At 44.2% G+C, this 1,153,433-nt stretch overlaps 1 protein-coding gene across 5 annotated transcripts; it reads right to left on the bottom strand.

The window, feature by feature from the left end:
- Window positions 1–112,498: 112,498 nt before the first annotated feature.
- On the bottom strand, window positions 112,499–696,673 carry sema6bb (sema domain, transmembrane domain (TM), and cytoplasmic domain, (semaphorin) 6Bb). 5 transcript variants are annotated; one of them, XM_078555702.1, is made up of 20 exons: window positions 696,153–696,673; window positions 687,218–687,325; window positions 628,180–628,247; window positions 544,099–544,188; window positions 413,983–414,117; window positions 397,206–397,323; window positions 364,270–364,330; window positions 298,107–298,169; window positions 285,321–285,422; window positions 223,705–223,795; window positions 221,539–221,658; window positions 219,729–219,817; window positions 215,519–215,736; window positions 170,152–170,283; window positions 164,751–164,900; window positions 147,819–147,998; window positions 142,919–143,059; window positions 132,158–132,235; window positions 128,527–128,585; window positions 112,499–114,702 (listed from the first exon to the last, which is right to left on the bottom strand). In XM_078555702.1, the coding sequence occupies exons 5-20, from the start codon at window positions 414,080–414,082 to the stop codon at window positions 113,693–113,695; spliced, it is 2,712 nt and encodes a 903-aa protein (XP_078411828.1). In that variant the 5' UTR covers window positions 414,083–414,117; window positions 544,099–544,188; window positions 628,180–628,247; window positions 687,218–687,325; window positions 696,153–696,673; the 3' UTR covers window positions 112,499–113,692. The 5 variants fall into 5 exon arrangements, with proteins under 5 accessions (XP_078411828.1, XP_078411827.1, XP_078411825.1 ...); XM_078555701.1 differs by having other exon boundaries at window positions 628,167–628,247; XM_078555699.1 differs by lacking the exon at window positions 628,180–628,247.
- Window positions 696,674–1,153,433: the final 456,760 nt, after the last annotated feature.

Here is a 1,153,433-nt window from a genome sequence, read left to right on the forward strand (position 1 = left end):
GATGTGCAACCCAGAAAGAATTCATCATTAGCCATTTTTCCATGAGAGTCAAATTTTTCTGGATGTAAGTGGGATCCATGCACTGTCCGTGATTGGTCAGCTCACAGGAAGTGATTACACAGTAGGAATTGAGCATTTCATGACAGTCACAGGCAAGGTGAACTTGCTATGGCGAACCCCAAGCCTATGTTCAATGTAGGCCGAGGCTTGCCAATTCAGCAGCATCTCCTGGAAGCTGCTGTCATGGAGAGTACTCAGGATGGAGATGTGTCTTCTGGTGCCTTCAGCCTCCTCTCATGTTCATTTCATTGTGTCCTCTTGAGTATTCACTCCCGCAGCACTCTCAGTGTAGCCACAATGAAAGTTGTCGGCTGCCCTTTACACCACGTGCAATACTTCACCTTCTTGCTTCTTAGACTGCCCACAATCCCTGATTGAAGTTTGCGAATGACACAAAAATAGGTGGGAAGGCAAGTGGTGAGGATGACACAAAGTGTCTGCAGAGGGATACAGATAGGTTAAGTGAGTGGGCAAAAATTTGGCAGATGGAATATGAAATGGGAAAATGTGAGGTTATGCACTTTGGCAGGAAGAATAGAGGAGCTGAATATTATTTAAATGGAGAAAGACTGCAGAAAGATACAGCACAGAGAGATTTGGGGGTTCTCACGCATGAATCACAAAAAGCTAGCATACGAGTTCAGCAGGTAATAGCGAAGGCAAATGGAATGTTAGCCTTTGTTTCATAGGGATGGAGTATCAGAATAGGGAAGTCTTGCTAAAACTATACAAGGCACGTGTTAAACCAAACCTAGAATACTGTGAACAACTTTGGTCCCCTTATCTAAGGAAAGATATACTGGCATTGGAGGCAGCCCGGAGAAGGATACTGGGTATGGACAGATTTTTTTTTTAATGAGGAGAGGTTGAGTAAGTTGGGCCTGTACTCATTGGAGTTTAGAAGAATGAAACATAAAGTTCTTGGGGGGCTTGACAGGTGGATGCTGAGAGATTGTTTACCCTTGTGGGAGAGTCTAGGACCAGAGGGCATAATCTCAGAGTAAGGGCTCCCCCATTTAAGACAGAGATGAGGAGGAATTTCTGCTGTCAGAGGGTAGTGAATCTGTGGAATTCTTTACTGCAGAGGGCTGTAGAGGCTGTGTAGTTAAGTATATTCAAGGCTGAGATAGACAGAATTTTAACCAGTAAGGGAATCAAGGTTTATGAGGAAAAGGCAGGAAAGTGGAGTTGAGGATTATCAGATCAGCCATGATCTCATTGAGTGGTGGAGCAGACTCGATGGGCCGAGTGGCCTACTTCTGCTCCTACATCTGCTCCTACGTCTTATGGTCTTATGGATGACGATCCCAGAGGCAGGTTTGTAATTGGACACCATTCAGAAGATTGGACCGGAAGTCACACCAAACCCGCTTCCAGGTTTCAGACCTGGGAATGGTCCCAAAATTCAGCCTGTTGTGTACAAAAAGCACATCCACTGTGTATCATTTGTGTGCCTAAAATGCACCTTCCTTCCTCCTATTCTGGTGTTGCTGCTGGGTTCACCCTGATTTGTGGGAGCCTGTATTGTGGGAGCCTATGGGACTAAAGGCTCCTGAGACAGCAGTTGGCCTGATTCTCATGTCTGTTTGGTCTTTGTAGGTATCTGCTGCTGCCCTCTGCTGGGCAACCTGGTGTCACCTCCTTGGTGCTATCTTAGAGATTCTCTCAAGGATGGACCAGATTTGTGGCATGTGCTGCTGCCCTCAGAAATGGCAGCCAAGTTCCAGTAAACATCAGCTGGCAACATAACAGGGCCAAAACCTGTTAGCTCAATAATTGGCAGGATGCCTGGTCTCATGGCTGCTATCAGGACTTGAAAGACTTGAGAGCGAGTGACCTGTATCATAGCTCCCAAATGGCTACAAGTTGGAAAGCAGGATTCAGTCTATCCTGCTCCCTCCTGCCACCCTCTTATTTTAAGAGGGCATTGGATAGATGCTCGATGATGTGGAACTTGCAGATTTATGGATATAAGATGGGAATGTGGGATTAAGCATGAATGCTGTAAGGGCCAGCACGTGCATGAGGGCCAAATGACCTCCTTCCATGCTGTAAGTTTCTATGATTCTCTGATGTGTCAACTCATCTGAGGAGGCACCACTATTATAACGTTCCAAGCTTGAAGCCCAATCAAATGTAAAAAAAACTTAGAGTAAAACTAAATCATAATGATCGTTATCTCTATCAATTAAAAAGTCTATGTTCCATTGCACCCACTGGTTTCAGAAGACCTCAAGCTTATAGACAGGCATTGTGTACTCCTGGGGCACTTGTGAGGTGGGTGAATGATCATATTATGATGGGAGTGATGGATTTTTGCAAACAAAAGGTGTTAAGGGATATGGGGCTAAGGTGGGTTTATGGAGTTAGGTCACAGATCAGTGGTGTGGGGCAGTGCTGGGTGGGAGCATGGTGAGCCATTGTGTGCTCTAAACACTGGGCATCCATGTGGTGGACTGGCCTCTCTGGCATCTGTTAAGGGGCCTTGAGAGGCAGCCGCAGGCAATAACTTGACTATGAGTGGTCTTGAGGAGAAAACTGCTGACATTTGCGACTCTCTCTTTGATGCTGCAGTGAGGAGATCATCAGGAACATGGAGTCTGGTGGAACATGGTCGCTGCCTGCCTTATTGGCAGGAGAAGAAGGAGAAGGATGCGACGGAGGCAGCTGGCTCTACAAAGGGAGGAGCAGAACTCTGAGGACCAAGGCGCATCATATAGGCGCATCGCTAGACCCAAGCGCATGTACTACCTGCAGATGACCGAGAACCAGTGTTGCTGGCGCCTGTGCATGTCAAGGGAACTGGTCATGCACATATGGCGCCTTCTGCAGGATTTGGCACTACAGGGACTCGGAGGTCATCCACTGCCAACGGCAGTTAAAGTTACTGCTGCATTCAATTTTTCTGGCAGTGCCTCATTCCAGGGCTCCACTAGGGACTTTTGTGGATCTCGTAAGTCTTGACCCACAAATGTATCCAGGAGGTCACAGATGCCCCTTTTGCCAAGGCACACAATTTAGTCAACTTTGACAGAGATCAGGCAAGCTAAAAAGCAAAAGCACTGGGATTTGCTCAGATTTCCAGATTCCCACAGGTGCAGGGTGCCATCAACTGCCCTCACGTGGCTCTTAAATCTCCCTGGCAACAAGCAGTCCAATGTGTGAACAGCAAAGGCCCCCACCACCTCACTGTTCAGCTGGTCCGTGACCATAATAAAAGGATCATGCAGGTGTGTGCAAGATACCCTGGAAGCGTCCACGACTTGTAGATCCTCAGCAGGTCTCAGGTCCCTGACATCTTCCAGGCTCTACACAGGATGGAGGGTTGGCTCCTCGGGGACAAGGGCTACCCACAAAGGACATGGCTGATGCTGTCTGTGCGGTAGCCTCAGGCTCCTGGTGAGAAAAGGTACAACGAAGCTCATGCCGCACCCCGGAGTTTGGTTGAGCACACCATTGGCATCCTGAAAATGAGGTTCAGGTGCCTGGACAGATCTGGTGGAGCCCTGCAGTACCCTCCCCAGAGGGTATCACACATCAAAGTGGCTTGCTGCGCGCTACACAACCTGGCGATGTAATGGGGGAAGACCCTGGATGATGAGGAGATTTAAGAGCTGCATGAGTCCCCTGATGAGGAGGAAGTTGAAGGGGATGAGGGTGATGAGATCCTGGAAGGTGAGAGTGCAGACGATGAGGCCATTGCTCTGGCCAGACGAGGCAGACATAGTCGTGTGGGCCTCATTGCCACAAGATACCAGGAGGATGATGACAAGATGCAGTGAGGACCCTCCTGATATCTTCACATTGCATCTGGGAATGTCTGACGCTGGTCTCGCTGAGGGCAATGCACATACGCTCTGTGAAGAGGCTCATTTCATGGAGATGCTGCTGAGAAACAGCGGTCACTTGGTCTTTAAGACAACTTGATCCTTTGGCAGGCTTCACCACCTGTTCCCTTCAGCACCACATCTTCACCTGTCAGGAATGGTGTCGAGATGGAGAGGTGCAGCCCCACCTCAAAGGTGCAGATAGCACACAGAGAACATCAGGGAACCCAGTGACGCTTGGGTATGAGATTCTTGCAGCAAATACAAGCCACATGGAGGTGCACACATCACTCATCTGGACAGTGACTTTGAAGCCGGACAATCACTGTATTGAAATGTTTACACTCTACACAGGGGAGAGACCTTGGACTATGACACTAGCCTTCGTTTTGTGCAGGAAGCAAAGTTTCACACTGGATTGACATGAACACTGCTCAACGTAACAAAGAGCCATAGACAAGGAGACTTTCTTGGGAGTGTATTTACAATGGCCAACATTAAGTACAAGTGATTAACACTCGTGCCCACGTTATGCTACTACATCATTTTGACCTTTCTAACCCTGCTGCTACATCTTGGTGCTCCCCTGACATCCACAGCAGAGGTGGAGGTGGCCTAATGACTGCCATGCCCTGTTGTCTGTGATGACCTTGGCGGGCATCCTTTGGAGGGCTGAGACCTGGAGGGCCCTGGCCTGCTTTCGGGTTCCTGCTGTGTGGCAGTGCCACCCTCCTTGGCCTGTTGATTTGGAGCTACTGGGGTCACAGGAAGGGGATTCGGATGGGCTCCTGGAGTCCCCTGGGTGGGTGTCCCTGGGGTGTGTACCTGCTGATCCTCCTCCCTATGTGTGCCCAAGGGCCCCGGCTGACTCCTTGAGGCCAAAGGGAAGCTGGAGTGAGCTTGAGATGCCACGTCCCTCTCCCACATTGACATTGATGGATGCCAGCAAGTGCCTCAGTGATGGAGTGCAGCTCCTGCAGCAGTGCAGGGCTGAAATCCTGGACCAAGGTCATGGTGGCTGCCATCCTACCAGTACTGACCTTGGCGCATTGGTGTGCCGATGCTATCACCTCAGACTGAAGGCGGATGGACTACTCCATCATGTCATGCAACCTGAGGAATGCAGTAGACATCCCTTCCTGGTTTTCCTGAGCTTGCCTTTGCAGCTGCAGCAACTAAGGTATGACCGAGTCGAGAGGCTCCTCATGGGACTCGGACTCAGCAGATTTGTGGCCTGCAGCAGTCCTCCGAGTGCCGGAAACATGAGAAGTCCCTGCCTCTGCCTGCTGTGGATCAGGCTGTGCAATGCAGTCACCAGAATGCAACCCCGAGGCTACTCTGGAACTAGGTCCCACCAAGGTGTGTGTCTTTGTTGGTGGAGGATGTGGGTGAGCGCTGTGACGGGTGTTCAATTTTGATGTCTGCAGATTCCTCTTCCATGGTGTCCTCGGGGCTGGAGTTGAGGACATGGCTCGTGGACCCTTTTGATTGCTCCCTAGGTGTGCCTGCGAAAGCAAGGAGGGATAATTAGTGCATGGCAGGGGACTGCAGAACAGGGCAACTGACTCACAGCATAGTTGTCTGATGGATGTTGCACTGTTGGATCCTCACTTGGTTGAGCACCGCTGATCTCACCATCAGCACGTGAATGATTCTATTTTCAAAGTCTGTGAGGGCCTTGATGTCGGGCATTCCACCATCAGCCTGCGACCTCTCCCTTTAGTTGTGCGCCGGCTTGTCCCGCATGAATTAAAAAAAAATTCATCTACGTGATGTGGGCTTCGCTGGCTAGGCCAGCATTTATTGTTCATCTCTAATTGCCCTTGAGAAGGTGGTGGTGAGCTGCCTCCTTGCACCACTGCAGTCCGAGTGGTGTAGGTACACCCACAGTGCTGTTAGGGAGGGAGTTCCAGGATTTTGACCCAGCGACAGTGAAGGAATGGTGATATATTCCCAAGTCAGGATGGTGAGTGACCTCGGAGGGGACTTGCAGGTGGTAGTGTTCCCATCTATCTGCTGCCCTGGTCCTTCTAGATGGCAGTGGTCGGGGGTTTGGAAGGTGCTATCGAAGGAACCTTGGTGAATTCCTGCAGTGCATCTTGTAGACAGTACACACTGTTTCCATTGTTCGTTGGTGGTGGAGGAAGTGAGTGTTTGCGGATGGGGTGCCAATCAAGTGGGCTGCTTTGTCCTGGATGGTGTCAAGCTTCATGAATGTTGTTGCAGCTGCACTCATCCAGGCAAATGGAGAGTATTCCATCACATTCCTAACTTGTGCTTTGTAGATGGTGGACAGGCTTTAGGGAGTCAGGAGGGAGTTGTCCTGGGAGTCCTCAACATCGACTCCAGCCCCATGAAGTATCATGGTATCACCTCCATCACATCTGTCCCAATGATGCCACTTTCCAAAATGGTGCTTCTGACATGGCTTCCTTCTTCCTTAACCGATGTTTCCCATCCACTGTGGTTGACAGGGCCCTCAACCGTATCTGACCCATCTCCCGGGCCTCTGCCCTCACACCTTCCTCTCCCTCCCAGAATCATGATAGGGCCCCCCTTGTCCTCTCTTTTCACCCCACCAGCCTCCACATTCAAAGGACCATCCTTCGCCATTTCCGCCAACTCCAGCATGATGTCACCACCAAACACATCTTCCCTGCACGCCCCCCTGTCAGCATTCCGTAGGGACCATTCCCTCCGGGACACCCTGGTCCACTCCTCCATCACCCCCAACACCTCATTCCCTTCCGATGGCATCTTCACATGCAACAGCAGAAGGCGCAATACCTGTCCCTTTACCTCCTCCCTCCTCACCGTCCAAGGGCCCAAACACTCCTTTCAGGTGAAGCAGCACTTCACTTGCACCTCCTTCAATTTAGTCTACTGCATTCGCTGCTCCCAATGTGGCCTCCTCTACATTGGAGAGACCAAATGCAGACTGGGTGACTGCTTTGCGGAACACCTCTGGTCTGTCCGCAAGCATGACCCAGACCTTCCTGTTGCCTGCCATTTCAACACACCATCCTGCTCCCATGCACACATGTCCACCCTTGGCCTGCTGCAATGTTCCAGTGAAGCCCAACGCAAACTGGAGGAACTTCTGATTAGGCATTTTACAGCCTTCCGGACTTAACATTACGTTCAACAACTTCAGACCATGAACTCTCTCCTCCATCCTCACTCCCTTTTTATCCCCTCTTTTCAATATTCATTTTAATTTTTTATTTTTTATTTTTTCATTTTTAATTATTATTTTTATTTTTTATCCACTTATTTTTATTTTTATTTATTTTCATTGTTTTATCCCCACCTCTTGTCCTATTTTCAACCTTTTATCCCACCACCGTCCCCTCCCCACCCCCACCCCACAAGGGCCATCTGTTACTTGTTCATGTTGTTCTTTCCAGAGTGCTTACCCTTGTCCTGCTATTATCACATTCTGCATTCTGACCTTAATGCCACCATCAGCACCTCCTTTAGCCAGTACCACTATCATTAACACCCCTTTGCCCTTTTGTCCTTGACATCTCTGGCAACCTCTCCTTTGCCTCCATCTATCACTGGCCTTCTATCCAGCTTCACCTGCTCCACTCCCTTAAACTGTATAAATTTCATTACATTTTTACTTTACTTTAGCTCTGAAGAAAAATTACAAGGACTTGAAACGTTAACTCTGTCTTTCTCTCCACCGATGCTGTTAGACCCGCTGAGTTTTTCCAGCATTTTCTGTTTTTGTTTCAGATTTCCAGCATCCGCAGTATTTTGCTTTTATCCGAGGTTTGCTGTTGTTGTTTCTGGTGCCTAATTCAATGCCGGGTGCCAGTTTCCTTCCTTTTTATTGGCTTTTTAGCAGTTTGTTACAACAAAGTGGCTTGCTAGGCCTTTTCAGAGGTCATTTACGACCCTCATCGTTGATTCATTTAAGAATCAATGCCTTGTAGGCCAGACCAAGTAAGGGCAGCAGACTTCCTTCCCTAAAGGACATTAGTGAACCAGCTTTTATGACAGTCGACAATGGTTTCATGGTCAGCATTAGACTTTTATTTCCAGATCTTTATTGATTTCAAATTCCACCATCGAACCCGGGTCCCCAGTGTACATGGGTCTCTGGGTTATCAGTCCAGTGACAATACCACTACGCCACCACCTCCCCTGAATACAGATGGAGAATGTGTGATCAGGACACCTGCCAGGCAAGGTGAGAAGGATGCCTGGCTTGTGTGAGTGCTCAGTGGTGCCATGGAAAGGATGAGGACATGATCTGCAGGGCCGATGAAGGTGAGTGTGAGAGAGTGAATGGTCATGTCTTTTGAGCTGGCAGTGAGTGAGATCCTTGTGGACTTGTGATAGGTTTGTAAGTGTGCGAGTTGAGAAGAATGGTTTACCCTGGTGAAATGGAGGAGATCATTCATTCTTTTTCGGCACTGGGTGGCTGTCCTCTTTTGGAGGGCGTTGGCGCTGACCACCACTGCCACCGCCTTCCATGCTGGATTTGTCACCTTGGATGAGGTTCTTCGTCCGGAGCTGGAGTAGAGGACATCTCAGCGGGCCTCCAGTGGGTGCTCGAGGGAGGCGTTCCTAAATCTGGGGGCAGCACATCTCCTCCCTTTGGCAGCCATTAGTTCCCAGCAGCTTCCTATCCCTTGAACAGTGCTTGCTCTGTATAGGGTCGGCCTTTAAATATGGCGCCCATTTACTGAAGGTCTGAGGTGATGGTGGGGCAGGGGAATCAGAGGCCGCCCTGCCAGCAATCTTTTAAGCAAAGTGGCGCATAATACAGCGGAAAAAGCCACCACTGCCTTTGGTGGGTCACACGCTGATTTCCCTGCCCGGTATTGGTCTTTGTCTATTTCTGGGAAAATTCCACCTTGTGGGTAGAATTTTTTAGCTCGGCATGTGGGTGCACGCTCGCCCCGTGGGTGCACGCTCGCCCCGTGGGTGCACGCTCGCCCCGCGGGTGCACGCTCGCCCCGCGGGTGCACGCTCGCCCCGCTCAAATGTAAAGTAGTGCGTGATGACGTTGGGCGAGCTTCCCAACGTCATCCCGCGCTCATGTGATATTTCGCTCGGCGGGTGTGCGCAAAATTCGGAAGTGCGCCCACCTACAATTAAGAGGGCAATTAAACCCATTAAAGTTCCAATTGTGCCCGATTTCTCGTGTTCCGCCCAACCTTACAGTTGGCGGGCGGGCGAACCTGCCAAGTGGACTTTGCATTTTTAATGAAACCTCATCCAAGGGCGGGATGAGGCTTCCGTTATTAAATAAAAAAATTAAAAATGTATGGTCAGGGTTTTCATCATTCATATGTTCAGGTGACTGATTCTGATGTGTGGACATTTTTTTCCGGATTTTAAAATCTTTATTTGATGCTTTTAAATTCTTCAGCTCCCTGAGCAGCTCTCTGCCTTCAGGGAGCTTTCATTCTGTTCTTCCCCCGTGCCCGTGCTTACATCAGTGGCCGCCCTCCTCCCGCCCCCACCCCGGCAGCGCTGAGCATTTTAGCGTGCGTTTCACGCTGGCCGTTGATTGGCCAGCCGGTGTGAAATCGCGGCCGGGGGCCGATCACGGGTAGCGGTCTGTTCCCTGGCCATTCCCGGGCCCGCTGATCAGCCCCCCACCCACCCTGCACGCTGACCTAAACATCCTGCCCTATGTTTCTATATACATAAAGTAAAATGACTATTATATTTATAGAAATCTATACATATCAATATATATATGAACAACAGGACCTCCTTTGGGATAAACGTCTCTTCAATATGCTACACTAATGAAAGTTTAGCAGGAATCTCAAATCCTGTCAGAATCCGAGTGGATTTAATATAAAGGATATAGTACCCTCTGGTGGGCACTTGAATTATAGGCTCCTTGAAGCTCCTGGTTACTGTACTTTTTCTGTATTCTGAAAAAACACCTTCAGCTCCATTAATTAAACTGCACCAAGTTACTACTCTTAAATGTATCAAGGAATATATTTTAAGGTAAACATTTTTAAAAAGAATAATGTTCGGTGTGGACTCGATGGGCCGAAAGGCCTCTTCTGCACTGTGTGATTCTGTGATTCTGTAAAACGCTACTCAAAGGGTAGATTTTACATTTGACAATGAGTTTGAGTGGAAACATGAGCAGATAGGAGGACCATCTATTTCAGTGACATAGAACATACAGTTAACATATTTTCCTTTGTGTGTCTCTCTGATTTGGGTTGTTCCTAGCTGTTGAATCTCAATTCTCCCATTTGCTATTGCATGACATTGCTTGGTTTCAGAGAGCCTTTCCTTGGGGACCCATTTACTTTCAAACTTTCAGGAAAGATCTTCTGGCCTGGTCTGAGCAGGATGATGTTACTCTGTCTTTTGGTATCAAGCTTCATCTTCAGATTTATGGGTGTGAGCTTATATCTTACCCTCTTCCTGATCTGAATGGTTGCGTGAATTTATTCTCTCTGGGAACTATCACATCCAGCCATTGCATGCAGTTGTTCTTATGCCCATTGTCTTCTCAAACTCATTATCATCTTCCAGGGCATGGATGTTTTTGTTTCCTTTACTGCCCTGGTGTTATGTCTTTGATAACTCATTTACCATCTTTGTTCTGCACATCTGTTCCCAGTGATTTGGCTGGCATTTTGAGCCATATGCAGGGCATTTCCTTCTGTCTGTGAACTCAGCTCTTGCACATCTTTCTCTCTGTCTGGTGTGCATTCCTTTGTTGCTGTTTCATTGCATCAATCATGCTGCCTTTCTGTTGACTTAGCTGGAGACTAGACATTTGGATAGTCAGCATCTTCACCTGTCGACTTATGGCTTCATGTGCTCAGGCAGTGTTTACAACCTGCGATATTGTGAGCTGGCGCTTTCCAATTAAATCCTTTTATGCTTCTGGGCATACAGATCCCCAGATGACCTGATCTTGGGCCCTTCCTTCTTTGTCCTTGGACTTGCATTCTCTGGCTGCATTTTTCATCTTGTTATGAAATTATCGGCAGGCTCACCTGATTCCTGCCTCAGGTCTTAAAATTTATATTGGTAGATCCAATGATTTGACTTTGGCTGAAGATGTGCACTGAATTTTTTGAAAATTTTGCCTGAGTTTCTGCTGTTGTTTTCACTCAGCTCGCAGGTATTAAATAAGTTTAACCCTTTCTCCCCTGTGGATGCAGCTGACCTGTTCTTCTTCACCACTGTCTTTTAGAAAGCTGCTGAATGCCAGTCTGCACTTTTGTTTAAACTTCTCAAATGCCTGTACAACATCATCAGCTTCCAATTCATCATGGTCTGCAGCCTTGAGTTCATTGCTGTGACAGTGTCCATTTCAGTTTCATCCAAATCACTCAGTTTTTCTCTCTCTCTGGCACTAATTCGGTTGATTTTTCAATTTAATTCAGCATTCAGTTTATTGAAACTGTTTGGGTTTTTTTCTCACAGAGCCCCACTGCCACCATGTTATGTCTCTTGGTTCCCATAAGTTACAAAAAAATCATACTTTAGACTCAAAATGCTGGAGCTTCATTGAGTGTATTTCTTGCTGCTCTCCATGTGGCTGGGAGACTGATACATTGTTAATTGGCACATTACTGCAGTGAGACGGTGACTGTGGCACCCCAGATGTACATTCTCATAACAATTAGTTTCTATTTAATTATGAATAATATAACAATATAACTGTGTCCCTGCTGTGTTGCCACCCTTCCGCAGTGGAAGAGCAGACCTTGGCAATCTGCAGGGTAGCAGAGTGTGACGGGGGTCTCCAAGTACCTGATGGGAGAATTAGATATCACCATGTCACATGTCACATGATAATCACTAATGTGAATTTGCTGTCACCACTAACTAAAACATGAACATTGCACAATGATGACTTTGAGCTCTTTCCCCATGTCAGTTCTAATTCAAGTTTTTCATCTCCTATATATGCATGACATAGGAGCTGAATTGTGTGCTTTGGGGAAGCAGCATCACAAGTACCTACACCACATAGACTGCAGTTGTTCAAGAAGGCAGCTCACCACCATCTTCTCAAAGGCAAATAGAGATGGACAATGAATGCTGGCCTGGCCGGCGACGCCCACATCCCGTGAGAGGGTAAAAAAATAACATATCTCATGCTCACCCTCCACCAGCACAGATGCACACATCTCACTGAGGCCCCCCAGAGGCAGTCAGCTACATTATTACATTGTGAAGCACACATCAGAAAGGAATAGGAGCAGGTTGGAGACATGGACAGCAGTGGACAGTCCCCCATCAGAGGGTGCAAGGACCAAGTTCTGCTCAGCTGACCCATAGATGCTGAGCTTCAGAGGTCATGAGGTCATCCAGGAAGAAGACAGTTATTGAGCACCAACAGAAAATGTGAGACAAAAACAGAAAATGGTGGAAATGCTCAGCAAGTCTGGTAGCATTAGGACTATTCTGATGAAAGGTCATCGACCTAAAACGTTAACTCTGCTTCTTTCTCCACAGATCCTGCCAGACCTGCTGAGTATTTCCAGCATTTTCTGTTTTTATTCCAGGTTTTCAGCATCTGCAGCATTTGGCATTTGTAGAAGATATGTGAGGTGCTGTCACCATTTCCAGAGGAAAAGCACATGCTGGCCCTCACCAATGACTTCGCACTTAATCTGCCACTTTAAACAGCACAGAGGAAAGTCTTGAATTGGCTGTTCAGTGTCTTGCTGAAGTGCAGCAACGTGCTCTCCAGCTTTTGGCTAGCTATGTGGGTAAGCCATGAGAGGGAAGATGGAAGAAAGGCAGAAGGAATTGGGGACTTTGCTCAAAGCACTCCCAATTTTCATCCCTTGACCCCTGCCCCTGGTTAAAGCCCCATTGCCTCCTGCCATGATCACTGAGCCTCCCCCTGCAAGTGCAGGTGGGGCAGTCTTTCACTGGGGCCTCACAGCTCCAAAACCCAGAGTGACATCTGCCACGGACATCTCAGCTATCAGAGCAGGGGAACAAAGTGGCCTGTCTCTAGATTTGTGGAAACTGCAGGGGTAGTGTAATGAACTTGATGTACCGGACAGGTTTCTTGCTTGAAACAGATAACTTTATTACAGAGCTCTTTTAGAAGCTACATGCTTGAACCAGGTTCATAACCAGAAAACTCCACCCCTAAGATTACCCGCACTTGGGGCTCATTCGTCAGTACAATCATGTGATCCCTAAAGGCTGTAGGAAATGTTACACCTACAATCACTACATTTCCTCCCCCTTTAGTTCCTCTTACTTACAAAGAACATTTTAATCCACGACATACACATACGTACACAGTTCATGCGATTATAGATTAAGTCTCTGAGATGGTTTTCTAATTTGGTTAGAGCGGCATAGCTCTACCACTTGAGATTCTCCCACTGGATCGACATGGTCAGGAACTGCAGCATCAGGGACATCCTTAGACAATGGTGGTTCAGGATTAGGTAATTCAACAGAGACACCAGGTATATCTTTTCTAGGTCAATCTGTCATCTCGGATTAAAGGTTCGAAATCAACAAGTGGAATAGCTGGTTGTTGGAATGTTTGTCTACTATTTAGATGATCCACATGTTTTTGAACTTCTACTTTTGGTCTTCCACTTCCACTTGGAATGACAAGGGCCCAGTTTCAGAGACAATTATACCAGGAACCCAAATAGGTCCATTTCCAAAATTCCGCACGAAAACTGTATCTCCTACAACAAACCGTCAAGCTTTGCCATAAATATCGTGGTTCAATTTCTGATTACGCTGATTTCTCTTTACCTTCCCCTCTAAGTTTGGAAACACCAGACTTAACCTTCTACAAAGGCATCGTTTCATCAATAATTCAGATGGTGTTGAACCTGTAGTTGCATGAGGCGTCGTACGATAATTGAGAAGAAAACGTGAGTGGAGTTTCTGGAGTACCTTCGGATAACTTCTACACTCCTGATTTGAAAGTTTGCACTGCTCTTTCAGCTAACCCATTTGATGAGGGATGATATGGTGCTGTCTTAATATGTTTAATTCCTTTTAAACTCATGAATCTCTGAAATTCTGTACTAGTGAAGACAGTACCATTATCCGAAACAATGACTTCTGGTAGGCCATATAAACTAAAACATTGGCACAGCTTTTCAATAGTTGCACTCAATGTCAGTGATCTAACTTCATACCCATCCATCTACTTAGAATGCGCATCGATGATCAATAAAAACATGGTACCTAAAAATAGACCTACATAGCCTACATGTTGTCTAACCCAGGGTGGACCAGGTCACTCCCATGGATGCGGTGGAGCTGAAACGGGCAATTTCTGTTGTTGCTGACAGTGGAGGCAGTGCTTGACCAAGCTTTCAATGTCACTGTCTAATCCTGGCCACCAGACATAGCTTTGCACAAGCATCTTCATCTTCAATATGTCTGGATACGCACGGTGAAGTTTTGTCAAGAGTGGTTCTCTTCCTTGCGAAGGGATGACAACTCTTGATCCCCACAACAAGATTCCATCTTGACAATTTAATTGTGTTTTACAGGCATAGAATGGTCTTATTTCTTCTGGCACTGGTGAATTTGACCACCCTTGCAATACCTTGTCTCGGACTTTTGACAAAATTGGATCTCTGTTCATCCACATCCTTATTTGCTTCACACAGACTAGCGAAGAGTCCAAGAAATTCAGCACAAGTACAACTTCTTGTGGCACTGGAGCATGTACAATGCTATCTGGTAACGGAAGATGACTGAGTGCATCTACGTTTGCAATATGTACACCAGGACGGTGCATAAAGGAATATTCATACACTGATTAAAATCAAGGCCCAATGTTGAATTCAGCTGAGGCTATCAGCAGAATGGCTTTTTCTTCACTAAAATAAACCCATTAGTGGCTTATGATCCAACACTATAGTGAAATGTTCATGCAGATACTGATGGAATTTCTTCACTCCAAATATTACTGATAAACCTCCCTTTTCAAGTTGTGAATAACCTTTCTCAGCTGCAAAGAGGGTTCTGGAGACATAGCCGATTGGTCTTTTGGATTCAATTTCTGTATTTTCTTTTTCTGCTTGTCACAGGATTTTGACTCATTCTTCATTTTGATTTCACAGTCGGCCAAATTTCTCTCTGGTGAAATCTTAACTCTGTTTAGTTCAGTGGTTGAGCTACCCATAGCTTCGCTAGTCACTCGCATCTTGGAAAGTTCCATGACTTTTCCTTCTAAAGCCTCTTTTGTCTCAGTCAGCTGATTCTGCAACTCTTCTGTCTCCTTCTTGTATCTGTTGGCTTCCTCCTGGAACATTGAACGTTGTTGAGTCTTCTCTGCCAACTGTTTCTTCAGTTTGTTCCAGGGTGACACTATATTTGTTTAGTTTCTTTTCGTGATTTTCCTGTGGAACCAACTCGGACTTGAGGGATCCTTGCTTCCTGTGAAGGTCCTTCGACTCTCCTAACTCAAACTGAAACACACTGTTATATTCCCTTATCAGCTCAGGAGCTCTTCCTGTTCTCACTTGAAATACTTCAGACCAGTTGAGCTTAATTTTTTGTAACCAGTCTCAGCCCAGAAGACTAGGTCCTTCACCTGTCACTATGATCACTGGAAGCTGGGCTGTCTGTTGCCTATGGGACACAGGTACTGTGGCGATGCCCTTTACCTGTATTGACTCTCCAGTGTAGGTCTTCAGCTGAGCCGTGGTTTGTTCCAGATTCAGTGGCTGGGTGCCTTCATTTAGGTATTTAAATGTGTGTTCTCCCACTTCTGTGGTCGATGCTCCTGTGTCAACTTCTATGACTAGAAGCTTCCCATTCAGTTTTTAAAAATTCATTCACAGGATGTGGGCTTAGCTGGCTGGGCCAGCATTTATTGCCCATTCCTAGTTGTCCTTGAGAAGGTGGTGGTGGGCTGCTTTCTTGAACTGCTGCAGTCCATATTGTGTAGGTACACCCAGAGTGCTATTAGGAAAGGAGTTCCAGGATTTTGACCCAGCGACAATGAAGAAACGGCGATATGTTTCCAAGTCAGGATGGTGATTGACTTGGAGGGGAACTTGCAGGTCGTGGCGTTCCCATCTATCTGCTGCCTTTGTCCTTCTAGATGGTAGTAATCGTGGGTTTGGAAGGTGCTGTCTAAGGGGCCTTCGTGAATTCCTGCAGTGCTTCTTGTAGATGGTACACACTGCTGCAACTGTGTGTCAGTGGTGTAGTGAGTGGATGTTTGTGGATGTGGTGCCAGTCAAGTGGGCTGCTTTGTCCTGGACGGTGTCAAGCTTCTTGAGTGTTGTGGGAGCTGCTCTCATCCAGGCAAGTGGGGAGCATTCCATCACACTCCTGACTTGAGCCATGTAGATGGTGGACAGGCTTTGGGGAGTCATGAGTTGAGTTACTCGCCGCAGGATTCCTTGCCTTCGACCTGCTCTTGTAGCCACAGTATTTATATGGCTAGTCCAGTTCAGTTTCTGGTCAATGGTAAACCCCAGGATGTTGAAAGTGGGGATTCAGTGATGGTAATGTCATTGAATATCAAGGGGCGATGGTTAAATTCTCTCTTGTTGGAGATGGTTATTGTCTGGCACTTGTGTGGCGCGAATGTTACTTGCTACTTGTCAGCCCAAGCCTGGATATTGTCCAGATCTTACTGCAGTTGGACATGGACTGCTTCAGTATCTGAGGAGTCGTGAATGGTGCTGAACATTGTGCAATCAGCAGTGAACATCTCCACTTCTAACCTTATGTTGGAAGGAAGGTCATTGATGAAGCAGCTGAAGATGGTTGGGCCGAGGACACTACCCTGGGGAACTCCTGCAGTGATGTCCTGGAGCTGAGATGACTGACCTTCAACATCCACAACAATCCTCCTTGTGCTAGGTATGACTCCAACCAATGGAGAGTTTTCCCCCTGATTCCCATTGACTCTAGTTTTGCTAGGGCTCCTTGATGCCACACTCGGTCAAATGTGGCCTTGATGTCAAGGGTAGTCACTCTCACCTCACCTCAGGAGTTCAGCTTTTTTGTCCATATTTGAATCAAGGCTGTAATGAGGTCATGAGCTGAGTGGCCCTGGCAGAACCTAAACTGGGTGTCAATGAGCAGGTTATTGCTAAGCAAGTGCTGCTTGATAGCACTGTTGATGACCTCTTACATCACGTAGTAATGTGATGGGGTGGTAGTTGGCTGTGTTGGATTTGTCCTGCTTTTTGTGGACCTGAGCAATTTTCCACATAGCCGGGTAGATGTCAGTGTTGTAGCTATACTGGAATAGCTTGACTAGGGGCACGGCAAGTTCTGGAACACAAGTCTTTAGTACTATTGCCGGAATGTTGTCAGTGCCCGTAGCCTTTGCAGTATCCAGTGCCTTCAGCCGTTTCTTGATATCATGTGAAATGAATTGAATTGGCTGGAGACTGGCATCTGTGATGGTGGGGACCTCCGGAGGAGACAGAGATGGATCATCCACTCGGTATTTCTGGCTGAAGATTGTTGCAAATGCTTCAGCCTTATTTTTTGCACTGATGTGCTGGGCTCCCCCATCATTCATGATGGGATATTTATGGAGCCTCCTCCTCCAGTGAGTTGTTCAGTTGTCTACCACCATTCTACCATGGCTGGATGTGGCAGGGCTGCAGAGCTGCCACTTGAAGGGTGATGGTGATTGGTTCAGTTGTCACTGCTTTGACATTGTAAAGGGAATAGATATCAGTATCAGCAGCACCAGGTTCTGTTGTTTTGTGCACTTCAATCTTGGTCTGCTGTCTGATTGGTTGTCTCGATTTCACCCTGCATTGCTTTATTACATGTCCTTTTTTGTGGCAGTAGTGGCATTCTGCCTCCTTGAATCTGCAGGTTTCCGGTACATGGTTACCCTCATATTGGTAACAGATTAATTTCTGAATCGTTGGTGAGGTGCTTCCACTAGGCCTTTGCATTTTCGAGCAGCAGAGACTGTCCCCCGCTTCGCCGCTGTCTCTCTGGTTTTTGTGCCAGGCCCGGTGGTAGTTTCTTGCCCGAACTGAATAACGGCTCCATGTGGCACACTCTGCAAAGCCTGCGAGTCCCTCTCAGCCCTCTCCATTGTGAGCGCTATTTCCATGGTGTGCTTCAAATCAATGTTAACTTCTGCAAGTAAACAGTGCTGAATGGTGTCATCGTGAACGCCACAAACCAACCGGTCTTGCAACATTTGATTGAGTGTGTCTCCAAAGTCGCAGTGCTCATTAAATTGCTTCAACTTCGCTATATAGGTTGCGAATGACTCTCCCAGGGCCCTTACTCTGGAGTTCAACTTAAACCACTGCATAATTACCGATGGCTTCGGCTGAAAATATGTCTTCACGAGGTCTACTAGCTTATTAAAAGTTTTAGAATTGGGCGCATTCTGGGCCGTCAGACTACAGTTGAGGTTATATGTCTTGCTACCACAGATGCTTAAAATAATTCCTTTCTGCTTCTCCTCCACTGTTATTTCATTTGCCATGAAATAAAAACCCAGGCACTCTCTGTTCTGGCTCCAGTCTTCCATGGACAAGTCATAAGGGTCGATTCTGCCGAAGAGTGGCATGACTGGTGAGTATACTTTTCTTTCTTACCTTAAGAATTAGTGTACTCACTTTCGCAAGGTGAGGTGCAGCGTAGGAGATATTTATCCTTGTCGCCAATTGTAATAAACTTAATGTACCGGACCAGATAACTTTACTACAGAGCTCGTTTAGAAGCTACATGCTTGAACCAGGTCCAGGACTAGAAAACTCCGCCCCTAAGATTACCCACGCTTAGGGCTCATTCGTCAGAACAATCACGTGACCCCTAAAGACAGTAGGAAAGGTTATACCTACAATCACTACAGGTAGCATCATGTGGAATAGTGAAAGGAAGGGGAAGCCTTTTTCATTCCACAAGGGGAATCACTTGAGTGCTCATAACAATGTCCATTTGTTAATGTTTTTGTAAATGTTAATGAAACAGAAGCTCTATATCAAGTCTCCACTATCCAGTTATCTCTCTTGCTGCCCCTCAGTTGCCAAACTGTCATCAGCCTTGAGGAGGATAGTATGACTAGAGTGTGCAAAAGGCTATCAATGAAATGAAAGGATTATTGATTGTGATGATGACTTATGTTGTGGGGATTGGGCAGTGGGTTCAGAACTGTGCCATAAGGTATCACATACTCAGGTTATCTAAATTGTGTCTGGATGAGTATTTCCACAATTTTCTGATGATTGGTTGATTTTGCTATTGTTGATTCATTGTTGAGCAGGGACTGGGAATTCTGTGGAGAGTAACTCACCTCCTGACTCCCCAAAGCCTGTCCACCATCCACAAGGTGCTAGTCAGGAGTGTGATGGAATACTCCCCACTTGCCTGGATAAGTGCAGCTTGACATCATGAAGCTCCAACAACATTTCCATGCATCTGCCGTCCTTGTCCTTCTAGGTAGTAGAGGTTGCAGGTTTGGAAGGTGCTGTCAGAGAAGCCTTGGTGAATTGCTGCAGTGCATCTTGTATATAGTACACACACTGCTACCACTGTGCATCAGTGGCAGAGGGTGAATGTTGAAAGTGGTGAGGCGGAAGTCTCAAAGCAGGGTGGAGTAAAATGGCTGTGGGAAAAGGCTGAGGTGACTGGTAGCCATCTCTGTATCCCAAACACTGTCTGTGAGAGCAGTCTCCAGGGGCTGCTCTTGCAATGGGGTGTCTCTGCCTGCAGATGCCCTCAAGCTTGTCGTTTGCGCCATTAATTGGTCAGGTTGCCTCTTATTTTCCTGAAGGTAAAATCTGTTTAAAATTGTCAAATCCCTGGAAAAATTAGTAAGACCGGCACCAGTAATACTGGAGTTCCATTTTAAGGTATACAAGATCAGTTCGGACAAGTTTTACTGGTACCCTTCATTTCCAAGTTTTACTGCTTTTTCCTTCTTTCCTTTGATCTCTAGCTGTGCACCAGCCCCCTCTGAGTAGCTGAAGTTCTGACAAAGCGTGGAGCTTGTGTGATGCTATCAAATTGTATTGCATTTTGAAGTTTTCTGCTAATTGCTGGGCGGGTTGCCATCAATGCACGGAAGCTGCTTCTGGGAAAAATGGGAGGAGGTGGGAACACATTGGGAAATTATTTTTTCACTATTTTCCTGACTCCCCCACCCCTCCAATCCAAACTTGCCTCTGAATACCTGGTAAAACTCCCCCAAGTAAAACAGCTATTTGATTGGTAACAACAGCTACTTGAGGTTTCTTTTGTGTCTTATGTACTTCTGATGGATTTTGGAGGGGTCATGACTTTGAGGCCATACCTTTGAAAAGTGCGATGCTTTTCATAGCCATTGGAGACAAATCATGTAATTACATTGGCCATACACCACCTTCAGACTCCCACTATGATCTGAGCACCTCTCACACTCAGAAACATTCAGATTGAATAGAACTGAATCTAAGGCCAGCTCCAAGAGATGTCCCCCCCTCTCCCCCAGCCAAATCCACTTATCTGATTGCCACAAAAATAGTTTTGACATTTAGCCTACACTGCCCAACAACCAAAAGCATTGCCTGCTTAATTCTGAACTGACATTTGCCCTGCTGACAACTGTAATTTTCTTAATAGCAGTAATATAGCGCACAAGAGATTGAATAAATCGGTTGGGTTGTCAAGCTCTCAAAGGATCTGCTATACCTCCTCCTCTCTTAAAGTGGCATTGTCCTTTTTATTGGAAATGTCTTTGAAAGCCAGGCTTGTTCCACTTTCCAAGCACTGGGACATGGTGCACTGTCACATTGCTTCCTTTGTTTATGATGGGCTGAATGGTTTTTCTCCCTCACAGTTACCTTGTCATCATGCACACCATTGCATTCTGATTGTTGAGCTTTGCTGATAGTTTGGCTTGGAAAAATAAAACTGAATATAAAGCTAGTCTCAGTACTGTTGATCATGAAACTATCATCAATTGTTGTAAAAGCCAATGTGGTTCACTAATGTTCTTTAGGGAAGGAAATCTGTCATCCTTACTTGGTCTGGCCTTCATGTGACTCCAGACTCACAGCAATATGGTTGACTAGCTCTTAACTGCCCTCTCAAATTGCCTAGCAAACCACTCAGTTCAAGGGCAATTAGGTATGGGCAACAAATGCTGGCCTTGCCAGCGACGCCCACATCCCATAAAGAATTAAAAAAAGATGGTGGCAACCTTATAAAGCAGGATGGTCCCACACTGGATCCTTCACGTTATTTGGAATACTCCAGTTGTACCTAGATTAGGAAGGGGAACATGTGAGTCAGGTTTCCTGCAGCTGCTCTTGTGCTTCCTGAAGAAGAGCAGGGAATCCTTCTGATGTCTGGGCCAACATTCCTCCCTCAACCAACACTACGCAAATCTCCACCCCTCCTCCCTGGACTATTGCATCAGTCAATTTATCTTTGAGGGAACTTGCTGTGCACAAATTGCTTGCTACTTCAAAAATAATGAGTTGATTATAACACACTTCAGGAGACTGAGGATTTGATAACCTGCTATATCTATTCTTTCTATCTTCCCCCTCACTCAGTGTGCTCTGCATCATGGAGTTTAACCCCTTCACTTAGAGTCTTCAAATAATACAAGGCTGCAAACTGCCTTCATTTAGACGATTTCCAAACCTGTACACTGTACTGCTGACAGAGGATAAACTCCCTGTAATGAGAGTACGATGGAGAGAGGCTAATTTGAAACACATATTTGCATATTTTAATTTACCCGGCTTCACGGTGCACTTCGCATTCCAATTCGTAATTGTTACTGTTGCGTTGAACAGAATTTTATGACCATAAAATAAGCAATTTGCGAGAAATTCACGTAAACGTTTGGTGACAATTTTCAGCTCAAATAACCCTCTGTTATCTCACTTTAAAGCCTAATTGTAGCCTCCACAGCTTGAGTTGCTAGGATGTCAGGCCATTTGATGTTGTTTTTTGAAAGCTGGTCTTGCACTATCAGACTGTTTCTCCTCACACATCCGGACCATAATTTCAAAAGAGAATGCGTGGGCTGTTGACAAATTAAGACTGCCTCTTTTTTCTCATTTGCAATGTTTTAATATTCTGTATCTGTTACAAATGGTGTGTTTATATATGTTATATATAAAAAACATGAACACACTCGAAATGAAATCTCCCATTTGCACTGAAATAACCAAAACAGAGATTTTCTAAAGAAAAGCATTTGTTTTTTAAATCTATTTTCTAATTGTACGCCGGTATTTTTGGCTTTAATAAGTCTTGATGATATAGTAATTATGTGTCTTACGAACATATGAAATAGGAGCAGAAGTAGGCCATTCGGCCCCTTGAGCCTGCTCCACCATTCAATAAGATCATGGCTGATCTGTTTGTGTTTCAAGTTCCACATTCCTATCTGTCCCCAATAACCTTTGATTCCCTTGCCTAACAAGAGTTTATCTGAGGTAAAAGCAAAATACTGCAGGTGCTGGAAATTGGGGAAAAAAAAATTCCTGGAATAACTCAGCTGGTCTGACAGCATCTGTGGAAAGGAAGACAGAGTTAATGTTTTGAGTCCGTATGACTCTAGCCATTTGGACTTGAAACATTAACTCTGTCTTCCTTTCCACAGATGCTTTCAGACCTGCTGAGTTTTTCCAGCAATTTTTGTTTTAGTTTAAGAGTTTATCTACCTCTGCCTTAAAAATATTCAGTGACCCCCCTTCCACTGCCTTCTGAGGCAGAGAGTTCCAAAGTTGCACAACCCTCTGAGAGAAAAAAGTTCTCCTTATCTCTGTCCTATAAGGGTGACCCCTAAGTTTAAAACAGTGCCCCCAGTTCTGGACTCAAGAGGAAACATCCTTTCCACGTCCACCTTGTCAAGACCATTGAGGATCTTATATACTTCAATCAAGTCACCCGTCAATCTTCTAAACTCCAGTGGAAACAAGCCCAGCCTGTCCAACCTATCCTCATAAGACAACCCACTCATTCCAGGTATCGATCTAGTAAACCTCCTTTGAACCGCCTCCAATGCATTTACATCCTTCCTTAAATAAGGAGACCAAAACTGCACACAGTATTTGAGATACGGCCTCACCAATTCCCTGTATAACTGGAGCATAACATCTTTACTTTTATGTTCAATTCTTCTTATAATAAAGGATAGCATTCCTTTATCAGCCTTCTTGATTACATGCTGTACCTGCAGATTAACATTTTGTGACTCATGCATGAGAACAACTAGATCCCTCTGCACCTCAGGATTCTGCAGTCCTTCCCCATTAAGGTAATACTCTCGTTTTGTATTCTTCCTGCCAAAGTGGCTTCACATTTCCCCACATTATACTCCATCTGCCAGATTTTTGCCCACTCATTCAACTTATCTATATCTGTCCGCAAATTCCTCATGTCCTCTTCACAACATACTTTCCTACCTATCTTTGTGTCTGTCTGCATCATCATCTCCCATCATCTAAGTCATCGATGTAAATTGTAAAAAGTTAAGGCTCCAGCACAGGCCCCTGCGGGACTCCACAGGTCACATCCTGCCAATCGGCCAAAGACCCATTTATGCATGCTCTCTGTTTTCTGCCAGCCAGCCAATCTTCTATCCATGATAATATACTACTGCCTACACCATGAGCTTCTATTTTTCGTAATAACATTTGATGCAGCCCCTTATCAAATGCCTTCTGGAAATCCAAGTACAGGACAGTCTATAGGCTCTCCTTTATCCACAGCACATGTTACTCCTTCAAAGAACTCTAATAAATTGGTTAAACATGATTTCCCTTTCACAAAACCATGCTGACTCTCCCCGATTACCTTGGGCAGAATTTTTCCCTTGTTGGGCGGGCGCGTGCCCGACCCGAACGAGAGTAAAATAGTGCGTGATGGCGTCGGGTGAGTGTCCCGACGTCATCGCGCACTCGAGCGATATTTTGGTTGGCGGGCACTTGTGGGAGTTGGCAGTGCGCCCGCTGACAATTAAGAGGGCTGTTTAGCCCACTAACGAATTAATTTATTTGAATTTTACACTGCCCTAATGGCTGGCGGGTGGGTGAATAGGCCAAGTGGCTTTTGTATTTTTTGTGAAACCTCATCCACTGGCGGGATGAGGTTTTGATCAGTGATTCCAAAAAAAATATTAAAACTGATTTTTAACATGTCCCTGCTGACAGAGTCACATGAAAGGACATGTTTTCCTTATTTTACGATAGTTTCTTTTTAAAGTTAAAAATCTTCGTGGGGCTTTCACTGAGTACACCCACGCGCATGCGCTGACTTCTGTGCTCACCCTCCTCCCCCCAACACAGGCAGCGCTGAGTGTTTCAGTGCGTGATTCATTGGCCAGCAAGCGTGAAATCGCGGTTAGGACCCATTCGCAGCCACTCCTGGGCCCGCCCGCCATGCCTGCCCGACATGGTAAAAATCCTGCCCCTTGTGTTTTTCTAAGTGCCTAGCTTTAATGATTGATCCTAGCACCTTTCCCATGACAGATGTCAAGCCAACTGGCCTTTGGTTTCCTGTTTTCTGCCTCCCCCCTTCTTGAATAGAGGGGTTACATTTGATACTTTCCAATCTGATGGAACCTTTCCAGAATCTAGGGAATTTTGGAAAATTAACACCAATGCATCTACGACCTCATTAGCCACATTTCTTAAAACCCTATGATGAATTCCATCAGGACCCGGAGACTTGTCAGTCTGCAACTCCATGGGCAGAACTTTCTGCCCCCCAGGCGGGCGGGCCCGACCCAATCTCCGGTGGGCGGGGAGACGATCCCCGCCAGAGAAGTGGGCCCTGCCGCCATTTTAAGTGGGCGCGCCAATTAAGGCCCACCCAGCATGACGTCCGACGGGAAGTGCTCTGCGCTTCCTGTGCGGGCGGCGGGGGTCGGGGGGTGATTCCCCAAATGCGAGAGTGCGCTCTTTCGTGCATGCGCACGAAATAGTGCACATCTCCCTGAGGCTAAGTGCTGCCTCAGGGAGATCGCTTACACTTGTACAAACATTAAAAATAGAAAAATAAAAAAATCCTTAACATATCCCCCTCATGTGACAATGTCAGATGAGATGGGACATGTTAACAAATTTCACTCAAACTTTATTAAAGTTTTTTAAACCCTACATGAAACCTCATCCCGCCAGTGGATGAGGTTTCATGTTTTTTCTATTGCCCGCCGGAGCTCTTGGCCTGCCTGCCAACCTTAAGGTTGGATGGGCAGGTCCTTTAATTGTTTTAATTATCCTGTCAATGGCCTCAATTGGCCATTGACAGGTCGGCGGGCACAGAGCTGATTTGGCTGTGCCCCTGCCTTCCTGAAAATTTAAATCGGGTGGGATGACATCAGGGGTTTCCCCGACGTCATCCCGCATCATTTTGCGCGTTGGCGAGTGGGCCCTGCTCCCTGCTCGCCAACGGCAAAATTCAGCCCCATCAGTTTGCTCAGTGCCACTTCCCTAGCGATTGTAATTTCACCAAGTTCATCTCTTACCTCCACCTCCTGATTTACACCTATTACTGGAATGTTTTTTATATCCTCTATAGTGAAGACAGAAGCAAAATATCTGTTCATTTCATCCGCCATTTCCTTATTGTCTACTATTAGTCCCCCATTCTCTCTAGAGGACTAACACTCATTTAACTCACTCTTTTGCTGTTTAAATATCTGTAGAAACTCTTGCTATCCATTTTTACATTCCAAGCTAGCTTCCTCTCATACTCTAATTTCTTTCTCCTGATTAAACTTTTAGTCATTCTCTGCTCTTCTTTATAATCTGACAAATCATCTGACTTGCCACTCATCTTTGTGCAGTTACAAACTTTTTCCTTAGGTTTGATGCTTTCTTTGACTTCTTTAGTTAACCATGGATGGTGGGTCCTCCCTTTAGAATTTTCCTTTATAATAGGAATACACTTATTCTGAAATATCCCCTTAAATGTCTGTTACTACTTCTCTATTGATCTATCCCCTAGCCTAGTATCCCAATTTATTTCAGCTAGTTCTGCTTTCATGCCCACACAGTTACCCTTATTTAAGTTTAAAATACTAGTCTTAGATCCACTCTTCTCCCTTTCAAGCTGGATGTAAAATTCAATTACTGGTCATTACTATCTAGGGGTGCCTTTACCCTGAGGTCATTATTTAATCCTGTCACATTATACATAACCAAATCTAATATAACCTGCTGTCTGGTTGGTTCCAGAATGTGCTGCTCTAAGAAACTATCTCAAATGAATTCTAAGAACTCCTCATCCAGGTTATTACTGCCAGTTTATATGTAGATTAAAGTAACCCATGGTTATTGCCTTCCCTTTATCACAAGCACTTATTTCTTCTTGTATACTTAGTCCTACATTGTTTAAAAAATGACAGACACAATAATGACTGGAATAACTTCACCCTTATAGGTCCTGACATTCTTTAAACAGATGTAATATTGTAACAACAGCCTCAAGATTCATATAAACTCCTCCTCTCTCCCCCTCTCGAACCACCTACCAGTTACACAGCTGTATCGCAGTGACCCTAACCCCTTACGAATTACCAAGCAATCTCACAGTGACCCTAACCCCCTACCAGTTACCCAGTAATCTCACAGTGACGCACCTGAACCCCCTACCAGTTACCCAGGACTCTCACAGTGACTCTAACCCCCTAGCAGTTACCCAGGACTCTCATTGACTCAAACCTCCCTACCAGTTACCCAGCACTCTCACAGTGACCCTAATCCCCACCAGTGGCTTTAACTCTCTACTAGTGACCCTAAATTTCTACCACTGTCTTTAATTCCCTCACATGATCCTAACCCCTACTTGTGATCCGCTTCTTCACAGGGACCCTAATTCCCTACCAATGATCCTAACCCCCTACCCATGACCCCTGCTTTCTATTGGTGACAGTAATTCTTCACCGATGAGTGCAGCCTGGTTTCCCACCAGTTCATTCTATAGTTTGGTCAAAATTGTTTTTTGATCTTTGCTCCTATTTCTTGTTTCTCCTTCCCCCTCCATTTTTCTCTGCTTCTGAAATTGCTGACTTATGCCGGGGAGCAACTCCACAGACACTGTCCTCAGCTCACCCCACCTCCCACCTTCCCACCCTCCCTAAACCACTTTGCCCAAGTGGCCATTCTTCATGTGTAACTTGAGGCAGGCTATCCAACAAAGAGAGGCATCACTGCTCATCCTGATTTTGTTCTTGCTCAATAGCTAAGCATACACATTGGGCAAGGTCTTAAGTCACTTAAAACCCATTCACTTATAGAGAGTTAAAATCAGACCTTCCTACTGTCTAGCATGGGTCAACGGATAGTGACCAGGAGTAAGAAGTAAGTTAATAAGCCCAGCAAAGTGCAATGTGCATTTGTGGCACTGTGTGTGTTCAACCAATCTGAGATGTGGCAACATGAACACGAACATGAACACAAACAGTGAGACAAAGGGCGGAATCGTCCCAGATTTACACTATGTGCGGTAGCAGGCAGGAAAAATGTTTAATCCGCAGCGGCAATCACACTGTATCGTCCCAATCCTGCCTCAACAATCATGCATTCCCAGGAAACATGTCATGGCAGCAGGGTTGGGGGGGTCAATATGGCGAGAAGGCCAAAAATCAGTTTCACGCCATCGTGAAACCAGTTTGCAATCATCCGCTCAGCCTGTCAATGGCTGGCTGCTTTTCCCACTGCTGTACATTGGGAACTTCATTGTAATACACCTGCATATTGTTATAAGCCCAGCTCATTGGAATCATCCCCCAACGCTAGATCATCCAGCCACGTCGCTGTGATTGCACGCCGATGTGTTTCACAACTGTACATAAGCAATGTGCACCTGGCGAGCTGCACGACGCTGGGGACTTCGAGGTTTGTTTGCCTAGTTTGCTTTGGGCAACACTCATGGTCATCAGCATCAGGCTTTGCAGACAGCACCACGTAACCTTTAGGGGGCTCATGCGCACATTTCTAATTACCAGACCAGCCGTAAGGCGGGGGTGGCTTTTCAATGGCTGTAGGGCTAGGGCTTGCTTGGGGAAGGGGAAGAAGTGGCCTCAGGCAAGAGAAGAGGCTGCAAGACGAGGGCTGTACTGGGGAAGGGGGGTATCCCAAAGTGTGTGTGGGGGCACATGTTGATCTGTGCAAATGGCCTCAGGGTGGTGAGGGCTGAGGAGGCAGTCTCCAGAGGAGATGAGGCCAAATGGAGATGTGAGGTTGTATGTGAGAGAGTGAGTGGTGATGTCTCTTGAGCTGGCAGTGAGTGAGATGCCAGTGAATGTATGATGGCCTTGTGAGTGTGTGAGTTTAGAGTGATGAGGTGGTTGCCTTACCCTGGTGGCACAGATGAGATCATCCGTTTTCTGCACTATTTGGATGACCTCCTGTGAGAAGCATTGGTACTGACAGCCACTGCCACCCCCTCCCAAGCCGGAATGGTGAGACTGATGGGGCTTCTGCGGCCAGAGCAGAGTAGATGACATCCCAGCGGGCTTCCACGGCATCCAGAGCGTGTCCCTGGGATGTGTCAGTGAATTATGGGGCTGCACTCTCCTTGGCTTTTGGGGCCAGGTCTTCACTGGAGCATTCCTGGGCTGCAAGCATTGAGAAGTCTGTGCGTGGCTGCAGTTTACATATGACGCCCTGTGTGAGGGAGCGGCGAGGTAATGGCGTGGCGGGCAAATGGGAAGCTGCCCGCCAGCGAGACAGCATGTTTCCCGTGGCTGCATTATTAATGAGTCAGGAATGGACGATACGGCATGAAAACCTGCTTTTGTGGCCAGCGGCTAAAACAACTTTTTTTTCCTGCCCACTACCGCACTTTGTGCAAATCTGTGACGATTCCACCCTGAGCCTTTGCCTGTCGACCCTGTCTCATGCACAGTGCCTCTCACAAACTGTGCCCCTGCTGATCCCCTCTCTGCTGGTCTCTTCTCTGCTGGTCTCTTCTCTGCTGGTCTCTTCTCTGCTGGTCTCTTCGCTGCTGGCCCCTTCGCTGCTGGCCCCTTCGCTGCTGGCCCCTTCTCTGCTGGTTGCCTCTCTGCTGGACCCCTCTCTGCTGGTTCCCTCTGTCGATTCCCTCTTTGTTGGTTGCCTCTCTGTTGGTGCCCTCTTTGTTGATTCTCTCTTTCTGGTCCCCTCTTTGCTGGTCACTTCTTCCCTGTGCAGCTATGGGTCTGTGACCAGAAGGTGCTGTTGCTGATCAACTTGGTCCTCCTATGCCTTCCAATCTAAGGCAGCATAACCAACAACCATCCCGATGTGATAGTGTAAACCGCCAAATCATAATCTAGTAGCTTCTCAACAAAAGCACTGTGAACAAACGCTCTTCCACTGGCAGCTAAGAAAGTAGTTGTTAGTACTCAGTACTTTTGGCATATTTCCCTGCGATTGATTCAGCCCCTTCAATTGCTGCTGTGTATTCACCTTGCTTTCACAGGTGAGTTTCAGGGAACTTGGGAAAGCCATGGAACCAACATTAAACTCAAAAGTCTAAATAAACATTGCTTGAATTGAGTGATTAACAAACGTTAATTGGTAACCCATGTTTCTTGTGGGAATTGCGGCCATGCATTTAACGCACTTCAGTAACATGCAGTAGCTGCTGGGTTGGAGCTGGCTTTTAATGTGCTGTCAATGTGACCCAAACCTACACGATCTAGCAAATTAAAATTCAGCCCATTATGTTCCCGTTATATCTCTACCTCACTCTGACAAGATTCATTCCCATTGTGATTCATCAATGATTAGATGCTCTTTAATTTTTCATAAAAGACCATCATCAACTATTCCCTTAGATACAATTCAAGCGATGATGATAAAGCATCTTATGAGATGAAAATCTCTAACATTATTGATGTAATGGTGCATGAAGTTAAAACAGGTTTACGTCTACTATTCTGGACAACTCCATGCAAGTGGGTCGCTGACGCAAGTACAGCATTCCAGGAATATCAAATTGTTTTCCATTCGCACTCAGCCCAGGTGTCCCGGAGCCAAGACCTCACTCTATATGTTCATAAAATATATTTATACCATCCTAGCTAATTTATAAAATTTAAAAAAAAATATGAACAAAGGCTTTAAAATGACTGAAGCCATAACTGGCTATGACTCAAACAAGAGGAGCTTCCTGGCATTCAGAAGGGCTGTCACCTCATTATCTCTAAAGAAGCACTAATGCCTCCTGTGATTGCTGAGATCAAATCCCAAGGAATTATACAAAGGCCATTTACATTTCTAAGGCCCTGGCCAATGGAGACAATCAGTCTGCGAGGACCTCCTGAAACCTCTTATTAAAACTATTGATGGTTGAATCATTAACTATCTCAAGAATCCAGGCAAAGGAGCATACGTCCCCTGCCCAAACTAAAGTGGAGAAGTGAAAGTCATATTGCATGACCTCCTCGAGCTGGGAGAAACAATTACTTTGCCTTGTGGAGCTGCGAAGCTCAGACTGCCATTTTCCATCAACCAGGCAGCAGCTCAGAATTCAAGGCTCAATCCAGGTGAACGCTTGGCCCCCATCTACAGTGTTTCTACTAGCACCTCTGAACTTCTGTACCAGCGCCTAGAAGACTAATATATCTCTGATGCCTAACCCTTCATGGAATTGACCTCTGCTGGAAAATTGAATTATCCTGCATCAGTCTTCAACCTGCTGACTCTGTGAAGAAATGAACCATTGGACTTTTGATTCTGGACTCACATGAAATAATAATTGTTACCTTCTCTGTCGTCTTTGCCCTGTACCTGTTTCTTTTCCTTACCAGGGGCTACATAGTGACATCCACCCCCTCCCGCCTTTGGAGTGTGTATAAAATAAACTAACCCTCTGATTTTACCTATCTCAGGTTTGCTGTGGAGTTGTTAATAGAAATTGGATCACACCAAAACTGTATAGGCTATTCCCCTTCCCTGGATCAGTTACTTAACCCTTATGGTTCTAAGGTCTACTCTGGACATCAATGACTCAATGTACACTTTGCTTGTGTTACAAGCAACACTTTTATTCACCTAAATCCCTTAGCATATAAATCAATATCAACGTAAAAATACATCTGGTTGCTTGGTTTCTTGAGAGTCAGACAAGATCAGGTGGTCGAACCATACTGTTCTCTAACTCATGTTGATAACTGACCAGGCTATCCTCGCTTCCGACTGCAGCCACGAGTCTCCGGCACATCAGGTGCTTATACCCTTCTGTTGGACCTGCATACTACATTTGCAGGGATGTCGCTTTCTCATTGGCATAGTGCCTTCAGCATCAAGTTAGCGCCCCCCCCCCCCCAATGAGATGATGGGTCCCTGGGGTCATCATAACTGCTCACATCCTGATTTCACCGGAATTTAACTTCTTTAGTCTGGTCCTTTGTTCCAGGGTTCTGTGTGTGTAGATATAGACTTGTTTCTGCCTCCATGTCTGGGCACATTCTCTCTCTTCTGGTTGTTGTCCACAGCCTAACCCTCTTCCTGCCAGCTGTCGGTCCACCAAGCGACCATTTTGTGTTATACTAAAATACATTGTTATATTTGGCATGACTTCTACAAAGAAAACCAATACATAAATCATTTCAAAAACATGGATCAAAGAAACAAACTACAAAAATATCAATATCTCTAATATCAATATCTCTAAAATATCAATATCAAATTATCAGCATCTGTAATAGCAAATGATGGGCAAGTTCCATTCTGACAATTTCATCGCAATCTTGTTCTATGGTCAGGATTTGGCATTCCCTGGGCGGTCTGGGCGGGAGCGGGCAGGGGTGGTCGGAAACCTGGCCGCCAGCTGTGATCGGCTGTGCTTCACCATTCGCGACTGCGGCATCAGCGAGAAGGGGTGGGTGGGGGCGGGAGCTCAATGTCCACTGGGTTCAATGGCCGACCCAGTGACCGATTCAAAAATGGCTGCGGCAGCCATGCAAAGACTGCCATTGACTCAGAGGACCCTCGGTATGGATTGGGCAGTGCTGAACACAACAGGCAGGAGGGCAGGTCGGCGGGACAGTTGGCCCCGCGTTTTTCTGACGAGCGTCTCGCTGCCCTCCTGGAGGAGGTGGCAGCACGCTGAAATATACTTGTCCCCAAAGGCAGGAGGAGGAAGATGCCCCACACCTCACCAAAAATGCCTGAGAGGAGGTGGCATCCAGTGTGAGCCCCCATGATGTGGTGAGGTGCACATGGGTGCAGTGCCGTATGTGGTTCAATGATCTCCTGCGATTGGGAAGGGTGAGTACCGTGTTGGATTACTTAGCACAGCAATTAGGAGCCCCCCCCCCACCACCTCCCTGAACCTCAGAGGTCTTACAGTGTGAGTGGCAAATGTCAATGAGGCAGCATCTGGACAAGGGGGCGAGCGCTGGCTGCTTGGAATGAGTATCTTGCGGCTCCAGAGTCACGAATCGGCTGAGCCCTGCGAGGTGTTCCTCAGGTGGGGGTGGCCAGGCTGCAATGGCAATGCAGGTACAGGGTGGACTAATCAATCCTCCTCCTCTCTCCTTTCAGGAGAAGACACCCCACACCAATGCTGAAAGGTTGCGGACTGGTGGCAGACAACCCCACCTTCTAATCTTGAGTAGATATGAGCAGGAGGCCCTGGAGTTGGAGGGTTGCCATGCGCCTAGGTCAACCAGCCGCGGTGAGGTTGGGGTGCCACAGGGAGGTAAGAATGCAGTGCACTGAGGTCAGAATGTCTGTAATTGCAACCATTCCACTGTTGTTTTTATATTGATATGAGCCTCGAAAATGGAACCCCCATTGATAACGGAAAGACGAGGGCACTCTGATCCGGGGGCCAGGCATGCACAATGCAATGACCCTCATGGCCGAGCGCAACGCCTCCTCCATGGAAGAGTGGCGACTCTCATGGTGAGGGTTCTCCAGGGACTCAATCAGGGGTTCCTGGGGATGTGCTTGGACCTGCAAGCCCTCACACCGGCAATGACTTCAGATGGTTACTGGTCAGTGTGGGAGATGGATTGGGCACCCAGTATCCCAGCTTGGTACCCGTCCATCAATGGTGAACAGGGAGGTCTGAAGCAACCTCACGTTGGCGCACGAGCTGCTTGTTGTCTTTGCGGGCTCCTCTCATGGCGCTCTGGATGACGGCAGCAGCTCCTCTGCCCCTCTGCCAGTGATAGTGGCACCTGTTGAGGCTGCGGTGACTGGGGACTGGCCGCTCCCTCCCCGGCGGGGCCATCATAGGCTCCACGGGCCAGAGGTAGCCCGCCAAGGTCTGCTGTCATGTGACAGAAGAGTGAGCAGACTGTCTCCAATGCCGGTGCCAGCGAGGGGGGAGTACCTAGATGTAGCACCGGCAAGTGAAAACTTAAAGCGCCTTAAGCACAACACAGACTTATCACTGGTGATATTTTTATCCCCTACTTTTACGTTAATTATTAATAGGTGTGATGGAGAACACCTTTCCATTTATTTTGTTTTATGTATGCCAGGCAAACCACACCATTAAATGTGTTTGTGTTCAACAAGCCTCTGGGTGCTTCATTAGTTCTGCATGTGCAGGGTAACCCATGATGTTATGAGTGATTTGTTTGTCATTGAGCTTTATTGAAATGGCACATAGTGCATGTTGTTCACCAAGCAAATGTTCCTGTCAGGTATCGAGTATGGACCCTGCAGCCCTGGCATGTGGTGGTGGTTCATAATTGGTAGGCTAGCTGAAGGAGCGTAGGGTCAAAGCGTCCCAGGTGTCTCTGCCTCCCTGGAGGTTGCCCGGGTCAGCGTCTACCCCTCAGCGTTCTCCTGACCGCGCTCATCCTCGGACTCACTACTGGACTCACCGTCTGTTGCCTGTGCAGCTGTGTCAACATCTTCTTCCCCCACTGCGTCCCCCCTTTCCAGCGCCAGATTGTGGAGAGCGCAGCATGCAACCACTATCAGTGACACACGATCTGGGCGTATTGCAGTGCACCCCTTGAACAGTCCATGCATCAGAAGCACATCTTGAGAGGACCGGTGGTTCTCTCTACCACCGCCCTTGTGGAGGCGTGGCTCCTATTGTAGCGCTGCTCTGCCTCTGTTCTCAGATGGCGGAGAGTCGTCATGAGCCACCTTTTGAGGGGATGGCCCTTGTTGCCCAGCAGCCATCCATCCAGTCGGGCTGGAGCACTGAAGAGCCTCAGCACCTGTATATTTCTCAGGATGTAAGTGTCATGGGAGCTGCCTGGGTACCTTGCACAGACTTGCAGAATCAGCATCCTGTGATCACACACTATCTGCACGTTCATGGAGTGGAATCCCTTCCTGTTGACGAAGGCACTGGGCTCACCCGCTGGCACCTTGATGGCCACATGTGTGCAATCTATAGCACCATGGATGTGGGGGAAGACAGCAATCGCTGCAAAGCCTCTGGCTCGCTCAGCCTGGCTGGCCTCATCCATGCGGTAATGAATGAAAGTCAATGCACGCCTGAACAGAGTATCTGTCACCAGCTGGACGCAGGCGTGGACAGCTGATTGGGAGACTCCACAAAGATCACCCACTGACCCCTGGAAAGAGCCGGAGGCATAGAAGTTGAGGGCCGCTGTGAGCTTCAGCACCACTGGCATGGGGTGTCCACCCACACAGTCGGAGCTGATCTCAGGGCCGATCACCTGACAGGTGGAGGTCACGCTCTCCCTTGAAAGGCAGAGCCTCCTTCGGCACTGCAACTCAGACATATTGAGGTAGCTGCATCGCCACCTGTAAATCCTGGCAGCAGGATAGTGGCGTCTTCTGCGGCCTCTTCCACCTTGGACTTCTTGTTGGCCCTTGTGCCTGCATCTCTCCTCCCACAGGTCACTCCCCTGGAAGCTGAATAGGGACACTTGGTCTCCTCCCCTTTCTGGCCCTCTCTTCCTCCCCAGAGGAGGTGCCTCCAGCAGAGACCACAATCCCCATTCCCAGGGTAGGGGAAGACTGTCTGATACCTGGAAGGCCCCAAGTGTTATGACTCCTCTGGAGTCCTGAACTGAAGCCTCTTATTTCTGTCAAAGCAACTCTGAAGCGAAATGAAGTTGTCCTGTTCACACAAGCAAGCAGCAGCAATGCATAAGCTAAAGTACTAACCACTCGCATTAGTGAGCCCCCTCACCCCCCTTATCTTGCCCGTGGATGAGGTTTTGGAAAATGTGGCCTGCCCGTTGCACCCGTGCGACGCCCTGAAAATCGCACAAGCTGCGTAAAATCACAGACAATTGGTACCTCAAGGGCCTTAACTGGCCTGTTAATTAATGGCGGGTGCACCTCCATCCTCATAGCACCCATCCAGCGAAATATCGCGACGGTGTGTGGTGACGTCATTGCGCGTCATTTTACATTCCGCTGTGTTGGGCGTATGCCTGCACACCGAATGTAAAATTCTGGCCTATATTGTAAAAGTCTGTGGTTAAGTTACAGATATTATTCTCTTCATTTACTGACAACTAAACCACACTATCTATTGTTTAACAACAACGTATAGGTTGCTGTTGCCAGACTTATTAACACTTTCGCGCCCACAACTGGTGGGTTGGGAAAATATGCCACCACTTATAAAGGGGGAAATCAAAATCAAAAGACCTTTCTATTTACGGGTGAGTAGAGAGAGGAGAAATCAGGGCTGTTTAAATTAACCCCCCCCTCCTCTCCATAACACATGGAATGCTCAAGCAATAAGTTTTTCCTTTTTCAAATATAAAAAATGTTCCCAATTTTATCAGTCTCTTTAGTGGCCCAATACACCTTATTGGGATAAAAGTCCCTTTTTTATGTGGATCTCCTGTGGTGTTGCTTGTTGGTAGTCTAACATCTGGAACACATGCATAACATTTAGCTGCTGACTAATCTGTGCCTAAGCCATGCTCAGCCTGGCTTGTTTCCGAAGGCGAGTGTTGATGTATTGCCCTTGGGGATGTAGGCAAATCCTATAAATAGTTGCTACTTGTAAATCCTTGTAGATCCAGGTGAGAAACACTCAGCAAGAGTGGGCTGACTTCTTTCGCGTTCTTTGAAGGTCATTTGCACCTGTATCAACGCATGACCTCTGGAGTCTGACAAATGTGACATAAGGGGGGAAGTTTTAACCTAGCTCAACATCTGGGGGAACCCACAGGATTGGGTGGAACACCAGTTTCACATCCCATCTAATGGGTGGAATTTAATGCCCTTCCCCATGGTGAGTTTGCTGGCGGGGAGGATATTTAATCAAATGGGAGGGCGGTGGGTATGGACCTGCCACCTTCCTGCCTCCACCCTGATTAAGTCCATGGTAGGAAGGCCCATGGACAACATCCCCCCCGCCACCGCCACCCCCTCCCCCGCGCCACCAATTGAGGCCCTTAAGTGGGAAATTAATGCCTGCTAAAGGGCCTCATCCCTCCGTCACTGACATTAGCCCAATGGCAGGCTGGGGTCTTGCCATGCAGGGAGCACAGCAAGCAAACCCCTGTGTGGGGTTGGGTGGGGATTCCCTCATTGAAGGGCACTCAGCACCTGATCGAAGGACCCAGCGTCAAGAAGAGGGGACCTGCCCTTGCTGCCGACCCTCCTCCTATTCCCTCACCCGTGACCCCAACCCCTTAACCCCCTCCCACCATCAATCACCAGTCCCTGGGTCCATCCAGGATCCTTGGTCTCGGGTGGGAGTTGTACTGGCAGCAGCCCCTGCCTTCCTTGTAGCTCTGCCTTTCAATAGAGCTGTTGGCCTTTGATGGGCCAGCAGCTCTTGGTGGGTGGGTCTTCTACCCTGGGCCCTAGACCCCGGGAAAGGCCTGCCACTGGCCTGTAAGTGCCTGAGTAGCAATTAATTCGGCGGGCCATCCTCAACAGAGATGACGCAGTGCTTTCACCGGCTCTCCAGCCGACGGGAGAGACTCACATTGCCTCCATTAAATACTACCAATATCACTCTCTACTGACTTCTAACTCTATAGAATTAACTTGGGTGGGGCATGAAGGCAGTGTCGGATCTCACATCAGGTACCTGACAGCTGAGTTAAGTTAAAATATCCCCCTTTCTACAGGGACTCATGGATCATCTAGCAATCTTCTGGCAATTTTGCATCATTTTCTGCTCCTGTAGATGACATTTACATTCCAGATGAACATGTTTAGTATTGAATAGCATTATTCGTATTAAATTAGATTGTAATGTCATCCTGAATAGATTAGAAAAACAACAACAACTTATACTTATATAGCACCTTCAATATAATGAAATGTCCCAACGTGCTTCACAGGAGCATTATAAAACAAAGAATGACACTGGGATAAGGAGATATTAGGTCAGGTGACCAAAGCTTGTCAAAGAGGTATGTTTTAAGAAGTGCCTTAAATGAGGAAATGAGGTAGAGAGTGTAGGGAGGGAATTCCAGAGCCTTTGCCTAGGCCAAGGCATGGCCACCAATGATAGAGCAATTATAATTTAATGCATAAGAGGCCAGACTCAGAAGAGTGCAGATATCTCGGAGGGTTGTGGGTTTGAAGGAGATGACAGAGATAGGGAGGGGCAAAGCCTTGGAGGGATTTGAAAACAAATTTAAAATTTTCAGCAACATTCATGACTCCCCAGGTAGTGAAGCAGCCCAGCAAGATTCAGGCTTGGGCTCATGAGTGACAAGTAAAATCCACACCGTACAAGTGCTAGGCAATGACCATCCCCAGAAGAGAGAATCTAACTATTTCCCTTGATGTTCAATGGCATTACTATCGCTGAATCCCCCACTATCAACATCCTGGGGGTTACCATTGACCAGAAATGGAACTGGACCTGCCATATAAATACTGTGACTACAAGAGCAGGTCAGATGCTAGGAATCCTGTGACGATTAACCTACCTCCTGACTCCCCAAGGCCTGCTGATCATCTACAAGGCACAAGTCAGGAGTGTGATGGAATACTCTCCACTTGCTTGGATGAGTGCAGCTTCAACAACACTAAAGAAACTCGACACCATTCAGGACAAAGCAGCCCGCTTGTTTGGCACTCCATTCACAAACATTCATTCCCTCCACCACTGGTGCACAGTGGCAGCAGTGTGTACCATCTACAAGATGCTCTGCAGCAACTCACCAAGACTCGGTTGACAGCACCTTCCAAATCCGTGACCTCTACCACCGAGAAGGACAAAGGCAACAGATGCATGGGAGCACCACCACCAACAAGATCCCATCCAAGCCATACACCGTTCTGACTTGGAACTACATCACCGTCTTGCTGGGTCAAAATCCTGGAACCCCCTTCCTACACCACATGGACTGCAGCAGTTCAAGAAGGTGGCTCACCTTCTCAAGGGCAATTAGGGATAGGCAACAAAGGCTGGCCCAGCCAGCAATGTCCACATCCCATGAACGAATAAATAAAAAATATCAAAAATTGCTTGTCCAATGTAGGTCCACGAGCACAGGGGTGATGGAGAATGGAACCTGCTGCAAGTTAAGTCACAGGATGAAGAGTTTTGGATGACCTCAAAATGTTTAGAGCTTCAGGTGTGGATGATGTTCATCCAAGGACGATTAAATAGATGGGACATGTGCTCTGTGAGCCCCTTGCTTCTTCAACATTTCAATGGAGTTAGGGATAGTTCCCTTAGCCCGAAAACTAGTTCATGTTGTTCTTACTTTCAAAGAAGGACACAAAACAAAGCCAGTGGACTGCAGGTTTATTAGATGGATATCCATTTTGGGAAGATGCTAGAAGGGATTGCAGGAGATATCTTTTATGATACTGGGAAGGGGGGAAATCATTAAAAATTCACAACATGGCCTCTGAATAAATAGGTTGTGGCTAACAAATCTGAGGGAGACTTTTTTTTCAGAAAGTCATATAGGGGATGAGGGAAATTTGGTGAACCAGAAGGCCTTTGATAAGGAAACTCGCACATGGGTAGTGATGTAGTAATTATGGTTTTATTTAGTGTGCAAATACCTTTAAGAACAATACTTGTTAGACAAGATCACATGATCTGTAGTAGCCAATAGGAGAGTAGCATGGGCTACCTCAGCAGTTCATGTCGAGTTAGAGTTGGAGTTGAAAGCACACGTGTAGTTGCTGCTGAGTATATTGTAAATAAACTTAATGTTTCCACCCAAGATGTGTCTGCAGATCAACTTTATCATTAATAGTACAACTTGGCCACCCTACAACAAGTAAGAATTCGGAACATTGGAATAGAAATTGGTCCTAATCTCGTAGTTAACAGATTTTGGTTCAGCTTGGAGGCATGATACTAGTGTCATCCCTCAGAGATTATTCCTGGGCCCGCTACTCTTCACTGCCTTTATTAATTACTTGGGCTGTAGTGTTGGCAGTATGTTTAGTAAGTTTGCAGGTACCAACCAAAGGGTTAAGACAGGATTTGGACATGCTTGGGAAGTCAGCAACACAATACAAATGGCGTTTAATTTAGATGACTGTAATGCCATGCATGTTGGTAAATTTAGCATGGAATATAGTTGTCATTTGAGGGAACTATACTGAAAGAGGTTGAGCGAGAAATAGATCTTGGTGTTATTTTGCAAAGATTGCTAAAGTTTTATAACCAATGTAGAGAAATTGTAACTAAAGCTAACTGGATATTGGGTTGTATAAATTGGGCCATTCAGCAAACTTAGATTTTGACACCATTCCACTTGCTGGTTAGACTGCAGCTTGTGTACTGTGATCAGTGTTGGTCCCCTCCATGTACCTTTAATGCCCATAGAAAAGGTCCAGAGGATAGCTACAAGAGTGATTCCTAACTTCAGGAAACTCAGCTACTCAGGTGGGCTCAGGGACCTTGGCTTAAGAAGTGTTCAGTTGTGATTTACCAGACATCGTGGTATGGGGCAGGCTTAATGGGCCAACTGGTCTTTCCCTTCTCACCATCGTTGTAAGCTCTTATGACCACAGAAAGCTATGACAATATGAATTTCCTCCAGAGCGCAGAGGTTTGGAACTATAGTAAAGCACAGCAGTACCTTCTTTTGAGGTGGTCAGTGTCTGAACAGGACCTGGAGGGGCTTTGAGAAAAAACTGAAAAGAACAGACCTACCTGATGGGAATAACCTAGTAAAGTTTTAGGAAGCATAATAATTAATACCAAAATAAATAATCTAACCATTAAATGAAATAATAGACAAAAAACTTAATTGAAGTGAAAGAAGTAGTTAATGATGAGTTGTTGTTTCAAACTTACTGTTTTCCAAGAAGAAATGATGATGATAGATTCCCTGTCATTTCGACACTGCCTAGGTTGGTGTCATCTCATATTTGATGTTAAACTAAATCTGATTTGCAGATCCGATTGCAAATATTCCTTATGAAGTCACTGTTGGAGAGGTGGTGAAAACACTTGGTTTGCAGCATGTTTACTTGTCCTGTGGAGACCTGACTCTGTTCTCCTCAAATGTTGAGGTTGCTTGATGACAGAGTCTCCTCCATTTGGATTACTCCAGGATCGTTTTCCCTAACATACAGGCCCTGAGATTGGCTTTAAGAAAGCCTTTGTATCTAAGTTTGGGGTGTCCTGTGGTGCGGGTTCCCATGTTCAGCTGTCTGTAAAATGCCACTTTTGGCATGACGGGGAATCCTGCATGTGAACCACATGGCAACCCAGCGAAACTGAACTCTGTTGAACATGTACTTGATACCAGATATGTGGCACCTTGCAAGAAATTTGGTGTCAGGGACTTTGTCCTGCCACTTGATGTTGCAGGTAGATCTTAAGCAGCCAAGGTGGGATGCATCTAGTTGTCTTATGTGATGCCAGCAAGTTGCCCTCACAGCCATGGAGAAGTGATGTGAGAATCATTGCCTTATAGACTTTGAGCTTTGTTTTGAGACAAATTCCATGCTCTCTCCATAGCCTGTGGACGAGCCTGCCCAAGAAATGGGACATTGAATATCAGCAATGTCTTGGAGTGGCAAAGGCTCTGAAGCAGTCTGAGTAATAATGCTTTGGTTATGGGCACTTGAAGCTTTTGAAGCTCCATCTAGTATTACTATGAGAGTGATGTGACAGCTAAGAGCTCACTCAAAGAGAGATCTCATTGTGGTGCCACCCAGAGGTGTGATAGAAAAGGTGACAGCCAGATAAGGAATGCATAACTTATGTAGTAAATTTAATATATTATACATACTAGTGAATCTTCCATGGCATTTCTCATGGGAGCACAGGGGTATACTGAAACTTTTCTCTTCATTTGCCATATCGCGACTCCATTATTATTGTATCATGCAGCTGTCAGGCTGGTAAGAGGTGGATGGACTTGAATTTTTTTTCTTGTCCAGGAATATTCCCATGGAGAATGGGGAGACATATATGTAGCCTTATGGTTGCAAGTTGGATGAGAGTCTAAAGCATTGTGGTGTAATCATACTTTCATCCTGCTTGTAGTTACCACCAGTTTCTGGATCGTATGAGACAATTTCCATGTAAAGGAATAGCTGTGAAACGACTGGGAGAGGAACAGTTGCTGTAATTGTAGCACCCATTTATGCATTCTGTGCCATCCGCTCAATCCCACGATGGAAGATTCTGCACAAATACCTTCATAAATATAGTCACAGTCAACAGTCAGTCAGGACATTCCAGAAGGAAACTTTACAGATCTCAATAGACTTATATGGTACCCAGATATAACTTATCCTCACATGTTGAAATACATGAGATTTGAATTTTCTTTTACAGATTTAAGATTTATTGGATAATTACTCTCTTTAAGCCTTCACTTAAACACTAATGCTATTGGGGGTGTCTGGTGTAGTCCTTAATTTGTGGCTGTCACCAAACATCCTGTTCCATGATCCTTTCTATCTCCATTCTTAGGTTGTAGGATGCTGTTAGAGCTGGGACCGAGTACTGTTCACTCTCCTTTTCTTGTTCTTCAAGAAAGCAAAGCCAGTGTGAGTATTAGGAGGAAGCATGATCCCAACTTCGGTTCCATGAGTGAAGGTGCTCCGTTAAAATACAAGCATCATTTTCCTGTCTGTGTGAGGAAATGCCTCGACCCTCGCCTTTTTGCAACAGTCTGCGGGTGGTGCAATGATAGAAATCAGGGGCTTACTGTGTGTGTCATCGCAGGTTAAAATCCATGGGTCATCCACTCCATGGTGCAGCATGCTCCAGCACTCCTGAGAGAAGCCCAGACATTAGATTGCAGCTCTTGACAAGAAGTTAAAGACTGTTATGAAAGGTGCATCTGCTGAAATGGGACAAAACTTTCTGAAGTCAGCAAAAACATTTCATAATTAGCGAGCTGTGAACCTTTAACCTAGTCTGTCAGCCTCTTTGTTGTTGCTAGCAGCTCCACAATTCATTGAGAATGGAGAATCGATACTATATTAACTAGCACTGGGTAATTGATGATTCTGCCAATAGTGGATACGAAATGCTAATAAGATTTATTTATGCTAATAAAGCACCTCAACAAATAGATATTTGAAAACAGTTTTTAGAATGCGTCAGACCTGCTAATGAGTTTACTCTTAGCGAGTCCCAGAACACAGATGGCTACGTGAGACCCATGCTACCAGAAACCAGCAACACAAGTCCAGTTAGCCCTCAATATAAAAGTAACTTTAATCCATGTGTAACCCCTTTACTTTCCTTGATAAGACTTTGCTACCCAACCAGACTGAAGGATATAAAAATTGCTATCACTGATCATGGAATGCTGAGCCACATTTTCCTCTGTGTGTTATTATCGATAAAACCATAGACATAAAAGTGACAATTTGTCCATTCGCGCTGATACATTCCCACCTTAAAGTGAATCCTTTCTTAAGGCTTTGCTAGGCAAAATGATTGCAACTCATCAATAGAATTTATAGGGAGAGGGAGGATGTAATTATAAACTGAGCCTTCAACTTCAACCCAGGACTGCTGTTAGTCAGCTGAAAGACTTGTAAGTAATGGTGCAGCACAGCACATGGGGACATTTTCAGCCCTACTGGATGGGGACAATGGCCATTGCGATGGAAGGTGTAATCAACAGTGTTATCAAGTGGCACTTACTCACCAAAAACCTGCTAACCAATGCCCAGTTTGGGTTCTGCCAGGGTTGCTTGGCTCCAGATCTCATTATGGCTTTGATCCAAACAAAGAGTTGAATTCCACAGAGTATGATTGCGCTTGATATCGATGCAGCATTTGACTAAAAATGCAGCATCTAGGAGCCCTAGTAAAATTGAAGTCGATGAGGACTGGGGGAAAACTCTCCACTGGCCCAGCACAAAGGAAGATAGTTGTGGCAGTTTGAGACTGATCATCTCAGCCCAGGACATCACTGCAAAAGTTCCTCAGGGCAGTGTCCTAGGCCCAATCATCTCAATTGCTTCATCAATAACCTTCCCTCTATCATAAGGTCAGAAGTGGGATGTTCACTGATGATTGCACAATGTTTTTTCCATTCCCAGTTCCTCATATAATGAGGCAGTCTGTGCCCGCAAGCAGCAACATCCTGGTGCGGGATGATAAGCATATAACACTCGTGCCACACAAGTGCCAGGCCATGACCATCTCCAACAAAGGGAATCTAATCAGCTCTTTTTGATATTTACTGGCATTAATATTGTTGAACCCCCAAACATCAACTTCCTGGGGTTTCACTACTGACCTGAAGCTTAACTGGATCAGCCGCATAAATTTGGTCACAAGAGCAGGTCAGAGGTTGGGTATTTTGTTGCGAGTGACTCACTCCTGACTTCCCAAAGCCTTTCTACCATCTGTAAGGTACAAATCAGGAGTGAGATGAAATACTCTCCACGTGCCTGGATGGATTGCAGCTCCATCAACATTCAACAAAACAGTCAGCTTGATCTGCACCGCATCCACCACCTTAAACCTTTACTCCCCCCACCACCCCTGCAATGTGGCTACAATGTGTACCACCTTTGACAGCTCCTCCCAAACATATGGTGTCTACCACCTAGAACAGGGGTTGGTAACCTGTGGCTCGCTGGTGTGCGGCTCTTGAGCAGCCCTCGAAAGACCGTACCTTTCAAACATTGACAGAACGAGTTCTCAAAGAATTGTTTCTCCAATGTGCTCCGAATGCAGAAGCATATTAAAAAAAAGGCATCAACTATCTGAAAATTATTTTCTGTTGAATGCTTCACCGGGAAAAATGGTGTCCTCCACTATTGTCCTCCATTGAAACACTTGGGTCACATGCAAGCAGGGACATTAATCAATAAAAGAGCGCACTCACTCTGGCCCTGGTGAGCATGTGGCTCGTGTGCAAGGGGGCAGATAAAACACTGAAGGGACAAATGTACTCAGGTCCTGGTTTTGAGGCAGGTTTAGAAATGCTGCAAAGAAGAGGAGAATTGAAGAGGGAAGTTGAGAATTTCAGGATGAATGGGCTGATTCATTTGCATTCATCCCAAATTTGGCTGGCCTCACTGTGAGACTCATTTGCAATGAGAAATTTCATCAACAACAAGAAATCAGATCTTGAGAGGTATTTCACTAAAAAGCTCAGGGCCTGCGCTGCAAGTTATCCAGATGGAGAAGCCCAAAAAAAAATGCAATGCAGGACCCAATGAACAAGGCAGAGAAATCTAGGAACACATTCGTTAAGTGGGTGAAATCATCAGGTAGCTCAACTGCTGCTAGTTCTGTGGCAGATAAAGAGATTGTGAGACAAGGAAAACTGTTCACAGATGGTCAATATGTAAAAGAATGCTTTATAAAGTCTCAGAGCCATTGTACGGTGATGCTAGAAACAAAACTAAAAATATTTCAAAAGTTAAAGACTGTGAGGGACAGAATACTGAAAATGGCCATAGATATCAGCCGGCAGATCGAGGATATAAATTCAGCTCAAATGTCAGCAAATGTTTTCTAGCATGAATTTCATAAAAAGCAAGTTGAGAAGCCATTTGAATGATGAAAGTTTGTAGTCCCGCTTGAAAATGAAAACTACGGCAGATTGTCCAGGTATCAAATGATTCTCCAAAGATATCCAACAGTAGAAATCACATGAAAATAAGAGGTTTTTTTTTCATTTAAGGAAGGCAGAGCAATGTGCTCCAGATATTGAAGTTTTGTTGTGTGCCCATACAAGGGCTGTTTTGGCTTCATTTGCCAGGGGGTGCCTTCCTTTCTGAAAGTGAGACCCTCCCAAAGCCACCTCCCCGCGAATTATCTGAGTGTCAGTAACTGTTCCTTCAGTCCCAAGACAGTGGTCTCCTGCCACTCAACATTCCTGATGAGCTCCTTTCACTCCCTACCTGTATTGGGTAGGCAACTGGCTAGGGCCATGCCGGTGCGACCAGTGAGCTAGACTTGCAGGCTTTACTCTGTGAAGATTAGGTCCCTCCTAATGTGTTGAGAAGGTCACTCTACTGTCCCTCTCCCTCCTGTTATGTAACCATTTCCCCAGTGATAAAAATACATTTTGTGTAAATCGATTTTATTTTGGTTATTTTGATGCTTACTTTGCCCCATTCCCACTCTGGATTAAAATTGGGTTTAATATCTTCTATAGAGGAGAGAAAAAATAAGGAATAGTAGAATTTGTCTTTCCTTTTGTACTTATTCAACCAGCAATAGAGGGGGGCTCACAGGCAGGTCTCTACTTACCAGACCGACGTCTGCAGGGCTAGGGCTTGCTTGGGGAAGGGGGAGAAGTGGCCTCAGGTAAGGGAAGAGGTTGCAGAGTGAGGGCTGTACTGGGGGAAGGAGGGCATCCCAAGGTGTGTGTGGGGCACATGTTGATCTGTGCAAGTGGCCTCAAGATGGTGAGGGCTGAGGAGGCAGTCTCCAGAGGAGATGAGGCCAGATGGTGATGTGAGAGTGTGTGTGAGAGAGTGAGTGGTGATGTCCCTTGATCTGGCAGTAAGCGAGATGCCAGTGAATGTGCGATGGCCTTGTGAGTGTGTGAGTTTAGAGTGATAAGATGGTTGCTTTACCCTGGTGGCACAGATGAGATCATTCATCCCCTCTCTGCATTGGATGGCTGGCCTCTTGTGTGCAGCATTGGCACTGACCATCTCTGTCACCACCTCCCAAGCCAGAGTGGTGAGACTGATGGGCCTCCTGCAGCCAGGGTGGGGGTAGAGAACATCGCGGTGGGCCTCCACGGTGTCCAGAAGGCGTCCCAGGGATGCATCACTGAATTGTGGGGGGGGCTGCATTCTTCTTGGCTTTTGGGGCCATGTCTTCACCGGAGCAGACTTGAGCTGCAAACATTGTGAAGTGTGTGCACAGCTGCAGTTTAAATATGGTACCCTGCATGTGGAAGCGGAGAGGTAACAGCGTGGTGGGCAAATTGGAGGCCACCCGCCAGCGGGACAGCATGTTTCCTGTGTCTTAAGACAAGGGAATGGGGTGATACAGGGCGAAAACCCGCCATTGACTTTTTTCCTGCCTGCTACCACACTTTGTACAAATCTGGGATGATTCCGCCCAAGGTTTCCATTAAGAACAGCTGTATTTGGGATCTTGCACATTGCATTCATTCATTTTACACTCAAGTAGAAGTTAATAATCTCATCATAAACTGAAGTATGCTTTAAAGAGATGCAGTACTGTGTTAAGTCTATAAATGTCCATCAATCCAAACTCTTCAGATTGACTTGGGAATTTAAATCTATGAAAGAAATCTACCTATGTCAAAACACGTCTATGTTGTGGGGCCAGGAGGTGTTTCTGCTTACCAAGATGAGAAATGTTAGTTCCAGGAATGAAAGTCTTTCTATTTTTTGTGGCCTGTATTAGTGTGACTCATGATAATATTTCTGCCTGGTTTTGAACTGAGGAATTTTCACGTATGAGGCAAACATGATCACCACTACGCTACAGAAACATGGGGCTATAAGCAATGCACTTTAAACGCTTGGGGCAGAATTTTTCGCACAGTGCGCAGGCACGTGCCTGACACGCTCAGCGTGAAATAGTGCGCGATGACATCGGGCGTGCATTCTGAAGTCATCGCGTACTCGCGCGATATTTCAGTTGGCGGGCACACGTGAGAGTTAAGGCCATTAACCTATTGATCAACCGTGATTTTTCGCTGCCCGTCTAACGTTACGGTTGGCGGGTGGGCGAATTGGCCAGGTGGCCTTCACCTTTTTGAGGAAACCACACCCAAGGGTGGGATGAGGTTTCTGATATTAATTAAAAAAAATAAAAATGTTTGCACAGAATTTTCTTCTTGTATATGGTGACTGTTTCTGATGCGTGGGCAAATTTTTACTGGATTTTAAAATCTATTATTATTGGATTTGAATTCTTCAGCTCCCTGAGGCAGCTCTCCGCCTTCAGAGAGCTATCTGTGAGCACTGCCCCATTCCTGCACTGACTTCAGCTCTTGACCTGCTCCCGCCCCCATCCCGGCAGTGCTGAGCCTTTCACGCCGTTAATTGGCCAGCCAGCGTGAAATCGTAGTCGGAGGCCGATCGTGGGTGGCGGCCCGTTTCCTGGCCACTCCCAGGCCTGCTGACCGCGCCCGCACGCCAAACTCAAAATCCTGCCCTTGGTCTCTTTTCCTCGCCAACTATCAGTGGTCGCTTAGCCTGGACTTGAATGTGAACTAATTTGAACCTGTCTTAGTGCCGAGTGACTCTAAGCTTTGGTGAAAGCAGAATCAAAGAAAGTTGCCCGGAGGACGGGTCTGTGCAGGAAAACATGGCTTGATTGAAACATATAAGATCCTGAGGGGTCTTGACAGGGTGGACGTGGAGAGATTGTTTCCTTTTGTGGAAAAATCTAGAACTAGGGGTCACTGTTTAAAAATAAGGGGTCGCCCATTTAAAACAGAGACGAGGTGAAATTTTTTCACTCAGAGTCTTTGGACTGCATCTTCCAGTTGGCGAGCAGTCTTAAGATGTGAAATCTTGCCGTGTCATCCTTTAAGTTATTAACTGCAAGTTCCAATTACTTTTCAATGTCATCGATCTCTATGGAGATTGTAACAACATTAACACCAGCACTAATATCAGTCAGACAACCTAGGCCTTTACCCCCTGCTGCTATTGCCAGCACTGGATGGTTTGTAATTGTAACTGCCATCTCTCTATGAGGAATGATGATATATAAATGGGGAAGAACCTTCAATTCTACTGATACGCATTGGAAGATCACAGACCAGACACAACTGAAGTCTGAAAACTAGAAGGCAAGATCTGCCTCCACCATGTGCCCCATCCCCCTCATTGTTCAGTTATGAATAGGCTCAATGTTATTTTGACAGCCTAAAGTAAGTTTAAGTTTACATAACAGATGCCACAGTGGTGCTAGTCTCTTAGCAATTAGTCTGTTGTCTAATTTCCATGGAACAGAGCCAAAATAACACAACATGAGAAAAGGCCACTGAACTAATCAAAGCTTTTCTGTATTGTGAATGCTCCCAATGCCTTCATCTCTGCTATGCAGTCTCGTAAATCACTCTGAAGAAAATTACCTCCTTGAGTAAAGAAGTTCTTCCTAATTTTTGTTTATTTACTTTGAACTAATTTAGTGTTAGATTTTCCAGCTTAAATAAATATTTTGAGTTTGCCTAATATATGCTATTTGATAAAGGGTAAATTTACCACTTCTGTTCTCACTGGGCACAGCCTTGTTTGAAGGGATGCAGATGGGAGACAGGGCTACAGCATTGCCACTCTCTCATTGAGCAAAGCTTCCCACTCGGAGTGCAGGATTACTGAATTTACCTTGATCTTCCCGGATGAGGTCTCTATAGCTTTATCTGTGTAAACTGTAGAGCTTAATGTACTCTACTTTCACCTCACCATTTGTCCCCTTTACAGCAAGAAACAGCCTCACTGCCCTTTTCTACACCCACTCCAGCACATGCAGGAAAATCAAATGTTTTTTTGCATTCACGGGATGTGAGCATCTCTGGCAACGCCAGCATTTAGTGACCATCCCTGAATTGCCCTTGAGAAGGTAATGGTGAGCCTTCTTCTTGGACCACTGCTGTTCACGTTGTAAAGGTACTCTCAAAGTGCTATTGGGGAGGGAGTTTCAGGATTTTGACACAGCGACAGTGAAGGAGCAGTGATATATTTCCAAGTCAGGATGGTTTGCACCTTGGAGGAGAACTTGCTTAAGATCTTAAGAGCCATAACGCTGTTACTCAAGCACCAAGAATAACAAAAAGCAAGATGGCCACATTTATGTATTTCCATGCAACCCCATTTTATTGATACTTATAAATGTACATGTGTTAATATCAATGAAAGAAGACATTTGATTATCAATAACATTTTAAAGATTTTTAACCAGAAGTTGCTAATTGACTGATGCTCTCTCACAAGTACAATGTCAATAGAAGTTTAAAGCCATGAAACAAATTCCTTTGCCTTCATCCAATGGGACAGCCATGAGAGCTTACCTGCTTAGGCTATGGTTCAAATTGCAGTCAAGGTCTGATCAGGCCATCTGCCCCTGATCTTCATATTCAAAGAAGATTTGAGGTGGGCATCCTTACCTTTTGCTCAGGAGAACAGGTTAAAATAGAAGATAGAGGGAGTGGTAAATTGTTGAATAAATCTCCTGGATGATTTTACCTACCAACGGTTTCCACTGGGCGGGCAGGGCTACAATCCCTCCTATTGACCTTTTCTGGGTCCCATAGACCTTAGCAAGTAGATGTTATTCATGTACCAGCCTAAAGAGTATCAGCTTGCCTTAGCTCATTTGAATTAGAATGCCATAGGGACACAGCCCACTCTAGGCCATGAGTATGAAGTCAAGGTTGTTGGTTCACATAGTGCTGAAAAAGTGCTACATTGTCAGAAGTGCTGTCTTTTGAAACAAAACTTTAAACCAAAGCCATACCTGCCTGTGAGAGATTTCGTAGCATTAAGAGTGAAGAATCCTCTCACTGTCATGATCAACATTCCTCCCTTAACCATTCACTTCACAATGTTCAACACTATTTACAATTCCTCAGATGCTAAAGCAGTCCGTGTCCATATGCTACAAGACTTGGACAACATTCAGGCTTGGGCTGATAAGTGGCAAGAGATTTTCAAGCCACACAAGTGCCAGATAATGACCATCTCCAACATCAGAGAATCTTGACTATCTCCGCTATACATTCAATGGCATTAGCGTCGCTGAATCCCCCAATATCAATGTCCTGGGAATTACCATTGACCAGATACTGAATTGGACCAGCCATATAAGTACTGTGGCTACAAGAGCAGGTCAGAGATTACAAATCCTGAAGTTAGTAACTCACTTTATAAAATTCATTTACAGGATGTGGGCTTCGCTGGCTAGGTCATCATTTATTGCCCATCCCTAATTGCCCTTGAGAAGGTGGTGGTGAGCTGCCTTCTTGAACCGCTGCAGCCAATGTGGTGTAGGTACACCCACAGTGCTGTTAGGGAGGGGGTTCCAGGATTTTGACACAATGATATTGAAGGAACGGCGATATATTTCCAAGTCAAGATGGTGAGTGGCTTGCAAGGCAGCATCCAGGTGGTGGTGTTCCCATCTATCTGCTGCCCTTGTCCTTCTAGATGGTAGTGGTTGTGGGTTTGGAAGGTGCTATCTAAGGATCCTTGGGGAATTCCTGCAGTGCATCTTGTAGATAGTACACACTGCTGCTACGGTGCGTCGGTGGTGGAGGGAGTGAATGTTTGTCGATGGGATGCCAATCAAGTGGGCTGCTTTGTCCTGGATGGTGTCGAGCTTCATGAGCGTTGTTGGAGCTGCACTCATCCGGGCAAGTGGAGAGCATTCCATCACACTCTATTTGTATCTTATAGATGGTGGACAGGCTTTGGGGAGTCAGGAAGTGAGTTACTTGCCACAGGATCCCTAGCCTGTGACCTGTTCTTGTAGCCACAGTATTTATATGGCTAGTCCAGCTTCTGGTCAATATTAACCTCCAGGATGTTGATAGTGGGGGATCCAGTGATGGTAATGCCATTGAATGTCATGGGCAATGGTTAGAATCTCTCATGCTGGAGATGCTCATTGCCTGACACTTGTGTGGCACGAATGTTACTAGCCACTTATCAGCCCAAGCCTTGATATTGTCCAAGTCTTGCTGATTTGGACATGGACTGCTTCAGTATCTGAGGTGTTGCAAATGGTGCTGAACATTGTGCAATCATCAGCGAACATCCCCACTTCTGACCTTAGATTGGAAAGGTCATTGATGAAGGGGCTGAAGATGGTTGGGCCTAGGACACTACCCTGAGGAACCCCTGCAGTGATGTCCTGGAATGAGATGATTAACCTCCAACAACCACAACCATCTTCCTTTGTGCTAGATATGACTCCAACCAATGGAGAGTTTTCCACCTGATTCCCATTGACTCCAGTTTTGCTAGGTCTCCTTGAATCAAATTTATTCATTTATAGGATGTGGGCTTTCACTTGGTCAAATGTTGCCTTGATGGCAAGGGCAGTCATTCTCACCTCACCTCTGGAATTCAGCTCTTTTGTCTATGTTTGAACCAAGTCTGTAATGAGATCAGGAGTGGGGTGCTCCTGGTGGAACCCAAACAGTGAACAGGTTACTGCTAAGCAAGTGTTGCTTGTTATGACATAGCAGTTGGTAAAGGCTGAGTTGTTTAAATCCCAGAAGGAAACTGAACAACTGTCATAACCTATATTTTCGATTGGTATGTTTGAGATTCAGCTCTGAATTCAGGAATAAAACCACTGAGCCTCAAGAGGTTTCTTATATAAAACTAAATTAAACATTTATTAATTTAACAACAAATTTAATTACATACACACATCTACAAATTACTACCATAATAACTTTTAAACAAATCCCCAAATTAAACACCCCCAGTTAAATCTTCACCAAGGTAACACTAACCCATAGGCCAGAATCTTTGGGTCGGTGTGTGGAGCCAGGCCCCACTCGCCTGACATTCAGATCTTCGCTTTGGTGGGCATGTATTGGAGTCGGCTGCGCACCCGCCGAACTGTCAAAGGCCTATTAAGGCCATTTAAAAAGGAATTTAAATAATTAACATAGCTGCCCGTCTGACCTTAAGGTTGGCGGGCAGGCGAAGAGCTCAGACGGTCTTCGCATTTATCATGAAACCTCATCCACGGGCGCGATGAGGTTTCATGAAGGGCTTATAAATCAAATACATTTTTTTATTAACATTCGTTGACATGTCCCAGCTCATGTGACACTGTCACATGAGTGGATACGTCTGAATTAATTTTCCTTTTATTTATTTAACTCTTTCATCATGAAACTAATCTCCCTGAGACAACTCTGTGCCTCAGGGAGATTTCTGTGCTCTTTTGTGCGCATGTGAGAAACAGCGCAGGCCCCAACTCATCCATCTCCGCCCACCCGCATAGGGAGTGCTCAGCGCTTCTGGTTGCGCATCACTCTGGGTGGGCCTTAATTGGCCCGCTCACCTAAAATGACAGTGTGCAGCCAATCACGGGTGGTGACTGACTGCGTGCCCGCCTGCACCCACTCCCGTTCAGCCCCCCTGACGGGGAGAAAACTCTCCCCATAGACTTTAAACAGACACCAGGCAAAGCACTTTTGACCTTACAAATTCAAAATGAGGTTCCTTTCAATTTACAGACACAGTTGTTGGCTTATAGGATGGTTAGATCTTACACGCCTCTGCCTGCATGCACAAACTCCTTTCTGTTTACACCTAGCTTTCCCTTTGAATGTAAATTTTCCATTGTATTATTAGGGTTTTAAAATTTTACCTCTCCTAACAATAATCCTTTCATTCCACCAATTTTATTAGTAATATAAACACATTGCTTGGTGTCTCCCAGCTAGGTGCAAGATTTTACCCATCCTTTTGAATGGTTTATTTAACAAATGCAAATTTCACTTTCCCTTTTACTCCTTACGTTTATCTAATTAACTACTATACATCAAAGCACCCAGACTAGCTGGCTTTAATCCAATTAAGTCACACACAGACACACACATAGACACAAACTACAATTCCAATTTAAAAATCATTTCCAATAACATTATGCACATTAATATCTCTTCATGACATGCTTGATAGCACTTTGATGACCCTTTCCTTTACCTTACTGATGATGGAGGGTAGACTAATGGGGCGGTAATTGGCCGGGTTGGATTTCTTCTGCTTTTTGTATACAGGACATACCTGGGCAATTTTCTACATTGCTGGGTAGGTGCCAGTGTTGTGTCTATACTTGAATAGCTTGGATAGGGGTGCTGCAAGTTCTGGAGCACAAGTCTTCAGTTCTATTGCTGGAACATTGTCAGGACCTTTGCAGTATCCAGTGTCTTCAGCCATTTCTTGATATCACATGGAGTGAATCGAATTGGCCGAAGACTGGCATCTGTGATGCTGGGGACCTCTGGAGGAGATCGAGATGGATCATCCACCCGGCACTTCTGACTGAAGTTTATTGCGAATGCTTCAGCTTTATCCTTTGCACTGATGTGCTGGCCCCCTCCTCCATCATTGAGGATGGGATATTTGTGGAGCCTCCTCCTCCTCCAGTACCATCTACAAGGCACACGTCAGGAGTCTGATAGAATACTCTCCACTTTCCTGGCTGATTGAGGCTCTAACAGCACTCAAGAAGCTCAACACCATCCAGGACAAATCACCCCATCCACCAACTTAAACATTCACTCCTTCCATCGCTGATGCACGTGGCTGTGGTGTGTACCATATACAATGCATTGCAGCACTTCGCCAAAGCTCGTACAATAACACCTTCCAAACCCGTGACCTCTACCACTTAGCAGGGCCCAGGAGAGGGTGGTGCAAATGGTGCTGCTCACTGGGGCCCATGCTGTACGGGGGCCCGGGCTCATTGGACGAGGTGCCTGTCATTCTGGATGGTCAGTGTCCAAAGCAGCCAATCAGGCATGTAAAGCATGCTACTAGAGCACGTAGAGCAGACTACTTGGCCAATAGGGCCTGCCAGATTCCCCAGTCCTTTCTTTTCTTGCCTATCTCCTTGTGGACTTCTGTTTGGGTCTTGTTGGACTTGTGTGCTGCTTTCTTCCCTGGCTGAAGCCTGGAGGCTGTTAGAGCGCAAGGTAAGTGCCTCTATGTTTACTTTAGCTCCCACTTGAAGGCCCTTCCCTCCTGACATCTTCTTTGAGTCCTGAGGTCGTCTCCGAGTTCAGTCCCTTGATGTCTTCAACAACGGTGCCTGTGGTCCAGGGCCCTCCCCTCCTGACCTCTTTGAGGTTAATGAATCATCAGAGTTTGATGGCATTCTTGTGGAAATGTGGAAAATAACTTCCACAGTAGAGGAATCACAGTAAAGTGCAGTTTTCCCTGCGCCCCCATTACGCTGCAGGCCACCCATAAAACCACAATGTGTTGATGGGTCAATCTCTCAGTTGAGTCCAGGTAAAACGTCTTCATATGCTTGGATTCCTCCAGTGTTTGAGAGAATTGAATACTTGTCTTGCTGTCCTTCCTTAATGTAAAACATTGTAATCTTATGAGTCTTTCAACACTGAATCCAAATTTTTTTAGCTCCCTTAACAGCTTTGAGTTTTTCTTCAGAAGATGGAAACTATTCCTCTGCTCCCAAGAATTCATTCCCAAGCCATTAAGAAATGGTCTGCAGTTGTAAAATTGTTCCTGAGGTTCATGATGAATAGATTCTTTTTGACTTGGCCACACTCATACAATGATTTCTGCTTCACCTATGAATGTATTCCTCCTCCTGATTGTTCTGTCTGATTATAGATCCTCTTCTCGAGGTCGGGAGGGGCAGGGCCTAGGCCACATACACCATTGTCGAGGGATTAGACTGGAGGAGGACTTCAGGATTTAGAGAAGAGATCGGGAGGTGAAGGGCCCTCAGCCAACCAAGGCCCTTCCCTTTCCCTCTCAAGTTGGCCACCATCTCCACAGGGCCAAATTCCAGCTGAAAGGTTGGGCTCACCACAAAGTCACAGGAGGGAAATCATAGTTGCTATTGAGTGAGTGCATATGAGAGCAAGTGAGTATGTGCGAGAGTGAGTGAGTGTGTGTGTGTGTGAGAGTGAGCATGTGTGAGAGCGAGTAAGTATGTGTGAGAGTGAGCATGTGTGAGAGCGAGTGAGTATGTGTGTGAGTGTGAGAGCGAGTGAGTGTGTGTGAGCGTGACAGCAAGTCACTTTATGAGAGTGAGTGAATGTGTGAGTGTGGGAGCAAGTGAATGTGTGAGTGAGTGAGAGCGAGTGAGTGTGTGAGAATGAGTGAGTGTGTGAGAGCCAGTGGGTGTGTGTGAGAGTGAATGGGTGTGAGAGCAAGCGAGTGTGTGAGAGTGAGTGAGTGTGTGTGTGAGAGAGTGAGTGGGTCCATGTGAGAGCGAGTGAGTGTGTGTGAGACAGTGAATGAGTGTGTGTGTGTGTGTGTGTGTGTGAGAGAGTGGGTGCGTGTGAGAGTGAGTGTGTGAGAGTGAGTGTGTGAGAGAATGAATGAGCGAGTGAGTGTGAGAGAAGGTGAGTATGTGAGAGAGCAAGTGAATGTGTTGTGAGTGTGAGAATGAGTGTGTGTGTGAGAGTGAATGTGCCTGAGAGTGTCAGATTGAGTGAGTGTGTGAATGAGTGAGTGTGTGTGAGAGTGTGAGAGCGAGTGAGTGTGTGAGTGTGTGTGAACCCTGATCCTGGGAGTGAGCTGGACACGCACACACACAGACACAGACACACACAGACACACACACACACCCTCCCCCTCCTCCTCTTCCCTCCCTAAAAACCTATCTACACGCTGGGCCGAGAGGAGGAAAGCCTAAGTTGAAAGGCAACTCATTTCCAACCCCTACCTTCATACGAACTCCGCTGAGGCCGGCTCATAGTCTGCTCCAGTAGAGGCGAACGCTCAGTGATATTTAAACCCAACTCCTTAGCTTGGTCTTGGTCTCCTCCTCCCATGGTGACTACTACTTGGTGACTAGCCTGTCCCTAGCTCTGCTTCTTAAGCGAAAAAGGCAAAGAAAGTTTTATTAATTAGCTCAGGTGCTTGGAACATTTTAATGGTAATTTTAATTAATTATCCTTTTCTAAATTATCAATTTATCGTTTTGACATTCTTCTTTGCTCAACAAGTTTTTTTTATGTTTTCTTCATACCTCACTTTTTTTGAAATTCGTGTTTAATGTTGTGCCAAACAAGATCTCCGGCAGCTGCTGCTGGGTTTCTTGCTGAAGGGGAATGAGAGGCTCACAAGAGTCTGATTGATTTTTGAATGGATGAAAAATGGGGTTATTTTTGCTCCTGTAGAAACAGGAAGTGTTGGAAATGCTCAGCACATCTGGTGGCATCCGTGCTGAGAGAAACAGAGATCAGTGACCCCTTGTCAGGACTAGTGCAGATATTGGACCTGAAACATTGACTCTTTTCTCTCTCTCACAGAGGCTGCCTGGCCTACTGAGTATTTCCAGCATCTTCTATTTATATTTCAGATTTCCAGCTTCTTCAGTACTTTGCTCTTCTATTATTTGCCCCATGCTGGGCATTTGAAAGCGTGGTTAGTTTCAATTTAAAATGAGAAAATATTTATCACTCAATGCAAAGTGTAATTTTCCTGTTAACAAAGCCCACTCATGTGGATAGAAATAGCACATGATTGCAGGTCAATTAGTTGGTGGTAATTTACTGGAAAGTTTTGCCATTTTTAAACTTGGAAGTGAGACCAGGAGTCATGCACTAATAGAATATATATGAGACTGTTGTTTGAGGTGCTTGTGAAGTTCAAGTTTTTTGGATGTTGCTTTCCGGATATTGCATAGGGCCAAGTTCAAAGAGGTGGGGCTGGTTGCACAAAATGAATGATCAAGTTGTGTGCAATTGTCTGACAAAGCCATGGATGTAAAGTGTAACATACTGAAACCTAATCTTTCAATGGGCTTTATAAATAGATGCATGGAGCACAAAAGTCAGTAAGTTTATCTAATGCGATGTGAAACAGTTCGACTCTACTGTGACTATGGTTCCCATTTGTGGGTGCCTGAAGAAAGTGGTGGGGACGGTTAAAGGAAATGAGAGCCCAGAAACAGGAGAAGCACCGGGGCCCATGATTTCTCTCTTTGGCTCTTCCACCTAAAAGGACAAGGGCAGCAAACATGGGGACACCACCACCTCCAGTTCCCCTCCAAGCCACTCACCATCCTGACTTGGAAATGTATCATCATTCTTCACTGTCGTTGGATCAAAATCCTGGAACTCCCTCCCTAACAGCACTGTGGGTGTACCTACATCAGATGAACTGCAGTAGTTCAAGTAAGCAGCTCAACATCAGTTTCTCAAGGGCAATTAGGGATGGGCAATAAATGTTGGTCTTTCCAGTGACTCCCACATCCTATGAAATAATAAAAAAAATGACCAGAGCGGAGTAACTGGTCATTCATTAATTTGCTCTTTGTAGGAATTTATTGTATCCAACTATATCTATGCTTTCATATGTCTACATAACAACAGTGTCATGATAACCATGTTATACCTGATCTGCAAATGCTCCAGCCTAACAGTGTTCCATTCTTTGTTGAACATTATGGACAACTAAATCTTATAAAGTAATTCTGCTGTTGAATTAATGGGGGTAATTTTGACTTTGGGTGATAGTGTAAAATGGATGATATGGGACCAGCTGCCTGTTATGCATCTCTCCTGATTTTTATTATGGAATTAGAAAGTGGGAAAGATGTACAATGGGGGGCTGATCTGAAATGTTCCATTTTACATTGTCACCCAAAATCAAAAAGACCCCTACTCTCCCTAATTCCAATAAGATTCTCTTTGTACTCAATGTCCTTCACTCACATATTTAGCAGTAGGGGTTTCTGGATAGGGGTCGTAGGGTGAGAATTTTTGATTGATCTTCCTTTCCTCAGCCCAGGATTGTTAAAAGCCATTGTGTTGTCCAACTGTTAAGAATGGCTGAGGTAACTTGATACAAACCAAACCATGACCAACAGCTACCATTAGTTAAGGGGTAGAGAAAGGACCATCATCAGTTTGAAGTACTCTTGGGGCAGGCATGGCTTGGTTAGCTGCAGAGTCAAGATCATTCTACTTTGCCCCAGGATTATCTTCTCTACCCAGAGAATGGTTAGAATGTGGAACTTTATACCACATGATGTACTTGAGACGAATAAGATAGATGCAGTAGAACGGCTATAGCACAGAAGAAGGCCATTCGGCCTGTCACGATAGTGCTGGCCCACTGCAAGAGCAATTCATCTAGTGCCCCCTGCCTTTCCCCTGTGACCCTGCAAATTCTTCCTTTTCAGGTAATGATCTAATTCCCTTTTAAAAGCTATTATTGAATCTGGCTCCCACACTCCCAGGCTGTGCATTCCAGATCCTAACCACTTGCTGCATTAAAAATCTCTCCCTCATTTTGCCATTTCTTATTTTGCCAAATAACTTAAATCTATACCCTCTGGTTCTTGATCCTTCCACCAATCTAGGGGACGTGGTGGCTCAGTGGCATTGTCACTGGACTGGTAATCCAGAGACCCAGGGTAAAACTTTGGGGACCACGGCAGATGGTAGAAATAAAAATCTGGAATGGAAAGTCTAATGATGACCATGAAACCATTGTCGATTGTCGTAAAAACCCATCTGGTTCACTAATGTTCTTTAAAGAAGGAAATCTGCCGTCCTTACCTAGCCTGGCCTACATGTGACACAGCAATGTGGTTGACTCTTAAATGCCCGCTGAACAAGGGCAATTAGGAATGGGCAATAAATTCTGCCTAGCCAGCGATGCCCACATCCCATGAACGATAGGAAAACTCTGTCCACCCCTTTCATGATTTTGAATATATGGAGCATAAACACCAGCACAGGCCAGTTGGGCCAAATGGCCTGTGTCTGTGCTGTAAAATTTCATGTAATAAATTTGTTTTAGGCAGAACCTCAGGACAGTGCCATTGACTGCAATGGCATGCAGTTCCCAAACCAGCTCTCAATTATAAGCCCACTGACTTTCACAGATACCTTGACTACATTTCCTCACACCACCTTCCAGTGAGGACTCTATTCCATTCTCTCAGTTTCTCTGTCTCTGTTCTGATGGTGCACCCTTCCATACCAGTGCTCCTGATATGGCTTCCTTTCCCCCAACTGTTGTTGACAAGGTCATTAACCAAAACAAAAACAGAATTACCTGGAAAAACTCAGCAGGTCTGGCAGCATCGGCGGAGAAGAAAAGAGTTGACGTTTCGAGTCCTCAGGTAATTCTGTTTTTGTTTTGGATTTCCAGCATCCGCAGTAGTTTTTTGTTTTTATCTTGGTCATTAACCATGTCTATTCCATTTCCCACACTTATGCTCTTCACCCTTCCCCCTCCCCTGTTACAATCATGATAGAGTTCCCCTTGTCCTTACCTTCTACTCCACCAACCTCCACATTAAATGAATCATCCTCCACCATTTCCTCACCTCCAGTGTGATGCCACTACAAACATATCTTCTTCTCCCTTTCACCATTCTGAAGGGACCATTCCCTCCACGACACCCTGGTCCACTCCTCAATCACCCCCAACACCCCCTCCCCTTCGCATAGCACCTTTCCATGCAAGTGCAGGAGATGCAACAACTTCCCTTTTACCTCCTCTCTTCTCACCGTCCAAGGCCTCAAGCACTCCTTTCAGGTTAAACAGCAATGGACTTGTACCTCTTTCCATTCACTATGTTGAATTCCCTGCTCATGATGTGGTCTCCTTGGCACTGGGGAAATCCAAAGCAGATTGTGTAACCATTTTCTGGAACACCTCCTCTCAGTCCGCAAGCACGACCCTGAGCTTCTGATCGCCTGTCATTTTAATTCTCAGCTACACTTCCATTCTGATCTCTCTGCCCTTGGGCCCCTGCACTGTTTCAGTCAAGTTCAAATGCTTAAGTATACAATGTATATCAAGCATTTGGATGTGGGGACCAAATGTAATATTTCCAAGTTCGTGGATGACACAAAGCTAGTTGGAAATGTGTGTTGTGAGGAAGAAGCAAAGTGGCTTCAAGAAAATTTGGACAGACTCAGTGAGTGGGCAAGAATATGGCAGATGCAATATAATGTGGAAAAATATGAGACTATCCACTTTGGTGGGAGGAACAGATAAGCAGAGTATTTCTTAAATGGTAAGAGATTAGAAAGTGTAGATGTACAAAAAGACTGGGTGTCCTCATCAATAAGTCACTGAAGGCTAACATGCAGGTGGAGCAGGCAATTAAGAGGGCTAATGGTATGTTGGCCTTTATCGCAAGAGGGCTTGAGTACAGGGGTAGCCAAGTCTTGCTTCAATTGTATAGAACCTTGGTTAGACTGCACCTGGAGTAGTGCGTGCAATTATGGTTGGAAGGATATTATTGCCATAGAGAGAGTGCAATGAAGGTTCACCAGACTTGTTCCCGGGTTGGCAGGACTATCCTATGAAGAGAGATTGGGGAAACTGGGCTTGTATTCTCTAGAGTTTCAAAGAATGAGAGGTGATTTCATTGAAACCTACAAAATACTTAAAGGGATGGACAGGGTAGATACAGGTAAGATGTGTCCCCTGGTTGGGGAGCCTAGAACCAGGGGACACAATTTCAAAATAAGGCGAAGTCACTTAGGACCAAGATGAGGAGAAATTTCTTTACTCAGAGGGTTGTGAATCTTTGGAATTCTCTGCCCCAGAGGGCTGTGGAAGCTCAGTCATTGAGTATGTTTAAAGTAGAGATTGACAGATTTCTAAATACCAGTGACATAAAGTGATATGGGGATAGTGTGGGAAAAAGGTATTGAAGTGGATGATCAGCCATGATCATATTGAATGGCAGAGCAGGCTGAATGGCCTACTCCTGCTCCTGCTCCAACGTTCCTATGTTCCAAACAGCACTTCATCTTTTGATTGCATTTGGATACTTTACAGCTTCCAAACTCAAAGTTGAATTCGACAATTTCAGATTTTAACCTGTTTTACTTTTTGTCATTTTTTGCAACTGAATATTTTCAATGATTTACATCTATTCTAGATCTACCATTTGTTCCTTCGCATTTCCTATTACCATCATCCTTTTTGTCACTTTGGTCTGAATTTTACATTTGGCAGGTGCGCCCGATTGGCGGGCCCAGGAATGGTCGGGAAATGGGGCCCAGGAATGGTCGGGAAATGGGGCCCCCGACCGCGATTGGCCCCCGACCGCGATCGGCCCCCCGACCGCGATCAGCTCCTGACCGCGATCGCTGGCCAATTAACGGTGAGCAAAATATCATGCGAGTGAGCGATGATGTCGGGATGTTCGCCTGACATCTTCTTGTGTGATTTTACGCCCGATCGGGTTGGGCGCGTGCCTGCCTGCAGGACATAAAATTCTGCCCTTAATCTCTCCTACCCTTTGCTCTATCACAGACTTTGCCCTTTGTTCTTTCCTCCCTTCCCCTCCTGCCCCCCCACCACCCCCCCACAACCCCACTACCTGCCTATGTTCTTGCTTAATCCTTGTTACACCTCTAACTTTTTCAGTTCTGATGGGAAGTCATCACCCTGAAATATTACTCCTTTTCTCTCTCCACAGATGCCGCCAGACCTGTTGAGCAAATCCGGCATTTTCTATTTTAATATCAGGCATCCACAGTATTTGCTTTTGCATCCCAAGGCTTTTCTGAGCAAGCTTGACAATTGCTGCCAAATTAGGGTAGTTTCAGCTGCTATGGGTCCACGTCAGATAGGAACTGGTTAGAAGTTGCCCAGACCCATTTCATAAATGCTTCCTAGGACTCAAATAAATCCAAACCCAAGCCAGGGGTGAATTACCCTAACACATCCGACACACTGCAACACAGCTTCCTGTTCATAAGTTCATTGTAAAACACCACACGCACAGGCTGCCTTGTAAATTTTTAATGAGTTTTGTTTATTGAGAGATTTCATTTTGAATCTGGCATAATTTCCTTGTGTTTATTTTATGGTAACAAGGAAGCAGCTTCACATTTTATTTCATCATTGTTCATACATGAGAGCTTCCAGAATGATAAAAACATTTTCCTCGTCATAAATTTCAATATACAGCTTCCATCTGACTGACTGCTTTATGAGTATTTTTTATATTAAGCTGCATTCTTTGAGTCTTGCAGAATTTAATATTCAAAAGACCAAACTTTAAGCCCAAATGTAATCACTATAGCACATTTTCTGACTCCAGATGCCGTTAAACTATAAAGGAGAACCGACAGTAAAAGATTGCCAACTCTAGCTCTTAGATTGGTAACAAAGGGAGATAGACTCAGGATGGTCACTGGAAGAAGGTGGGAAGTTGGAAGAAATGTTTTTACACAAAGTTATTAGAATATGGGATGCTTTATCACATGTAACAAGGCGGAGACTGCATGTTATGTCTTCTGGTTCAAGTTACAAATAATCGCACTTTAGCCTCAAAAGGCTAGAGCTTCATCGAGTGTCTATCTTACTGCTGTCCATGTGGCTGGTAGACTGATACATTGTTACCTGGTACATGCAGTGTGACAGTGATTGTAGCACACTGGGATATATATCTTCACATAACAGTTAGTTTCAAGCTCTTCAATCCTGGCGTTGTAGGAGTTGTGCTTGATGTTGCTAATGTGTCACTTGCTGCTGATGATGTTGATGTTACATTACTTGTTGGTGATGCTGTTGATGATCTGTCGCTGGAGTTGCTGATGTTGTTGATGGTCTTTTCTGCTTTCCAGTTCCGGTGCAGGTATAATATAGATTCTGTTCCTTCTCGTTTGCTTGCTGCTTTTGGTCTCAATGATCTATATGACCTTGGAGTCTCAGCTTCACCATCGACTTTTGCTGGCTTCCAGGTTTTCATGATTGGATCCTGTACATGTACAGTTTGTATTTTCAACAGCTCTGGCAGGGATTTAGCTTGCTTGTTGAAGTGCTGACCTCCTTCTCCCTGTGCATCCGTGAGTTGTTGTCTTACTTCCTCCTGGTCATTTGGAGGGAGTATCTTGCTTGGCAGTGTTGTTTAATACTTTCTTCCATTCAACAGCTCTGCAGGCGATTTCATGTCAGTCTCGAGAGGCATAGATTGGACTGAAAATAAGGCAAGTTTTGGGTCTTCCTTTGCCTCTCGGCATTTCATGAGTGTTCTCTTGACCGTCTGGATGTGTCTTTCTATAAACCCGTGTCCCATGGGTAATGATGAGGTGGTGATGCTGAACCCATACCGTTTAGCAAATTTCTTAAACTCTCCAGAGGTGAATTGGGTGCCATTGTCACATATTACTCTTTCAGGAATCCCTTGCTCAGCGAACAGAACTCATACTGCTGAGATGATTGTTGTAGCTCTCAATCTTTCACCTTTAGACTAAAGGAAGCTTTGAGTAGTAGTCTGCAACTATGAGATACCATTTTTGATTGTGCATGAATAAATCAGTTCCCACAATATGCATAGCCTGGATGGTAATTCAGTAGCTATCATTTCGTCTTTCTGCTGTCTATATCTGTACTTCTGGCATACATTATATTGTATGGCATACATTATATCTTTTGAATGGTGATAGGAAGCAAGAGATCTATGGTCACACCATCAGCAGCTTGTTCATCATGCCAAAGAGCAGGATAAGGACGTGCAGGGATTTGAAAAGGGGCATAAGGCAGGAACACGAAGTAAGAGTGACTGCCCTTGAAAGCAACAGCATTTGCCCAAGTGTGGCATCAAAATTTTAAAATATTAAAATTGAAATCAATGGGAATTTGGGGGAAAAATATCTCCACTGTTGAAATCACATCTAGCATAAACAAAGGTAGTTGTGGTTGCTAGAGACCAATCATTGAAGCCCCAGGATATCATTGAAGGTGTTCCTCAGTACTGTTTCCTAGGCCCAATCATCTTCGCCAATGACCTCCTGACCATCATGAGGTCAGAATGGGGATGTTCACTGAAGATTGTATAGGGGTCAGCACCATTCACGACTCCTCAGATACTGAAGCAGTCTATTTCTGCATGGAGCAAGACCTGGTCAACATTCAGGCTTGGATTGATAAGTGGTAAGTAACATTTGTGTCAAACAGGTGCCAGGCAATGACCATCTCCAACAAGAGAGAATACAACCTTTTCCCCTTGCCAGTGAAACTCGAGTTGATTGTGCACTGTTGTCGGCTGGGGATCAGACTAGCTCCTACAAGGAGAGGTGTAGAAATTCCTCATGAGCAAGACAGAGTTTGAAGGACTTTGTGACTCACTGTGATCACTAAAACTTGAGTAGACTGCCGAGCCAATTTGTATGAACTATTTTAGTTGTATCTGCCATTTAATGTGCAATTTAAAATTTATGTTCGAGCACAATTTGCCTGTTAATTCATGTTGAACTCAAGTTAATTCTGCATTTTAGAATATAGGATAGATGGTAGTTAGTATTTGCTTTGCTGACTCCTGTATCATAAAAATTCTTCTGTTTTAAACTGTGGAAAATTGTGGTTTATTCTTTTAGAAAATAACTGGGATTTAGAGGTTCATCTACTTTAAAAAAAGACTTATTAGTCTCTACTAAGATTGAAAGGATCGAAAGAAGGGATGGAGGGATATAGTGAGTAGGTGATAGCAACTGAAAAAAACATAGGCTTGTTGGGAGAATGGTCTTTTTCCATTCTCTAACATACCTTGAGTAATTGGCCAGTGATGTTACTATTGAGCAGAAAAGTTAAGATGTAAAAAAGGCACTTAAAAAGCTATGAACTGTAAGTACTGAAATGACCCTGTGGCTATGTATTTGATATTGCTGGTTAAAACCTACAAGTTGGGCACAAAGTGCAGTCCTTAAAGTTATTTATTGCAGTTCTCAAATGGTGTATTTAAGGGGAAGCTAGGTAAGCTCTTTAAGGGACAAAGGAATAGACTTAAAGGAGGCTGATGTGGAGCATAGACCAGAAGGACTGAACTATGCTGTAACCTCCATGTAATAAATGACAGGCTGAAAGAGGTTGATCATCCTCAAGCTGTGAGATACATAATTTAAATGTATTGTGTTATTAATTTTCCTCGGAATAACTAAAGCGCAACTAACAAAATTTGGAACATTCTGAAAGTGTCATTAGATGTTCCATGGAGTGTGGTATGACAGACGGTCAGACATAGACTAACCCCTGCAGTATTAGATTTTCCTGGCACTGTTGGGGCTGAATAAACAGATGGTGGCGCATAATGTAAAATTTCACAGGCGCAGTGTCAGCGAGCACATTTTTTGCAGATGTTACTGTTTAATATTTGTTGACACATTCCCGCTTAATGGATTCCTCATGTTGCTATTGGTTTTTCTAACTTGCCAGGACTCATTAAAGCAATGACTATAATCAAATTTTAGTCAATTAAACATGAGATATTCTTCGGGTGCCAGTGGAGGGCTTTTGGCAGTCATTCAAATGGGAACTTGGAAAACCCGGACTTGAAGGAACAAGATCTACAAACCCCCACTTTAAATTGAATATCTTAAAGCACAACAAGATAAGCTCAACAACAACAGTATGCATTTATATAGCACCTGTAACTTAATAAAGTGTCACAAAGTGCTGCGCAGGAGCATTACCAGCCAAAATTTGCCCAATCTTGTGCACCTAGTGGGGAGCTGCAGTTGATGGGAGTGCAGATGGAGAGTCAGGATTATGGTTTTTTTAGCCCTATCTCAGCTTCATGCTCTCTCAGAATGTGACTCCTTATTGGGAGCATAAACTTGTAGAAGTCATCATGCCCTCCCAACATCAAACGTTCTTACAAATCTGTTTTTTTTTTAACCACTCTTACAATGTTTCACTTTGAAGCAATTCATTGTAAGAGGTCTTGGAAAAATGTGATGTGTTGCTATATAAATATATGTCTTTTCTTCTTCGTCCCTGCATTGCAGCCCATCCACCTTTTTCTTCCTTATCTGCTGTCCTCTGACTGGGCTCCAGCCCTATGGTTGCTGACAGCCCTTCAAGAAACTGCCCTTTTACATGATTTAGCCTAGATAGTGAGTGTCAGCAGGCTATTCAACTGTTTGGGCATCACAGACAAGCCCAATGTTCTTCTCACTTGAAACTCCCAGGCAGTTCATGGGCAATGCCTTCTTCACACAAAGGGCAGCGGAAATCTGGACCTCTCTCCCCAAAAAGCCATTGGGTCAATTAAAAGTTTCAAAACTGAGGTTGATTGGTTGTTGTTAGGCAAGGTTATTAAGGGTCACAGAACTAAGGCAGGTAGATGGATTTAAGATACAGACCAGCCATGATCAAACTGAATAGGGAATAGACTTGATGGGTTGAATGGCTTAAATACACTTTCAACTGGATAATGTTAAGGAAGGGGAACCCTCACTTATTTTGTTCCCATTTATACCACATGTCCAGTGGTAGGATCTCAATTGGAAATCTAGCTGAGTTGAGTAAAGCACAGACCAGAGACCAAACTTGAACTAACCTGCATTGGTATGACTCAGTATTATACCAGGTGGTACACTTACTGTGCTTCACATTTAGGTGATCTTATTAAAACATATAAGATCCTGAGGAGACTTGATAGGGTGGGATGCTGAGAAGATGTTTCCCCTTGTGAGGAAGTCTAGAATTCGGGGACACAGTTGAAAATTAGGGGTCTCCCATTTAAGACTGAGATGAGGAGAAATCTGTTCTCTCAGAGGGCCGTTTGTATGTGGAATTCTCTTCCCTGGAAAACAGTGGATGCTGGGCCATTGAATTTATTCAAGGCTGAATTAGATGGGATCATAGGGGAATCAAGGATTATGGAAAGTGGAGTTGAGGCCACAATCAGATCAGCCATGATCTGATCGGATGGTAGAGCAATCTCGAGGGGCCGAATAGCTTACATCTGCTCCTAATTGTTGTATTCTTGTGTATAGATGGAGGCATGTGAGGTATTCAGTGCTTTCATGCTCTGTGTAAGGCTGAGTGCTGATTATTTTCCATGTATTCCATGCCAGGGCGGCACATGGGAGAAGTATTTTGAAAGTAATTTCCTCAGCTGCTTTTGAGCTTGGGAGACAAACATGATTGATCCCTCCAACAATGATAATCACTTGGGAATGATGCATGACAGCTGCCAGAGCAAGGACGATGTGCTGATGTGTTCTATGCTCCCAATGCACCAACTTATACACATTCTTTGTACTCCATGCATTCTCATGGTATTGAAATCAAGACTCATTGGGCAGGATTTTCCTGTGGGCTATGGGATCTCATCATAGGGATCAAATGGGAGTTCTCAGACCACACTTGCCGGAAGCCAGATGGGGGGAAATATTTTTCAGGAGGGTGCCTAGTAATTGGCTGCATCCGTCTTTGCTGCCCTATTAAAAACAGCAGGTGTGCTCCCGATGGGCTGGCAACACTCGCGCCTCAGCAGTCCCACTGCAAGAGGTAGGCAGCAGGAGAAAGTGAGGGTGCTTCAAAATGGAGGCTTCCTCAGAGGCACAAATTTGAAGTGAAAATTCGGAGGTGGCACCCTTAAGTGATGGGGAACTCCTCTGGTGGCTACAGTTGGGCTGTGAGTGCGGCCTTTGCTAGCGGTGACCCCACTTTGGGAGATGGAGCCTTTGTCTCCCATGGCCTTCAACCTGCCGCAGGGAGGCCACCTCCATGAAGCTGGCGGCCTCCGCACGCTGTGGCAAAATGCCAATGGACCCTCAAAATCACCTCTATTGGACCCTCAAGTAGACAAGTTGGCTGCCTGCATCCGGTGTGCAATGGGAAATCTCCCCTGTAATTGGAATGCAAAGGGCACCCATCCCCATGTGGTTCCCTCCTATTTTCCCAACTCCCCCACCCCTCTCCACCAAGCCCCCCAGCCCAGGGTCAGGGAAATTCTTCCAATTGTGTCATTTCCTACTCTAACTCTCCCTCAAAACTGTGGCGCTCCTCTGCTGTCTCAGTCTTCCCTTCCTTCAACAATCTGCTGGCAAGAGGCTTAAAGTGACTAAACCAACATTTGCTCATTTACTTGATCTCCATCATCAAACTTGCTGGTGTTTTGCACTGTGGGCCTTGGCCCTTTACCAAGGTTTCTCAATAAGTAAAGGCCTGAGAACATAATCCTGACTTGGTGCCATGGTGTAAAACGTGTGTTAAAGAATCGGTCACCCACATTACAACTCTTCCAATTTGTGTTTCCATTGATTTCAGTTGTGTAAAGTCAAGATTACCCCTGCTCCTTGAAGTGATGATTTTATTAGTCGTAGCAAACATAGCGAACAAAGGAATTTTGCAAAGAACATGAACAGTGTGCTACCAGGGGAAATTAAAACCCCATGAAGGGACATCTACCCAAACATGGGACTGGTATTTTGTTTTGGAAGCTGTTCACCCTGTTATTGTCTTTAAGATGAGTAGAAACAAAAATACTAAAATGCAAAAAATGCATTTGGAAAGCACAGCTTTCTTCTGTTTATAATCATAAGACAGTTTAAAAGTAGCTTTGAGTGTGACATTTACACTGGTACGATTTGGATATATACAGGAGGTGAGCAATTAGCAGATTAACATTTACAGTAATGAGAACTGGGACCACAGATGCAGCAGAGAACACATGAAAAACAGACCAGATCTCTATGTAAATCTATAGAAGAAATCTGATCTTTCAAATAAACCAAATTATTATGCTTGAGTCAGACATAGAGTAAAATACATACACTGTGTTCAAAACAAGACTGCTAATTTTGTTTCAATAATGGAACCTTCACAAAAATATTAGTCTTCCTGTTGTTCACTGGCTAGCTGTCATGTCTATTGGGTGAACGATGGAATCAGAATAAGCAAAGGCACATTTTCAAGTGCCACATGTTAAGAATTTATTCTGCTGAAGTGAAGTTTCCCAGGCATTGGCTACGCAACAGTACCACACCCAGGTACCCACCTTCATGAATGAGTTAAGATAGTGAGGCCTCTGCTGATTATTTGACTTGGAGCAGTTGTGACTCTATGTTACAATAGCACTTCATTGCTTGTAAACGACTTTGGGATGTCTTGAAGTTGCGAAAGGTGCTATATAAATGTAAGTTTTCCTTGTTTCTCAATCTTCCTGTTGCCCAATATGCAAATGCAACCATGTTCCAGTAGGGGAAACTGGATAGTGATCAGGAATAGGATCTCTGGTTGAATTCCCAGGACACCAAGACTAATTGTATTATCCCAGTTGTTACCTGGTTGAAATGAACTAACTCAGCATAGGGTGAAGATTGATATTGGTACCTTGTGGTCTATAAGCTTTAGTACAAGACTACACAGTGCATCAACCCATTGAGTTACCAAGGGAACCATGGCCTGAGTCAGCTTAGTTAGTTGGTAAAATTTTGCCTTGGAGTGAGAAAGTGGACAGTACTCCAGACCTGAAGAAATGCTGGTGAAACATTGGAATGAGGCTTTATCTGTCTGTTCCAGTAGGTTAAATGCATAGGGACATAGGAATAGAAGTCAGCCACTGAGCCCACAAGCCTGTTCCACTAGTCAGTGGGATCATGGCTGATCTGTGACCCAACAGCATGCTCCTGTCTTTTCCCTATATCCCTTAATAAAGATCTATCAATTTCAGATTTAAAATTAACAATTGATCTAGCATTAATTACCATTTGCAGAAGAGAATTCCAAACTGCTACCACACTTTATGTGTAGAAGTGTTTTCTAACTCCACTCCTGAAAGGACTGGCTCTAATTTTTAGACTCTGCCCCATAGTTTTACAATCCCCAACCGTGGAAACTGTTTCTCTTTATCTATTCTGGCCCCTTAATAGCTTGAAAACTGTGATCAAATCTTCCCTTAATTTTCTAAATAAAATCCTATATGGTGCAATCTCTCCTTGTGATTTAATCCTTGGAGATCAGGTTAAAGATCCATTTGAAACTCTTTCGAGTTATCAACAGTCACAGATTGGAACTCGTTCGAGTACAATCACAGTTCTTGGTTTCCGGGAGTGGGACATGAACCCACAACCCTCTGATTCAAAGGCGAGGGTGCTATGAACTGAGCCACAGCTGACACCTCCAAGATCCATTTGAAGGAGAGCAGAACATGTGTCTTAGCCAAATACAGTTTAACTGGTTATTTATCCAACTGTTCTTTGCAAGACTGTCCTGCATATAAGTTGCTAAGATTGCCCACATAACAACACACTTCATGTTAAATTAATTGTATTTGATGTGCTTTGGAATGCTTTTCAGAAACAATTGGTAAGGTTTTCCTTTCTTCTTTCTTTCTTGTAGTGGGGTACCAAAAATCCACACTACTCGAACTGTGATAAAGCTAGTGTTTTGCACAAAATTACAATTATTTTATTCTTGTACTCTATACGCTTCATTTTATACAATCCAAAATGCCATTGGCCTCTAATTATCTAGACTTATACTCAAAACACATAACTGAATCCCAAGGTCCTTTTTCAGAGCTCCGAAGAAGGGTCATACAGACTCAAAATGTTAACTCTGTTTCTCTCTCCACAGACACTGCTAGACCTGCTGAGCTTTTCCAGCATTTTCTGTTTTTGTTTCAGATTTCCAGCATCTGCAGTATTTTGCTTTTACCCAAGGTCCTTTTATTCCTCCAAACCCTTCAGCATCTTCCCATTAAATGGGAACTCCTGTTCCTTCTTTTTGCTTCAAATTGTTTTTACTCACGCTTACCTACATTAAATTGCATCTACGTTCTTTTGACTCAGTCACTAACCTGTTTATGTATTCCTGAAGACCTTTATAACTCTCTTCACTGTTTGCAAAGCACCCTACTTCTGGTGCCTGGGGTAGAAATGAGTCCAAGTCCACCTTCAGACTCAGACTCAATGCTGTGGAGGCAATGTAGTCAAAATGTGAGGCCAGAAAATGGATAGGAGTTGGTCCTGGGGCCCAATCTGAACAATTGGGGTCAGCTGCTGGCTTGGTCACAGAGAGCACACCTGACTGAAAAGAACTATTTTGTGGGTTCTGCCTCACAGTCAGCAGCTCTTTGGTAGGATTAAGCCTGGAGATGAAGGGGAAGGAGGTGGTTGTAAAGCCTATGGAGTTGGAGGTGCATCCTTGCTCCTTTTGGCTCCACAAGAAAGCTTTTAGGAAGGAATTCTTCTGTTGGTGATTGAGGGGCTGGTGAAGAATCCTGATGACAGGCCCAATTGTCAGAAACTAATTTTGAAGGGGTGTCCTTCAATAGGCCAGAACTTTAGATTTAAATCCCACTCCAGGGACTTGTCAGCCATGAAAAGATTGGTCATGATACGGCTCAACATGTTGATAATCAGTCTGCTAATCTATCCAACTCTTCCCCAGAGGGGGAAAAAAAGTGTGTATGAAGATATGAAACAAATAAACTGGCCCTTTGTTAACATGTTCAAGGGGCCCAATGTTTGTTTTTGCATCCATCTGGGTTCATCAGCAAATTCACATTTTGACTGATTAGTCAGAAAGATAATTTTTTTGCTTCCTTGAGTGATGCTTTCAAGAAAGTGGTGCCATCTCTTAGAAGTTGGACTAAACAGAATAAAAGTTTTATCTTTCCATTTTTACAAACTTTAAAAGTGAACTTTATCTCCCTGAGGTAGCTCAGTGCCTCAGGGAGATTTCTGCGCTCTTTCGCACGCATGCCCCGACTTAGCCTACTCCCCCCGCCCGCACAACACTACCATGCGCATGTCACACTGGGCGGGCCTTAATTAGCCCGCCCACATAAAATGGCGGTGCGCAGCTGATCGCGGGTGGCAATCGGCTCCGCCCCCGTTCCCGACCTGCCCACCTGACGGGGAGAAAACTCTCCCCATGGGATTGCTAGTTCTGGAGTGGCAGTGGAACCCAAAGTTCCGCACTCAGAGGCAAGGGCACAGCTTAATGAGCCGCAAGACCTCCTAACACCAATTGAAGGACTCCTTTTTGAAATGAGCATCTGAAGATCAATAATGCAAGGAGTTGCTGGTATAGCTTGGGTCTGCTGAACCCTTATTGCTGTGAGCAGTTATTGATTTCAAACATTACCTGTTGTGTACATGTACTCTTCAAAACCTTTAATTTCCATGAAAACCCTGGCCATACAGATGTTTGTACTGCCTAATGTAAGCTGTGCTTAGTCTATTCCAACAGATGCAATTATGAATTAGAAAAGAAAGTCAGTTTAGTGACATTGTCTTCTTGCTGGAACTGATCTGTTTGAGCAGCTGTATCAGAAATTAAGTTACTGAAATGTGACATTTAGAAATCAAATAAGCTAGGAAAATTAATGACCTTACTTTGGTAAAGGAACAAATGTACCATCCTTCTAAACTCTTCCTGCTGCACATTCTACGATTAATGATCCAAAGGCAATGAATCTCACATGGATGGGCTGTGTTCACGATGCCTGCGCATTACCCCTTGATAAAACAGTGCTTCACATTAACTTATTGAGAGCTGTAAAAATATTATAATCTAGTGAGAATGTTTCCATTTATGTAGAGCCTTTGATATCCAGATATGTCAAAATATTTGCGAATTCTGTTCGACTCTGAGTTGAGGTCTTGGCCCCATATCCCCTTTATCATCAATAGTGCCTACTTCCACCTCTGTAAAATTTCCTAACTCCACCCTGCTTCAGCTTATCTGCTCCTGAAACCCTCATTCATGACTATCTTCTTCTTTAATCAGCTATTCTAAAGCTCTCCTGGCCGACTTTCCAAGTGCCAACCTCTGTAAACTTGAGGTGATCCAAAACTCTGCTGTAAATTTCTGTGGTAATCTGATGTGTAATATACCTTTAAGAAGAACGTTATAATGCAAGGTCACATGATCTTAGTATCAAATAGCAGAGTAGCCCGGGCTACCTCAGTAGTTAGTAGTCTGTAGTAGTAGTAGTTAGTGGCAGCAGCATAATATAGAGATAGAGTCTGAAGTGTTAGCACATGTTCAGTTGCTGCTGAGTACTTTGTAAATAAACACGGGAGAATTTTCTCCCCGAAGGTCGGGAGTGGGCGCGGAGCCAATCGCTACACGCGATTGGCTGCGTGCTGCCATTTTACGTGGGCGGGCCAATTAAGGCCCACACAGTGTGACGTGTGCCTGGTTCAGCGCTACCTGTGTGGGCGGGGGGAGGAGGGAGAGTTGGGGCCTGCGCTCTTTCATACATAGAACTATAGAACCATAGAAAAGTTACAGCACAGAAGGAGGCCATTCAGCCCATCTTGTCCATGCCAGCCCAAGGCACCCAGGTGCCCTTTCAAATCCCATTTTCCTGCACCCGGCCCATAGCCCTGCAGCTTACAGCACTTAAGGTGCAGATCCAGGTACTTTTTGAAAGAGTTTAGAGTTTCTGCCTCTACCACCAACTTGGGCAGCGAGTTCCAGACACCCACTACCCTCTGCATAAAAAAGTTCTTCCTCATGACCCCCCTACACCTTCTGCCACTTACCTTGAATCTATGTCCCCTGGTTCTAGAATTCTCCATCAAGGGAAACAATTTTATCCTGTCCACTCTATCTATTCCCTTCATAATTTTGTACACCTCAATCAAGTCACCTCTCAGCCTTCTTTGTTCTAAGGAAAATAACCCCAACCTATCCAATCTCTCCTCATAGCTACACTTTTCTAACCCTGGCAACATTCTTGTAAATCTCCTCTGCAGTCATTCCAGAGCTATTACGTCCTTCCTGTAATGTGGTGACCATGTGCCTGAAAGAGGGCAGAAATATCCTTGAGGCACGGAGCTGCCTCAGGGAGATTATATTCAAGTGGAAACATCAAAATAAAAAAGGTTAAAAATCATTCACACATGTCCCCTCATGTGACAGCGTCAAACGAGTTGGGACATGTTTATCAAATGTTTAAAAAGTATTTAATAGTTCAATACACCCTTCATGAAATCTCATCCCATCCGTGAATGAATGAGGTTTCATGAAAAATGTGAAGGCCGCCTGGGCCTTCGCCTGCCCGCCAACCTTAAGGTTGGATGGGTAGCTCTGGCAATGAGATTAATTATTGTATTAATGGCCTTAACAGGATTTTAACAGTTCGGCGTGTGCACAGCCAACTCCAGTGCGCGCCTGCCGAGCGAAAAATCAGAATGGTGTGCGGTGATGTTGGGTCGCACGCCTGACGTCACCGTGCGTCATTTTACATGTCGGAGTGTGGGGCCTGCCCCCGCATGCCGGACAGAGGATTCTGCCTATGAAGTGTCTGCTACTCAACTCTATCATTAGTACCAACTCGGCCACCACTTACAATAAGTGTGCGAACAGGATCCAACAAACTGGTGACTAGAATCCAACAAACTGGCAACGAGGATTAAACAAGTTAAATAGAAGTAAGCAAGAGAAACAAAATCAGTGCTATACCTCGCACAGCAGTTGTAAGTAGAAGCTCCGTTCAATTCGTCGCGGGAACTCCCATCAGATGAATTGATCCTTTCAATCCAGCAATGGATGATTGGTCCCAATATATTGAGCGTCTCTCATTTTTTTTCCAAGCAAATGAGATTACAGGGGAAGAGAAGTGGCGGACGATCCTCTTAAGTACATGTGGGAATAAGACTTATGGCTTTATTCGAAGTTTGACAGCACCTAGTGCCCCAGACTCGAGAAATTTTGAAGAATTACTGGACCTGGTGAAGGGCCATTACCAACCAAAGCCCTCAGTAATGATGCAAAGGTTCAAGCTTTATTCAAGAATTAGAGCCCCTGGGGAGACAGTGCAAGCTATGTGGCAAACTTGAAGCTATTAACGGAGCCTTGTGAGTTTGGTACATCCTTAAACGATATGCTTAGAGATCATTTAGTGTGTGGTGCGAATGAAGACATGATTCAGAAATGATTGTTGTCTGAAATAAATTTGGATTTTAAGAAGGCGCTAGAGATTGCATTGGCAATAGAAAGTGAAGTTAGAGATTCAAAAGCCATACAGGGCGCGCAAAATGGTGCAATCCTCCACATCGGGCAGGGAGCCCCAGCCAAAAAGGACACAAAAATGCAATATGCTACTGAGAGGCGGGAAACAGCCCTCGCTGGCAGGAAAATGAGAAAAAAAATGACTCAGCAGCGAAAACAAGGAGTGATATCAATGGAAGTGGAAAAACCAATCTTTTAACAATTGGCACTTTAAAAAAATAGAATGTTTTTATTGTCATAAAAATGGTCACATAATGAGACAGCGTAAGGAAAGAGACAAGCAGACTTTTAAACAAAATAACAAAAACTGTGAGATCTACAATGTAGGAGAGCCTGAAGCAACAGGTTCAGGTATTTATTCATTGTATAATTGAAGGTTGGGATAACAGAACCAATCTATGTAACAGTGAAAGTGAATAGTAGACCTGTTTGAATGGAAATGGACACAGGAGCTTCCACCACAGTAATTGGGGAACATACCTTCAGGTATCTGAACATCAAGTAAATTTGGAAGAAACAACTCCTAATTAAAAACATACATGGGTGAAGACATCCAAGTCAAAGGAATAAGTAAAGTAACTGTTAATTATGGGAGCCAATTGGTAAAGCTATCCTTAGTGGTAGTAGCAGGTGAGGGGCCAAGCCTCCTGGGGCGAAACTGGCTAAAAGAGATCAAGTTGAAATGGGCTGAAATTTTCCAATTGAGAGCAGGTGAGTTACCAGAGCTACTACAAAAGTACGCCACAGTCTTCAGGGACAAACTTGGAAAGATCCAAGGGCTGCAGCCAAAATTTCATGTTGATCCAGAGGCCACCCCCCGATTCATGAAAGACAATCTAGTACCTTATGCATTGAGGGATAAGGTCAACACTAAATTGGACAGACTCAAAAAAATGGGCGTTATACAACCTGTGCAGTTCTCAGAATGGGCAGCGCCCATTGTCCCATCCTTAAACCCAACCAAAGCATCCGTATTTGTGGAGACTACAAATTAACAGTTAATAAAGTAGCTAAGTTAGACAGACAGCCCATACCAAAAATTGAAGACCTGTATGCCAAGCTGGCAGGTGGAACCATCAATACAAAGCTCGATATGAGTCATGCTCATCAACAATTAGAGTTAGATAATGCCTCCTGGGAATTTGTCACAATTAATACTCACAAAGGGTTGTACCAATACACTCGATTGCCTTTTGGCATATCCTCAGCTTGCGCCATCTTCCAGGGAACAATGGAAAGTTTATTGCAGGACCTTCCCCAAGTTGTAGTCTATTTAGATGATGTTTGGGTGACAGGGTTCACTGAAAAAGAGCACATGGCAAACTTAGAAGAAGTCTTAAAAAGTTTCTTGCAGGCTGGAGTGCATTTGAAAAAAGAAAAGTGCACATTCCAAGCAAGGGATGTAATCTATTTGGGTCACCGGGTAGATTCACAGGGCCTCCACCCAGTTGAGGAGAAAATGAGAGCCATAAGAGAGGCACCTGTACCAAAGAACATCTTAGGGCTCAAATCATTCCTAGGAATGATCAATTATTATGGACAGTTCTTACCAAATTTGTCTACATAACTAGCACCCCTGCATTATCTACTCAAAAAGAATCAACGTTGATCTTGGGAGGCACCCCAGAAAGAAGCTTTCAAGAAGGCCAAACAACTGTTGCACTCATCGAACCTGTTGGTACATTATGACCAGAGGAAAGAATTAACTACTTTGGTCCTTCCTCTATTTCACTATCCATCCCAGGCCACCATAGGCGTGCTATGGTCATCATTCGGGATATTCCTGGATGTGAGCTGTGTAGTTCAATTAGCAATGGCTCTCTACCCTTTGGAGGTACTATCACCCGTGCTCCCGACAATAAGCTACCATCCTGGCTGGTTATTTCATGCCTTCTGTTGAAGTATGGTTACATTTCATCAGATACAGGCTCTTGTGACCAACCTTGAAGTATTTTTTCTCGTACTTGTGACTTGTTGACTTGTGATAGATCCCCATACAGAGTGGGAGCAGGGCTCTCCCATCGGGTGGACGATGGCACGGAATGGCCTATTGGTTACATACCAAGAACGCTCACCAAAGCAGAAAAGGGTTACTCACAGATAGAAAAAAAAGGCCTGTCCATCATCTTTGGTGTTAAGAAATTTCACCAGTACGTACACGGCCGCCATTTTACTATCGTTTCAGACCACAAGCCATTGCTAAGATTGTTCAGTGAAGGCAGGGCTTTACCACCCATAGCCTCGGCAAGAATACAACAATGGGCTTTAATCCTGGCAGTATATGAGCATAATTCATAGGCCTGGTAGTCAAATTGAAAATGCCAATGCACTTAGTCATTTGCCTTTACAAGAAAAGGATGTGGAAGTCCCAGTTCCGCAAGAACTTATTTTGTTGTTACGTTTCTTAGATTCATTACCGGTATGTGCTCAACAGATCAGAGACTAGACAAGTTGGGAACCAATCCTATCGCATGTGCGAGAACAAGTACTCCATGGTTGGTCACAAGAGCCTGTATTTGATGAAATGTAACTGTACTTCAACAGAAGGCATGAAATAACCAGCCAGGACGGCATCTTATTGTGGGGAGCAGGAGTGATAATACCTCCAAAGGGTAGAGAGCTATTGCTAATTGAACTATACAGCGCACATCCAGGAATATCCTGAATGAGGACCATAGCACCTATGGTAGCCTAGGATGGATGGTGAATTAGAGAGTTTAGTGAAGAATTGTGTGCAATGTCAGCAACTGCAAAAGTTACCTTCAACAGTCTCATTACAACTTGGGAGTGCTTAGGAAGATCATGGGTGCGTTTACACATTGATTATGTGGGACTTTTCATGGGAACAATGTTTCTGCTCATTGTTGATGCCCACTCAAAATGGATGGACATATATGAGGTGAAGTCACCAACGCCTTCTGCTACAATTGAGAAGTTACATCAAAGTTTTGCCATTAATGGACTACCGGAAATAGTTGTTTCTGATAACGGCACAGCATTTACGAGTGCTGAGTTTCAACAGTTAATCAGCCTCAACAATATCACTCATGTGAAAATGTCACAGTTCCACCCTTCTTCAAATGGACTGGCCAAAAGGGAGGTTCAAACATTCAAGGCTGGCATGAAGAAATTAACTGGAGATCCCTTAACAACCAAGCTAACACGCTTTCTTTTCCATTACAGGACCACCCCTCGCGCAACAACAGATGTCACACCAGCAGAATTATTGATGAAACACAATCTCAGGACAGGATTGAGCTTAATAATGCCAAATTTAGGGGGGGAAGGTGGAAAGGAGTCAGGGAAGTCAGAAAACTAGACACAACTGGCATAGTCGCGAGAGGAAATTTACCATGGGAGAAATGGTACACGTGAAGAACATTGGAGAAGGGCCAAAGTGGTTACTGGGTGAAATAAATGCAGTGACTGGACCTCTATCTTACCATGTGGAGGTGGAAGGCCGAGTCATACGGAAACATGTGGATCATCTAAGGAAGAGAGAAACAAATCACCAGGAAAAGATTCCACCAGCGTTCGCGATCGAGGCAGCTGTGTAAATTCCAGCCTAAAGCTTTACATCTTTCTCTCCTCCTTTAAGTTGCTCCTTTAAACTTTACTCTTAAATAATGTTTTTGATCACCAGTACTAATATCTCCTTATGAGGCTTGGGGCAGAATCTTGCCCTCGGATGGCGAGCGGGTCCCATCGGCTCGGTGGCGGGCGGGCAGCCGACCCCCGCCACTGAAACGGGGCCCGCTGCCATTTTAAGTGAATGGGCCAATTAAGGCCCACCCAGCGGCATCCCCGACGGGAAGCGCTATGCGCTTCCTGTGCGGGGGGGAGGGAGTGAAAGAGCGCACTTCTCCCTGAGGCAAAGTCCTGTCTCAGGGAGAATACTGATAGTGTCAAAAACATTAAAAATAGAAACATTAAAAAATTGTTAACATGTCCCCCTCATGTGACAAGGTCACACGAGATGGGACATATTAATAAAGAACACATAAACTTTATTAATTTTTTACAATACAGACATGAAACTTCATCCCGCCAGTGGATGAAGTTTCATCAATAATCTGGAGCCCGCTGGGGCACCTGGCCTGCCCACCAGCCTTAAGGTTGGCCGGGTAGGTCTTTAATTACTTTAAATAGCCTGTCAATGGCCTCAATTGGCCATTGACAGGTCGGCGGGTGGACAGCTGATTTTGCTGTCCACCTGCCTTCCTAAAAATTTAAATGGACCGGGATGATGTTGGGTATTCCTCCTGACGTCATCCCGCATCATTTTCCCCTCGGCGATTTGGGGGTGGGGCCCAGTCGCCGAGGGGAAAATCCTGGCCTTGGTATCTGATTGTGTGATAATGAGGAGGTGGCAACAGATGAACTGCTCTTGCAGACAACCAGCACAGACATGATGGACCAAATGGCCTCTCTCTCTGCTGTTACCATTCAGTGATTCTATGTTCCTTGGGACATTTTGCTATGTTGAAGGTGCTATATAAATGCAAGTTGTTGTTGATGCTTTTGCACAATGGAATAGACGATGATGTTCCACAACTGCTGTTATGCAGACCCATGTGATACCATTCTGGGACCCCAACATCCTATAAAGTTATGAGTTGCATCTTAAGTCAGTATCACTCTGGAATGCTCATGAATGAGCATGGGGAAAAGTGTCTCCTCGGAAAGGGCATGGAATTCTTCTGGATTGCCATGGAGAAATATTGGGGAATGGAGGCAGGAACCTTTCACACTAGTTTGGGAAGCCTCTTGATTTCCCGTGTAGCCAATCTACTCCTGTTTGGGCCTACACCTGTAATTGCTGTAACGTTGAGCTCAAGGTTGCAGTTTGTTACAAAAATGAGGTTTATGAGATTGTTATGTTTTGGGACTGTGTCCTTAATTTGGGGTAAAATGAAGGGGCTCATGTGACCGGTTCTAAAGTCTGGGTGACATGCCTGTTAAAGCTTAAAGGGAGGCCCGGCTTGTTTCGCTAGAAAGAAGGTTTAAAATGTTCACACTTGGAGACAATTGCAGCAGTATCTGTGTTTAAGGTGGCTAGACTTCCAGTAAGCCCCAGGAAGGTGTTGAGAATGTAAGGTTGTAAACAGCTGTGCTTTAAACTGTTCATTTACTTCCAAGATAAAAGAGGGTTTTGGTCTCAAAGATAGCTAATCAGCATTTCTCCATGGATACAGGGCCCATGTGAGTCACGTCATCATGGAGATGGCTGTGAGAGGGGAAAGGGTTTCTAAGATCTCCTTGAAACTCACAGACACAGGCAGTCTGCCAGGGTCTGGGAAAGAGAAAGCAGCTACAGGCCAAAAGTCTCACCATGCAGGAATGCGGGTGGGAGTTTGCGTGATTGGAAAGACAAAATTTGTGGGAATTTGAAATGAAGCTGGAAGATTGGCCTAGCTTGCATTAGAGGGCGAATCACCAGGGAAAAACCTCACCGTGAAAGACAGTTCTGGGGCTAAAAGTAACCAGGCTGGGAAAGGAAAGGAATGGAAGTAAACACTTTGGAGCTAAGAATCACTTTGGACTGAGTCCAGGAAAATGGAATGACTACTTAAGGGACAGTGTAAAGTACACCTGCAAAGTGGGTTTTCCTGTTGTGTTAAAAGTAGAAGGGGAAAGTTCTGTTCTGCAATTTGAAGTATAAATTGCTTACAAAATTAGTGTTTAGCCATAATTGTTTTCAATCTGTTTGTTACAGTAAAAATTTTCAGCTATCAATTGGAAATTCGAATTTCATTTCTTAAAGTTATTGGCCTCTATGGGGATCATAACAAGATGATCAGTAGAGCAAGGCAGGCCTTGAAAGAATGAAATGAATTAACATTTTTATAGTGCCTTTCTCTTCCTCAGGATATCCCAAAGTGCTTCGTAACCAATTATTTTTGCAATGCAACAAGCAAGCTCCTTATTCCATCAGAAGTTGTATGTGTATGTCCAGGGTTCAAACTTGAGGGAAGAAAAGAGAAGTTGGGTTACAGTACTATATATGTAATGTAAAACATAGTCCTAAGACTGAGGATTACCTTTGTTAAACAATCTAGCTTTAAGTTTTCTTTTTGCCCTACATTACATCTGTGAATGCAGCTATAATTGTTGAGGTGAACAAATGTTGCACCTACTGTGCAATGACATTAAGCAGGACCATCTGTTTAGTGAGTCCTGAAGGAGGTAGCTATTAAATTTGCTTTATTCATCTGTTTTGGTTGGGAAGATTAGGCGATCTAAGTAGTCAATGTGTCCTCATTCAGCACTAATGTAATTCTATGATCTGATAGCAGCAGACGTGTGCATAGTTGTTTGAGATGAGATGTATGAATGGAACACTTTGGACATAACACCTCTGTCAAGAACTGATAAAACTTAATTTTCTCTCCATCTCCTTGCTTCTCCTCTTTCAAGATGCTTGTTAAATCTTCCACCTTTGGTCAGCCATCCTATTATCTACTTACGTGGCTTGGTTCAAATTTTGTTTGACAATGGTCCTGTAAAGTGTTTTGTTATGTGGTAGGGGTTTAGATGGGGTTTGGGGGATTGTCTAGCCTCCCAAAAGTATGCTGCTTGAGACCATAGTCTCTTTAGCCATAATTGTTTATATACAGAAAGAATTTCCATATTTGGACCTCCACATGAGGTTAGAGCTTCTCTCTCTTCCAGGTCTCTCTTACCTCTCAGTCATGTGATCTGACCTCATTATTACATCAGCATCATGTATGATTGTGATGTTAACCCTTTACTCTACATCTTCCCCCAAGTCTTTATCCTTATCTTATTTACATCTAAACCTTCCCCAAAATCTCAGACTACACAGGGTTAGCTTCTGATGTGCCTTGACCAATATCCCTGATCTTGTTCTGATCTCCTTAAGAGGTCGAGGATATTCAGTACTCTTCCCTCTGTTGGTCTGAGTGACCTTCTCCTGGGTGGCTGTAGATCATGTCGTAGGTCTTTCCTTTTCTTTAGGATCTGCTCAGTAAGCCCAAGATTCTATTGGCTTTCTTTCCAAGGCACTGCGGTTTCTCCTCATGATACCCTAGCCTGTCTTAACCCTGTATGATTTTGTTTGTGTAGTTTTTTTCCAATTATTGTACCTTCCCACTCTGGGCCTCAGACCCTACTCTCTCCCCAGGCTTCACCACTGCTAACTCTATGCCTGCGATTAAAGTTCCAAGTCTTGTTGTTTCTCTGGTCTTCCTCCCACTGTTTTATCCTCCTGTGGTCAATTGTGGTGATATTGGGTTTGGGTTTTTGTGTCAGAAATAGAAGCAGTGTTCTCAATCTCCTACCAATTAGTGACCCTGATGGTGAGAAGCCATTCTGTAGTGGTGAGAATTGATGATTCAGAAGAGCTAGATTAAGATCTTTGTTTTTATTTAATACATTATTTGTACCTCTCCCTCAGCTTCTCCATTTGCCTGAGAGTAGCGAGGTGAATTGGTTACATGATCGAAGCCATATTTGTGTACAAAATTTTGGAAAAGCTCATTTGCAAATTCCAGCCCATTGACAGACAGTATAATGTTCGGAATGCCATGTGTTGAATAAATTCTTTTGAGAGGTTGGATGACTGCCTCTGCTGTGATACTATGCAAATGGTTTACCTCAATCAGCTGAGAGCAGAAATCAATGACAATAAGTAAGGTTTTCCCCATAATTTCAAATAAGTCCATTTCCGGGCGCCTCCACAGCCTGTTTGGAAAGGTAATTTTCCGAGCCCTATAAACAATCTTGGGAATTCATTTTGGAATATAGTGATGTGATTCTCATCAGCAACTTCATCCACCTTACAGATTAATTTCAGTTTTAGGCATGCCTCTCTGCTTAGTATAGAGAATTCTTGCTTTTGTTACTGTGTTTACAGCACAAGTAAGACAGTTAAAAGTCATTTCTTCTATTGAGTGAGTAATGCCTGACCACCAGACTGATTGTTGCGCCCTCTCATGGCAATTTGTAATTCCTAAAGGTCCTTAGTGAAGTTTTTGAAGAGTTTCAAGTTGAAGTGCTCTCGGTATGACTATTCTCTCATTGAAGACCAGTAAGTTGTCAATAACGGTGAGGCGCTTGCGCTGTTCAAATTATTGGCATTGTATTGGATTACTGGGCATATAATCTGGCCATCCTTCCAGACAATATTCTCAGATTTGAAGGCATTTTTCATCTCAATGCTGGGCTTGTTTTATTTCTTGCAATTTTCGTGCAGTAGCTGTTAAGTGCTGAGTGACTAAGAGTGTATATGCTTTAACATCCATGATGAAGTATAAATTCTCTTGTACAGTTCCTTCTGATGGCATTGGTGATAGTGTGTCCACTGTTTGACATTTTTCTTGCACATATGCTGTGATCGAGTCATATCTCACCATTCTTAATCTGAACCGCTGGATTCTGGGTGACAACTTTGCAATTTCGTTCATGTTCAGAAGGGCAGCTAGTGGCTTATGGTCAGTTTCAATTTTGAAATGCGATCGCATAAAATAGTCTGCAAATTTTGTGCATGCCCACAATCCTGCCAACGGTTCTTTTTCTATCGTGGCTTATCATTGTTCTGTTTCTTTTAATGACTTGGAGGCATAGTAGACTGGTCTATGCTTGCTGTTTCTCTACACTTGAAAGAAAACTGGCCCCGAGACCTGTAGATAATGCATCTCCTGCTACTATAATCGGTAATTTTGGGTCATAATGTGTCAAGATTTCAGAAGAGATTAAAAGTTGTTTAATCCTTTCAAAAGCATTTTTCTGGTCTACTTTCCAGCACCACTGTTGGTCCTGTTTCAAAAGTTGTCTCAAGGGCTCATTGATCTCTGCTGAATTCAGTAGGAGCTTGCTACTTGGTTCACAATCCCAAGGAATCTTTGAATCTCAGTTGTGCCCCTGGGTTGTGGAAATTCTCTTATAACTTTTTTTTTTGTGAATCAACTGTGATTTCAGTGACTTGTACAATGTGACCTAAAAACTTGAGCATGGGTTTGACAAACTCACATTTTTCATTCAGTGTTAGGCCTGTATTCTGTAAGGTTCTCAGGACTGCTCTGCGATCTCTTGTGGATCCATGTGTAAGTATGTCGTCCATATGACATATTACTCCTTCCATGCCTTCTAAAGTGCTGGACATTGTTTGCTGGAAAATTTCTGGAGCGGACGTGATTCCAAAGGGAAATCTATTGACACAATAACGACTGAAGGGCATTATAAAGTGGTCAGCAATCTGGATTCTTTGTCCAGAGGCAACTGTTAAAATCCACTGTTGGCATCCAGTGTGGTACATAAGGTGCTTTTGGCTAGTTTGGCGAGGCTCTGATCCACTGAGGCCATCGGGTGGATCTCATGTTCTACTCATTTGTTTAGTTGAGTCAAATCCATGCAGATTCTTATTGAGCCATTTGGTTTTGGGACTGTAAACATGCTGAACACCATTTTGTTAGCATAGTGACTGGTGAGATAACCCTGTGATTCTGCATCTTTTCTATTTCGACCTTGACTTTGTCCAAGAGTGGGTGAGGGACTTGCCTCGGCGTAAAGTGGCAAACTAGTTTAGCATCGGTGCATAGCGTGATGTGGTACTCGATCTTTAATTTTCCGAGCCCTATAAACAATTTTGGGAATTCATTTTGGAATATAGTGATGTGATTCTCATCGGCAACTTCATCCACCTTACAGATTAATTTCAGTTTTAGGCATGCCTTTCTGCTTAGTATAGAGCATTCTTGCTTTTAATTGACAAAGAGATTTGAGGATTTCTCGATCTTTACATTTCAGCTTTGCCATGAGTTGGCCTTTCACTTTTAATGTAGTCCCCCCAGGACCTTCTAATTTAATAGATGAGGTTTGCAATGGAATCTGTTTGAACCATTTTACTTCATCTTACGAAATAGAAACCCTTGCTCCTAAGTCGGATTTTAAACTCTAAGGACCATGTACGTCAGATGTTTACATCTGAAAACCAGCTATATGTCTCTCAATGGCTGCCTCTCAAGGCTTCCAAGGACTTCACTTCTGAATTCCTGCATTTTCTATGGTAACTGGCCTTGGCAATAGTTCAAATGCTGCAGCAGTTTTTAATCCAATTTAAACAATTGGATAAACACCTTAAATTTTACATTAATTGTGTTATATCTTTACACCCTCTCAACCTCCCCTACTACAGGGAGAACCAGTTGACTCTCTAAGCCCCTGGTTTTTGAAAGCATTGGACTTGAGGCAGCTGGCAAAGTCTCACTATTTATTTTTATGGAGAGTTCTCGTAATGGGCTTTCTATCAGCATGATTGAAAGTAGCAGAGAAAACAAGGATGCCTTTTTAAAAATCATTTCTGGATCGGGTGTGTCTCTGGCAAGGCCAGCATTTATTGCCCATCTCTGATTGGCCTTTAGAAGGTGGTGGTGATTTACATTCTTAAACCACGGGAGTCCATATGATGTGGCTACTCCTATACTGTTGTTAGGTAGGCAGTTCCAGGATTTTGCTCTAGTGATGATGAAGGAATGGTGATATATTTCCAAATTAGGATGATATGTGACTTGGAGGGGAACTTTGAGGAGCTGGCGTTCCCATGTGCCTGCTGACCTTATCCTTCTAGGTGGTAGGAGTTGTGGGTTTGGGAGGTGCTATCGAAGAAGCCTTGGTGAGTTGCAACAGTGCACTTTGTAGACAGTGCACACTGCAGCCATGATGTGCCAGTGGTGGAAGGAGTGATATCTTTAAGATGGTGGAAGGGGTGTCAATCAAGTGGGCTGATTTAATCTGGATTGGGTTGAGCATCTTGATTGTTGTCCCCTACCAGACAAATGGACAGTATTCCTTCACACTTCTGACTTTTGCCTTGTAGATAGGTAGGCAATTAAAGTTGGGACAATTACACAGGAGGGATTACTCTTGAAGCGCAGTTGCTGTTGTTTTGCAGGCAGCCAATGTATGCACAAAAAGTGACAAAAGTAGCAAAATGAATTACCAGTTAATCTTTTCTTGGTGCTGTTATTTGAGAGCTATTCACTGGAACACCAGGAGAACTCCCAGGGCATCGTCAGATCTGTTAAACTTTTAAGCAGGCAGATGGCCTTGTTTTAACACCTCATCCAAAAGATGGTACCTCTGACAATGCAGGACTCCCTTGATACTGTGTTAAAATGTCAGCCTAGATTGAGGTCTTTCAGCTTCTGACAAACTCATAAAATGGTACAGTCTCTTCAAAGCACACAAACCACCTGTTTATGGAATTCAATGCACCTTACCATGTGTCAGTACCTGTTAGAGAACTGCTGAACACTATATGTCTCTTGTGTTTTAACATTTAACCACTTTGCTGTAAAAGCAATTTCATTGAACACTGCCCCAGAGGCCAATTTTAATGAAGCTACAGAATTTACACAATTGACATCTTAATCTGCCCTAACTTGTCTCTCCCAGATATTCTTAACAACACAACTTTGGGAATATTGGGCGGAATCATCCGGTCCCACCAGTAAGGAAGTTTGAGGCCATAAATCAGTTTCCCGACGGCAGGAGGAACTTTAGCAATTCTGTTCTCGGGACTTTGAAGGTGGATTAAAGATGGGTCAAGCTTCCCAACGACCAATGTCAGGAAGCCCTTTCGCATGTATTAGCATGTTATCCATGCTCATCAAAAGGCCAGCTCGCCACAATTAAGTTCCCCCTCCAAATTAAGTTCTCCGCCAGGGAAAAATTAGAACATTCACTTTTACAAATGCCCATAAATGATGTGCACCTGGTGGGGTAGACTTCTTCCTTGATTAACAGTGAGTTGTCCTCTTTGGGGAACATCTGTAAATGCCAGCCTATGTTTGAGACTGGGTGGTGGCAGTGCAGGTTGAGTGGAGATTGACCAAGGGAGGGGGGAAAGGTTAGTGGGGGAGGGTGGAGCAGTGGCTGGGCAAAAGTGGAAGGGATAGTGCGGGCTGTCCAGGTGCCCTTTAAATATGGCACCGGGACCTTCGACCCTATTAGGTAATGGCGGGGACTTCCTGCCTGCTCCCATCATGAGAATTGGCAAGCTGCTTGTAGATGCATATTTAATGAGATGAACAGTGCAAGGTTGTACATGGTCAGCTGTCCCACTTGTCAGTGGAAATCACTCTCACTTCCTCTCCCACCGCTGAACTTAGACTCCAGAATGGAAGATTCCTGTCATTGAGTGGGGGAAAAAGCAAGTCATGGAAAATAAAAAATAAAATTTTTTAAAAATGACTTCACTCAACAAAATCAAAGTAAGCACAGAACAAATATACCGAGTAAATGAAAGCATAAGCTGCAAAAATGGAAATGTTACTTTGGAAGACAATGGAAATGCCAAATGTAAGGTACACCAATGCTGTTTTAGATAGATAAAAGCAACATACTGCGGATGCTGGAAATCTGAAATAGAAACAGAAAATGCTGGAAAGCCTCAGCAGGTCTGGCAACGTCTATGGAGAGAGAATCAGAGTTAACGTTTCGAGTCCATATGTCTCTTCTTCAGAGCTCTGAATAAGAGTCATATAGACTCAAAACATTAATGCTGTTGGGCCTGTCATTTCTTGGGTGGTTTGGATGCTTTAAAGTTGAAGGGAGGGTCATGCAAATCAAAAGGTTCACAGCAGGTTGTGGGGTTTCTTGTAGTCAACTTTCTAGGAGGTTGGTTCTCAGGTGAACTTTGACCTGGGACAGGTGATGTAAGCTGGCTCCCTGATGTCTAGCAACTTGTTTCACTACTGGCTGGACTGATGGTTTGATGGCTTTGGTGGAACTAACTGCAAACAGTTCTTAGCTGATTTTTAAAGGCAGACAAAAACATGACTTTCCACAAGTTTAGGTCCTTTTCTAAATAAAGGATGGTGTTTATGTTGACTCCATATCCAGTGTTGTGAGTTAACACCTCTGAGGGTTTGAGACAGTCATCATGTGACAATAGGATGTTGATAGGGGTCATTTGCTCCCATCTGCAACCAACTGAGTTCCGATCTTCCTTTTTGTTCAGGAAATTCCAGAGTCTTTTTGTGTTGGTCCATCCTTAAACAAAGAGATGTGTGTATTCCCTGGATGGCTGTAAATGTCCATATTTAATTAAGTATTCACCCAAGACTTGATAATGACTGTAGCTCAAATGCCAAATGTCACACCAATTTCCAGCAGCCATTTTAATAGCTTTTTGGTGTCCAGTTTTTAAAAGTATTGACTGAAGCTTCATAACTCATAAAATGCTACATTCTATCCACTTTCCTGTATGCCTCAGATAGCTGGACAATAAATAAAGGCCTGTGGAAGAAAATAGAGGCCTTTGAAATGTGAATGCTAAGACGTATGCTAAAAATTCCATATACGATGGAGGGTATCCTCAACATGAAGACGAGATTTCGGACTGTGCAGTGGTCACTCCTACCGATTCTGTCATGGACAGATGCATCTGCGGCACTGATGAGGATGAGGCTAAGTATGTTTTTCTCTCTGTTGGTTCCCTCACCACCTGCTGCAGACCCAGTCTAGGAGCTATGTCCTTTAGGACTCAGCCAGTCCAGTCAGTAGTGGTGCTACTGAGCTACTCTTGGTGATGGACATTGAAGTTCCTCCTTCCAGAGTACATTCTGTACCCTTGCCACCCTCAGTGTTTCCTCCAAATGGTGTTTAACATGGAGAAATACTGATTCATCAGCTGAGGCGGTACGGTGGTAATCAGCAAGAGGCTTTCTTGCCCATGTTTGCATATTTGACTTGATACCATGAAAATTCATGGTGTCCCAAATCGACGTTGAGGACTCCCAGGGGAATCCCTTCCAACTGTGCCATGACCTCTGTTGTGTCTGTCCTGTCAGTGGACAGGACATACCCAGGGATGGTGATGGTGGTGTATGGGACATTACCTGTAAGGTATGATTCAGTGGGCAGCATTGTCCCAGATTTGCACTAAGTATGGTAGCGGGTGGGGAAAAAGAATGTTTTTCTCGCTGGCCGCAATGGTGGCTTTTCACGCTGTATCATCCCAATCCCGCTTCATTAATCATCCATTCCCGGGAAACATGCCTTTTCGATGGTGGGCAGGCTCTCATTCATTGGTCATGCCATCACCTTGCCGCTTCCTCACGTCGGGCACCATATTTAAAGTGCAGCCACTGTACACCTCTTGGTGGATCCCAGGACTTCTGCACTGAAGACACGGCCCTGATAGACAAGAAGACTGCAGCCCCCCGAATCAGTGACGCATCCCTGGGACACCTTCTGGACACTGTTGGAGTCCACCGCGATCTCCTCTACCCCCACTCTGGCTGCAGGAGGCCCATCAGTGTCACCACTCCGGCTTAGGAGGTGGTGGCAGAGGTGGTCAACGCCAACGCTGCGCGGGAGGTTGGCCATCCAGTGCAGGAAGAGGATGAATGATCTCATCCATGCCACCAGGAAAGGCAACCAGCTCATCACTCTAAACTCATACTCTCACAAGCCCAGCACACATCCACTGACATCTCACTCACTGTCAGCTTAAGGGACATCACCACCCATTAACTCTTACATACCCTCACAACTCCATCGGGCCTCATTTTCTCTGGAGACTAGCTCCTCAGCCCTCACCCTCTTGAGGCCTCAGATCAACATGCGTCCCCACACACACCCTGGGATACCCCCTTTCCCAGTACAGCCCTCACCCTGCAGCCTCTTGCCCTGCCTGAGATCACTTCTCCCCTTTCCCCAAGCAAGCCCTAGCCCTGCTGCCATTGAAAAGCTACCCCCGCCTTATGGCTGATCTTGTAAGTAGAGACCTGCCTGTCAGCCCCCCTAAAACTGATATGGTGCTGATGGCTGAGAGTGCTGCCCGAAGCAAGATAGGCAAACAAGTCTCAAAGTCCCATGAGAAATGCAACTCGCCAAGAGAACGTCTTTGGGGGTGGGGGAGTTGCTTCCAGGTGAGCTTATAATGATATGCAGATATATTACAATGAGGTTCCTGATGGTGGGAACCGCAGCCCACCATTTACGAGCAGAGCAGATGATGATTGCAAACTGGCTTTATAATGTCGTGAAACCAATTTTTGGTCCTCTTGGTGTATTATCTGCTCACACTGCCAAACATGCCTGATGCCAACAGGCATGGAAAATTCCACCCAGTGTCTATCACTATGTCAGGCTGTAGCGTGACTAGTTGACAGGGCTGAGTTTGCCTTTGTTGATTCCAGTGCCTAGATTGATGCTGGGTGATCTGGCCAGTTCATTCCTTGTCTTTCTAAGAATTTGATACAACTGAATGACTTGCTAGGCCATTTCAGAGTCAAACACATGGATCTGGATTCACATGTAGGTCAGCAGATTTACTTCTTGAAGGGGCATTAGTGAACCAAATGGGTTTGTATGACATTTTTAAAAAAAATTCCAGACTTTTATTTAATTCAAATACTACTGTCTGCTGTGGTGAGATTTGAACCTGGGTCCCCAGAGTGCTACCTTGGGTTCCTAGATTACTAGTCCAGTGACAACACCACTACACCACCACCTCCCCACAGATAATAGTAACATAGATAATTAGTATTCCTAGTAGGTATGTTACACCATTGGATAAGCAGACAACTTTCTCCCTTCCTCTGATTACATTGACTTGGTGGTGGAGGGCAGTTCATTACGCAATAATTGCCCTCTAGTCCCTTACTCAATAGCCAGTATTCCTTTTTGAGCCTTAATACTGAATATTGGTAGGGGGGTAGTTAAGCCCAGTAGATATCACATCAAGCTCAAACTTGTTCTCATTCAATGCTTGTATATAATGGTCAATTGAGAGAAATCGTGAGCAGCATGAACTGTTAGTTGTATAATTTAAGGTTAAGTGTCTACAGGTGGGGGCACTCACTGTGTAATTACTTGTGCACATATAAAGAGACAGTGCTCAAAACAATATAAAGAGAAACCATCAGCGTCATGATGTTCTAATTTGATAAGTTCCCATTGAATTTTTTTGTTTTACTTACAGTATCCCTTTAAGACTTTGTTCATTGGTTAATTTGCTTATTTGATTTGTCATGCTCACATAGTTATGCCTGCGAAGTTAAAAGAAAGCTGGACACTTTACGTTTAAAAAGTGGAATGTAAAAGGGCAATTTTACCTTGACACAAGGTGGAGTTGAGGGGGTCAGGTGACCTTCCCCCTTTGCCTGCAAAACATGAAACTGCCTGAGTCTGGAAGTAAATCATTTGTATGGACAGGTGATTAAAATGCATAAATGGGGACAAGTCCATTGAAAAGACATTGGAATGCAACAGATCTCTTGTGGAGCTAACAGTTACTATTGTCTAAATGTTTACAGAAACTGAGATACAATAGTCACCGAGGCTTAATGTCGGCAAATCAAACTTCCACCAACATGTACGTGAAGAAAGCTAATTTTGATCACAATGAGATGCTAAAGCCAAGATTTGAACACCATTGTGCATCCATGCTAACATTGTTAGGAACCATTGGCGTTGGCAATGGAAACACCAATTCTGTCATATGACAGAAACTAGCTTATGGTAAGAAACACCTTATTAATTCAAAAGGACAGCCCAGTTCAGTCAGTCTGGGATACAAAGACCAAAGAGGGAAGAACTCTTGCCCAGAAAAGGAAGAACCCTGCCTAGAAATTCACTAAAGGCAGAGAAGTGGGGCTTTTGTTTTACCTTTTTCTTATTCATTAATGGGATGTGGACATCACTGCCTCGGCTAGGATTTATTGTCAATCCCTAATTGCCCTTGAGAAAGATAAATACCTGCCTTCTTGAACTGCTGCAGTGCATGTGTTGTAGGACCCACTGTGCTATTGGAAAGGGAGTTCAGACCTGCAGATTATATTTTCACTCCAGAGCCTTGAATATATTTTTGACTGGTGCAAGGACGCTTTCATAAATATAAATGCATGCTATATCTTTTTGTAATCATCTTTTCTTGTGTGTGTGGATCTTGTGTGAATGAGTGAGTGTACATTTCAGGTATTGAAAAATTAAACATTTATTCTTCCTTTTAATTTAAATCAATGAGTAAGCTTGCCTTGTGTCTGCTCTTAAAAGTCACAGCACTCAAGGAGTTAAGACACTTCTTCTCAAAAATATATTTTGTTGCAGTCATTCAAGAGGTGGGAAAAGGGGAAAATTATCCCACATCACTCCCCTGTCCATAACAGGTTATTGTACTTCAAAAGAGTAGAAAGGGACACTTGTTGACACTGGTGGTGGGTTGTTGCAGAGTTATGAGCTATACATTTGTAATGTCTCACTTTGTGAATTAATCTAAAACTGAGTAAAGATTGACTTCCTTTCTCCTCTTTCACCAACTGGTTGTAAGAAGTCTAACATGAAACCTATCTGGGGTTAAAGGGTTAGGGAACACTGGGATGGTGAAAAGAGTTGAGATGTTCTTCATCCACAAAAAGCCCTAGATGGTCAGCATCTCAAATAGCCTCTTCTAACCAAACTTCTACTGACCGGCTTCATGTGCTGATCCTGTTTAGAAACGTGGGCAGAGGTGTGAAGGTGAGCGTTTGGCACCTCTAAACCAGGCAGCTTCAGATTGGTTGGATTCATCAGCCTTAATTGGCCATCTCCCTAGGTGAAGGGAACTCTGACTTCAGAAACCCCAGGCATGGGCTAAATGGCAAGGTATACATCAGCTGATAGTGCTGAAGATCACAAATGGTGCCAACAGACTGGACGACAACATCAAAGGTAGTTGAGGCTCTTCAGCCTGCTCAGCAGCTCATGTAGGAGAAGGACAACTTCAAAATCAAACCTGCATCCTTTCAGCTGCTAAGCCTGTGGCATGCATTGTACCAGTGGGAGAGGCTCTGCACAAACCCCAGCTCATGCTGGTTACTCAGCAAGTTGTCGTTAACCAAAACACCTGATATGCCCCAGACATACGCCAGACATACCCCAAACATTTCAAGTCCTGTGGTGTTGGGGGAGTGACAACAGGAACAGGAAGAGGATGCTACTGGCAGTCTTCAGTCTTAACCCTGCATACAGGAGGCCTCAGGGTGATGGTGACTCTCCACAGGTCGGGGCAGATGTGGAGTTCATATGAGGTGACGGGGCAGACCTTTTCAGGTACAGCACTGCTCTCCTCAATCCAGGGAAGCGGAAGAAAATGAATCCTAAACACAGCCTTCCTTCCCTGTGCCTGCCAGGTTTCTTCTCCTGGCTGGTCATCCATTCACCATGGTGGAAATGTAGAAAACAGACTACTAGTCATCGTAGCTCAGTTCATGAAATGTCAGAACATGTCTAGACAATAATATGAGACCAGGGCACAGAACAGCCCTCATATCAGAACGCTGGGCAGCTACAAACAATATCAACATAGGCTGCTCTAAGTGAGGAGTCTCAGCTTGAGGAGGTTGGTGCAGGATAGACATTCCTACTGGATTGGCAAATTCAAGGACCAGTCTTGACAGTCAGGCGTGGGCTTTGCCATTCAATCTGAAGTGGCATACAAGCTTGACTTACTTTTTATGGGGATCAGTGATTGACTCATGGTTCTTCGCTTAAGTCTTGCCAGCATGCAACACTCATTAGCACATATGCTCCAACAATGACACTTATAGATGAGGTTAAAGAAGCAGTGTATGATGAACTCAGCAAGATAATTAGAGGAGTACTCCAGCAGAACAAATTATTCTTGGTGATTTTAATGCCTGAGTGGGCACAGACTATAATACGTGGAGATGAGTGCTAGGGCACCATGTTAGTGGCCGAGCAAATTCCAGTGGCAAGCTCCTTCTCTCTAAGTGCAGAGAGTTTGACTTAACTATCACAAACACAGTCTTCTAGCAAGTAGGCAAACTGAAAACAACATGGATGCACCCAGATCCAAACACTGGCAGATGTTGAACTACATTATTGTGCGACAGAGAGTTATCCAGGACATGTGCTCTACCTGCAACCTAGAGGTGTAGAATGTTGGTCTGACCATCAGCTTGTCAAGAGTATTGTGCCTTTGAAAATAAAATCTAAGGCACTTAGGCACAGAGTCAAGCCACAAAGCAAGGTTGGTGTAACCGTTCTTAAAGACATGGCCAAGAGACAAGAATTAGAACAGAAACTAACCATCGGAATGGCTGATATCCTGGAGGCAAACATTGCCCTTGAAGGTTCCTGGAAAAAGTTAACAGGAGTTACTTATATCATGGCATCTGAGGAGCTAGGATTCGTTAAACGCAGGCACCAAGACTGGTTTGACAACAATGATCAAGACATATGCAAGATTCTTGTCAAAGTGCACAATGCTCATAGATCTTAAAATCTAACAAGAAATCACCAGCAAGGAACGCCAGACACCATCACAGAATACATGATGCGGGCCAAACCAAGAGAGATGATAAACCAATGGTGGAAAAAAAAAGGCTGATGAGCTTCAAGTAGCTGCTGATAAAAATGACCTGATGGCTCCACATGAAGGTCTTTTATCAATCTATGGCCCCAAAACCAATGCTGTGACACCCATCCACTCAGCAGATGGCAATCAGCCCCTAACAAATAGGCATGAAATTCTCTCTCATTGGGCAGAAGCACTTCAGTAATCTCCTAAACAAACAATACATGCTGTGCAATGATACCATTGAGTCACTTCCACAGCACCACACTCTGAAAGAGCTTGCTCTTGATCCTTCTCAAGCAGAAGTCATGAAGGTCATAAAGCAGGTTTCTGTGGGTAAGTTGCCGGGAGCTGATGGCATCCCACTTGAAGTATTCGAGTACGGAGGGACTCACATAGTTAGGAAACTCACTAGTCTTTTCTGCCTAATATGGAACCAGGTCACCGTGCTTCATGGATACCTCAAGAATACCATGGATGCCTCCGACATTCGGCCCCGTGAATTCTTTTAGTTTTTTTTATTTACTTACTTGACCCGGCTGCATGGAAGCTCAGTAAGAATTGGTTAGATGCTCTCTTGTTGGAGGTGGTCATTGCCTGGTACTTCTGAGGCACAAATGTTACTTGCCATTTAACAGTCCAAGCCTGAACGTTGTCTTGCTGCATATGGTCTCAGACTGCTTCATTATCTGAGGAGTTGCGAAGTGAACTGAACACAATGCATATCATCAGCAAACATTTCCACTTCTGACCTTATGGTGGAGGAGAGCTCATTGATGAAGCAGCTGAAGATGGTTGGGCCTAAGACAGTGTCCTGAGGAACTCCAAGATGATTGACCTCCAACAAACTCAACCATCTTCCTCTGTGCTAGGTATGACACCAGTCAGTAGAAAGTTTTCTCCCTGATCACAATTGACTTCAATTTTTCTTGGTCTCCTTGTGCCACACGAAGCCAAGTGCTGCCTTCATGGCAAGGGCAGTCACTTCCACGTCACCTCTAGAATTAATTTGTTCATGTTCAGATCAAGGCTGTAAAGAGGTCTAGAGTCAAATGATTTTGGCAGAACCTAAACTGAGTACTTGCGAACAGGTTATATTTGAGTAAATGCCTCTTCATAGCATTGTGGACAACATCTTCCATCACTTTATAAATCAGTTAAATGGTTGGCTTAATTGGATTTGCCCTGCTTTTTGAGGGCCAGGGAAACCCTTGGAAATTTCCCATGTTGCCGGATAGATGCCAGCATTATGGCTGCACTGGAACTGCAGCTCGTTCTGGAGCACAGGTTTTCAGCATTACAGCTGGCATGTTGGGGCTCATAGCCTTTGCTGTATCCAATGTGCTCAGCCATTATTTTATATCACATGGAATGAATAGAATTGGCTGAATACTGGCATCTGTAATGGTGGGGACTTCGGCTGGGGGCAGGAGGTCAAGATGCACCATCCACTCGGCACTTCTTCCTGAAGATTATTGCAAACATTTTGGTTTCAGTCTTGCCTTTGCACTCATTTGTTGGATTTTGCTATTATTGAGGATGGGGATGCTCCTATTAGTTGGTTAAATGTCCACGACCATTCATGACTGCACATGGCAGGACTGCAGAGCTTTCATGTGATCTATTGGTTGTGGGATCGTTTGGCTTTGTCTATAGCATGTTGTTTCACGTGCATGTAGTCCTGTGTGATAGTTTCATCACATTGCTGCTTCTGTCATGCCCTTTCTACTGCTCATTGAACCAGCATCGATCCCCTGGCTAAATGGTAATGATAGAGCGAGGGATATGATGGACCATGAGATTACAGGTAGTGGTGGAATACAATTCTGCTGCAGCTGATGATGGCCCATAGTGCTTCATGGAAGCCTAGTTTTAAGCTGTTAGGTCTGCTCTGAATTTGTCCCATTTAGCATGCAAGTAATGGCACACAACATGATGGGGGATGTCCTCAGACATGGGACTTTGTCTCCACAAGATTACTGCACTGGTTACTTCTACCATTTTGTCATGGGCTGATGCATTTGCAACAGGTACAGTAAGTTGGTGAGGACGAGGTCAAATAGGTTTTGCCCTCACATTGGTTCTCTCACCACCTGTCATAATGCATACATGTCCACTGGTGCACATTTGGGAGGTAATGGCCCAGGGAGTCCTCAACAAGACCAGCCTAGCAGATATGTTGTTTACAACTTGGTCAGCTTTGTCAGTAGTGGTGCTACTGAGCCACTCTTGGTAAAAGATGTTGAAATTGCCCACCCAGAGTACATTCTGTGCCCTGCCACCCTCAGTGCTTCTTCCAAGTGATGTTCAACATAGAGAAGTACTGATTTATCAACTGAGGGAGTGTAGGAAATCACCTATTAATAATTTTATAAAACCCTAAGAAATTTATTGAGTTTTATATGAATAGATCTCTTTCTCTTATTAGGAAAGCTCCCATTTCAGCCTTCCAAACACAATACAGTAAAGCCCGTTATATCTCTGCCAAGGACATGTCGCCAGCACAAGCATTGAAACGAGACATTGCTAATCCTGATAGGGAGCTGGGAGGTGACTTCATGACCAATATGTGAACCAACTGCCTGAAGGTTAAACAGGATGTTCCAGGAAGCGATGAGCCACAAGACGGGCTTCCGATGGAAATAGGAGGAGGGATTACCTTGAATATCTGCCCTTTGCCAATGGACAATCTGTTATGGACAGGGGAGCGAGACAAACCTGGACTCCTTTATTTTCTTGCCGTCTATCTGTAAGCAGAGGTGTTTTAATTTTTGATTGTCACTTCCAGCCATGGAAATCAGCTTCATCTGTCCATTTATCTGATTTGGGACCATTAAACTTGTTCTGAGGAGACTGCCATCATCAGCCATGCATCCCACTGCTTCCCCCATCTGTTTGTCTGAGCTGGAAACAGTAAACTGTTCTCACCTGTTACAGGTCATATATCTTTTTTGCCTATTTGGCTTGTGTATCATATCTAAACTGTTGATTCTTAATAAACTTAATAAACCACCTTAAAATCAGCTATGAATTCTTGGCTACATATTTTGGGTAATCTGTGACTCCCGAACGGCAAATCTTACAGGAGGGTGGTAGGTGGTAATCAGCAGGAAGTTTCCCTGTTTATGTTTGACCTGATGCCATGAAACTTTGTGGGGTTCGGAGTCATTGTTGTGGACTCCCAGGACTACTTCCTCCCAAATGTACACAGTGGGTATGTTTGCATAATAATTAGATTGTATGGGATGGTGATGGTGTGATGGTGTGATGGTATTGTTGCTGGACTAGTAATCCAGAGAACAAGGGTAATGCTCTGGGGACCTGGGTTTGAATCCCACCATGGAATTAAAAGTCTAATGACGGCCATGAAACCATCGTTGATTGTCATAAAAAAAACCCATTTGGTTCACTAATGCCCTTTGGGGGAGGAAATCTGCCGTCCTTACCTGGTCTGGCCTACATGTGACTCCAGACCCATAGCAATGTGGCTGACTCTTAACTGCCCTCGAAAATGGCCTAGCAATCCACTCAGTTGTATCAAACTGCTACAAAGTCACAAAAAAGGACTGAAGCCAGACGGACCACACGGCATCAACCTAGGCACTGGAAACGACAACTGCAAACTCAGCCCTGTCGACCCTGCAAAGTCCTCCTTTCTGACAGCTGGGGGCTAGTGCCAAAAATGGGAGAACTGTCTCACGGGCTAGTCAAGCAACAGCCTGACATAGTCATACTCGCGGAATTATATCTTACAGATAGTGTCCCAGACACCACCATCACCATCCCTGGGTGTGTCCTGTCCCACCAGCAGGGCAGACCCAGCAGAGATGGCGGCACAGTGGTATACAGTCAGGAGGGAGTTATCCTGGGAGTCCTCAACATTGACTCCAGATGCCATGAAGTCTCATGGCATCAGGTCAAACATGGGCAAGGAAACCTCTTGCTCATTACAACCTACTGCCCTCCCTCAAATGATGAATCAGACCCCTCCATTTTAAACACTACTGAGGGTATCAAGAGTGCAGGATGAACTCTGGGTGGGGGACTTCAATGTCCATCACCAAGAGTGGCTCAATAGCACCACTACTGACCAAGCTGGCTGAGTCCTAAAGGACATAGCTGCTAGGCTGGGTCTGTGGCAGGTGGTGAGGAAACCAACAAGAGGGAAAAACATACTTGACCTCATCCTCACCAACTTACCTGCCGCAGATGCATCTGCCCATGACAGTATCAGTAGGAGTGACCACTGCACAATCCTTGTGGAGATGAAGTCCTGCTTCACATTGAGGATACCCTCCATTGTGTTGTGTGGCAATACCACCATGCTAAATGGGATAGATTTTGAACAAATCTAGCAACTCAAGATTAGGCATCCATGAGGTGCGGTGGGCCATCAGCAACAGCAGAATTGTACTCGAGCACAATCTGTAACCTCATGGCCCAGCATATTCCCCACTCTACCATTACCATAAAGCCAGGGGATCAACCCTGGTTCAATGAAAGGTGCAGGACGGCATGCCAGGAGCAGCACCAGGCATACTTAAAAATGAGGTGTCAACCTGGTGAAGCTACAACAAAGGACTACTTGCATGCCAAACAGCATAAGCAGCAAGTGATAGACAGAGCTAAGCAATCCCACAACCAATGGATCAGATCTAAGCTCTGCAGTCCTGCCACACTCAGTCGTGAATGGTGGTGGACAATTAAGTCCAATGGTGGAGGAGGAGGCTCCACAAATATCCCCATCCTCAATGATGGAGGAGCCCAGCACATCAGTGCAAAAGATAAGGCTGAATCATTTGTAACAATCTTCAGCCAGAAGTGCCAAGTGGATGATGCACCTCGGCCTTCTCCAGAGATCCCTAGCATTGCAGATGCCAGTCTTCAGCCAATTCGATTCACTCCATGTGATATCAAGAAATGGCTGAAGGCACTGGACAGTGCAAAGGCTATCGGGTCTGACAATATTCCAGCAATAGTACTAAAGACTTGTGCTCTAGAACTTGCTGCGCTCCTAGCCAAGCTGTTCCAATACAGCTACAACACTGGCATCTACCCGGCTATGTGGAAAATTGCCCAGGTGTCTCCTGTACACAAAAAGCAGGACAAATCCAACCCAGCCAATTACCACCCCATCAGTCTACTCTTGATCATCAGCAAAGTAATGGAAGGGGTCCGCACCAGTTCTATCAAGTGGCACCTGCTTAGCAATCAGCTGCTCACTGAAGCCCAGTTTGGGTTCCACTCAGCTCCTGACCTCATTACAGCCTTGGTTCAAACATGGACAAAAGAGCTGAACCCCCGAGGTGAAGTGAGAGTGACTGCCCTTAACATCAAAGCTGCATTTGACCGAGTGTGGCATCAAGGAGCCCTAGCAAAACTGGACTCAATGGGAATCAGGGGAAAAACTTTCCACTGGCTGGAGTCATACCTAGCACAAAGGAAGATGGTTGTGGTTGTTGGAAGTCAATCATCTCAGCTTCAAGACATCACTGCAGGAGTTCCTCAGGGTACTGTCCTCACCCAACCATCTTCAGTTGCTTCATTAATGGCCTTCCTTTCATCATAAGGTCAGAAGGGTGGATGTTCGCTGATTATTGCACAATGTTCAACACCATTCGCGGCTCCTCAGATACTGAAACAGTCCGTGTCCAAATGCAGAAAGACCTGGACAATATCCAGGCTTGGGCTGACAAGCGGCAAGTAACATTCATCAGACAATGACCATCTCCAACAAGAGAGAATCTAACGATTGCCCCTTGACATTCAATGGCATCACCATCACTGAATCCCCCATTATCAACATCCTGAGGTTTTCATTGACCGGAAACTGAACTGGACTAGCCATATAAATGCTGTGGCTACAAGAGCAGGTCAGAGGCTAGGAATCGTGCAACAAGTAATTCACCTCCTGACTCCCCAAAGGCACAAGGCAAGAATGTGATGGAATACTGCCCACTTCCTGGATGAGTGCACCTTGCACAACACTCAAGAAGCTTGACACAGTCCAGGATAAAGCAGCCCACTTGATTGGCACGCCATCCACAAACACTTACTCCTTCCACCACCGATGCACAGTAGCAACAGTGTGTACCATTTACAAGATGCCCTGCGGGAATTCACTAAGGCTCCTTCCAAACCCACGACCACTACCATCTAGAAGGATAAGGACAGCAGATAGATGGGAACACCAATACCTGGAAGTACCCCTCCAAATCACTCACCATCCTGACTTGGAAATATATCACCGTTCTTTCACTGTCGCTGGGTCAAAAACCTGGAACTCCCTTCCTAACTGCACTGTGGGTGTACCTACACCACATGGACTGCAGCGGTTCAAGAAGGCAGCTCACCATTACCTTCTCATGGGCAACTAGGCATGTGCAATAAAAGCTGGCCTAGCCAGTGAAGCCCACAATGAATGAATAAAAAAAAGTTCAGAGGCTTTGACTAATATTTTGGAGTTCAAAACTGACCAGTTTGTAGAAATTGAATTCAGTTAATTAAATAATTCTGGAATAAAAAGCTAGTGTCATTAATGGTGACCACGAAGCTATGAGATTGTTGCAAAAACCAAATTAGTGCTCTCATGTTATTTAGGGAATGAAACATGCTGTCTGTACCTCGGCTGGCTGATATGTGACTCCGGACACAGAGCAGTGTGGTTGACTCTTAACTGCCCTTTGAAATTGCCAGCAAAGTGCTACAAAAAAAATTACAACACGATATTGGATTTGGCATTAGATTTGAGCATGGCAAAGTCATACACAGCCCAGTCCCTCTCACTAACATCTGAGGACTTGTGCCAAAATTGAAACTGTTGTACAATCAATGGGATCACAGGGATAATGTTTTCTGCAATCAATGGGATTACAGAGATAAAGTGCTGGACAATGTGGGATTACATTGAGCAGGAGGCTATGCCAGAATGCTACATTTGAAAGGCAATGAATTAAAATGTAACATTTTACACTTTGTAGGGTCACCTAAGCTGGATATGCCTTTGTTGTGTCCAAATCCTATGTCAAGATCGACGCTTAGTGATCCATCCAGCTTTATTCTTATTTTTATTGATTCCAGGATCAATTATTCCCAAAATGTTTCACACTGATCCAGTTGTGTTTCAAATATTGAAGCTCATTGACCTCAATACTGGTCATTTATTCTTAGTGTAATTTAGTGCAAAGACCGCTTGGGGTCCATATTCATTATATTACAAGCATTATTCTTCTTCAAAAAATTCATTAAGGTTGGTCAAGCATGATCTCCCCAATAAAGTTGGGACTGAGGGTGGGATGGGTTGGGGATGCGATCAATTGGATAAGAGCACTCAGATGTAATTCAGTACCCATTTTAAAGTCACGTATCTGTCACTATTCTAATTCAAACTTTGAGTTTATATTGGCCTGGATCTTCTGAGAACCAGCAATGATGATCGAATTTGCATTGATGGTCATAAATTCCCCAGCTCAATGCTGCTGCACATTTCTTCCAGGCCTTCTGATTCTGGGTTTCAGAGAAATGCGCAGCATCACCCAGGGAACTCCATTAGGGTCGACTAGAATCGGGGGAAGACAGGACATGCCCCATTGTTACGGGATGAGCTGCCACTGGGTAAGTTTAAAGGTCCAGTCTTTGATATTGAATGGGTGAGAGGATCAATGGGTGAGTGGGTGCAGTGGCAGGATGGGTGAGGTGGATAAGGTGAGTAGGTGGGTAGGGTGATGAGAGGTTAGATGGGTGAGTGGGTAGTCGGGTAAGGAGGGCAGTCAGAAGCCTCCCTGGGGAGCAGTGGAATTGCCCATTGGAAGCTTAAATGTCCAGGCAATTCCCACGTAGGTCCATGTGTCAGGACTTCCACAGGGTGTCGTGTGCACCTTCAGTTGTATGTCCGGTCTCTGATGATCCAGAAACTGGAAGATTTGGTCCATTGTCCATAATCAATTAATAAAATTTTTGAGAACTGGGAAGCAGAGAGGTAGAATTAGTTGAAGAATAGGGGTATCTGTTCAATGTGGTTGAAGAACTGGTACAGGCAAAACTGAAGTTCAGCGTGGTGGGAATTGTGTAAACTGCAGGGTTTTTTGAAAAAAAAACACCTACCTTTACACAGGCTTTTTTTGCAGCAACAATCAGGCCTCAAAGATTGGTCCATTAGGCCGCACCCACCAATAGAGAAAAAAGCAAGGACTTAAAGGGGCCTTGCAGCTGTTAGCATTCAGCCCAAGCTCCACAGCAGCCATTGCTGCCTCAGAGCTCGCCACCCAAAATCTCTTCTGCACTGTTTGGGCATTGCCGCTGGTGGGAGTATGTAATCACAGAGTGGCAAGTTTATATAGGAGGTTGACACAGGAATTTCTAATTAAAAGGTGAAGCAGAAGTTTGGGGTTCACATAAATATTCAAATATATGTTGAATATATTAATTAATATATATTGTATATAAATATATCAAAAATGGTTGTGGGAGTATAATCTGGGGGTTTGGATAACAGTAAAATATATTAATTAGCCAGTTATTCCCATTTTAATCTCAATGAATTGAAAAAAAATAATGGCCTCACTGTCCATAGAGCACAGAGGTTCTAGATTTCAGCATCACGGTAGATATAAAGCAGCTTAATTCCCATCCTCCCCATAAAAGTCAATGGCTTATGAATTGCATATGTATCTGACAGAAAGTGCACTTTAACTTTATGTTCTGCTCTTTTGTGCCTGACTGCAAGGAAGTAATCCAGTTGGATGAAAATGATGTATAAAACACAGTGAAAACCTATAGAAGCAAAGCTAAAGCAAGAATATACATATAATATATTATATATAAACAGCTATCATGTCATTGTTTACAAAAATGTAAAGGTTGAGTTAAAAAGTGACATCAAAACGTAATGACTAATGCCAAACAGGAAGTCAGTGTGACACAGAAAGTATGCACTATATGCTGACTTTTATAGATTTATATTATTAATTGATCTCCCATGTGTTGTACATTCAATGTTCAAGAATACAGACATTTAAAATGCTTCAGATGCTTTGGTGTTGCTATGTCTCTAAAGTCTCTTCTCTTCCGCTTTTGTGTCTTTCTTTTCTTTTCTCAACCTCTTCTTAATTAACTCTTCTCTTTGCTTTTCTCTCTATCCACTTTTGTCTCTCGGGCTCCTTCTCCCAGTGCTTAGCTTTGGGCTGCTGTTGGTGAGGCAAGTAGCCAGATTATCAGGCTGTGTAAATCAATGAGCGACTTGTGGACGCACTTCCAGCTTGCACTTAAAATGGTAATGAGACCTACAGCCCAGTTTTGGGCCAAGGCTCACAGTTGGGGCACGGGCTGCACAATGCAGCACAAAACCTAAGTCAAGAACAGGCTCCCAGACTCACAACTCTGGGCAACAATATTCATCCAAGTCAAGGCTCCTAGGAGAAGCTGTAAAAACCTTAATGAATATGTTAAATAACACAAAAGGTAATTTAATAGAAAAAAATCTGATAACACTCTTGTGAAATAAGTATTTTTTAAATTATTAATTTTGTTTAAACCTTTATTTTGAATATTTGAAACTTTAGTTACTGAGGGAAAAAAATTACAGTAGAATATTCTTTTCCAACAAGCATTTGATGTGTCAGAGCCCAGAGATCACATTTTGGAACCTTGGGGTGTTATAAAATTAGGGTTGCCAACTGTGCTTAAATGTATTCCTGGAGGCTTCGTCACATGATTTGCCCTATGCTCCAGTCATTGGTCAGCCAACACATGCATCCTTGTGATGTACTGCCTTCCTACGCCAATTGGAAAGCAAAAAGACTCATTACCCAATCGGATGATGCTTGACTGTCAATCAAACAGCCCTTTTTTAAATCCCCATTTTCAATATTTCTACATTTGGTAAAGAGAAATGTTAAAAAAACTCTTTTTTAATGTTCCAATGATTTCTCTCCAGGGTTTCACCTAGCTGTGTCCTGGAGATTGATCTTCAATTCCTGGAGATTCCAGGCCAATCCTGGAGGGTTGGCAACCCTATATAAGATAATAACTTTTATATGTCACATAGTGTGAAACTTCTAATGTTGAAAAATCATCTCATGGTGCCACTTACAGGAGCAACAGGCACTGCAGTTATTTATGACGAATTTGCAACTGAAATTTGAGCAAGCAAACCAAAATGTAAAATGTATGTTTTTTTTAATGTATAAAAAGGGGGAGTTTTAAAAAACATTTTTTAAATCATTGAGCTACGGAGTAAGTTATCCACATCAAGCTTTTGCGGGTCTGACATGGCACAGTTATGACTCAGCATCAAATATTGAGAAAAAGAACAACTGTTGTACCAGTGTGACATTTTTCAACTTAATTCCCACAACACCCATCTGAGATTATCAATTTAGTGCCAGTTTTATGCTCCAAAACTAAAACAAACTGGATTGCGATTAGCCAATTGCATTTCATAGAGTAGCATAGCAACCAGCAGACAGAGGCAACTTCCATTACAGGACATCAGGCTATGAAGAAGAGTCACATGGACTCGAAACAGTCTTTCTCTCTCCACAGATGCTGCCAGGTCTGCTGAGTTTTTCCATCATTTTCTGTTTTTATTTCAGATTTCCAGCATCTGCAGTATTTTGCTTTCATTTCATCACATGGGACTTGGAAGGGTTTGAATTCGTATCATCGAGCTGAACCCACTGGGCCATTCAGTCTGCCTTTGCTGTGCTTTTGCACATAACATCAATCTGGAAAATACCACGCTGCACCCAAGATATCACACTTTTCCTTTGCTGCTCATTAATAGAGCTCTGAATCTGTAGCCCAACAGGCCAGTAATATTTCTGTAGGATGGTTAAAGGGACAAACACCCTATATATATCCTATACATCCTATATGTATTTATCGAAATAACAGGTTTTTATTGGGTCAAAGCCTGAAGCAAACAAGAGAATTACATAACACCCTAGAGTTATAACACCCTAGAGTTCCATTCCCGTCAGTACTAGTGTTCTAACACTACTGTGTTACCCCATATGCTTTTACTATCATGTAACATCAGAGTGCTGCACAAAATAAATGAAAGCTACAACATCGGATTTTTTTTATTATTATGTAGGACCTTTATAAGCATTTTAAATTCACATTTCAGAAAGAGAACACAATATTTAGAAAAAGCCAGTGCATATCTGTTTCCAGACTTCAAAAGAGACTGGGACAGCTTTTTTTCAAATAAATGGGAAGTAACACATTGGTGGGCACATTACATTAATTTGCAGATGAGTCACAGCCTAGTACCTATAATCCTAAACCATTGAGGTGGGTAGACAAATTTCCATGCATGCAAGATCTATGTGCAGAGTATATAAAAGGACAATTGGACACTTCTAGCTTATGCCCCATTTGTTTAATACATTTGTGCTGCCATTTCCCCCAATATTCTAACTACGTGCCTTTTCTAAATTAATTAAACTCAAATAAAACACATAAAAAGAACACCATTAACCCTAGTCGTAACAGAGAGCTGTGCATTCCATTCTCGAAAGTATGTTTAAGAAATGCCTAGCAGCTGAGGATGTCAGTTACTGTGAGTGTTAGCTACCAACTCAATGACTTCAATTATAGGGATTTACCTGATATAATGGCTCATGGCAGTGAGAATTCCTGCTCATGACTTTGATCAATCCAGTAAGGTTGATTGTCCATAGATTATTCTGTCAGTGTGCGGTGATGATAATTGCGCCGTACTTAACTGACTCAAACAATTAGCTACTTTTCCTTTAATGGCCTGCAATGTCCAATTCAGTTTTAAACACATCAACTCTTTCAGCATTGAAGTGGGTTATGAATTGTTGCAGTTTCCATCAAATACACTCATCAAAAATTGCAACTTAGAATCAGGAAGAAATTCAACTCAAGGCTGTCCATTTTGCACCTGAATAAAAGGCAGCCTGGAGTTGAAAGGCAGAAGAGTTCTTATTCGCTGCATAATACCTGAGACCTGATGCTATGTTCAGATGGGCCTGTATATCAACCTCCCTGCCTGAAAGAGGTGTAAGGGATGCTTTACTTTGGACATTAGGTCCATTTTGAGTGCAAGTTGAATTTTTCTCTCATTTTTGTTCACGGATCTTTTCCTCGCCTTAAGACACTGAGTCATGCTGAAGTTTGGCTCCACAGGCACAGATATCACTTGAAATCTCACCCAAGTAGATGTGTAAGCACATACACAATGTGTTGTTGTCAGGCTGTTCCACCATGTAGGACATTGGAGCTGAACTTAATTCCACTCTCTACACATGCAGGTTCACTGCTTGAGCAGTGATCAAAGAACAGGAACACGGGATGATTTTTTTTCATTTCCTTAACAAGTGTTTGAAGGCCAACTACAGCCTCCCAACTACTGCCCTGGTCAAGATCAGTGAACTTGGCATAGGTTAGGGGTCATACTTTGGGACATGGGTCAGTGTGACTCAGTCCCACATCAAATTGTGCGGTTACCCACTAAAGAGGGGAATATTTCTTAATTGACACTCCTCTCTGATTTTTTTCAGATGGTAGTTTTTTTATCTTTGCATCTTTTTAATGCAGGGCCATTACCATTGTTTTCAAAGGGCTAAAATCCAGGCAAGCAAAGTCTTTCTTACCTGGAAATTGATCAGATTATTTTTCATTCCTAAGATCAAGTGAAATCTTCAATAGTCAATGCACTATTGTTTTCAGAATCTGAGCAATTTGTAAGAAATTACATTTTTAAGATTTGATGAATTTTGATCTCCTAAGGTGAGGGATGATTAGAGTTGGGGTATTGTACACTTTCCTATTCTCAGGCTATTCTTAAGCTACTTGTTGGTCAGATACTGCGCGGCCAGACGCAGAGGCAGCTCTCTTGAACATCCCAACAATGCGCTTTAGTTTCAACCTCGGAAGCTGCACCCACTACTGCAACCATGTGTGACATTTTCTGTTCCTTGCACTTGCCATCTCTGAGTGAGAAACTATCATAGAGATGGCAGCACAGGAAGAGGTCATCCTGTTCTGTGTGTCATCATTCCAATCCTATTTCCCTCCTCTTTTGCTGCACTCTTTTATAAGATTTTTTCTGCAATTGCTTATCTAATTCCCTCTTAAATGTTGTGATTGATTTGGCTTCAGTAACCACTTGTAATGTGCTCCCTACTATTGGATTGCCAATTTAGTGTCAATTAGTTCCCAATTAGGAGGTAGTTTTGTGCTGTGGGTATGTGTCAACTAGAAACTAGATTGACACTGTGGAGTCCTGGCAGTTAACAAAGAAGACATTTTTATTAGGCTGATCTTCCTGTTGTCTGCCTTGTGGTTCAGTTTGCCCACATGCATTGTGATCTGTGTTTTCCAAATTGGTACAAATTTGATCAACGACAGAAAATAAGAACATCAAATATCCAAATAATGTGTGTTAATGATACTATCAGTGACTCAGATGCAAGGGCTCAAATTCCTTAACTAAACATATCAGCATTTTTATATATATTGTTCAGATTTTGTTTCTCAGTTTGCATATTGCACGCAATGCAACCTTTTTATAGTTACTTCTTGTATACAGTATATTGAGAAGATGTGAACATACCAGGAGTAGACTCAGACTACAAAGGAACTACAGAGGCTTTTCATCATTAAGGAGTTTCATTACAATAGGGTTTTACTACAAGAGCCAAAAGTGAATTATATTTTGTTGTTCCAGTCCCTTTATAAAAAGAGGAAACACACTGACACACAAACGTACTCACACAAACGCGCACACACAGAGCTTCCCATTAGAACTGGGAGTTTTTTTTCCTTCAAAGATCTCAACACCATCCATCTTCCTCCAGTTGGAATATTCTGAGCTGAGGGCTTTTCTAAAACCACCATGATTACCACTTCATGATCAGAAGCAGGGAAGGACATTTCAAAGGAAATAGGTATTAAGGGCCTTTCCATTCTTCTTCCCCAAATTGCAACGCCTTGCTTCTGAGTGGCACTCCATCTAGTGGCTATAGTAAGACACTCCCTCAACAAGAAACAAGTACTGTATCAGGTTGCCCTGGGACTCACCTGTGTCCTATGGCTAGAAATCAAGTGATAAACTGGTAAAGTTCCCCTAAAGCCCCAGTATTTTTTGCGGGGGAGGTGTGTTTATTGTTTGTCTTGTTAGCCCACAAAATGTTCTAAATATGGGCTTTCCTTTCAAGCTAGCAGCATTTCCCATCTTTTGAAAACCAAACTAGTTACCAATATTGGTGCCTTTCAGATTTGCTGGTAAGGTTCATCGCTTATTCCAATGCATTGGGGTATTGAACATCAGACTGGGTTCTCCCTCAACAGATCTGATGTACAGTATGTGCAGACCGACCACTGAGAAAAGTGTACACTAGGTCTAGTACAGTCTGTAACAGTTGCAATGTGCATCCAATTGGTGCCCAGGAAAACGGATTTGGCAGCCTTAAGGCAAATAGTATTTATTCCCCTTTGTACATCATGCACTAACAATTGTAATTAAGCAAATGGGTTGAAGTAAGCTATGGTTAATGACAGAACTGAGCTCTCAGTTGCTTAATTAGGACCATAATGAATCTGTCATAGAATGTTAATCTTTGTCAAGTGCGAGGAAAATGATGCACTATGTACAAGAGAAAGGCCGGCTCCTAAAGTCTTGCATCTAGACTTACAGTCTAAGACTGGCTCAGAAGCAGCATCCACAATGTCCTGCTTGGCAGGTTTGGGCAGATTGTTCAGTTTGGCTTGGGTATGTCTACATTCCATTTCTATAGCCCAAAGCTAAGCCCATGTCAAAAGATTTTTGCACAGGCTCACACAATGTGCAGCATCATGCAATGCAAGGAATGAGTAAGCTGGCTAGGAAGCAACACAAGCTTTTGTACGATTGTTAATAATCAGCTGCATATGGGACCAGGCCTTGCTATAGTTTAAGCATCTTTCTGTAGGCCCATCAAGGTTCAAAATTAACTTCTTTTTAGGAACTCAGCAGCAAATTAAATTTTGACCTAAAAATAGTTAGGTATAGAACTATTACTTATTTGAGTTACAGTAAGATGGAGAATTTATTTATGTTGCTGTAAAGTAAGTTCAAATAATTCTTTTAAAAAAGTCAATATGGTTGCAGCTAGCTTTAATTCCCAAGCTCCTCTATTGTTAGGTTGATCCAATATTAGGCTTCAGGACAAGTTTTTAGACCAAGTATAAGGCAGAAACACTGAGTCTGATGCAGACTTTTGCCACCAATGCAGGAAACTATATGTTGACTGTGAAATGGATAGGAAATAGATAAGCATCGATCAGGAAGAATGACATATCCTTCATTGAAAAGCCTGCTGGCAATATATATATATATATATAATATATATCATATATATATATATATATATACATATACACACATATAGTGAAGATTTTACCCATGCACTAACTCAGCACCACTAATGTAATGTCCTCTTTGTTCTAAGGCCATTGGGTTGAAACACATTATAAACTGGACACCTATTCATCAGCCATTTTGTGGGTATAATTGTTCTAGTTTCCCATTAGAAAATTACTGCATTGCAAGTTGCAGAAGTAACATTGGCCTTAAAATAAATAGCCTGAAAGCCCTAGAGGCAGCAAGGCAGTGTTGTCAATGGAGGGACTGTTATCAATGTGCTAGAGGCAAAATTGCACTTTAGCGAATATTTTTTAGTATTGTGCCAATACACTTCTTGTGTGATTCTGAATTGCTTCTGTCACTGCATCTGCCAGTGACTGACCTGTAACCACCAGTGCTTCACTTCAGTGTTGTACAGCTCAAAATGTTCCCTCCAGACACAACCCAAGTGAAAAAGGACAAAATCTTAATCATATGGCTGGGTTTTTCACAGTTCAAGTGGGCGTAATATGAGCATTTCATGTGCCCATTATTATGCTTTGCTGAATTTCAAGTGGCAACACTATGAAATTTATAGTAACTGTCCCTCTGTTGCCTTAGTGCTCTAAAATTCCTAGATGCCCGACCTAACACAATGGTTTATGTTCAGTCCATAAATACATGAATACTGAGAAACTCTTTCACAGTCATTGCAAAATTCAACCGTCACACCATCATCAAAATTATCAGTGCTTCTAAAATTGTACTTTTTATCTAAAATTTTATAAAATGATATTCTTTTTCCATGAAAATTTGTGCTTGCAATCTTCTACAGTAATTATAATAGGACTCTTACTGCTGCTTTCCAGGAGCCATGGGTAATTAGGTTTGCATGGATATTGGAAGCAATTGCAATGTAAAGATTGCAAAAGTTTCTATTCCCACATTGATCATTGAGTAGTTAACATCTCCTTTGAATTTTTTTTAAACATAATTTTTGGGCAAATTGGAACCAATTAATCTTGGCAAGCAAAGCTACCAGTTTCTGCACTTTGATTTTAAGGGGCTGCAGTCACCCAGCTCATTAATCTTCACAAGTTGAGCAAAGTGGCCTCCCATCAAATTTAGTTCGTTAGACTCTTCTCTTGTTTGATGGCATTAAGTAAAACCCAAATAAATACCAAATAAATATACAGTATTAAAAGGGATTTTGTTTGACTCCTGAAGTTGGAAATCTCCATTTGAGGAGAGGAGTAGGGACTGGCAAAGTTGAGACACACTTATAGGGAAAGGAATGATTGTCCAAAATACTTCCCTGTTTATACAAAAAAATATATAAAATATAAATATAGGGACTGATGCTTTTTTAAATGTTGGTTTTCTGTCTGAAAGTCATTCTATGATGCACAGGGCACCTCCAAGTCAACAACATCAGCAGAGCAGCTATGAGTCAAGGATCCTGGGCCTGTATCTGTGCTGTAAATTCTCTGTAATGTAAAATCAATAAGACATAACTGTGCTGAGATAAAAAAAATCAAAGTCAGCTTTATAATTTTGTAATTTTTGATTAGGTGGAGAATAAAAATAAATTTGCCTACAGTTCATTTCTGCATTGAAAGATAGATGGGATTTGTGCTTTTTCCCTTTGTTAATGAAATTTCGACTGACTCATGAAATAAGGAGCACAGTTGACATCTGATAATGGAATTATCATCAAAATTGCGGAATAATAAATGGCTCTTCGGCACTTTTTTCACAATCTGCTTATGTTATTGTTTAAAATGTGTGTTTGGTAACCCCTCAGCTCAACACCTTTCACACTTTTGTGGATGCGTGTTATTCTCATTAGGTACAGTGAAAATGTAATTTAGATTTGTGTGTTATGTAAGGTGGTATTATCCAAGTTAAATTAGATATTGTGGGTATAGTGTAGTAGCATTTAATCAGTCATGTGATAGGGGCATGAACAAGCCTAATACTCATTCTGATGACTTTTCTTGTAAAGAACTATGGTAGTCTGTTGTGCAGTCACTGCCTCAACTGAGGGGCTAGTAGCGTGCACTATAACTAGCTTCAGCACTTCAGGTGGAGGCAGGAGAACTATCAGCAATGGCTCCTGGTTTTTGTTCACCATTCAGTGACTGCTGCCAACTGTTATCTGTTTCTGGATTTCTGGTTCAGAAGAAAACTGGACTCTTATGTGATGTCTCTATTCCCTTTAATGGTCAAACTGCCTGTATTCAATTGCCAATACAAGAGGACTACTGGCATCTATGACACTAAACAGTATCACTGCCCTCAGCAGATGAGGAATTATGGAGGAAATGTCTCTGATTAATATTTGGAGGAAAATCTCAGGGTGGTGGTAACCTGCCCAAGTCTACCCTCTAGGCAATTGAAATGTGTTCTATCGCAAATCAGAGACATTTGTTGGGTTGTTCATCTATTATTTCTGTTCATTGGTGGCAAGGAGCTATTACGATAGAAGGGGCAAATTAAGAGACAATGTGAAACTGCACTCCAGTGGTACAATTTTAAAGGGGGTGCAGGAATAGACAGATTGGGGATGGGGGCGTATATGCGCACAAATCCTTAAATGTGGCAAGACAAGTTGAGAAGGCTGTTAAAAAGGCATTCAGGATCCTTGGCTTTAGAAATAGAGACATAGGCCTGGATTTTTTCATACCTGACCTGCTGGGAGGAGATCGGGCAGAAAGGCGATGGGAACCTAGAAGGGGGATTACCCCAACACTGAGGTGTTAAACTCCAAAGTGTGTGTGTGAGACGGCACCAATCGGTTCCCCTCAAGGAACCCAGCCAGATTGATAGGCTTGGCTTCTGGTCAGGCGGGGGGCCATTTGGTGAAGACTAAAGGGTCAATTGGGCCAATAAAGGAGTGGGGGTTGGGGCCCATTTTTGGGTAGTGTGGGAAGATCTTGAGGGGGTCATCTTTGGTGTTGGATAGAGAATTCAGGGAGTGTGGGGAGGGAGGTCATTGACGTGATGTGGGTGCATGATCTGAGGCCTAGGGAGGGGAGGGGTAAATTCAAGATGGAGGGGCCTTAAGGCAATCAGAGGCCTTGGAGAGTTGACAGTAGAGGGAAATTGGAGGCCCCCATGAGGTGGGCGTTAAAGACCGTGTGGGATGTATCAGAGTCCCAGATTAATTCCTGCCCACCTTCCCACCAGAAGTGGCCAGGTGGGCCAGAAATCTGATTTTTTAACGTCTTTACCATGCTGTCACCCCCCACCTCCCCCCAGCTCTCCCCACCCGCCCATTCCCCCCCACCCCAACCTCCACCTGACCCAAACTCATCTTTTCTTTTGGGTTAAAATTCCTCCCACAGAGTACAAAAGCAAGGACGTTCGGCTAAACTTTAATAAAACACTGGCTAAGTCCCAACTGGGGTATTGTGGCCAATTCCGAGCACCACACTATAGTAAGACTGTGAAGGCCTTGGAGAGGGTGAAGAAGAGATTTACTGGAATGGTATTGGGGAGGCAGGGCTTCAATTATATGGAAAGTCTTGAGAAACTGGAATTGTTCTGAGAGTTGAGAGATTTAAGGGGAGATATGGTCAAGGTGCTCAAAATCATGACGAGTTGACAGCGTAAATAAGCAGAAACTATTTCCAGTGGATTGGTAACCAGAAGACACAAATTTAAAGTAATTGGTAAAAGTTTGTTTCTATGCAGTGAGTTATGATGAACTGGAATGCATTCCCTCAAAGGATGGTGGGTAGCAGATTCCACAGTAACTTCCAAAAGGGAATTGGATATATACTTGAAGGGCAAAAATTCAGAGGACCATGGGGAAAGAGCAGGGAAGTGGAACTAACTGTAAAGCTCTTTTGAAGAGCCTGTACAGACATGATGGTCCTAACTGTCTCCTATGTCTTATCATTCTATGTTGTTGAACCCCTTGGGAAGCATATATGCTTGAAAGAATATGCTGCCATAAATCTAATCTGCATAAATCTGAAATTAAGTCCAATGTAGCTTGTCCAAACAATAGATCATGCTGAATTCATTTCAGCAGTGGTAAACGATAACAGTAAATTAACTTTATAAACTCCTATTACAGATCTAATGATTTTCTGAAGTGCACAGTCAGTATCTTGTGCTGTTGGGTTTTGTTTTATTAGATCACCAGTAATAAAAAATCTTACTGTGAAAAATTGCACAAAAAATTGCTAATTAAACTTCCTGGATAATTTTTCCCTTCGTTATCATGGCTCCTGAAGAGTTAGCAGTAGAGAGAAGTCCAGTAAGATTCCTCAGTAATTTTTCTCCCCTAAACTACTCCGTCCTTCTGAAGCTCATGTATCTTTTTTTTTTGCAAAGGAAATGTATCCTTAATTTTGAGGACAGGCCTTTGTTATCTAAGGAGTGCTGTTGTCTCCACGCTCAGTGTCCTCCGGTATTTAACTTTTGTTTTTAAATATTTGTCCCACATTTTCACAAAGATTAATGAAGAGATAGGAAAGCACAAGATGTCTCATTTTGCTAAAGGTGTCCTTTCAACACCTGACTTTTTTGGTGGTTTAAAGCCTGCGAGGTCAGGTTGCCCGGTGACAGATTGGACTGGTTGATGGAGATGTACATGGTGTACAGGCACTGGGTCCTTTCTCTGCAGAGCTGCCGAACTTTCCCCTCTATTAAAAGTCTGATTCCTCACATGTTGTGAGGGTATGGGTGCATTCGCCTTCTCGTAATTCCACTGTGTGGAACATGTTGGGTCATCCCCAATGTAGTCCTGTGGCATTATGGGCGTTGATGCACCCCTTCTTCTTTTGGGGCTGCTGTGAGGAGATACTGAATATTCCACAAATGCATGGCTACCTCCATTGCCACCCAAGGATGACCTATAGTGAGAACCTGGGTTCTCAAGTTGTTCTCTCATACTATGTGAAAGATAGTTGTCCATGACGTCTTTACTATCACTCGTCAGCTCCTGATCCCGCTGAAAGGAATGGCGGGAAGTTGGAATGACCCGCACGTTGCCAAGGTGATGGGACATTGCTTGATGTGAGGAGTCAACGAGGATCATCGGTGATCCTGCGCATGGTTGATCTCTTAGACTTGCATTTATCAGGTTCTGCTCCCACTCAGAGCTTCTGATGCCCGTACTGCGTTTCTGCTGCAATGGGGTCTGTTCCGGTGTTGGTAAAACTGTCGAGTCAAGGTGATGCTGGCTGGTTTTGATCAAGTTCTTCGACCAACCGTTCTGCATCAGAGGAGCAAGTAGGGTTTCTGGCTGCCCTCTCGACCGGCGCTCTACCATGCCGCCCAGTTTGGTTACACTGACCACAGACTCGCTGTGAGAAAGGATGGTTTCCTTGTCTTTTCTTCGTGCTGTATCCTTTTTGTCCCGATGGCCAATGAACCAGCAGACACTGAATCCGGAGATAACTGCTCCTATCACAAAGGCAGCGATGGCTGATATCACAAGGAGGTTGACAGAAACCAGACCATTGGGCTCTTCAACAAAACTTTCATGTATCAGGCCTATAATGGGAACAAGGTTATACAAATTGAGAAGCAGTAAACATTACATTTAATGACCCACAAAGAAGTTGAGCTGCAGTAATCACAATGCATTTTTGTCCTTCATTTATATTCCACTCTACAGTTCTCTGTTTCGTCTCATAGTGACAGGGCTAAATGCATCACAGATGTAACTAGCTCATTTTTCTTTAGCTGTATCATGCATACAATCCCACTGTCACAAATACACCTTGTTCTGTATTACTGTGATTTGTTCATTTCAATTACAATACACCCCTGTAAGTATTTGCCCTCTGCATCATTCTCTTGAAATCATCACTCACCTTTTACCCCAACTCACCCTTTCCTGGGATCTCAAAACTGTGGAACTTTGCACCTTCCCCAGTCTTCCCCCCACTGTAGGGTTTTTGAAATTCAATATTGGTGACTTTAAACTCATTTACAGGCACACTATAGAAATCTGCTTTTCCAAAAACACCCTTTTAAACTGAAACTTTGCCAGGTTCTTGTGGGACTGGAATTTAGCTCTGGGTCTTTACCAGCCTGTCTTGTTCAGTGCACTTCACACTGCCTAAACACAGAGACAACTTTGTCTGTTTTTCTGCTTGTTTAAACAAAGCTGGTGTGCCCCCGATGTGATTTGGGAGTGCAGAGTTTGGGGTAACCAGAGCAGGAGCTGAAATGAACTGCTAAAGTTTCTTGAAGTGTCACTTTGCTTGTTGGTAGTAAGGTTTGAAATGAAGCATCTGATGTTGAGCTTTGTGCTGACTCCATTTGAATTAAAAATAAAATTGGAAGGGGTGTAACACAGGCTGTGGATTTACTGTCAGCTGCTTTACCATGTCAGGCCAAGTCAAGATCTACCTGGGTGGCTTTAATCCTGAGTTTCTGTTCCCACTCCACCCAGGGTGAACCATGGAAGCAGAGTCTCAGGCCTGATGATTCTATGTCCTGAACTCCATAGTTTGTTTGCACTGTAATGTGGACCTGGCAGTGATTCTATTATGGGGGAAGACGGTGGTGTAGTGGTAATGTTACTGGATCAGTAATTCAGAGGCCCAGGCTAATATTCTGGGGGCAGGGCTCCATGGCAGTTGGTGGAATTTAAATCTGGAATATAAATCTATTCTCAGTAATGGTGACCATGGGGCAGAATTTTCCTCCCATGGGCGGGGGGGGGGGAGTTCAGGAGCGGGTGTGTGCGGGCGCGCCTCTGATCGGCACCCCCCCTTTATGTGGGCAGGCCAATTAAGGCCCACCCAGCGTGACGTCCACCAGGAAGCGCTATGCACTCCCTGTGCGGGCAGGGAGGATTCCCTCAGCTGAGAATGCGCTCTTTCGTGCATGCGCGCAAAAGAGTGCACTCATCTCCCTGAGGCTAAGTGCTGTCTCAGGGAGATCAGCACCAAATTTAAAAATGGTAAATGTAGAGAGATAAAATTTCCCTGACATGTCCCCTCATGTAACACTGTCGCATGAGTTGGGACATGTCCATCACTTTTAAGCAAACTTTTATTAACTTTTTAAAAACCTACATGAAACCTCATCCTGCCCGTGGATGAGGTTTCACGTTTTTTCTGAAGCCCGCCAGGGCTCCCGGCCTGCCCGCCAACCTTAAGGTTGGAAGGGCAGGTCCATTAACTAGTTGATTTAGTTTTTAAATGGCCTCAGTTGGCCGTTGACAGGTCGGCAGGCGCACAGCTGACTCAGCTGCGCCCCCGCCAACCTGAAAATTGAAATGGCGCTGGGTGATGTCGGGAATTCCGCCTGACATCATCCCGTGTCGGTGAGCGGGCCCCGACCGCCACTCGCTAACCTCAATATCCTGGCCTGTGAAACTATCATCAATTGCTGTAAAAACCCATTTTGTTCACTAATGTCCTCACACATGACCTACATGTGACTCCAGGTCGACAGGAATATGGTTGACTCTTAACTGCCCTCTGAAATGGCATACTACTCAATGCAAGGGCAATTAGGGGTGGGCAACAAATGCTGGCCTTGCCAGTGAAGCCCACTTCCCAGGAGAGAATAAATACATTTTAAAAAACTGCAGTCACTGCAAAGAAACATTCCCAAAGCTCTCAAGTAGGCCGCTGGACAACTGTAGTCTCCTGACAAGAATTGGAAGGACTTTTTTTTTTGCCAGTTTTTGCCTTCCTGGAGGAGTGGAGACATCTGCAGTCCTCTAATGCTTTGATATGATCCATTCCTGACAGATGCGTCTGGAGAATCAGTATAGGCAGGTTCTCTTGCTATAAAAGGATGTCACAGATGAGCACAATCCTGTGCCAGTGCCCAGGTCCATGCACTTTCCAACAGGAGTAAGAACCCTGATTGATGGTTCACCTCCCTCCCTGTAATAGGAACTGAAAAGCCTGAAATGACGATGTAACTGATCACTTTGCAGCTACATATTATGACTATAATTATGCCCTTTATGCTCTGAGAATCATATATTAAGTCACATTTCTACTCTGAAGAAGAGCCGTACAGACTCGAAACGTTGACTCTGTTTCTCTCCCCAAAGATGCTGCCAGACCTGCTGGCCAGGATTTTACGGCCCTATTGTGGCATGTCTCCCCCCGGCGGATGTGGCGAGCCATTTAAATCTCCATTCAGTTCGGCAGGGCCGTAATATCCCACCAGGCGCGAGGGCCCATAAAATCCTGGCCACTGAGTTCTTCCAGCATTTTCTGTTTTATCAAATATTATGTATATTATATATTAAGTCAAACTGGCCACTGATGAGTTTGCTAGCTTGATCTTTGTGGAAACACAAGGGTTAAGGGAGTGAAAAATAGTGAAAACAAGCACTTAAACAGAAATCAGTATGAAATGTCTTGTGCCCTGTAAGCGCTGCATTCTTAAGGCAGGATATAGGCAATAAAATAACCAAAGGCCTGTAATTATAAGAAGTCAGGTACGGGTTAGCTTTATTTGCAAACATTCCAATGGTACCAATCCTATGATTATCAAAACAGTGACAGGAAGAATCTCATTAAGGGAACCTTGAAACTTCTTCTGATTTCACGAGGTTACCATTGTGGTCAAGAGAGCGAGAACCCTTGAAACAGTGTGAAGATACACCTGGGTGATGCTTATCAATCATGTGGAATGTTGAGCCTCTTTGGAGGTCTTGCACAGCCAAAAAGGGTATTTTGAAACAATTCATAGGGACTCTGTCCATGAGGGGTGATATCACCCTTTGATCACACACAGAGCTGACTATGCAGGGAGCAACCAATCCCTAATAACACAGGTATTGAACATGTATACAGAGGGGTATAAGAAAGGTGTACCTTCCTTTGTTCCTTGCTGTACAGCTAGATGTTGGCTAACAAATCAGAAGGCATACCTTTTCTCCTGGATGTTTGATCAGCACTCCAGGTATGAACAGGGACTAGAAGGGACCAGCTGGGCTGGGTAAGAGGAACACAAACAAAAATACCTGGAAAAACTCAGCAAGTCTGGCAGCATCTGCGGAGAGGAGCACAGTTAATGTTTCGAGTCCAAATGACCCTTCAACAGAACTAAGTAAAAATAGAAGAGAGGTGAAATATAAGCTGGTTTAAGAGGGGGTGGGACAAGTAGAGCTGGATAGAGGGCCAGTGATAGGTGGAGATAACCAAAAGATGTCACAGACAAAAGGACAAAGAGGTGTTGAAGGTGGTGATATTAGCTGAGGAATGTGCTAATTAAGGGTAGAAAGCAGGACAAGCAAGGTACAGATAGCCCTAGTGGGGGTGGGTGGGGTGAAGGAATCAAAAAAGGCTAAAAGGTAGAGATAAAACAATGGATGGAAATACATTTAAAAATAATGGAAAAGGTGGGAAAAGAAAAATCTATATAAATTATTGGAAAAAAAAGGGGGGGGGGGGGAAATCGGAAAGTGGGTGGGGATGGAGGAGAGAGTTCATGATCTAAAATTGTTGAACTCAATATTCAGTCCGGAAGGCTGTAAAGTGCCTAGTCGGAAGATGAAGTGCTGTTCCTCCAGTTTGCGTTGAGCTTCACTGGAACAATGCAGCAGGCCAAGGATGGACATGTGGGCATGAGAGCAGGGTGGAGTGTTGAAATGGCAAGCGACAGGGAGGTCTGGGTAATGCTTGCGGACATTTGGTTTCGTTTGGTCTCTCCAATGTAGAGGAAACTGCATTGGGAGCAACGAATGCAGTAGACTAAATTGAGGGAAGTGCAAGTGAAATGGTGCTTCACTTGAAAGGAGTGTTTGAGTCCTTGGACGGTGAGGAGAGGGGAAGTAAAGGGGCAGGTGTTGCACCTTCTGCGGTTGCATGGGAAGGTGCTGTGGGAGGGGGTTGAGGTGTAGGGGGTGATGGAGAAGTGGACCAGGGTGTCCCGGAGGGAACAATCCCTGCGGAATGCCGCCGGGGGGGTGAAGGAAAGATGTGTTTGGTGGTAGCATCATGCTGGAGTTGGCGGAAATGGCGGAGGATGATCCTTTGAATACGGAGGCTGGTGCAGTGATACATGAGGACAAGGGGGACCCTATCATGTTTCTGGGAGGGAGAGAATGTGTGAGGGTGGACGCGCGGGAGATTGGCCGGACACGGTTGAGGGCCCTGTCAACGACCGTGGGTGGAAAACCTCGGTTAAGGAAGAAGGAGGACATGTCAGAGGAACTGTTTTTGAAAGTAGCATCATCAGAACAGATGCGATGGAGGCGAAGGAACTGAGAGAATGGGATGGAGTTCTTACAGGAAGCGGGGTGTGAGGAGCTGTAGTTGAGGTAGCTGTGGGAGTCGGTAGGCTTGTAATGGATATTGGTGGACAGTCTATCACCAGAAATTGAGACAGAGAGGTCAAGGAAGGGAAGGGAAGTGTCAGAGATGGACCATGTGAAAATGATGGAGGGGTGGAAATTGGAAGCAAAATTAATAAATTTTTCCAGGTCCAGATGAGAGCATGAATTAGTTGCTCCCAATGCGGTTTCCTCTACATTGGAGAGACCAAACGCAGACTGGGTGACCGCTTTGCAGAACACCTTCGGTCTGTCCGCAAGCATTACCCAGACCTTCCTGTTGCTTGCCATTTCAACACTCCACCCGGCTCTCATGCCCACATGTCCGTCCTTGGCATGCTGCATTGTTCCAGTGAAGCTCAACGCAAACTGGAGGAACAGCACCTCATCTGCCGACTAGGCACTTTACAGCCTTCCGGACTGAATATTGAGTTCAACAATTTTAGATCATGAACTCTCTCCTCCATCCCCACCCGCTTTCCGTTTCCCCCCCCTTTTTTCCCCAAAAATTTATATAGATTTTTCTTTTCCCACCTACTTCCATTATTTTTAAATGTATTTCCATCCATTAGTTATCTCTACCTTTTAGCCTTTTTTGATTCCTTCACTCCACCCCACCCCCACTAGGGCTATCTGTACCTTGCTTGTCCTGCTTTCTACCCTTAATTAGCACATTCCTCAGATAATATCACCACCTTCAACACCTCTTTGTCCTTTTGGTTATCTCCACCTATCACTGGCCCTCTATCCAGCTCTACTTGTCCCACCCACCCCTTAAACCAGCTTACATTTCACCTCTCTTCTATTTTTACTTAGTTCTGTTGAGGGGTCATTTGGACTCGAAACATTAACTGTGCTCCTCTCTGCAGATGCTGCCAGACCTGCTGAGTTTTTCCAGGTATTTTTGTTTTTGTTTTGGATTTCCAGCATCCGCAGCTTTTTGCTTTTATCCGGGCAAGAGGAAAGCTGCTGAGTATCATTCATGGGATATGCAATCTTTTAGTCTCCTGGTTGAGTTAAAACAGAGAGCTTGAGGGGGAAGTGCCAGTTTTTATTGTGGTTACGTTAAAGACAGAATTCCTGGGTGACAGAGGCCAGTTTTTCTGTGGGTTAAGATAAAGAGATTAAAGGGAAAGGCTGGGGACTGTGTGGAAGACTCAACTTTGTGGATATCATCCAGATAACTGGATGTGTAAAACTTGGGTCACATAGTTTAGAGTAAGACAGGGAGCTGGATCCAAGAGGCTAGTTGTCCTTAGTTTAAAAGGTAAAACACGAACTGGATTGGGAGGATTCAGCTTCTGTGGGGTATTTATAAAATAATGATGCAACTGAATTGAAAGAAATAAGTTTGTAAATTTTATTTTTTCATTGATAGAACCTGCATGATGTTATTCAGAGCTCATCAGCTATCAGTATGCTATCCATATCCTTGTGATTTTGAAACATGGTTCAATAAAGTTATTTCAACAATTTTATAATCTTGTACCTTTGCCAGCACCATTATTTATTCTATTCAAGTCTGAATCCTTGTAACGGTTCAATTTTTACAGCCCAAAGGCACTGAGGTCAATTGTAGTAGGTCAGTTGATGCCTGGCTGATATAAGTTGATTTAAGACAGACTGGGACCATTTAAGATTTACTGATTTGTACTAGTGAGGCCTTCACCCCACTGGACCGCAGTCCAGCAGGGAATTTGTGAATTTTACTTGAAATTTCTTTTTAATCTTAGTAGGGCGGGGGTGACGGGTGATTGGGGTGAAACGTAGGACACTGGCAACAGAGTTTTTGACCTCCTCAAGTTTACAGAAGATAGAATGTGGGACGCCGGCCAGGAGTCTATTGGAACAGGCAGGTCTAGAGCTAACAAAAGCACGGACGAGGGTTTCATGGGCCAGATTTCAGTTTGTTGTCTTCCTTTTCAAGGGGTTGTGATTGTTCAAGTTCTGCAGGGTTCTCCCTTGAATCAGTTTTTCCTTGATTGGTCTTCACTGCCTTTACATTCAGGTCATCGTAAGTGTCACAGCCAAGGAGTCGTGAGAAGCTGCTAACCCACTCCACCAATGTGGACGATAAGGGAACACATATGTCCTCCACATCCTCCAAGAGAGCTGACAACACCGCTGGGGACTGACACCTTTGGCGAAAGTGACTTGGGGCTGGGGGTGGGGGTGGTGGGGAAGTAGGAGTTGGATGGAAACTGTAAATAGTAAATGAGGTTAACAGTTTGTGGGAAGAGTGAACTTGGGGGGAGATGTAGAATAAAGGGTTAACTCTAATGATAGCTACTGGACATGTGTGTAAGGAGCTGTGTCACAGTGATGTCACTCACTGAGAGAAGAGTAGCTTCAGTTATGTCTTAGTCTTGTTTAACCTGTGTAAATAGTTGGTATGTAAAAAAAATGTGTTTTCAATAAAAGACCGTTGCCTCCAGCAAGTCTCTTGTAGAGTAAGAAGCTAATGAATCCCAAGATAAAACCATGATAACAGAAGAGCTGCCGGTCATTCAGAGGCTGGCAGCTCTCCGGTGTTGGCAGCACCACCGGCAGTGGTTGCCAGTGCCTGTTCTAAAACGAGGTCTGCAGGATGGTGCGCTGCACTGGAGCCAGGGCTGGAGGTAAGTCTGGGGGTCTCGCCATGGCCAGGCTGGCAGGCACCTGGCGTGGGAAGACAAGGGGGTGATGGGGGGAGTCAGAGTAGAAAGGTGAGGGAGAAGGGGTCAGGGGGAGGTTATTCCTTTGGGGGGCTCTCCGGTGGGCTCAGGGGCCTGTTAAGAAGGCCACCCCAACCACCAGCCCTTGCAGGGAAAGCTGCTGGGCTGGATGCTTGGTGTGGGCCTCTCCCAACGCTGGTTGAATCCTAGTAGTGGGATGAAGCCCTTAAGTGAGTGTTGATTGGATACTTAAGGGCCTCAATGAGCCCCAGGGCAGTGGACTGCCCAATGACCCCCTCCCCCACCCTCTCCCCACCCCCAGCGGTGGTAAAATTGCAGCTGGGCAGGCACAGGAGTAGGCAGCGGGTTTGGCATGCACTGGATTTTATGTGCACCCTGGCCTTAAATCCGCCAGTGGGGGAGCGTTAAATCCAAACCTTTGTATCAACTGGAATCTGCATGGATTCAATCAGATACATTCCTTTCAAGACTCCTCGGGAAGAATGTTCGGGTCAGCGAGCGGGGGCGGGGCCTGTTCGCTGACACGTAAAGTGATGCGCGGTGACGTCGGACGGACGTCCTGATGTCACCGCGCGTCATTTAGATTTTCAGTTCAGCGGGTGCGCACCGGAGTTGGCTGTGTGCCCACCGAACTGTCAAAGGCCTATTAAGGCCATTTAAATAGTCATTAAAACAATTAACAGGGCTGCCCATCCAACATTAAAGTTGGCAGCAGGCGCAGAGCCCAGGCGGCCTTCGCATTTTTCATGGAACCTCATCCACGGGCGAGATGAGGTTTCATGAAGGTTTCATTAATTAAATAAAAATTTTAAATCAAAATTCATGAATGTGTCCCAGCTCCTGTGACACTGTCACATGATGTGACATATCTTAAAATATTTTGTTTTCTTTATTTAAATTTTTAAACCTTAGGGTGCCTCAGGGAGATTTCTGCGCTCTTCATGTGCGAAACAGCGCAGGCCCCAACTCAGGGAATTCCCCCCACTGCCTGCACAGTGCTTCCAGGCCTCGGTCGGGAGCGCCGATTGGGTTCGCGTCCGCCTCTGCCCGCCCCTGCACAATCCCCCCCACCCCCCCGGCAAGGGGAAATTTCTGCCCCTAATCTTCCATTGCAATTAACCATGAAAAGCATGCAAACCTGACAGCGCACACTGTGATGGCTACTGAAGACTCGTCCCTGTATTAAAAAAACAACTTGCATTTACCTAGCGCCTTTAACATAATAAAATGCCCCAAGGTGCTTAACAAGATCAAAATTTGGCACCGAACCATATAAGATGTTAGGGCAGATGACAAAAAGCTTGGTAAAAAGGGCAGGTTTTAGGTAGGGTCTTAAAGGGGGAAAATGAGAAGAGAGGCAGAGAGGTTAAGGATGGGAATTCCAGAACTAAGGACCTTGGCAACTGAAGGCACTAATAGTGGTGCAACTAAAATTGGCTGGAATTTGAGGAGTGTGGAAATCTCGGAGGGTTGTGGCGCTGAAGGAGGTTACAGAGATATGGAGGATTTGTAGCCATAAAGGGATTTGAAAAAAAGGATGAAAACTTTAAAACTGAGGCGTTGTTTAACTGGAAGCCAATGTAGGCCAGAGAGCACAGGAGTGATGGATGAACGGGAACTTGGTGCATATTAGGACACAGGCGACAGAGATTTTGATCTCCTCAGGTTTACAGAAGGTAGAACATGGTAGTTCGACCAGGGATCTATTGGAATAGACAAGGCTAGAAGTAACAATGGCATGGATGATGATTTCAGGAGCAGACGAGGTGAAGCGAGGATGGGGTCAGTAGATGTTGTAGAGTTGAAAATAGGTGTTCTTCGTGATGGTTTGGACATACGCCTGAAAGCTCATCTCAGAATCAAATAAAGCACCTAGGTTGCTAAAAGCTTGGTTCAGCCTCAGTTTCCACGAAGAGGGAAGAAGCTGTTGGCTATGAAATGGAATCTGTGGCAATGACAATAGCTTCAGTCTTCCCAATATTTTGTTGGAGGAAATTTCTATCATCCAGGATTGGATGTCGGCTAAGCAGTCTGACAATTTAGAAAAAGTGGAGGAGTCAAGGGAGATGGTGGTGAGGTAGAACTGGGTGTTGTCAGTGGGCATGTCAAAACTGACACTGTCCTTTCAGATGAGGTCATGAGAGGCAGGTTGTACGTGAGAAATAGGAGGGGGTCAAGGATAGATCCATCGGGAATACTAGAGGTAATGATGTGGAAGGACGAAGAAACCGTTGCAGTTGATTCACTTGCTACAATTAGATAGATAAGAATGGAACTAGCTGATGGCAGTCCTACACAGCTAGATGTTGGGTGAAGTGGCATCAGAGGAGGATGGTGTGGTCACCATGTCAAAGGCTGCAGACAGGTTGGGAAGGACAAGGAGCAATTGTTTTACATGTTACATTTGCCTCCTTAGACAGCACCTTCCAAACCCACGGCCACTACCATCTAGAAGGATAAGGGCAGCAGTCAGATGGGTACATCACTACCTTTGAAGTTCACCTCCAATCCATTCACCTTCAAATGATATCATCGTTCCTTCACTGTTACTGGGTCAAATTCCTGGAACTCCCTCCCCAACAGCACTCTGGGTGTACCTACACCACATAGACTGTAGCGGTTCAAGAAGGCGGCTCACCGCCACCTTCTCAAGGGAAATTAGGGATGGGCAATAAGTTCTGGCCTAGCCAGTGATGCCACATCCCATGAACGAATAAAAAAAAGGCCATTGCTTCTGCTTCTAATCTTATAAGTCTATCTGTAACCTGTATTATGTAAAATTAATTAATGGTTTATTGCATTGTCCTGTGAGGTGAATATTATTTAACAAGTTGCTTACATTGAAGTTCTTCAGTCCTTCCGTTAAACAGGCAAGAATATAGATCCTTTTTTGTCATTGAAATTTCTAGAGCTATATTGATTTCATTTTTTAAGCTAGCAACTGTTTAAGCCTAACTTTCATTAACAGAAGTTTAATTAGCTCTTTCCCCCAGGTATAGTTCATTTCTTTTAATTACTCTACATTAAGTAAAGTAGCAGGTGCATGGATTATTGAGCAATGGAACAAGTTTATTTCCCTTTCAATTTTTTTGCCTTCTGAATGCATTGAATCATATTGTAGTGGGATAACTGGAACTGCATTAGGCCGTTCAGCCCCTTGAATCTTTTCCACCATTCAATTAGATCACCTTAATGCCACCATCCCAGTTGTTTTAGAAGTTGTTAGGTCCTCTAGCCCTCACTCTTCACACCCCCTCATGTCCCACCCACCACCACCCCCCTCAGCCCCTCATACCCCCATGCCAACTCAATGCCAACTGTGAGAAATGGAGGTTATTCTTTTAATATTTTTGGGGAATATTGTGTTGTACTGTAAAGAAATCTATGTGCCTGTGTGTATGTGTGTAAATGATTTAATATATCTGGGCAGAGGTTACTAGGAGACAGGTTGTCTTGGTTGGGGTGGGGGGGGGGGTGGTGGTTAAAACATGAAAGAATAGAGACGATAGGTTTGAGGTACAAGTGAATAAGTTGGAGCTAACATTTGCATTTTTAGATAAGTTTAGAGTTTGTTTGAATATCAAAGGGAAGTCAGAGGTAGCAAGAAATATGTATGCATTTTGCAGGAGTTCCATAGGTAAATAGGAGGGGGCATATTACATTTTATTGACCCATAAGCAAAGACATGATAGAAACAAGAAAGATTTCATATTTGGAAGGATTTAAGTTTCAAAGAGGGGTGAGAATAATGGAACCTGAGATGAAAGGGACAAAAAAGGCATTTTAGAGTTACTGTGGAGAGCTTTGTGGTTGGCTGTTGGAAGCTGTGAGATGGAACTGGAGCTGGGAGCTGAGCTAGGAGTTGTTCGCTATGGCTCTAGGCTGGGAGAAGAGGCAGTTTGAATCAGCCATCCAGTCAAGCCAGAGAAGTCTTGGGCTGCAACAAGCAGTCTTGTTCTGAAGTCTTGGATCTCCACAGCAGAGTGGAAGAGAGTTAGAGGTCATGTGGCATGCCTTTATTAAAGCTACAGCAGTTTGCCTTGGGTAATATTATTGGATTTTTATAGTTAAACATCTATAAGGGAGTGTTGCCTGGAAGGTGTTTACTTGTGGGTCTGGCTAAGTAGGGAATGTTTTTGGGAATGTTTTGTAAGAGTAACTTTTAACTGTGCAGTTGTAATCCTGTGCGCTTAAGTTTTCTTTTATTCTTGTTAATGAAACTTTTACTTTTAATTTTTAAATCCCAAAAGTGTTACTGGACTTCTTCCTGCTGAGATCAGTACATTTTTCTCGTTTTCAGAATACAAAAAAGGGTATAGCCCATAGGCCACGTTTCCCTGGGATTTGGTTTGTGCAGAAATTAACCACGGCTATGCTCACAACATAATTCATGGCCCCACCCAATACCACCCCCCCCCACCCCCACCACCATGGCCCATCATTCACCTCCATAGCCATTCACCCAGCATTCACCATAGGTAGACATCAGGAGCCATGTAAAGATGAAAAAATGAACTTCTAATAATCCAGCATAGCTCCTACACATTTGATAGTGAAAAATAACTCTCATTCATAAAATCCATTCAAACCTTTTAAATCTTCTCACTAATCTCTTATAAAAACATACAAACTTCTATTCAGACCCCACATCAAAGACAGTTATTTCTTTAATAGCTCTTTAAGCTGTTGGTCAAACTGTGAACTCAGAAGCCCCCGCTGAGATAATTGTAGCTTTTGAAACTCATACAAGCATTCATAATAAAATAATAAAGGCCCTCGGGGAAATGTCAACAGAGTGCTCCGTTGAAACTACACGACCGGATGCTACTTTTATTTCTAACCTACAGCTGTCAATGAAAGCAGTTCAGCAGAGGATTTAAAAAAAAACTCCTACTGACAGCTGTAGCCTGCTTCTTTAGAGCGTGGCATTTGAAAAAAACTTCAGGTCGTGACTGTTATACGGACCTTATCCGCCCTTCAAGAGCATTAACATGTACTCCATTAATTCTTGATTCCCACACTGCAGGATAAGGCCATTGCAACAGCCAAAATAGGGTCTGTTTAAACTCAGCACTAAGTTCATATAGCCCTGCTGAGTTTGGGTTTCCCTCTGTGTGCTTCATGCCCCGCCCCCTTTCTCCTGCTGACAAAAATTGGATCCATCAGAAATGTGAGCATCCAGGGGTCCACCATTTTTAAAGGCCTGTGGAGCCAGGAAGACTCCACGAAAATTTGGCCCTAGGTCCTAGTGAAATGTTATTGACCTGAAGCGCCATTTCTGTTTCTCTCTGCACAGCTACTGCCTGACGTGTTGAAGGTTTCCAGAATTTCCTGTTTTGTATATAGTAGTTGGACATACCTGCCTTGAAATGAGGGATGAAAATTGGAAATGGTATTTTTAAAGAAAAACTATTTAAATAAATTGAAAGCAAGGATCAAAATCAAGTCCCAATATTTATTACCAGTGAAAGAATAGGATGACAGACACTGAACAAAAAAAAATCCAATAATTTTTATTTACTATTTAAAATATTATTTTCTATATATAAGAAACTTCTAAATTAATTGCTTTTTGAATTGTACTTTGCAGAAATCCATAAAAGTACATAAATATTCATTAAATTTCTCCTTAGATTTAGTCCCCTGGGTTGATATAAGTTAGTATTACATACATCTGTCATGTCTCACTTACATTGCATAAAGTTTATAAAAAATTTAGTCTGCTTCCACGGGAACATTCAATTCCAATGATCAAAAAGGTTGTTTTATTAACATTGGATTCATTTATCTGAAATTCATGAAAAAAATAAGTTTCCTATGTATTTTTTCGTGTAATAAAAGCTTATCTAAAGCATCAGATGTTTTTTTTATTTGGGTGAAATTTGTATTTGTCAAAATGAAGAATGGCTTAATTGGTGAATGGAACACTTCCCCATGTCAGACACCCAGGTGTTGAACTCCAAAGATCTATCCTGCCAATACAAGGGCAACAAAGCCCCCCCAGCTAACCAAGCCCCAGGCAAGAGAACTCAAAAAGCCTTTGAGATGGGGTATTGTAGCTGTGGCAAGTGTTTCCACTTTTATGGATGCATCAGCAGTCCTCACCTTGGACATCCAGTGAAATGGCTGGGTGGTATTTTCTAGTGGTTGAGGTGAGGGAACCCTTGCTGACAATTGGGTTTTCTACCATAAGACACTTGGGCCATTTTTAGCAGTGCTTATAGTTTCCCAACTTATTAGCTAATGCACCTCAGGCTCGAGAGACTGCATCTAGATGTTCATGATCTATATGGCTCAATAATACATTGGGTACTCTGTTGTCCCACGGTGACAGCAGGGGTAATGCGATTCATTTTAAAGGTGCGCCAATGTGCAGCACAAACTCACCTTCACAGTCACCCAGGTGTGTTGTATTTCCATGTTCGACATCTTGTTCAAATGGAATACTGCAGGGACAACCAAGAAGAACATTTAACAGTTTATACACAATTTGTGTAACAGTAAACCAATGACTTCTCTATTGGCATTTTTAAAATTGAAAACATGAAAGGAAACAATATGAAAGATTGCAATAATCCAAATGATGGTAAGTTTTAAAAAGGTGCATCATGTGCTGCTTCCTCCTGAACTTGACTCAGCTCCCTGAACATCTTATGGTACCTCAACATTTTTCCAGTATGAGCCTGAGAGTGAATGGTTGGCAGCTTTGTCAGTGGTGGAAGAGGCATCACAGGCAGCCTGATCCTGTCCTGATTAAATGTCATTATCACTGTTAAGGCTCACTCAGGCAGAGTGTCCATTTGACTTAGGTATCTGGAGGATAGGAGGAGGAAAGGGAAGAAAGTGGAGGGGGGAATCCTCTTTCCAAATAAAGGCATGGGGCCAGACTTTCCCTGCTGAGTTGGGTAGCGATAGTTGGGAAACTACCTGGCTTGCCATGTCATGCCAACCTCAGGCAAAGTGCCATGAATGGCAGGATTTTCTTTTGGGGGGTTTGGGTGCGGGATGAAGTTGGGCCCACTGCCCCTGGACACAGATCAAAGGTGGCTCCGAGGCCTGCTGAGTGCCAAGGTGGGCTGTTTCAAAGGTCTGCCTCAGTTCTCTGGGATTTTGTTCTACTTGTTTTATAAAATATTAGGACCTCTAGCCCTCAGCCCTCACACACCCTCATACTCTCCATGCCCACTCATGCCCCGCACCCACCCACATGAAAATTCCATGTTCATTCACCCAGCATATACTCTGAATAGGTCCAATGAACCCTCTAGTAACAAAAAAAGCTACTGTCACTACAACCCTATGAAAGAGTCAATCAATTTGCCCTTTAAAGTATCAATAACAGAAACTTGGCAGAGAGCCCAGTGTTTCACAAAAACTTTCACCTTGTTGACACAGGTGCAAAGAAGGGAAAACATTGCTTGATTTACAGCTTTACAAGCTTTTTTCCTTAGATCTATTTTGCCAATGGCTCAATGTTTATTTACACAAGACAAAGAAGTGTCAAGTGCTTCTAGTTTCTGTTACTGATATTTTAAAGGTCTGGTTGATTGACACTTTTATATGGTTGCACTAACAGCGGGTCTTTTAAAGAAAATTGTGAAGGAGTATTTGTTTTTAAGTAGTTCCACATACGCCATTGGATTTGTACAGACATGTGCACTGGATGAAAGATCACAGACGTGCCATGAGTTGGCAAAGGGGACATTGGGGTGGTTGGGGGTGGCATGAGTGGGCATTAAGTTGACAAGGGGGCTGTAAGGGGCCATTGGGGTGGATAGGGTGTATGAGTGGACATTAAGTTGGCAAGAGTCTCTAAGAAGCCATGGGGTGGGCGGGGGGCATGAATGGGCATGCGGGGTGGGGGGGGGGGGTGGGGGGGCATGGGTAAGACCACTTGAAATTATCTTTCAAAATGTTCCCAAATTCAGACTATGGTTCATGACTCCTCTGAGGGGCCATGAGCCACAAGTCCTTGAGAAGCTTCCCTGACTCCATGAAAATTGCAGGGGGTTAGGAGATGCCTGCCCTGCATTGGAGTCAGCCAAACCGGGATTGTAGGGTGCGGGCTTGCTGCCAGCACCTTTCTCCCACACCAGTGAAAATTGGGGGTGCTGGGAACAAGGCTGGGAATCCCCAAGGACTGACTGAAGAACTGAATGGACGTGTATCGCAAAGTGGTCACCTAAACTTTGTTTGGTTTCCCCAATGTAGACTGCATCATGAGCAACGCTCCCTTTAATTATTTTTTGGAGCACACGGGTGATTTGTTTCAGTGCCTGGGCCCTTTAAATGTTTTGCCTGGCCAGGCATGCATAGTAACTTAAAGGAGAAGACTGGTTCACAGCCTGTGTGTGGCTGTGCGGCTTACAGGGAATATTGATTGTGAGCAGCGAGTAAAGTATGTTAAATTGAAATTTCTGTTTTCTTTGCTGGTTTTGGTTTTTCTCTTTTTATTTGCTTTTGGACTGCAGCTATTTCATGATCCTGCCATTCACACCTCTTCCAGACACACCTTTTGTTTCTTTACTTATCTCATTACCACTGCCTTTAGCCTTTCACCATGAACCCCTTTGTCATTTAATCTCTCCTGCCTTTCACCCTGCTTTAAAACCTATTACATCTCTAATTTTTCCCAGTTCTGATGAAAGGCCATTCATCTGAAACACTGGCATATTTCTCTCTCCACCTATTTTAAACAGTTTTTGCTATAATAGCGGAGAAATGATTTTCACATGGACCTGTTAAGCATTTGCACAACAGTATCCCACTGCTGTATGAATTATGCTCTGTGTCCGTGAGTGAAGTTATCCCACTCATGGAGTAACATTGACATTTTTGTATAACTTCCGGCAGAAAGAAAGTAACTCATGATATCAGTGAGAGTAAGATACCCAATGAGTAGTTTATATGTGGTTCAGCCCTTTATAATGTCAGGCTATAATTGATTACCAGCTACCAGCTAAGTATGCACCCTGTACCCGCAGGTTCTCAAGACTCCCAGATAACAATTAAGTATTTATTTTATGCAATTTGGGAGTGAGTTGGCAGTAAATTTGTTCCTTTTTTGAGAAATGTTAAGCTTAAACAGAACCATCCTGACTCTAGCATTTAAACCTTTCTTTTGAGATTTGGAGGAACTCTTGTTTGCAGAGCTGTTATATGAACATACGAATTAGGAGCAGGAGTGGCCATTTGGCTCCTTGAGACTTGAATAAGATCATGGCTGATCTGATTGTGGCCTAAATGCCAATTTCCAACCTGCCCCCGGTATACCCGCTACTCCCTTGTTAGTGAAGAGGCTATCTACCTCTGCGTTAAAATTATTCAATGAGACTGCCTGTACAGTTCTCTGGGGAAGGGAGTGCCACAAGCTCACGACCTTCGGAGAGAAAAAAAAATCTCCTCATTTCAGCTCCATCTGTGTGCTTTCGTCACAGTCAGATAGAATTTATAAGCACTGCGCTCCTGGGAGGTAATACCACTGCTAAGAAACAGATTTTCAGGTGCTAAGCAGCAGTTATAGTCAGGAGCAAGTATAAATATTTAAATAATTACAATTTAAATGGAACTGGGGATGTGGTGGGTGAGGTGAAATTGTGGCTTAAAATTTAGTGAGCGCCTGCTGATTAAAAATTAATTGTAAACATTTATAACTTGAATACGTAATCATAACATAAAGCAAATGGAAAAATAACTGACTTCCAGTTTGAAAGTCAGACTTCTGATACCCAGTTTTTATTTTAGAAGTTTCCAAATAAGCCACTCAAAAGCTTGATTTTCTGAGCCAAGATTGGAAGGGTGGAAACCCTACTTAAGATAAAGACAGGTTGTGCATTCTGGGCAGATTTGTAAGTCTTCTGTCTCCAGCAACATCTTAACGTACAATACATTGTGGGGCAAAGTGATCAAGAAATATTATAACAGGCCTGATTGAATAATTCGGGACATGTAGCTTCCAACAGTGATACCCTCCCATTTTGAAATAGAGCTTAGGCCATAGCAATTAACTTAATTCTACCTGGTTCCCGGTTCCAAATATGCACACGCTCCATCTCCAACCCAGCCACAATACGGGTCACGAGTGCCAATGCAGTTCCTTTAGAAACAACATTTGAAAAATGCATTAATTGTATAGTCAGAAAAAAACTTGCATTTATATAGCACCCTGCACAATCTTCAGACACCCCAAAGTGCTTTGCAGCTAATGAAGTGCATTTTGAGGGTTGGTCACTGTGGTAATCTTTCTGTCTTCTCTGTTAGACAAAGTCTGTTTTCTCAGGTTTTTTTCTCCTCTCCTGAAGATGTCGACTTTTGCTGGAGCATGCTTCACTCAAGTACCGTTCTTTATGTGGAAGTGTTGGTACTTGATTGTAGGAAGCTTTGCAGCCAAAGTTAAACCTGACCTCACCCTGCATCCAAACATGAATTTCCACCATGAGGTCCTGGGGCAATGGAAAGATCTGCTGATTTTTACTCTCTAGCCCAAGAGATGCTGAGAACAATTGTAAATGTGGAAGTTGAGATGAGTTAATTCAGCACAGATCCTAGGACTTCATGGCTTGTATGATTCATTTGTCAGGAACGTGTAATTATGATGTTACAGATTATAAGGACAACTATTTTAAAGGTACATTTCTGTTTTCAAAGAGTCTAAAAGCCTTTTTCAAAATGGAAGTATGGATAGACAACCTTGCACTTTTCTGTGTTTGTTCAAACCTTGTCAGATTCTTATCTCTAGAGCTGACTATGAAGAGTCAATAAAATGCAAAGACTCGTACAAGGGATGTCCATCGAATCTTCTAAAAAGTGTGAAAACCCTTTAGCTTCTAAGGTAACAGGAGACAGGAAAGAACTTCAAAAGACCTCAACATAATTAACTCCCTTGCTAGTTTGAAACAATAATTTATTGACAATTAACATAGCAGCCATTTTTGTGTATTGAACTGTGTCAAGGGGGCTGTAAGAAGCCATTTTGGGTGGCAGTGTGCATTAACCCAGAAGACCTCAGGAAGTCAGTTCTAGCCCAGAGCTCTCAGCTGAATTAACTGTGAAGAGCATGTGACAGCTGTGTTTTCTCTCTGCCACTGGGAGTTACAGGTTAAGGCACCCAGAAAGTTATCCCTGGTCAGCTGAGAAGAAAAAAAGCAATCTTCAAGTCGGTACCTGCAGTTTCCAGTAAGGGAAGGAGCCTATACTCTCGCCAGCATCTGCTCTACCTGTCGAGTCCACCTAGAAAGGAAACCTCCGACTCTGCAACTTGACAAGCCATCACAGTTACTAAACCAAACCTCAAGTTTCAACCCCTTCACTCAGAAAGAAGAATTTCAGGCAACAGACCAGCAACGAGATCTCACAGAGATTGGTTTGAAATCACATCTTCTGTATCTTTTTTCCTTTATCTGCATTTAAGTGAATAACTTTATTGCTTTTACTTAAGTAACTTTCAGCAGTAGTTTTGTAATAAATTAACCTTTTACTTGTTTAAGAATAAAGCTCGACTGCTGGGTTATTTTTTAACTGAATCACTCAGAAATTAAAAGGGGGTTGCAAAACACACACGCACAAACACACACACAAACACACCGCCACCCCCCAGAGGAAATGCCTTTTACATGGTCATGACAAGCTCCATACTGAACAGTATACAGTCAAAGGGGAGCTAAGACAGACTTCCAGGAAAAGCACCTGAGAGAATTAAATTCTCTGTAAACTGTTAAATGTCAGGTTAGGGTAGGACTGATGGTTTTTTACAGTCATAGACCATGATGATCAAATAATACTGGGGTGTAATGCTTCTGCTACTTTTGAGGTTTGTGTGTGTGATGTATGAAGCCTATCAGGCTTAGATTGAGTACTGGAGCTGTGAGGATAGTGGAGTATTACAGAATGTTGCTTTAAGGATCAGGGAGCATTTATGCAGAATTATATCACAGGAGGTTAAATGGGAATGGGTGGAGTTGGCTTGTAGATCAACTGTGGGAGAAAATGAAATGGGTGGCATAGAGTCATGGGTAGATTGCATGGAATCTGAGGAAGGAGATTAAATGGATGGGGTGGAGTCCATAATAGGGTAGATGTACAAGCTGTGGAAACAGCGAGTTCGCTGGACCATGTAATTGTTTCTTGTTCTGTGTGTTTCTGTGATCTTTCATGCCAATGATTACACATCAATGATTACACGCCAATGATTATATATTCTTTCCAGGTTCCTAGACACTTATATGATATTGATTTATTCACGCCTTTGAATTAATCTTTACTTTCGGTTCTGAAAACGATAGTTCCACTCCTGTCTCCATGCTGTGCTGCTCTGGCTGAGACAATGGGAACAGGCATATTTTACCTCTGGTTCGTTAGGTGATTGAGAAGTCTTAGGCTTTAAGAAATTCCTGACTAATTCACTTACTGCTTTCCCAGCTTGACACATTGGCTGATGCTGGAAAATTATTTGTGGCTAATTGCTCAGCCAGTACTCAAGCAGGCTGTGTATGCTGAGCCGATATAGAAGCTGACAGCTCTAGTCCAGCAATTCAAGGCTCAAGATGCAGCAATGTTTCCTGATGCTATTACTGTTTTATGCTTCAGTTGATAGCACACATACCATCTTGTGCCAATATAAAACAGTTCCCTGGCAACCAATTTAGTAACGTGTCCCACAGGGCTCATTCTTAATTATGGATTCTATTATCAGGATTCCATTCGGGTACTGATACTGAAGAGGAGATTAGGAAAGGAAAGAAAAAAACTTGCATTTTTATAACACCTTTCCCAACCTCAGGATGTCCCAAAGCTTAAGTACCTTTGAAGTGTAGTCACCATTGTAATGTAGGAATTGCAGCAACCAACGGGAATGCATGGGCAAGGTCCCACAAACTGCACAACCAGATCATCAGCCTTAGCGATGTTGGTTGATGGATAAATATTGCCGAGGACACCAAGGAGAGTTTCCCTGTCCTTCTTCAAAACAAAGCCAAGAGATCTTTTCCGTCCACCTGAGAGGGCATTCAGGGTCTCGGCTTAACAACTTATCTGGAGATGACACCTCTGATAGTGTAGCACTCTCATGGGGTGAGACTTGAATCCACAACCTTCTGACTCAAGAGGTAAGAATGCTACCAACTGAGCAACAGCTGCCAGCAAGCAGTTGATACATAGTTAACTTTCTGTAGTCCTTCTCCCTTCAACCTGCCACAATTTTCTCTTGAGGGCATCCGGTCTTTATGAACTATGGCACCGCAAGCACTTGCAGTCCTCTTGGCAACTCATTCAAAGGGCCACTTTGCATGTTGGAGCTTAGCCATTGGACGCTGGCAGTCTCTCTAACTGTGGAGGTATGACAGCCAAGCTCAGTCCTTAGCCAGCACGAACATTTTCAGCAGGAGGCATTGGATTGTGACCAGTAGTAAATTTTTCTCTCCATTAATAAATGCCAACTGTATTGGGCAGGCCTATAGGCCTACTATATCTGGCTTACTGAAAGTTATCCTAAGACTGTTAGGATTTACTTTATTAATGACCTTTAACCTTAGTGCTGTCAGAATATGACTCAGACTCTGATCTTGGAGGTGAAAAGACAACCCTAATAAATTGTTCTTATACATAGAAGCTCCAACTCTTTCAAAATTTTGATATGTTATGGGCTGGATAAAGCACACCATTTCACAGTGGATCAAATTTAAATGTTAAACTTTTAATTTCCTTAGAACTAAAGCATTTTTTCAGCAGTCTGGCAGGGAACTAACTTTGTTAAAGCTTTTACTTTTCACATTTTAATTAAATGCTTATCAGATCTCATGTAACCCGTTCTCAAAGCTAAAATTTCCTTTCACTTGGAAGCAGTGCAAACTCATTTCGCTTTCCAAGTGCCCTCCAAAACCTCCTCGAGGCAGATTCAGCTTCAAGCCAATTTCGATTTGAGCCAATTTTGCCTTCCCATTTCTTCCCTTCCAGCCTAAGTTTCACAGTGAAAAAAAGGCATGAAAAAGAATGTCAAGCTTCAATCAGCAGAGAAACAAAGCAGTGAATTCTAATATGGACCTGCTGTTCAGTATAGGGCCTTTCTCTGTGGTTTGAACAGTGTGCTTGCTACTATTGACATACAGTCTGGATTCGTGTTAGACCGCACTGCGAAAGTTGGCAGGGGAATGTTTTTCAATGGCCTTGCAAATAATGACAGTTCATTCAAAAAGCCAAATTTCGAAGAGGGGACTTCCCATTCCAGTCTCATACATATGAATGAGAATTACCTTTGCAACTGCAGAATTCAACATGCAATGCATAGACTTAGTTGGCCTTGCTGGTCAATTTAGTTCAAGTTCCCATTGTTTTGGTGATTCCTACTAAAAATAAGGCCAATTTTAAAGGATTGAACTCAAGTTCCTCTAAATACTGAGTTATAAGGGGCTGAATGTTGGGGAGGTGACAGGGGTCTCAGCCACCGGCAAGACCCAGCAATGCCTCTTTTCAGGAAGGCCAATGGCATCTTGTGCCAGCCAAGCACTTGACAGGCTAGCGGCGGGTCTTCCCCGGGATCAAGGACCCCAGGTGCGAAAGTCTCACCTGCCAAGAGCTGCCAGCTAATCAGAGGGTGGCAGCTCTTCAGTACTCAGTAACGCCACCAGGTAGGCGGTAGCTGCTGCTGGTGCTACATCCATCCGGGTCCTTGGATCGAGGAGGGACCCAGGCATAGGTGAGTGATGGTGGGAAGGGGGTGGTCATAGGGAGGGGGAATAGGTGGATTGGTAGTAAGGGCAGGGGGATGGCTCTCAGCTCTCGGTAGGGACCCTCCTCTTCCCAATGCTGGGTCCCTTGATCAGGCACTGAGTGCCTTTGAATGAGGGGCCCAACCTCCCTGGGAGCCCGCAAGAAAACACACCAGGGTTTGCTTGTCAACCGTAAGAACATAGGGATTAGGAGGAGTAGGCCATTTGGCCCCTCGAGCCTGCTCTGCCATTCAATAAGATCATTGCTGAACTGATTGTAGCCTAAACTCCATATTCCACCTACCCCCAATAACTCTGACTCCCTTGTTAGTCAAGAATCTATCTACCTCTGCCTTAAAAATATTAATTGACCCTGCCTCCACTGTTCCCTGGGGAAGAGAGTTCCAAAGATTCACCTCCCTCTGAGAGAAAAAATTTCTTCCCATCTCCATCTTAAATTGGAGACCCCTTATTTTTAAACCGTGTCCATTAGCTCTAGTCTCTCCCACAAGGGAAACATTCTTTTGGCATCCACCCTGTCAAGTTCCCGCAGGATCTAATATGTTTCAACAAGATCACCTCTCAATCTTCTAAACTCCAATGGGTACAGGCCCAGCTTGTCTAACCTTTCTTCATAAGATAACGCCCCCCCATCAACTCTGATAACTCACCTCCCCACATGATGACCTTGCTGCTCACCGTTGGCATTAATTGCCCACTTAAGGGCCTCAATAGACATCATCCATATCCTTCCCACCACGTATTTAACCAGGGTGGAGGCAGGAAGGAGGCAGGGTCCCCCACCATGAAACTCGCCATAGGGAGGGCACAATATCCCACTGAAAATGTCCATCTTTCTTTTCTGTTCCTCATTTCTCTCTGCTGTTTGGAAAGCACTGATATATTGCAGAATATGGCTTCAATGCTACTAAGCTCCTTCCAGTCCATTATACACTTGCCCATTTTTTTTACTGGTGAACTTAAGTTCATGAATGTTAACAGGCTATCTGACTGAGGGGCAAATCACAGTTGAGTCTGATCCTGTCTTCACCCAGGATCCACAGGTGTGAGTTTTCCAACAAAGCATCAACTTGGATCAGCATATCTGTAATGGTCCATCACTAACGAATAGGGAGTAAGGTGCTGTTCTCTGTGCCAGTTCACAACATCACTGAGCTAAGGGTAAATGCAAGAGGAAGTGCTCAAAATGACTGCACAATCCTATACCCCTCTTCTCATTAAAGTCTGAAATCCATTAAAAAAAAATTCTTTCGAGTTATCAACAGTCACAGATTGCAACTCTTTTGAGTACAATCACAGTTCTTGGTTTCTGGGAGTGGGACGTGAACCCACAACCTTCTGATTCAAAGGCGAGGGTGCTATGGACTGAGCCACAGCTGACACCTCTAATATTATTGCAACTCTTTCGAGTACAATCACAGTTCTTGGTTTTCCGGGAGTGGGACATGAACCCACAACCCTCTGATTCAAAGGCAAGGGTGCTGTGAACTGAGCCACAGCTGACACCTCCTGAAATCCATTAAACTCTTTCGAGTTATCAACAGTCACAGATTGCAACTCTTTCAAGTACAATCACAGTTCTTGTTTTCCAGGAGTGGGACATGAACCCACAACCCTCTGATTCAAAGGCGAGGGTGCTATGAACTGAGCCACAGCTGACACCTCCTGAAATCCATTAAAGGATGGCAACCTCCCAGCAGCATCTAATTAAAATGAAACTGGAGAACAAAGAGGGAATAAGATAAGGGAATTAGGGGAATGATCGTGGTGGGAAACTGTCTATGATGTCAGGCAGCACCCATGGCTCAGGATATTGCCAATGTTGATAATCTTGATCCATGCTTTGGTGTTAAGTGGCAGCACCATTATGCTCTGTCACCTGAGATCATTGGTCAGCAAATTAAATAAACAAGCCAATAGCTTAATTAATCAGTAGGGAGTAGTAATTAGTGAAGATCACCTCAAGGTGGGGAGTCCTGTGAGAAAAGCATACCTTAGAAATACACTTTGTAAAAGAATTAAACTATGTATTGAAATTCTATAGCTTTAATGCATTTCTGTATAAGTTCAAACACTATAAAGTAGATGCTAAGTGAACCTTTGTAACCTTGGCTTGCATACTTGCTTGTAACTGCATGGAACTTATTAGACAAGGCCCTAAAAATTGATAAAGGTGTTTGGGTGAATGAGATCTTTCTTCTTTAGGAATAGAAGCTAACACCAGATACCAAAGACCAATTGAAAATCAATTATGTGTCCTGGTAACTGGTCAATTGGCTCAAATGGTTTGTAAAGGAGTGGACTAATTAATTATTTAGGGTATAAGAAAGGAGGTCAAAACCAAGTTTGAGAAGCCTGAATGATACAGAAGTCTCAAGAGACTACAAGAGTTTAAGAAATCAAAGTTTTAGAAGCCTACGTGACCAATCCAGTCTGGGTTCTTGCATGCTTTGATAAAAGCAAAAATCTGCGGATGCTGGAAATCCAAAACAAAAACAAAAATACCTGGAAAAACTCAGCAGGTCTGACAGCATCTGCGGAGAGGAACACAGTTAACATTTCGAGTCCGTATGACTCTTCAACAGAACTAAGGAAAAATAGACAAATAGAAAAATGGTCTATTTTTCCTTAGTTCTGTTGAAGAGTCATACGGACTCGAAATGTTAACTGTGTTCCTCTCCGCAGATGCTGTCAGACCTGCTAAGTTTTTCCAAGTATTTTTGTTTTTGTTTTCTTGCATACTTTGTTGTCCATAGCTGAAACAGGGAAGTATAGCCTGTTAAGCTGTGCTAATTACTGCCTAGTTTACTAAGTCATATTTTATGCTGAATAAATCTTTCCACTTTGCTACAATTTCATTGTCTTGCTGTCAGATATTTATCATGCACTAAATTCCTTATACAGGGTTGTGGGAATAATCTCCTGGGATTTAGCTTGTGACCACTATCCAGTGACTGTTGTTGGGAAAGTGTCGATGCTTGACAAGGATAGGGTCAGGCTTGTAGTAAAGCTTATCACTGTAAATAGCTTATTCAATACAATACCAACACTCATGAAGAGTAGCTGCTTGAGACAGGTTATCTAGATCTCAAACAAAAACAGAATTACCTGGAAAAACTCAGCAGGTCTGGCAGCATCGGCGGAGAAGAAAAGAGTTGACGTTTCAAGTCCTCATGACCCTTCAACAGAACTGAGTAATATTAGGAGAGGGGTGAAATATAAGCTGGTTTAAGGTGGGGGGGGGGGGGGGGGGGGGGGGGGGGGGGGGGTGCTTGGGGGGAGAGAAGTGGGGGGCGGGGGGGAGGTGGTTGTAGGGACAAGCAAGCAGTGATAGGAGCAGATAATCAAAAGATGTCACAGACAAAAGAACAAAGAAGTGTTGAAGGTGGTGATATTATCTAAATGAATGTGCTAATTAAGAATGGATGGCAGGACACTCAAGGTATAGCTCTAGTGGGGGTGGGGTGGAAAGACTGACAGGGCATAAAAGGTATAGATTTAAAAATAATGGAAATAGGTGGGAAAAGAAAAATCTATATGAATTATTGGAAAAAACAAAAGGAAGGGGGAAGAAACTGAAAGGGGGTGGGGATGGAGGAGGGAGTTCAAGATCTAAAGTTATTGAATTCAATATTCAGTCCAGAAGGCTGTAAAGTGCCTAGTCGGAAGATGAGGTGCTGTTCCTCCAGTTTGCGTTGGGCTTCACTGGAACAATGCAGCAAGCCAAGGACAGACATGTGGGCAAGAGAGCAGGGTGGAGTGTTAAAATGGCAAGCGACAGGGAGGTTTGGGTCTTTCTTGCGGACAGACTGCAGGTGTTCTGCAAAGCGGTCGCCCAGTTTACGTTTGGTCTCTCCAATGTAGAGGAGACCGCATTGGGAGCAACGAATGCAGTAGACTAAGTTAGGGGAAATGCAGGTGAAATGCTGCTTCACTTGAAAGGAGTGTTTGGGCCCTTGGATGGTGAGGAGAGAGGAAGTGAAGGGGCAGGTGTTGCATCTTTTGTGTGGGCATGGGGAGGTGCCATAGGTGGGGGTTGAGGAGTAGGGGGTGATGGATGAGTGGACCAGGGTGTCCTGGAGGGAACGATCCCTACGGAATGCCGCCGGGGGGGTGAAGGGAAGATGTGTTTGGTAGTGGCATCATGCTGGAGTTGGCGGAAATGGCGGAGGATGATCCTTTGAATGCGGAGGCTGGTGGGATGATAAGTGAGGACAAGGGGAGGGAGCAGAAGGCGTGAGGGCGGATGCGCGGGAGATGGGCCAGACACGGTTGAGGGCCCTGTCAACGACCGTGGGTGGAAAACCTCGGTTAAGGAAGAAGGAGGACATGTCAGAGGAACTGTTTTTGAAGGTAGCATCATCAGAACAGATGTGATGGAGGCAAAGGAACTGAGAGAATGGGATGGAGTCCTTACAGGAAGCGGGGTGTGAGGAGCTGTAGTCGAGGTAGCTGTGGGAGTCGGTAGGCTTGTAATGGATATTGGTGGACAGTCTATCACCAGAAATTGAAACAGAGAGGTCAAGGAAGGGAAGGGAAGTGTCAGAGATGGCCCACGCAAAAGATGCAACACCTGCCCCTTCACTTCCTCTCTCCTCACCGTCCAAGGGCCCAAACACTCCTTTCAAGTGAAGCAGCATTTCACCTGCATTTCCCCTAACTTAGTCTACTGCATTTGTTGCTCCCAATGCGGTCTCCTCTACATTGGAGAGACCAAACGTAAACTGGGCGACCGCTTTGCAGAACACCTGCAGTCTGTCCGCAAGAAAGACCCAAATCTCCCTGTCGCTTGCCATTTTAACACTCCACCCTGCTCTCTTGCCCACATGTCTGTCCTTGGCTTGCTGCATTGTTCCAGTGGAGCCCAACGCAAACTGGAGGAACAGCACCTCATCTTCCGACTAGGCACTTTACAGCCTTCTGGACTGAATATTGAATTCAATAACTTTAGATCTTGAACTCCCTCCTCCATCCCCACCCCTTTCTGTTTCTTCCCCCTTCCTTTTGTTTTTTCCAATAATTTATATAGATTTTTCTTTTCCTACCTATTTCCATTATTTTTAAATCTATACCTTTTATGCCCTGTCAGTCTTTCCACCCCACCCCCACTAGAGCTGTACCTTGAGTGTCCTGCCATCCATTCTTAATTAGCACATTCATTTAGATAATATCACCACCTTCAACACTTCTTTGTTCTTTTGTCTGTGACATCTTTTGATTATCTGCTCCTATCACTGCTTGCTTGTCCCTACAACCACCTCCCCCCTGCCCCCCACTTCTCTCCCCCCAACCCCCCCTCCACCTTAAACCAGCTTATATTTCACCCCTCTCCTAATATTACTCAGTTCTGTTGAAGGGTCATGAGGACTCGAAACGTCAACTCTTTTCTTCTCCGCTGATGCTGCCAGACCTGCTGAGTTTTTCCAGGTAATTCTGTTTTTGTTTTGGATTTCCAGCATCCGCAGTTTTTTTGTTTTTATCTAGATCTCAGCTGTGCTTTCTGAAGCAGACAGAAAGATCATGCACTGATATCGAGCCTTTTTACACTTTGGACATCCCAAAGTGCTTCATGGTTAATTAATTTGTTTTTTGGAAGTGTAGTCACTATTGTTACATAAGCAAACACAGCAGCTAAATTCTCCCAGCAGTGTTCCAAAAACAGCAAAGAAGATGAATAAACAAATCTTTGATTTTTTTGCAATGTTGGTTGAGAGAGAGGAGTGTTGACTAGGACAATTGAAGAGAACTCTCTGTTTCCCTTTAAATAACAATGTGAGATCATTTATAATTACCCGAACAGATAGCTGGGCCCACGGTTTAACAGCTCATCTGAAAGATGACAGCACTAACAGTGCAGCACTTTCTTAGCACTGCAAGGTAGTGTCAGCCTAGAATGCATGCTCAAGTCTCAAATGGGATTTGAAACCAATTCTGGTTCAGCTGTAAGATTGTCAGAGCAAGATGGGAAAGGAGAAAATGGAAACGGAACTGAGGAAATATATTTCAAATATCATCTGAAATTATTATTCCAGCATATTTTGATGGGTCATACTCACTTCATGCAGACAGCATGCTGCTGACAGTGGGCAAATGCCACGCGTACAACACAAGAGGAAAACGCGACCAATAGTGTTCCACTGATCTTATCGAGCTCCATTCCCACAATCCTTCGGTTTTCCTGTCCCTCACTGTCACACCTGGAATGAAGAGTAGGCTATCTGTCACCTTAAATGATTCTGAAACAGCATCTTGTGACAGCATAATTAAAAAAAGAATTTGCAATTAAATAATGCTGCATCATTTTTGTCAGGGCAGCTCATTGTGGATCACACACAATAAATTACTTCAAAATACAGACAGGGTAGCTACACAGAAAGAGGCACCAGTTGTCCTGCACACAGCAAGGTTCCAAAAAAGCAATTGGATGAACGAGCAATTAATATATTTTCAGTCAATAATTATGGTAAATAGTCACAATAGTTATTAATATGACATAATCAGTTAACACTTTTTTTTGTCCTTCCCTCCCTCAGTTTGGTTTCCTCCTGAAGATGCTGATTCTTGTGGGATACCGCCTTAAATGTGAGCCCAACACTACTAACGATATGAGACTGCAGTTTAATCTGCATATTGACTAACTCCTGAAATACATTGCCCTTAATTTCCTTGTTTAGGCCTTTATTTCAAAGCTTGCTGCACATCCAGTCTGAAGAAGAGTAATTTGTGTTCCATCAATTCCACTCAACATCAATTTTAAATACTTGTATCAATGGTCCTTTCTAATCTGCTGTGCTCTAAGCAGAAAGACCTAAAATCTTTCCACCTTTCTCCACAGTTCTTGGAAGAGAGCCCAGAACTTTTAGTTGCTCTTTTTGCACTTTTTATAGGTCATCGATATTCTTAAGTACAGAGACCAAAACTAGACACAATATCTACTGTATAGTTTAAGTGCATTAGAAAGGCTAATATTGTGGTTGATTTCTTGAATTATCTAACTATAATTTCAAAAATGTTATTCACCTCTTTAAACTGCTCTTACTGATGCTAAAGTTTATTTTTTCTTTGCATTTTGTCTTCGCTTCTGAAGGTGCTGGGGGTGAATTTGGATTGGGGTGGAGATGGAAAACAGGTAGTATTGCATCAGTCGCCTGTTATATGTTCTGCCTGATAGAGAGGGGTGTTGAATAACAGTCGGCAAATGCGATTCCACTTGATTTGTGTCTCCTTCCCTGTCTAATTTCAGCCCTGCTGACTCTTGCTGAGGTAGAGTTCTACAGTGTTGGAAGTCATTTTGAACTTCGCTGAAGTGAAAATGTTATTTGTGTGAGCCTGGGTAATTGAGTGCTGGGAGCATATCTGACTGCGGAAAGATCACTGTCGAACCTAAACTTACTCTCACTCAAAACTTGCCTATAGGGTCAAGGGAAACCATCAGAAGCAGAACCCTTTTCCTGTCCCTAGCCCAGGCATACGCAGGTTAAATTGTTGCAGTCTTCACTTGCCTGAGATCAACAAACAGCATAGAGCAGGGGTCGGAATTGGTATCTCCCTGATTTTGTTATCACACTGACACCTATAATACTCGTTCAACCATTGAGAGCTGAGTCTAAAATAATTTCCCATGTGCTTGCAAAGCCTCATCATTTGCAAACTCATGCGGTACATTTTTAACATTAAAATGTGCAAGTTCGTAATCATCCCAGATTTTTCTGCTTGCTAATTGCTGATCTTTAGTCTTCCCATATGATTTCATATCATCTGCAAATTTAGCTGTCCTATTAATAAATACCTTTCAACCAGATCATTCATGCAGATTAGCTAGGATTTAGGCTTGCTCCCAGAGGCATTCTGCCACTTAGCTCTTTCCAACCAGAAAATGGCAAGTCCAATTTTTGTCTGTTCCACCTTCTAACCACTTTTCTATTTAATTTCCTATTTCACCTTTAGTTCCATGCACCGTAGCTTCTAGGCAGCACTGCTGCTGGTAGCTCTAATATTTTTGAGGAGTCCAAATAAACAAGGTCTTGACTTCACTTCTTGACTGGGCTGCTTCAATACATTTTTTGAAAAATGACAACTTATATTTATATGGTGCCTTTAACATAATGAAACATCCCAAGGCACTTTGCAGGAGAATTATAATGCTAAGTATGATATTGAGTTACATAAGGAGATATTAGGTCAGATTATCAAAAGCTGGGTTATAGAGGCAGGGTTTAAGGAGAGTCTTAAAGGAGGCAAGTGAGGTGGAGTGGCGGCGAGGTATAGGGAGGGAATTCCAGAGCATGGGTGTGGGCAGCTGAAGGCACAGCCACCAATGGTGGGACAATTATAACTGGGAATGCACAAGAATCCAGAATTAGATGAGCGCTGACATCTCGGGGGGTTGTAGGGCTGGAGGAGTTTACAGAGAAAGGGAGGGGCAAGGCCATGGAGGATTTTGAAAACACGGATGAGAATTTTAAAATCAAGGCGTTCCTGGACTGGGAGCCAATGCAGGCCAGGCCAGGCCAGTGAGCACAGGGGTGATAGGGGAATGGGATTTGCTGCGAGTTAAGACACGGGCCTGAGTGTTGGACAACTTCAAGTTTACAGAAGGTAGAATGTGGAAGACCAGCCAGGAGTGAAGAAGTGAAAAAAAGATTTGCAGTGACGGCGTCTGAGAAACCTAGAAGGTGGGCCCAGGAACATAGGGGTATCTTAGAAAACCTGTAACCCAACCCTACTATGGCTTGCTATGGATTCTTCCTGTTCCAAAGCCCACCTTCATTGCAATGTGAATCAAATGCATCTCATATCCAGGTAGAAATGCGAATTAGCTATCCTCTAGACCCCTAACTTCATTCTACCTTGAAATTACACAGACAGCTCAAAATATAACTGCTTATAAAACCTGACATTCCCAATACCTCCCTGTGAGACTTGGAGACTAAGGCCTTGATTTTCACTCCCAAGGCAGGTGTACAGTGAAATTTCCCAGCTTGCCATACCTGCCTCAGGAAAAACTATCCCAAACAGTTCTATTTCAGCCCCCCAGTGGGATGGAGTCAGCTTCACTGACCCAGGAAGCAGTGGCGATGTGGAGGCAGGCCTGCAGGGGGAACACGTCTTGGGCGTAGAATAAAAGAGGAACCTGTGGTCCAGGAAGTAAATGATAGAGCTACTGCTGGTCTAGGGAGGAGACGTCAATCAGAGGAGTCAGGTAAGCATTAACTAATTGTTGTCCAACAGGTGCGGACACAAGAAGAGATGGCCCATCATAGGCTTTCCATAGGAAAATGTAGAGATTACTACAGCCTATTCACATTGTAATGAAAGATCACACTCAACAACATTAAGGCTGAAAAAGCTTCACAAGACATGGAGATGGCAGCATTTGGGCACCTCACTGCATCAGATCAGGTTAGCCTAATGCGTCAGGGAATGACTGATAGAAAGCACATGCAGAACCTTTGCCCTTCCACCTACCCTCTTTCCACCATGTCTCAGGGTGCTGCCATGCAATGGAGCCTTTCCCATGACCCTCATAACCGCACACTGTCATGGCAGACCAGTGTGACTAAGGCAGCAGGGTAGCTTGTGCCTGGGAGCACACCATGCCATCTGTGTGTGACAGGACAGATGCCAGGCCACCCTGCATTCATGCAGCATCTTTCCCTCTCCCCACACCCCAAGCAACAGGCATTTCTGGGCTAGAGAACATGGTTCATGTATGTAAACACATTTATTATGTGTGAGACCAATCGAAGCTGGAAGCCTTACATGTTCATGTTTTATTTAACCAGAATGTCACAGAGGAGTCTAAGTGGAGAAATAGTGGGAGGGGCAGCACCTGCTTCAGTGACCAGGACCTCCAGATTCCAGTTGAGGAGGTCCAGAGATGCTGGTAAACACTATATCCAAATGGCTGGCGGAACCTGCCCACGTGACCAAGTGGGCATGGCAGGGGATAGCCTCCCGCACAGCAGGGGACCATGCCAGATCTTGGATACAATGTAGGAAGAAGTTCCACAACCTGCTGCACTCCGGCAGGGTGAGTTGACTGGCAGAAGCACGCAGAGGTCCCTGTGATGGTTCACATCTGAATATGGCGAGAGACCTGGCATATACCTCTCTTATAGCATGGAGGCTTGTATGGCACTCCTGTAGGTTCACAAGGTACAAATGTGAATGTAAACTGTGATACACTGACACATTCAAGAGCTTTGTCCCTAGTGGTATTATATAATAGGCTAACATTACTCTGTATGTTATATTCACAGGACAAGAAGGCTCATAACACCAGAGAAATGGCCTGGACTGGGGGTGGTTCCAAGAGACTATGGGCAATTCAAAACATGGCTGGAGGCAGCCATGGAGATAGTGAGGATGCCCTCCCAGCTCATTGTCGAGGATGGAGAATCACCTGTAGCAGGTGCTGAAGGTGGCAGAGGCACTTTGGAACATGGTGGCAATGGTGGAGGTGAACCTGTTAGTTCACTGAGCAGAAGGGGACAGATCAAGAGAAAAGAGAAGGTAATTCTATCAGCTGAGGCTAGATGATGCCCCGTAAATTGTAAGAAGAACAGAAGGTAAGAAGTGACATAACTTGGAGGTCTTGGAAAAGAGTGAGTTGGAGTAGGAGAATGTGAAATTAATTTGATATCAATGCAGTAAAGATGGAGGGAGGAGGGTGAAAGATTGTAAGATGGTGTGTTTTGTGTAGTGTTGAGCGGAATAAGAGAGGAAGTTTCATTAGAGTAATGACTATAATAGTTATTGATATATTACATATATACAAGAGAGGGAGAAAGAAAAAAGAGGCTGCGATGAAGAGATAGAGAATAGAAGCTAAAATGCTCTCTGAACCTTCTGAACCGGGTTACAGCTCTCTTCTCCCCTGTGATATTTACTTATCTCTTTGTGATTAATGACTGACGTCTTCTGAGTATGGGAATCGAATAAAGTAATACTTACTTCTCTGGGCTGTAGGCATCAAAATGTTCCAGAAATAGGCTCCGATTGACAAAGTTTGTACTTGCAGTTGGTCTAATGAGGAATTTGAGAATAATTCCATTTTCAGAGCCGAGGAATACCACCGTGTAATTCTTGAAGGGACCAGCCTCTGTATCCACCACAATCTTGTTCAGTCGATCCCTAGATAATAAAGAAAGACATTAGTTACATTACAGTAGAGATAAAAACTAAAAGGTTTCTGGGAATGCCTAATAAAACAGAAACTCTGCTTGTGGGTTAATTCTGCCTGTAAAACCCACAGGTATTGCTTATTAAGTTACAGCATCAAATGTTGGCCATTGTCAGATTATGCAACATACTCCTCAACACTGCGTTGAATTTGGCAGCATTTATCATCCAAATCTATTTTCTGTGAAAAAAATCTTTCATTTTATTTCGCAAGCTTTTTATTTTTCAAACTTGATGGAGTCTGTGTGTGTATGTGTGTGTGTGTGATTTCAACAGATTTAGAAATTATTCAGTAGATTTAACACAGTGTCTTTCTTTTGAATCCAATGTTGCTTAACAACTTACACCAATTCTCTAGGAACATTTAATCCTTATTTACGATGAGGAACATTTTTTGGAAGTTTCTTGGATGCTGGGCTAATTGCTGTCACAACATGATAATGATATAATCACCAATCGCTCATAAGGGATTGGGTAAACACGTTGTGGGTTCTTTCACTAATACTAGGCATATGAGAACAGTTATATATAGGTCTAAAGCTTGAAGATATCAGAGCTGTGTGTGTGTGTGTGTGTTCTGCTCAAAGCAAAAGTGAAACTAAGATTGGACCACGTGACACATTTTCCTTCTAGAGATGCCATGCTGTTATCCCTTAAAGGCATATTACAACAATTGCTTCTGCTCCCAACAAAGAAAAGTGCTGCTGGATCTGAGTGTTGAGTACTCCAACAGCAACCTGAACATTTATGCAAGGATCCACAGAACAATCCAGGAGCGTGTGGAGTTTTGAGGCCTTTCACGTTTTTACAAAATAGTCCAATCTGAGAAGATGAGAGGATAATTTCTGGCAGAATAATTTCAGATTGCTGCTAAAACTTCAGGTCAGTGTGACATTCCAGACACTGTACCTTGCAGTGCCTCTTGCTACAGTGTGTGTTGCACAGTTTGGATGGTGGATGCTCCATTCAATTTTATTATTGAGGAATAATGATGACGGGCCAAGGCCCATAGTGCAGGACACTATCAGTGTCAGAAAATGCGGCAGAAAAGTTGAGATAAGAGAAGAGGCAATGCCAAACTTAGATATTTTAAAGCCTGCAGGTTGTGCGAAAATGAGTTAGATTAAGAGACGTTGGAATGAATCTTTATTGTGTATCAGAGAACAAGAGAAATTTGAAGAAAAGTTTCTTTGCTTCTTAATTTGGTGGAGCATTTACGTGATTGAAACTCCCAGCTGAAAATAGGCTAAGGGGTAACAAATCTGAAGTTGAGATATCATGGCAAAAGAGTTTACTCTCATAATTATTCATTGAAGCTTAAGCACGGATTTCTTTTAAATAGGATGTTAGGAAATAAAAGTTTATTACTTTTCAGGAACTGTAATCCATAGGAAAGCTAAGTGTTAGGTATTTAATCTAAGCTCTAGCATTTGTGCTTGAAGGTGCTGTTACTTATAAGGACACTAGAGGCCAGTATTACAATCTTATGATGGCTTCCACGAGTATGAATCAACCCAAAATGCAAATGAACTGTGAAACTTTCCTCTGACTTCCTGAATATTGCACCTCTCAAAAACAGACAATGCTTTGCTTACCTGCCAGGGCCTCTTATGGGCCTGTTTACAGCAGACAATTCACAGATAATGCTGTGGAATGATGTCCTGTTTAGATTATTGCATGAGGGTTCCCTCAATGACACACAGTAATAAAGAATTACTTCACAACTTTTACTCTTTGTGGGGTGTCCCCTTGTTCTTTACTGGCGCCCATGCCTTGCAAACCCAGAACATGGTGCAAAACAATACCAACTTCTACTTTATGTGGTGCCTTGAACCTGAAACACAATCCCAATGTGCTTCAGAAACAGGTAGGAGATGGGAGGGGAGAAGTTAGAAGGTGTGACCTCAAGTCCTGTCAAGAGATGGCTTGTGAGGAGATAAATATAAGCCTTTAGTAGGATACGGAAATGGGATTGTGTGAAACTACGGAAGGAGTTAAAGATAAGGATGAGGTTTTGAAACAAAAACAGGGGATCTGAGGAGCTACTGTAGGTCAGCCACGGATTGAGTTGGTGGATGAACAGGACATGGTGTGAGACAGGATATGGCCAATCAACGGTGGGTAAATTGGATTTGGAGGATGAAGGATGGGAAACCAGTAAGGGGAGCAACAGAGCAGCCATGCTCAGCAATTTTGAAGGCCTGTATGAACGTTTCCACAGTGGAGCGGCAGAATGAATGTGGAGCTGAAAATACGTGGTCTTCCTGGTGGAGGGATATGGGGTCTGCAGCTCAGTCCAGGGTTGGACAGGGTGCTGAGGTGAAAAACAATGTGGTTCCACCAAAGAGAGTGCCTAGGGATAGGGATGGAATCAGTGGTGGCTTTAGTATTGCAAAAAGCTGACTCTGGACGCCAGTTAAGCAGAATGATAGTATAGAGGGGACAAGTGATGTGGTCAAGATGTCATTGATATTTATGTGGAGATTGGTTCAATGTCTGCAGATTGACATGTTGCCATAACACTATGAGGAAAAGAAGGAGGTTAAGGGTGGATTCCATTTCAGTAACAGGAGGAGGAGTGATCACAGGGAATGTTCTGACTATATTTGGATAAATAGGAGAAGAACCGGGCAAAAGGCAGTCTCTGGTAGGACTGGACAATTTGAAAGGTTGACCCTGCTGCAGGGTTGTTGAGGAGAATGCGGAAGGGTAAAACACATTAGTCAGGATCACTGATGGGTGCTGTTCATGACTCTACTTAAGGCAATTTTGGTATGAAAGAAGGATAGAGGCTAGACTGGATGAATTCAAGCAGGGAGTCAAGGAAGAGGTGAGAGTTGGAGAATTTTCATCCTCGAGGTAGGTAGCGGGAGCCCAGGAAATTCCTGGCTCCGCCTGCCCACTTTGGGTGAAAGTGTCCACAAGGACAGGGTCTTCAGTGCTGGGGGGCAGGTATGGGGTGCAGTTGGGTCAGTGAACTGGAAGCAAGTTCAGGGGCAGGGCAGCCATAGGGGTTGCTGGATGCGAAAGTGGGCTATTTAAAAGGTCCACCTCAGTGTTGTGGGACTTTGTCCCAGTTAAAATAAAACAGGTCCTCCAGCCCTCACTCCTCACACCCCGTCCAACCTAATACACTACCCATGCTTCATCCATGCCACCTCATGCCCCACCCAGTCCCTATGGCCCCCTCATACCCTCAATGCCAAGCTCTGCCCTTCCACCAACCCCCCCCATGGCCCACTATGCCAAGCTGTGGCACCTCTATGCCATTGACCCACAATACACAGTATAAAACCAATGGATCTTGTAGTGACAATAGGATGTGTAAAAAAAAAATTTTTTTAAATCACTGATTCATAACATTCCACTATGTTAAAAAAGTTATTTCACTACAGTGCAACAGATGTGTCAATCATCCAGACTTTTTAAAAGTTTCAATAGCTGAAACTGCAAGCATTTGAAATCTATTTGCCTTGTGTAAATAAGCATTGTGCTATTGACAGCAGAGGTCAGAGAGGCATAGCTGTGAATCAAGCAATGTTTTCTCTGGAACTCAGGTGTTTTAGTACTCTAATGGATGTCTGGGCTCTCAGCTAAGAATACATAATGAGCTTGGGCGAAAGCCCAGAAATCCATTGCTCTGATCTCTGCTGGGGGCAAGATCCCATTTATTTTTAAAGGGACAGGAGCACTGACAGCAACTAATTAGTTGCTGGGTGGGTGTAAAACAGTACTGAGATGAGGAGCAATTACTTCACTCAAAGGGTTGTGAATTTTTGGAATTCTCCACCCCAGAGGATTGTGGATGCTCCATCATTCAATATATTTAAGGCTGGGCTAAACAGACTTTTGGTGTCTTAGGGAATTAAGGTTTAAGGGGAGGAGGTAGGAAAATAGAGTTGAAGCCCAAGATCAGTCATGATTGTACTGAATGGTGGAGCAGGCTCGATGGGCCATATAGTCTATTCCTGCTCCTATTTCTTATGTTCTTGTGAGTGGAAGTTCTGAAGAATATTAGTCCCTGGTCAGCACGATCTGCGACAGCTGTGTTGGACAATTCCTGCATCAGTTTAATTTTTGTTCATTCTCAATATATATAGGCATCGCTGGCATCTGTTACCCTGTACAGTTCAGTAGCTTGCTTAGCCACTTCAGAGGGCACATTAATGTGATTACATAAGCAGATTTCTTTCGCTAAAGGACATTAGTGAGCCAGTTTTGCCAGTACTTTATTTCTATATTTAAACTGAATTTAAACTGCCATTGTAGGCTTTGAACTTCCGTTCCAGGATTATTAGTTCAGGCCTCTGGATCACAAGTTCAGTAACATAATCCCTACACTGCTGTACTTGTGTATGTTCAACTCATTCATAGAATATGTAGGCCAATTAGGCAGATTACAGAAAGAAATGTGTATGCCTCTTCTCCCTACATTCAGTATATTTAAGGACACTAATGCTGCAGTGACTGGAAGTTGCCGTACTCCGGTGGCAGCGCTGTAACACAAGGTTAACGCCAGTGAGATAGTGCCAAAACCTCTTTTGGGCTAGAGGGACACCTTTGCAGGTCTGTTCACTGTCCTGTTGTGGGAAAATATAAACCAGCTGCTATTTTTCGGGCTGCAGTCAGATGGTCCTCCGTTCACCCATGACAGCTAATGCTTTTACATTGATAGCCTGCCCAGTAACTTGGAGTCGTGAGTGCAGCTTAGAAATAACTGTGCACACATCCTGTTGTTTCCCTGCTTCACTGTTTATAGGACAGATCATGGAGCACCAGCAGCTCAGTACATTAAGGGACTCCTTCAATAGAGAGGTTTCTGCAGTATAAACGTGACATAAAACAAACAAGCCGGATGAGGAAGCTTACCAGGCCACATTCCTTACATTATTATAGAGATTTGGCGTTGTGATCAATTCTCTATAGTTCAATAAAAGTTACTAGTACTTGAGCTACATTTTTGTATTTCTACTAGGAGCAGCAAAGCAGCATTTCAATGCTCCCCATCAATTCACAACATCCATATAAACTACAAGCAGTGAAGCTTCATGCATCTCTTGTTGAACTATCTCCAGACAGGGCTGTTGCCTCAAATTCAAATGTGTAAGTGTAAGCACGGAGAATGACTTGATGAACCAAGGCTGCTGAAGCATACACTCTATGTAGGAACACTTCTTCCTTTTGGGATGAAGACAACTCCAGCTGGGGTTTCCATGGTTTCAGAAATCACTGGGGTCAATCTGGGGCGATGTCTGGCTTTGCTGAAGTTGCCTCTCACCGCTCCCTCTTGCCATGTTAGCTAATGTACTGAAATGAATGGGGATACATCCTCCATCACGGTAAAAGTAAGTATGGGGGCAAAATTCAACTGCAGTTTAACTTATATTGAAATCAAAGGAAAGAAGAATCATGCAGCATGTGTAATGGGTGGCTGATATAATACAACAACAGCTTGAATTTATATAGCACCTTTAACATTATAAAATGCTCCAGGTGCTATATAAAGCAAAATTTGACATCGAGCCACACAAGGGGATCTTAGGGTCACTGACCAAAAGCTTGTTTAAGGAGGTACTTTTTAAGGAGAGAAAGAAGTTAAGAGGTGGAGAGGTTTAGGAAGGGATTTCCAGAGCTTTGGGCCTAGGCATCTGAAGACTGCACCAGTGATACAGTGATTAAAATCTCCCCAATTAACATCCTCGGAATGGGAACATTGGGTCCCATTGCAAAAGAAAGGATAGATTCTGACCACACGGTTTTACATTTAAACAAAATCCAATGCCAACAGACAAGACCCATTAAAATAAAAATACTGCCGATGCTGGAAATCTGAAACAAAAACAAAAATTGTTGGAAAAACTCAGCAGTTCTGACAGCATCTGTGGAGAGAAGGACAAAGTTAACATTTCAAGTCCAGATGATTCTTCTTCAGAATTAAAGAGAAGTAGAAATGTGGTGAAACATACACTGTTTAAGGGAGGTGGGACAGATGAAGCTGGATAGAAGGCCAATGATAGGTGGAGGCAAAGGAGAGATTGCACTCATTAAAACGTGGGTCTCTGTCACTTTCAGATGCCCAAAGATTCCAACTCTACATTATGCAGTGCTGTGAAGCTTGGAAATGCAGTGAATCTGCAGCCAACAAGACTCAAAGGTAAATGCTGTGTGTCTTAAAACCCAGGTGTGTAAATACTGCAGCTAATGCTTACAATTTTTTTTTTACATATGCTGCTTTCTTGGGGAAAGAGTCTACTGGAGTTACCACTGTGACACTCATCACTGATGGCTAAGGTGTACTCTTGACAGATTACTTTTTATATTAGGAGGGAAAAGGCAAGAGCAGATATGGGGAGTGATGGTGCAAAAGGTGGTCAATATAGGGTCTTAAGCTGAAATGCCGATTAGGTCCGCAGTCAATGCAAGGTGCCATGTTGGTAAAGGAGTTGAAGCTTGCTGCTTGGAGAGGTGCCTTTGTGCAGTGTGGCTTGCCATAATCATATGACCTCTGATGTTATCCTTTGTGTACAAAGGCTTGAGAGCAGAAGCCATTTTATCCATCACTTGGAACATGGTGCCAGGAATGTTTAGCTAAAATTGAGTGGATTTTAATAGCTAGAAGAGAGCCAACTGCTGTAGGAAACAGCAGTGAATAATTGAAAGTTCAGTCTGCAGCTTTGTACAGGACATTGACTGCTGGGCGAGTCAGTATGGCTTTGAATATTCCAATATGGAATATATCTATGGAGATGAAGGCAGATTTGAAAATAAATTGGAAATTCTTCCAGTCACAATGGCAGAACTATGAAATTTCCACCGAGTTAAACAAGAAACCTGCACAAATAAGAGTAGCAATTCTGTTATCAGTGCTGGGGAATGAGTGCTACAAGCTGTATGGCACCCTAGACCTCACCAAGGAGCAGAAAAGCCAGTCTTGTGAAATTTTGGAGGCCTTGAAGACCACTTTGAACCCTCTACTTATGTTATTCATGAAGGCTACATGTTCAACACTAAGGGCTCAGGAAGACGGGGAGAATATTGATCAGTACGTGACTCCATTGAGAGGTCTAGTTGAATCTTGTTATTTTGAACAATTGAAGGATGATCTGTTTAGAGATAGGATTGTCTTAGAAACATTGTCTTAGGGGGAGATGGTGGCATAGTGGCAATGTCACTGGACTAGTAATCCAGTAATCCAGAGGCCCAGGCTAATATCTGGGGTCATAGGTTCAAATCCCACCATGGCAGCTGGTGGAATTTTAATTTAATTTTAAAAAAATTCAGAAAGCTAGTCTCAGTAATGGTGACCATGAAACTATCATTGATTGTCATAAAGACCCATCTGGTTCACTAATGTCTTTTAGGAAAGGAAATCTGCCAGCCTTACCTGATCTGGCCTATATGTGACTCCAGACCCGCAGCAGTGTGGTTGACTCTTAACTGTTCTCTGAAATGTTCAGTTCAAGGGCAATTGTAATGAGGTAGGATTAATAAGGGATCTTGTAGTTAAGGATCCTCTAGGGGGTAGCGATCACTACATGGTAGAATTTAAAATTCAGTTTGAGGGCGAGCAACTCAGATCTCAAACCAGTGTCCTCAACTTGAATGAGGGCAATTACAGAGGCATGAAGAAAGAGTTGTCTAAAGCAGGCTGGGAAAATAGACTAAGGGGAAGGTCAGTGGATGAGCAGTGGCAGACATTTAAGCAGATATTTCATAACACTCAGCAAAAATTTATCCCAGTCAAAAAGAAAGACTCGATGAGAAGGGTGAACCACCCGTAGTTAACAATGGTGGTCAAGGAGAGTATCCAATCAAAAACTAAGGCATACAAAGTGGCAAAAACTGGTGGCAGGCCAGAGGATTGGGATTTTTTTTTAGCAACCAGCAGCGGATGACTAAAAAGCTAATAAAGAGGGGGAATATTGATTCATTATGAAAGTAAATTGTCAAGAGATATAAAAACAAACAGCAAGAGTTTCTACGGGTATGTAAAAAGAAAGAGAGTAGCTAAAGTAAGCGTGGGACCTTTCGAGGATGTGACTGGAGAATTGATAATGGGGAACAGGGAAATGGCAGATAATTTAAACCAATTTGTTGTATCGGTCTTCCTGGTGGAGGACACTATAAACATTCCAAAGACATCAGATAAGCAAGGAGCTAATGGGAGGAAAGATCTTGTAACAGTCTCTATCATGAGGGACAATGTATTTAAGAAACTAATGAGACTAAAGGCAGACAAGTCGCCAGGACCTGATGGCCTGCATTCAGGGGTTTTAAAGGAAGTGGCTGCAGAGATAGTGGATGCATTGGTCAAAATATTCCAGAGCTGTCTGGATTCCGGGAGGGTCCCAGCGGATTGGAAAACTCTTAATGTGATGCCCCTGTTCAAGAAGGGAGGGAGACAAAAAAGCAGGAAACTATAGGCCAGTCAGCCTAACATCTGTCATTGGGAAAATGCTGGAGTTTATTATTAAGGAAGAAATAACAGGACATTTAGAAAAGAGTAACGCAATCAAACAGAGTCAACATGGTTTTGTGAAAGGGGGAAATAATGTTTGACAAATTTTCTAGAGTTCTTTGAGGATATAACAAACAGAGTTGATAAAGGCAATCCGGTAGATGTAGTGTATTTGGATTTCCAGAAGGCATTCGAAAAGGTGCCACATAAAAAGTTATTGCACAAGATAAGAGCTCATGGTGTTGGGGGTAATTTATTAGCATGGACTGATGATTGGTTAACACACAGAAGACAGAGAATCGGGTTGGAAAGAGCGGTGGAGTGCCACAAGGACCAGTCCTAGGGCCTCAATTATTTACTGTCTACATTAATGACTCAGAGGAGGGGGCAGAGTGTAATGTATCCAAACTTGCTGACAGAACAAAGATAGGCGGGAGGGCATGTTGTGATGAGGACATAAGAATCTGCAAGGTGACATAGACAGGTTGAGTGAGTGGGCAAAAACTTGGCAGATGGAGTTTAATGTAGGAAAGCGTGAGATCATGCAAATTGGTCAGAAAAATCAAAAGGCAGACTATTATTTAAATGGAGAGAGACTCCAAAAAAAGTGCAGCACAGAGGGATCTGGGTGTTCTTGTGCATGAAACACAGAAAGTTAGCATGCAGGTGCAGCAAGTAATTAAGAAGGCAAATGGAATTTTGGCCTGTATTGCTAGGGGTTTGGAGTTTAAAAATAGGGAAGTCTTATTAAAACAGTACAGGGTGGTGGTGAGGCCGCACCTAGAGTACTGTGTACAGTTTTGGTCCCCGTATTTAAGAAAGGATATACTGGCATTGGAGGCAGTTCGAAAGAGATTCACTAAGCTGATTCCTGGGATAAAGGGGTTGACTTATCAAGAACGGCTAAACAGGTTAGGCCTTTATTCATTAGAGTTTAGAAGAATGAGGGGTGATCTTTGTGAAATGTATAAGATTCTGAGGGGGCTTGACATGGTAGATGTTGAGAAGATGTTTCCCTTAGTGGGGGAATCTTGAACTAGGGGACATAGTTACAGAATATGGGGACACTTATTTAAAACTGATATACAAAGGAATTTCTTCTCTCAGAGGGTAGTGAATGTCTGGAATTCTCTACCCCAGAGAGTTGTGGGGGTTAGATCACAAAGTATTTAAAGAGGAGGTAGATAGATTTTTGAAATATAAGGGGGTTGAGGGCTATGAGGAGCTGACACGAACGAGGAGTTGAGGCCTGGGGCAGATCAGCCATGACCTTATTGACTGGTGGGGCAGGCTTGAGGGGCCGAATGGCCTACTCCTGCTCCTATATCTTATGTTCTAATTAGAAATGGGCAACAAATGCTGGCTTTGCCAGCGACATCTATTCCATAAAAGAATAAAGAAAAAAAAAAATCCTGCCATGGGAGCATGAATGTTGAGAGAAGAGAAACTTATTCTCAGGAAAGATTTTGACATGTGCAGAAGCTGAAGAGTATTGATGGGAGAACTGATGAGGCTTTGCACTGCATTGAGAGGCAGCCCAGGCCTTCCAAGCACAAGACAATGGAGAAAAGAAAAACTATTTACAGAAGGGCCAGCAGAAAGATCAAGGCCAGAGTACTGGATATAAATATATTGGAAGAAAAGGAAGCATGTACAGCATGGGGAAAGCAGCGCTCTAACAACAAGAAGCTGAATCACTTTGCATGTAAGCGTGTTTCTGGAAAGAAGAAAAGCAAGCCTATAAAGACGGCTGCTGGAGAGATGTCGGACGATGATTCTGACGAGTCACTCTACACTGTCAAGTCTCAAGGTAAAAAATGATTTGTGACTATTTGAATGATGAGTACAAAAGGAGAGCATCAAGTTAATATGAAGTGTCAGGTAGACACCAGTGCTACGTGCAACATCATGAACTTCGCAGACTGTTCTTGTTGTTCAGTTATGTAAAGCTGCACAAGGTGGTGACTTGAAAATGAAGCCGTTGAAGGTAAAGTTGAGGCTAAATGATGGAACGATGCTCACCCCAAGAGGACAAAACTGAGCTGAGAACCCAATGCAATGGGAAGAAAGAATATCTGCAGTTTCAAATAGTAGACACTAAGCAAAATCCTCTTGTTTCAGCAGAAACAAGTCAAAGGTTTGGACTGGTAACCCTCCATGTACCAGTAGGGGTTTGCAGTGTTTTGCATGGCACACAGCCACTGACTGCTGAACAAATCCTAAAAAATTACAAAAATGCTTTCACAGGTTTTGGGTGTCTCACTGGTGAATATCATCTTGAAGTAAATGAGAGTGTGAGACCAACTCAGCATCTTCAAAGGAGAATTCCAGCTGCCCTCAAGTCCAGCTGAAAGACAAGATAGAGTAACTGGGAGTAACCAAGAAAGTGACAACTCCTACAAACTGGATTAGCAGTGAAAAAAACCAGGAAAACTGTGCATAGATCCAAAGGACCTCAGTAAAGCTTTGAAGAGATCTCACTACCTCAATCCAACCATTGAAGAAATGTTGTTGCAACTTGCCAAGGCAAAGGTCTTTACCACCCTAGATGTGAAGGATGGCTACTGGCTTGTGAAGTTGGATTAAGGCAGAAGTTTTCTGACTATGTTCTGACGCCATTTGGGAGGTACGGATGGTTGCGCATGCTGTTTGGCATTTTGACTGCCCCAGAAGAGCATCAACACAGACAGCATGAGATAGTCAATGATCTTCCAGGTGTGGATACGATCGGAGGTGATCTGCTAGTCCATGGATGTGGAGACATAATGGAAGAAACCATCGCAGACCATGATCAGGATCTAGTGATACTGCAATACAGTGCTCAGCAGGTGAACCTGAAGCTTATTAAGAATAAACCGCAGCTGAAGATGACTGAAGTCAAGTACATAGGTCCTGTACTGATGGCTAAGAACTTCACCCTGATCCTGATAACGTGCGAGCTGTAGCAGAGATGCAGCAACCAACAGATGTGAAGATGGTGCAACAATTTGTTGGATTTGTGAACTACCAACAAAGTTCTTGCCCAATTTGTCATCAGTGTGTGAACCTCGACGCATGCTGACTGCAAAGGTTGTTCAATGGTATTGGACACAGGACAAGAAGCAGCTTTCACTCGCATCAAACAACTAGTGATGACAATGCCAGTGCTGAGGTACTATGATGTTAATGATAAGGTCACCTTGCAGTCTGATGCCAGTGAAACAGGACTTGCAGCAACTGTCATGCAGCACGGATAACCATCTGCATTTGCATCCAGAGCATTAACAAAAAGTAAACGACTATGCGTAGATTGAGAAAGAGTGTCTGACTATTGTCTTTGCTTGTGAGCATTTTAATCAGCACCTGTTTGGGAGAGACAAAATGACGACAAAGTCTGACCACAAGCCACTTCAAAGCATCTTTCTAAAACCACTTCTATCTGCTCCAAAGTGTCTGCAAAGAATGTTACTTTGTTTGGAGAGACATTGGGAAGTGAAGTACAAGCAAGGGAGGTAGATGTAAATCACTGACATGCTGTTGAGAGCCACTTTCCCTTTGAAGGAAGTCGATGATGCTGGTACAGAGTGTGAAATCTTCCAGATTCAACAAGAAGCAACAGCATGACATGCTCTGAAAGTCATCGACCCAGCAGAGAGATTGAATCTGACAGAAAGCATCTTGCTCAGCTCAAGCAAACAACATGAGATGCAGCTTTCCAAGTGTTGCAGGAAGTAGTGATGAAAGGGCATCAATGACAACCTGTTGCTGAAAGAGAGTATTGGGCATACAGAGATAAAGTGATTGCTCATAATGGCATCTTCTACTAAGGAACTAGAGTCATCATCCCCAGGGCGATGAGGAAAGAGATGCTGAAGGGCACTCATGCAAGCCATCAAGGAATTGAATCTAGTCTGAGGAAGGCAAGAGAAGTGCTCTACTGGCCAAACATGAGCAATGAGATTAAGGACCACATCAGCCAGTGCAGTGATTGCAATAAACATCAAGCTAAGCAAACTAAAGAGCCACTCATGAATCTTGACATCCCAGAAAGACCATGGATGAAGCTTGGAGTTGACCTCTTCACTGGCTTTGGAACTGACTATCTCATCACCATCGACTAGTGGGAGTTAGACAAGTTGAAGTAAATGCTTGAAAGCTCACTTCAATCATTATGGCATTCCTGACATTGTGGTGAGCAATAAAGGCTCTCAGCTCATGAGTGAAGAATTCAGGCGCTTCATAAATGACTGGGAAATTCAACACTACACATCATCTCCACCCTATCTCCAGTCAAATGGAAAGGCTGAGGCAGCAGTGAGTATTGCCAAAGGGATCATCAAAAACTCAAGTAGACAAGCACAGATGTGTACAAGGCAATCCTAGAGTGGAGAAACACACCTACTGAAGACATGGAATGTGGTCGAGTGCGGTGACTAATGTCACACTGCAACCAAACTACTTTTCCGATAGCTTTAAAAAAAACTACAGAAGTTAGGAGTGGTAACATGAGTGAGTGAAACAACAGAGAATCAAATTTCAATTTGATAAAGCTGCCAATCATTGCCAGAGCTGAGAATTGCAGAGCCGATCAGTGCACAAACATTCAATGCTCTCAACAAAAGGCAGCCCACTTGGCAACTTGGGACCTGGGGAGAGAAGTTGTCATCTTGATTGTAAATGGTAAAAGCGAACGACCAGATATATTGTCATAACCGCAGACATACGCGTACACCATAACTGGTGAAGCTGCTTCTTCATAGGAGACAGCTGATGAGGAAGATGCCATTTCACCAACTGCACAGGGAACAAAATGACCATCAGTCCCAGAGGGCCAACCATTTCCCAACAAAGGCAATGGATCAGCAGCAACAATTACCACAGCAGCAACACTCACCATGGCAGTGACATTCCCTGGAAAGCCAACATCACCCCAGGACGAGTGGACACTAGACAAACATCCAATAACAACCTGCATGTGTATTATTAGAAGACCTGAACGCTTTAAAAACTGTGTGTGCAATATGTGTGTAGGGACAGACGAAAGTGGTACAGACTAGAATGAACAAAACGTTTTCTGCACATGCATGATGATTTTCATTGTAGACCATGTACGTGCCTGACTTGCAATTGTAAATGATAGTGTATGCAGATTGTTTGTTTTTTTTCTTTTTATGTAAAGGGGGATATTTGGAAAAGTGCCTTTTGTGCCCTTTGGCTTGTCATAGGCTTGCCATGGCCATGAGACCTCTGATGTCACCCTTTATGTATAAAGGCTTGAGAGCAGAAGCCATTTCATCCACCACTAGAAACGGCTTCTCGGAGGATTGTTAAGCAGCTGGATGCCACTTATATTGTCTGCTAGCGCTCATAAAACAGACTGCACGGCACTTTGATGCCTAGCACTTGACCAAACACCCTCTCCTAACAGCAAACAGCTGATTGGCAGCAAATTATACTTAGTAGAGGATGTTGAATGTTACTTAAGGGCATATCAGCTTTAAATGTTGACTTGCTTCTGGAGGTTTGAAAACTATCTTTGAAACATATTAGGTGACTCTCTGGAACACTTTAAGATATTCCCAACACTCTATCAACGTACACTCTGGAATTTCTCTGTGGATTTTGCCTAAAATGAGTGAGCACTGTGCTGCTCCTTATTGACACTTTACAGGAGTCACCAGGACAAAGGGAGTAATCAGTCATTGGCATCTTGCAGAAGGAATGGCAGGAGGGAGTGAGGCCAAGCAGAGCAGCACCTGCTGCTGGATGAGAGTGTGCCAGGAGCATGAAATGGACTCCTTCCTCTCTGCAGTGGTAGGACATCCCTCCTCTGCCAGGACCTCCTGTGCCCTATCTGAGAACCTGCGCTCCCTCTCACTTGGTCCTTGAGCCACCCTGAAACATGCCTGTATGTGGCAGTAAGCCCTCTCCGGGGCTGAATTTTCCCACCTTAGTTTTTTTTTAATCCAGTCATTAGGATCATTTTTGGGTCACAAGCCCGATGGCTGGAATACTGGCCCTCCCCGGAGCAAAGCACGAAGAGCCCGTCTCCAGGCTCATCAATCAGTTAGGGAGAGTGGCTGGGATGACGAGGCCATTTGTCAGAGAAAAGGTTTCTAATTAAAGGGAACACGATGTGCTTCAGAGAAACTCATCAGGACTTGGGTTTTTCAGGCTGCGACAACAACAGGAATGTTGGGAAGACCTGCTCCCTGGATTTCCCACTTTTACCAAGGGAACCACCTGAGGAAGCTGAGGAGCTGCAGTGAGGTGAGCTCTCATAAGGGCAGGAGGCAGATGGCATTTTCTTCAACCAAGCAGGCATGGTTGGAAGTGGCAGGGAAAGTGAGCAGTAGCAGTGTGGCCCCTCTAACCTGGAGACAGTGGACCATGAGGATCCAGGACTTTAGGAGGGCATAAGATGTGGGTGGAGAAAAACTATCACATTCTAACATGCCCAACATTCTCCTACACAGCATGCTGCAGGTCAACACACCTTGCAGCTTCACTTTTTCCTCTCTCTGCAGGTACTTCGCCTCCGACCTGAGCAGCCAACACTCATGCTCACCCAATAGCCCTCTCACAGTCATGCTTCACAGACACCATACACAATGTTGTCCTTCATTACTCTGCACACAAGCCATTTGTAACACTCCCATCTCCATGCTTTCTTTCCTTGCAGGAGAAGAGGCCACACAAGTTGCCAAGAGTCAGGGGCACTGGGTTGTGGGATGCAGAGGGGGAGGTGGTGGGCCTCCAGTGACATGCAACTTGTCAGCCACTGGCAATGTGTGCCGCCTGCTCCAGTGTGAAGGCAGATTGGCACCATGAAGATGACAATGTCAGCAGTGACATGACATAACAGGTTGAGTCTCCTGAGGCTCAGGTGCTTGCACATGTCGGGATAGCTGGTACACCCTCTGTTGGGAGTGTCGCCTCATTCCACCTGCATCTTGGTGCCCAGTCCCTCTTCCCTGTGGAGAGGCATCTGGCTACGGAGAAGGCAGCTGGTGCTACTGCTGGAGCATGTTGCAGTGGAAAGCCCCCTGCTCTCGACCCTCAGCAGAGGGGGGTGGTGGAGCTGCATAAGTTGCTCCTTTGCTGGTCTGAAGGATGGCAGGAGGGAAGAGTGCAGCTGAAGGTGGGTGAAGTGTCTCCCAGGCAAGCAATGATAACACTCTCTGGCAGAATCTGTGCTTTGCAGGACAGCCTCACCCTGTCCATTTCTGTAGCTGTTCAATGCAACTGATCAAAGACTTCACAGCTTGCTAGTTTCACTGAATCAGTCCCTCCTGCTGTGCTCTCACCTTCCCCTTACTGCAAGGTTGAGTACACCAAGTGAAACTGCTCCGATGTTGGGCAAGAGCGATTCCACTGGTCATCCCAATCAATTGGCTCCTTAACAGGTTCAATTGGCTTCCCACTGCTGCTGGGCACACTCAACCTAGCCCTGGGAAAAGTGGGAGGAGGCAGAATCATGTCAGGATACCTGTCCTGTGGTATTTTTTCTAATTTTCCCGCCTTTCCCCCCACCTCCAAACTCACCTCCATGAACCTGGGAAAATCCTCCCTCCCTCCCAAATCTTCACATACTGCTCTGTAAAAATTGTGTCTAGTCAGCACTTCAATGTTAAACCTGCAGGGATTTGTATCTTAGCACCTCCAGACAAGTTCTAAATTATGGTAATCAATATTTAGGATTAAAGTTACATGCTAAAACAAGACTTTCAAACCTTTTGTTAGCATAGCACCTATTTCGTATCTGTTTTCAGCCTTTCACCGAAATAACTCTTGCTGCGTATTAACGTTAAAAAGGCTCAATATGAAGTTCTAAAACTTATTAGGATTACCTAGGCATGCTTCAGATGCGGTTTCATATCTGCAGCTGACAGAGACATGAAGCACTGTGAGCTGGCCTCTTGGGCAGACTCTCATGTTGCTAAGAATTCAAGAGTTCGATTGGGACCTGATAATGGGGTCATGTGGCCATTTTGCACACCCGATACCACTACACACTGATGTAAAATTGCAGTATTCCTGCTCCTTTACATTCATACATTTTTATTACTGCAGAACAAGTCAAATATTGCAATGGACAGAAGAGGGATGGGGCAGGGAGCAGGATCATGGCCTGAATTCCAATATTTTCCTTGCTGGTGATTGAAATAGATTGAAAATCTTTGATTACTAATGGCTCCACATCAGAAAGCAGAGGAATAGGGTTTCTTTTATAAAATAATTCTAGTGCCTGTGTCTTTAAGTTTCACCTGATGGTTGTCTTTATAATCCATGGTCCATGGTTCAGCGAGGGAACTGTATCATCCATTAGTGGGTGAGTCTTTACAAAGTTCAGCATCTCATCTGGAAACCCATTGGACGAATTGTATTTTGTTCCGGGTCCCGCACAGCAGCCAGGTCTGTAGTGTGGGAAACAAGAATTTAGAGAAAAAGGGACACTCAATGCACTTTTTCTCATGGCGTTGTAGGTAAATTCAGTCCATTGGGCAAAGTAAGATGTGTTGTTGGTCCACTTACACTGTTGCCCATCTGTCAGAAAAATAACATTTAACTATCTTGTGCCACAATTAAATTTTATGCATCCAGACAATCTCATTCTAGGGGAACTGATGAATTTGATGACAAAAAAATGCATCACGCCCACAGACATCTGACAATGATTACACCGTCCTAACCACTGAGAAAATACATTCACATCCATCACTGTTGTCTGCATTGGAACACGGGACATCTGGAATAAACAGTGCTCTGAACATACGAATCACGGGAAGTACATTGGAGAAAATATTTCTCTGATCTGCATTTCACTTGCTTTCTTCTGTTGGCTTTGTGCATGGATGGAGGTCAGGGATTGGAGGGCACGAGTGGGGGGAGGGGGGAGTTTAAGCATGAAGGCAGGGACAACTCCAAGCAATTCCTAGTTCTCGCCCGCCCAACATCCATCTGTGAACGGCAGGAGGTGAGTGGGAAATCCCGACCTGGGTGTCTAAAGTGCCAAACTGTTCCACTAAAAAAACCATATTATGTCATGCCCTCACTGCCAAATTTCCTTTATTTTAATTGGCAGAACTAATTTCCTCCCATTTATTTCACCTTGTTGTCGTGCCAACTTTGCTTTTGCCATCTGCCAGTGAAATCTACACATGAAAAGACATTTTATTACAATTGCACTATGGTATTTTTACTCATAATGTTATTAACTCATGGAGTACATATTACCTTTGGTGTACAAGTATCGTCAATTTTCACCTCTATTAAGGGAAATGCAGCGTTACTTCCTTCTTTTATCTCTTCTTCCAGGTACCATGTTCTCTGCCTTCTGGAGCTCTCTCCCCAACATCACCTTACCTCACCAGCAACATTTTTTCTTCAAAAGCCTGACACAAAATCTTGGACTACGCTTCTTGTCTTCCTGGCCTCAGGTGGGAATCGGGAGACAGGTCATTTCCTGAAGTCAGGATCCCGCCTCCTGCCTGACAGTGCCCACCTGCACTATTTTCATGGTGGTTTGCCAGGGATGGGCTAGATTTAGGGCCATGGGCCCTGGAAACAGCCGAGGCAGGAATGGAGGTGGTTGGATGCCGAGGCCAGCACGGTTAGAAGGCCACCACTATTCACTGGAGCATCAGCCCAGTTCTGTAAATGAATGTTAGTCGGCCTAGTTCTTATCCCTCACTTCCCCTCCACACCCTTTATGCCTTCTCCATACCCTCCATGCCTCATCCATACTCCCATTCCCACTCACCCAGTATCAGCTATGGACAGAATTCATGAGTTCTATCATAACAATGGGAAGTCTATGAGATGCTCATAAAACTGTCAAAATAAACAAACAGTCATTTCAAAAACCTCTTTTAAAAACTCTAATCCTCTTAGGAGCTCATAAAACTGATAATAAAACACATAACCACAATACTTGAAAAAGGTTATTCCTCTTAAGTGTTAATAAAGCTATCAAAATAAATAAACAGGCATTCAAAGACGTATGTATGAACATATGAATTAGGAGCAGGATTTGGCCACTCAGTCCTTCAAACCTGCTTCGCCATTCAATAAGATCATGGCTGGTCTGACTGCAACCTAAACTCTACATTCCTGCCTACCCCCGATAACCTTTCACCTCCTTGTTTATCAAGAATCCATCTACATCTGCCTTGAAAACATTCAAAGACTCTGCTTCCACTGCCTTTTGAGGAAGTGAGTTCACTACCTCTTGAGAGAAAGAAATTCTTCTTATTTCTGTCTCAAATGTGTGACTCCTTACTTTTAAACACTGACCCCTATTTCTAGATTCTCCCACAGGGGAAACACCATCTCCACATCCACCCTTCAAGACCCCTCAGGATCTTATATGTCTCAATCAAATCGTTCGTACTCTTCTAAACTCCAGCAGATACATGCCAACCTTTCCTCGTAAGATAACCCACCTATTCCTGGTATTAGTTTAGTATATCTTCTTTGAACTGCTTCTGATGCATTTACATCCTTCCTTAAATAAGGACACCAATATTGTACACAGTACTCCAGATGTGGTGTCACCAGTGTCCTGTACAACTGAAGTTTAACCTCCCTACTTTCATATTTAAATCCCCTCAAAATAAACGATAACATTCTATTAGCTTTCCTAATTACTTGCTTCACTTACGTACTAGCCGTTTGTGATTCATGCACAAGGACCCCCAGATCCCTCTGCATCTCAGAGCTCTACAATTTCTCATCAATATGCTTTTTTAAATTCTTCCTGCCGAAATGGAGAATTTCACATTTTCCCACATTATACTCCATTTGACAGAACTTTGCTCACTGACTTATCCTATCTATCTCCCCTTATAGCCTCCTTATGTCCTCTTGACAACTTACATTCCCACCTACCTTTGTTTCATCAGCAAATTAAGAAACCATACCTTCGGTCCCTTCATCCAAGTCATTTATATAAATCATAGAAAGCTGAGGCCCCAGAATTGATCCCTGTGGCACACCACTCGTTACATCCCGCTAATCAGAAAAAGACCCATTTATGGCTACCCTCTGTTTCCTGTTAGCTATCCAATGTTCTATCCATGCCAATATTTACCCTCTATGCCATGAACCTTTATTTTATGCAATAACCTTTGATGTGGCACCTTATCAAATGCCTTCTGGAAATCTATGTACAGTACATTCACTGGGTCCCCTTTATCCACAGCGCATGTGACTCCTTCAAAGAACTCCAATAAGTTGATTAAACATGACTGCCTTTTTACAAAACCATGTTGGTTCCGCCTGATTGCCTTGAATTTTTCTAAGTGCCCTGCCATAACATCTTTAATAATAGCTTCCAAAATTTTTTCCTATGACAGCACTTAAGCTAACTGGCCTGTAGTTTCCTCCTTTCTGCCTCCCTCCCTCTTTGAGTAAAGGAGTTACATTTGCTATTTTCCAATCTAATAACATCTTCCCTGAATCCAGGGAATTTTGGAAAATTAAAACCAATGCATCAACCATCTCCCTAGTCATTTCTTTTAAGACCCCAGGATGAAGTCCATCAGGACCCAAGGATTTGTCAGCTTGCAGCTTCAGCAATTTGCTAGGTACTGCTTCCATGGCGATTGCAATTTTCCTGAGTTCCTCCCTCCCTTCCAATTCCTGATTTACAGCTATTTCTGGGATGTTACTTGCATCCTCTATAACTTTAATCCTATTAACTGCTCACAAAATTGTTAATCAAAACAAAACTCTCAGCCCCTTTGACAGCTGTATCAACAACCTCTGCTGAGCTAAACCATTAGTGGTGCTTGGGGCTCAGCCTAGCATTCATAATGGGATTCTAAAACAGTGTCAGCAAAGCCTCTAGAACTGAATACATTAAAGCCTTTAAAAGTTGTGGAACAGGTAGCTATTTGTTCCAGTGCTTCAAAAGACTGAACAGATGACAGGACTGTCAATCAAAGAAAAGGTTAAATCACGGGGAAAAATTGGTACCATAAGATCTTAATCTCAAAACAGCTGAATGCAGAAGAGCACTTTATGCACTAGATAAAGCATTCTAATGCATCTGAACATTTTCACAATGTTAGTCAACTTAATAGTCACTTATTTTTAAAGAATAAAGCCATTTTATTAATCACTGTATTACAAACATACTTAACTTATAATGCACTATTACATCATGACATGTGAAGTCAACACCTTGACAATTACTTGTCAATAGGTTCCCAACTCCAGACTAGGCATCCCCCCCATGGTTCACAATTCCTGTGAAGTACCATGAGCCTTGTCTCTTAACAGGTCCGACTTCATGGAGTGCAGGGGGTCTAAAATGCCCACGCTGCAATGAAGTAGACAAGGATGGGATTATTCCATGCAGGCTGGTTACTTGCACCATTATCCCAGGGCACCTAAGTCAGGTTTAAGTTGCCAATTTCACTACAGTAAAGTATAAAAATGCTACATTAGAGCAGTGGCCCGTGCTCTTTGAGGTTCCTGCAGAGTTGCATTACTGGGGTGGAATAGGGGAAGCTAAAGTCCTTTTTTTATTCACCCATGGGATGAGGGTGTCACTGGCAAGGCCAACATATATTGCCCAATCCTAACTGCCCTTGAGAAGGTGATGGTGAGCTGCCTTCTTGACCTGCTGGGTCCATGTGGGCTAGGTACAATCATTGTGCTGTTAGGAAGGGAGTTCCAGGATTTTGACCCAGTGACAAGTGACAGAACAGTGATATAGTTCCAAGTCAGGATGGAATGTGGCTTTGAGGGGCACTTGTAGGTGGTGGCTTTCCCATGCATCTGCTGCCCTGCCCTTCTAGGTGGTAGATGTTGTGGGTTTGGAAGGTGCTGTTGAAGGAGTCTTGGTGAGTTGCTGCAGTCCATCTTGTAGATGGTACACACTGTGCCATCGGTGGTGGAGATTTAAGGTGCAGGATGGGCCAATCAAGTGGACTGCTTTGTCCTGGAAGGTGTCAAGCTTCTTGAGTGTTGTTGGAGCTGCATTCATCCAGGCAAGTGGAAAGTACTCCATCGCACTCCTGACTTGTGCCTTGTAGATGGTGGGCAGACTTTGGGGAGACAGGAGGTGAGTTATTCACCTCAGAGTTCCCAGTCTCTGACCTGCTGTTGTAGCCACAGTATTTATATGGCTGGTCTAGTTCAGTTTCTGGTCAATGGTAACCCCCAGGGTTTTGGGGGAGATGATGGCATACTGGTAATATCACTGGACGAGTAATCGAGAGACGCAGGCTAATGCCCTGGGGACATAGGTTCAACCCCCCCCACCACAGCAGCTGGTGGAATTTAAATTCAATTAATAAATCTGGAATTAAAAGATAATCTCAGTAATGGTAACCATGAAACCATTGTCAATTGTTATAAAATCCATCTGGTTTACTAATGTCCTTTAGAAAATGAAATCTGCTGTCCTTCCCAGTTTGGTCTACCTGTGACTCCAGACCCACAGCAACGTGGCTGAGTCTTCAATGGCCACTGAAAATGCTGAGCAAAGCTGCTCAGTCGTATCAATCTAATTGTGCTGAATTTTACTTTTGAGAGCTCAATGCTGACGATATTGAAAATAGAAAGTGTTTTATTCACAGCACTTCCATTTCACCTTCAGACAGACTCATTTCATTTTGTAGTGTGTTGTGTGTTCTTGGCCTTGAAGGATTCTCTTACCTTGGCTTTGGAACCAATTCCTCAGGAACTGGCGTCCATATAGACTCTGGGGATTTCTGCTCCTTGAAACGCCCGTCAAAAATGCTGGAAATCTGCTCCATGTCGAAGGCGCAGATGGCAGATCCAGGAATGCTTCAGTAAACAGAAAAATAAAAATGTGGAGTCAGTAGTCCTGCTTAAAACCTCCTTCAATTGTGTACTCAGAGGCTAAATTAAGAGAATTTGTCCAAAAAAAACTGGCCCTTTTCTTGGCCCTATGAAAACTGACGTTGGTTGACTAAAAATTATGAAGTGTTCTCCTTATCCCTAACCCCCTTAATTCCTGATACAAAGTTGGAGAAACTGGATAAACACATGAGGGAGACAAGGATAGAACATTATGCTGATAGAGTTAAATGAAGATAGGTGGGAGGAGGCTCATGGAGAATAAACACCAACATGGACCAATTGGGCCAAGTGACCTGATATTGTGCTTTAGAACATAAGAAATTGGAGCAGGAGGAGACCATACTGCCCCTTGAACCTGTTACTCAATATGATTGTGCCTCACCTTCTACTTCAACTCCACTCTCTCGCCTGCTCGCCATATCCCTATATTCTCTGAGAGGTGAAAAATCTATCCATCTCAACTTTGAATATACTCAATGATGGAGCATGCACAAGCTTCTTGTGGAGAAATTGCAAAGGTTCATAACACTCTAAGTGAAATTTCTCATCATCACATTCCTATATGATTGGGCTCCTTATCCCGAGACTCTGGCCCCGTGTTTTAGATTCCCATCTCAGTATCTATCTTGTCAAATCCCTTCAGAGTCTTGTATGCTTCAATGAGATTGCCTCCCAATCTTCTCTAACTCCAGAGTGAATATCGGCTCAATTTATTCAGTCTGGCACGAAAAGTCAACCCTCTTCGCCCAGGTGAACCTTCACTGTACAGCCTCGAATGCAAGTATAGCTTTCCTTAGATATGGAGACTAAAATTGCGCACAGTCCAGGGACTGTTTTACCAAAGCCCTGTACAATTGTAGCAAGGCTTCCTTATTCTTGTAATTCCCTTGCAATAAAGGTCAACACTTCATTTAGCTTCTAATTGCTTGCTATATCTGACTGCTAACTTTCCGTGTTCTTCTTACGAGTACGCATCAACATTTAAAAGTTCCATGCCTTTTAAAAAATATTCCCCTTTTCCATTCTTACTACCCAGATGATTATACCCACACACCCCCACATTATACTACATCTGCCATCTTGTTGTCCACTCACTTAACCTGTCTTTATTCCTCTACAGCCTCTTTGTGTCCTCCTCACAGCTTACATGAAATTGCATAGATTGTACAGGTGGGAATGTAAGTTAGACCCTGTTTAAAAGCCTGAAAGAAACCTATTTGCTTTGCTCTATTTATATATTTATTTCCCCTACATTCAAATGAGCTGCTCCCTGATGTCAAAAGTTGACAGTGCGGTCACCATCTGAGTAAATTTAATTCATTTTCTAACAAAACAATTCATTTGACAATCTGGAAAGTGGTGCAATTTGAAGTTTATAATGAAGAATTCAAAATTCTATGAGGGTGCATCAAGGGACCAATGAGGGGGGAAAACATTCAAAAGCATTTATTTAGCTTGGATATTAAATATTTAGTTCTGATCAAATCCAAATTAAGCCTCATTATGTAAACAGTGCTGTTGGGAGCAGGCCACATATTGTGTTATATTGAGAGAAGCCCAATTTATGAAGATGGGAAACCCTTGGCACATCAGCAAAGCAACCTGAATCTCCCTAGAGCAGTTATAACGAAATCACAGCCTGTGCTGTGGACTCAAGCCAACAGCAAACTAGTGTACCTCTGCCAGAATTGCATTCATTTGGGGTTCTCAACAGCCAACCAGAGAGGAATTTTTATCTCATTCCCGTGGGCTGCTTCTAAAAAATTAAAGAGGTAAGATACTTTTATTTGGCTTTGTCCATAGACATCTAAATGTTGTGATTGTACCAGTTTTCCTATTAAATGGAAAACCAAGTAACTTTTCTGCTAACCTGTTGGGGTTCATCATATAACCAGGCTGTGTTTGGTGGGGGAACAGATGCACTGGGTTCTTTATCATGTTGTATTTGTCCTCTCTCTCTTTGCCACACGTTCACCATCATGGATTAAGCTACCCTCTATACTTAAACCAATGTGAGGTGCACGGAGTGCATTGTTGCAGAGTGGAATCACGGCGAGTTTGGTGAGTAGGGAGTGAAAGTTTAAATTTTAAGGGTTGATCTTTTATAAAAATCTAGTACTGCTTGCTTGCAATTTAGCATTTTACTTAAATTTACAGTTTTAAGTCTCTTAGAGGCTTGGGGGCAGGGTTAATAAAGCAAACCAAACCCTCTGCTGGAGAGCAGGTGAGATCAGCAAATATAGTAACTGGCCTAACCTGGCTCTCGAGCTGCCAGATAGGAGAGTCATCTGAATTTCAGTAGTATAAGTAAGAGAAGGTAAGTGCCCTGTCACAGAGTGCATTATTGCAGAGTGGAGTCACTGTGAGGCTTTTCTACTTTATTCAGCATCCAGGGTTTGAAAAGCTGCATGAGAGGGATGATTTTTGAAAACATTGAAGAGTGACATCACAGGGGAAACATAAGTTCATTGAGTGACCAGTAGCCAACATGAAAGGAGCGGTGGCCTTGGTAAGTAGGGCATGGTGAGTATTTCCATTGTCCAGTCTTTAAAGTAAAATTTGGTCTTATGCTTTAAACACTACTTAACCTAAAGTAAAGTAAGGTCCCTAGAATATATTCTTCTTTAAACTAGAAGTAAAAGTAAAGGGAGGTTTTTTTTATTTACTTATGGGACGTGGGAGTTGCTGGCTAGGCCAGCATTTATTGCCCATCCCTAATTGCCCTTGAGAAGGTGGAGGTAAGTTGCCTTCTTGAATCGCTGCAGACCCTGTGGTGTAGATACACCCGCAGTGCTGTTAGGGAGGGAGTTCTAGGATTTTGACCCAGTGACAGTGAAGGAATGGTGATATAGTTCCAAGTCAGGATGGTGAGTGACTTGGAGGAGAACTTAGGTGGTGGTATTCCCATGTATCTGCAGCCCTCGTCCTTCTCAGAGTCACAGAGTCTTAATGGCAAAGAAGGAGGCCATTCGGCCCATCATGTCTGCACTAGCTCGCCAATGAGCATTATGACCTAGTGCCATTGCCCTGCCTTTTCCCCATGCCCCTGTAGCTTGTTTCTATTCAAATAATCATCTAATACCCTCTTGAATGCCTCAATTGAACCTGCCTCCACCACACTTCCACGCAATGCATTCCAGACCTGAAGCGTTCGCAGTGTGAAAAAGTTTTTTCTCACATCACATTTGCTTCTTTTGCAAATCATTTTAAATCTGTACTTTCTCATTCTTGACCCTTTTACGAGTGGGAACAGCTTCTCCCCATCTATTCTGTCCAGCCTCCTCGTGATTTTGAAAACTTCTATCAAGTCTCCGCTCCGCCTTCTCCTCTCCAAGGAAAACAATCCCAACTTCTCCAATCTATCCTTATAGCTGAAGTTTCTCACCCCTGGGACCATTTTTGTAAACCTCTTCTGCACTCTCTCCAATGTGTTCACATCTTTCCTATAATATGGTGCCCAGAACTGTACACAATTGACACTAGATGGTAACAGTCGTGGGTTTGGAAGGTGCTGTGTAAGGAGTCTTGGTGAGTTTCTGCAGTGCATCTTGTAGATGGTACACACCGCTGCAACTGTGTCGGTGTCAGAGGAAGTGGATATTTGTGGATGTGGTGCCAATCAAGTGGGCTGCTTTGCCCTGGATGGTGTCAAGCTTCTTGAATGTTGTAGGAGTTACACTCATCCAGACAAGTGGGGAGTATTCCATCACATTCCTGATTTGTGCCTTGTAGATGGTGGACAGGCTTTGGGGAGTCAGGAAGTGAGTTATTCACTGCAGGATTCCTAGCCTCTGACCTGCTTTTGTAGCCACAATATTTATATAGCTTGTCCAGCTCAGTTCCTGATCAATGGTAATCCCTAGGATATTAAAAGTGGGGGATTCAGTGATGATAATGTCATTGAACGTCAAGGGGTGATGTTTAGATATATTCTTGTTGGAGATGGTCCTTGCCTGGCACTTGTGTGGCACAAATATTACTTTCAACTTGTCAGCCCAAGCCTGGATGTTGTCCAGGTGTTGCTGCATTTGTGCATGGACTGCTTCAATATCTGAGTTGTGAATGGTGTTGAACATTGTGCAATCATCAGTGAACATCCCCACTTCTGACCTTTATGATGGAAGGAAGGTCATTGATGAAGCAGCTGAAGATGGTTGGGCCTAGGACACTACCCTGAGGAACTCCTGCAGTGATGTCCTGGAAATTAGATGATTGACCTTCAACAACCACAACCATCTCCCATTGTGCTAGGTATGACTCCCACCAGTGGAGAGTTTCCCCCCTGATTCCCATTGACTCCAGTTTTGCTAGGGCTCCTCGATACCAAACTCGATCAAACGCTGCCTTGACGTTAAGGGCAGTGACTCTCGCTTCGCCTCTAGAGTTCAGCTATTTGTCCATGTTTGAACTGAAGATGTAATGAGGTCATGAGCCCTGGCAGAACCCAAACTGAGCATCAGCGAGCAGGTTATTGCTAAGCAAGTGCCACTTGATAGCAATGTTGATGACCCCTTCCATTACTTTACTGATGATCGTGAGTAGACTGATGGGGCAGTAATTGTATTGGTTATATTTGTCCTACATTTTGTGTACAGAACATACCTGGGCAATTTGCGACATAGATGCCAGTGTTGTAGCTGTACTGGAATAGCTTGGCTAGGGGCGTGGCAAGTTCTGGAGCACAATTCTTCAGCACTATTGCTGGAATACTGTCAGGGCCCACAGTTTTGCAGTATTCAGTGTCTTCAGCCATCTCTTGATATCACATGGAGTGAATCGAATTGGCAGAAGATTGGTACCGGTGATGTTGAGGACCTCTGGAGGAGACAGAGATGGATCATCTACTCCGCACTTCTGACTGAAGATTGTTGTGAATGCTTCAGCCTTACCTTTAGCACTGATGTGCCTGGCTCCTCCATCATTGAGGATGGGGATATTTGTGGAGCCTCCTCCTCCAGTGAATTGTTTAATTGTCCACCACCATTCATGACTGAATGTGGCAGGGCTGCAGAGCTTAGATATGATCTGTTGGTTGTGGAATCCCTTAGCTCTGTCTATCACCTGCTGCTTATGCTGTTGACACACAGGTATTCATGTGTTGTAGCTTCACCAGGTTGGCATCTCATTTTTAGGTACGCCTGATGCTGCTCCTGGCATGCCCTCCTACATTCTTCGTTGATCCCCTGGCTTGGTGGTAATGGTAGAGTGGGGGATATGCTGGGCCATGAGGTTGCAGATTATGTCCTAGTACCATTCTGCTGCTGTTGATGGTCCACAGCGCCTCATGGATGCCCAGTCTTGAGCTACTAGACCTGTTCAAAATCTATCCCATTTAGCACGGTCGTAGTGCCACACAACACAATAGCAGGTATCTTCAATGTGAAGACAGGACTTTGTCTCTACCAGGACTGTGCAGTGGTCACTCCTACTGATAATGTCATGGACAGATGCATCTGCAGTAGGCAGATTGAAGATGAGATCAAGGATGTTTTCCCCCCTTGTTAGTTTCCTCACCACCTGCCACAGACCCAGTGTAGCAGCTATGTCTTTTAGGACTCGGTCTGTGGTGGTGCTACCGAGCCACTCTTGGTGATGGACATTGAAGTCCCCCACCCGAGTACAATCTGTGCCCTTGCCACTCTCAGCGATTCTTCCAAGTGGTTTTTAACATGGAGTTCTGATTCATCAGCTGAATGGGGTGGGGTTGGGTGGTGGTACTTGGTATTCAGCAGGAGGTTTCCTTGCCCATGTTTGACCTGATGCCATGAGATGTCATGGGGTCTGCAGCCAATATTGAGGACTCCCTGAGTAACTCCCTCCTGACTGTGTACCACTGTGCCACCACCTCTGCTGGGTCTGTCCTGCTGGTAGGACAGGACGGGGATGGTGATGGTAGTGTCTGGGACATGATTTGTCAGGTATGTTTCCATGAGTATGACTATGTCAGGCTGTTGACTAGTCTGTGAGGCAGCTCTCCCAATTTTGGCACAAGCCCCCAGTTGTTTGTAAGGAAAGCTTTTCGGGGTTGACAGGGCTGGATTTGCTGTTGTCGTTTCTGGTGCCTAGGTTGATGCCGGGTGGTCTTCCCAGTTTCATTCTTTTTTATTGACTTTTTAGTGGTTAGATACAATTGAATGAAAAGGCCTAGCAAGCCAGAAGGCAGTTAAGAGTCAATCACAATACGGCAGATCTGGAGTCACATGTAGGCCAGACCAGGTGAGGACAGCGGATGTTCTTCCTTAAAGGACATTAGTGAACCACGTGGCTTTTTACAACAATTGACAATGGTTTCATGGTCATCCTTAGACTTTTAATTCCAGATGTTTATTGAATTCAAATTTCACAATCTGCCATAATTAAGGGTAAGTCATGGCAGGGCAGCTCGGCCATATGGAGTGCTCCTCCTGTGTGATGTGGGAAGTCAGGGACACTTCCAGTGTCCAGGGTGACCACATATTCAGGAGGTGTCTCCAGCTGCAGTTATTCGGAATCCATGTTTGAGCTGAAGCTGCGGATAGCACATATAGTGAGAGTGCACAGGCAGACAGGGAATGGGTGACTGCTGGACAGAGTAAAAGCACTAGGCAGGTAGTGCAGGAGTCCCCTGGGTCCATCTCCGGCCCCAGAGGTGACACCAGGATGGTATGTTGCCTCCGTGGTGCCAGGGTCAAGGATATTGCTGGATGGCTGCAAGACATTCTGAAGGGGGAAGGTGAAAGGCCAGAGGTTGTGGTCCATATCAGTACCAACGACCTAGGTAAAGAGGGGGATGAGGTCCGGCAAGGAGAATACAGGGAGTTAGGAAATAAATTAAAAAGCAGAACCTCAAAGATAGCAATCTCAGGATTACTCCCAGTGCCACATGCTAGCAAGATTAGGAATAGGAGAATAGACCAGATGAATGCGTGGCTGGAGAGATGGTGTAGGAGGAGAGGGATTTAGATGCCTGAGGCATTGGGACCAATTCTCGGGAAGATGGGACCCCAGCGGGACCGGGACCAATATCCTCACAGGTGTATTCGCTAGTACTGTAGGGGAGGGTTTAAACTAGAATGCCAAGGGAACCTCAGTGGTGAGACACAAGAGGGGGAAACAATGATAGAAATGAAAGATAGAAAAGCAAAAAGCAGAAGTGGAAGGCAGGAAAAACAAGGACTAGCAGAAAATAGGGCCATAGCACAAAAATAAATGTGTAAAAATTGTTAAAAAGGCAAGTCTAAAAGCGCTGTATCTGAATGCATGGAGCATTCACAATAAGGTAGACAAATTCATAGCGCAATTGGATGTAAACGGGTACGATATGATTGCGATTATGGAGAGATGGCTACAGGGTAATCAAGGCTGGGAACTGAATATGCAAGGGTATTCAATATTCAGGAAGGACAGGCAAAAAGGAAAGGGAGGTGGGGTTCTGTTGGTAAAGGATGACATCAGTGCAATAGTGAAAAAAGGATAGAGGATCGTAAAATCAAGGTATGGAATCAGTCCGGGTGGAGCTGAGAAGCAACAAGGGGCAGAAAAAATTGGTGGAAGTTGTCTTTAGGCCTCCGAGCAGTAGCGGTAAGGTGGGGGACAGCATTAAACAGGAAATTAGCGATGCACATAACAAGGATGCTACAGTAATCATGAGTGACTAATCTACACACAGACTGGGCAAACCAATTTAGCAATAATAGTGTGGTGATGAATTCCTGGAATGTGTATGAGATGGTTTTTTTTAGGCCAGTATGTCGAGGAACTGACTAGGGAACAGGCTATTCTGGATTTGGTATTCTGCAATGAGAAGGGGTTAATTAATAATCTTATTGTGTGGGGTCCTTTAGGGAAGAGCGACCATAACATGATAGAATTGTTCATTAGGATGGAAAGTGAAGTAGTCCAATCCGAAACTAGGGTCCTAAATTTAAACAAAATAAACTATGAAGGTATGAGGGATGAGTTGGCTATGATAGATTGGGGAACTTCATTAATAGGCATGACAGTGGAAAGGCAATGGCTAATATTTAAGGAGCGAATGTATGCTTTGCAACAGTTGTACATTCCTTTCTGGCACAAAAACACAACAGGAAAAGCTGGTCCAACCATGGCTAACAAAAGAAATTATTAGATCCAAGTGCAGTCCTATAAAGTTGCCAGAAAAAGCAGCAAGCCTGAGGATTAGGAGCAGTTTAGAATTCAGCAAAGGAGAAACAAGAGATTGATCAAGAAGGGGAAAATAAAGTTTGAGAGTAAACTTGCAAGGAACACAGAAGCTTTTACAGTCTGCTTTTATAATGGAGAATTTATAATGGAGAACAAGGAATTGGCAGAGCAATTAAACAACTACTTTAGTTCTGTCTTCATGGAAGAAGACACAAATAACAACTTCCCAGAAAGAGTAGAGAACCAAGGGTCTACTGAGAAGGAGGAATTGACGAAAATTAGTATTACTAAAAAAATAGTTCTGGAGAAATAAATGGGACTGAAAGCTGATAAATCCCCAGGGCCTGATAATCTACATCCCAGGGTAGTAAAGGAGGTGGCCATGGAAATAGTTGGTTGTAATCTTCCCAGATTCTGGAACAATCCCGGCAGATTGGAGAGTGGCAAATGTAACCCCACTATTTAAGAAAGGAGGGAGATAACAGGGGCCTACAGACTGGTTAGCTTAATATCTGTAGTAGGGAAAATGCTAGAATCTATTATAAAGGATGTGACAACAGGACACTTAGTAAATATCAATGGGGTTAGACAAAGTCAACATGGATTTATAAGAAGGAAATCATGTTTAACAAACCCACTGGAGTTTTGAGGATGTAACCAGCAGAATGGATGAGGGAGAACCAGTGGATGTGGTGTATTTGGATTTTCAGAAAGCTTTTGATAAAGTCCCACGTAAGGGGTTAGTATGCAAAATTAAAGCACATGGGATTGGGGGTACTATACTGGCATGGATTGAAAATTGGTCCACCAACAGGAATCAGTAGGAATAAATGGGTCTGTAGGAGTGGCAGGTGGTGACTAGTGGGGTACCGCAGGGATCAGTGCTTGGGGCCCAGCTATTCACAATATATATCAATGATTTGGTTGAGGGAACCAAACGTAATATTTCCAAGTTTGCTGACGACCCAACTAGGTGGGAATGTGAGTGGTGAGGAGGATGTCAAGAGGCTTCAAGACGACTTGGATAAGTTGAGTGAGTGGGCAAATACATGGGAGATACAGAGTAGTCCAGTAGGACTGAGATGAGGGTGGTGAACCTGTGAAATTCTCTACCACAGAAAAAGTGGAGGTCAAGTCACTAAAGGCGTCAAGGGGCATGGTGAGGGAGTGGGAATATGGCTTTGAGGTAGAGGATCAGCCACAATCCTACTGAATAGCAGAGCAGGCTTGAGGGGCTGAATGACCTACTTTTGCTCCTATTTTCTATGTTTCTATGATGACAAGTCACTGAGGCCAGTTCTAGAAATTCATTCTAAAGTCGTACATTTCTTTAATCTGCCACATCACAAATATTGAAATTGAGTAGCATCTACTCGCAGATAACCTGCTCACAGATGTTCATTTCTAATTCTACCAGAATCACTTAGCCCTTAACTTCATTTCAGCCATGACCCAGACATGGATGCAAAACCTGAATGCCAGAGGAAAGGTGTGGGTAATTGTTCTTCATAGCAAGGCAGCATTTAACTGACTACAGCACCAAGGATTCGTAAGGTAACTGAAGTTAATGAAAGTCAACATAGAAACCCTCCAAAGGCAACAACCATACCTGGTTCAGGAGTATGGTTGGAGTCATATCTAGTGCAAAGGAAAATGGTTGTGGTTGTTGGAGGTCAATTATTTCAGTTACAGGGCATCACTACAGGAGTTCCTTAGGGTAGTGTCCTAGACCCAACCGTTTTCAGCTACTTCATCAATGACCATCATAAGGTCAGACGTGGGATGTTCGCTGATTGTGCAATGCTCAGCACCATTTGCAACTCCTCAGATACTGAAGCAGTCCATGTTGTCATGAAGAGATATTATTGTATATAATGTTACTGGAAATTATTTTAAATTGGACTTGTAGTAGGGTCTGTGTCTGTGGGTGTGTCTGTGTGTCTTAATTGGATTAAAGCCAGCTAGCCTGGTGTATATTGGCTTTGAGATGTTAAACAGTAAGGTAAAGGGGACACTTGCATTTTGTTGAATAAACCATTCAAAGACTGGGGGTAAAATCTTGCACCTAGCTAGGAGACACCAAGCATTATGTTTAAATTACAAATAAAATTGGTACTATGAAAGGGGTTTTATTGTTAGAAGAGGTGGAGTTCAAAGGGCCTGGTGATACAATGAGAATTTACATTCAAAGGGAAGGCTAGGTATAAACAGAAGAGCTTTGTGCGAATGAGTCAGAGGCGTGTAAGATCTAAGCCTACCACTGTCTACAAAGGAAACAAATTGAAAGGAACCTCATTTTGAATTCTTAAGGTAAAATGTGCTTTGCCTGGTGTCTGTTTAAAGTCTGTGGGTTGCTTTTGCCTTGGTGAAGATATTTACCTGGGAGTAATTAATTTGGGGATTTGTTTAAAAGTTATTATGGTAGTAATTTGTAGACATGCTTTTGTGTTTAAATTTATTGTTTAATTAATAAATGTTTTTAAAAAACCTCTCGAAGCATGTTAGTTTTATTCCTGAATGTCCAAATGTAGCAAGACCTGGACAATATCCGGCTTGGGGTGACAAGTAACATTCGCACCACACAAGTGCAAGGCAAAGACCATCTCCAACATGAGAATCTAACCATCACCCCTTCATATTCAATGGCATTACCATCGTTGAATCCCCCACCATAAATATCCTGGGGTTCCCATTGATCAGAAACTGATCTGGACTAGCCATATAAATACTGTGGCTACAAGAGCAGGTCAGAGGCTAGGAATGCTGTGGCGAGTTACTCGCCTCCTGACTCCCCAAAATCTGCCCACCATCTACAAGACACAAGACAGGAGTGTGATGGAATTGTCTCCACTTGCCTGGATGAGTGCAGCTCCTACAACACTGAAGAAGCTTGACACCATCCAGAACAAAGCAGCCCAACTGATTGGCACCCCTTCCACAACCATTCTTTCCCTCCACCACTGACGCAGTGGCAGCAGTGTGCAGCAAGTTGCACTGCAGGAACCCAACAAGGTTCCTTAGACAGCACCTTCCAAACCCATGACCACTACCATCTAGAAGCACAAGGGCAGGCAGACACATGGGAACACCACCACCTCGAAGTGCCACTCTCCATCCTGACTTGGAAACCTATCGCCGTTCCTTCACTGTCGCTGGGTCAAAATCCTGGAACTCCCTCCCTAACAGCACTGGGTGTACCTCCATCACATGGACTGCAGCGGTTCAAGAAGGCAGCTCACCACCACCTTCTCAAGGGAACTAGGAGATGGGCAATAAATGCTGGTCTAGCCAGTGATGCCCACATCCCATAACAAAAAAGGAAGGCAATCATTGTAGTAGGAGACCAATCAGTGCAGGATGTTGATTTTTTTTTTCACAAAGGCAATACATTTCATCTAGCCAGAATTGCCTATCTTAACCTGCATTGAGGTTGCTGCTTTAAACAAAATGATTCTTGGGTCAGTTCAGGAGGCATTAAGAATCAATTACTTGAATATTGCTGAAAAGAGAGACATGTTGCCAAAGCTCTTCCTCTTGCACTCATCAGGACAAAATACAAGAATGCCAAATTTCAAGTTGCAACAATTTATACTAGAGGAGAAAAGGGTGCTGATTGGGTGAATAGTCAACTCTGGCTGAGGTTTGCCATGGAGAAATCAACGGCGCACTATAGGCTCCCCAAGCTCCTTGAGAAAAGGTGCAAGACTTGAACATGTTCCCTTTTTGTTTTCAGAGAATGGGTCCCTGCATATGAATGCATGTTGCTTCAAGCGTGCAGAAATGAGCTTGACTAATAATCTTAAATTGGCTGTTAGTGTAGATATTAGCGTACTCTGGATATTGAGCAAGAATTGTAGGTTTGCACCTCAAGCTAGATGTTTTGTTTTGAGTTTTGCAAGTGCAGGCTGGTCGAGTACAGTCTGTACTCTGCCTATTACAAATAACCAAAGGAACATCCTGTTTGATTCGATTAGCCAATCAGTGGGACATGTGGCCTACATACCCGACATTGCACTGGCACTGAAATTCATATATGACATCATTCAATTGTGTGGTACGCAGAACGCCTTTTTGCAATGATGACAGCATGCTGTTAGTGGAAAATACCATTCATATAGCCACTGCATAGTAACAGTGTGAAATAGCTTGCTTAACCTGTTCAAATTTTTGAGATACTTTGCCTTTCCAGGGTAATTTGAGGCAGACTGGGTGCTTTTCAGGTCTGAAAGTGACACTCTTTGGCCCATTTGTGACTTGCGTGATGCACAGCAAACAATGATCTGATCAGGACAGGCATTGTCCTGCAGGATCGCTTTGATGCGCTCTGTCTATCAAGCTTGCAAGGCATGATTCTGTTCTCTGCGAACAAAAGGAATATGTTCTAGACTTGCGCCTTTTTTTTGAATTACCCAGGAGCTTGGGGAGTCTGTAGTTCCCATTGGCTGAGACCTTGCCATGGAGAAAGCAATCAGCCAAGTTGCCAACCAGCCCTTTCCTCCTGTAGTATAAATTATTGTGATCATTTGAAATTTGGCATTCTTGCATTTGTCCTGATGAGTGCAAGATGAAAAGCTTCAGCAACATGTCTCTCTTTTCAGCAATCTTCAAGTTCTATACTACCAAATGACAATCAATGACTTTGTGTAGGACAAAGGTCACTTGTGGGGTTGCTGATTCTCTGTCCTGAAGGGCATTGGTAAAACCCAACTAGTGCACTAATAATTCAGTTCTTTCTGGAGCCACAAGAAAATAAATTGCTTTATTGAAATCAACTTCAGAACGTGCCATATGGGATTTGAACTCTTTACCTCTGGGGTGCTCAATATAGGCACAGGAAAGGCTATTCAGACATTTCAGTTAAGTAATTTATTTAGATCTTGGCTGAGCTGTACCTTAAGGTCTTTGATTCACATCCCTGTTACCTCTACCTAATAATTGGCAGATTTTAAGTTTTGAAAATTTCTATTGACCCAGCATCCACAGCCACTGCAAAACCATAGCCATCACACTGCCAATTCTTTGGGCAGTGTCCCAGGCTGAACCATCTTCAACTGATTTGTGCATGAACCACCCTCTATCAAGAGATACTTTCTGATATGTACTTTTTCAAGATGGAAGCACTACAGCTTATCCAGTCTTTCCTCATAATTCATCCATTGAGCGCTAGAAGATCCACCGCCACCTTTTCAGTTCAACTAGGGTTGAGCAATGAATGTGGCCTTGTCAGCATCATGTACAAGGTCATCAGAACAAAAACAGAGCCTGGCAACTGCAATATAAAGGACCCTTGAAGTCATGCAGAGGAAAACCCTGAGATAAATTGCTAGTGTTCAAGGGATGAGAAATTATGAAAGACTTGATAAACTTTAGTTCTTTAGTCTTGGAAAACATTATCAGAAAGGACTTCTTGAAGTATGGAAAGAAGATCAAACCTAATAGGATAAAGAAATAAATGCAGATCAATATGCTCAAATGCGCCAGGGTGACAGGACAAAGAGGAGTGTGAAGGGCAGACTTTATTAGGACATATGATGGGAAGCATTTATTTACATAGCAAAAAAGTTGAAGCCAGTACATTGGATTCATTTAAGAAACAGCTAGATTCTATAATGGAAAAGCAGTAGAATTGGTGTCCTGGAAGGATATGATCAAATGGGTTTCTTCATAGGAGCCATTCTTGTGAATATTTTGTGTGACAACAGCAAAGGGCAGTTTTAATACTAAAGACAATGGCTGGAATTTTCTGACCCCATTGGCAGTGGGCATCATGGCAGGGGACAATATGGCGAGAAGGCCAAAAATTGGTTTTGCACCGTTATGAAATCGATTTGCAATCATCCGCTCCATCCGTCAATGGCAGGCCATATTTCCTGCTGCCGCATGTCGGGAACCTAATTTCAATATTTTAACATCTCATTATAAGCCCTGCTCACCGGAATCACCCCCCTGCCCACCCCCATCCCTGCCCCCCATCACTGGATCATCCAGGCACATTGGCGTGATTGCACGCCATGTTTCACAACTATACATAAGTGATGTGCACTTGGTGAGCTGCCCTTTGCTCAGGACTTCGAGGTTTGTTTGCCTACCTCGCTTCAGGCAGCACTCACGGTCATCAGTGCCAGGCTTCACAGGCAGCACCACATCGCTTTTAGAGGGGCTCACCAGCAGCTCTCTGCCTATCAGACCAGCCGTAAAACCAACCCCGCCTTTCAATGGCTGCAGGGCTAGAGCTTGCTTGGGGAAGGGGAGAACTGGCCTCGGGCAAGGGAAGAGGCTGCAGGGCAAGGGCTGTACTGGGGAAGGTGGGTATCCCAACGTGTGTGTGGGGACACATGTTGATCTGTGCAAGTGGCCTCAAGATGGTGAGGGCTGAGAAGTCAGTCTCCAGAGGAGATGAGGCCAGATGGAGATGAGGATGCGTGTGTGAGAGAGTGAGTGGTGATGTCCTTTGAGCTGGCAGTGAGTGAGATGCCAGTGAATGTGTGATGGCCTTGTGAGTGTGTGAGTTTAGAGTGATGAGATGGCCCCTTACCCTGGAGGCACAGATGTGATTATTCGTATGTTTTCTGCACTGGATGGCCGACCTCTTGTGTGCAGCATTGGCACTGACTGCCTCCCAAGCTGGAGTGGTGAGGCAGATGTGCCTCCTGCAGCAAGAGTGGGGGTAGAGAACATCTTGGAGGGCTCAACGGCATCCCGAAGATATGTCACTGAATTGGGGGGGCTGCACTCTTGTTGGCTTTTGGGGCCATGTCTTCACCGGAGCAGTCCTGGACTACACTTTAAATATGGCGCCCTGTATAAGGAAGCATTGTGTAACGGTGTGGCGGGCAAATCGGAGGCCGCTTGCCAGCGAGATGGTGTGCTTCCTGAGGCTGCATAATTAATGAGGCGGGAATGGGACGATGTGGCGTGAAAACCCGCCATTGCAGCCGACGGGTAAAACTACTTTTTCCTGCCCGCTACCACACTTTGTGTAAGCCTGGGACACTTCTGCCCAATATTTTTAAATTGATTCCCATGAAAATATATCTGATTTAAAAACTATGCAAATTGAAGTATATGATAATGTATGTGTGTATGCACACATGTGCGCGCGCACACACACATCTTGTGTGTGTATATATATTCCTGCTAATTTAAAATCATGCTTTGCTTGAAAAAATAATGAATTAGTGAGCAGTGCAATTTAAGGAATTTTAAAATTAAGGGGAAGATTTCTGCAAGACTTCAATTTAAATTCACAGATAATTAAATTAACCAACTTTGAATAAAGATGAGTACACAGTGCATACTCAACTAGCTTTGAGATGCGCCTGTCACAATTTGGATGTCTTATTTTGTCAGATATGTAAATTCCTGTGTCACACTTAAAAATAAACGAAGGGAAGGAAGCCAGTTTCCTCAGCAAGAGAAAATATCCTTTAATTGACCTCAAGATCTATCTACTACCAGTAATAAGACCTTGCAGACTCAAAATGGATGGGTCAGGTTACACACTGATTCTCTTTAGCAACAGAATGATGTGTGGTGTGTTAAATGGTATAATGCTCCTGTTCTTATGAAATAGCTTATCATCTGACCTACCATGAGCAATACCATGGATGATTTGCTAGTATAATGTGACATTTTTATAATGCACTTACATGAGTCACAGTGATGCCAGTCTGGCCACAGGACGCTGCAGAAAACCAAAGAAAGAAAGAATGCGCCTTCATGGTAAAAATGTTGACCTGCTCTACAGAACAACAATGATTGGATTTGTTTAACTTAGTGGTGTAGAATTAATTATGATCATGAGCTCTTTGGGCAACTACATTGCATAGTGTGTTACTGAGCAAAAATAAGCTGGAAGTTCACAGATCCAGCTCTTGGTGATGGGAAACATTAGCACATTTCCTACTCTAAATGCTATCCATTGAACCCTGTTTGAAGTGGGGTTTCAAATCCTTCAGGGTTTTTCTGGAGCCTCCAGGAATTAAAGATCCTGGACACTGATATCAGCAACCAGGGAGAATAATAGGAGCATAAAAAGAGGTGTGTTTTTTGAATGGGAAGAAGTGTCCATTTGGCTGGCTGGAGGTGTGAGTTCATGTGATGAAACCTCAAGGAAAATGTCCATCCAGAGTAGGAAGGTGCGAGTAAGAAGACCCTCAGCTGTGATATCTTGCAGGGACTCAATGTCTTGGTTCACAAGTGAATAATAGCTTCTTGGGCATGGTACTGGAGGCTGGTCAGCCCATATGGAACTGAATCCCAACAGGAACTGGCACATACAGGGCAGATAATTGGGGATGGTACAATTACAAAGTAAGTGCTAAGCTGTCAGCCAGTGGGTAACACTCTTGCTTCTGAGTCACATGGTTTTGGGTTCAAGTCTCACTCTAGGGCTTGAGCACAAAAATCAAGGCTGACCCTCTAGTGCAATGCTGAGGGAGTACTGCATTGTTGGAGGTGCCATCTTTTGGCTGAAATGTTAAACGGAGGGCCCCATCAGGTAAAAGATGTAAAAGATCCTATGGCACTATTTCAAAGAAGAGCAGCAATGTTATTTCTATAGCCCTGGCTAATATTTATCCCTCGATCCAAAATCACAAAAATAAACAGATTATCTGGTCATTATCACACTGCTGTTTGTGGGAGCTTGCTATGTGCAAATTGGTTGCCATGTTTCCTACAATACAACAGTAAGTACACTTCAAAAATAAATCATTGGCTGTAAAGTGCTTTGAAACATCTGGTGGTCATGAGAAGCATTATATAAATAAAGTTTTATTTTCTTTGTGCAAATTGTAAATTCACCTCTCTTTCCTTGCTTTGTGACAGATGTTATTGCTTTAATGAGACTAAGTTCCCTGCTCTCCTGAAGTTAAAAAAAGGAAGTTTGGTTATGAGACTTTGTATTTTCTTTTTAAATAATTTTAATGACTTTGACTCTGCCCTAATCATAATTTAGTCTAGCAGAAAATAGTTGTTACAGTCGAATGCTCATTACTTCTGGATGATTCTGTATGGCCGGGTTGAAAGAAGTAGCAGACGCGGTATGAAAAGAATTGCCTTGACAGTTAAGGGCATGCAGAGACTTAAATGAAACTCAGTGTCAAGGCTGATTAATTTCCCCGTTCGTACACATCTTTCCTGTATCAAAATCTGTTTCCCACTGTCGCACTAATTGAAATCCGTTAATTTTAATGACTTTGTCTCTCTCCACACCTTGCTGCCCATAAAACAAGTTTGACAGGTATATGTACTTGAACATATTACTATTGTAATACAGAAAGATCAATTGAAACTTCCATTACCGTGTGCAATAACTAATAAGGTAGGAATGCTAGAAGCTGCAGCGATTTTTGAAATGCTGTCATTGTGTTGATTGTAAGGTGGGGGTTTAGGATGTAAAAACACTTAATTAATGCTCACGTGAATGCACTGTTACTACAAGATGAAACTCATCACTGCAAAATGTTTTGACCTGTTTGCCTTGCTTTATATGTTGGATAAAAAAAATGCACCTAATTAGCATTTTATAATTTATTTTCTACCATTCTAATTTTCATCTCTCCTTCCTGTAAGGCCCATTCTTGGTTACAGGTCCATGGACATCACTTGCCCTCCATTCTTCATGCAGGAAGCTCCCAGCTTGTTCACCAGTCTGTGCTCAATTAGTGTAGCAGTAGTAGAGCTGCTAAAATTGGCCACATGTTGTGAGTAACCTGCTGATAGTGTACATCAGAAGAAGGAAAGTAAGAAAGGAAAAAAAAATTGCAGGAGGCCCCAGAACATCACACATCCAATCATTCACCGCAGTATGGCAACTGCCTGGAGGTAACCTTCAGCCAGCAAACTAGGGGTGTGGAGAGGGAGCAAGGAAGTCTGTGAGGCCTTCCCTGCCTAACTGTCCTGTGGGGAGCCTCCATTTCCACAATAGTGGCCTGGCAGCTGTTGCCAATTTTTTTTTTACTGCTAAAGTTTTGAAAGGGCTGAGATGGTGCTTCAGGATAGAGATGCTCTCCCTTCTTCCCTCTTACTTGAACTGCAGGCTGGAGCTCCTGTGCTCTTGTTGTTCTTAATTGGATGATGATCGCACCCAACAATTGACCAATCCAGGCAAAATCCATGCCAGGTTGCTTCTCCTGGCAGTGGCGGTGGAGGGGGGATGGTGGGGGTCAAAACCCACATCTGACCCCAGTGACAAGATCCCAACCCAAAACACAACATTCTGTCCCAGGTATCTCAGCCTATACCAGGGATCTAACTTGGGGATTTTTCTGGTCAGCGTGCCTCAGCTACTCACTGAATAACTTTGTCAAACCTTTTGAAGGACTTTCAACATATCAATACATTAGCACCATGTTACAAAACAGAATCATTGCACGGACATTGAGGGAAAGTGGTCACCTATGGACAATTCCATGGATAGGCAGGCTGAAACAATAAAATACTCCATGGACCACGATGAGGGGATTTGGAGTAAGAGGTAATCCAGGTGCTCCACTCTCAGCTCTCTCTCTCCTACTGATGGATGGTTACATATTAATTCTGCTACTGGATTATTGTTCAGGAATTGCAGGTCTTGTAGAAAGGAGAGCAGGAAACAATTTGCATTTGTATAGCAGCTTTCAGTATCTGAAGGCGATTAAAAGTGCTTCACAGCCAATTAAGTACTTTTGAAATGTAGTCACTATTGCAATCTAGTGGAACATGGCAGCCAATTTGCACACTTCAAGGTCCTGTCAACCAACAATGAGAAAATGATTACATAGGGCAGGATTTTACGAGTCGGCGAGCGGGGGTGGGGCCCGCTTATCGAGGCGTAAAATGACACGCGGTGACGTTGAGGGGAATGCCTGATGTCACCACTCCCGATTTAAATTTTCAGGAAGGCAGGAGTGCAGCAAAATCAGCTACGTGCCTGCCAATGGCCAATTGAGGATATTGACAGGGTCAATTAAATAATTAATGGATCTGCCCATCCAACCTTAAGGTTGGCGGGCAGGCCAGGAGCCCCGGGGGGAACTAGAAAAACATGAAACCTCATCCACGGGCGGGATGAGGTTTCATGTAGGCTTTAGAAAATTTTAATAAAGATTTTGTAAAAATTATGGACATGTCCCAACTCATGTGATGGATACATTGTCACATAAGGGGACATGTAAGGGAAATTTTATTTTTCTATTTTTAGGTTTTTTACATGTAGAACCAATCTCCCTGAGGCTGCACTTAGCCTCAGGGAGATGAGTGCACTCTTTCGTGCGCATGTGTGAAAGAGCGGACTCTCGATTTTGGGAATCCCCCCCCCACCCGCACAAGGGGCACATAGCGCTTCAATGTGGACGTCACACTGGGCGGGCTTTAATTGGCCCGCCCACGTAAAATGGCGCCGCGCCGATCGGAAGCAGGCCTGTACGCGCCCGCCCATCAACTTCCCCCCCCAACCGACGGGGGGAAAATTCAGCCCATAGTCTGTTCTTGTTGGTGTTGGTTGAGGGTTAAATTTAGGTGAGGTGAATTCTCCTGCTTACTTTGAATGAGATACTTTACATCCCCCGGATAGGGAAGACAGGATCTCTGTTTAATGTTTCACTGAATGACAACACCTCTGACAATTTAAGGAAGCCCTCCTTCAGTACTGCCATATCCATCTCGATCAAATGCTCCTGTCTCTGGAATGGGGCTTGGGAGCAATTAGTTCAGATGCAGCACCAAGAAAGAACCAAAGGTGAAACAGATGAACCATGGCGTAAAAATAAATGTTTATAAAGAAGCTGGATAAATATCCAGTCAAAAATTGAACTGGGGGTTTTGGAGATAGAGCTAGATCTAGGAGTATCCGAGCATTTTGTCTTCACAGGCCATTCAGCTGTATTCCATGGAGACCCAGGATTCACAAATAACACTTAAATCCATATTCATATTGATTTGCACATATTGAAAGATGATAATATGAACATATCTAGGTATTCCGATTTTGAGATTCATCCACCAATGAGCAACAGTACTAAGATTAGCCCTATCCAAACCTCCAGCTCTATGAAATTCAAACCGATGGGAGTCAGAAATATAAGCACAAACAGAATTAAGTTGCTGTTCTTTTGTGGACTGAAATGCCAGTGCTCACAAAGCCCACTTGATATATGGACTGAGATTGTCAAGTCCTGTTTGGGACTCAATGTGTGGCTGTGGTTGGGGTGCAAAGGGCCCAGGTGGAGGGAGGACAACAGATGGTGGGACTGATAATGGAGATGTTAGGATGGATAAGTGTTCTGAAGTGTAGTTTGATTAGCATCGGAGTTTAAGAAATAGGAATCCAGAACTCTTGTAAGATGAAAGATTGATGGCCACAGTGCTGGATGCCACCCAGCTTAAAAAGAGGGAGAATGAGATTCATCAGGAAATAATTGCTTGGTGATTCCCAACTTGGTTTTAAACATTTAAGTTCTAGAGAGAAGTGAAGAAATAAAAGCAATCCTTCAAGAAGCAAGAGTTTTAAATGATTCGTATAAATTTAGTTTCAACATAGATTCACGTGAGAAAGAAAGTAATAGATGAGTATGCTGATGGGATTAGATGAAGAGGGGGTTAGAGGGGGCTGTTGTTGGGCATAAATAGACCAGTTGAGCCAAATTCCTGTGCTGCATGTAGACTCAATGTAACAAAAAGCCTTGATGTAGGAATGCAAACGCCAAAAGCCATTATTCTCACAGCTCCTCATGACCTTCTCCCTAACCTCAGTTGCTGTGCATAACTTGGGAGGTCAGCATATAATTGACAGAGAATAGACTTTAAAGCCCTATTTCCAGCAAGAAGTGCTGTGTCTGCAGATTAATGTCTTCAGAGTCAGGCTACCATTATTTATCCAGCACAGGAATTGCTTATGGAGAGGAAATACAATTCAAATGACCTGCCAACACATTGGCCCTGTTAGCTCAAATGCCTCATCAATATGCGTGCTACGCCTAAAGTCCATTTTATATTAAATGGAAGCATCTTGAAAGCACCTGGAGTAAAAATTCTAGGGTTGCTTCCCCCCACCCCCACCCCCACAAACAGCTTTAGATTTTAGAATACAGGTTTTCTGAACTTGTAAGGAATTGTTTGTGGGATGGGTAAGAAATTAGAGTTGAGGTCACAATCGGATCAGTCTTGACCTTACTGGAAGGCGGAGCAGGCTCGAGGGACCAAATGGTCTACTCCTGCTCCTATTACTTATATTTCTTTGTTACGTTTAACCTTACTTCAACTTTAAAGCTGTTTGTTTCCCTAAAATTAACAAAGGTTATGCTTTAGAAATCAAATTTGAAGAACAATTGCACCATGAAAACAACCGTTATATAGGCCAGTGCATTGAGTTGCTGGATGCCTTACAACAAGGTGCGGCAATGATAGCTGTGGGATTCTGGACTGCTGATGACCTTGCAGCCCTGCCATGGCAACTATGTATGTGTGATGTATATGCTGCTTACAGCCCAACAACCTGCCATCATGATGTAGATGTGTGACTGCAATTATCTGATTCTTAGCAACATTATTGCAACATTAGAAGTCATGGAATAGGAAAGGCCAGGTCAAACAATCTCTTTGCCAGATGTGATAAGTGAAATAGCAAAGGAGCTGAGTTTGAGTGGTGTCAGCCTCTATCTCGTAGTAGACCTGACTTTATGGCATGCTCCACTCATCATATATTGAGGATGAATTGCATAAGCACATATCTTCTGGTTTTAAACAATTCTATTAACCTGTACACACACAGCTATTTTAGTTCCTATTTTGTGAACAAACAGTGCTAGCCATTCATTACGCGTACACTCGTCCACAGGCTTTTGCACTGGAAGTTGTGACTATTAGAAATCCAAAAGAGCTTGATGCCCACTGCAGGTGATGTGAGACCTGTGTGCCCCCTTTAAGAATCAGATTGAAGAATCCTTATTGAGGGGGAGAAATATGGGGTTAAGGGTGGTGATCAAAGAGACAAAGAGAAAGTTTAAAAAAAAACAATTTTCTTTTAAAATCTCCAACAATAATTAAAATCTGAAGGATTGAGAGTCCACATGTGTAAAAGTTAGTATTTGGTACCAGAGAAGCCGTTTTGCAGTAATTGAGATTTATCATACAGCTAAAAATGCACTGATACTCAAATGGACAGGTCGAACCTTTTTTGATGTTTTTAGTGGGCAAATACCTCAACCTCATTCCCTTCACTTTAAGTAATATGCTGCGTCTCTTGGCAAACTACCAGTACAGTATAGTGCAAGTTTTGAAGGAGAAAGGCAACTCGGACAGCGGTTTTGATCTGTGTTTAACTGTGCATTGCGCTTGCAGGACATTGTTGTCTGGTTTACTCTTTGGTAAGCGTAAATGCTAATCGCCTCACTGTTATTTTCTACCACAAAACCTGGGCCACTATATAAGGTAAGAGATGGAAATAAGATCAGCCATATTTCATTTTTAAAAATTTGGTTTGACTCTGACAGACCAAAGGAAGGTCCCAGGTACCTATTCTTGACGGCTATGCTGCAACTCTTGCTGGGCTATCTTGAATTGAATTCTCTCTGGCTCCCAATAAATTTTCTTCCCTTCTTGCCTGAAGATATGAACTATCACCACCTGGTTATTTCACCTGACTGCCTGTTCTTCATACATGAGCACCGATGTCCTTGTGGAATGTATTGAACTTGTGTTATCACTCAACAACTACTGAATCACACTCTTCAGCAGGAATCAATGGACAGCGATTAAATACAGGACCCTGCACTGATTTTTCTTTCTCTAACCCAGTGACATTGAGGCTATTTATCATATCATTCCCAAGTAATGTCTTTGAGGTTGACAAATTCAACAACAGCTTGCATTTATATAGAATCTATAACGTAGAAGCCATCCCAAGGTGCATTATAATTGCATAGAAATTGACATCAAGCCAAAGGAGGAGATATTTGGAGGAGTAAATAAAGATTCAGTCAATGATACTGGTATTAAGGAGGGTCTTGATGAGAGGGTTGAGCACAGATTTGGGATCAAATCCAAGAATCTCCTCCATCTTTCTGGCTCAAGAGGCAGGTCATTTAAACTCTGTTCCAAACAAGAGTTTTAATGGTAAGGCCATGAGTTTTCACTTGACACCATTATACTTTGCATAATAACAACCCTCACTGCCATTTACAGGGCCAGCTGGCATTTAACTGATGGGGGAGGGGTCAGAATGAAACCGTTGTTTCAGGATTAAAATTGACCTGCAATGTTAACTCTGTTTCTCTCTCCACAGATGCTGCCAGACCTGCTGAGTAGTTCCAGCATTTTCTGTTTTTAGTTTTGTCACTCAATTACTTTTCTCATGACCCTTGGGCCAAAAAGGGATTTTGCAGAAGTTGAATTTTTGGAACTAATATTCTTGTAATATTGAATAAACATGTGAGGGGTTAACTTTCACGATTATATCCAGTATTGATTTGAACAGAAAGCTTGAATTAGTCTGTCAGTCAGATATTTCACAAGATGCAGTTTCTTTCTGGACTAAACAATAGTGGTTTGAAGTGTTCATTAATAATCTGGGGACATTGTTTACAGTACAAATAACATTATCATGGTAGTATCAGAAATGACCCTGATGTCCCACAGAATTTCAATTATGGCAGCAAACTGTTTAAGTTCATAAGAAATAGAAAGCAGGGGAGGCCATTCAGCCTCTCAAGCCTGCTCTTCTAACCACACCTCCACTCTCCCCATGTCACTTGATTCCCTTAGTGTCCAAAAATCGATCTATTTCCATCTTGAATGTACCCAACAACTGACCATCTACAGTCCTCTGAGGTAGAGAGTTCCCAAGATTCACAACCATATGAGTGAAGAAATATCTCCTCATCCCATTCCGAAATCATTGACCCCTTATCCTGAGACTTTGACACCTAATTCTAGTCTTTCCAGACAGGGGAAATCGCCTCTTAGCATCTACCCTGTCAAGCCCTCCAAGAATTTTATACATTGAGGATGTTATTTTATTGAAGCAGCCTTCTGGAGGCCCCTTGGTTAAACATGCTGAGGGATAGACTATCAAGCTGGAAGAGACTTTCTTTAACAGCTGTTGCTGAGACCAATAGCAAAAGGAGCAGGCTCGCAATTGGCTGGAGCCTTTTGTAAATTGACAGTCTGACACACTGAGACTTCATCTTACAAATCTATACAGTTCACAGTGGTGAGAATGGAAACAGGCAGTCCATAATGAGGGCAGATCAAACTCAGCAGTGGGCAAGGCTTTCTGGTTTTGAAGTTCTGTGGCAGCTTGATGAGCAAAGCTAGGCTAGCTTGAGGTTACAGGAAATAAATACAAGGTTAGAGGCCACGGAGATGATTTTGGTATCCTGTGCCGGTCGGCTGGGTAGTGGGTGGTCCTCCTGGTTCACCCAGCCAATAGCATCAGCATGAGGCCAGATCCATTTCCGTGTGCATACTGATGGCTAAATTGGGTGGCTTCCCCATGTAATTGAAGCATAAATTTCTCACTGAAGGTTGGTGGAGATGGTGAAGGCAATCTTGCAGTGGTGTGGCACACACAGGATCAGGCCATCGATGAGAGATTTTTATAGCACCAGGAAGGTTATAGATGCTCATCCTAGCTCAACAAAACTCTTGTAAAAAGCTTCTTGTAATTTTTTCTTTCTGCCATTCTGCATTCCTTTAAGGAGCACTGGTTTTACTGCTTTGTGCGCAGTGGTACGGCAGGTACACTTGGATTAAGGTCCTAATCGCATCATGCGACCCTGGTTTCAATATGTTAATGAGGTCCCCCCCACCCGCCGCATCCCGCTCACCTCAATCGAGGCCCAAAATTGCATTGGGTGAACCTCAGGTGACAAGTGGGTAGTACTTTTATTTTTACATTTCCTCCATTTGTGCTGGGAAATGGATACAGTCGTGAGATGAAAATTGCCCCTTGCATTCAGAAAGTTAGTGAGTGTAGAAGGGAAAATATATATCATTATGTGAAACTGTGAGCTTTTTGTTCATCTAACTCCTATGCATAGAACCATTTGTTGGTTCAAAGGCTGCATTTAGGGTCATGCAGTCTGTTGTCTGTAAAGGGTAGAATTCATACAGTGGCGCACGAGACATTACAGCAGCTGATGTACAGAGTAAGGACTCTCAGTTGAGATTTCAGGGCTTTGCGATTGTTCTAGATGGTGGGAAGAACTCCATCTTGGAGAACATGACGTCCACTTATAGAAGGGACTTGTGTTGGTGAATCTGAAAAGCAGCTAGCATTATAAAACAATAAACTGTAGCAGCTCTTTTATATTAAAGAGTTGCCCTTCAATTACACCACTATAAAGTAATTAAGAACCATCTTAAAGGAGGCTGCCTGCACTTTCAGAAGTACAAGCAATAAAAACAGCAGGCATAAATAATTGTTGCGAGCCCACTTTTAGTTCTGGGTGCAGTCAGGAAGGGTAAGGACCCAGTTCTCCTCCAGTCAACATGGAAAGTCCATGGTCTGACTGAGAAATGCAATGGGTAATTGGAGAGCGGTTTGGTCAATCCATGTTGACAGGACTGTTATAATGCTGAATAACGGCTGCATACTTTGGAAAGGAATAGTTGCGAGTTAAACTCAGAACTGCAAGTTGCAATATAGGGCATTAAAATAACATGGATCAGTGGCAGATTTAGATATCAAGGTCTGTGTTGACATGCATATCGTTTTCTAGAATTGCTGTACAAACTGCGTAACTGAGATCTTCTTTCTTCCAGCCAGTGTCTTATAAATAATTTGCATGCTCAGTGATCTGCACACTGGGATCATTACCACAGCTGGGAGAATTAGAACATATGTTGGCACTTCACAGTTTCAGGGTTAAGGAGCTCAGGGTAAGTTCTATTGCACAGTCTGCATCTAACAATGGTACATGGAAGGAAGACTCACATTCACATTTTAACATTCACATCTAGCATAAAGCTCCGCGGTGCTTTGCATGAATTGCTTTCTTGTTTTTATTATTGCCAAACATGGCAGCCACTTAAAACAAGGACCTACAAAATGTAAATTGGATGGATTACTGCATGGTGATATTAGTCAAGGGAGGAATAAAAAGAAAATAAAAGAACTGCATTTATATAGCACCACCGGCCTCTCAAAGCAAGCTCCCACGAACAGCAATGTGAGAATGTCCAGATAATCAGACTTTTTTTCTGTGATGTTGACTGAGGGATAAATATTGGCCAGGACACCAGGGATAACTCCTCTGCTCTTCAAAAGAGTGCTAAGGAATCCTTTACAACCATCTGACGGAGCTCTGAAGAAGTCATATGGACTCGAAACATTAACTCAGTTTCTCTCTCCACAAATGCTGCCAGACCTGCTGAGTTTTTCCAGCATTTTCTGTTTTTATACCAAAAGAAACAATAGCTTCCTTTCCCAGCTCCAACAGCAGCCTGTTTATGGACAGGGGTAAAACCAAAATCTTATGTGCCCATTTTGCTAAAGATAGCAGACAAAGGTGTATATATCCACCTCTGCACATTTCAGCATGGAAGCTACTGCAGCTGATGCCCCTTGCCCCTCCCCCTCCCGGGGGCAATTAAGTGGTGTTTAGAACCAGAAGTCAGTCAGTTTTCCAACTCCTCAGCTAATCATTTAGAAAATAAAATGCAATTATTAATTAAAACAAATTAGATGATTGGGCAGGAAAAATATCTATGTCTGCAAAAATATGAGAACATAGGACATTTATTCACAGGTTTAAAGACTGTTAAATCTACAGGTTTAAAGCTACCATTTCTGGCTGTAGAGTTTATATAAATTGAAATGGAATATCTTTGGATAGTTAGTTTGTACCAATGACCAACCATTACCTTGTTCCCACACTGGGTGTTGCTACGGTTAGGGTTGTGAAAATTTTATTTAAAGGTATAATAAATTTAAGTAATAAAAACAGAAAATGTTGGGAAAAAAGTCAGCAGCTTAGGCAGCATCTGTGAAGAGAGCCCAATCTGCTGGGCACTTCTTCCAGCATTTTCTGTTTTGTTTTCAGGTTTCCAGCATCTGCAGTATTCTGTTTTATGATTACTAAATTTAGGTGTTAGATTTGATTCACAATCCAACCTGATTTGGTTGATCTCAGGGTTAGGTGAAAGACAGCTGGGATTCATGCTCCTTATCACTGTCCAGTGATTTAATCTTTCTGGAAAGTAAAGTGCATGTAACTCTCAGTTGATCAGGTGAGGCTGTGTTGGACTTCATGGTTAAATAATCTATTAACACTCACTGTCCAGGTAACACATGAAGCTATCACAGGCAGGCTATCTCCTACAGAGCTGCACCCAACATGAGTCAGTACCTACGCTAAAGGAGGAGAAAATTAATGAAAATTTAACAGAGGCCTTTCATTTTCTTCATGGATGCCACGTTAACTGTACCTTTATAAAGCATTTCTTTACTTCCTCTCAGTGGATAGTAAAGGAATTCGGGAAACTGTGCTGGTTCACAGACCTGGCCCTAACCAACAGTTAGATGGGCTGTGAAGAGAGGTCCGAAGACATGGGCAAGATTTTACGGAGGTGGGCAGCCCAGTGTTGTCAGTTTTCCAGCACCATCCTACCCCCTGAGGCCATTTCCCCAGGGGAGGAATCAGAATTGGGTGGGCTACCTACCCAAAAGTGGCAGATAACTTCCTGTAATTGGTTAATTGCCTATTAAGACCTATTGTATGAGGGCAACTGGAATTTTCCAGTCAGCCTGCAGGCCCCCTCCTCCCCCGCCCCCCACTGAACCATCCAGGCTAACAACTAGGTGGTAGCCTCCCCACTCACCTGGCTCCCCATTTGCACTGGCGGCCTGGCTGTTTTTCAGTGTTAAACTTCCAAAAATTGCAGAGCGAGCACCACAAGGTAGATGCACCCTCTCTCCCCCTCTCTTAGCTTAACTGCAGGTTGCTGCTCCTTCTGAGCAGCAGGATCTCCCATTGACCCTCCAGCTTCAAGAGCTTACCTGGCATCCTTAACTGGATGGCAAGCCTGCCCCTTTGGTCACTAATTGGCTAATTCAGAGAAAATCACTGCCGGTAACAGGTTCCCACACAGTATGGGATCGTGACCTCCATCTGAGCCTCACTTCAGGTCCCGACCCAAATTCCTGCTCCATGGAGTAACAATTCTCCAGGGTCAAAGATGAAGGGAAGGTAAATTTCAAGTGGATAATGAGCCATAAGCTGAGTACAGATACCTTATGGAGGGAGACCACATAGTAACTTTAAAAAAAAATCAATACTCGACATAATGAAGTAAAAGGGTACAAGGTATTTGTGAAATCTTTTAACAATATATTTTTCTTGCCTTCTGCATATATATAAAATAAAATACATTTGAAAGAGGATCGTAGATAGTTGTAAAAGTTCGATAATGCCAAGAATTTTCAGCACATACAGGGAAATGGGGTCAGGCACATTGTTTACGGGATATCAAGACTGGCATGTGATTTGATGTGGCACAGAGGGGCAGGAAAAAGTCACAATGTCCAACAGCATATTCTTTATTTCATTGATTTCAATCCCACCAATCTGCCTTCTTACCAAATCCTTCAAAGCCCTGTAAAATTACTCACACGCATCTCAAAAATTTTATGTTTCAAAGCCATGTGTTCCCATGATGTATTCTGGGGAAATGGGCATTCTTCCCTGTTTTTGGTTAACAGGGGAATTCCCTGAGTTGCTTTCTATATGTTTTTATACTGTTGCTTTATTAACAATTCCTGGTATTGTATCCCAAATCTCTTTCACTCCTTGGGTGTAAATAGTCCACATTATTTCCTTTATTACTCCCAACTTCTAATATTTAAGTTGTAGTGTTGGAATTTTGAACAATTTACTGGATTAACTTTGCCAAACATGAAGAGTTCATGGGGAAGGGAGAACTTATTCCCCAGCATCTAGACCAAATGCCCTCTTGAGATTATAATGATCTGCTCCATATAACAAGCTGGAAATCAATACTGTTCTGTATTACTGAAATGCTACCTTCTTCTGAATTAAGACATTTTATTGTAAACCAAATTAACTTTATACTTCCAAGTGGTCAAATTCTCTGAAGGTCAGTGTTCATCAAGCATGCATTGGTGTAGAATTGCCACAGCTATTCAAGAAACATTATCAGAAACCAGGACTGTGTTTGTCTTCTATCACCTGTGTCTTGAGAAGGCACTGTCTCTTGCTGTGGCTTTGTTTCCTTGTACCCTCCATATCTTGCCCCAATGGCCATTCTTCATAAAACAGCCTATAAATTAGCAGTGTAAGCGCAGCTGTTCTCACCCGTTGTTCACTTGCATACTTTCCACATGGATTGCTGAGAGTAGAAACTCTGGTCAGTTTTTCTCTTCTAACCCCAGGATCGGTGAAGCCACTGGCCTAAATCACATGCTGCCTGAGGTCAGGTTTACTGATAGCAACAAACAAGTATTGAACCTTCAACATTTTGGCCACTATGGTATATTGCTACACTGATTAGTACCTTTACACGTTAAGCCATTGAAGAAGCTAGACCCAAAACACCATTTATTAAGCAATTTGCAGTTTAAGGCAAGGACTTTGAACAAGATCAACCAAATACCTACACCAACTGACACAAAATGCAACCTTGGAGGATTGCCCAGGAAACTAGCAGATTCAATGTCTGACCATATCTGGAGTTAGGGGAAAAAATGGAGTGGGAGAGAGGAAAGGGTGAGAAACCTGTAATTTCTTTTTCTCTGCAGAGTCTTTTATGCTGGTATGCTTTTCTAGGATTTGTCAGTTCCATTGGGACATAGGCAGCTTATTCCAGTCAGTGAGGTCACCAGAATGGTTTGGGAACGAAGTGGACCCAAAAGGCCTGCTCAAAGGAATTTGTCCCCTTGGAAAATGCCAAGCAATATTTAAACAAATAATTTTAGATAGAGACTGGAGGACCACTTTCAACAAAATGTATTCCCCTTAGACGCCCCTATCACTTGAAGATGTATAGTCAGATCATGTTAATTGAAACTGAATACGATTGTAAGTGGAGCTTGTTGAGCCTTATTAAAACAGTGTTAATTGCTTTCAATAAATGCAAGATCATGGACAATTTTCATCAAGGATTTAATTTTCCCTTTGGACTATTTTTCTATAAGCACCAAATTAAATCTTTGCTGGACAATTGGCAAGCGTGAACTTTTAAAATAACACAATTTTCCACTCAGAATTGTAAAAATGCTAATAGTTCCCAGGTTATGGAAACTTAGCAGTTGAGTCCCAATGGAATACATAATATGAGATCACTACATAGCGAAGTGTCTGATTTGAACAAGTGTAGTTGTGCAGCATAGTCAAAGGATTTTAAATTTTGATGCAGGGACGGCATATTTTAACTCAAGAAACTTCAATGAGGATTGAGGTCCATTGATAGGACACTGCCAGGGTTAAACTCTGGGAGACACAGCGATGTAGTGATAATGTTGTTGACTAGTAATCAGAGGCCCAGGCTAATGCACTGGGGACACAGGTTCAAATCCCACTGTGGCAGCTGGTGGAATTTAAGTTCAGTTAATAAATCTGGAATTAATGGTGATCTTGGATCTATCAATTGTGGTTAAAAAAAAACCACCATCTGGTTCACTAACGTGCTTTAGGGAAGAAAATCCACCATCCTTACCTGGTCTGGCCTACATGTGACTTCAGCCAAATGGCCTAGCAAGCCACTCAGTTCAAGGGCAATTAGGGATGGGCAACAAATGCTGGCCTTGCCAATGATGCCCACATCCCATAAAGGAATAAGAAAAGTAAATGGGTACTTATGCTTGTGATGGCCAGCCTTAACTTTGTGCCACTTTTTAAAAGAAAAACCTAGTCTCAGGAATGGTGACCATAAAACCATTGTCAGATGATGTAAAAACCCATCTGGTCCACTAAAGGAAAGGAAATCTGCTGTCCTTACCTGATCTGGCCTACATGTGACTCCAGATCCACAGCAATGTGGTTGACTCTTAACTGTCCTCTGAAATGGCCCTGGAAGCCACTCAGTTGAAAAGCATTTAGGGATGGGCAACAAATGCTGGCCTTGCTAGTGACGCCCATGTCCCATGAAAGAATAAAGAAAAAAAAGTGAGGAGGCAGACAAAAGAAACCAGGAAGGTTCTTCTAAAAATAGTGCCATAGGACCTTTAGTCTTCACCCAACATTCAAATGGAATGTCAGTTTAGCAATTCATCCATAGGACGGTATTTCCAAAAATGCAACACAATGCTAAAGTACTGCATCAACATTTCAGAGATGTTTTGAACTGCGGCTCTAATCTTCTAGCTCAGAGGTGACGGAGCTACCAACTAAGTGAACATGACACATGGCTAATTTTGGTGCTAGCTCTTGCAGGTTGCAGTTTGCCAATCAAAATGGCAGCCAAATACACTTTTATCAATGCACCTACGTAAATGGGGAGGTTCCGAGAAGCTTTCACTATGCAAAATGGTATGATTATACAGATTATACTATATGTGGCTATTGAAGTCAATTGAATCATAATATCTGAGAGGGGGTTAGATTAATAGTTGAAGGAAACCCATGACGACTACCATCTAGAAGGACAAGCAGACCGGGGAGCTTCCAGGTGGTAGTGTTCCCATCTCAAAGTCACTCACCATCCTGACTTGGAAATATATCGCCATTCCTTCACTGTTGATGGGCCAAAATCCTGGAACTCCCTAACTAACAGCACTGTGGGTGTACCTACTCCACATGGACTGCAGCGGTTCAAGAAGGCAGTTCATCACCACCTTCTCAAGGGCAACTAGGGTTGGGCAATAAAGCTGGCCCAGCCAGTGAAGCCCACATCCCATGATTGAATAAAAATTATGTATATGTTTAAAATATGGGGAAGTAGCAGATAAATGGACCTAGAGTAGAAAATTCTGAAGTGGCATTAGCAGTGAGACAAGGACAGTGTACTGAGAGGACCTCTTTCTATGCTTCTACAAATGTTTTGTTCACACACCTCAGTGCCTAACAAGTTATTTTTTGGTAGCTTTTAACCACCTCATAAGTTTATGTTTTGCTGACTTCTGTTGACACATTTCAGATTAGAAGCATGTCTGTGTGGAGAGGACAAACAGGACAAAACCATCATTGCTGTCTACCAGTCTTGCATCCATATTTACTTTGCAACTCAGAAGGGAAAATATAACCAAAAGCAGTTGTGGAAGAGAAAGAGGCTGGAGGATCCCAACCCAACAGTTTTCTTACACCTTGTCTCACTATTAATTACACAGAAGTATCGAATGTACACCACAGAAACTGGCCATTTGGCCCATCTAGTCTGTGCTGGTGTTTATGCTTCACATGGTCCCATTCCATTTACCTCATATCAGCCAATCTGTATATCTTTGTCTTTTTCCCGCATGTAGTTGCCTATTTCTTTCTGAAAGCATCCAAGCTATCTGTGTCAGCAACTTCTTGTGGCAGTGAGTTCCACATTCTAACCACTCTCTGAGCAAAGACATCTCTCTTTATTTTTCTATTGGCCTTATTAGGAACTGTCTTATATTTATGACCCTTGGTTTTCAATTCCCCCACAAGTGGAATTTTAAAAACTTAGTCCCTGCTGAAATGGCAGAGACTGTAGTGGGTCAGGAATCTGTTGAGTTCTTCAGGGGACTTTGCTGTGCCCCTTTAACAGAGCCATGACATTGGCATTCTGTTTCCGAGTTACCCGACCAATCAAGGAGGGTGGGTAGTGTTAATGGTACGTTAATGATATTGTTAAGATACACAGGTGAAGGGCATTGTTTAATTAAGTGCTGAGGGCACTTATAAAGTGAGACTCGGGTGCCGGTGCCCCGCAATAATATGAGCCGCCTCGGGGACATGCCCTCCGTGTCATTTGGCACGGCGTGGAGGGGTTTTCTGTACGGACTGCTGCTGCACACCTTCCATTTTCTCGCCCTCGTCCGCCGCCCGGACACGTCCGGCAGCAGAGGCCCCCGATGGGAGGCACTCTACGGAGGTGTCCTCCCTCTTTCTATCGGGGACCTGGGTTGGAGGGTGTTGCACGCAGCAGTCCCCTACAATAGAAGGATGTTTAGGTTCACGGACTCCCAGGACACTTGCCCTTTTTGTGGTCTTGTGGAGTCCGTGGACCATGCAAATATAGGGTGTCTTAGGCTACACTCCCTTTTTAGTTATTTAAAAAACCTTTTGTTATTGTTTTGTTTGCACTTCAGTCCCACACTCCTGATCTACGGACACCCGGTGCGGACGGGGGTCGGGAAGGAGGAGGACCTCCTTGTGAACCTGCTCCTGGGCCTGGCCAAGTTGGCCATTAACAGGTCCAGGCAGCGGGCGATCGAGGGGGGAGTCCCGCCCGATTGTTTGTCCCTCTTTCGCGGCTACGTTCGCGGCTGGGTGTCCCTGGAGAGGGAGCACGCGGTGTCTGCTGGCACCATCAAGGCCTTCCGTGCCCGGTGGGCACCGCGGGGACTGGGGTGTTTTGTTGACCCCTTTAATCACATTTTGGTTTAATGTTTGTAAGGTTGCTTTAAACTTTGTCCTTGGTTTTACAGCTGACCTGACTTAGGGGCTGTGCCTGATTTATCCCTTATTGTGTTAATTTAGTTTATTGTTTTAACTCTGAAAGAGATATAAAGTGAGACTCCCCTTTAGGGACTATCAATTGGTTCAAATGGCTTTTTAAAAAATTGGTCATTTGGTTAATTTGTTAAATTTGTTTAACTGGTACTCAAAAGAGTGTAAAGAGCTTCCGTGACTGGTGGGCACTGCAGGGGCTGGAGTGCTTCCTCAGCTCCCAAAACCACATTTTGATTTGATTCAATAAGTTTCCTTTAAGATTTTCATCTTTTGTTACAATGCCCCTTTAAAGAGCTATCATTTTAATTTAATTTGTTAATTTTCCCATTTATTAATTTGATTTTTCTCAAAAGAGTATAAAGCTTGACTCTCACTTTGAGGCTATCAATTGGCTTTTTAAAAATTGGTTAATTTGTCAAACTTGTTTAACTGGTACCCAAAAGAGTAGAAAGAGAGACTCTTCTGTGACCAGTGAGTACCGCAGGTGCTGGAGCACTTCATCAGTCCCCACAATGTCATTTTGAGTTAGTTTGATAAGCTTTCTGTTAAGTTTTTGTCTTTCATTACAGTGCCCCTTTAAGGGGCTGTCAATTTGTTCAATTACTTAATTTATTAATTATTTTATTGGTATACTCAAAAGAGTATAAAGAGAGACTGTGCCCCTTTAAAGGGCTATCACTTTAATTTAATCTGTTAAATTAACCAGAGGAACATCTAATTACTTCAAATAAGAGTATAAAGTGAGACTCTCTGCTCCATGCTTACAGAGTCCTGAGGTTGCAGCCCTTTTTTTAGTTTTGGAATGAACTGCTCCTCAATTTGTCGTTACAGTTCACCCTCACGCTCCTGATCTTCGGCTGCCTGATGTGCAGGGGTTGGGCAGGGAGGCCTGCTTCTGGGCTTGGCCAAGTTGGCCACAAATAGGCCCAGGCAGTGGGTGGTCGAGGAGGTTGCCTAGCCTGGCTGTCTGTCCCTCTTCCATGGTTACATTCCCGGCCAGGTGTCCCTGCAGAGGGAGTACACGGTCTCCACTGGTATGCTTGAGGCCTTCCGTGACCAGTGGGCAACGTAGGGGCTGGAGTGCATCATTAGCCCCCAAATTACATTTGAGTTTGATTCGGTAAGGTTCCTTTGAAATTCAGTTTTTTGTTGCAATTGTCCCTTTAAGGGGCAATCACTTTAATTTAACTTGTTAATTCAATCTATTGTTCATTTTTTGTAACTGATACTTAAAAGTGTATAAAGTGAGGCTGCTTCTGTCGCCTGTGGGCACCACGGGGACTGGAGTGCTTCCTCAGCCCCCAAAATGACACTTTAATTTAATTTGAAAAGTTTCCTTTTAAAATTGTGTTTTTGTTACAGTACCCTTTTAAGAACTTATCAATCTGTTTAATTGCTTAATTTGTTAATTGATTTATTTTTATTGGTATATGCAGAAGAGTATAAAGAGAAACTGTTCCCCTTTAAGGGACCATCAATTTGCTTAATTGGTTTATTTATTAATTAGTCTATTTTGTTTCATGAATATACTCAAAAAGAGTAGAAAGTGTAACTGCTGGGACACTGGATTAGTTGTTAGGAAGCAGACATACATAATGCTGCATTCTGTGATTAAACCTATTATCAACAAAAGTATTAGTGGTCCAGTTTCATACTTCATGAGGTGTCAGCTGTGGCTCAGTCCATAGCACCCTCGCCTTTGAATCAGAGGGTTGTGGGTTCATGTCCCACTCCTGGAAACCAAGAACTGTGATTGTACTCGAAAGAGTTGCAATCTGTGACTGTTGATAACTCGAAAGAGTTTCATACTTCATCAACTGGCTTGTGATTGGTATACAGTGATTGGCAATGTGTGCCTGCCTGGCCCACTGGGAAGGAGATCTTAATCCAGGAGGCTGCAGGCCTTTTGTGGTCCTGGTGCTCAAATATGTTGAGAGAGCTGATCCTCAATCTGTAGATCCTGTGTGGAGAGTCTCAGCACCTTGGGGCTGGACCTCTGTGTCCATCCCCTCTGCCCAGTGGAGCAGCATGTGGCTGAGGACAAGGCAGCTGGTGCTGCTCCTGATGCTGCTGGTAGTGTTGGTTTTGTCAGGGGTGCAAGATGGAGCTGTTCCCATGCTGTGGTGAAGGCTTGCAGCTGAAGGTGAGTGAAATGCAAGATCGGTGGAGTGACTTCCAAGAAGGTGGTCACAATCATCTGTCAAGCGGCGAAAGCACTCTCTGAGCAGTAGTCTCTTGCCTGGCCATAGATGGAGCTCTTCATTTTCACTGGGCAAAAGCTTCCCAGCCTGGCAATTTCACTAAAGTAGCACTCCCCGATGTGAACTCCCCTTGGTGACCCTGGCAAATTCCACACATCTTGGGAAATAGCTGGGCTGTCTGTTAAACCCAGAATCTTCACTTAAAACAGAACTTGATTGCCTATCTGAATGCTTAAAAGCCATAACCGACAACTGTATGGGAGCTTCCCACTTGCCTTCAACATGCCCAGGTGAAACCTGGAAGCAGGCAGGTTGTTTTCAAGATCCTGACTGGGTGTCAATTTTAGGGGATTTAACTCCCCACATGCACCCAAAACCTGCCTCCCCTTGCCTGTAATAAAGGCACCCCCCACCCCCCACCAACTTCACCCACATTCTTTTTTTTATTATTTACCCAATCCATTCATAATTTTAGAGACCTCCTATCAGGTCACCTCTAAATCTGAAAAAGAGTCATCTGCACTCGAAACGGTAACTCTTTCTCTCCGCAGATGCTGTCAGACCTGCTGAGTGTTTCCAGCATTTTTTTGTTTTTGTTTCAGATTTCCAGCATCCGCAGTATCTTGCTTTCACCTCTAAATCTCCCTATTTCTAAAGAAGAAACTCCAACCTGTTCAATCTTTCCTGACAGCTGCAACCTCTCAGATCTAGTATCATGCTTGTAAATAACACTTACAACTGTAAATGCTTTCTCCAGTGCCCCTATATCCTTTTATATGGATTGGAGACCAGAACTGTGTCGTTCTCAAACTGGCCTAACAAGGGTCCCACACAAGTTTAACATAACTTCATTACTTCTGAATTCTACACTCCTAGAAACAAATTACAGTGCTTTATTAGCACCTTAATTGCGATGCTGCTTTTAATGATTTGTTCACCACATATCTCTGGATCCCCTCGCTCTTCTATCCCATTCATTTCTTATCTTCTAAGGTGTAGGTGATGTTTCTATTTTCCCAGCCAAAATGCATTACCTCGCATTTATTTTCTAGTGAAAAAATATATTTTCTGGTTTTTGTCATTTAACAACCCAGTTTTCAAAGTTTCTAATGCCTTTATGTTGCATTCTGCAGTCTAACGTCTTATTCTACGTCTCCAACTGCACCCCACTGTTTGGTATCATCTGCAAATTTTGATACCAAGTTACTTGCTCCTAAGTCCAAATCATTAATATAAATTATGAAGAATACAGAATTATGAATAATACTGCTCCCAGAGATGATCCTTGCAGAATACTGCTTTCTATGTTACAAATCTCCATGTTTCCGTATTATGCACTTTGAGGAAAGGCTGGATCACATAAAGCTGTCTGCAAAATCAAAGATACTGACCCTGCATTCACTATGGATTTAAACATGCTATTTATTTCCATTTTCAAAATGGACTGCTACAGAAATAAAGACTTGTTTGGACATATGAATGACTGTGGAACAATGTGCAGACCACGGTAGTCATTTTACAGTCATTATTTCTCTGATTCAGTTCATTTACTTCTGACTCTGGAGCTTATTCATTGTTGTCAGTCATTGATTTGACCCAGAGATGTCATATTTTTTGCACAAACCCATTTAGAAAATTGCTTTATTTACAGGAATGTACATCAGATTTTAAACAGGTAGCTTAATCTGGTTCACTTGATGTTGACCAACTCAGTAGCCAATACAACAAAGAATCAAAGCAAAACACTGCCCAAAATAACACCCCAACTACCTTAGTGAGTTGAACCGTGTTCTACAAGGTACCGTTCACCGGCTATACCCAATTTAAGATGTTGTGCCTTGCTGTGTTGTCATGATTCCTTTTTGTTAAAAGCACTAGTATGGAAGAACTGAGTTGCATAGTGAGTTGAACATAAGCCTTTCAGCTCCAGTGTCTAGGTTTAAATCCAGGCCACACTTTTTGTTATCCATTCGTGGGATGTGGGCATTGTTGGGAAGGCCAGCATTCATTGCCCATCCCTAATTGCCCTCAAGAAGGTGTGCTAAACCACTTTCTTGAACAGCTGCAACAGCTGTTGTTAGTGTGGGAGTTCCAGGATTTTGACCCAGTGATGATGAAGGAATGGCATTATATCTCCAAGTCAGGATGATGTCCCTTGGAAGGGAATGTGCAGGTGGCGGTGTTCCTATGCATCTGCTGCCCTTGTCCTTCTAGGTGATAGAGGTCACGGGATTGGAAGGTATTGTTGCAGAAAGCTTGATAAATTCCTGCAGTGCATCTTGTAGAAGGTACACATTGCTGCCATTGTGCACCAGTGGTGGAGGGAGTGAATGTAAAATGTGGTGGGTGGGGTGCCAGTCTAGTGGGCTGCTTTGTCCTGGATAGTGTTGAGCTTCTTGCGTGTTGTTGGAATTGCACTCATCCAGGCAAATTGAGAGTATTCCATCACACTCCTGACTCGTGCCTTGTAGATCGTGGACAGGCTTTGGGAGTTAGGAGGTGAGTTACTTGCTGCAGAATACCCAGCCTTTAATCTTATCTTTAAGCTCAAGTATTTATGTTGCTCATCCAGTTAAATATTTGGTCAAGGGTGCCCCCCCCCCCCCCACCCCCCCCCCCCCCCCCCCCCCCACCCCGGCCCGTCCCCCAGGATGTTGCTGGTAGGAAAGTCAATGATGGTAAGCCTTTGAATGGTATGGGGAGGTCATTACTCACCCTTTTGTTGGAGGTGGTCATTGCCTGGCATTTGTGTCAAATATAAATGTTGCTTGCCACTGATTAACCAAGCCTGGATGTTGTCCAGGTCTGTTTAAACATAGCGCATAGAAAATAAGAGCAGGAGTAGGTCATTCGGCCCTTCGAGCCTGCTCCGCTGTTCAATATGATCATGGCTGATCCTTTATCTCAACACCATACTCTTGTGCTCTCCCCATACCCCCTGACACCTTTAGAGTCCAGAAATCTATCTATTTCCTTCTTAAATATATTCAGTGACTTGGCCTCCACAGCCTTCTGTGATGACAATTCCACAGGTTCACCATCCTCATTTCAGTCCTAAATGGCCTACCCCATATCCTGAGACTGTGACCCCTTGTTCTAGACACCCCAGCCAGGGGAAACATCATCACTGCATCCAGTCTGTCCATCCCTGTCAGAATTTTATACGTTTCAATGAGATCCCCTCTCAGTCTTCTAAACTCCAGTGAATACAGGCTTAGTCGACTCAATCTCTCCTCTTACAACATTCCTGCCATCCCAGGAATCAATTTTGTGAACCTTCATTGCTCTCCCTCCATGTAAGTATATCCTTTCTTTGGTAAGGAGACCAAAGCTGCACACAATACTCCAGGTATGGTCTCACCAAGGCCTTGTACAGCTGCAGTAAAACATCCTTGCTCCTGTACTCAAATCCTCTTGCAATGAAGGCCAACATACCATTTGCCTTCCTAACTGCTTGCTTCACCTGTATGCTTGCTTTCAGTGACACGTTTACAAGGACACCCAGGTCCCTTTGTACATCAAGATTTCCTAATCAATCACCATTTAAATAATACTCTGCCATTCCATGTTTCCATCCAGAAATGGATAGCCTCACACTTTTCCACGTATCTCCCATGTATTTGCCCACTCACCCTACTTGTCTAAATCACTTTGCAGCCTCTTAACATCCTCCTCACCGCTCACATTCTCACCTAGTTTTGTGTTGCCAGCAAACTTGGAAATATTGGGCAGGATTTTCCATTGGTCAGGCTGTAGCGGCGAGCAGGCCTGGGAGTGGCCGGGAAATGGTCCGCTGCCTGCGATCAGTCCCCGACCATGATTTCACGCTGGCTGGCCAATTAACGGCCAGCTAGCGTGAAAGGCACACTGAGGAGCTCAGCACTGCTGGGGTGGGGGCAGGAGAAGTGCCAGTGCAAAAGTATGCACGGGGGCGCGCGCACTGAAAGCTCCCTGAGGGCACAGAGCTACGTCAGGGAGCTGAAGAATTCTGGAAACCAAAATAAAGATTTTAAATATGAGAGACACATGTCCCCACGTGACTCAGTCACACGAACAGGGACATACTAAAAATGATGTGTAAACATTTTTTAAAAATTACTGCTGGAAACCTTTATCCCGCCCGTGGATGAGATTTCGTAAAAAATCGAAAGGCCGCCTGGCCGATTGGACTGGCAGCAAAAAATTGCATTCAATTATTTGATTAAGGGCCTTAATAGGCCTCTTAATTGTTGGGCACGTTGCTGACTCTCGTGCGTGCACGATGATGTCGGGACGCTCGCCCGATGTCATCGTGCAGTATTTTATGCCTGATCGGGTCGGGCGCATGCGGGATGTAAAATTCTGCCCATTAAATTTGGTTCCCCCATCCAAATCATTGACATCTACTGTGAACAGCTGGGGCCCAAGCACTGATCCCTGTGGTACCCCACCAGTCACCGGGTGCCACTCTGAAAAAGACCCATTTATTCCTACTCTGTTTCCTGTCTGTTAACCAATTCTCAATCCATTCCAATATATTACCCCCAATCCCGTGTACTTTAATTTTGCACAATAACCTCTTATTTGGGACTTTAATAAAAGCTTTCTGAAAATCCAAATACACCACATCCACTGGTTCTCCCTTATCTATTCTGCTAGTTACATCCTCAAAAAAACTCCAGTAGTTTTGTCAAACATGATTTCCCTTTCATAAATCCATGTTTACTTTGTCTAATCCCATTGATATTTTATAAATGTCCTGTTATCACATCCTTTACAATAGACTCTAGCGTTTTCCCTACTACTGATGTTAAGCTAACCGGTCTGTAATTCCTGTTTTCTCCCTCCCTCCTTTTTTAAATAGTGGGGTTACATTTGCCACCCTCTAATCTGCCAGGTCTCTTCCAGAATTTTGGAAGATGACAGCCAGCGCATCCTTTAGTACCCTGGAATGTAGATTATCAGGCCCTGGGGATTTATCGGCTTTCAGTCCCATTAATTTCTCCAGCACTACTTTTTTAGTAAAACTAATTTCCTTCAATTCCTCCTTCTCACTTGACTCTTTGTTCCCTACTATTTCTGGGAAGTTATTTGTGTCGTCCTCCATAAAGACAGAACTAAAGTAATTGTTTAATTGCTCTATCGTTTCCTTGTTCTTTATTATAAATTGTCCCGTTTTGGACTGTAAGGGACCTACATTTGTCTTCACTAATCTTTTTCTTTTTACATACTTATGGAAGCTTTTACGGTCTGCTTTTATGTTCCTTGCAAATTTACTCTCATGTTCTATTTTCCCCCTCTTACTCAATCTCTTGGTCCTCCTTTGCTGAATTCTAAACTGCTCCCAATCCTTGGGCTTGTTACTTTTTCTTGCAACTTTATATGACTCCTCTTTGGATTTAATACCGTCCTTGATTTCCTTTGTTAGCCATGGTTGGGCCACTTTTCCTGTTGTGTTTTTGCGCCAGAAAGGAATGTTTAACTGTTGCAATGCATGCATTTGTTCCTTAAATATTAGCCATTGCCTATCTGCCTTTTAATGAAGTTCCCCAATCTATCCTAGCCATTTTTCCCCTCATACCTTCATAGTTTCCTTTGTTTAGATTTAGGATCCTAGTTTCAGACTGGACTACTTCACTTTTCATCCTAACGAAGAACTTTGTCATGTTATGGTCACTGTTCCATAAAGGACACCACGCAACAAGATTATCAATTAACCCCTTCTCATTGCACAATACCAAATCTTGAAGTACTGGCCTAAAAAAAAATCTCGTACACGCTCCAGGAATTCATCCACCACAGTATTATGGTTAATTAGGTTTGCCCAGTTTATATGTAGATTAAAGTCACCCATGATTACTGTAGCACCCTTGTTACATGCATCTCTAATTTCCTGTTTAATGCTGTCCCCCACCTTATCACTACTGTTTGGAGGCCTATAGACAGCTCCCACTAATGTTTTCCACTCCTTGTTGCTTCTTCGTTCCACCCAGACTGATTCTACATCTAGATTTTCTGAACCAATATCCTCTTTAACTATTGCACTGATTTAATCATTTACTAACAATGCCATGCCATCTTCTTTTCCTTTTTGCCTGTCCTTCCTACGTATCAAATACCCTTGGATATTCAGTTACCAGCCTTGGTCACCTTGCAGCCATGTTTCCGTAATTGCAATCATATCGGACCTATTCACTTCTATTTGTGCTGTTAATTCATCTACCTTATTGAGAATGCTCCGTACATTCAGATACAGTGCCTTTTAGATGTCTTTTTAACATTTTTACATATTTATTTTTGTGCTATGGCTCCATTTGCTACTAGCCCTTGTTTCCTTTACCTTCCACTTTTGCATTTTACTTTTCTATCTTTCATTTCTATCTTTGTTTCCCTCTCTTGTGTCTCCCCATTCAGGTTCCCATCCCCTTGCCACTCTAGTTTATTCCTCCCCCACAGCAGTAGGAAATAGCCCTGCGAGGATTGCGGTCCCAGTCCTGCTGGTGTACAACTCATCCAGCTAGTACAGGTCGCATCGACCCAGGCTCAGTCCCAATGCCTCAGGAATCTAAATCCCTCCATCCTACACCATCTCTCCAGCCATGCCTTCAGCTGGCCTAATCTCCTATTCCTGATCTCGCTAGCATGTGGCACCTGGGAGTAATCCTGAGATTACTACCTTTTTGAGGTCCTGCTTTTTAATTTATTTTGCATAGTTCCCTATATTCTGCTTTCAGGACTTTATCCCTCTTTTTAACCTATGTCATTGGTACCGTTATGGACCATGACCTCTGGCTTTTCACCCTCTCCCCTTAGAATATTCTGCAGTAGCTCAATGACATCCTTGACCCTGGCACCAGGGAGGCAACATACCATCCTGGTGTCATTTCTGTGGCCACAGAAATGTCTATCTGTTCCCCTTTGATAGAATCCCCTATCACTATCCCACTTTTTTTTTCTCCGCCTTGTGCAGCTGAGCCACTCGTGGTGCCACGGACTTGGCTCTTGCTATATTCCCCTGAGAAACCACCTCCCCCAGCAGTATTCAAATCTGTTAGAGCAGGAGATGGACCCAGTGAACTCCTGCACTACCTGCCTAATGTTTTTACTCTGTCTGGCAGTCACCCATTCCCTTTCTGCCTGTGCACTCTTTACCTGCGGTGTGACCATCTCACTGTATGTGCTAGCCACAAAGGTCTCAGCCTTGCGGATGCTCCACATTGTGGATACAGACTGATGTGAAGATCCTCTATCTGCCATCAATGCAAAATAAGTTTGATGACTCAATCCAGGTTTTAGTGGGTGCAGACTTGTAGAGCAAAGCTGCTTTCATATTTGTCAACATCAGTTAGGAATCCCATAGAATGACTGCTGAGGGAGATGTCACACTGCTGAGACAGGGAATGAGTCACATGTTAGAGTTAAGGGGCCTTACACTTTATTTAACCTCACTCTGACCCAAGGGTGCTCATACTGACGATGAAATGGTAATTTAAACCTCACCTACCCAGTGGAAACCTATTAAAGCAGCAGATTGACTTACACACCCCATGTCCTGCATTAATTCCACTCTCTTTATTTTAAGCAGTGGGCATGAATATCCTCAAAGTGGTGGGGCCCTTCTTTAAATATGCAGATTGGGGTTGCATTATGTCATCGGGCTTCCTCTTCATTTTAACCATGGCCTCCGTGAGGAAGCCATTGTGGTTCCCCCACTAGGTGAATACCACAGAAAGCTACAGAATGCTCTTCTGGGCCCCTTTTTTTTAAAAAACAAAGCTTAGGTATACATTGGGTACCCCTCTTTCCTCATATGAGATCCTCCCCAAATGAGGAAGACTGTGGAGTTGTGGTAAAGTCACTGGGCAAGTAATCCAGAGGCCCAAGCTAATGCCCAAGGAACACAGGTTCAAATCCCACCATGGCAGCTGGTGGAATTTAAACTCAATTGATCTGGAATTGAAAGCTAGTCTCAGTGATGGTGACCACGAAGCTCTCATTGATTGCCATAAAAAACCCTTCTGGTTCACTAATGTCCTTTAGGGAAAGAAATCTGCCATCCTTACCTGGTCTGGTCTACATGTAACTATAGACCCACAGCAATGCAATTGATTCTTTAATGGCCTAGCAAGGCACTAAGCTCCAGGGTAATTAGGGATGGGTGACAAATACTGGCCTTGTCAATGCCACCCACATCCCATGAAAGAATGAAGGAAAAAAAAACCCTGCCCATGACCTAACTTATTGCCAGCGACTCTTTCTTTGTTCCCAGCCAATGACTCACCACCCGGATTTCCATTCCCACCTGCCAGTCAGCTGCCACTTCTTGCCTATTTTGGATGGCAGGTGACTGGAGAAATGTAGATGAAGCCCAGGAGTTAAAATTGCTCAGGCCTTAGGCTGCTGAGTCAGAGATGCTTTGAGCCCACTTTGCTCCCTCCTCCTTCACCCAATTCCCTCTCCTGATTAAAACTAGCGCCTGAATGCCTGGAATGTAAACTGTTCCTTTTCTTAGAATTAACATCCTTCAACTCTTATAGCCATTAAATTCACCAAAACATACAATGTCCACTTGAATTCTGAAGTATTTTTGGATATCAAAATATGCTACAATTAAATACCGTTTGAAAACATGAACATCAATATTTAAATCAACATTTTAAACCATTAAGCCAAACATACTTATCTCTCTATTGGATGATCTTTAAATCACAAACCTGGCTTCTCAGAGTATCACTCAATCCCTTCTCAAACTACAAACACATATATTTGCCAATTAGATCCATTTATACTGGTTGCTTCAAAGGTCTCCCATAATAACTTGTTCTATGAATCTATTACATTTCTGTCCTCCCTTCTTAATCCGAACTTCCTAATTTGTAACAGGTGCCCTTGACATTTGAACCTGCTATGTCACAGTGAACCATTTGCTTCCATCAGATTTTACCTGTTTCCTTCATAATCTTGAAAAAGTCTGATAGGTCACTCCAAAGTCTCATGTTCAAAGAAATCAAACCCAACTTCTTTAACCTTTGCTCTTTACTGCAATTCTCTATCTCCTCAATCATCTTGATTGTTCTTCTCTGTACCCCTTCAAGGGCAGTAATATATCTTTTCAAAATTAGAACCACACTTTGAATTCCAGATGAAGTCTGGTCAATATCACACGTGTTTTATTAAGGCGGAGTGAATGCTACTTCTTCACTAGAACTATTATCACTTAAACGGCTTATTAAATTGTTTTACTTGTAAAATCTGAAAAGGTGGAATGTGCATTTTATTATTGGAAATTGTATTTACCTATTGGAGGGAGTGGAGAATATGGCAAGCACAATCGTGTGCCCATTGATCCGGATGATGTCTGTAACTGCCTGAAGGACATTGAAGTAGAAGTGGGAGTCTCCTGGCACTGAACAGTTCAAGCGTGCTTTCAGGAAGGATGTCCACTGCTTCTCGAGCACCCGCTGGGAGCCACCCATGTCATTCTTACAGACGCGAGCAACTCTGGAGAGAACGACCTGCAAATAGGAAAGAGAAACAATGGTGGAATTTTCATCTCTCAGTCAGGTGGCCTTTTGAGGCTGTTGCTTTCCAATTTTCTCCCTTCCTCTCCTGGAGGCACTTAGTCAAGTTGGGCTACAGTCCCGTGGGGAACCGGCCACCCTCAGCTAGTTTGTCAAAGTGTCAATTCCTCAAGTGAGCCTAAATGGTGAGTGCCAGTGGCTATTCTACTGTAGAGGGAATCACAGGCAATCTTGTTCTTGTCTTCGTTTGCTGATGGGAATAATGAAATATGTTCAGGTGCAAGAATCCTAGTTCAATTTCAACACTTCTTCTCCACCCCAGCATCAATGAGGCCAAACTAGTACCCTACTGTCATTCTGGCTGAGAGCAGCTAAATCACCATGGACTAGAAGCACCTTCCTTGTCTTTATGAATCAGTTCCTACATTACATGCTACATCTACCATCTACGCAAGGCCATTTACACACTTAATGCAAGGTATGGTCAGTCCTTCTTCGTATTTAACATTCATATCAACAACACAGGGAAGTGCAACTAAGACTAATAGATTATTTACATGTAGAGTAGATAATGAGCCATAAGTCTGCATTAAAAAAAATTTTCTACATTTGCTGAAAGAGTTGAATTATTTTTGGCAGCTGTGTGGATTAGGATCAGAATTTGGGCCTATTGACAACCAGCAAAAGCAATTGAAATTGAAACAATTAATTTTTAAAAAAAACATCAGATCAAATATATGGGTTGGGACTGAGACTTGGAACTAAAAGGATATGAGATGATTAAATACTCCATAGGACATGGTTTTTTTGTAACTGGCGGAGGAGAGGTCAGGTCTGTGGAAGAAAACAAGCAATACATGCATAGTGAAGATACATGGACTGTAGAAGGAGATTAAATGGTTGAAGTAAGATGAACAAAAGAGTAGATTGTAGATGCTTTGTGGAATCAGTGGGATTGATGGGCTGAATGACCTCCTTTTGTCCTATGCTATGTTAATATTCAGTGTGATGGTAAGTATGTCATCAAATTAGGTTAGCAGGTTGATTGAATTTCAATTAAAAAAAAAATTGCTACTTTCCCTGAAAAATTTGATACCTTTTGGAGGGTGTTGGTGCTCCACAGTAACTTTACTCAAGTGGTCATTCTTTATGTATCAGTCTGGACACCAGACTATTCAACATGTTGAGGATCACAGTTGAGCCTGACCTTATCACTCAATGACCAACATCTGCAATTCCAGGAGAAGGTTGCTGGATAGTGATCAGGAGCAGGAACCCAGCAGAATATTAATCTCCCAAACCCAGGGGTACAGTACCAGTATGGTTCTCTCCTTACAGCAGTTTTGGCTTAGATCATCAAAGTCAGCATAGATCATAGAATTCAATTGGAGCCTTTGCTAATCTGTCTCTGCTCAGTTACTCATTAGCTAAGCAGTTAACTATTGAGGGAACAGTATTTCTTCACTGAACATTCAGTGAAACATTTGGAAGTCCAGAATGCTTTAATTGCCTAAGGTCCTTTCTCAACATATTAAGCCACGTCTGTCAAGGTGTACTGAGCAGCTGCTGCATACTCCATGGGTGGGATCTCCCAGTCTTTGGTGCAATGACAGGACCATTTTCAGATTTGGAACCCAACTCTTTGATATGCGGGCTTTGTGGTTGCCCTTTGCCAGAGCAAACCATTAAGAGCCTGCCTCCAGGCTCCCTAACCAATTAGGAGGGCAGACAGGCTGACACGTTTTTCTGTGGGGGAGAAAGGGACTTCTACTCAAAGGGATCACAGCACGTTTCATAGAAGCTCATTAGTACTTGGGAGTTTTGAGGCAGGAACAACCGCAGTAATGGAGAGGAGACATGGAAAGGGTCCCTTTCCTCCCCCTCCAGGTTTCTCACTCTTACCTGATGAGGGATCTGAAGGCCTACAGTGAAGTGAGTTCTTCCAAGGACTGGAGGGAGAGGACAACTTCTCCAACCAACCAAGCATGGATGGAAAAGGCTCAGGAAGGCAGCAATAATCAAGGGCAGTTAGGGATGGGCAACAAATGCTGACCTAGCCAGCAACACCCACATCCTGTGAAAGAATAAAAAAAAGCCAAAGTGTGTTCCCTCCAATTTGGAGACCATCCACCATGAGGATCGTGGACCTCAGGAGGGCATGACAGGTGAGTGGTATTAACAATTTCAGGTGCCAAGTCTCTCAATCTGACTTCTTCTACATTTTCCTTCTCAACATTCCTCAGGCCAACACACCTTACAGCTTGACTTACTTCTCTCTCTAGTCGCATCAAATCCCCATCTGACCAGCCAACATTCAAACTTACCCTTACCCTCAGCCTATTGGCCTCTTGCACCCATGCCTCACATTCGCCTTCCACTCAGTCTGCTTCCCTCCTCTGCACACAAGACATTACAAGCACACACACACCGCTCTGCTTTCTCTTGTTGTAGAAGAGAGACACAACTTGGTTAAAGAAGAGACCTGCAATGGGGAGGGAGGGGTTGGACTTCTAGTGACAGAAGCCTTTCCAGTCATTGGCAATGCATGTCCCTCTAGTACATTGATCCAGGTAGCTGCAAATGTCAGCAGTGACTTGCCGTGTGAGCCTGAGACACTGTTGCTCAGACATGTCGATAGAGACCCCGGGTTGGGGGTCTTGCATTCTTCCAGCTGAATCTTTGTGTCCATCTCATCTGCCCTTTTGTAGGGACACGTGGCTGCTGCTGCTGGTGTTGCTCTTGCTGCTGCTGAAACAGTTGATGGTGGTGGGGGCCCACCCCTTGACCCTGCCACCAGAGGTGCAAGGTGGAGCTGCTCCCATGCTGTGCAAGGAAGTTCAGCTACAGGTGGGTGACAGGCTGGACAAGTGAAGTGCCTCCCAAGAGGTTGGTAATCACCTGTCGGGCAGAAAAAACACAGTCTCTGAGAAGGTGTGTTTTGAACAGCAGCCTCTCTCCTGGCCATGACTGGAGCTCTTCAGTCTAACTGATCAAAGCCTTCCCAGCCTGTCAGTTTCATTGAAGAAGCTCTTCCTGCTGTGCAATCACCTCAGTGACCCTGGTGAGTTGCTGATGTGTAAGGAAGCAGCCTCCATGGCTGGGAAATCCAGAACTCTGTGCTAAATAACCTCTGACTTCTCAACAACCCCAACAACTTCCATATTATTTACTCATCAGATCCGTGAGGGTTCCCCGCTCTCGTTTAATTCTACCACAGGGAAAGCTGGCACAGAGTGGGATCACATTGGAATCCTGACCGATGTCATTTCTAGAATTTTCTCACCCCATCTGCCCCCAATCCCACCTCCACCAGCATGATAAAATGCCCCCTCCTGCAATGTTTCTAAGTTCAACCAAATTAAATGGAGGGACTCATTGAATAGAAAGAGAACGATGTAGAAAGTGTATAGGCAGATCCACACATGCAGCTGTGTTTGAGAGTCTGAATGATGTAAACTTCATACAAGACTAGAGATTCATACAATTTTTCTCTGCACAGATAGGCTGGTGTGTGCACGAGTCTTTCAGCAAAGTTACTTGGTGATAAGCCAATGAACTGGATTTGGATGATTGGAAATTTTAGTTAGAGAAATGAGGGCTATAAGGCTAGATTTGGTGACAAATAATCATGGAGTCATGTTACTCAGGACATGGCAATATTATCTGGAGGAAGTTTGCAGTTTTGGCTTCTTGCCTTGGGAGAACCTAACAATGCTGATTATACTTTGTAGGCTTGAAGAAATGCACTTGACAGCTAAAATGGTCTTTTCCATTGCACAATTTCTCATGTGCTTCTCTCCACACTGGACTGCACTCGATCCTTGAATGGCAAACAAAGGAAGGAGAGCCGCAAAAGGGCAGAGATAGCACTTAATTTCTCAGATTGAGGGAAGACAAAGTCCTGTGGCCAGTTTGTTTTTTAAACTTATACAATTTTCACTTGGCATTCTACTCTGCCATCACACCGGTCCAAAATTCCCAGTTACCTTTTCCAGGTAGTTAAATTCCATAGCGATTTCTCGGAAAAAGAAGAAAACATGCCGGCCATATTCTACAGCATGGATAAAGTATGGCTCTGGAAGAAAAGTAGGTAGGCTTTAGCCGAGCTTCTTCCTTTATCACCGACATCAAATACAACATTGTACGAATCACTTATTAACCCATTACAGAAAAAAAATGTAACTGTAAAAATTGGTTGAATGCCTTTCAATGTAATGGATATTTTACTGCAATTGTATTGACTCAGGTTTCATGATAATTCACTTTAATCATCACAAATTGCACAAACATAATTAGATACAGTGAAGAGTTTCTACAATAATATAGAAGTTTGCATTAATTATTATGATACTACATTGTTGGTATTTCTTTAACATGTATAAGATTATTAAAAGGAAAGTATAGATGTTGAAGAAAAGGAACTGAGGATCAGCTAAAAGGAAAGAATGGTTTCAAAGAAAAGTATTATGGTCTTGATGAAATTATCATGGGAACAGATCAAAAGCTATTAAACTTATTATCCAGTCACATTTATTCAGAAAAGCTGCACATTTCAAAAGGAGGAATTGGTACAAACTTGTGCACAAAACTTTTAAGTGATGAGTGAAATTACTGCAGATCATCGTACTCCTGGATTCAATTAATGCTTGAGAGAGACGAGGGTGGTCTGGACAATGGTTCTCTGGTACAAGTGAATATTTCCTCTTGTGAGGAACTGCACCACTGCGTCAGTGAGCTATATAGCCGTAGTGACAATAACTAACGCTAACCCTATCTACTTGAAACATATGTATTTTTTGCAGTACAGGGTCATTGGATGCGATCAGGTGTGGGAAAGTTGATCGATTGGATAGATTTTCCCTCCCCAGCCCAGTATTGCTGAGCCCCACTCTAACATCTTAACTGATGATGTGGCTGAGCTGATCTAATTCAGTGCAGACTAGGGGTTAAACCTAGGACCTTCCTTGTCTGTACTGCTCAGTACAACACGTTACCTCTTGAGCCACTAGAGTGACTGACTAAGATTATCCCCAATACTGCAATAAATATTGTATAATGTGGCAAAACATCAGGTTGATGGATGCATTAAATATTTATTAAAAACTTATAATGATCCACTACAATTCAGGAAACCGATTATACTGCAGGACCTATGAACAGCTACAGCTGTATTTTTGGTCAAATACCATTATCCGTGATTATACCCTATTCCACGTTCCCTATGGCATGGACAAAACAATCAACTCAATTGATCTCTTCAGCTCGTTTGGGCAATTTTATGTTCAGTTTTATGACTCCCACAATTCTTCCTGTCTGTCTGTCTGTCTGTCTTATCTATCTATCATCTCCCCTCCCTTAACCTTCCCATGGCTGTTTTTGTGAACTTTCATTAGCTCCATGAATTTCATTCATCTTTGATTCAGGTTTAAATCTCCAATAGTACACATAGAGATTGACAGGTAGTTGGAAATGATTACAAGGCAGGGATATAATTGCGAGGTCCTGTCATAAATATTTCAGTGCATCATCATATTTAAAACATGGGCTCTAATTACAACCTTAAAGTTACTTATTTCACTTTCTTTTCTCCTCTCCTCTCCTAAAGCCTTTGAGTCAGATTGAGGTCTAGTTCTACAGAACAACCAGCCTCTGTTACGTCATCTTAATGTATTAAATTTATAAGTATCTATATTCATTGAATGTTGGCTGTATGAGTCTGCAATAAATTCAAGAGTTACAAAAATGATTTACATATATATCTTCTTTGTTAAGTACTCTTGTGGGTGGATGACCTACCTTTGAACCATTTGGAGTCATGTTTGACTGTTCGGAGGGTTGGACTGTCACCCAAGCTCCGATAGATGACAGCGTCAATCGCTAGGAAATCAGTTACCGTCCCAGTAAAAAGCTTATTATCTACAGTGTGAGAAAATCAATAACACTTTAGCTTTTGATCAAAAAACACCTTCTACATTGAACAAGAACATTTAATAATCAATGAAGCTGGATCAGACTAAATTGGGATAATTTTCAACTTTGCTGCATGGGGAGGGGACAGCGGATTGCCTGCTCATTGTAGAACTCACCTGATTTCCATCCTATTGCCTTGCAGGTGGAGCTCCTGAAAGTGATGACATGGGCAATGATGCATGGGTTCAGCATTATCAGCTGCTTTAGATACCAAAGTTCTACTTCCCTCATCATTTCTATCATCCTAATTTCTAAGTTTCTTTCTAATTCAAATCTTTATCACCTTTATTGTGAACAATTTAACTGGAAAAATGACATCTATTCCCTTCATATTCTTAAGATTATTTAGAGTGCCCAGGCGTTCTAATCTTTCCTGATAACTTGGATTCCTGATATTCAAAATCATCTTAGTCCTTGCTAAATGGGAGGAATAAAGGAAGAGGGACAGATCAAAGAACTGTCTCTCAGATTTGCAATGTTACCTCTGGATTCAAGTATTCTAATGATCTTCTGGTTGGCTTCCCACCTTTCATAAAATTCAATTCATCCAAAACTCTTCTGCCTATATCAAATCCCTTTCACTCATCAGCCATGTCTATAAGGGGGACTACTCCTCTATCTTTCTCAATTTGAAATTTATGTTTAAATCCCTTTGTTGCTTCACCCTTCCATAACTTTGTAAAGTCCTCCAGCCCTATAACATTTCCAGAACTTTCCACTACTCTCAATTTGGCCTAGTGAATATTCTGCTCCCTTCAGCTCACCATTGGCAGTCATTCGTTTAGCTACCTCATACTTTCCCAAACTTCTACTCTACATCCCCCTCACTTCCTCTTTGACCAAGCTTTTAATCACCCCTCCTAATATCTTCTTCATTGGCTTGGGTGTTAATTTTTTTATGATTATGTCTCTGAAGCATCTTGGAATATTATTCCGTGTCAATCCCCTTTCACTCATTACCCCCACATACATTGACGTACACTGACTCTCAGTCCACACCAACACCTCAAATCATGTTCAAATTTTTCTAAGCCTATCTTGCTCATCCTTATCTAAGGAACCTCTCCTGCCCTACAACTTTGAGAACTCTGCATTCCTCCAATTCTGTCCTCTTGTACATCTTCATTTCCCTTGCCCCATCATTGTTGGCTACGCCTTTAAACATACAGACAGAAAATTCCTACTTTGAACCTCCTGGCCTCTTTACCCCTTTTTTTAAAACCCCTCTGAAAACCTACTCTTTAACCAAGCCATTGAGACATCTGTCCTAACGTCTCCTTCTGTAGCTTGGTGTCAATTCTTGTCTGATTTACGCTGCTGTGAAGTGCGTTGGGATGTTTGAAAGGTTCCTCTCAATGGACATCATTGTTAAAGGTACTGTGGAAGTTGTTGTAATATCTGGCATTATTCATCTTTTTAAATTGAGGCTACACACTTCTATGGCTATGACATGTCAAAGATCACCCGATTGCGCTGACAATTGCTGTTTAGAAGGTTCCCTCCCCCTTTCTTTCTGCCTTACTGCAGCATGATGGGTGATAGCTACCCTCTGGTACCTCTTCATTCTTGTGAATCAGGACAATAGGTTGGATTACACTAACTTACCATAATTGAGTCTGGTCTGTCCCCATACATGCATACTTTCCAGCAGGACTCTCACTCAACAGCCAGAAGTGTGCAATCAGGCTGGATTTTGCCATTCCCTGGGTCCTGAGACCATGCTTTGTATAATGCCATTTTGGATGCAAATGAGCAAAAACTGCAGTTTGAACTTGGGACATTTCTGCTCTTTGATTCTACTGTGCTTGGCAATACGTTTTTCAATTGAGAGATGGTCAGCCAATAACCAGCCAAAGTGAAACTGAAACATTACTTTATATTCAACGTAATCTAGTCTAATTAAAGTGTTTTATTAAATTTTGTGAGTAGTTAAGAAATTGATTTTATATAATTGCAGTTTTAGCTAATAGATGTTAAGGCTTCTGGTCTTACCAGCAAAGAGTGCAACATTGGCTTGTTTAGGATCATAGGGACATCTTGCCATACCACTGATACTGGATCCAAGAGACTCGAGCGTATCCATCTGAAATAAATAAGGACTATCAGCTTGTAAGCGAATGAGAAATGGTTCACATTAGTGCTCAGCAAACTGGTCAGAGTTGAGCGCAATGACCATATTTCATTTGAAATTTGAAAAAAAAGTCAATTACAGTGAAACTTTCTTATAATCAACTCATACTGCCTTTATAATGTGTTCATGCAACAAAGAAATCAATTCTAAGGTGGAAAATAAACAGCCATAAATAAGCTATTGGTCTACCAGCCACTGCTGCATTATAACAGATGTAGGTTTGCAAGATTGTAGATGTAAAGACAGTGCACTGTTTGCAACATCTCACTAAAATTTAAGATTCAATCCCAATCTCTAATACATTTATCATTATACTTACATTCTTTTAGCAAAGCATTTTAATTCAGTTCAGTATTACAGATATTTACTAATATAACTAATGTATATAGGTTAAAACTCTTGTCTGTAGTGTGCACCTTCTTTCAGTGTCATACTTTTCCCATTACTCTCTGATGATGATAATGCCCCAATTGTTACAAAACAGTGAATTCACCTATTCATTGAGAAATGCAATAGGAAGTCTGCTAGTGTGACTAAGGAATCTTACTTGTTGGCTGATTGGTTTATGCCAATGGTTTAAGTTAGGACCCTGCTCTTTTCTTAAAATACAATCTTCTCCCTTCCTCTCATGAAAGTGCTGACTATTGTTGGGATAGGCTTCCATGAATTTCAGCCATGATCCAGTACCACACCCAAATGGCCATTCCTCATGGTTGAGCATTCACAGAAGCATTGGTCTCTGTGTTCCCCAAAGTTCAGGAGAGAATAGGTAATACATGCATTGCATTGCAGACTTATATTGTCAACCTATTAAATTTCCTGAATAGAAAGCGATTCCACTGGGCAGGATTTTGAGCTCAGTGAGTGGGTGCGATTGGCGGGCCTGGGAATGGCCAGGAATGGACCACTGCCCGCGATCGGCCTTCCACTGAAATTTCACACTGGCTGGCCAATTAACGGCCAGCTAGGTTGAAGCATACGCTGATATGATCAGCACTGCTTGGGTTGGGGGAGGGGTGGGAAGTCAAACGCTAAAGTCAGCACGGGCGCAGGGGAGTGCTCACAGCTCCCTGAAGGTAGAGAGCTGCCTCAGAGAGCTGGAGACTTCAAAAGTATCAAATAAAGATTTTAAATCCGGAGAAAAAATGTCCACGCAATACAAGCAACCACCTGAGCATAGACATTATAAAAATTCTGTGCATAGATTTTAATTTTTTAAATTTAATAATGGAAACCTCACCCAGCCCTTGGATGAAGTTTCCTGAAAAATATAACGGCCGCCTGGCCAATTTGCCCACCCGCCAACCGTAACATTAGACAGGCAGCAAAGAATCCCAGTTAATTGCATTGTTAATGGGCTTAATAGCCCTCTTAATTGTCGGCGGACGCACTTCTGAGTTTAGTGCATGCCCGCCAACTGAAATATCGTGCAACTGCGCAATGACGTCAGGACACTTGCCCAACATCATCATGTGCTAGTTTACGCTCAAGTGGTTCGGGTGCGCGCCCGCCCGCTCGGCGAAAGGTTCTGGCCACTGGCTTAATGATGAAATTGTATGTGACCAAAAGTAAACAGTTCTCCATGCCAATGCCAAATTGGTATGGGTCGATGCAACACGTTTATCATAAAACAGTCCAGCCTCCAAGATCTAGCCAAGTGTTGGGATAGTTTCTGGAAGATAAGATATATTATTTGTTTCTGGGTCACGACCGCCCCTTAAGGTCTCACCTCAACAGCAAAGCATCAGTAGAACGAGGAAGGTCTGCCAAAGTCTAGCAAATCTTGCAAGTAATCTGAGGCATTTGGATAGGCAATTTTTCTGAGAGTCACAAATAAATGAGACATGGCCTGCAAACAGTCCACAAGTCATATTATAAGTGCCTCTGACAGAGGACAGACCTTGTGTAGTGTTCACTCAATGGATAGGTGCATTTTGAGGTTTTTTTAATATCAAGTTTGGTCAAAAAATTGCTTTTTTTTATCCTTCAAAGGACATTTACAAGAGGTGCCAGCTACATGAATATCAATAATAGTTGGTATGAATAAAACATATTCTAAGCACATTATTTCTCTAACAGGCTGTCAGAATTCAGGAAACACTGAACATAGATTACAAACCAGAAAGAATCTGTTTCTTTTGATCTCTTCACACCTTCAGCTATCAAAATGGAGCAGAGGCCTCTTATAACTATTGACTTTATTGAGAGATTAAAACTAGGCATAGCAAAGAATTATATCAATTTTTGAAATTCCTGTCAGCAAGCCCTGCTAGTTGTTACAGCTGTATTCCTACTGACCTATGTGGAAAATTGAATTGACTTTTTAACAGCGACATTCCTTTTTCCTTAAAATGTGAGGCCCAGTATGTACATAAGGGACAATGTGCATTCCACGAAGAAGCTTTGGATTATATTTAACCAGAATAAGAATTCCTGCAACTCTCAGTGAAATTTCAGCAGTGAGAAGGAGCAGGTCAATTAGCCCAGTGACAATGCTGTACCATGGTGTTATTGGCCTATACCTCTTCTGTAAAATGCACCTGATCTTTTGCAGTAACAAATATTCAGTAGCATAGGTTTGAAGTAAATTTCATGTTGCTGCAGCTAAATCTTCACCCTGCTGTCCCACACCACCCCGAACACCCACCACCACACATTCCAAGGAAAAATGTACTCATTCCACTTTCTTGGACTCCAGGAATTTTGGGACCATAGTGCTGGACAGCACCATGATTGGGTAGAGGAGGTGGTGAGGTGAGTAATTCAGAGAAATAAAATCTTGAACAAGCACAAAGGCTAGTTGACGGGATAAGACTAGACTGCAGGGTAGAGATTTTCTTCAGTGGTAAGTATAGTGCTGCTGGTCAGCGTAACTTTTTTTAGAACCAGATAAATTTTCTTTAGACCATGTTTATTACATATCCATGGTAAACTCCCAACACTATTAGCATCCTCTATAAGCAGTCTGAAGGAAGGCAGATGCAGTCCTGCTGCACCAGCCGAAAAAACCAAGACAACTGCTGTGACTGTAACAATGTAGCTTACTGCAGTGCTGGTGCTCCTTCAGGATAACAAGCCTATAAAGACTCTTTCCTACTACCTATAACTCAGTAAAACACATTGCCGATATTTTGGCTTCAAGCAAAGGAGACCACTGAAGGACATAATCCAGGTTTGTGGAACAAAGTGGTCTTGGCAGTGACTGCTCCATCTAGCAATGCCTGCATGGCTACTCAATGCTGGAGAGAGTTCATATACTGCTTCAGGATAACCAACCAAATGTATCTTGTAACCATACACTGTAATAAGTATGTTTCCTAGTGGCAGCCACCTTGTTCTCACTGCATGAACACCACCCGCAACCTACCATCTATGAACAGGAGGAAGTACACTACCGTTCACACCCCTTTCCTTGTGCAAGTCATCCTTTACTCACAGTGGCACATGTAGTGAAGCAGTAGGAGAAATACCTTTCATGTAAATTATTCCTAGAACCTGTTCTCACCCTATGACCTTTGTGCTGTCTTTCATAGATTGACACACACAGTGCCTTCAGTCAGTCAGTCTCTCTACCTCAGCCTATTGTGGAAATGAGCACCATGAAAGACTAAGAAATAACACTGCAATCTCCCAGGGAGTCTGCTGCAAATCACTAGCCAGAAGCAATAACAGTTCGGACCAGTACTCTTATTTCCCAGTTTTTACTGGTGTTCCATTTTAAGATATTTGAGACCAATTTGGACCAGTATTCTTATTTCCCAGTTTTTACTGTTTTTTTTTCCCTTCTGGGTGACCAGGCACCTCAGAATGTCCGAGGACAACTCGCAGAAGGAAGCAGGTGTGAAGTCTATTGTGCCACCTCATACACATAGGATGCTAGGACTGAGAAATCACATATGGTGGGAGAGGCACAGTGGTCTTAAACAGTAACAAGGTTGTCCAATTTAGTGTCAGTGAGATGCTTTGGTCACTGATAGGACTGGCATGGAATGATATGGGGCAAGGTACGGGAAAGGCTTTGAGAAGGATTAGCAGGATAAGTTGTGAAGAAAAGTTTAATGTCACAAATGACTGAGTTGAGTTGCCAGAGGGAAACCAAGGCCTGAATTTTCATCTTGGCGGGCGGACGCGGTCGGCAGGCCTGGAATCAGCCCGGAAACGGACTGCCAGCTGTGATCGGCCTCTGACTGTGATTTCACGCTGGCTAGCCAATTAACGGCCAGCCAACGTGAAATGTGCACTGGAAAGCTCAGCGCTGCTGGGGTGGGGGCAGGAAGAGGGTGGACGAGCGCTGAGAGAAAGCTCCCTGAAGGCAGAGAGCTGCCTCAGGGAGCTGCAGACCCGAAAACCATCAAATAAAGTTTCAAAAAGCTGGAAGAAAATGTCCAAGCATCAGAATCAGGCACCTGAAAATATAGATGATAAAAAGGTTTTTATTTTTATTTTCATAACGGAAACCTCATCCCACCCTTGGGTGAAGTTTCATAAAAGGTGTAAAGGCCTCCTAGCTGATTTGCCCGTCCGTAAGGTTGGACGGACCATGAAAAATCGGAGTCAATTGCTCCGTTAATGGGCGTAACTGCCCTTTTAATTGTCGGCAGGTGCACCTCCGACTTTTGCACGTACCCACCGACAGAAACATCGCCCAAGCGTGGGATGATGTTGGGACGCTCACCCAATGTTATCTCGCGCGATTTCACGACCAATCGCATCGGGCGCACGCCCTCACGGTCAGCATAAAATTCTGCCCCATGTGGTAGACAATCTTAACCATTGGTTCTCAGTCAGGTGAGGGCCTCCACTATGGATTCTATCTACAGGTATTTGGAAGCTGGCACAGCTCTTTACTACCTTGTGAGGAAGGTTTGGTTTTCTGAAGCATTGCCAAGGGATTACATGAAGTTGCCCACTGGATCTTCAGGCAGGGAAACATAATTATTACTATGAAACAGGTTGAAGGAAAATTATGGGTAGGTGTCAGGATATTTTAACCTGTGGACATCACCGCTAAGCTCAATCCTCGCTGACGTATTGATAAAATTTCCACATGGTTTTTCCAACCTTCTGCTGTAACTTCAGTGGAAGATTGATGGAAACACTGTGGTTTCTGCTGATGTTCTGTCAAAATTACGGCAAGAGATCAGGAAAAGCCTGCAGAAATTTGTAGTGTAAGGGTCTGGCATACACAGATTTAATGTGGGACTGAGTACAGTACCGCACGCACAGTGATGTCAGAAGGCACATGACCCAGAGCTGGGGTCAGTGTGGTGTTGGCCAGACATGTTAACACTTAGCTCCTTGCCTGAATCCTTTACTGTGTATATGTGTACAGTTACAAGTATTTAATAAAGACTTGCCGTTAACACACAGAAGACTACGAAGACTTCTTTAACAGATACATTCTGTAACCAACACTATTACAACATGGTGGCTGCTGGGGATCAAACAATCCTCAACCTCACGAAAATGCTGAAAAACTAAGAAAAAGAAAATCTTCAATAGATTCTGCACTGTAAGAAGCTTCCAGCTGAAGCTACAGACGCTGAGAAAATTCGCCAGAAAAAGCTCCAGACAGAAGAGCCTGGAAGCTAAAGGCAGAAGTTTTACTGCAGCAGAAGACTCCACTAAATCTCCCTTGGTGATTCAGCATGCAGAGTGCATAGGCTGCAAGGGTGAGCCAAATCCTTTTAACTTCCAGACTGCAGCCAGTCCTGAGAAGCCCTTTTTTAATAATTTGGTCAGAAGAGCCATTTGAATGAAATCCATCACTCATCCAAATCCCCAACTCCGAGCCTCAGCACATTGCCTCCAAGTTGAAAAGAAAAGACAAAAAAAAATTAACTTACTCAACTCTCGAGAACCTCGTAACTGCCTGAATCCTTAATCAGCAAACCAGTGGTTAATTTAAATGCCTTGCGACTTCCAATGCTACATTGCTGAATAAACCAAGTCAGCAGACAGCCAATCCATGCAGCCATTGTTAAACATTCTTCTTCCAGAAGTGCCATTTTGTGAAGCCTGCCACAACTGGTAAGCGTGGGAAAGTTGATGCCATCTTGGAAGCCCGTAAGCTCTTAAAACTGTACTCACACTTTAAAAATCGTGAATCACAATTCCAAACTTCCAACTCTATTGGGACTCACCCAAGGCCCAGACCAGTGACAAAATTGGAGATTTTGGAAAAGCTTTTTAAGATACAGAATTGCTTCAGGTTTAATAAAAAATAAGAAGAACAAGTAAATACACTTTGTTAATCAATAGGACCAGTTGCAGATGACATCATTGCACAACAGGATAGTGTTGAGTCATCTGCCAAATCTGAAGAGGTTTTAAAATCCTTTGACATCTATTTCAACTTGAGATCCTACAAAATATTGGAAAGAGCTAAATTCATAAAGTCGAACTGCCTGGGAAACCTGTTGACTCCTTCATAAATGATCTCTACAGGATGGCAGAGGGATGTGAATATGGAGATTTAAAGTCCAAGCTCATCCGAGACAGAATCGTGGTGTTGCAGACTATTCACTCTGACCTCCTACAAGCTAAAGATGATCTTTCCCTAGACAAGGCAATCCAACTAGTTAGACTACCTGAGCTACTTGAGCAACACAGGGCAATCTTAAGGGGAAAGAAGACAACATGGGGCAGAAGCCAACCCTCAGTACAGTTTATCAGGTCACAAAGACGCAGGGCAAATGCAAGCCAGGGAAAGCAATTCATGACCTGTCCGGCAGGGCAACCTTGCCAATGCTGCGGTGTGAACCCACACAGGAGAGGTCAGTATCCTGCGTGTACTGCCCAATGCTTCCACTGCAACAGACAGGCACATTTTGGCAAACTGTGCAAGTCTAAACCCCAACACCGCACCCACAGTCCAAAGGTCATCCATGAGGTTAAGACCCAAAACCCAGAAAACACACCGACTTGGTTCTCAGGTGAGGTCAAAGACTGTGGTTCTTCATTTTGGTATGCTGACATCCTGGTAAATGGTCATCTAATAAATTTTAAATTAGATTCAGGTGCCAGCGTGACAGTCCTGTCAGGCAAGGAACCGTGGCTTTGAACACAGACAGTCCACTTTACGGGGCAGGGAGAAGCTGACTCCTAGTCATCGGTATGATTCTGGAGCCACTGAGGTATGACAGCAAACAGATCTTCGAGCTGATGTATGTCCTCCATAAGCAGCCTTTCTCTCTCCTGAGCAGGGATGCCTGTGTCTCCCTGGATCTCCTCCAGAGGGTGGAAGATGTCAAGACTACCACTGTCGTTAGCCAGCTAAAACAGCATGGTCCTGAGTACTCAAACACTACAGAGTATTCAGTCTCGAATTTCACCTTCGATCTCTTTTCTGTCCTTGCAGAGCAGGTTTGTCTATTATCATTCCAGGTTCTGGAAAGCCCCCACTGGTCAGACCAACCTACCGCCTATGAAATTACCATCGCACCTTAAAGTGGAAGTGGTGCCAGAGAATTATCAGTCTGAGAAGTGTCTAACTCTAACTATGACGATGGTTCAGCTGATCCACAAAGCAACCACTGTGCATACATTCCAGCCAGCATACCACAACCACTAGGGATGCTGGAACCCGATACCAATCCCTTACCATCGACAACAAAACACTGAGGTGAGAGTACCACTAAACTTTCATCTCCACACAGGAATGCTCTTCCTCAGCCTCAGAGGGCTCCGAGATGGCCCACATGGAGAAAGAAAAAGAAAAAGCAGCGCCACAGAGACAAATACCATGTTTGTTCACCCTGCAAGAAACGATCGCGAGTAAGAGCAACCATGGATCAACGCAACAGTCAAACCAACCAGGCGTGGGTTAACATTAGGGATTGAAGAAAATAATGAAAGCATACCCAAATGCCAGTCCAACCTCCCAGCAAACAACAAGAAACAGAACCTGACACTCTTCCGACAGAACAGCAAAGAAGATGTGGAAGGATTATAAGGCCTCCAGACTGCCTGAACCTCTAACTTCAAAGACTTGAAGGGAGGAGATGGGGTAGTGAGATTATTGGTATTACAGCATTAGTATTAACAACAATGTTGGAATAACATTTGAAGTTATAACAATATGGTAAATGCTTAAGACTTGTAACAATGTAAGGAAGTAAACTAATGTAGCTATATCGATGGGATAAAAAGTTGGGGCAGGTGTAGTAATAAGGGTCTGATATATACAGGGTTAATGTGGGACTGAATACAGTACCGCTCACACAGTGATGTAAGAAGGCACATGACTCGGAGCTAGGGTCAGTGTGGTGTTGGCCAGAGATGTGCTAAAATCTAGACATGGAGTTAGCTCCTTGCCCATACCCTTTACTCTACTCTATATGTGTATATAGTTACAATTGGTTAATAAAGACTTGATAATAACATGTAGAAGATTACAAAGGCCTCCTTAACAGGCATATTATGTAACCAACAGCATTACAACAAAATTCTCCCCCCTCGTGTTACAAGAATAGATCAACATACAGTATAAGTGGCAATAAAATCTAGCTGATCTCTTCTGTCCTTAGCTCAAACTCACTGAAACCAATTAGAGTGATTCAACTTCCATCCTGATCCCAATGCTTTGTTGAGCCAGTGCCATGTTCCTTAGTTCTCCTGTGCTGTGTTGGCAGATTGCCGTATTTTAGCAGTGCATTTTATTTGCTTTGTCATGCCTCCCTGGCTAAATATTCTGCTGAGAATCACTAAACCCTTGGATGACGGCACGGAGAGCAGTCAATGATTCTCGAATCAAAGGCAAGCAAGAGGAAGGAAGAAAGGCAGAGAAAAATTGTGCACATATATTTTTGGGTTTCATGGATATTTCTTTGCTGTGTTAATAGTACATTATTGTATTGACTTTGCGTAAATATTGATGTATAAAACTGAGTACACTGTAGTGATGTTGATAGAATATAATTCCAATATGTTTTCACTATATATGTCAATGTTTAGTTGGAAGGTGTGCAACTGCCTCGCTTTTTTTGCCAACGTATTTACACACCAAAAGAAAAGATTAATTTTTTTATCTGTCTCCAAAAAAACTTATGCTTGTCAAGATTAAGACTATAATAATGTATAATAAAAGTAAAATGAAATGAAAGGCAGGCATGAATAACTGGCTTAGTTAATACCAATGCATTCGGTGCTGTCATCTCCATGATTTCTTTTGTTATTAGACTGTCATCATATTTAACATGCTACTGAAAGTTCTCTGGGATAAAGATATGAAAAACATATTACACCTACTTCAAACAAAATATTATTTTAAAAATGTATTTATTCTTAGCTGCTGGTTTAACTTGTTCCAGGTTGATTCATTTCATAGCACCTCACACTAGAAGGAATAAACTATAATCTTTGGGCTTCTGTGCTTTGCTTCATGCTGGTTGTTTGTTTGTCCTTTAAAAGCATTGCAGATTTGAGTTGTCCATAAGGCCTTTGGGTTTTCTTTATGCACATCAGGGCAAATATTTCCTTGGGGCCAGAGGCACATGTCCGATGAACTGGGAGGTAGCACAGCCTTCAGGAGTAGGTAGCACAGCCTTCAGGAGTAGGTAGCACAGCCTTCAGAGGTATTGCATGGAACCCAGATATGCTGGGTCCGAGCCCAGGCTCAGAGTTTCCAATGAGAACTGCTTGGAACAAAACTTTCATTTGTCCTTGACAAGGTCCATGATATCAGAGGAAGCAGGGCCAGGGGAAAGGAGAATTTTCACATCAGGAATTTCCTCGGCCCTGGTATCTCTAATGCCCGGTGACTTGGATGCCAGCCTGAGCCCAGGGTCCAGGTCTTTTGAGCTGCAGAAGTGGGACCCACCTGGGTGTCTAGATCAGTGTCTAGATCAGGATGCTACTAAAAGTGCTGGCATTAGTATTCTTTTCAGCCAATGAGGCAATTGAAGAAAAATTTCATGCTGGCCGATGACTTAGCTGCATGTTCTTTCTCAGCCTGTTAGTGGCACTTGCCTTCCTTCCTCTCCTTTGCCAAATGTTCACGATGCATTTGTTCAGGGACCCATTGCTGGCGAGTAGATGATGTGATCTACCCTGACGCTGGAGATTATGGCAGGATCAGGATTGGAGCTCACTAGAACCCATTCCATGGCACTCCCTCCAGCACAATGAGAACGAGGATTTTCAGGCCCATGTTGTCTGTTCTAGCTGTCAATAGTTAATGTGTGCATATCTACTGATCAACCTGAACTGTGGTATGCTTGTCACTCCCAAACTCTCAATACATTTTCCTATGGGTTCTTTCTCTTCCTTTCATCCTCGCTGATAAGATTAGGCCGTATTACATTGCCTCCCACTCAAGCTCATTCATTCCAAGGATCTCAACATAATGGATCTCCTTATCACTTTCCTTCCTCCTATATTCCTGTGAGCTTTTAAACCTAAGTTTGGCATCATCTAAGGAGTATTTCTTGATTTTGCTCATCTGCTCTTCTATTCTTTTCTGTAAAGCAGGATTAGTCCTTCACTTAGGATTTAAAATAATTGGTAAGCTTGACTGCTGAACAAATTGCCATGAGCAATGCTCCAAATCAAAATATTCCTCTAAGTGGTAGGTGTTGTGTTTTTATAATGATATAAAAAGCGCTAATCAAGCCCACTACAATTAAATATAAAATATTGCTATATATCATGAAGCGACCTAGTACTGACCAGAACCCCACTGGAAATAGCCTTCCAGTCACAAATTCACCTGTTAACTATTATCCTTTGCTTCCTGCCATTGAACCAATTTTGGCTTCAACTTGTCACTTTCCTGTTCTGACCAGTTTGCCACATAAGATCTTGTCAAAAGGCTTGCTACATTCCATGTAGACTATATCAAATGCTCTACCCCCATTGGCTCTCCTCAAAAACTTAATCAAGTTAGTTGGTTACGACCTTCCCTTAACAAATCCATGCTGACTGTCCCTTATTAATCCATACCTTTCTAAATGACAAATTACACCATTATCCTTTAGCAAAAAAGTTCAGTGATGTTGTTACTTCAACTGCACTTGACTTTGCAGCATGAATGGTTCTCCTGGACTGCATATCTAGTTCCAGGAGATATGGCATTTCACCTATGCGTCTTTGATGGGTTCTAGCCTCCTCAGTGAATCTGGGCTTACTGTGCTACTGGTGGTAGAAATGTTTTCTGAGGTAGCTTCTAGCTCTTAGTAGCCCTCTTCCTTTGGCCCTGGATCCCTCTGGCAACTTGGCTCTTTTTGTCCATGGGAACATGAGCAGACCATTCAGCCCCTTGAGCCTGTTCCGCCATTCAATTAGATTACGAATGATCTATAACTTAAGACAATCTAACTGAATTGGTTCCATATCCCTCAATATCCTTTGCCTCAAAAAAACCTATCTCAGTTTTCAAATTATCAATCGATCTAGCTTTTTGGGGAAAGTATTCCAGATTTCTATTACCCTTTATTTGAAGAAATTCTTTTAGGCATTATCTGTAAATGACCTAACTCTAATTGTAAGGTTATGTTCCCTTGTCCTGGAATCACCCACCAGAGGAAATAATTTCTCTCTAACTCTAACAAATTCTTTAATCACCTGAAACACCTCAACATACTTCGAAAATTAGCCTCTCAGATGTATCAGATGTTCACTGAAACATTACAATAAACCTGCATTTATAGAACATTTTTAATATTGTAAAATATCCCAAGTTGCTTCACAGGGCTGTTATCAAATAACTTCTGACACTAAGCCAAGGAAGGACATATACGGACAGATGCCAAAATTCTTAGTCAAAGAGGTAGGTTATAAGTTAAAGGAAGCGAAGGGAGATAGAGAGGGAATTCCAGAATTTAATGCCGAGGCAGCTGAAAACCTGGCTGCCAGTGGCGGAGCACTTAAAACAGGGATGCACAAAAGACTAGAACTGGAGGAGCATTGAATTCTCTGAGGGTTTTAGGACTACAAAAGGTCACAGGGATAGGGAGGCGCAAGCGCACAGAGGGACCTGAAAATAAGGATGAGAATTTTAAAATTGAGGCATTGCTTAGCTGGGAGCCAATGTAGATTAGGGGTGATGGGTGTTGCCAGTTAATACATGGGCAGCAGAATTTTGTACAAACTTGAGTTTATGGAGAGTGGAAGATGGGAGGTTGGCCAGGAGTGCATTGGTGAAGTTAGGTCTACAGATAACAAAAGCATGGTTGAGGGTTTCAGCAGCAGATCAGTAAGGGAAGGGTTGAGGGTTTCAGCAGCAGATCAGTAAGGGAAGGGCAATATTATGGAGGTGGGAATCTGCGATCTTGGTGATGGAGAGGATACGTGATCAGAAGCTCATTGAGGTCAAATAAGACACCAAATTTGCAAACTACATGGTTCAGCCTCAGACAGTTGCCAGGGGGAGGGATGGAGTCAATAATAGGCAACGCAGTTTGTAGCATGGATTGAAGACTATGGCTTCAGTCTTTCCAATATCTAATTGCAGGAATTTGTGTTTATCCAGTGGCGGATGTTGGACAAGCAGCAAGACCACTTGGAGACAGTGGAGTGGTCGAGAGAGAGGTGGCATGTGGATCTGGGTCGATGTATACGTGTGGTGTTTTCAGATGGTGTCACTGAGGGGCGGCAGTTACATGAAAGATAGGAGGGGTTCAAGGATAGATCCTTGGGGAATACAGGGGGTAACAGTTTAGGAGTAAGAAGAGAAGCCTTTGCAGGTGATTGTCTGACAAGAGTTATATTATCGTTGAAAATGTTACTCTGTTCAATGCTGCATCTCTACTCTCATGTAAACATTATAGCTGGTGCCCTTAAATTTTGTAAGCTAGAAGGCCGAAGCATATCCAAGTTTGCACATTTGCCTTGAATTGGTACTTAACATGCCCTTATCATGCTCAATAAATGTTATTGTTGGGCATATATGTTGATATGTGTTAAACTGGCTTGGACCAGCAGGAATAGGGGAAGTGGTGGCCTAGTGGTATTGTCACTGTACTAGTATTCCAATGACTGAGAGTAATGCTTTGGGTACCCAGCTTCAAATCCCACCACAGCAGATGGTGAAATTTGAATTCAATAACACTCTGGAATTAAAAGTCTGATGGTAACCATTGTCGACTGTTGTAAAAACCCATCTGGTTCACTAATGCCCTTTAGGGAAGGAAATCTGCTGTACTCACCTGGTCTGGCCTACATGTGACTCCAGAGCTGTAGCAGTGTAGTTGACTCTTAAATGTCCTCTGAACAAGGGCAATGGGCTTAGGCAGCCACATCCCATGAACAAATAACAAAGAAACTTTGGGAGCTTAGACAAAGATCCATGATCGCTTTGTTGATGTTAACATACCAGGGCCTTTCAATGACCCTGTGGGATTTGAGCATACGAATGCTTAACATGCTTGATTGAATTTCCTCTTTCCACTATTTTACTGCAGCTGTTAGCCCGTTTATGTGAAACGGGTTAAAATAGCAAAGAGAAGAGTTTCAGTCAAACACATTAACTGTCTGTAAGTTGGTATCTCGTGATGTGATCCCAGGACTCATATTACTGAATGTCCTTTAGTGTGTGTTAGATTTAATGCATTGAGTGTCTGCAGTCTCTTGGAGTTAAAAAGGAAGTGAAATGGAGAAAATTGAACCTGATGGAGCGTGATCATCTGAAGTCAAAGTTTCCAAGCAATGCTATGTGGATAGAACCACTGAGGACTTCAAAAAGAACTGAATGTGGTGCATATCAAGACACCTGACAAAATTCTGATAATGGAGATTGATAGCAGTGCAATTGTCTCTGTAATCTTTGAAAGGCTAAAAAAAAAAAATGATCTCCAGAGTTAGAGCTACAGTCTGTTAAATATGTACTTAAAATATGTACTTCTGGAACATTAGAGCTGATGGGGAAATCTCAGTTAAATGAAGGTCAGTTCTTTTGCTTGGAAGTGCTAACAGTAAAAGAGTGATGGACCTTCGCTGCCTGAAAGAAATTGTCTGGAAAAGATTCAGTTATACCACTGTTATACTGCACACTTAATATTGCTGTGGCATGATTTTTCAGCAGCAATGTTAAATGTGAGGTTTATGCTGCCAAGTTGCAAGAAACCAGCTGGTATCGCTAGTACTGAACACCTGCAGTTGGCGTAAAGGAAACTTAGCTTGGTTGTGATACCAATCATGATCGAATGGATGACTGATATTGTCGAGGCTTGTGCATGAATAAAGATTACAGCTTGGGAGGTGACCAGTACCTGTGGAACTGTAGCTTGGCAAAGAGCCAGGAATAGAAGAGGGCTTGGAAGAACAATGGTGAAGGATATAAAGAGCTGCCGTGAAAATGAGAGGAAATAACTGTTTTATTAAAAATCTTGTGTTGTGATAGTCATGTACAAGGCTCTTTACTTAACGGAGAGACTCCCTTCTAAATTCGACTTTGTTCCTCGATCTGGTCCAAATCTTAACAGCTCTTTGTTCCCTATATTTCATTACCGTGCTATTTGGAAGGCTGTTAAACATCTGGCACAAGCCTGGGTAAGAAAAAAGCATTATCATCTAGGTGATCCTTCACTCCAACCTCTTTATTTCCAAACTAACCATTAGATCACTATGTCATGGCTATTATTCTTTTAAACATTCTTCCTTTGCGCTACGACAGTGGATTACAGCCCCAAATTACTTATGGGCATATTGCACTTTTAAGGAAGATGTGCTTTGTTTTAAAGACATATAAGCAAAAGCTGGCTGAGAATGTAAAATAACCACTTTCTGGAATATTTCTCTGGATTATACTTGACTGACTAGTCCAGAGAGACAATGGAATGTCGCACCTAAAAAGGTGTCAAGGCCTACTTCAGACGGAGACTCTTGCTGGAGGCAAGTCAGCAATACCGTAATCAAAAAGGAAATAGCACAGCTTCTTCAACTAACCTGCAGAACCAAGTGTCTCCAAACCACCTGTTAAACTGCTAAAGTCAGCTCTACCAGAATCACCCAACTTAACAGCCACAATGTTTTGCCATCTGTGCCTCATAGACAAGCGAATGACTGATTCATATATCTTTTTAACTTTTATTTTTGGACTCAACTTCTCATTTCTGATCTGGGTGTATGTGTGTTGCAATTTTAATTATTTTTCTCGGGTTTTTAGGAACTAATAAACTTACTCTTTCTTTGACTCAAGGAAGCCTGGTTAAATTGGTTACTTCTAAACCATAAATACATATGGACTGGGAAAAGGTATCCACGAGGGAAGGGATCCTCTTCGAATTAACCTAGTTGCGACCAACCAAGGAAGTTGAATAAAGAAGGGGAGCCAGCTCATCCCCCCACACCTGGGAGCATAACAATTTGGGGTCCTGTTCGGGAAGGTAACAATTTGGGGTACCTCATCTTGGATCATAATAATTTGGGGGACCTCACCCGGGGAATGGTCATAATAAATTGAGGGCTCAGTGCTGGAATAGTTCCCACAGACACAACAAAAACATTAGAGTGGGGAAAGTAAATTGTTCTTTTGAAACCAAATTTTTTTTAAAAACCGCGAAAAGTTTTTCTTCAACTGTGCGACTAAAGTGTAGAAATGTCCACATTTGGTGCAAGTGCTTTTCTAGGAGGAGGGGAAGTTTTAAGGATTTACTAGTTCTATCCCTCAAAGAGTTAAAAGAGCCAGCTAGGCACTTAGGACTAGAGATTCCCTCGAACAAGATGAGATGTTTAATATTACAGTGGGTGGCCGGAATATTACATCGTGAACGTAAGACAAGACTATGAAAAGAAGTGGAATTGCTGAGGACGCAGTTAGAACAGGAACAAAGAGAATTCGAACTCCAAGCATTAGAATATGAGAGGAAGAGAAAGAGAGAGAGAGAGAGAGAGAGAGGAAAGGGAAGAAGAGGAAGCTTTCCAAAGAAAATGGAAAGAAAGACAGGAAAGAGAAAGGGAAAGGGAAAATATCCAAGCATCACAGTCACCTGAACATATACATGATAAAAATGCTGCCCGTAGATTTTTCTTTTTCTTGCATTTAATAACGGAAACCTCATCCCGCCCTTGGATGAGGTTTCATGAAAAATGCAAAGTCTGCCTGGCTGATTTGCCCGTCTGCCAGTTATAAGGTTGGACAGACCACGAAAAATCTGCACCTTTAATAATCTTAATTGGCCTCTTAATTGTCAGTGGATGCACTTCTAACTTTTGTGTGCACCCGCCGACCGAAATATCGCGCAAGCATGGGCTGACAATCAGATCGACTATCGCAAATATCGCACGAGATGACATCTGGACACTTTCCCAATGTCACCTTGTGCGATTTCACATTCAATCTGATTGGGCGCGTGCCCACCTGCCCAATCAGCGTAAAGTTCTGCCCATAAAATACATTTGAACTGGGAAAAGGTATCCACGAGGGAAAGGATCCCTTTTAAATTAACATTGTTGCGACCAACCTAGGGGGTTGAATAAAGAAGTGGTGTCAGCTCATCCCTCCTCACCCAGGAGCATTAGAAATTGGGGTCCTGTTCGGGAAGTTAATAACCTGGGGTATCTCATCTGGGATCATAACAAATTGGGGGACCTCGCCCGGGGATCGATCATACCAATTGTTCCTCATAAGCACTACACTATGTACCTCATCCACATTCTTCCCTTTGCTGAGATCCAGATCTGTTTCACCTTGTCTTACTTTCCCAACCGTTCAATGCAAATGACCTACCTTCCCTTTCTCCTACATTTCACATGTTTTCAAAGTTTGGACTGGGCGTCACTTAATGACCATTGTTAATGGTTGGTTGACTATGTTGTTAAAGATACACCAGTGATGGGCATTATTTGATTAAAGACTGAGAGCACATTTAAAGAGACTCAGCTGGAACACTTGGTAGTTAGGAGGCAGAAGTCTGTAATGCTGCATCCTGTGAATTAACCTACTCTCAAGGAAAAGATCTGTGTCTTGTTTCCTACTTCACCGTCTGGCTTGGATACATTTAACAACCATTTCTTGATTTATCTCGTTTTCTCAGCATTCCTGGTGTTCTGTTGGATGGTCCTCCATTTTGGTTCCCCAAAAGTAAAATCCGCAGTGATTTACTTGTACTGTTTTCAATTTAGTCCACTGTATTCACTGCATATAATGTGGTCTCCTCTACACTGGGGAGACCAAACGCAGACTGGGTGACTGCTTTGTGGAACACCTTCTCCCAGTCCGCAAGCATGTCCCAGACCTTCCAATTGCTTGTCATTTCAATGACAATCTCATGCTCACATTTTTGCCCTCTGCCTGTGGCAATATTCCAGTGAAGCCCGATGCAAGCTGGAGGAACAGTACCTTATCTTCCGATTAGGCACTTTACACCTTCTGGACTCAACACTGAATTCGACAATTTCAAACCATGAACTCTGTTCTTCCATTTTGTTTTATTTTCCCCCATGTGCATCTTGTTCTCATGTCTTTGCTTGTAGATACAGCTGAACCTTATTCTGCTATTAACACCTACTCTGGACCAATGCTTTGTTTCTTTACTACTACCATTATCACTCTCTTTGCCTTTTATTCCATGGCATCTTTGCCATTTATTCTCTCCTGCCCTCGAACCTATCCCTGGCCTTCCTTTTGGCTCCTCCTGCCCATCTCCCCTTTTTCAACAGCATAAAATCCATCACATTCCTACCTCCCTTCAGTTCTGAAGAAGAGTCACATAGGGCTCGAAACATGAACTCTGTTTCTCTCTCCACTGATGCTGCCAGACCTGCTGAGCTTTTTGAACACTTTCTGTTTTTACATTAAATAAAATCCTTATTTCATGCAGACCCACTAATGACTTAGCATTAACTATTTTAAGGCAGGTGTGTAGTCCCATTGTTGTCACATCACTGCACTCGATAAGCAGGTTGGAGCTTACTCAATGTACTTGTCACATGCCATAATGTCACTCACCATCTGGTGAAAAAATTGCAATTTAACCAGCTGGATTTCTTGGTGATACAACTCGGGTTGGGAGCAAGCTAATGAAATTCATCAATTTTCTTCAAATAGCACTAAGCTTTCCTTTGAAATCATTGAGTTGACTGGCAGATTGGGGACAAGAACAGGGATGTGTTATATTCCATGACAAGAAGAATTTGTTCCTCCAAACCACAATTACTTTTAAATGAGTTGCAGATAGAAAAATGGATACCTGGCTGTGACTACAAGGCTGTAATCTAATCAAAGGGTTCAGATGTGGTAATAAACTAGGAGATCAAAGATCAAGTGATTTACAGTTGTCATCTCAATTTTACAGCAAACACAGTTTTACTCCCTGGTACCCACGATTATTTATAATGCATATTGTTTCAATTTTATGTGGGGATCTTTTTCAGTTGTTTATCACCGAGTTTTGAGCTGCTGGAGGTTGTCAGTGCAGACAGGGGCAGTCACTGTGATTCATGCTCATGAGATATGGGGCTGAACTTTGTCAGAAGTTGAGAGGTCCCGCCACCAGGACCGAAAGCGAGAGCTGACCGCCATGCCGACAGGCAGCAAGACCTGGAGGAAGCATTTTGCCGGTGTGGGCCAATTAACAGGCTGCTGTCAGGACTGTTGTCCAATTGAGGATGGTGGCCCACCATTCTGAGCTGCCGGTCCAATCAGGGAGGCAGCACCTCGGCAGCCTTCCTAGCGGTGGCCGCTGCTGAGGCTGCAAGATGAGGGAAAGGGTTCTTCCATGGCGAGGTGCCCTCGAAGACCGGGTAAGTTTCTTTCGGCAAGTTGGGACGATACAGGCGGACCCGGTGATTGGGGTCATATTCCAGTGGCATGCCCTAGCTGCAGGGGTGACCATTTCCATCAGGAGCCATGGGCCATGGAGTGGCCAGTAACAGTTTACCCTCACTGGAAACCCGCCAGGAGGATGCCAGGGTCTCCACATGTGGCAATGGGCCCTCCCGCCACAGGCAAAATGCTGGTGAGGACAGGAGCTGGCCCTCAATTGGGCATTTAAGTGGCTCAATTGAGCACCTGGTGGGTGACAGCAGCACTGAGGTTCCTCTCACTGGTAATATGCCATGGAGGTGGGAAGACATCAGATACCCGTCTGGATGCCCCCCAATATTACCAACCCTCTCACCTCCCTGTCCTTCGCCATCTCTCTCTCTTCAGGTAGCAAGATGGCATTGGCGACCATGGACTTCCATTGACTTGGTCGATGATTATGCTTGTCAAAGTACTGCAGTGGTTTGGCATTACCTTTTGCAGTCTGGCTGACCAGGAAACTTTCCCACTCTGACCACCTGCCATCAGGCATAATGGGAGGATTTACAGGCTGATAATCAACCTGTTTAGCCACATTATGAACATCCCTTCCATAGATATCAAGTCCTGAAGTGGGACTTGAAGCCAGAGCTTCTGGCCCAGTGGCAGGGATGCTACCCACTGTGCGACAAGACCCCTTATCCTTTGCCATAGGGCTGGTAAAATTCAGCCCATGATCTGAATCACACTACAGGTCACTGATTGTGAAATCATTCCTTTGAGTCTTTTTTCCTTCCTTTATCTCTATCATATTTTCTCTCCTCCTATGGTACCTCACACACATAAGGCTAGTTTGGGTGCCACAGTTGGCCTTAGCATCCACAAGGTTAAGGAGGAGACAAAGCAGTCATGGTTGGTCTCCATGGTAAATTGGCTGCCAACATTTGACATCTAGGGCAGAATTTTGCCCTTGTCGGGCGGGCTTGGTGGGGGCAGGCGGGAGCGGTTGGGAAGCTAACCGCCACCTGCGATCGGGGCGGGACTGCGATTTCACACTGGCGGGCCAATTAAAGCCCACCCAGTGTGAACGCCAGCTGGAGTACGTCCGAGAAGGGGAAGGCAGGGGCCTGTTGTCCGCCAGGTCCAATGGTGGCCCAGTAGCCCTTTCAAAAACGGTGCAGGCAGCCCCAGGGAGGCCTCCTGCATCAGAGTTGCAGCAGCAACATGGCTGCAAACGAAGACGTAGACGCCAGGTGGGAGGTGAGGTTGGCTGGGCACTCGGCCCCCCGTTTCTTTCGACGAGTGCCCAGCCACCCTCCTGGAGGAGGCGGCCGCCAGAAGGGACACCCTTGTTCCCAGAGACGGGAGGAGGAGGCCACCGCACCAAACCAAGAAGGCATGGGAGGAGGTGGCAGCACTGGTGGGCAACCACGATGTGGTGCGGTGCACCTGGATGCAGTGCTGGAAGCGCTTCAATGACCTGCTGCGTTCAGCAAGGGTGAGTACCATGTTGGCATGGGTCAATGTGTTGAAATGTTTTGGGCTGGCCATCCCCCTGTGGAGCTCAGGGATGTTAGAGTCTGAGTGCCAACTGTCAGTCACGCTGGAGCTGGCCAAGCGGGTGAGCCCTGGCTGCTTGGACTGAGTGCCTTGTGCCTTGAGGGTCACGACTCGGATCTGCCCTGCAAGGTGCTCCTCAGCTGGGATTGACTAGGCTGCAATGGTGCTGCAGGTAGGGAGTGGACTAATTGATTCTCCTCTGTCCTTTCAGGAGAAGACATCCCATAACAATATTGAGAGGTCGCGGAATGGCAGAGGAACCCCACACCTCCTCATCCTCTCCTAGTACGAGCAGGAGGCCTTGGATCTTGAGAGGTGCCACATACCTCGGTCAACCGGCCGCAGTGAGGCTGGAGTGTCAGACGAAGGTAAGAGTGCAGTGCACTGAGGTGAGAGTTTCGGATGGTTCAAACACTCTTGTGCAGTCTCATCATTGATGGGAGCTTCCAGGCTGTATTCCTCATTGATCATTGAAAGACAATGGCACCATGATGCACACCTCCATTGTCTCACCAGGGTGCCTGACATGCACAGTGACAGTGTGATGACTTTAACTAATAACATGTCCTTCTTCTCCCTTAGACCTGGCACCATGCAGCGAAGCGCAACACCTCCAGGAGCTATCCTGACTCTGGAGGACCACCCTGCTCCCCAAGCACCTGCGCCACACCCACTCTCTGAACCAGGCACCAGCACAGATACCAGCACCTTGTTGGGCATTAGTTCGGTGGCTAGCATCTCAATACACATTGGTGAGAGCATTTCACACTCGCTTGAGGTGCAGGCGGAGGCAAAGAGTTCCCAGGGCGCCGGTAAAGACCAGGATGATGCTCAGTTGAAGGCTGATAATGGGCCTCTGGAGTCATCCATTAGGCAGCAGATGCTGGATGTCCAGTGGGGTGTGTGGGAACATCTGGCAGATATCCAAGAGGGTATGTGTGTCATGGTCTCCTTTGCGGAGGAGCACCTGCAGAGCATGAGCGCTGCGTTGACCCTCATCACCGAGTGCAATGCCTCCTCCATGGAGACAGTGGCGACTCTCATGGAGAGGCTGCTCCAGGAACAGAATCAGGGGTTCCTGGGGTTGCGCTCGGATTTGCAAGCCCTCACACAGGCAATGACCTCAGCTGGTTACCGTCTGTGTGTGAGATGGATGGGACACCCAGTATTTCAGCTCGGTGCCCATCCATCAAATGGCGAGCAGGGAGATCCACAGTGACCTCACGTTGGTGCACGAGCTACTTGTCGTCCCTGCGGGCTCCTCTCCGGGCGCTCTGGATGATGGCAGCAGCTCCTCTGTCCCTCCACCAGTGGCATCTGATGAGGCTGCAGCGACTGGGGAGATGCCAGCCATGGCACTGGCCGCTCCCTCCCAGGCAGGGCCAGCACAGGCTCCACGGGCCAGAGGACGACTGCCAAGGTCAGCAAGGCCAACAGACGGCAGAGTCAGCAGGCTGTCTCCAATTCCGGTGCCAGCGAGGGGGGAGCACCTAGATGTAGCATCCATAAACGTAACTTTAAAGCACCTTAAGCACAAGAAGGACTGGTCACAGGTGATTTTTTGTTACCCCATTTTGTTTTTTTTTAATGGTGTGACCACCAACACCAGATATTGTTCTGTTCAATACTATGTGAGTTTCAACATTAAATTACATTTACTTTTGTGTTATTGGCCTGAGTATGCATCATTTATTTTGGAGGTGCAGGGTAGGCCAGCATGTAGGCCAGGGCAAAACTTTATTGCACAGGCACTGAGCGTATCTTGGGGGCCAAGGAAAGGGTCATTTCTGTGATCCACGATGGAGGCGGCAGCCCTGGCATGAGCTGGTAGTTCTTATTTGGCAGCCTAACTGAAGGAACATTGGACCAAGGTGTCCCTGGTGTCCCTGCCTCCCTGAAGGTTACCGAGGTCTGGCTCCACGCCCTCAGAATTCTCCTCACCGTGCTCCTCTTCTGCTGGGCTCATCATCTGGGGCCTGTGCTGCTGCGTCAACATCCTCCTCCTCCACTGGGTCCCCCCTTTCCAGTGCCAGATTGTGGAGAGCGCAGCATGCCATTACTATCAGTGACACCCACTCTGTGGGGTATTGTAGTCTGCCCCCTGAACAGTCCAGGCATCGGAAGCGCATCTTGGGAAGACCTATGGTTCTCTCCACCACTGCCCTTGTGGAGCCGTGGTTCCTACTGTACCGCTGCTCCGCCTCTGCTCTTGGCTGGCGGAGAGGCGTCATGAGCCACCTTTTGAGGGGATAGCCCTTGTCACCCAGCAGCCATCCATCCAGTTGGGCTGGAGCACTAAAGAGCCCCGGCACCTGGGAGTGTCTCAGGTCATGGGAGCTGCCAGGGTACCTTGCACAGACTTGCAGAATCTGCATCCTGTGATCACACACTATCTGCACGTTCATGGAGTGGAATCCTTTCCTGTTCACGAAGGCACCCGGCTGACCCGCTGGCACCTTGATGGCCACACGTGTGCAGTCGATGGCACCCTGGACGCGGGGGAACCTAGAAATCGCTGCAAAGCCTCTGGCTCGCTCAGCCTGGATGGCCTCATTATTACGGGAATGAACGGAAGTCAATACCCGCCTGAACAGAGCTTCTGTCACCAGCTTGATGCAATTGTGGGCAGCTGATTGGGAGACTCCCCACAGATCCTCCACTGAGCCCTGGAAAGAGCCGGAGGCATAGAAGTTAAGGGCCACTGTGACCTTCAGAGCCACTGGCTTGGGGTCTCCACCCACACAGTCGGAGCTGATCTCAGGCCCAATCATCTGATAAATGGAGGTAATGGTCTTCCTTGAGAGGCAGAGCTTCCTTCGGCATTGCATGTCGGACATATTGAGGTAGCTGCATCGACACCTGTAAACCCTGGCAGCAGGATAGTCTTCTGCTGCCCCTTCCACTTTGGACTTCCTGCTGCCCTGCTCTCCTTGAGCCTGCGCCTCTCCTCCCACAGGTTGTTCCCCTGGAAGCTGCATTGGGACACCTGGCCTCCTCTCCCTTCTGCCCCTCTCTTCCTCCTCAGAAGAGGTGCCTCCAGCGGACTCCACAATCCCAATTAGCAGGATAAGGGAAGGCTGTCTGATACCTGGAAGAGTCTACATGGTCTGAATTCTCAGGGGGACTGGAAGACACAATGAGTCCTGAAATGACGCGTGGAAATGCTTAGAATGAAGCCCCGATCAGTGATTAAGGTGCAAAGTACCAATAGGCCAACAGCGGCAAGTTATTTCCAAAACTCCTCACTACTCACACTGGCAGTGCTGCTGACCCTTCTTATCCTGCCCGTGGATGAGCTTTTGCAAATTGTGGACTCCGTGCCTTTTCCTTTTGCCCATGCGATGAGCGAAAAGTTGCATGGGCAACGTTAAATCACCATCAATTGGGTTGTCAAGGGCCTTAACTGGCCTCTTAATTAATGGCGGGCACGGCTCCAACTCCTGCGCGCGCCCGCTGAATGAAATATCGCGTGAGTGCACGATGATGTGGGGACGCTTGCCCGACATCATTGGGTGTCATTTTACGCTTGTTTGGGTCGGGTGCGCACCCGCCCAATGAGTGAAAAATTCTGGCCCTTGTTTCACTTGCAAAGGAGCAATCATACTTGTATTTATATAGCATCTTTCACAACCTGACAATGTTCCAAAAGCCCTTTACAGCAAATTATGCATTTTAAATTTTATTGATGTACAGTCAACGCTCTAATGTTAGAAATGTGGCAGTCAATTTACATATAACAAGGTTCCATAAACAGCAATGAGATAATAATCAGGTAATGTGCTTTTTAGTGATGTTGGTTGAGGGAAAAATATTGGTCAGAACACTGGAGCGATCTCCCCAATTCTTCTTTGAATAGTGCCATGGAATCTTTTATGTCCACACGATAGAGCATAAATGCTTCGGTTTAATGTTAATCTGAAAGACAGCACCTGTGACAGTGCAGCACTTTCTCAGGCTTGGGCTGATAATGGCATGTATTATTTGTGCTACACAAAACTGTCATATAAATACTATGGTTACAAGAGCAGGTCAGAGGCTGGGAATTCTGCGACGAGTAACTCACCTTCTGACTCCCTAAAGTCAGTCCACCATCTACAAGGTACAAATCAGGAGTGTGATGGAATACCCTCCACTTGCTTGGTCGAGTGCAGCTCCAACAACACTCAAGAAGCTTAGCTTCATCCAGGACAAAGCAGCTCACTTGTTTGGCATTGCGTCCAACAACTCAAACTTCCACTCCCTCCGCCACCGATGCACAGAGGCAGCAGTGTGTACCATCTACAAGATGCACCGCAGCAACTCGCCAAGGGTCCTTGGACACCTTCCAAACCCGCGACCTCTAACATGTAGAAGGACAAAGGCAGCAGATGCAGGGGAACATCACGATCTGCAAGTTCCCTTCTAAACCAAGCACTATCCTGACAAGAGCAGGTCAGAGGCTGGGAATATTGCCATTCTGTCACTGTTGTTAGGTCAAAATCCTGGAACTCCCTCCCTAACAGCACTGTGGGTGCACCTGCACCATATGGACTGCAGTGGTTCAAGAAGGCAGCACACCACCAACTTTTCTGGAACAATTAACCTTCAAAGTTCCCATTTCCTCTCCTTAATGGCTGATCATTGCCCATTGCTTATTTGTGCACAGACAGGGAATGTTAGAGTATATGAATATGCCTTTAAGAGATAGCAACATGACATCACTAGAAGGGAAATGTGTCCTGTGATCCAGTCTTAGTTTCACTTTTGCTTTAAGCAGCAAAGCAGACAGCTGCTCCTAATGTCTCCAAGCTATATAGCAATGTAAGACTGTTCTCATGTGCCTAGGCTTAATAACTGAACCCACAATGTGTTTACCCAATCCTTTATGAGTGACTGGTGATTAAATCATTATAATAACACAACACAGTGACCAGTGGTGGTCAAACAGCCAGGCAGCAAGATTAAGTACAAGTACAATATGGTAAACAGCCTTATGATCATGCTACATGGCATGAGACGACCCAGGACGCTTTGGTCGGGCCGCATCGCAGTCGCAGCTTTGGAGAGTGTTGCTTTGAAGATACAGCACTGAGCTGGTGCTCAGGTAAAGAGCTTGAAAGCAGATGGATCCCTCGTGATGAGATTGTAGTGCACAGCCTCTCAGTTCTATGAGTGGGAAAGCTTGTCGAGAGGACCAGCACCAGGTTAGCTCAGTCGGGAAAGGCGAGTGACCAGGGTATGGGTTGGATGGATAGCGAGCAAGGGAGAGTCAAACAAAAAGAATACGTTGTCATAAAAATTGGGCCAGAGAAGGTTAATGGACGGAGCTTCAGTAAAGCAAGTGAAAGTGGCTACAATGACACTCATCCCAGGTGCTATAGGAGAAGGAATTTCAAAGGGATATTGTCAAAATGTCCACAAAGTTCCTTTCTTTGAATTGGGATGCAGCTGACCTACTAACCGAATTCAAAATGTTTAAACAACCTACAGAGCTATGGTTTCTTGATTCAGATGTGTACGAGCTAGACAAGAAAAATTCACCTAGCAATTGAGAATGAAAGTTTACACAGACTGAACATGTCAGGATTAACAGCAGAAGAGCTAAAGGACCCCCAAAAGATAGTGACTACATTGAAAGACTGGTTCAGAATCAGGTTAAATGTCTATCTTCAGTGATCAGAGTTCATGTCATTTCGACAACAGCCTACAGAATCTGTAGACCACTTCTTCAGCAGATGCAGAGAAAAGGGTATGTACTGTGATTTTTCAAATGCAGAGCTAGCAGAGTTGGTGATTGCATCCATTCCTGTGGAAGCATTCCAGAAAGATCTGCTAGACAAGCCTACGATGTATAACATTGAAGAGCTACTCAAGAATGGACGTAAGCATGAAGTGATCCTCGCAGGTCGACGAAGCTTACAGGTCCTAAGAATGACCCCAATTGTTGACGCACTCACTAGAGCACCTAAATCTAGCAAGACATGTGGAAGGCGTGGCCTTCTGCATGCATCAAGGAAATGCCCAATTTTCCAGCAATTCTGTAAGGCATGTGGCAGAAAGGGCCATTGGCAGTAGCAGTGCACTGGAGCAAAGGCTGATGCAGCTACAAAGAGCTGTGCACTGATTCAAACAGACCGTACATAACGGGTACCTTCAAGCAATAAGAATGACCATCCGGTATCCCGTCAGAAACATATACATGAGATGACTGACAAACTGGAAATGACGATGATGTGCACGATGAGACGACGCGCGATAAACACGTGTTTCACAACGTCAATCTCGTGGAAAACATAAATGCCATCTCACCACCTGAAGTGTTTGCCAAGATTAAAATTATCTGTCCTAAGAAAGTTGATAACTATTCGCTATTGGCCAAGATTGACACAGGGACAAGTGGCAACAGAGAACCTCTGCGAATTCCAAAGACATCTATCCACAGACCTGGAAGGCCATGGTGAAATCTACTACTGTGAAACTTTCAGTGTACAATGGTTCACTATTTCCACAGTCCTGGAGTGCAAGTACAATCAATCCTCCTGGGTGTCACAGGTGTTCTACATTGTGGAGACTAAAGACCCACTTATTGCAGGTCTACCAGCATGCCATTACCTCACACTAGTAACAATCCATGGAATCAGTCAGACATCACAAGACAGGTGAACCTCAGAAACTACTCCTATCGCCTCAGTTCACAACCTAACAGCAAAACATCCAGAACATTTCGACAAAATTGGCAGTTCCAAGGGAGCTACACCGTTATGCTGGCAGGAGAATGCTAGTCCATCAATTGATCCAGTACATTTTGCGTAATGCAAATGCCAGCAGCTACAAGAAGAAATGTTAAAAGATTCTGCAATGTGGAAAATCATCATCGACAGGTGGCCTGATACAATTCAGCATGTCCACATGCATGTGAGACCATTTTGGTTGTATTGGGATGAGCTAGGGAGTCATTTTTAAAGGCAGGCAAGTCATCAAACCAGAATCTTTGTGACCTGACATTCTTCAATAACTTCATCACTCACACATGGGCATAGATTGGATGAGAAGGCTTGCAAGAGACAGTCTATTGGCTGGGTATGACATTGAAGTCGTCGTTAAGAAGTTTGAGGCATGTCAAGAATATGTGCCAAATTAGCGCAAAGAACCACTGGTTCCACAAAAAGTTCCTACCCATCCTTGGACCAAAGCCGCATCTGGCCTCTTGCACGTCCATGGCACTGACTTCATCGTCATCGTTGACTACTTTACCAAGTACCCCATTATTCAACAATTGCACAATACCTGAAGCACAACTGTCACGCACACTCTAAGTGCTATTTTCAGTTTATTTGGTGCACCTGGAGAGAACATTGCGGATAATGGTCTGGAATTTATTGGTAAACCATTTCAGGCTATGTGTATGAAGTGGAATATCAATCACATTAATTATTCTCCTTACTACCCGAGATCTAATGGCCTAGCTGAATGAATGATTTGCAAGGTGAAATCCCTAATTCTCAAATGTAGACAGACCAAAAATATCTACGCATTGCAATGTTACATCTCAGAGCAAAACCTTTAAGTGCAACTATTCCATCACTGGCAGAGCTCATTTTTGGCAGACCAGTCCGTGCCAATTTACTTACTCTTATGCGTTCAACTCTCTCAGAAACTAGACAGCAACTTTTAAAACTACAAGAGAAGATGACCAACATGCACGGTAAAAATTCAGGTACAGAATTGCCAAGTTAACAGTTGGGACAACAAGTTTACATCCAGGGTCTCACCAAAGATACGTGATAACCAGCCAAGGTAACAAGGATTTGTTCAGAACCAAGGCCCTATGAAGTCATTACACACAAAGGCGCAACAGTGAGGTGTAACCAGGGACCAATCAAATCCATTCCAGCTTCTCAACCACTGTAAAGTCATATTGCCTTGAGGACAAGATCCCAAATGCAACCAGGAACAACATGCTAGAATGACAATCCCACAGATCACTGCAAGCAATTAAAGAAACCTCATCTTCCTGCTGATTAAGGATCACTTGTTTGTCACAATTACCAGCAGGGGACACTGCATAGCCATTAGGAACAGGGACCATGGCTGAATTTATTTCTGTGAGAGGGGCACAGTGGCTATTACATCCAATCTACTGCTCTGGTTGAGAGGTTTCCTTGTCCGTATAACTTGGTATCATGCCCATATGGTATTTGCATGCACTGAACCACCCTGGTCCCAAGGGTAAATGTTAAATTAGTTGTTTTGATGATCTGAAAACAGTTGTCGCAAACTAATACTTTCTAGAAAACAATCACTTCTTGTTTGAAACCAACCCTAGAATAATAGAGGTGCAGGCATTCACAAATCATCAATAGGACACTCATTTTTTTTTTCTTTTGTGGGATGTGGGTGTTGCTAGCATGCCAGCATTTGTTGTCCATCCCCGGTTGTTCTTTGAGGGCAGTTAAGATTCAAGATATTGCTGTAAATTTAGAGTCACATGTAGGCTAGACCATGTGGGGATGGCAGATTTCCTTTCCTAAAGGGAACCAAATGGGTTTTTGTGACAATCAATGATAGTTTCAGGTCACCATTACTGAGATTAGCTTTTTTAAGTCCAGATATTATTTAATTGATAGTGGAATTTGAAGCCATGTCCTCACAGCATTAGCCTGGGCCACTGGATTACTCTTCCAGTGACATTAACACTATACTACCATCTCTCCAGCAATAATAATTGTCCCTTGCTCTCTCACATTAGGAATTCTGGAATAAACATATGACACAATGGGGTTTGGAATTCTGTAAATAAGGTAAACATTGCTATTTTTGCAGAGCTTGTGAATCAGGGAGTAATGCTGAATGCAAGATTAAGAAAATGCAAATGGCTGTTCTCTTTTATATAAAATGAAGAAGAGTAAGTTGCTCTCAATGTTTCATTTGGTATATGTGCCACTCAGTGATGTACTGAGATGGAATGAGTAGGAAAATTCCAGATTGAATCCTCAGTCAGTGCAGCAGAGGGGCACTACTCTTGGCATCGGTGTGCTTTGGCAAGTGAGGGGACAACTAATTCCAGTTTTATCTTGATATCTATACATATTGCCCATTAGAAGTGTATGTGTGGAGACATCAGGCGAAGACAGGATGGGCTTGGCCACAATGCCTGCTACAGTTGAACAGTCTTTCAAGATTCCTTGTGCTCAAAGCAAAAATGGTCACTTGCTGGGGGTAACTGTGGAACCATACATGTTGAGATAGTACATTAAAGAGAGGAGATGGAAAATAAATGAAAAGGGGGTGGAAATCAAGACTCATATACGCTTGCTTGCCACATCCATGTGATTGATAAACATAGCGGAAATCTTTGCTTCAAATGAACTCTTGATTGAGCCAAATTCTCTGATTGTACAATGTCAGCTCTCAGACATTTATCCCAATACTATGCAATTGCCTATCTGGAAATGCAATGATGTATTATTAGTGAGTACTGACTCTGATTAATGAAGCATGTTATTATTCCTGTAAATTTCATTAATGGAGAACATGTTTGTGGGTTATAAGGTGCTCAAGAAATTGTAGTCCCTGGATTCTAACTGTAAGTACCTGCAGTAATTTGCTCCTGTGTGCTGGATGATAATGACAGTGTAAATCAAATTGCAGTATAATTGATTACTACCCTGGTGAATCGAATAACTAGGGTGGTAGAGAGGGCTTTAAACTAATGAGGTGGGCAGGTGAGGCGGGGGAGGGGGGGGGTGTGTGTGTGGTGGGGGGGGGGGGGGGGGGGGCTGGGGAGGTGGGGGTGGATGTGGTGGGAGGCTACGTGAAAGGGTAAATTCAAAAGCAGGAGGAGAAAAGTCAAAGCTGGAGATCAGAGTAGGGATTTGAGTAAAAATAAGCAGAATTGGTCAGGAAGGGACAGAAAGCTTAACAATTGATTAAGGTGATATCAGGGAAAAATAGAACAAAGTTAAAACTAAAGGCACTATATCTAACTGCATGAAGTATTTGCAACAAAATAGATTAATTATAAGTACAAAATAGATGAATGAAAAATACAGATAGAAATAAATGTGATTGATCTAATAGCAATTACAGAGGCATGGTTGCAGAATGACCAAAGTTGAGAACTAAATTTCCAGGATACTTGATTTTTCAAAGAGATGGGCAAAATTGAAAAGGTGGTGGGGTAGCTCTGATAATAAAGAATAGAATAAAAGTAGTAGAGAGAAAGGATCTTGGCTCTACTATCAAGATGAATGGTTCAGTTTGAGCAGAGCTAAGAAATAACAAGTGGAAGAAAACACTGGTGGGAGTAATTTGTACACCTCTAACAGTAGTCACAGTGTTAGACAGAGTATAAATCAGGAAATTAGAGTGGCATGTCACAAAACTAATACTGTAATTATGGGGGACTTTAATCTTCAAACAAACTGTGCAAGCCAAATTTGCAATAATAGTGTGGAGGACAAGTTCATGGAATGCATTCAAGATACTTTTCCAGATCAATGTATGAAGGCAACAGGCTATTCTAATCTAGTATTATGCAATAAGACAGGGTTAATTAATAACCTTGTAGTAAAGGCGGCTTTGGGAAGTGATATAATTTGCAAGTGATATAATTTATAGTTTGCATATAATACAGCGTTTCAGAGTCATTTAGTTAAGTCCGGGACTAGGGTTTTAAACTAGGGTCTTAGGTATAAACAAAGCAAACTGTGTAGGTATGAGGAGTGAGCTGGTTAAGGTAGTTTGGGAAACTAGATTTTTTAATAAAGGCGGTAAATGGGTAATAGTGATAATTCATAATTCACAAATATAGATTCCCTTAAGCAATAAAAAAATGGGAAAAATGGCCAAGTAGCTAATGAGAAATAAAAATACTATTAGACTAAAAGACAAGGCTTGTAAGGCTGCACAAAAGGCTTGATGATTGGGAGGATTTTAAATTTCAGCAGAGAATAAATGAGAACATGACAAAGAGAATATGGGAGTAAAGCAGCAAGAAAATAAAAATAGATTTCAAAAGCTACTATAGGTATGTTAAAAGGAAGAGATTTACAGACAGAGACAGGAGAAATTATAGTGGGGAATAAAGAAATGACAGAGAATTAAATAATTTTTTGCTATTTGTTCATGAAGTGTGGGCATCACTGACAAGGCCAACATTTATTGCCCATCCCTAATTGAACCTTGAGAAGGTGGTGGTGAGCTGCCTTCTTGAACCGCTGCAGTCCCTGTGGTGTAGGTACACCCACAGTGCTGTTAGGGAGGAAGCTTCAGGATTTTGATCAGTGACAATGAAGGAACAATGATATAGTTCCAAGCCAGGATGGTGTGTGACTTCAAAGGGAACTTGCAGGTGTTGGAGATCCCATGCACCTGATGTCCTTGTCCTTCTAGGCAGTGGAGGTCATGAGATTGGAATGTACTGTTGAAGGAGCCTTAGCCAGTTGCTGCAGTGCATCTTGTAGATGGTACACACGACTGCCACTGTGCACTGGTGGTGGAGGAAGTGATTCTTTAATGTGGAGGTTGGAATGCCAAAGGAAAGGTTTCTTTGGCCTGGATAGTGATGAGCTTCTTGAGTGTTGGAGCTGCACTCATCCAGGTCATTGGGGAGTATTCCAGCACAGTCCAGATTTGTGCCTTGTAGATGTTGGACTGGCTTTGGGGAGTCAGGAGGTGAGTTACTCGCCACAGAATTTCCAGTCTCTGACCTGATCCTGCAGCCACAGTATTTATATGGCTGGTTCATTGGTAACCTCCAGGATACGGTGGTGCAGGATTCAGTGATTTTAAAACTGTTGAATGTCCTGGGGTGATAGATAGATCCTATCCTTTTGCAGATGGTAATTGCCTGGCACAGGTTTGGTGTGAATACTACTTGCCACTTATCAACCCAAACCTGAATATTGTCTAGATATTGCTGCAAGTCAGCATAGACTGCTTCATTACCTGAGGAGTTGATGATAACTTCCATCAAAATGCTGATGATTGAGAGTAGACTGATGGGACTGTAATTGGCTGGATTGGAATTGTTCTGCTTTTTGAAGAGATAGTTTGTGTATGTTTTAACGGTGGAAGATATGAAAAAAGTGGAAATCATGGGAAAGTTAGTGAGAATCAGAAATTAAAAAAAATTAGTATTAGTGAAGGAATAGTACTGAAGAAATTAATGGGATGAAAAAGCAACAAATACACTGGACCAGTTGGCCAATATTCTAGAGTTTCAAAAGAGTGGCTAAAGAGATAGTGGTTTTGTTTTTCCAAAATTCTCTGGACTTTAGAATGGTCCCTGCAAATTGGAAGGCAACAATCAGATCAGCCATGAAGCTACTGAATGGTGAAGTAGACTCATGGGGCCGAGTGGCCCAGTTCTGCTCCTAATCCTTATGTTCGCAAACGTAATCCCGGTATTCAAGAAAGGAAGGAGCGAGGAAACAGGAGATTATAGCCTAGTTAGCTTAACATTACTACTAGGGAAAACACTGGAATCTATTATTAGGGATTTGTTAGTAGGACACTTCAAAAATCATAATATGATTGTACAGTGCAAACGTGGATTTATGAAAGGGAGGGGAAAGATATACTTGCCTTAGAGGGAGTGCAATGACGGTTCACTAGACTATGTCCTGTGAGGGCAGATTGAGCAGATTCGGTCTTTATTGCCTAGAGCTGAGGCGAATGAGAGATGGCCTCATTGAAATGTATAAAATTCTTAAGGGTCTTTATAGGGTGAATGTTGAGAAAGTATTTCCTCTAGCTGGGGAATCTGGAACACAAGGTCACATTCTCAGAATAAGGGGATCAACCTAGGTAAATGTGGATAGGACAGGAAAGCCAAGCTGAGGTAAAAGAACAGCCATGATCTTACTGAATGGCAGAGGAACAGGTTTGAAGAGCTAAATGGTCTATTCCTGTTCTTATTTCTTATATTTTTATGTAATATTGCATTACTTCTATTCAAAATCAACAGTTTTCAAAGTGTAAATAAACCAGGTCCAGTATGACTCAGCTGGTTGTGGCACTGCCTGGTGTTGTATTTAATAATTGAGACCAGGATGGTGCCAGATGCTATGTGCTGCATCAGGAGATATCAGCAACAACAACCCTTCATATTCCTGGGCTAGAGAGTGAAGAACAGATATATGAGTTCAACTCCCGATGGTTAATTGGTAATGGCTACTGGAAAATATGCAAGTGTAGATGTCAGATAAGGTCAGGACTCAAACGAAAACAAAAAATGCTGGAAAAACTCAACAGGTCTGACAGCATCTGTGGAGAGAGAGACAGAGATAACGTTTCGAGTCCCTATGACTCTTTATTCATGGGGCATTGGCATCACTGGTAAGGCCAGCATTTATTGCCCATCCTTAATTTCCTTTCAGAAGATGGTAATGTGCCAGCCGCCTTCCTGAACTGCAGTCCATGTGATGTCACACATACCCACAGTGCTGTTAGGGAGGGAGTGCTCAGGTTTTGACCCAACGAAGGAATGGTGTTACAGTTCCACGTCAGGATGGTGTGTAACCTGGAGGGCAACTTGCTGGGAGTGGCTGTCCCATGCACCTGCTTCTGTTGCTTTTCTAGGTGAGAGCAATCACGGGTTTGGAAGGATCTGTCAAAGGTGAGTTGCTGCAGTGCACCTTGACAATGGTACACAGCTCAGCTAAGGAAGACTAAAGGCAGAAAACTGAAGGTAGGGGAGCAGGGGTTGGATGGAGAAAAACTAGAACTAGCCTTTCTTAATGTGTACCTATGAAAGTGTGGGATTTATATAGTGCTGTTCACATTCTCAGAATGTTCCAATGTGCCTTACAGGCAAAGGAATACTTTTGAAGAGTAGTCACTGTTTCAATATAGATAAAACCAGCAGCCAATTTGCACAAAGCAAGGTTCCAAAAAAACGTGATAAACCATCTGTTTATCTGTTTTGGTAATGCTGTTTGAGGGATAAATATTGGCCATGACCAATGTTCTAATTCATTTGTATTGTCTGTGGCCTATTTATTTAAGTGCGCGGGCCCTTAAAACCTTGTTACATGGTCGCACAGGCACAATAACTTCTAAGGGGCCGATTTATGTTCAGCCTGTGAAGGAACTTCTGGGTTGCTGTGTGGTGGCACAGCTTGGAGGGAACATTAGTCATGACACCAGGGAAAGTCTGTGCCTTTCTTTGAACAGTTATTGTAGTCAGGGATGAGATAATAGGTTAAAGCAAAATACTGCGGATGCTGGAAATCTGAAATAAAAACAGAAAATGCTGGAAAAACTCAGCAGGTCTGGAAGCATCTGTGGAGAGAGAAACAGAGTTAACATTTTGAGTCCATATGACTCTTCTTCAGTGCTAAAGAGAAGAAGAAATGTGATGGATTTTATACTGCTTAACAGGGGTTGGAGCAGGTGGAGTAAGATAGATGGTCAGGCATAGATGGGGGCTAAGGAGAGATTGACAAAGATGTCATGGACGCAAGACGAAGGGAGTGTTAATGGTATTGGTAAAGAGTAAAGAAGGTGTTGATAGTGGCATAAAGGTAAGCTAGCAGAAGGTGTTAATAGCAGCACAAGGGTCAGCGCTCTGTGAAAGCAAAACATAGAAACAAGTGACAGGTGGCCCTATGGAGGGAGGGGGTGTTGGGGAAAAAAGATTTAAAAAATGAACAAAAAAATGAAAGAATAAAATAAAAATGAAAGAATAAAATAAAAATGAACAAATAAATAAAAGAATAAAATAAAAATAAATAAATAAAAATTGGATTAAAAAAGGGGTTAAGGTGAAGGAGACAGTTCACAGTTCTGAAGTTGTTGAACTCAATGTTAAATCTGGAAGGCTGTAAACTGCCTAATCGGAAGATGAGGTGCTGTTCCTCTAGTTTGTGTTGAGCTTCACTGGAACATTGCAGCAGGCCAAGGACGGACATGTGGGCATGAGAGCAAGATGGTGTGTTGAAATGGCAACCAACAGGAAAGTCTGGGTCATGCTTGCGGACAGACCGAAGGTGTTCCACAAGGCAGTCACCCAGTCTGCATTTACTCTCCCCAGTGTAGAGGTGACCGCATTGGGAGCAGCGAATACAGTAGACCAAATTGAAGGATGTGCGATTGAAGCGCTGCTTCACCTGAAAGGAGTGTTTGGGCCCTTGGACAGTGAGGAGGGAGGAGGTAAAGGGGCAGGTGTTGCACCTTCTGTGATTGCATGAGGAAACTCCTCATCCCCTTTCCATGCACCTTCTGTGATTACATGGGAAGGTGCGTGGAAAGGGGATGAGGAGTTGCGGGTGATAGAGGAGTGGACCAGGGTGTCACGAAGGGAATGGTCCCTATGGAATGCTGCCGGAGTGGTAGGGGGTGGTGAGATTCTTTGGCATAGACGTTTCTGTCTCTGTTTGATCTGAATATGCCTTATTAAAATCCTCTTGTCAGAAACCTAATTTCTGTCATATGATCAGAGCATCTCTCATCACACACCCCCCCCACCCACCCTTAAATCAGAGTTTCAAAGGGCTTCAGACGTAGGGTAAAACTTCCCGGGCTATTCCCTTGTAGTCAGTGTGTGGAGACCTCCGAGGGCCCCGCCCCAGTACATCTTCTGAGGTGCGATCATCTGGAGCCTGGAAGTTCTGAGCCACTATATTCGATAGTAGCAGCCTCAAAAATTAATGTTCTGCTGATCTGCCATTTTGAAAGCTGCCAGCGATATTTGGCGTAAGGTGGATTAAGTGAAACAGATACAAACTAAATCTTGATGCTAACTATTTCTATATAGGAAACCACACTTCAATGTGTGTAATCTAGCATGGGAAATATCACCTTCCACGGGTGCCCTCCTTTCAAAAGCTGCACATTTAAACATCATTTAAGAAGGAACGAGTAAATAATGAGGCAAGTGTTTGTTATCAGTTTTAATCTTGAAGTACGCAATGATGTTGAATGTTGAGATTGTTTTACTTACACGCAAAAACATTTTTGAATATTAGATTGCGATAATTTTTTTAACTAGTTCTCCTTATAGTTAAGGTAAAAGCATTTATCTTAAGTTCTAGAAGAAATGGTAAAATGTTCTATTGTTGGAGGGAAAACTGACTTTCTGCAGTTCTAATACATTGGAAGAAATGGTCCCACTATGGCCTCCATTCAGGAGTCAACACAACAATATTTTCAATAATGAAGCTACACAAAATCACCACTCAAGCAATCTTAAAGTGCAACTCAGCTTCAACTACACCAAAAGCCAGCAAAGGAAATGAAGCATTCCTGATCTTTGCTACTTGTTACAAACAAGGATCATTTTCTTACATCAAAGAGCATTTTGAATTCAAAGTCAACTATCCTGTGTAGGAAGATAAAATTACTTGTTCTTTTTAATCTGTTTCTCTCAATGCTGCTGGAGTACAGTTCCACTTCAGCTATTTTCTGATTCCTCACACAAATGACTATTGTTAAGACATGAGTGTAGAGAACGAGTCTCTACAGATTATTGGACCATGCAGGGTTCACTGAAGAGTTCTGTCCTGCAATCATCTTGATGCATGCTCAGGGGCACCTTAGAGCAGGGACCACTGGATGGTAATCAGGAGAAAGTATCTTGGTTGCTTTCCACCCTCCCCCACTCCTCCCTAGTCTAGGGGTATTGAACCTCGTGGTCTTTATGGTTCTGGGTATGTATGTATCATAGCCACAGAATCATTTACAGTGGCTTCTCTTCCTGTTCCCACACCATGACCACTGGTGTACCTCAAGGATTTATCCTTGGCCTCTTCTACATGCGGCCCCTCAGTAACATCATCTGAAAGTGCATGTTAGTTTTCACATGTACACTAATGACACCCAGCTCTACCTCATCACCACATCTCTCAACTCCTCCATTGCCAATTGTCAGACTGCTTTTCTGATATCTAGTACTGAATGAGCAGACATTTCCTCCAATTAAATACTAGGAAGATTGAGCCATATTGTTTTTGGTCTCCACTCCAAATTCCATTCCCCAGCTCTAGGCTCCATTCCTCTCCCTGGCAACAATTTGAGATTAAGCCAGTCTGTTCGCAACCTTGGTGTCACGCTTAATCCCAAGATGAGTTTCATATTCCTGCCACCACCAAGAATGCCCATTTCCAGCTCGGTAACATCGCCTGGCTTCACACTTATCTGAAACCATCTGATGCTGAAACCCTCATTGATGTCTTCATTACCTCTAGGCTTGATTATTCCAATGCAATCCTGACTGGTCTCCTATATTCCACCATGCATAAACTTGAGGTTGTCCAAAGCTCTGGCGCCCACGTCTTAACTTGCTGCAAGTTCCATTCACCTATTACCCCTGTGCTTGCTGATATACATTGTCTTCTGATCTAGCAACATCTTGATTTTAAAGTTCTCATTCTTGTTTTCAAATCCCTCCATGACCTTACTCCTCCCTATTTCTGTGATATCCTCCAGTCCCAAAACCATCTAAGATATCTGCTCCCCTCTAATTTTGGCTTCTTGTGCATCCCTAATGTTAATCGCTCCAACATTGGTGGCCATGCCTTCAATTGCCTAGGCCCAAACCTCTGGAATACCCTTCCTACATCTCCCTGCCTCTCTTTCTTGCTTTCCTCCTTTAAGACACTCCTTAAAAACCTACCTCTTTGACCAAGCTTTTGGTCAACTGACCTAATATCTTCTTATGTAACTTGGTGTCATACTTTGTTTCACAATGCTCCTGTGAAGTGCCTCGGGATGTTTTATTATATTAAAGGCATTATATAATTACAAGCTGCTGTTGTGTAAATAGCTAACGGGGCATCACATGAAAAGATAGATAATAACTCCTGGTAAAAAAAGTTAATGTTAAATCTAGTCCAAATGGCCCAAGTGTAAACCCCTCTCATAATCATACTTTTATTTTGACTTAGATAGCTGATTAAATAGACCACAAACGCCTGACCTGACAAGTCTTCAGGAAAATAGACCCACAACGAATCTCAATGAAGCAAAACACGGTAAAACACGCGAAACTGTTCATCCACTATCAAGGCATAACAAAATGAACACTTCAAGGAATGAGAACTCATCCATAGAAAGTAAACTTCAATGGTGAGATAAATTGATTCTGGAAGGAAAAGAACTCATCAAGCATAGGCCACTGACTTGCTCGCACAGAGCACAAATTCACAAGAAATGACGCTGTTTAGAATCATAGTTTACTATGGAGATACAGCCAATTTGGCTCTTCAAGTAATGCACTGGTGTTTTTCTCCACATGACTAATCTAGTCTAACGCTGCTCTCCAGGCCCTTTAATATTCCTCTTTTTCAGGCAACTACTGAATTCATTTTTGAAAGAAATTATCGACAGCTTCTTCAACATAAGAGCGAGGAGCTGTTTTGCACAAATAAACTAAACAAGCCTGAGGGCAAAGAAAAAGAACAGATCTGGACAAAATTGGTACGTTTAGGATGTAATTTCTGCACATAAGCCACAATCTATCAACTTAATTGAGTCACTGGATAATTCAAAGACAACTGGGGACGTGCCCAACAGCAGTTAACAAGTATCTAGCTCCACTCTAAACTTACGTACAAAATGAATGGTGTACTACAGTGTGATTACAAGGTTGTATTATAAATCAGGTATTTCCTCGAAGGCGAGAGTGTAGTTTAACTGGCCGTACAGCAATAGCACCTGTAATGCAACTCAGTTGCCTCATGTAGGCTTCTGCACCAGTCCTTCAGTTTGAAGTTCCACCGTAAACTTTCTGATTTCTGTGTGTATCAGGCTTACCAGCTGTTGTAGGGAACAACAACTGCAACTTGTATCTATATAGTGCCTTTAATGTAACAAAACATCTCATGGTGCTATACACTGGAGTGTTATGAAACAAAAGTTGTCACTGAGCCACATATAGGGCAGAATTTAATGTTGGTAATGAGGGTCACACCTGCTAGCTGGAGGACCCATCAGGCACTAAACTGGCCAACATGGGGCCTTCCCTGGGACTAGGACTCTGGAGACAGAATACCTTCCCCCAAGAGCTGCTGGCCAACCTGGCGCTGGCAGCTCTTCATTGCCTGTCAGCGCCACCAGGAGTGGAGGCTGCTGCCGATAATTCACCAACAAGAGGCTTAGGATTACCAATGGACCCAGACCACAGGTGAGTGAGGGCGGGATGGAGGTTGCAGGGAAGGGGTTGTTGGTTGGGGAGGGGTGGGGGGTGGTACTGCGCGAAAGAAATGGAAGGGGAGTGGCTTTCAGCAGCCTCCCCCTTCCTGATGTAGGGTCCCTCAATTAGGCAGAGTGCCTTTGAACAAGGGACCCTATCACCCCACTGCAAGGCTGGAAGCAAACCTGACAGTTTGCTTTTTGGACTCCCTGTATGGTGACTTCCTGCTCGTTGAACATCAGCAGTGGTGGGATGAGGTCCTTAAGTTGGCATTAATTGGGAGGGGGTGGGGTGCGGTGTTGGGAAATTAAGCAAATGAATCATTTCCTGATTGCGAATCAATAACCCCTGTCGGAAAGTTCATAAATGAGGATAAAATTGAGCTTGGCTGTGGTTGAATTGCAGGCCAATGATCACTGTCCAAGATCACACATGAAGAATATCTATTTAGGCAAAGCACAAGAGGACTGCAGATACCTGTGGAGCTGTGCCCGTTAAAGAGTTGGTACTTTCCAAAAAAGAGGGGAGAACATTAATTAAAACCCTACCACTGGAACTAATATACCTGAAGAGCAATATAAGATGACCTTTGACTGCAGGATGGGATTTTAAGCAAGATTCCCCAGTTGAACAATCCAACCAAATGAAGTAATGAGAAAGGAAGTCTCCCATCTAGGGAGGATACCAAAGGCCACAAATCACTGGCGAAACTATAGCCCACACGAGCTAAAGAGCAATATAAGAGTAATATACTACAATAGGCTAATATGCACCTCCCTTTCCAAATCATTCTCACAAAGCCTTCTTTTTGGGAGAATTCTTGGCTTCTCTGCTTACTGCCACTTCTAATTCATGTGAATCTACTTCCAGTCTTTTAACCCATTGGCCTCGCACCCCCTACAACATTCTGATTGTAATCTAATATTAATTTCCTGAAGCTTCAAGGATTTATTACATTTTCCCATTAAAAAAAACTCTGAATACACTTGCACAAGTTTTTCCACTTTGTTTTCTGAACTGGAACTTTTAATTCCAAAATTGAGTTCAGTGACAGCCTAGGGGATAAAGGGATGCTATTGTACTGTTTTCCTCAGATTTCAAAGGAGAAGTTTCTCCAATCCTCAATCTGATCATTTTCTTTTCCTCAAAAGGCATCTTTCAGCGCAGGTGAAAATTACATTGTCAGATTGATCCTTTTTTAAAGGAAATGTAATTACTTAGAGGGAAATGAAATTCTGGTGGGAATAGGAAGAGGAGTTGTGGGGGATCATGGTAGTTAATAACTGTGTATGAAGCAGTATTTCTGCACAGTGCAGTCCTGTACACCACATTTGTGGGATTGAAACTGGTATGATGTCAAGAGTAACAACTTAATTGTGACACTGGATAATTGAAAGAGAATAAGCGAAGATCCAAACATTTTACAAATATAACAGTAGGGATAAGTTGGTGCTGGCATACTGATCTATTCACCTCATTCAGTGAAGATCTCGGAAGCAATAGGAAATCATTTATCATTATGCACTTTTATCAATCCTATGGCATTTGAACTCAGCCTTGACTGATGGCTTGAACTGTGAAATAAACTTCACTTTCTCCATCATGAGAATCTCTCAATTCTGTTCATCCTGTTGTCAAACTTTCAGATACTGTTCACAGCGTGAGAGAGTGAACTGTGCAAACAGATATTTACTAACTATTAACTAATGCTTCTTCAGGCATCTTTCAATTATCCAGTGACTCAATTTAGTTGATCATTTGGACACAGAACTGAAGGACTGTTGTCAATTTTTAAAACATCTGAGAATTAAATTCTGTACTCAGATTTCATTCTTCTTCCTACACAACAATTCTATAGGACTCTCAGAATTTGCTATCATCAGAGACCACCGTGACAACTGGGGACAGTAACATAGTGGTTAAGACTCATAGGGCTGAATTTTCCCCCCCATCGGGGGCAAAGTTGAAGGGCAGGTGCGTACAGGCGCGTTTCTGATTGGCGCCCCCAATTGGGGGCGCAGTGCCATTTTACATGGGCGGGCCAATTAAGGCCCGCCCAGTGTGACGACCGCACAGAAGCGCTTCCTGTGCAGGCGGGAAATCCCAAAATCAAGAGTGCGCTCTTTTGTGCATGCACACGAAAGAGCGCACTCATCTCCCTGAGGCCACATGCAGCCTCAGGGAGATCGGCTCAAAATGTAAAAAACCTAAAAATAGAAAAATAGACAAGGTCACATGAGTTGGGACATGTCCATCATTTTCACAAAAACTTTATTAAAATTTTTAAAAACCTACATGAAACCTCATCTCGCCCGTGGATGAGGTTTCATGCTTTTTCTAGTTTGCGCCAGGGCCCCTGGCCTGCTCGCCAACCTTAAGGTTGGACGGGCAGGTCCTTTAATTACTTAATTGACTCTGTCAATGGCCTCAACTGGCCATTGACAGGTCGGCGGGCACGCAGCTGATTTCGCTCCGCTCCTGCCTTCCTGAAAATTTAAATCCGGCGCGGTGACATCGGGAGCTCCCCCTGACGTCACTGCGCATCATTTTACATGTCGGCGAGCGGGCCCCGCACCCGCTCGCTGACATGTAAAATCCTGCCCATAATCTAGGGGCTGAGACAAATTATCCAAGACACAAGTTCAAATCCCACTACTCCAGTAGGTGAGCCAGTGTAGACAGGATGGGTTGAATGTCCTCCTTCTGCACGATGATAATTCTGTGATCCAGTTGGGGAATTTAAATTAATTTAAGTAAATAAATCTGAAAAAAATAGTATCACTAATGGTGACCATGTGACACTGAATTGTTGGAAAAATCCATCTGGATCACTAATGTCCTTTAGGAAAGGAAATCTGCCATCATTACTTGGTCTGGCCTATGCGTAACTTCAAGCCCAAAACAATATGGCTGACTCTTAAATGACCTCTGATGTGGCCTAGCAAGCTACTCAGTTGTCAGGGAGGAGGTTCACCACCATTATCTTCTCAAGAGCAATTAGGGATTGGCAATAAGTGTTGCTTTTGCCAGTGACACCCAGATCCCATGAATGAATTAAAAAAAATCAGAGGCATGTACACAGGTCGAATGCTAATTTAAAATAAATCAAACAATCAACTGTATAGATTGTAAATGGACATAAACTGGCTTAGTCAATCTCATGATTATAGAACTCTAAGGTTGCATATTATCTCTGCAGGAGAATGCTGGTTATCAACTGGAAGGAAAGAAAGGATGGCATGCAGTAATTAGGAAAGTTAGTTAATATGCAGTAACAATGTGTGTTATGATGAGATTCTCTTATGGAAGCGGTGGGGCCCATAGAGCAGGATACAGTCAGGATTGAAAAGATTAAGAGAAAGAATGAGTAGTAATTTGCTAACATCAAGCTTGGACTTCACAAGCCTGTAAATTGTAGCTTGTGTCAGACAGGGATTGACATTTAGCCGTAAATCAATATCCTCAGAAAGAAAATACAAGAGCAAAAGACAACTTGAATCTGAGATGGTCAGTCTTACAAGAAAACCAGCATGGAAGAATGACAAAAGAGGAACAGCTGTAGGTGGTGGTGATGGAGTTTGGGGGGGGAATGGAACTGCCTTGTACTATCAATTGTCTAGTTATGCTGACTGACTAATTTATTTTCCGTCTCTTCCATTTTTTATGCACAGCCAGCAACTACCAACACTCCTCCTTACCTCACCCCCTTTCCAGTTTCATGCTACACTGAGTGATAGACAAGGCCTTTGTGTTTTTTGAAAGTCTAAAGGAAATGTGATCCTCAGGCCTGCCAGCACCAGCTACCTGATTAGGTAAATACTTGTCACATTCCAGTATAAACACAATTGGTGAATCCTATCCTAATCAGCTGTTCTTCAGAAACCTTAGGAATGGGAACAAGGGTCTCTTTATTCTCATGTTTTATTTTTCTTTAGAAATGTAAACCTAGTTCAAAAGAGACGGAAGGAATCCTACAGTTACAATTAGCTGTGTTTATAAAATTTTAACTCCTGGAAATTTTCACACTGTTTGAGTTTGTTTGAGTTATGGTCAATTAAACAAATTAAAGTAACAGAATCCCTTTCTTTAGGACCACAGACACTGCATTTAGTCAATGCCATGACTTGTGTCACATCTTCTTTGCTGACCTCAGTTTTCACACAAACACACACACTCAAAATGCATTACACAAATACACTAAGATAGAAAATTAACATTAAATTAACATTGACAAGGCCAAACCTCTTGGTGTTTTATGATAGTTAAGCAGTTCTGGTAATTATCCAAACCTATTAGAGGGAAGCTTTGAATGCTTTTTCAGTGGGTGGATGTGAGTGAATTTAGCATGGCGACCTTTCACTTAGTTCAATGAGTTATGACCAGGTGAGGAGGAGTGAACTGGCTCCCCTCTATTCAACCTCCTTGGTTGGTCACAACAAAGGCTTAAGTTTCTTTTTCATGTGGATATGCCTTTTCCAAATCAGAATGCATTTAGCTATTTATGCAGCGATCAATAAGCAGCCAATCAAACAAGGTTTTCTTGAGTTATGGAAATAGAAAGTTTATTAGCCACTAAACACGAGAGAAAAAAAAACGCAATGTCAAGCATTCAGTCCTCATGGAGTCACCCGGTCCCACCCACACACAAACACAGGTATCGGAAATAAGGGAAGTTGGGGTTCAATTAAAAAAAGGTAAAAGAATTTACGGTTGTATCCTTTGATTGTCCTTGAGGTGTAGATTTTAAACGTTGCAGCTGATTCAGATTAGCTGGTTTCTTGGGTGCAGTCAGATGTGGAAGATGTTGTGTTTCTCACGTGTCGGTGCAGACTCGATGGGCCGAAGGGCCTCTTCTGCACTGTGTGATTCTGTGATTACAAGATCTCAGGTTGCTAGTAGGTTTCTGGTAGTTGACTTCTGAAACCACTTTTTCCAGAGAGAGTGGGAGAGAGCGCATTTTTTCAGCCTGTTTCCTCTGCTGAAACTCCCTGTGTCACTTGCAATCTCTCTGCAGTGCTGTAGCCTGGCCTATTATACTTCACCCACTGTGTATTTCCAAGGGGTTTTAGGTGGGTCTGTCTGTGGCTGCCATTGTTTCAATATCCAGCACTTTGCATTTTGCTACCTCTTCCTTAGACAGTGGCGAGTTTTGATGGGCCTCTGGTTTGTTTTTCCACCTTCAGCTTGGAAGGTGGCCTTGCATTTTTAAGTAGCTTGTTCTGTCTCATTTCAAGTTGAAAAATCATAGTTTCAAAATTAAAGGGGCATAGCCTCATGAGACCTCTGCATCACAGGAAATGAAATGAGATTTGCTCTCATTTCGTTACAAGGCATAGAAAGTACAAAACAAAAAGAAACACATTCACTCGCATTTATTCCCTTACTCAAATTTCAACTGTTCTGCTCTACTGTGGTCTTGATACTCAGATGATCCTAAACTGTGTTTTGCCCTTGATAATATGTTCTTACACTGGTTTTTCCCTTTCAGGTGTCATGACAGCAGATCACAGCCTGAATTACTTATTGACATACTGAACTTTTTAAAGGAAGACATGTGTTTTTTTAAAAAAAAACAAAGACATACAAGCAAAAACTGACTGAAAGTATAAAGTAATCAATTGTTGGAAAATTCCTATGTGGGTTACACTTGACCAACTAGTCCAGAGAGAATGGAATGTCTCATCTAAAATGGTGTCAAGGCCTACTTCAGACAGAGACACTAGAAAGGAAGAGATACAATGCAAAAGGCTGAACTCTAATCTCCTGTGGTTGCAGAGACAATGGAGACTGATTACCATCTCAGCAGGAACCATCTCCTATGGAGTTATATCTCAGAATGTGGAAGTGATCTGAGTTGAAAGAAAGCAGATTCTGGGAGAAAAATATGTTTGTTTTTCCCTTCCAGGAATACACAAGAAAGGAAGTTAAAAAGTTAGCTGCAAACCTGGTCTGTGTGTGCTAGTTCTGGTGTTGTAATTCTGGTGTGCTAGTGTATGCTGTGATCATCACAGCTGAAGAACATCAACTAGGCATCCCTGCAGCTTGCAGGGAAAAAAGTCTTTCTCTGTTGCTGGAGGCAAGTCACAAGTCAGCAAAGCCACAGTCAAAAAGGAAACAGGACAACTCCTTCAGCTAACCTTCAAAACCAAGTGTCTCCAAACCAACTGCTCAACTTCCAAAGTCAGCTCTACTGGAATTATTCAACTTAAGGGCTGCAATGGTTCGCCATCTACTCCTCATAGACAAGTCAAAGACTGATTCGTATGCCTTTTTTAACTATTTTGTTTGGACTCCACTTCTCATTTCTGATCTGTGTGCATGTGTGTTGTGTTTTTATTATTTTTCCTCATGTTTTTAGGTAACTAATAAATTTACTCCTTCTTTGACTTAAGAAAGCTTGGTTAAATTGGCTCCTCCTAAAACACAAATACAATTTGGACTGGGAAAATGTATCCATGAGGGAATGGATCCTTTTTAAATTAACCTTGTTGCGACCAACTGAGGGGGTTGAATAAAGAAGGGGAGCCAGTTCTTCCCTCGTCACCTGGGAGCATAACAATTCTGGGTATCTCATTCGGGATCATGACAAATTGGGGGACCTTGCCTGGGTACTGGTCGTAACACAGGTGGTTGGTTACAAAACAAAAACAGCCTTCATTTGAAAAGATTGGGCTGGCATTAGGGTTCTGAAGTTGGTTTATTTTTCTGGTGGTAGGCATGGCAGATAATTTTGTCAGTGACCCTATGTCTGTTCCTTACTATAACTTGGATTAAGAATGGCCTAAGGTGTTTTGTTGGTTTACCGGGCTGTTATCTCCCAGGTTGCTGGTAACAGCCAAGCTGCTCTTGGTTACCTGTGGGGGTATACTGTGCTTCTCACTGGCCCTGCCTTCATGCTGTTTAGCACAGAGGCTTTTAACATGCACACTTTTCAGATTGCTAGTCTGGTTTGCTTGGATCGATTTTAACCCCTCACTGTCCACCTCTATAACCTGTGAATTTATTAGCTCCAAGCCAGGCACTCTTACAAATCTGTTCTCTAGGGGGTTAATTGGCTGTAATTGGACTTTTGCCTCCTGTAGGAATTCTGGTTTTGCACCTGGCACTTCACCTTTAGTGAATTTTAAGACTCGGTCTGTTCCCTCTTGTTTATCAGATGTTAATCCTGCATGAGTTTCGCTGCTATTCCCATTGTGATCTTCACAAGTATTGCCTGCTTTGGGCTAGGTTCTCCTCTCTTCCTCTTTTGTTTTTGGAATGGGTGTTCCCCTAAACTGTTCCATGTCCCCTAGAACACTACTGCCCCCAAATGAATGTTCACCTCCTGCTGTACTCCCCTGTGACTCTTCAGTGGAGTGGGGCGTCACCTTCACTCTTTCTTGGTCTATTTTGGAACTTCCCTGGCCCCTGTTTAAATCTTCCATGAAGGTGTCTGCTAAGCAGATCACTGGCTCCCTTCTTCATCCTGTTTAACCTTTACAGGCCCTGCATGGACTTCTTTTACTCCTGCTGGCCTGGCATCGGCCTTTTTAAAATCAAATGGCTGTTCCTTAGCTTCTGCTACTCCCACAGATTCTATCCTGGTCAGTTTTACTTCTATTGGCCTAGTCTTAGCCTTTTTAAGTCCCAGTAGCTCTTCCCTAGCTATTCATGGGTTCTATCGTCTCCCCCCTGGTAGGACATCTGAACCTCTCTCCGTTCCCTGTACTCTTGCAGATTCCGGCTGGCTTTCTCCAGCCTTTTCAGCCTCTCTAGACTGTTCCTGACCTATCAGGAGTACTATTCTCCAGCCTTCCTCAGCTGCCTCTAGATTCCCGAGAAAGGTCTCTGCTAATCAGACAGTAGGGTCACCTGTCTGCAGTGCCTCTTCAGCCTCCTCGGACAGAGATGTCTGGCTATAGATCAGGTTACCACTCAGTCAGGGAAAGTGCCAGGCACTTTCTCCTGCAGCTGTTCTGTCTCCCTGACTTTAGTTGGCTTCTCTGAGACTACTGGAATACTATCACTTTTAATCCCGTCAGGTCATTGTTGAGGAGAAAGTTTGAACCCCCACGGTCACCAGACCTGACACAAGGTTGCACTTCAGGTGCAGCTGGTATAAGGGGATGGGCATGTACCCCCCTTCAATACCCTTTATCAACACCTTAGAACTTACTGCGCTCTTTGGTGGAAAGGTTATGCCTTTTCCCAGCAGTAGAGTTTGGCTGGCCCTTGTATCCCTCAGTATCACTGTAGGCTTACCCACCTCGCTCCGGGGAAATGTGGCCACTCTTCCTCCTGATACAAAATCCCTCTAACTCTCAGGGATATTTTAAATCACATCCGCACTCACGGTAGTGCATCTACAGGGATTTGTTGCTTCAGTCAGAGCCATAGCCTGGTCTGCTATGCTCTCTGTCTGACTCTCATTTTCTATGCAGGGTTTGTGTACCCAAACAAATCCCTCGAGTTTTTCTCGTAACCTCCAGCAATCAGCACAGAGGCATCCTACTTTGCAGCAGTTGAAACACATGGGGCAGGTTTATCCGGTCTCTGCTCGTCGACGTGTAAATGAAGCGGGGATATGTCGGGCGTGCGTTCCAATGTCACCCCGCATCATTTAGATTTTCAGTTCTGCAGGCGCGCAGCCGAGTGGTCAATGGCCTATTAAGGCCATTAAAAAACTCATTAACCTGATTGATGGACCTGCCTGTCCAACCTTAGGGTTGGCGGGCAGGCCGGGAGCCCAGGCGGGCCTCGGAAAAAAGCATGAAACCTCATCCATGGGCGGGAGGAGGTTTCATGAGGGTTTTTAAAACTTTAACAAATGTTTCAATAAAAGTTATGGACATGTCCCAGCTATTGTGGCAGTGTCACTTGAGGGTACATGACAGGGAAAATGTTCAATTACCTGAAATTCAACTTCTACATCGGAGCTGATCTCCCTGAGGCAGCACTTTGCCTCAGGGAGATGAGTGCGGTCTTTCACGCGCATGCGCAAAAGAGTGCAGTCCCGCCTGAGGGAATCCCCCGGTCGCCAGCACAGGGAGCGCATAGTGCATGTAGAATGGGGGCTCGTCCCCGGAGGCCCGCCCGCCTACGCCTGCTCCCGCACTTCCCCCCCAATGGGGAGAAAATGTTGGCCATGGGCTTCTTGGCATCACTCCTCTTCTCAGCATCATCCTTTCTGATCTGAGGGGGTCCTCTGTGTTTCCAGCTGTCCCTTCTCTCCCTTGAGTGCTCAGATTCCCATCACTCTCCCACCTTCTATCCTTCTTAGTTGGTTGGGGAAGGGTTTCCTTTGGGATGAGGTTTTGTGGATGATTTCATAATCATCAGCCAGGGTTGCTGCCTGTCTGGCCCCTGTTACTCTCTGTTCCTCTATGCGTGTTCTTATCAGGAAGGGTATGGAGTTTTTGAGCTCCTTGAGGAGAATTATTTCATGGAGGGTTTTTGTAAGTGGCCTCAATTTTAAGTGTCCGTACCCACTGGTCAAAAGCAAGCTGCTTAAGCCATTCAAATTCCAGGTACATCTGGCACTAACTGGTATGCACTTAAAATAGATCTTTTTGCTGCCTCAAATCTTGTTGCAATTTCCTCAGGCAAGAGGCATCCCTCATGAGCTTTTCCTGTCAGCTTACTCTGCAACAGCAGGGACCAGTGTTGGGCTGGCCATTTTAACTGCTGGGCTACCCTTTTGAAAGAGGTAAGGAATGCATCCATCTCTTCTTCATCAAATTTAGAGATTAAATGGGCAAGCTTAAATACCCCAGCCCTTAAATCTGAGCTAGGGTTGTCTTCAATAGACAGAGGGGGATCCTCCCTTTTCAGCTTGAGCTGTATTTAATCTAAAATCTTTTTCTCTCTCCCTTTCCTGGCATTCTCTCCCTTCCTTCCATTCTTGTATCTCTCTCTCTCTTTTTCCCTTTCCTGAAATTCCAGTTCCAACTTCTGCTGCTCTAATCATAATTTTCCTGCCTCTAATTTATCTGTTTCAGTGTCCTCAATTTCTACCTCTAGCTGCTTCGCCATCTGTTTTAAAACTTCAGTTTTACTGGCTTTCGGGCAGAGCTCCACCTCTAAGTACCTAGTCACAGCTTTTAATTCTTCCAAGGACAGTGCCCTTAACTTCTCGCCGGTAATCGCATCTTGGCTCCACGAAAGCATTGACATCGAATGTGGACATTTTAGCACTCCAGTATTACAGACTCAAGAAAACATTTTGCAGTTTTTAAATTGTTTTTGAAGGAACAATTTACTCTAATTCTGTCATCAGTTTGTGGGAACAACTTCAAGATAGGAGCTCCCAGTTTTATTATGACCAGGTGACCAGATGGAGTGAACTGACGCCCATAGATTCAACTTCCTCGGTTGGTTACAACAAAGGTTTATGCTTCTTTTTCATGAGGATATGCCTTTTTCAAATCAAAATTTATTTAACTATTTATGCAATGAGCAACAAGGAGCCAATCAAACAAGGTTTTCTTGAGTTAATGAAAGAGAAAATTTATTCACCACTAAACACGAGAAAACTAATAAAAACGTGACATCACACACCACACACACACATACACACACAAGTAGCACAAACAAGAGAATTAAAAATGGTAAAAGAATATATGGTTAAGTGTCCTTTAATTTTCCTTGAGGTGTAGATTTTAAACGATGTGGCCAATTTGGGTTAGCTGGTTTCTTGGATGTGGTCAGATGTAGAAGATGTTGCAATTATTACCAGATCTCAGTTCGTTGGTAGGTTTCTGATAGTTGACTTATCGAACTGAGTGGCACACACTTTTCCAAAAGAGAGAGAGGGAGCGAGCACAGCTTTTTAGCCTGTTTTCTCTGCTACAGCCTTTCCCGACACTCCCTGTGTCACATGCAATCTCTCTGCAATGTTTGCAGCCTGGCCTGTTATACTTCACCCATTGTACTTCCAAGGGATTTTGGGTGGGTCTGTTTGTGGCAGCCATTGTTTCAATATCCAGCACTTTACATTTTAACATCTCTTCCTTAGACAGCAATAAGTTTCAAAGGGCCACTGGCTTGTTTGTTTTTCCATCTTTACCTTGGAAGGTGACGTTGCATTTTTAAGTAGTTTGTTCTGTCTTATTTCAAATTGCAACATTTGAAAGTTTGAAAATCATTTTTTCAAAAATAAAGGGGCATAGCCTCCTGACAAAGGGAATGCATTGGAAGTAATATTTATTTACTGTTATGCACTTGGCCAGCCCAGACTGATAGCAGAAAATGCAAAGGTTAGATAAAGCAACACCCAAGATCAGAACAGGTGATGTGCCAGTGAAAAATGAGGAGATACCAGGAAACCTGAGCCCATTTCCTAATGATCTGCTCACTCAAAGAATCCTAGCAGTACCTTGTTCCAGGTAGGGTCTAGATGGGTTTCTTTTGGATTTGCCTGTTACCCTGAAAATAATACTGTAGGCAGTAATTCATAAAGCCCATTCTCATTTATTTACAGGTCTATATACATCTCAGAACTCTTCATAAGGTTGTACTGCTTCCCACCAGATCTGTCTCTTAGTCACGTTGCATTGCAGCGCAGTTACATCAGTATCAGGTGCTCCTGATGTTAATCCTTTACTCTACAGCTCCCCAGCCCTATATTTAACCCAACCATAAACATACTCCTACATTTCCCCCAAAGTCAGACTTCATAGGGTTAGTCTCTGTACCGTCTTGACCAATCTCCATTTCCCTTTGATACTGACTTAAATAGACTGACCAACACATTAAGTCACTTGCGTAAGATGCAATTAAATGAAGTACATATATTTACTTACATAATGTACACTGACAGAGCCTGGTGACTGTATGCTTCTTTTTGCCCAATTATTTCCCTCATCTCTCAAGAATGTTAAATCTTGTTAATTACAGTACACTTCTGTTGGTAGCCCTGTCACAGTCACATTGCAAGCCCAGTGTGACACTGCATTAAGACCATATCCAATCCTATCCTGACCAAGAATCCACATGTACACACTTTTCCACCGTTGTTATTGAACAGCAATCAGGAGCATGCTCCCTGAGTGATTTTGCTCTCCTTAATCTACAGGTCCTGAGGCCAATTAGAGTGCTGCCCCAGCCATGTTGGCACACAGGGGGCATTGACGCTGTATATTCTTGATCTGTATGGCTCAGTAACACAACAGATTGTGGATTGCCATCTATCAGAGGCACTTAATTCATTTCGTAAATTCTAACCCTAGTTTTGTTTACTCTGTGATAATTAGTGTGAAAAATAGATTTTAATCACATTGAAAATAACAGTGATCCAAGTAGACAACATGGGTATCATGAGACTTTGTTATAATCGACCAAGCCTCACTTTCTTTGTGATTTCTGGGTCCCCATGCATTGATATAGCCCTGAGTTACAATCAGCTCTTTCGTCCCATTATCAGCCTCATTTCTTTTTTCTAAGCAAATGCCTCGAACAGCTCAGCCAACCAACCAGCATACTGAAATACATTTGTGTACACCAGTAGACTCAACAGCAAAAGAGAATATCAAATGGCAATTTGAGGAATTCGCTTCCTTACTCCCTAACTGAAACAGACAACAAACCTTTCAAACCCCAAAAAAGAATTCAATAGATAGTAAAAGGCTGTAATATGTTATAAGACAATAAGTTGGACAGCCAACTCCTGCCAATTGCAGGTGGCAATAGAGGACAGTCAGATATGAGTTTGGCAGCAAAGAAAACTCTAAGTGCAGGCCATTTTATGGTAAGCTGAGCACTCCTCTGGAGTTCTAGAGGACATAACAAAAAGATCATGTGCACTCAAGGTTGTGAAGGAATTTGACAAGACTAATGGTGGCATACTGGGGTACATTTGACAATTCTGGCTTCATGTGATGTGATATCAGCCAGACAGCTCAACCCAGGGGTTGCATGCTTTGCCATCTATAATTGGATGGGGAACTGTACAAATTATGAATTGGCTTGCTGGATGTCCATGTTGGGAGTGCTAAACTGTAAAATGTACCCTATTGTTCAAGGCGAAATGTAGTTGAAAATTAGGAGTAAGAGGAACTTTTCACGCAAAGGACAATAAGCTTGTGGAATAAGAAGTAAGGGAGACCAAGGAAATGCATACTATACATGAATGCAATTAGATATGTGTTTCTAGAGAGTGAGAATAGGATTGGGCTTAGTGCAATTACTTCCAAAGTCAAATATCCCGCACAGGTTCACTGATGAAGACTGTTCACTTGAGGTACCAGAGAGATGGCAGTGCATGTGGAATTATACCTGGTACAAGTCAATACCCTCAGAAGGGACAAAAATATTTGAAAAGGCTAATAGATTGTTGGATTTATGGGTAGAAGTACAGAAGTGTAGAAGTTACGTTGCAGCTGTACAGAGCTCTGGTGAGGTCGTACCCAGTGTACTCGATTCAGTTCTGGGCACTGGACCTCAGGCTGACTCTACTGGCCTTCAAGAGGGTGTAGTGTAGATTCACTAGAATGATACAGGGTCTAAATGGGTTATATTGCAAGGGCAGGTTGCATAGACTAGGCTTTCCCCCGCTTGAATACAGGAGATTAAAAGGTGTTGAAGTTCATAAAGGGAGTTGATCGGTTACATGGAGAGAAACTATCTTCTTTGGTCGGAGACTCCAGCAGAAGGGGCATAACATTAAAATTAGAGTTAGACCATTCAAGTATTATGTCAGGAAGCAGTTCTTTGCGCAACGGATAGTAGAAATCATGGAATGATACAGTACAGATGGAGGCCATTCAGCCCACTGTACCTGTGCTGGCTCTTTGAAAGGGCTATCCAATTAGTCCCACTCCCCTGCTTTTTCCCCATTGCCCTTTAAATCCTTTTCTCTTCAAGTATTAAATCCATTTCCTTTTGAAAGCTACCATTGAATCTGTTTCTGCCACCATTTCAGGCAATGTATTCCAGATCACAATATGCTGGAGAAACAGAAGCCTGGTTGTTTCGCCTATCACCTAACATCTGTACTCTCAGATAACTAACCTACTAATAGAAACAATTTCTCCTTATTTACTTTATCAAAACGGCTCATGATTTTGAATACCTCTATCAAATCTGGAACTCTCTTCCCAAAGAGCGGTTGAGATTAGGTCAATTGAATATTTCAAAACAGCAATTGATAGATTTTTGTTAAGTGACGGGATTAAGCCAAGGGAACCAAGGCAGGTGGCTGGAGTTAAGATCCAGGTCAGACATGACATAACTCACTCAAGTGGCTAAATGTCTGACAACAACAACATATCTTTATATAGCACTGATAACATAATGAAATGATCCAAGGCATTTCACAGGAGCATTACAAAACATGACACGTCAGGTCAGATGGCCAAAAGCCTTGTCAAAGAGGAAGGTTTTATGAAGTATCTTAAAGGAGGCAAGTGAGGTAGCGAGGCGGAGAGGTATAGGGAGGGAATTCCAGAGCTTAGGGCCTTGACAACTGATGGCACAGCCATCAATGGTGGAGGAATTTTAATTGGGGCTAGAAATAGAGGTACGTTGGTATCTCAGAGGGTTGTGGGGTTGGAGGTGATTATAGCGATAGAGAGGGAGGAGGCCATGGAGGGATTTGATAGCAAGGATGAGAATTTTAAAATCAAGATGTTGCTTGACCAGGAGCCAATATAGGTCAGTGAGAACAGAGGGGTGATAGGGGAATAGGACTTACTGTGTGTTAAGACACAGGTAGCAGGTGGCGATGGTGATGTAGTGGGAATTTCACTGGTTTGGTAATCTAGAGGCCCAGGCTAATCATCTGGGTTCAACTCCCTCCACGTCAGCTGGTGGAATTTAAATTCAATTCATAAGGCTGAATTTTCAGCTCGGCGGTGGGGGGGCATGATCTGCAGGCCCGGGAGCGGCTGGGAAACTTCCCCCTGTCCGCGATTGACCCGCGACTGCGATTTCACACTGGCTGGCCTATTAAGGCCTGCCCAGCATGAAATGCAGCTTCCCAATGGTCGGGAAGGGCTGGGCAGGGGCGGGGGCTTGTCGTGCACAGGTCCAATGGCGACCTGGCAGCCAATTGAAGCCTTGAAGGCTGCCGGTGAAGAAGCGTACAGTCTGCATTACGGAGACGGGGCTTTTATGGCCTCAGCAGTTTCTGGATAAGCCAGGCAGGAGGGCAGGTCGGGTGGGCACTTGGCACCACCACCTCCCCCAGCACTTTTTGGACAAGTAACTCGCTGTACTCCTGGAGGAGGTGGCTGCCAGGAGGGACATCCTTATACCAAGGGATGGAAGGAGGAGGCCACCACACCTGACGAAGAAAGCCTGAGCAGAGGTGGCAGCCCAGGTCAGCAGCCATGACGTGGTGCGGCGCACATGGGTGCAGTGCTGTAAGAGGCTCAATGACCTGCTGCGCTCAGGAAGGGTGAGTACCATGTTGGCATGGATCAGTGTGGCGAAGTGTTAAGGGCTGGATCTGTGGAGGTCAGGGGTGTTAGAGTCTGAGTGCTAACTGTCAACGACACCGGAGCTGGCCAAGGGGGTGAGCCCTGGCTGCTTGGACTGAGTGCCTTGTGGCTTGAGGGCCACGGCTTGGATATGCCCTGTGAGGTGCTCCTCAGGCGGGGTCGGCCAGGCTGCAATGGCGCTGCAGGTAGAGAGTGGACTAATCAATGCTCCTCTGTCCTTTCAGGGGAAGGCAAGCCTTAACCAATTGGAGAGGTCACGGACAGGTGGAGCGCCACAGAACCTGCTGCTGTTGACCAGGTTTGAGCAGGATGCCCTGGAGCTAGAGAGCCGGCACGTTCCCCGTGCAACCAGTCATGGAGAGGTGGGGGTGTCAGAAGAAGGTAAGAGTGCAGTGCACAGAGGTGAGAGTTTTGGTTTGTGCAACCATTCTAGTGCAGTCTCTTAATTGATGGTGCCTCAAAGTCCCCATTGATCATTGAAAGATGATGGCACCGTGATGCAGGTCTCCATTGTCTCACCAGGGTGCCTGGTATGCACAGTGACAGTGTGGTGACTGTAACTAATGACATGTCCTTGTTCTCCCTTAGATTTGCCAGCACACACTCATTCTCAGGACCCCGAAGGGCCACCCCTGAATCCAGAGGACCGCCAGGCTTCACCTGCACCTGCGTCACACCCGCACTCTGAACAAGGCACCTGCGCAAATACCAGCACCTCAGTGGGCATTAGATCGACGGCTACATTGTCGGTGCACATTGGTGAGGGCACTTCACACTCACCTGAGGTGCATACAGAGGCAGAGAGTGACCAGAGCGCCGGCAGTCAGAGGACTGCTGGAGACCAAGACGATTATTGGCCAAAGGCAGATGATGTCCCTCTGCAGTCATTCATTAGGCGGCAGATGCTGGACATCCAGCATGATGTGCGGGAGGATCTGGCGGAGCTCCATGAGGGCTTGCATGCCACGGTCTCTGTTGTGGAGGAGTCCATTATGAGCATAACCTTCATGGCTGAGCACACGGCCTCCTCTATTGACAGAGTGGTGACTCTCATGGAGAGGCAGCTCCAGGAACAGAATCAGGGATTCCTGGGGTTGTGCTCGGACCTGCAAGCCCTCACACAGGTTATGACCTCAGGTGGTGAGTGCCAGTGTGGGAGATGGATGAGGCACCCAGTATCTCAGCCAGGTGCTCATCCATCAGTGGTGAGCATGGAGGTCCAGAGCGACCTCATGTTGGCGCACAAGCTGCTTGTCATGTCTATGGGCTTCTCTCAGGGCGCTCCAGACAACGGCGGCAGCTCCTCCGCCCCTCTGCCAGTGACCGTGACATCTGATGAGGCTGCAATGACTGGGGAGATGCCAGCCGTGGCACTGGCCGCTCCGTCCCAGGTGGGGCCAGCACAGCCTCCACTGGCCAGAGGACGACCGCCAAGGTCAGCAGGGCCAACAGGTCAGCAGGGCCAACAGGACAGCAGAGTCAGCAGGCTGTCTCCAATGCCACTCCCAGTGAGGGGGTGGGGGTGGCACCATGATGTAGCAATTGCAAACATAGGTTTAAGACACCATGAGCACAAGAGGGATTGTTCATGGGTGATCTTCTGTTCAGTTATGTTTGGTTAATACGTCTACTGGTGTGGACATCAACACCAGTAATGGTCAGGTCAATGTGATTTGAATGTGACAATAACATTAAATTTGCTTTTGTTGTGATGGCCTGAGTATGCTTCATCTTTTATTTTTGGTGCAGGGTACGCCATTATGTAATGCTGGGCATGAGTGGCTCTAAACTTTATTGCACAGGCACTGAGTGGACTTTGGGTTTACATAACAGGTGCATTTCGGACATCCAGGATGGAGGCGGCAGCCCTGGCATGAGGTGGGAGCGGATCTTTGGCAGCCTAGCTGAAGCAGGATTGGATCAAGCTGTCCCTGGTGTACCTGCCTCCCTGGAGATTATCGAGGTCTGCCTCCACATCCTGAGTGTTCTCCTCACCGTGCTCTTCTGACTCACTCCAGGATTCATCCTCTGTGGCCTGTGCAGCTGCCTCAAGCTCCTCTCCCTCCAGTGGATACCCCCTTACCGACGCCAGATTGTGGAGAGCGCAGCATGGAACCACTATCAGTGACACCAGCTCTGGGGGGTATTGTAGTGCGCCCCCTGAATGGTCCAGGCATCGGAAGCGAGTCTTCAGAAGATCTATGGTCCTCTCTATCACTGGCCTTGTGGAGCTGTGGTTCCTATTGTAATGTTGCTCTGCCTCTTTTCTTGGGTGGTGGAGAGGCGTCTTGTGCCTTGTCACCCAGCAGCCATCCATTCAGCTGAGCTGGAGAGCTGAAGAGCCTTGGCACCTGGGAGTGTCTGAGGATGTTAGCGTCATGGGAGCTGCCAGGGTACCTTGCACAGACTTGCAGAACGTGTGTCTTGTGGTCACAAACTATCATGGAGTGGAATCCCTTCCCGTTGACAAAGGCATCCGGCTGACCCGCTGGCGCCCTGATGGCCACATGTGTGCAGATGATTGCACCCTGGATGTGAATGAACACTGCAATCACTGCAAACCTCTGGCTCAATCAGCCTGGCTGGCCTCGTCGGTATGGAAATGAATAAATGTGATGACCTGCCTGAACAGAGCTTCTGTCACCAGCTTGATGCAACTATGGACAGCTGATTGGGACACTGCACAAAGATCCCCCACTGACTCCTGGAAAGACTCAAAGGCATAGAAGTTGAGGGCCACTGTGACCTTCAGAGCCACTGGCATGGGCTGTCCACACACAAAGGTCGAGATGATCTCAGGCCCAATCATCTGACAAATGGAGGCCACAGTCTCCCTCGAAAGGCGGAGCCTCCTTCAGCTTTGCATCTTGGACATGTTGAGGTAGTTGCATTGCCGCCTGTAAACTGGCAGCAGGATAGTGGCGTCTTCTACAGCCCCTTCCACCCTGGTTTACCTGCTGGCCCTGCGCTCCTTGTGCCTGCGCCTCTCCTCCAACTCGTGCCTCCCCTGGAAGTTGCATAGGGACACCTGGCCATATCTCCCTTCTGCCCCTCTCTTCCTCAGAGGAGGAGGTGCCTCCAGCAGAGACCATAATCCCCATTACCAGAGTAACAGAAGGCTGTCTGATACCTGGAAGGGTCCACATGGTCAAAATCCTCCGGGGGCCTTGGAGACACCAATGAGTCTTCACATGCAGCCTGGAAATGCTAACAATGAAGCCCAGAACAGAGATGAAGCAGCCAAGTACCAATAAGCAACCAGCAGTGAACTATCTCCAAAGCTCCTCACTACTCACAATAGCAAAGCTGCTGACCGTTTTTATCCCGCCCTTGGATGAGGTTTTGCAAAATGTCAGCTGCTCACCTGCCTGTTTTACCCGTGCGATTTTGCTCTCATTGCACAGGCAACATGAAATCTTGGTCAACTGCCTTTTTAATGGCCTTAAGTGGCCATTTAATTGATGGCGGGCGCGGCTCCGACACCCACCCGCGCCCGCTGATCAAAATATCGCGCAAGTGCCAGATGACGTCGGGACGCTTGTCCGACATCATCTCACGCGACTTCACGCCCAATCGGGTCGGGCGCGTACCTTCCCGATCGGGGGAAAATTCAGCCCATGAAATCTGGAATTGAAAGCTAGTCTCAGTGGTGATCAATTGTCATAAAAGCCCATCTGGTTCGCTAACACCCTTTGAGGATGAAATCTTCCCTCCTTACGTGATCTGGCCTACATGTGACTGCAGACCCACATCATCATGGCTGGCACTTAACTGCCCTCAGAAATGGCCTAGCAGGGCAATTAGGAATGGGCCACAAATATTGCCCTTGCCAGCGATGCCCACATCCCATGAAAAAATAATTTTTTAAAGAAGCAGTATTTTGGATGACCTAAAGTTTATGGAGGGTGGAATGTGCAAGATCAGTCAGGAGTACATTGGAATAGTTCAGTCTATTCCTGTTTCTATCTTTCTTGAAGATGAAGGTTCAAAAACAGAATAACACTGGAGGAAATATGAGGAAGATTTTATGAGTCCCTGTTTCTGGCACTTAACCTCACCCACTGGCCTCCACTTGAAAAATCCAAGTGCGTGTGACCCATGGTTATATGACTATAATGGCTGTAAAATCAATATTTGCCCAAATATCTGTTATGCAGCATCAGCAGTCAAAGCTCCCTGGTGGCAGGGATGACTCATAAAATTACTTCACAACATCTCTTTAAGTTCCTTTATAGTTAAAAAATTGATTCCTTCAACAACATTCTGGGCTATGTAAAGGATTGGAGATGTTGAAGATACTATGAGAATATGCAGAATTAAAGAGCAATCAGAATTCGATCCCCATGTATCAAGTACCACCAAGTAATATAAACACCTACTTGATTGTATCTGAGGGCACACAAATGTACAATAACAAAGTCAAGCTTTAGTGAAATTTGAACCAAAGACGCAAGGCCCTGTGGTTCCAAAACCTGCCAGTGAGTTGGTGTTCAAATAAATTGGTGTGTTGCACGGATAATAGATTTTTTCTACAAAGAAAAAAGAATGTGTTGGAAAGGTTACAGGGACAGATCAATTCTGTTCTTGTCATGTGGAAAGGTCTATTCATCGCAAAGTACAAATGTCAGAAAGATTCATTTAAGAGGAATACAGAATTAAAATGGAAGGATATGGGACCCACTTTAAACACTGAAATAAGTCAGGAAAGATGAAATCTCGTAAAAAATAAGAATTCTACTCAACAGCAAATGTTTCTGTAATCAATAATTCATTTTCTTTGTGCAGAGCAAAAAATGGGGTTGTCATTAAACTGACCCTAGAATATGATGTCCTCTCACATTCTGACTGGTTAGTCCCTCTGTAGTTAATATCTTGACTGTCAAAAGTCCAGCTCACAAAATGGGTGATTGGGCAAATACAGCACAACCAAGAATGTATAATGTTTAATTCTATCAGCTCTATAATTTTAACAGGCTTCCTAGGAAAGTAGGGTAACTCTGCTTCCTAATTGGCTTGCATTTTCTTTGCTGGGAAGCATGAAAACCAGAGAAAACAGTGAATTTGAGCTGGATCAATGTTTCAAAGCTAGCTAGCCTATTAGACATAGCTTCTGGAGGAAATGGAAAAATATGATACTGTCAGATGCACGGATTCCCTTTTGAGGTTGGGGCTGAGGCACATTATTGACCAATGTGGGAGTATTCAAAATCCTGAAAGAGTTTGAGATGGTAAACAGTGAAAGATTATTTTCTCTGGTCAGTGAATCGGTAACAATATTTGACAAGGAACAAAGATTTGAGGTCCAGGGTCAGGTCAACTTGACAGATTTCATTAGGTACCATACATGAGTGTTACAAACAAGCTATACATTTAAACATTCACCCATAGGAAACTAATTGGGAACCAGGACTATCTCCAAACTAGGCTGTTCCATACATTAGTTCAACTAATAGAGGGCTTCATTAGACATTTTTGCTTTCTTGAAACACACATACTTGGGCTATTTCTTGGCCTACCACTGTAACTGTGGGCTGAACTTTCTCAGGAAGCTAAGTGGTCCCACCATCAGGACGGAAAGTTGGAACTGACCCTGCACCAGCAGACAGCGGGACCCTAGGTCAGTATTTTACTAGAGGCGGCCAATTAAGACTCTGCCTCTGCGGCCTGCCATCCGATTGAGAATGGTAGCCTGCCTCCCAAAGCTGACAGGTCAATTAGAGGGCTGACAGCTCAGCAGCACCACCATTAGAGATAAGCACCACCACAGCTGCAAGATAAAGGTGGTGGTGGTGGGGGGGGGGGGGCGCGGCGGCGGTGGGGGCGGGGGGGTGGGGGGGGGGGGTGGGGGGGGATGCCTTTAGGGGGAGGCATCCTGGAAGCCCCCAAAGTAAACTTCTTTCAATGAGCTGGGTAGGCAGGCCCAGGCGATCAGCGGGTGGTGCGTCTTCAAGCAGCGGTGCAGTAGCTGGGGAGTTGGCCATTGTTGTCAATGAGCCCCTCTGCGGGCCATGCAGCAGCAATGAAAGAGGAACCTGTCTGGCAAACTGAAAGGATGCCACCAAGGTATGAGGTAAAATGTCAGTGGGGGAAGGAGGCTGTCCTTAATTGAGCACTTAATTGGAACAATTGGCCATCGATGGGCAGCTGAGCTGTTTAGGTTCCCGCTGCTGATAATATGCCATGGCGAAAGGATGACATCGGGCTCCTCTTCACCTCGCAATGTCTTTCGCTGCCATTTTACCAGTTTGCACACCACTCAGCCTGTCTCCACAGACCAGGTAAAATCCAGCCCTGTACTCACCTTATATAAAGTGACTGGCTTTGACGCAAAACTGTGTGGAGTAAAGGCCCAAATTCAAGTCTATAACTGGTCCTGCTGAATCCTGCATACCTTACCTTGCACTAGTGAACTTATCTCTCAGGTATTAGTGAAGGTGCAATGAGCCAAACAGCCTCCTCCTGTCCTGAAACTTCTATGATTCTTTTGGTCAAGATTTATACATCCATCCCCTTAGCTAAATGACCAAAATGTTACAAGTCCTACAAAGCTTCCAACCCTTGTATAGACTGCCAGGGTCAATATCTCTCAGTTGACAACCCCAGCTCATTAAGTAGCTGGCTTCTTGTGTAGGCTGTAAAGAAGACGCGTACTAATGAGCACTGCACATGCATACAGGAATGTTACAGGAGGCAACAGTCACTTACTGTGTAATTCGCACACACTGGATTATAAGCATTGGTCCCACAAATGAAAAGCGTGCTGCTATTCCTCTTCAGAAGTACTTTGATAAAGTTCCGACATTCTGCCTGGAAGTAGAAAAAGAAATGACTAATTATAACACTGTCTGAGCAATCTGCTCTCCTCATAATTTGTTTCTTTTTAAAAGATGCAACTTCTCCCTAATTAAAAAATATACATATCAAGTCTACTGGCCAAGTGCTGGAAAATGGATTAGAGTAGATAGGGGCTTGATGACCAGCGTGGACACGATGGGCTGAAGGGTCTCTTTCCATGCTGTAAAACTCTATGACTCTATATTAACCCTTTGTACTGCCAGAAGCTTCAGTAAAACTGTTTCTGTTCTGTTTGCTTTGGGGTCATGTGCTTAGACACTGAAATAAATACAAATATTATAGCAACAAATCCATTCAAACATCAGCAATTGCCCCACTTTGGGTAAGTTTAGAAAATAAAATTTTCATTGGCTGTGAAAAATTGTTTTTCTAATCAACTGGAAGTCTACAGTTGGAATATTGATGGTCATTGAAATGACATGGCCAAATTTCGATTTGATTCTACATATCAATACCTTAAAGAGCTCTGTAGTATACAGAGGATATGAATACAATGACAACAACAACTGCAAATTGCATTTATTTAACTTAGTAAAACATCCTAAGGTGTTTCACAGAATTGTAATTAGGCAACAAACCAATGGTGAACCAAAGATAACCGGGGAGAATTTTCTCTCCGTCAGGCGGGCCGATTGGGAGCGGGTGCGGGCAGGCGTGAAGCTGATTGCCGACCGCGATCGGCTGCGTGCTGCCATTTTACGTGGGCGGGCCAATTAAGGCCCACCCAGTGTGACGCGCGCACGGTAAGTGCTACCTGTGTGGGCAGGGGGAGGAGGGGGAGTCGAGGCCTTCGCTCTTATAGGTTATTGCACTTCAAATGCATATCAAAGTATTCTTTAAATGATTTGAGGGTTTCTGCCTCTACCACTCTTTCAGGCAGTGAGTTCCAGACTCCCACCACTTTCTGGATAAAAACATTTCTCCTCAACTCCCCTCTAATCTTCCTGACAATTACTTTAAATCTTTGCACATTAATTATTGATCCCTCTAGTAAGGGTAATAGCCACTCTATCTAGATTCCTCATAATTTTATACATCCCAATGAAATCCTCTTCAGCTTCCTCTGTTCCAAAGGGAACAACTCCAGCCTATCCAATCTTTCCTAATAGTGATCAGTCTCCTTTCCTGGCAACATCCTTGTAAATCTCCTCTGTTCTGCCTCTAGTGTGATCACATCTTCCTGTAAGGTGGTGACCAGACTGTAAGCAGTACTCTAGCAGTGGTCTAACTAGTGCTTTATACAGTTCTATCATAACCTCCCCGCTCTTATATTTAGGGTGGGATTTTCCGCACCTGCCTGCCGCTGGGATCACCCGGTCCCGCTGCAAGTCAATGGACTTCTGGATGAGGCGCTGCCGCACCCGCGGCAGGTCCCACCTGTGACAGGGCCGGAAACTCCCGGCCTATATCTATTCTCTACCTCGACTAATAAAAATATCCCGTATGCTTCCTTAAACATCATAGCTACCTGTCCTGCTATATTCAGGGATCTGTGGACATGCACTCTGAGGTCCCTCTGTTCATCTACAGTGTTCGGTATTTTATTGTGTATCCTCTTGCTTTGTTTGCCCTCCCAAAATGCATTCTAACAAACTTCTCTGGATTGAATTCCATTTACCACTTTGCTGCAGTTTAAAGCTTTCTTCCTTACTATCAATCCTGTGACTGACAGTTGTATCATCTGCAAATTTCTTAATTATGCGCCCTTAATTTAAGTCTAAATCATTGATACATACCATGAAAAGCAAGGAACCTGGTTCTGAGTCTGACAAAACTGCACTGGAAACAGCCTTCAAGTTACAAAAGGACCTGTTGACCATTACCCTTTTCTTCCGGCTACTGAGCCAATTACGGACTCAACTTACTATTTGCCCTTGGATCCCACGGGCTCTGCCCAGTCTTTCATGTGGGATCTTGTCAAAAGACTTGCCACATCAAGTGGATCACCTGCATCAACCGTCCTTGTTATTCCTTTCAAAATTCCCTTCAGGCAGGATATGCTGGAACTGTATATAACGCTGGTTAGGCCACAACTGGAGTACTGCATGCAGTTCTGGTCGCTACATTGTAGGAAGAATGTGATTGCACTAGAGAGGGTGCAGAGGAGATTTACCAGGATGCTGCCTGGGCTGGAGGGTCTGAGCTATGAGGATAGGCTGGGGTTGTTTTCCTTGGAGCAGCGATGGTTGAGAGGGGACCAGATAGAGGTGTATAGGATTATGAGGGGCATAGATAGGGTAGATAGGAAGGCACTTTTTACATTAGTAGAGGGGTCAATAACCATGGGGCATAGATTTAAGATAAGTAGAAGGATAAGGATTAGATTTAAGGTAAGAGGTAGAAGGATAAAAGGGGAGTTGAGGAGAAATCTTTTCACCCAGAGGGTGGTGGGAGTCTGGAACTCACTGCCAGAAAGGGTGGTTGAGTCAGAAGCTCTCGTAACATTTAAGAAGTATTTAGATATTCATTTGTGTTGCCATAGCCTCCAGGGTTGTGGGCCAAGCACTGGAAAATGGGATTAATGCAGTAAGGTCTTTGTTGACTGGCATGGACACGATGGGCCGAATGGCCTACTTCTGTGCTGTATATGTCTATGAATCTATAAATATTTCATCAGGTTAGTCAGATATAGCCTTGCCTTAACGAATCCATGCTTATTGTCCTTGATTAATTTCTTCCTTTCTAAATTATGATTTATGATGTCCCTCAGAATTTTTTCCAAAAATTTGCTCACCACTGAGGTTAGGCTGACTGCCCTTTAATTATTCGGGCTATCCCTGCCTCCTTTTTTAAACAACAATGTTAGCAGTCCTGCAGTCCTTTAGCCAGAGAGGACTGAAAAATGATGATCTGAGCTTCTATGGTTTCCTCCCTTGCTTCTCTTAGCAACTTGGGATACATGACATCTGGGTTTGGTGATTTGTCAACTTTGAAAGATAGAAAACCCCTTGGACAGAATTTTGCCCTCGTCGGGCAGGCTTGGCGGGGCCGGAGCGGGAGCGGTCAGGAAGGCGCCCGCCACCCACGATCGGGGCCGGATGGCGATTTCATGCTGGCGGGCCAATTAAGGCTTGCCCAGCGTGAAACTCATGCTTCCGTGCTGCCAGTGTGGGGGGTTGGGGGAGGCCGAGTACTCAATTTAACACATGTGTGCGGGTGTGTGCAGGAAAAACTCCCTGAGGCACAGAGCTGCCTCAAGGAGATGAAAATACAAAATATTTTAAGAGGTTAAAAAACATGTCCCCTCATGTGTCATATGAGCAGGGACGTGTTAGAAATTAATGTGAAAAATTTTTTTGATGACGGATTGAAACCTCACCCTGCCCGTGGATGAGGTTTCACAAAAAATGCAAAGCCCACTTGGCCTTTTTGCCTTCCCACCGACCATAAGGTTAGATGGGCAGCGAAAAGTTTAATTCAATTAAGATTGTTAATGGCCTTAATAGGCCTTTTAATTGTCAGCGGGTGTGCTGCCAACCCCCATGTGCACCCACCGACCGAAATATCGCGTGAGTGTGTGATGACGTTGGGATGCTCACCTGATATCATCACGAGTCATTTTACACTCGTTCGGGTCGGGTGCGCGCCTGCCTGACGAGCAAAAAATTCTGCTCCTTAATATTTCCTCACTCACTGGGCTGGATTTTACAGGAGGCCATGTTGCTCGCCCCTCCCTCTACCCCAACTAAAAAGTTGATCAGAAACCTACCAAAGGAAAAAAAAGGTCCTCCTGGCAGCACTAACATGCTGTGGGCAGCAACAACAATGGAAGTGTGGGACTTTAACCCCTCACTGGGAGGAAGACCCACCCTTGGGAGCTGTCAGTCAATCTGATTGGCCAATAGCCCTTGCAGTCCCGGCAGAACGGAGCTCAATAGTGGGTGCTGTTGGGATGGCAGGCAGGCAAGGCCCCAATAGATCCTGGACTCAGGTCAATCAGGTGTATTGGGCAGGGAGGGATCAGGCACCTTGGGGGGGTTTCGAGGCTGGTAGGTTTTGCAGTGCAGGCAGGGAGAAAGGAAGGGGGGTACTATGTTTGGGGGGTGGGGTTACCTCTAATGCACAAAGGGTACCCCCCTGAGAATAGTATCCCCTTCTTTCCCATCCTTTTAAAAACTTTCTTGAAAGAATGGGCTGCCCACACCTGCCTGCCTGCCCACGCCAACTGTGAAGGCAAGAGAAGGGTGGAAGCTGGGAGCTCGATTAAATTTTCCAATTCAGAATGAGAGCAGGAAATAGCACCAATACTGTCAACAATGTACTGGACAAAGAGGTGAAGGAGGGGTAGGATTGGAACAAAGAACATTCCATATATCCCATATAAAGGAAATTATAGCTAGGATTCACGCAGGCATCCATAGCAGAACCTTTTGGAGGAAGTGAGTGGAGTTGAAGGAGAAGTTGTCCAATGTGAGAACCAGTTCAGCCATGTGGAGGACGATGGTGATAGATGGAGACTGGTTTGGTCTCTTTTCAAGGGAGAGAGAGCTCAGGCCATCTTTTTCAGGGATGAAAGTTTAGAGGGATTGGACATCCATGGTGAAAAGGAGATGGTCAGAGCTAGGAAAATGGAAACAGTTAGTGACGGAGGGAATCGGTAAAGTTAGCAATGTATATGCCTATCCTGCAATATGACTTCAAGGTCACATTTTTGTGTCATTGGAACACTAAGCATGGAGTATAGTACTCACGCGAGCTCACAAAAATAACAAGGGAAGTGACGTATTCTGTTGTGAGGTCTAGTAACTGACTGTAACGATTACTCCACCTGTCACCATGAAACAAGAATCAAAAGAAAAAGAGACCCATTCCAATAGGAAGATAGATTTTAACGCTACTGTAAATTCAAAAGCTGTTCTGATACAAGATGTCTTAGCAGGTTGTCTTTCAAACACCCAGCAATATGGGGAAAAAAAAGTTGGTGATTGTGCCTCTCAGCGCCAAGATTTAGTTGAAGTCTGACAGATGGACAAGACACAAGGAGGGGGGAGTAGAGAGAAAACAAAGAAACAAAGAGCTTGCTTCTATATTTCTATGTCTTATCACAGCTTTCAAGATGTTCCAAAGAGTTTCACATAAAACAAATTGCTTTGAAATGCAGCCACTCATGCCAGCAAACACAGTATTTTGTACACAGCTGAAAAGAATAGCAATGAAAAGAGTCACCAATTTGTCTGTTTTTGATGGATGAAGGATGAATGTTAGTCATGAAACTGGACAACCTCTCTGCCCTTCTTGCAATAGTGGCACGTAATCTTCAACTTTTAATTACCTTTCTTTGAACATTAATAAGTTTGTGTGGCTCAGTTGGTTGGTTATCAGCTATTACTTTGAATCTCACTCATTCCAGCTGTGGCTCTGGTAGCTTGCCTCTGAGTCAAAAGGGTGTGGGTTCATGCCCCATTTCAGAGACTTGAGTACAGTCCCTCACTCTTTTGGATGAGATTTTAAACCTGTTTGCCCTCTCAGGTGAACATAAAAGATCCCATGGCACTGTTTTGAAGAACAGGGAAGTTATCCCAGGTGTCCTGGCCAAGATTTATCCCTCAATCAATGTCATGAAAACAGATTATTTGGTCATTGTCATGTCACTGTTTGTAGGGAGTTTGCTATATGTGCAAATTGGCTGCCTACATTACAACAGTACTAACCTCAAAGGAACTTCATTAGCTGTAAAGCACTTTTGGAGGCCCTGGGGTGGTGAAAGGCAGTATATAAATGCAAGATTTTTTTTTAACTGACCCACTGGAACAAATGGATGAAGCTCCACCCTCAGTCCCCATTTAACATCTTAATCAAAGTACAGGACCTTTGACCATGCAGCACTCCTTCAATACTGGTGAGCACTACACTTGTGTGCTCAGATGTTGAAGTTGAAACACACCTTATTGTTTCCACTCAAACCAATTTTGATGCACCTTGCTTAAAACCCCCTGTTGGGCATTCAATCTTCCCACAATTTTCAATAAAATTAGAAGATATCTGCCTTGATGTCAAATGTGGGATACTGTAAAATCAAAAATAAGCACATAAAAATATCTGAAAGTGTATTTACTATCTCTCATTCTAATAGTAGGTAGGGTAAGCAATATTACTGGTCTATTAGGTTTTGCTTCTGACACAGGAACAATGGACTAGATGGCCTCCTTCTGTGCTGTATAATTCTAGATTCATCATTAATTTGATTGGTTTAAGGTTCCAAAGCAAGGCACCTATCAGCAGTGTCATGCAACAAGCCCCTGGTCCTAACAGCTTACTCAGCCTCACTGGTCAGTTCAATCTCTGTGGTCAAGCAAATTCTTAACCTGCTGCTCTGCCTGAATGAACCTTTTACTCATCCAGATTTTCTGCCCAACTGAGCCCAACCACACCTAATCCAACTCTTCAGCTTCTCTGTGTGATCAATCCTCATTAAAACTCAGTGGCTAACCCGACTCGCCTCAGTAGCTGACCCAATCCATATCTCTGTCCTTTCCGCTCCTGTCTACAGAAATACCCCCAAATCTGAGAGAAAAAAAAGAAAGAAAGCCTTGCATTTCTGTTTCCACTTTCACAACCTCAAAGTGTTTCATAGCCAAAGGAGCACTTTTGAAGTGTAGTCATTCGTTACTGCAGGAAACATGACAGCCAATTTGCACACAGCCAGTTCCCACAAAAAGGAATGTGATCCTGACCAGATAATCATTTTCTTAGTGATGTTGACTGAGGAATAAATATTGACCAGGACACCAGGGAGAACCCCCTCCAATCCATTTCAAAATAGTGCCATGGAATCCTTTAGGTTCACCTGAGACAGTAGACTCTCTCTTGGTTTATTGTCATTTATTGTCATTGGTTTAATGTCATCTGACAGATGGCACCTTCAATAATGGAGCTCATGCTCAATACTGCACTGGGACGTCAGCCTGGATTAGGAAATCAGTGAAAAGAAAGGAACTGCAGTCTTGATTGTAGGGGTTGCTTCTTATAACTTGTGGATATTAGCTACACTGTACTTCCTTCATTTCCACTGTATTCCTCAGTTAAGTGGCCTTACTCTGCAGATAGGAACAGACAGGTTGGAAGGAAGTTATAGATCAGCACAGAAACAGAGACTGGGTTAGTTTGTGTTGGGAGGGTATACTCGACAAGTCATACTTGCTGGAATTCGCTGGGTCTTTAAGGGTCATCTGCTCAGCAATTGAATTGAGTGATTGGGGGACCTACTCCACAAATCTTTAAATGACTCTGGATTAACTCAGTGCTGTACAGAGGGGAAGGTCCTAGGTTTAATCAGCGATTTGGGTTGAGTTTGCTGATCTCAGCAATTGTAATGGTTGGGTGTTACAAATGGCTTTAGCACTTCTTGGTTCAGAAGAGGAAATATCAGTTAGGATATGGTTGCGCATGTCGGGTGAGAGCAGGATGAGGCTTGCCTGTGATGCTTTCTACATTTGCATAGCTCACTGCATTTATTGCCTAGGCTTTCAGATGAAGAACTTTAACTTGGGTGAGATTCTAGAGGGCTCCAAGTAACTCTGGAACTATCCTCCAGCACATTAAAATGGTGGGGAGAAAGCTTATTGAAAAAGTAAATTTATGGTCTGATGCATGCTAGATCGTTCTTTTCTACGAGAGGCTGGTACGTAACCCACCCCAGTCACTATCTTCCTGCCTCAAGTGTTTGTTAAATTGTTGAAGGTTTGGAGCCAAGCATCTTGTAAATTTGTACAGAAATAAAAGCTCCTATATCTGCTTAGAAACACTATTTCACCATCTCAAATGCAACAAATACATTAATTCTCAGCAGGTACATTTCAATTACATCTCCCATTTATTTTTTATAGCAGTCATTCTGAAAGTCTATGAGGGAATCATCCTACAGATTTTTGCAGAATAAAACCACTAATTTCTAAACTACAGACAAAAGGGAAGGAAAATATCTTGTAGAACATTTTATCTGGGTAGAAATACAGCACAGAGAAACAAGTTACATGGATGCCCTAAAGGTCTCTGACATTCAGTGCTATCTATAATTCAAGAATTGTAAAAGTCTTCTTTCGCTTTCAGGGTTTATGCGTCCTATCATGGCAGCACTTTTAGGTATGATTTCTGGTGAATTTTTAATGCTGAATGTTTTCGCTCTCATTTATGTTTCACTCAGGAATTCTGAGAGTAACACAATGGAGGGCAATGTGGTTAGTAACAGTGATTGTTTTTGTTTTTAACCGTTGGTCCAAACAATGGACACACATGATGATGAACTACAGAGAAAGGAATAAAGAAAGGCCAAAATTATGCCCTTCAATTAGGAGATCAACAAAGCAAAGAAGTAGGTCCACACGGCAGGGTTAGAAACAAAAAGAAATCATTATGTAATGTAAGTTCAACTTTTAAGACCTTCCAGCAGCTCCTCTTTAAACTCTACTAAACATACACCTTTCCAATCTGTTAGCTACACAATGCTTCAGTTTAATCTCGGTTGAACAGCAGTCAAATGTATAAACAAGTGTTATCATATGATCATTCTCAGCAAATCCTCACATGATTACTTTCCATCACAAACAATAATGTGATAAGGGTGATTCCAATACATAGGGCTGAGAAGACAGATGCAGGTTTCATTCATTGAGGAACAAAGGATTGAAGGGAGACAGAATACAAGACCTTAAAATGCTTGAAGACAGAGAGAATATAGGTACAAGCAAAATCAAAACATTGGGGATCCTGGAAATTTAAAAGAAAAACAGAAAATGCTGAAAACACAACATTTTCTGCAGACTTAAACAGGTTATTTGCTTTCAAACAATGGACCCAGAACTAGATGACACAGAGGTAGAAGAAATAGGTTTAAGCAAACATCACAGACGCTAGATTATAGAAGAACTTTCTATCCGTGGAGTATAAATATGGTTCATGTTCATCAAGAGCTCTGTCGCAGCAGGGAAGGTGCCGTAAAATGCAGCGAGCCATTCTAAACCCCACTGACTTTGGCGGGAACGTAAAATCCAGCTGCTGTAAAATTCCGCCTCTGGTGTTTCTGATTAACACCTGCAAAACTGTGTTGTATACATGTAGGTTGGACGTCCAAAATCTGCCACTCTGAACTGAGACGGCGCCGGATTTCAGATTTTCCTGGATTGTGGACACCCGAATCCGGGGGATGGGGAGAGCGTGAAAACTAGATCGGTGTGCCGCTGTAAACAAAGCAGCAAAATCAAAAACTAGTGCTGCGCCACCGAGAACTAGCACCTAGCCGAATTGTCCCCTTATTTGGGCAATAAGTCCAGATTTCATTTAACTTAAATTCAAATGGAAGATTTTTAAAAATGTGTGGTGTTCAGATAGTTCCAGTTTTTAGACAGCTAGCTTTTGGACGTCCAACCTGTATGTGTTTAGAAAGTGAATTAGATGTCATAGGGATAAATACAGATGGAGATGACCAAATATTCCAAGGGAACTGATGCTGCTGGGACTGTGCCAGGCTTTGATTGCAATGGTCTTGATATCTGTGGAGGACGACTGGCTGTAAAGCAGAAATGTAGAAATGGCTTAATATTGTTAGTTGGTGTTTGAATAATTTGGGGGAGATCAGGCAGTAATAATACGGATCTTTCCCAAAGATTAGACGGGTGGATATGGTCCATGATTGCATATAGAAGAAGCAGGCTTTACAGGTTAAGTGGTCTGACCTAAATCCTTTTTTCTTATCTTATTATGTTAAAATGTCCTTCAAGATATTGTTTTTGCAGTGCGTCAGCTCAGCTTAGTTGGTAGCATTCATGTCTCAAAGTAGGTAGTAGTGAATCCCTCTAGGCCTTGAGTTCACAAAGCTAGGCTGAGTCTCTAGTGTTGTTTGGGGACATTATGAAAGGTGTTGTCCTTTATACATGACATCTGTCATTCCTATGGTCATTCTATGTGGAAGTAAAATATATATTATTAGAGGCACAGCAGGGAGTTGGTCCTGCTTAATATTTCTTCCTCTTATCATTGTAAAACAGATTAATTGGTTATTCATTCCATTGCTCCTTCTGGGACATTGCTGGTGAAAACTGATTGTTTTGTTTGACTACATAATAATTAATTATGTAAAACCTCATCAAGACATTTCAATGTGAAATGCATTCTATAAATATAAGTATTATTATGGTTCACTGTTTAAATCTCAGGGTTATAAGACTTTCCCAAGAGGAATAACTATCAAAACACCCTATGTGGTATTGAGCCAAAGTCAAACGCCCAAGGGTCAATGCTTTTCTTGCACTGGGTCAGCTGATCACAGTCGGAGCTGTGGAACTAGCTTCAGTCTCCCTCAGATCCGATGAGAAAAAAAAGCAGCCAAGTTCCAGTTCCTGATTCTTATCCAATAACCTTGCTGGGAACATGGATATTGGATGAGCAAAGGCCCAAACGTGATGTAATCATGGTCAAATAACCCGCCGATGCTCATTGTTAAGGTTCTTAAAAGGAGAATGGTCAGTTGGGTTCTGCAGTAATGAATGGACAACTTTGCTTTTAAATTAACACTTAGAAAGAAATTTGAGACAGAACGTCCTACTTTCCTGGCAGCACTTCTTACTGTTGGAAATGTTTTATTTAAAATCTTTAAAGTAATTTCCTGAAGAGATATTCCATCTACACTCCATGCAACTGAGACTGTGATCCATTGTCAGACACACCAAGCTTTGTATAATTAATTGCATGCTGCAAAACTACTCACTTGCTTGTTAGAAACTGAGAAAGACTCAATTTTAAGCAGCATTAGGGCTACTTTATTTTCCCTCAAGTGGAAGCCATTCGTAGGCTCTTTCTAGTGCTGTTTTCCCCCATTTTCAGTCATGAATATGAGGACTGGATTTCATCCTTCCCTGCCAGTGCACCTGAAGGGAACAGGTCACATAAAGGGAATGAACATCCTCGGAGACTGAAGGTTTGACATTGTTTTAGTCCCTAGGCTGCAGTGGATGACTGTAAATTTGAGGAGTTCCCAGGAACACTCCCTGCACTGTCATTTTCTAGCAGCCAGGCTGGGGAGAGCAGAGGAAAATCTAGTTTGCAGTACTGAGCTGCTTGCTCCTAGCTTGATTTTCCTTAATTTTTATCTAAATTCGGGGATTATTGTGAGGAATCACAAGCCCTATTGTCACGCAAAAGAACATAATTTTCAGAAACATCAAAAAATGCTAGATCTAACAAATATTGAACTTAACCTCACTCATTCACCAACCCCCTCAATCTCTTCTCATTTCAGGAACTGGCCTATTGATCTTTAGGACCTCCTCACAGTGGTTGATTCAATAACCTTCTCTGTTCATGTGTCCGACCAGCTTATTATTCCTCAAATGAAGTTCCACCTGACTTCCCTTTTTACTTCTAACTTCAAGTGAGTGAATTTGATAACCCAAACCATGATTACTGCCACAGCCATTACAAAACTACAGCATGGCATATACTGGTGATTCAAGCTAGCTGCTGTATCTTTTCATGGAAATTTAGCTTCCTGTTTTTTCTTTTCCCTCTTAAATTTCATCACCTCACACTGCCATACAAAACTTCACCTTGAATCCTTGCATATACTCAGCAGCACTTGGCGTCCACCTTAACCTTCAAATACAGTATCATTAGCAGCTTTGGACAATAACATGAGCATTTCAATCCTACAATTATCGTCATTAAATTACAAGCACACTGGAGTTTTCTCTGATGTATACAACACATTTTGGAGGGGTATAAACATTGGGACTTGAAATATGTGTTTCCAGATAAGCTGTTCATCTGTAAAATCTTCTGATTCTGACACAGGGCCATGAAACCTGAAACGTTAACTTTCTTACCCTTCTCCATGGATGCTGCTGTTCCACTGAGCTATTCCAGCATTCTCTGATTGTATTGCCAATTTCTAGCATTTGCAATATTTTGTTTTGGCATTTTTTCATGATTGGCTATTTACGGAGCATGCCAGAGCTGCACGTTTATAAGCCTTGCACCTATACAGTTTTGAATATTGCTCAAAAGAAAGACCATGTTGCCAAAGCTTTTCATCTTGCACTCATCAGGATAAATGCAAGAATGCCAAATTTCAAATGATCAATATAATTAAATTATTGTGATCATTTGAAATTTGGAACTCTTGTGTTTGTCCTGATGAGTGCAAGGTGAAAATCTTCAGCAACATGTCTCTTTTTTCAGCAATATCCAAGCTCTGTACTACCATGCAAACGTTTCCAATTGTTAGTCAGTATAGACGGCAGCTAGTTACAGGGTTAATTAAGAGTTGGTGTACATGTGATAATCTGACCCAGATCAGTATCCCATTGGTCCCAGACTTCATTTGAACTCAGCACCTTGTGTCGGAACAGAAAGAGGCAAATTGATATGCAGGCTCACTCTTCAGCGGCTACCCAACGTGAGGTCATTCGGACTCGGAAGTATGTGTAATAGAATTAGAAAATTGAATTTCTCTGAATTTTGAGATGCCTCTGTTTTGATCAGTGAACTAGAAATAATTAATTGCAAAACCAATTACATGGACAGCCACTAAATCATGTTTGACAATATAATTCAGAGATAATAAAAATGGAAGACACTGCCCCTCAGGCACAGAGTGACACAGTTGCTGAACTTAAAATAATGCCAATTTGTTTGCAGATGTACCTCGTTTTTGCCTTTCATTCTGCAGATATCAATGTCATGTTGGTTCGATCGCCATGTCAGTTTCTGTGGAAAAAGAATGCCAGAGGTTAAAAAACAGGCAAAACGGAAAAGGTTTTCTTTAAACGTGAAAAAAGATGTATGGCTATGCTGCAAAGAGACCAATTTTCTACAATGTGTGCTGGCAAACTAGGGGATAAGTGGTATTCTAGTACCAAAGAGTCTACAGTGAAATATAGGTTACATAGATCTCAAGGGAAAAATACAAGACCAACTGAAAAATGTTAGTTGACCAGGTTTTGTTGAACCTATGTAGATTTTCTGTTTTGAAGTATTTGATGAATCTCGCACAACCTTTTCTCACAAGGAAGGCAAGCTGGGTAAACTGAGCTAGGTAGATGAGTTGGCAGCTAGGTTGTGGGCAAGTGGTTTGTAAAGAGTTAGGGCAGTTCGCAAACGTACTACGAAGCAAATAGACTTGGTGCGACAAATGGCATTTTTGATTTAATATGTAGTCTTTGTGATTTGATGTGCTCACCAAGGTAATAGATAGATATTAGCGCTGGGAAGGGAAACATTTCCAGGGCCATCTTCCCCTGAAGCATGGCATGGGTAGTAAAACTTTCTGAAAATGCACTTCTTCATTTGCTATTGATGTCTCGGGAACAGTGGGCAGCCAGGGAGAGTGAACCATCAAATTGCTTTGTTAACAAGAGCCATGCATGAAATAATTTATTGATTTATTTTATCTTCTCTTTTTAGTTAATATTTTGTGCTCAACAAACAGAGCTATCGGTCATTGGGGATCATAATATTTTTCTACTCCTGGGAATCTGTAGTATCAGAATCAAGTGTTCCTATGTCAAGTACAAGCTGCTCTGCCAGAGATTGTAAACAATTCATGTAATTCCCAAACAGACAGGTTTTGCAAACTTTTGGCTGACACTCCAGCTGTTAAAAAAGCAAATCTGCAGTGTAATCTTCCAAACTACATTGTACTTCTTAAAGTGTAAGATTTCTACCATGGCATTTCCTCGGTTCCCAACAGGGTGGGAAGCCTTATGTTCCACATGATATTCAATATCACCACTCATCCCCATAACCTTAACCTCGTTTCTAATCAAATATTCATCACCCCTATTCCAAAAGGTGTTAACTGACACACCATTATCTGTTTTACTGTTGGAAGAACGCCTGAATTTATTTGCAAGATTAGATTAAAAAGATTTATACTGAGTGCTTTTATTGACAGCAACCTGGTAATTAATGCTATAAATTCAATCATCAGATGGTGTGGCTCTTGGTAGAAAAGGAGACCAATGTCATACCAAACTGTAACTGTCACATATTCATGAGTCATTCCTTTGCCAGGTGTCACACAGACTCAGCCATTAATGAAGCACAATCTATAATATGAAACTAATCACCCAAAAACATCACTCAATAACCCCCAGGAGATATTTTGTTCCAATCTGAGCTCAAGGTAGCATTGGGTGAAGGAGGAGTTCTTAAACGTAGAGGAAACAGAGATCAAGTAACGAGCACTAGTACACCACCAAGTTTTCTCCCCTCTTTCTGCTAATTCTCCACCCTCTCTGAGGATGATGCCTTGATGTTGTATAGATCAAAAGCCTTGGAACTAGTCACACTCCAGTGTCACATCCTAGTGGCTATTTTTCCTGTTTAAAGGTAGACAGTGTGTGCAGGCCATTCGAAAACAGAAGGCATCACAGCCAAGGTCAATTCTATCTTTACTCAACACTTTCCAGAAGTGGTCACTGGATAGTGACTGGGAATGGGATTTCCAAACATTTCTCTCCCTGAAGCAGGGTTACTGAAGCCAATTGAGTCTCCCAGATTTAACACCAAGCTCTCCAGTGTCAGGAAAGCACACTTCAGTGAACCTGGGGGAAAGACGATTTGCAGGACAAATATAAGACCAATTGTTTGGGCATTGTGTGTTTAGGTACAGATTAAAACTCCCTCTGCTTCACCCCATCTATGAGATCCAAGTCTCCATCCTTCCCTCCTACCTCAGGATCACTACCTCTCAAGTGCATGAATTGTGCCACTAATTTACATTATTTTTCTTCCTTTATTTCACAGTGGGCAGAATTTCACCCATGTCGGGCGGGCTTGGCGGGAGCGGTCAGGAAGCTAACCGCCGCTCGCGATCAGGGCCGGAAGGCAATTTCACGCTGGTGGGCCAATTAAAGTCCGCCAAGCATGAAACGCGAGTGGCAGTGCTCAGCACTGCCTGTGCAGGCTGGGGGGTGGGTAGGAGTGCGAGCCACGGCGAACGCGACCTTTGCACATGTGTGCGTGTGCACAGAGCTGCCTCAGGAAGATAAAGTGTTGTATAAAAAAAAATGTAATGAGACATGTCCCCTCATGTGACTCTGTCACATGAGCAGGGACATGTTATTAATTAAGTTTTAAAATTTTTATTTTATTTTTATTTGCTTTAGGAAACCTCATCCTGCCTGTGGATAAGTTTTCCTAAAAAGTGCAAAGGCTGCTTGGCCTTTTCGCCTGGCCTGCCAACCGTAAGGTTGGACAGGCAGCGAAAAATTCAAGTTAGTTGATCATTTAATGGCCTTAACAGGCCTTTAAATTGTCGGCAGGCGCGCTACCGATTTCAGCGTGCGCCTGGCGACTGAAGTATCGCGCAAGTGCGCGATGATGTCGGGACGCTTGCCCGATGTCATTTTACGCTCGGTCGGGTCGGGCACGCGCCCATTAAAAGTTTTACCCAGTGTCTCACATGGCAGATGGGTCAAAAGGGTAATGAGGTGGGTTAGAAAGGTACAAGCACATAGCACCCAAGAGCAAGTGGCAAATTGATCAAAAATTGGCTCAATGGCTTGAAGGAAAGGGTCGATGGGCGTTATGGTGACTGGAAGGCTGTTTCCAGTTAGGGATCTTCAGGGCTCAGTACTGGGTCCTTTGTTTCTCGTGGTACATATTGATAATTTAAACTTAAATAAAAAGCATGATTAAGAGGTTTGGAGATGATACAAAAACTGATTGTGTAGTTGATAGTGAGGAAGAAAACTTTAGACTGCAGGAAGATATCAATGGACTGGTCAGGTGAGCAGAAAAGTGGCAAATTGAATTCAATCCGGAGAAGTGTGATGTAATACGTTTAGGGAGGGAAAACAAGACCAGGAAATACACCATAGATGATGGGATGCTGAGAGGTGTAGTGGAACAGAGGGACCTTGAAGTACATGTTCAAACTTTCCTGAGTGTAACAGGACAGTGGATAATGTGGTTAAGAAGGTATATGGGATACTTCCCTTTATTAACCAGGGCAGTGAATATAAGAGCAGGGGGGCTATGCTAGAATTGTATAAAACATTAGTTAGGCCTCAGCTAAAGTACTGCATACAGCTTTGGTCACTTTATCACAGGAGGATGTGATTGCACTAGAGTGCATGCAGAGGACATTTATGAGGACATTGCCAGGAATGGAGAATGTTAGCGATGAAGAAACATTGGATAGGTTGGGTTTTATTTTCTTTGGAATAGAGGAGGCTGAGGGGAAATTTAATTGAGGTGTCTAAAGCTATGAGGGGCCTAGATAGAGTGGATAGGAAGGACCTATTTCCCTTAGCAGTGAGGTCAATAATTAGCAGGCATAGATTTAAATTATTTGGCAGGAAGATTAGACAAGATAAGAACGTTTGCCACTTAGATGGTGGTGGGAGTCTGCTCAGAGCCTGAAAGGGCGGTACAGACAGAAACCCTCATTTCATTTAAAAAATGGAAATGTACCTGGAATGCTATAAACTGCAGGGTTAAGGACTAAGAGCTGGGAAGTGGGATTAGGCTTGACAACTCTTATTTAGCCGGTACAGACACGATGGGCCAAATGGCTGCCTGCTGCATTGTCAGTTTTCTAAGTATCTATGTATGCTGGGTGACGAAGGACAGGGTTAAATTCTCTGCAGCGGAATCATCTGCTAACACTCCCCATATGGACCCATACGTGGGATACTCAGAGCAGCTGGTACCTGTGGAACTAGACCCCATTCACAACATTGGGAAAGAAGAAAAGAATATTCGAGGAGGAAGGAAAACCTAGGATTCACTAATACACCTTATTCATCTGAGCAGAAACATCTCATTTTCTGTATCAGGTATATCTAGCATTGCAACACAGTGAACAAACTGCACAAAAGAATGGGTGACAGTTAATAAATACAGATACTGGACGTACCACAGTTGTAATGATAAATGACAGGTTTATGGTGTTGCTTAGTTTAACATCAGAATCTGCAAACTAAACATTTTCTGTTTTTCAAGGTTATTCATGAGGATATAATATGCAGAATATATTTCAAATTATTTCACAATTATAAAACACAAAGGGACTCAGTGGGACACAGGTTTGAAGGCTTTTCAGACTATGTTTGAATTATCCATTTGAAATATTCCCTTCCTCTGTCAGCCCCAAGTACAGTAGCTTGCCAGTTAAAATGAAAAACTGGAAATCCAAAACCAGAACAGAAAATGCAAAGCAGGTCAGTGGGATCTGCAAGAGAAGAGGGAGGTTAATATATCAGGCACTTCAGAACTGGTGCTGAAATACAGTAATATCTGTTCTGATCTAGGGTCCCATCCAACACATTCATTTGTTTTTTTCCCTGAGATGTTGATTGACCAGCTGTGATTTATTTTATATTGTCTATTACAGTATCAGTAATAGATGATTGTATACAGCTTTTACTTCACATTGATACATACTGAACATTATTTCTTGGATGTGGAGATCACGTTCTGGTAAGGGGCTGAGAGACCAGTTTGAGAACAGAGCCCCATATAGAGTTTCAGCTTCACTCTGGTGCATTTTAAACAGTGTAAAGATTTAGCTTAATGTTAGCAGAGAACTGGCTGCCTTCTCTTCCCGAATATTAGCAGTTCCAGTTTGACATCTCTGTTTTGTTTGACCTAAGAGCACCAAGTAGCCAGCACCATAACTTCTACCTAGAATTAAAAAAAAGTAAATGGCTTTAACAAGCATTGCTACTCCTGTTATCTTCAGCTGCAGTCTCTATAAATCTATACAATAATGCAATAGATAGGATATTGGCTTTACTTAGTGAGCAATGCATTCTTCAGCCCTCCTTTACATCATTAAAAGGTGTGCTACAAATAGGTCTCATTGCCAGCATCTGAAATACTATGCAAAGTTGTCTTCCCACCCCCACAGACAGACAATGCTGGTAATAGAAGTCAATCTTAGTCTCTAATTGAAGATTTCTTTACAAATTCATTACAGCCTAGAACAGGTTGTGGGTGGCATCTTACTCTCCTGAGTCAAACACTGAAAATATTGTTATCTCGTTAACACAATTGTACAGCAGACCCTTAACTTCAGAACAACATCCTCTAATGTGCATGTTCCCCTTGCCCACACCAGTCACCTGGCAGTCTGTCTGAGTGAGATTGCCAATCTTGAGCTGCAAACTGATAGCCACGAGGGATTACATAGAATTATATAGAATGTTCAGATCAGAAACAGGCCATTCAGCCCAACAGGTCTATGCTGGTATTTGTGCTTCAGATGACACTCCTCCATTGTTTTTCATCCAACTCTAACAAAAGAAAGAAAAACTTGCATTTATATAGCACTTGTCACGATCGCTGGATGTCTCTAAGTGCTTTGCAGCTAATGAAGTACTTCTGAAGTGTAGTCACTGTTGTAATCTAAGAAACATGGCATTCAACTAGGGCACAGCAAACTTCCAAAAACAGCAATGTGATAATGACCAGATAATCTGTTTGTTTCGATGTTGTTTAAGGGATAAATATTGGCCAGGACACTAGGACTAACTCCCCTACTGTTGTTTGAAATGGCACCTTGGATCTTTTACATCCACCTGAGCAGGCAGATGGGGTCGTGGTTTAATATCTCATACAAAAGGCAGCACCTTTAATAGTGCAGCACAACCTACATACCACACTGGAGTGTCAGCCTTGATGTTGGTGCTCAAGTCTTGGAGTGAAGCCAGATCCTTGTGATTCAAAGGCAAGGGTGCTACCAACTGAGTCATGGCTAATAGCGTAATCTTTTATTCAGAAGTACTTCATTAGCTGTAAAGCACTTAGAGATATCTGGCGATTGTGACAAGTGCTATATAAATGCAAATTTTTCTTTCTTTTGTTAGAGTTGGATGAAAAGCGATGGAGGAGTGTCATCTGAAGCATAAATACCAGCATAGACATGTTGGGCTGAATGGCCTGTTTTCTCCCTCTTGTATTTATCTAGCTTCCCCTTAAATGCATCTATGTCACTTGTCTCAACTACTCTTTGTAGTAGTGGTCACACATACTAGCCACTCTCTTGGGTAAAGTTTCTCCTGAATTCGTTATTGGATTTAGCAGTGACTTTCTCTTATTTATGGCCTTTAGATTTGGTGGCCTCACAAGTGGAAACATCTTCTCTACGTCTACCCTACATTTCATAATCTTAAAGTCCTCTATTGGGTCACCCCTTCGCCTCCTTTTCCCTAGAGAATAGAGGCCCAGCCTGCTCAACCTTCACTGATGCGTACAATCTACTGATTAGAGTCTCCACATCTCAATTTGTACAGGAGCATTACAGCCAGCAGACATTAATAGCATAAATCTGGATTTGAATCTGTGTTTCAGAAGTTAAATGTTAGTGTCTAACCTACAGCGTTCACAGAGGCTCTGCAGCATGGAGAGATCAAAGACCTGAGTAGAGGACTGAGAATAGAACATCATGATGCAGAGAAACACAGATGTATCCTGCAGAAAGTTTGACTGAGATCACAATCGACTTAAAACATTCTCAGAGTAAATACTTTTGGGGAATTCTTGCTCAATGTTTCCTGTGGTGAAATGAGCTCAACACACTTTCCAGTGGACATGGACGCACAAAACATAAAACTGCCCCAAATTTGGAACTAAATTGGCAATCTCACTCAAAGAGGCCACAGGGTGGGCTGATGTAAGAAATGGGAACATATTAAACTGAAGCCGACATGTGAAGGGAGTTTTTCTCTTCATCTGACTATGCTTTAGTTGATGTGGCAGAGTGTGGTGCTGGTACTGGGAAATATTTCCCAACATTAACATTGCTTATCATGCTTAGCATAGCTATCATAAGATATCTATTTTTTAAAGGATAGAATTTGCAAGATGAATGAGACCAATGATTGGCTCTGTTATGGGCTACACATTAAAAATGAAAAATTCACAGCATAAAGAGAGCTCCAGAAACACTCCCAATAACATCCATGTTCCTTCTAAAGGTTACTAGAAATCCATTAGTTGTTGGGTGAGTTTTGCTTTAGCTCCACTATTGAAAGGCACACAGTAAACGCAGCCTCATTTAAATACAAATCAGGGTGACTAACCTTGTAAAGTGTAAAATTTGTCATAAATATTAACATTTTTTTCTGTAAAACTACTGTTAAATAACAATGAAAAATGTTTAAAAGTATATTACCTTATACATACGACATTTAAATCTGCGTGCTACCCAATATTTAACACACTCTAGCCTTTGTGTTACGATACATAAATCACATAGCACAATCCAGACTGTCACTGTTCTCTCCTAAACATTCTAGTCTGTGTATTATCCTGGGTGTAACACAGCACAGACTATGTTATCCAGCACAGAACACCACCCAGTCTGAGTTATCCTGCGTGCAACATGGCCTACACTGTGTTATCCTGCATGTAATGGTTCACACTGGGTTATTCTTTTTTTAAAATTCATTTATGGGATGTGGGCTTCGCTGGCTGGACCAGCATTTATTGCCTTCAGAAGGTGGTGTTGAGTTGCCTTCTTGAACCACTGCAGTCCATGTGGTGTTAGGGAGGAAGTTCCAGGATTTTGACCCAGCGACTGTGAAGAAATGGTTATATATTTCCAAGTCAGGATGGTGAGTAGCTTGGAGGTGAACTTCCAGGTGGTGGTGTTCCCATATTTCTGCTGCCTTGTCCTTCTAGATGGTGGCAGTTGTGGGTTTGGAAGGGGCTGCCTGAGGAGCCTTGGTGAGTTTCTGCAGTGCGTCTTGTAGATGGTACACACTGCTGTTACTGTGTGTCAGTGGTGGGTGAATGGACAGGGTGCCAATTAAGCAGGTTGCTTTGTTCTGGATGGTGTCGAGCTTCTTCAGTGTTGTCGAAGCTGCACTCATCCAGTCAAGTGGGGAGTTTTCCATCACACTCCTGACATGTGCCTTGTCGATGGTGGACAGGCTTTGGGGAGTCAGGAAGTGAGTTACTCGTCGCAGGATTCCTAGCCTCTGACCTGCTGTTGTAGCCACAGTATTTATGTGGCTAGTCCAGTTCAGTTTCTGGTCAATGGTAACCCCCAGGATATTGATAGTGCGGGATTCAGTGATGGTAATGCCATTGAATGTCAAGGGTGATGGTTGGATTCTCTCTTGTTGGAGATGGTCATTGCCTGACAAATGTGTGGCATGAATGTTACTTGTCAGTCCAAATCTGGATATTGTCCAGGTCTTGCAGCATTTGGACATGGACTGCTTCAGTATCTAAGCAGCCTCAAATGGTGCTGAACATTGTGTAAACATCAGTGAACATCCCCACTTTTGATCTTAGGATGGAAGGAAGGCCATCGATGAAGCAGCTGAAGATCATTGGGTCTAGGGCACTATCCTGAGGAACTCTGCACATAACATGGCCAAACTGTATTATCCTGCATTATCCTGCATGAAACACAGCACAGACTGCTTTATCCTTCAAAATAACTTTGCATCTAAAAACAAGTGTGCAGTTAGGGGAGAAATTGGTATATGTTCTGTGGCATGTATGTAAAGTGGGTGCATGAGCGACCAACATTAGGGCTCCGTGCCCAATTTACCAAAGTGCACTGAATGTAAAATTGGAACACTGATATTTAGCTGTCGCAGGAGCCCATCTGCAGCCAGTCTTGCAATGTCTGTTTTAGGACCCTGATCTGAAATTAGTTTAAATAAAAAGGCAGAACTTTCTCTGCACAAGCTCAGACCCAATGGGTGCTCCAGTGGCCTAAAGGGACCAGTAGAGGCCGCTTCTCCGTAATAAACCTTTTTCTTACCTTATTCACTGTGGAACCAAGATATGGAGAAACTCTTCTCCGGGCTCTACTATTGTAGGAATTGAAGGTATAACCTTTCCTACTGCCTATTAGGGGGGTCACATGATTGTTCTTGACGAATGAGCCCTAAGCGTGGGTAATCCAGGGGGTGGAGTTTTCTAGTTGTGGACCTGGTTCATACATGTAGCTTCTAAAAGAGCTCTGTAATTAAGTTATCTGTTTCAAGTAAGAAATCTGTCCGGCACAACAAGTTCATTACATTTGGTGACGAGGGTAAAATAGCGCCGATGCTGCATCTTGCCTTGTGAATGTGAGTACATCAGTTCTTAGGAAAAAAGAAAAGTATACTCACCAGTCATAGTCTCGGCAGAATCGACCCTTATGACATGGCTGTGGAAGACTGGGGCCAGTATGTAGAGCACCTTGGTTTTTATTTTGTGACGAATTAAATTACCGCAGAGGAGAAGCAGAAAACAATTCTTTTAAGTGTCTGTGGTAGCAAGTCATATAACCTCATCCATAGTCTGACAGCCCCGAACGCGCCCAATTCTAAATCTTTTAACGAGCTGGTAGATCTCGTGAAGACACATTTCCAGCCAAAGCCATCGGTAACAATGCAGAGATTTAAGTTTAACTCCAGAGTAAGGGCCCCGGGAGAGTCCATCGCAAATTATATAGCAAAGTTGAAGCCGTTCACTGAGCACTGTGACTTCGGAGATTCACTACACGATATGTTGTGGGACCAGTTAGTTTGTGTTGTTCACGACGAGGCCATTCAGCGCAGCTTACTTGCAAAAGTTACATCGATTTGAAGCGCGCCATGGAAATAGCGCTGGCCATGGAAAGTGCTGAGAGGGACTCGCAGGCTTTACAGAATGCACAACAAGGCGCCAGTCTTCAGTTGGGGCGGGAACCTACCGCTGGGTGTGGCACGAAAACCAGAGAGACAGCCGTGAAGTGAGAGACTGTCTCTGTTGCTCGAAAAACGAAAAGATCTAGTGGAAGCATTTCAGGAGTGATTCCGAAATTAATCTGTTACAGATGTGGGGGTAACCTTGTATCAGAAACCTGCAAATTCAAGGAGGCAGAATGCCGTTACTGCCACAAGAAAGGGCATGTAATAAATCAGTGCAGGGCGAAATCCAGACAGCCCATAAGCCAGCAGACCAAGATGATTGAAGTGAATAATATAACAGAACCAGAAGCTGCTGATACCGATATTTATTCCCCGTACAATGTCAAAGAAGTAAAAACTGAACCAATAATCATCACCATTCAAGTGAATGGGAAGTCACTAGTCATGGAGATAGATACAGGAGCACCAAGCACGGTGGTGGGAGAAGACATATTTAAATACCTAAATGAAGGTACCCAGCCACTGAATCTGGAGCAAACCACAGCTCAGCTGAAGACATACACTGGAGAGTCCATAAAGATAAAGGGCTTTGCCACAGTACCTGTGTCCTATAGGCAACAGACAGCCCAGCTTCCAGTGATCATAGTGACAGGTGAAGGACCTTGTCTTCTGGGCCAAGACTGGTTACAAAAAATTAAGCTCAACTGCTCTGAAATACTTCAAGTGAGAACAGGAGGAGTTCCTGAGCTGTTAAGGAAACACGACAGTGTATTTCGTGACGAATTGGGAAAGATAAAAGGCTCACAAGCAAAAATATTTGTAGTTTCGGAGGCGACACCCTGGTTCTTAAGTCCAGACCTGTGCCTTATGCCCTAAAGGAGAAGGTGGATGCAGAATTGTGCCACTTAGAGAAGCTAGGTATCATACAACCAGTCCAATTTTCAGAATGTGCAGCGCCCATAGTCCCTGTGATGAAACCTGATCAAACTATTCACATTTGAGGGGACTGTGAACAAGGAAGCTAAACTAGATAAATATCCTATCCTGGGGGTAGATGACTTGTACACAAAGCTAGCTGGAGACAAATCCTATACCAAAATGGACATGAGCCATGCATACCAACAGCTAGAGCTGGGTAGAGGGTATGTAACAAGGGTAATGTAACAAGGGCCTGTACCAATATATGTGCCTACCCTTTGGCGTATCATTTACATGTGCAATATTCCAAAGGATCATGGGAAGTCTATTGCAAGGACTCCCCCGGGTAGTAGTGTACCTATATGGTGTCCTGATCACAGGGTCAACGGAATCCATGGGAGTGGCCTGGTCGACCCTGGGTTAGACTACATATTGATTATGTAGGTCCATTTTTAGGTACCATGTTTTTATTGATCGTTGATGTGCATTCTAAGTGGATGGATGTGTATGAAGTTAGATCATTAACGTCGAGTGCAACTATTGAAAAGCTGCACCAATGTTTTAGTTTACATGGCCTACCTGAAGTCATTGTTTCTGGTAACGGTACTGTCTTCACTAGTACAGAGTTTCAGAGATCCATGAGTTTAAATGGAATTAAGCAAACTAAAACAGCACCATATCATCCCTAATCAAATGGGTTAGCTGAAAGAGCTGTGCAAACTTTCATATCAGGAATGAAGAGGTTATCTGAAGGTACTCTAGAAACCCGACTTTCACGTTTTCTTCTCAATTATCATATGATTCCTCAATCAACAACGGTTTCAATGCCGTCTGAATTATTGATGGAATGCCACCTACATACAAGGTTAAGTCTGGTGTTTCGAAACTTAGAGGGGAAGGTAGAGAAGAATCAGAGTAATCAAAAATTGAATCATAATATTTATAGCAAAGCACGAAGATTCACTGTGGGAGATACAGTTTTCATGCGGAATTTTGGAAATGGACCTTGTTGGGTTCCTGGTATAATTTCCCTGAAACTGGACCCTTGTCATTCCATGTGGAAGTAGAAGGCTGGATTGTTCGAAAACATATGGATCATCTAAGGAGTAGAGAGACATCCCAAAAACCACTATTCTGCCCGTAATTGATGTCGAACCATTAATCCCTAAGGTGACAGATCGACCTGATTCAAGTAAGAAATCTGTCCGGTACATCAAGTTCTTTACAACTATACAGTGGGTTTCTGCCACTCAATGTTTGTTCCCCTCACCCCCAAAACCAACTCCCATTTACCTTCCCCTCCTTACAGAGCCTACCTGATGTCTCCTGACACCCCATGATCATGCCCACCCCCGCCTCCCATTCACTTCCTCCCCTCACAGTCTTCCTGAAGGTCACTGCAATGTCTGAACCAGCTGATTTTTCTCTAGTCCTGACCTGTTTAATGGCAATAAAACCTGTGGACCAATTTGGGGCAATCGTTAGGTCGCCCTGTTCAGATGTTTTTTCCAAAAATATGCTTTATTCATAAAATTTATAAAAGTACATTATATGACTGTTCAAAGTTGACATTACATAATTTGCAAAGCAAATCAGTTTCTTCCAATACTGTATGTTATTCACTACATTTGTAACTACAGTTAATATATACAAGATTCATTACATCAAACATACAGCCCAAGGGGTTTTACACAGTTTCCAGCCATTCGCTGCAATATGGCTTAGGCAGTGGCCTTTCCCCATTGTGCCTTTGCTGTGGATGCCCCAAGTTTTACTGTGTCCATTAGCATTTAGTCCTGGACCTTGGGATGTGCCAGTCTGCAATACTCGGTCGTGGACCACTCTTTACACTGGAAGACCAGCAAGTTTTAGGCAGACCAAAGAGTGCCTCTCACCAAGTTGATGATCCTCCAGCTGCAATTGATGTTTATCTCAGTGTACATCTCTGGGAACAACCCATAGAGTACAAAGTCTTGCATCACCGAGCTGCTTGGGATGAACCTCAATAAAGATCAGTGCGTCTCTTTCTAGACCGCCTTTACAAAGACACATTCCTGAAGGAGTGCACGACAGTCTCTTGCCCATCACAACCACCTTGAGAGCAATGTGCGGAGGGGATGAGATTCCGTGTGTGTAGGAAGTATCTGACGGGTAGCTCACCACCAGCCAAGCTATGTCTGGTGCTTGTTTGAAAGTTCTGGCAATGAGGCATTCTGCCAACTGACTTTGACAGCCTGCTCAGGGTATCATCTGACAGGATCAACCATCTACTTTTCCCACAGGGCCTCAAGGGTGTTACATGAGGACCAATGTCTGATGGACTTGTGGCCATACATATTTTTCTGCATAGATGCATGTTGCAGTCTTGCCACTCAATTTGCACCAACTGTCAGGCATTAAGCTTTTTCTCCCCCCTCAAGACCTATAAAACCTTTGTCACAGTGCTGAGACCTTGAGTTTTGTCACTGTAGAAAAAACTACGCTATTGCATAAATTTTGTTACTTTCATCTGAACAACAAAATTTGGAAGTTCGAAGTAAGATGGTTAGTCACGTGGAAAATGTTCATCCAAAGTGGAATTGGCTTGTGTAATACAGTGGAACATTTATGGACAGTATAAGTGAAATCAACAATTAGATGCATTTCTGGAGTGAGAAGGGAATGAAAGATAGTGAGAATCCAATTTTTGTGGCCTGCAATCTATCAAAAGAGGAACAGCATTGTTGAGCTTAGTGGCTTTTTTCAAAGCTACACAAAAGTGCAGCACACCAGTTAAGAAGAAAAAAGCTAAAACATCTATGTCACAGCAATTGAGAAACTTAGGCGTGGGGCAAACACCCATCATGAAGGGCATTGCCAAGATAGAAAGGCGCAGGAGAGATGAAAAGATATATCAGTAGATAATGGTTAATGAAACTTTGGATTTCAGTAGAGTAGGGGGCTCTTGGGCCTTGATATTTACCAGGAGGTGAGCTTGGTCTGGGGAATGTGGAGGAGATCTGGATCTGAAATCTGGAAGTATAGGTTTCCCGAACGCTCGCAGATATTGACTCCAGAATGTGTTTTAATTTTTTTGCTGCAGGTTTCCTGCCCAACAGGTAGGCTGATTTATAGGCTGCCTACCTGTAAGGCAGAGAACTCATGAGCACAAAGTCTCATTCGAAGAGTAGATAGCAGGTAGGGAAGCAGGGGGAGATATCAGTTAACTCATGGGAGATTCATAATTGACAGGGATGGGGGCAGGTAAGAGAGCTCAGTAATTGTGGAGCGGGAAACTGGTAAGCTCATTGAGCTAGGGGTGAACTGCTTCTGCTTCTCCTGGCCCACAAGCAGCACTGTAAAGACGATTACCCAACGGGTACAATCCTTCTCTCCTCCTTTTAACTTCTGGGTTTCCAGGACCCAGGAATCCTGGATAAAAGGGCTAAAAATAAAATGTCTATAAAAATGGAGGCCCGCAATGTCTTGGACCCCTGCTCCCCATCCTGCCTTTGTTAAAACCGGAAGTGGGAGGATTCGAGATTGGCTGAGGTCAGGTTTGAAATTTGAAAAATTTTAGCTTCTCACTCAACTGAAACCCCTCTTAATTTTACACATGGATGAAAATTGAAAACCCATTGTGAATATTGAGCTATACCAAGGAAGCCCATCCTGGCCTCATTAATGTAATAAAGTTGTCGAGTGTTGGGATGGGGAGAATAAGGAACGCATTGCGTTCGTGTTCAGCATGATGTCTGATGCAGTTGTTGCATCAGTTTGAAGATAACCTTGTTCATCTGCATTCCTATCTGTGCTCTTGTTAATCCATAAGAAATCTGGTTCTGCATAACTAAAATTGCAGCTAAAATGATTTTTAATTGATTTTTCATAAACTCTGGCTTCTTGATCCAGCAAGCTAAGTAGTTGTTATCCGGGTGCCCATCATAAGTATTTAGAATTTACTGTCCACGCAGCTGTTATTTAGCTTCAGGTCTGAACAGCCAATGTCAAGGCTTTGAGTTTGGGTTTAGTCGGAGTTCAACTGCTGGCAATTTCTTTCAAAAATACTTCATTTTAAAAGTGGAGAAATGAGGCACCTAGCTGCACAACTTGATTAAGTAATGTAAATTGTTCAACCTGAAGCTAGAAGCTCAATGCATCATCCTGTTAATTATGGAGCTCTGTCAATTATCCAACAATTTCCATTATCTGCCAGGGTGAGTCTCTTTATTGTTGTAGTTAATTGAAGTCTCACTGTCATCTTTACAGCAAATATCTCATATAATTCACACATTCATGCTTTCCAGAATGTTCTTTCAATTATTGTTTTTGTAAGGCTTCTGCTTGCAGCCCAGGAATTATATAGAATAGAATTGCATAGAAATACAGCACAGAAACAGACCATTTGGCCCAACTGGTTTGTGCTCCAAATAAACCTCCTCTCCACCCTTCTTCATCTCACCCCTTAAACATAATCTTCTAATCCTTTCTCCACATGTGTTTTTCCAGTAACCAAACCAGAAGCTGAATGCGGAGGAGTGCGTACAACACTGTTATAAAACCCAGCTTAGTGGCAGGATTTTGCCCTTGGCGGGGGTGCTCGGGAAGCCGACCACTGCCCGCGATCGGCTCTGCACTGTGGTTTTATGCAGGTGGGCCAATTAAGGCCTGCCCAGCGTGGAACGCGAGCGGCAGCGCTCAGCACTGCCTGTGAGGGCGGGGGGAGGAGGGCGCGCAGGCCTAGTGCGCAATTCACGCATGCACGGGAAAGAGCGCTTCAATCTCCCTGAGGCACGGAGCTGCCTCAGGGAGATGAAGCGCTATTTAAAAATTAACACTAAAGGAAATAAAAATGTCACAAAACATGTCCCCTCTTGTGACTCTGTCACATGAGCATGGACGTGTTCTTAATTCAAGCGTTATATTTTTATTTTATTTGTATTTGATTTTGGAAACCTCATACCGCCCGTGGATGAGGTTTCCTAAAAAACGTAAAGGCCGCTTGGCCTTTTCGCCTGCCCGTCAACCGTTAGGTTGAATGGGCAGTGAAACATTCAGTACAATTGTTAACTTAATGGCCTTAATAGGCTTTTAATTGTTGGTGGGCGCGCTTCTGACCTAACTATCATGAGAGTGCGCGCTGACGTAGGCACGCTCGGCCGACATCAACGCACTTTATTTCAGGCTCTAGCGTGTCAGGCACACACTCGTTCTTCAAGCCTAATTTTTTGCCCTTGGTTTTTGATCAAATCCACCATGAAAATCAATCACCGTAGACAGGAACAAAAAAAACTCAGCAGGTCTGGCAGCATCTGCGGAGAGGAGCACAGTTAACTTTTCGAGAACAAATGACCCTTCAGCGTTCTGTTGAAGGGTCATTCGGACTCGAAACGTTAACTGTGCTCCTCTCCGCAGATGCTGCCAGACCTGCTGAGTTTTTCCAGGTATTTTTGTTTTTGTTTTGGATTTCCAGCATCCGCAGTTTTTTGCTTTTACCGTCGACAGGAATGCTGTATCCGCCTCCCTTACCAATTGGACTCTGCGGGATGTGATCAAACATGATGCCTGGATACTGATAAACATTTTCCACAGGACATGCGCTGTTGCACCGGCAAAATTATGATTCCAATATATACACAGGAGTCTAGGGAATTAAAAAGGTCAGTCAGTCCAACCCCAAAGATTGTACTCAATGTACTATCACCATGTAAAACATAGATGATCTCTGTCTAAAATATGCATTGTTTGGTTCTCAACTTTGATGGTTAGCTTTCTGTGAATGCTGCAGAAAGTCAACTCCACGCGGTGAGCTGGCAGAAGGTTGGAATCCATTGTCAATTGCAAGTGAGAGTTAAAGCCCTAATTCCCAAGCAGTTCATATCCTGTACCTGGTTGTCTGAGGGGAAGGCCCTGACCTCATTCTCATGGGCAGGGAAAAAAAAGTGGCAATAAAAACAAAACAAAAACAGAATTACCTGGAAAAACTCAGCAGGTCTGGCAGCATCGGCGGAGAAGAAAAGAGTTGACGTTTCGAGTCCTCATGACCCTTCAGCAGGACTCGAAACGTCAACTCTTTTCTTCTCCGCCGATGCTGCCAGACCTGCTGAGTTTTTCCAGGTAATTTTGTTTTTGTTTTGGATTTCCAGCATCCGCAGTAGTTTTTTGTTTTTATGGCAATAAAAACATCCTGGTAATGGATGGATAAAAGATAAAGGGAAAGGAGCTGCTGCCATAGCCATGTTCTCACAAATTGGTAAATGGGTAATTATTGTCTCCCTGAGTTTCTATTCTCCTATTCTAATGGTGATGATTGGTACAGGAATGCAGACCCACGGGTATTATATGTTCTCCAATACTGCATCAGCTTGATCTGTGCAAGTACTAGCAGGCTATTTGACATTCAAGATTATAAACAGATAATCCTGATTTTTGCCCTTCCCAAATATATACACATGTGCGCGGTCTAGTAGGAATCACCAGTCAGTGATTGTGAATGGAAATCCTAATATATTAACCCCTCTTTAACCCAGGGGAGCTGAAGATAATTGCAGCACCCAAATTGCTCCCACGCAGACATTGGATAAAGAAAAACTTGCATTCCTATGGCATCTTTCACAACCTCAGGATGTCCCAAAGGGCTTTGCATAAATGAAGTACTTTTGAAGTACAGTCACTGTTGTAATGTCGGAAATATGGCAGCTGATATGCGCACAACAAGGAGTCATAAACAACAATAGGATAACGACTAGATAATCTTTCCTAAGTGATGTTGGTTGAGGCATGGATCCCGGGAGAATTCCCTTGCTTTTTTTCAAACAGGGATCTTTTACATCCACCTTACAGGGCTAAACTTCTCATCTGAAAGGCAGTGCAGTTTCCATTCTTTCATACCCAGTAAAGCCATACCCTATTCATACCTTTAAACATGGACAGCATTCAGTATATAATTTTCTGGAGCAGTCATTTATTTAGAATAGGACACCAACAAGGTGGCTAAGATGACTGCTGAAGGAGGTCAAGTGACTTTTGCAATTTCTGCCTCAAATCTTTGGAAAGTCCCGGATTGAATAATCATGTTTGGGGGCCTCCCTCTTGAATGGACATGACCAGATGGAACTCATCTGTGGAATTTACACCTGTACTTGTTTGCAGTTTACCCAAAACTCAAAATCAATCGATTTCCAGATGTCTCCAAGTTCAAAAAGTAACAAAAGAAAGCTGCAGAAGCCAGTTTATCATAAGTGGGTGTGAACAGATCCACTGTCCATTCTCCATTGTATAGCAATGGTTTCTAGCTTTATTCTGGGTGGGCAGCAGCAGTTTATCAGGTGATTGTAACTGTCTTCAGTTCACAAATTCTTTTATCCCAAGAACCAGAGAGAAACTGGTCAGTCTACACAAAACACCAGCTGCAGAAACAGTAGCAGCAAAAAAGGTAGCAAAACCTATAGCCAGAATTTTCCAGCCCCGTTGGCTCGGATATTGTGGCAGGTGGATGGGAGGACAATATAGTGAGAAGGCCAAAAATCGGTTTCATTGATAGTGTCCGCCATGGAGGAACACCAGCCCTGCTGGAGGCCGGTGTGAACCCGCTTTGCATCCCGCTAATGAGGTGCTAAGAAAGGCCCGACTGGAATTGTCCACCCAGGCCAGATACACCATTAGGCCGACGGGAAAACACGATGGATCAGAACACATCTGGACAAGTGTGACGTGCAGAAGTCAGGGCTTACCATTAGGTTACCATTACATTGCTCAGATTGCGAACATCCGAGGAGTGGAAGGTGCTGGAGCCCTACAGCTACAGGGCCCTGGAGGAACATGTGCACCGCATACTGGGTGGATTCTCATGGACACGGCTCCATAGCGAAGCATCTCACAGAAGGTGGGAGGTCTCCGCTGACGTCTGGAGTCTGCTTCGGAACATCATGGTCCTAGCCGTGGGCTGTTATGGGTGATCGGCGAGGGGAGGGGAGGAAGATCCAGCTGCGAGTGGGAGAGGAAGGTCTAGGTGTGACTGGGGAAGAAAGGTGTATGAGGGGGGCAGGGAGTTGGGGGTGAGGTTGGGGTGGGGTCGAATGTGTCAGGGGGCTGAGGTGGGGGACGAAGGTGTCGTGGGGGTGAGGTTGGGAGGGGGGAGGAGGGGGTAACAGGGAGAATGTGGCAAGTGGGGAGCTAGGTGTAAAGGGGGAGGAAGCTGTAAGGGAAGGAGTTCGGAGGGGGAAGGAGTTTGGAGGGGGAAGGAGTCCAGGGGGAGGAAGGTTTCCAAGGGGGAGGAGATCAGAGAGGGCAAGAAGTTTGGAGGGGGACAGGAATCCAGGGGCAGGAAGGTGTCTGTGAGGGGGGAAGGAGTTAGGGGGGGTGGAAGGATTCCAGGGGAGGATGGAGTAAAGGTGGAGGAGGGAGTGAGGGGTGGGGAATGTACAGGTGAACGTGCAAGGGAGGGATGTGTGGAGTCAATGACTGCCTCCTGGGGAGCAAACTAAGTGTGGGTGTGGTAGGGCAGAATGGTGAGTATGAGACGGGACAGAGGGAGCCGGAAAGGTGGGAGGGTGATGGTAGAATGTAGTAGTGGAAAGGATGGTGAGGGTGGTTGGTGGGGTCACAGAGGCAGACACGGAACCTGGGGGTGTGAAGGAGGTGGTCAGGGAGGTCAATGTGAATGGTGGGATTCTCTGGAAGTTAGGGGATGTGAACGTTCACCTGGACATCCTCGAAAGGCATGGGTTTGGGTTGATAGATAATGGTGGAGAGGTGGAAGGTGATGCCAGGGGGTTTGACTGTGATGGTGGAAAGGGCATAGGTGACTGGGGAAGGGGAAAGTACAGGCGGGTTGAGCAAAAGTCTGACCACGACCATTGTTGTCAAAATTGAAAGTGAGCAGAGCGTCGTGTTGGATGGGCACAGTGTTGCATGGGAGTGTGACCAGTGGGTGGGTGGAGATGCAGGTCAGCTCAGATGGACAACTGAAAGAGAACCTCAGCAAGCAGCACTGAAAATGCTCGGGGCATTGAGATGAGTGTGATGGATGAAGGCTCCGCGTGCACGGGAGAGTGATTGCACGAGGTTCCGAAAGGCCTTACCACACACACATCTCCCTCTAGAATTACTCATGATCCAGCTGAACTGCTAGTGGGAGGACTCGTGAAGCCTGTCAATGAAGCTGTAAGACAACGTTACACATTATCTGGTGAAAATGAATATATTTTCAGATTGTAAAGATGATAAAATGTGTTCACTCGTGCAACCACTTGTTATCGGAAGTTCTTAAATTTTCTAGGCCTGCCACTTCTTCTAGGTGCTGCCCAGACATCCACAGAAGGGGTGGAGACAGCCTGTGCAAAGATTCCCCCGTTGCCTCTGATGATTTCCTCTGGAGAGTTGAGGCTTGAGGGCCCCGGCTTGCTTTCGCTGTCCTCCTGTGGGCCAGCTGCTCCCTCTGTGGCGACAGAGGACGAGGTTGAGGGGCTCACAGACAAAGGCGACTCAGAGGGAACGGACAGCCTCTGAGATTCCTGAGTGGATGACCTAGGGGTGTCCAGTTGCTGTTCCTTCACCCTCCGGGTGCCCGAGGGCTCTGGCCTGACTCCTTGAGGGGAAGGATCATCTGGAGGGATGTCGAGGTGCCCCATTTCCCTCTTGCATTGCCACTGCAGGAACTCAACCCTGGAGTGAAGGTCTGAGCCCCATCTCCACATTCTGCTCGACCTGAGTCTCCATGGTGTCCTCCATCCTTCCCATGGAGAACTCCATACGTGTACATATGGGCACCACTTCATCAGAGAGCAGGCAGATGCACTCCTCTGACTCATGTGCCACCCTGTTGATGTCTTCCAATAGCTCTACGTGATGTTCCAATACTTTCTGCTGAATCGCCATGATGAGTTGGAAGGCCAAATCCAGAGACTCGTCATCTGACTTGGACCTCACAGATGCCTCTGCCCCAGCAGTCCTGCGAGTGCTGGGGAGCTCGGTTGAAGTTGCCTCCTCCTGCCGCGGACACGTGTCCGTGTGGTGACCACCAAATTGTGAGCCCGAGCCTGCTCGAGATTTATGTCTCACCGAAGTGTGTCTCTCTGCGTTAGTGGAGGGTGTGAGTAAGCGTTGTGACAGATCTTCCAGGCTGCTTCTTTCCAACTCTTGGCTGGAGGTGAGGATGTGGATGGAGCTGAGGGACTGGCTGGCTGAGGGTGTTGGTCACTTGGCAGAGCTCCCTGAGAATCAAAGTAGAGATAATTAGTGCATGGCAGCACAGTTAAAACCAGGAGAGAGAGCACTCACAGTTGTGTTGAAAGAGGGGTGATGTGATGCAGGATCCTCACGTGAGTGTTCACCATCTACCTGACCGTTGCCGCAGGCATGGTCCACATCCTCACCAGTCAGTGCAATGGCATGCTCCTCAAAGTGAGTGACGGGCCTAATGTGGGCCACTCCACCCCAGATCAGGGATCTCTCCCTGCTGATGTGAGCAGGCTTCTCTTGCATGGAAACAGAAGGGGAGGGTGTGAGTAGGACCACATGGCACTACGTGGAATGTTTGTATGGTGAGCGGAGCCATGGACGGGATGAGGCTGTGAGCTCCAGGGGATATGAGCCTGATAGAGATGTGGGGGTGTGTGAGAGTTAGTGGTGTTGTCCCTTGAGGTGTGAGATCCCTGTGGATGTGTCATGGGTTTGTGAGTGTGTGTTGAGAGTGATAAGGTGATCCACCTACCCTGGCGGAACAGATGAGAGCATTCATCCTCTTCCTGCGCTGAATGGCTGACTCTGTGCTCCAGTGGCGCTGACCGAATTGGTGACTCTGGTGCACCTCCTGTAGCCAGGGTGGGGGTAGGGGACATCGTGGCAGCCTTCCACTGCTCCCAGCAGGCACCCCAGAAAGGCGTTACTAAATTTGGAGGCTGCCATCTTCCTTGCTTTCGGGTCCATCTATTGCCCGTAGTGGCCCTGGTCTGCAGGCATGAAGTAGGCTGTGCACTGGTGCACTTTAAATGTGGCGCCCAGAGCGAGGAAGCACTGAGGGCATGGCGTAGCGGGAAAATCCGAGCCCACGCATCGGCGATCCAGGGTGTTTCCTGTGAATGCATTGTTAATAAGGTGGGACGCGCTGGGAATAGGACAGTACGGCGCAAAAACCCACCAATGGCGGTCGGCGGGTAAAATGACTTTTTTCCTGCCCGCTACCACACTTTGTGCAAATCTGCGACGATTCTGCCCTATGCCTTCAAACCTCGAGACTGCTTCATTCTTAAAAGTCTCTCAGCCGTTCCTTTTCAAAAGTCCTCCAGAACAGAAACTTGCCTTCCTGTTAATAAAATCACAAGTAACGAATTTCATGATCTGCTGAATAAGCCATCTCTTCGAGGGAATGGTTCAACAGCGCTGATAGGGGGAGACAGTGGTATTGTTGTAATGTCACTGGGCTAGTAATCCAGAGGCCCAGGTGAATTCTCTGAGCACATGGGTTCAAATCCCACCAGGGCATGTGATGGAATTTAAAATCAATAGATAAATCTGGAATTAAAAAGCTAGTCTCAGTAATGGTGAAAATGAAACAATGATTGATTGTCATAAAAAAGCCATCTGGTTCACTAATGTCCTTTAGGGAAGGAAATCTGCCATTGTTGCCTGGTCTGGCCTACATGTGACTCCAGACCCCCCAGCCCTCTGAAGTGGCTGAGCAAGCCACTCAGTTCAAGGGCAATCAAGGATGAACAACAAATACTGGTCTTGCCAGTGATGCCCACATCCTATACAAGATTAAAAAGAAATGACTCCAGCTACTGAAGCCACCTGGACCACCCTTTTGAAGTGAAATTCCTTCTTCGACACACCTGCAATGACTGCTTTTCCTGCAACGGGCCAAACATGTGAACTATGAACTATTCTTTTGCTTACAACTTGTAAAAGTGCACTATCCTCTTGAACTGTATCATTCTCAAGTGTGTGTGTGTGTAAGTGAGCGACCTAGCATTTAGACTTTCGGGGTGAATACATGAAAAAATAATCCTCTTTATTTAAACCCACAAAAGCTTGCTGTGATTATTTAAAAATTGACCAGGGGTCAAGAAACATATCCACTTTCCTTTCCAAAAACACACCGATTAACAGACAATAAGGTTAAGTGGACAAGGGTTTCCGTCCTCTTCCAGCCCTGTCTGTAACAGCTCTGGAGCAGCACTGAAGTGTCAGCCTAGATTATGTGCCGAAGTCTCATGGTGGAACTTTGAATCGACAATCTTGTGACTCAGAGGCAAGACTGCCACCAACTGAACCATCGCTGACACAGACTTAACTCAGCACAGACCACAGAATGAATATGAAACCTTCCTGTTCAGGTTGGTTCAATGCCCCATGAGCACAAAACATTTAACGGTCAGAGGACTAAAGTTTAGAACAGGTGCGAAGCAAATATAAAACAATCAAGAAGTTCCCAGCCTATGAGTTTATTGAAAGAAAAATGAATGGTGGAAATGTTGAAATGTATTCATTTCAGTGGGTCATTTAACAGATTGCTCCTGCAGATTACATGATATGACTGCTTTTGAGTTTCAATAAATTTCACATGAAGGCATTCAATGTCGCCTCAAGAGCGGAGCTTCAACAAAATTATTTAGAATTGGAACCATTTAAAAAATGAGTAATACAAGGTCATTCACTGAAAAAAACGACAAAAGGAAATAGTTAGTAAGAGCTGGCATCTTCTGGAGAATAGGGGCAGAAAGTTTTGCTCAGCAGGCGGGTGCGTGCCTGACCTGCTCGAGCGTGAAATGACACGCGGTGATGTCGGCCGAGTGTGCCAACGTTAACACGCAGTCGCGTGATAGTTCGTTCGGTGGGCACGCGCTGGAGTTGGCAGCGCACTCGCTGACAAGTAAAAGGCCTGATAAGGCCATTAAGTAATCAATTAACGTAAATTTTTCGCTGCCCATCCAACCTACCGGTTGGCGGGCAGGCGAAAACGCCAAGTAGGCCTTTACATTTTTTTGGAAACCTCATCCACAGGCGCGATGAGGTTTCCAAAAAGCAAATAAAAATAAAGTAAAGCTCCCTGCCTCAGGGAGGTTATGCAGCACTCACTCGCGCGCATGCACGAACTTCGCACTCAGCCCGCTCGCCCTCCTCCACCACCACCCCACCCCCCCAACCCCAACCCCCCGGCACAGGCAGCGCTCAGTGCTGCTGCTCACGTTTCACGCTGGGCGGGCCTTAGTTGGCCCGCCAGTGTGAAATCGCGGTGCAGTGCCGATCGTGGGCGACAGTCAGCTTCCTGACTGCCCTAGCCCGCCAAGGGCAAAATTCTGCCCTTGGGGGAAAGGTAAGTAGATTGGGGGATTTAAATAAATTAATACCATTAAATTAAAATAATCTTCTCAAGAAAAAACAGTTGATGTGAAATACCAGCTTTGATTTAAACGAGTACAGTATGAATCACTCAAGTGTAATTATAATGTAATAAAGTATCTAATAGCATAATGGCAAAGTTCATGTCTTATTATTTTCATTTGCCAATAGTATTTTTTTAGTAATCATCCTTTTAATAATGTACACTTTGGTATGCCACATGGAATGTTTAATTTATCCTGACTAATTTATTGGGGTAAGTAAGGTATCACAATTTTCCAATGGCTCACATAAGGCAACAAATAATCTGGACAAATTGGACACCAGGGTCCTCTGTAAATTTAAATAAATTCAGTGTTTTGTGTGATGAACAGAATGAGCTCCATACCTCCAAACAGGTCCAAACCCACCTCAGCTCTATGATTGAGCTGTGGTCTAACTTAGAAATGAGGTGATAATAAGGCCATTGTAGATTTTGCTCCTGTATGCTGCACAAACACTCCACTATATTTGCTCTAAACCCCTCTCCACCCCTGCTTGTGTCAATTCACCATCTCTCCCCTGACTCCCTTATGTTTTCCCTTAGACCCACCACATTTATATCGCTCCATTTTCTGCCTCAACTGCTCGTCACACATTCCCCTCACCCACTCCTCCAAGTATCCCTCAGCCGCTTTCCCCTGTTTTCTGGCCACTAACACGACACAACTCTCACCTCCATCTCTCATGCAGAGCTCATCTCCTATTCATCTTATTACAGGCAGTAATACTCTTACAAACATTAGTGGTATTCAAATATCAAAAACTGCTTTATTACAGAAATTGATAAATTAAACAAGTACAATGCAGTTTTAATTCAAAATAAAATTATGAATGCTTTTATTCCACTTTCACTTCACTCTTCTTTCTCATTCTCTCTTTGTCCTAATTTCATTTTAACTGGAATGTCAAACTTTGATGCGCAAAAGCAAGCCAAATATGGAGAAGTATTCCTCAATTATTGGACTAATCTAATTCCCAGCGTAAAACTGAGTCAAACAGACCTGGAAGGGCTCAGGTTCTGTTTCCAGATTGAAATAGGAAGATAAGAGATCAGCCTATATTTCTGGCGCTTTTCACAAATTTTTAGATACTATATAAATGAATGGAGCTTAAAATCGGGCATGGTGCAAAAACAGGCATCGATCTGAATCTGCCCATTATCGGCTGACTAGGTTTGGTTAAAAACAAAAAGCTAAAAGCTACTGCGGATGCTGGAAATCCAAAACAAAAACAGAATCACCTGGAAAAACTCAGCAGGTCTGGCAGCATCGGTGGAGAAGAAATCAGTTAACGTTTCGAGCCTTCATGGCCCTTCGGCAGAACTGAAGCATAGTTAGAAGAAGGGAGAAATATAAATTGGTTTAAGGTTGAGGAGGGGGGAGAGAGACATTGAGGGTGTGGTGATTGTGGAGATGAGCAGATAATCAAAAGATGTCACAGACAAAAGGGTCAAAGAGGTGTAACCTTTTGTAAAGAGGTGTAAAGAGGTTGACCCTTTTGTCTGTGACATCTTTTGATTATCTGCTCATCTCCACAATCACCACACCCTCAATGTCTCTCTCTCCCCCCACCACCCCCCACCACCCCCCAACCTTAAACCAATTTATATTTCTCCCTTCTTCTAACAATGCTTCAGTTCTGCCGAAGGGCCATGAAGGCTCGAAACGTTAACTGATTTCTTCTCCGCCGATGCTGCCAGACCTGCTGAGTTTTTCCAGGTAATTCTGTTTTTGTTTTAGGTTTGGTTAAAGTTATCCCAAAATGTCCAGAGCTCGATAAACCCTCATTTGGATAATTTGCACTCTGTTCAGATCAATACTTTATACTGAAGAGCTCAGATTCCTCTGGGCAGAAAAAAACCTGTGCACTGGCATTATAGCTCAGGTCTGCCAGACTAATGTCACTCACAGCAGATACCGGCCTCTGGTCTGTCGTACAACAACACTGGAAAGGATTATTAATGAGAATTTAATCAAGAGATTTTTCTTTTTCTTGACTTGCTGTCCTGGGAAGGCTTGCAAGATTAGGTCGGTAGACTTTTGAAGCTGTTCGGGGTGTCCTTACCACTAGTTAACGAGCTTTCTTCGACTCTGTTAACATCTCAGTAACTACATAGTCATCATCTTTCCTTCCTAATTTTCTCCCCTGCTTTCCTGAAGACTTTGACTGTTGCAGAGAGGCAACAATGGTTCCATTGGTACTTGCTGCATTCAGGTATTTTGCATAAGTATCAATTCTTCTACAAAAACTAGCCAAGTAGTATCATCACCAACTATTCAATTGTGGGGTTGGGGGGCACAACCAAAAGCAAATTTTTCTTTATTCAGTTAGGTCTAATTTCGGACTGGTGTTATTCCCCTAGAATCTTTGAACACCCTCGTACTAATACCTTCGGTACATTTATTTTTAATGCCTACATAGAGTCGTTACACTTAAAAAATATAGCCTCACTCCCGTATAAATGCATGCAGCATGGGATCACTGGTAAGCAATCTGTAGTGGGAACACTGATGTATTTTTTCTTTCCTGATTTGGGGGCACTGAAGTTAATTACGGAGCCCCCTACTATGCCTGTGTATGAGAGAGTGAAAGGAAAAAAATTGGCAGGAAAATCTCATTTACAGAAATTAATTAAGTGCAATATGTTGAAAATGAGCTTTTATTCAATTTGTCACATGCTTGTTAATGTGTCCATGATTTGTCACCAGACACATCTGATTGACCCTTATGTCATGTGCTAGCACAGGCATCACACTGGGTGGAAATCATAAGAGCAACAGTGGCCATTTTAATTGTCGTTTCCATGACTACAAAAGAAAAATGACTAAATGATGGCCTAGTGTAATGATGTAGCATTACATCACTGATCAATAATCACTAAGTGATCATTTTAGGTTTGGTGTGGAATATGCAGATGAAGGTATAATTGCAAATAACTCCCCATAAATCAAGAATTGATTCTTGATGTGCCTTTACTAATTTTTAAAAATTAATTTGTAGCTTTGGATCAAAGCTTTTTAATGCACTCTGCAGGATTCCTGGGAATTCCATTCTTGTGATCTCTATTTATTCTGGTATGCAATTATAGCATTTCTTTGGATCCTGGGCACCACTGTTGAATAATTCACCTACCACACTTGCTAAAGCAAACCATAACTACTACTGGTCCTATCACTTGTTACAGAATCTGTACCGCATTTCTCAATTTACTACTAAACAATATTAAAAGGAAATCACTTCTCACTGTAAAATGAAAGAGTGAAATGAAAACGAGAAAAAAAATGATATCTTGAGCTTTCAGGGCCACTCCTGTCAAATGAAAAATTGCACTATTTATAATAAATACATCCAAAGCCTGTCTGAAATAACTTCAAAATGAATGAAACGTTCTAAAACAGAATAGTTCTTGAGAAATGGCAAAATTGTCAAATTAGCTTCAAATTAACATCACATTTGGAGTTATTTACTGCTGTAAGTATTCATTCTGTACAAATGGATCAAAATTGTCTGAACTTCCTTGTTATCCATACTGTCACAAATAAAAAGGCTCCTCACTTATCCACTTTTGAACAATCAAGGAGACTGCCAACTAGCAAATGCACTGGTCAGTATGGAACTAAGATATACAGATAAGGAGGGTCCTTTTGTAATGGTGTTGGTTACAGAATATGTCTGTTAAGCAAGTCTTTGTAGTCTTCTGTATGTCAACAGCAAGTCTAGATGAACTACTTATAACTATACATATATATTACAGTAAAGGGTATAGGCAAGAAACTATCTCCATGTCTAGATCTTAACGCATCTCTGCTCGACAGTGCACTGATCCTAGCTCTGGGTCATGTGTCTTCTTATATCACTATGTGGATGGTACTGTACTCAGTCCCGTGATACCCCTGTATATACCAGACCCTTATACTACTGGTCCCAGATTCAATCTCTGGCATGTGGTGAGTTAGCTGATTCTAGCCAGAGAGCAGTTGAAATTCTACAGTTGTCTTCAGTATTTCTGAATTGGGACATAAAGAGAGAATTCCTATTCCTGACCATGTCATTCAGTGAAGTGGCCTAGCAAGCAACTCAGTTGTACCAAGCCACGACAAATAGTAACCTTTCCAGGGAAATGAGGGATGTGCAATATATACCTGGCTCACCAGAGACATGCCAAGAATGATTAAGAGAATGATGGGATTTGTTTAGTGGAGGTGTTTTTGATAACATTCAGGGACCAATTTTCCTGAACTTTCCCTTTGGGAAAAGCAAACCCTATGAAAAGGGGTTGGCAATCTATGAGGTTTGTTCTGTATTCCCTTTATATTGCCCCTGGATTTCTGGAGCCGTGCCTTGGGTGAAACAGGTTTGTATCTGCAATAGGTGAAGGCCCAACAACGTCATGCACAAGAAGTAGGAGGGGCATTCCCAGAAACTCATGCTTTAATTCTCCTTTTATCCCTTGGTGCCCCTTTTCAGGGGGTCTGAACAAGACAGCATGGGTCTGGTTCCATCAGGGTCAGTGGCTGTGGGGGCTAAGCAGAAAGATGTTAGGTGGATGGGCAAGAAGTCTTTTCACAACAACGTTTTCTTCTGGAGATCCTGATACCAATGGTGTAGCCCAATCCTGCAGACCTCCTATACATGTGGATAAGCTCTAATCAGCCTCGATTTGGCTCTGCCTAAGTGTGGGCCCAAATCAGGGAAATGGCAGGCCATGTTAGCAGCTTGGCCTAGCAAATTCTGGCACATGGGAGCATGCCTAGTGCCCGAGCTATGGGAGAGGGGAGGATCATTGGGCCATCACTCTCTAGCTTGCATGAAGAATGGCTGCTTGGGTGAGGTAGCAAATCATTGTGGATCTGTACCCTGACAAGAATCAGAAGTGCTTTCAGGAGAGGAGCAGAGACAAAGAAAGGAAATTGTGCATTTAGATAGCATCTTTCACAACCTCAGGATGTCCCCAAACACTTTGCAGCTAATTAACTACTTTTGATCTGTTGCAATGCAACAACCAGTTTGCCAACTTCAAGCTCCCAACAAAAAGCAACATGCTAATAATCAGATCTGTTTTAGCGATGCTGTTAGAGGGATAAATACTGGCTAGATCACCAGCAATAACTCCCTGCCCTAGAGTCATGGGATCTTTTGTATCCACCTGAGAAGCATACAGGCCTCACTTTCATATCTCCAACAGTGCAGCACTCCATCAGTACTGCACTAGGGTGTCAACACAGCAGAACGCCTGTCCACAAAAACACCAACTATTCATTCAGTGAGGACTCACAGCTGAACTCCCATCCCCTGCATTGTTCTGCTACTGGCCCATTTATACAGGATTATGCAGTTGGTCGTTATTGATTAGATTTTGTATGTCTCCTTTTCTCCTTACATAGTTCTGTATGGAAGTGTGATGCCTGGTGTGGAACTGAAACAGTGGGGTGATAATGGCATAATGGTAATGTCACTGAACTAGTAATCCAGAGGCTCAGGCTAATGCCCTGGGGACGTGGGTTCAAATCCCACCATTGGAGCTGGAATTATAAAGCTGGTCTCAGTAATGGTAACCATGAAACTATCATCGATTGTTGTTAAAAACCCATCTGGTTCACTAATGCCCTTTAGGGAAGGAAATCTGTCATCCTTAAAGGGCCTACATGTAACTCCAGATCCACAGTAATGTGGTTGACTCTGAAATGGCCTAAAAAGCCACTCAGTTCAAGGGCAATTAGGGGTGGGCAACAAATGCTGGCCTTGCCAGCGCCACCCACATCCCATGAAAGAATAATTAAAAAAGTACACAATCTGAGAGGGTCTTAATCCCCATGGTTGGGGATTAAATCTACTGAAATTCACATTCCTGATCATGTTATGATTCCCTAATATATAGATATATACACACACACCTAATTTCTAGGTTAACTTATGATGGATGATAAAATGAGCAAGATGGAGGAGAGCAAATAAAAGCTCACAGGCCATCAGAATCTTAGGGTCAGTGTGTGGGGGCCGGGCCCTGCTCGCTGACGTGTAAAATGACATGCGGTGACATCGGGCGTGCATCATTCAGATCTTCAGTTCGGCAGGCGTGCAGCAGACTCCAATGTCAACTGTCAAAGGCTTATTAAGGCCATTTAAAAACTAATTAAAGTACTTAACTGAGCTGCCCGTGCACACGCACGTGTGAAAGAGCGTAGGCCCCTGACTCAGGCTACTACCCCCGCCTGCACAAGGGGCGCCCAGTGCTTCCGGGTGTGTGCCACACTAGGTGAACCTCAGTTGGCACGCCCATGTAAAATGGCTGCATGTCCGCTCCCACCCAAACCCCCGCCCCCCCCCAACACTGACGGGGAGCAAATCCACATCAGTGACATTTTCAGAAGGCCGGGTTGGGGATGGTGAGAGAAGGGAGGAACTGGATAGAATGGGGAAAGAAAAGCCACATTCTGAACCCAGATGCTGCAGGCAAGACCAAGGCCAGGATTTTCCGGTTCCAGAAATTCCCGCCCGAAGTCAGCAGACCTTTGGCTGGTGTGTGAAATTTCCCGTCCCGCCGGCGACGATTCCCGCCACAGGCGAGACCAAAAAATCCTGGCCCAAGAGCAGAATTTTCAGTTCAGCAGGGCGGGCGCAGTCAGCGGGTCCAGGGTCGGCCAGGGAACAGACCGCCGACCACGATTGGCCCCCCCCGACTGTGATTTCACGCTGGCTGGCCAATGAAAGGCCCAGCGCTGCCGGGGTGGGGGCGGGAGCAGGGCGGGGGCGGACATAAGCGCGGGCACGGGAGAGCATGGAATGAAAGCTCCATGACTGCAGAGAGCTGCCTCAGGGCGCTGAAGATTTTGAAAGCAACAAGGATTTTTAAGGTCTGGAAAAAAATGTCCACGCATCAGAATCAGTCACCTGAACATATAAATGACGAAAACCTTGTCCTTACATTTTTTTTTATTTAAGACGGAAACCTCATCCCGCCCTTGGATGAGGTTTCATCAAAAATGCAAAATCCGCCTGGCAGATTCGCCCATCCACCAACCGCATGGGTGGACGGAACACGAAAAATCGGGGTCAATTGGAACTTTAATGGGCTTAATTGCCCTCTTTATTTTCAGTGGGCGCACTTCCAACTTTTGGGCGCACCCGCCAACCGAAATGTAGCATGAGCGCGGGGTGATGTCGGGACGCTCGCCCAACGTCACCACGTGTTAGTTTACGCTCGAGCGGGTCGGGCGTGCGTCTGCAGGCCGAGTTGAAAATTCTGCCTCAAGTGTATTTAGTGCAAGGAAATATTCAGAAGGGTTTTAATTTTATCCTCCGATATCAGATCCAACCTTTAAGTTGGATATCTTTTATTAAGTGCCACATCAAATGAAAAATGCGTTTTAACTCATGTATTTTAAGGCTGTGTCAATTCTCTACTAAAGGCAGGTATATTACACTAGGCATAAATCACTGACATGTAATCCGTTAAACATTATCTATTTGACTAATTAATTGAGTCAAAAGCAGTTCATTATTCACATTAAATAATTTTCTATTTATCAACAGGGAAAATTCCACTTAATTATATGTTGTAATTCTGCCAACAAGAATCCATTGCGTCTACAGGCTTTCAACCACTCCCAACCCAATTTCTATAATTTCTAAAACAAAAACAGAATTACCTGGAAAAACTCAGCAGGTCTGGCAGCATCGGCGGAGAAGAAAAGAGTTGACGTTTCGAGTCCTCGTGACCCTTAACAGAACTGAGTAAAATTAGGAGAGGGGTGAAATATAAGCTGGTTTAAGGTGGGGGAGGGGTGTAGGGGAAGAGAAGTTGGGGGGCGGGGTGGTGGTTGTAGGGACAAGCAAGCAGTGATAGGGACAGATAATCAAAAGATGTCACAGACAAAGGAACAAAGAGGTGTTGAAGGTGGTGATATTATCTAAGAGAATGTGTTAATTAAGAATGGATGGCAGGACACTCAAGGTACAGCTCTAGTGGGGGTGGGGTGGAAAGACTGACAGGGCATTACAGGTATAGATTTAAAAATAATGGAAATAGGTGGGAAAAGAAAAATCGATATAAATTATTGAAAAAAACAAAAGGGAGGGGGAAGAAACGGAAAGGGGGTGGGGATGGAGGAGGGAGTTCAAGATCTAAAGTTGTTGAATTCAATATTCAGTCCGGAAGGCTGTAAAGTGCCTAGTCAGAAGATGAGGTGCTGTTCCTCCAGTTTGCGTTGGGCTTCACTGGAACAATGCAGCAAGCCAAGGACAGACATGTGGGCAAGAGAGCAGGGTGGAGTGTTAAAATGGCAAGCGACAGGGAGGTTTGGGTCATTCTTGCGGACAGACCTCAGGTGTTCTGCAAAGCGGTCGCCCAGTTTGCATTTGGTCTCTCCAATGTAGAGGAGACCGCATTGGGAGCAACAAATGCAGTAGACTAAGTTAGGGGAAATGCAAGTGAAATGCTGCTTCACTTGAAAGGAGTGTTTGGGCCCTTGGACGGTGAGGAGAGAGGAAGTGAAGGGGCAGGTGTTGCATCTTCTGCGTGGGCATGGGGAGGTGCCATAGGTGGGGGTTGAGGAGTAGGGGGTGATGGAGGAGTGGACCAGGGTGTCCCAGAGGGAACGATCCCTATGGAATGCCACCAGGGGATGTGAAGGGAAGATGTGTTTGGTGGTGGCATCATGCTGGAGTTGGCGGAAATGGCGGAGGATGATCCTTTGAATGCGGAGGCTGGTGGGGTGATAAGTGAGGACAAGGGGGACCCTATCATGTTTCTGGGAAGGAGGAGAAGGCGTGAGGGTGGATGCGTGGGAGATGGGCCGGACACGGTTGAGGGCCCTGTCAACGACCGTAGGCGCAAAACCTCAGTTAAGGAAATAATTTCTCTATAATTTCTCCTTTTTTACCTCCTTCCTAATCTTTCTTCTGGAAAATGAGCCACGTAGCATGAGCTGCATTTTTTAGGCATTGTGTGGCCTCCTAAGCAGGCAACATTTCTGACATGGACTATGCCATATTAGGTAAGGACATTCAGGAGGGAAAGGGCCAAATGCCTGATTGAGGTTTCCACTACGATTGGTTTCCCTGAGACAGGTGGTACCATTGTTCAATGCACTCAGGAAAACCAGCCCTACAGAGCTCCGTAACAAAAAAGCTAAGTTATTTATCTCGGATTATGGACCTGGGAGCTGCAGGAGTGCCTCCATTCAACCACCTGCCTTCTAGTCCCAATACCCAATGACTGCCTGCCATTCTTCATTGCACCGCGATCCCTGACCTAGGCTCCAATCCCTCTAGCAGCTTTCAGCTACTCTTCTCGCCCCCATTCAAAGACACCAATCTCACCCCTTGAGACATACGATCCCCTTATCCCGAGGATCACAGTCCGACCCCTCCTCCACCCACCACTCTGGGACCACCATTTACCTGTGCAAATGTGATCTGAGGGCCATTATCCACGGCTCCTTGCACCTCATCTTCATGTGTAGGCTAAATATCCAAAAATGGCTGGTCCCCAATTTATAGGCCACTCCCAGTTGCTGGCTGCCCTCCAAAAGCTTGCCTAACTGTGGAAAATGATCATGTGCGAATCCAAACCATGAGTACTGACAGGCCATTTGACCATGGCTTGAACCTGATCCTTCTCACCTGAAGCACATACACTTTCACTTTTCTTTGGGGATGGGAATTAATAGATGTTGTTCAGGAGTAAAAAACCCTACCTCTATCTTCTCCTTTACAATGCTCCTTAACAACTCGTCTTTGAGCAAGATTTTGATCTCCTGTCCTAATATCTCCATATGTGGCTCAGTGTCCAGTTTTGTTTGATGACACTTCAGGAGAGCGCCTTGGAACATTAAAGGCACTATATAAATAAAAGTTCTTGCTGTTTTTCACTTATTTTCTTTCTGCTCCCTATTCTACGGATGCTGAAACCCAGGGCTGGATGTTACATGCCCCCGTCGGGTGTGTTTTCAGCAGGGGGGCACATAAAATAGGTTGGTTGGCCAGCTCACCACCTTCCAGCCCATCCCCGAGCTCGCCCCCATAATATGCTAGGTGGGCGGGCACCAAAATTGACAGCTCGCTCACCATATGCAAATAAATAATTAGGGTCATTTAGTCTTGTTAACAAGTCTATTAACCTGAGTAATAAACTGCCCACGGCATAACATGGTTGCCATGGGCAGTCGAGTGGGAGTGGGCAGGCTGGCGCACTGACCTCTACCTCGCGGAGGCTGAGCGTCAACTCGCAGACAATTCCTCCTACCTCTCCCTGGATCATGACCCCACCACTGAACATCAAGCCATTGTTTCCAGGACTGTCACTGACCTCATCTCCTTTGGAGATCTTCCTCCCACAGCTTCCAACCTGATATTCGCCCAACCTCGGACGGCCCGCTTCTACCTCCTACCCAAAATCCACAAACAGGACTGTCCCGGCAGACCAATCGCGTCAGCCTGTTCCTGCCCCACGGAACTCATTTCTTGTTATCTTGTCACATCAACAATTTCCAGTTCCCTGGCCCCAACTGCCTCCTCTTCACCATGGACGTCCAACCCCTCTACACCTCCATCCCCCACCAGGATGGTCTGAGGGCCCTTAGCTTCTTCCTCGAACAGAGGCCCGAACAATCCCCATCCACCACTACTCTCCTCCGTCTGGCTGAACTTGTTCTCACACTGAACAATTTCTCCTTTAACTCCTCTCACTTCCTCCAAATAAAAGGTGTGACTATGGGTACCCGCATGGGCCCCAGCTATGCCTGTCTCTTTATGGGGTATGTGGAACATTCCTTGTTTCAGTCCTACTCCGGCCCCCTCCCACAACTCTTTCTCCGGTACATCGATGATTACTTCGGTGCTGCTTCATGCTCTCGTTGGGACCTGGAAAAATTTATTAATTTTGCTTCCAATCTCCACCCCTCCATCATTTTCACATGGTCCATCTCTGACACCTCCCTTCCCTTCCTTGACCTCTCAGTCTCAATTTCTGGTGATAGACTGTCCACCAATATCCATTACAAGCCTACCGACTCCCACAGCTACCTCGACTACAGCTCCTCACACCCCGGTTCCTGTAAGGACTCCATCCCATTCTCTCAGTTCCTTCGCCTCTGTCGCATCTGTTCTGATGACGCTACCTTCAAAAACAGTTCCTCTGACATGTCCTCCTTCTTCCTTAACCGAGGTTTTCCACCCACGGTCGTTGACAGGGCCCTCAACCGTGTCCGGCCCATCTCCCGCGCATCCGCCCTCACGCCTTCTCCTCCCTCCCAGAAACATGATAGGGTCCCCCTTGTCCTCACTTATCACCCCACCAGCCTCCGTATTCAAAGGATCATCCTCCGCCATTTCCGCCAACTCCAGCATGATGCCACTACCAAACACACCTTCCCTTCACCCCCCCCGGCGGCATTCCGTAGGGATCGTTCCCTCCGGGACACCCTGGTCCACTCCTCCATCACCCCTTACTCCTCAACCCCCACCTACGGCACCTCCCCATGCATACGCAAAAGATGCAACACCTGCCCCTTCACTTCCTCTCTCCTCACCGTCCAAGGGCCCAAACACTCCTTTCAAGTGAAGCAGCATTTCACTTGCATTTCCCCCAACTTAGTCTTCTGCATTCGTTGCTCCCAATGCGGTCTCCTCTACATTGGAGAGACCAAACGCAAACTGGGCGACCGCTTTGCAGAAAGACCCAAACCTCCCTGTCGCTTGCCATTTTAACACTCCACCCTGCTCTCTTGCCCACATGCCTGTCCTTGGCTTGCTGCATTGTTCCAGTGAAGCCCAACGCAAACTGGAGGAACAGCACCTCATCTTCCGACTAGGCACTTTACAGCCTTCGGGCTGAATATTGAATTCAACAACTTTAGATCTTGAACTCCCTCCTCCATCCCCACCCCCTTTCCGTTTCTTCCCCCTCCCTTTTGTTTTTTCCAATAATTTATATAGATTTTTCTTTTCCCACCTATTTCCATTATTTTTAAATTTATACCTTTTATGCCCTGTTAGTCTTATTTCACCCCACCCCCACTACAGCTGTACCTTGTGTGTCCTGCCATCCATTCTTAATTAGCACATTCTCTTAGATAATATCACCACCTTCAACACCTCTTTGTTCTTTTGTCTGTGACATCTTTTGATTATCTGCTCCTATCACTGCTTGCTTGTCCCTACAACCACCCCCCCCCACTTCTCTCCCCCCACCCCCCCCACCTTAAAGCAGCTTATATTTCACCCCTCTCCTAATTTTACTTAGTTCTGTTGAAGGGTCATGAGAACTCGAAATGTCAACTCTTTTCTTCTCCGCCGACGCTGCCAGACCTGCTGAGTTTTTCCAGGTAATTCTGTTTTTGTTTTGGATTTCCAGCATCCGCAGTTTTTTGTTTTTGTTTTTATTTAGGCTGTTTTTAAAGGCCGACATGAACAAAGGCAGGAAGGAAGGGTACACCTCATTCGGGGGGGTGGGGGAAAGGTGTCATGTGTGCATCAGCGGCAACCCCTCAAGATGTCATTTCCCCCCCTTCCTTCTGTGCCACCTGTCTGACAGAACCCAGCCCCCCACCCACTTCTCCCCACCTCCCTGGGCTCTGGGATCCCTCCCCACCCTAAAATTCCAGGACTTAGCTTGTCAGGGGAACCATGTTCCTCTTTGGCCTTCTTCCTGCAGCACTGGCAGATCCTGAGGGTGGGACGTCCCCCCGAGTGAAGGGTGGAAGTCCGATGGTTCACCAATTAAGCCCGATGCAGCATGTTATGGCTGTGGGACAGGCTGGGCACAGAGCGAATGGACTTCCGGCTGACTTTACTTCCCGGTTGGGGGTGGGGTGGTGGGGTGAGCAGTCCACTCCCCGGCAAAACGCAGCCCCCAATGTGCTACCCTCACTGCTTCCCTGAATCAGGTCAGCTAGCTCAGTACTGGCCCACGAATGAAGCTGGGGCCTCCTGACCTGTCCACTCTGATTGGGCACTGACCGAGCCAATGTGAGCCAACTCCATCAATAAATCTTCAGATGTCTGAAATTCACACTGCAATTTTTAAAAACATTAAACAGTGCGTGCAGAATTCTCAAAAAAGAAGCTATTACAATATCAAATTATTAAATCTTACAACTCACTCCATTAAAAGCATACTTTGTAAAGAAATTGAGGAATTGATTTAAATTGATTCACTGACTGCAAAATCCATTTCAACTTCCTCAGATATAGTTAAAAGTGTTGAGATGACAATATTTGAGAGCTGTAAAGAGTTCTGCTTTAATTTACAGCCCAGTGAGCCTACATTGGTACAATAATAGCACAGCAACATTGAGCTGTGAAATAGGAACCCACAAAATTGGTTTCATTTTATTCAGGTTAGAGTAATGGATTTTAGAGAGAAAACGATTAGAAGCTCTGTCATTTAACGAGCATCGTTCCTAATTTGTTCTGTGTTTTTTTAGTCACCTCTCCTTTCTGTTTTGTGAAATCAGCTGTCTTTTGGGTCATTAAAACTAAAAGCGTCAAATTGGTAGCGTGTGTGCAAAGTTTATCTTGAAGATGCTGCGTCTATCATCCTTAACTGGAATTTTAATGTGTGTGAGAGGCATTTTTCAGCCATTCAATAGTCTTTTAAAATAAGCAGTTCCTCTGCAACATTTTGTTCCTACCTCCGCATTTATTTTGCCCTATTCCCCTCTGACATTATTTTATCTCATGCCTTAGCCATAAAGATGCCAGTCATTAGGACTTGCCCTGCAACTACTGTTCTGTACTTTCAAAAAATGTTGCCTGCCTTGCTGCTATTCCCCCACGCACCTTGTTGCCATGCTTATGGCCATTAGGTTGGTACAAGCCTTGACGGTGAAGCTCAGTAAACTATTCTAACACAGCAGGAAGGATGGCAACAAAAGCCCAACCCAATCCTGTTCTTGCTCGGCGTCACGTGCAGGCAGGGGTGCTATGGCGACCAAACTGGAGCGGGAACACTGCCTGTTTTATCCCCTGGCTAATCCAGCACAGACTAGGTAGAAACAGTTATTCATTGGGGTATTCATGGAGACCTTCCCTTAATTGGCATGGAGACAGGTTCCCATCCAATTAGGGTGGCAGGGAGGCTCTTGAAGCTGGAGGGCCAATCAGAGACCTTCTAGCCTGAGAGGAGCAGCAGGTTGTGATGAAGGGTAGGTAACAATGAGGCACTTCAAAATAGAGGTGCTCCCTCTCAAAATTATTTGAAAAATTCAATTAAAAAATGGTTCCTACAGACAAGCCGCTACTGTGTAGGGAAAGCTCCTCTAAGGGGCAGCATGTGGCTGCTCTTGTACCCGGGCAGGAAGAGAGGGCCTGTAGGCCTGCCAGGAGCTGCCACCCCACAACCCTGGTTTTATGTTTTGGGTTATCAGGTTCGCTTTGTCCAGTGAACGTGAGCTGCGCCCTTGACATTAGCACATTAGTTGGTGCTTGAAACAATATAGGCGGAGAGACCGATTAACTGAACAAACACTGGTGGTTTATTAGAACTAAGAACAGGACACTAACATCATGTGTGCTTCTTCAATCACCTCCAGCTCTAGGTTTACAGTTACCCAAGAAGCCCGCGCTGTGTAGCGATTGGTCAATTCATTCACATGGTCAACTAACTGCATTCTCTTAACGGTACATAGCACTTCACTTTATCACACCTGGCCTGCTGCTGGGTGCCTGACTCCAGGCAACTAAACTGGTCCACAGTGTGGGAAACTGGAGGATGCCTGGAAATTTCTACATGGCCTCCTTTAATTGGACTTAACAAGGCTCTTAAACAAGCCTACTCAGCTAGCTACTGCATGGGGGCAGATTGACTTATTGGCCTGGCATTCCCGCCTGGCACCTTTTTAATCTCTGCCGGCCAAGACTCCTCCTACAGGTAGGTGGAAGATATTTTAATGCAAAGACCATGGCTTGATGATATCGCCAGTGCCATGACATAACCTTAACTAAAATTGGGGTGGTTGGGGGTTGCTGAGGGAGTCCAGCATTGTTTGGAGCTTGACAGAAGAACCACTGGAGGAGGCACTGCTTTGCCATAAGGGACTAAGTTAAGTGTTTAAATATAATCCTGTCAGATCTCCTTGTGGGCTAAGAGGAGCAGGAGTATTCCCCCTCTCCAGGTTCAGCAAAGGAATCACTGAACCTTCCCAGATCCAACTTCCCCTGATCACTGTGGAACACCCTCTCCACCTGATCCCGATAGCCTCTATGCCACTTCTCTGTTCCCATAGGTGGCCCTGCCACACCCCACTCCACCCCACCCTCAGCTGCTGCCTTCCCTTGCAGAATTCCTGCTCCCATCTACGCCCCAAAATAATGAATTTAATGGATCTGGCCCAAGGTTTGGCATGACTTTGGGATCATTTATTTAAGTGAAGCTCTGCTTAAGGTCAGATAGGTCTTCATGACCTCCAGATTACCGAGCTCTCACTTTGGGCTTTGCATGTACTATTCCTTCCCCAGCTTTTGAAATCTCCATCCATGACTTTTTGGATACAATTGTGCTGTTAGAATCATTTTTTCTTCTGGTTCCCATCCTCTCGGATTTTATCCTCCTTTTAAGCGGTTATTCTTCCTACGTTAGCCTAGATACTGAATAATCCATTAGCTTGATGCAGATCAATGATACAACTGGGACCTTTCTCATGCATAAGGCTCAGCACCATATTGTTCAATGAATGTGACAGCTGAGCAATGGGGAAATACTTATCCCCCCTTTTATAAATCTATACTGGACGTCAACTTGACACAGTTGGTACCACTTTTCCTCAGAATCAGGAAGGTTGTGAACCTCATTCTAAGACTTGAGTACATGCTTCTAGGCTGACAGTTCAGAACAGTCCTGAAGGAATACTGCATTGTCACGGGTGCTGTCTTTTGAATGAAAGGCTAATGAAGGCCTATCTAACTAGTAGTTCAGGAAAATGTTAAATGTCCCGTGATCATATTTGGACAAGAGCCAGGAGTTCTCCAGCCTCCCTGCTAATCAACAGCACCAAGATCAAAATAGCTGGCCACTTATCTTATTGCTGTTTAAATCTTTGGAATAGTTTGGAGAGATGGTAAGGATTCCAGGAGGAGTGAGCTCGGAAAGCAGCAATCCAGGTCCCAGGCCCACAGCATTAAAAGGTCCAAAATTCAGCACAAATTGAGCAACTTCACTGAACCATGTCATTAAGGCTGTGTGCAAAGGATTGTGCAGTCAGGTTCCTTATCTTAACTCAAATATATGGTATACAGTGAGAAGCCGAGCACCCAAGAGTAAAATTCTGTCCATATACACAATTTAAACCAAACAATTCTCTTACTTTTCAAAATTTAGCCTTGTAGGAGAAGTGATAACAGACAGATCTATAAGAAATTGCTATAAACTGAAAGGGTCCATTTTATACCGATTTACCACTAGTTGTAGAAACAAACATGACAGAAAGGGATATGATTTCAGTGCTTGAGTTTAGAACATATTTTTTTGTCAGCAATAGCTGTTCAGGTCTTATTTTTGCACCAGTTTTCTCTCCTCCTCTCATTAACCCGCTAAGATAAGCTGGGGACTGGTTCTATAAGGGTACCGGCCACTCTGCAGTCTGGTTCATCCTTCAGGGCAAAGATGACCATGTTCACCATCTGCAGTGTTAGGGTTCTGTTGGGTATGTAGGTGACTGCTAAGGCTGATCTGTGCCTGGAAGGTTCTGCTGCAAATAGGACAGGAGACTTCAGGTGACTGAGTTTTGGACGAGTTGCTGACTCAGGAATTCCTCTCTTGGTGTTTTCTCTCTGCCCCTGATATGCGCTTGCTTTCAAAGGAGGCCACACAGTTTTTCCATTTGGTTGGTTCAGGTGCGGAGATCCTGGCCAAGTGTCTCCCAGTTGATATCAGAACTCCTAAGTGAAGTCTTCAGAGTTTCTTTGTAGCACTTCCTTTGATTGCCATGAGATTGCTCTCCAGGCTCATGCTCTTTCTGGAACATTTGCTTTAGTGAGCGAGTATCAGGCATTCTGGCACTCGACCAGCCCAATCCAGTTGTGGTTGTCTCAGTGTGATTTGGAGGTTTTGCTTGCTGGCTCGGGTGAGTACCTCAGTGTCTGGTGCTTTTTCCAGCCATCTGGTCTTCCGGAGCTTCCAAAGGGAGCTCAGGTGAAAGTGGGCAAACTTCCTGGCATGAAGCTGGAACAAAGTCCAAGTCTCACAGTGAGCAGGACTACTGCTCTATAGACTTTCAGTTTGGTAGGCAGACTCCCTCCTCTTCATTTCCAGACTGATGGTCGAAGTCTGCTGAAGGCTACACTTGCTTTGGCAATTCTTGTATGTGTCTCGTTGTCAATACAGACAGCCCACAGCGAGTGTGCTGCCAAGGTAAGTGAACTTAGCTATTGCTGACAGGTTGTGGTCATGGACTGAAACCTTGGGCTCACGACAAGGCTTTCCAGGAGCAGGCTGGTACACTAATTCTGTTTTCTGTGTGCTGATCGTAAGGCTGAAGTTGCTGCATGCATTGGAGAACAAGACCATGCTACGTTGCATGTCCAGCTCTGAACCGACAGCTGGTGCACAACATCAGCAAACAGGAAATTGCAAAGTATGTCCTTGGAAACCCTGGTCTTTGGCTGGAGTCATCTCAGATCGAGCAGCTTCCCAGCATTATGATATCAGATTTTGATACCAGGATCACCATCATGGAAGGCATTGGAGATCATGGCGGAGATAAACATGCAGAACAGGGTTGGCACTAGCACCCTGCAGTGCCTTACCCAAGAAGTCATTTTTACATGGCAGGCGTGGGTAGCTGACAGCCAAGCCCAATCAGACCTTCACCCAATATCCACATCCGGCAGAAATTACTGGATAATAATCAGGAACTGGAAAATCGGCCATTTTTTAACTTCCGCCCGCCTCTCCTAAACCAAGACATAGAAGCTAATTTTAATAAAACAAATGCTGTCCTGGCAGAGATTAGCCAACAGCGGAAACCAGGATTAGAACCATGTCTCTATATAGCTCAGTCGTTTATTGCCAACTGAGCTAGTCTGTGTGACTTTATTCAAATGAACTGCTAATGCCCCACTTAGTGGGGTAGGAAGAAATTAATGTACAGAAATCAAAAGCAGCAGCGGAATCTGCTTAAAGCAACACCTTAGAGATTGATGAGAGAAAACTAGTTTTAAATATAATTAGTGTCGACTGAAACCTTTAAGTAACTAAAATCAAGAAAGTTTCATGGAGCTTCAGAAATTTTGGTTCATCTGACATCAAAAGGAATCACTTGGGTTCTCCAACGAACAGTGGATAAATACTCAAAATACTGTGATATTGAGCCAGGCAGTCTCAAGTATTTTTCTTGAAAGATTCCAACACCCTTAAAAAAAGAGCCAGGAATAAAATGCTCTGTCCAGGGAGGGCCTGCAGGGGAGTCCGAGTTTACAGAAAAATCACGGCTGACACTCAAGTGCAGCACCAAAGGAGCACTGCGGACAGTCGGAGCGGCGCTGCGGACAGTCGGAGGGGCACTGTGGACAGTCGATGGAGCGCTGCGGACAGTTGGAGGGGCACTGCGGACAGTCGGAGGGGCGCTGCAGACAGTCGGAGGGGCGCTGCGGGCAGTCGGAGAGGCGCTGTGGACAGTCGGGGGGCGCTGCAGACAGTCGGAGGGGCGCTGCAGTCAATCGGAGGGGCGCTGCAGACAGTCGATGGAGTGCTGCGGACAGTCGGAGGGCGCACTGCGGACAGTCAGAGGGGCGCTGTGGACAGTCAATGGAGTGCTGCGGACAGTCGGAGGGGTGCTGTGGACAGTCTGAGGGGCGCTGTGGACAGTTGATAGTGTGCTGCGGACAGTCGGAGGGGCGCTGTGGACAGCCGATGGAGTGCTGCGGACAGTCGGGGCGCTGCGGGCAGTCGGTGGAACGCTGCGGACAGTCCGTGATGCGCTGCGGACAGTAAGAGGGGCACTGCGGATAGTGGGTGGAGCGCTGCAGATAGTCGGAGATGGCAATCTTCGAATGAGACGATAAACCGAGGCCCTGTCTGGCCTCTCAAGTTTCCATGGCACTATTTCAAAGAAGAGCAGGGGAATTATCCCGGGTACCCTGGTCAATATTTATCCCTCAATTGCCATCATGAAAACAGATAATATGGCATTGTCACATTGCTGTTTGTGGGAGCTTGCTGTAGGTAAATTGGCTAACGCATTTCCTACATTACAACAGTGACTTCACTTCAAAAGTGTCTCATTGGCTGTCAAGTGCTTTGGGATGTCCTGGGGCCATGAAAGGTGCTATATAAATGCAAGCTTTTACTTTTTTTGGTTCATTTCACCTGAGTTGGTGATAGGTGAATGGGAGTGAGACACAGCTACAAGATCCATCAGGAATTGCACAATTCTGCACTCTACTGTCTTTCCTGGCTCAGTATCCTTTAAACAGCACAGAAACAAACCAACTGGTCCATGCTGATGTTTATCCTCTGCATGAGCCTTCTCCCACCCTACTTCACCCAACTCTATCAGCATGTCCTTCTGTTCCTTTCTTCCTCAAATGCTTAGCTAGATTCCCCGCCTGCACACTGATGCATTCCTCTGTTTAGTGACATTGCCACATGATGCGCCAAAAGCAAAACTCACCACATATCGTGCTAGTCCAAACAAACTGAAAGAAACATGTGTCAGCGTGTTTGGCTTTAGCAGATGTGGGTGTCCCTGACAACTTGAATAAACTGTATTTGCTCAATTGAAGTGTTTTGTACTGACTTTAACCTGTGCTCATTTTCAGTTCTCACAAGGGCTTTGTGGGTGAATCTTCCATAAGATGCGGTATACACAATGTATATTCCCAGGTTTGATTCGCAGTCTTTGCTGCATTAGCTGATTTTAACCGGATTGAGGTTGGGATGACAAATTCAGCACCACTCCCCTTGACTGGAGGAGGGTGAAGGCCCTCCCCTCCTCATGTTGAAGCCAAAAGGCTGAATTTTCCTGTAGGCTTCAGGACCTCGACATCAGGACCAAATGGGCGTCCCAAGCTGCACTTAACGGCAGCAGAGATATAAACAGAGGCAGCTTCCTAATTGGCTACCTCTGAGCTCATTGTACAGTTAAGGAGAGGCGGATTGTCGATGCTGCAGGTCCAATTGGAGGGCTGGCAGCCTTGGAGCCTCGGCAGCCCCACTAGGTAAAGTGGGCGCTGCTGAGGCAGGTCGGTAATCAAGAGGGTGCCTCAAGATGGGGGCATCCTTGAGGAAGTAAGTATCAAATAAAAATTGACAAGGGCTAAGGAGGCTTGTCCCTCTGATTGGAGGGGAATCCGATGACTCATTGGGTCCGTGGGGGCTGGCTTTCCTGAACATGGTCCCCTCTTGGCACCATGGAGCTGGCAGCCTGCCCACGAGGCAAGGACTCTGTTTTGCTGCTGGCAAAATGCCAGCAAGCCCATCTAAATTGCCCCTAATTGGGGCTTTTAGTGTGTGTAATTGGCTGCCTGCCTCCGCTAAGAGGGCAGCCGATCCAGGTCCCGATGTGCCGCTGGGAAACTTCCCCAGTGGTGGGAATGCTCCATCCGACACAGCTCCAGTTATTTCCCCACCCTGGGGCTGAGAGAATTCTGTTGAAAAGGTTCTGTCCAACCCCACACCCCAGCCCTCCTCCCTTCTTCCCTAATGGCTCAACAAATCATTGAGTTGCTAAACCACATAGATCACGAGAGCCCCAGACTAGTGTGAAACAGAAACGCTGACATAGACCAGTTGGAATGAATGGCCTGGTTCTGTCCTGTGAATTCTCTCTAATCTCTGTGGTCTGCATTGAGTTAGTTGATCTCAGTCAGGAAAGCACTGGAGGTATCGAAATTGGCCTCAGTGCCCCACAATAAGGTGAGGGAAATTCAGCTTTTCGAACACTATTCCCTCTCCATGTGGAGTGGAACTGTGTGAACCTAAAGGAGGTTTTGGTGCCCTGGAGTTAGATAGCCTGAGACACTAACTATTAAAGTTTACGCATCAAGAATGGCCACTTGGATGAGATGCTGGAGAGTGACTGATGTCCATGATGTACATATTCTGCACTTAATCTCCCAGTACACCCAAGAACACAGATCATGATATTGGATGAACCCTATGCAATGTCCTGCCCAGGCAATTCAATGGGTAAAGATCACAGAGGCTGAGAGTGCACGTTTTGGCATTATGTGGGGAGTGTAGGAGTGGAATTCTTTACAGAGGATCATCAAAGTGTTAATGCCCTTCAGAACGGGAAGAGAGGATAAAATTGACGAGGGAAAATAAATAGCTTGTCACCTTCATTTTCTAGGTTTACTCAAGTAGAATGGCCAATTGAGCGAGATACCAAAGAACTGCTCGCACATGAAACCCAAGCTCAGCCACAGTCAGGAAAGGAGGATAGACAATTGAAAGATAGAAATCTGCATTGTCACATTTCCAGTATTTATTTTTGAAAGTAGTGACTTTATATCTGAACAATGCTGAAGACAGTAGGTGTAGTTTCTTCATAAAGGTTATTAATTTTCCTCTGGGTTTGACACCACTGTCAGTTTACATTATGTGGGACGACTCATTCACTGTAATGCACCAAGGCATCAAAGGTGAATATCATGGATTCAATGTAATTCATTCTTAGGTAGCCTGCTCATAACAATAAGACAGACCAATAGTGGCCTTACTTGCTATTCTGAGCCAGGATGCAGCAATTAAAACAGAGTCCCAAATGTAGCAAAATGAATATTAAAATATCAGTTTTTTAGTTTTGGTTTTATTCATCATTATATCTTTTCTCAAGGATGGAAATATTAGAATTACTTGAATAAATTGTGCACCCTTCAAATTCAATAGGGGACTAATTGTTATAATGGACCACCACACTGACCTTTCATCTATAGCTCGAATCCAGCCTAGACTAATAAAATGGAAGCCTCTCTCATGAAACCTGCCTATTGCCCGCTGCTATACCAGTGCTGCCAGTTTCAAATACTTGTATCTTGTGCAGATGGCAATTTCAAGGCAAACTTTTTAGATTTGCAATGGGAAAGATCTACTGACCCGAGTGAATCAATCAGTTACAAAGATTAGGACTCATGGGATTGGGGGTAATTTATTAACATCAATTGAGGATTGATTAATGGACAGAAAAAAAGAGTAGGAATAAATGCATTATTTTTGGGATGGCAGGGTTTAACTAATAGAGTTCCACAAGGATCAGTGCTCGAGTCTCACCTATTTATAATCTACATCAATACGTTAAATGAGGAGACTGAGAGTAATATATCTAAATATATCTTAAATCTATAAATTAGCTAAATTGTATGGAAAAAGGCTGCAAAGGGATATAGGCCAATTAACTGACTGGGTAAGATAGTGGCAGATGCATTATAATGTGGGCTTGTGTGAAATTATCCACTTTGGTAGACAGAATGGAAAAGCAGAATATTTCTTAAAAGGTGAGAGATTAGTAAATGGTGGTATTCAGAGGAAATCACAGAGAGTTAACAGCATGCAATTAGGAAGGCAAATGGTACATTAGCCCAGCATGCAATGGAGTTGGAGCACAAGAGTAAGGAAGTCTATCCGTAATTACATATGGTTTTGGTGAGACTACACCTGAAGTACTGTGTACACATTCAGTCACATTACCCAAGGAAGGATATACCAATCTTAGAGTGGGTGCAACAATGGCTCACTAGATTGATTGCTGGGATGACAGGGCTGTCCTATGAGGCAAGATTGAACAGAATGAGCCTATATTCTCTGGAGTTTAGAAGAATAAGAAATGATCTCATTAAAACATATAAAAATTCTTAGGGAGCTTGACAGGGTAGATGCTGAGAGGGTGCTTCCCCTGAAAAGTCTACAACTGGGAGTCATAGGACCAGATTTTCACTACCGAGGCAGATAGCTCGAGTTGGGAAATTTCCCGTCTCAGCAGACCCACTTTGGTTTTGGGCCCATGGAGGCGGGGGTAGTCGAGGGAATCATGGGATCTGGGGATAGAGTGGGAAATCGGAGTTGATGTAGGAGATCATCCATTTTCTTATTGAATGGCAGAGCAGGCACAATTGGACATATGGCCTACTCTTGGTCCTATTTTTTATAATCTTATATTCACTTTGGTGTTATCATGGGCTACATGAGGCCTATGTGTTGATAAAAGCACCACTTGCTCTGTCCACCACAATATAAAAGTGGTTTACAATAGCTGAAAATATCCTGCATGACTTTCCAAGCTAGCCCCTATAGGGTGGGTTCAAAAATACAGAACTGGCCATCATTCAGCCCACTCTGACAGGGTTTGAAATTCCTCTAAAGTTCTGGGTTGAATTTAACTGAGCCTGTTGGGGTGGGCATGATGGTGGTGGGGCTGGGAGATATGGAGGGAGTACCCACACTGGATTCCCGGTGTTGGGAAAACTGTCCCTAATTAAGCTAAGGGTGGGAAGGGCCCGGGGTGGGAAGGGCCTGATACTCTTTCGAGTTATCAACAGCCACAGATTGCAACTCTTTCGAGTACAATCACAGTTCTTGGTTTCCGGGAGTGGGACATGAACCCACAACCCTCTGATTCAAAGGCGAGGGTGCTATGAACTATGGGAATCCCAGAGGTGAGTTGTCAATTAGGCTCATTAATGAGCCACTTGACACAAATTATCCAAGTCCACCGGAACAGGTGGCTCAGGGATTAAGCGGGACTCACACGGCTCTCCTGTGCATCCCGAAGGCCAGCCGTTGGGTTTGCCTGCAGCCTTTTGGTTGGAGGGGTGCTGGGGGTGGGGGGGGGGGTTCCTTATTGCCCGCACTCAGTGCCCAACTGAGGGACCAGCTTTGGGAAAAGAGTGGCGTTGAAAACCACTCCCCTTCCCTTGCCTCTGACCCCCCCTCCAGTGACCTCCTCCCTGCGACCACAATCCTGCCCCACTCACCGGTGTCTTGGGATCCAGTGGAGATCCTTGGGTTGGGACTGGCAGCATTACCGGCAGCAGCTAGCACTCCCGGTGTCTCTGATGGTAATGGAGTCCTGCCGGCCTCTGATTCACCAGCAGGTCTCGGGAGGACGGGATTTCCACCCCTGTGGTCCTAAATCCCGTGGAAGGGCCAACAGTGGCCAGCTAAATCTGACAGCACCTAAATCATGTTGGGCCACAGCCATGGAAGCAATACGGGACTCCCACTGGTTGTTTCCCTTCGTGAGAACAAAATCCCAGTTGCTATCTTGGTGCACCAGTGAATGCATTTGCATCAATTTATTCTTTATAGTGTTGTAGCAAGTTATTCAAAATAAGGGAGTGCACTGAAGAATTTTAACTCAGAGCAGGTACAAGTGTGGAGAATGGAAACATCCACAACGCACCAGACTTAATTGTAAAAATACAAAGCTCGCAGATACGAGGTTAAATGTGAATACCCTGAAGTTACTGTCTGAGTTATGCTGCTCCACCATCAGCTTCTGCCTCCCCATTGAAGTGCATTGAATGGTGTAAAGTTGCTGTATTTGCCCAGGAGATATAAGTAAAACTTGACATGGAAAATTAAACCTCATCATTGCAAGCGTAAGCACCTTTTTAATAATGTGATAATTATTAATTACTGCCAATCAACCTCTTTGGGATTGAAAATTTACTATGGCAGGGAATGCGGAATCTCATTCCTTCGTTTAGTAATTTGATGTTGGAGATTTTTTAAAAGTCCATTTTTAATTTTTTAACTTTTCCTTTCTGTCTCCCTTTTTCTCTCTCAATCCAATTTTCGTTTCCCTCTCTGTACCTGATTTGACATAAAAAAGACTTTGGCCAGAACTTTCCAACACCGCCATGGTAGGACCCGCCAGAGGGGTTGTGGCAGGCCAGCCAAAAGTCCATTGTCTTTCAGCAGGACCGGATGATCCTGGCAGCAGGTGGAGCCGGAAAACCCCGCCCTTTAATTTATATAGTGCTTTTCACACCATTGGATATCTCAGAGCACTTCACGTCCAATGAAGCACTTTTGAAGTGTAGTCACTGTCTTAATGTAGGAAATGTGGCAACCAATTTGTGCACAGCAAGCTCCCCAAAACGGCAACATGATAACGACCAGATAATCTGTTTTGTGTGATGTTGATTGAGTGCTAAATATTTGCCAGGACTTCAGGGATAAAATCCCCTGCTCTTCTTCAAAATTATGTCATGGGATCTTTTACATCCACCCGACCAGGCAGATTGGGCCTCAGTTTAATGTGTCATCCAAAAGACTGCACATCTGATAGTGCAGAACACCCTCAGTACCGCATTGGAGTGTCAGCCTTGATTCTTGTGCTCAAGCCTGGCGTTGGATTTAAACCCAGAACCTTATGATGCAGAGTCAAGATTGTTACCAACTGAGCCACAGCTGACACCCTACATTGACATTGACTTCATCCACTCAAATTCACACTTCCTTCACAGCCCTTCCTCAGAGGGGAGGCCCTTCCTTCACAGCCCTTTATTTCTTAATCCTTCAATCCACTTGGTTAAGGTGATCGTCTATTTATCCTGTTCACACAGGTTCCAGATGCCCTGTTTCCTGGTTTTCGGGTCACACTTTGAGCAAAAATGTTTTGAGTTGGAGTGTATAGGGGCAGGTCTAGTTAATGTCAGATGCTATTAAATGTCCTGCTACAGCAAAATCTAACCGATTGTTACAAAGATGCGTTACCCTTAACATTGGGATATATGTTAGGTGAAGTGGAATGGACTTTTTTTCTGTATCCAGTTCATTTTGAATTTAAAAGCAAAACACTGCGGATGCTGGAAATCTGAAACAAAAACAAAAATAGCTGGAAAAACTCAGCAGGTCTGACAGTATCTGCGGAGATGAAGACAGTTAACGTTTCGAGTCCGTATGACTCTTCATCAGAACTAAAGAACATTTGAATTTGATCTGGAAGTATTTAATGTTAGGCTACATGAAATATGCTCCAGTCCTAGTGTTAATACCCTTAACTTAGTGGGGAGAAAAATGGACCAAAAAGACAGGCATATATGTGTCTAACTGCAGCAATCCCTAAAACTCATACCTGACAAGTCATTCTACTGGTCTCTTTTTCCATGTATGAATTCTGTCTGATTGATGCCACTTTGTTAACGGTGCCTTTTGTGTCGTATACCTTTGCCTGTCATGGTTCCATTTGCACTGTAACATGACAGTGTTAGTGAATACACTTCAGAATTCATGTTAACGAGAGTACCCACTCACACAACAGTGGAGCTGCAAGCAACAAAGCTGGGCAATGTTGTCAATAACAGGCTGTTGCTATGGTACGTCTCATTGAATTAAAGCAGTTGCTATGGGAAGTCTTCCTGGTATAAAGATTATCTCTGCATCCACACATTTTTTTCCAAGAATAACAGGTTTTATTCAGAGCTGAACTCAGGCAACCCATGATAATTAAAGACAATGTGGTTTTTAGGCAGGCAAATGGGCTTTTCCCCACAATTCCATTGTTGCTATGCTACAACGGCTTAATGACATCACCCAGTCGTTTATACCATTTATCTTTAATTTTCTATCTTTAAATCCTAACAAAATCTAATTTCTAAAGCCTAAAATCACTGAGAGCACTCGATTTCTCTCTGTGAAATACATTTTTGCTTTCCATTTACCAGGTTGTAACTTTGTTGTGAAAGCGCATTACAAATCTTCATGAAAATTAAATTTGTATTTGAAATGCAGGCATTGGGCATTCTCAATTTCTGCCCTGTGAAGTACACAATGGGATGCAGCGGATTCATCTTGACAATAGCATCTTTACACTGTGTTAGAATTTGCAAGACAGATACCAAACTGATTTAGGTCACCATTACAGAATAGCGGTAGATTAGGAATTTTGCATCTCCAAACCTCAAAGGAGTTCTATGTGAACTCAGAACAATCAATTTAGCACTAATCCATCCCTAGTGTCCCCTCATGTGGCTCCCAAATAAACCTAATCCTGTGGTAATTTGTTTTTGCTTTTACAATTGATTTGAACCTGCTTGGAAACACTTCATCCTCACAATTTTTCATATTGTTTTTAGAGTTACTGCATCTGAAGCTAGACATCAGATTTGGCGACAAGGCATGACAAAATTGAGAGAGAACTTTTATAAAAAATGTCTTCTGAAAAATTCAAGAATGGTTTCTTCCTTATTGTGTTTGCTTCTTTTATTCTGTTTCTCCAATCTTCCTGCTTAGATCAGCTCAGTTAATTTCTATTGCATCTTTCTTACAGTGATTTTGCTCTCATCCTTACAATCTCACCATTTCTTAATTGGCTGTTGCAACTCCACATTTTCCTCTTGAGTTGTTCCAAACTTCTAAATCCATTGACCTACACATTTGCCTTCTCCCTGCATCTTCAATGGGTTGAAATTAAGACTCATTGAATAGTCAGTCTGCTACTCTTTCTTGCCCTGTGTCACAAAACTACCATATTTTTCATAATATTATTGTGAGGTATTGTAAAGTAGGCTTATGTTTGTGCGTGAGTGGTCGGTTGGTTCTGTTTGTGTGGCTGCTTTAATTGAATTAAGAGTCAGATAGACTGCAAGGTTGAAATTATCAAAAGAGTTAGGTGTAGAAAAGGGTATTAGAAATGCTAATGAGTGAGCTAGGTAAAATCAGCAGTTAGAGTGTGAATGAAATTTGCATTTTAAGACAAGTGGAGAGGTGTATGGTTTTCAAAGAAACATAATAAAGTTTTGCAACCGACAGGATAAATAGAGCAAGGTTATTATGTTTATTTTTCCCAAAGGGAAAAGGACATATTGAAAACATGAAAGGTTTTTATAGTATGAGAAATGTAAACTCCAAAGACATATGGGCCTGAATTTTTCAGTCCGCGTGCAGGGGCGGGTCCGACAGTCCGGCACGTAAAATGACGCATGATGACGTCGGGCGTGCATCCCAATATTTTGTTCGGCAGGCGTGCGCCGGAGTTGGCTACATGCCCTCCGATAACTGATAGGCCTATTAAGGCCATTAACAAATTAATTAATGAAAGTGTTGACGCTGCCCGTCCAACCTTAATGTTGGTGGGCAGGCAAAAAGGCCAAGCGGCCTTCAAGTTTTTTAGGAAAACTCATCCACGAGCGGGATGAGGTTCCCTAAAGCTTTTGCCACTTAAATTAAAAAAAAATCCTGAAATATAAAAACATGTCCCATCTCGTGTGACACATGAGGGGACATGCTTAATTCAATTTTCAAACCATTTATTTATTTATTTCAAAAGCACTTCAATCTCCCGGAGGCAGCTCCAGCTCTCCCTCCTCCCCCCACCCGCACAGGTAGCACTGAGCTCTATGGCTCGTGTCTTACGATGGGCGAGCCTTAATTGGGCCGCCCACGTAAAATGGTGGCGCAGAGCTGATCACGGGCGGCGGTCAGCCCCATGACCGCTCCTGCCGCACCTGCCCGCCAACTGAAAAATTCAGGCCATGGAAATAATGGGATTTACAGATTAAAGAGGAAGAAATATGTTTAAAAAAGGATGGAAGGCTGTGAGAGGGTGGATATGTAAGATCCAAAAGATACACCGCATGAAGCAGGCTTGAGGAAACAGCCTCCAGCCACTTTGCAGAAGTCTGCTGTTCCAGTAACCAAAGTTGTGTTAAAAAGCCTTTGGAATTCCACTGTTGAGTGGGTGCTATGGTAACCTTACTGGATTGCCTCTCTACATTTAAATTCTATTTCGGATTGTTGCCTTAAAGTGGGTGTGTAGTTGGGAGTCTGGTTAAGCAGGACTTTTGGGGAATTGTTATAGTAATAAGTAATTGTGTAACTGTAATCTTGTGTACGTGTTTTATTCTTTTCTTTTAGTAAGTGTTTTAATTTAATTTTTAAAATCGCTAAAGGTGTTAGTGGACTCATTGGTTCTAAATTCAATGCACAAACTTTCTCGTAACAAATACAAATTGCAGAACCATTGTGACAGTGTGGCCAAATCTCCCTTGTGGATTTGGTCTGCCTGGCAAATACCACCTGCTGTATGATAACACCTGGAGGACTTCCAAGTTGTTACCCTCATCAGCCTCTCTTCTCCTACAATCTACAAGCTTTTAAAACTTAAGCTTATTGTCAAATAACAATTACCTTCTGATGTGTGTCATCTTACTCTTTGTAATTGTGCTGGTGCCTCAACATTGTTGAGCTCAATGCTTCTCCTAGCTATCCCAATATATAAAAGGAGGCTTCTTCAACTGGTAGGCTATTTACTTCCCCAGAACCAACCCCAATTCTGCTGCATAAATTAAAAGACATTGAGGGAATGTGGCTCCATCGGGTGAGATAGGTAATTCTCTTTATATTTTGCTCACCACTGGTTGCTGGGGCTAACTGTTGTTAAAGCTCACTAAGGGAAGCTGGACTTAACTGAAGGACAGGCACTGAGTTAGCCACATTGTGATGTGAGTGCGTCTACTGCTCTACCTTTAATCCTCTTCAATCAGATTATCACTATTTTCTTGGAAGTCAGTCATTGAGTATTTGGATTAAATCTCTCAGATAATGGTCGGGACTTTTACTCCCTGGTCAGGAGCACAGAGATGGGACATTTCCTGGTACCCGCAAACCCAACCAAGGAAAAGAGGACTGGGAGGTTGGATTTCATCCTGGGTTAGAAGTCAGATCCACCGCCCCCGGAACAAGTGTGGAGGCTGCCGTGTGTGGAGGTGGGCTGGGCAGAAAGCACTTTGCTGAAGTTATTAAACATGAATAAACCAAAAAACAGCCCTCGCCCCTCACACCCCACCACACACACTCCCTGTGGCCCATCCATGCCAACTGAATGCCCTCTACCATCCCCCATGGGATGTGGGCATCACTTATTGCCCATCCCTAATTATTCTTGAGAAGGTGGTGGTGAACCCCCTTCTTGCACTGCTACAGTCCGTGTGGTGTAGATATACCCATAGTAACTTATGCCAATCCATGTCCCCCACTCACCACCCTTTGCCCTTACCCACTCTATGCCAACTCACCTAGTATCTACCATGGGCAAACCCCTGGAGCCATACTAATATAAAATAAAGTTGTTAATCTACTGATGATGTTACTAGTTTAAAAAAACACTCACATTGATTAAAAAGCAATCAATACATTTAAATTCCTTCAACTAATCTCTTATGAAAACAAACATTTCACTTAAGTACTTGATCTCTTATGAAACCAAATATTTACATTCTAAAACCACTTGGAGCTGTATATCAAACAGCCCACTTAACAGTCTTCCCAATGAGATAATGGTAGGTTGTAAAGTCAGACATACAGCACAAATCCTACATTGATAACCCTCTGGCTTATGTAACAGAGTGAAATAGCAGTCACTGTTTGTTTAAAGACTCCAAACATTTTTTAAAATTTAAAGCCCAGCAGAGTTAAATCCCTTGACAGCCTTGACAGTTCCAATGAACTTTGATGGCTCCAATGAGTTTTGACAGTTCTTTGACCACTTTGACAGTTCATTGACAGCTTGACAGTTCCAATGAGTGTCTGCACTTTTTATGCACAATCACGTCTGCTTTTAACAATCCCAAAAGGCACCTGACCTACCCCAAAGAGTGTCTTACCTCTCCCAAAGATGTCCTGGGACCATATTCAAAGGGGTACCTTACCTTTCCAAAGGGGTACCTTGCCTATCCAAATTAATCCACTAGGTTCAGACCTGCTCCTACCAAGTTTAATCTGCACACTTCAGGTTTCAGACTCCAACCTCATCAAAATCACACATAAGTGGAGGGAGCTGCTGATTTATATAGACAACTGCCTCCATGAACCACAGATGTGCGATTTATAACCCACCCCTATTCCTCCCCCATCCATGCAAAAATGGTGGAGGCTGGCTTTGGGGCGGGACTTCCCATTTCGGGCCTCTGCGAACATATTCACACAGATGGAGACCCCCCTCCGCCTGCATTGAAATTCAGGCCAATATTTCTCTGACAATTGGCAAGAGTTTCCCTCTTTGTGCTGTGCAAAACAAACACACTCACAAAGAAAACAAAAAGAAGTGCTCTAAGGAGAATTCTTGCTGCATCACTGAGGGATGAGATTCGGAAACAGCATAGCCTTGAAACAGCAGAGTGCACCCAGAACAGGATTTGGAAGTAGGGACTAAAGCTTTTTTGGTCACATAACAAAGATAAATGTCGATAGACTGTCAAGGTCAGTCATTTATATGCAGGTGGTGGGGGAGGATGGTGCTGGTGGGGGTGTGCAGTTGGTGGAGGTAAGGGGTTGTCAAAATAGAGGGAAGCTTTGAAAGTTCTAGATGTATTGAATAGAGAAATTTATTTGCAATGGGAAGTGTTGGGTTTGGTGAGGTGATACTTTGAAGTCAATAGACAGAAATGTGAAGACAAATGAGTGTGGTGGAATTTTGTTTATAACCTTTGGTGATCAGTAAGCATTTATATAGAACTTGTCACCTGGATATTTAATGGATATGATCCATGACAGGTTAGTGTGTAGTCAGAATAGACTGGTCCTGCTGTGATGAATTGCCCTTTCTAGCTCCATGCTTCTTTATATTATATTGAGTAGGTGTGAATGAAGAAGGAAGCTACACTTAACCAAACAGTAGTCAAGGTGCATTGTGGCTGATGAGGTCTGATGTCCTCATAACCCATAACCCAACAGAGAAAATATATCCAGCTGGAGGTAGGTGGTTTATTCCTTGAGAGAAAACATATTGCAGATAAGTTGCATTTGTCAAATATTATCTGAAACGGATACCATGTATGTTGGTCCAACCCCTTTCAGTCCATTTTATTTTCAGCTTCATTGATGCAATTATAAGCATAATTGCTTCAGGCTTCAAACAGTCTTGCAATACTGACAAGGCAATAATTAACAAAACAAGCCAATACTGTTTTAAAAAGAATTACATTAAAAAGTTTGAGAAGATTTTGATGTGGTTGATTTAGGTGAACTGGACACCAATAAAACCTATTCCTTCCCAATTTAACATGGCTCTTCTCAGAGCTTCTTTGCACTTATAGACAGGATATATATTAAAAAAAGGGTTTCTTGCTATAGGTTTAACCTCCAGCCTTTATCTTCTTCTACTGAAACCTTTTTGTTCTTCATGTTATTTATGCTTTATGGTCTTTGAAATCCCCCCACGTGTCCTTTCTAAGTTCCCATAATGTATCCTCTTCTCTGCATTCTCACATTACTAAAATTAAGATTCATCACGTCATCCCTTCTAATTCATTAGTTCCCAGGACCTCAAGACTATAGAACTATTTACCTCCCTCAGTGTTTCCTTCCTTCAACAAACCAGCTTAAACCCAAACTTCTAGTATCGCTAGTATTTTGCGCTTTGAATTCAAATGGCTGGGCCCAGTTGAAATGGACTTGAAATGCTAAAAAATGCCTGATACTATGATATAACGTGCCAGCTATTTGTGTCTATCCTTTGCTATTATACAATTGTGGAATAGTTAATAGAAATATAGATGCCTAGAGCACAGAAGAAGGCTATTCATCTCACTATGTCCATGCTGGCTCTTTGCTGCACATGTACAGTCAGAAGCACTATAAAAATTCTTCCTCACGCATGAAGTCTATTTCTTATTGTAAGCAATGGACATCAAACTATACAACTGTCAAAGGTCACAATGTCCATTTCACAAGCTCCATGGTGCTTTTATCTGGCCTCAGTCAGAGATGCAGCTGACAGAGATATGTGAAAAATTGATGCATTGAAACAATTTTTGTCCTTTCACTGTGTACTCCATGCTGTGGGTGTGAGAAATAAAAGTACAAAGCAAATCAGGGAACTGCCAAGCCAAGCAGAGATATTCCATTTACTCAGCAAGAGCCAGATTGGAAGAACAAGCAACTCTTCATACATACCTCCCCGGGGTTTCATTCATCTACAATATTATTACTTCAAATTTTTGTTATTTTGACAGCTGATACCAGTGGATGGGAATGTGTTTAATGGAGATGTTTTTTCAGTACCCAGGATTGATTCTGACTTTATTTAAATCAGTGCTGTTGGGCTTTCCTTAATGAGGATAGTATGCAAATCACACAACCTGATTTTCACCAGGGTGTGCCAATTACAATTTCAATTGCATTTGGAATGAGCTTATTGACTCAATGTTCATTTATGATAAATTGTTAACAGGATGGCTCAGGTGATAAGTGCACTGCCGAGTGCAGAGCTTAGCTACACAACCTAAAAGTACCTGGATTTAATTCCTGTTTTGTGTAGAATTGGTTGATCTTAGGAGAGCAGTGTCAGGGGCTACTATTAATCCCAGTTCCTTTGGGTGAGGGAGAGGAAAAGAAAGTCATGTATTTCTGCAAAGAAACCTCTTATTTGGTGCAATTGTGCACATCCCACTTAGATCTTTAGTAGCAACATCCTTACAGTTTCTCTCCTTGATTTCTGAGCCCATCAAGATGAGGATTTTTTTCCCAGGAATATATTTTATTCATAGAATTTATAAAAGTACCTTAATTTACTCTTCAAAGTTGACACTGCATAAGGTGAAAACCGGTTTCTCCCACTACTGTATTTACCACATTTACAATTACAGTTAATATTTACAAGATTCGTTACATGTCAAACATACAGTCCAAGGAGTTTTAATCAGTTTCCTGCCCCTGCATGTACGATGGCTGAAAGGCTTTAGATGGTGGCCAGTCTCCATTGTACCTTTGTGCCGGCTGTCCCAAGCTTTAATGCATCCCTCAGCACGTAACCTTGGACCTTAGAGTATTAGTCTGCAACGTTTGGTCATGAACAACTCTTTGCACTGAAAACCAAGAAGTTTTGGGCAGACCCAAGAACATTAATGATCCTCCCAGCCACAGTTGATGTTTGTCTTAGTGTGTGTCCCTGGGGACAGCCCATAGAGCACAGAGCCCTCTGCCACGGAACTGCACGTGATGAACCTTGACAAAATCCACTATATCTCCTTCCAGATCTTCTTTGCAAAGGCACATTCCAGAAGGAGTGGGCAATGGTTTCTTCCTCACTGCAGCCACTTTGAGGACAGCATACAATGGTGCTGAGGCTTTGGGTGTGCATGAAGGGTAGAATGCCCTTCTCACCACCAGCCAAACTATGTCTTGACGCTTGTTTGAAAGTCCTTATGATGTGGCGTTCTGCCAAATGACTTTGACAGTCTACTCAAGGAACCATCCAACAGGCTCCACCATTTCCTTCTCCTGCAGGGCATCAAAGACCTTACATGTGGACCAGTGTCTGATGGACTTGTGGTCAATGGTGTTTCTCTGCACAAGCTTTTCTACGAGGGACAGATGGTATGGCACAGTCCAACTGCTTGGGGCATTCTGCAGCAACATGGCCAGACCCATCCTTCACAACACCAGGGATAGGTCGGATATCAGCACATTGTGACACCTGAGCCGGGATTTTCCAGCCCCAGTGTGGCGGGTCCCACCAGGGCAGATGTGGTGAACCAATGAAAAGCCCATTGACTTTGGCAGAACTGGAAGATCCTGCCAGTGGGAGGGGCCAGAAAATTCCGGCCTTGGTGTTTGTGTGCAGCGGTTCTATGCACGACTAGATGCAGCCGCACACGAAGCTGATGAGGGTGATGTTAGGTAGGTTTTCAGCGCGCCCCCGCTCTATCTAGAAATTTGTACATGGTGTTCCTTCAGACATGATCGATCTTTGATTTCTAGATAAAGTGAAAGTTGACTACCACAGTGCAGCAAGTGTGTATGGGCCAAACGTGCATCACATACAGCAACGCTGAGAGCAGCTTGCACCTGATGGCCAGGGACCTGCAATGGAGAGGGGGCGTCACTCCCACTTGCCCAATCCTTGCCACACCTTGGCTATACACTTCTCCCAGTTATTGGTACAGGCCCTGGCCTCCTGAACCATATCCCCAGTACGTTCAGGTCATCTGAACAGATGGTGGAGGATTGGTCAGCCCAGTTCACAAAGAAAATGACCTAGCTTTTGCCGCGACTTACCTTGGCTCCCGAGGCCAGCTCAAACTGCTTGCAGATGCTCATCAGCCTGTGCACTGACAGCGGATCTGAGCAGAAGATGGCGACATTGTCCAAGTACTGAAAGGCTTTGACCTGTGCGCTTCTGCTACCTGGGACTGTCACCCCATTTATGCCGACATCCTTCCCCTTGGACTCGGCAAGAGGTTTGATACAACACACGAATAAAACAGAGAGAAGGCATCCCTGCCTGACTCTAGATTTGATCGGAAAGCTTTCTGATTCCCACCCATTGAATGAAACTGCACTACCGAAGTTTGTGTACAGCAATTGGATCCAATTGCAGATTCTCTCCCCAAACCCCATTTTGGAAAGCACGTCCATCATGTAGATGTGCAATATTCTGTCAAAGACCTTCTCCTGGTCCAGTCTGATGAGGCAGGTGTCCACCACTTGTCCTGCAAGTGTGCAATTGTATCCCTGAGTAGCACAAGGCTATCAGAGATATTTCCGCAGGGTACAGTGCAGGTCTGGTCACGATGGATCACCAACCATGGTGTAGGCTTGACCAGGTTGGCAATGACCTTGGACAGAATTTTGTAATCCACATTCCACAGTGAAATGGGCAGCCAATTTTTAATTTCCTCCCTTTCCCCCTTCTGCTTGTAAATGAGGGTGATAATGCCTTTGAGGAAATTCAAACTTTCTACTACATCACCGAGTATTAGCATTAAGGACCCACAGGTGAGAGAGTGCCAGTTACTTCAGATTAAATTTCCCCTCTGTTCCAATGTGTTTCACCCCTTTCTATATTAGTAAATGTTGCATTTTCCATGTCCCATATCAGTCACGCCTCATCTCTCTGAGCAGAAATATCAATGAATTAGGGGGTGATTTTGTGCTATGGGGTCAGGCCCACCCAAAATCATTCTGCTTAGGAACCTCGATGATGCTAGAAGCATAGGTTTCATTCACTGCTTGCTCAGCCTGCTGAAGCTTGCCACCTGGGCTCACACATAACAAACTTGATCAAGTTTTTCAATGAAATAATGGGGAGGGTTGATGAAAGTAGTGCCATTGATATTGTGTATATGGACTTTCAAAAGGCATAAAATGCCACATAATAGACTTGTTGGCAAAATCAAAACCCATGGTTTATAAAAGGGGCAGTGGCAGCATGGATACAAAATTGGCTAAGAGTCAAGAAGTCGAGGGTAGTGGTAAAGAGTTGTTTTTCAGACTGATGAACACAATGTTGTCCCCTAGGGGTTGATCACTGTTCTTTTTTATGTATATTAATGACCTGAACTTGGGTATAAACAAAGTCTGCAAATGATGTAATATTTAGAAAGCAGTAAATAGTTAAGAGGATATATAAGATCAGATGAGGGAACCAGACAGACTGCTGAAAAGGGAAGACACACGGCCGATGAAGTTTAATGTAATGAAATGCAATGCATTTTGGAAGGAATAATGAGAACGATATAAACTAAATGGTACAATTTTAAAAGGGGTACAGGAAAAGAGAGACTTTTCTTTTGGTATCCACAAACACAGCTTTGAAGGTGGCTGGACAAGTTGATAAACATATGGGATCTTGGGCTTTATGAATAGAGATATAGGGCAGAATTTTCCCAGAATTGCACTAAGCACAGTAGTGGGCGGGTAAAATGGAGTCCTACCTGCCAACCAAAATGGCAGGTTTTCACGCCATATCTTCCCGAGCCCGCCTCATTATTTATGCACTCCCGAGAAACATGCCATTTCCATGGTGGGCGGGCTCTCATTCACTTGCTTGCCATCACCCCGCTGTTCCATCACACCAGCTGCCATCTTTAAAAGGCAGCCACCAGCAAAACGCTCATCACCACCAGCTCATCACTACTTTCCGAGAGACATGGCCACCAAAGGCAAAAAGACTGCAGCCCCCTTCTTCAATGACGGGTTCCTCGAGCGACTGCTGGATGCTGTGGAGGCCCGATGGGATTTGCTCTACTCCCGCTCTGGCCGCAGGATGGGTAGCAATGTCACCGACCCGGCACATCTGCCAAACAGCTGACAGAGTCCATGGCCCAGGGCCTCCAATCAACCTCTGAAGAAAACTCTAAAGAGGAATCTGAAGGCACCCTCCCTGAAGTCCCATCACAGCGCTCAACCACACCCTCCACCAGCACAGAGACAAACACCTTGGTGGGACCGAGCTTTAGAGTAGCCTCGGGATCACAACCTGGTGAGCACATTGCACTTTCTGATCCACAGCAGGCAGAGGCAGGGACTTTCCAGGTTCCTGGCACTGAGAAGACAGCTGGAGGCCAGAACATTGCTGAGTCCAAGTCAGGTGATGAGCCTCTGGACTCGGTCATGTCACAGCTGCTGGAGCTGCAAAGGTAAACTAGGGAACAACAGGAAGGGTTGTCCCCTGCACTCCTCAGATTGCAAGGCACGATGGAGGAGTCCGTCCATCTTCAGGCTGAGGTGATAGTGGCGGCATTGCAATGCATCGAAGTCAACACTGTCAGGATGGCGGCCGCCATGGAGACCTTGGTCCAGGACGTCACTCCTGTACTACTGCGCAGGCTTAACACCATTGCTGATGCCATAATTGGCCTCCAACAGTCTGTACACAAGAGGGGTGCTGGGCAGCTCGATCACACTCCAGCTACCCCTTCCGCTCACGGAGTCAGCCAGGGGCCCTCTGGCACCCGTAGGGAGGAGGATCAGCAGGTGCACACTCCGGGGCCATCCACCCAGGTGACTCTGGGAGTGACTAGCCCATCTGACTCCCTTCTTCCTGTGACCTCCGCAGATCCAGCTTCACAGGCCGAGGAGGGTGCCACTGCCACTGCCACACAGCAGGACCCTGAAAGCAGACCCGGGTTCTCCAAGTATCGGCTCTCCAAATGACACCAACCAAAGTCATCACAGACAGGGCGTCACAGTCATTTGGCTGCCTCCACCTCCACTGTGGATGTCCGGGGAGCACCAAGACATAGCAGCAGGGTTAGGAAAGTTAGGTAAAAGTAGTTGCACAGCCTGGCCACGGTTGTTAATCACTTGTACATAACGTTCACTATTGTCAATAAACTCCCAAGAATGTCACCCTGCCTATGGCTCCTTGTTCTGATGAGCAGTGTTCTTGTCACTCAGACGTGAAACCTTTCTGCACATGATAAAAGGCAGGTGTCTCAGTCCAGAGCCTCTTCCCTGTGCTCTGTGCAGCCTTCAGGCCACAGTGATGGTCCGACCTCACACTCCCTGGAAACATTACAGATGCCTGCACCTCAGTGGTGCTGGTCATTGCTACCAGAATGTAGTGGGCAGGCGTCACAGAGTTCTCTCATTCTCTCTGTGTGCTCTCAGCAAATTTAAGGTGGGGCTGGCCCCCATCACACCAGCATCTGCGACCATTGATGGTGTGCATCAGCTCCAGAAGGGCTGAGGTGCTGAAGGCAGACACAGCATCAGATGAGCCTAAAGTTTCATGGCTGCGTCTCTGAGATGGCCCTGATCATAGAGTGCAAGCGAGCTGCCCTCGGCCAGACAGGAGTCTGACATTCTCAGAGGCCATATGAAGATCTATGGAAAGTCCTCACTACATGTTGTCATCACCCTCCTGCGATCGAGTGACTATTAAGGCCACCACTGCATCTCCATAATAAGAGCAGTCTCACAGAGGGTATTGGTGCTGCGATAAACCAGACTGGAGCCAAACGTTCACAACTGCAATGTGAGGATCTGCAGGGGGCACCTCTCTGCATGTCGTCATCATCCTCCATAAATCTGGCAGCTATGAGGGCCTCCCAAGCGCGCCTGCCTCGTCTAGCTAGTGCGAGAGCCTCATCCACATCGTCATCACCACCGAGGATCCATTACCCTCATCCCCATCAATGTCCTCCTCATCGGAGGAGATGTGCAACTCCACCATCTCCTCTTCAGCCAGCTCCTCATCCTGTTGCAGCACCAGGTTGTAAAGGGCGTAGCAGACGACAACGATGTGTGACACCCTCTGAAAATTGTATCGCAGGGCTCCACCAGACCGGTCCAGGCACCAGAACCATATCTTCAGCATCTTGATGGTCTGCTCCACCAAGTTGCGAGCTGCTGCATGAGCCTCATTATAACGTCGCTCTGCTGCAGTCTGAGGCTGCCGCACGGGTGTCATCAGCCACGGCCTCTGCGGGTAGCCCTTGTCCCCATGGAGCCAACCCTGCTGCCTCTGTGGACCCTGGAAGACTGCAGGGATCTGCGAGCGACTCAGGATATAGGCGTTGTGCACACTCCCTGGAAATTGTACGCATACCTGCAGGATGCATTTCTGGTGGGCGCATACCAGCTGCATGTTCAATGAATGGAAGCCCTTGCGGTCGATGAAGTCCTCTGAGTGTAGCGATGGAGACCTGAGCACCACATGAGTGCAGTCCATCACACCTTGCACCTGTGGGAATCCCGAGATCAGGGCGAATCCAATGGCCCTTGCATCCTGGCTGTCCCGGTCCCTGGCAAAATGCACAAAGTTGTGTGCCATGGAGAAGTTGGCATCCATGACCTCATGGATGCATTTGTGGATGGCGGATTGTGAAATCCCACAGAGGTCACCTGTGGAGCCCTGAAAGGAGCCACTGGCATAGAAATGGAGTGCCGCGGTCACTTTCACAGTCTCTGGCAGTGGATACCCTCCACGTCCACGTGGCGCCAAGTTCTGCAGTAAGTGGCAGATGTGAGCCACCAGGTCCCTAGACATGGGCAGTCATCGGTGACACTGGTTCTCAGTCATCTACAGGAATGGCAGGTGGTGTCAATAGACCCTGGGTATCGCCAGGTACCGACCAGCCACGGCTCACTGTCACTCCTGGGCAGAGTGTGTGTGAGCCCCAGTTGCCCCTTCTTCCTGAGGTTGCTGCTCCTGCTTTTGCACAGCCGGGAGCCTCAGTCACTCTCTCCTCCATCTTCTACGGTCTCTGTAGGCCATCAGGCATACAGCTAGGTTACCAGGATCCATGATCCTGATGATGTCCTCCTGCAGCATGAAAGGGAGAGAGACATGGTTATCATGACTGTACTTAGCAACTTTCCTGGCCCTGTGTGACTGCCCCTTAATGCTTCCCGGAGAGTGCTGGTCACCCCTCGGATGGCCAGAGATTAGTGCGCTGCATGGCTGCCCTGTCAGCCTGTGACATGGGGGACACTGGTCCAAACCAATTTGCTGAGATTGCAAACGGCTGTGAGCGCCTCCAGCAGTGACTGCTACATGGCCAGCATTGGCGAGGAGATTGTATAACGTGTGCAGCCAAACTGCTCCGCGGTCCATTAAAGTGGTGGAGGACTCGAAGTCTGTGCCGGAGGTGTGGGGGTGGGGGGGGCGGTGTAAGGTATGGAGCGCTTGGTGCCTTTGGTGCCTCCGGCTTGCTTGCATGGGCGGACAGGCTAGGAGCTGACCCCAATCATATCCCTGTGGCTGCATCTGATCTGTCTTAGTTGCAGAGGCATGGTCAGTTTATACAGGTGTCCCTAATGCATAACCACTCCCCTCACTTACCCTGCCCCCCACCTCAATCACCAGTGCCAGGGCAGCACTTGACCCCAAACCCCCCCACGCCCACTTCAGCAATCGCCTCCGGAGCCAGCCATCAGTTGCCCCCAACCCCCTCCAACCAACCACCCCACCGCCCCCCTCCACCCCCCCACCGACGCCCCTGAGGCCTGTAAACAACGGGCGAAACAACGGGTGAAGAACGCTGCTGCTCACTCACCTCAGTTCCCCCAAAGTGAAGGCCGCCAAGTGCACGTCGCCTGTGTGCTGTTATGAAACACGTCGGCGTGCTTTCCCACTGACGTGGACGGATGATCCGGCGGGTTCCGAGAGCCTGGCGGGATGGCCTTTTAATTATATGCTAATATATTACAGTTAGCTCCCCACTGACCGATCGCGGGAATCGTGGTCCGCCGTTGGTGGGCTGAGCGGACGATCGCAACCTGCCTTCACACCGTCATGAAGCAGGTCGCGCCATATTTTCCGCGCATGCCATCTATCACGGCCGACGCCAGTGAGCTCAGAAAATTCCGCCCTAGAGTACAAAAGCAAAGAAGCTACGCAATTCTGGGCACCACACTTTAATGTGAGGGCCATGGAGAGGATGCAGAGGAGATGTGCTAGAATAGTACCAGCTATATGGGAATACTAAAGAAGCTGAGGTTGTTCTCAGTAGAGCAGAGAAGGTTACAGGGAGACTCAACAGAGGTGTTCAAAATTATGAAAGATTTTGATAGAGGATACAGGAAAAAACTATTTCCGCCAGCAGAAGCAAATGACAGAGATTTAAGATAATTGGCAAAAAACAAAACAACATGGGGGAAGATGAGAATTTTCTTTGCACAGGAAGTCCTCATGCAGTGGAATGCACTGTCTGAAAGGGCGGCAGGACCAGATTCAATAGTACCTTTCAAAGGGAATTAGAAAATGAAAAAAATTGCAGCAGTATGGGGAAAAAGAGGAGGAATGGGACTAATTTGATAGCTCTTTTAAAGAGCCAGCTCTGGCACAATGGGCCAAATTGGTGCTGTAAGATTCTATGAAATTTGTCATCTGTGAAAGATATGGAATCATATTCCAGCATGAGTCAGCACCTAATGATAATTCTGAGCAAAAACTCTATCGATCCCACTAAAATTACACCATTGGTTAACTAAACATGGAAGAAGATAGTCATGGAAGTTTTGTAGCCTTGGTATTCTCATCAGAGTCCTTGGTGGCAAGGGATGAAAACTGCAGAAAGTGGAGATGTGTGGAAACAATGCTATCTGTAACCTAATAGCACCAAAGAGAAGGATTTTAATTCATGCCACAATAACCATTTCAACACTTAGTTAATGACCACAATAGATGATGGGATGAAGAAAAGAACCATTCCTTGAGATTATCATCATATTATTACTCCATTGCCAAAATTGGCCAACATTTTTGTGCTTTGTGGGGCTTATATTTTATCCATTATCAGAAGGCTGTTGATTATGTTGGTTCTGTACTTACCTTATTATAAAGCATCTCATCGGCAGCTGGTGCATCTAAATCCACACTGTATAGGTGATCCCTGTGAATGAAACAAGAGCTTCATTAGCTTGTGGAAGAACTAATACAATATTTACATCTGATTACTAATGCTGCATTAGACAGACTTTGGAAGCATTCTAATATGCAGAGCGCTAGAGCCCCAAAGTGATGGTTAACATGTCCTCATTTGACAGCTAACATTTCCTTCAGAATAGTAGAGCAGTTGATGGATTTTGGTCAAGGAGTAGAGGGAGAAGTTAGAAATTGTCCTTTTGACTCCACCTTCCCACACATTTTCTCTACTCCTGCCCTGTAGGTGTTAATTCTTGATGGGGCACAGTTCTATGAATAATGGAAGCCCTTGACTTCTTACTTTGTTGCTTTTCTTCAAATGTGACTGTGAACAATGAGTTTAGTGGGGGTACTCGAATAAAGAGGGTATCATAAGACAGTCTCACCTTGTCCTCACCTGGTATTCAGCCTCACGCTTTTCAAAAAATATTGGAAGGTGAACAGAAAGAAGAACCCAAGTTGATTTTGATGGCCCCTAATTCCAATGGCGTTGAAGCTCATGGTAGGTCTCCAACCGCTGCTTAGTTGAGATTAGTTAACTCAGCATAGATTTGGGATTGAAACTATTTTTTCCTTGGCTGGTAGGCTCAGTAGCCCTCTGGGTAAAGGACCTCCTCACTGTGTCACTGGGAAAGACTGCGGCCCCAATATTTACAGGGAGGGAGCAAGGGTATTTGTCCATTTGCAATCGTGAAGGGGTGGAAATTGGCAAAGATCACAAGTTAGTGGGAAGAAAATCAGGCCAGCAATCAGGAGAAGTGACCAGGAAACATCACAAATTTGTGTTGGGGGTGGTTGTGGGTTGGGAATTGTGGGAGGAGCGGGGGAGGTGGGGAGGGGGTGATGTTGGACTGGCAATCAGGAGGCAGGGGAGACTAGGACACATTGCATGTTCAGCCCCTCAAGACAGAAGATTTGCTTTGGCAGGGTGAGGAATAGGTCAGGGTTGGGAGTGGGTGGGTGGTGGTGGAAGTACTCGCGCTCCTCCCAGCCCATAAGCAGTGCTCTCAAGCACTTACCTATTGGATCCAGCAACTCCAGATTCACTGAGCCTTGGGAAACCTGCCTTGCCAGCATTAAATTTAAGTGAATGTCAAAATGCGGAAACGGAGCCTAATTAACATATCATGATTATGGACCCGCATGCTCAGGGCAGCTTACTCAGATTTTCCCAAAGCAAAAACAGGTGTGATTGCAGTAGGTTGGGGTTGATTTACTGACTTATTCCCTGATCCACCACCCCCCCCAACCCCCACCAGGCCCCGCACTTTCCCGTCTTGAGGTGGTTAAAATCCTTGTTTTTGGCTCTATTTTAAAAGTATAATCCTCACATAAAAGATCTGATATGAGGTTCGTGCCTCTGAAAAGTTCAAAAACATTACTATTCCAAAGGTTGAAGACAAAACATAATCCCATCATTCGATTTGACTAGTATGAATCCAGTTCTGAGCATTCAGGTAACTTAATTTGGAGTTATTATTTTAGTTTTGGGTTGGGTGGGGTTTAGAAATTGGTCTTTCATCTCTGGAACCTGGGTTCAAATTTCACCTAGGCTGATGTAAGGTTCCTATGTAAATTGAACTTCAAAAGTATCAAACCAATTCTTAGTAGGAGGTAGCTCGCATCACCAAACAGCATGAAGCACCCTTACCCTGTCCAACTCTTCCAAGTCAAATATAACAGTTAGATGCTGAGTAAAGTACCCTCTGCAATGTCCCATCAAAAACTCCCTGGCCAGATTGATCATAATTAGATGATTAAGAAAGTTCCTGCTAATCTGAGCGTACAATGCAAATTAGCTCCAACTGGAGAAGGGCACCCTCTCTGAACATGTGACATTTTCTATACCAGCCTCCCATGGCTGCTTCTGTGTGAGATTGCCCCTTTGTTGTTGAATTGTTTTGTTTTGTGCTGCAAGCCCATGTAGGAACTGGATGCTTAATAATTGCCACCTCTCAAATCTGCATCTGGATTTCAGGCGCAGCAGGAACAAAATTATTTTTCTGGTCTTTCAGTGGCAAGTTTTTGAACGTTTTAAGAAAATGTGACCTGCTTGCATTATCTGTTTCTTTACATGTGTTTTGATAGTAAAGTATGTCACATTAAATATTGAAAAGCTAACCCAATTGCAGATAGTTAGAAGTGCTGCATCTGATGTGCAGGAACGATAATTAAACTTCCGGACTGAATATTGAGTTCAACAATTTTAGATCATGAACTCTCTCCTCCATCCCCACCCCCTTTCCGATCCCCCCCCCGCCCTTTTTTTCCAATAATTTATATAGATTTTTCTTTTCCCACCTACTTCCATTATTTTTAAATGTATTTCCATTCATTGTTTTATCTCTACCTTTTAGCCTTTGCTGATTTCTTCACCCCACCGCAGCCCCACTAGGGCTATCTGTACCTTGCTTGTCCTGCTTTCTACCCTTAATTAGCACATTCTTTAGATAATATCACCACCTTCAACACCTCTTTGTCCTTTTGTCTGTGACATCTTTTGGTTATCTCCACCTATCACTGGCCCTCTATCCAGCTCTACTTGTCCCACCCCCCCTTAAACCAGCTTATATTTCACCTCTCTTCTATTTTTACTTAGTTCTGTTGAAGGGTCATTCGGACTCGAAACATTAACTGTGTTCCTCTCCGCAGATGCTGCCAGACCTGCTGAGTTTTTCCAGGTATTTTTGTTTTTATTTTTGATAATTAAACTGTAATCTCTAAGGCTTGACGAAGAAATCTATGGGTGAGGCTTTGATGTTTCCTAGGCCCCTGATTGTTCCTGTAGCTTATGCCAATTTCAATTTTGAGCGCATTCTTATAAGGTCAGGAGGATTCTCCAACATTTTTTGACATTGGCAAAATGGGCACAACCTTGAGTACAACTTTGGGGCTTACTCAGGGATGAAACTCCAGGCCATCGCAGTTTAAAATGGAGCTCTGTGAATGCTCAGAGCTGGAATGGATGGCTGGTCTAATTGCAGTCATCAGATATCCTGAAAGCCCTGACACACAGCAGCCTGAATCCCAGGCCCAAGAGTCTGAAAGTCACTGCGCAGGATGCTGTCTGTTTCTACTGTTACCAGAATTGTAGCCTGGTCTTCAGTGGAGGAAGAAACGCTGACTGGTTCCTGACCATTTCTTAAGTGGGTGTTGTTGCAGATTCCAGTAAAGCTGACAATTGATGCCTGCAATGGTGAGAAAACTTCCCTGATGCTAATGAAGGCAGTTGCATATAGAGTCACAACAGTTCATTGACACTCTTGAAGATTGACTACTGAGGCTGTGTGTAGTTGCAATGTTCCTTGAACATCCTCCTTCTGATGTGAGTACTTCTGAATTTTGGTTCCTGCTGCTCTGAAATTCTGCGTATCCTTTTCCTCAGCCTCCGCTGGGAAGATGGCTTATCCTTATCTGCTCTTCTTCCTCTGTGCAAAGAGAGAGTCGCTGTGTGTTACCATTTCTTCCCTCATCAACTCATCTAATTTCTTGTGGTACTGGCCTGCTGTCTCTGCGATGACAGGGTAAGTATTTAGTACCAGTGCCAATTGCCATGAGACACCTTTTTCAGCCTTCATCCGGCAATCTCTCTTTCTCTTTCCCCTTCAATAAATTTCCATGAGGATGATTCAGCCTCACTGAAATTGTGCTTTCTTCTCTTATTCTCCTTTGCCCAGCTCCCTTTTAGCAGCTAATTTTCCAGTTAAAAATGTTCTTGAAAAATGGCACAAAATCAGATGCACCATCCAGTGCAGCTCTCTGGCAGTCCACTCAGCAAGCCACTTATGCTGCAAACTCCAGCTAAACTTGCCTTTTGAAAGGCTGCACTCCAATTTCCAAGCATCGTAGTGTAGTATTCCTGTTTTACACCAAATTTACACTGGAGAACTGCCAATCAATATTTAACTGAGCCGGCTGAACCAGTTTTGGCAGATTCTGCTGTCCAAAGTATCAGCAAGTGCAACTCCACCCTCTGGCTCCAATCCAGTGCAATTTGCACGTAGAATTTTCATCCTCTATACATGTTAACTAACCAAGTTACATTTGGCCTGGTTTTCAATTCAAAACCTGCCAGAAATCAATCTGCATCTTCAATTAATTCAGCGCAAAGTGTTTCCCAGAAATAACGTGCATGTGCTGCTGGCCCTGACATATAAAAATGGTATGTTGATGTCAGTTTTGGCTTAGTTTGCAGCACCCTCACCATGAAGTTAGAAGTTTGTGTGTCAATCCCTTTGCCAGCTAGGACTTGAGTACCTAATCCAGACTGACACTTCAATAGAGCACCGAAGGATTACTGCACTGTTGGAGTCGACGTCTTTTGGATAAAACGTTAAACCAAGTTCTGTCTGTCCTCTCAGGTGGACTAAAAAGATCCCATGACTTACTGAAATAAGAGCAGGGAATTTCTACCGAGTGTCTTGGCCAACAGTCTCTCAACCCACACCACAAAAAACAGGTAAACAGGCCATTCACCTCACAACTGTTTGTGAAACCTTGCTGCGTCCAAAATTGGCTGATGCATTTGTCTGCAAAATAACTTGGCTGTGAAGTGCTTTGGAACATCCAAAAGCAATGTCCCGTCCAATTTCTCTTTGCTGTGCACGGCTTGTTTGTACTGAACAGCTCCTTTAATTACTGTGAAGCCGCAAATACGCCATCTTAGAGGGAATGCTGGTTGTGCGCAGCCTGTTTGTTCCCTGTGTGGTACATTCCAGATTACTGTGCGTCCATGCACCCGTGCAGTTTAGAGGGAACATTGTCGTTATGGCACTACATAAATGCAAGTTCCTTCTTTAATCTGGTCTGTTTCTTGTAAGATCCCTTACCAAATAGATGTTTTCTTCAGCCATCTCTACACTGTTGGTTTGTCTGTTTTGCATTGTATACTTGCCCAATCTGCTGTTAGAACAATACCCTCAACCCACTCCCTACAGAAGCTGCTCACTCATAGCATGGTTCTACAAGCACTGGGAACCCCCAGTACAAACCCAAATTGTTGATGTTGATGTATGAGTCCTGATAAGTGAGTGGCTGCATGATGCATCACAGTCTCACCAAATCTTGGTGCTCACTTGATTAACTGTCACTGTTAGTGCACCAGCTAAAATTGCAGACCAGGAATCGAACCTGTGACCTTCCTGGATGGCTAATTCCCACATCGGATAATCCACCTATCAATGGACTTATCAGTGCAGCTCCAGGCAGAACAACACTTCAAACTCCAGAAGACTAGGCACTGTGACGTCAGGTTGGGATATGTGACTTCACTTTGATTTGGACTCAACTAACAACCTTTTGCACTTTCTTTGACTGAAACACAAAGACATTTAGTTATGAGAATTTGTGGTCTGCCTTGGGCTGTAAGATTTTTTGTTATTAAAAAGAGAGCTTCCTTGTCCATTGTGTTGGCAGGACTGCACCCGAGTCCCTGCTGGAGTTAATGATTTAGGGCTTTCGCTATGAACTTTCTGCCTGATTGCACAAGTGGAAGTGTGTCACCCTGAAAGCGCTATTGTGCAATCATCTTCTTGTGGCTGCATCAAAAGGATGTGTAAATTAACTTGCAGATTTGAGGCTGATCACTATCTCATGGATTGCAATAGAAATTTTCGCAGAAATTCAAAGGTCATAACTTGGCCTTTAGTACAATTCACAGCCTCAGCAAAAAACCATTTGAAGTTTGTAAGCATATAAATAGAGTTGAGTATTTACTTCTAGCTTAATGTAAGAGAGGAACAGTAGGTGATAAAACAAGTATTTGTTAGACAGGAGATAAATGTATCTCATTTAACAAGGATACTGTTTTATTGAATGTTTGTTGCAAAGCAAACATAACTGCTCTGACAGTCTTATTTTGACATACTTTATAATGCTTTGGCACAAATGCGGCTTTTTACCAATTCATACCAGGGTTGCCATCTCCCCAGTTTTGGATCTCACGATATTTGTGTTTCAGCAGAGCTTCTGAGAATATTTAAATGTAAACTGGATACTTCAAGTATTATCACATGGAGGAATCAGTTTGGAGATGCAAATTTTCATCACAAGCAAAGCAAACGCTGGAATCAAACTAGTCCCTGTGCTACAGCAATCCTAATTCACCCCTGAGATTCTCGATGAGGGAATGGCTTTTTGTAGTCACAGCATGTAAAGGAAATTGGGACAGCTTCCTGTGGTCATTACTTCTAATGAAATCATAAACATGATTTTATTTCCTCAACACTGTTTCAGCCTATCTACCCTGGCAGAAAATCCCATGACACTATTTATAAAATGATCAGCAGAGTTATTCCCTGTGTGCTGGCCAACATTTTATTCCTTAACCAACACCAATAAATCATCCAGTCATTACCACATTGCAGTTCGTGGGATTTTGCTGTGTACAAATTGCTTGCCACACTTTCTATATTAGAACAGTGAATACACTTCCAAAAGTATTTCATTGACCATGCATAGCCCTTTTGGATGTCCAGTGGTTGTGAGAGGCACCATACTGTTACGATCTCTGTAGAGAGTGATAATTTTAAGATAAGATTTGAAATTCCAGTTAATAGCTGAAGGAATGACAAAGCAAGATTTTATGTTTTAAAACTTGTACTGTAACAAATGACTAAAAAAAAGCGCTATTGACTAAACCCTATTTTCTTTTTGGAAGCAACTTATACTTTAAACTACAGAAAAGAACATTCCCTTTTTATACTTATCACACATCACACTCTCCATGGAATTACAGTCCTTTAGCAAACAGTCCACAGAAGGTCTGAACTTCCAATGAGTTTGCACTTCCCATTTTGCTGAGTAGTAACCTCGAGTGACTGCCTCCAGGTGCTTCCCTTGCTTTTGGACAGTTTCCTAAATCCACTTCCAGCAGTAAAGCCTGTCCTGATGATTCTTCTCCTCTGGCCACACCAGGACAAATCTCCCAGAATCCTTAGATGGCTGTGTCTCTTTAACTAGAGCCCATCTCTCTCCCACATCCAGCGCTGGTAGTAAGCAAACCCAAACAGCTGTCTGCTGACCACACAAAATTGCTGCCTGTCTATGATATTCATTGACTTGTAGGGAATCCTGGAACCTGACCTGAAAAATGGCTTCCTCTGCACTCTTGCCCATGACAACATGAAACATGTCATAGTATTCCAGCTTATCTCTTATGCCTTACAAGCATAACTTCTATGATTTCAGTGCCTGCAGAGTCAGCTAGCAAGTTGTGAGGAGGTTCTAATCTAATCATTGCTGCAGTTACTAAAGGGAAACCCATCAGAATCGGGTCCCACCTTAGAATCTATCAGTGAAATCGGTAGTGCACTTTAATAAAATACCATAAGAGCCAATATTTCTAGAAAGAAGCTCAATTGAAATAAAATTGGAAAAATGACCAACGCGGAGTGGAAGATTACATAGACATAGAAAGAATGGAAGAAAACCAAGTAGGAGATGAAGCCACAAAGTAAGGTGGAGTGAAAAGAGCTACTAGAAGGTCTGCAGGAGGATACAGGTTGGGAAAGAGAATGGCAGGCAGTCCAGTGAGTCAGTGCATGACATGACCTTCCATAATGTTTCATGTGAGCCTGGTGAATGGTATGAAGTCAGTCTTTTGGCAACACTTTAAGGAATGAACACTGAAAATCAGTCTCATATCCAGTAAACTGAGCCCTCCCAGCTCTACTGCTAGAAATGGACCACAAATAGTTGGAATTAGAAGGGCACCCTGATCTGATCCTGCATTCCTGAGTGGAGCTTGGCTTCGATCAATTACTGACACTCAAATAATTCGTACGTACTTGGCAATATATGAACAATAATTACCAAGCTGAATGAAAATTCTATTACGAGAATAAAATGCCTCAAGTTAATGAAGCATTTTTATGGATTATTTTGGAAATGCAATATGACCTTTATTCCCAGTCTGATTAGGCCCATACGTTCCTACTTAGTTTAAGTATTGATTTCAATTCTGTTATTTAAAAGGCCCCAGAGCAGCGATGCTGTAACATTTTCTATCAATTAAGTTATCAAGCCTAACTTGGGACACAGTTAACAACAACTTGCTTTTATATTTTGTTGTTACGAAAAGCATTTCAAGGCACTTCACAGAGATAGTATCAGAAAAAAAAAATGAACGTCAAACCAAGGAAGGCGGTATTTGGAAGGATGATCAACAGCTTGGTCAGGGATATGGGTTTTAGGGAGGGTCTTAAACTAGGAGAGGGAGGTGGATAAACTCAGTGATTTAGGGAGGGAATTCCAGATAAAGATATGGCAGCTGAAAGCCATGGCTTCACACAAGTCCAGAACCGAGAGAATGGAGAAGCTTGGGGTTTGGAGAAAGTTGCAGAGTTATGATAAAGGCTACTCCTGAGAGATAGCAGCCAACAGACCTGAGATATATTGTTGGTCTGTATTGCTTTCTAGTTGGGGAAGAAAAACACCTTTGCCCAGACATGCAAAGAATGTGGAGAGCTCAACTCCCTAGTCTACAAACAGGGGTTAAGTTATAATGCTAACGAAGAGTCAATGGGTGGAATCGTCCCAGATTTGCACAAAGTGCAGTAGCAGTTGGGAAAAAAAGCTGTTTTACCTGCCGGCTACAATGGCGGGTTTTTGCACCATATCATCCCATTTCCATCTCATTAATTATGCAACCACAGGAAACATGCCGTCTCGCTGGTGGGCGGCCTCTGATTTGCCCGCCACGCTGTTACCTTACTGCTTCCTTACACAGGGCGCCATATTTAAACAGCAGCCACGTGCACACTTCTTGCTCGCAGGCCAGGGCTGCTCCGGTGAAGACGTTACCCCATAAGGCAAGAGGAGTGCAGCCCCCTCCCAGTTCAGTGACGCATCCCTGGGATGCCTTCTAGACACTGTGGAGGCCCGCCACGATGTCCTATACCTCCACTCTGGCCGCAGGAGGCCCATCAGTCTCACCACTCTGGCTTGGGAGGCGGTGGCAGAGGTGGTCAGTGCCAATGCTGCACACAAGAGGTCGGCCATCTAGTGCAGAAAATGGATGAATGATCTCATCAGTGCGGCCAGGCTGAGGCAACCATCTTATCACTCTAAACTCGCAAGGCCATCACACATTCACTGGCATCTAACTCACTGCCAGCTCAAGAGACATCACCACTCACTCTCTCACACACACCCTCACATCCCCATCTGGCCTCATCTCCTCTGGAGACTGCTTCCTCAGCCCTCACTACCTTGAGGCCACATGCAAAGATCAACATGTGCCCCCACACACATCCCCGGGATACCCAACTTGTCCAGTACAGCCCTCACCCTGCAGCCTCTTCCCTTGCCTGAGGCCACTTCTTCCCCGTCCCCAAGCAAGGCCTAGCCCTGCAGCCATTGAAAAGGCTGGTCTAGTAGCTACAGACCTAACCGTGAGCCTCCCTAAAAGTGCTGTGGTGCTGCCTGCGAAGCAGGGTAGGTAAACAAACCTCGAAGTCCTGAGTGAGGTGCAGCTCGCCAAGTGCACGTTGTTTATGTACAGTTGTTAAACACGTCGGCGTGATTGCCCGGATGATCCAGCGTGGGGGGGATGATTCTGGTGAGCAGGGCTCATAATGGAGTGCTAAAGAATTGAAATTAGGCTCCCGACGTGCGGTGACAGGAAACGCGGCTCGTCATCGACGGGTGGAGGGGACGATTGCAAACTGGTTTCATGGCGGCATGAAATCGATTTTTGGCCTTCTCGCCATACTGTTCCCCCCCCCACGCCTGCCATGATGCCCAACGCCAATAGGGCCAGAAAATTCCAACCAAAAGACAGTTGGTCCTCTGCAAAAACATTCAAAAAGTTAAAAATTAACAAGCCTGAACAACTTTTAAAAAACATTTTCCAGCTCTGGTACCACTTATCTCTCACTAAATCTCGCCCTAATTTGGCACTAACTTACTGTGTTTGTCATTCTTTGTATTAGGTGCAGGGCTGAAATGCTCTGAGACTGCCTTTCATTGGGGTTGTCTCACACTGCTTCCTAAATTAGGAAGTGTGTTAGCTCAGTAACTTTACACCCAAATTTATGACACATTTCTCATTGTGGTGAAACTGCAATTGCAAGGTGAAATGTGCAGCGTATTCTGCCTAGTACTTTGTTCTTCATTGTCTGCAATGCGTGTGTGTGCTGATTTCCATATGCAGCAACTGTGAAACAAAAGAACAGCTTTTTGCCTTGGAGTTACTTCAATGTCCATTCTGGAATCAAATGAAACAGCCAGTGGTTTGAAATTTCTCATCCCACCCCTTTCAATTTCCTGTTGCCCTCTTGCTGATCCTCGCTGGGTTGAATTACACAGGTAATCCTCCTCCTACCTTGTGTAAGTGTCTATTTCTTCTCTTGGAACATGTGTGGTATGGCCCAGATTTCCCACTCAACCCTTGCTGATATTTCACTTGATCTAGTGCGAGCAGGATTGATGGAAAAGTCCTCATAGACAGGCTACGTGGCAGGCCAACCTCCTGCTGTGCCCGTACAAATTTACGGTCTCTGGGTGAAGACTTGCTCAATATGCTCGTCCGACAGGCATATTAAAACAGTATGCAAACGAGGGAGATATGTTCTGCACGGTATTATTTGTGTCGTTTAAATGTGGGGCACATGGGAGCTCAGCTCCCCGGTGTAGGGGTTAAATTATAATGCTAACCGGCTCTACTATCAGTGCTTGATGCCGATCAAAAGTGCTGGTAAATAGAGAGGTGTTACATTCCTGGCACTAATATCTCTCTAATTGAAAAGCACAAAACCCACTGGGAAAGAAAGAAGCCTTGTCGAGTTGCTGCAGCGCATCCTGCACACAGAGCACACTGCAGTCGCAGCGATGGAGGTGAATATTTGCTCATCACAAAATAAATCCTAATTACAAGGGAAATAGAAAATGTTTCGATTGTACATTATGATGCACAATCCTGAGATTAAGCCTGAGTAGATTATTCAGCACCTAACCTGACCCAAGAGTGCTTGATGTTGATGCAAAGCGCCATTGAAAAGTATTACGTTCTCAGCCCTTTATTGACGAACACAAAATTCACAGGAAAAATATATAAAAATCAGTAACTGACATGATCCCTGATTTGTGTTTCCTTCGAGAACCAGTGACCTGGTTGCATTACTCAGATGGGAGAACAGAAGACAAAAATGCAGCATTGCACTTAAATCACACTAGAATGCTGTGAAGGCAATACATGCAGGTTGCAACTGAAAATGGAGAAAGTTGATATGGAACTTGTTGGGAGAGATTTGAAAACAATTCCTAGAGTAAGGAGCGTTGAAGAACATTTTTACACTTTCTCCCAAACTGTGCTTTGGTTCCTATAAAGGGTCACTGTTTTTGAAACAGCTCTGAGAATGTTACATCCTGAATCAAAGTGAACAGGATGCCTGAGTATGTTATTATTAGGAAGACAAACATCTCAGACCTGAGATGTTTAGCTAAAGAAATAACAATTAATCTCTATACAGAGTTGTTTCTCTATTATTTATAAGTGTTAGTTTGGGCTGGTGGGGAGTGGGGGGGGGTGGTGCCTTTGTCTATGAGTGAAGAAGTCATGAATTGAAGCCCCACTCCAGAGGCTTCAGCACATAATTCAGGTGGATATGTCAATGAGCGAGCACTGCATTGCCTGACATTGAACCAAGACCCGATCTGTCTTCTCAGGTGGATGTATGGAAGCTGTCCCGGTGTCTTGACAACATTTACCCCTCGACCAACATCAGTAAGTTAGGTAATTTGTTCATATTTCATTGCTGTTTGGTGGACTGTACTGTGTGAAAATATTTGCACTGTACCAACAGACCATGTGGCACAACTGGGCTACACCAGTGTTTACGCTGCACAGCAGACTCCTCATACCCCTCTTCATCTAACCTGATCAGTAGAACCTTTGTCCCTCCTGTGTTCATGTAGTCTTCCCATAAGTGCATCTGTGCTATTTGCCTCAATTACTCCCTGTGGTAGTGACTTCCACATCTCTAGCTGAAGTCGCTTCTCCTGAATTCCTTACTCCACTTAGTGACTAGCATATATTTATGACCCCTAGTTATGGTCTTTCCCACAAGTGCAAACATCTTCTCTCGGCGTATTTTATCTAATACTTTCATAATCTTAAAGACATGAACCTGAAAAATTCCAGTTGGCCTAACTGGCTACCAAACGAAAATAGCCCAGAGGTGGGACTATCACAGGAGATGAGCATACTGTCCCGTGGCTGGAAATTGTAAGACCGTCTCACTCCAGTCCTGCCTCTGTTGTCATTTAAAATTTCAGCTCGAGAGGTTATTTTCCCTTGGCTGGGGAATCTAGAACACAGGGGGCACAGTCTCAAGGTGAAGGGTTGATCATTTGTGACTGGGATGAGGAGAAATTTTTTCACTCGGCGGTTTGACTCCTTGGAACTCTCTACCCAAGAGGGTTGTGGATGCTCTAGCAGTGAATATATTTAGGGCTGAGCTAGTCAGACTACTCTGAGAATTGAGCGACCTGAGAAATGGGCTGGAAAGTGAAGTTGAGGCAGAAGATCAGCCATAATTGTACTGAATGGTGGAGCAAGCTTGAGGGGCCGTATGGTCCATTGCTGCTCCTATTTCTCATGTTATGTTCAACTAAACAGAAGCTTAGAGAACATTCATTCCCTGGTTTGTTCCCCAGGGCAACGCCATGGCCAATCAGAGGCGATTTGCCTGGTTTGAATTTGAACAAAGCTGGGCAGTTAACTGTTCCATGCTGCATTCTCCATGGCAACACCTCCAACAATCGGAGTCCACTTGCCAACCAATTAGCACTCTCTTCTCATGCAGTACAACTTGTTGTTCTTTACAGCTGGAAAATTTTTGCGAGCTATCTTGATGAGTGCAAGACGAAATGCTTTGAAAACATTTCTCTTTTTTCAGCAATTCTTAAAAATAATTAATTCAGCTGCGGGCACTGAGGTGATGAAAGGTGCCAGATAAATGAAAAATCTTGCTTTTCTTTCACCTGATATCTGCACAAACACAGTTTATAAAGTAACTGCTGTCAAAAAAAAAATGATTTAGAACAGCTGCCCAATTCCACAAATTGTCAGTGAGTAACTATGCCGTCCCCTGCAGCAGTGCTGAATTTCACAGACCAGGGAAAGCTTATTCGCTGGGATCTGCCAGCTAGTTGAAATCGACCAGTATAGTACCCCTGATCCAGAGGTGAGAAGAACAGACAGGGATCCATCCAGCACCATTTTAGTTCACTCAGCCCACAATCAATATTCCCTTCAAATTTTCTTTGTACTGGCAAACAATAAACTCTGCCGAGCATGATCTTTTTTGTCCATGGGCAGTTTACATTTTAGAAGTCATGACTTACATTATGCTGGAAATTTCTCCCAATGAGCTGAAGAAGTTCTGTTTATTTCAATGCAGGATGCATTCCAGTTTGCTGTGCAACAGTGCACAAGCGCAACTTAGAGGGAACATTCTCCACATTCCTTGTACACACAAGAACACTCTCTGCTTAAGCACAACATTAAATCAAATTTAGAAAGGAATGTTAAAATCAAAGATGGAAGGTACTTGCAGTGATATAACTTTTATTCACACCCATAGGATATTGTGGTACCTCACAGCCATTGAAATACTTGAAGTGTAGCTACCATTACTATATAGGCAAGTGCAGCAGGAAGCACAGAAATAGCAATGAAATAGAAGACCAAATAATCTGTTTTAAAAATGCTAGTTGAGGGATAAATGTTGGCTAGGACTCCAGGAGAACCCTCCTTTTTTAAATAGTGCCATGGGATCTTTATTTATTTATTTTTATTCATTCGCGGGATGTGGGCTTCGCTGGCTGGGCCAGCATTTATTGCCCATCCCTAGCTGTTATCGAGAGGCTGACCTGAGTTGGTGGATGGGACCTCAGGTTAATGTCTGAACAGCATCTCCTACTGGTACTGCATTGAATTGCCAGATAAGGTCACATGCTCAGGTTCTGTGCTGGGGATTGAAGACTCAATCACTGGACTCTGAGGCAGGAGTCCTTCTAATTGAGCCTCACTGATACAACATGATAAACACAGGAAGTCACATACCAGATATTGAACATTGTTTCGGCTGTTAATTATTTGGCTCACATATGAAGAACTGCCACCAGGGATACTTGGAACTGTATCCTAGTAATGCCAGATGAGGGGAGGTGAAAAATTGGCATTAAAAGTTGGGCAGATTTTTCCGGTCGGTGAGCGGGGGTGGGGCCCACTCGCCAACGCATAAGATGACGCGGGGATATGTCAGGCATGTGTCCCAACATCACCCCGCGTCATTTAGATTTGCAGTTCGGCCGGCGTGTAGCCGAGCCGTCAACGGCCTATTAAGGCCATTAAAAAACTCATTAACCTGATTGATGGTCCTGCCCATCCAACCTTAAGGTTGGCGGGCAGGCCGGGGGCCCAGGCGGGCCTCGGAAAAAGCGTGAGACCTCATTCATGGGCGGGATGAGGTTTCATGAGGGTTTTAAAATTTTTATCAAATGTTTAAATAAAAGTTTCATATGAGGGGACATGGCAGGGAATTTTTCTATTACCTTTATTTCAACTTTTGAATCCCCCCTCCCCGCCCACACAGGGAGCGCATAGCGCTTCCTGGTGGACATCAAGCCTTAATTGGCCCGCCCACATAAAATGGCGGCACGCCCCCGGTCCTGATCGGAAGCCAGCCTGCCTGCACCCACTCCCGCATTTCCCCCCCTCCGACGGGGGGAAAATATTGCCCATAGAATTGCTTTCTCCCTATTTCTAGATCCTTCCCCGACTGCTTCATTCACTCAACAACAGGAGAGCTGTAGACACAACTACATGGTGCCAATGCACCTTTATAACATTACTGAAAGCCACATCTTGGAATGGACTCTTTTGAGCTTGGGGCCATGTCATATTGTGGGACGGGGGCAGGGAACTTTGATTTGCATTTGACCTCGCCATCTGAACTCACACTAGATCCTGAAACATTTTCACATGAATATCTTTTGCCATCGCTGTAGTGTATTACAGTTGCCTCTCTGCTGCCTTCTTTGTCGGAGAGGTGTAAATAAAGGTAGTTCAGTAATGGTTGGCTGTGGTTGAGCACGTGTTAATCTAACTCAGTCGAACACAAGTCACAAAATTCACTACAAAAAGGGAGAGGAGCCTGGGCTCACATTTTCCCTTGTTCATACACTAGCTGGAGAATGCCCATTGCATGTTACTTTGTGGTGACACATCCTGAGATAAAAAATTAGATTCAACAATAATTTAAATAGAAATCAAAGCACCAAAGACACCTGTGGTAAAGAACTTTACTATGAAAGCTTCCTAAACTTTCCATGAGTTTATCTTTATTTTTTTAAAGTGGCCGTTTCACATTTTACTGAATCCTGTGCTCATTATATTGCAGCAATTGGCAATCTCATTTTATTCTTCATTAGATCTATTTTTTATTCATGCACATATTTAATCATATTATTCCTGCATTTGATTATTACATATTTAATTAACTGTCCCATACCTGTTTGATCATTCTATATTTAATCATTCTTATTTATGTGCATGTTTAATGACACTCAACTGACTGCAAACATATTTAAATGTATTTGGTCAACTAAAGTATCGCATAGGTCTATGATCCACTGAATATTCAACCAGTAATCTAGCATAAGGGAAATTGGTTTGCACTCAAATAATTTTTACTGTTGCTAAGTCTGTGTCAACCAGCAGCTACCACTGCTTAACTTTGATCACTGAACCTTCAGTCTTTCATCTATGCAGCTTCTTGGCTTCATTTATTTCTCTCATCTCATTTGGGATTCCCACATCATTTGCCAAAGCTTCCCTCATAATATTTTTTTTTTGTGTCCGACACTTTTTGTCCCTCAACAAACAATTCACCACAAAGGACAAATTTAGTGAGGTGGTGCTTCTGGAGTGGAGCCTTGCTGGGCCAGAGCAGGGCGAGGGGTTAATAGAGCCACATCTTCAAATCCTGTTCCAGTTTATTAACACTCTGCTCCGGTTTGCAGTTTTGTTTGAGTTTTCCTTTAAGGCCCAAGTTCTTCCAAGCATGGAAGGTTACTCCCATAGCTGAGGAGGCTCTTCTAGAACTTCTCTTTTGGATGGGATGCAAGAAAATATTTGTCATCTGGTAGGTTTTAAGTTTTTCCTCACCACTGTCCAATTCCTCACATATTTGTTAACAGGAATGTAATCATTTCTCCCTGTTCGTCCACACATTTTGAGTGAATTAAGTGAATTCAAAGCAGTTTACTCCCCTTATTTCACATGTGCAATCACTGATTTGCGGTACAGAATGGGAAGTGATCAAAGCATTATTTGGCTCCTGTTTGATACTTTCAATCTATGGTTTTGGGGGATTTCTGAAAGCTGAATGTGCAAGCAAGCCATTAACTTTCTAATGATGGCTCTACTAGAATTGAAAACAGAGCTGTACACATTCCAAACTGCCTCCTCCCACACTTGTATTGGGTATTTGGCAGTTTTGATGGAACCTCCTAGTATACCACACTTCTAGTGTTGGGAAAAGTCTTGGTACCAAAATAAAAATAAGAAATGAAGCTGTACATGCCTAAATCATTGAACAAATTAACTGTGTGTGGCATGTACAATGTCTTTTTAAAATTTCACCGTGCTAAATGGGATAGATTTCAAACAGATCTAGCAATTAATGACTGGGCATTCATGAGGCGCTGTGAGCCATCAGCAGCAGCAGAATTGTACTCAAACACAATCTGTAACCTCATGGCCTGGCACTCTACCCCCACTCTACCATTACCATTAAGCCAGGGGAGCAACCGTGGTTCAATGAAGAGTGCAGGAGGGCATGCCAGGAGCAGCACCAGGCATACCTAAAAATGAGGAGTCAACCTGGTGAAGCTATAACACAGGACTACTTGCATGCCAAACAGCAGAAGCAGCAAGTGGTAGACAGAGCTAAGTGATCTCACAACCAACGGATCAGATCTAAGCTCTGCAGTCCTGCCACATCCAATCATGAATGGTGATGGACAATTAAACAACTTACTGGAGGAGGAGGTTCCACAAATATCCCCATCCTCAATGATGGAGGAGCCCAACACATCAATGCAAAAGATAAGGCTGAAACATTTGCTGCAATCAGCCAGAAGTGTCAAGTGGATGATCCATCTTGGCCTCTTCCAGAGGTCCCCAACATCACAGATGCCAGCCGTCAGCCAATTCGATTCACTCCATGTGATATCAAAAAACGGCTGAAGGCACTAGATATTGCAAAGGTTATGGGCTCTGACAATATTCTGGCAATAGTAATGAAGATTTGTGCTGCAGAGCTTGCCACACCCCTAGCCAAGCTGCTCCAGCACAGCTACAACACTGACATCTACCCGGCTATGTGGAAAATCGCCCAGGTATGCCCTGTACACAAAAAGCAGGACAAATCATGCTGAGTACTGTGTACACTGACAGTAGCAAAGGAGTGTTTCAGTTCTAATTCAATTCCAATCAGGGTTTTATAATTCAATCCTTCAACTTTCAATAAACTTCTTTTTTACCGTCCCTGCCAAGAACTGACAATCATCTGAAACCTGAAGTTCTCTCATTGAGGATTGTCTGAGAAACCTTGGAACAAATGGAGGTAATGTCCCAGGGCTGACTTTTATTGAGTTTTCTTTGCTTTCTTCCCTTTCTGTTATGCAGTTACTGCCTCATGTTGGCGAATCATACTTTAGGTACTTTCAAGTCAGACAATATCTCAGGTCATAGGTGGCTATCAGAAAGAAAGTAGTTTGTGACACACTTTACCTAAACCTGACATTATGTCACTCTTTCGCCCAAATATGGTCAAAAGAAAAGGGTTAATGGTTATGTTAATGAGACAGAGGTTAATGATGATGTAAGCATGACATCAGGGTCAGGTGACCAAGAGGCTCCAAGAGTAAGACACAGAATAGACTGTATCCACAGAACCACATACTTTCTATGAAGTCCTGTGAATAGTGTAAATAAATAGGTTCTACAAAACTTATACTGACTATCTCAAGTCACTGATAGAATAAGGGAAACCTCATCAAAGCAAGGGTCACAATCAGGAGCAGGGAGCTTGGTTGATTCCCTCTCCAACCCTATTATTCTAGGGCTGAGGCCAATTATAGAAACTCCATTGTCACTGCAGTTGACATCAGCTACCTCAGTATGGGATTGGGTGGGGGTTGAAGTGGGGGATGAATCTCCTAAGAGGAAAGAAAATTGGTAAAACAAAATGCAAATAAAGTTGAAGCAATTACTTCTCGAATGCTGAAAGAAATGAAGCTCAAAAAGTTGTTTTATTACGGTAATCATGGGGCAGAGTTGGAATGGTTGAGTGAGGGATGATGCAACAATGTATTGAAACCATCACAACTTCCATGGCAACTCAGTGGAAAGAAATAAGCAAATCAGTCATGAAAGAAAGCAAAAGAAAACAATGACTTCCCGTTTCATCAAGATTTCCTTGGGATTTATTTGGATAGATTATGCTCTTCCTGTAGGTTGTCAATAAAGTTATTCTTAGCTAATAACAACACGACAGTCATTTGTCAAATAGGTGTTCATTGATTGACTGATTGCATTTCAAAATAATTTTCTGGATGTTTCAGCAATTCTATAGTACATTGACCAATATTTTCATTAGGCGTAGCTCATGTTAAACACTAATGGCGCTCGATTCTTCGATTTGTTATTGTGCAGTGCGCACAAAAGCAAGTGGCTCTCTCACTGATCTAAGCTCCCCCAGTGGCTCCCTTGGTGAATGCAGTACTCAGTATGAATCATGCAGATGCTTCTCACCAAAAATTGATAAAATTACATTAGAAAGTGTTTTTAAAAGAAGACCGATCCCAGCGTAAAGGGGGCGATCTACGAGGAAAGACTGGGGAAGCTTAAACTCTACAGTCTAGGAAAGAACTGGTTAAGGGAGAATTAATGGAATTTTAGGGAAAGTAAGATGGCTTAAGTAAACTGAAGCCCGATTAGAACCAGAAATTTACAGCACCGAAGAAGGCCATTCAGACCTTCATCTCCATGATATTTCTTTGCTGGGCAATCCAAAATGGATTCCTCCTGCTCGGCTTTCACCTCATAGCCTGGGACCTTCCTCTGTTTAATATGTATCCAAGTTTCTCTTAAATGAAGCAATGTTGTCTGCCTCAGCCATTCTCCATTGAAAAGCTTTCCATATTCCATCAACTCTTTGCAAAAAGGAATCTCATAACTTCATTCCGCTCTTATTGATAATTTTAAATTGATGACCCCACATCACTGACTTCACTCTTAGCCTTCTCTGGTCCAGCAGAAATAGCCCCAGTATCTCAAGTCCACCTCATTGTTTCCCATTTCCAGTGTCATTCTGGTGAGTTGAGACTGTATGCTTTCTAATGGCTTCAATGTCCTTTATATAATGATCAGAGGGCAACAGCCAAAATGAATGAAAATTAAACTTAACATTCGTCTCAAGAAAATCCTCTTTATTCCATGAGAGGTAAATGACCGGAATAAACCATCATGCAAGTAAATAAAGGGAAATGAACTGATTAAGTGGCAGCAATAAAAAGAGAAAGTGTTGGAAAAACTCAACAGGTCTGACTGCATCCGTGGAGAGAGAAACAGAGTTAACATTTTGAGTCCAATATGACTGAGATCCACACTCAGTGCCATGCACCGCCTTGTATACACACTCGATTTCTCTCTCCAGCAACACCGACTCACCCTATCTCAAAGCTGTCCTGGTCCCCAGTTTCATTTCATTCTTTGTCTCATCCGACGCCTTAACGAGAAATGTTTTCTCTTCCTTTCAGGTATTAAGGAGCACAGGCTCCAACAACTTAAGGGCACTGATGCCCTTCCAGATCCTTCCTCCCTTTCCCGTCCCTCAGGCTCCAGCTCTTCCTTCTAATCCCACCTCTAGCCATGTATTCACTTTTTAAAATATATTCATTCATGGGATGTGGGCTACGCTGGCTGGGCCAGCATTTATTGCCCATCCCTAGTTGTCCTTGAGAAGGTGATGGTGAGCTGCCTTCTTGAACCACTGCAGTCCATGTGGTGTAGGTACACCCACAGTGCTGTTAGGAATGGAGTAGGATTTTTGACCCAGGATTTTGAAGGAACGATGATATATTTGCAAGTCAGGATGGTGAGTGACTTGGAAGGGAACTTCCAGGTGGTAGTGTTCCCATCTACCTGCTGCCCTTGTCTTTCTTGGTGAATTCCTGCAGTGCATCTTATATATGGTACACACTGCCATTATTGTGCGTTGGTGGTGGAGGGAGTGAATGTTGTGGATGTGGTGCCAATCAAGTGGGCTGCTTTGTTCTGCACAGTGTCAAGCTCCTTGAGTGTTGTTGGAGCTGCACTCGTCCAGGCAAGTGGGGAGTATCCCATCACACTCCTGACTTGTGCCTTGTAGACGGTGGACAGGCTTTGGGGAGTCAGGAGGTGGGTTACTATGATTACATGATTCCTAGCCTCTAACCTCCTCTTGTAGCCACAGTATTTATATGGCTAATCCAGTTCAGTTTCTGGAGAATGGTAACCCCCCAGGATGTTGATAGTGGGGGATTCAGTGATGGTAAAATGCCATTGAACATCAAGGGGCGATGGTTAGATTCTCTCTTGTTGGAGATGTTCATTGCCTGACACTTGTGTGGCGTGAATGTTACTTGCCACTTGTCAGCCCAAGCCTGGATATTGTCCAGGTCTTGCTGCATTTAGACATGAACTGCTTCAGTTTCTGAGGAGCCGCGAATGGTGCTGAACATTGTGAAATCATCAGCGAACATCCCCACTTCTGACCTTATGATAGAAGGAAGGTCATTGATGAAGTAGCTGCAGATATTTGGACCCTGAGGAACTCCTGCAGTGATGTCTTGGAGCTGAGATGACTGATCTCCAACAACCACAACCATCTTCCTTTGTGCTAGGTATGACTCCAACCAGTGGAGAGCTTTCCCCCTCATTCCCATTTACTCCAGTTTTGCTAGGGCTCCTTGATGCCACACTCTGTCAAATGTGGCCTTGATGTCACCTCACCTCACCTCGGGAGTTCAGCTTTTTTGTCCATGTTCGAATCAAGGCTGTGATGAGGTCAGGAGCTGAATGACCTTGCTGGAACCCAAACTGAGCGTGAGTGAGCAGGTTATTGCTAAGTAAGTGCCACTGATAGCACTGTTGATGACTCCTTCTATCACTTACTGATGATTGAGTGTAGACTATTTTTTCTCCCTTTGCCCAGTCTCTTCTCACTGACATTCATGATTCTTCTGACGCCCTATGTCATTTCAACAATTTCCAGTTCCCTGGCCCTAACCAGCTCCTCTTCACTATGGATGTCCAGTCCCTCTACGCCTCCATCCCCCACCAGGATGGTCTGAGTGCTCTCCACTTCTTCCTTGAATCGAGGCCCGAACGATTTCCATCCACCAGCACCCTCCTCCGCCTGGCTGAACTTGTTCTCTCACTGAATAATTTCTCCTTTAACTTGTCTCACTTCCTCCAAATAAACAATGTGGTTATAGGTACCTGGTGGGCCCTAGTTATGCCTGCCTTTTTGTGGGGTATGTTGGACATTCCTTGTTCCAGTCCTATTCAGGCCCCCTCCCATGATTCTTTCTCCAGTACATCGAAAACGGTATCAGTGCTGCTTCGTGCTCTCATCCAGAACCAGAAAAAAATATCAATTTTGCTTCTAATTTCCACCCTTCTCTTACCATCACATTGTCCATCTCCAATGCCTTCCGTTCCCTCCCTTGACTTCTCTGTCTACATTTCTGGGGATAGACTTTCTACTAATATTCATTACAAGCTCACCAACCAGTTCTGAAGAAGTCATATTGGACTTGAAATGTTAACTCTGTTGTCAGGCCTGCTGGGTTTTTCCAGCACTTTCAGTTTTTATTTCAAGCCTCCAGCATCCTAAGTATTTTTCTCTTACTTTGCCTGGTGCCAGCTGTTGCCCAATGGTAACGCTCTTGCCTCTAATGCAGAAGGTTGTTATTCAAGTCTCCCTCCTGCAGCATGTATAAAAAAAAATCCATGCTGACATTTTAGTGCAGTATTGAGGAAGTGCTGCACTGCCAAAAGTGCTGTTTTTCAGATGAGAGGTTAAATCAATGCCCTCTCAGGCGGACATAAAAGACCCCATGGTATTATTCAAAGAGCAGGGTATTCCCTGTTGTGCTGGACAACACTGCTAAAACAGATGAGCTGATCATTAACTCAGTGTTGTTTGTTGGATTTTGCTGTGTGCCAATTTTCTGCTATGTTTCCTACTGCCCTTCAAAAATACTTAATTGGCTGTAAAGTCTTTTGGGATTTCCTGAAGTTCTGAAAGGTGCTACACAAATTGGAGCTCTTTCCATATACAAAATACCATTAGTTGCCATTTTGGGAGAGTTTCTGCACTAGATGGAGGGCTTCAAAGGACTAAATACTCATCCCTCCATTAGCCAATCTTGGTTTGAGCAATAAAATCAACATCAGTGCTCCTGGGCTAAGACAAGGTCAGAAACCAGCCAAGATTCCTGCTCTTGACTGCTGTTCTATGATCCCTGCTGGATACATGTCGAAAGCTGACGGGAAGCTTAAATTTGCTTTGTGTGTCAGCTATGGCTCAGTTGCAGGCACTCTCACCTCTGAGTCAGAAGGTTTTGCTTCAAGCCCCACTCCAGAGAGTTAAGCAGAAAATCTACGCTGACACTCCTGTGCAGTGCTGAGGGAATGCTGCACTGTTGGAGCAATTATTTCAAATGAGATGTTAAACTGAGACACCATCTGCCTGCTCAAGTGGATGTAAAAGATTCCCATAGCACAATGTTGTTGAAGAGCAGGGAGTTACGTATGGTATCCTGGCCAATATTTATCCCTCAATCAACATCACATAAAACAGATTATCTGGTCATTATCACATTGCTGTTTGTGGTATTTTACTGAGTGCGGGTGACAGTAGCTGTCCCGTTTCTTACATTACAACAGTGGCTACACTTCAAAAAGTACAAAATTGTCTGTAAAGCCCTTTAGAATATCTGGTGATCATGAAAGATGCTACATAGATACAAGCCTTTGGGCAGAATCATCCCAGAATTGCACTAAGTGCGGAAGCAGGCATGAAAAATGACTTTTTACCCGCTGGCCATAATGGCAGGTTTTCGCACTGTATCACGGGAAACACTCCGGATCGCTGGCGGGCAGGCTCAGATATGCCCACCACGCTGTGACCTCAGCGATTCCTCGCTCCAGGCATCATATTTAAAGCACACCAGAGCACAGCCTTCTTCATGTCTACAGGCCAGGACTGCTCCAGGCAACAGGTGACCCTGAAAGCAAAGTGACAAGCAGCTCCCAAATTTAGTGATGCCTCTCTGGGGTGCCTGCTGTACCCAGTGGAAGGCTGCCGCAATGTCCTCTACCCCCGTTCTGGTCACAGGAGGTCCACCAGCGTCACCAATCTAGACTGGGAGGCGGTGGCAGCGGCGGTCAGCACCGGCGGAGCATAGAGGAGGAAAGCCATCCAAAGCAGGAAGAGGATGAATGCTGTCATCCGTTCCGCCAGGATAAGTCAACCACCTCATCACTCTCAACTCACACACGCGTAAACCCATCACACGTCCACAGGGATCTCATACCCCAAGGGACTACACCACTAACTCTCTCACACACCCTCACATCTCCATCAGGTGCATATCCTCTGGAGCTTGTTCCTCAACCCATTCATGACTCTGCTCACCAGACAAACATTCCATGCAGTGCCATGTGTCCTGCTCACACTCTCTCCAGCTGTTTTCATGCGAGAGAAGCTGGCTCAGAACTAGAGGGAGAGGTTCCAGACCTGGGGTGAAGTGGCAGACATTACGCCCCTCACTCACTTTGAGGAGCATGCCTGGTGAGGACGTGAACCGTGCCTGTGGCAACGGTGAGATCGGCGGTGAACATCCACGTGAAGATCCTGCACCACATTATCCCTCTCTCAACACAACGATGAGTGGTCCCTCTCTCCTGTTTTAGACTCTGCTGCCATGCGCTATTTATCTCTACTTTGGTTCACAGGGAGCTCTGCCAAGTGACTGATTCCCTCAGCCAGCCAGTCCCTCAGCACTGCCCAGCTCCTCACCTCCAGCCAAGGGCACTCCCCCTTCATGGAAGGGCTGGAAATGAGCAGCCTGGAATACCGGTCACAGCACTTACCCACACCCTCCACCAGTGCAGAGACACACACCTTGGTGGGGCCTAGACCTAGAGCTGGCTCAGGTTCACAATCTGGTGACGAACATGTGACTGCAGAGGGAGGAGGCAGGTTCAGCCAAGCTCCCTGGCACTTGATGGGCTCCTAGGGAAGAGGCATCTGCCAGGCCGAGTCCAATGACGAGCCTCTGGATTCGGCTTTCCAACTCATTGAGGAGAGTCAGCAGAAGGCGGTGGAACATCATGCAGAGCTGTTGGAAGCCCTCAACAGAGTGGGACGCATGTTGGAGGAGTGCGTCCATATGCTCTCTGATGAAGTGGTGCCCACATGTGCATGTATGGAGGTCTCCATGGGAAGGATGGCGGACACCATAGAGACCCTGGTCCAGCAGAATTCAGAGATGCGTGCAGACCTGCCCTCCATCACTGTAGCCATTGGTGAGTTCCTGCAGTAGCAACACGAAAAGAAATGGGGCACCTCGACATCCCTCCAGGTGCTCCTTCCCCTCAAGGAGTCAGGCCGGGGCTCTCGGGCACCCAAAGGGAGGAGGAGGAGCGGCAGCAGGACACACCTGGGTCATCTACTCAGGAATATCAGTATTCACCCCTGTTCACTCCCTCCCAGCCTCCTTTGCCTGTGACCCCCTTCAACCTCACCCTCGATCACCACAGAGGGAGCAGTTGGCCCACAGGAAGACAGCCAAAGCAAACCGGAGCCCTCGGCTCTTCGGAGGATGCAACAGAACCAACCATTACACACTGATAACAAGTGATTGCATGGGTGAACACATTTTGTCACTTTATAATCTGAAAATATATTCACTTTCACTAAATAATGTGTAATGTTGTCTTTCAGCTTCATTTACAGGCTTCACAAGTGCTCCCCCTGTATCCACCCACCATTACCAGTTCAGCTGCAAGCAGCCAGACCTGAGTGATTCTGGAGGGGGAAGTGTGTGTGTGTCAGAGCTTTTTGGAGGCTCATGCAAGCACTCAACCACACACGCGGAGCCTTCATCCATCACACTAATCTCACTGTCCCGAGCATTTTCAATGCTGCCTGCTGGGGTTCTCTTTCAGGTGCCTATCTAAGCTGACCTGCAAATTTTTTTATTCATTCATGTGATGTGGGCTTCGCTGGTTAGGCCAGCATTTATTGCCCATCCCCTAGTTGCCCTTGAGAAGATGATGGTGAGCTGCCTTCTTGAACCGCTGCAGTCCATGTGGTGTAGGTACACCCACAGTGCTGTTAGGAAGGGAGTTCCAGGATTTTGACCCAGCGACAGTGAAGGAATAGCGATATATTTCCAAGTCAGGATGGTGAGTGACTTGGAGGGGAACTTGCAGGTGGTGATGTTTCCATCTATCTGCTGCCCTTGTCCTTCTAGGTGGTAGTGGTTGTGGGTTTGGGAGGTGCTGTCTAAGGAGCCTTGGTGAATTCCTGCAGTGCATCTTGTAGATGATACACACTGCTGCCACTGTGCGTCGGTGATGGAGGGAGTGAATATTTGTGGATGTGGTGCCAATCAGGCGGGCTGTTTTGTCCTAGATGGTGTCAAGCTTCTTGAGTGTTGTGGGAGCTGCTCTCATCCAGGCAAGTGGGGAGTATTCCATCACACTCCTGACTTGTGCATTGTAGATGGTGGATAGGCATTGGGGAGTCAGGAGGTGAGTTACTCATCACAGGATTCCTAGCCTCTGACCTGCTTTTGTAGCCACAGTATTTATATGGCTAGTCCAGTCCAGTTTCTGGTCAATGGTTAAACCCAGGATGTTGATGGTGGGAGATTCAGTGATGGTAATGCCATTGAACATCAAGGGGCGATGATTGGATTCTCTCTTGTTGGAGATGGTCATTACCTGGCATTTGTGTGGCACGAATTTTACTTGCCACATGCCAGCCCAAGCCTGGATATTGTCCAGGTCTTGCTGCATTTTGACATGGGCTGCTTCTGTATCTGAGGAGTTGCGAATGGTGCTGAACATTGTGCAATCATCAGCGAACATCACCACTTCTGACCTTATGATGGACGGAAGGTCATTGATGAAGCAGCTGAAGATGGTTGGGCCTAGGACACTACCCTGAGGAACTCCTGCAGTGATGTCCTGGAGCTGAAATGACTGACCTCCAACAGCCACAACCATCTTCCTTTGTGCTCGGTGTGACTCCAACCAGCGGAGAATTTTCCCCCCCCCGATTCCCATTGACTCCAGTATTGCTGGGACTCATTGATGCCACACTCGGTCAAATGCTGCCTTGACGTCAAGGCCAGTCACTTTCACCTCACCTCAGGAGTTCAGCTCTTTTGCCCATGTTTGAACCAAGGCTGTAATGAGGTCAGGAACTGAGTGGCCCTGGTGGAACCCAAACTGGGCGTCATGTGGGCATCTCCACCCATCCACTGATTGCACTCCCATGCAGCATCTGTGCGCGTCCAACACGAGGCTGTTTTCGATTTGCACAGCATGACAGTCGTTAAGTTTTTGATTAGATTCCCTGTCCTTTCCCCTCACAGTCGACCCCCTGGCATCACCTTTGACCTCCCCAACGTTACCCTACAGATCGAATCCTTCTTCTTCAGGAATATCCAGGTGAATGTGCACATTCCCTACCTTCCTAAAAATCCCACCCCCATCAACATTGACCTCCTTGACCTCCTCCTTCCCACCCTCCATGTCTGTGTTTATCTCTGTGTCCCCACCAACCACCCTCACCGCCTCTTCTACTGATACTGTCGTATCCTCACCCTCCCACCCTATTGGCTCCCTCTCCCCCCTGTTCATCTTACCTTCCCTCCTCCCACACCCATCCTGAGTTTGCTCCCCAGGAGGCAGTCATTGACTCCATGGACCCCTCCCTTGCATGTTCACCTGGACATTCCAACAGCAACCTCCCCCCCCACCCCACACACCTTCCTCCACTCTTCACAGAGTCACAGAATCATAGAATCACACAGTTCAGAAGAGGCCCTTCGGCCCATCGAGTCTGCACCGACACGTGAGAAACACCTGACCTGCCTACCTAATCCCATTTACCAGCACTTGGCCCATAGCTTTGAATGTTATGACGTACTAAGTGCTCATCCAGGTGCTTTTTAAACGATGTGAGGCAACCCGCCTCCACCACGCTCCCAGGCATAGCATTCCAGACCGTCACCATCCTCTGGGTAAAAAAGCTTTTCCTCACATCCCCCCTAAACCTTGTGCTCCTCACCTTGAACTTTAGTCCCCTTGTGACTGACCCTTCAACTAAGGGGAACAGCTGCTCCCTATCCACCCTGTCCATGCTCCTCATAATCTTGTACACCTCGATCAGGTCGCCCCTCAGTCTTCCCTGCTCCAACGAAAACAACTCAAGTCTATCCAACCTCTCTTCATAACTTAAATGTTTCATCCCAGGCAACATCCTGGTGAATCTCCTCTGCACCCCCTCCAGTGCAATCACATCCTTCCTATAATGTGGCGTCCAGAACTGCACATTGTATTCCAGCTGTGGCCTCACCAAGGTTCTAAATAACTCCAACATGATCTCCCTACTTTTGTAATCTATGCCTTGATTGATAAAGGCAAGTGTCCCATATGCCTTTTTCACCAGCCCACTAACATGCCCCTCCACCTTCAGAGATCTATGGACACACATGCCAAGGTCCCTTTGTTCCTCAGAACTTCCTAGTGTCATGCCGTTCATTGAATACTTCCTTGTCAAATTACTCCTTCCAAAGTGTATCACCTCACACTTTTCAGGTTTAAATTCCATCTGCCACTTGTCTGCCCATTTGACCATCCCGTCTATATCTTCCTGTAGCCCAAGACACTCAACCTCACTGTTAACCACCCGGCCAATGTTTGTGTCATCTGCAAACTTACTAATCCTACCCCCAACATAGTCATCTATGTCGTTTATATAAATGACGAATAATAAGGGACCCAGCACAGATCCCTGTGGTACGCCACTGGACACTGGCTTCCAGTCACTAAAGCATCCTTCCGTCATCACCCTGTCTCCTACAACTAAGCCAATTTTGAATCCGCCTTATCAAATTACCCTATATCCCATGTGCATTTGCCTTCTTTATAAGTCTCCCATGTGGGACCTTGTCAAAGGCTTTGCTGAAATCCGCATAAACTACATCAACTGCACTACCCTCATCTGCACACCTGGTCACCTCCTCAAAAAATTCAATCAAATTTGTTAGGCATGACCTCCCTCTGACAAAGCCATGCTGACTATCCCTAACCAAACCTTGCCTCTCCAAGTGGAGATAGATTCTCTCCTTCAGAATTTTCTCCAATAGTTTCCCTACCACTGACGTGAGACTCACTAGCCTGTAGTTCTCTTACACCATTCTTCCCCCTTACTCCTTCCCCCACCCTTACTCCTTCCTCCATCTGTACTCCCTCCTCCCCGGACACCTTCCCCACTCCGAACTCCCTTCTCATACCCATACTCCCCCCTCCCCCCATACTCCCTCCTTCCCACGTACTCCCTCCTTCCCCTGGACACCTTCCCCCCTCTGAAATCCCTCCCTTCCCCTGGACACCTTCCACCCCCCTTACACCTATCTCCCCACTTTCACCATTTTCTCTCCTTACACCTTCCTCTCTTTGGACTCCTTCCTACCCCTATACTCCCTTCTCCCCCTAGAAACCCTCCTTTCCCCTTCCAAACTCACCCGCCTTGACACCTTTGCCCTCCCAACCTCTCCCCCATGACACCTTTGCCCCTCCCACCAACTCCCCCAGGACGCCTTCGCCCACCCTCTCCCAACCTCACCTCCCCTGACACCTTCACCCCCTTCCAATCTCACCTCCCGACACCTTTACCCCCCCACAACCTCACCCCCCGACACCTTCACGCCCCCCCCACAACCTCACGCCCAGACACCTTCACCACCCCCCACTCCCCACAACCTCACACTCCTGCCAAACACCTTCGATTCCTCCCCCCCACCCGGTACACCTTCTTCTCCCACTCACTCCTAGACCTTCCCCCCCCCACCCCCCCCCCCACCTTCGCCAATCATCCGTACCAGCCCATGACAGAGTCTATGAAGTTCCGAAGCAGGTCTGAAGCAGAGACCATGGAAGATGGTGCGAGCCCATGACGAAGTCTGTGAAGTTCCAAAGCCTCAATGGAGTTGAAGCTGCTGCGTGGACACCTCCCACCTCCAAAGACCTGCTTCACGGAGGAACCGTTTCCATGTGAATCTACCCAGCATGCAATGCATGTCTTCCTCCAGGATCCAGGAACTGTACGGCTCCAGCATCTTCTTTTCCTGGGATGTCCACGATCTGAGCAAGACCCTAACGATAAGTCCTGACTTCTGCACGTCACACATTTCCAGGCATGTTCTGGGCCGACGTGTTTTCCCGCTGGCTTAACAGTAAATCAGGAACGGTGGACGATTCCATTCGGGCAATGCTTTGCATCCATTAGCGGGACGCAAATTGGGTTCACGCCAGCCTGCAGTGGGATTTGCGACCTGCCATGGCAGACACCATCGGATGATCCTGCTGTGATTTCACGCTGGCGTGAAATCAAATTCTGCCCCTCCTGCCAAACTCTTCCCCCCGCCCGCCATGACGCCCGCCACAAACAGGAGTGGACAATTCCGCCCTTTTTACTTTCTGTGATACCCTCTATGTAGATTAGGTGACTGGAACTCACCAAGGCTTCTTCGACAGCACCTTCCAAACCCATGGCTATTACCATCTAGAAGGACAAGGGCAGCAGACACATGGAAACATGAAAGTTCCCCTCCAAGCCACTCACCATCCTGACTTGGAAATATATCGCTGTTCCTTCATTGTCGCTGGGTCAAAATCCTTGAACTCCCTTCCCAACAGTACTATGGGTGCACCTACACCACATGGACTGCAGCGATTCAAGAAAACAGCTCACCACCACCTTCTCAAAGGCAATTGGAGATGGGCAATAAATGCTGGCCTAGCCAGCGATGCCCACATCCCATGAATGAATTTTTTAAAATTCGCTCTGAGGTTCAAAATTGAAAATGACCCAGTGAATCAGTCCTCGTGCGGAATTGTAAGCCAACTTGAGCCAGCATTCCAAGAGAAAGGAATTAGAGAAAAAATTGGCGAAAATGTACTCATGAAGGGAGGGGAAATGGCTTTCAGTGATCCTTCAATTAATTACCTTATTCATTAGAATGTGAGACGGACGCATGATTGACTGCCAACAGGTAAAAGCCATTGATTATTTATGAAGCTTTGGCTCAAGCAGATTTAACTTTTTTATGTCACTTGTATTTCATACACCTCTGTCAAAGCTTTCTTACAAATAACATACCGTTTCTTGGCGATCTGCTGGCAGAGGTGAAGGACAGGACTGTAAAATTATTCATTTGTGTCAAATCATTCATGTAATACTTTAATTAACCTTACACAGAGCTTGTCCAACTAAAGAAGGAAGAAGGAAAAAAATGGAAATAAAAATGAACTTAAAGGGGAATAAATTGTGGAGGAGCTATTTTTTGTTCAAAGTTCTTAGTACTTTCCACAAATTTTCTTAGTCACAGAAACTCCCAAGTGGAGGCACCCTTCTGGTAGGCTGTTCCACTGATATCAAGTAGAGGGAACATCCATTACTAACAGTGTGGTGGTAGTGGGGAAGGAATGAGGCGAGTTTAATCTAACCTGAAAATCATTCAGGAACAGACATAGAGATTGTGGGATTTGCCTTTCCAACCTTTGGCATGCTTTCCTGGAGAAGCTGGTTTGAAGTCATGATTCCCAGGGTTGAAGCTGGAATGACCAACAGTGGAACCTGAAGGTCTCCAAGGTGATAATAAAACCAACATAATATTAAGGATATTTATACCGAGACAATTACTTTCTTCGTTAAATGCCTTAATTCTGGTACCCTGGTCTCTCCCACGTCACTGAAATCAGTCCCTGGCCACTGTCGCAGACTGAACCAGATGGGGTCTTATTTGACCCAAACCTGAGCTTCTCATCCCATTTCCTCTCCATCATAAAAAGTACCTACCTCCACTTTCACACCTATCACACCTCTCCACCCCTCCAGCAATCTTTCTTCTGCTGATCTCCCATCTTCCACCTCCCATAACTGGAGTTCATCAAAAACTGCTGCCTGTTCCCTAACTCATACTAAGTCTCACCCATCTGTCATTCCTGTGCTTGCTGACCCTTATTGTCTATCCCTGTCTACCCTGTCTCTATTTAATAATTCTCATCTTTGTGCTCAAATCCCTCCAAGACCTTTCCCCTCCCTACCTCTGTCATTTCCTCCATCCCTACAACCCTCCAAGAACTTTGTGTTCCTCCTTGCGTTCCTTTTGAAGAACTCTCACTCCCTTCACTTGACCATTGGCGGCCGTGCCTTCAGCTGTCGCCACCTTGAGCTTTGGAATTCCTTTGCTAAACCTTTCCACCCCTCTCTCCACCATTAAGAAACTTAAAACCTACCTCAGACCAGGCTTTCAGTCACCTGTCTAAATATCCCCTCCTTTGGCTCAATGTCAATTTTTGTCTGATTATGTTCCTGTGAAGTGCCTTGGGATGCTTTCCTAGGCCAAAGATGCCATATAAATACAAATTGTCGCTACAGAGTTTTTATTCTTTAAATGATGGTGTAAAAAATTTGATCAGTTGTTTTTTTAAAAATACCAATTAATTGATTTCCTAGGAGTTAGATAAATATATGGTTTGGTGGGGAGCCACCTACATTCAATATGGATAATAGTAACCAAAAGCTTTTATTGGGTATTTTGAACTTCTTTCAGGAGATGAGATGGGCGGCTAGAGTCCATGTATATTGATGTGAAAGGGTTGGGCTTGATGCCCTATATATCACTCTGATCTTGTTAAATTATGTTCTTGCTTTTATTTTGGGTGACAAGAATTTGTGTACAGCATTGGCATGCTGGGAAATGGGGAAGAGGAGGTGTATCTCATGTTAAATTTTGAAACACAATAAACTTTAACTGTTAGTACATTTGAAATCATGAAGAACCACTATTTCAACTGAGATTGCTAACAATTTGCTATAACAACCTCATAAAGCACCCCTGACTGAATCAATGAGACATTTCCATTTCCTAAACATGCCTTTCTGTAGCTGGTCTGAATGATATTGCTAATCTTGCTCTTTGAGCAAATTTCAGCTGTCGATTTATGCCAACTAAGACACTGCCTCATAAAGGCACCACAAAGCAGTGTTACAGCAGGAAGAGTGTTGTCACATGTTGTTGATTTGGGGCAATAACTGAGGCTGATTTTTCTTCTCTCCAGCCCAGGGGTGTAGAGGTATCCTGGCTAAGCTCAGCACAGACTGGGCCACTGAAATTTGGACCTTCCTGAACTGCAAGCTAAAGCATTGACTCACCAAACTATTAAGGAAATTTAAAAACTATACACTTTTAATCAGGAGAGTCACTGCCAATGCTAATTGAGGCCAAAGATCTTTGAAACTTTTATGTCAATGCATTAAGGTTTCGATGGAAAAACAAAAATACCCTGGAGAGATTGCAGAACATGAGTCTCATTAACAAAGGAAATGGGAATTATTAAAAAGGATATCTTAACTGATAACTAGATGATAACATTAACAAGAGTCAGAATTACAGTTACTCTTCAGTGATTTTACCTGCCACCAATGAAGAGGGTCCTGTTCACTTTCAGTATCCGCTGAATATCCAGCCTTTCTGAGAGACCAGGGTTTGCTCCTGGGCCGCTTCCTACGAAGGCTACACTCTGCCTCACATCTGCGGAGAAAGAAGAGGCTTGTTCAGTCCAATTTTACTCTTGCCTTCTGACTCATGTTGAGGTGAGATCTTGTGTTTGACAGCCCACCTCCTCTTGACCACAAATGGCATCACAGTTGGCAGCTCAATTTTGTGTTCACCTCAATTTTGTGTTCACCTGACAGCCTCTTTCCAGCAAGGGTCACTGGACAGTGATAAGGAGCCTAGTAATGCTGAAGCCTCTTTGGCTGAGATCAGCCCAGTTAGCACAGACAAGAACTTAACAGAGACTTTCTGGTCAGTATAGTTAGGTGTTGTGATGGCAGTTTGACAAGTAAAACCTAAATGTGGGAAATAGAAATGTCAGATGAAAGCAGAAAGCACTCTTTTGAGATTAGGGCCATGGAACTTTTTCAGGGTAGACTGGATGGAGAATCTAACTTGTACTTTAATTTGCCTGGGAGTGCATGGTAGAGTGGGACAATGTAGAGAGGGTGCTTTATTTGAGCTGAAAATCTGTGGGCCATTATTTTAACATTCACACTGGATCATTGCTCATTAGTGACCTTTTCCACTGACCCAGCTAGAACTATATATATAAAAACTATCCTACTTGTTCCTTTTATAAAAAAAGTATTTATTTTTTGATGGTAACTTCTCACTTTTAACATTCGCATTCATGGTTCAAGTACTTTGAAGTCTGATTTTTTTTTTAAGAAGTAGCCAAAAATTAGGAGTGGGATGTGGAGTTGTTGTCACTTCATTTAAATACAGATGGTGGGTACCCAGGACACTGGGACTGGCTGCCCCAGGATATCACACAATGTGGCTGGGAGGCCAAGTACAGAATGGCCTAAGTATATAGAGAGCTCCTGTTGCAGTGATCCATCAGACCCTCCAAGGTCAGGGTGATCACAGTGGCAAAATTCCTCATCCCATCCTTGTGAACTCCTGCTGTAACTCTAAAGGGATTAAAATGGGAAAGTCAGCGAACAGGCCAGGAGCACTCCTCATCTGAACTAGCACAAACACCAGTGAAGCCAAGTGTTGAAGTTATAGGTTCAAGTTAGATTCAAGTCCATGACTACCTGTTGGGAAGAGAATTATGCTCACTAGGGTTCAGGGTCACCTGACCATATATGAATTAATAAATGAAATGTAGATTAGAGACCTGCCAGTTAATGAAGAGTTTCATAAAATATAAGCACAAATACATAACTTTGAATCTTAAAATTGCTTGCACAATGACTCTACATTTCGGCCTCCAACCTGTTTCGGAATTAATGGAGCCTGTTAATTATCATGGTTGGCCTGGTTAAAAAAGGCATTAAAACATTCTATAACAGCAAATGGAACTTGGCAATAGGTCTCCAATGACAAATGTAAACAATTAAACATTTTACAGATACTCCAATTCATTTTGAACCTAAGGTATAATCGACAGACTTTGTCTGTCTCTCAGCCTCTTCTGAAGACACTGTCTCATGCTGGAGTACATTTCCATGGAAGTCCACTGCGCCCTGATCTCAATCACCCTCAGCAAAATTGGTGGATGTGCACTATGATTGGCCTTACTGCCAAAGGCAGTGGATTGGGCAAACATTAACTGGGACCTCTGGTCCTAATCACTATCCATTTGACTTGAAAACTGCACATATGGGATAACTGAGCTCACATATGAAGATTGGTTACTTGGATGAGGTACCAGAAGGGTAGTTTAAATGGTACTCAAGCAAGAGTCTGTTTAGTGGGAGTTTTACTGCGCATCTAACCGGTGATGTGCCTGACCTGGGAATGTTGTTGTTCTCCATACAAAGCAGGGAGCAGACTGCTTTGGTAGAATTTGGCCTGAAGCCAGTTGTATCGGAAGTGGGAAAGCAGAAGCTGTAATGTAAATCAAACTGGATGCGTGGGTTACAGACAGGGATGCAGGGATTTCTCATAGTGTCAGAGTTAATGACCGCAGGTCATAGGATTAATTATTGTATTCTGGGGAACTGGAGCGATATGTTAATCGCCATGCACAGGATAATGTAATTAGGTTGCAAGTCAGTGAGTGAAACTAGAATGGGAAAACATTACCATGTGTTGGGGGCCAGGTAAAATGTTTTAACCTTGATAATAATTGAGGCATGTATGGTAAAAATGAATAAGAAACAACCTGCTTTTTAATTGCAATTATTAAACCAATGACAGGTAATCCTAAAATAACACTGACTTTTTCACCATTCCTGCAATTATGACACAATTGCTATTATGCATTACCCATTGTCAGACTCTCAGTGATAACATCCTCTTGGTGTTAAATCTCATCATTTCAGACTGTCAAGTATGAGAGGGAGGGGGGTCACCAAATTAGAGTTTGATCCTGTTCTCATCTAACATAATAGTTGCAGACATACCAACAGGAGCAATTGAACATTGTTCAGCAGCATAATCAACAATATTCATCAGTTATAACTTTCCAATATCTCACCCTTGCTTTTAAGGTTCTCCTTTACAACACTGTGGGACAAATTTCCTCTGTATAGCAATGAAATCATTGCCTGGTTTATAAAGAATGAGTTTAAATTTTGTTGGGCATAGTGCACAGAGGACGTCTTCCCCTCCTACCCCAGTGTCAGCTCCTTAACCCCTCTTCCCCACATTGTTAGACCAACAGCTTTAACATATTTTGTAAAAGAATGTAAAGATCTGAGAAAAAGGCAAAAAATTTACCCTTTTTTTATATTAACCACATCTTTCTGCTTTCTCACCATATCCCTCAATACTTCCTCCCTTTTAAATTCACTTACATCATCCACTTCAATGGCCTTCCCTGGTAACGTATCCCACAAGTGTGTTCCCTTTGGGTGAAAAAGTGATGCTTCACTTCCCTTTTTACTCCTAGCTTCGTAATTAAAACTTGTGTCCTTTGTGGAATTTGAGCCCTTTAATGTAGTGATCATGGATCATGATTGATCTGTATTTACTTGCCTTGGTCCATAACCCTAAAAACCCTTGCCCAACAAAAATCTATCAATGTTAGTTTTGAAGTTTTCATTTGTTACCTGCCTCAATAGTTTTCCTTGGGGGTGGGGGGTGGAGTTCCAGATTTCCGTCGCCATTTGTGTGAAGTGAGGAGGAAGTTTTACTGGAAGATATAGTTGTGAGGGAAGGGCTGGATGGATTTGGAGTGCAATGTACCATTGCCGAATGGCTTGGGGTGTTATGCACCATTGCTGAATAGGCTGCTGAGACTCACTTATGAAGAATATCCATTTGTTGCTGATAAACTGTTAGGACGGGTGAAGTAGATCACAGTTTGAGCCTGAACATTCATAGGAGGAAGTGAGAACATTGAAGGGAAAAATAAATTCTAGTCAACTAATTTATTGACACTAAATTACTTGATGCGCACCATCATATTAATTGCCTCAGACTGTGCAGGTTCGCATCAAGGGAGGGGTTGTTAGATCAACATTACGCAAAGTTTCTCTAGAGCCTGCTCATTAAAATAGCACATCTGTTCACCACGCTAACATAATGCCTTGCTGACACACACAATCCCGGTTCAAGGGTGCTGTTTTTAAAAAAATTATACCTGAAAGCAGAATCGAACTTGATTTTACACGGGTCCCATTCGACTGGTATTTACATAACCCAAAAATAAACACACAAAGACAACCTATGAGAAGGTTGTTAAGAGATTTAATTTCACCCTTGTGTGTTTTATTGGGTGAATTCACAAGGTCACTGCCCAACAATGCTGCTCTGAATTAGTTCCAATAGTCAACAACCCAAAGTGTTATTAGGAATTATATATTGGTTCACATTCCAATTGGGCCATGCAGCACACTATTATAACAAGAGAATTAGCTGATGAGGGTCATTTATATTCATTGCAATACAGTCAAACTTTATTCATGTTTAACAGAATTGGAAGGGCCCTTATGCATGAAACATCATCCTGATTCGTGCCAAAGGTGTCACATAGCACAATGGGGTAATTTCCTGAAAATATATTTAAATTACTAGTGTTGACCGCAGTTGTTAATAAGAAAACATCTGTGGTGCCAAATAAATGTTTGGCTTAAATCTATTTGAGGATGCATATACCGCAGGTGATTTACGAGAGCGATTGAGTTTTTCTCTCTCTCCCCATCTGGGTTGGATATGATGGTAAATTCTTACTTACTTAGGCTTAGGCCTGGATTTTCTGCAGGTTCAGTGGCGAGGTCGGAGAATCTCGCGAGAAGGCCTGAGTCATGTTTCCCGATGACATAAATCCAGGATGCAATTGTCCATATCCCCAGCAATGGTGGAATTTAATTTTAATAAATTTGCATTTAATTATTGTGGCCCCACGCCGGAATCATCCCTCCCACCCATGTCAAATTTAAATCCCACGTTGGTGTGATTTCACGACAGCGCGATTTACAACTGCATTTGTAAAGGCATGAACCTGGAGACCTCAACTTGAGGGGAACTTGGATGTGAGTGCTCACAACTTTGCACAGCACTTGCGATGATCCCAACAATTCTGTGGATTCGGTGGGGGTGGCACAGGCAAGTTTCCGCAGCAGCTTCTTCTTGGCTGGCTTGTGCAAGTGGGGAGGGGAAGCCTCGGGGCAAGGGCAACAGTGCTGGGAGTGGGGGGGGTTTTCTCTGGCTGCACCGACTGAGGTTTGAGCACAAACACATGCGGGGGTGGTGTGGGGGGAAGAAAACGGCCGGGCTAGTGGCAAACATGTCAAAGATGAGCACTCCACCACAGCTGAAAGCATTTAACTTGAGCTCAATTGACATGTTTGGAGTCAGCCTAGTCAAGCGATTGTGCCCATTCAAGCAGCACTAATTCCTCACAGTGCCAGTGATTGCTCCTCTACTGTTAACCCCTCGCACACACACTTCATACTTGAATGAGTGCTATGGTGCTGCAGAACCATTGTACGACTGGGCAAGCCTGAGGATCCTGTTAGGAAAGGTGGCCATTGAACACTGATGGAGGGATGTGCTCCTAGTCCCTTGCATTATGTTTCAGTTGACATTGAAAAGTCACCCTCATGGCACAAGCAAACCGGAAAACCTTGGAGTGCAGGTTAGGACAATGCCTGCGCCGGAGATGAGAGTTCAGGATGCAGTTGAGTGACCAAAGCTGTCGCCACTCGGCCTTGTGGTGTGGGCATGGTGAGCCATCATGCGCACTAAACACTGGGCATCCATGTGGTGGCCTAGACTCTCCGACATGCGTTAAGAGGCCTTGAGAGGCAGCTAGAGACGATGACTTGGCCAAAAGTGATCCTTAGGAGACAAACTCTGACCCTTGCTTCTCTCTCCTTGATACTGCAGTGAGGAGACCATCAGGAACATGGAGTCCTTTGATCTCGCTGTCTGCCTGATTGCTTATAGGCAGGAGAGAAGAAGGAGAAGAATGCAACCGAGGTGCCTGGCTCGCCAAAGGAAGGAGCAGAACCCTGAAGACCAAGGGACAGCACAGCCTCCTCCACATGGTGAGGATGAACCCCACAGAGTCGTCGTTCATAGGCGCATCACTAGATCCAGGGTCTACAGATGGCGCATGTGCTACCTGCAGATGAGCGAGAACCAGTGTTGCTGATGCCTGCGCATGTCAAGGGAACTGGTCATGCACATATACCACCTTCTGCCGGATTTGATACTACGGGGACTCGGAGGGCATCCACTGCCAGCGGCAGTTAAAGTTACTACTGCATTCAATTTCTATGGCAGTGACTCATTCCAGGGCTCCACTGGGGACTTATGCAGAATCTAAGAATTCTCACCCGCAAAGGTATCCAGGAGGTCTCAGATGCCCTTTTTGCTAAGGCACACAACTTTATCAAATTTCGACAGAGATCAGGCAAGCCAAGAAGCAAGGACGCTGGGATTTGCTGAGGTTTCCAGATTCCCACAGGTGCAGGGTACCATCAACTGCCCTCAAGTAGTTCTTAAATCTCCCTGGCAACAAGCAGTCCAATGTGTGAACAGCAAAGGCTTCCACTCTCTCAATGTTCAGCTAGTCTGCGACCATAACAAACGGATCATGCAGGTGTGTGCAAGATACCCCAGAAGCGCCCATGACTCGTACATCCTCAGCAGGTCTCAGATCCCTGACATCTTCCAGGGACCACACAGGGTGGAGGGTTGGCTCCTCGGGGATAAGGGCTACCCACAAAGGACATGGCTGATTTTTTTTTACATATTCATTCATGGGATGTGGGCCTCGCTGGCTGGGCCAGCAGCATTTATTGCCCATCCCTAGTTGCCCTTGAGAAGGTGATGGTGAGCTGCCTTCTTAAACCGCTGCAGTCCATGTGACGTAGGTACACCCACAGTGCTGTTAGGAAGGGAGTTCCAGGATTTTGACCCAGCGACAGTGAAGGAACAGCGATATGTTTCCAAGTCAGGATGATGACTATCTTGGAGCTGAACTTGCAGGTGGTGGTGTTCCCATCTATCTGCTGCCTTGTCCTTCTAGATGGTAGTGCTAGTGGGTTTGGAAGGTGCTGCCTAAGGAACCTTGGTGATGCCTGAGCGGCAGCCTCAGACTCCTGGTGAGAAAAGGTACAACGAAGCTCATGCCGCACCCCGGAGTTTGGTTGAGCACACCATTGGCATCCTGAAAATGAGGTTCAGGTGCCTGGACAGATCTGGCGGAGCCCTGCAGTACCCTCCCCAGAGGGTGTCACACACCCTAGTGGCTTGCCGTGCACTACACTGCCTGGCAATGCAAAGGGGGGAGGACCTGGATGATGAGGAGATGCAAGAGTTGCACGTCTCTCCCAATGAGGAGGAAGTCAAAGGGGATAAGGGTGATGAGATCCTGGAAGGTGAGAGTGCAGGCGATGAGGCCATTGCTCTGGCCATAAGAGGCAGACGTAGTCATGTGGGCCTCATTGCCACAAGATTCCAGGAGGACAATGATGAGATGCAGTGAGGACCCTCCTAAGATCTTCACATTGCATCTGGGAACGTCTGACGCTGGTCTCGCTGAGGGCAGTGCACATACGCTCTGTGAAGAGGCTAATTTCATCGAGATGCTGCTGAGAAACAGCGGTCACAGGGTCTTTAAGACAACTTGATCCTTCATCACCTGTTCCCTTCAGCACCACATCTTCACCTGCCGGGAATGGTGTCGAGATGGGGGAACAACTCTGCCTCAAAGGTGCTGAGAGCACACAGAGAACATCAGGGAACCCAGTGACGCTTGGGTACAAGATTCTTGCAGCAAATACAAGCCACATGGAGGTGCACACATCACTCATCTGGACAGTGACTTTGAAGCTGGACAATCACTGTATTGAAAAGGTTACACTCTGCATGGGGAGAGACCCCGGACTGTGACACTAGCCTTCGTTTTGTGCAGGAAACAAGGTTTCACATCAAATCAAACACTGCTCAACATAACAAGGAGCCATAGACAAGGAGACATTCTTGGGAGTGTATTTACAATGGTCAATATTACATCCAAGTGATTAACATCCATGCCAGTGTTGTGCAACTAAATCTTCTTGACCTTTCTAACCCTGCCGCTATGTCTTGGTGCTCCTCCGATATCCACAGTGGAGGTGGAGATCGCCTGCTGACTGCTACGCCCTGTTGTCTGTTGTCTGGTGGGCATCCTCTGGAGGGCTGTGACCTGGAGGGCCCCAGCCTGCTTTTGGGCACCCTCCTCGTCCTGTGGAGCTGGAGCTGCTGGGGTCATAGGAAGAGGGGATTCGGATGGGCTGGGCACCCCTGGAGTCACCTGGGTGGATGACCCCGGGGTGTGCACCTGCTGATCCTCCCCCCTATGGATGCCCAAGGGCCATTGCCTGATTCCTTGAGGAGAATGGGCAGCTGGAGTGAGCTCAAGATGCCCCTCCCCCCTCTCGCATTGACACTGATGGCTGGCTGCAAATGCCTCAGTGATGGAGTGCAGCTCCCCCAGCAGTGCAGGACCAATGTCCTAGACCAAGGTCTCCATGGTGGCTGCCATCCTACAGTGTTGATCATGGTGCATTGGCATGCCGGCGATGTTACTTCGGAGTGAAGGTGGACAGACTCTTCCATCATGCCTTGTAATCTGAGGAGTGCAGCGAACGTCTCTTCCTGAAGTTTCCCAGTTTGCCTTTACCGCTCCAGCAACTAAGGTATGACCAAGTCCAGAGGTTACCTATCTGACCTAGACTCAGCAGGTTTGTGGCCTCTGGCAGTCCTCTGACTGCCGGAAACCTGGGAAGACCCAGCCTCAGATCAGACAGTGTGATGTGCTTGCCAGATTGTGACCCCAAAGCTACCCTAGAACAAGGTCCCACCAAGGTGTGTGTCTCTGCACAGGTGGAGGGTGTGGATGAATGCCTTGACGGGTCTTCAATGCCGGTGTCTGCGGATTCCTCTTCCATGGAGTCCTTGGGACTGGAGTCGAGAACTTGGTTCGTGGACTGCCCCAGCTGCTTTCCAGATGTGCCTGCGAAAGCAAGGAGAGAACAGGGGAACTCACTCACAACCCTCTGAACAAGGGCAATTAGGGGTGGGCAATAAATGCTGGTCTAGCCAGCAATGCCCACATCCTATGAACGAATAACAAAAAAAGGCATGATTGTCTGGTGGATGTTGCACTGCTGTATCCTCACTTGGTCTAGCGCCGCTGAGCTCACCGCCAGCACAGGAACAGTCCAGATTGCTGCTGGCCATTTGGATAACTCAATTTTCAAAGCCTATAAGGAGCTTGACGTTGGGTATTCCTCCACTAGTCTGCAGCTCTCCCTTTTATTGTGTTCCAATTTGTTCTGCACGAATACAGATGGAAAGAGTATAAGCAGGATGCCTGCCAGGCCAGATGAGAAGGATGCCTGGCATGTGTGAGTGCTGAGTGGTGCCATGGATGAGATGAGGACATGATCCACAGGGCAGATGAAAATGTGTGTGAGAGAATGAATGGTGATGTCCCTTGAACTGGCAGTGAGTGAGATCCCGGTGAATGTGTGATGGGTTTGTGAGTGTGTGAGTTGACAGTGATGAGAAGAATGACTTACCCTGGCGGAATGGATGAAACCATTCATCCTCTTTCGGCAATGGGTGGCTGCCCTCTTTTGCAGGGCATTGCTGCTGACCACCACTGCCATTGCCTCCCATGCTGGATTGGTAACCTTGCTTGCTGGTCTTTGCCCAGAGTGGGGGTAGAGGACTTCGCGGCGGGTCTCCACTGCGTCCAGTAGGCGCTCGAGGGAGGCGTCGCTAAATTTGGGGGCATTTTTTTCCCCCTTTGGCAGCCATGGCTTTCCAGCAACTTTTGATCCCTTAGAGAGTGCTACCCCTGTGTAGGGCGCTCTTTAAATATGGCGCCCAGATTACTGAAGGCCTGAGATGACAGCGGGCCAGGCAAATCAGAGGCTGCTGCGCCAGTGATCTGACATGAAAACCACGCATCTGCATTTTTTCAACAAAGTGCTGCACGAAATGGCGGAAAAAGCCACCATTGCAGTCAACGGGCCAAACGCCGCTTTCCCTACCCAATATTGGGCCTTGCTGATTTCTGGGACAATTACGCCCTTAGACTTAGTTTCTCTGGTCCCACATGAGACAATGTGCAGCAAGGCTCTGCCACTGACCCTGGTCCATCGCAAAATCTTTCGCCTCAGCCTACTTGGTGTCCCACTCTTGGAGATCCTCTTAAATATACTTTGCCAGGTCTTCTTTGGCCGGTCCTGTCTTCTTATTCCACCTGGTGGTGTCCATTCTGTTGTCACACGAGGCATACGTCTGGGAAGTGAAATATGTGTCCTTTCAGCCTCAGTCATCTCTCTGGCACAATGTCCCACAGGCACCTGGGACCAGCCCTCTGTAGCATTTCTTCATTGGTGATGCTGTCTCTCCATGTGATGCCCAGAACCTTATGAAGACAGCACTGGTGAAAGACGTCTAACTTACGTGATAAGCTTGCTGTTGTCTTCCATGTCTTACTAGCATAGATTGGGTTGATATTAATTAGGACATGTAGAGTTGCAGCTCTATGGCCATGTGGAGCTGCTGGAAGACCAATGCTCCTTTGCCAATTCTTCCCAGTCAGAATGATATGTGGACCAGAGAATCAGCATTACAGTGTTGTAATCTTAAATTTAACCTGCACTCCGGATTTTAGTGTTGCTCTGCTGGAGGCACGGGATTGTGTGAAGTTGGATGTTATTTTTTAAATATTTTTGGGAATATAGTGGTATTCTGTGAAGAAGACTGTGTGTGTGTGTGTGTGTGTGTGTGTGTGTGCGTGTGTGTGTAATTAAACTGGGGAAGGTTAGTAAAGACAGTTTGTCTGTGGGAGTAGAGAGATAAAAGGCAAAGGTACTAGATGAATGCATTTGCAATGAAAGGCTATGGTGAAGTTGATTGTACGAGTAAATAGGTTCGGTTTTAAAATTTTCATTAGGTGATAGGTAGGGACTTGACTTTTCAGCTGTTAATTTTCAAAGAGAGTTTAGAAGTGACAAGGGTTTCATAAGTAAACAAGAGAAGACTATTAGATTTTATTTTACCTGAAAGTGGAGGCAATAGGAAAACATGAAAGATTTTTATATGTTGGAAAAATTCAGTTCAAAGAGGTGCTTAGAACAATGGAGTCTAAGATCAAAGGGGAAAAGGATATTGGGGAGGAAGTGGTGTAGGAGTAAAGTCACTGGACTATTAATCCAGCGGCTAATGTTCTGGGGACAAGGGTTCAAATCCCACTATTGTCAGCTGGTGGAATTTAAATTCAATTAATAAAATCTGGAATTGAAAGCTAGTTACAATGATGCTAGTCACATGAAACTATCATTGATTGTTGTAAAAATCCATCTGGTTCACTAATGTCCTTTAGGGATGGAAACCTGCCATCCTTACCCAGTCTGGTCTACATGTGGCTCCAGATCCATAGGAATGTGGTTGACTCTTAACTGCCCTTTAAAGTTTCACAGCAAGTCACTCAGTTCAAGGGCAATTAGGGATGGGCAACAAATGATGGCTTTGCCAGCCACGCCTACATCCAATGAAAGAATAAAGAAAAAAACGTTTAAGGAAAGATGTTTAGTGAGGTTGCGTTGGCTTTGTGGAGGAGATATCCTGAGACCAGCTCTGTTCTGAGAAAAGTTGTGAATTTGAAGCAGCCATCCAGTTTCAAGCCAGAAAAGCCTTTCTTTTCAGAAAGCAGTTTGTTCCTTGCTTTTTGAATTTCCACAGCAGAGGAAGAGAGTGAGAAGTCATGTGGTATACCTTTTCTAAAGTGACAGCAGATTTACCTTGGGTAATATTACTGGATTTTTATGGTTAAAAATTTATAAGGGAGATGCTGCCTAGTAGTTTACTTGTGTGTTCTGACCAAATGGGTTTTTTTGGGCAATGCTTTGTAGGTCTGTTTTAACAGTGTAACTTTAATCCTGTGTGTTTATTTTTTTTCTTGTTAATAAATCTTTTAGTTTTAAAATCCAAAAGTGTTACTGGGATTCTATGCTTCTGGGCTCAGTAGTTTTCCCTTCATTTTCAAAATACAAAAAAAAAGTTATGATCAGTGAGACAAGTTTCCCCCTGGGATTTGGTTTTCTCAGCGAATAACATTGGCTACGGTTGTAACAACTGGTTATATGGTCCTTACCAGCAGCAATTACTAGATAGTAATCAGATATTCTGACCCATTTCTATTTACTTTATTGCACCCAGGGGCAATGTGGTCAATTGTAACATCATAACCACTGGCCGGCTAAGGATGAAACCTGACACCAGGCAGCGCTTTCACCAACTGAACAGTTGAATAACTGGGAAAATCTCAACTACCTTCTCCAGATTGGATGTAAAGTACATTATTTTCTCAGCTCATGGTTCCCTTCAATGGTTTGAGGTAAATTGTATGCTGTTGAACCATACAGAGCTGGAAAGCTCTAAATTTCACCCAGGTCAGTGCTAGTTAGCTAATCTCAACCAGGAATGTTAAAAATTGGCCTCAGTGGTCCTGAACTTTGGAAGAGAAAAACAAGCTGGGCTTCATACTCCTGACTATTAGCCAATATTATATTGGGATAAAAACAAAAAACTGCAGATGCTGGAAATCCAAAACAAAAACAGAATTACCTGGAAAAACTCAGCAGGTCTGGTAGCATCGGCGGAGAAGAAAAGAGTTGACGTTTCGAGTCCACATGACCCTTCAACAGAACTGAGTAATATTAGGAGAGGGGTGAAATATAAGCAGGTTTAAGGTCGGGGGGGGGGGGGGGGGGGGGGGCGGTGGGGAGAGTGAAGTTGGGGGGGTGGTGGTTGTAGGGACAAGCAAGCAGTGATAGGGGCAGATAATCAATAGATGTCACAGACAAAGGAACAAAGAGGTGTTGAAGGTGGTGATATTATCTAAACGAATGTGCTAATTAAGAATTTTCCCACCTATTTCCATTATTTTTAAATCTATACCTTTAATGCCCTGTTAGTCTTTCCACCCCACCCCACCCCCAGAGCTGTACCTTGAGTGTCCTGCCATTCATTCTTAATTAGCACATTCATTTAGATAATATCACCACCTTCAACACCTCTTTGTTCCTTTGTCTGTGACATCTTTTGATTATCTGCTCCTATCACTGCTGGCTTGTCCCTACAACCACCCGCCCCCCACCAACTTCTCTCCCCCCAACCTCCCCCCACCACCTTAAACCAGCTTATATTTCACCCCTTTCCTAATATTACTCAGTTCTGTTGAAGGGTCATGAGGACTCGAAACGTCAACTCTTTTCTTCTCCGCCGATGCTGCCAGACCTGCTGAGTTTTTCCAGGTAATTCTGTTTTTGTATTATATTGGGATGTCTGGCAAGACTGGGCCCAATGTAATTAGATATTCTGCAGACACTCAGGAGAATTTTAAAACCCCAAGAGGGCAAGAGAGAGGCTGTGGATTTAAATTCTGAAAAATGGGGAACCTAACTTGAACCCACTGTGAATGTGCTCACTTCTGGTTTAACCTGGAAGGGTTGGAAATTGGGTGAGTAACCCGCTGTCAAGAGTCAGGTCAGTATTCATAATATGTTAATTATAGTTACAATATGCTTCAGGTTTTAAATTCATTTAGACTTAATGGCCACAGGTCAGTTTCTCAGGGCTGGGAAACACATGGAGTCAAGAACTGCTGAACCTGATCCCCATTGCAATCTCTTTCCCTGTGATCTCTTTCCACCACAATCTCCACCAATGCACCCCACCGCCACCCCCCACCGCCCACTGGCACCTCTCACCAATCCCTTCAAGCTCTCCTTCCCTCCCCTCCAGCCCTTTCTACTTCTACTGCTGGCATTTCTGACTGACTGTCAACCAGCTTTCAATCTGGCTGACAGCCAGACGTGAAATAGAGGAATAGACTTCAAATAAGCTCGTGTTGCTAAATTTGCCAGGAACTCCAACTTCCCCATATTTCCCGGTCACTGGAAGTCATTCCCTCTCCCTTCCCACCTCATTATAAATTTCGGCACTATCATTATTTAGACTCTCAGATCTTAAAAGTATCTAGCCTGTAGTGCGTTGCACTGCAGCTTGAGTCAGCTCTTCCAGGAGAGGATGGGACAAAAAGAAACAAAATAATGAATAAGACTGATCACTTTATGATTAGTGTATCCTATCATTAACCAATGCTTGTGAGAGACTTGGAGATGTACATGCACAGATTTCCTCCCCTGCTATTGAGGGAGGCACTTATCTCTATTTGGCCTGACCATACAGTAGCAATCAGACACACTATGTCTTGGGAATTGTACTATAACCTATGTTGTGACAATCCACAGCATGATGTATTGGCACACTGACATTCTGTGCCACTAGTATTGTCACAAAGATTTCATCACTGGTGGCTGTGCAAGATTTTAATGCTGTATTGACATGAACTGTGAATAGGACTGAGAAAAATACTTACAGATTATATCTGGCAAGAGCATTGAATTAAATAAGCACTCATAGTTAGTAGTATGTCTGTGATTATGGTAGTAATAGTGGGAACAATTTGAAAGGATAAATTAAGATTATCATACAATAAGTGTAATATACAATATTAGGCTGCATTGGTCAAGTACAATTCTTTTGCATAATGTCCTGACAGGAATACATTAAAAAGCCCAGTCCCTACATAGACCAGCATGTAGTTATCTTTCAAGAACATTTTCGGTGTTCAGCTCTTTGTAATCCTATTCCATCCCCAATAGCAGTTATGTCACAGGTCAACGGGGGACAAGAAGGTCAAAGGGAAACCACACAGTCTATTGTGAGCTTCTAAATGGTTCCCACCCTTTAAATCTACCCATAACTCAAGCATGTATTTAAATAAATCCTGTATCATTTCCATCATGTCCCCATGCCACCATGTATAGCATTCTTGCTGAGGTTTGTCATATATTTCCATTAGTTCACTTTAATAACAATCTTCTTAATTTAACAATAACTCATTGCCCAAACCTTTCCACAAAAACAAAGCCTCCATTCACGATGGAATGCCACTCCCTGGAGGCCAGGACTTGGTGTTGTTGAGTGAGCACCTTCCCTCAATGCCTAGTACAAATACAGCTTTCAGTGAATGAATGAGAGGTTCTGACAGCAGTGAAAACATTTTAAAGGTATGAATTCAAGTGGTCATTTATCATGACAGGGTGGTCCTTTCCAGGACAGTAAAGGACCAATTTGGACAATGCGATAAGGTCAAGCTCTCTCCCTACAGCCTCTCCATAAAATCCTTAAGGATTAAACCAAGACCTAACCCTGATAGACTAAGTGAAATGAAGGGAAGGTGTGGCTGCCCATCCCTTCCCCTGTGAGTGGTTAGTTGTCCTTCTCAGGAATTATTTCTGGAGTGATGGATTCTTTCCTTTTGGGCAGGTAAGAAATTTTGTCTCTCTGTTAATTTGGATGTTTAGCTGTTGGAGGATGCTTGAGAGGGTGCAGAAGAGATTTATTCAGAATGGTTCCGGGATGAGGGATTGGTGGAAGCATGTGGAGGCTTCCATATTCAAAGCATCATCCTCTGCCATTTCCGCCGCCTCTGGCAGGATGCCACCACCAAACACATCTTTCCCCCCTTGTCAACACTCTGAAGTGATGACACCATTCCTCATGACACCTTGGTCCACTCCTCTATTACCCCCTACACCTCGGCCCCTTCCCACAGCACCTTCAGGGAGACTCTGTGGAGGTGAGGACCCAATTCCAGGATTCCCAACCCTATTCCTGGGGTTTCAGATTTTCACCAGTGCCATTTCAGTGAGCCCAGACCCTGAACTTCTGACCTGGCCAGCTCCATTGCGTGGTAGGCATGCCCTACTCCTCCACAATTTGCATGGAGTCAGGCCAGCTTTTAAAGGGCTTGTGGTTCATGAGGTGTCGTGAACGATAGTCTGGATGAGGAACCTTTTGAATGGTAAGTTCAAATGTCTTACCCATGCCTTCCATGTCAAGCTATGCCCCTTCAACCACCCCCATGGCCCCTCATATCCTTCCTCCAAGCTATTGCATTTATGACCATTCATCCACCATACACTCTGTTTAGGACCAAAGTACATTATAGTGACAATAGTATGTGTTAAAAAATGTCATTAATAAAAAATGCTTCTACTACAGCCCAATAAAACTGTCAACCATCCGGATCCTTTCAAGTACCAATAGCAGAAATAGCAAATACTTGATCCTCTTTATCTTGTGTAAATAAATATTGTAAAATTGGCAGAATAGATCCCAGGGCAAAAGCTGTCAATCAAGCAATATTTTCCCTGGAATGCAGCTGTTTCAACACTTTTATGGATGTCTGGGCTCCCAGCCAAAAATACATAATGAGGCTTGGCTGAGAGCCCAGGCATCCATTAGAGTGTTGAAACAGTTGTGCCCCTGGAACAACATTACTTGATTGGCAGCTCTGGCTCTCTGATATATTCTGTCAATTTCACAATTTTTATTTACATGAGATAAAGAAGTTTCAAGTGTTTGCAGTTTCTGCTATTGATACTTTTATTGGGCTGTAGAAAAAACAATTATTATGAATGAACAACTTTTAAAAGTTTTTTTAAACACGTTCTATTGTCACTATAGGGTTCAATGGTTCTATGCAGTGTGCATAGTAGGTGAGTGGGCATGGAAGTGCCATAGTTTGGCATGGAGGGTAAGGGGGATATGGGGGTGTGGGAAGGGGGCACAGTTTGGCATGGAGGGTATGAAGGGCTGTGGGGGTGGTTGGAGGGCATGACGTGGCATGGATGGCCATGCGGTGTGTTTGAGGGGGTGTGACAGATCGGGGCTAGAGGGCCTTATTGTTTTTATTATAACTGGGACGAAGTCCCAAAGCACAGAGGCAGGTCTTTTAAACAGTTCGCCTCCGCACCTAGAAGCCCCAGTGGTTGCCTCCAAACTCTTCCCAGGGGTGGTGCATCTGACTCCTGTTAGCACCCACCCCTGACAGAACAAAAATCCCATCTTTGTCAGCACTTTTTCCTGAGGTGGGTCAAGCTGGGAAATTTCCCGACGCCCGCTACCCATCTCAATGATGAAAATCCAGTACAACATCTTCAGTAGAAGATGAGAAAATGATGGACCCCCCATCCTAAAAAAAATATTCAATATCTCCCAGGAGGGTCAATGCTGAGTTAACCCTTACCAAATGAATTCTTGCCTTCTGAAAATTTATTCTCCTTTCAAACTATAAACGTGATCCTATATACTTACAGTCTGCAGTCCCAGTGCTGAGGGGCCCACTATCATCTGGGAATGCGGCTGCAGCCAGTCCAGACAGCACTGCGAGGAACAGGAAGGTCAACGGCTTCATGGTGAGAGAGGAAATATGGCCTTCTTCAGAGATGTCTGGAGGCAAAGACACAAAAACACAGCGGTTAGCAGAGGAGCTCTGTGTTAATTTAAAGTTAGTGAACCTATTCATTTCCTGGAACAGTTTTGTTTAATGAAAAGGCTGCATTTGGGTACAGACCCTCTAGCAAAGTAAGCTTTCTGTGAGAATATAAGCCTTAGTGTCACACAGGATGCAGAGGGAATTGTCTCTCAGGAGCCAGCTTTGATTGTAACTTCAAATGGAATGGTTAGATTTCTGATATATGGAATAATGGATGGCTCCCTTTTTAATACAGATACTGTATTAAACCATAAAATTGTGCTGACAGTAAGGTTGGTAAGTGCAATGCAGTACAGGTTTGATTCTTGGTCTGTGTTGAGGTAGCTAATTTAGCTGGGCAACAGTTTTAATGCAATAATTGACCCTAGTGCCTCTGGATTAGGGAGTTGGGGTGGAAGTCAGCCAGGGTTCCTATCCTTGCTCACTACCCAGTGGCCCCGGCTGGAAAACATACATCTGTAGACATTGATTGAGGACAGGATCAGACGTTGCCCTGGGATACCTCCCACAATGTAACTGCCAGCTGATGATCACTTCTAGGCGATATGTGAAGAATGGTTACTTGGATAAGATGCCTGAGGCTGCTCGGTAATAGTGGAGCCCTAACCCCAGTGGGAGTCAGTGTCTTCAAGGTAGGAAGGGTTAAAATTAGGAGGCGTGGGGCTGGTGGGGTGGGGGAGAAATAGTTTATGGAAGGAGACAGTAAACAGGAATCCCTAGTCTTAGTTGAATCAGATAATTATTATGCAACACACTCCCTGATACAAATACCTGAGAGAGACCTTGTTAAGTTCCAGAAAACAGGAAATTTGCCGTGGTGAAAATTCAGATCATCTTAATACTTAAATAAAATTGCAGGAAAAAATGCACATATAGCTCCAGAATGAAACAAGCTAAATTTCCTCATATGCCCATTTGTCATTTGAATATTGTTTAAAATTGCTTAGGTATATCACATTATTACACCTATTTCATACTCCCTTTGTTCCCTTAGTTTCCATCCCAGGGTTTTAAAGGGAATAGCTGAAAACATTGTACATGCGATAACTATAATCTTCCAGTGTTCCCTCGATTCAGGAACTGTTTCTTTAAATTGCAAAATTGTGCATGTCACTCCATCATTTAAGGTGAGAGAGGGAAACGAGGGAGTTATAGATTAGCTGGTCGAACATCTGTTGTGGAGAAATTACTAGAGTCTGTAATTAAGAATAAATTACTTATTCCTTGAAAGTTTTCAACCAATCAGAGCGAGCCACATGGGTCGGTCATGCCTGACAAGCCTGGTTGATTTTTTTGAAGAGGTGGCTAAGTAGTGGACAGGGGGTTGTCTATGATGTTATTAACATGGACCGCCACAAAACATTTGACTAAGTCCCTCATAAGACATTGTTAGCTAAAGCTGAAGCTGGAATTCAGTGAATTGACCTGGATAGGAAATTGGCTGAGTAGCAGAGACAGAGAGTTGGGATAATGGACAGGTACTCTCATTGGCAGGATGTGACTTGTGGTGCACCGCAAGGATCTGTGCTGGGGTCTCAACTATTCACTGTATTTATTAACGACTTAGATAGAAAGCCACATATCCAAGTTTGCCAATGACACAAAGAGAAGTGGCATTGTAAGTAGTATAGGTAGAAGCATTACATTACAAAGAGATGTTGATAGATTAAGTGAATGGGCAGAACTGTGGTCAATGGATTTCAATGTAAGCAAATATGTGGTCATCTATTATGAACCTAAAAAAGATTGATGAAGGTACCTTCTAAATAGTGAAAAACTGGAAAAAGTGGAGGAATACACAGACTTTAGTACATAGATCATTAAAATGTACAAAAATATTCAGAAAGACTAAGGGAAAACTAGCCTTTATACCTAGAGAACTTGAACATATTTATGCTACTTCTATACAAATCCCTTGTTAGACCACAGCTGGAGTACCGTGACCAGGTACTAGGCATCACACCTCAGGAAGGACATTCAGGACCTGGAGGGAGAGCTGTGAAAGGTCACACACCTGAAACATTAATCCTGCTTTTCTCTCCACAGATGCTGTCTGACCTGTTGATTATTTCCACATTTTCTGTTATTATTTCAGATTTCCAGCACCTGCAGTATTTTGCTTTGGAACTATTTCCACTAACTGGGTATAGACGACTGGGCGAATAGTCTAAAATTTAGAACCAGACTTTTCAGGAGCAAAGTTACACAAAGGGTGGTAGAAGTTTTGAGCTCTCTCCCACAAATGGCAGACCAATTGTTAATTTTAAATCTGAGATTGATAGCTTTTTGTTAACCAAATGTCAGATATATGGGACAAAGGCAGCAATATGGCATTAGGTCACATATCAGCCAGGACTAAATAGCTTACTCCTGTTCCTATGCTGCAGTTTGTTGGAAAAGGAAAACGTACACAGACGTGTTTAATCCTTACCCTGCTGAATTATTTACCTCTCTTGTTCTCTACATTACTGTGAGAAAATCAATAGCTGGTGGTCCATGCATCTACAGCAGTGTAACCTTGGCTATCCAAGTTCCAGTTGTGAATTTTCATGAATATTAATGGGACTTCAAGGTGCCACAATTTTTTTTAAATTTGAAGTTTTCTGTATAACTCAGGTGTGCAACCAGCCAAGTTGAATTCCATTAGCTGGCTTGACACCTGTTCTCACACTACTTGGCTTCACATTGTATTTTAATTTTAATAATACTAATTGTCCTGCCGTCTCTTTATTAATGCTAAAATGTCACTGATATTCAGGTATCAGTACATTCAACCCTTCATACGCACACATGCCCAAATAAAGCTCCCATTTCCTTGACCAGAGAGTGATACAGAGATGGCAGCGATTTTCCATCCTGGATCATAAGCAATGAGCAACTTCTAGTAGCACAACAATATCCTTAGTGACTGCTCCTGTCTAAATCTGAAGTGATTTATTTAATTAGTTGATTGTTTTTACAACAGCTATGTTTATCATTATTCTGCCTCGCACCGAATATAAAAACAATGGGCTAAATCTACCAGCACTGAGGACTCGAAACGTCAACTCTTTTCTTCTCCGCCGATGCTGCCAGACCTGCTGAGTTTTTCCAGGTAATTCTGTTTTTGTTTTAAATCTACCAGCAGTCGGCTGACCTTTACAATCAGGGTATAAGCCCTGTTAAATGAGCTTCCATCGCTGATCTGCTAAAATCAAAACTCCATTTGCAGTGAAATGCTGGTAACATGCTTATTGACTGCTAAATGAATTTGTGACTGAAGACTTTTCCAGGTTATACGGCCTGTTTGAACAAAGCTGTTTCATTCCCTTTGTCTTGTACTTGCTCACAGAACAGTGCGTTGCTTCATCATTTTTGGTCAGCAACACATGAGCACATTTTCCCTTTCCGTTCTCGAGCTCAGCTCAGCGTTAAAATGTGCTACTGCCAAAATCGTGACTTTTTCTCATTATGTTCCTGGGACCAGGTCGTTGCTGTCAAGTTACTGCTGATAAGGTGGTGGGAGCAGATTCAATGTTAACTTTCAAAAGGGGGTTGGATCTCTACTTAAAAAGGTGGGGGGAGAAAACCGAGCAAGCGCAATTGGGAAGTGGGACTGTGATGTATGAATCTATAACCACAGCATGGGCGAGCTGTAACTGTCATAGCAGAAAATGTAAGTGTTTAGTGCAAACTGAAAATACAAAGCATCTCCCCCAGTGTGATCTCAACCCAACACAGGCAGCCATCCTGCGGGTGTGTGGGTGGGGGCTGGGGGTGGGGTGGAGAGAGGCTGCTGTGCCTGAGATACTGCCAATTTGTGACATTATATGGTTGCATTCAAGCTGAGGAGCAAGCTGCACCCTCCAGGAATTCACATTGGATTCTCACAGCCAACAGAAAAATAAGCTTTCATCACATCAGTGGAATCAAAGTCAGGCCCCATGAGTAAAAGCACAATGTAGTGCTCCAGTCTCCTGAGATACGATTCTCATTTCAACAAGTGAGGACAATTGAATAATTCATGATGCACATAATCAGTCTCTTTGAGTGGAAAGAAACATGGCTCCTGGTGTCCTCAGTGGATAAAGGCGCCACTCCATACATTGCTGAGTTACAGAGACTAGAAAGGGCTCAGTTCCACTTCCGGTCTGTACTGAATGAGCCTGTCTCAGCTAGGCAAGTTTTTGGTGATCTTACAATTGGTTTCAGTGTCCCAGGACTAAGAAAGGAAAAAAAAATCAACCAGGTTTCCTGCCCCTGACCACTGGTCAGTCCCTCCTGCTGGAAAAATGTGCTTGTGAAGACAGCATCAGGCTGTGAGGCATCTCGCAGTCGAATTGCCTGCCCATGCTCCCAGTGTAGGATACTATGATGGATTTCTGCCCTTTAAGGAACTGTACCACAGCACGATTTAGTGCCTTTGGGGTGTAGGGGAGGGGATGAACTGAGTGCCACTCAGGATGCTTTTCCAGTTGTAAGAAAATTTGTTCATCTGTGGAAGAGATTGAACCATAAAAACTGTGGAACGAAGAAAGCAATCTATGCAGACGTCAACCCACACAAAGCCTTGAATTAGCTGCACAATATTGGAGTGTGTGGATTGCTGCCTTTCAGTTGGCATGTGTTGTACTGTACGCATGATAGGCAGGCAAGATGTCAGAGGCTAATCCTCAAGCAATGGTATCAAGTTCCTGTTGAATGTTTGGATAATTCTATGCCTCATGGCCCTTCAACGTGCAGACCTATTTTTAAACTCCATCTCCAACAGCAGCTTCATTCTGAGCTGCCTGCATGCTTTGGCTGGGATTCCTCCTTCTGTACTTTTTGTCCCTTCAGTTTTCTCACCTCTGGTCCAGAAGGGGGTTGCTTCAGCTCAGTATGGTGCATAGAGACTGACAGGCTTCCAGTGCACTGCCGTCATCACCATGTGTGAGCCAGCATCAAAATCCTGGAACTTCCTCCCTAACAGCACTGTGGCAGAAACTTCAGCACACAGACTGCAGCGGTTCAAGAAAGTGGCTTACCGTCACCTTCTCAAGGGCAACTGGGGATAGGCAATAACTGCTGGTGTTGCCAGCAATGCCCACATCCCAAATTGAATTAAAAAACAGACAATGATGTTGGCTGGCTATTTGACCATGGAGGCATCACAGATACAGAATTTGCCAGCACAGGTCCACTGAATTGTGATCAGAAGGAGCAATCCTGACTGATTTCTTTTCTCCTCCCTACCTTAAGTGACCAGTTTTAGCAACAAACCGAAGACCAGAGGCCAAACAGGGGGACTTTCCTGTACTGTGTGGCTCAGCACCTCATTGAGCAGTGCACACTGAGCTAGCAGTAGGCTCCCTTGTGTGCATTTTATTTAAAGTTCAGTGGAAGCGAATGGTTAATTAACCTTCTACATGACAAAAAAAATTCTGGCAAAAACAAAGCCACCCGTTGAAAATGCACAGATGTCCACTCCCCCACATGATTCAATTGTGAAAGACACTGCAGTGTACGTAGCTGAGTAATTCAGACAAGGGAGGTCCCTATGCTTGATCACTCGTCTGTGCTGCATTAGGTGATCAAAGTTGGAGGTGAGGCCAATGGCTCAACTCCCACAAGCTAAGGCTAAGGGGAGGTGAACACAGTGGGGGTGATTTTCATGTGTACCATAGATCTGGTGGGTGACTGGGCTGAGCTGAAGGATCAGGATGCCTGTCTGACGTTGCTTGCGACAGGCCTGAATCATTTTGCTGGCTGGCCTCATTGGCATGAATTGATTCAGCGTTGGAAATACTGTTGGGAGCGCAGGGAAAGAAAATCCAGCGTCCAAACTTGCCAAAGATCTTTTAAAGGAGGGTGCCAGACCAATGGTGCCAGAGGAGGTCAGGCAGCGGTCAGGAATAATCATATTCATTCTGCCTCAAACATACCTCCACTGACCTGAATTTCAGGCTTTCCCGAAAGACCTCCAAAAATCCTTTCAAGGGACGCTGGTTTGAGCGCTTCACATCTCAGTGTCAGAGGGCAAGATTTCTGCAGTGCAGATACTGTATGATTTCAGTTGAAAATCTCATCAGAGTCCAATGCATATTATAGGAATCCTTTTTGAATATAGTTATACGCTTCTGGTCCATTTCCATTCAGAGCCCTGGGTACCTATTGCAGCAGCTGTAACAAAATTGCAATGGGTACCATTTTTCTGTGCTATTTTGGTCTCTCTACAACACATTCCTGCTGCAAGACGGGTTGATAAACCCCACTGGTTTTGACTGCTCTTTTGTGATCTGTACCAGAAATTATTTATGCTCGGAAGACTGGATCACCTTTGGCCATGTGGCCTACAAACACTCACAACATATTCAGAATGATCACTTGTATGAGGGTTTGAAGGTCAGCTGATCCCCCTAATTATACTGCAGCAATGGTCAGCTCTTCCGGAGAGTGGAGAAGCAAAGTGCAAAACAAAGTTGTAAAAAGAGAAAACTCAAGGAATGCCTGAGAGAATTTGAGCCCGTCACAATACATATTACTGTTATATCGATGAAGTTAGTGACAACCGTTATAGACAGAAACCAGTCTACCTGAAACAAAGTGTGGGGTTTGTTCTCTATAGCAGATAAGGAGAATTACTTTAGGGAGGGTTCCCAGCCAGATTAATTAGGGCACAGAACAGTCCTAAGTGCATGTAGTGTGAAGTGGTCACAGCAAACTGAACTAATGAGGTGGGGAAAGGAGCCAGGGTTCTTACGCCTGGACTGCATCCAGTAACACTTGTTTGATAACATAGGCGTGTGCTCATCGAGTGAGGGATGGCTGGGCTCGGCTGTGATGGCCCCAATCAAACGGTCTGCCAGTGGACAAACATGATGAGTGATGACTTTGGAGAGTTACCAGAGGGTGGCCAGCGTTTATGAAACTATCCCAGCACGGGTCAGTGCCTTCGGGAGAGCCAGGGAAGAAGCGCTACAAGAATAACAGAGGGGAAAGAACGCATGTTGGATCAGTCGCGACTTACATTCAAACTTAAAGTCATCATAAATAAAGCACAGCATAACGAATTCACTGACTTGCCCTAGCTCCTCATTTCTTGAGTGGTTTATTAATATTCAATAAACCACTGAGATGTTTTCACCAAGGAACTAACAATATCAGCATGTTTTTTGACACAAATATTTTTGCACCCAACCTTCCCCCAGGATAGATAGCTCTTTGCAATTACAAGAAGGAATGAGACATCAAAGGTATATCTATGCAGGATAAGTAATTCTGGTTATCTCTTGATCTGCTGTTTCCTTTTGTTCCAACTGTCACTTTGTCTTCCTTGAAGTTTCTGACACACGCTGAGGGATGGTGCCATAGCTTCCATCAACCCACTCAACCATCTTACAATTTGTCAATGACAATCAATGTCAGCAGGGAAGGGGAGGGAAAGAGGGCAACAGTGTACTCCTGTCTTTCCCAGTGCCTACAAAGGGTGCTTTGCAGCAAGGACAGGGACCTTGGCTGAAATTTTATCTTCCTAACTGATGGTGCTGAGGCTAATTGCTGCAACGCTAATGTCACCCAGTTGAGGTCAGTTAACCAAATACATGCTAAAGAATCAGAGCTTGAACATTTCAGTGCCTGACTACTTTTATTGAAACTCTTAGTCCTAGAACAACGCACCGATTCAACTTGTTTGACAGGTAGAAATTTCCTTCTGCACAGGGTATTTTCAGTTTAGTACACGGTGAGACTGAAACAAACGCTAATATTACAGTAACAAAGCTTCTCAAATGTCACCACCAGACTTATCACTGTAATAGTAGCCCTTAGCGCACAATTAATGAGTTTACTTGGTCAGTCTGCCTTTCTGCTGGCAGCTATGAAGCTTGCCCGTCCATTGACAGCCCTTTCCATCTTATACAGAAAAATGAGTCAATTTTGGTCATGTTCGTACATGCGACACCGTGGGCAGAATTTTCTGCCTGTTGGGCGGGCGGACCCGACCCAATCTCCAGTGGGCGGGGAGGTGATCCCCGCCAGCAAAGCGGGCCACGCCGTCATTTTACGTGGGCAGGCCAATTAAGGCCCGCCCAGCGTGACGTCCGGTGGGGCGCGCCATGCGCTTCCTGTGCGGGCGGGGGGGAATTCCCTGAAAGCGAGAGTGTGGTCTTTTGCGCATGCGCACGAAAGAGTGCACATTTCCCGGAGGCTAAGTGCTGCCTCCGGGAGATTGCTTCCACTTTGAAAAGCATTAAAAATAGAAAAAAAAAATTCCCTAACATGTCCCCCTCATGTGACAATGTCACATGAGATGGGACATGTTCATAATTTACAGAATAACTTTATTAACATTTTTTAAACCCTACATGAAACCTCATCCCGCCGGTAGATGAGGTTTCATGTTTTCTCTATTTGCCGCCAGGGCTCATGGCCTGCCCGCCAACCTTAAGGTTGGACAGGCAGGTCCTTTAATTGTTTAAATGATCCTGTCAATGGCCTCAATTGGCCATTGACAGGCCAGCGGGCCTGCAGCTGATTTTGCTGCAGGCCTGCCTTCCTGAAAATTTAAATGGGGCGGGATGACGTCGGGGGTTCCATCCAACATCATCCCGCGTCATTTTATGCATCGGCGAGCGGACCCCGCCCCCTGCTCGCCAACGGCAAAATTCTGCCCTATGAGTTTTGAGTTCTCTCATATCAGTGGCTTTTGGAGACTGACTTTTAACCAATTAAATGACAACTTTGTTCGAAGTTTCTTCCAACTCCAAAGAAAAGTACTTGCATTCTCTAACACCTCATCACATCTCTGAGGACATGATATTAAAGCACTTCACAGCTAATGAGTCCATTTCTGAAGTGCAGTTGCCGTTGTAATGTGGATGGCGCAGCAGCTATTTTGCATACAGCAAAATTCCACAAACACTAAATGAGATAAATAACCAATTCATCTCTTTTTTTGGTGGTTGGCTTGAGGGAGGAATGTTGACCAGGACAAAAGCTTCATGTTCTGTTTTCAGTATGGGACCTGTCGTATTGACGGAACAGACAGACTGACCTTGGTTTAATAAGGACAGCATCTTCTGTAGTGTAGCACCCGCTCAGTATTGCGCTGGAGTGTCAGTCCAGATTTTGTGCTTAAATCCGGGATGAGGCTTGTAACTACAACCCATACTGACTCAGATGTGAAAATGCTGCCATTCGAGTCAAGCTGGGTCTCTAACTAATTTGTGAATGCAAAAAGGCAAAGGAAGAAGTCAAAGATTTTAAGCTTGAAAAAATAGAAAATTAAGATTAAAATCAATAGTATGAAAATAATAAATATATGTTAAGAGAGTCAGTAAAGGAGGACAAGAAGGTAAGATAAAATTGGGGTAGAGAGAAATCACATTCACAGATGCAAAACTTCACAATGAAGCATTTCAGTTCTTTGGCATGTTAATAATAAACTTGAGAAGAAAGTGGATTGTTGCTGCATTTAGTATTCATAAAGAAATACATAATAATTATTTTTGTTTAATAGAAGAAAATAAATAGAGCAAACAGCTTTTTAGTGAACGCTTGGTTGGACTAGCTGCTGGAAGGGTTCTTGTTAATGCTCCGGCCAAAACAGACTGTGCAGGAAGGAGCTATACCAGCTAGCGGATCTGCGAAAGGGCACTTTGATCAGAGCTCTGACCTCTATGTATTGCTTTCACCATTTACTCTATCTAGAGCCACCACTGACACCTGGAAATTCCCATTGGACAAAGACTCAGCTCTATGTTTTCACATTTAAGTGGAGGCACAGCAGTTGGAGAGTCCCATGAGATTGTGGAACACTGATGTTATTCGGTCTCCACATTATGAAGTGCCATCAACTACAACAGTTGTGTGTGTCATGCAGCAAGAGAGTCAGAAATTGTAATTGCAGGTGGTCTGTTTAAGTGCAATTAGGCAAAACGACATGATGCCACCCATGGAACATGACCTAGACCAGAACACAAACAAATCAAAATCTTTTTAAAAAACCCTCAAACAGTTCTCAACAAAACTGGAGGCACTAACCTTGTCACATTCAGCAACACAAGCAGGGAACCGAGGAACTCCTGAAGGACACATAATGTCCCAACGGTAAGAAGAACTGTCTACACTAAGCCTTCCCTGTCATTAATATATGTAGTGCATCTCAAGCAGGGTTTTAGGTTTGCTCTGTGTACTAGGTAGCATGCCATGATGAATAAAATATAACTTCAAAAAAAATACAGCTCTGTGTGTATTGTGACTAGGGAAGGGGTGGGGGGTGGGGGGTTCCACATCATTCTTGATAATCCAGTTGTCACCTTATACAACTTCAATCAAAAATGAGTTTGGTTTGGAGGGTAAAAAGCTATTTTACAATGTGTAATTTAGCAATAATATCATTAACCCTTTTCATATGGCAACTCAACTGAAAATAGCTGTACCACCCTGCCTGCCTGAAATAGTCTCATCCAAAGTTAAGTCAACTTGTTTAATTCAATATTTTAAGTTGAATTGAAACATGATCTGAAGCCCATAGCTCGCCAAGTCTGTGACATGAATTAAGCTCGCTAAGTTTTAACTCAAGAGCAATCTTGATGTGTCAGTTTGTTCAATTCATTGAAGAAGATGCAACAGTACCATTACACAGGAGAAGCATTGTGCTGCTGTTAATAATTTATGATGGTGTATTAGAATACAGCGGTGAATTAGCATAATTAGAAATTACTGGAGGCTGGCTCTATGAGGCCTATACTGAGATCTGAAACCAGGTCACTGAATCCTAACTTTTATACTTTAGTCATTAGTTGCACTGAAACTAAAACATTTTGGCAATTGCTTATTTAATAAGTGGAGAAAACAGTTGAACCCTTGATAATAAATTAATGAGTGGAGCTCCATTTGACTGACATTTTCATCTTTCTGTCTGGTTGTGCAATGCTTTTGTTTCCTTCAAAATACAAAGGACTGGAATTGGATTAAGGGGATTGTGGGCAGCATGCAGAGTCCCCTGATTCTCCCAGCCTGCAATGTAAAGATGGGCAACATGCCTGGTTGCCTCCTCTGTCCTACTGTAAATATGTGGGAAAAACACCTGCAGCAGAACAACTAGAATGGCTCTTTAGAGCTGGAAAGCTACTAAAATGGCTGAACCCTCTCCACTTGACCACTGCCTCCCAAAGCCATTTCCAACTGAGCCCACACCCTGAACTGGGTGCCACCAACTGCCTGCCACAATCCACCATGTCAGTGAATACCTAGGCCCCTTGTGCAGCTCCTCTTGAATAACCTACGGATTCTTCCAAAGGCCACAGATGGAAACTTGGGTGAGGAGCAGGCATGTTATTGAACGACAATTTGATAGAGAATATAAATGAGTGGGAGGCTGTCACTGGGTGCCAACTTGTTGGAAGGGATTCTTATGAAGTTTTAAACTACACAAGCTTTCTTCAAAGCAATAAATAAACATATCAAGAATGAGGCTACATTACAGCATGTTGCACGAGTGTTATTGAGAGTGAATCTCCCAAGTCCCAAAGCTTCAGCGGGCTTTAGGCCCATTTACAGTCATTGCATCAGGTCGTCTATCTATTGGGCGTCGATCGCATTGCTGAGGTGCCACTCTCCTCACTCCAATTTTTCAGCTGCTGAGTGCACATTTTAAGGTGAGAAACAATCAGTCAGCAGTTGAAAATGCACAGCCCCCCCTCCTCCCCACCCATATTCTCCATTTGTTGGCACTATTATAGCATCTAACAGTCAGTTCATATCATGCATGCATTGTGTTACATTCACGAACACCTCCTCACTGAACACAATGACTGGAACTTGGAAGCTGGTCAGTAAGCCGCTATATTAACTTATTTAATCTCTTATAGGCTGATGGACCTTGACTTGGTTTCCAGGCTGCTTATTATCTGGAACAACATTAATTAGAAAATCAAAATTAAAGCTTGCAAGTAATTTATTATTATTTTTTAATTAAGAAGGTTCATTCTTAATGTAATGCAATCAAGGGAATGACACCATAATTATTATACAACACACAGTGAAGCACTGATAAGCTCCTGCATACACAAGCAAGATAAGAGAATATAGCAAGAAAGAGAACTCGGTGTTCCACAGTGGATTTGTGGAATCACATGTACTTGACCACAGAAAACAGAAACCGGGGCCAGAGTTTTTTGCTGAGCAGGCGGGTGCCCGCCCGACCCACTCGAGCATAAAATAGCACATGATGACATTGGACGAGCAACCCAACGTCATTGCACACTTGCGTGATATTTCGGTCAGCAGGTGTGAGCTAAACTCGGAAGCAGCCCACCGACAATTAAGAGGGCTCTTAAGCCCATTAACGGCGCAATTAAATGGGATTTTTCGCTGCCCATCCAACGTTATGGTTGGCGGGTGGGTGAATCGGCCAGGCGGCCTTTGCATTTTTTAGGAAACCTTATCCAAGGGCAGGATGAGGTTTCCGTTATTAAATAAGAAATAAATGAAAATCTATGCACAGGATTTTTATAATGTCTATGCTCAGGTGCTCCTAAAAAATGCAAAGGCCGCCTGGCCGACTCACCCACCCGCCAACCATAACGTTGGACGGGCAGCGAAAAATCCCATTTAATTGCGCCGTTAATGGGCTTAAGAGCCCTCTTAATTGTCGGTGGGCTGCTTCCGAGTTTAGCTCACACCTGCCGACCGAAATATCACGCAAGTATGCAATGACGTTGGGTTGCTCGTGTTGCGTGGACATTTTTTTCTGGATTTAAAAATCTTTATTTGATATTTTTAGAGTCTTCAGCTCCCTGAGTCAGCTCTCTACCTTCAGGAAGCTTTCTGTGAGCGCTCCACCGTGCCTGCACTTATGTCAGTGCCTGCCCTCCTCCCGACCCCACCCCGGCAGTGCCGAGCATTTCAGCGCGCGTTTCACACTAGCTGGCCGTTAATTGGCCAGCCGGCATGAAATCGTGGCTGGGAGCCGATCGTGATCAGCAGTCCATTCCACGGCCACTCCCGGGCCCGCCAATCGGGCCCGCACACCGACCTACAAATCCTGCCCCGGGTTTTGTAGCCACAGGCTTGGGGTGAAATTTCTACTTCTGATTCTTCTTGATGTGTTCTATATTGACTACGGGCAAGGGAGTATTATAAGAGACGATTGAATAACACCCACTTTATACTACTGCCCATTTTTTTTTTGCCAAGTTTCCATCCCCACACCTGTAAAGCAAGAACTTGCAAAACAAAAGGAATCTTCAACAATAGAAAAAACTGGAATAACAATTTTAAAAATACAAATAATTTATAAAGGTCAACAGCAATAAATTTTAAAAAATGTCAGCAATGCAGACAAGAAAAAGTTCCAGATTCTGTCTCCAGCATGTACTTTGCTAGCTGATCTCTGTGCTCCAACTTGCCTCATTATCTCTGTGCTCAGGAGGGTAAATTTGGTCATGGTTCTCACTCTGGTATGCTATCCAGTGACCCCTGCTGGAAAGTCCACTGCATTTAAACATCAAAGGGTAGAATATCTGTGAGTGTGCTATTGAACACCCACTGTAATTTCAGCAGATGGCTGGTGGAAACGTTGCAGGATTCATAAGCAGCCCAGGGTTTCTGCTGTTCTGCTCAAGTCATGGCAGGGGATAGAGACAATCCCCATTAAAATTCTAGCCCAATGGGCACAGGACAGGTTCAGCTGCCTTCCTGGTCACTGCTTCAGCTCATAGAAACTGGCCACTTGTTCAAGTACCATGAAGTTGCCACTGGCTCTTGCATGAAGACGATGGCAGAATGATATTGTCACTAGACTGGTAATCCAGGATAATGCTCTGGGAGCCAGGGTTTGAATCCCACCATGGCAGATTGTGGAATTTGAATTCAATATGGGGAGGCGATGGGGCATAGTGGTATTTTCATTGGACTAGTATTCTAGAGACTCAGTGTAATGATCTGGGGACCTGGGTTCAAATCCCGCCACGGCAGATCGTGAAATTTGAATTCAACTAAAAAATCTAGAATTAAAAGTCTGATAATGAAACCATTGGCGATTATCGCAAAAAAAAACCCACCTGGTTCACTAATGCCCTTTAGGGGAGGAAATCTACCATCCTTACCTGGTCTGGCCTACATGTGACTCCAGGCCCACAGCAATGTGGTTGACTCTGAAATGGAGCAAGCCACACAGTTGTATCAAGCAGTAAAAAGCCAATAAAAAGGAATGAAACTGGCCACACCATGTAGGCACCAGAAAAGAGAACGGCAAACCCAGCCCTGTCAACCCTGCAAAGCCCTCCTTATGAACATTTGGGGGCTCGTGCCAAAATTGGGAGAACTGTCTCACAGACATAGTCATGCTTATGGAATCATATCTTACAGATCATGTCCCAGGCACCATCATCACCATCCTTGGGAATGTCCTGTCTCACCTGCAGGACAGACCCAGCAGAGGTGGCGGTACAGTGGGATACAGCTGGGAGGGAGTTGCCCTGAGAGTCCTCAACATCGACTCCGGACCGCATGAAGTCTCATGGCATAAGGTCAAACATGGGCAAGGAAGCCTCCTGCTGATTACCTCGTAACCCACCGGCCCATGCAGGAAGGTATACCAGGAGCAGCATCAGGCACACCTAAAAATGAGGTGTCAATGTGGTGAAGCTACAACACAGGAGTACTTGCGTACCAAACAGCATAAGCAGCAAGCGATAGACAGAGCTAAGCAATTCCACAACCACCAGGTCAGATCTAAGCTCTGCAGTCTTGCCACATCCAGTCGTGAATGGTGGTGGACAATTAAGCAACTCACTAGAAGAGCAGGCTCCACAAATATCCCCATCCTCAATGATGGGGGAGCACAAATTATCAGTGCAAAAGATAAGGCTGAAGCATTTGCTACTATCTTCAGCCAGAAGTGCCAAGTGAATGATCTATTTTGGCCTCCTCCATAGGTCCCCAGCACCACAGATGCCAGACTTCAGCCAATTCAATTCACTCCACATGATATCAAGAAATCACTGAAGGCACTGGATACTGCAAAGGCTATGTGCTCTGACAACATTCCGGCAATAGTGTTGAAGACTTGTGCTCCAGGGCTTGCTGCGCCCTTAGCCAAGCTGTTCCAGTACAGCTACAACACTGGCATCTACCTGGCAATGTGGAAAATTACCCAGGTATGTCCTGTACATAAAAAGTGGGGCAAATCCAACCCAGCCAATCACCGCCCCTTCGGTCTAATCTCGATCATCAGTAAAGTGATGGAAGTGATCAACAACAGTGCTATCAAGCAGCACTTGCTTCACAGTAATCTGCTCACTGATGCTCAGTTTGGGTTCCGTCAGTGTCACTCAGGTTCTGACCTCATTATAGCCATGGTTCAAACATGGACGAAAGAGCTGAACTCAAGAGGTGAGTTGAGAGTGACTGCCTTTGACATCAAGGCACCATTTGACTGAGTGTGGCATCCAGGAGCCGTAGAAAAACTGGAGTCAGTGGGAATTCTCTCCAATGGTTGGAGTCACACCTAGTACAAAGGAAGGTGGCCGTGGTTGTTGGAGGTTAATCATTTCAGTTCCAGGACATCAATGCAGAAGTTCCTTAGGGTACTGTCCTAGCACAGCCATCTTCAGCTGGTTCATTAATGACCTTGCTTCCATCATAAGGTCAGAAGTGGGGATGTTCGCTGATGATTGAACAATCTTCAGCACAATTCACAACTCCTCAGATATTGAAGCAGTGCATGTCCAAATGCAGCAAGACCTGGACAACATCCAGGCTTGGACTGACAAGTGGCAAGTAACATTCATGCCACACAAATGCCAGGCAATGACCATCTCCAACAAGAGAGAATCTAACCATCGCCCCTTGACACTCAATGGCATTACCATTGCTGAATTCCCCACTATCAACATCCTGGGGGTTACAATTGACCAGAAACTGAACTGGACTAGCCATATAAATACTGCGGCTACAAGAGCAGGTCAGAGGTTAGGAATCCTGCGGCGAGTAACTCACCTCCTGACTCCCTAAAGCCTGTCCACCATCTACAAGGCACGAGTCAGGAGTGTGATGGAATACTCTTCACTTGCCTGGATGAGTGCAGCTCTCACAACACTCAAGAAGCTTGACACCATCCAGAACAAAGCAGCCCTCTTAATTGGCACCCCATCCACAAATATTCACTCCCTCCACCACCGACACACAGTGGCAGCAATGTGTACCATCTACAAGATGCAGCGCAGAAACTCACCAAGGCTCCTTAGGCAGCACCTTCCAAACCCACAGCTGCTAACATCTAGAAGGACAAGGGCAGCAGACACATGGGAACAGCATCATCTGGAAGTTCCCCTCCAAGCCACTCACTATCCTGACTTGGAAATATATTGCCGTTCCTTCACTGTTACTGGGTCATAATCCTAGAACTCCCTTCCTAACAGCATTGTGGGTGTACCTACACCACAGGGACTGCAGCGGTTCAAGAAGGCAGCTCACCACTACCTTCTCAAGGGCACTTAGTGATGGGCAATAAATGCTGGCCTAGCCAGCGATGCCCACATTAATGAATAATAAATAAATGTTCCAATGGCCTGCAAGTTAATGCTGATGTAACAAATTGGAGCACACTCCTAACCTGATACCAACTGGTAATCTCACCAAAAATTTGCCCTTGGATAACTCGTGTGGGAAATGGAAGAACATCACTATTGTTTAGCAGGGCTAGTCCCTTTTGAGCTTCAGCTAAACCACATTATTGGATCTGAAAGAAAGAACTCTACACCTAAACATGCTATACCTGAACTGAGAGCATAATGGATTTAAAATTGCTGGCTATTACATTAAGGGGCTAATTTGCCAACATGATTGTTCCAGTGGGGGGCCTTGTCCAGCTGAGACACTTATTACAAACTCTGGCTTGCGCTGTTAGTAATTTTCTAACCAATTCAGTGCACGTCTGGAAAATCACACTCATGCCCAAGTTTCTGGCATGCCTTTTTAAGGTGTGTATGCTGTCTGGAGCACAATGTCAGAAAATGACTCCTTAAAGCTGATGGCGTGACTTTAAATTGCTAGCGATCTTATAGTCATTGGGATTGTGAAATAGAAAGGAGAGTGGGGAGTCCTGGTTGGGGACAGTGGGCTTTATATTAAGGATAAGGGATTCAGCTCCAATCATCAAGAAATAAGCTGTGGTGAGTCTCAAAGCCAACAATTTTCCATATAGAGGGTGTTGAATGCTCCCTAACCCTTTCTCTCACTGCAAATAGGTGTGTTATGCTCCACTTTAAGACCATGTCAATAACTAAACTGTATTGACTATCAATTGAACAGTCCCAGCAATTGGCCTGCCCTATTCAATTTAATTCCCCCTGAAGCAAATTGGGGGTGGTTACAGATCCAGACAGGTGCTGAGGTGAGCAATTTAAAAGGTCTACATTAATCCTCTGGAACTTTGACCCAGCTGTCGGGTTAGATTTTAGGCCCTGTAGCCCTCACCCTTCAAACCCATCACTCCCTATGCCACGTCCATGCTGTCATGCCAACTCAATGCTAACTCATGCACCCACCCACATCCAATGAGCCTTTATAGCCCCATGCCAGCCCATGACCTTCCCATGCCCATTCACCTATGTACACTATGTACAGAACCAATGTACCGTCTAGTAATAATGGCATGTGTGAAACTGCTTAGAAAAAAGACACCTATTCATAATTATTTAAAAATAAAATGGTGTTCCTACAACCCTACAAAAGTGTTAATCAAACAGACCATTATGGTATCAATAACAGAAGCTTTAAACACTTCACACCTCTTAATGTTGTACAAATAAACATTGAGACATTGATAAAAAGAGATCATAGAAAAATAACTTATAACCACATAAAGATGTCAAACAACAAAGTTAACAGGTCTCTCCAGCTGTGTAACAAACTCCCACTCACATAATTCTTTTATAGATCTGGGTTCATTGTATACTGAGTGAATGGGCATAGAAAGGCCACAAATTGACATCGAGGGTATGAGGGGCCATTGGAGGTGAGGGTGCATGAGTTGCATTGAGTTAGCATGGGGGCTATAAGGGGCTATGAGCTGAGTGGGTACCATGAGTTGGCATTGAGTTGGTATGCAGGCTTTAAGGGGCCAGGGAGGTGCATGGGATGGAAGGGGTTAGCATTGATTTGGCATGAAGGGGAAATGGGAGGCAATGGGTACAACCCTTTAAACTTACCTTTCAAAAGCTTCTCAATCTAGACTATGGTTCATGACTCTTCTGAGATCCATGAATCATGAGTCATGGAAAAGGTGGCCAAACTCCATGAAAGTTGTGGGGTACTAGGAGATGCCTATCCCACAATGGAGCCAGCCAGGTTGGGAGTGCAGAGTGTGGGCTGCATCTGCACCCTTATTCTGTGCCAGTAAAAATTGGGGGTAGGAATTCAAGAAATGGGTCCCATCCACCATTCGCAAATGGGTCTGGAGTTGTTCCAACTCCGTGAAAATTTTGGACAATGTTATTACAATTACACAGCTCTTCTTTGAGGATTTTCCCTGCCAGGTTGATGCTATGTAACTCAGCTGAAAAAAGAAGTCATTTTTTAAGAGCTTCTATCTCACTGAGGAGGCTTCAGGCCAATGCATATCTAACAAGCTGCTCTTGAAAACTCTGCTCACATTTTTTGGCAGCTATGACAAATTCCACCACAGCAGCTGAAGCAATCCGCAACTTTTTTAACAATAAACAACATGCTACCTTGCTAGAAGCAACATATATCATACATTCATATGGAGGGACCCATTTTCTGAAAACAAAAGGAATATGTTCAAGCCTTGCATCTTTTTTGAATTACCAGGGAGCTTGTGAATATTTCCCCATTGCTTTTCCCAACAACAATACCGTGGCCAATCAGAGTTGACTTGCCAACCAATCAGCATCCTTTTCTCCTGTGGTATAAATTGTTATGGTCATTTGAAATTTGGAATTCTTGCATTTGTCCTGATGAGTGCAAGACAAAAAGCTTTGGCTTTTCAGTTCCTTTTCAGCAACAACATTCTAAATAAAACAAACCATTACATTCTAAAAAATGAATCAACTTACCCTATCTCCCAGTGTTATCAGATCCTTTAAAAAATTCCAGGATCCATATCCAGGTCTTATTTATATCTTCGCCAAAAACTAATTGCATTTTCCTTGAGCCATATCTGTATGCCAAATTTCATTGAAATTCATCCAATATTTTTTGAGATATATTGTTTACAGACAAACAGACTAACACGGGCAATAACAATACCTCCACAAGTGGTGGCACTAAGTCTAGCCGGCAGGAAAAGATGGTTTCTCCCAGAGCTGCTGATGGCAAGGTGCCATTAATCATCAATAAAAATGCCCAGCGACAACAGCACTGGATATTGTGTGCTTCCATTTCATTCTGATCTGATCTGTCATACAGGACAGAAATGTGTTTTTGTTTTGCACAAGGGCTCAGTGTGGCTCTTTCCTTGACATCAGGGATGATCCCTGACTAGAATCGTGACTGGAAAGTAATTGTGTGCACATGATTTTGCGTGCATGCAGCATCAGTGCTACTGCAGGTGCCCTAAAATCTGCCCTTCAACTTAAACAGACAATTAGCAGCATACGCAAGACCTTGGAGAACAACACTGTGTGTTGAACGAAACTTGGTGCACCCTTGAAACTGTGGGACTCCTCACCTTCCTCATTCTTCTTTTCCTCCCACAACCTATCAGTTTTTAAAATCAAAGACTGAGATTGTCAGATCACTCTTCCTGATTTATTTTATCTTCAAAGCTCCATTCTTCAATATTGCTCTTCTCCACGTGACTTGCACCTTCACCTCTTTCGGACAAGATGTTAAACCGATGCCTCTCTGCTCTCTCAGGTGGATATAAAAGATCTCATGGCACTATTTCAAAAAGAAGAGCAGGGTAGCTCTCCTCAGGATCCCTCAACCACATCGCTGTTTGTGGGAGCTTGCCATGTGCAAATTGGCTGCTTTGTTTCCTATACTGACACACTGACTACACTTCAAAAGTATTTAATTGACTTTAAGTGCTTTGGGATTTTCTGGGGTTGTGAAAGGCACTATTAATTAAATACAAGTTTTAGCATTTTTTTCAGGCCCATCAGTCGCCGTTTCAAATTGCATACAATGCAGAATCTATTCTAAAGTGGGCAATAATGAACTGCCTGCTGAGAGCAGTGAACTTCCAAATGATCGGTCAGGATCACTGAAAAGATAAAACATGAGAACCCAGCATGACACCAATGGAAGTTTTATGGGCTCCTCCTTCCTGGGTGTTGAAAACTCGAATTTTATGAGTCCCACAGGTGCACACTAAATTATGAAGGTCTTTGCACAGACAAACGTTGAAAGAATGATGTTAATACACAGTAATAGCGTTATGATCCTATTTATTATGTATGAGCAAACTTTCAGGTCAGGATTAAAAATGCTTCAGAAATGGGCATTGCGCATAAGAGCATTAAGTGATAATTCACTCAAGTAGATTATTGTTTTTGACCCCAGAGATTTATGGCCTGTCTGCGCCATGGACACAATAAATCACAGTCAGGCACAGGATTCTGGGACAAATCAATCTTATGAGATTTCTATTTCTTCCAGCACGTACAGCTCACAATTTATCATCAGGTGAATAGTGGTGAACACCAATACCGTCTACTTTTCAAAGCAGCCAATGTCCTCACAAACAATGAGAATACTACACACACATACTCCACAAAATCAATTTCTAAACTCTTTCGATCCTTAAACTCCAGTTGTTTGCAGTTGATGTGGACAAGGCTGCGCAATGGCGGAGGAAGGCTCTTTGTTCAAACTCAGAGTTTAGAATGGCTGAATCTTTCTAGGTCACAGTAAGTATGTCTTCTGGTAAAATGTTATTCCTTTCTCCATGTCTCTCTAATTATCTCCCCTTTTTTATTCAATTTCAGAGGTGCCAGCGGGCCACTGTTATCTCCCCAGCTGAGCATTTTTCATTTTTGCAAGAATACCAAATGTAAAAGGAACAACAATTTATACTGCATAGAAGAGGGTGCTGATTGGTTGGCAAGGGGACTCTGAATGGTAGAGACATTGCCATGGAGAATGCATCAGAATTTCAGTGCCACTATGATGCCAGGTATTTACACTGTACGTCCCAACGACTGGTGGATCATATCAAACAGCACGTACCTTCGGCTGTTCGCAATGGGCAAAGTACTCAACCAACCCGTGCTTGCAAAACTCAACACATGGTGTCAACACTAGGTGTGATTCCACGATTGGCCAACACTTGCTAAACAATCATGATTGTTCTAAGAATTACACTGACAACCAATTAAGATAATCAGTTGGGTTTGCAGTGTGGCTCACTTATGCATGCTAGAAGTTACATATATTCAAACGTAAGGCCCTCTACTTCGCAAACAGAAAGAGCATGTCCACACATTGTACCTTTTTTAACTAAAGGTAAGCTTGTTGGACAGCCATTCCCTGGTTCACTCCTCATGGCAATGCCTTACCTAATCAGAGTCGACCTGCCTGGTCTGAACTTAAACAAATATTTGGAAGTTAACTGTTCCCTGGTGCATTCTCCATGATAATGCCTCTACCAATCAGAGTCCTTTTGCCAATCAATCAACACCTTCTTCTCATGCAGTAAAAATTGTTGTTCCCTTTAGAATTGGTATTCTTGCCAATCTGTCCTGATGAGTGTAAGATGAAAAGCTTCAACAGCATGTCTCTCTTTCCAGCAATACTCAAGTTCTATAGTACCAAGCTTCTATTTTCATTTGTCAGCCTTGATTGGGATGTTTTTCTATAATAAAGATGCTATCTAAATATAATTTCTTGTTGCTGTAGCTATTCAACCACAAAAAGAGTAGGCATCACTGATGAGCCTTATTCTGTCTTCAAACCACTTCTAAAGAATTTGAATAGAGTTAATTAAATAAATCTAGAATAGAAAGCTAGTACCAGTAATGGTGACCATGAAACTACCAGATTGTCATTAAAAACCCCTCTGCTTCACTATAATATCCTTCAGGGAAGGAAATTTGCCACCCCTATCTGGTCTCACCTGCCTGTAATTCCAGACTCACAACAATGTGGTTGACTCTTAACTGTCCTCTGGAACAGCCTAGTAAGCTGCTCGGTTGCATCAAAACACAACAGAAAAGTATAATACTAGATAGACTACTTGACATAACTCCTGACCTAACAGCACTGTAGGTGAACAGATGGACTGCAGCGGTTCAGGAAGGCAGCTCACTACCACCTTCTCAGCGCAATTAGGGATGGGCAACAAATCTTGCCAGCAATGCCTACATCCCACAAGTGAATAATAATAAAAAAACAACCTAAACATGCACACATCCCAGCAGTAGTCAGACCCTTCAGGAGGGAAAAAAAAATGAGAAAGCAAACACACTGGACAGGATTTTCCGGTCCTACCTATGGTGGGAACCGCCCCACGCGGGAACGGAAAATTTGGAGAGGCAGCCAAAAACCTATTGACTTTCAGCGGGACCAGAAAACCCCAGCGGGACTGGAAAATCCCGTCCACTATTTTCCCTGCTTTAGAAGAAATATCATAGAAACTATCCTCTGAAAATTAAGTGAGTGGAAACAGCCCATGATAGAATAGATTGTACATGTCTGTGCAAAGAGATTAACGGATGGGTACAGTCCATACTAGGATAGTTTGTACATGGTCTCTGGAAAGATATTAATGGGTGGGAACAGTCCATGGTAGGATAGATGGCACATGAGCTGTAGGAGAGTAAATTGATGGGAATGTATATGATGGGGTCAGTTGTCCAGGGGCTGTGGAATGAACTGGTGGTGTTTTCTTGTTGCAGGTTCTTATATAAAGTTGATGTCTAATCTGCGAATCATGTTCCTGAGCCATCTGAACCGACTTAAGTCAGCAGTTACTTTGAAATTCTGAAAGAGATTGAACTGTCACCCTCCCTTATTCACTGCAGCAAATGCATGTTTATCACAGCATTTACGTTTCTTTTAGTTTTAATTTATTTCATAATCACTTCAGTTTTGCCAAGGTCAAATAACTTTGTTGATCATTCTGTCCCCTTTTATCTGCTGCTTTTTGTTACATAACCTTTTTAGATAACACTAAGCTTGCCAAATAAATATTCATTGAGGATATAGCTTTGTAGGTTTTACTTAGATATTTCTTTAAAGCATGAAAATATGAAATTACATCCCTGAGGAAAGGTTGTATGCAATAATTTGGGATCAGTAGGTGAATTGCAGTGTATTTTATTACTTGCTTCAACCTCAATTTCTTCCTTTCTCTTCATGTAACATGAGTTTCAAGCACACAGGACTGTATGGAGGCTATAAAACTGAGATCTTCACCGGCATCAAATCTTGATAAACATTAATGCCAAAGCTTAACTTAGATGAATGAACTATTTACAGTGGATATTCACAGCTGATGCTCCAGATGCACCAGGATATCGTCGAGAGCTGAACTCCTGGGCCAGAATATTGCCGTCGGTGTGCGGGGGCGGGCCCGACATGCCGACACACAAAATGAAGCGAGATGACGTCAAGCGTGCGTCCTGACATCATCGCACGTCATTCCGATATTGCGTTCGGCGTGCGGGCTGGAGGCGGCTTCGCGCCTGCCAAACTGTCAAAGCCCTATTAAGGCCATTAGGAAACTAATTTAGCTAATTAACAGGGCTGCCCGTCCATCTTTAAGGTTGGCGGGCAGGTGAAGAGCCCAAGCAGTCTTTGCGTTTTTCAGGAAACCTCATCCACGGTCGGGATGAGGTTTCCTGAAGGTTTAATAAAATCAGTAAATAAATTTTGATAAATTGACAAACATGTCCCAACTTATGCGACATTGTCACATGAGGGGGCATGCCTAATTAATTTTTCTCTTTCTCTATTAAAAAATTTCAATATGTACCTAATCTCCCTGAGGCAGCTCCGTGCCTCAGGGAGATTGCTGCCCTCTTTTGCGCCCATGCACGAAATGGCACAAGCCCCAACTCTCCCTTCTCCCCCCCATCCTGCACAGGTAGCGCTGAGCACTACGGAATGCGTTTTACATTGGTGGGCCTTAATTGGCCCGCCTACGTAAACTGGCGGTGCGCAGCCGATCGCGGGCAACGATCGGCTCCACACCCGCCCCTGCCTGCTCTCGCCCGGTCCGCCCAATATAGTTAAATTTCTGGCCCTGATTTCTAATCAGCCGGGTAGCAGAATTCACTTGGTGGAGTTCTTGCTGCTAACTTTCCATCACCACGTGACCCAGATTACCTTGTCTCCCAGGCACGAAGGCAATCTCCCTCTTCTTGTGGCCTCTTGAACTCAGGGGTACTGGCCAGGCGGTCTGCCTAGGTCTTCCACAGCTGCCATCTCCTGGTGCTCCAGCCACTGTCAAAAGCTTCAGTCTGCCATATTCATGGCCATGGCTCCTTGACACTGTGACTCACCCACCTCAGACTTCTGCTCCTGCACCTTGCTGCTGCCCTGCTCTCCTCTCTCTCTCTCTCTCACTCAGGCTTGTGACCTCCCCAGATTCTTCACACTAGACTCTGCCCCCTGTGCTTCAGTCCATGCTTAGAGCTGCAGGCCCCACCACCCATGCTGCTGAGGGCCTCTCTTCTCGTCCCGAGGGGAGCATACACGGCCAACCGAGTTCTCTCCTCGGCGCCCTCCCAGGCTGATGACCTCTGCTGGTAGGGTCCCAATACCCCACAGGGAACGTCTCAGCATCCAGCCCCACTCCAAAGATGGAAGCCGAGGTCCCACTCATCTCCCCGCCACATTCACAATCCGTTCCATTGAACTCACACAATCATTTATTCTCTCCCTCGCTGCATGATACAGAGCTCCTTCACATTTTCTTCTTGGCTTTTTTTCCCCTAGTGTTGTTCCTATTGTTCCCTTCACTCCTTAAAGAACTCAATATGACTCGGATATAGCTCCACAGGGGTAAGGTGACCTTCAGTATCCTGTCTGTATGGGCAATCCTCATCTATGAACATTGTCATGAGCATTGGCAGAATATCAATCGTTGAATTGAGGGCATGGTGGCTGGCAGGGGAGTGACGGGGGAAAAATCCACATGTAGTCACGCTCCAGCAGGAATTACTTGATGGCAAACAGGAGCCGGAATCTTGCTCCTGATTTTTTTTCTCCCTCCATAGTCTAAAGACATCTAAGCTAATGATGGGAGCCTAACTAAAAGCAAAATACTGCGATGCTGTACCTTTTTTAACACTAACCATTACCATTAACACTCTCTTTGTCCTTTAGTTCATGTCATCTTTGTCAATCCCTCCTTTGTCCCCACCTATCGCTGGCCTTCTATCCAGTTCCACCTGCCCCACCCCCCTTAAACAGTATAAATTTCATCACGTTTCCACTCCTCTTCAGCTCTGAAGGGACATACGGGCTCGAAACATTAACTCTGCTTCTTTCTCCACAGATGCTGCTAGACCTGCTGAGTTTTTCCAGCATTTTCTGTTTTTGTATGGGAACCTAACTGCTACATCTGTTGAGATCAAGTACCTCAGCATTGACCTGGGGTTGAACCTGACAACTTTCTAGTCAGTATATCTCAGTACCAAACTAGGTAGCCCATGTATACATTGAGCCATTCAGGCATCATGTCATTGGTTCCCTCAAACATTCTGTTTTCATATTTGTTGATTTTGGGTATTTCACACAACTTGCTCACCCTCTCTCCACCATACATGAGCTGTTCAATATTCATGATTCCAAGGATGATTCAAATCCCTCCTTGTGTACTTACTTTGCCTTGGTAGATTTCCAAAAGGCAAACAGAATTCACCCAGAGCATTATACAAAAAACCCTACAAAAATGGAAGGATTGCTATCAGTTTGGTGGGATTTGAATGTAGTTCTAACAGTGAAATAATAAACGTTGTCAGGATCACTGATATTTAGGGCAAATGATTCGATGAGTTGTAACTTCCTATCATAAATATTACAAATTTCTACAATTAAGGTGTATAATGCGATTTCTTGCCAAAATACTGTGATTTTCTACAAAAGGTGTTGGAGGTCGTGAAAATATGAGTGTGAACAAATCTAATTAATACCAAATCACTTGCTCCACCATTATATCTTGCTTCATAGTCCCTGCTTGCCTCACTCACCATGACTATAACAGTTCAGGTTATATAAGCTGTGCATGCTCATTGCACTCTCAAGTTTCACCATCTATTTTGTGACTGCTATGCATGCTTGCTGAGGAAACTTGGGAATACGATTCTAAAAATACCTGAACAGACGGGAGGGGACAGGATGGTGGTCTATGTGTTTCATCCTAATTACATCTGGCTTCAGTTTCACAGATAGCAAGGATCCCAGCAAGATGGCTATCCATCAAGAAACACCTTGAATCCATTAATATTGCATCTGCTCACATCAACCAGAGCTCCCCAGCGAGTTTGTGCATTCAAATTTAATTCCACTGAAGTAAGAAAGATCACACACTAATGTATTCAGTTCTTCTTTTGCTGAGCACAGAATTTTAGGAATCACCTCTAGTCATTTCTGAAGGAGAACTCAACTAATATTGAGCTAAATCAGATAGTTCTGTAGATGTCTACTGTTAATCTAGTTGGATTGGGATGATGTCCATAATTCTTTACAGGTTGGCATGGATTCAGTTTTAAGTTCTTTGGAGGAGTACTTAGCATAGAGCATAACCTTCATAAGAGGAAGGGGCAAAAACAAAAGAGAAAGTCTTCCATAATAAAATATGCCGGAAATGCTCAGCAGGTCTGGCAGCATCTGTGGAGAGGAACAGTGCTAATATTTCAGGTTAATGTTACAACTGGAAAAAGTTAGAGATGTAACAGGTTTTAAGCAAGTACAGAGGCAGGGAAATGTGTCAAAAGAACAAATGGAAAGGTCTGTGAGAGATTAAATGACAAAAGGGGTGATGATGCAAGCCAAATGAAGGTGGTAGGGAACAGTAAAGAACAAAAGATGATCTAGGAAATGTGTAAACGGGGAAAGCAGGATCATCAGCAGCAGCTGTTATCTGGAAAAATAATGGGCCAGAGGTTATGATCTGAAATTGTTGAATCCAAAAAGCTGTAAAGTGCCTAATCAAAAGATTAGGTGTTGTTCTTCCAGCTTATGTTGAGCTTCATTGGAGGAGTGTAGGAGGCGAGTGTAGGAGGCCGAGGACAGAGTGGTAAGAGTGGGAGTGGGGCAGAGAATTAAAATAGTAGGTGACTGGAAGCTCAGGGTCATGCTTCCAGACTTCCAGCATCTTACATCCAAAATCACGAAGGTTGAGGATGGCAACATTAAATAAGACATCAAACACTACATCTATTCCTGCTGACATTGGATAATTGAAATGGGGAAAATTCCATTCTCCAGAGCTCACATCATTCACTTTGAAGAGCACAAAAAAATGGCCTATTTGAAAAAAAGGTAGAAGGCACTTAACCTTTAAGGATATTGGACCAATGAATTATAAAGGGTGATCTTATGAGTTAGCATTTATTCTTTCACTGTTAGGACTACATTCAAATCCCATCCGAAATGACACCAACCCTTCCATTCCGAGTATATATTTTTAAAAATGCTCGTGAAATGTGGCACAACTGATATGGAGCAAAAAGTGGAAAAATCTGAATTCCCTAATCAATTCAGCACTTCACTGAGAACAAAACCACAAGTGACCTGCCATATAACTCATGGGTAACAAGCTGCCTGTGGCTTTCAATGGTTGGATTTCAAATTGAATTACCCTGCATTCATCACCCTGATACCATATATTTTCTTATAATATATCCCAAAGAACATTCTTGTGATCAACTGCAAATGAGTCCCTGCTAATAAAGGACATTTCAGAGAGATCGAAGCCTTTTACTGAGACCACAGCTCTGAGATAATAATGCAACTCTCCTGGCAGCAAGAAAATTGCAAGCTTGAATCTACATTTATTTTAAACTTTACGGTGAGGGATGTTTCAAGCAGGTCCTGGTCAGACCACAATAGATACAGAAGAGGGTTACTCTCTGCTTTGCTTAGGGTTGCCAATCTTTCAGCATTGTCTAAGAATTAATCGTAATCTTCTGGACATGACTGTGAGCAATCTGGGAGAAAAATCATAGGGGCATTTAAAAAAAGATGTTTTCTCAATGCTTTTGAAAACTTTTAGTTTATAAAGATATTCAAGATGGAAGGAGAAATATGGATTGTTTGACTAGGTGGGTGGCGAGAGGTAATTTCATGAATCCATCAGGAATATGTCCAATCAGAGTTTGCAACTATCTACACCAACCTAATAAACACTAGCTACTGCAGCAGTGTAACATTTTTCCATTCTCCTCACCAGTGATCCTGTGGTCTCTGAATTTTGGGGATTCAGGAATACTAAAGCGGAACTCTGCCCCAGGAAATGGAGTGAATTATTTATGGAGGGAGTTGTTCTGTCCCTAGACCATGTATAATCTAGTCAAGGTTCGACCTCTGTCTGTACAAAGATAGCTGATCACAGCTGGGATGGCACGGCTATCAGTACCCAAGGGCTAGCGAGGGGAGAAGTCAGTGAGGGTTCTTGTCCCAATTGCTTTAGTTCAGTGATCTCTGCTGAAGATGTGTCTCTGTTCTCTGAATATCTCCATCCCCAGCTTCACTGCCCTGCTGTCTTTACTAAAACCTGTGCTACACAGAAGTTCCCATTCACACCAAAGAGCCACCCCTGAAACTGACTATCAGTTTCAATGGCCAGAATCTTCCATTCTGGAGTCTAAGCTTAGTGGCAGGCACGAAAGTGGGAGAGATTTCTGCTGGGGAGAGTGGTGGGTGGGGCAGGACGGCTGGCCCATGTGCGATCTTGTGCTGTTCAGCTCATTACATATTCATCTGCGAGGGGCACGCCAATTCTTGAGGCAGGGATCAGCAGGAAATCGCTGACCCCGCTGTTACCTCATGGGAAGATTTTTCCCCCCATTGTGGGGGGGGGGGGGTGGGGTGGTGGGGAGGGGGGAGTGCAGGAGCGGGTGCAGGCAGGCGCGCCTCCGATTAGCACGCGCGAAAGAGCGCACTGATCTCCCGGAGACTAAATGCTGCCTCAGGGAGATCGGCTCCAAATTTAAAAATGTCACAGAGACAAATACAAAATTTCCCTGACATGTCCCCTCACGTGACACTGTTACACGAGTTGGGATATGTCCATCACTTTCAGTGAAACCTTTATTAAAATTTGAAAACCCTCATGAAACCTCATCCCGCCATGGATGAGGTTTCATGCTTTTTCTTAAGTCCACCAGGGCTCCCCACCTGCCCGCAAACCTTAAGGTTGGACGGGCAGGTCCATTAATTACATTAAGTACTTTGTCAATGGCCTCAATAGGCCATTGACAGGTCGGCGGGCACACAGATGATTCAACTGCGCCCCCGCCAACCTGAAAATTGAAATGATGCGGGGTGACGTTGGGAGTTCCGCCCGACGTCATCCCGTGTTGGCGAGCGGGCCCCACCCCCTGCTCACCTACCTAAAGATCCTGCCCCATGGGGTTAAAGGTCTGTGTGCCATATTTAAAGGGCACCCGGAGAGCCGGCACTATCCCTTCCACCTTTGCCCAGCCACTGCTCCACTCTTCCCCCCTAACCCTTTCTCCTTCCTTTGATGATCCTCCACACAACGTGCACTGCCACCACCTGATCTCAAAGATAGCTTGGCATTTACAGTTGCTGCCCAAAGAGGACAATTCAGAGGCAACTCACTGCTAATGATGGAAGAAGTCAACCTCACAAGGCGCACGCCACTTATGTGCAGTCGTGAATGTGAACATTCTAATTCCTCTCTGGCGGGGAGCTTAATTTAGGTGGGGGAACTTAATTCCAGTGAGGTGGCCTATTAATGAACACGCATGACAAGTTAAGTTCCCCTGCCTGCCCACTGCTGGTGGGCCCAGGAGATTTGCCCAATGCCTGAGGTATCAGTTCCAAGGTGCTTTCCAGAAGAAGGAAGAGAAGAATACTGTCACGACAATGTGTCGTGTGCAATGTGGGACATTAATCGCTAGTTTCATTTGCTGGTGTAATACCTTGGGCTGTTTATAAAAAGGAAAAGAAACAGCTAGAACGGCAAAGACTCTGGGCAGAATTTTCTGTGCCCGCTGACATTGGGCGTGTTTGGCAGTGTGAGCAGACAGTATGGCGAAAAGGCCAAGCATTGGTTTCACAATATCATGAAACCAGTTTGTGATCGTCCGCTCTGCCCATCAACGGCTGGCCGCGTTTCCCGCCATCGGGCGTCGGGATCCTCATTGTAATATATCTGCATATCATTATAAGCCTAGCCCGCCGGAATCATCCCCTCACGCTGGATCGTCCGCCCAAGGTCGGCGGGAAAACATGCCAGTGCAGAACACATCTTGACAATTGTGACGTGCAGGAGTCAGGACTTACCCCAGGGCCTTGCTCACATCGCGGACATCTGAGGAACAGGAGATGTTGGAGCCCGACAGCAGCGGGACCCTGGAGGAATGTCTATGGCATGCTGGGTGGATCCTCATAGACATGGCTCTGCCGTGGAGCAGCTCATGGAAGGTGGAAAGTCACCGTTGAGGGTCTGCTCACAACGGATGATGGTTGAGGGAGTGGAGAGAAAGGTCCAGCTGTATTTGGGAGAGGAAGATGTACCGGGGGATGGGAGAGGTAAGTCTGAGACCGACCAGGAGAGGAAGAGTGTCGGAGGGGTGAGGTAGGGCGAGGGCGAATGAAGATGTCGGTAGGGGTGAGGTAGAGAGAGGGGAACGAAGGTGTCAGGAGGGGGAGGAGGGTAACGGGGGAGAAGACAGCAGCTGGTGTTGTAGGTATAAAGGGGGGTGGAAGGTATCAGGGAAGGAGTTCGGTGGTGGGGGGAAGGAGTACGGAGAGGGGAAGGAGTCCAGGGGGAGGAAGAAGTCCAGCGGAAGGAAGGAGTCCAAGGGGAGGAAGGAGTGCAGAAGGGGAAAGGAGTCAAGGGGGAGGATGGATTGCAGAGGGGGAATGGAGTCCAGGGGGCAGAAGGAGTGTGGGGAGAGAATGGAGTGTGGCGAGGGGAAGGAGTTCAGGGGTTGGAAGGAGTCTGGTGGGAGGAAGGAGTCTGAGGGGAGGAAGGAGTGCAGAGAGGGGAAGGAGTAAAGGTGGGGGAAGAAGTAAGGGTGGAGGAAGACGTAAGGGTGGAGGAAGGAGTCAAGAAGTTTCAAGGGCTAAGGGGGGTTTGTATGGGGTGGGGTGGTGGAGGGTGGGTGGAGTCCGGGGAGGGGAGGTCTAAGTCAGTGGGGGGAGGGAGTGCAGGACAGAGGAAGGAGTTCCGGGGTCGGGGGGTGGGTGGGAGTCTGAGGGGGGAAGGAGTTCCAGGGAGGGAAGGAGTTCCAAGGGGGTAAAGAGTTCCAAGGGGAGATATCCAGGTCAATGTGCAAGGGAGGGCTCCTATGAGTGCATGACTGCTTCCTGGGGAATGAAATTAGGGTGGGCATGGTACAAGGGAATAGTGAGAATGACCGAGGGCAGAGTGAGGCAGTAGGGTGGAAGGGTGAGGGTTCGACACTATCGATAGAAGGGTGGTTGGTCGGGACTTGGACCCTGGGGTGGGAAGGAGGCGGTCAGGGTGGTCAATGTGAATGGGAATGGGATTTTCATGAAGGGAACGTGCACGTTCACCTGGACATTCCAAAAGAAAAGGATTGTGGCCTGTAGGTCACGGAAGGGAGGCGGAAGGTGATGCCAGGGGTGTCCACAGTAATGGGAGAAAGGAAATGGGTGACTGAGGAAGGGGAAAAGACACGGGAGCAAAAGAAAATCTGTAGCACTACCATGCTGGCTAAATCGAAAATGAAACAAGAGCTGTAGTGGGCAAGATCAAATGCTGCATGGGAGTGTGATCAGTGGGTGGGCGGAGATGCAGGTCAGCTCAGATGGGCAACTGAAAGCGAACCCCAACAGGCAGCATTGAAAATGCTTGGGACATTGAGATGAGTGTGAAGCGGGAAGGGTTTGTGCGCATGGGAGAGTGCTTGCATGAGGCTCTGAAAGGCCTTGCCACACACACCTCTCCCTCCAGAATGACTTGCGGGGTGGCTGCATGCAGCTGAACTGCTAGTAGGGATGGGGGGTGTGAAGGGGCAGGGATGCAGTGGGAGGACTCGCGAAGCCTGTCAACGAAGCTGAAAGACACTGTTATACATTATTCAGTGAAATATATTTCCAGATTGTAAAGTGACAAAATGTGTTCACCCATACAACCAACTGTGATTAGAATTTCTTAACTTTTGAGTGCCTTAGAATTCTAGGTGCTGCCCTGGCATCTGTAGCAGGGGTGGAGACAGCCTGTGCAATGGTTGGCCCTTTTGCCTCTGATGCCTTCAGTGTGGGTCCTCTGGAGAGCCAAGGCTTGGGGGGCCCCCGCTTGCTATGGCTGTCCTCCTGTGGGCCAGCTGTTCCCTCTGCGGTGACAGAGGATGAGATTGAAGTAGTCACAGGCAAAGGGTACTCGGAGGGAGAGGACAGCCTCTGAGATTCCTGAGTGGATAACCAAGGGGGTCTAGCTCCTCCTCCTTTCGGGTGCCCGAGGGCCCTGGCCTGACTCCTTGAGGAGAAGGAGCATCTGGGAGGACGCCAAGGTTCCTCGTTTCTCTCTCATGTCTCCATGGCAGGAACTCACCCATAGCTACTGCAATGGAGTGCAGGTTTGCACACATCTCTGCATTCTGCTGCACCAGGGTCTCCACGGCGTCCACCATCCTCCCCATGAAGATCTCCATACGCACGCATGTGGGCACCACTTCATCAGAGAGCAGGCGGACACACTCCTCCGACTCACGTGCCACTTTGTTGAAGGCTTCCAACAACTCTGTGTAATGTTCCCCCACATTCTGCTGACTGTCCAGGATGAGTTGGAAGGCCAAATCCAGACGCTCGTCATCTGACTCGGACCTTACAGATGCCTCTTCCCCAGCAGTCCTCCAAGTGCCAGGGAGCTTGGCTGAACCTGCCTCCTGCTGCTACAGACACATGTCTGTGTAGCGACCACCAGATTGTGAACCTGAGCCTGCTCTAAATCTAGGTCCCATGGAGGCCTGTGTTTCTGTGCTGGTGGAGGGTGTGGGTATGTGCTGTGACGGGTCTTCCAGGCTGCTTATTTCCAGTTCTTCGATGGAGGAGGTGTCCTCTTGGCTAGCGGTGAAGATGTGGATGGATCTGAGGGACTGGCTGGCTGAGGGTGTCTGTTGCTTGGCAGAGCTCCCTGTGAACTAGAGAAAAGTAGTGTATAGCAGCAGAGTTAAAAGCAGGAGAAAGAGAACTCATATTTGCGTTGAGAGAGGGATGATGTGGTGAAGGATCCTCCTGAGGGTGTTCACCGCTGACCTCACTGTCACCACTGACCTCACCGTCACCACAGGCACAGTCTACATCCTCACCAGTCAGTACGATGGCACACTGCTCAAAGTGATTGAGGAGCCTAATGTGGGCCACTCCTCCCCTGATGTGGATTCTCTCCCTGCTGTTGTGAGCCAGCTTCTTCTTCACATGAAAACAGATGGAGAGAGTGTGAGCAGGACGCATGGCACTGCATGAAATGTTTGTGTGGTGAGCGAAAACATGGACAGGCTGAGGACGTGAGCTCCAGAGGATATGAGCCTGATGGAGATGTGAGGGTGTATGTAAGAGTTTTTGGTGTTGTCCCTTGAGGCGTGAGATCCCTGTGGATGTGTGATGGGTTTGTGAGTGTGTGAGCTCAGAGTGATCAGAAGAGTGAATTACCTTGGTGGAACAGATGAGACCATTCATCCTGTAGTGGCACTGGGTGGCTGTCCTCTTTAGCAGGGCATTGGCGCTGACCATCGCTGCCACCGCCTCCCATGCTGGATTAGTGATGTTGCTGCCCCTCTTGTGGCCAGAGCTGGGGGGGTTAGAGGACATCATGGCAGGCCTCCACTGCAACAAAAGGCGCTCAAGGGATGCGTCTTATTGCCTTTCGGGGCCATGTCTTCCATGCAGCAGTCCTTGGCTGGAAGCACTGAGAAGTCAGTATGCAGATGCACTTTAAATATGGCACCCAGTGTGAGGAAGCAGTGAAGTGATGGCGTGGCGGGGGAATGAGAACCCACCTGCCATCAAAACGTTCCCATTCGTGGGAATGCATAATTAATGCAGCGGGATTGGGACAATACGGTGCGAGAAGCCGCCATTGCATCCGGCAGGTAAAATGTTGTTTTTCCCACCTGCTATCGCACTCAGTGCAAGCCTGGGATGATTCCGCCCTCTGTGTTTAAATGGTTGCAAAAGTCACCTGACCTACAAATTGGCTAACCTTTGAACATGGATTACCAGGAAACATGGCTTTAGGCAGTTCCTCAGATGGACTTCACATTTGTCATTGCCTGAGCTCTTTACAAAACATTAGAACAATAGGCCACTAGACTTTCTGACCCCAGAAATGGCCAGGGACAAAGAAGGACTGAGAAAACTCATTATGCAATGAGGGTGCTACGGACCCCTATTTGTTTTCATGGCATCTTGACAGCTTTGACAATGGGAGATTGAAGGTCCTTCGGTAATATGGGTTGTCGTTCATTGTGTGCCAGTAACAGCAGTCACATGGTCGAAACCCCATATGTGGAAAGCTATGGTCATAAGCCTTTCTTTGGTTACAACAAAAAAGGAGTGTGCAAAGCGGACCAGTAACACCATCTCTCCCTGCTTATTTCAAGTTCTGGACCCAATCTCTGTTACATTTTGGAATACATCACAGAGATAGAGAATTTTAATCAAAAGGAACTTCAAACGTCATAGCATCCACTTTTTGAAAAAAGTTGGATTAAGTTTAAAAGAGACTGTCTCCAGAAGAAAAACAAATAGCTTACATTGGCCGCAACACTTGTAATTCCAAGACTACCAAAGGAATGTCGGAACTTATTTTTTTCCCTTACGGACTTTAACTCTTATCAATTTCACCTTCTCCATCCTGTAACTTGTTCTGTTTTGCATGTTGGTGTGTGTGTGTGTGTGTGTGTTTGTTGTGGAAACCAGGACATGTTTTTACCTTTTTAATACATTGTACACCTTTACCTGAGTGAGTTTTAACAATAAAACTAACTCTTCACTTGTTAATTTAAGATCTGGCTGACCTATTTCTTCATATAGCATCACATATGGTCAATTCATACTGAATTGAAAAATCACAATTTTGCAAAAATTCAAACTCTGTTATTACGAACCTCAGGAATAGAAAAGAGACAAATTGATTCACCCCTCCAGATTTGCTCATGACAATACACAAAAGGTTAAAGGTTAGAGGTTAATGTTGTTTGCTTTCTTATATCCCTTCATATCCACACCTCACTGCCTCCTCCAAATCCAGGCTGTGTGGAACCTTGATGTCCTCTTCCACCTGAAATTTAGCTAGAAGACCACCCTATCCATCATCAAATCTGCTTATTTCCATCTTCATAACATTGCCTGCCTGAACTCATGGCCAACCCTTTTATTTGTGCCTTCATCAACTCTAGACTTGTTTTCTCCAATTTGACCTTGCTGGCCCCCTGACCTCTGCAAATTCCGAATGACCTAAAATTTGCCACTGGCATTCTGACCTGCAATAAGCCCATTAACCTTATCCTCGCTGCCTCCATGTTCCCCAGTGCAACAATATAAAAATCCTCATCTTCAAATTCTTCACAGTTTCACCCCACCCTGCCTCTAGAAGCTCTAAGACCTCTATATCTGGAATCCTGTGCTGCCCTTGCCCTCGTTTCCACCATTAGTGGCAGGGGCTTCAGGCACCTCATAACTCTATCACCTAAATCGCCCCACCTCACTATCTGTCTCTCTGCCTTTAAAAATCCACCTATTAAACCCATTTCTTCAATGCCTCTTAGTCTGTTCTCCTGCCTCTCCCAGAAAGGCTTTTGTTTTTGTTTATTTCTTTCTTCCTCTGTGAAGTGCTTTGGAATTTTTTTTCTATACTAATGTAGTTATATAACATGCAAGTTATTATTGTGTGGAGGCAACAACAATGGTATTGTTAATGCAGAAAATGTCCCAAGGCTCTTCACAGGGCCATAATCAAAAAGATAGATGCCGAGTTAAAGGAGACAATATGAGGTGTGGTGACCAGAGGCATGGACACATGTGATGCCTCCAGTGATTGAACTGCCAGCATTCGCTATCTGGGCCCCTACATGAGGAATGACCACTTAGGCATGCCAGTAGAGCTCCACTCCTACCGGCTGCAGTAGTATGCAGTACATACTAGTCTGTATTTAGCAGAAGTCAGGGGCAGAAATTCTGATTTTACCCTTCGCCAGTGGCACTGAGGCCAACCAAAGTGCCCAAAACACCACCTAACAGCTCAGTTATCTAAATTAATGAGTTGATGGTATTCAAAGCTGCAATAGATTGCATGCACAATATCAATCGTAATTAGATGAAGTGCATTACAAGGTGAGTATTCACTTATCTTGCATATCTGAGTAAAAGGAAACATGGTTTATCCTGACTCAGTGCCTGTATCAGTCAGCATTTTCTCTCTCGCCTATCACTGAGAGCTGAATCAAAATCGTCGTTCTAGGATTTTCCCTGCACTGCTGGTGGATCTGCCTGCAGGTAAGGTGCTCCTTCCACAGGCTAGCTCATTATCTTATTTTATTTTGGCAGAAGACTTTTCGTGACTGTCACCAGAGTTGGAGATGGCTGCCGTCGAACCCATTATTTGTTAATGCAACTGTCAATTTGAGCTGCTTGATATTAAAATCCTTGCGAAAACACGGATATTCCAAAAAAAAATAAAATCCCCCTGGGACTCGGTTAGTAATTGTACACAAAATGAAAAAAAAGTTTAATAAAAATACTTTTTTTCCCAGTAATAAAGACTTCAGTTATTAATTCCTTACTCTTTAAGCAGAAGTCCGGATGATTGATTGAAGGGGTAAATTATTCCTTCAAAAATTGGTAGGGGTGGGGGGGCAGAGCCTGGGGGTGGGGGCTGCGGCTGGTGCCAATCACTGGGGCCCCGGCTGAGGGGTGGCGGGATCATTGGTTGAGTAGCCAATGGTCAGGATGGTCAATGTCCAAAGGAGCGAATCAGGTACGTAGACCGTCATGATTGACAGGCTACTTGGCCATTGATTGATGTGGTTCTGAACGGCAGCAGCCATTGGCCAAGTGGAACGCGCGCCTTGTCTCACTCCTCGTGACTGGAGTTGGTCGTCGGCCGTTTGGCGGTTGGGTCGGATTTAGTTCGGAGTCGTGTGCTGCAGCCGGTAGGAGTGGAGCTCGAGGCTTCGGCATTTTACTTTCCCTCCCCGGCTGGCCACACTTACCACCTCCCCCCCCGCCCACTTGCAAAGGTCGCTCCCCTCCTCATCTCTCAATCCTTGCGCTGCCTCGGCGATGTTTCCTGTGGCCCACGGCCCTTCCCCTCCCGACCTCTGCTCAAAGACCTGAAGGCCTGCCCCTGGGCCGCAGGAAACACCATCGAAGCACTGCACTGGGGGAGGACTTCAGGACGTAGGGAACAAGTCAGGATGGGTAGGGTCCTGAAACGCAGACAGAAACTATTACATTCAGAGGCAGTGACAAGAGAGGAAAGCCTGGAGCGGGTTTGAAGCGGTACAGGAGGGGTTCCCCAGGTGGAGACCAAACCCAAGCCTGTGTCTTGCTGGTTGGCTCCTGCGAGCCAATCCTGGGGCAACAGGCACCAAACCCCCTCCCCCTTACACCTACTGCCTTTGTCCTCTGGTCCCAGGGGGAGGGGAAGGCTTATGAGCTCAGCGAAAAATGTGGAGTGGGGACCCAGAGCTCATTTGGTAAGGTGACTGGAGAGGTGAGTTTCTGTATAATGGATAGATTCCATATCCCCCAGCTGACAGAAGGGTATGGTTTCGCCTGGCTGGCTTCCTTCTCTGAGCAGTGTGGCACAATGCCATCAGCCACATGGCAGGGTCGGCAGGCAGAGGTGAAGCAGTGAATGGTCTCATTGGCTGTTCCTTTCTGCGATGGAGGAGGGAGCTCAGCCAGCAGCAAGTGAATGGGACCCCCCCCCCCTCTCTCCTTTCTATAACTTCAACAATGAAACAATCCCCTCCCTCCTTCCAATAACTTCAACAATGAAACAATGTGAGCTGCAGCATGGAGATGATCTTTTTTCAGAACAGGTAGTCGAAACATAAAACAAAATGACAGTTTTCTTGCAATCTGCATTGCAAGTATTGAATCTTTCTCTGAAATATGAATGTTCTGTTCCAATGAAAGGTCATCAACATGAAAAGTTTACTGCTCTCCACAGATGCTGTCTGACCTACTGAGCTTTTTCAGCATTTTTTTCTTTATTTCAGATTTCCAGCATTTGCACTCTTTTATGAATTTACTGTCACCATGTACAGTGCAATGTACTTAACAGGGTAATGAGACAATCACTGAAATCAGTGTTATCGTGTGTGCAATGTTATAAATAGTGATTGGGATAGTTTTCTGTCAGATGAGCAATATTGCACGATGGTGTTAAGATAAAATTTGTACTCTGGTTTCTTTAGTAGTCATGGTGGGATCACCTGTAGGGTGCACACAAACAAACACTGCACCATATTGTTGCTACTCCTAATATTAATGCTATGCTGCATATATGCGTATACTTCGGATGATATTTGTAACCAGATGCCAATGATGGGCATTATCATTTTACTAGGACCTCTGTGATTGTTTGGTCAATTGATTGGTGAATCTTGAAAGGGGGAAAATAACATATGATTGGGGAAGGGGCCCAGAAACAGGAGACGCAGCATGACCCATGATTTCTCTCTGCTGCCCCTGATGGGGTGAGTGGCTGGGGTGTTGGTGGTGGGGGAATGGGTGGGGACTGTTGCTGGCATACAATTACAACAGTCTAATTAAACATACTGCCCATGGTGAGAAACTGAATGATACAGATTAGAAAGTTCCCAGCTTTGATCACTGCTATGTGCTCTTTCCCACCAGGCCACAGTAGGGATGCTGTAATTATATTTTGTGCTCCTTGGGTAGCTGGCAGCAGAGGTATCATCTAGGGTTTTTGTGCTGATCATTATCCAGTTGGATAGTAGCATGGAATTTGGGTCAGGATCACATTGCTAGCTGGCTGTTATTCACCTGCCTGTTATTCAACCTCCTGCAATCACTCACATGAAGAGTGAGCACTTGGGAGAAATACTGCTGCTCGATGCTCATAAAATTAAATATCTGCCCTTGTATGTGGCGCTTTTGGGGGGTAGGGGGTTCATACATGGGCACAATTTTGGGCACAAAGAGTTTAGGAAGATTTCCCTCATCATATTCTCCACCTAAACAAAAGATGTAACAAATCATTTTGTGCAGAACCTCATCACTTGGGAGAGTTTACCAACAAATACTGGGTGTGCAGCTCACAATTTTCCATTTATAGGTTTTTATGGCTGCATTTAATGCCTTTTTTGTTGATGCATGCAAGAACTCGAGAAATAGGAGCAGGAGGAGACCATACGGCCCCTTGAGTCTGCTTCGCCATTCAGTACGATCATGGCTGATCTTGGGCTTCAACTCCACCTTCCTGCCTGCTCTCCATATCCACTTGATTCCCTGAGAGATTAAAAATTTGTGTTAAATGTATTCAATGATGGAGCATCCACAACCCTCTGGGGTAGAGAATGCCAAAGATTCACAACCCTTTGAGCGAAGTAATTTCTCCTCATCTCAGCCCTAAATGATTGGCCTCTTATCTTGAGACTGTGCCCCCATGTTTTAGGTTCTCCGATCAGAGGAAACAATCTCTCAGCACCTGCCCTATCAACCCCATTCAGAATCTTGTATCTTTCAATGAGATTGCCTCTCATTCTTCTAAACTCCACAGAATATAGGCTCAATTTACTGAGCTATAGGCCCAATTTACTCAGCCTTATACAGTACTTGGCTAATTTTCAAAATGTGTGTGGTCTGACTCACCTCCTTCGCCCTCCCCCATACCAGGAAATTGCAGGTGTGCTTCCCAGCAACGTTCCTTCTAAGCTACGTGGGGATGTGGGCAATGTGTCACATGAGGCAAACTGGCCATGCACAAAAGTGGTTCTTTTAAGAAGTGCTCATGTGCAGTCACACAGCAATCTTAAAGGGGCCATGCAACAACACAAATGGGCCATGCACAGCAAAATAAAATTAGAGGGTACAATGCTTCCCACCCATTATCAGCGAATTGGAGGCGCACCTCGCCCCCATGATAGCCGCTCATCCATCACTGCAACTCTTCCCACACATTCACCAAATTGTAGATGCATCAAATATGATGTCCACATGTGTATGCTTTCCAGTGAGTAGGACCAGGAATCCCTTTTATACTTTCCCTCACCCAGGAACATTGGGCTAGATTTTTGAGGAGTCATGTAGACCCTGTGGACCTTTAAAAATGGTGGGCCGAATCAGAGTTGGAAGCCCCAACCCTATTTCCAACAGATCTCATTTCCACTGATGGAGGAAAGGGGGTGGGGCATGACTCCTACACGAGGGAAACACGAACTGAGCACAGCCATTTGAATTCAGCGGTGAGTTCAAAGAGACCCAATTTTCACTTTAGCAAGGGCCTTAACCTGCAGTGTGTAGGTCACAAATTTTTAAATTAGATTTAAATGCTTGCGAAGGGCAGATGAGATCTTTAGAACTTTCAATCTTTCAAGTTATTTAAATCCCTAGCCCTTCAAAAATTAAAAAGTATCACACCTGTATCAGTGAAAGGTTAAAAGAGCTTGAGCTGTGAAGTTATTTAAATCCCTAGCTCTTTAAAAATAAAAAAAAAGACTTTGTGTCAGGAAGAGTTGACAAAAAAATCTGTTCTAGCAATTACCATAGCTGTTTGTTGACAGTACCCCAAGAGCTATCATCATGTCATTATTAATGCCTGGCTGATTATCACCTACAATTATCTCAGCAGGGAGTCCTAAGTTCGCAATTTGACCGCTCAAAGTGGTTACTAAAGGATAGCTGTCTCTGTTCTGGGTTTATGAATATAAGCCTGTTTGTTTTTACATTCATTTCTTCATGTAGCACTGATAGTTGATCTCAGCTAGGGTGGCAGAACAGGATGCAACACAATGGGCCAGATTTTCGCTCCCAAGGCAGGTGGCATGAGTCGGGAAATTTCCCACTCGCTGTATCAGCCTTGGGAGAAGGTGCCCCGTGAGACCCTATTTTTACTGCAGGGCACAGGTACACAGAATTGGGCCCACTGCCTCCTGGATCAGATCCACTGATCAGTTAAAGAATAAAGGTTAATGTTGCAGATTGTTGTAAACATCAAATGTCCAATAGGATTGAGCCCAGCAGAATATCTATCAGCCACCACCTTAAATGCACCTTTCATCTTCTACGAACTGAAAAATACTCTGATTAGGTACCAGAATAGGCCACTCAATCCTGTTTTCCCCAATCAGTTTAATCATAGTGAATCTGTACTGCCACACCATTTACCCATCTTTGCCCCGTGTCCCTTGATTCCCTCACTTTATTGTCCAATTTCTAGTTGCATGACAGCATGACCCAGGGTACCTAACAGTAAAGTCCCTGAATGTGTGTACTGGATGCTATAATCTTACATGTGCCATCACATGTTTCACATATCTTCTAATAGTGGACTTATAAACACTCTAGTGAGATGAAGCCAATTGTGAACAATAAACTGATTCATTTTACATTAAGTATATAAATGAACAAAATACAGGTTTCATTAAGATTCAATCAATTCCGTGCTTGCTTCTTAATACCATAAAAAGTTACAAAATATGCAGCTCTACATCTCCTAATAGGCTTAATTCACTCCAGGAGTCAGCAATTCCTGAAGTAACTGGAACTAATCTTATTCCTAAGGCTCTATGCTTCAGCCTAGAGCTCCATAGATCTCCCACTAACTGGTGAGAAAGCAAGATTTCACTGCCTCTACCTCCTTCGTTGTTCTAGGTTGAAGCTGCTGACTGCCTTTTTCCAGGGAGAGCTCTGTGTTAAGGGCTGGATCACTGATCTGCCAATCAAATCTATCGTCGTGAATGAGAAGCCACCTCTCTTGGTGTGGGCACTGTATTAACCACAGTGACTAGGCCCATTGCTGATTCTCCATATTGATAAAGCTGTGAATATCGCCAGAAAATATTGGGTGACCTCCATTATTTAATCCAAAATGCAAGAATACACAAAATTCTGAAGCAGCTGGTATTCCAAGTAGCTTCTCTTAAACAGCATTCCAGAGCACTTGTGGCATTCTAGGGGTTAATTGTGAACTGTATCTAACTTCATAGCAATACCATGCTATAAATTAAACTAAAAATCCCTTCTAGACTGCATTGGTAAAAATCATGAAATGTTACAGCAATAAATGTGGGTAAATGTTGTTGGCAATTTTCTGACCTGTGCTGGTGGCGGGTGAAGTTCCCTACCACCAATGCCTGTTCAGAAAGTTACGTCCAATGGGTTTATGTAATATTCTACTATCCCTACCTTCAATACCACTCCCCCACCCCCACCCCTCCGGGACCTGCCTGACTGGCACTGCTGACCCCATCCCTACTTAACGTAATTGCGAGGATGGTATCTGTGGTGTTTTCAATGCAGAAATGCATTTGTTCCCTGAGTGTTCAGCCAGTAAAGGTAGTGAGAAGCTGACACCGACCAGGAAGATCTCAGTTTGGATCCCCAGTCATCAGTTTGGAAGCAGTCAAGTGTCAGGATCAGCAGTGATGCCTATCATAGTTGAATATCTTGCCACTATTTGAATATCTGTCTCCATTTGAAGAATGGCCACTTAGAGCAAGAGAACTTCAGCCAACCTGCAGCTGTGGAACTGCCCTCAGGACAGAAGGAGAGAGTTGGTGGGAAAGAGAGTGCAAGAAAAATCTGCAAAAGGAGGAATCCAAATTCAAAATCGAACACTTGAAACTGAACCAAGCTCTTAGCTGAACCATTAATAACTCAAATTAGCATCCAGCTCAAAGTTTGATGAGCTGGGATCAGTTTGGGATAAACTGGCCTTAAAATCTAAGCTAAGGCTAATCTACTGAATTCTCATTGCTGGAACTTTGCTTTTTTTGGACTAGCTTTCTTCTCTCTAATGCTGAAAGGGCTGGTTTATTGCAAGGTACGTTACCACAAGCACTGGCCAGCCCTGTCTCAGTATCCAATCTTCATAGTCTAGACAAAAGCCAGAACTTTATTGGGGCAGTGGTCCAGGTGATGGACTAGAAAGCTGGGCGCAAATCCACCTTAGCCATTTTGGGGAGCCCTGACATGAATTTCTTCGTTGGGCAGCTAATGAGCAACCAATTGGAGGGCGAGCTGCTCTTCAGTCCCAGCGTTGCCACCAGTAGAGAGAAGCAGCATGGACGCCACCCTCGCAACAGGGTGAGTGGAGTCAGGGTTGTCAGAGCCAGGCAGCCATTGCTGCTGGGGAGCCTCTCCATGGGTGCTACATAGTGCCTATTAAGGAGGGGCCACCCCGATGTCTGCAGGAAGACCACCAGGGTTCACAGGATGTCTCCCCATACGGCACAGAGCCCACCTGCCACATGTAAGGAGGCAGTGGGAGGAGGCCATTAATTGGTCACTTGGGCTCAATTGGCCTCGAGCAGGAGGGCCACCCACCACCTTCCCTACTGCTGCAAAATGCCATGATGAAGGGAAGGTGAAGAGCATGTTTCCGCCCCCTCTGTTTTTTGGCCCCTCCTCCTATCCCATTCCTTCAGTCCCCGTAAAATCCCAGCCAATGAATGTGAGCGGGTTATTCAGGTGAGGAGGGGAGGCTTCACACTAATCCTGCCTGCATCTGCCATCCACAAAAATGTAGAGTTCAGCAGGAGTTAGCAATTGAAATCCAGACCCGTGAATGCTAGTTGATCATTTCTGTTTCTGTTATCCTGAGTCCCTCAAAACCATCAGCTACTCCACCTGAGAACAGAGACTGGAGACCAAACCTGGGATCCATCTTGGCCTGTACTGCTCAGAATTGTGGTGACTACTCCTTCAGTGGGAGATCAGGGCATCTCTTTAAAAATAGTTATTTTTTAATGGATGGTATAGGGCAGATGCTGATGCAGTGGTAATATTGCTGGACTAGTGATCCAGGCCTAATGCTCTGTGGATGTGGGTTCAAATCCTACCAGGCCAGCTGGTGGAATTTAAATTTAGTTAATAAAATCTTGAATTGAAAGCCAACCTCAGTAATGCTGACCATGAAGCTATCATCGATTGTTATAAAAACCCATCTGGTTCACTAATTCCGTTTAGGGAAGGTAACCTGTCCTTACCTGGTCTGGCCTATATGTCACTCCAGACCCATGGCAACGTGATTGACTCTTAACTTCCCTCTGCAATGGCCTAGCAAGTTACTCAGTTCAAGGGCAATTAGGAGTGGGCAACAAACGCTGGCCTTGCCAGCGCCACCCACATCCCATGAAAGAAGAAAAATCTCCAATCCACGCTGAGTTACTGATGTTAACAGGTGTTGTGCTCTGTGTGTGTTAACATTGAAAGCAGCATCACAGAGCTAAGGATCAGCGATATTCCTAATCAACACAGTCAGTGCACTTTTAAAAATAATTCTTTATGCAAAGTTTTTGGAGCCACGCTAATCCGATCAGTGGTTATATAAATTAATTATTTTTTAAATTCATTCCTGGGATATGGATGTCACTGGTAAGGCCAGCATTTGTTGCCCATCCCTAATTGCCCTTGAACTGAGTAACTTGCTAGGCCATTGCAGAGGGAAGTTAAGAATCAGTCACATTGCCGTGGATCTGGAGTCACATGTAGGCCAGACCAAGTAAGGATGGCAGATTTCCTTTCCTAAAGGACATTAGTGAACCAGATGGGTTTTTACAACAATCGATGATAGTTGTTTAGCAGTATAGAACTTGAGTATTGCAGAAAAAAGAGACATGGTAAAGCTTTCCATCTTGCACTCATCAGGACACTTTGCAAGAATACCAATATACTCTTTTTGAGTGTACCTGTAACTAAATTAATAGGTGAACAGATCAAATTAAATAAACATCAAATCAAAGTGACATATCCTTGAAGTGGAACTGTAACAAAGGAGAACATTTTTTTTAAGGGAACCTTACTTATTAAGTCAAATTAAAAGTTTGTTTTGGGGGCTGATAAAGCAATCCAGCCCCCGCGGTATCCACTGGCCGAGCCGAGAAAGGCCTCGAGTGTGCCAGTGGACGCTGCGTGCTCCCTTTCCAAGGACACCCGGCTGCGACGTAGCTGCGGAAGAGGGGCAGACAGTCAGGCCGGACGACCCACTCGTCCACCTGCTGCCTGGACCTGTTAATGGCCAGCTTGGCCAGGCCTGGGAGTAGGCTTAAGAGGAGGCCCTCCTCCCTCCCAGCCCCCCTCCACACCAGGTGGCCAAAGATCAGGAGCATGGGTCTGAACACAACCAAAACTCAAGGAGCAACACCCGCAAATACTAAAAAGGGAGTGCAATCTATCACAACCTATGTACGCATGGAACACGGACTCCTTGGGGCTACAGAAAACACAGGTGGCCTGGGAGTCCGTGAACCATTGTAGCCTATGGTTGTACGGGACTGCTGCATGTAGCACCCTCCACGCCAGGTCCCACACCAGGAGGAGCACTCCCATGTAGAGAGCCCTCCATTGGAGACCCCTGCGAGCACAGGATGGCAGGATGAAACGCCACGGTGTGTCTGGATGGTGGGAAAGTGCAAGGATGGGAAAGGTGTGCAGCAGCAGCATGTACAGGAAACCCCTCAGTGCTGAGTGAAAAGGCACGGAGGGAATTTCTGTCAGACGGCTCAAATTTGGGGGCCCCGGCTCCCAAGGGAGATGTCGGGGCTTGGGGCTGATGTGAAATTCTGTCTGAATGGGAATCAGTTATGAATACCAATATAAGGGGAAAACAACCAGTTATACTATGAGAAGTGAGTGCTGATTGGTTGGCAATTGGACTCTGGTAGAGGTGTTGCCATGGAGAATGCACCAGTGATGGTGACTGACAGTTAACTGCCAAGTATTGTTTGAAATTTTAAACCAGACGGCTTGACCTTGATTGGGTTAGGGTTAGGGTTAGGGGGCCCTGAGGAATGAGCCAGCGAATGGCTGTCATTTATTTTGTTTAGCTGAAACAAGTGCAACGTGTGTACATGTTCTATCTGCAAAGAACAGGGCCCTGTGTATTAATATATCTAGCTTCCAGTACACACACGTGTCACACTACAAGCCCAACTGACAATCTTAAATTGGTTGTCAGTGTAATTCTTAACACGCTGAGGATTATTGAGCAAATGTTGTCCAGTCACGGAATCACCTTTTAATGTTGGACACTGTATTTTGAGTTTTGCAATCATGAGCTGGTTGGGCATAGTCTGTACCTTGCCTGTTGCAAAAAGGGCTGGGACATGCTGTTTGATACGACTCACCAGTCTTTGGGATGTATGGCCTACATTCCTAGCATCACACTGGCACTGAAATTCATATACCCACATTGCTCACTTGTGTGATAGGCAGACCGTCTTTTTGGCTTGATGGCAGCACCCTGTTAGTCGCGAATACCACTCGTGTTGCTATTTCATAGTAGCAGTGTGAAACAGTTGTTGCTCAAAGTTTTGAGATACCTTGCCCTTCCAGGGTGATCTGAGGTAGGCTGGATACTTTTCAGGGCTGAAAGTTATGGGCCTTAGGCCTGTTTGTGAGTTTGTGTGATATACAGCACGGAATGATCTGATCAGGGTAGACATTATCCTGTATCCTGCCTTTGATGTGCCCTATTTCAACATCAAGCTTGCATGGTGAGCAAATGGCTCGGGCCTTATTTACAAGGTTGCCAATAAGTCCAATTTTATAGCGTGTGGAACTGTAAGAATTCCAACGTGTTATGACCAGTGAAAGTAGGCTTGTGGTAGAGAACCCCCTGGCAGATTTCTCAACTAGTACGTCAAGGAAGGGGAGTTCATTTGACTGCTCCATTTCAAAGGTGAATTTGAGTGCAGGATGGAGCCTATTAAGACATGTAAAGAAATTATTACATGCAGTTGCAGATTTAAATATAGCAAGCATATTATCCACATATCAGAAAAATGCGAGGGGTAGGAGTCTTGCGAAGTGTCCTGATGAGTGCAAGATGAAAAGCTGTGTGTCTCTTTTTTTTAAACAGTGATCGATGATAGTTGTCATGGTCACATTGTTGAGACTGAAGTTAAGATAAGCAGAAGGTGTTAACCTTTTCCCTCTTGGTGTTTGATAAGATATTTACCAATTAACACCTGCTATCTTACCTTTATGCCACTATCAGCAGCTTCTTTACTCTTTACCACTACCATTAGCACTCCTTGTCTTGTGTCCATGACATCTTTGTCAATCTCTCCTTAGCTGTCACCTAATCCTGACCTTGTATCTTGCTCCACCCCTCTTAACAGTATAAAATCCATCCCATTTCTACTTCTTTAGCTCTGAAAAAGTAATATGGACTCGAAACGTTAACTCTGTTTCTCTCTCCACAGGTGCTGCCAAACCTGCTGAGTTTTTCTGCATCTTCTGTTTTTATTTCAGATTTCTAGCATCTGCAGTATTTTATTTTTAACCCCCTGATTCTGTTCTGTTGCTGGAGCTGCCTCTCAATGAGAGTTGCCACTGTCTCAATGGTGGAGGCTTTGCGCTCAGAGCTCCAGGTTAATGCAGTGCTTACGCTCCGCATGGACTCCTCCAGGACAGAGATCATGTTATGCAGACCCCCAGGGATCTCTGCCAGATCTTCATATGCATCCCGCTGGACATGCAGTATCTGCCACCTGATGGACGACTCGTCATCTGCTTTGGACTCAGCATGGTCCTGGTCTCCAGTAATCCTCTGACGGCTGGTGCCCTGGGCACTCTCTGCCTCTGCCAGCTCCTCCATGCAAGTGTGATGCGCCCTCACCACAGTGCACCCCAAACTGAGCTGACGTGCTATAACCCATCGATTGCTTGTATCTGCACTGGTGCAGAGAGTGAGTGTGATGCGGGTGCCACAGTTAACGGCTCCTCGGGCATCAAGGGAGAGTCCTCAGGATCGGCAGCACCTCATGAGGATGGTGCTTCTGAGGGAGGGACAGAATATGCCATTTAGGAACATCATAAAGTGACTGTGCAAGCATGATGGCTACTTGTCACAAAGGACAGCTGCCTCACTGAGGCAATGTGATTGGATAAGCAGTGGGTACTCTGGATTTGACTCCTCATTGGAGATGCCACGACCCTACCCTTCTTACACACCCCCAGTTTCTCATCTGCCCACTGGACTGTTACCGTCCTCAGACCCCCACATCTCCGAGACCTGTGAACCTTGCATCTCACTCGCATTTCATGTCCAGGGCGTCCATCTCAAACCTGGAGAGGATCAGGATGTTGGGCACCCACCATCCATTCGTGCGTGCTCCAGCGCATTATGGCTTCTCTCGTATGGATACAAGTGCATTCATTAGTCGACCTCCTGCCTGCAACACCATACCAGGCTTGCAACCCACTCCCCTTGACAGCCAGCTTGAGGTGCTCATCACATTGGCATTCCTCACCCTTCCATAGACATAAGGTGCATGGGCACATCTCCCACCCTTGGCAGGCTCAGGGGTATGCGCCATTTGGCACCATGCATCTCTAACCGCTGAGCGCCACGAATACCAACCACCCTTTAAGAAATCTAGACTCAGTTCCATGCCAACTTGGTACACACCCTTGCAGAGTACAGAAGATCATTGAACCATTTCAGGCACTGGATCCATGTGCGGCGCACATCATGTCCGCTCACCTGGGCAGCCACTTCCGCCCAGGCCTCCTTGTCTGGTGGGGTGGTCTTCTCTTGCCATCCTGCGGCATGAGTATTTCACGCCAGGCATTCATTGTCTCCACTAGAGCACGCAGACACTTGTATGAGAATCTTGGGCAGAGTGCCCATTGGCATTGCCCTCCCGCCTGCTGTGCCCACCAGGTGCTGAGGCCATCAGTGCTGCCATATCTTTGAGTCCCTTGTGGATAGCTTCCTGAGGCTCCTGCCCAACTCCTGGCATTCTCCAGGGAGCTGCCTGGGCTCTTTTTATAACCCCTCCTGGTCACCATTCAACCCAGCACCTGCCACGATCCCATCCCCACTGGCAGCACTGTGCCAATGTCAGGACGCGTTTCACACTTGCCGGTCTTTAATTGGCCAGCCACCATGAAAGCGTGTGTCAAATGCAACTGTGGCCGGAAGCAGATATTGCGTTTGCTTTTGGGCCCACCGACTGCATGCGCAAAATTCCGGTCCATGTGCGAGGGAAGTAATGGAGAGCAGCTGGCGTCAGTGTAAACACTGCTAGCACTAACCATCAGCTTCAGAAGCTGGGAGGAAACTGGTTGAAAATACGGATTTCTTAATCACCTAAACAGAAAAGACCTTCAACCTGTCACAGACTGACACAAATTAGTCACAGACAAGTATGAAGCTGTTTTTGTGGTAATCTCTGGCTGCTGGCTTCTGCAATCTGTATCTCCCTAGCAGAGGCTTCTGAAATTTGCTATAGGCTGGTGGCCAGCAACATTAATTTTCACAGGAATCTTAGGAACTGTTTGCAGTCTAATTATGAACAGTAAAGGCATTGCAAGTATGATCTTTGAGTGTTAAGCATGTCTCCCCATTAAGCTACTGTGTATGTACCTAATATGTAAACAAATTTTGACACATAAATAGTGCCATTAAGACTATTCTCAAGTTTCGGCCTGTACTATGAAAGGTTCTAACATCTGTATTCTGTCACTCTTCTCCTTTCTTCAGGAGCAAGGGCCATCTTCAGAAGGGTAAATGAAAAACAGAGGGTTGGAAGATGAAATGAAATAAATACATTCTTAAATTGACTGAAAAAGAAAAAAGCATTTTGTGTATTCGAGAAATTATGTGCAAATCCACCTCAACTAGCTCAATTTTTGTTATGACAGATTTATTGGAATAAAAGCCTGGGGAAATGCTGCTCTCCCCTTTTCCTCATATGTATTACAGTTAATAGTTTTATTATTCACCACTGACTAGCTACAGTTACTCTTAAAATGTTCACTTAAAACATATTTCAACAATACTTCACTGACATGACATCAACTATTTGCTAAAGAATCCAAGATGCAACCTCCTATTTTGTTACACATTGAGGTGAGGGATGTTGGTATTGAGGATCTGAATGCTTTCCTATTCAGGTATCCAGTGGCAGCATTATGCACTTTTGTGCTTTATCTGTCCTATCAGCTCTAACATAACTACTACTACTTTGTCACAAGGTACTTCAAATCAGAATGCACCACCCTCCCAACTCCCATATGTGCTATCCGAGTTTAGCTGCCAACACCTTGCCAGCTGATTCAAAGTTAGGGGCAACTTTGCTTAACGGGTTTGCGCCATTAGCAACTTGACTGTCTGCATTTATTGACAACAAAGATAAGAGGCATTCATCCCATATAGATAGGATCAAAATAAGATTGGAAAGATACAGGTCCATGACCCAACAACTGCAGTACTCAGTCCTCTAACTCAGGCTGTGCTTAAATAGATCACAAAATCAAATGTTTGTGATCTTCACTTAGAAAAAGTTTGGATGGAATGGTTTAAGATATTTTACTCAGCATGGTTGCCTGGTGGCCCAAAGACAAATGCATATCCAATACTGAGCCATAAGGACCAGGAAGACCTAAGGTTTGATTCATAGTCTGTGGTGGGCTAACTGATTTTTAACCAAAGCAGTAGTTGAGGTACTTCATTTGGCCTCGGTGTTGTTGCCTTTGGAAGGAAAGGAATCGGACATTAAAGTCCGACCTGCCCTTGTGGGTGGATGTTAAAGTCCCATGGCACTATTTCAAAAAAGCACAGAGGAGCTCTCCCCAGTGCTTGAGTCGATGTTTGTCCCTGTCTCCTTGGCCGCTGTCCTTGAGTACTTGACGGTCGAGATCCTCGAGTTGGCCAGCAACATGGCCCTGGACAACAAGATGACCCACATCATCCCCCACCACCTGCAGCTCGCCATCCGCAATGACGAGGAGCTCAACAAGCTGCTGGGAGGGGTCACCATAGCCCAGGGTGGGGTCCTGCCCAACATCCAGGCTGTGCTGCTGCCCAAGAAAAAAAGCCACCCCAGCAAGGTTTACGCCTGAAGGGGCGAGATTGGAACAAGATCAACATTCACAGAATCTCACAGTGCGGAAGAGGCCCTTCGGCTCAACGAGTCTGCACCAACACATGAGAAACACCTAACTTACCTACCTAATCCCATTTAACAGCACTTGGCCTTGAATGTTATGACGTGCCAAGTGCTCATCAGGTACTTTTTAAAGGATGTGAGGCAACCCGCCTCCACCACCCTCCCAGGCAGCATTCCAGACCGTAACCACCCTCTGGGTAAAAAAGTTTTTCATCACATCCCCCCTAAACCTCCTACCCCTCACCTTGAACTTATGTCCCCTTGTGACTGACCCTTCAAGTAAAGGGAACAGCTGCTCCCTATCCACCCTGTCCATTCCCCTCATAATCTTGTACACCTCGATCAGGTCGCCCCTCAGTCTTCTCTGCTCCCAACAAAAATAACCCAAGTCTATCCAACCTCTCTTCATAATTTAAATGTTTCATCCCAGGCAACATCCTGGTGAATCTCTGCAGCCCTTCCAGTGCTAAAATAGATTAGCTGGTCATTATCACATTGCTGTTTGTGGGAGCTTGCTGTGCACATACTGGGTGCCGTGTTTCCTACAATACAATACTGACTACAATTTTAAAAAAATGAATTGGTTGTACAGCACTTTGTGAAAGGTATAAATGTGAACCTTTCTTTCTATCAGAGATCCTGGATGAGAAATTCACTTGCATACACGCAGACTTACATCAATTGTCTAGGGGCATATGCACCACAGGCCGCTCTCTTAGGTGGAATTCTTCATTAATATCATTATGCTACTTGGGCCCCTAGCTCTGGAAATTGCCTCCTTAAACCTCTGTGCCTCTTCATCTCTCTCTCTCCTCTATTTCGATGCTGCTTAAAACCCACCTCTTTGACCAAGCTTTGGGTCAGCTGTCCTAATATCACTCTATGTGGCTCAGTGTCAAATTTTGTTTGATGAAATTCCTGTGAGGCACCTTGGAACGTTTTACTACATTAAAGATGCTATATAAATGCAAATTGTTGTGATGTTCTCTCCCCTTCGATAAATAGGGCTGACATGCATAAATTTACATACAAAGACTGGCCACGCATGAGATGTGAACCTAGTACCCTTGGAATTGTAGCTTCAGCCACCTCAGGAGAGAAAGAGAAGAGCAACAACGAAAACAAAATCAGGCTTCTGAAAGACTTCCATTCAATTATATGAGATTGACATTTGAATTGATTCAAAAAACACTTTTGAGTTAATTTTTGTTTACAATAACTGCATACAGTCCTTGCAATTTCAACATCAGAAGCGCTGATTAGATTTCAAAGGAAACAATGGCTTAAAAATGTGCTCAGGATGTGTACTTGAAAACTTATTAAAGCTGTATTCTTTTCTCTGTCATAGAAAATGAAACTGGGAAACATTTTAATCAAGTATTTGATATATCGCGTGTGCGCGCACACAAATTTGAAGTGTACATCCACTTTAAATAGCTGCAACAGCAAAGAACTTGCTGAAAACAAATCAGAGTTATCTTCATAAACGTCCAATCAACTAAAAGAGAACACTGAGTGATAAAATGAGTTAGACACTGATCTTTCACCTCTGTGGCATAAGTTCAAATCCTGACCAGTCTAATGCGATGTAAGCTTCCTTCTGCCAGCTAAGAGTTCAATCCACTGCTACCATGTCCTCTGAGCTCTTTCTGACATTGCCCTCTGATTTGATTCTAAATTAGCAGGAGTGGCAAATGGGAAAACTGTCCAATGGGTGCCACTGAAAATGAACAGAATGAATGATGCTTTACTCCACATCCAACTCTGTGGACCTTAACCTGAAGATTCTTGATGCTGACACCAGGGGCACGAAATAGAAACTCTCATTCTCCAGCATCCCTGAATGGCAACATTAGGAAGAAGAACATGTTTAACTGTGATGGGAATACTGCAGATCTGTGAGCATTCAACGGTCTTCCTCATTTACGTTTATCTTGTGAAATCTGACCTCATTCTGCCTCGCCTGCTCAGGAGTTAATAAACAGTAAGATGAGAATTTTTCCACCAATCTCCCAGCCTGAATCGCTGCATTAGCGCACTTTTCACTCTGCATTTTATGTTACAAATTAAAACTACAGTTGCAGTGTAACTGAGGTTTATGATGGTAATGGTGACATTAAAAGGTCTAGTAGAAAGGTAAGGAGATGGAGTAAATGATCTGCTGCAGTTATTTCCCAATGGAAAGAGGTTGCAATTTGTCCATCAGCATTACTTGTTAAGCACTAGGAAGCCTGCTAGCTGAAATTCCAAGCCAAGACATGAGTTCAGGTTCATTTTACTGATTACTAAGAAATAAGCCTTTTCTGAAACAACGCTTCCAGGTTTAAATGAAATGGGACTTGAAGAGGAAATGACATGAGTGAGAGAATATCTTAGTTAGAAATACCATGATTTTTACTGACAGCAGGAATTCACAACCCCCATTTGAAAACATTAAAAAGCACTTTTACTCCATTCCTGCCTCTCTCTGATGTTATGGAGGGAGATTGGGAGAATCCTCATGGAAATCCTACTCTGTTTCAGTTCAGCATGGTTGATGTAAAATCTGCAGTGTAATAATTCCCTCGAAGAAGAGTTTGTATCACAGCATTTTGGTTTCATGTTGGCTACAGTATAACTGCAATTGGTGTGAAGCAAAGTTTCAAGCACTTTCATTGACTAATTATTTTTTTTGAAAAAAAAAGGCTTGAAAGCTTTTATATAGCATCTTTCATGAATTCAAAGGCCTGAATTTGCAGTGTTGGGACAGTGTTTGCTCTGCAAACCCGACCCAGGAAAAAGTGCCCTGGAAGTTTGGATATTTTGTTGGGTGTAGGGCCTGAAAATGGGAGTAATCGCGGTAACAAAAATAAAAATACCTGGAAAAACTCAGCAGGTCTGGCAGCATCTGCGGAGAGGAACACAGTTCACGTTTCGAGTCTGTATGACTCTTCAACAGAACTAAGTAAAAATAGAAAAGAGGTGAAATATAAGCTGGTTTGGGGGGGGGGTGGGAGGTGGGACAGGTAGAGCTGGATAGAGGGCCAGTGATAGGTGGAGATAGCCAAAAGATGTCACAGACAAAAGGACAAAGAGGTGTTGAAGGTGGTGATATTATCTAAGGAATGTGCTAATTAAGGGTAGAAAGCAGGACAAGCAAGGTACAGATAGCCCTAGTTGGGGTGGGGTGAAGGGAAGGGATCGAAATAGGCTAAAAGGTAGAGATAAAACAATGGATGGAAATACATTTAAAAATAATGGGAATAGGTAGGAAAAGAAAAATCTATATAAATTATTGGGGAAAAAAGGGATCGGAAAGGGGGTGGGGATGGAGGAGAGAGTTAATGATCTAAAATTGTTGAACTCAGTATTCAGTCCGGGAGGCTGTAAAGTGTCTAGTCGGAAGATGAGGTTCTGTTCCTCCAGTTTGCGTTGAGCTTCACTGGAACAATGCAGCAGGCCAATGACAGACATGTGGGCATGAGAGCAGGGGTGGAGTGTTGAAAGTGACAGGGAGTCTGGGTCATGCTTCAGTCTTCTTCAGGGACTCCTTGTAATCTCAGTAGTGGCCATTACTTGATCCTCGCACTGCTGGGTCTATAATCAGATTGGCTGATAACTCTCTAGGAGAGGATTTTCTCCCAGATAGGGCCGGAAGTCCCACTCTGACTCAAGTAAGGTTGTCCCCAGTGTCATACTGCTCTAGGGCAGTCAGGTTTCGGGTGGGCTGGCTGACCACGGACACTTTGGTCGGGAGGAAAGCAAATACACCCCCCACCCAGGCCTGTAAAATCCATCTCCATGTGTTTTAGTAATGATGGTTGATGGGCAAATATTAGTGCACTAATATTCCAGAGACCCAGGGTAATGCTTTGGGGACCCGGGTTCGAATCCCACCATGGCAGATGGTGAAATTTGAATTCAATAAAAATCTGGAATCAAAAGTCTGATGACGACTATGAAACCATTGCCATTTGTTGTAAAAACCCATCTGGTTCACTAATGCCCTTTAGGGAAGGAAATCTGCTGTCCTTACCTGGTCTGGCCTACATGTGAATCCAGACCCACAGCAATGTGGTTGACTCTTAAATGCCCTCTGAACGAGGGCAGCTAGGGATGGGCAATAAATGCTGGCCTAGCAGGCGATGCCCACATCCCATGAACGAATAAAATAAGGACACCTCCCTTACTTTTCTTTGAGTTATGCCATGGGATCTTTTATGTCTACCTCAGAAGCCAGATGGTACCTCCAACAATGCAGCACTCCCTCAATATTGTACTTCAGTGTCAGCCTAGATTATACGTTTGAGCCTCATGAGTTTAAGCATCACATCTAGTCAGTTAATGCTACCTCTCTGTTAATTTTAAAACTGGACTGCTAGGATAGGATGTTGATGGCTGAAGTCCTGAAATCACAAATCCACAGTCAAGACTGCCAGCTCAAAGGTAGCTACATCATCCAGCACAAGACAGCATCGTCAGGAACAAAAAGGTAGTAAAGTTGACAAAATGTTTCCTCTCTTGTACTTAAGAAGGAAACATCTTCAAGACTCTCTGAATAGACAGAGCATAAGGCCAGAATTTTACATCCCTCGGGCAGGTGTGCACCCAACCTGAACGGACGTGAAATAGCACGAGATGACAAGCGTTGGGCAAGCGTCCTGACGTCATTGCACACTTGTGCGATATTTCGCTTGCCTGGCATGCGCAGCAGTCGGAAGCGTGCCTGCTAACAATTAAGTGGGCAATTAAACCCATTAAAAATACAATTAACAGCGATTTTATGTGGCCCATCCACGTTTACGGTTGGTGGACAGGCCATTCGCCCAGGCGAAGTTCACATTTTTGCTCAAAACTTGATCCAGTGCGGGATGAAATCTCCGTGGGGAAATAAAGAGAAATGTCTGGGAACTGGTTTTTTATGAGGTATGCTTTCATGTGCTTGATTGTGCTGCATGGATATATTTCACAGCATTTTTGTCATTTCCTTTATTATGTGGAGGCCTGCAGCTCCCTGGGGCAGCTGTCTGCCTTCAGGGACCTCACTAGAAATGCTCACCTGCACCCTTAGGTCGATGCCCGCACTCTTTCCGTCCCCATCCCAGCAGTGCTGAGCATTTCTCAGTGCTTGTTTCATGCTGGCCGGCTGTTAATTGGTCAGCCAGCCTGAAATCGCGTCTGGGGGCCGATTGCGGCTGGAGGCCCATTCCCCGTCTGCTTCCGGACCCACAGATCGCACGTGCCCGATGAATGAAAAATTCAGGCCTAAGTGTTTTAGTGAGGGTGCATTTAATGACATGAGTGAGTTTCTGTGCAATAGTAAAATCAAGCTGGTGATAAGTAGAATATTTAAATGTTGTTTGGGAAACACATCTGCACAGATGTGAAAATTGGACCTTTAATTCTGAAGTAAAATGAGGGTTGGAGAAATTTTTGTTGTGGTGTAACACTATGCTGTAAGGAAAATCCTTGAATCAGCAGAAGAGGAAAATAAGGGTAACATTGAGTTGCCTCTGGTGAGAAAAAAAATGCACATATATTGAGAATTATAAAGAAATTTATGGAAAGGTTGCTGTCAATAGGTCAAGACGAAGTCAAAGAACAATATGGCTCAATGACATGATGGAACATACAGGGGCTGATACAATGCATATGTACAGATACCAAAAGTATGAGATGCACAGGTCACCAACTTCTAGAATTGAGAAGGCATATTCACAACTATAAAAATGTAACCATGTGAGCTGTGTCACTGTTGTACTAAAGACATTAGGTATGATGTTGCCAGCAGATTTAGTGCTACTGAAACTAGCAGTTTTTAAAATTAATTCTCAGGATATAGGCATTGCTGATGATAATTGCCCATTGTGGTTATCTGATTATATAATCCAATCATCTAACTGAGGTGAAGTACTGGCATCCATGGGGTGATTTGGACCTACCCACATTTATGTTCCAAGTAATTTGGGATAAATGGAGCAGCATTGTTCACCGTAAGAACAAGTACTACAATATAGAGAGGTTCTGTGCCTTTAGACATGCATTAGAGTACAAATCAAAGGAGGTCATATTGTTGCTGTGTAATGAATTGGTCACATCCTATCTGCTGGTTGAGGAGAGTTCTGGTCAGCCGAGCCCAGGAAGGATATTATTTCCAACGAGAGGGTACTAAGAGGAGAAAGTGATGATTATTCTAGATATCAGGAATGTGGTATTAGAAATTTTTTATAGATCAAGAAAAGTTGAGAAATGTGGGCTTGTTCCCCTTGAAAATAAGTTAAGACAATCGAACTGAAGGTTTTTTGACGATAATGCAGGGGACTAATGAAGATAATTACTAATTGTGGTGTGGGTTCAAAGGCAAGAGGAAGCAAGTAAAACAGTGCAAATAAGAAGTAAAGTCAGGCAAACTATCTGCCTGCAAGAAGTAGTAGATTTGTAGAACAAATTACCAGGGAAAGGCATTGCAGTAAATAGTGCAAATAGGTTCAAGAGACAGTTTAATGTGTTTCTGGAAAATGAAGGGATCGAGGGAGGGTGAGCATCTAGATGGATGGGTTGAGGTAAATAAAAAGAGATGTTGCCTTGTTAGACTTAAATGCCTTTTTCTAAAAAAAACTCTTATGCTTTTGCTACTGGCACTGGTGTTCCTGCAGAGAGAGAGGTGGAGCTTCTGGCTACATTAGTCTGAATGAATAAACCAAAAACGGTGTAACTTTACAGCCTAATCTGTGGTAACGTGAACATTAAATTAATACCATCTGTTACATCACATTTCATACATTTTGATGTCAATACACAGGTGAAGGCATGCCTTTTTAAAAAAAAATGGAAGCTTTTCTGTGAAGGGTTTCACACTTGCACAGCAGATTCCATTTCCTTTTGCAAACATTCTTGGCTGGAGGCCGTTGAGGATGCTTGGAAGCAGGAAACCTGTTTCCAAAGTTTATCCACTGGGAATTTTCACTCCAAGCTGCTGATCAATTAATGGAGAGAAAGGCCAGGTCTAGCAGGCTTCAAATGCACCCAGGGACACTGTGGGAGCTAAGGTTTAATGAATAAGTTTTTTGTATTAAATGGAACTTTGAATAGTACATTTTTGTCCTTCTGCAAACATCTTGTGATTAATGGGGTATTCAAACGCTCTTTTTTTTAAGAGCAGCCCATTGTGGGCAGCAGGAATTTGTTGAACATAGAGACTTTGGGCTGAATTTCAGCGTTCTGACACACTTGCAGCGGGGGAGGCCGGCAGCGGGTTGGGAACCCGGAAATTTCAGCAGTATGTTTAGTCAAAGATCTTTTTTGTAAATTTAGCCATGGCATTTGCATCTGACTTTTGGATTTCCTGACCAATTAGAGTGGGCGGGCGTGATGACAACTCACTGCATTCTGCTTCAGCTCCACTATTTAATGGGATTCTGAGGGTCAGAATGGAAGCATTCTAGAGGTGCCAGAACTGAGCCAGAAACTGGGTAAATGGAGGGTCAATGTGCAAAAGCTGCACCACAAGTTGTCAGATACATCTCTGGACATTTGCTGCAGGTTTCCGCAGGAAAGCTCTTTTCCCCCGCAGACAGGGGGAAGAAGGGAACCACATGAGAACCATCAGGCATGCCTGGAGGTGGCAGGGGAGCAGCAGGAATGTGGTACCTCACTCTTGGATACAGTGCTGAAAGAGGCTTGATCACTTGATCAAGGTAGGAAAGGCAAGTGGAACTCCACATTCAAGTGCAAACCCCCTCCCCCTTCCCTAACTGCCTCCTGCATATCACCCCTCAGACCGTACACCTTGCAGGTGAGGCAATTCCTCACCAGCCTTATTGCAATGCCACATCCATCTTTCAGAGTGAACCTCCACAAACGTTGTCCTTCCATCCTTTCAAAACATTCTACATCTCACATTCTTAACCCCCTTCTTGAAGGCAAAAGCACAGAATATAAGTGAGAGGCAGAGAACCAGGGGTGGTCCTTCAGTCAGACAGCAGTGGAGGAGGTGACACTGGAGATAAGCTGAGTCTCCACATGTCTGGCCATTGGTGATAGAGATGGAGGTCTCCCAGCTAGCTACCTGGTGACAGAAACACTCACTCATGTAGACTTGTCACCAGTCACGAAAATATGATGATCTACAGGTGACTTAAAACCCTCTCACCTTGCCAATTCCAATTCATGCCTTTCATCTCCCACAGGCCCCACAAGCATCCTGCTGTCAGAAAAGGAAGACAAGGTCATCTACTGAGGGTGAACCTTCTTTGGAATCATGCGGATCCTCCACCAGCTGAAATACACACACCTGGGATAAGATAAGTGGTTTAATAGATAGTGAGACGCACATAGCAAGTGAGCAGGAACATGGTGGTGACAGAAACAGTAATGGAGGGTTCCCGTCAGAGGGTACACAGCCCTCCAAGCTCTGGTCAGCTGGTCACAGGTGCTGAGTCTCAGAGATTATCGATGAAGACGACTATTCTGGAGGTGCAGCAGAACGTGTCCAAGGTTCTGTCAGCCTTTCCAAAGACACTGCACATGTTTGGAGGAGTTTGTCTCTAGTATGAGTGCCATGATGTCTCAAGTCTTTGTGTTTGTGTCCATGGAAAGGGTGGCCACTGCAAGAAGAATCAGATGCACCCTAAATGCATGTTGCCCCTTACCAACCACCTGCAGACTCAGACTGTTACCTTAAGCCTCACCTTGGCCATGGCGTAGTGGTATTGTTGCTGGACTAGTAATCCAGGGGAAAGCTCTGGGGACATGGATTTGAATCCCACCATGGCAGATGGTGGAATTTTAATTCAACAAAAATCTGGAATTAAAAGACTAATGACCATGAAACCATTGTTGATTGTTGTATAAATTCATCTGGTTCACTAATGCCTTTTGGGAAGGAAATCTGCCATCCTTACCTGGTCTGGCATACATGTGACTCCAGACCTACAGCAATGTGGTTGACTCTTAAATGCCTTCTGAAATACCTTTTCTGTACAAATCCATCTGTGAGATAAAGCTGGCTGTCCTCTGTCAGGTATTTCAGAATATACCCCAAATTCCTTCCAACTTTCTAACTCTTTCCGTTTGGCTTCCTTTATCAACTTACTTTCCTATTTATTAGCAGCTATTAGAATCTCTGTCATAAGGACTTCTAATCCTATTGAGATTGCTAGATTGCTCTCTAGTCTTCCTTGCTAAGCTACGGCCTCTACTCACATTCCTCTCCCTTTCTGGACTGCTACTATATGATTGTCCTTCCATGAGAGCAGAACTCCGTTCGCAAGTCCGTGATCTTTTTCAAGGGCCACGACCACTTTCTGGTCCACTGTCAGAACTCATACTGCGCTTTCTGGGTTTCCACATCTTTACCTCGGTTTGTCAATCGATAGGTCTTGTCTCCTGTCCTTCATCCTGCACATTTAGCCAATGCTTGTATTTACCAGTGGCCTTTCCTGCTCTCCCTATGATGGTGGCATCCCTCCACACACTGGTCCCTTCTGGCATGTATGTTACCCTCTTTCCTACATTGGGTAATTGAACTTTTGGACAAATAGCATTGTCCTGTACCTCGGTATTACTTTGTTCATAGTCAGTCAACCCTGTATCTGCCGTTGTCTGCTCATCACAACTACCCAGTGTATGTGTATGTGAAGTGCATGGTGCCTCCTCATGTTTTATGTCCCGTTCAGAACTTGTAAAGGTATAGTCAATACCAATTAACCATGAAGAATGTACCCTAACAGTTTGATTATCGTGTTGCACAATTGCCACTTTCCCATCATTCCCTATAACCTTTCCAGGTCCTTTCCACTCTTTCTGGCCTTCCCTTTTATAATATACCATGTCTCCTTGTCTAAACTATATTCCTGATGGTCTTATGCGGTGCCGTAGGGCCCACCGAATTTTCTCCGAAACCTCAGCTTTAATGAAAGCTTTTCTGCCCGCATGCAAAATGTTCAGATGGGCAGAAAAAGTGGAACTATGCTAGTCCCTTCTAGAGCAGGGGGAGCATCTGACAACACCAAGGGTAACTTTGGATTTCTTCATACACCAACTGATATGGACTGTACCCCATCCCCAACCATTTGCAGAGAGTTCTTTGCGTGCACCATCCATGCTAGCGCCGTTTGCAGTTTACAGCCTGGTTGATCAGCTAATATTTTATGTAACATGTCATCTATTACTGCATGGTTTCTTTCACAAAGACCATTACTAAACAGGTTCTCAGCTGCAGTGTGCGTAACTATGATGTATAAATTTTCGCACATATTTTGAAATTCCTCATTGGCAAATTCCCCACCATTATCTGTGAGGAACTTCGCAGGTGTTCCTAATCCTGTTCCTACCCATTTCTCCATGACCTTATCGACAATGGTCCTTTTGTCTTTACTTTGTATCACAGTGGATAGACTAAATCTGGTTGCCATATCTATGAATTGTAGTAAATAAATAGCCCTACCCTTGTCCCAAACTTTAAAGTCCATTGCCACTGCATCGTTAAACTCCCTGGTAGAGGCAAGCTCACAACAGGTCGCGGTGGTGTCTTGCAATATTTAAGGCAAATTTCACACTGAGCAGTGACTCGTTCAGTAAGATCATCATATCTTTTATTGACCACTCCCAAATCTCGAAGCAGAGTGTTCAGTTTCTGTGGCGCTGGATCTGCAAGCTGTCTATGTAATTTCCAAAAGATCTTTTTATCCACCAAATTCTCATTCTCAGCAGTTAACAAAACTGATTTTTGATGAGAAATCCCTGGCTTCCTTAGTGGCAAGCAGTAATGGCCTGACAGAGTAAAATGGAGATCCACGTTTTTCCCAAACACAACTGCTCTATCATTCTTCATATCTAGTGTCATCTGAGCCTTCTTCAAGGCGGATCGACTCAACAATAGCGGTATCTCGCTAGAAACCACTGATAAACAGATTGATCCTTGCTATCTTACAAGGGAAGACCACCCGTTTGGAGGATGTTAATGTATTGTCATCTCCAAACCTGAAGCAGGTAGAGCTTTCATACTCCTTGACCGTCCGCCGGTCTGCCACATTGAGACTGCAGATAGCAGTTAAGCCAGTCCATGCCACACACTGTAGAACTGTCCAGAACTGCACAGCTGAAGGAATCTCCCACCAAGATACTCATCACCGGATTTAAACACAGTGATCAATACAATTCCATCATGGCAGTCACCATCATTTTCAGTTTCAGATGAATCTGTCTCGTGGGTCACTTCAAAAACACGATTCCTTCGCTGTGGGCAGTTCATTGCATAATGGTTCTGGGAATCACACCAAAAACACCAATTAACCATTCCCCGTGCATTTTTTGGGTTTAAATGTCTACAGTCACCATCCCAGACATGCTTTTTATCCCGACTCTCAAATTGACTATGGTTATGACCGTTTTCAGACCTCTTTGTCATTAACCCCATCTTTGCATTGGAATCTTCATCTAATATTTGGTCAACAGCAAAATTTGGTCACTATTGAATCCTCTATCCTTTGTTTTACAGCACAGTTGTTTGCATTTGCTAAAAAAGTGGTAGGGAATGACTGTTTCCCCAGAAATTTTTTTTAGGGCAGCAGCCATTTGATCTAAGAGAGGTTCTTTCCCCCATAACTGAACCCCTGTTATTGCTAAAAGACTATCAACATGGGGAATGCGAGCACAGTCCAGTAATTTAAATGCCAATACCGATTCTGGAATTTCAAGTTCAAATCGCTGTAGTCTCCTGTACCATTTATCAAAATCCATGATATATTCTTCCACGGACTGATCATCTGATTTCCTAAACCTATCAAAGATCGTCCAAGCTTCATACGCTTCCAATAACTCATCCTTTCTGTAGAACTTATCCAAGAATTGTATCAGACGGTTTAATCCCTCTTCATGATCCAAATCATCCACTTTCCACTCTGAAAATACTTTACTCCTTATCTTACTTTTGGCTGGTAATGATAATGCCAAATCCATACCTTGCTTCTTCCAGAGTATGGCAGTAACCTGGTTTCATATTTCAACTTCAACCTTCCATTGCTGATAAGGTTCAGAGTCAGAAATAATTGGTGGATAGTCAAAGCTTGCAATTTTGCACTGTCCTTCCGCCATTCCATAACTTAAGTTGTTAGCAACAGTACACTTCTTTTCCCTCAGAGGATTGAGACAGAAATCTTCATATACAGCAATCCATGAGCAAAGCTTAAAGTTCATCCTCTGCTACCATGTTACACTCAATAAGAGGTTGTGGTGGAAGAATTAATCCATGCAGGTCTCTTGGTTAAAGCTGGCTTATTTCCAAAACAATTCCTCAGTGCTACTAATTCCCTAGTAGTTTCCACGCAAAGTGTTTCAACTGTACCTTTTTATTTTATTCAGTTGGGATAATTAATGCCCGTCACCTGTTTAACTACCAATTGGTTTTAACAAGATGATTGTCACATTAACATCGCCTTCTGTGAGCTGGAGCTCTGTGCTCAACCCTACTCTCCTGTGGAGCTAGAGATGGTTGAGGAGAAGGCTGCTAGTAGTGCTCCTCTTGTTCCTAATCAGAGCTCCAAGGTAGAGTTGCATAAATGGCTCCCGTTTTGCTGAGAAGGCTGACAGCTGGAAAGTGGAAATCAAAGACAAAAATCTCCAGTGTATTAGAAATCAGTTCCAAAGCAATGAAAGGACACTCTCAGAATCAGTCTTGTGGCAAAAGCCTTCCAATTTTGTAAGGAAGCAGCTATCATATTTAAATGCTTTCTTGACTGTTAATTGCTCAGCCCCTTCAGTCCCTGATGTCCTCTCACCTTGTTCAACCTGGTGTGTCCGAGGAAGCCCAGGAAGCTATTGTGCTCAGAGCTAAAAACTGATCCCAGGGATAAACTTCCACTCAGTTGTCTTTTAACATATGCAACTGTGAGACCCACCTGTCCCACTGGGATTTTTCATGCACTCATGAATATGTTCGAGTTAAATGTGGAAGTTGTCGAGTTCTTGCCAACTTCACAACATGCCGGCAATTTCTGGTCCTGTAACCTGCCACCTGCATGGAAACCCACCTGCCCTGGCAGTTTAAAATTAATCCCTTTATCCAGGGATACTTAACTTTCATTGATATTCCTCTGAAAGGTTAGACAGATATGAATATTGCATCTCCTTTTGGCTTATAATTATTTGATCAGTTGAGAAAAGGTCTTAGAATCAGAGAATAGTTAAACACAGAAGAGGCTATTTGGCCAGTCAAGCCCATGCAGGCTCTCCACAAGAGCAATTCAGCTCTAATTGACCAAATTTTACACTACAGGTTTTATACAACCACCACACATGGTCCAGGCTGTTATAAATTTCAGCTGCTATTCAAAAATATCCAGGTAAGTTTTACAGTTCATTTAACTGCTGTTAAAAACATGGCATTACAGTTACCCAAAGGATGCTAAATGTTTTTAATAATCTACTCCACTAATGTGATGGAAACAAAACAATGAGTTTAAAATGCAGTTGGATGCAATATTGAATACAATAGCAGAGAGTTAAGTTTCAATAGGCCATCTTCTACCTTGGGTTAGAGGTGAGGCAAAATTTGCTAATTGATTATCTGAAACCTCGTCTATTGTTGCCATTCTTAAGCCTTAAACATGTTGCAATGCTCGAAGACAACAGCCATAGACCTTACAGGAGTGTTCATGCTCACTGGAACATCATGCTTGGGAGCCAACCATTTTGTATTTCAGAGAAAAATCACTGACGTTTTCCAACTGATCCCAGCTTTGGTTTCAGCCTCCACAAGGTAAGGAAGCTAATAAAAGGAGGAGAAAAAGCACTGTAAATATCAGTCCAAAATAAATGGATAGGTACCTACCTTCAAACAAAATAGAGCTTACATCACTATCAAGGCTAGCAGATGTAAAAGGGTTACTGTGCCAGCACTGTAACCTCTTAGAGCAATTGGACATTAGACAGATGCGGTGTCAGTTTGGTAGGTGAAGCTCGCTGAAAACACTGGGCATCGACAAACCTCACCACACGACATGTGCAATGCCTGAACAACTATCCGGTGGCCTGAACAAACTGCCAGGCATGACAGTATTCAACAGACCTCACTTGTGACAGTTTAATTAAATAAAACAATAGCATCAGGGAGCTAGATCATGCTGCCAAAATGTCAGAGTAAAGCACCCTTGGTTCATAGAGGGTTTTCATCCCCAGTGTTTACTAAGTGCCTGTTGGGGTGCAGGAGAAATTTCATAGGGCAGCATTTTCCCCCCATCAGGGGGTGTTGTGCAGGAGTGGGCGGGCAGGTTCCTGATCGGCACCCCCGATTGGGGGCGCGCTGCCATTTTACGTGGGTGGGCCAATTAAGGCCCGCCCAGCGTGACGCCCGCTTGAAAGTGCTGAGTGCTCCCTGTGCGGGTGGGGGGGGGGGGTGCGGGGGGGGAAGAGAGAGTGTGTGCACAGAGCTCCCTGAGGCAAAGTGCCGCCTCAGGGAGATCGGCTGAAGTTATAAAAATTTTTAATAGGTTAGAAAAAATTTTCCTGATATGTCCCCTCATGTGACGCTGTCACATGAGCTGCGACATGTCCATTACTTTTATTTAAAATTATTCTGAAAATTTTAAATCCCTCATGAAACTTCATCCTGCCCATGGATGAGGTTTCATGCTTTCTCGGAAGGCCGCCTAGGCTCTTCGCCTGCCCACCAACCTTAAAATTGGACGGGCAGATCCATTAATCATTTAAATTTTTTAATGGCCTCAATAGGCTGTTGTCAGGTCGGCGGGCGCACAGCCAAGTCGGCTGTGCGCCTGCCGAACTGAAAGTCTAAATGACGCGGGGAGATGTTGGGACACATGTCACCCCATGTCATTTTACGCGTCGGCGAGCGGGCCCCGCCCCCACTTGCTGACCGGAAAAAGCTGCCCATAATGTTTTGGGAACATTTTTAGCTCCCTTCTATTTAAATGTACAGTCTTGCTTTCCAAACATTTTTTTTTTTGAATAGGACAAGCTCAATTGGGCACTATTAACATTGAGATTGAGTCGGTTAGGATTATATTAGTTTTTTAGTGATAGTAACATGGCCACTAAGTCAAAACCTGGTCAAAAATACTATCACATACACAAAGTGCATTTTTTGCAATAGTAAATTTATATATCCCAGAGTACTTAAGGAAGTGGCCCTAGAAATAGTGGATGCATTCGTGGTCATCATCCGAGATTCTATAGACTCTGGAATAGTTCTTACAGATTGGAGGGTAGCTAATGTAACCCCACTATTTAAAAAGGGAGGTAGAGAGAAAACAGGGAATTATAGACCAGTCAGCCTGACGTCGGTAGTGGGGAAAATTCTAGAGTCCATTATAAAAGATTTAATAGCTGAACACTTGGAAAACAGTGGCAGAGTTGGACAGAGTCAGCATGGATTTACGAAAGGGAAATCATGCTTGACAAATCTACTGGAATTTTTTGAGGATGTAACTAGTAGAGTTAATGAGGGGGAGCCAGTGGATGTGGTTTATTTGGACTTTCAGAAGGCTTTCGACAAGGTCCCACATAAGAGATTAGCTTGTAAAATTAAAGCGCATGGGATTAGGGGTAGTGTATTGAGGTGGATAGAAAACTGGTTAGCAGACAGGAAACAAAGAGTAGGAATAAACGGGTCTTTTTCCGAATGGCAGGCAGTGACTAGTGGGGCACCGCAGGGATCGGTGCTGGGACCCCAGCTATTCACAATATATATTAATGATTTGGATGAGGGAACTAAATGTATTATCTCCAAATTTGCAGATGACACAAAGCTGGGTGGGTGGGTGAGCTGTGAGGAGGATGCAGAGATGCTTCAGTGTAATTTGGACAAGCTGAGTGAGTGGGCAAATGCATGGCAGATGCAGTATAATGTGGATAACTGTGAGGTTATCCACTTTGGTAGCAAAAACAGGAAGGCAGATTATGATCTGAATGGTTATAAATTGAGAGAGGGGAATGTACAACGAGACCTGGGTGTCCTCGACACCAGTTGCTGAAGGTAAGCATGCAGGTGCAGCAGGTGGTAAAGAAGGCAAATGGTATGTTGGCCTTCATAGCGAGAGGATTTGAGTACAGGAGCAGGGATGTCTTGCTGCAATTATAGAGGGCCTTGGTGAAACCACATCTGGAATATTGTGCGCAGTTTTGGTCTCCTTATCTGAGGAAGGATTTTCTTGCTATCGAGGGAATGCAGCGAAGGTTTACTAGACTGATTCCTGGGATGGTGGGACTGACATATGAGGAGGGATTGAGTTGGTTAGGATTATATTCGCTGGAGTTCAGAAGAATGAGGGGGGATCTCATAAAAACCTACAAAATTCTAACAGGATAGACAGGGTAGATGCAGGAAGGATGTTCCCGATGGTGGGTGAGTCCAGAACCAGGGGTCACAGTCTGAGGATACAGGGTAGACCATTTAGGACTGAGATGAGGAGAAATTTCTTTACCCAGATAGTGGTGAGCTTGTGGAATTCGCTACCACAGAAAGTAGTTGAGGCCAAAACATTGTATGTTTTCAAGAAGGATTAGATATAGCTCTTGGGGCGAAAGGGTTCAAAGGGTATGGGGAGAAAGCGGGGGCAGGCTATTGAGTTGGATGATCAGCCATGATCATAATGAATGGTGGAACAGGCTCGAAAGGCCGAATGGCCTACTCCTGCTCCTATTTTCTATGTTTCTATATTTCTGAAGGGTAATGCAAGCAATGAAAGTGCAAGATTTATTCCACAAACTTACGTCCCCAAGGATATTTTGATTTATGACACTTATTGTAGGAATCTAGTGTAATTCTGACTTTGAAGCTAAAAATAATATATACTAGAAAATAAAATTACTGTAAATTATAACTGACGCTTAGTTTTTATACCATCGAAGGGCATACACAATGAGCGTTATAGATAAAATAGATGGTGGCTATCTGATAAGGACAGAGTTGGGCTTAGCTCTGATGTGATGCATACCCCATGGTCAAATACACTACTGCTGTTCATTATCAAGGTTCACACATGAGCAACATGCCCTTGGACCAGGTATCCCTTCGTTAACTATGCCTTCAGAACTTTATTCATGCAATGAGATGGCTCATGCCCAAGGAACTGTATTCCAGCAGGGAGCTGATGCTTTCAGTTGTGGAAGGGGAAAAAAAAACTGCTGAGAGAACAGAACAGATCCATATACTCTTAAAAGACATAAACAAATTCAAAACAGATGCACAGTTTGTAGGATATGTTTGCGACTGTAGCAACCAGTCAAACTGATGATAACGATGTCTATTTAATTCCAACTAAATTAACTGAACAGCACTTAACTGTATGACTTTCATAAGGAAAATTTTGTGTTAAGCAATGAAATCAGATAGCAGCCCATTCATTCCCCTGTCTGAGTCGTACTGTAGATTAGCTAGGCTGTTTGCTGAGTTCAGTAATGAGTTTCTGATCTATTAGTAGACTGATTGGTTAAAAACTGTTTTAAAATCTAACCACAATTTCATTGAATATGTATCTTGAAAGAGAGCTTTTGAGAACTCGTTAAGCAGCAAAGGGGGGGAGGGGCTAGTGAATCATCTATTGCTATCCAGATGTTGATGGTTTGTCTAAATCTGCAGCAAATCTATCCAATCTTTTCAGCCTTGTCAACTTGTTGCCTTCTCTGAAGTATCTTTGTAAACTAAACGCTAAATGGAGTACCGGGATAAATGCTGTAACTGATCTATTTCAGGATTGTGGTGCCAACTCACTTGCAGCTCGCAGATGCCTTGATCATAGGTAACTGCAGGAGGTACTTGGTCGTGTAGCTGTAAATGCACAGAAGGAGTTTCCTGGGGAAACCTTGCCACAGTGGCGAGACAGTATAGACAGAGGTCAGCAAACGTTGACTGCCAGCATGAGACACTGATGTTTGGCATGTATGCATGATTGACTGGCCATGACTACAACATGGATTCTACCTGACAAAGTGGAAAATTGCCCAGGTCTGCCCTGTTTTCAAAAAGGACAAATCCAATCCAGTCAATTACTATCCCATCAATCTACCCTCATTCGTCAACAAAGTGATGGAAGGTGTCATCAACAGTGCAATCAAGTTTCACTTACTCACCAATAATCTGCCTACCAATTGTCAGTTTGGGCTCTGCCAGACTACTTCAGATGTCGTTGCAGCCCTGGTCTAAACATTGATAAAAGAGCTGAATTCCAGAGATAAGGTGAGAATGACTTCCCTCGACATCAAGGCAGCTTTTGACCTACTGACTAGGTATCATGGAGTCCTGGTAAAATTGAAGTCAGTGGGAATTGTGGAAGTCTCCACTTGGAGTCATACTTAGCACAAAGGAAGATGGTAGTGGTTGTTGGAAGTCAATCATCTCAGCCCCAGGATATCGCTGCAGGAGTTCTCAGGGTAGTGTCCTATGCCCAACCATCTTCAGCTACTTCAACAATGACATTTACTCCATCATAAGGTCAGAAATCGGGATGCTCGCTGATGATTGCTGTGTTTAAATCCATTCGCAATTCCTCAGTTAATGAAGGAGTCTGTGCATGCACACAACAAGTTCTAGACAACATTCAGGCTTGGGCTAATAAATGGCAAGTAACTCGTACCACACAAGTTCCAGATTATGATCATTTCCAACAAGAGAAAATCTAACCATCTCCCCTTCACTTTCAACAGCATTACCATTGTAGAATCTCCCTCCATTAATATCCTGGAGTCACCATTGACCAGAAACTTAACTGGACCAGCTACACAAATACTGTGATTACAAGAGCAGGTCTGAGGCTGGGAATTCTGCAGTGAGTAACTCATCTGCTGACTCCCAAGCCATTCCACAATCTATGAGATGTGAGTCAAGAGTGGAAGACTCTCCACTTGCCTGGATAAGTTCAGTTCCAATAACATTCAAGAGGCTTGACACCATTCAGAACACGCACCCCACTTGATCAACACTACATTCCCACCTTAAACATTCATTCCCTCCATCACTGGCACACTGTGGCAGTAGTGCGTACCATCTACAAGGTGCATTGCAGCAATTTACCCAGATTCCTTCAATAGCATCTTACACACCTGCAACCTCGACCACCTAGAAGGACTAGAGCTTGTGAAGCCAAAATTTCATGAACAGTTAAAATAAGTACATCTCTCCTGACCTTTGCAAAAAAAAACAAACCAACATCAAACCTTTTAAACCAATTTTAAGTAACACTGAAAAAGATGGATCAGTTTTCCTGAGGTACATTTTCATGTTAAAACTGGCCTGTAATCAATCTGTTAGACTACACCATTAACCCAGTTATGTCTTCCTTACATTGGAGCCTTATGCCAGAAAACACATGCAGAAAGAATGGTGCATTGGAAGCCTAAGGTTCCTCTAGTTGCGATCCTGGTCTCAAGTCCTTTTGGCTGCTGTTGGGCTGTTCTGGAGTGCACCTCATGGGAAACTTTGGGCAGCCCTTCATTTCATGGTGTAGTACAGTATATTGAAGCACACCAGAGAGCACTTGGCGGGAAAAATTGCTGGTTCGGATTGTGACCCTGATGACAAGTCACCAAGCAAGCAAAATGATTCTCATCAAGGCACTGATAAATTACAGTGCTCCAAAGCATTGATTAAGCCTTTGAATTACACATCTCTTCCATCTTCAGGACAATGCATTGGCACAACTTATCCATTTAAACTTTGCTTCAAGACATGCACTCACTGACTACCTAAAGTTGGTTTCTTGATACCTGATGTTGCAAAAAAACAATTGACTAGGTGGTAATTTTTCAATAATAAATTTAAAATTGTGTATTGCTCAGAAAAGAGACATGTTGAAGCTTTTCGTCAGGACACTTTGCAAGAATAAAAACAGAATTACCTGGAAAAACTCAGCAGGTCTGGCAGCATCGGTGGAGAAGAAAAGAGTCGACGTTTCGAGTCCTCACAACCCTTCAACAGAACAGGTGTTCTGTTGAAGGGTCGTGAGGACTCAAAATGTCGTCTCTTTTCTTCTCCACCGATGCTGCCAGACCTGCTGAGTTTTTCCAGGTAATTCTGTTTTTGTTTTGGATTTCCAGCATCCGCAGTAGTTTTTTGTTTTTAACTTTGCAAGAATACCAATACAAGGGGAAAACAACAATTTATACTCTATGAGAAGGGAGTGTTTATTGGCAAATGGATTCTGATTGGTAGAGGCGTTGCAATGGAGAATGCACCGGCGATGGTGACTGACAGTTAACTGCCAAGCATTGTTTGAAATTTAAACCAGGCAGCTTTACCCTGATTGGTCAAGTTATGGCCAACACTCAAGTTATGTACTTCCAAACGACTATTTAAATTTAAAATTGATATAAACAAATGAAAATTAAAGCCTAAGCCTTTTGAAAAATGTCACTAAGAGTGTCAAAGCCACAATCTAGTTCCAAATTCCAAATCAAACTGAGGTTGTTCCCATCTTTTTGATTAATTATGTCAGGAAAATGCATACTTCAGTAGTTTTTCAGTTGAGGTGCTCTCTATACTGAGCTCAGAGCTAATCAGGCTTACTTTGTGTCATTTTGGCACATTCCATTTTGCCTTGCCTGTTCATCCAAAGCTGATTCACTCCTTTCACCTTTACATGTTTTGCTCATTCTGAAAAAAACACTGCTTTAATAAAAATTGCACTTCAGAAACAGCCAGGATATAAGGCCTCATGCCCTCGGGGTTTAGAAGGAGAATCTTCTGCTTGCGAGTGAGTAATCCTGAACGAGACACAGACTTTAATTAACTAGCTGAATTTTTCAGAAACAACACGTTTTTAATTTATCAGCATGGCCAATGCGTCTCCAGGTTGGGATTCTGCATAAAATGTTGGGGATTTAGTGAGTGGTTTCACAAGCTGCCTGTTTTAAAGGACCTGCTGTTTTTCCCCCTTTAAGCAGTCACTGGAGGAATCTAGGATTGTCCTTCATTAAATTAGGTGCCAGCCATTATCTGGGTTTTTGATTCTAAATCTGATTAAAAAGGCAGGTACTAAAAGTAAATATCTCTCACAGAATTTACTGTGTTTATAAACAGGCAGGTGTGTGATAATGCAATTGTAGTCTGTTGGCTATAAATTGGTTAGCTCCTGAAAACAGGCGAGAGGATTGTAATAAAAATAAAAATTGCTGGAAAAACTCAGCAGGTCTGACAGCATCTGTGGAGAGAAAGAGTTAACGTTTCAAGTCCAGATGACTCTTCAGACCTGCTGAATTTTTCCAGCAATTTTTGTTTTCGTTTCAGATTTCCAGCATCCGCAATATTTTGCTTTTATCTGAGAGGATTGTAATGCTCAATTAACTCATGCCCATTGAGTGGAATGGAGGCACCACGCGCTGCCCGTGTTGTTCATTGGCTGTATGCATCAGGAGGGGGCCCAGCAGCATTAGTAACATGCACTACTTAAATATTGCCTTCACCCCTTAAAGGAGAGGTACATTGTGGCTGCAGCAGGTGCTGAGAATTGTTCTACAACTAAATTATAACTTGGAAAGAGAGATCAATGGCTGGCCACCGGTATAGAGCAGGCGGCCCCCAGGTTTTGAAACACTGCATTGACGGTTTTGGCAGAAGAGGTGGGAAGGAGGAGAGATGTTCAGTAATCTCAGGGGGAAGGAGGTCTTCCAAACACATGATGAGAAGACAGTGGGAACAGATAGCCATGGAGATCAGTGTCAGGAGTTTAACTCCTAGGATGCAATGTCAGAATCACACAATTGGTCAAGATCAGTGAATGTACGTCAAATGTCAGATCCTACCAATTGCATCACTATGTTCAGCCAGTGGTGAGTTTACCACATCCTCATCACTCATTCACTTACCAACAATCTCTATCAATCAGGTCTCATCCTTAATGTTCTATGCCTCACATCACCCTCAAGCACTTAGCACTACCACAAGCCTCAAACCAACATCTCACAGCTTGCACGCATTACCAGCTGTTCAACCAAGACAGCCATGCTGCATGACACTCATTGACCTATTTTCCACTCTCTTGCAGAATGTTACACACAACCAAAGGCAACAGGAACTAACTGGAGGGGGTGAGACGCGACTGTATATTCTAACCCCGATGGCCAACCATGTCTCATCCACTGTGGGAAGGTTTATTTGAGGCTGTGGATGCCAGTGGGGCTGAAGTAATTGAAGGTGAGAGGATGTACATACCTCATCCTCCTTTCTTCATCTCACATGTTCTTCATCCTACAGTCTCTTCTGACTGAGAAGCTGCTGATGGTGTAAGAGAGTGGGCGCCTCCTTAACTGAGGGTGCAGGTGAGCACTTCGAGAGAGCTCCCTGAAGGCAGACAGCTGGCCCAGGGAGCTGCAGACCTCCACAGACTAAAGGACACGACAAAACTGCTGCAAAGTATGTCCATGCAGCACAATAAATCACCCAAAAGCAGACCTCATGAGAAACCAGTCCCCAGATATCTCTTTTTATTTTATTCCCCCACGGAGATTTCATCCCGCCCTCGATTGGAGTTTGAGCAAAAATGTGAATGCCACCTAGGAGAATGGCCCATCCGCCAACCATAAATGTGGACGGGCCACGTGTAGTCGTTAACTGCGATTGTTAATGGGCTTAATTGTTGGCGGGCAGGCTTTCGACTGCTGCGTGCACCCATCGAGCAAAATATCAAGTATGACGATGTCACGACACTCGTCCGACGTCATCTCGTGCTATTTCACGTCCGTTCAGGTCTGGAGCGTGCATGCCCACATGACATAAATTTCTGGCCTAAGAAACATTGCAAGCTTTTGTGATAACACAACTAGTTCACTAATGCCCTTCAGCTACAGCTACCAGTCTGGTCTGGTCCACACATGACTTACTCTGTGACTTAATGCCCCCAGAGCAACTGTGGGTGTGCAATACGTGGCCTTACCAGCATTGCCTATACCCTGAGAACAAACAGGCCTGGCTTAAACCTGATGCACTCTCATGGAGCAGCCCAACTTAGAATTGCCTACCAAACACAGCACAGAGCAATTGGGGGCAGGAAACTTGAACTTAGATTTAAACTCTGATGTGACATTTTAAAAAATACATTGAAACAATTGGGGGAGGCTGTGGCATAGTGGTATTTTTGCTGGACTGGTATTCCAAAAACACAGGGTAATGCTCTGGAGGCCCAGGTTCAAATCCCACCACAGCAGATGGTGAAATTTGACTTCAATAAAAATCTGGAATTTGACTATGAAACCATGGAATTTGACTATGAAACCATTGGTGATTGTGTAAAAACCCATCTGGTTCACTAATGCCCTTTAGGGAAGGAAACCTGCCATCCTTATGTGGTTGGCTCTTAAATGCCCTCTGGGAAAAAAAAGGGCAGTTAGGGACAGGCAATAAATGCTGGCCTAGCCAGTGATGCCCACATCCCATGAACAAATAAATAAAAAAAACAATCTGGGCAGCTGACATGGCAAAAGCTGGTCATATAAACAGATTGCCTAAAAGGTCTTAGTTGAACCAGTAACCTTCCTTCTAAAATCTATAAACATTTCATTAGGAGAATTGTTAGTTCAAATATCATAGATAACAACAGAATTACAAAGCTATTAATGCATAATTACACTCTTAGTCATCAAACTGCATGAACAAAAAGACACTGCTCTTGTTCCATTTGTAGCATAATCAATACATTATTAAGTTATCAGAAACACAGCGTGGTAAACATCGTAGTAAAGCATTTTGTCTCCTTGTAAACCTGCTCATGTGAGCAGCCTTGCAGCTCTCAAGTGAACGAGCCCAAGTGAGATATTGTCTTGTATAGACCAGGGAAAATTCAAGTTCAAAATTAGCTCCGTGCCTTACTTGTCATCCTCTGAAATAGCTAAATAGAAATATTGGCCCACAAAAAGAATCAGGATTATTTTTTATGACTGCAAGTACTACCTCATGCTCCAGTGATCCCTTACAATGATATTGCTTGAGCATTTAATCGAGGCTAACACTGTAATGTAGTACAATGAGTTGCTGCATTGTAGTAAGTGCATGGATGACTAAAGAGGTAAGAGACAACATAAAACTAAAAGAAAAAGCATGCAGAAATACAAAAATACCCATAGATCTTGATGACTAGGTCAGATGCAAAGTACAGCAAAGAGTGACAAAGCAGACTATAAGAGCTACAAAAGGGAAGTTGAAAAGAAATTTGCAAGAGATATCAAAATTGACCAAACCTTATTTTTACAGACCTATTAGGAAAAAGCAGGTGTTCTGGAGCAATATGGGTCCCAACAAAACTAATAATGTTGACCTTGTCAATGAAATAAGAAGATGGCAGGATCCCACCCAAAATAACAGTAACAAAAGAAAATGGTATTAAAGAGTGACAAATCCCCAGGGCCAGATAGCTTCTATCCCGGGGTTTTAAAGAAAGTAGCAGAGAACATTACAAATATTCTAACTATAAGTTTTCGAAGCTGTGGCTCAGTTGGTAGCACTCTTTCCCCTGAGTCAGAAGGTTGTGGTTCAAGAACCACTCCAAGATTTGAACACAAAGATCAAGGCTGGTACACTAATGTAGTACTGAGGAAGTGTTGCCTTGTCAGAAGTGTATCTTTTGGTTGAAATGTTAAACAGAGGCCCTAGCTGTCCTCTCAGATGGATGTAAAAGATCATATGACACTATTTCGAAGAAGAGCAGATGAGTTCTCCCCAGTGTCCAGGCCAATACTTACCCTTAATTTTTTTTTGTGATGTTGTTTATCTGGTGGTTACTACATTGCTGCTTGTGGGATCTTGCTGTAAGCAAATTGGCTGCTGTGTTTCTGAATCTTCAACTGCACTTAAAAAACTTACTTCGTTGGCTGTAGAGAACTTTGAGACATCCAGTTGTTGTGAAAGGTGCTATATAAATGCAAGTCTTTTTTTCTTTTCTTGATTTGGGAGCTCTTCCTTTAGATTGGAAAATTATGTCTATCACTACACTGTTTAAGCAAAGTGAGAGAAAGAAATCAGGGAAAAATTAACCTAACATTTGTTGTTGGGAAATTACTGAAGTCCACAATTAAGGATAGGATGACTGAACACTTTGAAAATTTTCAGTTGGTCAGAGTGAGTCAGCATGGATTTGTCTGATGGACCTGAGTGATATATTTCTTAATGAGGTGCATTAAGTAATGGACAGGGGAATGTCTATGGATGTTATTTATATGGACCTCCAGAAGGCATTTAATAATGTCTAATAAGAGACAGTTAGCTATAGTTGGAGCTCATGGAATTGAAGGCAAATTATTGGCTTGGTTAGGAAATTAGCTGAGTGGCAGAAGACAGAGAGTATGGTTAATGGACAAATACTCTAATTGGCAGGATGTGACTAGTGGTGTCCCACAAGAACCTGTGTTGGGACCTCAACTATTCCCCATATTTATTAATGACTTAGGTGACAAGATGGGAAGCCAAGTTTTCTCATGGCATAAAGATAGACTGCATTATGAGCAGTGTAGATGAAAACATATAATTACAAAAGAGATTTAACAGGTCAGATTAATGAACAAAAGTTTGAAAAATGGATTTCAATGTAGGCAAGTGTGAGGTCATCCAATTTGGACTTAAAAAGGTTAGATCAGAGTTCTTTCTAAATGATGAAAAGCCAGAAACAGTGGAGGCCCATGTACATGGATCATTAAAATATCATGAATAGGTACAGAAAATAATCAAAAATTCTAAAGGATTGCTGGCCTTTATATTTAGAGAACTAGAATACAAGGGATAGAAGTCATGCTACAGATATGTTTAGACCACACCTGAAATACTGGCCACAGTTCTGGGCAACGCACCTTAGGAAGGATATATTGGCCTTGGAGGGAGTACAGCGTAGATTTACCACAATGATGTCTGGAATCAAAGGGCTAAATAATGAGAAGTGATTACACAAAGCAGGGTTGCATTCTCTGAAACTTAGAAGGTTAAGAGATGATTTGATCAAAGTTTTTGACATATTAAGGGGAACAGAGAAAGTAGATAGTAGATAAACTACTTCCCCTGGTTGGGGAGTTGAGGACTAGGAGGTCATAGTCTAAAAATTAGAGCCAGATATTTCAGGAGTGAAATTAGGAAACACTTCTGCACACAAAGCATGGTAGAAGTCTCCCAAAAATGGCAATTAATGCTAGATCAATTTTTAAATTTACACCTGAGATTGATAGATTTTTGTTTAGCCAAAGACATTAAAGGAAATGAGGCAAAGGCAGGAAAATGCAGTTAGGTCACAGATCAATCTGTCAATGATCTTACTAAATGGTGGAACAGGCTGACAGGGCTAAATGGCCCAATCCTTTTCCTATGTTTTGGAAGGATTATTGGATTGTCAGTCTGCTTGGGTGACCACAAAAAAATCCAGTCTACTTTTTTGAAGATGATCAGAGGCTTTCCTAGGTATTCTAGCTGACATTCCTTCCCCTACCAACAATACAAGAAGCAGTATAACTGCCATTAAATACATTTGCTGCCTGTGAGCAAACTGGCCACTGGATCTTCCAACATAAAATAGTGACTACACTTCAAAAAAAATGTTATATATGAAATACCTTGAGATATCCTCAGGATGTGATAAGCTGTGATTGAAAGATAAGTTATTTGTTCTTTCAAATTTCAATAGTTAATGAAATTCTGCTGCTGCCTTTAAGATGTCAAAAAAAATTCTTTGACCACACCGCCACTTTTATGGATGCTCGATTCCACAGTAGCTCTATCCCAACAGCAATATGGATTTCCAATTACTGTTGGGGAATCTTGGGCAAACATGACCAATGATCATGAACCACAACTTCTAAACTATTGCCTGTTGGTAAGCTTGTGCATGCACAGTTTGTGGCTACTGTGGGATAAAGGGTTAGCAGAATGGATATACTAATCGATGGGGCATGTGATGATGTGGCACTGTTGCATCTGAAGTACTGTAGGGAGCAGATGAACAGCCCTGAGAGACAATGGGCCTTCCTGATAACTCACTATGTACATACTGTAAATAGTGTAAATAAACTAGTTTTTAAATAGATACCCTGACACTCCTGCAGCTTCTCCTTGCTGCAATCTTGGTCTTGCACCTTCTACAACAGCAATAATGCTGTGGATGTGTCTGCAACAAATGTTGATGTAGTCAGAGTATTCGATACAGTTGCATGATTGCACGCTGATATAAGAGCATTAGATAGACAGAGGTGATTCCGTTATAGAATGCACCCACTGCCAAAAGGGAGTGCCTCTCAGGAAATTAAAGGGGTTCAGCCTAGCGTTTTTTCATTCATTCATGAGATGTGGGCGTGGCTGGCAAGGCCAATATTTATTGCCATTTATTGCTCATCCTAAACTTCTCTTGAGAAGTTGGTGGTGAGCCACCTTCTTGAACCGCCACAGTCTCTTAGGGAGTACCTGGATTTTGACCAAGCGACAGTGAAGGAACACCGATATCATTCTTAGTCAGGATGGTGTATGACTTAGAGGGGAGGTCACTGGTTTTGAAGGTGCTGTTGAAGCAGCCTTGTTGAGTTGCTGCAGTGCATCTTGTAGATGGTATGCTGTTGCTGTGCGTCAGTGGTGGAGGGAATGAATGTTGAAGGTGGATGGGGTGCCAATCAAGTGGGCTGCTTTGTCCTGGATAGTGTTGAGCTTCTTGAGTGTTGTTGGAGCTGCACTCGTCCAGGCAAGTGGAGAGTATTCTATCACACTCCTTGAGCCTTGTAGATGGCGGACAGGCTTTGGGGAGTCAGGAGGTTAGTTACTCCCCTCAGAATTCCCAGTCTCTGACCTCCTCTTGTAGCCACAGTATTTATTTGCCTGGTCCAGTCCAGTTTCTGGTCAATGGTAACCCCCAGGATGTTGATAGTGGGGGGGTTCAGTGATGGTAATGCCATTGAATGTCATAGGAAGATAGTTAGATTCTCTCTTGTTGGGAGATGGTCATTGCCTGACACTTGTGTGGCACGAATGTTACTTGCCACTTATCAGCCCAAGTCTGAATATCCTCCAGGTCTTGCTGCATATGGACATGGACTGTTTCAGTATCTGAGGAATCACAAATGATGCTGAACATTGTTCAATCATCAGTGAACATCCCCACTTCTGACCTTATGATGGAAGGAAGGTCATTGACAAAGCAGCTGAAAATGGTTGCGCCTAGGACAATATCCTGAGGAACTCCTGCAGTGATGTCCTGGGAATGAGCTGATTGACCTCGAACAACCACAACCATCTTCCTTTGTGCAAGGTATGACTCCAACCACTGAAAAGTTTTCTCCCTAATTCCCATTGACTTCAGTTTTGCTAGGGCTCCTTGATGCCACACTCGTCAAATGCTGCCTTGATGTTCAGGGTAGCCACCCTCACCTCACCTCTTGAATTCAGCTCTTTTGTCCATATTTTGACCAAGGCTGTAATGAGGTCAAGAGCTGAATGGCCCTGGCAAAATCCAACATGAGCAGCAGTTGCTGAACAAGTGCTGCTTGATAGTACTGTCCACAAAACTTTCCGTCACTTTGCTGATGATCGCGAGTAGACTGATGGAGTGGTAATTGGCCGGGTTGGATTTGCCCTGCCTTATGTGGACAGGACGTGCCTGTGCAGTTTTCCATATTGTCTTCAATACTATTGCTGGAATGTTGTCAGGGCTTGTAATCTTTGCAGTATCCAGTGCCTTCGGCCATTTCTTGATATCACATGGAGTGAATCGAATTGGCTGAAGACTGATGTCTGTGATGCTGGGGACCTCAGGAGGAGGCCGAAATGGATCGTCCACTCGGCACTTCTGTCTGAGGATTATTGCAAATGCTTCAGCTTTGTCTTTTGCACTAATGTGCTGGGCTCCCCCATCATTGAGGATGGGGATATTTATGGAGCCTCCTCCTTCAGTTAGTTGTTTAATTATCCACCACCATTCACCACTGGATGTTGCAGGATTCAGTGCTTAGATCTGATCCATTGGCTGTAGGATCACATAGCTCTGCTTCCACTGTTTGTCGTGCAAGTAGTTCTGTTTTGTAGCTTCACCAGGCTGACACCTCATATTTGGGTATGCCTGATGCTATTCCTGGCATGCCCTCCTGCACTCTTCATTGAACCAGGGTTGACCTCCTGGCTTGATGGCAATGGTAGAGTGGGGGTTATGCTGGGCCATGAGGTTACAGATTGAGGTTGGATACAATTCTGCTGCTGCTGATGGCCCACAGCACTTCACGGATGCCCAGTTTTGAGTTGCTAGATCCGTTCAAAATCTATCCGATTTAGCTTGGTGGTAGTGCCACACAACATGATGGAGGGTATTCTGAATTTGAAGATGGGGTTTCGTCTCCACAAGGACTGTGCAGTATTCACTTCTATCAATACTGTCATGGACAGGTGCATCTGTGACAGTAGATTGGTAAGGACAAGTTCAAGTAGGTTTTTCCCTCTTGTTGGTTTCCACACCATCTGCCAGAGAACCAGTCTAGCAGCTGTATCCTTTAGGACTCGGCCAGCCCGATCAGTAGGGTACTACCGAGCTACTCTTGGTGATGGACATTGAAATGCCCCACTCAGAATACATAGTCTGCCCTTACCACCCTCAGTGCTTCCTCTAAGTGGTGTTCAACATGGAGGAGCATTGATTCATCAGCTGATGGGGGATAGTAGGTGGTAACCAGCAGGAGGGTTCCTGTGCTTGACCCAATGTCATTGGACTTCATGGGGTCTGGAGTGGATGTTGAGGACTCCCAGGGCAACTCCCTTCCAACTGTATACCACTGCACTGCCATGTTTGGTGTGTCCTGTCAGTGGGACAGGACACTCCCTGGGATAGTGATGATGGTGTCTGGATATTGTCCGTAAGGTATGATTCCGTGAGTATGTTGCTTGACTAGTCTGTGGGACAGCTTTCCCAATTTTGGCACAAGTACCCAGATGTTAATAAGGAGGATTTTGCAGGGTCGACAGAGTTGGGTGTGCTTTCGTCATTTCCCATGCTTAGATCAATGCCAAGTCGTCTCATTCCTTTAGAATTTGTAGTGGTTTGAGACAACTGAGTCATTTGTGAGTCAATCACATCGCTGCGGATCTGGAGTCACATGTAGGCCGGGCCTGGTAAGGGCAGCAGTTTTCCTTCCCTAAAGGACATTAGTGAACTAGTTGGGTTTTTATAATAATCGACAATTCTACCAGCTGCCGTGGTGAGATTTGAACTCTTGTCCCCAGAGCATTAGTCTGGGCCTCTGGATTACTACTCCAGTGACATTACCACTAATCCACCGCCTCCCCTATTTTCCATAATGTGCTCACTCCCTGTAAGCGCAGCTTTGTTTCTGGGAATTCCAGATAAAAAAATTATCTGTAAAGTTTTTTATTTGTAGTTCACTTGAGGAAAGAACCCTCATTCCAACACACTGCTGAATGTAGAAGCACTTGCTGCTGCAGAGACCAAACTAACTGATCATCTTCTTTGTTACTGCCCGTGGATTGTTTGCAGCCCAGACAGTGTGAGGCCTGAGCTGGCTTGAATCCTAATCAAATATTCAACTGCAGCTGTTAATGTTGTAAGAAGAACTTGCACCAACATAAGCTCAGGCAAAAAAAAGTTAGTGTTACACTACATAATGAAGAATACAGCCACATGGTTTGAATAAAGCAAGACCAGGTTCTACTCCATTTCCTTCACAGGCACCTGCACTGCCTGATACATGGCTTAAGTCAAACAGAGCAGCAGCCCCTAGGTTTTGTCTGTGCTGAATTAAGTGACCTTGACTGAGGCAGCAGGTGGGCTGGTTGTTCGGACTCATCATCCCTATAGGTTAAGGAGTGAAAAATCAACCCTAATTTCTGCCATTGGCTTCTATCCAGTGATCCCTGCTAAATATTTGCATGTGCAGACATTGGGTGAGATTAGGATCAGATTTTGCTCTGATGCCCTCTATGGTAAATACCCTGTCGACGCCAAATGCCAGCTACTATTGGTTAGTGACACTGTAAATATAGCAGGAAATATTCTTATATTTGTTATGTTAAGTCTAAAGGCAAAATGAAAAAGTACATTTGCCATGTCATTGCAGATAATGAAGGCAGGAGGTCTTCCTGGTTTATTTATGATGTTAAAAACACTTCGGCCTGAAGTTTCGCAACCATGGAGAGCCTCCCCATCATGTAAAAATGGGAGAAGAGGCTGAAATACAGAATTCCTACTCCTGAACGCGACGCCTACCATTTTCTCCGGGTCGGTATTTGCACTGCGAGTTTCACGGAATCATCTGCCCATATAAAACAGCAGCTGCCTTCAGTCATGTCTGATTTTCATTAGCCAGGAGTGGGAAACACAACATGTGCAGATTAGACCTAGTAGGAGGAGGTCTAAACTTTTCAGAGTTCTTTGAAGAGGTGGGGTATCCCTTTGGATAGGTAGGTATCCCTTTGGATCTGGTCTCAGGACACCTTTGGGAAAAATAAGCTGCCATTTTGGAGAGGCAAGGTGCCCTTTGGGATTGTTAGAAGTGGACATGAATGTGTGTAATAAGTGCATAAAGTCATTGGAACTGTCAAGAGAGCTTTCAAGACGAACTGTCAAAACTGTCAAAAGCAACTGTCAAGCTGTCAAGGTATTTAAAACTCCCACCCTTTAAAATTTGAAAAAAACTGCGTGGAATGTTAAAAAAAAATCGTTGTTATTTCACTGAGGTCTATCATTACTGGACTGTGCTGCATGACTGATTTCACCATCTTCCATTATTACAGTGGGGTGCCTTCTAATTCACAGTTTGAATGACATCTCCAAGTGGTTACAGACCCTTTGAAGTGGGACTATGAATTCCAATGCTTGTTTCTTTAAGGGATTTGAATAAAATGTTGTTCCTATAAAGGATTATGTAGTTGAAGGAATGTAAATGAGTGAATGGTATTTTAGGAATGAGAGTGTTTTTTTTAATGAAGTCTGCAATAAATGCTTCTAACTTTATTTTATTTAATCTTAGCATGGCTCCTGAGGTCTGCCCATAGTGGATAATGGGTGAGTTGGCATGGTAGGTGTAAGGGCAAAGGATGGGTGGAGCAAATGGGTTGGCACTAAGTTGGAAAAGGAGCTAAAAAGGGCCAGGGTAGCTGGAGGGGCAGAGGTTGTCTTGGAGGGTATGTGGGGTTATCGGGTGTGTGGAGGGGCATAGGTTGGCATGGAGGGTATGAGGACTTATGGGATGGTGGACGGGCATAGTTGGCATGGAGGGTATGAGGGGTTATGGGGTGGGTGGAGGGACATAGTTGGCATGGAGGGTATGAGGGGTTATGGGGTGGGTGGAGGGGCATAGTTGGCATGGAGGGTATGAGGGGTTATGGGGTGGGTGGAGGGGCATAGGTTGGCACGGACATGAGGGATTATGAAGGGTTATGGAGATGGGTGGAGCAACTAAAATCCCAACTTCTGGGGCACTTTCTCCCGGGTCAGGTTTGCGGAGTTGGGAAATGCCCCAACTCTGCAGTCCCAAGCCGGGAGCAAGAATTCAGATCTTAGTGGCCAGGGGAATGCTTCCCCCATTGTATAGGCTGACACATTAAAATGGGATGAGGCATTGGAGCTATAGTGGCCCACCAGGAAAGGAGAGAAGGAAACTGGGAGGGAGGAATTCAGTGTTCACTTCTCAACAGTTTAATTTTTTTTAAACCTCCTTTTATTGGAATGTTTAAATTCCCCCCATTGTTAACCCAACCAAATAATGCAGCTGCTAGCTTTTCAATAGTTTTTCAATAGTCAAAATGCCAATTAAAATAAAACTGCAAATAACGATCTCTGAAATAATAACAGAAAATGCTGGAGATGTGCAACACATTAGTATGCACCCACACAGAAGAAAGACAGGTTAGCATTTTAGAGCCATCTTTCATCTCTGATTCATCAATTAAAAATCTATTGTACAGCAACTATCATTAAACCCACTTCTGTGTTGCAAAATAGCTATGATTCTACAATATCAATTTACCAAAAATCAACACTATAAAACCATTCACTGAACCAATGAGCTAAACTCACCTATGCTATCTTAAGAGGAAATGCTGAAGCTATATGCTGTATTTTGCATTCTTAAGATTTTGAAATGCACTTCATAATGAACAAATGACTTTAGATGTGTGGTCACTGTTGGCAAACAGGGCAGCTAATTTACACACAAGATCTGGCAAGCAGCAATTACGAAATTAACCTGTTTTATTGGTGCTGCTTGAGGGACAAATGTTGGCCAGTACGTTGAGAGAATCCCTTGCTCTTCAAAGAACTACCATGAGATGCTTGATTTTCACCAAGTCAGGATGACTTGGGAACCCTTTAAAAATGGCGGGTGGCTCCTGTTTTCAGAATTCCCAACCCCATTCCCAGGGTTTCCAATTTTTGGGAGTGCCTTTTAAGGGTGCAGGCTGATCTGAGTCGTGAGTCTACACCCTGCACTCCCGACCTGGCCGGTTCCATTACGGGGATAGGTATGTCCTCATCCTCCGCAATCTTCATGGAGTCAGTCCAGCTTTTCAAAGAGTCATAGTTCACGGCACCTCAGGTGTCATGAACTATAGTCTGCATGAAGGAACGTTTGAAAAGGTAAGTTCAAAAGGTCCTCCTTATGCCCCCCATCCCCTTGCAGTTGAATGACCTCCACTCCTCCCTTTATGGCTCCTCATGCACACCATGCCAAGGTATGCACCCCAAACACCCGCTATGGTCCCTCATGCCCTACATGCCAAGCCGTGCCCCCAAAAACAATGCCATTGGCCCCTTATTCCTCCTTCTGCCAAGGTATCTGGTCTCATTTGAAAGCTGACATCTCAGATCTTTAAAATTATTCTTTGAAGGGATGTGGTGGGGGTGAGGGCATTGGGGCAGTTCGCTGGCAAGGCCAGCTTTTGTCTCTGATTGCCCTTGAACTGAGCAGCTTACTGAACCAGTTCATAGGGCAGTTAAGAGTCAACCACATTGCTGTGGAGTTGGAGTCATACATAGGCCGGACCAGGTAAGGACGATAGATTTTGTTACCTAAAGGTCATTAGTGAGCCAGGTGTGCTTTTAGAACAATTGCTGATAGTTTCATAGTCACCTTTACTGAGACTTTCTTTCAATTCCGAATTTTATTAATTCAAATTCCATCAGTAACCATGGTGGGATTTGAACCCATATCCTCAGAGCATTAGCCTGGGCCTCTGGATTACTAGTCCAGTGGCATTACCACTACATCTCCCCTTCGCAGGGGCTAACACAGCACTCCCTCAGTACTGCTCTGAATCATTAGCCGAGATCATGGCCAGGATTTTCTGGATGGCGGAGTTTCCCTTCCCACCATCCGAGGAGTCGGCAGCGAACACATCCCCACCAATACTGCGAGCACCCAGCCATTTAATGCTCCACCAAGCTTTAATTAGCTAGAGGCAGAACTTCTGCCCCTCATTCAGGAAGAATATGATTGGCTGGTAGCTCTCTAGTTCCAGCAGCACCAAGCGCTGCAGTGGACAGGATTGGAAATACAAGCAATCCACAGAGTCTAAGTCCCTGTGTCCAGAAACAGGTAAGTGTGGGGGTGTCAGGGTTGGGAGGGGAGATGAGGCCTGGGGAGGTGGGCAGAGGAAGGTAGGGCTATTGGTGGAGAGGCCAGGGGAGGAGGGGGAAGCACCCGCAAGTGCCAGACCTTTTGGTGGGCATGTGATGTCGAAAGAACGCTGCAGAACAAGGCACTCTTTCCCCCCACCAACCCACTTCCCACCAAAGGCCTGAGCAGGGTCACTTTTCAGGCTTCCCCCGTGCCCCTGAATGCCTCCTGCCAGCCTGAAAATTGAGGTTGGGTGGAAATTGTACTTCATTGGTCATTAATTGGCCACTTAACCGTAAAATTGAGGAGAAGTCGGGCAGGCAAGGGCCCAGTGGGAAGGCCATCCGAGGAATTTTATGGCCACCCCCAACCTACTAACCTGCCGGTGGAGAAATGTAAAATTCTGCCCCATGTGTACAAGGCTGTAGTAGAGCATAAAGCCATATCCTTCGAACTCCAGATGTAAGAGTGCTATCAACTTCAAGAAAAGCAGCAGTAGTTTGGGATCAAATGATCAGCAATGTCTCTGTATATGTGCTTCAGTTGGCAGCACTCTTGCTTCTAAGTCACAAGGTTCTGCATACAAGTCTCCCCTCAAAGCCAGAAATTTAAAATCCAGGCCTTGAACACAAAAATCAAAGCTGATGCTCCAGTGCAGTACTGAATGCTGCACTGTCAGAAGTCTGTATTTTGGATGAGATTTTAAACTGAGGCCCCAACTCTCCTCTTGGGCGGATGGAAAAGATCCCATGGCACTATTTCAAAGGTGTGCAGGGGAGTTATCCTGGAACAGACAAATTTTAGGTCTCCCAGAGAATTAAGGGATTATGGAGAGAGGGTGGAAAAATGGAGTTGAAGCTCAAGATCCGCAATGATTGTATAGAATGGCGAAGCAGGCTCAGTGGGCCGTATGGTCTACTCCTGTGTTCTTGTGTTCTTGTTTTTGGTATCCTGGCCAATATTTATCCCACAGTCAACATCACGAAACAGATTATCTGTTCATTATCACATTGCTGTTTGTGGGAGCTTGCTGTGCGCAAATTGGTGACCATATTTTCTACATTACAACAGTGACTCCGCTCAAAAGTATCTAATTGACTGTAAAGCGCTTTGGGGTGCCTGGTGAAAAGTGCTATATAAATGCCTTTCTTGCCTTTTGGACATTAAGTTTATACGAAATGAAAGGGAAGTTACCCAATCCAAAAATTGGAATATTTGCTTCAACGCAATGAAGTCACAACACAGGTCACAGCAGCAGAACAAACAATATGTACACTGTTCCAAACCATTACACACTGAGAATAGAATGACTGTACCTGAACGTGGTTTCGGTTACTGGCAGCAAGCTATCAGGGATGGTATCTGCTGGTTCACCCCCAGCCTTACTTTTTGTTACTGTTGAACTGCTTTCAAACTTTGCAGCTTTCCTGGGGAAATATGTCTGTCTGCTTTGTGTAGGTGTACAGAAAAACCTATTAAAGGGGCACCACCGTCCTGGGAAAAAAACTCTGGCAAAATGTTATTTTTTTGTTTGCAAAATGAGATACTTCACAGTGCAATGTGGCATTTATATGACATTTTCTTGATGAAACTGAAACAGCAATATGCTTACGAATCCTGTTCTTGCTTTAAATTCATGTCCTTTTTTATAATAAATCCACTAGAGCACTGAGAGACACTTTTAGGATAATCTGCCCATCTCTTTCAAATGTCTGCAGGACAGCTACTCAAGATGGTGACCATGACAGTCAGTTAAATGTGCAAAATATATCTTCATTTTTAACCTACTGCAACCTATATATTAACGCAAAAACAGGTTGATTTGAGTCTGTCCACAGGGGAACTGCTCTATTGCTGTCCTCACAAGTACCTTCCTCTTCTACAGAAAGGCACTCTCTTGAGAGGCATCAACACCCCTCTTGTAACTTCTCTGTGTGGCCATTCTTTGTCAGACAAGACAGTGAGTGCCAACAGACTGTTCACCATGGCAGGCACCACAACAACACACTTTCCAGCAGTGGTCACTGGATAGTGAACATAAGCAGCAACCCTGGCTGATTTGCTCCACCTGCTACCCCCAACCTTCCAGCCAAGGAACAATGAGACTAAACAGAGCACCCCACCTACCATTCTTACTGTGAAAAGTCACCACTGACCAGCGATTGCTCCTGGAATCTTAATTCCACACCAGACAACAAAGCAATTAAACAATCCAGGAGGGCAGATCTCCCCTCAAGACGCAAAGGAAAATTGCAGCTGTATTAGACTTACTTGGGCAGTCGTCTGTCCACTAACGCAGTGGTACCCTGCAATTCCAGTGCCGAAGATTACTGGATGGAACTGAACAGTGACGTGGAGGGTGACGTTAGCATTGCCTGACTAGAAAAAAAAGATTCAGAAAATGCGCTAATGCAGGGCCAGTGCAGACTGCCATGGCTGGTGTGTGAACATCGTGTGGTCCAACAGCTGCATTCAAAGAAAGGATTGGCTATGAATTTCCATTAAACACATCATATACTTATTAATCTCCTGACCTTATCAACATTTTCTCCTTATTAATCGCCTGGCTTTATCAGCTGTCCCTCTTTAATAAGGCAAGCCTGATATTCTCAGACAGTTTCCCTTTGTCTGAGTCAGCAGCTCTAGCTCCACTCTCTGTGGAGGCTACTCCTCAATTGCTAGTGTCTAATCTCCTCCTCTCATCAGCTGTTTCCAAAGACAATTTCACTCTTGTCGCTAGAGACGTCCTCGGGTGATGCAAACGTTGCAGCAACTTTAGACAGTTGTCTTGCCTCGAACAACTGAAATGAGAAAACTGTTCACACCAGGGCAAGCTCCTAACAGCTGAAAACAGCTGTAGGACTTTAACTGAACAACGGGGTCTGAACAGGATAAACCAGTGCACAAAACAAATTGCTCTGAGAACGTTTTGCACTTTGCTCTTTTTCCAGATGGCGGAAACTCCTGGCGAGTAAAGTGTTCCCTATATCCTGATATTAGCCTCCTGGAGAATGTAGAGAGAACATGTACAAAATGGAAAATTCAAATACAATGAGTTTCAGCTTCCCCTCAGTGGATAAATGTATTGTCTGCCTTGGTAATGAGCTAAACAGAACAGGATAGAGCCAGGTTTGATTCCCAGTCTTTTCTGGGGTAAATGATCTCAATCTCTGAGTTTGGTAGTAAGAGGGGTAAGAATCTGATACCTGTATCCTATCTTGCACCTAATCATGCTCATCCATTAGACTTGTCCTTGGCCACCTAGCTTTCAACTTCCAATCATCCCTCAAAGCTAGAAGTTTAAAATTCTCATCCTCGTTCAAATCTTGCCCGTCTTTGCTTCAGGAACCTCCTGCGGCTCCCCCCACTCCCCCTGAATTCCATCCCCTCTCCCTTAACCTCATCATTGGCAGCCATACCTTCAGATGTTCAGGTCCCAAGGTCTGGAATTCCCTCATGAAACTCCTCTGCACGTCCCACACCCTCTTCCTTCAGGGCCTTCCTGAAAGCCGACCACTTTGTCCAAGCTTTTAGCCAGCCATCCTGATATCTCCTTCTCTGATTATGCCTTTGAATGTTTTTCTACATTCAGACATATCTAAATGCAAGTTGTAGCTAGCATGTCGGAATCTGATCCCTACTGTGAGTCAGCACTTTCAGGAAAGGAGGGTCTAAATGAGAAGGATAAGAATCACCGATTCACTTTATGCATTGAATTTACCTCCACTATCGCTCCCACTTCTCGCCTTTTTAAGAGCGCAAAATGTGAGATACCCCAGGTCTATTCAGCATTGTGACTTGACTCAAAACAGGGCCATTCTACACAGAGCAAGATGGAGCTTGTATTTCTCCTAAAGTCTCATTTTCACTCCAGCCGTACAATTCCAATTTGTTAAAAGAGTGTGAATTGATGGGAGAGAAATGTTCTTTAGGGGAAATGGTGCCAAGTCTTTGCTGCAGCAGAAAATTAAGAATTCCCACTTTGGGAAATTGGATCTGTAATGAGATGGACATCAGGGATCTTGAAAAGCCTATGGCACGGTTCAAAAGTGTGCAAGGTAGGCAACAATGAGTGTTCAGCTGCATGAGCTGTACAATGGGAAAGGGCAGAGTGGATTGAAAGTGAGGGATGAGTTTGAGCCCAGCTTCACTTTGCCCCCAATCTGAACTACTCCGAGCTGAGGATCAGAATCTGGCAGCTGGCTATAGAATACATTGGCAGCCTGCCCTCTCGGCTCCAGATAGCAAAGAATGGGTATAAGTAAAGGAGGAAATTCAGCTGAATACTCTATAAAAAATACAGTGAATAGAAGCTGCCAGACAGGTAATGAGCACAAGCTCAGAAATCTGCAAGGACACAGTGAGCAGCAATAAGCAGACACTCATACCCTAAGGCAAAATAATGCTGTCAGGCAGGTATTACATAAGTAATAAAAACAGAAAATGCTGGAAATACTCAGTAGATCTCGCAGCGTCTGTGGACAGAGAAACAGAATTAAAATTTCAGGCCAATGCAAAATCTGATGTAATGTCATCGACGTGAAATGTTAACTCTGTTTCCCTCTCCACAGATGCCGCCAGACCTACTAAGTATTTCCAGCATTTTGTGTTTCTATTTCAGATTTCCAACATCTGCAGAATTTTGCTATTGGTTTAGGTATTACACAAGGATTGGATGTGTTCATGGGCAATGGCGTTATGCACAGAATAAGACCAAGTGAGCTTCGCATTGGGGTACAATGGAAAAAGATTACCATGATATCTGTGTAACTCAGCATATAAGAATAAGATATTTATGGAACCAAGCCAATTTGAGGTCAAGGTAAAAAATTAAAATAAAAATAGGTCACGGCGAATTTGCACATCGCAGTATGTGTGTCTGTATCCTAATCAGCAACAATCTCTCGCCTTTCTCGTAACTGAACCCTGAAATGTTAGGTCTGTCTCTTGCTTTCCATAACAAGACAAGAGACGTTTTAAGTGCAGCTGTTGTAATTTTTTCCAGTTGCAGAACTGCTGGAGCAGGTTGGAATGAAGCTGAGCTTGTCCTAAAACTCCTCAAGATAGTTCCAGCTGCCCTTTCAAATCAAGGCACTGCCTAAACAGTGAGCAAGAATCTCCTTTGACTTCTGAAAACTCTGTGGACTTGTTACACCAGTGATTAATGATCATTCCAGGGCACGGTCTATATCAGGATAGAAGGAAATGGTAATTCTGATTCAAGCTCAGTGCTGTCTCTTAGCAGAAATGCATGACTGGCTGGCGCACTTGATGGCCTAAGAAGTCCTTGAAACCCTTATGGATTAGTTGATAGTTTTAGAGGTCAGCCTGTTTTGCATTACTGAGACAGAGGTGTCGAAGACAGAATATTTCAGGCCAATGTAAGAGGATATTTTCAAATGTTTTATAGACTGAGTTCTCTTAATGGATAAATGAGCTACAAGGTATGGCACTGAGCTACATGGACGAGGGAAGGCATCAATTTATATTTTTTTGTTACTGTAGGAGACCATTTATCCAAAAAATATTTTTCTTCATGTGTTTAACTACTGCTCTCTTTTATTGACTCAATGTCAATGGCCACTTGTGGTAAAGAATACATTTACAAATAACATTTTGGTCAGAATTTTGCCAAATCCAGGGTTGTACCATAACCGAAAGTGTGACCCGACCCTGTGCAGGCAAGTGGCAGGACCTTGGGTGGAATTTTACAAGCTGAGGGCAACTTAGATGCCACTTAGTTGAGGATAGCGGCCTGCCTACCAGAGTTGTCGGCAGTGCAGCCAATAGAGGTGGCCGCTGCAGTGGCTGCGGAAGGAGGAGAGGGCACCTCCACGCTGAAGTCCTCAAAGACAATTTGTTTTCTGGCCAGGCAGGCAGAGCCCAGCTATTGATTGCTGGGGGCGGCTGATGTGGGGCTGTGGTGGGTGCACTCTTTATTGGCGGTGTAGTTACAGGGCTGGCCATTATCACCAGGAGATGCCTCTCCTTGGGGCATGGAATGCTCATAAAGGAAGGCCGTTCCCCTGGATTTACTTGGGGTGGTGCCCCACGTCGTGGCAGTGGCACCATCCAAAGCTAGTAAAATGCCAGCGGGGTTGGTTGTGGCCCTTAATTGGGAAGCATTACTGAGATTCCTGTTGCTGCTGATTTTCTGTGACAGTGGAAAGACGTCAGGCTCCTTTGCCAATGCCTTCTGCCCCCATTTTTACCAGCCTACCAGGCTCCTAACCCATCTCCAGAAGGCTGGTAAAATTCAGCCCTTTGTGTGAGAGAGAAAAAACATCTTTTTTGTCTTCTACTTCCAATCTTGAGCTTATGTTCAGGTACTACCATTCACCTTCAGAGTTTTGGCCTGAAGAGGAGCTGAGGTTTCTGCTGCTAATCACTAGCGAGTAGCTCTTTCCAGAAAATGTAGTTGTGAGGTAGTCAGGTGAGGGCAGGATCAGACGCACCAGTGATTCTGTCAATGGTTATGGTGACTCACTGTCTAAGTTCACACCTAAAGAACAGCCACTTGCTTGGGGTTCTGGAGTCTAGCCAATATTTATGGCACTGTGCCCAGGAAGAGTAAGTGTCTTTAAGAGAGGAGAGGAGAACATAAGCAGTAGGTGGAACTTTTGATTGGGTAATAAATATGGTAAATAAGACCACCTGCATACATTTATTGGTAATCCTGCTGAAACTAACACGAACAATACTTTTTCCCTTATTTTACATTCTGTTCCTCCTCCCACTCCCATAAATAAATTCTTCGTAAACTATACATTGAGTACCAGCCCATTTATTTTCAACTCTCCACTTCTGTTCCTCATAACTCCACAAATTTAAGTGAGGCCCCAATTCAGTGAATAAAAACAAATCACTTTTTACCATCTCCCAAATGAGATAATCTACCGCTTTTTCTAGTATTTGTTTATTCTCTCTTGATGTCGACATGCAGGATTTTCTGGCCTAGCAAAATTAAGAGAGAACTGTTCTAAAAATGTCTTCTGAGAAATTCAAGAATGGTTCCTTCCTTACTTACTTTCCTTTTTCTATTTGCTTACAGTAATATAAAAAGCTTAAGTTTCATGGTTAAAGTGTACAAAAAGCATCAGTTGGTTAAGCTACCTAACTGCCTTGCCTGTAATCATTGGCCCTGCATGCCATGAACTGAATTAAAATGTTTCAGTAACACTATTTCCATTTCAATGGGGCCAGCATTACAGTGAACTGATAGCTCTGCTGCAAGGATGTGTCAAGATTAATCTGGGAAAGGGCATTTGAGATAATCAAAGAGGCTGTCATATTGAGTCCTGCTGCAATCAGCTCTTCGCCTCCTTACCGACTTGTGCCTTCATAAATCACGTGTGTTATAGAAATTAAAATCAGTGCAGCTGGCAAAAGCCCACTGGCAATCCTTTGCCAAATGTTTTTCGGGGGTACTTTTTGCAAGAGAAATCTTGTTACTGAAATGAATGGGAATTTCCTGCTAGTGTGCAGCATTGTAAAGATAATGACAGAATGATCATCCAAATGCTAGATAGGAACTGAGGAGTTACAGCCTGTAGTAGATGAGATATGCACATTTCTCGATCCTAGCAGAATCAAGATCTGCTATTTACTGTTCAGCATTTTCATGGTAGGATATTAAGAGAAAGCCTGGCTGATCTTTCCAATATAATGCCTTCCAAATGGCACCTCTGCTCTGTGATTGATTGACAAATGGAGGAATCAACATCACCAGGTTGACATTGTTGTGACTGACATTACTGTGATTGACATCTCTGGCATTCTGTTTATAAATATAAGTGTATGCTGTACAATACTGATCTTCTGTTCCAAGCTAGGGCAAACTATTGAAAATTAAACAGGTCAAAGACCAAGGGGTTAAGTTTGTTTGCGCCCAAAAGTGAGTGTGGGGAATGCAATGTGCAATTAACCCATTCAATGTACTGCATGCAGCCTGCTGACTTAGTGCTGCTTACTCATTATAATGATTGCTGTGCACAGCCAGTATCAACAGTGATTGGCTTTATGTATCAGCAGGAGGCCCAATATGGTTACGTCCTAGCACTACTTAAAGGAAGCTTATACTACTTAAAGTTAGCATGTAGCACTTAAAGGGGAGGTACATTGTGGCTGGAGCTTTTGCTGAGAATCATTCTGCAGGAGTGAAGAATGGCTGACTATGAGAGAGTGCATACACACAGGATGTTGGACACTGCACTGAAAGTCTTGGCGGAGAAGGTGGAAAGGAGGAAAGATGTCCTGCATCCTCAGGGGAGGAGGAGGCCCTCCAAAGGCACAACAAGAAAGCGCTGGGAACAGATAGCTGCAGAGGTCAATGCCAGGTTGAAGGCAGTGCCACAAGAAGTTTAATGAGCTCACACAAGTGGTCAAGATCAGTGAACGTATCTTCAAATGCCTTATCCTACCAAGTCCATCACTAGTCTCAGCAACTGAGCAAACCACCACACCCCCATCACTCGCCTACCATCAATCAGGACTCATGCTTAACATTAATATGTTTCACCTCATCCTTACACGCTTATACACTGTTGAACTCTCACACCCACATCTCACAGCCTGCACACACTGCCAGCTATTCAACTGTGAAAGGCACATCACCAAAATGTATTAAATGGCATTGCTGCCATGCTTCCCTCTCTCTTGCAGGAGGAGGTGGTACACAACAGGAGGCACAGGGAAATAATTGGAGGGAGAAAGCTAACTCCCCATGGGAGAGACAGTATTGGTCATTATGGGAGGAGTCATTGAGACCCAGGCCCATAGTGGAGGAGAAACTATTGAAAATCAGACAGGTTCACAACGAATGCTCCTTATTTCATTTCACTTCCTGCTTATCCAATGTTTCTTCTAAGCTGTGCAGCCACACAGCAACCTGAAAGTTCATGTGCAGGTTACACACCAAATAGCCTCTTTAAGGTATCATGCATGTACAATTGTGCAAAAAAAATTTACAGGGCTTGTGCACTTAAACAAATCAGCTGGGCACTTCAAAAAATAATTAGAGGGTACGTTGTCCTCATCCCATAATTCCTTGTGCCTTACAAGCTGCAGATGGTTTTAAGATGCATCTCTTGCGTTCTCCTCTTCCCTCTGACTTCCCTTGTACCTATTCAGATACCCAAGAAATGCAACATGGCCAGGCAATGGCGGAACAGCAAAACGAGAGTGAAGTTGAAGATGCATCACCACTCAATTTCACAATCTCAGCCACCAGCTAAGATGCTGTGTGTAATTTAAAGTATAGCATAGAGGTGAGAGCGTGATCTGCACATGGTGAGCCACCAGACACAAGCTAATGTACTGCAGACAGGGTGGGAGGGGGCAGGTGGCAGCTTGGCAGAGGGTAGGTCACAGGTTCTGCTGCAGAGGATTCAAATAGGGACTTCAATTGTCCAGGCTACAGGAAAATACTTGGTGCATTGGAAAGCCTGCCAGAAAGCCTGCAGTCACTGTCAAGAGTCACGGAGCAGTCTGGCACCAACTTGGAACAGGGCTTTAATGCAGAGTTTGGAGCAGCCTGCAGCCAGGGGTCTAAACTTAGAGCTGCTTGAGCTCATCCCCCTCCAAGGCCACCTGCATTCTCCTCTGCTTTTAAAGTCAGTAGCCCTCCACCAGCCATGCTGAAACCACTGGTGTAGCACTCTATAGGAACAATAGGACAGGCATAGGTGCACAGAAGAGACACCACTCCCTGTAGACTTTTGAAACAACAACAGAAAGCAACAAATATGTGCATAATTCTAGCACCAGCCAGAAGAAATTAACCATCAACAAACCTGTTAAGGAGCTGATGGTCCTTTTAATTGGCACTGGGGATTGGTTCTTCTTGTTGCTTAACATAAGGTTGAGGTGTCAGCTGTGGCTCAGTTCATAGCACCCTCGCCTTTGAATCAGAGGGTTGTGGGTTCATGTCCCACTCCCGGAAACCAAGAACTGTGATTGTACTCAAAAGAGTTGCTGCTTAACATAAGGTTGAGGTGTCAGCTGTGGCTCAGTTCATAGAACCCTCGCCTTTGAATCAGAGGGTTGTGGGTTCATGTCCCACTCCCGGAAAACCAAGAACTGTGATTGTACTTGAAAGAGTTGCAATCTGTGACTGTTGATAACTCGAAAGAATTTTTTTTTTTTTTTTTGCTGCTTAACATTGTGGTCAAATGTGTGAGGTTAAGAGAGGGCATTGGCTGAATTGTGGAGCTTCAAAATGGCAATGCTGACATCAAACATACCTCTGGCAGATATTAAGTGCACACTTGCTAACCTTGATATCTATATGGTGTTGCTGCATTTCACGTCAGAAATGTGTAGACAGCAGGCTGCAGACACCATTTTGGAACTCCAAGGGGTCTCTTAGAACCCAAAGAACGTGCGCTTCTGAGCCCAATTTCACTCCTGTGATCTTTAGAAAATAGTTTGTTTTCCAATTTTCTTTGCTTTTCTGCTGAGGACACAAAAATATAACTCTACACGTTCCCACGGTCCTCCAGTATCTTGCCCAGTTAGCCATTCTTCATGCATGAGCCTGGGTGGCGATCAGCTTTGTCAGATTTTCTAAACTGTGCAAGTTAGCACAGCAGAGCTCAAGCATGTTCTCACTGATACCCATTCATGTGCACCATCCAACTAGGGTCACTAGACAACAGGATCCCATGTTGATTCCTTCCTCACTAGTATGGGGCACTAAGGCCAACTGAATCACATCTACTGTAGTAGGGATTAACAACCTCACTATTAGCAGACGGACAATCTTGAGAACTTCTTTGTTTCTATGGCTGTAAATAAATTAGGTGGTGCATTTGCCAATCATCCATTGAGAATGATCATGCCATGATTATCTTTGAGGCAGATGGACCAATCAGATCGTTGACATAAACAAACCATCAACCCCTTTACTCCCCCAAACTTTCTAACCACAGCCTAACGCACATTCTGTAAAATAGTGACAGTCAGGAGAGAGGTGATCTGAAGGGAGGCATTATCTTCTGGGACGCAAACTGCAAGTGAATAATAAACTATACCTTTAGTGTAGCTACCAATGTATATATTAGTGAATTAATCTGTAGATCAGTCATTAATCTGACGAATTTACAAACTGTCCAATGTAAAATCACTCTGTTTTATAGCAAGCAACATGCAAAATATAAATTTGAAACTAATCCAGCAGTTACCTCATTCGCCTACCTAAGGAGAGGAAGCAAAGATTACAAACATGCAAAGTGGGTTATGCAAAGAACTCTTTTAACTCTTTAAGCATAGAATTGTTCTCAATAGTTTTTTGTTTTATCCTGAAGGAACCAACACAATGGATATATATGTGGCAGCTGCCCTGAAGTGCATTATTTGATTTAGATAATGAATATTGCAAATTATTTAACCCCATGTGGGGCATTACACTTGTCCCCTAATCCTGACCTCATCTGATGTCCGCATACTTTCCAGCAACAGAGGTCACTGAGTGGCAAATCAATATTAAATCTGGGATTGAACCTGGAATCTTCTTGGTCTTCATGGCTCATTACCACATTATGAATTACTTCCACCAACTGAAGAGCTACAAAGTCTCATTTCATGAACTGCAGTGATCAGAAAACAGTTCCATTTCCTATAATCCCTACGATTCCTGCTCCAATATTGTCACCAGGAGCTGTTGTAAAGGTTCATTTGGTCTCTCACTGAGAGGTCTTGAGACTTGAATATTTAAACATAAACCATTTATTGTTAACCCATAACTATGTACTTATCCAGGTCCTGACATGCATAGGTGCTGCCTCCATGCTGGCTCCTTCTAGACTTTACTCCAGCGTCTCTACATGTGACTCTTTACACCATACTATGGGTGGTATTGTTCTCCATTCCCACATTAACCCTTGCTCTGCCAAACATACTAATACTGCAGTGGCATGCTGCTATTGCCTATAGGCACAAACAGCAGGAGCAGTTACTAACATATATGAATTTCGCCATTCACCATCTCACCACTCTGAATGAGTGACAGACATAAGTAACCAACCATACTTCACCCTATCAGCTGCAAACGCATGATGAAAGGTAATTGACCTGAAGTTTTAGTTCTGTTTCTCACTCTCCATAGATGCTATCTGACCTGCTGAGTGTTTCTATCATTTTCTGTTATTTTATCACTAGCTTGGAAAAACAGTGGGCAGAATTTTAACCTCAATGGGCGGACGTGGTGGATGGTCCTGGGAGCGGCCGCGCAACGGATCACTGCCCGCGATTGGGCCCTGACCGCGATTTTACGCTGGTTGGCCAGTTAACGATCAGCCAGCGTGAAACATGCGCTTATAACCTCAGTGCTGCTGGGGTTGGGGGGGAGGAGGGCGAACACGGAAGTCAGCGCATACGTGCAGGTGCATTCAGTGAAAGCTCCCTGAAGGCACAGAGCTGCCTCAGGGAGCTGAAGATTTTTCACATTAAAAATAAAGTTTTCAAAAAAAGGAAAACATGTCCCCTATTGTGATTCTGGGATGTGTTGAAAATGAGATCGAAAGACTTTTGTTTTTAATTAACATCGGAAACCTCATCCCACCCGTGGATGAGGTTTCCTCAAAAAGCCAAAGGCCGCTTGGCCTATTCACCCGCCCGCCAACTGTAAGTTTGGACAGGCAGGGGGAAATTCTAATTAATTAATTAATTGGGCTTAACAGTCTTTTTAATTGTCGGCGGGCGCACTCTGACCAAAATATCACACGAGTTCACGATGATGTCGGGATGCTCGCCCAACGTCATCGTGCACTATTTTTCTCCCGTTCCGCTTGGGCACGCGCCTGCCCAATGAGGGAAAAATTCTGCCCAGTATATATCTAGAATTGTACTGCTGGTGTTTTTTCCCCAGTAAACACTGTATAAAAATTTTCCACACCAAATAAAATATTTTGCTGAAACTGTCTTACTTATGATACTCATAATGCCATTTCATTTCAAGGTGTCGGGAAAAGAGTATGTGTGCGATATGGTCGAGTGGAAATTGAGCAAGGGCTTCCAACTTGTTGATGGTGGAGGTTTCATTGACAATGAGTATTTCAATAAAACCTTAGCCACATACATATGATTGAATTTGATTCAAACACACTCAGGCATTAGTTGGGGATCTAATTTTAGGTCTTTGAGCTGTTCAGCTAGTCATTCGAGAAGTGACTATTTTTAAGTATTTGATTTGTAATTTGTAATCAAATCCTACAATCATGCAGATGAACCCCAAAACAATGAGTCACCAAAATGGATTAAATCAGATTATTTTCCTATGAAGACAATCCAAATAAGAAAGCTCTCCCATAACATAACTCTGTTGATAATCCTAATCCCGGTTAATCCTAAATTTCCCTGTGTTTAGTAATAATTGTATTATCAAAGCTGTCAAAATCGAACTAATCCTAGATTTGAACTTTTCAATCGTGAAGTGTACATAGTGAGCACTTGGGATAAGTGAGCGCATTGTAAAGTGACAATATTGTTTCCCCCCTCTTTTTTATGCCTCTTTCCAACTGTAGCTCCTTTTGTCTTTCTGTTTTATTCCTTCTTCATTTCAGTTTACATCCCGCCTGATTTGTGAATGGTTTATCTTGCTGGAGAATGAAGTCGGGCAAAAAGGTCAGGAGGCTGGGTTTTCCCTCCAGAGGTGGGAAACAGAAGTTTGGGGTTGCTTCCGATCCCGAATCTGCACCCCAGGTGAAACCTGTGATCTTCCCCAGAGCTGTCAATTAAGGGCCTGGAGATAGGTTCAATAGGCTCTTGAAGCTGGAGGGCCAATCAGAGGCCTTCCAGTTTGAGAGAAGCAGCTGGCAATGGTGGAAGGTAAATAAGCGAGAGAACGCTTCAAAATGAAGGCACCCTCTCTCCAAGTTTTTTAAAATATAGGAAAGAAAGAAGATTGAACAGCCAGGCCACCACTGTGGCAGCTGGGAGGGGGTTGAGGGTGGGCGGGGTAGGGGGAAGGTGCGGAGCCCCTCTACATGGTTACCTGTGGCTGCTCTTGCCCCAGGCAGGCAGAGAGGGCCTTTGAGCCTACCTGGAATCCTGACTCCTTCAGCCTGCTGTCGGGTGCCTGCCTCCAGACATCTAAGGCAGGAACCTGGAGGATGATAAGAAAATTCCAGTTGGCCTCCTTTAATTGGACTTAGTAGGCCATTAATGATCTGGATTGGCTACCTATCATTGTGGGGGAGGAAGGGAGGGGGGTAGCTCTGCCAGCTCCTGTTTCCATCTCTGCATAAATGACCCAGAGGCAGGATGGAGCTAGGGAACTGGCAGTCTTGCCCATCTTCACTCTCGCTCCTGGCGGTGTCCAAATATCCAGCCCCCAGGATTCCATCCTACCACTCACTTCTCCCCTTTTTATATTTTCTCTTCCTCTCTTGTGAAAGGATTTACCACTGGTTACTTTCGGCTCTCTCACCCAAGCAAGCCATTCTTAAATTGAGAGCCTAGGAGGCGAGAATTGACAAGCTATTCTAACTGGGAGGAATCAGAGCTGAGGCTGATCCAATGTTCACTCAGGCATTTCCAGGGAGTTGACTGAATGAAAGTCAGGTGTGGCTCCTTTCTGCATTATATTCCTTAGGCATGAATGTTTCTCTTACTTTTGGAGGTTAGGGCTGGATTTTCATCCTCAAGGTGGGTAGTGGGAGTTGGGACAATTCCAGGCTCTGCCCTCCCTCCCTGGGAGAAGGTGCCGCAATAACGGGATATTCATTGTGGGAGGGCGGGGGAGGGGGGTCGGGCATGGACTGGAGTCGGGTCAGCTGACCTGGGAAAAAGTTCGGAGGCAGCCACAAGGCCTGCTGTGTGCCGGGGTTGCCTGTTTAAAAGGCCTGCCTCCATGCTGTGGAACTTTGCCCCAGTTAAAATAAAACAGAGGGGCCCTCCAGCCCTCACACCCCACACATTCCCCATGACCCACGCATGCCACCTCATGCCCCCACCCACTCTATAGACCCTCATGCCCCCATGCCAAGCTATGGCACTTGCATGCCCATTCATTATATAGAAACAATGAATCCTATAGTGACAATCAGATGTATAAAAAAGCTTTCAAAAAATGCAATTGATAGCTTTCCACCTTCTTAAAAAAGTACTTTCTTGGCTGACAGCCCAGACATCGATTAATGTACTAAAATACCTGAGCTCCATAGAAAACATTGCTTGATTGACAGGTCTGGCGCTCTTACCTATGCTGTCAATTTCACAATGTTTATTCTTACAAGAGAAAGAGGTTTCCAGTACTTGCAGATTCTACTATTGAAACTTTAAAGGGTCTGGATGATTGACACTCTTATTTGGCTGTAGTAAAAAGGAGTTTTTTTTTAAGAGAGTGAAAGGCTATCAATGAATGACGGTTTTTTTAAAGCATTTTTACAAATCCCATTGTCACTAAAAAGTTCATTGTTTCTGTAGTGTATAGTTGGTGAATGGGCAAGGAAGTGCCATAGCTTGGCATAGGGGAGCATGAGGAATCATAATAATTGTTTGGGGGGCATATTTTGGCATGGGAGGGTATGAGGGGCCATAGGGGGTGGGTGGGGAGCATGCCTTGGTATGGAGGCAGTAAGGACCATAGGGTTGTGGGGGGGCATAATTTGGCATGGGGAGGCATGAGGACACCATTCTGAACTCACCTTTCAAAAGGTCCCCTCATGCAGAATATGACTCATGACACCTCTGAGGTGCAGTGAACTACGGCTCATTGAGGACCTGGCCCGACTGCATGAAAATGCCTAATGGAGCCGGCCAGGTCTGGAATACGGGGTGTTTTTCTTTATTCATTCATGGGATGTGGGACTCGCTGGCTGGGCCAGCATTTATTGTCCATCCCTAGTTGTCCTTGAAAAAGTGGTGGTGAGCTGCCTTCTTGAACCGCTGCAGTCCATGTGGTGTAGGTACATCCACAGTGCTGTTAGGAAGGGAGTTCCAGGATTTTTACCCAGCGACAGTGAAGGAACGGTGATATATTTCCAAGTCAGGATGGTGAGTGACTTGGAGGGGAACTTCCAGATGGTGGTGTTCCCATGTATCTGCTGCCCTCATCCTTCTAGATGGTAGCAGTTGTGGGTTTGTAAGGTGCCTTGGTGAGTTTCTGTAGTGCATCTTGTAGATGGTACACACTGCTGCTACGTGTGTTGGTGGTGGAGGGAGTGAATGTTTGTGGATGGGGTGGCAATCAAGCAGGCTGCTTTGTCCTGGACGGTGTCAAGCTTCTTGAGTGTTGTTGGAATTGCAATCATCCAGGCAAGTGGGGAGTATAACATCACACTCCTGACTTGTGCCTTGTAGATGGTGGACAGGCTTTGGGAAGTCAGGAGGTGAGTGTTCGTGACACAAACCAGCCTGCACCCTTAAAAGGCACTCCTGAAAATCGTAAACCTCGGGAATAGGGTCGAGAATCCCAGAATCGGGACCTGGCCACCATTTTTAAAGGGCTCCCACGTTATCCTGACTCGATGGAAATCCAGCCCTAAGAGTGAACAGCGTAGACCATATGTGGTCTGACCAGAGTATTGTGTAACTCCCAACTTATACTGATGTAGTAATATAAATAATTCAGCATTTGCTTTGTTTTCTGAGACTGCTCTCTGATTTGAGATGTTCTGCCTGAATACATTACCAACCCCAGGTTCCTTTCTGCTATAGATTTAGCTATTTCTACACCAACCAGTGTTCTCATGACATCCGATTTTCCTTCTACACTGCAATACCTTATGCTTACTTATTGATATTGAATTTCACTTCCATTGATTTCACCAATCACAATTTTTATTTAACTGGCCTCGTGGGCACATGAATGCTTCATCTGTCATGACAGTTCTGCTCCCCTCAGCATTGTATCATTGTCAATCTTGATCCATTTGCATTAGGTTTCTGAATGTGAATTATTAATGCAGATTAGGAACAGATGCCTTAGGGCGCTGCACTCAGTACATGCTGCACCCTGACACTACTGTGCTAACAAGTAGCTGCTGCTTTTTCCCCTTCAGTCAACTTGTTCTCCAAACCAAGACTTCAAATGCATTCCTGTACTTATTTATTTGGGTGAGTATTTTGATGATAAATTTGCAGATTTCATTTATACTTGGTAGCCCATCACCAGAGCTGCTTATCATACTCCACTTCTGTTTCTCACACCACTCACCCCTGCCATCTGGCCTCAGAGCACATTCCCGCAGCCAGCAATATTTTAGCTAAAAAATATTTGCTGTTGGTCCCTGTCTATTTTGTGTGGTTTATCCCCCAGGACCACTGGTTTGACTGCTCACCTGCATTCTCCATGGCTGATGTGTCTCTGCTGGATCGTGGCTCTGTCCAAATAGTTAAGCTTCCTGCCCGCCCCACCCAACAGCCCCCCTCATATCAATGCCACTGTTTTTACCACTGTTCTTATCGCTGGCTTGGGATCCATGGCTTCGACACCCGTTTTTCACACTCCTGATTCTATTGTCACTGCTGGTGCTCTGTCACCACTCACCCATAGGTTCGTTAAGTCAGTCGTGAGTTCTGTTCAAACAGAGATGCCACATCTTCTGCTGCATTATTGAGCCACCTGTAAATAATCTGGAAATCAGTTAGTTCCCACATATCCTGGCCAGTCAGAGATTTCCCTGAGGGCTCACTCATTAGGTGATCAAAGACTCCCTGTTTCACACAGACCATATTCTGAGTAAAGGATTGAAGTACTGTTAAAAGTACTGACAGAAAAAAAAGTACAAATTCTGTGATTTAGCTGGACTGCTGAATTTATTTCTCGAAGTAAGTATATTTTAATTACATATATAGATTTTTCATTTACATTTTGGTAGCCTGTCATAGGAACAGTCCATCAGAGCCAATTTCTATTTCCTGCATCGGTGGCCTCTGCCATTGTGGTAATATTTTATTAACTTACCATTCATACTTGATACTTCACTGTTCCATTTCTCCTTGCTACCTCCAGTTTGAATCTCAACTTCCCTATTTCTCCTCACTGTCTGTATCTGAGACTCAGCCATCTCTCTACTCCCCCTTATTTTAACCCCCCAACCCCAACACCAGCCTCCAAAATCTTGTTTGAGAAGCAGCCAGCCCTCCAGGGGCCCAGACTTACTTCATAGCAGAGCTCCTACATACTGTCACCTCCCTAATTTGGGAGTCCACAGCATTCCTATATATATCCTCTTGAAAGGAAACCTCTAGAAACAGCAGCCATCACTTTTCATTTCAAGACGAAACAACTACATTTTTCACCACAGATGTTAACTTTGAATCACTGCAACGGCATTCCAACAGGTCACAGTTAACATGTAAGTGCATCACATGTAAGCAACTGCCAATGCTGCAACATCAAACATTTAAGGGAAAATAACAGTCCTGGCTCTACTTCGTGCGATGCCACAGGAGACTGACTAGTATTTTATTCACCTTCTGGGGGACAGTGGGTTACCACTTCAGTCTTTCATCTTTGATAAATACATTTTAATCTAGCCCTGATTATTGGTTGTACAGTTTGTTATCAAAATTGAATTTGGGCTGTACATTGCGGGCATCAGCTTACAGATTTAAATTAACATTTTACACAGTGAGGTTCAGAGTGCAGTGGGGGGTGGGTTGCAGTGTTGTTCTTGTTGGATCAGTGTTGATGCAAGTTGTTAGAACGGAGTAGATGATGTGGGTTTTGTGGCTAGGCCAGCATTTGTTCCACCTCCCTAAATGCCCTTGAGAAGGTGATAGTGAGCTGCCTTCTTGAACTGCTGCAGTCCCTGTGGTGTAGGTACACCCACAGTGCTGTTAGGGAAGGATTCAGGATTTTGACCCAGTGACAGTGAAGGAATGACAACATATTTCCAAGTTAGGATGGTGAGTGGCTTGGAGGGCAACTTCCAGGTGGTGGTGTTCCCATGTGTCTGCTGCCCTTGTCCTTCTAGATGGTAGCAGTCGTGTGTTTGGAAGGTACTGCCTAAGGAGCCTTGGTGAGTTTCGGCAGTGTCTCTTGTAGATGGTACACACTGCTGCTATTGTGTGTCAGTGATGGAGGAAATGAATGTTTGTGGAAAGGATGCCAATCAAGTGAGCTGCTTTGTCCTGGATGGTGTCAAGCTTCTTGGGTGTTGTTGGAGCTGCACTCATCCGGGTAAGTGGAGAGTATTCCATCACACTCCTGACTTGTGCCTTGTAGATGTGGACAGGCTTTGGGGAGCCAGGAGGTGAGTTAATCACTGCAAGATTCCTAGCCTCTGACCTGCAGTTGTAGCCACAGTATTTATGTGGCTAGTCCAGTTCAATTTCTGGTCAATGTTAACCCCCATGATGTTGATTATGGGGGATTCAGCAATGGTAATACCACTGAATGTCACGGGGCGATGGTTTGATTCTCTCTTGTTGGAGATGGTCATTGCTTGGCACTTGTGTGGCATGAATGTTACTTGCCACTTGTCAGCCCAAGCCTGGATATTGCCCAGGTCTTGCTGCTTTTGGATACATACTACTTCGGTATCTGAGGAGTCATGAATGGCGCAGAACATTTTGCAATCATCAACAAGCATCCCTACATCTGACGTTATGATGGAAGGAAGGCCATTGATGAAGCAGCTGAAGATGATTGGGCCTAGGACACTACCCTGAGGGACTCCTGCAGTGACGTCCTGGAACTGAGATGACTGACCTCCAAAAACCACAATCATCTTCCTTTGTGGTAGGTATGACTCCAACCAGTGGAGATTTTTCCCCCTGATTCCCATTGACTCCAGTTTTGCTAGGGCTGCTTGATGTCACACTCGGTCAAGTGCTGCCTTGATGTCAAGGCCAGTCACTCTCACCTCACCTCTTGAGTTCAGCTCTTTTGTCAATGTTTAAACCAAGGCCGTAATGAAGTCAGAAGCTGAGTCACCCTGGTGGAACCTAAACTGAGCATCAATGAGCAGGTTAAGACTTAACACTTGCTAAGTTTAATAGCACTGTTGTTGACCCCTTCCATCACTCTACTTATGGTCAAGAGTAGACAGATGGGGCAGTAATTGGCTGGGTCGGAGCTGTCCTGGTTTTTTTTGTTCAGGACATACCTGGACAATTTTCCACATTGCCGGATAGATGCCAGTGTTGTAAATATACTGGAACAGTTTGGCTAGGGGCGCGGCAAGTTCTGGTGCACAAGTCTTCAGTACTGTTGCTAGAATATAGTCAGGGCCCATAGCCTTTGAAGTATGCAGTGCCCTCAGCCATTTCTTGATATCATGTGGTGTGAATTGAATTGGCTGAAGACTGGCATCTGTGATGCTGTGGACCTCTGGAGGATGCCGAGATGGATCATCCACTCGGCACTTCTGGCTGAAGATTGTTGCAAATGCTTCAGCCTTATCTTTTGCAATGATGTACTGGGCTCCTCCATGATTGAGGATGGGGGTATTTGTGGAGCCCCCTCCTCCAGTGAGTTGTTTAATTGTCCGCCACCATTCACGACTAGATGTGACAGGACTTCGGAGCTTAGATCTAATCTGTTGGTTGTGGAATCACTTAGCTCTGTCTATCACTTGCTTCTTATGTTTGGCATGCAAGTAGTCCAAACAGCATATACTAGAGGAGAGTGCGAGAGGAGGACCCTGGGACAAGCAGTCAGCAGCACCTAGAGGAGAGTGTGAGAGGAGAACCATGAGCTAGGCAGTCAGCAGCACCTAGCACCTAATATCACAGGAGAAACATAAGTTCATTGATTGGTGAGGAGCTGCTGTTAGGGTATGTCATCGAGTAGCTGAGAATTATGAATTGTGGTTCTTTTTTGCTATACTTTAACCTGGAAGTGCTTAATGCTCTTGCTAGATGAGACAATTTCCAATTCCCCAATCTCCATTTTCTTTTATTTATTCATTCATGGGATGTGGGCATCATTGGCAAGGCCAGCATTTGTTGCTCATCCCGAATTCCCCTTGAACTGAATCATTTACTTGGCCATTTCTGAGGGCAGTTAAGAGTCAACCACATTTCAGTGAATCTGGAGTCATATGTAGGCCAGACAGGGTAAGGATGGCAGATATCCCTCCTGAAAGGACATGAGTGAACCAGATGGGTTTTTACAACAATCAATGATAGCTTCATGGTCACCATTACAGAGACTAGCTTATTTTTACTGACTGAATTGAAATTCCACCAGCTGCCACCATGGGATTTGAACCCCTGTCCCCAGAGCAATTTATTTGGGTCTCCAAATTACCAGTCCATTGAAATTACCACTACGCCACTATTTCCTTTCTCTATGAAGGAGAAAGCCTTCAATTCCTCACCCATATACCCATCCAAGGATGCCTTTGTGTTCACCATTTTACACACAAAAATTCAAAATGAAATCACGGACCTGAAAACATTATCAAATTTTAATTCAATCATAATACAGAAAGCATTGAAAATTGGTTAGAAAAAATTACAAATTCCCAAATCTACCTCCAGTTGTTGCATTCTTCAGAAATATAGTTGTTAATCAGCATTGGGATCTGTCCAGCATTGGGTGCAATGGGAGAGGAAATCGTCCTAAGATGAATATGATTGAAAACACACAAACAGATCAAGGGACCTGATCAAACTTGCCAAGTCTCAATGAAACATGATCAATATCTGTATTCACTCAGTCTGTTTATACTCCTGACCAATACCATCAGTAAACTAACTACTGTATGTGCATCAGTCAGAGGTGCTAACAATTTTGTAATTCTTAAACAGTCCTAGATTTAGCTGGGAGTATCCTTTTGGCTTCATCACGCAGTCTTAAATACTTCTGTGTTTAAAATTTTAAAATAATAATCTATTGACCTATTATACTCTCAAGGCCTTGAGTTAACTGCATAAATCACAAGGGTTGAACTGTATCTGCATGGAGCTAAAGAACTGAACTTCTTTTAACTCTATTAACAATGGCATATCAGATTTCCTCTGTCAATGTTTGTGCTCAGCACTGCCTGCTCTTTCCCTAATCCTCTTCATGCAGCAGTTGCTAATCGAATTTCCAGATGGACATTAGCTTTTATCCTCAGGACAGAACTTAACCGGGGATCTGAACAGGCTGTTTACCAAACACATTAGTCCCAGCTACAGTACAAATGTTAGTTAAAGCAAACTGGTGAAATACAAGAAGTGCGTACAGTTACATATTTTGACAATAACATAACATATTCAGAGGAACAACTCCCAACCAGAAATCACAGCTGATTGTTCAGTGAAGCTGAAGAAATTAAAGATAAGTTTAGGCTGGTATAAAGGTCCCTATCTCCTGCCGTTATGTGTTTGGGTAGGAGAACCTGATTCAACATGCTGGACAGTCAACACTTGACCAGAACCTAGAAGCCTATTTTGCTGATGGCCTTTTGGACAAGCATATTACCTGTTGTGGGACTGAGCTATAGATCTCCAGTCTGCACTGAATTAGCAATTGATTTACTGCAAATGGTTTCAGCCATGGAAAGGATTATTTTGCCCCTGATTGCCCTTCCAGAAAGAGCACATCTGTCAATAATGAGAATTGGATTCACTATGATGCCCTTACAGCCAAATAGCTTGTTGATGTTCAATGCCTAAGCTTACATGCCATGTTTAATCACTTGAATGAGTGTGGAAGAGCTGATGGCACCTATAGAATTGTATTCTGGAGCAAGCAGCAGTAGCTGCAGGAGAGGGAGAAAATTGGCATTTTTTTAAAACAATATGGAGGAAAAATTGGATCAGGTCTGAAAACAGGCATGGGGATCACAATGCACAATTAACCTGTTTCTGTTCACTCAAATGCAGGCAGCAAACAAACTTCATGTGACCAGCTTATTAACACGATTCCAGCTTTCAACCAGTGACGTGTGTCCGATTTCTTTCCCCATCACTAGACCTTGGGCACTATACCTATGGTAGAGCCCTTACTATTATCCTAGTTGAAATTTGCTAACCAAGACTGTTGATGTCACATTGGATAATGGATTTATCTGTTGAACTAGTGGAGTCAGCTGACTGCAATGAACTTTCAATTGGCAGGAGACAAATTATTTTTTCTAGTTTTAGAAGTAGGATTAGTATAACTGTGAAAATTTACCTTATAAGACCAGTGCTGCTGGGACAGACCAGGAAGACTTCTTCTTCGATCAGAGGAAAAATTGGACATTCAGCATTTCCATACAACGAAACATATTGTTACCAAATTGATTGCTATACTGAACAGCTAACAGCTTGCTTAAAAATAAATTCCCAGCACAGCACCATCTGCTTTAAAGACTGAGCAATTTTCGTACCTGTGTAAGTGTATACAGCACCAGTCAGTGTGAAAATTGGTGCAATGCCTTAGCCAGAACATTTCCTTGTTTGGAAATATAGCCTCTGACTTCCATTTAATGAAACAGAGAAATAATGCATTCCACTAACACCTTACTGCATCGCTCAAAAAAATCTCAACGCGCAGAAAGGCAATAAATTACTTTAAAGTGCAGTTACTGTTGCTCTGTAGGCAAGCATGGTAATCTATTTGTACACAGGATCCAAGAAACGGCAGTGAAAGACTCTCTCATCCCTGCAATGAAATGTTTAACAGAATCTAGGCTAATGCCTTAAGTGGGTCATGAACTTACAATTGAAAGGCAAGAGTGCTGTTAACAGAACTTTTTTAGTCTTTGTTTCCTTCCACAATTTACAGGTTTTTAAAATTTAAAATAGAAATAGTTGGAAATAAACAGCACCTGGAAGAGGAAGATAGGTTGATGCTTTGTGTGGAGGTTCTTCAACACAGCTATTTTCTTTTTCAGATGCAGAATGAGCTGTGTGTTGCCAGAATTGTTGGCTTTTATTTAAAATTTCTATTTATCTTACCTTTAGCATCCAATCTTGCCCTCACCAAATCACCATTTTTGATTTGCCCTTATTCCCCAGTTTTTATCCCTGTACAACAGGCCTTATCACTGTAGACAGACTTCTCGAAATAAATTCTGTACAGTCCTGTTAATTAAAAAAATTCGAACTGTAAGCAGATTTTCACACATTATGGTTGCCGTGGTTTCTAAAAGCTTTGATTTCCTTAGTGTTAACCTTGATAAAAAGCTGCCTTAAGAAAAGAAAACATAATTTTCAGATCTTGCCTGATGACAGCTGACACATATTGGCTAGAAAAAAACCCCATTTCTGCTGAAGTGACTCTGTACTTGAATTTTATTTAGAGAGAAGCACTATCTTGAATGGAATAGATGATTGTGCTTGAACCAGACAGAACCATCCTCTGACTCATAAGATGCAAACCAAGTTTGATCAGTAATGCACAAGGACCTCATAAGGATTCTAGTAAAAGCAAATCAAGAGTTGCTGATAAGTGAGAAAAGTTGCAGGAATGGGTATGTATCTAACAGTCAATAGATTAAATTTTTTTAAAAATGACATTCTCTCCTCTCTGGGAATCCCTGCTCCTCAAAGCTCGGAAGGCATGTGCACTTACTAGGGAAACTACCGCAGACAGACCAGGAAGACTTCTTCTTCGATCCTTAGCCTGCGCTACATTTGATCATATCAGCTAAGGCGATGGGGACACTGCTACAGTTGGCCTTAGCTTGGATTTTATTGGCTAAATCAGTTGGGCTTTCCTCTTTTGATAGATAGAGAGAGAGATAGATAGATGGATAATTGGTTTATTGAAAAATCATCATGGCGGCATGTGCCTAATTGTGATGATGATACAAATAAAGTAATTATAATTCATAACATAGTTATCACTAATCATTAGCATAGGAATAAAGTATAAATAATAAAAGGATTGCACAATTCTGGACATTTCAGTATACAAATAATTATAATACATTGCAAGATGCAGGTCTTCCTTAATTTACAGAATAGAAATGAAAGGTCTGCCGCACTCTGCATTTTGTACGAAAGCCCGTAGATCATATGTGGTCAGGTTGAGCCATTAAATTCCCAGTCATTTACATGCTATTTATAAAGTAGTGGATTGCGCTGTCTTGTGGTCTATTCATTTTATATCTTATTTGTGGAATGGTTTGTATAGTGACTTGTTCTTCAATATATACTCCACCCTTGCGACCAGCAGGCACACTGCCCAGCAGGGGAACTGTAAGGTGGCTTCCATTATTTTGACTCACAATGATTAGCTATTTGTTTTTCTCACTGAGGAAGAAATATTAGCTAGGTCATCAGGAATTGAGTGAGGGACAACAAGGCTGCCAGCCCTTTCAGAACTGCAATAAGAATGAGTATGGAGGAAAGAAAGACTGGGAGAGAAAAATGACAAATTAATCTTAAATTATTCAATATAAATTTCAACATTTGCCGAAGGCAGCATCTGTCTATCCACAGACATAATCAAAGCCTATTATCTGAATTTAAAAGATCAAATAGACTGGAGGAAGATGGTTCAGAATTTGTTTCTTGATTATAAAAATTGTGACATTGTCTTGTTAATTGCTCTTAGAGTCGAGTTGGATCTTCAATCTGATGAATTGCTATTAACCATAAACTGACTCCCTAGGATTCCTTGCCCAATTCAAGTCATCTCTGAGCTGGTTCGCTGGGGTAACTTGCTTTGAAGGAGTTTTACTGAAGCTCTTTGGGTGGATGCATGTTCCCACCTCCCCAAAATTAAATAAATGTTTTATCAGGTGTAACATTCAGTAGTTTTCACTGCAAGTTGTTGATCAGGAAATAAAAATAAAAACTGCTTTATTGTATTTCAATGTGGAAAAGGGAGCTGCAAGTACAGTACTAGATACCTTGACCGAGGCTCATGAAAATAATGCAATTAAGCAGATCATAATTTTTTTGTATCTCATTGAAGTCTAATGAAGATTGGAGGTGGTATAGAAAAGAGTCAGGAGACTGATCCCTAGTGCAAGGGGATAAAGTTGTGTGGAGAACCTTGAGAAACTTGGGCTCTTCAGCCTTGAGGGGAGATCTCAGAGATTTATGATTTTTAATAACAGTGGGAAGGCAAATCTGGAACACTAGTTTATGTTAAAAGGTGACAGTAGGAAAAGGTTCGAACAGCTGAAAGGCACAAGTTAGGACTGATGTCAGGAGGTTCTTCAAATAAAAAAGGGTGAATTTAAAGCCCTCCCCTGTGGCGAATTTGGTGGCGGGTGGCACTTAATCTAGTGGGAGGGTGTCGGGTGGGGAGCCTGACATCTTCCCACCACTGTTCCCATTAAGTCCAGGGTGAGAAGGCCCATGGGCGGCCTTATCCCACCTTGTCACCAATTGAGGCCCTTAAGTGGGCAATTAAAGGATCGCATCCTGCCGCCGCTTGTATTAACCCATTGGTAGGAAGGGAAGTGCCATGTGGGGAGCATGACAAACAAACCGGTTGCTTGCAGACCACCAGGGGAGTCCCTCGTTGAAAGTCACTCAGAGTCTGATCAAAGGATCTGGTATAGGGAAGGGGGAGCCAGCTGAAAATTACCCCCCTGCTGTCGACCCCTCTACCTCCTGCAACACTCATCCCTCTATCACTCATCTGAGGCCTCGGATGCATTGACGATACTAGGCCTTGGGTGGATGTAGTACCAGCAGCAGCCACTGCCTCCCCGGTGGCACTGCCATTCAATAGAGCTGCAGGCCTCTGATTGGCACCCTCTCAGAGGGCGGGACTTCCATTGATCCTTGATCCTTGGGGAAGGCCTGCTGCTGTACAGTCTTGTGGCCGAGTGACACTTAATATAGCGAGTCTTCCCTAAAAGAGATGACACCGGCCTCCCACCAGCTCTCCATCTGGGGGCGGGACCCCCATCTTCTAGATACTATCCAAGACTCTGAAATCCCATGTTGGCTTTACCGGTCTCTCACTTTGCCAGGAGGCTATGGAATGTTGTTACCAGCTCTAACTGATTGTATATCTGGAGGTTCTAGCGCCTAACCTACATCAACTGCCCCACCCCCACACTTCTGCTTATTGTCAGTCAGCATGCCCACACTCACAGTGCTTTGCCTTCTCATGTCAATTGGAAAACAAAGGCTGCATTACCAAATTGCATGATTTTTGCCCGTTAGTCAAATGGCTGCAACACCGCTACTTTTATAATTAATCAACAGAAATGTTCAAACAACATGAGAAAAGATTTTTTATTTAAATGCCTCTGTGATTTTTCTCCAGGATTGCTTGCAGCAGTGCCCTGGAGATTAATCTTCAACTCACAGAGACACCAGGCCAACCCTGGAGCCTTGGCAACCCTACTGTGGATTCCTCATGGAATTGACATCACAAACAGTCGTTTTCATCTACATCCCTGGGGATTTTTGCCAGTTGGCAGAACTGACATCAACCTGAAACATTAACTCTGCTTCTCTCTACACAGATGCTGCCTGACCTGCTGAGGATTTCCAACATTTTTTTGTTTTTTATTACTGTAGTTTTTCTCAATCGGTTGAATAGATTTTCATCCAGCTCTCTCTAATGTTATTGTATTTTTTGCCTGAACATAAACATGGAAAGCCCTCTGCTGGCTGACTATGGGCTAGCTGGGGCTGAATAGTCCCTCATGCACACTGCAGCATAAGTCTGCCACCCATAACCATGTCATGGAGCAGCTAGATAGTCAGGATATAAAATGGTGATTGTCTGTGAGGCTGCGGCACTGGCAATTAATACTGATGGCTAACAAATATATAATATATATATAAACTAATTGGCAAAACAATCAGATTAAATGAGGGAAAACATTTTTACGCAGGAAAGTGGATAAATACTTGGAAAGGAAAAAAACTGCTGAGCTATGAGGAAAGAGCAGAGGAGAGTGGAAGTAATTGGATAGCTCTTTAAAAGTCATAGGCATGATGGGTTGAATGGCCTCCTATCTGTATCACTTTATGATTGTATGATGTTAGATGTGCAGCCTCACCATATTTTTTCGATGGGAACTAGAGATTGCTTTAACAGAAGGCTTGTTGCTTAAATTTTTCTTTCCTGTTTAAAAGCATGAGTAGAGATGAGTGAATTCTCACAAAGCCACAGTACGTGCCACTTCATATTTATGCCATTCTATTACTGAACGAACCAATGCACTGGGGTTTCAAACCTGCTCCAGTTGCACTGCGTTGTGGATTGCATAGTAGGGGTGCCAATTCTGTAAACTGTGCACACACAATTGCTCAAAAATACACATATGTGCAATTTGTTTCATGTCTTCCCAGCCTAGCACTTCGAATGCCTCATAAATGGTCTGTTCCTTATGGACTTAGTCGGCTTTTCTACATTGCAAAAGGTTAGTTTACCCTCATGATTCTGGAGGAATTGTAAATGAATACTTGTGAAAACTAGAAAGGGGAAGGCTGAAATAAGAAGAGGGTTAAAGAGTGTTGGTAGAGTTACATTTGGAGACGGATACCCAACTCTTGATCATTATGCTATCCGTGATCCCTGCTGCAGGACAAGTATGTTCAAGTTGACTATGATGTCATCCATGATTGATTACCCTCCAAGTACTCACTCTCTCGGCACACATTCTTTTTTGGGCAATGTAAATCAGCTTGGCTCAGTTACCCATTGAGTCAGGAAGGTTCAAGACACACTCCAGAATTGGGTGGAATTTACTCTCTCCCCTGAGGCAAGTTTGGAGGTGGGGCCTCATTTAATCAGGTGGGAGGATGCCAGGTGGGGATTTACCACCTTCTCGCTTCTGTCCTGAATAAAGCTGGGATGGGAAAGCTCGTGGAGAGCTATGCGCCCCACTGCCAATTGAGGCTGTTATGCCACTTAAGGGCCACATTCCACTGCTGTTGGTATTCAGCCAGTGACAGGCAGGACAGTTGCAACATGGGGAGCCTGAACAGCAGGGTTCCCTTGTTGTCAGGCACTCAGTGCCTGACTAATGGACCTGGTGTCAGGAAGGGAAGGGGCTTACTGAGAGCTATCCCCCTGCCTTTGCCTCTGACTCCCCCCTCACCCCTCCTGTGAACCCCACCCTGAGACCCCCATCCTGCTCTCACTCACCTGTGGCCTGAGCCCCTTGCTGATCCTGGGCCTCTGGTGGCAGTGCTGGCAACTACCACCACAACCCTGTTGGTGCTGATTGCAATGAGAGCTGCTGTCCTCTGATTGGCCAGCAGCTCTCGGGAGTTAGGGGGGGAGTCGGGGGCAGGATTTCCATCCCCTGGGGTCCTTGATCCTGGGGAAAGCCTGTTACTGCCACTTAAATGCCTGAGGGGACCTTCTCCAAGACCCCTGTCATCTGGATAAAATTCCACCCATCTAGATTAATATTTCAGGGTCAAAGAAATGTAGATCAAGTATGGAAGGTGGTTCAGGTAGACATTGAAGAACCCATGACACTAGTTGGAGATGAATGTTGAGTTGATCAGCAAATGTTTCATCCATAATCAGCTGTGCTTCTGAGTCCTGTTTGTGAGACCTTACTGCATGCAAAATGGCTGCTGTGTTTATCTCAATAAGAACAGTAACTGCACAAAGTAACTTGACTGTCTGCAGTGCTGAGACTGCAACATTTTTCTTTTTTAGCAAGGGGCAGCTGGTGCTCCTGAAACGGTATCTCAGCATCAGTCAGCACCTTCAGGAGAGGAGGGGAGAAAATTGAAGGACAAAGAAAAGACAAAAAATTGTCTTGTAAAGAAGGCAGAACTTAATTCTGAACCTATCTTTGCATATAATGATTCAGGCTTTCTCTGCGTTTTGTATCAATGTAAATGAGGGGAAGTTATGTTGCAAATTCTACAGATTTCACCAGGACGATAACTGTTCAGTGGATAAAGGTGCTAAACCTTTTAGCAACAGCAGCCGTCAGGTAAGCTGCCCTCCCACTTATTCTTTTTTGTGGCTTCAGTTATGTCTAACAGTATTTTCTTTCTGAATGGCAACCATTCCCAGTAACCAGATCTTTCAATTCAATTCAATTCAATTGTCCGTTGTCAGAAAAGCCCAAAGAAGTGTATAATAGGTTGATTCATGGCATTGGACCCTGGCTTTTGTATGGTTTAAAACCCCCAGTGGCAAAAAAAAACTCGTTAAGAGTTGCAATGAGATCTGTTGAACATTTAGGTTATTCGATGATTGGTTTAAATAAGTGCAAACTGGTGCAAGGATAAAAAGAGAATTAAAGAAAGAATTAAGTCTCCGAAACAGTCCTTAAAGAACTGCTGTCACCATCTGCACTCGTCTTTACAAATCCAATTGGTCGTTTCCCCAGTGACTCAATTAGTAAATGAACATTTCAGTGTTTTATTGAAACACGCAGACCAGGAAGATCACATGTTCAGTTCCTGATTTGTTCTGACTTAGTCTGCCTCAGTCGGCAATTGGGATGGCTCTTAAGCTATGGGGTGCCGTTGAATTAGGGAAGGGAAATACAGCTAAGGTTGGCGCTTCTGACCACACAATAAAGTGAGCCCCTGATGGAAAAATTACTATAATTATAAAGAAAATCTACACAATTGCTACGTATTCCTCACAATATAGTAAAAAATTGTGTGAATTAAAAGTCTTTCGAGATACTTGTCTTCATGGCATGAATCCTTTAGATTTCAACTGATTTATTCCCGTCTTTTTGTAAAATAACAGTCCATATTCCTATATTATTTTATGCTGTTCTTTTTGCATATTTAAGTGGGTCACTAATTACACATTTGGTGCCATTTCTCAGACAAATAGATCATGGCCTGAATTTTTAGGACGGCGGCCCTGCCATCCAAAGAGTCGGCGGGGAACACATCCCCACTGACTTTGACGGCCTCACTGCCATCTTACACTCTTAACGAGCATTGAATGGCATAAGGCTGGACTTACGCCCCTCCCTTGGGAAGAAGTCCCAACTTGCAGAGCTGCCGACCAATCAGATTGGTCCCCAGCACTCCAGTCCCTCCACCAACAGCAGGGCTGCAGTGGTCAGAAGAGGCACTGCATGGAGCTTCCTGAGACTAAGCCCCAGGAACCGGAGGAAAAGGTGTCAGGGGTCCCAGGGCAGGGAGGGTAGGGAGGCCGGGGGTATTGCGAGGGGTTTAATCTGGGCGGCGGGGGATAGGCCGGTGCGGGAGGGAGGTCTGGAGGGTGCCGGGCCTTAGGGGGAGGGCGGCCCCAGTCAGAAGGGGGCTTCTGATGGAGGCCCCCCTCCCCGGCCCGAGACCGAACTTTCTTTATTTCGGGTTCCCCCCTGAGCTTTCCTCCTCCCGTCAGCCTAGAAATTGAGTCTAGGCGGGAAACGGCCCTTAAGTGGCCATTAATTGGGGCAAAGGTAGGTTTCCCGTCTGAGGCTCTGCCTGCCCCAGCGTAAAATAGCTGCAAGGTTGGGGTGGGCAGCAACCCAGAGGAAATCCCATCCTTGCAATTTCACGCCCCTTCCCCACCACAGAATCTACCAGGAAGTGCCGGGGGTGGGGCGAACGTAAAATTCTGGCTCATTTTGAGTGCAAAGCAACTAAATAAAAACCCTGTTCCCTGTCATGCCTGTGTAAAAAATTAATTTATCAGGAGTTCATTGTACGTGGGGCATTTTGGAGTTTTTCTGACAAACAGGATGAGGTGTTGTGTCGTTGCTAGCTTGTTCTTTCATTCCATCTCTTCAGAGCTGTGGCATGAAATTTCACTCCCAAATTCGCTCTGTATCTAGTTTGAACCTGGAATCTTCCTGGTTCAAATACCTCATGCCACAATGATAGTACAATTAACCCTTTAAAAATATACTTACATTTAGCAAGCTGATACCTACTGGGAATTATTGGGTTAACAACTGTGTTAAAATACAGTAATGAATTTGATATAACTGCATTAAGCATTTAAAAAGTAATATTTTATACAACATAAATTTCAGACTTGAAAGTTCCTATGTGTGGCATACCTACACCTTCGCAGTTAATATTACAGTTTCCATTGGAAACTTCCCACTTTTCTTCCCTCTCCTGAAAGCAATGGCTTTGCTGGGCTGTGGTTTAATGGCTCTGGAAGCCATTGTGCAAAATGGCTATTCTTCCTCTGTGAAGCTGGCAGTTTGTTTTACTGTTTGAAGCCTATTAGTGCATCTGAATGAAGCTGCTCCAAATTAGCTGAAATCAGTTGAACTAACAGGAATTGTGGCTCTGCACAAAGCACTTTGGTGAAGTGATTGAGAAATAATTAGAGTTTTGCATCGGCAGAAACACTGTAATGGGCCAATTATCTGAATGATAATTACCAATGTCACAGATGAGTGAAAACTACATTTAAATGAACCGAGTCACAATTTTCTGGCCCTAAACTAAATATCAGCCCCATGTTCAGAAACCATCCCAGAATCTTTATTCCAGAGAAATTCACCCTCAAGAGTACAGGCTCTTAACTCTTAGCATGCTGAAGAATAGTTGACATGTCCAGATATGTTCTTTGGGGGTGGGTGAGGATTATTGAGAGGTCTCTAGAAGGCTGGTAGCCCCATCTGTTTGGCTACAGTAATAAGTCAAACATTGACCTAAACCAGGTTTGTAAATCAATCCAGCCAATCTCAAATTCATTGCCATCAAAATTGCCGAATCTTTTGTGGAGTTTTTGCTTAGCCATTCAAATGACATTTTCTTTCAAATTTGCATTCACCAGCAAAATGTACGGTGGAAGCACGGAGGATGCAGACAGGGGTATAGAAAAGATTTTTAAGAAATGTAATTTTCTATTTTCCATTCTGCAGGTGCTGAAAATGAAATAAGACGATTGTCTGGTAAGGCTGCACCTGTTAGTAACCTAGAATTAAGGGGTTGCAATCTTATTCATGCTCCCCAAAAAAACCTGATGGCGATGGGAGCTTATAGTCTAGGACACACAAGCACAATCCCATGTCCTACCATTCTGTGCCACAGCATAGCGCTGTGAGACATTGATGCTTTGTTTTGTTGTAAAATCCTCATTCAGTGGAGCTCTATATTGTGCAGCAGCCTTTCAACTCTACGATACTGGTTCAAATCAAATTAAGTCTCCTCTTTCTGTCAGATACTCGAAGGCTTCAATGTGAAATTAATTTGGATAGCCATTATTGAGAACTTTGCAGATGGCAAAAAGAAAGCAGGGTGACCACAAAAGATGCTGTAAGGACCCACTGAAAATAATTTGAAGTGGTGTAATGTGGTTGTTGACTCTAGGGAAACCCTGGTCACTGACAGACAGAAATGGCAGGCTGCAGCGAATGAAGGGTTTTGTGCTACAACATGTGAGAGCGTGGAGGCAAGATGCAAGAGATGGAAGGACCAGCAACATTAGAGTGATCAACAGAAGAATATGGTTATGTGAGGCATGTGGTACAGTGCCTTGTATGTATTCGCCTGCATTGTCATCAAGGCACGCAACCTCCCACAAATCTATTTGTTGTTGGCATGGTCATCCTTGACTACAAAGGATGCACAAGTACTAGTGTGTTGAATCAGCTCCTACTGAGTATGCACCCATAGCATAAAACTGACACTAAATCCTACTCAGAGAGGTTACAGAATGGCTGATGTAGGAAAGGAAAAATGCTCTCCTGGTGTAGTAGGTGGTGCAGTTCTGAGGTTAAGCTGAAACACATGGTTGGGATGGAGTAGAGGGGGCTTTGCACCTAACTGTGTTAAGTGCTTTATGCTGACATGGAATGACTATAGCAGCAAGTTTTCCATTCTCCAGCATTACCATTTCTCACTTTGATAAGCATAAAATTCAGCAAAAAAGGTAAGTTGTGCTCACTAAATGTGAGCTTGCCATAGCTTCCAATCAAACTGCCTGAGAAATACTTGGATTCAGGGTCTCCACTCCCAAAAGACCACATTCATTCATATATTGGAACGATCTAGGTACAATCCCTTGACACCATCTTTCCTCAGGCAACATAGATCTGAAGGACTCATTTCCAAAGATTAATACTTAACAGGCAGAGAGTACTGAAGCTTCATTAAATTAACAATTAAAAATTCAAGATATATTAAAAATGGAAGTTTTCAAGATCAGAAGGGAATTGACAGCATTGATTCATGTAATGCTTTACTTTGGTAATGGTTCAAATCACAGTGGATTCAAGTGAAAAATTTGGAAGTTAGGTACAGTAAGGGAAATGATGATAAACCTTTTTTTACACAAAGGGTAATAGAAATGTGGTATGAAGGATAAGCCATTGAAGCAGGCAACATCAATGCATTAAACAAACTGATGAGAGAAAGAAGTGATTACAAGATACAAAGAGAAGGTAGTTTGGTAGGATCACGTATCAAAACAGGAAGGCATGTAGAGATTAACAGTATTTCCTGTTCCTTTGTGTTAGTTACATTGGAACAATTTCTATTTTTAAATTCTATTTCACTTCCCCGTTGTGGTTCTCATTATCCCTCCAAAATGGATTAATATTCCTGATTTAAACAGTAGATTGCAGACAGATCAAGAGAAATGTCACTTTCTCTGGTCTGCCTGATTTTTGAAAAATAATTTCAGCTGATGTACTTTGATGTTGCAGCAGAGGGAAAAAATAAAACTACTGACATTTCTCATATTGATGAGGATGAGAAAGATTAAGGGAAAACATTTTCTTCCCATACAGTTTAAAGGAGCCCAGTCTTCATGAAAAGCCATTTGACTGTCTGGGGAGGCAAATGAGTTAGGTGGAATTTTCCATTCTGGAATCTAGGTCTGGTGGCGGGTGAGAAAGTCGGCATTATTCCCGCTGGACAGTGGGGTGGGTGAACATGCATGATCTTCCACTTTTCAGCTTATTAATTATGCATCAACAAGGAGCTCGGTGAATCTTGTGGCGGGTCAGGCAGGAAGCTGCCAACCCTGCCGTTACCTCGTGGAGCCGTAGGTCCTGGCACCATATTTAAAGGGCACCCAGACAGCCATTGACTCAATACAGGCCAGGAGCTCCGCATTACCCCTCCAGAGCCCTTGCAGCCGTAGCTCATGCTGGAGAAGCTCGCAAATGTGTGCAGTCACATCCAAGACATACCAGGGCACTTCTGGCATTGCCTTTCACTCATTTCTAGATAAGAGCACTGCCAGTGATAGACCCATCGTCAGGCCAATGGTCACCATTGCAGTGGTCCATGTTCAGCAACCTCTTGACCTTACAGAGGCCCTGCTGCCTCTTGCTGCTCAGGCCCTTGCTCCTCATGGCCCTATGCCAACCAGCAAGGGGCCCCCCTTCTCCTCACCTGTATGAGAGCCATTACCAAGGCAGGGTTACTTGCAGTCTGCATCAATCACGCCTCAGTGGATGTGTGACCAAATTGAAGTGATATATTAAGTGAGCATGTTCTTTACGGGTTTCCCTTTATCTCAAAGCCAGCAGGCCAGTGCTAAGCCCTTCACCTAGCCTCCATCTAGACATGGCATCCCCCTACCACCCATTCCAGGTAAAGGACATCCTGCAGGACCAGAGATGGGTTTTCCTCCCATTCATATATGAATGTGTATGACCAGGGTGATTAGAACCATGTGAAAGGAGCCTCACACAGACACTTTTCTGCTTGTTTCTACTACCCTCAGAACTCTATAGACAGACCATTGCCGTAGCAGCATAGAAAGACTAACCGCATGATCCTTTGTCAGCCATAAACATTCACCCAGGAGGATGGAGATTTGGAGTGACAAGTTGACTACCCTCCACCAGCCATCCCCCTTGGAGGCATTCTGCCTCCTTCTGTCCCTTCACCCTGCCTCTGACTGCAGCCAAGGGCAAATGGTACAGAATGAATGGCAGCTCCACACCATGCTAGGATCTCGATGTTATGACATCCATGCGTTAGGAACAAACCTGCTGCAATGCGACCTTAGCCATAGACAGGAGAACACAAGTGAGCATCTTTGACATCCAGTTGCCTCATAATTAAGAGCATCCCTTTATTTGGCCACTTGTGCTGACCTTGAACTCCACCCACCCAAAAAGACTCTTCTCCCACCTCGAGGGATTTCACTGACTGACTAACTGCGTGGTCAAGGTCAATTTGGAAAATGGTGCACATCACCTTTCAAACTCACTCCACCACCTTCTACTCTCCCCCTGTCGCCCACCAACTTCCCCCCATCACCATAGACCCACCCAATATCACCATTCCTCACCCTGCTGTCACCCTTGAACCTCCCCCCCATTACCCTGGACCGTATTACAATCCACCTCCACATGCATTTCCTCCCCTCAGAGCCGACAACCCGTTACCATCCCCATGCCCACCCTAATCCTGCCCCCTCTCGTTATCCAACCATCTGTCTTGTCCCCCTCCGTGACCCACTTGATGAGACCTTCACCTACCAGACTCTCACCCTGGACCTGCCACTCCCCTCTCTTCAGTGTGACTGTTCCCTCCTAGCATCAGTACCCCGAATTCACCCCCCCAGAACCCCATCATCAACACTACTGACCCCGTCCTCTAGGACACAGCCCCCCTTCCCGGACACTCTTTCCTCCCCCTCCTCTTTCCCCGGACAAACTCCCTACCATTTTCCCATTAGCCTGCCTCCTCTGACCAGCCTTTGCTCCACCTTTCTACTCTACCCCCCCCCCACTTCCAGCCTTTGCCTGCCTCCCTTGTCCAGCCTTGGCACAGTGTTTGCTAATGACACTCGAGTGAAGTTAAGCAAGGTCCCCAAGAAGGAGAAAGCAATATCCACTGACCTCAAAGTCGTGGAAGAAGTGAAGCTTGTCAGGTGCACATCACTTATGTGCTGTGGAGGACAAGTTTCTGGAGTGGGTTAGGGATGGTTTTCTAAAGTAGTATGTTGAGGAACCAACCAGAGAACAGGCTATTTTAGATCTAGTATTATGTAATTAAAAAGGGCTAATTAATAATCTTGTGATAGAACCTTTAGGGATGAGTGACCATAATATGATAGAATTTTACATTATGTTTGAAAGTGAGGTAGTTCAATCTGAAGCCAGGGTGTTAAATTTGAACAAAGGAAATTAGGAAGGTACGAGAGGCAAATTGGCTGAGGTGGATTGGGAAAATACTTTAAAATTTATGATGGTACATAGGCAATGGATAGTCTTTAAAGAATTATTACATAGTTTACTGCAACTATACATTCCTTCAAGGTACAAAAACCTAAAGAGAAAAGTCAGTTAATGTGGCTAACAAAGGAAGTTATGCACTGTATAAGATTAAAAGAAAAGGCCTATAAAAGTTGCCAGATATAGTAGTAATCCTGAGGATTGGGAAGATTTTAGAATCTAGCAAAGGAGGACCAAGAAACTGATAAAGAAAGGGAGAATAGAATATGTATGTAAACTAGCAAAAACCATAAACATTTGGCTAAGACAAATGTGGGTCCATTAAAGGCAGAGTCAGGAGAATTTATAATGGGGAACAGAGAAATGGCAGAGAAGCTTAATGATTACGTTGTGTCTGTTTCACTGAGGAAGATACAAGAAATCTCCCAGAATTATAGACCCAAGAGATTAGGGAGAATGAGGAACTGAAGGGTATTAGTAAGAAGGTTGTATTGGAGAAATTAATGGGACTGTGGGTTGATAAGTCCCCGGGACCTGATATTCTACATCCCAGAGTTTTGAAAGAGGTAGCTATGAAGATAGTGGATGCATTAGTGATCATCTTCCAAAATTTTATAGATTCTGGAACTGTTCCTGCAGATTGGAAGGTAGTGAATGTCACCCCACTATTTAAGAAGGGAGTGAGAGATGTTGTATTATAGCTTATGTGCACAGCTGAAAGATACTGTATCTTTAAGAATGTATGGTGCTTACTTCATCACGACATCAGAGCATGTGATGTAACAGTATAAGAACCTCGGGCACCATCTTGTACATTCAGTGTCAGTGAGTGTCAGCCAGTCAGTGTCAGTGCGTAAGTCAGTCGGCCAGCCGGTCTAGCATGTGCAACAAGTCTGTCTGTATACTAATCAAGAACTAGTGCCCAGACACTACATGTGTCTGTGAGATATATATTATTATAAATAGTTAGCTTTGTTCAATAAACCTTCAACGACATCTTTACTACCTCAAACACATCTGCGACTCTTACCTTGCTTAAGATAGCATAAGAACAATATCACATCAGGGAACTACAGACCTGTTAGCCTGACATCAGCAGTAGGGAAACACTAGAATCTATTCTAAAGGATGCAATAATGATCTGATTGGGCATAGTCAACATGTATTTACGAATGGGAAATCATGTTTGACGAACTTCTTGGAGTTTTTTAAGGATGTTACTATCAGAATTAACAAAAGGGAGTTGGTGGATGTAATATACTTGGATTTTCAGAAGGCTTTTGATAAAGACCCCCACAGGAGGTTGTTTAGTAAAGTTAAAGCACATGGGATAGGAGGTAACATACTGGTGTGGATTAAGGATTGACTAACAGGCAGAAAACAGAGAGTAGGAATAAACGGTCATTCTCGTGTTGGCAGGTTGTGGAGTACCGCAAAGGTCAGTACTTGGGTCCGAGCCGTTCACAATATATATCAATGATTTGGATGTGGGGACCAAATGTAATATTTCCAAGTTCGCGGATGACACAAAGTTAGGTGGGAAAGTGTGTTGTGAGGACGGTGCAAAGCGGCGTCAAGAGGATTTAGACAGACTTAGTGAATGGGCAAGAACATGACAGATGGAATGTAATGTGGAAAAATGTGAGGTTATCCACTTTGGTAGAAGGAACAGATGTGCAGAGTATTTCTTAAATGGTAAGAGATTAGAAAGTGTAGGTGTACAAAAGGACCTGGGTGTCCTCGTCAATAAGTGCTAAGATGCAGGTGCAGCAAGCAATTGGGAAGGGTAATGGTATGTTAGCCTTTTTCGCAAGAGGATTTTAGTACAGAAGTAGTGAAGTCTGCTTTAATTGTATAGAACCTTGCTTAGACCACAACTGGAGTACTGTGTGCAGTTTTGGTCCCTTACCTTTGGAAGGATATTATTGCAATAGAGGGAGTGCAACAAACGTTCACCAGACTTGTTCCTGGGATGGCAGGACTATCCTATGAAGAGAGATTGGGGAAACTGGGCCTGTATTCTCCAGAGTTTCGAAGAATGACGGTGATCTCATTGAAACTTACAAAATACCTAAAGGGATAGACAGGGTAGACGCAGGTAAAATGTTTCCCCTGGTTGGGGAGTCTAGAACCAGGGGATACAATTTCAAAATAAGGGGGAAGCTACTTAGGACTGAGATGAGGAGGATTTTTTTACTTAGACGGTTGTGAATCTTTGGAATCCTTTAGCCTAGAGGGCTGTGGAAGCTCAGGCCGGAATTTTCCAGCCCCTCCTGCCAGTGGGATCTTCCAGTCCTGCTGAAGTGAATGGACGTTTGAATGGCCCGCCACATCTGCTGCAGCAGAACCCATCATGCCGGGGCCAGAGAATCCTGTCCTCTGTCATTGAGTATGTTAAAGCTGAGGCTGACAGATTCCTAAACAACACTGACATAAAATGATATGGGGATAATGTGAGGAAAAAGACATAGAAGTGGATGATCAGCCATGATCGTATTGAACGGCAGAGCAGTCTCAACGGGCTGAATGGCCTACTCCTGCTCCTATATTCCTATGTTCCTAGTTGTAAAACTGAATGCTCTAAATTCTCACTGGCAGGAGCTTAATTTGGAGGGCAAAGTTAACTCTGGTGAGGTTGCCTTTTAATGAGCATGCAAGAGATGCTAATGCGTGCAAATAGGGTTCCCGAAATTGCTCGTTGGGAAGCTCGATTAGTCTTTTTCCTGCATTGATAGTTGGGAGAAAAAAATTCCAACAGTTTATCCTGCTATCGGGAAACGGATATATTGCCTTCCGCCAAATAAGCCTGCCACTATTCCTGCTACTAGCGGGAGCAGAAAATTCCACACATTATGTCACAATGGCATTGTGCTCAAATGACACAAGGACACGTTTTGAGATAATCTCCATGTACCATCATCAATCTCCAAATGGAAGAAAAATCAATAATGCTTTTTTGTTAAAATGAAGACAACATAGCAAATTTTCTGAATGTGCACTTCTGGCAGGATGTGCATATCAGAAAACCAGGAGGAGGTTTTCTACCAAGAAGTTAGATTCATACAATTAAACATAAATAGATTAAAATTTGATGCTGCCCTTTCCTCTATTTTGTTTCAGTTCTGCTGAAACAGTGATCATCTGCACATCAGAGGTATTAAAAAATAGCTTGGTTAACAACAGCAACAAAAAGTTGTATTATATAGCACCTTTAAAATAGTAAAATGTATCTAGGTGTTTCAAAGGGGCACTATGAAACAGCATTTGACGCATAAGGAGATATTAGGGCAGATGACCAAAAGCTTGGTCAAAGATGTAAGTTTTAAGGAGCGTCTTAAAAGGAGTAAAGAAAGGTAGAGCTCAAGGTGTTGTCACCAATGGTGCAGTGATTGAAACTTGGACTGCACCAGAGTCCAGAATTGAAGAGGGGGTTGGAGGAAGTAATAGAAGTGGGGGGAAGGGGTGAGGCCATGGGCTGATTTGAAAACCAGGATGATTTTCAGAATTTCAAAAACAAGGTGTTGCCAGTGTAGGTCAGCAAGCTCAGGGGCACTGGGTAAAGGGGACTTGTTCCGAGATAGGTTACAGACACCAGAGTTTTGGATGATTTTTTTTTCATCATTTAGAGGATGTGGGTGTCGCAGGTTAGGCCAGCATTTATTGCCTATCCCTAATTGGCCTTGAGAAGGTGGTGGTGAGCTGCCTTCTTGAACCGCTGCAATCCCTGTGGTGTAGCTATACCCACAGTTCTGTTAGGGAGGGAGGTCCAGGATTTTGACCCAGCGACAGTGAAGGAACAGCAATATATTTCCAAGTCAGGATGGTGAATTGCTTGGAGGGGAACTTCCAGGTGCTGGTGTTCCCATGTATCTACTGCCCTTGTCCTTTTAGATGGGAGCAGTTGTGAGATTGGGAGGCTCTGCCTAAGGAGCCTTGGCGAGTTTCTGTAGTGCATCTTGTATATGGTGCACCCTGCTACTACTGATCGACGAAGGTGGAGGGAGTAAATATTTGTGGAGCAATCAAGTGGGCTGCTTTGTCGTGGATGGTGTTGAGCTTCTTGCGTGTGGGAGCTGTACTTATCGAGGCAAGTGAAGAGTATTCCATCACATTCCTGGCTTGTGCCCTGTAGATGGTGGGCAGGCTTTGGGGAGTCAGGAGTTGAGTTACTCACCACAGGATTCCTCGTCTCTGACCTCTGCTCTTCTAGATACTGTATTTACATGGCTAGTCCAGTCCAGTTTCTGGTCAATGGTAACCCCCAGGATGTTGATAGTGGGAGATTCAGTGACGGTAATGTCATTAAATGTCAAGGGGCAATGATTAGATTCTCACTTGTTGGAGATGGTCATTGCCTGACACTTGTGTGGTGCCACTTGTCACTTGTCAGCCCAAGCCTGGGTATTGTCCAGGTCTTGCAGCATTTGGACATGGATTGCTTCAGTACCTGAGGAGTCGCAAATGGTGCTGAACATTATGCAATCAGCAGTGAACGTCCACACTTCTGACGTTATGATGGAAGGCAGGTCATTGATGAAGCAGCAGAAGATGGTTGGGCCTAGGACACTGCCCTGAGCAACTCCTGCAGTGATTTCCTGGGATTGAGATGATTGACCTCCAATAACCACAACCATCTTCCTTTGTGCCAGGTATGACTCCAACCAGTGGAGAGTTTTCCCCCTCATTTCTGTTGTCTCCAGTTTTGCCAGCACTCCTTGATGAGCTCAAATTTATGGGGGGGTGTAGGTGGGGAGGGGGGGGGGCGGTGGTGGTGGTAGAAGATGGAATGCTGGACAAGTGAGCATTGGAATTGTCAACTTTAGAGGTAATAAAGGCATGGATGAGGGTTTCAGCAGGAGATAATGTGGCAGAGACAAAGATGGGTCATATTACAGAGATTAGAAGCTGACAGTCTTGGTGATGGATATATGATTGGAAGCTCTCCTAGGGGTCAAATATGACACCATGGTTGTGAATGGTCTGGCTCAGCCTCAGATAATGGCCAAGAAGAGGGGTAGGGTCAATGGTTAGGAAATAGAGTTTGTGACAGTGACCAAAGACAATGGCTGGGATTTTCCGTGCCCGGTGTTGGGCATGCTTGGGGGCATGAGCGGACAATTTGGTACGATCGGTTTCACGACGGCGTGAAACCAGTTCTCGATCGTCCGCTCAGCCTGCCGATGGCGGGCCGCGTTCTCCAGTATTGGACGTCGGGAACCTCATTGTAATACATCGGCATATCATTATTAGGCCTGCCCGGTGGAATCATTCCCCCCTCTTTGCTGGATCGTCCGCCCACGTTGGCGGGAAAACACGTTGACATGTTTCATAACAGCACAACCCTGGTGGGCTGCACTTCGCTTGGGACTTCAAAGTTTGTTTGTCTACCTTGCTTCGGTCAGTACTCGCAGTCATCAGCGCCAGACTTCACAGACAGCATTGCATCACTTTTAGGAGGGCTCACTGGTAGGTCTCTACCTACCAGATCAGCCATATGTGGGTGGCTTTTCAATGGCTGCAGGGCTAGGACTTGCTTGGCGAAGGGGGAGAAGTGGCCTCAGACAAGGGGAGAGGCTGCAGGATGAGGGCTGTACTGGGGAAGGAGGGTAACCCAGACTGTGTGCGGGGGCACATGTTGATCTGTGCATATGGCCTCAAGATGGTGAGGGCTGGGGAGGCAGTCTCCAGAGGAGATGAGGCCATATGGACATGTGAGAGTATGTGTGTGAGAATGGGTGGTGATGTCTCTTGAGCTGGCAGTTAGTGAGATGCCAGTGAATGTGCGATGGGCTTGAGTGTGTGAGTTTAAGGTGATGAGATGGTTTTCATACCCTGGCTGCAAGGATGAGATTCATTCATCCTCTATCTGCATTGGATGGCCAACCACTTCTGTGCAGCATTGGCACCGATCACCACTGCCACTGCCTCCCAAGCCTGGTTGGTCACACTGCTGCCCATTCTGTTGCCAGAGCCGGGTAGAGGATATCGGGGCAGGCAACCACAGTGTCCAAGAGGCGTTCCAGTGACACATCACTAAACCTGGGGAATGCAGCTTTTTTGCCTTTCGTGGACATCTTCCCTTGAGTAGTTGTGGGCTGGAAGCACTGAGATATGTGCACGCGGCTGGACTTTAAGTATGGCACCCAGTGTGATGAAGCGGCGAGGTGATGGCATGGCAGGTGAATGAGAGCCCGCCTGCCATCGAAAGGTAATGTTTCTCAGGACGATACGGCCTGAAAACCCGCCATTTTGGCCAGCGGGTAAAATGTCGTTTTATCCGCCTGCTAACTGCTCTTTGTGCAAATTTGGGACGATTCCGGCCAATGGCTTTGATCTTCCCAATATCGTTGAAACAAAATTTCTACTCATTCAAGACTGGATGTCGACAAGCAGTATGACAAATTAAAGGTCGTGGAGGGGTCGAGAACATCACTTCAAAGTGGATCAGGCAAGTCGGAGAGAGGAAATGAATTATAAAGTAAACTTAAAATAGATATTAAAAAGCAATTCTTCACTTAAAAGCTGATAAATGTTTGAAATAATCTGCCTGGCAGTGCAATAGAGGAAAAAATATTAGGGATATTTAAGATTCTGGGCTGTTGATCGCTAGGTGAGGACTGCTTCAATGAGGTGAATGACCTTTTCTTATCCTCGGCATTTTTTCTGTTCTTACAGTGCACAATGTGTAAAACCTACCAGCAGAATTAGTCAGTGGGATTTGAATTTTATTGATCTTTCTCTAACCCACAAATTCAGTGAAAATACAAGGAGATGAAGTGTCCCATTGAATTTCCATGAAGTGATATACAGGACAGTTAGAGGCAATAATAGCCGGAATTTTAAAACACCAGCTCCTAACCACTCATACTCAATTTACCTAATTTCCCTTCTCTTTACATTGCTGGTGCTGTACAACACTGTGGAGCTTGGCCATTCACCTAGATTTCTCAGACAATAATAACCCTATTTTGAAATAATGACTCATTTACTGCAAAAGCTTGTACCTAGATGGGAATTAAGCCAGTTTTATTTTTAAATTTAAAAATCAGCAATACAAAATCAAGCAAAGTAATATCAGCACACAAAATTTGTCTGAAATTCCTGATATTTTTGTACAGGTGTTAACCCATTTAAATTATGCAAATGAGTTAACAATGTTAATTCTATAGCACAAGTTCACCCATATGAAGCTCCCTGTTGTTTGACTGACAAGGTCTACCCAGTATAGACTGAGACTTAAGAGGGGGACGGAAGAAATGCTGTTACGTGGTTCAGCAGACAAGTAATGATGTTTACTGTGCATAAAATCTAGGAAGTTAGTCTCCGTGTGGATAAAGTTGTAAAGATGTCCTACCTATTGCCAAGAAATGAGAAGAAGGTTGACGAAGCTCATTACACTGGAGCAACCTGAACAGTGAAGGGTCAGGCAGAGGTGGACTTCAACCTACAACAAAGAAGCAAACAAATGTGCTGTGAATTAATCACTGTCCCATTCAAACTTGTATGCTACGACCATGTTTGGTAATAGCTGCAAATATAACCATAAGATCAGTCTGTAGCATATAAGTAAATTAACAGCAGTCAACTCCAACCAAAAAAATGCCCTTGCTCAGCAGAAAGCTCAGTGGGTAAATGCACTGTATGGCGTGTAGGTTTATCAACTCTGGTCCAATATATTCTGGAGAGTTCTCCACATGACCTTCTACGTCCAACTGCCTTGCCGCCCCAAGCTCCTACCATTGGTTATCCAACACATCCATTGACACAGTACACCACCTCCCCATGCCAACTGGAAGGTGCAAAACTGTACTTCACTCAATTGAATGATTCCCGACTGTTAGTAAAACACCCAGGGCTGGACCCTCAAATGCCCATCAGGGTGAGGCCAGGTGCAGGTGCATTTAATACTCTCAGGTGGTGCGTCAGCTTTCCGATGGCTCTGTGACATGCTGCACTTTTCAAAGGGAGGGTACTTGACAACCTATACGCTGCCAATTAACTGGTTCATTGAAGAATTTGTTCATAGGCTAGAGAGGGACAGAATTAAATTTTCAAAGGCAAGAATGGGAAGAAGAAGGGTCTGGGACACTTCAGTATGCAGCTGTAGGGAGCAAACAAGGAGCCATTATTGATTGTTGTTTAAGACTTGAAATCAGCAGCAAAGGGAACGTTTAACTGAGATACTTATGTGGTGGCACAAAGTTGCCATCGCTTGAACAGAGTGGATTAATCACCTCAGGAGTGAATGCGTGGGGCACTTATTTGCACCGTGAGGTTCCTGGTCCTCTGCTCTTCTGCTTGCTCCGTTCCACAAGGCAAGGGCAAAGACCAATCATGGCTGCCATCCGCCTTTGAAAAATTACCCTCCAGAGGCAGTTCCCACCTCCAAGCAACGTGCTTAAGGTATCACTAATTGGGCGTTGAACCAATGTAGAGTGTTTTCATATCAAAATAGCATCATGTCACCAATGCTGACATGGTGCAGGGTCAGGACCCGGAAATGATCCAGGCATTGGGTTTCTGACCCGAGACTGAAAATCCAGCCCTCTTTCTCCCATCCCCCAAATGTTTATAAATAATAAACAGAACTATCAAAAGAAAATATAAAAAAACACTTTTTAATGCTCAATAATTTTTCATCAGGGTGGGTTGGCAAATCTAAGGATGTGCTGCAGAGCTAACAAGACAAGAAGAGCCCAGATTTAATTCCCAATTTAGGCAGCGTTTGTTGATCCAGGAAGTGAGACAAATACCTTCAATGCTCTTGCTCGACATTGTGGAAAATATCAGTCAGCATTCCCCATTCCTGATCACTGTCCTTTACATCCTGCAGCAAATGCCTAGGGTTGGGACTATTTTTAGGCCTTTTTTTCAATTATCAACATGACAAGGAGTTCAGCCTGAACTCTGACCGTTAGCTTTAAAATATGACTGGTGGACACCCAAACCTCAATTATAGGAGAAAGTAATAATTGAGGAAGATAATGATTGCCGTATTCTGATGTCCTGAGAAAGAATGAGTTACAGTAACAGATGGTGCAATGAGTCTTGATTTCGGAGTGAGATTGCAAGGAGGAACACGCAGGAAAATGAAAGGGAGATTCATTGCAGCTATAGTAGCATTGATAAAATAAAGAGGACTTTAAAATAATTTAAGAACTAAAGATACTGAGCCATCAACTAAGCTTGTCAGCGGCCCTTTGTATTGAAATTGTGCATTGGTAATGATGAAAGTTCAGTTAAAACAAGACAGTGTTCAATTTATGAAACTACCTCAGCATGAGTTAAGTCCTGTAGCAGAGAAAGGGAGAAAACAGCAAAGAAAATATTTTAATCTGAGATAAAGGCAGAAAAGTGACAAAGCTCTATCAAATCTACAGGGAGCCTGGTAGTCAGTACTCATTTTGTCTGATGTTTCACTGCTGGTAGAAGCTCTTTCACTGACTGAGAATCGGAGTTGTTGAACTGGCACCAGCTGACACAGTGAACTGATGAGACTACTCCTTGGGAATCGCAGCTTCAGTATAGACTTCAGTCATGCTGCACAGGCTAACTGCATTGTTGCCTGATGGAGAGGACATCTGCCTACTTCCAAGCTCTTAAAATGTCCTGACCTCACAATTCCCTTTATTTCAATTTGAAGTATTTTCCCAGACTGCCTCATGTTTGTCTTTGGAACTGTCAATCAACTGTCCCTGTGCCTGACAAGGATGCTGAGAGCTAGTTTGGCAGCAGCCTGTGGTCTTAGCCACACCCACAAGGAGCTCTAAGGATAAACAAATACAAGAACTGTTCATTAACAGGTAAGACTGTCAGACGTGGCTGACTGGTAGTATTCTTGCTCTGAATCAGAAAGCTTGTGGATTCAAGTCCTTCTCTAGAGAATTGAGTATAAAATCTAGGCTGACATTTTAGTGTCATGCTAGCGCTGCACTTTCAAATGAGACATTAAACCGAGGCCCCGTCTGTCCCTCAGGTGGATCCTATAACATTATTTTGAAAAAGAACAGGAGAGTTATCCCCAGGTTCCTGGACAATATTTAACCCTAAGCCAACATCACAAAAACAAATTATCTGGTCATTATCATATATGCTTTTTTCAAAGGATAATCTATGAGCTATCTAATGCAAGCTGAGCCCTTGCTGCACACAAATTGGTTACCATGTTTCTAGGGCTGTCTGTAGGGTCCTGACTGGTGCCTGCAGCTCAATCTAAGTGAAGCCAGCAGCCCAATTTCTCAGGCCCTGCTACCAACTTCATTTGGTTTATGCAGCATCCAATTCACCAGGAATTGCACTCCAATTTAACGTGTGATCCAACTTGCAGGCCCTTACTCAGCTGAGCAACAGAGGATGCTCTGCAAGTGGTCACAGTGCACTTGGGAAAGCAGAACATGGGCATGATTCCTGCTCTTGATCCCTATGCAGTGGCTTCTGCTAGAGTGAGGGAGTCAGCAAGCTGTTCAGGCATGGGGAACAAGGCAGCTAAGCTCAATCTTCCCAGCATATGCACAAATACACAGAAAAAGCCTGTCAATGTAGGCAGTGATTGACAGGCAGGACCCTGGCTGGTTCTTCCTCACTCCTGCCCCAGGAGCACCAAGGCCAAACAACACTTTTATCTCCACCCTTACTGGCATCAGCTAACGCGACACAGACTTGAGACCAAACCTGAAACTTTCCTGATCCACATGGCTTATTCTTCACAGAGCATGCACTTATCAAGTAGGAAGCTTAGGTCTCAAAGGGACTGGAGGCAATAAATAATTAATTCAAGTTTTGCTTGATTTCTGATGGACCAGAATGTAATTATGTTCAGAATATGTTGGAATATACAATGATGACAGTAGCTAACAAGACAACAGCCTTTTTGTAACGCATCACTAAACATGACAAGGATCGAAATTTACAGATTAATGCAGTATAGATGCTTTTTATTCTCTAATAAAGGATGGATAGTCGCTACATCAATCAAAGACATGCTCACCCAGCATAAAGGTGGTGCCCATTAAAAACTGATTCCTTACATTGAACAGGGCACACTGCACAATCCTAGAGTCCATTAGGCTCAGCTTGCATTAGATAGCTCATAGATTATCCTTTGAAAAAAGCATAGCAGCCGACATTTTCTTGGTCTGTCAACTCTGAATCTGTTCCTGTGCTGGCCCAAGGTTAAAGGTCCTGGTGATTGGAATGGCATTGCTCTGAGTTGAACATGGCTGGTCCTCACCAGAGCCAGCTAGCAGTAGGGGAGGGCTGACCTGGCGGAATATTAAACAGCTCCAGAAATCAACATTTTCTGAAGAATCACATCAGGTTCATGTAAACTATAGCTTTCACTGTAAAACTATTCAGGAGGGGAGCCATCCTCTGAACAAAGGGTATTCTTACAATACTTCCTTTTTCCTTGAATCATTGCAACCAGTTATTTATCCCCCAGTTTTCTTCTCTTGAAAGTACTGTTGCTTTTGGATTATGGTTCACAAGCAACAGTTGTCTCCTGCGTCTAGCTGGTCATTCTTCCTGAGTCACTCGAGACAGCAAGTGCTAACTGGCTATTCACTGGGGTCAGCATCATCACCGTGGTTAATCCTGTCCTCTACCAACATATATAGGTCTGCACTTTCCAGCAGGAGACTGTGAATAGGGGCAATTGCATCAGGTTGAATTGATTTTTCCACCTCCCTAACCTAGGAGCACAGGGCCCAATTGTAACATTGTTCAAGTTTGTCTAGCTGCACGATTAACTCAGCATAGATCAGGGATTAATCTGGGGCCTATTTGATCTGCAAACCTCAGTTTCATAACAGATAGACCAGTTGGCCACACTTTAAATGGATTCATCCTTTCATGCTCTGTTTTAACACAATTCTGTTGCTACTTTGATAGTGCAAAAGCATAAAAATTTATTTGACTGCCTATAGAGAGCTTCTCCCTGCCTATAGAGAGCTTCATTATGAATAAACAGTAAAATTCAAGTTGTTCTATGGGTTTTTACCCATGGTTCAGTACTTCAGCTGTAGACAATTTGATGTCTGCCTTTTTTGGTAAATAAATCTTTCGTTCTGAATACTGTGCTCATCAAATTGAAAGATGTTAGTGCTGGGCAAATGAAACAATTTCCCTTCGGGCAACCAATGGCAGTACAAAGCACTTCCAGATCTGGTACAGCACAGGTTAGAAAACTCCCTCTGCACTGCTCCAACAACATATTTCAGCACCAACCTCCGAACAGCAGCCTCTACTGCATCACTTCAACATTTTTCCATTTACACATCAGTCATACTGTTGCCGCAGAGTGAGATTGACAATTTAGTGCTAAATTAGGGATAATTTTATGCTTTTACCCATGACCACAAGATAATGTGTTGATATCTTTTCACAGTGAAATCTTAACATGATTTTGTTGATAGGACCAACAGGCAGTTACCAGTATGACCCTCCCTTCAAGCAAGCCTCAATTTGACTGAATTCCGCTAAATTCAACACAACACAGATCAAGCCTATGACCATGTTGGTCTTTGTGCTTCAATACCACACTGAGCCATGCATTTAGACCATTAGGTCCTAATTTAAAATGTGCAGATTTGGGAGCTGCTGAAAAGGAGGCAACAAAAAGGAAAACGTGAATTGTAACAGAGCAGCAGATATTCTCTGAACAGGGCCATTCAAGAAAAAGTGAGAATTCCAATTAACAGTGGAACGTTAATAATCTATCATGGCAGGGCTGCATCCTCTCAGATTCAAGAATAATCACGAATCTTCTTATACAGAGAGTTTGGCGCATTAGCTTCTGGTTGCCATATTTACATTAAGTTTCCAGTAATGTTAGACCCAGATCCAAAATCTCAACTCCTGCTGAACCTAGAAACGAAGCATCAAGTTGGTTGATGTGCCCACAGCTGGTTGCTTCTGCTGGAGCATGGGCTCAGAGTCTGAAAACTTAATGAAGAATTCTGAATTACATTTTATCTAGTTTATGTAAAATTATATCCCGATTCCTACAAAAATTCTTGCAGATGATAGAAGTGCAGATGATCCCAACATTCCACCACAATTTCTTTCTACAAACATCAACAGCATGTAGGCTTCATTAAATGAGAAATGCACTGTCCCATTATGTAGTTGAGTAGCTAAAGAGCTGCTTGTACACAGAGTACACTCTGTATAAAGAGGGCTCAATGACTTTTGTGCCTCTTATCTTTGATGCAGGCTATCTATTTCTCCCGTAAATGTGGCCAAATTCAAAATGTGTCTGCTTCTTGAAACGAAGATAATCTGATACTAGTCTGCTGAGGAGGAGAGTTCTTTTTCTCTCCAGGGACATCTCGGTCCCAACAAAAAAAAATGGAATCTCTCAAACAAAAGCATTGCTAGATAGGGCAGGTCAAGAGCTTTTGTGTGCTTGGAACATGACCTCAGGCTCAGGCCTACTATCTACAGCGTTTTGAAACTCAATCTTGGCACCACTGAATGATTACTTCTGGGTTTGCTTTATCTTGTCCCCTACTCTTTTCACCCAGGGTGATGTTCCACACTCAGAACCTCAGCTCTTTAATTAAGGAAAAGCTAAAATCTGTCAAAATTTTATTTACAAAACAAACTGTGAGCTTCAGATTTTAAGATGAAAATTAAAACCATCAAATTATTTAATTAAAAAGGAAAAATAGTTCAGCTTGTAAGATGTTGTTTTGAATTAATTATTGAAAAAAAAATATTAAGCCAGCGTCACTGAATTCAAGTAATGATTTGGGGATATGGCTGCTGCTTATGATTCTGTTGGGAGTATCCTCATTCCCCCCATCCACGGACGAGTTTCCTGATAAGACTTCTTCTAATTCCCAGAATATACAGTGAGGTCAGTGCTTTGTGTCTCCACCAGTATCAAGTTAAGGAACCTTCTCACATTCCAGCCATTAACAGGATATCTGCTTTCTATCTTTATTAAGGGTATAAAGCTGAAGGTCCCCTGATGGCCAACTGGGTAAAGGCATCACCCGATATATGACTAACCCATAGAGACCCACTTTCAATCCTTGTCTGCATAGTAAACTTATGTACTTTATAAGAATGGTTCCAGGCATGAGGAACTTCTGTTACGTGGATAGATTGAAGAAGCTGGGTTGATCTTCTTAAAGAAGGTTGAGAGAGGGGTTTTGATAGAGCTCTTCAAAATCATGAGGATCTAGACAGAGTAGGTAGAGAGAGACTGTTCTCATTCGCTGAAGAGTTGAGAACCAGAGGACACAGATTTAAGCTGACTGACAAAAAACAACAGCTACATTAGGAAAAATACATTTTATGCAGCGAGTGGTTAGGATTGGAATCACTACCTGGAATTGGAGAAGGAGAGGCAAGGATGCACGCAACACTTGATTTATGAGGGAAAATCATGTCTAAAATTTAATTTCTTTGTTCCAATATTCCAATTATTAGTATTGCATTATTCCAAAACCGAACGGTTAATGGAATAACAACTAGATGAATTGTTAGATAGATTTTCCTCTTGTGGGGTAATCTAGAACCAGGGGACTCAATTTAAAAATTAGGGGCCTCCCATTTAAGACTGAGAAAAGGAGAATTTATTTTTCTCTCAAGAGAGTTGTTACTCTGTGGAATGTACTTCCCCAGCGAGAAGTGCAGGCTGGGTCACTGAATATGTTCAAAGCTGTGTTGAATAGATTTTTGATCATCAAGGGAGTCGAGGGTTCGGAGGGTCCAAGAGGAAAGTGTAGCTGAGGCCACAATCGGATCAGCTACGATCTTATCAAATGGCTGACCAGGCTCGAGAGCTAGATGGCCTGCTCCTGCTCCTAATTCTTGTGTTCTTATGTCCTCATTACACTTAGAAGTTGTTCAGTTCCGAGTGACTGTGTAGAGGAAATGGAGGTGCCACATTACACTTTCTCAGAATTTCTGGGGCTTCCCCAAATCAGCATTATTGGGTCTACATATGTGATTAGTAAAGGCCCAGCCTATCAAGTAGATCAGTTAGGAAAGGCACCTGAGCCTCCTACTTAATTTGTTTATCCATGGGTGCCCAGGTAGAGAGGTGCCTGAGGGAACACTGTACCAGGACCTTTTGCCAATCAGGTAGTCTGTAGAGGTGCAGGGGATAGTCTGAGGATAAAAAAACAAAGGTATTTGAAATGTTTCTAGCATTCTTCCACTCAAGACAACCTTCAGCAGCCAGAAGAAACCAGTGCCAGCAGCTAAATGTGGAGCTGCGTGCCTCTCAGTTCTGTGATCAGTCCTGTTTCCACCCCAATCCCAGTGCAACATCTTGCCTGGCATTCAGATCATAAGAATAGTCCCTAGGTCAGTAAAATTCCCTTGCAGTTGCAATACACCTCCTTTATGCTGCACCTCTTTGGCATCAAACAGGGTCTGTAGAGGAAAATTGGTCCTAAAACTGCAAATAGCAATACAACCTCAGTTTACAAATTGCAACTTGCAGACTAACTGCATGACTATTTAGTTTCTACCAATTTGCTTCATTGAAACATTAAAGGAACATTTAAAAACAACCATTCTCATCACACTTGTTAAGGCAGTATCTCAAAATTCTCATTCAGACTGATGCATCATTCTACCTTGGATCTCAATGGTAGAGACAAGTAAACGTCAGCAGGCTGCCACTTTCCCACTTCAAGGCAATTTTGCCAAGAGGAAGGTAAGCATCTGAAGCAGCTACCTGCCCAGCAGTGGCGGCTAACGTATCACTGACAATTGAGGCCAGGCTGGGAACTCTGCTGATAAGACCCCCATGCTGTGGACAGGTCACTGGAGATGGCTTCCCTCCAGGGACCAGGGGACCAGCGAGGCCTCCTTTATTTCTGCACCCCAGAGCTGCTGGGTTACAGCTGCGGTCGCAGGCTATCCTCCCCAATGTATGCCTGGCAGCTAATGAGCACAGCTATTTTTAATAACTGCATATGAGTTTCAAAGAGCACCTCCATCTCGGAGGCATTCTTCTGCCTGCTGCAACTGTGCCCGCCTCTCCTGGTTGGTCTGCTGGCAAGACATCTCTGTGAACCCTTCCATTGGCCCAGCTGGATGCATGTCCCACCTCCAGTTAGACCGTGCAGTTGGGTGGCCAGGCACCACTAGTGGGATCTGGACCTGCTTTCAGTTCTGACCTCAGAAAATCTTCAGAGGCGGTAAGATTCCAACTTACATCTCAAGTCTTTATGGGATTTTCTGCATATTTCAAACATTATGAAGCAGATCAAATTTACTCAGGATCTGCTTGCCCTGGGGAACTAGATTTAGAAGGTTATCATTATTCATCCATCTTAACATTTTGTATGCAGCAACACCTTTTGATGACGTTAAAGTCTAGTGATTTTTTTTCTCGGTTTGTCTGGTAACTCGGGTGCATTTGAACACAGGAACGTCTCAGGTTTGCTTCTGTGGCCTGTGCTAAGTTAGCTCAGGTCAGCCAGGGCATCAGTTTGGGTGCTACAATTAGCCTCAGTGTCCAGTGCTAGAAGGAGAAAAAAATCCCAGTCCCCCCTCCCGCTTGAAAGCCCACACGTGTGCAAGTTGAGCATGGACAGGATTGATCCCAGCTGCAGTAAAATAATCCGCTCCCACATATGAAGAATGGCAGTTTTGGAGGAAAAACTGGAGTGCTGACGGCGCCTGTGGTTCCCTTTATAGCATGTCAGCACCTGCAGCTGGGAGGCAGTGCCAGGAATAATAGTTAATTTGCCAAACTAATTCTAAGTCCATTACTTAGCACTCTACAATTAAAACCTTTTTAATAATGATATATGTTTGTGATGTATCTTCTAAGAAAGCTTTATGATTTTGTTTGCTAATTTAAGGAAGGCATTTGAAAATGGTACATTTGACTATGTTTTATTATGCCAATAATTAAAGATCTCAATTGGACAAGAACATTAATAATTTTAGCATAATTGCACTTTTCCAATTAAGCAACGTTCTTAATTAAATAACACAAGCAAGTACATGGACTTATTAATATTCTGCTCATGAAATATTTATAATATGTGAATAAAAGCAGGTTCTAAAACTACCACAAAGTTAAGATATGGATTTTATGAATTAATTTAATATTTTTTTTCTAATGGCTGTCACAAAATGAAGTGTTCTTCCTTTCATAGGGATTTACTGCTCTGCAATTTGACTCTGTTACTTTGACCCCTATGCTGTTTTCCAGTCACATGATCTCTAGGAGGGTTAACCTTCACCTCCCTCCCCCTGCAGGCTGTCAAAAACAGCTGCCCAATATAAGTATCACAAAAGGGAAAAGGCAACCAATAGAGTTAGACTTTGACTAAGCCAGAGTGACAGGATAATATATACTTAGCTTCATAAGAAAGCAAGGAGCTCATACTATTGCTTCTCCTTCAGCTATTTAATCTTTTTTCTGACCATAAGCTAAGTCACACAGCGTTTGGTTCCCTTTGTATGAAAGACCCGTGAAAATTCACACAATGTCCCATCAAGCACCCCCAGGTCAGGTAAAGCATTAACAGATCGGAGTATAGCTCCCTCTACTTTGCATTGACAATGTGCCTCAACCCCCAACCTCAGAAAGCACCCTCTACAACATTAGTGAGACATTTTTTCCATTTCTCACACAGACTGCCTGTGGCTGTTCCATGAGAGATTTTCAGATTGGGACCAAACTGGCAGACGTTTTGTACTAAGGAAATAAAACTGGTCAAATTCAAGCCTACATGGATAGGAACATTCAGAACTAACAGATCATGTATAAGCCAGTTTCCCAAGAAGTGCCTTGAAACTTTCCATTTTGCATTCTGCTCTTATCCACTTCTACCTCCAAAAGTATCAAAGGGAAGAGAACTCCAATAGGAGTTCCAATAACATTCTGATTTTTGATTTCACTGTCAGCATTGTGCAAATAATAATCCTTCAATCAAAAATCCTGCCGTTCAAGCTTTGTTCCTCAAAGTCCAGGCTGTACATTTCTCTTTCTCACACATTTCATATGGGTGAGCTAAGCAGACAGAAAATCATGAGTCACTTTGTTAAAAGGCATTTCCATATATTAAAATGAAATTCTCAAGGAGAATGTGTGACCCAGAAGGTGAGCTGGAAGATGGTGATGGAGACTTTATCCAGGAATCCAGCGATAAGTATCTGCCACCTAATTTCCAGTGACTCTTGTGAGTTCTGTATCAGTGCCAATGATCCCAGTGGCCAGAAGTCTCATGGCATCAAGTCAAACGTGGGCAGGGGTGGGGGGGAATGCAGTGATGGTAATGCTATTGAATGTCAAGGAGAGGTAGTTAGATTCTCTCTTGTTGGAGATGGTCATTGACTGGCACTTATGTGATGCAAATGTTACTTGCCACTTATCAACCCAAGCTTGGATATTGTCCAGGTCTTGCTGCATATGGACACAGGCTACTTCAGTATCTGGGGTGTCACAAATGATGCTGAACATTGTGCAATCATCAGCGAACATCCCCACTTCTGACTTTATGATGGAGGGAAGGTCAAGAGATTGTGGTTGAATACAATTCTGCTTCTGCTACTGACTGAACGATTAAAAAAGAACAAGAAGTTTCAATGGACCCTGGAGTGTCAGAAGTCATTTGACAATCTGAAAACGGTATTAGCTACAACACCAGTTTTGGCAGGACCCAATTATGCCAAGCAATTTAAGTTGGCCGTTGACGCACGTGATATAGGCTTTGGGGCAATGCTGTTTCAAGAGGATGACATTGGAATTGAAAAGCCAATAGGGTATTTTTCATGGAAACTGAATGTACAACAGAGAAGACATTCAATGATCGAAAAAGAGACCTTGAGTTTGGTATTAGCATTGCAGCAATTTGAAATTTATGTTGCAAACAACTCATCAGAATTTTTTATACAGAGCCCAATCCTTTGAAGTTTTTGGACAAATTTTGAGACAAAAGTGCAAGACTTTTCAGGTGGAGTCTATTATTACAACCATTTAATCTATGGATTATACATGTTGCTGGTAGAGAAAATCTGTTCGCAGATGCGTTATCAAGAGTTTGAAGCTTCAAGAGAAAATTGGACATTTAAAAAAACCTGGACACTGGACTGGATATTGATACTATTGATGTTGATACTAAGGACTTGTGTATATGTATTGTTATGTTAACGCATGCATCTGGTAATGTAATAGTGTAATAAGTAAAGGAGATAGCGTGAGATGGATTATTAAAAATGAAGCTGTCTTTTAAAATTATGACTGTTCATTTTTCGATAGGGGGGAGGATGTCATGAAGAGATATAAATGTCTGTAATGTTATTGGAAATTATTTTTAAATTGGAATTGTAGTAGGCTCTGTGACTATGGGGAGAATTTTTAGGTTGGCGAGCAGGAGCGGGGCCCGCTCGCTGATGTGTAAAATGACGTGGGATGATGTCGGGCGTGTGTCCCAACGTCATCCCGCGTCATTTAGATTTTCAGGTCGGCAGGCGCGCAGCCGACTCAGCTGCGTGCCCGCTGACCTATCAACGGCCACTTAAGGCTATTAATAAAATATTTAAAACACTTAATGAACCTGCCCGTCCAACCTTAAGGTTGCTGGGCGGGCGAAGAGCCCAGGTGGCCTTCAGAAAAAACATGAAACCTCATCCATGGGCAGGATGAAGTTTCATGAGGGATTTAAAATGTTCCAGAAATTTTTAAATAAAAATAATGGACATATCCCAGCTCATGTGACAGTGTCACATGAGGGGACATGTCAATTTTTTTTCTCATCTTTATTCAATGTTTGAAACCTGAGCCAATCTCCCTGAGGCAGCTCAGGGAATGCCCCCCGCCCGCTCAGGGAGAGCATAGCATTTCCTGGCGCACGTCACGCTGGGCGGGCCTTAATTGGCCCACTCACGTAAAATGGCGGCGTGCCCCCAACCGGGGTGCCGATCGGGAACCTGCCCAATGGTGCTCACTCCTGCACAACCCTCAACGGGGGGAGGATCCTGCCTTATATGTGTGTCTATGTGTGTGTTTGTGTGTGGCTTAATTGGATTAAAGCCAGCTAGTCTGGTGCTTTGATGTATAGTAGTTTTGAGATGTTAATTAGATAAACGTAAGGAGGAAAAAGTAAAGTGTAAATTTGCATTTGTTGAATAAACCTTTCAAAAGAATGGGTAAAATCTTGAACCTAGCTGGGAGACGCCAAACAATGTGTTTATATTACTTATAAAACTGGTGGAATGAAAATATATTATTGTTAGGAGAGGTAAAATTTAAAACCTAGTAATACAATAGAAAATTTACATTCAAAGGAAAAGCTAGATATAAACAGAAAGGAGTTTGTGTGTGTAAGTCAGAGACATTTAAGATCTAACCAGCCTGTAAGCCTACAGCTGTGTCTGGAAAGGAACCAATTTGCAAGGAACCTCATTTTGAATTCGTAAGGTGTCATGAAGCTATTAATGTATATATTATTCAAAAATATTTTTATTTTAAAATAGAGGTTTAGCCTGTGCGTGTGTCTTAATAGGAATAAAGCCAGCTAGTCTGGATGCTTTGATGTGTACTAGTTTTGAGATGTAAGAGGGGTAGAGTGCATTTCCATTTTTTGAACAGAGCTTTCAAGAGGCGGGGTGAAATCTGGTACCTAGCTAGCAGAGACCAAGCAATATGTTTATATTACTAATAAAATTGGTACTTTGAAAGGGGTTTTATTGTTAGAAGAGGTGGAGTTCAAAAAGGATGGTGATATAATGAGAATTTACATTCAATGAGATGTGCTGGATATAACTGATAGCAGTTTTCGTGTGTGCAGGGCAGAGGCAATGTAAGATGAAAGCAGCTGTAAGCCTACAACTGTTTTCACAGGAACCAAAGTGAAAAGAAACTCATTTTGAATTCGTAAGGTGAAAATGTTTTCCTGGTGTCTGGTTAAGTCTATGGGTTGCTGTTGCCTTAATGGAGACTAGCTTAGGAATTTGTTAAAAAGTTATGATAGTAGTAATTTGTAGCCATGTATATGTGTTTAATGTGTTGTAACTTAATAAAATGTTTCATTTAGTTTAATATAAAACCTCTCGAGAACTGGTGGTCTGAATCCTGAATTTAGAGTTGCATCTCAATCATACCACTTAAAAATATAGGTTATGACAGTTATTTAAAGTTTCCCTCTGGGATGTTTAAAGAACTCAGCTTTACTAACTATTGTCTCATAACGTAAGGTCAAATGTGCTTTGCCTGGCGTCTGTTTAAAATCTTGTTGCCTTGATGAAGATTTACCTTGGAGTGATTAATTTGGGGATTTGTTTAAAAGTTATTATGGTAATAATTTTAGACATGTGTATGTGTTTAATTTGTTGTTAAATTAATAAATGTTTAATTTAATATTATATAAAAAACCTCTTGAGGCTTGGTGGTTTTATTCCTGAATTCAGAGCTGCGTCTCAAACATACCAATTGAAAATATAGATTATGACAGCTGTTGAAGTTTCCCTCTGGGATTTAAACAACTCAGCCTTTACCAACTGCTGTGTCATAACACTACTATCACTGAATTCCACCTCCTGCTGTTTACCACCTACCATGTAACCTCGCCCACCACCCCCCCACCCCCCCACCACCTCAGCTGATGAAACAGCACTCCTTGCTGTTCGACACCAATTAGACGCAGCACTGAGGGTGGCAAAGGCACTGAATGTACTCTGGGCGGAGGACTATAATGTCCATCACCAAGAGTGGCTCGGTAGCACCATTACTGACCAAGCTGGCCTAGGCCTAAAAGACATAGCCTTAGATTGGATCTGCGGCAGGTGGTGAGGGAACCAACACAAGGGGAAAACTTACTTTAATTTGTCCTCACTAATCAACCCGTCGCAGATGCATCTGTCCATGACAGTATTGGTAGGAGTGACCACCGCACAGTCCCTGTGGAGATGAAGTCCCGTCTTCACATTGAGGATGCCCTCCATCATATTGTATGGTACTACTGCAGTGCTAAATGGGAGAGATTTCAAAAAATCTAGCAACTCAAAACTGAGTATCCATGAGGCGCTGTGGGCCATCCGCAGCAGCAGAATTGTATTCAACCACAATCTCATGACCTTCCCTTCATCATAAGGTCAGGAGTGCGGATGTTCACTGATGATTACACAATATTCAGCATATTTGCGACTCCTCAGATACTGAAGCAGTCCATGTCCATATGCAGCAAGACCTGGACAACATTCAGGCTTGGGCTGATAAATGGCAAATAACATTCGTGTCACACAAGTGCCAATCAATGACTATCTCCAACAAGGGAGAATCTAACCATCTATCCTTGAGATTCAATTGCATTACTATCACTGAATCCCCCACCATCAACATCCCAGTGATTACAATTGACCAGAAACTGAACTGGACTCGCCATATAAATACTATGGCTACAAGAGTAGGTCAGAGGCTGGAAATTCTGTGGCAAGTAACTCACCTCCTGATGCCCCAAAGCCTGCCCACCATTTACAAGGCATAAATCAGGAGTTTGTGATGGAATACTGTCCACTTGCCTGGATGAGTGCAGCTCCAACAACACTCAAGAAGCTCGACACCATCCAGGACAAAGCAGCCAGTTTGATTGGCACCCCATTGGCACCCCATCTACTGCCTTAAACATTCACTCTCTCTACCACCGATGCACAGTGGCAACAGTGACAACATCTACGAGATGTACTATAGCAACTCACCAAGGTTCCTTCGACAGCACCTTCCAAACCTGCGACCTTAACCACCTAGAAGGACATGGGCAGCAGATGCCCACCTGCAAGATCTCATCTTGATTTGGAACTATATTGCCATTTCTTAATTATCGCTGAGTCAAATTCCTGGAACTCACCCAGGGAACTTCCATGGGGTTTCTCCCTGTTGACTCCTGTGAGGTCAGCAGAAGTGTAGGCAGAAACTTGATTTATACGTGGTTCTCCGGTTTCTGTTGTGGTTAATCCAGCTGATTAAGAGGAACCCCAAGGAAGTTCTGGGAGTTGCTTTCTAGGCTCATTTATGGAGAATAGTGGCTTGGTACAGAACATTACCAGCAGGACAGGAGAACATTGAAGCAGGAAGAAGAGTACTGTCACTATATCTCAAATGAAAGAAATGACAGCAAAATAACATCTAATGCAAAATTAACAACGTGCAGTGGTAACAATTAATGTAACTCTCAGATGCAATGTAATCTCACATTGGTTTATTTTGTTTCCCTTCCTTCCTCTGCTGAAAGAGTTGACCCTGTGGTTCAGTGCGCAGACAACATCTATCCAAAGTGGTCAAACTTCATCTTTGACAGTCACTGTTAGTAGTCTACACAAATGAAGAGAGAATTACAACAGATTCTAACATTGTGACATCTGCATGTGTACTTTCCAGCAAGGGTCACTAGACAATAATTCAGAACAGGGGACTCTTCCACTGTCCTCGCCAAGACATCGCTCAACATATAACATGAATCAAGTTTTGAATCATCCTGGTTTGTATGGCTCAATCATTTGAAAAGCTTAGGCAGGCTTTGTGTCTGACACAAACTGTGTGCCTTCACTGAAATATTCACTGGCCTTTATACTTTCCAAGATGATGCATCTGGTATTTAAGAGGTGATTCTGCAGTAGGATGCTTTTGGCATGCAATGGCATTCGCAAGCAATGTTGGCCAGAATATTGCATGCTTGCAGTTCCTGAATTTCTATCCATTGATTTAAATGCCTGGAAAATAAGCACTGATAATCCATGATTTCCTGATTGACACTTCCTGTCTGTCAGCTTTGGGGGCTGACTAATCTAAATCCAGACCGTAGTCTCTGGGTGTTGGTTGGAAGTGTCTGGCATAAAATGCACTTGAGCAATGCGATGAGTTTGCTCTGATTAGGCATGACCGAAGCTCAAAACTGTGCCTAGCATTAAACTGGCAATCTCACTCAGAGGCTGCAGGATAGCTGAAGGGGGAATGGAAAACGGATGGAGTGTGAAACACTATTCTGAGATAAAGGGGAGAGAAGACAGAGCTTTGCTGTCATGGTAAATTGCCCCATTGCACACTTCTATCTCAGAGCTTCACCCACCAGGAGTGGATATTATGAAACTGCACAATGATTCCCTCTTCTCCTCAGTGAGTTTCAATTCATTAAAATAAATAGATGGAAAATCATGGGCAGCACATGCAATTTCCTGATATGTGTCCCTACTGTTGCTGGAAAATTGTAATCAGAAGATGTTAATAAGGAATTATCCATAGTCCACAAAGGCCCATAGGTATCTCTCTCCATTAGAAAGAGACAATTGTTTATATATAGTTTGAAGGGTACCACTCTGCAAGCGAGGGGCAAGGTGAGGAGGCAGGGACTCCATGAACCACCACAGCTAGAATGAGGATTGAACCTGTGCCATTGGCATCATTTTGCATCATACTCTAAGCATCATTGCTGAGGGAGCATTTGGTGGTGCCACTGGGTTCCTTGAATGGAATGATTCCATTTCCCCAGCACTTGCATCACTTCCATTAACAAGCGCCAAAAGGACGTCTTTAAAAACCGCCCAAACTCAGCTACAGGAGACGTCAATCCATAAGTCTAGGTTATATTTGAATCCAGCTCCTAATACTTAAAGGCCAGTGTTTAATAAAAAGCATCAACCATTCTCCCCATAATGCTCATTTCATGGCTGGAGAGCTTGTTTTGGGTAATATTCACACAAGTGTTTGAAGGTTATTATATACATACCGTGTAACCAAAACTGATCACTTATCGCCACTGGGTCAACATAACATATGTTTCCCTTTTAACACATTTCCATGAAACACGAGAACCTGGGAACAGACAAACTATCCAATGCTCAAATCCTCTGATACAAAAAGCACAGATGTGTAACCGATCTGCTAGTAAATCAATATAGATTCCTCTGACAGTGTGTCAGCTATCAAACATCAGCTGCCATCTTTATGTCAAGCCTTCAAGCAATGCCTGTCTTCCGCAGCTTCTGATCTGTTTGCACAGTTGACCACAAGAACCATCTTCAAATATCCTTTTGTGAAGTTGAGTATAGCCACTCTCTGACCAAGTGTTAATTTGTCTGTGCATAACTTTCTATTAACAAGAGCTAGAAGAGCCACGTGTGTCACTGTGGGGACCTCTGACCAAATACTAAGTCAGTTGTAGCAAAGTTAAGCAATAATTAGGCTCCATTCCAAAGCCAGGTAATTCAGCAGGTTTAAAGATGCCAAATGATCAAAACCACAAAATAGCAATTTATCCATTCTCTCCACAAAAGCTGCCTGACTGTTCCTAGCATTCTCTATTATATTTCAAATACTTATTCCATTCTTTTGATATCACAATGTTGGCTGCAGGAGAATAATAGACTCAACCTTCAGTTCTGTAATAGAAAACTGCCATACATCCCTGCAGTTGCATGGAGACCCACCTTGAGAAATTGCTCCTCCATGGAATGCCAGAGGCATTGCATCATTAATGGGAAGTCTAGCAATCTTGGATGTTGCCATTTTTAAGGCTGGGCCTGTCTGTACAGACTGGTGTTGCAATGTTCAGATTGCTTTGTCTGTGCAACACAAAGCGTAGTCTTTACAAACCCCATAGAAAATGTGCACTGACTCAAGAGCAAATGTATTTAGAATCCTGCTGTATTTTCATGATGAGACTGATCAGGAATGCAAAATAAAGCTGTATTTACTTCTGAAAAGAATGGAGCTCTTTAATAAAGCACACTGGTCAAATATTCCACCGCAGGTGAAAATGTTCACAATCTGAAACTTGAACATCATCGGTGCAAGATTGTATAAGCAGCATATGTCTTAAAATTCCGACTGCAGTATTCGGTCACGAGTCAGTGAGTCAGTTGGTCGAATTCTCACTTCTTCATCACAATGTTTTGGGTTTGAGACCCACTCCAAGAGTGTAGCATGTGATCTGGACTAATATTTCAATGCTGTATTGAAGAAAGTGCTGGAATGTTAGGGGGTGTTGTATCAGGTGAAACATTAAACTGATGCTCAATCTACCCATAAAATATTCCATGACCCTATTCAAAAAGCAGGAAGTTCTCTTAGTGTCCTGTCCAATATTCTTCACTCTCCATCATGGCACAAAGATTAACCTTTTATTCATCCCATTTCATGATTGTGAGACCTGGCTATGCATACGTTAGCTGCTGTATTTGTCTACATAATGATAATGGACTGCACCTGGAGTACTGTGTCCTGTTCTGAATACTGAGAGATAAGGGAGAGGAGGCACAAGACTCATTACTGCTTCCAAAGCTCTAAATTATGAGGAAAGATGGGAGATATATGGCCTTTCTAGGTGGGACCCGTCGCGGGTGGGATGGAAAATCCGGAGAGGCAGCCAAACGACCATTGACTTTGGGCGAGAATTTCCGGCCAATTTCCAGAAAATCCCAGCCACAGGTTCAAATTAGTAAAAGATAAATTTAATGCTGAGATCAGTAAGTTTTCATACAAAAGTGAGCAATACTTGAAATAGATTCCCAGATAAAGCAGTGGAGATGAAATTCATGCAACTACTTAAACAATTAGATACTGTAATAGATGGAATGCAGGGTTATTTCGAGTGGGTGCAATGCCCAATGACCTTCCTTGTTTGTATTTTCTTGTGATCTGCCTGCCCACTAAAAGCTATTTTTTTGGTTGCAAAGTACTTTGAGAAACTTTGTAAATGAAAGTTTTCTTTTAATGACTTTTGGTGGAAGCAATTGTACAATATAAAAACGTTAGTTAAATAGATTTGAATCTCAGTCTTGATAAATATTGGTTCAGACAAATTTGAGTATACATTTTGTAACGTAAACCTGGTAATATAAAGACACCTTTATGTTGCATTCTTGGTCAGTCCTATTATGGAAATACAGCAGCATTCTTTGTACATCTGGTCTTGGATTTGTGGATCTTTTGTACAGGATTTTTAAAAGATCTATATTCTGTGATGCACAGGATCTACTGTATTCTTTCCACCAAGGTCAGAACAATGTTCTCTAGCTCGAGTCACTGCTACCTCTCTCTGCGGGATATAAAATCTTAATTTTAGCAATTATCACAAATGTGGCATAAACTCTTCTCAAAAGAGTAGAACTCTTTAATGCACCAAGGTCAAATTTAATTTGCGACCCTTTTCTGGTTGACCCAAGCCATGCAAATGGGGCAATGGCTTTTTAACCATATGTCAAAAACTTGACACACAGGAATGAGTCATAAGAGAGGGTAATAGATGGCTGCCTGTAAATTACCAGAGTGTAACTTGATCAGGCAGATTGAAAACATCATAAACCATGGGAGTGAAGCTGGAGCAGTTTAAGAACATCAGTAGATGCTGAGATGCATTTCTTGCCATACCTTCACTGTTTGCTGTTTGCTAATAACTACATTTTATTCTGTATGGTTAAATTTTTCCTCCAATTTTCTCCCCTTCTCTACATGTTTCTACATATGATTATAACCTTTATACCTCAGCAAGTGACCCACAAGCTATTTGGTATTTTATATAAACCAGATCCTCCCCCCACCAGGCTTCAACACGCAGGCATTTTCTGGCTGGACTTACTGAATAATGAAGAGAAGTGAGCTTCACTGTGTTGTTGCCTAAATAGCCCCACTGAAATCCGCTGAAATTATACCGTTGGATGCTAACCTACTGCTATGTGTTTTTGTTATCTTTTGGTTCCCAGATGTTGGTGATAGTCACACTTTAAGCTTGGAAAGATCAGAACTTTTTATCTTTAACTTGCCATGCTGCCTTGTACATTAGAGAAGAACTGGTTTGAACTGGTTCTGTTACACATTACATCAGACTCTGGTGCAGCTGTGAAATGTGGCCCTCTGGAAAACTTACACATAACAGTTAGTTCCTAGCTAATTAGTTCCTAGCACTTTACAGATATTAGCAGATAATCCAATATGTAACATCCCTCTTTCTGTAAAACGTAAAACCGCTGTCAATGTAGTTGATCCAGACACTAACTTTTCTGAACTAATGAAGATTATCAATCGACTTTTGGAAATAAACTGAACCCCTTCTTAGGGTATTTTATAGTGTGTACTCTTTTCTAAAAATATTCACGTATTGCTGAGCTGGTAAGATGTGTGCCTCCATCTTGTAGATTTGGCATTTGTTGCTTTTACTGGTGAGTCGGCACACTGCACAGGCAGTGTTGCACATACTGTCCCTGGTGTTGCAGGAGCCATGCATGCTGTTGCGACTATTGTGTCATTTTCTGGTGATGTTAATGTTGTCTCCCTGGTATTTATGCTTCTGGTGTTGAAGGTCTTTTCTGTTTTTCCAGCTCTGGTGTAGGTCGAATATGGACTCTGTTTCTCCTCATGCGCTTACCGGTTTCAGTCTCAATTATGTATGACCCTGGTGCCTTGGCTTCAGCAACAATTTTTGCTGTGCTCCAGCTTTACATAATTAAGTGTACATGTAGGCTTTGTCCTTTCAACAACTCAGGTAGGGTTTAAGCATGTTTGTTGAAGTGCTGACCTCATCTTTCCTGTGCTTCAGTGAGTTGTTGTCTCACTTCTTCCTGGTCACTTGGAGGATCTATTTTGCTTGGCAGAGCAGTCTTATATTTTCTTCCATTCAACAACTCTACAGGTGATTTCATGTCAGACTTGAGAGGTGTAGATTGGAGTGACAATAAGGCAAGGTTTGAGTCTTCCTATGTCTCTCAGCATTTTGCAAGGGTTCTTTTGATTGTCTGGATGTGTCTTTCCATAAACCCGTGCCCTTGAGGGTAATGTGGTGATGAGGTAATGATGTTGAAATCATACCGTTCAGCAAATTCCCTAACTTCCCTGGGTGTGAAATGGGTGCCATTGTCACACATTAATCTTTCAGGGATCTCTTGCTCAGCAAACAGAACTCGTATTGCTGGGATCATTGTTGTGGCTCTCAAGTTTTTTACCTTCTGGATAAACAGAAACTTTGGCTGGAGTTTTCCAGCCCCTCACCCGGCGGGATCTTCTGGTCCTGCTGATGTGAACAGAGATTTCAATGGCTTGCCGGCCCTGCCGGGTTGTGGGGCTGGGAAATTCCGGTCTTTGAGTAGCAGTCTGCAACTTTGAGATACCATCCTTGATTGCGTGTGAATAAATTGTCTCCCACATTATGCCATGGTCTGGGTGGTACTTCAGTAGCTGTCATCACCTTTTTCTGCTATGTGTTTCTGTACTTCTGGCATACATTACATGTCGACACCATATTTTCAATGTCTTTGTATATGCCTATACAGTACACAGCTGATCTGGCTCTAAGCTTACATTTCTCCAATCCTATTTGGCCTTCATGTACCTTCTGGAGAAGTTAATCCTGCATTGTTTTGGGTATGATTATTCTGGATCCAGCTAGCAGAACACCATCCTCCAGTGAGTTGTCATCTCTGAAAGACCAGTACTGCTGTATTGCTGACTGTGTTTGCAGTATCTTATCAGGTCATCCCTGGATCACATCTTTAATCCTCATCTTTGCTGGTCTCATCTACAATTTGACTCAGTCCCTGTGGTGTTACGTTCATTAGGTGATGGACCTTTTTACCCAAATTTTCTATCTCGTATTTCCCCTGTGGCGACAACCGAGATAGGGAGTCTGCCAGCACCATTTCTGTTCCTGGCTTGTATTTCAGAGTGAAATCATAACTCTGAATCCTAGTACTTTACACAAATTCTTCTTGTAGATATGCTCCAGTGGATGATGATCACTCTCCACAATGAACTTTCTCCCATACAGATGTGTATGGAATTTCTCACATGCATACATAACTGCCAAAAGCCCTCTTTCTATGTTGGGATATCTAATTTCATCTGAGGTTAGAGCTTTGGATGTGAATGCTATAAGATTCCTTTCTTGTACCAAGGCTGCTCCCAGTCCTTTTCTAGAAGCATCCACTTGCAGTGTGACAGGTTTCTTTCTGTCATAATATGAACAAACTTGTCTCCTGACATATTAACCTTTTGAGTTTGTTGAAACTCCTGCCACTGGTACTCTACATCTTTTTTCATCAGTTCTCACAGGTTTACTGTGTGCTCTGACATATGTGGTATGAAGGAGCTCATGGATCAAGCCAAGGAAATTTCTCAATTCTCTATTTTGTCTTGGAGCTTCCATCCCGGAGAGAGCCACGATTGTTTCAGGGCTTGGCTTCATTCCATCAAGTGTGTACATCATTCTGAAGAACTGGCATTCTGTCACCTTCACAAAGGATTTGTCTGCGTTTAACTTGATCCCAGCTTTCCTGGTTCTCTCCATGGGCTTCGTGTAGAAGGTAGCCACGAACTTTCTCGTCTACACCATATATCTGAATATCATCTGCTATGTCAACTGTTCCTTGCATGCCCTGTATGTCTCCTCCACTTTCTGCTGGAACACATCCTGGCTCACTTTAAGGCCAAAAGGTTGACTCAGGTATTTGTACCATCCAAAGGATGTGTTGAATGTTGTCAACAGTGAAGATCCCGCATCTAGTTTCACATTCCAGTAGCCATTTCTGGCATCGAGCTTGCTGAAGACCTTTGCCTCTGCCATTACTGGTGTAATTTCTTATAGTGTTAGAATGGGCCAGAGAACCTTCCTAGCGGCTTGATTAAGATCTTTGGGATTCAGGCAAATTCTTAGCTATCCATTTGGCTTCTCTCTCACCACGATGGAATTTACCCAATCTGTAGGCTCTGTGACTCTGGTGATCACCTTCTTTTCTTCCAGCTCTTGGAGCTCTCTTTCAAGCTTTGCTTTTCGTTCTATTGGTACTTTACATGGAGGATGAGTCACTGGTTTCATCACTGGGCTAATAGAGATGTGATTATCAAAATTTCCAAAGCATCCAACGTATCATTGAAATGCTCAGAACATTTGCACCAGATCTTCTTTGCATCTGATTAGAGGATGCTTTTCAATTGGTGCATTCTCTTCAGCTGTCAGTGTCACCTCCTTTACCTCAATCTGTAGCTCTTCACAATTGCCCAACCCCAGGATAGCAGGACCATCTGCTTCAGTAGAATATACAGTTAACATCTTTTCCTTTGTGTGCCCCTTTATTTGGGTTTCTCCTAGTTGTCGAATCACAGTTCCCCCGTATACTGTTAGCACGACATTGCTCAGTTTCAGAACACTTTTCATTGAATAACCATTTTTTCCCCAATTTTTGGGAAAGCTCTTCTGTTATAGTCTGAGCTGGATGATTATACTCTGCGCTGTAGTATCAATCCTCATGAGAGGAATTGAACATAAAAGTAAGGATGTTATACTTCAGTTGTACAGGGCATTGGTGAGACCACATCTCAAATATTGTATGCAGTTTTGGTCTCCTTATTTAAGGAGGAGTGTAAATGCGCTGGAAGTGGTTCAGAGGAGGTTCACCACATTGATACCTGGAATGAGCGGGTTGTCTTTTGAGGAAAGGTTGGACAGACTGGGTTTGTTTACTGGAGTTTAGAAGCGTGAGGGGTGACTTGATTGAAGTGTATAAGATCCTGAACGGTCTTGACAAGCTGGACTTGGGAAGGATGTTTTCTCTTGTGGGTGAGTCCAGAACAAGGGGGCACTGTTTTAAAATTAGGGGTCACCCTTTTAGAACAGAGATGAGGAGAATTTTTTTCTCTCAGAGGGTTGTGCGACTTTGGAGCTCTCTGCCTCCCAAGGTGATGGAGGTGGGGGTCGTTGAATATTTTTAAGGCAGAGGTAGGTAGATTCTTGTTAGGTAAGGGAATCAAAGGTTATCAGGGGTAGATGGGAATGTGGAATTCGAAACACAAACAGATCAGCCATGATCTTATTGAATGGTGGAGCAGGTTCGAGGAGCTGAATGGCCTGCTCCTGGTTCTATTTCATATGTTCACCTTCAGATTTATCTTTGTGGGCTTTTCTCTCACCCTCTTCCTGATCTGAATGGCTGTGTGAATTTCTTTTCTCTGGGAACTGTCACACCCAGCCATTTCATGCAGTAATATGGTTCCTACATCTATCATGTTCTCAGACTCACAGTCATCTTCCAGGGTATGGATGGTTTGGTTTCTTTTCCTGTCCAATCACTCTGTTGCTCTGGTTCTGGTGCCTTGTCTATCACCTTCTTCTTTTGTTCTGCAATTTTTTTCCAATGATTGGCCTTTCCACAAGCTCTGCAGATTGATCCATATGCGAGACATTTCCACTGACTCTCATAGCTATCTCAACTATACCTCTTCATATCTTGCTTCCTGTAAGGACTCCATTACATTCTCCCAATTTCTTCATGTCCATCACGTCTGTTCCAATAACGCTACCTTCCAAAACAGCACTTCTGACATGTCTTCATTATTCCTCAGCTAAGGACTCCCCCCACTGTGGTCGACAGGGTCCTCAACTGTGTCTGACTCATTTCCTAGACTTCTGCCCTCACCTCTTCCCCTCCCTCCCAGAACCATGATAGGGTTCCCCTTTGTCCTCACTTCCCTTCCTACCAGCCTCTGCATTCAAAGGATCATCCTCCACCATTTCTGTCATCTCCAGCATGATGCCACCACCAAATACATCTTCCCCCCACCCTCCCTGTCAGCATTCCGAAGGGACCATTCCCTCCACAACACCCTGGTCCACTCCTCAATCACCCCCAATATCTCATCCCCTTCCCACGGCACCTTTCCATGCAATCGCAGGAGATGTAACACCTACCCCATTATCTCCTCCCTCCTCACTGTCCAAGGCCCCAAACATTCCTTCCAGGTGAAGCAGTGATTTACTTGCACTTCTTTCAATTTGTTCCACTGTATTCGCTGCTCACAATGCAGTCTCCTCTACACTGGGGAGACTAAACGCAGACTGGGTGACCACTTTGTGGAATACCTTCGCTCATTATGCAAGCATGACCCAGACCTTCTGGTTGCCTGCCATTTCAATTCACCACCTTGCTGTTATGCTCACATTTCTGTTCTTGACCTTTTACAATGTTCCAGTGAAGCAAATGTCATCCCACTACTTAAGAATAGAGGGAGAGAGAAAACAGGGAACTACAGAACTATTAGCCTTACATCAGTAGTGGGGAAAATGCTACAATCTCTAATAAAGGATGTGATAAATGGACACTTGGATAATAATGATCTGATTGGGCATAGTCAACATGGATTTATGAATGGGAAATCGTGTTTGACAAACCTGTTGGAGTTTTCTGAGGATGTTACTAACAAAATCGATAAAGGGAGTCAGTGGACATAATATACTTGGATTTTCAGAAGGCTCTTGATGAAGTCCCCCACAGGAGGTTGATTTGCAAAATTAAAGCAGATGGGATAGGAGGTACACTGGCATGGCTTAAGGATTGGCTAACAGGCAGAAAACAGAGAATAGGAATAAATGGGTCACTCACACGTTGGCAGGCTGTGACTAGTGGGATACTGCAAGGATCAGTACTTGAGCCCCATCTGTTCACAAGATATATCAATGATTTGGATGTGGACTCCAAATGTAATATTTCCAAGTTCCAGATGATACAAAGCGAGGTGGGAATGTGTGTTGTGAGGAAGATACAAAATGGCTTTCAGAGGATTTGGACAGACTTATTCGAAGAATAGGAGGTGATTTCATTGAAACCTACAAAATATGTAAAGAGATAGACAGGGCAGATGCAGACTTTTCCCTTCCTTGGGGAGTCTAGAATCAGGGACATAATTTCAAAATTAGGGGGAAACCACTTAGGACCGAGCTGAGGAGAAGTTCTTCTACTCAGACAGTTGTGAATCTTTAGAATTCTCTACCCCAGAGGGCTGTGGCAGCTCAGTCATTGAGTATGTTTAAAGCAGAGATTGATAGATTTCTAAATATCAATAACATAAAGGGCTATGGGGATAATGTGGGAGAAAGGCATTGAAGCGGATGGTCATCCATGATTGTATTGAATGGAGGAGCGGGCTCGATGGGGTGAATGGCCTACTCCTGCTCCTATGTTCCCAACACAAATTGGAGGAACAACACCTAATTTTCCAATTAGGAAATTTGCAGCCTTCTGGACTCAACATTGAGTTCAACAATTTCAGACCATGAACTCTGTCCTGAACTTTGTTTGTTCCCCCTCACCCACGCCCCCGCAAAGTGCTAGTCTGCATCTTGTTCTCATGCTTATGCTTTCAGACAGTGCTGACCCTTCTTCAGCTATTAACACATTCTGCCATTTTGCTCGTGGCAGTGCCGACCTTTATTCTGCTATTAACACCTCCTCTGGACCAAAGCTTGCATCTTTAATACTATCATTAACACTCCCTTTGCCTTGTGTTCCATGACATCTTTGTCATTTAATCTCTCCTGCCCTCTAACCTATCCCTGACCTTCAATTGTGCTCAATCTGCCCCTCATCCCTCGTTCCACATCATAAAACCCATCCTATTTCTACCTCTCTCCAGTTCCGAACAAGAGTCATATTGGACTCAAAATGTTAACTCTGTTTCTCTCTCCACAGGTGCTGCCAGACTTGCTGAGCTTTTCCAGCATTTTCTGTTTTCATTTCATATTTCCAGTATCTGCAATATTTTGCTTTAATACTAAAGTAATTTAAAATACTTTAGATGCACAGACAATTGCTGTTGCCATGTTATGTGTTCTTGTTGTCTTTTGGTTTCCAGATGTTGGTAATAATCACGATTTCCGCTTGGAAATATCAAAACTCTTTATATTTGACGTGCCATGCTGCCTTGTACACAAGAAGGACTGCTTTGAAATGGTTCTATACACATCACATCAGTCACTAGTGCAGCCGTGAAATGTGGCTTCCTGGAACAGTTGTACATAACAATGAGTTCCTACCTAATTAGTTCTTAGCTGTTTACAAATATTTACAGATAATACAACAATATATAACACCCATTAGATTTAACATAAGAGGTAGAAGGCTAAGAGGGGAGTTGAGGAGAATTCTTTTCGCCCAGAGAGTGGTGGGAGTCTGGAACTCACTGTCTGAAAGGGTGGTGGAGTCAGAGACTCTCATAACATTTAAGAAATATTTAGATGTTCACTTGTGTTGCCATAGCCTACAGGGCTAAGGGCCAAGCGCAGGAAAATGGGATTAGTGTAGTCAGAGCTTTGTTGACCGGTGCGGACACAATGGGCTGAATGGCCTCCTTCTGTGCTGTAAACGTCTATGAGTCTATCTACGAATCTTGCCATTAATACAAACAGTCAAATATGGGAATGCAAGTTCTTATGAGTGCACCAAGCTATGTCAGGATCCCTTTGCAATTTCAGGGCCTCATTTACTAGGATCAAACATGAAGAATGGCCTTGAGTGACGTGGTAGACAGCTGGCAGCATCTGTAGAACTGCAGCCCAGCATCAACAAGTTCAGAGGAAAGAAGGTCGAAAATGGCACAAATAGACAAGTTGGAGCAGAACCTAATGGGCCACATGAACAAGGTCAAAAACAACAGGAGTTTTAGGGCCTCTACATATCAGTGTTTGAAATGACTTCACCATTGCACCAGACCATTTGTAAATCTTCATGTGTGAGAGAGGGAAGCTTTACAATGGAAGCTTTCAATTTGCACCCGGGAGAAATATTTCATTTTCTAAGTAGAAAATGCCAACTGTTCAACCCTAAAGGTATTAGAAAGAAAAAAAAACATGAAAAGATGGCTCTTAATCACTGAAAATAATCAACAAATTGTAAGCAGGTAATTGCTTCCATTTATGAACAGTTTGCACCTTGTACAGTGGGAAATATGAAGTAATTGTGAAGGCCAGTGCATAGAATTAGACACAAAGGTTTTATAAAATTAGGAAGAACAAAAAAGAACTAATGGAAAATCACATTATATTGTATCAAGCTCGTGTAAAGACTATTAAGGAAACTGAGTTCTCAGTGTGATTTTCTTTTTGATTCGATGAGTGCAACAGAATATGTTAAAGTCTATAGGGAACATTATTGCAGATTGTGGGAGGACAAAAGCAGCAGTATTGTAACCAGGAAGCCTCAGCCTTCAGAGGATCACTGCCCTTGAAAGAGTGAGCAAGCCCTGTGGATTGTAATCTTAGCATTCCCCAAAAACAATTAAGGAGGTTCTGTTAAAAATGAGTCAAATTAGTTTCTTTTTATGCACATTTGTCTAACACGCTAGGCACCATATGAACCATGGGCCATTCAGAGCTAAACTAAAAAATGGTTCATCATCAACATTCATACCATCAGCATGATCACATCTTTGAATTAACACACAGTCAAGCTGTACAGTTTGTTGGTATAATAATTGCCATGCTGTCTTTTATCCTTCTTCCCTCTCCTCCCCCACCAAGCCACCCATTTGCTTCCATACTGTCTTTTTGTTAACTGCAGTTCCTGTTTTGGGCTAGGTTAGCTGATCTGAGCCAAGGCAATAGTTGGATATCAGTATTGCTCAATAGGGAGGAAAAACAAGGAGTTTCCACTCCGCTCCACATCACTATCTGTTGAACACTGGTGGAAAATATGCCTGTATGAATGTTGACTGCGGACAGGAATGGACTTGACTTTGATATCTTCCATGGATAAACCACCTGCTGACACTTGCTGCCTAGGTTCATGCTTAAAGCATTGTCATTTGGGAAAGATACTGGGTAGACGCAGGCATCTCTGGAACTGTACCCTCAGGCGGATCAGCCTCTTTGCTCCAGCATGCTTCCTTCAACTGTCTCCTCATGGTAAAGGGAAGCGATGTTGTAAGTGAACCTCAAACTTCCAAATTTGCAGCATCCTCACACACCAGTGCCCTGATCTACCAGCTCACTAACATCATTCCTTCATGAAATTTTTGAAATAAATTCTGACATTTTACCCAGTTATATTGCTCATAACATTTAAATATTAATGAGCACTCAAAGATTACAGTCTCAATTTGGGACAACACATTTCTACACAGAACTGCTGTCCTTGTACCTTTTCAGTTCATAATCAATTTTAGCTTGGGTTACAAATTTGCACCACCTACTTTCAATCCCTCCACTATCATGCTACTTGACAAATATATAACCCTGGATAAGCAGATATTTACTCCAATTAAGTACTGGGAAAACTGCAGCCATCGTCTTCAGTACCTGCCAGCCCTGATATCAGAATGGCACAATGGACCAGGATGGTAAACAGATTGTCATCGGGTGTTTTGTAGGAACTCTCTCATTTCTGCCGATCATGGTCACAATAACACTTGTCAAAAGTTGTCATGCCATAATGAATCAGCAAGGACAATGTGCGTAAGTAACCTAAAAGGATCTTAGCTTCCCTTAAAAATTGGTCGAGAGAATTGGGATTGAAATGATCAACAAGAAAAGTGGGGAAATTGTGTTTTTTTATATGTCTACTGCTTGAAGACATTGTGTGTGTCAGGACTTGGTCAAACACAATTTAAGGATTATTTTATGTGCTGACCTTTGACCCAGAAATAATACATTAAGGAAAATTTATAAGGTCTGTGGAATCTGTTATTGATTTTAAGAATGTTTGAAAAGGACCTTTAAGAGTTAGCATCAATTATAAAGGGATCAATTGAAATTTACTTGGATAATTATCAGTACTGGTCCTTGTGACCTGGCAGCCCTTGACCTGGAAGCAGTACCAACAGGAAGAAAGTTAAGATACGGATATTGTGAGGCCAGACTGTGAACTGGGAGGTTATTAGTCAGTTGAAAAGGAACTCTGGAAAGCTACACCATCAAGTCTGTCGTGACCTGAGGGAGAGAGGGCTTATAGGTGTGTGCCTTGCTGATGGTAACTCAAAGGTAAAAGCAGTTGTTGGATAGGACTTTTGACCTATCCTGCATGAATGAAGAACATCATATTGTGGAACTGTGTAGCTATGTAGTGTTACATTTGTGCGGGGAGCATTGCAAATGCATAAGATGTATCTTTGTTGTATCAACTATTTAAAGTGAAATCTTCCTTTTTCATTTGAAATATCGTTTGCCTGTCAATTCATGTATCATTTATGTTAATTCAGATTTGTGTTAAAGTTGCAAATGTGAAATTTTGTTGGTGATTTCTTCTTTGGGGATCATTCAATAAATTTGGTCATTTTGGTTTACCCTTCCCTGCAGGGATCATGACATTTGTAACCAGTTTTGGTCTGTTAGGTTCAAATAGTCTTAGATGTAACAGAGCCATTAGGAAACTCCGTAGTTTGTGCTGTAGCTCAATTCAGGTGGCAGTAGGAGTGCAACATTGGCCTTCCTCAGTGTCCCATTCTGGATTACTATCCAGTGCCTCCTGTTAGAAAATCTGTGTGTGTATATAATAAAATCTGTGTGTGTGTGTGTATTTATTATATATGATTGTGTGTATGTGGATGTCAGATGAGTGTACATTTTGAGCTTGGCTTTGATGAAGCCCCTCCCTGCCACTCTCATAGTATTATGGCATACTGAAATTCACTGTCTTTAGGTAAAGAACAGTCACTTTCACAAGTAACAGAGGGAAACCAGTGTCTTTAGAATCGTACACTAACTTGGGGAACAGCATTATCATTGGAAGATAGAAAACTATCTATCTTGAAAAACTAAGGGTATTGTGATGGCCTTTGACCTGGAAGCTGTAACAGTAAGGAACATTTTAAAATGTTTGGGGAATCTGTAATTGTTTTTAAACATGTTCAAAAAGAACTTCTAAGAGTTTGTATCACTTGTAAAGGGATCATTTGTAATTTTTAGATAATAAGAAATACTGTCATCAACAGTGCTATCAGGCAGCATTTGCTTAGCAATAACCTGCTCACTGATGCTTAGTTTGGGTTCCGTTAGGGTCACTCAGCTCCTGACCTCATTACAGCTTTGGTTCAAACATGGACAAAAAGATCTGAACTCCCGAAGTGAGGTGAGAGTGACTGCCCTTGACATCAAGACCACGTTTCACTGAGTGTGACATCAAGGAGCCCTAGCAAAACTGAAGTCAAAGGGAATTGGGGAAAACTCTCTGCTGGCTGGAGCCATACCTAGCACAAAGGAAGATGGTTGTGGTTGTTGGAGATCAGTCATCTCAGTTCCAGGGCATCACCGCAGGAGTACCGCAGGAGTTCCTCAGGGTAGTGTCCTCGGCCCAACCATCTTCAGCTGCTTCATCAATGACTCTCCTTCCATCATAAGGTCAGAAGTGGGGATGTTCGCTGATGATTCCGCAATGTTCAGCACCATTCGTGATTCCTCAGATACTGAAGCAGTCCATGTCCAAATGCAGCAAGACCTGGACAATATCCAGGAATGGGCTGACAATGGCGAGTAACATTCATGCCACACAAGTGCCAGGCAATGACCATCTCCAACAAGAGAGTGAATCTAGCCATCGCTCCTTGATGTTCAATGACATTACCATAACTGAATCCACCATTATCAACATCCTGGGGGTTACTATTGACCAGAAACTGAACTGGATTAGCCATATAAATACTGTGGATACAAGAGCAGGTCAGAGGCTAAGAATCCTGTGATGAGTAACTCACCTCCTGACTCCCTAAAGCCTGTCCACCATCTGCAAGGTAGAAGTCAGGAGTGTAATGGAATACTCCCCACTTGCCTGGATGAGTGCAGCTCCAACAATGCTCAAGAAGCTTGACACCGTCCAGGACAAAGCAGCCCGCTTGGCTGGTACCACATCCACAAACATTCACTCCCTCCACCACTGATGCACAGAAGCAGCAGTGTGTACCATCTACAAGATGCACTGCAGGGATTCACCAAGGCTCCTTCAACTGCACCTTCAAAACCCATGACCATTAGTGTCTAGAAGGACAAGAGCAGCAGATAGATGGGAACATCACCACCTGCAAGTTTGCCTCCAAGGCACTCACCATCCTGACTTGGAAATATATTGCTGTTCCTTCACTGTCGCTGGTTAAAATCCTGGAACTCCCTTCCTAACAGATGGACTGCAGCGGCTCAAGAAGGCAGCTTGCCACCACCACCTCACGGGCAACTAGGGATGGGCAATAAATGCTGGCCTAGCTAGCGTAGACCACATCCCGTGAATGAATTCTAAAAAGTGACCTGGTGACGCTTGATCTGGAAGCAGTACCAATTGGAAGTAAGTTAAGACATGGAAGTTGTGTGGCAGACACAAAGGAGAGCTGGAGGCAGAAGATGATCAGCACACAGATCCATAAAGAGAAAGCAGACAATGACAGAGGAACATAGAGTTTGTGAGTGCAGAAGCCAGAAAAGCTCTCTATAAAAACATCAGTTTCCTGTTTGAAGAAAAATAGATTTCTAGAAGCTCTTGGAGAAGCAATGTATGAGTGACCTTAAAGGGACTGAATCCTAAAAGCGGTGCAAATAGCTCATTGTGCGAAAGAGCTAAGAGTTTGTACCAGAGGACCAGATTGTGAACCGGGAATTGTTGTTTGGTCATTTGTAAAGGAACCCTGGAAAGCTATGCCATCAGGACTGATGTGACCCAAGTGAGTGAGGGCACATAGACATGCACCTTGTCAGTATTAACTATATCTGGGAACATTGGATAGAATACGGTTGCTGGTGAATGCGACTCGAGGAAAATATTGATTGCGTGAATGTGAGAGATCCTATGTATCAGAGGCTGAGTTAGAGAACTTTGGAACTGAATATGGTGCCACATGTGTGTGGGAGTTATGCAGGTGCTCGCGGTTGTGTAAGACGTATCTTCGACTGTTTGAAGTGAGATTTACCTTTTATATTTGAAGTATCATTTCCCTGTCAATTTACATTGATTCTGATTCATGTCTTGTAAAAGTTACAAAAATAATGAAATCTTGTCCCGTAATTTCTTCATTTGGGGGTCAGTCAGTAAATTTGGTTATTTTGATTACAAATTCCTAAAATGATTGTAACAGTATGAGAAAACGTATAGGATGAACAGAGACAATGAGAACAAGAGATTTTGATTGGGCAGCTAGAATTATAGAAAAAGAAAACAAATTCAAAACAGTGGTGCCAAGTTTACTTCAGCTTTATAAGGAATTTGAGGCATAATTACAGCCTACCAACATCTTCTGGGTTTCATTTTGGGGCAGGACCTGTTGTTATATGTTTTCTGTAACGGCTGCACTGGTATTTACTTTTGGACTTGGGGACTTCCAAATGTATGAATGCTGTTGTGGTGGCCATTGTCTGTAGAGGGTGGGGTAATTTTAATAGATAACAATTAGGGGAAGACTACACTGTAGTGTAGTGGTAATGTCACTGGACTTGTAATCCAGAGGTCCAGGCAAATTCTTTGGGTACATGGGTTCAAATCCCACTACAGCAGCTGTTGGAGTTTGAATTCATAAATAAATCTGTAATTGAAAAGCTGGCATCAGGAATGCTGACCATGAAACAATCATCAATTGTCGTAAAAACCCATCTGGTTCACTAATGTCCTTTAAGGAAGGAAATCTGCCACCCTTTCTGTTATGATCCCAGCTGATGTTACTACTGGACAACCCTGATCTCAGGATAGAAGCCAGCTTGATAGATCCTAAGTTTTATTTTTTTGTTTAGTTAAGTGGAGCGGGGCTACTGAACAGAGTCACAGGAGTCAGCTGATGAACTTTTAACAAACTAATAAAATATTTATTAGCAAGAAAAGTCCTTCACCCACAACTATACCTTCACAGAAATATACAGATTTGTAAGGATAACAAGTTACAAAAGCTGTCTTATACTCTAATGTTCACAGCAAGTACACAGTCCATGTAAATCAATAGGTGACCTGTGGTCAGGCACACCACTCTCTGAAACCAAGTGACAGATATCACCCCAAACAGATGCTATGGATCTCTCATTTCCCCCCCCCCCTTCAGATGCTTGTCACACCGTGAGCCAACTGGTCTCACTGAATTCCACCTTTCACACACGGGGTTTCCAATCTCCACTCTCGAAGAACTCGCTTTGGAATCTTCTCCCAAACTGATACTTTCTCTCAGACACCTTACACAAGGGTCCATCTCCAGACTTTTGAACTCTCCTTCTGATATTCCTCTCTCCTGGGTCACCGTGTGCATCCAAGCTTTCTTCCATGCACTCTCTCTCACTGATCTCAGCCATGCCAACAGAACATTACTCTTTCATATGCCCATAGTAAAGAGTTACAAGCTGTCTCCTTGGACCTTCTGGCTTCTCGCACACTGATATTGCTTTAAATCTGCATCCTACAGCTTTTGTCTCTTTATGCTTCACATTAGGAGCCTACCTCTGATCCTTATTTTCACTTCCTTAGACAGAACCTCTTCCAATTCCTGTCCTTTGACTAGGCTGTCCTCTTAGGGCATTTCCTGTTTGGGGACTTTATTCTTTAGTTTCTGGAACCTCTTCTGCTGGCAACTGCTTCCAACTAAACTTGAACTACTTTTCTATAGTTTTCTCTGTCTGTCTGTGTATGTGTGTGTGTGTGTGTGTGCGGGCTACCTCTCTGGACCCCTGTTGCTAGGTGTCAGCACAGTTTTTTTTTATCTTGTGTTTGTTTTACTCCCTTCAAGAGTTGTAAAAATTTCATTGAAATGCAGGCACCTTTTAAAGCAAAACTAAAACTCAACTTATTTTCTTCTTCACACAGAAATACAAATCAAACTTAAACATTAAAGATATATCTTATTCTTAACACACCCAAATACACATATAACTTATTTAAACTATCTCTATTTCCTAACATTTCCTGGTTTGGCCTACATGTGACTCCAGATCCACAGCAATATGGTTGACTCTTAACTGCCCTCTGAAATGGCTGAGCAAGCCACTCAGTTCAAGGGCAATTAGGGATGGGCAATAAATGCTGGCCTTGCTAGCGACACCCACATCCAATTAAAGAATGAAGAAAAAAAATAGCATGATCAATATTACAGTGACGAATACCCATCACATGTAGCTCAAAGGCATCAAGGATAACTTAGACTGAATGAAAAGGGATGTCCCTATTACCAGTATTAGTGAGGAGCTCCAAATGAGAAAAATGTCCTTCATCAGTAAGTCAATAAGAGAGCTGTGCTAACTTCAGCTATAATTAGCGGCTACAAAACTGACTGCAGCAGTCAAATTTTAAAAAAAAGATTCTCAGCATATGGTCATCACTGGCAAAGTTATTGCCCATTCCTTTCAGAATGTGGTGGTAGACCTCCTTCTTGAATGGCTGCAAATGTGCGGTGAAATATTCTGGTTGTGAGTTCCAGTGACAATTAAGGATCACTGATATGACTAAGTTGAGAAGGTTTGTGGCTTGTAGGTGAATTTGAACGTGATGTTGTTCCCATAAGCTTGCTGCCTTCGTCCTCCTAGGTGGCGGAGCTCATGGGTTTCGGAGGAGTTGCAGCTAATGAAGCTTTGGTGATTTGCTGCAATGTGATCTGTAGATAGCACATACTGAAGCCACAGTGTGCTGGTGATAGAGGGTGTGCATGGTTCAGTGTAGTAATCTGATGTGTAATATACTTTTAAGACAAATGTTGTAATGTAAGATCACATCATCTCAGTACCCAATAATGGAATAATGCGGGCTACCTCTCTCTAGTCAGTAGTCTTGAGTTAGAGCCTGAAGAGAAAAGACAGAGTTTTGGTTATAAGTACACAAGTGTAGCTGCTGAATTCCTTTTGTAAATAAACAGAATGTGTTTCTTCTAAGAACAGTCTCCTGATCTTCTCTGTCTTGGTACCAACTTGGTCACCCCAAAATAAGCGTGCAACCCGGATCCTTTAGCCCCAACAAACCAGGGCACTGGATCCAACAAACTGATGACGAGAGTAAAAAGCTAGAAAGAACGAAGGAAATCAGAAGAACTGAAATCGGGCTGTAACTCGCATGGTAGTTGAAAGTAAAGAAAAATTTCCTTCCTGATCAACAAAGTAATCCCCTCAGACCATTTTGGAAGAGTGGCGCCTTTCGACCAAACCTTGGATGACTGGTCTCGTTATGTTGAATGCCTCGCATTCTTCTTCCAGGCGAACGGCATCGTTGGGGAGGAGAAAAAGTGTGCGATCCTCTTATCCACGTGTCGGAGTAAGGCATATGGATTAATTTGAAATTTGTTGGAACCCAGTGCCCCAGATTCAAAAAGTTTTGATGACTTAGTGAACCTCGTAAAGAATCATTACCAGCCCAAGCTGTCGGTGACGATGCAACAGTTCAAATTTAACTCAACGAATAGAGCCGCGGGGGAGACGGTTGTTTGTTATGTGGCAAGCCTGAAACAATTAACTGAATATTGCGAGTTTGGTACATCTATCAATGATATGCCTAGAGATCGTTTGGTGTGCGGTATAAATGCAGATGTGATTCAGAACAGATTACTGTCTAAAACGAATTTAAATTTTCAGAAGGCATTGGAAATCACTCTGCCAATGGAAGGTACAGTGAGAGACTCAAACCATACAGAAAGCGCAAAATGGCACCATGCTCCATATTAGGCAGGGAGCTTCAGCCAAAAGGAGCGCAAAATTGCAAAGCTTTACTCTGAAGCGGGAAGCAGCCACCCCTAGCAGGCAAATTAAAAGAGATAACTTAGCAGCAAAATCATGGCATATTGGTAACAGAGGTGGAAGCATACAGCCTTGTAATGAATAACAGTTTAAAAAGATTGAATGTTTTTTCTGTCATCAAAATGGACACCTCCTGAGACATTGTAAAGATAGAATCAGGCAGACTTTCAGACAAAAGCAAAAACCCAATGAGATTAACAGTGTTGAAAAGCCTGAAGTAATAGATTCAGATATTTATTTGTTATATAATTTAAAGGTAGCAAGAACAGAACCTAAGTAACCATGAGAGTGAATGAGAGGCCTATCAGAATGGAGGTGGATACAGGAGTAGCCACTATGGTGATAGGTGAGCATACTTTTAAATACCTGATTCATGGGGAATGTAAACTAAATTTGGAGGAAACTGATGCCAAATTGAAAACTTACACGGGAGAAGTCATTACCCTTAACGGAGGTAGCAGGTGAGGGACCTAGTCTCCTCGGACGAAACTGGCTGAAAGAAATTAAATTGGAATGGACTGAAATCTTCCAACTGAGAACTAATGGGCTATCAAAGCTACTACAAAAGATGCCTCAGTTTTCAAGGACGAACTTGGAAAGATTGAGGGGCTACAAGCAAAAATTCATGTAGATCCAGAGGCAACACCAAGACTCGTGAAAGCAAGACCAGTACCTTATGCAATGCGGGAAAAGGTAGATGGCGAACTAGACAGATTAGAAAAACTGGGAGTGATATACAACCAGCGCAGTTTTCAGAGTGGGCAGCACCAATTGTACCTGTTCTCAAACCTGACCGAAACATCCGAATTGTGGGAACTACAAATTAACAGTTAATAAAGTGGCTAAGTTGGACAGACACCTCATACAAAAATTGAAGGCTTGTATGCTAAACTGGCAGGTGGACTTGCCTACACGAAGCTTGATATGCATCATGCTTATCAACAATTAGAATTTAGAGAAGGCTTCCCAGAAGTTTGTCACTATTAATACACACAAAGGGTTGTACCAATACACCCGTTAACCTTTAGACGTAACTTCAGCTTGCGCCATATTCCAAAGAACCATGGATAGTTTGCCACAGGGACTGCCCCACGTTGTAGTGATGTTCTTGTGACTGGACTCACTGAAAAGGAACATTTGATGAACTTGGAAGAAGTTTTTAAATGTTTTTCGCAAGTTGGAGTGTGGTTGAAAAAAGATAAGTACACATTCCAAGTGAAAGAGGTAACTTACCTAAGTCACAAGGTAGACTTACAAGGCCTACATCCAGTTGAAGGAAAAGAGAAAGCCATTAGAGAAGCACCAGCACCAAAGAATACATCCAAACTGAAATCATTCTTGGGATGATCAATTCTGTGGATGCTTCTTGCCTAATTTGTTGACAGAACTGGCACCACTGTACAACTTGCTCAGAAAAAAACAACAATGGTCTTGGCAAACACCACAGGAAGAATCTTTCACAAAAGTGAAACAGTTGTTACAATGATAGTCATAGAGGTCTACAGCACAGAAAAAGGCCCTTTAGCCCATCGAGTCTGCGCCGGTCAAACAAGTACCTAGCTATTCTAATCCCATTTTCCAGCACTAGGCTCATAGCCTTGTATGCCATGGCATCACAAGTACACATCCAAATACTTCTTAAATGTTATGAGGGTTTCTGCCTCTACCACCCTTTCAGTCAGTGAGTTTCAGATTCCCATCACCCTCTGGGTGAAAAAATTCTTCCTCACATCTCCTCTAAACCTCCTGCCCCTTACCTTAAATCTATGCCCCCTGGTTATTGATCACTCCACCAAGGGGAAAAGTTCCTTCCTGCCTACCCTATCTATGCCCCTCATAATTTTATATACTTGAATCATGTCCCCCCTCAATCTCTCCTGCTCCAGAGAAAATAGTCCCAGTCTATCTAATCTCTCATCATAACTAAAACTCTCCAGCCCAGGTAACATCCTGGTAAATCTCCTCCGCACTCTCTCTAGTGCAATCACATCCTTCCTATAATGTGGATTCCGGAACTGCACACAATACTCTAGCTGTGACCTAACCAGCGTTTTATACAGTTCCAGCAGAACTCCCTGCTCTTGCCTTTATTAGCCGAGGCATGGAATATAAGTATCCCACATGCCTTCTTAACCACATATATCTACCTGTCCCGCTACGTTAAGGGACCGGTGGACATGCACACCAAGGTCCCTCTGATTCTCGGTACTTCCCACGGTCCTACCATTCATCGTGTATTCCCGTGCCTTGTTTGTCCTGCCCAAGTGCATCACCTCACACTTATCTGCATTAAATTCCATTTGCCACTGATCAGCCAGTCTATATCCTCCTGTAATCTAAGGCTATCCTCCTCACTATTTACCACCCCACCAACTTTCGTGTCATCCGCTAACTTACTGATCAACCCTCCTACATTCAAATCTAAATCATTTATATATACCACAAACAGCAAGGGACCCAACACCAATCCCTGTGGAACCCCACTGGACATAGGCATCCATTCACAAAAACGCCCCTCGACCATCACCCTCTACTTCCTGCCATCAGCCAATTCTGGATCCAATTTGCCAAATTGCTTTGGATCCCATGGGCTCTTATCTTCATTGTCAGTCTCCCATGTGGGACCTTAACAAAAGCCTTGCTGAACTCCAAGTGGACTACATCAAATGCATTGCCCTCATCTACACGCCTGGTCACCTCTTCGAAAAATTCAATCAAATTGGTCAGACATGACCTCCCCTTAACAAAACCATGCTGACTGTCCTTGATTAATCCCTGCCTCTCCAAGCGTAGATTAATTCTGTCGCTCAGAATTGCTTCCAATAGCTTCCCCACCACTGAGGTTAGACTGACTGGCCTGCAGTTCTCTGGTTTATCCCTTCCTCCCTTCTTGAATAATGGTACCACATTCGCTGTCCTCTAGTCCTCTGGCACCTCTCCTGTGGCCAGAAAGGTATTGAAAATTATTGCCAGCGCCCCTGCTATCTCCTCCCTTGCCTCACTGAATAGCCTGGGAATCATTTCATCAATAGAGATTTATCTACTTTTAAGCCTCCCAGACCACTTAGAACCTCCTCCCTTTCTATGCTAATTTCTTTAATTATATTACAGTCCTTATGCCTGATTTCCATACCCACGTCGTCCCTCTCACTTGTGAACACCAACACAAATTATTCATTTAGAACCCTACCTATGTCTTCCGGCTCCACACACAAATTACCACGATGGTCCTAAACGGGCCCTACTCTTTCTCTCGTTATCCTCTTACTCTTAAAGTACTTGTAACATAATTTTGGATTTTCCTTTATTTTACCTGCCAATATTTTTTCATGCCCCCATTTTGCTCTCCTAATTTCCTTTTTAAGTCCCCCCCCCCTACACATTCTATACTCCTCTAGGGCTCCTGCTGTTTTGAGCCCTCGGTATATACCATAAGCTTCCCTTTTTCTCTTTATCCAATCCTGTATATTCCTCGACATCCAGGGTTCCCTGGATTTGTTGGTCCCACCCTGTGTCTTTACTGGAATATGTTGGCCCTGTACTCTCCCTATTTCCTTCTTGAATGAGTCCCACTGCTCTGACACAGATTTACCTAAAAGTAGCTGCTCCCAGTTCACTCTGGCCAAATCATATCTGATCTTATTAAAATTGGCCTTCCCCCAATTTAGAACTCTGATTTCTGGCCCATCCTTGTCCTTTTCCATAACAACCTTGAATCTAACAGAGTTATGATCACTATCTGCAAAATGCTCCCCCACTGATACCTCTACCACTTGCCCGGCTTCATTCCCTAAAATTAAGTCCAGGACTGAACCCCCCAACTCTTGTGGGAACTTCTCCGTACTGGCTTAAAACCTCTCCTGGATGCATTTTAAGAATTCCGCTCTCTCTAAACCTATCACACTATGACTAACCCAGTTAATGTTGGGGAAGTTGAAATACCCCACTATTACTTCCCTATTATTTTTACACTTCTCTGAAATTTGCCTACATATCTGCTCTTCTATTTTTCTGACTGTTTGGGGGCCTTTAGTACACTCCCAGCAATGTGATTGCTCCTTTTTTGTTTTTCAGTTCTACCCATATGGCTTCATTTCTTCTAATATGTCATCCCTCCTTACTGCTGTAATTGATTCCTTGATCAATATTGCGATAGCCCCTCCCCTTTTACCTCCTTCCCTGTCTTGCTTGAAGATCCTATATCCTGGAATATTGAGCTGCCAATCCTGCCCCTCTCTCAACTATGTCTCTGTGACAGCAACAACATCACACTTCCACGTGTTAATTTGTGCCCTCAACTCAACTCATCTGCCTTATTCATCAGACTCCTTGAATTAAAATAAATACCATCCAACCTTGCCAAACTCCCTTGTACCTTAACTAGCCTATAATTTCTATGCCTTCCAGACTCACTTGTGCTCTCTCTTCTAATTTTGGCTGTACATCTCCCCCTGCTGAACCTCCTCTCAGGATACCCCAGCCAAGTTAGTTTAAACCCTCCTCAACAGCACTAGCAAACTTCCCCACAAGGATGTTGGTCCCATTCTGGTTCAGGTGCAACCCATCCGCCTTGTACAGGTCCCACTGGCCCCGGAAATGGTCCCAATGTCCCAGAAATCTAAAGCCCTCCCTCCTGCGCCATCTCCAGCCACACGTTCATCTGGACTAACCTCCTATTTCTGTACTCACCAGCGCGTGGCACCAGAAGTAATCCAGAGATTACTACCTTTTGAGGTCCTGTTATTTAATCTGTTTCATGGCTCCCTAAATTCTGCTTGCAGGACCTCATCCCTCTTTCTACCTATGTCATTTTTACCAATATGTACCACGATCTCTGTCTGTTTGCCTTCCCCCATTAGTATGCCCTGCATCTACACTTCTAGTACATTTTGACCCAAAAAAAAAATGTATTTACGTGTAATGCATCTCCCTATGGAGTGGGAGCAGTACTTCCCCATCGAATGCATGATGGATCAGAACGACCTATAGGATATGCATCGAGAACACTCAATACTGTAGAGAAAGGTTAGTCTCAAATAGAAAAAGGCCTGTCAATTATTTTTGGTGTGAAGAAGTTGAACCAACATGTACACGGTCACCATTTTACTATCATATTGGATCACAAGCCATTATTAGGATTATTCAGCGAAGACAAGGCTATACCCCCTATAGCTTCAGCATTAGTATAAAGATGGGCATTGATCTTGGCAGCATATGAGTATACTTTCATTCATAGACCTGGAAGTCAAATTGCAAATGCAGATGCACTCAGTTGTTTGCCCATGCAAGTAAAAAATGAGGATGTTCCAATTCCTCAAGAATTCATTTTATTATTGAACTTCCTGGACTAATCACTGATATTTGCGAGGCAGATTGGACAAATCGAGACCCAGTCTTATCCAAAGTGCGAGATCAAGTTCTTCATGGTTGCTCACAAGAACAAGAATCTCACTAAATGAAACTGTATTTCCAGAGAAGATACGAAATAACCAGCTAGGAAGGTAACTTATTGTGGGGAGCACGAGTCATTGTTCCTCCAAAAGGACAAAAGGCATTATTATCTGAACTTCACAGTGCACATCTCGGAATTTCCAAAATGAAGGCAATAGCATGCAGCTATTTATGGGGGCCTGGGATAGATGGAGGAATAGAAAACTTAGTGGGAAGCTGTATGCAGTGTCAGCAGGTACAAAATTTTACGTGCAACAGCTCCATTAGATCTCTGGGAGTAGCCAGGAAGGCCATGGGTGTGAGTACACTGACTATGTGGGACCTTTAATGGGAACAATGTTTCTACCTCTCTTCGATGCACATTCAAAATGGATGGACATATATGAAATGAGGTCGCCGGCATCTGCTACAATAGACAAGCTACAACAAAGTTTCACGATCAATGGACTACCTGAAGTGGTCGTATCAGACAATGGAACAGTATTCATGAGTGTTGAATTTCAGTGATTTATCAGCCTAACTGTATTACTCATGTGAAAACATCTCCATACCACCCTTCTTCAAATGGACTAGCTGAGAGAACAGTTCAGACGTTCAAATCTGGTACGAAGAAATTGTCTGGAGATTCTATAGCGACCAAATTAGCATGTTTTCTTTTCCATTATAGAACCACCCCTCATATGACAATGGTTGTCACACCTGCAGAATTGTTAATGAATTACTCTCTCCAATCGAGACTGGGCCTAATTATGCCAAACTTTTGGGGGGGGGGTGCAGAGGTGGAAAGGAGTCAAAGAATCAGAGAGGTCAGAAAATTGGACATGACTGTCATAGTCGTGACAGGACATTTTACAAAGGAGAGAAAGTATTTGTGAAAAGTTTTGGAGAAGGACCAACATGGTTGTTTGGTGAAATAAGTCAGTAATGGGACCTATTATTCCTACCACGTGAAAGTGGAAGATCGAGTCATGTGGAGACATGTGGATCATACAAGAAGAGGAGAAACAAAATACCCATACAAAATACAGATGCTCAGATGACCACAGTGAGGGTGGTTCCAGATCAAGCATCAGAAGCTGTAGAGCTGAGATGTTCTACATGCACAAGGAAACCCCCAGAAAGACTGACTTTTGTAAACTATTTTGTGTGTGAATCATTTGATATTTTGAGAAAATTTGTAAAATGTAACCCTGAGTAAAGGGGGAAGGATGTAGTAATCCAATGTGTGATATACCTTTACGACAAATGTTGTAATGTAAGATCACATGATCTCGGTACCCAATAGCAGATTAGTGCAGGCTACCTCTGTCATCAGTAGTCTTGAGTTAGAGCCTGAAGAGTAAAGACAGAGTTTTGAGTTGTAAGCACACAAGTGTCGCTGCTGAGTTCCTTTTGTAAATAAAGAGAATGTGTTTCTTCTGATACACTGATCTACTGATCTTCTCTGTCTTGGTACCAACTTGGTCACTCCAAAACAAGCGTCCAACCCGGATCCTTTAGCCCCAACAAACCAGGGCACTGGATCCAACATTCAGTTGGTGGATGGAGTGCCAATCAAATGGACTACTTTGTACTGAATGTAGAACTTCTTGAGTGTTGTTGTAGCTGCAGGAAGCTGAATATGATTTGAATGGAGAAAGACTGCAGAAAGCTGCAGTAGAGAGGGAGTTCTGGTGCATAAATCAAAAAAAGCTACCATACAAGTTCAAGTAATAGGGAAGGCAAAGGGAATGGAGTATAAAAATAGGGAAGTATTGCTAAAACAATGCAAGGCACTAGTTTGACCATACCTAGAATACTTTGAACATTTTATGTCCCCTTATCTAAGGAAAGATATGCTAGCACTGGAGGCAGTCCAGAGAAGATTCACTAGGTTGAGCCTGGGTATGGAGGGATTTTCTTATGAGGAGAGGTTGAGTAGGTTGGGCCTGTACTCATTGGAGTTTAGAAGAATGAGAGGCGACCTTATTGAAACATAGAAGATTCTTAGGGGGCTTGACAGGATAGATGCTGAGAGGTTCTTTCCCCTTGTGGGAGAGTCTAGGACCAGAGGGCATAATCTTAGAGTAAGGGGTCACCCATTTAAGACAGAGATGAGGAGGAATTTCTTCTCTTGAGGATAGTGAATCTGTGGAATTCTTTACCACACAGGCTGTAGAGGCTGGGTTGTTAAGTATATTCAAGGCTGAGATGGACAGATTTTTATGGGTTATGGGGAAAAGGCAGGAAAATGGAGTTGAGGATTATCAGATCAGCCATGATCTCTTTGAATGGCCATGCAGGCTTGATGGGCTGAATGGCCTACTTCTGCTCCTAGACTTATGGTATTATGGAATTATCTGAAATCAAGTGTTGTTATCTGTTTGATCCTTTTTTTTACTCTGCCATTACTCCAATTGCACTGTTTTTGAGGAATTATAATTTCTTCAGTGCAATATATATTCTAAAACCTCAGAGCAGTTGTTTCATCGCTGGCTCCTTCCGCTACTTTTCTTTCTTTGGCTGCCTTTGCCAGGTCCTCCATTTATAGACGTGCTTTAAAAGTGCCACAAAATCTCACATTGGAGCCACCTGCCAATCAATAAATGCTTGCAAAACATTCACTACTCCCCTGGTGCCTTTCAACCCGCTGGCTATTTAAAGGCTGCACTGAAAATTTCCAATAACCATCCCCATAGTGCAGCACTCCTGTGTGAAACAGGAGTTGTGCTCAGACAGCACCTGTCATTATGCAATTGAGCTGACCTGCAATTTATGATCAAGTCAGTGCTGGTGCGGCTAGACATGCGGAAGTGCCATAATTCCAATGCATCTTTAGGCCAAATGGCCCATGGAATTTTGGGGACATTATTACCAGCTCTTGTGTTTCTCAGAGAACTCTTGAAGTAATGCTGAAGTATAGCTAAATGAGACTAGCATGAATTCTTTGGCTCCACTTGGGTACTATGCCAGCCCTGCCACTTGAATGCTGTATTGGAACTCCCTTTGAGAACAGCATGTGTTGGCAATGCTGAAAACAGTAAAATGACTGCTGCGCTCCATTTACCAACCCAAGAGTGACAGGAAACATAAAAGTAACGGTGAGAGGGTTGAATCCAATGCGTTGTTCTCCCTCTGAGAAACAGTCGAGGTGAAGCACTTTGCAAGAAAATCACTAAAATGATTCAGCCTCTTTTTCTTAGCAGTGCCTGCTGCTGCAGTTTGCAGGAGATTTTGATTACATGCCTCATTTAGAAGGAGTTGCAAACACTTGTATCTGATGGGCAAGCCAAGAAAATGATGAAGCATGTAAAGCAAGACTAGACATTTTTTTTTTTAAAAAGGGGCTTGCTTCATGCTTTTCTGATGATTTTGTTGGCAAATCCTCTGTCCAGTGTGAACCTCAGCTATGTAGAGTAGGATGGACAAAAGTTTGATTCCTGCTCTGAGTTAGTTTACGTCATCTGTGGTGGCTGTAAGGATGCAATTAGCTTCAGTTGTCCTAGGTTAAAAGGGAGCCAAAAGTGGTCACCATTCCTGGGAACTTATCAGTATCCAATGACTGGGGCTGGAAAGTGTGCATGCGTTGCCATTATGTGCACCATTCGTGAGTTAGCACTGCTGGGTGGCGTGTCACCAACCAGCCACAGATAATAGCAAACCACGTGTGTGCTGTAAATAATTTTCATACAAATGGACGGAAACCTGCGGGCAATGAGCCCACGATTTTCCAGTTGCTGGTGGGCAAGGCTGTCCACTACCAACGTGAATTCAGATCATCAGTATTTATAGGTTAAAAGTTAGCAAAGGTGCTGACCTATTTATTTTAAATAGGTTGAAACCATCATTAAAATACTGAATGTCACATGAATGCAGCAGGAGTAATTTCTGGGCATATGTGAGGGGAGGATCCAGCTGAGCTGCCATAACCCTCACTCATCACCATGATATGCCGATAAAGCCAATTGGCTGAGTTATTGGAGAGCTGCTGGCACCTGTGGAATCACATCTCAAAATCAGTCAGGGTCTTCAGGGGAGCTAAAAAGAAACTGTAAGAAAAAGGGGGACATGAGCACTAACAATTTCAAGGTTATTGCTGAATCGTCAGCAATTCAAAGTGCCTGACCAAATCCAAGTTTTACTTCTTGTACAGAAATTCCCACTAATTAGCATAGTTCATAGATATCCCACAGTGACAATAATGTTTCCATTGCAGGAAAAGTTTGTTGATATTTTGTGATGTGAATATACTTTTTATACACCATAAATTTTACTCTGCGCACATGCATATTGAGGCCAGCACTTTCAAGTGCAAAATTTATCATGCACCTTCAAAGCATTCAATTTACAAACCAAAAATAGCTTTGAAATATACTGTATCAAAAGTAAATGAAGGTAATTTAGCAAAAAAAACCCGTAACTTCACAGACTAACACATCCCTCATTCCTTGATCATCAAGTCACAAGGCCAACCTTGGTTCAATGTGGAGGGTAGAAGACCATACCAGGACCCACACTAGGCATATCTTAGAATGTGAAGCTACAACACAAAGTTACCTGCGTGCTAAGCACCAAAACCACCAGGCTATGGACAAAGATAAGCATACTAAATCAATGGATTGGAGAAAAGCACTTTATTTCATGTGAACAGATTCAACATTTATCTCTGTCCATTTTACAGCAGGGTCATCATAAATAAGCAAAGTGGGAAGACCACCAGAATGTTTATTTAGTGGGTTTGGTTCAGTGATGTGGGGCGTGGTTTGTATTTGTCTGTGGGAACTTTTGGCATTGTCACAATTTAACAAACTTGTAGGAAAGCACTGTAATCCAACACCCTGTTGAAAGTGGTGATGCAGAATCAAGCAGTTAATAGGAGGAGGAGACCTCATGAACATCTCCATGGTGGAGCTCTGCAAGAGTGCAAGACTGAAATGCTTGCAAGTATCTTTAACCAGAAGTGCCGAGTGCATGATTCTACTTGCTCTCCTCCAAAGGTCCTCACTAGCATAGATACTAGTTTCCCACCAACATAATTCGCTCAAACTGACATTAAGAAGTAGCTTACTTTACTCGATACAGCAAAGGCTGTGTACCCTGATAAGATCGCAACTGATGATCTCAAACATTCATGACTCCTCCAACGTTGAAGCACCTCAAGCCAATCTACAGAAGGACCTAGATAGCATTTGCTTCGAGCTGAGTGAACTCTGACCCTGTAAGGCTTGTCAATCATCCACGAGGTTCAAGTCAGGACTTTAGTGGAATGTTCACCATCTGGATTAACTTGACTGGGGCAATGGATTTAGTATTCACCCCCACCATCACTGGCTATGATGGAGTGGGTGTAAACCAAATGCATTGTGGCAACTCATCGCACTTAATTTGACTGCATTTCCTGCTTTTGTGGCTGCTGCCAACAAGGACAAGTTCTCCAACTCACATACCATACTGACTTGGCCATATATTGCCGTTCCAGGGCCAAAACCCTGGAATTCCCTGATTGACTCATTATGCATGCTTGGCTGTGAGCCCAGACTAATAAAAGCATTAGCTCAGCAGGGATTTCTGTTTTGACAACTAAAGTGAAATGTTGACTTCACTTGATTGATATCTCTAAGTGGTTATAATAAATTGTTCTTGATGATGTGATCTCTTTTGTTAATGTCTCAATGTTTATCTGGACAAGATTAAGAGCTGCAAAGTATTTGAAGTTTTTCTTATTTATACTTTAATAGCCTATGTGCCAATTTTATGGGATTGAAGAAACAGCAGTTTTTTGAAAGAATATTTGTGAATGGGTGTTTTTTTTCTCTCAGCAGTTCCACACTTTCCATTGTAATTATATGGGTTATTGGTTATGTACATGGGTGAATAGGCATGGAAGGGACAAGAGTTGGTATTGACTTTGAATAAGCTTAACATATGAGGAATGTTTGAGGACTCTGGGTCTATACTCAATGGAGTTTAGAAGGATGAGGGGGGATCTGATTGAAACTTACAGAATACTAAAAGGCCTGGATAGAGTGGACGTGGGGAAGATGTTTCCATTTGTAGGAGAGACTAGGACCCGAGGGCACAGCCTCAGAGTAAAGGGAAGACCTTTTGGAACAGAGATGAGGAGAAACTTCTTTAGCCAGAGAGTGGTGAATCTATGGAATTCATTGCCACAGAAGGCTGTGGAGGCCAGGTCATTGAGTGTATTTAAGACCGAGATAGATAGGTTCTTGATTGGTAAGGGGATCAAAGGTTACGGGGAGAAGGCGTGAGAGTGGGGTTGAGAAAGTTATCAGCCATGATTGAATGGCAGAGCAGACTCGATGGGCCGAATGGCCTAATTTCTGCTCCTATGTCTTATGGTCTTATGGTCTAAGCAGTATGAGGGGCCATGGGGAGTGGCTGGGGGGCATGAGTTGGCATGGAGTATAAGGGCCACAGGAGTGGGTGGGGGCATGAATTGGCACTTGGGTGGAATGGAGAGGGCATGCCCACCATGCCCCCTCCATCCCAACTCTGTGCCAACTCAACCTTTCAAAAGGTCCCCAAATCCAGACTATGGTTCACGACTCCTCTGAGGGGCCGTGAACCACCAGTCATGGAGAAGCAGGCCCGATTCCATGAAAATTGCAGATTGGGGAATGCTAGGAGATGCCTGCCCCCGCAGTGGAGCCGTCTAGGTCAGAAGTGCAGGGTACAGGATTGCTACTCGCTCTTATCCAACAACACAAAAATTGGGGGCACCAAGAATGGGGATGGGATTCCTGGAATTGGCCATTTTTAAATGGCACTGGAGTTGTTCCAACTCTAAAAACCCAGACCACAACGTTTGAATAACTTGATGATAATTACTGGTCCACCCCCTCCTTATAATGCAGAATTAATTTTATGTAAAGTAATCTGCTATCTTCCCAGTACCCTGATGCACTCAACTCTCTACACAATAGAGCAACAACTATGCTCATGCATGCTTGTGTTTTTAAAAAATTGCAATGCTTACTTTTGGTTTCAACCTATCAACTGCCTTCGCCCTCTGGTGAATATCCATACTCGTCTTCAATTGGAAAATAGCTAAAAATAAATGGTATCCAATATTGTTGTTGGTAAGTGTTTTCACTTACTATCAGTGAGTGGCACTGTGGCCTCTTTAGGGAGACTTTGAAGAATAGCTCGAGAAGATACACTGCGCACCAGAGGAACTTGTGCCGCTTTCTTATTTCACAGACATCTGGTATTACTGTTGATATCTTTTATATTTAATACATAATACTTTGATACAATGCACATGTGTGCATATTCAATTATATATAAAATTTAGGTCACCCTTATGGTAACTGCAGCAATCTCTCTGATAAAAGCATTCTGCTGAAACCATTACTTGTAACATGACCCACACTACACCAAGGGTCTTTTGTACATGCTCCAATTTTTTTTTTTTTGCCTCTCTTTTCAGGGTTCCAGCTTAGAAAGAAAATCTTTGTCTATTACTATAGGCTGCACCTCGATCTGTGCTAGAGTAAAGAGAAACATTTGCTGCATAGATCTCTCTCTGGTGCCAATCCTGAATGCATCTTTTTCACATCAAACACTTCATTTCTTCTAAAACTATGTGTCTCCAGAGACATTAGCACCATCAGTATAATGACAACGTCATTCAATCCAACTTTCAGAAAGGGGGGTCCAGTTTACCCTGGCAGCACCCAGCACTAACGTATTATTGACCACCTTTTGTCAAGATGCCATTCCAAAAAAAATCTCGTATGAGGCTGCATTCCAGAATGCTTTAAGATGCTGCTCCTTTGACTGGTAAAGTAAATGCCTGAGCCTATGATTCCATATGCAGGAGAAGGAATTATTTTAGTTAATATGCGTAATGAAATTGTAAATGTTTTCTTTTTGACTCTACTTAGTGTAGTATAAATAGTTAACAGATGAAATATGCTAATGTATGATGTACCACTGCATCAGTCAGTCATGAGTTAGATGCTTGGGAGAGAAGTTGGAATCATGCCAAGGGGCAGCATGCCTACTCTGTAACCTGTTTACATCTAGTGCTAATAAACAAGTGTTAAGCAGATATCAGAGTATTTCTACAATCTGTCTACTAACCAAATCCCAAGCCTAGTGTCCAAGATAGGAGAACACACCTCAGAACACGATAGCAGCAGTGGAGACATCGATGTAAAAATAAAACAGCGGAGTTACCGAATGAACCACAGAGTAGTTTGAAAGTAGCTCGTAAAAAATTGACGGAAGGAGGAAGCACATTGAAGAGAGGTAATGATGACCGTACCTGGTGAGCAGTCCCTGCCCTTGCTCTGCCCATTTGACTGCCTTGATGGCCCGCAGAGAGGCCAGCAGTGGGAGTTATGGAAACATCATTTTCTCCTATACCAAACAGCATCCTGCCTTCACGAAAAGGAGCAAAAGCTTCAAGTTAGTTTCTTTCTTTATATAGTAGGCCCAGTAGCAGGTGTCATTCTCTTAAGACAGCGTGTGCAGGAGTCCAGCATGGACTTTGAGTCTATTATTAAAGCCTTTGACACCTATCTTAGCCGGAAGCAAAACTTAGTAATTGAACAAGCACGTTTTAACCAGCGGTCACAATGACCTGGGGAATCAATTGAATTATTTCCAAATGACTTATGTCACCTTGTTAGTTCTTGTGGATATGGGGCACTGAAGGATGAGCTAATCCGTGATCACATAGTCATGGGCATCCGGGATGAAAAACGCTCCGACTTTCTGCAGAACAAAGGTGACCTTAATTGAGATCAAATGGTCCAGTATACAAGGTAGGCTGAGCTTAGAGCATTTAATCGGGCTATAATTTTCCGTGAATCCAAGGCTTCACATGACTCCGTAGATTGGGTAGGCCCACATTCAATGGCCCCACCCACAAGAAAGCCCTCCAAACCAAGCGAAAGGGTGGGAAACTCTATGCCAGTAGCCACTTTGAAATGCTTGCGTTGTGGCACGAAAACTCAACACAGATGTCAGAACTGCTCAGCAGGAGGTGCAGAATGCTTCCAGTGCAGCTAAACTGGACACTTCAAGCATTTCTGCAAATCCAGCAATCTCAATCGAAGTTGAGGACCAGAAAGTATTTATGAAAACCATTCTATCCAAGAAATGGAAAGTCACGAAAAATATGACATTACAGAGTTCCTAAGGGAAGTTGATAGTCTTAGTCCAGACTATTGGTCAGTTACAGTACAAGTTCAAGGTTTCGATACACCCATTAAAATTGATACTGGAGCTGCTATCACCATACTGGCAGATGACCTTGACTGGCTTCAGCTAATGACCCTTCATCCATCAGATATCAAATTACAAGGTCCAGGCAGCATCTGCCTTCCAGTCAAAGGCAGGATTATTGCTCCTCTTAGATACAAGGGGTGACAGATCATTGATTCTCTCTATGTTCATCGCAATCATGATACATCCTTATTGAGTGCTGATGTTGGCATACTTCTAGGAATCCTAGAAAAAACGATGATGCTCATCATTTGAACAATTCACTGTTTTTCATGCACCAGTATCCAACCTTTTGTTTAGAAGCAGTGGAAATTCAGTCTTCTGAAACTGAGGAAGTTTAGACAATCACCAATAAGTTGCTTTCTTTCACAGAGATACCATCCACTAGACCCCAGCCAGAAATTGAAGTTTTGAATCTCTTCAGTTTTTCAAGAAATAAGGTGGTGGATACAGAGGCACTGCAGCAGACAGTGACCATCCCCATGAAGACCTGCTGGACCTGCTTGGCTCTTCCTAGAAGATGAGGAAGAATCTTTCGCAGCACTGAGTGGTCTCTTGGAGGTTGAGGACCCAGAGGATGATTTGGCTTTCCAGTTGATGGATGCAGAATATGAAGTCTCCATTGTCTTTTTAGAAGAATCAGCTGTGTTTCCTGTGGCTGAGCAGTGTTCAGATCTTTGTTCCACTGAACCTACCAATGTATTGCCTAGTCTCTCTCTCATCATCCGTGAAGAGTCTTCCAGAGAGGATGCCTTGCCTGAATCCATGTCAGAGTCCATAGAGGATCACACTGCCACAGAGCTGGTACCTTCCAGGGGTGAAAATCAATTGACACCCATATTTCAGATCCAGCTGAAAGTCTTCTTCCCTCCAGAGCTGAAGGTCAGCACAGAAGCTGCAGCAGAATCTATAGCACTTCTGGAGCTGCAGAATACTGTACAGCAATCTTGCCCCTGAGTTAATTGTCTACAGGAAATTTGTCTCATTACAGAAGATAAGGCTGTCTTGTCTCCATATCCTCAGCAATTCTTCCCATTGCCCAGAATGGAGCAACCTCATACAGAGAGGAATGTGGATCTCTTACCACTGCCTACAGATAGTAGACAGTCCTTCCAAAATATCATTGGGAAATCATCTCTTCATCTCTTCCTGAAGGAACTTGGTGATTTTTTTCCTTCATTATCTAAGTTCATTGAAATTTCAGATCTTCAAAGCCTTTTCAGTTTTTAATACAGCATTGGATGATACAGCTATGACAGCCTTCCCTAGAGTTGAAGATCATTCCTCTTTAGACAGCACCTATCAAACCCACGACCGCTACCATCTAGAAGGACAAGGGCAGTAGATGCATGGGAACACCACCACCTGGAAGTTCTCCTCCAAGTCACTCACAATCCTGACTTGGAAATATATCACCGTCCCTTTACTGTCACTGGGTCAAAGCTTTGCGACGGTTAAACTCTTCCCATCTTGATTGGAATATTTGGGTCACTATTATAATTTAGGAGGGGTGTGGGGTGTAGGGGTGATCTGTGATTACTAATCCATTTGAAAAGGGGTCCTCCAACCACAAAAGGTTGGGAACCAATGACTAAGGAAGTTGTTACACATAAATGGCAAGAGCAGTCTTGATTTCAGACACCCACCAAGTGTAAAACAGGTACTGCCCATAGGAATAGCTTTTAATAACGTCTTTTTTGTTGTGATTTTCTGGTCTGCTTTTGTTTTTCCACCATGATGCTCACCTGAGAGAGATTGAACCTAAGGTCTGATAAAGCCTTCCAGCTCACCGCTGAAGGTCAGTAACCCATGCACAACTTCTCTGCACAACTGACATCAAGGAAGGTCTGTGGTTAGAATGGTGTAAAAAAAGTTTCTTTCAGACAATAGCATATGTTCAAATTTTGCACGTGTGCAGTTGTTGCAATGTTCATTGAATCTACCCTGCTGTTATGACTGGTGTACAAGAGTCTGAGCATATAAATGGGGCGAATTCCACAGCATTGGGTGCTGCAGCAAATGGCAGCATGTCTCATTTCTTTTTGATGATTTTAAAAAATACTTTAATGTTTATTCAAATTATGATTAGGAAACAAATTTATAAAATGTATGAACTGCACTCAGCCACTGAACTTTTTTTTTCAACCATTATTCCCAATTACTCTCCACAGCAAATCTTTCTTGTACGATTTTGTCAGCATGGCAGTATTTCTGGTATTGGAACACCTTTTTTCTGTTTTCTTGCAGAGACCATCAAGTCCCTCCCTGATGACTTGTTGTTCAGATAGATTTCAGAGCTCCTTCAGGAGAATTTCAGCAACATGACTAACCCAAATCTCAAAATAGCCACCAGTTCTACACAACAGTGGCATGTCCATATCTCACATCACCTCCTTGTGTCCTCTGAGTGAGGTTGTTCAATTAATAATGAATTGTGTGCTGTTTACTGCTGAGGGGTCTGATCCATTGAGAATTGTGTTCAGATTGTATTGTCTAAGCTTAGGATCCTTAACAGCCATCACAGAGAGAAGACTTTCATTTCAAACTTCAAACTAAAGTCCCAGTTGAATAAAGGATAATATTGCTATAATTTTGTACCACACATCAAGCACCAGGACTTGAACACAAAAAAAAATCAAGGCTGACACTCCAGTGCAATATTGAGGGAGTACCGTACTGTTGGAGATGCTGTCTTTAGGATGAGGCATTAAACTGAAACCCCATCTGCCTGCTTGGGTGGATGTAAAAGACCCCATGTCACTATTTTAAAAAAGAGCAGGAGACTCACTCTGGTGATATGGTCTGTATTTATCTCTCTCTCTCTCTTCAGGTAACATGCTCTAAGAGGGCATTGGCAACCATGAACCTCCATTTTTATCTTGCTCTAGAGGCGTGGATCATCTTCGTTGGTGGTATATTCAGTTTATGAGGCTCTTTAGAAAGATCATTCTTTGTCTACCTCTATCTCTTTTACCATTGATCTTTCCCATCAGCATCAGACTTTCTAAATCATGATTTCTTATTACCTGCTCAAGAAATTCCAACTGTCTCTTCCTGATCTTGGTCAGCAGAGTTCTTTTAGTCTCAGATTTCACTAGCTCCTCTTCATTGGTAGTGTGACTTGTCCAAGATAACTTCATTATTCACCTCAAAAAACACAACTCTGCAGCGTCAATTCTTCTCTGCACTGCTTCACTGATCATCCAACACTCGCTTCCGTATGTCAAAATTGATGTGATGTAGCATTTCAGGATTCTCAGCTTTGTTTTCATGGCTAATTTTGAGTTGATCATAATCTTTTTCATTTTTTTGAAATGCATCGTTGACCATTCCAATCCCGTGTCTCATTTCTTGGTCGCACTTTTCATCTGATGTTAATATACCTCCTAAGTAACAAAATTTGTCTACCTGTTTTGAACTTTTCATTCTTCGCTGTGACCTTACATTCTGGTATGATTTTCTTTTTGGGCACCACTAGACATTGACTTTATGCTCAGTCCTTTCTTCTCACTTTTACTCAATCTACACCACACAAAAAAATACCTTGTCATTATCACATTGCTGTTTGTGGGAGTTTACAGTGTGTAAATTAGCTGCTTTGTTTCCTACACTACAGCAGTAACTAACTTCAAAAGTACTTCATTGGTTGCAAAGCGCTTTGGGATGTTCATTGGTTGTGACGAGCACCATATAAATGCTTTTTTTCCTTCCTTTTCACAAAGCCTCATCTCTTGTCTCCAATTATTTTTCTGAATATTGATGAGGTTTCAGTCTTGTCTAATGTTGCATATGGCAAGTTGAATGGTAGGATGCTTTAGAACAGTAGTATAATACCACATAACAGACAGAGGCCCAGTTTTTTGCTCCCAAGTCAGGTGCGCAGAGAGAGGAGAATTCCTGGTTCTGTGAACCCAACCTTTTAAAAAATGGCCACTCCACAGTTGGGACTCATTCTGGGGGTCTGGGCTGCATTGGAAGTTGGGCCAACTGCCCCTGCAATGAGTCCAGAAGTTGCTGGGTGCGGAGACGGTCTGGGTGGATGCCTCTGTGCTTTGGCACTTCTTTTTTTAAATGACTGAAACAAAGATTAAAACAAAAAAACATCCTCCAGCCCTCATGCCCCCACACACTTCCCATGCCCCATCCATGCCATCTATGTCACCTCATGCTCCCACCCACATCCCCATGGCCCTTTATAGCCCCATGCCAACTTAGTGCCAATCCATGCCCCCCACGTAGTACCCTTTGCCCTTATGCCCTCCATGCTAACCCTCCTAGTGTCCTTTTGATAGCTTGACAGCTTTGACTGTTCCAATGAGTGTACGTAAAAGTGCATAAAATCATGTTTACTTTTAACAATCTCAAAGGGGTACCTTACCTCTCCAAAGCGCTACCCTGGCTATCCAAATGAATCCACCAAGTTCAGACCAGCTCTTACCTAGCCTAACCTGCACACTCCGGTTTTCAAACTCCTAGCCTACCAACATCCCACTTCAGTGGAAGCAGCTGGTGGTTTAAATGGCCAGCTGCCTCCATAAACCACACAGGTGCAAACCCTAGCCTTACTCCAGTCCCACCCCACGAAAATAGGAAGTGCTGTGTTCAGGGGTGGGATTTTGAGCTTGCGGGATTTTGGTCATGACAGAGAGCCTCTCCATCGTAGCGCAAGTCTGGGCCAGAACGTGTTATTCTGCTGTTCATGTGTAGCTGCATTTAACCTGGTCAATGCCTTTCTTATCACAACGTCTACAAACTACAAATAGGAGATTTATCACTGTTGGTGGGGAAAGTTTGCAGATTTCTAAATAATTGGTCCCAGGTCAGGAGAAATATGCAGGAAATAATTGTTTTACATGCAGTCCTTTCAAATTCTGAAGGTCGGTGTCTTGTGAGATCACATCATATTGCCTTTTCTCTTTGTCCAATAACCAAATGTTGTAATTTCTTTTCTCTGTTGAAAAGAAGCGTGTGTCTGCTGTCATATATTTGTTCATTGCATTTGCTGGGTTTATTGTTTTCCAATGTAACAGTTTCTTTTTAAATTTTTTTTTAACACTTTGAGCATGAATCTGATGTACAATAGACTCAAATCTTTTACATCTCGCTATCTCCCAAGGCGTTACAAATAGTAAATCAGACATGGTCACCCGCTCATACATCTCTAACACTTTTGTATTTCTGATTCTATTTGTCTCTTGCACTTCTATCTCTCTTTCCTTATCATTCTTTTTGATTCTCTCTCTGTCCTCTTCTGCTCCTCTTTCTGTTTTCCCTTTCCTGTCAGTTGGGAGACAGTATGGCTAGATATGATGATGACAGAAACTACCAAATGGTTAAAGGCTTCATTTGGAGTTGGGTATGTGTAAAAAATGTGGCTCTCCCCTCTTTCATCTTTCCCCTCCACTCCCACCAGCCCCTATGATTTTGCTTCCATTACATCCCCTAACTCTTCACCTTTTCTACCATCAATTGTCTTGCCTACCACTCCCTCACTCTCATTACTAACCATATCTCTTTGAATAAGCCACTCTACCCTTGTATTCTCCACTTATTGTCATTCTTTACCCTTCATTGACTGTATCCAATTCACCCACCCCAAGGGTTTGGGTTGCAGAGTCAAAAACTAGCCTCACCTTCTCTCCCATTACAACTCTCTCACTGAGCAATACATCACCCCCCCCCCCACCCCCCCCCCCCCCCAGCTCCCCTTCCTCTACAACCTGCAGACTTTCAAAACATAATTTGGGTCACTTTATCATTCTTTCCTAGTTCATTTAATCTGTCTACTCTTTTTAATGCTGTTAGTGTCCCACACTTTTAGCCTTGGTCTTTTATCAAGGCTTCTCAATTTAACAAAGGCATGAATGGGAATCAAAGCACTTCAGTATGCATGAACAGAGACCTAAGGGGCCACAAACACGCCTTGGGGATAGTGACTCATATCAGATGGAATTTACTCGCATGGTTAATGTTGAGGGAGTCGGCCAGAAGTAGAGCAGCAAATTGAAGCTGAATCAGAGAAAGACCAGCTGTGGACATAAGGAACTGCTGAGACTCACTGTCATTATAAAATGGTCACCTCGAGGAGGTACAAAAGGCTGGCAGGCACTTGTGGAACTGCAAACCAGTCAGAGAAGAAGGAAAAATGCATGAGTTTCTCATCTGAGAGTTGACACTTTACACTTGAGCAGGCATTGCTTTAGTAATTGGCCATGACATTAAATAATACATCTTAATTGAAACTTGACTCAGAAACTACCTGTTTTTCCCTTCCGACCACGATTCAGTGAATTTTAATTTAATAGTACCATTTAAAAAAAAGTCTCGAGAGTACATCATTAATGTAGAATTAACTGGTAAAGGATAGATTCTTCAGAAAATAAATAAATGCCTGCTGAATTAAGATGTCAATCTTAATGTGCTGTGTTAGGAGGAGTGTGCTACAGTTCTAAAGCAAAGTTGCTTCTTTTCCACATTTATAATTACTTATCTGGAGCACATATTGTACATACTTAAAATCCACCACTGCTACTCCTTAAACTGCCTAATACACAACACCTGACTTTCCATAAAACCCAGTTTTGTTCAAGACTTGAATGTTGCTCCTGTATCTAGTGAGACTCTTCCATCACCTTCATGTGCAGGGTAGAAAAAGGCAAATCATCTGGTGAGTGATCTTTCTTTCCACACCAGCCTTCCTCTTTCTCTCTCTCTCTCTCACTCTTGTCCAACTTGCTTGTTTAGCAGCAGTGGATTAAACATGTACAATATGTGCTCCAGTTACATAATTATAAATGTGGAAAAGAAGCAACTTGCTTTAGAATTGTAGCATGCTCCTCCTAACATAACACACTTTGCTTTATTAATCTCTGCTCAAAAGTTTTTGCTGTCTATTTCCTTCTAAGGTCCAATTATGTTGGTGTCCACTCGTCACAAACTATCTGATCCATAGCTCTAGGATACATGTTCTCTCCCACAGAAACTCCTGCACATTCAACCACTCAAACCAGTGTTTGAAAATGAGGAGCTCTCCTTTTCAAATTTCTCCATTGCTTCACTCTGCCCTATCTCAGAAAACCTCGCCACTTATCCTTCCCCATCTGCATTCTCTTACTCACAAGATTCTGGATTACTGCTCTCTTCTTGAATCTATCAGAGATCAATCTTTGATCCATTTATCCTCTGGAATTCTTATATAAAACCACTTTGCCTAGTTACCTCCTTCAAAAAATAAAAGCAAAAATACTTAAAATAATATTTTCGATTGTGCTTTTAGTCAGGACAAAGTACCCCACTTGATTGGCACTCCATCCACCATCTATAACATTCACTCTCTCCACCACTGGTGCACTGTGGCTGCAGAGTGTACCATCTACTGCAGCAACTTGCCAAAGCTTCTTTAATAGCACTTTCCAAGCCCATGAGCTCTACTGCCTAGAATAAGGGCAGCAGGCGCAACAGAACATGATCTGCATGTTTGCTCTAAGACGCACACCATCTTGACTTAAAACTCCATCACATTTCCTTCATCGTCATTGGATCCTGGAACTCACTCCCTAACTGCACTGTGGGAGTACCTACACCACTTAGACAGCAGAGTTCAAGCACATGGCTCACTGCTACCTTCTCCAGGTCAATTAGGGATTAGCAATAAATGTTGTCATTGTCATTGCCAGTGACACATGAACAAATAATAAAAATATAGTTAACCCCCAAATCCCTACTGCTGTGTCATCCAAGCTAATTGTCATGTCTTAAGATGACAATCAATGTTTCAGATGAAATAAATCACCCTTTTTTGACAGGAATTTCGGATTATCAAGATGAACGACTCAGATCAGTCGGAACACAGAACTGAAAGCCACGAGAACCAGATATTACTATCTCTAATTGTTGGCTACATGCTAATTTGAGGCAGAATAATCGTAAGAATGGCTAATGATTTATTTAGCAATTATCCCCAAAGAGTTTGTATAAAATAAAAATGCTAGAATGCAACTTTAAAAACTTGTTTTCATTTCTGCAAGGGTATTCCTGAAACGTCCACGTGATGATTTATTTTCTTCAATGCTTTTTCAGCTTCTTCTTTTGAGGTAAAGAGGATATGAATGGTGTGAATGAATTAACTGGTTTTGTTTAAGCATTCCTGTCAATGAACTGATAGAATTGCCATGATTTGAAAATAGTTAAATGGAAGTGTCTGTAGACTTGTGAGTGTGAGCTACATTGCCTATGTATATTCAGTAACTTCAAAAGCTGTTTTCAATTTGTTCACATGTAAATTGCGGAGGTCCCTTTGTTGCAGGGAGACAGTCCACACCATTCATATTAGTACACAGGAAGATGTGAGGCAGGTTGAGAGCCTCCAGTCCTTGGCTTGCCGTCAGCTCAATCTGGGACCACAAAATTTAGCTGCCCAAGCTTGTCCCTTCAGATTGTGTTTTTGTGCACTTCAGTCTTTTAATAATGGCAACATGTAATGATTTTCATTTTCGATACAAGAAAATAAAGCTCTCTGATAGCTGAAAAGAGCAACAAAGGCTTAATGTTCAACATGTTCATTTGATATTATTTCAGTAAGCATTAAACCAATTAATCTTGGCCCATAAGGTTGTACTGAAGCCCATGCGATAATTATTTTCACACTTAAAATATCTGTGATCCTTTCATAAAAAATAAATACTTTTCACCTGAATACCAGAATTACAAAATACCCAGAAAATGCACAAAATAAACTGCCATAAATCGAAATAGTCAGGGAGGGGAAACATGGCTATTTATCAGATTATTGACTTGAGCCTTGTTGGCGAAGTATAGCAAGGTCAGGCAGTGAGCCACTTTTGAGAGTACCCAGCCTCTGCCCTGCTCTTGATTATGCTGGTTTTGTTGAACCTCAGGATGTTGATGTTGGTTTAGTGCTGATGATCTATCCTCAGGAATTCCTGCAGGAATATTCTGATGTTTGGCTTTAATAATCATCCTGTGTGTTGGTTTGGTTCTGATTACTGCTGGGTTTTCTTATGAATCTCAGTTTTTCTAGGGTTCCTGGTACCACATTTTGTTGAATTTCATGTTCTTTTATTCTGTCATGGGATGTGGGCATCACTGGCAAGGCCAGCATTTGTTGCCCATCCATAATTGCCCTTGAATTGAGTGGCTTGGTAAGCCTTTTCAGAGGACAATTAAGAGTGAACCACATTGCTGTGGGTCTGGAGTCACATGTAGGCCAGACCAGGTAAGGATGGCAGCATACAGGGCTACAGGCCAAGTGCTGGAAAATGGGATTAGAATAGGTAGGTGCTTGATGACCAGCATGGACATGATGGGCAGAAGGGCCTGTTTCTGTGCTGTTTAACTCTATGATTCTATGGTACATGGCTCTACATCCCTATCTCCTGCTTTTATCATTTACATTCCCCCGTGTTAATTTCTAAATTCCCCTGTGTTTTTGTGTACTATAGCTTGTAATCTTATATAAAAGCAAATGATTGTTGAGTGAACCTGCAACTAGGTGATGAAAAGCCTGTGCCTGCTGCACTCAGTCTAACTTCTGGTCTTCACGTGTCATAGGGAAAGTGCTGGGCTGTTTTTGAGTTATCAGCTTCTGGGTGGGCTGTGCCAGCCTTTGCGAACCAGATGGCCAGGTTTTTTGTTTTTTTTTGGAGTGTGTGCCAGTTTCCATCTAACTATTTTGAGTGCTCCTCAACATTCTTTTGCATGAACAGAAATATCGATATAGGTTTAATCCAATATATAATATATGGTCTTCTCTGATCGATAGCGTATAAGTTTATCTTTGAAGCTTCAATGAATCCTTCCAAAAACGGGGGTCAACCTATACGCTGAGTATAAAATGTGAACTGCTGGTGTTGGTGTAGGTGGTCGCCATTTTGAAATGTAAAAAAAAACAATACTCAAGTTAAATAAATGTCACATTTTATTTAACTAAATAATTCTATAAGGATAGCTTGAACCACAATCATAACATTTTAAAAACTGTCAAATGCATCGTCTTTGCATCTAACCCAAAGAGTTCATAAAATTCATTTTGAGTCACTTTGGTTAAGGCATCATCATAAGGATCCCACTCTGGATCAGATGTGGCACTTTTAGTTTCATAATCATCTGTTCACAACAAATCATCTTCCTCTCCATGCACTGGATTGGATATTCTGCATTTTTTGAACCATCTGGTGACAGTTTGTGCATTAATATCATCCCATGATTTGATGGCAAAACCACACAAAACATCAAAAGGGGCAACGTGCATATTTCCATTCTTTGTAAAGGTCTTTTCTCCATCAACCATCTACCTACTTAATTCGGTTGCAACCGATCTGTTCAGTGGTCACCATGTATGGTCTGCTTGGTGTGGGTGTGTCTTAAACTTCCATGCATCTCCTTGGCAACATGGCCTTTATTACCTGCTTGATCTCATGCGCCAACTTATAAGGCGAGTATAACACTAAATACTTATTTCTGAGCAGAAAAATTGATGCCAACTTCGAATACATGTATAGCCCTGAACGTACTATTATTAGCTGAAAAATGAGGACCAACTTATAAGCTAAGTATAGGCCTATTGACACTGAAAAAAATTGGGCTGTCTTATATGTAGGGTTGTAGGGTTGACTTATAGACTGCAATCTATGGTATTTCTTTCACAAGAGCTCTTAACAGTAGAACTTCTTAATTCCCAATTTTTTCCTTTCTCCCCCAATCACCAGGCTCCTTAAACTCAAGTTCAACTATTAAATTTAACTTCATAATTTACTTGACTATTCTCTTCAACATTGGTAGACCTTCATTCAGGTTTCTCAAGAAATAAAGCCCAAATTGAATTGCAGAGTTCAAATCTTCCTCAAAATGAGTTTATTGTCAAACTGTTTATTGTCAATCCAAGATCAGGGCATTGACACCAGCTGGATCTGATCATCACCTGAAGTGACTCTCTGAACAGCACTCTCAACACGTGCAGCTACCACAGCACTGACTGTGATACAGATCACTGCCTGGTGTGCGCCAGAGTTAGGATGTAATCCTTGAAGATTTTTCATTCAACACAGAAATGCTGCCCTAGTTTCAATGCCAACCATACTGTCTACCCAGATGACAATCAACAGCTCCTCAACTCATTGAACAGCCGCTCTCCGGATTCCCACACAATGCAGAAGTGAAATGGAACATACTTTGAGACAACATCGACTATCAACATATGGTAAGCAAGAGCAGAAAACTACTGACTGGCTTGAGGCTAATGGCACTGCGATAGAACCAGCCATTGAAGTCAAGCTGTCCACTCTCATTAATTATAGGAGAAATCTGAGAGAAGTGACTGAATGCACTAAGAGTCACTCGAAGTAAAGTACAACAGCCTGCTAGGCAGTGTGCCAGTGGCTACTTGTTACAACTTTGCAGAATATCCAGATGTCCATTAACACAGGGAATGCTGGGACATGTATGAAGGGATCAAGAAAGCAACTGTTCCATCAGCAAGAAAATGGTTCCATTGAAAACAAAGGCAGGGAAGGTCATCACCGACTTCAATAAAAGTTGAGAGTGGGGTGGAACACTAGCTTGAGTTGTGCTCTAGGAAAAGACTGTCATCCAATATAGAAAGCCTGCCTGTCAAGGCAGAGCAGAATATCGAACCCCAGCGGAGGAGCTCGGAAAATCTGTTGACTCGCTTACCATGGAAGAAGCTTTAGGGGCTGATGCTGTACCACCTGAACTCGTCAAGCACAGGAAACCAGCAGTCCTGCAGCATCTGCACAAACTTCTGTCTTTGCTGGAGGGAGGGTCAGTGCCGCAGGGTACATGTGTTGCAAAGATTGTGACCCTGTACAAGAACAAGAATGACCAAAGCCACTGCAACAACTACCTGTGCTGCCCTTGTCAGACTGCAGTTCCTGGCTGAACACATCTAACCCGAATCCCTGTGTGGTTTCAGATTTAGAAGGAGACAGCAAGATACAGCAGAATGTCAAACCAAATGTGAATTCAAAGCTGGAAACACTCAGCAAGCGAGTCACAATAGGTTAAGAACAGGCAGGTTAACAGTTTGGTTTGAGCCTAATATGGTCAAGGTGGAGAAGCCCCTTTATAGAACAAAGTGGGGGGAGAGGGGTTGGAACAAAAGACAGTTCAAGGTTAAATTGCATACTCATAATCTTGACTTTTAATTGTTGTTCTTTGCATTTTGTTCTGGTCAGTTTTATAAAGAGTTTCTTCCACCTGACCATACCAATTTTGGAGATAGTTTCCACCAAAGCATTGACCTGACTCTTTGGCCTTTTATATTAACCTTTCAAGAAGTCATTTAGAAAGCAGCTAATGATTCATACCAAGGTGCTAATGGTTCATACCATTTAATCTGTTTGACATAAACCACCAAAAATTTTTAGATCCTGGATTTAATCAGCATAAACTCCAGGGCCGGTTTGCAAGCACCAGGCTGCCAGAATCTGATTTATAAAAAGGTTAATGTGGCATTTTTCCTTTTAGCTGTTAACCAACTTGTTTCATCGCACAGAGGGACGTCCTGGGGGTCACCAGGACGTCCCTCAGGTTCTGTGACTTCTGAAAATTCCAGGAATAGCCTTTTGATCTGGCTGCAGGTGGGCCTTCATGGAACATTGCAATTTCTGGGAGGGGTAGAGATGGAGATGGTTTAAATGACCAGAAACTCCTTATTATATCATGTAGTTGATATTTAATTTGGAAGAGGATTCCATAAAAGGATTTCGAACAGTGCATGGCAGTTGACTGTTGGTGTTCGGCGGTTGGTGCGTTCTCCATGGCAATGCCTCTACCAATCAGGTTCCACTTGCCAACCAATCAGCACTCTCTTCTCGTACAGCACGAATTGTTGTTTCCCTTGTGTTGTTCTTTCGAGGTTTTCTGGTGGGTGCGGGACGAAGAGCTTCAACATGTCTTTTTTAGCAGTACTCAATATCAGCGTATCAGAACATAAATTGATTTATTTACATTTGAGTAACAACTGCACAGTTGAGCTTTGGTTGGAGTTATTTCTTGATTTGTTGGGACCTAAATTAGGAGGGAGGGTTAAGTAGTACAGATAGGAGCAGGAGATTGCAAAGGGACATAGACAAACATAGCAGAACTATGGTAGATGTTGTTTCATTTGGCCAAGTGTGAGGTCATCCATTTTGGATCCAAGAAAGACAAACCAGAGAATTTTCTGCATGACGAGAAACTAGGAATTGTGGAGGAGCAGGGGGATTTGGGTGTCCATGTACACACCACTAAAAACTGCTAGATAGGTATAAAAAGTAAACTAAAGGCTAATAGATTGTTGTTTATCTCAAATAGGGCTGAGTACAAAGGGGAGAAATAGTTGTTTAGTAGTACAGAGCTTGAGTATTGCTGACAAAAGAGGCATGCTATTGAGGCTTTTCAACTTGCATTCGTCGGGACAGATGAAAGAATACCAAATTTCAACAAATTATGCTGCATGAGAAAAAGGATGCTGATTGGTTGGCAACTGCACTCTGGTCGAGGTGTTGCCATGGAGAACGCACCAGTGAACTGTTAGTCCCCATGCTTTTGTTTAAATTCAAAAAGGCAAGTCACCTCTGAATCAGAGAACCATTGTCCCCCATGCTTTTGTTTAAATTCAAAAAGGCATAATGCCTGGACACCTTATTTCTGATTGCAGAGGACTGGGCCCACATGAATATATGTACCTTCTAGCAAGCGTATGTGAGCCACATTGAGCCCGACTGATAATCTTAAATTCGTTGTTCGTGTAATTCTAAGCACATTCGGTATTGTTTAGTAAGTGCTGTCCAATTATGGAATTGCATCTTATGTTTTGAGTTTTGCACGTACGGGCTGGTTGAGTACGGTCAGTACCCTGCCTGTTGCAAACAACAAAAGAGACATGCTGTTTGATACAATCCACCTACCATTGGGATGTACGACCTACATACCTGGCATCACACTGGCACTGAAATTCATACAGCATATTACTCATTTGTGTAGTAGGCAGAACACCTTTTTGGTTTGACCACAGCATCATATTAGTGGAGGTTACCGCATAGTAGCAATGTGAAATGGATGGCCCAGTCTACTTCAAATTACCCTGAAAAGATGAGGTGTCTCAAAAATTTGAGCAACAGGTGAAGCTGTTGAGTATTTCCTTGAGTAAAGAAGATTAGTCTAATCTAATCAAGGTGTTTAAGATGATTAAAGGATTTGACATGATAGGTAGAAAGAAACTGTTTCCTGTGTTGGGGGGAATCTAGACCATAACTGGACCAACTGTATAATTGAGGGTAGTAAGAACATATTCTTAAAATTAGTGCTAGCCCATTGAAAAGGGTAGTAGAGATCTGGGACATTAATCTAACAAAAGGCTGCGGATACTGAGTCAATTGAAAACCTGAAGACTGAGGTAGATAGACTTTTGTTAGGTAAGGTTATCAGGGATATGGATCAAAGGTGGGTAACTGGGATTGAGTTATGGATCAACCAAGATCTAACTGAATAGTGGAATGTGCTCGGGGCTGAATGGCCTCCTTTTGTTCCCATGTAACTCGCTATTTGAAAATGACACGTTTTAAAGGATTGAAAGGACAGTTACAAATTTTTCATGAAATCAAAAGATGCCGACCAGAATACATAGATCACAGTGTCTAGGTCGACTTTTGAAACCTCCAAAAATCCTTCCAAAAATGGGGGTCAACTTCTATGCTGAGTATAAAATGTGGTCATCATTTTGAAAGATGAAATTAAAAAAAAACCAGTAATTCATATTAAATTAATGTCGCACAGTTTATTGAATGAATTAATTGTATGAGGCTATGGGCCAAGTGCTGGTATGGGATTAGGTAGGTAGGTCAGGTGTTTCTCACGTGTCGGTGCAGACTCGATGGGCCGAAGGGCCTCTTCTGCACTGTGATTCTGTGTGAATCTGAAAAGGCTCTGTACATGACAAATAACATATTGAAAACTGGATATAGAAAAGAAAAACAATATAAAAATGAAATAGGTAAAAGAAATTGGCCACCAAACAGGTATGTAATTGGATAGATTATGTAAGTGAACACTTTTGCCCCGTGGAGCTATCTTAAGCTCAGTTCAAATCACAAGTCAAAATGGCACTTATATATGATTGTATTTGCTTGAAAAAAAAAGATTTTCTTATCCAAAGTGAATCTGCCTTGTCAGGAGAAAAATAATACCTGGAATTTCCATTATTTTTGAAATGCTGCTCTTACCAACTGCGTTATGGGAAAACCCCCAAATCTGACAGTTTTACAATTATATGAGGCACAAAGATGGGATACACCCAGCCATTTTGGCAGAGAGGTACTCAGTAAAAAAAGATTAATGCCTCATTTACCTTGTACTGCAGCAATTGGTGACAAGCTTGACTTCAGCTGTACTGCTGAAAATATGGTGCTGCTGCTCAAAAAGTTGGTTTTTTTGGCCATCACTTGCATATTTAGAGCCACTTGCTGCAGCACTTTAAAGGCTGATACCAGACCCAGAAGCTATGTTTATTGTAGTCAGTGGCAGGGTCCATTTGTCAATACAAGCCAGCAACATGCACTATTCTTTACTGGTCTATGCTCATGCTTAGCTATTTTGGGAAAGGCACAGGATCAGCAAATAAAGTCACAGCAAGACTCACGAGGGACAAAGGATCATGCAAAATTAAAGCATTCGCAATGTTTTAAAATTATGATTTAGCTGTTTATTTCAGTAGGTCAATTGTCCTGTGACAGATAGGGACACAGCTGAAATTTTCCAGCCCCTCAGGCCAGTGGGATCTTCCGGTCCCGCAGATGTGAACAGAGATTTCAATGGCTCGCTGAACCCGTCACGGAGGTGGGGGTGTGCTGGAAGATTCCAGTCACATTACTTTAATATTAGTTACAGTTTAAGGTCACTGTGTGCGAGCTATATGGGCTGAGAGAGAAGGCAATCTAAGAGTTAAACTAAAGAGTAGCAAACTTAGGGATTCTGACAGGCCCAAAACTCGAAATAAACAGTAGCAGTGATATCCCTGGGGAGCTCACTACTAATGAAGCTGGCAGGCAGCTGTTTCAACCTCTGGAAATTTGAAGTCATCTTAAAACTCTTCTGTCTGTTCCCTAACTTCCACAAAGTCCTTTTCAACTATCACCCTTGTGCTCATTAGCCTACATTGGCTCCCAGTCAAGCAATGCCTTAATATTGAAATTCTCATCTTCGCTTTCAAATCACTTCATGGCCTTGCCCAACATTCTCTCTAAGTTGCATGACCGTGCAGCAACCCAGATGTTCCTGCACAGACCCAGCACGAGTTGGCCCCTTTACCTTACCAAGGTTGCGTGTCTGTGCAAATAAAAATTTAAAGGGCCCTTGCACTTAAACAAAAAGGCCATGCACAACAAAAAAAATGAGAGAGAATGTTGGTCTTGCTCTTCCCTATCTCTGTAAACTCCTCCAGCCCCACAACCCTCTGAGATATCAACACTCCAATTCTGGCCTCCAGTACATCCCCGATTTTTAATCACTTCTTCTGTGCCTTCAGCTGCCAAGGCCCTAAGCTCTGGATTTCCTTCCCTAAATCTCTCTGCTCTTTCCTCCTTTAAGATGCTCCTTTAAAACCTACCATTTTGAACAAGCGTTTGGTCACCTGCCCTAATATCTCCTTATGTTACTCTACATCTTTCGGATGAGATGTTAAACCGAGGCCCCATTTGCTTGCCCAAGAGGACGTAAAAGATTCCATGGCACAGCTTTGAAGAAGAGCAGGGGAGTTATACCCGGTGGCCTGGCCAGTATTTATCCCTCAGGCAATAACACTAAACCAGATTATCTGGTCAGTATCACAATGCAATTTGTGGAAGCTTGCTGTGCACAAATCGGCTGACTCCTTGAGGATCAGGGTAACCAGCGAACACTGGTCTGAACTGGTCTTGTATACCTTAAAATGGAATGCCAAGAAAAACTGGGAAATAGGAGTACTGGTCCGAACTGTTTTTTCCTTCTGAGTAATTGGCTGTAAAGTGCTTTGAGCTATCCTATGGTCATGAAAAATACTATATAAATACAGCTTTTCCATGTTTGCACCAAATTTTGTTCAATAGTGCTCATGCAAACTTCCTTGAGTGATTTTACGATGTTTAAGGAGCTTTATAAATACAAGTTGCTGTTGTCGTTGTTGCTATGAGGCACCTTTACAAGATAAACTGTGGAACAGAGATTACAGAATAATAGCTGGAGGACCTCATAGCAGTGGCATGCTTCTATACTGCTGCTTCATGGGCTAGTATAGGAGTAGAAGGCTGACAATTAAAGGTCAAAGTTCAAGGCTGGGATTTTTCTGCTCCCACCCTTGGCAGGTGTCATGGCGGCCTTCAATGACAAAATGCGCTTCCCGCCACACAATGTCAGGAAGGCCATTTGAATACATTTAAATGTTATGAATACTCATTATAGAGCCTGCTTGCCGGTATCAGCCCCCCATGCTGGATCAAGGGGTCACGTCGGCATCTAATTAGACTGACGTGTTTCACAACATTGTATGAGCAACGTGCACCTGGCAACCATCACTTTGCTCATGACTTCGTGGTTTGTTCGCCTACCTTTCATCGTGTAGTGGTCGCGGCACCTCAACTCAGCGCCAGGCTTTACAGGCAGCATTACTTCACTCTCGGAGGGGTATCACAGGCAAGGATCTGCCAGTGGTAAGGCGGGGTACTGTGGAAGTGTCTGCAGGGCAAGTCCTCCAGCTGGAAGGGAGCAAAAGTACCACCACCTCCATGTGGACCAGACAGAATCCAGGGTTGGCACCTCGGGGACAAAGGGTATCCACAAAGGACCTGGCTGAAGCGCCCGTGCGGTAGCCACAAAACCCTGTAGAGAGATGGTACATCAATGCTCATATTGCTACCCGAACACTGGTAGAGCAGGGCATTGGCATCTTGAAGATGCAGTTTCAATGCACTCCAGCACAATCCACAAAGAGTCTCCCAGATCATTGTTGTCTGCTGCGCATTGCACAACCTGGTGCTGCAAAAGGGGGGAGGGGGGAAGGACTTGCCAGATGCAGACATGGAGAAGCTGCACTTCTTCTCCGATGAGGAGAACATTGAAAGGGATGAGGGCGAAGAGTTTGAGGAAGCTGAGGCTGTAGGGGAAGAGGCTATGTCACAGGCCAGACTAGGCAGACATGCATGTAAGGCCCTCATAGCCGCCAGATTCCAAGAGGGGGATAACAAGTAGTAGTCTGCATCTTCTTGGACAAGTGCCTTCTCTCATAGACCCACATGAAAACCAGCGTTGCTAATCCTATCCTTGCAACCATGCATTTCAATCTGAGAGTGAGCTCTCAACCATTCTGTCAACCATTGTCCTGGTCCTTGTGATGAAGGCTCGGTAACATGTGTCTTTGTTGAGAGGAGGTTCAACCTGGACGAGGGCGTTCTGGCATTGCACTTCAGAAGGCACAGCCTCTTGTAACGTCTCTGCAGCATCGCAGTCGCCGTGGAAGCCCAGTAGAAGCAGGAGCAGCTCCACAATCCTCAGTGTTCATTGCTGTATGCCTTCAGTCTGACAAAGCTCCTCAAGGAGATCAATCTTCCAAAATGGGACAACACACCTGTGTCACCTCGATGGTGTAACTTAGAGGTCACAGTTGGGCCACTGTAGCAGGAAATGTTACACAGGTCTAACTCCATTTTGACATCACCTAGCTCTTTGTGCCCCCTTCTCCTCCATCACATTGACATCTGTCTCTCGCAGTTAGGGATATGGGCATGCATTCACACTGACCTAAGAATTTGGAGCACCTTAGGATCACCAAAGTTCTCACAGTCAGTCTGCCCTCATGACCAGCCCTGGCCCTTGCCAATTTCAAGATGCAAACACACCATGAACAACTCAAGGTCACATTTGTTTAACAATAAAGACCACTTATCAGATTCCATTACAATCTGGGTTGCATCCCATTGGTACCCTCAAAATAGCGAAAGCTACCATATGTGCTTCCAGAACATGCTCCAAGTCTCCTTCGATCGCACCACATGACTGTTTGTTTTTATGTCAACGACCTCGGCAAAGGTATAGGTGAGGGGAGGCTACTCAAAACGTGTGGCTCAGCTCTGCACCCCTACATTGCCACCACAAGGCTCTCATCACAATGTAGACAACTGCAAAGTTAGAAATGCAGAAGTTGGAGGCTTGAGCGCCAGCAAAATGAAATGCCTTCGAGGGTCAGAGCTCCAGCACTTTAAATGTGGAAAGGTGCTCATGCTTCTTGCTGAGCTTAGCAATTGAGCACTGAGAGTCAGCTATGAGCAAGGTGGACAGGATTGCACACGATCTCTGAGTAAGGCCTCATCCTGCCAGATGACAGTAAGTAAATGGAGTGTGAGAATCTACGACCCTTCTCCATGCGTTCACACATGTCTTGATAGACATGAGACCTTCACCTTACAATAATGCAGACAAGATGGGTGAATACCTTCGCCTCAATCTTAAACAGGTAAGGAATGAAGAATACATCAAGCAGGGCATCATATGACTGAGGTTCCTCACACAAGCAGACTTAACATAAAGGATGAGGCACCAATGATGTTAGAAATGATATGAGTAAGCACGCACACTGTGGTGATATGGAAGCTGATATCATCAACCCAAGCCTCCTGGTTTCGACATCTGCAATAAATGGCGGTAGGGACCCTTGTGTCACACCTGATGAACAACAACACAGCTGATCATAAACAGGAGGAATACACAGAATTTGAGAGATGGGTGGTATTCTATATAGCACAAAGTATACAACATGCAGTTATCACCCATGCCACTGTCGTGCTCCTAATATTTCTTAATTTTCCTAGCCCTACCGCTACGTCTTGGTGCATTCCTGAAGTCCACAGCGGAAGTGGAGGCAGCCTGCTGATTGCTACACCCTGTTGTCTGTGATGTCTTTGGCAGACGTCTTCTGGAGGGCTGAGACTTGGAGGGCCCTGGCCTGCTTTGGGCCTCCCGCTGTTGGGTAGGTGCACCCTCCTCAACCTGTGGAACTGGAGGGGATGGGGTCACAGGAAGCTGGGAATTGGGATTGGCTGGAGACTCCCGGAGTCACCTGGGCGGATAGCCCTGGAGTGTCCACATGCTGGTCCCCTTCCCAATGGTTCCTGGCTGACTTCTTAAGGAGAAGGGTAAGCTGGAGCAAGATTAAGCTGCCCTGCCCCCCCTCTCGCTTAACCACTGATGGATGCCACCAATGTCTACAGCGATGGAGTGCAGCTCCGGCAGCAGTGCAGGACCAATGTCACCATGGTGGCTGCCATCCTACCAGTGTTGACCTCGGTGCATTCCGGTGCTATAACCTCAGACTGAATGTGAACAGACTCCTCTGTTGTTCATTGCAATCTGTGCAAAGCAGCTGACAACCCTCCCTGATGTTCCTTTGACTGTCACTGAAGCTCCACCAACTGAATTAGGACCGAGTCCGGAAGCTTGCCATGAAACTCGAACTCAACAGAATCCTGGTCTCCAGCAGTCTTCCGAGCTCTGGCTATCTTGGCTGTCCCTGCCTCTGCCTACTGTGGACCAGATTGTACTCACCAGATTGTGGCCCCGAGGCTACTCATAAACTAGGTCCTGCCAAAATGTGTGGTTCCGTGCTAGTGGAGTGTGTGGGTGAGCACTGTGACAGGTTGCCAACGGTGCTCTCCTTTTCTAGCTCTGAAGTGTTTTCAGGGCTGGAGATGAGGGCCTGGCTGGATGCTGCCCTCGGACACTTTCCAGAGGTGCTATGAAAGAAAGTAGAGATTAAGGATGGCAAGCGACTGTAAGATAGCATAATGGACTCTCGGAATAGTTGTCTGAAGGATGAGCTGGTGCAGGGTCCTCATTTGGGTTGGCACTGCCAATTTCACCGGCACCACATGCACAGTCCCTATCCTCTCTGGCCAGCGAGATGACATGCTACTCATATGGAGTGAGGGTCTTAATTTCAGCCATTCCAGCCACAGTCTGGGACCTTTCTCTCCTACTGTGTACAAGCTTGTCCTGCATGCAGACAAATGGAGAGATTGTGAGCAGGATACATGCCAAGACAGATGATAAGGATGCCTGCCTTGTGTGTGTGCTGAGTGGAGCAGTGGACGGGATGAGGATGTGATGTATACAGGACATGAGGCCAGATAGAGATGCGAACGCGTGTGAGAGAGTGAGTGGTAATGTGTCTTCAACTGGAAGTGTGTGGAGTGTCATCCTGTTAAGTCCTGAGGTGCTTGTAAATGTGTGAATCGAGGGTGATGAGTTGGTTGACTTACCCTGTCAGAATGGATGAGATCATTCATCTTCTTCCTGCACTGGATTGCAGACCTTTTCTGTGCAGTGTTTGCGCTGACCGCCGAAGCCACCATCTCCCAAGCCGGAGTGGTGGCATTGGTGGACCTCCTGTGGCCATCACTGGGGTAGAGGACATTCCGGCGGGCCTCGACAGCATCCAGCAGGTGGCCCAACGAAGCGTCACTGAACTCGGGAGCCGCATCCTTCTTGCCTTTCGGGGCCATTTCTTCCATGGGCTATCCTGGCCTGGAGACATTGAGAAGACTGTGTGCAGCTGCATTTTAAATCTGGCGCCTGGAGGAAAGAACAACTGAGGTCACGGCGGGTGGGCGAATCAGAGGCTGCCCGCCCGCCCGTGAACCGACGTTCTTCCAGTTTTTGCATTGGCGATAAGGCGGGGAACGGGACAATATGACATGAAAAACCACCACTGCACTTAGTGGGGAAATCGCCACTTTTTTCACCTCTTCCCTCCTAACAGTGCTGATGGAGGCTGCGGCAGGGCTTCATGGCTACACCCAACTTTGCCCTGTACAATGAACGCCAGCAGCCGATTTAACTGTGGAAAGCCCTTCAGCCAAGACGTGACCTATTTTCTTTCAATGGCCGCTCATGTACACTATCCAGGATAGAAACTGTTCGGAGAAGCTCTGTCAGGTTTTCTTTCTCCCCTATACCTAAGGAGTCACTGGGCGTTACTACAGTTAGCTAATTGCTACGCCAGGTGATCTCAGCTCATTCAGCACAAGCCAACCATTGAACAATTCTCTGTCCATGTGGCTCACTCCACCAGTGTATTCACTGAGATTGGCCATGTGAACATCCGACAGATTTAACGGACAGATGGTAATAATTAATTTAAAAATGCTCACCGTAGCATAGAAAAGATCAACTTTCAAGCATATTATAGAACCCAGTCAGCAGTTCAGATAAGACTATTAAGTGAAAATTCACGGTTCTCTTTAATCATTTATAATTTGATTGCACACAGGGATATTGCATGGTAGCTTGAGTAATTGGCTTTATATTGTGTGTATGCAAGACTTAGAATTCAGATGTGAAGAGTGGAGTTCTTATTCACTCTGAAATAAAACCAGTTATACATTACCGCTAATATTGTACCTCCACAAAATTTGCTTCTCATCTCTTCAAAAGATGCTGGCTGATGCTAACATGTGGTTCCATTCCTGCCAGCAGCTCTTCACCACCTCAGTCAATTGCCCATTCCTATTGACCTCAGTAAAGTGTCAATGGGCTAATTATTCAATTAGAACATCACAACCAAACCTATTCCTGTCCTCTCTCAAATTCCACACACACTCGCCTTCCAACAGGCATCACTGGATAGTGTTCAGGAGCAGTGACCCTGGTTGAGTGTTTATCCTCCTTGTCCAGGGGTACTGAAGTCAAATGCAAGATGCAAAAGCTGATATCAGTAAAATAGGGTTGTTCCATTCACCTGAGCTATTTGGAGAAACCCATCTCTAAATATATATTCGTGTTAAAGAAATTGGACATTTTTTACAAATGCAAATTTTTACTAAATTATAATTTACAAGTAACAGTGCCTCAGTGGCCAAGTACACTCCTCTGTACAGCATTGAGCCAGCCTAGCATGGTCCATGGTTTAATCTCACTTGGATTGGCTGGGTTCCTGACTGAGGAAAGACAAAAGGAGGAAAAAGGAAAATGCCAGAGTACAAAAAAATTGTAAGCATGTATTTAATTTAAAAGTTAAACATTTTAATTGTAATTACACTTTTCTCCTTATTTCTGTGTTCTTTTTCATTTCTATTCTTTTAATTTAACTTTTTTTTCTACCTATCCTTTTCTGAGTCATTTCTTACCATCGCCCATTTTGGAATTAGGGGAAAAAAATAAAAATTACTGACGAAAAGCTATTCTGAAACTTTCTCTTTTTCAGTCAATTGGTGAGCAGAAGAGCAGTGATTGACGTGGTAGCATGATAATTCTTACCAGGTTTATATAGCAAGGGGCGACTGAATGACTGAAGGTTTGTTGATTCACAGAAGAGTCACCCTGAAGAATGAGCTCACTTATGGGAGCCATGGAGTCAAGTCCTTTGAGAATTGGACTGAAATGTGTCCAACTAAGTCCATCGAAGACCTTTAACAGCTATAGTTGAGACTTGCATCTCATCTGGTAAAGTGGGATTTATGTCCAGATCCTCGAGGTGAAAGTCTAGTAATCACACTTCCTTACATTCAGCTTTTCTTATATAAGAGCTCTGTAATGTTATCAAGATTGCTGATTGCCTCTAATTACTCTCAGATTAGTAGATATTTCAAAGTCTGGCCCTTTGCTTTCCCTACGATAGACCAGGTTGTATTGATTTAGTGGCACTGTGTGCTAATGCTGGAATTCCTCATTTATCATGCATTACACAGATGCTAATGCAACAAATTCTTTGTTGTTGCCAACTTTATTTAATTACGGTGCACAAAGATCAGCAAGAATTTGCACACAGTCATTCTTAGCACTCACATCGGACCTTGTACTGGGCAAGAAGAGATGTCTGCCTGTAATCACCTTGTAAATATACATTGTAAACACTATTGAAGTAGGGTTTATTTCTAGACAGATGGTATTTAAAAAAAGAGAAATTATGCTTATATCAAACCTTGGTTAGACCACACTTTGAGTACAGTACTGTGAACAGTTCTGGTTGCCATAGTATCAAAAGGATGTAGAGGCACTGGAAAATTTGTAATAAGGATTTAGCATGATACCAGAACTATGAGGTTTTACCTATCAGGAAAGCAAGAATAGGCTGGGTCCTTTCTCAATCGAAAACAAGGCTGAGGGAGTGATCTAATAGAGGTCTTTAAAATTATGAAGGGTTTGATAAAATTGACACATACCAAGCATTTATATTTGTGGGGAATAACAATATTAACAGCCAAGCAAGTAGAACATTAATGCCAGCATGATGGTTGCACTGAATAGCCATGTTTCTGTACTGTGCATTCTATTTACTTCTATGTAATCTTTGTATAACAGTGACAACCATAGGGCAGGATTTTGACCTTGGCTTGCGGGCGCAGTCAGTGGGCCTGGGAGGGGCCAGGAAACAGGCTGCCGTCCACGATCGGCCCCCAACCGCGATTTCAGACTGGCTGGCCAATTAACGGTGCGCTGAAATGCTCAGTGCTGCTTGGGTGGGGGCAGGAGGAGGGCGAGCGCTGAAGTCAGTGCGGATGCAAGGGAGTGCGGAAGAAGAGCTGCCTCAGGGACCTGACGAATTTAAAATCAATAAAAACAGAATGTAAAATCCACACGTCAGAATGAGTCACTTCAACATACAGATGTTGAAAATTATGTCTGCACATTTTTATATTTTTAAATTTAATCTCAGAAGCCTCATCCCGCCCTTGGATGAGGTTTTGTCATAAATGCAAAGGCCGCCTGGCCGATTCACCCGCCCGCCAACCTTAACGTTGAACGGGCAGCGAAAAATCCCCGCTAATTGAAACTTTAATGACCTTAATAGGCCTCTTAATTGTCGGCAGGTGCGATGCCAACTCTCGCACGAGTGCATGATGACGTGGGAAATTCGTCCAATGTCATCGCGTGCTATTTTATGCTCCAGCATGTTGGGCGTGCACCTGCACGCCTAAATCAAAATCCTGCCCATAGAGTTTATTGTTGCCTAGCTCTCCTTGCTTCATGGAGCATAATTTTAACTTTAAAATGAGTGGTATCAATTGCCTTCTGCATGTCATGCTCGATTTTCCTTTCTATTGATTCAAATGGCTGGTTACCCAATATAGCCTATTTTAAACTATCATCAGAAGTTAAAAATACTCTAGTAGTGTTCTTCATACTTGCTGCTCACTTAGTCTCCAGGCTTCTATTCATGGCCTGCCATGGCTGTGGCACATTCATCAATATGCACTTCAGTGCTGTTGTCGATAATCGTTGCCTTGATTTCTGGCAAAGGAATGTGATTAAGAGAGTCATCCTGTCATCCAATCTGCAAGTTCAAGGGCCTGTTTAAATTTGCCATTTTTATTAGTACTATGCTTTTATCATTTTGTACTTGCTCTCTCTTTCCATGCCAATTGTCTAACCTCCATTTGGTATCTGTTGATGGTGTCATGTTTGAAATTAGACGCAGGGAAGGAACCCATTGTTCCTTGGTGGAGAAGGCTGCAGCATTGTCGAGAGTAGCTCAAGAGAAAGACATTGGTTGGAATTTTTCAGGGCTGAGGCTGCCTCTGCAGGGCTGGCAACTCGTAAATTGATCTTATGGCCATCAGGCTTAGCATGACCATACTGAAGTCATGGCTTCCATCCCCATCTGGGAGGATGTGCCTTGAGGTGCCAGCCAAACAGATGCTGGGTAGCTCTCTAGTCCCAGCAGCACCACCCACCACCAGGAGCGGTGACCACTGTTGGGACTGCAGCCAGTCCACCACAAAGAGCAGCATGGAGGCCGGATTCAAAAGCAATTTGTGGTGGCTTTACCAGGGTCAGTCAGGCAAGTCCCAGCAAACGGGGGGTGGGAGGAGCAGTGATCGCTAGGCCCACGGGAGGAGGGGTGGCCAAGGTGGGAAGAGGGAAATGAGCATGGGGTATCTATCACCGTGGGTGGTCGGGGCGGAGGTGGCGGGGGGGGGGGGGGGGGGTGTGTCCTCCATTGGCCATCAGGGTTTACCCGATGGCCTTGCCATATGGTCTGGGCAAATACCAGTGGTAGTAGGAGGAGACAATTAATTGGCTATTTAAGGGCTTCAACCAGCTTGAGGGTGCCCACATCACCTGACACTCACCCTGCCACTGGTAAAATACCAGCAGAGATAGGTAGGTGATGGGCACAGCGTCCCCACCATGCCACCCGATTTTACGCCGCCAGCACCCCCACACCACTTGCCAGCCTGCTCCCAGCGGGGAACTTAAAATTCCAACAGGAGTTGCTGACCCTCAACAAACCATTGAGGGAGTAACACTGCAGTACATGATGACAGTACCATTCTTAACTTAAACACAGGATGGGAGCTAGTCTGGTCATTTGACGTCATGTGAGTGGTGGAATGAGGGTTCTGACTTGTGGCCTTGGCTGTAGTGTTGTGTGTCAGTAACTTGCTTTTTGGACCAGCCCACAGACCATCTGGAGGACCCTTGCAGCCAACGCTTTGAGAACCACATAATCAACTCGATCAGATACATCTCAAAGCATTTCACACAAATGGAGTGCAATGGCTGTTGTTATGCAAGTAAATGTAGTAGCCAATGTAGACTCAGCAAGATACGAAAAACATCAAAGGGAGAAAGAATAATTGAGGCAGAAACCATAGTATCTTTTTAAGGAAAAATGGATAAGTATTTGCTGCAATTGTATAGAGCCTTGGTGAGATTGCATCTGGAGTATTGTGTACAGTTTTGGTCTCCTTACTTATAACTGCCATAGAGGGAGTGAAATTGAAGTTCACCAGACTAATCCCTGGGATGGCGGGATTGTATTATGAGGAGAGATTGAGGAAGCTGGGCCTGTATTCTCTAGAATTTCAAAGAATGACAGGTGATCTCAATGCAACTTACAAAATTCTTACAGGGGGCACATGGGTAATGCGAGTTAGGACATAGGCAACAGAATTTTGGATGACCGAGTTTATGGAGGGTAGAACATGGGAGTCTGGGTAGTCAAGTTTAGAGGTAACAAAGGCTGGGATGAGGTAAGAAAGTAGTTGAGCTAAGGGAGAAGTGGAGTTGGGCATTGTAAGATGATGGAATGGCTTGAATATGTGGTTGGTGTAGTGTTCAATGGTTTAATTGATCTGCGTGTGATTATGAGTCTGCTAACTGATTTTTTTGATCTATGCTCACTGTGCTTGATTGGTTAAACCTGGGTGTTGACTCTGAGCTTGAGTAAACAGAGAAGCTACTAAAAGAAGCTGAGCTGGGATAAAGATGTGTGCAGACATTTTGAGATTGCAGAGATTTTTTTAAAAACTGTACATAAACCTGGTGCACACTTAGAAACTAATGTCATCTCTGCATTGCTCTGAGAAAAATCAAGTATATAAAATATACAACAAACCAGTGAATACACAACAGTTTGAAGCTATCTCATGGTCAAATAGTGACACCAAAATTGCATAGGTTCAGCCTCTGGCAGCTGCCAGGGAGAGGAATGGAATCGTTGTTAGGGAACAAAGTTTTTGTCAAGAACCGAAAACAACAGCTGTGGTCTTCGCAAAATTTAGTTGGGGGAAATTTCTGTTCATTCAATATTGGATGTTGGACAAGCCAATGTAGAGACAGTGGAGGGATTGTGAAAGGTGGTGGTAAGGTAGAGTTGAGTGTCATTGATGCGCATGTGGAAACCAACACTATGTTTTCACATGGTGTTGAGGGTCAGCATGTAGGTGAGAAATAGGGGGAAAATAGAAAGTCCACTGGCATTTGTTGTTTTACATAGCAATGTATGGGAAAACATATCTCAATGTGTAAAACTGTGCACAATTCATTCATTTATTTAATGCAGTGGAGCCAATTATTGGTTCAAGCCTGTCTCTTGATTCGGGAGAAGAATTTATCCATTCTGTCATCCACACAGAAAAGAGAATTCACATGATGCATTCTATGATCCAGTGTATAATCTAAGGGTCTTCTTTCAGAATCAATGGTTCATGCTACCATTTGTCTAGATAGTGGGCAAAAAATAAAGCTGCATCCTGAAGTGTAGCGAATCTGAGTTCTATATATTGGAGGAGCCAGTGATGTTGAAATGAAAAAAGTGTAAAACACACTTGAAAACACAAGCTTCTGATTTAGCTGATAGGGTGCTACCAACTAATCCAGCTCCACCTGACAGAGCTGAAGTAATTTAAATTTTCATGATTATGAAAAGAACCTACACAACTGATTGAGGTAAATGGTTCACTGTGGGTAAGTATTCAAATACAAGCAAAAATAGAAGTCCAAAGTTAAGAGTAAGAAGCAAAGCCAGTGGAATCTTTTCACAAGGGGTCATAGAATTGTGGATACTAAGGAAGACCATTGAGGTTGACAGCATTCCTAGAAACAAAATTAGATTATTTTTTGGAGAGAGGTGATTGTGAGATATTAGAAAAAGCCAATTGTGCAGCCTTAAGACTGATCTAAAATGGAAAGGCTTCAAGTAACTATACACATTTGAAGTACATTTATCTTGATTGTCTGGGTCTATACAATGTTAAAATGTTTTAATAGTGTTGTCCAATTGCTGACTAGCACCAAGTGTGTCTTTACCATATTAGCCACATGGCCTCATTTTAACCTTACATACACCCCCACAATACAGATAAATGTGTACTTCACATGTGTACATTTACTTAAATATCTACTACCATTCAATAAGTGAGAGTAAAGCACTAAATGATCGAAAATGGTTATTGGAATCACATTCCCAAAGATCATATTTATTATTTTCTGTTCAGAAATGCAATAAGCTACACTTGAACAACTCTTTCCACAAAAATTCCACTGGCTTTCCTCCTTACTCTTAACTTGGGAATAAAAAAAAAACCTGTTATCTGAATACTTTTTCCACAATGAACCATTTGCCGTGATCAGTTTTGAAATTTTGTGATATTATTGGGTAATGATCAGTGTTTTGAGCAAAGAAACCGTTTTGGGCATTAAAAGCAAAGGAATTTTAAAATGGGTGCTTGACACCTCTTGACCACTAGTGCATTATATTATAATGCAAGAACTTTTAAACCAGTGCTGCCCAATACATTGCACATGTGGCTAATTGGGAATCCAATTGTAGGTAATTGCATTTCCGATACAAATTTTTGTATTATTTTCATGAATTCGGTAGTTAGTTGTTAGGTATCAAACAACAGCAGATAATTGAAAAAGATGATAACTTGCTATGTCAAAGAGTGAGAGAATGAATAGTCCTTGAATTCCTTGGCCAGCTAAATCCAAAGCTGTTACTGCTGATTATCTTAACCAGCATTTGCACAGAAGCAGGAGAAACATGGTAGAAGATAAAAGGGAGAGTGGGAATTTCTCCAAATCACCAGCTATAGTTCCATCAACACACTAAATGCACTGGATTATTCAGCCAGGGAGTGATGTTGTCATAAGCAGTTAGTCGTCAAAGATAAGTTATTGTGAAAGATCAGTGGATAAATGTAACGTCTGATGCATGACTGAACCAGACAGTCCTACGTAGTTCAGGTTTAATTCCTGGTCAGTACCAATCTCATTTCAGATGGAAATTAGGACAAACAGCCTCAATCCTGTAGCTAGCTGATCAATAATTCATCTTATCAAGAACATGAAAAACAAATCAAGGATGCCAAAGGACTAGTTGGTCCATCAAAGCCAATCCCTCCAGTACCCAAACTCCCTTATGATAATGTCCATCTGAATTTTGAATCTTTGTAGTGCTTTTGCTGCCTGTCAGTTAGAGGAAAATCTGTGATCTGCTCTGAGTAGGCAGCAAACATATCTTGGGACATCATGGAAGCACAAGATTTAGTCTCTGTGAATGCCACTTGCAATCATGAGCACTAGGTCACAAAACCAACTTTGCTATTCCAAATGATTGCCATCTTTTAAGTAAAGATGTTCTACACTAATGTTGCAGTTATTTTACAGCCCCACACCAATAACAGTGTCTTCTAATAAATAAGATGCACTTGAGCTCTGGCAGTTCCATTTAAGGGGGTGAGATAAGTACTTATTTTTATATTCTTTCAAGGGACATGGGCGTCGCTGGCTAGGCTAGCATTTTCATTGCCCATCCCCAATTGTCCTTGAGGAAGGTGGTGGTGAGCTGCCTTCTTGAACCGCTGCAGTCCATGTGGTGTAGGTACACCCACCACATGGGTTAGGGATAGAGTGCCAGGATTTTGACTCAGCGACAGTGAAGGAGTGGCAATATAGTTCCAAGTCAGGATGGTATATGACTTGGAGGTGAACTTGCAGGTGGTCTGCTGCCCTTGTCCTTCTAGGTGGTAGAGATCATGGGTTTTGGAAGGTGCATTTGAAGAGTAGAAAGGTACATGAGGTAAAAATGAGTAGAACAATGTGCTGATAGGGTTAGATGAAATAATGTAGGAGAAGGCTCAAGTGGAGATAAACAGCAGCATAGAACAGTTAGGCCATATGGTGTGTTCTAAAGTTCTCTGTACATCCACTTATTGCATAATTAGAGGCAAAGCATCTGTGACATATCAGTTGCATTAGGCTGATGTTGGTATTTTATTCTGGCAGGTTAGCAGTGCAACTTTAACATTAATGGCCTGTATGGGTCAGATGAGTTTACAGGTTGTCTCCTGGAACATGACAGGTGAAGTTGCAACCATCACTTTGACCATTCACAATCCTATACCTGCAGGTTTGCCTCAGTATTGTCACTGCTTTCCTAAATTCTGCCCCTCAAAGGAAATTAGACAAATTTAGACTAACAACAGACTTATCACTGCAGGAACATCTTCGGGAAAGAAATTCAGTGGCAGTGCGTGCAAACATGCCATTAAGTATCAGTTATTTTTTGTGCACACAATTTAATAGGTGGCAGTTTGGATCGCATTAGCAATCTCCAAGGTCTACTCCATTAAGGACACACTTGCTCTCACCTTCTCCAGATACAGTGGAAACGTTCAGTTTTTGCCAGAATGAAGTGCCCCTTCAATATGTTTATTCACGAATTCCCTTTGACACAGTGTGGTATTCACTTCTGACTGATTTATTTACGTTATTTAATCACATTCCCAGCATCTGCGGACATGACCCAAGGTTTTTCATAATTATATATACACATATTATATATACTTAAGTGCTGACAGTCCAACTCTTGCTGGTTTTCTGGGCCTAAGGCATTGACCCTGCTAGCATCCAAATCTGAAGCTCATTTCAGGGCTGTATACAGTAAAATTCATCAGACATCCAGATAAGCACCATCTTGCTGGATCAGAGATTATGGAAAATCAACTCAAAATATCTTTTTTTCGCAAGGCTTGGGTTCAACTCCCACAAAAACATTTTAAATTAAACTTGCCGCAAATAATATGTAAATAAAGATAATCCAGTTTCTACAATAAGAACTCTCTTATTGTGTGACTATAACTCATTGGTGAGTGCAATGTTGCTAACTACTTGGTAAAGCAAAATGTGGTCAAAATAGACCAGTCTAGGGCCTGAAACCAAAAAGAAAACAAGACTAATCTTCCCACTTGTCTTTAACAGTAATCTTGTGCTGTTGTTCAGAAAGATGTATCAAAAGGATCTAACCAGCCTTTAACCTTTCAACTGGGACTGTGTCCAGGAAAATCTCAACCTGATACCCCAGGCTATCCATAATTATAAGTTTTCAGCACATGCATTGTGATTGGAAAATCAGCAATATACAGTAATTAAACTTTTCAAACATCAGAAGTAGATTTATTACTGGAACATTAACCCTTAACTACAAAAATAAACTCAAAGCACAACTTTAATTAACAACTTGTTTAAATTGTTTTAAAGGGGATTTTTATTGCATTGACTTTTCCCTTCCCTCCATTCCTTTGTCTCCACCCCTTTTTACCACTCCATTGAATGCTTCCTTTTTAAACATTTTTTCATGGGGATGTGGGTGTCGCTGACAAGGCCAGAATTTGTTGCCCATCCCTCATTGCCCTTGAACTGAGTGGCTTACTAGGCCATTTTAGAGGGCAGTTACGAGTCAACCATTTTGCCATCAGTCTGGAATCCATGTAAGCCAGACCAGGTAAGGATGGCAGATTTCATTCCCACAAGAACGTTAGTGAAACAGAAGGATTTTTTTGACAATCGATGATAGTTTCATGGTCATCCTTGTTGGAACTAGCTTTCAATTCCAGATTTTATTAATTGAATTTTAAATTCCACCAGCTGCAATGGTGGATTTGAAACTATGTTCAAAGTATTAGTCTGGTCCTCTGGATTACCACCATCATTCCCCCTGCTTGAAAGTGAGTCGGTTGGGCAGCTGAAACAAGTTCAGTGGTCATTCTGCAATTAGCCTACAAATACTCACTATCTGTTTGTACCTGAGGAATGGCCATTTGGAGGTGAGGTACCTGTGCATGTGGAATCCTCCCTCAGCCAGAGTCAGCACCTTTGGGTGAAGAGGAGAGAACATCGAAGGAAAGGCTTCAAATGATGATGTAGTCTTCAAATATTATCAATTTGCATGAAAATTGAGCACAATTACTACGCTGCCTTTGACATATGTAAATATTTTTGCAGTACATTCCCCTCTTCCTGCAGATGGTTTTCTATATTAATTGTTCAAGTGTTGAATTTTGTCAGAGATAGAGAACAAATTCTGCAACTGATCTTTGTGCCAAATCAAGCTTTATCATAATATATTCCTGCAATCAAAAATTTTGATACCAATTAATCAGTAGAGATGAACTGACTTAAGGAGGATTCGACTGGAATTAAATTTTGTTTATCTGCAATGCCACTGAATTTTCTACTGTCAACAATTAACTCTGATTTTTTCAGGATCCATTTCTAAACTTGCACAGCAACAAGAAGTGTTTAAGAAAAATTACTATTTCTAATAGGTCCAAATTTCTACCATGTTGAGTGTTGATTCTGGTACAAAGGGAATGCAGATTGGAAGTTAGAACAGCTGACACTTAAGAAGGTCCAGGTGAGGAACACCCTAAAGAACAGTGTCCTCTCTAGTATTAGAGAGATTAGGAGCTGAATAATACTGGGGAGGGCAGATGGGTCACAGCCCCAGAAGAAAAGTCGACATGGAACCAATCTGCATGGAATCAAGCTGGCCCGCCTCGCAACCATAAGATGCTGCAAGTGGACTTAACAAGGGCCGAGTGGGATTCCGCCCCTCACTGGGGAGAAAGTCCCACCTTCTGGAGCTGCTGGCCAATTGCAGCACCAAGAGCACCTTAGTGGGCGCTGCTGGGACTGCAAGGGGATGAGGAAGAAGGCCATGGATCCCCCAGAGACAGGTAAATCCTGGTGTCTTGGGCAGGGAGAGTTTGGGCAGGTCAGGGAGGGAGGCGGGGTTAGGTTTAAGGCTGTGAGCAGATGGCAAGAAAGTGGGGGGAGTTCCATTCTAGGCGTGCTGCCCCCAATCCATAAAGGGCAACCCCAAAAATAGAAATCCCCTTCTTTCCTGCCCTTTGAAGAGAGGATGTAAAAAATTGGGCTATCTGCTCCCATCTGCCTGTCCATGCCAAACGTTTTATGGCGTGGGCAGCATATTATCAAAGTCAATTGGCTTGGTGACAAACCTAATTGATCTTTGATTACCTATTTAAATATGGCGGGTGGGCTGCAGATCTCTCATTCTGGGGGTGAGCCCGGGGGTGGGACCACCCTATTTTACGTGTGTGTGTGTCCGTCCCACCCCCCCACCCCCCGGTCCCCGTCCCACTGAAAACACGCCCGGCGGGGGCATGTAAAATGCAGCCCTAGGTTATGATGAAGAGAAAAGAGTGGAAGGACTGAGGGGATAGAAGGATAGCCTCTTACATGTTAAGCCTTATCTTTTATCCTGTCCATGAATTGACCATAGAGGAATATCAGACATTGAGGGCGGTGGGGGGAGCGTACAAGTCTTGGATACGCATGAACTACTTTGGCGTTTTAACTACGTGGAGAACTGACAATTCCTTTCTTTCACTAACAGTTAACAAATTCAGAGAAAAGGTGATGTGCTTCAATTTAAAATATAATTAAAACACAATTACTTCATTATTATAGTGATAATGGTTTACTAATTTCAAAAATCTTAATTCAGAATTTGTCTAATTCAAACTATACCAGAACAGGAATAAAAAGAGAAAGTTCTGGAAAAGCCCACCAGGTCTGTCAGCATCTGTGGAGGAGAAACCGGGTTAACGTTTTGAGTCCAATATGACTCTTTTTCAGAACTGAAGCCAATTCCGAAGATTCATATTGTACTTGAAATGTTAACTCTGCTTCTTTCTCCACAGATGCTGCTAGACCTGCTGGGTTTTTCCAGAATTTTCTCTTTTTATTTTGGATTTCCATCACCTGCAGTATTTTGCTTTTATACCAGAGCAGGACTTGATTGAACTAAAAAAAAAACTCAATAAAATCCTCTCTGCTCTGTCTCAATTTTTGTATTAGGCATGTTTTTCAGTAGTTAAGCTGACATTCCTCAACTTGTTTCTAACATCTCCTTGTCCTTTTGGTGAACTGGTCTGGTTGTGTCACTGTCTCTACATAGTTGATCTCAATCTGCTGAAGCTCACGCCATAATTTTGCTGCCACCTCCCATAAGAGAGTAAGGCGCTTTACAAAACAAGGCAATTCACTATCCAGCTATGTAATTTTCTCATATAGTGCAGTCGATCATAAATGATTTGAGTTTTAGCTTACTTGTCCAACAGCTGAACACATTCATGGCACAATTTGAGAAAAACACCAGCAAATCGTGGGTGAATGAGGTACAAGCATTGAGTATCAGTTTGCAACTAGCAGCTGAACAACGTTTTCTGCCTAAGGAAATCGTTTGTCCATTTTTAACCAATTTTCATCTCCTCCTCCTCCCCCAGCCTGAAGCCAGTGACTTCTGCTGGTTTCTATGGTTATCATTTTAAAATACTTCATACAAATAACTGTGCTTCATGTGTGCTTCCAGACAGAAGGGGGGATGGGGAAGAAGAGGGTGGGAAGAGATAGAATAAGGTGGGTGGGGGGCTGGTGGTGAGTTAGCCTAATGCTGGCCTCATCTGCTGTCTGCATACAAGCACTTTTGTACAAAAGTCACTAGATAGCCATCAGGAGCAAAATCTGTGTCTGAATTTTTCCCTCCCTTGGTCAGAGGTAGCTAGCCATTAACCTTGAGGAAAGCTGCCCAGAAAAATCTAAAAACAAGTTGGGAAATTTCAGCAATCTCAGTGGTGTGGATTTTAAACTTTCTTAAAATTTAATTTGAATCTGGCTCCAGGCGTCCAGCAATAGTGATATCATTAAGCAGGATAAACATATTGAAGAATTCCCACAGGCAGCAATGCAATAAGTAAACTCTACCAATTATCTTTCACTTTTCATGTAAATTTACAGACAACAAAATAAAGATTGGCACATGCACATCAGAATCTGAAATATTAAATAAACTTTAAAGAAAAGTGTTAAATGTCTATGGAATCATTGTAGTTAAAAAAAATGATATTACACAAATATAAAATTAAATTTCCAAAGCCAGAGAGGTTGTTCATCTGTAGTTATGGCTGATATGCTGTTAAAAACCAAGTTATGCCTCATCAACAAGTCAAAATTTTCTTGGAGGTTTTTAACACAACATTACATAAAAGGGGAAGCTCTTGTCGGTTCATTGATTTTAATCTGTGGGGGCTTCAACATCACACCCTGAGGAGCAGCTCATCAACCTCTGAATTTCTGCATTTAACTGAGTACGTGTGGACATCAGAAATTAGTTTCACTGGGTAATGACGGTGATTGATGACTATTTTGCCCTCATTACAATGATAAAATCCTAATGTATTGCCTGTGCTGTTACCCTGCCCACCATCAGCTATCTCGGTGCAGACTGGGAATGGAAATGAGGACTTCTCAAATCTGTAACGCTCAGTTTCATAATCGAAAGTCTATTTGCCTAATGAGCCAGCAGGAAGGCAGTGTAAGAATTTTCATTTAAATGGATTGACATTTGCACAATCACTGCAGTTATATGAAAGTTTGACAAAATTAATTTTTAAATTAATTATCGCACTCAATGGTCTCAGTGCACTTGAGCTGGGGACAGGGGGAATAAACAAAGTTGTATCTGCAAACTCAAGAAGTACAATTAACAACACAGCTCTAAAATTAAATAAAAAAAGAAAAAACTTGTAATTATACTGAGGGCGGATTCATCCCAGATTTGCATTAAGTGTGATGGCGGGCAGGTAAAATAATGTTTTACCTGCCGGCCGTGATGGCAGGTTTTCACGCTGTATCATCCCAAACCCACCACATTATTTATGCAATCCCAGGAAACGCATCGTTTGCCCACCCGCCATCACCTCGCTGCTTCATCACGCTGGGCACCATATTTAAAGTCCAGCCATGCACACACATCTCAGTGTTTCCAGCCCACGACTGCTGCAGGGAAGATGTCCACAGGAGGCAAAAGGACTGCAGCCGCCAGGTTTAATGACGCGTTACTGGAATACCGTTTGGAAGCCGTGGAGGCCCACCCTGGCGTCCTCTACCCCCACTCTGGCCGTAGGACGGGCAGTGGCATCACCAATCCAGCATGGCAGACGGTGGCAGCGGTGGTCAGTGCCAATGCTGCACAGAAGAGGTTGGCCATTCAAAGCAGATAGAAGATGAATGATCTCATTTGTGCAGCCAGGGTATCGTAACCATCTCATCACTCTAAACTCACATAAGCCCATCACTCAGTCACTGACATTTCACTCGCTGCCAGCTCACAGGACATCACCACCCATTCTCATACACATGCCCTCAAATGTCCATCTGACCTCATCTCTGGAGACTGCCTCGTCAGTCCTCACCATCTTGAGCCCAGTTGCACAGGCCCCTCACACACACCATGGGATACCTTCCTTCCCCAGTACAGCTCTTGTCCTGCAGCCTCTTCCCTTGCCTGAGGCCACTTCACCTCCCTTCCCCAAACAAGGCCATGCCCTGCAGCCATTGAAAATCAACCCATATATGGCTGATCTGGTAGGTAAAGACCTACCTGTGAGCCTCTAAAAGTGATGTGGTGCTTCCTGTGAAGCCTGACACTGATGATTGCAGGTACTGACCGAAGCAAGGTAGGCAAACCTTGAAGCCCTGAGCAAAGTGCAGCCCACCAGGTGCACGTCGCTTATGTGCTGTTGTGAAACATATCGGTGTGTTTTTTCACTGATGTGGGCATACGATCCAGCAGTGGGAGGGGGAATGAGTTTGGCGGGCTAGCCTTATAATGATATGCTGATGTATTACAATGAGGTTCCTGATGTCTGATGGTAGGAAACGCAGCCTGCCATTGGCGGGCGGAGCGGACAATTGCAAACTGGTTTCACGCCGTCATGAAACCAATTTTTGGCCTTCTTGCCGTATTGTCTGCTTATGCCACCAAACATGCCCGTCACCGGTGGGCACAGAAAATCCTGGTCTGAGCCTTTCATGACCACAGGATGTGCAAATGCACTTTACAGCCGATGAAGTACTTTTGAAGTGTAGTCACTGTTGTAACGTTGGAAATGCAAAAGCTAATTTGCATACAACAAGCTCCTGCAAACCGAAATGTGTTAATGGCCAGACAATCTGTTTTTGTGATGCCGCTTGAGGGATAAATATTGGCCAGGTCACCCGGAATAATTCCCCTGCTCTTCTTTGAAATAGTGTCATGGGAACTTTAATGTCCACCTGAGAGGACAGGTGGGGCCTCAGTTTAACATCCCATACAAAAGACAGCTCTGACAGTGCAGTGCTCCCTCGATGCTGCACTGGAGTGTCAGCCTGGGTTGTTGTGCTTGAGTCCTGGATTGGGACTTGAACCCACAACTTTCCCACTCGGAGATGAGAGTACTACCAAATGTGCCATCGCTGTCAAATAAAAAGTTTGCATTTCTAGAAGAGATAATTTCCAATATTTTAGATCACGTTTGAATTATGTGCAACATTGGTCACCCTATTATCAGGAGTATAGATTCACTAGGATGGTGAAAAGGTGCAGCGTAGATTCACTTAGATGAGAGTGTACAATTAAAAAGGGGGACCTGAGAATTTATCACTGGAGGTGGGAAGGTTTAAGAGTGATGGCTAGAATGCTTAAAGATATGTTAGATGATACCAAGAGAACACAAATTTCATAGAAAAGGAATTAAACAGGAGATTCAGGAAAATTCTCTATGCAGTGTTAGAAGGTGGAATTTCTGCAGCAGAATCCTTAACCTATTTAAAAAGGGAATTGAGTAGATGCTTGAAAGGGTGGAATATTGAAAGATATGGGGAGTGAGCAGGAGACTAGGGCTTGAATCTTCCGTTCGGCATGTGGGCCGGGCCCCGCCTGCTGACACATAAAATGACGCGCGGTGACGTTGGGCGTGCGTCCCGATGTCACCACGCGCCATTCCAATCATCAGTTCAGCGGGTGCGCACCGGAGTCGGCTGCATGTCCGCCGACCTGTCAATGTCTGTTAAGGACATTAATTACCTCATTAGAGTGATTGTCAGGGATGTCTATCCAACCTTAAGGTTGGGGGGCAGGCGAAGAGCCCAGGCGGCCTGTGCATTTCTCATGAAACCCCATCCACAGGTGGGATGAGGTTTCATGAAGGGTTTATAAATTAAATAAATATTTTTATTAAAATACATATGTCCCAGCTCATGTGACACTGTCATATAAGGGGATATGTCTGAGTAACGTTTCTTTTCTTTTTTGCAATGTTTTATTATTAAATTAATCTCCCTGAGGCAGCTCTGTGACTCAGGGAGGTTTCTGCGCTCTTTCTCATGCGCAAAAAAGTGCAGGCCCTGACTCTCCCTCCTTTCCCTGCCCGCACAGGTAGCGCTCAGCACTTCTGTGTGCGCGTCACGCTGGGCGGGCCTTAATTGGCCCACCCACGCAAAATGGCGGCATGCAGCCGATCATGGACGGTGATTGGCTCCGCTCCCGAACCGTCCACCCGATGGGGAGAAAATTCTCCTCTAGGTGTTTCATCTGGAGAAAAACATCGACACAGACTTCGTGGGCTGAATCTTCTGGATTTTGAAAATTTTTTGGCAGTCAGGATTGTTTTTGTGTACTGATCCCGTTCGTAGCAGCAGTGCGCCACCCGAGAAATTTTATGATAGGCAGCCAGTTAAGATGCTGCTTGCAGATCGCCATCCAATTAAGGATGGTGAGCAGTTTTTGGAGGCGGTAGGACAAAGTCAGTGCATGAGACTGCAAGGCTGGCTGGCAGCCTTCACTGTGTGTGCAGTGAAAGTGCTGCTGACATGCATGAGATGTGAGGAGGGGCTAGACAAAATGGAGGAGTGGAACAGCTGCAGGCAATCATTGCCACTTCTTTACTACCAGCACTATTCCTTACTGCAGCCTCCAGCAGACTGGAAGGAGATTGCAAGCTACTGCCTGTGGAGGGCCTCAGGCTTTACAATTTACGTCTTAAAATGGTAGATTTAATTTATTTGTCATGGCACTCTGGTCTCCCTCTCTGCGTGTGTTTCTTTTTACCTGACGAGACATAGCAGGGGTTCTGTGTGAAGCTGGTAAAATTTCACTTAGGCCAGAAAACTGCAGCTAATTGGTTGCTGATGAACCTTAATTGGCTCGCTGCTGTGAGTGGGTGGGTTGTCATCATTGTGCTGAAACTGCCTGCAGGAAAAACATGAGGATGTGGGAACGCGCAAGGGAACTGGCAAATCCTCTTCCTCCATGATTTTCCCAACTGCCCCAATCTCCAAACACACCGAGACCTTGGGAAAATTCATCCCAATGATGGCCCATTTCTATTTGTCTCTATTTCAGAATTCCATGATTTGCTAAAGGCTTTATCCCATATTGGCGCTGTACCTACCAATCTCAAATGGAGAATCAGTAAGGGCATTAGAAATGGTCTCAGTGCACTTGAGCTGTGGACAGAGGGAACAAGCGGAGTTCCCACACCTGATCACCATCCAATCTTTGCTGCTGGAAAGGTTGACTGTTTGGAGATTGAATAATGATAGGATTGGGCTCAGATATCATGACCTGCGTAGTGAAATTGTCTGATGACACTGACAGTTGATAAAAGTTCCCTTGCATGAAGCAGTAGAAGGAACCTAACTGTTGAGAAAGTACCCAGCAATAATAAAGAAAAGAATAAACAACATCAGCAAAGAAGGCAAAAAACTGGGTAACGGAGAAGTAAAAAAAAAAATCAAGTAAGGATGAAATTAAATAATAACCAATAAAACACTGAGGAAATCCAAAATAGCATGAGAATGAAGAATCACAGAAAGAAAGCAGGCAAGAAACAATCACCACCCAAGGACATCCACTCTTGAGGAAAAGGCAGCATCTTGCCTACCGAAGACTGGGGAGTCTCAAGACAATCCCAGAATGGTAAATAATAGCCATATACATACTGCCAAAAAAACAGCCACTGAAAGAAGGTGGGATGTTAGCATTTGTAGGATGTGTAGTATTAGGGTTGAAAGGGTTATTGTGTGGGACTGTGGAACCAGTACCACCCACATGATGATGTAAGAGACACATGACCAAGAGTTGAGAAGAAGAATGCTTACGGCTTGGACAAAGAAACACCTAGCCATGGATACCTGTATATAGTTATGTTTATCCAATAACCAGTTATTGTTCAGACATATCAATGGGTGAAACTTTACGCCGACTGGATTTTATGGTCCTGCCAAAGTCAATGGGCTTTTGAGTGGCATGCCGCATTGTAAACACCACCCACCCACCACCCCCCCCACCGCCGCCACGACTGAAAAATTCCACCAAATGTCTCAGCAATCATTCCTCAGAGCCAGCAACAACCAACATACAACTTTAAAGGTGTTTGCAAGTCTGACCTGGAAAAATGGCACCAGGGTTGCAGAAGGTAAGATGGTTGCAGAACTCCAGAAGCTGCTCTGTAGAAGTGGAGGCAGGAAGAGTCAGAAAATCAATTGTTCAACTCATTAAAGGCTGCACCACAGCACGTGGTGGTCCGTGAAGAACTCTAGATCAAGCGACTGAGTCAGAGAACCTAGTGACAATCAAGGAAATGGTGAAAACCCCTTAAAAAAGGGTAAAAACTTTGATTACATGGTGCACTAAGCAGGCAGCACTGGGCAAATTCCATTCTTAGTGAGCACAAGTTTTGATACACCCCATTGTTTGGGTCTGAGGTCAGTGCCATTACTTCTGGTGGCCACGAGGCAATGAATGAAAAAAAATGGGGGGGTGCGGGTGGAAGGAATGAAGAGAGTATAGTAGTAACTTCAAGCAAAGAGTTTTAAAAGGCTCTGTAGAGTTTAAGAAACAATTACCTAAAAGGGTCAGTGACTGCAGCGGGTATCAGCGTGGCAAAACTGCACTACACAAAGAGAAGTTTAAAAAATTAAGGCAAACCACCTATAAGCTTAGAGCAGCCATGGATTCCAAATTTACATTACCTGAGAGATTTGGATATATGGAAGGACCAAATCAAACTCAGAGTAGGGAACTTTGGAGGAAAATATTTTTAAGATTCCAAATTGCTTCAGGATTGGACATTAAGTCTGAGGCTGAACATGTCAATGCATTACTGTACTCTACTGGAACAATAGCTGATGATGTTATTGCAAGACAAGGCATTAATGAGACATCAAACAAGTTCAAAGAAGTCATAAAAACCTTTGATAATTATTTCAACTTAAGGAGCAGCAAGATTCTAGAAAGGGCCAAATTTAACAAAAGGTCCAGAAATCAGGTGAACCAGTAGATGCTTTTATTAACAACTTTTACAGGCTAGTTGAAGGTTGCGAATGTGGATACCTAAAAACAGAATTAATATGAGACCGCATTGTAGTTGATGATACTGACGACGCCCTATCAGACCTACTGCAATCCAAAGAAGACTTAACCTTGGAGAAAGCAATACCGCTGGTGAGACAAACAGAGGTCTGTAAACAGAACAGGGCAATACTGAGAGGCGAAGAAAAACCTCGGCTCAGAAAATCACCAGTCACAATACAGTTTATTAAGCACAGGAATGTCAAAATAACTCCAGGGAAGAAGTTACCATTTGGAGGTAAATACAAGACACCATCAAACAATGCCAACGCTGTGGCGGCACAAAGATCCACAGGCGTGAACAGTATCCTGCAGGCACTGCAGAATGCTTTCAATGCAAAAGGATTTGACACTTTGGGAAGATGTGCCGCAGCAAGGCCTCTAACATTACAGGTGATAAGGAGAAAGCCCTCACGCAGAAGGTCATCAATGAAATTGAGGAATCTCAACAAGAGGAGGACCAAAAACATTTCCTGGGTGAGATCATAGACCCCAAGTACACGTCTGGAACGCAGATATTTGTGTCAATGATCCTATCACCAACATTTAAACTGGACATCAGAGCAAGTGTAACGGTTATATCAGACAAAGAACTGTGGTTAGTAACAGAATGCCTGAAGTCAACTGAAACCCAGTTATATGGTCCGGAGGGGATCAAGCTACAAGTCAAGGGTAAATTACAGTACAAAGGAAAACAGATAATGGAAACATTATATGTTCTACCGAATCAAGAATTCTCTCTTTTAAGTCAAAATTGGCCTGTGTAAACCTCAACGGCATCAAGCTAATGGAGGAAGTCAATCAGCAGATTTCCAAAGATGACATCAAAACTGAACCCCTGAAACTATCCAGCTGCACTGGAGATCTGGATTGCGACTTCAGTGCTGATTTTTTGACACTTTTCACTTGGATTGAAAATCTAGCCCTTTTCCAGGAAGATGTCCAGGAGGTGGGTGAGTGAACTCATTTCTCACCGAAGGCATAGTGGACCAATTAGACCAGAGAGTACTTGAATGTGACAATTATCCTTCATTACTTTATGGTACTGCTGAGAAGGTGGAAGATGAAACTCAGATGATAGAATACACAGTTACAATATACATTCTTCCAACAGTGGTGACCTCCTAGAAAGTTCACTTGTGCCTATCCATCCACCAAAAGTGGTAGTCAAGGATGCTATTGGTCAAGCAACTCCAGAGCTAGATACAGAACCAAACGATGCAATGTCCACCTCTTCCACATTGGAAGGTACTGACCTTAGTTGCTACACCAGGCCTGTTAGGTTTTGAAGGAAAGCAAGATACTGATCAAGTAGCTTCACATTCTACCTAAACAATTACTTCCAGAGATAGAAGTCCAGAATTATCAAAATGTCCATGAACGAGAGGCTGCAAGGAGTCAGTACTCCAGAAGTAAAGAAAGACAGACTAGACCATCCAAGGGAACCAGGGCAAACTCAACAGACATGGATGGGGAACATGCAAAATGCAAAGAGAGGGATAAACCTACAAAATCCAATCAAGCGAGAGAGGCAAATGATCGAGAAAAATATAATGCCAAAGAGAGAAAGAAGAGGATCTAGTCTAGATCCACATAAGTGACCAAGGCAGAGAAGGAGTTATCATCCAGAGAGATGACAGTCAACAGAGATCCTATTTAGCACATACTTCAGAAGGTACAATAAGAAGGAACAGGAGAAATCTTATCTTCATTCCTCAAAGATGACCATAAATCATACATTTGGGAGAACCAGATATTGATTCGCAAACTGGCAAAAAAAACAGATACTGCAACTCTCACCAGAGACCAAACCAAGTCAAGAAAAAAAAGTTCAAAGGGAGACTACTGATCTTCCGAGTCTGACAAAAACACGATCAGGCAGAGTCGTGAGGCCTCCTGACAGACTGAATCTATGAATTCAGAGACTTGGGGTGGGGGGAGAGATGGGAGTGGTATATAAATATAAATGTAAAAATACATATTGACAAAGACTCTGGGGGGCAGAGGGGAGATGTAGTATTAGAGTTGAAAGGATTCATGTGTAGGACTGTGCAAATAGTATGACCCACATGATGATGGAAGAGACACATGCCCAATAGTCAAAAGGGAGAATGTTCATGGCTTAGACAGAGTAACTCCTAGTCATGTATATCTGTATATACTTTATCAATAAACCAGTAATTGTTCAGGCATATCAAAGTCTCAGCAACCATTCCTCAGCCAGTCACAACAAACATACAACAAGATGGAAGAAAGAAAAGTAAGGGGAATGAAGGTGTAAGGGAACCATTGGAGTCTATGCCAAAGAAAGTAGGTAGCCCAATACATATAAAAAGAAGAATGCAATTGCAGGTTCCAGAAGTCCGTATGATGTGTTTTCAAAGTGTACAAACTATTTCCCAAAAATTTTACACAATCATTAGGAACATTTATTGACAGAATACCAAAGACCTATGTCATCATGTTGAGGAACATTCCAGTCATACTCCAGTCTTGGAATAAACAGTGATTTCCTGAGCCATAAACCACTCAACTACTACTGGGAAATAGTTTGCACTGTCGCCTCTTCAAAGGTTGATCTTGCCAGAGCATCATGGATATAAAATGAAGCCAAAGATGAATCCCAGTCATAATACGTTGAACTAACAACATCACCATAGGAAGTGTCAAGATATCTGGAAAAGACATTCTGAAGTCCATCCTTCTAATACTTGATTTACCCACTATACCATCCAGCTACATTTTGAACGTCCTTGTTATTTCTCTACTAAGCAAATTATTTACCAGTCTCTGTAAAGAAATTCTTCTCAACACTTGTTTTTAATTAACTTTTCGCTAAATGGAATTTACATCTTTTGATTTTATTTTCCTGGCTTAATATGAAGGAATATTGTGGATTTACTTTCATCATAAGCTTTTCATCTTAAATATTTGAATTCCTCTGTTGTTCCCTCAGGCTAATCTCCTGTACAATTGGGATCAGTCTTCTTGCTCTACGTAATCTCCCCAGTGCTTGCAAGTTTTCTCTGTGGTCACCACCACTGGGCAAATGTGGTCATCCAAGAAAACGACTACCATCTATACTTTATTACAGAAGACTTCAGGAAGCATTGTTGCAATAATTGGGACTGAAGAAAGTATATGTGGTTGGATGGAGTGTTCAACTTGCCAAAAGTGTGAAAAAAAATAATTGCCTTTGTCTTCAGGGGGTTTATAGTTATCATTATGGCAGCTACCATCTTGAGAGGCTGGTGGAAATCACAGGGATGAGTTTCTGATCTTTTCCCCAGGTAACAGGGCAAAGACCATGAAAAGAAGTTTGGGGCAGAGAGCTGTAATGCTCATTCTTCACTCTTCTTTACATTGCTCCTGAACATCTAGGACCTCCCTGGAAGGACAGAGCCAGGCCTTTGCCTGCACAAACTTTAAGCCTTGCAATACCATGTGCATAAAGCGTTTGGGGAGGGGGGGAACATTATTGGATTCCTTCCTCTTTTTCCTGAATTTGCTGCCATCAGGTGGATAAACAGATGCCCAAATGTTGGCAGTTGGCTGATGCCAGGAACCCAACAACAACCCCAAGGATGAGCCTCAAGGTCAAAGTTACTAATCTCCCTCCTCATTGAACAGCAGATCATTTTGATGGGGAACATGCAAGGCTTTCAGGCAGCAACCAAAAAGGCTTTCAGGCAGCAACCAAAAAGGCTTGAGGCCAATTTCCCACAGTTGGGGTGCCATCAATGATGGCGAAGGGAATTAGAAGGGGTGTGAGGATTCTCTTTAAAGGGCAATAACATCCTTGGCCTGAGATCCTAGGATTTCTGGGATTCTTTAAAAGAATTCTTGTATCTAATTTTTTTTAATTGCTTTTAATTTACAGCATTCGTGTTCAAGAGGTTTCTTAGGGAAGATGTATTGGATGCGGTATGGATGAACACAGCCCATTTGCATGATATCCTTTTGCTAATTTAGAAGAGGCATTAGCGCGGATAAAATATTCAATCTGACACCCGCGTTAAAATAGCTGTCAAAGGAATGTCATACAAATGTGTTAAATATTTGCCTGCTAATAATCACCAAGAGTCATTTCTAGCCTTATATCTTGAATATATCAGAGGATAGCAGATTTTTAGGAGCATGTTACAAGGGTGTAGCACATTAAGTAGAATAGATGATATCATAAACCATACAGCTGGAGAGGTTTATGACCATCACCAGTAACCTTAAAGCACACAGATAAAGAACCTTGCCAAGAAGGTGACAGATGGCGGCTGTTAATTTCTTTCTGCAGTTTTAAAAAAATGTGGACTTGTCAAGGTGAGGGATGTTAATGATGAGGAATAGAACACTTACCATTTCAGGAACTCAGGAGGCAGCATCAAATATTCCCAGTTCAGGTCTAGAACTGCCTGATGCACAATAAAGCTCTCTGTACTGTGCTCAAACAGTGTCCCAGCCTCAATCTCAGAAATGTATCTCATATTGCCCTAGTGACATTTTATTGTTATTTCCCACACGAGCCATCTTGTGGCCTCTCTAAGTGGGAATGCCAATTAGTGTAAATTAGGGACAGTTTTGTAGGCCCATAACCATTGGGAACTGAATTGAAGTATCCCAAGCTCATTTGGTAGGTGACCCTCACAGTACAAGGAGACTACGCAACCCCTTAATATGGACTACATTTAAAGCTAATATTGGAAGGAAGTAAAGGGTGGTACTTAACGCACTGCACCATCCAGTTCCATGAACAGATGTCCTTTAAATCTAGGTTTTAAAATGAAAATTGTTGAGATAATTGCGGTTGGGAATTTGGTATTGAAAGATGATAATGCATGGGAGATGATTGAAGGGAAGGAGAGACTGCAGAAGGGAATGTTCACAGACTGGGAGTGGATTGGTTGTCACTGAAGAAATTACATTTTCAACTGAAGAGTTAAGAAGTGACATGACTAATACCCGGATGTTAACAGTCTTACTGTTTGGAACGTAGAACTTAGGAGCAGGAATAGGAAATTCAACCCTTCGAGTCTTGACAACATTTGTGGCATTGTCTACATGTTTCAGTTGCTTCTGCCCATTAAGCACAGATTACTCAAACTAATTCAGTCAGCAGGAATTGTACAACAATAATGCCACATATTGCATCCCTTAAGCTTTGAAGGATGAGGAGTAATCTAATCAAGGTATTTAAAATGCTAAAAATAATTTGATAGGGCAGACATGGAGAACCTATAAAACCCTGGTGGGGCAAGCCATAACCATTCTGTACTGGGAATGAAAATATAGTGGTTATGCTACTGAACTAGTAATCTAAAGGTCTGGATGAAAGACATGGACACAAGTTCAAACCCACCACAGCAGGTGGGAAATTTAAATTCAGTTAATTCAATAAATCTGGAACAAAAATCTAGGGTGGAATTTTCCATTTTAGTTACTTAGTGCTATGGAGCGCAAGTTCTGTAGCATGTTTTCTGCTGGGCAGTGTGGCGGGAAATCGCGCCCGATTTTGTGCTCGGAAGCTCATTAATTATACATAGATGAAGTTCTCTCCGAATCACGTGGCAGGTCAGGAACTGATTCATCCACCCCGCCATCACCTAATGGCGTCGAGAGTCCACCCTCACACACTCCAGCCTAGCTTTGAGAAGAAGACATTTCAAAATGGCTGTTTCAAAGAAGAGAGCTGTCCCGAAGTTTAACAATGATTCCCTGGAGGTGCTTATCAACGGTGTGCGGCAACACTGGGATATTCTCTACCCCAAGGATGGCTCCAGGAAACCTACCAACCTCACCTCGCTGGTCTGAGAGACCATTGCAAGGGTGGTCAGTGCATCGGGCAACTGCCCTAGAAACGCCGTCCAATGTAGGAAGAGGATGAATGCTCCGCCAGGATAAGTCAGCCTTCAGTTCACTCCAATCTCACACTCTCATAATGGCATCATGCACTCAAAAGGACACTGCCCAGGGATCTCACACAATATTAGTGGGGGACAGATTACCACTGATTGTTGCACTGGCACTTTAACATCACCGGCATCTCATCTATCATGCTACACAAACTCCATCCTTAGCCCTTATTGGGGAGGGCTCAACACAGAAGGCATGCATGCTTCCCAACCTCTCCTCCATCTCCTCTCATCAGTTTCCATCCATTTGTCATCTAGGCTAAGCTTGCCCACAACAAGACGGAGAAATTCCAGAGTGGAAGAGAGAGTGCTGACATCGTTCAGCTAACAAAGTTTGAGTTGGCGGACATGGACAGGGAGCGCTCTCTGGAGAAGGCAAGATCGGCCTCTCCCAGAAAGCCAACACGGATGAACCCTCCATGAGTTGATCACATCCTTATGTTCTTAGTGAGTGACTTGCAATGTTGTATTCATTCTGTTCATGTATTAAATCTATCTGCTGTCTCTTACAGGCACCAGCAGGTCCAGCCACCCTTCTAAACCCAGCATAAGACCACCTCAGATGAGGAAGTTGAGGAGCCATTAGAAGAAGACCCATTAATACATTCACCTGCACCCTCCACCAGCTCAGAGACACATACCCCAGTGGGTCCTAGTTATAGAGTACGCTTGGGGTCATATTCTGGGGGACACTTCACTGACACATCTCCACAGCAGTCAGAGGCAGTGACAGCCCAGGCCTCTGACACTCAGAGGACTGCAGGAGATCAGGCACTTGCTGAGTCCGAGTCTGATGGTGAGCCTCTGGAAAGGACCATGTCACACATGCTGCAGATGCAACAACAGGCGGTGGAACATCAGGTTGAGTTGCGAGAGGCAGTCAACAGACTAGAACAAAGTTTGGAGGAGTTCGTCCGTGTTCTCGCTGATATTATGGCTCTGACATGCAAGCATCGCGAGGTCTCCATGAGAAGGGTAGCGACTGTCTTGGACACTTTGGTCCAGCGGATTCCGCTGGATTTACACTTGGATCTGCATTCCATCGCTATAGGTATTGGTGGGATCCATCAGTGGCTAGGTGAGAGGAGGGCGGGGCACCTTGATCTCCCTCCAGTCCAGGTGCCCTTCTTCACAGAGAGTCAGGTAGGGGCCCTCAAGCACCCACTGGGAGGAGAACCAGCATATGGACACAATGGGATCATCAACCCAGGCCACTCAGAGAGAGCCCAGCCAATCCCGATCTCCTCTGTCTGTGACCCCATCACCTCCAGCTGTACAGGCCGAGGAGGATGCACCTGCCCCACAGCAGGACGCCTAAAGCAGGCCAGGGCCCTCCAGCTCCCAACCCTCTAGAGGACGCCTGCTAAAGTCATCACAGACAACAGGGCGTATCAGTCAGCAGGTTGCCTCCACCTCTGCTGCAGATGTCAGGAATGCTCCTAGAACGTAGCGGTCGGGTTAGAAAACATTAAGAAGCTTTGAAATCACTTCTGGGTCACGGGTGTTCAATCACTGTTAATATAATGTACCTTTGTAAATACATTTACTGTTCATGAAAAAAGTCTCATCATTTGAAAGCGCCATGCATATGTATCCATGTACCCTCTTATTATGAGGGTGATCCATGCTCCCACTCAGTGTTCACCTCCCTTTGTGAGCCCCACATTTATGTGATGTCTAGCTGACTCATGATAGTTTCTCTATGTCAGGGAAATGTGTCAAACTCTTTACTGAAGTGTCTGAAAAATGCATTAACAACCATACTCCGTACCAGACAGCATGCAGTTAGGCTTCCTCACTAGCCTTGAAGGGGTAGCTGTAGTTGCCTCTCCAAATGAGAAGGCTGCCTTCATTGGTAGTGCTAAAGCACAAGACCTGCAGCCATGATGCTCTCTCTAACCATGCGTGCATCTCAGTGTCCGCAAATAACTTCTCATAAAGGTTGCACCGCTGCATTGTCTTTTGACACAGCATCTGCACTGTTGTGGTGACTATCACTTCGCAGAGTGCGCCAATGGAGGGTTTGCTGCTGACCTTTCCAATGAACAGGGCCTCATGAATCTTGAGGTTTGAAGGTGCAAGGCCAAATGCTGAAATTGCTCTCGATGTCATTGGTTGTAAAGGCCATTCAGTCCACAGGTATGGCACTCAGGGATGGTCCCATTGCCTGTACCTTAATCACCCTGGAATTGTGTATCTGTGGGCATAGGCATGTCATGCTTCTTTGATGGCATCCTCACATGGAAGCACACCCTTATCTCCCTCTTCAGGTTCCTGCCCATCCTGCTCTTCATCATCTGAGGAGCTCTCGGCCTCCTCCATGTCTCCCTCTGGCAAGGGATCCCCCCTTTCAAGCACCAGGTTATGAAGGGCACGATGATGTGGGGCACCCTTTGTGGAGAGTACTGCAGAGCCCCACCTGGGCGGTCCAAGCCTCAAAAGTGCACCTTCAGGATGCCAATGGTCTGCTCGATGATGGATCATGCTGCCTTATACACCTCACTATATCTCTCCTCCGAGTGACTCAGGGGACAGTGCGCTGGTGTCATGAGCCATCGTATGAGTGGGTACCCCTTATCACCAAGCAGCCATCCCTGTATTCGCTGAGGCCCTTCGAATATGTGAGGCATCTGAGAGTGACTCAGGATGTACGAGTCATGGCAACTCCCAGGATACCTGACACAAACATACATGATGTGCTTCTGATGGTTGCACACCAGTTGAACGTTGATGGAGTGGAACACTTCATGCTAATGAAGCCAAGTGTGCAATTGATTGCACCTTGTACCCTAGGGAAGCCTGAGATTTCTGGAAACCCCCGAAATCTAGCAGCCTGGCTAGCTTCATCGAGTGTGAAGTTCACATAATGATGACCCTTATGGTAGAGGGCATCTGTCACCTCCTTGATACATTTATGATCTGAGGACTGTGAGATGCCACATAGATCTCCTGTGGATCCCTGGAAAGATCTGCAAGCAAAAAGATTGAGTGCGGCGGTGATCTTCAGGGCCACTGACAGGGGATGTCCTCCTAGTCCTCGAGGCGTTAGATCCTCCTGCAAAATGTGCAGATATGATCCATCACCTCTCTTGACTAGTGCAGACATGCGCTGCATTGTTTGTCACTCATCTTGAGATAGGCAAGTCTTCTTCATTAGACCTTGGTCATGTGAGTTGCCTCTGTGGAATGGGTCTAACCTTCTCATCCTCTAGTTGTTTCTGGGGCTCACTTGGACCATGGACCCCAGGTAGGGCCTCCTCTTGAAGTTGGGCTAGGTGGCGCCAGGCCCTTCCCCTCCTCCTCAGTAGGATCACTGCTGGCAATAAGGCTGCATTGAGCGCAGGCTCCATTATTCAATCCTCCCTCTCTCTGTGGACTGACAGATTCAAGAGCTTAATAACACTGGGCAGATATGGTAGCCCTCCCACTCGCACACAGAAAGACATTGTCATGCCCCAGAGCTGCATCTAAGCTAATAACTTTTCACTGATACAGCCTTGCAGCTGAGGCGACACATTCACGTATCTAGGTGCCCGTGATGTCAACCCTGACACTTTACATCTCAATCCCACAGAATTTGAGAGCTTTGGACACATGATGAGATGTGTGACCTTACCAAAGGCACTTCTGCAATCTATTATCTTTTATGTTGATCAACATTACCTTACACTTCATCAATGACTGGATGCCCTTTGGCCCATGCCAATTGGATAAAGCACATTAGAGGCTTTCACTGATGATCTGGCACACATGCAGCAGCTGTGCGTCCTATATGCTTGCCCTCATTTACATTCTCACATACCTCTCTGTTGAAGCTCAAATGAAGCAACTGCATTGTGAAGCCAATGACTCCTGTAGTGTCTCGTTAAAGCGCACAAAAAGGCAACGGCTCCAATGGACCCTCTTATAAGAAATCTTCCTATTTTCTATCAGCTCTGACTCCATTTCAGTGTTTTGAGTCCAAGCAGTTTGAGGGTTTCTCCTGAAATGGGCCCCTGTTTGCAGCCCTGGGCTCCTCCCACATTGACTTTGATCCCTCCCATCTAGATTCTCTTCCACTCTTGGTTTGTTACTGGGTCATTACTTTGTGTTATCAAGATGGTGCTGTTGAGAATTTCTTCTGAGACCAGTTTTGACCCTCCCTCTGTGAGTGTCCATGTCCTTCCAGTTTTCGTGAAACCCCACGGTGTGCAGGTAGATTTCCCTCCCATTATTCTCCAGCCTCCCCCAGTAATCCTGAATCCCATTAGACATTCCAACCCTCCCACCTGAACCCATAACTGTTGATGTCCCCATTCCCAATGTGGACCTCACCCCTCCCCATCTCAAGGGTGTGTGCATAGTCACGTACAGAGGAAGGCTCCACCACCCCCCAACTCCTGCCCCCAGGAAAGTTTCGAATACAACTCTCTGTATTACATTTTCCCTCTTTACAGGCTGCAGATGCCTCCCTAACCCTGACCATTCCATCTGCAGCCCAGTACCAAGCCAGACAAGACCATGGCCAGTGACTGTAAGACCATGACTACGCCCTGTACACTAACCTGTGCCTTATCACAGTTGAGCACACAGCCCTTGCCCCTCCCTGAAGCTGGACCACAACATGCATGCCATGCATAGTCCTGTAGCATGGCCCTCAAAGCCTTTAACTTCTCACTGTGACTATGAGGTGCACTCAGCCCCAGGACTACATTTAATCTCCTCACCCTGACTACTAGGCCCCAGACCAGGGACTATTACTGTCTTTCAATGAGCTTTCCCATTCCTTCTTTAATGCTGACAACACAGTGTCCCTCCCTTCCACCCGCCACCACCCCCGCCCCCCCCCCCCCCAACCCTCCCCCACCCCTTCATGAGTCTCTGAGCAACCCATCCTTCTTGTGCCACGCTAACACTAACCCACCCCCTTGTATTTTGGAGTCTGCGTGCACCCCTCCCATTCGTACAGTTTTGTTCCCATTTCACCCCCTTCTGTGTCTGTGTTCCAGCCTTTCATGTCGGGCTCCATCTTCCCCACCCTTGGTCTCCCCTCTGCCTGCAATTGTTTCCCTCCACCATTGCCCATTGTCCCCCTTGTCTCTGTCTTCTTTACCTAGCCTGACCCTCCCCTCTACCCCGACCCGGTCATAATGCTGGTCTCTGTTTTGTATGCAGCCCTACCTGAGTCCTGCAGAAGACACCCTCCCAGAGAATGGAGGAAGTCAGTGAGCAGAGCAACCCTCTACCCCTACCGGTGTAACATTTCACTGGCATTAGTGAGAACCCGGAGTGGTGCTGTTGTAGGTAGGCTTTGAATGTTGCACTCGCCTCAAAGTCAGGAGCAAAGTGAGGGCTGACAGCTGCACGCCACTTATTTCCAAGCATGATTCAGACCAGTCTAATTGTCTAATTTCCCACTGATCTGGCACTAGATTGGGAGGAGCTACATAATTCCAGTGAGTAGCGTTTTTTATGAGCATTCATCACATGGTAATGCATGTAAATGGGGTTCCCGCCATGGATCAATGGGAAACTCAACCCACTATCAGCCCGCCATGAAAGTGGTAAGGGAAAAATTCCAAACTGTTTTCTCGCCAGCGGGAATCCAATTTTTGGCCTTTCTCCAAATTTTCCATTCCCGCCCGCCATGAAACCCACCGTTGGCTGGAGGGGAAAATTCCACCCCCAGTCTTGGTAATGGTGAGCAAACAACTAATCGATTGTCCATCTGGTTCACAAATGCCCTTTAAGGAAGGAAATCTGCTGCCCTTACCCAGTCTGCCCTCTATGTGACTCCAGACTCAATACAATGTGGTTGATTCTCAACTGCTGCCTAAAATGGGCTAGCAAGCCTCTCAGTTGTCAGGAAGACAGCTCATCACCACCTTCTTGAGGACAATTAGGGATGGACATTGAATACTTACTGTATTGTTAGAGCGTGACAATTCAAGAGAGAAATAAGGAAGTATTTTTAAGACGGAGTAGTGGAAATTGATAACTCCATCCTCCACTCCCCCACCCGTGCAACAAAATGCTGCTGTTGGGACAAATTTTCAGTGCTGAGTTGGATAGATTTGTTGGGTAAGGTTCAGGTATTAAGGGAGTGAGTAAACGGAATTGAAATATAGATGGAGTTATGATCTTATTGAATTGCAGAACAAGCTGGAGGGGCAGGAGGGCCAGGCACAGTTCCTAAGCATTCTGTTTCAATTCCACGCAAGAAGGTACTACACTTCTTTCTCCACTCCCCTACCATAGTCTCCTCTATTGCCCTGAAGCCCTTGACTCATTCTGCATTCTGGTCCCATGTGAGTTAGTCTTGTTCTGTGCCAGCTTTTAAAAATGGCTCTTCTTCACTTTTGACCTAGACAGCAATTGTCGTTTGGTGGTTTAAGGGTGGAGAACACCACGGGCAAACATCCTGTCTTCAACTGCTGTTCCCATGTGTACACTTGCCAGCAAAAAGATCCTTAAATAGGGAACAGGAGAAGGGGTGAACCTTGACTGATTTTTTTTTGCCCTTCTCTAGCCTAAGGGTCTTGAGGTCAATGGTAGCAGCCCTATCTGGTGGATCTGGTTCACATCAGCAACCTCATCACGGGTCAAAATCAGAGTGTTTGCATTCCTGGGCTAGTTCCAGATCAGGCAGTGAACGTACCAACTGAGCCACTGAAGGAGCTCCTTGCATGTTTTGAGAATGGAGGCTAACTCTCACTTGGAGGTAAATTTCAAGGCAGTTATAATCCACAAGGGCAAAACCCTGTTGCTTTAGAACCCTGTTCATTGTTTAAACGCTCTTGAGTAGTCTATTGTCTTTCTCCAGGTTGGGATATGGAAGGGATGAGAAGTTAAAGCTTACTCAATGGTGTTTGTAAGGAAGTGTATAAACGGAACTGTCACATAATTCTAAAGCAAACCTGTACAATTGTGATTGTCTCTCACTTGCCTCTTGTTTCAAGGAGTTGTGTTTCATTGCAAGTGGCTAGAGAAATATTGGTAATTAATTTGTGGGTTAATGCACAATCTGGTATTCAATGGGGTCATACAGATCAGGAAATCCCAATCCTCGGTGTATTCTGAACTTGCTGATCTCAGAGGGGAGGGGTAAAATCAGACTTAGTTCGCCTTTCTGATTGCTGGAAAGTGAATGTACGCATTAGGCAGATGTGAACGTAATACACAGTGGAATACTCTGCCCAAGCTTACTGTGCAATCTCTAATTTGAAGATTGAATGCTTTGGAGGGTAAATCACAATCCAGTGTGAGTCAGTGCCTTGAAAGCAGAGGAGCGGAGGAAGAGAGCATATAACATACCTTCCTAATATGACATCATGAAGTTCAATTCCAGTGTGAGCTAGAAAGTTTGGCACATGTCTTAAGTGCTGAATCCATAAGATTTCAGTCATCACAATTCAAGGTATCAAAAGAGTAAGAGGTAAAAAAAAGTCACTCTCTTTATGCTGGTCTCTGAACAGGTATCAGAAATTTACAAACACCTGCCAATTTGCATACTTCATCAAAAGCAATTAACTTCTAACTAACCTTTAGGTATCCTTCCTGAACAGCAATTACAGCATTGGGTTTTATAAGGAGATACCATATCAAACACAGCCTCAACTTAGCAACAGATAATAACTCTGTACCATGTGATATAACACTCCGATCATTAAAAAAGATGGCTTTATAACTTGGTTTTCCACAAGCAAGACCACAAAAGATGCACTATTACCCAAAATAACATTTTCTGCAAGAAAAAGAAATTGGTCATTCAAAGCAGCAGCATCTTTGTGAAAGTGTCCGACAAACATTTTTAATTAGCCTGTAAGCACATTGCAATGGTACAGATCACATTACAAGCAGCATCGTGTCACTCGTATGTGATGTCATTGAGATGAAATTGATACATGGCTTTTCCAACTTTGTCCTCGCCAAGGTAAAATAAAAAAGATAGTTTTTTGTTATGGAGATGGTTCTCATTTAAATAGGGGTTACTTTAAATGCCTTCATAAATCATGACAGTACCCTCCCCCAGCCAGATGTGGGCTGCTCATGTGCCAAACTAAAGTTTTCCCCATGGAATACTTTGCATGGAACCAACAGCAGCAAAATCTATATTAGGCTACTAATTTTCACAAGGACAGCAAAATACCTCTGTGGACAATTAAAAACAACACCATCTTTAAGTCTTTACAAATCACTAACGCAACCATACTGATTCTCTAGTCCCGAGCATGTTCATTATAAATCACTGGTGTCCATGATATGGACTGGGGCTATTTGCTGTCAGCTACCTCTTCACCTGTGACCTTCGGCAGAGTTCCTGAGCTTGACCAACTATGAGATGTTTACTTTAAGCTTGGATTCAGAACTTGTTCACCAACAAAAGAAACCAAGGGCATGCTAACAGGAGACAAGGTTAGACAAATTTACATACAAATAAGTAAAAGAGAGCCTCATTAACATAGGACTATACAATAGAAATATTGGCCACGTTCATTTTTTTAAAAACTGATCCTGTGGTGAAGAGCCTGGTCTCCACTTTTTTTATTCATTCATGGGATGTGGACATCACTGGCTGGGCCAGCATTTATTGCCCATCCCTAATTGCCCTTGAGAAGGTGGTGGTGAGCTTGAACCGCTGCAGTCCATGTGGTGTAGATATACCCACAGTGCTGTTAGGGAGGGAGTTCCAGGATTTTGACCCAGCAACAGTGAAGGAATGGTGATATATTTCCAAGTCAGGATGGTAAGTGTCTTGGAGGGGAACTTCCAAGTGGTGGTGTTCCCATGTGTCTGCTGCCCTTGTCCTTCTACATGGTGGCAGTTGTGTGTTTGAAGGTGCTGTCTCAGGAGCCTTAGTGAGTTCCTGCAGTGCATCTTGTAGGTGGTAACGCTGCTGCCACTGTGCATCAGTGGTGGAGGGACTGAATGTTTGTGGATGGGGTGCTAATCAAGCAGGCTGCTTAGCAACTTAGCAACTGCCCAGAACAAGGAGCTCAGTGTAAAACTCACAGATATGGAACATTCATTTTCATAATGCAGGATATTACCACACTCCTGAGAGCTTCTTCAAGCTGGCTCTGATTGTTAGCCCTGACAAAAATTTAGTAAGTAGCACTAAAAAGATTTGCATTTATATAGCACTTTTCATAACCGCTGGATGTCACAAAGTGCTTAACAGCCAATGAAGTACTTTTTGAAGTGTGGTCACACTGTTGTAATGTAGGAAATGCAGCAGCCAATTTGCACTCAGCCAACTCCCACAAACAGCAATCTGTTTTTCCCTTGTGATGGAGAGATAAATATGCACCAGGATATCAGGGATAACTCCCCTGCTCTTCTTGAAAGTAGTGCCATGGGATTTTTACATCTACCCATGAGTGCAGATGGGACCTCATTTTAACATCTCTTTCCTCTGACAGTGCAGCACTACCTCCGTGCTGCACTGGCATGTCAACCTGGATTGTTGTGCTCAAGTCCTGGTTGAACTTAAAAGCTTCTGATTCAGAGGCGAGTTTACTACCAACAGAGCCACAGTTAAAACTATTCTAAGTACTGTTCATCTATTCAATGCCACACCTACAAAGGAACTTATGTAGGGTGCATGGAAAGAGCCACACCACAGCGGCTTTTTCTTACACCTGCCTAAATGTGGACTTTACCAGACAGCTACTCAACACTTCAAATCTATGTGTACCACCAAGTGAGAGCTATAGAATCATACTATTTACAACACATTGACAGAACTGTGTGATGCGTTTTCCAGCCTGTAAATAGTATAGTCTTTCAAAGAACACTGTGGAGAAAATCTACTTAGTGAGTATCTTGTATGTAATTAAACATGAACAATCTTCAAGTCAACACAGTGGACTATGAACCATCTCCAACACATCAATCTCTTAATTACAGTTAGACTGAAATCATCTAGTACTTCATACTGTGCCAAATACAGCTGCCAGCAGGACAAATAGTGCATCAAGATTTCAGCTCAAACTTTCCATTAAAAAGTCTCCAAAATGGTGACAAAGATCTTTCAATATGCGATGGTTTCTCTGCAAGGGATGAGCAATAACTTTCCAACTGTTTTCTCTTCATATTGCAGTTATAGCAAGAGGACATGGTAGCCTTGTAGCACTTACTAACAAATAGGACTCAAATTCCACAAGGGCAATTGTGAAATTTACCTTAATAAATCTCAATTTGTGAGCTAGCATCATGAGTTGTTGTAAAAAACAAACTGGTTCACTGATGTTCTTTAAGAGGGGACCTTCTAGCCTACAACAGACACTGTGGCCCTGATATTTATGGGAAGGCGGAGAGGAAATGGGTTGGGAAAGGGCTTTCAGAGCTGGGAAACCCAGAAATGTGAGTAATGCAGAGGCCCTGATGAGTTTGATTTTGAACTTTTCTTCTTCATTTCCCTATTGACAGTGGTAGTTCATGTCAGACCTTATGTACTGTCTAGTGATCAGAAAACTGCGCAACTCATCAGTGGACAGTAAAGTGGCTAAAAGATTTTGGCCCCAATATTAATGCAAAGTTGATTGAGTGGAGGGAGAGAGATTGTGCACCTGAAATCCAGAAATAAGGTCAACAGGTCAGATTCTTTGATTTTGATTTGATCAAATCATTACCTAAAAGGAAAAAAAACCCAGTAAAAACTGGGAAATAAGAATACTGGTCTGAACTGGTCTTATACCTTAAAATGGAACACCAGTAAAAGCTGGGAAATAAGAGTACTGGTCTGAACTGTTTTTTGCTTCTGGGGTTTGGGTCTCTAAACCACTAGTTGGGTAACATGAGCACCAGTATTTAAAGGGGAAAATGCAGAAATGGAATTTTGAGGAACCAGGATGGATTCAATTATATTTCCCTTAAATTTTTTTCTTTGTTTTTTCACAGGATGTGGGCATCACTGGCAAGGCCAGCATTTGTTGCCCATACCTAATTGCTCTTGAAATGATTGGCTTGCTGGGCCATTTCAGAAGGCAGTTACACATTGCTGTGGGGTGGGGGGGGGGGGTCTGGAGTCACAAGTAGCCCAAACTAGGTAAAGATGATAAATTTCCTTCCCTAAAGGTCACCAGTGAACTGGAAGGGATTTTACAAGAAACGATTCATGTGAAAAGTTTCATGGTCACCATTACTGAGACAAGCTTTATATTCCAGATTTATTAATTGAATTTAAATTCCACCAGCTGCTATGGTGGGATTTGAACCCGTGTCCCCAGAGCATTAATTTGTGCCTCTGGTTTATTAGTCCAGTGACATTATCACTATGCCACCATCTCCCCTGAATTAATACAGTTAGGATAAGGAGGGACATGCATTTCCCCTGCAATGGGAGAGAGGAACCTGCTGCTGTCGCTTAGAAGGTAGGGTTGGAGGTGGACGAGGAGGTGAGCAACAGGAGCATTGTGCCCTGGTCTTGGATGCAGTGCAGGTAGCGGTTCAATGACCTCACCAGGTCAGGAGAAGTGAATACAATTGCTGATTTGCCTACATCATGTGATGCAGCATCACCCTCCCCAGGCACCCGCCCTCACTGTCTTCCATCACATTACTCCTCACCCCCAATTAATTTCCAGCACCAACTGTCTTGCACTTTCTTTGCATTTGCTCATCTCGTATGTATATCCACTGTTCCCACTCACACAATCCTCATGCAAATGATGCATCTGTCTGATAGTTACCTTCACCCGATGCATTGTGTCCAGCAGGTGAATGCTTGGTGTTCACTCACTTTGATGAAGAAAGTGTAAAATGCAAGGGAGGAATAGAGAACTGAAGGTGGCCTACCACAAATTATGCAGCTAACAGATGCAGTAGAGGATGCCAAGGAGATAAGTGGCATATTTGCGTCCCTCCCAATCAGAGATGGAGAAACTAGGAGCTTGCAGATCGCTGATGACAGAACTAAAACTATGAGAAGATTGTGATTTTGCCACAATTATTTCAAATTCCGGTTCTTTTGTCTTGGGGGTCTTCTCACATTGAACAAGAATTGCTGGAGACACATTCAGATGATTCCTCAGAGGGCCTCATTCCTTCTGAGGTGCACCATCACAGGAAGTATAGCCACGCACCAGGACAAATATACATATGTTGGTGGCTCTAGTTAGAGAGTTAGTTAGGGGTTCACCCAGTGAGTCACAATTCACAAAGGTGCACAAGCAGACATAGAGTCTGCATCGGTTGTGGGAAAGGGCACAATTCTCTTTATGCTCTGGTTAGCTTGACAAAAGTGAACCCTGGGGATGATTGTTGAGAAGGAGAATTTCAGAGTTATATCAGCAACTTCTAGGCACTGACAGACATACCAAACATACTCTCCACAATAATGGACAAGATGAAGGAGTAGTGGATTAGAGGCACAAGTAATTGCGAGACCGTCTGCTATGGAGAGAGAGTCCATTATCATGAAGCCTCATACCCTACTCTCAATTGAGTCCATGTAGGCACGGACGTTGAATGCCAATAAGTCTCCCTTCTTAAACAGGATGACAGATGCCTTATTCCTAGCCTTGCAACGTCACATTGATCAAGCTGCACTGCAGCAGAGTGATAGGAGTAATATGGTGCCGGCCTAGGAGAGTGATGATGGCAAAAGGGACATAGAAGTACAAACTCCACTCAAAGCGTGTCTCACCCATTCACCCATTGCCCGTCCTTCCCTTTCTCCCAAGCCAGAGTCTGATATATTGCCTCATCCTCCAATGACCAAGTCTGCCCTCAGATACAGCTGACAGATTCTTTGTCAGGGCTCAAAGGAGCTCCAAGACCCAGGTATAATCGGCCAAGAGCATCTCAGCAGTGAGGCAGGGATCTGAGCAGCCTGCTTCTACCCTACTGAGGTGACATAGATGGACCACGTCAAAGTGATAGGAAGCGGTTATAATTCACCAAGGGTACACACATAGGGGTTTGAGAAACTTTACTTTTTTTATACAGCTGCATAAAATTTATCCTCTAGCAAATATTCCCTATTATCCTACCTCCTTTTCTTAGTGAGTTTACCAAGACCTGGAAAATCTCTGCTGGGGGCCTTACGTTCAAAGGACTTTGAAGGAATTGAAAATCCCTTCATTACTATGTACTTATAATGTTCAATACTTTGTTAATTGCCGAGCCACCTGCGGTAATGATCGCACAGACCCTGGTGAGTAGGTTATTCGCACAGAACAAAATGTACCTCTGTTTAACTCGGAAATGGACAAGTCAATTTTCTTCAATTTTTACTTCTAATGCAACCCTAACTTGCCTGTTCTCGAGTCGTAAAATGCACCCCCCCCCCACCACCTCCCTTTCACTAGTTGCAGAATTGAAATTTGCTGCTTCTGGACTGGGCAGGTACACCAGCCTCTGATGAGTTCAGAGTGCCTGCAATGCCATCCTCCTTGAACTTACAGCCAAGACTAAGGCTTTCACTGGTGGCAGGACTGTAAGGTATGTATTGACCAAGACACCAACCCCCTTTCAGTTTGCCTCTTAGTCACTCAAGATAACTTCAATTTGACCAGTCATTAGGAATGAGTATCTAACATTTCTTACTTAGAGAATGAAGCATGTTGATTGTCTATTTGGAGCCTTCAGCTACAATTCAAATGGGAATACAGTTATGCTCGTACAGCATGAAGTGATTAGCAAATCAACATTTCTCAGCTGCTCAATTTGTCTATTATCAAGGCTGTTGCTTTGATAGCACAGGAACAAGTTGAGTTGGTCTGTGTGCTGGTGTAATCCCAATACCTCAGATGGCACTTCTTATGCAGTTTCATTTGTTGCTTCTAGCACTTTCGTTGCTAGAACTCTCCATTCTCATTGGGGATTTAATTTAGTCATTAATATTAATAGAGGTTTAGTGGCTAAAAGCACATCTGATAATGCACTGGGCTACAGTAGAGCATGAAAGGTGCTGGTTTAATCCTTGGTGTCTGTTGTGTCAGCTAATTTCAGTCAGTGGATTTGACTTGATAATCAGGTAGGTGGAATATTACCTGTAGAGGCAGTGCCTGGGGAGGAGGGGGGTGGGGTGCAGGGAGGGGAGGGGAAATTGCAGAACCCAAAGAAGGACAATAAAATAGAATAGGGCAGTAAAAAATGTCAATGACAATTAAACTAGTGACAGTGTGTTCTACCTTAAAGTGCTTATCTTGTTTTCTATATACAGAAGCTTACCTTATGACAATGATATAATACAGTTGAATTGTACCATATATAGTAGGTTTGGATCGTATTTCACATTAGGGACATGGATTTGAATCCAGACCAAACCAAGATGAAAGTCTCCTCTTTTTGGCACCAACCTGGTACTCTCTGTCAGAGAGTCACAAGGACGATTGGTGCAATGAATGCAAAATATCACACTTATGTAATCAGAGGGCTTATCTGAGGCTGCAGCTTAATTACATTGTGGGGGGAGAGCAGGGGAAGATTTACTCTGTATCTTACTTTGCTGGCCCTGACCTTGACTTGTTTGATGTGCTTAGCTGCTAGGAAAGTAGTAAAATGTCCCATTCTCTAGCATAGAATTTCTCATTCAGCAATCTGCTAAAGAATATCAATCAAACATTGTTAGGCTGTTGACCAGTTAGGAGAGCCCTTCTACCAGTCATCAATTCATCACTTATACAGTGCTGACTAATTATCGAAAAAGTAACAATTGATGCAGTCCTTAAACCAATCTTGATCGGCACGAGAGTGCTCCATTATCATACATCTGATATTAAATACCAAAATTTCACTTAAAACTTGATTGTCTAGTCTGCATCCTTCTGCTGTAGTCTAAGGTTTCGGTACCAACTTGGGGTATTTTTGTAAATGATTTCTGCTTCTTCATGTTTAAATAATTTTATTGATCATGTAGTTTTTTTGTTTAACTTTTTATGTCTTTTTTTAGATTTTTCTCTTCTCCTTTTTCGATTCACGCTGGGAACTTTGAAACATTGCTACAATAATACATGGAACTGTACATGATCAGTATGTTCAGGAGGAGGGGAAAATAAGAGAGCTAAATAGCAATGATGTTTTTTTCCAGAACAAACTTTCCTTGACTTGTGAAATCAACCGAACACCCAGAGTGAATTGGAGTTACCATCTTGTAACTAGTGCTTGCTTTCTGTTATCCAGAGAGTAGCTAACTTTGTGCAACAATGAAAGACCTTGACATACAAGTTAAGTAGAGCTCCTTAAATAAAGATTTTGCATGTTCAATGTTGGTATCCCATTATTTAATCCTGCATTTTCTGGCTCAATTGAAATGTAAAAAAATACATTTTTGATAGGTTTATTTTACTCTTTTTGTTGTTTAACAATTGAACCCAGCATAGCCAAGGTAGCAAAAGAGAGAAACTATAATTGACTAGGTGATTATAATATTGTCCAATGTGTGGGTGAGGACAAGAACAAGCTTAGGTGTGATGCATTCTATGGAAAATTGGGCTGCTGTCAATCATTATCTAATCACGTGGCTACTTGATTGAGATATTAGAACTCGGTTGACACCTTTGAAACCACATATGAGGAGTAAGTGTCTCAGTGGCAACCAGGACTCAAGCTCAAAAATCAAGGCTGAAACTCTCATGCAGCACTGAAGGAGAGCTGTACTGTTGGAAATGGTGTCTTTTAGATAGAAACAGAGAACTAGGAGCAGGAGTAGGCCATTTGGCCCTTTGAGCCTGCTCCGCCATTCATCATGATCATGGCTGATCATCCAACTCAATAGCCTGCTCCCGCTTTCTCCCCATACCCTTTGATCCCTTTCACCGCAAGAGCTATATCTAACTCCTTCTTGAAAACATACAATGTTTTGGTCTCAACTACTTTCTGTGGTAATGAATTCCACAGGCTCACCACTCTCTGGGTGAAGAAATTTCTCCTCATCTCAGTCCTAAATGGTCTACCCCATATCCTCAGACTGTGACCCCTGGTTCTGGACTCCCCCACCATCGGGAACATCCTTCTTGTATCTACCCTGTCTAGTCCTGTTAGAATTTTAAAGGTTTCAATGAGATCCCCCCTCATTCTTCTGAAATCCAGTGAATATAATTATAATCGACTCAATCTCTCCTCATATGTCAGTCCCGCCATCCCAGGAATCAGTCGGGTAAACCTTCATTACACTCCCTCCATAGCAAATACATCCTTCCTCAGAAAAGGACACCAAAACTGCACACAATATTCGAGGTGTGGTCTCACCAAGGCCCTGTACAATTGCAGCAAGACATCCCTGTTCCTGTGCTCAAATCCTCTGGCTATGAAGGCCAACATACCATTTGCCTTCTTTACCGCCTGCTGCACCTGCATGCTTACCTTCCACAACCGGTGTACAAGGACACCCAGGTCTTGTTGCACATTCCCCTCTCTCAATTTATAGCCATTCAGATAATAATCTGCCTTCCTGCTTTTGCTACCAAAATGGATAACCTCACATTATCCACATTATACTGCACTTGCCATGCATTTGCCCACTCACTCAGCTTGTCCAAATCACACTGAAGCATCTCTGCATCCTCCTCACAGCTCACCCTCCCACCCAGCTTTGTGTCATCTGCAAATGTAGAGATATTACATTTAATTCCCTCATCTAAATCATTAATATATATTGTGAATAACTGGGGTCCCAGCACCGATCCCTGCGGTATCCCACTAGTCACTGCCTGCCATTTGGAAAAAGACCCGTTTATTCCTACTCTTTGTTTCCTATCTGCCAACCAGTTTTCTATCCATCTCGATACACTACCCCCAATCCTATGCGCTTTAATTTTACACGCCAATCTCTTATGTGGGACTTTGTCGAAAGCCTTCTGAAAGTCCAAATAAACCACATCCACTGGCTCCCCCTCATCAACTCTACTAGTTACATCCTCGAAAGATTCCAGTAGATTTGTCAAGCATGATTTTCCTTTCATAAATCCATGCTGACTCTGTCCAATTCTGCCACTGTTTTCCACGTGCTCAGCTGTTAAATCTTTTATAATAGACTCTAGAATTTTCCCCACTACCGACGTCAGGCTGACTGGTCTATAATTCCCTGTTTTCTCTCTGCCTCCCTTTTTAAATAGTGGGGTTACATTAGCTAGCCTCCAATCTATAGGAACTGTTCCAGAGTCTATAGAATCTTGGAAGATGACCACCTATGCATCCACTATTTCTAGCGCCACTTCCTTAAGTACTCTGGAATGTAGATTATCAGGCCCCGGGGGTTTATCGGCCTTCAATCCCTCAATTTCCCCAACACCATTTCCCCACTAATACTGATTTCTTTCAGTTCCAACCTCTCATTAAATCCTGTGTTCCCCAACATTTCTGGTATGTTATTAGTGTCCTCCTTTGTTAAGACAGAACCAAAGTATGTATTTAGTTGGTCAGCCATTTCTTTGTTCCCCATTATAAATTCACCTGTTTCTGACTGTAAGGGACCTACATTTGTCTTCACCAATCTTTTTCTCTTCACATACCTATAGAAACTTTTACAGTCAGTTTTTATGTTCCCTGCAAGCTTACTCTCGTACTCTATTTTTCCCTTCTTCATCAATCCCTTGGTCCTCCCTTGCTGAATTCTAAACTGCTCCCAATCCTCAGGTCTGTTGTTTTTTCTGGCCAATTTGTATGCCTCTTCCTGCATCTAATACTATTTCTAATTTCCCTTGTAAGCCATGCTTTTGCCATCATTCTTGTTTTACTTTTGCGCCAGACAGGAATAAACAGTTGTTGCAGTTCATGAGTTGAGATATTAAACTGAGGCCCTGTTTGCCCCCTCAGGTGGACAGGAAAAAAATCACATGCGACTCTTTCAAAGAAGAACCGGGGAGATATTGCAGTTGAGTTTTGTATGTGAAAATTGTACATTGTTACAAACACCATAGAGGCTGTTAACTTTTAAAAAGGGATACGAATTTCCGCAGATGGAAAGAATCGCACAAGATTTCATATTTTAAGACTTTTACTGTACTAAACAAACTAAAATCAACACAACTAAATATTACTTAGTAGGTAACTAATACACTACACTGCAGAAAAGGTACTTTCCCCATTAACTAATTAACACAATTGGAAACCCCACACCACATTTATACTCCATGACACACTCACAGCAGTTAAGTAGCCTTGTGGTTAAAATCCCAGATTCCTCCAGGCTATCCAACAGGTTCCCTTTCTCCCTGCCACCATAAGGTGAGATATCTAGTATGCTTTGAAAGTCCCTTCGCTCAATCACTTGAGTATCATTGAACCGACTTCCAGCAGCAAGGCATCCTCTGGCGACTCCTTGGTTTATAAATCTCTACAAGTTCCCTTTCTTTGAACAGAGAACCATTTCCCACCAGTTCTGCTTGGCTAACATAACGCTGTCTTTTTCCCTCTGCTTGGCACAGCAGCAGCTGTTTTTGGTCTTCCTTCCTAGGTCTCACTTTCTGAGTCTTTGGCCGGGATTTTCCATGCCCACTGGCGTCGGGCGTGTTCGGTGGTGTGAGCGGGCACTATGGTAAGAAGGCCAAAAAATGGTTTTACGACGTCGGGGGGGTGGTGGTGGTGGGTAGGAGTCCAGTGGGGGGGGGGGGGGGGGGGGGGGGTAAGGAGGGTTTGCTGGGGGGGTATGGGGGGTAGTGTCTAGGTGAATGGGGCGGGGTGGAGTCTGATGGGTCCATGACTGCCTCCTGGAGAGCAAACTGAGGGTAGGTGTGGCATGAGGCAATGGTGAGAATGACTGAGGGCAGAGTAGGCGGTAGGGTGGGAGGGTGATGGTTCGGCGGTAGCCGTTGAAGGGACAGCGAGGTTGGTTGGTGGGAACTCGGGGTTGCAAGAGTGAATGTGGATGCGGATGGGATTTTCAGGAAGGAAGGGAACGCGCACATTCACCTGGACGTCCCCAAAGGAAAATGGTTGTGGCCGGTAGGTCATGGAGAGGAGGTGGAAGGTGATGCTAGGGTGGTCAACTGTGATGGGGGAAAGGAAATGGGTGACTGGGGGAGGGGAAAAGATGGGTGAGCGCATGAAAAACTGAATCCAGACCATGCTGTCCAAATCGAAGATGAATCGACAGTCTTGGTGAGCGAGATCAGGTTCTGCATGGGATTGTGATTGTTGGGCGAGTGGAGATGCAGGTCACCTCAGATGAACAACTGAAGGAGAACCCTAGCGGTCAGCATTGAAAACGCTCAGGACATTGAGGTGAGTATAAGGAGGGAGGGAGGCAATAGCATAGTGCTATTATCACTGGACAAGTCATCTAGAAACCCAGGATAATGCTTTGGGGGTTCAAATCCCGCCATGGCAGGTAGTGGAATTTGAATTCAATAAAAATCTGGAATTAAAAATCTAATGATGACCATGAACCAATTGTTGTAAAAACCCATCTGGTTCACTAATGCCCTTTAGGGATGGAAATCTGCCATCATTTCCTTACCTGGTCTGGCCTGACTCCAGATCCACAACAATGTGGTTGACTCTGAAATGGCCTAGCAAGCCACTCAGATGTATCAAACTGCTACAAAGTCTCAAAAAAGGAATGAAACTGGACAAACCACCTTGCATCAACCTAAGCAAAGTCCTCCTTACTAATATCTGGGGGTTGGTGCCAAAAAATTGGGAGAGCTGTCTCACAGACTAGTCAAGCAACAGTCTGACATAGTCATCCTCATGGAATCATATCTTTTATCCCAGACACCACTATCACCATCCCTGGGCATGCCCTGTCCCACTGACAGGACAGACCCAGCAGACGTGGCGGCACAGTGGCATAGAATCAGGAGGGAGTTGGCCTGCGAGTCCTTAACATCGAGTGCGGACCCCATGAAATCACATGGCATCAGGTCAAACAGGGGCAAGGAAACTTCCTGCTGATTACCACGTACCACCCTCCATCAGCTGATGAATCAGTGCTCCTCCATGTCAAACACCACTTGGAGGAAGCACTGAGGGTGGCAAGGGTGCAGAATATACTCTGGGTGGGGGAATTTCAACGTCCATCATCAAGAGTGGCTCGGTTACACCTCTTCTGACCGAGTCCTAAAGGACATAGCTGCTAGACTGGGTCTGCAGCAGGTGGTGAGGGAACCAACAAGAGGGAAAAACAAAGTTAATCTCATCCTCACCAACCTGCCTGCCGCAGATGCATCTGTCCATGACAGTATCGGTAGGAACGACCACCGCACAGTCATTGTGTACACTACCACTGTGCTAAATGGGGTAGATTTCGAACGATCTAGCAACTCAAGACTGGACATCCATGAGGCGCTGTGAGCCATCGGCAGCAGCAGAATTATGCTCGAACACAATCTGTAACCTCATGGACCAGCATATCCTCCACTCTACCACTTCCATCAAGCCAGGGGATCAACCCTGGTTCAATGAAGAGTACAGGAGGGCATGCCAGGAGCAGTACCAGGCACACCTAAAAATGAGGAGTCAACCTGGTGGAGCTATAACATAGAACTACTTGCATGGCAAACAGCATAAGCTGCAAGTGATAGACAGAGCTAAGCGATCCCACAATCAGTGGATCAGATCTAAGCTCTGCAGTCCTGCCATAACCAGTCGTGAATGGTGGTGGACAATTAAACAACTCACTGGAGGAGGAGGCTCCACAAATATCCCCATCCTCAATGATGAGGGAGTCCAGCACATCAGTGCAAAAGATAAGGCTGAAGCATTTACTACAATCTTTAGCCAGAAGTGCCGAATGGATGATCCATCCCGACCTCCACTGGATATCCCCAGCATTACAAATGCCAGTCTTCAGCCAATTCGATTCACTACATTGCAAAGGCTATGGGTCCTGAAAGTATTCCAGCAATAGTACTGAAGACTTGTGGTTCAGAATTTGTTACACCCCTAGCCAAGCTGTTCCAGTACAGCTACAACACTGGCATCTCCCCGAATATGTGGAAAATTGCCTAGGTATGTCTTGTACAAAAAGCAGGACAAATCCAACCCAGCCAATTACCGCCCCTTCAGCCTACTCTTAATCATCAGTAAAGTAATGGAAGGGGTCATCAACAGTGGTATCAAGTGGCACTTGCTTAGCAATAACCTGCTCGCTGACGCTCAGTTTGGGTTCCACCAGGGCCACTCAGCTGCTAACCTCATTGCAACCTTGGTTCAAACATGGACAAAAGAGTGGAACTCCCAAGGTGATCTCCTCACCTTGACAGCCCTTGACATCAAGGCAGCATTTGACCTAGTGTGGCACCAAGGAGCCCTAGCAAAACTGGAATCATTGGGAATCAGAGGAAATTCTCTGCTACTTGGAGTCATACCTAGCAGAAAGGAAGATGGTTGTGCTATTTGGAGGTCAGCCACCTCAACTCCAGGACATCACTGCAGGAGTTCCTCAGAGTAGTGTCCTAGGCTCAACCATTTCAGCTGCTTCATCAATGCCCTTCCCTCCAACATAAAGTCAGAAGTGGGGATGTTCGCTGATGATTGTACGATGTTCAGCACCTTTTGTGACTTCTCAGATTCCGTGTCCATGTCCAAATGCAGCAAGACCTGGCAATATCCAGGCTTGAGCTGACAAGTGGCAAGTAACATTTGTGCCACACAAGTGCCAGACACTGACCATCTCTAACAAGAGAGAATCTAACCATTGCCCCTTGATGTTCAATGGCATTACCATTACTGAATCCCCCACTATCAAAATCCTGGGGGTTACCATTGACCAGAACTGGACTCGCCATGTAAATACTGTGGCTACAAGAGCAGGTTAGAAGCTAGGAATCCTGACGAGTAACTTACCTCCCGATTCCCCAAAGCCTGTCCACCATCTACAAGGCACAAGTCAGAAATGCGATGGAATACTCCCCACTTGCCTGAATGAGTGCAGCACCCACAAAACTCAAGAAGCTTGACACCATCCAGGACAAAGCAGTCCACTTGATTGGCACCACATTCACACCGACGCACAGTGGCAGCAGTGTGTACCTTACACAAGATGCACTGCAGGAATTCACCAAGGTTCCTTAGACAGCACCTTCCAAACCCACGACCGCTACCATCTAGAAGGACAAGGGCAGCAGATAGATGGGAACACCACCACCTGGACGTTACCCTCCAAGTCACCCACCATCCTGACTTGGAAATATATCGCCATTCCTTCACTGTCGCTGGGTCAAAATCTTGGAACTCCCTCCCTAACAGCGCTGTAGGTGTACCTACTCCACATGGACTGCAGTGTTTCAAGAAGGTAGCTCACCACCACCTTCTCAAGGGCAACTAGGGATGGACAATAAATGCTGGCCTAGCCAGCAAAGCCCACATCCCGTGAATGAATAAAACAAAAACGTGAAAGATCTGCCTGCATGCCAGAGTCTTGCACGAGGCTCCAAAAGGCCCTGCCACACACACATTTCTCCCTCCAGAGTCACTCGTTGGCCAGCTGCTCTCTCTGCGGTGACAGAGGACGAGGTTGAGGGGCTCACAGGCAAAGGGGACTCAGAGGGAGAGGGCAGCCTCTGAGATTCCTGAGTGGATGACCCAGGAGTGTCCAGCTGCTGCCCCTCCTCCCTTCGGATGCCCGAGGCCTGGCTCCTTGAGGGGAAGGTTCACCTGGAGGGACGTTGATGTGCGCCGTTGCCTCTCGTGTTGCCGCTGCACATGGCTCCCACGACAGAGTGCAGGTCTGCATGCATCTCCACATACTGCTGGACCAGGGTCACCATGCTGTCCTTCATCCTCCCCATGAAGACCTCCATACACGCACATGTGGGCATCACTACATCAGAAAGGAGGAAGATGCACTCCTCCGACTTGCATGCCACTCTGCTGAGGGCTTCCAACAGCTCTGCGTGATGTTCCCATGCCCTTCTGCTGATTCTCCAGGATGAGTTGGAAGGCCAAATCTAGAGACTCATCATCTGACTGGGAGCTCACAGATGCCTGATCACCAGCGGTCCTCTGAGTGCTGGACAGCTTGCATGAACCTGCCCCCTGCTGCTGCGGACATATGTCCAGGGGTGACCACCAGATTGTGAACCCGAACCTGCTCTAGATCTAGGTCCCACTGAGGTGTGTGTCTCTGTGCTCGTGCAGGGTGTGGGTAAGCGCTGTGACGGGTCTTCCAGGCTGCTTATTTCTAGTTCTTCAACGAGAAGATGTCCTCTTAGCTGGAAGTGAGGATGTGGATGGAACTGAGGGACGGACTGACTGGCTGAGGGTGTCGGCCACTTGGCAGAGCTTCTTGTGAACCAAAGTAGAGATAATTAATGCATGGCAGCAGAGTCAAAAACAGAAGAGAGAGAGAGAAAGAGGGATGATGTGGTGCAGGATGCTTACCAGGGTGTTCGCTACCGACCACACCGTCACTGCAGGCACAGTCCATATCCCAGCCAGTCAGTGCATTGGCACACTCCTCACAGTGAGTGAGGGGCCTAATGTGGGCCACACCGCCCCCGCTCTGGGACCTCTCCCTGCTATGTGAGCAGGCTTCTCCTGCATGAAAACAGATGGGGAGAGTGTGAGCAGGACACATGACACTACATGGAATGTTTGTGTGGTGAGTGGAGCCATGGACAGGATGAGGACGTGAGCTCCAGAGGATATGAGCCTGATGGAGATGTGAGGGTATGTGTGAGAGTTAGTGATGGTGTCTCTTGAGGTGTGAAATCCCTGTAGATTTGGATTTGTGAGTGTGTGAGTTGAGAGTGATGAGCAGAGTGACGTACCCTGGCGGAACAGATGAGACCATTCATCCTGTAGCGGCATCTTTTGCAGGGTAATTCCGCTGGCCACCACTGCCACTACCTCTCAAGCCAGATTAGTGAGGCTGCTGCCCATCCTGCGGCCACATCGGGGTAGAGGACATCACGGCGAGCCTCCACTGCGTCTAAAAGGCACTGGAGGGATGCATCATTAAACCTGGGGGCTGCAGTCTTTTTGCCTTTTGGGGCCATCCTGTCTTCTTTGCAGCAGTCGTGGGTTGGAAGCACTGAGATCTGTGCGTGCTGTCTGACTTTAACTGTGGCGCCTGGTGTGGTAAAGCAGCAAGGTGATGGCATGGCGGGTGAATGAGAGCCCGTCTGCCATGGAAACGCCGTGTTTCCCAGGAATGCATAATTAATGTGGTGGGTTTGGGACGATACGACGTGAAAAGCCGCCATTGTGGCCGGCGGGTAAAACATCATTTATCCGCCCAGTACCGCACTTAGTGCAAATCTGGGATAATTCTGCCCTTAGAATCTGTGTCCAGCAAGACCAGCTGCCCCCCTTCTGAGTCAAGGTGTGAAAACTGGCCCTTGAGCTTTTAATGAGTTCAACCTGGGCTTCTGTCCCCATAACACCCAAATCACAAGGACCTGTCTCTGGCCAGAGTTCAGGATGATTACCGTTCCCCTCTTCAGGACACACTGCTTTCATTTAAATTAAAGGAAACATTTTAAAACATGACCACCTTATAATGTCTTGCATTCTTAACAACATTACGATAATGACTACACTTCAAATGTACCTCATTGGTTATAAAGCACCTTAGAATGTTCAGTGGTTGTGAGAGATGCTATATAACCACCCAGGATTACAGGTATCTCCGGGACATACAACGCTCCTCAGACTGCTGTTCCCGTCGCATTCTGAGATCCACACTCAGTGCCATGTGCCGCCATATGAACACACTCGACCTCTCCCTCCAGCAGCACTGCCGCACCCTTTTTCAAAGCTGCGCGTGCCCCCAGTTTAATTTTATTCTTCGTCTCATCCGACGCCTCAACAAGAAACTTTTTCTCTTTCTCTTAAGTGCCAAGGAACGCAAGCTCCAACAACTCATCGACACCAACACCCATCTGGGACCCTCCACCCCTGCTTGTCCCTCCGTCCCCACCCCATCTTCCAATCCCAGCCCCAGCCGCGTATTCACTATACCCCCTGACCTTCCCCTCTCCGATGCTGAACGTTCAGTGCTCAGCAAAGGACTTAGTTTCATACCCTTACGCCCTCATCTCAATGAATTTCGGGCTCGGCACTTCTTCCGCCGTTTTCGTCTCCGTGCTCACTTCTTTGGGCAGGAGCCCTCTCCCCGTTCAACGGATCCTTTTACCCACCTCCAATATTCTCCCTCCACCTGGACCCCTCCCTCTGGATTCTTACCTTCTCTTGATCTTTTCATTGAGAACTGTCGGCATGACATTAGCCGTCTCAATTTCTCTGCTCCTCTCACCCATTCTAATCTGTCTCTCTCTGAACTTACTGCACTCCGTTCTCTCAGGTCCAACCCCAACATTGTCATCAAACCCGCTGACAAGGGTGGTGCTGTTGTTGTCTGGCGCACTGACCTCTACCTCGCGGAGGCTGAGCGTCAACTCCCAGACACTTCCTCCTACCTCTCCCTGGACCATGACCCGACCACTGAACATCAAGCCATTGTTTCCAGGACTGTCACTGACCTCATCTCCTCTGGAGATCTTCCTCCCACAGCTTCCAACCTGATAGTCGCCCAACCTTAGACGGCCCGCTTCTACCTCCTACCCAAAATCCACAAACAGAACTGTCCCGGCAGACCGATCGTGTCAGCCTGTTCCTGCCCCACGGAACTCATTTCTCGTTATCTTGACTCCCTTCTCTCTCCCCTTGTCCAGTCCCTTCCCACCTACATCCGTGATTCCTCTGACACCTTACGTCACATCAACAATTTCCAGTTCCCTGGCCCCAACCGCTTCCTCTTCACCATGGGCGTCCAATCCCTCTACACCTCCATCACCCACCAGGATGGTCTGAGGGCCCTTAGCTTCTTCCTTGAACAGAGGCCCGAACAATCCCCATCCACCACTACTCTCCTCCGTCTGGCTGAACTTGTTCTCACACTGAACAATTTCTCCTTTAACTCCTCTCACTTCCTCCAAATAAAAGGTGTGGCTATGGGTACCCGCATGGGCCCCAGCTATGCCTGTCTCTTTATGGGGTATGTGGAACATTCCTTGTTCCAGTCCTACTCCGGCCACCTCCCACAACTCTTTCTCCGGTACATCGATGATTACTTCGGTGTGGCTTCATGCTCTCATCTGGACCTGCAAAAATTTATTAATTTTGCTTCCAATCTCCACCCCTCCATCATTTTCACATGGTCCATCTCTGACACTTCCCTTCCCTTCCTTGACCTCTCTGTCTCAATTTCTGATGATAGACTGTCCACCAATATCCATTACAAGCCTACCGACTCCCACAGCTACCTTGACTACAGCTACTCACACCCCGCTTCCTGTAAGGACTCCATCCCATTCTCTCAGTTCCTTCGCCTCTGTCGCATCTGTTCTGATGACGCTACCTTCAAAAACAGTTCCTCTGACATGTCCTCCTTCTTCCTTAACCGAGGTTTTCCACCCATGGTCGTTGACAGGGCCCTCAACCGTGTCCGGCCCATCTCCCGCGCATCCGCCCTCACGCCTTCTCCTCCCTCCCAGAAACATGATAGGGTCCCCCTTGTCCTCACTTATCACCCCACCAGCCTCCGCATTCAAAGGATCATCCTCCGGCATTTCCGCCAACTCCAGCATGATGCCACCACCAAGCACATCTTCCCTTCACCCCCCCCGGCGGCATTCCCTAGGGATCGTTCCCTCCGGGACACCCTGGTCCACTCCTCCATCACCCCCTACTCCTCAACCCCCCACCTATGGCACCTCCCCATGCCCACGCAGAAGATGCAACACCTGCCCCTTCACTTCCTCTCTCCTCACTGTCCAAGGGCCCAAACAGTCCTTTCAAGTGAAGCAGCATTTCACTTACATTTCCCCTAACTTAGTCTACTGCATTCGTTGCTCCCAATGCGGTCTCCTCTACATTGGAGAGACCAAACGCAAACTGGGCGAGCGCTTTGCAGAACACCTGCGGTCTGACCGCAAGAAAGATCCAAACCTCCCTGTCGCTTGCCATTTTAACACTCCACCCTGCTCTCTTGCCCACATGTCTGTCCTTGGCTTGCTGCATTGTTCCAGTGAAGCCCAACGCAAACTGGAGGAACAGCACCTCACCTTCCGACTAGGCACTTTACAGCCTTCTGGGCTGAATATTGAATTCAACAACTTTAGATCTTAAACTCCCTCCCCCCATCCCCACCCCGTTTCTTCCCCCTCCCTTTTGTTTTTTTCAATAATTTATATAGATTTTTCTTTTCCCACCTATTTCCATTATTTTTAAATCTACAACTAATACCTTGTCAGTCATTCCACCCCAACCCCACTACAGCTGTACCTTGAGTGTCCTGCCATCCATTCTTAATTAGCACATTTTCTTAGATAATATCACCACCTTCAACACCTCTTTGATCCTTTTGTCTGTGACATCTTTTGATTATCTGCTCCTATCACTGCTTGCTTGTCCCTACAACCACCCACCCCTTTCAACTTCTCTCTCCCCCCCCCATCTTAAACCAGCTTATATTTCACCCCTCTCCTAACTATACTCAGTTCTGTTGAAGGGTCGTGAGGACTCGAAACGTCAACTCTTTTCTTCTCCGCCGATGCTGCCAGACCTGCTGAGTTTTTCCAGGTAATTTTGTTTTTGTTTTCTATATAAATGCAAGTCTTTCTTCCTTTTTCAAGGTTGGAGGCTAGGGAAGTGGGGCAAGGTGGGGGTGAGAAGAGTGTAGAGCAATTAAGGAATTCAGAATTAAGTTCTGCAGTATTTTGACAGTATGATAAGCTACACCCACAATTCAGAGTGTACTATCTGGTTAAAAACAATAGGCAGAGGCTACAGCTGTATAACTGACTCCTGTGAAATGGGGAATCAGATTGCTCACTGAATAGAGTCTTAACAATAGCTGGAATGTGGATGAGATCAGTAAGTCATTCTCCCTGTCTCCAAACTATCAACAACAATTATGTTCCATCATCACATATCGTATAGTGAAATATTCAATAGAAACAAAACATGATCGGGTAAGGAGGGTAGAGAAAGCCTTGAAGATTGTTTCTCTATCATTATAAATCATTACACTTCATTGCCAAGCAACCAGGAGCGGTGTGTTATGATATGAGATGTTTGAAAACTGCTGATGTCCTTGGCTGCAGCTTATGGTCTCAAATACTCTAAAACTCAATATGCCACCCAATCCCTCAGCATTTCTCTGACAGCATTAAAAAACATTTGACACTGCCTGATGGAATGTATTTTAAGCCTTCCAGTATGAACAAAAGCCCCACCATCTATGGCAGCCTCAAATGATGAAAATTAAATCTTGCTTGATAAGTTCAAAATCTTTCAGCTGTGTGTTGGAGGAGGGGACATTTATTGTGACAGGAGGAATGTGCTGCTCGCCCATGTGTGCCCCAGGTTCTGCGGCTTGAGATGGTGTTGCAAAATGCACATCAAATCCCTCTTGCATGTGAGTGAATGGCTGGTTCGAAATCAACAGAAAGACACGCATCGCTGGAGCAACATCCCAACCTGTTATTAGCAGATTACATACATCAGCATCATGTGTAAAGTGTAAAATCAGTGTTAAATCCAACACCACAACTGATTAGAACTGAGATAAAGATAGAAAGCATTGTCTAACAACACCTATCCCCTCTCACCGAAAAAAATAAGCCTGTACATAAAATAACACCCTGATAATGGAATCCGATTATTCTGCTCCCCCGCCCAAATATTGGCTGAAATGATTTTCAATTCATTTGCCCTCTTCCCCTAAAGATGTTGTTGCATCCTGGGGTTCAACTACTGCAGAGTTTCACTCAAGTAGTTATTCTTATGCACAAGATGACATGGTAAATGTCAACAAACCATTAAACCAATCTTAATCTCATCCTGCAATCTCTGGCAGGAGGTATAAGGAACACTGGGTTTTCTCCTCCACCAGCAAATTAATTGTTTGAAGCTAACTGATTACCCTTAATTCTAACTGCAGATAATTGAGAATAGCCCAAAGATTAAACTCAAGGTCATCCTGGACTATAAGGTTTAGTTACAAACCATGTGGGGTGGTTAACCTACCAAGCTATCAGGATATTGAATGAACATTAAGCCAGTGGAAACTAGACCTCATCATACTACAAGCATGGGGCCCGTATCCATTGTCATTTTCTTAAAACTTCCATTGGATATACAGTATCCCATTCATCTTGCCATTTTACACTTGTGAGAATTCTTCAGCTGTTTCATTTATTTAAATATTTGTGAAGCCTTATTTTGAAATTAGCTGGCTTTATTTACAACACTGTTGACTTGCCAACTGCTCCCCAGCCCCCACATTAGTACTATATGTACAGTACACAAACTGTACATGGAATTCTGCTCACTAACCTACATTGGCTCCCAGTAAAGCAATTCTTGATTTTAAAATTTCCATCCTTGTTTTCAAATCCTCTCATGGCCTTGCTCCCTCTATCTCTGTACTCTCCTCAAACTTCACAATCCTGTGAGATATGGCATTCCTCTAATTTTGACCTCTTGATGACTCAGATTTTAATTGCTCCAACACTGGTAATCGTGCCTTCAGTTGCCTAGGCACTAAGCTCTGGAACTTCCTCCCTAAACCTCTCTGCCTCTCTACCTCGTTTTCCTCCTTTACAACACTCCTTAAATCCGACCTCTTTAAGCAGGTTTCTGCCCTAGTATCTCTTTATGCGGCTTGGTGCTACATTTTGCTTTATGGTGCTCTTATGAAGCGCCTTGGGATGTTTTATTATGTTAAAGGTGCAACATGAATATAAGTTGTTGTTATAGCCAGGGCAACAGCTGGGGAGGCTAATGAGCAGAATATCAGCCAGGCTTCTTGCCCCTTATCACCATCTAATGACACCTGCTGGAAGTAAAATACCCACATTGAGACATACAAAGTTCTCACAGGGCTTGGCAGGATAGCTATAGGAAGGGTGTTTCCCCTGACTGGGAGGGTTGTCTGGAACCAAGGGACACAGTCTCAGAATAAGAGGTAATCCATTAAGGACTGAGATGAGGAGAAATTTCTTCACTCAGAGGGTGGTGAATCTTTGGAATTTTCTACCCCAGAGGGTTGTGCAGGTTCAGTCATCGAGTATGTTAAAGAAAGAGATGGATAGATTTCTAGTTATTAAAGATATTAAGGGATATGGAAATAATGTGGGAAAATGGCATTAAGGGTAGAAGATCAGCCATGATCTAGTTGAATGATGGAGCAGGCTTGAGAGCTGAATGGCCTACTCCTGCTCCTATTTCCTGTGTTCCTGTGTATGGTCAGGATCTTGTTCAGTTGTGTTAACCTCTGTAGTCACATGGTCTGATGACATTCCCTGCCTATGGGTCACACATGAATAATGGCTACCTGGCTGAAAAAGTGAAGGGTGCTAAGCTCTTGTAGAACTCTATCCCACTAGCAGGAGGTTCAGTAACCATAGGGCCCAGCTTGAAGATAATTGGCAAAAGGACCAGAGCGGGCAATGAGGAGAATGTTTTCTTTCAAGCAGTTGTTTTGATCTGGAAGGTACTGACTGAAAATGTGGTGGAAGCAGACTCAATTATAACTTTCACAACAGAATTGGATGTATACTTGAATAGTAAACATTTCCATGGCTATGGAAAATAACAGGGGAGTCAAACTAATTGGATAGCTCTCTCAAAGAGCTGGCACAGGCATGATGGGCCTCCTTCTGTGCTGTAAGATTCTATGAGTCAGTAAGAAATCAATGCCTTCTCCCAAGGAATGTAGAAGAGAAAGGTTGGCAAGAAAAAGGGCCTGCATTCACCCTCATGAATTTTATACAATTTGAAAATGAGGAAGCAATTCAGACACGAATATAAGAGGAGTGTTTTGCATTAAGTGTTGACACAATGCTACTGATAACCAGACCTGTCAATCCGGGTCAAAACACTAGATATGAGATTTTCATAATTTAAGTATATACCGCAGTGACTGTCTTGCAGCAACACCAGAAATGTGTTAAGATGTCAAGCCAAGTTTGGTGACATGATCCCCATGATTAAAAGTTAATGCTGGAATCTAAGCACAGTGTATGCATGTACCAAATAATAATGCAGGAAGGCAGAAGGTCGTAATCTTGCCTATGACTCTCCTGCTGAATGTAAGAGAAATGGTAGGATGATTAAATGCTGAACTAAGATATCTCCTGATAATCTGAATCTTATATTCACGTATTGTGTTGATATGATGTTACTTCTATCAGACTGAGGAATAAAATAGGTGCATGTTCTTAATATGCTGACACATCATATTCAGTAAAAGGAAGGGATGTTGCAACTCTATCTCATGCTTGTACGGATTATTGTCAGTGACAATGAAGGTCTTTAAGTTACTCCATGCACCTGAAAAGATGTTCCAGCAAAATGTTAAGCTTAAAACCACTTAAATCAATGCCTTTCCATTCAGTGATTTGCAAACACTGTTCTGTATCTAACAAACACTTCTTGCCATTTTGCATTGCAAACCTTTGTAATTTCCTTTCTTGCTGTCGCTCACAGCAACATAGGTGAATAGCAGGGAGTGATTATTACCTTGAAATCATTGTTGGCTACCCGCTATACAGTTACTAGGTGTTAGCCATGGCTCAGTGCTAGCACTCTCGGTTTTCACTCAGAATAGTGTGGGTTCAAGTCCCATTCCAAGTCCCACTTAAGTGCAAAAATCCAGGCTTGTTCTTCATTGGAATACTGAGAGAGAAGTATTTCAGAGAAGAGCGGGACGGTTCTCCCTGGAGTCCTGGTCAATATTTATCACTGAAACAAGTTACCTGGTCAGTATCACATTGCTGTTCATAGGACCATGCTGTGTGTAAATTGGTTGCTGCAATTCACTACAAAAGCATGTGATTGGCGGCGAAGCACTTTGGGATGTCCTGAAGTGGTAAGCAGGACGGTCCTCTACCAGAAACTAGATAAAATCCGCTGTCCTCACAAGCTTTGCAGTCTCATATTGTCCTTTCATAATAACATGTACGATGCTATTCAGTTCAATGGCACCACCTCTGACAGTTCTGAGATCAAGAATGGGGTGAAATGGGGCTGCATCCTATTCTATTTTGTATCTTTTTCTTTGTTCTCCTGTTCTATGCTTTCCCTGTAGAGATGGAAGGACTCAGATGGGAAACTCCTCAGCCGATCAAGACCGAAAGCCAAGACAAAAGTGTGACATGTCCTAATCAGAGAACATCCATATGCTGATGATGTTGCACTAGTTGCACAGACAGAAGACCAGCTCTAAAAGTTTGCGGATCATCTGTCATGCCTATGTCATGTTCTCCCTCACCATCAATGTCAAGAAAACTGGTTATGGGACAGGGTGGTGTGTCTCCACCTGTGATCAGATCCAGCAGCACACCACTGGATGCAGTCAGCAAATTCTGTCACCATAGATCTAAGGTAACAGACAACATGTCTCTTGACAAAGACCTCACACACACATTGGAAAAGTAGCCAACAACTTTGGCGGACAAACAAAACAAGCTTGGAAAAATGGCAAATTGACCCTCAAGGCCAAGATGCTTATCTCCAAGACTGTATCCTCAGCACAATGCTGTATTGCAGTGAAGCCTGGACAACTTACACCCACCAAGAAAAAAAGGCTTGATAATTTTCATCTTCGGTGTTTACGATGCATCACATGGAAAGAAGAAGTCAACAATGAAATGGCCCTTTCTAGGGCAAACATGACAAGCATGCTAGTGCCAATCAAGCAAATGAGGCTTCGCTGTTTTGGGTATGAGTATCGAATGGAACATGGTTGCATTACCAAGGATATGCTATACAGGGAGGTAGCCTATGCCAAGACACCAGCAGGGTGCCCAAAGTTCCCATTCAAAGATGCTGTCAAAAGAGACATAAAAGGCTTCAACAATCACAGCAAGTGGAAAATTCTAGCTGACAACTGATGCAAATGACAACGCCAGCCATGGGCAGGAATTCAACACAACATGTGCTTTCAGGAGCTCTAAAGCAGACGCCAGCCCTGCAAACAAAGTGTCAGCAGAGATTATCCTGCACCACCAGCAAGGGACAATGTCATGTATGGCCTTTGTGGCAGATTTTGCCTTTCCAGAATTGGCTTGTGCAGCTACCAAAAGGAGTGCAACAGATGATCTCATCTGACCTTACCAAAGTTCTGAGACTTCATTCCCATCATCTCTCCCAGGTGAAAGCATGCCAATCATCGCCATCATCCTGAAGTCATGGAAGGTGCAATATTTCTCATATAGTCTTTCTTTCTCACTGGAGTTCCAATGAGCTCTATTTACTGTCTTTTCATCACTCATCTTCTGAAGCTGTTGTTCCAGGCATCATAACCAAACCCAATTCTGTCTGAATTCAATTTCCAAACATGGCCACTGGACAGTAATCGAGAGCAGGAATCCTGGTTGATTTTTTCTGTCTTAGCCCATGAATGCTGAAGGCATTTCTTAGTTAAGGTGGTCAAACTGAAAGTCTAGAGCTTAAACCTGGGACTTTCCATGGTCTGTATAGTCCAGTATTCTACCCACAAGAGTTTTACCAACCAAGCTGGTCTGATCCAAACTTGAGAGATATTTACAGCTTAAATCAGAACCCTTTTTGGATGATTACTTATACAAATGCTGTGAATTCTTTTTGTTAATTTTTGTTTGACATCTGAACGATGACAAAAAATCCTTTTATATTGATGTAATTTTTCTCAGAAACGTGTTCAGTATGAACTACTGTACAAGTGAAATTCATATAAATATGATTGTCTGCAGTAGCTGACAGTTTGGTTGATGTGCTCACCGAGAGGGGGACGATCTGCAGTTTACTGGGCTAATGTGAAAATGAAGGGATTCCGTACACGTGTTACCAACCCATGGGGAAACCATAAAACAAAATAATCAAATTTACTGAATGACCCCCAAATGAGGAAATTACCAACAAGATTTCACTTTTTGTAGCTTTTACTTTAACACAAATCAGAACCAAATTACCTATGAATCAATAGGCAAATGATACTTCAACTAAAAAGGTTAATTTCACTTTAAATAGTCAATACAGCAATGTCTTATGTGATCACAAGTATTTGCATCACTCCACACACAAATGTGGCACTACATAGCTACACAGTTTCACAATATGCTGTTCTTTACTCACACAGGATAGGTCAGCAGACCCATCTGATAACAGCTTTCACCTTTGAGTTTCCTGAGTACATTATCATCAGCAAGACGTTCTTCTATACACCATCTCTCCCTTGGGTTTGGCTGCTCTGTTATTTACTTTACAACAATGACTAGATTTTAAAACTACTTCATTGGCTGCAAGCACTTTGGGATACCCTGAGATTGGGAAAGGCATTATGTAATTTTGTTTTTCCAATATTTCATGGCGTGGTCAGTTTGGAAACATCCACAAGGCTCGCCAAAATAAAGAAATGGTCTTATGTTCTCCTCTCCCCTCTATGCTATTGTTTGGTCTTGCCTATACTAATTCTGATGATGGGTCCCATCTGAAATGTTAACCTTCCATTTGTCTAATAGTTGCTGACTGACCTAGTCTGTATTTCCAACATTATCTGTAGATTGGGTTAAACTTTCCTGAAAGCTTATGGCTCAGTAACGTACTGGACTATTATAATCTGGGGAAGTTTCAGATATACCCACCGGCGCAAAAAAAGCTGATACCAGAGAAAAGACTCAGCTGTGTTGGTGATGGAGAAATCTTCATTGGTCTAGCATCTCAGTCTACAGATAGCTTCTGTCTCAAGGCTCCTGGCCAATGTGTGCACTTACAGTTCTAGAGTCAGCCTGTTTTGGTGAACTCAGTATGGAGTTAGCACCTGCTTTAAACAAAAACCAAAGGAGTTTATTTCAAGCATTCTCGTTGTTTGTATAGGAACATATATAACTACATTTCCAAACCCTAATACTTTTCTCCATTATTTTCTGCACTGCTTTACTTACCCTGTGGCATCTAGTTTCTCAGTTCTATTTTGTTCACTGTTTTGTACCAGTTCATGTGCAAGAATGACTTGAGTTGATGCACATTCTGAGTTTCCTTCCATTGGGCCCTGCAAGGAAGCAGCTGGTCTCCACTCAGCACCTTTTATTCTCCCAGAGCCGAACATGGGCAAGATCAGCTCAGCAGCAGTGAAGCTATGTAGTATGGAATTTAACTGTACAGACCAGGATGGTCCAAGGCAAGTTCCTAGCAAATTCTCAGATAACTCGTTGCAGCCTGTTAATTGTATTCAGATGCTGAGTATTAACTGGGGACTCACTTATGCTTATATATATATAGGAACAGGCTGAAGGAGGAGTTGTTGGCTGGAGGTGCATGGGCTGCATTATGTGTCTCTGTAAATGAAAGCTCCTGGTGTTTCAAAATTAGACTTCAGTGTTCTCTCATTCACTAGTTGACTATCCTCAATCCCAAGGAACTGCCCAAGCAAGAGAGTGAGTTGACTATTTGAGTTCTAACACAGCTAACATAATAACTCAAGTACCAATTTCGGCTTTGGCACTCCTAGGCTACAAAGAGAAAATGGTAAATCAGCCAGATTTTCCATTCCTGAGTGCTATCTAGTGACTTTTGTTGAAAAGCGTGGGTGTGTAGATAAGGGAAGATCAGAGGTAACTGTGATGTTTTTCATGGAAAAATAGACAATTACAGCTCATTGTCCTGAGTTATAGATGAAATATGGCCATTTTGACAAGGTACGGAAGATGGCAGGTTTCTATGGAACTGATCCCAGCACCAGTCAGAGTCTTCGACTATTTCAATAAGATAAAAGCAAAATATTGTGGATGCTGGAAATCTGAAATAAAAACAGACAATGCTGGAAAAACTCAGGAGGTCCGGCAGCATCTGTGGAGAGAGAAACAGAGTTAATGTTTCAAGTCCGCATGACTCTTCTTCAAAGCTATAGAGAAATAGAAATGTGATGGATTTTATACTGTTTAAAAGGGGGTGGAGCAGTTGGAGCAAAATAGAAGGTCAGGGATAGGTGGGAGCTAAGGAGAAATTTGATAAAGATATCAAGGACACAGGAGGCATGGTTGTTTTTCAGATTGGAGGAGTTCCTCGTGGGTCAGTGTTGGGACCCTTGCTCTTCCTGATATATGTTAACGACCTAGACTGTGGTGTTCAGGGCATGATTTCAAAATTTGCAGATGATATGAAGATTGGAAATGTTGTCATCTGTGATGGGGATAGTCTTGAACTTCAAAAGGACATAGACATTTTGGTGGATTGGGCAGACAAGTGGCAGATGAAGTTCAATGCAGAGAAGTGTGAAGTGATTCATTATGGCAGGAAGAATATGAAGAGACAGTCAAAAATAAAGGGAGAAATTCTAAAGCAGGTGCAGGAACTAAGGGACCGCAGTGTACATGTACATAAGTCATTGAAGGGGGCAGGGCATGTTGAGAGAGCAGTTAATAAAGCATATGGTATTCTAGGTTTTATTTATGGGATCATTGAGTACAATAGTAAGGAGGTCATGTTAAACTTGTATAAGACACTAGTTAGGCCTCATCTGGAGTACTGCATCCAATTCTGGGCGCCATACTTGAGGAAAGACATGAAGGCATTCGAGAAAGTACAGAGGAGATTCAGAAGAATGATTCCAGGGATGACCAACTGTAGCTATGAAGATAGATTGGAGAGGTTGAGACTGTTTTCCTTGGAGAAAAGAAGGCTGAAAGGAGACTTGATAGAGGTATTCAAGATCCTGAGAGGTATGGACGGGGTAAATAGTGAGAAAATGTTCCCTCTCAAGGATACACTAAGAACTAGAGGGCACAGATTCAAAATAATTGGCAAAAAAAGTAAATATGAAGTGAGGAAAAATGTTTTCACCCAAAGGGTCATTGGAGTCTGGAACAAACTTCCTGAAAGGGTGGTGGAAGCAGGTTTGATCGAGATATTCAGAAGAAGTTGGATTGCTCGCTGAAAAGAGACAATGTGCAAGGTTACGGGGATAAGGCAGGCGAGTGGGACTAGGTGGAATGCTCTTTCAGAGAGCCAGTTGCAGACTCGATGGGCTGAATGGCCTCCTTCTGCACTGTAAAGATACTGTGAAACTGTGATTGGATAAAGGGAGTGTTACTGGTAGCGTTAACAACTAAAGAAGTCAACTATTTCGTTAAACAAACTTGACTTCTGTTTTGTTCTTTCTAAGCTCAAAGTGTGATGTTCCATCCATCTATACAAAATAGAAAGATTCAAAATGAAGGTGCTTCAAAAGTAGAAGCATTTGAATGATCAGTAATAGTCTGTTGGCTCCAGTTTTCTAGAGAAACTCTGGACAATCCATAATATCTGAGCAATATTTGGTCAAAAACCAAATGAGTGCCAATTCCCTAAAGGATGGGACTGTGAAAGGAAACGTCTCATAGTTTCATGGAGATCACTCCAAAGGAAAACTTCCTTGTCTGTGCATAAACCTAAAGAATAATAATAAAAAGAGCTAGCAAATTTCATGGAAACCATTTGGAATTAGTTTGGTGCTTTGGAATTTCACAGTCTGTTTAGGCTAAAAACCTGATAATATATGAGCGTTTCTCTCCAATGCCAGTTTTTAAGCTGTAGTGATTGAATTTTTAAATTCCCTTCATGTGGAAAATAGTCTTTTCTCTCTTCTTGTTAAGATAAGGAGCTTCAGTCAACCACAGATAAAGTATGTAAAAACAGTCTACTCCTAGATGCTACACAACAGAACCTGGGTTTGTTCTTCACAAAAATAACACAGGGACGCAATCTAACAGGCTTAGTAGCACTTACATAAACGAAATGGATGAATTTGCATTAATATAGAGCCTTATCATTTCTTTAGAAAATCACAAAAGTGCTTTACAATCAATGGATTATTTTTGCAGTGCAGTCACTATTGTTGTAAGTAAAAAGCATCTGCTACTTTGTGCATATAAATTCCACAAACAGCAAATGAGTGAATAACCAAATCATTTGTTTTTGGTGGTCCTGTCTGAGGGCAAAACGCTGGCCACAAAAGTGGGAGAATTCTCCACTCCCTTTTAAGTAATGGGGTCTTTTGCACCATCTAAACAGACAGATGTGTTGGTCTCAGTTTAACATCACATACAAAAGACAATTCCTCCATACTGCTTTGAAGTTTTTCCAGGGTCAAGGAAAGGCCATTCAGCCCAACTAGGCAATTTTTTTTGGACAGTTGTCAACCAGACCTGTCAGAATTCTCACTGTGCTCCTTAATCTCTCCGGAGGCAGATCCAATTGCCCTTTGAATCCATTTATAATGTCTACATTAGTGGCCTTCCTGGTGACATGGCACACATTGGTTGTTGGTTGTATTTGATTTTAAACATATCGGTTCCTCAGGGTGTTTACACCCCAGGTTAGGCAAGTAGGTAACTCTTAGACCACCAGCAGGTCCAGAGAAACTCTCTTCTCCAAGAGACAACTGGTTTTGTTTGCTTATAGCTTTTGCACCGTGAAGTTGAAAAAAATATGAAAATTGCAGAAATAACTCAGTGGGAGGCAGTGGTGTAGTGGTATTGTCACTGGACTGGTAATCCAAAGACAAAGGGTAATGCTTCAGGGACCCAAATTTGAATCCTGCCACGGCAGATGGAATTTGGAATTAAAAGTCTGATGATGCATAAATGATTACATTGTCTAACAATGCCATAAAAACCCACCTGGTTCACCAACATCCTTTAGGGAAGGAAATCTGCTGTCCTTACCTGGTCTGGACTATATGTGACTCCAGACCCACAGCAATGTTGTTGACTCTTAAATGCCCTCTGAACATGGGCAATTGGGGATGGGCAACAAATGCCAGCCTAGCCCGTGATGCCCACATCCCATAAATGAATGTAGAAAAGAATTTGGAGAAGAGTAATAAATAGGTATTTGGCTCAAAGTTCATCCCTCTAGTATGCCATCTTAGCAGCATTTTCAGTCCTCCAGTCTTTTTGTCTCCATTGCACAGCCTGGCAAATTATTCCAAACATTGGCTAAACTGCCACAGAAGAGCCAAGCAGTCAAAATACAATGATTTCAATATTGATGTGGTCATTCTTTGGCACATTTTTCCATATCAAAACAATGATTGTACTTGTGACCCTAGCTGAAAAGAATATCAGATCATTTAAGAAATAAAAGTTGGATATAGTTGGTTTTTTAATTATTGACAAGCATCAGCGAGTGAAGAAAGCCATTGCACAACATCACCAAGGCTGTAAAGAATAGAAGACAAAGTAAATCACAAAGCATTGATTTGGTGACAGCAAGTTTTGGTTTTGAAAATCTACAGATGGTAAGGGGAAGGAATGACTCCACAAGATTAGGAGTTCAACAGTCTTTACATCCTTGGGTAGGATAAATTAGGAGACAGTGCAATGAGACTGACTGCAACAAAGTGTGGATGCTGAGAGGAGGAAGAGTGTATAATTGGTATATCTGGAAGAACAAGAGTGCCGAGAAGTATAGATGTTTTAATAAAAGGACAAGAAAGGTTGTGATGGAGAGAAAGTTGCTGATTAGAGAACTACTTGATGCATGGATCGTGAACCGGTTCCACTGATCAACTATGAACATTTCTCACCTTACTGTCTGTTCTGAATTATGGCATCAACATGACGAAATAGAAATAGAGATGAAAATCTGGTATTAACTTATTCTGCAACAACTAAATACTCACTTTGAAGAGATTTCTTTTAAGTTTCTGTGCTGTAAATTTTTCCAAATTGAGGGAAGCACTTGAGGGAAATAAACTTCAGGGTGACAGGGAAAGAGTGGGGAAAGGGACTGACTGCATTGCTCTACAGAGAGCCAATGTGGACTCAATGGGTTGAATCATCTCCTTCTGTGTCGTAATGACTAAGAATCTATGAATTTAATGCACATAAAGGTTACAATGCCATTTACAGCAATCCATTTGCCAAGGACTTCATTTTAACAATCAGCATTTTACAAGGAGACAGATAAGTACTACAGGGAAAGGGGGTGTGGTAGGTTTGATGGTTTGTTGGATGGATGTTCATATTCACTGTTAGGTCTAAAATAGCTGATAACTAAAATGACATTCCTAGTGGTAACATTGTTCTGTTCAACATGGATCATGAGCAATCCTTACAGTCGTGTGCCCTGTCTATGACCCTGATGGTCCAAGTGAACATTAAATAATCCTAATGCACAAATTGAAAAGGAGTGGGGAGTTCGCCCACATTTCATATTGCTTCCTAGGATGTAGGAAAACACAATACTGGATAGATTGTACTTGCTGACCTACATTGGCTCCAGGTCAAGCAACATCTTGATTTTAAAATTCTTATCCTTGTTTTCAAATTTCTCCCTGGCCTCGTCCCTCTCTATCTCTGTAATTTCCTGCAGCCCCACAACCCTCCAAGATATCTGTGCTCCTCCAATTCTGGTCTCTTGAACATCTCTGATTTTATTTGTTCCACCATTAATGGCCATGCCTTCAGCTGCCCAGGCCCTAAGCTCTGGAATTCCCTCCCTGCTCCTCTCCACTTCACTTTTCTCCTTTAAGGCACTCCTTCAAACCTACCTCTCTGACCAAGCTTTTGGTCATCTGACCTAAAATCCCCTTATGTGGCTTACTGTCACTGGGTCAAAATCCTGGAACTCCCTTCCTAACAATGCTGTGGGTGTACCTACACTACATGGACTGCAGCGGTTCAAGAAGGCAGCTCACCACCACCTTCTCAAGGGCAACTAGAGATGGGCAATAAATGCTGGCCCAGCCAGCGAAGCCCACATCCCTTGAATGAATAAGTGTTAAATTTTGTTTCAGCATGCTTCTGTGAAGCACTTTGGGACATTTTACTATGGTAAAAGGTGCTATATAAGTTGTTGTAGATTGGTCAAAACTGAAACTGGGCCAGCTTGAGCAGCTTGTCTGAACAAACATTGAGACGCAGGTAAAGTGCTATTACAATTAGTTACAAACACTTTTTAAAAATCAGAGAGTAGCCATGCCAGTCCACTGAATTCCTGGTCATGTGGTCAAAGTTTGAATCTCAGTCTTTTTCTTCTCCAATCCGATTTTCCTTTTCTTCCCCCTCACATCAGAAAAGTCTCTGGTTTCATTGCAGATCAATGCTCAGTTAACTGACCTCAGCCATGATGCAATAGGAATGTTGCAATTAGCTTCGGTGTTTTTGCGATATGGACAATAGCTAGAGCCATGGGACACTCCGGCCAGACAAGAATGCAAACCCATATACCACCCAACCCAGCTAACAATAAACACCCTCATACATAGCCAGCACATAACACACACTCTCAAAGCAGTAGATCCGACCCATAAAACACACCTTCAGACACAGCCTGATCCAACTCCTAAAACACAACTTCATGAGAAAGACAAAAAAAAGTGATACTCAGAGGAATATAGCCATGGCCAATTTTGGGAATACTCTGGTAAATTCCTTTTTTCCTAAGGCAAGTCAATTCCTGATTGTTATCTGGCAACTTCGGTTGGAAAATGTGCACTTCTGGGTTGTGTGGGAGTGAGTGAAGGGATAGTGCCAGGCTTGGTTGTGATGCCTAACACAAACAGCTTAAAGACGCCAAAAGGATGCCCACTTGAGTAAGGAATTGACAGTTAGTTGACACCAGTTAAATTGTACCCAAGCATAAGCCAGCAGCTTCAGCAGAGCAGAGGATAAATCATTCACCAACAGCAATGTATCCTTCATCTTGCTGGAAGACGGAGCCCAATTATCTTGAGCGAGAGACACAATTGAGATTTTGTAACTTGCTGAATTGCTAATTTTGCAGGAGTGGAAGGTTCACATCTTACGTTACAGAAATGCCTCCGTGGACTTTGAGCAGTTATTGAACAACAGATACAAAAATAAAGAAGCTATTTCCTTCACACTTGTCTCACCAATGTGCGATTTGTTTTGCTTCCCAATGAAAGATGATAGCAGCTCAGACCGAAACATGGTCTTATGCTGTTGAAGAGGCATTTTGTTTGAATCTAAATATAGGTTTTGATTTTTAATCTCTGAAAGGTTGCACAGCATGTCCTGTTTCTTGTCAATTAACCCTTTATGGCCTGACAGGTTTTGGCACTTTTCCCATGGCAGTGTGCTTCCCACAGTGTAGGAAGCGGAGAACTGAGCTTGCTTTCTACCCACCTTTTCATAAGGTGCTGACTCATGAAAGTTAAGGCTGTACAGACAAAGGATGTCCTTTGCATCTAGGGTTGCCAACTCTGGTTACACGTAATCCGGGAAGTTTCATTAAATTACCCCTCTCCTACCCCGAACATGCCTGACCTTGGTACGTACAACCATCCTACACCAACTGGAACCAAACAGACCCTCCCTTACCTGATTAGAAAATATTTAACTGTTAATGAAATGGCCTCCCCATCCCCTTCTCTTGTAATTAATATTTGTTTAATGCCCTCTGTGATTTTTTCACCCAGGTTGCTCGCAGATTAATCTTTAACTCCTGGAGACTCTAAGACAAACTGGAGTGTTGGTGGCACCTCTTGCCACTTTAACAAGGTTCCTCATGGGTGAGCCTAATTAATGAGTATTGAGAAGGTCCTTGGCAGTGGAGTGGATCAGAGGTAACAATGGAAATCCACACACCTGCCCTTTCCTATGGCTTCAAATAGAAATGTTGCCTTTTTCTAGGGCTATGACTGTGCTGCTCTATAATTGCTGGCTGCAGTCTGCTGTGCAGGTTAGTATTGGGAGTGACTCATGCTACATTTTACCTTACACACTACATGCTCTAATTCAATGACAGTGCTGTAAGATAAATGAGCAGCAGGGAGAAGTGCCTCAAGCTTGCTTTGCACACCAACAGAGCCAGCAGAATCAGTGCTGTTTGGAAATGGCTACCGCTAGTAGCCCCTATTTCGTTTCTGTTCTCAGTCCAGCTGTACATCAGGCCAACAACGCAGTTTCCTGCTTGCTGGCCTCTGGGATCTTCCCCACCCATTGAGTAAGCTCCAGTTGTAAGATATAAAAATTATAATTGTTATTTCCAAACAACATAGGCGTCCCTCACTTGTTTATGTTGCTATAGCACTGCTGTGGAACTTCCCTCCAGTGTAGAACAGTTCAAATGATAGGATAGTGACCTGAAGTGTTAACCGTGTTTCTCTTTTCACTGATGCTGCCTGATCTGTGAAGTGTTTCCAACATCTTCTGTTTAAATAAAAATATTAAATTGTTTGAACGAACGCCAAAACTCATTGGATAAACAATAGTCTGTTTGCTTTCCAATTTGCTTTCTAATTGCAAGGGAAGATGGTGTTTGTGGGTGGGGGGGGTGAGGGGGAGGTAGTTGGAGGTGGGAGGTCATATGACAAAACCCCTGGATTATGTCCAGAGTTGGCAAAGCTAGAGAACCAGCGTATTACAGAATGACTTCAAGTCGAAACAATTGCATAACATTAACTGAACATCACTGTCTCTTCTCAAGGGAACTAGATGGCCTTTATCTGCTACCCGCCCACTGTAAATGTCAATACAAACCAATGAAAAGTTGCACAAGTGGAACAAGTGCCAAAGCTGACCTGAGGGAACAAAGGCATTGAAATGGCTGGTCTACATGTAACTTTGTGAAGTTTTAGCACCAGATTTCACTTTGAAGCATGGCTAGATTTCAATATTCCACATTTTAAAAAATCTATTATTAATTATCTATCTCCCTTTTCTGTACTTTCCAGATTCTCTTGTTATTTCCCAATGCTGGGAGGTAAAGGATTGTTTCCCCTGTCTGTAGGTTTCCTTCTTATTTGAATAAAACTCTCAGTGCCCTCTTCAGGATACTCTGCAACAGTCAGCATGCAAACCCAACCAGACTCACCTTTCAACTAAAGCCAACACTGCAGCAATTTTGGAGAATGCTGTTTTAATGAATTCCCCATCTTGTCCACAAAGATCTCTCTTCCACAAATATTGATAATTGTTCCATCTGCTTGGACAAAGGAAATTATCATTGAAGAATAATGCCACTCAAACCGCTGACATTTCAGTGATATTTGTTTAACTGACAGAATCGATTTGATAGAGCAAGAACTTGGAGAAGAAGCACCCGATGCCCAACCAAGCTGATTGGTAAGCTAATAGAGCCAGGGAGACATCATACACAGAAGCTACTAAATCTCCAGAGGATGTGGATATTCCTCACTACATTTCAATAGGAAAACAGGAGCTCCTCAATTGATTGCAATAGAAAATGGACCCTTTCCTTCTGATTTTCATAGAAATGGACATATCCTCATGAGAGATTTTGAAAAACGAACAACTGCTGCATTAGATCGTCATGGAGAATGGATAGCCTATAATCCCCTCCCCTTGCACACCAGTAGTGGCTTAAACAAAACATCTCAATGGGCATGCTACAGCCACACTTGAAATCTGGTATTCTCTCTTTCAAAGGCTGTTGGTGCTGGATGCAGCTTTCAAGACTGAGATGGACAGATGTTTGTTATGTAAGTGCATCAAGGAGTTATGGCTGATAAATGGATTGATGATAACAGCAACCATGATCTAATTGAATGGTCGAGCAGCCTTGACAGGCTGAACGGCTCATTCTGAGTTCCTCTGGAAAGCATCCTGAGCTACTGTCTCAGAGCTTAATGCTCACAAACTCATCCAAAATTATTTGTTTGGTGTTGCTGTTGCACTGGACTGCAATGAGTGCACAGCCTCTGGCAAATAAACATCTGGTTGGGATCTGATGGCAGTTTAGTTTTAGTATTTTCAGTTCCACCTGTTATCTCTGTAAGAAAATAAAAAGAATTATTTGTGCTCACAGACATCTCTTCTTTCTTCTGTCAAATCCATTCAGAGGCAGATGTCTCAGCTCCTTTTAAGTAGGCAAAGTAGGGGAAAACATGAACTCAAATCTGCACGTGGTGACCCAACAAAGAAGCAGCTTGATTTTAGGACAACAGCCAACTTTTTTCAATGCACTTCAGCAGAGTATTATCCATCAAGTCGACAACACCAGTTTCGTTGTCAATTATAACAGAACAAATCATTAAATTCACTCGATTCAGTTTGTAAGTGCACTGTCATTGTAAAGCTGACCCATACCAACCCAGGTGATTCCTGTTTTATCCTGAGTTTTATCCTGAGTCCTAAACTCAGCTGGGGTAGCAATTGGCCTGTAGATTAGGAAGCAGGAAATCAGCCAGATTCCATCTCCAGATCACTATCTAGGGACTCCAAGTTCACATCTATGTAGTAAAAACAGAAATGCTGAAAATACTCAGCAGGTCAGGCAGCACCTGTGGAGAGAGAAATGGATCTAACATTTTAAGTCGAAGACCTTCCATGAAAACTGGAAAAAGACCGGGTTTCTGTTTGTCTTCTAATGCCATCCAGTGCTGATAAAAGCTCAGTGACCTGAAACATTGGCAGGGATTTTCCAGCCCTGCCAGCCCCCACCCTCATCTGGTTCTGCCAAAAGTCAATGGACTTTTGGCTGGCCCTGCATGCCCAGTGGTGGGTGCCACTACGGCAGGATTGGAAAATCCCAGCCACTAACTCCGTTTCTCCCTCCACAGATGCTGTCTGATCTGCTCAGTTTTTCCAGCATTTTCTGTCTTCATTTCAGATTTCCAGCATCCGCAGTATTTTGTTTTCGCATCTGTGAGGATTGTGTGAGGAATGGATAGTGCTCAGCTGTGATGTCCCCATGGAGTTAAGACCTGCTAATGGTGACTGGCTAGGCTCACACGCAGATTGTTCAGAGGGCTGTGAGTACCATGGGACCTCAGACTTCAAACAAGGAAGGAAATGAAAGAGGAGACTTTCTTGAAAAAAAGGTGTGGGCTTAATGGATTAAATGCTATTTCCTTGCTTCTAAATAAAGTACTCTCTCAGCTCAAATTTATTGGTGTAAAATTGTTTTATTTGCAATAGTTTTATGTCAATTGCCTCAATAAGGCCTTGTTGGGGAGGGTCTCTCTCCTGACCCTTCTTTAATTCACAAAAGAGAGATCAATAAACAGAGCTGCCGCGATTACAGTCTTCAGAACATCTAAAGAACAGTTTCTCAGAGAAACACTAAAACTCAAGGCGACAGCATAATATTAAGCACACTGACATATTTAAAAATATCATAGCGCCACACCAACATGGTTAGCAATGTTGACATCATTCCAGTCCAAATCAATCACTGCAAACTAAATGTTATTTTCAAGATCTGAGAATATCTGAAAACTCTGGACCAAGACTGGAATGCCCTTTAACCCACCCAGAGCCACACTCAGGTACACTCGTCAGCAGGGCTTCTTCCAGATTTTGGCAGGTAAAAATGTGTCAAAGATTCACCACTGAGGGCGCAGTTAAGATGTAAAGTTAAGCATGTAAGGAGTTAAGAAAATGAATAAAGGCTTTCCTTCTGTTTGGTGCAGTCGGAGAATTTTCTAGGTTAGGGCTTTTGTTTTCTTGAACAGGGATAGCTTGGGTCAGTTTGGATCGGTGTTTCAGAGGTCAGCTTATCCCTAAAAACCTAAATAAAAATGATTCTAGCATGGCTACGTGAAGAAGTGTACTATTCTCAATGCGTGGGATGTCTTGTAAACCTGGTGATGCAGAACAATCAATTGAATGCACTCACTCCCACATGTTGAGTTCAGACCTAGTCTTTCCCATACACACTAAGAATTGTATATTTAAAAAGTTACAAAGCAACAAAAAAGGCTAACAACAACCTGGAGCTACTCCCACACGCTGGTCCAGCAATCTAGTAAAAGCAGTTATCCCCTGTCAAACGCATAATTCACACTCAGTGACATCTCACAGCAGTCTGCAAAGTTCTAGATGAGACCTATTGCACAATAGGATGGATGAAATTTGTTCCAAATGTTCAGCTGCATTGAATTAACCCCTTTATCCTTGAGACTTTCAGGAAATCCAATTATTTTCCAATGGGAATTGGAAGATCAGTTTTGGCTGAATACATGGGAAAGAAATCAAATCCCTTGTAACTGTGTCACTTTGGTGATGTTTGCTAAATGGAACTCCCAACTTCAGATGCAGATTTAAAATGGGATCCAAAGCAATAGATTTGATTCAGGATGAGTCTAAAAAGCCAGTGTTCTTCTGGGTTCAACACAATACACAGCACAAGCTAACCTGATATCAGTCAAAGCTGCACGGGGACAAAGCAAGAAAGAATTGCTGGAGGGCTAGGATTCAGCAATGCTGTCATTGTAAACATATCAGCAAACCTATACTACCAAACCCAGCAAAACGCAGCATTAAACTTAGACTACCAAACCCAGACACCAATAACAGCAAAGCAATACCAAATGCAGATAAACCATGTCAGGAAATCTACAATGCCAAGCCCAGTCAAAATACACCACTGAGCCTATAGTGCCAAACCCAGTCAAAATATATCATCAATCTACATTTTAAAAGAACCCTCAATTCATTGAAAGTTTCTGTTTTCTTTTTCTTAAAGAAACACACTTGCGCACTGCATATTGCAGCACACTATCAAATCGCTTTCACATGACATCATTTTGAAAACAATCTGCACATAGATAGCACCTTTAACATAAAGGAACATCTCAAGCTGCATCGCAGAAGCATAATGAATGAAGTGGAGGTGAGCTAAAGATGGAGATATTAAAAAGGGTGAAAAATAGCTTTATCAAAGAGAGTGGTTTTAAGGAAGTTCTTGAAGGAGAAGCAGGAGTTGGGGGAGGTGGATTCAGTTTACCAGTAGGTTGCGAATTCAAGAGTGTGGGGCCTAGGTGGCGATCATCAACGGTAGGGTAAAGGGAGTTGGAGATGCACAACTGATCGGAGTAGGAGCATAGAGCTCTTGGAGGATATCAGGGCTAGAGGTGCCCAGGATGAGAATTTTAAATTTCAGGCACTGGAAGATTGGGAGTCATTGTAGATCAATGAGACCAGTGATGATGGATGAGCAGAGCTTGGCGCAGTATAGAATATGGATGAGCTACAGTTAACGAACTTAACTCAAGTCTTGTCCATTCCAGTCCAAGTACCCTTTAACAAATAATAATGTTAATTACAGCCAATCAGTTTCTCTAACATGAAAAATAATTACAAGTGGTGAATCATATATTCCTTCAGGTTTTAATCAGCATTGAAGATTTTAAAATGTAACATTTTATATTTATTTATGTTTTCCTTTCTGTCTGATTTTTTTCCTCTCTCTTAATCCAATCTTTCTTTCATTCTTTATTCCTCATTTGATAACTAATTTTGAATTACCCACTCTATTTTACTCTTCCTTTGCAGTTCTTGTTTATTTATTCCACAACACAAATACCTTAGTAGGTGGAATTCTCATCCCTAGAGAGCAGTGGAGGCTGGGTGATTGAATTCATTCAAGGCAGAGTTAGACAGATTTCTGACAGGCAAGGGAGTCAAGAGTTATGGGGGTCAGATGACAAAGTGGAGTTGAGACCACAATCAGATCAGCCATGAGCTTATTAAATGGTGGAGCAGGCTTGAAGGGCTGAATAGCCTACTCCTGCTCCTAAATCCTATGTTCCTAGTCCTATGTTCCAATCCCTCAATCTGATTGGTTAAGGAGATACAATTGCTTGCCTGTTCACTCAGGTTCCAGATGCCCTGCAATATTTTTGTCTCACACTTTCAGCAACTTGCCACACAAAAGCTTTAAAAAGCTAAGTGCAGGTGGGCAAAATTAATAGCAGAGGCTGTTAAATGCTTGGCCAAAGCCAAATCTGGCCCATAAGGTTTCAGTAAGAGGCAGTTGGTCATGAAAGCTAGTGCTTGGCTGGGTGACAAGTTGAAAATCTACCTTGCAGCCTCGTGCTTGAGTTTTCAGTTTAGGCTTCATATATAAGAGAGGGTAAATGAACTATTTAACAGAGGAAGGCATCACATTGGGTGGGAACAGGACCGTGCTTAATCACTACACATTCACTTTGTAGCTGTAAGTCACTAGATAGTGAGCAAGAATGAGAAACCTGCATGTTTTTCTGAAGTTCAGGTGTTCTGAGGCCAATTGTAGTGTGCTGACTGTTGGCCCAACTGAGGTGAGCTAACTCAACACAACACTAATAACTCAACCAGCCTGCATTTGTAAAACCCAAAACAAAATGTCTACTGTTGGATGTGATTCTGCAATTGGCCAGCACTTACTGAACAATCTTGACTATGCTAATAACTACACTAACAAACAATTTAAGATCATCAGTCAAATGCATAATGTGGCTCACTTACGCTCGCTAGAAGCAACATACATTCATACGCAGGGAACATTCTCTGCAAACAAAAAGAATGTGTTTTATCCTTGTACCTTTTTTGAATTACTTGGGGAACTTGTAATTCCATGTTGCTTTCTCCATGGCAATGCCTCGGCCAATCAGAGTCAACTTGCCAGCCAATTAGTACCCTTGTGATCATTTGAAATTTGGCATTTTTGCTTTTGTCCTGATGAGTCCAAAATAAAATTCAGCAACATGTTTCTCTTTTCAGAAATATTCAAGTTCTGTACTACCAAACAACTGTTTGAACACTAATAAACAGAAAGTTGATGGAAAGCAGTCACTGACCATCTTCATGAGTGGGACAAAAATATTTTGCTAAGGTATTCATGGGTTAACCAAAACAGATCATCTAAAATGAAGATAATTCTGTAAAAATCTGAACCTTATATTTAATTGAATGCAACTGGAGGCTTGCGCAGGGCACAGTATGTTTTCTTCATGTGCAGAATTTACTTCAATAAAATAGAAATGCAAATTTAATTCATTTTTTATTAATAGGTGCTTTATTAAAGTTACACAATTTGATTGGTTGATGAACAGACTCCAATTCCCTTGTCAGATTTCTGCCTTCTGAGAACTTCATTTAAATTTCAAAAGTGGCTTTGCTCATGTTCTAAAGGGATCAGCTGCCAATCTTCCTCCTAATGGTTATAGGAAAGTCTCGTTTGTAATTGATGTTATTTAATGATCAAGTGTTAGTTGACAGCACTCTTGTCACTATGACAGAAGGCCATGGATTCAAGCCCCACTCTAGGACTTGAGCACATAATCTTGGTTGACACTACAGTACAGTATTGAGGTACTGCTGCACTGTCAGAGGCACCAGCCATCCTTTAGATGTGATGTTAAATCATTTGCTTTTTAAAATGGATGAAGATCTTTCAAAGCAGAATAGTATAGTATCCTAGTCCTTCCTTGTCCAATATCTCTGTCTGTGATAGTTTTCTGTATGCTAAATGAGAACCATTTTTATCTTTATAACAGGCATGGCACTTAAAAATTATTCATAGAACATAAAGCGCTTTGAGACAAATTTTGCAAAAAAAAAGAATAAGTTGCGATAAAACTGTAAGCTTTACTTTCTTTTTGTGTCTTCATTTGCCTGTCTTTATTTCTATTCTTTACAACTTTGGTGGTATCCTGTATGATGAGCCCTGTCCCCTCATTCTGATTCCTCAACAAAACAATTCTAACCAAGGAAGTAATTTGAGCCTTATATACCTAGAGGCAAACTCATGGGACTGGACCAGATTGCTTTACGCCCTGTTCTATTTTGCTCTTGATTGACTTAAACTGTCCATCCCCTTCCCAATTTGAAACAGGGTTATCTTCTAACGCCAAGCCCAAAACTGGCTAGCAGGTGAGGCATGGCAGAGCTGGGCTAGGATCATGGTTTGACTTCTGATTTCTGCTCAGCTGACGGAGAAACTTCATTGAAACCCTTAATGACTATAATCCCCACATAGTGACACAGAAACCAAAAAGTAGGAGCATAGAGCTCTTGGAGGATGTCAGGGCTAAAACATTAGGCTTTTCATCTCTGCTTTTCGTTTTAGAAGTTTCTGGAACACAGCACACAAAAAAATGGACTCTGCATTCCTAAACTTGACCACTGGTAACTGGCAAAGCTGGAATCAATTAAACCACTTGGTCATCACCTTGTTTACTTATCAGCCTGCTCTTCAATTCTCAAATCCTGATTCTGACCATATTAATTCAGTGGAGTCACAGTACAACTAAAGCAGATCTGTCATGTGTTTTGTTTTTGATCCCATAGTTTACAATTCATGGAGAATGAGATCGACATTCAAATCCATCTAAAATCAGGGAGGCATTCAGTCAACGCAGGCAGTATCTCCCAAATGGGTCTCTATAGGTTAGTCTAAATTCTGCCAATGCTACAGTATTGAAGGCACAAATCCATAGTGAATAGGTTTTGTACGAATATCACCACAAAATGCATTTTAAAAAACAAAGCCTTGATGGGGATTAACATCTAGAAGAACACAAGAGACTCAGAGAAATTTCCATTAAGGTAAAGCGACTGCAAAAGCCAGATAGGCTCTTACTGGCAGAACAGAACATACTGGGAATTGTGTAGCATGCTAGCACTAAAATCTAAACAGAGATAGACAGATGAGGAAGACGTCCTTGCAATATTTAATTGACACATACAGCCAGTAACAAGACAAAGGATAGCTATTATGAAGGGAATGTATCTATGGGTGTGCTCAGAAGACAAGGAACACTAGGAATTGCCTGTATTAGTTTAGTTTTTGGCAAGAGAGCTGCAAACAATTGGGAAATTGGTCTTCCTAAACTTTGTCACTTTTCCTTTGTGTCGACAATTAATTTCCAGGTCCCGTCCGTTGAACGAAAAGCAGGTGAAATCTGCGAGGACTTGCCCAAAAGCCCTTGCTTTTTCTGTGGGTACGTGTCCCACCTGTCATCGTGTTCACCCCGCGAATCTGGAAAGTCACAGGTTCCTTCCATAATCCATGCTGAATTAATCACCCAGTCTCGCTATTCCCTGATGCTATCTAGTGACTGCTGCTGGAAAGTGTGAGTGCGTGTGTGTGTGTGTATAAATTCCGGGTGAGGACAAGATTGAGCCTTACTGTGAGGAAACCCACGATCGTGTAGGCTTGCAGTTCCTCGCAGTCCAAACCTCTAGGTATTTGCAGATCACTTTCCTAACAGGCTAGCCTTGCTCTGAAAACAAGGCTAAAACAGAGCAAGAAGTGAACCTTCTCTTCACCCTCCCCCATTTAAGAGTAACGAGTGCAACGGAGAGAGAGGGCTCACAAAGGAGTCTAACAGGCTACCAGCTGAAGCAGCTAATGAAGGGTGAACGCAAAGCACTATTGCTGGAAGACGGTGGACCGAACCCTGCACCTGTACAGAGAGACATCTCAAAAAACCCCACAGCCAGTCAAAAGAAAGAGGGGGCACTTTCCCAACCATTTAGAAAGTGAGCTGCATTATTTTCAGTGTTTAGTAGATGGCAAACACAACACATCCCATGAAAAGGAATGAATTTTTCGTCTCGCAGTAGATTAACCATTAGCTGCTGCCAATGGTTAGTTCAAAGAAACCATTCAAATAATATACGTGAAACATTGTTCCTGTGCTGCTGAAAGACAGGAGCGAGTCGATTGAAAAAGCTTGTTCAAAACCAAATATACAAGTTCTTCTAGCCCTTACGTACTATGGGAAATGTAAAATATATATGCACATTTATTTTAAGTGCCCGATTTTTTTTTTTGCCAAGTCACAGATGTCTTATGAGAACCTACCTTTTTAAAGGCATCTTTCGGGAACCTTTAAGCGAAACAGAACCCAGCAGAATGTGTTGTAAAGCCAGTGGACGAATTACATTGTGGTTAATGCTTTTCCAGTAGAGTAGCAATTTTGCGAGTAAATTCGTGATCGTTAACATTGCAAAAAAAAAAATCACATCAAATAATTATTAATAAGTCAGAATGAAATCTTAAAAGAGGTTTTCCTTACCTTGTTTTCAGTGTCAGACGGCTCCTGCGCGGACCCGGGATGAGCACTCGCTGAATTACCTTGTTAGCTGAGGTTTTGACACTCGGAAAACATACAGGCAACGAGGATTTCACTGATCGCCCATCTGTGGGCTCTTCTCAGCTCATGTTCTTAACAAGTTGTCTCCACACCTGTCCCAGCCCCGCTGCACTTGAGTCCAAATACTACTCCTTGGCAGAATTAGCCGGGAAAGGGGTAAGGGGAACCAGCCCTGGAAGTCTGCTGGTAGTCACAGCAGCTGTATACAGTTAAAAGCCACCTGGTTCTGTTGTGCCTTCTGCAGTGTGTAGATCCAAAGTGGGTGGGGGAAGAGGAGAATAGCCGTGAAAGTGATTTGTCCTTGTGTTGTGTGTGGATATGCAGTCTCTTCCTCTCTCCCTTCAGTGTCTGTGAACCACCCTGCACGGGATTAGGGCTGAGCTCCCACCTCATACCTCTGTATGATACCAGGAGCGCACGCAGTGCCCTCATCTCACTGCTACTCCGAGCACCAGCCTCCAGCATGTAGCAAAATCTGAACTGGAACTTGCACCGAAACTGGACTGGCTTCTGTTTTTCATTTCCTCCAGGCAGCTGCATTATTTGTTCATTATTTTCTTCGCTTCTTGTACACGAGAGATATACAAAACCGAGGCTTTCCCTGACATAGTCCTACACTCTCAACAAAAATCTAGGATCTAAAGTATAATTTTTACAGAATTTCTCACCAAAGCAAATCAGTTCGAGTTTAGAAATCTATCAATAGATGTTTTGTGAGATTTTATTTTCAGTAGAATATCTTGTTTTTTAATGTGCCGTTCGGTAGCAAGGTTTTTGTTACATAAGTTAATGGCTTTTTTAAACTGATAATTAGCATCAGCTAATGAACTTTAGAGAGTTATACAAAACAAGTCTCAAATTGAGAAGTGATAGAGTAGTCTCTTTGTCTGTTCCACTCCCCTCTTCTCCTGCACAATCTGATTCTTGCCAGAGTAAAGCCCAGCATCCTTCCTTCGTTTGGGCATCTCACCTAATGGCCGTGTATGGACTGTTGTTGCAGCTGAGCCCTATCCCCTTCTCACCTAGCACTCACACATGTGCACACTCAGATTTAAGTTTTGTTTTATTATGCTTTCATGGGATATGGGCGTCGCTGGCTAGGCCAACCTTTATTGCCCATCCCTAATTGCCCTTGAGAAGATAGTGGTGAGCTGCCTTCTTGAACCGCTGCAGTCCATGTGGTATAGGTACACCCACAGTGTTGTTAGGAAGGGAGTTCCAGTGACAGTGAAGGAACAGTGATATAGTTCCAAATCAGGATGCTGTGTGGCTTGGAGAGGAACTTGCAGATGGTGGTATTCCCATACGCCAGCTGCCCTTGCCCTTTTAGGTGGTAGAGGTCACGGATTTGGAGTAATGACCACAAGTGGGTTCCCAGCTTACTTTTTGTCCTCTGATGTGCAGGGGCACTTTGAAGCAAATTCCTATAGCCACCCAGGTGCAACTTAACTAACACAACATAGAATATGGATCAATCCACAACCTACAAAGTTATTTGTCACAAGGTATTTATTTATCAACGGTAATGGTAAGTCTTTGAGGGTCTTATTCCTCGGAGCAGGAATCACGGTCTATTTCTCCCTTGCTCACCGAAAAACATTCGAGTCAAATACATCACCTCAACTGACCAATGAACTTGAGTACAGAACAAGGGTTGGACTTGAAACTTCCCTGACCTGTAATATACCACACTTCTCTGTGCCATACTGTCCTGTGCTACATTTATTAACTGACCTGAGAAAGAATGTTCTTTATGGTTTCTCTATTCTAAATTGTGTCCCTGACAGTGATGGATGCTGGACCATTAACAGACTCTTGGGTGGTAATGGATGCTGGGGTACCATTTTTCTGCCAATGGTTGGGCTGAGTAGCCAGTTTTCAAATTGCTGGTCTGTGTGAGCTGACAGCCAGGACCTGAAGTCACAAATGAAACTTCCAAATAGCAATGTCTGCATAAATCTTGTTCTGTTGCTGTCACTTGGTCTATGGAAATACTGAGCAGTATAAAAGAGGCAAATTTGGACCTACCACTGATTTACCAGTGGCGGAAGTCCCACATCGTAAAAAGCTTATCAGAGATGGAGCCACAGGCAATATGTATTCGACAAGGGATATTGGCGTCACATTGAGGCACCGTGTATTGAATTGAACCAAGTCCCTGGGGGGTATCATTAATGTGCTCCATTAGACTGTCCCAATTTCAGCAGCTGCATTTATTCTCAATGTTAATAATGTCAATATTTTGTATGACTAAATCAGAGTAAGATTTTAATCTATTTCATTGTAAATCCTGAGCACTTTAAAACTAATTTTTGCAATTGATCTTCCACAATTAGTTTTCTTGAAGTGGGAGTTTAATCAAAGGAATTAACATGTGAGTTCAGTTAACTGCTTACATGGGTGATGAGGAGGGGTGGGAGTGACGGTTCACGGTGCAAGTTTAAAATATCTGATGCCTGTGCTTCATGCAGCCTCTCCTGGGCCTACTCTTCCTCAGCTCAAAAATTCCAAGTGAACCAAATCACATCCTATCCACTCCCACCTCCCTGATTTAGTCACAGCACTCGAATGTGTATACCCGACATCAAATAGAAAACAATCCCCCTCTTATCCCAATTCCCTGCTGAGCAATGAATTAGGATCATTCATGTTGACCTAACAAGTCTGCCATGCACCTTTTGCTCATCAACAGATGTGGGACACCACTAGTTGCCGTTCAGTAACATAAACCCCCACTCAGGTCTCTGACCTTCAGTCTACCCTGGCTGCAGCTCAAGTTTACTCCCCACCATTTATGTTTCGAAGGGCAAGCTCAGAGCACCGGTAGCTGTAGCTCTAAAATAAATGGACAAGCGCAAGATTGCACGTGAGCAGCTGCATTGGAATCGTTACACTGTGGGATCCTTGGGGTCAATGTAGAGAGCAATGTAGAAACAGCAAACTCCATGTACCCGCAAAAGTGTCACCCACAGAATGGCAGCCATTGCATTTGCTGCAGATATAGAGGAAACGGGTGAAGCAGCCATTTCCCCAGTGTAAATTGTGGTACTGCAGTGCTCTTCCAATCTTGAAACCCCAGTTCGAATCCCAGTTCTGATGGACAGTCATTGATCTGAAACATTGACTCTATTCCTCTCTACACTGTTGCTGCCTGATCTGCTGAGTGCTTCCAGCATTTTCTGCTTTTATTCCAGACTTCCAGTGTTTTGCTTTTGTTGAAGGACTTGCCTCTGCTTCATTCAGGAACACAGCAGACTTGCTGCTGGAACTTGCAGCTAGGTGCCCCACTTCATGATCATAACTAAATCAATCAAATCAAACACACTCCAAGAAGCTGCCTCAGTTGTCAGCATGGCTCCCTGGAGCATGGTAAATTTGTAAATTCTGGCAATCCCCTTACCAAGCATTCAGACAGTGTATGCCCCTGTCTTTCTCCCCTAGTGCGTGTGTGTTGATGTCTGTGCAGCGTAATATAACTCATTTCCAGACTCTAAAGGCATGGCTACAGATTGTAAATAGGACATTAAATTCAGCCAGAGCATACCACGTGGAAATAGGTGGAATATAAATCTTGCGCACAGAAATTCTAATCCAAGAACATAATGTTTTGCACTTGTGTATTTGTCAGAATTCAGCTGTGGTTCGACTCATGAGGTTTGCAGTATGCAGGATTACTGAGAGCTGTCACTGGTTACAAGATAGCAAATTAACCAAACTCTGAGGGCAGAAGAAACCGCAAAATAAATTTACTTTTGCCCAAGAAAATCTTTCATTTCCCATGCCTTCCCCTCCCATGGTCCATTCCCTATTTCCCTGAAAGTGCTGACTCTTGCTGGAATATGTTTCCATGCATTCGGGCAGCACCCCGGCCCCATCCAAGTGTCCATTCTTTAAATGTGAATCGATTCAACTGTGGGGTACCATAGTAAGCACGATGCTGGTCTTCCCCGACTTCCAAACGCATGTTCAACAGGAATCGTTGGACAATGTTTGGTAATGGAAAACTTAGACAATTCTTATTCTTCATAACCCTGGGATCACTGGGTTCTTTGTTCACTTCAAAGCAGTGTAGTGAAGATTGCCACAGTAGCTCTGTAGTTGCAATCAGGTCAGTTGCTAGCCTATTTTTTTAACATGGAAGAACAGGAAGGAGCTGTCACTGTGCAACTATACATGTCAGCAGCTCCCAGAGGAAGAATGGGATCTCATCGGTACTGCAGCAGGACTAACATGCTTCACTGTGCGCCATTCCTCCATTTGGTTGCTTTGTACAACTTTATAAATAAATGTTCTTTCTCTCCTCAGAATAATCTATTTTTCTCCATGTAACTTTGTGTTCTCAAACTTAGGTATTTGAGGAGGTTCATCTCAGTCCTTAAGAGGCTACAAGAAGAAGCTTGTTGCCTTATAGGCATCTTTACCTTACCTCTAACCTCTCTTTCTTCTTTCTCTATTTCATTGAAATATTTAGTCATCGCTCCTCTTTTGTATCGCCAGCAGTCTCTTCCTCCTCCCTGATTAAAACTTATCACATGGTCTGCTACTTTAACTAATTATTTCCCGAGGTCTCAAAACTACAGAGCCCCATATGTCAATGACTTATTAATTACATTGTTAAGGTTGAATGTAAATTACATTGTTAAGGTTTAACAGCAATTACATTTTTAAACAGGTGATGGGTATTTGTACACCCATAAATGGAGATAGCTGGGACACTGGTGGGTTGGAGTAGTGTTGACTGTGAGCTAAGTCAATAAACTCTATCCAAAAAACAAAGCTGTTGTGTCTTAGGGCAACATTTTCCCCCCATTGGGAGGGGAGTGTGGGAGTGGGCGCGGGCGGGCGCGCTTCCGATCGGCGCCCCCGATTGGGGGCATGTCGCCATTTTACACCATGCGTGCGAAAGAACACACAGATCTCCCTGAGGCAAAGTGCTGCCTCAGGGAGATCGGCTCTGATTTAAAACTTTCCAATAAAGGTGATTAAAAAATTTCCCTGCCACGTCCCCTCATGTGACACTTCGCATGAGTTGGGACATGCCCACAACTTTTGTTTAAACATTTAATAAAAATTTAAATACCCTCATGAAACCTCATCCCGCCCGTGGATGAGGTTTCATATTTTTTCCGAGGCCCGCCTGGGCTCCTGGCCTGCCCGCCAACCTTAAGTTTGGACAGGCAGGTCCATCAATGAGGCTAATTCATTTTTTAATGGCCTTAATGGGCTGTTGACAGTTCGGTGGGCACACAGCCGAATCAGCTGCTTATCCGCCGAACTGAAAATCTAAATGACGCAGGGTGAGGTCGGGTCGCACGCCTGACATATCCCCGTGCCATTTTACGGCCCCACCCCCGCTCACCGACTGGGAAAACCTGCCCTTAGTTTTAACTTCACCAACCAACGTGGATCCACTTAACACCTTATCTCCCTCAGTCTTCCCTCTTTGCTATTAACTGCAGGCTTTTAAACATTATGCTTAGCATCACCAAAATCACTGATTTACTTTGTCTTCCCTTCTACTGTTTAAAACCTTGTCACTCTCCCGCACAATGAGCCTTAGCCCTTCAGTTCAAGTTTGCATTGGAGAAATAGTGTTTTCCACTGGCAAATTGGTCATTTGGACTGAAATGATGTTTCAGACTCATGGTCGACAAACATTCTCTCGATATTTGATTTCTCTTTAACTCTTTGCAAGTGTCTCTCAATATTAAATAGAAGTGTTTTATGTAAAATACCACTCTTAATGTTATTAGGAAATAGGATCAATCCCCAAAAGGGTTCTCCCCTTCACAATTCCCCAATTAGAGCTGCTACTATTGATAGCCATGCTGTTTTTTTCTATTTTCCAGCCAATTAGTAATCAAATTTACAAGTGCATCTTGCGTCTTGTGAGCTTTCACTGCAGATACATATGAACCTCATTAAAAGCACACTGCTGTCACCTTTAATTTTGCTTTAAGTACGCAGATCAGGCAAGCCTAGGCCCCACAGCCTGGCTGGCTCAGGAGAAAGGTCTTATGGAATGGATGGTGGTGAATGTGAGGGAGAATGTACCTGATAGGCCTAGAGCCTAGCTCTAGGTTTCTGATTCCACATTAATGCACGGTATAAATATGATAACTGCCACAGGCTCAATCCCCTGTTTGTGCTGGTTAGCTAACCTCAGGCATTCGAGTTGTTAGTTTGCCTCAACTCCTCTGTGCCAGGGAAGTGAAAAGCCAGCTGCAGTTCCACACCTGACTGCTATCCAGTAATCCTACTGCAAAGTGCACATGAGGATATCGAGCGAAGACAGCACTGCGCTGAGTTGCATTGTGATGGTCTCTATGATCAGATAGGCCACGGACACTCATTCTCCAGGTTCATGCATGCTGAATGGCCCACTGAGGCACTGGAAAGCTGTTTGGCCTGTGAATCTCACCTTCAGGAGAGGACAGAAAATTGCAGTCATAATTAGAGAACTGACTGAAATAGAATGGGAGATGAAAAACTAGTAATCATTCTTATTTATGATCAAAACTAAAGCCTCTTGAATAAATTATTTCAGATTTTATAAGCATCTCTCATTTCTTTATTACTGTCTGATATTCTGTTCTGTGCTATATAAATACAGGCACTTTGCAAACAACTAAAACAATTTGCATTGATTTTTCCTCTTATAGAAATCATTATACTTTTCAACAAAAAGTCAAAATGGATGTCAATTTTATCTGAAACATTTTTTATACTGACTAATGGGGTTTATTCCATGAGGCAGCTAGTAATTTTACTGCTCGTAGAATCAACATTTTATACATGTTAAAATGAGAGGGTAATCCACACATGTGAAATCATATGTGATAGTCAGTGCCCTACGGGTAAGTGGGCTCATCCACCATCCCCACCAACCCCAACTCCGCCCTCACCTCCAAGGTGATAATGAGCCAATGTAAGTGCTATCGCCTGGCCTGTTTATAGGCATGATCTCAACCTTAGCTGTCCAGTCATCCCTGGTAGAAAGTATCTGTGTGTGGATGACAGGTGATGAGGTATTCATAGGTCATTTCATCCCACTTGTTTATCTACAATCTGTAATCTACCATCTACGAATTAGGAGCAGGAGTCGGCCACTCCGCCCCTCGAGCCTGCTCTGTCATTCAATAAAATCATGGCTGATCTGACTGTAACCTCAACTCCACATTCCTGCCTACCCCTGAAATTCTTTCACCCCCTTGCTTATCAGGAATTTAGCTCTGCCTTAAAAATATTCAAAGACTCCACTGCCACTCCTTTTGAGGAAGAGAGTTCCAAAGACTTACTAGCCTCTGAGGGAAAAAGATTCTCCTCATCTCTGTCTTAAATGGGTGACCCCTTATTTTTAAATGGTGACCCCTAGCTCTTGATTCTCCCACAAGAGGAAACATCCTTTCTACATCTGCTCTGTCAAGACCCCTCGGATCTTATATTTTTCAATTAAGTCTCCTCTTACTGTCCTAAACTCCAGCGGGTAGCAAGCCTAGCCTGTCCAACCTTTCCTCATAAGACAACCCTCCCATTCCAGGTGTCAGTTTAGTAAACATAGTAACATGCACAGAGCGGCTGCTATGTTTCTCATTGCACTTTATAAAGTGTATGTGAGTGATAAAAGAAAACATTATATAAATGCAAGTATTTTGTTTCCTCAGGGTAAATTCAAGAGCCAGTTCCTAGCTGGTAATCCCTCTGGCTGAGGTTAATTGTAATACCTCACTATTGCCCACTGCCCCGGCTGAGATCAGCCAACTTAGCAGTGATTATGGGTAAACCTGGGATCTTTCTGCGCAATAGCTCCCCTGTCCATCCAGTTACCAACTGAGCCATCTAGGGATTTATGCTGATCAGTTATGTGAGAGATTTGTTTCCAGGGTTTTGGAGCAAGATCTGTAGAGCAATGGAATTTTTATTGAACCTGACGCACAAATAATTCACTCTCTAATTTGTACTGGCTGTTTTAGTAGTGAGACATTGATAAGGGGAACGCAGCTAGACAGGGGATCCAGGACAGAGCTTGTCTGTTTGTAATTTGTGCTGTTAACGAGAACGTGCAACACGAAGAAAACAAACCTCTATTTAACAAGATTTCACAGCTGAAAACAATCAGCTTCAAGCAAGGAACATGAGAGGTATGTAGAATATCACTTTGGCTGCTTATATTTGTTTCAATTTTGAGTTATTGGCAAATTTTTCCTCGCGAGAGATATAAAATCTTGGACCAAAAAAAAAATTACATTTTTACGGGCTGCTTCTGGAGGACTGGATGATGCGTCATGTTCCTACAATGATCTTTCACCCCTGGGTCTGTACTTATATGCAGCCCAAACTGATGTGATGATAATCTCTCTAACTGGATCCCACGAGAAATTATTTTGGGGCAGCCTCAATCCAGTTCATTTGCGGTTGTAAACTCACAGCAGAAAACTGTCACTAATTGGCACAAAATTGACAACCCACTTGGAGAGAGCAAGAGAGGGTTATGTGAGAAATGATAACATTTCTCATACCATGAGGGGTTGTGGAGATCAGAGATTGTAGCTGAGGCATGTTGCTGAGGAAAAGTGGAGGAAGATTAGAAATAGATTAACTCTGCAACAAACCATTCTGCGCTTAACCTGTGAATGCTTGATGTTGGCACCAGTTATTTGACAAGCAGAAGAGGCATGTGGCATCATTTCCTATGCCCATTGGGTAGTGTTATTCTATGTTTATTATGCCACCATGTTTGTAGCCATGATCAAGGCAGATTCTATATCAAGTGCTAAGGGAAGTTCCTCAATGTTTTTAAATTTACTTTGATTATCAATGAGCTAAGTGTGTCAATAGTCAATGTTTGTTGTTTTACTACATTATCACCATCTTCTGTTTATGTAAAACATTTTCCTCCAAGCTTTTCCCATCTCCTGAAGGCTTTGACTCATGCTCAGACACAGTTACATGGGCACGGTTACATGGCTATCAGCACCTCTCTCATACCTCACCCAAGAAGCAGTTTTTCTTGTAAATGTAGACAGTCACCATTGCAAGAATTTCACGTTGGAGAGGTCACCAAAGTCAAACTTAAACCTGGCATCCGAGAATGTGCACTTTCCAGTGGAAGCTATGGGATGCCAATCCAGAGTAGAAACAGTGACATTTTTTGTCTCCTTTGCTCAAGATCACTGAGATCACTTGTAGTACCTTTCCTCCAACCGCATCTGAGACTGAACCTGGAACCTTCCGAATATGAATACTTCACTTCTACACTGAACAGTCTTGTCAGGGGAGCTCAGCATATATTATTTAACACTCCTGAAATGAAAAGACATAGAAAATCTGCCAAAGAGCTGATACAAAAACCACTAACCTATCATTTCTCTTTAAAGCTGTAGAAAGACCCACATTGTGCTTCCAGAAATTGTTGTTTTTAACTTTATATTATATTGGTTTACAGTGAAAAAAAACGCTAGATCTTAATATGATACTGAATTAATTAAATCTTGGCAGCCACCCTAATTATTGTTTATCATAAGTAAATAAATGAATTCATCTGACTTCATTTGCAATGTTAAGGTCAAGGCAAGGTCATGTTATAACTGCCAAATGCAGACCATATTGTTGTTCTTCTGATTTTCTGTTGAGAATCTTTGCTCCCATGATTGATACATAAAAGTACAACTTAACTGGCCATGTCAAACTTCAGTTCCCAAGCTTTCACTTGCCTGAAGAAATTACATTCTTCTGCCATATTCTGCTGGATGGTCAGCTTCATAACAGAAATGATTTTTGGGATGGGGTTTGGGCCACACTTATTGCCATCTCTAGCTTTTTGGGAAGGTGTTGATGGGCCTTCTGCCCGAACTGCTGCAGCCCTTATGATGACCATATGCTCCCCCAATGCTATCCTTAGCAACTTGCCTTTAAAGTATAGGAACAAGTCTCTAAGACATGTCGCAGAATGAAAAAGAGACAACAGGCAGTAGGTCATGGTGGGAAGATAAGGGGTGATGACGATAAAGCTTTATCAAAGAAATGATTTGAAGAAGATTTTAAAGGTACAGGGAAAAGTTGAGAGGGGGGAATATTTAAAGTGGGAGTTCCAGAGAATAGTCACATGAAGGCTGATGGCTTTGCCACAAACGGAGGAGTGATGCACAGAAGGCCAGAATCAGAAGATGCACGGTTGTAGGGGGAGGTGGAATGAGTCATAGCTAGATTTGAAGATGAGAACAAGGAGTTTAAACTCAATACGTTGGGGTTTAGGGAGTTAGTCTAAGTCAGCGAGGGCAGAGATGATGGGTGAGCAAGACTTAAGGTTGGGGGGAGGGTTGCCAACTGTGATTAAATATATTTCTGGAGGTTTCTTGTCCCCACACTCTAGCCATTAGTCAGCCAACACATCCATCCTTGTGACATACTGCCTTCCTACGCCAATTGGAAAGCAAAAAGACTCATCACCCAATTGGATGATGCTTGGACTGTCAGTTAAACAGCCTTTTCTTCCCATTTTCAATGTTTTTATATCTGGTAACGAGATATGTCAAAGAAAATGACAAAAAAGAACATCTTTTTTAATGTTTCTATGATTTCTCACCAGGGTTGCACATAGTAATGCACTGGAGATTGATCTTCAATTCCTGGAGGCTCCGGGCCAATCCTGGAGGGTTGGCAAATCCAGGGGATTGGGGGTGGGTTGTGGGGGCAGGGGGGTACAGGCTGAGTTTTGGATAAGTTAGAGTTTATGGAGGGTGGAGGATAAGAGGCCTGTAGGGGGAACAATGGAGAAGTTCAGTCTCCAGATGCTAAACAGGGTGATAAACTGGCTCCAACATGGGAAGTGGGAACCAGGTGGTAAACATTTCATATGTAAAATAATATTAAAATTAATATTAAGAATTTAATAATTTGCATTTATGTACCACCTTTAGCATAAAAAGATGTTCATGTAACTTCATAGAACAGGAAAAATAAATTAACTTATGGTTAGAAAATGAAATGGAACTAGGGAGATAACGGTGTGTTAATAGAATCCAAGCCAGTTGGTGAAGCTAAAATCAAGGCACAGAGTTTTTCTTTATTGAGGCAGTTTATTGACTTGTTCAGTGTCACAGCTCTCTCTCGGTGTCCCAGTTGCCCCTATTTATATTCTCTTTTAATAAAAAAATAAATAAATCTATAAAATAAGCTAATAAATAGGGGTGACAGACCCTGATGAGACACTGTAGCTAAAACAAAAATGTCAAAAGAAACTTAACTAACTAAACCAAAAGATAATTCCTGGGGGTGATGACGCACTGGTATTGGCGTTACCTATTTATATGTGCTCAAAGACAATTAATACTCATCACCTGTTTCTCCTAACCTTAATGGTATAATTGACAAGACATAGTGGTATTTTCACTGGACTAGTATTCCCGAGAGCCAGGGTAATGCTCTGGGGACCCTGGTTCGAATCCCGCTATGCCAGATGGTGAAATTTGAATTCAATAATAAGTCTGGAATTAAAAGTCTGATGATGACCATGAAACCATTGTCGATTATCATAAAAACCCATCTGGTTCACTAATGCCCTTTAGGGAAGGAGGCCTGGCCTACATGTGACTCCAGACCCACAGCAAGGTGCTTGACTCTTAAATGCCCTCTGAACAAGGGCAATCAGGGATGGGCAATAAATGCTGACCGAGCCAGAGACACCCACATCCCGTGAATGAATAAAAAAATAATTAACATGGGGTGGGGGGAATAATGAAATGATATCTGGGATGAATGCTTATTTAAAAAAAATGTTATATTTATATAATCATATGCTATAGTTCCATAGAATTAGTGTGATTGAAATTGGTTAAGGTTTGAACTTGGGTGCATAACCGATCATATGCAGACAGCATAAACCAACTGGGAGGCCTGTGCCCAGCTGAAAATTGGGCCTTGCTTACTTCATTTGGCCGAGCAAACTATGTCTGTCATGCATCCATAGGAGCACATTAATTTTACAATGATGGATGTTGAGCCCTTTGCCTTACTGACTCCATAGCTATGTCTTTTGAATTTGATTTTTAAAAATAGCTATCTTTTTTTCTTGGCAGCCAGTGCGCAAGGCATAGCGGCCCATGAAGAAATCGGAGGTAAGTATGGCACCTGGTTAGCTCATTCCCAATCAAGTTCTAAGAACATAAAATGCTGGTTAAAAACTCAACAGGTCAGGCAGCATTTGTGGAGAGAAATAGAGTTAAGGTTTCAGGTTGATGACCTTTCATCAGAACTGAAGAAAGATGTAAGAGTTTTTAAGCGAGTGGAAGGTGGGAGGGAGCAGAAAGAACAAAAGAAAAGCTCTCTGATAGGGTGGAGGGCAGGAGAGATTAAATAACAACAAAAAAAAATGATACAACAGTCAAGGGAGTGGTAATGGATATAGTAAAGAAACAAACGTTGTGTCCAAATGAGGAATGAATGGCTACATAAAAACCATCTGAATATAACATGAAGGGATAAAGAAAGAAACAACTGACAAGACCGAAATAGAGAAGAACAAAACACAGAGAACAAGATGGAGGCAGAGGCTGTGATCTAAAGTTGTTGGAATCAATGTTAAGTCCTGTAAAGTGCAAGGGTTGAATTTTATGTGCCCCTGGCGGGCATGTTTCCTTTGGGGGGGGTGGGGGGGGTGTGTGCGGGGATGGGGTTGGTGGCATAGAAAATATGTCCGGCACCCACCCTACTGCCTTCCCACCCCCAACGAGCTCTTCCACATAATCCAAAGTTTGGGCAGGTACCAAAATAAGCACTTAAGGATCAATTAAGCTTGTTATCCAGCCAATTAACCCTGATAATATGCTGCCCATGCCATAAAATGGCTGGTGTGGCCAGCCAGGCAGGAGGAGCAGCCTGATTTTTTTTCCTGAGATGGTTAAGTGGCGGGAAGAAAGGGGGATCACACTTTGGGGGCTGACCCCCCCCCTATCAGGTTGAAACCCCCCTTCCCTCCTATCTGCTCTCTCTATTAAACCCACTTCCTCCACCCTTCCCACCCCCCGTTCCTCTCCCTAATCTGCCCAAGCCCTTCCAGCCTAAGACCCCGGACTTACCTGCTCCAGGTATCCATCTTCTCCTTCTGCTGCAGTCCCAGCAGTGGCCACTGACACCTTTGTGGTGCTGCTGGGACTGATGGAGCTGCCGGCCACATTAATCCACCCCACAGCACTTTATTGCTGCAGGTTGGCATGGAGCATGTTGGCTGCATGCCGACATTGTTTCAGTGGGCTGGGGGGGCAGGGGGGAGCGTATTATCTGCCCGGCTCAATTCAAAAGGTAAAGTGCTTGTTCCTTGAGTTGGCGTTGAGCCTCACTGGAACACTGTAACAAGCCCTGGACAGAAAGGTCAGTATGGGAGCAGGGTGGGGGAGAACCAAAATGACAAGCAACTGGAAGCTGAGGGTTGCACTTGCACACTGAACAGAGGTTTTCCACAAAGCGCTCACCTAGCTTACTTTTGGCCTCCAGTATAGAGGAGACCACATCGTGAAGAGTGAATACAGTATACTAAGTTGAGAGAATTAGAAGTAAATCACCTTTTCCCTTGGAAGGAGTATTTGGGGCTTGGACAGTGAAAAGGGAGAAGGTGAAAGGACAGGTGTAGCATCTCCTGTGCTTGCATGGAAATGTGCTTTGGTGAAGCGAGGGGTTGTTAGGGGTGACTGAGGAGTGGACAGGGTGTCATGGAGGGAATGGTCCCCTCGCAATGCTGAAAGCAGCAGTCAGGGGAAGATGTGTGTGGTCGTTGCGTCACACTGGAGCTGATGGAAATGGTGACGGGTGATCCATTGAATATGGAGGCTGTTGAGGTGGTAGGTGAGGGCAGGGGGAGCCTTATTGTGGTTCTGGGAGGGAGGGGGAGGAGTGAGAGCAGAAGTGCTTGAAATGGATCAGACACTGGGTGGGAATCCTTGGTTGAGGAAATTATCTAATCAAGTTCTGTAAGGAAGCCAGATATGGCCACTGGGTCCTTCACTGACATATGGAAGGGGCCCTAACACTTGTTTCAGGCAACTGCGAAAGGAAACACAGGTGTGAAACATTGGGCCCGCAGTTACTCCTGTGTTGTGTTGTTTTCTAACTGGAAATCGGGCTTATGGAAATCAATTTCCAAGTCAATATTCATGATATGAATAACTCTATGACTGTATATTAATGTTTGTTTCAGTTTTACAATGGTTGATTTGAAAGCAAACAAAACTGGTTGATCATGGAAGACAGAGGTTTCCCCAGTGACATCAACAATCTAAAATTTTATTTAAGAAAGGTGTATTCTTTAATGAAAAATGTTCAGTTACAATTCTGAATATCGGAAAAATAATTGATGCTGTTGTGAGCCCTGGTCAGTAGACTTTGAATCTGGGATTGTGAGATTAAATCTGAGTGATTGATAAATGTGTGAGTTTGTTGCACTGTTTTACTAGTTTAATCTACCATGATTGTGAGAGATTACACTATCCTCCATATCTTTTTCCACTGTTTTAATGCTGGAGCCCCTTTACAGCAAAAACGAAAATGAAATAGGAAAAAGGAATGATGCATTTCTTGGCTATTGCATGCAGCGATTAAAATGATTGCCTTGGAACGTCACATCCTGCAGATAGTTGGATGGAGCATATTCTGGGTCTCAGTGTCCCTGGATTGTTATAATCAGCCAGGGCTCTTACTTCTTACTAAATTTTTCTTTATCCATTCACATTGGCCATTGCTGGCTAGGCCAGCATTTATTGCCCATCCATTATTGCCCTTGAGAAGGTGGTGATGAGCGGCCTTTTTGAACCGCTGCAGTCCATGTGGTGTAGGTACACCCACAGAGCTGTTAGGGCGGGAGTTCCAGGATTTTGATCCAGCGACAGTGAAGGAATGGTGATATATTTCCAAATCAGGATGGTGAATGGCTTGGAGGGGAACTTGTAGGTGATGGTGTTCCCATGTATCTGCTGCCCTTGTCATTCTCGGCGGCAGAGGTCACGGGTTTAGAAGGTGCTGTTGAAGGAGGCTTGGTGAGTTGCTGCAGTGCAGCTTGTAGATTGTATACACTGCTGCCACTGTGTGTTGGTGGTGGTGGGAGTGAATGTTGAAGCTGCCAATCAAGCAGGCATTAAACAGGGCATTACTGAGGCTACACCCGGGGTACTGTGTGCAGTTTAGGCCTCCTTAGCTAAGAAAAAACATAATTTCCCTACAAACAGTGCATTGAAGATTTACTAGACTGGTTCCTGTGATGAGAGGATTGTCATGAGGGGATTGTCCTATGAGGAGAGATTGAGTAGATTAGGTCGATATTCCCAGGCATTTAGAAGAATGAGCGGTGACATAATTGAAACTTATACAATTTTTATGGAGCTTGACAAGGTAGATGCTGAGAAAATGTTTCCCCTGGCTAGGGAATCTAGAACACAAGGTCAACTTCTCAGAATAAGTGTCCTGCCATTGTGAGATGAGGAGAAATTTTTCATTTAAATAGTTACAAATCTACCCCAGAGAGCTTGGATGCTCAGTCGTTCAGTATATTCAAGACAGAAGCTGATAGATGCTTGGGCACTAAGAGAATTAAGGTATATGGGGATAATACAGGGAGCTGGAGTTGAGGTAGAAGATCAGCCATGGTCTTGTTGAATGGCGGAGCAGGTTCAGAGGGCCAAATGGCCCACTCCAGCAGCTATTTCTATTAAGTTCTATGTTCCAGTGGCTCCTTCTGGTAAATGTCTGTAGGTTGACACTGGACAAGGACAAAGATCAGGCTCAGTTCTATGGCTCCACTCCTACTCCTCCCCTACCAAGAGCTGAGCAGCCTGCAGTACTGCACTGTCTCAGCTCTCAATTGGCCTTATGGGTGAAAAAGTGTGGCCGATGTCTATGCTTCAGTCCTTCAGCATGAGTCAGTGCTTTCAGAAGAGAGTAATTATACTAATTGTTCTTGCTTGAGTTCAAATGGATACAGCATCCATTAGGTTATTTACATAGCCAGCGCTCATTAGACATTCAGAATTGCTCTGTTCTAAAATATTGTAACAAGAGCTTAGGAAGTACTATTGCCAAAATTAATTGATAATAACTTAGTGTGGAAATGTCTGACCTTTCAATACCAGAAGCTGGATACCTGTGCACAAACCAGTAAATGGCTGGTATGATTAGGCATAATGTGACCCCATTACACTGAAGATTCAAGCACCCCCAGACACAAAATTCACAAGATCTCAGAGATTGAGAAAATGAGGCTGCCCATACACCAAAAGGTGGCACCACGTACACACAAAACTTGAGAACTCCCCTGCAGAAAAAAGCTAGAGCACCTCAATATCAGTAAGTGATATACCCCCAACCTTTTCTCCCATCCCCACCCCATCTTCTCCATCCTTCTGCCACACTTACTCCATCCATCTTCCCCATCCTCTTTCCCACCCTTCCCTCTCCCCAAACCCGGAACGCAGGAAAGCCTCAGCCTCGACCGTTTGATTGGTGGAAAGGCATTGCTCTCTGGTCTAAATCCACCAGTCAGCAGGGTGATCTCCAGGCAGGTAGTTTAAAGGACTGCAGCTGATCCATTTATCCAGCAGCAACTGCTCTTCATTTTAAGCACAGGACACAGAATCCAGTTGAGGGTAGTTTCAACTCCCAGTGAAATTAACTGTAGTTGTAATTAGCTTAGTGCACTTGAAGATGTGTGGCCATATGCTAGATGCTTCTGGCTTAATGTGTCCTCGTGACCTTCCATAACATAGGAGTTAACCCGTGTATCTGAAATGAGTTAATTCTCTTGCTAAAATCAGGGCTAGAAGAATGTCATACAAGAGCATTAATCATTTGTCTGCCAGTATCAGCAACAATAATTCCACGACTATGACATGTAGGAAATAATCGAGCAAAGACTTCTTGAGTCGTGTAATATTTTTAGCCCCTGAAACAAGAGAGGAGAAAATTGAAACTGGGGAAGGAAAAGTGTTTGCGAAGTGCAAACACTTTGCCTGTGGTGGCTCATTTTAAGTTCCATGAATATTAGTTTTCTTTTTGCTTTTCCCTTTGTGGCCTTCAGTGATGCTGATGTCATAAAGCCCTCAGCATGCTATTTAATAAATCGTAATCTTCCTTCCTTCCTTCGGCAGGGCATTGAATATATTCCCAGCATGGTTCTGGCAAAATCAAATTGTGATGCTTTCAACTTGTATTTCTAGCAAGAGGAATTTGTTCCGTCTTATGAATCTGCTGTGTTAAGAAATATTATATAGTGCACAGCAAATAAAAGCTGACAATTCATTAACATCAGCGTTGTAGAGCTCAAATATGGCTCAACAACAGCAAGTTGCATTTATATAGCTGCTTTAATGTAATTAGATGTACTTATGTGCTTCACAGGAGTGTAATCAAGCAAAAATTGATACTGAGTCATTAGGAGGAGATACTAGTACTGGTGACAAAAAGATGTAAGTGGAGGTTAATGGAAATGGTGTCACCTTTGAAATGAAGGATAAACTGAAGGCATTGTTCATCAGACAGGTCCACATTGGCTCTATACTCGTGGTCCTTGAGAAAGAAGTTGACTTCTGCTAGCAATTCAACAAAATTTGACCAAACTATTGCAAAAGATCGAGGAATTTCAAGCACAAATTACATCCAACGCCTCATGCGTTTCTAGACGTGGGAGTTACTAAACCTAAGTTAGTAAGTCAAATCAAATTATCACATTTTTTGCATTAGGTTAAAATGCATCACACTGCAAAGTAGCCCCTCCTACAAACCTGGTCAAGCCCCTAAATTGAATTAATCGCCATGGCAAGTTTCCACTAATTGCTCCTGCTAGTGGACCTTCCAGGAAACTCTTCAAATTAAACTTTATGTTAGTTGCAATGACATTAATAGGCACCTTTTAAAAGCTTTTAAATGTTAAACGAAATTTAACTTACTAAGAATCTGACTATTGTAAAACAATGAGGTCAGTCAGTGGTTCTGTGTAGATTTTTAAAGTCATTTCTAGTTACTTAAAATTGGGTTACTCACAAGTGGTGGGCTGGACACCCTTATTGAAATGATTATTTTTTGTGATAAATTTATTTTCAGTGTATTCATGAAACTGCATCCAGTAACCATTGGTGGAATTTTCCATTCTGGGCCTAAGTCCCACAGCAGGTCGGGGGGGAGGAAGGGGGTTTGGGAATAGGGAGTTTTTCCTGCCATGGAGGCTGGTGGGAATTCGCGCCGAATCTCGCAATGCTGGCATAATTAAGTATGCAGTTGTTTCCCAACGCATTGTGTGGCGGGGCAGGCTGCAAGGCACCTCCCCCACCCTCCACGTGCTCCCACCGCCCCATAACCCCAGGACTGTTGGGGAAGAGGCATCTACGATGTCCAAATAGGATGACGAGCCTCTGGGATCAGCCCTGCATGAGATGCTGGGGATGCTGCAAGAGGTGGCGGAGGCCCTCAACAGAGTGGCACATGAGATGGCGGAGTCTGTCCGCCTGCTGGCTGATGAAGTGGTGCCAACATGTACATACATCAAGGTCTCCATGGGGACGGTGGCGGACACCATAGAGAACCTGGTACAGCAGGATGCTCAGTTTCTGCCCGACGCACACGCAGACCTACACTCCATCGCTGTAGCCATGGGTGAGCTTTTGCAGTGGCTTTGCGAGAGGGGGATGGGTCATCTTGACTTTGTTCCAGGTGCCCTTTCCCCTCAAGGAGTCATGCAGGGGTCCTCGGGAACCCAAAGGGAGGAGGAGCGGCTGTTGGACACCACTGGGATCTCCACTCAGGACTCTCTGAGGGTGTCTGGCCCTTCGGAATTCCCCTTGCCGGTGACCCCTTCCGTTTTATCCTCTGCAACTGCAGGGGGAGCAGCTGGCCTACAGCAGGAGGGCCAAAGGGAGCCAGGGCCTTCCAGGCCTCAGATCTCCTGAGGACACCCGCCAAGGCCATCCAAGACAACAGGGCAAGCTGGTCAGCGTGCTGCCTCCAATCCTGCCATGGATGTTGGGGGAGCACTGAGTAAAAGCGGTAGGGATTAAGATTAAGAAGTTTTGATTTCACATGTGGTTGCACGGGCGCACTGTGATTGTTAATGTTATGACATATTTATAAATGGACTACACTTGCACCTTAATGAGGTTTGATTTGGTTTTTTTTGCAATTCGTAGTCTTCAAGCCTGTGTGCCGCAACCCTACCATCCCCCAACCACACCCCACCACCACCTTCAGGGGGACACTCCAGGCTGCGTCTATGTCTGCCAGAATCATGCATGTGCAGAGAGGCAAAGGTATTTTCTGAGCCACGTGCAAGAAGTCTCCCGCGCATGCTAAGCCTTTGCCCTTCACATGCTCACCTGTTCCAGTGCATTGTAAGTACTACATGCTGGGGTTCCCCTTCAGTTGTCTAGTTGAACTGACCTGCATCTCCGCCCACCTGTGATGACTTAACTCCCCTTCAGCAACTCAGGATCTCCACCTTGAGGATCTGAACAGTTGCAAGCGGCCATGGTTCGTGTAACATTCGATGTGTGCAGTCCAATACCTTTACCTCCCACAGTGACCCACATCCTGCCCCCCATAACCACTGACCCCCAAGTGTAACATTTGACCTTCCCACATTTACCCTTCAACCCATCCCCATCACCCTCCATCCCGTGTAGGTGAATGTCCGCGTCCCCTACCTTCCCCGAGGAGCCCACCCCTATGACAGATCTGCAACAAGCCCCCACCCCACCAATTCTGCCAATCCCCAGAACCCGCTTTTACTTCTGTATCCCCTCCAACAACCCTCGGCACTCCTGCACTCGTCATCGCCGAACACTCAACCTCCCACCCTACTGGCTCCCACTGCCCCCTTTAACCCTCACCTTCCTGTCAACAATTACCTCAATATTTTGCCATGTTAGAAATGCAGGTCCTTTTAAAAGTAAACCAGGACAAGCTTCAGAGTGAATTGAGAGCAGGTGATGCTCACTGAAGCCTGTACTTAAGAGCTAGTATTTTCCCCAGTAAGGCAGCTTTTTTGCTTCTGGACAGGGAAAGGATCGAGAAGGGAAGAGTGGAAACTAGTATTTGTACTGAACTATAGTTTAACAATAAAACTGTTGCGATTCACAGCATGTCTTCTGCTGCCTGATTTGATAAATGGATATCCACCTATTAAACAAACATGCCCCCCAGGGCTCATCAGTTGACACCATGGATCCCTCCCTCTGAACTCCTTTCCCCTCTCCCCGCACAGCCCATTCACACCTGCACACCCATCTATGCCCGTTCACACCTGCAAACCCCACACCACTGCCTGAACTCCACCACGGCCCTTCCCACCTTCCCACTGCATAACAGCTTACCCATTAAACTATCCCCACAACATCTCTCTCTTTCCCCTATCACCCCAAACCTCCCCTGGCCACCTCCAGGCTTCCACACTTACCCCACCTCTTCATTCCTCCCCTCTCCATTTAATTCCCACCCCCCCCACCAACCACATCACAGACCATCGCCGCCCAACAGTACCTCACGCACCTACAGCGAGAAGATCCACCTCCAGCAAGCTCCTGCGGTTAGACGATCCGCCTCCTAAAAGCTCCAGCCACTAGAAGATCCACCTGATAGAAGCTCCTGCAGTGAGAAGATCCATCTCTAGGAAGCTCCAGCAGTGAGAAGATCCACTTCCTTGAAGCTCCAGCAGCTAGAAGATCCACCTCTTAGAAGTTCCAGTAGCGAGAAGATCCACCTCCAGGAAGCTCCAGCAGCTAGGAGATCCACCTCCTGGAAGATCCCACAGCTAGGAGATCCACCTCCTGGAAGATCCTACGATGAGAAGATCCACATGTTGAATGCTCCATTTACCCTTTGCTGCATGTGGTCTTCCAGTGTCCATGGGCACTGCAGGCCTCCAGCTTTAGAACTCTGCAAGCTGCCCCAGGCCTTCTTTCAGGTGAGTACCCATATGTCCATGCCACGTTGGTCCGCACATGTTTCAGACTGGAATGTTATCCCGCTGGTGGCACAGATAATTGGACAAGGGGTGAACAATTCCGGTCAGGCCTTCAACTACTCCCTTCATGGGGAGTAAGCGATCATAATGCCATTGAATGCCAAGGGGCGATGATTAGATTCTCTCTTGCTGGAGATGGTCATTGCCTGGCTTTTGTGTGGCATGAATGGTACTTGCTACTTGACAACCCAAGCCTGGATATTGTCCAGACCTTGCTGCATTTGGACATGGACTGCTTCAGTATCTGAGGAGTCACGAATGGTGCTGAACATTGTGCAGTCATCAGCGAACATCCCCACTTCTGACCTTATGATGGAAGGAAGGTCAGCGATGAAGCAGCTGATGATGGTTGGGCCTAGGCCACTAACCTGAGGAACTCCTGCAGTGATGTCCTGGAGCTGAGATGATTGACGTCCAAATACCACAACCATCTTCCTTTCTACTAGATATGACTCCAACTAGCAGAGAGTTTCCCCTGTTTCCCATTAACTCCAGTTTTGCTAGGGCTCCTTGATGCCATACCTGGTCAAATGCTGCCTTGATGTCAAGGACAGTCACTCTCACTCACCTCTGGAGTTCAGCTCCTTTGTCCATGTTTGAATCAAGGCTGTAATGAGGTCAGCAGCTGAGTGGCCCTGGTGGAACCCAAACTGGGCGTCAGTGAGCAGGTTATTGCTAAGCAAGTGCCGCTTGATAGCACTGTTGATGACTCCTTCCATTACTTGACTGATGATCGAGAGTAGGCTGATAAGGAGGTAATTAGCTGGGTTGGATGTCCTGCTTTTTGTGTACAGGATTTCCCTGGGCAATTTTCCACGTTGCCGGGTAGATGCCAGTGTTGTAGTTGTCCTGGAACAACTTGGCTAGGGGCGCGGCAAGTTCTGGAGCGCAAGTCTTCAGTACTATTGCTGGAATATTGTCAGGGCCCATAGCCTTTGCAGCATCCAGTGCCTTCAGTCGTTTCTTGATATCATGTGAAGCGAATTGAATTGGTTGAATACTGGCATCTGTGATGCTGGGGACCACCAGTGGAGGCTGAGATGGATCATCCATTCAGCACTCCTGGCTGAAGATTGTTGCAAATGCTTAAGCTTTACCTTCTGCACTGATCTGCTAGGCTCCCCCATCATTGAGGATGGGGATATTTGTCGAGTCTCCTCCTCCAGTGAGGTTATGTAATTGTCCACCACCATTCACAACTGGATGTGGCAGGACTGCAGAGCTTAGATCTGATCCACTGGCTGTGGAATCACTTACCTCTGTCTGTTACTTGCTGCTTATGATGTTTGGCATGCAAGTAGCCCTGAGCTGTTAGCTTCACCAGGTTGACACCTCATTTTTAGGTATGCCTGGTGCTGCTCCTGGCATGCCCTCCTGCACTCTTCATTGAACCATGGTTGACCCCCTGGCTTGGTGGTAATGCTGGAGTGGGCCAGGCTGTGAGGTTACAGATTGTGGTTGAGTACAATCCTGCTGCTGCTGATGGTCCACAGCCCCTCTTGGTTACCAAGTCTTGATTTGCTAGATTTGTTTGAAATCTATCCCATTTAGCACGGTGGTATGCCACACAACATGATGGAGGAAGACGGGATTCAACATGGAGGAGCACTAATTCATCAGCTGAGGTGGGGTTTGGTGGGTGGGGGTGGTATGTGGTAATCAGCAGGAGGTTTCCTTGCACATGTTTGACCTGGTGCTATGAGACTTCATGGGGTCCAGAGTTGATATTGAGGACTCGCAGGCCAACTTCCTCCTGACTGTATACCACTGTGCCGCCACTTCTGCTGTGTCTGTCCTGCAGAGATATACCCAGGAATGGTGATGGTGTTGTCTGGGACATTGGCTATAAGGTATGATTCTGTGAGTATGACTGTGTCAGGCTGTTGCTTGACTTGCCTGTGAGACAGCTCTTCCAACTTTGACACTAGCCCTCAGATGTTAGTAAGGAGGACTTTGCAGGGTCGAAAGGGCTGAGTTTTCCATTGTTGTTTCTGGTGCCTAGGCTGGGTGGTCTGTCCAGTTTCATTCCTTTTGGACTTCTTGGTGGTTTGTTACTACTGAGTGGCTTGCTAGGCCATTTCAGAGTTAAGAGCCAACCACATTGCTGTGGATCTGGAGTCACATGTAGGCCAGACCAGATAAGGGCAGCAGATTTCTTTCCCTAAAGGGAGGACATTAGTGAACCAGATAGGTCTTTACAGTAATGATTTCATGGTCATCATTAGACTTTTAATTTAGATATTTATTGAATTCAAATTTCACCATCTGCCTTGGTGAACCCAGGACTCCAGAGAATTACCCTGGGTCTCTGGATTACTAGTCCAGTGACAATGCCACTATGCCAATGCCACCAGGAAGGGGGTTTCAAAATCTCTCCTATAGCATCTGAACAGAGATGTTTATTGTTGGAACATTCAGTTAGGCAATTAAAACAACAATAAATATCTGGATTTTTAATGAGCTACAAGCCTCTTATCCTAGAGACTCATTGCTTAAGTACTTGGGCCATAAGTAGATAATTATATTTGGATGCATACATTATAGATGGGAATTCAAACTAAGTACCAAGAACATGAATCTCTACTAGGATTTGGAGGGTTCCATAACACAATCAGATTCAAATGAAGCCTCATTAACTAATTACTTTCCTGATCCTTTAATAATTCAAGTATAAGAATGGAAACATTGTCCACAAAGGAAGTACAATTAAAAGTCAAAAGTCTCTGCTGTCTTATTTAACAAAGCCAGTGTATAATTGAGCCTTACTGACCTGGATGGTCCCAGGTTCAGTCTCTGGTCTGTGTGGATTTATGTCAGAAAAATGGCTGTGTTGGGACTTGTTAGCCCTATGGGGCTATCAATTCTGGTAGAACATATCCCTGGAGGATTTATATCAGCTTACATAAGATATATGAAATATGCCATTTGGCCTAACTAGTCCATGTTGGTGTTTATGCTCCACTCAAGCCTTCTCCCATCTTTCCTCATCTAAATCTATCATTGTAATCCTCTATTCACTTCTCCCTCATATGCTTGTGTAGCTTCCCCTTAAATGCATCAATACTCTTTGCTTCAAACACTCCCTGTGGTAGGAAGTTCCATATTCTCACTACTTTATCACATGATTTCCTGCCTCCAATCATCCAACTAAGTCAAACAGCCTTCTTTCAGCATCAGTAATAGTTTTATAACCAATAAACAAAACTGTTCATAGAAAATAAAATAAGCCCTTTTCTTCAATGACCCATGACTTTTTTTCCAGGCTTACTTGCAGATCGGTCAGCAGATTAATCTTCAATTTTTGTACACTATAATCCTTGGCAATCCTGGAGGATTGGCTGGCCTTGTGGGGCCCTGAACTAGGGAGACGAAAATGGAGCCAAATTCCCAGTCCTGAGTATTATCAAGATACTCTTACTGGAAAGTGAGTGGTGAGGCTATCAGGTGAGCTCAGCTAGGTGTTGGTTCAGTTGTGAATCTTGCACTGCCCAGCTGATTTCTGGCACTCACCGTTTATACCAATGCACTGCTGGGTGCTTGTTGCCCATGGAGTTGCACCAACCTTCAGGAGCAGAGGCACGATAAAAACACAAAGAATTAAATGGAGGTTATTTGACTATAAATAATGAGTCAGAGCAGATGTCTTATAACAGGCTTATAATTCCCGGGAGCTGCAGATGGGAGGGAATTACAGGGTCTTTTTACATGGCTGGGTGCTTGCCAGAAGAGTTTGAAGTTTACCATTACTGGAAATGGCAGTCATTTCCTCAAAATCACTTTAGTATTTCATTGCTGTTCACGAACCAACACTATTTATTCCAAGCTGAAGCCAAGGTTGAACTCAAAATAAGGGTCTTGAATTTGATATGTGATCCCAATGGTGTTTCCCAGACTGCACCTAGGGCTCCTCCCAAAGTTTGCACAATTAGTGCAAATCTACCTGAGCATCAAGGTACAATCACCATCTACTAAAAGTATGGTGCCCATGCCGCTGGAAAATCCCACACTGCCCCTGCCCATCATGCTGTATGCGGGGCAGTGGTGCCCAGTCCCAGATTCCTCCCCAATCCCCTTTCACCCTTTATGTATCAGGATCTTTCTGAAAACATTTTTAAGGGGTGGTTCCTTTTTTCAGGAGTCCAAGCTGCTTCCCTGGCCTGGACTCCAACAGCTGGACTTTATGCTCATCCATTTGGAAATTGCTACATCTCAGCTCACTTGGCTGACTGGCCTGTGTATAGATGTCTGGTCCTGACAGAGGTAGGTTAGCAGGAACTCCCAGTGTAGGGAATCCTTCCTGAAAGTCTAGTCATACCATGCACCATCTACCCTATCATGGACTTCAATCTGTTCACCTAATCTCTAGTCCATGTTGCTCTCCCTGACACTCATCTCGCCTGTTATGATGTTGAGGTAAGTTCTGCATGAATAACTTTGTGAAATTCAAAAGTTTTTAATTAATATTCCAAAATCTTAATCCATTCTCATACCTCCACTTTTCAACCTGGTTCTGCAGTTTTCCATAGGCAGCATTCCTTTCTTCTACCCCACCTTTCGAAATACAGGGGTTATTGTGTCTTATACAGCATTTGATTATCTCAGTTTGTGAGTCTCGATATATGTACTCAGCATGAATTATGTAAGCTCACAACGAGACTCTATACATGAAGTTGTTAAAGGCCTTTAATTGTTAACTATAGAGGCCTTGTTGCCCACCGTGTAATTTGTACTTGTCCGCCTCATTCACAGGTATTGACTAGTTTATTGACTAATGTTTAGCTTCCATTTCCTGAGCAGGAGAGGGGATGAAGCTGAACAGCATCCCTCTACATTATGCACCAATTAGATAATTGTTTACGAATTTACTTAGTTCTAAGCTCGAACAGAGGAAAAAAATAAAGCTGGCCTGAGTTATTTATCCAAGTTTAGCTAATGTCATTATAGTAAAACTTGAGGAAACGATTAATATATTGCTAGGAGGCCAGATTATAACCCGCTGTCTTTCTGGATAGAAACATAATTGTACACTAGGAGGTACTCATTTGGAAGATAATCATTTTCTTTCATGTGAATTCTGGGAGGAATAACCACGGTGGCAGCATTTTTGCACATTTAAGCCTAAAACGGAAGACAAAAAACATTTAGGTTCACTGAAAATCAGAGACATAATTGAAAAGGAGGAAAATCGATGGTAGTCCCAGAGGACTGCAGAATCTCATATGTTGGCTATACTGGCAAACAGAAATAGTGGACAAATACACTGTCAGGTGTAAAAATGGATCATGGCAACCAAGAAGAACCTAAATTTAGTTCCTGGTCTAAAGTGAATTAGTAAATTCAAGCGGGTGGTTTTGGGGACATCACAATTGGTCTCAGCTTCTCTGAAGCAAATAAGGAAGACTCAGATCTCTGTCCCTGATGGTTATCTGATGCACCCTGATTTTAAGGTGCTGTTGTTTGAATGACACTTCACGTTCAGCAGTACTGACCTCCAAACAGTGAAATAGCCAACTGGTGTTCCATACCTAGACTCAGACATGAAGAATGGCATCTTTGATAAAATTCCAGAGAACTGTCAGTATTCATGGAACTTACGGAGTGGCACAATCCTAAACCTGCTTTCACACCTGCTTATCATTTACAAGCGCAATCAGGGCTTTTGACTCTTGCCAATATGAGCAATTTCCGTGGACTGGCTGCTGATTACAGACACAACTTGGGCTCAAATCCAGATCTGGTCAATGGAATGCAAATTTCCGTTCTCTGCCAGATGTCAGGATTTTATGTGAAAATAGATAACCAAATAAGAACATAAGAAAACATGCAATGCCAAAGGTCATTCAGTTTGCACCTTCATTGTAATGTAAAAATCTAAACTCCCCCTTCCCCTCTATTTGGCTTTCAGGAAATATTATCTAGTAAAACGTTGGGCATTTTGAACCCAGTTCTTCATATGCATGGGCTCAACAGCTTTGAACTGCTCATGATTCATTGAAAATTGGCTCTAAAGTCAGCCTTAGTGTTCAGACAGTCCATTAAATGGATGGAGTGGAAAAAAACCATGCATGGGCGAGGCATACTTTTATGAAGCTGGGGTGAAGGAACATTGTTGGAATAGAGTGGTGTGAAATCTGCTCTGCAACAAACCATCCTACATTTGAAAGGGAAGGTTTGAAATTTGCCATTTCCTACCTCAGGACTGCCTTACCTTGAATAAACACAAAATACCCTTCGTGTTGAACTGCATCAGACAACCTAAGTGTGCAGAAAAGATGGAAGTTCCTTTCAGTGTTTCCCCTTCCACCCCCAAAAGAATTCTGGAACATTTAGATGAAACCAATGCCCATTTAGAATAAACAAAACTCTTGATGAATTTTCAATGACCTCCCCTTTAAGGAAATCTCAACCAGGGAAGGTTTTAATCAGCCAACCTGTCTAAAATTACATAATTCTTATCCCAAGGAAACCCAAACTTTATCCAGTTTGGAAAGTTTAGTATCAACATTGAGTTTATGCTTATTTTTATTAGATGCATGTTGCATATTATGTATTAAATATATAATATGGAGATGACAGCACATAGTTGGTTGCCAAGGTAAATACTTTGCTTTCTCCCACCCTCTGTGCCCCTCCCCCCACACCCCTCTACAGAACTCAATTGGATTAAATAACATTAGTTTATTCCTTGACCCGTCCTCTGCCGAACTCACCATTATTCATACAGCTGCCATAGTCAATGTTGTTTAAGGCTGAGCTGAGGGCCACCTACCTATACAGCTGCAGCCTGTTTGAATTCACGGTATGAACCTTTTCAATAACTAACTTCATCTGAAATCCACAGCAATAAAGACTCCCCAGGGTGATTACAAATACAAAAACAAGAAGAAATGACTTTGCTTTTATTATTAGTCAGTCAAGATGTCCCCAGATCAGATTTGTGCAGATTAACGAAAGTGTAAGGCTACGGCTGCAACAAGCTTCCAAATCCAATTTCCTAACCAAGAGGGTGGCCAGTTTATTCCTAATTGAGAAATCAAGGCGCCAAGGCCCATAGACCAGGACATCACCTATGTTGAAAACAGCATGAGGTAAATTAAGATGCTAAACTTGGGTTTTAATAATCTATGTATTCAAATAGTCGTTGGTTGTACAGAACTTGAGTATTGCTGAAAAAAGAGGCATGTCAATCCTTCTCATCTTGCACTCATCAAGAATACCAATATAAGGAGAAAACAAAAATTTACATTGAATGAGAAAACTTGCTAACTAATCAGCGCTCTCTTCTCATTCAGTATAAATTGTTGTTTTCCCCTTATATTGGTATTCTTGCGAGTGTCCTGATGAGTGCAAGGTGAAAAGCTTTGACATGTCTCTTTTTTGAGCAATACTCAAGTCTACATATTGTTGGAAGGTGGGAGTTCCACAGTTTTGAGGCTCTCATTAGGAGTCAGTGTAACATGCCTTAATTGGAACTAGGGCCGGGATTTTCCAGCCCCGTCATGGTGGGACCCGCTGCGGGAGATCCGGTGGCCCAGCCAAAAGTCTATTGACTTTTGGCGGGACCGGACAATTCTGACAGCGGGTGGGGGTGGAAAATCCTGCCCTGGATGTTGTGTTGGAGAAAGATGAAGTAAAGGCAAAAGAAGGTGAGGTTATGATTAACCAATGAAGGGAAGGGTATTTTTGGGAAGGAATGGCCTTTACCTATTCCTGTAATTTCCTGCGTTTCTGATCTTACAATGTGAAATGAAGCAACCTGGCATGTATTTTGGTGGAAATAGAAACAGAAAATACTGCAAAAACGCAACAGGTTTGGCAGCATCTGTGGAGAGAGAAATATTTCGAGTTGAATATGATTCTTTTTCAGAACAGAGCAGTTTGTAACTGTATATTTTGATAGACTGAGTCAACCAGGAAGCTGGGTATATTAGATCCAGTGCAGAAAGCGTATCCAATTGGAAAGGAAAACTTGTACCTGCATTAATGTTATTTCTGAAGGGGGTGATGTAGTGTTAGCCTGATCCTTTGAGAGCTCATTAAATAACCACATTGTTTTAGCTTTACTGATCCCAATGAACTTGACGCTGTGAATAAAGTACTATTTCCTACAATATGTTTAAGTTGCTTTCTATGTTTTCTTGAACTGATATATGAAGCTCCCCTATGTTTTGGCGGATGCTGAAACACACAGCTCAGGAGGTCATAGGTTTGATACCCAGTCTACACTGAGTCGGCTTTTATTTCCCCTTGGGTGACATTAGGAATGTTGGTCTCAATTGGGAGAGTCCCTACTCTTGTTAGTTAGCCAGTGACAGTACCCTGCCCGATCTTCAAGTGGAAAATCAATGTATGTGGACACTGATCTCAGACAACATTATGTTCATCATTCCAAGGTTATATAGATACTCACTGTATAAGCCCTTGATTGTAAAAAAGGAATAATTTGAGTGAGGCACCAGCAGGAAATAAAGGCATCGATTTCCCTACACCCAATAACTAGAAAATGTCCATTTTGGCAAAACTTATGTCCTGGAAAATGTCTCCATAATGATGCATAACTGCAACTTTAAAATTATTGGGAAATGGCCAAAAGGCCAAATCATTTCTATTCAGCGACAGTGGGAAATAGTGTAAAACTAAAGACTTTTGCATGCAAATCTGTCATGTTATGTCCATTTGCATTGCCTGTCACATCTAACAATGTTCATGCCCCACTAAAGCGTGGGAACAGTCTGTTGTATTATTACTGTCCTATGGTAAATTTAACAGTCAGTTAGTGAGGAGCAGAAATTATTCCCTACTCTTAAATCTGGAATTGGTGCTATTTTTCACTAAGCATCTTGTATTAAAAAAAGAAGTGTGCCAGGTGCGAAAGCTGCATTCACAATTCCCTTTCCCCCATATCACAGAACCACAAAATTGTTACAGCACAGAAGGAAGCCATTTGGCCCATCATGTCTGCATGGGCTCTCCAAATGAGCAATCCCCTTAGTGCCATTCTCCTGTTTTCTCCCTGTAACCCTGCAAATTCTTCCTTTTCGGATAATAGTCTAACTTTCTTTTGAATACTTCGATTGACTCTGCTTCTACCACAATCTCAGGCAGTGCAATCCAGAACATAATTGGTCACTGGGTGAAATAAAAAATTGCTTTTGCTTCTTTGACCAATTATTTTAAATCTGTGCCCTCTCATTCTTGATCCTTTTATGTGTGGGAGCAATTTCTCCCTATGTACTCTGTCCAAACCCCTCATGATTTTGAATGTCTCTATTAAACCCCTGAGCCTTCTTTTCTCCAAGGAAAACAGTCCCAGCTTCTTCGGTCTATCTTCATAACTGAAGTTCCTCATCCCTGGAACCATTCTCATGAATCTTTTGTGCACTCTATCCAATGCATCCACATTTTTCCTAAAGTGCGGCGCTCAGAACTGGACGCAAATACTCCAGCTGAGGCTGCACTAGTGGTTAAACAATTTTAACATAACATCCTCGCTCTTGTCCTCTATGCCCCTATTAAGGCAGCCTAGGATACCATCTGCTTTATTAATCACTCTTCCCCCTCCTATCGGGGGGTGGTGGCTAGTGGTATTGTCACTGGGCTGGTAATCTGGAAACCCAGGGGTAATGGTCTGGGGATCTGGGTCCAAATCCCACCACAGCAGATGGTGGGATTTAAATCCAATATTAAAAAAATCTGGAATTAAAAGTCTACTGATGACTATGAAACCATTGCCGATTGTCATAAAAATCCATCTGGTTCACTAACGTCCATTAGGGAAGGTTCTTAGAATACTTTTGACAGTTTCTTCGAGCAGCATGTTCTGGAACCAACCAGGGAGCAGGTTATATTAGACTTGGTATTGTGTAACATGACAGGATTAATTAATGACCCCAGTGTAAAGGCACTGCCAGGCAGCAGAGACCACAAAATGATTGAATTTTACATCCAGTTTGAAAAGGAGAAGAGTAGGTCTAAGACTAGTATCTTAAACTTAAATAAGGGCAACTAAATAAGGGAATGAAAGCTGAGCTAGCTGGAGTGAACTGGGAAACTAGGCTAGGGGATAGATCAATAGAGAAGCAGTGGCAGACATTTAAGGGGATATTTCAGAGTATTCAGAATAAGTACATTCCTACTATAAAGAAAAATTCTAAGGGGAGAACCCACCATTCCTGGTTAACTAAAGAAGTTAAGGAATGCATCAAACTTAAGGAAAAAGTACACAACTCTGGAAAGATGACTGGCAGGACAGATGATTGTACAGAATATATGGAACGGCAGAGAATGGCTAAAAGGTTAATCAGGAGAAATAAATTAGAGTATGAGAGGAAGCTAGCTAGAAATGTAAAAACAGATAGCAAGAGTTTCTACAGGTACTTAAAAAGGAAAAGAGTAAATGCAGTGAGTGTTAGTCCTCTAGAGAGTAGCAATGGGGAGTTAACAGTAGATAATTTGGAAATGGTGGAAGAAATGAACAAATGTTTTTCTACTGAGTTCACTACAGAGGATACAAAAAGCATTCCAGTAATAGCTGCAAATCAGCAGGCGAATGGAAGAAAGGAACTTGGTGAAATTGAAATCATTAGGGAAATGGTACTGAGCAAATTGATGGAGTTGAGGGCTGGCAGGTCTCCGGCTCCCGATAGACTACACCCTAGGGGAGAATTTTCTCCCCGTCAGGCCGGCTGGTCAGGAGCAGGCACGGAGCCAATCGTGACAGTGTCAAATGAGCTGGGACATGTTTATGAATTGTCATAAAAATTTATATTTAATTAATGAAACCTTCATGAAACCTCATCCTGCTCGTGGATGAGGTTTCATGGAAAATGCGAAGGCTGCCTGGGCTCTTCGCCTGCCTGCCAACCTTAAGGTAGGACAGGCAGCTTTCTCAATAGGTTTAATTAGTTCATTAATGGCCTTAACAGGCCTTTCACAGTTCGGCGGGTGCACAGCTGGCTCCGCTGCACGACCGTCGAATGGAAGATCAGAATGACGCGCGATGACTTCGGGATGCACGCCCGACATCAACGCACATCATTTTACGTGTGGGCATGTAGGGCCTGTCCCCCTCATGCCGAACAGAAGATTTTGCCCCTAGGGTCTTAAAAGAGGTGACTAATGAGGTAGTTGATGCGCTGGTGTTAATTTTTCAAAATTCGCTAGAGTCTGGAAAGGTTCCATCAGATTGGAAAGTAACAAATATAACTCCTCTATTCAAGAAGGGAGGGAGGTTGAAAACAGGAAATTATGGGCCTGTTAGCTTGACGTCTGTAGTGGGCAAGTTATTAGGAGGTTATAGCTGAGCACTTGGAGAGCTCAAGGCAATCAGGAAGAGTCAGCATAGTTTTGTGAAAGGAAAATCAAGTTTCACCAATTTATTGGAGTTTTTTGAAGGAGTAACATGCACAGTGGATAAAGGGGAGCCTGTAGACCTACTGTACTTGGATTTTCAGAAAGTATTTGATAAGTTGCCACATCAAAGATTATTACAGAAAATAAAAGCACATGATGCAGTGGGTAACATATTAGCATGGATAGAAGATTGGCTGGCTGGCAGAAAGCAGAGAGTATGCATAAATGGGCCTTTTTCTGATTGGCAGGATGCGACAAGTGGAGGGGCCTGTGCTGGGGCCTCAACTTTTTACGATTTACATCAATGACTTAGATGAGGGGAGTGAAGACATGGGCAGGATTTTCCCCCCATTGTGGGCGAAGTTGAAGTGCGGGCGCACACAGGCACACCTCTGATCAGCACTCCCAATTGGGGGCGTGGTGCCATTTTAAGTGGGCGGGCCAATTAAGGCCCACCCAGCATGATGTCCGCACGGAAGCGCTATGCGCTCCCTGTGCAGGCAGGGGGAGGGAATCCCTAAACCTGAGAGTGCGCTCTTTCGCACACGCGCATGAAAGAGTGCACTCACCTCCCTGAGGCTAAGTGCTGCCTCAGGGAGATCGCCTCTACTGTCAAAAATATTAAAAATAGAAAAATAAAAATTCCTTGACATGTCCCCTCATGTGACACTGTCACATGAGTTGGAACATGTCCATAATTTTGAAAAAAACTTTAATTAAATTTTAAAAAACCTACATGAAGCCTCATCCCACCTGTAGAGGTCCATTAATTAGTTTAATGACTCTGTCAATGGCCTCAGTTGACCATTGACAGGTCGGCAGGCGCACAGCTGATTTTGCTGTGCCCCCGCCTACTTGAAAATTTAAATGGGGCACAGTGACGTCGGGAGTTCTGCCCGATGTCACCACGCATCATTTTACACGTCAGCGAGCGGGCCCCGCACCCTGCTCGCCGACGGGAAAATCCTGCCCATGGTAGCTAAATTTGCATATGACACAAAGATAGGTAGAAAAGTATGTTGTGAAGAGAACATAAGGAGGTTGAAGATGGATATAGATAGGTTGAGTGAGTGGGCAAAGATCTGGCAAATGGAGTTTAATGTGGGGAAATGTGAAGTTGTTCACTTTGGCAGGGAGCACAAAAAAACAGAGTATTACTTAAATGGAGAACAGCTGCATAATTCTGAGGTGCAGAGGGATCTCGATGTTCTAGTACATGAGTCACAAAAAGTTAGTATACAGGTACAACAAGTAATTAAGGAGGCTAATGGAATGTTATCCTTTATTATGAGAGGAATTGAACATAAAAGTAAGGATGTTATGCTTCAGTTATACAGGGCATTGGTGAGACTGTACCTCGCATACTGTGTGCAGTTTTGGTCTCCTTATTTAAGGAAGGATGTAAATACATTGGAGGCAGTTCAAAGGAAGTTTACTAGATTGATACCTGGAATGAGTGGGTTGTCTTATGAGGAAATTTTGGATAGACTGGGCTTGTTTCCACTGGAGTTTAGAAGAGTGAGGGATGATTTGATTGAAGTATACAAGATCCTGAATGGCCTTGACAAGGTAGATGTTGAAAGGATGTTTCCTCTTGTGGGTGAGTCCAGAACTAGGGGGCACTGTTTTAAAATAAGTGGTCACCCTTTTAGAACAGAGATGAGGAGAAACTTTTTCTCTCAGGGGGTTGTGCGACTTTGGAACTCTCTGCCCCAGAAGGTGGTGGAGGCGGGATCGTTGAATACTTTTAAGGCAGAGGTAGATAGATTCTTGTTAGGTAAGGGAATCAAAGGTTATTGGGGTTAGCTGGGAATGTGGAAATCAAAACACAAGATGACCAGCTATGATCTTATTGAATGGCGGGGCAGGCTTGAGGGGCTGAATGGTCTACTCCTGTTCCTATTTCTTATGTTCTTATGTAAATCTGCCGTCCTTACCAGACCAGGCCTACATGTGACTCCAGGCCCACAGCAATGTGGTTGACTCTTAAATGACCTCTGAACAAGGGCAATTGGGGATGGGCAATAAATGCTGGCCGAGTCAGTGATGCCCACATCCCATGAATGATTTAAAAAAAAGAAAAACCTGTCCTGCATTAAAACACCCAGGTTCCTCCGCTCCCGCATCCCTTTTGCAATGTACCCTTTATTTTGTATTATCCCTCCATGTTCTTACTACCAAAATAAATCACTTAACATTTCTCCTCATTGAATTTCACCTGCTACCTGTCCACCCATTCTACCAACTCTTCCTTTTGAAGTTATACCCCAGAAGGAAAAGATGGTTCAGACCAGTCTTCTTATTTCCCAGTTTTACTGGTGTTCCATTTTAAGGTATACAAGACCAGTTTGGACCAGTATTCTTATTTCCCAGTTTTTACTGATTTTTCCTTCCAGGACACTATCTTCCTCTCACAGTTTACAATGCTTCCAAGTTTCGTATCATCTGCAAACTTTGAAATTGTGCCCTGTACACCAAGGTCTCAGTTATTAATATATATCAGGAAGAGCAAGTGTCCCGACACTGACTCCTGGGGAATTCCACTACAAGCCTTCCTCTAGTCCAAAAAGCATCCATTAACCACTACCCTCTGCTTACTGTTACTCAATTTTGTTTCCATGGGCAGCTTTTTCGGGTTGGTGAGCGGGTGCGGGGCCCGCTCACCGATGCATAAAATGACGTGGGATGATGTCAGGCATGCGTCCTGACGTCTCCCCGCGCCATTTAGATTTTCAGTTCGGCTGCCGACCTGTCAACGGCCTATTAAGGCCATTAAAAAAGTAATTGAAATGACTAATGGACCTGTCCGTCCAACCTTAAGGTTGGTGGGCAGGCAAAGAGCCCAGGCAGCCTTCCAATAAAGCATGAAACCTCATCCAAGGGCGGATTGAGGTTTCATGAGGGGTTTAAAATGTTCGGAATATTTTTAAATAAAAGTAATGGACATGTCCCAGCTCATGTGTGAAAGTATCACATGAGGGGACATGTCAGGAAAATTTTTTCTAACCTTTAAAATTTTTTTATAACTTCAACCGATGTCTCTGAGGCAGCACTTTGCCTCAGGGAGATCTGTGCGCTCTTTCTCGTGCATGTGCGTAAGATTGCAATCTCGGCTCAGGGAATCCCCCCTCATCCGCCTAGGGAGCGCACAGCACTTCCAAGTGGACGTCACGCTGGGCGGGCCTTAACTGGCCTGCCTATGTAAAATGGCGGCAATTGGGGGCGCCTATTGGGAACCCGCCCGCGCCCACTCCCGCACAACCTCCCAGATGGGCGTAAAATGCTGACCCATGTTGCTACTGCCCCTTTAATTCCATGAGCCCAATAGTCTCTTAAAAGTGAATCACATGCCAGGTTTTTTTACTCATAATAATGGTTACTAAATAGCAGCCAGCCAATTAATAATAGCGTACATGATTTTTGTTCACAGCTAAAATGCCTAGCCTCGAAAGGACTTATTTTCCAAGTATTCATGTTTCTGGCAGGGTATTTAATGCCTGGCCATGCTACAGAATGATCCTGTGTGAAGGTATTGTCTCACTGCTGGAGAATGATGGCTTTTTATAGGCACTGACTGACTGCTTCAACACCATTGTGTGGGAGCCTACATAGTCAGTTCTGACAGGCTATTTCTGCATGGGGTGCATCACAGTTATGTGTTCACCCAACATTCAAATGCCTGCACTTTCCAGCAGGAGATCATAGATGGCAATTAGGAGAATGAGCCATGGCTGTTCTCCCTAGCCTTAAACACCTAGACTGATTGCAACACCTTTACATCACCCAAGCTGAGATCAACAAACTTATTACAGATCCTGAATTGTATCAGTGGGACCTTCCTAGTCTATTTAACTCAACACCATGGTGTGCAATGCATTTGCAACTGAAAAGCCCCCAAGCTTCTATTTCATGGAGAAGTTTTGACTATAACACAGGAAGAATTTGAAAATACTGAGGATAGTCTTCCCACAGTGACTTAGTAGATAAATGCATTTCCTATTGTGCTACTGAGCCATTCAGACTAAATTTAATACCCTAAATTAGGTGATCTCAGCCAGGCAATAGAACCATAGAACACTACAGCACAGAAAAACAGGCCATTCGGCCCTTCTAGTCTGTGCTGAAATATTATTCCGCTAGTCCCATTGACCTGCACCTAGTCCATAGCCCTCCAGACCTCTCCCATCCATGTATCTATCCAATTTATTCTTAAAACTTAAGAGTGAGCCCGCATTTACCACGTCAGATGGTAGCTCGTTCCACACTCTCACCACTCTCTGAGTGAAGAAGTTCCCCCTAATGTTCCCCCTAAACCTTTCCCCTTTCACCCTAAAGCCATGTCCTCTCGTGTTTATCTCTCCTAATCTAAGTGGAAAGAGCCTACTCACATTTACTCTGTCTATACCCTTCATAATTTTGTAAACTTCTATCAAATCTCCCCTCATTCTTCTACGCTCCAAGCAATAAAGTCCTAACCTGTTTAATCTTTCCCTGTAACTCAACTCCTTAAGACCCGGCAACATCCTTGTAAATCTTCTCTGCACTCTCTCAATCTTACTGATATCCTTCCTGTAGTTAGGCGACCAGAACTGCACACAATACTCCAAAGTTGGCCTCACCAATGTCTTATACAACCTCACCATAACATCCCAACTCCTATACTCAATACTTTGATTTATGAAGGCCAGTATGCCAAAAGCTTGTCTACCTGTGACGCCACTTTCAGGGAATTATGTATCTGAACTCCCAGATCCCTTTGTTCCTCCGCACTCCTCAGTATATCAGAAGATATACTTCAGGGAAGGGCATCTGTTGTCCTTACCTAGTCTAGCATATATGTAACTCAAGACCCACAGCAATCTAGTTGACTCTTAACTATCCTATGAAATGGCCTAGCAATCCACTCAATTATATTTCTAGGGAGATTAAGAATGGGCAATCACTACTTGCCTTAATTGCCAGAGACGCATGAACAAATGAAACAAAAATGAGGTGAACTTGGCCTTAGCACCACTGGGATAGGGGCCAGGAGTTTCTGTGCCCACTGGCATCAGGCGTGTTTGGTGGTGTGAGTGGACAATATGGCGAGAAGGCTGAAAATCGGTTTGATGATGTCGTGAAACCAGTTTGCGATCGTCTGCTCAGCCCGTCAATGGCGGGCCGCATTCCCCGCCATCTGACATGGGGAGCCTCATTGTAATACATCAGCATATCATTATGAGACCAGCCCACCAGACTCATCCCTGCCCCTGTTGCATCGTCCGCCATGTCAGTGGGAAAACACCCCCTTGCAGAATATGTCTTGACAACTGGGATGTCAGAAGGAGGGAGACCGCAGACATCTGAGGAGCAGAAGATGCTGGAGACTGACAGCAGTGCCACACTGGAGGAATGCCCGCGGCATGCTGGGTGGATTCCCATGGACGTGGCTCTGCTGCAAAGCAGCTCACAGAAGCTGGAAGGTCACCGTTGATGCTCACAACGGATGATGGTTGAGGGGGTGGGAGAGGAAGGTCTAGGATGGACTGGGAGAGGAAGAGGTGTCAGTGATGGTGAGGTTGGGAGGGAGGAATGAAGGTGTCGGGGGTGAGGTTGGGAGGAGGACAATAAAGGTGCCGGGGGATTGAGGTTGGGAGGGGAGGAATGAATGTATTTGGGGGGAGAGATTGTGGGGGGGACTGAAAGTGTCAGGGGGATGAGGTTGGGAGGGGGGGAAGGAGTACCAGGAAGGAAGGGATAACAGGGGAAAAGATGGCAACTAGGGAGGTAGGTGTAAGGAGGGTAGAAGGTGTAAGGGAGGGAGTCCGGCGGGAGGAACAAGTGCAGAGGGTGGAGGAAGCAAAGGTGGAGGAAGCAGTAAGGGTGGAGGAAGGAGTCGGGAAGGGGGAAAGGAGTAAAGCTGGCGGAAGAAGTGAGGCTGCCTGAGGTAGTCAGGAAGGGGGAAGGAGCAAGGCTGGAGGAAGGAGTGAGGCTGGAGGAAGGAATCAGGAGGGCGGAAGGACTAAGGGTGGCGGAAACATAGAAACTAGGAGCAGGAGTAGGCCATTCGGCCCTTCAAGCCTGCTCTGCCATTCAATTTAATCATGGCTGATCCTCTATCTCAATGCCATATTCCCACTTTCTCTCTATACCCCTTGATGCCCTAATATCCAAAAATTTATCGATTTCTTTCTTGAATATACTCAGTGACCTGGCCTCCACAGCCTTCTGTGGTGGAGAATTCCACAGGTTGACCACCCTCTGATGGAAGAAATTTTTCCTAATCTTAGTCCTAAATGGCCTGCCCTGTATCCTGGGACTGTGGCCCCTAGTTCTAGACTCCCCAACCAGGGAAAACATCCTCCCTGCATCCAATCTGTCTAGCCCTGTTAGAATTTTATACTTTTCAATCAGATCCCCTCTCATTCTTCTGAACTCTAGTGAATACAGGCCCAGTCGAACCAATCTCTCCTCATACGACAATCCTGCCTTCCTCAGTAACAGTCTAGTGACCCTTCGCTGCACTCCCTCTATGGCAAGTATATCCTTTCATAGGTAGGGAGACCAAAACTGCACGTAATACTCTGGGTGTGGTCTCACCAAGGCCCTGCATAACTGCAGTAAGACATCCCTTCTTCTGAACTGAAATCCTCTTTCAATGAAGGCCAAAATACTATTTGCCTTCCCAATTGCTTGCTGCACCTGCCTATTTACTTTCATTGACTGGTGTACAAGGACACCCAGATCCCTTTGTACATCCACATTTCCCAATATATCACCATTTAAATAATACTCTGCCTTTCTGTTTTTCACACTGAAGCATATGACTTTACATTTATATCCAAATTATACTGCATCTCCCATGTGTTTGCCCACGTACACAACTTGTTAAATCACCGTGAAGCCTCCTTGCATCCTCCTCACAACTCACAACCCCGCCCAGTTTTGTGTCATCAGCAAACTTGGAAATATTGCATTTGGTTCCCTCATCCAAGTCATTTATATATATCGTGAATAGCTGGGGCCCAAGCACTGATCCTTGCGGTACACTACTAGTCACCGCCTGCCACCTGGAAAAAGACCCATTTATTCCCACTCTCTGTTTCTGGTCTTTCAACCAATTCTCAATCCATGCCAATTTATTAACCCCAATCCCATGTGCTTTAACTTTGTCCACTAGCCTCTTATATGGGACCTTATCAAAAGCCTTCTTGAAATCCAAATGCACCACATTCACTAGTTCTCCCTTATCTGGTCTACTACTTACATCCTCAAGAAACTCCAGTAGATTAGTTAAGCATGATTTCCCTTTCATAAACCCATGCTGACTAAAGTTAATGCTTTCCAAGTGTTCTGTTACCACGTCTTTTATAACAGACTGTAGCATTTTCCCCACTACTGGGAGATGTTAGGCTAACTAGCCTGTAATCCTGTTTTTTCTCTCCCTCCTTTTTTAATAGTGGAGTTATATTTGCCACCCTCCAATCTGTAGGAACTGCTCCAGAGCCTATAGAATTTTGGAAGATGACCACCAATGCATCCAATATTTCCAGGGCCACTTCCTTTAGTACTCTGGGATGTAGATTATCAGGGCCTGGGGATTCTTCAGCCTTTAATCCCATTAATTTCTCTAGCACTATTTTTTTTTTTACTAATACTGATTTCTTTCAATTCCGGCCTCTCACTAGACCCTTGGTTCCCTAACAATTCTGGAAAATTATTTGTGTCCTCTTTTGTGGAGACAGAACCAAAATATGTGTTCAATTCTTTTGCCATTTCTTTATTCCCTATTATAATTTCCCCCCTTTCTGATTGTAAGGGACCTATGTTTGTCTTCGCTGATCTTCTTCTCGTCACATATTTATAGGAGCTTTTACAGTCAGTTTTTATGCTCCCTGCAAGTTTATTCTCGTACTCCATTTTCCCCTTCTTGATCAATCTTTTTGACCAGTTTTGCTGAGTTTTTCCAGCATTTTCTGTTTTTGTTTCAGATTTCCAGCATCTGCAGTATTTTGCTTTTATCTTACTGCTTTGGGGAGATGTGTTCAAATCCCACCACAGCAGCTGGTGGAATTTAAATGCAATTAATGGATAATTAATAAATCTGGAATGGAAAGCTAATCTCAGCAATGGTGACCATGAAACTATCATCAATTTTGTAAAACCCATCTGGTTCACTAATGCCCTTTAGAGAAGAAAATTTGCCAGTTCTTATCTGGTCTGGCCTATATGACCCCAGATCTACAGCAATGTAGAAGTAGAAGCAAGCTGCTCGGTTGTGGCAATTAGGGATGGGCAACAAATGCTGGCCCTGCCAATGACACTCACATCCCAAAAAAGAACAAAATGCTACTGTCTTTCACTGACTAGTATGTGAATAATGGTCACTCGGGCAAGTTATGGGGGAATTCCCTTCGAAACACATCCTGGGAAAAGTTAGCATCTCAGGAGAGGAAGTATTGAGCAGATGTTCCATGGTGAGATGCATGGTAAGTCAAAGGGAAGATCTTGTTTCATAAATGCAAGAGGCTAAATCACAAAAAAAAATTCCGATGCTAAGGGCGGCTGTGTTTAATTACACTGAACTACTGTAAACAGGCACATTTTAAAGTTCAGCACATATAAAGCCAGTTAAAGGGTGATTGTTTCTCAGTAGTCTGACAGCAGCAGCAAATGACTAGCTAATTTCATTTTAGACTTTTCTTCAGATTGTTTTACATGTGTAATAAATATGACAATTTAAGTTTTGACATTTGACATGTGACAGACCCAATATATTGGTTCATATATGTGTTATATATACATTACTTATATTGTAAGTGACTACACTTCAAATAGTGCTTAGTAAAGCATCTGGGGCTTCCTAAGGTTGTGAAAGATGCTATATAAATGCAAATCTTTCTTTCTTTAGGAGCCAAATGGACAGGAAGAGAGACAGACACCAGGTAGACAGAGAATTAGAAAGCTAGATGAGATAGACAGAGAGATTATCGGCGTCTGAATCTGCAGCTTCATGGTTGCAAGAATGGACGCAAAAGAGACAGAAAAGTGCAAGATTTGTGGAGAGTGGGTCCTGTGCTTTATAGTGCATGATTGCATCTGACAGCTTCTGCTACTTTTCAGCTGCTTTAAGATGGATTATAATACAAAAGAAAACACGTAGCAGGGCATGAATTATTACTTCACTGCTTTATGATCAAGCACTTGTGTAGTTAATGAACTCGTTTCTGTTTTGCCATAAACAATGCTGCACACATTAATTCAGGGCTAAATGTGCCAGAAAAAATATCCCCCCAGAGGCTCAAATAACCCAAGTTGTGTCCTCAGAATTCTTGAAAGCTGAAGAAGAGATTTCAAACGTTGGAAGAAAGAGAACAGCTAGGAGAATCTATGTCCCTGTACACCAATGAATCCTTTGAGAAATGAAACAGCACAGATTTCAGATATTCTCCAGTTTAAATTTTGGAAAATATAAACAATGGGATAAGTTTGATGTGTTTATAGGGAAGATGAAAAGTTAGTATTCAGAAGTCCCAACAGCTCAGAAAAAAATGCACTGAGTCATACAGAACAAGAAGACCCCAGGCAAGATCACTGCTCAGCTGCAATTGGCTTTAGTGTATCTGGATAAGACAGGGTATAGTAATTATGCTTTTATTTAGTGTGTAATGCACCTTTAAGAATAATATTTGTTAAGGAAGATCACATGATATGTAGTAACCAATAGGAGAGTAGAGTGGGCTGCCTCAGTGGTCAGTGTAGAGATAGAGTTGGAGTTGGAGTTGAAAGCACACGTGTAGTTGCTGCTGAGTATATTGTAAATAAACTTAATGTTTCCACCCAAGAAGTGTCAGCAGATCAACTCTGTCATTAATAGTACAACTTGGCCACCCTACAACAAACTGGTGACGAGATAAAACAGGATTGAACAGAAGAAATCAAGTTAAAAAGAAATCGGAACTGCACCTCACCCAGTGATTGTAAGTAGCAAGCTCTATTAGAATTGAGGAAGTTATCACCTCTCAAAATGCCACAATTTGGTAGAATTGATCCTTTTGAACCAGCCACAGATGATTGGTCTCAATACATAGAATGCCTCACGTTCCTTTTTCAAGCGAACGAGGTTATGGGGGAAGAGAAGAGGCGGGCAATCCTCTTGAATACTTGTGGGAGCAAAACCTACAGTCTGATTTGAAGTTTGATGGCACCCAGTGCCCCAGATTTGAAGAATTTTGATGAATTGGTGGGCCTCGTGAAGGATCACTTTCAACCTAAGCCCTCAGTCACGAAACAGAAGTTCAGGTATAATTCACGAAATAGAGCCCAGGGTGAGACAATTGCGTGCTACGTGGCAAATCTGAAGCAGGTAATGGAACATTGTGAGTTTGGTATGACTATGAACGACATGCTTAGAGAGCGTTTAGTGTGTGCTGTGAAAGTGGACACTATTCAGAAAAGATTATTGTCTGAAGTGAATCTGAATTTCAAGAAGGTGCTAGAGATAGTGCTGGTCATGGAAAATTCAGTAGGAAATTCAAAAGTAATACAGGGTGCGCAAAATGGTGCTGTCCTCCACATCGGGCTGAGGGAAATCTCAGCCGAAAGAGGCGTGACAAAGCGAGATTCTGCCAAGAAGCTGGAAAAAGCTCCCGCTAGCCAAAGAATAAAGAAAAATAACTTAGCAGCGAAATCGAAGAATAATTTTAACAGAGGTGGCAACAATCAGTCTTTTAGTGATTGGCAGTTTAAAAAAATCAAACGCTACTATTGTTATAGAAATGAACGTATGATGAGGCAGTGCAAGGAAAGATTCAAGCAGGCTTGTAAACAAAAGAAGAAGCCCAATGAAATCTACAATGTAGAAGAACCTGAAACAACAAATTCAGACATTTACTCATTGTTTAATCTGAAAGTTGGAAAGACAGAACCAGTATTTGTCACAGTGAAATTAAATGTCAAACCTGTTAGAATGGAATTGGACATGAGAGCTTCCACTACAGTAATTGGAGGACATACCTTCAGATATTTGAATAACAGTGAAGATCAATTAAATTTAGAAGAAACAGCTAAAAACATATATGGGTGAAGACATTCAAGTAAAAGGCATAAGCAGAGTAACTGTCTATTATAGAAGTTAATCGGCAAAGCTACCCTGATGGTGGTAGCAGGTGAAGGGCCAAGCATCCTGGGGCGAAATTGGTTAAAGGAGATTAAGTTAGAATGGGCTAAAATTTTCCAGTGGAGAGCAAGTGGGCTACCAGAGTTACTTAGAAAGTACACTGCCGTCTTTAAGGACAAACTGGGGAAAATCCAGAGTCTGCAGGCCAAGATTCATGTGGATCCAGAAGCAATCCATCGCTTCATGAAGGCGAGACCGGTACCAAATGCCCTGCGAGAAAAAGTCGACATTGAATTGAGCAGGCTAGAGAAACTGGGCACTATACAACCTGTTCAGTTCTCAGAATGGGCAGCACCCATAGTCCCGGTCCTTAAACCAGACCAAAGCGTCCGAATTTGTGGAGACTGTAAACTGACAGCTAATAAAGTAGCTAAGCTAGACAGGCACCCCATTCCAAAAATCGAAGACCTGAATGCCAAGCTGGCAGGAGGAACGACATACACAAAGCTTGACATGAGTCATGCTTATCAGCAACTAGAGTTGGATAATGCCTTCCGGGAATTTGTTACAATTAATACCCACAAAGGGTTGTACCAATATACGCGATTGCCTTTTGGTGTCTCCTTCACTTGTGCCATCTTTCAGAGAACAATGGAAAGCTTACTGCAGGGACTGCCCCAGATTGTAGCTTATTTAGACAATGCACTGGTGACAGGATTCACTGAAAAAGAGCATTTGGCAAACTTAGAAGACGTCTTAAAACATTTCTTGCAAGCTGGAGTGCATTTAAAAAAAGAAAAGTGCATGTTCCAAGTGAGGGAGGTAATCTATTTGTGTCACTGGGTAGATTCACAGGGTCTCTACCCGGTTGAGGAGAAAGCGAGAGCCATAAGAGAGGCACCTGCGCCAAAGAACGCCTCAGAGCTCAAATCAATCCTGGAATGATCAACTATTATGGGCAGTTCTCACCCAATTTGTCTACAGTGCTGCCTCCCCTGCATTCTCTACTCAAACAGAACCAACATTGGTCTTGGGAGGTGCCCCAGAAAGAATCTTTCATGAAGGTGAAACAATTGTTGCACTTGTCCAATCTATTAGTGCATTATGATCAGACGAAAATTTGGTGCTGACATGTAGCTCATCTCCCTACAGAGTGGGAGCAGTGCTCTCTCATCAGTTGGACAACAGCACGGAACGGCCTATGTATCAAGAACACTTACCACAGTGGAAAAGGGATGCTCGCAGATAGAAAAGGAAGGCCTGTCCATCATCTTTGGTGTCAAGAAATTTCACCAGTAAGTTCAGAGCTGCCATTTTACAATAGTTTCAGGCTACAAACCTTTGCTAAGATTGTTTAGTGAGGAAAAGGCTATACCACCCATAGCCTCAGCAAGAATACAACGATGGGCTTTAATTCTGGCAGCGTACGAATAGATTTTCGCACATAGGCCTGGCTATGAAATCGCAAATGCCGATGGCCTTGGTTGTTTACCTTTACAAGAAAATGATGAGCATGTCCCAATTCCACAGGAGCTTGTTTTACTGTTAAATTTCTTAGATTCCTCGCCAGTATGTGCTCAACAAGTCAGTGACTGGGCAAGTTGGGATCCAGTCCTATCTCAGATTCGAGAACAAGTGCTACATGGTTGGTAACAGGAGCCTGTATCTGTTGAAATGAAACCGTACTTCAACAGAAGACATGAAATAACCAGCTAGGATGGCATCTTATTGTGGGGAGCATGAGTGATAGTTCCTCCAAAGGGAAGGGAGCCACCTTTAATTGAACTGCACAGTGCCCATCCAGGAATATCCTGACTCAGGACCATAGCACACAGCTATCTATGGTGGCCTGGGATGGATGGCGAAATAGAGAGCTTAGTGAAGCATTGTGTGCAATGTCAGCAACTGGAAAAGTTGCCACTGACAGCTCCATTACACCCATGGGTGAGGCCAGGCTGACCCTGGGTGTGGTTACACATTGACTATGTTGGACCTTTCGTGAGAACAATGTTTCTGGTCATTGTCAATGCCCATTCAAAATGGCTGAACGTATATGAGGTGAAGTCACCAATGTTGGTGGCTACAATTGAGAAACTACATCAGAGTTTTGCCATTCACAGACTACCAGAAGCAATTGTTTCTGAAAATGGCACGGCATTTATGCGTGCTGAGTTTCAACGGTTTACCAGCCTCAATGGTATCACTCATGTGAAAATGGCACTGTACCACCCTTCCTCAAGTGGACTGGCCAAAAGGGCAGTTCAAACATTCAAGGCAGGCATGAAGGAGCTAACTGGTCACTCCTTGTTAACCAAGCTAGCACGCTTTCTTTTTGATTACAGGACTACCCCTCATACAACAACCGATGTCACACCTGCAGAGTTATTGTTGAAACACCGTCTCAGGACAAGATTGAGTTTAATAATGCCAAATTTAGAGGGGAAGGTGGAAAGGAGTCAGGGAAGCCAGATAACTAGACACGACTGGCATAGTTGTGAGAGGAAATTTACCATGGAAGAGTGGGTATCCATGAAAAATTTCGGGGAAGAACCAAAGTGCAGTGACTGGACCTCTATCTTACCACATGGAGGTGGAAGGCTGAATAATCCATAAACATAGAGTCATAGAGGTCTACATCACAGAAAAAGGCCCTTCAGCCCATCGAGTTTGCACCGGTCAAACAAGTACCTAACTATTCTAATCCCATTTTCCAGCACGTGGTCCATAGTATTGTATGCCATGGCATCGCAAGTGCACATCCAAATACTTCTTAAGTGTTATGAGGGCTTCTGCTTCTACTACCCTTTCAGGCAGTAAGTTCCAGATTCCTGCCACCCTCTGGGTGAAAAAATTCTTCCTCACATCTCCTCTAAACCTCCTGCCCCTTACCTTAAATCCATGCCCTCTGGTTATTGATCCCTCCACCAAGGAGAAAAGTTCCTTCTTGTCTACCCTATCTATGCCCCATATAATTTAATACACCTCAATAATGTCCCCCCTCAATCTCCTCTGCTCCAGGGAAAATAATGAGGAACGTTTGAGGACTCTGGGTCTATACTCAATGGAGTTTAGAAGGATGAGGGGTGATCTGATTGAAACTCACAGAATACTGAAAGGCCTGGATAGATTGGACATGGGGAAGTTGTTTCCATTAGTAGGAGAGACCGGGACCCGAGGGCACAGCCTCAGAGTAAAGGGAAGACCTTTTAGAACAGAGATGAGGAGAAACTTCTTTAGCCAGAAAGTGGTGAATCTATGGAATTCATTGCCACAGAAGGCTGTGGAGGCCAGGTCATTGAGTGTATTTAAGACCGAGATAGATAGGTTCTTGACTGGTAAGGGGATCAAAGGTTACGGGGAGAAGACGGGAGAGTGGGGTTGAGAAACTTATCAGCCATGTTTGAATGGCGGAGCAGACTCGATGGGTCGAATGTCCTAATTTCTGCTCCTATGTCTTATGGTCTTATAGTTTATCCAATCTCTCATAACTAAAACTTTCCAGCCCAGGAATCATCCTGGTAAATCTCCTCTGCACTCTCTCTAGTGCAATCACATCCTCCCTATAATGTGGATTCCAGAACTGCACACAATACTCTAGCTGTGGCCTAACCAGCATTTTATACAGTTCCAGCATAACCTCCCTGCTCTTATATTCCATGCCTCGGCTGATAAAGGCAAGTATCCCATACGCCTTCTTAACCACCTTATCTACCTGTCCTGCTACCTTAAGGGACCGGTGAACATGCACATCAAGGTCCCTCTGATCCTCAGTGCTTCCCAAGGTCCTACCACTCACCGTGTATTCCCATGCCTTGTTTGTCCTGCCCAAGTGCATCACTCCAAATTTATCCAGATTAAATTCCATTTGCCACTGATCAGCCCATCTGACCAGCCCATCTATATCCTTCTGTAATCTAAGGCTATCCTCCTCACTATCTACCACCCCACCAACTTTCGTGTCATCCGTGAACTTACTGATCAACCCTCCTACATTGAAGTCTAAATCATTTATATATATATATCACAAACAGCAAGGGACCCAACACCGATCCCTGTGGAACCCCACTGGACACAGGCATCCAGTCACAAAAATACCACTCAACCATCAACTTCTGCTTCCTGCCACTCAGCCAATTCTGGATCCAATTTGCCAAATTGCCTTGGATCCCATGGACTCTTATCTTCATTATCAGTCTCCCATGCGGGACCTTATCAAAAGCCTTGCTGAAATCCAAGTAGACTACGTCATTTGCATTGCCCTCATCTACACACCTGGTCACCTCTCAATCAAATTGATCAGACATGACCTCCCCTTAACAAAAGCATGCAGACTGTCCTTGATTAATCCCCGTCTCTTCAAGTGTAGATTAATTCTGTCCCTTAGAATTGCTTCCAATAGTTTCCCCACCACTGAGATTAGACTGACTGGCCTGTAGTTCCCTGAATCATCCCTTCCTCCCTTCTTGAATAACGGTACCACATTGGCTGTTCTCCAGTCCTCTGGCACCTCTCCTGTGGCCAGAGAGGTATTGAAAACTATTGCTAGCACCCTGCTATCTCCTCCCTTACGTCACTCAACAGCCTGGGATATGTTTCATCCGGGCCTGGAGATTTATCTACTTTTAAGCCTGCCAGACCACTTGGAATCTCCTCCCTTTCTATGCTAATTTCTTTAATTATACTACAGTCCTTCTGCCTGATTTCCATACCCACACCGTCCCTCTCATCTGTGAACACCAATATAAAGTATTCATTTAGAACCCTATCTATGTCTTCCGGCTCCACACACAAATTACCACTATGGTTCTTAATGGGCCCTACTCTTACCCTACTTATCCTCTTACTCTTAATGTACTTGTAAAATTACTTTGGATTTTCCTTTATTTTACCTGCCAATATTTTTTCATGCCCCCATTTTGCTCTCCTAATTTCCTTTTTAAGTTCCCCCCTACACACTCTCTACTCCTCTAGAGCTTCCGCTGTTTTGAGCCCTCGGTATATACCATAAGCTTCCCTTTTTCTCTTTATCCAATCCCGTATATCCCTTGACGTCCAAGGTTCCCTGGATTTGTTGGTCCCACCCTTTGTCTTTACTGGAATATGTTGGCCCCGTACTCTCCCTATTTCCTTCTCAAATGAGTCCCACTGCAGATTTATTTAAAAGTAGCTGCTCCCAGTCCACTCTGGCCAAGTCATATCTGATCATATTAAAACCAGCCTTCTCCAAATTTAGAACTCTGATTTCTCGCCCATCCTTGTCCTTTTCCATAACAACCTTGAATCTAACGGAGTTATGATCACTATCTACAAAATGCTCCCCCACTGATACCCCTACCACTTGCCCGGCTTCATTCCCTAAAATTAAGTCCAGGACCGCCCCCTTTCTTGTTGGACTTTCTACGTACTGGCTTAAAAAGCTCTCCTGGATGCATTTTAAGAATTCCACTCCCTCTAAACCTATCACATTATAACTAACCCAGTTAATGTTGAGGAAGTTGAAATCCCCCGCTATTACTACCCTATTATTGTTACACTTCTCTGAAATTTGCCTACATATCTGCTCTTCTATTTCTCTCTGAATGTTTGGGGCTTGTAGTACACTCCCAGCAATGTGACTGCTCCTTTTCTGTTTTTCAGTTCTACCCATATGGCTTCATTTCTTCTAGGATGTCATCCCTTCTTACTGCTGTAATTGATTCCTCGATCAATATTGCAATACCCCCTCCCCTTTTACCTCCTTCTCTGTCTCGTCTGAAGACCCTACATCCTGGAATATTGAGCTGCCAATCCTGCCCCTTTCTCAACCACATCTCTGTGACAGCAATGACATCATACTTCCACGTGTTAATTTATGCCCTCAACTCATCTGCCTTATTTGTCAGACTCCTTGCATTAAAACAAATACCATCCAACCTTGCTAAACTCCCTTGTGCCTTAACTGACCTATAATTTCTGTGCCTTCCAGACTCACTTGCTCTCTCTTCTAATTTTGGCTGTGCGTCTCCCCCTGCTGAACCTCCTCTCAGGATCCTATCCCCCAGCCAAGTTAGTTTAAACCCTCCCCAACAGCACTAACAAACCTCCCCGCAAGGATGTTGGTCCCACCGGTTCAGGTGCAACCCATCCGCTTTGTACTGCTCCTACCCCCTGCAGAAACAGTCCCAATGTTCCAGAAATCTAAAGCCCTTCCTCCTGCACCATCTCTCCAGCCACGCATTCATCTCGACTGACCTCCTATTTCTAAACTCACTAGAGCGTGACATCAGGAGTAATTCAAAGATTACTACCTTTGAGGTCCTGTTTTTTCAGCTGTTTTCTAGCTCCTTAAATTCTGCTTGAGGGACCTCATCCCTCTTTCTACCTATACTGTTGGTACCAATATGTACCGTGATCTCTGTCTATTTGCCCTCCCCCTTTAGAATGCCCTGCAGCCATTCAGTACATCCTTGACCCTGGCACCAGGGAGGCAACATACATTCCCGGAGTCACATCTACGGCTGCAGAAATGCCTGTCTCTTCCCCTTACTATTGAGTCTCCTGCTATTCAAGGGTACTCAACCCAGGATTGACATGTCTGATGTTCCTGTAAGAGTTGAGGATATAGAACTGCAAGTGCCCACCGAAGTACCTGATGTTCAGGCAACTCCAGAAAAAGAGGTTCCTGACAAAGAATCTGAAGTTGTGGAGCTGTGACGTTCCACATATACCAGGAAACCACCTGAAAGACTGAACTTGTAAATTCCCTACCCAGTGTAAATATTATGTTGTCTTGGAAAATATGTACTTGTAAATATAATATGTATAGCCGAGTTAAAGGGGGAGGAATGTAGTAATTATGTTTTTATTTAGTGTGTAATGTACCTTTAAGGATAATACTTGTTAAGGAAGATGATATGATCTATATGACCCAATAGAAGAGTAGCGTGGGCTACTTCAGTGGTCAGTGTAGAGATAGAGTTGGAGTTGAAAGCACACATGTAGTTGCTGCTGAGTATATTGTAAATAAACTTAACGCTTCCACCCAAGAAGTGTCAGCAGATCAACTCTATCACTAATAGTTCAACTCGGCCACCCAGCAACACCGGGGTATAATCAGCTAGGGTTCCTGCTCCTGATCCCTATCTAAGGACTTCCGCTGGAAGCTCTGTGTATGTATGGAGATCATTTAAAAACTGGATTGAGCTCAGTAGATTCCTGGCCAAAATCAGATTTGAATGTGAGCAAGGGAGTAACGCCTTCAAACTGTACCACAGGGTAAATCATCACCTTCAGGAAAGGAAGGAAGAAAATTGCGGAAAGTTAAAAAAAAGTTTATATTTTCTAAATCTGAATTTGAAATTAATGTCATTAATGAGAATATCTCCTAACACTGTCTGATTCTCAGACACATGCGATCAGTAGACGGTGGAAAATGGACTTACCCCTCTGAATGGAATGCATATGACAGAGAGACATTCAGCACAAAAATCACTCATGTTTTCATTGTGACACCCAGGGAGGTATCCTGTAGAGGTAACAGGGGTCTCGGCTACTGGCTAGAGAGCCGACAAGAGCCCCGTGTCATCTCTTTTTGGGAAGGGCCCCTTGCACCTTGTTCCACTCAGGAACCTGACAGACCAGCAACAGGCTTTCCCCTGTGATCAGGGACCCTGGGGGCGGGGGTCCCACCCATTGAGAGCTGCTACCCAATCAGAGACAACACTATTGGGAAGGCAGTGGCTGATGCTGGTGTGACACCCATCCGAGGCCTCGAATCATCACTGCACCCAGGCCAGAGGTGAGTGAGGGCATGTGGGAGGGTGGTCGCAGGGTAGGTGTCGCAGGGTGGTGGTCGTGGGGAAGGAGAGGAAGGGGCAGTCGGCAGCAAAGGCAAGGGGGATGGCTTCCAGTAGGCCCACCCCTCCCAATGCCAGTACCTTTGATCAGGTACTGATTGCCTTTGAATGAGGGACCGCAGTGGGAGCTCACAAGCAACCCCACAGGGTGATACCCCACCCGCTGCTGCATTCATACCAGCAGCGGTGGGATGAGGCCTTTAAGTCGGCATTAAATGGCCACGTAAGGATCTCAATCGGCAGCAGTTCGGGGAGGCCGTCCATGGGCCTTCCCCCACAAGTTTAATCATGGTGGAGGCAGGAAGGTGGAGGGGGTTCCCAACTACCACCACCCCCCACCCCGCCTGATTAAATGTGCCCTGCCCCTGAGCTCGCCACAGAGGGCACAAGGTTCTGCCCAAGGAATTACCTAAATTTTAAACAATCAGGGTTGAATGTATACCCAACGCATCCATCACTGAATCACCAAAGAAAGGTGATTGCTGCACAATTAAACCAGGCTTAAATAAATACCATTTGAGCAAAGTTAAAATGCATCCAGTTTTTTGATTATACCCAGCACCATTCAACATTTTAAAGTCAAGGGTGAGGAAAAATTTATTCAGTCAATTGAAAATTGCGGCATTTAATTGTATGTTGGATAACCCCCCCAAAATTTTACCTTTATTACCTTGTGACACATTTCTGGATTTCATGTGTAATTTTCCCAGCCGAAAGGATATGGAAAGGAGTTGCTTGTAATGTCGGGGGGTGGGGGGCGGTTTTGAAGAGAAAGCATATTGCTTGAAATAAGGGAGGGCATCTAGATCAAAGGTGGCCAGCATGCTAATTGGAAGTAGCTTTTCAAGGGACCAAAAGATAAGCAATTTGTTAGCTTCTCCACGTATCAGAAGACACATTTTATCATGGTGCGGGAAAACGCTTTGATGTTTAACAGGCTTTTTGACACGGTGGGAGCACAAAAACCAGAGCACAGGCACCAAAAGAAGCAGCTCATTTTTCTTAAAAAGGGGATGCTGCATTGGCAGTCAGGCAGCAAAAGGTTGCAAAGAAAGAAGATTTTGCCCTAAGCTGTTGGACAGAAGGTAAAGTGGTTATCCTGTTTCTGTTAAGTAAGACAGCTTTGCATGTCATTTATTTTGCACATATATAAATTGTACCTACATAACTCGTATAATACCCATTGCTCTGTATTATTCATCTAACAGTGGAGTACAACAGCTCATGATTTGAACCAATTTTCATCTCATCTAATATGAGCTTAGCCTGCTTTTGGAGCGATTGAAGAAACACATGCAAAAGACCTGATTGTAGGAGGTTGCCATACACTTGTAGGTTATACAATAAGCAAATAAATACAAAGTAATGTGAGTCCACTCCCATAAAGGTAGCACAGAACTTGAGAGTGTTGCTGAAAAAAGAGAAATGTCAAAGCTTTTCATCTTGCACTCATCAGGACACTTTGCAAGAATACCAATATAAGGTGGAAAACAACAATTTATACTATATGTGAAGAGAGTGCTGGTTGGTTGGCAAGTGGACTCTGATGGCAGAGGTGTTGCCATGGAGAAGGCACCAGTGATTGTGATTGACAATTAACTGTCAGTTAATTGAAACAGCGTTGTTTGAAATTTAAACCTGGCAGCTTGACCCTAATTGGTCAAGGAATTGCCCTGAGGGATGAGTCAGTGAATGGCTGTCACTTATTTTGTTTTAGCTGAAACAGGTGCAATGTGTGTATATATTCTTTCTGTCTGCTAAGAACAGGGCCCTGTGTATTAATATACGTAGCTTTCAGTACAGGCAAATGCACCACACTGTGAGCCCAACTGACAATTTTAAATTGGTTGTCAGTGTAATTCTTAACACACTGATTGCAGTGCTGAAGACATAAGAGAGATTCAGAACTACAGAAAAGTATTTTATTCTACCACTCAAAAATGCCCTCTACCGACATAACATTGGCTTGGACAGACAAAATGTATGTGCCATTGTATATCACCATTCAATGTTATTCAGAGATCAGGTGAAGATAGTGTGAACATGTCACATATCTACCAGTACACCTAACAAGTATTTCAGAGACAACACTGTGATGCAGTTCTTTGTGAGGGAGATTAGAATGGATTAACAGCAAAGAACTGGTAACTGACATGATAATATAAAACAGCATTAGTTTAACACTGGTTCTAACCTGTTTATCACAAATAGACTAACATCAGCATTGAAGTAACTTCGATTGGATAACCTTTGCTAGTTACGTCTTTTAGTGGCTTGGCTGCAAATGATAATCTCTAAGGCAAATATAATGACAAATATGTTTTAAAAAGCTGGAACTTGCTAAAACAATAGATCGATTTAAATGAAATAGAACCATAGAAAAGTTACAGCACAGAAGGAGGCCATTTGGCCCATCTTGTCCATGCCAGCCCAAGGACACCCAGGTGCCCTTTCTAATCCCACCTTTCTGCACCCGGCCCACTTAACTTTACTCGCTAATCTCTTTTCATGCCCTCTCTTTGATTTCCTTATTTCCTTTTTTACTTTGTCCCTGTACTTCCTATATTTGCCTAGGCTATCTGCAGTGCTTAGTTCTTTGTGCCTATCGTACGCTTTCTTTTTCTGTTTGATCTTCCCCTGTATTCCTCTAGACAACCAGGTGGGGTCTAGATTTGGCAGTACCACTCTTATTTTTGTAGGGCACATGTCTACTTTGTACAATTAGGATCTCGCTTTTTAGTGCTTCTCACTGGTTTTCCACTGTTTTATCCTCCAGCAGTGCTGTTCAGTCCACCATGGTAATGCTAAATCTAACTGAACTGTGATCACCGTCCCCGATATGGTCGCCAACTGTCACTTCACCCACTTGCCCTTCTTCGTTCCCCAAGACTAGGTCTAGAATTGCATCTCCTCTCATTGGGTTTGTCACTAATTGGTTGAAAAAATTTTCCTGGACACACTGCATGAATTTTTCTACCTCAGTGCCCCTTTTATTGTTTGAATCCCAGTTGAAATTAGGATAGTTGAAGTCTCCTACTATTATTGCCCTCTTGTTCTTACAAGCAGACATTTGCCTACATATTTGTTGACCCATTTAGTATATCATCCCTTCTCACAACTGGAATTGATTCTTTAACCATTAGTGCTACCCCCACCCAACCCCCACTCCTTTTTTATCTCCTACTCTATCATATCTGAAGACTCTATAACCAGGGATACTAAGCTGCCAGTTTTGTCCCTCCTTCAGCCAGGTCTCCGTTATAGCATTGACATCCTGCTGCCATGTGTCTACCTGTGCCCTTAACTCATCTACCTTGTTTGCGATACTCCTTGCATTGAAGTATAAACAGTTTAACCCCGTCAATTTCCCTTGCTGGACACTTTGTAAACTTTGCTTCTCCTGTAACTCCATGTCTATCACAACATCCCTAGCTAATGTTTTACTTCCATTTTTCTGATCCGAATCTGACCTATCTGATCCTACTCCTCGGATCCCATCCCCCTGCCACACTAGTTTAAATACTCCCCAACAGAACTAGCAAAAGCCCCTGCAAGGACACTGGTCCCAGCTCTGCCTGGGTGCAGCCCATCCGGTCCCACCTTCCCCAGAACCGGTCCCAGTGCCTCAAGAATCAGAATCCCTCCCGGCTACACCATCTCTCCAGCTACGTGTTCATTTGGTCTATCCTCTTATTCCTGCTCTTGCTAGCACATGGAACTGGGAGTAATCCTAATATCACTACATTTGAGGTCCTGTATTTTAATTTATCTCCTAACTTCCTGTACTGAGCTTGCAGGTCCTCATCCCTTAATTTACCTATGTCGTTGGTACCAATGTGTACCACGACCACTGGCTGTTTACCTTCCCTCCCCAGAATGTCCTGCAGCCGCTCCGTGACATCTCGGACCCTGGCACCAGGGAGGCAACATACCATCCTTGATTCACGTTTGCGGCCACTGAAGCGTCTGTCTGTGCCCCTAACTATTGAATCCCCTATCACTATAGCCCTGCCACTTGTTTTCCTCCCACCCCTCTGAGCAGCAGAGACACCCATGGTGCCGTGTACTTGGCTGTTGCTGCTTTCCCCTGAGAGGCCATCCCCCCGAACAGTATCCAAAGCGACATATCTGTTAGAGAGGGGGATGACCACAGGGGACTCCTGCACTACCTTCCTGAGTCTTTTACTGTTCCTGATGGTCACCCACTCCCTTCCTGCCTGAGTAATCTTCACCTGCGGTGTGACCACCTCGCTAAATGTGCTATCCACGACTTGCTCAGCATCGCGGATGCTCCATAATGAGTCCACCCGCAGCTCCAGCTCCGAAATCTGGTTAGCTAGAAGCTGCATTTGGGCACACCTGGTCACCAGGGACGCTGGAAGTGTCCCTCATTTCCCACATCCTGCAGGAGGAGCATATCATGGGTCTGAGTACTCCCGCCATGACGTCCTTCTTGATTAAGCTAGTTACTCCCTTAAAAAATATGCTAGCTCGGGGCCTTATTTATGTTAGCTAGGAACCTTGTTTCTTGACTAATTATACTTGTACAGTACTACTCTATACTTTTTTTTTTAGCTCCTACCTCAGTGTTAAGCAATGAATTAATTTAACAGATTGAAAAAAAAAACTCACCAGGATTTACTCACCAATCAGCTGCTTTTTTAAAAATCCACTTTCAGAAGAGTGTCCTTCGCAGGTCTGGTGCACTCCTGAAGGTACTGCCTCTCCCTCTCTCTCTCTTTTATTTTTGGTTTGAGGAGGAGGGAGGGATGGAAACGCTACAGCAATGTAATGTTTGGGGCTATACCCAAGCTCTTACCCGTGAAATGGGCGGGAGGGACTTCCTGATATCCATTTGGTGTTCTCAGAACTTCTAAACCTAAAGGAAAAATAATTTTTGTTGCGATTTATGAAATAACTAAGACCCAACATGGCAATGTGTGGGAAAGGTTTATGGAGATAATCTTGACTTTGTGTGATGTAAATTTGCTGATACTGAACTGTTTTCCATCTCTCCCATTTTTTTACTTTCATCAAAGCCAATGGAAATAAAACTCAGGAAAGGCATAAATGTCAATTTGCTTTCACTGATTTTAGATTTTCTCATTAAATCAATATTACCTCCTATGTTTGATATCAGAGAGGAAGAGCTGGATTAATAAAGCTGTTGTGATACAATGAAATGTTGGCCAGGAAAAAGTTAAGTGAGCTTGTTAGTAGGGCTAATGTAGTGAGTTTTTACCACCTTCTTTGTACCCAGAGAGGGTCCTGTAGTTGTTGAATCCAAGATGAGATTTGATTACACGTTTTATTCTATACATTCACCTGCTGTCTATATAATAAAGTACCTTAATTATTAGTATGTGGATTAACTTACGACATGTTTTGGTCTATCTTTGTAAAGATTAGAGAGTTCAGTTCAGATCTCAAAGAGTCCCATTGTTATACTATTGTATAATTAGATAACTGGCAGTATGACCGTGCTCCAAAATGTAAGATGCTCAAACAGGCTTACAGGAATAAACTGCATACTCTTACTCAAGGGAATATCTGAGGTGGACTTCAAATTTATGACAGAGGCAATCTGACCCATTGGCTGGGATTTTCCGTGCCCGTCAGCGTTGGCCATGTTCGGTGGTGTGAGCAGGCAAAATGGCGCGATTAGTTTCACGACGGTGTGAAACCAGTTCGCGATTGTTCAATCAGCCCGCCAATGGCAGGCCGCATTTCCCGCCATCGGACGTCGGGAACCTTGTTGTATTACATCTGCATATCACTATTAGGCCCACCAGAATCGTGCCCCCCCCCCCCCCGCCCCCCCCACCCCCCACCCCCCTACCCCACCCCAGCTGGATTGTCTGTCTACATCGGCAGGAAAACACATCAACATGTTTTACAACAGCATATAAAAGTGGGCTGCACTTTGAGGGGAACTTGGAGGTGAGTGCACAGTAACAATGTGCAGCGCTCACGAGGGTCACTTGTTGGACTTCAAGCTTCAGGAGCGATGGGTGCGAAGGTCAACGGCAGCCCTGCCATTAAATATAGTGCACAAGCATTTGGGGTGGGGGATAGGGTGGGTGAAGCGGCCATGGATTAGAGAAACCTTGTATAAAGTGATCATTACTCTGCAGGTGAGACAGTTCAGGCACAGCCACATTGATATGATTGGAGTCGGGCTTCTAGCATTCTGCCCACTCAAGCAACACAGAGGCATCAAAGTGCCACCAAGGGCTCCTAAGCTTTTCACCCCCCCGCACAGACTGCAAAACAGTTGGACGACTGCACACATTGTACAATCTCCTTGTTAAAGCTGGCCATGAAACAGTCACTGCTGGAGGCACTCAGAGCCCCTTTCACTATCAGCATCACGGTTTGGACCAGTCTCCCCGATGGTTCAAGCTAACAGTGCAGCCTTGCAGTGCGGGTTAGGAGAATGCCTGCTGCTGAGCTGAGAGCACAGCATGCAGTCCAATGGGCAAAGCTGCTGCCAATCGGTCAGGTGGAGTGGGGTGGAGGTGGATGCGGTTTTGGGCAGCCATACAGCAGATTAATATCTGGCCATCCATGTGATGGCCAGCACTCTCTGGGAAGCATTAGGGGCCTTCACATTTAACCAGGATAGGTTCTTAGTACACCCATGCTAACCATATGTCTCTCTTTTATCTTGCTGGAGGAGTACATCAGGATAAGGATCATGGAGCCTGGTGAACTAGCTGTATGCCTTGTTGGCCTACAGAGAGCATCTCAAAGATGACAGAGGAGAAAGCGACTGAGGCTCCTGGCTGCACAGAGGGAGGAGCAGCAACCTCAGGAAGAAGGGGCGGCTAGGGCTCCCACACATGCTGCCCAAGAGCCACAGCGAGCCATCGCAGGCTGGTGCCTAGCGACACCCAGGGTCTATAGACGCTGCCTTTCATTCCTGCAGATGACTCAAGGACCAGTGTTGCCGAGGACTGCACATGTCTAGGGAACTGGTTGGTCACAACACTCTGTCGCAGCACTCAGTCAACTACATCAGCTGCAAGGGGTTCCACTCGCTGAATGTGCAGCTGGTGTGCGACCACCAGAAACACATCCTGCAGGTGTGTGCATGGTTTCTACACCCTTAGTTGGTCACAAATCCCTGAAGGCTTCCAGGGTCCACAGAGGCTGCAGGTTTGGCTCCTTGGGGACAGGGGCTGCCCGCAGAGGCTGTGGTTGTTGACCCCTCTGCGGCGGCCTCAGACTGCAGCAGAGCGACGCTATAATGAGGCACGCAGCTTAATGGAGCAGATCATCAGGATGCTGACCAGTCTGGTGGAGCCCTGCAATACAGTCCACAGAGGGTGCCACGCATTGTCATCACCTGCCACGCACTTTACAGCCTGGTGCTGCAATGGGGAGACGAGCTGGCTGAGGAGTAGATGGAGTTCTCCTCCAATGAAAAGGACGCTGACGGGGATGAGGGTGAGGAGGTCCTCGAAGGCGACAATGAGGAAGGTGCACTTGGGAGGCTAGATTTGTGGAAATAATGATAACATGCAGTGAGGTGACCCCGTAGACCCTCACATTGCATCTGTGAATGTTTGACTCAAGTCTGGCTTATGGCAACACAAATAACCTCTGTGAGAATGCTCCTGTCATGGAGATGCAGTGGAGGCCCTAATAGTCACTCGATTGCAAGAAGATGATGACAACATGCAGTGAGGACACTCCATAGATATTCGCATAGACTCCGAGAATGTCTGACCCCTGTCTGGCTGAGGGCAGCTCGCTTGTGCTCTGTGATCAGGGTCATGTCATAGAAACACAGCCATGAAACTTTAGAAACATCAGATTCTTTTTCTGCCTTCAGCATCTGAGCCCTTCAGGAGCACAGAGTCACTGGTCACAGATTCTGAAGAGATGGGGGCCAGACCCACCTTAAGGGTGCTGAGAGAACACAGAGAGAATGATGGTACTCTGTGTCACCTGCCTGCTACATTCTGGCAGCAATGACAAGCACCATCGAGGTGCAGGTGTCAGTGATATGTCCAGGGAGTGTGAGGCTGGACCATTACTGTGGTCTGAAGGCCGCACAGAGCACAGGGAAGAGGCCCTGGACTGAGACACCTGCCTTTATCTTGTGCACAAAGGTTTCACATCTGAGTGACAAGAACACAGCTCATCAGAATAAGGAGCCACAGGCAGGGAGACATTATTGGGAGTTTATTGACAATAGTGAACATTATGTCCAAGTGATTAACACCCATGCCCAGGCTGTGCAGTTAATTCTTCTTAACCTTCCTAAACCTGCTGCTATGTCTTGGTGCTCTCCGGACATCCACAGCAGTGGTGAAGCTGCCTGCTGACTGTGAGGCCCTGTCTGTGACGACTTTGGCGGGCGTCCTCTGGAGGGCCGAGGTTTGGAGGGCCCCGGCCTGCTTTCGAGGTCCTGCTGTGTGGCAGTGGCTCCCTCCTCAGCCTGTGGAGCTGGAGCTGCTGAGGCCACAGGAAGAGGAGATTCGGGTGGGCCAGTTACTCCTGGAGTCACCTGGACGGATGGCCCCGGAGTGTGCACCTGCTGATCCTCCTCCCTATAGGTGTCCGAGGGTCCCAGGCTGACTCCTTGAGATCAAGCTGCCTGGCACCCCTCTCGCATACACACTGTTGAAGGCCAACAATGGCATCAGTAATGGAGTTGAGACCGTGCAGCAGTGCAGGGGTGATATCCTGGACTAAGGTCTCCATGGCGGCTGCCATCCTACCAGTGTTGACCTTGATGCCTTGGCATGCTGGTGCTATCACCTCAGAGTGAAGGCAGTTGGAATCCTCCATTGTGCCTTGCAATCTGTGTAGTGCAATGGACATCCCCTCCTGATGTTCCTGAGCTTGCCTTTGTAGCTCCAGCAACTGTGATATGACTGAGTCCAGAGGCTCGTCATCTGACCCGGACTCAGCAAATTTCTGGCCTCCAGCAGTCCTCCGAGTGCCAAACTCCAGGGAAGTCCCTGCTGCTGACTGCTATGGATCAGACAGTGCGATGTGCTCACCAGATTGTCATCCCGAGGCTGTTCCAAGGCTAAGTCCAACGGAGGTGTGTGTCTCTGCGCTGGTGGAGGGTGTGGGTGAGCATTGTCACAGGACTTCAAGGAGGGTGTCTCTAGATTCCTCTTCAGAAGTTTATTTGGGGCTTGATTGGAGGCCCTGGGTGATGGACTCTGTCGGCTGTTTCCCAGATGTGCCTGTGGAAGCAAAGGGAGATAATTAGTGCATGGCAGTGGCCTGTGAAACAGGGCACATCATTCACAGCATGGTTGTCTGATGGATGTTGCACTGCTGGACCCACACTTGTGAGAACATGCCGACCTCACCATCAGCACAGGAATGGTCCAGATCCTCACCAGCCAACTGGATGGTTCTGTTTTCAAAATCTGTGAGGACCTTGATTTCAGGCATTCCTCCACCTGCGACTTGTCTCTGTTGCTGTGTGCCAGCTTGTCCTGCGGGAATAGAAATGGAAAGAGTGTAAGCAGGATGCCTGCCAGGACAGGTGATAAGTATGCCTGGCATGTGTGGGTGGTGACTGGTCTCAAGGAGTGGATGAGGATAATGACTGTGAAAGAGTGAATGGTGATGTCCCTTAAGCTGGCAGTGAGTGAGGGCCCTGTGGATATATGATGGGTTTGTGAGTGTATGAGTTGGGAGTGATGAGAAGAGTGACTTACCCTGGCGGAACGGAAGAGATCGTTCATCCTCTTGCGGCACTGGGTGGCTGTCCTCTTCTGAAGGGAGTTGGCGCTGACCATCACTGCCACTGCATCTCAAGCCTGGTTGGTCATGCTGCTGCCCATCCTGTGGCTGGGGTGGGGGGGTGGGGTGTGGGGTAAATGACATTGTGGCGAGCCTCCACGACATCCAAAAGGCGTTCCAGTGACAGTTCGCTAAACCTGGGGGCTGCAGCCTTTTTGCTTTTCGTGGACATCTTCCCTGCAGCAGTCGGGGGCTGGAATCACTGAGACGTGTGCACAAAGCTGGGACGATTCTGCCCATTTTTTCTGTTCCAGCTCTTTGCTATTAAAATTGGAACAAACAGTTTTAAGGTGAAAGAACCAGGAGTGCCATAAGGAAACACTGCTTTACCCAGTGAGTTGTTGTAATTTTTCTTCTTTATACATTCTTAAGAAGTGGGTGTTATTGGCAGGGCCGGTATTTGCTGTCCATCCCTAATCACCCTTGAACTGAATGGCTTGCTAGCCACCCATTTCAGAGAGCAGTTAAGAGTCAACCACATTCCTGTGGGTCTGAAGTCACATGTAAGCCAGACCAGGTGAGAATGGCAGATTTCCTTCCCTGAAGGACATTAAAGAAACAGATAGGTTTTTACAACAATCAATGATAGTTTCATAGTCACCATCACTGAGACTAGCTTTCAATTCCAGCTTTATTAATTTAAATGCCATTAGCTGCTGTGATGGGATTTGAACCCATACCCCAGAGTAGAAGCTGGACTTCTGGATTGCTAACCCATTGACATTACTGCAATGCCACCATCACTCCTGTTTTGGGTTGAAGCTTGAATGAACTGACTGAAAAGGTGGTGGAAGCAGATTCATTCATAACATTCAAAATAAAATTGGATAAATATTTAAAGAAAAAAAATTATAGGCTTATGGGGAAAGAGCAGGGAAATGGGACCAATTGGACAGCTCGAACAAAGAGCTGGCACAAACACAATGGTCTTAATTACCTCCTTCTCTGCTGTTCCATTCTATCATTCTATGGTTCGGTGAAAATGACTCTGGCCACCATGAAAGTAGCCAATCAAAGGAAACCAAACCTAATAATAAAAATAAGATTTGCAAATGGTTTTGCCTTGACACATTTCTGCCGACACCCAGATTTACGAATAACCACATAGTCCAAAAATAACCCATGATATTTTTGGGTCTGTGGTTCAGCTGGTTTCAATTTTGGTCCAATAATCTTTGTGTAATAAGAATATTCCTATTCCATTTAGAATATCCAGTGCCAGCTTCCTACTGACAGCTCAACATGATTAGATGAAGAGCAATATTCCTTCTACACTGTTGATATAATACCTCTACTCATAGTCATTGCAAGACCAGACTCTACTGCATAAGTCTGATCATTTCCCATTTCTTGTACCAGCAATTCTTTAGCCTTTCTGAATGGGATTGTCAACTGTTGCCAAATTAGATGCAATGTTATGCCATGAATCTATTCTCACTAGGGACCAAACCACAAGTACTCCAGTTCAAAGTTACCAGCATCTGGGATGTTTCTCGCAATAGCTCATTGCTGTCTCTATAACTGACAACATGCAGTTTGAGTTATTACTACATGCTAAGAATTATATCAATGGAAACATCCTATGGAACCCCACAGTGGTTATGGCAGTGATTTTCCTGATCTGAGACTGAGGTTTGTGATGAAAAGCCTCCCATTGTTTTTGTAGGTAAGGCAGGTGATGGAAATTAGTCTGAACACTCTTAACTCAGCTCTAGGGATGTGGTCCTACAGCGCAGAACCATCTTTAATTTACTGCTAATTGACTCAAAATGAACAATCCCACTTAGAGAAACCGCAAGAAATTATGGAAGAAATAATGGCAGAGGCTGTTCATCTGCAGTTATATTGCGACCAGAGGAAACATAACTTTGAATTTGGCCGTCCTTTACCAGAACTGAGTGTAATTGATATTGCATTCCTCAGTATTTACACCTCACACCTTGAATATAAGCATAAAAAACCCCAAAAGAAGCTCTGAAGAAGTGTAATACGGATTCGGAACGTTAACTCTGTTTCTCTCTCCACAGATGCTGCCATGCCCGCTGCGTTTTTTTCCTGCATTTTCGGTTTTTATTTCTGGTTTCACCCCAAAAGAAGCCCTCATTTAAGTTTTGCCCCATTATGAATACAACTTTAAACATGCCCAAGAGGAGTGGCCTTTAAAAAATAATCAGAAGAATTGAGTGTTTCCCACTGGCTTAGTTGAAAAATGCACCACCTGAGGTATTAGCACAATTCAGAATCCACATTTGTGCCCCTGAACCAGGATATTATGGGTTCAATCCCAATTTGAGAAATTGATTACATGATCTACAATCGTCCATCTATGCAGAACTGAAGGTGTCCTGCCCTGTCAGGGGGAAGTATTTTAGATGAATCACTTAACTGAGGCTGTCCTCTGGCCCCATGTGGATGTAAAGGATCCCAGGGCACTAATCGAAGAGGAGCAGATAAGTTCTGCGGGTGCTGCAGCCAATAATTATCCCTCAACCAACAGCACTAAAAACCAGAATATGAAGCATTTGATTTTGTTGCTTTTTGTGGGAAACTGTCTACGTTACAATAGTGTCTACGTTTGAAAAGCACTTTGATGACTGTGAAGTACATTAATTTGTCCTGAGGACATTAGAGATGCTATAGAGATGCAAGTTATTTTACTGGACCCGCACACCCAGAAAAGTTATATCTCTTCCCACGGTTCCCGCAGATGCCTGGCGATTCAGTGAGGACATGATTCTGCTTGTCTGTGACACACTGCTTGCTTGAAAAGCTTGCCACTCAAATATCAGAAATGGCTACTCAGTAGGACATAGCTGATGACGATGAAACTATAATCCATCACCTAGGAAAAGCTGAGGCCTTCAGGTCAGAGATTAGGATGAGGGAAAGAAAATTGGAAAAAGATAAAGCTCATGCAATATAAATGCTTTCTAGACCTGCCTACAAAACAATGATCTGGTGTGTGAAGGGAAACTGATTTTATCTCTCATCATTAATTGCCAGCGGCTAGATACAGCTAGCATTTATAAAACTTTGATCAGCATTTGATTGTATCTGTTGTCAGAGGTGACCTGCTTATGCACTCTGCACGTGCATGGCAGACCCCAACCAGAGTGAGGTATATCAGGCCTCCAGTGCCTCCTCTCCCTGCTGCTGCTGATCACTCAGACAAAGATGCTAGGCCTGCTCCCCACCCCCGCAACTTGGACACATGCTGTCTACATCACTCCAGGAACCGCACAGTATTTCCTCCCATAGCAAGGAGGCGCAACTACGTGCAGCGTAGAGGGCAGCAGATGGTTCTTAGCCACGACACCTTGAGGTTCCCCTTCCACAATCTCATTACCGTGAATAGGACATGTGTTGGAGTTCTGAGTATGTGCCTAGCTGCATCTTCTGCAGGTTATCCCCAGATTAGTCATTTACGACTAAGACCAACACATGGTGCGGGGGAGAATTCATCTCCTCATGGCCCACTCAGGCTGACCTCAGCATGGGCACTATCTGCTTGCCCACCCAGCAATGGAAAAATGCACCCAATGATTCAATGCAGTCACGACAGTAAGGCTTTGCGGGGTGGGGGGGTGGGGGGGGGGCGCAGAGGGTAAGGCTACCTGCTGGGTTAAATGCCCAATGCCAACATGGTACTCGCCCTGCCAGAGCACAACAAATCATTGAAGCACTTGCGGCACTGGATCTAGGTGCACCGCACCACGTCGCGGGAGCTCACCACCTCCGCCACCTCCTCCCAGGCACGTTTGGTCATGTGGAGGGGCCTCCTCCTCCCATCCTGGGGGACCAACACCTCCCGCCGTGCTGCCACTTCCTCGAGGAGGGCAGTCATCAGAAAAACAAGAGCCGCATTGGCCCCCCTGCTGGCCTATCCTGCAGCCTGCCCTGCTCCTCCCCCCAAATGGAAAATGCTGGCTATAGTGAAACAATGGGAATTTGCATTCAAAGGGGAAAATATGTATAAAGGAGTGAAGGCTGGGTGCAAGGGTAGGCGTTTTAAGATCTTACAAGTGTGAAACGCCTTCAGCATCTAGGCCTCAAGCTGCTGTCTTCACAGGTCTGAAGTTAAGAAAACTCACTTTGAATTCGACTTGTTCAGGGTATCATGTTTCTTTGCCTGGCTCTTTTTAAATCTTTGGGGGGGGATTTTTAGCTCAGTGGGCGGGTGCGTGCTTGACCCGACCGAGCGTAAAGTGACGCACGATGATGTTGGTGAGCCTTCCGGCGTCATCGCGCACTCGCGTGATATTTCTGTTGGCGGGCGCATGGCCAGAGTCGGCAGCACAGCCGCCGACAATTATTAAGGTCATTAAAAGTTAATTGGAAGAAATTATTTGCCGCCTGTCCAACCTTACGGCTGGTGGGCAGGCAAAAAGGCCAAGCGGCGTTTGCATTTTTTAGGAAACCTCACCCACGGGCGGGATGACGTTTCCAACAGCAAATAAAGATAAAGTAAAAATTTGAAAATGTAATTAATAACATGTCCATGCTCACGTGACAGACTCACATGTGGGGTCCTGTTTCATAACCTTTTTAAAAACTTTAATTTTTATTTTGAAAAATGTTCATCTCCCTGACGCAGCTCTGCGCTGCCGGGAGATTTTCAAGCATGCATCCGCGTGCATGCGCAAAGTTCACACTCGCACCCCCCCCCCCCAACCACACAAGGAGCACTGAGTGCTGCTGCGCGCGACTCACGCTGGGCGAGCCTTAATTGGCCCGCCAGCATGAAATTGCGGTCTGGTCCCAATCACGGGTAGCGGTCGGGTTCCCAGCCACCCACGCTGAGGGAAAAATCCTCCCCTATGTGTCTTACTGTTGCCTTAACAAGAGTATAACTGGGAGTTAGATTGATTCAGGGATTTAGAAGTTATCATAGTAGTAATTTGTAGATCTATATATGTATTTAAAATTAATTCTCCTATTAATAAATGTTTACTCTATTTTTGTAAAAGCCGATAAGACTTGGTTGTTTTATTACTACTGAATTCAAGGCACGTATCTCAAAATTTATACAAACTGCAAAACAAGTTGTGGCAGTGTTATTTCAAGTGTCTCTCTGGGATGTGAACAACTCAGCATTTACCATCAGCTGTGCCATGACACATACTCCCAACTAATGATTGCTGTGCTCTGGCAGTGTTGTCCTAATATGTGATATAGATTCATATTTACTCAAAGGGTCTTGGAGTTGTTAATTCCTAGGCATGTGACCTCACATTCTTGTATACACAGGGTTGCTGATGAAAGGTGTGGATTGAGGTTGTGAGAGAGAACCTCACAAAGGAACAAGGAACATAGAGATAAGGGAAAAGACAAACTTATTTATATAGCATGTTATCACATCTCAGAAACATTTTTACGTGCAAGTAATTGAATTTTATTGTTGCTATGCAGGCTTATGAAGCAATCATTTTGTTCATAGGAAAGACCCACGAGCAGCAATAATCAGCTAAACAATTTTTGATGCTATTGACCAAAACACTTGGAAAAATATCTATTCGTTTACAAATAACGTCATGGGACTTTTAACATTCATTTTACCCTGAGGCATTGCAGCAACCCCTCTGCTTTGGAGTGGCAGGCTAGATTTGTGTATGCTTAGAAGTTCTGGAGTGGAGCTTGAACCTAGAAATTTCTAACACAGTGGGTGCAATTTTCTGCTCCTGTTGGTGGCGGTCATGTTCGGCAGCGTGAGTGAACAATATGGCGAGAAGGCCAAAAATTGGCTTTATGCCGTCATGAAACCAGTTTGTGATTGTCCACATCCATCTGTCAGTAGTGGGCTGTGTTTCCCACCAGTCAACATCAGGGACCTAATTTTAATGCATTTGCATCCCATCATTGTGCCTTCGTGCTGAAATCATCCCCCATGTCAAATTTACCTCCCATGTCGGTGGGACTTCAGAACGGCGTGATTTATTACTGCCTTTGAAAGGCTTGCACCTTTGAGGGGAACTTGGAGGTGAGTACATACAGCCTTGCACAGCGCTCGCGAGGTTCGCCCGCAGGATATCAAGGAAGAGGCATTTGCGGGGGGCACATGCAAGTCGTTTTTTCCCAGCCGGCCTTCAGTGAGGTGCCAGGGTAAGGGCTCCAGTGTGGGTGGGGCCAGCAGGTGGACAAGGCAGCGCAAATGGAAGTACTCAAGCACATGTTGTGGGGCTTGGGGTTGGGGAGGCTGAGGGAAGCGGCCATGCACTTGGAAAAGCTTGTCTCCCACAGCTAAGACATATCAGTAGCAGATCCATTGACATACTTGGAGTCGGGCCTCTGAAGATTTTCGGCCCACTCAAGCAACACAAAATCATGAATGTACCACCAAATACTTCAGAACCTTTCACCCCTCAGGCGCAGACTGCAAACTAATGTGCGTTTTAGGGGGCTGCAGAGAAATTGGATAACTGGGCAAGTTGTAGAATCCCCTTGCAAAAAGTGGCCATGGTGCAGTCACTGGTAGAGGCGCTGAGGGCCCATTGCAATGTCTTTATTCAGGTTTGGACCAGTATCCCTCATGGTTCAAACTAACAGCACAGACTTACAGTATAGGTTAGGAGAATGCCTGCACCTGAGCTGAGAGCACAGCGTGCGGTTGAATGGCTGAAGCTGCCACCAATTGGTTAAATGGAGTGGGCCGGAGGTGGGTGGGGCTTTAGACAGCCTTGAAGCACGCTACACACTGGCCATTCAAGTGGTGGCCAGCACTCTCTGGCATGTGTGAAAGGGCCTTGAGATGCAACCGGAGCCAGAGACTTAACCAAGAGACGTCCTTAGGAGACACATGCTAACCCATGCATCTCTGTCTTTGATCCTGCAGGAGGAGAACACCAGGATCATGGAGCCTGGTGATCTAGCAGTATGCCTCATGGTTTACAGGGAGCAGCGAAGAAGGAGGAGAGCGTGACAGAGATGCCTGGCTCACCAAAGGGAAGAGCACCACCATCAAGATGAAATTGTGACAGGGCTTCCTGTGCACACAGCTGAAGATCCACAGCAAACTGTCGCTCATAGCGCCTCGCTAGATCCAGGGTCTAGAAATGGCGCTTGTCATTTCTGTAGATGACCGAGAACCAGTGTCGCTGAAGATTGCACCCGTCTAGGGAACTGATTGGTCACATATGCCACTTGCTGCAGGATTTGGCGCCACGGGTTCTTGGAGGGCATCCACTGCCGGTGGCAGTGAAAGTGACCACGGCGCTCAACTTTATGCCAGTGGCTCCTTCCAGGGCTCCACAGGTGACCTGTGTGGGATTTCACAAGCCTCCACACACAAAAGTATCCAGGAAGTCACAGACGCCATCTTCCCGAAGACACACAACTTTGTGCATTTTGACCAGGATCAGGCAAGCCAGGAAGCAAAAGTGCTGGAATTTTCACAGATCTCTGGTTTTCCACAGGTACAGGGTGCCATCGGCTATCCTCAGGTGATACTTAGATCTCCATGGCAATAAGCAGTCCGGTATGTGAACAAGGGCTTCCACTCGATGAATGTTCTGCAACCACCACAAACACATCGTACAGGTGTGTGCACAATTCCCAGGGAGTGTCCACGACTCCTACATCCCTAGCAGGCCTCAAATCCTTGCAATCTTCCAGGGTCCACAGAAGCTGCAGGGGATGTGGCTGATGATGCCCATGTGGCAGCTTCAGACTGCAGCAGAGCGACGGTGTGACGTGGCTGATGCTGCCACACAGACTTTGGTGGAGTGAACGATTGGCATATTGAAAGTGAGGTTCCGGTGCCTCGACGGGTCTGCAGAGCACTGCAACACAGTTGCCAGAAGGTGTCACACATCATCGTAGCCTGCCGCGTGCTACACAGCCTGGCGCTGCAACGGGTGGAGGACCTGGCTGAGGAGGAGATGGAAGAGCTGCATGTCTCCTCCGGTGAGGAAGGCATTGAAGGGAACGAGGGTGTTGGGGTCCTCAAAGGCAAAGATGCTGACTCTGAGGCTATCGCACTGGCCAGATGAGGTGGGCATGCTCAGGAGGCTCTAATAGCCGCACAATATGTGTAGGATGATGACAAGATGCAGTGAGGACAGTCTTGACACCCTCACCTTGCATTTGTGAACGTTTGACTCTTGTGTGGCTGATGGCAATGCTTAGACTCATGTCATGGAGACGCAGTGGAGGCCCTTATAGTCACTAGATTGCAGGAGGATAAGGATGACATGCAGTGAGGACACTCCATAGATCTTCACATTGTCTCTGAGAATGTCTGACTCCTGTGTGGCTGGTGGCAGCTAATTTGCACTCTGTGATCAGGGTCATATCATGGAGACGCAGCCGTGAAACTTTAAGTGCACCTGATCCTTTGTTAGCCTTCATCACCTGTCCCCTTCAGGACCACAACATCACTGGACACAGATGCTGAAGAGATGGGGGGCCGGCACCATGTCAAAGATGCTGAGAGCACACAGGGAGAATGACAGAACCCTGTGACACATGTCCACAACCTTTTGGCAGCAATAACAAGCACCATTGAGGTGCAGGCATCAGTAAAGTGTCCAGTGAGTGTGAAGCCGGACCATCACTTTGTTCTGAGTGTTAAACACTGCACAGGGAAGAGGCCCTGGACTGAGATACCTGCCGTTATCTTGTGCAGGAACCAAAGTTTCACATCTGAGTGACACAAACACTGCTCATCAGAACAAGGAGCCATATTCAAGGAGACATTCATGGGAGTTTATTTACAATAGTGAATATTATGTAAAAGTGATTAACACCTGTGCCCACGCAGTGCAACTCCATCTTCTTCTTAACCTTCCTAACCCTGCCACTATGGCTTGGTGCTCCCCCGACAACCACAGCAGAGGTGGAGGCAGCCTGCTATGCCCTGTTGTCTGTGATGACTTTGGCGGGCGTCCTCTGAAGGGATGACCTGGAGGGCTCCGGACTGCTTTGGGTATCTATCTGTGGGCCAGGTGCACCCTCCTCGGCCTGTGGAGCTGGAGAAGGTGAGGTCACAGGAAGAGGGGATTTGAATAGGCCGGATGTGCCTGGAGTCACCTGGGTGGATGACCCCAGGGAGTTCACTTGCTGATCTTCCTCCCTATGGGTGCCCCTGGCTGACTCCTTGAAGGGCAGGGGAAGCTGGAATGAGATCGAGCTGCCTTGCACCCCTCTCGCGTTGACACTGTTGGAGGCTAACTATGGCATCAGCGATGGAGTTCAGCCCATGCAGCAGTGTAGGACTGATGACCTGGACCAAGGTCTCCACCGCGGTCGCCACCCTGCCCGTGTTGACCTTGGTGTGTCAGCATAACAGTACGAACACCTCAGACTTAAGGCAGGCAGACTCCTTCATCATCCCCTGTAATTTGAGGATCGCACCAGGCATCGCTTCCTGATGTTCCCATATCTTTGCAGCTCCAACAACAGATTGAGGGCCAAATCCAGAGGCTCATCATCTGACTCAGACTCAGCAGATTCCTTCCCTCCAGCAGTCGTCTGAGTGCCAGCGACTTCAGATGTCCCTGCCTCCACCTGCTGTGGAACAGCTTGTGGGCCATGTTAAACAGATTGTGATCCCGAGGCTGCTCTATATCTAGTGTTAAGTCTTAGCTGAGACTACCCCTGGACAAGCCTGATCCCAGGGTAGAGACCAGCTTGATTGATCCTAACTTTTACTTGTTTGTTTAGATACGTGGAGAGTAGCTACTGAACAGGAGTCAGCTGATGAGCTTTTCACAAAAGAACAAAACATTTATTCTGCAATAAAAAATGAACTATATTACAATACTTCTTCACCCACAACTATACCTTTACATACATATACAGATTAGTAAGGATGACACAAGTTACAAAAGCTAACTTATACTTTAATGTCCACAGTAAGTACACAGTCCATAAGACCATAAGACATAGGAGCAGAAATTAGGCTATTCGGCCCATCGAGTCTGCTCCGCCATTCAATCATGGCTGATAAGTTTCTCAACCCCATTCTCCCGCCTTCTCCCTGTAACCTTTGATCCCCTTCCCAATCAAGAACCTATCTATCTCGGTCTTAAATACACAGTCCATGTACCAATAGGCGCCCTGTGGTCAGACACACCACACTCTGAAACCAAGTGACAGATGCCACCTCAACCAGATGCTATGGATCTCTCCTCAACACCCCCCAGACACTTGTCACACTGAGAACCAACCGGTCTCACTGCACTCCGCCTTTCACACGAGGGTTTCCAATCTCCACTTTCCAGACTTTGGAATCTTCTCCCAAATTGACGCTTTCTTTCAGATGCCTTTCGCAAGAGTTCACCTCCAGGGTTTCGAACTCTCCTTCCGATGGTCCTCTCCCTGGGTCACCACATGCATTCAAGCTGTCTTCCACACGCTCTCTCTCACCGATTCAGCCATCAACAGTAACACTGCTTCACATGCCCGTAGCAAAGAGTTACAGACCTTCAGTTGTCTCTTTGGATCTTCTTGCCTCATGCAAGCTGTTCTCACTTTAAATCTGCTTTCTGCAGCTTGAAGTTTTAAACTTGAAGCTTGGAGCCTTTCTCTGCCCCTCACTCTTAATTTCACCTAATAGGACCTTTTCCAGGTTCCTGTCCTTCCCATTGACTCGAAGGTCTTCTTTGGACTTTCCCCTGTTCTTGTCTCACTCCTTTGGCCTTGGGAACTTTTAGTTCGTTTGGGAAGTCTGCAACTCCCTCTCCCAGTGTCCAGTCTCTCTGGAGACCTGCCTTCAAACTGAACTTAAAACTGCTGTTTCTTTAGTTTTTCTTTGTGTGTCTGAGGGAGGGACCTGTCTCTCTGGACCCCTGTTTCTAGGCAACAGTCCAATCCTTCTCCTCTTGTTTGTTTAACTTAGCTTATGGTCTTAAACCTCTCATTAGAAATGTAAGTAAGCTTTTTTAAGTGAAACTAAAACTCAATTTGACCTTTCTTAACATACAAATACAAATCAAACTTAAACATTAAAGCTAAAACTCATTCCTAACAACTACAAATACCAATATAACTTACTTAAACTGTTTCTATTTCCTAATACCTTCTCTTTGGAGGAAAGAAAGCTTCACAACAGTGAAGGTTTCTTTATAATGGCCTTACACAAACTTAACATCATAAACCACTAACATATTATACAAATACATTTTCTATTTTGTTTCACAATTAGTCATGTTATTGTACAATTACAAAAACAAAGTCAATGAATGTAACAAGATTAGCAGAATTTGCACATCATAGTATTATCATAACTCAACTCTTATGTTTCTTTTTCCTCTTATTCCCAGTCTTTAACTCAGCAAAGAATTTCTCATTTAAGTCTACAGCCCCATCATCCTTTTCTTTTGCTGTAGGCGTAATTCCATCCTCAAGCTCATTTTCCAAACTGAAATGTGGTAAGTTCTCATTTTGATTTAGCAAAGTCAAAATGGCCTTTTTAATGCTTGAACATCTAATTTCTTCTGTGGTCAGAATCTCTTTTTGCTGCTTCAAAGATTTTATTGAGATGCATTTTATGTTCATACAAAGGCATTTTGTATTCCCGTTTGCTCTGATCTTTAAACTTTTTATGATCTTGTTGTTTCTCCAGACCCCCTTTCTAACAGGTCTTTTCCACTTCTCTTTGAGCAATGTCAATTATATTTTCCCTGTGGAGTTTCATAGTTCATTCCAACCCTCCAATTCTTTTGCATAATCCACAACCTATATCTTTCCACTCCTTTCCAGGTTTTGAATGGTCTTTTACAACCTGTCCACTTGCCTGGATTCCAACCGCTGCATTTTGTATATTAGCACCAGCAATCGCTTGTAAACCAGTGTCTCTCATCATTGACTTTTCCAGGCCATTTTGCATTTTCAGTCCTTTTGTTGGCAATTCTTGATTTCCAATTCTGCAGGCACATTAGCTGTTTTCATATTGTGCATTACTGAAGTTGATATATCAATAATTTTACTTGGGTCAGTTCTTTGCTCAACTGGACCACAATCCAGCAAAGAGTTTTTACTCACAGAAACAATTTTGGAACTGTCACACTCCATATCACACATCTCCTCCTTCCTTTCGTCCAGTTTGCATTGAAGTTTGCGAATCTCAATGTTCTTTCCATGATGAAGTTCTAACAGTTCATTAGTCTTGGTTTTTAATTCTGCATTTAACCAATTTTTCTGATTTTCCTGATCAAGGCATTTTCCCTGATATTTCATAGAGACTTCTGATGCTTGAAGTTCATCAAGTTTTAACTGAAGATTGACCTTTGTTAAGTTTGCTTCTACAAGTTTATCATTTAGACGTTTCAAGTCCTCAGTCTAGTGTTCTACTTTCTGTGACTGGTTCTCAATTGTTCTCACCAACTCTCTTCTTTCATTAGCAAACTCCTCTTCCATACTTGAAAGTTGATTTTCTACGTTAATCAGGTTTTCCTTCAATTGCTTGTTATCCGCTAGATGTATTTCACCTTTGGCCATCAGTTTTCTGAAGTTGGTTAAGATCAGCATGATCAACCAACCACCTGCTGCAATACAGTTGTTGCCACATTACTGTCCCAACTAGCCAAATCATTACCCAGAATAAAATCCACCCCTTCAATAGGTGATTTAGGAATAATTCCCACCATAACAATTCCATGTGCAAAGTGACTTTGTAAGTTAACTTTACACAAAGAAACAGGTTTTTAAAATTCCATTAATATCTCTTATCAAAAACTTTTCCTTCATAAAACTACCTGGAACACAAATTGTATCATCAACCACCATCAATAATTGATCTGCCCCTGGATTTTTCAAAATGATTAATCTGTTTACTTATTTTGTAGGAGGAGTATGGGGACACTTCACCCTTTGAGACAAAACATCTAGACCCTCTGTTAGCCTGACTTCCTTCACCAGTAATCAAAGGAGAATTCTCTGGACTATCCTGAACCATATCTCCCTTTCCTGTGTGTTCTGATGGAACACGTTCCACCTGTACTACTGCTACAGTTTTAATAACCATTTCCTTTTCTGATGCAAACCTTTCCTAAGAATTCCTTTGGCATTCCTATTACTGCAGTAGGTCTACCATTTAATCTCCAGTAATCTGCTCTAACATGTCCCACCTTGTTACAATGGAAACACTTAGGCTTTCAAATGTCACTTCCACCCTCAGTACCTTTCTTCCTGGTCTGAGGAGAAATTTCCTGAGAATTCCCAACTGTCCCTTCCATGGTTACTTGCTTTCCTTTCACCTTCCCATCTTCTATCTTTCTTGGATTTATGGGGATGACAGAAAAAAAGGTTTTGATTTATGGACCAGATCATAATTGTCAGCCATCTCTGCTGCCTGTCTAGCTGTCTTAATCTTCTGGTCTTCAACATGGGCTCTAACTACAAGAGGAACTGAATCTTTAAATTCTTCCAAGAGAATTATTGCCCTAAGAGCAGCATATGTTGTCTTAACCTTTAATGCCCATATCCAATGGTCAAAATTACATTGTTTTACCCTTTCAAATTCAATATAGGTCTGCCCAGGCTGTTTCTTATATTATGAAATCTCTGCCTGAATGCTTCAGGGACTAACTCATATGCACTCAGAATAGCTTTTTTTTTACTGAATCATAATCCATCAATACCTCTTCTGACAGTGAAGCATAAACCTCATGAGCTCTACCTGCCAACCTAGACTGTAACAGTAATGTCCAGATCTCTTTTGGCCACTTCAATTGTTTAGCTACCTTTTCAAATGAGATAAAGAATACCTATACATCGCTTTCCTCAAACTTTGGGAGAGCTTGCACAAATTTAAACACCTCCTCACTGGGTTTTGGGTTGAAGGTTTCTTTATCATCAGAACTTTCCTCAGCACCTGAGATCACTTTCTTAAGGTCTAGCTTTTTTAAGATGCCATTGCCTTTCTCATTTCTTCTCTCTTTCCTCCATTGCTAACTTCTCCCTCTGGAGGTTGAGTTTTTTGCATTTCCATTTCTCTTTGAGAGACTCTCTCTTTTTCCTTTTCTTTTTCTTTTGCCTCTAGTTTTTTCAATTCCAACTCTCTGTCTTTTCCTTTTTCCTCCAATTCAAGTTTCTTTATTTGTAACTGAAATCTCACTACCTCCAGCTGTGACTCACTCCCTGGATAATGCGGTCCTTCTGTCATCCCCTTCAGTTTTAAATGCTGTGCTAGTATCCCAACTATGTCTACTTTCCTCAGTCCTTCAGGTAATTCTAACTCCAACTTTTCTGCCAATTCCATTATCTTACTCTTGGTTAATTTCTGTAAACCAGTCAGAGTTATAGAAAAGTCTCAGCAACATCCAGACATTTCAAATTCCAACCTATTATATAGTATAGTATACCTCACAGCAATTCCAATTCCTATGTCCAGTACCTCTTTACGTCCACGTACTTGTTTTAAAATAATTCACAGATCCCACCAATGTTCAAAGATTTCCAATCCCGCTTTATAATCGGTAATCCAGAACAAATTATTATTCCACGTCTAATCACCCACTGTCCGCATTTTAAATCCAGGACGAGCCCACACTTTGTTATGATCCCAGCTGAGATACCCCTGGACAAACCTGATCTCAGAGTGGAAACCAACTTGATAGATCGTAATTTTTATTTGTTTATTTAGATACGTGGAGAGTAGCTACTGAACAGAGTCACAGGAGTCAGCTGATAAACTTTTCACAAAAGAATAAAACATTTATTCAGCAATAAAAGATGAACCATATTACAATACTCCTTCAGCCACAACAATACCTTTACAGATATTTACAGGTTCATAAAGATGAGACAAGTTACAAAAGCTAACTTATACTTTAATGTCCACAGTAAGTACACAGTCCATAAACCAATAGGCACCCTGTGGTCAGACACACCACACTCTGAATCCAAGTGACAGATGCCACCTCAACCAGATGCTTTGGATCTCTCCTCAACTCCCCACAGACGTTGTCACGCCATGAGCCAACAAGTCTCACTGCATTCTGTCTTTCACACAAGGGTTTCCAATCTCCACTTTCTAAGAATTCACTTTGGAATCTTCTCCCAAACTGACGCTTTGTCTCAGAAGCCTTCTGCAAGGGTTCACCTCCAGGGTTTCGAACTCTCCAACGGTGTTCCTCTTCCCTGGGTCATCACATGCATTCAAGCTGTCTTCCATGCACTGTCTCTCACTGACTCAGCCATCAACAGTACCACTCCTTCACATGCCCATAACAAAGAGTTACAGACCTTCAGTTGTCTCTTTGGACCTTCTTGCCTCTTGCAAGCTGTTCTCGCTTTAAATCTGCTTTCTGCAGCTTGAAGCTTTAAATGTAAAGCTTGGCGTCTTTCTCTGCCCCTCACCCTTAATTTCACTTAACAGGAACTTTTCAAGGTTCCTGTACTCCATTTATCTAGAAGGTCTTCTTTGGACTTTCCCCTATTTCTGTCCCATTCCTTTGACCTTTAGACCTTTTGGTTCTTTTGGGAAATCTGCAGCTCCGTCTCCCAGTGTCCAGTCTCTCTGGAGTCCTGGCTTCAAACTGAACATAAAATTGCTTTTTCTTTAGTTTTCCTGTGTGTGTCTGAGGGAGGGACCTGTCTCTCTGGACCCCTGTTGCTAGGCCACAGCCCAATTCTTCTTCTTTAATTTATTTAACTTAGCTTATGGTTGTAAAACACTCGTTAGAAATGCAACTACCTTTTTAAAGTGAAACTGAAACTCGATGTGACCTTTCTTAACACACAAATACAGGAATACAAATCAAACTTAAACTTTAAAGCTAAAACTCATTCCTAACACCTACAAACACCAATATAACTTACTTAAACTGTTTCTATTTCCTAACACTAGGTCCCACCGAGGTGTGTGTTGCTGCACTGGTGGAGGGTGTGGGTGAGCGCCGTGATGACACTTTAACGGTGGTGCCCTCAGGGTTCTCATCCGAGGTGCTCTCGGAGCAGGGGTCGGGGTCAAGGTTGCCTGAGGGTGACGTGGCAGATGTGCCTAGGATAGAAAGTGGGGATTATTAGTGCTTGGCAGCCATGGTACACAGAACAGAGTAGCATTGACAGAGGGATGATCTGGTGCAGGATCCTGACTTGGATGCTTGTTGCTGATCTCATTATCACTTCAGGAATTGTCCACATCCTCTCCAGCCAGCTCCAAAGCCTGACTCTTGAATGGAGTGAGGACCTTGATGTCTGGCACTCCACGCACCCCTAGCCTGGGACCTTTCCTGTTGATTGTGCGTAATCTTGTCCTGCATAAAGACAGATGAAGAGGGTGTGAGCAAGGCCCATGCCAGGTCAGATGAGAAGGATGCCAAGCATGCGTGTGTGCTGAGTGGAGCCATGGAGAAGGCAATGAGAATGCAATCTCCAGAGGAGTTGAGGCCAGATGGAGATGTGAGATTGTGTGTGAGAGAATGAGTGATGATGTCCCTTGAGCTGACAGTGATTGAGATGCCAATGAATATGTTATGGACTTGTGTATAGGTGAGTTGAGATTGATGAGATAACTGACTTACCCTGGTGGCAAGGATGAAATCATTCATCCTTTTTCTGTAACGGATGGCCGACCTCTTGTGTGCAGCATTGGCACTGACCACCTCTGCCACCGCCTTCCAAGCTGAGAGGTGAGACTGATGGGCCTCCTGTGGCCAGAGCTGGGGTAGAGGACATCATTGCGGGCCTCCACAGAGTCCAAAAGGCGTCCTAGGGATGCATCACTGAATTGGGGGTGGGGGGGGAGGGCTGCATTCATCTTGGCTTTTGGGGCCATGTCTTCACCAGAGCAGACATGGGCTGCAAGTATTGAGAAGTGTGTGTGTGGCTGCAGTTTAAATATGGTGCCCAGAGTGAGGAAGCAGCGAGGTAACAGCGGGAACATTGGAGGCCGCCCACCAGCAAGATAGTGTGTTTCTCATGGCTGCAGAATTTTTGAGGTGGAAAGGGGGCGATACAGCACGAAAACCCACCATTGTGGCCGGCTGGTAAAACATGATTTTTTACGCCTGCTACTGCACTTAGTATAATTCTGGGAAGGTTCCGCCCAGAGGTGTGAATGCATGCTACTAACTGAGCCAAGCAAGAAGTATTAAGAGACAGAGGAGCGATGAGAAGATGAACAGAGGAGTGACGTAGGGAAAAGAGAGGCATAGAGGGGTAGAGGAGAATGGAGCAACATTGAAAGAGTTGAAAAAATGAACAGAGCACCAAGACAGAAATACAGAGAAAAGAAGCAGAGAGAGAGAGAGAGAGAAGCAACAGATTAGAAATATTTTATCACAAGATTAGGTTGAAATGTTCCTGTAAATGTGTATGTGCGAAATAGTCAAGAGAAAAAGCCACAAAGTTCTTTTTGAAATTGAGGCTCAGAGGATTAGGTCCTCAACAAAATGTTCGATAAATATTTGGTGGATAAATAGATTGTTGGTTACTGGAAGAAGTATGGTTGAGATGAACAAGTAATTTAGATATAATAAGGAGATGTTTAACTCCCCAAGGCAGGCAGGCAAGGCTTGTGGGGTTAAAAATTCTGAATAGTATAATATGATATCAAGCTACCATTTTTCCACGATGGCTTATATGGCATGCCTGTCCCACTTTTGAGACATGGGAAAATTCATTAAATTTACATCAGACTCCCACAGTGCATTTAGGGTTCTCTGGTTAGCCGTGTTTCCCAAGGCTTACAAAACCTGGTAGCTAAAGGCAGGTGGGAACAGCCAGCTCCAGGAGACATTTTATTTTGAGAGAACTCTTAGTGGGTCACATGGAGCAGAAGGGTTGCACTGCTCACTCTAAGCAACTCTTCTGCCATGACTGACTGACACCCCCATCTCCAAACCCACAGAATGACCATTTTGCTCCACGTTCTCACCCAGACCCTGTCCCAATTGTCAATTCACTCCCTCTCTTCTGCCCTGTGACCTCTCCTGCCACTCCCACCACTCGTCAACCTTTTGCACAAAAGGTGAAAGAAAATTGGAGAATGTCATTCTGATTGACTCTTAACTGTAGATACACACTCAAAACCAAAGCAGCAGGAATCATGGGAAAAAAGCATGGTTCCCAATGACCAATGCATAATGCAGCATGTTTTGTGGGTCAAAATCCTGGAACTCCCTCCCTAAAAGCATTGTGGGTGTACCTACACCACATGGACTGCAGCGGTTCAAGAAGGCAGCTCACCACCACCTTCTCCAGGGCAATCAGGGATGGGCAATAAATGCTGGCCAAGCCTGTGAAGCCCACATCCTGTGACTAAATAAAAAAAACTGAATCATACAAACCAGAGATGTTCCAGAGCCAAGATTAACACTGTTTGACATGGAGTAAAAGCTCTTTTTAACTTGGTGTCAATCTTAGTCTTAAACTTCAGAGATCACCCTGTTGCAGCAGTATGATATTTTCAATTTCACAAATTTATTGGACCTGAAATTCCTCAGGGCCACTTGCACTGTGGAGTTGGGTTGGGGCGGTGGTGGGCGGGACTTCTAGCCGCCTGGTGATTGCACCATTGACATATTCAGAATTCACCAGGTCAGCTCATTTTTATATCGAACAGCAATAGACCAACACAACTCTCATCTACCATTGGAGCAAAGTGCTGGTGGAGGGAGGGCTGGATAAAGGAACTTGCTGCTTCAGGATTTCAGCAGCTTTGCAGAATGTAATCAGTTAGGTGGAGCTTCACCCTCCTTCTATTGTCAGAATAAACAAGGGATTGTTCTGGTTTTCCCAAGACGACAAAGATAGCTTTGGGTTGAATTACACAAGGTGACTGGGGACCCCAGCGTTGGGGTGAGAAACGTTCTCAAGGCTGCACTTGCCGGCAGATTTGGGCTATTTTACCACGGGCAGCTAATTGGGGATGGTGGCTGGGCTCTCTATGCTGCCAGCCCAAGCACAGGGCCGACAGCGCTGAGGCCTCAGCAGCACCATCGGGAGAGGTTGTCGCTGCTGAAGAATTCAGGAGACCTCGGTAACTAGGACGGTAAGAAGGAAGAGAAATTGAATAAAATCATGGGGCAGAAGGTGGGAGGGGAATCCCGACTAGGGGGATCGTTGGGCTGCGTGTGCTAGTTTCCCAGCCCCTCCGTTTAACTGGTGGCCTAGCCATGTGATACAGGGGTTGCCGTGCTGTCAGCAAAATAGCAACAGAAATGTAAAATAGCTTCTTGAGACGGGTAGCCTGTCCGCCTCCGGATTCCCCATTGGTAAAACGCCCTGATGGTGGGACCGTCGCAGGGAGTCAATCCCCGGCTTCCCACAATTTTACCAGCTCCCATGCCTCCCAACCCGCCTCTAAAGGGTTGGTATAATTCACCCCTTGACTTCTAACACAGGAAGAGGAGCCATAGAACTAGCATCCATCACCTGGTGTTGCCATGGCTCAGTGGTAGCAGTTTGACCTCTCAGTCGGAAGACTGTGGCTTCACGTATCACTTCAGAGGCTTGAGCACAATAGCTACACTGATGTTCCAGTGCAGTACTGCGGGAGTACTGGACTGTTAGAGGTGCTATTCTTCAGATGGGATGTTAAACTGAGGCCCGATCTGCTGTCCCAGGTGAGGTGTCAATGAACCCATGGCACTAGGAGCAGTGGAGGTCTTCCTGGCTGATATTTATCCTTCATTCATTATATCACAATGAGGCAGAGTTTCTGCTTTGGGCACAATTCCAGAACAAATGGTGCCAATTTTGAAAAGTGTTGCTTTTCCAGAGTTTCTGCTCCAAACTTATTTGCATATCACCATGCAAAATCTGTCATGAACCAATAGAACCAAGCAGCATTTTAGAATGTATATTTTTATTGTAAAAAATTTGCTGCAAAAATATTCCTTGATATATTTAAGAGGGTAACTGTAAAGTTGATTAATATAGCTATGAATGAGTTTATCACAAAAATAAGGATTTTCAATTACAGCATCAACCCACCAATTGTGAGTAGCCAGTTTTTAAATTACTGACAATGACTGGTAAAATATTGGAAAAACTATGGCCAGAATTTTCTGGCTCCATTGGCGTCAGGCGTCATGGAGGGTGGGGGCAGGGGAACAATATGGCAAGATAGCCAATAATCGGTTTCACACCGTCATGAAACCAGTTTGTGATCGTTCGCTCCACCTGTCAATGGTGGGCCACGTTCCCTACCGCCGCATGTCGGGAACCTAATTTCAATACTTTAGCACCTCATTACAAGCCCTGCTCACTGGAATCATCCCCCCATGCTGGATCATCTGGCCCCATCGGCGTGATTACACCTGGCGAGCTGCACTTCACTCGGAACTTTGAGGTTTGTTTGCCTATCTTGCCTAGGGCAGCACTCATGGTCATCAGGGCCAGGCTTTGCAGGCAGAATCACATCACTTTTAGGGGGGGCTCATGGGCAGGTCTCTACCTACCAGACAAGCCATAAGGCGGGTGTGGCTTTTCAACGCTTACAGGGCTAGGGCTTGCTTGGGGGAGAAGGAGAAACGGGAAGAGGGAAAAGGGAAGAGGCTGCAGGGTGAGAGCTGTACTGCAGAAGTGGGGTGTCCCAGGGTGTGTGTAGGGCACATGTTGATTTGTGCAAGTGGCTTCAAGATGGTGAGGGCTGGGGAGGCAGTCTCCAGAGGGGATGAGGCCAGATGGGGATGTGAGGGTTTGTGTGTGAGAGAGTGAATGGTGATGTCCCTTGCGCTGGCAGTGAGCGAGATCCCGGCGATTGTGTGATGGGTTTGGCAGCACGGATGAGATCATTCATCCGTTTTCTGCACTGGATGGCCGACCTCTTGTGTGCAGCATTAGCACTGACCACCACTGCTACCGCTGCCCAAGCTGGAGTGGTGAGGCTGATGGCCCTCCTGTGGCCAGAGTGGGGGTAGAGGACATTGCAACAGGCCTCCTTGGCACCCAGAAGGTGTCCCAGGGATGTGTCAGTGAATCGGATGGCTGCACTCTTCTTGGCTTTTGGGCCCATGTCTTCACCGGAGTTTAAATATGGCACCCTTCATGAGGAAGCAGCGAGGTAACGGTGTGGCGGGCAAATCTGAGGCAGCCCGCCAGCAAGACGCTGTGTTTCCTGTGGCTGCGTATTTGATGAGGTGGGAATGGGGCGATACGGTGCAAAAACCCGCCATTGCTGCTGGCGGGTAAGGTGACTTTCCCCTCGCCCGCTACCGCACATAGATCCCACCCTATTTTTCAATTAGATTGGGGTACACCAGTCAGTTCCTTTGTAAATTAACAAAAACATTCAAAGGCCAGGATCTTTCGGCCCCATCGATGCTGTGGGAGCTTCAGCAGCCCAACCAAATGTCCACTGACTTTTGGCGCGACCAGGTGATCCTGACGGCGGGGGAGGCTGGAAACTTCCACCCAAGACCTTTGAAAAGATGCCTATTAGTATCCTTGCACCCAAAAATTTGAGCTTAAGTTTTGGAACTTCTCAAACGCTTGCAAGCAAGTGCAATTAGTGGAAACTACAGTGATTAATTCATCCTGGGGGAATAGTCAGATTTATGGGTGTGGCCTGCTTCAGAATGATGCTTTTCAAACTAGTGCAAAGGACTGCAGAGACTCTGGTTGTGCTAAATGCAATTTGTGTTTAAAATTCTGTGGTTCTTTGTCAATACTGGGGAAATTATGTTGAAAAGGCCAGTGCAAGCAAACAGAATCTCCAGGCCTAATCTGATTACAGAAATGGCAGGTGCTGCATTGGTGGGAAATAAGAAAATGTTACACAATAAAGATAACACAAATGTAGGGCTGGATACCCTCACCCCTGCTGTAAATGTCAGTGGTAAGGCCCTCGCCAGGCCCTGCTAGGCTGGCCCCACTGAAACACCGATATTTCTCTGCCACCCCCACCACACCGCAGCTTACCTCAACATCAGGCCCCAGTGATGATCACCGTGAGGGACAGGCTGCAGTCCCAGCAGTGGCCACCACTGTCTGTGGCACTGCTGGGTCCGGGCAGCTGCTGGTCGTTTGATTGGTTAGCACCTCACAGAGATAGGCCTTCCTCTCAGATGGGGGTGGAAGTCTCGCATCAATCCAATTAACACCCTGTCAAGTTTTAAGTTGGCCTTGGGGGCAATCCACCAGAACGGGGGCAGGTTTACCACCGACATTTAGAGCGAGGCCCTCCGTTTGAGTTATGTTTATCTTGTGTAATATTTTCTTATTTCACACCAATTGCCAAGTCATTGTTGCAGAATCTGACATTTCTGTGATGTACTCCCAAGTTTGCCTTACCCTTTACATATTCAGAACTATCTTTGCCCAATAACAGCACCCTGTGATCTTCCATAACAGAGTTTCTCAGGATTCATGATTATTAGTGTTTCAATGTCACTAACAAAATTACATTCTCAGAAATCACAGGGATATATTTGACTTGCCCCAAAACTAGCAGCATGTGAGTGGAATGATAACCCCATGCATTGATCTGCACTGGCCTGAGACCTCGGGCTCCCTTTGAATGCAAGTGGCGAGCTACAGATTCCCCATGCAGCTCACCAATCAAATTAGTCATGTAGGTGAGTCCTTTGGGGTAGGCTGGGGGTGATGGAGTAAAAGCCAAGGATGGCGAAGCTGAGGAGGTTAGACTCAAGCCAGCAATGGCCTGTGGCATTTTTGTGGAGCCAGGGCCTTTCTGGTTTTGCAAAAATATGGGCCAGGATTTTATGACCCCGCTGTGGCATGTCTCCCCCCGGCGGATGTGGCGAGCCTTTTAAATCTCCATTCCATTCGGTGGGGCCGTAATATCCCACCGGGCGGGAGGGGTTGCAAAATCCTGGCCACGATTTTGAAAAGGGTTTGTGGCTATTATTTTTGCTACCCTCCAGAACTCCCTGTAAGATTTGCTAGGTAGACTGCTCAAGACGTGGTAATACTAGGTGGAGCTTAGCCCTGTTTTAAGCTAAATTTTGAACTGGGTTTCTAAACCAGTGTAAAGACCCCAAATCCCATAGTAGAGTATTGGACCTGTTTCAGGTCAGCAGGCTCCTCATTATCTACAGGCCCACCTAGGTACAGCATGAAAGGCTCACAGCTACTGTGATTACACTTTCTCCCACCTCACTTCCTAGATGGACTCTACTCCATTCTCCAAGTCCCTTTCTCTCCTTCCCAACTCTTCTCATGATACCACTTTGCACACCAATGCTTTCAATATGTCTTCCTGTTTCCTCACAAAGATTGTCAGAACCCTTGACTGTATCTGTCCCATTTCCTAAACTGCTGGCCTCACCCCATCCCCTCCCTCCCAGAGCTACGATAGGGATCTCTTTTGTGAATGTGACACAATGCAGTTCTTGGATGCCAACAGGATGGTTGAGGTGAAGCTTGCCCCTGATTTTCAACTTCTGGTCACCTGTTTCTCAATGTGAAAAAAATTAGCTGTGTGTTAAACTTCACTGATAGTATTTAATTAGTAGCGAGTTAATTTTGACAAAGTACTCACTCTTTGCAAAATAAGAAATTCAGCCCCAGCCATGTGGGTCATACCCACTAGAAACTGAATTGAAGCTGTGACTATTGCATCAGCAGGCAGGGACCTTTATCTAACTAGTTCTAGCTGAAAAGCCTTTGTCTAACCCATTGCGACACTCGGTCTCTTGACCTGCTAGTCTGTAGCCTACAGGGAGCCTGCAATTATCCGGGCGATTGAGTTTACTACATTTTTTACTTTCATTCTGAGCCCGTAAGAAGCTGAAGCTGAAGGAGGTGGAGCCTGTGCTGGCGAATATTATAAAGATTGCCAATATTTATTCCTTGTTGTGATGGTTGAAGAGCTTCAATGTTGGCTTTGAAAGGATGCCCATATAGAATAGATTAATCTGTCTGGCCCTTGCCAACAGAAATAGAATTCAAAATTACAGTTAGGTTCAATTTCTGGTTGTCTGTGAATTAAGTGGGGAAACAACACAAAATTGCACAAATTCTCCATCAGGGAGCAGAACCAGTTTTCTACTTTAGCACATCTGTTCACTTCCATTTTTAGAATTATAGATACATTTCTCAGTGGACCTTTTCTAATGTTTTATGATGTTTTAATTAACCATCATCTCCAGGCTAGAAACCATCTCTCCTTTAAAGAATACAGGACCTTTCCTAGCATTCCTGCTTCAAACTCCCAAATAGAGGAGTGATAATATGATTATCACTGACCAACACCTTTCCTCTCTCCTGAGCATTCTGTAGTTCTTCGGCCTTAACAATGACTTTAATAACTTCAGGTCTTAACTATACCTTCCATTTTCTTACAGCAGTGGATGGCTGTTGATATGGGATGGGCCTGTCAGAATCTGCAGGAAGGCATGTGAGTTTAAACTTAATATTTAAACATATGGTGCGGGTGAAAGAGGGTTTGCACCTTTGGTGTCGCCCTGATTTTCTTCTATTTTTAGGAACTGTAGAATCTCTTTTGTTAGCAGCTTCCATTTTAACTTCAGACTAAATTTATTCAGCTCATCTTCCCATCTCTTCTTTGGACCATTATTTTATAAGCTAGACGTTGTCTTTGTTTTTCTACTATTTTTGTTTCCTTTGATGTTTCTTTTGTCTGATATAAACACCACCTCAGCCATCTAACAGCCTTTGATTTTCTATTTGAGTAGTTTATTGGTTATTCCATTGATACCTCTTCATTTGTGCTTTTCCCCCACTCCCCTTCCTCTCGTTCCAAGTTAATTAAGATTCATTCATCTTTCATTGGCCAGGATTTCCCGGTCCCACTACCAGCTGGCATCGCCACAGATGGGTTATGAAAATTTGGAGAGCCACTGGCTTTTAACGGCTCTCCAAATTTTCCCATCCTGCCCGCCGATGTCGGGGCCGGAAAATCTCACCCATTGTTTCTGATGAAATTTTGTATGTCTGACATTAACTCGCCTGTTCTCTCTACACAGGCTTCCTGACTGCTATGTATTTTGACAAAATTCTGCAACTTAACAGCTTAAAGAACACCTCAAGAAGCATCAGAAACAAAGTGTGAAGGATCATTGAGTTAAACTGGCGCCCACCATCTGTGGGAAACTGGAAAATCCCAGCTGGCCTCCTTTACTTGGCTTTAAGTGGCCCTTATTTACTTGGATCACCTACCTGTTGCATACCTCATATCACAACCCCGTCCTGCCTCCGCATCCAGCCCTGAGGGGGCGTAAAAATCAAGCCTGGGGAGCTTAACTCTATCCAAACATTCATCCAGGAGTGTGCAATACTGACAAGGCTCACCCAAATGGAATACCTTCCAGTACCATCACACTAGGCTGAATTTCTACAATGGGATTGGGGAGCAGGCGTCGAGACTGTGTCTCTGGGTCCCAAACTCACAGCCGGGGTGGGGCACAAGACACTGCCCTGTGATTTCCATGGAGGTAGCCCCTTAATTAGCATGGTTCCCTGTCCAATTAAGGGCAGCAGGCGAGCCCTCGAAGTTGGAGAGCAAATCAGCAAATCCTGCTTGAGGAGAGCAGAAGGCTGCAGTAAAGGGTAGGTAACTGAGAGGGCGCTTCATCATGGAAGCAACGTCTCACCAACTTCTTTTAAAACTTTAAATAAAAACCAGAGAAAGCAGCCAGGCCAGCACTCCTGTGGATGGGGGATGGGTGGTTTCGGTGGGGGATGGGGTAGCGTGTATTCAGGATGGCCTTTGGCTGCAATTGGACCCAGGCAGTCAGGGAGAGCCTGTAGGGCTGTCTGGAGCACTCCAGCCTGCCACTAGGTGCTCACCTCCAGGGAAAATCCTAGTCAGCCTCTTTTAAGCGAGGTTAACAATGTTCTTGATGAGCTTAATGGGCTACCTGCCTCATGGACAAGGACAGGGACGGAGTCAGGAAACTGGCATGCCAGCTGGTGATGGTATTCTCAGGCCCTCTCCTCATCTGTTCTCAACCCTCAGGGCCACAATGTTGTATGTAGCCAGAAAGTAAAGCTGCAAAACACAATTTGAAATACTGCACATGTTCATTGTTCTTCATATGCAATTTGTCCATTGCTCACAAGAACACAAGAAACAGGAGCAGGAGTAGACCCAGGGCCCATTAAGCTTGCTCTGCCTTTAATACAATCATGGCTGATCTTGGGCTTCAACTTCATTCTCCCACCCACTCCCCATACCCCTTAATTCCCTGAAGGACCAACAATCTGTCTATCACAGTCTCAAATGTATTCAACGATGGAGCATCCACACCCCCTAAGGTAGAGAATTCCAAAGATTCACAGCCCTTTGAGTGAAGTAATTCCTCCTCATCTCACTCCTAAATGATCGGCCCCTTATCCTGAGACTCTGCCCTCGTGTTGTAGATGCCCCGACCAGCGGAAAAAATCTCTCAGCATCTACCCCGTCAAGCCCCTTCGGAATCCTGTCTGCTTCAATGAGATCACCTCTCATTCTTCTAAACTCCAGAGAATATAAGCCCAATAAGCCTCTGATCATAGGACAACCCCCTCATCCCAGAGACCAATCTAGGGAGCCTTTGCTGTACCGCCTCCAATGCAAGTATATCCTTTCTTAAATATGGAGACCAAAACTGCACACGGTATTCCAGATGTGGTCTCACCAAAACCCTGTACAACTGTTGATGTGCTGTGGAATGTGCTTCCCATTATTCATGAAGTAATGCACAGAACACTGAAGGTTCTCGGATATTAAAGGCACATTTCCATTTGAACTGATTCTGTAATATAGAGAAGGAGTGTATGAGTCTGAGGGTGTGTGGGGGGAAGGGATGAGATTTTGTATGAGCTTCATGTAATTGCATAATTGCACTTTCCTCAGCTAGGAACTAAGGACCCTCTGGGAACTATTGCATCTCTGACATTGGAGCTAATTTTTAATTGAATGTTCAACTTGAGTGTGGTAGAATTGGAGAATGGAATAATTTTGCACAGTTATAATTAAATACTCCTGCAACAAATACTGCTCAGAATACATGGAGGGTAAATGTTCTTCTGTGTTACTGTCATAATTTGTCTTAACCCAAAAGCAGTGGGGCAATCCTGACACACGAGACTGATATTTCCAATTCTGACAAGAGTCATACTAGGGACCACATTGCGTCCATGCATTTAGCACTGAATAATATAAACATTTGGCAGATTTATGTTGTGGACTCGTATCCTTTGAGAGCGAGACTGAAACTTTACAAATGTATTTTAAACAAGGTTTGTAGAGCTAACATGGTGTTTCCTCAGAGAGAAAAGGGAAATTCTAACCGTGTACACCCCCAGTCCATCCAGTTTGGCTATTTGTCTGAAATGGGGATTCAGATTAGTATCATATGATTTGTGCCATTGGTCCATGGCTTTCAACCTGAGTTCTGGTGCTAGGGTGAAAAGGTCAGTGGCACAAAATCAGATCAAAGCAGTGAGGGAGGTTTTTTAGTTCAGCTGTAGATAACATTAGTTAATTTACAAGCTACTGCTTGCCTCCACCACACCCCCACCCCCTCAGCGCCTAGTTTCTCACCTCAGTGTCAATTTTTCAGGTCAGGCCTAGGTGATATTTGGAAGGTATCTGACAATTGGTGTTTGGGTTTTGGAAATGCAATCTTACTAAGTGTACTACCAGTGAACTACCTGGCTTGTCATAGTCATGTGACTCTGCCATGAGGCAAGAACAGTAGGTTGTCATTTCTGGGCAATTCAATAAAGTCTCTCACAGAGACAGACACCGATGCAGACTGCTGTCCTCATACATGGGATATGGGCCTGAATGTTGTGCTTGTCGGGCACGCTTCATCAGCATGACTGGAAGCGGCCGTGATTTCTGCTTCTGGCTGCGATCAGACCCCGAACATGATTTCACACTGGCTGGCCAATTAGGATGCGCTGGCAGCAGGGGTGGCACCATGACCAATGACCAGCACCGCCAAGGTGCAGGCATCAGTAATGTTTCCAGGGAGTGTGAGGCTCGACCATCACTTTGGTCCGAAGGCTGTACAAAGCACAGGGAAGGGGCCCTGGACTGAGACACCTGCCCTTTATCTTGTGCAGAAATGTTTCACATCTGAGTGGCAAGAACACTGCTCATCAGAACAAGGAGCCACAGGCAGGGACACATTCTTGGGAGTTTATTGATAATATTGAACAGTATGTACAAGTGATTAACACCTGTGCCCAGGCTGTGCAACTAATTCTCCTTAACTTTCCTAACCTTGCCGCTTGGTGTTCCCCAGACATCCACAGTGGAGCTGGAGGCAGCCTGCTGATTGCAATGCCCTGTCTGTGATGACAAGGTAGCCCTTGTCCCTGAGGAGCCTTCCCTGCAGCTTCTGTGGACCCTGGAAGACCCCAGGGATCTGTGACCAACTGATGATGTAGGCGTCATGCACACTCCATGGAAACCGTTTGCACACCTGCAGGATGTGCTTCTGGTGGTCGCTTACCAGCTGAATATTCAGCAAATGGAACCCCTTGTGGGTGATGTAGTTCAACGTGTGTTGCGACGGAGATCTAAGTACCACATGAGTGAGTCGATCGCACCCTGAACCTGTGGGAAAACCCATGATCTGGGTGAATATAATCGTTCTTGCATCCTGGCTGTCCTGGTCCTGGGTGAAATGCACAAAGTTGTGTGCCCTCGCAAAGATGGCATCTGTGACCTCATGGATGCATTTGTGGGTGGAGGCTTGTGAGATCCCACAGAGGTCACCTGTGGAGCCCTGAAAGGAGTCAGTGGCGTAGAAATTGAGCACCACTTTCACAGCCACTGGCAGTGGATGCCCTCCATGTCCCCGTGGCGCCATATCCTGCAGTAACGGGCAGATGTGACCGACCAGTTCCCTAGACATGCGCAGTCTTTGGCGACACCGGTTCTCGGTCATCTGCAGGAATGAAAGGCGGCGTCTATAGACCCTGGGTCTCGCTAGGTGCCAACCAGCAATGGCTTGCTGTGGCTCTTGGGCGGCGTGTGCGAGAGCCCCAGCTGCCCCTTCTTCCTGAGGTCGCTGATCCTACCTCTGCGCAGCCAGGAGACTCAGTTGCTCTCTCCTCTGTCGTCTTCATGCTCTGTAGGCCATCAGGCATACAGCTAGTTCACCAGACTCCATGATCCTGATGTACTCCTCCTGCAGGATGAAAGACACGTGGTTGGCATGTTTGTACTAAGAACTTGTCCTGTTTAAGTGTGACGGCCCCTTAATGCTTCCCGGAGATTGTTGGCCACCACTTGGGTGGCCAGAGATTAGTGCACTGCATGGCTGCCCTGTTAAGTGAACCATGGGGGAGACTGGTCCAAACCAGGATGCTGACATTACAAGGGGCTGTGGGCACCTTCAGTAGTGACTGCTCCATGGCCAGCCTTAGCAAGGAGATTGTACATTGTGTGCAGTCACCCAACTGTTCTGCAGTCCACTAAAATGCTCATGAATTTGCAGTCCGTGCCAGGGGTGGTGAAAAGCTTTGGAACACTTGGTGGCACTTTGATGCCTCTGCTTTGCTTGATTGGGCAGATAAGCTAGAAGCCCGACTCCAATCATATCAATGGGGCTGCAACTGAACTGTCTGAGTTGCAGAGGAATGACCATTTTCTATACATTTCCCTAATGCGTGGCTACTTCCCTTGTCCATCCTACCCCCACCCCAAATACTTGTGCGCTATATTCAATGGCAGGACTGCCCTTGCCCCCACTCCCCGCCAGCAGTCATTTCAACAGCAGTGTTACCCTTAACCCCCACTAGTCACAAGTTGCTTCAATGGCTGGGCTGCCCTTAACCCTGACCCTCCAATGCCCCTGAAGTTTGAAGTCCAACAGGCGACCCTGGCAAGTAGTTGCACAATGCTACTGTGCACTCACCTCTGAGTTCCAATCAAAGTGTAGGCCGCCAAGTGCACGCCTTTTACGTGCTGTTGTGAAACATGTTGGCGTGCTTTCCCGCCAATTTGGACGGACGATCCAGCATGGGGTGGGGTGGGGGGGAGGGGAGGTGAACGATTCTGGTGGGCTGGCCTGATAATGATATGCTGATGTATTACAATGAGGTTCCCAATGTCCGATGGTGGAAAACACAGCGGGCTGAGCGGACAATCATGAACTGGTTCCATATTGTCCACTCGCCATCGATCACGCTTGATGCTGGCAGGCATGGAAAATTCTGCCTTACGTGTGAAATGCATGCACAGTGACTGACTAGTAGAACAAATAGTCGTTAATGCATGAGAATGGTGGGTGTATATTGGGTAACTTGGGTAACTCACAGTCACACAGGATCATGCATGTAAATGTGCCTTTTGTTTGCCGGGAAAAAGGGGATGTTTGTATCTTTTGTTCAATATGAGAAGGGGGAATATTTGGGTTTTGGAAATGTAATCTTACTAAGTGCACTATCAGTGAACTACCTGGCTTGCTATAGTCACGTGACTCTGCTGTGAGGCAAACACTGTAGGCTGCCATTTCTAATCAATTCAATAAAGCCTCTCACAGAGACAGACACTGATGAACTCTGCTGTGCTTATACATGAAACAATTGGAGAACATCACAACCAAGCCACGCAATGTCATTCGCCAACATCTGCTCAGTCTTCAAGTGTAGCTTTTGGAAAACTATCAGAAGTGGGAGGCCTGGGTTATGTTTTTTCTCCCTCTCAGTCTGCAGCACTGAAACCAATTGTTTCAAACCTTCCCCACAGCCTCAATAAGACTCAACCTAATGTCTAATAATCAACTAGGAAGCACACAGCCAACATCACCTGTGGATCTGTCATTTAGCGGCTCAACAGAGGCTGCAGTGATGATATTTTAAAACTCAAGTGGGCCAACTAATTCAGCACGAACTAGAGATAAGAGTTGGGATTGTCCTGCTCTGAAAAGTTCAGTTCCACATAGAAGGTTATATGTACTACTTAGGCATTGAATAGTCATTGAACATAATGCAAGTTCAAATACTGAGCACCCACATGGAAATCAACTGATGCTAAACATTAAGTAGACTCTTTTCCTGATAAATTCAACAGATGTTATATAATTGTGCAACAGGGACTTTTAACTAAACTTAAACCACTTTAATGCATTTTCAGTGATGAAATTTTCATACAATGCTATTTAACTGAAACTTCTGAAGTAATTAATGCACCAAAATTAAAAGGAAGAAGAAGTTGGAACTGCATATCTGTTACGAGGGGCACATCAATGCTTATCTACCAGGATCTTCCTACCAGGATCCTCATTTGCTGACCCTGATGGAATTACTTGGGGTCAGGAGTGACTTCCCTACTTTATATTCTAATGTTGATGGCCTGAGCTTCTGATGCATTTTGACCGCTCCTCTGCAGAAAGGACTGCAAACTGTGCCATGGGTTACCAGGTTTGGAGGGTTTGAAGGTTTTCATCACCCAACAAAAGAAAAACTTTCTTGCTTCCTCAGTTCCCTTTGTTGCTAGAAAAATTAGTTTTTAGAAGTTTACATTCCTTTAAATCTTCGGGCCAGTATCCCTAGGCTTTTTTCTTTTTATTTGTCCTTGGAATGCAGGCAACTTTGGCAAGCTACTATTGTGCATCCTTAGTCACTGTGAGAAATTTCTGGGGGCCGTTCTACTTGTCTTACAGTAGCGCTGATGGTGGGAAGGTCATTGGCCTTCGGTGGCTAAAGATAACTGAGCTGAGGGGATTTCTCTGAGGAGTTCCTGCAGCCATGTCCCGAGGCTTCAATGATTGGTCTCTAATAACCTGACTACTTTCCATTGTGTCACGTATAACTGGAAGCACTGAAAGGTTTTCCACACAGCACAGATTCACTTCAGCTTTGCTAGGGCTCCTTAGTGCTATACTGGTGATATCAAAGGTTGTTGGCATACATATCTGGATCAAGGTTGTGGTCTAAACATTCTGGCAGGAGGTAGGTGTTATTTGATGGCAATGTTAATGTCTCCTTTTTTAACTTTGCTGATAATTAGGTGAAGGCTGAATCTACTTCAGTGAGGATAAATTGATTTGATTCACCCTACTTCTTGTAGTCAGGACATACCTGGGCAATTTTCCACATTGTTGGGTAAATGTCTGTGTCACAGCTGCAATGGAGAGATTTGGCTAGGTGGACAGCTAGTTGTGGTATGCACGTTGTCAGCAATAACACAGGATCCAAAAGTCTGACTGCATCTAGAGTATTCAGCCACATCTTTGATCTCATGTGGACTGAAATAAATAGGCTGGTCGCTGGCATCTGTGATGGTGAGGATCTCAAGGGGAGGCCACTTAAACACTTCTGGTGCCTTATACTCATGGGCCACCACCAAAGTAGAGGAGCAGCCATACCCGCCGTGTTGAACCACCATTTGGCATCACACCCCTCGCTTAACCAGGTGTGATGACATCACCAACACCTGCAAATGCCCCTCCCTACCCCCTTCCTCACCCCCACCCCCACTTCCCCCCCCATCCCCCAACTCCTGCACCCCAGCCCCGCTCTCTGAGAGGCCGTGTGTGGAGGTGTGGTACATTTAGGTCCCAGCACATTGACGCCTGAGTTATGGCAGAAGAGTACTGAAATGCTCATAGATTTTCAGGGTTTCTTTTTGTCTTTTGTCTGTTCAGAGAATAGGAGAAATGACTTCAAGTGATGTGTTTAAATGTTGTATTAAACTGTATTAATTACTGAAGCTAATGAATGTTGGAAAATATACTTAACTTTGAAAGTTGTGTGAAAGTTGTTGTACCCAGAGGATTAATAAAAGGACGAGGACTTTTGTTTAACTTTCAAATTACATCGACATAAAATTTTCAAATAGCACTGAAAGATGGTAATACATCAACATTGGAATGCAAGAGTTCAGATTATTACTTTTGATTGGCCGTTTCTTGTTTCCATGGTGAAAAGACATCACATACCAAATGTTCTATCACTATAGTAAATTGTGATTTTCGATGTTCGCAACAGAGAATATATTCCACTGTTTAAAAATTACCACACATTGTCCTACTAGGGAAATGAAGATATTTAGAAGGTGCAATATACTTCTCAAGAAGAAAAAAATGCATTTAACAGCCAAAACGTCATACTTGAACAAAATGGTTCTGATGAGGCTTTTGTTGAGAAACTCAGGTGAAATCCAGAGCTCTCAGTGCAGCGCAGCTCTAAGGTTTAAGATTTTGCCGTTGCTATTTTTCTTTCCTGAATCAATATGTTGGCAGGGATTTTCTCGGAAGGGGAAAAGTCCCAATGTCAGGACCATATGTGGGTCTGAGCCCACAGCGGGACCACAGCGGCCATCTTCCTGGCCTCTTAATCGTTCACTGATGGGCTGACTCTCCACACTGCTAATCCAATCAGAGGCCGTAGCTCTGCAGCCTCAGCAACACCACTGAGAGACCTGGCAACAGCGGAGGCTACAGGAAGAATGAGAGCTGGGGGGGTTGTGGCAGTGGGGGGCACCTCTATTTTGTGGTGCCCTTACAGGAGAGTCAGCATTTATTTTTCCATTCCAGAGCCAGGCAGATGGGGCCAGTGATCAGAGAGGTAACCCCTCCAGTGCAGTGTGGAGCTATGGGGTCAGCCTTTGCTGCCAGGGGCCCTCTCCTTGGGCTAGGAGTCTCTGGTTTTGATGACACCCCCTCTCCCCATCTCAGGAAGCCACAGGGAGGCCATCCCCTTGCAGCTGGTGGCACCCCCCCCGCCACATCTTAGAGGGTGGGAGAGGGCGCTCTGCCACTTCCAGAATGCTGATGGCCCAATCAAAATGTCCCCACAAGTGGCCTGCAATTATTTTAATTAGCTGCCCACCTCCAGTTCGCAGGTAACCGCTTTGCTTCTGGTCCTGCCGCTGGTAAAATGGCCTGGTGGCAGGACTGTATTGTGGAGCTATCCTGATGCAGCTCCTGGCATTTTACCGCTGCCCCACCCCACCTCACATCCTAACCTGCCACCCGGGACCTCGTAAAATTTTGCCCATTGAGGTTCATATCAAAACTGTGGTGCATGGTAACATGGTCATAAAAACCCATCTGGTTCACCAATGTCCTATAAGGAAAGAAATCTTCCATCCTTAGCGGTCTGGTATTCGAGATTCCAAGCCCACAGCAATGCGGTTGGCTATTAACAGCCCTCTGAAGTATCCTAGAAAGCCACTCAGTTATATTTCAAGGGCAATTAGGGATGGGCAATAAGTGTTGGCCTTGCTAGCAATGCCCAAACCCATGCATGAAGGATAAAAAGTGTAGCGCAGTGGTCATGTTATTTCAGAAAATGAGAATTCAATTCTAATCATGACAATTTGAGAATTTGATTTCAGATCTTAAAATCTTGGAAATTAAAAGTTGGAATCAGTTACTGGGACCATGAGCCTGTCAGATTGTCATAAAAACTCAACTGGTTCACTCTGCATGTGACACATATTCCAACTCACCTTGTACTTTCATTGATAATGACAAAAGCAAAGACAGTATACATCAATTTTTAATTGAAATCACACTTAAGTTTTGAACCATTCTATTGCATAAGGAAGGGAAAAAATAACTTGCTTTGTAAGGTGCTTTTCATATCTTCAGAATGCCTGAAAGAACATTACATCAACAATAACAACAATATCGTATATTTATATAGCACCACTAACATAATGATTATGCCCTAAGGCACTTCGCATGAAGACATGAGGGAATATATATATACATTTATATCATCCTGGCTACTTTATAATTTTTTTTTATTGGACAAAGCTTTTACACTGACGGAAATAAAAAACAGAAAATGCTGGAAAAACTCAGCAAGTGTGGCTGCATCTGTGGGAAGGGGATGAGGAGTTGGGGATGATGGAGGAGGTGCCACATAGGGAACAGCCCCGACGGAATACTGACCAGGGTGGGGGGGGTGGTGGTGGTGGTGAGCGGATGATGTTTTTGGTGGTGACATCATGCTAGAAATAGCAGAGGATGATCCTTTGAATGCAAAGGCCGAAGGGGCGAAAAGTGAGGACAAGAGAGACCCCATCATGGTTCTTGAATGGAGGTGTGGGAGATGGGTTGGACATTGTTGAGGACCCTATCAAGCACAGTGGGGGGATCCCTCGATTAAGAATATAGAAAGACATGTCAGAAGCATTGTTTTGGAAGGTAGCATCATTGGAACAAATGCGATGGAGGCGGATGATCTGGAAGAATGTGATGGAGTGCCTACAGGAAGCAGGGTGTGAGGAGCTATAGTTGAAGTACCTGTGGGAGTCAGTGGGCTTGTAATGAATATTGTTAGACAGTCCATTTTCAGAAATGGAGACAGAGAGGTCAAGGAAGGAAAGGGAGCTGTTGGAGATGGACCATGTGAAGGTGAGAGAAGGGTAGAAATTGGAAGCAAAATTGATAATATTTTCCAGGCGTAGATGAGAGCGTGAAGCGGCATCGATGCAGTCATCGATGTAACCAAAAAAGAATTGTGGGAGGGGGGCCTGAGTTGGTCTAGAACAGGGAATGTTCCACATACCCCATGAAGACATTCATACTGGGACCCATGTGGGTACCCATAGCCATACCATTTGTTTGGAGAAATAAAACCGACTGAAGCCTTGCTAGCTATGACTCACACAAAAGGAATTTTTAGCCTTCAGAAAACAGTAGGGACCTCATTATTTCTAAAGAGGTGCTAATATCCTCTGTGACTGCAGAAATCAAATTCCAAGGAAATACACAATGACCCTTTGCATTTCTAAGGCAGAGCTCTGGCCAATGGAGATGATATATCTGTGAGGGCAAAGGGGCCATGAAATCTCTGTTGAACTTATTAATGGGTGAAACATTAACCATCTGAAGAATCCAGACCAGGTTTATACATCCTCTGTTCAAACCAAGGGGAAGAAATGGGTGTTATATCACATGACCACCCCCGCCAAGCTGCTAGAAGCTATAATATTGCCTTGTGGAGCTGAACAAAAGGCAGTCAGTCATCTTACATCAATAGAATAACATCAGTACCAGAGCTCTGTCCAGGTTTAAATTGCCTGCCCCTCCTCTACACTGTTTCTACTGGAACATCTGAACTTGTGTGCACGTGCCTACTACAAGGCTAAGTCATCTCTACGTACTTGGAAATCAGCACTACTGGAAATTGGATTACCCCGCATCAGCTTCAGCCTGCTAACCTCTCTGAAGGAATACACCATTGGACTTTTGATTCTGGACTCTGGACTCACGTGAAACAATAAATCTTACTTTGTCCATGGTCTTTGCCCTGTACCTCTTTCTTTCCCTTATCCCTTTTTTATTGTGTGAATGTACTGAGGTTATGTAGTGACACCCCCTTCCCATGTTTTGAATGTGTGTAAAATAAACTAACCCGCTGACTTTACCCTATCTTGAGTTTTCTGTGGGATTATATATTAATAGAGGATTGTATCACTCTAAAACTGAGGGGTTGGGGAAAATATGCCACCACTTATGAAGGGGGAAATCAAAAATCAAAAATACTTTTCTGTTTATGGGTGAGTGGTGAGGGGAGAAATCAGGGCTATTTAAATTAAAACCCCTCCTGTCTGTAACACAATCTAGACACCGAACTACAAAAAGAAATATTAGTCAGATGACCAAAAGTTTGGACAAAGAGGTAGGCTTTAAAGAATGTCTTAAAGGAGAAAAGTGAAGAAGAGAGGCAGAGAGATGCAGGGAAGGTATTTTTGAGCTTGGGGTTCAGGCAAATGAAAGTGCGACACCAAGGGTGCAGTGATTCAAATCGAGGATGCTCAAGAGGCTGGAATTAGAGGTATGCAGATATCTTGGAAGAGCTATGGGGCTGGATGAGGTTTCAGAGATAGGGAAGGGCGAGGCCATGAAGGGATTTGAAAACAAGGATGAAAATTTTGAAAGCAAGACATTGCTTGATCAGGATCAGCATAGGCCAGCGAGTGTTGAGGTATTAAGTGAACGGGACTAGGTGCGAGTTAAGACATGGGCAACAGGGTTTTGGAGATCTTGTGTTTACCAAGTGTAAATGTGGGAGACCAGCCAAGAGCACATTGAAATGGTCAAATCTAGAGGTAAGAAAGCCATGAATGAGGGTTCCAGTGGCACATGAGGTGAGCTGAGACAGGTTGGAAGACTGAGATGGAAATAGGTGCTCCTAGTGATGGTGTGAATATGAGGTTGGAAGTTCAATTCAGGGTCAAATGTGACACTACGGTTGCTATTTCCAGGGTAATAAAGGATGGAGTTGGTAGCTGGGGCATGGAGTTTAGAGCAAGGGTTGAAAAAGATTACTCAGTCTTCGCAATATTTCTTTGGAGGAAATTTCTGCTCACCCTGTTCTGGATATCAGATACGCAGTCTGATAAAACAGCAGTGGTGGAGGAGTTAAGAGGAGTGGTGGTGAGGTAGAGCTCAGTATGTGCTTTTGGATGAGGTTGCTGAGGGGCAGCATGCAGATGAGAAATGAGAAGTGAGTTGCAAGATAGATCGTTTACAGTGAATTAATTACTTTTTAAATGCAATCGCTTTCGCCTTGTAGGTAAGTGCACCAGCCAATTTGTGCACAGCAAGATCCCATCAACAGCGAAGGAATAAGTGACTTGTTGATCTATTTTGTCTGTGCTAGCTGAGAGGCAAAGATTGGACAGGACATTAGGAAAACTCCCCTGATCTTCAAATAGTGCCATAGGATCCTTTAAATCCATCTTAATGGGCCTGTGCAGTCTCAACTAGAAACGTCATAACGTTGCTTCAGGACAACACTGAACTGTCAGTCCTGGATAACGTGCTAATGTGCTTGAATCCAGGACCATCTGACTCGACTTAGAATGCCACCACTAACCCAATAAGGGCTCCGCTGTTCTAGGTCCAGGAATCGGGGTAAAGGTTGGAGAGATGAGTCCTGTGAGGTTACAAGAAGCTGGAAGAATCATTTATTTGAAATTTAAGAGGAAAAAAAGGATAAATAACCATTGTAAAATTAAAAAGAGAATGATTAAAGTCCATTTTAGTCATGAATGGTGACTTGAAAATCAGTCTTAGTATTCCAAAATAATTCCTAAACTTGTTTGTGGCTGCATTGGCTTTCTTACATCCAATTTTTCTCCAGTCTTCCCCTGAAGTATCAACTCATGCTTCAGCGGCTCCAGGGCTATTTGGCTGCTTGTACATCACTCATGTAGCCACGTTCTATGTATGAGCCAGAGCAGTAAATGTAGGCAGAGTATTCAATTGTAGGGACAACATAACCAACCTCGATCCTGTACCCGCTCAAAGCATCCATGCATCTTCAAGTTGGAGTGACCAGATGGTAAACACAAGCAGCAACCCTGGTTGCTTTCTTTTCCTCTCTAGCACAAGGTGTTGGGCTGATTGGAATACTCCAACAGCTTTACCCCCATTGAAAACAATTAATTCATCACGTTCCAGGGATTGAACATTGGGCCTTGCGGGCTTATACTGTTTAGTTCTACAATTATCAGCACACTTACCAACCGAGCCTTCAGTTTATAGTTGCCATCTAATTCTTTTGACCCAGTTTTGCATAAAATAGCTCTCTGCATCCACTTTATTGATTTGGTTCATTATTTTAAAATCTCAGATCAAGCTCATCCACTTAATCTTTGTTTCCCTATGTGGATACATTTAGCTTTCTTAACTTCCTCGTGGCTGAATGATTTAAAACCAAAAATTGTCCTTTTTTCTATCGTCTAAATCTATTCTAAATTCGTCTACCTTTCTCTGGCAGGATGAGCAGAGCTGGACACAATTTCCCACGTGAAAAACTCTTTGTTTTATCAAACATCAGATGAAGAGGAAAAGGCTGTGAAGCTCCTGAGTCCCTTGCGTCGAGATTTTGATTGATTGCCAGATATTTTCAGTGAATTAATTTTTAAAAACATGACAACTTTATAACCGCGAGGTAAAGGAAGATCTCCTGCTGTATTTTCCTGCTAAGCAACTATAATGATTTGTTTCTTTTTCTCTAAGTTCCAAGTTTCCGCTCAGACTTGCCAATGTTTGCTTGTTTTGTTTTGTACACCCTAGATTTTTATGCAAATATCAGTTTCACACCAACAAAACTGTCAAACAGGAACAGAACTAAGCAATCCTGGAAACGAGGTGTGAAACTCATTATTCATTCCTTGGCTGTACCTAGAATGAGGTCTGAATCTCTGCTGGGGATCAGCGATTGATATCTTGTCAAATTCACAACCAATTTGAATCTTTGAGACTGCTATCTATTTACAGTTTGGGTTAGGATCCTCCTGCTGATGACTGTTTTATGGACTTCAGACACTTACAATGTGCAGCTGATACATTTTCCATCAGTGACTGGACTTTTAAATACAAACCATCCAACCTGCGGAGAATGGATAACATATTCATAGAGCCAAGGAGTTTAGCACCTCTCACTGCAGCAAGCTAAGTATGCCAAGCCAATCCCATGTGCTTGCATGCCTTTAGCAGCTGGCATTACATATTTCACACTGGCGCTTTGAGGCTGACACCCAAAGGGAAATGTTAATGGGCACTACTCTTGTGAGTACAGAGAAAAAGAAAATAATTTAATAAAAATTTCAGTATAGTTGAGAATTTATCTACGCTGCAGCAGTGGTTTACTTTCTTACGGGGGGCTGGCTATAGACTGAGGATTGAACTGCGATCTATCTTGGAAATATATCGCTGTTCCTTCACTGTCGCTGGGTCAAAATCCTGGAACTCTCTCCCTAACAGCACTGTGGGTGTACCTACGCCACAGGGACTGCAGCGGTTCAAGAAGGCAGCTCACCACCACCTTCTCAAGGGCAATTATGGATAGGAAATAAATGCTGGCCCAGCCAGCAATGCCCACATCCCGTAAATGAATAAAAAATACCCTAGATTTTTAGATCACCGATGTCTCGTTTTGAAGTCCAGCAACAACTATCATTATTATTATAATATCCTTCCTCTGGGTATTGCACAGAATTAGTCACTTGCCTTTTCCCTCCTGAAAACTGGTCTCAATTCATCAGAGGGAACTGGGATGTAATATTCCTCTTTCTGCTAAAAGTTCGATGTGTAATAAGTTGGGCAGCATCAGTTCAGTTTCTAGTTAATGTCGGGTGAAAACGTTTCTTTCCCATACACATCCCTCACTTTGATGAACCAAAAATTAATCACAAGCCCTCTAAAATCCTGAATGCCATTGTGCTAACCACAATATCCCTGAGATATTTATTATTTCCAGTCAGTTAATTTTCTCCTGGGCCAGCATTTATTTCCCATCCATAATTGCCCTTGAGAAGGTGGTGGTGAGCTGCCTTCTTGAACCGCTGCAGTCCCTGTGGCGTAGGTACACCCACAGTGCTGTTAGGGAGAGAGTTCCAGGATTTTGACCCAGCGACAGTGAAGGAACAGCGATATATTTCCAAGCTAGATCGCAGTTCAATCCTCAGTCTATAGCCAGCCCCCCGTAAGAAAGTAAACCACTGCTGCAGCGTAGATAAATTCTTGTGGCATTGGTCGTGGCATTGGTCAGGTTTTCTCATGTTAACAAGATAAGACTTATGAACAGCAAAGGCCATTAAACCAGATGGATCTCAGCTCCACCAACCCACCTTCTCAGCACATCCCTTCTCGCCGCATTAACATGTCTAATTGCCCTTTGACCCAATTATACTGGCAGCTTCAATATCCGTCTCTGGTAAATTTATGTGGATAACCTGGGCCTGAATTTTTCCTGCATTGGGCTGGCTCGGCGGGGGCGGTTGGAAAGCCGACTGCCGCCTGCGATCGGCTCCGCACCGCGATTTCACGAGGGTGGGCCAAATAAGGCCGGCCCTTTGCGGATTGTGAGCAGAGCGCTACCTGTGCGGGCAGGGGGAGGAGGGAGAGCGGGCCTGGCGTGCAGTTTGCGCACGCACGCGAGACAGCGCTTCAATCTCCCTCAGGGCATGGAGCTGCCTCAGGGGGATTGAAAGGCTTTTTGAAAAAATTAATCAATGCAATAAAAATTCAATGAAACGTGGCCCCTCTTGTGAATGTGTCTTGGGACATGTTTTTAATTTCAAAAGGAAGTTTTTATTTAATCCTGCTCGTTAGGTTGCACAGGCGGCGTAAACTTCAACTAAATCGCCTTGTTAATGGCCTTAATAGGCCTTTCAATTATCAGCGGGCGCGCAGCCGACTCTGGCATGCGCCCACTGAATGAAATATCGCGACGGTGCGCAGTGACGTTGGGACGCACGCCCGACGACATCGTGCGTCATTTTATGTTCCGGCATGTCAGGCGCGCACCGGCATGCCAAAGGTTAAATTCTGGCCCTGGAGAAGCTGGGGTTGCTTTCCTTAGAGAAGAAGAGGTTGAGAGGAGATCTGATAAAAGTGTTCAAAATCATGAGGGATCTAGACAGAGTAGTTAGATAGAACTTCTCATTAAGGGTGGAGAACCAGAGGACACAGATTTCAAATGATTGGCAATTAGAACCAAAGGCGACTTGAGAAAAAACTTTTTTGTGCGGTGACTGGTTATGATCCCAGAATGCACTTTCAAATGGGAAATTGGATAAGCACCTAAAGGGGGAAAAGAATTGCAGGACTACAGGGAAATGGCCAGGGTGTGGGACTAGCTAAACTGCTCTTGCAGAGAGCCACACTTGAATGGCCAAGTGATTTCCTTCTGTGCTGTAACCATTTTATCATTCTATGATTACTCCACACATCTTTGTTACTATTTGGGTGAAAACATTCTGCCACAGATCCATCCTGTTTTCTAACTTCCTCAACCTAACTTGTATCACCATGTGTTAATATTAAATACCTACCTCGTATATAAACAGGAACCGTTCGACTTTGGAGCCCCTGCACCTAAAATCTAAGGGTTGAAATTTGACCCAGTTGTGAATCTCAATTTTCCAATTCTCTTTTCTGGTGACTTCACTCAGTCTGAAATTTGCTGCAGATTCCCTCTCTGCATTGTACTGTATGACCAAAGTTAGATTTCAGCCCAATATCTTCCCAAACATCAATATTAATATTAGACTATGAAAAAGACATGCAGTTATATAGCATCTTATCATATCTCAGACCCCATTCAGATTACTCCTGGTTTACATCATATGCTGAAGAGTGGGTGAGGTTTAAACCTAGAACGTTCTGCCTCATTGGCAAGACCATGTGGTTAACTAACACAGGCATTAATTGCATGTTGATATAAGTTAAAAACCCACTAAAAACTGGGTTCCACTTGATGACTTTTCAATGGTTAAAAGGAAACCAGACCATTATACTTATTTATATAGGTGCAGTTATTGTACATTAATTATGCAGTGTTTAGAATAGCATAGACTAATAGAATGGCTCCAGTATTTAAGGGGAGGCAGGGATGGAGCATGGTGAGAGCAGGAACTTTAACAGCAGGACTTCATTATCACTTTTATATCCCATTTCCCCACAGGTAGCCAACAGTTTGACTGACAGACTGGCTAGAGGGCGGAAAGGTGGTAGAAATCTCCACCTGGGGAGCAGAAGGCTCAGCCCCTGACAATCAGGAAACATCATGTGTTGTAGTGGGTGGTTGGGGGATCAGAATAGCAATCAGGAGGGAGGGAAAGAGGGGAAAGAATGCGGGTTGGGCACGTGGCTGAGCGTTGGCAGAATGTGGCAGCGAACTGCTGAACATTCACTTGAGAGGCCAGTAGGAAAACTCTATCTCCTCCTGACTCACAAGCAATGCTGGAAAAGCACTGGCCTCCTGCAGCAAACTGCCCTCATCTCCATTTAGCTGCCGGGTTTCCCAATCTGGCAAGTGTTAAATGTAAATCAGGCTCCAAACTGCAGTGTGGAAGCTTGAATTCAATATTAAAACAAAGTGCCCAACATCTCCAAGGCAGGAAACAGGCTCGCCACACTACCCACTGCCATATAAATAACGGCAGGCATGTGTGCTTCAGTTTGGGGTCACTTCTGGCGATTTTTAATTTTTCACCCTCCTCTTGACCTTCTTCTACCTGCTGAAGGAGGAGCAGAGGTAGTTGTTGTTTAACAGTCCCATAGAACCACAGTGCTATAGGTTTCAGGAAGAGATGTTTTGTTGGTGATAGAATTGAGAAGGGGAGCAGACATTGTACGGGTGTCAATGGTCTGGATCACTATTCCTCTGGTGCTGAAAGTAGTTGGTAGTCTGGTGCCAAAGTTTCTTTTGCACCTGCCCATTACTTCTTTTGGATAGATGTGCAATAGAGTTGGTGGGGAAGGGTTTTTTCAACAGTATTGAAATTCAATGATTGCTAGATTATAGTCATAGATGGAAACTTCGTGAAGCCAAAGTGAAACAGGCAAAGACACAGGAAATGTTTCTGAGGGTAGAATACTTCCTATGCCAGACAGACCAAATGCTGCAGACAGATCCATTCACCAAAGAATTACCAACAGTAAATGAAAAAGAGGCAACAGCTTTCAAAAAAGTTGACAACCAGTCCCTTCAAATTAGATCATTATTATCCCAGAAATAAAACTAGGCTAGGGCTGTGTTGTCTCCAAGACCTTTTGTAGTGACAATATTATTGGCAAATAGTTGGAGTTCTCTCATATTGAATGTGTCAGGAACATTCTGAAAATAAACTGCTAACAAACCATCACCAATAAAAAAAGGTCAAGACAACTGAATATAACCTCATAGTGATAGAAATTGCAAGAGGAAAAGTTAATATGGTGTGGAATTGCCAATTCAATGTAACTCTCTAGATTATGATCTCAGTGAATGAGTTAGAAACAATACTCAGGGAAGATCAAAGATAATCTGGTGGAAGATCTCGGAGTGAAATGAATGATGAAAAATCACTGGGAAGAATTTAGGAAGAAATTAGGAAGAGACAGAGCAGAATGGAAGAGGCAACAACAACCTGTGATTACAACAAACTGCATCTTGTGTAGAAAAATACCTCAAGGCATTTCACAGGGGCATAAAGAAAACAGACACTGAGTCAAAGAAGGAATGATTATCAAGGTTAACCAAAAGCATGTTCAAAGAGGTGGGTTTTAGGGAGGATCTTAAAAGAGAAAAGGGAGATAGAGATGTGGAGGCGTTTATCGACCAGCTTACATGCCTTAAGATTTAAAAGGATCTAAGTCAGCGAAACAGAAGCAAAGCACTGTGAATGCTGGTGAGCTTAAATAAAAGCAGAAAGTTCTGGTGATGGGTTATGGACCTGAAATATTAACTTTCTCGCTCCACAGGCGTTCCCTGACTTGCTGAGAATTTCCAGCAGTACCTGTTCCTATGTTGTTGGTAGTTTGTCCACTGTTGTCAGTTCCAACAGCAAGGAAAAGAATATCAAGAATTCTAAGCTAGCAATTATTTTACAAAGCTGTTTCATTGGCTGGAATTTTCATCCCCCATTGGCATCGGGCACCATGGCGGGCCTGAGTGGACTATATGGCAAGAAGGCCAAAAATTGGTTGGATGCTGTTGTGAAACCAGTTTGCGATCATTTTCTCCGCCCATCAATGGCGGGCCAGACGTGGTCAATGTCATTTTAATACATTTGCATCTAATTATAAGCCCTACTCACTGGAACCATCCCCCCACACTGGATCATCCAGGTACATCGGTGTGATTGCACGCTGACGAATTTCACAACTGTACGTAAGCGACATGCACCTTGTGGCTGCCCTTCACTTGGGACTTAGATGTTTGTTTGCCTTCCTTGCTTCAGGCAGCACTCATGCTCATCAACGCCAGGCTTCGCAGGCAGCACCACATCACTTTTAGGGGGTCTCATGGGTAGTTCTCTACCCAGCAGTCCAGCCATAAGGCAGGGGTGGCTTTTCCACAGCTGAAGGGCTAAGGCTTGCTTGGGGAAGAGGGAGAAGTGGCCTCAGGCCAAGGAAGAGGCTGCAGGGTGAGGGCTGCACTGAGGAAATGGGTTGGGGGGGTGGGTGGGCGGTATCCCAAGGTATGTTGGGGGGCACATGTTGATCTGTGCAAGTGGCCTCAAGATGGTGAGGACTGAGTAGGCAGTCTCCAGAGGAGATGAGGCCAACTGGTGATGTGAGGGTTTGTGTGAGAGTGAGTGGTGATGTCCATTGAGCTGGCAGTGAGTGAGATGCCAGTGAGTGTGTGATGGCCTTGTGAGTGTGTGAGTTTAGAGTGATGAGATGGTTGCTTTACCCTAGCAGCATAGATCTGATCATTCATCTGTTTTCTGCACTGGATGGCCGACCTCTTGTATGCAGCACTGGCACTGACCACCTCCACCACCACCTCCCAAGCTGGAACGGTGAGACAGATGGGCCTCCTGTGGCCAGAGCAGAGGTAGAGGACATCGCAGGGAGCCTCCACAGAGCCCAGGAGGCATCCCAGGGATCTGTTGCTGAATTGGGGGGCTTCAGTCTTCTTGGCTTTTGGGGCCATGTTTTCACCTATGCCCTCCTGGGCTGCAAGCATTGAGATGTGTGTGCGCAGCTGCAGTTTAAATATGGCGCCCCGTGTGTGAGGTAGTGACAGGCAAATTAGAGGCCACCTGCCAGCGAGACGGCGTGTTTCCTGTGGCTGCATAATTAGTGAGGCAGGAATGGGACGAAACGGCATGAAAAGCCGCCATTGCGGCCAACGGGGAAAACGTCCTTTCTCCTGCCTGCTACCACATTTCAGTGCAACGATTCTTCCCATTGAATCACACCAGCTAAATGTTGAATACGTCTTGCTCTCAGAACCCGTCTTCATTTCTTCCTCCATTCAATTTTTAAAAAATTGATTAGCCTGAAAGGGCCAAGCCCCATGGTGCAGATCATCATCAATATTGAAAGGATTTGAAGAGGATATGGGAAAAGTGAAGAAGTATTGCTTAGGCGATGCCAAGCTAGGGTTTAGAAAAGCCTAGAAATGATAAGACGATGGGGAGACAGAAGGAGTTGACATGTTTCGCAGTTTTGAGGTCCTGGGGAATTATGAGGTTGCCTTAATTGCTAAACAACAAACCTTTTTGGGAGAAGTAAATGTGCATAGGAGAGTAAATTTGGAGCTATAGGAGGAATGGAAAAGGGCAATAATAACATTAGAAGTATCAGGAAAATAGAAAGTTAAAAGTTCTTCTGGGGGAAATAAATTTTTGGCATGAAAGAAGAAACCCAACTCTAGGAAGGCAACTTCAGCAATGGAGTTGATGCACAAAGTCCATTTGCGATCAGAGGAATATAATCACATGATAGTTTAGTGAGATAAGTTTTCATGTTGACTTACAAAGCCCAATTTGCAGTCCTTAAAATATTGCAGCTCGAGTCAGGAATCTCTATCTCCCTGTGGCAATGCAACTGCTAGTGAAGTATTATTGGTGCCAGAAAGCTGTGGTCTCTCAAATTTGCTAGTAAAACTCATTAACAAGAATGTATACAGTTATCAGTTATGTGATCAATATTGCTGTGCCACATAAATTGAACTCATCGGTTGAAGATTGTATAATTAATTGCTAGGAGACATAATTAATGATAAATTTCATCATATGAATGATTCAACAAAGCAAACAAAAGATTTATCAGCTTCAGAGATTATTAATTTGAAACATTCTTAATCAATTTGTAATGAGATAATTGCCATTTCCTACTTTCATTTAAGTACTTAAAGGAAGGAAATGAAGCAGAGGCATTTTTTCAAACATACTTTGATGTAAAGGTTTTCTGGACAATAAAGGAAGGGATTAGAAGCTGTACAAGTGTAATTGTATTGGAAATAAAACCCCATCAACCGCAGTCTTATTTGGGGAGGATTTTCTATAACTTCTCTCCTGAACACCATGCTCCAAAAGAAAAATCTCATTTCCTGATGGCTAACATGATTTCTTCTATTAGTTATTTGTTTTAAGGGGTTGTCTCTTGGAGGGATTTGGTTCCACAACTACCTGCTGATCCCTCACACTTTACTTAAGTGCTCATTCTTCATATGCACCTAGACAATGACTGTTGGAAAGCTGTAGATCAGCGTGATCTGGCCCCCATCCAACATTTACATTCACACTTTGCGACAGCAATCGTTGGTGAGCAGTCACAAGCTAGAACCCCAACTGACCTTCCCTTTCCTTCACTCAGCCCAGACACAGCAGCACTGTTCCCACCCCACCTGTGATCAGCCAGTTCAGCACAGAGTGGGGTTCTGGACTGGGGCCTTCCTGGCTTGGATGGCTCAGTTGTACATTAAGAAGCTTAATTATTAGCAGAATCATTTGGTGGAGTAACCTAATGCATTTCTTTAAATCTCAGGGTTGTCGTAGGTCTAACGGACAGAAACTAAGGTTACGAAAATCAACGGGTGGAATTTTCCACTCTCACCAGCGGCGGGAATTGTGGCAGGTGGGGGCACTAAATTTGGCATGATAGGAAAAGTCAGTTTCCTGCCGGAAAGAAATTTGTTTGTAATTTGTTCTCCCGGCTTTGATGGCAGTTTAAAGGTGGCTCGAGTTTCCCACTGATCTATGTCGGGAACCACATTTGCATTCATTTGCATCTCATGAATGCTCATTAAAAGACCAACTTTCTGGAATTACATTCCCTATCCAAATTAAATGTACCCCCCCGCCCCATGGGTTATCAGAATGGTCTGTTTCCTGACTGGATATAATGGCATGCATGTGGCTAGCTTCACTCCATCAGTGACTTCGGGGTATGTCGACATTGCTCTCGCCTACCCTCAAGAGCGTTGCTGCGAGATTTCAGGTGCTTGTATCACAAGCTGCACCAAGGCTGAACAAGGAGGCAGGCTTACGTTTTAAAGGTGGGGAGAGTGTCCAGGGTAGGGGAGGGTGTCCGGGGGGAGTGTCTTAGAGGGTGGAGTCAGCAGTGATGACAGTGGGGTCCTGGGAGGAGAACGTAGGGTACGGTGGAGGAGGGAACAGTCACAGTCAGAGGGGGAAGTGGGATGCAGTAGGCAGGCAGCTGCAGGGTGAGAGCCTGGTAGGTGAAGGTCTCATTGGGTGGGTTACGGAGGGGGCTCAGATAACGGGAGGGGGCAATATCAGGGTGGGCATGGGGACGGTAATGGGTGTCACCCTGTGAGGGGAGGGAAAGCATGTGGAGGTGGATCGCCATAGGATCCAGGGGAATGGGGGTGGAGTTGGTTGGTAACAGGGGGAGGGTAGAAGGTGGTGGATCATGTCTAAAAAGTTACTCACACTATTTTCTCACAGCTGTTCTTGACAACGCAGTTGCTCTGTATGTGTGAATGCTCAAAATGGGAGAAGGGTCTTTTCGGGTGGGTGGAGTTCAAGGACAGTACCAGTGGCTGACTAAAGGGATGCTCTAATAATTATGAGACAACTGGATGTCCAAGATGCTCAGTTGTGTTCTCCTCTCTATGGTAAAGGCCGCATTGCAGCAGGTTTGTTCCCAACTCCTGTGTCTAATAACATTGAGATTCCAGCAAGCTATAGTGTTAGGACCGGTCCCTGGGCAAGGCCCCCTAAATTTTTAACTTCCTGAACGAGACCCCAAATTTGTTATGCTCCCAGGTGAGGAGGAATGAACTGGCTCCCCTTCTTTATTCACCGCCCCCCCCTCCTCCCCCTCCATCTCGGTTGGTCACAATAAGGTTTCATTTAAAAGGGATCCCTTCCCTCCTGAATACCTTTTCCCAGTCCAAAAGTATTTTAGAAAGAGCCAATTTAACCAGGCTTTCTTGAATCAAAGTTTATTAGTTACTAAAAACCTGAGAAAAAATAATAAAAATGCAACACAGATCAGAAATGAGAAGTTGAGTCCAAAAATAAAAGTTAGAAAAGATATACGAATCAGTCCTTTGGTTTGTCTGTGAGGCGTAGATGGTGAAATGTTTCGGCCGTTAAGTTGGGTGATTCCAGTAGAGCTGACTTTGACAGTTGAGCAGCTGGTTTGAAGACACTTGGTTCTGCAGGTTAGCTGAAGGAGCTGTGCTAATTCCTTTTTGACTGTGGCTTTGCTGTCTTGCCTCCAGCCAGGGAGAGAGGGAGAGAGACAGAGAGAGAGAGACAGAGAGAGAGAGAGAGAGAGAGACATTTACCTGCAAGTGCAGAGATGCCTAGTTGATGTTTTTCTGTTGTAACCCTCACAGCACACACTAGCACGCAAGAACTAGAACACACACATCAAGTTGGCAGCTAGCTTTTTAACCCCTTTTCTTGTGCATTCCTGGAAGGGTAAAAACAAATATGTCTTTCACCCAAAATCTGCTTTCCTTCAACTCAAACCATTTTCACATTCCGAGATATAACTCAACAGGAGATGTTTTCTGCTGTGATGTGGTAATCAGTCTCCATTGTCTCTGCAACCACAGGAGATTAAAATTCAGTCTTTTGCATGGCATCTCTTCTTTTCAGGTGTCTCTGTCTGAAGTAGACCTTCACACCTTTTTTAGGTGCGACATTCCATGTTCTCTCTGGACTAATCGGTCAAGTATAATCCACATAGGAATTTTCCAGAAAGTGGTTACTTTACATTCTCATCAAGCTTTTACTTGTGTGCCTTTTTAAAAAAAACACGTCTTCCTTAAAAAAGTTCAATATGGCCGTAAGTAATTTGGGGTTGTGATCACTGTTGTGACAGTAGAGCAGTCATTTATTCTGTGCCATTTGTCATTGACTGCAGTCAGAGGCAGGAATCAAGTGAGGGATGTAGGTGGAATGGCTCCAAGGTGCACTGCTGGTGGATGACAGCCAACACACGACTCCAAACCTCCAACCTCCTGGGTGAATGATCATGGCTGACATGGGATCATGAGGTTAGTCTTTCTATGCTGTCAAGGATAGAGTTTTGAGGATAGTGAAGATGCAGTAATTAGTTTTATTTAGCGTGTAATGTACCTTTAAGAATAATACTTGTTAGGCAAGATCACATCATCTGTAGTAACCAATAGGAGAGTAGTGCAAGCTACCTCAGTAGTCAGTGTAGAGAGAGAGTTGGAGTTGAAAGCACACATGTAGTTGCTGCTGAGTATATTGTACATAAACTTAAAAGTTTCCACCCAAGAAGTGTCTGCAGATCAACTCTATCACTAATAGTACAACTCAGCCCCCTACAACAGGAGACAAGCAGAAAAGTATCTTTGTGAAGCTTCTTTCACATGGCTCTCATCATCCTGGTCAAAGAGCAATGTTTCCATATGCATTCATGTATGAATGGGAGGAACACCCATCTCTGGTCCTCCAGGATGTCCTTTACCTGGAAGGGGTGGGGTAGGGATGACGTGTCTGGGCGGAGGCCAGCTAAGGGCTTAGCTGCTGGCTTTGAGTTGGCGAGAAACCTGTAAAGGACATGCACACTAAATTTATCACTTCAATTTGTTCACACATCCACTAAGGCATCGATGATGCAGGCTGCAGGCAATCCTGCCTTCGTAATGGCTCCCATCCAGTTGAGGGGATGGAGTGCCCATCTTCGGTTGGCACAGGGCCATGACGAGCAAGGTACCGAGCAGCAAGAGGCACCGAGGCGTCTATAAGGTTAAGAGGCTGATGAATATGGACCACTGCAATGGCGAGCATTGTCTCGAGCATGGGTGAGTCACTGGCGGTGCTCTTATCTAGAGATCAGCAAAAATCAATGCCGGGGGCGCACTCCTTATGTCCTGTGATGTGGTTGCTCACATCTGCAAGCTTCAAGCTGTGGCCCCAAGAACTCTGACGGAGTAATATGGAGCTCCTGGCCTGTAATGATTGAATGTCTGTCCAGATGCCATTTAAAAATGGCACCAGGGCCTTCGGCCCCTTGAGGTAATGGCGTGGAGGGTGACTTCCCGCCTCGAAATTTGCCGAGCTTCTCGCTTATGCATAATTAATGAGCTGAAAAGTGGAAGATCGCCCGTGCTCACCCATCCCAATGCCCCAGTGGGAATCACGCTGACTTCCCCACCTGCCACCAGACTGAGTTTCAAGCATGGAAAATTCCACCCAATATCTGCATACTTTGTCAGTGCTGCATATATGAGGCCATGATCATTTTAAAGGGAATCATCTTAACATAATCACATCATTAATGTATTATCAGAGTCAAAAAGGACTGTGTTAGAACTCATAATCTGAGAAGAGAAATAGAAGGGGAAATCTTTCAAATTTAATGTAGAATAGAATTATTTTAAGCGCAGACCCACATTTTTAAACAAAAAACCATTCATTTAGTGATTATGGTGATTAACAGAACTAGACAAAGTAGTGCAGAGGAGAGACAGCTTAAAATTTCAATCACTATTAAAACCATCATTCGAGAGAAATCACATGACAAGGTTAATCTGGTGAACGCTGAGAAACCTTAACACTTCTGAAAATATAACGTTTTTGATATAGAATTGGATAATGTATTTTTTGTAAAGTTACTTCAGAGTCAAAAGAGAATTTGAATTATTATTATTCTTTTTAATACTTTCCCCTATTCTTCAGAAAGAATTAACTCATGATGGGGGTGGGGGGATAATTTTTCCACGGCAAGGGGAGGCAGCTTTGTGTGCATGCAGGGAGTTAAATCCCCTGAAAATGATATCCGGTCAAGATCATCCTGCCCATTTCTGAGTTACACTCAGGTGGATTTGCAGGTGAGTGGGATCCTCTGTATCAGCAGGATCTCCAGGTAAGAGGGAGAGACCCAGAGAGCAGCCTTCCCAGGTCTCCTGTACATTTCCGTGGTTACTGCAGCCTCAAATATTCATGTGGATAATGTGGAATAGAACAACAGAAAAAATCTTATCTTTAATCTTGTGAGCAAAAGGTCTATGTTGTTATTGTGCATTGCAGGCACTAATTAGGGAACTGTTTAATCAGAAATTCAATTACATGTTCTGATGAGTATTGCTCAGATAATTTTCAACCTCACTGTATAGTTTCTCTGTAGTGGAACAATAGAAAGCAATGAAAGAAACACATAGCTCTTCCCAAAAGATCACTCAGTACACCAGTGGGCCATTGTGATCCATGTTGGGGTTCCTTTAATTAGTAATCCTTCCTTTGACAGGCCTGGCATGTGTGATCTCACCCACCCTGTCTGATTGGTCAGGGAACCAGGAAGTTAGATGTGAATGCTCTGGCTCAGTTAAAAAGCTGTGACTAAGCTTCAGATTTCAATGGATTTCCAATCTGCTAATGGTCATGTTTCATTGTCAGGGACCAAGTGTTGCAAATTCCGGCCATGGTTGGGGTTTTGCGTTCTTTGGTATTCCACCCAAGTGATCACCCTTCATATTTGAGCAAGTGAGTTTGGACAAGAGTGGTCACCTAATGTATGCTCTTACGCACAAATTTCAGCACAGATCACAAGCTTGCAATCAGAAGCGCAAACCATGGCTAATATTACCTTGTTCGAACCAAGGACTCTGAGACCAATTATTAAGTTGCAGTTACTGATTAATCAACTCAGCATGGACTAGGCATTCAATTAGAAATCTTCCTGTAATAAGTGGCTTATCAGTGCATTTACCCAGGAAAACACCAGGGGAACTCCATTTTCAAATCATTAATATCAGAAGTCCCCGTCCTTTCACAGAGGCTAATGTTTACCTTTAATTTCTTTTCTTGTACTTCCAAAATCCATATTAACTGATCAAAAATTAGATTATCTTTAATCTTGTGAGCAGAAGGTATTTGTTGTTGTTGTGCATTCCAGGCACTAATTAGGCAACTGTTTAATCAGAAATCCAATTACATGTTCCGTTGAGTGTCACTCAGGTATATTTTAATTGTTTCAATTTTTTTTCTTCAAATTTTGTGCCTAATCTGAACATGTTTAATATTGATTGAATTGAGGGATGCCAACATTGGGGAATGGAATGCTTTCCAGTTCAAATACTCAGGGGGTAATTTTCAACCTCACTGTCTGGGATAGTTCCCCTGTTGTGGAACCCACTGATTTTAATGGAAGGAAAATTGGACAGGCTCCACATGGACAGGGAAACTGCCTCTCCAAAGTTATTGCTCAGGCCTTAAGCTTAAAAACTTTCACTTTATTGCCAGAATCAAGCATTCCCAGTCGGACACTAAAGCAAAATATTGCAGTTGGTTGCAGAGTGACAATACAAAGCACTTAGTCTAAAAGACATTATCCAACACCTTTTATACACAGCATCTGATCTTATGCATTGTGACAAGTAAAGCTATGCTAAGAATGCAGTTTTTGATTTCCTTCGGGGATTGTAGAGGAATTTCCCTTCATTCCTTTATCCCCAAATTAGCTTTGGGTTTTTAAAAATCTGTTTTTATGCCTCTACAAAGAAATGACATGGCTGTTGTTTGGATGGGGAGCATTAGGGATCACGGTGCTTCACTGAAACATGTCTTAATGGGTCAGACCGTTCGACCAGCTGAACTTTTTCAGTCTGTACTATTTGTGTGTTTAAAAAGACAATTCAAAGTTGGGGGTTTACAATGCACAAAAATACAACTTGACGGACAAGAAAGGACTAGCTGATCAAGCTTGCCACACACAATGATAGCCAGGCCACCATGACTAAACAATCTCACTTCTCCATCTCCCACCCATTGTCTCCCAAACATAAGTTCTCCCAGGAGAGGCAAATAAAGACAGAGAAAAGCCCTGGGTCCAATTAGAGAACAAATACTGTAGAAAATTCCTCTCTGACCCCTGAGGCTATCAAAACCAGTCCAGAAAATCCCCTGGACTAAATGCTATCTATCAAAATACTTACCTTCTGTGTGATGTGATCTCTATCCCCTGCTCAGTCAGAAACCAGTCCAGCTCCTTCTTGAAGGCAAATGAGAGTCAGTACCGATCAAAACAGCCGATGATGCATGGGGTTCAAACTTGGCAAACAACTTGGGGGATTTAAAATGATTAGAGGCTATTTAGTGGAATGAACAGACAGATGCTAGATACAATTTAAAGTGCAGAAAAGCATGACATTAAGAAATGAAGGTTCACCTATGGAGCAGCTGGAGAAGGTCAATGCCTACTTGAGTAACTCATTGCACATGGAGGCAGGTGCTAAGAATACAAAGAAGACTTCTTCTTTTGGGTCAAGTGACTTTATGCTTTCAATAAGATCTCATAAAGACATAGTCCTGTGAGTGGATGCATTGTTCAGAAATTAGACAAGAAGGCTAGTGTGACTCTGATAATAGAATGACAAGCTATACCAATACCCATGAATAAGCAAATACAATTTGGAAGGCCGATCAGCATATTGAAGTGATACTTTGGGAAGGGTCATATGCTTCTTTTGTTTGTTTTCGAGATGTGGGGAATGCTGCATTTATTACCCATTCCTAGTTATCCTAACAAAGTGGTGGTTGGTTCTTTGAATCACTAAATTCCTTATCCAGAACAAAAAAATGCACGAGCGTCAGAATCAGGCACCTGAAAATATAGATGATAAAAATGCTGCACACGGATTTTTACTTTTATTTTATTTCATAACGGAAACCTCATCCCGCCTTTGGATGAGGTTTCATGAAAAATGTTAAGGCCGTCTGGCTGATTCTCCCGCCTGTTAAAGTTGGACAAGCAATGATAAATAGCAGGCAATTACGCCGTTAATGGGCTTAATTGCCCTCTTAATTGCCAGCGGGTGTGCTTCCGAATTTTGTACACACCCGCCGAGTGAAATATCGCGCAAGTGCACAATGATATCTGGGTGCTCGCCCGACGTCATCTCAAGCAATCGGGTCGGGCACATGCCTGCCTAATCAACATAAAATTCAGCCCTATGACTCTAGCCTGACAGTTTCATTAATGTTCAATAACTGAGTAATGTAATAAATGTAATGCTTAAGTGGTGACAAGAAACATCCGATTAAAGACTGACTGTGGTTGTTCCGACTAGTCCTGCCAAGACTGTTCTGAAAATTTTAATGATCAGCCTGAATGCAAAATAAGTTTAAATCAAAGTGTTAATAGCATAAGGCTTTAGCACTGAGTGAAGTACCCTATAACAGGGTGTGTGTGTGTGTATCTATGTCGGTGTATCTGTGTCTGTGTGTGTGTCTGTGTGTGCGTGTGTGTGTTTAGCTAAATTAAGAAAAAAAAGTGACAGTGATGACACACTAGGCTACTCCACAGTTGAACTGCGAAAGAAGAGGTCTCAGCATAGGAGACCATTCAACCCACTGTGTCTCTGTTGATTTTTTCACAATAGCAATATAATACTAACCTCACTATGTTGTTTTCTTCCCACAGTCCTCTATCTTCCTGTTTCAAATGCTTATCTAATCCTTCACTACAAGGTCTCTACCTCAATTGCTATGTGCAGTAAAGCACCCTAAAATCTCATAGCCTCCTTTGCTGCAGTGATCATGCTGATATTACTGACAAGCAGAACAGTGGTGTCTGATGCCCGCAACCCCCAGCCTGCTATTCAAGGGAAGCTGTCTGCTCTTACACTCATGTCAGCAAGAAACAGCCTTAATACTGATGCTCTACCAGTGATACACTAAATATAGATTTTGAACCGAAGCTTACTAAAACTGCATGGCATCGCGAACATTAACTGAAAGTCTGTTATTCTGTTATTAAAAGAAACACAGCTCCCAGTACTGAGGCGTTTTGAAGCTTACAGCAAAACCACTGTTATATTTATGATCTACATTCTGTTGCTAGTTAAGAATCAGTTTTCTTTTGCTGTGAACGCTAATATTTAACCTGATGGTGATGTTAACAACTCTACGTACTTTTAGTTAATTAAGTTAGTGGTAGAAATATGGCTCTGGGTTTATTTTAGTCTTGATTTCTCAGCTAATTAAGAGTTACAGTGCTTTTTACTCAGCTGCATTGATAATGTCAGACTGCATTTCTGATATTTTTGATGTGTTGTGATATTATGTGGGATTCATCCTACAGTTATTCTACAGAGCCTATGCCACTTCTAGCTGCCATACTCAATTTCCATCAAACCCTGTAGATAGCCGACAAAGGACACCTTCATCTCATTAACTTGGGTGGGATTCTAACTAATATTTCTCATAACTCTCATTTTTGAACGCTATTGAAACAAACAATGGGGCTGATTTTAAAGCACCTGCCTTGACGGAATGAAACGGGGGGAATCTATCTTACTGCCCTCTTCTGCTGGTCACCTTTTTAGCTGCTTATGGGCAGCAAGCAGGGTAGTCATGATTTAATGCAAATTGAAGTTGAATTGCATCAATGAAGCCTCAGTTACATTTTAATCCATGTCTGAGTGGTGAAGGGTGCTGATATTTCCATCGTGTTAAGCCAGCTGTCAGAAACAATGAAGAGGCCCTACAAGGTAAATGGAAAAAAAAAAAATCCTCTTAAACCAGGAGGAGCAGGTGTACCCTTCTCAGCCCCACAAGGAGAGTTGAGACTTAGACCTTTCTTGCCTCTGATTCTTCATCCTTCTTTCCCCATCCGACTTTCTCAAAACCGCTCCCATACCTTACCTGCTTGCTGGTGAACCTTCTTTGGATTTGGCCAGCACCCTCAGGCAGCATGAACTTCTGCTCCTGCCTGCTACTAGTTGCCACTTTCTGCCCATCTTAGGTGGGCAACCTGACAGGTGACATGCAGGTGAGACCCAAGAGTTAAAATTTTCTGGGCCTCAAATTTAGGCCTGAGAGTATATTTTGAACTCAACTTGTCTGCCTGAAACCCATAGGGGGTTAAATTCAACTCCTATATATGTTATGTCTACCTGCTAGTTCAGATAGGCCATTACTTGCGGTGTGGGTGCCAGGGTTTTGGCATTTGTTCAAAGTACGACCCTGGGCTTCTCAACTCTAAATTAACAATGGAATTTTCAGCTAAAGCTTTATTTAACATTTACATTCACTTCACGTTGTGGGCACAAGAGCAGTTCTCATAGCATCTGAAGTTGCCATAGTTACTTGATTGGCTCATGTGCCACTCAGGGTCAATGAATGGTTTAACCAATGGAAGAGCTTTCCTGCCTCTTGTAAGTGTCAACTGGGAAGCTCCAGTTCTATATAATGTTATTTAATGTGAAGAAGCAGTAACACAGGGCAATTTCTACAAGCTACAGGGACGTGTGGGACCTGGATTGGTTCCTTTTACTCCTTGCAAATTGAAGAATCAATGTTCTCTTAAAAGAAGTTGCAAGAAGGAACAATATCAACCAATAAGCTTTTCATTTGGGGGTAGAGCATGGTTCAGGGCCGGGAGATGTTATTCAGCATGCCAAAAACAAAACAAGAAGCAATCTATGTGTAGCAGCCCATCGCAAAGTAAATGGAGTTACAGTTCAGGGGACTGATGTGCAAAGAGGAAAGTCTGATTGGAAGGCAGATGTGAAAGGCATCCAAAGTAATGTGATGAGACATGAGAAGATATTCTCATTATTGAAGTTCAGCTGGAAGAAAAGAACTTGCATTTATATAGCACTTTTTATGACCTCAGGATGTCCCAAAGCACTTCACAGCCAATGGTTACAGATAGGGGAGGACAGATAAATTGAAATCCCCAATTCCCCTCCCTTCTGTCTTTAATCAGTGTGGTTTATTTTTGAAAAGATAGATGTATGTGTTTCAAAACTCCCGTTAGTTTATGGTCGTTTTATAGGACCAGCAGAGGGCTTTTGTGGGTTTATACAAAGAAGATTATTTATTCATATGCTCACTCTGAAAGACCTACACTGTGTCAGCCATAAACCACAACTTCAAGAAAGACACAATTAAAGAAGGTAGTGCACTTCCACAAGTATTAACCAAAAGAATAGTTAACAGTTCATGTACCTTTGCGAGTCCAGTGAAGTAGGAAGCTTTGTACACTTTGAATTGTAGTTCTGGTAGGTTTAGATGGCTGGAGGTCAGATATCAGCAATATCAGGAGAATGTTCGGCAGGTTGTGAAGCCGGGTATGCATTGCTGTTGGTCAGATATCAGCAATATCAGGAGAATGTTCGGCAGGTTGTGAAGCCGGGTATGCATTGCTGTTGTATCAGGAGATCCAATTTCTTTGCAGGTGAACTCGGAGCTTTGGAATCAGGCTGGGAGGCTTCTTTTTTAAGGAGACTTAAAGCCTCTTGGTTCTTAAAAGGCAAAGGTGGCACAGATTTTCCCTGCAGTTGTTATGTTTTTGGTGTTATTCTGCAGACTGTCCAAGGCCTCTTCTGGGTTTTCGGATAAAAGGATTTCAGTATCAGAGAACCAGGTTCAGTCATTGCTCAATGGCCATTGATATAAAATAGAAGATATATGGTGATCTTTCTTAACTTGTGGATAACTGGTTCCATCAGCTTTCCTTTGAGACATTGCAAACTTGGAAACATAGGCAAGAATTTTCCCGTCAGTGAGAGAGGGCGGGGCCTGCTCGCCGACACATAAAATGACGCGCGGTGATGTCAGGCGGATGTCCCTTCTTTGACATGTCCCAGCTCATGTGATAGTGTCACATGAGAGGACATGTTTTAAAAGTGTTAAAAACCTTTATTTACAACTTTAGCGTGGAAAAAAATCTCCCTGAGGCACATCTGTGCCTTGGGGAGGTCTTTGCACACTTGTGTGCGCATGCGCGAAAGAGCACAGGGAACTTCTCAGGGAATTCCCCACCCCCACACGCACAGAGAGTGCTCAGTGCTTTCGGGCAGGCGTCACGCTGGGTGGGCCTTAATTGGGTTCGCGCCAGCTCCCGCCCGCCACCGCACAACCCCTCCGACGGGGGGAACATTCTGGCCATAGAGTCGAGGAGTCCATTGACTCTGGGCGGAATCATCCCAGATTTGCACGAAGTGCGGTGGTGGGCAGGAAAAAGAACGTTTTTCTCGCCGGCCGCAATGGCAGCCTTTCACACCGTATCATCCCAATCCCGCCTCATTAATCATGCATTCCTGGGAAACACGCCATTTCAATGACAGGCGGGCTCTCATTCGCCCGCTATGCCACCAACTTGCTGCTTCCTCAAGCCGGGCACCATATTTAAAGCGCAGCCATGCACACACCTCTCAGTGCTCCCAGAGCAGGACTGCTGCAAGGAAGACATGGCCCTGAAAGGCAAGACAACTGCAGCCCCTCCTATTTAGTGACGGGTTCCTCGAGTGCCTTTTGGACGCCATGGATGCCTGCCATGATGTCCTCTACCCCCACTCTGGCCCCAGGAAGGGCAACAAAATCACCAATCCGGTTTGGGAGGTGGTGGCAGCAATGGTTAGTACCAATACCCTGCAAAACCGGACAGCCACCCAGTACCGCAAGCGGATGAATGATCCCCTCCGTTCCACTAGGGTAAGTCACTTTTCTCATCACTCTCAACTCAAACACTCACAAACCCAGCACACATCCACAGGGATCTCACTCACTGCCGGTTCAAGGGACATCACCCACTCTCTCTCACACGCTGTCATTGTCCTCATCCTGTCCATGGCACCACTCATCACCCACGCATGCCAGGCATACTGATCATCTGGCCTGGCAGGCATTCTGCTTACACCCTCCCCATCTGTATTCATGCAGGGCAAGCTGGCACACAACAAGGAGGAGAGGTCGTAGACCAGTGGAGGAATGCCTTAAATGAAGCTCCTCACGGACTTTGAAAATCAAGTCATCCAGCTGGCCGGCAAGGATCTGGAGTGCACCTGCCTCGTCTGGCCAGGGCAATGGCCTTATTGCTGTCATCCTCGCCTTCGAGGACCTCCTCACCCTCATCTCTGTTGATGTCCTCCTGACCGGAGAAGACGTGCAGCTCCTCATCTCCTTCTCAGCCAGCTCCTCTCCCCGTTGCAGCGCCAGGTTGTACAGGAAGCAGCAGGCGATGATGATGTATGACACCCTCTGCGGACTGTATTGCAGGGTTCCACCAAACCGGTCCAGGCACCCGAACCTAATTTTCAGCATCCCGATGGTCTGCTCCACCAAGTTGTGAATTGCAGCACGAGCCTCGTTATACCTTCGCTTTGCTGCAGTCTGAGGTTGTTGCACGAATGTCATCAGCCACATCCTTTGTGAGCAGCCCTTGTCCCCGAGGAGCCATCCCTGCAGCCTCTGTGGACTCTGGAAGACATCAGGGATCTGAGACCGACTGAGACTGTAGGAGTCATGGACACTCCCTGGGAACCATGTGCAGACCTGTATGATGTGTTTTGATGGTTGCACATCAGCTGCACATTCAGTGAATGGAAGCCCTTGCGGTACATAGTTGACCAGTTGTTGCCATGGAGATCTGAGCACCACGTGAATACAGTCGATGGCACCCTGCACCTGTGGGAAACCTGTGATCTGGGCAAATCCAATCACGCTGCTTCCTGGCTGTCCTGGTCCCGGGCGAAATTCACAACGTTGTGTGCGCTCGCGAAGATGGCATCCGTGACCTCATGGTATGCCTCATGGCGTACAGAGAGCGGAGACGAAGGGGAAGAGAGTGACGGAGGGACCTGGCTGTGCAGGGGGAGGAGCAGAACTCTCATTTGTGGGTGGAGGCTTGTGAGATCCCAAAGAGGTCACCTGTAGAGCCCTGAAAGGAGCCAAAGGCATAGAAATTGAACACTGTGGTCACTTTCACGACCACGGGAAGTGGATGGCTTCCATGTCCCCATGGCACTAATCCTGCAGCGGGTGGCAGATGTGACCGACCAGTTTCCTACACATGCGCAGTCTTTGGCAGCAGTGGTTCTCGGTCATCTGCAGTAGTAAAAGTTGGCATCTATAGACCCTGGGCCTAGCTAGGCGCCGACCAGTAATGGCTCTTTGTGGCTCTTCAGCGATGTGTGCGGGAGCCCCAGCCACCCCTCCTTTCTGAGAGTTCTGCTCCTCCCCCTGCACAGCCAGGTCCCTCCGTCACTCTCTTCCCCTTCGTCTCCGCTCTCTGTAGGCCATGAGGCATACAGCTAGCTCACCAGGCTCCATGTTCCTGATGTACTCCTGCTGCAGAATATAAGAGGGAGGAGTGTGGGTTTAGCACATGTGTTCTAAGAACCCCTCTTGGTTAAGTCTGAAGGCCCCATAACGCATCGCAGAGAGTGCTGGCCACCACTTGGATGGCCTGAGTTTAGCACGCTGCATGGCTGTCCAAAACCCCACCCATTCTGCCCTACTTCACCTGACTGATTGGCAGCAGCTTTGCCCACTGGACTGCAGGCTGTGCTCTCAGCTCAGGAGCAGGCATTCTCCTAACCCGCACTGCAAGGCTGCACTGTTAGCTTGAACCATGGGGGAGACTGGTCCAAACCAGGATGATGACATTGCAAGGGGCTGTGAGCGCCTCCACCAGTGACTGCTCCATGGCCAGCTTTAGCAAGGAGATTGTACAATGTGCCCAGTCATCCAACTGTTCTGCAATCCACTAAAACACTCATTAGTTTGTAGTCTGTGCCCGAGGACTGGAAAGCTTTGGAGCACTTGTGGGACTTTCATGCCTCTGCATTGCTTGAGTGGGCAGGTGTAGTAACTATGGTTTTATCTGATGTGTAGTATACCTTTAAGAAGAATGTTGTAAAGGAAGATCACATGATCTTGTGTAACCAATAGTGGAGTAGCGCGGGCTAACTCTGTAGTCAGTTGGAAGTCAGTAGTCTGCAAGTGAGCAGCAGGAGTATATAGATAGAGTTTGGTGTAGAAACACACATATGTAGCTGCTGAGTACCTTATAAATAAACAAAATATGTTCCACCTTAGAAGTGTCTGCAGAACTACATCCATCTAAAGTACCAACTCGGTCACTCCTCAACAAGTGCGCACAGGTGATTCACAAGTCATCATAAACTGGCGACGAGGATAAAACGAGGATAGGGCAAGGATAAAGTGAAGATAAAGCGGAGACCTAACAAACTTGCGACAAGGATGCAATAAACCGGTGACAAGGAAAAAGCAATAAAAAAGCGAGGATAGAAGGAAGATACAATGAACGAGCGTTGAGAATAAAATCACAACGGAAGAAATCAAGAGAAGTGAAATCGGGTTGTACCTCACACAGTAGCTGGAAATAGAATTTCCAAATCATTGAAGTAATCCCCTCACAGTATGCTGCAATTCGGAAGAATTGATCCTTTTGGTCTAGCCATGGACGATTGGTCTCATTATATTGAATGCCTCGCATTCTATTTCCAAGCGAGCGACATTACAGGGGAAGAGAAGAGGCGGGCGATCCTCTTATCTACACGTGGGAATAAAGGCTACGGCTTAATTCGAAGTTTGATGGCACCCAGTGTCCCAGATTCAAAAAATTTTGATGAATTGGTGGACCTCACGCAGGGTCATTACCAACCAAAGAAGTTCGGTAATGATGCAACACTTCAAGTTTGATTCAAGGAATAGAGACCCGGGGGAGACAGTTGCTTGTTATGTGGCATGTTTTGAAACAGGTAACAGAAGGTTGCGAGTTTGGTACATCTCAGAGACCGTTTAGAGTGCGGTGTGAATGAGGACACGAATCAGAAGAGATTACTGCCCGAAACAGATTTGGATTTTAAGCAGGCGCTGGAGATAGCGCTGGCCATGGAAAGCACAGTAAGGGATTCAAAAGCCATACAGGGAGCGCAAAATGGTGCCATCCTCTTGGGCGGGAAACTCCAGCCAAAAAGGGCGTGAAAATGCAAGGCTCTGCTGAGAAGTGGGAAACGGCCACCGCTAGCAGAAGAATAAAAAGAATTGACTCAGCAGCGAAAATAAGGAATAATGGCAACAGAGGTGGAAATAAGCAGGTGAGTAACGATGGGCAGTTTAAAAGAATCAAATGTTTTTATTGTCATCAAAATGGACACATAATGAGGCAGTGCCAGGAAAGAATCAGGCAGAATTTCAAAGCAAAAGAGAAAACCCTGTGAGATTTACAGTGTAGAGGAGCCTGAAGCAACAAATTCAGATATTTACTCATTATTTAATTTGAAGGTAGGGAAAATAGAACCAATTTATGTAACAGTAAAAGTGAATGGCATACCCATACAGATGGAAATAGACACAAGAGCTTCCATTACAGTAATTGGTGAACACACCTTCAAATACCTGAATGATGGTAAACATAAATTAAATTTGGAAGAAACTGATGCCAAATTAAACACTTACAAGGGTGAAAACATCCAAGTCAAAGGCATAAGTAGAGTTACTATTTACCATTACGGGAGCCAATCGGTAAAACTACCATTGTTGGTATTGAGAGGCAGAGGAGCTAGCCACCTCGGGTGAAACTGGCTGAGGGAAATCAACCTTGATTGGCCACTTAGACTTCAAAAGGAAGCTGAAAACATTCCTGTTCTGGAAAAGGAGTGTGTAAGGACTCAACAACCTGAAGAGAAGCAGGCTGTCTTAAGCCAGAACATGGTAGAACAGCAAGAGGAACTCAAAGAGACCATGCCTTAATTACAGAGTTCGAGGTGAGGTGAGCAACCTCTGAAAGGAAAATGAAAACCTGCCGAAAGACCTTCGCATACAACAAGATCCCTTCAGGTCTAAGTTTGTACCTCTGGAAAAGTATGAAAAAAAACAGAATGAATTCAGCACCTCTCTGAGCAAACTGAAGAATGACAGAGAAAACACAACAATGCTCAATTTTCCAGGAGGCAGCAAACAAATACAAAAAAGAGATGGAAGAGCTGAAGAATCAGCTACATGAAACCAAAGAGGTTTTGGAGGCAAAAGTCGCAGAATTTTCTAAGAAGCAGACAGATGATGGAGTTCTGGGAAACTCAACCACTGAGTTCACTCAAGTCAAGCTTGCATCTGAGAGCAGTCTGGCCAATATTGAAGTTGAAAAGAAGGCTGAGAATAAAGTCAGTGTTAAAAAGAAGAAGGCCCATCGAAAGAAGACACAGAAACACAAATAAGACCCTGATCCTGGCAGCGTACGAATATACTTTTGTACATAGGCCTGGAAATCAAATCACAAATGCCGATGCACTGAGTTGTTTGCCTTTACAAGAACATGATGAAGATGTCCCAGTTCCACAAGAACTTGTGTTATTGTTAAATTTCTTTGATTCATCACCGGTGCATGCTAGAGAGATCAGAGACAAGACAAGTAGGGACTCAGTCCTATCTCAAGTACCAGAATAAGTGCTTCATGGATGGTCACAAGAGCCTGTATGTGAAGAAATGAAACTGTACTTTAACAGAAGCCATGAAATAACCCGCCAGGATGGTATCTTATTGTGGGGAGCAAGAGTAATAGTTCCTCCAAAGGGAAGAAAGTCAATTGAACTACATATTGCACATCCAGGAAAATCCCAAGTGAATGGTCACTTTGTACAAGGTTTCCCTAATGCGTGGCCTCTCCCCTCCACGCCACCCCACACATGCTTGTGCAATTCCATCAGCAGCAAGTCAGCCCTTGCACCCATCCCACCAAACTCACCTCAACAGCAGGGCAGCCTCTGCCCTAGTACCGCAGTGTCAGCCAGCTGGGAAAAAGCGACTTGCCTGTGCCCTCACCTGAATGCATGGCCTCTCAACCTTGAGGTCCAGCAGGCGACCCTCATGAGCCCTGCGCAAAGTTACTGTGCGCTCACCTCCGAGTTCCCCTGGAAGTGCAGCCTGCCAGCTGCATGCCTTAAATCCACTGTTGTGAAACATGCCGTCATGCAATCACGCCAAAATGCTCGGATGATCCAGCGTGGGGGGATGATTCCAGCTTATAATGACCTGCAGATATATTACATTGAAGTTCCCGACGTCCGACGGTGGGTAACGGAGCTCACCATTGACGGGCAGAGCGGACGATTGCAAACTTGTTTCACCACGGTGTGAAACCAATTTTTGGCCTTCTCATCATATTGTCCGCTCATGCCGCCAAACATGCACAATGCCAGCAGGCATGGAAAATTCTGCCCTCTGTGTTTTGGAGTAAGCTTTGAACAATGCAGGCATGAATTCCATAAAGGAAAACTGTATCCATTCAAGGGAGACCTCCACCCATTATGATTCAATTCAGAACATTCTGGAAGCTTGATAGGCTATATTGAAGTTGCAAAGGTCATTTGACTCCCCTCTCCCCACCCTCCTGGCAGCCATTTGAACAGTTCATAGATGTCCATTTCAAAAAAATAATAATAATGGCAGTTCCAGAAGCTTCCATATGAGCACAGTCCATGTTTAAGGTTATGAATATGACATGCCTCATACTGGGCATGACCACAATGAATTTTTTAAGTATAATCACTGTTATGTTGGAAAACACAGCAGCTAACTTGGAGACTACAAGGTCCCTCAAACAACAATGAGATAAATGAACAGCAACCTGTTTCAATGATGCTTGAAAGAAGGTTTATGCTTTACAAAAACAGAATTACCTGGAAAAACTCAGCAGGTCTGGCAGCATCAGCGGAGAAGAATAAAGTTGACATTTCGAGTCCTCATGACCCTTCAACAGAACTGAGTAAAATTAGGAGAGGGGTGAAATATAAGCTGGTTTAAGGTGGGGGGTGGGGGGGGGTGGGGGGGGGCGGGGGGGAGATTGGGGGGGGTGGGGGGGTGGGGATTGTACGGACAAGCAAGCAGTGATAGGAGCAGATAATCAAAAGATGTCACAGACAAAAGAACAAAGAGGTGTTGAAGGTGGTGATATTATCTAAGAGAATGTGTTAATTAAGAATGGATGGCAGGACACACAAGGTACAGCTCTAGTGGGGGTGGGGTGAAATAAGACTAACAGGGCATAAAAGGTATAAATTTAAAAATAATGGAAATAGCTGGGAAAAGAAAAATCTATATAAATTATTGGAAAAAACAAAAGGGAGGGGGAAGAAATGGAAAGGGGGTGGGGATGGAGGAGGGAGTTCAAGATCTAAAGTTGTTGAATTCAATATTCAGTCCGGAAGGCTGTAAAGTGCCTAGTCGGAAGATGAGGTGCTATTCCTCCAGTTTGCGTTGAGCTTCACTGGAACAATGCAGCAAGCCAAGGACAGACATGTGGGCAAGAGAGCAGGGTGGAGTGTTAAAATGGCAAGTGACAGGGAGGTTTGGGTCATTCTTGCGGACAGACCGCAGGTGTTCTGCAAAGTGGTCGCCCAGTCTGCGTTTGGTCTCTCCAATGTAGAGGAGACCGCACTGGGAGCAACGAATACAGTAGACTAAGTTGGGGGAAATACAAGTGAAATGCTGCTTCACTTGAAAGGAGTGTTAGGGCCCTTGGACGGTGAGGAGAGAGGAAGTGAAGGGGCAGGTGTTGCATCTTTTGCGTATGCATGGGGAGGTGCTGTAGGTGGGGGTTGAGGAGTAGGGGGTGATTGAAGAGTGGATCAGGGTGTCCCGGAGGGAACGATCCCTACGGAATGCTGCCAGGCGGGGTGAAGGGAAGATGTGTTTGGTGGTGGCATCATGCTGGAGTTGGCGGAAATGGCGGAGGGTGATCCTTTGAATGCGGAGGCTGGTGGGGTGATAAGTGAGGACAAGGGGGACCCTATTATGTTTCTGGGAGGGAGGAGAAGGCGTGAGGGCGGATGGGCCGGACACGGTCTGGTTTATGCTTTGATTGATGACAGGGGTGTATCTCCAGTGAGGAAGTGCTTTCATGAGAATTCTCTCTCAGATGGGAACATATCTGAATTAAAGATTTCAATTCATGGCCTGTTTCATTATAATCTTCTTGATTTTGTCCAAGGGTCAACTTTAATTCTAAATGTTGTGTTTGATCTACATCTAATTATTGGGTGTGGAATTCAGCTATGCCCTTGTTGACAAGGGGGAGGTATGTTACAAGATTTATTCTGTCATTCATATCTTCAGACTTGGTGTCAAAGCCCATTAAAAAGAGAGACTTGAAAAGGAGAATCTTTAGAGACCAGATTAGAAAATCCTTACAAATATTAAGGAAGAAACCCATGCTGCTTCTATTCCCAAGTTTCTGTACTTGATATGGAAGTTTTCAAGGAAATAAGCTTTCACATTCTGAGGAGAGGAGGTATATTAAAGATGCCTGATTATCATTAGAATGGTTGTGTACTAGGCAAGTAATTCCCCAGATTTACTGGATCCTTTGGAATGTTGAAGAGCCATGGTGGAGGAAGCTTTAGTTCGTTTGAGAATGCCAGAAGGAATTTGTCTTGATAAAAGTAATACTGGATTTAGATTTCCCACATGGCAGTTGACAACATGAGAACAAAGGCAACGAGAGAGGTCAATGAGCCTGAGAGATAGCTAATGCAGAGGAACAGACTTGCCTCAGAATAATTTCCCAGTGTTCTGATCTTAAAGTGTCATTACCAATGGAATTTGCAGACAGATATTTTCCTAGGCTTCTTATATATCTTTCTGGTGCATAGAAATCTCAGTACAAGGGGAGGCCACAATCAAGCATTATTTTCTTTTCCAAGATGGACTGTAACTCATCATCAGACTGAAATAGGGACTAGAAATTAGAATAATATGCACCATTCCAGACTAACAACTGAGTGCTCTTAAATTTGACAAGCCAGAACAAGAATGGATGACTATATAGAATAGAATAAATGACTGCTTTGACTAAGCTATTGATGTCTTATAGCCTATTTTATAATGTGTTACACCTGAAAGCTAGCAGCTGCAGGCTGATACACATAGGGTCATAAACATTCATTTTTTTCTTAAGTTGAAATTTTCACAGATATTGATTATGGGTGCAACAGAAAGCCAGGCCGGTGAGGTGATTGGATAGTGCAGCGGATTAAATGCTTTCTTCTCATCTGGAGGATCTTGCTTCAGCTTCAGACCGAGAATGATAGGATAGAGGGTCCATTTGGTGTAAAGACAGCTTTGGGCAGTGTCAATGCAGTTCCCATGTGTGTAGGAAACACTTATAATTCCCAAAGTCCGAATACGTTATTTTAATTCCATACAATTCACATGAAAAACCTAAAATGCAACAATTTGCAAGATCCCTGCATTTGTTTTAACTTCTCATGCATGAATTACAAGCATCAAAAAGACCTACTTAAATTTGAAGCCCACAATTGAAAATGTTGGCAATGAAACATTGGTCTTACTTGTCACAAATTGACATGAAATCGGTAATCTTCTCTAAAGTCATAGCATGGTAAGTACTGAAATGTAATGTTGTCAGCAGTATGGGAGGTTACTGAAGTTACAACTGAGTAAAATTGTTGGATAGAGTACAGGAGGCTTTACTCTGCATCTATCTGCTATCTGTGATCTGGAAGTGCTTACACCCAATACTAGGGGCTTGATATTCAATTTCCAGGTCCCGATGCTGCACTGCATCTGCATCACTTACACAAAGTGATCTTGCTGATGAGACCATTCAGCAACCTCTCCATTGACATGCTTGGAAACAGTTCTCTGAAGCTTTCCTGCCCACCCAAGCAACACAAAAACATTAATGTGCCACCAAATACTCCAGAACTTTTCAGCTCTCGGGCGCAGATTGCAAACTAATCTGCATTTTAGGGGGTAGCAGAACAATTGGCCGACTGGGCAAGTTGTAGAATCCCCTTGCAAAAGGTGGTCATTGTGCAGTCAATAGTGAGGATGCTCAGAGCCCTTTGAAATGTTTTCATTAAGGTTTGGACCAGTAGCCCTCATGTTTCAAACTAATAGCACAGACTTGCAGCATGGGTTAGGAGAATGCCCGTGCCTGAGCTGAGAGCACAGCATGCATCCCAGTGGCCGAAGCTGTTGCCAATCAGTTAAGTGGAGTGGGGTGGAGGCGGGTAAGGTTTCGAACAGCCATGAAACGCTCTACACACTGGCCATCCAAGTGGAGGCCAGCACTGTCCGGCATGTGTGAAGGGGCCTTAAAACTTAACCAAGAGAGGTTCTTAGGGCACATATGCTAACCCACACGTCTCTCTCTTTGATCCTGCAGGAGGAGAACATCAGGATCATGGAGCCTGGTGATTTGGTGTTATGCTTCATGGTTTACAGAGAGCAGAGAAGGAGGAGAAGAGTGCCTCGGAGGCGCCTGGCTCAGGAAAAGGAGGAGCACCTCCCTCAAGATGAAGGGGTGGTAGGGTGTCCTGTGCATGCAGCTGAAGATCCATAGACAGCTGCACTAGTAGGCACTTATCTAGACACAGGGTCAATAGACGGTGCCCGTCATTCCTGTAGATGACTGAGAACCAGTGTCACTGAAGACTGCGCATGTCTAGGGAACCAGTCGGTCACATAAGCCTGCTGCAGGATTTGGCCCCACGGGGACATGGGGGGCATCCACTGCCAGTGGCCGTGGAGGTGACCACGACACTCAATTTTTACGCCAATGGCTACTTCCAGGGCTCCACAGGTGACCTGTGTGGGATCTCACAAGCCTCCACTCACAAGTGTACCCAAGAGGTTGCAGACGCCACCTTTGTGAAGGCACAGAAATTTGTGCATTTTGCCCGAGGATCAGGAAAGTCAGGAAGCCAGAGTGCTGGGATTTGCCCAGATCTCAGGATTTCCACAGGTGCAGGGTACCATTGACTGCACTCACATTGGCCTTAGATCTCCATCGCAACAAGCAGTCAACTACGTCAACCGCAAGGGCTTCCATTCGCTAAATGTACAGCTGGTCTGCAACCACCACAACGCATCCTACAGGTCTGTGCACGATTCTTAGGGATTGTCCACGACTCCTACATCCTTAGCAGGTCTCAGATCCCTCATGTATTCCAGGGTTGAGAGGGGCTGCGGGGTTGGATCTTCAAGGGACAAGGGCTATCCAGAGAGGACATGGCTGATGACGCTCGTGCAGCGGCCTCAGAGTGCAGCAGAGAGACGGTATAACGAGGCTCATCCCACGACCCGGACTTTGGTGGGGCAAATGATAAGCATCTTGAAAATGAGGTTCCAGTCTCTCGACAGGTCTGGTGGAGCACTGCAATACAGTCCCTAAAAGGTGTCGCGCATCATTGTTTCTTGCTGTGCGCTACGCAACCTGGTGCTGCAACGGTGGGAGGACCTGGTTGAGGAGATGGAAAAGCTACATGTCTCCTTCAATGAGGAGGATCTCGAAGGCGATGATGCCGGTGATGAGCCATCACACTGGCATGCTTAGGAGGCCCTCAAAGACACAAGATTCGTGGAGGATGATGATGAAATGCAGTGAGGACAGTCCTAACATCCTCATCTTGCATTGGTGAATGTTTGACTCCTATGTGGCTGATGGCAGTGCACATACCCTCAGTGCTCACGTTCATGTCATGGAGACGCAGCAGAGGTCCTAATAGTCATTAGATTCCAGGAGGATGATGATGACATACATTGAGGACACTCCATAGACCTTGACATTGCCTCTCTGAATATCTGACTCCTGCCTGGCCAAGGGAAGCTCACTTGAGGTCTGTGATCAGGGTCATATTATGGAGACGCAGCCATGAAACTTTAAATGCACCTGATTGTTTATCAGCCTTCAGCACCTGACCCTTTCAGGAGCACAGCATCACCGGTCACAGATGCTGAAGAGATGGGGGCCAACCCCACCTCAAATTTGCTGAGAGCACACAGAGAGAATGAAGGAACTCTGTGACACCTGCCCACGACATTCTAGCAGCAACGACAAGCACCGTTGAGGTGCAGGCATCACTGATGTGTCCAATGATTGTGAAGTTGGACCATCACTTTGCTCTGCACAGGGAAGAGGCCCTGGACTGAGACACCTGCCTTTATCTTGTGCGGGAACCAAGGTTTCACCTTTGAGTGACATGAGCACTGCTCATCATAACAAGGAACCATAGACAAGGAGACATTCATGGGAGTTTATTTACAATAGTGAACATTATGTGCAAGTGATAAACACCCATTACCCAGGCTGTGCAACTACATCTTCTTAACGTTCTGAACCCCGCTGCTATGTCTTGGTGCTCCCCCGACATCCACAGCAGAGGTGGAGGCAGCCTGCTGACTGAGATGCCCTATCTGTGATGACTTCAGCGGGTGTCCTCTAGAGGGCCCAGCCTGCTTTGGGTGTCCTGCTGTGGGCCAGCTGCACCCTCCTCGGCCTGGGGAGCTGGAGCTGATGGGGTCACAGGAAGAGGGGATTTGGATTGGCTGGACATTCCTAGAGTCACTTGGGCGGATGGCCCTGGGGAGTCGAGCTGCTGGCCCTCCTCCCTATGAGTACCTGATGGCCCCTGGCTGACTCCTTGATGAGAAGGGGAAGGTGGAGTGAGATGGAGCTGCCCCCCACCCCTCTCACGTTGACACTGTTGGAGGCCAACTATGGCATCAGCGATGGAGTTCAGCCCGCGCAGCAGTGCAGGACCAATGTCCTGGACCGAGGTCTCCATGGCAGCGTCATTGAATCAGAGCACTACACTCTTCTTGGCTTTTGGGGCCATGAGTTCACTGAGGCTGCCCTGGGCTTCAAGCATTGAGAACTGTGCGTGTGGCAGCATTTTAAATATGATGCCTAGTGTAAGGAAGTGGCGAGGTAATGGTATGGTGGGCCAATCGGAGGCCGCTCGCCAGCGATCTGACATGTTTCCCATAACTGCATAATTTATGAGGTGGGAAAGGGACAAAACGGCACTAAAACCCACCATTGTGGCCGGCAGGTTAAACACCTTTTTTCACGTCCGCTACTGCACTTTGTGCAAATCTGGGATGATTCTACCCTAGGAATTACAGATCAACAAAGAAGCTTCAAAAACACTTCTTCAGCCTGAGTTTTCATAAAGCCTGAAGGGCTCCAAGCCTTAGCCAAAAGGTGCCAGAGCCCCAATTCCAGAAGTCCCGCCTATTATGACACAGCCGATGGTAAAGGCTGAATTGCTCAAATCCCAGAGGGAAACTTGAAACAACTGTCATAACCCATTTTTGCAATTTGTAGGTTTCGAGATGCAGGCTTTGAATTCAGTAATAATAAGACCACCAAGTCTCATGAGGTTTTTTCATAAAACTAAATTAAACATTTATCAATACAAGAAAAATTGTAAGCACATACATATGTCTACAAAATCCCCTAATTAATCTGACTCTCAGTTACACCCTGTTAAGGCAACAGTAAATCTCATAGATTTAAAGAGACAGCTGTCAAAGCACAACGTGGAGAGTCGCATTCAAAATGAGTTTCTTTCAGCTCTGGGTCCTTGCAGACAGCAGCTTGAGGCTTCTCAAACTTGTTGGATCTTAAAATGTCTCTGTCTTACACACAATCTCCTTTCTCCTTTATACATATCCTTCTCTTTAAATGTAAATTTTCTGTTGTATCACTAGGCTTTTAATTTTACCCCTTCTAACAATAACATCCTTTCATCCCATCAATTTTATTAGTAAGCCGAAAAAAATAAACACATTGCTTGGCGTCTTCTAGCTCGGTGCAAGATTTCATCCGCAATCTTGAATGGTTTATTCAACAAATGCAATGTACACTTTACCTTTTTTCCTCACTGTTTCCCCGATTAACATCTCAAAACTAATATACATCAAAGCACCCAGGCAAGCTGGCTTTAATCCAGTTAAGACACACACACATATACACATAGACATAGGCACCACTAAACTCTATTAAAAAAAAACATTTCCAATAACATTATAGACATTAATCTCTTCATGACACTACCCCCAAACCTAGCACCTACCATTTTCACTGAGGGGGATGTGGGTGAACAGGGGCAGGTTGTACTTTGCACATCTTTGACTCTCGGAGGCAGCTGAACATTCAAGAGTGCAGCTGCCTTCAAACAGAAACAATTTTTGTTGGCGTGATTTCTAAAACATGACTCGGAGGCTTTAGGCATTCGTAGGTTGGGTCTAAAGCTGCCAGAGTTATTTGGAGAGGCTCAAGGGGCACTCGATGTTGGGCTACAGGCCTCGCTACCACCGGTGAACTGTGAACAGTAACAGGCAGCTCGCAACGCACTGGAATTAAAGATCAAGCTGCTTTAATCCCAATAGTGGCTCTCAGGCAAGTGATGGAGTTGGGGAGAGTGGGGAATGACTGGGAAGGGACGGGAAGGAAGTGATGCCCAGGGGGAGGCAGTGATGGTTGTGGGGGATGGAACTCAGGCTGACAGCACAGCTGCTCTTCCCAGCTTCACATTCAATTCAGTATATTTTAAAGTGCTGTCTTGTTGGTTGTGACAGTCCCTTTAAGGCCACATGTAGATCTGTGGCAGTTGCCACATGGTAAACTAATCTTACAGGAAGGGGTCAAACAGGGGGTGGCAGTGGCATAGTGGTATTGTCACTGGACTAGTATACCAGAGACCCAGGCTCAAATCCTGCCACAGCAGATGGTGGAATTTGAATTCAATAAATATCTGGAATTAAAAGTCTAATGATGACCATGTAACCATTGTTGTAAAACCCATCTGGTTCACTAATCCCCTTTAGGGAAGGAAATCTGTCGTCCTTACCTGGTCTGACCTACATGTCATCTCTTAAAAATGCCCTCTGAACAAGGGCAATTAGGGGATGGGTAATAAATGCTGGCCCAGCCAGTGATGCCCACATGAACAAATTTTAAAAAAGGTGTGGTATTTGCAAAGGGCCCAACAGCTGCTTCAGTTACTCCATGCCAATGTTTTGATCATTGGCAAATGGTACACTTCCGATTCATAATAACTGTGTGTCTCTTTCCCAATATACTTGGTTTAAAAGGCTGGTGTGGCCACATTTCTGGGCTAGACAGTGGGAAGAAAAAGAGTAAGAGATACAGCAAGGAGAACTAATAAGAAAGAAACACTACCATGGAAGATGTATGGAGAAAGATAAGAGGAAAGTAAAGAAATATGGAGCTGCAAGAAAGCTTTATATTTATTATAATACTGGTGTGATTTGAAATACTTTATGTTGATTTATGACTTGATGACAATTTTGATATGATTTAAAATGCAGATTAAACTTAAATGTCAGTGTTCCATCCGAGTGTAATATTTAATTAGTATTTAACAAATATGTTTTAATAATTTATTTTCCGGCATGTAGGCTGAGGTTTATTGTAGTTATTGGAAGATATACTTTAATTGAAGTAGTGATGGGTGGTGAGTTAAATTGAATTCAACCTGTAATTGTAATTAAAGCTAGTCAGTGGCAAAATGAGCATTACACATTTTTACGACTTCCTATTGAAAATAAGATTTGCAATCAATGTATATATCCCGGTTATTTGTGACTGCAGTAGTCATTCAGTAAATCCATATAGAGTTTACTTGTGGGTTTAATCCTGGATAAGAAGTGCTTTCTTCAGTAGCAAAGCCCAGATGAAAGGATCTGGTGAAATGGACCACCAAGGATGAAAAGAGTGGAAGACATATTCTGCTCTTGTCACACGGCTTATTTTAAATTAGTTTTAAAATATTTTCTTCCAAATGAAAGTTAGTATTTATTTAAATACTGGTGCAGAGGCAAGTTCTTAGCTTTACTAGTTGAAGTTATTTTAGGACCAACATTAACCCCTTTATTTTTAATGGTTTAACGGTATTAAAATAATGTCAATCAGGAAACTTGGACAAAAGTGCATCTTGGATGGTAGCTCTTTGTGCATCACCTTCCTTTTAGATGCCTTTATTATCTAAGCCTTGTGTTCTGGAAAATTCTTTTTCTAAACTCTTCCATCTCTCCAGCTCCCTCTCCTACTTTAAAACCACCCTTTAAACCCAGCTTTTTGAACAGGTTTTTGACCATCCTTCCTACCATTTCATTCTTTGCCTCTGTGAAGCGCCTTGGTGCATTTTTCTATGTTAAAGATGCCATAACATTTAAATTAAAGATTTATTAAGAGTGGACGTACAAGCAGTGGCACTCCATCTAATCAGGAAGGCTTTTCTTGTACCCCCCACCCCCAAACCAGCTTATATTTCACCTCTTTTCTATTTTTCCTTAGTTCTGTTGAAGAGTCATATGGACTCGAAACGTTAACTGTGTTCCTCTCCGCAGATGCTGCCAGACCTGCTGAGTTTTTCCAGGTATTTTTGTTTTTGTTGTAATCAGGAAGGCTGCTGTTTTAAACCAGATGTTTGAAATCAGATTGCATCAATATCCAAAAAATAGCCAATGCATATTGGCAATTCTCATCAAACATCCAAAATGGAGTACAATGAAATACCTTTGTCTCACAGGCTGATTATCAAGTGCAGATATTGGGTGGAATGTTCCCAAATTTGCACTAAGTGTGGTAGCGGGCGGGTAAAACAGCATTCTGTCTGCCGACGGCAGGTTTTCACATTGTATCGTCCCAATCCTGCCGCATTATTTATGCACTCCCGGGAAACACGCTGTTTCCATGGGAAGCGGGCTCTTCATTTGCCCGCCGGCCATCACCCCATCGTTGTTTAAAGGCCAGCCACAAGTACAGTGCTCATTGCTTCCAGCTCACCATTGCTGCCCAGGAGGCCTGGCCCTGAAAGGTAAGAAGACTGCAGCCCCCTGGTTTAATGACAAGTCCCTCAAGTGGCTGCTGGATGCCGTGGAGGCCCGCCGGGATGTCCTGTAACCCCGCTCTGGCTGCAGGATGGGCAGCAATGTGACCAATTCAGCTTGGGAGGCGGTGGCAGTGGTGGTCAGCGCCAACGCCCTTCAGAAGAGGACAGCCACCCAGTGCTGCAACAGGATGAATGATCTCCTCCATTCTGCCAGGGTAAGCAACTCTTTTCATCACTCTCAACTCACACACTCACAAACCCAGCACACATCCACAGGGCCCTCACTCACTACCAGTTCAAGGGACATCACCATTCACTTCCTTACACTCACCGTCATTGTCCTCATCCCGTCCATGGGACCACTCACCACCGCCAGGCCTGGCAGGCGTCCTGCTTACATTTTCCCCATCTCTATCCATGCAGGACAAGCTGGCACGTAAAAAGAGAGAGGTCGCAGACCAGTGGCAGAATGCCTGAAATCAAAGTCCTCATGGACTTTGAAAACGGAACCATCCAGCTGGCTCTAGGATCTAGACCGATCCTGTGCTGACGGTGAGGTCAGTGTTGCTCTACCAAGTGAGGATCCAATAGTGCAACACCGATCAGACAACCATGCTGTGAGTGATGTGTCCTCTTTCAGAGGCCACTGCCATGCACTAATTATCTCTCCTTGTTTTCGCAGACACATCTACCAAACAGCCGACAGGGTCCAGGGCCTCCAATCCAGCACCAAAGAAACCTCTGGAGGCACCCTCCCTGAAGTCCCATCACAGCGCTCACTCACACTCTCCACCAGTGCAGAGACACACACCTCAGTGGTACCTAGCTTTAGAGTAGCCTTGGGATCACAATCTGGTGAGCACATCGCACTGTCTGATCCACTGCAGGTGGAGGCAGGGACTTCCCAAGTTTCTGGCACTCGGAGGACAGCTGGAGGCCATAAATTTACTGAGTCCGAGTCAGATGATGAGCCTCTGGTCTCGGTCATGCCACAGTTGCTGAAGCTGCAAAGACAAGCTCGGGAACATCAGGAAGGGATGTCCGCTGCACCCCTCAGCTTGCAAGGCACGATGGAGGAGTCCGTCCGCCTTCACTCTGAGGTGATAGCGCTGGCATGTCAATGCACCAAGGTCAACACTGATAGGATGGCGGCCGCCATGGAGACCTTGGTCCAGGGCGTCACTGCTGCACTGCTGCACGGGCTCAACTCCATTGCTGATGCCATAGTTGGCCTCTAACGGTGTGTATGCGAAAGAGGTGCCGGGCAGCTGGATCTCACTCCAGCTACACCTGCTCCTCAAGGAGTCAGCCTAGGCCCCTGGGCACCCATAGGGAGGAGGATCCACAGGTGCACACTCAGGGCCCATCGATCCAGGTGACTCCGAGAGTGTCTGGCCCTTCTGACTCCCCTTTTCCTGATTCCTCAGCAGCTCCAGCTCCACAGGCCGAGGAGGGTGCCACTGCCACACAGCAGGACTCCGAAAGCAGGCCAGAGCCCTCCAAGTCTCGGCCATCCACAGGACGCCTGCCAAAGTCATCACAGACAGGGCATCACAGTCAGCAGGCTGCCTCTACCCCCACTTTGGGTGTCCAGGGAGCACCAAGACGAGCGCAGGGTTAGGAAAATTAAGGAGAATTAGTTGCACAGCCTGGGCACGGGTGTTAATCACTTGTACACAATGTTCACTATTGTCAATAAACTCCCAAGAATGTGTCCCTGCCTATGGCTCCTTGTTCTGATGAGCTGTGTTCTTGTCACTCAGATGTGAAACCTTTCTGCACAAGATAAAGGCAGGTGTCTCAGTCCAGGGCCCCTTCCCTGTGCTTTGTGCAGCCTTCAGACCAAAGTGATGTTCCGGCCTCACACTCCCTGCTACTGATGCCTGTACCTCGGTGGTGTTTGTCATTACTGCCAGAATGTAGTAAGTGGGCAGGCGCCACAGAGTTCTCACATTCTCTCGATGCACTCTCAGCATCATTAAGGAGGGATGCCCGCCATCCCTTCAGCATCTGTGACCACTGATGCTGTGCTCCAGCTCCTGAAAGGCTCAGGTGCTGAAGGCGGACAAAGCATCAGATGTTTCTAAAGTTTCAAGGCTGCGACCCTATGGTATGACTCTGATCACAGAGTGCAAGCGAGCTGCCCTCAGCCAGACAGGATTCAGACATTCTCAGAAGTTGTGTGAAGATTCATGGAGTGTCCTCAATGTATGTCGTCATCATCCTCCTGAAATCAAGTCACTATTAGGGTCTCCACTGCCTCCCCATGACAGGAGCGTTCTCACAGAGGGTATTCATGCTGCCATAAGCCAGGCTGGAGTCAAACATTCATAAATGCGATGTGAGGATCTATGGGGTCACCTTGCTGCATGTCGTCATCATCCTCCACAAATCTAGCAGCTATGAGGGCCTCCTGAGCGTGCCTGCCTCATCTAGCCAGTGCAAGGGCCTTATCCCCGTCATTGTCACTTCCGAGGACCTGCTCAGTCTCATCCCCGTTGGCGTCCTCATCTCCTCAGCCAGCTCATCTCCCCGTTACAGCGCCAGGTTGTGAAGGGCGCAGCAGATGATGACGATGTGTGACACCCTCTGTAGATTGTATTGCAGGGTTCCACCAGACTGGTCCAGGCACTGGAAACTCATCTTCAGCATCCCGATGGTCTGCTCCACCAAGGTGCAAACAGCAGCATGAGCCTCATTATAGCGTCGCTCTGCTGCAGCCTGAAGCCGCCGCACAGATGTCATCAGCCACGGCCTCTGTGGGTAGCCCTTGTCCCCAAGGAGCCAAACCTGCAGCTTCTGTGGACCCTGGAAGACTCCAGGGACCTGTGACCAACTGAAGATTTAGGCGTTGTGCACACTCCCTGGAAACCGTGCGCACACCTGCAGGATGTGTTTCTGGTGGTTGCACACCAGCTGCACGTTCAGCGAATGGAAGCCCTTGAGGTTGATGTAGTTCACTGAGTGTTGTGACGGAGATCTGAGCACCACATGAATGCAGTCAATTGCACTCTGCACCTGTGCAAATCCAATCACTCTTGCATCCTGGCTGTCCTGGTCCCGGGCAAAATGCACAAAGTTGCGTGCCATGGAGAAGATGGCATCCGTGACCTCACAGATGCATTTATGGGTGGAGGCTTGAGAGATCCCACAGAGGTCACCTGCGGAACCCTGAAAGGAGCCACTGGCACAGAAATTGAGTGCCACGGTTACTTTCACAGCCACTAACAGTGGATGCCCTCCATGTCCCTGAGGCGCCAAATCCTGCAGTAACTAGCAGATGTGAGCGACCAGTTCCCTAGACATTTACTGGTTCTCGGTCATCTGCAGGAATGAAAAGCGGTGTCTATAGACCCTGGGTCTCGCTAGGCACCGGCCTGCAACCGCTCGCTGTGGCTCTTGGGCATCGTGTGCGGGAGCCCCAGCTGTCCCTTCTTCCTGAGGTTGCTGTTCCTGCCTCTGCGCAGCCAGGAGCCTCAGTCGCTCTTTGCTCCATCTTCTTCGCACCCTGTAGGCCATCAGCCATACAGCTAGTTCACCAGGCTCCATGATCCTGATGTACTCCTCCTGCAGGATAAAAGAGAGAGACACATGGTTAGCATGGGTATATTATGAACCTGTCCTGGTTAAGCGTAATGGCCCCTTAATGGTTCCCGAAGAGTACTGGCCACCACTTGGATGGCCAGAGATTAGTGCACTGCATGGCTGCCCTGTTGGCTTGAACCATAACCGGGATGCTGACATTGCAAGGGGCTGTGAGCGCCTCCACCAGTGGCTGCTCCATGGCCAGCTTTAGCGAGAAGATTGTACAACGTGTGCTGTCCAACTGCTCTGCAGTCCACTAAAGTGCTCATGAATATGCAGTTTGTGCAGGGAGATCTGGAGAACTTGGTGGCACTTTGATGTCTCTGCGTTGCCTGAGTGGGCAGATAAGCTGGGAACCCGACCCCAATCATTTCAATGTGGCTGTGCCTGAACTATCTCAGTTACAGAGGAATGGTCATTTTATACAGGTTTCCCGAATGCGTGGCCAATTCCCTCGCCCACCATACCCCCCCACCCCGGATGCTTGTGCGCTATATTCAACAACAGGGCTGCCCTTGCCCTCCCCACTCACAACTCGCCTCAGAGGCAGGGCTGCACTTTCCCCCTGCTCCCCCTCACCCTCAAAAGTTGCCTCCGAGGCAGGGCGGCCCTTAACCCCACCCCCTGGCACCCCTGAAGCCTGCAAAGCTACAGGTGACCCTGGCGACCTCTGCAGAACGTTGCTGTACACTCACCCCCAGTTCACCCAAAGTGCAGGCCGCCAAGTGTATGTGGCCTGTGTGCTGCTGTGAAACACATTGGCGTGCTTTCCCGCCGACATGGACAGATGAACCAGCGGGGGTGCAAGAGCCTGGTGGGATGGCCTAATAATGATATGCTGATGTATTACAATGAGGCTCCAGACGACCGATGGCGGGAAACATGGCCCGGTGTCAGCGGGCTGAGCAGACATTTGCAACCTGCCTTCCCGCCGTTGTGAAACTGATTGTGCCATATTGTCTGCTCGCACCGCCTATCACGCCCGCCACCAGCGGGCATGGAAAATTCCGCCCATTGTCTTTCAAAGGGCTTTTGAGTGAAAATGACCAACGTATTTCAGATGGTACTGGGAGCGTGTGACTACGCCATTACTGCTAAAACTGCATTTTGTGCTTTCTGAGGAACAAGGTGGTAATTTGTTTTCATAAGAAGTGCTTTTTTTCAGTTCTGTTGGAACTGATGCGACTGTTCTTTCCATTTAGTGACTTAGCTCCAGACAGTTGTATTTTGTATTAATTTGAATAGACTGCTTACTTCTGTAAATAATTTGGTTCATGAATGAGCCTTGTTACAAAAAGTGACTGACGGGGTTATTATCTGATGGGAGATTAAGTGTAATTCCGACAAACTATCCAGTAACAATAAAAAAGGGTTCAGTTTTCGACCTCGGCAAGTTATATACTTGATATTTTGAGTGGAAGGTCAAGTTTCTACTAATGAAAAGCAGCACCAGATGTACATCAACATGAAAGCAGCAGCGTACCATCAGAGTGAGGTCCTTGAATTCAAGAGATGCGGGATTACAAACAGGAGGTAGTATCAGTGCCTGGACTTTCAGCCTGGCAGAAAGCTATGTTTATGGAGTTCCCGAGCAATCCATTGGCTGTCTGGAAACTTGTGAAACTCTGAAGGTGAATTTCCGAGGAGAGGCCTTATTTCTCCGGCATTCCTGTGGATTTCACCACTGAGGTTATGGCCGCCAACGAGGGAAACTCCTTCATTTGGAATGCTTCTCATTTTAATGCTTGTATTGGCTTTTTCTTGAAATTTAACTGACTGATGCACAGAGCACAGTGCATGCTTCTCTGCATGCATGCCCAGGGATCCTTTGTCATTGAGTGGATTAGACCACACTTACAGCATTGCATGCAGTTCCGTTTGCCATATTACAAAAAGGATATAGAGGCACTGGAGGATGCAGAGAAAATTTACACGGATGATGCCAGAAATGTGTGGGTATACATATCAGGTAAGGGTTGGCAGGCTGGGTCTCTTGTCTCTTGAAAAAAAGAAGGCTGAGACATGGCTTAATAGAGGTCTTCAAAATTGTGAAAGGTTTTGATGGATACAGAGAGAATGTTTCCTCTTGTGGGGAAGAGTTTTAATAATAATAATTTTAATAACCTTGAGGTTATCAATATAAAACAGTCACCAAGAAATTCAATAAGAATTCAGACGAAACTTCTTTACCCAAAGAATGGTGAGAATGTGGAACTTGCTAGCTCAGGGGTTTTCCAAGTATAGATGCACTTAAGGGGAAGCCAGGCAAGTAGAGGAGGAAGAAGAGAATAGAGTTACAATAATAGATTTAGATAGGAGGAGGCTGAAAAGGAGCATAAAACCAGTATGGACTGGTTGGGCCAAATGCCCTGTGTCTGTGCTGTATACCCTATCCTAAGTAATTGGCAAAGCATGGGGAGAAAGCGGGAGGAGGCTATTGAGTTGGATGATCAGCCATGATCATAATGAATGGTGAAGCAGGCTCGAAGGGCCCACTCCTGCTCCTATTTTCTATGTTTCTATGTCTGCTGACTGCACAGGTCTACAGGTACCTGTCTGAGACTGGCACTATCAGGGTTACAGTTGGCCTAGAAAGGGCTGGTGTCACTTGCTAGGAGTTGTTGGCTACTACAGTATTTTGATAAATTGAGGACTGACTGTTAAGAGTGAGCCATTCATTTAGTCCATTCTCCCCCTGGCCAGTCAGTGAATCAGTATTCATGTTGTCCACATTTGGCTATTTACTCGCATCAAAAAATAACTTCAGAATAAATTCTTTCAAAATACTTTTTAATTGCCTTGTGGCTAAATTCTCTATGAGAAAATAAAATCTTTGTGAAGTTATCAAGGTGGCATCAATCACCATCAACCCTCTCCTCGATTGGTTTATTTTTACAGAATTCAGAAAAGATTTCAGGCTTTGTTGGTCAAGATCATTTGTTTGGTCTGTGCTGATCTAATCTGACATTTAGTGCATTAAAGACATTAACAAATTCTGTTTTTTAAACAAGAATAATAATTTTAATAAGGTTTCAATTAATTCTATTCAACAGCAAAAGAAACATCAGAACGTAAGCCACGATTCTACCCCTGTTTTGCTTTAGACTTGGCAAAACTTAGACAGTGGGTTGGAAAGCCATATATCTCAATTGGCCGAAGACACAGAGTTGGGTAGTATTGTAAACAGCATAGATAAGAGTGTAAGATTGCAAAGAAACATTGATAGATTAAGAGAATGGGCAGAACTGTGGCAAATGGATTCAATGTGAGGTCATCCATTTTGGACCTAAGAAGGATAGAGCAGGGAAGGTCCTAAATGATGAAAAATGAAAAAAAGTGGAGGCCCAAAGAAACTTGTGGGTCCAGGTATGTAGACCATTCCAATGTTATGAACAGAACAGAAAATAATCAAAAAGGCTAAATGGCCTTTATATCTGGAGGACAAGAATACAAAGGGGTGGAAGTCATGCTTCAACTATATAAGCCCTGTTATAAACCAGACATGGAGTATTGTGGGCACCACATCTTAGGGAGGATATGTTGGCCTTGGAGGGAGTGCAGTGTAGATTCGCCGGATTGATACCAGGGCTCCAAGGTTGGGATTTGCTGGGGTGGCAATGGTCCTGATGATGGGCTTTTAAGCCGCAGCCAACCCTGCCTTTGCCTTTTCAAAGAGCCCTGACTGGATTTTATGTCTAATGTGCAGCTAATGATTTGTCATCAGGGTTCCTGTCCCTTTAAGACGCTGCCTCCAAGAACGGCCAATCAGAGGGCTGGCAGCTCTTTAGCCCCAGTAGCATCAACGGGAGCAGTCGCCTCTGCTGGGACAGCACCCAGCCTAGAAAAACAGCATGGATTTCACCATTAGAATGAGGTAAATGGGGCCAGGGGTTGCCAGGGCCAATCCAGCAGAGCCAAATGAAGGAGGCAGGTATTGGTGAGAGTGGCCATTTTCATCCCCCATGGGCCAGAGTTCCTGATCAGGAGGGCTGCCAACCCCTGAACCCACAGAAAGTTGCAAGGGTCCATCAGGAGGTCACTCCACATGGCGGAGTCATCACCCACTGTTGGTAAAATGCCAGTGGCCACATGAAGAGGCCCTTAATTGGTCACCTAAGTGGCTGAATAGGCCACTAAGGGGGAGGGCCGTCTGCTACCTTCCCAGTGCAGGTGCCATATTGGCAGGAGGGTGAAGGGCACGCTGCCCTTGCCTTCGCTTCTGATTTTTCAGCTCCACCTTTGCCTCTTATCCTGCTCCTGCAGGTCCTCTAAATTCATGGCACGTGATTTAAATTATGAGGAGAGATTAAACAAACCAGGGTTTGTATTTTGTAGAATGTAGAAGGTTAAGGGATGATTTGATTGAAGTTTTCTATTAAGGGCAACAGATAGGGTCGATATAAAACATAAGAGTGTAAGAACATAAGAAATAGGAGCAGAAGTAGGCCATTTGGCCCCTCAAGCCTGGTCTGCCATTCAATAAGATCATGGCTGATCTTCTCGTGTTTCTATTTCCACATTCCCATCTACCCCGCCTCCACTAATCTTTGATTCCCCCCTTGCCAAACAAGAATCTATCTAGCTCTGCCTTAAAAATATTCAATGACCCCCAACTCCACAATCTTCTGACGCAGAGAGTTCCAAAGTCACACAACCCTCTGAGAGAAAAAAATTCTCCTCATCTCTGTCCTAGAAGGGCGACCCTTAATTCTAAAACAGTGCTCCCCTAGTTCTGGACTCACCCATAAGCGGAAACATCCTTTCCACATTCACCTTGTCGAGACCGTTCAGGATCTTATATTCTTCAATCAAGTCACCCCTCACTCTTCCAAACTTCAGTGGAAACAAGCCCAGTCTGCTCAACCTTTCCTCATAAGACAACCCACTCATTCCAGGTATCAATCTAGTAAACCTCCTCTGAACCGCCTCCAACAGATTTACATCCTTCCTTAACTAAGGAGACCAAAACTGCACATAGTATTCGAGATGTGGTTTCAGCAATGTTCTGTATAACTGAAGCATAACATCCTTCCTTTTATGTTTAATTCCTCTCTTAATAAAGGATAGCATTCCATTAGCCTTCTTAAATACTTGCTGTACCTGCACATTAACTTTTTGTGACTGATGCACTAGAACATCTAGATCCCTCTGCACCTCGGAATTCTGCAGTTGTTCTATGTTTAAGTGATACTCAGCTTTTTATTCTTCCTGCCAAAGTGAACAACTTCACAATTTTCTACGTTATGCTCCATTGCCAGATCTTTTCCCACTCACTCAACCTATTTATAACTGGCTGCAACCTCCTCATGTCCTCATCACAATATACTTTCCTACTTCTTTGTGTCATTTGCAAATTTAACTACCATGCCATCGTTCTCCTCATCTAAGTCATTGATGTAAATTGTAAAAAGTTGAGGCCCCAGCATAGACCCCTGCAGGATTCCACTCCTGCCATTTAGAAAAAGACCCATTTATGCACACTCTCTGTTTTCTGCCAGCCAGCCAATCTTCTATCCAGGCTAATATGTCTCCTCCAATACCATGAGCTTTTATTTTCTGCAATAATCTTTGATGTGGCACCTTATCAAATGCATTCTGGAAATCCAAGTACAGTAGGTCTACAGGCTGCCCTTTATCCACAGCGCATCCCACTCCTTCAAAAAAACTCCAATAAATTGGTTAAACATGATTTCCTTTTCACAAAACCTTGCCGACTCTTCCCTATTACCTTGAGCTTTTCTAAGTGCCCAGCTATAGTTTCTTAATGATCGATTCTAACAACTTCCCTATGACAGATGTCATAGCTGGAGAAATTATTTCAGCTGATTGGGCAGTCTATGATTAGGGGACATAGTCTAAAAATTAGAGCCAGAAGCAAAGGGTGTTAGAAGTTTGGAAACCTCTTCTCAAAGGCAATCAATACTAGATCAATTGTTAAATTTAAAACTGAGATTGCTAGATTTTTGTTGATCAGAGGTATAAGGGATATGGGAAAAAGGCATAATATAGAATTAGCCATGATCTCATTGAATGGTAGAACAGACTCAAGTGGCTAAATATCCAAATCCTGTTCCTATTTTCATATGAACATGGACAACCCTTATAATTGAAAGAGAGTCCCTAAATCTGTCTACGTTGATTGAGAGATTGCGCCTATGTTAGAATATTTTGGAGTAACCTTGGTATGATTGGTCGTGGTATCTCAGCTTGCTTTGCTCCAGCATTTTGGCCAAAAATCAATTGAATCCTCTGTCACTGTCTGTGAACAAACAACGGATTGGAAACTCAGAGACAGAGAATACTGAAATAGCAGAATGATGATAGATACACAGGTCAGAAACTGGCTCCTACCTAGATAAGGGACCAGTTGCTAGGAGACCCATATACCTAATGTGCAAAGCCATAATTTGACTGGTATTTTGATACATGTAAAGAGCCAGGCACTTACAGATAAGAAGAGAGAGCAATAACAATAACACAGTTTGTAAGATGGAGTTGGAGAAGTGAGTATGACATGGTGATAACAGCTCAGCATGGCATCAGCTTGGCAGGATATTGTTATGAGCACATGAAGCCCAAAGTAGCTGAATAGTATAAGATTAGAATCTGGTCCCTCAGAGGTTAGAGCTTTTGTGGGCAGTCAGATGTTCTTTTATCTGAATGGCAGCCCCTGCAAGTTGCAAGTCTGGTCAGCTTGGAATTTGTGGAGGAAACAGTTGTATTAATTACTTGTCATTTAATGTAATACTGTAGAACTGTTGTAGAAGAACAATACTGCTCTTGGTAAAAACTAAAGCGTCTTGTTTGAAACTACTTGGGTTGAACCATGTGTATTGTTGCATGACTAACAAACCTTTATTGTGACTGGGCACTACATGCAATGATAACCACTTAGTACTGATTATTATCTCTCATTTTATTTTTTAAAAAAATCTTGTAGCACTCTTGCTTCCCACTCTATGCTAAGTGAACTGAATTCAGATGGGGTATAAACTGCTCTAACTGATTTCAGCATTCTGACTTGGGGAAAATGAGCCAAGCTTCCTGCTCCTGCATGATCACTATCAAGTAATCCCTGCTGAAAAGCGCAAGAGCAGGCATCAGGAGAGAAGAGAATCAGGCCTGTCTTTGATCCCCTGCAGTTGAATAACCAGGTGTACGCCAGATACCCCCTGGTTGATTAGGCAACTGAAATTCACTGTCTTGCATGCGGAGAATAACTACTTGGTCACGTACCTAAGGGCTGCCATTGCCCATTGAACTGCACTCAGAATGAGCTAGTGCATTCAGGAAAGGAGGAGAGAAAACTAAATGAGGAGATAGAATAAAATAATTTCTAGTCCAAAGCTTCTGCCTAGTACATCAATATTATACCATAGAAATTGAAACCAAAAGTCAGGCACCAGTGCACCCATAGGAATGATATGAATAATTTCAATCTTTCTTCATAATATTGATGATAAGTTTATATCTTGTCTATAAAAAGTAGCGACTAAACTGTAATCATAAGGATTGATAACTTATCGTTCCAGCAAGTTTTCTTTCATTCAACAGTAATGAAATTCTAACCAAGTAACATTTGTTAGGATAGAATTTGAAATTGGATTATATCTAAAGAAGAAACATCTACCAGTACGTGCATGTAGCACAAACAAAATATGGTTACTTCAAAAAGGACTGTTGTTTTGTTTGTACTTTATAATGTTGTAGAGCCGTTATGGCATAGGTCGCTCAGCCCATCGAGTCCATGATGGCTCACAGTAGAGCAATCCAGTCAGTCCCATTCCCTTGCTCTGCAAGTTTATTTCCCTCAAGTGCCTTTCAAATTTCCTTTTGAAATCATTGATCATCTGCATTTCCAGCACCCTCATAGGCAGTAAGCATTTTTGCGGGTTTTTGTTACATCTTGCTTGTAAAACCCTCCAAAATTCAGCAGGACTGCCTGCCAGTGGAATTGAATCTGGCTGTACACTAAGGGTGGGATTTACAGTTGCCGCCGAAATCAATGGACTTTAGGCTGGCTCGCCGCATCCACCACAGTGGGATCCACCTGCCGGGGCCAGAAAATCCCGGCCCAGGTCTCATGCCCCATGCCAGCCTTTGTTTTGTGTATGTTGACATGAATGGGGGGTGTTAGCCCTGGGACATAGAGTAATATCTAATATTGCCTGCATCACAAATTTATAGCTCTACCAAAGAGCTAGCACAGGCACAATGGGCTGAATGACCTTTGCTGCTTCATTCTGCTCTGGAAACACAGCACAGATCAGATGCAGAGTAGAGCTTCCTCCACCGCCCCTACAACTTGCCTCAGTGCTAACATCAGAAATATTACCCCAATTGTACCTGTGTGGTGTTTACCACTAAAGCCATCTTGTTTCCCTCCTGACAGAGATAACCAGTTCATTCTTAATTGGTGCTGTGGCATTTCCTAATCTCATGATCCAGCCCACAGACAGAAAGGATTGTCATCCCATCAGTTAGACATTAAAGAACCAACATGTAAACCACATTCAATTTCCCCCATACTTTAGATTTTTACTTATCGCTTTTAAATCATCATCCATAAAGTCTTATAAAATATATCTACTACTGGAAAATGCCATGACTTGTTGCCAATTCATTTAGTTAGAAAGGCCTTAGGCTGCATTCATGGCATATAGTAGCAACTTGAATTAGGTGAAATACATCCCAAAATAGAATAAAATAGATTTTTCTGGTACAGTTGTGAAGTCAGTCAGTGGAAGAGCTGAAAGAGGATTAAATCTAGCAAGCAAGCTAAGAAATCATAAATAATGGAAGATTGGAAATGAAGCAAAACACGCTGGTGCTTCTTGCATTCTGTTAAGATCCTTTGCTTATCACTTTTTATAGAAGGAAAGCAAATTGCCCCAGGCCTATTTGTCAGTACAGTTTTCAAGCATTGTTGTAATTACAAGCCCTGTAAAGCTGGATAAGGCAGGAGATATTTAATTTAACATCTTCTGAGATACAAATAAAGGAAAATAACCTGAATAGGATTTGATTGACCTTCATGAAAGGGAAAATTCAGGAAAAAAACATTCCCAATAGGATTCTTTTACCTCCCGGCATCACAATGAGGAATGTTTGCTTTTGCCAAGACCAAAACCATTTAGTGGATAGGAGAGGGGCACAGTGGTGTGGGATTATAATTTGAGTTTTCGTATCTATGACAAATTATTGAAAACCAGTGCTTCCATGTCACAAAATACAGATGTTAATGGAAAAAGTAACTCTGAGCTGGAAGGAGAGTGCCCAGTCCCATTCCTGATAGTCATGGTGAATGAAGACTAGAATATTGAAAGGAATTTTCCCAGGAAATGGGAGGCGGGTTTGCTTCCATGTGGGGAGTTAAATTCCCTGAAATTGATGCTGGATCAGGATACTGACATCATCTTGCCCTCTTCTGGCTTTCTGTGGGGCAGGTTGAAGGCAAGCAGGAACCCTAAACCTCCCCCCCCCGCCCCCTCTTAATCTGTCAAGTAAGTGGTTAAGGTAATTAAAGAGCCAATTAAGAACTTTTTAACCCTCAATTCTGGGTTTCCCAGCCAGAGCACTGTTTCCCAATCAATCAGCAACTTGCCAGGGTCACTGGTGAGTGCACATCAGGAAGAGCTTCTTCAATGAAAGTGACAGGCTGGGAAGCCTTTAATCAGTGAAACTGAAGAGCTCCGGCCATGGCCATGTGAGAGGCTGCTTCTCAAAGCTTCTGAGAGAGTGTTCTCACTGCTTGATAGGTGATTGTCAACTTATGGGGAGGCACTTCACCTCTCCAGCACTTCACTCACCCTTCAGCTGCACCTTCCTGCTGCCACCCTTCACCATGACATGGGAGCAGCTTATGCAGCTCCCTCTTCACCTCTGATAAGGGGCAAGGACAGAAACTTGACAGCTTCAGCAGCAACAGGAGCAACACCAGCAACGACACAAGTTGCCTCCTCAACCGTACACCCCTCCACAGGGCAGAGGGGATGGGCACCAGGATTTAGCTGGAAGAAGGTGAGACCCTCAATTCAGGTTCTACAGGCCGAGGTTCAGCTCTCTTGACATGTCTGAGCCTCGGGAAGCTCAGGCTGTCTCGGCAGGTCAATGTTGATATCTGCAACAACCCTGAAACAAGACTTCCTTCCAAGTGGACCAGACGTGCACATTGCCTGTGGCTGATAAGTTGCCTGTCACTAAAAGGCCACCCGTGCATCCCACTCACCCTGCAGTTCCCTCCGGGTCTCTGCCTCTCATTAAGTTGTGTGTTCTCTCCTTCTGCAAGGAGACAAACCAGATGTGGCTTATGGCTTATGTGGAGTGGAGAGAAGGACAGCCTTTGCGGAGAGAGACTGTGAGAGATGGGTGCAAGAGGACACTAGGCTGAGAGTGAGTGTGAATGTTCGCTGTTCAGGCAGGGGATGTGAGGTGCCTAGAGAGAGAAATGATTGGAATTGCAAGGTGTGTTGTTCTGAGGAGGGCTATGCAGGAAGATGCTGGGAAATCCAAGTTTGGGGTTTGGCATCTAAAATTGCCATGCCACCCAACTTAACCATCTTCCTGAGGTCCTGCCCTGTCTTGGTGCACAGTCTTCAGGTTGGAGGAGCCATACTCCTGCTGCTGAATTACTCAGCTACTTTCATCCATGTTGGACAGGTTGCCCTCTTCCTCCCATCCTTGGGAGAGCTCACCTCACTGCAGCCCCTCATATTTTGCAGCAGGATCTCCAGTTAGGAGAATGAGAGACTGGGGGTGGGGTGGTGTGTGTGGGGGGTGGGCAGCCTTCCCAGGTCTCCTCTTCATTGGTTTCTGCAACCTCAAGAATCCAAGTACTTTTGAGTCCTTGGAAGCCATGCCATGGTGCTTTTAATTAGAAACTCTTCCTTTGACAGAAGTGGCTCTGGGAAAGAGCCTCAGGAAAGCTGCTCCTTCACCATGCACCCTTTCATCCAGCCCACAGATGGTGCTATCATTCTAGCAGGGACTAAGTGCAGAACATTCCATCCGCTGTGTCTAGAGATTGGGTTGACATTCAACTGGGTACTTGTGTCCAGACATAGTGCCAACTGACTCAGCTCAGTGGTTGTATTCACTGAGTCATTGAGGTGGGTTCTCTCCAGTGAGCGGAGACCTGAGCACCAGCCCTGAATAATGGGTTGATGTCCAGTGGGTAATTTGCATATGATAGGTACAGGTTTCTCTCTCTCATTGATAAAAGGTAGATGGGATTCTTTAACCATCACCTAGCAGAAGGTTCTTTACCAGTTGAAAGCCCTAACTGGTGTCCAGCTTAAACTAAACGCATACCAGGAATTGAAATCCTCCAGTATTTGAGTGAAGGTTAAAACTGTGAGGAAGACAATGGGGAACCATTTCAGCTCATCTTCCCTTGTAAGTGCCTCAAGAATCTCATGAGACCTGCTCTCGGGACAGAACCACAATGCATGGACTGAATAGGAAAAGGTGATTTTTACATTAGAAATCAGGTTTTTGGAGCTTGGTTTACAGTTTAAGCATAATCAAGACTACGTGGTACAAACCCGGACTAGTGGTAATCCTAATCCCAAAAGTTCATCGATATTTCCTTTTCTAGCTTTCTCTCTCCCACAACTCCCACCAACCTCTGCCCTCCTGAAGGTGTCTACCAGATGTGTGGTAAATCTCCAAGCATGTCAGCAGTCTTCAGGCATCCAGGCGGCCACTATTCTATGTGTGTGTGCCATTAGTGTATTTAATCAAATTGGGGTTAAAGCATCACAGAAGATCTTCTCCCTAATCTTTCACAGACTTTTAAGTCACTCAGCGTAAAGTAGTGGGTGCGAACCAGGCTGTGTTTTCCCCTGTCTATCAGCTGAAAGCCATAACTGCTGTCCAGCTTTAACTCAACACATACCAGGAATTGAACGCCTCAAATATTTTGAGTGCATATTACAAATTTTCCAAAACATGGAAATATGTTAATATGTTACAGGAGCTGGAAGTGGGTATTTGGCAAGCAATTAGGTTCATTTGCATTGAAATATTGCTAAAATCTCTTTCTTCCATCCATTATAGAGATGGTTGGCCAGCTGTTTGGCATCGCTCAGAAGCTGTCAAATCCATCTGGCAGAGCTTTCCTCTTAGAGTTTATCATTGTTTCACTTCAATTAAAGACCAATAGCAAATGAATGTTTGCTATTGATTTAATATTCTAAGCTAATAAAAGTTTACAAAATAATGGAAGTTTCCATTTCATTCTATATACTTATTTAATCTGGCACTAATAGAGGTCTTGGGCAGGGAATTGAGTGAAACGTTGGAGTTTCAACTTTGTGATTTGGGTCGAAATCCAACCCAAGTACTTGGGGTAAAAGTCTCCTTTGTCCAATGGCTTTAACTGTGATGTGTGAAGTAAGGTATTATAATCTTAATCCACTTCTAAATAGGAATTGCCTCTCACAGAAATTGGGAATCTCATTGAAAGGAGTCACAGGGTGACTAATGTCACAAATGAACAATGTTACACTACCGCAGTAGTGAGTGCTCTTCTGAGGCTGGGATTGAGGCTTCCAAAGTAGGATTAAGACATCTTTATTCCAGGTTTAAGCATGCTATGACCTGATTTGATAGTGCTTGAATTTTGTGCCTGATGTATAAGGTTCCCTAATGCCAATATTTCTCATCTTGATGAGCATAACTCTCACAAGAAGGAAAAAAGGAGATTTTCTTCCTTCTAGTTAATTCTTATTCATGGCTGATCTGATTGTGGGTTTAATTCCACTTTCCTGCCTGTCACCCATTACCCTTGACTCCCTTGCCAATCAAAAATCTGTTTAACTCAGCCTTGAATACACTTAGCCTCCAATGCTTGCTGGGGAAGAGAATTCCAAACACAATGGCCTTCTGAGAGAAGAAATTCCTCCTCATCTCTGTCTTAAATGGGAGATCCATTAGGCAGGATTTTTAGTTCGGCAGGTGCCCGCAATTGGAGGCCTGGAAGCGGCTGGAGGACTGGCCCCTGATGTGGGATCCAGTGCACTAGGTGTGGTCTCACCAATGTTCTCTGAACTGTTGCTCATTGCCAGTATTATGAACCTTGGAATAGTTGATGGTCTTCTTTCAGAGATAGTATACAGTCTAAGACTAGGTTTACATTTACAGTTAACAGGAAGTTGAATTTTCCATCAAAAAAAATGTCATTATTCATTCTTTCCCATCTGCTCCCAATTGATTCAAAGATATGCAATGCGTATACACTTGGGTAAATTGTTATCCCACAACTAGATCCCTCCCGCCAGCCCACCAACCACGCCTCTCCTGAAGGTGCTGGCCACTGCTGCATGTAGATCCACATGGCTTATCCACTCTTTAGCTCTTGGCTCAAGTGGTAATCCTTGGGATGAGGCTTGAGGCACAACATTAGCAGGCTATTTGCAACTGTAAATGTAGAGGACCTGATCTTAACCAGCCCTGGCATCACATCCTCATTCATCCTGACGTGTCAGTTGTATCTCAGTTGGTAGCACACTTGCCACTGAATCACAAGGTTCCAGATTCAAGTCCCGCTCCAGGGCGTGAGCACAAAAATCAATCTATCCAGTGCAGAACAGAGGGAGCATTGCATTGTCAGCGGTGCCATCTTTCATGTGAGGAATTTAGCTGTGGATGCAAAAGATCCCATGGTACTGAAGAGCGGACCAATTATCTCCTGTGCCCTGTCCAATATTTATCCCTCGATCAACATCACAAAAGCTAAATTATCTGGTCATTATTACATTGCTGTTTGTAGGAGTTTGTTGAATGCAAATTAGTTGCTGCCTTTCCTACATTACAACAGTGACTACACTTCATAAAAAAGGTACTTAATTGGCTGTAAAGTATTTTGAGATGTCCAGTGGTCATGAAAAGTGTTATATAAATGCAAGTCTTTCTCTTTTTTTTTTCTCTTCCCTTGTCCAAGGACACTGAAGTCTGTTGCTCCAACTACTGTCCCACCTGAGATCACCTAATTCACCTAGCTCAATTCTGGGGCAGAAGTTTATGGGTTCAAGTCCCACTCCAGAGACTTGGGCACAAAATCTTGGCTGACACTCTAGTGCAGAACTGAAGGAGTACTGTTTATTTCTCAACCAGGATTACTAAAACTAATTATCTGGTCGTTATCACATTGCTGTTTGTGAGTTTGCTGTGCACAAATTGGCTGCTGTGTTTTCTACATCACATCAATGACTATACTTCAGAGGTACTTCATTGGCTGTAAAACGCTTTGGGACACAATGAGGTCTTGAAAGGCTGGCTGTAGGTACAAGATTTTCCCTTTCTTTCAGCATAGACAGGAGATGAAACACAGGGCCTCGTGGTCTATATGGCTCAATCTTACACTAGGACGAGTACAGAATGACTAAGCTACTAGGAAAATTTCGAACGGTGGTTATTGAGAGAGGCTGAGGAAGTGAGAGACCTTGTAGTGCATGTCCACAGGTCCTTGAAGGCGGCAGTTCAGACGGACAAGGTTGTCAAGAAAGCATATGGAATGCTTTCCTTTATTGGGCGAGGTATTGAATACCAAAGCAGGGTTGTAATGATGGAACTGTATAAAACGCTGGTGAGGCCACAGCTGGAATTTTGCGTACAGTTCTGGTTACCACATAACAGGAAGGACATAACTGCTCTGGAGAGAGTGCAGAGATTTACAAGAATGTTGCCAGGGCTTGCTAATTGCAGCTATGAGGAGAGATTGGATCGGCTAGGGTTGTTTTCCTTAGAACAGAGAAGGCTAAGGGGTGACCTAATTGAGGTGTACAAAATTATGAGGGGCCTCGATAGGGTAGACAGGAAAATCTTGTTTCCTCTAGCTGAGGGCTCAATTACCAGGGGGATAGATTTAAAGTGATTGGTAGAAGGATTAGAGGGGACATAAGGAAAAACGTTTTCATCCAGAGGGTGGTGGGCACCTGGAATTCACTGACTAAATTGGTGATTGAGGCTGAAATGCTCAACTTATTTAAAAGGCACCTGGATCGGCATGAGAAGTGCTGTAACCTGCAAGGCTACGGACCAAGTGCTGGAAAGCGGAATTAAAGTGGAGCAGCTAGTTTCTTTTTTCTCTTTTTGGCCGGCATAGACTTGATGGGCTGAATGGCCTCTTCCTGCACCATAACTCTTCTATGGTTCTATGGTTTGATCTCTAAGCACAGAATAATATACACCGAGGATAAGTTAAAGTTGAATGCCCATTTTACAAATACAATAATTATTTTGTTCAAATTAATAGTACTGGCCCAAATAAGTAGCTCAAGTGAAAAAATACAATTTAAATCCATTTAGGATTTGATATATTAAAATGCAGCTATTGCAGTATTAAATTTAACGTAATCCATTTTAAAATATTTTGCTGACGATAGCGCATCAGCCATCACAACAGTAGATTGCTTAGGAGATCTGAAATAATTATTCCTCTGCTCCATGTGCCCCACCCTACATATTCTTTCCCCTTAATGCATCACCTCTGCGTTGAAATCAAGATTTATCCCACTGGCTCCTACCCTAACTAATTTTTCTCAGGATCTCCAAACTATGGACCTCCTTACATCACTTTGTCTTGCCTTCCCAAGTGAATCAAGAATATTACAGCTTCTCACAGTCTTGCCTTCCCCAAGCTTGGCATCAGCTTAGTATTAAATAGAATCCACAGCATGTTTTGTCAACTGGTCTATGCCAGTGTTTATGCTACACACCAGCCTTGCCCCACCCTACTTCATTTAACCCAATCAATATATGTTTCTATTCTTTGATCCCACTTGTATACCTCTGGCTTTTTATTAGATGCCTCTATGCTATTGGCCTCAACTACTTCATGTGTGGTGAGTTTCATTTTGATTTACTTCAGTTTTCCTTCTCTTCTCAACATTAATTGAGTTTCTCCCTTTCACCAAACAAAGACTTGAAATATTGATGAAGCTTTCTGGAAAATTCTCAGTATGAATTAACATCTCTGAGGTGATTACAATTGGCAGTTACTTTATTAAGGATAGTAAACCTATGAACAGGAACTGAGTGTCATTTGAAACTGAGGACAATGGGCCCAAATTGAGGTCTGGAGGACCAGCCCAGCAGCAAATGTTTTCAAATGTAGCTGAAGCGGGGATAAAATTTCAGATGGGGTCTGGAAACATATTGGCTCTGCCCAGAAGAGCTGCCAAGCCATTTCTGCAGGGTCCTTAGGTGGGTGGAAGCTCTGTCTGCCTCTCTCATTTCTCTCAACATAATTCCCTCAGCTTCTACTTCCTTTGTATCCAGAGAGGGCAAGGCTAGAAACAAGTTAGGTCCATGCACGTGTAAGTTTGAGTCAATGTTTGGGAGCTTTAGTTCCGACTAGTCACTGGCCATTCCGGGTACGAGGCATTTGGTATAAGCAGTGGTAAGTTTAGTATGTAGAAGCACAGTATAACAACATGGTACCTAGCAAGGCAGTCATCACAATCTGTTCTAATGAGCACCGGTTCCGGACTCTCTGGTTGATTGGGGCGCTGCCTCCTGCTCTGTCCTTGTTGCTGTTGAGTTCTTGTAGACCATAGTCTATCTCCTCTTCTCTTGCTTGTGTTTTGAGGGTCACAAGACTCTTTTTCTTATACCCTTTTTGAGTCTAGCCTTGTGCTGTGTTAGGTGACTGATTAGTTTACCCTTGAGTAGGGTGAAACCTCATCTTAGCCAACCCGATTAGTGTACCATTATTTTATTATTGATCTGATTAGTTTACCATTATTTCATTACTGTTACTGTATTGTAATCTTATATGTCCCTCATGCATGACATTTTTGTTTATTAAGCAGGAGACACTTTAGCTACCATAGTTAACATAACACAGTATGTTTTTATCTTTGCTATTATTATAGAGTTCAGCAGACGAAAATGCTTCTCCAAGCTTCCAATCAGCCAAAGGTCAGAGTACTCCCTAACCTAAGCTTTTATAACAGCTTAACATTTCTTTCCACCATTCCCCCATACATCGGAATCTTACATTGACTAAATTATTTTAAAATTATGCCTTGTTTATCAGCATTTTCTGAATTCGTACTTCCATGCTAACCTACACAGGAGGCAAAGGTGGGGCCTACCAGAGTCCAGGGTCTCAGCCTAGACACCCCAGAAGAGTGCTGGTTCCATCATTGCTCTTATAAAAGGAGCTCATTGTCGAGACATTAAAATCTTTGAAGCTGGCATAACCATCGCACTCCTACAAGTGGCTTGCCAGCGCTGGATCTTCCTAGTCCCCTCCTCTGCTAGAGACACAAATTGCACCTTTCAACAATATTCAGATTGGTTGAATTCAAACTGACTCTGGATACTCCAGTGAGGTCAGTAGTAGAAGTCAGTAGCATAGTAGCGTTATCACTCCGTCACACTGAAATCAAGGATTTTGAATTTATTTATTTCTCCCAGTCTCTCTTGAAGATGCCATCTCTTGCTAGTATACTCTGAGTGCTGGGCACGCTCCAGATTGCCATTCTTTCTCTATGAAGTGAGATAGTGAGCGCTGGCAAGTCATTTGACAGCTTTTGGTTATCACAGTCATGCCTGCTCCCATTCTCACTCAAGGTACACACCTTTCCACAGAATTCACCGGATGCAGATCAACACGAGGCTGAATCTTTCCTCCACAACCCAGTGGGCACAGAATAGCAGAATGGAATCTCTATCAAGTGACCAGAGTTTCAATCAATAGGGGGTAATATTCACCATCGCTGTTTGGGCCATAATTTGGCAGAATTGCTTGTCCGTCCATTGTAGAACCCACTGGATTTTCATCCCTTTGGGATCAATGCAATGAAAATCAGCTGGGGTCTACAATGGGTTGGTGATCCATCCCACCAGATCACCGTCCAGATACTGAAAGGGAAAATTACCCCCATGTTTGAAATAACAATCACACATAGGCTAATCCTTGTAGAGCTATAATGGGGTGGGAACATAATATTCTCACTGAGTAACTGAGTGACTGAGAGGTGTTTCATTCTCTAGTTATATATCATGTGGTTGAATTTCATGCTGGGGCGAGGTCCCTACTCTCCCTCTGCCCCCCATGTAAAAGTTGGAGGTGAGGCTGTCTCAACTTGGATGAATTGCCCTTCAGCCATTTAATGGCTGTCGGGCTGATACCCGCACCCACTGGGGTGGGAAGTCCTGCCTCTGAGACCTGCCAGCTAACCAGAGGGCCGGCAGCTCTTTTGTCCCAGCAACTGAGACTGCAGGCAGTCCTGAAGAGGAGACTTAAAGGTAAGTCTGTAGTATCACTGGGCAAACCTGGCAGGCCCCGGTGAGGCGGGGTGGGTGGCTGGGATCATGCAGTGCAGCAGGATGGGGCAAGGGGAAAACCGAGGGTAGGGGAGCGAATTACCTTGGAGGAGGCCTCAGATGGGTACAAGGACCTGAAAAGGACCCATTCCACCCACCCCATCTGCCCTCCATTCCCTGCCCCCATCCCTGGCCACCAGTCCGCCATGCTTCATATGGTGGGCAGGACACTTGGCGCCAGGCTCCCCTGCTGTTGGTAAAATACCAGTACTGGCAGGAGGAGGCCCTTACGTGGCCATTCATGGGCCACTCAAAGGCTTCAATTGGCCAATGGGTAGGAAAATCGCAGTGGTGGTGGGTGGGGGCAGGTATACGGTGGGCACTTTGCCACTGCCGTGGTGCCAAATATTACAACCTCCATCGTCTGCCCACCTGCCCCTTAGGCTGTAAAGTTATGGCCATGGAGTGAATTAAAGTGACCTGGCTCCCTTCTGATCTAAAATTGACCTCATTCACATTCCTTTAATGACCCACAATCATGCAGAATGGGGATATATTTTGACTTTGTGTGATAATGCGGAAAGGTAAAATGATAGCAAATCAGCAGCCCATTTTACATCTCTCCTGAGGTCAATTTGAAATACAATCTGTGAGTGTGTGAAATGAGCTGCTGATTCGTTACCACCCATATTGCATGAAACAAGATCTACCCCATGGTGATGTTAATAACCTAATTATAGTAAAAGCTGTGATTAGGCAAATTTGTCATCTTGCTTCAGTAAAACATAGGATTGTCCTCCATTTGTTGAATGCCTGTGTCCTGTTAGTGTTTGAAATAGGGCATTGCTCCCTACAACGCTCCGTGTGTGAGTATTGTCCAGTGTAAGACGGAGCTATCCAGACCAGGAATGCCTCAGCTTTGTTCCAGCACTGGTTTGTGCTCATGCGCCAATCTCAGCAGCTGTGATGGTAGGGGAGCTACAACCGACCTTAATGCTGCTGCTGCTCCATGGAGGAGAAAATAAGCCAGATTTCTCACTTCTGATCACTAATAAGTGACTGGGCTGAAAAATATTATGTGCATTTATGTGGATATAGACATTTGGTGAGGGCAGGATCAGAATCAGCCTGATACTGTGAGGAAGCTGAATTATTATAAACAGATGAAATTGCAAGATCATTGATCCCTAGGTTAATGACTATCATGCTTGGTAATTTTTTGCAGATCAGTTATTCCATTTATGAGTACTCACTATTCAAATACATAATTACACAATTTTCAAATGAATAGAAATATATACAGAAGTAAAGTGTATTAAAATTGATCATAATTTTTTGCAAATATTCCTTAAAGGATAGCCCATAGCAGTCTGGAAGAGTTTGAAAGAGCTGAGCAATTTCAATATGGATCTGTTTGATGTTGAGGTTAGACTTTGACAGTAGCACTAGATGTGTTCACCACCTGTTACATGAAGGTTCAACTCTTCAGTCCTCCTCACACTCCAAAGATTGTTCTCAATTATTGTCTTTCTATTACTGTCTAGTTTTTGGAATCAAATGGCTTTTGTGTTGCAGGTTATCTCAGTTCATTTGTTTTTGACTTCTTAAAGGTTATTTGTGGGCAACTTTTATGCTCAGGTTGAAGGATGTTAACACTGGATGATGGTATCCTTCATATTTCAAGCACCCAATGTCAACATCTGGCCCTTCAAGTCAGCTACTGTACAAATCGCTGCAGAGTGTCCCAACATCTGTCTCAGGAGAGAATTTTTTTTTCCATTTCCAGCCATCCCATGAAACCTTAGAGTGAGATTATCAACTTAGTGCCATTCTGTGATGAATTGGGGACGGCTTTGTTCCGTCAATCCATACCCACTAGGAACCGGGTTGAGTTGCCCAAACACATTTCACATAGAACAGCTAGAGGGGACTTTTATCCTTTCAGTCTGGGTTGGATTTGAGCCCAAGTCACAACTTTTAACATAAAAAGGCCTTTGAAGGCAAAGTGTGTTGGAACAAATGTGTTTGTTTTGAGATTGTGTTGTATTGCTTAAATATGTGGATAGAATTAATTAGAAATATACAGTAGAAAGACAGGCTATTCAGCCCTGCCAGTCCATGCTGGTATTTATGGTCCACTCAAACCACCTCCCATCCATTCCTCCTCATCTAATTCTATAACATACTCCTCTATTCCTTTCTACCTCATATGCTTATTTAAGTTCTCTTTAAATACATCTATACCTAGTCACCTCAATTACTCCCTGTGGTAGTGAGTTCCATATTCTCATAATGCTCTGAATAAAGAAGATTCTTGTACATACACTGTGCCCTGTTTCAGCTAAACAAAATAAGTGACAGCCATTTGCTGACTCATTCCTCAGGGCAATGCCTTGACCAATCAGGGTCAGGCTGCCTGGTTTAAATTTCAAATAATGCTTGGCAGTTATCTGTCAATCACCATCAGTGGTGCATTCTCCATGGCAACACCACTTGCCAACTAATCAGCACTCTTTTCACATATAGTATAAAATGTTGTTTTCCCCCGTACGTTGGTATTCTTGCGAGTGTCCTGAGGAGTGCAAGATGAAAAGCTTAGGCATGTCTCTTTTTTTCAGCAATACTAAAGAAGATTCTTTTGAATTCCCTATTTGATTTCTTGATGATTATGTTATATCGATGGCCTCTAGTTTTGCTCTACCCCACAAGTAGAAACTGACCCTCTGGACTGAACTTTTACTGACCTGACCCACAGGGAGAAGGTCAGTCAGAAAGTCATGCTGTGGAGTTTTAAAGATTTATAGGCTGGGCCTCCAATCGAGAAGGAATATGATCAGTGAAAGTTGCTCTAGGGGTGTGCTGGCTCTACAAACAGCTGTGGGATCTTGTTGTGCATGAACTGGCTCCCACTTTTGAAGAAACCTAATGAAGTTAGACCTAAATCACTCATAAATAGTGGGAAATCTTCCCAATACAGATCAGGCCACAAGCTACCTGAAGAGAGATCCAAATATGATTCAAAATGGAAACCACACCACAAACCATGGTAGCAGTGGCGGTGACCAATCTAATAATGATTTTGTGCCATCAACAGAACACCCATGGGGAGAAATCAGAAGGAGACTTCTTCAGAAAAACCAGAAGACTTACCTTGGTGGGAGGCACACTGAGAATCGGTAGCAATGTCAGCACAGCCATTGTCCCTTCTGCAGCCATTTGAAAACCTTGAAGATCCACAATGAGGCCAGTGTTGGGAGTTGTGGAAAAATCACTCCCTGAGGTATCGAGCAGCATCGGGTTTGTATGCTAAAGAACAGAAGCACCAGGTTAGTTCATTCCTGCATGCAGTGGGACCCGTTGCTGACCATGTCCTCTTGAGACAGGGGTAGAAGAGACCTCTGCAGATTTTGAAACCATCTTGAAAGCATTTAATGCATACTTCAGCCCAAAACGGAACCTCATAATTGAACAAGCGTGATTCAGTCAGAAATCCCAAAGAACAGGGGAATCCACCGAATTGTTCCTTACAGATCTGCATTAGGCTAGCCAGTTGTGGCAGGTATGTTACTTTGAAAGACAAACTTATTCACAACTGCATTGTTTTGGAGTCTGCGATGCAACGCTGTCAGATTTTTTTGCAGACAACAGGCGACCTAATACTTGAACACACTGTTCAATACACTAGACAGGCCGAACGTAGGAAGCAAAGTTGAGCCATGGTACATGGAAATACTGAGGCTTCAGATGAGTCTGTTAGTTGGGTAAGCCCAAAATTGGCAACCCCGCCCACTCAAAAGCCCGCAAAACCGGGGAAAGAGTGGAAATCTCTGCAGCAGCTGTGCCCATGCTGTGGAGCTAAAAAGCAGCACAGAAAGCAAGATTTCCCAGCAGGGGGTGCAGAGTTCCAATGTGGAAGACAGGACACTTCAAGCAGTTCTGTAAATCTAAATATGCACCTAAAGGAAGACAGCAAGAGAATGTCAATGAAAAGTGAACAATACAGGAAATTGGGAATATGGAAACAAAGGAGAATACAGATTTTCTAGGAGAAGTGAAAGATCAAGAACAAAAACTTTATTCAGTTGCTTTTGAAGTTAAAGACTTTAAAAATTACTTTAAATTTGACACTGAGGCCGATGTTACAGTACTGGCTGACCATTTGGAATGGCCCAAAGCAGTAACCATCCAGCCATCAAGAATTAAATTGCAAGGCTCAGGTGATACAGATCTTCAAGTAAAAGGTCAGATAACCACCGCCTTTAGCCACCGGGAGCGAGAAATTACTGAGACCCTCTATATCTTGCACAATCAAAGCACATCTTTACTGCACGGGAATGCATATGACAATTGGGTCTCCAGAAAATATAGACAAAGTCCTACAGCAGGACAGCCGGGTACATTCATGGAGGAAATTCAAAGGTTGGGTGATGAACGGATGGATGGCTTTTGATTCAGCAGCAGCCGTGCGGTTTAATCATTGAGCAGTGAGTCATTCTCCATCCATTGGAGCCCAGGAGGAAATTATAAATCTCTCAGTTCTTTTTGCAGGCAGACTAGAAGGCTTGGAAATAGAAGGCACTGAAAAAGACAGTGACCATCTGCTGGAGGAGCTTCTAGACCTAGATTGGCTCTTCCTTAAAAAGGTTATGAGAAAGAGGCCATTGTAGCAACGGATAATCCATTGGAAGATGAGGTCCTAGAGATTGGTAAATTCTTTGAACCTATTGCCAAAGCATACGAAGTCTCTCTTGTCTCTTTTGTGGAGTTAGCTCTCTTTGCTGTCGTTGGGCTGAATTTGTATATCTGTCCGACTGAACCCATCAATAAAAATAATTGTATATTGCTGGCTGCCCACAGTGAGCTATCCAGAGAGAACTTGACTCCAAGGTGGATCGAACTGCTAGAGTGAACATAGAGCTTATTAGTTTGTGTGAAAGTAAGTTGATGCCCACACTTCAACCTCCTCGGGAAGTCATCCTTCCACTAAAGTTCACTTTCAGGGCAGACGCAGAGGTTTAAACTACAGAGCTTCTACAGCTGAAGAGTCATCTATAGGAATTTTATCTAGAGTCAATCCTGAAGGCTCGTTCCATTGTTGACGATGGTGTAGCCTTAACTTTTTATGTGGATACCGTCATCCCATTGCCTACAGCGGAGCAGCCTCATGCTGAAGCAAGCATGGCAATGTTATCACTACCCACAGAAAATGAAAGTAGTGCCGTAAGTGTAGTGGGGAAGCTATATTTTCTTCATATCCTGCTACGTCTACAGGATTTTTGTCATTCTTCTTATTTTCTAGCTTTATTCAAATCTCAGATGTTGAATACCTTTTTCATCATCTGCAATGCAGCAGTGAGTGATACAGCTGTGCAATTCTTCATTGCAGTTGAAGATACTTCATCTCCTCAGGCCTTTCTCCAGTGTGCTAAGAGGGAGCAGAAGATTCCAGCGAGAGTACTAGTTTGTCCTCTTCCTGTTCAAGAGAGTGTGATCGTCCACGTCTTCTCTTTTGAATCAGTCTTTCATTGAAAAGAATTCACCACCCTTACAGTCCAGTCATCATGGAGATCACAGCCCAGTTACCAGTAGTCGTGGAAAGCTGCAATCCCACTCCGCCAATGTATTTGTCTTCCAGGGAACAGACAAGTGACCTCATATGCCCACAATGTCCTCCCAGAGAGCCAAAAACATCATGAGAGATTGAAGCCCTTTATAACAGTGACTTGGAGGGGGAAGGGTAGGAGTTGGATAGAATCTGTAACAGTACAGGAGGTTTACAGAGGTTTGAAAATGTAATGTAATAGTTTAAGAAAATAGTTTAAGATTGTTATTTAAAAAATTGAGATTATAGTTGGGCAGAGATGTAGAATAATGGGTTAATAGTTATGACATTGAGCTAGTAATGTGTATCACGATATATCAGTGACATCAGCAGTCGTGTGCTAGATGCTGATGGAGTAGTCTGGACAAGAGAGAGATGCACTTGCCTAGAAGCTTAGAATGTACTATGGTGTAAATAAAGGAGTTTTTGAAGAAACCCACCAGAGTTAGACCTGAGTCACTCATAAATAGAGGGAAACCTACCCAATCCAGATCAGACCACAAGTTACCCGAAGAGAGATTCAAATACAATTCAAAGTGGAAACCAAACGACAGCCAACTGTTTCTTACATTTTGGTACTTAACAACATAAATTGCTCAACTGAAAAATTATAATTTAAACCTATTAAGGATTTGATATATTGAAATGGAACATTTGCAGTATAGAATGTAAAGTAATCATTAGTTTTCATGTTTGCTGATAATACAGTGCATCAGTCATGACATTCTTAGAATGCTCAAGTGACCAGAAATAATTAGTTCTCAGTTCCAAATATCCCTTCCCACATACTCTACCAGCATCATCTCCATGTTAAAATATGCTCTTTTATTTATTCAAGGGATGAATATGCCACTGACAAGGCTAGTATTTATTGTCTTTCCCTAATTGTCCTGGCGAAGGCGATGATAGCTAACTTGATGCGTGGTGAAGGTACTCCAACATTTCCAATAGGTAGTAAGATCTGGGATTTTTATTCATTGACAATGATGATGATATATTTCCAACAAACAGCACTAAACCAGACTATCTATTTGTAGGACCTTGCTCTGTGAAAATTGGATACCATGTTTTCCAATGACTGCATTTCAGACGTACTTCATTGGCTGTAAACTGCCTTAGGACAGCATGAGGTCGCAAAAAGGTACTGCTTATATCCAAGTCTTTCTTTGTTTCTCCTTTAAATATGTGGTACACTATAGCCATTTTGAGTCTAAACTGCAGGCTTTACAGACCAGAACACAGTAAGCACATACTCAGCAACACAAGAGAATGAAAGAATAATCCACTCTGCCATTCCTAGCTATTTCAATGAAACTTCCAATTTCACACACAGGAAATGTTTATTAGCAAAAAAAGCTGCAGACTGTCTTATCACACCCGAACATATTCTGCAATACCTCAGATTTCCATTATTGCATTTAAAACTGATTACATGAACATATTCCCTCCTCATTGTGAAGTACAAAAGGATCACATTTTACATTTCAGAAGCAGTCTTTTCCTATTAGGTAGGGATACTTGGTCATATTAACAGTTGAATGCAGACACAAACCTGCTCGATATTGAGGAAATTAATGATATTAAGACACCTAAAATATGAACTAAATGAAAAAGAATACCTGCACTTCATTATTTTACAAGGAGGCAATTACATAGTAGAAGTTTTACAGATTCTTTTTAAAGCTGCAAGAAGATTTTGGAGTGCGCTGGAGTCTAAAGAGGCCTTAAAGTCTCACTCCTAGATTTATCACCAATCCATAATAGCTAATGGGCGGAAAGTCAGATCTTGTCAGTAATTTCCGTGTTTTGGGGGTAGCTTCCATGGGAAGAATTTTCCCCCCGTTGGGGGGAAAGTGCAGGGGCAGGCGGGCGCGCCTCATATCGGGGGCTATGCGCTTCCTATGCGGGTGGGGGGGAATCCCTCAGCCAAGAGTGCGCTCTTTCGTGCATGCGTGTGAAAGAGTGCACTCATCTAAGTGCTGCCTCAGGGAGATCGGTGCCAAATTTAAAAATGGTGCTGGTGCAAAAATAAAATTGCCCTGACATGTCCCCTCATGTGACACTGTCACATGAGTTAGGACATGTCCATAACTTTAAAGCATGCATTTATTAAAATTTAAAAAACCCTCATGAAACCTCATCCTGCCCGTGGATGGACGGGCAGGTTCATTAATTATCTCAATTGCTTTTTAAATAGGCCGTTGACAGGTTGGTGGGTGCACAGATGATTCGGCTGTGCCCCTGCCGACCTGAAAATTGAAATGATGCAGGGTGACGTCAGGAGTTCCGCCTGACGACATCCCGCCCGGTCCCCCGCTCACCGACCTAAAGATCCTGGCCCATGAGTTAGTACTCTTGGCACATAGTTTTGTGCACTGCGATCAGAGCCAATGTTGATCATTTGGATGAGGGGGTCAGCTTGATCACTTTTCAACGATTGGCAACCCGTTCTAGGCTGAAATGGAACTCAGGTCCCAGAGATGAAAGGAAAATGTCTGAGCCCTCCTCATTCCCCTCACATTTCAGCTATATTTATATGGTGCAAGGAGTGGAAACAAACTTCTGGTGCCAAATACAAAGGCCAAATGGCGAAATCAATAAATGCCAAGGATGAAGAAACTACAAAGGTTTTTACGTTAAGTGATAGACTTAATGGAGTCCGTTGCTTTTTACTATAAGTAGGTTGTGTACAAAATGTTTTCATTCCTTGGTGTGGAATGTGAAAGAATTGGTAACATTTTAAAGTTTCAGAACTCTTTTTCCTTTTTCATGCTAATGCTTACTGTTTATAATGTGCTTGAGTATTGAGTGGAGGGTGGAATTGGAGACTATAAGGGCAAGTACAGACTGAAACTATTAAGTATTCCACAGTCAATGCTAATTCCTGTGTTGTTGGATCTGCAAGAGACCAAAATGGAATGTCACAGACTACGTCCATTGACCACGTACAATATGTCCTGCCATAAACTCTTCTTCTTCAGCTCCCTGCTCAAAGGCAGGTCTGATTCACAGCACTATGACCTCCAACGGGTAGGACAAGGGGGCAGGTCCCGAATTCAACTCAGCTGGATTGGTATTTGAACCCTGTGCTGTTGATACCAATTCGATCCACACCGGCCGTCCAGCCAACTGAGTCAACCAGCAGCCCCCCCAAGGAGTCTGAGTTGCTGTAGCAACATACACTTTTACATGCTATGGATAGTGATGGTAGAGGCTTCAATTTCTTTCCATTACATGGCTGACCAAGAATCTCCTCTGCTCTTAACACCTTCCATTGGCGTATATTGGAAGGATTTACAAGTTGGTATTCAACCTGTTTGGCATGCATCAGGTCCTAGAGTGGGACTCGATTCTGGAGTTTCTGGCTCAGAGGCAGGGACGCTATCCACTGCACCACAAGACCTCCTATCATGCACTCTAACCTTTCCATTTAATTTCCTGAGGGAAAGCCATCTTGATATCCTGAACATAATGAAGCAAGATTTCAGAATAGTCATCCAACACTACATCTCCATTACTCAACCCCGGTCAGCCACCCTCCACAGACATCATTCATCCTAGTCTAAGCAACATAGGAATCATTGTGGCCTGCACTAGTGAATAAGGCACTACCAATCATCTCAGTCTGTATTTATGCCTGTAACCTGTAACCTCATTCCCAAATATTTAACCATTTTAAAGTAGCTAATTGTCTCAGATATCAGGGCATGAGGAAATGAATGCATGAAGAAAGGTTACAGCACTTGGATTTGTTTTCTTTGGGAAAAAGAGACTTGGTGGCAACCTAATCGAAGGTTTAGAAATTTTGTGACATAAGTACACTATCATTGCACACTGTCAAACATCTAAATTCAGGCCAAGGGTACGTAACAAATGTTTTAAGCATGCTCTTACTATTTTAATCGGGTACAATCATTTGTTTTCCATCTTTATTCTTTAATACTGTAATTGCTCTTTAGATCAATGTTTGAAGCTCAGAGAGGAAGTACGCAATGGTTACACAGGTTCACTCTATCCAATGCATTGTTAATTAGAAAATTAATAATCGCTTTTACAGCTAAATAATTATTTACTGAAAAGTAATTATTCCACATTGGAAATGGAATGAAATTAATTATTTTATGACTGGGTGCTCACTATAATAATATTTCATTGCGTTTAGAAGTGAGAATATAATTTTTTTGAACTCCGCTTAATAACACTAACTTATCTTGGCCATGAGCTCTTTAACCCTAATTTTAAATGGGGCACCAGTGTGCAGGAAAAAAACCAAGGGAGGCAGCAACGTGTTCTGTCCTCTTCAACATGAAGTCCAGGAGATTTTACCATTGAGCCTCAGCTGCGTGGGTACTGGCCAGTTTCCTGCCTGAAACTGGTGGCAAACAGTAGGTAGTGTGCAGCCAGTGGAGGGGGAGGTGGGGTGGTAGTGGGGAGGGCGGGGTGGGTGGGATGTGTGTGGATAATGTTGGAAAGCAGCGGTGTTTGGTGACTCCAAACATTCTTACAGCATAGAAGTCTGTGCCTATGCTAACTCTTCAAAAGATCTTTCCAAGTTAGTCGCACAACCCAGCCTTTAAGCCCTTCAATTTATTCCTCTTCGAGTACATATCCACGTCCAATTGCCTTTTGAAAGTCCCAATAGAATTTGATTCAACCTCTCTTTCAAGTTACTTTGCAGATCATAACAATCCTCTGTGCAAAAACACTGTCTCTTCGTTTCCCCAATTTGGCCAATTATTTTAAATCCAGGACTGGAGCTTGGCGCCTGATGTGAATTCTTGTGAATTTCATTCTCATCAAATGAAGAGATGTTTTAATAGTGGAGCTAAATAGTTCAAACTGAGGTACAGCTCTATAGGCCTGGAAGATCCCCTGTGACACTCTGCTTATATCTGTTTGATGGTTTATGCAAGAGGAAAGCACAATTTCTATCAGATGTATTTTCTCCTAACAACATCAAAAAATATTTAATTTTTGCCCCTCTTGTCCAGAAGCTGCTGATTCAGGCTCTGGGCACTGGCTCCACCACATCGCCTCACCAAATTGACCATACTGGTTGTGTGTATGTGGTTACTGAGTGTTGGCCAGCTTTCTGAGCATGGGGGAGTCAGAAGGGTGGGGTAAAAGCAAAATATTGCGGATGCTGGAAATCTGAAACAAAAACAAAAATTGTTGGAAAAACTCAGCAGGTCTGACAGCATCAGTGGAGAGAAAGGCAGAGTTAACGTTTCGAGTCCGTTTGACTCTCCTTCAGAACTAAAGAGAAGTAGAAATGTGGTGAAATATATGCTGTTTCAGGGGGGTGGGACAGGTGAAGCTGGATAGGAGGCCAATGATAGCTAGAGGCAAAGGAGAGATTGCAAAAGATGTCATAAACAAAAGGTCAAAGAGGTGTAGATGGTGGTGAAACTGGATAAAGGAGGTGCTAATGGTAACTTTAAGAGTAAAAAGCAGGATGAGCAAGTGACAGATGGCCCTAGTGGGGCGGGGTGCGGGGAGGGGACGGTGTGGGAGAAAAGATCAAAATAGGCTAAAAAGTGGGATAAAACAATGAATGGAAATAAATTTAAAAAATAATAATAGAAATAGGTGGGAAAAAATATGCTTTTGAAAAAAGGGGATCAAAAAGGGGTGAGAATGGAGGACAGAGTTCATGATCTGAAGTTGTTGACCTCAATGTTAAGTCCGGAAGGCTGTAAAATGCTTAATCGGAAGATAAGGTGCTGTTCCTCCAGTTTGCATTGAGCTTCACTGGAACATTGCAGCAGGCCAAGGACAGACATGTGGGCATGAGAGCAGGATGGTGTGTTGAAATGGCAAGTGACAGGATGGTCTGGGTCATGCTTGTGGACAGACCGAAGGTGTTCCGCAAAGCGGTCACCCGGTCTGCGTTTGGTCTCTCCAATGTAGAGGAAACCGCATTGGGAGCAGCGAATGCAGTAGACCAAATTGAGGGAAGTGCAAGTGAAGTTGCTTCACTTGAAAGGAGTGTTTGGGCCCTTGGGCGGTGAGGAGAGGGGGAAGTAAAGGTGCAGGTGTTGCAACTTCTGCGGTTGCATGGGAAGGTGACGAGGGAGGGGGTTGAGGTGTAGGGGCTGATGGAGGAGTGGACCAGGATGTCCCGGAGGGAACGATCCCTGCGGAATGCCGACAGGGGGTGGTGAAGGGAAGATGTGTTTGGTGGTGGCATCATGCTGGAGTTGGTGGAAATGGCGGAGGATGATCCTTTGAATGCAGAGGCTGGTGGGGTGAAAAGTGATGACAAGGGGGACCCTATCATGGTTCTGGGAGGGAGAGAAAGGTGTAAGGGCAGAGGCGCGGGAGATGGGCCAGACACAGTTGAGGGCCCTGTCAACCACCGTGGCTGGGAAAACTCGGTTAAGGAAGAAGGAATCATCATGCCACTTTCCAAAACAGTGCTTCTGACATGTCTTCCTTAACTCTACATTGGAGAGACCAAGCGCAGACTGGGTGACCGCTTTCGATCTGTCCACAAGCATGACCCAGGCCTTCCTATTGCTTGCCATTTTAACACACCACCCTGCTCTCATGCCCACATGTCTGTCCTTGGCCTGCTGCAATGTTCCAGTGAAGCTCAACGCAAACTGGAGGAACAGCACCTCATCTTCCGATTAGGCACTTTACAGCCTTCCAAACTTAACACTGAGTTCAACAACTTCAGATCATGAACTCTCTCCTCCATCCTCACCCCTTTTTGATCCCCTTTTTTCAAATACATATTTTTTCCCACCTATTTCTATTATTATTTTAAAAATTTATTTCCATTCATTGTTTTATCCCCAGCTTTTAGCCTATTTCGACCTTTTCTCCCACACCGTCCCCTCCCCGCATCCCACCCTCACTCGGGCCATCTGTCACTTGCTCATCCTGCTTTCTACTATTAATGTCACCATTAGCACCTCCTTTAGCCAGTTTCACCACCATCAACACCCCTTTGACCTTTTGTTTATGACATCTTTTGCAATCTCTCCTTTGCCTCTAGTTATCATTGGCCTTCTATCCAGGTTCACCTGTCCCACCCCTCTTAAACAGCATATATTTCACCACATTTCTACTTCTCTTTAGTTCTGAAGAAGAGTCATACAGACTTGAAACGTTAACTATGTCTTTCTCTCCACAGATGCTTTCAGACCTGCTGAGTTTTTCCAGCAATTTTTGTTATTGCTTCAGGAGGGTTGGGGTATTGCTAAGCCTGATCCTGTCCATGTCCAACATCCACACACAGGCACATTCAGGAAGAAAAACTGGGCAGAGATCACAGGCAGAAACACTTGCTGCATTTTCCTTCCTACCGATCCCAGCAGGCAAATGCGAATGGTGGCAGCCCAACTCCTATCTTAGTCTTTCTGATCTGTTTAGTACCATGTTGAATTACCCCTTTACCCACTGGGACACAGAGAGCAAAGGGATGGAGGGGACAACATTAAATAAAACACAGTCTTTTAAAGTTTGTGATCTAAAACAATAGGATTGATTATGTTACAAGAATGTTTGCCTGTCGGATAATTATGAATTTTGCGCACATATTCATAAATCATTTGCGACTCATCTCCTTGAACAATTCAATCTCTTGAAACAGCATCACTTTAGAAACAGCATCAATTTCTTATATAAAAAAACTATTAAAGAAAATGGTTTCCAAAAAAAAATTGACCATGCCAAGTAATCAAAGTGGAATTTTTTCTGAAAAGCAATCCTGCTTTATATTAAATATGTATATTTCATTTCTTTGCAAACTCCTTATCATTGCCCTGAAAGGTCAATCATTAAAAAAAGGCAATTTTCACCAGCAGATGTTCTTTTAACCTATAAAAGTCTCCATACGTTTGTCATCCTTCGTTTCAAAGGGACTTGTTAATTTTCAGACAGACTTGGGTCTGTTCTTGGAGAGGATTTCATCTACAAAAAAAATAATTATTCTCTAAAGACTCCAATTGTGCAGTTAAAATGTAAATTGCATCTTTGATTTCCCCCTTTTCAGCAAAGAATACCACAGAGAACTGTTTCAGGAATAAATAGATGGAACTGAACCACAACAACCAAGAAGCTCCCAGGTTTGAGCCCTGGAGTTAGTCAATTCAACTGGAGAACATTTGGACATTAGGGGCCTAGATTTATTAACCAACTCTTCTGTACTTCCATCAGTCAGTGTAACTCCATCCAAAGCCAGCCCAATTTTCCTTGGTGCAATTTGGTTAAATTTTCATGGTAGCCTCCGTCACTATCAGGAATCTCTCTCGGCCTGCTTCTGTCGGGGGAAGTATCTCCAGTAATGACACAGCAGCTTTAGAGGTCAAGGCAATCATTTTAATCTTGCAACAAATGGTTCAGTGCAATGGCTGAGGCTAATGGTTCTTCCGGACAACAAGCCCACACATTTTTATTTCTCTTTAGCTCTGAAGAAGAGCCATATGGACTCAAAACGTTAACTCTGTTTCTCTCTCCACAGATGCTGCCGGACCTGTTGAGTTTTTCCAGCATTTTTTGTTTTTATTCCGCACACTTACAGGCTCTTGAGTTGAGGCATCACTACCTGTAACCCAGCAAAGGAGCACACATGTGGCCTGAAGGCCCACTAAGGCCATGATCTAAGCAGACGGAAGAGGTTGATATTGGCAGTGAATACGATCTCCAGCAAAGCCCACATAGTTTGTGAATGCAGGAAGAGCTTAACTGACCTCTCCAAGTCAGCCAAGCTAGTGAAGCAGTCATGCCTTGCAGCTATTCACTGCAACAAGTATACTTCCCAGTTGCTGCCATGTTATAGTGACTGCACTGAGTACCACCTATAACATAACACAGCATGTAAAAGGTACTGCAATACCCTTCCTTTGGAGAGAGAAACAGGGTTAATGTTTCAGGCTGATGATCTTTCATCCAAACTGGGAAAGAAATGTAACTTTTTTCGAAACAAGCACTGAGGCAGGGGAAGGTATGAGGGGAGGGAAGAACAAAAGGGAAGGTCTGCGATAGGCAGAAGAGATTAAATGACAAAATTGATGATGGTGCAAGGCAAATGGAGATGGTAATGGGGCAAGTAAAGAAACGAATAATGGGTCTAGGGGAGATGTAAATGGCAACAGCAGAATAGTTTCAACGGATGGGAAACAAATGTTGGGCTTGCCAGCAATGCCCACCTCCTAAAAATGAAAAAAAATCACCAACAGCTGCTTTCTGAAAAAATGAGGGCAGTGATTATAACCTGAAATAGTTGAACCCAATGATGAGTCTAGATTACTGTGTGCAGTTCTGGTTTCCAAAGTGCAAAAAAGGATAATACAACTATTAAAAAGATATAGAAAAGAGCAACCAAAAAGTTTGAAAGAATGAAGGGCCCAGGTGGTAAGACTCTGAATCAGAAGGTTGTGGATTCAAGTTGAGACAGGAGGGTGGGGTATTGCTAAGCCATGGGGGGAATTTTCCCAGATTTGCACTAAGCACAGTAGCGGGCAGTTAAGACGATGTTTACCCATCGGCCGTGATGGTGGGTTTCCATGCCGTATCGTCCCAAACCCGCCTCGTTATTTATGCACTTCCAGGAAACACGTTGTTTCCATGGCGGGCGGGTTCTCATTCACCCGCCGGCCATCACCCCGCTGCTGCATCACGCCGGGCACCATGTTTAAAGTCCAGCCACAAGCACAGCACCCATTGCTTGCAGCTCACCACCGCTGCCTGGAGGCATGGTCAGTAAAGGAAAAAATACTGCAGCCCCCCGCTTCAATGATGGGTCCCTTGAATGACTGCTGGATGCCATGGAGGCCCGCCGGGATATCCTGTACCCCCGCTCTGGCCGCAGGATGGGCAGCAACGTGACCAATCCGGCTTGGGAAGTGGTGGCAGTGGTGGTCAGCGCCAATGGCCTTCAGAAGAGGACAGCCATCCAGTGCCGCAAGAGGATGAATGATTGCCTTCATTCCGCCAGGTTAAGTCACTCTTCTCATCACTCTCAACTCACACACTCACAAACTCATCCCACAACCACAGGGCCCTCACTCAGTGACAGTTCAAGGGACATCACCATTCACTCTCTCACACACACCGTCATTGTCCTCATCCTGTCCATGGGACCACTCACCACCCACACAGGCCAGGCATACCTATCATTTGGCCTGGCACGCGTCTTGCTTACTTTTTCTCCATCTCTATCCATGCAGAACAAGCTGACATATAATAAGAGGGAGAGGTTGCAGACCGGTGGAGGAATGCCCAAAATCAAGGTCCTAACAGACTTTGAAAACAGAGCCATCCAGCTGGCCGGCGATAACCAGGACCATTCCTGTGCTGACGATGAGGTCGGCGCTGCTCTACCAAGTGAGGATCCAGCAGTGCAACATCCATCAGACAACCATGCTGTGAGTGATGTGTCCTGTTTCACAGGCCACTGCCATGTACTAATTATCTCTCCTTGCTTCCGCAGATCTGCCAGACAGCCGACAGAGTCCATGATCCAGGGCCTCCAATCAAACCCCTGAAGAGGAGTCTGGAGGCACCCTCCCTGATGTCCCATCACAGCGCTCCCCTACACCCTCCACCAGCACAGAGACACACACCTCGGCGGGACCTAGCTTTAGTGTAGCCCCTATGATCACAATCTGGTGAGCACATCACACTGCCTGATCCACTGCAGGTGGCGGCAGGGGCTTCCCAGGTGTCCAGCACTCAGAGGACTGCTGGAGGCCAGAAATCTGCTGAGTCCGAGTCAGATGATGAGATCTGAACTCCATCATGTCACAGTTGCTGGAGCTGCAAAGACAAGCTCGGGAACATCAGGAAGGGGTGTCTGCTGCACTCCTCAGATTGCAAGGCACAATGGAGCAGCCTATCTGCCTTCAGGCTGAGGTGATAGTACCGGCATGCCAACGCACTGAGGTCAACACTGGTGCTGTGGCGGCCGCCATGGAGACCTTGGTCCAGGACTTCGCTCCTGCACTGCTGCTGATGCCATAGTTGGCCTCCAATAGTGAGGGTGCCGAGCAGCTTGATCTCACTCCAACTACACCTGCTCCTCAAGGAGTCAGCCTGGGGCCCTCTGGCACCCAGAGAGGGGAGGATCATCAGGTGCACACTCCAGGCTCATCCATTCAGGTGACTCTGAGCGTGTCCGGCCAATCCGGCTCCCCTTGTCCTGTGACCTCAGGCTCCAGCTTCACAGGCTAAGGAGGGTGCCACTGCCACACAGCAGGACTCCGAAAGCAGGCTGGGGCCTCCATGTCTCGGCCCTCCAGAGGATGCCCGCCAGGGCGTCGCAGTCAGCAGGCTGCCTCCACCTCTGCTGTGGGTGTCCGGGGAGCACCAAGACGTAGCGGCAGGGTTAGGAAAATTAAGGAGAATTAGTTGCACAGCCTGGGCACGGGTGTTAATCACTTGTACATAATGTTCACTATTGTCAATAAACTCCCAAGAATGTGTCCCTGCCTATGGCTCCTTGTTCTGATGAGCAGTGTTCTTGTCACTCAGATGTGAAGCCTTTCTGCACAAGATAAAGGCAGGTGTCTCATTCCAGCGCCTCTTCCCTATGCTCTGTGCCACCATCACACCGCAGTAATTGTCCGGCCTCACACTCCCTGGAAACATTGCTGATGTCTGCACCTCGGCGATGCTTGACATTGCTGCCAGAATGTAGTGGGCAGGGTTCTCTCATTCTCTCAATGTGCTCTCAGCACCTTTAAGAAGGGGCTGTCCCCCATCTCTTTAGCATCTGTGACGAATGATGCTGTGCTGCAGCTCCTGAAGGGCTCAGGTGCTGAAGGCGGACAAAGCATCAGATGCTTCTAAAGTTTCATGGCTGCGTCTCTATGATATGACCCTGATCACAGAGTGCAAGTGAGCTGCCCTCGGTCAGACAGGAGTCAGAGCCTATGTGAGGATTTATGGAGTGTCCTCACTGCATGTCATCATCATCCTCCTGCAGTCGAGTGATTATTAGGGCCTCCACTGCGTCTCCATGACAGGAGCATTATCACAGAGGGTATTCGTGCTGCCATAAGCCAGACTGGAGTCAAAACAAATACAATGTGAGGATCTATGGGGTCTCCTCACTGCTTTTTTGTCATCATCCTGTACAAATCTAGCAGCTATGAGGGCCTCCAGGGTGCGCCTGCCTTGTATAGCCAGTGTGAGGGCCTCATCCCTGTCATCTTGCCTCCGAGGACCTCCTTAGCCTCATCCCTGTCGGCGTCCTCCTCATCGGAGGAGACGTGCAGCTCCTCCATCCCCTCCTCAGCCAGCCCATCTCCCATTTGCAGCACCAGGTTGTAAAGGGCACAGCAGATGATGACAATGCATGACACCCTCTGCAGACTCTATTGCAGGTCTCCACCAGACCAGTCCAGGCACTGGAACTGCATCTTCAGCATCCCAATGGCCTGCTCCACTGAGTTGCGAGTTGCAGCATGAGCCTCATTATACTGTCACTCTGCTGCAGTCTGAGGCCGCCACACGGATATCATCAGCCATGGCCTCTGTGGGTAGCCCTTGTCCCCAAGGAGCCAACCCTGCAGCTTCTGTGGACCCTGGAAGACTCTAGGGATCTGCGAGCGACTCAGGATGTAGGCATCATGCACACTCCCTGGAAACCGTGCGCACACCTGCAGGATGTGTTTCTGGTGGTCGCATACCAGCTGCACGTTCAGTGAGTGGAAGCCCTTGCGGTTGATGAAGTTCACCGAGTGTAGTGATGGAGACCTGAGTGCCACATGAGTGCAGTCAATCGCACCCTGCACCTGTGGGAATCCCGAGATCAGGGCGAATCCAATGGCCCTTGCTTCCTGCCTGTCCCGTCCTGGGCGAAATGCACAAAGTTGTGTGCCATGGAGAAGATGGCATCCGTGACCACATGGGTGCATTTGTGGGTGGTGGATTTTTATATCCCACAGAGGTCACCTGTGGAGCCCTGAAAGGAGCCACTGGCGCAGAAATTGAGCGCCGCTGTCAATTTCATAGCCACTGGCAGTGGATGCCCTCCATGTCCCCTTGGCCCCAGGTCCTGCAGTGAGTGGCAGATGTGAGCGACCAGTTCCCTAGACATGCGCAATGTCGGCGACGCTGGTTCTCGGTTATCTGCAGGAATGATAGGCAGCGTCTATACACTATGTATCGCTAGGGACTGACCAACTACGGCTCGCTGTTGCTCCTGGGCAGAGTGTGTGGGAGCCCCAGCAGCCCCTTCTTCCTGAGGTTGCTGCACCTGCCTTTGTGTGGCCAGGAGCATCAGTTGCTCTCTCCTCTGTCTTCTTTGCTCTCTGTGGGCCATCAGGCATACAGCTAGGTCACCAGGATCCATGCTCTTGATGTGGTCCTCCTGTGGCATGAAAGAGAGAGAGAGACATGGTTATCATGGGTGAACTTAGCACCTCTCCTGGCCCTGTGTGACCGCCCCTTAATGCTTCCCAGAGGCTGCTGGCCACCCCTCGGATAGCCACAGATGACTGCGCTGCATGGCTGCCCTGTCAGCCTGCGACATGGAGGAGACAGCTCCTAACCAGATTGCAGGGGGCTGTAAGCACCCCCAAAAGTGACTGGTACATGGCCAGCATTGGTGAGGAGATTGTACAACGTGTGCAGTCCAACTGCTCCCTGGTCCAGTGAAGTGTTCGCAGACTCGCAGCCTGTGCCGGGGTGGGGTTGGGGGTGGGGGGGGGGGGGGGGGGGGTAGGGGAGGGTGGTGAGGGGTAAGATCTGGAGGGCTTGGTGGCCCTTTGGTTGGTCCACATTGCTTGCATGGGTGGGCAGTCTCGGTATCCAACCCCAATCATATTACTATGACTGTGCCTGAACTGTCTCAGTTGCAGAGGAATGGTCAGTTTATATAGGTGTCCCTACTGTGTGGCCACTTCCCTTGCCTACCCTGCTGCCCACCTCAATTTCTTATGCACGGGATCCAATGCCAGGGCAGCAGTTGCACCCTGCCCCCCTGACAACAGTCTCCTCTGTGGCTGGGCAGCAGTTGCCCCCAGACAGCCCCCCCAACAACAGTCACCTCTGTGGCAGGGCAACACTTCATCCCGGCCCCCTGGCACCCCTGAAGCCTGAAAAGCAACAGGCGACCCTGGCGAGCTTTTCAGAACGATATTGTTCACTCACCTTCAGTTCCCCCAAAGTGAAGGCCGCCAAGTGCACTGTGTGCTGTTGTGAAACACATCAATGTGCTTTCCCGCCAACGTGGACAGACGATCCAGCGGGGGTCCAACAGCCTGGCGGGGAGGCCTGTTAATGATATGCTGATGTATTACAATGAGCTCCCCGACAACCGTTGGCGGAAAATGCGGCCCGCTGCTGGTAGACTGAGCGGACGATCGCGACCTGCCCTCCCACCGTCCGTGAAACTGATCGCGCCATATTGTCTACTTATCGCGCTCGCACACAGAAAATTCTGCCCCAGGACTTGAGAACAGCAATCTCGGCTAATACACCAGTGCAGTATGGGATTGCTGCTCTGTTAAAGGTCCTGTCTGCTCTCTCAGGTGGTCATAAAGATCCATGTGGCAATATTCTGAAGAAGAACAGGGGAGTAATGCCCTGGCCAATATTTATCCTTTCATTAATATCACAAAAGCAGATTCTATGGTCATTATCACATTGCTGTTTTTGGGAGTTTGCTATCTGCTGGATTTCCTACATTACAAGTGACTACACTTCTGAATTACTTCATTGGTTGTAAAGTGCTTTAGGATGTCCAGTGGTCATGAATGGAGCCATATAAATACCAGTTTATTTTTCAGTTATGTAAATCAGGTATGTTCTTACTGGTAAAAAGAGTTTGGGATATGATATAGTTGTTGCTTTGAGGATTCTAAAGGGACTAAATAATAGAGACCATGACAAACCATTACACCTTGTCTAGGGGAGTGAAACCTGCGTTTGAAGGGAGGTAACTTCAGAACTAACCTATGGAATGGACTCCCAGGGAGACAATGGAAGCAAAAAATATTAATTATATAGATTTCAGAATATATAATTTTGGGATACGATAAAGTTCTGGAATCCTAATTGGCCTGAGTGTCTCTAGGCTATGAAGTCACCACTGTCTTCAGCATGTGTCTGAGGGTAAAAACCTGATTTTTTTATTCGTAGGGCTGGGGAAGCAAATATCGTTTGATGTTGAGGTTAACAATCAATTCAGCAACTTCAGTTGATGCAGCGTGAATGATTGTGATGCCACCTGGAATAGATCTCTCAGCGCAGAAGCTCAGTCTATGGGCGATTTGAATCATGAAAAATGTTAAATGTAGCAATGCTTAGGAGGAAAAATAGGACTTTGGACCAGTGATTCCCAAAGCTTTCCATTACTGGGGGCTTTCTTTCCTCATATACAGGTCTGCTGTAGGTTCATTGATAAAATTGTTTGATGTGATTAGCCGGCAACTCCATTATCAATGTAGCATGTGACTTGATAAAAAACAAACTAATTGGGTCTTGGTCATTTTTTGGAACCCATGTCTTCACCCAATACTTGCACTAGACCTAACAAGGGAAAACTGTTGTTGTACTATCTATTTGAGTATTGCTGAAAAAAAAGACATTCTGCCTAAACTATTCATCTTGCACTCATCAGGACAGATCACAAGATTACCAACAGTAAATGCTACAACAATTTATACTACATGAGAAGAGAGTGCTGATTGGCTAGTAAGTGGACTCTGATTGGCAGAGACGTTGCCACGAAGAATGTAGCAGGGAACAGTTAACTGTCAAGCTTTTGTTTAAATTCAAACCAGGCAGGTTGACTCTGATTGTTCAAGGTATTGCCATGGGGAATGAACTGGGGAATGGCTGTCGCTAAAGCTTTGGTTTACTTGAAAAAGGCACAATGCATGGACGTGCTCCTTCTGTCTGTAAAGGACAGGGCCCTCTCTATGAATATAGATATGGCTTCTAGCATGTGTAAGTGAGCCACATTGCGAGCCTGATTGATAATCTTAAATTGGTTTCCAGTGTAATTCTTAGTACAAACAGGATTGTTTAGCAAGTGTTGTATAATTGTGGAATCACATCTAATGTTGGGCACTATGTTTTGAGTTTTGAAAGTACAGGCTAATTAGGTACAGTCAGTATTATCTATTTCTAGATTCATATAAAGCTGAAGGTTAGGCAGATAGGGTGAACACAGAGCTTTAATGGAGGTTTGTTGTAGCTTCTGCTTATACATGGTAACTGACTATGTAAGGGAAAGGAATCATTGCATAATTTCCTGTGCTAAGCTACATGTTAGCATAAATATATTTAAATGATTATATGTAGCAATACACATTCACAACAGGGTAGCCTGAGAATGTTTGAGATATTTCCCCCAAAGTTGGTGTGGATATCAATTCTGATGGGAGATGACCTAACCAAGACTCAAACTACTGCCCACCCAACCCTGACCCGCCACTGCAATCATAAGTTCAGACACAATGCAAATGAGGCAGGAACCAGACAGATCCAGGTCCCGCCCCACATTTTATGGCTTATGCAGCAGGAGCTACACCCAAGGTACAGCCTCCCCGCTTCAAAAAGTTTTAGCCTATGCTGGGTTTTTCAATGATGTCCTTTTAAGAGAGGAACGTGCCCTGTTCCGTATAATCCAGTCCAGATTTTCTCTCCAGCAGATGACCCATTCATTCAACTTCACAGCTAGAGTTTCTTTCACATGAGACAAAGCAACCACAAGAGCGCTTGTGGAACAGAACAGTGCATCACACTGCTGGTCGCTTTATAGCAGGTGATTGATACCCACTCTATAAAGACATGCTCCCCCTCATTAGTGATAATTGGCCTTTGGAGTGGTGGTCTGGTGGAATTTCTCTCTCCCGCTCTCGCTGCTCTTTTGTCGATCATTTGCATTAAAAAGACAGGGAAACTCATTGAATCCTTTGCGGAATCATTAGCCAAAAACAAACTGAAATTCAAAAAGAAAAGAAATCAGATAATTGCCTACTTATTCCGGTTTCCTGAATCTACACTGCTAGATCCTCTCTTTTAATCATCTCTGCTAGCTTGATGCAGAAGAAAAAGATGAACCTGTTCTGTCAGGCAACTACAGCTACTGGATGACTTATGGATAGCTTCAGTATGTTATTGAAAGCCCACTGTTGACTACAAAGCTCTACCTTTGAAGTGTGACTCAGTGTGAAATGATAGACTCTCAACTGCCGTTTAACATTCCAAACAAAGGCTTCTAGAAATTAATTTTGACCGATTATTGGCCAGCAAACTCAACTGAGTGCCAAGATGGAAAAGCTGCACTTGTCAAATCAAGTGTGATTGGTTTCATTTTTAGTTGCTCTTCCAAGGGATCAGTTAGTAATTGCGTTACATAATGTGAAACTGACACAGAGCAGCACAGTTCCAGGTTCAATCCCCGCTCTTGGGTCAAGCTGATTGATCTCAGCTCGAGAAGGAGGCTTAATTGTTCCAGTTGGCCTGGGTTATGAAGTGACCACTGACTTCAGCATGTGTCTGAGGACATTGGGTAAAAACCTGATTTTTTTTATTCGCATGGCTTGGGAAGCAGTTAAGGTTTGATGGTCAAGATTAACAATCCATTCAGCAGTTTCAGCTGACGCAGTGTGAGTTGTTGTGATGCGACCAGGAATGGCTCTCTTAGGGCAGAAATTCAATAAGTGGATGGTGGTCTGACTTGGATGGCCACCGCCACAAATTCAACTGTTCCTCATATTCCACTTGTGGACCAAGTGGCCACATCTTCCCTGGCCCATCCTCAAATGGTTGAGGGTTGTCCAGATTTTCAACGGAAGGTTGAAACCTGGGACTTCACCACTCGGGTCAGTTACCAGGTTGTGGTTGGTGACGTTTGCAATCAACCAGGAATTGCACCGTCTATTGTTGGGGCTGTCGTCAGTTTGTAGGATGTGAAGTGTGTTCCAGTGGGGACTATGGGATTTCAGGCCAGCGTGTGGATTCTTTTTTGTGGTCCTGTCTCAATGGGAGTGCTTTGTTAGCTGTCAGCAGCGATATTCTTTGAGGAGGATGTTTCTCCTGCAGATTCATCAGGAGGTTCAATATGTGCTAGCACAGGAAGTTGCTTGAGCTGTGTTGGCCTGAGCATCCCAGAAATAGTCCTCATGGCTTCCCGAACGTGGATATCTACCATGTTTGTGAGGCTGTTCCTGAGTCAGGTTGAGCAGCAGCCGTCAGCGGTCCCTCAGAATCGAGGCTGGGTGAGACGTCAGGTGACTGAGGAGCCTAATTCTGGGTCCACATGTTCTTCTACAGTGGAGGTATGTTGTTGCGCAGGGGAGTGGAAATCGCAGCCCTGGGTTGGCTCCCTTCTCCTTCCTCTGGCGCCGCCATTCCGCCTCGCTGCTGAGTCGCTGAGCCTCGATGTGGCTTGCGCCTTGTTAGGACAGGTGGTGCCATGCCGAGCAATCGACAGCATTCCCCTCCCAGTCAGTGGTGTTAATGCCTCTGTGCTTTTGGGTGACCTTGAGCGTATCCTTTTGCCTTCTCCTTTGGCTGCCCTTTGAGCACTGGCCAACGGAGAACTGTGAGAAGAGAACCTGCTGAGGGAGGCAGTTTTCGGGCACCGAACACAATGGCACGTGCAGCAGTACTCTGCTGTTGGGTAGACAAGGCTGAGTGAAGCAGAGTGTAGTGTGATTATGTTCAGCTCTGATACAGTCCAATGGCTTAGTCTAGCCCCATTCCTGAGGAATGACCACTTAATGAGGTGCCAGGGTAGCTGATGGCATTGGGCCCACAGTCATTGGAAAAGTCTAAAGGTCATCAGGATCAGTTTAGTTCACTCTTTTTGCTTCCGTTACACAATTCAGCGCAATGGATCCACACAGAGAGACACTTTCCTCAACTTGAGGGATGGCTGGATATCTGAAGGATATCTCTCATTCCCTATTTCACAGGACAGTATGTGCACAAGTACAGACCAGAGTGGTCCTACCTTTGATTCCTGCTCTGTTCTGTATCAACTGGGACATGATAATTGGCTTCTTGCTATCTACAACAAATTATTGATGCAATTTAATTATTGTTTATTGGGATGAATAGTGAAACATTAACCTTTAGACCGCAATTAAGATAAAAAACACACAATTCTATATAAAAATATTTGAACAGTTCACTTATGTTTGCAGTGTCATTCTCTTTTCCATTTATCTATTTGCTCGATGATTTAAATTTTTTTTTAGCCTCTTCTTTAGTACGTTGGGGCTGATTTTGTGACTCCCCTGTGGCAGTGTGCAATGTGCCCAGTGGCAGGAAAATAGGGCACCACATCTTGTTTTGGGGAAAGGAAAACCAGGATGTAATAAGGGGGGGATTTAATTAGTGCTGCATGACATAAATGAAGAACGTGAGTTCATGACGGGACAACAATTGCAGGTGTAAGGCGTGTTATCTGCATCATCAGTATCTCAGTACCTGTGTTTACAGACCCTGCGCATGTACTTGGACATATTAAGGGTGACCTCATTTCATTGCTTCTCCTTCACAAGAGAGTTGAAGCATCTCCTGCACAATTAATCTTCAGACTACAACTGGCTGCTCCCCATATCAACCTCATGGACTACATGACCCACAGAGAGAGGAATTCCCAACTTTGGCTTGTGCCAACCTTGATGAGCCGCACGATAAAGACGTGAAAATGTGGGGACCATATTATTTTTAGGATCATAGAAGCAGGAGTAGGCCATTCGACCTGTGGAGCCTGCTCCACCATTCAAACATAAAAATAATAATATGCTGATGTATTACAATGCAGTTCCCGACATCCGACAGTGGGAAATGTGGCCCCCCCATGACAGACAGAGCGGACAATTTCAAACTGGTTTCACAACGTCGTGAGACCAATTTTTTGGCCTTTTCGCCGTATGGTCTGCTCATGCCGCCAAACAAGCCCGCCGCCAACGGGTATGGAAAATTCCGCCCTGTGCCCCCTGGTTTTAGACTCACCAGCCAAGGGAAACATCCTATCATCATCTACCCTATCATGCTCTGTAAGAATTTTGTCTCCCACTTAATGTCGGCATAATTGTTCCTCATTTACAACCAGGTATGAGCGACCTGGCTGACTACAATAACTTGGTTGGTGACTTCCCACTGTGTGATTGTACCTGTGTCTCTCCTGAAAAGAGGCCTTGAGGCCCATACAGGATCTCCCTATTTAGAACATCTCCAGCAGCAGAACCTGTAATGGGATCTCTAGCTCATCGCTAACAAAGGAAGTAGTGTGTACCATTGTGATTTTACACTCTCCAGACAGTTTGCCACAGCCTAAGATCACTGGGCAAGATTTTCATGTGCCACTTATCAAATTAAGGGAAGGGATTCTCATCACAAAACTTGGTAGGTCCTTGAGTCACCAGTGCGAGTGAGCCTCTGGTACAGGTCAGTTTAACCTCAATTTTGCCATTCCTGCAAAATCAAGGTTATATTCTCAGGATTATATTCAGGGTTATATTCTCTATTCAATCATTTATGATTCCTAACTTCGAAATCTACCATCTGCCTCTCTCATCATCTACTTTGAACATGACATTAAGATAAATATTATTTGCAGGAATTAATATCAAATTATAGCAGCCTAGGCTGTAGGTCAAAGGAGGCTGTTTGACTGAAGGTGGAGTCACACCCAAGACCAAACATTTTCTTGCCAATGTCCACATGGATACTTCTCAGTAGGGAATTGCTGGATAACCTGGCTGATTTACCACTCTCCCCTCCAAACCCCTCACCAACATCTCAAGAAATCAGAGTAGTATGACGAGTAAAGTGACTGAGGCAAGCTGTTCCATACTGAGGTGTAAAATGTACCAAATGCCAGCTACTGTGTTGTGTGGCAGCAATCTCTTTATGTGGAAACCCTGTTGCTCCTCACGAAGCAATAATACTGGGTGTTTTAGATGACAATATGTAGGACACTAAAATGCTTTGAATCATTCAGAGCAGCGCTGCAGGCCAGCCTACAGCAGAGATTTCAGGAGTCCAGACTGGCAGATTGTTTTTTGCCCAACCAGAACCTGCAGGTAGAGCAGTACATTCATCACTATTCAATTTGCCTTACGTTATACAAAATTCTTTGCACAGAGCCACTCCTTTTCACACATCACAGTTTTGTATGAATGTTCCATTTAAGTCAGAGAGACACTCAGAACACACACAGGAGCTACACAGACATGCACAGTAGAGTTAAATGAATGTTGCCTCAAATTAAAACATCAGTCTTCCTAAACCTATCTGCAAACAGCAAGGACTTTCAGCACATCCTCATACTGTTAAGGTGCTGGTAAGATGCAGGGAAACAGTAGACAAACAGCTATATCATTGCAACCAACATAAAACAAATGTCCTGCTGCAGCAGCTCAGGGGAAGAAGGTATTGATCAATTGTCCTTAAGCAAGCAGTTTCTTATCAGGAGACAGATGTTCCGGTTTATCCTAATCTGGCACTGACTGAAAATAGGTGACTGCCATTTCCTTTCTCGGTGGTAACTTTGGGCAGAGCACTGTCTATACTTGGGCCAGCTTTTCAGTGGGAACCACAGGGACTGCAATGGTTCAAGAGGGCAGCTCACCACCACCTTCTCAAGGGCAATTAGGGATGGGCAATTAATGCTGGCCCAGCCAGCGACCCCACACCCCGTAAATGAATTTTAAAAAGTCCTCAGAGCGGATAAGCACCTAAAGTACTGTTTGAGAATGGCCACATCAGACCCCTGCTGTTGCCATGGGCGTCTTCACACCTCAATTTTGATTCATTGGCTGTAAAGAACTTTGGAATGTCCTGATGTTATCAGAGGCAGTACATAAATGCTAGTCGCTCTCTTAAAAAAAAAGGTAATGAAATGTAGCTATAATACAGAGCCAGTCAATACTTTGCAGCATTCAGTCTTTGAGCCTTCTCTCTCCTCAGAAAACATTGGATTGACACATGGGGCTGGATTTAATGTCTCTGACACGGGTCCCACCAACCAGTTGGAGAAGTGTTGGGAAACCTGCTTTGGTTCAGTGGGAGAGGCTCGACCAAATTAAACGCCTCTTAGGCACTAAACTGGCCAGCATGCAGCCTTCCCCGGCATTTAGGACCCAGCAGCAGAAATGCCACCCGCCAAGAGACGCTGGCCAATCAGAAGCCGGCAGCTCTCCATTACCAACGGCACCAGTGGGAGTGGTGGTTGCTACTGATAATGCATTGAGGTCTTCATCAGAGGTCATCGTGGGATCCATGGAGAGGGGTGAGTGGGACAGGTTGGGGTCACGGGGAGAGGATCGCTAGCGAGGTGGAGGTAAGGCGGTTGTTTGAAAGGGAAGAGGGCTGGCTCTCAGTGGGCACTCCCCTTCCTAATGCCGGGTTTCCCGCTGCCGAGAATGGGATGCACAGCCTCCTCTGCAATTATTCAGGCCTACCTGCCACCTAGGCTGCTCCAGCGGGCTGCACTAAACCCAGTGTGAGTTGTGGCTACTCGGATGGAAGTTGCCATTACATTTATGATTATCAATTGGAGGTCACATCTGCAATTAAGAGAGTGACAACCCTTTTTAATTTATGTACGTCATGGGCTTTACTGAATGGTTCCTGAATAGCAATGTTAGTGTAGCCAATTGCCCCTTGAATCCTAGGGACTTGTGAGCTAGAGGAAGCCCTGCCTCTTTTGAGGCTGTAGGCACTGTTTTTACTTTTGATCATGGTCAAACAATGCACCTGCCACCTGTTGGAGAGCTCAGTGGGGTGATTAGCACCTTATTCACTGACATTCCCTGTTGGGCCTTAGAAAATTTCAGTGTTATGAAACCTGCTGTTAACTTTGGCACAGGAAGGACAGTGCGAACTGAATGCTCACTCTACTGCTTGTTATTCAGGAGATGGCGGAGGGAGGGAACTGCATCTCTGCACAGACTCAAAATAGGACCTAAGCCTCCTCTCAGAAGGTGTCAACTTCACTGGGCATTTTAGGGCTGGTCTTGATGGAATTCCTGGGAGCACCCCTCAAGACATGCCTCCAAAGTTGGGTAACAAGGGTGAATTAAACATACACCTACCCTCCTTCCTTCCTGTTCTTCTTCTGGAGGGAGATGCGAGGAGTCGATACCCTGGTGGACCTCGGCTTTTGCACCAAATAGTGCTTGACTCCCCCAATTGGATCACGCTGCAAGGCCAGCCACCCGGCCATGACTCAGTCGGTCGCACAGTCTCAGTCAGAAGTTTGTGGGTTCAATCCCACTCTAGGTACTGAGTATAAAAAATGAGGCTGACACTCCAGTGCAGTACTGAGGGAATGCTGCATTGTTGGAGGTGTCGCCTTTCGGATGAAACGTTAAACTGGGGCCCTGTCAGGGGAACGTAAAAGATCCAATGGCACTGCTTTCAAGAAGAACAGGGGAACTATCCCCGGTGTCTTGGCCTACATTTGTCTTGCGATCAACAACACAAAAAAGCCGATGACCTGGTCATTATGAGGCTGCTGTTGTGGGAGCTTGCTGTGCGCAAATTGGCTGACAAGTTTCTCACATTACAACTGTGCTTCAAAAATGCTTCATTGGCTGTAAAGTGCTTTGGGGTCTCCTGAGGTTGCGAAAGACCCTATATAAATGCAAGGCTAGGATTTTACATTTTACGGCCCCTCCTGCCCAGTGGGATATCACGGTCCCACCGAACTGAATGGAGATTTAAATGACTCAATGCATCCGCCAGCGTGGGGGTGGGGGGAGAGACATGCCATGGTGGGGCTGTAAAATCCTGGTCCAAGTCTTTCTTTACTCCAATCCTCTCTCCCACGGGATGGACTTTTAAATCTATTAATTGTAACTTTGTTCAGGAGCAATGAGCACTAGTTGAGGATATGCTACACTTTACACAAAACAGCACCGATCAGCATTAGGATCTCTTGACAAGCACTTAATTAATATTAGTAAGCATGACCGTTGTGCTAATAAGTCAATTTTCATGGGGAATAGTGCTAAAGCTACTGAACGATGTTGCTAGGGCTTTTATCACAGTTTCTGCCCCTTTTAATGCAAATTTCTGTGCGTGCCAGAAGTGGGAAACAGACCTGATGGGCTGCATGGAGCTGTCAAATGTTTTGATACTATGAAATAGAAATAGGAAAAAACTGATAACTGTCAGTCTGCTCCAGAATTTAGTCCAATCGCATAATGCAAATACAGTAAATGACTCAAACAGGTTTTGATTTCATCATTGTCAAATAACAAAGTACAATTGCCCTTGAAATAATCTCATCATTAGATTTTGCAGGATTTCACTTATCAATCTCAAAGCACAAAGTTATTATGGATGCTACCAGAAGTAAACACTCAGACAGCTATAGGTGCAGAGCTGTCAGCTCCTCGAAATACAGTATGCTGCTAAGTAATGCAAACTAGGGCCAGGATTTTCCAGCCTCACCACTGGCGGGCATCGTCGCAGGCGGGAGAGGAAAATTTGGAGAGCCATTGCAATGCCCACTGGCAGCGGGGCCAGAAATGCCCGCCCTAGGAATCTGAGAGGTTTTATCCATGGGTATTTCAGGTAGCTGGTTGGGATGCTTCCATTCCCTTCAGCACCCTTGAAGCAAGAAGGGGGAAAACCAGCCAGAGTTCCATCTCCTAATTGTTGGGATGGTGTTGGTTACAGGGCATGTCTGTTAAAGAAGTCTTCGTGGTCTTCTGTATGTTAACAGTAAGTCTTTAACTACTTGTAACTATTGCAAATATATAGTAAAGGGTACAGGCAAGCAGCTATCTCCATGTTGCCATAAAGGCCATTTACAGCCTTGAATTACTTATGGGCATATTGAACTTTTTGAGGAAGAAATACAAGCAAGGACACTGAGTAAAAGATTGCTGATAATGTAAAGTGACCACTTTCTGGAAAATTTCTATGTGGATTATACTGACAGACCTGTCCTGAGAGAACATGGAATGTTGCACCTGAAAAGGTGTCATTGCCTTCTTCAAGCAGAGACACTTAAAAGGAAGATAGGAAAAATGCAAAAGACTGAACTTTAATCTCCTGTGGTTGCAGACACAAAAGACTGATTACCATGTCTCATCAGGCATCTAAAACCCATTTCCTATTGGTTCATATCTCAGAATATGTAAAATGGTTGGCGATCAAAGAAACCAAACTCTGGGCAAGACATGGTTTTTTTCCCTTACAGAAATACACAAGGAAAAATGGGTTAAAAAGCTATCTGCAGAATAGTGCAGTGTGCACTATTGTGCTGTGAGACTGACAGCACAAGAAGATCAACTAGTCACCCCTGCAGTTGCAGGCAAAGTCTCTCTCTCTCTCTCTGTTGCTGGAGGCAAGTCAGCAACACCGCAATCAAAAAGGAAGTAAGACAACTTCTTCAGCCAACCTGCACAATCAAGTGTCTCCAAACCAATTGCTAATCTGCCAAAGTCAGCTCTACCGGAATCACCCAACTTAACGGATGCAATGTATCGGCATCTATGCCTCATGGACAAGCCAAAGACTAATTTGAATATCTTTTTAAACTTTTATTTGGACTCTTAACTTCTAATTTCTGATCTGTGTTATGTGTGTTGCACTTTTATGATTGTTTCTCTAATAACTAATAAACTTACTCCTTCTTTGACTCAAGAAAGCCTGGTTAAATTGGCTTCTTCTAAAACATAAATACATTTGGACTGGGAAAAGGTTTCCATGGGGAAAGGGAGCGCTTTTAAATTAACCTTGTTGCAACCAATTGAGGGGGTTGAATAAAGAAGGGGAGCCAGCTGATTCCTCCTTACCCAGGACCATAACAAATTGGGGTCCCATCTGGGAGGTTAACAAATTGGGGGACATCGCCCGGGGACCAGTTGTAGCAATATCTAGATCTTAACATGTCTTTGGCCAACACCACGCTGACCCTAGATCTAGGTCATGTGCCTTTTTACATCACTGTGTGGGTGGTACTGTACTGAGGCCAACATTAAACCTGAATGTGGCAGACCCTTCCACTACAATAATTACTTCCTAATGAGCCTTGCTGGAAACCGTAAGTGTGGAGACATCAAGTAAGGACACGACAGGCTAGGCTGTGAGGCCCTTCAAGACTGAATAACCTGCTTATACTTAAGCCTCGATAATGGCAGGGGTGGGTCTTGTAAGCAGGGAGCAAGAGGGGACACATTTTGGTCGATAAAACTGTGATTCTGTGAATCCATGCAATTTTAACTTCATAATGACTACTATTATTCCCCCAGGAATCCTGCAGACGTCAGCCTGAATGATTGGCTTGGTGCCCTGTCGGGTGGTGACGCATAAGGATGAAGCGGCAGGTACAGGTGAAGGAGTAGGTAAGGCACCTGCTACTTGTTAGTGTGATTGTTGGTGGTGGGAGGAGATTTGATCACCAATTCCATTGAGGGGCGGGGGGGTGTGGGTAGTGTTGGTCCTATCATTGGGAGTTTGGTGGGGTCCAATCCAGAGGGGTGATCCCCAATCCTAGGTGGTGATCTGCAACCCTGGCAGCGGTTCCTGAATCCTAGGGGAGTGGCAACCCATGATCCTGGGTTGAGAGCCCATTCCCAGTGAGGGTTCAATTCCAGAGCGTTCGAACCTCAATCCAAAATTGGGCATTCACTCCCCCATCCCAATCCTGTGGGTGGTCCAATCTCCGATGGTTCCTTTGATATATGGGGTGGCAGGGGAGGGTTGTTACCTGAAATGAAGATAGCTTGTGAGGGAGGTAGCACTCCTGCACATCTTGGCCCACAAGCAGTGCTGCAAAGAAATTTACCTTTTTCCTCAAGCTGTTCTTGCCTCCCTAGAACCTCTGGTTATTTCAAGGTTTGAGAAGCCCAGAGAGCCAGGATTACATCTGAAATGGAAGTAAATGTGAGGCTTTCAGCCTCATTATAATATTGAAATGGACAACCTGCCTCCTTGCTTCCCACTTCCTGTCCTGCCTCTATTCACCCAGGAAGTTGAGTGGGTTGGAGGCAGGTTGGAATTAGATTGAGATTTTAAAAATTTTTACGTTTCACTTAGTCCCAGCTGACCCATTTTTGGGGGTTATAATTATCCCCATAATTTCTTGGGTAAATTAAATTTAAAAATTGCCCACTTGGAGTGATGTCCAAAATCAGCCAAACCAATTGAAGAGTGCAGCTTTCGAAAGGGATCCTTTTAGAAGGTAAAATATACAGAGGCATTGGATGTACTCAGTCTGTGTGATTCTGGATGTGTTGTACCAGAGCCTGTTAATTCAATATCTTCCTTGGAGCCAGGTCTTGATGTGTCATTGCTAATGAGCACTCTAGTAAATCTCAGCCAGACTGAGACAGAGACAGCTCCTTAAAAAATAGCAACAGTGAAAAAGATCATGAAACATAACAGTATTTTAAATTTGACGAAATTTTTCTTCCAATTTCTCTCCCTTTTCTCCGTCTGTTTTTTTGAAGGTTGTATCTTCACAGATATTGGTGGGGCTGGGGGAGGGGGGAGTGGGGGTCAATAATGCTTCATCCAAATGGCCAATTTTTTAGTTGTGAGTGTGGACAGGCAGTATTGGGAAATGATACCCCTCTTGTAAACCAAGATCACTAAGCTCTATTTGGACATGAATACTTCCCAACGAGGCCCATTGAATCGTCACCTAAACTGTGTGCTGTCACTAATTTTCCTCTCACTAGCCCAATTAAAGCATTATAAAAGTTGTCTGACTCCTTGGACTCTACAAGTCTGAATGGATCCATTTACCTAACACCATCGTGGAAACACCATTATCACAAAAACTGCAACGGCTGATGAGGAAGGCCTACCATCCCCTCTGAGGACAACCAAGGCTGAGCAATAAATGCAGCCTTGGCAGAATTATCTACATCCTGAAAGCAATCTTTTTTTAAAATAGCACACATGTCACCTTGAATTTACTCACTAATCCAAAGTGGGAGCTTAATTATACCATTGCCTCTGCAGTTCTATTTTGGAAAATTAAAGAATGCTCAAAACATAGATTGGCCTCTCTTGGATCACTCCTGAACAATTCAAGTTCATGATAAAAGCAAAATACTGCAGATGCTGGAAATCTGAAACAAAAACAGAAAATGTTGGAAAAACTCAGCAGGTCTGGCAGCATCTGTGGAGATAGAAACAGAGTTAACGTTTCAAGTCCATATGACCCTTCTTCAGAGCTAAAGAGAGGTGAAAATGTGATGAAAATTATACTGTTAAAGGGGGTTGGGGCAGGTGAAGCCAGATAGGAGGTCAGCGATAGGTGAGGACAAAGGAGAGGTTGACAAAGATGTCATGAACTAAAAGACACAGAGTGTTAATGGTAGTGGTAACGGTTAAAAAAGATGCTGATAGTGGCGTAAAGGTAAGAAAGCAGAATGTGGTAATAGCAGAACAAGGGTAAGCATTGTTCCATGCTGCTCTTTCGCACAATGTTTACCCTTGTTCTGCTATTATCACATTCTGCTTTCTTACCTTTACGCCACTGTTACTTTTTTAGCCGTTCCCACTACCATTAACACTCCCTTTGTCTTTTAGTTCATGACATCTTTGTCAACCTCTCATTTGTCCTCACCTATCGCTGACCTTCTATCCGGCTTCACCTGCCCCACCCCCCTTAAACAGTATTAATTTAATCACATTTCCACTTCTCTTTAGCTCTGAAGAAGGGCCATGTGGACTTGAAATGTTAATTCTGTTTCAAATACATGATAACTGATAGTTATTGTCATTGTTTTTCAATGACTCTTGACCTGGGTTTGAAGTCAGGTCAAGTCACATATGTGATGAAGGTCTCCTCTCTCTCTGATGGGACATTGGATAGTGCAGTGGATTAGCAAACCATGTTTCCAGCTCTGGGACTTGTGGTTGATTCAGACCCATCTAGATGATAATGTCTCCTGTGATAGACTAGGTGCTGTGGTGAATTATCACACCAACTTTTCTGCCTGACACCTGGATTGTGACCCAATTCCAGAGGATGTCAAGAACATGAAAAATATTTTCTCTCCGATAGTTTTACGCATTCAATATGAAATAATTTCAAATCTACTGAGTATTAATCCATAGCATAATGCTGCAGTTTATTCACCAGCAACTTCTAATTCAGTGACCCCACAGGTTGAATGGTGTGGAAAATGGAAATCTCTCATATGATGGGAGTGGGGAAAAAGGAAGACTTGCCAGGCAAAAAGAAATTTAAGGGAACACAATGTGATAGGCACCCACTGGAGTCTGTAGTCAGTGCCTGTTTGATGGCTAGCAAACTAATGGGTGCGTGAAGTGAGTGTGAGGAGGGCTGCCATGTTTGGCACCATTACCAGTGGACAGCTGTCAGAAAATGGCATTCAGATATCAACAGTCTGTAAATTAATTGAGTTCCATCCACAACCCACTTGGAAACCCTGCCTCCTGGCTGATGTGTCATTTCCACCTCAGAACAAGTATCTCATCTTTTCTATTTACATGCATGCATATCATGTCCAGGGTATAAGAAACAAAATTGAAACCAGAATTAATGCTTAGAACAGAAAATCATGACATAGAAAGAGGACACGAGACATGGATGCAACTGGGTGGGGATTGGCAAGTATTTTTGAATATAAAGCACTCGAGAAAAATGAGGAAGCACCAGATGGATAGTGATATTCATTAGAGACTACCCTGTAGCACTAGAACATAAGGATTTGCATAGAGGAGTGGTCCAAACATGGGCCTGAATTTTCAGCACGGCGGGCGGTGGGCCCGGGAGTGGTCGGGAAACAGACCACCGACCAAGACCCTGACCGTGATTTCCCGCTGGCCAATTAACGGCCAGGTAGCGTGAAACATGCGCTGAAAAGCGCAGTGCTGCCGGGGTGGGGGGTCATGACGTTTCTGCAGGTGCGGGTCAGCGCTGAGAGAAAACTCTCTGAAGGCAGGGAGCTACCTCAGGGAGCTGCAGACCTGAAAATCACAAAATAAAGTTTTGAAAATCAGGAAGAAAGTGTCCAAGCATCACAATCAGGCACCTGAACATAAAGATGATAAAAATGCTGTCCACAGATTATTCGTTTTATTTTATTCAATAACGGAAACCTCATCCCGCCTTTGGATGGGGCTTGATGAAAATTGCAATATCCACCTGGCCGGTTTGCCCGTCCGCCAACCATAAGGTTGGAGAGGCCACGAAAAATCGAAGACAATTGCGTTATTAATGGGCTTAATTGCCCTCTTAATTGTCGGCGGGCGCGCTTCTGACTTTTACGCACGCCTGCCGGGTGAAATATTGCACGAGCGCGGGATGACGTTGGGACACTCGCCCGACATTTTCTCGCACGATTTTCCGCCTGATCGGGTCAAACCCGCAGCCACCTGCAGGATGTAAGATTCTGGCCATTGTGAATTCAATCTCTGTTATAGGATGAGATCATAAAGCATGTGCATTAACCTGGACAATCAATATAGATTTCGAATAGGCAGTCAGGCTGTGACTGACCAACCTTATAGGCCAGAATTTTGACGTTGGCGTGCGGGGCGGGCCCAGCACGCTAACGCGTAAAATGACGCTCGGTGACGTCGGGCGTGCATCTCAATGTCGTCGCACATCATTTAGATATTACGTTCGGTGGGCGTGCGCTGAAGGCGTCTGCACGCCCGCTGAACTGTCAAAGGCCTATTAAGGCCATTAAAAACCATTAAAGTAGTTATCAATGCTGAAGGCATTATCAGGTGAAGAGCCCAAGCGGCCTTTACGTTTTTCAGGAAACCTCATCCATGGGTGGGATGAGGTTTGCTGAAGGTTTTATTAAATAAATAAATATTTTTTGCACAATTCATAAACATGTCCCAGCTCATGTGACACTGTCTCATGAGGGGACATGTCTAAATAATTTTTAACTTTATTATTTCTGAACTTTTATTATGTACTTAATCTCCCTGCAGCGGCTCTGTGCCTCAGGGAGATTTCTGCGCTCTTTCAGGCAAGCACAGGCTCCAACTCTCCCTCTTCCCCTGCCTGCACAGGTAGCACTGAGCACTCCCGGCCATTTGTCATGCTGGGGGGGCCTTAAATGGCCCACCCAGGTACAATGGCGACGTGCAGCCGATCGCGGATGGCGATCGGCTCCACGCCCACCTGCGCCCATTCCCGACCGGCCCGCCCAACATACAGAAAATTCTCCCCATAGAATTCTTTAAAAAATAGCAAAGGATGGAAAATGGAAAACCAATGCATGTAATGCATCCCATTTGCAAAATGTGCTTGATAAGGTACCACACAAGACAAAGATTTTAAAAAATCATAAGAAAGAGTCAGAAAATACAAAAGTAAGGAGATATTATTGAAATAAAAACAGAAAATGTTGGAAATTCTCAGCAGGAATGGGTGCATCTGTGGACACAGAAATAGAGTTAATGTTTCAGGTTAATGACCTTGTGTCAGAACTGGAAAAGTGAACTAGAGAACTGGAGAGTGGCCTGGATAGAGTGGACGTGGGGAAGATGTTTCCATTAGTAGGAGAGACTAGGACCCGAGGGCACAGCCTCAGAGTAAAGGGAAGATCTTTTAGAACAGAGATGAGGAGAAACTTCTTTAGCCAGAGAGTGGTGAATCTATGGAATTTATTGCCACAGAAGGCTGTGGAGGCCAGGTCATTGAGTGTATTTAAGACCGAGATAGATAGGTTCTTGATTGGTAAGGGGTTCAAAGGTTACAGGGAGAAGGCGGGAAAATGGGGTTGAAAAACTTATCAGCCATGATTGAATGGCGGAGCAGACTCGATAGGCTGAATGGCCTAATTTCTGCTCCTATGTCTTATGGTCTTATGGAAAAAGTTAAATATTAAACATGTTTTAAGCAAATACAGACGCAGGGGAAGTGGGGTTTGGCTGCTGGAGGGAAAAAAGAAACAAAAGGGAAGGTCTGTGATAAGGTGAAAGGCTGGAGAAATTAAATTACAAAAGTAATGATGGTGCAAGGCAAATGGAGATGGTAATGGGACACGTAAAGAAACAATAGATGGGACTAGAGGAGGTGTAAATGGACATGACAGAATCATCATAAAGAACTGAAAAATCTGAAAATGTGGAGCAGAAATAATGATCTGAAATTATTGAACTCAGTGTTGAGTCTGGAAGGCTATGAAGTGCCTAATTGAAAGATTATGTGCTTTTCTTTGAGCCTACATTGAAATTCATTGGAACAGTGTAGGAGACGAGAACAGAGAGGTCAGAGTCAGAATGGTGTGGAGAACTAAAATCATAGGTGAAATTCAGTTCAATAATAAACTATAGTTAGGTTGTATGTGGCTTTAGGGACCTCATTATTGGAAGGATGTAACAGCAAAAGAAGTGATGTAGAGCATGAATTCACTAGGATGTTACTAGGGACGATGGACAATACTTTTGAGAAGTTGGAACTTTTTTCACCAGAGTTAAGGATATTTAAGAATCTGTCTTAGAATTTATAAGGATTAATGATAAGGTAATTAAAAAAAAATTATACTCAGAATGTGGGCATTGCTGGCAAGGCTGATAGTTACTGTCCATACCTGGGTGCCCTGAAACAATGATGGGCCTTCTTCTTGAACCACTGTAGTCTATGTGGTTTAGAACAGTTTGATACAACTGAATGGCTTGCTAGGCCACTTCAAAGTCAGCTATATTGGTGTGGGATTGGAGTCACATATACTAATACAAATATAAAAACAAAAAGCTAAAAGCTACTGCGGATGCTGGAAATCCAAAACAAAAACAGAATTACCTAGAAAAACTCAGCAGGTCTGGCAGCATCGGCGGAGAAGAAATCAGTTAACGTTTCGAGCCTTCATGGCCCTTCGGCAGAACTGAAGCATAGTTAGAAGAAGGGAGAAATATAAATTGGTTTAAGGTGGGTGGGGGGGGGGAGGGGGGGGAGAGACACATTGAGGGTGTGGTGATTGTGGAGATGAGCAGATAATCAAAAGATGTCACAGACAAAAGGGTCAAAGAGGTGTCGAAGGTGGTGACACATTCTCTCAGTTCCTTCGCCTCCGTCGCATCTGTTCTGATGACGCTACCTTCAAAAACAGCTCCTCTGACATGTCCTCCTTCTTCCTTAACCGAGGTTTTCCATCCACGGTCGTTGACAGGGCCCTCAACCGTGTCCGGCCCATATCCCGCGCATCCTCCCTCACGCCTTCTCCTCCTTCCCAGAAACATGATAGGGTCCCCCTTGTCCTCACTTATCACCCCACCAGCCTCCGCATTCAAAGGATCATCCTCCGCCATTTCCGCCAACTCCAGCATGATGCCACCACCAAACACATCTTCCCTTCACCCCCCCTGACGGCATTCCGTAGGGATCGTTCCCTCCGGGACACCCTGGTCCACTCCTCCATCACCCCCTACTCCTCAACCCCCACTTATGGCACCTCCCCATGCCCACGCAGAAGATGCAACACCTGCCCCTTCACTTCCTCTCTCCTCACCGTCCAAGGGCCCAAACACTCCTTTCAAGTGAAGCAGCATTTCACTTGCATTTCCCCTAACTTAGTCTACTGCATTCGTTGCTCCCAATGCGGTCTCCTCTACATTGGAGAGACCAAACGCAAACTGGGCGACCGTTTTGCGGAACACCTGCGGTCTGTCCGCAAGAAAGACCCAAACCTCCCTGTCGCTTGCCATTTTAACACTCCACCCTGTTCTCTTGCCCACATGTCTGTCCTTGGCTTGCTGCATTGTTCCAGTGAAGCCCAACGCAAACTGGAGGAACAGCACCTCATCTTCCGACTAGGCACTTTACAGCCTTCTGGGCTGAATATTGAATTCAACAACTTTAGATCTTAAACTCCCCCTCCCCCCATCCCCACCCCGTTTCTTCCCCCCCCCCCTTTTTTTTCAATAATTTATATAGATTCTTCTTTCCCCACCTATTTCCATTATTTTTAAATCTAAACTAAAACCTTGTTAGTCTTTCCACCCCACCCCCACTAGAGCTGTACTTTGAATATCCTGTCTTCCATTCTTAATTAGCACTTTTCTCAGACAAATGTCACCACCTTCGACACCTCTTTGACCCTTTTGTCTGTGACATCTTTTGATTATCTGCTCATCTCCACAATCACCACACCCTCAATGTGTCTCTCCCCCCCACCCCCCCCCCCACCCACCTTAAACCAATTTATATTTCTCCCTTCTTCTAAGTATGCTTCAGTTCTGCCGAAGGGCCATGAAGGCTCGAAACGTTAACTGATTTCTTCTCCGCCGATGCTGCCAGACCTGCTGAGTTTTTCCAGGTAATTCTGTTTTTGTTACTAATACAAATAGTTCATTCCTAGATATCGTTAGACCTGAATTTAAATTCTCACTCATGGTAAGATTTAAACTCGCTTTCTTTGTAGTAACACAGCCGCTACACTACATACACCATCAGTGATAGGTTGTTTCTGCAGGTTGGTGAGAAGCTACAAATTGAAGGTTAATCTGCAAAATACTCCAATTCCTGTGGTTGTCCATTCGTTCATTTTAATGAAAGCATTTTCAGAAAATCCATAATTGGCTAGTGATTGGATAGAGGTAAAAGGGATACTGGGCTGATTATACAAAATTGCATACTGATGGGAATCCTTGCCCATCAAGATAGAATATTAGGAAATCACAGCCTCTTTATGCATGGTTTCCCATCCAAAATTTTTACACACCTGAGAGTTCCTGAAATATGACACTGGTGGCAGAATTTATCTACTGATACTATCTATTAGTGCCAATGTTACAATTGGTTGATGGTCGTGACTGTTGTCATTAACCCCAGTGCACAGCAGAGCCTTGAATTACAATTATTCACCTTACTCAATGAAAACATAGTGGCTATCACTGCTGTTCAGGCATAATACTACAAAGACACATCAATCTTTATAACTGGCCTTGGTGCTCCTGGATTAGTCAGTGTAAAATCTATCATGGTTTATGCTCCTCACCATGGTTCAATTACACTTTCTGGAAAAAGCTTAAAATGAAGTAAAGTATTTAGCTGTTTCAAGCTCTATAAGTAATATTGCTGAAAAGAGAGACATGTTACTGAAGCTTTTCAACTTGCACTCATCAGGACAAACACAAGAATGCCAAATTTCAAACGATCACAACAGTTTATACTACAGGAGAAAGGGTGCTGATTGGTTGCCAATTCAGCTCTGATTGGCCCAGGCGTTGCCATGCAGAAAGTAACGGGGGGTTCTAGGCTCCCATGCTCCTGTATAAATCAAAAATGGCACAAATTTGAACATATTCCTTTTGTTTGCAGACAACGGGTCCCTGAGCATGAATGTATGTTGCTTCTAGCAAGTGTCAGTGAGCCACATTACGAATGCAACTGATTTTGCTCATTCAAAGGCACTCAGTGTCTGATCAATGGATGCAGTATTATTAAGGGAGGACTGTTAGGAGCTATCCCTGCCCTTGCTGCTGACCCCCACCCCACGATTCCTCCGACATCTCTCATCCGTAGCCTGGGTCCCTTGGCGATCCTGGACCTCAGGTGGATGCATTAATGGCCGCAACCGCTGTGCCCCATTCACCATGGTGGCGCTGCTGAGCAATGAAGAGCTTCTGGCCTCTGATTGGCTGGCAGCTCTTTGGAGATGGGGCTTCTGCCCCCCGGGTCCTTGCTCCAGGCAAACCTCCGCCCCCCCGCCTCCAGGGCGAAGAGTGCCGTTCACTGAACACATGTTACTTTGCGGGCACCCACATGCCAACTCGGAGATGTGCCGCAACCTCTTCCTCCATGTCCAGTTGGTGTGAGAGCATTTGCAGATTTTACAAGCCGATGTCTAATATCCTGGCAGCAGCAGTGATGTCTTCATTCTGTGACAACCAGCTTCTTGAGCTGTATTTCAGTCACCATCAGAATGGCTTCTGAGTGACAGGGGTAACCATTAACGAATGACTCCTGACCACAGCCCACAACATATAACAGAAGCATTGTTGCCGTATGAAATTTGATAGAGCTGAAACAATGCATGTGCTGCCTGGACCACTCTGGAAAAGCCCCGCAGTATTCAGGAAAATGCATGTCAAGAATCGTGTTGCATGCTGCACAACTGCGCCATCATGAGGGCACAGCTCCTGCCACCAACTATACAAGGACCACCTGAGGACCAGGAGATGCAGGAAGAAGAGGAGGAAGAGAGAAGGCAACCAACACAGCCACTTTTTGACTAGAATATCTAGAATTGACTCATTGGACTGTGATACCAGTAAACACAGCCCCAATTCCCCATTCGCCAACAGTCCCCACCTTACTTTCACTTAGTCACTGACCATTACAGCGTCCACTTGGTTACAATACAAAAATAAAAGCCAACATAAAACAAACATTCCAAATAAAATTGAAAAATCAAACCATGGCATATTACATACAAACTTCAACTAATCACCCTTGTGCATGCCTTTAGTGCCTGTCTTATGTGGGCCTCTGTCTGTCTTAGTGCTCCTATACAGTGTTCTTCATTCTCCTAGGCGAAGATGACCATGTTCACCATCTGGGATAACAAAAACAGAAAATACTGGAAAAACTCAGCACGTCTAACAGCATCTGTGGATAGAAAAAAAAAGTTAACGTTTTGAGTCCGTATGACTCTTTGTCCGTTTTTCTCTTCTCCACAGATACTGTCAGACCTACTGAGTTTTTCCAGCATTTTCTGTTTTTGTTTCAGGTTTCCAACAGCTGCAGTATTTTGCTTTTATCACCATTTGGGGCGTTTGGGTTCCGGTGGGTACATATCTGACTGCTAAGGCTGACCTGTGCCCAAAAGATTCTACTGCAAGTAAGACAGGATATCACAGATGATTGAATTTTGAATAAGTTGCTGGCTTGGAATTTCCTTTCCTAGTGTTTTCCCTCTGCCTCTGATATGCACTTGATTTTGAAGGCAGCCACACAGTTTTTATTTGGTTGCGCCAGGTACAGTGATCCTGGGCAAGTATCTCCCAGGACTCAAAGTCGATATCAAAACTCCTAAATGAAACCTTCGGAGTGTCCTCGTAGCAGTTCCTTTGACTGCCATGAGAGCACACCCCAGACTCAAGCTCTCCATACAAGGTTCACTTGGGTAAGTGAGTGTCGGACTTTATGGCTACATGACCAGCCCAGCTCAGATGCGACTGTCTCAATATGGTGTGAATGCTTGGCATGCCAGCTTGGGTGGGCACCTTAGCGTCTCGTATTTTTTTCCTGCCATCTGATCTTCAGAAGCTTAAAGGCAACTCAAGAGAAGGTGGTTGAGCTTCTTTGCATGACGGTCCAAGTCTCACATGTGCAGAGCAGAGTGGACATAACTATTGCTCTTTCAGTTTTGTAGGCAGATTTACTCTTCTTCATTCTCAGACTTATGTTCAAACTCTGCCAAAGGCTACCCATGCTTTGGAAATTCTTGCATATGTCTACACAGTGCTACCTCAGTGGCTGCACATTGCTGTTGGATGTCTGCTGACTTTCACTGGAGGAGAATGGAAACGGGCTTTCAGGGCAGCTCAGGACTGAGAAGGCTTGGCTTCGGACTGTGCCACCTCAGCATGAGTCTGGGCTGGCTGGCTGGCTGACAGGCAACAGTCAGGGCACTGGTGACTCCACCAGTGATAGGTGGTGAATGCTGTCATCCTGAGAGAGGACAGTAGCTTCATGTCAGTCTGTTAGTGGGCAGGTTGCTGGACTGCTCTGACACCCAGCAGGCCACTTTGAAAACTGGTATCTACAGCCATGATGGCAGCAAGCTGAACTTGCATTGCAGAAGCCTGAGATCCCACTGCAGCGACCAAGAACACCAATAATAACTTGTATTTACATAGTGCCTTTAATATAATAAAACCGACTGAGGTATTTCTCAGAAGCTTTACTAAATTAAAGTAGACATGGAACCATATGAGATATTAGGGCAGTTGCCCAAAAGCTTTGACCAAACAGGTTGAATTTAAAGAACATATTAAGATAGACATGTAAAGGGTGGAAAGGTTTAGGGATGGAATTCCAGAGGTTAGGGCCTTGACAGCTGAAGGCATGGCCTCTGTAGTAATTATAGTTTTGATAAATGTAGGACTGTAGCTTTAAGAATAATCTTGTGTTGTAAGATCACATGATCTGTGTAAACCTCTAGGAGGGAGTTCTTCTTTGGTTATAGAGTTGGATGCACACATGTAGCTGCTGCTGCTGTCTTGTGAATAAAGGTCAATGTTTCCACCAAGAAAAGTTGCCTTGAAAATCAACTCTATAACAGCCACCAATAGTGGAGCACTTAAAATTGGGGTTGTTCGAGAGGCCAGAATTAGAGCTACACAGATATCTAAGTTGGATTTTAGGCCTTGAGGAGATTGCAGAGTAAGGGAGGGAATGAGGTCATGGTGGGGTTTGAAAACACAGATGAGAATTTTAAAATTATGGTGTTGCTTAACCGGCCACCAATATAGGTCAGAGAGGACCAGGGTGATGGATGGAAGTTATGAGATGTGGGCATGAAGTTTATAGCAGTGCTAAGCGTGAGAAGGTGAGGTGAAGCTATGGATGTTAGGTATGAACTGCGATTGAAAGAGATTGCTGGAGATGAGAGTTCACGATGTGGTGAATTGATTAGCATGTGAGGCTAGTGGTGCAGCTGGTGGGATAGGACTTTTGAAGATACAGTCAAAAATGTTGATCACTTATGTGAAGTCATATTCTTGCGGCACTGCATCCAGGTCCTCGGGACTTGACTCCTGGTATGGACCACTATATGACTCCACTGCCTTCACAAAGTATGTCAGGAACTACCTGGCCCCCTGTGGATAGACCACATCTCTTCCACTCTCCACCTGGGCAAACTGGGCAGTATCAGAGAACCTTAGAGCACACTGCCTTTGCTAGGTGCTGCACCATAATTAACTCTTTTCCCTCTATAGGCTGTCTTCCACAAACATTTACAGCACCTCCTCCAGCTCATGCAAGCTGTCTTTAAGTAGTGCAGCCCCATTTTAAGTAGTGCTAGCCTTGCACAAACTTGGGCCCCCTGCTGAGTTCAATAGCAAGTCTGGTGCTGGCTGCATGCAACAATCATGTAAAGTAGCAGGCCGCATACGACTGTTTTCAGGGTTGTCATATATTCCCCCATTGTTTTTTCATTATGCCTACATTTTGAGCCTTGCTGAATATTTCCATTTTACTCTGAGTAGCATTTACACTGTAATAATATATTAATGTATAAAATAACAGACGCTTTGCAAGCTGTTATAAGCTCTAGGTCAAACTCTCATACCTCCTGATGAAATCAGAGCCACTTAATTGAACCACAGCCAATAAGTCCTTTAACCTTACCTATTACAGTGGCTCACCACCACCATCTCAAGGGCATTTAGGGATGGGTAACAAATGCTGTCCGAGCTAGCGATGGCCATATCCCATGAAATAATTTTTAAAAATTACTGCCACCATTCCATACATTGTGTAGCACTGGCAAAGTCTGCCATTGCTTCTCATCGTGGAAAATGCAAACATTCTCAATTATCAGACCTTACAGAGAAGAAGATTGTGCCTGTCTTAAGAAGGAAGCAATTGAACTTTCCCATTAAGCATCAAATATTACCTTCATGTTAAATTTGATGATTATGCACTGATTTTCACACAATTCTGTTCACATTTCAGGAAGATTTATCTAGAATTCAGAGTGAAATATTACACGGTTCAGTATTAAGGTCACCTGTGTATTTGTAAATGGAAGAGACTTAACAAATGTAAATAGCTTCACACATTTATTTCTCTGTCATTTGGTTTTTGGTTGAGATATCAGAAGTCAAATTAAGCAAGCAAGGAAGGAGTATAGCTCAAATTAGGTGTAAATGTGGAAATATGAGCAATGAGGATCACATATTAGTCATATTATTATCAATATTAATACTATATTAATATTATCAATATTAGCTAATATATTAATAGTATAACATTTATTATTATAACATATATAACATAATATATTTGCTTAGCAATCCCTGTAGGTTCTGCAGGAAATAAACTGGTGGGTTACAGAAACATACAGACTCAAATTGTCCCAGATTCGACCCCTGCTTTGCCTCCAGGTAGCTGCAGTCAGCTGGAGCAATAATATCTTCTCCTTCTCCAACAGTCCATCAGGATGGAGGATGACCTGTTTCCTCTCTGCCTTGATGCGATCTGTAATGGCTGATAAGTCCAATATGCAATCTGCAGACTCTGCTACATGCTGAGCAAGTGATGCTTGAAGGTTTGGGTAGACAGGTTATTTGGAGCAATGATGTGGGCATCACTATATGGCAGTGCCCTTTGTACTGTCTGCTCCTGATCGCCATCTAGTGGCACCTGCTGGAAATTGCAAGTGTGGACATCAGATGAGGGCAGGGTCCAGCACACCTAGGAATTAGCCCTTTGCTCCCCTTTCAAGGTTCATTTGCAGAACTTTCAATTTTGCTGGGAGTGTAAAATGGTACTGAAGGCAATGGAAAGGCAGATCGGGCAGATATATAACAAGCTGCCGATTCTGTACCATGTCTTTGAAATCCTTGCTGAGGTTGGTGGTTCCGTCCACTGTTTAGATTCACGTGTGAAGCATGGGAAACTTGAGTCAGATACTCCTGCCAGCAAGGAGGAAGCATTCAGATAACAGGAATTTACAGATTAAAATGGCTCTGCAAGGTAAAATAGATTATGAAATGAAAATTTCAAAACACTTTCATTATCACTGAAAGTAGTTGAGTCTAAAGGGCATACATTTTTATTCAAATGTGAACATGAAGACAACACATTTAAATATTTTAATTAATTCCAGGTTCCTCGTGCAAGATATACTGTGAGTGTCACTGAAACTAGGGCCCAGAGTGTTGGTACCTTCTCTTGCAGCAATTAATGCAGTAAGAAAGAAGAAGGGGGCTACATTAGAGAGCTTTCAAAAACAGACATGGAGGGACAACGGTGAACCATTAACTCACCCCTGTTTGAGGTAAAGTAGGCAGTGCGGCGTCTTCGGGCTCCTGCCCATTTAGCTAATTTCTACATGTGGCCAACACTAACCATACTGCTGATTGGCTGCATGTACCAGAAGGGGATCCAAAATCAATACTGGTGAGCTACTTAAAGCTGGCATGTGCTAATTAATACCAGCCAGCACCTAAAAAAGAGGAGGTGCCTTGTGGGGGAGCAAATGCTGGGAGCCCTGTGCGAGCCAATTCTGACCTGGGAAAGACAGAAGAATGGTGGAACATGAGAGGGCATGATGGGATTCCAACTGGAGGCCGTGGTGGAGGAGATGGAAATAACAAGAAGTGTCCTGTATTTGCAGAAGGACAGAAGGCCTTCCAAACACATAGTAAAATGTCAATGTGAACAGATAGCCACATAGGCCATTGCCAGGAGTCTAGCTCCAATGAACTAGAGGCAGTGCCGCAAGGAGTTAAATGACCTCACACAAATGGTCAAGGTTAATGAATGCATCTTTAAATGCCATATTCTACCAAGAGCACCACTAGCCTCAGCCATTGCTCAAATCGCCACACCCTCATCACTCACCTACCAGCAATCTCTATCAATCAAGCCTCTGACCAAACATTTATATGTTTCACCTCCCTATCATACACTTAACACCATTGTAAACTTCACACTCACATCTCACAGCTTGCACACACAGCCAGCTATTCAATCATGACAGCTAAAAAACACAAACATACTACACGACACTCACTGACACACTTTCCCCCCTCTCGCAAGAGAAGGTGACACAGAATGGAGGCAGCAGAATAACTGCAGGGGGGAGAGGTCTGTCAGCATGGTCTATTCCCCATGGAGGAGTTGGTGCCAGCTATTATTGGAAGCGCAATTGCTGTGGTCACAGTTGGTGAAATTGATGGTATCCTCAGAGCTAATCCTCCTTTTCACATTCAACCCCTCCCTTATTCTTTAATCTCTCCTGATTTACCAGCTGTATTTGTGCAACCATGGACCTCTTATTTTATACTTGCCCCCTTCCTGCATCACAACACTGTCCGCTGCCTTTCCCCTTTCAGACACCCAAGGTGTGAAACCTGGCTAGGCAGTGGAGAGAGAACAAGGAGATATGAAAATGCATCTTCATTTGATTTCACACACACAGTCAGCAGCTCAGCAATTGACACCGCGCATCTTCAAGGATAGACTAAAGGTGGGATCCACACATGGTGAGACACCAGGTATATGTGTGCTGCAGCAAGGGTAGGGGGCAAAGACAGCGCAGGGGACAGTTTGCTGGAGGGAGAGATTGCACACGGGTTCTTCTGCAAAAGACTTTTATGAGGACTTCAATGGAGCAGAGTACACAAGAAGGCTTATGGGTACATACACCAAAATGCTTGATGCATTGGCTGGACTCCAGAAAGCCTGTGTGTGACATAGACTTGACACGGAGCTTTGTTATGTGGAACAGGCAAGAAAATGGGGTTGATGCCAAGATCAGATCAGCCATGATCTTATTGAATGGTGGAGGAGACTGGATGGGCCACATGGCCTACTCTTACTCCTGTTTCTTAAGTTCTTATGCCGTGTCTGATGGCTGGTGTCTCAGTTTCCATTGCAGTTTTCAGCGAAAGCCTAAGTCCCGCATTGGAAACTCAGGCTGCTGCTATTGTGGCTGCAGATACCAATGTTCAAAGGGGCTTGCAGGGTGTCACAGCAATGCAGCAACCTGTCTTCCAACTCCTTGACCAGGACCGCTGATGCACCGCCCCTTTGGAGTGACAGTGGTTTCATGGAACATGGGTCTACTGTCCTCTCTCAAGATGAAAGCCTGTGTCTTCCCACACCCGCAACTCTGCCAGTGCCCTTGCTGTTGTCTGCCAGCCAGCCAGCCAGCCTGGATTGTCGTTGCCCATGACAAGATGGTGCAGTCTGAAGCTTGGCCTTCCAGGCCAAGACCTGCTCAAGATTGTCCTCCAAGACTGTCTGCAGTCTACCCTAGTGAAAGTTAGCAGTCATGCTGTAGCCACTGAGGAAGCGCATATAGGAGCACTAGGAGCAGAATATTATGTGGGGGAGGGGAAGGACAGCTGCGCACCCCCCCCCCCCCCCCCCCCACCCCCACCCCCACCCCCCCTCCCAAACTTGAAGCAAAGTCAGCATGGAGATGACCCGCTCTGTGCTAGCCCGCCCCGCAGCCATAACGCGCTGAGGGCAGGCTAACTAGGGGTAGTTAGATGCCCAGTTTATATGCCTGTGGATGTGCTGTCAACACATTTCTCAGCCATTTTGTTGGGACAGAGTGAAACTCTAATCTCTGTTTGTCACTAATACCACTCAAAATTGAGTGAAATTCTGATTTTAGAAGTGCATCAATGAACCAATAAGCACATTCCATACGCAAGGTAAAAGAATCTTTTCTCAGGAAAACATGTAAGAAAAAAATACGTTCTGTAAGTGCAGTCATAAAGTCTGGACTTTGCCCCATCACTGCATTTTGATGGTGCTATTCGCTGCGCACATACCGAGGTATGGGAACCTAAATATACTGCACACTTCATTTCAAAGGGATTCGATTTTATGAATGTGCAACTGGTGTGTAATGCCCAAAATGTCATTGAACATGTTTATGCCAATTACCTAGGCTCTTGGCTGACTCCTCATTCTGCTTCAATCATCCACGACCTGACTGTTTGAGGAAGATGTGGCAGACTGCAGGGTTGCCTGCTGGGCAACCAAGGATAAGCATTGAATGCAAGGCTCATTACTCCCTTAATTAATTCCTCTGGTTCTTTCAGGCATAGATATCATTAAACATACAATACCCACTCGTGCAGTAAGGAACATGAATGGCATGCTCAAGGTATGCTTCCCATCCTGCAGATTTTCAAACCAAAACTCAGGAACTTAGGAGCAAGGCTCCTATAGTACAGCGCACTAGCACAGTTGAAAGGTAGAGATAAGGAGCTCGTGGTTAGGCTACAATTTGATTTTAAAAGTCTTTAGATTGCTGCAGGAAGGAGAGGCACGGAGGACCTAGGGAAGATTGACTTAGGGCAGAATTTTTCCCTCATTGGGCGGGCGTGGTGGACGGGCCCGGGAGTGATCACGAAGTTGACCTCTGCCCACATTCGGGCCCCGACATGGATTTCATGCTGGCTGGCCAATTAACGGCCAATCAGTGCGAAACGCGCACTGCAGCAATGCCGGGGTGGGGGCGGGAGGAGTACGAGCGCGCAAGTGCACGCATGTGTGGGGTGCGCGCAATAAAAAACTCCCGGTGGCGCAGAGCTGCTTCAGGGAGCTGAGCAATTTTACCAACATAAATAAAGAATTTTAAAATAGTGAAAACATGTCCCTTCATGTGACTCTGTCACATGAGCAGGGACATGTGAAATACGAGGGCAAAAAGTTTTTTTTAAATCGCTGGACAAAACCTCATCCCACCCATGGATGAAGTTTCGCCAAAAATGCAAAGGCCGCTTGGCCGTTTTGCCCACCCGCCAACCGAACAGCTGGATGGGCAGTGAAAAATTCCAGACAATTTGTTGATCAAGGGTCTCAATAGGCCGCTTAGTTGTCAGCAGGCACGCTGCTGACTCCTGCGCACGCCCACCGACCAAAATATGATGTGTGCGCCCGCCCGACGAGAGCAATATTCTGCCCTTGGGGTAGGCAATCAGTCATCATTTCAATTTAGTCTGAGTACTGGCCAATGATGATGTATTGGAGCTTTGAAACAGCAATAGAGTTGGGACATGCTCTTTAATATTCCCTTGACAGGATTTGCAAAATATTTGTTACAGCCATGCAGTCTAGTATGACGAGATCTTTCAGAGCAAAATTTGTACACTTGAGTGATAGATGAGGACTTATCTTTGTTGCCAAGTAAATGAAAGACAACTTAATCCAATCATACATTTCTTAACGTTCATGGAATAAAGCTGCCTGGGGCCTCAAGGGATTTTTTTGTGCAACCGTTCACACCCAACATTGATATTAATCTGTTCCATATTCCTGATGACATCAATGCAAAAGTTTAGATAATTGTAATAAATCCTACAATTACACCTGTAGCATAAATATATTTTCCCAGGTACAGCAAAACACATTCTTCATGCACTCTTTACACTTAAGCAATATTTAGATGATTATTTTTTCAATATCAACATTAAAATGAAAATGTAAGTTAATTCTACTGAAGAATGTGTTTACTAGGCATATGCTCACCATGATTTATTTATAGTTTACTCCCTTTGCTAATGCTAGCAAAAGGGTAGATGGGGGTGCAAAATGGTGTAGTGTCATTCTTGGTGAGAGTTCCAGAAATTGTTCAATGAATTTGAGAAAAAGTGAAAAAAAGTCCATTTTTATTTGCTTAACTCGTTAATAATGTGATAGCGAGCATTCCGCAGTCACAGAGTGCTTTACTTTCAGAAAAACTAGAGCAATCAGCTTAAGGAATTCTGAGGAAACCAGTCTCACTAAGGATCCTATGACTAAGATGTGCCTTTTGACCAACAGGGACTTCCAGACAGCAGTCAAATATCTGCCATGGAATACAGATAACAGCAAGGACCATTAAAGGCCTCAGCTTTTATGCTGGACTAACATCAAAAGAGTTGGCCACTTTGGCTTTCGGACACCTGAATGTTGTTGTTGTCCTGTGCCACACATGTCACTCATGGACGGTATCCCCTCATGTTGGCCAGTCAGGTCCTGAACTCATTACAGCCTTGGTCCAAACATGGACAGGAGAGCTGAACTCCAGAGGTGAGGTGAGAGTCACTGCCCTTGATGTCAAGACAGCATTTGGCTGAGTGTGACATCAAGAAGCCCTAGCAAAACTGTAGTTAATGGGAACTGGGGTGAGGGGGAGCAGGTGCAGGGGTGAGGCATGGGGAACTCTCCACTGGTTGGAGTCCTACCTAGAGCAAAGGAAGATGGTTGTGGTTGTTGCAGGTCAATCATCTCTGTCCCAGGACATCGCTGCAGGAGTTCCTCAGGGTAGTGACCTAGGACCAACCATCTTCAGCTGATTCATCAATGATCTTCCATCTATCATAAGGTCAGAAGTGGGGATGTTCACTGATGATTGCACAATCTTCAGCACCATTCATGACTGCTCAGAGACTGGAGTAGTCTGTGTCTATATGCAGCAAGACTGGACAATATTCAGGATTGGGATGATTAGTGGTAACATTCGCACTACATAAGTGCTAGACAACGACCATCACCAACAAAAGAGAATCTAACCATCTCCCCTTGACATTCAATGGTATTAATATTGCTGAATTCACCACTATCAACACCCTAGGGGTTACCATTGACCAGAAACTGAACTGGATCAGCCAAATAAATACTGTGGCTACAAGAGCAGGTCAGAGGCTAGGAATCTTGCAACAAATAACTCACCCCTTGACTCTGCAAAGCCTGTCCACCATCTACAAGGCACAAGTCAGGAGTGTGATGGAATACTCTCCACTTGCCTGGTTGACTGCAACTCAACAACACTCAAGAAGCTCGACACCATCCAAGACAAAGTAGCATTCTTGACTGCCACAACATCCACAAACATTCACTGCCTCCACCACTGACGCACGGTGGCAGCAGTGTGTACCATCTACAAGATGCACTGCAATAACTCACCAATGCTTCATCGAAAGCACCTTCCAAACCCACCAGAATTATCCCTTAGAATGACAAGAGCAGCAGATGCATGGGAACACCACCATCTGCGGGTTCCCCTACAAGCCAAACACCATCCTGACTTGGAAATATATTGTTGTTCCTTCACTTTGGCTGGTTCAAAACCCTTGAACTTCCTATCAGCACTGTGGGTGTACCTACACCACATAGATTGCATCCGGTTCAAGAAGGTGGCTCACCACCACCTTCTCATGGGCAAATAGAGATGGGCAACAAAGGCTGGCCTTGCCAGTGACACCCACACTCTGTTTGGGCTGATAAGTGGTAAGTAACATTTACACCATACAAGTGTCAGCCAATGACCATCTCCAACAAGAGAAAATCTAACCACTGCCGCTTGACTTTCAATGGCATTATCTTCACTGAATCCCTCATCCTGATGCTTACCATTGACCAGAAACTGAACTGGGCCAGCCATTTAAATACTGTGGCTACAAGAGCAGGTCAGAGGCTGGGAATTCTGCGGTGAGTAACTCAACTCCTGACTCTGCAAAGCCTGTTCACCATCTACAAGGCACAAGTCAGGAGTGTGATGGAATACTCTCCACTTGCCTGGATGAGTGTAGCTCCAACAACACTCAAGAAGCTCAACACCATCCAAATCGAAGTAACCAGTTTCACCAGCACTCCATCCACTACCTTAAATATTCAGTCCCTCCAGCACTAGTGCACAGTGGCAGCAGTGTGCACCACCTACAAGATACACTGCAACAATCTCACCAAAGCCCCTTTTGACAGCACCTTCCCAACCCATGACTTCTACCACGCAGAAGATGCCTGGGAACACCATCAACTGCAGTTCCCCTACAAGCCACGCAACATGCTGATGTGGGACTATATCAACGTTCCTTAATTGTCACTGGGTTAAAGCCCTGGAACTCTCTGCCTACAGGGTGTGTGTACCTAATGGACTGCAGCGCTTAAGGAAGCAGGCTCACCACCACCTTCTCAAGGGAAATTTGGGATGGGTAATAAATGCTGGTCTTGCCAATGATGCCCACATCCAATGAATGAATAAAGAAAAGAAGACAGCCTCAGATTTGAGATGTCTCAATGCAGATCAGCACCTTAGCATTCCCTTACGATGAGATCTGTCTTGATTACATTGCGCTCGAGGTTCCCTGTTCTTTTATCACTGTGATTTTTTTCCAAATGACAGCACCAATGATTTACTGTCCCCTTCATTTATGGGGAGCATGGATGATTTCTGCAAATGTGTTTTTACTTTCCCCTCCAGTTTCTTCTCTCCTCTTTTGAAGGTATAAGCCTAAATGGTGAGTATTCGCAAAGCGTTTGATCCTGGGTGGGAGGGGTGGGGGCAGGGGGGGAGGGGGTGCCTCACAATTGAACATAATGCTATCAACAGGTGACATCTGCTCATATTTATTGTCTAACAGGAGACAGTACTGAATATTCCTATCTGATTCTTTCATTCGTAGCCCAGAGCCCTGAGACCAATCTTAGATTTCATACCACTGCTTGCAAATGAACTGGTGACCTTCTTGGGTCTGAATGGTTTGTTGCAACACAGGGGAATGCATTTAAACAAAATTGCCACTAAGGAAGCTGATGAGCTATTTTTTGGTACCAAGCCAAAACACTATTTTATCTATCTGCTTTGATTATTAATTGCATTTTATGAATAAAGCAGTCAGATGTGACTCAGAGACATCATGTGCAATCTTACACCTCCACGACTAGCTTATTTAAAGGCTCTAAAAACAAGATATTCTACCCTGGTCGGCTTTAAAGTTTGTTGATGTTTATAGTACTCAATTATCTACTTTTACAATTTACTGGAAATAATTGTTGGATCATACCTGTTCCCTCATGAGCTTTATTTGCAGAATATGAAGCTGATGTGAAATCATATTTCATGCATCACTCATTATTTGGGGAATCACAGAGCAGTTCCAGAAACTTCAAATACAGGTAACAATGTTGAGATTTCTTTTTAAACTAAACAAGCTAAATAAACTGCTGCTTCAACAACTTAATTTCCTCTCCAGCTTTCCAATGTGTGCCATCCTCTATGCTGTTCCATTTTCCTCCATTGTCACTGTGTTTGCTGACCTACATTGATCCCAGTTAAGCAAAGATTCAAATTTAAAATTCTCATCCTTGTTTTTAAAACCCTCCGTGGACCTGCCCTTTCCTACCTCCAACCTCCTGCAGTCCCATAAACCTCTGAGATATCTGCGCTCTTCCAATTCCGGCGTCTTGAGTGTTGCCGATTTTAATTCCTCCGTCATTGCAGCCATGTCTTCCCCTGCCATGGTCCTAAGCTCTGAAATTCTCTCCTTAAACTTCCCTAACTCTCTATCTACTTTTTTTCCCTTAAAGGCACATCTATGTCTTTGACCAACATCTGCCATACGATCTCCTTATGTGGCTCGGTGTCAACTTTTGCTAAATAATGCTCCTGTGAAGCATCCTGGGACATTTTGTTACATTTAAGGAACTATATGAACACATGTTATTGTTATCTCTTAATCTTGTGAGTTCCTTTATCTCTAAACGGCTTTAAAGGCCAAATTAGCCCAATATACTTTCCAACCATGGTATTGCCTTAAATGCATCAAAGTTATCAACAATTTAGGAATGCTAGGGCTGATATTTAGCACCAGATGAATGAGACAGATTGCAAACCCGTTTAAATATATGGTGCTGCTTTTTCAGAGTGCATGCAAGTAAATGGGTCACATTTCTAAACCAAAAATGAATAAGCATCATTCCAAATGAGTGAGATCGACAAGCTTATACGGGACCTTCACTAAGATTCGTCAATTTCAAACAAAAAATCAACACATTTTGGAATGTACATTATCCCCTGGGTGGTGGTGATAATTCCATAGTCCAGGAACATGATAATTAACTGCAGTGAAAATTAAGTTAATTAACACTCAATGTGCAATGCATTTCAGAACACATTTAAAAGTAAGCCACAGAATCACAGAGGCTGCTCACAAAACAACCACAATTCTCTGACATATAGAATCCCATAATTGATAATAGCAGAACAAAACAATCATACCAGTTAAGCAGATTTGGGTGGGTGTGAGTCCATATGAGTGAATTATATTGGAGTTCCACTGGGGCTTGTATTGAGTTCCCTGATGTTAGGTTATTTACAAGCAATTTTCAGAAGTGAATTGCTTCTTCAAATGCATTTATAAATGCACTACAAAATAGTGACTGGAATTTTATCATGAAATGTTATTCCCTACTGTCCTCATGGCACTAACAAACGTTGGGACACACAACTGCAGTCGGCTTGTGATTTCTCCATTCCCCCATCCAGAGTCTTGAGGCTGACAGTAGCACTGAAACTGTTGCCTTGGCTGCAATCATCAAACTCAGGACAGATCAGAGGCCAAACATGAAGCATTTTCACAGACCTTCATATGACACTCCCTCCTGCCTGCCTTCATCCCAACCTTTCCAGTTCATCCAGCCCAGAACACCTCCAAATCCTGTCAGGCCTTATCCTCCTTCCCAATGGTATCAGATCAAAGCCTCTTAACCCATTCCCTCAGGAAGCTTCCTTTGCAGTCCTACCAGGCCACAATTCTTAACCCTAGTAATTCTAATTTCTCCTTCTCCAAATGCTAACAGTCTCCCCAAAACTCTTGAATCCTCCCAAGCCTCAAATCCTGTACAGTTCAGCCCTGGGGCATCCCACTGAGGGTGGTATTATGCAATGACCTTTTCCCTGCTAATTTTCTAGTGACATATACTTAGCTATAACCATTCTTCAGAGAGGATCAAAACTAAAGCCATCTGGACACCCATCTCTGATAAAATGTCCAATTTAAATTTCTTGTCTAATTTTTTAATGTGAAGCAGAAGCAAACACATTTGAGAAGTCATTGAACACTTATTTTGTTGCAATATTCCCCAAACAGAGTGAGAACAGTTTTTTTATACCTGTCAGAGTTTGAAAAATGAAACACATTACAGTATCACAGTCGGCTATCACTGGCACCAGGCAATTCTAGCAGGTCCACAGCATGTTATTAGCAATATGAAATTGCAAATCACAGAAGAATTTTGAACAAATGCAAATGCTCTTGCCTATAATTGAAATTCTATGATAGATTTGAATGTGAACGCCCTCATAATTGGTAAGACCAAACATTATTTTCTGTATAACTTTATTCATTTATTGAGGAACTTTCTTTATTTGGTTGAGCTGATGTTCAATAACTCACAACTATCCTTAGGAGACATGGAACAATCATGGTACCATCATTGCACCAATTTTTACAAATTCATTCTTGGGATGTGGGCGTCGCTGGCTGGGCCAGTGTTTATTGCCCATCACTAATTGCCCTTGAGAAGGTGGTGGTGAGATGCCTTCTTGAACCACTGCAGTCCATGTGGTGTAGGTACACCCACAGTGCTGTTAGGAAGGGAGTTCCAGGATTTTGACCCAGCGACAGTGAAGGAGCGGCGATATATTTCCAAGTCAGGATGGTGAGTGACTTGGAGGGGAAGTTCCAGGTGGCAGTGTTCCCAAGTATCTGCTACTCTTGTCCTTCTAGGTGGGAGCGGTCGTGGGTTTGGAAGGTGCTGTCTAAGGAGCCCTGGTGAGTTTCTGAAGTTAGTAGTGGAGGGAGTAAATGTTTGTAGAAGGGGTGCCAATCAAGTGGGCTGCTTTGTTCTGGATGGTGTCAAGCTTCTTGAGTGTTGTTGGAGCTGCACTCATCCAGGCAAGTGGGGAGTATTCCGTCACACTCCTGACTTGTGCCTTGTAAATGGTGGACAGGTTTTGGGGAGTCAGGAGGTGAGTTACTCGTCACAAGATTCCTAGCCTCTGACCTGTTCTTGTAGCCACAGTATTTATAAGGCTAGTCCAGTTCAGTTTCTGGTCAATGGTAACACCCCAGGATGTTGATAGTGGGGGATTCAGTGATGGTAATGCCATTGAATGTCGAGGGGCGATGGTTAGATTCTCTCTTGTTGGAGATGGTCATTGCCTGACACTTCTGTAGCATGAATGTTACTTGCCACATGTCAGCCCATACCTGGATAATGTCTCGGTCTTGCTGCATTCGGACATGGACTACTTCAGTATCTGAGGAGTTGCGAATGGTGCTGAACATTGTGTAATCATCAGCAAACATTCCCACTTCTGACCTTATGATGGAAGGAAGGTCGTTGATGAAGCAGCTAGTGGTAAAGTGGAGTGCTATGTACCTTTAAGAGAATGTAGTTAGTTGACCATGTGACTGTATTGACCAATTGCTACACAGCAGGGGCTTCTTGGGTAACTGTAAGTCCAGAGCTGGAGGTGATTGAAGAAGCATACATGGGCTTGAATTTTCCTGTTGGCGATTTGGGGGCGGGGCCCGCTCACTGACGGGAAAATGACGCAGGATGATGTCGGGAGGATACCCAGTGTCATCCCCACCCGTTTAAATCTTTAGGAAGGCAGGGGGACAGCGAAATCAGCTGTCCACCTGCCGACCTGTCAATGGCCAATTGACAGGGTAATTAAGATAATTAAAGACCCTGCCCATCCAACCTAAAGGCTGGCGGGCAGGCCAGGAGCCCCAGCGGGCTCTTGATAAAACATGAAACCTCATCCACCAGCAGGATGAGGTTCCATGTCCATTTTAAAAAACTTCAATAAATTTTATGTGATATTTATTAACATGTCCCATCTCGTGTGACATTGTCACATGAAGGGGACATGTTAATAATTTTTTAATTTTTCTATTTTTAAAGTTTTTTAGACTGTCAGTAATCTCCCTGAGACAGCACTTAGTTTCAGGGAGCAGTGCACACTTTGACAGATGGGGAATCCCTCCCCCCCCGCACAGGAAGTGCATAGCGCTTCCTGTCGGGAAGGTCGCTGGGCAGGCCTTAATTGGCCCGCCCACTCAAAATGGTGGCGTGCCCCGTTTCGGTGGTGGAGTTTGGCTGCTGAGCCAGTGGGGCCTGCCCACCAGCCGAGGGCAAAATTCTGCCCATGGTGTTGGTGCTCTGTTCTTAGTTCCAATAAACCACCAGTGTTTGTTCAGTTAATCAGTCTCTCTGTCTATATTGTTTCAAGCACCAACTAATGTGTTAATACCGAGGGCGCAGCTAGCGTTTGCCAGACAAAGCGAACCTGATAACCAAAAACATAAAACTGGCGATGAGGATAAACCGGATCAATTGATGGTAATCAAGAAAGCCGCAATAAACCAGCTACGTTACTTCGCCACTACCTTGAAAACTGTTGGAAAGCGCAGTCTCCTTAGTCATCGAGTATGCTGGGTTTGGGCATCTTGAACCATTCAACCCCTTTTCCGATGACTGGACTCATTACGTCAAACGCCTAGCGTTCTTCTTTACTGCTAACGACATCGCGAGGGAGGACAAGATGAGGGTGATTCTTTTGTCCACACATGGGAGCAAAGCATATGGGCCGATCCACAGCCTCACGTCACCAAATACCCTCGATACGAAGACTTTCGACGAGTTAGTAAACATTGTAAGAAACCACCTGAAGCCAAAGCCCTCAGTCACTATGCAGCGTTTTAAATTCAATTCGAGGAATAGGCTTCCAGGAGAGACAATCGCTGGCTATGTAACTGCTTTAAAGGAATTTACAGAATATTGTGAGTTCGGAACTTCAATTAATGACATGTTGAGAGACCGATTGATATGCGGAATCGGGGACGATGCTACTCAAAAGCGATTGCTATCTGAAACTAATCTGGACTTCAGTAGGGCATTAGAATTGGCAACAGCCATGGAGAGAGCTGTTAGAGACTTGGAGGAAATAAAAGATACACAAACTGGTGCCGTCCATCTTCTAGGGCGGGAAGGGACAGTGACAAAAGGCACAAAAACGTCAGACTCCGCAGAAAGGTGGAGAACATCCACTATGTACAGACCATTGAAGAACAACAAGACTATAGTGAAAACCTACAACATTAATGAGAGAAATGCAACCAGGCAGCCTGCAGGTGATCGACAGTTCAGAAATATCGAATGCTTTTTTTGCCAACGCAATGGTCACATAATGCAGCACTGTCAAAATAGGCTGAGACAGCATTTTAAAAACAAAGGTAGAAATCGCAAAATCTGTCTCATTGAAGAACCCGAGGAAGCGGAATCTGACATCTATTCATTATACAACCTGAAAGTGGGTAAAACTGAGCCAATCTAGGTAGTCATTAGAGTCAATGAACAACCCATCAAGATGGAGGTCGATACTGGGGCATCAATGTCTGTCATAGGAGAACATACGTTCAGACACTTGAATAAAGGAGTCCATCCTTTAAGTTTGGAAGAATTGGACACTAAATTAAAAACATATACGGTTGAAGAAATATGAGTGAAAGGGATCTGTCAAGTCTTGGTGCAGTATGGGGATTAGTCTGTAAATTTACCCCTTATAATAGTAGCTGGGGCGGGCCCCAGTTTAATTGGTCGCAACTGGCTCAAAAAGATTAAATTGCAATGGGCCGAGATTTTTCAAATCAGAATGTAAAACTTACAGGAACCGTTACAAAAGTACACTCCCATTTTCAGTGACGAGCTAGGAAGGATTCGTGGGTTACCAGCCAAAATCCATGTAGACCCTAACGTAACCCCCAGATTTATCAGAGCCAGACCAGTCCCTTATACTCTACGGGACAAGGTTGAGGCCGAGAAAAACAGGCTGGAAAAGTTGGGTATCTTAAAACTGGTGCAATTTTCCAAGTGGGCGGCACCCATAGTACCTGTACTGAAGCCAGACCAAAATGCTCGCTTATGCGGAGACTGTAAGTTAACTGTAAACAGAGTGGCCAAACTTGATAGACACCGGATACCGAAGATTGAGGAATTATATTCGAAATTGGCAGGGGGCATCACATATTCAAAACTCGACATGAGCCACACCTACCAGCAGGTAGAATTGGAAGGAGGCTCTAGGGAATTTGTGACCATCAATACATATCGAGAATTGTATCAATATACTCAACTACCCTTTGGGGTCTCATCGGTGTGGGCTATTTTCCAGCATACCATGGAAAATCTGCTTCAGGGACTACCCCATGCCATTGTTTATCTGGATGATGCCTTAGTCACTGGACGAACTGATGAAGAACACTTAGCTAATTTGGAGGAGGTGCTGAAATGCTTCTCACATGCGGGGGTGTACTCAAAGCGAAAAAAAAGTCTTTTCCGAGCCAAAGAGGTAGTCTATCTGGGCCATAAGGTTGATGCGCAGGGCCCGCAATCCATGGAAGAAAAGGTCAAGGCAATTCGCAAGGCATCTACACTGAAGAACACTACAATCTAAAGGCATTCTTAGACATGATAAACTACTATGGGCGATTACTCCCAAATCTATCAACCGTATTGGCTCCGTTATACGCATTGCTTACAGAAAACCATGAATGGATTTGGCAAGCTCCGTACCAGGATGTGTTTCTGAAGGTAAGGCAATTGTTAAGATCATTGGCCCTACTGGCCTCCCGCTGCCAGGTAACAAGATGAAGGTTCCAATTCCACAGGAACTTGTCTTAGTACTAAATTTTTTGGATTCCTCCCCTGTCCAGATCAAACAAATCCATAAGTGGACAATCCAAGATCCACTTTTATCTCACGTCCGGGAGCAGGTCTTGAATGGATGGTTAGGAGAGCCAAAGTCTGATGAGATGGAGCCCTATTTCAATCGCAGATAGGAGCTCATCTACCAGGATGGCATATTGCTCTGGAGAGCAAGGGTTATTGTGCCCCCGGGAGGGCAAAGGCCATTACTGGCCGGATTACATAGTGCTCACCCTGGCATTAGTACGATGAAGAAGCTTGAGCGCAGCTACTTGTGGTGGCCAGTGATGGACACAGACATCGAAACCCTAGTCAAAAGTTGTCTTCAATGCCAGCAGCTACAAAAGTTACCCCCCTTAGCTCCATTGCACCCTTGGGAATGGCCAGGGCGGCCATGGGTGCACTTCCACATCGACTACGTGGGGCCCTTCTTGGGCACGATGTTCCTTTTACTAATAAATGCCCAGCCCAAGCTTTTGGATGTCTATGAAGTCAGATCGCCCATCTCTGCTGCCACCATAGACTGTTTGCGACAGAGTTTTGCTGTGTACGGATTACCAGAGGTGCTTGTGTCAGATAACAGGACTGCATTTACCAGCAGGGAGTTCTACAGGTTTACATCCCTCACTGGAATAACTCATATCAAAACCTCGCCTTACCACCCTGCCTCTAATGGTTTGGCTGAGCGGGTGGTCCAAACTTTTAAGTCCGGGATGAAACAGCTGGACAGGGATTCCATCAGCACCAGCTTGTCACGGTTCCTGTTCACATACCAGACGACGCCACACACGACCACCAGTATTGCCCCTGCTGAATTACTAACAAAGAGACGTCTCCGGACCCGTCTAACTCTTATCAGGCCAAATTTAGGAGGGATGGTGAAGAGAAGCCAGGATGCCCAGAAGGCTAGACATGATGGCCATAACCATGAAAGAAATTTCATGGTGGGAGACACAGTTCTTGCGAAGAACTTTGGAGGTGGGCCCAATTGGCTATTTGGCGAAGTGAGTGACGTGACAGGACCTGTCTCCTATAAAGTGTCGAATAATTAGACAACATGTGGATCATCTCCAGAGAAGAGAGACAGTCCCACAAGAAGGAATGCCATCATCATTTGCGTTTGAGTCTGCACTGCATGTGGAAAAAGTATCACACGACTTGGAAGTACTGGTGGGGCCTGTTGGACCCGAGAGGGTCGAAGACACAAGGTTGCCCACTTCCACTGAAGAGCCTGGTGGACAGTTGACCCCTGAGAAGGGGGTCTCGGAAAAACCAGCCGAGGCCGTTGAGCTACAACACTCAACACTTCCGAGGAAGCCTCCTGAGAGACCTGACTTGTAAATAGTTACTCATGTAAATAATTGGGATATTGTGATTCTTGTCAATTGTAATTTCAAGTAAAGGGGGAGGATGTGATAAAGTAGAGTGCTATGTATCTTTAAGAGAATGCAGTTAGTTGACCATGTGACTGTATTGACTAATCGCTACATAGCGTGGGCTTCTTGGGTAACAGTAAATCTAGAGTTGGAGGTGATTGAAGAAGCAAACATGGTGTTAGTGCTCTGTTCTTAGTTACAATAAACCACCAGTGTTTTTTCAGTTAATTGTCTCTCTGCCTATATTGTTTCAAGCACCAACTAATGTGTTAATATCAAGGGTGCAGCTAGCATTCGCCAGACAAAGCGAACCTGATAACCTAAAACATAAAACCCCCTGGACAGTACCCCCTGATTCCCATTGACTCCAGTTTTGCTTGGGCTCCTTGATGCCACACTCGGTCAAATTCTGCCTTGATGTCAAGGGCAGTCACTCTCACCTCACCTCTGGAGTTCAGCTCTTTTGTCCATGTTTGAACCAGGGCTGTAATGAGGTCTGAAAGCCGAGTGACCTTGGAAGAACCCAATCTGTGCGTCAGTGAGCAGGTTATTGCTAAGCAAGTGACTTGATTGCACTGTTGATGACCCCTCCATCACTATACTGATGATCAAGAGTAGACTAATGGGAGGGGGGTATTGGCTGGATTGGATTTGTCCTGCTTTTTGTGTACAGGATACACCTGGACAACTTTCCACATAGCCAGATAGATGCCAGTGTTGTAGCTGTACTGGAACAGCTTGGCTAGGGACATGGCAAGTTCTGGAACGCAAGTCTTCAGTACTATTGCGGGAATATTGTCAGGGCGCATAGCCTTTGCAGTATCCAATGCCCTCAGCCATTTCTTTTTATCACTTGAAGTGAATTGAATTGGCTGATGACTGGCATCTCTGATGCTGGGTATCTCCAGAGGAGGCCAAGATGGATCATCCACTTGCCACTTCAGGCTGAAGATTGTTGTGAATGCTTCAGCCTTATCTTTTGCATTGATGTGCTGGGTTCCTCTATCATTGAGGAAGAGGATATTTGTGGTGTCTCCTCCCCCACTGAGTTGTTTAATTGCCCATCACCATTCGCAACTGGATGTGGATGTGGCAGGACTGCACAGCTTAGATCTGATCCATTGGCTGTGGAATTGCTTAGCTCTGTCTATCACTTGCTGCTTATGCTGTTTGGTTCACAAGTAATCCTGTGTTATAGCTTTACCAGGTTGACACCTCATTTTTCTGTATACCTTGATTGAACCAGGGTTGATCCCCTGGCTTGGTGGTAATGGTAGAGTGGGGCATATGTCAGGCCATGAGGTTACAGATTGTGTTCGAGTACAATTCTGCTGCTGCTGATGGCCCACAGCGCCTCATAGACGCCCAGTCTTGAGTTGTTAGATCAGTTCAAAATCTATCCCATTTAGCACAACACAATGGAGGGTATCCTCAATGTGAAGGCGGGACTTTGTCTCCACAAGGACTCTGCAGTGGTCACTCCCACTGATACTGTCATGGACAAATGCGTCTGTGGCAGGCAAGTTAGTGAGGATGAGGTCAAGTATGTTTTTCCCTCTGGTTGGTTCCCTCAGCACCTGTTGCAGACCCAGTCTAGCAGCTATGTCATTTAGGACTCAGCCAGCTTGGTGTGTGGTGGTGCTACCGAGCCACTCTTGGTGATGGACATTGATGTCCCCCACCCAGAGTATATTCTGCACCCTTGCCGCCCTCATTGTTTCCTCCAAGTGGTGTTCAACATGGAGGAGTACTGATTCATCGACTACAGAGTGGGGGGCAGTATATGGTAATCAGCAGGTTTCCTTGCCCATATTTGAGCTGATGCCACAAGACTTCATGGGGGCTGCCATCGATGTTGAGGACTCCCAGGGCAACTCCCTCGTGACCTCTTGACTGTGTGCCACTGTGCCGCCCCCTCTGCTGGGTCCTGTCCCAGGGATGGTGATAGTGATGATTCCGTGAGGATGACTATGTCAGGCTGTTGCTTGACTAGTCTGTGAAACAGCTCTCCCAATTTTGGCACAAGCCCCCAGATGTTAGTGAGGAGGACATTGCAGGGTTGACAGGGTTTGCCGCTTTCATTTTTGGTTTTACGTTTGGTTCCTTGTATTACATGTCTCCGGTCCTTTTTTAAAATTCTTTCATGGGATGTGGGCATCACTGGCAAGGCCAGAATTTGTTGCCCATCGCTAAATTCCCTTGAACTGAATAACTTGCTTGGCATTTAAGAGTCGACCAGTGGGTCTGGAGTCACATGTAGGTCAGACTGGCGAGGGCGTTAGCGAACGAGATGGGTTTTCACAACAACTAATGAATGATCGTTGTTATGGTCTGAGACTAGCTTTCAATTCCAGATATGAATTTAAATTCCAACTGCCATGGTGGGATTTGAACCTCTGTCCCCAGACCACTAGCCTGAACCTCTGGATGAATAGCACAATTATGTTACCACTACACCACTGTCTCCCTCTAACAGCTGACCATCTGCTAACTGCTGTTAGCTATCTTACTAGTGTAGTGATGCTTTAACAAACACCTATGGCCATTGTCTGACTGTCCCTGTCCCCAACCAGGGAGAAGAAAAATCAGCCAGCGTTCCTGCAGCTCATCATTATCCCGTGCCCCATGTTGGAAAGTATGAACTAGCAGTCTCGGCTAGCGAGCAGAAGTACAAACAGTAGTAAGTAGCAATCATGGATATCTGGAAGGATATTGATTGTTACTTTTGTACGCTTCTAAGCTATATATATATTCGCACACAGGGGCCTGTCATTTGCAAAAGAAAGAGCACGTCCACACATTGCACATTTTTCAACGAAACAAAATCTTGGGGGACAACCATTCCTTGGTTCATTCCCCATGGCAATCCCTTGACCAGTCAGAGTCGACCTGCTCGGTTTGAATTTGAACAAAAGCTTGGCAGTTAATTGTTCCTTGGCGCATTCTCCCTCACAATGTCTTTGCAAATCAGTGTCCCCTTGCCAACTAATCAGCACCCTTTTCTCATGCAGTATAAATTGTTCTCCTTTGAGATTTGGTATTCTTGTGAATCTGTCCTGATGAGTGCAAGACAGAAAGGTTTGACAGCCTGTCTCCTTCTCAGCAATAACCACAAATATTAAGAGATATGGGGCAGTTATATATGGGGACTTAGGTGCAGATCAACTGTGACCTTAGTGAATGACACAAAACAGGCTTGAGGGGAATAATGGTCCTCTGCAGTTCTTATGTTCACAGCTAGATCTGCTGGAAGTTGCCACAATGCCTTAATCCTCAGTATTTCTGACATCTCTGATTTTCAGGGAGGACACTCAAGTGAATGGATGGCTTGTCAGTGTCAAGGCCTCCTCTTGCATACTTGAACAATGACATCTATTGCAAAAATAGCAGCTGAGGGATGCCTCCAGACAGAAATAATTTGCATTTGTATAACAGTTTGCACATCTTTGACCGAAAGTGCTCCACAACCTATTAAGTACCTTTCCAATCATAATGACGATGGTAATGTACAAATCTTGACAACCAATCTGCACACAGCAAGGTCCCAGGAGCAGCTATGGGGATAATGGTAGTGGTGTTGATTTAGGGGTAAATATTGAGCTGGACACAAGGGGAACTCCCCTACTCTTCTTTGCACTGTGCCATGGATCATCTTAGTTCATCTGAGAGGGGAGGTGGGACTTCAGTTAAATGTACCACCTGAAACATGGCACCTCCACTAGTGCAGTATACCCTTAGTATTTCTCTGGAGTATCAGCCAGAGCTGCCACTTCTAAATCGGAAGATGTTGGGTTCAATTCCCACTCCAGAAGAATAATCTCAACTGGCATTTCAATGAAGTACTTCTGGTCACCTCCTGTGCATCACTGGAAGCATGCACTGCTGTCCTGAGAATTTACAGCTTCAAGCAGGTGAGTCAATGTACTTGGTCCTTAATCTGGGATTAGTGGACTGACTGGTCTAAGGGCAGCGGGTGGAGCTGAAACCAGTGTCATTTGGTATGAGGCCAGAGTGCAGCCAGCAGATTCCAAAGCCTCCCTAAGCATCTGTGAAATTTCTACCTCTATAAATATTAATTGGTGGACATTGATTTTCCTGGTTTGAAAACTAAGCAAATCTATTCAGCAAGCAGTAAGTTGCGCTCCTAACACAGTGCACTGTTTATTCAGTACAATTGTGTATTCAGGTTGCCTCACAACACTTGACGTTGTTTCCTTGAATGGGCCTCCAAATATTTCCCCAATGGATGAAGCTCAATGTCAGGGAGGGAAATTCTAAAATGATCCCTATAGCATCCCACATATCATCTCAATCTTTTTTTTAAATTAACTTACCTCAGGCAAAGCGGTTATAGGAAGACTGCAATTGGTCTCAAATTGCTCAGCATGGAAAGGGAATATCTTTCAGGGTTTCGACTTCTTATTGACTCTCGGATGTGTCTGTATGAGCCTCAGCCTGAGGACAGGATTGAGCTCTGTTGTGATTCCTTGGGCAGAATTTTCCCGTCGGCGTACAGGGTCAAGGCCCACACGCCCGTGCGTAAAATGATGCATGGTGACATCGGGCGAGCATCCTGACGTCACCCACGCCATTGCGATATTTCGTTGGGCGGGCGCGTGTTGATCTCTGATGCGCGCCCGCCTTTAATTAATGGCCACTTAAGGCCCTTGAGACGCCAATCGATGGCGATTTTTTGGTGCCCGTGCAACCTTCGGGTTGGCGCACGGGCGCAACGGGCAGGCAGGTAGGACACATTTGTATAAACCTCATCCACGGGCAGGATAGGAGGGCTTAGTGAGGTTGCGAGTGTGCTCTCTCAAATATTGATTTCTCAAAGTTATTAACACTTGCCTGTATAATCTGCAATACTTCAAAATGCATACCAGCATCTGGACTCACAACCTTCAGGTCGGCACTCTGCAGGAATCTTTTTTGGGCCTGAAGGTTTCAAGAAACCTTCCCTTAACCTGGGAATGGGAACTGAACTGTCCACTGGAGGCACCTCCTCTGAGGAGGAAGGGAGGGCTGGAAGGGGGAGGAGGCCAGGAGTCCACATTCAGCCTCCAGGGGAGTCACCTTTTGGAGGACAGGTGGAGACACAAGGGGTGCAGGGCCAAGAGGTAGTCCAAGGTGGAAGGGGCCGCAGAAGACACCCCTATCCTGCTACCAGGGTATACAGGCGGCAAAGCCGCTACCTCAATATGTTTGAGGTGCAGTGCCAAAGGAGGCTCCATCTCTCAAGGGAGACAGTCAACTATATCTGTCAGATGATTGGGCCTGCGATCTCTGCGAACTGTGTGGGTGGACACCCCATGCCAGCGGCTCTGAAGGTCACAGCTGCCCTCAACTTCTATGCCACTGGCTCCTTCCAGGGGTCGGTGGGTGATCTTTGCAGTGTTTCCCAATCAGCTGTCCACACTTGTGCCAAGCTAGTTACCGATGCTCTATTCAAGCGTGCATTGACCTTCATCCTCTACCACTGGCACCAGGCAAGCCAGACACAGCAAGCCAGAGGCTTTGCGGCCATTGCTGGCTTCCCCCGTGCCCAGGGTGCAATAGACTGTACACATGTGGCCATAAAGGTGCCAACAGGTGAGCCCGGTGCCTTCGTCAACAGGAAGGGCTTCCACTCCATGAACGTGCAGATAGTGTGTGATCACAGGATGCAGATTTTGCAAGTCTTTGCAAGGTACCCAGGCAGCTCCCACAACACCCACATCCTCAGACACTCCCAGGTGCCGGGCTCTTCAGTGCTCCAGCCTGGCGTGATGGATGGCTGCTGGGTGACAAGGGCTGTCCCCTCGGAAGGTGGATCATGACGCCTCTCCGTCATCCAAGAACAGAAGCTGAGCAGCGGTACAATAGGAGCCAGGGCACCACAAGGGCTCTGGTGGAGAGAGCCATTGGTCTTCTCAAGATGTGCTTCCAATGCATGGACCGTTTAGGGGGCGCACTCCAGTACCCCCCAGATCGTGTCTCGGTGATAGAGGTTGCATGCTGTGCTCTACACAATCTCGCGATGGAAAGGGGGGATGCAGTGGACGAAGATGACATCGGTGCAGTGTCTGCGGCTGCACACGATAAGTCCAACAGTGAGTCCGAGGATAAGCGTGCACAGGGAAATGCTGAGAGGGTAGACGCTGACCCAGGCATACTCCAGGGAGGCAGGGACACCCGGGAGGCTTTAATCCAGTGAACCTTCAGCTAGCACACCACATATGTACCTCCAGGACAAGCCTGGGCTGTAGGCTCCATACTCGATACCTAAGTGCAAAATCTGCCTGGTTAGGAACATTAACTAAGAGCCTTGTTAATAAAGCTGAATGCCCCACAAAACACTCATAACATTTTTGGAAACTATCCACCTGCAGAAGAAAAGAGGCACCCTCAGCCATGGTGACATGTCTGAATTTAATATTACAACCAAAGAAACTTAATGAAACAAAATGACAAAGGTGTTAAACATCACACCAACTCATAAAGACCTCATTGCGGGTCAACACAAAAGGACCAGTGATAAACCCGTTGTGTGCCTAATGTGCCTTATGTTTACATTTTCGGGTGCTACGCCTTGGTGCTGACCCCTCGCCGGGAGTGGCATCTGAGACAGCCTGCTGACTCTGCTGTCCTGTTGGCCTCGATGACCTTGGAGGTCGTCCTCTGGCCCGTGGAGCCTGTGCTGGCCCCGCCTGGGAGGGAGCTGCCAGTTCCACAGCTGGCATCTCCCCAGTCGTCGCAGCCTCACCGGATGCAACGGTCACTGGCAGAGGGGTAGAGGAGTTGCACCCTCATCCAGAGCACCCTGAGAGGAGCCCGCAGAGATGACAGGCAGCTGCTGCGCCGATGTGAGATCGCTTCGCACCTCCCTGCTCACCGTAGATGGATGGGCACCGAGCTGGGAAACTTGGTGTCCAGACCATCTCCCACATTGGCACTGACCAGCTGAGGTCAATACCGATGTGAGGGCTTGCTGGTCCGAGTGCATCCCCAGGAAGCCCTGACTGGTCACCTGGAGGAGCCTCTCCACGAGAGTCACCACTCTCTCCATGGAGGACGCATGGCACTCGGCCATGAGGCTCATTGCTTCGGTGATAGTCCGTGTAGACTCCTCCACCATGATCACCAAACTAAGCACAGCCTCATGTATCTCTGCCAGTTGTTCCCACACACCCGGCTGCATTTCCTGTGCTTACTGCGTCATGGATGACTTCAGGGGCACATCATCAGGCACCAACTGAGCCTGGTCCCTTGCAGTCCACCGACTGCTGGCGCCACGGGCACTCTCTGTCTCCGCCAGCTCCTCCAGTGACTGTGAAGTGCCTTCACCTCTGTGCCCTCGGACACTATCCAATGTTCTAATTCCCACCGAGGTGCCAGTATCTGCGCTGGTGCCTGCCTGGCAGAGATGGTGTGACACTGGTGAGACTTCAGGGCCCTCAGGTGTGAGAGGAGGCCTCTGCTGCTCCTCCTCCTGGCTCTGCTTTGCTGATGCTGAAAGGACGAACAAGGCCATTGGATCAGTTAATGTGGAGACAATGTCATTGTGCATCCCTGTGCCCCGGATCATTATGCGCCCATCCTTCCACAAGAAATGGCCAAGCCATGTTGCAAACTTCAATCACTGAACATTCAGCACTGCCGTGGCTGTTGGAAGAACAATGGTGACCTCACTGCTGGACAAACATACCTGCCCACCCAGTGAAGGACCACATGCCATCAATGATTCAATGCAGTCGCTACACTCAGACTTGGTAGGGGGAGGTGGTGGTGTGGGGGGGGCACCGGGGGGGAAAGCCTACCTGCTGGGTTAAGTGACCAATGCCAACATGGGTACTCACCCTTCCTGAGCGCAACAGGTCATTGAAGCGCTTGCGACACGATCCAGGTGCACCGCACCACGTCGCGGGAGCTCACCACCTCTGCCACCTCCTCCCAGGCACATTTGGTCATGTGGGGGGGGCCTCCTCCTCTCGTCCTGGGGTACGAGGGCCTCCCTCCGTGCTGCCACCTCCTCAAGGAGGGCAGCAAGGCAATCATCGGAAAAACGAGGGGCACAGTGCCCCCCCTGCCCTACCCTCCTGCCTGGCCTGCTCGCCAGCAGCGCTTTGGGGAGCCCTTCCACTGGCCATGATTTGCAGCTTTAGACCCAGTGGTCATTGTAGTCCCGCCGCCCGCCCACTCCCACTGTCCTTGGGAGCTGCAATTCACACTGGTCGGGCCTTAATTGGCCCCGCCCACGTAAAATGGCAGCGTGAACCCGATCGCGGGCGGTGATCGAGTCTGCGCCCGCCCCCCCGCCAGCCAGAAAATTCTGCCCTTTGAGCTCGAATACCCTGCTAACACTCACTTTCAAGGACTACCCACAAAAATAATACTGCCTAGATGACCAGAGGGGACCCAGAGGAGAGGAAAATTGGTAAAGAAAATCAGCAAAGGAACAAAAAATATAACTACTCAAATAAAACACTAAAAATTATCTTGAACATGTTTGGGCAGCCTCAATCCAGACTCTGGTGGACATGGACTGATAGCAACAACCACCACTAACTGAGCACTGGATTATTCATTTCATTCACAAAGGCTGCCGGATATTTAGAGTGGGGAATGGATAAAATGTTACACCGGTGTAGTAGGGGTTACTTTTCTGACGTTGGTAATAAAGCACATTGTTGGAATAGAAAAGAAGGAGTTTTACTCTGATCCATTGGGGCTTTTCGTGATCTGAAGTGCTAAATGATGCCATTTTCCTGGACCAGAAAATATTCTCTTCTCCACCACCAACAACAACATCCTCCATCTTGATGAGCACAAAGTTTTGAAATAAAGCTAAAGAGTAAAAAGCCAGCCAGTGCGTGTTGTTGGCTTCTAGGAACAGGGAGCAGTATCTAGGTACGCATCAATCAAATATACAAGTTCTGAACTGGCAGACTGAGTGCTGCTGGAATGGAGAGTACAGAACATCAGGTAGCACCTGCCTCTGAGACAGACATAGTGGCTGGAGGAGAAGGTGATATACTTTGAAGTTAACATTGAGAGATGTTCCTCAAGGAATATGGCCCAGTTTGTATATCATCCAGAGAGAGCTGAAGGTAGCACTGTTATTACATTTCTGTGGAACACACCACCAATTATATCTAGCACGCACAGTTTTAGAGACTGAATGTAATATTTTGAATATTCTACAGGATATGATCCTAACCCTGAACCTACAGAAGATTCCAAAAAAATATACTAGATGTAGGAACAAACCAAATCACATAATTAATCACGGCCCCAGAGTGAAAACGGCTCCAGAGGCGATAGTCACGGCTCAATCTTTTCTTCCCTTGTCTTTCTGAGGAATGATGATGCTGACAGATGAAACTTTCTCTCTGTTTGAGGCATGCTTGGGTCAAATTTTTGCTCCTGAGTCGGGAGAGCAGAGTTGGGAAAGTGCTCTGGATATTCGGATTTTCGTTCCAGGGGTTTGTCAACGGGAGTCAGGCCTGCAGACACAGTGCAGAGGCAGCCATGAGGGCTGCCGGGTGCAGAGGCAGGCTGCTTAAAAGGCCCACCTCGGTACTCTGGCACTTTTTCCCAGCTGTAAAAAAAACAGTTAAACCAAAAAGAGCCTTCTAGCCCTCACCCCTCGTACCCCTCACCCCCCTGTACACTACCTATGCCCTATCTATGCAAACTCATGCCACCTCATGCCCCCTACCCACTTCCCATGGCCCCTCTTACCCTCCATGTCAACATATGACCCTCTCCCTAACTCCTTGGCCTTTTATAGCCCCTATACTAACTTAGTGCCAACTCATGCTGACCCATACCCCCCAGCCAGCACTCTTTGACCTTCCATGCCATCTAACCTAATATCCACCATAGTCAAACCTCAGGAGCCATTGTGAGATGAAATAAACTAAAAGTTCTAAGCGTCTATTGATGACTTTACTATTAAAAAAAACACACATTCATAAAAACCCAGTATATTTAAATTCTTCAAAGTACTTAATCCCTTATAAAAACAAAAAGTTCCTTATTCCCTAATGAAAACAAACATTTGTATTCTTGTCCCAAATTAAAGCTTTTATAACCAGTTGGAGCTATCAATCAAACTGTGAATTTACAGGTCCCCCACTGTGATAATGATAGATTGTGGAATCAGTCATGCAGCGCTAAACCTACAATGATAACCCTCAGGCTAATGTATCAGACAGCTAGTGAAATTGCAAGCGCTAATTTTTTTCAACTGCTGGTTTCTTTTTCTTCAAAAATTTACAGAGCTTGGGGATTTAAATGCCTTAACAGCTTGATGGTTCCACTGAGTTTATCCACTTTTTATGTACATTCATGTCTAATTTTAACAACCCAAAGGGGACCTTACCCCTCGCAAAGGAATACCTGGACCTCTCCAAAAGAGTACCCTACCTCTTCAAATAAGTCCAGCAGCTTTAGACATTTTGCTCAAACATCCTGCTATATGTGCAGCTGCCTCCATGAACCAAGGTTGTACAAACTACAACCGCCACCCACCCCACCCCCCCACTCCAAGCCCCTGGCTAAAATAGCCAGTGCTGGGTTTGGGGGCAGGACTTCTGGAATCAAGAGTCAGGGGGGAGCCCTTCCATCTCTGTGAAAATTCAGGCCCTAGTGGTGTCTTCAAGCACTCTCTGCTCAAGTAGAACACAATGAGAGACAATGGCCAATGTTGCCCTTCCACACCTCCCATGAACAAAAAGGAGGGCAGCAACACTAACCTGCTGAAGGAACAGCTCTCTGCCTTTCTGCCATGCTGCCTTGATTGTTCTTAACACATTAGAGAACCCTTCCTTGGTAGTGGGAGTCCAGTAGTGAGCCCACCATGTATCAGAAATGAGCTCTTTGCAATCTGCCCTGAAGTGGAATGTCCAGCCATGATATCATCCTAGTTTAAATCCATCATTGCATGGCTACACCTTAGCTGGGAAGACCATTACACCGCCCTGAAGCATAAAATTGGTGAAACCGCTCTCAACATCAAATTCAAGTACCCCAAGACAGAGCTGCTGGGCTTACAACCTTCCAAACCACTGGAGTTTCAGGACTAAAAAACTTATATATCGACAAATTATGTGACCCTGCAGCAAGGCCCATCGGTTGCTGATTATGTTCATGTTGTTTCTTTTCCCACAAGCAAGGAGATGACACAGGGCCAATGCTATAATTTCATGGTTATCTTGTGAAAGGCTGTTCATTTCATTAACCAGGATACTTTTAACTAAACGATGGGCCACAGCCCGTATTGCAGGACACTACCAGAGTTGAAAGCAATAGGGGTAATCTTACAAACTGAGCAAAATGTGGCTTCATTTGGGTCACATATTGGGAATTTGGGCATGGATTACGCATGATTTTCCATTCATGAATTTGTGAAATTGGCGCTAGTGGAAGAGGGAATTGCATCAAGCAAGTTGCAGTGGTTTGGTAGGAATAAGCATTGTTCTTAATTGCCCAAGGACTGTGGAGGGAAAAGCAAACTTAGAGAGGTAAGCAGTTTTGAAGCACTGGGAACAAATGAGTTAAAATAGGAGAGGAGGCAATGAAGCCTCATTTCAGTGAAAGTAAAATTTATGTTGTATTGCTTGCTTATTGTGTTCATGATGAAACATTGGCCCTGGCACACAATGGCAAAAAGCACAAAATAGAACATCCTCATAAGTTAGTTGAAAAACATTATGCTGACAGAAGGAATTACAGTCATCAACGAAACGTCAGCCATGACCATCTGTAGTTAATTGGGAATGCATGTTGTACAATTATTACTCATTCTGTGTTTGGAGACTGAGGGTATATCTCAGTCTAATTAAGAAAAAGTAATTAGCAAGGCTCCTTCCCTCAGTGTATTTTGAAGGCCTGAAACACTATAATAAAGCAGTAATGAACAGAAAGGTTAGGGTGCTGTGGAATAAGGAATTCTAGACCCGCTGGAACATTAATAGCTCTTTAATTACTCTTTGCTCTTGAAAATTGCCAGTGCTCTGTTACTGTGCTGATAGCAAGTCACAACATTTTGCCGGGGAGATAACATAGAGGGCTTCCAATCCTGCATTACAGTGCTACCTCTGAGAAAGCAAAGACAGCAGCAGCAGGGTTACATGCAAAGGGGACAGCATTCTTGCCTCTGGAGCAGATGTTTCCTCCAGAACTGCAAAGGTGGCAGATAGAAACATTGCCTGTGTTAGCTACCATTTCATCCTAAGGTGCGTGGGCTAAGTGTTCAATCCTTCTGTAATCCAGTATTGTTATCCTCGGATATCAGGATGGGTCAGGAACCAGCAATCCAAATTGGGATTGCACGTGTGAAATGTACCTATTTCAGGTTAGAGTGCATACAATTGGTTATCTGTTGGCCTACTACTGTAATACAAGTCTCACAATGCAACTGGTAGGAGGAGTAGTGTGGGAGATCTGCACACTACAGGGAGCTCTGGCATATCACATTTTTACTAGAGGCAGTTCTGTAATATTGAAGAAGTACAAATTACTATTAATTATTTAACCAAATACCATACAATCACTTGCAGTTACATTCTACCTAAAAGGCTGAGTGAGTTAGTGAAGGAGGTGACATACTTGTTGCTGCAGGCTGTTGGGCCATCAACTGTTTGTTCAAATTAGTTAAATTAATCATTTCTGCACAACGTTTTTTGATCAGATTAACCCCTAGAAATGATGTAACAGCCCAATAATGGTGGATTATGGTACAGTTAGTAGCCATTTTACATTCATTAACGTGATGGTTCTTAGATATTGAGGTGTGCAGGGGATAACACATCAAGACGACCATCTGTCCTGGATTTCCCGGGACTGTCACATTAGGCCTACTGCATCCCACTTCATGCCTTCCTGGTGTTTTGTCCCAGAGTTCACCTGCTTCGGCCAGTCTTTGTGGCTGCGCATGTGTCGACAGCTCTTTTGCCTGCACATGCTGTGGCCAATTGTTTATGCACAGCATCGGTCTCGGAAGTGCTGTGATCTGGGCACTGGGGCTCTGAGCGCGTGTCTGAGGGAACACTCACAATATTGAACTGCTCTTTCAGGTTTGGCAGCGCCACCACCCACTACCTGCAGCCCCCCCACCCCCCCACCCCACCCCACCACCCCCCCCCGCCCCCCACCCCACCAACCCCATGCGCTCTGACAGGCTTGCTGCCATGTCAAAGTGCCCCTTAAATTTTTCGGCGTGAGTTTGTCACCCTATAACACATTGACTTTTCACCTCTGTGGCCAGCTCAGACCGATGGGTTGAAGATCTTCTTTTCATGCTGGCTGTAAAGGATCTGTATGAAACATGCAGCATTGATCTGAACCCAGTTCCTAGTGGCCTTTGCACTATAATAGACCCTTAATTTGATATTCTGTTGTCTGCAACTCTTCCCCCTAATTTTTTGTTTGGAATGCGAGGGTGATTTGTCTAAGTGTGCGGCCCCATTTAGCTGTTTTGCATGGTAATTTAAAGGGGCAGACTTGTGAGTGCCTTATGCAAGGATTTTCTGGTTGTTATGTGCCTGCAAGGGTCTACAGCTTTAAGGGAACATTGGTTATCAGTGTTGCTAATGTAGGCCATAGCGCTGCTGGTGTGTGGCATGAGGAATATCGCTGGGGGAGGGTAAAGGGTTACTCACCCTTCAGCATTTTAAATGTGATATTTCCCCTTTTGTTCTTTCTAACACCAGAATTTCAGGAATGTTTACAGGGCTAGGGCTTGCTTGAGGAAAGGGGAGAAGTGACCTCAGGCAAGGTAGGAGGTTGCAGGCCGAGGGCTGTACTGGGGAAGGGGGGTATCCCAGGGTGTGTGTGGGGCACATGTTGATCTGTGCAAGTGGCCTCAAGATGGTGAGGGCTGAGGAGTCAGTCTTCAGAGGAGATAAGGCCAGATGGAGACGTGAGGTTGTGTGTATGAGAGTGGGTGGTGATGCCCCTTAAGCTGGCAGCAAGTGAGATGCCAGTGAATGTGCATTGGCCTTGTGAATGTGAGAGTTTAGAGTGATAAGATGGTTGCCTTGCCCTGGCAGCACAGATGAGATCATTCATCCAATTTCTGCACTGGATGGCTGAACTCTTGTGTGCAGCTTTGGCACTGACCACTTCTGCCACCTCTCCCCAAGCCGTAATGATGAGACTGGTGGGCCTCCTGCAGCCAGAGCGGGGGTAGAGGACATCACGGCGGGCCTCCACGGCATCCAGAAGGCATCCCAGAGATGCATCACTGAAACAAGGGCTGCACTCTTCTTTTGGGGCCATGTCTTCACCGGTGCTCTCCTGAGCTGCAAGCTTTGAGAAGTGTGCGTGCGGCTGCAGTTTAAAAATGGCGTCCTGCATGAGGAAGTGGTGATGTAATGGTGTGGCAGGCCAATCGGAGGTCTCCTGCCAGCGAGACGGCGTGTTTCCTGGGGCTGCATAATTAATGAGGCAGGAATGCGACGATACTGCGTGAAAACCCACCATTGTGGCCGGAGGGTAAAACAACTTTTTCCCCTCCCGCTACCGTGCTTTGTGCAAATCTGGAATGATTCCGCCCAAAGTTTTAAATATGACATACCGCACGTTATTCCTCCTCCCTGCATTGAATCACATGGCCCCTTGTACTTTTGCAAAACTTCTTTACTCTTCTCCAGCTTACAGGCTTTTAAAGTCTAACCTTGATCGTCGCCACCATCACTTCTCAACTTGCCTTGTCTACAATTTTCCTCCCCAACTTTCTTTCCTTCTGCCCTGAAGACAAACTGACTCTTGCTGGGACTTGTCACCACGCCATAAACCTTCCAGTATTTTACCCAAGTGACTCTGTTTTAAACGTGAGCCTGGAGAGTGATTGTGCAATAAACTATTTACGACAGAACCCAACTCTGCTCTTATCTGACATTCCCACATGTGCATTTTCCATACGCATCATTGTTTTACATTTAAGCATGGGAGTTGTAGCTGATTTTTCCCCATCATATCTGAGAGATACTGAGGTTTTTAACCAGCCAGCTGATAACAAGCACCTCGCCACACAGCACATATCAAACCTAGGACCTTCTTGTCTGTATGACTTAAATTAAACTGTGACTTACTCATCTTTTCAATCCTGTATTTGCCCCTCAGCTCTTTACCCAAGCTTCTCAATGTTAATAAAAAGGAATATAAGATGGCACAATGTCAACGCTACGATAGATATTCATACAGCGGGTCTTGGAAAGTTTTTTTCTGAATGGCGCACAAGAAATAACTAAAAACCACACTTGCTGTTCTGGTTAACATTACTCACAGTTTCTGTTTAAATTTTAATATCCATCCTTTCATTAAAGAACAGATTAGAATAAAATAACTCCTTTTCTCGGCGATGCAAAATGATATGCATAACCTTTATGAATTTTAATTAGGTCACAGTCTTTAGAATGAACCAGAAAACATCAGAGACAGCCAAACAGATATTGCTCTTAATTATAGTTGTGTATTTGTTGCTGCATGCGCTAATGATGTTAGATCCTGTTTAGATCAGTTGAATGATAACATGTTGTCCATTTGGGTTTCTTATTTTCATAGATGTTGCATAAATACAAATCCTAACTGAATAAGTTACACCAACCTTATCTCCAGGCTAAGCATCTTTCATTGTTCAATCCATGTTGAATAATACATTCAGAAATCCACTTCATCATTACTTGCCCTGACTAAGGTTACAGTCCAAAGATTGGATGGCATCCTCTAATATTGAGGGCTCTTTCTATTGAGAAAACCAGATGAAAGGCCAGATGATATCACAAAGGTTCAAAACTGCAGGAGTAAATACAAGAAAGATAAGTCAAAGAGTAGCATGTAGGTGGCACAAAGCTTGGGTTTTAAAAGGATGTAATTCTTGGAAGAAGAGACACTAGGAATCCCATGGTTTCAAGTCCAATGGAGAATGACTTAGTGAGGTGATGAATCATGATTTCAGTTTAGGAGTTTATAGCATGACATATTTGGAGGAGTTAAAGAAAAATTCAGAGAAGCAATGAGCACAGCGGTGTTGATAAAATGGAGGATAGGGAAGAATGCAAGAGAGATAGACAGAGGTTTGAGGTGAGAGGTTGCCAATCAGACAACCAGCTTTTTTTGATGTACCATATCAAGGAGTGCGAGAGAGGTGTTGGAAGAATCGGGCAGGATGAGGCTTCCAAAAGCAAATAAAAATTTAAAAAACTTTAATTTTTCATTAATAACATGTCGCTACTCATGTGACAGTCACATGGGGGGACATGTTTTATTAAATTTTTTTTTCATATCTCTTCATCACGTGCGAAATTTGCGCTCAGCCCACTCGCCCTCCTCCCCCCGCCTGCACGGGCAGTGCTCAGCGCTGCCGCTCATGTTTCAGGCTGGGCGGGCCTTAATCCAATTCCCGATCGTCCCCACCCACCCCTGTCGAGCCCGCCTACCAAGGGCAAAATTCTGCCCTATATAATTAACTTGTAAGGCCTGCTTTTAACTCAGGATGAACACAATTACCTGGGACAAGGGTCTCATATGTTGTATGAAACATGACCTGTTAAAATGGTGTAGAATGTATGTGCAGCATGGCTCCCTGAGAGCTACATCGCTGATATCTCCACCCGCCCAAGTGGCCCGTTCCTGTCAAGTGGAGGAGTGGGGGTGGGGCAAAATCGGGTTTTTGATATCTTCAAGGTAATCACGGTCGGGCAATAAAAATATAATCTTCCCAGTGTCACCCCAGCTAACAAGTGAAAGTTCTTTAGCTGAAATGTGCTTCAGTGAAGACTGAAATTAGCCAAATGAAAGCAAATAGAATGATGCTGATGTTAGGTGTAAAGTGACAGAGGAATACAAACTACTGGGGACAAAGAGAGCTGAATTTTACAAGGGGAGTCAAGACCCAGACTTTGGAATAAAAAATGGGTCCCAGTTGCTGGCAATGAGCCCTGCTTGACCCATTAAGGGTAGCAGACAGTTTCCTGGTGCTACCAGCCCAATCAGTGGGCCAGCAGCTCTGAGGTCTTATCAGTGGAACTGGCAGAGGTGTGCACTGCTAGGGAATTCAAGAGACCTGGGGCCTACTCCAGGTAGTTAAAGAAAATTTAAAAAAATCTTTGGGTCCAGTGATGGAGAGGAAAACTCTCTGGGGTAATCGTTGAACCATAGCGGGGCTGCCTTTCTTGCCCGCAACCCCCTCTTTGTTCCATTAAAACATCCCCCCTGGCACTGGGAGACTCCCTCCATTTAGCTTGCAGTCAACGTGGCAGGGTAGGGGGGAGGGGAGGGCAATCCTACCATCAGCAACATGCTGAACTCACCATAAAATGGCTAATTGGGCCTTAAATTATGGAAATTGTTTGCCCGCCTCCTTGGAGCAGGCAGCCTCTACGCTACTGGTCCCAAGTTGGTAAAATGTCACGAAGGCTGGACCACTTTGAGGAGCTAATCTGACCATGGCCCCTTGAAATTTTACTGGCCCTTCAGCCTCCCAGCTCACCTCCCAGGGGCTGGCAAAATCCTGGCCAAAGAAATGCACTGAACAGAGAAGTGTGGCTGAGAGAGGAGTTTAGCAGAAATCACTTGACATCCAAATTGTTTCAATGGACACAGGAGGCCTTCTCACACTTAATAAATTGTTCTTATTTTGCAATCAAAACATTCTCCATGAATCTTTAATATAATGGATAAGGCAGCAGTCTGCTGCGCTGCATCAAATTTCTGTTATACATTAGGCCCATTAGGTTTGTTCCTTTTTGATAAATCATAATCTGCCTTCTCAGCATATCCCTCAATTCCTTCTCCCTGTAAAATTGCTTTCCTGTGGTATCATATTTCACAACTGTATTACTCTTTGCGTAAAGAATAATTCACCTGAATTGCCTTCTTAATATTAACTTCTTCATTGTTCAGTTGTGTCTCCAGGTACATAAACACTGTGCTATAGTGAATCATTTGTCGGATTCAGTTTGATAATCTTTTTCATAACCTTAACCTCAGTGTGTCACCTTGAAGTCCCCCATGGGCTGAATATAGTCCTACTGTCCTTGTCCCCACCACTGGGCCCAGAAGTAGTCGGAGATCTGATAGAAGCTGGCAGCCAGCTGAACCCATATGTGGCAGCAAGCTGACGGATGTGGGCAATGTGGGCTTGCCACCAGGTCACATACCAGGGGCAGCTGTAACTTCAGGACATCCGTAACACCTGATCTCTGTGCAGGAGCTGGCACCATCTTTAGAGGTCAGGCAGCCCTGTATTACAGCTGCAATCGTCCTGCGCGGTCTCTAAGGGAGCTCCGAACTCGAAATCACGAGCATTTGATTTTCCTTTGCTCCAGGAAGAGCTTAACAAGGTCCAGGAAGAAGAATCCTCCACCATCAGTTCAGTCAGCACCATCCAGAAGTTCAACTGAGGTCTAAGGTGTCACTGTCTAGTGCCCCAAGGTTTAGCGAAGGCTGGCTGTGTGACCTCCTCCGGGACAGCCGAAAATGCTGAAAAATGCTGTTTCCTGCTGATGGCTGCAAAAGGCCCTAATGAATGACCAATGCACCCTGAGGGGAGGTCACCACACAGGTGAGCGGCCGTGGGCTCTATTAAAGAGACTGGGTCCAATTCAGGAAAAGGATAAATGGCTTTCTCCATAAGGGTGAGTCTGAGTGACAGACTGTCAAAAAATGAATGCAAGATGGACGGGGACAGAAGGGCCACACAATTATTTTGGACTAGGACGGGCATTGACATGCACAGTGTGCCCCCTCAGCAGCTTCCATAGTTGCAATGACTGCATGTGTGTATGTCACTGGAATCTGCTTCTTCCTCTCTGCCTCAGTCAAATTTCCTGAGAGCTTGGGTATTGAATAGATAGCTGGGCATCCTTAGACCTCGTGGGACTGGGGGCAGTTTGGCAGTAAGGGTTTCTATTTAATGCCATTGGAAAAGTCATTTTCTTCCCCCTAACGCTTACAGGCATAAAGGCCCACAACATCAGGAAGAGGGCCAAGACCGGGGGCTGAGTTCCAGAGATATGAATGCTTACTTAGGCAGAGCTGGATGCACTGGAGCTGTCAGGGGAGCAGAGCGGATTGTCTATACTGGATGCAGAGTTTGGACAGGTGGGCATGGAGAGCGAGGAGGAATTGCGCTTACCCATCAACTCTGGCTGTGGTGACAGCCGCTGCACCCGTCGATAGGAGTGAACCCTTAATGCACCAATCAATTAATTGTGTTTGTGCTTCATTTGCAGGATTGACAGAGTGTTTGGAGCAGCCTGCCTATTTTCCACCTTACACCTCCTCTGAGGACGACAGACCCGATGTCTCTGAGGGCGCAGTGTCACACCTTACCCCTGCACCTCGATGGGGAGTCGATCGTGTGCTGGCCGGGGGTTACAATCTGGTGAGCACCACATAGTCACGCTGATGCAGATGAGGGAGGCAGTGGACAGGCCAGGCCACTGACAGCCAGGAGGCTGATGGAGGGCAGGTCCACTGCTGTGTTCCTGGCTGATAAAGGACCTCTGATGAGGGTCACACTCAGCCTGCTGGAATTGCAGAGGCAAAAAAGGAAGAACCCTGAGGCTTTGAGCAGACATGCAGCGGCAGTGGAGGAGTCCATCCTCAGCATGACCAGTAACATGTCTCAGATGGGTGAGTACATCTCTTTGTTTCATGGAGAGGGTGGTGACTGCCATGGAGAGGCCTCAGGGATGCCTGTTGTCAGGGCGACCCCATAAACCATTGCTGGTGTAGTGGGCCAGTGAGAGGTTATCAATGCCCCTAGACACCCCTCCATGTGCACCTCAATAAACAGGAACAGGGAGGTGTCATCCTGTACCAAGAGGCTGGGGAGCTGTAGCCTGACACACTTGGGGGTTCTGCTCAAAGCGCTCCGAGTGCTGTCAGGAGCTCCCCAGCCCCTCGCCAGTGACTCAAACTCCAGCAGCAGTGGCCACGGAGGAGGCTGAGTGTTATATGCCTTGTCACCTCCATGCCTGAAGCTGCCAGGGGACACCCACCACGGTCAAACTTGCAAGCGAGAACGTGCGATCACACGGCAGGGGAAGATTTTTGGTTATGAAACCCGCCATCAGCTGACACTGCAGCAAGTATGGGTGGGCTATATGAAAGCCTCCTGGGCAAACAGGGATGCCACAACTTTCTTGCCCAACTCCATTTCCATTAACATAAGGTTTATAAGAGCACAAAGATGGCACGGGCATTCTTCAAATTTAAATTTTGCTTGTAAATATTTCATATTACATTGGTTTTACTTTATTTGTGTGTGCACCAATGTTATTTGTTGAGACTAGCTTAGTCAGAGAGATAAATGTGCTGGCATGCCTCATGGTTGGCACACACTGATGGTTACATGGGAGTTAGGGCATTTCTTTATTGTGGAAGAAACAATGTGGTGTTTTGGCATTCACTTCTTATTGAATGTTCATGTTCATGTCCAGGGCTGTACTTGCCACTCTGTGGGACATGGCTGAACTAGTAGGTTCAGCTGGCCCTCCCTCCAATTCATTGTAAAGGACATTGTCTGAGATCACTCTCAGTGGGGATAATTGAAATGTTGTAGGTGAATGCAAAGTCCTGTAAGGACGCTGCCAGCCAACACCCTGAGATAGACCCACACATGGATAGTACTGACATTGCTCTTTAGACCCTCATTTTCTCACATTGGCTGGCTATTCCCATCACCACCCACCACACCCTCTTGCACTCCTTCATATGTACCCAGCCCCACTTCACACCATCACCTGTGTTATGGCGCAGCCGATGATAAATGCTGAGTTGTTCAAATCCCAGAAGGAAACTTGAAACAACTACCACAGCTAATTTTGCAACTTCGGGATGTGGGCTTTCAATTCAGTAGTAATAAGACCACTGAGTCTGATAGGTTTTTACAAAACTAGATTAAACATTTATTAACAAGAAAAATAAGTTTTAAGCACATACATATGTCTACAAATTACTACTATAATAACTTCTAAATCTCCTAATTAATCTAACTCCCAGTTACACTTTCATTAAGGCAACAGTAAGACACATTGGGTAGAATCTTCCCCCCGTCAGGGGGGTTGTGCGGGGGCTGGCACGGGCGCGCAGGCCTGATTGGCACCCCCGATTGGGTCTGTGCCGCCATTTTACATTGGCGGGCCAATTAAGGCCCGCCCAGTGTGACGCACACCGAGTGCTCCCTGTGCGGGCGAGGGCGGGGGGAGCGTGGTTCCCTGAGTCGGAAGTACGCTCTTTCGCGCATGCACACAAAAGAGCACAGAAATCTCCTCGAGGCACAGGAGTGCCTCAGGGAGATTAGTTTTAAGTTTTACCAGTTCAATAAAGTATTGAAAAAAATCTTATGACATGTCCCCTCATGTGTAACTGTCACATGAGCTGGGACATGTGCATTAATTTCAATAAAAATTTTTGAGAAAATTTAAAATCATTCATGAAACCTCATCCCGCCTGTGGATGAGGTCCCATGAAAAATGTAAAGGCCGCCTGGGCTCTTCGCCTGCCAACCAACCTTAAGTTTGGACGGGCGGCTCCGTTAATTATTTTAATTGTTAGTTAAATGGCCTTAATAGGCCTTTGACAGTTCGGCGGGTGCGCAGCTGACTCAGGATGCACACCCGACATCACCCCACCCCCGCTCACCAAGCCAAAGATTCTCCCCTAGGAATATCCCAGAGGACTGGAAACCCTAGTCCACCAGCTAGAACCTGCAAAGCCCCTTGCGACTCAGGATGGTAAGCTGTTGACTTCAAGGCCTGGATTTTTCCTATGGTGGGTGGGCTGGTCGGGAGCAGGTGCAGGCAGGCAAGGTGATCGGCTGCATGCCACCATTTTATGCAGGCGGGCCAATTAAGACCCACATAGCGTAATGTGTGGCTGGTAGCGCTCAGCGCTACTCAGCATGTGTGCGAAAGAGCGCAGCAATCTCCCTGAGGCACGGAGCTGCTTCAGGGAGATTGAATGGATGTGAAAAAAATTAAATAATCAATTAAAAAATTTATTCAAACATGAGTTGGGACATGTTTGTAAAGGTGAGAAAATTTAATTGTTTTATAAAAGCTTCAGGAAACCTCATCCCGCCCGTTGATGAGGTTTCCTGAAAAACATGAAGGCCACTTGGGCTTTTTGCCCGCCCTTAAGGTTGGACGGGCAGCGTTCTTACGTACTTTAATTAGCTCCTTAATGGCCTTAATAGGCCCTTAACATTTCGGCGGGCATGCAGCCGACTCCGGCGCCCACCCACCGAATGAAATATTGCAATAGTGCGTGATGATGTTGGGACACATGCCCAATGTCATCGCGTGTCATTTTATGTGTCGGCATGTCGGACCCACCCCCTCACGCCATCCAGAAGATTCAGCCCCGACTGTTTAATTCCCAAACTATTCATTTCATCCTTAAACAGCTTTGACATGAAATTTGACCCCTGATCTGATTGTATTTCCTTAGGTAAACCATACCTTGTAAAACATTTAGTTAACTCTTCCACAATTTTCTTTATTTTAATATTTCTCAAAAGTATTGCTTCAGGAAACCTGGTAAACACATCCATTATTATCAGTAAGTACTTATTTCCATTTTTTGTCCTTGGGAGGGGTCCTACACAATCAGTCATGACCCCAGTAAAAGGTTCTTCAAATGCTGGAATTGGAATTAAAGGTGCCAACTTAATCAGTGCATGCGACTTCCCTATCACCTGACACGTGTGACATGTTCTACAGAATTTGACTACATCCCTATGCAATCCAGGCCAAAAAAAAAGTCTTTGTACCTTCACCTGTGTCTTTCTAATTCCTAAATGTCCCCCCATTGGAATTTCATGAGCCATCCTCAGAATCTCATTTCTATGTCCAAATGGTATTACAACCTGATGAACCTCCCTCCAGCTTTCATTTTCTGAAGCATGATAAGGCCTCAATTTTCTCATTAAAACATTATCCTTAAGGCAATAACATTCTGGAATACATTTTGCATTTGTTTCTGAGTAAGCTGCCTGATATAAATGTTTTATTTGCAAATCCCTTTTCTGTAACTCCACTATCCTCCTTGAGTTAAACACTTCAGCTAAACTGTCTTCCAGTCTTTCTTCTTGAACAACATTCTCAAACATAATGTCAGCTAATTGGATTTCCACACTTTCTCCCTGCCATTCAACTTCCTGTTCTTCTTGTTTCAATCTATGACCCTGTGATCTCATTATCACAATCTGGAAACAATCCTGGATGCTGTCTCTGCAACACTTCTTTTGAAAACACTTCTACAGGCTGCTCAACCACCATAGTCATCACCCACATCTGTGATTCAGCTATAACATTACCCGGAATAAATTGAACCCCTGCAATGGGCATTTTTTCCACTATTCCAACGATCACCTCACCTGTTTTTCACTTACTCTTTAAATCTACCTCCCACAATAGGTTTAGCATCTCCATGAATTCCACTTATTATCACCTGTTCCTGCAATACTCCCTCTGAATAACAAATGACACCATCCCACAACATTAAGGATTGACTAGCTCCTGTGTCTCTTAAAATTTTAACATCTTTATCTGCTCCACCCTTTACACATGGAAAGACTTTCCCTTCACACAAAACATCTTTAAACATTTCTGCAATCTACTCCTCAGAATTCTCTTGGGTAAATTGTGAACACATTCCCACTTCTTTACCTATCACTGATTCTTCCTGTTTTACCTGTACACAAACCACTGTTTTTTTCCTGTGCCTGAACCTCAGAACCCATAGTACTTTTACTTCCAGAACTTTTCTGCACCCCTATAATTCCAACAGATTTTCCCTGCAATTTCCAGCACACTGATTTCATATGTACAACTTTACTGCAATGAAAACACTTCGATTTTCGAATGTCATTTCTACCCTGAGCACTTTCCTTTTTATTCTGAGCAAAAAACTTCCTGCGAATTTCCACCTACTCCTTCTCTTCCCTTAGTACCCAAATACCTTCTACCTTCCCACATTCTACCCTTTTATGATTTAACAGGGTGACAAAAGAAAGGTTTAGCTCTATGAAGTAACTCATAATCAACAGCTATCTCTGCTGCCTGTCTTACCGTTTGAACCCTCTGTTCCTCCACATGAGTTCTAACTACCAAAGGAATTGAATCTTTAAATTCTTCCAAAAGAATTACTTCTCTAAGAGCTGCATGTGTTGTTTCTATCTTTAATGCCTGTATCCACTGGTCAAAATTGCTTTGTTTTACTTTTTCAAACTCAATATAAGTTTGTCCAGGTCGTTTTCTCATATTCCTAAATTTCTGCCTGTATGCCTCAGGAACCAACTCATATGCACTCAAAATAGCCTTTTTTACCACATCATAGTTCACCAGCATTTCTTCTGACAGTGAAGCAGAAACCTCATGTACTCTACCCACCAAACTGGATTGTAACAACAATGTCCAGTTTTCCTGCAGCCATTTAATTTGTTTAGCTATCTTCTCAAATGAAATAAAGAATGCTTCCACATCTCCTTCCTCAAACGTTGCAAGAGCTTGTACAAATTTAAACATCTCCCTGCTGGGTTTTAGGTTAAAGGTTTCTTCATCATTAGAACTTTCCTTAGCACCTGATGTCTCCTTTTTAAAATCCAGCTTTTTAAGCCGATGCTCTATGGGCAGAACTTTCTGGCTGGCGGGTGGGCGGAGCAGGAGTGGGTGCAGGCGGGTGCAGACCTGAAAATTGCACGGGCACCGAAAAATCATGGTCGATTGGCGCCCCAATGGCCTTAAATGACCCATTAATTAATGGCGGTCGCACATCAGAGATCATCGCGCGCCTGCCCAACGAAATATCGCGATGGCGCACAGTGACGTCGGGATGCTAACCTGACGTCACCGTGTGTCATTTTACTCACGTGCTAACTTTTCCCTCTGGAGGTCAAGTTATCGCATTTCCATTTCTTTTTGAAATAATCTCTCTTTTTAGCTTTCTCTTTCTGCTGCCTCTAGTTTCAGTTTTTTTCATTTCCAATTCTTTTTCCTTTGCGTTTGCCTCCAATTCAAGTTTTCTCAGTTCCTTTGCTTGTTCAAATTCAAGCCTCTTCATTTCTAACTACCTCCAGCTGTGACTCACCAGTGTCAGGTATCACTTCCAAATTTAAATGCTGTGCTATACCTTCAATGATTTCTGCTTTCTTCATCCCCGCAGGTAACCCCAATTGTAATTTATCTGCCAATTCCATTAACTTAACTTTAGTTACCTTTTGTAAACCAGCCAAAGATCTAACTTCAACTTGCATACAAGTCTGAGCAAGTGCCAAAGCCATAGTGCAGTCTCACCATTTCAAAAAAACCTCACACCAGCTCCTGAATTCAAAATGCTTCTCGTACTCGTAACCTTAAGATTCACCAACTGCAACCAAACCAAAGAATTTCAAATATATCCTGCAAAAAGCCCCCAACTATGTTGCGGCAAGCTAATGGTAAATGCTGAGCTGTTCAAATCCCAGAGGGAAACTTGAAACAACCACCACAGCTAATTTTGCAATTTGTGTGTTTCGCGATGCAGGCTTTCAATTCAGTAGTAATACGACCACTGGGTCTTATAGGGTTTTACAAAACTAGATTAAACATTTATTAACAAGAAAAATAAGTTTTAAGCACATATATATGTCTACAAATTGCTACTATATTAACTTCTAAATCCCCTAATTAATCTAACTCTCAGTTATACTTTCGTTAATGCAACAGTAAGGCACAGTTTTTAAAAGACCCAGGCAAAGAAATGTGATGCCCTGAACAATCCAATTCAAAGTGAATTTTCTTAACTTCAGTTCCTTGTGGACAGTAGCTTAAGGTGTAGATGCTGAAGGCGTTTCACACTTGTTAGAACTTAAAATGCCTGCCATTACACACAACCTTCTGTCCTTTATAATATTTTCCCCTTTGAATGCAAATTCTCATTGTTTCATTAAGTCTTTGGACTTTACCTCCCTGATTATAAAAAATTATCGTAGTACCAATTTTACCAGTAATCTTTGGGAAAAATAAACACACTTTCTGAACTTCACCTGGCTAGGTGACACATTTCACCCCTCCTTTGAAAACAATCTAGCCTGGTTTATTTAAAAATGCAACTGTGCTTTTACACATTATATTCTAAACTTCCCCCATGTTTACCTACTTAACATTTCAAACACAGTTTATCCTCTAACACATCAAAACCTTCAGACCAGCTGCCTTTGATCCAATTATGTCACACACACCACACACACACACACACACCACACACACACACACACACACACCACTATTTTACAATAAATTCCAATAACATTATTATATCTCCCTGAGACCCTTCCCCCTCACCACTGACTCACCCTTGCTGGTCCCAAGCATCCATGCCGGCTGCCATTCTCCTGCTCTCCTCCCTTGTGCGGCAGAGTTCAACAAGGAACACTGCTGTCCTCGGACACAACTGCATAAAGCCAACTGTTGCGTGTCACCTTTAAACAATTATGAATCGGTTGCCATGACATACTCATGTGCTGCTGACTGTATCTTGAAGGTAGGATGCATTTAATAAAGTTTCACACTAATAAATATTCAGGGTGTGCAAATATATTACAAGTGGGAACCCGCCACAGGCCAGAATGAGGTCGACACACCACAAAAACGCCACTGACTTAATCTCTGCATCTCAACCTGCCGTCGGGAAAAAAATTCAGCTTTTGCCTAATTCAGCCATGTTTCTCACTTTTGCAGGCTCCATAAAATCCCCCACCCCCGGCCCCCCACCACAGTGAGACACCAGGCATGAGCAGGTTGCAACTAGGGCAGGGGGCAAGGATTTAGCACAGGTGTCAGCTTGCTGGAGGGTGAGTTTGCACACAGGTTCCGGTGCAGGAGACTGGGGTGTGCACTTTGTTTGGGCAGGCTATGGGGAAAGACTGATGGGTATGCACGACAACATTCTTGGTGCATTGGGAGGCTTGCCACAAAATTAATGTTCAATGTCAAGAAATGTGTTAAAGAACCTAACACCAACTTGGCACCGAGCCTTGCGGAGAGCTTGGCAGCCATCCTTTCCAGCACAGAAGGGGTAGCCAATTCTATTAACACATTTGTGAAGCCAGCCATGATGCAATGTCTGACGGCCAATATCCCAGCTTCCAATACAGCCCAGGCAGAAGCCACCTGATGTCTGAGTGCTGCATTGGAAGCTGAGACTTCTGTAATGTAAGAAGCTTAGCCTGCTGCCATTATTTGTGAATTACAGTGTGCAAACATGCTTGCAGGGTGTCACAACACAGTAATCGAGCAATCTGCCCTTCAACAGATTATTAGGAATGTTAATATGCTACCCCCGGGGGTGGGGACTTAGCTCCATGGAACGCAAACCTGCTGCCCTCTTTCAGGAAGGCAGGTTCATGCTTTCACCACTGCCACTTTACCACTGCCCTTGCTGTTGCCTATCAGTTAGCCAGCACAGACTGCTGCCACCCATGCCGAGGTGATGCAGTGTAAAGCTGGGCCTCCTAGGTCCAGAACTGCTCGAGGTCGTCCTCCAAGGTCATTTGCAGTCTGCTTCACTGAAAGGCAGCAGCCTTTCCACCAACCACGCTGCAGCCACTGGGGTAGCACTGAGCACAGGCAAGGGCACGGGCAAGGCAGGTAATAAGGGAGTGCAAAAGGGTGGTTAGTTTATCTTCATATGCAATATGGAATGATCTCATCTCTAATTTGGATTTGAAATGTTTATTTTGTGCTGGCTTTATTTTTGCCTTGTGGCACTGGTTAGTGTAGGATGGAAGGGAAGGTGTCGGATTGTTGGTGAATGGGGGAATAGGAGTTATGGTTTCTGTTACATCGTACTTGAATGAATCATTAATAGATAATCCAGGTAGGAATGGGCTGTTTAGGTTGCCCCCTCCCTTCCTCTTCCTCCTCTTCCTTTTCTTCCTTTTCCTCCTCATCCTGCTCCTCGTGCTGTCACCACACAGTGATGATGAGGGCCGTCCCTTCACAGTGGCGAGGTTTTGCAGCATGCACCAGATCACCAGTAATCTTGACAGCCACCCCGCTGAGAACATGCGGCCTCCTTCAGTGCAGTCCAGGCAGTGGAAGTGTTGTTTAAGTAGCCCAAAGTTCCGTTTCATTACCTTTCATGTGGTATGGCTTTCGTTATATGCAAGCTCCTCATGTTTGCATGGGTTCTGCACCAGAGCCATCAGCCATGTCATCAATGGATGGCTCTTGTAACCAAATAGCTGCCCTTCAGTTTGTCGCGGTGGCTGGAATAAGCCTGAAGGCATCATGCCTGCTGCCAGGATTCCAGGCACTGATCTGCATGATCTGTTGCCCTTCCCTAATTGCACTTGAGAAGACGATGTTAAGCCACCCTCCTGAATACAACTGATTGGCTTGGTCAGCCATTTCAGAGGGCAATTAAGAGTTGACCACTTTGCTGTGGGACTGGAGCCACATGTCGGCCAGCATGGGTAAGGATGGCCGATTTCCTTCCCTAAAGGATATTAGTGAAACCAATGGGTTTCTGTGACAGTTAACCATTACTGATACTAGCTTTTTTATTTGATTTATTTAATTCATTGAACTTAAATACCCTAGAGTGTCCATCTGAATGCAGATTATTTGTTCAGGATTCTGGATTACTAGGTCAGTTCCTGTTCAGGATAGAGTTGACATACAGTGGTCACAAAATGCAGTGCATCCAATGGCACCCTGCATCATGGGGGAGACTGCGATCCTGGTCAAATCACCCGCTTGCTCCACCTGCTTGTCTCTGATGAGAATGAAAAGTAATAGCTCACTTTCAATATGGAGCCTCAGTTATTTCCCTTATGCAACAGTGAATGCTGCACTGCAAATTATCTCTAGCCTCAGGCTGGAAGGAGCCAGAAGCATAATAGTTCATCACTAGGGTAACCTTCACAGCCATTAGCAACGTGCTCCTTACCTTGCTGTGAGGTTGCAGTAGTGGCTGCAGTAGGTGCCAGATTTCAGTGAGGATGTCCCCGGTGAATTGCAGGTGTCTCACATGTTGTTCCTCACTGATGTTTAGGTAGGACAATTACTCCCTGAAGACCCAGGAGAGATATGGCCTGCTGTTAAGGGAACTTCTCCCCCTCCCCCTCCCTCCTCTCACAGATTGTCCAGCACTATGTGGTTTCTGTTCATTCCACAAATTAAGTTTCAGCTATGGCTCAGTTGGTAACGCTCTCCACTCTGTGTCAGAAGGTTTTGGGTTCAGAGTCCCACTCCAAGGGCAGAATTTTCTGCCTGGCGGGCGGGCCCGACCCAATCTCTGGCGGGTGGGGAGCCGATCCCCGCCGGAGAAGCGGGCCCCGCTGCCATTTTAGGTGGGCAGGCCAATTAAGGACCCCCCAGCGTGACGTCCGGCGGGAAGCGCTATGCGCTTCCTGTGCGGGCGGAGGGGATTCCCCAAAAGCGAGAGTGCGTTCTTTCACGCATGCGCACGAAAGAGCGCACATCTCCCTGAGGCTAAGTGCAGCCTCAGGGAGATCGTTTACACTTTGAAAAAGATTAAAAATAGAAAAAAAATTCCCTAACATGTCCCCTTCATGTGACAATGTCACATGAGATGGGACATGTTCATAATTTACATAATAAGTTTATTAAACTTTTTAAAACCCTACATGAAACCTCATCCCGCCGGTGGATGAGGTTTCATGTTTTTTCTATTTGCCGCCAGGGCTCCTGGCCTGCTCGTCAACCTTAAGGTTGGACGGGCAGGTCCTATAATCGTATAATTGACCCTGTCAATGGCCTCAATTGGCCATTGACAGGTCAGTGGGCCCGCCTTCCTGAAAATTTAAATGGACCGGGATGACGCGGGGTTTCCGCCTGACATCATCCCGTGTCATTTTACGTGTCAGCGAGCGGGACCCGCCCCCTGCTCACTGACGGCAAAATTCTGCCCCAAGTTTCAAAGCTGATACTTCAGCATCGAGGGAGTGCTGTATTGTTGCAGGTGCTGTCTTTTGGATAAGACATTAAACTGGGGCCACTGTTTGCCCTCTCAGGCGAACAGTAAACCTCCCCATGGATTATTTTGAAGATGAGCAGGGGAGTTCTTCCCTGTGTCCTGGCCAACATTTATCCCTCATTCAATATCACGAAGAGCAGATTATGTGGTCAGTATCACATTGTTGTTTGTGGGATCTTGCTGTGCACTAATTGACTGTCACATTCTCTACACTGCAAGAGTCATTATACTTCAGATGCAAAGTACTTCGGGATGTCATGTGGTCATGAAATACACTATATAAAAGCAAGTCTACTGTTTTATGTTCCAAATAATGGGCCATGTAATAACTCGATGGAGCAGCAGTCTTGGTGAAGAAAAGGCTAAATTTTATTTAGGAGACATAAGGAGGTGCTTGCACACTAGGTGTGATCTCTCTACCGGAAGCCTTACCCACAGGATTACCCATGCAAGAAACTTATTGGTCGAAGCCCCCATAATTACATCACATGATGAGTGATTGACAGGAGGGAGGGACAATACACCTGGTTACTACAGGCCAGGGTTTTACAGCCCCACCTGCCGGCGGGGTATTACAGTCCCGCCGAACTGAATGGAGAATTAAATGGCTTGCCAAATCCACCGGTGGTGTGGGGGGAGGTGGAAGGGAGGGCAACATGCCATGGCAGGGCCTTAAAATTCCTGGCCATGCTGTTTTCCAAGTCTACCCTTACCTGAGAGCAACTGGATTGTGCAGAAGCATTGAAGTTGGCAAGAGTCCTTCAGCAGCCTGCCACAATACAGCTTGCAGATTTTGGCTAAATGAAACAACTATGGAAAGCGCCATAGAATAGTAGCAATAGTTGGAAGAAATCGACCAACAACTAACCTGCAAGTAGTCGGTGACCCCCTTAAAAGAATGATGATGGGGAGGTGGGGTGGGGGGGGAGTGGTGGGGGAGGGGATCGTTCCTGCTGCTGAAACTGTGTAAGCTCTGCGAGGTTAAGAAAGGGCATTCACTGGAACATTGAGTTCGAAAATGAAACCGCTGCAGTCAAGTCAGCGTTGCATGCTGGTTGATGTCAGGATTTGCCTACGCTGCGGACATGCACTGCACGCACACTAACATCCTTACAATACGCTGTCTGCACAACTTTCCCCACGATTGTGTGTGTGCAATGCAGATGCCATTTTGGAGCTCTAAAGGCACTTGTACCATCCAAGAAATGGGCACTAATGAGCCCAATTTCTCACCCTTAATACCCAGAACAATCATTGTAACCTGTCTCTGTACTCTCTGAAGGTCAGTATGATCCAGATGGATGCCTTCTTACCTCCAAACCCAACTTACCTAACTCTGTTAGTGCCAGCTTTCACCCAAAGCATCCAAATAATCTGTTATATATAACCAGGCCATTCATTCATTTGTCTGAAAGAAAGATGGAAGCGATGCATGCCTGTCTGGCTTTAAAAACAGAATCATTTAAAACAGGAATTGGAAGAGAAATAAGTTGAATGGAACAAAAACAAACTTCAGTAACTCAACCAAAAAAATAAACAGCTGGACTGCACATCCCCTGCAACCATCCAAAACTGAGAAATATACCCAGTTAGGCAAAGCACACATCACTGAGAAACTGTTCCCCAGGGCCCAAAGAACAATGATGAGTGGTTGCGGAATGAAACTCAGAAGCTGGAAGGTGAACGGACAGATCAGATGGAACTATTTTACACAGAGAGTGGTGAAGGTTTGGATTGGCCTGCCCAGGGAGGCGATTGAGGCTGGTGACTTCAGTACTTTTAAGCCATGGATGGACAAGTACTGTACTCAGTTTTTGAACTCTGGGCCCAGCCAGACTGCATAATTACAACAAACTTACAACACAGAAAGAGGCATTCAGCCCACCAGATCCATCCACTAAAACCTCTTCCCACCCTTATTCATCTAACCCCAAAAAACATATCCTTCTTGACTTTTTTCCCTCATGTGTTTATCTAGCTTACCCTCAAATGCATCTATGTTAATCACCTTAACTACTCCTTGTGGTAACGTGTTCCACATTCTAACCAATCTCTAGGTAAAAACTTTCCTATAAGATTAAATTTATTGGTGACTATCTTATATTTATGGCCACTAGTTCTGCATCCCCACAAAAGTGGAAACCTCCTCTCCACGTCTACCCTATCAATAACAGCAATAACAATAACTTATTGAATTATTGCCTTTAATGTAACAAAATGTTCCAAGTGCTTCACAGGAGCATTATTAAACAAAGTATGACACTGAGCCACATAAGGAGACTTTAGGTCAGATGACCAAAAGCTTGATCAAGGAGGTAGGTTTTAAGAAGTGCCAGTAAAGCTTGGAAACGACTGGTACTGAACCGAACTGGAGTTCCATTTTAAGGTATACAAGACCAGTTTGGACCAGTACCAGTCATTTCACAAGTTTTATTGTCTTTTCATTCTGGGAGGAAAGTGAGAAAGGTGGAAAGGTGTAGGAAAGGAATTCCAGAGCTTGGGGCCTAGGTATCTGAAGGCACGGCCACAGTGGAACAAATAAATTTGTGAATGCACAAGAGGCCAGTGTTGGAGGAGGGTTGTGGGGTTGGAGAAAGTTATAGAGACAAGGAGGGGGCAAGGCCATCGAAGAACTTGAAAACAAGGATGAGAATTTTAAAATCAAGATGTTGTTTGAATGCGAGCCAATGTAGGTCAGCGAACACAGGTGTAATAGGGGAGTGGGGCTTGCTACAAGTTAAGACACAAGCAGCAGATTTAATAATCTTAGACCTATCAGGTCACCCCTTAATCTTCTCTTTTTAAGAGAAAAGAGGCCCACCCTGTTCAATCTATCTTGATAAGCATAACCTCTCTGTTCTGGTATAATTCTAGGTAATCTTTTCTCGGGGAAACAAATTCTAGGAAATATACAGTGCCTCTATATCTTTTTTATATAATATGGCAACCAGAACTGTTCACAATACTCCACATGTTGCTAACTGAGGTCCTATACAAGATTAACATAGGCCAGGATTTTCCATTCATCGGGCAGGCTCGGTGGGAGCGGAAGGGGGAGGTCAGGGAGCCGGCCGCCGCCCACGATCGGCTCCGCATCGCAATTTCATGTGGACGGGCCAATTAAGGCCCGCCCTGCATGGATGGCGAGTGGTGAGCGCTACCTGTGCGGGGGGAGGAGGGAGAGACGGGCCTAGTGCGCAGTTTGAAAGAGCGCTTCAATTGCCTCAGGGAGACTGAAGTGCTTTTCTAAAAAATTAATTAATACATTAAAAATTCAATGAACCACGTCCCCCCCATGTGACTGTGTCACATGAGATGGGTCTTTTTAATTTCAAAGGAAAGTTTTTGTTTAATTTGTAATAACTTTAGGAAACCTCATTCCATTCGTGAGTGAGGTTTCCTAAAAACACATAAAGGCCGCTTGGCCTTTTTGCCTGCCTGCCTAACCGTAAATATTGCGCAACTTCGCGATGACGTCGGGATTCACATCCGACATCATCGTGCGTCATTTTATGTTCCGGCGTGTTGGGCGCGCGGCTGCACACCAAATGTAAAATTCTGCCCATAATGTCTATGCTTTTCAATTCTATCCTTTATAAAATTAACCCCAGTGCTTGTCTGTTTTTATCATGATCTTATTAACTTTTAATGATTTCCGTATTTTTTAACCCCTGGATTCCTCTGCTCCTCCACCCCACTGAGACACTTATTTTCCAAGGAGTTTGTGGCCTTCTTATTCCTTTTCCCAAAATGTACTACCTGACACTTATTACCTCTGCGGGTAATGTGGTGCAGGCCCCACCGGCTCGGCGGCGGGCGGCCAGCTGACCTCCGCTACTGAAACGGGGTCCGCCGCCATTTTAAGTGGGTGGGCCAATTAATTTAAAGGGACTGGGATGACGTTGGGGACTCCTCCCGATGTCATCCCGCGTCATTTTCCCCTCGGCGAGCGCGCCCCGCCCCCAAATCGCCGAGGGGAAAACCCTGGCCAATGTTTTTGCTGTTTGTTTGTCTTTCTGCAAACATTGGACCTGAACTTCCGCAGAGTCAGATTGCCACTCCGCTTTCTTGCTGCAAATTTTTTTGATCCTATCTCGCCTGACCTTCTGACTCTGGCCTGGTGCAATCAGGGCAGTGCATCGGAGCCTAGCATTGAGTGTAGCTGTATCGGATTTAAGGAGGCCATGCTCCCTTTTTCACGGCACTCGTTGCCATAAACCAGGTAAGTTAAAGGTCCAGTCAAGTTTCAAGGTCCTTAACAGGCCAGAGAGAAGATAAGTGTATGGGGGGGTGTGGGGGTTAGGGTTCTGCCTTGGGGTGGGGGGTGTTGGGTAAGGCCTTGGAGGGGTGGTTGGGTTGGGCCTTGGGGTGGGGAGGGGTGTCAGGATCGGGTCGGGCCTCAGGGGTGGGGGTGTGGGTCTTGCCTTGGGAGGAGGTCAGGTCAGGCCTAAGGTCAGGGGTTGAAAGTTGGGAGTCAGGCCTTGGGCAAATGTTATTCTCTAATATATACAATATATGAGTGAGAGAGAGAGATACTTATATATACTATATGTAATCCATCTGGATCAGGGGTTTTATCATCTCTAAGTTTGATTAGGTTATCAATTATCTCCCTCCTGTTTGTATATGTGTATATATTTCAATTTCATCTTCCATTATCTTAGTTTCACTGATAAATACCAAGCTGAAGTAACTATATTTTATTAATCATTCATGGGATGTAGGCGTCACTGGCTAGGCCAGCATTTATTGCTTTATCCCTTGTTCAGAGGGTATTTTATCATCAATCACATTTCTGTGGGCCTGGAGTAACATGTAGGCCAGACCAGGTAAGGATGGCAGATTTCCTTCCCTAAAGGACATGAATGAACCAGGTGGGTTTTTATGATAATCAGCAATGGCATCATGGTCATTATCAGATTTTTATTGAATTTGAATTTCACCAACTGCCATGGGGGGATTCGAACCCAAAATATTACCCTGGGTCTCTGGAATAATAGTCAATGACAATACCACTATGCCACCGCCTCCCCTTATTTAATATTTCTGCCACTTTGCTGTCATTACCTGTGAGTTTATGACATGCATACCTTAGTGGCCTAGGCTCTGATGTCATGGAGACAGGTACAATAGCAACCCATTCAGATATTGAATTCTGTGAGGCCCCATAGCAGTGTAATTACACCCTCCCAGGGAACATCCTTGCAGGATTAGGAAGAGTGTATAAGATAAAAGATGGTTTCCCTGAAGGTTCAGGGGTTAAAGGCCAGGATGGAACTGAGACCAGGATGGGCTTAGTCTCTTGCATCATGCTGAATGAGTTAATCTCAGTTGGGCGGGCAATATTTTGCCTAAGTAACCATCCACATGGGTGAATCCACATGCTGAATGCTACAGGCTATTTGACCGTAGGAGGCATAGCCCTGTATTAAATCCACACATGCATACAGAATGGCCATTGGTTAGCAATCATTGTAGAAATATGGCTGTTTTTTGCTGATCCTTAACCTGGAGTGTTGAAGCCACATATGTATCTCTTCCTCTCAGTACCTTTTTGTGTTTCTGTGTCTTTCCCACGCTCAACCTCCGTTACCTGTTGAGAGCACCAAGTACCTTAAGCTGGAGAATAACACTTTCAAAGTTATTTTAAGAAAGTCTCTATAGTTCTCTGGTAACTCAAGTTAAGATAATGAATAGCTGAGTTACACATCCTGGTAGAAGTCCCATGTTCAGCCCCTTGTCTGTGCTGAGCTTGACTGCAGCTGGGATGAAGGTAGGGGCACAAGAATTAAACTTAGTGCCTGAACTAAGGAATGGGAGTCAGCCATGTCCTCCAGCTGATCACTGAAGAGTCCAGAAATCCTTATTAACAGCTAATGAGTTAGGATAAGCTCTAACTCAGTTAGGAGAGTTAGGGTGAGCTGAAGAAACAATAAATTGAATATTAATGTGTATAGATTCAAAGCTTTTACAATGAGTCATTGCCCACAAAATAATATATACACAATAATTAGCAAGTCTGAATTTTGTAAGCTATTTTATGTAAATGATAATCTCATTGAACTGTAGAAGAATGAATAGGAAAATAAATTCTCATGAAGATATTAGTAAAGTAACAGTGAGCAATCTCAAGTACAGTGTTTCAAATACATGGAGTAATATTGCATTGTACAGAAATATTGTTTTCGGTTATTAAAATGGCCTTACAATAAAGTGTGAGTCCAGCTGAGTCCCTGCAGTACTGTAGTAATTCAGTTAACTGGCTGAAATTGTCAAACACTAAAGCAAGACTGATGAAGCTTGGATTACTCTTTCACACTCAATGATTTAACATTTCATAGAGCCCATTTCATATTGCACCCATATCCAGGATGGATTTTCGAGCACCTTTTTTACACACGTTACAGGATATCTCAGCACAATTACCACAGCTAAGACAAACTTCAAGGGTCAGTATTAAAATGCAACTCAACATTTTAAGGAAGAGCATTTGGAATTAAGCTGAACAAAAATGATATTTAAATACAATTAACAATGCTTGAAGGGTCTGGAGCAGGTGAAAAAGTTGAGAGTGTAGAGATTGTAACTGTGCTTTTCTCTCTGCTATGCAAAAAATCTCCTGCTTTTGTAACCCTCTACTTGCCTTCAGGCTGTCTACATCTGGTAAAAGGCAACACAGGGAGCGCTGAGCTTCTGGGCATTTAAACAAAACAAATCCATCACTTTCATTTGAAGAACAGAAGATAGCCTGCCTCGTAATTTTATATAAAGTTAGAGGTGACTTTATCTTTACCTATTGTCGTAGCTACATACACACTATCATTAACCTTACAAGAGACAAATTTATCACCTCTGCCCTTTAGTATTACATTGTGGCTAAAACCTGAGAGATTTTGTCGACCAATTATTTTGCCTATTGTGTGTGTTATGCCACCTGTTGCATTACATGATAAAATGGATCAAGGGCAACAACATAAAATATCAAGATAATATTAAGATATCTATAAACTAATATTCTTCAGCTTGACGTAAGGATGTCATGGCTGACAGATATGTAAGGTATGTTACCAGGAGAATTTTTCCCCTTGCTCCTGTCCTCATCTGAAGTTTGTGACTCATGTTGGGGACACGGGTCTTGGTCACCCTTTGCCAGTGTGCCCAGGTAGTTATTCTTTATGTGTGAACCTACACATTGAGGCCAGGATTCCAGTTCAGCATGTTTGACAGATGCCAGGAGTATATTTCTGAGAATAATGCACACTATGCATCTGACCATTTTCTGATCAGTAATTTAAAGGTTGAAAATCATGGGCTGAGGTGCAACATTTTGCAATTCACACTCTTGGTGTGTGCAGGGAGTGCTGAAATAGAACATCCCAGCTTGAGTGTTTGAGTATTCGCAGGCTAGTCCTTCAGAGTTGGTAGGGGTGGGTGGGGGGAGGGGTGGTGGTGGCGTCACAATCAAGGATGTTCTTTACTGACATCCACACGTGCATTTTCCAGCAGAGGTCAGTGGATATCAATATTGGCTAATTTTCCTTCAAAAGCTGCTGAGGCCTAGTATGGTTGCTCTTCTGTTATCAACTCTAAAAGCATGGAGGGATCAGAATTGGGATTATCCTGTACTGTGTGACTTAGTAGCCTATACTGGCCAGTGTATTTGTCCGCTGGGAGAAAGAGAAGATTCTGACTACTATTCTGTGACCCCTGCTGGAAAGTGTAAATATGTGCACGTGAAAAGAGGGCAGGATATTGGACTTGGCCATCACAGGCAGCTAATCGCAGCCAGAGAATCGCCAGCAAAGCCATATCTCCCCACCCCTGCGCTGTTACCTCTGGTGTCCCCTCGGACCTATCCATGGCCACCTCCTATTTTTCATGTACATGCTGTCCCTCAGCAACATCAACCACAAACACAGCAACAGTTTCCACATATATGCAGCAACACCCAGCTCTATCTGAGCACCACCTTTCTCGACTCCTCCACCATCTCTAATTTGTCAGACATCCAATGTTGTATGAGCAGGCGATTTTTTTTTCAATTCATTCATGGGGTTTGGACATCACTGGCTAGGCCAGCATTTATTGCCCATCCCCAGTTGCCCTTGAAAAGGTGATGAGCTGCCTTCTTGAACCGCTGTAGTCTATATGGTGTAGGTACACCCACAGGGAGGGAGTTCCAGGATTTTGACCCAGCGGCAGTGAAGAAGCAGTGATATATTTCCAAGTCAGGATGTTGAGTGGCTTGGAGGGCAACTTCCAGGTTTCCCTTCAATGAATTACTAAGATTGAAGCCATTGGGCAGAAGCATCCCAGATTTGCACTAAGTGAGGCAGCGGGCGGGTAATGATGGCTTTTCACGCTGTATCATCCCAAACCCGCCGCATTAATTATACATTCCCCGGACAAATGTAGTTTCCATTGAGGACGCGCTCTCATTTGCCCGCCACGCTGCTTCATCAGGCGGGGCACCACATTTAAAGTACAACCACACTCAGTGCTTCCAGCCCAGGACTGCAACAAAGAAGACATGGCCCCAAAAGGCAAGAAGATTGCAGCCCTCGAGTGCCTTTTGGATGCTGTGGAGGCTGCTGTGATGTGTTCAACCCCAGCTCTGGCCACAGGAGGGGCAGCTGCATTACCACTTTGGCTTGGTAGGCGATGGCAGTGGTGATCAGTGCCAATGTTGCACAAAAGAGGTTGGCCATCCAATGCAGATAGAGGATGAATGATCTCATCCATGCAGCCAGGGTATGGCAACCATCTCATCACTCTAAACTCACACACTCAAACCCATCACACATTCACTGGCATCTCACTCACTGCCAGCTCAAGGGACATCACCACCCATTGTCACACACATACCCTCACATGTCCATCTGGCCTCATCTCCTCTGGAGACTGCCTCCCCAGCCCTCACCATCTTGAGGCCACTTGCACAGATCAACATGTGCCCCACACACACCCTGGGATACCCCCTTCCCCAGTACAGCTCTCGTCCTGCAGCCTCTTCCCTTGTCTGAGGCCACTTTTCCCCCTCCCAAGCAAGATCTAGCCCTGCAGCCATTGAAAAGCCACCCACATACGGCTGATCTGGTAGGTAGAGACCTAGCCGTGAGCCCTCCCCTCAAAGCGATGCGGTGCTGACTGTGAAGCCTGGCGCTGATGACCCCGAGTGCTGACCGAAGCAAGTCCCGAGTGAAGTGCAGCCTGCCAAGTGCACGCCATATATATGCTGTTGTGAAACACGTCGGCGTGGTTTCCCGCCAACGTGGGCGCACAATCCAGCGGGGGGTGGGGTGGGGGGGGCAGTGTTGAGTCTGGCGGGCTGGCCTTGTAATGATATGCTGATGTATTACAATTAACAGCCAGCCAGCGTGAAAGGTGCATTGAAATGCCCAGTGCTGCCGGGATGGGGGCGGGAGGAGAGCGGGCGCTGTTGTAAGCACGGGCACGGGGGAGCGCGGAATGAAAGCTCCCTGAAGCTGACAGCTGCCTCAGGGAGCTGAAGAATTTATAAGCAATGAATAAAGATTTTAAAATGCAGAAGAAAATGTCCACGCATCAGAATCAGTCACCTGAACATATGGATGATGAAAATCCTGTTCAAACATTTTTATTTTTTAAAATTAATAACGGAAACCTAATCCCGCCCTTGGTTGAGATTTCATCAAAAATGCAAAGTCCGCCTGGCAGATTCGCCCGTCCGCCAACCGTAAGTTTGGACGGACCACGAAAAATCGGAGTCAATTGGAACTTTAGCGGGCTTAATTTCCCTCTTCATTGTCGGTGGACGTGTTTCCGACTTCCGCCCGTGCCTGCCGACTAATATAATGCGCAAGCACAAGATGATGTCGGGACACTTACCTGACGTCATCATGCGCTATTTCACGCTCGAGCGGGTCGGGCGTGCGCTCGCACGCCAAGCTAAAAATTCTGCCTTGGTATTGTATTTGATCTTGGGATGAACTTCCGACCACAAATACGCACTGCCCCTGACAGGCACCACTTTCCGTCTCCCTAACTTCACCCTTGCCTCAGCTCCTCTGTTGTTGAAATCCTCATCCTTTGTTACCTCTAAACCTGACACTTTCCACACATTTCTGGCTGACCTCCCATGTTATACCCTCATAAACTTGAGGCATCTAAAACCCTGCTGCCGACGGCCTAACTCACAGCAAGTCCTGTTTACCTTTCACCCTGTACTTGCTGGCCTCTATCAGCTCCAGATCCAGCAACAGCTCGATTTTAAAATTCTCATCCTTGATTTCAAATCTCTCCATGATCTCATCCCTCCCTATCTCTTGGATTTGGTTTACCATTGGCAGCCATGCTTTCAACAATAAGCTCTGGAATTCCATCCCTACACCTCTTTGCCTCTCTCCCTCTGGTTCCTCCTTTCAGATACTCTTTAAAATCCACTTCTTTGCTCAAGCTTTTTGACCATTTGACCTAAAATCTCCTTATGTGGTTTGATGTCAAATTTTGTTTTATAACCCTACTGTGAAATGCCTTGGAGCATTTTATTGCATTAAAGGTGCCATAGAAATACAAGTTGTTGTTACTTTCTTAGCTGTGCTGCCTCCCACAGTAAAATAACTTTCCACCTCTCACTCTCCACATTCACCTATGAAGAATAATTTTGGTCTTTGTACTTTGATTCACATATTAGCCTCAGTGTTGCAGTGTTCTGTAATTCATGTTGTCTCTTCTCCTTCACTCTCATTTTTAACTATTCCTGAACTATTTTCCCCGTTGTTAAAACATTGGAACAAAATATGGTACACCTGCTCCAATCTTCTAATTTCCATTAATTTAAGAGCTGTGAAATGTGTGTGGGATGGAGATGAGGGCCGGGTGGTTCAAACCCACAACTGTTCACTACTCTTTCATCAGGTGGCATCGCTGTACAGCTGGGTTCAAATTGGCGATAGGTGCAAAGTGTCAAATGCATGGGGATTAAGGAGTTGTACATTAATGGGAGATTGGAAGATTGGTGACAGCTGATCCTATTTGAAAGCAGCAGAACAGGTATTGGAACATCAGGTGTTGTTTCCTGCCAGGCACACGTACAATTCATGGGGGTGGTCTAATCACACTGATCACCTCTCATTAAGTAGCTGGTTTTTCATTTCTGTGCTCAACTGCCCGTTATTTCCTGTCCATTCAGGTGAACATGCAAAAAGCTTCGGCCAAGGTCCTCTGAATCCATCTTTTAAGTCCCTGACATAATGCTGAGTCCGTGTGGTAAATCTTCAAGTTGTTTTGCATTTGACTATGTGAGGCCACTAATGGGGAACCAATGGTGAATGTGCGGGTCTGGCAGAATGAAAAACAGTTTTAATTGGCCAAATTATACATTGTAACGTGGGAACACAGTCTCAAAACTGAGTATTCTCCATTTAAAATTACAGCAAAGTACCTCCTAAGTTTGATTAATGTCCCAATGAGTGAAGTGCACATCTTTGAATGTAAACCCTTCTGTATCTGTCTTTCAACAGTAAGTGTTAGGTCTCATCTTCAGTTTAAACATGATAGGAGACGCAATTTTTCAACTTGAAATTATTATTTGTAAAAGGAATAGACCAGTGATCTTCACTATTTTTCAAGCAAGAGCCACCTTAGCAAAAAACCTGCAATGTGAGAGCCACATCAACTATTAAATGATCATTGCTTATTACTCCTTCATGATGTAATGTTACAGAGCGTCATGAATTCATAAAATAAAATTACATATTATACTTAAAAATAAATACACGTGTACAATTAAAAAAACACAGCATTTATAAAACAATAACCAGGAAAATATAAGGAATTAAAAATGCACCTATGCAGGTAAACTTTTTAAAAGCTGAATAATGTAAAGCTTATTTTAAAAACTGGAAGAGCTAAATTCCTACATTGGTAAATGAAATAACTTTTATATTTTTAAACTTATTTTATTTTAAAAGAAAAATGTAACTTTCTACTAACAGCGCTTCCTGCCAGCCACCAATCTTGGTTCCTGAACCTCCTGCTCCCTGATCCTCCCACTCACTACAGATCCTCCTCCTCCCCATCCCTCAGCATTGTGGTCTCTCCACGTGCCCAACCTTTGAGTTGTGGCCTCTTCCCCCTCCCTGATTCACGGTCTTGCAGAACCTCCCGCTCCCTGACTGACCCTCTCGCCGCTTTCCCCTCTTTGACCTGGTTTAGCAAGAGGGTGGGTCTGGGATGGGGATGAGGTCACAAGTCAGAGATCGGGCTGCAACTCGAAGATCGGGAAGCAGCGAGAGGCTGCTCCAAAGTGACGTCAGTCACACAAGAAACAATGTTAAAATGACTCATGTGTTGTTCATTGAGATTACAGGCCCCATTAACTTACCAACGTGGAGTTGGGGAGCTGCACTTCCTGTTGATGGGAGTCGCTACTGGCTCATGGGCCTTGCAATGAAGAAGACTGGAATAGGACTGTTAGGCCTGAATTTTCACCGCGACAGAGAGTCTCTCTGTCATGACAGAAGTGGCTGAAAATCCTAAATCCTGCCTCCGAACACAGCATTTCCTATTTTCGGGGTGGAATGGGGCTAGCCCGGGGTTCATTCATGGAGGCAGCTGGCCATTTAAATCATCAGCTTCCTCCACACAATTCCATTTTCTTCCCTGTAGTGGAAAAACAGGAGTGTACAGTTTAGACCAGGTAAGAGCAGGTCTGAAATTTGTGGATTCATTTGGATAGCCAGGTTACCCTGGTTCTGGGGCATCTTTGGTGGAGATCAGGTGCCCTTTGAAATTGTTGAAAGTAGGCATACGTGTGCATAAAAAATGCATAAACTCATTACTGTCAAGCTCATTGGAACTGTCAACAGACCCTGTTTTGAAAACAAAATTGTCTGGAGTGTTAAAAAATACATTGCTTGCTGTGGGTACAGGGATTTAGGCTGGCTCGTAGGTTACGGGTGGGGGGGGGAGTTGGTGGGGGGTGGGGTGGGGGGGGCGTTAGTACAGGGGCATAAGGTGGAATGGAAGGCATGGGATGTTTGGGGGTTTAGATGGTGAGCATGAGATGCATGGGTTGGCAAGGAGAGGGCATAGGGAGTGTGGGGAGGTGAGGGGTCAGGTGAGGAGTGAGTGCTGGAGGGATGATGTTTTTTGTTTTATTTTGGCAGAGTACAAAGGCAGACCTTCCAGTCAGCCTGCACCCACCTGATGGGAAACTCCATCTTCCGGGCCACTTTTTACCAGGTTGGGTTTGTGGAGCCGAGAAGTGTCCTGACTCTTCATTGTTGACGCAGGAGCAATAACCCAGGCCTTAGAATTGTATTTTTAATGCATTTGCTCTGCTCATGAAACTAGAGTGTACATTGTTATAAGCAAAACATTAATAGTTCTTGGCTGCCACTTAGCACTAAGCTGCCTCACCTATATTAGGCTAAAAGTGAGTTAAGGAAGTTTGATATCGAATGGCATTTCAGCACAGCAATCCGTAGAACCTTAGCAATTTGCTAAACGGGGGAGCCCATTCAGCTCATTGTGGCTATTCTTCCTAGAGCAACCCAAAACAGATCCCATTGCCCTACTCTGCCCCTACTCATTCTTTCCTCCATTCTTCAGATGTTCAGATCTTACTCCGAAATGCTTATGCAGATGCCAAGCACAACTGAGTGTTTATAAAAGTTTTAATTTAGACAATGCAGACATTTTACTCGATCAGTTTACACTCATTTATATACAGTAATTTAAAAGTATTTATTATCTTGGCTATTTTCCAAACATTTATTACCGTGAGCCGTCTGTTCAATCCAGAGCAGACTTTGCTTAGACACTGGTTGCATTTGGTGCAGAAAGTTACCTAGAATTGCTAGAGCTCAGGTCGTATGGAAAAGGTAGTTGGGTGGCGATCAAAAGGGAGTGCCAATTTGCTATTGCCTGCTTTGCCCTACTGCCCATGACATCTTATATTCAAGTCAGAGATCAACAGATTCTTGGATGCTAACGGAATCGAGGGATATAGGGATAGTGTGGGAAGGTGTAGCTGAGGTAGAACATCAACCATGCTCTTATTGAATGATGGAGAAGGCTCAAGGGATTGAATGACCTACCCCTGCTCTTTTTCTTAAATTCTAATGTCTTTACAGATTTATACCCCATCAAGTTTATGGTTTGGATGACATACTTCAAGTTCCAGCTTGGCTCAGTTGTCAGTATTCTCACTTCTGAGTCAGAAATTTGTGGATTTAAACCTCATTCAAAGACACGGGAGAGAAATTTGATTTGTGTTTGAGACGGGCGCAAAGTTTGCGGAGGGACAGCTCCGCTTACCAGTCCGTGCCAGCCTGAGGCTTATGCCAGATTCAACTTCAGGCCTCATTTGTCGCTGGGTGTGGAGGGTGGATTTTCTGCTGGTTTCTATGCTGAGCTGCCCAGCAGGTCGGGTCAGACCTGGTGGAAGTGAGGCGATCCTGGGGAACACCGGGCCAATATGGTGCTCATGCACTTCTGGTGCAGTTTGGGCATGACAGGATATGGCATGAAATTCAGAAGTTTAATGCTAGTAAAACATATGGCCAAGAATTAAATTTCTCCCCCATAATAGAGGCTGACATTGCAGTCCAGTGGTGCCAGTTTTCAGCCGAAACATTAACCGCGCAATTGTCTCCAATTTTTCATGTCTCGTCCAACCATACGGTTGGCGGACGGGCAAATCGGCCAGGCGGCCTTTACATTTTTCATCAAACCTCATCCAAGGGCGGGATGAAATTTCTGTTATGAAACCAAGTAAAAATAAATATCTGTGGACAGCATTTTTATGAGGTATAATTTCAGGTTCTTGATTGTGATGCATGGACAATTTTTTGTAGCTTTTTAAACCTTTATTTGATCATTTGTCAGTCTAACCTCAGTGATGGGGGAACTATTGGAAGCAATTCTGAGGGACAGAATTAATCTATGCTTGGAGAGGCAGGGGTTAATCAAGGACAGTCAGCATGGTTTTGTTAAGGGGAGGTCATGTCTGACCAATTTGATTGAATTTTTTGAAGAGGTGACCAGGTGTGTAGATGAGGGCAATGCATTTGATGTAGTCTACTTGGACTTCAGCAAGGCCTTTGATAAGGTCCCGTGCTGGAAACTGATAATGAAGGTAAGAGCCCATGGGATCCAAGGCAATTTGGCAAATTGGATCCAGAATTGGCTGAGTGGCAGGACACAGAGGGTGATGGTCAAGGGGTGTTTTTGTGACTGGATGCCTGTGTCCAGTGGGGTTCCACAGGGATTGGTGTCGGGTCTCTTGCTGTTTGTGGTATATATAAACGACTTAGGCTTGAATGTAGGAGGATTGATCAGTAAGTTCGCGGATAACACGAAAATTGGTGGGGTGGTAAATAGTGAGGAGGATAGCCTTAGATTACAGGAGGATATAGACAGGCTGGTCAGATGGGCTGATCAGTGGCAAATGGATTTAATCTGGATAAGTGTGAGGTGATGCACTTGGGCAGGACAAACAAGGCATGGGAATACACGATGAATGGTAGGACCCTGGGAAGTACCGAGGATCAGAGGGACCTTGGTATACATGTCCACCGGTTCCTTAAGGTAGTGGGACAGGTAGATAAGGTGGTTAAGAAGCCATATGGGATACTTGCCTTTATTAGCCAAGGCATAGAATATAAGAGCAGGGGTGTTATACTGGAACAGTATAAAACGCTGGTTAGGCCACAGTTAGAGTATTGCGTGCAGTTCTGGAACCTGCATTATAGGAAGGATGTGATTGCACTAGAGAGAGTGCAGAGGAGATTTACCAGGATGTTGCTTGGGCTGGAGAGTTTTAGTTATGAGGAGAGACTGGATAGACTGGGATTATTTTCCCAGGAGCAGAGGAGGTTGAGCGGGGACATGATTGAGGTGTATAAATTATGAGGGAGATAGATAGGGTAGACAGGAAGGAACGTTTCCCCTTGGTGGAGGGATCAATAAGGGAGCATAGATTTAAGATAAGGGGCAGGGGGTTTAGAGGGGATATGAGGAAGAATTATTTCACCCAGAGGGTGGTGGGAATCTGGAACTCACTGCCTGAAAGAGTGGTAGAGGCAGATACCCTCAAAACATTTGAGAAGTATTTGGATGTGCACTTGCGATGCCATGGCACACAAGGCTATGGGCCTAGTGCTGGAAAATGGGATTAGAATAGCTAGGTACTTGTTTGACTGGCACAGACTCAATGGGCCAAAGGGCTTTTTTCTGTACTGTAGACCTCTATGACTCTATGAATCTATTTGAATGTCTGCAGCTCCCTGAGGCAACTGTCTGCCTTCAGGGTGCTCTCTCGCAGCACTCACCCATGCCCGTGGTGATGTCACCCGCCCTCTTCCCACCCCTACCCTGGCAGCGCTGAGCTTTTTGGCGTGCATTTCACGCTGGCTGGCTGTTAATTGGCCAGCCAGTGTGAAATCTCGGTCGGAGGCCGATCGCGGTCAGCGGTCCGTTTCCCGACCGCTCCTGGGCCCGCTGATCATATGCGCCCACCAAAGTTAAAATTCAGGCATGAAGCTACTTAATCTGGTGGTTCACGGAGGTATTATTGCTTGCATGATCAGGGTGTGCAGTGGTATTCTGGCCAACATTTTTGTCTCCGCTAAAAATAGATTCATTTTGTTCCTGTTGTGGGATTTTTGTGTGTGTACACAAGCTGCCTTGTCCACTTAAATAACCTGAGCCAAATCTACTTCTAAGAATTAATTCATTGCATGCAAAGTCTTTTGAAATATTTTTGAGAGACATGGTAAGAGGTGCTGTAAATAGTAGTTCTTAATGGAGATGAATAGCATGAACTAGTATTGTAGTTGCAGACCTTCTTACAATGGTGCCACATATTGTGAATTCAAACACAGAGGTGAGTGTGCTTGACCCTTTCCCTGCGCAATTTCTGTCCAATAAGTTATAATGAAGCTCTGTGTCAGAAGCACTAAATCATTAAGTTTGCCTTATGCTCATTATTTTTTTGTTCCAGGAGGTCTAACAAGATCTGTTGACTCTTTGAAGTGCAACTTTAAGTTCATCTGTAAATCCTGACATCAGAAGAATTTTCAAGGAAAGGCTCTATTTTCTGACTGCAATTCTTTAGGCTGTACCACATTCTGAGGGAGGTCTTTAATGTAAAAACAGGCATTATGTACATCAAAAGTACAAACTTGATGCAGACACCACAAGGGTACAAAGGGATGAACTCCAAAAACATTTGTGCAAAATGAAAGCTGTGCTATCTTAAATGTCTTTCTTAGAACTTCTAGAGAAGTTATTGAAACAAGCATTATGGCCGTAGTTCATTATATTTCTGTTTCATCATTATACAGTTTTAATATTGTCAAGTTTGTTTCTGACTCATTTTCCACAGATTTGTCAAGAGATATTTAAGCGATAGATCTCTAACCTGAGCACACTGTTCCTAACCAACTCAAAATCGTAGCATGGCCCAGGATTACGTTTAATCTCTAAGCACGTTACTGTATTTGTAGCAAATATTAGGATGAATGTGGTACTTTCTGTACAGGACAGATTATCCCTAATTATACAACTTCTGGATTGTAGGTGATAAATTGCACTAACAAAAGCTGCTGTAAATCTGTTGAGAGAGAAAACATTTATAAACATTCGGAGTGCGAGAGTCAATATGATTAGTGAAAATATTAAAAAACATTTCAAATGCCCCCAATGGAAGGACTATATGCAAAGGAGCAGGGGACCCGAAATAACGGGACAACTCTGTCAAAGAGTACAAACATGGTGGGCTGAATCGGTGCCTTCAATGCTGGATGATTCTGAGAGACAAACTTCAAAATTCTATCTTTCACTCCTATTTAAAGAGGTCCCTCCTTCAGACATGAAGGTAAATCTTTCCCTTTCCACTGGAGTTCAGGTTGACAAATACAGTTTCAGCAATAAGTTCATATTTCAGCTTTTTAAAAATTTCTTTCATGGGATGTGGGTGTCGCTGGCTAGGCCAGCATTTATTGCCCATCCCTAATTGCCCTTGAGAAGGTGGTGGCGAGCTGCCTCCTTGAATCGCTGCAGTCCATGTGATGTAGGTGTCCCTACAGTGCTGTTAGGAAGGGGGTTCCAGGACTTTAACCGAGTGGCAGTTTTTGAGGAAGCGAGTTCCAGATTTCCACTTATGTGAAAAAATGCTTTCTGACATCACCCCTGATTGGTCTAGCTCTAATTTTAAGATTTATATTGCTTTGAAACGGTCCTTCTAATCTGTGGACTCTAGGCGTGATTCTTGGTTACTGAACAGACTGTAGTCATACTCTGGTATTTGCTTAACCCTTGTTAATTAGCACTACATCTATAAACAGGTTAAAGAGTAGGCATGTTGCTCCTGATCAGTGTGTTCGAGAGAGAGAGAGTGTGAGAGTCTAACACAGACTGACTGGTGTCAGAGATACATCATCATCTCCGTCATACATTAGCATATCCCTTCAGTTAACCCTTTATACTACAACCTCCCCTCCCCCCCCCCACCCAAGTGTACTATCTACTTTTTAACAACAATGTAAAACTATATATTTAGCCATTTACATTTCTGTAACTCCTTTTTTACAACTACAGCTTCTAACCAACTCCTACTCTTTCCCCTCCTCCAAGTCACAGTTCTGAGGGATTCAATCCTCCACAGTATTCTCAGCGCTTAGGAAAGATGTCGTGGAGACATGTGGTGTCTCTTCTTTATCTTGGAGGACATCATCATCAGCAGAATGGGACAGCAATTTAGCAACATTGATGGTTTGCAGTGTGTAAGGTTCAGGATGGCTAAACTACAAGGACAACAAAGACTTCTCAACTAAAGACTGATCCAAGAGAGAAGACTGAAGGGCATCAACCTTTGGACTCTCTGGAACTAGAAGAGAAGAAATCAGGACTTCTTGAGTAACTTGTTGCTCCCTTGAAGCACACAGGGAAAGACCTTCAGAAGACGAATGATCTTCCTGTCCAGGGACGACTCTCACAGCCGTATCATTCACCATTGCATCGAAGACTGAAAGGGTATTGAAGATCTGAGATTCCAATGAGTCTGGATGACAAAGGAGAACACAACATAGTTCCTGTAAGCCTTTCAGGAACAGAAGAGATAATTTCCTGATGAAATGTTGGAAGGACTGTTGACATTCTGTAGGCAGTGGTGAGAGAGCCACATTTCTCTCAGTGTGAGGTTGCTCCACTCTGGGCAATAGGAAGAATGGCTGAGGATATGAAAACAAGGCAACACCATCTGCTGCAATGGGGCGAATTTTAGTGACAAATTGAAGATGAATTTCCTGTAGGTGAATAAGTCGGACACCAGGTTACTGCACAGGATTCTGCAGCTTTAGGAGTGCTAAAGATTCAGCCACAGCTTCTGTGGTGATCTCCAGCTCTGGAGGGAAGAAGATTTACAGCTGGGACTGAAGTATGGGTTTCACTTGACTTTCACCCCTGGAAGCCACCAGCTCTTTGGAGTGTGATCCTCCATAGACTCTTCATGGACAACCAGTAATAGACTAGGTATTATATTGGTAGGTTCAGTAGAACAAAGATCTGAATGTTGCTCAGTCTAGAAACATAGCTGACTCCTCAAAAAAGGCATCAGAGGCTTTATATGCTGCATATGCTGATTGGAAAGGTGGACAACCTCTAGGATCTCGTCCTCCAACAGATCACTCAGTGTTGCAATGGTTTAAGGCCACAAGGCCATTAGATGTTGGAGCATAAGTATGCCATTCGGTCCATCAATTCTGCTCTGTCATTCCATGAGATCATGGCTGACCTGATAATCCTCAACTCTACTTTCCTGCCTTTTCCCCATAACCTTTGATTCCTTTACTGATTAAAAAATTTTCTATCTCAACCTTGAATATAGTTAATGACCCAGCATCTACAGCCCTCTGTGGTAAAGAATTCCACAGATTCACTACCTTCTGAGAGAGGAAATTCCCCCTCATCTCTGTCTTAAATGAGCGACCCCCTACTCTGAGATTATGCCCTCCAGTCCTAGACTCTCACACAAGGGAAACCAACCTCTCAGCATCTACCCTGTCAAGTCCCCTAAGCATCTTGTATGTTTCAATAAGGTTGCCTCTCATTCTTTTAAACTCCAATGAGCACAGGCCAACCTACTCAACCTCTCCTCATAGGAAAATTCCTCCTTATCCAGAATCAACCTAGTGAACCTTCTCCAATGCCAGTACATCTTTCCTTAGATAAGGGGACCAAAGCTGTTCACAGTATTCTAGGTGTGGCCCAACTAGTGTCTTGTATAGTTTTAGCAAGACTTCCCTATTTTTATACTCCATTCCCTTTGAAATAAAGGTCAACATTCCATTTGCCTTCCCTATTACTTGCTGAACTTGTATGTTAGTTGTTTGGGATTCATGCACGAGGACCTTCAAATCCCTCCGTGCTGCATCTTTCTGCAGTCTTTCTCCATTTAAATAATAATCAGCTCTTCTATTCTTCCTGCCAAAGTGCATAACCTCACATTTTCCCACATTATATTCCATCTGCCAAGTTTTTGCCCATTCATTTAAACTATCTATGTCCCTCTGAAAACTCTTTGTGTCATCCGCACCACTTGCCTTCCCACCTATTTTCGTGTCATTCGCAAACTTGGAGATAGTACATTCATTTCCCTTATCCAATTCATTAATATATATTGTAAATAATTGTGGCCCCAGCACTGATCCCTGTGGAACACCACTAGTTACAGGTTGCCATCCTGAAAATGCTCCTCTTAACCCACTCTCTGTCTTCTATTAGTTAGCCAACCCTCTTTCCATGCTAATATCCTACCCCAAACATCTTGGGATCTTAAGATAAAAACAAAATACTGCAGATGTTGGAAATCTGAAACAAAAGCAGAAAATGCTGGAAAAACTCAGCACGCCTAACAGCACCTGTGGAGAGAAAAACAGAGTTAACATTTTGAGCCTGTATGGCTCTTTTTCAGAACTAAAGAGAAGTAAACATGTGATGAAATTTATACTGTTAAAGGTGGGTGGAGTAGGTGAATCTGGGTAGAAGGCCAGTAATAGGTGGGGGCAAAAGAGAGATTGACAAAGATGTCATGAACAAAAGGACAAAGTAGGTGTTAATGGTAGTGGTAAGGGCTAAAGGAGGTGCTGATGGTGGCATTAAGGTAAGGAAGCAGAATGTGATAGTAGCAGGACAAGGGTAAGCACTCTGGAAAGAACAACATGAACAAGTGACAGATGGCTCTAGTGGGTGGGGTGGGGGAGAGGACGATGGTGGGAAAAAAGATCGAAAATAGGATAAAAAGTGGGGATAAAACAATGAATAAATGAATAACAGTATAAATTTCATCACATTTTTACTTCTCTTTAGCTCTGAAGAAGAGTCATACGGACTCGAAATGTTAACTCTGTTTTTCTCTCCACAGATGCTGTTAGACCTGCTGAGTTTTTCCAGCATTTTCTGTTTTTGTACCATGGGATCTTATCTTATTAAGTAGCCTTATGTGCAGTACCTTATTAAACGTCTTTTGGAAATCCAAATATATTACATCTACTGGTTTCCCTTTATCTATCCTGCTTGTTACCTTCTCAAAGAATTCTAATAATTTTGTCAAGCATGATTTCCCCTTCATGAAACCATGCTGACTCTGCTTGATTATATTATGTATTTCTAAATGCTCTGCTATCACTCTCTTCTTGGAAAGAGCCAATTCATGTCCAGCAGGTCTTCGTCCGGATGGTCACCATCTGCTACAGTGCCTTCTGTATCTGTCATCTCTGGCCTAACTTCATGAAGAACTGAGAGATGCGTGACTTGAACCTCCGCCCGGGATGGAGTAGATGGTGCCTCTGTGAAAGAAAAGAGCTTGTTGCTGATTGAATAAACCTCCTCAGCTGCTGTATACTGAAGTTCCACTGGTTCTAAATGAAAAGTTGAAGATTGTTCCATGAAAGGTGTTGAGTTGATGAAATGCAGGGCATCATCTGGTTTATCCAGAGTTCCTAGAACTATGCCAACATGGCCACTCAATAAGGATGTGCATTGATTGTGTACAGCATAGAGAAAATCAATGAACTGTTGCCCCTTGTAACAAAGATAAGCAATAGTCCTGCCTTTAATTGGAAGGTCTGTGCTACCTGGACCTTGTAATTTGATGTCTGATGGGTGAAGGACCACTGGCTGAAGCCAGTCGAGATCATCTGCAAGTATATTAACATCAGATCCAGTATCAATTTTAAAGGTGGCATTGAAGCGTTTAACTTGCACTGTAACTAACCAGTAGCCTGGACTAAGACCATTAACTTCCTCTAGGAACTCTTGTCTTTATCTCGATTTCCAATTTCTTGGATAGAGTGCTTTTATTAATATTTCCTTATCTTCTACCTCGATTAAAGGTGTTGGATTTGCAGAAACACTTGAAATGTCCAGTGTTGCTGCACTGGAAGCATTCCAGACCCCCTGCTGGGCAGTCCTGTTGTCCATGTTGGTTCCTCGCGCCACAATGCAAGTATCTCAAAATGGCTGCCGGCATGGCGTTTCCCACCCTTTTGCCTGGTTTGGTGGGCTTTTTGATAGGTGCGGCTGCTGCCCATGGGCCTACCCAGTCAACAGGGTCATGTGAAGCCTCAGTCGCACTGAATTATAGCTCGGTTAAATTCTCTAAGCTTGGCTTGCCTCGTGTACTGACCGTTTGATCTAAAGTCACCTTCGGTCTGCAGAAAGTCGGAAAGCTTTTCGAATTGGATGCTCACGACTATGCAATTACCGATTAGCTCATCCTTCAGTGCCCCATATCTGCAAGAACTAGCTAAGCAATATAGGTCAGTGAGAAATAATTCAATTGATTTCCCAGGTCATTGCAACCTTTGGTTAAAACTGGCTTGTTCAATTACTAAGTTTTGCTTCAGGCTAAAATATGTGTCAAAGACTTTGAAAACGATTTCAAAGTCCACGATGGACGCATCCACTCCCCCTTTAGGAGAACGTCGTCTGCTACTGGACCGACAGCATAAAGAAAGGAACTGACTCAATGCTTCTTCTGTTTAGTGTGAAGGCCCAATGCTGCTCAATATTGAAGGAAATGGTGATTTCATAACTCCCACTGCTGGCCTCTCTGCAGGCCGCTGAGACAGTCAAATGGGCAAGGACTGCTCACCGGGTACACTCCAGCTTGCCTCCTCCTTCCGTCAAGCCGTAGTACAAGTTGCTGTCAAGTTTTCTTCATTCTGTGGTTCCGTCAACAACACCAATGTTTATTTACATCAATGGGCAGAATCGCCCCAGAAATCGGATTTGGGCGGGGAATGTGGCTTTTGACCCACTGATGGCTCTGGGGGCTTTTTCCGTCTTATCATGCGGCACTTTTTTGAAAAATCCCAGAGGCACGGGATTCACGTCGGATCGCTGGTTGGGCGGCCTCTGGTTTGCCCAATCCACCTTCACCTCAGGGCTTCAGTCATCCGGGTGCCGTATTTAAAGGGCCCTGCACAGATCCAGCACTCGATAAGGAATCGAAAGCTGCTGGTAAGTCATGGCTGCCAAAGGGAGGAAAAATGTTGCCCCCCAAATTTAGCGAGACCTCCCTCGAGCGCCTATTAGATGCACTGGAGGCCTGCCGTGATGTCCTCTACCCCAGCTCTGGGCGAAGACCAGCAGGCAAGGTCACCAATCCAGCATGAGAGGCAATGGCAGTGGTGGTCAGTGCCAATGCCCTGCAAAAAAGGACAGCCACCCAGTGCTGAAAGAGGATGAATGATCTCCACTGTTCCTCCAGAGTAAGTCACTCTTCTCATCACTCTCAACTCACACACTCAGAAACCCATCACACATCTGCAGGGATCTCACTCATTGCCAGTTCAAGGGAAATCACCATTCACTCTCTCACACACACCTTCATTATCCTCACCCATCCATGGGACCACTCACCACCCACACATGCCAAGTACCCTTCTCAACTGGCATGGCAGGCGTTCTGCTTATACCCTATCCATCTGTATTCATGCAGGACAAGCTGGCACACAACAAAAGGAAGATGTTGCAGACTGGTGGAGAAATGCCTGACATCAAGGTCCTCACAGAATTTGAAAATAGAGTCATCCAGCTGGCTGGCAATGATTTGAACTGTTCCTGTGCTTACGGTGAGGTCGGTGCTGCTCTACCAAGTGAGGATCCAGCAGTGCAACATCCATCAGACAACCATGCTGTGAGTGAGGTCCCCTGTTCTGCAGTCCCCTGCCATGCATTAATTATCTCTCCTTGTGTTCATGAGCACACCTGGGAAGCAGCCAAGGGGGTCCACAAGCCAGGTCCTCGACTCCAGGCCACAGAAGAAGAATACACAGACACCGACAATGAAGACAGCATTCACCCACACCCTCCGTCAGCACAGAGACACACACCTCGGTGGGATCTAGTCCTAGAGCAGCCTCAAGGTCACAATCTGGTGAGCACATCGCACTGCCTGATCCACAGCAGACAGAGGCAGGGACTTCTCAGGTTTTCGGCACTTGGAGTACGGCTGGAGGCCAGAAATCTGCTGAGTTCGAGTCAGATGAGGAACCTCTGGACTCAGTCATACCTCAGTTGCTGGAGCTGCAAAAGCAAGCTCAGGAACATCAGGAAGGCATGTCCACTGCACTACTCAGATTGCAAGGCATGACAGAGGAGTCTGTCCGCCTTCAGTCTGAGGTGATAGTGCTGGCATGCCAACGCACCAAGGTCAACACTGTTCGGATGACAGACGCCGAGGAGGGCCCGGTCCAGGACATTGGTCCTGCGCTGCTGTAAGAGCTGCACTCCAACCCTGAGGCACTTGCAGGCATCCATCAGTATCAACGCGAGAGCAATGGCGGGGCATCTTGAGCTCACTCCAGCTGCCCCTTCCTCTCAAGGACTCAGCCAGGGGCCCTCGGGCACCTATAGGGAGGAGGATCAGCAGGTGCATGCCCCATGTCCATCCACCCAGGTGACTCCGGAGTGTCTGGTCAATCTGAATCCACTCTTCCCGTAACCCCAGCAGCCTCAGCTCCACAGGCCAAGGAGGGTGCCACTGCCACATAGCAGGGCGCCGAATGCAGGCCAGGGTCCTCCAAGTCTTGGCCCTCCAGAGGACATCTGCCAAGGTCATCAGAGACAACAGGGCATAGCAGTCATTAGGCCACCTCCATCACCGCTGTGGATGTTGGGGGAGCACCAAGATGCAGCAGCAAGGTTGGAAGGGTCAAGAAAATTTAGTTGCACAAGTGTCAATCACTTGTACTTAATGTTGACCATTGTAAATACACTCCCAAGAAAGTCTCCTTGTCTATGGCTCTTTGTTACGTTGAGCAGTGTTCATGTCAATCAGGTGTGAAACTTTGCTTTCTGCATAAAACGAAGGCTAGTGTCACAGTCCAGGATCTCTCCCCTGTGCAGAGTGTAAACATTTCAATACAGTGATTGTCCGGCTTCAAAGTCACTGTCCATTTGAGTGATGTGTGCATCTCCATGTGGCTTGTATTTGCTGCAAGAATCTCGTACCCAAGTGTCATTGGGTTCCCTGATGTTCTCTGTGTGCTCTCAGCACCTTTGAGGTGGGGCTGCACCTCTCCATCTCGACACCATTCCTGACAGGTGAAGATGTGGTGCTGAAGGGAACAAGTAATGAAGCCTGCCAAAGGATCAAGTTGTCTTAAAGTCCATGTCAGCAGCATCTCCATGAAATGAGCCTCTTCACAAAGCGTATGTGCACTGCCCTCAGCGAGACCAGCGTCAGACGTTCCCAGATGCAATGTGAAAATCTCAGGAGGGTCCTCGCTGCATCTTGTCATCATCCTCCTGGAATCTTGTGGCAATGAGGCCCACACGACTATATCTGCCTCGTCTGGCCAGAGCAATGGCCTCATTGTCTTCACCCTCACCTTCCTGGATCTCATCACCCTCATCCCCTTCGACTTCCTCCTCATTGGAGGAGATGTGTATTTTTTGCATCTTCTCATCATCCAGGGTCTTCCCCCATTACATCGCCAGGTTGTGTAGCGCGCAGCAAGCCACTTTGATGTGTGATACCCTCTGGGGAGGGTACTGCAGGGCTCCACCAGATCTGTCCAGGCACCTGAAGCTCATTTTCAGGATGCCAACGGTGTGCTCAACCAAACTCCGGGGTGTGGCATGAGCTTCGTTGTACCTTCTCACACCAGGAGCCTGAGGCTACCGCACAGGCAGCATCAGCCACGTCCTTTGTGGGTAGGCCTTGTCCCCAAGGAGCCAACCCTCCATCCTGTGTAGAGTCTGGAAGATGTCAGGGACCTGAGACCTGCTGAGGATCTACAAGTCGTGGACGCTTCCAGGGTATCTTACACACACCTGCATGATCCTTTTATTATGGTCATGGACCAGCTGAACAGTGAAAGAGTGGGGGCCTTTGTGATTCACATTGGACAGCTTGTTTCCAGGAAGATTTAAGGGCCACGTGGGTGCAGTCGATGGCACCCTGCACCTGTGGGAATCCAGAAATCTGAGAAAATCCCCATGCTCTTGCTTCCCAACTTGCCTGATCTCTGTCCAAGCTGATAAAGTTGTGTGTCTTGGCTAAACGGGCATCCATGACCTCCTCGATACATTTGTGGGTGAAGACTTGTGAGATCCCGCAAGGTCTCCAGTGGAGCCATGAAAGGAGTCACTGCTGTAGAAATTGAAGGTGGTGGTAACTTTAACTGCCGCTGGTAGCAGATGCCCTCCGAGCCCCCGTGGTGCTAAATCCTGCAGAAGATGCCATACTGCATGACCAGTTCCCTTGACATGCACAGGAGTCGGCAACACAGGTTCTCGCTCATCTGCAGGTAGCACATGCGCCATCTGTAGACCCTGGATCTAGTGATGCGCCTATGAACGACGGCACTGTGGGGTTCATCCTCACCATGTGGAGGAGGCTGTGCTGCCCCTTGGTCTTCAGGGTTCTGCTCCTCCCTTTGGCAAGCCAGGCACTTTGGTCGCATTCTCCTTCTTCTCTCCTGCCTATAAGCAATCAGGCAGACAGCGAGATCAAAGGACTCCATTTTGCTGATGGTCTCCTCACTGCAGTATCAAAGAGAGAGAGCAAGGATCAACAACTGTCTTGGATCACTCTGAGTCAAGTCATTGCCTGTAGCTGCCTCTCAAGGCCCCTTGACACATTCCAGAGAGTCCAGGCCACCACATGGATGCCCAGTGTTTAGTGCACATGATGGCTCACCATGCCCCCACCCAGTCCTACCCCACACCACAAGGCCGAGTGGCGACAGCTTCGGTCACTCAACTGCATCCTGAACTCTCATCTCAGGCGCAGGCATTGTTCTAACCTGGTCTCCAAGGCTTTGTGGTTTGCTCGTACCATGAGGGTGACGTTTCAAAGTCAACTGAAACATAATGCAAGGGACTAGGAGCACATCCCTCCGTCAGTGTTCGATGGCCACCTTTCCCAACAGGATCCTCAGGCTTGCTCAGTCGTGCAATGGTTCTGCAGCACCATAGCACTCATTTGAGTTTGAAGTGTGTGCGTGAGGGCTTAAAAGTAGAGGAGCTAGCACTGTGAGGAATTAGTGCTGCTTGAGTGGGCACAATCGGCTGACTCCAAACATGTCAATTGAGCTTAAGTTAAATGCTTTCAGCTGTGGTGGAGTGCTCATCTTTGACATGTTTGCCACTAGCCCGGCCGTTTTCTTCCCCCCACATCACCCCCGCATGTGTTTGTGCTCAAACTTCAGTCGGTGCTGCCATGACATCCCCAGCATTATTGTTCTTGCCCTAAGGTTGCCTTCTCCCCCTTTCCCCTTTGCACTGTCGCCCCTGCCTCAACACCACAAGCCAGCCATAAAGAAGCCACTGCGGAGACTTACCTGTGCCCCGCCGAATCCGTGGAGCCACTGGGCAAAGTTGTGCACACCCACCTCCGAGTTCCCCTTGAAGTTGAGGTTGCTAAGCTCACGTCTTTTAAAGGCAGTCATAAATCATGCCGATTTGGGATTTAAATTTGACTCGCGGGGGGATACTTCCGGCGTGTGGCCACAATAATGAGATGCAAATTAAAATGAAGTTCCTGATGTTCGACAGTGGGAAACTTGGCCTGTCATTGACGGGGAGAGGGGACAATCGTGTCTTGGATTTAAGTCGTCGGGAAACGCGACTGGGGCCTTCTTGTGAGATTCTCGAACCTTGCCACTGAACACACCCATCATGGTCGGGCAGGGAAAATACCAGCCAATGTCTCCACCGCTGCCACCATGTTTTGAGATGATCCTTCTGATCTGTGGACTCTTGGCGTGATTCTTGGTTACTGGACAGACTGTAGTCATGATCTGTTACTTGCTTAACACTTGTTTATTAGCATTACCTTGTGGGGAGGCATTGGTGTAGTGGTATTGTCACTGGTATTACCACTGGACTGGTAATTCAGAGACCCAGGGTAAAGCTCCTGGGCTCAAATCCCACCATGGCAAATGGTGAAATTTAAATTCAATAAGAACATCTGGATGACCATGAAACCATTGCTGATTGTTGTAAAAACCCACCTAGTTCACTAATCCCCTTTAGGAAAGAAAATCTACCTACATGTGACTCCAGATCCACAGCAAAGTGGCTGACTCTTAACTACCCTTTGAAATGACCTAGTAAGTCATTCAGTTCTGAAGGGCAATTAGGGATGGGCAATAAATGCTGGCCTAGATGTTAGTGATACTTTAGCATATACATTCTGCTAACCCTTTGTACTACAGTCATAGACCGATACAGCATGGCAAGAGACCATTGTGCCAGTGCCAACTCTTTGAAAAAGCTATCTAATTAGTCCCAATCCCCTGCCCTTTCCCCATAGCCCAGCATTTTTCCTTTGCAAGTATTTATCCATAAGTTATTATTGAATCTCCTTCCACCATCCTTTCAAGTAATTTGTTTCAGATCACTGCGTAAAAAATGTTTCTGCGTGTCACCTCTGGTTCTTTTGTCAATCATATTAAATCTTTGTCCCTCTGATTTCTGAACCTTCTGTCACTGGAATATTTACTCAGTCAAAACCCTTCAAGATTTTGAACATCTGTATCGAACCTCCCCTTAACCTTCTCTGCTGTGAAGAGGACAACCCCAGCTTCTCCATGCTCTCTATGGGACTGAAGTCTTTCATCCTTCGTACCATTCCGGTAAATCCCCTCTGCACACACTCCTACATTTTTCACACCCTTCCTAAAGCATGGTGCCCAGAACTGGCTTTGCCTGTGTTAAGCTTTAGCATAACTTTCCTCCTTTTGTAATCCAAGTCTTTATTTATAAAGCCAAGGATCTTACATGCCTTTTTGACAACCCTCTGATCTCAGTCCTGCCACCTGCAAAGACTTGCATATGTATATCCCAAGGTCTCTCATGTACCATTTAGTTTCTATTGCCCCCTGCTCAGAAGTCCATCACCTAGGGAAAATAGTTTCTCTCTAACTACCTTCTCTAACATTTTAAATAATTTAAACACCTCAATTAGATTACCCTTTAATCTTCTACACTCTGAAAACTGCAAGGCATAGGTTAGTCATTCATAAATAGTCAGTTATGTAAGCCCTGTTTGTATGAATACAGGGGTGCTCTATAGGGTCAGAAATTCCCTGTGTGCTATTTTAACACACTGATGAAATTGCTGTGGTTTTTCTATTAATAGGTTACCAGTCTGTTTTTGTGAAAAGAATCGATGACTTGATTAAAATGGGAAACATGAGAATTCCGTCAATATGTCAAAAACGACACAGCAAAAAAATTCTACCTTACAGAGTTTCTGGTCAGTCTGACTTCCTGTCAAATTATTTCCGTGGATGCAGGAAAAAAATGTGTACAGTGTGCATCCTCTAAACAGGGTTTATGGAGCTGAGAAAGCAAATTAGCATTTGAATTGGAGTCAGCAGTTTCAACACAATCCAATGCACAGCAGATGCCCAGCAGTGACTGTTTGAATGGAAATTTTTTTGTGTGAGTTTTGATGAGAAAGTTGCACTTAAAGGGAATAGAAATATACTTGCCGACTTTATTTCGAGGTGCCCAAAGTTTCATTTCGCTAGGATGGAGCAGGAGATAGTGGTCTGGATTTTCCTTCCCAAAACCGCTTATGTTGGGGCTGTTTACATGTATAAAGATAGTAAAATTTGGTGTTTGGTTCACCACAGCAATCCCACCCCACAATAGGTCCCAGAAGAATACTCAGAATACTCAGTTACCACCTGCCCTGACCTATAATGTGCTATGTATAACGGGCATTGGGTAGGGGTTCCATACTGTTCATTTCCCAGATTTGGCAGCCCAGGTCCATCAACTTTTCTCACTGTAAAAATGCTGGTAAAGGCATCAGAGTCTCCCCAGAAGCAGATACTGGTTTGAGAAGAATATTTCTGATTGACTTTGTGCATCCTACTAAATAGAGCTTTTCCAGGGGAGTGGTTTTTTGCTGTTAGGCCTCTGTTTCCTCAGTGGGGAGTTCACCTTCTATTTAAAATGTATTTCTAAACAAATGTAAATATTGAAGTGGAGAGATGGATTTCCCTTCAGGAATCTCGACTTTCTTTACGATGAAGAGAAGGACGATGATGATCTCAAAAATGTTAGAATGGAGGTGTCACAGAAGATATTTCCAGCCAATAGATACCCTCACTACTCCACTTGTGAGTTCAAGTCCCACTTCAGAGATTTGAGAACAAAAATCTAGGCTAATGCTTCAGTACAGTACTGAGAGAGTGCTGCATTGTCCAATGTTCTATCTTTCAGATGAGATGTTAAACTGGGCTCCATCTGCTCTTCTGGAGAGACAGATAAAACCCATGGCATTATTTTGATGAAGTTATCCCTGGTGTCCTGGCCAAAATGTATCCATCAACCAAATAATTAAAATAGAAAACAGATTATCTGGTGATTATCATATTGCAGTTTGTGGGAACGTGCTGCGCACTAATTGGCTGCTGTATTTCCTAGGTTACAAGAGTGACTGCATTTCAAAAGCACTTGATTGACTGTTAAATATTTGGAATGTCTTGAGATCATGACAGGCTTTATGTAAATAAGGTATTTCTTTCTTGTACATTAATTTCTTGGCCTATCTACATCTCAGAATTCACTACTCCAACCATCCCTTCCTGAGGTTCCTGGGGAGTTATGCCATGGCTGAAGACCTGCAGACCACATTTATGAGGAGCACAAAATTACTTGTGATAGTCAAAGTCACCACTGCATTGAATTTTATTTCCATCGATTCTTTCCTGTCAGCTTACGGTGATCCTTGTCTTGATCAGCAGCTCACCATTGTACCAAGTAGATGTGCTATTCAGGCTGGTGTCCCAATTTATTGCTTTCTCAATGGATCCCACAAAACAATGAGAATAAGCCATTAAATTTTATAAACTAACAAGGTCTCCATAGGAATAAATTGACAGCAATGGACATGGCCTCAAAAGTCCTCTACGACAATTGCCAATTTCATTAATAGGAAGGGATTTTGTTAAGTTAATGTCCAGATAATGTGATTCAAGAACCTTATCTAAAACATTGATGTTTACTATTCCAATTCATCATACTAGCCTTGGTGAGTCAAGACAATGAATCAAGTTGATTGACTGGTAATCAAGAATATCAGCAGTCATGGCCAATGACTCCTGTACTGCAACTGCAGTTAGAAGGGAACAGTAGATATAATGAGGCTCGTGGGATTGCAGGAATTGTGATAGAGCAAACCTTGAGCAACCTGAAACCTTCTTTCAGGTATCTGGACCAAAATGGCAAAGCCCCACAGTACAAACCCCAGTAAGTGTCAAACATTTCTGCTGCTTATTGTGTGTTGCACAATGTTACCATGCTGAAAGACTTACTATCTCCTGAGGCACAAGAAGAATAATGTCCCTCCATTCCTACATCTTGAGGAGGTTGCCCAAGAGAGAGGAGGTGTCATGAGAGGTTGACTAGCCTGCAAGAGAAATGAGGCAGTGACATATTGCTGATTGCTTTCCAAAGCAAGAATGGTGAAATAAAGCCTCCCTCAGTTCAAGACTTTCATTCTTAAAGGCTGACTTGACTCAATTACAAAAACCTGCCAATCCCACTAAGTAGCAGCAATCCAGACAAATGAACTCTGAAGTCTATGTGCCAAAAGCATTTTTGTACAATCCTTACAAATAGGAACATAAGAACCGTAGTAGAACATTCAGCTCTTTAAATCTGTTACCCGTTCAATTAGATCATGGTTGATATATATCTTAACACTTTTGTTCCACACCCCATAATCCCCTTGTCTAACAAGAATCTATCAATCTCAGTTTTGAAATTTTTAATTGACTTCCAGCCTCACCAGCTTTTTGGGGTTGAGAGTTCCAAATTTCCACTACTGTTTGTGTGAAGAAATGCTTCCTAACGTTATCCCGGAATGGCTTAGCTCTAATTACCCTTTTGTTCTGGACTCCCCAGATGAAATAGTTTCTATCTGCCTGATCCAATCCTTTAATTAATACAAAAATCTCAAACGCTCAAACAAAAACCACTTTTTAGGAATGTGCCTATCCCTTGTGCCTGTTGACTTACATTTCTAATCATCTAATTTTTTTATATTCTTTCACAGGATGTGGGTGTCACTGGCAAGACCAGCATTTGTTGCCCATCCCTAGATGCCCTTGAGAAGGTGGCGGTGAACTGCCCTCTTGAACCGCTGCAGTCCATATGGTGTAGGCACACCCACAGTGCTGTTAGGAAGGTTACAGTTTGCTCCCAAATGATAAAAAGTTGAGAGCTGGGTGGTTGGAACAGTTCTTTTGGAGCCTTCGAGGAGTAAGGTGATACACTTCTCATTTGAGCTGCTGTTTCTTTCACTGCCAGCAGCATGACTTCCACATCTACTATGTCATTGTAACGTAAATCACAAAATGAATGTCACCATTAAATTCTTAGTCACCTGACACTCCATGGACACATTTATTTTCCTTTAGATCTATGTGTCTTCCCCTATTATTTGTTCAGCCCAATATCTGTTACATAATGAAGAAATTTTATGATGCTCCTGGAGCACATGATAATAGCTCAGGACAGATGTGCAGCTACAAGGCTCCAAGAGGCAGTGAATAATGGGTCAGCTGTGGCCTTCTTAATGGCAGCTAGGAATGCTGCCTTCATTCCTTACAAACATCAGGGCTTCAACAGTACCAGAGCTCAAGGCTTCCAAGACATCATTGACGATACTTAGCCTATTCTCTCATAGACTATTAGCTTGATGGAGCAAATGTCCAGCACAAACAGACGCTTGGATGGTATCTCAAAGGATAGTGGCACTCCATCCTTGTAGTTCCTCTGACAGTGTCACGCCACTCTTGTAAGCACAAAGAGGGATGCAGCTGAAAACCGTTCCTTCTAAGGCATCCCCATATTGAGATAAGTGCCAACTCGGAACTTAAAGGCTCCAGGGGGACTGTCCCAGCTTCCCATCCCTGATCACCTGATACTAGGATCATGTAAGAGTAAGAGGTTAAATGTTCTTGACAGGTTTAGACACAAGAGGTGACACATGGTTAATAAGTGGAAGTAAGAAGAATTGATTTGGAAATCAGTAATACTGAAAATGTTCTGTTTATGTGTGAGGTTGTGCATTTTTTGATTTGGGTTTCTGGATGGCTTTTCCTTTTGTTCATTGTGTTTAGAATGTATTTTGTCTCTGAATAATTGTACAATGTATTGGTTGTGTGAATAATTTTCAGCAGTGACCAATTACAAGGGCTCTTCCACAAAATGATGCTTTGTGCTGAAGGCATAGCTAACATTTAGTGAAAGCAGTTGTGAGTAGCTCTCAGACCTCCCAAGCTGCAGGCAGTGGCTCGAACCACTTACTCTTCCTTATGGTTGGCCCCAGCACACTCAGGAGTTGAAGAGCCTGGTACTTCTTCCTCCTCATCATCTGCAGACAGAAAGAACAATCCTTTCTGAATTGTTGAATTATGCAGCATGCAGCAGCCCCTATAATTTGTGACATACTTACTGTGCTGCAGAGCTTCTACTGAGGCAACTGGAGTGTCATTTTAAAATTCCAATTGTCTCCTTAATGATAGCACCAACACAAGTGCTTCATTATGATTGCCATATGCAGTTGACCAGAGTGGGGTCATCTCAAATGATTGCAAAGGATATCCCTCTCTCCAAATGATTATCTGGGCGCATTGCTCTGGCTGTGATGCACATAATGGATTACCACAGAACAAAAACATTATTGCAGCTTCCATACTAGTGTGTGCTCACATGTAAAATTTTGGTAGCTGGCATCACACAACAGTTGCAGAATTAGATAATGATAACCCTTCCTGTTGATGTAATTGAGGGTGTGCACAAATGGAGCTTTTAATGCACTCTGGACCCAGGAGAACCCTGAAGCTCAATAAAAATGCTCGATGTCTCTCTGCTGGGTCCATGTGGAAGTCTTGAAATTAGAACTTGCAGAATGTTTCTATGCGTACCATTTTGAACCCAAACAGTAAAAGTCAATTGAATACGTCAGACTCATTGGGAGAAATTTTAAGCCCCATCTGGAGAAAACTGGAAATGGGCAGTAAAAATGGAGCAGGGGAATTGCTCACTGGCTGCCTGTCTGATCTTGTCAACCACACATTTAAAGGGCGCCCACCCGACTGGAATGTTAACCTAAGGAACGAATGGAAGGACAATGGTGACTTCCCCACCAGGCCAAAGCTGGCAGGTGGTGAGTTCCAGGCCAGAGGACGACCAAAAAGATAAGCTGCTTTGAATTTTTTAAGTTTCTTTGTGGGTGAGAAGGGAAGGTCCACTCCTTCATGATCTTTAATAAAATCGTTTTGCACTGTGCTTCCTTCTCTTGACCTCAATTTCAGTCAGACTGCATCCTGAAGGCTTAGTACAGGGGACCATTCCCTTTGGTCTCTGCTGACCAGTTGCTACTTGATTTTGGTCAAGATGTTGGCCAGCAGCCTGCTGATGATGCCTGGCAGTCAACATTGGTCAGGCTTCCCGCTATGACCCCAGGGTAGGCCAGCTGTTCACAAGGCTGCATTCCTAGAGAGATTATAATTGACCCTATTTCACCAAAATGCTCCCATTTTGAGAACAGCGGGAGATGGTTTGAAGGTACGCATATGCAGGCGTGCGTGGTAAGTGATTTAGTTGGCAGCCTGCTGGCCAATTCCCAAACAAGGGAGAGAGTTAGAGGGCTGTATAGATTTCCCTGGCTAAAAGGGAGCTGATGAGGCCAAGACAGAGATGGTCAGTTTGAGCATTAAAACTTCAGCATTAACACTGAACAAGAAAAGGCTAAATCAGCATTCTGAAAAGGTCAGTGTGGCATATATTCATTGTTATTCTTATTTATGATGAGGAAATTAAGTTAGCTGGTTTAAGATAAAAGCTTTTTTTTTATAACTGTGATTCCTTCCATTCACTTGCTGCCTGTAAAATAAAGTGGCTTAACGATTTGCCTGTGGCCTTGTCTCACTGCAGTGTTGTCAGTCCACTTATATCGAAAGATCAGAGGAATACAAGTGAGGATTCTGTACGATTTGGCATTGGGCAGCATCACCACGCTTCAGAATTTAAGACACAATTACAGGAGTGACCAGTGCCAAGTGGATATCTGAGGCAAGTCTAAATGCTGTGATATTGACTGCAGCTACTTGCATTGAACAGATGGATTAAAAATTAAAAGCTGTGGGCCTGGTGGTTATTGGCTGCAATCTGCAGCATTACATTTCTACATCTCTTGGAGGGAAAATACATGTTGTGTCAGATGTGATCTCCTAGTCCTTTTATTGAAATAGACATATAAGGGTCCATCCTCCACTGTTCCATGCACTCATCAACTGGGATTTTCTGTGCCCGCTGGCATCAGGTGCGTTTGAAGGCGTGAGTGGACAAAATGGCGAGAAGCCAAAAATCGGCTTCACGACGTCATGAAATCAGTTTGCGATCTTCCGCTCCACCCGCCGATGGTAGGAAGCATTCTTCGTCATCGGACGTCAGGAACTTCATTGTAATACATCAGCATATCAATATAAGGCCAGCCCGCCAGACTCATGCCCCCCGCCCCCACCCCCGCTGGATCGCCCGCCCATGTCGGCAGGAAAACACGCCGGTGTAGAACACGTCTTGACAACTGCGACGTGCAAAAGTCAGGACTTACTGCCAGGGCCTTGCTCACGTCGCGGACATCCGAGGAGCAGAAGATGCTGGAGCCCAACACCAACGGGACCCTGGAGGAATGTCGATGGCATGCTGGGTGGATTCTCATGGACATGGCTCTGCTGCGAAGCAGCTCACGGATATTAGAAAGTCACCGTTGATGCTCACAACGGATGATGGTCAAAGGGGTAGGAGAGGAAAGTTTCGGATCGACTGGGAGAGGAGGAGGTGTCGGGGGTGAGGTTTGGAGGGGGAGAATGAAGGTTTCGGGGGGTGAGGCTGGGAGGGGGCAATTAAGGTGTCAGGGGAGTGTGAGGTTAGGAGGGGGCAATTAAGGTGTTGGATGGTGTGAGGTTGGGAGGGGGCAATGAAGGTGTCAGGGGGGTGAAGCTGGGAGGGGGGAATGAAAGTGTACAAGGTGTGCAGCTGGTAGGGGGAGGGGGTATGGGGGAAGGAGGGGTAATGGGGGAGAAGATGGCAACTGGGGAGGTAGGTGTACAGGGTTGGAGGGTATAAGGTGTAAGGGAAGGAGTTCAGAGTTCAGAAGGGTGAAGGGGTGTGGAGAGGGGAGGGAGTCCAGGGGAGGAAGGAGTACGGAGAGGGGAGGGACTCCGGGGGGAGGAAGGGTAAAGGGGTATGGAGAGGGGGGGGGAGGGGTAGTCCGGGGGGAGGAAGAAGTGCAGAGAAGGGAGGGAGCTCAGGGGAGGTAGGAGCGCAGAGAGGGAAAGGAGTCCGAGGGTGGAAGGAATGTGGAGAGGGGAGGGAGTAAGGGTGGAGAAAGAAGTAAGGGTGGAGGAAGGAGTTAGGAAGGGGGAGGAGTAAAGCTGGAGGAAGAAGTGAGGGTGTCTGAGGGAGTCAGGAAGGGGGAAGGAGTAAGGCTGGAGGAAGAAGGTGACTGGAGGAAGAGGTAAGGATGAAGAAAGGAGCCAGGAGGGGGGAAGGACTAAGGATGGCTGGAGATGTAAGGGTATCTGAGGGAGTCAGGAAGGGGGCGGGACTAAGCGGGGGGGGAGTCTGGGGGCAGGGCAGGAGGACTAAGTGGGTGAAGGGGGTTCCGGGGGCGGGGAGAGGTTCCAGGGAGTGAAGGGGTTCTGGGGGGAAGAGATTCCAGGGGAGAAAGGGGCCTGGGAAGGGGAATATCCAGGTGGGCATGCAAGGGAGGGGCCTGATGGGTCCAGGACTGCCTCCTGGGGAGCAAACTGAGGGTGGGCGTGGTATGAGGGAATGGTGAGAATGACCCAGGGCAGAGTGAGGCAGTAGGGTGGGAGGCTGAGGGTTCGACAGTAGCGGTAGAAGGGACAGGGAGGGTGATTAGTGGGGACTCGGAGGCAGGTGCAGACTCTGGGGGTGGGAAGGAGGAGATTGCAGAGGTGAATGTTCATGGGAGTGAGATTTTCAGGACAGAATGGAACACGCACATTCACTTGGACATCCTAGAAGGAAGAGGGTTGTGGCTGGTAGGTCATGGAGGGGAGGTGGAAGGTGATGCCAGGGGGGCAACTGTGATGGGGCAAACGAAATGGGTGACTGGGGTAGGGGAAAAGACGGGGGAGTGCACGAAAATCCAAATCCAAACCATGGTGTCCAAATCGGAAGTGAAACGACAATCATGGTGGGCGAGATCAGGTGCTGCATGGGAGTGTGATCATTGGGTGGGCAAAGATGCAGGTCAGCTCACATGGACAACTGAAAGTGAACCCCAGCAGGCAGCGTTCAAAATGCTCGGGGCATTGAGGTGAGTGTGATACGTGAAGGCTCCACATGCGTGGGAGAGTGCTTGCACGAGGCTCCGAAAAGCCATGACACACAGACACTTCTCTGTCCAGAATCACTCGTTGGCCAGCTGCTCCCTCTGCGGTGATAGGGGATGAAGTTGAGGGGATCACAGGCAAAGGGGTCTCGGAGGGAGAGGGCAACCTCTGAGATTACAGAGTGGATGATCTAGCGGTGTCCAGCTGCCGTTCCTCCTCTCTTCGGGTGCCTGGGGACCTGGCCTGACCCATTGAGGGGAAGGAGCACCTGGGGGAACATCAAAGTGCCCCGTTTCCCTCTTGTATTGCCACTGCATGAACTCACCCATGGCTCCCATCAATGGACTGCAGGTCTGCACACATCCTTGTGTTCTGCTGGACCACGGTCTCCATGGCGTCCGCCATCCTCCCCATGGAGACCTCCATGCATGCAAATGTGGGCACCGCTTCATCAGAGAACAGGCTCATGTGCCACTCTGCTGAGGGCTTCCAACAGCTCTGTGTAATGTTCCCCTGCCTTCTGCTGACTCTTCAGGATGAGTTGGAAGGCCAAATCTAAAGGCTCATCATCTGACTTGGGCCTCATAGATGCTTGATCCCCAGCAGTCCTCTGAGTGCTGGGAAGCTCGGCTGAACCTGCCTCCTGCTGCTGTGGACATGTGTCTGTGCAGTGACCACCAGATTGTGAACCCGAGCCTGCTATATATCTAGGTTGCACCGAGGTGTGTGTCTCTGCGCTGGTGCAGGGTGTGGGTAAACGCTGTGACGGGTCTTCCAGGCTGCTTCTTTTCAGCTCTTCAATGGAGGAGGTGTCCTCTTAGTTAAAGGTGACCTCCTGGAAGGTGCTGAGGGACTGGCTGGCTGAGGGTGTCGGTCGCTTGGCAGAGCTCCCTGTGAACCAAAGCAGAGATAATTAGTGCAGAGTCAAAAGCAGGAGAGAGAGCATTCGCATTTGCGTTGGGAGACGGATGATGTGGTGCAGGATCCTCACAAGGATGTTTGCCATCAACCTCACCATCATCGCTGGCACGGTCCACATCCTCACCAGTCAGTTCAATGGCACACTCCACAAAGTGAGTGAGGGACCTAATGTGGGCCACTCCAGCCCTTGTCTGGGACTTCTCCCTGCTGTTGTGAGCCAGCTTCTCCTGCATGAAAATAGGTGGAGAGAGTGTGAGCAGGAGGCATGGCACTGTATGGAAGGTTTGTGTGGTGAGTGGAGCCATGGGCAGATTGAGGATGCAAGGTTGAGAGGATATGAGCCTGATGCCTGATGGAGATGTGAGGGTGTGTGTGAGAGTTAGTGGTGTTGTCCCTTGAGGTGTGAAATCTCTGTGGATGTGTGATGGGTTTGTGAGTGTGTGAGTTGAGAGTGGTGAGATGAGTGAGTTACCTTGGCGGAACAGATGAGACCATTCAACCCTTTTTGGCAATGGGTGGCAGGGCATTTGTGCTGACCACTGTTACCACCGCCTCCCAAGCCAGGTTAGTGAGGCTGCTGCCCATCCTGCGGTCAGAGCGGAGGTAGAGGACATCACGGCGAGCCTCCACTGCGTCCAAAAGGTTCTGGAGGAATGGGTCATTGAACCTGGGGGCTGCAGTCTTTTTGCCTTTTGGGACCATCCTGTCTCCTTTGCAGCAGTTGTGGGTTGGAAGCGCTGAGAGGTGTGAGCACGGTGGACTTTAAATATGGTGCCCAGTGTGATGAGGTGGCGAGGTGAAGGTGTGGTGGGTGAATGAGAGCCTGCCCGCCACGGAAACAGCGTGTTTCCCGGGAATGCATAATTAATGTGGCGGGTTTGGGACAATATGGCATGAAAAGCCGCCATTGCAGCTGACAGGCAAAACATTGCTTTACCCGCCTGCTACCGCACTTAGTGCAAATCTGGGACAATTCCTCCCATCATCTTTCTCCTCAAAATAAAGAAACAAGGCAATTCCTAAAGGGGCTGTTCCATAAATTGCAGAATTTCTTTTAAGTTTGCGCTGTAAGTAAATCTTTACAATCTAATGCCTCAACAGGTTTGGTGGGCCAAAGTCTATTTCTATCTGTTAAAGAACTACAGGCTTCAGCAATAGTGTGCCTTGTGTTCTCCCAGCTCTGGGACATCTTACCAGGTTTGTTACACTCCCTTTGTAGCAGTTGGCATTTTCTGGGAGTGGGATAGTAGTAGAAGCAAGGAAAAATGTCGGAGAGAAGGAAACTAAGCCACCATAGGTCAGGCTCAGGGCAGATGGCCAAAGCTTGTGGCAGATGGGGCTCAGGAACATAATGACTGACACTTTGTGGGTGTAAGCTTCCATTTGAAAGCCGCCCTACTCCGTTTTCTCTCATTCACTCCCACTGCATCAACCAAAGTTGGCTGGCGAATGTGAGGAAAATCCAGGCTATTGAGTCTCCCACTCTAACTTTTACTCCTTTTTTTTGCCCCCCAACCTTGAAAACTATGCAAATCCTTACCTCCCCCCCTGTCTTCCATCCCTCTTAAAATCAACACAGTTTTAAAATTCAAGTTCAGTATCATCTAATCAGTACTTGATTCTCCAGCGCAACAGCAGCAAATAACTGAGCCTAAACCCTGGCCCCATTCCTGCCCCTATTCTGGCATGTGATTGGCAAAAAAGTTATTAAGTATTGGGACCACCTAAATGCGACATAGAGATAAATTATGTAAGAGATGGCTATATTGCAAGCAAAGCTTTGTGAGCTCCTAATGGTCTATGTACTAGTTATTTGCAGAACATAATGAGCAGCAAATCTCAAGATATGGTTCAAAAGGAAGCTCATTAGTGATACTCTTCATCCCTTTGTGAACAAGAGAGGAGCAATTCAAAATCTAACAAAATATCTAGCAAAAATATTTTTAATAGGAACAAGAGCAATGTTGATGAGTACATTAGCCAGTAGTCAGTTGTGGAGCATTTGGAATCTAGATGTGGTAAGTTGCATTTCTGGTTAGCAAACACTGATTAATAAGTATAATTGTTGAGCACTTGATCTCAATACTCTTGTTCACACATTTTATTCATTCTATTCATACACTTTAACCACATTGTGTGTTTGGAAAATGTTAGGACAAAGGAAAAGCAGCGCTTGTGAGTGTTTTTTGATCATTATGAGTATTTCTTTGGTCACTTAACAGTGGTAGATATTTGCTTAGTAAATATACAGATATGAAGTTCATTTGAAGTGCACTTACCATTACTGTCTGAGAGAATGTAATTCATTTTCTATTCAAGCTGGAGCATGTGGCTTTAACAGTGTCGCCATAATTCCATCTGTGACTAGTCAGTGATTTCAATGCGTTAATATTAGATTAGAGTGCAAACACAATTTAGGGGCTCACATTTATTGAACCTTTGAAATATTAGGATGGCGGGTCAGCGTATTAAATATCAACATTTCACGATTAATCAAATTGTTATTTTCCTGAAATATCCAGAAAGAAAGATTGGGCTATATTGGTGGATGCATCAGTCAATGTGGCTGGAAGGCATACAGATCAGGAAGATCCAAGCTGCAACCTTTGTCTATACTGAGTTGCCAGATCTCAACCATGTCAATGGGAGGAGTGTTAGAATTTGTGTCAGAACTGTTGGGCTTCAAAGGGGAAATAATCAAACAGGAATCCTAGCCACTAAACAGTAACTAGTAATTGGAAAGTGCATTTCCTTAGATCGGGAATAATCTTCTACAATTTAGTAACCTTCCAAAATCTCAATGTCAAGGTTTACCAATGAATGAAAGCCCTTGGCAAAGTATTGCTGGGCTACTGGCATCTGTGGAATTGTAGCCCAGATAAATCAGTAGCTTGAGAAGAGGAACAGGGTATATGGGGAAGAATAGCCTATTTTTGTCTTTCAAATAATGCAAAACTGCAATTGTTATAAATCCAGATTTTACTTCTAAACTTTGTATGGAAAATGTTACAAAAAACATATGCACCTTACAAAGCTACTGTTCCATTTCAGTTCCAACGAACATACATCTCCATTAAACAACCAACTGGTTTGTCTTTCACTCAGTATCATGTTACTAAGCTTTGAGATCATTTGATTCATTGCTGTTGGCAAAGTCTTGTTACATTAATTTTGTCTAACTATAATCTATTTGAGTTAATGTGTTAGAATAATTTGTTATTTTGCTTTATTGATATTCCACAAGGATAATCAAGGAAAGAATATCTTATTTTTACTTTATTGTTTCTTAGTCAGCTGACAATTGCTTTATTAAGATGTCTTCAGAATGTGTTTACTTGTGTTTCAAAAGCAGAGATAGTGGATGTGCTAGCTATGATTTCCCAAAATTCTTTAGACTCGGGAATGGCCCCACCAGATTGGAAGTTCACAAATGTTACAACACTTTTCAAGAAAGGGGGGAGACAGAAGACAGTGAACTACAGGCCATTAGCCTAACATTAGTCATTGGGAAAATGTTAGAATCTGTTATTAAAGAAGTCTTAACAGTGCACTTAGAAAACCATAGTATGATTAAAACATGTCAACATGGTTTTAATAAAAGGAAATCCTGTTTGACAAATTTATTAGAGTTTTTTGAGGATGAAATTAATAGGGTATATAAAGATGAACCAGTAGATGTAGAATACCTGGATTTCCAAAGGACTTTCGATAAGATGCCACACAAAAGGTTAATAGGTAAGAAAGGGCTCATGGAGTTGGGGTAGTATATTAACATGGATAGAGAATTGGTTAACAGGCAGGAAGTAGAAAGTGGGGATAAATGGAGAATTTTCAAGTGGGCAGGCAGTGTATGGTGGGGTGCTGCAAGGGTCAGTGCTGGGGCCTCAGCTATTTACAACTTACATTAATGTATCTAAGTTTGCTGATGATAGCAAGCTAAGTGGAAAGGTAAGCATTGGGAAGGACACAGAGAGGCTGCAAAGAGATATAGACAGGTTAAGAAAGTGGGGCAATAAGATGGCAGATGGGGTATAATGTAGGCAAGTGTGAAATTATTCACTTTGGTGGTAAGAATAGAAAAGCAGAATTTTTTAAATGGTGAGAAACTTGTAAGTGTTGATGTTCCAAATAGACTTGCGTGTGCTCGTACAATGAACGCAGAACATTACCATGCAAATACAGCAAGCAATTAGGAAGGCAAATGGCATGTTGGCCTTTATTGCAAGGGGATTGGAGTACAAGAATAAAGAAGTCCTTCTACAGTTGTACAGGGTTTTGGTGAGACCACATCTGGAATACTGTGTGCAGTTTTAGTTTCCACAGGTAAGAAAGGATATACTTGCATTGGAGGCAGTCCAGCCAAGGTTCACTAGATTGGCCCCTGGGTTGACAGGATGTCCTACAATGAGAGGCTGAGTAAATTGGGCTTATATTCTCTGGACTTTAGATGAATGAGAGGCGATCTCCTTGAAACATACAAGATCCTGAAGGGGCTTTGATAGTGCAGATGCTGAGAGATTGTTTCTGCTGGCCTGGGAATCTAGAACATGGGGCACAGTCTCAGGATAAGGGCTTTTAGGACTGAGATGAGGAGAAATTACTTCACTCAAAGTATTGTGAACCTTTAGAATTCTCTGCCCCAGAGGATTGTGGATGCTCCATCACCGAATACATTTAAGACTGAGATAGATGATATTTGGTCTCTCAGGGAATCAAGGGATATCGGGAGTGGGTGGGAAAGTGGAGTTGAAACCCAAGATCAGCCATGATTGCATTGAATGGTGGCAGAATAGGCTCAACAGGAAAACTGCCCATAGTATTCCAGATGTGGTCTCACCAAAACCCTGCACAACTGTAGCAGGACTTCTTTATACCTCCACCCATTTCTTGTGTTTTTGCGTAACCTGGGAGAGTAGGAAGGCAGTAGACACGCTCAAGATATGTTTGCTAAACTATGATGGCAGCGTTCAGTCATATTCCCTGTGCAAAAGATTAAAATTCACTGCTGGGAAATTCCTCGGAAGCTCTGCCGGTTGACCAGTGTAACTTCAATTTGAGCTCCAGACAGATGCATAAGTAAGGCTTCTGCTGATTATCTGCCATAGTTATGGTGGCTGATCATGAGCACCTCCAAAGAAATCACTGGTGATGAGTCTTTAAGTGTGGGACGGTTAGTTGTGGGGTATTATTAACACAGAGGCAAAGGGAAGAAAAATGTGTTTTTGCATAGCATTTCCTCATCTCTCAAAAACAGCTGAACACATTTCATGCATAGTACATGGATACTCTCCCTTCCTCTCAGGCAGTCCCCTTGGGGTCAAGGATGACTTGCTTCCACAGTAAAAATGAGTTCTCAGGTGATGGAAGAGCCCTATGCATGACCTACAGTCTCTGTCACAGGTAGGGCAGACGGTGGTAAGGGGAATGGGTGGGTGGGGTGCCCAGGTTGCCATGCGCTCCTTTTGCTGTCGACACTTGACTTCAACTAGCCCTTGGCGATGAGACACGAGGTGTTCAGCTCCTCCCCGGATGCTTTCCCTCCACTTCGGGCGATCTTGAGCCAGGGATTCCCAGATGTTGATGGAATGTTACACTTTTTCAAGGAAGTTTTGAGAGTGTCTTTGAAGTATTTCCTCTGCCCTCTTGGAGCTCGTTTGTTGTGTTGAAGCTCCGAGTAGAGCGCTTGATTCGGGAGTCTCGTGTCAGGCATGTGGATGATGTGACCCGCCCAGTGGAGCTGATCGAGTGTGGTCAATGCTTTGATGCTGGGGATGTTGGCCTGAGCGAGAACATTGACATTGGTGCGCCTATCCTGCCAATGCTTTGCAGGATCTTGTGGAAGCAGCGCTGGTGGTACTTCTCCAAAGTTTTGAGGTGCCTGCTGTACACAGTCCATGTCTCTAAGCCATATAGGAGGGCGGGTAACACGGCTGCTCTGTAGACAATGAGCTTGGTGCTGGGCTTGAGGTCCTGGTCTTCAAACAGTCTCTTCCTCAGGTGGCCGAAGGCTGCGCTGGTACACCGAAGGTGGTGTCGCACCTCATCGTCAATGTCTATCTTGTTGACAGTAGGCTCTCAAGGTATGGAAAATGGTCCACGTTGTCCAAGTCATTGTCATGGATTTTGATAGCCTGGGGCAGTGCAGTGTGGAGGGGGCAGGTTGGCAGAGGACCTTTGTCCTACGGATGTTTAGTGTAAGGCCCATGATCTCATACACCTACGAAGGTGTTGATGATGGTTTGGAGCTCGGCCTCCGAGTGTGCGCCGACGCAAGCATTTTCTGCATATTGTAGTACAATGACAGAGGATGGGACAACCTTGGATCTGGACTGCAGGCGGTGGAGGGCGAACAGGTTCTCGCTTGTTCTGTAGTTTAGCTCCACTCCAGTGGGGAGTTTGCTGAGGGTGAGATGGAGCATTGCAGCAAGGAAGATCGAGAAGAGAGTCAGTGTGATGATACAGCCTGGCTTGACCCCGGTCCGAACGTGGATTGGGACTGTGGTGGATCCGCTGGTCAGGATCACGGCTTGCATATCATCGTGGAGTAGACAGAGGATGGTGACAAACTTTTGGGGGCAGCCGAAACGGAGGAGGATGCTCCATAATCCTTCGCGGTTGACAGTGTCGAAGGCTTTTGTGAGGTCAAAGAAGGCCATGTACAAGGGTTAGTGCTGGTCCCTGCATTTCTCTTGCAGTTACTGTGCGGTGAAGATCATGTCCGTTATGCCCCTTAGTGGGCGGAATCCGCATTGCGGCTCTGGGAGGAGCTCTTCAGCCACAGAGAGAAGGCGATTGAGGAGGATTCTTGCGATGACCTTCTCCACCATGTTTTAGTGCTTTCGCAGGAATTCCATCTACTCCTGCTGCCATGTTGCTCTTTAGCTGTCGAACGGCCTTTTCTACCTCGTGCCGGGTTGGGGTTGTGCTGAGATGGTGGTGGGTAACATGCTGTGGGATGGAGTCGAGGACACTCGCATTGAAGACAGAGTCTCTATTAAGAACTGTTCCTTCCAGCAGGCGCTGACTGCCTCTCTGTCCTTGATGAGCACCTCTCCGTTCTTGGCCAGCAGTGGAGTGGGGCCTTGGGTGCTCGGGCCGTAGGTGGTCTTGACTGTGCTAAAGAAACCTCGCACGTCATAGTTGTTGGCTAACTGCTGGATCTCCTGCTCTTTCTCCATCCGCCATCTATCCTTCAGGTCGTGGGTTTTCTGCTGGGCCTCAGCCTTCAGCCGTCTGTAGAGCTGTTTTCTTGCTCTTGGGTTGCTGTTTCAGGTTCAGAAATGCCTTGCGCTTGAGGCTTATCAGCTCCTGGATCTCCTGGTCATTCTCATTGAACCAGTCTTGGTGTTTCCTGGTCGAGTGACCAAGCATCTCTTCGCAGGTGCTGATGATGGAAGCCAGACACTGACCTAGCAGGCCAGGCACTGTGAACGCTCTGCATCGCTGGGTACCAGGAGTCGCCAGGATGGCAGTGAGGTGCTAGCTGAATAGGGGTCTCTTATCAGGGTCCTTGAGTGCCTCAGTGTTGATTTTCCTGCAGCATTGTTTCTGTTGCCCTCGCTGCTTTGGGGCTACATTGATGTTGATGACAGAGCGAATTAGGCAGTGGTCCATCCAGCAGCTGTCGGCTCCTGTCATGGCGCGGGTGATACGCATGTCATTACAGTCCCTCGCTTGGACAATGATGTGGTTGAGCAGGTGCCAGTACTTGGAGTGAGGGCATTGCAATGAGGCCTTGTACTTGTCTCTCTGATGGAAAAAGGTGCTGGTTATGACAGGGCCATGTTCTAGGCATTTTTTCAGGAGCAGGGTACCGTTGGTGTTGTATTTCTCTACCCCATCTCTGCTGATTCCATCTCCCCAGAGGTCTGTGTGCTTCCCAGCTCTGGCGTTGAAGTTGCCAAGGAGGATCAGCTTATTGCCCGCTGGGACTTGGGCCAGGGATTGTTCGAAACTGCAATAAGATTCCTCTTCTGTGGCATCCAGTGTTGGGATGTACGCTCTGAGGGCTGTAGCGCGTTGGTTCTGGGCTAGGGTGAGCCGAAGGCTCATGAGGTGCTCATTTATCCTGTAAGGGGTGTCTTTGAGATGGCCAACTAGTTTGTTTTTAATGGTGAAGCCAACCCCATGGAGGCAGTGATCTTCTACTGGTTTACCTTTCTAGATGGAGGTGTAACTGCCACCTTGTTCCTTGAGCTGGCCTTCCCCTGCCCGCCGGGTCTCACTTAGGGCGGTGATGTCAATGTCGAAATAGCTGAGCTCCCGGGCAATGATGGCAGTACGCCGTTCTGGTCTGTTGCTGTTGGGGTTGTCCATGAGGGTCCTTACGTTCCAGGTCCCGAGCTTCATTTTAAGGGTTTAAGATGCCAGTGCGTGACTTCTTTCAACGTGGAGTGGCTGTTGCACACCAGCTACCACACAGGCTTGATGGAGCTAGGCCTTGATCCAATGGCAAGGGGGTCCAAGATGACTGGGGACTAGGCTCCACTGTGTGGGCCTAGGACATAAAAATACACATACTCTTACAGTCCTCTTTTCTCCTCACAGGGCCTCTCTTCCTGGGATTCATAAAGAGCAGTGGTGGCCTTGTGATCTCACTGTTGGCATGTGCTGCACTGGGCAGTAACCACCCAGTGGTGATTCCTGCCTCTGGGTCCTCACCCCCTCTTCTGGGTGGTGGTTGCACTCTCCGGTCCTCTTTTTGTCCGCTCTTCTAGGTGATGGTTACTGCCTCCAGCTCCTCACCCACTCTGGCTCTCCACTGCTGACTGCCTCTGCCGACTGAGAGGCAGTCCCCTGAACTCTCGCTGTTTTATCTCCCGAATTCTCGTTGATTTATCCCCGGACCTCTTGCTGATTTATCCCCCGACCTCTCGCTGATTTATCCCCCGACCTTTTGCTGATTTATCCCCTGGCCTCTCTCTTGGACGTTCCAAGGTTCCAGTAGTTCACATTGTAGTTGAGGAGAAGCCATTGACCTGGACAGAGCTCTTTCTGCTGCTACCTGTTGGATGGTAAAATGGCAAACAGAGGCAGGCTGCTTGCCTGGAGTCCTGCTTCTCTTCTGAGGTCAAAACAGGGATAGGATGGCTCCTTTCCTCCCACTCTCTGAGGTTGCTGTCTTAAACTACAATTCATTTCATATACAGGGAATTACTTTGAAACACAGTGACTGTTGTTATGTAAGCAATAGATGTCATTAGTTGTACCTGTATTCAAGTTAAAATATCCCTCATCAATCCTACAGAATCTTCAATTCCTGTTGCACTCCAGGAACTTTGAAAGTCCAAGCTTGGTGCTAATTATCCCATCCTATCTTAACCCTGATGCTGTCTTGCACTGACTCCATTGATCTTTTGTTTTTCAGAACAAGAGAAAGTTGCTATCAGATAATATATGGCCCAGAGGTAACTAATTTATAAAACAATAATCTCCACCTGGGGATCGGGTGCTGGCTAAATCATGAGAACCAAGCTCAGGCAGTGCACGGGAATTGTTGAAATTCTGAGATTCAACTTGAGTCTTAAAGGTGAAGGAAAATGTAGGTAAATATTCTGAATGTATTGCCTCAATGTCCTGTTGAAGGAAATAAAATAACAAATATATCTGATTGTCTCACAGTAAGACCTCCAATCCTATTCCCAATCAGTTCATTTTGGCAGAAGTTAAAAGTGACTCGGCCCTAATCACTTCTCACAAGAACATGATAACTATGGATGAGGAAAGCCAATTTGACCCATCCAGCCAGAGAGATCCTAACATCCCCCCCACCTAAAGATGACCCTCTAAAGGTAAGCATTTGTACAGTCAGCCTTTTCATCCAATCTCATTATTTACTCCAGCCTATGACAAATAGGATCCTTTCATGTTCCGGATGGTTTATGTCTCCTATTCCAGGATATATTGTCTTACAATTGTCCATTTTTAAATCCATTTGCAAGTCCTTAAACAATTAGGTTAGTGGTTTAATGATAAATGTTGGCTGTGTTGAGTCTTCACTTTATTATGCAATAGGATTCATGGAATTCATGGGGTGGAATTTTACAACCCTGCTGCTGTGGGGGTGGGGCTGTAAAATGCGTCGAGTCATTCAAATGATTATTGATGAAGGCGGGTCCGTAAAATCCTACCGGCGTAAAATTCCACCATAGAATAGATTCTATGGCCTGAATTTTTCCATCGGCGAGTTGGGGGCGGAGCCTGCTCAGCAACGCGAAAATGACGCGGGATGATCCCGCCCCATTTAACTATTCAGGAAGGCGGGCGGACAGCGAAATCAGCTGTCCGCCCACCGACCAGTCAATGGCCAATTGAGGCCATTGACAGGGTAGTTGAACCAATTAAAGGCCCTGCCCATCCAACTTTAAGGCTGGAGGGCAGGCCAAGAGCCCCAGCGGGCTTCTGAAAAAACATGAAACCTCATCCACTGGCAGGATGAGGTTTCATGTCTGTTTTTAAAAAGTTTAATCAAGTTTCTGTGCTTTTTATTAACATGTCCCATCTCGTGTGACATTGTCACATTAGGGGGACATGTTAATAATTTTTTTATTTTTCTATTTTTGAAGTTAATAAACCTTTCACCAATCTCCCTGAGACAGCACTTAGCCTCAGGGAGATGTGCGCTCTTTCGCGCGCATGCGGGAAAGAGCGCACTTTGACAGTTGGAGAATCCCTCCTCTCTCGCACAGGAAGCACATAGTGCTTCCCGTTGGGCACCCTGCTGGGCGGGCTTTAATTGGCCCGCCCACTCAAAATGGCGGTGGGGCCCGTTTCGGCGGCAGCGATCAGCTGCCCGCCCACCACCGAGCCAGTGGGGCCCACCCGCCCATCAAGGGCAAAATTCTGTCCTATGGCTGGGATTTTGTCAACAGTGAGCCATTCCCATTGTTGTATCGGGAACTCTGCACCACTGCTGCTCTCTCCTTTTCCCATTTCCAATGTGTTTAGAACAGAAATTCTAAGAGCCAGCAGTGTGCAAGTAAAACACGTGCAGTTCAGCTTTTCATTGATGAGACTCACTGTCAGCTGACAATGCAGCACTTCTGGGTTGGCTATAAAAGAGCCTTCTGGACAAATAGGGAGGCTCTGTATCGCTGCTACAACTTTCCTGCCCAACTCCCTTGCTGTTAACATAAAACTTGAGAGCAAAAATGTGGCATGGGTGTTTTTTTTCAAATTTAGATTTCACTTGTAATTATTTCATGTTACATTAATTTAATTTTATTCATGTGTGCATCATTGTTATTTGTTTAGACTATCTTAGTCAGAGGGCTATATGTACTGGCGTGCGTCATGGTTGGTACATATAGGTCGTTACAGGGGAGTGAGAGACATTTCCCTAATTGTGGCAGAAACAATGCGGGACAGGTTTTTTAGGTTGGCCTGTGGGCACGATTGGCGGGCCCGGGAGCGGCCAGGCAATGTACCACCGACCGTGATCGGTCCCTGACAGCGATTTCATGCTGGCTGGCCAATTAAAGGCCAGCCACTGTGAAGCACGCGTTGAAATGCTCAGTGCTGCTGGGGTGGTGGGGGCGGGAGGAAGGTGGGCGCTGAAGTCAGCGCGGGCGTGGGCGAGCGCTGAATGAAAGCTCCCTGAAGGCAGAGAGCTGCCTCAGGGAGCTAAAAACTTCAAAACCAATAAATAAAGTTTTTAAAGTTCGGGGAAAAAAATGTCCATGCATCACAATAGGTCATCTGAACATATACATGATAAAAATTCTGTCCATACATTTTTATTTTTTAAAATTTAACAGCAGAAGCCTCATCCCGCCCTTGGATGAGGTTTCATGAAAAATGCAAAGGCCACCTGGCCGTTTTGCCCGTCCACCAACCGTGAGGTTGGATGGACCATGAAAAATTGGAGACAATTACAACTTTAATTCTCGTTGTCGGCAGGCATGCTCCCGACTTTTGTGCGTCCCCGCCGACCAAAATATCACGCGAGTGCAGGATGACGTTGGGACACTCGCCCAACCTCATCCCTTGCAATTTCGGGCACATACCTGCACGCCGACCTAAATTTCTGCCAGTGGTGTTTTTTTTGTTTACTTTTTATTGAATGTTCATGTTGGTGTCCACTGTTGTACGCCGTGGGATATGGCTAAACCTAAAAGTTCAGCTGGCCCTCCCTTCTATACATCGTAGAGGAGATTTCCGGAGATCACTCTCAGTGGTATAAATGAAATGCCGTATGTAGTCCCTGTAAGGACCCTGGCAGCTATGAGATGGACACACATTAGAACAGCACTGACCCCACCCTTTAGGCCTCTCATTTTTTTATGAATGTCCCCATCCCCTGCACCGCACCCAGGGCACCAGACCCTTCCCACTTCACTCCTCCATGCCCCTGACCCCACACTCTGTCCTCCTCTGGATCCCTCTTCTGCTCCTCCACACCCCCCCAACCCCACTCCACAACCTCCCTGATCACTGACTCACCCTTGCGGGTCCCGAGCCTCCGTGCAAGCTGACATCCTCCTGCTCCCCTTTCTTGTGCCTTAGAGCTGAACAAGGAAATCTGCTGACTTACACTCCACTGCACAAAGTTCAAAGGTGCCTGCCAAACGATTGTGAACTGGGTGCCACAGGATTCTCGTGCGCCGTTAACTTTATCTTGAAGGCAAGACATTATTTTTTTTTTAATTACGCTATTGAATATTCATGGAATACAAATGTACTAGTATGAACATGCCACAAACATACCACTGACTTTACCTCTGCATCTCAACCCGCCATCAGGAAAGTGAAACCCTGCCTAGTCATCCGGCACGCCACAATTCCTGCTCTTGTGGGGTCCATAAAATAACCCCTGCCCCCCACCACATTACAGCCTTACAATACTTTACAAATTTGAAATTGGGTTTATTTTATGATGACCCAATGTATGAAACATGCGAGCAGATCTGGATCTCCACCATTTCAATTAGAACCAATTGTAAAAATGAAGCGATGACTGTGCTACGAGACATTGACGGGAGGTGGTGGTGGGGGGTTGGGATCGGGGGAGTTGCGTGGTTGGAGGGGTAGTCACGGGTTCAGGGGGATAGTCGGGTGGTCAGAAAGTTAGTCAGGTGATCAGGGGCGTAGTTACAGATTCATGGGTTAGTGGGGGGCTCAGGAGGTGGTCGAGGGAGTTTCGAGGGTATGATCGGGTGGTCAGGGGTTAGTCGGCGGTTAAGGGGGCTGCTGACTGGAGATTGAAACTTCAGACAGTTCTGCAGTATTTACCTGGGTAGTTACCCATGGAAATGTTAGACAGGTTAAAACCTAGTCTAGCACTGGGTAACTACACAACTGACCGCCCCCATAAAACCACCCCTATCCCCCAACTAACAACTCCCCCAATCTGACCCGTCCCAGCTACCCTCCCAACCACCCAGCTACCTTTCTGACCTGACCCGACAATGCCCCCCGCCACCCGACTACCCCTCCTGACCACCCAGCTATCTCGACCTGACTAACCCCCCAACCACACAACTGCCCCATACCACCCGATTAGCCCCTCGACCCGACTGCCCCCTTGACCTGACTACCCTTCCCGACCATGGCTCTCTTCCTGCCTGCTCGGCTACCCCGCCGGTCTACCCGGCTACCGCCGGTTGGGGGACCACCATCCCAATCACCCAACGACACCCCCCAACCCAACCTGACTATCCCCGAACCATCTGCCCACTCACTCACCTCATCCACCTACCCCTTTACCCATCTTACCCACCTACCCATCCTAGCCATCCACTCACTCACCCATTCATCCACTCTCTCACCCATTCCCTCATCCATTCACTAACATTCAAAGGTTAGATCTTTCAACTTAGCAGGTATTGCCGTTGAAAGAGGGTGTGTCCAGTCTACCCTCGACTCCAGTCTGCCCTGATGGAGTCCTCTGAGGGGCACTGCACTGCGTGTTTTTTGTGAAAGCCAAGCTCGGAAGATCCCAGAACAAATGCGCAGCTGCGTCGAGGCAGGGGAATTTTCCAGCCCAGGGGCAATCTGACCATCATTGCCGCTGCTCAGAAGATCCAGGCCCACATGTGCTGGTTCATGAAGCGGAAAAAGGGGCTTTCATCCAGCTGTTCTCTGTTATAGGTTATCACTAGCAGCATCCTAGCAAAGGTTATTTCCAAACTCCAAATCCAGGAAATTATGCGAGTGACATCGTCCTGCATGAGAGGGAAGAAACAATCTCCACACTGGGATAAGTTTTCATTCTGCTAATTGCTTCGTGTGGGTAAGTGCGTAACCCAGCTCTGTGAGGCTGGAGTTCAGTCGCTGGAATGTATTATGTTACCTGATCTCAGTCAGGACAGTACTAGGGATTCCTATAATTGCTCCAGGGAGAAGGGTGACACTCAAGCTTCATTTTGCAAAAAGGCAAAAGGGGGAACGCGCTGGTCCATGGTGCAGACTCCCCTATGCTTCTCAGAAGATGGGCTGTGCCAAATTCTGCAATGGGACTGCCTCTCCTGAATTGAAATAGGACACTGACACTCGAAAATCTTGTCAAAAAGCATTGTCTGTACTGTACTTGATTAAGGAACATAAAATCTAAAGAAGAAAAGAAAGTTTTGCATTTATATAGTGCCTCTTACAACCATAGAACATTCCAAAGCACTTTACAGCCAATTAAATATATTTGAACTGTGGGCACTGTTGAAATATAGAAAATGTGACAGATAGCCTGTTTTTGTGAAGCTGAATTGAGAGATAAATATTGGCCAGGAGACCAGGGAAAACTCTTCTTTGAAACGGTGCTGTGGGATGCTTTAAGTTAACCTGACAAGTCAGGTAAGGTCTCACTTTAACATCTCATCCAGGAGTCAGCACTGTACCCTGTTACTATTACACAGGAGTATTAGCTTTGACTTCTACACTCAAAATCTTTGATGTAGGGCTTGAACCCATAATCTTCTGACTCAGAGGTGAGAGTGCTACCAACTGAGCCACAGATGACACCACATCTTAAGGTCCCATAGCATCCCTTAGGAATTCCCATCTTCAACACTTGCATGATGCTAGTTGAATGACAACAACAAACAGGAATAATGAATAATAAAAAAGTGCAAAACCAGTAGAGTGTCTAGCAAAACCAATTAATGTGTGTAGGAAGATGCAACAAATGTAATTGTAAAATTGAAAGCAAACACTTTTAATATTAACTCAAAAGTTTTTTAAGAAGGTACTTGTGCAGGCCAAATTCCATTGCTCATTTTATATTAGTGACTCGCACACTGTTATTAGAGATGTATCAGAAGTCAAGTTGTTCAGTGTGGGATCTAACTTTATTAAATTTATATGAGATTCTGCATGCCTCAAATGCAGCCTTATTATGTCCCATCCCAAAAGTTATATACTGCAAAATTCAACATGTGGTAAATGACTTTCTTTGCCCAATTTTACACCCAGCATTGCCACAGTGAGGCTATATGCCACCAAATTGGGGATACCACGCTTTGATCATTTGCATGCCAAATTTTACCAAATGATTTTGCAAAATGTATTCTTCACTATCAAAGTTTATTCTTGTCGGAATTCCTGATGCTAACAGCCGGAACTATACATCAGGATAAATAACCCTTCACTGTTTCTATTTTCTCCCCATCTCTCCTAAAAAAACAGCGACGGGTTATTCCTCACCATGAGCTACCCTTCCCTCCAGTTGCACCCCAGCATATAGACCGATAGATATTTGGATACTAAAGGCATTAAGGGATGTGTGGACAGTGTGGGAAGATGGAGTGGAGATAGAAGATCAGTCATGATCATATTGAATGGTGGAACTGGCTTGAGGGGCTAAATGGCCAAATCCTATTTCCTATGGTCTTACTTTGTATTTTTATTTCCAGTGAGAAGTTGTGACATGTTTCAAATAAGAACCAAACTCATCAACGTGACAACATTATGATTTTCCTGTGTTTTTGATGATTCTAGGGGATGATACAGAAATTTCTAGCAAAGCAGAAAGGGTTAAGTCAGTCAATAATCCTTTTGTCATTTTCAACAGGGTACAAGAACGATTACTGTGCCTGTGCTATCATTCTTGATTTGACTAGGCTGCCAAGGGTTAGGTTTTTCAAGGAGACATAATTTCTAAGAATACGTCAAGGCTTCCACACACGGTGATATCTTCAGCTAGCTGCTATTCCCAGACAGGTATTGGCATATTTGTAATTTGGTCCTTCTGTTCTCTGTGCAGTATGCTTGTCTCAAGGGCATATTTTCCCATTTATGCTGTTTTGTATGTGTGTGTTACCATGTGTATTGGCTAGAAAGTCAATTAGACAATGTATGTCAGGTCACAGTGCCGAATATCAATTCTCACATTCACATCCTAGAGATTTTAAATTACGGATCAAAAGAGACCAGAAGATCCCAGATCCATTGCCCAGTCTCAAATAGGCCAACAATAGAGTGTTTCAAGAACTCCTGGACTAGGGAGAAGAAAATCCAACAACAAATTAGAGTTTATAGCACCTTTAGTGCAGGAGTTCATCCAAAGATTCTTTGCATAAGCTGAATAAGACAAATGACACCAAACCAAACAAGGAATATGGCACCAATGTTCAAGAGTAGATTCTCTAAGTTACCATATGCAGCAAAATACCTAATACACCCTGATCGCAGATGAGGGGATGGGAAACCACAGGGAGTGGGTCCAACATTTTCAAATTGTTGTGGCAGTGGTCCAGGTAATGGTATTGGGTGAAAGCCTTGAAAGGGTACATTGCACATAAAGTATACCAATTTTACAGGATAGCCGAGGGTGTAAAGTATATCTCAACAAAATTCTATGTAGTTAGGACAGATGTGGGAAATTGAGACATCATCAATGAGTCTTACCTCAAAAAGAAAATAAGATGTTTAAATTATATTAGCATAAAGTCCATTATTTTAGCAGAAATCTACCCATGGTGCCCTTCTCTTTGCACAATGAATATGGAGTATCATTGCAGTGGAGGAGTCAGGTTTATTTCAGTAGTTTCAATGTGAATGAAGATTGTTCTCAGATGGGCAGTGAATAATGTGTTCCAAGAGTCGTATAAAAGTTGTATCACACCAACAGCTTATGAAAAGTATTATTTTTTCATTTTTAAATGTTATCGCTGCAGAAGACACAAATAACATCCCAGGAATACAAGTAAATAAAGAGGTTAAAGGGAAGGAGGAACTTAAAACAATTGCAATTACCAGGGAAAGGGTACTGAGAAAACATTAGAACAAAAGGCTAACAAGACCCCAGGTCCTGATGGACTTCATCGTAGGATCTTAAAAGAAGTGGCTGCAGAGATAGTAGATGCATTGGTTGTAATTTTCCAAAATTCCCTAGATTCTAGAAAGGACCCATCAGATTGGAAAATAGTGAATGTAACTCCTCTATTCAAGAAAGGAGGGAGAAGAAAGCAGGAAACTACAGGCCAGTTAGCCTAACTTCTGTCATAGGGAAAATGCTAGAATCAATTATTGATAAAGTGATAGCAGGGTACTTAGAAAATCTTCATGCAATCAGGCAGAGTCAACATGGTTTTGCGAAAGGGAAATCATGTTTGACTAATTTATGAGAGTTCTTTGAGGAAGTAACAAGTATCATGGATAAAGGGGAACCTGTAGCTGTGGTGTATTTGGATTTCAAAAAGACATTTGATAAGGTGCCACATCAAAGGTTACTATATAAAGTAAGAGCTCATGGCAAAGTGGGTAACACATTAGCGTGGATAGAGGACTGGTTAGTTAACAAGAAGCAGAAGTAGGGATAAATGGGTCATTTTTGGGTTGGCAAGCTATAACTAATGACAGCCATAGGGTTCATTGCTGGGGTGTCAACTATGTACGGTCTTGAGTATTGCTGAAAAGAGAGATATGTTGAAGCTTTTCATCTTGCACTCATCAGGACACTTCGCAAGAATACCAATATAAGGGGAACACAGCAATTTGAACTGTGTGTGAAGAGAGTGCTGATTGGTGGGCAAGTGGACTCTGATTGGTAGAGGTGTTGCCATGGAGAATGCACCAGTGATGGTCTCTGACAGTTAACTGTCAAGCATTATTTGAAATTTAAACCAGGCAGCTTGAACCTGATTGGTTAAGACATTGCCCTGAGGAATGAATCAGTCAATGGTTGTCATTTATTTTGTTTAGCTGAAACAGGCGCAATGTGTGTACACGTTCTTTCTGTCTGCAAACAACAGGGCCCTGTGTATTAATATGTGTAGCTTCTAGTACATGCAAATGCGCCACACTGCGAGCTCAAATTTTTGCGATACCTTGCCCTTCCATGGTAATCTGAGGTACACTGGGCTCTTTTCAGGTCTGAAAGTGATGGCCTTAGGCCTGGTCATGAGTTTGCGTGATATACAGCATGAAATGGTCTGATCAGGGTTGTCATTATCCCGCAGGATGCCTTTGATGAGCTCTATTTCAGCACCAAGCGTGTATGGTGAGCAAATGTCTTGGGCCCTATTTACAAGGTTGCCGATAAGACCAATCTTATAGCGTTTGAAACTGTAAGAATCCCAACATCTATACTGACCAGTGTAGGTAGGCTCGTGATAGAGCATGGTAGAGAACCCCTGGCAGATTTCTCAACTAGTATGTCAAGGAAAGGGAGTTCATTTAACTGCTCCATTTCAAAGATGAATTTGAGCACAGGGTGGAGCCTATTAAGACATGTAAGTAAATCTTTACATGCAGCTGCAGATTTATATATAGCAAATGTAACATCCACATCGGAAATATGCGAGGGTTAGGAGGTTAGGTATCATTCCATCAAAGACACGTTTCTCATGGAACGCAATGAAGATGTTTGCAAGAACTGGGCCTAGAGGAGATCCCATGGCAACACTATTTATTTGGGCAGTATCATCAGAACTGAACTCAACTCAATTATCTCAAAAATTTGAGCAACAGGTGAAGCTAGCTGCTTCATGCTGCTACTATACAGTAACAACATGAGTGGTCTTCATCACTAACAGGCTGCTGTCAAGCCAAAAAGACGTCCTGCCTATCACATAAATGAGCAATGTGATATATGAATTTTATTGCCAGTGTGATGCTAGGTTGTAGGCCGTATGTCCCAAAGATTGGCAGATCATATCAAACAGCATGTCTCAGCTGCTGTTCGCAATGGGCAAGGTACACTGTACCCAACCAGCCTGTGATTGCAAAACTCAAAACACAGTGTCCAACATTAAACATGTTTCTGCGATTGGACAACATTTGCTCAATAATCCTCAGTGTGCTAAGAATTATGCTGACAACTAATTTACGATTGTCAGTTGAGCTCGCAGTGTGATGAATTTGCATGTACGAGCAGCTACATATATTAATACACAGGGTCCTGTTCATTGCAGGAAGAAAGAACATGTACACACATTGTGCCTGTTTCAGCTAAACAAAATAAGTGACAGCATTTGCTGACTCATACCTCAGGGCAATGTCTTGACCAATCAGGTTCAAGCTGCCTGATTTAAATTTCAAACAATGCTTGGCAGTTAACTGTCAGAGACCATCACTGGTGCATTCTCCGTGGCAGCGCCTCTACAAATCAGAATCCACTTGCCAACCAATCAGCACCCTTTTCATATACAGTCTAAATTGCTGTTTTCCCCTTATACTGGTATTCTCGTGAAGTGTCCTGATGAGTGCAAGATGAAAAGCTTTTACATGTCTCTTTTTTCAGCAATACTCAAGTTCTGTACTACCAAACAACTATTTAATTACAATCTATAACAATGGTTTGGATGAAGGGACTGAATGTATGGCTGTTAAATTTGCTGTTAACACAAAAATAGATAGAAAAGTAAGTTGTGGAGAAGACATAAATTGTCTACAAAAGGATTTAGATAGGTTAAGTAAGCAGACAAAAAATTGGTAAATGGAATATAGTGTGGGAAAATGTGAACTTGCCAACTTTGGCAGGAAGAATAGAAAAGCTGTATAACCTTCTTAATAATAGATTCTCATATTTTCCACATGATAGATGTGAGACTAACTGGCCTCTAGTTTCCTGTTTTCTTCTCCCTCCTTTCTTGAATAAAGGAGTTACGTTCACTATTTTCCAATCTGATGGGTCCTTTCTAGAATCTCGAGAATTTTGGAAAATTACAACCAATGCATCAACTATTTGGATGGAGAAAGATCACAGAACTCTGTGGTACAGGGGGGCCTGGATGTCCTGAGATATGAATCAAAAAAAGCTAGTATGCAGGTACAGCAAGTGATTAGGAAGGCAAGTGGAATATGGTCATTTATTGCAAAGGGAATGGAAAACAAAACTAGGCAAGTTTTGCTACAGTTGTACAAGGCATTGGTGAGACTGCATCTGAAGTATTGTGTACAGTTTCGGTCTCCTTACTTCAGAAATGATATAAATGCATTAGAAGCAGTTCAGAAAGGTTCATTTGACTGATTCATGGGATGACGGGTTTATTTTATGGGAAAGGTTGGACTGGTTGAGCCTGTATCCATTGGAATTTAGAAGAATGAGAGGCGATCTTATTGAAACATCAGATCCTGAGGAGACTTGACAGGATGGATGCTGAGGGGATGTTTTCCCTTATGAGAGAGACTAGAACTAGGGGGCACAGTTTAAAAGTAATGGTCTCCCATTTAAGACCGAGATGAGGAGAAAGTTTTTCTCTCAGAGGGTCATTTGTCTGTGGAATTCTTTTCTCCAGAGAGCAGAGGGGGCTAGATTATTGAATATTTTTAAGGCTGAGTTTGATAGATTTTTGATTGACAAGAGAGTCAAAGATGATAGGGAGTAGACCAGAAAGTAGAGCTGAGGCCACAGTCAATTCAGCTATGATATTATTAAATGGTGGAGCAGGCTCGATGGCCTACTCCTGCTCCTAATTTGTATATTCGTAAACAAAACTTTATTGAGCTCATTTCCGTTTTTTTTGTTTCATTGTTTCTGGAATTTATGTCAGATATAAAATTATTACTTACTGGCTGTACAAATCTTCTTTTAACATGATTAGGTGAAAGCTCACAAGCACCACCATAAAATTGCTTTCTTGATATTTACTGCAATTCATAGTTCATTAATGGACCATTGGGTAAATACACACCTTGCCAGATAGACTATGTTCATGCTATTTTTTTTTAACTCAGGAGATGTGAACATCGCTGGCAAGACCAGCATTTGTTGTCCATGTTTAATTACCCTTGAGAAGGTGCTGTTGAGCTGCAGTCCATGTAGTGTAAGTAGACCCACAGTGCTGTTAGGAGGAGAGTTCCAGGATTTTGACCCAGCGACAGCGAAGGAACGGTGATATAGTTCCAAGTCAGGATGGTATGTGGCTTGGAGGGAAACTTGCAGATGGTGGCATTCCCAAGCATCTGCTGCCCTAGTCTATCTAGTGGTAGAGGTCGCAGGTTTGAAAGGTGCTATCGAAGGAGCCGTGGTGAGTTGCTATAATGATGTAGATGGTACACACTGCTGCCACTGTGCATCGATGGTGGAGGGAGTGCCGGTCAAGTGGATTATTTTTTCCCGGATGGTGCTGAGCTTCTTGAGGGTTGTTGGAGCTGCACTCATCGGGCAAATGGAGAGTATTCCATCACATTCTTGACCTGTGCCTTGTAGATGGTGGACAGGCTTTTGAGAGTCAGCATGTGAGTTACTCACCGCGGAATTCCCAGCCTCAGACCTGTTGTTGTAGCCACAGTATTTATAATGGCTGGACAAGTTCATCTTCTGGCAGTCCTCAAAGTGAGGAGGATGCTTGCCAAGGAGTACATCATGGCAAGGACCTGCAGGTGGAGTCTTTTAGCATGGGGATACTGTTGCGCTCTGGTTACAACACATGAGGTTCTGGTTGACCAGGAGACTCGTCACTTTCTTACCACCTGACATAGGCATATTATAAGGATCTGCAGGTTGATGATCAATCTGTCTGGCAATGTTATGAGTGCACCTTCTGTAGCCATAAAGTCCTGGAGTGGGACTCGAACCCAGGGCTTCTGGCTCTGAGGTAGAGATGCTCCCTACTGCACCACAAGACCAATTAAGTTCCTGCTAAGCTGGTTGACCTTAGTTGGAGCTACAATTGGTCTAACTGTCTGGACTAGGGAAAATCAACCATGGTCCTTTATCCAGATTGCCATCCAATGATGCTGCTGCAAAGTGCATTTGTCAGCATGTCAAATAAGGGCAGGATGGGCTCATCTGTGATATCCAATTTGGTCAAATATTTTGCTGATACTCACTTTCTGGCCGAAAGTGAACTAGCAAAGGGCTGCAGGCATCTCACAAACTAATATACATCAGCAGCTTTAGATGAGTAGGGGAGAAAATTGGAGGGAGAGAAAGCATTAATAGTAGATTGCGTTCACATCACTAATCATTAGCAATAATGAATCCTTAACACTGTTATTGATTCACATCCTAGTTATGGAAATTAGTCAAACAGAACTTACTGCAAATGTTTATTCAGCTTAACATTCTACTGAATGCAGCTTTCAGGCTCAATGTTAGGAACTGGTGCAACTAATGAGAACTTTGCAAATTACCTGATATGACTGAGCTGCAACATGGAGGAACCTTTGCTCTGCACCTAATTGTACGACAGAGGCCTGGGATTGTTTAATATCAGAAGATGAATATGAACAAGAAAATTGTGCTCTGCACCAATGACTGCTCTCATTTTCAGCCCTCTAGCACCAAACACTTCTCACTGATGGCTTATTTGTATAAGCACCCCTATGAGTTGAGCTAAACAATGAAGACCTAGAATATCACAGATTTAATTCCTCAACTGAGCTTCTGCTTCTGCTTTAGTTGTGTCAAAACTTTTTACTTATTTGTTCATGGGATGTGGGTTGCCAGCCGGGCCAGCATTTATTGCCCATCCCTCACTGCCCTTGAGAAGGTGGCGGCGAGTTGCCATCTCGAACTGCTGCAGTACATGTGATGTAGAAATACCCACAGCACTGTTAGAGAGGGAGTTCCAGGATTTTGACCCAGTGACAGTGAAGGAACGGTGATATATTTCCAAATCTGGATGGTGTGTGACTTGGAGGTGGAACTTGCAGGTGGTGGTGTTCCCAGGCGTCTGCTGCCTTGGCCTTCTAGGTGGCAAAGGTCATGGGTTTGGAAGGCGCTGTCAACATCACAGACTAATATTCCACCAACATTTTTATGGATGGCGGTAGGTAAACCAGGACCTGCTGAAATGGTAGACCTGATAATAAAAACTTAGGCCTGAATCTTGCGCTTGTCGGGCGTGCACGATTAGCGGGCCCAGGAACGGATGCAAAATGTGCTTCCGGCCACAATTGGCCCCTGAACGTGATTTCATGGTGGCTGGCCAATTAACGGGAGCCAGCGTGAAGCAGGCGCTGAGGGAGGCTCAGTACTGCTGGCGAGGCTGGGGGTTGGGTGGGGGGGGTGCGGCAGGGAAAGGACAGGTGCTGAGAAAAGTGAGGGTGCAGATGGGCACTCCCAATGAGTTCCCTGAAGGCAGACAGCTGCTGTGGAGCTGCCTCAGGGAGCTGCAGACCTGGGCAGATTAAATGAGAAGAAAAAGATACAGCAAACTGTATTTATGCAGCACATTCAAGCACCTGACAGCAGAACTCAGAAGACCTCCGTCCTCAGTCACTTTTTAAATTACATTTCACCCCAGATATTTCAACCATCCTGGATCAAGGCTGGAGGGAAAATATGAAGGCCGCCTGGCCGATTGGCCTGTTCGCCAACTGTAAAAGTGGACGGGCCATGTAAAGTCACTTTCAATTGACTCTTTAATGGGCTTAATTGCCCGCTTAATTGTCGGTGGGCGCGCTTCCGACTGCCACACACGCCCGCTGAGCAAAATATCATGCGAGTGCGCAATGACGTCGGGACGCGCACCTGACATCTTCTCGAACAATTTCACGCTCTGTCGGGTTGGGTGTGCACCCTTCAAACGACGTAATGGAAATAATCTAAAGATGCGTGTTGAAGGCTTCCCGTGATGGGGCTGTGACTATTTCCTTTGGCAGCTTGTTCCACTGTGAGATTTTCCTTGGGAAGAAAGGTTGTTGATACACTGCCTTGGAAACAAATAATCTTTGTAGTTTGTGTTGATGGCTACCTCATGTTTTGTCATTGTTGGAGAGCACCAGGTTTCTGTCAATTCCCACCTCCATATTTTACAGAATATGGTCAGTCTACTTTTCTCCCTCCTTTTCTGTAGTGATTTCCATTCCAAACCTTTGACCCATGATGTGACGCTGGTGTATATATTGATTTGTGCAGAATCGTGCAGCATGTCTTTGGAACACTTTAATCGTTTTCTTGACTCTTGCTATATGGGGATTCCACATACAACTTCCATAATCCAGGATTGGACGAACAAATGTTTGGTAAGCCATTACTCTGATGTTTTTGTTGCAATAGATTCCTCCTCAGAAATCCAAGAACCCTATTTGTTTTCTGCTGAATGTGGAATCCCCATTTAAGATTGTTTTTAAGATGAACCCCCAGGTATGGTTCTGTATGTATCTGTTGGAGATTTTGATTACAGAACTTAAAGCTATCTGATGGTCGATCCTTTTTGTTGATAACACACATGACATAGTATTTTTTGGCAATGAATGCCATTCCCCATTGTTCCTGCCATTTTTGCAATTCCAGAAGATCATCTTGCAGTGAAATGATATGATCTTAAGTTTTTTCTGATGTGTAAACCACGCAGCCATCTGCAAATAGTCGCACCCTGTTTTTTAACTTGTTGGGAAGTTTGTTAATGTACGTCAAGAAGAGTAAAGGTCCCAACACAGTTCTCTGGGCACTCCGAGGAGGATATCTCTAGGAAATGATGATACACACACCACTCTTTGTCTTCTGTTGGTAAGGAAGTACTGGATCTAATTTAATAATGCCACCCTGATTCCATAGCAGTGTAGTTAGGACAAAAGCTTCTCATGACGAACTTTGACAAGAGCTTTGGCAAAATTTAGTATTGCCATGCGAGTAGTTACATCTCTTTCGAGACTTGGAGCTAGGTCATAATCAGTCTGTAAAAGCTGGGTTTCAGTGCACCTTTCTGACTGAAAACTATGCTACAGCAGAGGGATAACAATTGACCTGAATGTCCCAGGGCAGTGGGGGTATCAGCCAAAGTTCCTGCTGGTTGCTGTTCATAGACCTTGGCTGGAAAGATGGGATTGAGCTCAACCATGATGTATCCTGAGTTTTATTAACTGGCTGACACTCGCTGTCCTTCGGGGGGGAGAAATATCAAAAATAAACAAAACAACAGGTAGCCCCAGATAATCGTTAAGAGCCAATTAGAGAAACGTGGCATCTGCCACTGTGTTAGTCTGATTGTGGTCAGAGACATGTCTCAGGGAAATCCTTACTCAATGTCAAGGCTGTGATATGGGAAGGAAGCATTCTTGCCATTTGCAGGTAATCATATAAAGTCCAGCTTCAACATCCCACCATTAAACCCTCTTCTCTTAGTTGCCACGGTGCTGACACATCAGGGCAAAGGGGCCTGTGCACTGCTGGCAAAACTGCTGTGTGGTGTGAAAGTTGGGGCAGAATTTTCCATGCCCACTGGTGTCAGTGTGAGCAGACAATATGGCGAGAAGGCCATAAATCGGTTCCATGCCGTTGTGAAACCAGGTTGCAATCGTCCGCTCTGCCCGTCAATGGCGGGCCATGTTTCTCACCGCCTGGCATTGGGAACTTCATCGTAATACATCTGCATATGGTTATCAGCCCAGCTCGCCGCAATCATCCCCCCACACTGGATCATCCGAGAATCACGCTGACATGTTTCACAACAGCGTACATAAGGCGTGCAGTTGGCGAGCTGCTCTTCGAGGGGAACTCAGACGTGAATGCACAGTAACGTTGCGCAGCACTCGCAAAGGTCACCTGTTGGACCTCAAGGTTGAGGCACCGCGCAATCAGGTAAAAGGCATGGGCAAGCCACCTTTTCCCAGCTGGCTGACAGTGTGGTGCCAGGGCAAGGGCTGCCCTGTGCTTGAGGCAGGTTTGGGCAGTGGGGTGGTGGCAAGGGTTGCCCTGCGGTTGATGGTAGTGCACAAGCACGTGCGAGGGGGATGGAGGGATGTGGACATGCATTAGGGAAACCTTGGATAAAGTGACCACTCCTCCGCAGCTGAGACAGTTCAGGTGCAGCCACATTGACAAACTTGAAATCGGATCTTTAGTTTATCTGCCCACTCGAGCAACAAAGAGGCATGAAAGTGCCACCAAATGATCCAGAGCTTTTCACCCCTCGGGCACAGACTGCAAACTACTGAATGTTTCAGTGGACTGTGGAACAGTTGGATGCTGGCGTGCATGCTATACAATCTCCTTGCTAAGGTTGGCCATGGAGCAGTCACTGGTGAAGGTGCCCCTTGCAATCTCATCATTCAGGTTTGGAGCAGTCTCCCCCATGGTTCAAGCTAACAGTGCAGCCTTGCAGTGAGGGTTAGGAGAATGCCTGTGCCTGAGCTGAGAGCACAGCATGCAGTCCAGTGGGCAAAGCTGCTGCCAATCGGTCAGGTGGAGTGGGGCAGATTTGGGCGGGGTTTCGGGCAGCCATGCTGCACAATAGGCTCTGGCCATCCAAGTGGTGGCCAGCACTCTCCGGGATGCATTAAGGGGCCTTCAGACTTAAACAAGAGAGGTTCTTAGTACACCCATGTGTTTCTCTCTTTCATCCTGCAGGAGGGCACCACCGATCTCACTGTCAGCACAGGAATGGCCCAGATCGTCTTTGGCCAGCTGGATGACTCGATTTTCAAAGTCGGTGATGACCTTGATTTCAGGCATTCCTCTACCAGCCATAACCTCTCCCACTTGTTGTGTGCCAGCTTGCCTTGCATGGATACAGATGGGGAGAGTGTAAGCAGGACACCTGCCAGGTCAGATGATAAGTATGCCTGGCATGTGTGGGTGGTGAGTCGTTCAATGGATGGGATGAGGACAATAAGGTGTGTGTGAGAGAATGAATGGTGATGCCCCTTGAACTGGTAGGGAGTGAGATCCCTATGGATGTGTGATGGGTTTGTAATTGTGAGTTAAGAGTGAGTGACTAACCCAGGAGGAACGGAGGAGATTATTCATCCTCTTGTGGCACTGGGTGGCTGTCCACGTTTTTAGGGTGTTGGCACTGACCACCCTTGCCACGCCTCTCAAGCCGGATTGGTGATGTTGCTGCCCTCCTGTGGCCAGAGCGGGGATAGAGGACATCGCAGTGGCCCTCCACGGCGGCCAAAAGGCGCTCAAGGGATACGTCTCTGAACTGGGGAGCTCCAGTTTTGTTGCCTTTCGGGGCCATGCCTTGTGTGCAGCAGTTCTGGGCTGGAAGCACTGAGAGGTGTGCACTTGGCTGCACTTTAAATATGGCGCCCGGCATGAGGAAGCGGCAAGGTGATGGCGTGGCGGACCGAATGACAGCCCGCCCGCCATCCAAACGGCTTATTTCCCGGGAATGCATGATTAGTGAGGCTGCATTAGGATGGTACGGCATGAAAAGCCACCATTGCGGCCTGCTGGAAAACGGTTCTCTTTCTCGCCCGCTACCGCACTTAGTGCAAATCTGGGACGATGCCACTGTGGCGAAATAGCTCATTTCAGCCAGGGTGGTGACAATTTGCCTCAGTGACTGTGAATGAGGAAATAGAAAAAAAATCATCCATGTTTCCTGATTCTAATCATTATTCAACAATTCCTTCCAGACCATGCATTTGATAGCCCCCAACTCTTGTGCACCCGTAGGCTCATAGTTGAGGAATGGTGAGGCACGGGAAGATTTCTGGTATTCATGGAACTGTCGTCTGGCAAGGGTCAGTGTCTTCAGCAGAAGACAAGAGAACATGAGTTTGTAATAGTTATGCTGCACATCAGAATCAGACTCTCCGGATGTTAGAGCCACCGTTGCTCACAGCGTGAAGATCACCTGGGATTTATGAGTTTGATCGCAGCCTGAAGTGAATGATGACCAAACTGCTGTTAAAAAGAGAGCCATGATCGACAAGCCTTTACAGTTTTTTCAGGAACACCCAGATGCAACAATTGATCATGTCATCCTTGGACTGCTTGTGCATGACATCAGATGTAAATCATATCTTGACTGTTTAGATATTCTCCCTTCTTACACTCAGAGGTGCTGCTTCTTTCATTAGAGCTTGTTTTTATTAAGCCCTCTTTAAATGGAACAATCTATGTATTTTGCAGTGAACTCATAGAATCATAGTATCATTGAGAACAAAAGGAGGCCATTCAGCTCATTGCACTCTCTGCAAGAACAATTTAGCTGGTTCCACTTCCCCGCCTTTTCCCCATAGCCCTGCTATTTTGTTTTCTCTTCAGCTGCTTTTCCAATTCTCTTTTGAAAGCTGCAATCGAATCTGCCTCCCCCACTCTCTCAGGCAATGCCTTCTATATGTGTAAAAAAAAAATTTTCTTCATGCCTCAGTTGATTCTTTTGCTCATCACCTGGATCTCAACCCTTCTACCAATGGGAACAGTTTCTATCTATTCGAGATCCCTCAAGATTTTGAACACTCTATCATATCTCGTCTCAACCTTCTCTTCTCTGAGGACAACCCCATATTCTCTTATGTATTCATGCAAATGAAGTCCTTCATCCCACGAATCATTTTTGTAAATGTTTTTCTGCACCCTCTCTAAAGCTTTTACATGTTTCCTTAAGCCACAATGTCAAGAATCAGACACAATGTTCCAGGCCAAAAGAGTGTTTTATAAATGTTCAACATAACTGCCTTGCTTTTGTACTCTATGCCTTCATTTATAAAGCCAGTGTCCTGTAGGCTTTTTAACCACTTTCACAACTTGCCCTGCCATTTTCAACAATTTCTGCACATACAACCCCAGCCCACACTGCTCCTGCATCCCATTTAGAATTGTTTGCTTTATTTGATTTGCCTCTCCTCATTATCCGCCCAGGTCTATTGTTCTGATGAAAAGTTGCTGACCTAAAAGATTAACAGTGTTTCTGTCTTCTCAGATATTGCCAGACCTGCTGAATATTTCCAGCATTTTCTGTATTTATTCCTGTCGTTCCTATGTTGTTCCTATACCCTCATTCCAATCTGCTGTCCCTGCTTCCGAAACTTTGCCTCTCAGTTGAATATTAGGTTAAGACTGGTGACCTTGACTATTCACCAGCTGTGGTGTCAGATGAATGTTGAATCCATAGTTACATTGCCAGCAGCCACCACTCAACAGCACAGATATAATTGACCAGTCAGTGGCATTTAAGTAAGTTTTAGCAACTCAATGCTAAATCTGGGTCATGCTATTGGCATGTGTTCATTTAGAATTGTTTTCAATTTGCAGAATCACATTTCAATTTAAAGAGATATTTCACATCATCAGTTTGGGTTGAATTCAAATCTGGATTCTTGGTAATGAAAGACACTCAGTTCATGCTGAAAGATTTATAGATTATACAGTATCTCTAAGCCCTGTAATGTTTGCTGCATTCCTAGCATCGGCTCTGCTATCTGCAACAAAGTTAATTTAAGGATATATTTATGTTGTAAAAGTTTCCAGTTTCTCAATGTGTCTAAGATTGCTGGTGCTTGGAACCTGGCCTGTTTATTTATGAGATGGAATTCAATGTGCCAGTAATACCATTGAATGAGGCTGTGCATCAGAAGCTGTGGCCAAGCCTTCAAATTTCTGATCAAGAATGTTCCCCGATTTTAGGAGAATTTTGGTTCTGTGCTTATCTATCTAATCATAGCCAGAGACCACCAGCAATGGCTTCTTTTCCCGCCCCCACACCTTTTCCTCAAGCCCCCCAAGGTTCCATCATTGGCCCGTCTCCACTTATTACCCACACAGTGCCCCTCAGTAACACCATCCAAAACACAGCATCCGTTTCCACATGTTTGATATGACAAAGTCCAGCTTTACCTCATCACCACCTCTCTCGATCATTCCACCGTCCCTAAATGATCAGGCCTGCTTGTCCGACATCCAGTACTGAATGGGCCAAAATTTTCTCCAATTAAATATTGGGAAGAATGAAGCTTTGGGCCCCAGCACAAACTCCATTCCTTAGCCACTGACCCCATCCCTCTCTCTTTAAATTGTCTGAGGCAGACCTACACTGTTCACAACCTTTGTGTCATATTTGACCCCAAGATGAGATTCCAATCCTCACTGTCACAAAGACCACCTATTTACACATCTGTAACATCACCTGACCTCACCACTGTCTGAGCCCACCAGTCCACATGCTACTGAATACTTCATCGATGCCTTAGTTGCCTCTAGACTTGACAATTCCACTCCTAGCTGGCCTCTTATGTTCTACCCTTCGTAGAGGTCATCAAAAACTCTGCTGCCCGTATTCTAACTCACAAAGTCCCATTCACCCTTCGCCCCTGCTCTTGCTGACTTACATTGGCTCATAAGAAATAGGATGAGGAATAGGTCATTTGGCCCTTTGAGCCTGCTCTGCCATTCAGTCAGATCATGGCTGATCTGATTGTGGCCTTAACTCCCTTCTCCTGCCTTCCCCCCATAACCCTTGACTCCCTTGCAGATCAAAAATCTCCCAGTCCAACAACACCTCGATTTTAAAATTGTCACCTTTATTTGTAAATACCTCCTTGGCCTTGCCTCTTTCTGCCTCTGTAATCTTCTCCAGCCATTCATTGTAGCCGTGCCATCAGCAGCCAAGGACCTATGCTCTGGAATTCATTCTATAAACTACTCCATCTCTCTATGTCTGTTTCCTCCTTTAAGATGGTCTTTAAAACCTACTTCTTTGACCATGCTTTTGGTCGTCTGCCCTAATAGCTCCTTATGTGGTCAAATTTTGCTTTATAAGGCTCCAGTGAAGCACAGTTGGATGTTTTATTATGTTAAAGGTGCTATATAAGTCATTTCTTTCTTTTACAGTACACCAAACTGTGCAATATTATTAGATAGTGAAAACAGTTATCTGATCTGTCTCCCAGCTCTTCCTCACAGCCTTTCTGGTTTCTTTCCATTTTATTGCCATTATTATGATGAGTGTTGCTCTGAACCTTTTAATTTCTCTTAAAGTTGTTGCTTAAGGCAGCCAACAGCATAGAAACCATATTTCTAACTTGTCCAGGTGCACTGATCTACCAGCCTGCCCACAGCCAGAAGATATTAGCTGGTGACAGCCAATATCACCGACAAGACTCATTTATGTTGTGGACTGCTTCCAGAAGCCTCTAGGAGGCCAAGTTGATTGAGTGAGTCTTAATATTGCTGGAGCTATTTGTGGCTTCTTTTCATACAGCTGAGTATAAAGCAACAATATAAATAGGATTTTGAAACGGTTTCTTCTTTTCGTCATTGCAACTGAGTATAAAACTTTAGAACATGGTCACTATCCGCTTTGACTAGAAACCAGGGCATTTGCACTGCTGCATTGAATGAGGCAGAGCTGAGATCTTGGGAGTGAACAGGAGCTGGTTGGGACATCTCCAATCGTTAGTATTAATGCAGCAGAGTTCGACTTGATGAATCTTTTACACCATTATTGATTCCTGTTTTAGTCGCAATGGCCAGTAAAACAGAAGCTGTTTGCAAATGTCTATTCAGCTTAAAGTTGCAACAGCAAATAAAAATCCCTTACAACCTAGTTCAATTACAGCAGCATTCAGATTCAATATGAACAACAAGCACAACGAGTGAAGGCTTTTCACTGAGACTGGGCTTTGAAATGTTAAATTGAGACAAAGGTGAAGAGCCATGACCAATGTCCAGGCAACACCAAGGCTGAAAAGAATAGGATTTTAAAAATGGGATGAACCTGAAAATAATGGTTAGGTAATGTTAAGCTTGTGTTTTATAAACTTGTGAATACAGCGAGGTTTGATCTTACAATAGGGATGTAGAGAGGAGGAAGTGTGTCATGTGGATTAGTTGGAATTTAAGAGAAACTCGAAGATTCAAAGCAACATTGGTCATAATAGTAGCAATAAAACAGAATGAAGGTTGTGTTGAAGAGAGTAATTGAAGGCTGGGTGTGGGAGCCAGACCAGATGACTTTTTTCTCTTACCTAATAATAATGCATGCCCTGGTATACAGTAAAAATAGAAAGGTAGTGGTCGAATTAGAGAAATGGAGTAAAGTCAATCCGGGCAGCAGATGCATGGGAACACCCCGACCTGCAAGTTCCCCTCCAAGCCACACACCATCCCGACTAGGAAATATGTCGCCGTTTCTTCACTGTCACTGGGTCCAAGTCCTGGAACTCCCTCCCTAACAGCACTGTGGGTGTACCTATATCACATGAACTGCAGCAGTTCAAGGAGGCAGCTCATCACCACCTTCTCAAGGGCAACTAGGGATGGGTAATAAATGCTGGCCTAGCCAGAGAAGCCCACATCCCGTAAAAGGAATAAACAAAAGCAGATTTATTCCTGGTGAAATCTGCGCTTGTCCAAACATGGGGTTGCAACATTGCAGCAAAGTACGTTTTCCAGTTTTTCTACAGTGTCAGTGTCAATCATTCTCAGGTCAAACATACAGAGTTAGGCACAGAGCAAAGGTGTCCATGTTCTTCAGCATAATCAGAATGTTAGCTATGACTTAGTGATTTCCAAACTAAAATAGAACAACTTAATCGGCCAGAATTTGCTGCATAAAATAATGATGAGTTTAATGCATATGCCGTGATTAACTGGAAATCGTCCAACAACTTACAACAAGGAGCAGATACTTGCAAGTTGCAAATCACCACAAGTTGTTGGATGATTTGCGCTAAGGATTTAGCCTTGTTAAAATGGCAGCTTACCCTCAAACCCTACATGAGTTTCAAAAAATTGCTGCATCCACACAATTAATTAGCAATTAATCTCACAGCACCAAGTTAGGACAGGCACATAACAATGAGATTTATGTTCCTGCAACCTCCTGGCCCAGAAAGAAAAAAATTTAAACTGAAGGCTCTCATTCCTACAGATAGTAAATTATAGGAGGTTTTTCAAATTTGAAATATTAATTTGAATTTTTTTTTACTACTTTCTTACTTTTCCTTACAGTCTCTTCTCTCATTCAATCTAAAACTAATCTTCATTCCCCTCTCTTTGCCCTTGATGCTGTGGTAGCAGTAGAGATCCCAATGCTGGGGCCGAAAGCAGGAATGGGGTGGCAGGGAGCGAACATGTTTCGGCGATCAGCAAGACTTGAGGCCGCATCTCAACAGTGGCAGCCAGTTAACTGGCTACTGCTGGAGCTGGTGTCCCTATTAAGGACAGCCATCCACACCCAAGACCTGACAGCAAATCAGAGGGCCAGCAGTTTGACAGCCGCAGCAGCGTCACTGAGAGCAGTGGCCATTGCTGGAGTTGCAGCTGAGGAGGGAGAAGATGCGTTGATGGCTGTGCGCCGTCATAACTAGGTCTGAGGGCACCAGGGCTAGTCAGGCAGGCCCGGCAAGGGGGGAGGGGAGGGCTTGATGAGATGAAGGTGGTGATGCTGACATGGGGTGGTCAATTCTGCCAGAGAACTCCTCTGTGGGCCCTCTGGGAAAATACAAACCTTTATTTCTCTTTCTGTACTTGATTTGACTCAAATTCACCTTGCTTCTTTCTCAGTTGTTCCACTTTTTCTTACTGATTTCTCAAATTTCTTTGGTTAAGGAGAGACTTTTGGCCCAATCCTTCCCCCAGATTCCAGATACCCTGTTGCCCTTGCGGCACTATGATTATTTCCAACAAGTCGCCATGTAAACATTTTTTGAGTTGCAAAGTGTGAGAAAATATCTAACTAATGGTCTTGCAGCAAGACTCCAGCAAATTTTGGGCCAACATTAATCCAGACCTAATTTATATCAGTGTTCAAAAGCTCAGGACTGCATTTTAGACTATTCTCATAATTAAAACAATATTCTCCTAATGGAAATATTTCTTATTTAATCACAAATTCTTCCCACTATTCTCCTTTCATTGTCAGTTACTTTTCTACAGATTCTGAAGGGCCCAGTAGCCCTTGTTCAAGGTTTCTATGGTAATGCCACTCACTTCTATGTCTATTGAAATGGAACTAATCAATACAGGCACAGCCAGACTGCACCATTATGTTGCTACCTTTGATAAATAAAGCAATTTCAAGCAAAATAAAAGTTGTGCATTGCAAAAATACAATAATAGGACTCTGCTTGAGATCAAGCAGGAACTGCAAGGTAGGGAGAGCAGGGCACTTCTTAAATTATATGTTATATTCCAAAAACTATTAAGTAATGGCTACATCTTTACTTACCATCTCCATTGGAGCAGTATTTTTCTTTAATGGCAGCTTTCAGTTGAAGCTATTGGTTCATAGTTTGTGGTCACGGTGAAGGAACGGTGCTCATTGATGACGTTGAGAAGCCTTGCCCACAAAGATTTGGCAGGTTCTCAAGCATTCATCGCCTCTATTCTGACATAGCTTTCAAGCTGGCACTGTCTATGGATCTATGATGCTGAGTACCAGTGAAATCATCAAGTAAACTGATCAGCCAATCAGATTGAACAATCCTCAGACAGCAAACCAGGAAGTCAAAACCAAGGATGATAATTAACTTTCTAATCATCTTACAAAAACACAAAACAAAGACCTGGACATCCACATGGGATTATGGTGGAAGCTGAAACATCATAAGCAAATGTCAAATTAAAAAACATATTTTTTATAATTAAGCAATTGTGAGAGAACAACATTCCACACTTGTAAAATTTCAGTGCCAGGGATGTTGTTCAATAGTAATTACGCTGTTAAAAACTAGTTACTCCTAATTCAATAAGGCTTAACATTTTCAATTATTTTATTTGAGCATAGTGCATAAAATATTGAAGTTCATGTCAAATCACTGATTCTGTGTTGATTTCATTTGTGAAGACTGTGCACCTATGTGGGAACTGGGTATCACTGACAGCAACTTCCAGAGTTCTGCGTTTAACTGTGTCTGTGTTGACACCAGAAGTTGCTGCAGGTTTTGCACAGTAATAACAGCAATGCTGACAGTTTCACTAAGATTACAAAATTGCAAATCCTGGGCCAATGTTTTTGCTCCTTTTATGTCTGTCTTTAGTTTAAACTGGGTTAATTTGAAATTCTTAAACGATACACAAGATATTTCATTAATTCTATCTCTTTTGAAAGCTGCAGATCAATCGGCTTTACTGTGATAGCCCCTGAATAAATGGTCTGGTCTAAGAAATCAATTTAGTAACTCTGTACCTTCTGAAAGCAGGGTATTAAAATGTATTTGATCTTCAGATTTTGTAGAACTTAATCAGCCTTTTCAGATTAAACTGAATTTATTGACCTTTTGAGAACTGGTTTCTTTTGTGTCTCCCAGCTTTAACCGTTAACCCATTCAGGCACAGCCTGGCTGTCTTTTACCTCCTCAGCTCCAGCCATATGGTCTTGCTCACTTGGGTGAGGTGGTGGCATAATGGTTTTGTCACTAAACCAGTATTCCAGAGACCCAGGATAATGCTCTGGGGTCCTGGGTTCGAATCTGACCACAGCAGATGGTGAAATTTGAATTCAATAAAAATCTGGAATTAAAAGCCAGATGATGACCACAAAATTATTGCTGATTGTCATAAAAACCCATCTGGTTCACTAATGTCCTTTAGGGATGGAAATCTGCTGTCCTTACCTGGTCTGGCCCACATGAGACTACTGACCCACAGCAATGTGGTTGACCCTTAAATGGCCTCTGAACAAGGGCAATTAGGGATGGACAATAAGTGCTGGCCTAACTAGCGACACCTGAATAAATAAAAAGATTAAACTCTTCCTCCTCCCTGTATCCCCACAGTATTAAAATTTACTGTCTTCTATTCTACCTTACTTTTTTTATTTGTTCATGGGATGTGGGTGTTGCTAGCTAGGCTACCATTTATTGCCCATCCCTAATTGCCCTGTTCAGAGGGCATTTAAGAGTTAACTACATTGCTGTGGGTCAGGGGTCATATGTAGGCCAGACCAGGTAAGGGTAGCAAATTTCCTTTCCTAAAGTACATTAGTGAACCAGATGGGTTTTTACAACAATTGGCAATGGTTTTGTGGTCATCAGCAGGCTTTTAATTCCAGATTTTTATTAAATTCAATCACCATCTGCCATGGTGGGATTTGAATCCTTGGTCTTCTGGAATACTAGCCTAGTGACAATACCACTATACCACCACCTCCCCCATCTCCTGGGATTATTGTCTGAGGTGAATTAGGATTTCAAAAAGGCGCTAGAGATAGCACTAGCCATGGAAAGTGCAGTAAGAGATTCAAAAGCAATTCAGGGTGTGCAAAATGGCGCCATCCTCCACATTGGCTGGGAAACCTCAGCCAAAAGAGGCACGAGAAAGTGAGACTCTGCTGAGAAGTGGGAAACAGCCCCCGCTAGCAGAAGAAAAAAGAAAAATAACTTTGCAGCAAAATCAAAGAATAATTTTAATAGAGGTGGAAACAATCAGTCTTTTAGCGATTGGCAGTTTAAAAAAATCGAATGCTACTATTGTCATAGAAATGGACATATAATGAGGAAAGATTAAAGCTGGCTTGTAAACAAAAGAGGAAGTTCAATCAAATCTACAATGTAGAAGAACCTGAAACAACAAATTCAAATATTTATTCATTGTTTAATCTGAAAGTTGGAAAGACAGAACCAATAGTTGTCACAGTGAAAGTAAATGGCAAACCTGTTAGAATGGAAGTGGACACGGGAACTTCCACTACAGTAATTGGGGAACATACCTTCAGATATTTTAATAATGGTGAAGATGAATTAAGTTTAGATGCCAAGCTAAAAACATATATGGGTGAAGGCATTCAAGTAAAAGGCATAAGCAGAGTAACTGTCCATTATGGAAGCCAATCAGCAAAGCCAGCAGTGTTGGTATTGAGAGGCAGAGGACCACACCTTCTAGGGTGAAATTGGCTAAGGGAAATCAACCGTGATTGGCCACTGAGATTCCAAAAGGAAGCTGGAAGCATTCCCATTTTGATAAAGGAGTGTGTAAGGACTCAACAACCTGAAGAAATGCAGGCTGTCTTAAGCCAAACCCTGGAAAAGCAGCAGAAGAAACTTGAAGAGACCCTGCTTGATGACAGAGTTCGAGATGAGGTGAGCAACCTGCAAAGGGAGAAAGAAAACATGTCGAAAGACCTTCTGTAAGGAACATATCTATTTATTTATGTTTTACTGTTGTAAAGAACATACCTTTTATTTTCCGTTGGACTGTGGATTAGAATTACAATGGCTGCAGATTGAAAGACGTCCACTGGAACAGGATGAGAGATATATACAATGTTGCAGTCCTGGAACAGAGTGTGCCATGAAAGACAGGATGGTGCCAGAAAGGGGTCCTGGATCAAGGGAGCTGCCTGACAACAGCATTTTAATTGGCTCCTGACCAGATGACCAAGGTTTTGTGTGAAGAGCAGGGCAGCAGAATAGCTCCTCGCCTGAAAGAAATAAGACCTAAAATCTCTTTCTCCTGTGTTTGGAAGATTCCAAGTAATCCCACAATAACAGCTAGCTGGCTTTTTCTCTTCACATCTCTATAGCCTGCTCTCTCTTTCTCCCTGAAAACCCCTGTCAAGAGACATGGGGCAAATCACCATTAGAGACATTGAAAGGCAAGTGCTCAACCAATGAACTAAATATTGAAAGTGCTGGAAGACCACCTCATGTCATCAACAAAGAACTGAAAGGAGTTCATAGATTTGAGGTATCATTGTATCCATTTCAATTTGAAAGACACAGAGCAGAATATTTACTTAGGAGTAGCCTAAAAAACAATTCTCCCAGGAAAGGGTTAATGATTAAATGATTTATTCCTCAACTGAAATACAAGTTAGTAATGAAATCATCCTTAATAATCAACTTAGTATGAAGTACTGGGGGAGGGTTATGCTGAGGGGGAATGGCACCTTTTGGAAGTGGTGTAAAAAGAAGTAAAACAGGCACCCACTTTCCCTGCTCATATTGCAATAAAAATTCCCATGCCAATATTTAAAGAAGAATAGGGGATATCTCGCAGTGTCCTGGTGAATATTTAACCTTTAGCTAGTACCACTAAAACAGATTATCTGGTTATTTAGCTCATTGCTATTTGTAGAACTCTGGTGTATACATATTGGTTGCCGGATTTGTCTATATTACAACAATGGCTATTTTTCAAAAGTATTTCATTGGTTGTGAGGTGCAGGTTAAATAAATGGAAGTTTGCGTTTCTTCCTTTCTTCTTCACATTAAAATTCAAACAGAATCTATTTTAATTGGATGTTTGATGAAACCTGAGTCCTCCCTCCCAGCCCTCTGACATATAAATGTAGATTTAATCTAATGTATACCTGACACGCTTTCACTGGTATCTGCGGTCAAGGAACTTTCAGGTTTTATTTTTGGAGCTCGGGCCGTAATGATTGCTTTCCTTGCTGGTACCCTTTCGGCAAGAGACCACACTGATACAAATTAAACAAGTTCAGCGTCAACTGATTCCTTTTTCAAAATATGATTAAGGAACAGGGACACGTCACAGCAAACTCTTCCCTACTTTCGGGGACGATCAACAATATAAAACTACTCTGGAGCAATGACTGGACCTCTTTGAAGCTGTGATGCCTAGATGCCTAGGCTACACTGATGAAAAGTGGTTTGAGTATAAACTTGCTCTAGTTGAATTTAGGTAGACAGCATGACATTATCCCTAAAAGTAGCTGCTTTTAGGGGGAGGGGGTGGTGGAAGTGGAGGGTGTGCCATGAAAATAGGGGGGAAATCGCCTTTGGGTAGCTCGCCAACACATTTATGATGCCATAACTTTTTCAGGGGTGGGATGGAAGTAGGATCAGCGGGCAGGCAGCCAATTAAAATGTTTAAGGTCCCAATTAGGGGAGATTTTGCGAACTCGTCAGCATTTTTCCAATGGTGGAATAGCCCCCTGCTATTTGCAATGGCTGACAAATCAATGGAGATGGCCTCCCTCTGGCAGCCAGGGGGCCATCAGAGCTGGAGACTCCTTGTCTTAAAGAGGGGGCCATGGGCAGGAAATCCGTACCCGCAGCCCAAGTGATCCACCTGGAGGGATTTCCCCTCCATTCTGAGGGACCTAACAGCTTTGTCCCTCATAAATCAGAATTCATATCCACAGCTCAAAGGCTGCCTCTGTGTTGAGGTGCCCTCATGGTCTCCAAACTGTCTCAGCAGCATCCACTTCTCTCTCAGTGGGACTGCCAAGGCTTCAGAGCTGACTCTCCTCTGATTGGACCAGCAGCATCAGAAGCCCACCTGCTATCCTCAATAGGGCGGCGAGAGTGGAAGCAGCCAATTAGCAGGCTGCCTCCGGGAAGTTTGCACCAGGGGTCTCGCTGCTCTGGCAAGTACACGCTCGGGACTCCCATTTGGCCCCTACATCAGGGTCCTGAAGCCCATGGTACAATACAGCCCTGAGTATCATTTGATCATGGGAGAAGTTATCATAACCTTGGCTGATCCTACCTCCATTTGACATTCACACATACATTTACAATTGAGACAGTGGACGGAGATAGAAGTCAAGGGTGGGGAACCTAATGGATTTCATCCCTTCTTAATCCAAGGGCCTTCTCCATTTTTGAAAGGTTAGAACAGAAGGGTGAAAGTTGTGTCTCAAGGTATTCCACTGTCTGCAGCACTATGTTTTTGCAATTGACTGAGGTGTCAGATCAAGTTATTACTGAAACTCAGTCTGAGTGAAAACTAACCAAATACTTTTCAGACGTCAAAATTACTTTTCACAGTAGATGTCTCCTGTCTGGAGTCTTTCAAACCAGTTAAAAGAGTGATATTTTTCTTTCCTTCTCCTTCACATTTCAGGGCCACTGACTACCTTCTTGTTCTCTCCCCAGTAGTCTTCATGAATGAGCAAATTAGTGAGGGACCAGCAACCTATTTGAGTGTGGGTTCATGCAGTCTTCATCCATTATCCACACAAAGGGTGGCTTCTTGTGACCTCCCCTTTAGTGAGTTAAGTGGTGAGGGGGCATTTAATCAGGTAGGAGGGTGGCAGGTGAGAACACTGCTACCTTCTTGCCTCCAGCCCAGTTAAGTCCATGGCAGGAAGGCCCATGAATGGGCTTCTTGCCCTGCTGTCAATTGAGGCTCTTTAGTGAGCAATTAATGTTCACTTAAGGGCCTCATCATGACTCAACTGGTGTTAGCCTAGCAGCAGGAAGGGGTTCACCACGTGGCGAGCACGACAAGCGAACATTGTCCAAGTTGCTTTCAGGCTCCTGCGGGTGGGGGTGGATGGGGGGTTCGGTGCAGGTGGTGGGGGCGGAGGGGGGAGCCCTCATTCGAAAAACACTCACTTCCCAGCATCAGTGGAGAGCCATCCCACTGCCCTTTATGCTGACCCACCTCGTCATCTCCTGCCCTGCAAACCTCCTCCCACCATCACTCACCTCTGGCCTAGGTTGAGTGATAATCCTAGGTCTCGGGTGGGTGTCATACCAGCAGCCACCAATGCCTCCCTGGTGGTGCTGCATTCCAATAGATCTCCCAGCCTCTAATTGGCTGACAGCTCTCAGTGGGCGGGACTTACACCCCTGGGGTCCGTGAACCTGGTAGAAGGCCTGCCGCTGATCTGCCAAGTGCATGAGTGGAAGAAGGTGCAGTGGGCCTTCCTGAAAAGAGGCGATATGGGGCTCCTGTTGGCTCTCCAGCTGTTGGCTGAGACCCTTGTCGCCAGCACAAGATTCCGTCCATACCTTCTGCAGGAGTAATCGAATAGAAATCAGGAGTAGAGATTAATAATGTTTTTCCTCTTTACAAGTGCATGGACATTGGAGTGAAATGTAACAACCTGAACCATCAATCCAACCATCATTCTATCCACCACCCCAACTGCAACCCCTTCCGTCACTCCAACTGTTAGCCCAACCAACCCCTAACTCAACAAAGAATCTGTGACCTTCCCACTCACTGTGGTTCAATACCATATAAAGCAGCACACTTACTGAGTTATAGGGCGAGTTATTGCTTAAAGACAAATTTTTCAGAAATCAACAGGAACAATCAGAGCAAAAATGCTTTCTATCAGTATATACAACCTGTTCAAATTGTTGGATTAGACATTATACATCATCTTACTGACAATTGAAGATAATCATTCAAAATGCTCACCAAATTATTTATTATAAGGTCAAATAATAAAATTGGAGTATTTCCTCCTATCTCAGTTTTAGAGTTTCATTGTATAATTATAGAAATAGCCACCCATATTTTACTATTATATCAGTCTATTTGTTCCCTGTTGATATCACTGTAGATATCTCTGTTACAGATATAACGGATTTCCATTGATAATACTGGACATGCCAAATCACCTGAACTGGTGGTGTCTTGGTGAAAAATGGAGCAAAAAAGGCTAGAACTTTCAGCAGCCTTTAAGGTTCCCCTTATATTTTTGCACTGCAGCTGATGGCGGCTCTGACTTTAGCAGCATCACCAAAGCCTCTGGTAGTGCTACCTAAAGAATGCCTTTGGTCACCACCTCAGGCAGCAGTAACAACTCTGGCAGTCATGGCTAACTGAGGAACCCATCCCATACTGGCCAAAGAGGCAATTTTCCATGACTTGCATAACGAACCTCCTGTGGAAAGGTCAGTGGCCTGAATTGAGTCATAAACATTGCCGGAAATTTTCGCAGAAACTGTATGCGATAACATGACGGTTCCACTTCACTTTTGGTGGAGTTACAGTGGCAGAGCGGAAGCAGCTCTCAGAAAAATCTCAGTTTATAACGTTCAAATAATATGCTCATTTGTTAGTCTTTTCCTTTGCTGCTTCGGAATCTACCCTGATATTAGCTCGGTGGAAAACACAGCGCCAGTAAGTTTCCTGAAATGATTTGAGCAAACCGTTCACTTACAATGCATCTCCTCTGTTGTTCAGCTCAGTGTGACTGACTTCACTTGACATATCTCTTGCCTTCCTCTCGTAACCAAATCACCTCCAGCAATGACTTCTCTCTCCACCTGTGCACCATAATCTCCAGAGTCACCCAAGAATCTATCCTGAGAGGCCTACCACTCCTCCTTGGCCCACTCACCTCCCTCATTGACAAGCTGTCCCTTGGCAACATCACCCACAGATTTGGGGCCAGATTCCAAGTGCTGAAGTCTGTTTCTAAATCTCCACTACCTCTCTCAACCCTTCCACTACCTCTCTCAACCCTTCCACTGTTTCTCCAAAAGCCAGATGAAACACAATTCAATCCACTTAAATATTGGAAGACTGGCACCACAAACTCTGTAGTCTCATCAACAATTTCATTTCCCTCTCAGGATGAAGTACACTGTTCTCAACCTTGGTATTCTATTCTACCCTGGACTAATCTTCAACCCTCTATCATTTCCATCGTGAAGACTGCTTACTCTAACATCTGTAATATCACTAACGTCTGACTCTCCCGTTGTCACCATTGCTACTGAATCCCCCATCCACGTCTTTGTCACTCAACTATTCAAATGTTCTGTAGGTTTTTCTCCGATTTTACAGCCTTACCCCTCCTGCAAACTTCCAATTCCACTGCCTGTACTCTCTTGTGCAGCTTCCTCCCATCATCAGCAGCCATTTCTTCAGCAGCCTAGACACTAAGCTTTTGAATTCCCTCCCTAATGGCCTCTGCTTCACCACCTCTCTCACTTCTTTTCAGATCCTCCTCCATCCCTTTAGCCAAGCTTTCTTCCATTCTTCGAATATCTGTTTCTTTGATAGGACATCAGTTTTTGATGATGTCTCTGAGAGGCTTGGGATGTTTTCTACACTGAAAGGGGGATATAAAGTTCTTGTCCTATAATATAATAAGGATATTAAAGCTAATAATTGCTTCATAATTTAATCCAGAGAGCAGGACTAAATCTATCTGATATTGTAACTGAATCAATTAGCCTCGTTGGCAATGTTTCTTGTTTCTTGGGCAGTCTGTGAACTGAAAATCGGTAAAGCCTCAAAGATTACATAGTTCTATGCAAAGTGGTTTTGGCTTTGCACAGATTTAATTTGTGGGGTGTAATTTGGTTGTGATGTCCCCTGAATCAGATTTAGGTCATAGGTTAGCTCCAGTATATGGCCTCAAAGGCCTGGGAGAAGGGGGTGCACAAGGTGCAAAACACTGGGACCTGTCATAGCCGAGGGGGGCCCAGCCTCAAGCACACACATAGGACATCAAAGACGATCAAAGAGACAAATGGAAAATCCCATCGGGAGAAGGTCACATGCTAGGCAGCAGATAGGCGGTGATTGGTGGCGATGGATTCATGTGCTGGGCAGCTCGTGGGTGGCAGTTGACAGTTGGTGGTGACAGGGTCACATGTTAGGCAGCAGAGGGGTGGCAATGGGGGTCATGTCTTTTGGGACTGTGCACAGTGATTGGTGATGATGGGGGTCACATGTAGAGCGTCTCACGAGCGCCAATTGACAGTTGGTGGGAGTCACATGTTGGGCGGATTGAGGCCCTGGGAGTCATTGGGGTTTGAGGGGAGGCTGTTGCGGGCCAATGAAGAGTAACGGAGGGGCCAGTTGAAGACCAAGTAGGAAGCTGACTAGGTGATATCAGTCACCATAAACATTACTGAGTTGTGAGAATGTGTTCCCAATTCAGCTGTTCCTGGGATTGGGGCTGTGCTGGTGGGGGTTTCTATCCTGCAAAGGCTCTAGCTGCTGTTAAACGTAGCAGAAAATTAGTGAGGCCAGCAGTGCCCGGCCTATATACGAACATACAAATTAGGAGCTGGAGTAGGCCATTCAGCCCTTTGAGCCTGCTCTGCCATTCAATAAGATCATGGCTGATCTGATAGTAATCTCAATTCCACATTCCGCCCTACCCCTTTTAACCTTTCACTTCCTTGCTTATCAAGAACCTATCTATCTCTGTCTTAAAAATATTCAAAGACTTCTTCCACCACCTTTTGAAGACGAGAGTTCCAAAGGCTCACAACCCTCTGAGAGAAAAAATTTAAGAGTGCAGCGAGAGAGAGAGAATCGAGAGACCATTAAAGAGCACGGAGAGAGAGGTGGGATTGCATTAAAGAGTATAGAGAGAGAGGCGGGACTGCATTAAAGAGCACGGAGAGAGAGGCGGGACTGCATTAAAGAGTATGGAGAGAGAGGCGGGACTGCCTTAAAGAGCATGGAGAGAGAGGCGGGACTGCATTAAAGAGCACGAAGAGAGAGGCGGGACTCCATTGAAGAGCACGGAGAGATACGAGAGACCATTAAAGAGCACGGAGAGAGAGGCAAGACTCCATTAAAGAGTGAGGAAGAGAGATGAGAGACCATTAAAGAGCATTGAGAGAGAGTGAGATGAGAGACCATTAAAGAGTGCAGAGAGAGAGACAGAGTCCATTAAAGAGCGTGGAGAGAGAGAGGGATGAGAGTCCATTAAAGAATGTGGAGAGAGAGAGACAAGAGACTATAAAAGAGTGTGGAGAGAGAGAGAGAGACGAGAGAGACAAGAGACCATTAAAGAGTGCGCAGAGAGAGATGAGACTCTATTAAAGAGCGCAGAGAGAGAGAGATGAAAGTTCATTGAAGAGGGCGGCAAGAGAGATGAGAGACCATTAAAGAGCATGGAGAGAGAGGCAAGACTTCATTAAAGAGCACGGAGAGAGCTGAGAGTCCATTAAAGAGCGCAAGAGGGAAAAGAGTGTGGAGAGCAGCTGATTGGTGAGTAGGATTGTTGAGTATATCTAGTCTTTAAAGTAAAAGTAAGGGCTTTAGTCTGTGTTTAGGTCTCTAGTCTTTTTTTTCTCTTTTTCTTAAAATTAGCTTGTTAAGTATAAGGTCAACACTGGTGTGTAAAAAAATAATTACAATAAAGTGTAAAGAGCCAACGATTATTCAAGTGCAAAGAGCAGGGATACTAGAGTAATTAATTAATAATAAATTAAATTAAATATGATAGCGATGGCAGGACAGGTGATTGTTGCTGCTGCAGCATGTGGGAGTTGCTGGACACCAAGCTGATCCAGAACGAAAACATCTGTGGTAAGTGTTTGCAGCTTGAGGAATTTCGGATCTGAGTTAAGGAGCTGGAGTCCGAGCTGCAGACATTGCACCACATCAGGGAGGGGGAAAGTTACCTGGACACCTTGTTCCACCCCTCAGATTAGGTCATTCAAATTTGGTCTGTGGTCAGGGGCAGGAGGGTGTGACTGCAGGTGAAGCAGGTTTGGGGACCCAAGGGGTAGCGCTCAAGGAGCCTCAGCCCCTGCAACTGTCCAACATTTACAAGGTTATTTTAAACTGTGTGGACAAGAGCAGAGACTGCAGGGAGGATGAGCAAACTGACCACAGCACCATGGTACAGGGAGCCATTCAAGTGGGGGAGGAAATAGGAACCTAGTAGCAGTAGGGGACAGTATAATTAGGGGATAGATACTGCTCTCTGCAGCCTTGAGCATGAGTCCCGAAGGCTGTGTTGCCTGCCCAGTGCCTGGATTAAGGACGTCTCCTAAGGGCTGGAGAGAAACTTGGAGTGGGAAGGGAGGGATCCAGTTGTTGTCGTCCATGTTGGTACCAATGACATTGATAGGACTAGAAAGGAGGTTCTGCTGAAAGAATTTAAACAGTTAGGAGCTAAATGAAAAAGCAGAACTTCCAAGGTAATAATCTCAGGATTACTACCTGAGCCACGGGCAAACTGGCATAGGATAAATAAAGTCAAGGAGTTAAATGAGTGGCTCAAAGATTGGTGTGGGAGGAATGGGTTTCAGTTTATGGGGCACTGGCACCAGTACTGGGGTAGAAGGGAACTGTTCCGGGGGATAGGCTTCACTTGAACTCTGGGACTAGTGTCTTGGCAAACCAAATAACTAGGGCTGTAGAGGGAGCTTTAAACTAAATAGAGGGATGGGGGGAGGGTTCTGGAAAGGGTATACGTAGGCTTACAAAGCAAAAGGATATGGCAGCATTGCAGGACAGCTATTTAGATAATGATACCCAGAGTGTGACAGGAAGGGATCAGAGTATACAAACATAAAAAAACAGCAGCAAATAGGATCAAGGGGGTGTGTGGTGGGGGGTGCGGTGGTGGAATGGTGAAAAGGCAAAATTAATGACTCTTTTCTTGAATGTACTTAGTATTCGGAACAAAATAAATTAATCGACAGCACAAATAGAGGTTAATGGGTATGATCTTATAGCCATTACGGGGACATGGTTACAAGGAGATCAAAGCTGGGAACTAAATATTCAGTGGTATGTGACCTTTTGAAAGGACAGGCAGGAAGGAAAGGGTGGTGGGGTAGCTTTGTTAGTACGAGATGGAATAAGTACAATAGCAAGAAATGACCTTTGATCGGAAGATTAGTATCCATATCTGTGGAGGTAAGAAATAACAAAGGGAAGAAGGCACTGGTGGGAGTAGTCTACAGGCCCCCTAACAGTAGCTATGCTGTAGGACAGAGTAAATCAGGAGATAATGAGGCCATGTAAAAAAGGCAGTATATTAATCATGGGTGACTTTAATCTTCATGTAGATTGGGAAAATCAAATTAGCAGAGGTAGCCATGAGCAAGAATTCATAGAGTGTAGTTTCCTAGAACAATATGTTGTAGATCCAACCAGGGATCAGGCTATTTTGGATCTGGTAATGTGTAATGAGGCAGGCTTAATAAATGATCTCAGAGTAAAAGATCCCCTAGGAAACAGTAACCATACATGGTATATTTTAGCATTCAGTTTGAGAGTGAGAAACTTGGATTGTAAACAACTGTGTAAATAAGGGTAATTACAAAGGAACGATGGCAGAGTTGACTGGAGTGGACTGGGAAAGGAGTTTAGCAGAAAAGACGGTTGATGAACAATGCCAGACGTTTAAGAAAACAGCTCAAGGCTCACAACAAAGATATATCCCAGCGAGGAAGAAGGATTCTAGGAAGAGGATAACCCAGCCATGGTTAACCAAGGAAGTTAAGGATATTATCAAATTGAAAGAAAAAGCATACAATGTGGCAAAGCTTAGTGGTAAGCCAGAGGATTGGGAAAGTTTTAAAAACCAACAAAAGATGACAAAAAAATAATAAAGAGGGAGAAAATAAACTTTGAGGGTAAACTAGCAAGTGCTATAAAAATGGACAGTAAGAGCTTCTTTAAATATATAAAAAGGAAGAGAGAGGCCAAAGTGAACATAGGCCCCTTAGAGAATGAGGTTGGGGAAATAATAATGGGGGACCAGGAAATGGCAGAGGAGTTGAATAAATACTCTGCATTAGTTTTCATGGTAGAAGACACTAATAGCATTCCAAAAAATACTAAAGAATCAAGGGGAAAAAGGGAGGGTGGGGAGGAAATAAATACAATAACTATCACTAGAGAAAAAGTACTAGGGAAACTAATGGGGCTAAAGGCCAATAAGTCCCCTAGACCCGATGGGTTGCATCCTAGGATATTAAAGGAAGTAGCTACACAAATAGTAGATGCACTGGTAGTAATCTTCCAAGAATCCTTAGATTCTGGAAAGGTCCCAGAAGATTGGAAAGCTGCCAATGTAACACACTTATTCAAAAGGGAGGGAGACAAAAAGACATGTTACTGTAGGCCAGTTAGCTTAACATCCATCATTGGGGAAATGTCAGAGTCTATTATAAAGGATGTAATAGCAGAGCATTTAGAAATGCATAATATAATCAAGCAGAGTCAGTATGGCTTCATGATGGAGAAATCATGCCTGACAAATTTATTGGAATTCTTTGAGGAGGTAACAAGCAGGATAGATAAAGGGGAGCCAGTAGCTGTAATATATTTGGATTTCCAGAAGGTGTTCAATAAGGTTCCGCACATAAGGCAACTTAATATGATAAGAGCCCATGGTGTTGGGGGTAGTATATTAGCATGGACAGAGGATTGGCTAACTAATAGAAGACAGAGAGTTGGATAAGGGGGGCATTTTCAGGATGGCAACCTGTGGAGTGCCACAGGGGTCAGTGCTGGGGCCACAATTATTTACAATATATATTAATGATTGAGATGAGGGAAGTGAATGTACTATCGCCAAGTTTGCGGATGACACATAAAAAGATGGGGAGGCAAGTGGTGAAGATGACACAAAAAGTCTGCAGAGGGATATAGGTAGGTTAAGTGAGTGGGCAAAAACTTGGCAGATGGAATATAATGTGGGAAAATGTGAGGTTATGCACTTTGACAGGAAGAATAGAGGGGCTGAATATTATTGAAATAGAGAAAGACTGCAGAAAGCTGTAGGACAGACAAATTTGGGAGTCCTCGTGCATGAATCTTGAAAAGCTAACATACAAGTTCAGCAGGTAATAGGGAAGGCAATTGGAATGTTGGCCTTTATTTCAAAGGGAATGGAGTATCAAAATAGGGAAGTCTTGCTAAAACTATACAAGGCACTAGTTAGATCACACCTAGAATACTGTGAACAGTTTTGGTCCCCTTATCTAAGGAAAGATATAATGGCATTGGAGGCAGTCCAGAGAAGGGTGATCCTAGGTATGGAGGGATTTTCTTATGAGGAGAGGTTGAGTAGGTTGGGCCTGTACTCATTGGAGTTTAAAAGAATGAGAGGCGACCTTATTGAACCATATAAGACTCTTAGGGGGCTTGACAGGGTAGATGCTGAGAAGTTGATTCCCCTTGTGGGAGAGTCTAGGAACAGAGGGCTGCAATGGTTCAAGAAGGCAGCTCACCACCACCTTCTCAAGGGCAACTAGGGATGGGCAATAAATGCTGGCCCAGTCAGTGAAGCCCACATCCTGTGAATGAATTTTTTAAAATCTCAGAGCAAGGGGTCGCCCATTTAAGACAGAGATGAGGAGGATTTTTTTCTCTCAGAGGGTAGTGAATCTGTGGAATTCTTTACCGCAGAGGGCTGTAGAGACTGGGTCGTTAATTATATTCAAGGCTGAGATAGACAGATTTTTAATGAGTAAGGGAATCAAGGGTTATGGGGAAAAGGCAGGAAAGTGGAGTTGAGGATTATCAGATCAGCCATGATCTCATTGAATGGCGGAGCAGACTCGATGGGCCGAATGGCCTACTTCTGCTCCTATGTCTTATGGTCTTATAGCCCTCATCTCTGTCCTAAATGAGAGACCCCTTACTTTTAGACAGTGGCCCCTAGTACTAGATTCTCCCACAAGAGGAAACATCTTCTCCACATCAACCCTGTCAAGACCCCTCAGGATCTTATGTGCTTCAATCAAGTCTCCTCTTACTCTTCTGAACTCCAGCAGATACAAGCCTAGCCTGACCAATCTTTCCTCATAAGACAACCTGCCCATCCCAGGTACTAGTCAAGTGAATCTTCTCTGAACTGCCTTCAACGCAATTACATTTTTGCTTAAATAAAGAGACCAATACTGTACTAAATACTGTGGCTACAAGAGCAGGTCAGAGGCTAGGAATCCTTCAGCCAGTAACTCACCTCCTGACTCCCAAAAGTTGGTCCACCATCTACAAAGCACAAGTCAGGAGTGTGATGGAATATTCTCCACCTGCCTGGATGCAGCTCCAACAACAGTCAAGAAGCTGGACACCATCCAGGACAAAGCAGCCCACTTCATTGGCACCCCATCTACAAGCATTCACTCCCTCCACCACCACTGAACAATGGCAGCAGTGTGTACCAACTGCAAGATGCAGTGCAGGAAAACACCAAGGCTCCTTAGGCAGCACCTTCCAAACTCATCACCACTACCATCTAGGAGGACAAGCATAGCAGATAGATGGAAACACCACCACCTGGAAGTTCCCCTCCAAGCCACTCACTATCCTGACTTGGAAATATATAGCCGTTCCTTCCACTGTCATTGGGTCAAAATCCTGGAATTCCCTCCCTAACAGCACTATGGGTGTACCTACACCACAGGGACTGTAGTGGTTCAAGAAGGCAAGTCACCACCACCTTCTCAACGGCAATTAAGGATGGGCAATAAATGTTGGCCTAGCCAGCGAAGCCCACATCCCATGAATGAATAAAAAAAAACTCCAGATGTGGTCTCACCAATGCCCTTTATAACTGGAACATAACTAATTTTCCATTCAAGCCTCTGGCTTCAAAGCCCTCATCTCTCCAAGGTTAGAATACCTCCAGGATAAAGGCCACCCACCTTCAGCACCGCATGGCCAGAGGTGCTGTTAAACCAAGGAGCTATTTCCCTCTCCTGTTGCTTCAACATGAGATTAAAGAGCCCACGGCCCCTGTTTGAAGAACATTTTCCTGGTATAATAACCAACATTACTCTCTCTGGGCTCAGGTCATCCCTCCCTCTCCCCTTCACTCACTAATTAAAGGGGGAGGGGCAAAAAGATTTCTCTCCTGGGCCCTGATGGTGTCACACCACTTCAGCTTTGCACCAATTTCAGTGAAAATTCCCAGGAATGTTCTAAAACTTCACTTTAAACATGATCTGCGTAGAGAACCAGCTACTCTAGCCCAAATTAAATGGAGAGGGCAGGCTTCACATCCATTCCCCCATCCACCTATGGGATGCAGTGTAAAATTCCTTACTACTGATTCATGTTAAGGTGCAGGGCTCCAGGTGCTTCCTATGAGTGAGTTGGTCACCCACCTCTCGTCCCGCTTCTATTAAAATCAGAAATGGGTGGGGTTTAGGCAGGTTCAATTTCCGTTCCAGATGTTTTGCATTTTGACCTCTGACATGACCCCAACCCACCTGTTTTTGGGAATTAAGATTCAACTCAATACCCCAATGAGGCTCGTTTGTTTCCAAGCTGCTCTTTTAACAACAACAATAACAACAATAACTTGCACTTTTATAGTACTTTACATGTAACAAAATGTCCCAAGGCTTTACAAAGTAGTCCCTAAGCATATTTAGTGTATTTGTACCAATACAATATAAGGAAAATTACATATTGCTATACAATTGTCTAAATTCATCACCTCAAATGACTCCCACCATGACTATCAGGGCTTCAGCCTCTAGCACTTTTTCCTAGCATTGTACAAGTCAAAAACACTCTCTTCAAATGCAACCAAAGTCTGGCTAGACAAATCCTACAATTGCTGGATCTTTTTTACAATTCAAGTGGGCACTGTATCGAAATTTCATGCATCCACAATTGCACTTTGCTTAAGCCTTTAGTAACAGCACTGCTTTCAAAAATGTAGAAAAAGTACCATTCTATGATTGATGCTAAAATTGAAGCCTGATCTAGTAGGCAGATGATTTAATAATTTATATCATTACACACTTTTTAAATCCCAGAAATTAAAATCAAATATTCGCTTCATTCATGAAATACAGGCTTTCAGCAGTTCTAGTTTTCTCTTCTGCTGAATTAATTGAAATGGACATAAGCTACAAGGAGCCTGGAGGCAGCCCACCCAAAAACTAAAGGAATGGTAAGGTCCCAATCTCAATTTCTGAATGAGTTGTGTAAGCTGATCTGAATCATAGATATCCCACAATTTGTCTTGACAATCCTGATTTAAGATTTAAAAGAAAATCAGCTAGGGTACCAGATCCCGATCACATGGAACATAGGAACAGGATTAAGCCATTCAGCCACTCAAGCCTGTTCTGCCAGTCAATAAGATCATGGGTCATCTATACCTTAACTCAATTTACTTGCCTTGATTCCAGATATGTTAATACCCAAACCTAATGAAAAGCTAACAATCTCAATTTTGAAATTTTCAGCTGACTCCTCCTACCCCTCAAGCCACAACAGCCTTTTGGAACAGGGTTCCTGAATTTCACTGTGTGAAGAAGTGCAGTCTAACATTGTCCCTGAACAGCCTAGCTCTAAGTGTAAGATTGTGCCTCCTAGTCAGCGCTTTCTGCAGCAGTATGTGTTAGCCTCTTTAATCACATATTGAGGAAAAGATGAAGATGAAGCTGAAGCCCCTCTTTTCCTAAAATCAGGTTTATTTCCAACTCTACAGAGTATTGGCGCAGATCGCTTCCCCCCCCCCATACCCAGAACTGGTTTTTATACTCCTGGAGTGATTCCCTAACCTTTCCCCAATTGGGAGCAGCTGCTCTTAATTACCAACTTAAAGCATATTGCAGCATGATTCCAACATTAACATGTGTGTGAACAACATAAGTTCAGACTTAACTGTGATGCCTTTCATGGTCAAATGGTCTCCTAACACACACTGTCCAGGCTGAGGCACAAAAAATGGCCAATTTAACCAGGTACAGGAGGGAAGCCATCTCAGTGGACCTGCATTTCAGCATGAGTCAGTGTCATTGGGAATGGAGGGAGGGAGACAAAATGCCCCCAAAAGAATGTCCTTTAAAGTTTAATATCTTATTGAGATCTACAGGTTTTGGCTTTTCTATTAATTCTAATAATTCTAAAGATTCACATATTGTGTGTAATGTAGCATTTTGGAATGAAATTTATCATCTGCATTGCACATAATAAAATCCAATGTTCACTTTAATGTTTGTAGCAAATCACAACACAGAGTATTTATATTCTTAGGAACAAATTCACTAGGTTTAATAAGCCCATCCGCATTTGGTAGATTAATCTTACCTAACCACATTCTCACCATGTCCTTCAATCCCTTCTCTCCAGAAGTGCATCTTGAACCTATTTATACCATCTGTCTCAATGACCTTCCCTAGTAATTTATTCCACAAGTATATTACCCTTTGCATGAAAATGTTCTACTTCATTTCCCTCTTTACACTTAGCCTCCTCATTTTTGCAAATAGAATTATGTATTCTCATTAATTTAAGCACTTTTGTACTTCAAAATTGATAGCATTTTAATCTAAAAAATGAATAGAAAACAAGAGTAGGTGTAGTTTTGACTGTGCAATGGCATAATGCAGGTTATAGTGAATTGGTAAACTTGTACACCTCTCCAATTTTTTATTTCCATGGAGATAAAATTCAGAGAGATGTAATAGAGTCTGCGATTCTCCAACATCCAGTTTATGCTACGGCACAAAGTCAATTTACTCAGAATAGCACTTGGATTTTCAACAGGCCAACCACACCAATTTCCCAATAGTGAACCTTAATTATCAGTCTACGACATCCAACCTCTCTTGTCCTGTTCACAGAGACATTGTACTCCGTTGAACTCCCCAGTGTTTCACAGAGTCACTCTTTCCTCCAACCATCCCAATCCAAACTGACACATTTTGCCTTTCTCAAATCAATCTTGCACTTTTCTCATGCTCCAACCCATTCCAAGCTTATTCTCTTCCTCCCCTCCTATTTCTCGCTCACATTTTAAACTGACATTTTCTCCCCTGCCACTCCTTCGGTTTTTATTGATACTCGTTACCATTTCCCAGTTTATATTGGCAAGCTTTGCCCTCACCTCTTATTCAATGATGGCACTCTCTCTTCCCAATTCCCTTCATTTAAAGCTGCAACTCTCATTCTTTCCACAGCTCAGTGCTACTTTTCCCCACCTTCACTCAAAAGTACCATTCTGATGCTTCTCTTTATGTTTCATCTCCCACTTCTCTCCCCGCTTCACTGAGCACTGTTTCCCTTTCATTGCAATCCATCTTTCCCTCTTCCTTTACTCCTCAGTGCTGTTGCTACTTGAGTGCTGTTACTGATGGAAGGAATCTGGCTACCGCATATTGCAGGCAAGATCTTGTTCTTGCAAGAGTTTCTAACTACATATGCCACAGACAAGATCCTTTGAATTAATGGCAGCACTATTGTACCAGCAGTGCTGAGGGGAGAGGGGCTTGCTAATTTTCATCAGTAAATGTAGCCACATCAAGCAGGGCAGCAACATGCCGACAGCTAGTGTAGAATGCTGGTGTTGAACCCTTCATCATAGTGAATTTGCTCATCTGAAGCCCTTTCTTAATCTTGAAACCTTTATTTAGGCAACCTCAAAGTTCCTTCTTTTCCAAATAGAACTAGCCAACTACATTACTCACAACTTTAATTCCAAATTCCTTGAATTATCTTGGTTGCATGCCTCTACATCTTCTCAAAGGTGAAAACATCCTTCCTATGATTTAATGACCAGAGCTACAAACAATACTTCAGATGGATTCTGACCCAACACTGTAATGTATAAAATATGGCCATAATATTGATGCCCTGGGTATCTATAAAAAATATATTCACATTATACCTAATAATAGTTACAAAGTGATTGAAATAATCAAAGGTTATTACCCGTTTTGGAAGAAAAGAAAAGCTTAGTTTGCTCTCCTTTTACTTCTAATGGAAGCTGTTCTTAAATTAAGCTAGATCCCTGTGCTGCTGAATTGCCCCATTTATACTGCATATATATAGTTGCTCAGAAGCTATAAATGTGACATTAAAGAAAGTCCATGTGTTGTGCATTCACAGTTGTCAGAAAGTCACATTCACATTGTGAATCTCACCAATGGCGGAGCAAGGTTCACTCTGTCACAACATTGAATGAAAGTGAATTTCTGGCCTGTACAAATGGGCTCCGGGTCAAACTCCTTTGGTTAGGGCCAACATGGCAGCTAACATAAGTGCCACTGGCTGGCAGGAGCAATTCAGTTTGGCTATCAATAGCATGAAGGTAAAACCCTCTGTTGGAGGACCATCATACCAGCTCCACTCTTACTGTTGGAATCAATCCTATTTTGAAAGAATTTTCATGACCTCAGGCTTTCACAAAGCACTGCATTGCCAATGAAGTACTCTTGAAATGTCATCCTTATTGTAATGTAGGAAACAGTCACAGCCAATTTGCACTCAGGAACTTTCCACAGACAGAAATCAGAAAAGTGGCCAGGTAATCTGCTTCCCAACTCTGCAGGAGAGTCATACGGACTCGAAATGTTAACTTCGTTCCTCTCTCCACAGATCCTGCCAGACCTGCTGAGTTTTTCCATAATTTTCTGTTTTTATTTCTGCTCTCCTGGTGTTGATTAAGGGATAAATATTGGCCAGTACTTCGGGAAAACTCTTCGCACATCTTCGAACAGTGCTGTGGAAAGTTTTACATCCATGCAGGGGAAGAAGAGGCATTGGTTTAGTATCTCATTCAAATGACAGTACCCCCTATTGCACAGTTGGAGCAATCAACCTAGCTTATGTGCTTAAATCACTGGAATGGGTCCATAGCCTTCAAACTCAATATGTCGAGTCGCAGGCATTTTACACTAGTCCTTCTAACTTTTGTCTCCAATTTATCTCCTCTTCTAAAAGTATTGACCTGAGCTGGGGTGCAGTATTATATGAGGCAACCTAACTGGCTATTCTCCAGTGTGTACCTAGACAATGAGTTCTGGCAGGCTTGGTAGCCACCTGAAGCCTGTTCTCACCTGATGCCAACACACACACACACACACGCACACACACACACACACACACACACACACAAACACAAACAAATTTCAGCAAGATCATTACATGACAACTAGGTGCAAGAACCACTGAAACTTAGTTGATATTTTTCCCCTCTCCCAATCCTTACTGTGGTGTCCTTACTGCCTCCTCAAATGTGAATGGCTAGTTTTTCACAGCCTCAGATCAAACCTAGTGTGTTCCTGATCTGCTTTTACACAAAGATTGATGGAATGATGGAAGACTAGTGAAGCAACAAGCAGAAATAGCTTCTTGAACCAACTATCTGTGTTTCCGAAGGTTGAAAGGATCCAGTGAAAAGCAGGATTGATGGAATTGAGATATACCCATATAAATGTAAATGGAACAGAATCCATGGAACTACTAGCTCCAGTATATTACTTAACTGCTTTGACTTAAGGCAATTCTGTACTGCCAGACGAAGAGTCGAATATGAGTTTGAGGCTGGTGAAGTGAAATGGTTTTTTTTGAACAAACGTAGAGAAGAAACCAAAATATTTCATGACCATGTTATGTCATACCATTAACCCCAGATGTGGTATGGAGAAAAATATATTTACAAATGAAATGTAACGGACAATTTCATTCCCAAACGTTATGTATCAGTACTTCAATTCAAAACTCCTACAACTAAAACCAATGTATTAGACCAAAGAAAATTGAAAATGTCAAATAAAAATGAACTTACCCGCCGAATTTTCAGTCCCCAGTCTTCCAAAGACACTGGGGTCTAACTCACAAAGTTTACCTCCGAATAAAAAGATGAATCATTCTCTTACAAGCTAACACCTCCTTGGAGGCACGCCATGAACTACAGCAGCAGGTGCAAGTTCAGTGCAGGGTGGGGGCTAGGTAGCAACTCTGTACAAATAGAATGGCTAGCCAGGCTCCCAAGACCCGTGCTCTTTGAACATACAAGAAAATCAGTGTCTTAGATTTGTGCATGTATGCGTGCCACTCATTTAGCATGTGGTTAAACTGATTTTCCATTTCCAAAGGAAAAAGGCTTAGATCATATGAACTCATTAATGGAATAAAAAAAATAATTTCTGTTGTAATAACTTATATCAGACTCAGGTTCAAACTGCCAGCAAATGGTTAGTAGGTTAATATTACTGCCTTTTGATTTTTATGCAACTAGTGACTTTTTTTACACCATAAAATCACTTCAGTTATGTCTTGAGGCAAAACCAGCATGATTAACCAGGATGCCTGTCACATACAGATTTTTGCAAACAGGTTTATTGGTCTTTCCACACATCATTTTGAAGATATATATTAGATACAGAGAGATGAATTTTACCAAGTGAGTGCAGACACCGACATCAGGGTGAAAAGTGAGTTCTCATCCGTCACTTGCTCGCTGATTTTACCTCAGGTGGCCTCCTAATTAGCCACATGTGGGCCTGCCGTTCAACTAAGGACAGTGGGCAGGCTCTCCAAGTTGTTAGGCCCAATCACAGGGCCAGCAGCTCTGAAGCCTCAGCAGCACCACCGGGAGAGGTGGTTGCTGCTGAGGAATGCAGGAGACTTCGGCAGCTAGGCAGGTGTGTAAGAAAAAGAATGGAAGAAATTCATGGGGGAGTGTCGGAGGGGAAAGCCCTCTGGGGAGGTTGTTGAGGCTGTGGGTGCTGCCTTCCCCACCTGCTGCCCCTTCTTTGGCTAATGAAGCCATCCCCCCACACCCTCGGCTACCACCCCCAGCCACCGCTGGAAGGCCACCTCCATTTAGCTGGTGGTCTCCCGAAGCAGTGGGGTGGGAGGGGGGATGGTTGCCCCACTGACATCAAAATGCTGACAACAATGTGAAGTGGCCCTTAATAGGGTCATTAACTATGTAAATTAGCTGCCTGCCCCCTTGGGTGGCAGCCTGTCCACTTTTGGTCCTGCTGTCTGAAAAACGCCACAATGGCGGGATCATGTCAGGGAGCCAATCCAACAAGTCCCCCTGTGATTGTTACAGCCCTCCCACCCTCCGCACCCCACCCCCATCTCCCAGGGGCCAGGAAATTGTTTTCTGTCAATGCCTCAGCCAATCAGAGTCAATCTGCCAACCTATCAGCACCTTTTTCTCCTGTAGTATAAATTGTTGCGATTGTTTGCATTTATCCTGATGAGTGCAAGATGAAAAGCTTCAGCAACATGTGCTTCTTTTCAGCAATATTCAACATCCTTATACCAAAACTCAACCGCACACATCTTCCAATCATGCCTGCTGCGCCCATACCTCTCCATGCCTCTGAAAGTCTTTAGCTATTCAGATAAAGCAGGCATATCACTCAAGGATAGTAATGCCGGGTCACTGATATTCTGCCCTCTGTCTTAGCAGGAGCGGGAAACACAGGCAGGGAATCCAGAGAACTGGTGGAGGACCATTACACCTGCATTCCCTCAGTTCCCTGGAGGAGGTGGTCCAGACAGACCCAGTGGCACCAGATGCTGCCGAGACGATTGAGGCTGATGGTAAGTTGCTGTGGCTCAGGCAAAGGCTCCCGATATCTCACTGCTGCAGTAGAAGCTCAGAGGGAGGTCTTGAGATCCCTGGTTGCCGCCATGCAGGCAAACTGCTACCATCATAGATGCAATTTGAGACTTGATGGCAGCAGTCTAAGCCTGCTCACCAGCAGCCAGAAATATCAGACCCTCTATCTTCACTTCCACTGCAGCAGTGAGACATCAGGAATCCTTCCCCTGAGCTGTGTAACTGAGCTAGGGAGCAGAAGAGACTCCACCATGGGTTAGTTTGGTAGTGCTGCCTTGGAGTTGCCCATCACAAACCTGCTGTCCAATCTCAGGATGACAGCAGTCATGGTCCCACCACTGCCGCTACATCAGTGCCTTTGCTGTTGCCTCTTAGCCAGCCAACCCAGATTGCTGTTACCCATTGTGAGTTAGTGCCTTCCAAAGCTGGGTCCGCAAGATCCAAAGCCATTCAAGGGAATCCTCCAAGGTCATCTGCAGTCTCTTTCACTAAAAGTCAGCAGCCATCCACCAGGAACGCTGCAGTCATTGGGGTAGCACAGCATAGGAGTACTAGGCCAGGCAAGGCTGCCTGCAAAACAAGCACTAAGGGGGTGCACTAAGGTCCTGCAGTTTTTTGGATTATGGATGCATTGCTGGGTTGTTGAGTAAAGGGTTGTGCTGTTGTCCTTGATTGTTTGATGTTGGCCAAAAGGACTTTGTGATGGGGAATCTGGTATGGGTGTAGGGTTAGGGAATGGTGGGTCCTTGTTGGAGGTGAGGACGTTCCTTTAACAGAAGCGACACCTCACAATATGGTCCCTTTCACTGCGTCCAGTTGTATGTGGTGAATATGTTCTCCTCCCTGCCTCCTGTTCCTCCTGTTCTTCCTCCTTCTGCTTCTCTTGTAGTGGTCTTTGGATCCCAGAAGGTGGTGGCTGGGCCCTGAGAAAGGGTAGATTGTGGAGCATGCAGCAGGCCACCACAAACATGGCATTCACTGCAGATATTCTGCCGTGTGATCTAAGCAGTGAAATCATTACCTGAGTGTAATGACTTGACGTACCAGACAGGTTTCAACAAGAAACAGATAAACTTTATTACAGGGAGCTTTTCAGATGCTACATGCTTGGACCAGGTCCTTGACAAGAAGCCCCACCCCCTGGACTACCCGCGCTTATGACTGATTGGTCAGAGCCTCCAAGAAACAAACACGTGACCCCTGATAAACAGTAGGACAGGCTATACCTTCAGTTACTACATTTCCTCCCCCTTTAGTTTTTTTTACAGTTTCTATTTACAGAGAACATTACCAACAACATGTGTATAATATATTATATATATATAAATATATATATATATGAATAGTTGGTTGTTGGAATGCCTCTATATTCCAAAAATGGTCCACATGTTTTCGAACAATTTCTGGCTTCCACTTCTACCTGGAAGGACAAGGGACCAGTTACTGAGACAATTGTTCCAGGAATCCAACAAGTTCCACTTCCAAAATTCTGCACAAAAACTATGTGTCCAACAGTGAATCTGCAAGTTTTGCTATGAATAATGTGATTCAATTTTTGATTACTCTGATTCTTCTCTACTTTCTCCTCTAAGTTTGGAAACACCAGACTTAACCTTGTACAAAGGTGGTTTTTCATCAATAATTCAGATGGTGTTGAACCCGTAGTTGAATGAGGAGCCATACGGTAATTGAGAAGAAAACATGAAAGTCGAGTTTCTAGAGTACCTTCTGATAACCTCTTCATTCCAATGAAAGTTTGCACAGCTCTTTCAGCTAAACCATTTGATGAGGGATGATATGGGGCTATTTTAACATGTCTGATTCCATTTAAACTCATGAATCTCTGAAACTCTGTACTGGTAAAGACAGTACCATTATCCAAAGCAATGACTTCGGTAGTCCATGTAAACTAAAACATTGATACAGCTTTTCGATAATTGCACTCGACATTGGTGATCTGACTTCATACACATCCATCCATTTAGAATGCAAATCTATGATCAATAAAAACATGGTACCTAAGAATGGTCCAACATAATCAAAGTCTAAACCAGGGTCGACCAGGCCCCTGCTACGGCTACGGTGGAGCTGTAACAGGCAACTTCTGTTGTTGCTGACACTGGAGACAGTGCTTGACCATGCTTTCAATGTCACTGTCTATGCCTAGTCACCAGACATAGCTTTGTGCAAGCATTTTCATCTTCGATATGACTGGATGCACACTGTGAAGCTCTGTCAAGAGTGGTTCTCTTCCTTGCAAAGGGATGACAACTCTTGATCCCCACAAGAAGATTCCATCTTGACAACATAACCCTGTTTTTCAAGCATCGAATAGTCTCATCTCTTCAGACACTGGTGAATTTGACCAACCTTGCAATACCAGGTCTCAGACTTTCGACAAGATCCCTTTTCGTCCAATTTCTTATTTGCTTCACACACACAGGCGAAGAATCCAAGAAATTCAATACAAGTACAACTTCTTGTGATACTAGAGCATGTACAATACCATCTGGTAACGGGAGATGACTGAGTGCATCCACATTTGCAATATGCAAGCCAGGGCGGTGCATAAATTTTCACTCATATGCAGATAATATCGAAGCCCAACGTTGAATTCTTGCTGATGCTATTGGTGGAATGTCTTTATCCTCACTGAATAAACCCATTAATGGTTTATAGTCCAACGCAATGGTCAAATGTCATCCATGCAGATACTGGTGGAATTTCTTCACTCCGAATATCATCGATAAACCTTGCTTTTCTAGTCGAGAGTAACCCTTCTCAGCTGTGGAGAGGGTTCTTGAGGCATAGCCAATTGGCCTTTTGATCCATCTCCCATTCTATGCGATAACACGGCTCCCACACCATAAGGAGAAGTATCATATGTTAATACCAATTCTTTCGATGGTTCATAATGTACCAATAAACAGGATGAATGGAATAGCTTCTTAACTTTCAAAAAGGCTTCTTGTTGTGAATTCCACAACCAACGGTGATTCTTTTTTAACAACAAGTGTAATGATGGTAACACTGCTGATAATTTTGGCAAGAAGCGGCTATAATAATCAATCATACCCAGGAGGGACTTGAGTTCAGTTACACTGGACGGAGAGGGCGCATCTTTGATTGCTCTAACTTTCACTTCTACTGAATGCAAACCCATGGCATCCACCCTGTGACTCAGCTAAGTAGCTTCTGAGGCTTGAAATGTACACCTCTCTTTCTTTAATTGTACACTGGCTTCCAAGAATCTTCCTAGCACCTCTTCCAGGTTGGCCAAGTGTTTGGTTTCAGTTGGCCCTGTGATCAGAACATCATCTAAGTTTACTACTGCTCGGGAAAGTCCTTGCAAAAGACTCTCCACTGCCCGTTGCAGGATTGCACATGCAGACGATACTCCAAAGGGTAGGCGAGTATATTGATAAAGACCCTTGTGCGTGTTGATGGTCTCTAGATGTGCTATCCAGCTCTAATAGTTGGTAAGCATGGCTCATGTCCAGTTTTGTATAGGATTTGTCGCCAGCTAGCTTTGCATATTAGTCATCTATCCTCAGGATAGGATATTTATCTAGTTTGCCTTATTCACAGTCGATTTATAGCCCCCACAAATGCATATAGTTTGGTCAGGCTTCACCACTGAGACTTTGGGCGCTACCCATTCCAAGAATTGGGCTCGTTGGATGATGCCCAGCTTTTCTAATCAGTACAGTTCTGCATCCACCTTCTTCTTTAAGGTATAAGGCACAGGTCTAGCCTTAAAGAAATGGGGCGTCACCTGAGAATCCACATATATTTTTGCTTGTAAGCCTTTTAACTTCCCCAATTCGTCACAAAATACACTGCTGTAATTCCTTTGCAGTTCAGGAAGTCCTCCTGTTCTCAAGTGAAATACTTCAGACCAGTTAAGCTTAATTTTTTGTAACCAGTCTCGGCCCAGAAGACTAGGTCCTTCACCTGTCACTATGATCACTGGGAGCTGGACTGCCTGTTGCCTGTAGGACACAGGTACTGTGGCAATGCCCTCTACCTGTATGGACTCTCCAGTGTATGTCTTCAATTGAGTGGTTGTCCGCTCTTTTAAGTATTTAAACAGGTGCTGTCCCACCATTGTGGTTGAGGCTCCCATATCTACCTCCATTATTAGTGGCTTCCCATTAACTTGGATCGTGACAGTAATAGGCTGGTTTTTACAGCTGTGACGTTGTACAGGAAATAGATGTCAGTATCAGGTTCTGCTGTATTAATCGATCCAATCATATTGGTTTGCTGCCTTATGGGCTGTTTCGATTTCACTCTGCATTGCTTTGTTACGTGGACCTTTATTATTCCAGTCCTGGCATTCTGCCTTCTTGAATCTGCAGGTGTCCAGTACATGGTCACCCCCACACCTATAACAGATTAACCTTGGAGTTTCTGCTGAAATGCTTCTACTAAGCCTTTTCATTTTTCTAACAGCGGACATTGCCTCTCACTTTGCTGTGGTGCCTCTGGTTTTTTGCGCCACGCCCGGTGGTGAGTTCCTGCCCCACGTGATGAACAGCGCCATGTTGTACATGTTGTAAAGCCTGCAAGTCTCTCGCAGCACTTTCCTTGGCTAGTGTATTTCCAGGGCGCGCTTCAAATCGATGTTGACCTCTGGGAGGAAACAGCGCTGAATGGCGTCAACATGAACTCCACAAACTAATCGGTCCCGGAGCATATAATTTAGTGTGCCTCTGAAGTAGCAGTGTTCTATCAACTGCCTTAACTTCACTATATGAGTTGTGATAGACTCTCCCAGGACTCTCACCCTGGAATTAAACTCAAACCTCTGCATTATTACAGATGGCTTTGGCTGGAAATGCGTTTTCACGAGGTCCACTAATTCATTAAAGGACTTAGAATTGGGTGCGTTTGGGGCGGTCAGGCTACGAATGAGATTATATGTCTTGCAACCACATACACTCAAAAGGATTTCTTTCTGCTTCTCTTCCATGGTAATTTCACTCTCTACGAAATAAAAACCAGGCGCTCTACATACTGGCTCCAGTCTTCTTAATCGCATCATAAGGATCGACTCTGCCGAAGAGCAGTATGACTGGTGAGTATTCTTTTCTCTCTTCTTAAGATTTTATGTACTCATGTTAACAAGGCAAGGTGCAGCATTGGAGCTATTTTACCCTCCTTGCCAAATGTAATGACTTGACATACTGGACAGGTTTCAACAAGAAAAAGATAATCTTTATTACAGAGAGCTTTTCAGATGCCACATGCTTAAGCCAGGTCCTTGACAAGAAGCCCCACCCTCCAGATTACCCGCGCTTCGGGCTCATTGGTCAGAAACTCTAAGAACAATCAGATGATCCCTGATAGAAAGTAGGAGAGGCTATACCTTAAGTTACTACACTGGGGAAGCCGAAGGCTTGCTACACAGTATTATAGGTGTGTCCATAGCTCTCATTTAAGGCACTCTCACCTTGCATGGTGGTACGGTGGTGGAAGGGGTCAAGAGTCATGACCCTTGTTGCCAAGCAGCCATCTTGGGGTATGTCTTGCAGGCCTGAAAGTGATAAGTATTGTGGAATGGCACAGGATAAATGCATCACAAGTGCCCAGGCTAGCGAGCATTCAACAAAATGAACTTGTCATGGTAGCACAGCAACTGAGCTTTCAGAGAATGGGGTGGCGATGGTGTAGTGGTATTGTTGCTGGACTAATAATCCAGAGACCCAGGGTAATGCCCTGGGAACCCGGGTTCGAATCCCGACTCTTAAATGCCCTCTGAAATGGGCCAGCAAGCAAGTTGTAACAAAACTGCTACAAAGTCACAAAAAAGGAATGAAACTGGACAGACCACCCAGCTTCGGCCTAGGCACCAGAAATGACAATGGCAATCGCAACCCTGTCGACCCGGCAAAGTCCTTCTTACTAACATCTGGGGGCTAGTGCCAAAATCGGGAGAGCTGTCTCACAGACTAGTCAAGCAACAGCCTGACATAGTCATCCTCACGGAATCATATCTTACAGATCATGTCGCAGACAGGACAGACCCAGCAGAGGTGGTGGCACAGTAGTATACAGTCGGGAGGGAGTTGCCCTGGGAGTCCTCAGCATTGATTCTGGACCCTATGAAGTCTCAGGGCATCAGGTCAAACATGGGCAAGGAAACCCCCTGCTGATTACTACTCCCTCAGCTGATGAATCCGTGCTCTTGCATGTTGAACATCACTTAGGGGAAGCACTGAGGGTGACAAGGGTGAAGAATGTACTCTAGGTGGGGGACTTCAATGTTCATCACTAAGAGTGGCTCAGTAGCACCACTAGTGACCGAGCTGGTCGAGTCCTAAATGACATAGCTGCTAGACTGGGTCTGCGGCAGGTGGTGGGGGAACCAACAAGAGGGAAAAACATACTTGACCTCATCCTCGCCAACCTGCCTGCCGCAAATGCATCTGTCTATGACAGTATCAGTAGGAGTGACCACTGCACAGTCATTGTGGAGACAAAGTCCTGCCTTCACGTTGAGGATACCCTCCATTGTGCTGTGTGGCAATACCACCCTGCTAAATGGGACAGATTTTGAACAGATCTGGCAACTCAAGACTGGGGCATCCCTGAGGCTCTGTGGGCCATTAGCAGCAGCAGAATTGTACTCGAACACAATCTGTAACCTCATGGCCTGGCATATCCCCCACTTTACCATTACCATCAAGCCAGGGGATCAACCCTGGTTCACTGAAGAGTGCAGGAGGGCATGCCAGGAGCAACACCAGGCATACCTAAAAATGAGATGTCAACCTGGTGAAGCTATAACACAGGATTACTTGCATGCCAAACAGCATAAGCAGCAAGTGATAAACAGAGCTAAGTAATCCCACAACCAACAGATCAGATCTAAGCTCTGCAGTCCTGCCACATCCAGCCGTGAATGATGGTGGACAATTAAACAACTCACTGGAGGAGGAGGCTCCACAAATATCCCCATCCTCAATGATGGGGCAGCCCAGCACAGCAGTGCAAAGGATAAGGCTAAAGCATTCGCATCAATCTTCAGCCAGGAGTGCCGAATGGATGATCCATTTCGGCCTCCTCCGGAGGTCCCCAGCATCACAGATGCCAGTCTTCAGCCAATTTGATTCGCTCCACGTGATATCAAGAAACAGCTGAAGGCACTGGATACTGCAAAGGGCATGGGCCCTGACAATATTCCAGCAATAGTACTGAAGGCTTGTGCTCCAAAACTTGCCGCACCCCTAGCCAAGCTGTTCCAGTACAACTACAACACTGGCATCTACCCGGCTATGTGGAAAATTGCCCAGGTATGTTCTCTACACAAAAAGCAGGACAAATCCAACTCGGCCAATTACCACCCCATCAGTCTACTCTCAATCATCAGTAAAGTGATGAAAGGGGTCATCAACAGTGCTGTCAAGCGGCACTTGCTTAGCAATAACCTGCTCACTGATGCCCAGTTTGGGTTCCGCCAGGGCTACTCAGCTCCTGACCTCATTACAGCCTTGGTTCAAACATAAAGGAAAGAGCTGAACTCCCAAGGTGAAGTGAGAGTGACTGCACTTGACATCAAAGCAGCATTTGACCGAGTGTGGCATCAAGGGGCCCTTGCAAAACTGGAGTCAATGGGAATCAGGGGGAAAACTCTCCGCTGGTTGGAGTCATACCTAGCACAAAGGAAGATAGTTGTGGTTGTTGGAGGTCAGTCATCTCAGCTCCAGGATATCACTGCAGGAGTTCCTCAGGGTAGTGTCCTAGGCCCAATCACCTTCAGCTGCTTCATCAATGACCTTCCTTCCATCATAAGGTCAGAAGTGGGGAAGTTCGCTGATGATTACACAATATTCAGCACCATTCATGACTCCTCAGATACTGAAGCAGTCCAAATGCAGCAAGACCTGGACAATATCCAGCCTTGGGCTGACAAGTGGCAACTAGCATTTGCACCACACACGTGCCAGGCAATGACCATCTCCAAGACGAAAGAATACAACCATCGCCCCTTGATGTTCAATGGCATTACCATCACTGAATCCCCCGCTATCAACATCCTGGGGGTTACCATTGATCAGAATGAACTGGACTAGCCATATAAATACTGTGGCTACAAGAGCAGGTCAGAGGCTAGGAATCGTGTGACAAGTAACACCTCCTGACTCTCCAACATCTGTCCACCATCTACAAGGCACAAGTCAGGAGTGTGATGGAATACTCCCCACTTGCCTGGATGAGTGCAGCTCCTACAACACTGAAGAAGCTGGACACCATCCAGGACAAAGCAGACTGCTTGATTGGCACCACATCCACAAACATTCACTCCCTCCACCACCGACGCACAGTGGCAGCAGTGTGCACCATCCACAAGATGCACTGCAGGAATTCACCAAGGCTCCTTTGACAGCACCTTCCAAACCCACGACCAATAACAGCTAGAAGCACAAGAGCAGCAGATAGATGGGAACACCACCACCTGGAGGATACCCTCCAAGTAAGTCATCATCCTGACTTGGAAATAGATCGCCGTTCCTTCACTGTTGCTGGGTCAAAGTCCTGAAACTCCTTGCCTAACAGCACTGTGGGTGTACCTACACCACATGGACTGCAGCAATTCAAGAAGGCAGCTCACCACCACCTTCTCAAGGGCAACTACGGATGGGCAATAAAAATGCTGGCCAAGCCAGCGAAGCCCACATCCCGTGAATGAATTTAAAAAAAACCTTTTTGGTTCTGGTATGTTCCCCATTGACATAGGGGGCCTGCAGAGCCACATGAGTCAATAGTGCCCTACATCATCGGGAAGCTCGCTATCCTGGAGCAATGCTCTTTCATTCTCTTGTTCCCTCCTCAGAGAGAAGAGGATGACGTCTCCTCTCCTGATGTATAGTGCCTCTGTGACTCTATGGTGCATCCTTGAACAGTGAGATTTTACTCAGAAGGATCCACTAGTGTAGAATTGTGCAGGTTATAAAAACAATTAAGTATTCCTTTGATGTAGGTATTGTAAAGTATTCCTCTAAGTGTGGTCCTTAGGCACATCGATAGGGAAACCCCAGGTTATATCTCCTATCTGTGCTGACTGAAGCTTACCCTTCCTGCCTGTAGTAAATCCTGCTAGCAGGTGTGTGTGGATATGGATAGGGCCAAGCTCAGCCATGGTGCCTGCCACAGGCAAATACTCACTGCCTATTCTCAGAGAGGAAATACATTTGGGTGAGGGATTAGCGGTGCTGTCGGTGTCCATGGAACTAAACCCACCATTAGTCAGAATCTTCAGGTAAGCAAGGGGGATAACTAAAGATAAAGGTTCTTATCAAATCTGCTGTCGTGAGTAAGATTTAGGAGGGCACCACAGATTAGAAACATAGTACTATGGTTGAAGAATAGAGAATGTTCATTGTGAGACACATAACTGCAGATAAATGACAAAATGAATATTTCATTGTTGTTTAAAAATTTGTAAATTAGCATTTCAATTGAAATTTGACTCCAATATAAGGCATTGAATAATAAAGTGTCTTAATGCCTCACTCATTTGCATAAGATAGCTAAATGTCAGTGGCTGTATTTTCGAATTTGTCTGGCAGTACCCGAGACAGTGCAGCAGATACAGTGCAGTCCAAGACTCATAATTTCTCTCGCTGTAGGCTGCAATCCAAGAATATCAGCATGTAATTTAAAAATGTTTCTGCTTGGCATTCTGTGGCATTCATTTTCTCTATTTGTGTTAAAACGTGCTTGGCAGATGAAGTGACCCATTGATTGTGTTTTGCATTTGTGATATTTATTTATTTTTTTAAATAAGCTGTGGAGAGGATTAAAGGTGCCAATTCTCTATAGAATACTGCCATCATATTGCTACGATGCTGTTTTCAAGTAGGTTTTCCTTATTTTGAACTATTTAAGACCGTGGCTGTGAAACTGGGGTCTGCAGGGACACTCCTGAGTTTCGTGATGCAGGATCAGCTTACGGGTGGGCACCATGGGCATCTGCCAAGGTGCCATGGTCAGGAGTAAGGGAGTGAGCAGCGGCTAGAGTCATGCGCTGCAGTTCCCATCCCCTCCACCTCCTGTGCTCCTGTTCCCTTCAGGCTCCTGTTTTCTTTGGGTTCCTCTTCTCCCCTGGCTCTTGTTCCCCTGTGCTTTTTGTTAACAGGATCCAAGCCGGTTGCTGAAGCAAAAACCGAGACACAGAGCTTTTCTTTACTGAGCGAGTTTATTGACTTGTTCAGTCTCACAGCTCTCCTTCCACTCCTGCCTAGGGAGGTGTCAGCTGTGGCTCAGTCCATAGCACCCTCGCCTTTGAATCAGAAGGTTGTGGGTTCATGTCCCACTCCCGGAAACCAAGAACTGTGATTGTACTCAAAAGAGTTGCAATCTGTGACTGTTGATAACTCAAAAGAATTTTTGAGGTGTCAGCTGCGGCTCAGTTCATAGAACCCTCGCCTTTGAATCAGAGGGTTGTGGGTTCATGTCCCACTCCCAGAAACCAAGAACTGTGATTGTACTCGAAAGAGTTGCAATCTGTGACTGTTGATAACTCGAAAGAGTTTCCACTCCTGCCAGTGTCCCAGCTATCACCTATGTATAGACTCTTTTTGAGAAACAAAATCAATAACTGAAATTTTAAAAATCAATAAATCAGAGGGAGTGACGGCCCCTTATGGGGCACTGTAACCAAAACAAAAACGTGAAAGGAAACTTACAAAATTAAATCTGCGTCCCAGATCACCTATTTATATTTGTTCAAAGACAATTAATACCCATCATCTGTTTCTCTTAACCTTAACAATGTAATCGACATTGTTATGACCCTTGGAAGATTCCAGAACATGGGAGGAGTCTGGTTAGGGACCAGTAATGTTTTGTTTAAAGTAGTTAAATGTTGAGATTAAAGATGCCTGGTTTTGGAATAATGCCACAATTTGAACAAATACAATAAAATTTACCACACAAAGTTAGAAAAGTAAAACAATTTACAATATGTACCTTATACTCTAACACTTAGAATTAACATGAGTTACATATGCATTAACAGACAAATTGTGGTCAGATACACCACACTACGAGTAAATGACAGATGCAACCAAGATGGAATCCTTTGATTTCTCAAGAATCCACCCAGACATTAGTCAACCAATCTCACTTTGCCTTTCTCACGAGGGTTTCCAATCTCCACCTTTGAAGATCCTGTCTTGGAATTTTCTCAAAAAATCACTACTGCTCCCAAAAGGGTATCTTCCTTTGCCCCAATGGCCCACAGTACAGAGACACTCAGTTAACTGCAGCTCTTTCTTTAACTTAACTTAATTGGAACCTCTGCCTGTGTCCCTTTCTTGTCTGTGACATTTCTTGGCTGGCTCCCCCGAAGCTGAATGCCTGGAGACTGCTCGCCACAGCACTCTTCTACCTGCTTCTGACCCTGACTGACTAAAATTGTCTGATCCTTGAACTGATCTAGGTGGCCTATCAACACACTCCCGTAGAGTCCTACCCTTGTTAGAAGGCAGGAAACAATGTAACAGCAGTGGAACATGCTGTACTTTAGAAGTTACAATCTTTACAGACTATGAATTTTAACACACAGAGACATATTGAATTCATAACAACATTAACAAACCTTAACAATGTAATTGGTAAGACATTGACACCCCTTGCCCCCTGGCACTTTTTCCACCTTCTCTTGTCCCTGGGCTCCTGCTCTCTCTGCGCTACTGCCAAGGGTAGACAGACTCTGCAGTGAGAAGCAGTCACATAATCTCATTGTTATCTGTAAATAAATGCCTATTTTCTTAAATGAGTTAATAAAACACTGTTTACACACAGCAATTTCATATACCGTGTATTACATCGTAATATAATTTAGATCAGGTGTATGATTAACAATCCAATTGAAGGATCGTCTAACCAAAAACGTTTGAAACCAATGATTTAAGAATGAAGGTGCTATTGTAGAAAACACAGGTTCTAGTTGGCATATCTCCATTAAAATCTGTCTTCATTTATTCTCAGCTTCTGAATATGTTGACTCTTACTACTGTATAATTCCACAGGTGAGAGCAGTTCTCTGACCTGAATATGTCGCCCACATATTTATTCTTTATCTGTGAACCTCAGATAGTGTCAGTGGACAATTCAACAAGAGTGGGCATCACAACTGACATTCATCCTCTCTTCATTCATTGTCCAGCTGCTCATGTATGCTCCAATGTGGGGAGGGGCGTCACTAATTACTGATCACGAGAAGAGACCCTGATTGGTTCTTTTCCTTTTCTTTTGTCCACAGGAACCGAGGCCACTTGTAGCACAGCTGCCAATCTGCTGAGATCTGCTAAGTCAGTGCTGACCAAGGATACGGTCTGGAGCATCATAGTCTGTAGAACACAGAATTGTGGTGCATTTACATACTGAGTCATTGGTGGATAACCTACAGTGAGGTAATTAATGAAAGAATAAGGGGAAACTCAAGAAGTGATCATTGATGCCACTACTCTACCCTTTTCTTTGCTAACATTGTCCCTTCCCTTTCTCCAAGCACTGAGGGGAATTTCCTATCACAATTTCTAGAAAGTTGGAACCATGAGAAAATAAGAAAGCCTAGAAACAAATAAAAGAACAATTAACCCATCAAAGCCGATCCTGTTACAGATTATGGGAGTAATTTTCATCTTCATCCACAGAATACTAATCTGACAGAGTGGATCGTCCACTCTTTGTAGATTCCATCCTGGTGTCATTCCTGATATAATCTCATCGATTACAATGGGATGAAAGTCAGGCAGGCTCTACAATGAGTGGATGATCTGCCCCTCCACCATACCATTCAGGTGATGAAGGTAAAATCTTACCCTCCATGTACATGAAGCCCGCTGCTTCCACAATACATTATAGCCTACCCTTATCGAACCATTGCATCTGGAGGGAAAATTCAATATAGTATGACCTGATTGTAATTACAATCAATATAATTTCACATGGGGTTGAGCCTGCAACACAAAAAAAAGCTATCCATATTGACTATCTTTGGCTAGTGAAGCCATTGCACGATAAATGGCAAATGTCACATTGATGCAATAGGAAGCACACTTCTGAGGTTTGGGTATCAAGGTCCCAAGTGTATGGCTCCATCAAGGTTGACAGTCATAAGAAAGAAAATCAGGTGACGTCAATAAGAGGGAGATCTGTTTCAGGGATGGCTTCTGTCATCTGTGAGCTCATCTCAGGACACCTGTGTTACCGTGTGACTGTAATGTTCAATGGTTCAATTGTTTGACTTTGATTGTGTGAGTCTGATAACTGACCTATGCTCACTGTGCTTGATTGGTTAAGCCCGGGTGTTGGCACAGAGCAAAGTAAACAGACATCACAGAAGCTGAGCTGTAAGCATGAGTGCAGATATTTTGTGATTACAGAGATATTTTAGACAATATTTTAATATTCTTGTAAATAAACCTGCTGTGCACTTAGAAACTAGTGGCATCTCTGCATTGCTTTGAGATATAAAAAATAAACAACAGTGTTAGGTGTACGGCCCTAGTTAAACTCCCCACCTGTTACTATCGCAGCAATGGGACATGTATGCAGGTCCCTTCATTTTGAAAAGGGTTGTAACTTCAGATTGACCTCCAAGTCAATTTGGTGTCAGCTGATTACCAAAAACACAGTACCAGCTGGGGACTCTGCATCTTTGGAAGGAATGAGGCGTGAAATGGAAGGTCTCTGGGAGGCCACATAAGTGACAAAGTGTAACCATAATTTCATCATTATTTTTTTTTCAGCGAGCTATCAGTAGAGTATTTCAAATTTCCTCTCACTTTGCTTTAATGTACTTAAGCAGTGAGGTAGTCAACCAATCTAAGATGAAGATTGATGCGAGGCAAAGATAACACATGAGTCAAATGAAGCACGCTGGAGGTGATTGGCACTGGCTTTATTCCACCTGACTCATAGTTTCCAATTAATAAGCACTATCTTTCCAAGTGGCAGTGACATGCAGAGATCAGTGTGTGAAATCAGATGGTGCTTTCTGTTAACTGGCATTAGGAAGTAAAGCTTTTTATTGGACTTTACTTGGCCAGAATCAAAACCTGCGTTCTGACTGGTCGCCAGCCACTTCAATACTTAAACTTGATTCAATAAATAGGATTAACTATTTCCCATAACTTCCACACCATTTTTCATAGGTCAATGCATCCAGTGTAAAGGAAACTGTTCTATTTTTTGACGAAAGCATTAGGATCTGACAAACAGAGTTCATTCCAAATAAAAGCTGACAGTTCATGCACATCTGTTGGCCTTAAGTCTCATATATGTTTCTGTCTGTCTCTTCTCATTCTCTTTTCCAACTGTGCTGATGGCAGATATCATGACTTAGGCTCTTCATCTGCCTTTTTCAATTTAAAAGTCCCTTCCCCATCCTAATCTATCTCCCTGTCTAGAAAAGCTTCTGTATTGGACTTATTATACAAACAGTGTTTGAGCCTGAATTGTTTCAGTTTACAACACTGCTCATTTCATAAATAGCTGAAAATAACTCTTTTACCTCACTTTGCACTGGGAAGACTTAAACAGGACTGTGGTGTCTTTCCATGCAGTCCTCTCCTCTCCTGAATGCATCAAAACATGCTGAGGACACGACAATCCTTCATTACTCTGTCTGGTTTTCATTGTGAGGCTAGAAAGAACAAAGCTAGTGTCAAACCCTGTACAGGTGTGTCATATTATGAACTTTCAGTTAACACTTTTAAAAGTTGGATACAAACAAGCTGTCAAGATGGTTGCTGCAAATCATGTAACCTTTGGCATTTAGACTACAGGCGGTATCAAATCTCTGGTGAACACCTAATTGAATATAGACATAGGTGGAATTCACACATCTCAAGGTTTGAGGATGGGCTAACATCTAAAGACTATGGAGTTTCCTGACTTCTTGTCCCCATGTTTTGTACTACACAAGAGAGAAGATGGAACCTCAATGGCCACTATCAGATTCACATTGTATCATAATGGCCACCCCCGTCCAAACTAGACTGGTTGGGGCTCAGAAGTGTTTAACGCTCATGTGCTGGAAGCTGGTGTCAGGGTCCTTATTACCCCATGACCCAACAGATCCATCAGAACCAATATTGTCAGCCGGTCTAAGAACCAGACTCTGAAACTAGCTGCAAGTCATCAAACAGCCAAGGGCCTTAACCTATTCCAGTTTCAAAGATCACTTGAAAACCAACCTCCTAGATATTTGACTACAAGAAACGTCTCAACCTGCTGTGAACCTTTTGCTTTACAAGGCCTTCACTTCAACTTTAAATCATCAAAAATGTTCAAGAAACCACAAGCCTGCCATGTGGGAGACCGGAAATCATAAATTGAAGATCGAATTAACTGTAATCTGTAAAAGTGCATGATCTTTATCTGTGGCCAATCTTTGTGTGTGTGTGTGTGTGTGTGTGTGTGTGAGTGAGACTGAATGTGTGAAGTTACGTTAATTTAGGTAAGTGTGTGAAAATAAGTAACCTTAATTATTTTAAACTCAAGAAAGCTTCCTGCTGAATGATTTTATTGGAATACACGCTCCAAAGTTAAGAAAAGACACATTTATTTCTACAAAAATAATACTGATTACAGGAAGTAAGAGAGCAAATACATTCTGTCTCTGGCACTAGGCTATTTGACTGTGGAAGGCTGCACTGCTGAGCTTGACTCTATCCTACGAATATCAACACTCATGCACTTTCCAGCTCTAGTAACTAGACTTAAGATAGACAAATGGTTGAACCTTGAGCACTGTTCTCTGAGTGTTTGACAGAAGAGTAGACTTCTATTGGCCAAATCTCCCTGGCCAAGTATAGCAGTGCTATGCTTCTTCTGGACATTTAACTGAGAAGCATGGGATTGTTCTGAACCAATGCAGGCAACTCTTTTTAACAATGGGATGATTTGAATTAGAAACCCAGGTGAAATAAACCAGTAATTTATAAAATGGCAAATACAGTGACCCTTAAAAATTCCTGAGGGTGCCACCAGACTCTCACTGTAACTTGGATAAGAGTCCAACAGTGCATTCTGTGAAAACAGCAGGCTTCTGATTTGTTGGGTTTCTTGCTTTTTCTGTGATTTTCTAACCATCCTTGTAAGGGGAGGAACTCCTGCCTTTTACAAAGTAAATAAGAATTAACAGATTGGGAGAGGGGGCAGAGATGGGGGCAGAGCAATAGTGAGGACCCTCTAACGCATAAGTTCCAACTTCTGTGGCTCAGTTAGGAACCGATGTTGGACTCGGTCTTTTGGACGAGATGTTAAACCTTGAGCCCCATCTGCCTGTTCGGGTGGATGTAAAAGATCCCATGGCACTATTTCGAAGAAGAGCAGGGGAGTTATACCCGATGTACTGGCCAATATTTATCCATTAATCAACATCACAAAAACAGATTCTTTGGTTGCTATCACATTGCTGTTTGTGGGAGCTTTCTGTGCGCAAATTGGCTGCTGCCTTCCCTACATTACAACAGTGGTTACTTCAAATGTGTTTCATTGGTTGTAAAATGCTTTAACAAATCTGATGGTTGTGAAAAGTGCCGTATAAATGCAAGACTTTTTGGTGGGTGGGGTGGGAGACGAGGGGGGGAAAGGGGCAGGACTAGCTCTCCTGCTCTTTCCTGGGCTCCCAGAAGAATTTGGACCCAGTGCCTGCGTCCCATTGAAGCCTGAGCAGAGAATCTGGCAAGAAGAAACTGTTGCAGGGAAAAAGGTAGCTACTTTCTTTCAGGTAATCAATACCATCTTCAAGGCTAGAGTCATTCTGGCTGCTGTTTTTAGATCTGCCATAAGCAGCAGTGTCTGGCATTTTTAAAATCGCCTGAAGCTTGAATATGGACAGGTTCAGGTCAGTGCAGGTGGAGGATACTTGAGGAGAATTGTCCCTTATAAGTCCCATTGGGATTTTAGAGGAAATTAAAGCACATATGAAGGTGAACCTGATTGACAAGACCTTGCAGTAGTCACAGGCTCATTATCCCTTGTTTATCACATACTTATATTGATTCAAGACTCAAAGAATTACAGTATGTCATGCCCTATGTAAGTTCTGAGATTACTGCATCTTTTATTCCAATTATGTATTTTCTAATACTCCTAGTGCTGGTCCAATCCCTGAAGATAAAGAACAGCAATTGATTTATTTTGAATATGTAGGTAATTGTCATGAAATTGAACAGTTAGCCCATACATTACAGATGGTGAACTTTTAGAAGGTTTTACACTGCCTCAGCCAATTAATTTTTTTCCAATTTACTTCTATTTTTAAATCCCATTTTCTCAGCACATCGATAAAAGCAAAATGCAGCTCTGAAGAAGAGTCATACGGACTCGAAACGTCAACTCTGTTTCTCTCTCCACAGATGCTGTCTGACCTGCTGAGGTTTTCCAGCATTATCTGTTTTTGTTTCTCAGCACATCGCCTATCAAGGTTTATTTTAACTTGCTAAAATGGTGTTACTGATAGACTTACTGCCCCATTATCTTTGCTGAGCAGCCCAATAGCACTTTCGCAGGCACCTCCAACTAGGTTGTCCTCTTGCAGAAGGGAGGCCCAATGCTTTTCCAAAATCTGGATCCTATGGTGTGTAATTTTAACATAACAGACCCACAAGAAGCAGGGAGATCAGAAGTGGGTTGGGATCCCATTTGTAATTGGAGTGGGCATTGCTGTGGCTTCTTAGCTCAACCACGTTATGAATAGCCCGCTACTGGATTTCTCAACCAATCAGAGAGTGCGGACTTGATGAAGACCCATATTCTGTCACAAGAAGGATTTCTAGTTAAAGGGAACCCCCACAGGTGTCATTCAATTCACTGCCATTTCTCTTCTAGAAATGCCTAACCTGCAGGTGTCAGGATGGTTGAATTTGGCATTATTTCCTGAGGCTTCAACAACCACAGGAATGAAGAGATCTTGCAGGATCTGCTGCAGGGTTTGAGGGATTGAAGTGAAGTGCTGTTTCACATGGATGGGAAGAAGAAACCAGCCTCTCCAACCAATCAAGCATCAATGGGAGCAGCCAAGCAAATAAGCAGCAGGAGGGCAGTTGGGTTTTCCTCCAGGAAATTCTGCCCAGGAAAAATCATATTCAAGAATGAAAAAGGCACAATTTAAACATCTCTTCCTCTCCTAACATTAACACTTCTGCCTTTGGAATCATTCTGAAGCAACATTTCTGCATGTTACTTTGCTTCCATTCTTTTAATCTCTTGGCCACTGCCAGTGCCTCACTGCAGCACCATAACATTTTTTCTGTAGACGCCATCTGCAGAGTAAAGATACCACTGAGAACTCATTGATATCACTGTGACTACCACTGCAAAGATAATGGACCTGACCGTAGAAAATGTGTTGATGAAAAATAGCAAGGTGGACTAGCACACGGAAGTATCATCCCCCAACCCACATCCAGCAGTGATATCGCCCGTAAGGAAAATCACCCTCTTATCGCCGTGACTCTTCCATTCATCTCACTATCTATAGATTGTTTTAAAATCCAAGCTTGTTCTTCTGCTACTGTTAACAGAAATGGTGGTGTCACATGAGTCAGCAATGGGGGTCACTGTGGATGTTGCCATGAGGCAGTCATTGACTCCACAAACCCCTCCCTTCCATGTTTATTTGGACATTCCCCCACCGCCTTATTCCTTCCTCCATCCTTAGTCCTTCCTCCACCCTTTCACCCTCCTTCCCCCAGACACCTTCCCCTTTCTGAACTGACTCCTCCCCTGGACACCTTCCCCCACTCCGAACTCCCTCCCCACCCCCGGACACCTTCCTCCCCACGGACACTTTCCTCCCTCCAAACTCCCTGCTCCCCGGGACATCTTCCTCCCTCCAAACTCCCTCCTGTCCATGGACACCTTCCCCCATCCAAACTCCCTCCCTTATACCTTCCTCCCCTCCCTTACACCCACCTCTTCACTTGCAGCATTCTCCCCCATTACTCCCTCCTCCCCCCATACTGCCTCCTCCTCCAGTACTCCCTCCTCCCCCTGGACACCCTCCTTCTCCCTCCCAACTTCAGCCCCAGACACCTTCTTCACATTCGCCAACATCACCCCCCTGACACCTTCGCCCCTCCCTCAACCTCACCAGCTCCTGACACCTTCGTTCTCCCCCTCCCAACTTCACCCCCCCCCGACACTTTCATTTCCCTTCCTTCCAATCTCACCCCATGCCCCCCCGACACCTTTGTCCCCTGCCTTCCAATTTCACCTATCCCAGTAATACCTTCCTCTCCCACTCGTTCCAAAACCTTCCTCTCCCCCACTGCACCTCCCCACTTCGCTGACTGTTGGTACCAGCCCCCATGGCGGAGTCTGTGAAGTTCTGAAGCCGGCCCGAAGCATCAACGGGGACCATGGAAGATGGTGCAAGCCCACGGTGATGTCTATGAAGGTCCGAAGCCTCAGAGGAGTCGAAGCTGATGCGTGGAGACCTCCCACATTCCTACAGCAGCTTTGCGGCGGAGCTATGTACATGAGCATCCACCCAGGATGTGGTCCTCCAGGGTCCTGTAGTTGTAGGACTCTAGCATCATCTTCTCCTTGGATGCCTGCAATTTGAACAAGGCCCTAAAGGTCAGTCCCGATTTCTGCACATCAGGCTTGTCCAGCCATGTTCTGCCTTGGCTTGTTTTCCCCCTGGCATAACAGTAAATCAGGCATGGGGAATGATTTTGGTCCAGCCTTACTTTGCACCCCATTAGCGGGTGAGGTCCCAGCACTGATCCCCGTGGCACTCCACTCATCACCTCTTGCCAGTCCGGAAAAGGTATATCATGTTTGACTAAATTATTGGAGTTCTTTGAGGAAGTAACAAGCAATGTGGAAAAAGGGAAGCTGTGGATATGCTGTACTTAGATTTCGAGAAGGCGTTTGACAAGGTGCCACATCAAAGGTTAATATGCAAAATAAGAGCACATGGTGTAGGGGGTAACATATTAGTATGGATGAAGGATTGGTTAGCTAACAGGAAGCAGAGAGTGGGGATAAATGGGTCTTTTCCATAATGGCAAGATGTGATGAGTGGAGTGCCAAAGGGATCAGTGCTGGGACCTCAACTATTTACAATTTACATCAATGACTTAGATAAAGGGACCAAATGTATGGTTGCTAAATTTGTTGCCAACTCAAAGATAGGTACGAAAGTGAGTTGTGAAGGGGACATAAGGAATCTGCAAAGGGACATAGATAGGCTAAGTGAGTGGACAAAAATTTGGCAGATGGAGTATAATGTAGCAAACTGTGAACCTGTCCACTTTGGCCGGAAGAGTAGAAAAGCAGTACATTATTTAAATGGAAAGAGATTGCAGAACTCTGTGGTACAGAGGGATCTGGGTGTCCTGGTACATGAATCAGAAAAAGTTAGTATGCAGGTACAGCAAGTGATTAGGAAGGCAAATGGAATGTTGTCGTGCATCGCAAAGAGAATGGAACATAAAAGTAGGGACGTTTTGCCACATTTGTACAGGGTACTGATGAGACCACAGCTAGAGTACTGTGTACAGTTTTGGTCTCCTTATTTAAGAAAGGATATAAATGCTTTTCTGTTCAGAGAAGGTTCACTTTACTCATTTCTAGGACGGGGTTGGTGGGGCAGGGGGTGGTTATCTTACAAGGAAAGGCTGGACAGGCTGTGCCTGTGTCCATTCGATTTTAGAAGAATGAGAGGTGATCTTACTGAAACATAAGATCCTGAGGGGACTTGACAGGGTGGATGCTGATAGGATGTTTCCCCTTGTGGGAGAGACTAGGGACACTGTTTGAAAATAAGGGGTCTCCCATTTAAGACAGAGATGAGAAGAAATTTTTTCTCTCAAACGGTCATGAATCTTTGGAACTCTCTGAAGAGAGAGTTGTGGAGGCAGGGCCAATGAATATTTTTTAAGGCAGAGGTAGATAGATTCTTGACTAACAAGGGAATCAAAGGTTATAGAGGGTAGGTGAAATAGAGACACAATCAGATCAGCCATGATATTATTGAATGGCAGAGCAGGCTTGAGGGGTTGAATAGCCTACTCTTGCTCTTAATTTGTATGTTCATATGCTCGTTGATGTTCAAAATAGAACTGAATTTTATCATGAGAGAATTAGGCTAAGTGGCCTTTTTATCTGTAACTTTCTTGTACCTCAGTATGAGGCACCATTTTCAGGAGAGGAAGAAGAGTAGGAAATAACATATACTTCTGACTTCCTTGAAACAAGGAAATTCATTATAATTTCCATGTCTGGTTTTGGACTCCTAGAAAGAGATCGCTGCAGGCTCCATCCTGCAGCTCCATGCATGGCCATTTCCCTGGTGGACACTCAGAGCTTCAATATGGAAATAGTAAATTTAAATCTGCATAGTGAATATTTAATCAGAATGGGTGCCTGTAGGCACTGCGATGTAGCCCAAAGAACAGAACTCTTCCCTACAGCTTTGATATTCCTAACAAATCATCAGAACAGCTCTCTAGTGTATAAAAGCATTTAGCACTGCATACAGACTGCTGTAAATCAAATATTATAAATTAATAACCAGTTTATCCGGACATGCTATGCTTGTGTATGATATGCACAGTGTGTTTATTTGATTAACTAAACCCTCCAGTGTCCTAACATAAATGCATTACCTCTTGGTTCTGTGCCAAAGGTCCCAGATCCCGCTCTGAGTCTGTGCTGTATTAGCAGCTCTCCTCCAGGATGCTGGAACAGGTATTATATTTGGCCTCAGTGCTTTGAGGCTGGGAGCAAAGGAAGCAGCCATAGTTCCCATTCCTGATTGCTATCCAGTGATCTCATTCAGAGGGTACATGCAGGAAAACATTGAGTAAAAGGAGAATCGGGCTCGGTTGTAATGTCCTTGCTGTCTTGGCTCAAAAATGAAGATTGATATTTTGAGCAAGGGGCTAAAAGGCAGCTGAAAATATATCCCAGCATAACTCAGTACTTTAGGGATGGGAAGGGGAAAATTTGGTGAGAAAAATAGATGATTGGTTCGTGATGCAATATTTGTGATACTTTAAATTAATTGTTCACGCTGAACGTGGATCTAAATGATGGCAGTTCTGACAAAAAGTCAGAATGAGACAGGCGTTAGCTCTGTTTTTCTCTCCATAGATCAGAGGTTCCAAATTCTGGGTCGTGACCCCCATTGGACTCATGGGATGAGATCTTGTGGTCACGTGCCCCGAAGCAGCATTAGCAGCCATGGAGCTCAGATTGTGTTTAGACAGCTGCGAGGTCCCTTTAAATGCTCATATTCTTTTCTGTCAGGTGCATGGCTTAATCACCTGCTCCCTGAGGCCTGAATGCTGCTACAGCCACAGCCTATGAAAAGGTAGCTCTTCATTTTTTGTCAGGCAAACCCAGTGGTTTTAAACCCCCCTTCCTGGTCAACCACTCACCTCACTACCACCCACCCCCACCCCCCACCATCAACAACTCCTCTCCCCCCTCCCCATTCAAAAACTCTCTAACCCTCCCACGTCAAAGTCTGAGGCATTAAAATGGGTTCGCATCAGGAAAACATTTGAGAAGCATTGCCATAGATACTGTCTGACCTGCTGAACATTTCCTATATCTTCTATTTTTATTTCAAATTTTCAGTATCCGCAGTATTGTACACTTTTAATGTGCGAGTCTAAATGAGCCTATTTTACTTTCGACAACATAATGTTTGACAAGAAGCTGTTGGTTCCTGAAAGATGACTGACATGCACTGATTTGACACAATGAAATGTGCTGAGAAATGGCAAAACAATAAATCTGGGGCAGTTTTGCTTGAGTCAGGTCTATATTTGACTGTTAAATACAGATCACAAATTGAATTCGATGGAAAATGGTTTGCCACATTGAGTACTATGCCGGACAAGAGTTTGATACAGTTATTTTCTGTTGAGAAGACTAAGTAAGGACTGTAGTGAAGAAACCGTCAATATCTTAGGGCTAAAAACAAAAAACTACTGCGGATGCTGGAAATCCAAAACAAAAACAGAATTACCTGGAAAGACTCAGTAGGTCTGGCAGCATCGGCGGAGAAGAAAAGAGTTGACGTTTCGAGTCCTCATGACCCTTCAGCAGAACTGAGTAAAGTTAGGATAGGGGTGGGGGTGGGGGTGGGGGGGGTGGGGGTGCTGGTAGGGACAAGCAAGCAGTGATAGGAGCAGATAATCAAAAGATGTCACGGACAAAGGAACAAAGACGTGTGAAAGGTGGTAATATTATCTAAGAGAATGTGCTAATTAAGAATGGATGGCAGGACACTCAAGGTACAGCTCTAGTGGGGGTGGGGTGGAAAGACCGACAGGGCATTACAGTTATAGATTTAAAAATAATGGAAATAGGTGGGAAAAGAAAAATCTATATAAATTATTGGACAAAACAAAAGGGAGGGGGAAGAAACGGGAAGGGGGTGGGGATGGGGGAGGGAGTTTAAGATCTAAAGTTGTTGAATTCAATATTCAGCCCAGAAGGCTGTAAAGTGCCTAGTCGGCAGATGAGGTGCTGTTCCTCCAGTTTGCGTTGGGCTTCACTGGAACAATGCAGCAAGCCAAGGACAGACATGTAGGCAAGAGAGCAGGATGGAGTGTTAAAATGGCAAGCGACAAGGAGGTTTGGGTCTTTCTTGCGGACAGACCGCAGGTGTTCTGCAAAGCGGTCGCCCAGTTTACGTTTGGTGGTCTCTCCAATGTAGAGGAGACCGTATTGGGAGCAACGAATGCAGTAGACTAAGTTAGGGGAAATGCAAGTGAAATGCTGCTTCACTTGAAAGGAGTGTTTGGGCCCTTGGACGGTGAGGAGAGAGGAAGTGAAGGGGCAGATGTTGCATCTTCTGTGTGGGCATGGGGAGGTGCCATAGGTGGGGGTTGAGGAGTAGGGGGTGATGGAGGAGTGGACCAGGGTGTCCCGGAGGGAACAATCCCTGCGGAATGCCGCCAGGGGGGATGAAGGGAAGATGTGTTTGGTGGTGGCATCATGCTGGAGTTGGCGGAAATGGCGGAGGATGATCCTTTGAATGCGGAGGCTGGTGGGGTGATAAGTCAGGACAAGGGGGACCCTATCATGTTTTTGGGAGGGAGGAGAAGGCGTGAGGGCGGATGCGCGGGAGATGGGCCGGACACGGTTGAGGGCCCTGTCAACGACCGTGGGTGGAAAACCTCGGTTAAGGAAGAAGGAGGACATGTCAGAGGAACTGTTTCTGAAGGTAGCGTCATCAGAACAGATGCGACGGAGGCGAAGGAACTGAGAGAATGGGATGGAGTCCTTACAGGAAGCGGGGTGAGAGGAGCTGTAGTCGAGGTAGCTGTGGGAGTCGGTAGACTTGTAATGGATATTGGTGGACAGTCATTCACCAGAAATTAAGACAGAGAGGTCAAGGAAGGGAAGGGAAGTGTCAGAGATGGACCATGTGAAAATGATGGAGGGGTGGAGATTGGAAGCAAAATTAATAAATTTTTCCAGGTCCCGACGAGAGCATGAAGCAGCACCGAAGTAATCATCGATGTACCGGAGAAAGAGTTGTGGGACGGGGCCGGTGTAGGACTGGAACAAGGAATGTTCCACATACCCCATAAAGAGACAGGCATAGCTGGGGCCCATGTGGGTACCCATAGCCACACCTTTTATTTGGAGGAAGTGAGAGGAGTTAAAGGAGAAATTGTTCAGTGTGAGAACAAGTTCAGTCAGACGGAGGAGAGTAGTGGTGGATGGGGATTGTTCGGGCCTCTATTCAAGGAAGAAGTTAAGGGCCCTCAGACCATCCTGGTGGGGGATGGAGGTGTAGTCCCTCTTGAGTGTCCTGCCATCTATTATTAATTAGCATATTCTCTTAGATAATATCACCACCTTTTACACGTCTTTTTTCCTTTGTCTGTGACATCTTTTGATTATCTGCTCCTATCACTGCTTGCTTGTCCCTACAACCACCCCCCTGGCACAACTTCTCTCCCCCCCGCCCCCTTAAACCAGCTTATATTTCACCCCTCTCCTAACTTTACTCAGTTCTGCTGAAGGGTCATGAGGACTCGAAACATCAACTCTTTTCTTCTCCGCCGATGCTGCAATATCTTAGGGCTCACCATTGATGTTCCTTTAATATTCAGTTGTTATGTACAGGCAGTTTTATCAATGTGCAGTCTAAAAATTCGCACACATGGTATTTATCTCGGAACCAGTCCTGCCTGGTATCGTCCAGGCTTTTGTGCAGCTATGTGCCCATACTACTTAGAGTGAACATTGGTCAGATACTGGGCTGGTCAAGCCACATAAATGCCTTGGCTATTAGAGCAGATCAGAGGCTGGGTTTTCTGCAACAAGTAGCTCACTTCTTGACTCGCCAAAGCTTTCCAAGACCCATGGCACAATCATGAATGTTATGAAATATTTCCCATTGGCCTAAACTGATGCAGCTGCAAAAATACTCAAGGAAGCTCAATGCCAGCTAGGACAATGTAAACTGCTTGACTGGAGGCCCACCCACCAGCTTAAACATCCACCCCATCGGCCACTGCGTCTGCAGTATGTATGGCAGCAACGCACTAAAATTTCTTTGATAACATCTCCCAAACCCAAGATCCCCATCACCTAGTAAGACAGGGGCATGTGAACACCACCACCTCCAAATCACACATCATTCTGATTTTCACACAAATTGCTGTTTTTTTCAGCATTGACAGGTCAAAATCCTAGAACTCTTTACATAACAGACTTTGAAGAGGGAATTTTCCTCAATAATACAGGGGTAAGGGACTTCAGAATAATGAAGCTAAGCATGTTCTCCTTAGAGCAGAGAAGGTTGATGGGTAATTAATAAAAATGGTGAACAAAATTATGAAGGGTTTTTATACAGTAGATAGGGAGAAATTTTTCACACTGTTAGGAGGGTCAATAACCAAAGGAAAAGATTTAAGTTAATTGGCATAAAAATCCAGAGGAAAGATGACAATTCTTTTGACACAGTGAATTATGATAGTCTGGAATACAATGTCTGACATGGAAGCAGATTCGATTTTGAGTTCAAAAGTGAATTGGACATTTACTTGAAGAGGAGAAGTAGCTGGACTATTGGGAAAGAACAGGTTTTAGGACTACTTACACAATGCTTCAAGGAATCAGCACAGATGTAATGGGCTGAATGGCCTCCTTTTGTGTTGCATGATTCGGATTTTTCTTCGTCCTAAGTGCCTTGAGCCAATATACTGTGGGTGTACCTTCTCCACATGAACTCACAAAGAAGACAGCTCACCACCACCTTCTTAAGGGCAATTCAGGGCGGGCAATCAATACTGGCTCTGCCAGCAACACCCACATGCCGGGAATGAATATAAAGCAAAACAGCACCAATGTTTAAATAGGACTGGAAAGTAGGTGAGATAAATCAGAGTTTTTTGTAGATGGTGCTAAATGTAGAGTTAAAAAACCTGTAGACTGTAGAATGGGACAACTGAAGCAGGGAAGGAGTTTTCAGATCACGGGGAAGTGTGAGTCAAGAGTACAGAACACTTTAGTGTAAGGTTTTGTTCTTGATCCTTTTTGTATTGGGTAACTATTTTTAACTGTAATAAAAATATATCTGCTGCTTTGTGTGTACAGCTATTACTTAGCTTGATTCAGTGTCATAGTGGAAATAAAGCTGTTAGGTTCAAATGAGCCAGTTTTCCTAAACCTGCTGTCAGGCTAAGTGAGCAGTTCACTTGATTAGTGTCCCTGCCATTTGAGTCAGTATCCACTGCCTCCAACATCAGTAAAATGCAGCTGCAATATATATTCTCCAAAGAATGCATTGCAATATTTCAACAGCATCCCCTGTGGCCTTTACTATGAAAAAGGGCAAGAGCACCAATAGCAACTTATATTTATATAGTGCCGTTAACATAATGAAAGGTCCTAATTCACTTCACAGGAGCATCATGAAACAAAGTATGACACTGAGCCACATAAGGAGATATTAGGTATGATGACTTAATAGAGTACCATTGGGATACCATTTGCCTCAGTTCTCATCCAGCTGTCACACAAACCTGATTTGGATTTATATTACTCTTCACTGATGCATGCTCAATATTCAGAAATTCCCTACGTTATACTATTATGGGACTACCAATACCACAAAGACTATGATGGTTCAAGCAGACCCACCACCACGCTCTCAAACCAATTTGGATGGACAATAATGGTGAACTTGCCGACATCACCCATAGCTTGAGAACAACTCATCAAAAGGACATCAAAAGAAAAGATTGAAAGCTTTAAGATCCTGAGGGGTCTTGATAGGCTGGATGTGGAGAGGAAGTTTCCTATTGTGGGAGAATCTAAAACCAGGAGTTACTGTTTAAAAATAAGGAGTCGCTCATTTAAGACAGAGATGAGGAGATTTTTTTCTCTCTCAGAGGGTCGTGAGTCTTTGGAACTCTCTTCCTCAAAAGACAGTGGAAGCAGAGTCTTTGAATAGTTTTAAGGCAGATCTAATTAGATTTTTGTTAAGCAAGGGAGCGAAGGGTTATTGGTGGTAGATGGGAATGTGGAGTTGAAGTTACAATCAGATCAGCCATGATCTCATTGAATGGCAGAGCAGGCTCAAGGGGCAGAGTGGCCTACTCTTGCTCTTAATTTGTAAGTTCGTATGTAAAAGAAGCACATGCGGATAAACTGATTTGTATTTAAAGTATCAGGTTTGCAATGTGCTCTGTGTTGAAATGCAGAATGCTCTTCTGCTAACTTAGTATGGATCCATGGATCCTGAACAACCTCCAGTATCTCAACTAAGTGGCCATAACCTATGGGTGCACCTAGACAGTAAGCATTAGCAGCCAATTTAATCACATTCAATAGATCATAGATGAACCCGGTCCTGTTCTCAATTAATCTCTACACATGTACACTACAACAACAGCAACAACTTGTATTTATATAGCACCATTAATGTAATAAAGTGTCCCAAGGTGCTTCACAGGAGCGTTATAAAGCAAAATTTGACACCAAGACACATAAGGAGATATTAGGGTAAACAATCAAAAGTTTGATTGAGGAGGTAGGTTTTAAGGAGAGTCTTGAAGGAGAAAAGAGAGGTAGAAATTCAGAGAGGTTTAGGAGGGGAATTGCAGAGCTTAAGGGCCTAGCAGCTGAAGGCATGGCTACCAATGGTGGGACAGTTATAATTGGGGATGCTCAAGAGGTCAGAATTAGAGGAGCACAGATATTTTGGGACAGTGTGGAGCTAGAGGAGATTGCAGAGCTTGGGAGGAACCAAACTATTAAGGGATTTGAAAGCAAGGATGAGAATCTTAAAATTAAGACATTGCTTAACCAGCCAATGTAGGTCAGCGAGCACTGGGATAATGGGTGAATAGGCCTTGCTGTGAGTAAGGACACTGACAACAGCGTTCTGGATGACCCTCAAATTTAAGGAGGGAGGAATGTGGGAGGTCAGCCAGGGATGTGTTGCAATAGTCTGCAGGTAGCAAAGGCATGAATAAGGCAGCAGATGAGCTGAGGCAGAAGCGGAATTGGGCAATGTTACAGAGGTCGAAATAGGCGGTCTTAGTGATGGCATGGACATTTGTTAGCTATCTCATTTTGGGTCAAATATGACACAAAGATTGCAACGAGTCTAATCCGGCCTCAGAGGGTTGCCAGTGAGAGGAATGGCGTCCATAGCTAGACAGTGGAGTTTGTAGCGGGGACCAAAGACAATGGCTTTGGCCTTTCTTTGTTTAATTTGAGAAATTTCTGCTCATGAATGTACTGGATGTCAAACAAGCAGCCTGATAGATATTGTGGGACACGGGGTGGGGGCTGGTGGTGGGGTGGGTGCCGAGAGTGTACTACAATAGTAGACAGTCCATACTACACTGCTAGGGAGCATGTCAGGCAAGTAAAATTAGGTCAGTACAATTAGTATGATCCCTTCCCCTCCTTCCAATGACAATAGCTTGGTTTTCTTGAATAACCTGGTTTCTCAGCCTTTCGATCACAAACTTCGATTTCATGGCTTGTTCCAAGAAATGTGTGCTGCAGACGACTACTGGATGAACGACTGGCACTAAATCTGCCAGGTGGTACTAATTGTGGTGGAAAAAGGTACCACGCCAGGAGAGATTGCTCCCCACACTGTCAGTGGAACTTATGCAAAAATAAATGGGTTCTGCTGCCAGCACCAAACACCACATGCAGCAAATTCTCTGGCTGAGTGCTCAGTCCACCTGTGCGGATCAGAAATGTATTTTATTGCAGTGCTTTCCTGTACACTTTTTGCTCTGAAACATGGGCAGTCAGCATATCATTCGTTCAGTGACTGTGTACATTCAATTGCTTCCTCTGGTCCCAGAGTATACCCGCAGCATAAAGAGGGTAAGTTCCAGAGGACTGGAAGCTTTGACACATCACAAACCTGCTTTAAGGAAACTGACAAAAGAATTGTAACATTTCTTCAAATGTTTGTGCAAGTTTGTCCCAGTTACTTCAGCCACTAAACACTGAGTGTTTACGGAGTGGACGTATTTGGCTATTCAGACAGCAAATAATCAAACTGCTGCAGCACCCTTGAAAACCCTGCACACCCTTTAACTGTCTCAATCATTTAAATGGTCTCAGATATGCTCTTTCCCTTTGTTGCAGTGAATAGTTTCTTACCGAAAGAAACCTCTATGGAAACATCAGGTAAATGCTGCTATCTCCTTTCTACCAGAGTTATACACTTTCAGCACTTGTGGGAGATCTAACAGAAACAGTTTGCCTTTAATGCGCATCCAATTAACACATTGAGAAGACTGGAAATATCAGGTTCTGGACATGAATCAATGGCATAAAATCCACTTCCTTTGTGTTATAATATGTTGGCAGTGGTTGGGGTGTCAATACGCCAACTCCTGTCCGACTTTATGCTTTCCCTCGATCTCATAATTGTGGAAGGACAAGAATTGAAATATTTGCCTTTCATTTTACATCAATTGAAACAACGGAGGCTGAAAATGGAACGGCTTTCCTCAGTAGATACAAAAGTAAGACAGGTGACAGTGAGAACAGAGAAATTCATTTTGATTGGGAATCAGTCATGATTAAGGTGCTTTGATGTTTGGAAGCACATTTAAAATGTTAATGAGTGCAGCATTTTTTCATACTAAAATGCCATTTCCAATTAGAGTTGGCTGTTAAAACAAGCAGACTCCTATGATGGGAAACTGACAGTTGCGGGCGAATACCTATCAAGGTGTGAAGACTATTAGCATTTTAGTCGCCTGACTGCTTCAAAGAATTTGCTTGAACTTCAAGGGAAAATAAAAGCTTATAACTTTCATCTACCCTCGAGTCGATGTCAATCTTTGCTATACTATATATGGAAGAAAGGGGGTGGGGGGGATGAAATTTAACCCGTCAAAGGGGGGGAAGGGGTTCTGTGTAGGAGGCAGGTTAAAGGAGATGAAAATACAGATGTGTCGGGAGTCACAGGAACCTGCTGACCTACACCTTTAACATATGAATATAAGAAATAAGATCATAGCTGATCTGATTGTGGCCTTAACTTCATTTTCCTGCCTGCCCTCCACAACCCTTGACTCCCTCAATTGGCAATCAAAAATCTGTCCAATTCAGCCTTGAATGTATTCAATGACCCAGCCTCCACTGCTCGATGTAGAGAATTACAAACACTAATTGCCCTCTGAGAGAAGAAATTCCCCCTCGTCTCTGTCTTAAATGGGAGACCCCTTATTTTTAAACCGTGCCCCCATTTCTAGATTCCCTCATAAGAGGGGGCATCCTGTCAGCATCTACCCTGTCAAACCCCCTCGGAACCTTAGATGTTTCATATTAACTCGAATGCATTCTTCAGTCTGTGGGAAATCTCTGTGAAACAGAGGGATCTGCTATTTAAATTTATAGAATGATCATTAGCTTCTGTATCAACCCAGCATTCTGACTCTAACACAGAGTGCAAGGGTTTCCCGGGCTTCAGGGAAAATAAGCTGAGGGGATAGTCAACGTCGATGGGGCTGAGAAATTAATGGGCACGAAAACCTTTAAATGTTGAGATATGTCACCTGCTTCCTTGCCTAAATGAAAGTTTTTTTCTCACAGAACTCGTTCTGAAAGTGTGTTTTCACTGCTTTGGATGTGGTTTCCAATAATTTGCCGATCATGTTTAATGACTTGGGGTTTCTTGCTTTTGATCCGCACTTCCCATCTGTTAGCCTTCACAGCGGCATGGGAGCCACTTTGGATTGCAGATGAGGAAGAAGAAGAACAGCAGCAGTACCAACAGATGAAGCAGTATCCTCCGCAGCCACCTGTTGGTCCACAGGACAGAGGGGATAGGTACACAGCTCAACCTCAGAGGAGACGATAGCTCTAACACACAGTGTGCAGGCAGAGGATAAGCTGGCATGACTACACTGGGGTCTCAGGAGGCTTAGGCTTTCCTGATAGGTGATTGCTGACATTTGCAGCTTGATGGAACAAGACCTCCTTCCAAGTAGCCTTGGTGAGCAGGCATTGTCAGTGGCACCACAGCTCTTAGTTTCTTTGCCTCTAGCTCGTTCCAGGAATCTGTGAGTGATATTTGTAGAATCTCACAATCTGCTTCCATGCATATTTGCGGTGGATTTATATCCAGTTTGCAATGAATGAGGTCAGTCAAAACGAGAGGGTGTGTGGATTTGCACCTCGGGCTAACTCCCACAGCTTTAGGAAGTCACAGATTACACACCTATGGCAATCAAAGCAGCCCTTAGATCAGCCAGCAGAAAACAGATTCCACTTGTTCCACATATTTTAGTTGGTCTGCAACCTAGAGACCATCGTGAATATCAGTGCAAGATTTTCCAGGGAGTTGTCATGATGTGCCAATCCTATGTCATTCACGTTTGCCACCAATATTCACACCTCAAAGCAGAGTCAATGGATGGCTTCTTGAAAACAAGGGCTGCCCTCTAAAGCTGTGGCCAATGATCCCTGTAAAGAGCCCTAGCACTGACACCCAGGGAAGGTAAAGCAGAATCCACATGAACATCAGAGTTGTAATTGAGCAAGCAATGGGAATGCTGAAGATGCGATTCAGGTACCTAGACAGACCTGGGGGTGCACGATAGTTTGGACCATTCAGGGTTTCGAGAGTGGCTGTCGTCTCCAGCATTTTGTGCAACATTATACTGCAGAGAGGACTGGAGCTCCAGAAGGAGGAAAGTAATGAGCGCTCTGCATCTTCAGAAGAGGAGGAGCAAGAGGAGAAACAACAGGGGGAGGAGAAGGAGTCTGATGTGGCAAAACCACCTATAGCTGCTCAGTTAGCTGCCAGAGATGCTCAAGATGGACTAATTCAGTCTAATCGAAGGCTGTGAAGCCATCTGGCCTGTCAAGAGTTAACATCAGAATCACCTGATGCTGATGTATCTATGATGCAATGTCACATGACCAAGTAACAGAGATCTGGAAGGAAGGAGAAGTCCAACCTTGTGTAGAGTTACTGAAATGTTATAGAGCTGAAATCACAGGTCAACACTTGGCAAGATTAAAATACAAGGATAAAGAGATCATTGAATCTCTATATGTCGTACAGAACCAAGGTCATCATTTTTTTTTCTTTTCCCTAAAAGTCATCATTATTAAGCTGGAAAACATGCTTACAATTGAGGCTAATCTACAAGGTTGATGAAATTGCTAATGAGCAGTCCAATAACATACTCAGGAATGAATTCCCAACATTATTTTCAGGCTTAGGGGAGCTGAAAACAGAATATCATGTAACCCTAAGAACTGATGCTAAGCCAAATTTGCCTCTTTATATCAAGGAAAATCCCTCACCCACTCTTAGGGCGGGATTTTTCGTACCCGCCCGCTGCCAGGATCTTCCGGTCCCGCTGCAAGCCAATGGGCTTGTGGCTGGGACGCCGCCTCGCCCACGGTGGGTCCGGCCCATGACAGGGCCTTAGACAAAGTCAAGAGCGAGATTGAGCAAACGTTACAGCAGGGGTTATCTCTCCAGTAACCATTCTGACAAAGGGGTGTTCTGGGACGGTCACAGTACCAAAGCCTAATGGTTCAATTAGAATCTGCGTGGACTTGACTCAACTAAACAAGCCAATGGAACATGAGATCCATCTGATGGCATCAGTGGATGAAAGTCTTGCCAAATTAGCAAAATATGCCCTATTCACCAAATTAGAAGTAAGCAGTAGCTTTTGGCCGTTGCCTCTGAGATAACTGGTAGTTGTCTCAGAGGGCTGCGAGACTTTTGAATCCTCTTTCCCAAAAGGTGGTCGAGAGAGTCCTTGAATACCTTTAAGGCAGAGTAGATAGTTTCTTGATAAAGCAAGGGGGTGAAAAATTATCAGAGGTAAGCAGGGATGTGAAATCGAGGTTAAAATCAGATCAGCCATGACTTTACTAAATGGCTAAGCAGGCTCGAAGGGCTCGAGTGGCCTACTCTTGCTCCTAATTCACATGTTCGTATGACAAAGAATCCAGACTGCTAACCACTTGTATAATGCCATTTGGTCATTATTGTTTTCACAGGTTACCATTCGGAATTGCTTCTGCACCAGAGATATTCCAAAGAACAATGTCTCAGACCCTGGAAGGCATCGAGGGAGTAATATGCCATATGGATGACATGGTCGTGCATGGTTCATTAAGAGAAGAACATGACCTTAGTGACAGCAGTCCTTAAAGTTTGACAAGAAGCAGGTTTGACAGTGAACGAGAAATGTGAATTTCCAAAATCAATGATTTAATTCCTAGGGCACATCATGCAAGCTTCAGGAATAACAACTGACCCACAGAAAACCAAGGTGATTAGAGAGTCCCCACAGCCTAGGAACATCACAGAGTTGCAACGATTCCTTACGCTGGTCAACCAAGTAGGCAAGTTCCTATCAAACTCGGCAGAAATCAATGAGCTGTTAAAACAACTGTTGAAACAAATGCAACAGTGGTGCTGGAATGTGAAGCAGCAAAGTGCTTTTGACAAGATCAAAAATGTTCTAATTTCACCTGAAATCCTAGCACACTATGATCCAGAACTGCCGATCATAGTAGCAGCAGATGCATCGTCTGGAGGCTTGATTGTAGTTTTGTTTCAAGTTCAAAAATATGGAAAAATAAAACCAGTTTATTATGCCTCAGGATCACTCAGACACTGAGAAAAGGCATGCAAATAATTGAGAAAGAAGCATTGGCAGCCACATAGCTGTATGAGAAGTTCTCTGATTATGTGATGAGATTAAGCTTTAAAATTGAAACTGACCACAAGCCTTTGGTTACTGTTCTTAACCTAAAAGAGATTGCCTAAAAAATATCACCAAGAATTCAACACTTCAGACTCCCAGGCTAATGAGATACAATTCAGCGATTGAGTACGTTCAAGGAATGTACCAGGCGACAGCAAATGCTCTATCAAGAATACCAGTGGAAGGCATCAAACTAGATTTGAATTTCATAGAGGAAGAGGAAGCATGTAGTTCATTCATTACCAAACACTTACCGGCCACTGAGAAGAGACTATAAGAGATTAAGCAAGTACAACAGCAGGATGATGAATGCATCCAAATAAAAGAGTATTGCCAGAGAGGATGACTAGATTATTCTCCAAGCAAACCAGTACTACTCCATTACTTTGAACAGAGAAAGCATCTCATAATCATTGATGATTTCTTAATTTTTAACAACAGACTAGTCATCCCTTAAACACTTTAGGCGGAATTTTCTGTGCCTGCTGGCGTCGGGCGTCATGGCATCATGGCGGGTGTGAGGGGAAACTATGGCAGGATGGCCAAAAATTGGTTTCACAACATCATGAAACCAGCTTGCAATCGTCCGCTCTGCCTGTCAATGGCGGGCCATGTTTCACATTGTCAGACATCGGGAACTTCATTGTAATACCTGCATATCATTATGAGCACAACTCGCCAGAATCATCCCCCCATGCTGGATCACCCGAGCACATTGGCATGATTGCATGCTGGCGTGTTTCACAACAGCGTATATAAGGTGATCTCCTGGCGACCTGCACTTCGAGGGGAACTCGGAGGCGAGTGCACAGTAACGCTATGCAGCGCTCATGAGGGTCGCCTGTTGTACTTCAAGGTTGAGGTGCCATGCATTCAGGTGAGGGCACAGACAAGTGGCTTTTTCCTGGCTGGCTCACAGTGCGGTGCCGGGGCAAGGACTGCCCAGCAGTTGACGGTAGTCCACAAGCACCTGCGGGGGAGGGGAGGGAAGTGGCCGTGTATAAAGGAAACCTTGAATAAAGTGACCATTCCTCTGCAGCTGAGACAGTTCAGACGCAGCCATATTGTCATGCTTGGAGTTGGGCCTGTAGCTTACCTGCCCACTCAAGCAACACAGAGGCCTGAAAATGCCATCAAATGCTCCAGATCTCTTTACCCTGGGCGCAGACTTCAAAATAATGAGCATTTTAGTGGGGAACAGTTGGATGCCTGCGCATATTGTACAATCTCATTGCTAAAGCTGACCATGGAGCTATCACTGGTGGAGGTGCTCCCAGCCCCTTGCAATGTCAGCATTCAGGTTTGGAACAGTCTCCCCCATGTTTTAATCTAACAGTGCAGCCTTGTAGCACGAGATATGTGAATGCCTGCACCTGAGCTGAGAGCACAGCATGCAGTCCAATAGGCAGAGCTGCTGCCAATCAGTCAGGTAGAGTGGGGTGGAGTTGGGCGGAGTCTCGCGCAGCGATGCAGAGCACTAAACTCTGGCCATCCAATTGGTGGCCAGCACTCTCTGAGATGTGTTAAGGGGTGTCCAGACTTAACAAAGAGAGGTTCTTAGAGCACTCATGCTAACCCACGCATCTCTCGCTTTTATCCTACAGGAGGAGTACATCAGGAGCGTGGAGCCTGATGAGGTAGCTGCTTGCCTCTTGGCATACAGAGAGCGGAGACGAAGGGGAAGGGAGCGACGGAGGAACCTGGCTGTGCAGGGGAGGAGCAGAACTCTCAGGAAGAAGGGGCGGCTGGGGCTCCCACCCATGCCGCTGAAGAGCCACAGCGAGTCATTGCTGGTCAGCGCCTAGCTAGGCCCAGGGTCTGTAGACGTTGCCTTTCATTCCTGCAGATGACCGAGAATCAGTGTCACCAAAGACTGCACATGCCCAGGGAACTGGCCGGTCATAACTGCCACCTGTTGCAGGATTTGGCGCCAAGGGGACATGGAAGACATCCACTGCCATGGCCGTGAAAGTGACCGTGGTGCTCAATTTTTACGCCAGTGGCTCTTTTTAGGGCTCCACAGGTGACCTCTGTGGGATATCACAAGCCTCCACCCATAAATGCATCCATGAGGTCATGGATGCCATCTTCGTGAAGGCACACAACTTTATGCATTTCACCTGGGATCAGGAAAGTCAGGATGCAAGTATGCTGAGATTTGCCCAGATCTCAGGTTTCCCACAGATGCAGGATGCCATCGATCACATGGCACTTAGATCTCCGTGGCAACAAGCGGTCAACTAGGTCAACCCCAAGGGCTTCCACTCGCTGAATGTTTGGCTGGTGTGCGACCACAACAAACAAATCCTGCAGGTCTGCGCACGGTTCCCAGGCAGTGTCCACAACTCCTACATTCTCAGTGGGTCACAGATCCCTGACATCTTCGAAGTCCACAGAGACTGCAGGGATGGCTCCTCGGGGACAGGGTTACCTGCAGAGGACCTGGCTGATGACACCCGCACGGCGGCTCATTACCTGACTCAGATTCAGCAGATTTCTGGCCTCCAGGAGTCCTCCAAGTGCCGGAAACCTGGGAAGTCCCTGCCTCCGCCTGCTGTGTATCAGACAGTGCGATGTGCTCACCAGATTATCTCCAGAGGCTACTCTAGAACTAGGTCCCACCGAGGTTTGTGATTCTGCACTGATGCAGGATGTGGGTGAGCGCTGTGACGGGATTTCAAGGAGGGTGCCTTCAGATTCTTCTTCTGTGCTGTCCTTGGGGCTTGATTGGAGGCCCTGGGCCGTGGACTCCCTCCGCTGTTTCCCAGACGTGCCTGCGAAAGCAAGTGGAGATAATTAGTGCATGGAGGACACATCACTCACGGCATGGTTGTCTGATGGATGTTTCACGGCTGGATCTTCACTTGGTAGAGCACTGCCGACTTCATCACCAGTGCAGGAATGGTCCAGATCCTCGCCGGCCAGCTGGATGACTTGATTTTCAAAGCCTGTTAGAACCTTGATGTCGAGCATTCCTCCACCGGTCTGCGATCTCTCCCTCTTGCTGTGTGCCAGCTTGTCCTGCATGAATACAGATGGAGAGAGTGACCATCGCTGCCACCGCCTCCCAAGCCAGATTGGTGATGTTGCTGCCCATCCTGCGGCCAGAGCGGCGGTACAGGATATCATGGCAGGCCTCCATGGCATCCAAAAGGTGCCCGAGGGATGCATCACTAAACCGGGGGGGCTGCAGTCTTCTTGCCTTTTGAGGCCGTGTCTTCTGTGCAGTAGTCCTGGGCTGGAAGCACTGAGAGGCGTGTGCGCGGCTGCACTATAAATATGGTGCCTGGCGTGAGGAAGCGGTGAGGTGACAGCATGGTGGGCGAATGAGAGTCTGCCCGCCATCCAAACGGCGTGTTTCCCTGGAATGCATAATTAATAAGGCGGGATTGGGATGATATGGCTTGAAAAGCTGCCATTGCAGCCGATGGGAAAAACTTTCTTCTCCCCCCACCGCTTCTGCACTTAGTGCTGATCCGGGACAATTCCACCCTTTGACTTGGAATTCTCTAAAAAAAATACATCAAGGTCACTTGGGGATAACGAAATGTCGAGCAAGAGCCCAGCAGAGAGTCTGGTGGCCAGGCATTTGTCATCTGTTGAAGAGCTAATCTCGAATTGTCTTACGTGTGCAATGAATAGCCAACTGCAGAGTGAACCACTGGCACACTCCATTTTTCCATTGAGGCCATGGGGAATGCCTGGGAATGGATATATTTGAGTTTAAAGGCAAAGCATTTATCATGGTCACTGATTACTACTCCAGACGGATTGAAGTGAACAGATTGCACAGCATCATGGCAGAGGCAGGCATTCAGTCACTGAAGAGAATCCTCGTGACACTTGGCATCCAAGACCTTGTAGTGTCAGACAATGGGCCTCAGTTTGCTAACAAATTATTTCACAACTTCGCACAGGAATATGCTTTCATGCATCTGACTATCTCACCTAGATATCCTCTGTCGAATGGAGAAACAGAAAGAAGAGTTCAGATATTCAAAGAATTGATGAAAAAGAACAAATATATGAACTTAGCCCTTCCTAGTTACAGAACCTCACTGCTAAAAAATGGGTTCTCATAATCGAATTGTTGATGGGAAGAGGCTGCGAACACAACTTCCATCTCTACAACAAACGCTACAACCTAATATTACCTCAGATGATCATTGGAAAGTTAAAAAGCATAAGGAGCAACAAAGCTGCAATCAAGCTCATAATTTCAACCTCAGGCACAGAGCACAAGACTTAAAAGTGTTACAGCCGTGGGGAGAGAGTGAGGATATGAGACCGACCGAAATGTTTAGGGTGGTGCATGGCGTGCTGATCAAGTGGGCTGTTTTGTTGTGAACTGTGTTGAGCTTCTTGAGTGTTGTGGGAGCTGCGCTCATCCAGGCAAGTGGAAAGTATTCCACCACACTCCTGACTTGTGCCTGATAGATGGTGGACAGACTTTGGGGTATCAGGAGGTGAGTTACTCATCACAAAATTCCAGCCTCAGGTCCGCTGGCCACACTATTTATATGGTTGGTCCAGTTCAGTCTCTGGTCAATGGTAACCCCCAGGATGTTGATAGTGGGAGATTCAGTGATGATAACACCATTGACTGTCAGAGGGAGATGGTTAATTCTCTCTTATTGGAGATGGTATTTGCCTGGTACTTGTATGGCGCAATTGTTACTTGCACATATCACCCCAAGCCTGAATGTTGTCTAGGTCTTGCTGCATATTGACATGGGCTTCTTCATTATCTGAAGAATTGTGAATGGTGCTGAACATCCAATAATGGATGAGCCAAAATCCCCTCTGAATAAATATTGAGAAGACAAAAGCCATTGGACAGGATTGTCCCAGATTTGCACTAAGCACAGTAGCACCCTTCTCAATGCTTGCAGCCCAGTACTGCTCCGGTGAAGACATGGCCCCAAAAGCCAAGAAGAGCGCAGCCCCCCGATTCGGAGACACATCTCTAGGACACTTTCTGGATGCCATGGAGGCCCACCGCGATGTCCTCAGCCCCCCACTCTGGCCGCAAGAGGCCCATCAATCTCACCACTCCTGCTTGGGAGGCTGTGGCAGAGGTGGTCAGTGCCAGTGCTGCACACAAGAGGCCAGCCATCCAGTACAGAAAACTGATAAATTATCTCATCCGTGCCACCAGGGTAAGGCAACAGGCTTATCACTCTAAACTCACACACTCACAAGGTCATCACACATTCACTGGCATCTCACTCACTGCCAGCTCAAAGGACATCACTCACCCACTCTCTCACACACACTTTTACATCTCCATCTGGCCTCCTCTCCTCTGTAGACTGCCTCCTCAGCCCTCACCACCTTGAGACCACTCGCACAAATCAACATGTGGCCCCACACATCCTGGGATACCCCTCTTCCCCAATACAACCCTTGCCCTGCAGCTATTGAAAAGCCACCCCTGCCTACGGCTATCTGGTAGGTAGAGACCTGCCTGTGAGACCCCCTAAAAGTGATGTGGTGCTGCCTGTGAAGCCTGGCGCTGGTGACCGCAGGTGCTGACCGAAGCAAGGTAGGCAAACAAACTTCGAGGGCCCGAGCAAAGTGCAGCTCACCAGGTGCACATTGCTTATGTACAGTTGTGAAACACGCTGCCGTGCAATCACACCAACGTGCCCAGATAATCCAGCTTGGGGGATGATTCTGGGGAGCAGGACTTATAATGAGGTGCTAAAGTATTGAAATTAGGTTCCTGACGTGCACGGTGGGAAACGTGGCCTGCCATCGATGGGTGGAGCGGACAATTGCAAACTGGTTTCACAACGGCATGAAACCGATTTTTGGTTCTCTCACCATATTGTCCTCCCCTGCCCACCATGACTCCCGACGCCAACCGGGCCAAAAAATTCCAGCAATTGTCTTCATGCCATCACTAGCTCCATTCCCTTGGCATTGACTTCATCCCTCCCCTGGCAGCTGTCTGAGGCTAAACCTGACTATCCGTAAACCTGGTGTTTTATTTATAAATATATATTTGTTATGTTTGACCCTGAGATGAGCTTCCTACCACATATCCACATCATCATTAAGACTTCCCATTTCCACCTCAATGACATTGCCCGACTCCATCCCTACCTCAATTTATCTGCCTTTGAAATCCTCATCATGCCTCTGTTACCTCTGGACTTGACTATTCCAATACACTCCTGGATTGCCTCATCTACTCTCCAAAAACTTGGGGTGATCTGAACTTTGTTGTCTATGTCCTAACTCACACCAAGTCTCACTCATCCATCTTCCCTGTGCTCACTGAGCAACTGTGGCTTCCAGTTAAGCAAACCCCTCCCTATTTCTGTAATCTCCTCCTGCCTTACAACTTCCTGAGGTCTCTGCACTGATAATTCTGGCATCTTGAGCATTCCCAATTTTAATTGTTTCATCATTCAGCTGCCAGGGCCCCAATCTGTGGAATTCCCTCCCTAACTCGCTCTGCCCGTCTACCTCTTTCCTTCTTTAAGTCACACCTTAAAACCTATCTCTCTGACAAAGGTTTTGGTCATCTGTCCTAATATCTCCTTTTGTGGATCAGTGTCCAATTTTGTTTTGTTTTCACTCCCCTAATGCACCTAGGGACGTTTTATTACATCAAAGGTGTGGACACCAGGAGACCAGCAATGAGAAGAAAACTGCTAGCCTCATGTAAACAGGTTTAAGAGATATCAGCAGTCCCTACAAGAGATTTCACCACCATGGTTATAAGCATGGAGGATTCTCCTTCCAATGGAGTAATCTTGCATGACATCAGCACAATTGAAGCCTACCTCTGAGAGGGTGGCCTTCATGGTTGCTGCCTCCAGACCCTCAAAAAAGGAGTTCAGATTCACATGATATAGCAATGTGGGTAGTCACTGTTGAACAGGACCCCCTGTCTGATCTTTCCACCTCCCTAGCAACAGGAGCACTAAAGTCAATTGTGATTTCTCAGTTGCTGACTTGGCTGAAATTAGTTAGTTCACTACATTGCACGGACAGCCCTGGGGCTTCTTATCTATGTGGCTGTGTACAAGACTATTTATTACATTTAACTACAACTATCAGGGGTGTGTCTCACACTCTTTAAACCTGCTGGATTCTGCATTCTAATTTTCACCTGGCTTCTCACCACTGGAGGTGTCAGCATCTGTCATTCATATTTGTTGGAAAATGCTCTCCCAGATTATATTTGCCCTCGTTTATAAGAGATGGGTTCAGGGCTTCAGACCTTAGGTTTCCTGGTGGAGGCTGTATGTTGGAGATGGGGGTGGGGTTTAGTGCCAGGGAAGGAGGACTGACATTATCAGTCAAATACATCAACCTGTTGGTATTTGTGTCGCCTGGAATATGAGCCAGATTATGAGCCAGGGTCGTCAGAGTGTCTGCAGCTCTCTGGTTACATGTTGCTGACACTGGACAACCCCAGAATCAACGAACCAAAGGGAGTGTTGAATTTCCACTCCTGAGCACTGAGTTGCCAACTTGTTATACCCCTTGTATCTATAGAACCACTTCTACGTGAAGTCTTTCTGCATTGCGTTGAGATAGCTGACACTGAGGAATTTGCAACACAGGTTTCAGAACATTGACAGCATTGTCCAAAAGTCAGAGTTTTGGAATTGATTTTTAGCCAACCTGCTAATATAGAGAAAGAGATCTCATGTCATCAGATGTGGCACTTCACTCAACACAGGTCAGATGTTGTAATAACATTTTCGTTACATTTTGTGGATATTAATATAGTCATGGCAATGAAGTACAGAGCCATTTCGTGTCCACGCATTTGATCTTATTAACAAATCAGTCATTCTTCCCTGCTATTGTTCATGCTGAGTCAGAAGCGATGTTGTTTTATGACAGTTAGGGTGTTGTGTCAAATTGGGCATAACCTCAGGGCTGCTGAGGCATCCAAAGTGACCAAATTAGTCAAATCCCACCTTTTGTAATTCAAAAAGTATACTTTATTCATAAAATTTGTAAAAGTACACCACACAACAATTCAAATATGACATTACATAAAGTGCAATGCAGTTCAATTTCTTTCAGTCCAGTATGTGGTATTCTCTGGTGTCTCACGTTTACAATTACAATCGGCGGAATTGTCCTAGATTTGCATAAAGTGCAGTAGTGGGTGGGAAAAAGTACATTTTCCCCAATGGACACAACGGCGGCTTTTCACCCCGTATCATCCCATTCCCTGCTCATTAATTATGCAGCCACAGGAACCATGCCGTCTCGCTGGCTGGTAGCCTCCGATTTGCCCGCCACACCGTTATCTCACCGTTTCCTCACACAGGGCGCCATATTTAAACTGTAGCCATGGCACACTTCTCAATGCTTGCAGCCCAGGAGGCCACCGATGAAGACATGGCCCCAAATGTCAAGAAGAGCACAGCCCCCCCCACCCCGATTCAGTGGCACATCTCTAGGACGCTTTCTGGATGCCATGGAGGCCCATTGCGATGTCCTCTACCTCCGCTCTGGCCACAGGGACCCCATCAGTCTCACCAGTCCGGCTTGGGAGGCACTGGCAGTGGTGGTCAGTGCCAATGCTGAACACAAGCGGTTGGCCATCCAGTGCAGAAAATAGATAAGTGATCTCATCTGTGCCGCTAGGGTAAGGCAAACATCCTATGACTCTAAACTTTCACATTCACAAGGCCATCACACACTGGCATCTCACTCACTGCCAGCTCAAGGGATATCACCACTCGCTCTCTCACACACACACCCTCACATCCCCATCTGGCCTCATCTCCTCTGGAGACTGACTCCTCAGCCCTCACCATCTTGAAGCCCCCCCACACACCCTGGAATACCCACCTTCCCCAGCACAGCCCTCGCCCTGCAGCCTGTTCCCTCGCCTGAGGCCACTTCTCCCCATTCCCCAAGCAAGACCTTGCCCTGCAGCCGTTGAAAAGTCACCCCCACCTTAGAGATGGTCTGGTTGGTAGAGACCTACCCATGGGCCCACTTAAAAGTGACATGGTGCTGTCTGCGAAGCCTGGTGCTAATGTCCATGAGTGCTGCCCAAAAATAGTAGGCAAATAAACCTCGAAGTCCCGAGTGAAGTGCAACTTGCCAGGTGCACATTGCTTATGCACAGTTGTGAAACACGTCATTGTGCAATCAGGCCGACATGCCTGGATGATCCACCGTGGGGGGATGATTCCGGCGAGCAGGGCTTATAATTAGACGTAAGTGTATTAAAATGATGTTCCCAACATCCGGCAACAGGAAATGTGGCCTGCGACTGATGGGTGGAGCGAATGATCGCAAATGATTTCACAACGTCATGAAACTGATTTTTGGCCTTCCTGCCATATTGTCCACTCGCACCCACCAACGGGGACGGAAAATTCCAGCCAATGACTACAATTACAGGTTATGTTTACAATATCCTTCACATTTCGTGTCAAACATTCTCTGGTCGATATCACTCGAGGGGTTTTCACAGGTTCGAGCCCATGACTATTGTATGGTATGGGTAAGACTAGACGGCAATGTACCCCAAATCCTGCCTTTATTAGAAATCCCTAGCGATGCTACAGATCCCCAATGTCTGACTTACGCATAGGTAGAGAGCCACCTCTGATGGCCTGAAACACCATTAACATAAAAATGGTCAATGATAAAAATTAAGGTGGTAGAGGGAGTGAATGTTTTAGCTGGATGAGGTTCTGGTCAGGCAGACTTCTTCGTCCTAGATGGTGTCAAACAAATGAATGTAGATTACTAAAGCATTAAAGAAATGCTAAGTGTTAGCATTGACAGTGCCCCTCGCCTATTGTAACATTGCAACAGGATTTTACAATGAACGCATTCCCAATCAGCCTAACATTTTGGGTAAATATCCTATTTGAATTTTCTTTTGCTCCCATTGTGCTACTGGAGGTGTTCAGATGCTGCATCTATTTTTAAGTTATGCTTATGTAAATAATACTGGTAGAATTCTCGGATAGTCAAGTAATTTTTGATGGTTACATCTCCTTGAGATTTAACTGAGCTCTGTGTAGGTTGTATGCCATTGTTTAGATTCTTCAGAGCTCATTAAAGCGCTGTAGTTTTCTTTTGAGAAACTTCAACAAAAGGTCAACTCCTGAAACCACACAGCCTGAAGTGAGTAGGAGGAAGAAATGAAATAAATTAAGAAGCTACCGTATATATTTGTGTAAAAGTCGAGTTTCTTAAGACTCAATGTTTAGCCCAAAAAGTAGGGGGTCGACTTTTACACGAGTAATAGTTTCAAGGGGTGGAAATCCACCCTCCCCCATCATCTCGCTATCACAGAGTTGCCAAGTTAGAGACTGTTCCCGTCAGCCCCACCCCCAAAAGTAGCCTTGACATCACGTGTTGGTGTGGACAGACACAAGGACCTGAACAGCCGTCTTCAATGATTCTATCAATGAGTAGGTTTGCACAAGGGCCAGTTTGACTTCAGCGGTGAGCAGGTGGTAAGTACAAATCGGTTGGCTGTTTTGGCTAAATGTGGTGGGTCGACTTGTACATGAGATTTATGAAAAATGAATGATTTTTTGGCCAAAAGTCAGGGGCTGACTTTTACATGAGATCGGCCATTATTTGAATATATACGGAATATAAGGATGATGCAAAGCTTGAAGTTTAAGAGCCGATTTCCTCTCCTTTGAGCACAGAATATACTAATTTCTCTGGTACAAAACCGAGGTAAATGAGAACAGAGATCTATTATTTTGGGTCTGCTCCTTTAGTGCTGAAAACAGAAGTCCAAGTGTTTGGCTGCAGAACACCTCCCCTGCAACAATTCCAATCATGATGATTCTATGGTAAGGAGACAGGAATGGCATCACCACAATTCCCGCTGCAGATGGATTCTGACCTTAAACTTAAATGCCTTGCCAACAAAAAATAAGGGACTGCTGAAAGTAAAATACAATCCTAAATCCAAAAATCCCAGGGCTGTGCAGGCGCATATATCCTTTGACAGAGATCACTCTAAAATGTGGATATGAATCTTTCCACTGCTACCCTCCTCCCAAGTGGTAAATTTAAATTATTTTACGTGCTATACTGTTCATCCCAACACTGTAATGGTTCAATGTACTTGTATCCCTCTAAAGAGTGCACTCGGCTCATCTATGCAATTTCGTGATCTCTGTTTCTTTGGACTTTCCCAGCCTGTGGAGAGGTTTCAACAGGCAGAAAATAAAAGTTTGCAAAGGTTGTGTTTGTGCAAATCTGTGCATGAATAGATTCATAGAATGGTAAAGCACAGAAGGGGACTGTCAGCCAATCGAGTCTATGTCAGCTGTTTCAAAGAGCAATCAGTTAATCCCACTCCCCAGCTCTATCCCCATTTCCCTGTAGTATTTTCTCCTTCAAGTATTTGTCCAATTTCCTTTTGAAGGCTAATATTGAATCCATATTCACCATCTCATCAGACGGTTTATTCCAAATCCTAGACATTCATTGCATAAAAAACAATTTTTCTCAAGTTGTCTCTGGTTCTTTTTCAAGTCAGCTTAAGCCTGTTCCTTCTGGTTATCGACCCTTCAATCATTGGAAATAGTTTCTTTTTATGTACTCGACCTTAATACTTCATTATTTTAATCTTCCTACAGATTGGACAAATCAAGTTGGGAAGAGTAGCCTGGAGAATGAGTACATAGAATGTATTCAGGACAGTTTCTTAGAACAATACTTTCTGGAACTACCAGGGAACAGGCTATTTTAGACCTGGTTATGTGTGATGAAACAGGATTAATTAATGACCTCATAATAAAGGATCCTCTAGGTAAGAGTGATGATAACATGATAGAATTTCACATTCAGTTTGAGAGTGAGAAATTTGGGTCTGAAACTAGTGTATTAAACTTAAAGGCAATTACAAGGGCATGAAGACAGAGTTGGCTAACATAGAATGGGAAAATCGGTTAAAACGTAAGTCAGTAGAGAAGCAGTATCAGGCATTTAAGGAGATGTTGCATAACTCTCAACAAAGATAATCCCATTAAGAAAGAAACATGCAATGAACAGGATGCATCATCCATGGTTAACTAAGGAAGTTTTTGAAATTTTCAAATTTAAAGAAAATAAGTGGAATGCTGCAAAGATTATAAAAATTTAGAAATGAACAAAGGATGGCTGAAACAAAAGGATGAATTGGAGTACGAGAAAAAAAACTAGCAAGAATAGACATAAGTATATGAAAAAGGATGGGAGTAACTAAAGTGAGCATTGGTCCCTTAGCAGACGAGACTAGAGGAGCATGACTCCACACAAACAGTACAATACTTTGATGCAACAATATCAAAGTGTGATTGAGATGCTTCTGAAGAGCCATCCAGCACGACAAGTCAGTCAGACTTATATGTACCTGGGCCATCTGCCCTGATTTCACAAGTTACTTTGAGAATAGGAGCCTCCAAATACATCAATCCACTGCCAAATGAGGGATGTCTATAAGATGCAGATGTGGTGGGACCCGCGGATGAGCACAGAACACCGCTCTGCAGTCTAATTAGCCTCACTGGCCACCTTCTTCTGAAAAGTTCAATATATATAGACTTCCAGCTGAGAGGCCAATTGGTGGCATCAATGGAGCTGGCCAAAAAATAAATGAGCAGTCACCCAGGGAAGTTCCTGAAAGCCTCAATTCTATGAGAAACAGTACAAGAGTTGCCATAAAGTTGTTAAAATACGTTTCTAAGATTGCCCTTCAAAACAAACAACTGCCTCAACCTAGCAACCCTTGGTACCATTACAGATTGGCATGATTTGAAAGTGGCAGTGTGCCAGCATAAAGGCAAAAAACGGTTTGGAAGTTATTACAATCTCATTGTGGGGAAGTGCATTTTACTGGCAAGCGGGACGGAGATCTGTTGTTACAAATCTCCACCTCTTTTCCCAGTTTATTATGCCCTTTAATTGGCTATCTGATCACAGGGGAAACCACAGCTCAGCTCGATCCTGTCTTCATCTCATGGGGTCGGTTTCCAAATAACTTTCTCAAGTAACAAACATCTAGTGTCTCCAATGACAAGACAGGCCATCGGGCGGTCAGCTTCCCTGGATGAAAAGTTCTTCTGGCCCTCACTTTCCCAGATGTCAGGAAGCTTTATGGTCAGAAACTGTTGAACAATTACATGTGCATTTTCTTTAATATTGCTATGGACACTCTGAATCTAGCTCCGCTATGAAGATAGAGTGAATTCACAGATAGCTGCAGTAGCCTTATCATTGGTCTATGCTAGATTTGCAATACATTATGCATCCTCTACAAAGCTTCCACATTCCTTATGGTACATAAGTAATTTCAGCTATAGTAATATTCAATATACCTCATTTGCAATGCCAAATTGTCACTGGACTTGATTCAATATAAACACTACACTGAAGTAAACTTGTCACTGTAAATCCTTCCTCCTGACATTATGCCAGTATAAGCTCATCCTGCTTTTGGGTTCCATGCCAGTGCATAACTGATATCAACACAGTATAAAGATAGGCCTTGCTTAGCAGTAGATTGAGCTTTCATCTACTTTGTGTGTCTCTGAGTCACTGCTGGTATTATTCACTAGTGTAAAGCCTTTATTATATTACAGTTTTTCAGACCTATATCTCAAGATTCCGGAGGAGTGAAAAATCCTGTCATGTTCCAGTATAATATGAACTTTCAGTCAATACTTTAACATTTTGAACACAAACATACTATTAAAATGGACACTGCAAATTATGTGACCATTGGCATTTTGAGCTCCAGACAGTCCTGAGTCTCAAGCAAATACCTAATTAAATATGGGCATTCATAAACATCCAGGGAATTCACAATTCCTTTTGTTTAAGGATGGACTATCAGGCTATAGTATTCCAGCCATCACAGTCTTTCTGTTTCACAATGGACAAAAGAAACATTGAAACTCAATGTGTATCAGATGAATGTGAATGGATTCCCATCGACCTTCCAATGTATTACAATGGTCCCTCATCCAAACTAGACTTGGTGAATTTCAAGCAGTCAATGAGAACACAGGATGTATAATCAACACACCACCCTTTTTGGAAAAACAAACTTTGAACTTGTACAAGTCACATGGTGAGGTAGCCATTTTGTTGTCTGCTTTTAAAATAACAGAAAGAAGCTGTTCATGATCAGAGTTCCATCGGAAAGCCATTGAACCAGCAGCAAGTTACCTAAGCAGCCAAAGCAATAAACAGCAGTACCCTGAAATTCGGAGAAGGACATCCTCCAACTTGTTCCAACCTGAGGACCAACCTCCTGAAAATTCAACTACAATAAGCCTCGCAGCTTACTGAAAATTCTCTGCTTTACAAGACCTTCACTTCAACTAAAGCATCAACTCATCGAACAAACTACAGGCCTGCCATGAGAGAGACTGAGCCAATCATAAATTGTAATTGTACAGTTTTACCTACATTTGTATCTAATCTTTGTGTGTGTGAGTCAAGTGAGTGAGATGCTGCATTTTAAATTTTGGGCAAATGTGTGATAATAAATAACCTCCTTTGTTTTTAAACTCACAAAAAGCTTGCTGCTGTAAATTATTTAATCGGGACAACCACTTTGAGGGTAAGAAAACACACACCTTTTACAAACGAACATATTGTTCACAGGCAGTAAAAAGGAATACATAAATTCTGACCATGACAATCCCCTCGCAGAAATTAAATAGTTTGTTCCTACGACAACTCAATTTTTCAAGCAATCGCACTACAATTCACAACAGCCCCTTTTCTTGGTTTAGGTGTTACTTTTGGGCCTAACTAAAATTGTGGCCAAAGAATATTTCCCGGCCTGATGTTCGTTCTCGCAACGGCTTTGATCCTTGTTATGGTCATAGTAGTGGTTTTGATCTGTATGAATCTTTTTCTTGGATTGCATTAATCCAGACATTTGATGCTGCTCAAAACCACAGCCCCATCACAGTAGAAAATATGGCAATAGATCAAATCCTAACCGTAATAAACAACAATATGTCTGCCTGGTAACTGTCTCCAGTTTACTGGTTCATCCCTGGTCTCTGGGAGCAACTTGCTGGCTGCCTGACTCCTGTTGATGCTGAGGGCTAGGGCTCATGGAGCTGTCAGTTTAATGATGGGTCACAGAAACATAAGGGGACCCCAAGCCTGTTCCCCCCTGCAGCTCCCTCTGCTGAAATAATAGATTTTTGTTTTAAAAAAAAAGAATTATTTGTAACAATGTATGGCCCAGTCTAAATGAGTGTTTATCAAAGAAAAATTCTGGATTAGCCATTAATTTAAATGGTAATTTTTTGCATCAATGGATAAAACAGCTAAAATTGGACACCAATGCTATTTTATTTGTAATTGTGCTCAGATGGTGAGCTGAGAATTAGTGCTGCAAGATAGTATTCTAATCGGTTTGGTCTTGTGGCATTTTATTGTGGAGAAACTGCTTGCTTTGCATCTGTCCCATATTAGCCTTGAGCTGGGAGCGGTTTAAACAGATGTTTTATATTGATGGACCTATATAAAGTGCAAGGGTCATGAAGTAGAACACCAAGAAGGCTAAAAACAATAGGAGAGGGCAAAAGTAGATCAATAAATAGCAGTTAGGCAATGCCAAGCTTGATTTGTAAACTCTTAAGGATTTTAGGGGGAAAGGCAGATTGTGGGAAATGAGTTCCACATATTCAAGTTAATAAAGAATGAGTTAGAAATTAAGATTAGTCTTGATTTCAACTACTAAGAGATGGGGGAATGTATAGGATAGTAGGTTTTAAGCTTGGAGAGAATGGAAAATTGAGAGGAGCAATAAGCAAAGCAGAGTAGATAAAATCAATAGAGACAAGAACAATCGAGACATATTAAAATAAGGGAAAAGTGTTCAATTCCCCATGACAGACGTTCTTAATCAGTGGAAAATATCTAAATTTGAATTACATGCAAATTCCTGGAGATTCAACTTCAAAAGCCCACAAAGATCCTTGATCTGTCATGAACAACCTTTTAATCAAAGAGATTCAAAACCAGTTTTGAAAATTATCCAACATTTCAGACCCATTCTTGAGAAACAACTCTTCCTCAAAAAAAATCAAATCTAATTAATTATGCAGATTTCCATCTGGTAAACTGCAGTGTTTCTGGGCAGATTCTAATCCAAAATCTAAAACATCATGAATATTTAAACTAACATGCTTAAAGTAATATGCAAAATCCCAAATAAATCCATTAAAGTATTACTGGAATTGTGCTTGAAGTTGTTACCTTTTATAAGCATCAAATACTTTAACCCTGGATAACACCGACAGATGTAGAGTAAAGCTCCCTCTACTCTATCCCAACGCTGCGCCCAACTCCAGAACACCAAAACCTGCACCAGCAAAGCATTTTCCATAGTCATCTCAATTTGAAATCAGTTTAGTGGTAGTTTTGTGCTGTGGGAAAACCATGCTATAGATTAGACAGAGACTGTCCAACATCATTACACATCCATATTTTCATCCCATTAATTTGGCTGGTTTTGAACCCATTTCCTGGAATTTGAGTGACAGTGTCCAAACCGCCTTATTTCCTAATCTCTTAATGTTTTTGAATGAAAGGAAATAGTTCCATGTTTATCATTTGGTTGTGTCTGGGATGAAAATATATGGCACAATGAAACCAATGTGTATTATATTTTAGTAGAATAGATATATTTCGAACCACCAAAAACTGTTTAAAATCACCTTGTAGCCAATTGGTTTCTATTAGCTCGGTTGTTTTAGTAAACGTGTATTCCAGAATAATTCAATACACAAAGGCAATGCTCCAAAATTCTCTGCTGTCCAGGGACACCCCTGATTATTGCCCAGAGTGAAGAAAGTCCATGCAAGCGAGTATTGGGTAAGGAAAGCTGTGACGCCCCACGCAAAAATACTGCCAACATTTACACATGACTTTCACGTGAACAATGGGTCAGTTGAATGGGGTACTGAACAGTGACTGCACCCCTAGAATCAGGCCCCAGGAAAAGTAAATGCCTTCAGGAAAAGAGAAAACTGTAACGAAAACAAAATAACTTCAACATAATACAACAGAACTTTTCTGCCTGTCAACAAAAGAGGGACAAACTGTCCTCAAGAAATCATGAGGGAAGATTTCCCCATTGCGCTGTGTGCAAAAATCTCTCTATGATTTTGACGTATGTGGCATACAGAGGTAACCTCTTCCCCCCCATATCTTTTAATAATAGTGCATGAATTGGTGCCAGTGCCCTCTAGTGGACTAGAGAGTCTCAGCCGTGGTGCATGTTAATTAAACTTATATATTAATGTATAAAATCGAATATAATTAAGCACACATTTCAAATGGAACAGAAATAAACCACTGGTCATAAAATCCCTGACCGTTGTGTTTGGTTTTTTTTCTTCCATTTGCTGAAAGGCACTGTTCATATTCTTTTGTCAATTATATTTTGGTAAAGAGTTATATAATTGCGACGAGTACAGCGAATAAATTAATAATGCCATTATAAGTATTGTGGGGATGTTATAAAGTGAGTTGACTCAAAACTAAATTAAAAGTGTATTTATTATATTTTATGAGGTTTTTTTAGGAATTAAATATGAAAGGACATGCATATTTGAGTTTAAAAAGACACATTTCACTTGAAATGAAAACAACTTTTTGGGAAAGTTTCTTTATTCCTGCCACTTTCCTCTTTTTTGACTCAGTACTCTCAACTTTGAGTCAAAATATTAAGGATTCTTTCTTCATATTCTCCTTCCCAAGTTTGGCCATGGAAATTTTAGACTCTCACATTATGAAGGATGAGGAGTTTCATATATGAGAAAATGCTGGAGAAACTGTGGCTCTTTTTAATAGAACAAAGGAAGTTAAGAGGAGAACTAATAGAGATCTCTGAGTTATGAGAGGTTTTGCAATATTATTTCCACTGGTCAGTGATTCAGCTAGAGGGCATAAATTTAAGAAAAGCTAACAATAAACCAAGTTGGAGGATTTCTTTTTATGCAGAAGATTGATAGGATATGGTAAGCCCTACCTGGAACAGAGGTGGATGTAGAATCCATCATTGCTTTTTTTAAGAAAAGTGGTTATTTGTAAAAGAGAAATGAAAATAATAATGGTAAAATGAAAGGGAATAGGAATAAGAGGGGAGTTCTCTCAGGCATAGATGTGATGCTTTAAAATTCTATGATTTCAGACATTGGGGTAGAAATTCATCTCAGGCTAAAGTGAACGGGTGATATTGGATCCTCCGACAGTTATGCCCTTGACTTCAATGGAGCTGAATATTGGATGGGATGTATAATAGTTGGCCCATGTGAAACCTCACTTTTTGCCTTGTCACCGAAGACATATTTCAAATTCATTGACTCCATGATTGACAGCAACCTTCCTTTTACCCAAGTACCCAATCTCCTTCTATGGGCAGGATTTTCTGCACCCGCCCGCCGCTGGGATCTTCCGGTCCGGCCACAAGTCAATGGGCGTCTGGCTGGGGCGCCACCTTGCCCGCGGCGGGTCCTGCCCATGACAGGGCCGGAACTCCCGGCCTATGCGTCTAGTCAGTAAGTATCTGCAGGTTCTTCAAATATGGAGCATTGCAGCTAAGTCTGGCCCTACCCTCACTTGATGTTCCCATACACAGGAATTTTTCAGAAACAATGGGTGGAATTTAATACTCTTACCTGTGGTGAGTTTGGAGGCTGGGGAGCATTTAATGAGGTGGGTGGATGGTAGATGAGGAACCCCCAGCCTTGCTGCCTCTGCCCTTATTAAGCCCGTGACAGGAAAGCCTGTGGATGGCCTTCCCATCCTGACATGAACTGAGACCCTTAAATGTTCAATGAATACCCATTTTAGGGTCTGCCACTGCTACTGGGATTCACCCAGAGGTGGTTGGGGGACTTGCTATGAGGGAAGCCTAAAAAACAGCTTGGGCCTGTTCGCTTGCAGGCTTCCAGGAGGTGGGGTGGGGGGGTGGAGTCTCGATTTTGGGATACCCCCGGCCCGCACAGGGAGTACATAGCGCTTCCGTGCGGATGTCATGCTGGGCGGGCCTTAATTGACCCGCCCACGTAAAATGGCGCCGGAGTGCGCCTGTGCGTGCCCGTCATTCAACTTCGCCTCCGACGGGGGGAAAATCCTGCCTGATGTGCACCTTGAATTCACTAGTAATAAGACCACCCAAGTCTTATAAGATTTTACAAAACTAGGTTAAACATTTATTAATAAGAGAAATGATTTTAAGCACATGTATATGTCTACAAATTACTAATATAATGACTTCTAAATCCCCTACTTAATCTGACTCCCAGTTACACTTTTGTTAAGGCAATAGTAAGACACACATAGATTTTAAAACACCCAGGCAAAGAAACATGATACCCTGACAGTCCAATTCAATGCGAGTTTCCTTAACTTCAGTTTTTTGTAGACAGCTGCTTGAGGCGTAGGTGCTGAAGGCTTTTTCACACTTGTTAGATCTTAAAATGCCTACCCTTACACACAGTCTTCGCTCCTTTGTATATATTTTCCCCTTTGAATGCAAATTCCTATTGTTTCACTATGTCTCTGGACTTACTCTTTTAATGATAAAAACCTCTCATAGTACTAAGTTTTCCAGTAATCTTTGGGAAAAATAAACACATTTCTGAACTTCACATGGCTAGATGACACATTTCATTCTCCTTTGAAAACAATCTAGTATGGTTTATTTAAAAATGCAAATGTCCTTTTACACTAATGTTTACCTACATAACATTTCAAACGTAACTCATCTCCTAAAGCATCAAAGCCTTCAGACCAGCCACCTTTAATCCAATTAAGTCTCACACACACACACACACACACGGACACATACAGACACAGATACCACTATTTTACAATAAATTACAGCAACATCTTCAGTAATATCTTTCTAACAGAAGCTCAAATCATCTGTGTTGTGTATTTTATATATTTGATTTTTCTTCAGAGCAATGTAGAGATGACATTAGTTTCTAAGTATGCGACAGGTTTTATTTACAATGCTTTAAAACATCTCTCGAATCACAAAACATCTGCACTCATGCTTACAACTCAGCTTCTAGAAACTTCTGTGGTGAGTGCTTACTTTGCTCTGAGTCAACACCCAGGCTTAACCAATCAAGCACAGTAGCATAGAATAGTTACCAGACTCACATAATCAAACACAGAACTATTGAGTCTTTGAGCATTGCAATCAGTGCCCACTGCAGGCAGGGGAATGGGCAGCAAACATGGAGGTTTGACAGAAAGACTGGTGGTCAGGGCCAGTGCTGGTTACTAGCGTTCATCTGAATAGACCAGAGACTTGGGAGTATATAGGATTTCCCTGTTTGCAAAGAGTACAAGGAGCTTTCATTTAAAACTTGTTAGTATCTAATCTGTAAGTACTTGATGGTGATTCACAATTTTTGAATTTTTCCCCAGTCTTTCAGATTCAATTTCAGCTGTCACTCCCATGAACAGATTTTAAGATCTCTATAATCAGAGTGTGCTTCTTACTGGAAATATCTACTTATTCAATAGCATGACCAGGGATCATAACATAATCTTGCTATGTGCACTGGTTAGAATAATACCAATGTACTGCCACACGTCTTTGCTTGATGGACTGAAACTTTCCACTGATATGAAGCATGAATGCAAAGGAACAAATTGGTTAATTTATAACAAAATACATGAATGAACAGAATATAGATTTCACATTGAGAACCATCAATTTCTCAAGCTCCGCATTTTATGAAAATCAACAAAGACGGAAGCTAGTGATGCCTTAAGCATTGCTTCACTTTTAAGGCTAGGCTATTCAAAATCTCACGGGTCCTGTCTTTCTGTTATTGGCTACTAAAGGTTATTCACATCCTTTGTCTTGAATAGGAAGAGGGGCAACGCTGACCACTTACTAAAGTTTGTGTGCTTGGAGCTCAATCTACCAAGTTGTCATTTAAAAGATTCATTCTCAGCATGTGGGTGTCACTGGCAAGATGAACATTTATTGCCCATTCCTGGTTGCCCTCGAGAAGATGATGGTGATTCTTGAATTGCTACTATCCATCTGGTTAACAAATTCCAGTAGAGACTTCCAGGGGTTTGATCCAGTGACAATTTTGAAATGGAATATAGATCCAGGAATGTGTGTGAGTTGGAGGGGAACTTGGAGGTGATGATGTTCCCAAGCGCCTTTTAGGTGGAAGATGTTTCATTAATGTCAAGGGCAGTCAATCTCACCTCACCACAGAAATTCAGCTCAATTGGGTATATGTTTGGCCTCAACGGCAACATCAAATTATATTTATAAAATGCCTTCAAAGTGATATAACAATTCTCAGCTTCAAGTGCTTCACAGGAATATTATAAAACAAATTATGACACTGAGTCATTTAAGGAGGTATTAGGTCAGATGACCAAAAGAAGTAGGTTTTAAGGAGTGTCTTAAAGGAAGAAAATGAGGTAGGGAGACAGAGAGGTGTAGGTTAAAATGAAATATGGATACAGGTGGTCTTGGTGAAACCCAAAATGAGTGCTAGCAAACAGATTATTGGTGAGTAGCAGCAGTGTTGATGACTCTGTCCATCACTTTGCTCATGACTGGGAGCAGGCTAACAGTCAAGTATATCCTCACCACCATTCACAACCAAATGGCACAGGATTGCAGAGCTTTGATCTGATTTTTTGGTTATAGTGACTCCAGATAGGAGTGATTTTAGGAATGTTGACCAACATTTTCCTCATTGTTTAATTATTGCAGAATAGTTATCTATCACCATTGAATGAAATCAGATGTGTTTGGCCATTTAAACTGATTCATCTCCTAGGGTTTTTCCATTGCTTCAAAGCTACTGAACCAGATATAAATAAGCAGTTTCGATGTCAATGTGTCTCAGCGGCAACTGTCTATTCAAGTAGCTCATTAACAACAATAACAACGTGCATTTAAATAGCACATTTAGCATAGTAAAATGTTCTAAAGTGCTCCCCAGAATTTTAAGGAAAGAAATGGATGTTGAACCAAAGAAGGAATAATTAAAAAGGATGGCTAAAAGTTTTGTTGAAGAGATGGTTTTAAGGAAGTTCCTGAGGAGGAGGCTGCTGTGGAGGGGTGCAGTAGTTTAGGGGGAATAATTTCTGAATGTAGGTTTAGGTGGTTAAATACGCAGCCACTAATGATAGGGTGGCAGCAAGCAATGATTCAAAGGGTCCTGAGTTTTCTGGGATGGGTTGTGGGGAGTTGTTGTAATGTTATATAATGTTTCAGTGATAGGGAGGGGTGAAGTCATAGATAGATTTAAATAAAAGGATGAGGATTTTAAATCTGAGGCATGTCAGAGTGTCAGAGGCGAATGTAGATTTGCAAGGATGGGGATGGGGTGAACAGAATAGGATTTGGGGTGGAGAGTTTGGATGGCTTCAAGTTTTTGGGAATGTGATGTTGACCAAAAGACCATTTGGATACCAGCATCTGGAGTGGACAAAGACATAGATAAGGATTTTAGTGGAAGATTGGCTGGGGTAGAGGTAGTCAGAGGATGTGATAGATGTAGAAGGAGACAGACTTAGTGATGGAGAGGATATGGATTTAAGAGCTCAGTTCAGGGTCATGTAAATTGCTGAGTTTATGTACTAAATGCTGAAATTACCATGGCAACCAGTTTTCTTCTCTCCCCGCTGTCTTAATATTGAGCCAAATGCTGCAATAATTATAAATTAAGAAATTAAATAAATTAAGTACAAGCTACGCAGGCAAGTCCTAAATGTAACAGTGGTATTGGATGGAAAAATGAAGTGCTCCATGCCTCAGCTTGATAAGCAAAGGAATTCAACAAAGGTAAAATTTAGAAATAAACATTTTAGTTAAAAGTTATGATTATCCAGACATATGCACAAAAAAATAGTGGGGTAGAATGGGATAGTGTTGCAACTCTTTATTAACTTCTCCCTTGAAAGCAATCCCTCCCATTGCTATCTCCTGCTTATTCCCATCCAATCCTGTGAATGGGGCACATGGTGAACCCCTAAAACTCGGCTACCTGTCATTAGTATATTGCCAACAATTTTTAAAAAAATAACTTTTTCCTGCTGCACATCATTTGCATGGCCACGCATGGTATTTTAACAAAGAAAACATTTAAAAGCTTCAGGATCCTTTATAATCCAAAAGGTTCTGAGCACTTGGAAGGATGACTTCCACTTTTGTCTCTGGCATTGAGTGCTGTCTTCCCTCAGATATTACTGAAAAGACAGGGGAAATGCTGTGCCAAGTGCTAAAAAGAATCAATATCAGTCTCTTATTTTGGCTTTCAGAGCAGGGTATTGTTGTTTTAACTAACTGTGTATTCTTGCATCGAGCAAGACTAACTATAGTCAATTAAGTAAAGAAAAGTTAACGGAGAAACTAATGAGACTAAATAGTCAAACCTGCTGGACCTGATTGTTCCCACCTGTGGGTGTTAAAATAGGTGAGGAAATTGTTGGTGTGGCAGTCACGACCTTCCAAAACTTCCTTGATTCTGGAATTATCTCCTTGGATTGTAAATTTTTCAAATTTACCCCATTATTTAGGTAAGGTGGGACACATAGGGCAGGGTGCTCCCCCCCGTTGAGGGTGAAGTTGAAGGGCAGGCATGCACAGGCGCGCTTCCGATTGGCGCCTCCAATTGGGGGCACGGCGCCATTTTACGTGGGTGGGCCAATTAAGGCCCGCCCAGCGTGACGTCCGCATGGACTATGCGCTCCCTGTGCGAGCGAGGCGGGGGAGTGGGGCTGGAATCCCAAAATCGAGAGTGTGCTCTTTCGTGCATGTGCATGAAAGAGCGCACTCATCTTACTCATCTTCCTGAGGCTAAGTGCTGCCTCAGGGACATTGGTTGTACTGTCAAAAGTATTAAAAATAGAAAAAAAACATTCCCTGACATGTCCCCTCATGTGACACTGTCACATGAGTTGGGACATGTCCATAATTTTTACAAAAACTTTAATAACATTTTTTAAAACCTACGTGAAACCTCATCCCGCCTGTGGATGAGGTTTCATGCTTTTTCTAATTCCCACCGGGGCTCCTGGCCTGCAAGCCAACCTTAAGGTTGGACGGGCAGGTCCATTAATTAGCTTTATTACTCTGTCAATGGCCTCATTTGGCCATTGACAAGTTGGCGGGTGCACAGCTGATTTTGCTGCGCCCCTGCCTACCGGGAAATTTAAATGGGGCGCGGTGACGTCACTGTGCGTCATATTACGCGTTGGCGAGCAGGCCCCACCCCTCGCTCACCAATGGGAAAATTCTGCCCATAAACTTGAAAATTGGAGGCATATTAGTCAAATGCCAGTTGTGTGAAAGTTATTAGAATCTGTTTTAAGTGACAGAGTGACTAAGCATTTGGACAAATATGAACTGATTTGAGAGAACCAGCATGGATTTATAAAGGGGGAAGCATGTCTAATGAACCTAGTTGAATTTATTGAGGAGTATCATAGATAAGGGAGTATGTGGATGTCATTTGTATGGACTTCCAGAAGGCATTTGACAAGACTGCATGTAAGAGATTGTTAACAAGAATTAGAGCGCTTGGAATTGGAAGCAGTAACTGGTTAGGGAATTGGTTCAGAGATAGGAGACAGACAGTAGAGATAATGTACAGACTCAAATTGGCAAGTGTGACAAGTGGTGTCCCCCAGGGATCTGTACTGAGGCCTCAGCTTTTCACTATATTTATAAATGACCTGTATGAAGTAATAGGGAACCGTATATCTAAGCTGATAACACAGAGTTAGGTGGCACAGTAAATAGAGCAGATGAGAGTAGAATGTTGCAAAGGGACATTGATAGATTGAGTGGGAAAAACTATGGAAGATGGAATTCAATGTAGGAAAGTGTGAGGTCACCCACTTTGATCCTAAAAAGAGATCAATCTGTGTATTTTCTAAACAATGAGAACTATGGATATACAGTGATTTAGGGGCCCAAGTACAGAAATCGCTAAAAAAAAGTCAGTGGACAAGTACAAAAAGTAATATAAAAGACTAATGGAATGTTGTCTTTTACCTCAATAGGGCTGGAATACAAAAGGTACATTACAGCTGTACAGAGCTCTGTTACTACATTCAGCTGTGGACACTACACCTCAGGAAGGATATATTGGCTTTGAAAGTCATGCAGTGCAGATTCCCAGAACATTACCAAAGCTAAAAGGGTTAAATTATGAGAATAGTTTCCGTAGACTAGGTTTGTGTTCTTTGAATCTAGAAGGTTAAAGGGCGATCTTATTGAGATGTTCAAGATCATCAAAGGAGTTGATAGGGTAGATTTCCCCTGCTGGGGGAGTCCAAAAGGGCACAACCTTAAAATTAGATCCGAGCACTTCAAGGTTAATCGCAGAAAGCATTTCTTCACATAAAGGGTAGTGGAAATCTAGAACTCTCAACTCCCTCGAAAACTGTTAGTTATGTCAATTACAAATATCAAGACAGGGATAGAATTTGGATAGGCAAACGCTTTAAGGGCTATGAGTAATGGTAGATGGAGTTAAGATACAGATCAACCATGATCTGACTGTAATGACAGAACAGGCTCAAGGGGCTGAATGACCTGCTCCTCTTCCTTTTTCCTAACAGCAGAATATTGCCAATGTTTTAGTCTTTAAAACTTTTCTGCCCTTGAGAAAGTTCAAAGGTGCACATTTTCCACTGAAGCTCCTGCAAGATGTTGCCATGGCTAAAATTCTTCACAAACAGCATTTAACTTTAGGTGGTGGAAGCTTGGATAGTGCCAAACTGAGTCGGTCACCGTGGCAACAGCTTTGTATCTTTCAGTCATTACTAAAGCAGCCATTCTTATCTCTCACAATTTGTTGATGAGATTATGCTCATTGCTTCTTCAAACTTTCCACTTTCCCAGAGCTCCAAATACTCCATCTGACAGCCCATCTTCCACCCACATTCTGGATTTATTGGTCAGAATTTAGCACACAATCTCCTCGACTCTATCTATTGCTTTTCCAAGACTGATGGGATAAAGAATCTCTTCCGCCTGATAGCTGTATGTGCAGTATGTAGAATTAACTACGGGGGTGGAGAAGGGATATCTCAAACCAGTTCCTAGGGGATTGGGGCTGACAAAAAAAAAATGCCCTTAATTCGACATTAGCAAAGGATAAATAGGCAATCTCATTCAGAGCAGCTATAGTATGGCTGGTGCAGTCCGATTACAGATCTGACGTTGGGCCTGGGATACACTGGCCGGGATTTTCCGGTCCTGCCAGGGGTGGGAATTGTCGTGGGTGGGACAGGAAAATTTGGAGAGTGGTCAATGGCCACTCTCCAAATTTTCCTGTCCCTCCTACGATGATGCTTGCTGCTGGTGGGACCAGAATATCCCGCCCACTGTTTTGGGGTAACGCAACCAAACTCATCGGACATACCCGGTGCCTGATCTCGAAGTGCTTGATGCTGATGCTGGGTGCCTGAAATGGAAATTGTTTTGTTTTTGCTTATGTTAATATTGATAGTATTTTGTTTAATCATATTTTTTGGTGATCTTCCTGGAATGAAGCAATTACATTCATAGACCAGTCCTAATTGCCCCCTTTCTCTTTAGCACTGACACTCGGACCCTGATATGAGTGGGGGCTGGGTGAGGGGGCAGGGCGTGCCGGAAGAGTCCATGGGCCGACAAAATCACACAAAGAACTTGGCCAAGCTGAAATCGTTCTTAGCAGCAAGGTGGCAATAGAGGCACTTTTGGGGTTGGATTGCCCAATCCTGATATTTTACCTCCCTTTCGCCCCCTGCAAACCACCCCCCCCCTCCCCCCTCCACCCACCAACATTGACCCTCTCCTGCCCACTGGGGTGGGGCGATTAAAATTGAAACCTCATCATCCGTGCTGACGTATGAAAATGGCGGCCTGTCTGAGGGTCTGGAGAGTGCCTGGCATCTGTAGAATAGTACCCAGCAAACAAAAAAAACTTTCCCAAGGCAAGAGAAGCGAAATGCAAAAGAAAACTTAAAGGAGGAAAAAAAAAAATCAATAATTTCATTGGGAATCCACTTGTTTCCTTTGCATTAAAAGTATTTTTTTTTAAAGCAATCTCCGACAGTTTGGGGAATGATAAAATAAAGATGGATCTAATGTTTAAATTTAAATCTCATGAATGGAAATGAAGTCACAGTTTCCTAAACTAAGCTCAAACATTAAACCCAACCATCCAGCTGTTCAATGTAACACGCTCATGATAATTTCATCAACATTGAGACAACCAGTGAAGACCAACTGTTACATTAAGAACATGAGAATTGTTAAGAGCAGAGAAACATCATTATAGCTCAACATTATACTTTCTAAATAGATCACAACTCCACCTACTGTCTTTGCACCTGGAATAATTTGAAAGATTTTAGCCTTTTCTTCCTTCATTACCATAATTTGACAGTTATTTTTCAATGTGTTTTTGTTAAAGTGAGCTTGCACAAGTTTAAAAAGCCATAGGCCACAGCCCTATGTGAACAGGGGGGGGGGGCTCTGGAATTGTTAATGAGCCAGGCATTTGAGCAGTTTCCACAATTTCTGAGGTTGTTAAGCAATTTGTCATCACTTTTCAGCTGGCCAACAAGTGCCAACATCCTCTGTGGTGAAGATGGTTCTACTCACGTGGACCGGGCATGAGATATCAAAGGAGGATACCCTCTTGGGAGGGGGATGAATGGGTTTACTTTATGGGCCTGCTGGTGAATCCCTGCACAGGGAAAGTGGAAAAAAATTTCTCCCTCTGTTTCTTGGAGTTAAAATATACAAAAAGGAAAAACATCCTTGCTGAGGAGTTATTTGGGTTTCGACAAAAAATGGTTGAGAGACAGGGGCTGAAATCTATATTTCAGGAAGTTAGTTCTCTGCATTTAGTTATCTAGAGAGGAAGGTTATGGCAAGAAAAATTAATTAATCCAACAGGTTTGTTATCTGCCTTCAATTTCAAGGAGACAAGTTGATTGAAGCTGGTCTTGTCACACTAAATTGTTTCTTCGCTCGCTTTTGAAAAGATTGGAGAAGTGCAGATGAGGCCATGTGCAAAAGACAAAATATCCACTTAAAATCACAGGAAGACCATGTTGCAATATCCCTAGGTTACACTATCAGATAGAATGGCCAAACAACTGAACAGAAGATGGTCAGACCACTATATCTGGTTGGAGTCATACCTATCACAAAGGAAGATGGTTGTGATTGTGTTGGAGGTGAATCATCTCAGTCCCAGGACATCACTGCAGGAGTTCCTCAGGGTAGTGTCTTCGGCCCAATTATCTTCAGCTGCTTCATCAATGACCTTTCCTCCATCATAAAGTCAGAAAAGGGGAATGTTCACTGATGATTGCATGGTGTACAATGCCATTTGCAACTCCACAGATACAGAAGCAGTTTGTGCCCATGTGCAGCAAAACCTGGACAGCATTCAGGCTTGGGCTGATAAGGAGCAAGTGACATTCGCGCCACACAAGTGCCAGGTAATGATCACCTCCAACAAGAGAGAATCCAACCATTGCTCCTTGACATTCAATGGCATTACCCTGAATCCCCCACTATGAACATCCTAGTGGTTACCATTGACCAGAACCTAAACTGGGGCAGCTGAAGAAATACTGTGGCTACAAGAGCAGATCAGAGGTTGGGAATTCTTCAGGGGAATTCTTCTCCCCAAAGCCTGTCCACCATTTACAAGGCACAAGTCAGGAGTGTGATGGAATACTCTCCACTTGCTTGGGTGATTGCAGCTCCAACAGCACAAGAAGCTCAACACTGTCCAGGACAATTAAGCACATCGCTTGATTGGCACCCCATCCAACAACTTAAACATTCCACTTTTAAATGGCAGTGGCAGCAGTGTGTACCATATACAAGTTGCAGCAACTTGCCAAGACTCCTTCAACCGCACCTTCCTAACATGTGACCTCTAACACCTGGAAAACAAGGGTAGCAGATGCATGGGAACACCACCACCTGCAAGTTCCCCTCCAAGTCACACAGCATCCTGCCTAGGATCAGAAAGAATGGGCAAACAACTGAACAGAAGATGGTCAGACCTGCTCAGGGAATGACCACAACCACTGTATCTGGTTGGAGTCATACCTATCACAAAGGAACATGGTTGTGATTGTGTTGGAGGTCAATCATCTCAGTCCCAGAACATCGCTGTGGGAGTTCCTCAGGGTAGTGTCCTCAGCCCAACTATCTTTAGCTGTTGCTGGATCAAAATCCTGTAACTCCCTTCTTAACAGCACTGTAGGTATATCTGCAACAGATGGATTGCAGTGGTTCAAGAAAGTGGCTCACCACTATCTTCTCAAGGGGAGTTTGGGATGGGCAATAAATGCTGGCCTTGCCAGTAACACCCACAGTCCATGAAAGAATAAAAATAAAACACCTAAAGTAGGTCCGAAACATGTTATATCATTATGTCCTTAAACCACTTTTAAGAACATAAATATGAGCAGGAGTAGGTCATATGGTTTATGAATCCTGTTCCACCATTCAATAAGATCGTGACTGATCTTTTACCTCAGCTCCACATTACCGTCTGATCCCCATATCCCCTAATCCCCTTAGAGGTCCCTTAATCTTAGTCTTGAATATACTCAATCATGGACCATCCATAGCTCACTGGGGTAGAGAACTCAAAAGATTCACAACCCTTTGAGTGAAGAAATTTCTCCTAAGCTCAGTCACAAATGGCAACATTTCTCTGCAGAAACACATCTAGTTTCTTTTTTGGGTCTTATACTCCTTGTTTCAGTGCCATTCCACAATTCCATTACCCTTTGGATGAAAAAGGCCTGTCCGGCTTATGCCTGGGCCTAGATTTTTGCTCCCGGGTCAGGTGCGCAGAGGCCGGAGAATTCCCGGCGCCGCAAACCTGACCTTTAAAAATGGCTGTCCAGGTGTCAAAGATTTGGTTCTTGGTGGGGTTGGGAGGTGGGGTGCAGGTTAGAATAGGAGTTGGGGCAGGCGGCCTGGGAAGAAGTGAAGAAGCTGCCAGGTGATGACACGGACTGGGCAGGAGGCCTGCCTTGGGGACCCAGCATTGAGCCCAGAATAAAGCACAAAATATCCCTCCAGATCTCACCCCTCACACTCCCTCATCCCCTGACACACTCCCCATGCCCATATACCAACCCAAGCCACCACATGGCCTGTTCCCCTACTGCCATGATCCTTCATACCCTCCATGCCAACTTTGCCCCTCCACCCACCCCCCATGGCTCTTTAGAGCTACAATGCCAACTTAGTGCTAACTCTTGCCAACCCACACCCCCCACACATCACCCTTTGTCCTTACACCTCCTATGCCACCTCATCTTGTATCCACCATGTGCAGGCCTCAGGACATGTGCAGGGATGAAAATGGGAAGTGCTGTGACTGGGATTCCGATTTTTCGGCATTTCTACCATTTTTACCACAGTGGAAAACCTCTCCATCATGGTGAAATTCTGGGCTGTAGGTTTGTAATTTTTAACTTTCCTAATTGATTTTGAACTTTTCACTGCATTTAAGTGAATAATTCGTCAAATCCTTGTGTAATCTTGAAAACTAGTTCCTGTAGGGAACAGAAATATTTATTTTTTGAAGATTCATTCAAATAATACCCTTTTGTTTTGCAATGCTGAAATCCTGTTATTTCTGTAATAATCCACAAAATAAAGTTCAAAGAATCTATTGCAGACTTCACTATAATGAAAAAAACACTCATTCATAAAAACCCATTTACCACATTTACATTCCATTACATGCATAAAGCCTTATAAGAAAAAGAATCATTTGAGTGCACAATCCCTTATAACAACAAGCACTGGAATTCATGGTCCCACATCAAAGAGTCTATAATCACTTGTAGTTGTCAGTCAAACTGTGAAATGGCAGGTGTGCTATTGTGGTAATGGATGGTTGTGAAATTAGTCATGCAGCACTAATCCAATTATGGAAACATGCTTATGTCGACAGACAGAGTGAAATAGCAAACAACCATTTTCTTTTTTGTAATACTCTGGACACCTTTCTCAAAGATTTAAAGGGGTGGACATTTAAATGACTTGACAGCTTGACCACTCCCTTTGACATGTCCCTTTGACTTACTTCTGACAGTTTTGACAATTGGTTTTGACAAATCTGATGACCATTCCAATGAGCTTGACAGTAATCAGCTTACGTACTTTTTATGCATGTTTATGCCTACTTTTAACACTTCCAAAAGACACCTGACATACCCCAAAGGGCACCTGACCTATCCTAAAGATGTTCTAGGACCAGGTCCAAAGGGGTACCTTAACTCTCCAAAGGGATACCCTGCTATCCAAATTAATCCAACAAGTTCAGTCCTGGTCTTACCTGGTCTAATATGCACATGTCGGATTTCACACTCTGAGCCTACCAAGATTCCACCTCAGTGAAAGTAGCAGATGACCAGCTGCTTCTGTAAACCACGCATGCACAAAATGTCCCCTGACCCAGTCATGTGCCGATGAAAATTGTTGTGATGAGGATATAAGGTACCTGCAAGGGGATATAGACAGGTTGAGTGAGTGGGTGAAAACTTGGCAAGTGGAGTTTAATGTTGGAAAGTGTGAGGTCATGAACTTTGGTAGGAAGAATCAAAAGGCAGACAATTATTTAAATGGAGAGAGACTCCAAAAAAGTGCAGCACAGAGGGATCTGGGTGTTCTTGTGCATGAAACACAAAAAGTTAGCATGCAGGTGCAGCAAGTAATTAAGAAGGCAAATGGAATGGCTGCCTGTATTGCTAGGGGTTTGGTATTTAAAAAATAGGAAAGTCTTGTTAAAACAGTACAGGGTGGTGGTGAGGCCGCACCTAGAGTAGTGTGTACAGTTTTGATCCCCGTATTTAAGAAAGGGTATACTAGCATTGAAGGCAGTTCAAAAGAGATTCACTGGCCAGAATTTTTCCGTCGGCGAGTTGGGGGCGGGGCCCGCTTGCCGACACGAAAATGATGTGGGATGACGTCGGGAGGAACCCCCGACATCATCCCGCCCCATTTAAATATTGAGGAAGGCGGGCGGACAGCGAAATTGAGGCCATTGACAGGATAATTAAGCTCATTAAATGCCTTTCCCGTCCAATCTTAAGGCTGGCGGGCAGGCCAGGAACCCCAGCAGGGAATAGAAAAAACATGAAACCTCATCCACTGGCGGGATGAGGTTTCATGTCCGTTTTAAAAATGTTTAATAAACTTTAAGTCCTTTTTATTAACATGTCCCATCTCGTGTGACATCGTCACATGAGGGGGACATGTTAATACATTTTTTATTTGTCTATTCTTGATGTTTAAAAAACTTTCAGTGATCTCCCTGAGGCAGCACTTAGTCTCAGGGAGCAGTGCGCACTTTGACAGTCGGGGAATCCCTCCCCCTCCGCACAGGAAACGCATAGCGCTTCCTGTCAGAATTGGCCTGCCCACTTAAAATGGCGACGGGGCCTGCTTTGGCGGCGGGGGTCGGCTGCCTGCCTGCCCGCCGCCAAGCTGGTGGGGCCCGCCCACCCACCAAGGTCAAGTTTCTGTCCACTAGGCTGATTCCTGGGATAAAGGGGTTGACTCATCAAGAACGGCTAAACAGCTTAGGCCTTTATTCATTAGAGTTTAGAAGGATGAAGGGTGATCTTATTGAAACATACAAGATTCTGAGGGGGCTTGACAGGGTAGATGTTGAGAAGATGTTTTCACTAGTGGGGGATCTTGAACTAGGGGCCATCGTTACAGAATAAGGGGACACATTTCAAACTGAGATACGAAGGAATTTCTTCTCTCAGAGGGTAGAAAATGTCTGGAATTCTCTACCTCAGAGAGTTGTGGAGGCTAGATCACTGCAAGTATTTAAAGAGGAGGTAGATAGATTTTTGAAATATCGGGGAGTTGAGGGCTATGAGGATCTGGCACAAAAGAGGAGTTGAGGCCTGGGGCAGATCAGCCATGATCCTATTGAGTGATGGGGCAGGCTTGAGGAGCCAAATGGCCTACTCCTGCTCCTATTTCTTATGTTCTTATGTTCTTTAAATGGCGAGTGCCATGATCAGGGGTGGAACTTTCAATTTTCAGGCCTTTCCGCTATTTTTGCCGCAATGAGACGCTCTCCATTGTAGTGAAAATCTGGGGCCCTAGTTTCTTAATTTTTAACTCTTCTGTTTCATTTGATCTTTTCACTGCGGTGAATAATTTGTTAAACCCAAGGCCTGAATCTTACATTCGGTGGGCATGGTGCGATGGAAGCGGATGCGAAATGCGCTTCTGCCTGCGATCGGCCACCCGAACGCAATTCCATGCTGACTGGCCAATTAACGGGAGTGCGGGTGGGGGGGAGGTTGAGAAGAGGGTGGGCCCGCTGACAAAAGTGAGGGTGCAGGTGGGCACTTCTAGCGAGCTCCCTGAAGGAGACAACTGCTGCAGCGCTGCCTCAGGTAGCTGCAGACGTGGATTGCAACTGGCAAGAAAAAAATGCACCAAACTGCGTCTATGCAGCACATTCAAGCACCTGACAGCAGAACTCAAAGAACATCAGTCCCCAGATATCTTTTTTACGTTATATTTCGCCCCAGATATTTCGCTCCGCCCAGGATCAAGGACTCAGCTAAAATGTAAAGGCCGCCTGGCCGATTGGCCTCCACCCAGTGTAAAAGTGGACGGGCCATGTACAATCGATTTCAATTGCTTCCTTAATGGGCTTAATTGCCTGTTTAATTGTCGGTAGGCGCGCTTCTGGCTGCCGCGCACACCCATCAAGCGAAATATCACACGAGTGCGTGATGACATCGGGACGCACACCCCTCTTCTCACACAATATCATGCGCTGTTGGGTCAGGTGTGCGCCCACACAAAGAACGTAAAATTCTGGCCTTTGTGTAGCCTTGAAATCTTTAGTTCCTTTAAGGAATGGTAATATTTATTTGAAGAAGTTTCATTCAAATAATAGTCTGTTTCACAATGTTGAAATGCTTTTATTCCTGTAATAATATACATTACAAATACCCTTTACCACATTATGCTTAATGTTATATATATCTCTCAGAGGCTTAAAGCCAAAAGATAAGAACAAAGAAATAGGTATAATTATTCTATTCTTCCAGGTGATAATTCCTTATCAGAAAACATTGTGTTCCAAATCTCAGGATTTTATTAAGCACATATAAATGTATCACTATGTAACTCATTACAGACCCCTGGCACACTATTAAATATCAAAGTGTAGTATTAACACAGTCAGGCCACATTTTCTGTCTCCTCGGAGCTTTTAAATGCACAGCAGTTAGTCTACAGCCTCAGAAAAACTGTTGAACACCTACAGAAATTCATTGTTGTATAAAGCTGCATAATCATTTTTAGAGGGCTATTGAATACAATTGTCAGATTGAACACAGCAGTTCCTATCGTCTTTTTGAATCTGTGTATGTTCTCAACTTTTCTATCCAGCTCCACCTAAGTTCAAAATCCATAGTTCTGAACATTCTTGCTCCTTCATATATCAAAGTAACTCACATTAAACCCACTCTCACTTATTCTTTTTTCTCCCCAGGATTTCAAAACTGTCAAACACCTCACATCCCTCAGTTTTGCCTTCCTACGATGTTCAGGCTTTCAAAATTCACACTTGGCGTCGCACAACATCTACTGCTTTATACATTTGTCTTCTGTTCTCCTCTTGGTGGCATCTCGTACTGTGGGCCTTGGCCCCTCGCCAAGATCTCTCAGTAAAAAAGAAATATGGGCAGCCTCTAAATAATCAGCTGCTTGGATTTTATTGAGCTCACGGCAGTATGGCCATTAAACTCCATAGATCAGTTCCTGAGCACCTTTTACAAAGCGACATGGGCTCGTGTAATTTAACTTCAGGTGACTTCCAAAGAAGGGAGTGAGGACAAGCAGGCCAGAATTGTCGAGGAGTAGCCCCTTTGATTGCCATTCACCTTTGCCACTTCAGGCTGCATTTTCAGCTCATAATGGGACCTATACCATCTTTCAACAGCTGGGCCTTCACTGGGTCTAACTGGAATGCTTTAGGTGAGTATTTGCAGCCCTGTTGGGTAACATAATGGAAGTTGGGGGTGGGGGTGGGGGTGGGGATTAGTGGCAGAGTTGTCTGGCTTCCCAGAACACAATTCCTGTGATTTTTATTCAATTGAGAGAGACCTGCGTTCCATCACGATTTACACCCTTCCACCATCTGGGCAATTTTTGGCATAAATGTTGCAGTTATTCTACACCGATAGCTGTCCACAGAGATTTTGTCAGACTTTTCTCTGGCAATCTATTGTGAACAGGCCCTTGATCCTGCATGGTGCCCTCTAGAAGGGATTTATGGTCTGAACTGCTCAAGCAACTGGAAGACTTTTCAATTAATCAGATGGAAATAACCTCACAGCAACATGCAGCATATAAACTAGGGGAGAATAAATTAGATTTAAATCATGTGCAGAGCAGAAAAAAAAGAGAGGGAAAGATGTCAACTCATTATTCCTCACTTATTGGAATGCACCCACTCATACTTAGGTTGGTGCTTCTGGCATTTGGTGGAAGTGAGGCTGGAAGATTGCTATGGGTGAAGAAAGAGGCGTTGATCAAGTGGCCCAGCTTTCCACCCATGCCTGCTCCATTACCATTGCTCACCAGAGGAATGGAAGAAAAAGACCATGACCTTTTAGCTTAGGGGCTAAAAGCATCACACGCACCAGTAATGTTCTGAGCTCAATCTCCATTCTGTGTTGAGTCAGTTGACCTTTATAGTGCAAGCACTGGACTCTAGTATGGCCTGGAATTTCTTCCATAGGCACAACGTGGGTGTTAGACTCGGAACTGCGTTCATTTCTGTACCCATTCCGCCGATGTCAATGCTAAAGAAGCATTTGAGGGAGAATACAAAAGTAGGTCATGCTGATCGGGTTCGATGAGGAAGGATGGGAGGTCACTTGAGTGGGCTGAATGGATTCTGTGCTGTATTTTCTATAACATTTTATGACGTCAAGTAAGGTTTAAATTTCCTACAAATTTTATTAGAATATGGTGAAAGATAAAAGGGGTGTAAATTAATGTAAACAATCCGGGCACAAAGAAAATGCCAAACTCATACTACTTATTTCTTTTTTAAATATGAAGTTTCAAGTGTCAACTCATTTAACCATTATTTGTGCATGTCAAGCACAGCATGCTCAAAGACCTGAAATTGGGAAAACTTCCAGTTTTGAATGTGACCGCACGAACGTAATAAAAAAACACTAAGTGAAATATAGAGCAGTTCTAAGCATGAAATGTATTTTTTTAGTGTGCAAAAAACCCCCCAAAAGGATGATTTTGTTCCCTGCTGCACCTGAAAACCTGGCAGTAAATTAAAGAGAGACTCTGAATAAATAAATAACAACAGGAAGCTAATATATGAGACTCCGTAACTTGAGGGCAGGACAAGTTTTGGGGGAGGATATGTGTTGAGGTGGACGGATTCATAGATGTTACAAAGGATCAAAGTAGTATGGGTGTACTCTACATGCGCATGTAATTCAATTATGCCTAAAATTCTGCAATCTTTTAGATGTATCCCTTTGCATTTCAGGGTGTAAACATGGAGCAAGTTGAAGGTCTATAATTGGCTTCCACGTAACTAAGCTAAAGAGACAAAAATATGCAGCAGTGTTTGGAAACCTGATTATGATCCAATGACCCACCTATCATTGCAAACTTATGTGTGAGGGCTGAGTCAGGCTTACCAACAACTTGCATTTACTCAGCACCTTTAATGCAGTAAAAGGCCTCCAGGTGATTCCAAGGGCTATGACAAAACAGAACATGACAGTGAGCCATATAAGGTGGTATTAAGATAGCTGACCAAATGTTTGGACAAAGAGGTAGATTTTGATGGAGCATCTTAAAGGAGGAAAGAGAGGTTGAGAGGTTTATAGAAGGAATTCCAGCACTTTGGTCCTATGCAGCTGAAACTACAACCACCAATGGTGGGACAATTAAAATGGGGTATTCTCAAAGAGGCCAGAATTGGAGAGGCTAAGATATGCCAGGGAGTTTGCTGGGATAGAGAGCAGTGAGGCCAGGGAGGTGTTTGAAAACAAGGACGAGAATTTTAAAATTAACTACAAAGTTCTTTAAGGTTGAATACTTGCCAACATTCACTATCTAGGCTTACACTGAGAACGGATGCCACCTTCATATTAGGAGAGAAATTGAAAATCGTAATTATCAGATTGAGTGCAAGCAACTCACATATCTTGGTGAAATTTCAAATTATTTTTGTGAAGCAAGCTGAGCAATAAACCATTACAAATGGGTCTGCTCTGCTGAAGCTATATTCTTGGAAGATTCTTCAACTGCTGGATGCCTTATTGCAATCATTAAGATTGCAGTATCTGGAGTTCTCCAATTTATAGTCAATGCACCAAATGTAAACTCAGTGAGGGGAGTTTTATGGCCCCCCAGCTGGCTTATTTGCAAGTGGGGGCACATAAAATAGATTGTGTGGCTAGCTCACCACATTCCCACTGACGCCGAGCTGTTCCCCTATAATACTTCGGGCTGGTAAGGCATCAGTCAGCCTGCCTACCCTTAAGCTGATTTATGGCCTTAAGTGACCAATAAATGGCCAGTTAAAGGCCCGTTTATACGCCTGTTGCAATAATACGTGCGGCCGGGGAAGGCGGAATGGAGGACAGCACACTACTTCACTATTGCAGATGAAAAGGTGGGAAGGAAGGGGGTAGGTACCTCCACTGGGGGAGTGCCCTGTGCCCTTCGGAGGCACTCCCCAAAAATGCTACCCCTGCTTTGTGACTTCCCAACTGACCTCCAAAACATGACTCCCACATCCCCATCGCCTTTCCCGAGGGTGTCTGATCCCACCCCAACCAAGAACTCCAGGCTTACCTCTAAGCCAGGTCACCATGTATCTCCTCCTCAGTCTCGCCACTACTGAGTTCTGGCACTGCTGGGACTACTCAGCTTCCAGCCAATCAGATTGGCTGACAACTCTCGAAGGCGGGACTTCCTTTTCCTGAGGGGTGGAAGTCCCACAATTGCCTCATTAAAGCTGCCCCCAGCCTATCATCGTAGCAGGGCAGCCTTTTATAAAGTTGGAAGGCCCGATTTTTTTACCGGAGGGGACGAGAAATACACCTCTCCTCCACCCCCCTGGTAAAATTCAGTCCTACATATGGGTGCCATGAGGCATGCGATCTACCTAAAACATCAGGAATATTGTAACAAATTGCAAGAGACAAAGTAACTTTAATTTAGTATAATCAACTGACTTAATATGGTGTAATAATGTATAAGCATTGGATTTTCACAGAGTTGAGCCAACTCTAGAGTGCTTAAAAATGGTGGGCAGGACCTGGACGCCAAAGTCCTGCCCACCATTCCAGCAGAGCCCATTTTTGCTGGTGGGGAAGGGGTGGGGCGTGAATCACACAGGCAGGAAACCCAAACTCAGCAGGGCCATTTGAAATGATTGCTAAACATTTGTTCAAACAAATGCCATTTTTGCCATTACAAGGGCCTTAATCTGTAATGTGGGAGCCATGGATTTATGGAGGAGACATAAATGCTCTTCAATATTGGATAAGGGCTGTTTATGTGTCATGATTTGAAGTTATTTAAATCTGTAGCTCTTTGAAAACGAAAACTAGGCTGCAGCTATCAGTAAGAAAAACATGCTGCTGGAGTGCATTGATTGACAGGCCATCTAGTGAAAATTAGAAACAAAATCCCATTTTTTCCTGTAGTTTTCAATAGACTTAATTGTTGACATTTACCAAGGGTTATTATTGCATCTGAGCCCATTATGAATGCTTTGCTGAGTTTCAAAAGGCCCAGAACCACTTACCTCAGCAGGAGGTCTGAGTTTACATTTTGACTGATAGCTTTAAGACGCTATTAAAGGATTAGATGTCTTTGATGTGGTTACTAAACAGAAGCTTTTTTGTTTATATAACAGGTTGGCCAACTGAAGGGACTTAAAATCTTTGAATGGGTTTCATGAAACAAGGCTTTTTTTTCTGTTTCAAGGGCATATGAGTGAGAGCTCCACTAGATTGTTAGATGTTTAATTTTTTCATCTCCACAATGTGCCTATGTTCTACCATAGTGCATACCAGGTAAGTTGCTATGGAGGTGACATGGAGTATGAGGTGGCATGGAGGTGGTATGGGGGTAAGTGGAGAGGGGCAAGAGGGCTGTGCAGGGAATGACAGGAGTGGGCTAGAGGCCCTAACAACCTTTAATAAATCTAGACCAAAGTCTCAAAGAACTGAGGCAGCCTGGCTTAAGACGAGGTGTGCCTTCTAACAAGCTCACCTTGGCACTCACCTGCCTCCGTGCTGCTTCCGAACTGCCTCCAGAGGTGAAGCCTGACTCGATCACGGGTCTGCCCTATTGGAGCAAAAATCATGTATGTGGTCATTTCCATGGACATGGAGCTGCCAAGTCAGGAGATCTCCCACCTCCATGGTGAAAATCCAATCTGAAACGTCAAGCATAGAAGATATGTTTTCATCAAGATTTTGTTTAAATCTTTTTCTTAATTTATTTTGCCTCCTCTTACTTGTCCTTCTTTTCCCTGGGCAGAATTTTCTGCCTGTCGGGCGGGCAGGCCTGGCCCAATCCCCGGCGGGCGGGGAGCCGATCCCCGCCGGAGAAGCGGGTCCCGCCGCTATTTTAAGTGGGCCGGTCAATTAAGGCCCACCCAGCGTGACGTCCGCTGGGAAGCGCTATGCACTTCCTGTGCGGGCGGGGGAGGGGATTCCCCAAATGCGAGAGTGCGCTCTTTCATGAAAGAGCACACATCTCCCTGAGGCTAAGTACAGCTGCATAAACTTTAAAAATAGAAAAATAAAAAAATCCTTATCATGTCCCCCTCATGTGACAATGTCACATGAGATGGGACATGTTAATAAATTTCACTGAAACTTTAATAAACTTTTTAAAACCCTACATGAAACCTCATCCTGCCGATGGATGAGGTTTCATGTTTTTTCTATTCCCCGCTGGGGCTCCTGGCCTGCCCGCCAAACTTAAGGTTGAACAGGCAGGTCCTTTAATTGTTTTAATTATCCTGTCAATGGCCTCATTTGGCCATTGACAGGTCGGCGGGCGGACAGCTGATCTCGCTGTGCCCCCGCCTTCCTGAAGATTTAAATGACACGGGATGACATCGGGGGTTCCCCCTGACGTCATCCCGTGTCATTTTCATGCCGGCGAGCGGGCCCCGCCCCCTGCTCGTCGACGGCAAAATTCAGCCCACTATTTTGCTCTTCATTTTCTGCCTTCCTCTAAGCGTACAACTCCTTTCTCCCCATCCCATTACAAGAATTGTGCTTCTCTTCCATTCCATCACCCAAGGATAAGAGGAAACAACTTATGGAATCTCCACATGTTCACAGCAATGACAAAAACCCTCCATACTTTTATTAGCACGCCTTGTGAACATCATGAATGCTGGGATAGCGCTGCCTCCATTTCTCTCAGTGAGATTGAATGCTGGAAATTACCAGAATTGTGCATTTGTGTGGGAGATCGCAATTTGCAAGTGGCACATCGATAGGCTTGCGTATATTTTAACACATTATAATCAGCGTTAATTATCAGACTAGGACATACTGATAAAAATGACAGTGCTTTGCTCGTTTTGCACAACATTCTTTCCAATGTAGACTAACAAGTCTGGATTCTCTCTGTTCAGATTTTCAGCTGTAGCCAGTGTTAAACTTCTGACAACCAGTTGGTGAAGGAGGAAACCAGAAGTTAATCTTTACTCCATTTTCAATTTATTCACAAAATGAAACATTACAAATGTACAAGTCTTAACTCTACAACCTACCATGTGTCAGTGAGAGTCTCTTCCAATTACAGAGGCTATAAATCTGAAACAAACAGAAAATGCTGGAAGCACTCAGCAGGTCAGACAGCATTTGTGCTGGGAACAGGTAAGCTGAAGTGTGCACCTGAAACATTGACGGACGTACTGATCCACAGATACTGCTGAATATGCTGAGTGCTTCCATGATTTTCTATTAGTAGTTAAGATTTTTGAGAGTTTTTTAAAAAATTGAAATTGCTTTATCTTTTTTTTTAAGATTAGCAATATTTAGGAACTTTGGCAATCTTAGGCCCAGATTTTCATGCCCAGGTCGAGTTTGCAGAGTTGGGAAATTTCCTGGCTCAGCAAACCCGACTTTTAAAAATGGCTGCCCACAGATCAGATTTATCAGATTTTTGACCGAGGGGAGGAGGGGGGTGGGGGGGGGGGGGGGGGGGTGGGGTCGGGGTGGGGGTTGGGGGGCAGTGAAATAGGAATCAAGGAGGACTGCCAGGTGCGGTAGTGGGCTTGGTGCAAGGCCTGCCTCATGCTCTAGCACTATGTTTAAATAAATAAAAAGTAATAAGACAAAAAACATCCCTCCAGCCCTCACCCCTCCCCCCTCTTTCCCCCCTCAATATTCCCTATGCCCCATCCATGCTAATCTATGCCAACCCAATGGCCCCAACAGCCCCCATATCCCCATGCCAACTTAATGCTAACTCATGCCAACCTATTTTCCCCATCCAGTCACTCCATGCCAACTAACCTTGGACAGTTCCTTGATAGCTTTGACACTACCTGGACAGGCTTGCTTGTTTTGACACTTCCTGGACAGGTCTGATGGCTTTGGCAGACACATAGTTCTTTAGCAGTTCCTTGACAGCTGGACAGCTCTTTAACAGCTTGACAGGTTCCAATGAGTTTGTCTGTAAGAAGTCCATAATTATGTTGAATTTCAATGCCAAAGGGTGCTTTATGTTCAATCCCAAAGGGTACCTTATCTCTTCGAAAGGGCGCCTTACCTTTCACAATAGGTGCCTTATCTCTCTCAAAGTTGTCCCAGGATCTTATTGAAAGGGGTACCTTACCTCTCCAAAGAGGCTCCCTTGGCTGTCCAAACGAATCCACCAAGTTCACATCTCCTCTTGCCTATTCTAAGCTGCACACTCTGGATTTCACATTCTATTTTTCCAAAATCCCACTTCAGTGGAGGCAGCTGGAGATTTAAATGGCCAGCTACATCCACAAATCTTGCATGCACAAACTCCGCCTGACTCCAGTCCTGCCCCCGTGCAGATGGGAAATGTTGGGTTCGGGGCAGAACTTAGAAATTTCGTCCATTTCTGGAACTTTTGGCACGAAGGAGAGCCTCTCTGTCCTGGCAGAAATTTGAGCCTTTAAAAAGTGTTTTTTTTGCTTGACTGGGTGTTGGAAATCAATGGCGAATTCATTAGGCCTCCTACTTGTCCTTTGCTTTTGGGAGAAAGTAAAGAAGTATCAGGAGGATAATTGGAGGGCTACCAGGTACAGTGGGCAAATTCTACACCTGGTCCAACACCCACGCCTCCCTGTTTGAAGATCCTACAGTGGCCGGAGGTTCTGTGTTGGCCGGCTGATGATTTGCAGCAGAAATGTGGGTCCATTTAGGTGCTCTTTTCTGATTGGTTGTGAGGCATTTCCCTCTTGAAAAAAATAGTAAAGGACAGAATTTAATGCTTTCTCTTGTGGCGCTTTGGGTGCAGGGGACATTTACTCGGGGTATGATGGTGGGCCCTGTGGCCTTCCAGCTGCTGCCCTGATTAAGTCTGTGGCTTGAGACTTCAGCACATGGCATTTTTTTTCCTCTGTTGTCTTTAGTTACATGGGGGGAATACACTAGCACTGATCAGTTTGGATCTGACGTCAGTCATTCTCTGTTGAAGTTGTAAATTCCTTTAATTGCTGGTTCGTCACTGCAGACAACACTTTGAAGGGGACAGTCTTTGATTAAAGGTACGCTTTTATCTTGCATTGTACCAACTTTGAGATAACTCGGCTGCCCCCGTGTCTGTGGGCAGTGGTCCTGACTCCATCCTGCATCAACCCTTCCCCCCAACCACCACCCACCAACAACACACTCCGAAGCAAAGATTATGCCATTTAGGGGACTTTCTACTGAGGCGGGATCAGCAAGTCAGGAGATTTCCTGACTCAAACTAGTTGCCTCGGTAGCAAAAATCCAGGCCCACATCTCTGTTGCCTTTAAATTATCTTCCATTTTCTTTCTTAATTCCAGCTTTCGCTCCCGTACAGTAACGCTGACCAGATGTAGCGTTTTAGTAATCTCATTCTGCTTTCCATAGAGATGCTCCAAAGAGGTCTTGTGAAGATTTGTTTTGCAAGTATTACGCACTTCCTGGTGTCTTGATCACTTTTCCTGTCAAATGTTATTGGGCTGTTGTCTACCCAGATAAGAAAATGATTCTACTTGTTTTACTTCTTTTTATTCCACTGCTATTTTGCATCAATGTGCAATCTTTTTCTTTGACGTTACTATTCATACTGTTGTGCTGCAGTTTGGTGATAATCTACATCTGTTATTGTTTGTTACCATTGTGCTTCGGAGCCTTTGTAGATTTCCCTCAGTACCTGCCCCAGTTACTTTGATTGTTAAAATATTGATCCATAATGTATTATAATATTATAATGCAGTCACACAAATACTTTGTATAAAAGGCATAAAACCGGGATTTAAACTCTACTTCACATACTGAGTTATCACTTTAACCATTCCTTATGCTCAACTGTTAAGTGCACTTCGCAATATGAAACTGAACCATATTGTCAAACTAGGTTTTGGCTTTGATCCCTGACCAATGCAGATGTATGGGTACTATAATCGCCATTAGGCTAAGGTATAAAAAAAATTCAATGTTCCCACTATGGTCAATATTCAGTGATTCTTTAGTGGACATTTGGTGAAGGTCAAAAGACTTAGCTGCATTGTCCCTCATAAACGACCAACCTACAAATGGTGACCATTCAGGTATTTATAAGAGCCATATTTGTCTCTTTAGTGCTTGGGAGAAGGGAGGGGGTGGTGGGGATGTGGGTAAAACATTGCCTAGTAGAGCAATTAGAGGTCCGAGGAGGATCACACATATATAATAGAACCTGCCCCAATTTCCATGCAGATAAATTAATAAACAGGAAATCAGGCTCATCACCACCTTCTCAAGGGCATTAGGGATGGGCAACAAATGCTGGCCTATAGCCAGTGTTGCCCGCATCCTGTGAAATAATAATGAATATTAAATAATGGATAAATGACCCTCCATGCCAATTTTCCCCCAAGTGCTCGATCTAGGTAAAGTTTAATAACTAAGTGCTAAAAAAGATGTACCCTGCAAAATGGCCACTTAAGTAAAGTGCTGTAGGGATATAAATGGCACCAGTGAATGAATTCATTTATAGTGAGGAGGATTTGCACAGAGTCTGCCTCACTTTCTCAATTTCCTGCATCTAGACTCAATGGCAACAAATGGCTGGCAATGAAGTTAGCTCCAGTAACCTCTGAATTCAGCTATCCACCTAGCTTTTTCATGGTGCCTTCTCATTTGGATAAGTTAGCATTGAACGAATGGTAGAAAATGTATGCTAGGAAGGGAGATGAGTGCCTCTCGATCGCTTAGAGACATCTGCCCAAGAGTTACTCTCTACCTTGTTTAGCCTGCAAGCTGGCACATTTGCCTTGGCAACAGCTGTCACCGTGTACAGGTGACTAGTAAAAGCATTACCTGAGAGTTTTATGCAGCATTGGAGACCAGGAATGGGAGTGTATCCACAGTGAATGTAGCTGCCTCCTAGTCAAAAGGGCTACATATTAAACCTGTTCGCTGAAGTCCAATACCACAATACATTGGGCATCAAACCAGTGGGACCAAGCCACAGCATGAGTCAGTGTCTTCGGGGGAGGGGCGAGAAAGGGCAGCATTGCTAAGAGGACAATAAGAGGACACATGCTGCCTCTGCTATCTCAAAACCAAGGCCAATACTTTTGTGTTTTTTTAAAATCAAACTTTCAAAAACAAGTAAAGTAAAACAAGTATAATTATCTCTGTCAAGGGACTATGCAAATCCTGCCATCTTTTGAAGATTAGTTTTCAACAATTCTCAATGAAATCAAAATTTTAAAAATTCTTGAAGAATTTGCATAGACATTGCCATTTACTTGCAAAGGTTTAATTTATTTCCCAACTCCCAGAAAAGATAATTAATTTCCTGTTACATAATACAGAGTTGCGGCACTACAACTGAATTCAGTCAGAGAAGGGGAGAATCAGCTAGCGTTCCTTTTCCTACAGTGATGACACTGGGAAGTGCAGCTTGCATGTCAGGTAAGAACCACCAGCACAAAAGTAAAATACTGCGGATGCTGAAAATCTGAAATAAAAACAGAAAATGCTGGAAATCATCAGCAAATCTGGCAGCATCTATGGATAGAGAAACAAAGTTAACGTTCCAGGTCAATAACCTTTCATTAGAACTGGGAAAAAGTTAGAAATGTAATAGGTTTTGAACAGGTCAAATGGGAGAGGGTGGAAAGAGAACCAAAGAGAAGGCGGAAGACGGGAGACATTAAATAATAAAAGAGTTGATAAGCAGAACCAATAGGAATGGTAATGGAACAAAAGGTGTGTCCAGAGGAGGTGTGAATGGCAGAATAATGAAAATCAGCCATCTAACAAGAGAAAAAAAAAGATTAATACTGAAACATGCAAAGAAAAGGAAACAAATTGGTGTGGGCAGGACAGGGGGGTGGGGGCCGGGGGGGTGGAGTGGGGGGCAGGGAATGCAGCCTGAAATTGTTGAACTCAGTGTTGAGCCCAGATGGTTGTAAAGTGCCTAATCAAAATATGAGATGCTGTTCCTCGAGCTTGTGCTGTGTTCCAAATAGACACCGCAGGGGCCCAAGAACAGAGATGTCAGTGTGACAGCATGGTGGAGAGTTTAAATGGCAGACCACTGAAAACTTGGGGTCATGCTTATGGGCTGAATGGCGGTGTTCCCCAAAGCAGGCACTCAATCTACCATGTTTGGCTTGGTTGTGATGACACCTATGGTTAGGTAGCCCTTGCTGTTTGCCAACTGTCTGGGCTTTCACATTTTGAGGAGTAGTATACGCTTAATGGGAAGGGTAGGAATAAACTGAAAGACTTAGATAGCCAAATGCATAATGACCTGAAAGTTCAATTGCAGTTAATTAAATACATTAAAAAGGCTAATGACATTTTGAGTTTATTAAATTATGCTTTAAGTGTCATAGTTATTTAAACCAATTATTAATTATCTTTCTCAATGATTGATCAAAAGAAACATGCTACAAGTTTAGGCTTTCATGATTATTATGTAACAGAATTTTAATTATTTTTCTGCAAGTTGTGGAATAAATATTTGCATGTAAATGACAATGTCTATGCAAATTTTTCAAGTTTTTTAAAATGTTGAATTCATAGAGAATTGTTGAAAACTAATCTTCAAAAGATGACTGGATTTGCATAGTCCCATAATAAAAGGTAATTATACTTGTTTTACTTGATTGTTTTCAAAAGTTTGATTTAAAGAAACAAAAAATGTTGCTTTGCTTTCGAGACAGCAGAGGCAAGATTAAAAATATTATGATAAATTGTATGTGCAATGATTAAGCTACAGTTGGGTCTTGTATGCAATTTGGGGCATTGAATTATAGAAAGGACATTAACACTGTAGGGGATAAACAGTGTAGATTTATTAGCAGGGTAGCAGATATGAAAAAAAATATAGCTGCCAGGAAAGACTAGTGATTCAGGGGCCATTTCCACAGGAAAGGCTAAAAGGTAGATTTCATCAAGCTTTTTAAAATTACATATGGTTTGATAGTTTGAATGATTATTTCTTCCAGTTAGGGAGTCGGTTTTGAGGATTTATACTATTGGAATTGTCTTTCTGCAGAGCAAGGTGTGTTTTGCTACAAAGGGAAGTTAAGCCATTCCATCTTTTAAGAGAAAAGCGCTTAAATATTGAACTAGCAGATGATGCAGGTTTTGGGAGAGAAGGTAGGGGCAGTGGGATTAGTTTTGGATTGTTTTAATAGAGAGCTGACACAGATACAAAGGGTCGGATTCTGGGACGTAAACTCCTCTGGTGCTATGGCATGAAGAACAACATGTTTAAACATTTTCTGTAACGGACAGGAGCGATGGGGAGAAAACCAGATTTCAAAAAGAAATAATCCATATTGACCATAATTAACAACAAATTATATCTCAATACAATGACAGTAATACATTTTGAATTGTTGAATTGCAGCTAGATAAGCTTAACAATTGTTTACACATATCTAGATATACAAAGGACCAGCCAATGGTAGGGGGGAGTGGGGGGGGGGTGGGAGGTGCTTAGGTAACAGTCAGTACAAGTGCAATACTGAATTGAAATACAGCCTATGATCCCTCCAACATCTCTCCAGGGAACAGAGAGGTAAACATGAATAATACTGTGACTGTCAGGGACATGAGACTGTCAGTATCTGGACTGACTGCTACTCTTGATGCAACATATGCAAAGCCAGTGAATGGCAGCTCAGAAAGTGAACAGCGGTTATTATTGAAGCGCAGATAAAGAAATACAAGAGTTTTGTCCTCATTAAGGTGAGGGATATTTCTGCTCAAAAACAAAGCTTTTCCTCCACTTTTGGCATCCAGGGGTAGCATCCGAAACCTTCAGGTCAGGTAAAACACAATTAGATGCTGGGGACCTCACATCTATCCAGTACATTTCAGCACCAACCTTACAGAGTGAACTTGAATGACATTTTCAAAAATCAGCTATCTTGTGGTCTCTGAGTGATAATGCTGATTATTGCACAATTACAGTTAGATTTTTCTCTAAATCATACCAATTAAGAAGTGAATTAAAATTAGCCAGACCTTTTCCAACTACAGGTTTACAGAGATCACTTTCATCCCATCAGTCTGGGTCAGATTTGAAACCAAACCCAGAGATAACAGGTCAGTGTGTTACCTACTATGTCATCCAATGCTCCCATACAGTGCTGTCAACAGGGGTCAGATTACAATTTCAAATCACTCAAACTTTATTCTTGTGGTTTATGATCCTTCCTGAAACTCTTGAATCTAATCATCTTGCAGTGACTGTTATTTTCCAGTTACTGATGCTTTCTTCAGATGATGCTCTCAAACACAGGGAAGAAACAGAAAGAAGAAAGAATTTGCATTTATATAACGCTTTTCGCAACCTCAGGAGGTCTCAAAGCACTTTACAGCTTATTAAGTAGTAATGAAATGTAGTTACTGTTGTATTGTAGGGATATTTGGCAGCTAATTGGTACACACAAGGCCCCACAAACAGCAGTGAGAGCCAATGACCAGATCATCTGTTTTAATTTTGCTGATTGAAAGTTAAATTATGGCCAGGGCACCGGGAGAACTCTCCTGCTCTTTGCCAGAAAGAGCCATGGGGTCTTTTAAGAGTCATGGGATCTTTTATGTCGACCCAAGAGACCTTGGTTTAATAGCTCATCCAAGAGATGGCACCTGCAACAGTGCAGCACTCCCTCAGTACTGCACTGAAGTGTCTGCTTAGATTACATGGTGAAGTCTGTAATTTGAGACTTGAAACCACAACTTTATGACTCAGAGGCAAGATTTTTATCACTGAGCCAAAGATGACACTTTATGATACAAGCTATTTAACTGTTGATAAAATTAGAAAATATTGTTTTCATTAAGATCCAAGAAAGGGAGAAATATTAATTGTGCAGTTACCATTAAACTGAATGGTAATTTAAAGAATTGCAAAGCCAATTTACGTATGAGATTTGAGGTAAACCGCCGAGCCTCTTTGTTGCTCTGGCTCTTACTTTACCAGGTAATCTCTTGCTTATCTTTCCAGTATCTTTGCAGCTTTGCTAATACTTTTGAAATCTTTCTATCAGTTAAACTCAATGACTGCAGACCTGACTTGGAATTCAATATCCACTTTCCATTTATCTTTCTCTGTATGTAATTTTGCACCAGCTGTTTGTGATTACCTTTAACAAGGTACAAGTGAAAGGCTGTTTCTATGAACTTTTTCTTTCAAGTTATCAACAGATCACATGTAACTCTTTTCGAGTACATTCACAGTTCTTGGTTTCCAGGAGTGGGACATGAACCCACAACCCTCTGATTCAAAGGCGAGGGTGCTATGAACTGAGCCACAGTGTTTCTATGAACTTTTTGCCAGCTCTCCTGCACCCACTTCAGGATAGAAGCAATTCTCAGAATAGCACTTAAAGCAGGCAAATACTCTGCTAATACTCCAGATTGCATGGCTGTTTACTCACAGTTACTTTTTTTGTGAAATTTATTCACTAGATGAAAATGTGATTCCGACATCAAGAATTAAATTAATCAGGCAGTCCTTGTCTGAAACAACTCTACAGCTCTTAGCAGAGATTGATCCTGTTCCAGTTGCCTAACTATGGAGATAGATCTGATCCACTGGAGGAGTTTCAAATGGAATGAGGCCATTTTCTGGAACACAGCAAACTGGAACAATCAGTATATGTAAACATATTTGTCACATTCTAGCACAGATAAGATTAAATTTACTCATGGATGTTATCAGGAGAGTATATTGTAATAATTTAATAACAGTAGACTACCTGGTATATTCTATAGGCCTAGTGAGGGAAATATATAGAGGAACAAATTTGCAAGGAAAATACAGACAGGTGTAAAAACTATAGTTTAGTTGTAATGGGGACTTTAATTATTCTATATTAGAAGTAACAGTGTAAAGGCCAGGGATGGGGAAGAGATTCTAAAGTGTGTCCAGGAGAATTTTCTACATCAGCTCAACAAGGAAGGAGGCATTGCTGGATCTGGTTCTGGGGAATAAGATGGAACAAGTGGATCAAGTGTCAGCAGGGGAATATTTAGTAGACAGTGATCATAAAGTTTGGGCAAACAATGGAAATGGACAAGGAGCAATCTAGAGTATTAATAATTAATTGGAGGAGCGCCAGCTTCAATGGGTTGGGAACAGATCAGGCCCAGGTAAATTGAATCCATGATTGGCAAGCCAAACTGAACAATGGGCTGCTTTGAAAGGGGAGAAGGTTTGGGTACTATTGATGTGCACTGCCATGGTGGGGTAGGAGAAATAAAGCCAGCTTTTCCTGGATGTTGAAAGTGATAGAGAACAAATTTAAGCAGCAAAAGGATGCATATGACAGATGTCAGTTTGATAATACAAGTCAGAACCAAACTGAATATAGAAAGTTCAGAAGGTAAGTGATAAAAGAAATAAGAGCAGAAAAAGAGAGTATGAGAAGAGACTGGTAGCAAACATAAAAACCAAAAGTTTTCTATAAGCATATAAATAGTAAACGGATGGCAAAAGGAGGAGTAGGACTGATTAGGGACAAAACAAGGATTCACACATGGAGGCAGAGGGTATGGCTGAGGTACTACTATGCATCTGTCTTTACCAAGGAAGAAGATGTTGCCAAACTTTTAGTGAGAAAGGAAGTAGTTACTGGATGGGCTAAAATTCATAAAAAGGAGAAATTAGCAAGGCTGCTTATTCTTCAGGAGACAGCTGTACAATGTATTGAAATGCCCATAAGTATTATAAACTGCCATTTCCAACTGGGTCCAGTGATGCTGGCACTCGCATCTGCTTCATATAGGAATGAATCAAGTCAGGTGCCGTGCAAGTGGAAATGTTGGCATTTCTAACAGGTATCAGCATTTGGACTGGAAGCCTCAAAGCAGTTTTTCTTAAACCTGCTCTTATTTCCCTCAGAATATTTAATGGAAGGCATGGAATTCTCAAGTGTCTAAATCCTTCCTGGGTTCCTCCAGCCCAGCAGAAAGAAACCTACCACTTTTCATGATCTCTGGGTGTATTGAGGAATGCAAATTTGATTTCCTACTCTCTTTTAGAGGGAAGTCTTGTGATGCTGTGGGTAGCATCCCTGCCTCTGAGCCACAAGCTCCAGGTTTGAGTCTCAGTCTTGATGGCTAAGAATATACATTCATAATGTAGTCAAAACAGGTTGATTGTCATAAAAGCAAAATACTACAGATGCTGGAGATCTAAAATAAAAACAGAAAGATTTATCTGGGTTCTGAAGAAGCATCACATCAGACTCGAAATATTAATTCTGTTTCTCTCTCCACAGATGCTGCCAGACCTGCTGAATTTTTCCAGTACTTTCTTTTTTTATTTCAGGTTGATTGTCAACTTGTAAATCCTGCCTGTAGTATAAAGAGTTAATGTTAAAAATGTAAATATATAGCCTACATCATCAGTTATGTAAGATCACATGTAAAAGCGCATAGAGAGAGATGTAGAGCCTCTTGTTAAACCTGTATTATACATAGTTAATATCATGTTCAATAAAAGGTAATCTTCACCAACAGCTTTGCCTCCAGCATTATTTGTAAGTCCAGAACAAGCCACTCTAAGGCCCACAATGGTGATAACAGATGGTGACAGCAGAAAAAATGATGAAAGGAGCAAGTGAAGAGCCCAGCGACTGGAAGAAGCAGGCAAAGAAACGACTATGGTACAAGGGCAGCACTGAAAAATCTTCAATGGAACACCAGAAAAGGCTACAGTGAAGGGAAGCCTTGGAGAAAATCCTACCTTTCCCTGAGTGCTTTGACCATGTAGATGGCCCGGAATCAGCTGAAAAGTGCCAGAACTGGTATCTCAGCTTTACCAAGTACAGAACAGCTTTGGGACTAGCAGGGAAGACTAGCAAGAGACAGGTCAGCACCCTTCTCTTTTTCAAAGGCAATACTGCAGATGATGCAGTACAGGGTCAGACAGGGCATAAACGAAGACACAGTGACGTATGAAGAAGTAATCAAAGACTTTGATACTTATCTTAATCTTTGAAGGAATACCATTATGGAGGGGGAAAATTCAATAGATGCATCCGAAGACTGGGACAAAATGTAGACTCCTTCATTAATGATTTCTATTGATTAGCTGAGAATTGAGAATATGGAGCCCTAAAAGATGAATTCATTCAGGACCACATTATTATAGGAGTCTTAGAAGAAGTTTTATCAGATTTTCTGCAGTTGAGGAAAGATTTGACCCCATTGGAGACTATGCAGTTGACAAGGATGGCAGGAGTGAGAAAGAAAAAAAAACACTTTTACTCAAGGCGCAAAAAAATTCCTGTGGGGAAAACTGGCTGAAAAACAGTTTGTAGGACATAGAATTAGCAGTGCACCAAATCTGAAACAGGGATAGAGGGATAGTGTGGGCATGGTAGGTCCCATTATTCAGTGTTCTCATTGTGACAGGAGATGGTTGCATCAGTATGAAAAATGCCCTGCCAAAAATGGGGACTGCCATCCCTGAAAGAAGAGAGGCCATTTTAAATTGGTATGCCACAGCAAAAAGCTCCTAACACAAAAATTGAAGGAGAAACAACTAAGATAATGTACCATTCAAGAAGTTGAAGAAGACAAAGCTAAGTAAGCACCATTCTTGAGAGAAATAACAGGGCCCAATGGGAACTATTGGAGCGCAGATACAATGGTCAATGTAAATAAAACAAACTTCAAATTAGACACTGGAGAAGTAGTTTCAACTCTTTCAGACACAGAGCAATGGTTAAAACAAGACTTCCTACAGCCATTGACTATACGACTCCACGGTCCAGGAGGCATTCAACTGAAAGTCAAGGGATAGTTGACTGCTACGCTCCAGTAAAAAGGAAGAGAAACCACAGAAACTTTATATGTGATCCACAACCAAGAATGTTCACTGCTAAGTCAAAAAGCTTGTACAGATCTGTAATTCATCTATAAAGCTGATGAATTGGGAAGCCCAGAAAAATCAACGGAATTCAGGACAGAATTCCCAAAACTGCTCAGAGGTCTGGGGAAGCTGAAAACAGCCTATTGCAAGTCATTGAAATCAGATACAAGACCAGTATGGCCAAGGAAGGCTCCTCACCCACTTTTACAGAAAGTGAAACAAGAAATGGAGTCAATGCTGCACCAGGGAGTCATCTCACCTGTAAGCTACAAGTTGGTGTTCAGGCATGGTCCCTATACTGAAACTGAATGGCTCAATATGAATCTGTGTTGACCTTACATGGTTAAACAAGGCAGTGGAAAGAAAGATCCACCCAATAGCTTCTGTAGATGAGAGTCTGACAAAGCTATTAAACAGTAAAATCCTTAAAAAGTTGGATGCAAGCAGTGGCTTTTGGCAACCACCTTTAGATGATGTATCCAAGCTATTTACTACATTCATCACGCCCTTTGGGAGGTATTGTTTCAATTGCCTACCCTTTGGCACCAGAGATTTTCCAGAGAACAATAACAGGCATTTTTGAGGGATTAGAAAGGGTCATCTGCCACATGGATGACATCATGATCTACAAGTCCACCGCACTGGAGCACAATACAAGGGTGAGAGCAGTGTTGTAACCCTTGGAAGAAGCAGGGCTAATTCTCAACAATAAGTGTAAGCTCTCACAACCAACCATTACATTTCTGGGGCACATCATTCACACACCAGGCATCAGGGCTGATCCCCAAAAAAACAAGACAATCAATGATTTCCCATCATCTTGCAATGTTACAGAGATCCAACGCTTCATGGGGATGGCCAATCAAGCAGGGAAGTTCCTCCCTAATCTGGTACATGTGAATGAACCCCTATGCCAATTGATCAGGCAAGACCAAGCTTGGTGTTGGGGAAAACATCAACAAATCTCAATCCAAAAAATAAAGAAGATGCTCATCTCACCAGGCATATTGGCACACTATGACCTGGAACTGCCCACAGTAGTTACTGCAAATGCATTAGTAACTGGACTAGGAACAGTACTCTTTCAAATCCAGACAGATGGGACATGCAGACCAGTATATTATGCGTCTCGGTCATTGACTGAAATGGAACAAAGATATATGGTAATCGAAAAAGAGGCATTAGCAGCCACATGGGCCTGTGAGAAGTTTTCCGACTATCCTTAGGTCTGCAGTTTGCAATTGAAACAGACCACAAACCATTGGTCACCATATTAAATGCCAAAGAACTAGCAAAGATGCCGCCTAGAGTCCAGAGATTTCAGCTGAGGTTCATGAGGTTCGATGCCATGACCGAATATGTCCAAGACAAACAACAAACAACAGCAGGTGCATTGTCATGCGTTCCTATTGAGAAGCCAGAACAAGAGGACATAAATTTAGTTGAGGACATAGAGTCATATATCTCACTGACTACAATATTCCTACCAGCAACAACACAGAGGCTGAACAAAATCATGAATTTTGACAAGCACAAAAAGCAGATGAAGAATGTGCTAAAATTAGGCAGTACAGCAAAAATAGAAGGCCAGATTGTTCCAAACAATCTCATCCTGAAGCAATGCTTGGAGTAATGCAGACATCTCAGTGTCATTGGTGACTTGCTAATTTATGATGAGAGGTTGGTCATACTAAGAGTTCTCAAACTCAAAATTCTTCAGGGAATACACCAGGGGCACCTAGGCATTTCAAAGTGTCATGCTAGAATGTAAAATTCAGTCTGGTGGCCAGAATCACAAAACCACTAGAGGAAATAATTTCGAGCTACATCACCCATGCAATCCATTGCCAAGAGCAAAGAGAACTACAAATGGATCCTCATTCCCATCCAGACCACGGGAACATCTCAGAATGAACCTTGTTGAGCTCAAGGGGAAGACATTCCTTGTAGTTGTTGACTATTAATCTAGATGGATTGAGCTTAAACGTCTTCATGGAACAACCTCAGAAGCAGTCATTAATTCACTGAAAGAAATTTTTGCCACACATGATATTCCCTATCTTGTGATTTCAGACAATGGCTCACAGTTTGCAAATGCATGATTCAAGAAATCTACTGAAGACTATGGGTTTGTCTAGTTCACCCAGGTATCTGCAAGCAAATGGTGAGGCCAGAAGAGGGGTAAGAAAAGTAAACATTTTGTTGACAAAGAATGATTATAACAACATAGCACTGTCGAATTATTGTTCCACACCACTTCAGGATGGTTTGGCTCTGTCAGAACTTCTGATGGGAAGAAGACTATGGAGTCAACCCCTGTTCTTCCACATATGCTCATGCCATGTCTAAAAGCAATTTATATAGAGAGAATAAGGGAGAAGGAGGATGAGTATTATGCACATCAGACCAGAAACTAGAATCAAAGCCACAGAGTGCAGGATTTACCAGAACTCCAACCAGGTGAATCAGCCTGGGTTAGAGACCAGAATTGAGAGGGCCAAGCACTGGAAAAGACAAGAAGTCCAAGATCTTATCTTGCAGAGACTGAGAATGGAGAGGAGCAATGGAAACACATGTATCTCTACAAGAAGATCATCAATAGAATGGACTAACTACCCAGGAAGACAATCTGAATGGAGAACCAGTAGTCTCTGATAATTCACATACTATTCTACAGAGTTTGAGAGAGAACGTGGAGACCTCAAATAACCACAACCATCTTCCTTTGTGCTAGGTATGACTTTAACCAGCAGAGATTCTTCCCCCTGATTCCCATTGACTCCAGTTTTGCTAGGGCTCCTTGACGCCACACTCAGTCAAATGCTGCCTTTATGTCAAGGGCAGTCACTCTCACCTCACCTCACTGTGAACAAGAGATGAAGGCAGAGACTTCAGGGGAGATGCAGGATAATGTAAATTATGTATTTATTGGAGTCAGAAACATGGTGGGGAGGAGATGTAGTATAAAGGGTTAATGTTAAATATGTAAATATATAGTCTACATCATCAGTAATGTAAGATCACATGACAACACAGCATTGTCATGAAGCTATTAATGTATATAATGCTATTGGAAATTATGTTTTTCAGTAGTAGAGGTTTAGCCTGTGGGTGTGTCTGTGTGTGTCTTAAATGGATTAAAGCCAGCTAGTCTGGGTGCTTTGATGTATAGTAGTTTTGAGATGTAAACAGAGTTAGAGAAACATTTGCATTTTGTTGAATAGAACATTCAAGAGTGGGAGTGAAATCTTGCACCTAGCTAGGAGAGACAAAACTGTGTTTATATTAATAATAAAATTGGAACTATTAGAGGAATTTAAAGTGTCTGGTAATACAATGAGAATTTACATTCAAAGAGACGTGCTGGGTATAACCTGAGGGGAGTTTGTGCAGGACAGAGGCAATGTAACATCAAAGCAGCTGTAAGCCTACAACTGTCTGCAAAGGAACCAAATTGAAAGGAACCTCATTTTGAATTTGTGAGGTGAAAACGCTTTGCCTGGTGTCTGCTTAAAGTCTATGGCCAGAATGTTACATTGGGCATGCGGGCGCGCACCTGACACGCCTCAGCGTAATATGATGTGCGATGATGTTGGGCGTGTGTCCCGACATCACCATGCACCCTCGCAATATTTTGCTAGGCAGGTACGCGATGAACACGGAGGCGTGCCTGCCATTAATTAATGGACAAGTTAAGGCCCTTGAGACACCAATTGTCTTAGAGCTTACGTAACCCGTGCGATTTTCAGGGCATCGCACAGACGCAACGGGCAGGCGGTTAGCCCACATTTTCAAAAACCTCATCCACGGGCGGGATAAGAGGGGTGGGTGGGTTCGCTAATGCGAGTTGTTTGTACTTTAGCTTATAAGTTGCTGTTGCTTGCTTGTGTGAACAGGACATGTTCATTGCATTCAGAGCTGCTTCAGTTCAGGACTCCGGCGGAGTCAAACCACTTGGGTCCTTCCAGGTATCAGACAGCCTTTGCTTGCTCTGGGAATGGGGATTGTGGTCTCTGCTGGAGGCACCTCTTCTGAGGAGGAAGAGAGGGCCAGAAAGGGGAGGAGGCCAGGTGTCCCTATTCAGCTTCCAGGGGAGTGAACTGTGGGAGGACAGGCGCAGGCATAAGTAGCGCAGGGCCAACAGAAAGTCCCAAGGCGGAAGGGGCCGCAGAAGATGCCACTATCCTGCTGCCAGGGTTTACAGGCGGCGATGCATCTACCTCAATATGTCTGAGATGCAATGCCGAAGGAGGTTCCGCCTCTCAAGGGAGACAGTGACTTCCATCTGTCAGAGGATTGGCCCTGAGATCAGCTCCGACTGTGTGGGTGGACACCCCATGCCAGTGGCTCTGAAGATCATTGTGGCCCTCAACTTCTATGCCTCCGGCTCTTTCCAGGGGTCTGTGGGTAATCTTTGTGGAGTCTCCCAATCACCTGTCCACAGTTGTGTCAAACTGGCAACAGATGCTCTGTTCAGGCATGCATTGACTTTCATTCACTACTGCACGGACGAGGCCAGTCAGACACAGCGAGCCAGAGGCTTCGCGGCCATTGCTGGCTTCCCCCGTGTCCAGGGTGCTATAGACTGTACACATGTGGCCATCAAGGTGCCAGCAGGTGAGCCCGGTGCCTTCGTCAACAGGAAGGGCTTCCACTCCATGAACATGCAGATAGTGTGTGATCACAGGATGCAGATTCTGCAAGTCTGTGCAAGGTACCCTGGCAGCTCCCATGACGCTTACATCCTGAGGTACTCCCAGGTGCCGGGGCTCTTCAGTGCTCCAGCCTGACTGGATGGATGGCTGCTGGGTGACAAGGGCTAGCCTCTCAAAAGGTGGCTCATGACACCTCTCCACCATCCGAGAACAGCAGAGCAGTGGAACAATAGGAGCCATGACTCCTCAGGGGCGGTATCGGTCTTCTCAAGATGCGCTTCCGATGCCTGGACCATTCAGGGGGCGCACTGCAATACCCCCCAGATCGTGTGTCACTGATAGTGGTTGCATGCTGCACTCTCCACAATTTGGTGCTGGAAAGGGGGGACGCAGTGGAGGAAGAAGATGTTGACACATGTTGTCAGCTGGCAACAGACGATGAGTCCAGTAGTGAGTCCGAGGACGAGCACGGTCAGGAGAACACTGAGGGGATAGACACTGACCTGGGCAACGTCCAGGGAGGCAGAGACACCTGGGATGCTTTGACTCTACAGTCCTTCAGCTAGCTTACCAATTAAGAACCACCACCACATGCCAGGGCTGCAGGGTCCATACGCGATACCTGACAGGAACATTTGCTTGGTGAACAATATGCACAATGTGCCATTTCAATAAAACTCAATGACAAACAAGTCATCATGGGTTACCCTGCATCTGCAGAACACCCAGAGGCTTGTTGAAAACAAACACATTTAATGATGTGATGCCTGGCATACATAATATAAATGAAATTGATAGGTGTTATCCATCACACCAAAGAACACTTAACATAAGAGTGGGGGAAAAAATATCACCAGTGATAAGCCCGTGTTGTGCTTAAAGTGCTTTAAGTTTTCGCTTGCGGGTGCTATGTCTAGGTGCTCCCCTCTTGCTGGCACTGGATTTGGAGACAGCCTGCTCACTCTGTTGTCTTGTTGGCCTTGATGACCTCGGCAGACGTCTTCTGGCATGTGAAGTCTGTGTTTGCCCCGTCTGGGAGCGAGCGACCACTGCCACGACTGGCATCTCCCCAGTCGCCGCAGCCTCATTGGATGTCATGGTCACTGGCAGAGGGGCAGAAGAGCTGCTGCCGTCATCTGGAGCACCCTGAGAGGAGCCCGCAGAGGCAACAAGCATCTCGTGCACCAAAGTGAGGTCGCTTTGGACCTCCCTACTCATCATTGATGGATGGGCACCTAGCTGGTATAGCAGGTGCCCAATCCATCTCCCACATTGACAGTGACCACCTGAGGTCATTGCCGGTGTAAGGGCTTGCAGGTCCGAGCACATCCTAAGGAACCCCTGATTCAGGCCCTGGAGGAGCCTCTCTGTGAGAGTTGCCACGCTCTCCATGGAGGAGGTAATGCGCTTGCCATGACGGTCATTGCATTGCTCATGCTCCACAAGGCCTCCTCCATCACGGAGACCACAGCACGCATTCCTTCATGTATCTCCGCCAGATCCTCCCACACACCCTGCTGGACCTCCAGCATCTGCTGCTTCAGGGACGACTCCAGAGACCCATCATCAGCCACCGACTGAGCATGTTCCTGGTCCCCAGCAGTCCTCCAACTGCCGGCATCCTGGGAATTCTCTGCCTCTGACTGCACCTCAAGTGAGTGTGAAGTGCCCTCATCGATGTGCACTGAGGTACTAGCTGCTGATGTAATGCCCACCGAGATGCTGGTATCTGCGCTGGTGCCTGCTTGGCTGAGAGAGTGTGACGCAGGTGCGTTGTGATGGTTGCTGTCCTCTGGGGTCAGTGGTGGGCCTTCAGGCTCCTCACCTCGATGGGCTGCTGGTGGGCCTGAAAGGAAGAACAAGGACATGTCATTAGTTGAAGTCGTTACACTGTTACTGTGCATGTCTGGCACCCGGATCATGGTACCCTCGTCTTTCCATTATCAATGGGGATTCCATGTTCGAGAATCACATCAATATAGAGACTACAGTGGAATGGTTGCAATTACAGACATTCTGACGTCAGTGCACTGCATTCTTACCTCCCTGTGGCACCCCGACCTCACCGCGACCGGTTGACCTAGGTGCATGGCACCTCTCCAGCTCCAGGGCTTCCTGCTCATATCGAGTTAGGATGAGTAGGTGGGGTGGTCCTCCACCAGGCCTCAACTTCTCAGCATTGGTGTGGGATGTCCTCTCCTGAAAGGAGAGAGAGGAGGATTGATTAGTCCACCGTGTACCTGCATTGCCATTGCAGCCTGGCCACCCCCACCTGAGGAACACCTCGCAGGGCTCAGCCGATTCATGACCCTGGAGCCGCAAGATACTCATTCCAAGCAGCCAGCGCTCGCCCCCTTGTCCAGATGCTGCCTCATTGACATTTGCCACTCACACTGTAAGACCTCTGAGTCCAAGGGGGGAGTGGAAGGGGTGGTGGGAAGCTCCTAACTGCTGTGCCAAGTGACCCATACCAACACGGTACTCACCCTTCCCGATCGCAGGAGATCATTGAACCGCTTACTGCACTGCACCCATGTGCACCTCACCACATCGTGGGGACTCGCCCTGGATAACACCTCCTCCCAGGCATTTTGGTGAGGTGAGGGGGGTGGTGGGGTGGGGGGGGGGGGGGGGGGGGGGGTGGTAGGGGGCCTCCTCCTCCTGTCCCTGGGGACGAGGATCTCCCTCTGTGCTGCCACCTCCTTCAGGAGGGCAGTGAGACATTCATCAGAAAAGTGCAGTGCCGACTGCCCTGCCGACCTGCCCTCCCGCCTGCTGTGTTCACCTACAACGATCTCCATCACAAGATGCAAGTGCATCACTGGCAGCCTTCGCATGGCTGGTGCGGCTGCTTTTGAATCAGCTGCAGGGTCACCATTGGACCCGGCGGACATTGAGCTCTCGCCCCCGCCCCTGCCCCCACCCCTGCCCCCGCCTGCCCCTTCACGCTGTTGCCGCTGTTGCATCTTACACTGGGGGGGCTTAATAGGCCCGCCAGTGTAAAATCGCGGTGCGGAGCTGATCACAGGTGGGAGTCGAATTCCCGACCACCCCTGCCCGCTCCCGCTGAACCCACATGCCGAATGTAAAATTCTGGCCCATGGGTTGCTGTTGCCTTAGTGGAGATTAGTTTGGGAATTTGTTAAAAAGCCATGATAGTAGTAATTTGTAGCCATGTGCATGTTGTAAATTAATAAAAGTCTCATTTAGTTTGATATAAAAACCTCTCGAGAACTGGTGGTCTTGTTCCTGAATTTAGAGCTGCAACTCAAAACATGCCACTTGAGAATATAGGTTATGACAGTTGTTTAAAGTTTCCCTCTGGGATTTTAAATTACCCAGCCTTTACAAACTGCTGTGTCATAACAGCATGGAGAAAGATAGTTTTATGTAGAGCCTCATTCTTAGTTCTATGTAGAGCCTTGTGCTAAGCCTGTATTGTACATGGTTAGTATAATGTTAAATAAAAGATAAATTTTACCAATAGCCTTGCCTCCAGCATTATCTGTAAGCCCAGATCATGAATCCCTCTAAGACCCACAATGGTGATAACAGACTGCCAATGCTCAGTGGCAGGCAGTAAGAGTGGGAGAGACGCCTGATCAGCCACGCTTAATGCAGAGTGATATCTCTCAAACTATAGCCTCGGGCTTCAGGCTAGGTCTGTTCCAGGAAAAACAAGCTATGGAAAACAGATGTAAGCATATGCTTTGTCTGTCTCATGCATCTCTGCGTATGAAAAGTCTTCTAAGTCTAAGTCTCTGTCAGGTGTCAATTCTAAGTAGAGATCCATGGGTCATTGCTGCACTATTGCGATCCATTACAGCACCCACATAGAAATTCTACAGTCATGAGCTAAAACACTGAGATCCAGCAGGCTATTGGAATGTTGGGAACTCAATCCCACTTTTAGGTGAATGGAGTTCACTAAGGCAGATCAGGAGCAGGGGACGTAGCCAATAGCAAGCTATAGGGCAATTCCTGTTGCCATTTCACCAACCTGACTCAACACAGATAAGGGATCCATTACCCTCCTTGATCTGTATGGGTCAGTACAACCTGAGCCAGTGCAGGTGCTAATCCAGTGGGGAACATAAAGGTAAAACTTTATTTGAAATGTCACAACCATAATAAAAGGTGCAATCAATATTCAAGAGGCATTCTGTAGGAGTTTATTGTCTTTTTACAGATTGCACAATGTGATGCTTTCATTCAGAAATTAGAAAGGGGCACATCAGTAATCCTGTAATCTTGGAGCTCAATTAATAATAGAACTAATTCTGGCACATCAATTGGACTCTGCGGGAAACAATGTTGCCTGTGGGTCTTTGTCATTCTGCATTTTTACTCTTTGTTTCTGCGATCTGAAAAGTACAGATTCTGGCGCTGAACCAGGTTCAATCATTTTCATCCAGAAGGAATAAATCAGACGGATGGCATCTCCTGTTGGGTGCTGACCTTCTTCACAATGTAGAATTTACCACAAGTCTAAAACTTTATAAATACCTAGTTTCAAAAGAGTTTAAGCATGTACTTAATTGATCAACTAAAGAAAGAACTTTAGGTTTCTGGAATTGTTTAAGAACACAAAAGGCAAGAACTTATGTGTGTATTTTTCTTTATTGAACTGTAGAATCTTGTCTACTTTGTCAGATGAGATGTTATTCAGCCTTCCTGTGGATACCAGCTATTCTGAATTCTCTGAACCCATGAAGGTTTGTTCTTGAACGCGCTATTTTTTCCTCTTGAGAGCCCTTTCTTATTCCTGTGTCTCTTGGTTCCTGCCTTCTGGCATGGATATGGAGAATATCAAATCACCACCAAGGCAGTCTCCTTCACAATGGAGCACCAGATATTTCCCTTGCATTATGAAACCTCGGTGAATGGCCAAGACCCTCAGCACCATCATGATTTGAAATTGCCACATGGGAATATAGGGCTGAATTTTCACGGAGCTAGGATGACTCAGGAGCCTCTTAAAAACAGCAGGTGAGTCCCAATTCCGAGATTCCCAACCCCATTCCCAGGCAGTCTGATTTTCAGAGTGCTTTTAAAGAGTGTGGGATGGTTACTGTCCAAAGCCTGCACCCGGCACTCCTGACCTTGTCAACTCCATTATGGAGATAAGAATTTCCATGGAGTCGGGCCATGATTTTTAAAGAGTTGTAGTTCAGGGCACCTCAGAGGGGTCATGAACCCTAGTCTGCATGAGGGGACCTTTTAAAAGATGAGTTTCAAAGGTCCTCCTCATGCCCCGTATGCCAAAGTAAGGCCCCCCCCACCAACCCCGATGACTCCTCGTATGCCCCTGATGCCAGGTTATGGTGCTCCACCCACCCACCCCCGTTCTTCTCATGCCCCCTATGTCAAGTTATGGCACTTCACCTACCCTCATGGCCCCTCATGCCTCCTATGCTAAGCTGTGGCACTTCCGTGTCCAATGACCCACTATACACTGTATAGAACCAAGGAACCCTATAGTAACAGTAGGATGTGAAAATGAGGAGGAATGAATTAGCAACCAACCTGCAAGTTGATGCTGATTCCTTTAAATAACACGAGTGGGAGTCCTTCCTGCTGCAGGAACGTGTTTAAGAGAGAGTTAAGAGAGGGTGTTAGCTGAAGCAATGAGGTCAAAGATGACAGTGCTGGTGTCAAATCAACATTACATGCTGACTGACATCACAACAGCCTATCCTGCATACATCCGGCACATGCTCTAAGGCATTTGCAAATGCCCTCACCAAGATGGCATTCAGCATGGGCTGCACTGGAAGTGTGTGTGCATGGTGCGGTCGTCTTTTTGGTACCAAAACCGCACACAAAACACCAAAATTATGGGTGCTAAGCAGGCCAATTTTGCAACCTATAAATCTTGCCAGTGATTGTGCACCGGTGAACAATAGGGGGAGTGGCTCAATCCTGCTCATGCCCAGGTTTTATGTTTCCAACAGAAATTTCAGGATAGCAAATAGAAGCAGGCCAATTTTATCCTCCCTGATACCCAGATGTTGAAAGAGAGGGGATCCATCTTGCTGTGCTAGCTGCAACATACTAACTCAGCAGAAATTGATACCTGAACTTCCCCTCCTAACAGCACTGTGAATGTACCTACACCAAATGGACTGCAGCAGTTCAACAAGGCAGCTCACCACCACCTTCTCAAGGGCAACTAGGGATGAGCAGCAAATGCTGGCCGAGCCAGCAACACCCACATCCCATGAAAGAATTAAAAAACCTGACGTTTCCTCGCTTATATGGCTTAGATACTCATTGAGTAAGCCACCTGATCTATCAGAGAAAATTGCTTCTTTTTTAAACTATGTGGCAAAACCTTTACAGCCCTATCATGGATTATCTGACTCTGAATAGAACAATTAGAATTAGCGCAGGGGTAAAGATGTAGGGAAAGAGAAATGGAAACAAGAGGGATCCAAATAAATGAAAAATATTTCTAGTGGCAGAGCTCTCTATCATGGCAACTGGTAGGTAGCTCTCCGATTGGCAAAGCCCAAGTAATTGTGATATCCCATATATAGATAGGTCACTGATATCAAGCAAATGTAAGGTAATTTGAAGCAGCATACACTTCTGAATGTGGGGGGAAATCATACCTTGCTAGATTAGCTTAACCAATTATAAATTAGAATAGAACCTCAAAGATCATCTTGCAGAATTAAATAGAGAAAAAAAAGAAACCCACCCCAAAGCCAGTAAGTGGCAATGAGAATGAACTTAGACTTGGATTTACAAATCACCTGCGATTCATGGAATGTGTTTTCCCCCTGAAGGCTGTCATGATTTGGGGCAGATGGTCTGAGGGACACATGTGAACAAGTTATTAGTCCCAGAACAACCAGAAAGCTTGCAATCTGATAGAACACATGTCTGCCCTGCTGTTGCTGCTGGGCTCTGTCTGTGGTATACAAATTGAATGACCTGTTATCCTGGCAAGGAGTAGCTGTCACCTGAGACTCAGAATACCAAATGGATTGTTGGCTTATGCTAGAAATTCCCTTTCTCCTACAGATGTCTCGAATGAATCAAAGGCCTAAGAGGCTAGCACTGGAGATGTCACTCAATGTTACAGGCTATGCAGAACCTCTGGCATACCTTGACTTGATTTTCTGCACCTCCAAACCTACATGATAGTGAGTGGCCGTATTGTTCAAGTGAAAATTAAAGTTAAAAAATAACTTTTTCATATCACTTTCCATCTCGTTCATCAGCAAATGCTGGCCCTTTCTATTGGAAATGCACCAGTGTTAACACTGTGTGATTGTTAGCATGTTTGGAGACATTAACAGAATCTGGAGGCTGATCCAATTCTATGTGCTGGAATTTAATATTTTTACATCTCCAAGGAGGTCAATGAATTCATCCTGCTCATTAATTACATGGATTGACCCAAAACATGTCAAAAATCAAACCCCATTAAAAGTTTAACTGAGGGACCTCTTCCACTTTGCTATTGTTTCAAAACAGCATGCAAAAAATACTAAACATATAGAGACATAAAAGTTGAGTCAATTCCTTCTTAATCGTCACTGTTATTGACAGCTTCCATGTTGCTTTCTGTATTGACCTTCTGCTATGTCAGAGGCTAGTCAGAACTCACCTCCCTTTCTCCAAGGTCCTTGATAGTTTAATTGCTTTGGGCCTCTATTTATCATCTACTAAGCTACGGAGAGCACATCGAGTTAGAGGCTCAGCTGTGTATGCTGCAGTCCACTTTTGCACAATTCTGCCTACATGCAGATAGTAAACTTTGAGCAACAATAGAGTGTCCACTTTCACCACTTATTTTCATAATATAAAATACAACAGTGTGAAAACTGCAAAGATCATGGGCGGAATCGTCTGGTCCTGTTGGCGGTGGGCATCATACCGGGCGCGAGCAGCCGATATGCCAAAATGGCCAATAATCGGTTTCACACCATCGTGAAACCAGTTTGTGATCATCCACTCCTCCCGTCAATGGTGGGCCGCATTTTCTGCCATCCAATGTCGGGACCTTAATTTTAATGCATTTGCATCTCATTATTGTACCCTCGCGACAGAATCACCCCCACACATCAAATTTACCGCCCAGTTCGGTGTGACTTCAGAACGACATGCTTCACAATAATGCTTAAAAGGCATGCACCTGGCAAGCTGAAATTCGAGGGGAACTTGAAGGAGAGTGCACACAACTCTGCACAGCGCTCTTGAGCATTGCCCGTAGCACATCACGGAAGAGGCACCATGCAAATGGTGGGGGAGCACAGGCAAGTCGCTTTTTGGCGGCTGGCTTTCTGCATGGTGCCAGGGCAAAGGCTCCTGAGTGGGTGAGGCTGGGGATGGAGGTGCAAGGCAGCACAGATTGAAGAAAGTACGTAAGCACATGCCAGGGGGTGGTGTGGGGAGGGGGGAAATGGAAGCAGCCACGCACTTGGAAAAACTTGTCAAATTGAGCATTCTTCCACAGCTGAGACCATCAGCGGCAGTTCCATTGATGTGCTCGGAGTCGGGCCTTTGAAGCATTTCTGCCCATTCAAGCAACACAAAAACATGAAAGTGCCACCAAATGCTCCAGCGCTTTTCGCTCCTCAGTGCAGGCTGCAAATTAATGTACATTTTAGCGGGCAGCAGAGCAACTGACCGACTGGGCACATTGTACAATCCCCTTGCGAAAGGCGGCCATTGCGCAGTCACTGGTAGAGGCTTTCACAGCCCCTTGCAATGTCATAATTAAGGTTTAGACCAGTATCCCCCGTGGTTCAAGCCAACAGCACAGACTTGCAGTGCGGGTTAGGAGAATGCCTGCACCTGAGCTGAGAGCACAGCATGCTGTCAAATGGCTGAAGCTGTCGCCAATCGGTCAAGTGGAGCGGGCGGTGGTGGGTGGGGTTTCGGACAACAAGAAGCGCACGACACACTGGCCATCCAAGTGGGACCTTCAGACTTAACCAAAAGAGATTCTTAGGACACATATGCTAACCCATGCATCTCTCTCTTTGATCCTGCAGGAGGAGAAAATAAGGATAATGCAGCCTGATGATTTAGCAGTATGCCTTATGGCTTACAGGGAGCAGGGAAGAGGAAGAAGAGTACGGTGCAGGCGCCTGCTTGGATGAAGGATGCTGCAGGGTCTGCTGCACATGCGGCTGAAGATCCATAGAGAGCTTGTAGGCACCTTAATAGACCCAGGGTATGGACATTACCTGTCGTTCCTGCAGATGACTGAGAACCAGTGTCACTGAAGATTGTGCATGCCTAGGGAGCTGGTCGGCCATATATGTCACCTGCTGCAGGATTTGGCGCCATGGGGACATGGAGGGCATCCACTGCCAGTGGCCAGGAAAGAGACCGCGGTGCTCAGTTTTTACGCCAGTGGTTCCTTCCAGGGTTCCAGAGGTGATCTGTGTGGGATCTCACTCAGATCATCCTTGCACAAGTGTATCCAGGAGGTCATGGACACCATCTTCACGAAGGCACAGAACATTCCGCATTTTGCCCGGGATCAGGAAAGCCAGGAAGCAACAGCACTGGGATTTGCACAGATCTCTGGTTTTCCACAGGTGCAGGGTGCCATCGATGGCACTTAGATCTCAGTGGCAACAAGTAGTCAACAATGTCAACCACAAGGCCTTACACTCGCTGAATGTTCAGCTGGTCCGTGGCCACCACAAACACATCATACAATAATTCCCAGGGAGCGTCCACAACTCCTATACCCTTAGCAGATCTCAGATCCCTGACAACTTCCAGGATCCAATAGGCTGCAGGGTTGGCTCCTCAGGGACAAGGGCTACCCACAGAGGATATGGCTGATGACACCCATGCAGTGGCCTCAGACTGCAGCAGAACGATAATGTAGCGAGGCTCATGCCGCGACCTGAACTTTGGTGGAGCAAATGATGGGCATTTTGAAAATGAAGTTCCAGTGCCTTGACAGGTCTGGTGGAGCACTGCAATACAGTCCCCAGAGGGTGTCGCACATCATCGTAGCTTGCTGCACGCTACACAACCTGGCACTGCAATGGGGGAAAACCTAGCTGAGGAGGAGTTGGAAGAACTGCATGTCTCCTCCAATGAGGAGGACGCCAAAGGGGATGATGGTGATGAGGTCCTCGAAGGTGAGGATGCCGGCGATGAGGCCATTGTGCTGACCAGATGAGGTACATCGTAAGATTCATGGATAATGATGAGTTGCAGTGAGGACAGTCCCGACATCTTCATCTTGCATCTGTGAACATTTGACTCCTGTGTGGTTGATGGCAGCGCGCATACCCTCAGTGCTCAGGCTCATGTCACGGAGATGCAGTGGGGGCATTAATAGGTACGAGATTCCAAGAGGGTGATGACGACATGCAGTAAGGACATTCCACAGATCTTCAATAGCCTCTGTGCATGTCTTGGCTCCTGTCTAGCTGAGGGCAACTCGCTTGCGCTTTGTCATCAGGGTCATATCATGGAGACACAGCTGTGAAACTTTAAATGTACCTGATCCTTTGTCAGCCTTCAACTGCCGTCCCCTTCAGTAGCACAACATCACCGGCCAAAAATGCTGAAGAGATGGGCGGCCAGCCCCACCTCAAAGGTGCTGCGAGCACACAGAGAGAATGATGGAACTCTGTGACACCTGCCCACCACATTCTGGCAGCAATGACAAGCACCATCGCAGTGCAGGTATCACTAATGTGCCCAGTGAGTGTGAAGCCAGACCATCACTTTGGTGTGAGGTTTACACACTGCACAGGGCAGAGGCCCTGGACTGAGACACCTGCCTTTTTCTTGTGCAGGAACCAAGGTTTCACATCTGAGTGACATGAACATTGTTCATCATAACAATGGGCTATAGACAAGGAGACATTCTTGGGAGTTTATTTACAATAGTGAACATTATGTACAAGTGATTAACACCCATGCCCATGCTGTGCAACTACATCTTCTTAATCACCCGGTGCGGGGGGGGCCTTGAGGGAGGAGGACCTCCTCATGAACTTACTCTTGGGCCTGGACAATTTGGCCATTAACAGGTCCAGGCAGCGGGCGATCGACGGGGGAGTCCCGCCCGATTGTTTGTCCCTCTTCCGCGGCTACGTTCGCGGCCGGATGTCCCTGGAAAGGGAGCACGCGGTGTCTGCCGGCACCATCGAGGCCTTCCGTGCTCGGTGGGCACCGCGGGGTCTGGGGTGTTTTGTTGACCCCTTTAATCACATCTTAGTTTGATGTTTGTAAGGTTCCTTTAAAGTTTTTCCTTGATTTTACAGCTGACCTGACTTAGGGGCTGTGCTTGATTTCTCCCTTGTTCTTTTTGCTCATTTAGTTTATTGTTTTGACTCAAAAGAGTTACATCTTCTTAATCACCCGGTGCGGGGGGGGCCTTGAGGGAGGAGGACCTCCTCATGAACTTACTCTTGGGCCTGGACAATTTGGCCATTAACAGGTCCAGGCAGCGGGCGATCGAGGGGGGAGTCCTGCCCGATTGTTTGTCCCTCTTCCACGGCTACGTTCGCGGCCGGATGTCCCTGGAGAGGGAGCACGCAGTGTTTGCCGGCACCATCGAGGCCTTCCGTGCCCGGTGGGCGCCGCGGGGACTGGGGTGTTTTGTTGACCCCTTTAATCACATCTTAGTTTGATGTTTGTAAGGTTCCTTTAAAGTTTTTCCTTGATTTTACAGCTGACCTGACTTAGGGGCTGTGCTTGATTTCTCCCTTGTTTTTTTTGCTCATTTAGTTTATTGTTTTGACTCAAAAGAGTTACATCTTCTTAATCACCCGGTGCGGGGGGGGCCTTGAGGGAGGAGGACCTCCTCATGAACTTACTCTTGGGCCTGGACAATTTGGCCATTAACAGGTCCAGGCAGCGGGCGATCGAGGGGGGAGTCCTGCCCGATTGTTTGTCCCTCTTCCACGGCTACGTTCGCGGCCGGATGTCCCTGGAGAGGGAGCACGCAGTGTTTGCCGGCACCATCGAGGCCTTCCGTGCCCGGTGGGCGCCGCGGGGACTGGGGTGTTTTGTTGACCCCTTTAATCACATTTTGGTTTAATGTTTGTAAGTTTCCGTTAAACTTTGTCCTTGGTTTTACAGCTGACCTGAATTAGGGGCTGTGCCTGATTTATCCCTTGTTATTGTTAATTTGGTTAAATATTTTGACTTGAAAAGAGTTACATCTTCTTAATCACCCGGTGCGGGGGGGGGGGGGGCCTTGAGGGAGGAGGACCTCCTCATGAACTTACTCTTGGGCCTGGCCATGTTAGCCATTAACAGGTCCAGACAGCGGGCGATCGAGGGGGTCGTCCAACCTGACTGTCTGCCCCTCTTTGCGGCCAGGTATCCCTGGAGAGGGAGCATACGGTGTCCACTGGCATCGTCGAGGCCTTCCACACTTGGTGGGCACCATGGGGATTTGGGTGCGTTATTGACCCCTTTAATCACATTTTGGATCGATGTTGGTAAGTTTCCTTTGCATTTTGTCTTTTGTTTTTGCAGTTTCCCTTTAAGGGGCTGCTTTTACTTTGTCCCTGAATTTGTTAATTTAGTTTAATTGTTTTGGGTCTAAAGAATTACATCTTCTTAATCTTTCTAACCTTGCTGCTATGTCTTGGTGCTCCCCCAACATCCACACCGGAGCAGGAGACAGCCTGCTGACTGCAACACCATGTTGTCTGTGATGACTTTGTCGAGCACCCTCTGGAGGGCCGAGACTTGGAGGGCCCCGGCTTCCTTTGGATGTCCTGCTGTGGGCCAGCTGCACCCTACTCAGCCTGTGGAGCTGGAGCTGCAGGGATCACAGGAAGCTGGGATCTGGATTGGCCAGACATCCCCAAGTCACCTGGGTGGATGGCCCTAGGGAGCCAAGCTGCTGGTCCTCCTCCCCATGGGTGTCCAGTGGCCCCGGCTGACTCCTTGAGGAGAAGGGGAAGCTGGAGTGAAATTGAGTGGCCCCGCACCCCTCTCGCGTTGACAGTGTTGGAGGCCAACTATGGCATCAGCGACGCAGTTCAGCTCATGCAGCAGTGCAGGGCTGATGTTTTGGATCATGGTCCCCATGGCAGCCACCATCCTGCCAGTGTTAATCTTGGTGCATCGGCATGTCGGGTGCTATCACCTCAGACTGAAGGTGGACAAACTCTTCCATCACCCCTTGCAATCTGTGGAGAGCACCAGACATCCCTTCCTGATGGCTCTGTGCTTGTCTTTGCAGCTCCAGCAACTGACTGAGGACCAAGTCCAGAGGCTCTTCACCTGACTCAGACTCAGCAGATTCCTTGCCTCCAGCAGTCTTCCGAGTGCTGGCGACCAAGGATGTCCCTGCTTCTACCTGCTGCAGAACATATTGTGTGCTGTGTTCACCAGATTGTGATTCTTATGCTACTGTACGTCTAAGTCCCACCGAGGTGTGTGTCGCTGCACTGGTGGAGGGTGTGAGTGAGCGCCGTGATGGATCTTTAACAGTGCTGCCCTCAAGGTCCTCGTCTGAGGGGCTCTTGGTGCTGGAGCTGGGGTCAAGGTTGCCTGAGGGCAATGTGTCAGATGTGCCTAGGACAGAAAGTGGAGATTATTAGTGCTTGGCAGCTGCATTGAACATAGAACAGTGGACTCAGAGTAGCGTTGAGAGAGGGATTATGTGGTGTAGGAACCTCACGTGGGTGTTTGCCGTTGACCTCACTGTCACCACAGGAACAGTCCACGTTTTCCCGAACCAGCTCCAACGCACGGCTCATAAACCGGGTGAGGACCTTGATGTCCGGCACTCCACCCCTGGCCTGGGACGTCTTCCGTTGACTGTGCTTGATCTTGTCCTGAATAAAGGCAGATGGAGAGAGTGTAAGCAAGGTGCATGTCAGGCCAAATGAGAAGGCGTGCGTTTATGTTCATTGGAGCCATGGACAGGATGGGGATTCTACCTCTAGAGGAGATGAGGCCAAATGGAGATGTGAGGGTATGTGTGAAAGAATGAGTTGTGATGTCCCTTTACTGGTAGTGAATGAGATGCCAGTGAATGTGTGATGATCTTGTGAGTGGTTGAATTAAGATTCATGAGATAGTTGACTTTCCCTGGTGGCACGGATGAGATCATTTATCTGTTTTCTGCACTGGATGGCTGACCTCTTGTATGCAGAACTGGCACTGACCACCCCTGCCAATGCCTCCTAAGTCAGAGTGGTGAGACTGATGGGCCTCCAGTGGCCAGAGCGGGGGGTAGAGGACATCGTGACTGGCCTTCGCAGTGTCCAGAACGCATCACAGGGATGCGTCACTGAATCGAGGGGCTGCACTCTTGTTGGCATTTGGGGCCATGTCTTATCTGAAGCACTCCTGGGCTGCAAGCATTGAGAACTGTTTGCGTGGCTGCAGTCTGAATATGACGCCTGGCATGAAGAAGCAGCGAGGTAATGGAATGGTGGGCAAATTGGAGGCTGGCCACCAGCAATCCGGTGTGTTTCCCATGACTGCATAATTTATGAGGCAGGAAGGGTATGATATGGTACAAAAATCTGCCGTTGCGGCCCATGGGTAAAATATCTTTTTTCACGTCTGCTACCACACCTAGTGCAATCTGAGATGATTCCGTTCCGTGTCTATCAACTCTATCAACTCTTCTCTGCAGGGCTTTAATCTTTCTCAAAGGTCTAGCTGCTATCGCAAAGTAATCTTTTCTGTGGTCATTAGGGTTGTGTTTTATGCCTCAGGGATATGCAGAGATGATACACTCCAGGTTGCAGGTGCACAGGAGGGGTTTTATTCAATGCTTTTAAACGTCTGCTCTTATGCTTACAGCCACTGGACTTCAGTTTAGTTTCTTTTTCGAAGTCACCACCCAGGCTTAACTAATCGCACACTGAGGACAGAGGACAGAGGACAGATACCAGGTGTGCATGATCAAACACTGAACAATTGATCACTATAAATGGCAATGATGAAGATGGAGCTTTTTTCCCCCACTTTTTGATAATGTTACTCCAAAGTCAAGTATGCGCTGGGTTAGAGCAGGGTAAGGACAAAAGCACGGCTGTCCTCAAATGAAATGGGGCACTCCAGAGTGTTTCTTCTCTTTTTTTAACCATACCAGCCATTACTTTAGACTTTCTACACTGGAACGATTAACTTTTATTATATAACAAGCAATTGACCATTAGGAACCTTATAGATGACAGAAATAGCATTTGTGCCAAGGTACTGGTGGCAAATATTAAATAATATAAGCAAGCTTGTTAACATGGATTGTGAACATAAAACTAGAAGATCTAGGCTTATAAGAGTAATTCTGCGGTCAGAAGAAATATTTATTTTTGTCCAAAAAAATGGTCGGAAAGTGGAGCAGACTCCCAAAAAAAACAGTCATGAAGTCTTTCAACTTTGAAAAAAGCCTGAAAAACTATCTGTTTGAGACCAAGATTATAAATCATAGGAATATACACAGGCTATGATGATCAAAGAGGCTATCATGGTGAGCAGAATAGGTGACAGAATCAGTTCACTGAAGAAATAAAACTAAGTTATACCTTTCTGAAGTAGGATTACGAGGAGGGAATACACATTAAATGCTCAAGGTTTAAAATAGAGTAGAAGTGCAGCATAATCATGGTTGTGGATACATGGGTCCTTAAAAGGGATAGCTCAAGGAGATAAGACCATCACATTGCTTTTGCACCTAGAAGCTTAGGCCTGAAATTTTGTCTGCTGTCTCATCCCAAGTTAGACTGTAAACTGGGGGGAGGATGGAGGAGGTTGGAGGGAGGTCTACCACTGCATCCCCATCCCAAATTCAGGTTTCCTCCTCAGCCTCAGAATAGAAGGCCTCTATACTTCACCCACTCCACCATATGCAAATGTAAGGAGGTGGGACTCACTAAGCTGCCCACTGCCGATCCCACAGACCACCAGTAGAAGGATAGCTATAGTCCTTGGGATAGCTGTGAAATCCCCACTGAAGTCCACGTTGGAGGGAGAAGGCCCAGTAGTAAGTGCCCCTCCCTCTCCACAAGCCCCGAAACTGACCTAGTTATAGGCCTTGTCTCATCTGAGACCTATAATAAAATCTGGAGGCTGATCCTCAGGTCTTTTCTATCCCTTTAAAGTGGCTCCGTGTTAAGGATTTGACTCAGTCAATGAAAGGGTTAAAAATTTAACTCAGCTAAAAATCCTTTGTGAAAATCACACACATTAATTTCAAATACAGTAATTTCATGTACTTTAATTTCAAATACAGACGCAAAGGCCTTGAGAAGAGGCTTTTCCAGCCAGGGAAACAGGCTTAATAATGCTGCAGCTGCCTTTCACAGAAACATGTTTTGATCCTCAAGAACCTTTCAAAACAAAGAAATCTAACAGCAAGACAGACAATGATTGGGTTATTCCAAAGGCAACAGATTTTCTTTAGAGACTTAGGTAAATCAGTCAGTCAGATTTGCGCAACCATCAATAAGTTCAGATGAAAGCAAAATACTGCGGATGCTGGAAATCTGAAACAAAAACAGAAAATGCTGGAAAAGCTCAGCAGGTCTAACAGCGTCTGTGGAGAGAGAAACAGAGTTAACGTTTCGAGTCCATATGACACTTCTTCAGAGCTGAAGAGAAGTGGAAATGTGATGAAATTTATACTGTATAAGGGGGGTGGGGCAGGTGGAGCTGGATAGAAGGCCAGCGATAGGTGGGGACAAAGGAGGGATTGACAAAGATGTCATGAACTGAAGGACAAAAGGAATGTTAATGGTAGTGGGTAGTGCTAAAAAAGATGCTGATCGTGGCATAAAGACAAGAAAGCAGAATGTGATAATAGCAGAACAAGGGTAGCATTGTGTGAAAGAACAACATGAAGCAAGTAACAGTTGGCCCTGTAGGGGATGGGGTGGGTGGAGGGGGCCCGCGGTGGTGGGGAAAAATAAGGAATGAAAATGGAATAGAATGGGGGATTAAAAAGGGGATAAAACCACGAATAAATGAATAAAAATAAAAATAGGTGGATTAAAAATAAAAATGAAGGTAGAAAAAAGGGGATACAAAAAGGGGTAAGGATGGAGGAGAGAGTTCATGATCTGAAGTTGTTGAACTCAATGTTAAGTCCGGATGTTAAGTCCAATGTTAAGCTTCACTGGAACATTGCAGCAGGCCAAGGATGGACGTGTGGGCACGAGACCAGGATGGAGTGTTGAAATGGCAAGCGACAGGGAGGTCTGGGTCATGCTTGCGGACAGATTGGAGGCGTTCTGCAAAGCAGTCACCCAGTCTGCGTTTGGTCTCTCCAATGTAGAGGAGACCACATTGGGAGCAGCGGATGCAGTAGACCAAATTGAAGTAGGTGCAAGTGAAGCGCTGCTTCATCTGAAAGGAGTGTTTGGGCCCTTGGACGGTGAGGAGGGAGGAGGTAAAGCAGCAGGTGTTCCACCTTCTGCGATTGCACGGGAAGGTGCCATGAGAAGGGGATGAGGTGTTGGGGGTGATGGAGGAGTGGACCAGGGTGTCCTAAGGGAGCAGTCCCTACAGAATGTTGACAGGGGGGGTGAGGGGAAGATGTGTTTGGTGGTGGCATCATGCTGGAGTTGGCGGGAATGGCAGAGGATGATCCTTTGAGTGCGGAGGCTGATGGGGTGAAAAGTGAGGACAAGGGGGACCCTATCATGGCTCTGGGAGGGAGGGGAAGGTGTGAGGGTAGAGGAGCGGGAGATGGGTCGGACATGGCTGAGGGCCTTGTTAACCACAGTGGGGGGGGGGGAAACCTCGGTTAAGGAAGAAGGAAGACATGCCAGAAGCACCATTTTAGAAAGTGTCATCATCAGAACAGATGTTGCGGAGATGAAGGAACTGAGAGAATGGAATGGAGCCCTTACAGGAAGCAGGGTGTAAGGAGCTGTAGTCGAGGTAACTGTGGGCTTGTAATGAATATTGGTGGACAATCTATCGACAGCAATGGAAACAGAGAGGTCAAGGAAGAGAAGGGAAGTGTTGAAGATGGACCATGTGAAGGTGATAGAGGGGTGGGAATTGGAAGCAAAATTAGTACATTTTTCCAGGTCCAGATGAGAGCATGAAGCAGTACTGAAACAGTCATCAACATGGCAAAAAAAAGGAGTTGTGGGAGGGGCCTGAGTAGGACTGGAAGTTCAGATTCTAGTTGATCTCCTCAGAGCTGAGGCAAGACAACAGAAAACTATGCTTTATAATTTAGATTGTGAGTATAAACCTAGTTGTTATTTATTTGAATATCCTACTTTTATTTTCCAAGTGGATTTGAAGTTTCTGTTTATTTTTAGGTGAATTGATTTGTACTTTGCATTTATGGATTAGTTTATCTTGCATTTCCACTCTGTAATATTCAAAACATTACTATATTGTAATCCAAGATTTAAGCTTGTAATAAAGCCTTATAAGGTAACCATTTTAAACAGTTGTGGTCTCACTCTGTAACCTTTAAGGGCTGTAACTCTCCTAGGATTCTCTAATAGTGAATTTTATGTTCTGAGAGAGGTAGACTTTTCAGTGAGCTAATTATTGCTATAGTGTGCCATATATATTTTACTTTGAGACATCTTTGTTTAGTCTAAATACTCCTGGGATGGAGGATATTTTATCTTAAGACCAAGTCTATAGCAAGCATAGCCGACCTAAGCTCTTATGACGATTTAAAATCTCTTTTGGTTGAGAATTTAAACTGACAATAAGTTCGACTGAATAAATTTAGCTTACCAGAGGGTAAAGATGGTAGCACCCTAACATCCTACCTCCTCAGATGCTAGAGTAACTGTCCTGCATCATCAGTGCTTGCCACCCCAGTAGTCAGTGGAAGATTTCTCTTTCTAGCAGGGCTGAGCCTTCCCTCTATACTTAATTGCCTCTAACCCAAGAAACTGGGCTGGCATCGTGCTGGTGGATAGATGTCTAACCCCGCCAACCAGGAAGGGTCAGAAAAGAACACTCAATAGAACACTAAAGCCAGGAGGCAAAAATGAGCATGTACAAAACCTTTGTGAGGGTGTAGTTGGAGAATTGTGTACAATTTCAGCATTCTTGGAAGGATATAAAGACAATGGTTAAGGTACAGTTTAGATTCACTTGGTTTTACAAAGAATGAAGGATTATAATTTTAAAGGATTTTTTTTCACTGGAGTTGAGAGAGGCAGGCTACTAGAGGACTTCAAATTTATGAAGGGTTACAGTAAGGCAAATATTGAAGGATTGTTTTCACTGGTCAGTAAAATGATAAGA

The sequence above is a fragment of the Cetorhinus maximus genome, chromosome 13, assembly GCF_964194155.1.
Source record: "Cetorhinus maximus chromosome 13, sCetMax3.hap1.1, whole genome shotgun sequence".
In the NCBI taxonomy this organism is placed as follows: Eukaryota; Metazoa; Chordata; class Chondrichthyes; order Lamniformes; family Cetorhinidae; genus Cetorhinus; species Cetorhinus maximus.

What these genes read in the sequence shown, in the direction of transcription:
- sema6bb (XM_078555703.1), bottom strand. Translation starts at nt 414,082, where the DNA reads ATGAAGCCGTTGACCTTCCTGTTCCTCGCAGTGCTGTCTGGACTGGCT. An exon ending in AATTTAACTACCTGGAAAAG is followed by an intron (nt 215,737 to 219,728) that starts GTAACTGGGAAT and finishes TCCTATTTGCAG; the next exon opens with GTCGTTCTCTCCAGAGTTGC. An exon ending in TATTTGGAACCGGGAACCAG is followed by an intron (nt 128,586 to 132,157) that starts GTAGAATTAAGT and finishes TTGTCCCTGCAG; the next exon opens with TATTCCATTTGAACAAGATG.